The 1153433-nt window shown below is 45.6% G+C and overlaps 8 protein-coding genes, 6 long non-coding RNA genes and 1 other non-coding gene across 36 annotated transcripts in view; 8 read left to right on the forward strand and 7 right to left on the reverse strand.

The window, feature by feature from the left end:
* Window positions 1-16955: 16955 nt before the first annotated feature.
* PRDM4 (PR/SET domain 4) lies at window positions 16956-50373 on the reverse strand. Of its 2 annotated transcripts, XM_070599816.1 has the most exons (12): window positions 50327-50373; window positions 49710-49976; window positions 45945-46078; window positions 43913-44098; window positions 35909-36703; window positions 30178-30327; window positions 28779-28897; window positions 27718-27803; window positions 26940-27067; window positions 25984-26298; window positions 24698-24866; window positions 16956-18665 (listed from the first exon to the last, which is right to left on the reverse strand). In XM_070599816.1, the coding sequence occupies exons 2-12, from the start codon at window positions 49718-49720 to the stop codon at window positions 18353-18355; spliced, it is 2406 nt and encodes an 801-aa protein (XP_070455917.1). In that variant the 5' UTR covers window positions 49721-49976; window positions 50327-50373; the 3' UTR covers window positions 16956-18352. The 2 variants fall into 2 exon arrangements, with proteins under 2 accessions (XP_070455917.1, XP_008521088.1); XM_008522866.2 differs by lacking the exons at window positions 35909-36703; window positions 50327-50373.
* Window positions 50374-61189: 10816 nt separating this feature from the next.
* ASCL4 (achaete-scute family bHLH transcription factor 4) lies at window positions 61190-62855 on the forward strand. The gene has a single exon (XM_008522867.2). The coding sequence runs from the start codon at window positions 61909-61911 to the stop codon at window positions 62398-62400; it is 492 nt and encodes a 163-aa protein (XP_008521089.1). The 5' UTR covers window positions 61190-61908; the 3' UTR covers window positions 62401-62855.
* Window positions 62856-81833: 18978 nt separating this feature from the next.
* On the reverse strand, window positions 81834-101725 carry RTCB (RNA 2',3'-cyclic phosphate and 5'-OH ligase). The gene is made up of 12 exons (XM_008522869.2): window positions 101495-101725; window positions 99774-99852; window positions 98499-98566; window positions 97272-97371; window positions 95049-95205; window positions 93263-93419; window positions 92102-92261; window positions 90541-90716; window positions 89821-90009; window positions 89034-89144; window positions 87520-87639; window positions 81834-83761 (listed from the first exon to the last, which is right to left on the reverse strand). Exons 1-12 carry the CDS (start codon window positions 101585-101587, stop codon window positions 83654-83656), a joined length of 1518 nt encoding a protein of 505 aa, XP_008521091.1. The 5' UTR covers window positions 101588-101725; the 3' UTR covers window positions 81834-83653.
* A 1256-nt stretch (window positions 101726-102981) lies between these two features.
* On the reverse strand, window positions 102982-156142 carry BPIFC (BPI fold containing family C). 14 transcript variants are annotated; one of them, XM_070599829.1, is made up of 23 exons: window positions 156013-156142; window positions 153195-153317; window positions 152552-152750; window positions 146470-147084; window positions 145977-146019; window positions 145765-145830; window positions 145012-145111; window positions 143820-143914; window positions 136651-136774; window positions 134363-134483; window positions 129481-129609; window positions 128120-128275; window positions 127930-127993; window positions 125645-125705; window positions 122464-122555; window positions 121265-121441; window positions 120052-120105; window positions 119076-119246; window positions 118394-118461; window positions 108076-108118; window positions 105538-105601; window positions 104429-104505; window positions 102982-103584 (listed from the first exon to the last, which is right to left on the reverse strand). In XM_070599829.1, exons 9-23 carry the CDS (start codon window positions 136772-136774, stop codon window positions 103462-103464), a joined length of 1524 nt encoding a protein of 507 aa, XP_070455930.1. In that variant the 5' UTR covers window positions 143820-143914; window positions 145012-145111; window positions 145765-145830; window positions 145977-146019; window positions 146470-147084; window positions 152552-152750; window positions 153195-153317; window positions 156013-156142; the 3' UTR covers window positions 102982-103461. The 14 variants fall into 14 exon arrangements, with proteins under 14 accessions (XP_070455930.1, XP_070455928.1, XP_070455929.1 ...); XM_070599827.1 differs by having other exon boundaries at window positions 155970-156104; XM_070599828.1 differs by having other exon boundaries at window positions 145977-146098; window positions 155970-156104.
* FBXO7 (F-box protein 7) lies at window positions 156113-178268 on the forward strand. 3 transcript variants are annotated; one of them, XR_011534609.1, is made up of 10 exons: window positions 156345-156479; window positions 160102-160396; window positions 164502-164729; window positions 166003-166144; window positions 169227-169310; window positions 172599-172694; window positions 174423-174599; window positions 175627-176447; window positions 176544-176581; window positions 177583-178268. XR_011534609.1 is itself a non-coding variant. In XM_070599821.1 (9 exons), the coding sequence occupies exons 1-9, from the start codon at window positions 156358-156360 to the stop codon at window positions 177970-177972; spliced, it is 1572 nt and encodes a 523-aa protein (XP_070455922.1). In that variant the 5' UTR covers window positions 156113-156357; the 3' UTR covers window positions 177973-178268. The 3 variants fall into 3 exon arrangements, 2 of the variants coding, with proteins under 2 accessions (XP_070455922.1, XP_008521093.1); XM_070599821.1 differs by lacking the exon at window positions 175627-176447 and having other exon boundaries at window positions 156113-156479; XM_008522871.2 differs by lacking the exons at window positions 156345-156479; window positions 175627-176447 and adding an exon at window positions 156543-156688 and having other exon boundaries at window positions 160254-160396.
* Window positions 178269-178817: 549 nt separating this feature from the next.
* Window positions 178818-639377, reverse strand: SYN3 (synapsin III). 2 transcript variants are annotated; one of them, XM_070599819.1, is made up of 14 exons: window positions 639243-639377; window positions 602775-603236; window positions 584383-584440; window positions 548747-548838; window positions 490856-491012; window positions 487593-487682; window positions 256265-256327; window positions 211085-211227; window positions 206509-206583; window positions 202026-202128; window positions 197383-197517; window positions 196416-196503; window positions 189862-190153; window positions 178818-186629 (listed from the first exon to the last, which is right to left on the reverse strand). In XM_070599819.1, the coding sequence occupies exons 2-14, from the start codon at window positions 603083-603085 to the stop codon at window positions 186497-186499; spliced, it is 1740 nt and encodes a 579-aa protein (XP_070455920.1). In that variant the 5' UTR covers window positions 603086-603236; window positions 639243-639377; the 3' UTR covers window positions 178818-186496. The 2 variants fall into 2 exon arrangements, with proteins under 2 accessions (XP_070455920.1, XP_070455921.1); XM_070599820.1 differs by lacking the exon at window positions 639243-639377 and adding an exon at window positions 633380-633834.
* Window positions 282709-286037, forward strand: LOC139080266 (uncharacterized). Its single transcript, XR_011534613.1, has 2 exons — window positions 282709-282941; window positions 285721-286037. It is a non-coding gene; the product is annotated as an uncharacterized lncRNA (long non-coding RNA).
* LOC139080263 (uncharacterized) lies at window positions 285143-295069 on the reverse strand. The gene is made up of 3 exons (XR_011534610.1): window positions 294816-295069; window positions 285692-286094; window positions 285143-285227 (listed from the first exon to the last, which is right to left on the reverse strand). It is a non-coding gene; the product is annotated as an uncharacterized lncRNA (long non-coding RNA).
* Window positions 419002-422499, forward strand: LOC139080264 (uncharacterized). The gene is made up of 3 exons (XR_011534611.1): window positions 419002-419289; window positions 419470-419590; window positions 419881-422499. It is a non-coding gene; the product is annotated as an uncharacterized lncRNA (long non-coding RNA).
* Window positions 427582-485724, forward strand: TIMP3 (TIMP metallopeptidase inhibitor 3). Its single transcript, XM_008522872.2, has 5 exons — window positions 427582-428080; window positions 472015-472097; window positions 479770-479881; window positions 480573-480694; window positions 481810-485724. The coding sequence occupies exons 1-5, from the start codon at window positions 427960-427962 to the stop codon at window positions 482005-482007; spliced, it is 636 nt and encodes a 211-aa protein (XP_008521094.1). The 5' UTR covers window positions 427582-427959; the 3' UTR covers window positions 482008-485724.
* LOC139080265 (uncharacterized) lies at window positions 495193-497321 on the forward strand. The gene is made up of 2 exons (XR_011534612.1): window positions 495193-495757; window positions 496309-497321. It is a non-coding gene; the product is annotated as an uncharacterized lncRNA (long non-coding RNA).
* Window positions 639378-686200: 46823 nt separating the features above from the next.
* Window positions 686201-706059, forward strand: LOC139080355 (uncharacterized). Its single transcript, XR_011534809.1, has 7 exons — window positions 686201-686292; window positions 686555-686696; window positions 687074-687189; window positions 687278-687444; window positions 688476-688592; window positions 700391-700553; window positions 703917-706059. It is a non-coding gene; the product is annotated as an uncharacterized lncRNA (long non-coding RNA).
* A 35954-nt stretch (window positions 706060-742013) lies between these two features.
* LOC139080356 (uncharacterized) lies at window positions 742014-743750 on the forward strand. Its single transcript, XR_011534810.1, has 3 exons — window positions 742014-742126; window positions 742479-742642; window positions 743202-743750. It is a non-coding gene; the product is annotated as an uncharacterized lncRNA (long non-coding RNA).
* Window positions 743751-759524: 15774 nt separating this feature from the next.
* LARGE1 (LARGE xylosyl- and glucuronyltransferase 1) overlaps window positions 759525-1153433 on the reverse strand; it is a 548747-nt gene continuing 154838 nt past the window's right edge. For 3 of the 5 annotated variants that reach the window (XM_070600561.1, XM_070600563.1, XM_070600562.1), the window contains exons 3-15: window positions 1067342-1067643; window positions 1052505-1052587; window positions 1036981-1037104; window positions 995101-995272; window positions 884713-884817; window positions 848371-848483; window positions 846435-846560; window positions 813403-813558; window positions 797324-797487; window positions 787266-787544; window positions 768886-769032; window positions 763472-763667; window positions 759525-761128 (exon numbers count right to left, since the gene is read on the reverse strand). In XM_070600561.1, the coding sequence (XP_070456662.1) occupies window positions 760931-761128; window positions 763472-763667; window positions 768886-769032; window positions 787266-787544; window positions 797324-797487; window positions 813403-813558; window positions 846435-846560; window positions 848371-848483; window positions 884713-884817; window positions 995101-995272; window positions 1036981-1037104; window positions 1052505-1052587; window positions 1067342-1067643 (2165 nt within the window). In that variant the 3' untranslated portion in view covers window positions 759525-760930. The remainder of the gene's footprint in view (window positions 761129-763471; window positions 763668-768885; window positions 769033-787265; window positions 787545-797323; window positions 797488-813402; window positions 813559-846434; window positions 846561-848370; window positions 848484-884712; window positions 884818-995100; window positions 995273-1036980; window positions 1037105-1052504; window positions 1052588-1067341; window positions 1067644-1153433) is intronic. The other 2 variants (XM_070600564.1, XM_070600566.1) reach the window with 1 other exon arrangement.
* Window positions 1114626-1114763, reverse strand: LOC139080401 (small nucleolar RNA SNORA76). Its single transcript, XR_011534886.1, has one exon. It is a non-coding gene; the product is annotated as a small nucleolar RNA SNORA76 (small nucleolar RNA).

Below are 1153433 nucleotides of genomic sequence, written 5' to 3' on the forward strand. Positions count from 1 at the left end.
ATTGAAGAAGACACAAATAAGTGGAAAGATACTCTGTGCTCAGGGATTGTAAAAATTAATATTGTTGAAATGTCTGTACTACACAAACCAACCTACAGATTCAATTAGAATCTATCAAAATTCCAATGGCATTTTCACAGAAATAGAACAAACAATCCTAAAATTTGTGTGGAACCACAAAAGACCCCAAATGGCCAAAGTAATCTTGAGAAAGAAGTACAAAGTGAGAGGCATCATGCTTCTTAATTCAAACTATATTACAAAGCTATAGTAATCAAAACAGTATGGTCTTAGTATAAAAAAAGACACACAGGTCGATGGAACAGAATAAAGAGTCCAGAAATAAACCCATGCCTATATGGTTAATTTACAACAAAGGGACCAAGAATATACAATGGGGAAAGGATGGCTTCTTCAATAAATGGTGTTGGGGAAACATGACCACTATCTTACACCATTTACAAAAACTAACTCAAAACGGATTAAAGACTTGACCATAAGGCCTAAAACCATAAGACTCCTAGAAGAAAAGATAGGCAGTAATCTGGACATCAGTCTTAGGGATAATTTTTTCCATCTGACACCAAAGCAAAGGCAACAAAAGCAAAAATAAATGAGACTACATCAAACTAAAAAGGCCTGCACGCTAAAGGGAACCTCATCAAAATGAAAAGGCAACCTATGGAGTGGGAGAAAATATTTGCAAATCATACATCTAAGGGGTTAATATCCAAAACATATACAGCTCAATAGCAAAAAAAACCCTCAAAAGATGCGCAGAAGATCTGAATAGACATTTTTTCCAAAGAAGACATACACATGGCTACAGGTGCGTGAAAAGATGCTCAGCATCACTAATCGTCAGGGAAATGCAAATCAAAACCACAATGATATATCACCTCACACCCGTTCAGAATAGCTGTTATCAAAAAGCAAGAAATAAGTGTTGGCAGGAATGAGGGGAAAAGGGAACCCTTGTGCACTATTAGTAGGAATGTAAATTGGTGCAGCCACGGTGGAAAAAAAAAAAAAAACTACCACATGATCCAGCAATTCTACTGGGTAGAATCTACCTGAAGGATCTGAAATCACTAACTCACAAAGATGCCTGCACTGCCCTGTGCATACAGCATTGTTTACAATAGCCAGGACACGGAAACAACCTCGGTGTCCACCAGTGGATGAACAGATAAAATGTGGTGTATATATACAATGGAATATTAGTGACAAAAAGGAGGAGATCTTGCCATTTGCAACAGCAGGGATGGACCTTGAGGGCTTTATGCTAAGTGAAATAAGTCAGACAGAGAAAGACAAACACTGGATGATCTCACTTATATGCAGAATCTAAAAAATTTTAAAAAAAACCTCACAGATACAGAGAACAGATTGGTGGTCGCCACAGGTGGAGGGTGGGCAAAATGGGTGTAAGTGGTCAAAAGGTACAAACTTCCAGCTATAAAATCAATGTCCTAGGGATGTAAAGTACAGCATGGTGACTATAGTAATAATTCTGTTGTATATTTGAAAATTAGTAAAAGATGTTCTCATCAGAAAAAATGTGTAACTATGTCTGTGGATGGATGTTAATTAGACTTATTGTGCTCATTTTGCAGTATATACAAAAACATCATTATGTTGTACACCTAAAACTAATATAATGTTATATGTCAATTATGTCTGGTTTTTTTTTTTAAGTGAATCTGAACCAAAAAGTAAAGATGTGCCCCCTCAGGCAAAAGACAAGGTCACTATATCTTGATCGCCTGTGTGGCAGCCAAAGTCTTTTACTACTCCCAAATGTTCTACTTCTCCCAACACTAACTTTCTCTCTACAACGAGTTAAATATAACAGGAAAGAAATAATATGACAATTGTATTAAAAGAAAATCAAACAGCCTCTCATAGGTTTGGTTTCCTAGAACTCTGGAGTAGATTAATTGGGGGGCACTTCCTGAAACAAAACGTGTAAGGAAATTGGGGAAGCAGAATTGGGCAGAGGGAGAAGTTGAACTGGGATGAAGTTTGAACAGACGTCCTGTTCACATCTCTCGCCCTAAGGCTATTATTCTGAAATAACTTCACAGAACTCCTGAGCTGAGGCGCACTGGCTGAGCCCTTGGACCCCAACATGAACCCGTCACGTGGTGTGGGCTGCCCCAAGAATGAGCACTCACCCCAGGCAGTGCCATAAGCTGAGAGCCACTTCCAGAGAAGAATTCATCTGTGAGCATCAGCCAGCACCTCTGGAAAGAGCCTCTTATTCATGAAAGAGATCCTGGTGGTACATCTCAGCATCCATTACACAGTTCAACATCTATTTCCACAAATGCCAGACTAAGAAATGCAGATCAATAGACAGAAAACCCAGAGGCATTGCAAACTAAGTCACTGAGGAAATACTGCAGCACCAATAGCCAGGAGCAAACGTAAACCCACAAAGTAGAACCTGGCAGTTGGAACTATTTTTTCTCTAGGAACGTGTGGGTTCCAGAAAGGTGGCTAAAGGCCTGAGAAGCTGAGCATAGATTGTTTTTAATCACGCAGTGCTAGTGGGAAATGAAACTGGTATTGAGTGGCATCAAGTAGGTGGTGCGTGAATAACCCCCCACGGCTTTGAGTTGGCTTAGAGGTAATGACTAACCAGAAATTATTGCTCCCACAAACAGACTGAAGACCAGTTTTAAATCATCTGAATTATAACTCATTAATGTAATCCAGGATTGCTAATACGCTTAGTTGCCTACCAAAAACACAAATGCTCCCTGGAGGAAATAACATCTTACTGGGCCACACCTTTTATCATTTTTGATCTGCAATAAACAGGGCATAAAAGTAACCAGGTATATAAGGAAACAATAAAACATAACTGAAAACTGAAAAAATCCCAGACAATAGAAACATACAAGAGATCCAAATAAAGGAGCTCTCAGAAACAGATTTTGCAGTAACTATCTTTAATATAATCAATGAAATTAAAAATTGAGAATTTTAGCCAAGAACTAGAAATTATATTTCAAATGGAAAATCTGGAACTGAAAGACAATAATAGGAAGGACAAACTTAATAAATGGCTTTAACAACAGATTAGATGTAACTGAAAAGAGAATTAATAAAAAGATATGTAATTCTCTAGAAGGAGAGAAGAAAAAGCAAATAGGACAGAAGCAATACATATAAAAATATTGGCTAAAAAGTTTCCAAAAGTAAATAATGAGATCAAACCACAGATTTGAAGGCACCAGTAATCATATGCAGAATATACCAAAGAAAACCCCATCTAAACACAATAGGGTAAATGGCTGCAAACTAAGGCACAGCCTAAGGCACAATGATGGCAAGGCAAAGAGGAGCATATTATCTTTAAAGGAGCAAGAAAGCAACTTATAGATGACTTCTTAAAAAAAATAATGGAAGCTGGAAGATAAAAGTATATATTCAAAATGCTGGAAGAAACAGTCAAATTTTAGTTCTATACATAGCAAAACTATCCTTGGAGAACACAGGAGAAAGTTTTTTTCAAATAAACAAAACTGAGAGAACTTCCTATCAGGAGACACAAACTAGAATAAATAGAAAGGTAAATATTAAAATAAATAAAAGAGGGGCCAGCCCCATTGGCCGAGTGGTTGAGTTCCCGCGCACTCCGCTTTGGTGGCCCAGGGTTTCACTGGTTCGGATCCTGGGCACGGACATGGCGCTGCTCATCAGGCCACGCTGAGGCAGCATGCCACATGCCACAACTAGAAGGACCCACAATTAAAAATATACAATTATGTACTGGGGGCATTTGGGGAGAAAAAGCAGGAAAAAAAAAAAAAAGATTGGCAACAGTTGTTAGCTCAGGTGCCAATCTTTAAAATAAAATACATAAAAGAAAAATAATTCTGTGATAAAGAGAAACCTAATCTAAAGAATGAAAGTGCCCAGAAAGTATACTTGTCCATACGTTTTTCTTGATCACCATGACCTAAAACAGGGGTTGGCAGATTCTCCAAAATATAGCCAGATAGTAAATATTCCAGCTAGCTAGCTAGTTGCATCTGTCACAAACTCAACTCTGTGGTAGCACAAACGTAGCCACAGACAATACAGAAACAGACATGAAAAGAGAGAGAGAGAAGAGGCAGACTGTTCATTTGTTCTCAAACACCAAACGCCTCTTCTGGGCCCGGGGCTGTGCAAGGCAAAGGGAGACTCAGTGTGAATAAGAAAAGTCTGCTCTCCACCTAACAGGACAGTCCTAATACAGATTAAGTTTTCTAATTAAGTGTGAATTTTACCAAGCAGTACAAATGAGTTTGATTCATGAGACTCCGTCTTAACTTGGTAGAATAAAAGAGCTATCAGTTCATGAACCATTACTGTTTCCCCTGCAATTCATGAATATGACTTCAGTCATTTTAGTGTGAACCCTGCGGAACGTCATCCCAAGTCAGACACTGGTAGAAAGGGGCAGCAACTTGGCTTCACCAAAATCTCTCTTTCTAGAAAGGGGAGCAGCTTGAAGGATGGAGTAATTATTCTGGTTTTCTTTAGGTTTTAATTAGATACCAAAACAAGTCACAGATCACTAAAAATTAGTGACAGCTAGAGGGAGACTCTGTTAGCTTTAAACTCCATAGTTAATTTTCTCTCGAATTTGATGTTTTCTTCTAAAAAGAGTAGCTATGGAAAATTCATCTTTCCTGGACTTCAGTTCTCGGGAAAAGACTCAGCTATGTAAGAAAAATAAAGAACTTTCACTGTTTTATGTAGATATATGGCTTTCTTAAACATACGTATAATAAGAATTCATATCAAAATTTTTAATGGTAAAATAGGGTTGACACTTCTATCTCCAACTTGAAAGTACTAGGCCTGATGAATGTCAAACAGGGGGGCATGTTCAAAGCCAAGAGAATGTGCCTCTGAAGTTGCTGGTTAGAGTAGATCTGGGTACCTGGGATCAGAATGACACTGGCGTGCACTTGCAGTTACTCCTAAAAGCCAGCACAGGCAGTGGGTGAGACATCTGAGTAGACAGGCAACAGACATGGTCAAGCCCTGGCAGGGAGGGGCGGACACGGGGACTCAAATCCAAGTCAGGATTGCAGACTTAAAAGGAAGCTCAACTCTGCCATCCGGGCTGAGAAAAGGGTTCCGTCACCTCCTACTGTTGAAATGCCCTGCTCTTCAGTGTGGACAGATCTGAGCCTAAAGATTTGTGGCCTGGACAGAATGCCTGTCTGGCAGGGAAAATGGAAGAACAAGATTATTTTCATCATTGAGGGTTTGTTGGTGATTGTGTTTTCATTAGGTAGCACACAAATGCTATGCAGCTGATCATGTCTATCAAAGTGAAAAACTGATACTAACTTTAAAAAAGAAATGGACGTAGATATAGGTAGGCTCCAGTTAATTATATCTTGGAATTCAAATTCACTGAGACCAATTATTTATAAAGCAGAAGTATCAACTTATTTTGAGTGAGGGGGTATTATACAGGTGTAACCATAAGGTCTCAACTGTTCAGGACAACCCCGACTACATGTTATACAGCTCTTTTCAATAAAGGTGATATATTAAATGTAGTACATACTTTTTTCCTGGTCTTTTGAAGGCAAGAAAATAAAACAGAAAAAAAATATATTGTCAGAGCAAACATCCAGAATTTGGATTTGACAATAACTCATTCTATCCTTTCATTTCTAGCTAGGATAGGTTAGCTTGTAATGCTCTGCCACAAAAACAAGAAAGGCTCAACAAAGTGCATGCAACATCTATTTGAAATCATTGGAGAGTTTCTAAGGCAGCCGAGACTAGAGGGGCAAATATGCTGGGAGTAGGGACATGCAGATAACTGACCTAGGCTGGCTTCCTTCTCAGGCATTTACTAATTTTTATGTTGTGTAAGGTGAGAAACTAAAAGGGGAAAAAATGAAGTGAAAAGTACAAGAGAGCATCTCACAATACTGGAAAAACAAAAAGTGAACTTAAGGACCTCAAAGAGGGAGGTCTTTGAAAACACTTCAGGCTCTCATTGTGACCCCTGGAAGGCTATACCCTAGAAGCTGAGGCAAACCAGAGGCAGAGCCAGCTTTATGACATCTGAAGCCCAGCCTTAAGTAAGATCAGGTCTTGACTGGACTGAGGTGTCCCTGCTCTGGTTGTTGGCCAGAGGATATGGCGAATCCCTCTCGAAGAGGATAATTTCGTCCACACTTTTTCTACAGTTTTTCATATACAATCTCCAGCATCCCATCAAAAATTACCCAGCGAGGTCCAGCTCTGTGGCCGAATGGTTAAGTTCGCATGCTCTGCTGCGGCGGCCCAGGGTTCGGATCCTGGGCGCGGACATGGCACTGCTCGTCAGGCCACATTGAGGCGGTGTCCCACATCCCACAACTAGAAGGACCTGCAACTAAGACATACAACTGTGAACCGGGGGGGGGGGGGGGGGGGGTTGGGAAATAAAGCAGAAAAAGAAAAAGAAAAAAGATTGGCAACAGTTGTTAGCCCAGGTGCCAATCCTTAAAAATAAATACCCAAAGGAAAAAAAAATTACCCAGCATACTAAGAAATAGGACAAAAAGAAACAGACTCAGAAGAAATTCACACAATGGACTTCTATTGGACATGAACTTTAAAATAGCCAACACTGATACATCTAAGAAAGGAGAAAACAAGATTGAAAATTTCACCAGAGAATTGGAATCTATAAAGAATCAGATGGGAATAATAGAACTGATATATTAAATAGGGAATTTTATATATGAGATTACTGACAAATGAGACACAGGTGAAGAAGGATCAGTGGACTTGAGGGTATTTCAATTATATATCCAGACTAAAGTACAAAGAGGAAAAAGTATATAAAAAAGCATGAGATGCATATCAGACATGGTGTAAAAGTCCTATATGTAACTGGAATCTGAGAATGGGATGAGAGAGAGCAAAATTCAAACAGATGATGGCTAAGAATTTTTCCAAAACTGATGAAGACCATCAAGCCAGGAAGCACTTGGGTAAAAATGCTTCACATCACTGGTCATGAGGGAAATGCAAATTAAAATCACAATAAGATCTCTCTCTGCACCCACTAGAAAGGCTGTAATCAAAGATACACATGAGCAAGTGTTGGTGAGGATGTGGAGAAGCTGGAACCCTCATACATTACTGGTAGGAACGTAAAGTGATGTGGCCACTTTGGAAAACAGTTTGGAGTTTCTGAAAAAGTTAAACAGGGGCCAGCCCTGGTGGCCTAGTGGTTAAGTTTGGCATGCTTCACTTTGGTGTCCCGGTTCAGTTCCCGGGCGTGGACCTACACAACTTGTTGGTGGCCATGCTGTGGCAGTGACCCACATACAAAATAGAGGAAAACTGGCACAGATGTTAGCTCAGGGCAACTCTTCCTCACCAAAAAAAAAAAACAGAAATTTACCATACAAACCTGCAATTCCACTCCTAAGGAACAGAAATGAAAGAGAACACAAGAGAAATGAAAACATGTCCACACAAGACTTGTATACAAATATTCAGCAGGATTACTCATAATGGCCAAAAAGTGGAAACAACTCAAACATCCATCAGCTGGTGAATGAATAGACAAAATGTGGTATATCCATCCAATGAAATTCTGTTCTGTGATAAAAAGGAATGAATTACTGATACATGCTGCAACATGACTGGACCTTTAAAACATGCTAAATGAAAGAAGCCAAACACAAGAGACCACCTACTGTATGATTCCATGTATATTAAATTTTTAGAAAAGGGAAATCTAAAGAGACAGTGGATTAATGATTTCCTGGGACTAAGGGTGAGAATGGGGAGTGACTGAAAATGGGCACAAGGGATCTTTGGGGGGTGATGGAAATACTTTAACCATAGTATTACAGTGATGGCTAGACACCTCTGAATATACCAGAAAGCATTGAATTGTATGTTTTAAATGGATGAATTTTATGGTAAGTAAAATATCCTCAATAAAGCTGTTTTTTGGGTTTTTTTTAAAGATTTTATTTTTTCCTTTTTCTCCCCAAAGCCCCCTGGTACATAGTTGTGTATTCTTCGTTGTGGGTTCTTCTAGTTGTGGCATGTGGGACGCTGCCTCAGCATCGTCTGATGAGCAGTGCCATGTCCGCGCCCAGGATTCGAACTAACGAAACACTGGGCCGCCTGCAGCGGAGCGCGCGAACTTAACCACTCGGCCACGGGGCCAGCCCCAATAAAGCTGTTTTTTTTTAAAGGTGAAATAAAGATATTTTAAGACAGAATGTCTTAAAACTGAGAAAATTCATTGTCTTCAGATGTACATTAAACTTAGGCAAAATGAAAATGATCCCAGATGGGAACATGGAAAGGCACGAAGGAATAATAATGATCAATATGAGTAAATTTAAATAAATATTATTGGGGCCGGCCTGGTGGCACAGCAGTTAAATGCGCATGTTCCGCTTCTCGGCGGCCCAGGATATGCCAATTCGGATCCCGGGTTTGGAGATGGCACTGCCTTGGCACGCCAAGCTGTGGTAGGCGTCCCACATATAAAGTAGAGGAAGATGGGCATGGATGTTAGCTCAGGGCCTGTCTTCCTCAGCAAAAAGAGGAGGATTGGCAGCAGTTAGCTCAGGGCTAATCTTCCTCAAAATAAATAAATAAATAAATATTATTATATAAAACTACAATAATAATAATGTTGTATAGGACTTAAAATGTCTATAAAGTTAAAATGCCGGACAATAACATAAAACTCTGTAAAGAGACGAGTAGAGTATTCTGTGATACCAACATTCTTTCAGAAGGGATAAAAGCAGTAATTGATACCATGCTATAATAAATCAAGGATGCATGTTGTAATCTCTCAGCTAACCATGAAAGAACACACAAGCCAAAAGTGGGGAGAGGGAAGGAATAATAGATACCTGATTAATCCAAAAGAGGTAAGGAGAGAAAAAGAAATATAGTATGGGTGGAATAAACAGAAAACAATAGTAAGATAGAAGATTTAAACCCAAGTATATCCATAAGTATATTATATATAAATGCTCTAAGTAATTAAATGGCAAATTATGCAAATATATAAAAAATAAAACATAACTATATGCTCCTTACAAGAGCCATACTTAAACATAAGGATACAGAAAGATTGAAAGTAAAAGTGGAAAAATATATGCTATGCAAATACCAAAATTAATGTGGTGCAGCTATTTTAATATCAAAGTAGGCTTTAAGGAAGGACTCATTCGAAAAATAGTGTCCTTTTTATAATGATAAAAGGATCAATCCAACATGAAAGATACATTTCTAAATTTTTAAACATCCAGAAACATAGCTTGAAAACATAAAGCAAAAACGACAGCACTAAAAGGAGAAACACAGAAATCTACAGTCAGAGGGGGAGATTTTAATATACCTTTCTCAGTAAATGATAGAACAAGCAGAGACAAAAAATTCAGTAAGGATAAAGGCCTTAATAACGTGATTGTCAAGTTGACTTAACTGTGATTCATAGAACACTATACCCAAGAATAACAGAATACACATCACTCTTTTCAAGTACATGTGGAACATTCTCCAAAATGGATCATATGCAGGGCTGTGACTGCTGCAGGACATCAGAGCAGCATTCTCGCCAGGCTTTAAGCCTAGGAAAAATAAATTCCAAATGGGTAACTGGGAGATCTGCAATCTGATACCAGATTGTTTGAGCCTTGGAATCAAAGGCTGGAAGGGAGTATCTTATCGAGCATGAAGGCAAGGAGCTTAGGAAGGCCCGGCCCTCGCAGGGATGGAACGCCATCTGCATACCTTACTGATTGTCCTTAAGATGCTCCCCAAGTGAATGACGTGGGATGGGCTGGTGTGCTTCGGGGGGATGAAGAATAGAACCTTTGGACTTCGGCTTGCGTGTCCCTGTAGGCGTGAGTTCTGGCTCTTGTACTTGCTTGAGGTTCTTTACCTCCAAATAAATATGTGGTGATCCGAGGGACCTCACCTCAGTCCCTTGAGGCTGATGGTCCCCTGTCCCATTGAATAATACAGATTGTGTCCTGTCTATTAATTCCGTCCGTCCCTTCGGCTGGCTGCCTAGCTGTTCTCGGCAGCATGTGACAAATTTTAAAGAACTGAAATTATTCAGAGTAAGCTTCTGATCACCAGGAAATTAAGCTAGAAATCAATTTGAAAAGATCAACTAGGACGTTCCCCAAAATGTGGAAATTAAGCAACTCGTTTAAAAATAATCCACAGTCAAAGGAGAAAGCACAACAGAAATTAGAAGATATTAACAGAATGACAATGCAAGTATGACATATAAAATCTTGTAGGATGTAACTAAAGCTATACTGAGATGATTGATAGCCTTAAATGCATATTAGTAAAGAAGAAAAAGAAAATCAGTTATTCAAGTAGCTGTCTTAAGAAGAAAAAGAACAGGGGCCAGCCCGGTGGCACAGCGGTTAAGTGCGCATATTGTGCTTCAGCAGCCTGGGGTTTGCCAGTTCGGATCCCAGGTGGGGACATGGCACCGCTTGGCAAGCCATGCTGCGGCAGGCATCCCACATAGAAAGTAGAGGAAGATGGGCACGGATGTTAGCTCAGGGCCAGTCTTCCTGAGCAGAAAGAGGATTGGCGGCAGGTGTTAGCTCAGGGCTAATCTTCCTCAAAAAAACAGAATAAGAAAACAGCAATTTAAACCCAAAAATGTGAACAGAATAACAAAGATAAGAGTAGAAATCAGGGAGCTGGTCCTGTGGCCACGTGGTTAAGTTCGTGTGCTCCACTTTGGCGGCCCAGGGTTTTGCTGGTTCGGATCCTGGGCACAGACACAGCACTGCTCATCAAGCCATGCTGAGGCAGCATCCCACATGCCACAACTAGAAGGATGCACAACTAAAAATACACAACTATGTACCAGGGGGCTTTGGGGAGAAAAAGGAGGGGGGAAAAAAAAGAAGATTAGCAATAGTTGTTAGCTCAGGTGCCAATCTTTAAAAAAAAAAAAAAGAGTAGAAATTAAATTTTGTAGGCAACATACAATATAGAAAATCATCAAAGCAAAAAATTGATTCTTTAGAATACTAAGAAAGTTGATAAATTTATGAGCAATACTGATCATAAAAAAACACAAGTTATCAACGTCAGAAGCAAAAGAGGGGACATCATTACAGATCCTATAGACACTCAAATAGTAAGTAGATACAACTTTATGTGACTAAATTTGAACGTGTATATAAAATGGACAAATTCGTAGAAAAACATAACTTATCAAAACTGATACAAGAAAAAATAGAAAATCTGAATATTGCAGCACACTTCATATTCATCTCTAACTGCCTGACAGACATATAACTAGGCCAGAGAACCAGGGAGTTATCCATGACTGCCCTGAAATAATTCCTTCCCTCTTGTTGCCACAAGGCTGATACAGTGATAAACCAGAAGCAGATATTTACAACACAGGTTGAATTCACTGCTTCAACAGATTTCTTAAGTGAAAATTATAATATTTGGGGGGAAAGAGCGCAAACCTGAAAAGTGGAATGGTGATATATGAGAAGATTCCAGTAACTCCAAGTACCCCAAATCCCAGACTTCCCTGGTGAAAGCAGCAGCCCCTCCCCATCTAATGAAAGCAGTTCTGCCTTTCCTGAGCGCCCTGGAAAGACCACACCAAAATAAAATTCCAGTTCCCCTCGTTTGCCACTCTTACCACCTCTTATTGCCTCTGACCTATGATTAAGCTAAACCCTCAAATTCTAATTCCAAATTCAAACCTTAGAAAAGGTTTACATGTCAACAGAATTCCAAGAATTTCCTAACTCTTGAGGAATATATGTCAAAAAGATTCTGAGGATGCTAGCCCAGGGGAGGAAAAACATAGTTTATATCAGCCTGTATTTACTGGTATGGGTACATTTCACTGTAAGTGATCACAGGTGATGATCGACCCCGTGTTCCAGCCATGGGTGCCAGGGACAATTCTGTGCCCCAGCCTCTAACAGTAGCTGGACCCTCGCTGCCCTGAGGCCCAGCCGGGTCATAGAACTAATCCAAGATCCCACTTCCTTGAAGAGCTGTTTCCTGCAATGTTTCTCTTACCAGTTACGTGATCAGCATTCTTCTTTTAGACAAGAGTCCCCTTCAGACTAGTTTAAGCAAAAGGAATTTATTAAGCAGTATAGATAGCTCACAGAATAACCTGAAAGGCTTGAAATGGAGTCTAGGCTGAATTCTAGGAATGACTCTCCAGCCCATTCCTCAGAAATGAGCTTGCAAAGTACAGCTGCTGCTTCTACGATTGAGAAACTACCTGCCACGTAAGAAAGCCTCCATCTGTCACGGCCACCAGCTCCAGAACCGCATCCTCCTTGGTAAGATCCCAGCCTGCATGATAAATAGAAGCTGCAGGCCCCGCTTCTCTCCCCACATAACTGTTCTGAATCAGTCTCACACAAGCGCATCTGATCAGAGGAACTTTGGTTTTCTTTGGAATTTTAGCTCTAAAGGAATCTGGGAAGCGGTTTTTAGCTTTCCCAGCCTGCAGCACAGGAAAGCATGATAAAAGGGGATTGATAACCTATAGTATCTTCTTTGTACAATTCAAGTTATTATACAGATATAGATAACAGATGAACAGACCACATGCTTTTTCACGTAACAATACATCTTAAGGATGTTCCTATGTTAACACATGGATTACTTCATCCGTTTTCACAGCAGCACTGTATCGCTAGGTTTGGATGTACCATAATTTATTCAACATTTCCTTTCTGGAGGACACAAGTTTCTTCCATCTTCACTGTTAAAGATGCTGACGTATTCCTTCAGCCTAACCACACACCTGTAAGAAAGGACTAGAATCCTTACCTTCCCTTCTTTTCGCATCTGTGGGTGCTTGTGGGCTTGAAACTGGGTTTCCTGGTCACAAGCCATTGTTTTTCTTTAAATATGCACCTCTCTCTCCCACCCCCTATTAAAGTTTATTACAGTTCCTTTCTCAAAGAGAGCAAATATATGCTGAATGAATGGATCATCCTCCTTTTCCCCAGCTGGGAAACACTGTTTGCATTTTGAGAATTTCAGATGCAAAATGGCTTGGCTCGTTTTCCTTTTTGCTACAGCATATCTGGGTCAGGCCTCTTGACAAAGTCCCTAAGAGAATATTATGTCATCTCTCATGCGTTTGAATAATTCATTTTTCATAGCTGAGTGCCAGTTGTCTCTAACCAGTTAAGAACAATGGCCCACAAAGGTGCTCTCTGCTTATAAAAGGACATTTCACAACCCCAGGCAAATATGAGCTACTATAGGCACCGTGTGATGCACCTGAAATAAGGTGTCAGCACAGCAGCATTAGATTAACATGGGAGAGAAACTTGGGGGAGAAATATACACAATTTGAAAAGTGTTCCCCGGAGCAAATCACTGAACATGAAATGTAGGAAATCTTAATTTTTCTGAACTTCATTTTCTTTATCTATAAAGCGGGAGTAAAACCTACTTTCATAATGCTCTATGAGGACTAAACAATGTTAAACTAAAATATACTACTGCTGTCACAGCCCACATCTGCAAGTAAATGTGTCACAAATGCCCCAGACCGTGTTAGCTAAGGGCTGGAAGCTGTCACTGACCAGTGATAGATCATTTGAGAAGTAAACATTCCCCAAGTCAGTACCTTTCTCCTTAAGAGATTTTCTCTCCTCATCCTGGCCATAAACCGACCTTGATAAACTCTTACACTCCCCCAAAGGCCATCTCTAGCCTGTGCCTTGGCAAAAGCACGTGGCAGCACGAAAGCGGGGTTGGGGGGCCCTGCCGCAGAGCAGCAAACACGAAGACCAAAGCTCCCTAATTCCTGCATATAAATATGCTGTGTGTAAATGCAATAGTTTAGATGTTCTGTGCGGTTTCCTTTAAAGGCTTGTAGCCTGGATATCCGCCATGGAGAGATCCCAATTTTAAGTGAGCCACTACTAAAGAATCGATAAAGCTTGGTGGGTTAGGCACGGCCAGCCACTTACTAGCTGTGTAACTGTGTGCCAATTACTTAACCTCTCTGCACCTCAGTCTCTTATGTAAACGAGGGCTAATCACAGGCCTATCGTGCAGACTAAATGCGCTATTATAAAGCATTGAGAACAATGCCTGCCACAAGTAAACACTGTCACTGTAATTAAAAACAATCAGGGGCTACCCCGTGGTATGGTGGTTAAGTTCAGCAAACTCTACGTTGGTAGCCTGTGGTTCGCATCCCCGCAGGGACCCACACACAAAACAGAGGAAGATTGGCACAGATGTTAGCTCAGGGCGAATCTTCGTCAGCAAAAGAAAAAAAAAAGCAAGAAAAATAAAATAATCAAAAAGCAGCTGTTGATTTGGTAAACTAAGTATTCCAAAATTTTTAGTCCTGTATCTCAAATGTATTGCCTTGAGCTTTACTTCACTGTACCACAGATCCAGGCTTGTCTTACCCACTTTTCTTCACGAGTCTTCTCAGACTGCTCCGCTCCTGCTCCTGGGTTTTAATAATACTTGTACCTTAACACTTGCCATGGTCTGACTTGCATTAGGTATAGATGTCTGTTATCTGTGTCTTGCGTGGTCCCCAACATGATTCTCCTGTGGACTGCTTCCAGATCACTGGGGAGCCCAGGAGGCTCATTGGTAGGCCTGATGCCGGCCTGGACACCTGACGTTTCTCAGCTCCTCAGGTGACACAGCTGTGCAGCCAGGTGTCGGCAAGACCTTGAGGTTCCAGAGGGCAGGAGCAGAGTCCTGGTGTCTTTTCTGTTCCCCTACAATGCCTTAAAATGCGCCAGCGCTTAATAAATGGTTTTTGAAAAGAAAGTTGTCTTTGTCTGAGGACTACACAGGGGGCTTCATGACTCTCAAGTGTGTTTATTCGAGAAAAAAGGAGCAAGAACATAGTTGAGGAGCGATTCTACCCCCTTCAGTGATACAGAGATCTGCTGGGGCACTACACACCAGCTGTTCCTGCTATTTATGTTGCTCATCGAGAACTTGTAAAAGCGAGATTAAACTGTTAACTCACTATTCTGGAAGCTGCTCCTCTATACCCAATCATCCTCAAGATGCTATGTGTGGTTGGACAGTTTGCCAGGGCTGCCGCAACAAAGTCCTACATTTTGAGGGCTTAAACAACAGAAATCAGTTTTCTCACAATTCTGGAGGCCAGAAGTTTAAGGTCAAGGTGTCAGCAGAGTTGTTTCTTCTGAGGCCTCTCTCTCCTTGGCTTGTAGATAAAATCTTCTGTCTTCACGTGGTCTCCTTCTGCGCATGTCTGTGTCCAAATTTACTCTCCTTATAAGGACACGAGTCACATGCAGGCCCTAAGGACCTCATTCCTAACGTAATCACTGCTTTGAAGACCTTATCTCCAAATACTCATTCTGAGCTACCGGGGGCTGGAACTTCAATATATGAATTTTGGGGGCACGCAGTTCAGCCGCTAACAGACAATAATCACTTGTACACCTGAAGATACGTGTTCTTGAGCATTTGACTCTAAGATGGAGCTTGGTGACCAGATGATGTAAGTTTACAGACACGATGAGGGGCTGACACCTTCTGGCATGTTTATGTCCCTCAAGACCAGGAAGTGTGTATACAGATCAAGATGCTGAAAGGGCTGAAGGAGACTCTAGTTCCTGTCACCTTGCTGCCCTCTGATGTGCTGAGGACCTCCGTTCAGCACCATGCAGGGTTACAAGCAACTCGCCTTTTAAGGAAGGAAACGCCAAGCATACATACACTGATCTACAAGAACACAACAAACTAGTTTCTGGGCTTTGGACTTGAAAACTGAAATCACACCAGCTTTATTTGCATGACAAAAATCTAGTGCTTCCTGGGTCATCTAAAGGCATTTTTTTTAGGATAGAAACTTATGCTAGGCTCATCTGAAACTTCAGAACATTAGCAAATGCTGTTTACTGTATGTCGAGCACTGCGGTAGCCCTTTACATGTACTAACGAACTTAACATCAAACAGTATCAGGAAATGGGAACGCTCATTATTCTCTATTGACAGCTAAGTAAACAGAGGCACAGAGAGGTTACATAACTTGGCTAAGGTTACACACCATCGTGCAGCACAGCCCAGACTGGAGAACCTTCAGCAGGGCCCCAGAGCCCACACTCATAATAGCCGGCCTCTCAACGTGACCAGCTACCCAACAACAGACTCCTCCCAACAGCAGCCAACAGAGAGGCCACCCGCAATAGGCAGAGAGGGCTGAGTAAAATCTTGTCAAAGGGCAGTCACTAATTTATTCATCTGCAAGGATGACTTAGAATCTGCCATTTAAGTGTGAGAGGTAAAAAACAGAAGAGACACTGTGATAGTAACAGGTACATTCTCACTTAAAATGTCTTCTAGGCTTCCACTATTTTTTTTTTTTTTTTTTTTTTTTTTGATATTAGGCTTAACTCTCTTGGGCAGCATTTCAACCAGAGTTGGGAAATGAAAACTTTAACTCAGCATGAGCTACAGAGATAAAAGGAGAAAGGGAGCTTGTAGTTCCAGCACCGACAGGCTCCTGGAACAGGCCTGGCGTGCCACTACGGTGCCTTTGGCAATATGCTGAATTCATAGCTGCCCCAGTCCCACCAGAGCTGCCCTGACGGAGGCTTCAGGATCCAGGGGCAGCAGCGGCCCCTAACCACCCACAGCACCTCTTCCCCTCCCTCCACTGTAGACTGCCACAGTTCTCCAAGGACTAAGGGGACTATCTTAAGGAGGAAGAGGACAGGAGACGAGAGCTGGAAACGCAGGAAGCATGGTTTGTCTAAGCAATGTTATGCAGAAACACATTACAATATGATCTCGAAGCTGTAATATTCAGAAAATGCTTTCCTCTAACCATGGAAAAAATCAAGTTGTACCTGATTTTTCCCTATAAAATTTATTCCTTTCCTTCTTCCACAAAATGAGATTACAAGGGGAATCCTGTATTTTAAAAAAATTTATTTTAATCCTTCCTAGAGGAATACAGATTTGAATGAAATACATTCATTCCATAAATACACTAGCAGCAAAACCTTCCCACCAGCATTCTCTCTGCTCCAGCCCAGAGCTGTGCCTCAGAGCAGGAGAGCATGTCCCACCAACCGTCACCTTAAGGATGTCTCTGCTTCTTGCTGAAAGCAGGATACGCACAGGAGAGACCAGGTCAAAGACAAGATGGATGGACGAATTAACTAAGCTGGGACCCTGAAAACACACCCATGTGGTGACCGTTAAGCCTTCTGTGCCCTCCAAATCCTTTGGCATCCACCACGCTTAACTGATGAGGTCCTTCACCACAGGCAACTGGCAAGGTCTAACTTTGCAAATGCACCAATGTGTTTGGAGTCATTTGTCATTCTGAGTTGGCAACATTTTAATGGTGTCTTGTTCCTTTTCATAGGGTAAGCCAGATAGAAAGGATCATTCTCTCCTTCCTTCCACAGGCCGAGGTACCACTTTGCCAGCTGAGTCCACACGTGCCTGTTGTCAGATTATCCAGCAGACATACTGGCTCACTACACCTCCAGGTCCCCTTTGTCTAGGGGCTGGAGGCTCTACTGGAGACAGAGAGAGACACGTATAAACCTACAAAGATCACTAGGAACAATAACCAGATGACTAACCCTGCTTCCGTCACAGCTAGTTTGCTGCATAGCAGCCCGGAAGTCTCCTCTTTTCTTTTCTTCTCTCCATTATTGCCTATTGCCTGGCTGCTCCTTTTTTATCTGCCCTCCAGGCACCTGCTGAAATTCTGGGAAGATCTATTCTAAACTCCCAAACAGCCAGGAGAGATTAAAGCAGGTAGGGCTCTAGACTTGTTAGCTGCAAAGCTAACATTGCTGTGTTCCAATACGTTCTGGGATGAGCTGAGTCATAATAGTCTGAACAAAACACCAGAACCACAATCAGCATCAGGATGACTGTGAGGCAGGGAACAAGTCTAGAGGGCTACCAAGTCATAGAGCTGGGAGGAAAAGGGAGTAATGGAAGAATTTAAAATAAATCGGATTTGTTTGGGCAGAGGGCAGCTTTGACTCAGGCATAAATGAATCGCCCAGATTATCATTTAAATAAAGAACAGACTTCAAAAATTGACACCTTCCTCCCCACACATCACTTAAAAATAGGACACACGCTCTCTTTTCCCAATCTGTTTCAGAGTGTTTTCATTAGGATACTCCTCTTTAAGTGCTTTCTCTATTCCCCTTTAGTCTGTTTTGTCTGTTGGCTGGAAGGAACTCAGAAACCGTTTTATATAAAAACCATTGCAGTGGATAACTGGTTATGTGTGTTTTTCCCTTTTGTATTTTCCGTCCAAGACAGCTGGCTTTTCTTCTATTTATGAGCAGAGAGGGACTCCTCTGCCGCATACACAGCACTGCTAAGCCGACAGTCTTCCGGCCCCACCGAGTCCGCCAGTTCTTCCTCCTCGGAGTCGTCCTCCTCTTCCTCCTCTTGAGCTGAGGAACTGGAAGTGGGCCCTTTGCAGGTTTTCAGGTGGCGAGTGAGATGATATTTGGTTAGATAAGCCTTTGTACATTTTTCACAGACATAATCCCGTTTTCCTTCGTGTGAATTGAGATGTTTCTTTAAGTGATTTGTTCTCAAGAACAGCTTATCGCATTTGGGACACTTGATCTGGCGTTCTCTGAGGAACACAAGAAAAAACATTTGATTTGGGGTTATAAACGACAACTGAGGCACACACTCTCCACACCCTCAGGCCTTTGTCAGAGACGCTCTACCTGTCGAGAATCACACTTTTTTATATGAGCTGTAGCAGAAGATCATAAAACATCTGTACAGTTGATTTTGCCCGTTTTGGAACTCTATGTCAATGAGATACTATGACATGTATCTCTTTTGTGTTTTGCTTCTTTCACCCAAGGTGTGTGTGAGACTCACTCCGGTTGCTGTGAGTATCAGTAGCTTGTTCCCTTCCAGGGCTGTGCGCTACCCAGGAATACACCACCACTTCTCTGTGGTCCTGGATTTGTCTATTGTTAAGAGATATTTTGGTGGTGTCCAGTTCTTTATGATCGCAGGCAAGACTGCTACGAATATTTCTCTACTGGTATGTTGGTTTGCACATGTATGAGTTTTTCTAGGGCATACGCTCAGGAGCAGTACAGCTGGATCCAAGGACATGCACATCCTCAACTAGATAGGGCTCAACTATTCTCCAGTGTGGTTGTATCAATACACACGTCCATCACCAGCCGACTGAGAGTTCCTGTTGCCCTCACTCCAACAACTGGAACACTGAAATTTGAAACTTTTTGCCAACTGGCCACACACAACAGTATCTCACGATGGTATGAATCGTAGGCCCTACAACAAAAAATTATTCTGCTTAAAAGGTCAGTAGTGTCACAAGGTTTGAGTAACCCTGGCCTAGACATTTTAGAGCTGAAAAGAACCTTACAGATCATTTAGACCAGGAATTTTTACACTCCTTTTTTGAGCAGTTGTATATCTTAATAAAAGCCCAATATGTGAAACAGATAAGAGCAAGTTAAAACCCTTGTTTTGAGGTGCAATGGGAAGTTCTGAAGTCTGGTCTCCTTAGCATTTCTGCCACATTCTCTCAGAAGACGAGAGTGAAGGACTCTGTGGAGCTACAGGATGTGGAAAACTAAGTCCCTACCTTCATGGAGCTTATGTTCTAGTGAGAAGTTACACTACAGACAAATTAAAAAATATATAAGGTGCTATCAAATAGCAATAAGTACTACGGAAAAAAAATGAAGCCAGGTAAGAGGGATGGAGTCCTATTTTAGATAAGATAGTCAAGGAAGGCCATTCTGAGGAGATGACTTTTGAGCAGAAACTTGAATGAAGTGAGGGAGGAGATAGGGAGATATCTAGCGGAGTTTCCGGGCAGAGGCAGTACAGTGCAAAGGCCCTGAGACTCGAGTGTGTTTAGTATGCTGAAGTAGCAGCAAGGGGAGGGCCAAGGTCACTAAAGCAGAAAACGAGGAGAAAAGTAATAGAAGATGAAGTGAGAGAGGTAGCCAAGTACCACTCCCACATCACGGAGGGACGTCCACGCTCTGGTAAAGACCTTTCAATCCAAGTTGACAGAAAGCACTGGAAAATTATGAATGGAGATGGGCACAATCTAACATACTTTTTTTGTTTTTTTTTGTTTTTTGTGAGGAAGATTGGCCCTGAGCTAACATCTGTTGCCAATCTTTCTTTTTTTTCTCCTTCTCTCCCCAAAACCCCAGTACATAGTTGTCGATCCTAGTTGTAGGTCATTCTAGTTCTTCTACGTGGGACGCCACCACAGCATGGCTTGATGAGCAGTGTGTAGGTCCTCACCCAGGATCCGAACTGGCAAACCCCAGGCCACTGAAGCAGAGCGTGCAAACTTAACCACTTGGCCACAGGGCCAGTGCCCTGACTTAGGTTTTAAACAGACCACCCTGGCTACTATGGAAAGAATACAGCGTTTGTGTGTGTGTGCACCTGTGTTTATCTGTGTTGGGGAAGTGATGAGAAGAGAGAAGAGTAGAAACAGGGAGGTCAGCTGCAAAACTAGTGAACTGGTTCACACAAAAGATGCTGGTGGTCTGGACTAGGTGAGGGCGGAATGAAGAAAACAATGGAAGATTGAGTTAAGGATGACTCCAAGGTGTTTGGCTTGAGCCACTGGAACGAATAATGGCGGTGCATTTACTGAGCTGGTGAACACTGGGGGAAAATCAAGTTCGTATGGGTAATATTAAGAGTTGAGTTTTGGACATGTCAAGTTTGACATCCAGAACTCAGGGATGCTGAGTGAATGGTTAGCTATATAAGGCTGGAGATATAAATCACAAAGATGGTATCTAAAGTCATGCAACTAAGGCGATGACCCAGGGAGTAAGCGTCACCGCTCTGGCTCTCAAGTTCCTCTTTCTCAGAGGAAGGGCAAGGCCAGATTCTGCCATATGGCTTACACTCTCAGTGAACGCTGTGGGAGAGGAACTCCTCCTGCATTTGGTTTTAGGGCTGTAGCTGTTTTCTTTTCTAAGGAGATAAACAGAATGAACTCCAATACTACTATAACCATTTTGAAACGCCTAAAAGTAAAAATATAAACATCTGAAAACTTTACCAATGATCTCTACAGGAAGCCTAAAGTCTCATTCAAAAATATTTTGAGTGAATATTGCTTCTTTTGTGAATGACTTACACTAGCTTAAAGTCTTGACAGTCCAAAAACTTCTTTCTATCCCACGGGAGCTTGGCAAAGAGGCTTATTATATTTCGTCATGCTGACAAACAGTCCAGACCCACATTTGAGAGAACTGTTTTCATTGGCCGATACCTGAGGAAGCCAATTCTCAACCCAAATGGAGAGAAACAGTTTCACAACTAATCTCAAAATAATTTATATTGCATTATGCTGTGAAGTGTCTACAAAAAAGCAAGTGCAGAGCCAGCCCTGACGGCCTAGTGGTTAAAGTTCGTTGCTCTCACCACTTTGGCGACTCAGGTTCATTTCCCAGTTGCAGAACCACACCCCGTCTGCCAGATGCCACACCGTGCTGGTGGCTCACATAGAAGAACGAGAAGGAGTTACAACTAGCATATACAACCACGCACTGGGGCTTTGGGGAGGAAAATAAAACAGAGGAAGATTGGCAACACATGTTAGCTCAGGGCGAAAATTTCCTTGCAAAAAAAAAAAGCAAGCAAGTACAAATTTAGGCATCACTTGAAAGAAGAGAAAGTCAAGGAAAAGAATAACTCCACTTTATTATATACTGAACAGATCATATCTGAATACTGTGCTCACTTCTGGGTACCAAATTTGAAACTAGGTGATAACACAGGATAAGTTGTAGAAGTTAGGGACATTTGGCCTGATGAAAAAAGGGTTTAAAAGAAACATGACAGTGATCATAAGCATAAAAGCCTGTCAATTTAAAGAAATATTAAACTTATGTGCACCATTCCAGAGGGCACACGTAGAATGGAGAGAGCGAGGCTGATATAAGTTTGATTCAAGCAAAACTTTTTCTCAAAATCAAACCGTGTAGTATTCAAGAAGAAACAATGTAACCACTTGCCAGAGACACTGTGGAAACAAGTCTATTTTCTGGGTGAACTCAGCAGCTCTCAACTCTGGCTGGACAGAAGAGTCACTTGGGGAGCTTTTTACAAATACTGTACCAAGGCCAGGGCTCTACCCTCGCTCAGTCAGAAACCCTGGAGGTGGGGCCCTGGCATCAGCTGTTGTTTCTCACATTTCCCAGGTCAGTACTATGAGCGGTGTAAGAAGGTGAATATTTGTGGCTCCCCCCAGTTCCCACGTTGAAGCCCTAACCTGCCATGTGACGGGATCTGGAGGGGGGCCTATGGGAGATAATTAGGTCTGGATGAGGGCATGAGACTGGGATCCCATGACAGGATTAGTGTCCTTACGAAAAGAGCTAGCAAGAGAGACCAGAGCTTGCTTGCTCTCTCCACTATGTGAGGACTCAGCAAGAAGGCGGCCATCTGCAAGCCAGGAAGAGGGCCCTCATCAGAACCCAACCACGCAGGCACCCTGATCTTGGACTCCCAACCTCCAGAAGAGAAAGAAAACTAATTTATGTTGTTTACACCAACTAGTCTATGGTATTTTCTTATGGCAGCTTGAGCTAATACAAGCAGCTAGACTAAATGATCCCAGAGTTCTCTTTCAGCTCTAATAATGTAAAGTCTTATATAATATTTGATAATCTAATTTCTAAGATTTCACACTAATAGCAAAACTATTGAATGAAGACTTTGTTTTAAAAGGTCACTTTGAGGGCCTGCCTGGTGGTGCAGCAGTTAAGTTCGCATGTTCTGCTTCGGTGGCCCAGGGTTCGCCAGTTCGGATCCCAGGTGCAGACATGGTACCAATTGGCAAGCCATGCTGTGGCAGGCATCCCACGTATAAAATAGAGGAAGATGGGCACGGATGTTGGCTCAGGGCCACTTTTCCTCAGCAAAAAGAGGAGGGTTGGCAAGAGATGTTAGTTCAGGGCTAATCTTCCTCAAAAACAAAAAAAAAATAAAAGGTCACTTTGAGAGTTAGGAATGTAGATCCAGGCTCCTTAGATGTTTCAGTGTTTCACGTTGCACTGTGATTAGGAATCAGACAAAAGAGCTGATATCAAAGTATTTATCTAAACTCTACAATAAGAATATAAAGTTTCCAATGAAGATGGAATTCTAAGAGTACCTCCAGAATATAAGCTAATGTTTTCTCCCTCTTCTAACACTTGCTAAAAGCTCACAACCACAAAATCTCTTCCCTTCTCTCTCCCACTACCATGATTAACATAGGCTAGGCATTTAATTACACTTAGATTAATGCAATAAATTTCTAATGGGTCTCCCAATATTTGGCCTTGTCCTCCTTCAATCATCCTGTACGACTGCCAGGGTAATTTTCATAAAAATGGACACCTCACCAGGACATTCTTTTCCTTAAAACCCTTCAATGCTTGTACAACAATGTGAATATCCTTAACATTACTGAACTGTATACTTAAAAATGGTTAAGATAAATTTTACGTTATGTGTTTTTTACTACAATTAAAAATACACACACACACATACATAAAACAGAGAACAGTGCCTGGCACACGGGGAGGAAAAATCCTTCCATCGTTGCCCATTATATCCAGAGTGAAACGTAATTTTCTTAGTTGGATAAAAGGCTCTTCACGATGTGGCTGCTGCCTCTCTCTCCATCGCCCTCTCACATGCACCCTGTGCTCTAACTATAAAGAACCACTTGCGTCCCAGCCCTTTCGGCTTCTGTGTTTCTAATTATGCCATTCCCTCTGTCTAGAATACTCTCCCCATCCCTTCCCCTTCTTGGCCTCCCTGAATAATTCTAATTTATCTTCTTTAACACTTAGCTCAAACCACCAGGAAGCTTTCCCAGGACACCTCCAGGCTGGTTCGGTGACCCTGTTCTACAGTCTTTCAGGATCCAGTGCTGACTCTAACAACTGCATCACAGTATGGTAAATGTTTACTGGTCTGATTCTCTTACTGGACTTTGAGCTCTTTAAAGACAAGGGCGGTGTCTTTCATCTCTGTATGTTCACCACTTAACACAATGCTAACCTTCAAGGAGGTACTTAAAAATATATTTGTTAGGGGCCAGCTCCGTGGCTGAGTGGTTAAGTTCGCAGGCTCCACTCCGGCAGCCCAGGGTTTCACTGGTTTGGATCCTGAGCACAGACATGGCACCGCTCATTAGGCCATGCTGAGGCAGCATGCCACATAGCACAGCCACAAGCACTCACAACCAGAGTATACAACTATGTACTGGGGGATGCGGGGGGTTGGGGAAGAAGACGAAGGAAAAACAGAAAGAAGACTGCCAAAAGATGTTAGCTCAGGAGCCAATCTTTAAAATATATATACATATTTTTGTTAAATAAATGAGATTATATTTTGAAAATATGAATAATATACAGAGAGAAGTGAAAAATAAAGAAAACAAGTGAGAACTCCCAGGACAAAACCAAAAACTTGGTTTTCCAACCCTTATGTGGCTGTGTGGAACACAGGAGATCTCTACCAGGGTGACAAGGGAGGAGACAGACACTGACTCAGCGCTTGCAATCCCTCAAGCTGGCAGGTGTGGCTGCAGCCACACCATGGTTCCCCACCGAGGAGCATCCTGGCTGCAGGGTAACTTACTGTGTATGGATGAGCACATGCTGCTTGAGGTCCTGCCTCCGCATAAACAGCTTGTCACAGTAATCACACTTGAGATTCTTCTCGCCCGTGTGGATAACCATATGGGACTCTAGGTGAGCCTTCTGGGTGAAAGATTTGTCACACAAAGTACACCTGTAGTTCTTCTGACCTGCACATTAACCCAAATGATGACACTGTGAATAAAACACCACCAGCATTCTCAGGAACAGGCACACGTATGGCATGTGGCAGAGGCGGGATCCAAGCAGACCTGACTGGCACTGGAACTGCACTTTGTGGGGCTGTCTTCCTAGAACCACGCAGGGCCGCTGAATTCACACACCACAACCAAAGCTGGCAAACCTAACAAATCTGACCTCCTGCTGGGACAGCTTATCTAAATAGATCTATTTTTAATGTTTATAGCTAACAGGTTATAAAATCTGGAAAAAAACACCCACTTATAATTCTAGCTCCCAACCTAACTCAATTATTTAAAATAAAATCTTATAAATTATAGTACTCGTCTATAGGCAAACATTTTTACCACCTGTATTTTATAGTTCTCACTCTTTCTTAAACATAGAAAATGACTTCATAAACCACAGATGAAATAAAAATCTTAAGAATGCAGAAATAAGCTTAGTCAGGGGTTGGCAAACCTTTTTTTAAAGGCTAGTCAGTATTTTGAGCTTTGAGGGCCACAGAGTCTCTGTTGTGACTACTCAGTCTTAATGCAAAAGGATAAGGATGAATTTTACTTTCAAAGATTTGGAGAACCAATGACCCAGCCAAGGGAGCTAAAACCTCACCAGTTATTTCGTATTTACTTATGAAAAAAATAAGTGCTAAAAGAAAGGTTGGTTTGCCTGGAATTTAGAAAACGGAAACTCCAAAAACAGATTTTGGTAGTGTTTATTTAGCAATATTCAAAGAAGGGAAATTGGCTCTGGCCAGTGACCAGGGGCGAGCTCTAAGGGGAGGCTCAAGCTGTTTCTATAGAATTCCCTTTGCTTTAAGTTAAACACATGGATTAACTTCCCAACTGCTGACTGCATTTTCCCAGTCACCTTCAAACGATGGTGGGGGCACCTGCAAAGTGGAGCATCGTAACACCTGGAAGTAACACCCTCTGAGGAAGCGCATTATCCCACAGACGCAGCCCCAGGCAGGATTCGTTCTCTAACATCTCATCTCAACTCTACCTGAAAGACCAGCTCACTGCAAAGCCTTTCACAATTTCTCATTGTTGCAAAATCCCACTTTGATGGTCCAAGATGACTTACCTGTATGTATCTTGAGGTGAGTCCGCAGGTTGCTGGGATCACTAAAAGCCTTGCTGCAGAAATCGCACTTGTGGGGCTTCATCCCCATGTGGCCCATGAAGTGGACATGAAGTTTGGAAGGAGAGATAAAAGCCTGGGGGCACATGGAGCACTTCCACTTCCTTTCTTTGCTGTGGCTGGGCCCATGGCTGCTGCTGTGGCCCTGGCTAGGGAGATGGTTATGGATGTGGCTGGTGAGGTGGGCTTTGAACTCTGTATAGGAACTGCATTCCTTGCCACAGTTGCAGAGGTGCACATCCGGGTGCTCAGGAACACCTTTAAAAAGAAAAACTAATCAGTGTCTCCTGATACTTAAATTTTAAAACCGTTTCTTGATATTAATAATTGTTGCTTACAATTCTTCCTCCTACCAAAATTTCCAGCCTGCCCACTACCTGTAAAACTAAAATGTCTTATGCAATGCTCTAGTCCCAATATCTATGTGCTCAGTACTTAGAAAGCACTTGGTAAACACTGGATTATAAGCCATCTTTCCTAGGCAAAAAAATCAAAACGTTGTAGCACACACACAAACTCTTAAACATCACTTGTCATCATGACACAGCGCAAAGAAAAAGCCCATGAAGGTTAAACCAATTTAAGGAGCTCTGCTGCCCTTTATGAACTTAAATTAAAAGGGTATTGGCTCAAACAGCAGCCTCAGGAACTTCAAATTCCCCAAATCAAGGTCCTGACACAGGAGTTCATTTCAGAGGAATCTGCTTGGTCAATAAAATTCAGCTTGTGAAGAACCTCACAGATTTTAACACTGAGAACATATAGGTAATATCTTGCTTTTACATACACAGAGGTTTGTGATTTGCTTCAGCTCCCATGTAAATCATTGCCAAAGCTTTACTTCTGGTCCTCGGTGCTTTTACTATGCTAGAGTCATGACTAGTCTTACGTTAACTTACCAATCTGCTGAGCATAATCTCGACTGTAATAAAAAAGCAGCTCGTTTTCAGGAGGAATATCTTGTGAGGTGCAGAAATAGATTTTTCCATCGTGGGGATAAGCCACCAAATTCTGCTCTTCCCGGTTCCTAAGTTATCACATTTAATAGATAAGTATATTAATTTTGAAATATATACTAAACACATCATATCTCTATAGTAAAATCCTATATGAAAACTTAGATATAACTATTCTCTGGGTCATTTTTCTAATTCCCTATCTCACCTATTAGGAAGGACTTGTACAGAGAAAAGAATTCTTACTTCAGCATATCAGTTCAGTACATCAGATTGCCCTTTATAGTCAGAAACACTAGAGTCTGCTACTGGAACCAAGAAAAGTAAATAAAATGAAGTCTTAAAAAAGCAATATGACTGGGGCTGGCCCCGTGGCCGAGTGGTTGAGTTCGAGTGCTCTGCTTCGGTAGTCCAGGGTTTTGCCAGTTCGAATCCTGGGTGCGGATATGGCACCACTCATCAGGCCATGTTAAGGCAGCGTCCCACATGCCACAACTAGAAGGACCCACAACTAAAATATCCAACTATGTACTGGGGGGCTTTGGGGAGAAAAAGGAAATAAATAAAATCTTAAAAAAAAAAAAAAAAAGAAAAGCCTTAGGCCTTAAAGTATGTGCAGATACTAGTGTAACTCGGATTCTTTGGCTCTTCCCTATTTTACGCAAAGCTTCCTATCGAAAAACACCTGAATCGTAACTATTTTATCTAAGACCACTCTTACCTAGCTTTGCGCACAAACATCATCCAATTACATTCATTTTCGTCAGTTGTAATGATGCAGAATTCCAGGACACCATTGTGGTATATCTGCCAACAGAAGGGAAACATACATGTCAAATGAACTGACGAGCGATACAAAATGCTACTAAATTTAAGCTAGCAATAATCTATTTACTTGGCAGTAGGTCCCAGCTTTCCTAGTCAGCGTGAAAATACATGGCTGCCTTCTCATGTTTGTCATTTCACCAGTCCCCCTATTTCTGGCAATAAAGACCATCAGAGACCTACAGTTACTGCTCAGTGTATAGAATGACATTGTTCTTGATAATTTACATTTTGGCTTGAATGGAACAGACCAATAAAAAGACAAACCTGTCCACTTGTCTTCATCACCTACAACATGGTGGCACTGAATGGAGATGAAGATCAGAGAACCATCTCTTCTCATTATTTTTCCAATGGACCTAGCATTCTTCTATGTTCTTTTAGATACCAAAATTCAAGTCCCCAATGCCACTGGCACCTTACCTTTCCAGTTATCACAAGACCCACTTTCCTCTCACTTCAATTCTGGCAGCATCATTCCCAGTCTGGTGACCAAGACTCTATATAAACATCTTATAGGAATAGCTGCTTATGTCAAAACCTTGTGTTTCTAGCCCCTCCCATTAGAAAACTAGAGAAATAATCTTAGCTTCTAATTCTAGAGTTGCTTCCCAAGCTAAATATTTGAGGAATGTTTTAGTTGATTACAAAATAAGACTTTCATCACATAAACAAAGTCCATGGCCTCAGCTGCCACAAGTAATTAAAATGAACAATCTTTGGGTTATCTAACAAAACGGAGACCAAAAGAGTTTATGTTCTATATTCCATAGCTGGTGTTTTGCTTGTATTATAACTTGGCTACCAAGAACAGAAAGGATGTAATATTAAATAAATAACTGACAAGCGAATGACACTGTTATCAGTCTTGGCTAATTCTGACTTTCATATTGCTTTTAACTATCTCATTATAATAAAAACATCCAAAAGTCACAGAAGAGTTCCATAAACACTGACCTTCCAGATATGGTTAACTGCCTTGTCTGTCCATTCTGCTACCTCCATAGAGTGACTCTGCTGGCCAATGAGGGGCCCAAAGCAAGTCCGCACAGGAATGGTTTCTCCAGTCCACACACCTATCAGTGGGAGGACACCAACCACACAATCAGTGATTTAAACATCTAACAGGCTAGAGAAGAGACAGTAACTTAACTCATACAAAGAATCTTATTTTCAGTGACCCAACAACTACTGATATTCCAGCATTCCTGACAGGGAGCCAAGTTTTATGGATTCTCTACTGGAAATACGGAAAATGTCACGAACAGATTACATGGGGCTCAGAAGAAAATGCAGAGTAAGATGCAGTATCAGGAATTCCCGAACCCAGTTTTATACACAAGGAACCAAATCATCTCCTTCCAAATGTCATTTTGGAGTTAATACATAAAAAAGCCCAGAGAACATTATTCTGTTACAAAAATATAAAGCAATTACTACAAAATAAATCAAACTTCTAAAATCGTCTGTACTTAAAGCACTGCTCTAAATTATCTAAGCTGTTTAATGCTTTCAATTGACTCATGCCCAAGCTACAGCTGAAAAGAAGAATAAACCCAGATTCCTATTTTCAAAGCAATGGCACAGTAATTCAGAAACCATGTTAAATGCAATTACGGGTAAGCATACTCTGGCAGTCTACGTTCTTTATTTCTTTTTCCTAACAAGTATTAGACAATTTACAAACATTCGATCTAAATATCTTTTGTGATAAATGGTTATCAGTAGTGAATTTTTTTTTTCCTTAAATATTGGCACCTGAGCTAACAACCCTTGCAAATCCTTTTTTTTGGTCTCCTCGCTTTTTCTCCCCAAATCTCCCCAGTACATAGTTGTATACTCTAGTTGTGTGTCCTTCTAGTTGTGGTATGTGGGACACCGCCTCAGCGTGCCCTGACGAGTGGTGCCATGTCCACGACCAGGATTCGAACCAGCAAAACCCTGGGCCGCCAAAGGGGAGCACACGAACTTAACCACTCGGCCATGGGGCCAGCCAAATTTCTCATGTTTCTATAAAAGAAACGAAGTTTCAAGGAGTCTTTTGTCATGATAACTGTTTGTTAGTGGGTGGTACAGCTGAGAGTAAAAGTCAAGTCATCAGAGACTCAGGCCAGCGATCTCTCCTCTATTCAGTTCTGATTCTAAGAAAGGGCAACTTTCCCAGTAATGTTTTCAACTTGATTTACTGCTATCACCATGGAACAAAACAAGTATTCCCTAAAAGGATAAACCTTAAGCCATAAATTGACTTTTGGATCAACGAAATAATCACTAAATTATACACATCCACTTTTACAACTCTATCCTACAAAGAAAGAAGAGACCTGATGGGGTTTTATGGTTCCAAGGTTCTTACCAACTTCTGCTCCGACAATTGACTGGCGGAGAACAAGTTGCTTTGGGAGAGAAAGCCTTGCTCTGCTCTCTATTGGAGTGTCAGGAACAAAAGTCACTGGTCCGTGATCAGGGCAGTCTGAGGGATAGGCTCGGTCACAGAGAGTACACCCTGTAGATGGAAAATTTGAGAAATACAAATGGTTTTAGTTCAAGCAGGCTAAATTAGCAGCTGCTTTTTTTTTTTCTTTTTTTTTCCGCTGAGGAAGATTCTCCCTGAGATAACATCTGTTGCCAATCTTCCTCTTCTTTTGCTTGAGGAAGATTAGCCCTGAGCTAACATCTGTGCCACTCTTCCTCTATTTTGTATGTGGGTTGCTGCCACTGCACGGCTGACAAGTGACGTAGGTCTGTGCCCAGGATCCAAACCAGCACACCTGGGCGGCCAAAGCAGAGCATGCCAAACTTAACCACTCGGCCACTGGGCTGGCCCCACCACCTGCTTTTTTACTTAAATGCTAAATTACTGGTTACTAAAATGTAACCAGTAAGAAGCAAGGTTCCAGTAGAAATACTCTGATCAAAGAACACCTTTCTTACACTAAGATACGTATCCTCTCTTTTATCTCTCTTCAGCAAGATCTGAATTTTTTTCTTTTTATCCAGCAGGACAAGTTTCCTACTCAGTGCATAAGAGAAAGACTGATCAAAAAACAACACTACATTACTTTACAAATCAAGTACATTATTCCTTATATTAAGCAGGTAAGTAATACCTTTAGGTATGATGTTCTAAAACGTGAAAATTTTCAATTCTACCAAACTATCAGAGGAAACTGAGTTGAAATGCTGTTAGTCATGCAAAGCCAAAACAGATGATATTACAGGAGAACGGCACCCGAGCCAGCTGCACCATGTGCTCCCCTGCCTCACTACCAACTAGTCAACCAGATTCTGACGGCAAACTCTTTTAAGACAAAAAAAAATTGCAACCTGCTCTTTGGGACAGCAGGTAGAATCAGGTTCTTGCAGACACATTTGCCTAAAATTCTTAATTTTGTACAGTTCATATGGTCTTTCTTTTTGCATTGTCAGAGGTGACTGCCTTCACATATTATTCTCTACGCTTACTACAACTGCACTTTCACAAGCTTATGAGTGTCCTCCTTCTCCATAAATCTTTTGCTCTATTCTCTTACTTTTCTTTCTCTCTGTTAAGGAATCATATTCATGACCCTATTAGCCAATGACTGAGTTTAAACTTTCCCAATTCATTCACAAAACAGTGGCAACATATAAAACCTTAGAACCACAGCCACCCGAGTGTCTTTTTTCCTAAGCAATGTTAGAAATTTCTATTTAAATGGCATAAGATATCAGCAAGTTCTCATATTTAGACAAAGCAGCAATAATATTACTTCTTCAACTACTAGTTGATTAGAAATTCTTTGAATATCAAAGCTATAGTAATCAAAACAGCGTGGTACTGGCACAAAAACAGACACACAGATCAATGGAACAGAATTGAAAGCCCAGAAATAAAACAACACATCTATAGACAGTTAATCTTCAACAAACAAGCTAAGAACATAATGGAGAAAGGAAAGTCTCTTCAATAAATGATGTTGGGAAAACTGGACAGCGACATGCAAAAGAATGCAAGTAGACCATTATCTTTCACCCTGCACAAAAATTAACTCAAAATGGATCAAAGACTTGAAGATAAGACCTGAAACCATAAAACTCCTAGAAGAAAATATAGGCAGTACACTCTGACATCGGTCTTAGAAGGATCTTTTCAAATACCACGTCTACTCGGGCAAGGGAAACAAAAGAAAAAACAAACAAGTGGACTTCATCAGACTAAGGAGCTTCTGCAAAGCAAAGGAAACCAGAAACAAAATGAAAAGACAACCCACCAACTGGGAGAAAATATTTACAAATCATATATCCAACAAGAGGTTAATCTCCAAAACATACAAAGAACTTACACAACTCAACAACAAAAAACCCCCAAACAACTCAATCAAAAGATGGGCAGAGGATCTGAACAGACATTTCTCCAAAGAAGATATACAGATGGCAGACAGGCACATGAAAAGATGTTCAACTTCACTAATCATCAGGGAAATGCCAATCAAAACTATACTAAGATATCACCTTTTACCTGTCAGAATGGCTATACTGACCAAGACAAGATGGAGAGGATGTGGAGAAAAGGGAACCCCTCATACACTGCTAGTGGGAATGCAAACTGGTGCAGTCACTATGGAAAAGAGTATGGAGATTTCTCAAAAAACTAAAAATAGAAATACCACATGACCCAGCTATCCAAAGAACTTGAAATCAACAATTTAAAGAGACTTATGCACCCCTATGTTCGCTGCAGAATTATTCACTATATGCAAGTGGAAGCAACCCAAGTGCCCATCAACCGATGAATGGATAAAGATATGGTATATATAGACAATGGAATGCTACTCAGACAAAAAAAAAAAAAGGAAAATCGTCCCATTTGCAACAACATAGATGGACCTTGAGGGTATTATGTTAGGCAAAATAACAGACAAAGCAAGACAAAGACCATATGATTTCACTCATATGTAGAAGATAAACTAACACACAGACAAAGACAACAGCTTCATGGTTACCCGAAGGGAAGGGGGTGGAAGAGTGGGCACAAGGAGTGAAGGGGCACATATATATAATGACTGACACATAATAATGTACAACTGAAATTCCACAATGTTATAAACTATTATGACCTCAATAAAATACAAAAAGAAAAATTCTTTGAATATCAGATTAGAGATCCACTATACTCAATGAGAATTGATTCTCCAATGCTTTTAACAAGGACAAACACCTCTAAACAGAGGAGTTTCAGATTTCATACAACAAAAAAATGCTTAGAGGTTCTCCAAAGACATATAAATGGCCAATAAGTACACGGAAAGGCATTCAACATCATTAGTCATTAGGGAAACACAAACCAAAACCACAGTGAGATGCCACTTCACACCCATTAGGATGCCTATAACAAAAAATAAGTGTTGGGAAAGATGTGGAGAAATTGAAACCCTCATACACTCATGTTGGGAATGTAAAATGGTGCAGCCACTTTGGAAAACAGTCTGGCAGTTCCTTAAAAAGTTAAACATAGAGTAATTCCGCTCCTAGATATAAATCCAAGAAAATTTAAAGCACACATTCAGAGAAAAACTTGTAAATGAATGGTCATAGCAGCATTATTCATAATAGCCAAAAAGGAGAAACAACCCAAATGCCCATTAAGCGATAAATGGATAAACAAAATGTAGTATATCCATACAATGGAATATTATTGAGCCATGAAAAGGAATGAAGTACTGATACATTCTACAACATGGATGAGCCATGACAACATTATGCTAAAAGAAGCCAGACACAGAAAGCCACATATTGTATGATTCCATTTATATGAACTGTCTAGAACAGGCAAATTCATAGAGATAGAAGGTAAATTAGCGGTTAAGGGAGGGAATGAGGAGTGACTGCTACGAGCTTTCTTTACGGAGCGACAAAAACGGTTTTAGAATTGGATAGTGGTGATGGCTGCACAAGCTTGTCAATATCCTAAAAATCACTAAATTGTACACTTTAAAGTATATATGTGAATATCTCATTTTTCATTTTTTTTTTAGGAAGATTAGCCCTGAACTAACATCCTCCACCAATCTTCCTCTTTTGGCTGAGGAAGACTGACCCAGAGCTAACACCTGTGTCCATCTTCCTCTACAGTCCTCCTATGTGGGACACCTGCCACAGCATGGCTTGCCAAGTGGTGCCATTTCCGCATCCAGGATCTGAACCGGCGAACCCTGGGCCGCCAAAGCAGAACGTGCAAACTTAACCACTGCACCACTGGGCCGGCCCCAATATCTCATTTTTTAAAAAACACACTTAAAAGCAAGAGGTTCTACTTATGCACTTAAAAAAGGATCAGTAGGCTCATTTAGGACACCCGTTACCTTCTTCTAAATTAATGAACCTATATTAATGACATTCCTAAATTAAAATACTTAAAAATCACAAATTTGAAACTTCCAAGAGGTCTCCCCGCTGCTTGGCTTCGGCAACACCACAAGCTTCCTCCTACTTTCCTGATGCTCCTCTTCAGTCCACTTTGGAAACTCTTCCTCTACTGCTGCATCTTAGTGTCACTAGCCCTCTTGTCATTCCACACTCTTACTAGATGATTTCACCCCACTTTCATGGCCATGATTAACATCTTAATGCTGGGAAACTCTACATATTTCCAGTCAGACTCTGAGCTCCAGATTCAGCTTCTCATTAGACATCTCTACGGGGTATCTTAGACACTGAAATCAACATGTCCAAAAATGGACTCACCATCATCCTCAAAAAAAAGATGCTCGACGACTCCTCCATCATTCATTCTCTTAAGGAACAGTACCACTATCCACCCAATTTCCCATGCCAGAAACCAAGGTTTTCTGCCTAACCCTTCCCTCCCCCAACTTCATTCAATCAACAAGCTCTACTGAATTCTCTGTAATATCTTCCACTTTTCCTCCATCTTACTACTTCTACTATGGGTCAGAAAATCATCACATTTCACTTAAATTATGGCATCATCTTCCTTACCTGTCTACTACCCCTAACAAACTATTATCTTCACATTACAGCAGAATCTCCCATCCCAACTCTCACTCCGTTAACAACCTTGACTGCTGTTAGAAGCCCTCTGTGTTCTGGCTTCTACTTCTCTCTCATCACATACCCCTCTCCTCATCCTCATTTTACGCTTCAGTAATTCTGAACCACTCACGATTCTTTTAGTTCTAGTCACTTATGGGTGCCAGTTCCTGTCTGGGACACTGTTCTTTCTGATTCTCAAATGTGAACATCTCAACGGCCAACATCCTTCTCGTCCTTCGGGTCTGTGCTAAGATGTATGCTGCCTCCCCTGGTAAGTCTTCCCTGCCCCTTTCACGCCCTCTTAGATGCTACTCTTCAGGCTCCTTTGGCACCTTGCACTTAATCCATCTTCATGCTTCTCATACCATATTACAATAGCCTGTTTACTTGCCTATGCTTCCCATGAGGCTCTAACTTCCCTAAAGGCATGTGCTATCTCTTATAGTATGTTTTCTCCCCAGCACCTAGCAAAGAAGCTGGCATATACAGTAAGCACTCAATAGGTTTCCTGCATGAATGAAGCATATAGTGACACCAACAAATTGACTGTTTTTATATTGCTTTTTGTTATTATTGCCCCCAAAAAAGAACTTGTATGTGCCTAACTATGGTAACTTATATGCTTCCTGAGGGAAAAAAAAACCTGCATTGGTATCCACCTACATTTCTCCATGGGGATAAAAAAGTATACATGATCTAATAAACTGTGTCTTATGTTGAAAAACCACAAAGCATGTCACACAAAACACCTCACTGAAGTTTACTCATAATTAACTCTATTTGTGAAACCCTGGGAAATATCTTAAATGTTACTGGGCTAAGCTTATCTATAAAATACAGAAACGACTGTTTCCTTACTTCAGTAGGATGCTGTAAGAACCAATGAAATGCTTCTCTATCATCTGGCTTACCTGACTAAGGCAAAGAAAAGTCCACAGTCTAGTTACTTTCTATAATCCCTTAATCCAACACCTGGCTCTGTGACTAAGCCTGTTGGGGATGATGGCCCTTTCTACCAATATTTCCAAAAGAAAAAGGCTAAGCACACTCACAAATTGTAAACAAGGTTGCCATATTTTCCTTGTTTGAATTGGAGTCTTCCATTTGCAGTGAAGGTGGTACAAAAGAAAGACTGTCTGAAGATACATCTACATGACCTGTCCCCATAGCAACCTCCTGGGTGATGGAGGAGACAGCCACAGGTTCTAGGCTTAGGCCAACTTCATGGAGGGAAACAGATTCTAGGGAGGCGAGGTTGTGTGAGGTAGAGAGTGCCACGCTTACAGAGTTGGAGCTCATGGCCACGGTGTGGATGGAGTCACTGAGGGCACTGTCAGACATCCCGTTGACCCGACTTGCAATGTGGTCTGTCTCCATGACCACAGGCAGCTCCAGGCCATTCCCATGAATGGGTATCACACCACCATGTCCTACAGTGTCTGCTGCAAGGCTGTTGCTCACAGAATCCACAGACAGAGGTTCATGACTTCTGGAGCCATTTGGGATTTGGGAATGCTCGCCTGCAACACCGTCCATTGTAAGCTCTTCTGCCATTCCATCTGTAGAGATTGGGCTGGTAACCCTAGAGACGTTCTCCATAGTGATTGTTGTGTCCAAGGCCACCTCATGGCCATCACTGGGATGAAGACTCTGGGCACCATGTGTGTTCACAGAGCGAGAGTCTATGGAAACAATGCCTGGTTCTAATCCAACATTTCCATTGGACTGATAGGGATCTAGTGCTGAAGGGTTATTGGCGATAGATAATGCTGTATTACTATCAACATTTATGGAGTTGGGGTGGATGTACTGAGGAGGTGGTCTGTCAGCTAAATAAGATAAAATGCCTGAGAAAAGGAAAAAATGAGATATTAGAGACTTTTTAGTACATTGTTAAATATAAAGAATTCCAAATGCTAGAATTTGTTTTCCTTACAAATATAACTGAATTAAAAAAATCTCCTAGTTACTTCTTTGGCTTAATCAATATATATATTTTATAAATAGCAACATACATATACCATAAAATAATCTTCTACCTACTTCTTTGGCTGAATTGATATATATACTTCAAAGTAACAACATAAATATATCATAATTCAATTTTTCCTGTGAAATGGTAAAAAATTAACTATGTTCCTTTGAAGTCACTGGAGGTGCTGGACCCCCCAAGAGGAAGTGGAAGGAGGTAAGGGGGTCTCCTCTCCCGCCCCAGCGGCAACCTAGGGTGCAGGACTGCACGCAGCTCTGAGAAGAGAGGGGGAAGGGGCAGCTCTCTGCAGGGACTCCTCAGATCTCTGAATTGCCCAGAGCCGTGGGTAAGCTCCACAAAGAGGAGGCTAAGCTATTGTGGGGGTGTCTTCATTAAGCCAGAACCCCAGGAGGGCAGAGAGAGAACACCCAGGGACCGTGCACACCAAAGAAAGCATCCCTCCCCTCACCCAGTGCACTAGCTCGGCCAGTCGGCCAAAGCAAGGGACCCCCACCAGAGCACCTGCGCATACATTAGTAAAGCAGTAGCTGTGCAGGCAATCACAGGTGGCCCTGTAAGCACAAATTCCAAAAGAGAGACACAGACACCAGAAATCGCAGAAGGCTCAGAATACACAGCTCCTGTCCACCCCTCAAGTGGTGGCAGGTGGAATCTGTGACCAGATACTACCAATGTGGTAAGGTACAAACCTACCCCATCAAATAATATGAGGAGGTATATAAATACTCCAGACTAGAAGGAAAATGACAAACACCCAGAAATCAATACTGAAGGCACAGAAATTTACAATCCAAATGACAGAAAATTCAAAATAGTTACCATAAAACAAATTACAAAAAAATTAAGTAAGATAGTTCAATGAAATCATGAATAAAATTAGTGAACAGATGAAATTCTTCACAACAGACTGAAATTATAAAAGGAAAAAATCAGAAATGTTGGAGATGAAAAATACAATGGATGAGATAAAGAAAAATCTGGAGTCCTTGAATAACAGAGCTGATATTATGGAGGAGGGAATTAGCAATTTGGAGGACAGAAATATAGAAATGCTTCAGATGGAGGAGTGAGAACTAAGACTAAAAAGAAATGAAGAAATTCTCCAAGAAATGGCCAACTCAAATAGGAAATGCAACATAGGGATTACAGGTACCCCAGAGGGAGAAGGGAGGGAGAAAGGAGCAGAGGGCTTGTTCAAAGAAATAATAGCTGAGAGCTTCCCAAACCTGGGGAAGGCGCTGGAAATATACATAAAAGAAGCTCATAGAACTCCTAATTACATCAATGTACAAAGACCTTCTTCAAGGCATATAGTTGTAAAACTGACAAAAGCCAACAAAAAGAAAAAATATTAGGGGCCAGCTTAGTGGCATAGTGGCTAAATTCACATACTCCGCTTCAGCAGCCCAGGGATCACAGGTTTGGATCCCAGGTGCAGAGCTAACAAACTTGTCAGGCCATGCTGTGGTGACATCCCACATAAAACAGAGGAAGACTGGCACAGATGTTAGCTCAGCGACAATGTTCCTGAAGCAAAAAGAGGAAGATTGGCAACAGATGTTAGTTCAAGGACAATCTTCCTCAAAAAAAAGAGAAAGAAAAAATATTAAGGGCAGCAAGGCAGAAGAAAATAACTTCCACAGGAACCCCTATCAGGTTTTCAGCAGATTTCTCAGCAGAAACTTTAGAAGCTAGGAGAGAGTGGAATGATATATTCAAAATTCTGAAAGACGAAAACTTTCAGCCAAGAATACTCTATCCAGCAAAAATATCTTTCAGTTATGATGGATAAATAAAAGCTTTCCTAGATAAACAAAAGCTGAGGAAGTTCATCGCCACAAGACCTCCTCTACAAGAAATGATCAAGGCCCTCATACCTGAAAAAAAGAAAGAGTTTACAAAGCCTTCAGAAAGGAGATAAACAGAAAAAATCAGAAAATTGCAGCTATCAGAACAGGTTAGCAAACACTTAATTATAACTTTAAAGATAAAGGGAAGGAAAACATCAAAAGTAACTATAATCTCATCATTTTAACTACAAACTCACAACACAAAACAGAAGAAATTGTGACAACAACAACTTAGCAGGGGCAGAGGGTAGGGATGGAACCTGCTTAGACTAAGGAAATAAGAGGCTACCAGAAAATGGACTCTCATCTACAAGATTTTTTTTATACAAACCTCATGGTAACCACTAAACAAATAATCAGAAGAAAGACACAAATGATAAATAAAGAGAAAACTGAGAGAACCATCATAGGGAATTACCAAACTGAACTGGCAGTCCAAAGTAGCAGTAGGGGACCTTAACACCCTACTTACATCAATAGCTCTATCATCTAGACAGAAAGTCAACAAGGAGATAATGGAATTAAATGAAAAACTAGACCAGATGGACTTAACCGACATATATAGAACACTCCACCAAAAACAGCAAAATACACATTCTTTTCAAGTGCACTTAGAACATTCTCAGACAGACCATATGTTGGGAAACAAGCCAGCCTCAATAAATTTAAGGAGACTGAAATCACATCAAGCATCTTTTCTGATCACAATGCTATGAAACTAGAAATCAACTAGAAGAAAAGAGCTGGCAAGGTGACAAATATGTGGAGACTAAACAACATACTATTGGACAACCAATGGATCACTGAAGAAATTAAACAATAAATCAAAAAATATTGGCAGACAAATGAAAATGAAAAGACACCATACCAATTCATATGGGATGCAGCAAATGCAGTCCTAAAGGGGAAATTCATAGCAATACAAGCCCACTTTAACAAACAAGAAAAATCTCAAATAAGCAACCTTCAACTACACCTAACAGAATTAGAAAAAGAAGAAACCAAGCTCATAGTCAGCAGAAGGAGGGAAATAATAAAAATTAAAGCAGAAATAAATGAAATTGAAACCAAAGAAACACCAGAAAGGATCAACAAAACTAAGAGCTGGTTCTTTAAGAAAATACACAAAACTGACAAACCCTTAGCCAGACTCACTAAGAAAAAAAGAGGGAAGCCTCAAATAAGTAAAATTAGAAGCGAAAGAGGACAAATGACAACAGATACCACAGAAATACAAAGCATTATAAGAGAATACTATGAAAAACCATATGCCAACAAATTAGATAATCTACAAGAAATTGATAAATTCTTAGACTCATACAACCTCCAAAAACTGAATCAAGAAGAAACAGCAAATCTGAATAGACCAATCACAAGTAAAGAGAATGAGACAGTAATGAAAAACCTCCAAAAAATAAAAGTCCAGGACCAGACAGCTTCTCTGAAGAATTCTACCAAACCTTCAAAGAAGACTTAATACCTATCCTTCTCAAACTATTCTAAAAAATTGAAGAAGATGTAACACTTTGTAACACATTTTACAAGGCCAACATCACCCCAAACCCAAAGCCAGAAAAGGGCAACACAAAGAAGGAAAACTACAGGCCAATATCGCTGATGAACACACATGCAAAAATCCTCACAAACGGAATACAGCAATACATTAAAAGGATCATACACCATGGTCACATGGGATTTATACCAGAGACACAGGGATGGTTCAACATCTGCAAATCAATGTGATACACCACATTAACAAACTGAGGAATAAAAACCACATGATCATCTCAATAGATGCAGAGAAAGCATCTGACAAGATCCAACAGCAATTTATGATAAAAATTCTTAACAAAATGTGGATAGAAGGAAATTACTGCAACATAATAAAGGCCATATATGATAAACCCACAGCCAATATCATACTGAAAGCCTTCCCTCTGAGAAGAGGAACAAGACACGGGTGCCCACTCTCACCACTCTTAGTCAACATAGTACTGGAGGCTTTGGCCAGAGCAATTAGGCAAGAAAAAGAAATAAAAGGTATCCCAACTGGCAATGAAGAAGTGAAACCTTCAGTGTTTGCAGACAACATGATTTTATATATAGAAAACCCCAAAGAAGTCATCAGAAAACTATTAGAAATAATCAACAGCTACAGCAAAGTTGCAGGTACAAAATCAACTGACAAAAATCAGTTGCATTTCTACACTCTAATAACGAACTAACAGGAAGAAAACTCAAGAATACAATTCATTTATAATCCCAACAAAAAAGAATAAAATATCTAGGAATAAATGTAACCAAGGAGGTCAAAGACCTATACAATGAAAACTATAAGACATTAACAAAAGAAATCGATAAGGACATAAAGAAATGGAAAGATATTCCACATACATGGAGTGAAAGAATAAATATAGTTAAAATGCCCATACTACCTAAAGCAATCCACAGATTCAATGCAATCCCAATCAGAATCCCAATGACATTCTTCACAGAAATAGAACAAAGAATCCTAAAATTCATATGGGGCAACAAAAGACTCCGAATAGGGGCCAGGCCAGTGGTGCAGCGGTTAAGTTCACACGTTCTACTTCTCGGTGGCCCAGGGTTTGCCAGTTTGGATCCCGGATGCAGACATGGCACCACTTGACAAAAAAGCCATGCTGTGGTAGGCGTCCCACATATAAAGTAGAGGAAGATGGGCATGGATGTCAGCTCAGGGCCAGTCTTCCTCAGCAAAAAGAGGAGGATTGGCAGTAGTTAGCTCAGGGCTAATCTTCCTCAAAAAAAAAAAAAAAAAGACTCTGAATAGCTAAAGCAATCCTGAGAAAAAAAGAACAAAAGATAGAGGCATCACAATCCCTGACTTCAAAATATACTACAAAGCCATAGTGATCAAAAGAGCGTGGTACTGGTACAAAAATAGACACACAAATCAATGGAACAGAACTGAAAGCTCAGAAATAAAACAACACATCTATAGACAGTTAATCTTTGACAAAGGAGCTAAGATCATATAATGGAGAAAGTTTCTTCAACAAATGGTGTTGGGAAAACTGGACAGCGACATGCAAAAGAATGAAAGTAGACCATTATCTTTCACCCTGCACAAAAATTAACTCAAAATGGATCAAAGACTTAAAGGTAAGACCTGAAACCATAGAAGTGCTAGAAGAAAATATAGGCAGTACACTCTTTGACATTGGTCTTACAAGGATCTTTTCGAATACCATGTCTACTCCAGCAAGGGAAACAAAAGAAAAAATAAACAAGTGGGACTTCATCAGACTAAAGAGCTTCTGCAAGGCAAAGGAAACCAGGAACAAAATGAAAAGCCCACCCACCAACTGGGAGAAAATATTTGTAATTCATACATCCAACAAGAGGTTAATCTCCAAAATATACAAAGAACTCACACAACTCAACAACAAAAAACCCAAACAACCCAATCAAAAAATGGGCAGAGGATCTGAACAGACATTTCTCCAAAGAAGATATACAGAATGACAAGAGACACATGAAAAGATGTTCAACATCACTAATCATCAGGGAAATGCAAATCAAAACTACACTAAGATATCAACTTATACCCGTTAAAATGGGTATAATGACCAAGACAAAAAATAACAAATGTTGGAGAGGTTGTGGGGAAAAGGGAACCTTCACACACTGATGGTGGGAATGCAACTGGTGCAGCCACTATGGAAAAAGAGTAGGGACCTTTCTCAAAAAACTAAAAATAGAGATACCATATGACCCAGCCATCCCACGACTGGGTATTTATCCAAAGAACTTGAAATCAACAATTCAAAGAGACTCATGCACCCCTAGGTCCACTGCAGCATTATTCACTATAGCCCAGAAGTGGAAGCCACCCGCAGAATGATAAACGGATAAAGAAGATGTGGTATATATAGACAATGGAATGCTACTCGGCCATAAAAAAGACAAAATCATTCCATTCACAACAACATGGATGAACCTTGAGGGTATTATGTTAAGCGAAATAAGCTAGATAGAGCAAGCCAAACACTGTATGATTTCACTCATATGCGGAAGATAAACTAACACACAAAGGGAACAGATTAGTGATTACCAGAGGAGAAGGGCGTTGGAGGGTAGATACAAGGGGTAAAGAGGCATATTTATATGGTGACTCACAAATAATAAGGTACAAACTGAAATTTCACGTTATAAACTATTACGACCTCAATAAAATAAAATAACGAAAATAAAAGGATAATTGTGAAAACTATGTAGCAGCTGGGGAAATGGACTACGTAAAAAAAGAGAAAATATTCAGTGAAAAAAATAAGAACACACAATTCTACAGAAAGTATAGTCTTAATCATGAAAAACAGTAAAAACCTATACACCAAAATAAAAGACAGGAAGGAAGTACACCAAGATGGATGATGGGACTAAGAGTGGTTCCCTTCCCTCCTTTGCTAAATTTTCTGAGATGACCATACAATACTTTCATAACAGAATAAAAAATTCGATAACTTTAATGTATAATAAATAAATGTGGTTGGCAGCAATACAATTGCAGAATTATAAAAACTGAACCAAGCAGATCCTGGAAGAAAAAAAGAGAAACACTGTTTATACATCCTAAGAAATTAAGCTTCGGAGCTGGCCCAGTGGCATAGCAGTTAAGTTCAAGCGCTCCGCTTGAGCAGCCTGGGGTTTGCTGGTTGGGATCCCAGGCACAGACCCATGCACCGCTTATCAAGCCATGCTGTGGCAGCCACCCTACATATAAAGTAGAGGAAGATGGACACGGATGTTAGCTCAGGGCCAATCTCCCTCAAAAAAAAAAAAAGGAATTAAGCTTAGTCAAACTGCTATAGTAATAATGTGTTACCTGTGCATTCTAAGAGGAAAAGTACATAAACAAAGGGGTTTTTTTTTAGCTTTATTGAGGTCATAAGAGTTTACAACATTGTGAAATTTCAGTTGTGCATTATTATTTGTCAGTCACCATACATATGTGCCCTTTACCCCTATGCCCAATCCCGAACCCCTCTCCCCTCTGGTAACCACAGACCTGTTCTCTTTGTCCACGTATTTTACACAAAGATTTTTTCCCCCACCTAGAGATTAACATCTAATAGTGACAAACATAAAGTGTTATTCAAGTCTTCAAGAACTGAGGTTAAGAGTTGGCTCTCTTCTTTCTTCTAACTTCTCAAATAACTGTTAAGACTTACCAGGTAGAATGGTTCTGAAGTAACTGCTCTCCAGGTGGGGGTAAGGTGGTGGAGGTAGGGTGTAGTTTCTTTCAGGTAACCCACACATCACCCCTCGATCCCCAATACCCATTGGGAGCATCAGAGACAAAGCAGAAGGCAGAGAGCTCAGGGAGGGACCCAGGTTTGGAATTGCCACGGGCAGGCCTACAAAAAAATGGTTTTTTCTCAATTAAAAGAAAGTAAGTACTTAAAAATTCTCTGTGTAATCACTGGCTGAACTCTTAGGAAGGTTTCCACATACGGGCAAAATTCTCACCTATTTGCCCGTGACATCCCCAGAGAGGTAGTACTGTGTAGACACCCACAAACAGGTCTTAAAGTTAGTTCTCAAGTTAGTTCTAAAATGCCAGGTTGATCCTCCACTTGTTTGTATTGCTCTTAAATAACAAGACATTTCATTAGAATTAAAAACCTAGTTTAAATACGATTTAAGAAAACAAATTATATAGAGATAAAAAGAACGGGAAGAAAATACATCTAAGTTCACAGGAGTGGTCTCTGAGTAATCATATTACACATTTTTTTTTCACATTTTTTTACTTTATTATATTTTCTATTTCATATGGTGAGAATGTTTCACTTTTAAAAATTCATAGATATGCTTCTATTTGAAAAAAAATCTTATTTATTTATTTTTCTGCTTTTTCTCCCCCACACCCCCCAGCACATAGTTGTATATTTTAGTTGTGGGTCCTTCTAGTTGCGGCATGTGGGATGCTGCCTCAACATGGCCTAATGAGCCGTGCCATGTCCGCACCCAGGATTCGAACCAGCGAAACCCTGGGCCGCTTAAGTGGAACGCGCGAACTCAACCACTTGGCCACAGGGCCGGCCCCGAAAAACAATCTAATTTAAAGGTAGATGTAAAACTGTACATACATAGTTTCATACAGCTTTCGTATACATGCTGTACTCCAGGATTTAAGAAAATTTAAACCTTAGAGTATATCTACCTTGGATTATATCTATCTGCAAAGTGCTGAAGTGACTTACTGTGCCTAACTATCATTAACGAACACTCACCAATTTAGGCAGTGCTAATTTGCATTATTTTTGGAAGTGGCAATATTTCTCTAATAGGCTTTTCTTCCTTAACGAGAGTGTCCACTAAAAGGAATGCCTAAGAGATAACCAAATGGGTTAACAACTTATAAAATTTTTTTAAAATTTCTTTTGTGGACACTTAAAGGAATGTGAAGAGACCCTAGTTTAGATGAACGTTATTGAACTGCTGCGTTTGGTAATTAAGCAGGTAATTCTCTGTAGAGAACTATTTAAACAACTTATACTCAAACATTAACTCCTATTTTGATAAAGTCCAATATATGACAATGTTGTACATCCTTAAGAATCAATAGCTTACCATTTTAAGAATCAATAGGTTACCTGTTTCTTTTCCATTTCAACAGAAAAAGAAAATTAAACTAGGCAGATAAAAAGGTTTTAAAAACATAGTGATGGGAGAAACGACCTTTTCCTATACTCTGATCCTCTCCAAGCTGAGGCTCATGGGGAGTTCCACGTGGAAGCTCCAACTCTGGTCCCTCCTTTCTCCCCATAATTCTAGGCCTGGCACACCTGCAGTTGTTGCCAGTTTCAAGGTAGTGGAAAGTAAAGCTCAATTTCTCATGCTTTCTGGGCATAGATTTTAGAGAAACTTTGATTCTCTTCTATTAACCCAGGGACAGAGTGTCAAGAGTATGCCCAGATGAATGGGTAATCCTAGATAAAATGCCAAGTCAATTATGGCTCTAGACAAAAGGTCACCAGCCCAAGAAGAGGACTATGAGGACAAAGTGCCACTCCTGTCCACCAGGACTCCGGCCTCTACAGAGATGTTTTCTTCCATTATGTTACCACACGCAGAACCGCCATTCCGACCTGCTGGCATCTCCCTTACACTCTTAAAGGGGCTCTGACCCTCTAGGCTCCATTTAGACTCAACAATGCAGTTAAGTGTTGAATTCAGCCGCTGTCCCTTACCACTCACCTGGGGCAGGGATGGCATTGTGAGTGGGTGAGGCAGCCAACCCCAGGTGACTTCCTGAGACTGGCAAGGCATTGCTCACAGAGGATGAAGTCAGTTGCTCCATCCCCACTGGGCTCAGGTTCATCTCATTCATCCTAAGAAAGAGCATATACACAACTAGTCACGCAAAAAATTACCTCAGGGACTCCGTTTAAGGTACAGAGGAACCTGAAACAACGCGGGTGGGGAAATGGGACTTTACCAACTATTACTTCATTTTTTATGCTCACAGCTCTCCAAGATAGCCAGTGTCATATCCTTTCCACTGATGGGAAACTGGGATTCAGAGACGTTAACTCACTCAGCCAACGTCATACAGCAGAAACAGGATTTAACTCGGGTGTGCCTTGTTCCAAACCCTATGCACACCATCTAAAGCAAAGCTGGCAATCCTTAGAGCCCAAGGGCAATGAGGGTGTGTTTGTTTTTTTAAATCACTCAAGTTTTTTCTTTCATGATATTTCCTCCAACTGGCTTACTGCTTCACACTGGGACTTTTATAGGCAGTTTGAATTTTTACTAACTCTTTTTACCAGGAGTTAAAGTGATTCTGGATCTGAATCCGATTATCAATGATGTAAAGAAGATTCATATTTTTTCTATGGATCAGCACTTTATTAAAAGTCTGTATCAACATCTTAATAATTAATTAAACTTTGCTACATACTTTATAAAAATTACTTCATATTCTCTAATTCTTCAAAATAAGGTAGATGAGGAAACTGAGGCCTCAAAAGGGCATGTTCTATGCCCCAGATCACACAGCAATTAAGTGGAAGAGCACAGATCATGTTGCAAAGTACTGCCAAAAAGTTTTCCAGGGGCCAGCCCTGTGGCCTAATGGTTAAGTTCAGCGTGCTCTGCTTCGGCGGCCCAGGTTTGCAGGTTCAGATCCAGGGCGTGGACCTACACCACTCGTCAGCCATGCTGTGGCAGCGACCCATATATAAAGCAGAGGAAGACTGGCACAGATGTTAGTTCAGGGCTAATCTTCCTCCAGCAAAAAAAGGGGAAGATTGGAAACAGATCTTAGCTCAGGGCCAATCTTTCTCAGCAAAAAAAGTTTTTCAATACACCAAATTCTTTTTCTTCTACAGACCATTTTCAGCAGGCTGAAGAATCTGAGAATCACCTTTTCTGTGCAGTCTATCTTGCATTGCCATTAACAACATCAGACTAAGAGTAATACTATATACCTGAAACTCATACAATTTAAAAAAAGTAAGACTGATTTGAACAAGACATCATAGGAAGTTGTTATCAATAAGTATTAGTTCCTATATTAGAATTTAGAGACTGCCATATTATAAGCATTATAATTTCAAGAAGCTGGCCTTGGGGCTGGCTCGGTGGTGCAGCAGTTAAGTGTGCACATTCCGCTTCAGCGGCCCAGGGTTTGCCGGTTCAGATCCCAGGTGTGGACATGGCTTGCTCGGCAAGCCATGCTGTGGTAGGCATCCCACATATACAGCAGAGGAAGATGGGCATGGATGTTAGCTCAGGGACAGTCTTCCTCAGCAAAAAGAGGAGGATTGGCAGCAGTTAGCTCAGGGCTAATCTTCTTCTTCAAAAAAAGAAGCTGGCCAATAGGCTATCCAAAGGAAGTCATCAATGACCTCCAATCCTTACACTGAATAACAGTAATGCAAGTTCTTCGTGTGCCTGTGTACATGGGAGCGTACAGAAGAGGGGGGGGAAATCAAATGGGTCTACTTGTTCCTCAGCAGTGAAAGCAAACCTAAAGAGGTTTTTAATTCCAAAAAATGGTACATCAGCCATCAGTCAACCTGAAAATAATGATAGCTAACACTTATTACTCCCTTACTACATGTGTTAAGCACTGGACTAAGTGATCCACATGTAATTATCTTGCCTAATCCTTCTGACTACTGTGAGGTAGGTATTTTTCTTAACCCCATTTTAGAGATGAGGAAACTGAGCTTCAGAGCAGCTAAGGAACTTAACCCAAGATTACATAACTACTAAGTGGCAGAGTTGGGATTTAAATCTAGGTCTGCCTAATTTAAGAATCCCAAACTCTGAACTACAATTAGAAAATGATGATTACAATAAAAGAACCCATTTTGCCTTTTGCGCAGTTCCAATACATCAGGATCTGTGTATTTATATTGTGGGCTATGTTAGAAGTCCCACATAGACCTGTTCCTGCACTATTCTACACCCACAGGCTTCAACTGTATCCGTGGCCAGGTACCTCATAAAACTAAGCTCCCAGATATTAATAAGGTGTACAAGGCCAACTGAGTACAGTACCCTGTATAGAGCAGGCACTACAAATATTTATTTAATTTGGATGGAGCAGTCCAATCTCATCCTTACTAGAAAGCTAACTAGAAACACATGGCCAATGACGTACATCTTATGCTAATAACAGTATTTAATTACACTATAAAAGAATGCAAAAAATCCTGATAGCCTAAAAGAACCAGAGCTACCTTAATTTTGAAAGTTTCTGGGTTTGGGTTGGTTTAAAACAGACTTTTCCCGTAACTTTTTATAGCTATAAAAATAACTAAACCTCTATCATCACCGGAGTACTAATGACCTACAAAAAATTAGTTACAATAATTTTTTTTAAGTCCAATTAAAAATCTGTAGCTTCAAATTCCATTCTGAAAATTCCTGAATATTAATCTGTGCACCTAACCTCGAGATAAAAATCAAAACGGTGTTTCTAGGTTGACTCCCAGGCCTTCTCAAACCAGTTCAAGCCAGAGTTTAATGTGAGAGGCTCAGCAGATTTCTGCTTCGTTGTGAGTCACTAAAATGTGATGACCTCAGCAGCCATAAACCAAAGGTAACTAGTATCCCACGGAAAGAAGGCCGACGGAGGGAATTTACAACACGAGCCTCACAAGACTCTCATTCTAAAGTGCAATTCTATTCCAACTACCTTTCTCATACAGAATTCCAGGAAGCAATCTTAGAAGGGCCAGAATCAAGACACTAAGCTACGCTGTTCTTCCCTACTCATTCCTCGTAGAAGCACTTCCTTCATACTCGTACACTTTATGTGCGTGTTTCTAACTGACCTGTGTATGAACCATTTGCCAGCTGCTGGTCTTAGAACTCTAGGATGATAGATAAGAAGCTGAAACGCAGCCACTTCGCAATTTCAATAATTGCAAAGCCACTGGACAATTTCAGTAATTCGAATGAATTCGTTTCACCTTTCTTATCCTCCACTACAGCCTAGGAAAGGGCCCTAAGAGAACGACACCTAACTATTTCTTTGACATCCTTCTGTACTGTTCTGGCATGGTACCATAAAGTACTTTAAACATCAGCACGAACCCTGCGGGATTAAGAAATTAACTTCTCCACATGGCCACCCCAGTCAGACGGTAACCAGCACAATTCAAGGGGAAGCATGGTGAGGAGCTAAAAACACACTTTGGAATCCAGATAAAGATATTATTAAAACGTTGAAATAACTCAAAAGCGTAGGCTAAAGGAGTCAACGAGCCAACAATCAACGTGTCGCTATTTGGAACAACTAATCACATTTGGAGTAAATTAGGGTGAATGAGTATATTCGACCCAACCACTAGTTTCTGGATTTCTTGCTCCCTTTGGGACACAAATCCACTTGGAAATCGCACCTGTAACTTTCCCAGTGGCTCCCAAAACAAAGGCTCTCTGAACTCCCCTTTGCCAGATGTTTTCCAAAGACGTCCCCAGCGCTGGGCCCAGCAGGCTACTCACCTGTGATGCATCTGCTTGAGGCCAAGGGTCAGAGAAAAGAGCACTCGGGCGGCGGAGAACCGGCATCAGGGTTTGCGTTCCAGGGTTACGTGCTACCGCATCTTGCTTACAACCGCTGCACGCACGCGGCCACCCGTCCCCGGGGCCGCCCGGGGCCGCCCGCCTCCTCCCGAGGGCCGGCGGCCGCGCACGCCGCCGCGGGACGGGACATGCCGGGGGACACCAGGGGCCTTTCCTCCAGGAGCGTCGGGAGCGGGGCTGCCCAACCTGGGGAGAGGACAAGGGCGGTCACCAAAGCCCGGGGAGGATGCAGCCGCCGTGCCCTCGCCGCCGGGGAGCCCAGGCGCTGCGGACACCGCCTCCCAAGGGCGGCCCCCTCGCCCGCCGGCAAGGGGCCCGCAGGCCGGCCGCCCTCGCCCCGCCCCGGCCGGGCCCGCGCGCAGCCCACCTGCTGGCCGCGCGGGGGGCGCGCGCGCCTGCCCCACCGCTTTGTTCCTCATCCGGGCAGAGCTCGCCTCGGGGCCCTCCCCGCCCGCTCGACCCCCGCGCCCCGGGGGCCGCTCGCCTAACGTTTCCCGCCCGGCCTGGCCCAGCCCGCGGTCTACTCCGGGCCGCACCCTCTGAGGCGCCTTTCCGGCTCCGCTGCCACCCTCGCCGCCCGCCGCCCCGCCCCTCGCGCGTGCGCCCCTCCCCGCCGCCGCCGCCCGCGGAGCCGCTTCCGCGCGTGCGCACCGCGGGCTCCCCGGCCGGCGAGGGGCGGGCCGCTAGAGGAGAGCCCCGCGAGCGCCGCGTCTCCATCCGGCCAGGTCGAGTCGAGCGCCGAGCCATCGACCCACAGTTGCTAGGCAACCAGGGCCGACGTGCACGGAGGGCGTGGCTCTTGAGTCCCCCAAATCCTCCGGACTAGGGTTTCAGGCTTAGCGGCGTTCCCCTCCAAGGAGAGCGTGAGTCCTCGCGAGCCCGCCGGATTCGAAATACGCACTTAGCCCAGCGATGTTGGCGGTGTTGCCGGGAAGGAATTGGGATTGTATCCCGCGTATTTTTCACCATCCCTTACACCTGAAGGTTGCCCACTTTCCCTGCTGCAAGTCCTAAAAGGTGGTGTTTGGAATTTTGTACAAATTTCCTTCCCCTTCTTTCTTTGCCCTTCGTTCCCTCCTGCATGGCAGGCACTGTGCTAAACTCAAGGAAAAGAGTCCCAAATTCACAGGAATTGGTCCTTGAAACAACAACACACTACCTGGTAGCTTCCACACACCAGCAGAACAGCAGAGACCCCTGAATTCCTCCTTTCATTCAGAAAATATTTATTGAATTACATCTCAAACATAGGGATACGAAATAAGGCTTAGGTCTTTCTGGACCTTCAACAGCTTGCAGTCTAGGGGGAACTGGTGAGTTTTGAAAATTCAACCTCTTATGAAAGGCAGAGGGACGCAGGAGAGCCAGGAGTGGTGCCAACCCACATCATGTTTCCCTTCCTTCTCGTAAGGAGAAAGCACATTCCAAGTGAGGGAACTAATCCCTGAGCATTGGCAGGTCACATTGGTTTTGCCTTGTTGACAACAAAGAAATCTAAATCAAGAAAGTGATCATACCACGAGTAAGTGAGAGACGATATTCCCTAAAACGCCACTTCAAACCTGAGGCTTAGAGAATGATGATGTGTCTTACAAAAGGCTGAATGATTCCACTCTGGTTTTCTATGCCTGTTCATTCTGAACAATTTTATTAATATCAAAGCTGTAGGGGCTGGCCCCGTGGCCGAGTGGTTAAGTTCACACGCTCTGCTTCCTTGGCCCAGGGTTTGGCCGTTCAGATCCTGAGCGCAGACAAGCCACTGCTCCTCAGGCCATGCTGAGACGTCGTCCCACATGCCACAACTAGAAGGACTCACAACTAAACATATACAACTATGTACCAGGGGGCTTTGGGGAGAAAAAGGAAAAATGAAATCTTTAAAAATGTCTATATATCAAAGGTGTATGTAAAAATTAGATCAGATAAATGTCAGAGCTAAAACTACAATACTTATAGGAGAAAATCTTTGTAACCTTGATAGGACACAAAAATTAGGAACCACTGAAAAATTGGCAAATTGAACTACATCAAAATTAAAACTTTTGGTCTCAAAAAGACACTGCTGACAAAATGAAAAGTCAAGCCAGAGACAGGAAGAAAATATTTTCAAAACAAACATTTGACAAAGGACTTCTATCTGGAATATATAACAAACCCTTTGAACTCAATAATAAGAAGGCCAACAACCCAATTTTTAAAAATGGACAAAATATTGGAATAGCCACTTCACTGAAGAAGATACATGGATGGCAATTAAGCACACAAAAAGATAAGCAACATCATTAGTTATTCAGTAAATGCAAATCAAAACACAATGAGGTAACGTTACATACCTACTAGAGGAGCCCAGATTGAAAAAGACCAACTATAGCAAGTGTTGGTGCAGAGACAAAGCAACTGGAAGCCTCCTCATTTGCTGGTGGCAATGCAGAATGCTGCAGCCACTTCAGAAAACAACTTTGCAATTTCTTATACCATACAATTCAGTAATTACACTCCCAGGTATTTACCTAAGAGAAAATAAAAATATATGTACAGGGGCGGGCCCTGTGGTGCAGAGGTTAAGTTCCCACGTTCCACTTCCGGGGCCTGGGGTCTACCGGTTCGGATCCCAGGTGCGGACATGGCACTGCTTGGCAAGCCATGCTGTGGGAGGTGTCCCACATATAAAATAGAGGAAGATGGGCACGGATGTTAGCTCAGGGCCAATCTTAGCAAAAGGAGGAGGATTGGCAGCAGATGTTAGCTCAGGGCTAATCTTCGTAAAAAAAAAAAATACATATATAAATGTATACATACATATATGTATGTATACATATATACACATATATATATGTGTATATATCTACAGACAAAGACTTGTAAACAAAGATTCATAGAAGCTTTATTGGTAATAGCCCCAAGCTGGAAACAACCCCAATGTCCATGAACTGGTGAATGAATAAACAAATTATAGTATGTCTCATAGTGAAATATTACTCAGCAATAAAAAGGAACAAGCTATTGATACATGGATGAGTCTCAGAAGAACGATGCTAACTGAAAGAAACCATACACAAAAGACTACACATTATATGAGTCCATTTGTATGAAATTCTAGAAAAGACAAAGCTATAATAATAGAATGTAGGTAAGTGATTGTCAGGAGTTGGGGATGAGCAGGAAGAGGATGAGACTGCCTGCAAAGGTGCATAAGAGAACTTTTAGGGATGATGGAAATGACCTTGGTTGTGATAGTGGTTACACAACTGCATACATTTGTCAAAATTCATCACATAGTACATTTAAAATTGATGAGTTTTATTATATGTAAAAATACATCAAAAAGTAGATTTAAAAAAAAAATGATGTCAGGGTCAGCAAAAATTGAAGCAACCTATCCCATTCCACAGGCTAGATTCAGTCCATTGTATGCTCTCCCATCATTCTTATCTTTACTGTAACAATTGTTTAATTTTCTATCTTGCCAAATAGATTTTAAGTTTTGGAAACAAAATCCATGTCTATTTTAGTTAGTGCTATATGAGATAGCACAATACCAAGCACATATTAGGTGCCCTATAAATATTTGTTGAATGAATGAAAGTCAAACTGGCATATTTCTAAGCTATGTTTATTGATTCACATCTATTTACTTAGAGAGGTACAGCCAAACGGATGCCCAAAGGTTCCCTAAGGAGCTAGTTGAAGGTCACTTGCCACTTTAAGAAGACACTAACATGCCATTAAGACAATTAAAACAGGGGCCGGCCCCGTGGCCGAGTGGTTAAGTTTGCACACTCCGCTGCAGGTGGCCCAGTGTTTCGTTGGTTCGAATCCTGGGCGCGGACATGGTACTGCTCGTCAAGCCATGCTGAGGCGGCGTCCCACATGCCACAACTGGAAGGTCCCACAGCTAAGAATATATACAACTATGTACTGGGGGCTTTGGGGAGAAAAAGGAAAAAATAAAATCTTAAAAAAAAAAAAAAGACAATTAAAACAATGAGAAAATTACTGACCAAACAGACGGTAGAAATGAAGAGTATTGCTGCTGTTTTCGAACTCAAGTATTAGAAAGGCTGTGAAACAAAGATGAAAGGTTGCAATTAAGGGCAGACCTTAGATATAATTGTATTTAAGACAAAGCAGCTAACAACCATTAACATTTTGCTAGGTGGCAAAGACAGATGCAGAGAACAAATTACCTTTAAACATTATCTTCTGAGCCCTAAAGACAAGGACAGTGATGGGTAAATTTGGGCCTGGATTGGGCTGCTCAAGACATCTTGCTTTCATTGACTGTAATTAAGGATTAAATCCTGCGTCTGATCTCTCATGTTAAGGAGGGTCTGGAAATTTGACTTTACTGTAAATTGTTGTTACAGTAAATTGTTGGTAAACCTGTTCTTTGGCATTCTTGGGATTCTCCTCTGTAAGCCTGATACATTTATAATTTGTTGTATTAGGTTCTAACTGACTCATTTCTTTATTTAATATTTACAGAAAGGCATGGAAAGAGTTTATTCAACAAATATCTGTTGAGTACCTACCGTGTGCCAGGCACAAAATACCAGTCCTCATGGAGCTTATGTTATAGATAATAAACAAACAAATAATTAAAGTATAAAATATACCAGATTTCAATAAATACCATGAAAAAAAGTATGGCAGGGAAGATAGAAAGTGCTCCAGGATAGGAGCTGCAATTTTTTTTTTCCTGAGGAATATTCGCCCTGAGCTATCATCTGTTGCCAATCTTCCTCTTTTTTTCGCTTGAGAAAGATTTGTCCTGAGCTAATATCTGTGCTAGTCTTCCTCTATTTTGTATGTGGGTTCCCAAGAAGTGGTGTAGGTCCACACCTGGGAACTGAACCACAGCCACCGAAGTAGAGTGCACTGAACTTAACCACTAGGCCACAGGGCTGGCCCCCGCAATTCTAAATAAGGTAGACAGAGAAGTCATCGTTGAAAAGGTAACATTGAAACCAAAGGAGCAGAGGGAGTGATCCCTGTGGACATCTAGAAGAAGAGTATTTCAGTCAGTGGGAAGTGCCAGTGCAAAGGCCCCGAGGCAGGGGAATGCCTGGCAGGTTTGAGGAATTGCAAGGAGGCCAGCGGTACTAGAACTGGATTGTCCAATATGGTAACCACTAGCCACAGGTGGCTCTTGAGCCCCTGAAATGTGCCTGGTTCAAACTGTGTAATCATTGTAGGGTGGGAGAGTGATTGTGTTAATGGCCCCAGTTCGTCACTCCTCTTGGGAACCATGCCCTTTGCAAGGTGACTTTATTGTTCATCCCAGAAAGAGTGGGGCCTTTTTTTTCTGCCCCTTGATTCTGAGTTTGTCATGCCAGACGTGCTAGAATTGAGACAAAGTCAGCCTGAAGTACTGCCCCTCTGCCTCAAGAACTAATGAATGCTTATTGTTTTAAGCCGCTGAGTCTTGGGGTGGTTCAGTCGATGGCCGTTCTGATGAGGGTGCTTGCTTTTCTTGGATCCACTGATTTTCTGCTCTGATCTTCGGAAACCGTTACATGGATAGAAAAGATTAAGCACTAGTATTGGAACATTATTTCTCTTGGGTTCGTGTTGCAAGTACCCGGTTTAACTCCGCAGGGCTGCAGAACGGTGTGTTTACTAAATGTAGTGGATGTGGAACCAGAACTGAGATACTCTTGTGCGCTCTGTCAACTCTTTGGACTTAAAAAACAGAACATACATGGGGATGAATTAAATTTTTCATATTTGAAGGAATCATACTCATTTCAGTGGAGGATCACCAGCACTGTTCCTGTGGAAGGAACCCTGGCTCTGCTCAGGCTTTGTGTAAGACCCCTCTAGTTGAGACTGAGCAGGATAAGAAATTGGGAAGAATGATCTGTAGAGTTTAACCAAAGAAATTTTGATGTTGATATCTTTGAATTTTAACCTACAAGGGTAGAGTTGTTTAAACTTTGGGTTTAACTTATCCCTATCAATTTGATAATGGGAGATTTCTTTCTTTCTTTCTTTCTTTTTTGGTGAGGAAGATTGGCCCTGAGCTAACATCTGTTGCCAATCTTCCTCTTTTTGCTTGAGGAAGATTGTCCCAGTGCCAACATCTATGTCAATATTCCTCCAGTCTGCACGTGGGATGCAGCCACAGCATGGCCTGATAAGCGGTGTATGGGTCCATGCCCAGGATCCAAACCTGTGAACCCCAGGCCACCAAAGCAGAGCGTGGGAAACCAACCACTTACGCCACTGGGCGGGCCCCAAGGGAGGTGTATTTTTAAATTTGGAGTATCACTCTACCGATCGCATAACCTCTGGCCGGCCATATTGGAATGGTCTTCATTAGAGAAAGGAAAAGAATCAGGAATGAGTTTTTGGCCTAGGGACCACCAGGCTTTGGGGCCAATTTAACTAACGTGTTGTTCTGATCTATTTTAAGGGGCAAAGCAAAACTGCCCATCTGTGATTCTAAGATGATACACAAAGGAGTGGTAGCTGCCATTGAAGGAGACTGGAAACTGGGGAGGGAAAGATAAGAACGTTGCTAATGGCCTCGAAAAATCCCAAAAGCAATGATAAAAGAAATCTAAGAAGTAACTGAAAATTTAACTCTAAAGAAGTTCCATGTGGCTTTTAGGATGAATTTTAGCAAATCTTCAAGGAATAATTTCCACCTTTTACAGATGTATCCAGAACCTAGAAACAGATGTAAAGCTACGTAAATTATTTTTAAGAGTTTGAAATAACACTGATACCAGAAAAGGAGAGCACAAGAAAATGAAACTCTGAGCCAACGTAACTTGGGACTGTAGGAACAAAATTTCTAAAGAAAATATTAACAAATTGAATCCAGCAGTATATTAAGACAATTACGACTCCATAGGGTTTAATCCCAAGAATGCAAGACAGCTCATTAGCAAATCTATTATTGTAATTTACTGCAATAATAAATTAAAGAAGAAAATACTCATGATTATCTTCACAGATGCATTTGATAAAATTGAAGAGCCATTCCTGATAGTATTCTTAGCAAACTAAGAACAAAATTTTCTTAATTTGACAAAGAATATCTCCTATATGGTGGAACATTAGAAACTTTCCCATAAAAATACGAGGATACTAGCTATTCCTACTACAATTACCATTGGACTGGAGGTCTCAGGCGATGAAATTCAATAAGAAACATAAATGAGTTATATTAGAAAAGAAGAAAGAAAACTGTCATTATTAGCTGACAATATATTACAGTTTAAGAAATCCTAGAAAATCTTCTTTAAAAGATAACTATTAGAACTATCTTGAGAGGGTCTTGTTTCACAAGTGTATAGATTTATCAAAACTGATTGCATTATATATTTAATATATGTGTGGAATTTATCTCAAGTAAAAGCCATTAGAACTAGTACGAGAGATCAGTGAAATGAGTGGATTAAAGATTAACATGGAATAAATCAATAGCTTTGAAAAATAGAAAAAAACTCTATTCACAACAGCAGCCAAACCTAAGAAACATCTGGAGGTAAACGTAAGAAATGTGTAAGCTCTACATGAAGAAAACTCTGAAACTTTATTAAAGGGCAAAACAGAAAATATGAATAGATAAGTTCTATGATCATATAAAAGAGATCCAGTGTTAAACAAAATGTCAATTCTCTCCAAATTAATCTGTATATTTAACACAATCCCAATGCGAATCCCAAGGGTTTTTTTTCCCTCATGGATATTAAAAATGCATGTTGCTTCCTTTGCTCTTCTTTTCCAAATCTGGGCGTCCTTGCTCAACAGCTCTTCCAGATGAATTGTAGAGTAGGCATCCATTCTTCAAGCCTTGAGTTTGGTGTCTTTTTCTAATTCACACCAAGTTGCCTCATGGACAATGAAAGGCTTTGTAAAGCTTGTAGTAGAAGAAGGTAGCCTTAAACAAGAGAGAAAAGATAAAAATCATAAGGAAAGGATTAATGCATTTGACTCCATTAAAATTTTACATTTCTCTATGACAAAAGACTGCACAGACAAGGTTAAAATGCAAACAGTCTTTGAGAAGAATAGAAAAGATGCTAATAAATTGTACCTATGTATTTGTGGTTCTTTAAATCTCACTGTAAATTATATTATCTTTAAAATGGAATGTAATTACTCTACTGCATGACAATTTGACCTTCAGTTTACTTTCTTATCTGTTTCTCTGAAACGTAATATAGAATGTCAACTATGTCGTCAGGCAAACGTATTTAGATGAAAGCAATCACGTGGCTGGTAAATTGCGTCTGGCCTGGCGCACTATAGAGACCTGATGGGGGAGCGTGGCCTTGGGCTTCCCTGAGGGTGAAGGCTTTAACTGGGCTCTGCTGGGGCTCCTGGAAGCTAAGCCGGTGAAGTTGTTACAAGAAATACTGGCTCCTGATGGGTATGAGATTTCTAAGTCAGGCCAGCTGCCACACCGGTCTGATTAAGTCTTCGTTCCTTGCACCTGAGCTGTCACTGGGCTGCAGCGAGGATTAGAGGAGGAGCAGCTGTGTGGATTGCTGCCGCAATTACTGCAAGGACTCCCAGGATGGTAGAACGCCTAATTCTGCCCTGCTCCAAGCTGTCCTTCCTGACCTTATACCCTTCCAAACGAATCTGACGCCAAATGTGGCCCATGGTAGTCTCATGAGTCTAGATATGTAGTTGCACCTAAGAAGCCCCTTGGCGGATGTTGCACATGGTAATACAGACAGTTTATACCTGAGCTATAGAGACAAGGACTAATTTGAACAAAATCATGTTAGAGTATCAATTTGAGATTTAGTCAACTACACCTGTGAGAAATCTTCTTTCTAGCCAGGTGATAATATAGGCTTTCTTGTTCTCCTTTGTGGCCGCTGATGCAAATGGCAGGTATGGGGACAGAAGGGTATGTACGCCCCTGTGCCACGAACCTAGAAAACCAAAATCTATAATGTGATATCAAATATTTCACAAGAAGAGCCAATTTAAGTCTCTGCATCTCTCATGTTTCAAGCAAGTGACGGAGACCTGTCTGAGTTTTAAGGGCGGACCTTGAATGTACACAGCCTGATCCTTCGTGAATCCCATTCCCACTTTTACAAGCAGATCCGAACAGGGCTGCACAAGCCTAGTCCCAAGTGTCCTTGGCAGTTTAGCGTGTCTGTAACTTGATCTAGCCAGTCTTACGGGAGACGCCTTTAAAGTGGGAGAGAACTGTTTGGGTCAAAACTGACTGGAGAATGAGTGCGAGTCAGAACGTTCTCTTTTGATCTTTTATCTAACAAGGAAGGCAGAGCCTGCCCCCTTCACATCATGTGAGTAAACAAGTACCTCTCTCCCTGGAAAAGCCACTGATTTCCAATGCATTTGTGCCTTGAAAAAGTATATGAAAAACTGTCAGCAGTCTTTATGACCATGTAGATGCATCATAACATTACCTGGACCCTATAAAAAGACCAGTATAGGATCTGACCATTTTTCATTGTGGTATTAGTAGCAAAAAATATATATATCCTGTAGATATGTTTTCCTCAGAGACAGAATTTATAAGAAGCCAAAAAACCTGGTCCAGGACCTTTAAATTATAGTGATAAATCTGTGGGTTTGGGTCAGATCAGGGTGTCACTTGAGTTTTCTATAAATTTTCCCTTATTATTTTAAACTTCATTAGATTAAAAAATACAAAAGTAACACGAGCTTTTTCTGATAAGTTAAACAGTAGACAGATCCATAAAGAAAAATGAACAACCCCCCCTTTCCCAGTGGCACCCCTTTTAGACAACAAATGACAAAAGTTTAGTCTTTCCACTTCACTCTCTGTGCTCAGGCAAACACATATACAGATATGTACATCACGTAGAATAGTTTGTTTTAACTTCACACTGCATATGTTACTCTGCAATTTGCTTTTCTTCACTTAACATTATGGACATCTCTGCAAGTTCTTACATATAGCTCGAGCTCATTATTTTTAATAATAGCATAATATTCTAAAAGTATTAGCCCTTTCCCTATTGATGGACATTCAGGCTGTTTCCTTTTTAAAATCACTACAAACAATGTTGCAATAGATGTTATAGTTTGTATAAATCCATACTGGTGCATTTATTTTTGTAAGAAAATTGTAGGAATTTCTCAGGTCAAAGCATAGCAGCGTGTACCATTCATTTCAATAGTTATTTTCCTCAAAGCTGGTAGCAATTTATGCTTCCGCCCCTTCTTAAATCCTTGCCTGCCCTGGACGTTAGCAATCTTTTTAATTTTCGCCAATCTGAGGATGAAAAATGGTATTTCTTCACTGTTCTCCTTTTTGCTCCCCTCCAATCAATTCTCCAGTCTGCAGACAGTGAACTTAAAAAGCAAAATCTTATGACGTCACCTCTCTGCTCAAAATACTTCATTTATTTCCGTCACTCAGAATAAAGGCTAACATCTTCGAGATGGCCAAGAAGCACCTTGTGTCTAACAGTCTACCTGCCTCTCTGGTGGGCTTTTCTCCCAATAGGAGGGGCTTTCTTCTGATCTCAACTTTGCTGAGAAATCAAGATGGCATTTTAGGTCGTTTGCCAGTACAAGCCTCATAGGGAGCTACGCCTTCTAAAATGTGACTAACTTATGCCTGAAAGGAATAATTATTTCTATTTTATTTGCCTTGATGGAAGTGTTCTTCCAGTTGCTTCGGGCAGATCGCTTAGAATAAACAGGGAAGCCTAGGACTTGTCAAAACAACATGTTAGGACGACACCTTGGCTCCTGGGGAATAGGCAGAAAAATCTGATCTTAAATGTAGGGGGGTTTTGCTTCTCTTGTTTTTTAAGTTGGACTTTTAAAGTAGAACCTGCCTTTAATGTGCTGGTTTGTAGAACAGGAAATCTGATTGTCAGTGTGATAACACATTCTTTGACATTAACCAGTACAGTTGGATTTTTAATGACACTTTCATCTTCAAAGCCCTTTACCAACACGGGTGGATTAATTATTCATTTTTTGGTTGTGTGTTAAAAAGACAAGTCTTCAAAGCCATCATCCTTTCTCCTTAGAATTGGGGCTCTCCACCTTTCAAATGTTGCTTTCCTGCCCCCAAGGGAGAAAATAAATTGCATCTTTTTAAGACAAAAAGAATACAATAGAAATATACTCTTTACACTATGGACAGATGATGTCCTTATATCCTGGGTGGGATTAGAAGAGGTCGGGAAGCAGTGTTTAAGCTGTGTTTACAGTAAGCACGGTGAGAAATAACTGGCTAAAACTGTTACTGCTGCGTCTTTTGATGTGCTCTTAAAAAGTAGCACAAATACATAAAGCGATCTGCGTTCAACATAAGTTGGAGCATACCATACGGACCCTTATATTCGTTGCTCAAGTATATTTCTTTTCTGTTCCCTTCAAAGAATGTCTAATCGGGTTTTTAAAACATTTGGTTTTGGAGAATAAAAATCTCAAGCCTTCCCTGGGGTCCTCCCTGACTTGACACATCTTATAACCACAAGGGAGCAGTCTTCCCTCTGATGAGGTCTTCCCTCCACCTCCCCAGAAATGAAAGAGCAAGTGTAAGTTTGCAAACAGTCTAAAAGCTCTTCCCATTAGCCCTGGACGCCGGAAACCACAAAGAGCAGTCAAGTTTTGATTTTCAAGGAGAAAGCCTCTGGTAAACTTTCGCCCAGCCGCCAGATCTGTGGGTTCCTGGGAGGAGCTCTTCTGAAACCTTGAAGATCCCTACGCTCCTGAAGACCCAGAGCGGTGGATTACAGTCAGTGAAAAGCTTGGGTGCCTTCGGAAGATCACTGTGTTTGGTGAGCTCACATTTCTAGGCTAAGGAACCGACCAGAGGAACTCCTTTTGTTGTCTTTTGAAATAAGAAGATCAGAGAGGAAGACGAGGTTCGAAGTGTGGATCAGTGCGTCCTAAATCTTTGCCGATCACCTCCGTCTGGATCTTTATAAAAAGATCCAGGAGTGCAATGAACTTAGGGAATCATGCCGTGTTTCCTTCAAGCCTGTTCTAGAACCTAGCTTCCGCACCCCGAAACTTCTCCGGAAACAGACCAGGCAGTCTGAATGGACCAGCATCTCCGCTTGGAAGATTTTTCAGTCTCATCTTTTCTGCTGAAAGATTCATCTCTTGGGTGATTTGTTTGCTTTTTCGCCGAATGATGGAGAAACGTAAAGCGGCCGGCCTGCTGGCTTTGCCATCCCACCTCCTCACCGTGCCCCTGGGCGTGCCGGGGACCATGCCCCGCCTCCCTCCGAGGGACCCCTTCAGGGTCTCCTTGCGACTGGACGCCGCGCGCTGCGCCCCGAGACAGCCCTACCTGCCCCCGCCGCTGGACGGCGCCCTCGAGCCCGCCTTCCTCCGCAAGCGCAACGAGCGCGAGCGGCAGCGGGTGCGCTGCGTGAACGAGGGCTACGCGCGCCTGCGGGACCACCTGCCGCGCGAGCTGGGGGGCGAGCGCCTGAGCAAAGTGGAGACGCTTCGCGCAGCCATCGGCTACATCAGGCACCTCCAGGAGCTGCTGGAGCGCCACGCACGGGGCCAGGAGGGCGCCGGCCCCCCGCGCAGGGCCGAATGCAACAGCGACGGCGAGTCCAAGGCGTCGTCGGCTCCTTCGCCCTGCAGCGAGCCGGAGGAGGCGGGCAGCTAGCCCGCGCTGGACCCCGGAGGGACCCCCGCGCCCGCTGCCCGGCGCGCGTTTGGAGCCTGGTCTAAGGGTCTCTCCGAAGGTGGTTTGCATTTTTAATCCGGTTTGTTTTCCAGGACTGAATCTTAGGAGAAAGGAATGAGCGTTTTAGGGGCAAAAAAGGTATTTTGACGTTCTGGTTGGTTCCCTCCACCCCTCCCTTATTGTTTATGTGCCCTGCAACTCAAAGGTGCTTATTAAGGAAATTCTTTTCCTGTACTGCTCAAATGCAAACCGTACCAGATTCTGAGCGCCTCGTTCTAAAAACGATTCATCTAAAACCTCAAAGGGCGATAACCAACGGAATTTCCCGCAGTCAAGCGGTATGGGTACATGATGTACATCAACGTTGAAATCAACCTTAACTGAAGAAGAGCTTTCCAAAAACAAATAAATAAAGGACAGCCCCTAAAAAGAAAGGAGCGTTTTCTGCATTCCTTCCTTTGGGAATTGTGTTAGAAATTTAATTGACGCCGTGCTTTGGGTGAAGGTGACTCTAAGCTGACACCTGAGAACACATTTGCCGGAGCGTGCTGCTAGGCCAGTTCATGCTGTTGACTGAATATGTGAATTTGGTGCTAGAGAAGGCGTCCTATATTTGATAGATCCTGTTTTATCAAAAAGTGGCCATTTGGGAACTTCATAGCGTTTAGCAGATAACGTGTGTTGGTGTTAATGATCTCTTTGGAAGAGAACTCCGACTTGTATGAAAACTTATTTTTCCTCTCAGTTGTCTTTGTCCCTTTAAAAAAAATTTTCCTTTTCTTTGCATCCCCCGCCTTGTAGTTCTCACTCTATCTAACCTTTGGTTAAATTAGTGACACTGTGACAAAAAAAAAAAAAAAAAAGGGAAGCTTAGATGGTTGGATGGGATAGACTGAGGTTGGTACGTTCTCAAACTTTTATCATTGGTGGGCTTCCCGGTATATTGAAATTATCTTGCAGTGTAGGCTTGTTCTCAGTCTTTTAAAAATGCTTAATTCTGGTCACTTTTTTCTGAAACAATTACAAACTCAGTAGATAAATCAAATGCTTAGTGATAGATAACGTTCTCTAAAATCATTTTTTAATTTGCTGAATTGCACTTTCCACGCAGGCAGCTTTGGTATGGGGTGGGGGTGGGCCCAGGAAATGGAAAAGAACGGAAAACTAACAAGGGCTAGCTATTTCAGGGTATTATTTCACTTAATCCCCATAGTGGCCCCCTGTACCCCCTTTTTACAGATGTGTCAACTGAGGGAAGCTAATATTCAGTGAACATCTTTTACATGGCAGAAGTTTTGTTGGGTGCTTTTCACATCTTGTCCTATTTAATTCTCATAAATCTGTGAGGTGGGTATTACACATATTGTGTGGGTTAAAAAAAAAGAGGCTCAGAGAGGTTACATGCCTTGCCCAGCTTAGTATTACCAGGATACGCTGAGCTGAGGTTGAGTCCAGAGTCAGCCTGACCCAGAGGCCAGGCTTCCTGTCTCGCTTACCGTGCCCGCCCTTGCTGTCATTTGCTAGTTGGGTGATGGGACAAATGTTACTTAACCTCTCAGCAACTCAACTTCCTCATCTGTACTATTTCACAGGAGAAGTGGAGATTAAGGAATTTGGTCATCTGCAAGGTACTATGCAATGATAAATTAGTAGTGTTATCACTATGTGGAGAAAGTCCTATTGCTTGGTTCTGCGGAGAGCAAAGCCTGCTTAAAGAGGATGTCTAGGTAGACTTAGTGTGGTTTCTTCAGTGTTTCAAAAGGAGGACAGACTAACCACATTCCACTGCATTTTACCTTCTATTTTAAGGTTCTAGGGGACATGATTTGACCTGTGGAATGCTGAATCTGTGTTAAAACGTATAATTACTAATATTTGCAACGATGAGTTATAATGGACTTCTGCTGTTTCCAGCTGTGCAGATAAACGCTGTGCAATGATTCATGACCAGATTACTTTTTCTTGAGAAATGGGTGGAGTCTTTTGGTTTGAATGAGCAAGAGGTAACAGCTGTTTTTTCTTGCCCATTGCTTGGTTACAGCCTCACACACTCCTGTGAGGTCTCCATGTTGGTCTCCAGGCTGGTTGTTATTCCAGAGAGGGGTTTGAATGAAGCAAGCCTAAGTGAGATGTATTTCCTAATTAGGGGGAAAAGGTGGGAAAACACCCACAGTTCCCTTCCTAGCGGAGTTGGAGCAGAGGCTAATTAACCAAGTTGTCGAGAAGCTTGAGAGAGGTTTTTTTTAGAATTCTTCCATGGGCAGTAATAATACTCTCTGTCCCTTTATGCTGCTTCAGCCGTGGGCAGACACCTGGCCGTTCTCCTTCCTAAGGTAGGAACAAGAATAATACAGGAGTATATTTTGTTTGATCGCTACAGACTATGTAGTTGCTTTTAAATGCAGGAAAGAAGATTTTCACTTACTTCTTTAAGATAAATGTATAAAATGTGTGAATAAATATAGTTGGCTGAGAGGAGTGGTTTCTGAAGAGGACAAAGGTAGTTTTAAAGAACTTTATTCTGAATAAAATGCCTTGAGAGACTTTTAATGTGGTTTTGTTTGAAGCCCTATTGAGAATAAGGCAATGATTTTGAGAAACTTTTTGAAAAAAAAAATAATAAAATCCCATCACAATCATATAATTTTCTTGAGAGAAAAAAAAATCGGGCAGTTTTTCTAGACCCTTTTTGATGACTTACAGGAGGAGCACCGATCCGGGAATGAGAACTTGTAAAAAGTTCAGCCTTCCCTTTTCCTGTGAATGAAGACTCCCAAAAAGAACAAAATTAATTCCCAATAAGTTATATAGAAGCAACAGAGTGAGGGGAGTTTTATGGACGTGATGCCTTCACGAAAGGAGAAACATTTACATGTCCTTCAAGATCTTCCCTGTCTTTTTGGCCACTCAGCCCAGACGTAGCCATTCATTATACTTTATTGCTTTTAGAATATTCCCTGTGGTTCATAACCCTGATTCATTGCAGCGACACCCCAACCCTGTCCGCAGCGTGCAAAGAAGAAGGGGCTATGGCAGAATGTGTCCTGGCCTAGGGCTTGGGCCAGCTCTGCCACTCGCCCACCTGGTGATCTTGGGCGAGTCCCTACCTTGTAAGATCTCAGTTCCCTGTGCTTGGACATGTGAAGATGACACTGCATGATCTTTTAGGCTCTTCCTGTTCTAAAATGCCATTCATCTGGCACGTGCAGAGTCCTAGACTATGGGAAACAAATGTCAGTCGGACATGCGCACTTCCTGCCACAGAGTACAGCTGCTCTGTTTCTGCATCCTCTTTTCCCACTAGAAAGATCCAGCCTCAGGTCTGCAGTGCACTCTTTTTTGAGTCCTAGTGGCTGTTACAATGTCTAATTAAAAAATAAAAATGAAATCCTAGCTTTATAATTTTTTATTGAATGGAATTTGAAGAATCTTACAATCTGGAGGGAAAATGGACCCATTTCTCCTCAATATGAGGAAAAAACGTACAAGTGGTGTAATTGATGTCCAAAATGAAAAATGCTATGAGGATACGGGAGCGGTTCTAGCTTCAAGTGCATAGAACACTAGGAGGAAAGGCTTTTGGGAAGGCAGCCTTTGGCAGGTGAAAATGGAATGAGAATTACAGGCAGAGGGGCCAAGCGGAACAGAGGTGCCTAGAACACAAGAACTGTGTTCAGAGAGTAGAAAAGTCGAGTAAATAGGAGACTACAAGTGGTGGCTGCAACAAGGTTATGGAAGGCCAGGCTAAAAAAAACTTGAACTTTGTTTTTTAGACAATGGGGAACTATTGAAAAAAATTTTTGTTTGTTTGTGGTTGGGAAAGAGGGTGAGCTGTTCAGGGCTGTGGTTGAGGATCCCTCGGGTGGCAGCAAACAGCAGGCCAATAGGGTGTTGCAATCCTTGAGAGAGGAAGTGAGAGCCCAAGCTGAGGCTGTGGCAGTGGGAATGGGAAAGAAGGGATAGGTTGGCAGAGGACGTGGGAGTAGCATTGGTAGATCTTGGTAACTCAGAGGATGGGGTTGGGGGATGAGGAAGAGGAAGACGTAAAGAAAACCCTAGTGAGTGCCTGTCAACTGAAATTGGGAGCACAGAAAGAGCAGTGGATTTCAAAGGTACGAGTCTTGTTTTGGACATACTGGGTTTAACATACTGATAGACTGCTGCTGTCCACAAGCAGTTGGAAAGGCTGATGTCGAGGTCAGCAGGGAAGTTAAGAAAAGCTGCAGGTTTGAGAGTCATATATAGGTTATAGATGAGATCTCCCAGGGAGAATATCGCTGAGAACAAGAGAAAAAAGCTGCCGCCAGCCTGCATTGAAGGATTTGCCAAAGAAGAAATGTCTTTGAAGAGAACTAAGTTGGAAGGAGAACCAGGCTAGTATGAGATCATGGCAATTAAAGGAGGATGTCATTTTATAAGAAGGAGGGAGTGGTGGCAGCATCCTGTGAGTCAGAGGTGTCAGGGGGTTTACGTGTGAGGGGAACCCATTGGATTTAGCCATTAAAAGATCACTAGAGAGCTTTATAAGAGCAAAGAAGGGACAGGATGAGAAAGCAGAGGTCTGGCTGAAGACTGCCCATTCAAGATGCTTCCCAGTGAGTGGAGAAAGAGAGCTGGGATGATGGAAGCAAAATTAGATGGAAGGAAAGATGGGACATCAAAGATAGTTCTAAGCCTGAGATCTTAGAGGCAAAACAGTTCTAGTCAACTCAGAGGTGACAAGGCTTCGTGGAATCTGAAGTGGAGGTGCAGGTCCTAGGAACTGGAGAAATGAATGAACTGGGTTGGAAAGAATGAGTTAGAACTAAGGTAGGTGTTTAAGTCATTGAGGAAGATGGGGCAGGGCCTGCCATTGGCGGATGCTGGTGATGAAAATGAGAAGAGGATTGTATGAAAAGTGTAACTCTGTGGGTTTAGCGTTGTTCCTGAGGTACCGTCTGCTTTCAAAAGCACGGAGTTAACAGTTTTTAATGACTTGGTTAAAAAGTTGGCACGAGGGGCTGGCCCCGTGGCCGAGTGGTTAAGTTCACGCACTCTGCTGCAGGCGACCCAGTGTTTCGTTGGTTCGAATCCTGGGCGTGGGCATGGCACTGCTCATCAAGCCATGCTGAGGTGGCGTCCCACATGCCACAGCTAGAAGGACCCACAACAAAGAATATACGACTATGTACTGAGGGGCTTTGGGGAGAAAAAGGAAAAAAATAAAGTCTTTAAAAAAAAAAGTTGGCACAAATCTCCTCTGTGATGATACAAAAGTTTAAATGATATCCGTATTTACTCCATATTTTATCACTTGGTGACTATAAGTAACTCTGGAAAGTTCTCCAGAGTTTATTATATAAGATAATGATAATATACGCAGCACATCTTGCCCTAGCGTCTGGCAGCAAATAATAGATGCTCAATAATTTATTAATTTCCTTTTGTCTGTGGTTTCTGGGGCCCCCAAAAAAATACTCTTCTCATGTAGCACAGCTTTGACAGCACCCGGTACAAAGTAAATGCAATGGATCAAGGACTGGAGAGAAAAAAGAAAATAGCACCTTTGCTCCTTTGGCCTAGCACGTTTTGATCTGTGGGCAACATAACTTCAACCCTGGACACTTGAAGGTAATGCTCAGCGTCCTGGCTCCAAGTGCCCTAAGCCTTCAGTGAATTTGAGAGCAGAGACCCACCAGGCAGGGGGAAGCATTTCGCAGGCGAGTCAGCGTCCCCCAGCTATAACCAAGCCGACCAAGGTTTCAGATGGTGCATTTCAAAAGCTTTCCGAGCTATTTCTGTCTAAACAAAGGTTTCTTCAAAGCTCCCAAAGTTAATATTGTCGTCTCCAAAAATGGATAACAATCCCACTTGTCGCCCTGGGAATGAGACTTTTGATGGGAATATGCACTGGTGGAATCCTTCTCTGCAGAGTAATCACTAAAAAGGCAGACTCTACCCCTAGGCGAGCTTTCTCGACCCTGCTCTATCAGCCATCGCCAACCCTTTCATCTCCGCGTCAGGCGGACCAGCTGCTGGGAGAAGGCAGAGGGCCTGAAGTTGCTCGATATTTTCTTTATGGGCCCATGAAACCGTAGAACTATTTCCAGCTTTTTGATTATTATCGCTGAGTTGGGGATGTGTTTGACTTGCAGGCTCTCTGGGTGGTGAGATTGGTTTTTAATCCTTTCGTAGCTATTTAGCCGCGTCTTTTGGTGAAAATCTGTCAGCGGCCTTTTCATGTTGAATTACTCACTGTCATTAACCGCGGCCCAAAGAAACCACAGATGCTGCAGGAGGAAGTACATCCAGACAATAAAACTCTCCCAACTGGTTTTTGCCTACAGAGCAAGCCTTGAGGGGGCCACTCCTGAAGGCGTTTCTCATTACCCTGACAGTGGAAAAAATCTCTGAAGGAATCCTGTCTCAGAGTCATAGGACTAGAAAGGGCCTTGGGAAATTACCTGATTCAACCCTGGAGTTTTAGTGAAATAAAGGATTAAATGATGCAGGGCAGAAGCTTATCTGTTCTCTTAAATGACCTCTCATGACAGAAATTCTCCGCCAGCTGACGTTTCCTGAGGGCCTATTAGATGGCAGGCTAGCACATATATGTATTATTCTCATCTGATCTTACGACTGTTGACGAAAATAATTCATAACCAATCTATAAACGAAAATTTGGGAGAGTTTATTCTGAGCTGAAATCTGAGGACCATGGCCCGGGGCCTTTCTTCCCGAAGGAAGAAAGGGCACCAAAGAAGTGAGGTATACAGAGTGGTTATATACCCCCATACAGGACGTCTCACATATGATTGAAATGTCCCTCCCACAATAGTCACAACATTGCCCTGTCGGCACAGTGCTTGATGGACACAGCAGGTAGTGGGTCTGCTATCTCAGAGGGCGGGCGTAGCAGGAGGCAGGTCTATTGTCTCGAGCTGGGTGGTCACAGGTGAGCGCAGCAGTCAGTTCCTAGCCTAAGGAAAGATGCTTAATCCTTAAAGAAATGCCAACGTTGGGAGGGGGAGGGAAGTTGCACCTTTATCTCAAGGGCCTTTTCTCTTGCCATAGGGAATGTCTAAAGCAGATATACAATGCATGCTCAACGGCCTTGGTCAGGCCATTTTGGAAAGACAAGGTCAGGCCAAATTAGGTTTACACAAAATGGCTTCCTCATATTCTCCAATATATCCTATTACTTGCCATTTTTATTTGTCACGACTATCCTAAGAGGTATGTATTATGCATCACTTCCATTTTAAAGATGAGCAGACTGAACCTTAGAGAGGGTGAGTAATTTATCCTACAGATAAGTGGTAGCAACCACGTCTGGTTGGTCTTCATCTGTCTATCCATACATTCATCAATCAGCAAATATTTACTGATTGCCTACACAGAACTTAATTTTGGGAAAAAGAAGAGAGTTAATAAATAAGCATAAATATGTAATGTTTCAGGTGGTGATAATGACAAAGAAGAAAAATAAAGCAATAATTTTTATAATTTAATTACTTTTCATCTTTATTTTCAACCAGTATTTCTTCTCTTTTGCCTGTTCTGAGACAAACCTGTGCAGATTCAAATAACTGGATAACTTTTTTTTTTTTTGAGGAAGATCAGCCCTGAGGTAACATCTGCTGCCAATCCTCCTCTTTTTGCTGAGGAAGACTGGCCCTGAGTTGACATCCGTGCCCATCTTCCTCTACTATATATGTGGGACGCCTACCACAGCATGGCTGGCCAAGTGGTGCCATGTCGGCACCCTGGATCTGAACCAGTGAACCCTGGGCTGCCAAAGTGGAACGTGTGCACTTAACCCCTGTGTCACCAGGCGGCCCCTGTTTTTTGACTCTTTAAACGTCATGTCCCATCACCCTTAAGCACTCCACTATGTATGTCTCCCAAACAAGGTCCAATGTGTGTTTTTTCCATCACCACCAAGCAATTCTCCAATTCTCAGTGGACACCGGCTGTTCTGCAATTTAACTCAATCCTGACACTATCTACCTGGAGATAGCGTCAGATCCCACAGGTTAAGAACACAGTCCCACACGACTGTCCCCACTTCAGGTGCAAATCACAAGTCCAGCTTGTTACCTGTGCTTCTGACCAACAGGCTGTAAATCGGAAGTTCCCATGACCCCCTCCTCAGGTTCCATTAATTTGCTAGAGCAGCTCACAGAACTCAGGAAACCAGCTTACTCACTGGATTACTGGTTTATTACAAAGGATATAAATGAACAGCCAGATGAAGAGATACATAGGGCAAGGTCCAGAAGGGTCCTGAGCACAGGAGCTTCTGCCTTGTGGAGTTTGGGGTGTCCCACCCTCCTGCCACATGCATTGTTCTGGTTCACCAACCTGGAAGCTCTCCAAACCCTGTCCTTTTGGGTTTTTAATGCACGCTTCATGACATAGGCATGATTGATTAAATCATTGGCCATTAGTGATTGAACTCAATCCCCAGCCCCTCACCCCTCCCTGGAGGTCGGGGGTGGGGCTGAAAGTTCCTCTCATCACAGGGTTGGTTCCCCTGGCAACCTGCTCCCATCCTTAGGGGCTTTCCAAAAGTCACCTCATTAACATAACCTCAGGCATGGTTGAAAGGGGGTTGTTATGATCACAGGACACCTTTATCACTCTTATCACTTAGGAAATCCCAAGGGTTTTAGGAGCTCTGTGCCAGAAACAGGGATAGAGACCAAATTTATATTTCTGATTATAAATCACAATATCACACGAACACTACCCCGCATACCCACTAAATCAAGAAACCAACCTTGGCACATCACTACTGACCAATTGACAGATTCTATTCAAGTCTCACCCGTTGTCCCAACAATGTCAGTTTTTCCTTTTCGGTCCAGGATCCTATCCAGGAGTGTTTATTGCCACTAGTTGTCATGTCTTTTCAGACACTGGAACAGTTTGTCAACCTTCCCCTGTCTTTGATTTCCTTGATGGTTTTGACCATCCAGTCCTTCATCCTGTAGGAGGCCTCTCAACCTGAGTCCATCTGATGTTTGCTCATGACCAGACTCAGGCCATGCATTCTTGATGGGGGCACCTTAGAGATGGCGCTGGGCTCCTCTCAGTGTCTCACACCAGGAGTCGTGACTTGTCCCACTGTTGGCCATGTTTACCGTGGTCACCTGGTTAGGTTGGTGTCTGCCAGGTTTCTCCACCTTCAATTCACTATTTTCCCCTTTGTAATTGATGAGTATTTGGGGGAGGGGGAGGTATTCCGATATTATGCCAATATCCTGTTCTTCATCAATCTTCCACCAACTCGAACTTAGTATTCATTGACAACTCCCATCTGCGTCAGTCACCCCACAGTGGTGGCCAAATGTTGATTCTCTATTTCCGTTAGTCCTTCCGTATTTATTAGTTGGCATTCTCCTATAAGGAAGAGCTTTTCCTACTGGCTCATTAATTTATTAGTTTTTATCACTATGGACTCATTCAGCGAGTTGTAACCTATTAATATTATTTATTTTTGTTAAGTAATGTTCCTAATTGTTCAAATTTTTCCTTATTTGAAGGGGGTGGGGAAGTCCCTTTAAGTTGGTTCCTTTTGACATGTCTCCATCACTCATTGAGCATTTCATTATTTTCTGGCAAAAGAAGGTGTTCGAGTCTTTCTCTTTCTCTCTCTCTTTGTCTCACACACACACGGATTTAGCAAGGATGACTTCAGTAAACCCCGTGAATTATAGGCAAACTTGTGTGATGGTACATTTTTCTGGGGAGAGAGTCTAGCCCAGCTTTTATCAGATTCTCAAAGAAAGTCTCTAACCTCTGACAGTGTAAGGACCACTGCCTAACATCTCCGGGAAAGCCTGGCAATTCTTTCGGATCTGCCATTTTTCCGGTTCCTTCTTATTGGGTAGCTCAGAGGGGCTTAGCTCTCTTGCTATCTCAGTGACTTCCATTCTAAAACAATCTCTCACTTATAGGAAATGCTCAACACATGTTAGCTCTCAGGATTATTAGGGAGGATTCTTGTGCTCCGCGTGAGTTCCCTCAGGGTCTGAATACATTAGTGGAATTTCCAGTTCCCCTGGCTGGAGAACTTAGTAAGATAAAAACAAAGATAAAGGGAAAAAAAGCTGTTGCCTTTTGGACAGGGTGAGGAGGCAGGTGTTAACTTCCTGCAGTGCCCTGGGTGGAGGTCGGTCAAGTCGTCTGAGCTCAGCAGCACTGCGCCTGGCAGCCCTGGGAAGGGAGACGTCTGGTGGAATCATCCAGATGGTCCTGGCAGCCTCAGACTCTCCTGAGGTTGGTAGTGGTTTGGCTCTTTCAGGAAAGAGGAAAACACACGTAGTTCCAGACCTCTCCCACCTGAGGCCATCTTGCTCTCTCCCTCCTGAAAGGCCAGAGCAAACTCCATGTTCAGTGAGGCGTGAATGCCTCGTGGCCTTCATTTCACTTCACAGACTATTGCTGGAAGCTTTCTGCAGGCAGGACTAGGAGGGTTTTTTGTTAATTGTAAGACAATGTGAGATGTGGGAAAAACTCTCAACCAAAGGTGAGAGCCCTTCCCTCTGGCCCCAGCTCCTCAGCAGCATGCTGTGTGAGGCTGGACAAGTTACTTGAGGTCTCTGGGCCTCGTCTGCTCATCTGTCACAGGCAGCTGGAGTATGGGTGGTCTAGCTTCCTTCAAGCTCCGCATTATGTAACTCTATCTTATTTAGCTCCTGTGGTATTTGAGTTTTCATGTTTGTCCTGTATCCATATGTAAATGAAGAGCACCATTTAAACCTGCTTCCTCTATGAGAAAAGACTTGCTTCCCTTGTTCTCTGCTGGGTCCCCAGGCGCTGGAACAGAACTTACATAGAGCAGACACAGTGAACCAGGCAGGCACGGTTCTGCTCTCATGGTGCTCACATTCTGCTGATGATAAGCGCTGTGTAGAGAATTCAGCTGAGCTGTTGGGTTAGAGTAACCAGGTGGCTGGTCAGGGAATGCTTCTTGTAAGAGGTGAGATTAAATCTGAGATCCAGAGCTCTGTGGATCTTGGCAAAGTGCTCCAGACAGAGGAAATAACACTTGCAAGGGTCTGAGTCCCACATGAGAAGATAGAGAGGACCAGTGTGGTTGCAGTGGAGATGAAGGGGATGAAAGTTTAAGAAATTAGAGTAGGGGGCTGGCCCAGTGGGGCAGTGGTTAAATGTGCATGTTCTGCTTCGGCGGCTGGGGGTTCCCCGATTCAGATCCTGGGTGCAGAAATGGCGCTGCTTGGCAAGCCATGCTGTGGCAGGCATCCCACGTATAAAGCAGAGGAAGATGGGCATGGATGTTAGCTCAGGGCCAGTCTTCCTCAGCAAAAAGAGGAGGATTGGCAGCAGTTAGCTCAGGGCTAATCTTCCTCAAAAAAAAAAAAAAGGAAATTAGAGTAGATGGTAGTCAGATGATCAGATTATATAGAACTCTAGGAGAAGTAAGTAGTTTGGATTTTTTCTGAGCGCACACACACAGAGGCTGTCGTATGGAGAAGGACAGATGGAGAGCGGGTGGGCAATGAAGGATAAGAGGGGAAACTGTTTAAAAAGAGGTAGCAATGAAGATGGAGAGCAGGGAGCAGAGTTGGGACACATTTTGCAGCTGGAGTGAATAGGACTGACTGATGGATTGGATGTGGTGTGAGGAGGAAAGAGAACAACCCAGGCCAGTTCTACCCCGATGGAAAAAGGGTGGGACTGAGACCAGCGGACAGCTAGGTACTTTGCCATAGTTCAGGAGTTGGTGAACTCCACTTTTGGCCCACTGTGTCTTTTGTAAAGAAAGTTTTGTTGCTCATTCCTTTGCATTTTGTCCACAGCTACTTTTGCACTACAACAGCCTTTCATATCAAGAGACAAGTCTGGAAGATTAGAACTTTTCCAAATAAAATCGTGGTCCTATAAGTTAAAAAGAGGAGGAGAATGGAAACCAAAAAGGTGAGATAGCCATAGGGCCCCAGCCCTAGAGACTCTGTTCTCACTGGGGTGGGGCCCAGGATTTTTATTTTATTTATTTACCTATTTTAAGGAAGAGTAGCCCTGAGCAAACATCCGTGCCCATCTTCCTCTACTTTATATGTGGGACCCCTACCACAGCATGGCTTGCCAAGTGGTGCCATGTCTGCACCTGGGATCCGAACTGGCGAACCCCAGGCTGCCAAAGTGGAACATGTGAACCTAACTGCTATGCCACCAGGCCGGCCCCAGGGTTTTTAGTTTTACCAGCTCCCCAGATGATTCCAGTCATCAGCCAGGTTTGGGAACTACTGGCCTAACAGTGGATGAGTCATGGGTTGTCGAGAGCAGAAGGGGAGACAAGAGTGAGTAAAATGAGGGCAGGAACATGAGGGTCCAACTGCATATGTCTTATCCACAACTCCCATCAGTTCTGGGATTCCCCCATGTGTGCGAAGGGAAAGAAAGGGCAGGAGAGAAAGAGGAAATGGCAGGCAAATATACTAAGATTCAAATTGAAAGGGAAGTAATCCTGGGGTCCTGGTAATTTATGTGGCATAAATGGTATCCAGCTGGCCCTTAGAGCTGCTGCTTGTCATATGTGTCATTTCCACTCACATTTCATTGTCCCAAGCAATCATATGGTCACGCTTGAGTACCACAGGGCTGGGATAGAGTCTCATGTAGGGAGGGGTACTGAATATTTGTGAACAATAATAGAGTCTACCACGTTGGTTGTTTGAATGAAATGATAATCAGTCTCAGATGTGTTTTGGCTTTAAGCTGAGTTATCTGGGTTGTTCTTTTACTCACCCTACATGTTCTGGGTGAGGAAGGGCTCAACTCTGCTCACAGTTTGCAGGGCTGATCTGAGTGAGACTTTGAGATGCTTTCCAGAGGAAAATATTGTTCCTCCCGGGGAGAGCTCAAAAGGGATCCTCATGCGTGGCTGAGGTGAAGGCTTTGAAACAGTTTATAACACATGTTATAAAGGTCCAATTTTCCTTCACTTCTCAAAAACTCTATGACTAGATCCAAATCACTTCAGAAAAATGACTTAATCTTCCTGTTTTCTCATATGTTTATCTCTTCTCCGATAAGGTGGACTGTACTGTTGGTTAAGTAAATGGGACCAAGCTTAAAGGGAAAAGCCACAGTGAAGGATGTGGAGCGTAGGCATATGGAGGAAGTAGGCTAGTGTAGACAAGAAAGCATGAGTTTTTGAACAGTCTTGGTTCAAATTCCGACTCTGCCTCTTGTGTGATCTTGAGCAAGTTACCTACCCTTTCTGAGTGGCTTCCTCATCTATGGACTAGGCATACTGTCTGCCTCATAGAGTTTCCATGATGGCTTGATGACACAGTGTTTGCGAAGTGCCTGCCCCTTAATAGATACTCAAGAAGTGTTAGGTGTTGTTTTTACTGTTATCTAAAGAAAGTAATGAATTCAGGAAATGAGGAGTGGCACCAGATGTTCTAAATCTGGCGGCTTCCCGGATTGGTGTTTTGCCTTTGATAAGCCTGTTCATACATCTGTAAGACAGGGAGCCATCAGATGCGTCACTGCCATCACTGTATAAAAGCCCCTTGTGATCCGGTTGCTCGAGGACTGGATTCAGTCCAATAGACAAGTACCAAGACCAGCTTATGATGTATGTACCTAATCGACAGAAGGGTTCACAGTGATCTTCTATGTTACGTGTGGGTCAGGGTCTCTGAGGAGGCCAGGTGATGTGTTTGGATGCAGGAGTGGTCCATCTTACTCAGACTGGCTGAGTTGGACTCCCAAGAGCTACAGGCACAAAGTGGCTGAGAAAGATTCTCTCACAATGAATAGACTCTTGAGAGGGCTACAGACGCAATGGGAGGTTTCCCTTTTCAACACTGAGGGAACTACCACCAGGTGGGTGAGACTGGCAAACCCAAGGTTATTTCTGGCCTAGTTCAGTTGCTAAATCTGGTAATTTAAGAAATAAAGAAGTACAAATATTCAAAGAACATTTTTAGTTGAACCTACACTTAGCAAGTTGAGCTTCCTGGGGATTTTTCATGGGGTTTGTACTGACACGAAATCTTTAACGGCATAAATCATTTGAGAATCACATGACCACTACTTTGAGGACCTTTTCAACTCATGCTCTTCCAAAAGTTTGGGAGGAGAACATGTACTCTGTTAGGGCAAACAGGTGTAAAAGGAGAATAGTGTGCAAAATGGGAATAACAGCGTCTACTTCATAGAATCGTTCTGAGGATAAAGTGACCTACTCTATGTAAAAGGCTTAGACCAGTGCCTGGAATATAGTAAATATTCACGATGGTAGCTGTTGTTGTTTTTATTATTAAAATAGCCACTTTCCCTAATATGCTATTGAAACTACATTAGTGATTAGCTGATCACTAAATCCAGCGGCTCTTTCTTAGGTCTCCTTTTTCCTGCAGGATCAAACATGGTTTCTTGAGAAATTTGCCCCCATTGATCAGCCCACACTGTTTTATAATAGTCTATATATCTGCTCCCTCTTGGCCCCACCAAATGGTGAGCCGTGAGGGCAGGGGCCACGTCACTAGCCCCCGGCATTCAGGACAGAGCCTGGCTCATTGTCGTGCTTAGGAAGAAAGAGCCATCGAAGCAAAAATGGTCCTGTTTGCTGTTGTGTCGACCTCGGCTTCTCTTTCTTCTCTCACCCCATAAGCAGAGCTGTAGCCTAAGGTTCATTCTCAGCCTATTTCTCATCTCTAAACTAGTTCTTTTGCAAACCTCATTTTCTCTGAAATCTAACGATTCATTTAGAGTCTCTCTTGTGAATTCCTGTAACGCATCTTCAATTGCCACTTAGATGTCCTATAGCACCTGAGATTGAATGTGTTGAACTCAGAGCTCACGGCCTTTTGGAAATCAGTTTTCCTCAGCACATCCCTGTTTCTGAGAGAGGAACCCTCCTTCTTTCACAACCCTGATGCGGGGTCGGTGAGCCGGGGAGTCGAAAGAAAGATTTCTTAGACTCTCAAGATCTGGCAGTAGTGCTCTTTTATTTAGAGAATAGTATAGAATAGCATGGGGACAGGACCCATGGGCAGTCGGAGCTTCTGCTGCCCCAAGTTGAGGGTTAGAGCTAAATTTAAGGCATAGGTATGTGAGTTATCTCTTTACGAGACAAAGAAAAAAAGTTAATATGGTACCAGTGCCGGTAGGGTCCGGCCATTGGGCGGTCCCACAACTTTTAGATAAGAATCAAACCGGATTGAGTAAATGGCAGAAGTCACCGCTCAAATATTATCTTCATCTAAAGACAAAGGAGGATTTTGGGGTGGGGGGTCAGTTACATGAGGTTGCCAGACAGTAAACAACTTAAGTTCTTGCCTTCCCCATTAAGAGTTTCCAGAGATAAGGCCATCCTCTCTTCCTCCTGGCGCAGAGAGGGAGGCATGGAGATTTCCTTCACAAATGCAACTGTCTCTGATCAAAGGGCAAGCAAATTCCACTCCTCGGAGCCTGGTTCTCATCTGCAGTTTTAAAATTAAGCAGCCTAAAAATCCTCATCATAAACCGTTTTAAAATTAATCAGCCTAAAAATCCTCATCAACCCTAGGTGCAAAATTCTGGATTCTGGGGTGGAGGGCAAAAGGGGTGATTAGGCTCACATGTGAGGGGATGGACTATAATTAGTTTTTGGGTGGTGAACATGAAGTAATGTACACAGAATTCGAAATATATTATGATGTACATCCGAAAGCTATATAATGTTATAATCCAATGCTACTGCAATTAAAAAAAAAAAATTAAATTTGAAAAAAAAAAAATTGTGGATTTACTGTTGACTCCTCTCTTTCTGGACTTCCGTCATCTTATCACTGTACCAGCCAGGAATCTTGGTTGCAAGAAAAATCAGCTCAAACTGACTTAAGCATAAAGATAATTTTTTTTCCTCTCGCGTAACTGGGATGTCCAAGGGTATCCTGCTTTTAGGCGCAGATGATTTGAACAGAGGAGTTCAAATCTTATGTTACAGGAGCTCCTGCTTTTTCTACTCCTCAGCTCTGCCTTCCTTCACGGGGGCTTCATTCTCAGGCTAGTTTGCTCATGTGGCGAGATGGCTGTCAACAGGCCCAGGCCTACATCATAGCCTTGTAGCAACACCAGGGGAAGGAGAGCACCTTGCTCCTGGGTGAAATAGAATAAGTCTTAGGATTAGCTTTTGTGGGGGCCTGGAATTGGCCACCCCAAGATATGTCTCTTTGGCATGATGATTATTTGGGGCTGGTTACTTTGCAGACAGGAAAGCAACTGAAAAGCAGAATTTACTTACCCTTTTGTTAAGAGACATTTACATTTGTAAGGGAAATCTCCATCTGTAAAAGTGCCTCCTTCTCTGTACCAGGAAGAAGAAAGGGGATGACCTTATCTCTAGAAACTCTTAATCAATACCAAAGGCAAGGACTTAAATCTGCACAATAATCTTATTGCTGTTTCTGGTAACCTCCTGTAACTGACTCCCCCCACCCCCAACATCCTCCTTTGTCTTTAGCTGGATATGATATTTAAGATGGGGGCTTCAGCCATTTTGGCGAGTTGCTCAGCTTGCCTGAGCCTCTCCCAGGTATACATGTTATAAAGCTTTGTTTAATTTTCTCCTGTTACTCCGTCTCATGTGAATTTAATTCATTCTCTGGCCAGACGAACCCAGAGAGGGTAGAGGACATGTCTTCCTCCTCGACACTTTTATTCTAACTGGATGGTGTACCAATTCCTCAAGCAGTTCCTGGGGCTGAGGGCTAGGGGTGGAAGAAGTGATGCTGAGTATCCAGGTTTTGAGTCCAGGGGTGGAGTTAGCCCTCCCAAACCACATGAACAGAGATTGCAGCTGGGATGGTTCTTTAAGAAACATGTGGGTTCTATCACTAGAAGAAAAGAGGATTTATGTGTGGGAGGTTACCAGCTAAAGAGATGCCTGCCATAGTGTGAGAGATGGCAGGTAAGGATGTGAACGGGTAAGAGAGGAAGGATTTTAGAGCTATCCAGGAGTTAGAATTGTCAAGATTAGATGAGGGTAAGAGAGAGGCAGGAGTCAGAGATGACATAATTTCTGGCTTAGGGGATGGTGGGCGGTAGGGTCTTCCCTGAGACTGGGAACAGATTTTAAAGAGGGAAGGATGATGAGCTGAGTTTACATGTCGATCTTGAGATGCTTGTGGGACCTCTAGGTGGAGATGTCTAGCAGATGTGGGTGGGAGGGATGCATGTGGGGTTGCCAGCCATAGGTGATGGTTGAAATCATGGGAGTGGGTGAAAATGAGCCATGAAGGAAGCGCATAGTGAGAAGACCAGGACCTAGCCCAGAGAAAACGTTTTAAGGGAGTGTTTCAAGAGTGATTAATAGTATCAAATACTGCAGAAGGCAAATAAAAATTGGTCCATCTAATTAGCAACTACAAGTTAACTGATGACTTTGGCAAGTAGTTTCATCGGAGTGGTAAGGGCGTAAACCAGGATTATGGAGGATCAAGGACGGGATGAGAGATGAGGAAGTAGAGGATTAGAGCAAAGACATCCCTCTGAAGTAGTTGGCTGTGTAAAAGATGGACCATAATTGTCTTTTCCCCAAGCATGTATTCTTGTGCTTATCAACACGTAAATTGCTGAGTTGCTTTTTGCTTACAAGTATGCACATCTGGTCCACACTCTAGACTAGACTGTGAGTTCTTGAAGGTAGAGTATGACTTATCTTTGTGAACTTCATTCGGACCTAGCACAGTGTTCTGTCCACGGGAAGAATACAGTTCTTGTTAACTGATAAAACACGATCTGGAGTCCAGAGCAAAAGGGTCTCCTGGCATCTGACTATCCAGTTTGTCTCCCATTCTGGGAAAGAAACATGTAGCAACGGAGGTGAGGCAAACTCCAGAAGACCTTCTTAAGCTAACACTCTAAAAGTGGGCAAATGTGACAGGGTCCTGGAGTCCCGGGAGGCACTCAGTGTTTTGAGGGCTACCTGGCATTTAGTTACTGATTTGTCAACTAGAAAACAAGGCCAGAGGGAGGCCTGTTTTATATACTTTCATTAAGCAGAATAAAAACTTCACAGCTCATCACAGAACCCTTTGTGGTGGTCAGGATCCCTGACCCGCCTCAACAGGCCAGCCAAGAGGGCTAATTCCATTTAAAAGAAATTTTTGTGAGTGCTCCATGTTAGAAGTCCCAGACTGGACTTGGCCAGTTCTTGTACTGAATAGGAGAAGCAGCATGAGATGGTTAAATGAGGCCATGTGACATCAGGAAAATGGCATTAAACCTGGGAGTCGAAAGACCTGGCTCTCTACGCCTGGCTTTGTCATTAGTCGGGTGCCCCTTGGGCAAGCTGCTAGACCTTTCTGAGGCTGTATTCTAATTGGTCATGAGGGGATGATACCTACCTTGCCAACCTCATTAAATCCCAGTGAATGGCTCACATAATCCTCCCTCCCTACCTCATTCATTTAGGACTAAAACCGTATGTAAAAATGTTGGGTGAACTGCAAAGCAGGATGTGTGAAGCACCTAACTATATGCTTGGCATTATTTACTACATATCTGCAAGGCACAACTTCAATCACCACTCACTGCTCTGGAACACGTCCCCCTTGCAATATTACCCTCCTCTTGGATCACTGATGTTTCAGGCAACAGTTTCAGAGTGAGATCTTTTAAAGATCAGAGTCTATCCTAATGACGTGGCATACTCCAAGAAGCCTGATTGATAATTAACAGCATCTTCATACTTAACTGATCCAGATGGAGACAAATCATGCTCCCTGGACAGCATGAAAATCCCATATGGGCCAGCACTGGAGCAGATGCAGAGAGAGTAAGGACACAAGTAAGAAATAAGGCCAGTGTGGTCTGAGTTGTTCTTTGGAATATCAGGCAGAGAGTCATAAACATTTCAGCAACATAGCTGATGCTTACAAGCAATTTCCAGAAATAGGAGAGAAACTTTATAATGAGCATGAGGGAAAAACGCAGTCTTAAAGCAGAAAAAACAGGAAAAGTTAAAAAAATGTTTGGTTAACTTATGCTTAAGTTTTCAAAGTTATCTGAAGATCAAAATGGGAGTGTCTTAAGATCTGCAAGATTTTATTCAATATTTAAATCTTTACTTTCCTTGTTGCTCCAGGAAATACTCACAAAATAAGAAAATAAGTGTGTGTTCATATTTTATGTCTCATGAATTGGTTTTCCCATACATATACTGATAACACAAATGACACAGGCCATCATCAGTGTGTGAATGTCAGTGCTTTTGAAAATATTAATTATAAACCTACTGATTTTAGATGCTCTAAAAAAGGACCAAGATGTGCACAGTAATAACACTCACCCTCCTGTGTGAAAGAACCCGACGGCGCCTCATCAGAGGGCATTTCCAGCCGTGTTCACGTGCACAGCCATGAGGTCTTTCTACTCAGGAAATTAAAACACCCGCTTACTACAGCTTCATTCGAACATTTATTTTTAAGTGGCTTTTTTGCCTCAAATGGGAAAATAACATCTTTAGAACAAGGAAAACAATGTTTGTACCTTTCTTTTTGAACTCAAAATATTAACCATTACTTTCTATGGTCATTAATATGGTCAAGTTTGCTGGAAATGCTCCGCATAACAAAAGCTTCTAAAGCAGAGGTCACTGCATAAACCATTCTTCTTTTCTCCTCCTCACCTGCTCCCCTCACTTCCTTGAAGAGTAACTTTCAAAGCATCTAATAAAATTCAACGTACGTATTTAAGATGACCCACTACATTTCTTGCACTAACATCAGTTAGTTTTGGGAGTGGACCTTGCTCTGAATTAGTTGCAGATGACATGCCATTAGGCAGGCCCAGTTAGAGGGAGTCTACACAGACACTCCTCTCCAGAGAATCTAAGCACCTGCCAGAAGCCTGTTTCCCATCTGTAATTGCCCCCAGCCTTCACTGGTAACTTGCACCCTTAGGTCACCCGCGCACAACAGTCAGTGGCCCAGTCTGAAGGCTTCTGTCCTCACTGCATGAAGGTCTCTAACTTCTCTATTGATGTTACCGAGTGCTCTGAGTGCAGACGGGCTGTGCCATTTCACATCAGACATTGTTGGAGGAAGTCTGCTTTTCTCCAGCCTTCCGCACAGCATCTACAGAAACTCTAGTGGGGGTTTGTATTTTAAGTTGAAGTTTTAGGACAGAATATTTTCTTAGGGCGAGTTTCTGAAAGCAACCTGGGAGAAAATCAGAAAACAGCAACACTGTCCAAAGTGGATCAAGTACAAATACTCATTGTCCTAAGCTACATAATACTAAGCACAAAATATAAACAACATATTGCAACTTTATTAGATTTTTCTATTTTACCGGCTGTTTGCACTCAACCAAGGCCTTAATAATCTCTAACTTTAACATCTTCGAGGTGTCACAGTACATAATGTGAAATCTCATTAGTGGCACAAGACTAGTCATTCCTGTCAACACAGAGCAACCGTTAATGTCACAGCTGTGGTCATTTAATGCTTTTATAATAATTCGATAACAAATGAAGAGATATTTAGTATTATGTGAGAGTTCTCTGCTGCTGCTAAGTTATTATTCAAGGAAAGTTTGCAAGACCAGGCCTAATTAGTGACAGATACCAACTGATGCCATTCTGCAGGTAAGTCAAAACTCTGCCTTGGACTGAGAAAGGCAGCAAGTCTATGAAAAATTATTTTCTCTTTTGCATCCCTATTCCTACAGCTCCACACACATCCCCTCCTCAGTGTGTTCCATTATCCATTCATCTGATATCCTGATGTGACCCCGGGGGGACTCTCCAAGAAAGAGTGGTATTAGGGTTTTGCCCAGTGAAGGGCCCGGGGGTAGATGGGCGGATGAATGGACAAAGTGACAAAAGGAGGGCAGAAAGGAAAACATTCCAAAACTTTCCTATTTAATAAAATACTCTTCATGACATCTCTCAGGATGTAAACAGAGCTTGGTGTAGAGAAGTTTATTCTGATGATTAAAGACTTTATGACTGAGTAAGGCAGTTTCTTAACCTATCCCCACTTCCTAATAGATTTTCCTAAAAATCTGTGGGACAGTCCGGGAGGGGGCAATGTGCCCCCCCCGGAAGGCTATTTTAAACACTGGCTCCTGAAGCGGCAGCCTCCCAGTTGGCCATGTGGGAACGGGCAGTTACAGCTGCACGCTGGAACCCGGAGGTCTCTTAAGTCTGATGTCGAAGACCGCGTCAGTCCACTTCCACTTCAGCGAGGGCCAGTGGTGTCGGGGGGCCGTGGCCAGAGTTCTATCCCTTGATAACAGCAATCGGCCTCAGTTTAATGGCCTTCTTACTGATGCCAGCATCATGGCAGGTGTTCACCACATCGGTCACGTTCTTATAGGACTCAGGAGCCTGCAGGGGAGGAGTTAAAAATAGTAAAAGTCTAGGTAAAGTGGAATCTTTAAAAGCATTAAACTTCATCATCTTAAAAAAAAAAAAAAAATGGGGGCCAGCCCCGTGGCCAAGTGGTTAAGTTCGTGCGCTCTGCTTCAGTGGCCCAGGGTTTCACCAGTTCGGATCCTGGGCGCGGACATGGCACTGCTCATCAGGCCACGCTGAGGCGGCGTCCCACATGCCACAACTAGAAGGACCCACAACTAAAAACATACAACTATGTACCAGGGGGCTTTGGGGAGAAAAAGGAAAAATACAATCTTAAAAAAAAAAATTTTAAAGCATTAAACTTCACTTCTAATTCACGAAATGCACATTAAAACAATACTAAGGTTTTTTTGCCTATTAAATAATTAAAGATTAAAAAGATGATTAAGCTCAGCGCTGGTAAGGGGGTAGTAAGATAAATACTCTCATTTAGTTTTATATTTTTTCTGTATTTCTCAAAATTTCCCTAAAGAATATATATCACTTGGATAACTAGGAAAAGCAGTAAATGTAACAGAACAAAACATATACACCAATACCCAACTGGAAGGAAATAAACCAAACCATCCTGTGAGTGGTAATATCTTTGGATGGTGGAATTATTAGCAATTCTGATTTTCTTTCTTTATATATCTGCAGTTGTCAAAATTCCTGGAATGAACATGTATGACCTTCACAGTAAGGAAGAGTTTGTAAGCTCATACATACAACACTGTATGTACGTATATATGTTTCTTTATGTAGACACACACAATTTATTTCTGTTTCTAGCAAGACCTCCCCCCTGCATTCCTACCCACACTCACCATCTTGCCACTATTAGAACAAATTTCATCACACACTCCCTTTATCCCCATTCATGTCAACACAGGAGTCTCAAGCCTCCCAGACTGATTCCCATGGGGCTCCCGACACACCCCTTTCTTGCCCATCTCTCCATTCCCTTCCAATTTCTGAAACTTTTCCACTGTGGCCTCTGGAAGTCCTTGCACTGACTCAAGTGCAGAATCCCCTCCTCCTTCCCTTTTCTGAACGCTCCCTTCATCTTCTTGTTTTGCTGAAACACGGATCTCCCCTGAAGATGTCACTTCTGCCTCCAACCTTCTGCAGTGGCAGCTGTTTTCTCTCCCACACCGGGTCGTGCCCTTAGGCCCAGCAGTGAGACCGGCGTCCTTGCTCTTCATGGTTGTTTCCACACAGTTCTCCCTCCTTCCTCCCTAAGCACTCCCAGTTTTGAGTCTTGCGGCCGTCATTTACACCAGCTACTACCTCTTCTTGTTGCAGTATCTGCTAGAGTCTGAATCACTCTCCATCATTACTTGAAGATTTCTAGCTCCTGGCTCACTGTCACCCTCTCCTGCTATAATTCTGAATGATTTCAATATCCAGAAGATGATGCTTTCAGTTCCTTGGCTTCTTGGTTCCTTGCTTTCTGCTCCTTCAATGCTTGTTACCTCAGCCACTCGCTCCCAGGGTCATACCCCAGACCTTGTCATTACCACTGATTACAACTCCTCCATAACCTCAGTTTCAAGTACCCAGGCTGGTGATCATGGCCCAGGTTTCCAGCTCCCTCCCCCTTATGCTCCATCTCTAACAGTCCTTTAACCCCATGAGACTTACAATCCCTTTGCAACACCCTCAACAACCCTGCTTCTTTCACTGTGCAGTACTTGCAACCCTGATTAAAGGTAACTCAACATCTATTTCACACCTGCATCCATACAGTTGACTGTAGTTGGAAAAAACATTTAACCACTGAATTTAGCTCAAGCGGGCCCTTGGTGCTGTCTGGCAATCACCCAAAATTTCACTAGGCCAATTTCTCCTTCTGTCTCTTAGATGACTGTTTCATACTTTCTCCTGCAGCCTCACTCTCAGTTGTTGGCCCTACTTCCTATTAGGCTGAAAAAATAGAAACTGCCAGAACAGAATCTCCATAAACCCTCACCTTCTTTCCTGACGACCTGCATCTGTACCTTCTCTCTTTTTATTAAGGCTGAATTATGTGAGCTCTTGAGGGCTCCTGAGCACCAACCCCATCTACTTGTACATCAGACCCCATCTCTTCTCATCCAACTCGACTACACTGCTCCAGTAATTCCCTCTTCTTTTGTGCATCACCAGTCTCTCTTCTAGATTCTTCTCATCATGCAAACACATTAGTCAGATCACGTTACTCTTCTGCTCAAAATTCTCCAATGTCTTCCCATCATCTCACTCAGAGTTACAGCAAAAATCTTTTTGTAAAGGGAAAAACAAAGACCCACACGATGTGGTGCCCCCTAACTCGGACCTCACCTCGCTCTTGCTTGCTGTTGTCACATTGGCCCCCTTGCCGTCTCTCGAACATCCAAGCATAGTCTCACCTCATGGTTTTTGCTCTTACTGTTCTCTCTGCCTAGAAAGCGTCCCCCCAGATCCCCACACAGCCTGTTCCCTCACTCCCTTCAGGCCCTCACTCAAACATCACCTCACTACACCTTATCAAAGCTGCACTCGCCCCCAACGGCTCCCTGGCCGTCTTTACTTTGTGGCACTTGTCGTCATCTAACTCTCACCACACATTTAACACTATACACTTTACTATGTGGTCAGTTTCACAAGGAAGGGATTTGTGTTAGTTTTGTTCACTGCAGTATCCCGAGCACCTAGAAAAGTACCTAGCAGTACTTAGAGAACAGTACCTATAGCAGATGTTTAATAAATGTTAGCTGAATGAGTGAATGAAAAAAATCATTTGTAAAACATGCAAGTAAAAAATATACCAAATGTTAACAGTGGGGGTATAGTGGAATCCTAGATGGTTTGTTTTCTTCTTTGTATTCTCCAAAACCTCTTAATTAAATGTGTTATTCTTAAAATCAGGGAGAAGTTGATAGTTACTAAAAAATAAGGTTCTGTCATACTCTTTGACTGTGTAATTCTACTTTTGGGATTTCACTCTAATTATTAAAACATCTGGGAAAAAAGCTTCATGCATGAAGATACTCATTATAACTTAATTTTTAGTAGCAAAATTTGGAAGTTTCTTAAATGTCCAATATAGGCAGAAACTTACGGTATTTAGCTGGTAGACTATTTAGCAATCATTAAAAAGTGACACAAGCAATTTTATAATAATGTGCTAAATTAAAAAAAGGACTACAAAATGTTTGTAAACTATGATTGTAACTAGTTTTAAAAAAAGCATTTAGGGAAAAAACTGGCAATAAATATCCTGAAAAAGAAGGTAAATGTTGGGGCACTGACTTTCTGGAGGATTGTTTTTCTTTTCTCTTGAACTTCTACAATGAGTTATGCTGGTTCTAATTTAAATATGTACATATGCGTACATATACATACATATAATTTAAACAAACTCTTTGCTCCCTTGTGAATCAAATGAAACTGTTTCCCCAGAAATTTCCCCACTGCTTTTTAAATTTGTTTTCAAATTTAAACAGAAGTATAGAGCTGTGCAAAAGAAAGGTTAAAATGAGTCAGCTCAAACTATTTTTAAAGCTTAATATGTAGACAGAGACTACACATGAAAGGAAAAATCATTCTTATGGACTTGGCTTGTAATTAATCTCCATACAAAATAGAAGAGAATGATAGACTGTAATTGAGGATATTTTAAAAAAAATCCAACAATTTCCGTTAGCAATAGCAAAAATTGCCGTCTCTGGGCACTAGCATAAATCATAAACAATCTTACACTGAATATTTACCAAAATTTCACTTACCTCCTCCATAACTAGTTTGGGTGAGGCAACACGGATTGCAATTCCCATATCTGCCAATTTGTCTAACACATCCTGGAAATCTAAATTACGTCGAGATTTTGCTCTGGACAATGCACGGCCCTAGAATGGGAAAGGAAGCAACTTGACTTCATAGTTCTAAGCTATAAATTATGTTCAATCTCAGCAATTATCTAAATCCGTAGGATCATATGCTTTTTCCTTGACTCCTTTTAAACTAAAAAAAGAGTTAAAAAGCATCTTTTTCTATTTTATCAACCTTATTATATGCCTTTTGTTATAAGCCTCATCATATCCTTTTGGAAAACAAATTTCCATCTAGACAAAGCACTTAGTATTTAAAGATTTAGTTTTGTGTTTCTAATTACTATTATCAATTCAATAAGTATATTAATTTTTAATTGTAAACAGTATTCATCACAAAAACTTGGTGTTCTTGGTGATTTAAAACAGTTTCTCAACCTTAGCAGTACTGACATTCTGGACCAGATAATTGGTTGTGGGGACTGTCCTATACATAGTAAATTGTAGAATATTAGCAGCATCGTTGGCCTCCAGCCACTAGATGCCAGTAGCAAAACTCCCTCCCCTGCTGTGACAATCAAAACTGCCCCCAGACACTGCTAATGTGCATGTGTGGGATGACCTTGGTTTTGATCACTGGGTTAAAATTAGGAGTTGGGAGGCAGCTGGAAATGAGAAAGGATCAGAGGAAAAAAGCACAGTTAAATATATTTGTGAGGGTCTGTCCAGGAGAAGGTATTCTAGACAGCTTCCATTTTCCACTCCATCACTAGCGAAGTACTTTGCTGGCTTACATCAGGGTTTGGCAAACTGATTTGTAGGCCAAAGCTGGCCTACCACTTGTTTTTGTAAATAAAGTTTTATTGGAACACAGCAATGCCCGTTTGTTTATGTTTTGCCTATGGCTGCTTTTCACTCCAATGGCACCATGGAATAGTTGCCACAGAGACCATATGGTCCAAAAAGCCTAAAATATTTACTGTCTGGCGCTTTATAAAACAAGTTTACTTAGAAGATAAGAGGTAGCACGCCGAAATAGAGTACAGTTTGTGCTTGGGCTCTGATTTGCAAATAGGGCATATCTCCCAAATCTTGAGTGAATCCACTCAATAAGGAGCAAATCGTACAAATTACTAGGTCCGGTGAATCACTGAGATAAGCAGTGATACAAATTTGCATCAGTTAAAGTTCTATCAGTTATGCTAGTGTGACAATTTCTCAGTCTGGATTTTGTGTACTTGCGAAGATTAGGAATAGTCCCTAGTCCCACAATGACCCCACTAAGGTAGAATACTAGGTGACCTCAGTCGGTTCACTACACAGCATATATTACGGGAATAAATTCAGGAAGAAGATAAAACAGACCCAAACTTCAACTTTGTTAATGCTCAATTGAGTACGTTTACATGTTAAAATGCGAAACAACGCCTAAATGGAAGTGAGCATCTCTAAGAAAGTTTCTCTTTTCTTACCGCTCCATGACAGGTTGTTCCAAAGGTCTCAGTCATGCCCTGTTCAGTGCCAGTCAGAACATAACTACAGGTTCCCATGGTGCCACCAATGAGCACTGGCTGTCCCGTGAGCTGAGGACGCACACAAATCACACGTTAGAATGAGCTTCTTACGCCTGAGCTTTAAATTCTCCCTTGCCCTGGAGAGCTGCAGGAGAAACCCGGGCCTCGAATGCACTGTTCTCACAACTATACTAAGACATTACTTCGATTCTTTGCTAACTGAGAGGGGAGAGAAGAGGCAGAGAGTGAAAACGTGAGGACTACGGAGGCAGCAGAAGACAGACTAAGTGTAAGAGCAAAACAAAACTCAAACACACGGGGAAGCGACAGCAGGAAGATCCTGAGCATGGCGCCTGCCCTCTCCAGGCTTTGGTTCCTCGTCTGTGAGAGGGGAGGTGGCAAAGGGTCTAACTCTATCACAGCCAGACACCAAAAGGTAAGAAAAATGAAACAGACTGAGTTTAATCTTAATCCTGTCTTCCAATCATTCAAAGTTCTTAGGAAGATAACCTTAATTCACCTTAACTGAGTAAAGCATTCTCATGCAGCATTTTTTAGACAGCATACTGCAAGCACAGATGATGGGGGAGTCACTGCTCCAGAGAAGACCGGAAATCACTGTTCTCATGGATGACAGATTATTTTCTTTTCACAATTGCTGCCTTCCTGTTTAAATTCATCCATATTTAGAACTATCTAAATCATGCCCCCACTGCTTAAAAACCACAAATGGCTTAGTACGTACTTGGTAATCAACAGCAATGAGGGGATGGTGGGGAGGGAAAGCCCGGGTGGATCCCTTCCTGTGCACCAACAGTGTCCGCTCCTTTCCGTCCACTACATGCTGTTCGACTTTGGCAATGTTGTGAGAGACATCGTAGATCACATGTAGGTCCAAGTCATCGGGGGTTGTGTTGAAGACTTTGGCAAAAGCCTAAGAGAAAAAGCCAAAGTTAAAAGCAGCCAGAATCAGCTCGTTAGAACTTACTTGACTGTTTTCCGCTAGTCTGTTCCTGAATGGAGTGAGGGATTTGACAGTTAGAAAACAGCAGTATTACTAGGCGTCACGTAAGAGACAAAAACTGTCTTTTAGTCCACACAGCAAATTCCACTCCCTAACTCCAGCTGTGGATGAAAAGCTGCTTGGCTCCTCTTGATCATCCTCGGGAACTGCTTCTTCCTCAGCCTTCTGAGTCTCAGGGAACAACACTTCTACCCTCTCTGCTGCTCAAGGCAAATTCTAGGAGTAACTGTGGCCTCTCCTCTTCCCTCATTCCCCACGCCTGACAGCCGCTGAGACAGTTTAAGAGGACAGCAAAAGCTTGGACACTTTGCCACTATCTTAAATATTTATTAGATAAATTTCTAAAACCAAAGTCCACAGGCTTTGATTTGACTATGCTATGCTTTAAAGCACTTAACTTCACCAGGAATAACTCGGAACTGAAGAGCAACCAAACTGTACCTGACGGGTTAAGAAGGTCATGGAGGAGCGGTTGACCCAGGCATAGTTCCCAGCCGCTGCCATTCCCTTCAGGTAGTCCTGACCCTCCGGGGAGGCGATTCGAGCACAAGCCAGCTGACGGTCATTGACTATAATCTTGTCTCTCTTCATGGCTTTTTCCATAGCTACCAGCGCATCTGGAACAAGAGAGCAGCAAGTCCAAACCAGCCAGCTTTCCCTTTATAACTCAGATTTACTGCAGAAAGGTAGGCTACACTCAAAGCCATTCTATAAAAAGACAAGTAAAACACAACTTTCCCTTTAAAGTGTTTCTGAGTTCATCCGTTTGCTTGGCCAACACACATCTATTGAGAATCTTCTCTGTCAGAGCTGTAACAAAACTATGTGGGTTACAAAGACAACACCTGCCCTCCAGGAACTTCTAAGGGAAGGAGATGTGTATATTAGTAGCAACAACAGGGTCTTAGTTACTCCTTTCCTGGCATGTGAATGAATGGAATAGAAGCAGTAAAATACATTTTATTACCACCACAGTTTTTAACAATAACTCTTAATAACTTAATATAAGAGAGTTGAGACAAGTTGCTAGATCTTCTGCAGGAAAATCAAATCCATGACAAAGTGTAGACAAGTACCCAGCAGAAAGTTCAGAAATACTAGTCAATGCTCCATATATTTCCTAGATTAAATATTCTAAAGGGCCAGGCTGGCATGAATGATTAAATTCCCATAAGATGAAATGTACATACACGGATGAACTATAAAATGCAATTTAAAGTTTATAATAAGTTCCATGTGTCTCTATAACTTTTTATATATTCATAAATCCTCTCACACATCCTACAAATCATCCAAAGTGACCTATACATCAAAGTGACCTATTTCCCTGCCCCCTGCTTTTGTTCATGCTGTCTTTTGCCCATGAATATCCTTTGTGTGTGATTATCGAAACTGCAAACGTTGCGTGTCCATGAAGCCATCACTAAAATCTTTTTCTTAACACTTTTTCTCTTCTATATTTTATCAATTACTGTCTTCTGTCTGTATTTTTTCTTTTTAATGAACATGACGTCTCTTTCATGTAACAATTTGGGGGCAGACTCCTTGCCAATTTCATCACTGAATCCACTGTAACACCTAATCTTGCAGTATAGGTACCTAAGAGATATTTGCATACGTTACAGACTCTACTACAATTTACAGTCTTTCTTGCTCTTTCATGGCCGGATAGTAATAGTAATCTGTAAAAGTAAACACAATAACTGGGGCCAATATTTATTGAGTACTTACTAACCGTCAGGCATTGATATAAGTACTTTAAATATATTATTTCATTTAATCTTCTATGACACCATCATATGAAATTATTATTCCCATTTTTTTCAGATAAGAAAGTTAAGGCCTAACGAAGTTAGTTTGTTCAAGGTCACATTGCTCGTCAGGAGAACCAGGGTAAAACCCCATACAGTATAGTTCTAGCTGTCTCTCTCTTAAATCTCTATACAGTTCCCCATAAAATGTACATTTTAGCATCCAACCAAAAATTAGGTCCAGAATATACCTGTGGCTACTTGGTGGCCCAATCCTCTGCTTCCACTGTGGATCATCACACACACTTGTCCCTTATGGTCGATGCCCATTTTCTTAGCAGCGTACTCATTGAAAATCTCATCCACAACCTGGATTTCTGCATAGTGGTTGCCTGCTCCCAGGGTCCCCAACTGCAAATGTAAGAATGTATGATAAAATAGCTTCTATTCAAGTTAAAAAAAAAGTCCATTTAAAAAGCAAATAGATAAAAACAACTAATAACAAAAATATTCACATAGAGTTTTATGTAACAAAAAAATTTTTGAGCCTTAGAAATGCTTCCTTCATTTTAAGTAATACTCTACACAACAAAAATAATGTAGAGCAGCTCCTGAGGTTTAGTGTATCATTATCTGCTTGAGGTACACACTTATCAGAAGCTTCATAAACCAAAACTCAGACCATAATGGCTCACAGAACGTTGTAAACATGGAGAGAAGGGTCAAGTTTTGGGATGAATTCTGGTGAATGTTGTCTCTTAACAAGGTCCAAGTTTAAATGATTTTTGAAACATTTATGAGTTCTGACACCTCCCATTATCCATCACTGAAAGAACAAATCCTGTAACTAGTGCTAACAGATGATTTAGGGAACCAGAGAATGGCAGAGCTGGGAGAGCCTTTAGAGGTTGCCTAGGTTTAACTATCCCAGCTTTCAGCTGAGAAAATGAGACCTGGACAGGCAAGAGAGACCTCCCCAAGGTCACAGGGAATGAGTGGCAAAGCCATCACAATTAGCGGTAAATTTCAAATATCTGGTATATTCTTATCTCATGGACACCATAAACTGATAAAGACATCTTGGACACCAGAAAATTTTCAGCCAAATCTGTAGACTGTCAAAGTATGTACATATGCAATTTTGGCATACATTTTAAGCCTTATAATCATACCCCATTTTTCCCCCATCCACCTCTAATTCATGATATCTTGTTTTATTTTATGAACATCTGCAAGCTCCTGACAAGTTTTTAAAAGAGTAAGAACGAAGCATAAACAAACAAATCTGTGTTCTTGTTGATATACTGTGAAAAAACCTGGGGATGTATTTGCTACATATAAGCCAGATTTTTTTCCCCCAACAAAAACAAAATATGAAAAATCTGAACAAGTCGCCCCTCCAAAAGTGTTACCTGAGGGAGGCCTCTTTTTTTAGCCCTCGCAGAGACCTTATTGGGGTCAGCTTGCAGCATCCTTCCATACTCCTCACAGTGCTCCTTGTCTTCCGCCCAGGCATAGCCTTCTCTTAGGGACCAGTCCACACCCATCTCCAAAGCCTCCTCCAGGTCTCTGAGCGAGTAAGAAGGTGCTGTCATTTCACAGTCAAGGCTGATCAAAACCTAAGGACGATCGCATCTCAAAAGGGCAGAGGAAAACACCACATATCCTGACTACTGCCTGGGTACCAGGCCCTGTGTTCGATACTGTTTATGCTCCTAGCAACTCTAGCTTTTTGAGGAGAGCAGTTACATAAAAACTTGCAATATAACATAGTAAATGTCCTATTAGAGATGATTATAGTTCTTGATATTTATACAGCCCCTTGTACTTTTCAAATCTTACATTAGATTTGCCTCTCTGGTCCTGAATTCTATGAGGTGGTGATTAAGCAGCCAAAGAAAATTTCTAACTATAATCAGATATCACTATCTAACATTAACTTTACCACAACTACTGTCTTTCATTAATAATTTATGAAAAATTACAGTCAAATAATAAAGCTATCTAAATGTCCTGAGGTGACACAGGTTAAACTTTAAGGTCTATTCCCACCCTCACAGAAGTACTGTGCAGCTTTACTACACCTGCATTTTGAAGCTGAGGTGCACAACACACTAAACTCCTAGAAGGAAAAAGCCGTGATCTTGATCTAAGGGCGAGCCCTCTTCCAAAACACGACCAGGAGAGATTACCTTGTTCAATGCTCCCTCCCCGCTACAGCTCATTTCAAACATTATTTATTACAACATTTATTAGATTTATTTATCAGATGAAATTCCCATCTAAAATATTTGTAAAGATGCTTGGAATTTATTTATAAGTTCCATGCATGCTCTTCAAATGGGACTGCAGGTCAGGGACGACATGAAATCAGAGAATGAGCGTCTTCCAAGTGTATCAGTTTTACTGAAGTTTTTTCTTGGTGGAGGGGAGCTGTATAATAGAACAGGTAATAACTAAAAACACGTTAATAGTAATGTATGTACATGTACTTGAATAGGATGCAAAATCCACGTGAATTTTAAAGATAAAACAGAAGATGTTAACGAAACATACTTGTTAAGCACACCCTTCTGCAAAGTTTAAGATGCACAGCTTTACACGAACTACGACACAGTATAGTCACTGGCTAGCTCAAAGGCAATTACACTATAGCCTGATATTTAATTCTCTACTTTGGAAATACATAACATCTTAGTTGAAGAACACGTTCAGTGCTATCATTCCAAAAGGAAGGTCATGGATAAGTAATGGTTCACTGACAAAAGGCAGTGGGTCGAGCATACAGACTCTAAAGCCAAGCCATCTTTGATTTGAATCCTGACTTCACCTACTAGCTTATTTACTATTATCTCTTTAAATTTCAGTTTCCTCTCTTGCAAATTAGGGATAACGTTAGGATCATTATCTAGGTGAAATGATACGATATACATACACTACAGCACAGTGCCTTGCACAGTAAATGTTGGTGGACATTATTCTAAATTCTACTGCATGTCAAAGGTTGTTAAAAGGAACATCAGTTGACTAATGTCTCCAATAAACGGGCTGGACTTCATGCTTAAATAACCAATTCATTGCTACTTCCTGAAAAGTGACTGCATAATCCCCATCTCCTAAGTGTCCCACTGGAAATTAATGTGAGGGTCATGTGGTTACCATCGCTCTTACTCCATTTACTAGAACTTGTGCTCTTACTTGGCATTCATTGGGATGACACCTTTTGAGCCCACTCCAACAGGAATGTGGTCAAACATAGCTTGGGCAAGCTGCTCCTTCACAGGCTGGACATCACTTTCATCTAAATTGGTTCTTAGCAAGCGGACACCACAATTGATGTCAAATCCCACGCCACCTACAGAGAGAAAAGTTAGTCAGATATTAGCAAAACCAGGTAGGGCACTGTTACCTGTGGTTTTCCACCATTAGTGTAAGGCTTAAAAGATAGCCATCCTTTTAAAGGTAACTACATTTTAAAGTAACCACCAAAGTGGTTCTCTGAGGTGAAGTGTGACGACACCAAAAGAATTCAAAGTTCCATACATATTAAAGGTACTTTGTAGGCCAGGGAGGCAGTAATTAACGAGACAATGAGTAACATCTAGACTAGAGATTAAAATGTGTATTACGTGCTTCCTTTTTCCTTGATCACTCTTGTTGGGGGTTTCTGAATTCTACTAGTCTTTTCAAAGAACAAACTTTTGGCTATGTTTCTCCTTTCTATTGTATATTGTTTCACTAATTTTCCTTTTAATTATTTCCATCTTTCTACCTTTTTTGGGTTTAATTTGTTGTTCTTTCTCTAATTTTTTGAGATGGATGCTTAGATATTGATACTTTAGTCTTTCTTCTTTTCTAATTTGTGCCTTTATATCCATACATAGCATTAACAGTAAACCACAGTTTTTAAACGTCTTTTTTACTAACATTAGTTAAAATTATTTTGCAGTTACTATTACTTTTTTGACTCACGGGTTATTTAAAGGTATACTGCTTAATTTATAAATATATGTGCATTTTTTCAGGTTTTTATCGTTGTTAATGATTTCTAAACTTAATTCCACTGTGGTAGGATAATATCCTCTATACCAGTGGTCCTAAGTGTGGTCCAGAGATCTTTCAGGTCTAAAAGACATATTGTAGAATAAGGCTAAGACATTATTGACCTTTTAAATTTATTCTCTTGAGTGTACAGTGAAGTTTTCCAAAGGCTACAGGACATGTGATAATGTTTGTTCTGATGAATAATGAAACACGTACTTGTGTATTACTGTCTTAAAATTTCTCAGTTTTAATTTCTAGTAAGGTAAACATTGATAAAAGCCTTTGAAATCAACCCTTAAAAATTTTTAAGACTGTAAAGGCATCTTGAGTCCAAAACATTTAAGAAGTGCTACTCTATGATTTTGATGCTTTGCAATTTGAGATCTGCTTTATGGCTCAGCACATGGTCAATTCTGGTAAACATTCTGTGTGCACTTGAAAAAATGTGTATTCTACAGTTCTTGGATGCACTGTAATGTGTGTGCATACACAAGCATGCACGTTTATTAGAGGTCCAGGTGTCAAGTTTAAGTGGATTGTTCAAATCACCTATATCCTTACTGACTGACATCTGCAAGTACCTCAAGAGAAAAACAGTGCTAAATGTTGGGCTCATGTAATTGCACTTTTCCTCTGGATCTTAGCCTCACAAATTCCTATTGCCTTAATAGCTTTTCTATGCTTTCAAATAGATGTGTCTGGTTTTTTGTTTTATTTTTAAAACTTTATCCAGCCTTTCTTGCTACTCTTGGCAGAGGATTGGTCTGAAACAACCTTGTCCACCACTGCTAGTGGCAAAACTCTCAAGATATAATAATTTAAACTTTCACTTTTTTTTTCAGACTTTGAAAGCAAAGATACCACTTCTGACATGAAATAATTTCAGTGAAAGCACCCCCAGCAGAAAAGATGTACACAATTAGAGGTAAGTAACAAGGATGATAACGTGAGCAAACGCACCAAGTACATGCTGTATGCCCAGCACTGTTTTAAGGTTTTACATAGCTTACCTTGTTTAATCCTAACAACAATGCTATGTGGTAAGTAACATCACTAGCTCCGATTTGCCCAAGAGGTAGCTGGGACACACAGAAGACACATAATTTGCCAGGGAAGTGTTTCAGTTTGTTTTTTACTCTATGTCTGGATAGTGTTTGGCATGTAGTGCGGGTTCAAATAATTTTCAATAAACGTATGCTTTATTTGATATTTTAATAGCCTCTGAGTGTCCACAATTAAGTCAGTAAATGAGGAAAAGAAATGATAGAATATGAGATTGAGAGATGCAGACACAAAAAGCAGCCATGTCTGTTTCAGAAAGGCTGTGATTCAGAGAGAAGCTACGCAGCTGACAGGAGACGGGCACAGTGACCTTACCTGGGGATACCACTGCTTCAGGGTCATTCATATCAAAGGCTGCCATATTCCCAATAGCAAACCCGTAACCTGAATGGACATCAGGAAGCCCAATAGATCGCTGGAAGAGAATTAGAAAATGAAATACAGCCTTCTCAACCTGGCACTCTGGTTACCTGATACTAATTCCCAAATGGCTGTGGACTGAAGTCTTCCCCAAATCAAAATTCTGTTTCCATGAAATTTTCTCTGTTGGTGGAAATTAGGTATAAAAACTCCTAACTGTAAAGCTAAATATAGTGGGAAAAAACCTTTTTATAAAGTCTGACCATAAAGGAAACTGAAAGCAGAAAAGCCTCAGTATAACATTACATAGGACTACGACACACTAACTTTAATGTATTGTTACATTTTAAAGATGATCTTTACACAATGACAAATTGTGGTTATGTCAGGTTAAGACAAGGAAAATATGTGAAAATTTATACAGGTCCTTAGTGTTTAAGCAATCATAGACAAATGTAATCCATTTGATGGTAGGAATATTGTATACTTTCTATATCTGGGGCCCAGAAAAGGATCCTGACCCAGGAAGGATACAGATCAAACATGGTAAGGACATATTACAGACACCTAGACACTTACCAGTTCCTTAAATGTACAAGCCATGTCTTTTCATTTCCCCCCGCCCCAAGCATAGTAACTGGCACAAAGACCTCAAAATACGTCTGTTGAATGGATTTATTTTAACATCTTTCTCTATGGTGGAATATGAATGTTAGACTGTGGAGGCGGCCCACATGTACTGTCCAGCTCTACCCTTGTTATTGCCACTGCTTTCCTTTTCCAATCATGTCCAGAATAGCTACACTCTTCTTTCTCCCTCCTCTCAGTCCTAACCCTTAAACTTCTTTCCATTCTTTCTCCCATCATCCTCCTGAATGGGGCCACAGTGAAACTTTCAATGGTGGTGCACTGATCCAAGAATAAAGAAGTATTATGACAAAGAAACAATAAAACAAACACTACTTCAAAGGTTCTGTAGCGCTTACAGATTCTAGCCAAAGGCAATGAGAAACTAAGTTACCCAGACTCAGTTAGTTCTTTAAGTCCCACGGTTATTTCTAGATGTTCAAAAGTCACTGTCTAAATGACATCACTATCAGTTGGGTGTGGCCATTCATCCATTCAACAAACTTCTAGACTAAAACAAAATACAAATGATTAAAGCTCTGAACACAAACTCACATGAACGATCCCAGGCAGGGCTGCCACATTCCCAATTTGTTTCATGGCTGGCAGGAAGCCACCAACACCTGAAGACAAAAATTCAATATTAGAAAAAAGGACACATTTGACTTTTAGCATTAAGTATATTTGTATGTTTCTAGATTGCACTGAATGAAGGAGTAGTGGTTAGGACTACTCAAACAGCAAAGCATAAAAGGATGTCTGAGATGGAAGCGGGAAGGGAGCCTCTTCAAAAAGGCAGCACATGCACAGGAATTAGTGAGGGCGACTACACACCACAAACATGCTGTCAGTGTTCTGTGCAGACCACAACAGGGTTGCCTGCAAATACTGTCCTGGGATATGTAACACATAACTACTGAACGTTGCATCGTCAGCACAAAAAATGTATTCTTTTCAATAGTTCATACTACTTATCCAAAAAATCAACTCTGGTTTTATTCCAATTGACAAAGAAGGGCAACGTGGAAGAACGGGGAAAACACCGGATTGCAAGTCAGGGGTATGCGGGTCTAGTCCTAGCTCTGTCACTTGCTGTGTCATTTCAGACAAGTCAGGATACCCTGGTGGGGAGGGGGCTGAGATTCAGTCTGTTGAACTAAAAATTAAAAGGGTTAAAACTAGATTTCTGGTCTACCATCACCATTAGAGCATCATATCATATTAGAGCTTTATGTATTTATCTCTACCTGTCACTGCAGTTCTGCAAGATAGGTGTAATAAACTCTCGTTTATAGACAGACAACTGAAGTTCAATGAGGCCAACCAGTGTACTGGGTAAGAATACTGCCTTTGGAATCAGACATGCCTGGATTTAATTCTGGCTCTGTCACAAGAAGCTGTGCAACCCCAGACAAATTAAAATTACTTAACCTCACTGAGCCTTGACTTACATTTCTATAAAATATAGATGATAATATCTTCCTCTTAGAGTTACTCTAAGAATTACATAAGATAATTTATGTAAAGCAGCTGGTAAAGTGCCTGGCACATAGCAAGTACACAATAATACCATTTGGTAGCTCTTGTTATTAGTGTCCAAGGTTAGCAGTGACACCGACCAGGTCCACCCAGCTCCAAAGGGTTTCTACAAAGCCAGGTGGCTGACAACGTGATCACAAATACCTAACCGTTTTTTGGTCTCATTTCAAGTCTTGGTCATTCCTTGGTAACATTTTTGTGTTTTCAAATTATAGTTATTTGAATTACCATTTTTTGGAGGCCAGGGAAGACACCACTTGTACTGTCAATGTAAAACACTAACATACTTACCACCACCTCGACAGGCATTCCTTAATTCCTCAAACATTAATTTTTCCAGAGCATCATTCACATAGAAAACTCCTTCAACCTGGTACCAAAGAAAAGGAAAAACCATGTCGAGCACGTGAACACAATATATAAGCATTAGACAGAAAACAAACACCGTATGCAATATTCATTTTGCCTTACTCTTTATAAAACACTTTTCTATTACCTTAACCAAGCAGAAAAGTTCCTATCAAAAACTACAAGGCGGATCCATCTTTAAATATATCTTAAAAATGTATTTTGCAAAGTTCACAAATTGTTTGGCTTATTCTCCTCTCAAAGCTACACTTAAGAATTCAACAGGTAAAATATTTTCTGTGTGTGTGTTAACAAAAGTCTTCCAACTACGCTCTCACTAAGGCCAAAAGGTCTCAGTCCTCTTGTGCTTCTAAGATATCAATGGGTTTTGAAGAAAGACAAATCAAAAACTCAAATTCTAAACATAAAAATGCCGTTATCTGACCTTAGTGTACTTTACCTGTGCTCAAGATAACAGCACATTACACGTTACCATGTCCTATGCTGATTTACAGATCTATACTCATGTAAATAGTGAGTAAAAACATTTTAACATGTAGCTATGTGGCTGTGTGCTCAGTTCTGGAATTCATATAATTTAAAGAGGATAAAGAAGCTTAACAATAGAGGCATACGAAGGCAGTGGAGGACATAATCATGTCAACACCAAAGGCCAGAACACTTTGATCAGAGATCAGAGATTATGAAGGAGCAGCAACCAGGAACTTTTACTAAACCTCACCAATGCCTTCCTTCTTCACTTTAATGGAAAATAATGAGCACGAATGGCCATGAAGCCAGAAAGATACAGGAAGCCCAAGATTTCAAACTCTCTGGTACTGGGCTCCCAAGTCGCCATCTGGAATACGTCATCCTGTCAGAGGAAAAGATGGGCACTGGACATCAAGTCCTGGCTGTGTTTCTTACTAGGCGGGTAGAAGCAGCTGTGTCACAAGCTGTGTCCTTCTACATCACTCATGGGTGGCCATGCTGTGGCGGCCAGCCACATACAAAATAAAGGAAGACTGGCACAGATGTTAGCTCAGGGCAATCCCCCTCAGCAAACAACAACAACAACAACAAAAGGTCCTTCTGCGAAGAGAATATTAAAAACCCCTTGCCCTGTGAATTTGCCAAGCTGTTATGAAGAACAAAACTGTTCTACTAAAAACCAAAGTGGACCAGTGAATGCTAAAAACTGGGTTCAGCGACCACAGGTCTGTAAATATCACATAAACGACCAGCATGACGCAGAAGGACTAAGTTCCAGTTCCAGTAACTATCTCCGGGACTGGCTGTGCTACCCTGTAACACAGCATTAACGTCTCTGAAGCTTAGGAAATGAACGCATGATACGGCGCATTTATGAGACTTAAGGGTGAAAATGCTCTGCAAACGCCAATATCCTATTTCCTCGGATTCCTCAGACACACTCCACCTTGCGGGTGCCGGTGGTTTGGGACCTCTCCAGCAGGGAGGTGGGGCCGGCTAGGTCAGGCAGCCACGAGGCCGAAGGGCGGGGTGGGAGGGACGCCGCTGGGGGCGGGCGCGGGCCCAGGGCCACCCAGGCACCGGGAGGGCGAGGAGGAGGCCGGGTGGGCAGGGAGGCGCCGCGGGCCCCCAGCCGGCAAGGCCCCGCCACCGCTCCTGCTCCCCCGCCTCACCTGCATGTTGGGCACGAAGCCCTTCTTGATTCTCCAGCAGTTTTTATTGATCTTGTCCAAGAACTGCAGCTCATCGTTATAGCTGCGACTCATGGCGGCGACCACGGGGGCGAAAACTCGCGGCTCCTCTTTGAAGAGCAGCTGCCGCGCTGTCCCGTTGCCGAATCACCCTCTTCCTGAACTCATCGCGCAGGCGCGGCCGGCTTGGCAGCAGGACGGGCGACGGCAAGCGCCGAGGCCCGAAACTCGCCGCAACGATCGCTTTTCTCGCAAGTTTTTGGGTACTTGCTAGTTGTTCTTTCCTGGGCTAAAAGCTGAGCTAAATCCAGTAGTTTTTTTGTATGATCTAGTTATTCTTCGTTTCGGAAGTGCTTTTCAGCACTGAAAAACGCACTGGATCTGGATCAGATCCGAATGCGCTAACGAATACATCTATTTGGAGTTTCGGCAGTGAGGGGACAAAGGTGTCTGTAGCTGAGAAAGAGAAAGATGCTTAAGTAAACACAACTGAAAATTCCTAGTGTTTCAGCATGAATTTGGGGACACACACTAAATAACTTTTCTGTCAGAAAGGAGCATTCCAAAGAACGAAACGTGACAGTTGATCATTTATTCCAACAAACACGGATGAGGGCATCTATTATGGCCCAGATGTGCCGCCCCGAAATGAGGAGATGGCAGTCCCTGTGGATAGCAAGGGCTTCCCGGTCCAGACTTCTTGATGACGAGTACTCTGTGATCATACTTTTGTACACAGTGTCTCCTGTTCAGAGTAATAAGTGGGCTTTAAGAGATTTCAGGTTCTCGTCCGACTTCTTGTAAAGAACAGCGACTTTGGAATCAGAAAGACTTAAGGTTCAGTTTCTACCTCTGTTCTTTACCAGCTTTGTGTGACTAGTCTCTCTTAGCCTTTGTTTCCTCATCTGTAAATGAGATCATTATTCTTCGGAGAGTGGCTGTAAAGATTAAATGAAATGACACTTGTGAAGTAACTAGCACAGGGCTTGGCGTACAGTCAGCACTCCAGCCGACAGCTCTCTTCCTTTCCCTCACTGGATTGTCAGTGCTGCAAAGTTAGCGCGTTCTATTCATTTCTTACATTATTCATATGGGTTTCCCTTTCCTCCTCTTCTGCTCCAATTTTACCCCATTGATTAAGTCCCCTAACAACATTAATATCATCAGCTATGAATTATCTAGGTTTAGTATTCTGCACTGCCATTTCATTTAAGCTGGGAGGGAAAACATCCTAAAACTTATAAAAATGATACAACTTCCAGAGCCTCCTGTGATTACTCTGTTTCTTGCTGGAAAGATCTAAGAGGCAAGGTATTCCCTTTTTAAATCAAGCCTTCAAATCTGTACAACTTCAGTTTTCATCAGTGCTAAAGACACTAAATTCTCTCATCTCTGTCTTATTTTACTAAAAAAAAACAAAAAGAAAATCCAGGGCAGGAAATTTCTCAAATAAAAAGACAACATTGACATCGATAGAAAACAATTTTAATTAAATACAGGGGACGGTTACAGTAAATAGAAAACATAAAATCCAACATGTAGGGAAGGGGGGCCCTAGAGAGCTGAGAAGGCAAGAGGGATCCCCACAGATGACAACTGATGCAAATCTGTACGAAGAGTTCCCCACGCACCTCGTCAGAAGTGCATGCCTCACTCTCTGCCCCAGAACCTTATAAACACAGGAACACACAATGTGCATTCAGACATGCACACACATTCAAACATCCAGCCCTCCAAACACATGGAGACACGCCCCCCCCCCCCCCCATTCAGTTCTTTAACCCAGCTGCCTTACTGTACGTCCCTGAGGGCTTGAGAAAGAAAACTTTCAGTCTAAGCGATTCACAAGGGCTTTACAATTCCAGCATGTACTGTCTTCTCCGTCTGGGTTTACAGTAGCTGTGGGATTAAGGGCCATTTACTTCCTGGAATGGACTCCAAACAGGCGATCAAGGGGCTGGCTTCCCACTCAACTGTCTGCTTATCAGATTCAGATCTGCCCAACCAGGGAAACTTGGCGGCTGCTTTAAGGACGTTTCATACTTCAGGTTGGTGGAAATCAAAAGTAAATCCTGCAAAGGATGCAACGATGAAGATAATGTCAGATTTCGGGCACCTGCAGCCAGAGGATGTCTACGTTTGCCTGAGGGGTGAGGGAGAGATGGCTTCTGTACCAGGTCCTACTGTGTCACACCCTCCCCTACCTCTGTCCCCCTTTGTGAGTGCCTCTGACTTAGGAACAGGCCATTCTGGATTCCTGTCACCTCTAGGTGATTTAAGCAATTATAGCAGGGGAGGTGGGGAGGGAAGAGGGAATGCAGGGTGGTGTATAGGATTGGAGAATTCCATCAGAATCTTATTTCCACCTCCCCAAACAAAAAAACGACAAAACGGAAGAGAACAGGTGTTCTGAAGTTTGTTAATAATAACTAACCAGGAAACAGCTCACAACAGATGCCTGAACAGAGGAAGGTCTTTGGTTCAGGCTAAGGTTTACCGACAGAGAGAATCAGAAAAGCCAGTCTGACCTTAGCCATACACTTTTCCAGCTACATAAACCTCTTCCCCTCGCTGAGTCCTACTTTCCTCACCTATGAAATGGGACTAATAATCCCCGCCTTATAGGTGGTCTTGTGCAATAAAAGAAAACATGCTGGAGTGCATCTTCTCGTACTGTGGTGTGAATAAATTTGGCTGTGAAGGGAAATTAGACTTGCTCTGATTTTTAAACTCAAGTTTAAATGCTTTTCATTGTTAATTGCAAGCTTTAAGAGCTAAACATTTTATTGATAAAATCCCAGGGGCTGGGAAAAAAACAAAGCAGAACAAAATAACACAAAAAGTAAGCAAAATAGGAAGAGACTTATCCTACAATGAAAAGAAATGGGGCAGTTAAGAGAATATGCGCATTCTTACCTCAAGCACTTCGACATCAGAATTGACGAATGAGATTTTGTGTGGGTGGGGCAGAGGAAATCCTTGCTGCAATTTTGCTAAAATATAGAACAAGATGTAAATTAATTGGGCATGGGCACAGAAGTTTTGGCAAACTTTTTAGTAAGGGACTAACATGCAGCTTTTTGATAATCTCTCTTTTCATTCTTGCTGGTTCTGTGTTGTCATTCTCTCTGGTACGCCTCTGGCATTTTCCTGGAAGAATGGCTAATTAGTCCAAGCTTAACAAACATACACCTGCAGCCATGTGCATTTGGATGGCAGAAAAATGCTGGCAACTTGTCCAAGTTATATTTTGAAAATACCTCAATTAGTGGGTCCTGAGAACACTCTGGTCTCTAATACAGAATGTATTTTAACCCAGCCAAATGCAAGATGCTACAGTTTGTGAACAAGGACAGTGCAGGGAGAGGGTTAGCATTGTCATTCATTAAAACTGTGTCTTGGGCCGGCCTGGTGGCACAGCAGTTAAGTTCGCACTTTCCACTTTGGTGGCCCGGGGTTCGCCGGTTCGGATCCCAGGTGTGGACATGGCACCGCTCATCAAGCCATGTTGTGGTAGGCGTCCCACATATAAAGTGGAGGAAAGTGGGCTCAGATGTTAGCTCAGGGCCAGTCTTCCTCAGCAAAAATAAAGAGGAGGATTGGCAGCAGATCTTAGCTCAGGGCTGATCTTCCTCAAAAAAAAAAAACCCCCAAAACAAAAAAGCTGTGTCTCTCCAGATGGAACTTGCACAAGAACCACAGAGATAGCCCCTAGGGAGAATAATCTCATTTCTGGCTGACCTGAAGGAGACACTTTACTGCCTAAGGAGAGTGGTTTCAATCTCCATAACTCAGCCAGATGTAGCTGTTCCTGTTGAGCCTGTAAGTAGGGTTGCTAACATGGCTTGGACCTGGAATGACTAACTTCACAACCATATCGTGGATGGTACAAACTTTGCACATTCTGGCGTTGGCCTGGATTCATAACAACTCTCTAGAAGTACAAGCTTCAGGGAGGAAAGTCCCAAATAATCCCCAGCATTTAGCCAATGTCAGAGTCACACTCTTTCCCAAGAACCCCTTACCGTTGGCCAGTGGGAGGACTCCGAAGTGGATGATGGAAGACAGAATATTCTCGAACCTCAAGACCTAAAATGAAAGGGGGAACCGGATCAGTTGCCAAATCAGCACTTTCCCAAACCTTATGGGGATGGAGAGCAATAACCAGCATCTCCCCATAGAGATGGTCTAGCTTTCCAGACACCGAAAGCTTTTTTGTGGGAAACCATATTACAGAGTTCCCCAACTTTTTTCCCTCCTTGAGGATGGACATCTTGGCTCCCCTCTATGCTGGATCATGGTGACAACAAATGCATAGCGATCCCATGGTGGCAGCAAACATGGCAGCTTAGATATCTACCAAGTAAGACAATCTAGAACAGTGAATGGATTTCTCAATTAGTAGTTTTCCCTTAATTTATTGGGAACCCTGGCCACAGGAGTTCCCTTGCATTATATTATACTCTGAAGTTAATGGTGTCACCAGCTATCCAATTTATCTTTAATAAACTATGGTGGTTGTATAATCTTAGCAAAGTGTTGGTTCCTGAGAAGATTCAGGTATTAAAAATAAATGGACTATGATGAACATCAATTCATTCAAAGAATATTTTTTGAGCATCCTATATGCTTAGCAACAATAAGAACCTCTTTGCAGCTTAGCAATGGTGGCTCTGAAGGCACACTTCCTAGGTTTACCTTTTGTGTTTTTTTTTTTTGACCACTTTACTGTGTGAAGTTGGGAAAGTTACTTAACCTTTCTGTGCCTCAATTTCCTCAACTGTGAAATGAAAGTAATTATACTAATCTCATAGGGTTGTTGTCAGGATTAAAGAAGTTAATATTATGCAAAATCCCTGGTATGGACCAATGTCATTTTTTCAGAAATTCCATGGTTAAGACACTCTCTTGTTAATACTAAGCAGTTTATCTAGGTCTTTCTGGAAGACTTGGAGTCGTTTAGCCTCCTGTCTGGGCTCAGGAAATACTATTTATGAGAAAGTCAGATGAGCATTCTGATTGACTTTAGTCTGTCATCTACCAAATGGCTATGCCCTGGGGGTTGGGGGGGTGGCTAACAGTGCATGAGACAATACTGATATTTTAGACTTCAATATCTGGCATGAAAGATATGACTTATTTTTCAGCTTGTTGACACTATGCTACTGGCTCCTAATCTTCCCGACCTAGAAATCAGGATGCCTCTGTACAAATAAACAAACATTTTGTCTGGTCTCCTGGCTAAATTCTCTGGCTTCGTGGCTCTTTCCCCAGATCTATTCCTCTCTTAGTAGCTGTTTCTGTTGAACATGGTAACAGTCGAATCCAGAACTCATCATGTCTCAGGCACTACTTTCTGGGAGGTTAAGTGACTTGCCCAAGGCCACACAGCCAGTAAGAGGGAGTTCATTCTCACAGTTTGGCCTCAGAGTTTGTATATGTAATCATTATGTCATACTGCCCCTTGACATAGACGTGGCAATAAGTGAAATTAATTTTTATAGAAACGATGGCCATCATTTATTTAACGCCTACCTGGAGTCAACGTGCTAAGTGAATTTCACAGGTACTCCCGGCTCATCCTCCCCGCGTCCCCAAGGCTGTAATCCCCAGCTCCATACCCACTTGCACTGCCTATTGTCTTGCTCTGATTTATTTTTCTCTACAGTGTTTTTAAGCACATACAATATAGATTTGCTGTCTGCCACCCCCACCCTGTCACACACACAGACACCCACTCACACACACTCTAGAATAGGATTCCCGGCAGTGGCACTACTGACATTTGGGGATGGATTATTCTGTGTTGTGGGGGCGGTCTTGTGCACTGGGGGAGGTTTAGCAGCATCCTTGGCCTCTGCCCACCAAATGCCTATAGCATCCCCCCCACTCCCCAGGATGTGGCAGACAAAGATGTCTTCAGACATTGCCCAATGTCCTTGGGGGGCAAGATCGCCCCTATTCGAGAACCACTGCTCTAGAACATAAGTGCCATGAGGCCGGGGACACCACTTACTGATTTGGCTGATCTTCCCTAACTTGGGGGGAAGAGATTCCCAAGTCACATGTTGGGATGTCCTCTTCCAATCAGGAGGTCACCAGGCTGGGCCCCCCAAAAGGTATCTACACCACCAGGCTTGACCTAATTTTAGGAGATGGGTAGAACACCTTCGAAGAGCAAACTTAATCACGGCCTCGTAATTGACCTATAGCTTCGTCCTTCGGGAGTCTGCATCTTAAATTCACTCTAGAGCATTATTTTATCCTGAAAAACAAATCTCCCCAAAATGTCTGTTCTTCCAACATTACACAATGTCTTCACAGTCTTCCGAGTTCTTAAAGTCTTTCTGAATAGATAAAAGCGAACTGGAGAGTTCCTCTCTTGTTTGATAGTTAGTGGATGTGGTGGACGAGCAGCTACAGAAAGAATTTTAAAGTTAAAACCTAGACTTGTGGGGGAAACTGAGTCACTAGAGACACAGAAAACAGTCACCCGGCTACCAGACAGGAGGTTGCTCATTCTTTCTTCCTGGACAGGGAACTCCGAGAGCTCTGCTTCCTACCTCAATACTGCCGCGGCTGGACTCCGGCAGGGACAGGCGGAATCTGAAAACAAAACAACAAAAACCAACAGGAAGAGGTTAAAGGAGGGAAGATTTAAACACAGCCCTCTCAGTAGGAAAAAAAGAAAAACAAAAAGGAAAGGGGATTTTTTTTTTTTTTTAGCTCAATAAACTCTATTTTAAAAAACAAATACACACAACTTGGTAAGGATATAATATTCTATTACATCTTTCCTTTTTTTTTTGAGGAAGATGTGCCCTGAGCTAACATCTGCTGCCAATCCTCCTCTTTTTGCGGAGGAAGACTGGCCCTGAGCTAACATCTGTGCCCATCTTCCTCTACTTTATATGTGGGATGCCTACCACAGCACGGCCTGCCAAGCGGTGCCATCTCCACACCCAGGATGCAAAGCGGCGAACCCCAGGCCGCCGAGACGGAATGTGTGCACATCACCACTGCGGCACCAGGCCGGTCCACATTACATCCTGACCTCTGTATTTGCCGCTTAAGAAGCAGAGCAGGGTGGCAGAAGGCCTGGATCTGTAATGGGGATGGGTTCCCCACGTGCATTTCCTAGATGGGACTGACGGTTGGCGACTTGGAATGCAGAACAACCTTAAGGAACACTTTTTGGTTTACAGCCACACCACCCTGCATGCACCCAATCTTGTCTGATCTCTGACTACGCAGGGTTGGACCTGGTTAGTACTTGCATGGGAGAAACACTTTTCAAGTCTCGCTCCGAACTCAACCTTGTAACTTCCCTAAGCCAGGCTAGTCCCTTATTAATAAATATGACAACAACAATGATGATGGTAATAATGTGATGACACTGTATGACATGCAATGTTCTAGGAGCTTTATAAACCTTCTTTTTGTTGTTGTTGTTGAGAAAGAATAGCCCTGAGCTAACATCCACCACCAATCCTCCTCTTTTTGCTGAGGAAGACTGGCCCTGAGCTAACATCTGTGCCCATCTTCCTCTACTTTATATGTGGGGCACCTGCCACAGCATGGCTTCATAAGTGGTGTGTAAGTCCATACCCAGGATCTGAACCTGCGAACCCCGGGCTGCCAAAGTGGAGTGTGCAAACTTAACCACTACGGCACCTAAATATTCTAAAATTTAATCTTCACATTGAGCCCATGATAGATGTGATTATTATCACCCTTTTTGCAGACAAGGAAACTGATGATCCGAGAGGGGAAGTAAATTACCTAAGTCACTGAGTCAGCAACTGACAGATCCAGAAGACAAATCTCCACTTGACTCTAAATTCTATGCTCAGTCTAGGCTACACCTCTCAGAAGGCTGTCATATCTGTAATACCTGTGTCACTTTTTTAAGCTGCTCAATCATAACATATAAGAGAAACGTTAGCTATCTGCCATGAGAGGCAGGGCAGTGTAATTGTTAAAAAGTAGGGACTCAGCCAAATGCCTGAGTTCGAATCCCATTTCTGCCTCTTACTAGCTGTGTAGACTTACTCAATCCCTCTGGATCTTAGTTTTCTCATCTATAAAATATGAATAAGAATAATACCTACCTTACAGGACTATAGTGGAGATTGAATGAAATAATGCACATGCAATGCTTAGAATTGTTCCTAGCACATCCTTATCACTCTGTAAGAGTGAGCCATTATTATCCCTAGAAGAAAGGCTAACAGCTGGGCCAGCATGTAATGTCCTTGATATTCTGTGTCAAATACCAATCGAACACTTGGTCCCAGTACAGGGAGGGCCCCTGCCCATTCGGTAAGGGTGGGTGACAGCCTATCTGGATGCTTGATATTTTGTGGGGATTTTCATGAGAAAGCTGAAGGCCAACACTGCCTCTTTCTCAGTTCGCCAAGGGCTGACCCATAGGTAGTCCTCCCAACATACACACTTGGTTTTCAATGCAATAGTTACAGTAATAGGAAGCAATAGCAATCGACAGGGAAGACCCCTTCATTTTACAGATGGAGAAACTGAGGTCAAAGAGGGGACATATTGACAGCAGATTTGGACCGGAACGCTGATCTGTTGACGCCCATCCCAAAGCTCCCTTGCATTACAGGATGTTGCCTCATCTTGCAGCCCCTTAACTTTTTATGGATCATTTTTGTCCAGGTCTGGAGCCTCATTTCTGCATCATCCTTCTAATGGATCTCCCAGTCTCCAGTCTCGATCCTCTCCAATCCATCTTCCACACCATCCCTGGCGGGAGCTACGTTACAGGCCTGTCTGAGGAGCACATTCTCCTGTTCGAAATTCTTTAACGGCTTGTGATGAAGTCCAAGTCACTTATATAGCACACGAGACTCTCTGTATCCTGGCTCCCAGTTGCCTCTCTGCTGTCATCTCTTTTCATTCTCTGCCTTGAATTTTATACTCAGTAACCCTGAACTGTTTAGTGCTATGCTGTTTTGTTCATCAGGCACTATACACTGAGCTTAAACAAATGCATGGGCTTCAAAACACATACCAAAAAAATCCCCAAAAATTAAAATTAATAAATGCCCACAACAAGTAACATTATGGCCACTAGTCACTTTAACTCAGCTCCACTCATAGTTAGATTTAAATTATATTTAAGCTGGAATGAATTTGAATATATGCAACATATTTTGGGCTGCAGTCTCCGAAAAGATATGGAGCCTCCCGTAAAGATCTTAAAACAACTGTGAGGAATTTCCTTGCACAATCCATCATACTTTCAGCCTTCGTGCCTTTTCATTCGTGCTCTTCCCTCTTTCTGAAATTGCCCTTCTCCTTTCTTTTTGACTGCTTAACTCCTTTTAACTGCTTAATATTTAACTCAGATCTTACCTCTTCTAAGAATCTTTTTTTTTTAGATTTTTATTATTTTTTAGATTTTAATTTTTTTTCCTTTTTCTCCCCAAAGCCCCCCAGTACATAGTTGTATGTTCTTAGTTATGGGTCCTTCTAGTTGTGGCATGTGGGATGCCACCTCAGCATGGCTTGATGAGCGGTGCTATGTCGGCGCTCAGGATTCGAACTGGTGAAGCCCCGGGACACTGCAGCAGAGCGTGCGAACTTAACCACTCGGCCACGGGGCCTGCCCCACCAAGAATCTTTCTGTTATTACATTTCAGGATCAGATATTCCTGGAAGAGGAAAATTTGCTTTTTATCAGCCAATATCATGTTAGTATGAACTAGGTTTTGAGATTGCTTCAAAGTGACAGCTAAGAGTAAGAACTGGAAGGACCGTGAAGTCTGACAAGGATCAGAGACATTATCAGTGGCACTGTGGCTCAAACTGATCTCAGTGGAAAGTGAGGACCAGAATCCTTAGGGCATCTTGAAAGGAAGTGAGCTGAGCAGTTGAACAAACTCTTGAAGGCACTGCTGGGGAAATGTGAGGTGGATGCAATCTCCTGGTCACACCACCTCTTACGATGGGCAGCCTAGACCAGGTTAGAAATTCGGCCTACATACAGTGGAACACACTGTGAGCTTTCTTTCCTTTCATCATAACCGCAAGCCATGATCGGCCACCTCAGGACCACCTGCTACGAGCAAGCTTGCCTGGGGTTTCCCATGAACCAGACTAGCCTTTCCTCCTAAGGCCATCTTACTCTGTCTCTTTCTTAGTTCTCTAGGCACACTCCCCAGGTTAGTTTACGGATGCGCCTGTCGCACTGACTGCAGAGAAACGGGGGGAGCAGAGCAAGCCCTCCCCACCCAGGTTCTGAAAACACGCAAGCTCAACTCGGACCACTAGATGGCGACGGAGTTCAGTCTTTGATATTCTATCCTCAACCAGGCCCCTAACCTGCTATTTAAAGTCCTGCTACTAGGAAGTAAGTTTTATCACAGAACGACAGAAACGTTGGGAGAAAGTGAGCTCAAATAGCCCTCCCTTGCAGACACATAAGAGTATAGCCTATTTTAAAAGTTTTGGAGAACATTTATTGTCCTGGTTGAAAATCATGCTGACGTGCAAATTCTTAAGCAGGGCAAAAGGCCCTTCGTGCTCTGGGTTGATACAGCAAATACGACATCATGAAGGTCAAGTGGACCAAAGCATGGGCACTCACAATGCCACTCCTGCAACCCTGTGGCTAGGGAAGACATTGAAAATCAATCCTTGCACTCAATGCCCTATAATAATTGTTTACCTCGTTGCCCTCTGACTATGAATTCCTTGAGGATAGAGATTCAGTCTTAACTATCTTGGTATTCCCAGGATTGAGCACAGAGCATGGCACACGTAGGCACTTAGCGTTCATTCATTCATTCATTCGTCCAGCAGATACTCATTGAACACCTAATATATGTTAGCCCTGGGACAGGGGTTGGAGAGACGATTGTGAGCAAAGCCAGACACAGTCACTGTTCTCACGTAGCTTATAGCCTAGTGGGCAGGCAGACATTAATCAAATAATGCCACTGATGAAAGTTTAATTACAGATTGAGACAGATGCTCTGATGGGAAGAAATAAGATCATTGAGGCAAATGAGAAAGGAACCTGATCTAATTTGGTGGGTGCAGGAAGCTTTCCAAGAAAGGGAAACACGTCCTTGAGCTGACATATGAAGGATGAGTAGGATTAAAAAGGGGGAAGGAAGTGGGAAGGAGTCCAAGCAGAGGTTGCCAAGGCCCTGTGGAGGGACCAGAGAGAGCTGGGAGACAGTGCAGCAAGATGATCCTGGACAGGCAGACAGGGATTGACCAGGCTGGGTTTTTCAGGCCTTGTTAGACTTCTGGTATTTATCCTAAGAGCATGAATCTCTGGAAGGTTTCTAAGCAGGGAGAGGATGCCTGCGTTCTGTACAGATCACTCTGGCTGCAGTATGGAGAAAAGACTGGCAGGCCAAGAGGTTTCCCAGGTGCTCGTTCTATGCTCAGTAATGTGAAGAACTTAATTTATTTCTATATTTATGAGGGATGGAGAGAAGCTGCATGTACAGGAAGCCATTGGAGAACAATGCCAAGTGGTGTGTATTCAGGTGCTCCACTGTGGGTTACACCCCACTTGACTTGCTGCAGGGATTCTGAGAAGGTGCGAAAAGGTGAAGAAGTCAGTGTGGGTTGGAGGGGGTGTGTGTGTGATGTGGAGGGAAAATAAGTCGCTCTTTGAGAGAAGCCCTCTCTATACTGCCATGAACAAGCACTGTACCATGTCCCTTAGCACCCATATTATAACTGCCTGTTAATCTGAGTGTTTCTCTCACCAGGCTGTGGATCTGGAAGGTAGAAACCATTATTCTTCTCTCTACTTTTGTTTGTTTTTTTTAGAAAGATTAGCCCTGAGCTAACATCTGCTGCCAATTCTCCTCTTTTTGTGGAGGAAGACTGGCCCTGAGCTAACATCCATGCCCATCTTCCTCTACTTTATATGTGGGATGCCTACCACAGCATGGCTTGCCAAGTGGTGCCCTGACTGCACCCGGGATCCGAACTGGCGAACCCGAGGCCGCCGAAGTGCAGCGTGTGAACTTAACTGCTGCGCCACCAGGCCAGTCCAACTTGCTACTCTTTGTATCAAGAAGAGTGCAGAGCACTGTTAATGGGTGCTCAATAAACTCTCATTGTATGGACGTACGGATAAATGAGCAGATAAAGGAGATGGGTGGGGGAGCGTTTATTGGAATCGGGGTCACTTTGAGGGTGAGCTGGTCTAAAGCAGAATGTTCATTTTAGGGAGCTATGGGAAGTGAGGTTGGCCGGCCTGACAGGTAGGACCAGTAGTTGAAGAGCTTGACAACCCCTGGCTGTGGATTTAACGAAAGGTTTTAAGGGGGAGAATGTGTTGAACCTGTTCCAGTACTAAAGGACCCTCTTGATGTGAAAGAGGTCCCCAGTGTTTTAACTGCATTGCCTCCTGCAGTCTGGAAATTCCCCCAACAAGTCAGGGAGAAGGGGAAGAAGTCACTTGAGGTTTCCTCCTCTGATGGGGACCACCCTGCAGGGGCATTCCTCTGCCCTGGCTCCCCAGCAGCTCAGAGGGAGGGTGGAGATGGAGGTCAGCCCGGTGCCACACCCGAGCTCTGCTGACCTGTCCAAGCATCATTCCAACAGAAGCTGAACCCATTCCCGGACCTGTGTTCCTTTCTGGGTTTCTCTTCAGACGGCTCATGCTGGGAAATGTGTATCTGCCCAAGCTGGGAGGAGTGGAGCTCGCTGGTGATTTGATCTGCTGGGAATCAGATATATTTGCATTCTCTGATGGTATTGTGTGGGAGGGGTTGCAGGGCGTGTGTGTAGGTGTGCGTGTGTGTGTGTGTGTGTGTGTGTGTTGATGGCAGTAGAAGGTGCAGTTTCGGAGCATCCAAAGCCTCAATCGTGGCAATGTCAAAAAAAAGGTTCCAATGTTCTAAATGGTTCAACAATAACATACATTTGATTGCTTTGAGCTTTGTATATGATTAAGAAAAAAAAGTTGGAATTGAGTCTTCTGGACGAGGACCAAAAAAGGGGAAAGTATGGTTTAACCTGGCCTCTGAAATAATCTCAAAAAGTCTACTATGTGGACCAACCTGTATCGGGGTTGCCTCCAAATAGAACTGTGCTTGGAACACGAGCCTCAATTGCAGATAGAGCAGGAAGAATCTGGTTTATGACTTTGAGGGCCAACTCCACAGCTTTTGAGAGCATCGTGACTTGTCATGTCTCTTGGGACTAATTTCTCCCTTTTCTTTGGTCAAACTTTGATCTTAGAACGGGGAAAGAGAATGCAATACTGCTACTAGTAATAACAAACATTTCTTGAGCACCGATTTTGTGCTGGACACCGTGATTTTCACACAATATCTCATCGACCCATACAACCACTCTGTGGAGAGGTGCTCTATTTGCTCATGAGGAAACTAGTACGTAGAGAGGTTAATTAACTTACTCATGGTCACACAGCTAGCAAATGACTGAGGCAGAATTCAAACTCACATCTGCCTGACTCCAGGGCCTGTGCCCCTAATTATACCCAAATTTTAAGTAATCGCCATAGTCAACATTTCTTGAATGCTTAACATGCGCTTTGCGTGTATTAATTCATGTATTCCTCATAATAACCCCCTGAAGTAGGCTCTATTCTATCCTCATTTTATAGAGGAGAAAAAGGAGGTCCAGAGAGGTTAAGTAACTTTCCTGAGACCTCACAGCTAATGAAGCTGGGCTGGGATCTGAACCAGCTAGTCTGACTCCAAAACCCATGATCTCACCACCTCTCTAAACTCACCACGCTGGACCTGTCTCTGCTTTCTACATCTCATGTCTATGTGGCCAGCCCTGCGCAGCTCCAGAAAGAGACACATTGAGGCAGGGGAGGGTTGGAAAGGCCGTGGTGTTCTGGGGAGCCGTATTTGGAGACCCTGTGTTCCCCGGTTCTTCTCAGGGATGTTTCACTGATCCCCACCCACTGCCCACCTTTTCCTGCTGTGTGTCTCTGACATCACCTAAGCCCAAACCAGCTCATCCTGAAAAGCAGGACTTGCAAGCCCGGGAGTGGCGGGCTGGCTGGGTGGCCTGGGTGGGAGGCAGGGCGACTGCTCTTGCTGCCAAAGGCTACTGCTGCTCTCCCAGCACAGCCTCTGCTCCCTGGCAAAGTCTTGCCTCTTGGTTTGTGTGAGTGCTGCTTGGTTTGCCTGAGTGATGCTGGGGCCCACCCGCCTTGCCCACAGTCTGCTGCTCAATGCCTGAGGTTTGCTACAGCCCTCCCTGCAGGAGCTACCCTCAGACTCCGTGCCTGCAACCCGGGCAGTGCTCAGAAGGGCCCTGTGCTTGGTTTAATACCATGCTGTCTCCATCCTGAAATTTATCACAATTTTTGAACAAGAGGTCTGTATTTTCATTTTGCACGGGGCCTTGCAAATTATGTACCTGGTCCTGCTCAGACCCTGCTCAAGCCTCAGGGCGCAGGAAGCCTCCCCAGCAAGTGAATCTAAAGGAGATTTCTGGGGAGGTCAGCGGACACTCCAGGAAGACAGGAGTCCTACCTTCAGGTTAGTGTCCACAAGGTCATAGCATGCTTGTGGACCGTAGGAAGCCGGAGAATGGAGTCACACATGTCTTTGGATGATGTGAATGTAACAGATTACAACCAGTTTTTCCAAAGACTCCCATAAACAAACATAACGCCCACTGAATGTGCAGTTTCCTACTAGCAGGAGCATCGGAGATGAGGCTCCGCCCAATTTAAGCAGAGAAGCAAACCTGGCCTCTGCTCCTCGAGGTCTTCCCTCCCTGCCTGCCACGAGCCCGAAGTCCCATCCTTATTAAATCCTTTCTTCGGATCTGGCCAGTTAACCAGCCCCCCGCTCAAGGGCAAATGTTTCTATCTTCTCAAGAGCTTGCTGCCTCAATTAGCAGTCCTGCCCCGCTTCCCCCGTCACTCCAGATTTCCAGCCTCCCCCTTCCCAGAGCCCTTTCTTCTCAGTCTTCAAACAGATGGAGGTCTCACCTGTACTCAGTCCTGCTGCTCAGGCAAAATGCACTCCAAATTCTCTCCTCTCTCTGGTGGCCTGGCTCAGAGACTGCCAACTCCTCACCTTTTGTCCTCTCCCTCCTCATCTCTTGCTCTCTGGCTTCCATCCTCTCAACTATTAAAACAGCCATCCTAAAGATCCCCCATGGAGGTTCAGAGTTTCATCAGCCTTGATCTTCTGGAAATAGGGCCACATTATGGCTTCTGGGGGCCTGAGGCGTTTTTGCCTTTGGGAGCCTTTCCTCCATAAAAAAATATTAAAAATTATATTTGAAGACTGTGTTGTTGTAAAGATAAGTATAAAGACAAGCTATAATATAATCTGGTCTGGATTGTATTGTATTGTTTTATTACTTCTTTTTTTTCAAGGAAGATTAGCCCTGAGCTAACTACTGCCAATCCTCCTCTTTTTGCTGAGGAAGACTGGCCCTGAGCTAACATCCATGCCCATCTTCCTCCACTTTATTCATGGGACGCCTACCACAGCATGGCTTTTGCCAAGCCGTGCCATGTCTGCACCCGGGATCCGAACCGGCGAAACCCAGGCTGGCAAGAAGCAGAACATGTGCACTTAACCACTGCGCCACCGGGCTGGCCCCTCTTTTATTAATTCTTATTTTAAAATTTATTAAAACATTTTCATGGCGCCCTAGACTATTGCAGGCGCTAGGCACACGGTCTTTTAAGCCTAATGGAGAAATCAGGCCTGCCTTGGAAGGCTGGGTAAAGCCTGGTCAAGCCTTCTTGAAATCTTTTATCTCTGGGAAACCATCCTACCTTTTTTTTGTTGTTGCTATTATTCTTTTATTGGGAAAACAATACAATTACAAAGAAAACTTTAAGGAAAAAACCAGTCTCAAAATCTCATAGTCTAATCCACTTGTGATTCACTTCCTTGTCCAAATGGAAAACTATTTCACACAGCTGGCTGCTGTGTTTATGGAGTTCTGTGTTCTGCTTGTTCCATTTAATATTATTTTATGGAAAACGTCTTCCATGATTCTACAATAGTCTTCATAACCATCTAGTTGACTTCAGGTGATTGAATGGATTCTCCCCTCTGTTGGTTTCCTATTCTGTTTGGACTCTGCTTTCTTTGTCTGTTTTACAGCTTCTTCTTCCTCTCGTGGATTTAGTCTGGGCCATCTGATCTTTCTGTTTATCCCTCCCAGGTCGTTTGGTTCATGGCTTCAACTATTGGCTTTATAGGGCTGAGGAAAATGGGCTTTGCAGACGGTTGTCCTGAATGGCAGGACTGGTCCATTGATCTATGTACATGACCTGCTCTAGCCCTTTCACGTTGCGTGGCTTGCATTTGTGAGCCAGCTAAGCCATGGGGCGCAGTCTTCTTAAACTCTACATTCTAGTGATGGGATCAGTGTCAGAGACTGAAGGTAGCTCAGAGATGATCCAGTCTCACTTCTCTCTTTCACAGATAAGGAAACTGAGGCTCAAAGAGGTTGATATGCTCGATCATGGTTACAGAAGCAGCAAGCAGGGATTTGAAACTTCATCCCTTGACCTCACAGTTTCATGCCTTTCCCCCTTAGCACGCTTTCTGAATTTGTCGAGGAGGAACTTTAATTTACATTGCTGTACCATTAGAATGTACATTTATGTTACGGAATTATATTTACAATTATTTTGCTGCCCATTTTATCTTAATATTATCCAATGGGAAGAAGAAAAGAAAAACTTCGCAATGCATTTTGTAGGTAAGTCCATACCTTGAAATTATCTGGAATGTTAGAGGAGAAGCGCTTAGGGGATTCATGCTCCATCTGGTGGAAACGTCACCCGTTCTGTTAATGTTCACTTTGTCTCTATGGCCTGTTGATTCACTTATTACTGAGGTTTCCAACAGTCAAATTATTTAACCTTACCTGTTCAGAGACAATGAGCAGATGAGTCTTTGTCCCAAAATAACCAGGCCAACACTGGTACTAGCAACCTGCAGACAACAAAAACATTCATTACCCAGAGGAGTGACTCTGTCCATTTTGGCCACAAATATGATTTCCTCTACTTTCTCTCTTATTCTTGGAGATATTGGAAAGAAATAGCTCTGAAAATGTTCTTTCAGGTGGGGAAACTAACTATAAAGACTTTTGGTTTAAGGATTTCCTTTACATTATTTTTCTATTTTCTCCTAATCTCTCTTCTCTATGTACCGTGTGTGCGTGTACGTGTATGTGAGACATTTCACTTAGGTTCATTGTATTAATCCCTTTCTATTGGGTTGCGTTTGGCCTTCCTCTGCTCGAATAAACTTGAATTCCACCTTGACTGATTTTGAGGACAGAAGAAAGTGAGCTCTCAACGTAACTGAAGCAGAGGGAAGGGCACACAGGCAGTGGAGGAGGGTGGGGAGCTAGTTTACAAGGTATGGGGCATGAGCACTGGCCTCCCCTCCCTCGCCCACTCCAGTCTCAACCCTCTGCTCACTTCTGATTGACGTATCACATCCCACCCCTCCAAACACTTAGCAGACCACTGCTGGTCAGAGGTCTGCTGCGGAAACAGGATTGGTATCCACAGGCTGCCTGCCTGCCCCCAGAGACTTACAAAGTCCATGGAAACGATGGTTTCCGCAGTCGAGTTCTCGGCCTGGGTGAGTATGATGATGGAGGCAGGGATGTCCAGGGTGAAGTTACCCGGCAGCAAACTGATCACAGGAGGCTCCGTTGCCATGATCCTTACCATGAGAGGCTGTGACAAGATGTAGATCTCTGCCAACTGCGCATGTTCAGGGAAAGAAATGGAGACCAGGGAGTTGAGTTGACGAGGGGAGATCACAAACTTGGGGTGGCCCATGGCGATTAAATCTTACATCATGCAGTTAGATAGAAAAGAAGCTCTTTGATCATAATAACAAAAACACACAAGAAACAAATGATAATAACAGCTGACATTTACTGAACACATCCTGTGTGCCAGGCACCACGTCAGGGCTTTCTGTATCATCTCATTTAATCTCCACAAACTCCCTGTGAGGCAGGTTCTGTCAGAATCGCTGTTTCACAACTGAAGAAAGTGAGTCTTAGAGAGGGGAAGTAATTTTCTCAAGGCTCCAGGTGAGTAAGCTGTAGAATTGGGATGCAAATCTAGGTCTGTCTGACTCACGATCCTGGCTCTAAAGCCAGGGTGCCACAGGAGCCTCTCTCTGTTCTCAAGGGCGAACCTGAGCCTTTCCGGACGCCATGCCCGACACTCAGAGCTAGGAAGGTGTGATACTCACAGCTGCTTTGCCAGAGTTACAAACATGGGCGCTATTCCTTCATTTCCCATTTGGGCTAATTATTTTAAGGGAAGTGGAGCCTTGTGGGAGGAAGAGTTGATTTATTTTGTAAACGTACAATGCCTTACATAGTAACTTGTTCAGTAAATATTCGCAGGTATTTTAAGAAAAGAAAAAAGCTCTTCAGAATGGAAAGATGGACTCAGGTTTGGAACAAAAAGGAACATAAAGAACCCACCAGAAGTAATTGCAATGAAACCAAATATACTATCCAAACCAAGGGGTCAAGCCCTGAGCACTCACCCGAGACAGCATGCTGCCAAGGCCTTGAGAGTTTGGAATCAAATGGCTGGAAATCTGGAAAATCAGGATCATGACGTCACTGTAAGGTTTTTACCTGGGTTGTCTTTTCAGGGAAAACCTAGCGTTCCCTTTAACCTTTATGAATCATGAGGCTGTTGCACCAAAAAATGTCTAGTGCTTGAAGGTGACTGATCACTTTATAGCCTAACCATAGGAAATCTGAGGCCCAGAGAAGTAAAGTGACTCGTCCTGAGTCACACAGGAAGTTACATTCGTTTTTGAGTAAGTGCCTTTTAACCTTGGGCACATTGTGTATACCACATATGTATGATCAACGTGTAAACATTCTACAGTGGTTAACAATAAGCCTTGTGTTCTTGCTTTCATTTTCAGAGATTACTGAGACATAGGATGCTCAAAGAATTTATCTTCACAGATGAGTATTTTTTAAGTCTGAAGCCAGAAGTATCTCATTCTCAGCACTGTATGGTGGCTGGTGCTGCCACACTTAGCATTTTGAATGCAAGATTTGTAACTACTTGTATAATTAAGACCCATAGAATGAAGATTAATAGGGGATGCTCAATAAGAGTTGTTGCTTGACTGGCTGGAGAAAGCGTTCTCATTATAAAAGTGAGGGGCATGGCAAAGAGAATCAATGACTGTCTGTGATATCACTGGTCACTGGAGATACATCAGTTGCAATTACCAACAGGAGAAATCTTGATGTTGGCATAACACAGAATAATACTAATAATGATAATAAGCAACACTTACAGAGCACTTACTCTGGGCTAGGCATTGGTCTGAATGTTCACATATATTTAAACCTCTTTAATGCCCAAATCAACCCTATGAGTATGGAATTTTTATTCCCCTTTTCCAAATAAGGAAACTTTGGCACAGAAAAGTTAAATAAATCGAAATTGCCCAAAGTCACAGGTAATAAGTAGTGGAGGGGGTCTTGGCATTATTTAAGATCAATCTAGAATGGTAATATCATAAAAAACTGAAATTAGCAGAACTGGAAACCCCACTCCCCAGCTAAGAACAACACTCATTTCACGATTCCTTCATTCATTGTCCTGCTAGGAGTGATGGTCTAAACAGGCCCAGGAATAGAAACTATGACATTAAAAAAATCCCGTAATGGGATACTTATAATAAGACTAAACATTGGTGCTGGTTGTCATCATCCGTTAATTCTCCTCACCTCTTTTGTGGAGAGAGTGACATTGAAAGCCCCAGCTGTAAAGTAAGCAAAGGACGCAGATTTAAAGAAATACTTGGAGAGTCCGATGTAGAGCATAGAGTCACTGCGTTCTGGGAGCACAATAGGGACCGGCGAGAACGGGGGGTCGGTGAGGTTTTCCAACGGGTAGAATACACCCTGTGGGGAACAAAGAGAAAGACCAGTGCATCAGATGAAGACCCAAACGTGCAAGGCTACAGAAGCCGGACCTGCTCAAGTCACAACAAGGAAAATACTAGAAACTCAGGAGGGATGAGAAAACAACAAGGCCTTCTGACTCCTTGACTAGTGACTCTGTTTCAAAGCTCTGATGACGTCTTGAGCATATCTGGGCATGTCTGTCCACCCTGGGGTGGAACACAGTGAGAAGTTCCTCATCAGTCCTTTTCTCAGAGAAAGGAAGGTGGGTGCATATAGCAGGAGGGGACAGCTCTAACAGTTCCTGAGGTGCCATGTCGTGATGTCAAACTCTTGACCTTCAAAATCTGTGACTGCTGAGCATTGGGAGCCATAGAAAGACTCAGAAGGCCCCAGGGCTCTATAGGTTTAAAGCATTTTTGTGGCATTCCTAATGCTGCCCTTATTAGCTATTGGGTGTTATTACAAAATGCTGTCCTGTGTAACGTTTAACTGATTTGAATGACTCTGAGTGATTGAAATATAAGCATTTAAAATAACAATGATATTAACTTTGGGGCAAAACTGAACAGAAGGACAATTAATCACTTTTCTAGAATTAGCAAACTCCATTTTCATATGATAATTGCCCTGACAGAGGTTGCCGGCCCTCCGTTAAATTAACTAACCTGAGAGTTAGGAATGCAAGTATCAATATGTGCAATCTACTGATGTGTTAGTTCTAATAAATGCAGACCTCTCTACTGGCTGCCTCTTAGCCTCAAACCTTCTCCCAGAGACAAAGCCATCATGAGACTTTTCTTGAAGAAGGCAGACATGTGTTGTGCAATTCAAACAATCATTTACCAATCAAGAAAATGTTCAACAGTCTTTTGAAAGAGCATAAACATGAGGGAATTGCTTGAAAGCAAATTAAATTATTTGAAAAGTACGTAGTTATACTTCCTTCTGCACATAATATTTATTCCTTGAAAACTGGCTGTTGATAGCCAGGATGAGGGCTCTGATGATGATAAAGTTACCTTCAAATTCAGGTCAAGGTAATTCTCAGTAATTTCTGGAGAACTGATTAGGGAATAATCCAGCAGAGTATAGTTGTCAATCTTGGTTAAAACTAAATGAAAAAAAAACAAGGAAAAAAAATTTACATGAGTTAAAGGCATAGTATAACATATGATTAATGTTTATCCAGAACAATAGAATTTTAAATTCTCTTTCATTTAAAATAACAATTATCCTATTTCCTAAGTAATACATGCTGACTTTTCAAAACCCAGGAAAAGTAGATAAGTCAAAAGAAGAAAGTAAAAACCCTTCTTCATCACATTATCCCGAGAGAAACCTCAGTAAAATTTTGGTATACCCTTTTATGCACACGTGTGTGCACGCGCACACACACACACACACACACACACTGCATATATATTTCTTTTTAAAAAAGAAAATTAGACAAGCAAAAATCACTTAACAACATTAAGCCAAATATACTAGGTTGGTATAACGAGAGACTTTCAAGTTCTATGTTATAGCCTTCCGTGTAGTTAGAACTTTATTTTTTACAATGAGTATATGTATTACTGTTGTAATTAGAAATAATTTTTAAAACGAAATATTGAGAAAGAGAGAGAAACACATACAGGAATAAAATTCCCTAAATTGGAGAGGCCAAGAAAATTCTTGCATACTACTAATTCAATTCATTTTTCGTATTATCATTTGCAGATCAAGGCAGAGGGCCAGGGGACAGTAGGCGGGGTTCATAGGAAAGAAGGGTTTCAGTCTGAGACAGGTGCTATGTGTAGTGGTGTAGGGCTCGGGCTTCCAACCCGGCCTGGGAGAGCTGCTTTCCTGACCACAGCCATGTGCTCTGTGACATGAAGACTTCCTCTCTGTTCTGGAGGAAGGGACCTGAGTACATATCTTCTCTTCTTGAATGCCCTGTTTGGTTTATTCCATAGACCATGATGAGAAACAAGAGGAGATGAAGTGATTGGCCAAGGTGAGAGAACAGTATTACCCTGTATCACTACAGTTTTGTAAGATGCTTTCAAATTCACAATCTCAACGGATCCCATCACCACACTGTGAGGGAAGCGGGACCATGCCCATTATACAGGTGAGGGAAGTAAGGCTCCCGGAGGTAAAGAAACTTGCCCAAAGCAAGCTAGGACATGGGAATCCTCAACTTGTTCTTTGCTCACATCATCTTCTTTTTCTTTCCCTACGTCCCCAAGCCATTCTTTTCTTTTTCATCCATCCGCATCTACTCATGAATCCATTTGTCCAGCCACCCATCTCCTTTCATGCCTTCATCAATCCAATATTTATTAACCTAGAGAGGGTTAGGTGCTGTGCCTGGTGCTGGGGACACAGAGATCAGTCAAAGTCCCTGCCCTCATGGAACTCATAGTCTGGAGGAAGAGACAGACATAGAAACAGGTAATTCTAATACAACATAGTAAGAGCAGATCTGAAACTGAGCTCCTGACTGTCCAACTACAAACCTATTCTTACGGTCTTCCCCATCTTGGTAAATGGTAATTCCATTCTTCCAAAATTCTAGCTGCTCCGGGTAAAAACCTGGGGACATGGCTGACTCCCTTCATGGCCCACATTCAATGTGTCAGCACGTACCACTGTCTCTACCTTCAAGGTACATCCAGAACCTGATGGTGTCTCAGCATCTTCATCAATCTGTCCAGGCCAACTGCCATCATTGCTGATATGGGTCACTGCCTCTAAGGTGGTCTCCCTGCTTCCATCCTTGCCCCCTTCATGTCTCTTATGAATAGACAGAAACTGGAGTAATCTCCTTAAAATGTAAGTCAGATCATGCAAGGCTTGCTCAGAACTCTCCAAAGACTTCTCATCTCAGACTAGCAGCCAGCCTTCACAACCACCCCACCTACAGAGCCCTGAAGATCTAACGATCCCCTTCCCCCTCTCTCACCTCATCTCTTGCTGCTTTCTCCCTTGCTCCCTCTGCACCCAGTATGGCCTCCTTACAGTTCCTCCAACACACTTGGTATGCTCCCGCGTGCGCCTTTGGACTTGTGGTTTCACCTACCTGGAATGTTCTTCGTCCAGATCTGGGGCCAGCTCACCCCCTACTTCATTCAGGTTCTTACTCTCACATGACCTGCTCAGTGGTACCTTTCCTGGCCGTGCTGTTTTAAACAGAAACCCCTCCCCAGCTCCTGCCCTGCTTTATTTTTCTTCTAACCACTTATTACAATGATACCATGAACTTTACTTATTATCTTGCTTGCTGTCTGTCTCCTCCCACTAGTCCAAGGAAGGCAGGGATATCTATCTCCTAGGCTTACTGCTGCATCCCCAGCACCAAGAGCAGGGCCCAGCCCATTACGGGCGCTCAGTAACTGGTGAATGAATGGAGGGAGTGCAAAGAGAGAGATACGTGCAAATTGTCCTGTGAGCACACAGGAGGCAGAACTTTGGGGTGCAGGCTGTCAGGTAAGAGTCCCTGGAAGAGACTGTGCCTGAGATGAACCTTAAAAGAATAAAGATGAGTGGACAGGACAAAGGATGATTGAGGGGTGGGGAGCGGAAGGGACTCTATCCTTCAGGGCTGAGCACAGTGCTGGCCAAGAAATAGGAACTCAATATCTATCAAGTAGATAAATGGAGGGAGGAGAGAGAAAGCACTTCGAGGCAGAGAGGACAGCAGGAGAGAAGGCAAGGGGTGTTAGGGCAGTAGAAGCGGTTTGATAGCTGGAGCAGAGAAAGGTGAAAGACGAAGCTGAGAGAGGCAAGTGGGAGCCAGAGCCTGGCAGGCGGGTCTTGTAGTTCATGTTAAGGCGTTTGGACTTGATCCTGAAGACAGCGAGGAGCCCCTGAGGGCATTAGAGCCAGGGGATAACCTGCTCAAGACTAGCATTAATCATTCTGAAGAGGATGGATTTAGTGCCAGAGCTGGGATTAAGGCTCATGAGAATTTAATTCTCTGACCCGCACCTAGACTCCGGAAGGCACCCCTTCCTGCAGTGAAGTCGGTCAGCAGCAGGAAAGAGCAGGCTCTATTCACAGGCCGTGTGCTCCCATGCACCTTCCCACGGCTCTAGGCGGCAGAGCGTAAAGCAGACTGGAGAGCCGGAGCTACACTGCATTGAAAAGGACACCTGAAGAGCACCAGAGTTTGAAGGTGGAAGAGAACCATCCAGAAGCAACAGTTCCAGGACTCACCCTCCAGCACGCTGAGATTGGCATTCAGTGCTTCCACCTCACTTGTGATAATGGGACAGAGCTGGCCGTAAAAGGAATGAAAAGAAAAACATGCAGGTTATCATATTGTGCTGGAAACCTCTACTTATGGGCCTAGACCCTATAAACAAAAGCCCTCTGGTTAGGAGACATTCTGCTTTTGGTCATCAAGACTTTCCCTTAAATAAGTTGATGCCTATAGGCCTCAAGTTACCTATGTACAGGCGGTATGTCATTGCTAAACTTCATAGCAACCGGGACTACACCCAGTTAGCCCCATAAAAGAATGAGCCCTTGGCTTTCCTCCCTGTAGCATGACACGACATGTGCCCCAGTCCATGCTGGTGCTGTCACACCTGAGGAACCTGCTGCTGAAGGGCTGTACCTTTCCTGACCGCAGAGGGCATGCGGCCGCCTCCCGCCTCCCACCTCTGCGTCAGTAGTGCTGTGCCCTGCTGGGAGGGGCTAGAGCTGTGGCCTTTACTTTCCTACTGGGCTGGGTTGAGAGCCCATTAGGTCAGACATCTATTCAGATCTACTTAGGCCCTTTGGAATTAGAAAATCAATCTTGAATCAGACTCAAGCACATCTTTGGGAAGGAGGAAGAGTACCAACATGGATGGGTCTGCCACGTGCCAGGTGTGTGCAAAGCACCCAGGATGTGATTATTAGCAGAGGCCCGGGGGCCTGGCTGCCTGGGGTTGAATCCCTTGGCAAGTTGCTTGTACTCTCTGTCCTCAGTTTCCTCATCTGCAACATGGGGATGATAACTGTATCTACCTCATCAGGTTACTGTGAGTAGAAATCGAGGTCATCCACGTAAAATTGCCCAGCTCGTAGTCAGCATTCAGTAAACGTTAGCTGTTGTTGTTTTAACCCCATTTCATCCTCACCGCAGCCCTGAGAGGTAGGCACTACTGTCCCCTCTACAGATGGGAAACAGAAGCTTACAGAGGTTAAGCGAGTTGACAGGGGTTACATCCCTAGGTTTTGAAATCTGGTCTGACATGGCTCGACAGCTGTGGTCTGAGCATGCTCTTCATTTTCCAGCAGCACAGAAGGAATCCTGGAAGCAAAGGTCTGTGATCTCCGAGTCATATATAAACTCCAGGCAAACTTAACTACCGGCTTCTTGTCAGAGCTCAAAGAACCACACCTCGTTTCAAACAAAGGAATGATCTCATGTGGGGTCTTGAAGGTGACAGCCCTATCTAATTCCCAGTCACTCTTTAATACGCACGTTTGCTGGCACTCAGCCTCTGTCAGATGAGGATGGAAAAAGACCGTGAAGCTTCAGAGGCCCCTGGCCAGCTGGGCCACCTCGTTGGACAAGCTGCTTGGTGTCTTTGCATGTTGATTTCCTCACCGACATTCATTAAGCACCTACTCCCTGCCCAGCACTGAGCTGGGCACGAGGGGGATGGAGATGGCCAGACACCATCCTTGCCCCTCTGTTCTAGAAAGGGGTCTCCGTCTTTTCCAGTCCTCCTCATCCCTCTCCTTGTCTCTCCCAAAATATAAGCAAAGAGCTCAGGGAAGGTATGATCAAGTTGGAGAGAGAGCACACAGCTAATTCGGTCTTCCCCTTTCCTCAGACACTGACTTCTGGAATCAAGATACCTGTAGCTTTGGAAGCCATCTTAACTTACACTGTTCCTATTGGCTGGAAATATCCTTTCTTCTTCCTCATTCCTTATCTATCCAAATCATACCTATACTTCCAGGCCCAGTTCAAGTCCTGCATCCGCTAAAAAATATCTCCTAGGATTCTTCCAGGCTCTGTTTATTTAATTCTTCTATTTCTCTGAACCCCTTCAGTTCCACCTAATGATCATGTAAATATGTACTAAATTCAAGTACCTCTTCTGTTATTGTTTCACAAGCCCAAGTCTGGTCTTCCTAAAAAGATAAGTTTATTCCTTTTTCTTATCCTGAACAGACCCTAGCCTAGCGCTGGGCACGCAGTAGGTACATGAGAAATAAACTCTCGTTGATGTTTCCCCACGCTGCGGCGAGCAGTGGAGCGAGGGAACGCTGTTTTATTTGTCTCTGCATCCCCAGCAGCTACCACAATATTTGGCACACAGTAGGCACCTGGGAAACTGTTATTAAATTGCAAAGGATAATGTGTGTGAAAGTGCCTTGGGTGGTGCCTAGCACACAGTAGGTGCTCAGTAAAGGTTTACTGACCCCAAGGATTAATTAAAGCATGGTAGTACTGCGGCTGATGGCATTTCACCATGGTTGTGCAACCTCTAAAGACTTACTATTTCATTTAAGTTCCTTAAAATGGGCTTCTCCATGGGCTCAGCAAAGGAGTTATACAGGACTCTAGGAAAAAAAGACAAAAACAGGGCTTACTCAGGGATCATATCTGCTGGTTATAAACCTCCCCTAGGTGCTGCCCAAGAATCCAGCCCCAGACTAGCGACGGCCCACCATGGTGCTCTCACTCACTTGAGTTCTCCAGAAAATGAGACTTGGGCGTGGCTCACTTGGGCGTAGCAGTCTTGGAGCTTCACTGTTGGCTGACCAAAGTCATTTCGGGCCAGGATAAGGACACCAGTGAAGTAGACCCCAGAGAGAAACAGATCAGCTCCTCCTGTGTCTTGGCTGTTGAGAGAAAAAGTGCAAGGTTATCCAGGCAGGCGTGGTGACGGATCGTTTCTCTGATGACCCACAGACTCTAAGTTTCTGGAGGTCAGTAACTTTCTCACCTCTGGATTCCTGGCACCTACAACAGGCAGGAGCAGAGTAGCTGCTGAATGAATATTAACTAAACAAATGAAGTAACGGATATCCGAATGAAGACAGCATTGGTGACCTTACAGTTATTTCATCCTGAATGCTCTTGCCCCCAGGGTGATTGAGCACCATTCATATAGAACGCTTGTTTGGAGAGAGAACATGGGGGTGAAGTTGGCCACAACTTATTGAGGAAGAGCATAGATGGCGAAGCGACACTCAGATGTAGACTGTGAACTCCCTGAGGGAGTGGACTGTGTGTTATTCATCTCCATGTCCCCAGGACTCAGCTCATGGCCTGACACAGAATAAGCATTCAATATATGGCTGATGAGTCAGCGAAGAAATGAATGGACACTTGAATCTATGTTACTTATAGAAGAATATGTCCTTTTTCTACAGTCTACAAGAGTTCTTGGAGTTCATGAGATGGGGATAAATGGTACACAGTAGGCACTCAATAAATGCTTGTTGAATGGCCAAGTGGATGAAGGAATGTGTTATCCTGGGGCACACACCAAGGCTAGACCTAAACATTACACCCAGGACAGTGACTTGCACATAGTAGGTGGTCTGTATGCATACATTGAATTTGCTCCGTCCCTTCTGAAGGAGGCTGCAAACGCCTCTTGAACTGGGTTCAAGATGACTATCATCCTCCAACCTCCTTGTGAGGTAAAAGGGCTCCTTTTCTGTCAGTTGCCCCTACTGATGGGGAAGTGTATTGAATGATTCGCTTAAGATCATATGGTGACTCAGTGGGGGTCTAAATTGTTGAGCACCTGTCTGCTCCTCCAACCGTCAGGGGCTTCTAGCTCTTAGGAAATCATAAAGGACATTTTGATGGGTTGCTCTGCCTTTAAGGGAAGGATGATTTTCAGCTCCTTCTCTGCTCCCTACTCCCAGCAGAGAGATTCTGATTTAAATCTCTTCTGGGAAAAATGCTCTGGAGAAATATTGTTAACAGTTGATGGAAAGAAGCCTAACGTCAAAAACATCAGCAAATTTATAAACTTTCCATTTTTGCTCAATTCCCCCCAGAACAGCAGCAGACTTTCCAGTGGAATACTCACAAAAGGGGAGACTTGACTTCCCAGTCTGTGCTGATGTTGGTGGTGCCATGGTTGGTCAGTACCTTGATTCCTACCCCAGGCACAAATGCTAATGAAGTATTTGGAAATGAAAAGGCATTGATTTTTATGCTGTAAAACAAGAAACAGAGGTGTTAGTGTAATTCTTCTGACGCATCTCTAAGTAAGGCAAAGCCAGAAATGCAGTGCAGAACTCTCGACAGGCAATTGTGAATTCCTATAAAGGAAGGAACGTCAGATCTGCCGTGCTGCCTCTGGGCACTGCCTTCTAATTCCCCTCACACCCTTGGCAGGGAGACTCTTGTCCAGTTGAGGGAGAAATGAGAAAGTTTAGACACAAATTTGTAAATAATCAATGGACTTCTTTAGTTTCTTTAGAGACAGAAGTACAACGTTGCCATCATTATTTTTTCCTTCAGCTATTCCACCATTTCTAAATGGTAGGGGGGACACTAGTATTTGGATGGGACAACTATTTTTTGTAGAAGACCATAATACACATTGCAGGATATTTGGCATATGTGTCAACTAAATGCCAGTAGTGTTCCTCCCCCCCAAATCATTGGGACAATCAAAAGGGTGTCTTCGTCCTATTCCCAAATGCCCTCTATGTATCTTCGCTAGTGGAGAAACTTATTTTAGAGCGCTAACTTCCCCTAGGATTTTCTGAGCTGTCAAACACTAAACTAGGAGGCAGTGGGTTGCGTGTAATCTACATAGGTAGATGGCCACATGCATTATGATAAGTTATCATTATGAACATAGATGAGCGATCACTACCTGCCAGGCACTGTGGTAAGCACTTCACATGCATTAGCTCATTTTTAACCCTCACAATAATCCTATGAGGCCATTACTGTTTTTACAATATGCACTCAGAGGTGAGAAGATAAGGAAATTGGCTGAAGTCATATACATGTGGTAGAACCAGACCTGGGTGCCTCCTCAGCCTGTCTTCAGACTGTGTTCTTCACCAGTAGGCTATGCGACGTCATATATTGTGCAAAGGGCACTCGACTTGGAGCCAAGTGTTGTGTTGGCTGTGTAACCTTGGGTAAGACACTTAACCTCTTTCAGTCAATCACTCAGAGGAACTGTTACTCATGGGTAGTTTGGGAAGACCAAATGAGATCATCTGTATATGGTCATTGCACAAAAGAGAGGCATTCTTATAAAATAAGATTAGAAAAAATTTAAAACATAAATGAGATAGCTGAGAAGAAACGATTATTTGCTCTTTCCTTTATTTTGCATCCTTTCATATCTATTCTTTGTCACACATCCTGAGTCCCACTGTGGGAAGAGGATGGTAGAGATTCCTTTAACACATCTTGGAAATAGTTTCATTTTGATACATATAGGTCTAACCCATTCTTTGTAACTACAGTAGAATATTCCAAGCTGTAAATGTATCATTTTAAAAAAAATCATCCGTTTGTTGGTGGACATCTGGGTTGTTTCCAGCATTTCTGGATTATAAACAACGCTACAACGAACATCCTCATATGTGTTTATGTACGTGTTTCTCTAGGGAGGATGCTGAGAAGTGGAATTGTTGGGTTCAAGGGCATGCAGAAACAAAAGGTCATTGTAAATCAACCTATAAAATAGCACTGTCCACTAGACATATGATGTTGTGTGAGCCACATATGTAATTTAAAATTTTCTAGTAACCACATTAAAAAAAAAAAAGGAAAAGAGGGCTGGCCTGAGTGGTTAAGTTCGTGCGCTCTGCTTTGGTGGCCCAGGGTTTTGCTGGTTTGGATCCTGGGCGTAGACATGGCACCACTCATCAGGCCATGCTGAGGCGGCATCCCACATAGCAGAACTGGAGGGACCTATGACTAGAATATACAGCTATGTACTAGGGGTCTTTAGGGAGAAGAAGAAGAAAAAAAAGATTGGCAACAGATGTCAGCTCAGGGCCAATCTTTAAAAAAAAAATAAAAAGGTGGGGGTGGCCCCGTGGCTGAGTGGTTGAGTTCGCACGCTCCGCTTCAGTGGCCCAGGATTTCGCCTGTTCAGATCCTGGGCGCGGACATGGCACCACTCGTCAGGCCACGCTGAGGTGGCATCCCACATGCCACAACTAGAAGGACCCACAACTAAAAAACATACAACTATATACTGGGGGGATTTGGGGAGGAAAAAAAGCAGGAAAAAAAAATAAGTAAAAAGGAAAAGAAACAAGTGAAAGTACTTTTATTAATTTTTTTTAACTCAATATATCTAGAATATTATCATTTCAACATGTAATCAGTATAAAAATTATTAATGAGATATTCTATTTTCCTTTTTCCAAAAAAAGTCTTCAAAATATGGTACATATTTTACATTCATGATACACCTCAGTCTGGACATTGCATTTGCACCTGAAATACTTGACCATATTTAGATTTGACGTTTTCAACAGAGAAAAGTAAACTTACTCAAATTGTTTCAAGCACATTTAAAAGATTTTCAATAACTGAATCACGTATCAGTTTTTAAATTAAAACTAAATAAATTAAAAATTAAGTCACATTTCAAGTGCTCAATAGCCACACGTGGCTAGTGGCTACTGTTTGGACAGCATGGGTCTAAAATTATTGTACCATTGGGGGCCGGCCCTGTGGCGTAGTGGTTAAGTTCCATGCACTCTGGTTTGGCGGCCTGAGAATCTCAGGTTCAGATCCTGGGCATGGACCTAGAACCACTTGTCAAGCCACACTGTGGCAGCATCCCACACAAAACAGAGGAAGATTGGCACAGATGTTAGTTCAGGGCCAATCTTCCTCACAAAAAAAGTAAAAATAAAAACATAAAATTATTGTATCAGTTTATCTGACCTCGCTAGCAATGGATGAGAACACCTGTTTCTCCTCATCTTTACCTACACTTGATATGATATGATTCGTCCTGGATTCTTCTGCTGTGGCATTATCATCATTGTAATTAAATAATTAATTTTGTAAATATATATTTAACGTCCATCTCTTTCACGAGACATTAAGGGCAGGGGACATATCTGTGTTGTTCATTACAAAATCCCCTATGCCTAGAACAAAGCCCTAGTACATAGTAGGTGCTCAATAAATACTTGTTGAATAGCTGACTTTATTACAGACCAGAGCCTGTCAGGAACTTTCCCTAGACCACTGGGCCTCTTCCTCCACAAAAACCTCTTGGTTTTATAGAATGTTATCCTTAACAGTAGGGAAATTAGTACTCCAAATAATTGGAGTAGCAGGGGATTATCACTGGATTGATAAAGCATTGGGGCAAATTGCAAATCACAGAGAATTCCTCACGAAAGCTTGACTGTCTGCTAACCTTTAAGACTGTGTGCAAGATGGACAAAGACATCCTCTTGCTACATTCCCTCTGGGGATCTTAAAGGCAACAAAGGCAGAGGTTGCCAGTTGCTGTCTGAACATCCATTTCCCCTTCTTCTTTCCTAAACTTTCTGGGATTTGTTCGGGATGACAAAGTTGTCAGGTAGGAAAACTAATTTCCCAGTCTCCCTTGCTTATATATATGGCCATAAGACTAAGTCTTGTCCATTATTGTATAGGCAGAATATTATTAGAGTGGAACTTCAGGAAAAAAACCTCATTGAAGAGGAAACTAACACAGCTTATAAGAGCCCTTTATCCTTGCTTCTTCCTTCTTCCAAGAGCCTGAAATCTGGATTCGATGGCTGGGCTGCAGTGGCCATACTGGACCTTGAGGTAACGTTGAGGATAAAAGCCAGAGCTAAGGATGGTGGAGCAGAAAAATATAAGAAGGCTAGATTCTGATGAAACTGTGCGGCTTCCATAGGATTCCTCCACTGTTTCCTTTGAGCTTCTTATTTGTGAGACAATCTTATTTGTAAGACAAAAATGAACCCCTATTACATCTAAGCCATTGTAATTTTCTGCTACATTCAGCTGAACTTTATTCCTAATTCATGGAATCTCAAAACTCCGGGCTGGGTGAAACAAGAATATGAATCAATGTGTCAATTCCATTGTTCTGACAATGATGTCCTTATGCCATCATTACGGTTATCAACTCATACTTGTACAGCAGTTTAAGTTTTATAAAGTATCTTCATATTTGTTACACTATCCGATTTTTACTGTTTACTGATTTTGACTTTTGGTTTTATTACCGTAACATGGAAGAAAAGATTATGGCTACCACCAGAATTCTTCTTAGGAAGAGAAGTTCGTTGGTCAGGCAATTACTTTGAAAAGCATTTAGAGCTTAAAGGAAGATTCTTTGGTACCCAGGAGTGGGTGGAACTGCTATGCATGAGACCAGGGGAAGAAACTCTCGTTGTTCCAGAGAAGGAGAGAAAGTCTAGACAGCAAGAAGGCAGAAGGCCATGTGCCCTGTGACCCATTCTTATGACCTCTGAAATCTTGACTAAACTTCACTAAAACAAGACAAGACTTGACGAGAGTAGATTTATTTTTGAGACTGTGGTTGAATTCTGCATCTAGGTTTATGGGGGTGAGTGCAGCAATGAAATGAACAAGAATTTCATTTAGAATTCAAGGAGCAAGGTGGCCTCAGCTGACATCTGTGTTGAATTGGACTTCTCACTTTAGGAAAGAGACCAGGACATTGAGACACCGAGCAGATTTGCCAGGTGCACACAACTGGTGTGCAGCAGAGATATGATGTGGACCCACGTGTTCTGACCCAAATGCTCCACTCTTTATCAACTTCATGATTCTATTTCTTGAGTCATTTGTCTGAGAAGCCTTTCACGAGAGGTTGTTAACCTCTTCTCTGAAGGTGCTGGTGTTACACCAGAACACATGGTGGCATATTCACAACCCTGAGATTTTAAAGATTAATTTCACTGCTGACAATTCTCTTCTCTTTTACTTACTTTGAAAAATTGTAGTTCACATAATCAATCTTCAGAAATTCAAGAGACTCATTACCCTTTAAATCTGGGATTTTTCTTTCTTTGACCATTTGCTCAATTATCTCCCTCCCAGCTTGAACACCTGTGAAGGAACCAAAGAAGTATTTATTGATAATGACAAAGATGATAATGATGTACTATCATTAAACATACAAGTGAAATTTATCCAGTAAGACATGCTCTTAGATACTTAGAAAACAGCAATCCTACAAAGTGAGTATTATTGTCCTTGTTTTATAGATGAAAACACTGGTCCTCTGGGAGGCTAATGGAATTGCCCAAGACCCCAGAGCTAACAGTATGAGAGATTTTCATTATGTGGCCAGGGCTAAAGAATGTTATCCCAGGACAGTGTGAAAGGAAAAATGCAGGGGCGTAAATAATTGATGAGATGAAAATAATAATAGCTAGTTTGTATCAAATGCCTGTCTATGCCAGGACTGACTACACTGTGCACACTCTCTCCTTTGATCCTGACAGCAACCCAAGGACACAGGTGTCATTATCCTTTTTTTGCATAGGGGGCAGCTGAGCTCAGAGAGGCTCACTAGCCTGCCCAAGAGCCCACAGCTGGTGAGTTTCATTATCCAATGCTTGGAAGAATGGGAAGCAGAGGACAGAGCACAGGTTTTGAGATCCAGCAGAGCAGACCTGAGTGCATATCTTGCCTCGGCCCCTTACTAGTGTGTGACTTGGGAAATTTAGTTCAGGCCGTCTGAGACTCAGATTCTTCCTCTCTAAAATGACTACACCTTCGTTGTAGGGTTATTGTTGGCATTAAACCAACCTGGGGCCCTTTAAGCACATTTTGAAGAGGCTGGCCATGGTGGACACTCAAGAAATGTTCTGACCTCAAAGCCTGTCCTCCACCATGCCATGCTCTATTTCCACAGACGATCTCATCTGACCCTCACATCACATTAGAGGTAGGCACCCTGTTAATCATCATTCCCACTGTCCAGATGAGAAAACCCACTTGCCCAAGGCTGTGCAAGGAGGAAAGGGGCAAAACTGAGATTCACATCCATGCGGACTGACTTCAGATCTGCTCTTTTAACTGCTCTGATCTTGAGGGTGGAATAAACTGTTCTCACAACTTTAATACTGGTACAAGATATCTATTTCTGATATTCATTTCTGTGCACATCAGCACATCAATACAGTAACAAGACACAAACACATACAGATATATATACATAGATAAACACACAAATACATTTCCTGTATGTATTTCTACATACATCACGGTTCACATAACAAGCGTGCAAAAGGGATCAATTTTAGATCCTCTGTGCCAGACAAGGTACTGGGGGATGGACAAGGAGTTTCCCAAAGACCAATCTTTCCTCCTTGCCTTCCCTCCTCCCGTCCTTTATTCTCCCCTCTTCCTTCGTTCCCTCCTCTCTCCTTGTTCCTGCCTTCATTTCTTCATTCATTCGTTTGTTCCTTCCTTCCTTCCTCCCTCCCTTCCTTTATTTCCTTTTTGGTATAGCAGGAGAGGCATTTCTTGGTTACACTTAGGTATTTCTTGGTTAGACAGCAGTGCTTGGGTTGACTGCTTTAGTTAAGGAGGAATGGGAGAGATCTATCAACCTACATTCAGCTCATCGTAGGAAAACATTTACAGGAGGAAAATAGGCCCATACACTTTGATTTTGCAGTCCTTTTTCTCCACACAATCTGCCCCCACCTCAACTTAGCCCAAGGACCGTCTCAAGCCAACATTTTTCTCTCCCTTGTGTTTGTAAATACCTCTAAAGGAGTTGTTAATCTTTCAGTGTCTCAGACTCCTTTGCACATCCAGGAAATGTTGTGGAGCCTCTCTCAAGAAAAACGCACAATCATCACTCATAGTAAATTTTGCCCACAATTTCAGGGGAATCTAAGTGCCTTTTGAAATCAAGCCTTTTCTGAAGCTCTAAGTTGCTGCTTTTACTCTCAAATCTCCTTTGCTCTATCCTGTAACACATTCTTCTTTAGAACCCTGAGATGCTCATTGTGCATGCCTGTGGGAGGCAGAGAGAGAGTGAGAACCTGTGGCTGTGTTCGGCTATCCCTCGCATCAAGTTGATTATTCTTTAGGCAACACTTTCTTCCCAGCCATCTTAGCAGCTTCTGCATAAAGAACTGGATCACTCCACAGTAAAGCTGGTCTCAGTCACGAGACAACCCAATATGAACTTCTGGGTTTGAGGTACAGACTCCAACGAGGGGGCCTGCAGCCTGGCTTCTGAAAGCATCTGACTCACCATAGTCCAGAGCCCGCTGAGTAGCCCTTGCTTTGATTCCAGGGTGAACGGTCTGAGAGGACGCGATGTGGAGATTCCACAGGAGGAAGTATCCCCAGAGGACGTGGACAGTCTTTTCATGCATCTGCAATTAACCAACATTTATGGTTCCTTCATTATTCTTGACTTTCTCAATGGTCAATTCCACTCAGCATTTTATTGCTCACTTCCAGATCTTACTCCATCCAACCATCCGTCCACCCATCCATCCATCCAGTAATCACCGATTGAACACACCAGAACATGTTCTGGGTGCTGATGATGGAGAGATGATCTATGTGTGGCCCCTGACTTCTGCTTCCCACAGACTAGAGGGTGAGTCAGATACACAAACACACACACATAGATGATTATAACACACTACAGTACGATGCAATGCAATACAATACCAGAGTCTTAGAGTAAACATAATGATTGGGATATGCCCCAGGAAGGATACTAGAGTGGGGGTGGGGGATTCTCAACAGTTTTAGAATAAACAAGTCAGTGGTTTAGAAAGATAGCCTTAGTGGCTGTGAGGCAAACACCCATATGCTTAAAGACCCTTGATGACTCTCCTTTGCCCATAGGATGCTCTTAGCGTGGCAATCGGGGCCTTTCACAGTGGGCTCCAAACTTTTTCCCGGCTCCTGTCCCTCCTCTCCTGTCAGGTGGTAGTGTTCTGAGCTGGCCATGCTGAGCTATCTGCTCTTCTTCAAATTGCCAGTTCTTTCATGATTGAGGGGTTTTTGTTTAGCCCTTCCAGTGTAAACACACATGCATGTACACATTCTCTATCTCTCTCTTCCTTCTTCCCCCACCCTCCCCTCTCTCTGCCTCTGGGTCACATATCCACTTTCTGTCTGGTGAATGCATTTCCCAGGGCCAGCTCCACTGTCCCCTGGGCGATAGTCTCCCTCACCATGTCATTTTGCACTGGGCGCATCCCCCCTCCTCTATGCTTCCACTACACTTTGTACAACACATAGGCATCCATTTGAGCATCATTTGACACACACTGTTGTCTGATTGCAGGCAGGCTCACCGCTTCCGCCACCACCTCCACCACCACACCAAGCTGGAATCATTTCACGTGGATGTTTGCATAGCCTCCTGACTGGTCCCTGCTTCCACCCTTGCCCCCTTCTGGCTGCTCCCCACACCACAGCCAGAGTGGGCTTTTAAAAATGAAACTCAGATCTTGTCACTCCTGCCTCCTTCCCCATTAAAGCCCTCCAGTGGTTCCCCATCTTTTTTTTTTTTAAATATATTTTTTTTATTGAGTTAATGATAGGTTACAATCTTGTGAAATTTCAATTGCACATTAATGTTTGTCAGTCATGTTGTAGGTGCACCACTTCACCCTTTGTGCCCACCCCCCACCCCACCTTTCCCCTGGTATCCACTAAACTGTTCTTGGTCCATAGTTTTAAATTCCTCATATGAGTGGAGTCATACACAGATTATCTTTCTCTTGCTGGCTTATTTCACTTAACATAATTCTCTCAAGGCCCATCCATGTTATTGCAAATGGAATGATTTTGTTCTGTTTTGCAGCTGAGTAGTATTCCATTGTATATATGTACCACATCTTCTTCATCCATTCGTCTGTTGCTGGGCACTTAGGTTGCTTCCACGTCTTGGCTATTGTAAACAGTGCTGCAATAAACATTGGGGTGCACAGGACTTTTGGGATTGCTGACTTCAAGCTCTTTGGATAAATACCCAGTAGTGGGATGGCTGGATCGTATGGTAATTCTATTTTTAGTTTTTTGAGGAATCTCCATACTGTTTTCCATAGTGGCTGCACCAGTTTGCATTCCCACCAGCAGCGTATTAGGGTTCCTTTTTCTCCACAACCTCTCCACAGTGGTTCCCCATCTTAACCAATGTGAAAGCCAGAGCCCTTTCACCATCTATAAGGCTTGGCCTTGCTCCACACCTCTGCCTTCTCATTGACTTCCTTCTTTAACACAAATGCCTGGCTCACGTGGCCCCAGTCTTACTGGCTCACTTGATCTTTCCTGAACAGTCTAAGCAGCCAGTATCCCAGGCTCTTTGCACTTGTTCCCTCTGTCTAGTGCAGTCATCCTCCAGATAACCACATGGCTAAGTCTTTCACTTTCTTCAGCTATCTCAAGTGTTATCTCAGTGAAGCGTTTCCTAACCACTCTATACATAACAAGGACCCTCACCCACGACCCTGGTATTCTCTATGCCCCTCCCCCCCCACTTTATTTTTCTCCAAAGCACGTATCACCATCTAGCATAGTCTATAGTTACTTATGTGTTTATTGTCTGTCTCTCCTACTGGAATTTTCAGACTTCATGAGGAAGGACTTCAGCACCTTGAACAGCATCTGGCACATAGTAGGCAATGGGTAAATATTGAATGACTGATTGAATGAACGTCTCTTCCTTGAGACTGTGAGGTTGGCCAGGTATGCCTTCTGAGTTCCCACAGCACTCAGGGCAGTCCTTGATCTTAGTATGCAGCACCCTGTATTGTGGTTGTCTTCTTCACTTGTCTGTCCCTTCATCACGGGGATTGTGTCTTACTTCTATAACGCCAGAGTCTAGCACAATGCCTGGCACATAGTAAATACACACAAAAAATCTTAATTAAATAAACATCTTCTCCAAGGAGAGAGATCACATCTTCTTGACTGTTTTATTGCCAGTACTTGGCTTATGGTAAATGTTCAGTGTGTATTTGTTGAATTAATGGACTCAGTGAATTAATGCCATCCCATTTTCTTGTTGAATGAAGCACAGGTACCAACAGCAACAGTGATGTGGGTTTCTTTTAATGACACCCCAGTGAGTAATACATTCACAGGCCTTGTTTCTAGTTATGAGAGTTTACAATCTGGGTGAGCTGTCATTGCTGCCTTCACACATGGCAAAGACCCAGAGGGGACAGGTACCCACCGAGTTAAAACAAAAACATGAAACAAATCAGAGAAGCATTTGTGGGGGTGGTCAAGGAAGACGAAGTTGTGGCAGCCATGCATTTAGACAGGGGAAGGGGCCAGGCCAGGTGGGGCAGGGAAGGATTCAAAGAGGAGCTGGGATTCAGGAGTAGTCTGATGAAAAAAAAGGTCATTGTAAGAAGAAGTGTGAATGTGTGTGTGTATGTGTGTGTGTGTGTACTTGGCCAAAATAAGTGAGAGGTTGATTAAGTGAGAGGTTTGATAAAGGGGGTCATGTGGGCTTAGGGGAGAAGCCATAGAGGTGGGAATGGGATGATGTAGACAAAGGGGTATTGCAGAGAATTTACTTGAAAGGAACAGAGCAGTGTGACCAGGCAAGGGAGTGTCCAAGCAGGTCTGTTGCCCCTCTATTTTGGGCTTTTGTGTGAAATGGAAAAAGCTGCTCTCTGGAGATATACCTGCCTTCTGGCACAAAGTGGGGTCAGTGGAAAGTGTTTTAGGAAAACCCCACAACAGCATATCCAGCTTGGTGGACAGAACAGGGGGCTGCCTCACTCCCCGGTTGGGCTGGCACGTTGGGTAGTACGCAAACTGCCCAACTCGTACGGTGGACTTGTGCTCAGATTACTGAATGGTCAGGTGGGTATTTTACTGGAGGGCCGTGAGGTTGAGGATTGGGGTCTTGACCTGCCTGTTCTGTAGTGTATAAGTCCACCTTCAGGTCTGAGTAGAGGCTGGCTTGGTCAACCCACTTACGTTTCTCACCTGATTTCCCAGGAGCCCCTCTGTACCCCGCTGTCCAGACAAACTGAATTCCTGGTCCATAAACACATGCTGTGTTTCCTGGCTGATGCCTTTGCTTATGCTGTTCCCTTCACCTAGGCCTGTAGAGACCTTGCACATCCTTAAGGTCCATTTTAAACATAGCCTTCTTTCTGAAGCCATTTCTGATTTTTCTAAGCTAATCTCATTTCCTTTTGAACCCTTGGTCAAAATATATATTTGTTCATGCATGTATGTTTATTTTCTTGCTTATCGTCTGTCTCCCCTACCAGAATGTACACACTGTGAGGGCAGAGACCTCATCTAGTTTGGAGGTCCTGAGCCTGGCTTAGTGTCTCAGATACAGTGCATGATTGATAAATGTTGGTAGAATGAATCGGTGAATTAATAAATGAAGAAATAGCCCTTACTTCACTTGAGATTATATTATAGTTCTTTGCAGAGACGATTAACAAAGCATTTATAGACTAGCAGAGTGTATGCAGCCATCAGAACAAATGTTAACCACAGTCCTGGAGCAGGGTCCAGGAGATCAGGTACTGGATCGTGGGGCAGACAGGGGAAGTCTTGGAGGAGTGGTCACGGGGTAGGAGGGAGGGGACTCAGGGTAGTGAGTATTTACCATTAGATTCTGAGATAGTTCAACATTTTTACCCTGCTACGGCCTTATGCATCCACTGTGATGCTTCACCCCTGTGGAGTGGGTTTGGGTTATAGAGGACAATCTACAAAAGAACCTGGGGGCAGTACTGGGGGCAGGGCTGGGGGGGGGGTGGCTTGAGGATGATCAGGGTGCAGACGACAATAAGGGAAACAGAGGGATGAGAGCGAGAGCTGAGGGGAAGGGACTCAGGTAGGAGAGGGTCTCTGGCCAAGGAATGAGTGATCTGAGGGTGGCAGGAAATGTGAGGAGAGGGACAAGCAGATGTGACGTCGTTCATGCTCAGAGGGATATGAACAACATCTTATACATGGTTAGAATGGAAGCAGGAGCAAGGTGCAGTTGCCATCGCTTCTAGGACTTTCTTGATCCTTTACTTGTCCTGGGAGTTGTCAAGGGGTCCAGGAGAGGGAGAGAGGCAGGGACGGATGGGACCACAGGAGTGAGGGGAACACTCCTGGGGCTCAGGTTAATGGCTACTTACCAATGGTATAGAAGTATTTCCACATTTTAATAAAAGTATTTTAACATTTAACTAAATTTAACAAATTAGATGTCTAGTCACACGAATATCACTGTAGGCAAAGAATTGTAAATGGATGTGTCACACCAAGAGAGCCATAAGACGGATTTTTTAAAAAGAGGAAAACATTTTCATAGCAGTGGAAAGCAATGTGAAAGAATGTTCCACCAAAAAGTCTAGACCCATTAGACTGTATGCAAATTAAGGTAAAAATTATATCTCTGCCTGGCACATAGTAGGACCTTAATAAGTACTTGCTAACTGACAAACTGACTGGCTTACCAGATTCTAAAATAATGAATGTGTATTTATTTACTATTTACAAAACTCACAAGAATTCTTCGAGGTAGATGTTACTCTTATCATACCCCTGTTTCAGACATGTGGACAGAGGCTTAGCGTGTGAATGACCTGTCCAAGATCACATTGTAAGTCAGGGACCTGGGAATCAAACCTTGTCCTTCCGGCTCTTAATTCCAGTGCTCATGAATTTTTTCCCTTTAATGACTTGATAAGTTCTAGATTTTTCATTTTCATCTGGGAATTTCAGACAGCAGTTGCTTCATGTCATGTTCTATGTGGAGAAATTCATGAAGCATCTGGAATTTCTCAAGCATCAAGGTGCAAATCCCTTTGTATTTTCTTGGGCACAAATGGAGTTTCTTTTTTTTTTTTTTCCTGCTTTATCTCCCCAACCCCTCCACCCGCCCCCCCACCACCCCGTACACAGTTGTTTATCTTAGTTGCAGGTCCTTCTAGTTGTGGGATGTGGGACGCCGCCTCAACGTGGCCTGACGAGCGGCGCCACGTCCGCGCCCAGGATCCGAACCTTGGGCCACCGCAGCGGAGCGCGCGAACTTAACCACTCGGCCATGGAGCCGGCCCCTGGAGTTTCAAATTCCCTTCTAGCAGCAAAAACCCGTGTTCCCTTCTTGGTTAAAGGAAGTTTCTGAAGTGCTCTCTACTTTGATGGAAGTCCAGGAACTCAAAATTGCACATAGAAAAACATATTTTTCCTCTAGAAATTTTATGAGTGAATGAAATCACTGGGCTATAAAGGGATGGATTGTATGTCACTCTAAGTTGAATTGTTTGGTTAGGATGATAATTTATGGGCAGAGGAGGAAAGAAATCTTGTCAAGCAAGATGACTCCTAAAAGGTTAAGTAATTTGGCTGACAAGTAAGGGCAGGGTGAGTTGCCTGTTAAAAAAAGGGATCCAAGAAGATTTAAAAACCCTGCCAGCAAGTTACCTATTTTGTCACATCTGAGGAATGGCTTCTTTCCAAGATTCAAAGCCTCAGAAGTCATTACATTTCTATACCAATATATGGACAGAATAACACTTCGAAATTAAATGGCCCTTGCCTGAGTCATTCTGGCGACCAGAAACGGGAAAACTCTAGCACAATTTAATTCCTGAGATTCACAGATCTACTCATCATTACTACTCATGGAGGAGAACATTGACAGACTCCGGAAGAATTGATTAAAGGGGTGAGGAGTGAATGAAATGTAGCCTTCAAAACAGAGGCAAAGGTTGAAAAATTAAGTTCAACAGGCTAAGAGAAGCCTAGAGTATAAGAATATGCCAACATAATGGTTAAGACAAGTGTATGTGGAGTCAAAATCAACAGGCATATATGGGCAGAATTAGAAGAATATTTCAAGGGATTCAGCTCACACATCTGATTTTATAGCAAGATCTCTAATGACAAGGACCTTGAAAATTCACGCCAAGTCTTTCCTCCCAAAACTTCACGCTTAACAAAGACAACCTAAACAGTTCAGGCAAGTGGGAGGGTCATTTGCTCTGGCAGGATCTAGGTCACTGAAACGGTTTAGGATGGGGCTCCAAAGAATAGAGACCACAGCAGCTCCTTAGTCCTAACCACCCTGGTTGAGAGACAAGTGAGCATTTTCTGCCACTGTGCTGGGTTCCCTACAGAAGGGGAAGCAAAAACAGGTCCAGACTATCGAGTGACCCTCTTAATATTGCTGAATGATGCAAAACTCAACATATAGTCCAAACTAACTCTCTCGTTTTTCTTAGAGTTGTTCACAGTCTTCACTAAACCTCTTGCCTAAAAAGCCTGAGTGAGCATGACTTAAAAAACAACCAAACAAACAAAACCCAGATAATAACAACTCAGGATATGCGACAGCTGATGTTCAAGGTGTCCAGCGGGACGGTAATTCCCCTTGGGAGATCCAGCACCGGCAGAGACTTGACATTTGTTCATGATTCTTACCTCAAGCAGAGGAAGCGTCCACAGCTGGGGAGCACCTTCTATTCCCTCCGACTTTGAAGTCGATGTGTTCTCCACTTGAGCTGTGAACTCAGCTGCTGTAAGGACAAGATAATTAAGTCTGAATCATCTAGAGGTGGATTTTTTTTATGCCTCTTTCAAAAGGTGGGACATAATTGCTTCACTTCAATTACCCAATGGCATGAATGAACACTACAGTCTGTACCTAGATGAGCAGACAATGCCACCTATGCAATAATTACCTCCTTGCAACATAGATACACACACACACACACTGACACACTTGTGAAATGGTTATGGCTACTTTACCAGAAAGATTCAGTCAAGAATTCCCACGTGTTGAAAAAGGTGTCAAATTGCATTGAATTGGGAGAGGAAGAATTTTCCTTTCTGAGATAATCAGCTGGCTTCTACTAGTCAGGGTGCCTGCAGTGGATGGCTCTACTACTGCCCAGAATACCTTTCGGACTTTTGGTGGATCCAATTCAGTCTGAAAGCACGAGGCTTGATAAGCAGGCTGACCTAGTTACCATCTTTCTCTTTCAGGGTAGGACCACAGATAGCATCTCTAAGCGTTTGCTCATTTTCAGAAGGTTATCAGTCGCTTCCTGATCCGGCATTCCTTTGATGTGAGTTGGGTGGGTTCGTCAACTATTACATAACTTGACATCTTTAGATTCTGACCCCCATCCCCGCTCCCATGCCCCATGTTTTAGTCATTGCATTTTAGATGGCCAGGGATCTGATTGCACGAGGTGTCTTATGTCTTATTTACAATTTTCTGGGTAAGATAGGGTGAACAACCGTCCTGGTTTTCCCAGGATGCAGGGTTTTCAGTACTAAACACCAGGCAGTCCTGGGAAAACTAGGAAGACTGGTCGCCCTAGTAAGAGAACCAGGCTTGTGCACTTGGCATCGTCCGCACTTCTGATAGCTTCTCAGTGTTCTCAGCCAGTGTAGCTTGAGATACACGTACCTGTTTAACTTGTTTCCTTAGGGGTAAAATGGGGCTAAAAATAGTCTCTACCACGATAGGTTCTGGTGAAAGAAAAATGTTGATAATTATCTTAGTCTGTTTGTGCTGCTATAATAAAATATCACAGGTGAGTCTCAGCTAAGCTAAGCTTATAAGCTAAGCTGCATAGCTTATAAACAACAGAAATGTATCACTCACAGTCCTGGAGGCTGGGAAGTCCAAGATCAAGGTGCCAGCATGGTCACATTTGGGTTAGGACCCTCTTCCTGGTTTATAGCCAGTGCCTTCCGGCTGTGTCCTTACATGATGGAAAGAGCAAGGGATCTCTCTGGAGCTTCTTTTATAGGGCACTAATCCCATTCATGAGGGTTCCACCCTCATGACTTAAGTATCTCCCAAAGGTCCCACCTACTAATACCATCACCTTTAGGGGTTAGGATTTCAGCATATGAATTGTGAGGGGACACAAACAATCAGGCCATAGCAATAATGTACAAGAATATGCTCTTAAAACTGTAAAGTGGGGGCCGGCCCAGTGGTGTAGTGGTTAGGTTTGCATGCTCTGTTTCAGTGGCCTGGGGTTTGCAGGTTCAGATCCCAGACACGGACCTACACACTGTTCATCAAGCCATGCTGTGGCGGTGTCCCATATACAAAATAGAGGAAGAGGGGCACAGATGTTAGCTCAGGGACAACCTTCCTCAAACAAAAAGAGGAGCATGGCAACACATGTTAGCTCAGGCCAACCTTCCTCACTAAAAAACCCCAAAAAACAAAAAAACCCAAAAAAACAAAATAACCGTGTAAAGTGCTGGGAAATCATATTCATTAGGATTTGGCCATATCAATGGTGATATCAGCCTGCAGACACTCTCCTCATAGAATCATTTATTGTCAGTCATCATAGAGGAATCCATTCATTAAATCAACAAATATTTATTAGGTACCTACCATGTGCAAGTCCTCTTCAGCAAAAGAGACAGAATCCCTGTCCACATGGAGCTTATGTTCTAGCAGCTGGAGATATAAAATAAACAAGCAGACAACAAAAGAAACAAAAATGTAAGGACTATGACACGTGCTGTGAAGGAAAAAAGGGACTGAATTTGGTGGGGTGGACTTGTAATCGGTAGGGTGATTGTAACTGAGGGTGGTGTGCTTACTTTGTTAGGATGATCCAGGAAGGCTTCTCTGAGGAGGTGATATCTGAACAGAGATCAAAGCATTAGAGGCCAGGCAGGCAAAGCATTGGATGGAATGGGCCAGCAAAGGTGGGCCAGTGAGTCTGGAATGTTGTAAAAATGCAACATGACTGTATTTGCCAGCAAATGCTGGCAAAAATGATGGTATTAGACGTCCAAATGGTGACATCAGGTGGGTGGTGGAGTTTGGGGAGAGGTTGGCTAGGAAATACAAATTTCCAAATCGTTATCCTAGAGGCGGAATTAAAGCCACGGAAGTGGATGAGATCCTCTGAGGCTGTTTCCCATGGTGCATGGGCTACTGGAGGGATGCGGAACAATTTCAGATGCTACACAGGTAAACACTTGAAGTCACATTGTGATTATTTTTAGAGTATTAGGAATAAAATACAGGACTAGACACAGAAGAAGATGAATAACATCACACACGACACGGGAAAAATTTACAAAGTACCTCTAAGTATGTCTGTCTTTTCCTCAGGGTTTTCCCTAGACGGCAGCATCAGTTTCCTCCCTCTCTCTCTCTCAGTCTGTGTCAGGTCCTAGCTTTCCTCTTATCTCTTCTTCCCAGAGCAGCTTCTCAGCTCTTCCTCCTCCCCTGCTCCCCACCTTCATTCCTGGCCCCAATTCTTTTCTCTTGTCAGAAAGATTCAGATCTTGCACAGTCTTTTATTTGCATCTCACATCCATTAGCCAGCTGCTTAGGACCTGCTAGATTTAGAAGGAAGCTGAAACTGTAAAACAACAGTATCTTTCCTGATGCAAACAACTAATTTTTCTTTTTGTCACAAGAGACCTGAAAGTCTAATCATATCTTGTTGAAAACCCCAGAGCCATTGCTGCGTATTCCAGGACTGTTGGCCCAGGGTCTGGGCAGAGTTCTCAGGGGGGCTGGCATGGATGAATGATGAGGACAGAGAATGTGAAACGTGGGGACCTGTCCTGCAGTCCTGGAGGGCTCTTGCCTCCTGGAGCAGTCCTTGAGCAGGTCTCGCTGGCCCTGCTCTGCCCACCCCAACTCTGGGACCTTGGGAAATTTACTCCCTCCTCGAGGTTTCAGAGCCATCATCTGTAAAAGCAGAGACCACATTTACTTTGATGAGTCATTATGAAAATTAAAATAAATGAGTTAGCACATATTAAGTTTTCCATACCGTCGAAAATTAGATGCGCTATTGTATTTCCTTTGTTTTTATTTCAAATTAATAATTTACAAGCTATTTCAAATAACGTTTATTTTTAAGAAGTATACAAAATTTAGCTTTCATGGCATTTATTTTTTTACAGTTACCTTCTACTTGGAAATTAATACAAAATTTTCTCTTAATATAGCTTCCCCTTTTAAATAAATTTATAAACATTTTAAGAAGTAGGTTGATTTACGGGAAAAAAAGTAAATAATAGTACAGCTCATGTGGGACGTGGAAAAACTTTGGAAAAAGGGGCTCAAATAATTGGAGTTTAGGAAACAAAGATCTAAGAAGAGAGTGTGGCTAGTCTGTTTTATCTCATTTGGAAGGGGCCTTAGAAATCAGCTCATTGGGCTTCCTTTCTGTTCAGGGAAACATTTTAGGGCAAATTTGCCAAATTCGTCATTAACAACAACAATGACAAAAGCCAGCAGCACCATATCCAGTTTCACTATTTATTTTAGTTTTCCAGATTTAACTCAAGATTTGCTGGGAACACCTGCTAATCCAGCCTACCCACGATGGCAATCTAGAATGCAAGATTAATTGTTTCACTTACTAATGACTGACAGTGTATTAGTCTCTGCAGATCAAGGGGCACCTTTAATTAAAACTCCAAAAAGAAAAATTGTAATTAACTAGGTAGAATAATTGTTCATTAAAGAAAGATGTCCAGATACAGTGGGAAGGAACTGAGACCCCAGTTCTTAGTTTCTAGAGTGTCTGGGCTATTCCCATACAGAAAGAAGCTATCTGAATCCAGACTTCTTTTGGAACTTGGAAGACAAATTATGTTATTCTTTGTGGGAAACAAAAGCAGGAGGGGACAGGGATCATGGGTATATGGGGGGATGAGCCAGATAAGGCAGTTTTACGGCAAAACACACTTTGAGCTCTGATTCCTTATCTCCCTCCAGCATTTTGTGTTTGTGAAATCTGGTGAAAAGGAAACCCTGAGACAGATATAAGAGGTAGAGAGAAATAAGAGCTAACAAATATTGAAATGTTTGTTATGCTTTGGGTGCTATCCATATATTAACTCATTAAATCCACACCAAGACGGTATGAGGTACTAATACCATCTCCATTTTATAGATGAGGGAACTAGGAGGGGAAGTGATTGCCTAAGCTTAGGGGTCAGAGCCAGTAAGTCATGGAGCCAGGATTCAGGACCCAGGTGTTCTGCTTCCAGGAGTCCATCCTCTTGACCACTATGCTAAGCTGTCTTTTTAGGAAGGTCACTAAAGGGCAACCCACAGCCCAGGGGATGCAGAAGGTGAGGAGAGAGAAGGATGCTGTTGCTAGGCAACCCATCTGGTTTTCCAAGCTGCTAATTGAATCTGTGTAAGTAACACAGATATATGTGTATGTTTGAAATCCCTAGTTTATTCCCCACCAGAGGAAGCTGCCTGGAGTTTGTGTGGCTCTTGAGAGAGATGAGTGACCCTACAGTTACTCGGCAAGGGCTGGGAGAGGTCTGGCAGAATCATCTTATCACCTGGCAGCAGCTCCCCCGCCCCTCCCACTCCGTCCCAGGCCACACTCTCCTGAGTTCTGTGTGATGACGTTTCTGTGTAGTGACTGACTCAGACCATGGCTGCATCCACCAGTCAAATGCGGGAATGGTTTATGGCAATGACTGCCTCTTGGTTTTCAAAAATATACAAACCCACTTACCTCCACATATTATGAGTTATCTAAAAGGGAATTAAAGTTAAAAATGAATTTAAATTCACGCTAAATTTTAAATGTACATACATATAACTTTTTATAAGACATGAGACATATTGTGGAACCAAGCAAACAAGATCATGTGACACAACTCTGGAACGTCTGGGAATCACTGGTGTGAGCCCAATTCAAACAGACAAGGATTTCTCCACATTGGTGCTCCTGACATTTTGGGCTACGTAGTTCTTTGATGTGGGGGCTGTCCTGTGCATTGTAGGATGTTTAACAGCATTCCTGGCCTCTACCTACTAGATATTAGTAGCACCACTCTTTTCTGCCCCACTTGTGACAAAAACGTCTCCAATCTATGCCAAATGTCCCTTAGCAGGCCTCAGTCGAGAACCACATAAATAAAGTAGGTATAGTAAAGCATCCTATCCAGCCCTTACAGTAGAAAATGGCGTTCTTCTTCAGGAGCAGATTCGAATATTCCTAGGAATATTTTTCTTAATTACCCAATAAATATGTGAATACATTCTCTTGGTAAAAGATTCAAACAATACCGGTTTACACATCAAACTGAGAAAATCCTTACCATCCCCCCCTCCCCACTACATCCCTGTCTCCCGTAGGCCTCTTTCTAGTTTGCTTTCCAAGAATAATATTTTTATTTATTTCTCTCAGTGGGTTCCAGAAACTTTCATTTGGTCCGCAGATAGGGTTTTAAGCATTTCAACAACTGCTGAAGATTCTTTTTCTAACTTGCATGGTTTTAATTTCAACTCATAGCATTTTTTAAGGCTCATTTCCATTTCTCACCAAGCACAGACACTCAAAGTCTTTTAAAAGGTGTTAAAAAAAAATACCCAAAACAACTAGAGCAAGACCACATGGTATAGACCAGAAGTTCTCAAAGAGTGGTTTCACAGCAGCGTCACCTGGAGATCATCAGAAGTGTAAATTCTCAAGTCCCCCTCCAGACCGGCTAAATTAGAAACTCTGGAGTCGGAACTCAGCAATTTGTGTTTTAAAAAGCCCTCCAGGTGATTCTGAGACACGTTAACATATGAGAACTATTGGTATGTAGTTTCAAGTTCAAGATTCAGGAAAATGAATTGGAATTGTAAGAAAACACCCCAACAAAGGTCAACCCAACTTCCTCTGTCAGAGACTTTCTCTGGTAGAGACAGAACGAGGGTCTTACTTTTCCAAACAGATATATTAAGAACTCAGAGACAAGCATGAATATATTCATATCATCTTAAATCTTGCTTAACCAGCCTTCACATTGGAAGTGGGGGTTGAGGGGTGTTGAAGATGGGTAAGACCTGCCTTTCCCCTTGAGAAACTCATAACCTAGGACTGGAGAAAGCCTGGTGTACAAATAATCGCACTGTGAGATGATGGATAACACTGAAAAGTTGTTCCAAGTGCTCTTGGAGCAAAAGGAAGGAGCAACACACTCTGCCTGGAAGAAGGGAAGGAAAGGTATTTCAGGTGGAAGGATCAGCATGTGCAAAAGCACAGAGGCACACAAACCAGCTGGGGGGAAAGGATGTAATGGGGAGGGGGAGAGGATTTTGGAATAGTGCAGTGTGAGTAGTCTGTAGGCGTCACTGGGCAGACTGAAGAAAGTGGTTTCCCACTAGATTATGAAGGGTTTTTGTCATGCACAGAAATTTTATTTTTACCCAGAAAACTAAAGGAAACTCAGCAATAAGAAAATAGCACAATTAAAAAGTGAGCAAAAGATCTGAACAGACATATGGTAAATAAGCATAAGAAAAGATGTGCAGCACTGTCATTAGGAATTCAAATTCAAACAATGAGATACAACGACACACCTATTAGAATGGCTAAAATTAAAAAAAAAAAACAACCTGACAATACAAACTGAGGGTGAGGATGCAGAGCAAGAGGAACTCTCATCCATTATTGATGGGAACATGGAATGGTACAGCCTCTTTGGGAAACGGTTTGGCAGTTTCTTATAAAACTAAACCTAGTCTTACCATATGACCCAGGAATAGAGTTCCTAGGTGTTTATAGAACTGATTTGAAAACTTAGGTCCACATAAAAATCTGCACAAACATTATAGCAGCTTTATTCATAATTGCCCCAAACTAGAAGCAACCAAGATGACCTTCAAGAGGTGAATAAACTGTGGTCCAGCCCTACAGTGGAATGCAATTCAGCATTAAAAAGAAATGAGCTATGAGGCCACAAAAAGACCGGGATTAATCTTAAATGGATATTGCTAAGTGAAACAAGCTAGTCATGAAGCCAGAAAATGCTACACACTGTATGATTCCAATTATATGACATTCTGGAAAAGGCAAAACTAAAGAGCTGGTAGAGAGATCAGTGATCGCCAGGGGTTGGGGACTGGTTGTGGAGGAGGGTGACGCATGGGATTTTTCAGGTTGGTGAAACTATTCTGTACGATGCTATAATGTTGAAATAAGACATTAAGCATTTGTCAAAAAACACAGAACTTTACAGCTCAAAGAGCAAACCTTGATGTATGTAAATTTAAAAAAATCACTTAGGAGATTGGGGGATCCAGGATGGAATGCAGAATGTGACAAAATAATCTCAATGTATTACAAATATATGAAACAACCTTGCTGAAGGGGATGGGGGAATAAGGTGCTGACCTGTAGAACTTTGGAAATGACTGGAATTTGTAAGACTAAAGGCAACAGGAACTTGTTTAAGCGCTGTACTCTAGTTGATAATGTTGTTTCCCGCAGGGTTATGTGTTAAGAATTCTGAAACCACTATACATGTATACCGGAATTAAACAACTAGGTAAATAAATGGATGGTGGATGGTGGCAGCCAGGTTTGTCACAGTTGGATTGGAAGGTTACAGATAAGTGAGGGAAGAGGCCAGAATGATCCATGTGGTAATGGATTAGAGCTGGAAACATCAGAATGGAGTCATGCTTAGCTTAACACAGATACAGATGGTTACATATAGAAATAGTATATGCACACAGACATCTCCTCACTCTGTCAGCTGAGAAGGCCTGGAAGCAACACCACCTCAGTAGCAGTGAGCATACCTAGCCCCCAGATCTTGATTTCTAAAACCATTCTCCACTAAAAAGAAACAAGGCTCCTTGGAAAAATGGCTGATTCCAGGGTTGGGACATGGTATAGACAAAGTGATCCTGGAGCATCTTGTAGGGCCATAAAGTAAGAAAGTGCTCAAAGACAGAACAAAAGGGAACAAAGGGACAAAAATCCACAATGATGTGAAATGGATACAGGAGACGACTGAAAGATCTCCCAACGGCCACAGCTGGAAGAACGGGAGCAAATTAAACAAAATGAAGTAGTATTGGATTATAAGCCAAAGTATAAAATAGATATATCCATACTGATACAAATGATTGAATAAATAGAAAATAGACAAATCTCCTGAACAGAAAATATTAAAAGAATTTATGTAAATACTCCACCTTTAAGAGGTGCAGTGTAACTTCCACTCCTTAAGTCTGGGCTACACATAGTGATTTTCTTCCAAAGTGTACGTAGTGTGAAAAGGAGAAAAAAGAGAAGAATTTCACGGTGGAGAAGCCGAGTGATCAGGTTCATGCCAACAGCGAGAAGTCATATTGATAGTAGGTACTGCTGATAGGATGTGATGTGATGGGAACAGGGCTTTACCTCAGTGGGCCTTCTCCCGTGAGCACATCACTTCCGTCTAATCACGAGAAAATCCCAATGGAGGGACATTCTACAAAATACCTGACCAGTAATCCTCAAACTGTCTAGGTCGTAAAGAAGCAAGGAAAGTCTAAGGAACTGTCACAACCAAGTGGAGCCTAAGGAGACGTGAGTGTAACGTGGTGTCCTGGATGGGATCCTGGAAAAGAAAAAGAACATTAGGAAAAAACTGAGGCAATCTGAATAAAGTACGGGCTTTACTTAATAAAAATGTATCAATATTGGTTCATTAAGTGTGAGAAATGTACCTTACTAATCTGTTACTAATAGGGAAAACAGGAATGAGGTATATGGATCTCTCTTCATAATAATTCCATAAATCTAAAACTGTTCTAAAACGAAAAGCTTATTAAGAAAAGCCCCAAGAGAGCCAATGAATGGAGTCGCACAGTAGAGTGACACCATCCCTTTGTTGTATGCTATGAAATGGCCCATTAAGAGAAAAGCAATTTAAATTGCCAAACTTTTGAAAAGTTGCAGTGCCTGTTTCTTGCTGACATTAAGGTGACATCCTGAAAAAAAGAAAAAAAATTCTCAAGGAGGGAGATAGTTGAGAGAAGGGATACGTAATATTCTCACAGACCTTTGAAGTTTTGGAGGATCCTCACTTTAATTCTTGGCGGTCCTTGAGAATGCTCTGGTTCTCTTCCAGGACCCTCCTGCACTCCTGTGGTTGGACTACTTCTGCCATCCCAGTGGTTACACTCTATTGGGCAAAGAATTGAGACAAGGATCCCAGGTAGATTAGTTTTTTATTGTTGCTGTAACAAATTACCACAAACTTAGTGGTTTAAAACAAAAAACAGAACAAAAGGTATTATCTCACTGAATCTTTACAAAATACCTGTCTGATATATTCTTGTCACTGTTTTCATCTTTATAGATAGTAACTTATCCAGGTTTACATAGGACTAAGAGGCTAAGAGGTGGACTGTGGTAGATGGTATCCAAAGACGGCCACCATATCAGCCTTGCACTGCTTCCTCTGCAAATACCATTTCAGAGAGAAATAAACTTATATCTTGTTTAGGTCACTGTTACTTCAGATCTCTCTTAGAGCAGCGGAAGCTATATCCTAACTAATGCAGCCTTGAAACACAATCATTCTCCAAGTTCTATTATTTTTACTTCTGTAACATTGTCCCTGCCCATTCCATTGTCTTCATTCTCACTATCATTCCACTAATTCCTTTCTTCTCTCAGTTACCAAAAGAGCCTCCTGAGCTGGTCTCTAATCCATCAGTTCTCAAAGCAATTTTGCATCCTAGGAGATATTTGGAAAAGCTTAGCGGCATCTTTGGTTCTCATAAATGGGGGAGGGGAGTCCCACTGGCATTTTGTGGACAGAGACCAGGGATGCTGCTAAACATCCTACAAGGTACAGGATAGTCCTCCACAACAAAGACTTAAGAGGCCCCAAATTCAACAGTGCCAAGGTTGAGAAACCCTGATCTAATACATCCCCCACACTCTACCAGTGAGAGATTTACACTTCAGATCTGACCCATGCCCCTTGTGGTATACACCTGTCAGACTCATGGCTTCCTATCATCTTTTGTACAGCTGCCTATTTTTGGGGAAATTCCAATATTATAAGTCTTGCCTCCCTAAGGAAGGAGTTTGGACCCCAAATTCCAGTCATATTTGCAGCCAGGACTCAGGCATGGGTCTCCCTCAACCAGATCATCCCCATGAGCCTTTGATTTAGAAGTGAGAAAGGTGAGGAAAAAGGCTCTTTTGGAAGCTTGGCATTTTCTTGGTGGAAGAGGCTGCAAAATCATGTGGCATTTGAAGGTGGCAGCCATTCCCCAGTGGTTTCTGGCAGTGGTGACAGCAGTTTTCTCCAGGGTGAGGTGGGATGGCAGCAGCAATCCCAGTCATGGTAGTTTCCTCATCAGGCCAGTTCTTCAGTGTAGTTCCGAGCTTCATTCCTGGAAGCTTACCTAGAATGTGTCCCCAATCCTTTGCTTAGACCAAGGCTCTTCTTTATCTGAGATGTGTCCACTCTATCCTTCGCTCTGGCCACCATGAGCCACCCTGGTCCTGCCACCCTTCTTCAATCCCATATTGCTTGCCACGAAAGAACTCTATTGGCACAGCAACTCTTCTGTAGCTAACCCAATCCCCAGGACTGCTCTTATCTCTGTCGCAAACAAGACACATTTTACGTTCTACGACAAGAGTTGATTCACTCAACTATAAGCTCTGCAGGGTTAGGAACACATCTTTTCAGTCTTTGGGTTCTCAGCACCTAGGATATTATCTGGCACAAAGTAGGTGATTAGCACGTTTATGTACTGAATGAAAGTCAGGATGTGGACAAGTACTGCCACCTATTGGAAGAAACTTTATTCAACCTTTTTATAACGATTTGGACAATGGCTAGCATCCAAGGATGAAACTTGATGATGCTCTCTTCCGCATCTAAGTCATCACCATCATTATTGTCAGACCCTCCATGGTAGCCAGCCTCCCAGATGGCCTCCAATGATCTCTGTCTATTGGTATTGGTGCACTTGGGTTGATTTTTGATCAATAGAATATGACAGAAGTGATGCTATGTGACTTCTGAGGCTAGATTATAAAAGACATTGTGGCTTCTGCCTTGGTCTCTCTGAGATTACTCGCTCTGAGGGAAGCCAGATGCCATATTATGGGGACACTCGAGGGATCCTACGGGGAGGTCATGCAGTGAAAAACTGAGGCCTTCAGCCAACAGTCACGTGAGCGTGCCATCTAGGAAGCAGATGCTCCAGCCTGAGTCAAGACTTCAGATAACGGCAGCCTTGGCCTAGGTCTTGACTATTGTCTCGTGAGAGACCAAGACAGAACCACTCAGTCAAGTCATGCCCAAATTCCTGACCTGTAGAACCTGTGGAACAATCAATGTTTATTTTTTTAAAGATTGGCACCTGAGTTAACAACTGTTGCCGATCTTTTTTTTACTCTCTACTTTTTTCTCCCCAAATCCCCCCAGTACATAGTTGTATATTTTAGTTGTGGGTCCTTCTAGTTGTGGCATGTGGGACGCCGCCTCAACAGGGCCTAGTGAGTGGTGCCACGTCCGTGCCCAGGATCCGAACCCTGGGCCACCAAAGCGGAGTGCGCGAGCTTAACCACTTGGCCACGGGGCTGGCCCCACAAACAATGTTTGTTTTAAGCTGTGATGCTATGAGGTGCTTGTTATGCAGCAACAGGTGACATACACTCTCCGACAGAAATCACGGACTACAAGCTGTTGTACCATTTTGCTACTGTAATAGAAGGAAACCACCAGAGCCCGGGCTCAACCTAGAGTCACGGAGGAAACGGGGTAAGAGTCAGGCACATCTGCGCCTCGCGGAGCGGCGAGCCCTACTGTCTGCAGCATCCCTTCCGGCGCTTACGTGCTCCAGGCACACCTGGAGGGAGCTGGCACTGCCACGGCGGCTGAAGAGCCGGGAGACCCGTCCCGCGGCACCTCGGCGCCTGCGCACTGCGCCCCTCGCGCTCCCAGGCGGCGCCGTTGCGCGCCGAGTCATCGATCGTGAGTCCCGGAGGTGCCCGGCTCGGCGCAGCCGCCCCTCTCCCGCCGGCGGGTGGGCTCCAGGGGGCGCCCTCAGGAGCGCGGCGGAGCGCTCGGGTTCCAGAGACCCGCTAGCCGGACGGCCGCCGTAGCGGGGCCTTCTCCCGGTGACGTCTCAGCACCCCCCACAGCTCCGGGAGCCGCCGCCGCCGGGTCCAGGCCCCGGGGCCCTCCCGCCGCCATGAAGCTGCGCGTCAGGCTTCAGAAGCGGACCTGGCCTCTGGAGATGCCCGAAGCGGAGCCGACGCTGGGGCAGCTGCGCGCGCACCTGAGCCAGGCCCTGCTGCCCACCTGGGGGTACAGGTAGGCGACCGCGGCGGGTGCGCCTCGGGGCCCAGGGGGTGGGGAGGGCGGGTGGCGCGGGCCCGCCCCGGGCCGTCACGTGAGGCGGGCCGGGCCCCGGGGACTGTGACGCGCAGGCCGGCGGGGAGCGGGCGCGGGGCTGTGGTCGCCGGGGGCCCGGCTCGCAGAGAAGATGGCCCGGCGCGCGGGAGACTCGGTTCCCGTCCAGGGTGAGCCGCCCCCTCCGTGTTTGCAGGAAGGGAACCCAGGGGTAGGCAGGGATGCGCCGTCCTCGCGCCCTTTAAACGTCAAGTGGGCAATGACGGGCTTGGCTGGGCTTAGGGATTGAAGTTTACCATCTCCAGCAGTTGGAGCATTTCCGGGGAAAAGTTTGGAAAGTGCTGGAAGGAGTTAGAAAGCGGCCCTCTATTCGAGGCCCCCCGTAACTGGTACCGCTGCGGTCTTAAGAGTCGTGGAGTGGTGACGGGCAGGGCGCCGCGGGGACCCTGACCCACCCGCTGCAAAGTTTTCGTGTGTTGGCGTGTTTCAGATCTTTTTATTTTCCTGGGCGAGATGATGCTCTTTTGCTAAAACTAAGGTCAACGTTGGCCTTAGGTGTTGACCCTGAAGAGCTTGCAGTTTGGGAGCAGTGACGTTGAGAAATAAAGGATCACGTTCTGTTATTAATTTATGGGTCCGCAGATGAGGCTGCTTTGTTCCACCGAGGGCATCTTCTGGGGACGATAATCTGGGAGTTAGAGGGACGAAAGTAAGGGTGGTCCTCTTCAAATATTCAGCTGTCGAACTTGGAATTTGAATGTGCCAAAAATTGAAAATGTTCGCTGGGGTTTTTTTAGGTGAATTCTTCAATAGAAAACCTTTCTGTTAATTAAGTGGCTCCTTTTCTAAATTAATTTTAGGGAATTAAGTAAAATGACGCTATGTTATGAACTTCTTATTCTTTCATTTTTGAGGTTAAGGCATTGTTGCGTTAAAAGTAAGCCCGTTTGGTATTGACATAACTCCTTTTAAACATTATATTAAGTGACGTGCCTATTGTTATTTCTTGGTATTAAACATAAGTGTTCTGCATACTGACATCTTTACCCCACCACAGATTTTTCCAAAATAACTTCTCTTTTTAAAATATTTTCATATATATGTGTGTATATTTTATTAGTATTATTTTTTAATCAGGTGGGACAGTCTTGAAAGGATGTGAAACCCAGTATGACTCTATTTATCCAAGAACTCAAGTTAGTTTCTCTTTCAGGTTTGTTTTTACAGTTGAGGCTGGTTAACTGGAAGGAATGTAAGCTTCAGCTTGTGAAAGGAAATTTTATTCTTCTGAAAGTATGTTCATTTTAGAATAAATTGGCAGTTTTAAAATGTGTCCGTATGACATTATTATTTTTAAAGTTTCTTTGCTGAGCAAGTGGATCTGGGGTTGCTGTCAAATATTTTTAAAAGTCCTGAAGTTTCTAGGATGGCATTTCCTGATGAACTTAATTGTTTTTTCACTTTTTCAGAAAACAGAACAATTTTTTAACCTCTCTCTTGGAAAACCATATATTGCTTTAGAAATAGCGCTTTCCTTTTTCTAAAGGGGAGGAAAGGCCAACATTTTTATTAAGCAGACGATTCTCTTTGCATCTTCTATAAAGTAGATATTTGAGCGAACATTGTACTTGATACCGTTAAAAAAACAACCTTTCGCTGTGACAAATGATCCATAAACACACAGTTCATTCGAGATGCTTTTTCTTTTTTTCTGCTGAAGTTGGGATGGTGTTTTTTCTGGGTAGCTGGCAGATTTTCAACCTGTATCAAAGCGTTTTTTAAAAGATTTAATTTAATTAATTTTTTATTGGGTAACATTGGTGTATAATATTATATAAATTTCAGGTGTACATCAGTATATTTCGATTTCTCTGTAGATTACATCATGTTTACCACGCAAAGACTAATTACCATCCATCACCATTGTTATCAAAGTATTTGAAAACAGAAGCATAGGTACTTCTTTTCTAATAAGCAGGAGTAGTTTCTAAAACTTTAATAATTTCCTTACCAAAGACACTTTAATTGGCAAGAAAAATGTATTTACATGTGAGAGGAAAACAGTTGAATTATTTCGAGCACTTTTGAAAATGCACCATTGTAAAAAAGAATAAGCAGAATATGATTTTCAAAAGACTCTTCCTTTGTTAGCTGCGAAAAGTTAATGAAGTCAGCATTGCTGAGTGTAAATATTCTTTAAATTGTTCTACAATGGTTTGTTAATTAATCCTCACCACTGTGTAATGAATTAATGGTTATTTTTTCAAGGTCAGATAATCTGTGATGCAGAAGGATGGGAGTTCATTGCTTCGGGCTAATTGGAGCTCTTAGCTTGGTTAGCAGTGGGTTTTTAGATTTGTGTTGTCTTCCATGGAAAAGACATCATAACTGATCGTCACTAAGAAGGGTGAACTTGAACTTATCAGTAGGAGGGATGAATTTCTATTCATCTGTATACACTCATCTAGCTGTTTGTGATTATGAATATTCATTGAGGACATGGCTCTCATATTTTGGAACCAACATAAGTGAACTGCCTGTAAGGAGATCGAATAGGTAGCCCTGATTTCAGTCTCATCTTGATCTTGCCGACTGATGTTTGTTGGTTGCGTTTATTCCACAGATACTTTTATTTGCCAAGTGCTGGAGATACAGTTTTGAAAACTAGACAGACAAGATACCTGATCTTATGAAACTTAAATTCTAATGGTAGGGGTGGGGGAGAGAGATGATAAACAAGTATGATATTTTTCAAATAGTAGAATTATAATAAAATAAGACATGAGAATAGAATAGAGTGCTGGAGGCTGGATGGAAGGCAGTTCTGAAGAGGTGACATTTGAGTTGAGACCTGATTGATGAGAAGGAGTCAGTCATTTGAAGATCTGGGAGATCACATGTAGAGGCCCAAAGGCTGCGATGAGGTTCATCTGTTCTTAAGAACGGATGGAAAGCTCATAGGAATAGAGAAGAGCGAGTGAGAGGATAGATGGCGCAAGGTGGGTAAGGTAGGAGAAGTGGGTAGGGGTCAGATGTTGGGCTTTCAAGGCGGTGCTAAGGATTCTGTTCCAAGTTCGGAGAGAAGCTGTTGGAGAATTTTCAGCAGAGGAATGATGTGATACCACTTATATTTTAAGAAGACTATATTTCATTGACTCTCAGTTGCTGTCAGTCTTAAGATGCACACTGTTTCATGTAACAATAAATGAAAAAATGCTGTCAGTTAAGCTATGATAATATCATTGATTTTAAGAAGCATCTCTGTTTCAAAGATGTTAAAATATAAAAAATTAGATTAGATTTGATGAAAACATGGATTAATGATGCAGAATTACTGTATCCTATCCCCCAGGCTAGAATTTTAGCCATTAGAAATCTATAACCTAGTAGCATTCGGTGATAAGAATGAATAATTTTGATAGTCTTTCCAAAACTTGGGCTACCTTCTAATTTTTGTTTTGTTTTATTTTCATAACTTAGTTTTTCTAGGGTCATACTGTGTACCTTATTTATGTTCCGAATATATTACTGAGGGTAATGGTAATAGGTAGCTCTTACCATCCTTATCCATCTTTCTTGGCAGTTCTGATACCCGGTTTGCAATTACATTGAACAACAAGGATGCCCTCACTGGAGATGAAGAGACCTTGGCTTCATATGGGATTGTTTCTGGGGACTTGATATGTTTGATTCTTGAAGATGCCATTCCAGCACCTAATTTACCTTCATCCACAGATTCAGAGCATTCCTCACTCCAGAATAATGACCAACCCTCTTTGGCCGCCAGCTCCAGTCAGTCCAGCGTACAGGATGAACAACTGAGTGATTCATTCCAAGGACAGGCAGCCCAATCTGATGTCTGGGGTGATGACAGTATGGTGAGTATTAATATCTAGACAAGAAATAGGGTAGTGGGTAAATCATACTGAACACCTTGGATGAATTCTGTACCAGTCAGGAAAATTGTCATCAGTAGATTGCAGATTATATTCTTATAGAATTTTTTTTAAACTACTAAATGCCTGGACCAATATTGGGCTGACATTGAAGAACCCAGTTTTTACCTATTTATTTTGTTCAGACACTCACTCCTTCAAAAAAATTATCCTTTGGCTTCTGTTGTTGCCTCTAACCTCATGATTCCCAGCTTTGCTTTTCTGATCTACCCAACTCATTAAGGCTCTGTGTAGTCCAGTTATTTGCAAATGATTTGCAGGATATGTATACCAGGATTTAAAAATGCCAACATAAATTTGAAAATATATGCACTGATGTTCTCTTCTTCCCAAACCAGCTGCCCTCTCTTGTCAGTGGCACTGCTTTTTTCCTGAGCTTAAAACCTTGGAGTGATTTTTGACTCCTTACATCCAACCCCTTAACAAGCCCTGTCAGTTTTTCCTTTCCATTCCAGGCTTCCAGTGTCTGTTCTTCAGTCTGCTTTCTAGCTTCATCATCTTCCTACACGTCTTTTATTGTGTTGTTCCCTTGCTTTTTAGTAACTCTGTCATAGATACACCTCCGCTCATAATTTTTGAACTGAAAAAGACCAAATATCTTTAATTCAACCCTGTCATGTTACAGAGGAGGAAAATGGTGTCTCTCCTCCTGTACCTAGTTTTTAAGGCTTTCTGAGAACTTGCCCTACAGCCTTCCCAGGGCTGGTTTCTGTTCTGCCCTCCTGTGCACTATCATCTCTAGTCAGACCAGACGCCCTGTCGTTCTCCCTCTACCCGCCAGGACGTTCACACGCGTGCGTGTGCGCACACAACCTTGTGGCTGCTTCAAGTCCTTGCCGTTCACCCAGCCTGGAGTCCACTGCCTTTCCTCCCTCTCCTGTCTGTATCTCTGCCCACCTTCCAAGGCCCTGCCAACCACAGCCCAATAATTTTCCTTAATTTCTTTGTGTTAATTGTCTTTATTGCCTTATAAACACCTCATATTTATTATCCTGCCTTTTGATTTCTTGTATGGCACAAATGGTCACTTTTATTACTTCTTTTTTGATGCCAATACATATGCCCTCTTGTTAATTGTTTTGTGTGTGTATACTTATCACTTCAACTTGATTTTTCTTGCAGACCTTATACATTTATGAATATGAATATTCTTAGTGCCAATTATGGCATTAAGTGTAGACAGATACTAAAAATACTTTTGAGCAGATTGGTAAATTATGAAAATTATCTATGTCCAGAGTTTTAGTGATAGTACCCAGAGAGATTAAGCAAGTTAAAAAAAAGTTTTACAAAACTCAAAATATTTTTATGACTTTTTAAAGAAATTATTAGGTATGTCTGTGTTTCTATCTCATAGAGGTAATCTAGGGAATGAGTAAGAATATTTGACCACATATTTAAATTACGTTTCTGAATTTTTTTTTGCTGATAGACTCATTCAGAAATTCTGGTAGAAGGGCCCATTCCCTTTATTTCTGTGTACTGTTAAAATTGTCCAATAAGATGGAACTTTTCTTAGTATATGTGATAGTTACTTTGCTAGTTTCCTCTTGGAAAGTTTTGAGAAATTAATATTGCCTCAAGTTAGTAATTTCCATTCCAAAAGCATGTTGTTTGGTATTCTAAGACTTGTATAGGGTGACTGTAAAATCTTAGTGTGGAAACTGAGCTGGAAATCTCATAAATAATGCTTTAAGTACTTGAAACAGTACGATCTGCTAATTAAATGTAGAAGAGAGCATTAGAAAAGGAAAATGGGTGTGGCAAACTTGAAACAATAGGAAAATTTTACTCTTCTAATTAAATGTAAGTTAATTTTCTTGTTTCATTATATTTGGGAATTCATCTAGTACCTGTTGAGTCTTTAGTGAGAAACAGGGATAACATAATATCAGACCCATGTATTAGCTCTGAACTGCATTTCACTCGCTTGTTCCAGGCATTTGTAAATGACATATGGTCAATGATCTGTTTAGAGAGGTGGTGCCAAACCTTTCCTTTCGTTTCAACGTGTGTGAAGATGATAAATAATTGTATCATATCAGAATGGCTCAGAGAATGTCAGTGGTTCTCGTGGAGTGGGAGTAAGGTTTGATAAGCTCACCAGGGCATCCTGATATCTTCCCCTCATGTCATTATCAGTTTAGGCGAACCCTTTTTTATGTTTTTTCCACGTATATTCTCTCCCGCATAACTGTCAGTAAGTAGTAAATGGCCAAAAGTTAGGCATAATAGATAGGTAAGAAGCAATGAGCCTGAATTCTCTGTGATTTAGTCAGTTGCTGTGTGGTTTTAGTAAGTAGTTTCTGTTTGCTAAGGAATGTGATGGAGCCTCTTTTAGGCAGTGTGAATTGTTGTTGGCCTCTAGTTTCTAACATCAATTTGAATCTTTCCTCTAAGCCAGCAGGCTCAGGTCCTCAGGGGTTGTGGAAGAACAGCCTCCTGCTCCCTGGCAGTTCCCCCCTTTCTCTCATACTGTGCAATTTTAATTTCCTCTGCCCCTTCTTTAATGGAAATATGAACTTAAAAAGAAGAAGCATGTCCTTTGCCTTAAGAATTGAGCTAGCACATGCCTAAGAAACAGACTTTGTGAACAAAATTAACACAGGCGACTCAGACGCATTGCAGCAGTGTGTCATGTCTAAAAGCCCTGGACTGCGAGTCTGGAGGCCTTGGTTCATTTCAGTCTTTTAGTAGCTAGTAACCTTGATTATGCTGTTCAATCTGAGTCGTAACTACAGCATGTATAAAAAGGCAACATCGTCTGTCGTGCCTGTTTTATAGAATTTTTGTATGGTGCAAATGAGAAAAGATTCAAAAACAAAAACATTATGAAGTTGTAAGATATTATCCTTAAGCATTTGTTCAACTAACAGTTATTCAGTACTTCCTATGTGCCAGGTACAGTACTGGGGTTACAGAAATGGTGACACACAGTCTCTTCCTTTCTAAGCTTGCGGTGATGGTGGGCTGTAGAAGTGGAGTAGGAAAACTGCAGTACAGTGTGACCAAGCGCAACAGTCGAGGCCTTTGCAAGGCAGAGTGGTAGTCTGTGTGACCTCTGGAAGGGTGGGGAATACTAGAGTGGAGAGGAAGCGACTAGCAGAAAGTGCACTTGATGCAGAGTTAGGGATCAGGTCATGGAGGGCCTCGTATGCTAAGCAGTTTAGGAGTTTGGACTTTATTTTGTAGGCCTGCAGTTCTCAGTGTGTCCTCTAGGAAAAACTTGTTTCGTGAGATTATAAGTAAGTGTTAAGGGGATACTGAGTGTTGAGGGAAGAGGATAGTGTTTCTTGGCTGAACGTTATGCACACTTATTATTATTATGGGATTTCTTAGAGCTTTATATGCCAAAATGTATTTTGTGAATATGGAGGGTGAGGTTAGGTGGCTGTAGCATGTAGCATTTTCCAAACTTATTTGAGTGTAGACCACTTTTTTCCTGAGAACATCTAGGGTCACATTCTAAAGCATGATTTAGGGAAATGCTGCTGTCTGCATTGGGGAAATAGGGGCAAATTTTAAGCTTGGACATAGGACATAATTGGATTCTTAATTGTTAAAAAACTGGCAGCAGTGGGTGGAATATATTGGAAGACAAGAAAGTGGAGTCGGGGATACTTGGGGAGGCTGTTGCTGGAAGTCAGGAGATAAATGAGTCTGAAGGAGCCCCTTCCTAAGCCAAGGGAAGGGCTGGATTTTAGATGGATTTAGGAGATAGATTCAGTGCAAGTTTGAAGACTGATCAGATTGGGGGTGGGGTTTAGTAAGGTAGAGGGAGGAGTGTAGGATGATTTCCAGGTTTTGGGCATATCAGCCAGGATTAATGGAGATAAGGAATTCTGGATGGAGGAGTAGATTACAGGCTTACTTATTTAGGAGGACTTGCTTAAAATGTCTCCCATTTCTGAACCCAATAATGGGCTTTGGCTTTGAGCACCAATCTCAGTTCACTTTAGGATACAAAATATACTGTGTAAAAATAAAAGTCTACTTAATGAATTCATTGTTTTGTTATCCTTTTTAGTTGGGGCCTAGTCAAAATTTTGAAGCTGAGTCAATTCAAGATGTTGTGGACACGGAAGAAGGCACAGGTTTCTATCCCTCAGAACCAATGCTCTGCAGCGAATCAGCGGAAGGACAGGTGCCACATTCATTAGAGACCCTCTACCAGTCAGCGGACTGCTCTGATCCCAATGATGCCTTGATAGTATCCTTACATCTGCTCATGTTGGAGTCGGGTTACATACCTCAGGTAAGACTACAAGCAGAACAAACATCTTGTTGGGGTTTAAGTTTCCCATTGGGAAAGGGGCTATATCAATAAACATCACTCGGGCGTTGTGCTATTCTAGATTTCTTCATTAAATGTGGTTAGGTATTAAATGGAATGTGCTGAACTCAGTGGTGGGCATACAGTAGGCAATCAGTAAATGTTTCCTTCTCTCTTTCTGTTCTTTTTTTCTCCTTCATAAAGACAGAAGATTATATATGAAGATATGGAGATAAATGTGGTCAGCAGTGTGGATTGGGCATGGCTAGATAGATGGCTCACTAGGTTATTTTTTATGTTAATGGCTCTATGAATCCCAGAAAGTTAATAAGATGCAGTTTGGAAGAGGGACATTGCTCTTATGCTGTCGTTGCTTACCTTCATTCATTCATTCTCCATTTGATGACTATCTACCAATGTCACGTGCAGTGCTTTGTCTGTGCCCTCAGGTTGCTGATGGTCCAAGAGTGGGAGAGAGAAAGTAAACAAACCATTATGCTATATTGGTTAAATCCTAGGAGAGACATATACAAATATAGGATGCCAGAGATTCACAGAGAACATTTAGAGTAGAGTTTCTCAGACTTTATTGTGCACAAGAATACCTGGCGCTCTTATTAAAATGCAGACTCTGTTATAAGCCTAGAGGGGAGCCTGCAATTCTGCATACTTCCACACAGTAGTCATGCTGCTGGTCTGTGGGTCATGTTATGAGTAACAAAGGTGTAGAGTAATTCATTGACCATTGAACACCTGCAGCGTGCCATGCGCTGAGCCAGGAATCAGGATGAGTCCGTAAGTTGAGAGAAACAAAAAGAAAATTATGATGTGTTATGGTAAATAACATAATAGAAGTATGCAACATTAGAAATACGAACAGAATGTTAGGGGATAAAGGAGAGGGAATGAGAAACAGGATTTTTTTGGAAAAAGGCTTCACAAAGGAAGTGATATTTGAGCTGGGGTCTTGAATAATGATATGGCTTTGCTAGGCACAGAAGTATCTTTGAAGAAAGAAATCGGTCCCTATCTCTGATGTTATTTTATCTATTTGAAGAAAAATTTTGATGGAGGATAATATATTGTAACATTTTTCTATCAAAATTTTATTAATACAATATTAATGATTTGATAAATTTTATTAAGGGAACTTTATGGAATGCTTATTTCTCGATAAGTTAGAGGCCTCTTGGATTTTTAATCTTTTTGGGAGTAACACCTTTATTATCTGTTTCCCTTTCATTTCGTTGCCCAGGGGACTGAAGCCAAGGCTGTGTCCATGCCAGAGAACTGGAGGTCAGGCGGTGTGTATAAGCTGCAGTACACGCATCCTCTCTGCGAGGGTGGCTCTGCTGCCCTCACCTGTGTGCCTTTGGGAAACCTGATCGTGATCAATGGTAAGTGGATGGCATAGTTACGGGTGTTAGTTTGCGACTACTTAACGTGTTTCTCCCTGAAGGTTTTATAGCCACTTCCGTGGTTGGCTATCATGATGTAGTTACGAGTCTTCTCAACTTTGCGTAATCCCTAGTCCACTGATAACAGAAGTCTGAAAGATTATAGAATACGAGGTTGATGTTTAGGTAAGCATCCTTCACTCTTGGGGCAGCCACACTCTGTTGCTGTCTTAACTTTGTGACTGTTTTGCTTTAGGGGGAGTTGTGATAATAGTGAGATGAGTCTATTACATATGAACTCTTTTTTTTTCTTTTAAAGATTTTATTTTTCCTTTTTCTCCCCAAAGCCCCCTGGTACATAGTTGTGTATTTTTAGTTGTGGGTCCTTCTAGTTGTGGCATGTGGCATGCTGCCTCAGCATGGCTTGATGAGCAGTGCTGTGTCTGTGCCCAGGATCTGAACCAGTGGAACCCTGGACCACCGAAGCAGAGCGTGTGAACTTAACCACTCGGCCACGGAGCCAGCCCCTGTATGAACTCTTTGAAGAACACTTTTTCTTTATGTCTGTGGATGGCTTTTTTATTTATTTATTTTTTGGTGAGGAAGATTGGCCTTGAGCTAACATCTGTGCCAGTCTTCCTCTACTTTGTATGTGGGATACTGCCACAGCGTGGCTTGATGAGCAGTGTGTAGGTCCATGCCCGGGATCTGAACCTGTGAACCCTGGGCCACAGACTTAACCACTACGCCCCTGGGCCAGCCCCTGTTTTTTGTCTTTTTGACTGAGGTCTCAGACTAAGAGTGGTAAGAGGTGAGATTGAGCTGGGGTCTCTTTTTACCCCGTTTGGCGTCTCTGAGCAGTAATGCATAGAGACACTGCGAATGGTTCTGAGGCCTTAGAATGTGTTTTATTCCTGCCCTTCCTCCCTCCCCCACCCCCGAGAAAGTCACTCTGCGTAGAGTTTCTTTTTCTAGTTTTCCCCTTTATATTAAGAAATTTCACTGGGATAGCAATCCTTTCCATTTTTGTATTTCATTTTAGCTCAGATGCTACCCAGAGGTCCATACCAACTACCGGCGGTCTGTGTATTGAATAGTCTCGTCATCACACATCCTGGAGATCCATTTGAGTGACGAGAATTTTTGCTCCGTTTTGATTTTGGGTTTATCCTTTTAGCTAGATGGGAGGCACTGCATGCTCTGCCTCGGCTCCGTGGTTTTCAGCATGTTCTGCAGCCCCTGGTTTCTGCTGTGAGGGAAGCAAGGAGGAGCCTTAGTAAAACCCCTGTCGCCACTTAAACCTTGAGCAGCATATGTTTGTCTCTTTCATTTATTGAAGTTCCTTGTAAGATTTTGTTTGAAAAATGTTTTTTTCCTGCTAAAATTTATTTCGAAAGCCACTGACTTACGCTGTCTTGATCTTTGAAATGAAAGATAGTTCTAGGGGCCGTCCCGGTGGTGCAGTGGTTAAGTGCCCACGTTCCTCTTTGGCGGCCTGGGGTTCGTCAGTTCGGATCCCTGGCGCAGACATGGTGCCGCTTGTCAAGCCATGCTGTGGTAGGCGTCCCACATAGAAAGTAGAGGAAGATGGGCACAGTGGTTAGCTCAGGGCCAGTCTTCCTCAGCAAAAAGAGAGAGATTGGCAGCAGTTAGCTCAGGGCTAATCTTCCTCCAAAAAAAAAAAAAAGATCTAGGTCCCTATTATGTAATTTCTGCTATTTCCTTTTAATCACTAGATTCTTTGAAATGTTATTTAAAAGTCTCAAGATTTCAGCTTTCATGGCTTTGGTGGTATTCCACATTTGTCAGGACATTTCTATCTGATGGCACTAGGACCTAGCAACTTCCCTAGAATTGTTCCCTAGCAACAATACATCACAATCAGCAAATGTAACTTTTAGTTGGTCATTCTTATACACAGAGGGTCAACAGTTTCTGCCTTCATCTGATCATTCTACATCACTTCATAACTTGCAAGGTTGAAGTCACCAAATAGTAGATGTGAGGTGGTAATTTTGCCTCAATTTCTTATAAAGGCACTCTAACAACATGTTTACTAGTTTCAGGATACTTAAAGAAAATAACTGCTAAATGTCTTGGTGATTTCTCAGCTTCTGATATGTTGTTCCCTTGGTCCTGCTATTTTTGGCAAATCAGCTGCTTGCAGACTTGCATGGCAGACAGCCATTCCAGGCTTGATTCTTTGAAAAGGAGCAGTGTGTCCTTAAATCTTTCTTTCACCCCACACATCCTGCCCAGTGCACATATGCAAGAGCACATCACTGGCTCTTTCATGGAATGAGATGAAGTGCGCCTTTGTGTATATGAATAAAATTGAACCCTCTGGTGATGTCAAGAGTATTGGTCCTTCAGGTCTAGAGAGAGAGGATGCTGTGAAAACTAGCAGGATTCTTTTAATAAACAAGGGAAGACTCATTGCCAAAGGTTAAATAAAAAATAAATGGAATTTTTAGTGACCTCATTAGCTATAAAGATTTTATTGTGTTCAACTGTCTCCTATTAACCTTGTTGCATAGCTTTCGGTTAGTAATAAGGTCCTGTTGGTAATATGTAGTGGATTTTATATAAATGCTCACTGTAGTGTTTTTTTGTTTTTTTTTTTTTGGAGGAAGATTAGCCCTAAGCTAACTACTTCCAGTCCTCCTCTTTTTACTGAGGAAGACTGGCCCTGAGCTAACATCTGTGCCTATCTTCCTCTGCTTTCTATGTGGGACGCCTACCACAGCATGGCTTGCCAAGTGGTACCATGTCTGTACCTGGGATCCGAATCAGTGAACCCTGGGCTGCTGAAGCAGAACGTGCGCACTTAACCGCTGTGCCACCGGGCTGGCCCCATCACTGTAGTTTTTAAGGTGGTGTTTCAGAGTAATTTTACTTCATGCGATGGCTAGTTTATACTTTGGACTTACTGTGAGGGAAGGCAGTAGATATTGAGCAGTTTGTTTTGTATAATGTGTCCTTTGTATGTTGGGGACAAGGAAATGCAAACCCATTCTTAAAAACAAAGGCAATTGATGAAGTGACAAAACTTTTTCATCATTTTTCTTCTGCTTATTTACAGCTACACTGAAAATCAACAGTGAGATTAGAAGTGTGAAAAGATTGCAGCTGCTGCCAGCATCTTTTATTTGCAAAGAGGAACTAGGTAATATAACCATGATTTAACTTTTGGGGTGAAGCTTTGAGAGGTTCACTTAAAAAAAAACAACTGAAAGGTAATACTCAAAAGACTGAAGATTTCTGAATGAGATTAAAGCAAGTACAAGACAATGTTGCAGAGTTTCTGTTTCTTTCCTGTTTTTCTTAGGGTCTTGGAGTGCTGAATTATGTTTCTACTGCAATTATGGAATGACACTATGGAAAATAATGCATTGCACACTATTGATGCTTTATCGTTTCTGAATTAATCTTTGTGGGTTTTCCTAGCATTGTATTTAACCAACATGGAGAAGATGTGTGTTTTGTGGAAACCATACAGTCCAACTTCATTATTGAAGATTATTGGAGGAAAAACTGCACTCAGAATGTTTGCTTAAACCTATATAAACTTGGTTGCTATTTGATGCAGATTGGAACTTTACCAAAAGTTTGCATTCCAAGCATGGTTTTGCTTCTATTCTGTGAAATTGTTAATAGATACAAAGAAGGCAAGTTTTCTTTTTTCTTTTTTCAGTTAAGCCCAAAGTCTCCGAGGCTGGCAGGTGGTTCCAGGGGAAGCGAGGGGGTAGAGAGGGACTAACAGCTTCTAAGTGCTTGTTTCGTGCTGGACGTGTGCCTTTACAGTTGCTACTCCACTTCATCCTCTGAGTAAACTAAGGAGGGTGGTGTGGCATGGTGGGGAGAGGGCGTTTACAGCAAGATCTTTTAAGGGAAGCTGCCTAGATCTAGACCTTTGCTTTGAAGGCCTGGAGACTTCCCCTTGTCAGTTCCCATGGAGATCAGTCCCTGAGAGACTAACCCTGATAGGAAAAGGAGACGGCAGAATGCATACTTAGGATGGTCTCTGAGCATTTACTGTCATACTAGACCAGTGTTTCTCACCTTTTTTTCATTATCAATCCCCTAAGGAGCCTTTGTATATGTTTTTCCCCCAATCATTCTCCTCCGTGATATTTTGACACCATAGACATACTGTATATTTGTTTGTATACACTGGCCCTTAGGAGCGACACAAATCAATGTAATAGCTGGAGGTTTTTCCCCCAAGAACCAATTTTTGCCCTATCTGGGGTATTATTACCCCTGTTGAGAATGCATGAAGTAGACTGATAAATCTGTAAAGAGGGTCTTACCTTTAGGATCAGGAAAACTTGAAATTTGTTGGAACTGAGTATTCATCTCCATGCTAGGGAGCACCTTGCTACGGGAAGTGGAAATAGTCTACATGTTATAGCACTGGAGGTTGTTATGCCCATTTTATAGATGAGGAAACAGGTCTAGAGGGGGTTAAATTACTTTAAGGTTACAGAGCTAATAAATGGTAGAATTTAGCATTGGAATAGATTGGACTCCTAGGCCTGTTTTTTAAAAACAACTTTTATAGGAATGTAGCTCAGATTTGTGTTCTTTATCTGGTTTCTGTTAAATAAGGAAGCGGGAAAGGGGAGGAAGAAAGTTAATTCTGTTATAGGTTTATGGACTAAATTAATATAGTATTTTTAATATAGTACTGCTCATTTGACAAGTCATTTTAATTTTTACTGTGGCTTATAGGATAGTACCTAGTACATACTAGGTACTGTTATTTATCCTTTTATTTATAAGTTCCTAATTACTTTTATAATAGGTCACTGGAGGAAAAAATTTGTTTAAAGAAAATGTTTTCACACTTGAAAAAAGGCCATGAACCAAAATGATTTTTAAAATATCTTGATATTTGATTTCAACTCAAAATTGTAGTTCATGCAACAGAGATTTAGAGTTTAGCTGCATATCTTTTTTTATTATCAATCAAGTTATAATGAGTGTTTTATTTATTCTGGATAGTGAAATACGTAAGTATGGAATGGGGAGGGAGCAAGCATGAACTGATTATCTACTCGTATAGTAGGCACTGTGCGTGGAGCTTTAAATTTTAACCACTCTTCTCTGGTGCACTGGTGGTGTCTCCTTTAAACAGGTGAGCAAACAGGTGTGGGTCACAGGGTTCAAGGTTATACACTTGGTAAATAGATAGGAAAACTGAAGTGGGAACTTCAGGTGCAGTTTGACAGTGCTTCCCATGCTGTAATGTACATGTCAGTCACCTGAGGATCTTGTTAAAATGCGGGTTTGATTAAGTAGGTCTCTGGTAGGGCCTGAGAGTCAATAGTTCTAAACAGTTCCCAGGTGATGTCGCTTGTAGTGATCCATGGACCACACTGTGTAGCAGCTTAGAGGCTAAAACAAGTGCTCTGGAGCCAGACTTAGGTTTGTATCCTGCCCTGCCACTTACTGTGAGACCTTGGACGGGCTCTTGCTACCTTGTCCTGTTTTTAAATGGGGATAATAGTATTTCTCTCTTACTTGGGGAGAACTGCTGATTTGAAAGAAAGCTTGAAAAATGCGTGACAGAGATGCTGATACATAGTCATCATGTGATAAATACTATTATTATTCTGCTCGGATCTGAGCTCCACAAGAGCAGTTCCCCACTGTACCCCCATTGCCCAGGAAAGATTCGTAAATATTCAGTAAATCTTTGTTGGGTGTGTGAATCTCACACCACAGTTTTTCCTACCGTAATTGTAGCCTATGAGCTATATAGGTTGGGTACAGCTCTATTAATTTGATGATATGGGATTTTTATTTTTTAAATGTTTTTGGAGTTGGAAACTGCTTTGTTTTATTTCTTTTGTTAATTTTTTAAAAATTTGTTTTACTTTTTTTATCAAGGTAACATTGCTTTATAACATTACATAAATTGCAGATGTATAGCATTGTATTTCAATTTCTTTGTAGATTGCATCATTTTCACTACCCAAAGACTATTATCCATCCCCATACACGTACCTAATCACCCCTTTCGCCCTCCTTTCTCCCTGCTTCCCCTCTGGTAACCACCTATCCAATCTCTGTCTCTTATGTGTTTGTTGTTTTTATCTTCTACTTATGAGTGAGATCATACAGTATTTGACTTTCTCTCTCTGACTTATTTCACTTAGCATTATACCCTCAAAGTCCATGCATGTTGTCACAAATGGCAAGATTGCATCTGTTTTTTTATGGCTTAGCAGTATTCCATTGTGTATATATACCACATTTTCTTTAGCCATTCATCCCTTAATGGGCACTTAGGTTGCTTCCAAGTCTTTAGTTCATGTCTGTCTATGTAGGAATTATTTGTGAAAATTTATTTACTGCTTTGATTTGGTTTGGCAGAAGTAGAGGACACCATTTCAGATTTTTCCACTTGATTCTGTGTTTTGATTTTTTATTTTAAAAAATATTCTAGGGGAAAATGTAGCCAAGATATACAAAGATCTTCAGAAGCTCTCACGTCTCTTCAAAGACCAGCTGGTGTACCCGCTTCTGGCTTTTACCCGACAAGGTGAGAGGTGATAAACTGTTACAGGTTGAATGGCTAGAACAAACAGTAAGTTTATGTACTGTGCTCGTCACTTTATGACATCCGACTCTTTCCTCTTTTCTCCTTCTAGTGAAATTCTGCTCTTTTAAGAATAAGTTTAAATGTTAATTCCTTAAATATTATTCATTTCTGCTTTATATTTCCACAACATTTTATACGTATCTTTATTGTAGTTCATTTTCCAGTGTATCATAATTGTTGATATGACCTGTTTCCACCAAAGGTTATGAATACCTTGAAAGCAGGGAATATGTCTTACTCACTTTTGTGTTCTCATGGCCTTCCACAGGGGCTGGCCCATAATAGCTGTTCAATAAATACATAAGTAAATAATATAGAGGTTATAAATTGAGTAAGTTTTTTTTAAACAATATTTATTGGGGCTCTATGCTAGGTACTTTGGATATTTCACAGGCATTCTCATTTAATGCTAACAAATTTGAAGTAAATTTGATTTTGTAGGTGATGAAACTATAATTCAGTGAGTTTTATAATTCACTCAAGATCCTGATATTTGTCAACTCTCTCTTATCTGTGTTGTAGTTAAAAATATTTTAAAATTTGAGTGACTCGAAGTGGACATTTATTTCTTCTTCATGTACATATTTTGTGTGGAGGAGTAGTCCTTGTCCAAGATGTGTTCTTCTTGGGACAGAGGGAAAGGAGAGTCCATGGCCCAACCATGTGTTGGTTCTTAAATCTTCTGCTCAGAAATGATATGCCACTTCCACTCACATTCCACTGGACAAAACAAGTCAAAATGGCCAAGCCTGATGGTCGTGGGGTGGAGAAGTATAATTATAGGGTAGAAAATGATTGAGAATCATCATCCACCACAGTCCTTTAGCTGGCATATAATTTCCAGCTTCTGAATTTATCTACCTTCCTTTTTTTAGCCTGTTAGACATCAAATAATAGTAGTTGCTAACACTTGAGTGCTTATTATGTGCAAACATTATTCTAAGCACTCTACAGTCATGTGTCACCTAACAACAGGGATATTGTTCTGCGAAACACATCGTTAGGTGATTTCGTCATTGTGTGAACATCATAGAGTGTACTTATACGAACCTAGATAGTATAGCCTACTACACACCTAGGCTATATGGTACTGATCTTATGGGACCACTGTTGTATATGTGGCCCATTGTTGACCGAAACATGGTTATGCGGTACATGACTGTATATGTATTAACACATTTAATTCTCAACTCACTGAGGTAAGTAATATTATTAACCCATTTTAAAGATGAGGAAATTGAGTTAGAGTTTAAATAACTTGCCCCAGGGCACACAGCTAGTAAGTGGCAGCATTGGGAACCAATTATAAAAGCCAATGAATTACCCATTTTCCGAAGTTGAACGGAGAATTTTTTGTTGCTTTGAATATTGCTTGACACAAAAAGAGGCCATTGGCTAGTATGTAGAAATTGTCATAGTTAGTTATTCTGCATTAAAAAGTATTTGTCTTTCTACTAAAACGTAAAGGGAATAAGGGGCTTAGAGTTAGCAGTAGTGATGTAGTCACCCTGGGGTTGAATGTTCATTGTAGGTGACATATGCTTGAATAATTGAGACTGCCATCTAACCTGTCACCTCTTCAGAAAGGAACGAGTGGCGACTTTTGTTGGCTGTGGGGGCAACCAGATGTTCTTTACTCACTGCTGCCTGTTCTGTTTTTCCTTTTAGCACTGAACCTGCCAGATGTGTTTGGGTTGGTAGTCCTTCCATTGGAGCTGAAACTACGGATCTTCCGACTTTTGGATGTTCGTTCTGTCCTGTCTTTGTCTGCAGTTTGTCATGACCTCTTCATTGCTTCGAATGACCCACTTCTGTGGAGGTGTTTATATCTGCGGGATTTTCGAGGTGATTTCCCTGGTGACATATTAACAAGAAAAGGGCTCTTTGTTATTGAGGTCTTAATTACTCAGTTTGCCAAAAGTTTTCTGTTGCAGGCCTTTTTTTTTTTTTGAGTTGCAAATAATCGTAACATAGCTGTATTGTAAAGAGATTCTAAGCTTCATATATCCTGCCTATGTTCTAAAAACTCTCCCCATTCATCTTTGTATTTTCCATAACACAAATAGCTATTAGACCAAGTAGACTATTTCAGGATAGGAAAATGGAAGTAAGACAGGTTCGTTCTCTCTCTATAGATCATCCTTAGTATCTGACTTAGAAATCTGCTGCTTTTCTAAACTCCTTCCATGGTTGTGACCAGTGTGCAAGTTAGAGAGCCCCGCTCCACTGTGGCGTGCTGCTGGGGAAGCTATGTTTCTGTGTAGTCACATCTGCAGTGACCTGGCGATCATTGCAGCGGTGATGACGGTGGGACTTGGGGATGGGGAGAAGTTATCTAAAACGTGAGAGACCTTTGCCTTGTGTATCAGGATTTCCCGATACAAGGCTGGAAGCCTGATTGTGGAACTTAGTTTCTGCCACCACCATTTTACTATGTATCAACGTTCTTTTAAACTGTGGTTTGAACCTGGGGTGGGTCATGAAATCCATTTAATGGATCATTTAAAAAAAAAATCAGTATGGGTTTCATAAAATAGTAAACTTCTCTTTCAGTTACATATATGTAGGTATATACTGTGTTGCAATGTAAAATATTTGTGGTTCACATCAAAAAAGTTTGAATGATGGTGCATATATGATAACATAACCCCTATCAACTATAAAAATCTAGTGGGTAGATGCCCTTTTTTTTTCCTTAAATAAGAGTATCAAGTAGAATCATTTGGATTGTTAAAAACCTTTTTTTTCTTTTAAAACTTCAAAATTTAAGAAGTGTGAATGACCTGGTTTTCCCTTTTCTTCCTCCTTGATTCCTAAGTTTCACTTTATTCATGCCCCTGAGTCCAAAGTTTAAAATGTTGTTTTGTTCTAGGAGGCAGCAAGTGTCATCTCAAAAAATTTGAAAAAACTTAAAATGGAAAGACCAAATGACCAACAGTTATGGAAGAACTAACCCAAAGAAAACAGGCTGTGATAAAATACTCATAAAAGGAACAGATACCCTTTTCCACGTCTATTCACGTTCAGTTTAAAGTACAGCCTGCCTCTGCCCGTCTCCAGACTCTGGTCCTGAAGCTCGTTTGTAGTCCGAGTGTTCCGATTTTATCATGAATTTCCCTCTGGATGCAACCTTACCGGTCGGAACCTTTATAAATCTTCCTTTTGTGCCAGTGTAATAACTTGTAGAGAAGACGTCGCTACCTTTTATGCGAACTCTTCATTAGACTTAAAGTTGAAGGGGTTCTTCTTTCCTCATTTCACATATTTCAAGTAAATAAGTACATTAAAAAATACTTAGTCATGGTCATACTTCTGAAAGTCGAGTCATTCAGAACATGATTGAGAGAAAATAACCCAAATATGGAGAAAAGCCTCAAGTCAGCTTTACCTCCAGTAGTGACCAGACGTTCAGAAGTTGTCACCCAGTTTGGTGTAACATGAGCCTGGAGGTTAGAAGCAGCCGACACGCCTACTTGAGACTTGGGGTGGGGGGGATGTGGTGGGACAGTTAGTGCAGGGGGAGCAGCCTGTGGCCCTCTGCAGCCCTGAGGGAGTCACTGTTGAATTGCCACGGAGCACAGAACCTTGACGATTGCCCTCAGCCATCAAGAGGGCGTTCGAGTTAGGTTCAGGGAAGTCTAAATGATACAGTGCTGGTGAACAGATGATTCATCTTCCTCTTGTGCTTAATGCGTAAGTTTCAGTTTCCTGGGACAAAAGCAAACCTGCTGTTGAATGCTGGCTGAATGAAGCGTTTTTAAGTCCATATTTCTTGTTTTTCCTTTGTAGATAGTACTGTGAGAGTTCGAGACACAGATTGGAAAGAAGTAGGTATTTTTAAATATCAAGGCTAATTTTCATAGCTCAGAAATAACTAATGAATTAATACATTAAGAGCATATTTTCACTTTTATTATTATATAATGAAATCTGTTTTCATTAAGTTTGTTGCTAATTTTCAGTAAATGAAAATGTTTTCAAGTTTTACCTTCGACTTAGTCCTTACTTTCCTGTAATTACACAGGAAGAAAATCTTAACACAATGATTATTTTTCACTTTTACTTAATATAAAACATTCTCCGTTCTTCTTCTGTTGCAAAAAATTTTTGAGTTTTTTGCTGGAGTAGTCTGGCCGTTCAGCTAGTGAGAATAGCACATTATGAAAAGAATAAATACATTGTTATATTTGCAGATGCTTACTATCAAAGACATTGACAGGACTGAGAAAAACTTGGGACGAAGGACTAGAGAATAGTATTCAATGAAAGTCCTCAAATGTGTACGAAATACGCAGGATTGTTCTTTAGGAATATGTTCCATCCCCTAAAATAGGCATCTAATTTTTGTCGTTTAAATTGGGATCCATTGGGGACATAATTTAGGTGAAAAAGTGAATTTAAGTGCTGCCCCCTCAATACTGTAACTTTACATTTTGTGGCATGGTATTGTCAACAAATATTTAAATTTCCCACTTTCAAAAGAGGCTGATTTAAAATTGCTTATCAACTTGAGGGCTCTAGATTTTAGTCTTAAAAGTACATGTCACACAGTTATCCCTCCTTTGGATTTATCGTTACTCCAAATTGGCCATTGCTCAGTTGCGGTGTGATTAAAGAACAGAGTTAATTTGGCATTGTATTCAGAGCTATGACTTGATTCATGCAGATGGAAACTGGTCAGAGTTCTCTTCTGGGCCCTGGTTTCTTTGTTTGTTGCCTTTGTCATGTGAGAAAAGAAAAGTGTGGATAGATCTATACAGTGAAGGCAGACTGGAACTTCGGGGAAATATCCAATCACTTACCATATCTTGTTCTTGTTTTTCTACAGCTATACAAGAAGAGGCACAAACAAAGAAAAGAAGCTCAGAGAGGGCGGCATGTGATGTTCCTGCCATCGTCTCCCCACCCCCTTCCATTCTATCCCAACCCCTTGCACCCCAGGCCTTTTCCTCCCAGCTCTCTCCTTCCTCCAGGAATTATTGGTGGTGAATATGATGAAAGACTAACACTTCCCTATGTTGGGGACCCAATCAATTCACTCATCCCTGGGCCTGGGGAGACACCCAGCCAGTTCCCTCCACTCAGACCACGTTTTGATCCAATTGGCCCACTTCCAGGACCTAGCCCCATCTTGCCAGGGCGAGGTGGCCCCAGTGACAGATTTCCCTTCAGACCCAGCAGGGGTCGGTCAGCTGACAGCCGGCTACCATTCATGTAATTGATTCATGATGTCACTTCTGGAGCTTGTTTTGGTTTTGTGTTTTAAAGCTACGGATGTCATCTTGTTGGGGTGCTGATCCCTAGTGTTTTCTGCTTGTGGTGTTGAGAAATGCACTCAGAGAAGCTTTTCAGTAGATGTACTTAAAGCTCCAGGGGTGGCACGGCCCAAAGGTTACTGCATGATGAGGCTGGCCGGGGGATAGTTGGCTGCTGACTTCCCTCTGAATTCCCCTCTAGAATAAAGGTGGTTCACTGATGATGTTCTGTACCAGATTAAAAATAATTACGTGTAAATTACATGGCAGTCTTGATTTTTATTAGAGAAAGATATGTAATAAATATTCAGAACAGCTTCACAACGTTACTTGGACATTTCAGAATGATCAGAGAACCTATTCAGTGTCATCAGATTGTTGTGGGGGATTATTTTTAGTGGCACCCTTTCTTCAAATGAGATTGTTTGCAGAAGGCTGCTACATGAAATGAATAAAAGCAGAGCTGATTTGGTTAAGCGGGACGTGGAGGGTGCTGTGGACAGCCGCCAGCTCGGTCCACTCCTCCCTCTTTCTGCAGCTCTTCCCCAGGTTCCGTGGGGAACCTTCCTGGGCTGGAGCGGCGCTGTTGACGACCACTGGGTTATAGGGACTCTCGTTTCTGGCTTCTCCTGGAGTGGAGTTACAATTTGTTTTCCTTGTGTTTTGAACCCTCGGTGCCTAATTTGTAACCTAAGTAGATGACATCTTTTAAGGACAAAGTTTTACTGCTTTTTGAGTGCTCGTCAGGAACTCGTTCTTCAAAGATGGCCTCTTACTATTTGAAGAACATGCTGCTTTTAAGACTTGATACACAAAATTCAAGATTTATTTTTCCTACAAGAAAAAGGCCAAACACCAGTGTCTTATCACACAAACAACTATAGAAACATGCTGTAGTGACAAATTAAACTCTGAATCACAACACAGGAATAAAACAGTATCTGGAGAAAATATTTAGGAATATTGCCAGTGTCTTCCTGCTTTTTAAAAAAATCTGTTTTGCATATAAGGAAATGGCTTGGAATGTTATGTGCTGCAAGAATGTTTTGAGTCCTACATACATGTGAAAATATTTTTTTGTTGCTACACATATAGTCGTTTTTATTTCTATCACAGTGAAGAAAATTTAGTCAATAATATGATTTCCCAGAGGCCATGTCACCTTTAGTAGCTTACTGTATATGTAAAAGATTGGGGCTGTTGATGTATCTTTCTGTGGTATTTTCTAATATCTGAGCTGTAGGACAGCTTTTAAAAAACAAGTGTCCACTGGGCTTTAATTGGGCCTGGGCTGAAAGAATCATCCTGATGCTTTGATGGGTCCAAATATATCCTAGTTCCTCAATACATGTCTTTGTGACCTTGTAATAGTAGGTTGCAGTGTGCCGGTGTGTGGGTGTGGGTGGACATAGTGATGACCAGAAGCACCAAGCACTATAAAAATGAGTTTGCAAAATGCAGTCATTTTTGAATGGTCCTCGAGATGTCCATGAATGGTGCTGGTGTCCATGGATGCAGGTTCCACTTTCTGACCTCGTCTCAGACTTACTGGCATACGTTACAAATCTTAGTTTAGGATGTTGGCCGTGTGCCATACACCTAAATTTGCAGTCCTTGTAGTAATTCATTCTAAATTTTTAAAACAATCCTCAAAGCTTTTCCTCTTGAATAGCTAAATTTATCGTTAGAAGCCTGTAAAATCCTACATTCTTTTCATTAGACTGAGACTGTTGAGTTTTTATATATTGCTGATGTATAATGAGAACGAAATCATAGTTTGGCAGCAGTCCATTCTGCGCATGGTTTTCTGACATCAGCTTAATAAACTGTAACGGAAGCAGGATAGTTTAGAGCCTCGTGGTATGCATTTTAGTAAGATGCGGGTCTACATCATTGGCTTGTAGCCTTAACGACTTTCTGTGGCCCCTTATTTTCCCCTTTAGTTATTTTTATTAACAGGAGCTTGCTCTCCCCCACCGCTTCTCACTTTATAAATGAAAGATATGGTTTGGCATGACTGGAAATCAAATCAAATCATGGGAGGCATCTTCTCTTTCCAACTTAAGATTTTGTGATTCCCTGTGGAAAAACAGTTGAATTCTGCCCTCTGTCACCTTGCTTGGCTCTTTCCAATTCCTGAGATCACTGCTCAGCTTACTATCTCGAATCCTTATTCTTATGGAGCTGGACACTCCCCACTTTGCTCCCTACACTTGAGGCCCAGCACCAAGGCCTGCCTTTCTCCTACCCTGGACGGTCGCTCCTGAATCCCAGAGCCTCAGGGAGGAGCCGGGCAGGTCCCTGTTTTCTGCTGTGCCCTATGCACGGTTAGGACTCCTCTGGATAGGCTCTGCTTCATGTGGAAGATGTGGAGTGGGTAAGATTATTGGGAAGTACTAGGTAGGTCACATAAAATAAAGGTTTAATCTTAACTAATTTAGATACCTCTCTGGGATTCCCCAATAGGTGATAGCACTGAAGTTTCTGCTATTCCATAGCAAAACAGGTAAAATGTTAATTGAGAGGCAAGGAAATGTTAGTTTCTGCTCAGTGAAAGACCATAGAGAGCAGAGACTTAAAACATGAGAGTTTGGAAATTGAAGTTAAAATGAAGGGACCAGTCAGAATAAAAATAACAGAAGGTATTCAGGATTTTAAAGGATCAACACACATTGTAGAAGGAATCTTTACTTTTAGATTGGCTTTCCCTTAGAGGAAAGTCTCACTAATTTCAAAAAAACCTTTCCCAGCCATTTTCAGCCTTTCCTCTTGGCCTGCCGGTTGAGAGAGCTTGGAGTACATGGGCTGAGTGTCCAGGTTGCATCTCTTTCGGCTGCATATGTTGTCTGGAAACACAAGGGAGCCTCTGTGCATTGTGTTCGGTTAATGGACTGGTTTCACTTGCTTGTCGCCCAACCTTCTAATTTGTCTCCAACCAAACCAGAAGTGCCGTCTTCTATTAGAGTCTAAACATTAGACTGTAGCCCTGAATTTAATCAGTGACCGCTTGGGAGTCCAGGACAGCTTTGACCCTCGTCAGTATAGTCGGTAAGCAGCCAGCATGCTCTCTAGAAAGAAAAACCTGCAATCCACGTGAAAGTACTCTTGGGCCGTGAGTTAGTTCTCCAGTATATTTAAGGTACCACTTGATTCTGCAAGGCTGACTTAACTAGCTTGAACCGTGACTCCAACCTGCATCCTTTCACCAGTTCTAAACACATAAAATGAGTCACCGGCCTGTTTTATGAAGTTGGATGAAGCACAAGAACTCAGTCTACTCTCCAGCGTCCGGAGGGGCAGGGCTCGGAAAGGACACTGTGTGCCTGCGGGATGGCTCGAGCTGGTTGGGAAGCTCTGCTGTGGGCTGCTGTGCGGTGTATGGTCTGGACGGGACTCCTGGGTCCTGGGTCTCTGCTGTACAAGCTTTAGCATTGTCCTGGCCTCGCCACAGCCGCCTCTGACCATGCTGACAATGACACCTCGTCCCTTTGGCTCCCCGCCGTGGCAGCCCTGCAATCAACTCACCTCTTTGTGGGCTGTGCTCACCATGGGGTTCGGGAGGTGGTTCATGACCCCCAGTTCTGCTTGCTCCCATTCCTTCTCAGACTCAGTTTAGAGTCTGAAACCTCTTTCTGAGGTTAAAAAAACTGCCGTAGATTTTCTTCAGCTTCTTACCTGATTTTGCTAATCTCCCCATTGATTTAATTCTATTCCTGGGCAAGTGACTTCCTCTCATTGATATTCTTAGAAAGCAGCCTTTTTCTTATTTTAACACTTTGTTCACATTTTATTAATTTCATAGTTTTCTTGGAAGGCCAACCGAAAACATGTCTGGAACACCTACTGTGTGCCAAGCCATGTGCTCTGTGCCTTATTCTCATAGCTCATTCATGAGATGACCTGCACCAGCTGGCTTTCCCCTTGGACACTTTCACAGCAAATTCAAATGAGAACTTCCAGAATGTGGTTGATGAAGTCAGCTCGTGGGCTCTGCTACTGTATTTGTCACCATCTAAGTGAAGGCCCGTCGCCCCTGAAATTTCAGAAGGGTAGAACTCACTGCCCCATCAGCAGGGACCGAATGTTAGGAGGGAACGGAGTAATGAAGAGAGCAGAGAATTGATGGAAGAGAAAGGGTGTCTATCCCCGTGTCCCTGGAAAGCTGACTGCGCATTTCATCCGCCTGCAGTACCATTTTATCCTGCTGGTGGGAAAATCTGGAAGAAGACCTTTCCTCTGGCTGGGGGAGGTGTCCACGAGGATGCAGTGTTGAATCCGCCATCTTTGTGCTATACATTGGCACAAACCAAATGGATCTTTGTCATGTTCCAGCCTCACCAAGTCAGCTCGGAGGCAAATGCTAGCCCTTCTTTGGGTCAAAATTGTGAAACAAAGCAAAAAATGACTAATGCGACCTTTCCGAATCTCTGTAGAGTGACTCCTCTCCCCACTTTTTGTCTTTTCCCATTTCAAATTGTCACAATTATTAAAGGTTAAATGTTTGGAAGGGACGTGTGCTAGCCTATGTAAGAAAACAGCCCATTTTGGGGACTGTTTCTCCACAAGACCATTCTTGGTCTCTATATTCATACACATGGGAGACCAATGGGAGAAATTGTTTAAATGTGTTGGGTATAAACTAGTGTTACGTCATGGGTCATCTGGCATGGTTGTAAGAATCAGTATGCCTGGCCTGATAAAGGAGTTTGTGCTACTGTAGTCAGTATCTGGGAGATGAGTTCGAATGCTGAGATGCTTTTAGGGACAAAGAACTGAATCTAGGAAAGTGGGAAAATTTAAGCCACGCGGTCATTGCTTATGGAGCCATTAGTTTTGCTCACCAAAGGAGTGGGTCCCTGGCTGTAAGCATCCGTATCAATACCCTTTCTCCTGCGGTGGCTCTCCTACACAGCTCGGCTCAGGGCTGCTGGTCTGTCTTGAATATGCATTCAAAACACTTGGGGAGACTGACAAAGATACATGTTCTGGGCCATATGACCAGCAATTCTGTCTCCTTTGGTCTGAAAGAAGCCAGCTCTGCACATAGCCAGCTCTGCACATGGCCAGCTCTGCACATTGAGAAAATTTGTCTAGCCTGTCACCACTTCGTTGTGTACTTTGAGCTGTGTTTCATTACTAAATGAGAATCAGGTGAGATTGACTTCTTCCGCTCTTAATCTCCAGGGCAGAAGAGTGACACCTGCCTCAAGGATTCCCTGTGTTCCTAACCTCCGACAGCACGGGGCTTCGTGGTGTCACACCCTGCCCTACAAGTTTTCTCTCACCCCTTCATTCAGAATGTAGAACAGCATTATTTCTTTGAAAGATCTGCCCCTGAGTAATGTGGGGAATATATAGATATATATTTTAAGTAGAAGAAACCAAACTTCAAATCATGTAACTCTCTGTGCTTGAATCTTACAATAGGCTCCTAGGGGCAGAGCTCCAAAGTCTTTCTACTAGGGCGACCTCAACTGCATTGTCAGGAGAGGAGGGAGGAGCCCTGGAACCTTTACGCCTGAGGCTGGGACTGTGGCTCCCTCAGCATGTGACTTCTCCGAGTGTCTTCAGAGGGCCCCTAGGAAGCGAACTAGGAACTGAAAATTAGGTGATGGGATTATGGGATGTACATTTGTCAATTCCCAGTGATTCTCTAGGCATGTTTTTTGTGTGTGTGTGTAAATGGGACTCCCAGGATCCTTGACTGGGGTGGCTAATCACCAAACCTCACATTCTCCAATATTTCTACTCTTCTGTTAAATTTCTTTTAACAGAACAGCTTTAGAAGGTAGCCACGTCTGACATTTCGAATTTCACCTCCATTTCTCCTTTCCTTCTGCCTCCCCTGGCTTTCTCCAGAAGTCGCTGGGGAGTGGTGAAAGAATGACATCAGGCAGCAGGAGAAGGACGAAGAAGAAAAGTTCTACGGAATTACAGACTGTCTGATCTCCCTACCCTCAGCTGCCCTCCCCAAAGCATGGGTGTGGTCGTGTTGACCCCAAGGCCCACCCCCACCCACGTTGGGGGTCGAGCAGAATGTGTTGAGAGTAATGCCTGCAAAGTAGCAGCTCCATCTGTCTGACTGTCCACGGGCCATTGCAGCTGCCCCTGGGAAGCATTTCTGGCAGCTCCTGGCCGGCCTGGTTCTGTTGCATTGCAGAGGCTGAGCAAAAAGGAGGGAGGTGTGTCACCGGGCAGAGGGAGCTCCAGCCATGCCAGCAAGGATTGTCCCACAGACACTGAACCAACGGAGCACAGAGACAGAATAGAGAGGACCAGTTCACCACTCACCTGGCACAGTGGCCGTTATATTTGCTGTTGATCCTAGTCAGTACCAGGCAGGCCCAAGGCTACCACGGTCTCCAGCTGCCAAATTATGGCTCTCAATGGTCACTGGCAACTGGATCTAACTGATCTCTCTCAAGCTGGAGCTGCTACTTTTTATTTTTTGTTTTTGAGGAAGATTAGCCCTGAGCTAACATCTGTGCCCATCTTCCTCTACTTTATATGTGGGGCACCTGCCACAGCATGGCTTGATGAGCAGTGCATAGGTCTGCACCAGGGATCTGAACCAGCGAACCCTGGGCCACCAAAGCAGAACACATGAACTTAACTGCTGTGCCCCTGGGCCGGCCCTGGGGCTGCTACATTTTACTGCATCCAAGACCAGGGGTCCTGAACAAGAGAAAGAGGACTTCTGAAGTAGCCTAGGTTTTCTTGCTCTTAGTACTGATTTGATCATGAAGGAGGAAAGAGGGCAAGTCAGAAGAGGACAACTCTGAAGGCCAAGTGGATCTCTGACAGCCAGGTACAAAGCCAGACTCTGGATACTGAGCCGGTCTCCAGCTACTAGTCTGTTGGGAAGCCCGCTTGAAGGCAGGTCCTTCTGAGGTCAAGGGTTCTAGGCGACCCAATGCACAGAGAAGGAGGAGGTCTCTGGCCTTGTCCTCACCACACCAATCTGGCTCTGAAGGACCAAAGGACTGCTTTTATGCCCCTGGGAGCCTGGATAGGTCTCAGCTGATTACCAAGCAGTCTATATCTCTTGGGGATGACCAGAAGCTGCTCCAGGCCACGGACACTTTCATTTCTGCCTCCCTCTCTCCCTTCCCTGTGAAGTGAGGGGAAGACACATCTTGAGTGGCAAAGCGGGCCTAGAGGGGATAGCCTGGCTCTGTCCCAGTATTCCGGGCTCCGTGTGGGACCAGGAGGCTGGTCTGGCACCTACAATGGCTCTAGCACCAGGTGCTTGGCGGTTTGGGACAGCCCTGCACCCCGTCTGGTCATGGGGGGTAGTCTGTTATAGGCAGAGAGCTTTGGAAAGGGAGTCAGGACTACGTTCTCCAGCTCCGCAGTTAAATTGTTAGTCAAGTTCAGGTTAAGCAAAGTTAAAGCTAATTTCTTTACTGCAGGAATCCCAACAGACTTTGACGTGTAATGTGTAACATCAACCTCAAAAATAGAAATAAAAACAGTGTTTCCTAAACATGCGTGACCATGAACCCCTTTTGTAATCTTGTAATTTGTAATTTTGTAATTTGTTTGTGAAATGCCGGCCTAGAAGCTACCATCATCACACTCTCTGATCCTGTGTCATCGATCTGCTGATTCTCTCTGGTTCCTCCTATGCTCTTGAGGAGGAAACCACATCCTGGTGGGAATTCAGAGAGAATTCCTGGTGGTGTAACACAGAAGGGGGGAGGAGCCCTACCCTACCTAACGCCCTCCTCGGAAGTGGAGGGCCTTTCCTCTGCGGGGACCAGGAATGACTCCTAAAGAAGCTGTGGTCTGCTCGTGGCTGTCCAGTCTGGGCATGAGCAGCATTCTAAGAGTTTCCCTCTGCTTCTGTTGTGTTCTGAAAGGCCCCACTTGTCACACAGGATCTGGTTTCTTTCCATTGTCCTCAAGATCCCCCCGATGGTCAGGCCTGGTGGGGCCTTGCCTGCGGGTCTGAGGGGCCGTCTCTTGAGCCTGGCTGGAACTAGTGTGGGTCGGTGGTAGGTGCCCCTGGCTGGGCTTTTCTCCTTTTGTTTGCAAAACACTGTCAAAAGATTATTGCCTCCTAAATTGCTGAGGTCCCGACTACAGAGTCTGCATTTGATGTAGAGGGGGACAAGCCCTAGAGGGGACCTTGGCCCAAAGGCAAGCAAAACACGAACAAGAAGTGTGAAAAGTAGCCACACGCAGACATCGCACTTGGTGGTCTGAGGCAGGGAAGCAAGCATCCGGGGAGTGGCGTGATATGACACCTGTCTTTAGGGCCCATTTTGAGGAACCTGGAAGCTCTCAAAGGCCCACCACTCAGCGGGACAACACTGGAACGTCACGGCAAAGGAAAGTGGGGACACGTAAAGATACTCAGCTGCTGGGTCAGAGGCATTTAGACAGTACATTCTCAGGCCCTCCATTCTGTTCCCATCGGGAACCAAGGCTGAGAAGGAAGACGAGGCAGGAGGCGGGAGGGTGTGACGAGCAGCCTGCACGGGGCTAGTCTGAGAAGAGGCTGGCGAATGACTTCCTCAGGTTGCGGATGGTCTCGGCCTTGGCCTCGTCCTCACTGGGGGGCCCACGCTGGGACGCATCAGACGTGCTGAGGCTGTTAGTCAGGGACTGTGATTTGCTGAAACAGAAAGGCGAGAGGGGTTGGGAGCGACAGGGCCTGGACCCCCAAGGAAATGAATTGTGGGGGTCTTGCCTGGAAGCCAGCTGGGTGAGCCTGGTCATCAGGAGGATATTAAGACCAGAAACCAGACACCCCAACGCTTCCGTGACTGACATCACACACATCACTGAGCCTGCCATGTGGTCATGGGTACCCTCCTTTTTTAGGTACAGAAATTGGGGCTCATGCAAGAGATAGGGGAGCAGCCAAGGCTCACATTTTCCACTACACCAGGCTGCTCAGAAGGCAGGGTTACTAGAGAGTAACTTGACCACTCTCCTGCCTGTGTGCACAAACCCGCTTCGTGGAGGGTAACGTGCTGGCTCAGCGTGGGGTCCTGGCTGCTCCTCCCGGGGCTTCCAGCACGAGTCCGGGAACCAAGAGGCCTGTGTTGCAGAGCCCGCTCTGCCATCTGACCCCTCTCGCCGTGGGCAAGCAGTGTACTGCTCAGGCGTCCTCTACCTCGTGGGTAAAAGGGAGGGTGGGTGTAGCCCGCCACAGGCCCTTCCAGCTGTCACTCGGGGCTTCAAGTCACCCCGCTTCCCCAAAGCCTTTGCCGCGGATTCCAGCCTGCTCTGGGATTCCCACGGTGCCTGCTGTTCGGGGCGCAGCGTGCCAGCCTGCAGCAGCTACTCGCTGAGCACGCCCTTTGCGCTGGTCTAGGGCCAGGGGCCGGGCTGCAGAGTTGAACGTGACTCAGGCCCTGCCCTCAAGAGGCTCACCGTCAGGGGTGGTGGTGATACAGCTGTGTCACGAGTTTAAGAGATCCATGCACAGTCTTGTCATCCCATTAACAAATCGAAATCCTCTTCAAAACAGGGACTATCTTTTTCTACTCCTCGCTTGTTCTGCACGGGTCCTTATCCAGCACTAGGCAAGGAGCGAGTGTTTGATAAACACCTGCTGACTTGACTTGAACCAAATAATACGTGAGAGCAGTAAACCAGGAGATTTAAGTGTTTCTAGCCAGATTACCATAATGTCAGTGTCCAAACCTGGCTTAAGTCCCACAGCCCTTGCTTGTCCTGGCATTACCTGGGCTGCATCTTCTCACATGGTGAGAGGCTGTCACAGATATGCCTGTATAATGCCAGCAGTGTTCTAAGCACTGACTGTGCATAAACTAATTTTAATCCTTATAATAACCTTGTAGGGTAAGTACTATTGTACCCATTTTGCAAGTGAGGAAGTATAAGCACAGAGAGGGTGAGTAATTTTTCTGAGGTCACGCAGCTTTTAAGTGGCAGAACTGGAATTTGAACCCAGGTAGTCTGACTCCAGAGTCTGTGCTGTCAATCACTATGCCATTTTTCCTGGAGGGCTACTGGTGAATATCTATCAATAAAAATGCATTTATCCTTTGATCCAACAATACCATTTTGCAGGTATTTTCTCTACAGCTGATCCTGCACACATAAGAAATAGCGTGTGCTCAAGGTTATTCACTTTAACTTCTTTGTAAGAGCAAACTGAATTTCTATTTATGGTAGATTAATTAGATAAATTACAGTACAACTATACAGTGGAATACTATACAGCTGTGAAAAGGAGAATAATGAACTCAGTGGAAGAGCTCCAGGATTTATTGTTAAACGTAAAAATCAAGGAGCAGAATGGTGTGGATAGCGAATACCACCATTTGTGTTAAAAAGTGGGGGGAAAGAATCAGAACATATATTTTTGTATTTGCATAAGCAAACACTGGAGGAACAAATACACAAGGAAGTAACAAAAGCGGCCCCCTCTGGGGAGCAGGACGCAGGAAAGCATTGGATGGGAATGAGGTGGGAGTAAGGCTTTTCAGTGCATACTTCTGATATCACTGATATCTTTTAGCACTTTGAACCATGTGAATGTATTACCTATTTGAAACAATATGTTTAGCATGACCTGTGGACTGGACGTCGTGTGTTCAATTCTAGCTCTTCTACTTACTAACCGTGGAAACTTGGCAAGTTATTAATCTCTTTCTCTGATTACTCATCTGTAAAATGGGGATAATAATAGTTATTAACTCCTAAGCTTGTGAGAATTAAAAAAAAGAAAACCGACTAGGTAAAGTGCTTGGCACATAGTAGGAAGACAACAGAAGCCAGTGGTGAAACTATGATTATCAATATTCATGTTTGGAGTTGAAGGAAGGGAGAAACTTTCCAAAGAAAACACATTTGGGATCTTTCTGACCTCAAACCAAGTGACGGGGTCGGGAGGAAAGCGGATGTGCATGTGTATCGTGTTGGTTTGTTTACAGAAATGATGACGACCGTTCCTCCCGGCTCTGTGGTCTGGCCGTTTGCAAGGTGACGTTGCAGGTCCTCCCATCAGAAGTCCACTTCCCCACCTCTGGGATCCGGGCTTGGCCATGTAACTTGCTTTGACCAAAAGCATGAGACGGAATGAAATGACATTGTGAGGCTTCTAAGGCTGGGCCTCGAGAGGCCTTGAAGCTTCTCCTTTACCCTTTTGGGATGGAATTCTACCATGTGAGGAAGCTGGGCCCGGCCTGCTGGAGGACGAGGCCCACAGAGCCAGCCAACACCAACAACCAGATGTGTGTGTGAGGCCCTCTCAGACCATCCAGCCCCAGCTAAGCTGTCAGAAGACTGCAGTCGTACGAATGATCCCAGGAGAGGAGGCTTGCTAGACTTAGTAAATGAAAATACAGGACATTCAGTTAAACCTGAATTTCAGATGAAAAACAAATACGTTTTTAGTATAAGTATATCCCATGCAGTATTGGAGGATGTGCTCAGACTCAAAATTATTCATTGCTTATCTGAAATTCAAATCTAACTGGGCATCCTGTATTTTATCTAGCAACTCTGCAGAAAGAGACCAGCAGAAGAACCTCCCAGCTGAGCCAAACTCAGAACAGATTGCTGGGCCAAAAAATTATGAACAAAGGAAATGGTGGTTTTCTTAAGCCACTAAATTTCAGGGTAGTTTGTTATGCAGCAAGAAATTACAGAGGCAGGTGCATACGGAGGATCATGGTGGGGCCTAGTCTATACTCTCACCTGCTGAGCCCTGCCTGCCCCCCAGTTTCCATCCACTAGGCCCGTTGCTGCCTATTAAAGTCTGGGTGAGGCCTCAGTGGGTCTTTGTCTCTGGGTCCCTGACCCTGAGTCAGCCCAGCTCTGCCCACACCCCAGCTCCACCCTAGACCTTTCCCAATTCCCAAAGCACTTACTTGAGATGGGGGTGGGGTGGTGCTGGCTTCTTGGATTCTTCATCTTGTTGGGAGGTGCTGCGGCCTTGAATGGGGGGCCGGGGCTGTGAGGCGAGGGTGGCGCCCGGCTTGGAGGCCTGGTTTGGAGAGCTGCCACTGGATGCCCGGGACAGCTGTGGAGAGCCTGGCGATCTCTGCTGCTGTGGAGATCCGGACGGGGGGCTCAGGGGCTGCTGGCCTTGTGGGGAGAGCCTCTGCTGGGATGGGCTTCCAGACCTCGCGGGCTGAGGAGACGGAGATTGGCGAGGGCCCCCTACAGGGCAAAAAAATTATTACACCCACATTTTTCTAGGATAAAGACGGCTGTGTGCCAACATTGCTTCGAGGATGTTCATCACAGTGTTTTTTATAACGGTGCAAAACTGAGAACAGTATAAATGCCTGACCATATGGGAACTGATTAGGGACATTAAGATACATCCATGTAACAAAAGACCCTGTGGTCATCATGTATGATGTGGCTGAATAGTGCTAAATGACATGGGATATTGTTGACAATATATGATAAATATATACTGCTAAACAAAAAAAAAAAGCAGCTTATAAAACAGCACCTATGGTTTGATTCCATCTTGGTGTGGGGACCTGGAATTGGCCACCCCAGGATATGTCTCTTTGGCATCAGGATTATTTGAGGCTGATTTCTTTTGATAAGCTGGGACAGGGAAGGAGGCTCTGAGGAATGGAACTTGCCCTTCGTTAGGACACATTTACATTTGTAAGGTAAATCTCTATCTGTAAAGGTGCCTCCCTCTCTGTACCAGGAAGAAGAAAGGCGATGACCTTCTCTCTAAAAACTCTTAATCAATACCAAAGGCAAGGACTTAAATCGGCATTTTATTGTGCTAGTCTGGTAACCTCCTGTAACTGACTTCCCTCCCCCTCCCAACGTTGGCATCTCCTTAAAGATTAAGCATCTTTCTTTAGGCTGGGAACTGATTGCGGCGCTCATCTGTGACCCTCCCCCCCCCCCCCCCCCCGCCCAGCCCAAGGCAACACACCTGCCACCCCACGGCGTTCACTGGGACAGCAGACCTATCTGTCGTTTCCATCCAGTTCTGTGCTGACAGAGTGGCCTTGTGACTATTGTAAAAGGGACATTTCAATCACATGTGAAACACCCTGTTTGGGGGTATATAACCACCACGTGCACCCCACTTCTTCGGTGCCCTTTCTTCCTTCGGGAAGAGAGGCCCCGGGCCATGGTTCCTCATAAAGCTTTGTTTAATTTTCTCTTGCTATTCTGTCTCATGTGAATTTAATTCGTTCTCCGGCCAGACGAACCCACATTTGGGAAGAGGAAATGTCTTCCTCCCCTACATTGGCATATATGTATAAAGCCATGTGGGGGCTGGCCCCGTGGCTGAGTGATTAAGTTCGCACGCTCCGCTGCGGCAACCCAGGGTTTGGATCCTGGGCGCTGACATGGCACTGTTCGTCGGGCCACGTTGAGGCAGGCACCCCACATCTCACAACTGGAAGGACCTGCAACTAAGATATACAACTATGTATGGGGGGCGTTGGGGAGATAAAGCAGAAAAAAAAAACAAAAAAAAAGATTGGCAACAGTTGCTAGCTCAGGTGCCAATCTTTAAAAAAAAAAAAAGCTATGTAAAAAAGCAAGGGTGGAAGGTTACACAGTAAAATCAGTGGGTCTCCAACTTTAATGTGCATGGGAATCACCGGGATCTTGTCAAAATAAAGATTCTGATACAATAGGTCCGGGTGGTGTTATGGACTGGATTGTGTCCACCCCCAAGCCCCTCCTGAATTCATAACTTCAAGTCCTAACCCTAAGTGTGACTGTATTTGGAGACAGGCCTTTAAGGGAGGTAATTACCATTAAATGAGGTCATGAGGGTGGGGCCCTGATCCCATAGGACTGGTGTCCTTCTAAGAACAGAGAGACACCGGGGTGTGCATACAAACAGAGAAATGGTCACATGAAGACGCACTAGCAGGCGCTGTCTGCAAGCATGAGGAGAAGTTTCAACCCTGCCAGCACCTTGATCTTGGATTTCCAGCTGCTAGAACTGTGAGAAAATAGATGTCTGTTCTTGAAACCACTCAGTCTGCGGTGTTCTGTTACAGCAGCCCAAGCCGACTGATACCGGCAGGGTCTGTGATCCTGTACGTCTAAAAAGCTCCGAGGTGATGCTTCTGCTGACCATGCTTCAAGTAATGAGGCACTGAGCAGTGATTACAAAAGTTGGGGGCCGGCGCAGTGGCATAGCACTTTGGCAGCCTGGGGTGTGCAGGTTTGGAACCCAGGTCGGACCTATACACTGCTCATCAAGCCATGCTGTGGCAGTGTCCCACATACAAAATAGAGGAAGATTAGAACAGGTGTTAGCTCAGCGACAATCTCCTTCAAGCAAAAAGAGGAAGACTGGCAACAGATGCTAGCTCAGGGCCAATCTTCCTCACACACACACAAAAAACAAAAGTGGTGGGATTCTGAAGGATTTTAATTCTCTTTCTTTTGCTCACTGATGCTTTTCACACTGAAGATACATTACTTTGGAAACAATGAGAAGAATTATCCCTTACTTTTGGATAGCTCTCCAAACTTTTCTAAGAACTTTCAAAAGCAATATATCATTTGATTTAGAGAGAGGCTGGTCAGAAAGATACCATTCTTCTCATCACATAGAGGTGAGAACTGAGCCTCATTAAGGTTTCATACCAGAAGGAGCAGCCACTTACAGCTGGCAGAGGATCTTGGCTTCTCCCCGTCATTGCACAGAGCGTATCACCTTTTACCAACAAGAACAGGGGCAGCGTAAGCTTGGGGACGGCTAGCCACCCAGAAGTGACTTTGAGTGGAATTCCAAAGCCCTGAGCAAATTAGCAGCACTCTCCTCACCGTCTAATCTGGGGTGTCAGGATTGCGAGGGTGAAGTGCATCTTGCCAGAGCAGACTGGCTGCCTGCTGGTCTCTTCTCCCCAGGACACGCCTGCTCCAGGGAGAGGGAGATGCATCGTGGTTATTCTCGCCATGCTTTGTAGACATCACTTTAGATGGTTAGGGGACTGAGAGTTAAAAGGGGCCAGAGCCCATCTCTGTAGGCCTTTCATAATGTGGCCTCTACATCTGAGCTCCACAAGTCTCTACTGAGCACCGGTTTTGTCCCCGGCCTGTGGCTGTGCATCCTCGGAACAGCTCTGTGAGTTAGGCATTATCATCACCCCCATTTTTACAAAGAAACTGAGTCCCAGATATACTGTGACTTGCTCAAGGTGTCACTTCTAACTAGGAGAAGAGTCAGAATTCAAACCTAGCTCTCTTTGACTCGAAAGCCCTGTTTTGTTTTCTCTTTTTTCCTTTCTTTTACTCTACCACACAGGGCAAGATCTTTGTGCAAATTAAGAAATGAAGAAAATTAAAAATCTCCAGGTGGAGACAGCTCTGAGCCAGGCGCAAGGTGAGGAGGACTAGATTTCAGCCGATCTTCCCCTTCAGATGTCATCTCACCGGGCACATTTGCGGAGGGCACGACCTGCATGTCTGGTGGCCCCACACCATCCTCCAGCAGGAGCCCCAGGTCCTGACTCAAGCCTTGCCATTCACTTGCTCTGTGACGTGGGTAAGTCACTTCTCCTTTCTGAGCTTCTGGGCCCTTGTTTGTAAAGTGAGGTCGTTGGAATAGCCATCAAACATCCCTCCCAATCTGGACAATTTTGTGAGCCTGGCAACACTTCCTACGATGGAACGAATTGCGCCACCAGTTTGGCGTGTGGCTTTGATTCTTTACCTTTTCATGACTATCTGTCCCAGGAGACTGGAGGACCACTGATCTCAAACTCAAACACCGATAGGGCCAGGCAGGTACATAAATAAATAAAACAACTGAGTGTCAGAAAAACTATGGGGCGTTAAAATTTTTTCCCAACCTGAGGTAAAAACATAGTTCAGAGAACTCTTTCTCGAAAGAAGTGCAAGCGTAAAGAAAATAGCAATTTTCTTAGTGACACTAGGGAGGGGTAGGGCCTGAGGCAAATGGTGGAGGCCTTGCCCAGCGCAGCGGAGCAGCTGCTAGTAAATGTCAGCGGACAATTGCTATGTAGGAACACAGGCCCGTTGTTTCTAGAGCTTCTGCTCTATCAAGAGAAGCTGGAAATCTAGATGTTTATGTAAAATCTCTTGATTTTTAAATGTTTGCTTACTTTTTTGTTTTTTAAACCCACTGCAGGTCAAAGAAAATATCTATTTTCTACTTTTATCTTAAGTACCCCCTACTCCCAGAGCCGACAATCTTGAAAAATCTGGATACTCGTTCACTCATTAACTATTCGTTGGGTCCCTATTATACACCTCGGATCCATCAAGAGACACTCTAGTTATTTCTTTCAGCTTCCTGTCAAAGCAAACAATTTAGTATTTTTTATTTGGACACATACAAAAAACCTTAACATATATAGAACGTACTTGCCTAAGCGTAGGATGGGTGCTCAAAAACGATGAGGCTCATTAAAAGAAAACTTCACTTTACTGAGTTGAAAATGAACAGTGAGTTCAGAAACCAGTTAATAATGTGATCTTGTTATTTTGAGAACTCAATGAAAGCATTGTTTTTTAATTAGCCTTGTTATTTTAAATCTGCATGTTAATTCAATGAGCATTTTCTTTAATTATCTTAATTAGTTTTAAATGGATTGTTTTTCAACTCACTAAAAGTGTGTTTGGCCTCATGTCTCTTAAAATAATATCTCTTTATCAAGTATGTCCCTACTCTGGGCTGGAGAGGAAACCAGAACACAGCAGCTCTCTGTTTTAAAAGGGCTCTGTTCAAATGTGTTTTAAAAAGTCAGTCCTGAGGCAGAGGCACAGCCAAGAGGCTGGCAGGGGGAGGAATAAGCCATTTTTGCACATTTATAACTCTAGAATTATCTAGAGTTAGGCACGAGGGCAGTGGGGCTGAATTAATTATAAGGTTTGTTAATGATAATAATCATTAAGAATAGCTAGGAAGACACAAGTTAATAGTAAGTTTTTAATTGTAAAAGTTATATAGTTTTTTCTTCTTTTTTTGTGTGGAAGATTGTCCCTGAGCCAACATCTGTGCCAATCTTCCTCTGTTTTGTATGTGGGTTGCCACCACAGCTTGGCTTGACAAGCGGTATGTAGGTCCGAGCCTGGGATCTGAACCTGTGAACCCAGGCCACCAAACTGAGTGTGCTGGACTTAACCACTATGCCACTGGGCTGGCCTTGTACAAATAGTTATTAATAGTAAATATCAGTAGTAAGAGCTAACACATAGTAAGCTTTAGCTCTGTGCTGGACCCCTTACTAACTGCTTCACGTGCAATATCTCATAGACAGCTCCCCAGAACTAAAGAGGGCAGCTGTTATTTCCTCTTTTATCATTGGGGAAACTGAGGCTCAGAGAAGTGTTGTCAGTTGCATAAGACTGTGAAGGTACTGAGACATGGAAGAGAATTCAAACACACGTTTATCTGCCTGAAGAAGAATCCCAATGTTCATTTGTCCACAATGGAATAAGTTATGCGATTTCCCTCTCCTTGAATGCTTTCTGCTTTCCCAAGAAGAGAAGCTGAGACAAAAAAAAAAAAAAAAAAAAGATGAATGGGGCATTTTATCTAAGACCTGTGGAAGAGAAGCCATTTAGTGCCCAAGGCCGATTTTCCCGTGAAGCAACGAATCCGTTACTTTAATAAAAGCAGCTGGGAGGACCACCACATGATAGTGATGCTTTCTTTCTGATGGGTTTTAGAGCAGATCCTTAAAAGATTTCCGGGAAACTGCCTGGCCTGGCTTCTTGATGCAAAGCTGCCCTGAAGCTCCGCGCAAAAAAGGTGCAGGCGGACTTTCTTCCCAGGCTGGCAGGCAAGAGCACCAAGCAGTTGACATTCCGAGAGAAAGTTCGTTATTGCTGCGCGTTCTTTTCCTCTTGTCATCAATAGTTTATCCATTTTCTAACAAACGGTGGCATTTACATAGCAATGCTGGAGTACCCTTTGAGGAACAATTTCAGTCTAAGAGGTTAGATAGAAAGGTCCTTGCTTCCTTCCTCACGCCCTCCCTCTGTCTTTCCTTCTCACTCTAGCTGCTTGGCTCATAAGTCTATCATCAGGCACCACTAGTGGCTAAGAAACAGACACTTTCTAGAAGATCTGAGAGGCCAGACTTGTCCACCTACCACTTTCTTGTGCTTCCTTGGACATCCGCCACTGCAAAAAGGAAACACTGAGTTTTCACGGTAGAGGGGTTGGGAGGCTGAAAACGAGAAAATCGATGGGGGAAGTCCCTAGCACAGTGCCTGCCACATATTAGGTACTTTCTGTCTTCCCTTCCTCCTCTCCTGACTTTTAGGGGGTGACAAACCTCACAGTCTCATTCATTCTGCATATGGAGCGAGTGCACATATTCTGTGGATAAAGTATTGAGACGGCTTTTTCCAGAGTGCCTTCTGGAAATCCCACATGGATCCCTCAGTGCATTGCAACATCTTCCCTGGATGGTGTCTCTCGGTGGCTTGTCATGGGTCCTACCTTGGGTGGGTGGGCGTGCCTGGGGCTGTCCAAGCGGAGGCCCCAGCTGGGCTGGCCCGGGGGATTTTGCTGGTTTAGTCTGTGGACCCTAGAGCAGGCGAGGAGAAAAGAAGCCTGTTGTGATCACCACAGCCATTTACTTCCTGGGCGGCAGGGCAGGATTAATAAACATCTTTTCATTATTGAGGTGAAACTTAGATAAAGTGCACAATTCTTAAGTGTACAGCACAATGAATTTTTACATGTATAAACATCCATGCGACCACCACTCAGATCAGGACAGGACATTTCCAGTGGAGAAGGCAGCCCTGTGTCCCCTCCCAGCCAGCAACCCCCTCAAGTATAACCATTATTCTGACGTCTATTATCTTGGATTTGTTTTTGTGGAGAAAAAGAGGAGCAGGTTTTGACAGTTGCTTTTCCAGAAAGCTGGAGAGCTGGCAAATTCTTTGGAGAATGGTCTGGTAATCCATGAAGAGGATGGTGGGGTGGGGGGAGCTTTGCGGGAGCTTGTTGAGGTTGGGGGATGGGGAAACGGAAGACACAATAGTCTCTATTGACTGGTGCCCTGGGAGCACACGAGGGGCATGTGCGTACACGGGGGCGTGCATGCATGCACACAATCACACACACACACTGCTCCCTGCTCAGGCCCAGGATGGAGGGCACAGAAGGGACAAATGGCTTCTCAAGTTCATAGTCTCTGCCCACAGATGCCCAAAGCCCAGTTGAGAACAGGTTTTTCTCCCCAGGGTGGTGGAGGGAGGAAGGGCCCCTCAGCCCCCCAGCTCCCCCGTCAGGAGAAGGTGGAGGCTCTCCCTGGTGCCCAGCCTCCATCCAGAGCCCATTCCCTTCTCCCCACAGTGGTCCCCTCCTGGGGTATCTCCTTTGGGTCTGGGGCTCCCCATTCCCAGACAGCCCAGCATGTCTCCTGGCTACAAAGTCTCCTTGCTCCCCAGGACCTCACCCAAGGCCTCAGTGGCGAGGGCACTGTGCCGCCTGGCATCAGGAATTGGCTCATTTTGGAGACAACGAGGTCGGCCATCAGCTGTTTGTCCTCTTCCACGTGCTCGCCAATCAGGGGCATCGAGCTGTCCATCACCTGCGGAAGAGAAAGGAGGCCTGAGGGACCCCTAGCTCGGAGTAGCCGGGCAGCTGGGCAGGGCGTCCCAGCAGCACGGGCTCAGAGCTCTGGACAGAAGTGACCACTAGATGGCGATGTTCTCCACGCAAACACCAGCCCGGCGCCTGCAGCTGGGTGAGCCCGGCGGCGCCCTCCAGTTCCCGTCAGCTCAGTCTAATCCACTCCCTGGATTCGGTTCACTTCAACCCACATTCGCGGCACTACAGAAACGCCACCGAGGGCCAGGGAGCTTTTGCTGACCTTTTCTGCTCTTTTCTTTGGGGAGCCAGTCTCCGGCCCCTCCTTTCCCGCTTTGGCCCCTCGCCCAGGGTCAGGGCCAGCCTCCTGAACTTTGGCCCAAGGTCAAGGCTTTCCACAAAGCCGGAAGCAGTGAAGGTGGGGGTTCGATTATGACAACAACAAAAATGACAGGGGCTGGATTTGACCCGGGGTTCAGAGAAGAGGGAAGAGGAGAGGCCTGTTCTCCCGGGCTCGCCTGGAGAACTCCTTCCCCAGCAAGCAGGCTGCTTCTCAAGGCAGGCAAAGCCTGAGGGGTGCATTTACCCATCCTGCTCTTTTTGCAGCTGGGAAACTGAGGCCCAGAGATGGGAGGGGACTTTTCCAAAGTCACATGGGCCAACGATCTGGGTGGTTCTCCAGTCACTGGCGGCTGCAGAAGGTCTTGGCAGCCCCTCTCTCCTCCTCCGCTGTGCGAGTCCAGTCCTGTTCACCCCCCAGCCCACCAAACGCACTGTCTGTTTCCCCTTTACCCAAGCTGGGGACTCACCACGTCCTCTCTCCCATCCAGGTCCTTATGCACGCTCTTCCCTCCGCTCCCTCTTTACCTGGCTAACTCTCATCCATCAGGAGACACCCAGCGAGCCTTCCTCTGGGAAGCCCTCTCTGACTGAGCAAGCTCTGAGGAGCCGCCTCTCGTCTGTACTCCTGCTGTCCTCACTTTGGTCGTCCCACTGGAGAGCTTACCCCACAGTGCTGTCATCTCCTGTTTACTCGTGTCTCCCCAACCACACTATGGGCCCCTGAGGTCAGGGATGGGCCCTGAGGCCTGTTAAACAGGTAAGCCCTCAATGACTCCCTGTTGAATGGAGGACTAGAAAGTCCTGTCACAAGTCCTGCTCATAACGATCAGGATCCTAATAAGTACTGTATTTTATTGAGCACTTACTATGAGCCAGACCCTGTTCTAAGCACTGGGTGTGGATGATCCACACACATCTCGGAATAACTCTTGGTGGAGGCGACTATCATTATCTTCATCACAAGGATGAGGAAACTGAGGGTCAAAGCAGCAGCAAGGTCAGGGACGCATCACTAGGAAGCGCTGAAACAGCTCCCTGTGGTAAGAACCGGGAATAGGAAAGCCGGGTTCCAGGCTGGGTTCTTCTACGGGCTTGCTGTGTGATCTTGGGCACGTACTTTTCCTCTGTGGGCCCACTGTTTTCCTCAACGTAAACTGAGGGGTTTGGGCAGCTGGGAAGCCCTTCCGGCTGGGACTTTTAGGGACCCAATGTGGTTGGGAAGCTGGAAAGGAAACTCAAGGATGTGAATGCTGATTCTTGCACGGTCCTGAAAACTGTCCTCGCATTGAGCTCCTCATAGGCTGGGCCTGGGTCCTTGGCATCCTGGATCCCAGTGCCCGGCACACGGACAGTCTCTCGGTCAACGTGGGCCGAGCTGAGTTATAACTGTGGGGTGTGTCTAAATGTGCACAGGTCTGTCCTTCCCCCTGACGCTGCCCACCCCTCTCTGTTCTGGTTTCTGTTTCCGACGTTCCCTGCAGTGGAAAACAGCCACCACGAGGAACCTGAGGTCAGAGGATTTTGGAATCCCCATGGTGGACACAGCCTAAGGAAGTGGACACTCTGGTCTCCCCAGGGAAACATTTTTCCAGTGAGCAATGTCACTCTCTGGACAGGTCATGGAGGTCAAGTTCAAGGGTCTTTCCCCTGAGTATTTCGCTGTGAGGATCTTCACAAAACATGTCACACAAATTTTGTGTTCTCACCACAGAGGTGGATGAAGAAACCAGTATTTTTGCATCTCTTCTGCCTTTTTTTCCCAGCTGGGGAAAATACCTTTTCTCTTCCCGGTAGCAAGCTCCCCATCTCCCACCATCCCACTCCAAACCCCAAAACAAGGGAATCAATGCTGTCATGTTTTTGAGAAAAAAAAAAAAATCTGAAAAGCCATCTTTTTTTTTTTCCTGGAACATTTCTGAGAAGTCGTTTTCTCGTTTTTTGAAGTCCAAACCCACTAATTTTGCCTTTTGTTTTTACGTGAAAGGGCTTTCATCCCTGGCCCTCCGAGCGTCTGGAGGCAGGCAGTCTGGGCCCACGGGTTCAGAGTTTTGCTTCCTAAGAGGCGGAGCCCTTGGGGGAGGAGATAACGCCAATGCCAGGAGAAGGGGCGGAGCCAGGAGAAGGGGCGGAGCCATGGGCCAGGGCTGAAGAGGCCAGGGTCCTGCATCTGCTGCTCGAGGGTCACCTCTCTGGATGGAACTCCGGGAGGCAGGGTCCCTGCTCCCTGGCTCGGGGCCTGTGCCCGGGGTGGGGATTCGATAGTGAAGGAACAAATGAATGCTTGTGTGTGTGCCAAAGCTGAGTTCATGTTGGTGGTCCTGTGAGGGGGTGCAGAGGCAGGAGGCAGGAGGGTCTGGAGAGAGGCAGTGCCCCGGGCAGGAGGCCGGGGCCCACCCTCCATCTGAAGCTCCCAGGGCCTCCTCAAGAAGGTGCAGACTGGTCCCCCAAGGGGCAGCCTGGCTCTGGCTCGGAGGCAAGTGTGCAGGCCAGATGCCGGCCCCTTCGATGTCTCCTCTGAGATGAGGCCCCTGTAGGAATTTCGGGTACAGTGCCCAGTGGAGGCCAGAGGGACAGCGGTGCCTGGACTCGGGGAGAGCTGTTTCCAGAGCAGGACTGAACCCGCAAATACAGATGTACTCCTTGTGGGAGCTCCCCGCCTTTGCCAGGAGGGGGAGGGACCGTGTGTGCCCTGGGCGCCCTCTCCTGCCCCTCCAGGGGTGGCCACTCTCCGGGCACAGGTGTTAATGCCGTCCTGGCAGGGCTGCAGGACAGCAGCAGGGCTCCCACCCGACGAGTCGGCTGCTGCCGCCATGCTGTGGGGCCCGGGGAGGGGCGCGGGCATGCGGGCCTGGAGGATGCACTGGCTCCTGTGGTCACCCCGGCCATGTGCTTCCCATTAGCAGCCCACACCCGGGGGGGTGCAGAGCCCTCCCTCACTGGTCTTGGCCTTGTGTCAGTGCTGCCCCTCTGCTGTGGCTTGAGGAGAAGGCCATGGGAGGGGAGGGCTGGGAGGGCTGTGAGTGCCGAGACTGAAGCTGGGGGAGAAGGAAGAACTCTGCGGAAAACCGTGGAGAGCCCTGAGCTGGGGGGGGGGGGGGGGGGGGGGGTGGGGGGGGGCGGGGGCGGCAGGGAACTGAGGAGGGGAGCGGAGAATTGTGGGACCTGGAGACACAGAGGGGTCATGGAGGAGAGGGGCATTGTGGGATAGAGGGAGGCATGGAGAGGAAGTTAGGGGAGAGGCGGATCGTGGGACCAGGAGACACAGAGGGTTCATGGAGGAGAGACGGGGATTGTGGGATTGGGAGAAACACAAAGGGGGATTTATGGGGAGTAGAGGAGGACTGTTGGATCAGGAGAGAAACGGGAGGAGTCACGGAGGAGAGAGGGGGATTGTGGGACTGGGAGAAGCATGGAGAGGAAGTTGGGGGTGGGGCTGGTGTAGGACCACAGAGACGTGTCGGTGGCAGTCCTGGAGGATGGCAGGGGGTGGTAGGGCTGCAAGAGGGTTGGGAGAGAGGGTCTAGGACCCACAGCCCCTGTCGAGCTTCTCTCTCACAACCATCCTTCCCTCCATCCACACCCCTGCAGGGCTGTCCCCTTTCCTAACCCTCAGTGCCCTGCCATTACTTGTTTGTCATCCTTCCCTGCCGGCCTGCACACCCCACGTCTGTCTTGTTCATGGCTGAGTCTCCAGAGCCACGCCCGTGCCTAGCCCACTGTGGCCCCAGAGTACGTGTTTGTTGAATGAACAGACGATGGACTCCCAGCATGGTGACCAGGGAAGTGTGCCCTCTTTATACACTTGGACAGGGAGAAGATTTAAGAGGCCTAGTGGGACAGAGTCTTGCCCACTCCTGGCCTGATGCTCCTCCCCTACCCTTAGGCCCACAGATTGGGGAAAGTTGTCCAACCTCATGCCCGGGCCTCTCGAGGCGCCTGGGTTCTGGAGCTCAGAAGCCCCGGGCACGAAGGCTTTAGATACAGCTGGCCGGGGATGGGGAGGTAGTGGGGGCAGCAGATGAGAAGTCTCTAGGGGGAACTGCACACTGAGGCCTGTGCTGCGTGCGCCCCGTCACAAGCCAGACCACAGAGACCACACTCGGGGGCCTTCCCTCTGGCAGGCCTCCCAGGATCTGTGGCAGTCCAGCCTCCTGCTTCATCCCTCACCTCGATGATGTAATCTCTGCCATCCTTGCTGTGGACGGCCTTGACGGCGCAGATGTCCAGGCCGCCAAACATTTCTGAGCAGCTGTCTACCCACAGCCTGTACCTGCAAGGATGGACAGACAGACCATGAGCGTTAAGGGAGAGGGAGCAGGGAAGAGGGGGCAGAGGGAGAGAGAGGCAGAGAGAGACACACGGAGACACAGAGGCACCCGTCAGAGATGGAGCAAGAAGGTAAGAGATAATGAGAGACAGAGATGCAGCAAAAGAGAGAGAGACACAGAGAGAGACAGGGAGGCAGAGGGAGAGACAGGGACACACAGAGGGAGGAGCAGAGGGAGAGGGAGGAAGGCAGAGAGAGAGACAGAAGGGGTAAAAAGGGAGGCAGAGACATAGATGGGCGGTGAGACAGAGACAGAGAGAGGGACAGAGGAGAGAAAGGGAACCAGGAAGCCAGGATGAGGGGGAGAAGGAATGAGAGTTGGAGAGGTCTCAGAGACATGGCCCCCAGCCCCACCACCCAGAACCTTCCACAGTAGTAGGGGGCTTGCCTTGACCCCCTTGGGAGCCATCCCGGACACCCAGCCACCCCTGCAGTCCTTTTCCCTTGAGAAAGCTGCTCAAGGCTTCCAGAAATACCTCCCAGGCCGCCTCCCAGCCCCAGTGCCCGGGTCAGAGGAGGGACAAAGGGCGCATTCTCCTCTGGGCCTGGGGGCGGGCAGCAGGGCTGCCTGGCGGGCTGCAGGGCTGGGGGCCTGGCCCTCTGGAACTTTGTTCCCTTTCCAGCCACTTGATGGCTGCAAGGCCAGTTTGCTTTGCAGGGGAAAGATCTCAACGCTGGACTTTGACCCTGCAACAAGGGGATGGTTGTATCCGGAGAGTTCTTCCGGGCTTGCACTTGGCTTCCCTTCTGGTGGCTGGATTTGGGAGTCACAGGGGACTTTGTGTCGACGTTCTGGCTTCCATCCCCACTCTCCAGGGTCACACGGGGCATGCCTGCTCTGAGATCTATTTGTGTCTCTGAGCTATAAGGCCTGGAATGAGGAGAGATCATGGCTGAAGTGCTCTTAGAATCAACTCTCTCATCTTATCTGCCAGTGCCTATTGAAGTCCAGAGAGGGAGAGTGGCTTGGCCGTCACACAGCAAGGCAGTAATAGAGCCAGGATTACTGGGATCTCCCGACTCAGTCCAGTTCTTTCTTTCCACTGTAGCAAGGAGCACAGGAGATCACGGAAGTAAAAGGAAGGATGAAAACTCACGCCTTTTGAAGTCCTATTATGCACCAGGCATTCTGTGGGGGGTGGACTCCTCATTCTCTCTAAGCCCCACAACAATCTATCAGGAAGGTTTAACCCATTTTACTGATAGGAGGCTGAGGCTCAGAGGTTACTAAGTGCCTGTGCCTGCTTCCACACCCAGATCCTGTCTGACCCCACAGTCCACGCAGGCCACTCTTCCTCTCAGCTGGAGCGCATCCCAGCCTGTTCTCCCTCAGCATGGGAGACCGGGGCCCCGGATTCTTGTGTTAATTTCCTCAGTAATTTGGTGTGACCTCTCTCTCTTGCACCTCTCTTCCTTTTCTGTAAAATGGGGAGGCCTGATTCCGGTTGTGCATCAGAATCACCAGGAGAATTAAGCAAATACACAAACAGCTAGATATGGGGGGCTCCGCTCCACGTGAGAATAATCTCTGTGACTTTTTAAAGCTTCCCATGTGATTCTGACATGCAGCCACGTTGGGGACGACCTTTGGTCCTTGGAGCTCTGAGAGCCCCCTGGGATCTCTGATCAGAGTCCCCGTATTTGTCACCAATGGCTGAGTGGTGGGGCACTTCCAGCTTAGGGAGACCTGTGCCCTGAGACACCCTCACAAATCAGGTTTCTTCTCAAGGGAAGATGGGAGTCTGGACTAGGCCCAGAGGCAACTGGTTTCTAGGGGCTGTTTGCGAATGATGAACTTCCAGGTGAGTTACTGGCTGCACCCCATGGGGCAAAGGCCCCCTCATCCCCCACCAGGGCCAAGGAAGGGACTTCAGGGTGGAGCTGTGTGGGAGGGATGGAGAACATGGGGTGGGTGCTCCCCTCCAGCCAGGTGGAACCAGCACCGAGCAAGCAACATCATTGGTTTTCCCAGGAGGCAGGCTACTTGGCGAGCAGGTGAGCCAGGTGGAAGGAGGGCCAGAATCACGGGATTTATGGGCCCCAGGGAATTTTCCGCTGTGGGGATGGAACTGGGGAGCTGGGCCCCAGACCTTAGGGTGCTGCCCATGACTGTGCAGAAGGGAAATGAGTGCCAGGCCTGAGCAGACCACTTCCATGGGACGCCCCTGCAGGGAGGGCCCCTGTGGCCTGGGACAGAGCAGAGCCAGGGAGGTGCGGCCTGCTGGAGACATCCATGAACAGGTCATGAGGCAGCGGAGAACACCGGGCTCACATTCTGGAAAGGCCATGGAGAAAAGGGCCACGGCTGTCCCATGAATGCCCACTGGAGGAAGGATGTGACTGCCCCAGACCAAGCGTCTCAGTTGTGCCAGGTAAGGAGCACAAGCCCTTCAAGAGGAGTTAGCACAGGTGGGTTCCCAGGGTGAAGGGAACAGCTCCCACCTGGGGTTGCCAGGAAGGGAAGGAAGCCATGTTTCCTGGCCCCTCCCTGCCATGGGCCAGTACTGGGTCAGGTACCGAGCCTCCCTCTCTCATTCAGCCCTCCGACTTGAGTATTATTATCTCCAATTCACAGTTGAAGAAGTTCAGAAAGAGTAGTTAACTTACCCTAAGTAACACAGCTTGGAAGCGGCAGGACCACTCCCTTTCATTCATGCTGCTTCCTCAACTCAGAGCCCCTGAACTGGAAGTTCCATGAGGGCAGAGACCATGGCAGTCTCATCTGCCACCATTTCCCCACCTGCCTCAATTACTGGCTCCCAGCTGGTGCTCGACAAATAACCAGCAAAGAAATAAAGGAATGCGTGCCAGCTCCTCTTCATTCTTTACGACGTGATTCTGGCACCACCTCCTTCAGGAAGTCTTCTCTGACCTCACGCCTCCCTAGCCTGCGTTGGGTGCCCCTTCTCTGTGCTCCCACGGCTAGCACCCAAAGCTCACTTTGACCCTAACATCACACTCCACACTCTTGGTCTCTTCTGTTAGCTGGGGAGCCGGGAGCGGACCTGTTGCTTTAGCCGGCACAGCGTTCATTTTCCCTCCTACTAAAGTCTTCTTGGTATTCCTTGGCCTTAAATCCCTTCCTAAGTCTCATTCAGTCATCATTGCCAGAGCAGGGTGGTCCTGCTCGCATCTCTGGGGCGGAGACAGGACATAGGCCTATCCAATCACAGCCTTCCAGCTCCCTGGGCCATAGTGATTGGTTCAGGCATGATCATGTGACCTAAGCAAGGCCAATCAGTGAATAAGGCTCAATTCAGGCTTTGATTGAAATGGTTGGGCAAGGAGTTTTCTTTCTGCTGGACTCCTCGCTGTCAGGGTGTAACCCTGGAACCACTGTGGGCCACCAGATGAGCCAGCTAGCTGGAATGAAGCCACCATAGAAGACAGCTGAAGTGAAGTGGGTAGAATGAGTTCTCCAGCCTTATCTGGAGCTGAGCTTCTGGAGTTGTCATTGCCACAAGCCAACAAATCCCCCTCTGGGCTCAAACCAATCTGCTCTGTGTTCTGACACTTGCCGCTGATAGAGAGTTCTTAAAGGGGAGGATTACATCCTTTCATCTTGGCCTCTTCAGGGCTCAGCACAACGTGGCATGCAGTAGGCACTCAATAAGTGGTCACTGAACAGGCCTTTCTGACGCCAAAGTCCACACTCTGTCCCAACAGTCGCACACTTGCATGCAGAGGTCACTGAGCATGCAGGAAAGAATGCGTGTGTGCTGCTGGCCCTGAGGGCTGGTGACTGGCCCTTCTGCAGGTGGGGATGGCTCACAGCAACGTTAAAGGGCGGAAGACCGGAGGGAGTTTCAGCCAGAGCACCCCCGTGACATTCATGATTCATAAAATCCACCTCTCCCTCCTCACGCTGGGATGGAAGCAAGTCTGAGAGAAGAGTGGACGTTCCAGTAGCCCTGGTGGTGCCCTACGAGCATGCTTCCATGCAGCTGAGAGAGCAGGGAGGGACTGGGGAGGACGCCGTGCTCTCCCTGCAGCAGCTGGGCAGGGTCGGAAAGACCCCTGGGACTGGAGTCTACACATCAGGTTTCTACTCTCAGCTCTGTCTTTGATCAGCTCTGTGACCCTGCACAAGTAACTTTTCCTCTCTGAACTTTCTTCTCCCATCTGTAAAATGGGGTTAGTATTACACCTGCTCTCCAGGTAGTTATGGGCAGTAACGGGGACCATGCTTAGGAAAGTGCTCTGTTGGTGTTGAGATACTGGCCAGAGGGTGAGGTAGCATTCTTTACAGGCTCCTTGTTGTATCCCTCACCCATCTCCCACTGTGGCTGGCATCTCTCTCTATACACCTCCTTTCTCTCTTACCTCTCTGTCATGGCCACCTGCTCCAGCATGGCAGAACCTGTGTTGGCCTTCCAGTTTCCAGAGATGGAGGTTCTCCTGTACCAGAACAAATAATAGAGTGAGGGCATTAGGGATGCTTGGCACTGATTTGCTTTCCTTCTTTGCTTTGGCTGTTAGGAGGCTCTGATTCAAATATCTGGCTCACATTATGTCATGTATTCTTAGCCACACAGCTTTATTTTTCTGTTTTTATTTCCCTGTATGTTGATTGCCTTATTTATTGGATCTTATGTATCTTTTTCTAAGCCACCTTTGAAATCTAAAAGTTAAGTTAAAAAATGGCTACACCATCCGATGAAATCCTTTAAACCTTGGCCTCCTGTTTCTGAGAAGGAGAACTAAGGCAGTATAGCCCCTGGTGATTCTGGAATTTTTTGAGAGCCCTAAAATGTAGGAAAATGATCCATGGAGAGAAGTGATTACTTTTCTACGGTAAGGAGCAGGGAGACCTTCTGCCCTCGTCACCCTCTCTGTTCTCTTGCCTTCTCTGCTTCAGCGACAATTGACCTTTCTTCCAATGCCCATGGCTCTTTCCTATGTCAAGGCCTCCACACACCTCCCTCCCTTTGCCTGATCCAGCCGTTGTCTCCATCTTTGCCTCCCTAAGTCCTGCTCATCCTTCAAGTTTCATCTGAAATGTACCTTTCTGAGAGTCCACATTTCCCCAACAAGAGTAGCGCCCCTTACACTATACCCTCTAGTAATGTTTAGTAATGCTCGTTTCACTTGCAATGACTGCTTTGGTGTCCTGTCCTTCCTGAGGGCAGGGGACATCATGTTTGACTCAGCCCCTGTACCCCTACTCTCTAGCGAGAGCTGGCATGTGGTAACTACCTACTAGGAAAGGGACTGTGTATACTGGGGAAGAAATCCAGACAAACTATCTCTAATGGCATATCTGGATTCAGCAAAGACTGAAAGAATTTGAGTGAGATGGCAGAGGTGAAGCGATTTGTTTTGTGGCCAAGAGAAGGCATGTGGCTGAGATTAAAGGGTGAACCAGGGAGAGGAATTACTGCAAAAATACATCTTTCTAAAAGAGAAAACAAGGTGTATCTGAGGGCAGCAGATGCTGAGAATAAATGGTGGCCAATAGGAGCCATAGTTACCAAGGGTGCAGTGATGTTGGTAAGCTTTATGTCAGGTCTGTTTACTTCAGTTCGGCTCAACTCAATTCAATTCAATTTGGGAAACACTCACTGAGCCACTGTATGTCCTGGGAATTGGATTAGTCTGAGTGGGCAGAGATGACCTCTTTCTCAGGCTGCTCACTACCTAGAAAGGTGGACTAGCCTAAAAGCAGAGTATAGGCATGGTAGGGTTAGCAATATACATGAGTGAAGAGCTTCCGGGAAGCAAGGGAGAAACCAGTCACTTAATGTGACCCCAGAAGGTAGCCGCTGCGAGATACCTTGAAGGATGAGTAGGATTTGGTATAGTGGGATCTGTATGGGGGTGAGAGAAGGTAAGAACTGACTTGAGTCAGACAGATGTCAGTTTGAATCTTGATTCTAGCATTTTCTAGCTGTATAACCATGGACAACATCTCTGAGTCTTTATTTTCTCATTGGCAAAATGGGAATAATTACAGTACCATCTTTGTAGGGTGGATTAAAGGAAATGTGGATTAATGGAAATATTCCCATAAATCTCTTAGTCCAGTGGGTGCTACTATTATTTCTCAGTAAGTGGAGGCAAGAAAAGAAGACATCCCAATGCCAGAAGCAGCAGGAACACAAGCCAGCTTGCTCTCCTTCCAAGAAGATAATGATAGTGACAGCTGATGTTTAATGAGTGCTTCCTGTATCTGGGGCCTGAGTCTAAGGACCTTATAAGCACTGGCTTATTTCATCCTCACAAAACCTAATGAGATGAACATTATTATTATCATCATTCCCACTTAGTGGCAGAAGCCACCAAACCATATCTGAGCAACTTCATACTCTTATCCATGACTCTCCACAGCAGAGCCTGTCACAGGCTTGGGGATAACAGTCAGTTGTCCCACATGTGATGCAGCCACTGGAATGTAGACTGTGACAAAAGAATCTGCCTACATCACAAGGGTATGGTGTTGACTCCCTCGTTGAAGAGTGTGGCGGTGGGTGGGAAAGTGCTGACTTAAGTAACCTTGGGAATGAGTGGTGGCTGTATGGCTAAATCTAGAAGGAACTGTACATCAGCCCTGTACTGTAGTTGGTAAAGCTGTTTCTTATGGGGCTACAGGTTAACAGCTCTGTAACTGTACCCGTACACTGGGATTGGACAGATAAGAAAATTGATGGCGGAAGGTGGGAGCCAGGCCTTTCCCTGCTGGAGTGGGAAGTTATAGATAAGCAATCCGGGAAGGTTAAAATGAATCGTGTGCTACTAGATGAAAGTCTGAGGCATCACATGAACTCTATTTAGCTTTAGCTATAGATGGATATATATAGAAATAATTACAGATATGCATGTCTACACGGGTTGAGTTACACACATATACTTCCTAGCTCTGTCTGCTGAGAGGACCTAGAAATGACGACAGCCCAGTAGCAACGAGCACAAAGGCCCGAGTGCAGGGCAGGAAGTGGGTCAAAAAGGAGGTTGAATGGTCAGGGGTAGAGAGGGCATTGTATACTGAGGTCTGACACAAACCCCCTCCCTGGGATGTGGGCCAACCCAGGGTCCAGGAAACGCCATAACTAATGACAAATTGGAGCTGTCAGGGCAGAAAGGCCCAGCATAAAGAATGCGGCAATGAGGTAATCCTCGAGAAGAGAAACTGGGACAAGGTGTCCTCAATGTCAAGTGGAAACTCTAACAATGAGGAGAGGAGGGAAATGATATCATGATGGACAGTGGCGGCCACAGGAATGCACTGGACTGCCACCCGGGAATGTTCCCTAACTTGGAAGGGATGGAGAGGAGGCGATCTTATCACCCTGAGGGCATCTGAGCGTAGTGACAGGTCTGGCCTGGCTCATGGGTGCAAGAGAGTGATTGGCAGGACAGGGCAGAAGTATTCCTTGAGAGCTGGCTCCATCCCTTTTCTGGGAATTTCCTTACAGGTCCACCACCCGCATCTTCTCCAATTTTGCAGGCAATGGCAGAGTGGAGTAGTTGCAACAGAGACTATACAATCTGCAAGACCTAAAATTGCCACCTAGCCCTTATACAGAAAAAGTTTGCTGACCCCTGGTCTAAGCAATCCAGGTAGTCAAAAGCAGCCTTAGATAATACACAAGTGGATGTGTGTGGCTGTGATCAATAAAACTTTATTTACACAAACATGCAACAGCGGGATTTGGCCTGTGGGCTGTGGTTTGCTGACCCTGACCTAGAGTATGACTCCACCACACAGAAGCCCATAGCGGGATTTCCAAGTGTCCAGAGCCAGCCGTTGCAGTCCTCAGATATGGAGCTGTGCACACAGTTAGTGCTCCATAAATGCTTGGCAACAGGCACTGGTAGGCTTTCAGGAGGAACCAACAATAACATTCCAGAGTGAGAAGTGGGCCTTGGAGCAGATAAGACCTCTCCAAAGATGGAGACCTCCCACCTATTCAGGAACTCCCACTCATCCTCATAACCACAGCTCCAGCCTGAGTCACCCTTGGCCCGAACTGCCCCGGGGCTGAATGTGTGTTGGATTTTCTGGCATTTGATCCTTTTCCCTTAGTCACAGCCCCTCTATTTCCACTGGGGAATGACCCTGCCCATATTGCGTGCCATCCTGGTGGGACTCTCCATACTGGTTTTCTGCCTTTCTCTAATCAATAACTTTGTGATCAAAGTTGGACCAATCGGCACTGTTTCCATGGAACCATAATCTCGAGTTAAATCCTGAAAGTGATTAGAGCAGATTCACTTCCCAATGGGGGATGCCCTGAAGATTGTCTATTACTTCTGGCTACTCAGATTCCTGGGGCTGCCCTGGATCCTAATATGGATCCAGGCAGGTCAGTGGTTTGTTTTTTAAAGTTTCTAATCACCCATCGTTTTCTAATAAAGTCCTTTAAAAAGCTCCACCAAAATAGTGAGATGTGGTTTCTGTTGCTTGCAGCTAGACAAATCTGATATAATCTCCTAACTGGTCTTATTGGTTCCAGAGAACTCTCTTTGCAGCTGGTGACCCCAGAGCCGTCTTTTTATAAGTACAGATCAGAGGATGCCACTTCTCTGCTCAAAAGAGAACAGAAGAAAATCCGAAACACTCAGCAAGGCATTTAAGGCCCTCCTTGATTGGTCCCCAAGTTCCTATTTCAGTCTTGTCTCCTATGACATACACCCCGAATATACTTGAAGTTCCCCCAAACATGCTAAGCGTCTTTCTTCCTCCGGGGGTAGACAGATTTCTACCCTGGGATGAGCTGTAAAGAACATTAGGCTTCAGCTGTCCTGACCAGAGAAGAAGGGCAGTAGAGGAGACAGACGGGAGAGTCATGGGTGTGCCAGTGGAGTCTCTGGCCATCCTCCCTGGGCGGAGGAGACAGGGCTGGACATGCACCCCCTCCCATCCTTCCTCCCAGCTCCCCAGCCCAAACTGCGAACTCACATGTAAGCCTTGTAGTTGGACCCGATTTTCTGGATGCGGATGTCGTACTTGGAGTCGATGAAGGCCTCCGTAGTGGCGTAGGTCTTGGCCATGGCCACCATGCTGGTGACGTCCTGGTAGTCATGCTGGTTTTCTACTTTGATCTGTGTGGGAGGATGAGGAAGTGAGTGTCACCCACCCAGCGTTCACGGAGCACCTCCCCAGTGCTCCTTATACAGTGACCTTGCGAAGGTTGCCTGCCTGGCAGGGGAGACAGACATAGGAAACAGGGCATTCCACTACATCCCTGTGGAAGAGGAAGGGAGCATTCCATTTGGTTAGTCAAGGGAACCTGTATAGAAGAGCGAGCTCAGAACAGGGTTTGGAAGGGACTACGGAGCAGGGGCATTCTCCGGAGAGGATGGAGGATGGGCAGAGCAGGAGCTGGAGCAGCCTCATGGTGGGCGGGGACAGGCAAGTGGTTCAGACTGGCCAGTGGGGCAGGAGGGTGGGGGATGGCTGAAGGGGGTCATCAGGGGACAGATCATGGATGGCCTCAATAGCTTTGCAAAGGGGCTAGACTTTTAGCCTGAAGGCTCTGGAAAGCCACTGAAAGAAGGGGAGGAGTTTAAATAAGAAAGTAGCCTAATTTGTGTTTTAGAAAAATCGTTGGAGCAGTTGTATAGAAGGTTGAATGGAGGGATGTGATATGGGATAGAGAGCGACCAGTTAGAAAGAAGGGAGTGTGTATATGTGTATGTGTGTGTAGGGTGTGTGCATGTGGGTTGTGTGTTTGGAATTTGTGGGAGGTGTGTGTGTGCGGTGTGTGGGGTGTGTGTGTGGTGTGTGGTGTATGTGTAGTTTGTGGTATAGTATGTGGTGTGTTTGCATGTGTGTGATGTGCATTGTGTGTTGTATGTGTGGTGTATCGTATGTGGTGCTTGTGTGTGCAATCAGTGCGTGTGCGTGTGTGTGTGCACGTGTGTGCGCACGCACTGGGCAAGGCTAGCTCTGCTTGGCCAAAGGCCTGGGGAAAAAGCTCACACTGTTTACTGGGCTGAGGTCAAGAACACGGGGTGGTACCCTGGGGTCCGGGAGATGTCCCAGGAGAGCTTCCAGGGCCAAGTGCAGGGGACGAGGCCAAGGCTCCATGATAGCGATCTCAACTCAGAACAGAGGCTGACTCCCAGCAGCTGTGGACAGCTGGGCGGATCCCCCCTCCCCTGTCACCCTCACCAGACAGCAGAGGAGTTCTGACACTGGGCCAGAGGTGGGCAGAGGCCAGATCCCTTGGAGGGGCCAGGTGGGGGCTGGGTAGCCTGTCTGGGAGGCTGTCCTGTCCTTGCAGCCTGTCCTTCTAGCCCTTTCTTCCCTCCCTTCAAGTCTCAACAGTGGCCTGACAACTCCATCCCTCCATGATGTCACCCACCCACATCTGCCCCAACTTCACAACTTACAAAGCATCCTCATAGCTCTCCCGTGGGGCCCAAAACAGGACTGTGAAGCAGGCATGGTGGGCATTATTATGGCCAATTAACAGATACGAGAACTGGGATTCCTTTCTAGTCCAAGGCCCTGTAGCAGCTAAGCACAGAGCTGGGAACAACGCTCAGGACTCTGAAAGCAGGGCTGTTCTTTGAGCCATCTCAGGATATGTACAAGCGCAAGCCTGCTGTTCCCCCTGAACAGATCATGACCAAGGAGGAGACAGAGGCTTGGCAGCCAGCTTTTCTCTCTTCTCCAGTCTCCGGGAGCCCCAGCCTCGCAGCGATGACTCTGAGCCCCACTTTGCAGAGAAAAGAAAGGTGCCCAGGCAAGAGTTCCCTTTTTGCCATCCTTTTCCAAGTTCATCAGCTTTCCCCCTTCTTCCTCCCAGTGGCAGTGGCAGCATGCCTCTTCCAGCTTGTGGTGGAACCTACCCTCTGTTCTAAGTCCTCCAAGACTCTGACTGCTCGCTGTCCCCTCCTCCTTCAGTAATAGGACCCCTAAGTTTTATCTAGGCATTAGTCTGTCAGCTAAAGATTGCTTTGTTCCAGTCTCCCTTACAGGTAGATGTGGCTGTGTCTCCAAGGCTGGCCAGTGAAAATGTGAGTAGACATAATGTGAGCAACTTCTGAGTGGTGCCTTTAAGACAAAGGGAATCCTCCTTTTCCCTTTTCCTTCTTCTGCCTGGCTGGGATGTGGACATGATGGTGGGAGCTGGAGCAGCCATCTTGGACCAAAAGATGGAAGCCCCATGTTGAGGGTGGTTGGTTAATAAGGTGGAAGGAACCCGGATCCCCGACACCATGGAGTCCTCCCTCAGCCCTTGACTGTGTAGGCTCAGACTCTTACGTGAGAGAGAAGTAAATTTCAATCCTTTGAAATTCACTATTATTTCGGTCTTCGTTAAAGCAGCCCAGCTGTATTCTGCTGCGTAGTTTTAGTTTCTTGCTCTTCGTTGATTCTTTATCCTTGGATCAACGTGATCATGGATCCACTACTCTCAAATTGTTCCTGCTTTTCCATACCTCAGTTGCTCACTGCTCTCTCTGTCTCTACATCCTTGTTTCCCACTCCCTCCTAAACCCGCCCTCTTCCGATTTCACTCCCCCTCGCTCCACTGAAACGTATTTGGCAAAGGTCATCGCTGACCTCCTCATTGGAGAATCCAGCAGACCTCCTTTGATCCTCATCCTGTTTTAGCACTCCGTGGCATCTGAAATCGGTGCACTTTTTGAAACTTGGTTTCCAAACCACTATTCTCTTCCTTTTTTTCTAGCAACCTCTTCACAGTCGATATTGCCTCTTCTTCCTCCAAATGTCCCTTGGGTGGTGATAGTGTTTCATCCTCAGCCAACATTTGGGACCCAGTAGAGAGAGTTAGAGCTCCCCAAATGGAAGAACAGGTGTGAGAGCCTACAGGACTTCTGTCACTGGGTGGCTCTGGAAAGGACCAGAACTTCTTCTGCACGTTGTTTTCCCATACAGCACAGCATACCCTGCAGGCTGTCTCAGAGACTTCCAGGTGTCCACAACATCCATTCTCTTCTTCTGTAGTCGTGAAACACCCCAATCTGAGGGTGCATGACCACCCACAATAAGTAGTACACTTCTGCATCTCCCTGGCACTTGTGTGTGGTCATGTGGTCATGTGATCATGTTTTGGCCAATGGGATGTGAGCAGAAGTGGGGTCTGAACTTCTTGTTGGCTGAAGTGTGTACTATCATTGACCTTGTATCTGAAGGGTGATACCCCAGGAATGGCTGATCAACAGGATGGAAGGAGTCTGGGTCTTTAAACTCAAGGAGGATCCACACCAGCCTCGGGCTGCTTTGTCCAGACCATTAAGTGAGAAAGTCCTGGCTTGTTTAAGCCCCCTTAGGTCTTTGTTATAGCAGCTGAACTTTGTCCTAATTATTACAGGAGCCCTAAGTAAATATTTGTTACATGCATCATGCATGCATTCGTTTGTTCACAGGATACACAAAAGAGAGCAAAGAAAGACAGTATAGACATGGTGGTTTAATTAATTACTTAGTTAATTAATTCGTAGTCAGCCCAACCTCCCTTTGTCAACCCCTCTCTCCTGCTGTAGTCTGGGTGGTTTGGGGTGGGGGCGCTCATCCTGCCCTCCCCAGGAGTGAGGACGTAACCTAGGTTCCTTGTACGTGGGCTCTTCCAAGCCCCAGGAGAGGCCTCGGCCCAATGTTCCTGGCAAATTTTCTGTTATTTTCCTTACAGAGAGCCTCCCAAGTTTGTAACGTCCGGGCCCTATAAAACCCCGCTCCAGCTTTGGATCCACCCACGTCTCTGTCCTCGTTAGACTGTGAGCTCCTTGAGGACAGAAATGTGTCTCGTTCCCAGCCGTGACACTGGTGCCTGGCACGTTGCAGAGGCTCCAAATGTGTCTGCTGGACTGAATTCGAGAAGGCTGGATAAAGGTCCACTCCCAACTTGAGAGGGGCCAGGGGGGTGGAAGGGAAAATATGGAAGCTTAGAAAAAGGCAAAGAAAATGTGTCTCAGGGAAACATCACTTATAAGGTGAATTTTTCTGTAAATGCTCGGACCGGAGTCTGCACTCTCAGAGGTTTGTGGCTTCCATCGTGAGCCCTTGAGAACATGAAGTCAGGAACCCAGGAGAAGAGGGCAGGTGGCTTGGAGCCCAGGGGTGGGTGGGTGCTGGAGAGGACTCTGGGCTGGTCCTCAGGCATAAAGTGTGGGTGGGGTGAGGGTATTGAGGACGGGCAGCCATGGGGATGGTGAAACGGCTGCTGGCCTGGGGAGGGAGTCTTGGCACTCCGCTTTATTTACTCGCTGGAAACCCCTCCAAGTGTTCACAGAGACAGGCTGAAAACAGGAAGCCTTAAATGAGCTGTGACTCAAGATTACCCATCTGCTGCTCTGGGGACCTGTGACGGGGCCACCGTAAACTCCCTGTCTCTGAAGACTCACACCCACGTCCCGCCTCCCCTCCCGCCTTCTCCCTTCCCTGCCTCTTCTCTTCTTTCCCTCCTTTCTCTGCCTCCCTCACCTTCTCTCTCTCTCTCCTCCTCCCACGCCCCCATCCTTCCTCTCTCCCACGCTTCTTTACCTTCTCTCCTCCTTTCCTCTTACTGTTAATATCATCTATCTCCTCTTTGTTTCTTTCCTTCTTCATTTTTCCTTGTTGCTTCTTTCTTCTCTCCTCTTTCTCCAATCTCTCCCTCTCGCCTCCTTCTCTCCCTCTTTCTGTCAACTTTCCCTGACGCCTTCTCAGTGTTTCTTTCCATCTCTTCTTCATCCCTGCCTGTCTCTCCTACCCCCCTCCCCTTGTCATATCCCCATTCAGTTCCTCACACTTCGCCCTTCTCCTGACTTTAGAATTGCTTTACCTCCCTCACGTGTGCACCTGGGTGTGTGTGTGCACATGTGCTCCGTCCTGAGGGTGAGCAGAAGGAGAGAGTAGAAGCAGAGAGGGAGAGAACCTGGACAGAGGAGTCAGGATGCAATTCTGAATCTCCTCCATGGGATTCACCCCGAGGTTTCTGTTCCAAATTCCAGCCCAGGATGGGAAAGTCATCTTCTACATTCTCAGTAGGTTGTCCGCTATTTGCTTGAACACCCCCAATAACAGGGAGCTCACCATGGGGCAAGGCAGCTCATTCCACTTTAGAGAACGTGTTTTATATCAAGAGTGAATGAATGCTCCCAATGATTGTTCACGCAGGCTAAGTCTCAGGCTTCTGCCTTGTGTCTGGTCTTCGTCTACTTAAAGAAAGCCACCCATGTGTGCCTAAGTCACTCTTGTCTTTAACCCACCCTAACATGAGCTGGTCCAGACCCTTTGCTACCTTGAAACACTCTCATTTGATAAGCTCTTAAATGTTGTGGTGCCCAGAATTACACACTATTCTCCAGATGAGGTTTCACCAGCTGAGACTGGACAAGACTGTGACCTCCGTCTATCTCTGGGATACATCTGGCACAATCCTGCCTCAGGGCCTTTGCACTTGCTGTTCCTTGCTTGCATGGCTCACACCCTAACTTCATTCAGGTCTCTGCTTCAGCATCACCTTCTCAGAGCTGTCTTCCTTGACCATCATATGTGAAGTTACCCCTCCCACCCAGTGCTCCTCATCTGCCTTACCCTGCTTAACTTTCCCCCATAGCACTTCCACTGCCACTTCACACCATTATCTCTTTACTTGCTTGTTGTCTTTCTTCCCTGCCAGTCCACTAGCACGTAAGCTCTGCAGCAGCACCGCTGTGTTTCAAACACCCTATAACAGCACTCAGGGAGCAACCAGCACTCAGTAAATTTGTTCAGTGATTGAATAAATATATCTAAGTATTTACTGATATGTATTGAGTGCCCATTATATCCAGATAATTACTGAGTACTTTTCTGGATACGGTGCTGGGGGCCAGAGATGCAACGGGGAACAAGAGACTTATGTTTCTTATCCAAAGGGAGCTTTGACCCCATTAATTGTCTTGCTCCTATTAGTACAGCTAAATACAATGTTTGCTTTTCTAAGATCCATATGGAACTTGTTCGAAGCTAACATCTCTGGATCATTTGGAAACACCAGATCCTCGTCATCCACACCTCTCTGGGCTTGGTCTTGAGTGGCTGTCATCCATTTACCCCTGTAGATGTGGAGCTCCCATGTTTTCACCTGTCCTGTCATCTTCCAACATTGATGTGTCATCTGCCCGCTAACAGTCCCTCTCAGCTGCGTCGCTCATGACTTTGGCGCACTCTTCCTACACCGAATTCCAACTGTTGGACCTTATTTAAGTCCCTTCTCTGAGCTTTCGTTTTCTTATCTGTTAAATGTGATAATAATAACTACCGTGTAGGATTATTGCCATTTTTAAATGAAATTATAGTGACTGTCAAAGGACCCACCTAGCACAGCGTCCGGCACCTTGTACGTGCTCAAGGAAATTGGTTCTCTTTAGCTGGATGACCGTTGAGATTCTTTGCTGACGTTAAACCATCAACCAACACTTTTTTTTTAACATAGTTATTTACACAGTTCATCCAGTTACAAATCTACCTCCTGTATAACTATCCGGACTGATGAGGAGAAGTTCTCCTTTTTAGATGAATTCCAGCTAGTAAAATGCAGAAGGACTAAGAGAAGCAGAGCATCATCCTTCTGCAGCATGCATCCTAATGCAGTAACGGATCTGGGCAACAATGATCCACGCCAAGACCATTGGGAAAGGCTGATGGGGAACTTCCTAACGTGTGGATCGGGCAGACGACGCCTGAACTCACAGATCAGTCTCAAATCTCAAAAGAGAGGCAGTCGGACATGGTTATGTCTACAGATATGCAAGAGAAACACCCCCTACCACCTAGGAAGTGTTCCCGCCGAAACTCAGGACCTGAATGAGATCGAGTCTACAACCACCGATTTAGAGAAAATGCGGGTGATGGAGGAACACCTTGTGCCGTAATCAGCCAAATTCAGAATGTAGGAAATTCGACAGGAAAATGGCCCTTTTTTCCTTCCAACAGATAAAGACAAGAAAAAAAAAAGACAACAAAGGGAAATGAACTGTCATAGATCACAAGAGACTTCAGTCATTCCAGCCATGTGAAATATGAAGGCCTTGTTTGGATATAACGAAAATAAATCAGTTACCGAGGGACTGTTGAACACTGACGGTGTGTTCGATGATATTAAATAATTATTGCTAAGTTTTTAGCTGTAATAATGGTATTTGGCTATGTTAAAGAAAAGAAAGAAGCCCTTATGTATCAGAAATATGTCTCGAAATCTTTACGGATGAAATGACCTGAAATTTGAGATTTGCTTTAAAATCATCGGGTGAGCCACAGAGACAGAAAGTAGATGAGTAGTTGCCAGGAGCTGAGGGGAAGGGGGAGTGAGGAGTGACTTCGAGTGGGTATAGGGCGATGAAAATGTCTGGGAGTTAAATATTGGTGATGCTTCCATCTTGTGAATATGCTAGAAAACCACTGAATTGTATACTTTAGAAGGACTAATATTATAGTATGAGAATTAGATTTCGTTTTCTTTCTTTCTTTCTTTTTTTCGGTGAGGAAGATTTGCCCTGAGCTAACATCCGTTGCCAATCTTCCTCTTTTTGCTTGAGGAAGATTGGCCCTGAGCTAACGTCTGTGCCCATCTTCCTCTTTTTTGTATGTGAGATGCTGCCACAGCATGGCTTGATGAGTGGTGTGTAAGTCCATGCCAGGGATCCCAACCTGTGAACGTTGGGCCGCTGAAGCAGAGATGTGAACTTAACCATTACGCCACCAGGCCAGCCCCCTAGATTTCATGTTTTAAAAATGAAGAGAGTATCCAGTAGTGTTTGAGAGGAAGTGAGGAGGTGTACATAAAACAAAATTGGCCATCACTGGATAATGGTTGAAGTTGGGTGATTGGCACATGGGGATCCAGTTTACCATTTTGTCTTCTTTTGTGTATATTTCAAATTTTCATAATAAAAGGTTGAAAAGAAAGCAAGAGTAAGGGAGAAAGACAAATAAGGATGAGGATATAAAGTTGTGCTTAGAATGAGGTCAAAAGTGCATATGGTAACATCCGGTCGGGGTGTGACCCTCTTAGGTTGCGTGCATTGCAGAAAAGAAAACTTTGGTCAGTAACATGATTCAGTTTCTCTCAGAGGAGAAACAACCAGAGAGAATTGCAACCATTCTTGGAATTAAAATCAGCATGACATTCTCCTGGTCTCCTGCGATAGAGGACACCGTGACCTGTAACAAATTCAGCCTCAAAATGCTCTCCACGATTGGATGTTTCTTATAATACCCCCTGGTCCAGGCTCATGTACTTATACTCATGCCTTCTCCTTAAAGCATGATTCGAAGAAAGCAGTTGGCCAATAAAATGCAATCCAATGGTCACTTTGGTCCATTTTTATAGTTTATTTTTTATTTGAAAAACTAATATATATATATATACATGGGAAAAATAGGTCAAAGATGTAAGAAAGGAAATCTAGGAAAAAATAAGTCTCTCTCCTAAGCCTCCCCAAGCCTCCTAGTGATAAGATTTCCTTGTACTCTTTGGGGAATACCCTATGAATATCATAATGTAACAGGATGTAAGATGGGTCTCTTCCTGTCTATGACAGTTAATTTTATGTATCAACTTAGTGGGGCCATGGTGCTCGGTCAAACATTATTCTGGGTGTTTCTACGACGGGGTTTTGGATGAGACCTACATTTAAATTGGTGGACTTTGAGTAAAGCAGAGTGCTCTCCATCATCTAAGTGGGCCTCATCAAATCAGTTGAAGGCTTGAATAGAATGAAAGGCTGACCTCTCCCAAACAAGAGGGAAGTCTGCAGCAGACAGACAGCCTTTGAACTTGGGCTGCTGCAACATTGCCGCCTTCCTGGGTCTTCAGCCTGCCAGCCTACTCTGTGGATTTTGGGCTTCCTGGCCCCCATAATCGTATGAGCCAATTCCTTAAAATAAATCTTTCTCTCCCTTTCTCTCTCCATTTCCTATTGCTTCTGTCTCTCTGGATGACCCTGATGAATGCACTGTCTCAGTTAGAGCTGAAGCAAGAAGATAAAGATGCCACCTCCCACAGTGAGCTGCGACAGAGGCCAAGAACTGATAGACTCACCCACGTTGACATAACAAGATTGGGTTGCTGGAGATTAGACGTTTTGGGATGATGATTTCTTTGGAAAAAGTTGCGCCAGACCACCCCTCCTTTTGATACATCTGGTAAGAGCTTCAGTGGGACACTGAGCAAGACTGACAGGTGTCTGAGCAGTGAGTGAGGCTGGCGCGCTGGTGCTGGATCCCTCCCAGGCCACCTGCAGCTAAGCATCCCAGCCTTCGGTTTACCCAGGTAAGCATGTGAGTGCTTCCTCTGGCCCACGGTGGGCTGTGTGCGAGAAAGGCCGGCTTGAGCCATTTAAGATCCTGCATGGAGGGAGCAAGCGGCAGAAGGACAGACGCCGCCACCTCCACTGCTACCATCCTGGTCCAAGCCACCATCATCCCTCATCGGACCACGGCCATCATCTCCTTTTAAAATTCCTCTTGTGCAAGCCAAACCTCAGACTGATTTCCTCAGAATCTCTGGGCATGGGCCAGGTCATCAGTGTTTTGGGAAGCTCCCCAGGCCGATGTGTGCAGCCCAAGTTGAAAAGCACAGCCCCGTATGATCTGGTTGCTGGTCATCTCTCTGGCATTCAGCCGATCTTGTCCCTGCCTCATTGCCTTTGTACTTTCTATTCCCTCTGCTTGGAACAATTTTCCTGAATACCTTCCCATGGCGCTTTCTTCAGGTCTCAGCCCAGATCACCCTTCAGTGGAAGCTTTTCCAACCACCTGGTGTGAAGGAGCTATTCCTCCCTGCCCATTCTGGGAAGTCTCTACTGAATTACCCTGGTTGTTTATTATTATTATTATTTTTATTTTTATTATTATTATTTTTTTCTTACAACCTTTGACTATCTGAAATTACTTATCTGTTAAGGTGTTTATTGTCTCTCTTCTCCACTAAAGTGTAAGCCCGTAAGATCAGGGACTGCCTGTGTCTTGCCAGGGAGGCAATATAATAGAGTATTTAAGAATGTAAGCTCAAATCCCAGCTCCATTATGTATTAGCTGTGTAACCTTGGGGAAGTTACTTAGCCTCTCTGTGTGTCTCACTTTCTTTATCAGCAAAATGTGGATAACTTGTTGATGTAATGTAGCTACTGCAGGGGCCAGCGCTGTGGCCGAGTGGTTAAGTTCATGTGCTCCACTTTGGCAGCCCAGGGGTTTCCTGGTTTGGATCCTGGGTGTGGACATGGCACCGCTCATTAAGCCATGCAGAGGCAGCGTCCCACATAGCACAGCCAGAAGGACCTACAACTAGAATATACAACTATGTACTGGGGGGCTTTGGGGAGAAGAGGAAGAAAAAAAGAAGATTGGCAACAGATGTTAGCTCAGGTGCCAGTCTTTCAAAAAAAGAAGTTATAAAAAGATTAAAGTGGCTACTCCACATCAGATGTGGATAACTTGCTAGATTATTGTTGAACATTGTTGTTGAGCATTAAATGAGATACTACACGTAAATGAAAGAATGTTGGCTGGTTACAAGCATTTAATGTGAACTATTGTTGCTATCATTCCCCCTTATACCCTTAACGCCCAGCAGAGTGCTTGGCACACAGTAGGTACTCAATAAATATTTGCTGAAAGAGTGAATGAAGGGGCCAGTCGTGGTAATAGCTTGTTGAAGAAAGTCTAGGAAGAGGAAAAAGGAGGTGCAATGGCCCTGGGGCCAATGCTGCTGGTTGAAAAGAGACTCAAGCAGTAACAGAAAACTGAGCCTCAACATCTTGTGGAAGCTGGGGCTAACAAGCATTCATGCTCGAAGACGGGCGATCCTATCTCCTCTTCGAGGTGAATGCAGGGGATGGGGCCAAGATCGTTCCCAGAAAATGGTTTGGAATTAATCTGGATGCAGAGACACAAGAAGAACTGAAGTCCACTGCCCTATTTCAAAGCCTAGAAACACTTAAGGCAAGTGTGACCAGCGGCTCACCTCCGCCAGATCCATCTCCATCCAGTTCCCTTCCTAGAAGGCCCAGCGTGGAGCATGCTGCTTCCTGGTGTGATGGCCCAGACACACTTGGTTTCAGACAGAGATAACTAGAGGAGGCAATTTACCGAACCAGGTTATTTACGAATAAGCTAAAAGCTGGGATGTTCTTTACCAAAAATAATAACCATGGCTTCAGAACGCTTGCTCTGTGGTCTCTCTTTCTGGCAATAATTAGCTGGCAGGGCCAGCTGGATATTTAGGCCACTCCTGGTTCGAGATAATAGAACCATACCCCAGCTCACAAATGGATGCTTGTTTTCCTCTTTTTTGCAACAGAAAGGCATGCATCCAGCTCATTCCAAAGTGGTCTCTGTTCATTAAGAAACCAGTTCGATGTGGGGAAGAGGAACGCGCTTAATCTCTGTTTTACCTCCCAGGAAATTTTTTCCCATCTTGCAGCAACTGGAATCTCAAGGTGGGATTGGGTCTAGGTTCCGTGTGTATGTCCTTAATGTCAGGTGATGCTCACAGAGTCCAGCTCAGAATCGATTCCCAAGCTCAGCATCAAAAGCTTAATGGAGGTAAATGGGAGTTGCCCATAACCTAATGCAGATGTTCCCAAACTTTCTGGGTTCATGGCACCCACCTCAGGAATTATTTCACGGCATTCCTAGGCCAAAAGAATACCAAACAGTTTCCTTTATTAAATAGTTAGAGCTAAATAGCTTAATAAATATTTATGTCCTAACAACTTAGTAACTGGAAAAAATCAATGCACATAATATTTTTATTTCATTCTCAAATAACTGCAATTACGTCTAACGGGATGTGTGTGCTTGCTGGGCACTGCGCAAATTCCCAGACCTTAGAATCAGATGAGACGCCGTCACCCTCATTTCCTGTTCCGCACTGATTTTCATACGGTCCTTGCTTTTTAGCGCAATCACCACCAAAAATCCAGCTTTGCAAAGATGCGACGTCATTGAAAGGAGCATGTTGATGTAATGTCGAAACTGCGAACTACCTCGGCTAGTCATTTGCGTGGTGTGTGGCAGATGTTGAGAATTGCTGTATTTCCCCTGAAAATTTTAAATATACTCTGCTGTCCCAGGGCGTCTGGGTGCAGGGTTTGGGAACTGTGGGCCTCATTTATTGCCTTTGGCATTCTCCCCTAGCGGTAAATAAGAGAAGCCTCGGGAAAGGCTCGCCTGCTCCTCATTTTAAACGTAGGTCTGAGAAACCCGTGGGGGCGGAATATCCAATAAACCCATCGCTACTTTAAACCAGTCCAGACTGTAGGAAAATTAAAAGGATACTGCGCTTTTCAAGATGGTACAAACTCGCTGGGAGATTAACTCATCAGGACCAAGTTCTTAGTGCAAAGGTGGGTTAGTTAGAGAGAGTGGAACAGTCCTCAAGCGTACTTGAAATCAAATAAACGTGGTGCAAGTGCTCCATCAAACAGACAAGCGAGGCACCGTCCCCATTCTTGAGGACTTTGCAGTCCACGGGAGAGGCAGATACACAGACAGACAATTCGATAGAGGGGGGACCGTGCTACAGCCGGGGCCAGCGCAGGCTGCCGTGGGAGGGCAGCAGAGGGACCCATCCACGCCAGGGTGGGCGGGGCAGGGAAGTTTCCAGACGAGGTGATGGATTCCATTCCAACTTTCTTCGCAATGATTACCAAGAGGAGGATGAATTGAAATCCAAACGTTTTTTTCTCTTTTAAATCACGAAATGACAATTCCTCGTGGGTGTTGGCTTCAGGCTTTATAGCTCATTATTTTCACACTCGTTCTCTCACAATATCTATTTCCCATGGAGCACTATGTGCCAGGAGCTGTGTTGCACAGTTTGCGTATATTATCTCATTTAATCTTCAAAGACAGCCCTAAGGGTTTCCGGCCCTGATGTACCCACACAAAGCCCTGTCTCTGTAAAGAACTATAAAATGGAAAAAAATTTATGAGGCAACTGTTTCGAGGCAGTGGGAACAGGCAGTACAAGGCTGCGATCCCCGATCCCTGAGAGGAGGGAAGCCCAGGAGGGGCGCCCCTGTTCATCCCCTTTCCAGCTGTGTCTCCTGTTTCTCTGCCCCGGCCGTGACATTCCCACAGGCTGTCCCCTGGCTCTTCTTCAGCAATCCCAGCTCTTCCCTGCCTTCGTGCCGTTGCGTCTGCTGTTCTGTCTCCCTGGAAGCTTCTTCCCTCTGGTTCCTAGCCTGCCTGGCTCATTCTCATTCTTCATGTCTTTGCTGACGTGTCACCACCTCCGAAGCTGTCCCTGATAACTCCAGCATGTTAGTCTTTCAACAACCTGTTCCTCCCTGCCGGGACTGGGTAAAGTTCCTGACCGCGTATGTATTTGCTCACTCGTGCGTTGTCAGCCTCTCCTCCTACACCATGACTTCCACAACCAGTGCCTAGAATAGCACCCGGCACGCAGTAGGTGCTCAATAAAGAGCTGTCGAATGAATGAAGGAAGGAAGGAGGAATTAGATTGGCCCCTCCCCTTCCTGGGGCAGACGGGGAATGGGGAGTTAGGAGGAAAATGGGGAGAGAGGGAATTCCTCCTCCCATTTTACAGAAGTTATGGGGCAGGTCTGAGAAGGCTTCGTGAAGGATTTGGGACTTGATGACAGCCTGTGTCCGCTCAGTAAATCATCTCAGTAACCTTGAGAGGGAGACGTTGTCCTCATTTCACAGCTGAGGCTCTGAGAAGTGAAGGACTTGTCCAAGGTCACGCGGCTAGTAAATGGACGGGTGGGGACTCAAATCCAGGCCGGCTGAGTTCAGAACCTCACAGTCTATTCAAGACGCTGCCTTGCTTTGAAAGCAAAGGATTGAGGTAACTTTTCTCTTTTCCTATCTTTTCTCTTTCCTATCTTTTTTCCTTTCCCCACTCACCCTTGTCGGGCTCTTCTGCAAGCTCTACTGACAGATGGACTTGAGCTGCCAAAGTGCGGTTCCCGAGGGCACGATGGAGCAGATGCCCAGACTCTTCCTGGAAGGACCTGGGGAGGGCGGGCTCTACCAGCCAAACTCCACAGCCAGGGTATGCCCCAGCTGGAGACACGGCCCTGATGATTCAGCCCAGGGGCCCCTTGGCCAAGGCAGCCTGTGCCAGAGGACCCCGGCCGGCTGACTCACAGGGCAGGCTGCCACCACCTGAATCACCCGCTCCACCTCTGGCTGGAGAGAAGAGGCAGGGGCGCTGGGGTGGGGCACTGGGCCGGGACCAAGTGACTCATCCTGTGAATAAATAATAATGAGGATTGTAATAACAACAATCATGGATAATGACAGCTACCTTTAATGAGTGCTTTTTATGTGCCAGGTGCTATTCTGACAAATATATTAATTCACTCAGTCTTCACAACAATCCTGTGGTAAGTACTATTATTTCCCCATTTCACACATGAAAAAACTGTGACCCAGCATGGTTAAGTAATTGGCTGCAGGACTTAAAGCTGGAGTATGGAAGAGCTGAGATTCCAACCAAGGTCTGTCTGACTCCAAAGTCCAGCCATTGGTTCAACAAATGTTTATTGAGCCCCTACTGTAAGCCAGGCACTGTGGTAGGCACCAGGGACACAATGACGGGGCTGGATGAGAAGTTAGTAAACGAATAAATATACTATATATTAGGTGGACATGCGTAGTATGGGGAAAATAAATTAGACTAAGAGGGGTAGGGCTACCTAGGGGGGGCATAGGGTGGGGATTTCATATAGAGTTTGTTGGAGTCCTCCCTAATAAGATACGTTGAGCGGAGAGCTGAAGGAAGCTAAAGAATGAGTCACAGGCCTATCCTGGGCAGAGAAGAGCAAGCGTGAGCCCTGAGGTTGATCTGAAATTGCTGAGGGAATTTGATGAGTCGCAGGGAGGCCAGTGTGGATGCAGCAGCAGAGTGGACCAAGGCCAGAGTGACGGATGTAGGTCAGAAGGGTGGGGAAGGGTGCAAGTCACGTGGGGTCTCAGAGCCATTGGGAAGACCTTAGTCCTTACTTCGAACGATGTGGAGATCCAGGGAGGGTTTGGGGCAGGGGCATATCATGATGTGACTTATGGTTTAAAAGGATCGCTGCTGTGAGGAGACCAAAACAAGGGTTGAAAAGCAAGGTGACGAGCTGGAAGGCTAGTTTAATAACACAGGTGAGTGACGACAGTGGCTTGAACCAGGGAGGTAGATTCTAGAAATATTTTGAGGGTAGTGCTGATGGGTAAGACGTGGGATGTGAGAGAAATGCAGGAGTGAAGGATGGCATCAAGGTTTTTGCTTGGAGCAATTGGAAGGAGGGATCCCTCACCTCCTCTTTGTCCCCTCCCTAAATGGGGAAGACTGTGGAAAGAGTAGGTTTGAGGGAAAAACCAACTACCCAGTTGTGTCTACTATGAGGTCCCGGTGGACAGTTGGATGTACAAGTTCAGAAGGGAGGGCTCGCCCAGGGGTTTAAATTCAGGAGTCATGGCTGTTAGATGGTACAGGAAGCTGTGGAACTGAATGAAATAGCCTGTGGAGGGAGGTGAGATAGAGAAGGGGGCAGAGGATTGAGCCTGGGACCCCAGAGTTTAGAGGGTGGGCAGAGTAGAGAGAACCAGCAAAGGAGGGTGGGAGGGGAACTTGGGGAGCTTGAACTCTCTCCATGACACCGTCCTGCTTGAAAAGCCAAGTGGAGCCGAGGCTCCCCAGAACTCTGGACTTTTTCTGTCCAGGAGAATGAGTCTGGGGGGTCCTTCAGGGGCCACGCAATCGCTCATCAGCTCTTTTCTCATCCTTAAGGTGTGTCTAGGCCCTTCCCTCCCATCCTCTCTCCCTCTCTCCTCCTTGCCTTTCTTCTTGACTGACTTGACCAAACACAGGCTCACACCTTCCTTTATGTCCCACTTGTGCCTCCTCCGTGCCAGGCGCCACGTTAGGCATGCAGGTGAACATTGTTGAGAAGATAGGTAGACCAAAACAACTAACTGAAGTCAAATAGGATAAGAGTTGAAGCAAAAGTGTTCCAGAAACTTAGAGGCCAGGGCAGAATTTCTCGTGCTTGTATGGTTTACAAAGTGGCTTCATGTTAAATTCTCTCGTGTGGTTGCTGAGAGGAAGCCAGGGGAGTTCAGAGCAGGGCATCATGGGAAGGACTGCCATGTCCTCCATTGACTCCATCATCAGCTCCTAGCAGAGATAGAGTGAGGCCAAGACAGATCCTCTAAGATGGTTGCTGCCTTCTCTAGTGGATGCTGTGGTGTGCTACCTGAATGCTGCCTTCAGAGTGGAGGTGCTCTGGTGTGGTAGCTGCTGACAGTCACGGCTGAACCTGTCTCCAGGAACTGCCCTCAGCTGAGGGGAGGTCTTGCCCAAGTTTATACCACAATCCCAGGGTGGCCCACATCCAATGACTGATTGGTGCATGAATTCAACAGCCTGGCCCCCTTGCCATGTTTTTGGAGAATTCTGAAGGGCCATCTCAGCTCTAGAGCTCCCTGTGGGATCAACTGAGGTCCCCATTGTAACCACATTGTGGTTCGACTTCTCCATCTGCCTAATCCTGCTTCCCTCACTTCCCAAGGTCATGCCTCCAAGTGCAGAACCCAGTAAACATCCCATATCAAATACCTATCTCAGAGTCTTCCCAACATCCACTGTCCCTTTCCTCCATCTTAACAGAACCCCCCATTGTGTTTGGGTATCTACCCCTCCTCAGGGGAATTGACCCCACTCCCAACACAAGAGGTGGATTCTGATCTTAAGTCAATCAGAAGGCGGTGCTCCTCTCTCAATGACCCAGGGATGGACATGTAATAAATTGGCTCAACTGGAAGAGAACGTCTTACTCCACAATGGAGGTGAACAGGGAAGCGCGAAGAATGTAAGCCAGAATGCCACTAGCAGCCAACCCAGGACAGGAGAACCTGCCCGAGAAGGAAGGTGAGCCTGAGGCCAGCCAGCAGACACAGAATGAGCTGAGGACCTTGGTGACTTCCTGGAGACGCTAATCTCCAGGCTTCAGAGTGTTTAAGCCAGTCTGAGGTGGAATTTTCCATTACTTGCAGCCAAAATTATCCTGATACAGGGTCGATGCATTTATGGGCTCCTGACTGCCCAAACCTGCTTGCTCACCCACAGGTATGTCTGCCGGAAGGTGTTCTCGCTGCGGCTCTTGTCTGAGGCAGAGTTTTTCACTCTGAAGGGACCTGGGGGCCCTGAGTCCGATTCCTCAGCAGCAGAGGACTTTCAGGTTCAGGGGAAGCTATCAGGAGAAATCTCTTATTTCCAAACTCCTGAAGTTTCCTTGCATGTGGAGGGAGCAACTCCCCTGGCCTGTCTGTGCCTTGTCATTCACTCATCGTCAGAGGGAGTGACACACCCAAATCAGAGGGTTCCGAGGAGAAACGGGGCCCATCCTCCTCACCTTTCTCTTTGGGAGCCGTCTTTCCCACCAACAGCATGCCATCTTCTCCGCCTCCCAGACTGTAAGTTTTTCAGGTCAGGCCTCCAACATGGGGAAGCCTGAGGCAGCCCAACGCTGCCTGTTTTGATGGGTAAGTCTGTCTAGTTCTGGGGTTCAGTACTGAAGCCCATTCGCCCTGACCCCTAAGCCACATCCTTCAATATCTTTATTGGTCCTAAGGTGATACACTTGATTTTTCAGATTCCCTCCTTTTCCTACACCAGCACCTCGCATGGAGCCTGCAACATGGCTGCCTGGTTGGAAAAGCATCTCGTAGGAGCAAAGTCAAGGAGGAGGTGGGTAGATGACCTTTAATGCTCCTTCTAATCCAAGACCCAAGGATTCTATTTTCTGACAAAGGGAAGTGTCTCAGTTCTGTTGAAGAGGTGACTTTTTGTCCCCTAACACTTAATTCTGAAAGGCATTATTCAGTGCTTCCTCCTAAGAGACCTTGCACCATGAATAGCAAACAGCGCCATTACTAGAGGTTTCATAAAAGTTGTGGAAACTTCCCCCCGCTCAACCAGAACCTCCCTCCTGCCCTTTCCCACCTTTCTTGCCTGACCCCCGGGCTTTGCGGGTGGAGGAGAGGCCAGCAGGCTCGTCACAGAGCTCATGAAGGTTTGCTTTTTCCTTACTTGAAGTGGTCCGTAGTCAACCTCCCGTTTGGGGTCTGAGAATGCGACCTTCAGGGAGGGCACCGTCTCGGTTGGCTTGGAGGAGCGTTACTCCCTGTGCAATGATTGCCCCTCTGAGTGACAGGCCCTGACAGAGAGCCCGTCTCCCCTGGGACCTCTGCCGAGCATGCCCCTCTGTCTGGGCTTTCACAGGGAGTGTCCCGACCCTGAACTTGAGGCTCCCTGTCAGCACTTCTTAGTTTAGCTGTTCCATCCTATTCTCTTTTCTGCCCAACAGGAGAAGAAAGGAAGCCTGGGTGCCTCCCAGACGGGATCGGATTCCGGATCGTTTGTAATGAAAACACCCCAAGCCAAGCAAACACAGCAGATGCTCCCTTGGCTGTGGTTATTATTTCCTCCTCAGCATAGACCTTCCCTCGCCTCGGGCCGTGTCTGCAGGTGAGCCACCCAGGGTCCCTCCTTCCCTTTGTTGGGCTGGGGGTGGGGGGCAAGGACATATGACCAACCAAAAACAAAAAAAAGAACAGAGACCCAGGAGGCCCAGACTCCAGTTCCAGCTGGGAAGGGATCTCACCGGGTGACCTTGGGCAAATAGTTCCTTCTCTGAACTCTTGACTTCAAAAATTAACCGGGCTGGCTTAGGTTATAAAAGTAAGCCTAGAGCAGCATTATTTACGACAGCCAAGATATGGAAACAGCCGAAGTGTCTGCCAGTGGATGAAGGGATAAAGAAGATGTGGTATGTATACACAGTGGAATATTATTCAGCCTTGAGAAAGAAGGAGATCCTGCCATTTGCGACAACATGGATGGACCTTGAGGGCATCACGTTAAGGGAGAGAAATCAGATAAATCAGACAGAGAAAGACAAATACAGTAAGATCTCACTTATAAGTGGGATCTAAAAAAGCTGAACTCATAAAAAAGGAGACTAAAGTGGTGGTTTCCAGGGGTTGGGCGTGGGGGAATTGGGAAGATATAGTTGCAAACGTGCAACTAGAAGATGAATACGTTCTGGAGATCTAACACACAGCATAGCGACGATAGTCAACAATACTGTATTATATGCTTCAAAGTTGCTAAGAGACTAGATCTTAAATAGTCTCACCACAGAAAAGAAATGATAATTATGCGATGTGAGAGAGGTGTTGGCTACACAATGGTTGTGATCATATTGCAATACACAAGTGGACCAAATCAACACCTTGTGTTGTGCACCTTGAGCTTACACAAAGTTATATGTCAATTATGCCTCAATTAAAAAAAGTGAGTTGAGGTTGAGTGTGGTCTTTGAAGCCAGACCACCCGGATTTGAACTCTGGCTCACCAAATGCCAGGGGTGAGGGGGTTACTCCAACTCTTTATCTTCCAGCTCCCTTGACTGTAAAGTGGTAGTACCCAGCTCAGAGGTGCTCTAGGTAAGAGGAGTAGGTTAGCCCATGTCCAGTCCTCAGGCAGTGCTGGCACGTAGTATGCTCTCAGTACATTCATTATCAGCATCATCATTATTATTCCTCAGATGCTCGCAGTCTGTAGGGGAGTCAGGCAACTGAAAGGGCTCTAGTGACTTAACATAGACACTGTATGGGCGCAAGGTTGGGGCAGAGGTGGTCACATCCCCTGAGGGAGTTGGGGAGAAGCTCAGGAAATTCTTGAACTTGAGCCGAGTCTGGTGTTGATGAGGCTGACATGGGTATGGTGCGCTCATGGAAGATAAAAGAAGGAGGGAAAGGCAGAGAAGCATGGAACAGTCTGGCATATTGGGGACTGGAGAGGGCTGGGTGTGGCTGGAGCACTGGGTGTGAAGGAGGCGTGTACTGAGAGAGGTCCCTGGAGGATGTGGTGGATCCTGGTGGATCTTGCAGGCTTTTTGCGTGGACAACATGGAGCCACTGTTGAGTTTTAAGCAGAGGAGTGATGTAGCCAGTTCTGGGTTTTGGGACCCGTGCTTCAGCAGCCACTGTGGAAAACGGATGGGAGGGGCCCGCGAGGAGGCAGAGCCATCATTTAGGCAGTGACCTCTGTAGTTTAGACCAGAGTGGGAAGAGAGAGGCAGAAAAATACAGGAAGTCCTCAGGGGGAAGCGACAGGCACGAGTGGATGTGAGGGGCCCGGGGGGAAGCCAAAAAATAGAACCGTTGGCTGAGGGCTCACCACGTGGCAGCCGTTGCTGGGAGTCCTTCACACCAGGACTCCTGCCATGTTGCAGATGAGGAAATGGAGGCCCCGGGAGGGCTAAGTAACTTCTTCAAGGTCGCGCAGCTGGTGAACAAAAGAGATGGACACCCATCCAGCAGTCTGATTTCAGAGTCCCACCTGAAACCACTGTGCAAGGCCGCCTCTGTGTAAGAAGGAGGGCCTTCCACACACCGGGCATCGTCCTGGGTAACTTGCCCAAGGTTACTCAGCTCGTAAGTGGCAGAGCTGTGATTCAAACCCAACCAGCGGAGCTCCTGGACACACTTCTTACCGCTACGCCAGATTGCGTTGGGTGTCACTGAGATACAGGTGAGACCACACCTGTGTTGGGAGTGGATGCTACTCCCTAAGGCATCGCTGTCCCTAGAGCCACATGTGTAATTCTACGTTTTCTAGTAGCCACATTAAAAAGGAAAAAGAGGTGAAATTAATTTTAAGAACATATTTTATTTAACTCAATATATAAAAATTTTTTTATCATTTCCATGTGTAATCTTTATAGACATTATGAATGAGATATGTAGGTTCTCTTTTTTGTACTCTAGTCTTTGAAATTGGATGTGTGTTTTACACTCATGGCTCATCTCAGCTGAGCCACGTGTCCAGTGCTCAGTGGGCACGTGAGGCGAGTGGCCCCGGGATTGGACAGGGCAGGTCTGAGGGATCTACACACAGTGAGAAGGAGAGAGGGGCACGTGGACAGGAGGGTGGAAGGGGGCCCGCAAAGGAGACACAGAAAGTCTGGTTGGGAAGAAAGGAGGAAAGGTGGCAGGGGTGGTGTTCCAGAAGGTAGGCTGGGACTACGTTTCAGGAGCCAGGTCAACAGCGACAAATGGCCAAGTCGCAAAACAAGGGGCTTACAATGTTATCAGGTTTGTCTATCCAGACGTCATGAGCCATCTTTGCCAGGTGAAGTTTTGGGGAGCGGGGTGGGTGCTGATTTAGGGAGCTGGAGAGTGAGTGGAGACAACAACTACAGGCTCTTCTTTCGAGAAACTTGGCTGGAAAAGTGGGGTAGGAGAGGCACTCAGGCTCGATGAAGACATATTTATTCTTTCAAAATCTGAGTGAGACTTGAACCCGCTTCATGTTGAAAAGATGCAGCTGAGGAGCAGCGCGGAGAACGGGGGCGGAGAGGAGGAATGGCCGGGGAGCCGAGTCCCAGAGGATGTGGGTGGAGAGGAGGACCAGAGCTCAGAGGTGGAACAAACTCTGAACAGGAGGAAAGACGCCACTGAGACAGGGCGGAGGGCTGAGGGAGGCAAGGGTGTAGGAGGATGTCCCCGTGGGAGGGCAGAAGGCGATGAGATGATGTCTGCCAGCATCACTGAGTTCTGTGACAGCGGCCTGTGACCTCTTTGTGGGAGAAGGACATGGGGCTGGAAGACAGCAGTGAAGTTCTAGAAACGCCACAGTGGGGATGGGAAAGGCAGCCGACCAGGGAGATGTAAAAGCTTTGCAGACCCGCTGGGGCCCCGCTAAGCTGAGACGATACACGTGGAGTTGCGGCACCTGCTTAGTGGAGGGTTTTCCCCAGTGTGCTCAGTAGTCTGGGCTGAGGACACATGAAGGGCCATGGCAGGATCCTCCGAGGATGGGACTTCCAGGGCAAGTGTGACAGAAGGACGAGGTAGATGGGTCATTTCTTCAGCACATATGTGTTAAGTGGCTGTTCTCTGCCGGCGACTGTGCTAGGAGCCAGAGAAAGTACACGGAGCCAAGTGAGACAAGATTCCTGCCTCCATGGAGCTTATGGGAATGTTCTCTCCAAACTCTCAGTTGGTTCTTGACATAGAAGGGGAGGAGAAGTGTTATGTGTTGGGCCTCGGCATGTCTGACAAAAAATTGCGACTTACTGAAGTTTAACATTCCACATGTGGAGCTGACGTGGTCCACCGTGGTCCACTGTGTGGCCAGGGGACAGGGTGGCTGCTCTGGACAGTGGGTACTGATCTTGAAGTCATGGGAGTAGGGATTACCATTTCCATATCCCTGGATGGGACTGATGAGGCTCAGAGAGGGCATGTGACTGGCCTGAGGTCACACAGCCACTAAGTGGGAAGATTGGGCCCAGAGCCTGCCACTTTTACTTCTCCGTATTCCCAAGTTGATGGAGCCCCAGGAAGAACAGGTTTGTTGAGCCCTTTGTGAACGTGGGTTCCCTGCCTCCTTCCTTCCTCTTTTGCCAACCCCAGTTTGGGCCAGAGCCATGGCCATTTTATACACAGATGGAGATGTGAGGACGAAGCTTGCTAATGAGCATGGCCCTCAGTTCCAGAGCGGACTAGACAGTCATAGGTGAATAAAGTCCTCTGGGGGGTTCCAGCCCCTCATGGGAAGGGCAAGGCTCTTAGCGTCTCCCTGGGCTGCAGGGCAGAAGCACAGTCCGAATTTGCTTCCAGCTGTCCTCAGGCAGCTCTGTTCTGGGGTCCCGGATGATGTCAGCCTGCACTCTCTGCGCCTTTGCTCTCGTCTCTTTCCTTCCTGGAATGCTCTCCTTGCTCCTGTACCTAATAGCTACTCATCAAAGCCCTAAACCCATCGCCTCCTCCAGGAAGCCTTTCTGGTCCACTCCAGCTCCTAGGAATTTCTCCTTCCCCCTATGAACCCCCACAGGTCTCCATACCTCTTTAATCGGCTCCATACCCAGTTAATTCTGAGCATGTGCTCTTTCACTTAGTCCACAAATATTTATTGAGGGCACTGTGCTAGGCACTGACAATACGGTAATAAAGAAGACAGATACAAGGGAATCTTCTAGCGTGGGGAGGTGGAAAATAAATAAGCAGATAGATAAAGAGGTGGTTAGATAGACAGGTAATAAATAGGTAGGAAACAGCCAGCTTCTAAGTGCTTTGAAAGATACAAGCAGGAGAGTGCGATAGAGCATGTACTGAGCTGTATTGATCGAATTTTTAGGGAGCTCCTGAAGTCGACCAGTCAGGCCAGGTTTGTAGAATTCCATTTAATAGGATTTGGGCTGTACTACAACCATGTTTTTCTTTTTTCCCCATACAAGTCACAAAGTTGTTAGAAAAATCGGATGAAATTCTGCAGGCAGCACAATGAAAGTATAGACGATGGGGTCGGGCTGATCTGGGTTCAAATCCTGGCTTAGGCATTCAGAAATGCAGTGACCTGGAACGAGTTCTTAAATCTTTCCAGGGCTAGATTTCCAAATGCATAAAATGGAGAGGATAATATTTATACCCAACCTCACAGAATTGGGAGGATTAGAAATTACATCTCTATGTCTGTATCTCTATCTAATCTATTAATCTATAATCTATCCACCTATTTCTCTAAGTGATGGTTATTACTACATGCATAAGAGTTCTAAAAAATACGGAATGGCCCACAAGTGAAAGGCATTGCTGCGAGCCTGGATGTGAGAGTCAGGCTTTACCGCTTACCAGCTGTGCGACCTTGGGAAATTTCTTACCTTCTCTAAACTTTGAGTTTCTCACTTGTAAAGTGGGCTTTATAATAGTATACGCCTCACAGAGTTACTACAAAGATTTAGTGAGATAAACCACGTGAACAATTTGAACAGCGTCTGGCCCAAAACAACGAATGTAGGCTGCTTGTCATTAACCCTAACTAAGTACCTTTACGGTCAGGGTATCTGGAGAGTTTGTAAAGTCCTATATACACGAATACAATTCAAGCTATTGCCTTTACTTTTCCGGCCCTGGTGGCCGATCATTTTTGGGTGTGGGGGCTTCTCCCCTGGTCGTCTACGAGTGGTTTTGAGAGGGGCCAGGCTGCAGGTGTGTCGTCAGGTACAGCAATGTGCTACCCAACGTCGCTCACGTGCAGATTCTGCGGTCGATTAAACATGGTATTGAACGCTCCTCCCTCCACACGCTGCCCTTTTAGGGAGGGTTTGCAGACCTGCTGACTTTCCTGAAGGACTTGGGTGATGTCTGTCCACAGGCAGACAGTGGGGGAGGATGCCGAGAGCGGGGTCCTGCCAGGGCATGGCTAGACTCCTTGTCTGTCTGGCTCCCTTGTGAAACACTGAGATATTCAAGGCCATTGTAAACATTTTTCAAAAACAAGGAAGAGATTCTTTTCTGTCAGTTGGGATGTGACTCCCTGGCAAAGGGGATGGCTCATTTCACCAAAGTTACAGCCGTGAGAGCGCTGGGCTCAGGTGTGGAAAAATGGGAGTGTTTTCTCATTTAAAAAATTTTAATTTTGGGGTCGGGTCTGTGCAGGCTTCTCTCCCAGGTAGATCTGCCTTGCAGCAGGGGAAGAGGGTGTGACAGGATGGTGGGGGAAGTGGGCAGGGTGCTGAGCACTCCGTCCTGGGTGGGCTGTCCTCTGTCAGTCTCACGTATGGAACGAAGGACTCAGTACCTCACGATGTGCTGGGACCCGAGAGGGCATCTGTCAACCATCTCATTTTGCAGATGGGGCAATTGACATCTAGGGAGAGGCAGGTGACGTGCCCAGGGTTGTTCACGAATCAAGGACCAAGATGGCTCCGAGTCCTTTTAGCACCAGGAATGCCAACTTCTCTCTACCAGTGTGCCACAGTGGTGCGGTGTGCACGACATTGGTGGTCCACAGGATGACTTAGAGGGTACACAAATGAACGTTTAAATTTTAACAGGTAGATATTTATTTCATTGTGTGTATTGCAAAAAATTATCTGGCCCATAAAACTCATAATCTATGATAGTGACATAAAACATCACTTAAAAATACATTTATTTAGGGGCTGGCCTAGTGGCACAGCGGTTAAGTGCGCACGTTCAGCTTCGGCGGCCCAGGGTTGGCCGGTTCGGATCCCGGGTATGGACGTGGCACTGCTTGGCAAGCCATGCTGTGGTAGGTGTCCCGCGTATAAAGTAGAGGAAGATGGGCACGGATGTTAGGTCAGGGCCAGTCTTCCTCAGCAAAAAGAGGAAGATTGGCAGCAGTTAGCTTGGGGCTAATCTTCCTCAAAAAAAAAAAAAAGAAAAGAAAAGAAAAAAATACATTTATTTAAGCAAAGAGAGAGGGAGAGTGTATGTGTGTGTGTGTGGGTTGTTAAAAATGTTGGATAAATAACAGAACGGGTGACCTGTGGGGTTGTTATAAATCATGACTACAGTCCATCCCATCTTTAGGGCTTTTGGTGCTTCAGGGGGAAGAGTGAGGAGGCCCTTTTAGGTTCTCCTAAAATTTAGTATTTTCAGTCTGATTAGGAGCAACCCTCTGCCCACCCTCCCCACCTTTCAGCATCCTCTTCTTCATCTCATCCTCTCTTCTACTCTCTTCTTCTCTATTTCTCCCCTCCCTTACCCTTGTCCTCTTCCTTCTGAGCCCCAGCGCCCAGAATAACCAGCAGTGGGCAGTGGTAAAGGCTGGCCCTGGGCTCACCTGCGAGCAGTCCCCTGTCCCGGGAGCTGGGATGCATACGGAGCCCGGCTGCTCAGGGGCAGAGCCTTGGGCCTTTCGCTCAGCCTGTCCCCAGGAAATTTCAAGCTTACCCCATCTATTTGCCTTCTTCCCAGGGCTGCCTAACCTGTGAAACAACTCAGCCTGAGACATTACCGGGTTACAGCGGGTAGTATATAACCAGCAGCCTCCGCCTACAACCCCTGGTCTATGACAACGGTACGTTCACAGGCCTTCAGCCATCCCAAAGTCAGAACTAAAAAGTAAAATCGAAAGCCTGCGAAGCTACAGTGACATATCATTTTCACCCAAAGTCTGTAGTTGACCTTGGGGTTCACTCTCTGGGCTTTGACAAATGTATATTGACATGTATCCACCACTATTGTCTCGCACAGACTCCTTTCACTGCCCGAGAAGTCCCCTGACTCTGCCTGTTCATCTTCCCTCCCCCTCGCCCTGAAAACCACTCATCTTTTTCCTGGCTCCTTTCCCTTTTCCAGAATGTCATAGAGTTGGCATCATATGGCATGTAGCCTTTTCAGACCGGCTTCTTTCACTTGGTGATATGCATTTACGTTTCCTCCATGTCTTTTCATGGCTTGACAGCTCGTTTCTTGTTAGCGCTGAATAAAATTCACCAGTTGTAACACATGGACCACTCTAGAGGAGGATGTTGATAAGGAGACAGACTGTGCACATGCGGGGGAAGTCTCTACTTTCAATTTTGCTGTGAACCTAAAACTGCTTTAAAAAATAAATTCTATTTTAAAAAAAGACTGTGAAAGGTGGCCTTGTTGACGTGCAGGTTCCAGGCTAGAGTTAACATAAAATAAATGAAAACTCTCTTTTCCTGGTCTTTCTAAGAGCAGTGGTCATCGGGCACTGACTATGAGACAATAATTTAATATGCATCGAGTGACTTCTAGAATCGAAACCTCAATGAAGACAGGGACTTTTTTCTTTCCCCCTGTATGCTCACCACCCAGTGGCCAGACTACAAACCAGTTCCTGGACTTCATGACTCCAGCTCCAGTGCTCCTCTGCTCTCTGCCCCATCCTAACGGCCCCTCCCCGGTTCCAGCCCCAGGTCTCAGGGCCTTGAGTGCCACTGCAGGTGTGAGGGCATTTGGGTGACGGCATCCCAGGGGCTCTACCCAGAAATACCAGCTACGTCTGAGGGCTAGATGCAGTGCTGTCTTGAAACTGGCTCATGCTGCCTTATGAGAGGCAATTGTTAAATATCTAGAAATGTTGTGAGCCAGTTATTAAACCATTGTTAGCTTGAAATTGTCCACAGTGGAAATATTTACACCCCAGGCACTACAAACTAGGGCTTTTTTTCCTCCCCCAGAGAGCCAGTTTGCCAGCACACCACTGGCTGGAAGACAGCTTGTGTTGACTGTTTCTCAGTGTTCCATGGAAGGATTTGAAGTGACGCAACAAACGTTTGATTATTGTTTTGTTAAAATAAAATATTTAAAAGCTTGATTTTGAAGCATCCAAAAACCACGCTCCAATGTTTGATGGATATTAACTCGGGCTGCCTGGGCAATGCTTTTTCGCGCAGCCCTCAGAGTAAGGCTCCTCCTTCCATCCTGGTTTATTTGGAGCGAAACCTGAGGTTGCAGAGCGAGCTGGTGAAACGCTGATGATTTTCTCAAGACTGTGCTCCTCAAGGGCGCAAAATATAAAGACCAAGTTCATCAAAAGAGCCTCAATTCAATTATATCTCAATAAAACTGAAACAAAAAAATTATGCTCGTGGCAAACAAGATAATGGAAAGAAGACACTCAGGGTTGCCTAATGAACTTGAGGATAAATGCTGTAAATGAAAAGTTATACAGTGAAATTACAGCTAACATATGCTACTTTTACGTATGTTAGAATTTCAGCTTCCATGGAGGATGTCATTGGAAAGGAGAGTTCTGATGTCGCCCAGTCAACTCATGTTACACTTGAGGAAACTGAAGCCCACAGAGGGCTGAGGTCACTTTGCTTTGGTGGTGCACCCTCTGGAAAGGAAAAGGAAGGGAGCAAAGTCTGGAAGGGAGCAAGTTAGGACTCCTGGCTCCCCCATCCAATGCCCTTTCCTCTATGACGAAGGAATGTGTTCAAATTTCATTATTTCAGCAGGGTACAAAATCACCATTGTGGTAGGTGCCAGAACCATCTGAACTAAACCCAGGCTCCCTATGGTGTTTCATAAATGTGCACTTACAAGGGCCCACATGCCCTGGCCCTGCTGAGCACTCTGACCTCATCACCTACCACCTGCCCCCTCCCTCTCTTTCAGTTCCTGGAACTTGCCAAGCTCAAAGCTGCCTCAGGGCCTTTGTACTCGTCATTCCCTCTGCCAGCAAAGCCCTTTCTGCAGACAGTCACATAGCTAGCGCCTACTCATCGTCTCTGTTCCCTTGTCACCTCCTCAGAGAGGCCTCTCTCGATCATCCAGTCTAAAGCAGCTCGTTCACTACCCCTTCATATTCTGTTATGTCACCCTGTCTCACATTCTTTCTTGCACTTATTATGGTCTCAAATTATCTTGTAGTTGTCTATACCCCCCACAAAAATATAAGCTCCGTGAGAGCAGGGACTTATCTGTGAAATTCCCTGTATCCCTTGCTCCTTGCACTCAGTAGGTGTTTGGGAACTATTTTGTGAATGAGTAAGTGGATGCTGACCATAATCCCTGGGCACTCTTTTGACCTAAGGTGTGGTTTTCAAACTGGACTCCCTGCAGTCTCGAGGTATCTCCGAGAAGCCTTAGGGGCTCCTTCTTTGGCGGGATGGTCCCATGCAAGGAGATAGTCGGATGGGACCCTAGGTCTTCCTTTATCTGGGGCTGCTCCACATGCATCTGGTTTATATATTGAGTATTTTCACTGTGCATTGGACAGAGGGCCCAGACACCAAGGAGCTGGGCCGGGCCATTGCTGAGGAAGCATTGGGCGGAAGCTTGGGCTCCGGATCTTCAACCTGATACTTGGAAATTGGTGGATGGGACACAGGTAGAGTAAGCATTGCTATTGAAGGGTCCAAATTGTCCAGGGGTCCCCCGCAGAGTCTATTCGGGAGGATAGTCTCTTTGGGAGAATGGTGGCCTGATTCTAAGTTTTCCTCAGCCTCTTGCCCCTGAGTCACAAGCTAGCGATGGGCCAGCGGATGCTTTCTGCTGAAGCCACATGTGCGAAACTTTTTCCGACCACGACTTTAAACATAACGTTTGCTTCTTCACTCACCGAGAGAGCAACAGCCTTGCTCTCTGTGGCCTCGTTAAATGGGATTCTATTTTCACAGCACTCACTTTTAGAACATTCTTCTCCGCCGTTCCAAGCTCTCGGAGAGACAGCCTGAGAGGCTCTGCTGATAAAATGGCTCTGGGCACGATAGAGATGGCGAGATGCTGAAATGAATAGCAGCTTTGTTTATTTGGCATTGGAACAGGCGAGAGGAGCTATATTTTGAAAAAATAAATAAAGTTCCCCTTCTCTCCACAAGAAAAAAAAACCTACTCTGGCTGCATGGCCAGCAACATAATTTCCCTCACAGAGCAGAACAAATGCGGGTAGCCTGAGATTAACTTTGGGAGAAGAAATTAAAAAAATAAAATAATTACGGGGCGGGCGTGGGATAGGGCTGAGAATGGGTAAGATCAAGAGGCATTGAGATGCCTAATTAGAGAGCCAAAAATAAAAAGCAGCAACAGACAGTGTATGGGTCTAGTGATATATATATATATATATATATATATATATATATATATATATATATACACACACACTAAGGCATTCATATATACATCCATATATGCTACATACGTCTATATATACTAAGGATATACTAAGATTATAGACATCTACACACACACAGCCTCCTAAATATGACTGGTTCCCCTCTCTGCAGACTTGGCCTGTGTTTCCTTCTCGTGGTGGAGGGCAGATAATAATTAATAATACTGCCATTTTCTGAGCACTCACCGGGTGCCCAGCTCTGTGCAAAGTGGCAGGCGCACACAATAGCAGCCATCATCATTCTTCCCACTTACTTAGCTTCTCCGAGCTTCAGTTTTCCCTTCCGTAAAATGGGGATCATCAGATCGTCCGCCTCCTAGAGCTATTGTGACATTTTATATTTCAGACAATGCTCAGAAAACATGGAGCACAGGGCCCGGCACCCAGCAGGTGCTCAGTAAATGGTTCGTGATTATTATTACTGTTGTTATGAACTCAAAATGTTGAAAACGGAACTCATCATCTTCCCCCTCAAGCCTGTCCTCCTCGATGTCATATCTCAGTGATGGAAGCATCATATTCTCAGTTTTCTTCTCCTGCCCAGCGTCCAGGTGGTACCTGAGTTCTTTCAGTGCTGCTTTTCCCATATCTCTTGGCTGCATCCTTGTGCCCTTCCTCGCTGCCTGGGCTCCTGCCTGGGTTCAAACCCTTATTTCTTCTCGGAATGGCTCCAGTTTCTTCCTTCTGGGTCCCCGGGGGCTCTCACCTCCTGCCTGCTTGCCCCCACTCCTCTCATTTCTCACTCTGCTGCCAGAGTGTCTCCTACCTTAGAAATCCAACAAGGCCCATTCTTTGCTTAAAATCCACCAGAGAGTCTCTCTCTTACTTAGAAGATAAAGTCCAATTGCTAGAGTGCAGCATAAAATGTGTCTATGATGAACCCCTTCCCGGTCTCACCTGCTCTTCCAGGCCCCACTCCAGCCCTGTGAAATCCTGGCTTCACATTGGCATCACCTGGAGGTAACACAATGCCAGGGTTTGGGCCCTACTCCAGCCGATCACAGCAGAGTCTCTGGGGGTGGCCCTGGGTAGGGGTATCAACTCAAAGCTTCCTGGGTGCTTCTGATGCACAGCCGGGCCTCAGAGCCACTGCTCCCACCACACCTGGCAGCTTGCGATGCTCTCCTGGGCCTTGACACACTTGTGCATGTGGGTCCTGCTGCCTGGGATGCTTTTCTTGGCTTTATCCACCTGCAATATGTCTCCTGATCCTTTGAGATGCAGCTGGAGTTTCCCGCCATGTGGAAGTCTTCCCTGGTACCCCTCAAAGGGGCTCCCATCCCCCCGACATTTCCCTCTCTTATTCGCTCACATGGCCACCATCTCTATTAGAAAAAGTGCTCCTTGGAGGAGGGCCCGTGTTGGTCTGCTGCCTCAGCTCAGTGCCTACACACATCACAATACTTGTTCTTTGGACAAATGAATGAATCGTTGGTGATTTCCCCTCCATCATGGTTCAGTTTTATCTAGACTCCCCTCTCAGCCCTTGGCTGGTATTTCTGCTATAGGGTTTACTTCATTCTGCTTTGATCATAATCAATTGTCTACATGATTTCTTCCACCACTCCTCCCCAACTCTCCAGCCTTACTTCCTATTACTTTTCACCTCAAGCACTCACTCCAGCCCCACTGGCCTTCTGCCTGTTCCTTGACCACACAGAGGCAACTCCTGCCCCAGGGCCTTTGCACATGCTCTTCCCGCTGCTGTCAAGCTCTTCCTCCAGGTGTCCACATAGCTCATTCTCTCCTTCCTTCACATGTCGACTCACAGAAAGCCTTCCCTGATCACACCCCCCAACATGCCCTGTCCCTCTTATCCTGTTTCTGTCTTCAGAGCCCTTTTCATCACCTGGATATCACGGTTTTATTTGTTTATTCTTTTATCTTCTGCCTCCGCACATAGGATGTAAGCTCCATTAGGATGGGGGCTTTATGGGGCTCACTGTTGCTTCCCCAGTGCCTAGAATAGTGCCTGGCATGAAGAAAGCACTCAGTAACTATTTCTTGAATAAAGGAATGAGTGAACATGCTTTGCTTTCCAGGGAACCAGTACTTTTCAAACTGTGGGTTTGAAATGGGTCATCAAATCAATTTAATGGGTCACAACCAACATTTTAAACAATGAAATAGATTGGAACAGAACATATCAGAATGGCTTGCACATAGAAAAGGCAAGTATTCTTTCAAACTCATCTCAATATATATATTTAATATGTGGGAATCAGGTAGAAAGGCAAAATGTATTACTTATTATGGTTGCTATACAAATTTTTGGAAAAGCATTGCACCAGACCAGGAATCAGCAAACTTTTTCTGTAAAGAGTACAATGGTGAATATTTTAGGCTTTGCAGGCCACAAAGACTATTTAACTCAGATGTTGTAGTGTGAGAGCAGCCAGATGGAAAGCAGACAAATGGGCAGGGCTGTGTTACAATAAAACTTTATTAACAAAATCAGGGACTGGATTTGGCCCGTGGGTGGTAGTCTGCCAAGCTCTGCCCTAGATGTACCCTAGGATGTTTTTCGTGTGTAAATTCCCTGCATTCAGGAGCCACGTCTTTTTCATCTCTGGATCTTAACCAAGAGTCCTGCATCCCAGGGTCTAGCCCCTTCTTGCACATAACAAGTGTTCATAAATATTTGCCAAAAGATTCAATAAATATTTACTGAGTCCCTAACTCAGAACAGCAGGGCACCAAATCCTTCAATGTTTGTTGAATGAATACAAGAACCCTTGGCTTCAAATTCCCCAGAGCTTAACCCCTCTTCCAACCCTTCTGAAGGCTGAGACCCAGAGCCCAAAGGATGTCCTCACCCTGGCTGCCTGGGTCATGTGCTGCCAGGGGTCGGAAGGTGATGGGAAGTGATGGGAACAACAGAGGATCTGATGGACTGTTTAGGGAACTGCCTCATTCTCCCGCTTATCAGTGTGCTGGTTCCTTTCCTTTGCTCTTCCCCTTAATAAATCAAAGCTCCTTCTGTTGTTATGGAGCTCCCGGGTCACTGGCTCTTCTGCCCGCTTGTTTCTAGAGTTACAGTGTGGCTGTGAGATTGAATAGAAGGGAAGGGAGGCACCTGACAAGTGTCAGCTCTGAAAGGCAACACCTCGGCTTCCCAGGCCCCTGTGCATTGTGCGGGGTGGAGGAGGGGCCTTGCCGCTGTCGAGGGCGCTGGCCCAGGCCAGGAGGGGAGGTGGAGTCCGTGGGTGCAGCCTGTGCCCCCACAAGCTTTCAGTCCAGCAGGGTACGCTGACCGGGTTCAGAGTTGAAGATGACTCGGATCAGGGGTCTGCAAACCACAGCCTGAGGGCTACCGCTGACTTCTGTGCGGCCCGTGAGTTAAGAGTGGTTTTTAAATGGTCGGAAAAAAAGTCAAAAGAAGAAGAATATTCCATGACACGTGAAAATTACATAAAATTGAAATTTCAGAGTCCATAACTGAAGTTGCATTGGAACAGTCACGCTCGTTCATTTGTGTCTCGTCTGGGGCTGCTTTCACACCGCGGTGGCAGAGTGGAGTAGTTCCAACAGACCACATGGCCTGAAAGTCTAGAATATTTACCGTCTGGTTCTGTACAGAAAAAGCGTGCTGACCCCTGACTAGCATGACTGGCTGACATGGACCAACAGCATTGACATCACCTGGGAGCTTGTTAGAAATGCAGATTCCCAGGCGGGCCCCACCCACGCCTGGTGAATCAAAATCCGCATTTTAACTGATCCCCAGGTGACGTGTAAGCCCCTGAAAGTGTAGAAAGCATCTAGGTCCTAGAGGAAGTGAATTACTATCTCTTAAATATCTATAAATTCCTTAAGTGCTTTGTTTCAATCAGTGTGCAGGGCGAGCCCTCGCCCACTGGGGAGATTTATTAGGGCCATTTTACAGATGAGAAAACAAAGACTCCACGTCAGTGGCTGGGCCCAGTTTACACGCTTGGGAAGTGGCTGGGCTGGGGTTTGGACTCCCAGGTCTATTGCACAACCTGTGGCCTCAGGCTCCACGGCCCCCTGCAAAGACTGGGCAGGACCACACTCAGAGTCTGAAGTCTTGCCCAACTGGGGATCCAACAGATGTGTTTTATTTGGCCTGCATGTTTCAGAAGATTTTTAAATTAGTTGCCAATGTATTAGAATCAGGAGAATTCATATCAGAGACCCCTGGAACTGGCCTCTTATGAAAGAATCAGATGATCAGGCCGCCCGGGGCTGCATGGTCTCCCAGGGCTTGGTCCGCCTGGGGCTGAGTTGTGGTTGCCCGTGGAGGCTGGCCTGGCCTTTCTGGGTCCTCACGGTCCCCATGTGGGCTCTCAACTCATTACGGTAACTGCCTGGATCAGTGGGCATCTGAGTTCGTGTCCTCTGGGTGTGCAGAGCTGCGTGTGAATCACCTGGGTATCTTGTTTTGTGTGTGTTTTTTTTAAAGACACTCATTTTTTTTTCTTGAGGAAGATGTACCCTGAGCTAACATCTGTTGCCAATCTTCCTCTTTTTTTTTTCTCTCCAAAGCCCCAGTGCATAGTTGTATACCCTAGTTGTAAGTCATTCTACTTCGTCTGTGTGGGATGCTGCCACAGCATGTCTTGACGAGCGGTTTGGATCCTGGCACGCACCCAGGATCCGAACTGGTGAAACTGAGGCCACCAAAGCCGAGTGCAGGAACTTAACCACTCAGCCACGGGACCAGTTCCTGGGCATCTTGTTAAAATGCAGACTCTGATTCACCAAGTCTGAGGACAGGTCTGCGTGCTGCATTTTTAAGGGGCTGCTAGGGGCTGCCGGGGCTGCCGGACCTTCCACAGGGCACACTTTGAGTAGTAAGGTTGTTGAGGAGCTCAGCCTGTCTGACTTCACGGGCGACACTCACTTGGCCCGTCACCCGGAGCTTCCCAATGGCGCCCTTGCTGCTGCTCCATGAGGGGTGGCCGAACGTCCCAGGCCCTTCCTCTCAGCTCCCACCCGCCTCCTCCATCAACCTCGCTGAACCCTCCAAATACCGCCATTTCCTACAAGTGTCATGAACGGCACTCGCTGTCCTCCCACACAGCCTCCTTTGCATCTTCTGGCCTCCGTCCTGGAGGACCAGGTATTGGTGTGAAGGTTTCTTGTGGCTGGAGGCAGGAGTTGAGGCAATTGCGAGAACAGGGTCTGCCAATAGTGTCTCGTTTGTCTAGAGGCTTCGTAGAGGCTGCTGATAATTGTGTTCAAGTCATCTGCACACCTGCCCCAAACACTTGTGTGTGCACGAATGCATGAACACACACACACACACACACACACACTCCAAAACATAATAAGCCTGCTGTTTGCCTGCTTCTCTGGTTCTCCCCTGCAAACAACCCTGGCACTGCCGCCTGTCAGCAGTGATGCCAGCTGTCCCCAAGTGGAGCTCCTTCCAAGAAGCCAGAGATGTGGCTGGTTTCACTTCCAGGAAGCTCGGGGGGTGCAGTGGCCTCAGTGAGGCAGGCAACCCCTGCCTGTTCTAGGACATCATTTCTCTTGCCTGACAGTAGGAAGAATGGGCTGTGCCTGCACGTTTTGGCCAAGGAAGGCCTCTGTGGACACACAGGCTGGGTTCCAAAGGGGCTGGAGGAGCTCTCTGGAGGCCGCCCTCCCCCGGCACGGGCACCAGGACCGGTGGACAGAACGCACAGCCTTCACAGCACGCAGTGCGCAGCCTGTGCCAACCCTTCTGCCTCCTTGACCTCTGCTATCCCATCTGTTAAACGAGCATCGAGATAGCGATACCCGCCTCAAAGGACTCTGGGCTGTGCAGGCTCCCAACCGTGGAGGTATTATTTTGTGAATTGTATAGGACAGTCTAACGTTGGGGAAAAAGCAAGGAGCCCGTAGTCAAACTGGAGTAAATGATGCAGAGTGGTCCCCACCCCAACAGGTGATGTGTGCCCCCTCCTCTTTCTAGGGGGCTCCTATGGGGATGACTTCTCTGGCTTTTGTTACGTGCGATGCCAAGATGGGTCAACAGACATGGCCAGGAAAATGGAAGAAAGAGAAAGGAATTCTTCCTGCTTCTCAATGTTTGTCAGTTTAAAAATATTCTGTTTTTCACAGAGGAGCTGTGTGGTGAGTGTACACAGAGCAGGTAATTCATTCTTTCCAGATGAGTCTGTTCCTGTGCCTCTGTTCCTCTTTACGAAATGGGCTCCTAGGCGGTGGGGTGACACAGTCTTTAAGGCACAGTGGCAGGGCGACAGTCTACTTTTTCTTCTCATTCTCTTGCATGAGCGTTCTTGGTCTTGGCTTCAGGCCTGGGGTGAGGTCAGTCCACCAAACAAAAGCGCTTCCTATGCAAAGGTCAGTGCTGGTCTCCGAGGTACTGACATGTTTCTTGGGTGGAGTCCTGCGAAATTCTTTGTAAATCAACTCTCCAATTAAGTTGGCTGGTTGCCTGCTAATGGGAAGAGATGATTCCACCAGGCTGTTCCCGACGGTCCCAGGCAACAGAAGAAAAGGGCTGAAGGACCTGCTGACCTTGGTTCGAATCTTGCCCCCGCCACTTCCCTGTGACCTTGGGCAAAATGACTCTTGGAACCTCTGCCAGGCTGGGATCAGACACCCATCTCAGGGTGCCTCTGAGGGTTAGAGGAGATGTTGAAAGCATGCATCCCAGCTCAGGGGTGCTGGGGAATTCATTCCCTGCCTCTGTTCCTTTGTTCCTCCCATCTAATCTGCCTTGGGTTATCCAAGAGAAGTCAGGGAACTGCTCCAGGTGACAATGCTGGCAAATGGCAGAGCTCCGATCCGAAGGCAGGGAGGTCTCAGCCCGAAGCCCACACTCGCTCCTTCTCTCACTTCCCCATCTCTCATATACATGGAGCTTCATTCTTTTTAATGCACTTCTGCTCACTAGCTGTCCCAAGTGACTAGGTGAGGAAAATCATGTATGTTGGATCTATTTGACACACTGCATTTATGTGTTTAAACGACTTGTCCAGGCGGACACTGCTGGCCCCATGGAGTGTGGGGCTGACCGGAGGACCCAGATTTCTAAACCCAGACCAACACTCTTTCCAGTGAACCAAGCATGGTGCAAGGATGTGCGGCTTGGCAGAGGGGTGCCACCATTAGAGATCTTCGCCCTAAATCCCATTAAGAAAAAAGAGTTGACGATCCAGCTGATTTTGGTCTTCAACATAACAAATGTCAGGCCAGATAGAGTTATAAAGTAACTGTTTTAGTTTGCTTCTGTTTGTGCTTAGAATGATTTCGGTGTCCAAAGGAAGATATGGACCTTTAGGACTCTTTATTGAATATGTGCATGTGTGATATATACACACATATGTACAAATAGTATATGCACACACAGTTGATTCTCGTTGCGTGTGGTGGTTATGTTCCATAATGGTGCAGCAAACACCGAATTAGTGAATACTGCACCATCGCTCCTAGAGGGAAATTTAGGGTTCGGTTCCTGCGAGCCTCCGGTCACAACGGCTTCACCAACTGATCAATACAGAACCTTGTTTTATGTGTGTTTCCGTTTAAAGGCACTTCATTTAACATATACTGTTGATTCACTAATGTTGAATTCATAGGCATCAGCTCTATAACTCATGCTTGTGTGAAGCTCATCGATCACACCTATTTTTCTCCATAAGGCACATCGCAGCCTTCCTGCACCCAGAAACACTAGACAGCACTTCAGTGCTACACTTGGGGGCCATTTCAAACAACGAAATCACCAGCAAGAATGTGAAAATGGGGCTCCAAGTAGACGGAGAAGAGGACTTGTTTGCGGCATGAGAGCTGAAAGGAGAGGGCAGAGCATCGCCTTCTCGACCTCAGTTGGGAACATGCGTCTCAGGCGACCCAAACTACTTGCTGCCCTGCACATGCCTGTGAATGACCAGGAAGAGTGGGGAGAAATGATTTTGGGGTTACAAATAAATTTTAGCGAGTAGCTGAATTCGTAAATATGGAGTCCGTGAATAACGAGGATCACGGGTATATACTGTGCTTCTAGAGAGGATGGCCTCGTGCTGAGGCTCTGAGAAAGGGCGTGGTGCTTAAAGTTTTCATTAAGGCATAAAGCACTGGTAGATCCCCTCCTAAGGACCATTTGGTCGAGAAACAGAGAGGAAATGAGCCCAGTGGTCATCTAAAGGGAGTGGTGGGGTAGGCGAGAGAGAGGACATGGAGGGAGGTGGGAGTTGGGAGGGAGGGCTGTGGGAGAGTGGGATCCCTTCCTTCTCCTCCCTTGGCAGGGACCTTGAACCTCCCTGGAACACCTTGCAGGCTGGAGCCTGGCCCCTGCTCTCGCTTGACTTGGCTTCTGCTGAGCACGAAAGTCAGGGTGGCTCTCCTCTCTGGTGGTCTCCCCGGTGCTGGGGTACCTTCCGATTCCTTAGCTGTTCCCCTGGTCCCACACCTCCATGTGCTCATCTTCTAGTTCTCTCTCTCCATGACTGTGTTATTGGGCCACCTACTCCCACTTAAAAAGCAGATAGTGCTGGGCAGGCTCATTAAGGGAGTCAGCCCAAGAGATGATACCAGAGTCCAGGTGGCTTGGAGCCGATGACAGCAGCAGCCATGGCCGAGCAGGGGTGTGCGAGGCGTCTGGGCTGCTGGAAACATCGTATTTAGGGGCTGCCACCTCGACCCCCTAGAACAGACAGGCTGTCCCCAGGAGGGCCGCCCCCCGTCACTCACCACTCCAGGCGTCTCTTGGAAGGGCAAGAAACCCTGTGCATGCTGGGAGAAGTGTTGGGATCTCCAGGGCTGGGCTTATTAACCTGTGACCTTGGCAATGCCTTTCACCTCTCACTTCAGGCGCTGAAGCCAGACTGCCCAGGGTTGTACCCCAACTCTACCACTTACTCCCTGTGTCTCAGTTTCCTCATCTGTAAAATGGGGGTACCCAGAGTACCTACTCCTAGGGTGGTTATAAAGATTGCACTCACTGAGTGAATGTATGTGAAGCACTCAATGCCTACGCAGAGAAAACTCTACAGAGCATTAGCTTTTATTATTATTGTGGTTATCATTATTACTGTTCTTATCTCTAAAGCATGGAATGGGGCCGAATAATCTCAAAAGTCTTCTTTCCCTTCCTGTCCTGTTATTGAGATGCTCCCTCGCTGTGTGGTCTTGGGCAAGATCCTGTTCCCTGGGGCCTCAGGTTCTTATCTTCTAAATGAGATGCTGGGACTCAAGCCTGCAGATTCAGTGAAACCATGAAACTAGGATAAGGCGACTCCCAGGGTGGGGTTAGCTTGTTATCTCGGCCCCTCCTGGGGATGCTGGTGAGACAAGCAGTTAAGTAATCAAAACGACAGTTTCCATTTGCAGTGGGTTTTTAAAGCTCGCTTTCACTGAGCATTTATCAGGCACCCTCCTTAGCCTTGGTTGATTTATTCTACCATCATTACAACCTCAAGAGGGAGCTATTGTCCCCATATTAGAGATGAGAAAATTGAGGTACAGAGAGATTAGGCAACTTGCCCAAGGACACACAACCAGGAAATGGTAAATCTAGATCCAAACCAGGAACTCTGATTCCAGATTCTACAAACTTTACCCCCACACTGTACTGGGAGTTGGCCTTGAAGTTGACTTCTAACGCTATGGTGCTAACATGATAGGGTGGCATTCCTTTCAATGATCTGCTCATAGTCTTGATTAAAACCACAGATCCTCACCATTGGGAGATAATGTAGGAGTCATCTCCAGGGTGTCTTAACCTCTGGAGGGAGTCATAGACCCCTGCGAAAAGCTGAAAGAAGCTATGGACCCCTTCCCCTGCAAAAAGGTTCACGCCATATCCACACATAAACGTGTGCACAGAATTGTCTCAATTTCAGGGACGTTCAAACATCTCAGGTTTAGAATCTCACATGATGCTTCATTTCTCTTGAAACTCGCCAGTGAGTATTCGTCTCTTCTCCCACCCTGCGCCGAGGAGAGCCTCCTACCTAAGGGGCTGTCCATTCCACTCACGTTCACCTCTGATTGTCGGAAAGTTGCTTCTCCAACACAACTGACATCGGTTTCTCCTAACTTTGCTCCCAGCTTTGCCTGCTAAATTTTACATTGAATCAGTCCAATCTATCCTCCCATGACAATTCTCCATGTTTCTGACGATCCTGGCCACATTGTCTCCAGCTCTTCCAGGCTCAGTTCATTTTTCCCTGGACACGCTCCTGTGCAATGGCTCCCTCACACACCCAGAAAGGCTGTACGGCCCAGGACTCAGTGCAATCTTCTGTCCGTGGGCTGCCCGTGCAGAGCAGAGCTCTCACTGTGTCTGGGTATTAGATCTCCATTAATATGTCCTAAGACTGGGTTACATTTTTAAAACCTTATTTTATTTTGAAATATGACACATATATGGAGACTTGCACAATCCAAAAATGACACTTCAATGAGCTATCCCAAAGCAGGCATCCACATCACCATCATCCAGGTCAAGAACTAGAACTTGGACCACTCCTGCATCGTTCCGATGACCGCTCCTCCGTCCTCCACAAAGGTAACTTCTATTCTTTTCTGGTAAGAAAGTTCGAGCTTTTCTTAAAAGTTTTATCATGTAAATGTGTATCCCATTTAACACTATCGTTTAATTTTCCTGGTTTTGAATTTTCTATAAAGGGAATCAGATAAATAGGCGTTCTTTTATTTCTGATTTATTTCACTCAGTGCCGTGTTTGTGAGAGTCATGCACCTTGTTCTATATATTGTAGTTCATTCATTTTCATTGCTGGAAACGTTCCATTTGTCTGAATATACTGCAATTTATTTATCTATTCTATTAGTAATGGGGCATGGGCTATGTCTGGGTCTTGGCAATTGTGAACAAGCTCGCATAAACATTCATGTACACATGCATACATTTAGTCCGAGTACACCCAAAAGAAGAACTCCTGTGTAACTTAGCTTAGCAGATAATATCAAGCTGTATGCCAAAGCAGTCGTACCAATTCACACTTTCACTAGCTCTGTGTGTGTGTGTGTGTGTGTTCCAACTGTTCCATGTCCTCACCGACACTTAGGATGATTAATCTTTTTTTTCCCCTAAAGATTGGCACCTGAGCTAACAACTGTTGTCAATCTTCTTTTTTTCCCTCCCTTCTTCTTCTCCCCCACTGCCCCCAGTACATAGTTGTATATCCTAGCCGTGAGTGCCTCTGGTTGTGCTATGTGGGACACTGCCTCAGTGTGGCCTGAGAAGCGGTGCCATGTCCATGCCCAGGATCTGACCCAGTGAAACCCTCAGCTGCCAAAGTGGAGTGCGCAAACTTAACCGCTCGGCCACAGGGCCGGCTCCCAATCTTTTTAATTTCATGTGTTCTTGTGCTTGTATAGTGGCATCTTGCTGTGGTTTTAATTTGCATTTCCCTAATGACTAATGAAATTGAGCTCGTTTTCATGTATTTATTGGGTAACTTTGGATTTGAGTTTTCGGGAAAACTTACTCATCCAACTCATACTGAACTTGTAGCCAAAGGGAATAAAGTCTCTGACGGATGATGCTGTTTAGTTATATCTCCCTTATTGACTTCAGTGGGATTTTGAGTCCCCAGAGCAGGGATGAACATTCTTTATAATAATGACAGCTGATATTTATTGCGCACCCACTGTGTTCCAGGCACCAAGCTATGTGTTTGATGTGCATAAGCTCTCTTAGTCCTCACAACCAGCTTATGTGGGTCATACTATTACTATCTTCATTTTACATAAGAAGAAGCTAAGATGGGGGAGGCCAAGTGATTTACCTAAGGTCTCACAACTAACAAGTGGTGTTACCTAGATTCAAGTCAACAGCCTTATCCACTATAACACACTGCCTCCCAAAGATGGAAACATTTGATTACATTTAAAAAAACTTGAAAAATGGTTAAAAGCTGAAATTAAAATGGACATGTAACTGTCAAATGGAGAAAAATAGTTGCAAAGTATGACAAAGGATTAACGTTCTTAATATGTAAAGAGTTTTTACAAATTAATAAAAGGACAAGCATCTCAACTTAAAAAATGGTCAAAACTTTCTGGGGTCAGGTAAATCTGGGAAATTCTGCCTGCTTTTTCATGTTCTTTTCCCCCTAAGTTCTGCACTAAAAACTTACTTTAACACAGAGTTTCTGAAACATTTTTGACCAAAATAGACTTTTTCATCCTGAAAAATTATAATTCTTTGGAAGAGACTTTGAAACAGGTTGCACTCTATAATAACCACTGCTTCCTCTGATTTCTAGTCTGCTAAAACTTCCAACAAAGGAAATGAAATTAGTTTTGTCCAGAGTTTCTCAACCTTGACACTATTGACATCTTGGGCTGGATAATTCTTTGTTGTGGGGCCATCTTAAGCACTGCAGGATGTTCAGCAGCATCCTTGGTCTCCATCTGGTAGATGCCAGATGCCAGTAGCCCCTCTCACAACCCCAGTTGTGACAACCAAAATTGCTTCCAGACATGGCCAAATGCCCCCTAGGGGCAGAGCCCCTCTTCCCCTCGTGAGAACCATTGGTCTAGCCTGTCTGATTTCTAAAGGACTCATGGTGCTCCCCATGATCACCTCCTACCTGTCTAGGTGCTCCTTAAACTGCACAGCGTTTCACTATATCTTGATTTCCGTGCCTTGTGACATCCGCTAGTCTTTGCTTAATATAAGAGGGTATTGGTCCATCTCTTGTCTTCCAGTCTTTCTTGTTTGTTAGGATTCCTTAAATCTCCAGGCCCACCAAACCATATGCAGTTCCCCTGATGTGGAACTTCTTTCCGTCTTTCCATCCTCTGGGTGGAATTAGGTTCTTTCCTTAAACCCTCAGACTCCCTGCACAGTCTCCTATCAGAGCCCCCACAACACATTATACTCATTTATTTATGCGACTGTCTCCCCAATTCCTTGAGAGCAGGGGCTGGTCCCGTTCATCCTCTGATTCTCAGCACAGAGTAGGCATCAATTAACATATATGAACAAAGGAGTGAAATATAGTTGAGGATGGGTCAGCGATTTCATCCACGGGGCCCTAGGTGGATTTCCAGAACACTGAGGTCATCAACAACATTTTCTCGGTCTCCTCTTAGGGACGTTCTCCTTGCTTGCCTCCAGGCAGACAATCTTCCTTCTCGAGAGAAGGTGGAAGTACCTTAGAAGATACCAGTTTTGTTTTTCTCCTTCCCAGCCATGAACATGACATCATCTGCTCAGTCGGCATGTCCAGGCCATTCCTGATAGTTTTCTCATTTGAAACAGAAAGAGAAAAGCCCTTTTCCCTTGATCTCAGCATTTTTGTAAACCTCAGTTTATTCCAGTCGGTGACATTTTTTATCCTTGGAGATGTGTCCTCTTTTCCATGTTTTGGGAGTCTCTTTTGGGTCTGAGTTTCTCAGAACCACCCCCCTCTCCCCTAATCATTGCGTCAGTCTCTTTAAGTATTTCCTTATTTTTATTCCATGTCTTGGATTATTTTAAACTTTAGAAACAGAATTTAATCCTTGGAAACTCCCTAACTTTTCTGAAGTTGTCCAAGATGGTGGCAGTGGGTGGGAAGAATGAGACAAGTTTGAGAAACATTGATGAAGGGAAACTGACAAGACTTGATGACCATTTGGACGTGGAGGAGGGGAGACGACGCCCAGGTTTCTGTTTCGAGAACAAAGGGACTGGTGGTTCCTGCTGAGGAGATGGTCCCAGGAGGAGGAGGAGTGGGGGAACAGGCTGTCTGGGAAGATAACGGACGTGCCCTGGGACATTTGGAGTCTGAGGTTTCCATGGGAGACAAGGTGAAGATGCAGAGGAGGTGACTGGAGAGAAGAGCCTGACGCTCTGAGTAGGGAATGTGATTGCGGGCTGTGGCGTGTAGATGGCCGCTGAAGCTGAGAGAGTAGATGAGCACTCAGACAGTGTGTGCTGATGGAACAGAAGCCCTAAAGATGCTGCAGGAAGAAAAGAACTTGAAGGAGCCTGTGAAGGAGTGGCGGGAGAGAGAGGAGGAGAGCCAGGAGAGGAGCAGGAGTCGGAGGCCACTGGAAAAAGAGTTTTGGGACAGAAGGGATGGCCGGCAGCTTTCCATGATAAAGAGAGGTCAATTCAGATATGGACAGAAGAGTGCCCGCTGAATTAGCAGCAGAGGGTCATTGGGGACCACAGGGAGGGAATGGATGGGGAGTGGAGGGGGCTGCAGCCAGATGGCAGGGAGTGGAGGTGGGATTGCGAGGACTGGTAGTAGGGAACAGACACAGGCCAGATCTAAAGGGGGATTCACTCATTCATCCACTCAGCCAACAAACTGAGGGGCTACTGGGCACCAGGGGCCGTTCTGAGCCCTGAGCCACAGTAGCGGGCAAACAGGGAAATCTCCCTGTCCTCACGATGTATGTATATTAGGGAGATGTGGTATGGAGAGAGGATTCGTTTTAAAGACTGTTATTAGAAGCATCATCATTTGCCAGATGAGGAGGCCAAGAAAGGTTAGATGGCAACTCGCTCAAATTCACACAAATGTCAGAGCTGGAGTCAGGGCCTGATCTTCCTGGCCCTTTCCATTCTTGCTGCCTGAAGGGGATGGAGTTTAGGTGGGAAGGCCCAACGGGGTGGGGAAGAACAAAGGAGCAGGGTGCAGGTTATTTACGGCTGGGCTGGGCCTATTCAGGCAAGATCTCTGCTGGCTCCTGTTGTCCTCTATCTAGGCACCCCTGTGATGGGCCTTGTTCTTGGGCTCAGGTCCCTCCAATGGGGATGCAAGCACTGAGATCCACATGTCCTCCTTTGGTTCTCTTTGAGCCAGAAGCTTGAAAGGTGGCCTGAGGTATCCCCTCCACTCTCCCAAGCTCCCACCCCTCTTAGTCAGGAGTAAATCTCCCTTTCCTGTGGGCACGCTGATCCCTATGGTTGGGGCAGGGCTGAATACATCACAACATCCCGGCGGGCATGGGAACTCAAGCAAGGCTGATCAATGTCCCTCCATCAGATCAGATATGGACATGCTGGAAAGAGACAGGGTCTTTCTTCCTCTGGGATAGTGAGCTTAGGGACCAGGGTGGGCCACCCACAGCCATCTTGACTAGCTGAAGAAAACAGCAAGTAGAAATGAACAGAACCAAGAAATAGAGAGAGAGACTGAACTCTGACAATACTCTTTGAGCTGCTGGATCCAGCTCTCCCAAATCTACAAAGAACTATCCCGGACTTCTGGATGGCTTGAACCAATGAATTATCTTTCGACCCTGAATTTGAATTGCCTTTCTACACTTGAAGCTGAAAGAATCTGACCAATACAATTTGTTATAATAAGTCGGCGGTGACTGTGAAAAATATATTATTTACTTTTGCAGAAGCAAGTGACTCCAGGGGCTTTCTCCATGGAGCCATATGTACTCGCCACCTTGTAGGTGCTAGTCCTGTAGGTGATACGGAGATGAATAGAACATGATCTCAGCATAAATCGAGATGACGACAGGAACAAAAGAATCACTGTCTATAAAACGCTTTCCATCCATTTCTCTGAATCCACAATCATAGGAAATAATTAACTACCAATTCCAGGTAGGGCTTGGTAGTTGCAGGCTGAGCTGGAGAGGTGTTCCACGCTAAGGGAGCTCAGAGGAGGGCTGGGGAGGGCAGAGACTGTGTGCTGGGTTCCTCTAACACTCTGCTCTGGGGGCCTGGGCTAAAGAGGGGGGAACACAGGGAGAGGGGAAGTCGTCAGGGGGAGCTGTGTGAGTATTAATGTGAGCAGAAGAGCTGTTTCTCATACCTTTCCCATTCCGGCGTGGGCGTGTCCCAACTTGACCACCACAGGGAAGTGCGGGGCTGTGAGCTGAAAGAGACAAGAGGAAATCACTCATTAGCATCCCAGGGCATCCCCACCAAGGGTCTGCGCACGGCCTCTTCTGCAGAAAGATTCAGTCATCTGACACTCCAGGAGTCCCCCAGAAGAATGCTCTGACAGGTGGTCACCCTGAATGCCAGCCCTTTTGGAAGGAAGGGCTCCGAGCACTTAAAACCAGCCTGCCTGGGGCATCCACCAATTTAGATGCAAGCTGACTGCTTTCAAATCCTGGCTCTAACACTCCTGCAATCTCAGACAAGCTACTACGTGGATCTGTGCCTCAGTTTCCTCATCTGTAAAATGGGGAAGATGAGTACCCACCCACAGAGTGGCCGTGAGGATTAAATGAGTTATTACACATGAAACCCTTACATTGTAAGTACTCATTGAAAGGAGCTTCGAGGCTCCTGTCACAGTTCTGCCTTACATTGTTCCCCCCAACAACCTTGGAGTATCTGGAAACTCTTATTCTCTCCCCAAGCCTCTCCAAGCCTATGGGATTTCTTACTAATAGTGGTCACGCCCACCGCAGGGACCGGCATTTATTGGCCACACTGTGTCAGGCACTGTGCTGAGCGACTGCCCTGTGTTATCCACTTTAGAGAGCTATGCTTTTCAAGGGCCGGATGGGTTCCCTATTGTATGTCCAGCTCCCAGAACATTGCTTGACCCAGAGAAGGTGCTCAATGTGGAAGCTGTGCTTCAATCAGTGCTCTGAGCAAGACCTACAAGGCGCGCACACTTCCCCAGTGATGCAGACGAGGAGAGCGGGGCTGGAAGGCTTGGTGCTTGCCCACGCCCTTGGTCAGGTAGCTAGGAAGGGGGGAACTTAGTTATTTAGTAATAATATCACTCCCCACGTTGGGTCAGCCCCAGCCAGGGGTAGTCATGTCCCACTCTCTGTGGTACGCAGTTATCTGTTCTGGCGCCTGTCGCTCTGTCCTGGATTGTCCCCTGACAGTGCTGTCTGTCCTGACGCTCTGGGTGCCTTGAGAGAAGGAGCCCAGCTGTTCCATCTTGGTGCCCAGCGCCCAGCCTGACACAGAGGAGCTGCAGTAGCTGCTGCGGAAAGGCCTGCCGTGGGTCACAAAGCCATTCGATGGACTTCACCTCATTTCGCCTCTGATCTCATTTCACAGATAAGAAGATTGAGACTCAAGGCAGCTGCTGGGAAGGGGCGGAGCTGGGACTGGAACTCGGGTCTGTCAGACCCCAAGCCGCATGCGAACAGTGTCCTCGAAGTTCCAGCCCAAGGGCTTCCTGCAGTAGAGGCTCAATAAAAAATTCCCCTGATTTCAGGCTAGAATGGACAATATCCTGGAATCTAGAGAGAACAAATGCATCTTTAAAAAAAAGGCAGTATTTGTTTTTGATTCCAAAAGCAATATGAACTTACTATAAAAAGTTTGGAGAATATGATAGGTGTTCTGTTGCTATGCATAAAGAAGACAATAAGAGTCACCCTTGGACTTTTAACAGTTGTGGTGTGTTATCTACTGATCTTCTTCTTTTTTTTTAATCTATTTTTTCTTTTCATTTGTTCTGCTCTATAAATCTGGGTGTATAGTGCATATCCAAATTTGCTTCCTGCTATTTCCACTTAATGTTATGAGATAAGCATGTTCCCAGTGGTAATTATTTGTCAGTTTAACAGTTATTATGAAATAATCCACATATGAAAAAAGAAAGACTTAGGAGCAATATCATGGGCATTCCCCAGCTTGGGAAATAAACCATCGTCCAAACAGTCGCAGCCCCTGGGGTACTTCTTTCTTACCACCTTCCCATCCCAGAGGTAACCATTATATGAATTCCGTGTTTATTATTCCGTTGCATTTATTCCTATTTTAGCTATTACATATAATTCTCAAGCAATATATATTACACATTTTAAAACTTTATGTAAGTGGTTATCAAAAGAACCTATTCCTCAACAGCTTTTTTCATACATTATGTTTGTGAGATTCATGTATGTTGCTATATATAGCTCTGAATCATTTTTTATTGCTGTGTAGTATTCCATTTTAGGAACACATCACCATTTGTCCGTTTCCTGCTGGTGAACATGTAAGTCATTTCTATTTTGCCAATTATAGAGAGCACTAGTATGGACATTCTTGAACACAATCTCTTCTGCATCCATAGGGGAGCTTCTCTGGGACACAGGCATGGGAGCAGAATTGCTGGGTCAGGGCAATGCTCATCTCAGCTTTGCTAGAGATTGCCAAATTGCTCGCCAAAGTGGTTGTACTGACTTCTGCTCTCATGGGCAGGGAAAGAACTCTCAACACTTTAGGTTGAAAGACTTAAATTTGACCAACGTGTGGGATGTGAAGTAGAAGGACTGGGTGTGTTTTTACCAAGTGGCTTTTGTTCCCCAGCAGAATCGTCACACCTACCCATGCACTCACAGACCCTAGACACCCCCAGCCATCCAAGAACTGCCCAGGTCACTACTGAGGCTTCCCCTCCATCTCATTTAATGTGGAGCTTCAGGTAAGGGGAATAGGCACTCTCTCTCTTCCCCTCCCCCCTCCCAGCCTGTTCCTTTCCCCACACCCTCATGGGTATGGGAAGGAACCTGGATCTTGGAGTTAAACTTACTCTGAACCTTAGTTCTCTAACCTGCAAAATGGGATGAGAATGCCTAACGCACAGGATTGTTGGGGGAAGAAGAAATGAAATGAGGAATGTAAAGCAGCTAGCGCCACGTGGAGGTTCAAACCCAAAGTGCAAAGTAGAATGGAGGGGAGGGAGGGGCTCACGCTGGCCTTGAGGGGCAAGAAAAGGAAGGCTGGATGAGGGAGGAAGGAGAGCAGAGACCCCAGCTTGGCAGCACCTGGTGGTGTGGGAGAGAGGAAACTGAGTCCAATAAAGGAAAATCAGGGGACTACACCAGAGAGAGTAATCAGAGGTGATTACAGCTTGGCAATTTTAATCTGAAAGAAGCTTAGCAGCAATCTTTTCTGGCCCCCATGTTACCACGTGGTGGTAGGTAGAATTTCTAGGAATGCTCCCCAAGATGTCCCCCCTAATCCCTGAGCCTGTCAGTGCAATGAGATCATCATATAGTGATTGTTCTCTGTTATATGGTACAGGGGAACTTAAAATAGGGAGGTTATCTGGGATGGACTAATCGGATCACGCGAGGCCTTAGAAGCAGAGAGCTTTCTCAGGCTGGCAGCAGAAGAGGAAGGCAGAGAGATTCAAAGCATGAGAAAGACTCAACACACATTGCTGCTTGGAGACAGAGCTGCCTCGTGAGAAGGAATGTGGGCAGCCCCCAGGAGCTGAAGGCAGCCCCCGGTTGGTAGCCCCCAAAGAAGTGGGGACCTCAGACCTACAGCCACAAAGAACTGAAATTGGCCAATAGCAAGACTGAGCTTGGAAGGGAATCTTAAACTCCAGAGGAGGGCGCAGTGAGCCAGCATCTTGATTTTGGCTTTATGAGACCTGGAGCAGAGAACCTGGTCATGCCATCCTGGACCTCTGATCTACAGAACTGTTCTGAGATGCTAAATTTGCTGGAGCATCAACAGGAAACTAACACGTGTCCTCCTAGAAACTAATTGTTTTCATGCTACTGTGTGAGTAGCAGACCAGGAGTCAAGCTCATGGGTTTTGATCCTCAATCCAGCACTCTCTCTACCAAGGCACCCTTCCCTGGGGACCATAGGCATATCCAGGGTGCAGCAAATGCTTTCCCCCGATCATAATGATCAATCAAACACTATCCAATCTAGTCAGTTCAGTGGGTGCTGAGTGAGTGAGAACTATGTGGCTGGCTCTGTGCTTTGTGCTGTGCAGGACACGCAGAAAATGGAGATAAGATTTCTTATTCTGGAGAGGCGGGCTATACAATGAAAGAGCAGAGAAGGGCAGCGTGGCAGACAAGGCTGGGCTGGGTGGAGTCGTGAGCAATTCTCTATAGGAAATGAAGGCTCCAAGAAGGATTCTGAAGGATGAGGAGGTTGTGGGTGGGTGGAGGGCAGGCTCCACATTCCTCATGGGGTGAATGGTGCAGAGTCCTGTGGTCTCCCATGGTGGGTATCTAGAGTCTTCATGAGCTCTAACGAACAAAGACCCATAGGAAGCAAGCATTTATTTTATGATACTCAATATGAGTTTATCGGTAACAAAGTTATTTAGGACATGATTGCTAAATAGAATTATATATTAGAACTGAGTGCCCTTTTCCAGCATTCTTAAATAAAATTGGAGGAATATATTAATTGTCAGAAATAGTGGGAGTAGAAATTGTATCTGGATTTATAGGACGCAGAAACTCAATCTAGAAGAATCTGAGAGTTTACGGTAAGATATTTCAAAGAAAATACTTCAAAAATTCGTTTAAAGCAGTGAGTTTTCCTGATCCTGGGGGAAAGTTTCCTTTGCCATTTTTTCCTTTGGTGGAAAACAGCATTTTTTTTTCAGACCAGCTGGCAGGGCTGTGGGCCAATGTTGGGGAGAAGGAAAAGGCAATTTGGGACCAGATTATTGGGGACTTTAAAAGCTAAAGGGAAGAGTTTAGGCTGCTTGGATGGGCCATGGGGAAAAAGCTTGGTTCTGGAACAGGAGAGGGACCTGCCCGCTGTGGGCAAGATGAACCGTATTGGGAGAGACGGAAGGACCAGGGACTAATTTGGAATTGATTAGAACCAACACAAAGTTGGCTGTAATCCCAGTCTGGACTGGGATGGGGATGGTGGAGAGAATGGGGGCACTTCCAAGAGCTTTTCTTTTAAGTGACACTTTTTAAATGAAATAATTCTGATCAAATGACCATAGACATTCAAGATCAAGATTGTCCAAAATCTCACCCTCTAATCATATCAGTGTTAGTTTTGGTCCACATTACTTTATAATCTCCTTTACATGTCCAATAAAAAAAAATCCCCAAATATTCTGCAATAATATTAGTGACAATTTTATACCTATCTTCTTACATAACCTTACACCGTAAGTTTTTTCTATTTTTGCCGCAAACTTTTTTTCTTATACCCCTTCCCCACTCCCCAGCCCAGGTAACTCATCTCACCTGCCTGCTGTGTCTGGTGTGTATTCCCGCCCATCATCATTTGCCATGTGAGTCTTTGCACACATGTGTACACATATACGGTTGAGACTGATGTTTGTTTTTTCAAAAGTGGCTCTTTTCACTTAATTTCATACCATACACACACCCTGCCTCCTGTGTCAATAGATACAATCCTAACCCACTAGATTGAACAGTTTCACAATATTCCACAGGACTCGTGTGCTACAATTCCTCAGCCATTTTCCTATTGATGGACATTTCTATTATTCTCTCTCTCTCTCTGCTGCTACAAGCAAGACTTCACTAAACATCTTTGTACAGAAGTCCTTATAAACTAGAGTCTGAATTCCTAGAGGTCAGGCTTTTCAAGGGGAGAATGAGCAGAATTTGGGGACTTTCTAAAGTCAGTTGTTAGAGCTCAAGAAATGAAAGTGGGTGCCATGGTATTGCACACTGGGTGGGTCCACCCACGGTATAATCTCTCAGGCTGGGAACAACTATATTTATTGAGTGTCTCATAAAGGCCAGGAGTGGTACCAGGCACTTTATATATGTTAGCATTCTTCCCCTGCCCCATGTGATAGACAAGAAATCAGAGGCAAGCCATCTGTCGGAGGTCAGCAGTTAAGGAACGGTGGAGCATCTCCAGTGCCACCCTTGTCTTCTCCGCCTTCCCCTCCCTTCCCTTCCCAAGCCGTTCAAATGGATTTCAAAGGCCATTCCCACTTCCACTCATTTGCCACATGCCATCCCCTCCCCAAACACAGACAGGTCACAGAGGACAGAACACATCTTGCTGGCTATTTTCTCTCTTCCCTTCCCAACAATAGCTTTATTGAGTTCCCCTGGGGATGTGGAGCCAGCACCAGTCTCTCACAGGCTCCCTGGCCCGGCTCACATGCCCCCGGGGGCTCCAGAGTTCAGCACCGCCCAAAGGCGAGAGAGGCTGCTGTCTGGTTAGCAGGGGCAGCTCAATTTTTGAAACCAGATCCCCACCCTGATAAGGGTCCTATTCAAAAGTCTCCCAAGACACCAAAATGGGGGGGGGGGGGGGCCCAGTGCTCATGCTGGGCATTCTCTTGGGGAGTTGCAGTCAGAGCAGTATGGGCTCACATCAGCACTGGATCAATCTCGTCTTCAGGCCACGGAACTGGAGAACCAGGCCCTGAGTGGTCTGGTGCAGCTTCCCACTAAAGGAGACAATTCCCTCGACATCCATGACTCTCTGGAGATTCAGCTATGTACAGTGTCCAGTCCAAGGCCTGGAAGAGTCTGGAGGAGGAAATCAAGGACGAAAGAGTTCTGGGAAGATTCCAGGATGAGCCGGGCCTCTGTTCCATGCCTGTGAGGCCCCACCTGATCTCACTCTTTTCTACCTCTTCAGTCACATCTTGTGTTTCTCTCTCTTCCCCACCCCAACCTCTGCCTACCGGTTATGTTCCGACCCACAGACCTTTCAGTTCTTTACTGAATGGGCCATGCTCCTACCTGCCACAGGGCCTTTGCACATGCTGCTTCCCTTTCTCTGAAAGACTCTTCCTAATATTCTCTTCTACGCCAATCCCTTCTCCTTGAGGTCTCAGCTGAAATACTCTGTCCCCAGGGAGTGCTCCCCTGACTACTGGTCTGAAGTAGATGCTTCCTGTCATCTTTATCACATCTTCACAGCACTAGCCACCATTCGTAATGATGCATTTATTTCCTCATTGCCCGTCTCCTCCTGCCCCTTTGGGTGCTCTGACAAAGCCAGGTGCTCTGCTCATTTTGTTTCCCGCTGCATCTCCAGGCTCCTCAGAAGGCCCAGCACGCAGCAGACGCCATGTATGCGGCATATTTGTCGAACGGGTGTCAGACGAAGTCTCCCGTGACAGGGAGAGGCGTCATGTGCAGACAGGCAGAGTCTGAAAGAATCTGGGGACAAGTTGCTGATACAGTGGGTTTGAGCAGAGGCTTGTTGGGGAAACAGTGAGATTTCGGGTGGAGATACAGGGAGTGACAAGCTTAGGGGGCCCCTATACCAGAGGTAGGAATTCAGACTGAATTCCACGGGCCCTGGGCGGCCGTGGAGGGTTTGGGTGCGGAGGGTAGACGTGGACAGAGAGGTTGAGGAAGGCCTTACTGGAGGCCATGCTATCAGCAGCTCCCATCTTGGGAGCACTTACAACATAGCAGACAAGGTGCCCAGCACTGCCTCTGTCGCCCCAGGTAAAGCTCCTGACACTTCTATGGGGTGGCCCCTATTTTATCCCCGTTTTACATACTACACAGAAACGGAGGCCAAGAGAGGGGAGGTTTCTTGCCTAGGGTCACTCAGCAAGAAAGTGGAGGAGCTAGGGTTTGACCAGAGCCCACTGGCCTGCGACCACACGGTGCTGCTCCTGGATGATCCTGCCGCCCATCAGCGAGGGCTTCCCGTGCCCAGAACTGTGTCCACGCAGTTGATTTGATGGGGCCGGGGGGGGGGGCGGTGGGGGCAGGAGGAGGCCAGCAGACTCATTAGCACGGGACCAGCGACTGTCACAACCAAGCAGTTCACGGCATGAGCTTTGGAGCCAGAGGACCAGCCAGAGGACACCCAGCTCCATCACCTGTGGTTACGAGCCCTTGAGCAAGTCCCTGACCACTCTGTGACTCAGTTTTCTCATCCGCCAAGTAGGAAGGTGGCTTGAGGAATTGACGTTATAAAAGAAGTTGATCACTAAGTGGTTACTGCTAGTGAAGAGGCTTAAATCGAGTTAGGGGATGGCCAAGGCCTGGCCCGTAGTAGGACAGCAATTTATGCTTGCTCCCATTCCCTTCACATCTGGGATCTCAGGGACATGGGGACAACGGTGGGTAGGGGGCGTCAGAGGCTGATCGACAGGACTGAGTCACTCCTTGGTAACAGGAAGGGGAGAGGAGAGGGGAAGGAAGCCCAGGTTGTGATCAGGGAGCGTGATGAAGCCTTTGACAGACCGGATACAGGGTTTGTTATGGGCATTTTAAAAAGACTCATTCAAAAGAGAAACAGAAACATCCCGGTGGCTGCCTGATAAACCTTTACCTTGGTGGATGGTGTCTGACAGGATCTCCTTGGAATTTAAGCCCTGCACGCAAAGACATTCCTGTCTGGAGGGAGGACAATGGACAAGATGTCCTTTCACAGTCCTTTCCAATCCTTTAATGTTATGACAGAGCTATGACATGCCACTCAGATGACTGAAACGTGTCAGGACAAAACTCCTGACCACGTTACAGGGCTCTGTAGGAGGAGGAGCTCCTGCCTTCTTCCCCAAGCGCCTCTTCCCCATGCTCCCGTCAGCCTCCCTGTCCCAGCCTTACTGGCTTTCTTTATGACTCTGATACTAGCTTTGCTCCCTCTGGCCACAGGGCCTTTGCACATGCTATTCATATTGCCTGGAGCTCTCCCTAATCCTTCCATTCAAATTGAACCTCCAATCTCACTTCCCAAAGAAGCTGGCTCTCAACTCTTTGTGTAGGTTGTAGCCTGCTCCCCTCTTTCCCCTTAACATTTCTGCCATTTTTCATTTATCCATGTGATTGCTGGATGAATGTCTGACTCCCTCCCTAGACTGTAAGCTCTCTGAGAAGCTGTGGGTCTGTGTCTGTTGTTGCTCATCTCTGAACTCTCAGCCTCTCCTGAGTTACAGACCCGCCTCCTGAACCTGGCCCCCATGTGGTCCCACAGGCATCTCCAACTTGGCTTTTCCCAACAATCTTATGAACTTCTCTCAAAAATGCTCTCTCCTCTTCCTGTATCCTGACCTCAGTCAACAGTCCACCCTCCACCTGGGTGCCCAAGATAGAGATCCTGTCTGCCTTCTTCATTCTAGCTACCCTAGATCCAGGTCTGGCACACAGGAGGGGCGCAGGAAATGTTTGCTGAAGGAGGTCTGTGGTGTCACCGCCCCGCTCAACCCCCTCTGCCCTGAGCATCACCCCCCTGAACCCCCATGATCACCTCCTCCCCTTCATGTGTCTTGGAAAAATACTGGAAGCGTATTTAGAAAAATTAAACTAAACCTGCCCTACCAAAGTACAAACATTCCTTTCTCTTACATTTCCTGTTTCCCTGAGAAACGGAATAGTCAGAAGTAAACACGCTGATAGGATGGCAATATTTGTCTGCAAAGATGCTTTTCTCGTTCTCGCCGTGTGATGTTTAGGGCACAGGACAGGCTCAGGCTGCCAGCCTGTCTCCCGCGAGGATTCTCCTGGGTGAATTCACAATTCAGACAACATCCCAGAGAAACTGTGCCCCTGAGGAGGGTCTCAATGGTCTCCGGGGCTGAAGACCATGAGTACAGGCCACTACAGAATTTCACCCCCCAGGTTTTCCATCATAATTCACTTTGATTCACAAGCTTGTTCCAGCTCCGTCTCTAGGTGGGGAAAAGCCCCCTTGACAAATCAGATGATCCCTAATACAGGGAATTATTGTTCCTCTTCCTTGTGACTTCAGAAAATAGCTAAATAATAATTGCACTACTTCAGGATCCACATTTCTTAGCTTCAGTTTTTGTTCACAATGTAATGTCTTTAAGATTAGAAGTAAATGTAAAATTTTGGTTAAAGGTACTCTTGTTGATGTTGCAAAGAACAAACACTGCTTACGCGGAGCCATAAGCAAAGGGAGATACCATTTCCTCCGGTTCAGGGAAATTCTAGTTGTGGGATGTCACAGAATGAGGAGGGAGAGGAAAGGCAGGCGTGGATTTAAATGTTAGCGTCACTTCCTACCACAGCATCCTCAGGCCAGTCTCCTAGCCCCTTGGGTCTCAGTTGCTTTATCTGGAAATGCATCAGGCGCACCAGCAAGTAAGGGTGCTGTGAAGATTTGAGTTTGCGTGTCAAAGACATGCTACTATACCTGGGTCCGAGCCGGGAATTCTCTGGGGGTAATTTAAACTAAAATTTCCTTAAAATGACTCCAAAAAACCCCAAATTACCACCTGATGCAGCGATGGACATTTTCCTTTTCTTTTTTAAAGCTTTCCTTTTTGTCCTACATATTGTAAAAATCTGCTTAGAAATTATTTTAAAAATTATCATAAATTGATATAATGGATTGAGCTGACATTCCTTATGGCCAGAACGACTCTATGTACTTATTTTCGTTGCAGAAATGTTCTCAGACTTTGATAATTGCATGCTGCCCGGTTTTTATCCTCTAAATCTTGCTTAACCTTTCATTTAATTCAGTGAGATCTGACCTTTCGCAGCCCCAGTGATATTGCCTAAGTTTTTTAAAAATAACAGCTTTCTTGAGATAGAATGCATACCATAAAAATCACCCTTTTTAAAGCGTACAATTCAGTGTTTGTAGCAAATTCACAGAGTTGTACAACTCTGATCGCTATTATCTAATTCCAGAACACTCTCATCACTCAAAAAGAAACCCCACACCCATTACCAGTCACTCCCTAACTCATCTCTCTCTCCAGCCACTGGCAGCCAACCATCTACTTTCTGCGTCTATAGATTTGCATATTCTGGAAAATCATATAAATGGAATCATACAATATGTGACCTTTTGTGGCTGGCCTCTTTCATTTAGCCTATGTGTTCAAGGGTCATCCACGTTAAAGCACATATGAGTACTTCATTCCTTTTTATTGCAAATAATATTCCATTGTACGGATGGTGCCTGACTTTTAAATATATCTTGGAATGGCCTGGATGTGTATTTCCAGTGACTGCAAACTAGGAAGGCAAACGAATGTCTTAGCAAGTTTCAGTGAACAATAATACTACTTTATAGTAGTATTATTACTATATGAACTACATATAATACTACTATATGAACAATAATAATACTTTGGCAATACCATGGATGGGAAATAATTACAATATCCGGCTGGGCATCTCGTGGATTTATAACACTTGGGAGAGAGGAGGATATTTTCCTGGGAAACCAACGCTGGCTTGCAGGTACTTGCATCCTGTGTGTGTCAGACCTTGTCTGCCTCGTTCCCCACTGTTTCTTCAGTCTTTGCAAGCAGAGGGCCCGAATCAGATTGTCAGTCCAATTATTGGAGCAAGCAAGATCTCAGCTTCCGGCACATTCTTGCTGACTTTGTCATCCCATGAACAAGTTGATAAAGAAAAGGGCTAAGAAGGAAGAATGTTTAGGAGCCAAAGAAGGAAGTATCAAGAAACATCGGTATTGGGTACCCACGAGCAGAGCAAAAAAGAGAAAGTTATCTCTGGTTCCCCCTCCTCCTTACAAGATCATTGTCCCTTCTCTTCTGGAAATGACCTTAATTCTCCAAACGCTCATGGCTGACTTTGAAGCAGCTCAGAGAGGAAGTTTGAGGTGTGCATTTTACAATCCTCCAAACAAAGCTACAATTGTGATTGCCCTTATACCTTTCTTTTCGTGTGTTTTTGTTTGAGCTCCGTGAGGGCAAGGCCGCTATTCATTTTGTTCATCATTTGCCCAGCACATAGCAGGCGTTTTGTAAGTATCTGACTAAGTTTGTTGAGTGAATGCAGAAATGTAGAGTACTGAGAGCTGTAGAAACGTTAGGTGCTATTATTACTAGTACCACCAGCATCAGTGTTATTACATATCGATGAGCTGAGTTTAGAGGTGCCCTCTCCCCTCTCTTGAACTTCTGCCACGCCAGGTGACTGGTATTCTCTTGGTGTTTCTGTCCTTATTCAGACCCTGCTAGGGCACCCGCCCTTTCTTTAGCCTCTCTTTCCTGCTTCCTGCCTCTCTGGAAGAGGCTGCAGACCATAGTGAGCCCTTAAAGGAACGGGCTGCCTGGGCTGAGCACTGGGCTCCACCACTGCTGAGCTGTGTGTTTTTGGGCAAGTTACTTCGCTTCTCTGTGCCTCAATTTCTGCATTTATAAATAGTGCTAAAAGTAGTATGATCCCCAGGGTTTAAGTGAGTTAATATCCATGGGCACTTATTTGGGCCCAGAGGGAAGGCTAGACTCCTGCTGGCTACGGGTGTTTTGAGTGTAACACACCGCTATGCTTGCAACGGCTGCTCTGTCGCCCTTCCACACTGCTCTAGGCTTTCCAAGGTGACACCTGCCGAGAGGAATCTGGGTTTCCATGCTCGAGGCTGGCAGGGGTTTAATGGGTCACCCGTGTGGGCGTAAATCTGCAGCAGATGGATGTGTGCTGGCAACAGGGAGGATGTCTCGAGGTGACGGCTCTGAGACTGAAGGGAAAGATGGACGAGGGTCATTCCAGCTCCTTCCTGGGTCTGGGGTCAGGCAGCTCTGGACACAGTGGAGAGATCTGATGACCCTTTAGGGTCATCCCAGCCACTAAGATGCCCCACTCTTCTTCATCACGCTGTAACAGGGTCTCCAGCTTGACCTGACAGAGAGAGGAGCCCCACCCTCCCTGAGTGGGTTGGACGAGGGAAGGGACCCAGCACAACACAGCTCCTTCATCGCCTTGAGGAGGAAGGTGAGCCCGGAGGGGCGGAGCCCCACACAAGGTCACGCCTCCAGCTACCATCCTTCAATCTCTGCTTTGCCCCGCCTTGTAGTCAGCACTGATGAGACATAAAAGGCGGCGGCCGTTGCCTCCACTTTACAAATAAGGAAACTGAGGTGCAGAAAGAAGGCAGTTGCCCAAGGCCACAAAATGAAGCTGTGAAACCAAGCTTTCAACTGCAGAGGGAGGGTCCCTTCCAAATCAGGATTACTTCTGTCCCAGCCTGGCTTCTCCACTTTTTAAAAAATTTCTTTCATGGAACACAGGCTGTGCCTGCCCTGTGGAAGCAGCTCCTGACGCCAGGGAGCCTTTTAGTCTGAAAGTTCCGGACAAATGTTGAAAAAGCCCCACCGTTTAATGAGGAAGGATGGTGGGAAGCTTAAAAAAACACACGTACCCTTTATGGGGAGTTGACCGTGATAGACACTCTGCTCAGGGCTGACGAGCGGTTCCCGTGGGAGCCTCACAACAGGGACCACAGACACACAGTCACAGTGATGGTAAGTGGCAGGTCCCGGTTCCATCTCAGGGCTGCCTCCTTCTAGAGGCAGGGAGAACGACCACCAGGTGGAAACCCTGCTCTCCTCTGGGGAGCCGCTCTATGGGAATGCACGCTCTAATAAAGGGATGCTATGGGTCTCAAAGCCTGGCCGTGACGCAGGGTTAAACCCAGCTAACATCACCCCAGGGTTCAGAGAAGAGGAAGACAGTCTCTTTTCCCACGTGCCTGCAGGGAGTGGAGATCTGGGGAGAAGAGGGCCAGTCTGGGGTTCATGCTCATCCTCCCATGCCACATGGCTGGGCCAGAGGAGGCGCCCCTGCACCCCTAGAGAAGGGGTGGGGGCCTAGGCAGGCCTGGGACAGCATCTCAATGCGACAGAGCCTGGAGTCTCCGTAAGTTCTTCAGGTGAAGGTGTGGAAGTGGATGTAGCTGAAAGCAAAGCCTTGAGACCCATCCTGGGTCATGACTGGCCTGCATGATGGAGACTTCCAGGAACACGAAGTTCCCAGGGATGCTGGATGACTAGAGATCTGGGCCAGTCCTGGGGGGCGAGGGAAGCGCTCCTTTGCACCCGGCTGGGAGGTGGAGGGGGAGTGACAGGGCCGAGGGTCTGTGGAGAGGACCCCAAGGGAAGGGTGCAGGGCTCCCAGGACTTGCTGTCCTGCACGGGGGAGCCAGAAGGGGAGGGGTGAGCAGGAGCCCTGGGGCAGCAGAGCTGGTCCATAGCTCTCCACTGCAGCTCAGCACGAGCAGGGAAATTTCCACCATCTCTCGGTGAGGGGAAAACAACTAGGACCCAAACTGACACCAGGACCTCGTGCCAAAGGGCAAGACCTGTCTCTGGAGTGGGGGCTCCTTGAAGGGAGCGGTCGTGCGGCCACCGACGACAGAGGCCCACAGTCATTCAGCGTCCACGTGTGGCAGCTCCACACATCTCATTTAGTCCTCACAAGAACCCTGTCGTGGTGCCGGTACTCTCTCTAATTCACAAACCAGAAAACCAAGACTGAATGAAATCTCTTGCCCAGGTTGGCCGAGGCCAGAATCCATGCTTTGGGACCAGACTGCTTTTCACACAAGCCCTGGGGGCCACAGACGACTCAGGCCCCACCCTCAAGGGGCCCCCAGGCTATTGAGGGCAGCAGATTTATAAAGAGTGATTTTTGACTCAACGAGGTAAACATTCAAGAGAATGATGAAGAAAATGCTGTAGAAGCAAAAAAGAGTGAGTGCTCATCTGCGGGGGAAGGGGGGTTGTTGGAAGAGGTGTCATGGACAAGGGGACTTTTGCATTGGGCTTCACCAGTCAAACAGGAGTTTGTCAAATGGAGGAAAGGGCGTTCCAGGCAGAGGCATTCACAAAGGAAGAGGCACAAAGGTGTGAATGTTCCTGGAGGACTCAGCAAATACCAGGGCCACCACAAGGGTGAGAGGTCAGTAGAGGGTCATCCTGGGAGAGCGGTGCTGGCTGGGGTTTCACATTCGAGACGTTTCACTCAGATTTGGGCTCTTTAATGCTCTCTCCACACAGTCGTTGTCCTATGTGTGTGTTTGTGTTAAAAACATTGGTTTGTTAAACGTACAAATTAAAACTGTGCCACAAATTTGGTTATCCTATTTCGGAATTTTTAAAAACAAACCTAGAGTCTCAAAAAAAAAAAAAAAAAAGGCTGTCCTCATCTTTCAGAAGTACATTCTGAAGTATTTTCACATAAAAGGATGTAATGGCTTGGATTTGCTTTAAAATAATCCAGTGTGGGGTGGGGGCTTAGAGGTGACAGGACTGGGCCTGTATTGAAGTGGGGTGATGGGTGCATGGACATCCATCTTCCTGCTCTCTCTACATTTCTGTAATAAAATGATTTTTTAAGAGAGGGCCTCCCTCGCTCTGAGTGGTCCTGGGGAGCCCCGGGGTGTCCCTGTCTCAGAGAGAAGGAGGAATAGTGGGGAAGGAGGGGACGCGGGGCTGAAAAGTAGATTGGAGCGAAACTTGTACAAAGCCTTGTAAACTGTTCTGAGAGGTTTGGACTTAATCCTGCAAGTGATGGGAAGCCCAGGGAAGAATTTTAGTAGGGCAACGACACCGTTAGATTCGCACTTGGAAAAGAAGACTTTGAGCTGGTGTCCGGGAGATGGAAGGGGCACGTGCGTGTGTGTTCACGGAGGTGGGCTTGGGGTCCGGCGGACGGCCTGGCCCAGGGCCTGCAGACGGCAGGTCAGCTGTGGATGTAAGTGGTGGACCTACCTTCTCCTCCATGCTGCCTCCAGGCTGTGCCACCAAGGAGGAGCCCAGCTGAGTCAGCTGGCCATGGGACAGAAAGGAGGGATGGACCTGAGCAAGGACTCTAATCTTTGTCTTCCCAACATCACACTCTATGGTGGCTCCTTGTCACAGCAAGTAACTGCTTACTGCAATATGTCAATAGAATTACTTACTGAGTGTCTCTCTGGCTAGATGAGGTGTAGCCCGACCATACCCACCCACCTCCCTCCTTATCCCCAGAGCTGGCACGATGCCTGGCAATAGTCATCTGCTGAGTGAATGGATGCATAGCGCAAGGCTGTCTCTGATCACCGAGTCTTTGATGAATGAACGAATCCAGCACAGCACCTGACACACAGTAGCCCCTCAACAAATGTCTGTGGGTTGGACTGAACTGATGTGAAATTGGAGGACACGGGTGCCGGAGCGGGGCAAGGAGAGGTCGGATCTCTCCTTAGGAAAAAGCAATTTCCTCTCAGCCCAGGAGCTTCCAGAAAGGCAGTGGTTTCTAAGCCGAGAGGGGATGGGAAAAACCAAACCAGGCACAAGATTTGTTCATTAATATGTCAACCCTCGAAACTTATGTCTCCATTTCTCTCTTGGCTCCTTGATGAGGTGCTTCCTCCATTTCAGATGGATGGGTTTTCTTCCCCTCCTTCTAAAAAAAGCTTCTAGATGCTTTTAAATTAGGCAAATGAGCAAGGGCAATGTTCAATTTTTCCTCCTTTCATTTTGAAAACGTGCGGCGTGCCAAAACGCCTTTGGACGGAATGTTCAGGGGCTGCGTAATAGAACAATGGAGACTGCCAAGCTCCCAAATCACTAAGCAGACTGGACAATCTCAGCCCCTGGGACTTAGAGACCCTTGGGCCAGCACCATGAGTCCCCAACAAGTGAAAAGATGGCCCATGGCCTGGGTTCTCAGCAGGAAAGGATGCCCTTACCTCGAGGGACTGGAAATTCAAAGTGGCCCCAGCTCCTTGAGCTCACCTCTCTAGGAGCTGCCTAGTGATGGAGGAAAGTGGGTCCTCTTCTGTACAATCTCAGGAATTGTTTTTTCTCTGAGCTCCAGTTTATACTCATTGGTAAATGAGGGGCTGCAGAGGGCCAAAGAGGCTCTGAATGCAGGTGTCGCCTCCCATCTCTCTGCTGGTCCTCTCTCAGTGGAATCTGGGAAGTCTAGAGCCTTGATACTCAAAGTGTGGTCCCCGGACCACAGCATCATTATGGCCTGAGCTCTTGTTAGAAATGCAGATTCTCAGGCCCCACTCTAGACCTACTGCTCAGATTCCACGTTTTAACAAGATGCTCAGGTGAGTGTGAGAACCACTGCTCTACCTAATCAGATGATCTTGGCTAAGTCACTTTACCCCTTGGCTTTAATTCATACATTTATAAAATGAAAAGTATTCATTTCAATGGCATCTAGATCAGAAGCCCCATAAAGTTCGAGTCCTGCTAACAATGATCAGACTTAGACTCCAAAATGTGCATGGGAGTCCCATCCCTGTTCTGAAAAAACGAGTTTTGAACTGATCAGATAATCAACCGATGTGTGCTCAGCGGAGGTCACCGGGCCAGGCTGTGTTAGAGTGGTGTGGAGGTATAAATGTGACCACGCATCCTGGAGTTTCCAAGGGAGCCCCATTTGAGAATTTTGTGTCACGTTGTCAGCCCTTCAATTCCAAGTTTTGGTTTGGAAAATACAGGCTCCAGCAGCATTAGACACTGTCTCAACTCACGGCATGTTGATTGCATCGATGGTCCCAGGCTAACGATTCCTCTGTGTCCATAACCTTACAATGTGACCTTAAACAAGGAATGGAGTCTATTTCCCAACCTCTGAATCTGGGATGGCCTGTGGCTTTCTTTGGCTAAGACTGTGCACCAGAATTGATGTCAGGGTTCTGAGCCTACTGCCCTCGGGCACAGCATGAGGACAGCGGGGAAGTCTCCCTCTGCTGTGCCACTAGTGTCGAAGGATGGGTACCGCTGCTTTAGGATGGTGAGGCAGGATGGAACTGTCCTGAGGGCCACAAAAGCCTGGGTCCTGGTCACTTTCATCTTTTTCTGCCTCTTTCTTAGGGCAGGAATGAACCAGGAACACACTCACACTAAGATGAAAACGACTTTCTTCCATTTTTAACCCTTGTTAGATATTTTAAAAGGGGATCAATGACTTTGCGAAAAGACTGGAGCTCTAATTTAAAAACTCTCAGCCCAAGAGGTAGGCAGGAGAGCCTTGATTTTGTGGCTGCTGCTCGCACATGGCCGTGTGGGTGGTGGTCTGTGCAAGGGTGCCTGGCTGAGGGGGCGAGAATGGGGACTCAGTCCCTGCTTCCCTGGCTGAGCCAGGCACCTGGGATGGCGACTGCTCCAGCCTGCAGGGAGAGCTGCTCTTTTCCAAACCCTCCCCCTTGTAGGGGTGTGCTTCTTTCCCAGCTCACTCCAGGTCTCCATATATGTTCATCTCTGCTCCAGAGAGACGGATAAAGGAGCTGTGGGGATGGCCGGGAAAGGCTTGTAGCATCTATTGGGGATCAACTCTGATTATTGTGGCCATTTTGCAGATGGGAAAACTGAGGCTCAGCGAGATTAAGAAACACGCCCAATTTTCCCCAGGTGAGAAGAAGGGGAGCAGGCATCCCGGCTCAGATCCATGTCACCATCCTGACGCCCAGGTGAGACTTGCCCGGGTTGAGAGTGGTGACAGACAGGCCTGAGTCCTGGACTCAGATTCAGCTTCTCCCGCCTGAACTTGACACCTGATTGCCTGCCCTACGGAGCGGATGGTGTGAGCTCTGTAAGTACAGGCTGGTGAGGGGGGATCTGAATCTCCACAAAAGGCCCTGTTTACTTACAGGCTCACAGCTGGGCTGGATTAGTCCAGCTTCGTAAATAGCTTTTGAAAACCAACGGGCTGGAAAAGTCCAATTTGTCCTGGAGAATGCACAGAGGCCCCACCCACGCTCATCCCGGTCTCCCTGTGCCTGACCTCTCTATTCTGTGGCCCGTCTCCACCTCCTTCTCTGGGCTTCAATTAAAAAAAATCTCTTAGCACCTTTTTTTCCACTTCTATCCCTACCTTTGTCAAACTCTTGAAAGACCACATTGGAAGGGAAAAGCAGAGAAGAGGAAATTCCTTTTAGGTTGAGCTTCCTGGATTTCCTTTTGCTTCCTCCTCATTTCTGTGAGGCCTACCTGGATTGGTTTGAGGCCTGGGTCTTGAGAAAACGAGGGGCTGTATGTGGGGCCAGAAGTAAAGCCCAGGGCTCCTTCATTCCCAAGGGGCAGCTGAGTGGGGGCCCCGGTGGCCTCAGAGGAGGGCAGCTGGAATGTGTTTTCTCACAGTCACACTTTGGTTAACATTCCAGAAAGTCAGAGCTGGGAGGGACTTACAGATCAGTGAGTCCAAAAGGCTCTGACACTGGGCTCCCTCGCCGGGCTGCGAGGACGCCATGGATTCCAGAAACTGGATGCAGAAATGTTCCTCTGTTCGTGCAAGGAATTGCATTTTTCAGGAGAGCCTCCATCAGCTTCTTCTGTTTCTAAAAGGGGGCTGAGACACTCCCCCCTAAACGTTAAGGACATTGGATACTTCTAGTTTATCTTGTATTTTATGCAGAAGGGGAAACTGAGGCCTGGAGAGGGGAAGTGTCATGCTCAAGGTCACTGAAGTGACCCAGCTCAGATTAGAGCCCAGCAGAAGTACAGTTTAGGCGTGGTGGTGGTGGGGGGGGCGGACTTTGAATACATTTTCCCAAAGTGGGGCCTTTTCAATAGTGTTTAACCACAAAAGGTTGAACCAGATAGTTGTTAGCAGTAAGATAAACGACGAGCAGAAGCATGAAGGCAAGATTGTGAACCACGGGGGAAGGTAGTCAAAGGTTGTCAAAGGATGGATCCTTTTCGATATATGACACACACCTGCACCGATCAGTGGCAGTCCCCTCATCCCCACCCCAGCCTGCCCGCCAGAGCCTGGCTAGCGGACCTGGAGATGCCCCTGGATCCCTGGAAGCCAGGAGTGTTACTTTCCAGTACATTGCTCTTTCCTCCTTGCCATTAATTCAGCCAATATTTATTGATTTCTCAACTCTGTACCAGACGCCAGGACACAGTAGTGAACAAGGTCCCTGCCTTCATGGAACTTCCTCGAATTGAGAAAACTGGTGACATCTTTATAATAGTAAGAGTGACTTGGGTCGAGTGTGGGGTGGCACAACTCTGTTGGAAAAAGGCTCTTCCTTGAGGTTTGAGGTGCACCCTCCCTCCCCAAGAGAGGGCTCTGACGGGAAGAGATGACACTAATGCTCATTTGTTTCAGAGTCGACATCTTCCATCTCAACAGGGTCCCCGAGGTTTTTCCTGACTCCAAGGACACTGCAGCTTCCCAGCTTATAACAAATGATGCTCACGAGCATGCCAGCCCTTTCCTTCTATGAGGCAATCCTCCGAGGCCTTTGCCAACATAAACTGTTTGGCCTTCTGCCTTGAAAGTTGATCCCCTTCCGAGTCTGATTATTGCTTTTCTGAAACACGGGGACAATGACATCATTGCTCCCTCCCTGGCTTGGGGATTTGATGGTCAGCATGAAGTCAGGGTTTGGAAGAGTGCCTACTGTTTGCCGATGCCCAGGGAGGCCTGGGGTGGGGCCCCGGAGTTAAGCAAGCTTGTGAGGGAGGCGTGGGCTCCGTGAGGTCCCCAGAGACTGGGAGGGGGTTCATTTTTCAATCTGCTGCCGGCAGCCGGGTCTGCCCTGCTGTACACAGGAAGGGCAGCATCCTGATGAGGGCTGAGCTGATGTTCAGTGGCTATGCACCTGCCTGGCTATACCAGTTGTCAAAATATTGAAATACTTTCATTCCTCTTGGTAATCATTTATGGGGATGCCCTCCTGCCATCCCAGCTCCCCTGGCTTTCCCCTGGGCCAGCTCTCCACAATTTCTGCTATCCAGCACCTCCAGGGACGTGTCTACCAGTCCAACAATGGTCAGTGCCTGTGCCACACTGCAGATGAAGAGTGTGGCTGCTACTCCTTGCAAAAGGATGTGAGGACTTTGGCTGGTCCTTTGGAGGCCAGACCCCTGCAGGAAGGCACTGGCATGTGAGTTATGGGCAAGGTCTGCCTCTTAGGCTCCCAGGCCTAGACCCTGCCAATAGGAATTCCTTCTTGCTGCTGCGGGGCTCAGGCCTTGCATAATCAAGGGTTAACGCTTCCTTTCCCGGAGGCTGGAAGGTATCTCAGAGGTGTTCTGGTCCAGCCCACTCTTTGTACAGAAGAGAACCTGCTGCTCAGAAAGAGGAAGTCATCTGTTCAAGTCAGGAAGTTGGTGACCGATCCCAGCCTTCTGACTCCCTTAGGTCACAAAACCCAAGGGAAAGTCTACTCTACCCAGAATAGTCTGAACTTGGGGAGAAAGATCATGGATGCTGAAACGGTCTACTTCTTCCATCGAGAGCACAACCTTCCCAAGAACAAAAAGCAGGACAGTGTCATGTAGTGAGGAGACTCTGGGCCCCAGATGGCAAACTTGAGTGCTCAGGGGGAGCAACGAATAACTGATGTCAGCGGGAAAGAGGTGGCATCATTGCCACAATGCCCTAGGTGAGCGAAAATCTTGGCTTCAAAGACCATGAAGACATTCCAGACTTTCTCTACCCCTTGTTGGCTCCCTTCCTGCACCCATGGTCGGTTCAGCAGAACAGCTGACATTTTCTCTAGTCTCTGGTGAGAGGATTTCAGACTTAGCCTCAGCAGGGAGTCAGTCACACTCCTTTTACTCAATAACCTGGCAGATACCTAAGCAGAGGTCTCCACCTGGCAGCCCATGGGCTGAATGTGGCCTGCAGATCTATTTCATTGGCCTACTCAATGTTGTTGATTTTTTTAAGTTGAATAAGTTGCCAACATTTATGAAGTGGGAGATTTCATCTAAAAACTTGGACACAGGGCTTTTCTTGAATAATTGTTAGGGATCTGGCCAACCATGTGCCTGTGTTTCTGCAGGCAAGGCCAGCTCCTTTTAGACAGAATACATATTCCTGTTTGCCACCGCCCCCACCCCGACCCCCACCGTTTGATTTAAGGATCTTAGTCATGTTGTGGGGAATAGACAAAGACACACATGGATAAAAGGGGAAAAGCCAAATACGCTGTGTCATATGAAAGGTTTCAAAAAGACAGCTCACATCTGCTTGGGGAAGGGGTGGGAGGACGCGGGAAAGGCTTATGAAGGAGACAGTGTTTGAGATGGTCCTTGACGGATGACTAAGATCTCAATGGATGGGAATTGGGTTGGCGTAAAAGGAGGAAGGAGTGTTCAGACAGGCAGAAGGAATGGCTTGAGAAGAGGCAGGGGTGGGGAGGAGGGTGTGTGCAGAGGCTGTGCATGCAGCAGAGGGTGGCCGGCACACAGAGGCAGGTGGCGGATGATGTGGGACCTAAGGTTGGAAAGATGGCTGGAGCCATGCTTGGGAGAGTTTTGATTGCCCAGGTAGGAGCTGGGATGCGATAAAGGCTGGGAACCCCAGTGAAGTGTAGACATGGGAGGGCTTTATCAGTAATTTACACCTTCAAGTGAAGGAGGACTGACAGCTTGTTTTCCAAAGGGGAGGAAGGAAGGGAGGAAAGCAGATGGGCATTTGAGCAGAGGTGGGAGGGAAGGGGACACTGTTGACATGCTCCAAGCAGGGAATGGCGGAGAAGGGAGAAGAAGTATGGGAACACGGAGTCATGAAGTTGCCATCCTAAGAATCATGGAATTTCCAATCTGGAAGAGGTTTGGAGATAGCCAGGTCAACCCCATCATGTCACATTGGAGGACACTGAGAGGCCCGAGACGGGAGTTGGGGGACATGAATCCTGGGAGTGTGTGAATGTGTGTTGCAATGATTAAAATGTTGATTTCTGCCTAGAACAGACCTGGTAAAATGGAAAGTAAGGTCCCCACATGGATGGTTGGTTGGTTATAATTTCCGAGTGAAAGTGTCATGCCTCGTCTTCCCTCCCTTACTCCCAGGGAGCCCCTCTCTGTGGAGGAAGCCCCCAAATGAGGCACTTATGTCCCCACGTGGGCTCTCAATTCCCATATAGGGCCCGACACTGGCTCAGGAGTTGGGGTCCAGTGAACCGTGTGGCTCCCCCTTCCTGCCTCCCGTCCCCCGCATGCCCAGGAATGTTAGGTAAGTGGGCGGTGGTGGCCAGGCAGGCTGGTGGCTTCCTGCAGCAGCGGCAGGGCTGGGCATCCGAGCTGGCATCGTTCAAGTTCACCACTGCTTTCTGAACATTTGGGAACACAGGAAGGGCTGCGTTTTTTAAGCTCCCTTTGTTTTCAAGGAGGGTCCGGAGCCCACGGGGAGGAGAAAAACAAAACCAGGAAAACAGATGACTTGCTTTGCACAGACAGTGTGTACATTTGCTGCGGCTTCTGTGAGTCCTAAGGCACCCCATCCCTGTCCACATATGCGCCCCTGCACACGCAGACACACGCACACCCCTGCACTTACACCTTCCGCAGGCGCACAGAGCAGGCACGCACACCTGGGAGCCGAGACTCTGTCCACGCAGACGCCACCCAAACCTTGTAACAGAGGGACAGCCACACACACAGACGGGAAACCCAAACATGCACTTCTAGAAATGTGGAGATCCCTGTGCACAGAGATACACACAAGACCCCCAGATACACAGCAGCACACGAAGACACCCAGAAATGCGGACACACACAAAGGCACACTTGGAAACTCAGAGACAGCCATTCTCACACACACACACACACACACACACACACACCCCCATACACATACACACATGAACACTCACGCACTGATCTCTTCTTTGGACCCCCGGCTCCACCTGTACAAACACAGAGGAGTATTTTTCCAAGGGGCCAGGGAGCCAGCTGGCCCCTGGGGAACCTCTGCATCTTTAAAGAGCCTCGCGGCTCTTGTCCTGCACACCCCTCAGCCCGCTGCCCCGCGGCCTCGGGCTCACAGCCCTCTGGAGAGAGTGGGCAGGCAAGATAACGTTTCAAAGGCTCCCCAGTGCAGAAGACAGCAAGTCCTTTTACCTTTCTCCCTTTCCCTGTGGTGTTTGTGTTTCTAGAATGTTCCACGCAGTGTCCTCATTTAATTGACAAGTTCGAATTCTTCTTTCACAAAGTAAACTCCTTCTGATCGAGGAGAAGCGACGGGAGGGAGGCAGGAGGAGGCCCCAGGGGGAGGCGTCAGGGGCTGTTGGAGCGGCCGTGTCATCTCCCTGGCGTGGGGGAGTTCTGTACAGTGCCGGGTTGGTGCTGATAAAGGGTAGCCCCAAAGGGGCTGGAGAAAAGAGATTTGAGGAGAAGATTTTAGGGGGTGGGGTGGGGGCTCCACAGTTCCTCTGACACCAAAACCAGAAAGGAAGATGAAAAATCACTGGGACCTTTAGCTTCTCCGTCCTGTAACCTGTGCTCTTCCCGGGGGTGTTTTTCCTTTGGGGTGGGTTCAATTTCCTTAATTGAAATGGAAACGTGGGGGCCTCTCTCTGGAGGAAGAGGCTACTTTCTCCCTGAGGAGAGACCCAGTGAGCTGTGGGGCCCCCTAGGCAGGGGACTAGAGCCAGCTGGATCCCACACCTGGGGTCGGTGGCCTTGCTCGGCCTGTTAGAAAGAATCGGTGGTTCTCCAGGAAATCTGGAAGGTTAAGGAGCTCGGAGCCTGGGAGATGGAACATGAAGCCCCCAGATGCGGCTCTTCCCAGTGTGCTCCCCAAATCTTGGGTGAAATCCAGTCTACTCAGGAACTGCTTAGGGTCCCAGTGTGGGGTCCGGGTCAGCGACAGCGGAATAGCAGCCCCAGCGGTGGCAGTGGAGGTTTCCCAATCCATCCTCCAGGAATTTGCATGAATCTCCCAGGAGACTGTGAAACGCATGAAGGTCCAAGAAAATTACCTCTCGATCTCAGAAAGGCAAAGAGAGAGGCCCCCTGACATCTGGGCAACATATGTCAAAGCTTCTGCAAACTCTAAAGTGCTGTGCAATGCAAAGATTTGCTACCCTTGTTACAATATGTACAAAAACCATCATCAGAATGTTCGTGTTGAGTGGTTGATAATTATGAACCTAATTATGAAAGAGGCTGAAAAGGGCAGACTCCCGGCTCAGAGCCCCGGGGCAGCCAGCTCGGGCTTTCTCCGGGAGGCAGCGGATGGGGAGTGAGGAGGTGGTGGGTAGGAGTTTGCTTCTTCCAGGAGCCGCTAACCCGCCTCTAACAGCCAGGCCCCAAACAGCTCCCCCTTCTCTCGCTATCTTCTCTGTCATCCACAGGTTTGTTTAAACACTCGCTCAGTGTTTTTCTTTCTATGTTGCCAGAGCCGCTCCCTGGGAGTCTCTGTTGCAATCCTTCTTCTTGTCCAGCTCCCCAGTCTAAGCATCTCTCTGCACATTCTCCTTCCAAGCTCCTCAAAGCAGGACGGTGCTCCTGACTGCTGACCAGGAGAGGGAGGCTGCACATGGGCTGCTCAAGAGCATGCGCCCTGCGGAGGCATCGGCCCCAGATGGGACATTGAATGGGGCGCCCCAAACTCAGTCGTCAAAATAAATGTTGCAGTGCAATATTTTTAAAAAGAAAAATCAATGCAGATAAATCCATGATGGACGAAATACCGACGTTTTAAATAAAGGCAGGATCCGACCCTGCGCTTGCAACCCCCTCCCTCACCCCCTCGCCCCCATCCTGGCCCTTTCTAGATTTGACTCTTCGCTCGCGTCTTATTAGCTGGAGCCCACTTTTCTTTTTTAAAAAGTTGATGTATAGTTGACATCCTGTACAATGAAAACCTAAATATCTCAAGAGTACACCTCGATAATGGCTTACATATGGGTACAGCTGCGTGAGCACTGCTCGATCAAGATATAGGACCTTTCCATCATTCCAGAAAGTTCCCTCTCAGGATGGCCTTTCTTGCTTAAAATCCTTCAATGGATTTCTGCTGCTGCCGGAAGAAAGATCAGACCTTGTCCTGCCTCCTTCAGGGACTGCTGGTGTGTGTCCTACGTTTCTATGAAAAGCCAGATACGGGGTGTTTGCTCGGAAACTCCGGTCTGTCCAGCACACCACGCTGCTGAGGCTCTCGAGGCCACTTGACCCTAAATTTAACAGCAACACTGCTCCCCAGCCCGACACTAACCCTTGCCCGAGGAGCATTTTAACGTGCCTTCAGAGGCCAGAGGACGTTTGAGGTATCGTTTTTTGCCCCCATTTTGAAATCCTCAGCTCTTTGGGCCCTTAGGGCATCTGAGCACATCTTAAGCCCAGCTCTGCCTAAGGCTGATGACTGGGGATCCTCAAGTTCCTTCAGGGGCAAGGGGAAGAGAATCGAAATCCACCTGCAGTCAAATAATTCACAGACCCTTAGAGCAAGAAGGACCTTTGGAAATCAACTGACACAGCCCTGGGTTTTCCAAGATGGGCAGTCTTAAAAGCACTGTGTCTTTCCTAAGGTCTCAGTCATAATTACAGTTTTTATCGAACAGCTACTACATGTCAGACATCAAAGTGCTTTACATTCATTATCTCATTTAATCTTCCTAGTCGACGAGATGGGCACTGTTAAGATTCTTGTTTTATGGATGAAAACACTGAGGCCCAGAAAGGGTAAGTGACTTGCTCAAGGTCACACAGCAACAAGTGGCGACGTAGTGTTTGAACCCAGAGTAATCAGACTCCAGCACGTCTACTCTAAAGCCTGCTTTGCCCAAGCCAGAGCCCTTTTTATGCCACCAAAGGCAGGGAACGAATAGTCTAGGAGGCGAAGAATTTGCTTTTGGCTCTCAGATGGACTTCCTACAAAAACAAGTCAGATAGTGAAGCGCCAGGATCCTGTCGGCCCTTCTGCTGGTTCACCAGGCGCCAGCGAGACGCTGCAGATCGGCAGATGGAGGCTGGCCCAGACAGATAAAGGTGTTACAGCAACTCTTGGACCGACGGCTCTGTTGCACAATGTGGGGGTGTTGGGGGGTGTGTGAGTGGGCGTGCCCCCAGATCACCAGGCCCATGCGGAGCCCTGGGTGTTCCAGCACCGCAGCTGGGATGTGATGGGAGGAGGGGTGACGGCCCTCCCAGGACACTGGAGGTGGCAGCTTGGTGTTAAGAAAGGAGACTTGAACTGGCAACGGGGACATGGGGTCCCGCTCCCAGGGGCAGCGTGCGGTGGCGGTTGGAGCACCTGCTCGGACCTTTGGGATCCCAGCCCTGACACTTTCCAGCTATGAGACCTGGGGCAGGTTACTTTTTCTTTCAGGGTCTCAGGGTCTCATCCATATGTGAGACTGTGTTTGTCAGGGCTCAGCATCTGGTAAGTCCTAAATCAAGGGGAAATAGCAGCATGTGACCTTGGGCAAGAGACTTTGCCCTTGGGGCCCTAGCTTTTTCCTCTGTGAACTATCGGGAACGGGCCAGATGAGCCCCAAGGTTCCTTCCTGCCCTGAGGGTTTATGACAGTGCGTCTGCAGCTCTGCGCTCCGGGGTTTGGGGCAGGAAGCTCTGCGCTGGGGCAGGAGCCCTCCAGGCCTTCAATGCTGTTTGGCAAACACCCTCCTGAACCTTCTCCTTCCTATTTTTTTCTCAACTTGGCTCAAGGGTTGATTATATTCCTGGTAGAGAAATAAACCAAAAAGCCGGGGCTGTCGCCGCTTCGCTGTGTTTTCCTAATCTCGTTTTCTATTTATGTAACGCGCACGGGGTTTGCAAGACCCAGGGGCTGCCGTGGATGTCTTTGGCACCACTTCCATTAGTTCACTGTGTAGTTGTGGATAAGAATCCAAAGCCCCTCATTTGGCCAGAACTCGACAGTTTAGACAGTGGTCAAGAGCGCTGGCTGTGAAGCCACAACCCTCGGCTTCTAGCCCAGCTCATCCACATAGCCGCGTACGACTTTAGGCAAATTACTTCTTCCAATCTGGGCCTCGGTTTCCTCATCTACCAAAGGGCAGAAATAACCGCGCTTTGCCCCCGAGGGCTGATGTGGGGATGGACTGATCTGACGTCATGTAAAGCCCTTAGTGGCAGGCCCATAAAAATAATTAAAGTATCGGCTACTAGTTTTATGAAGCACTGCATATTTATTTTCTGATTTGACATCCCTATCGGCTCCATCAAGATGGTATGATTTTATTAGCCCTATTTTTATCTGAGGACACAGGCTCAGAGGGGCCGGGCACATAGTTAGAAAGTGGGAGAGCCCCCGGTTTCTACCCCAGGGTCTCTGAAACAAGAGAGGCCATTTTCCACTGTCCTCCCAGGACCTGAATCTCTGTGGAGTGACGGGGCGGTCCTGGATCCAGTGCCCCCTAAAGGAAGGTTGGTCCCAAGTGCTGAGGCATCAAGACAAGATGGGGAATCCTGGTGGCCTGGGAAAGCCTTTGTGCTGCGGGTGGCACCCTGAGAACAGTGGGCTTGGACATCCTGGGGGAGGAGAGGAAAAGGCATGGCAGGAGGGAACTGCCGCTGGCAAAGGCCTGGCTTCAGGGATGAACTTAGCCTATGGACAGGACAGTCCAGGCACTGCCTCCTGGGGCAGAGGGTTCTTGGAGGCAAAGTGCAGATGATAAGAGTGGAAGCAACACTTACTAACATTTACTGAATGCTTATGAGGCGCTCTGCTGAGCACTCTATAGGCAGTAACATTAAATTCTCACAACCACCTTATCAAGTAGGACCAATATTATCCCTCTTTTACAAATAAGGAGACCAAGGCACAGAGAGGTTAAGTAACTTGCCCGAGGTCACAATGCTGATAAACAGCAGGGCCAGGATTCAAATCCAAGTGGCAGTCTAGCACCAGAATCTATGTTCTTAACCACTGTGCTGACCTGCCCGCCAGTAGGAGCATGATTATCCAAATTCATGATTCTCGGCATCTCCTGCTACGTGCTGTGGCACTGAGTGAAAATACTGGTTCCTGTGTGCACAGAGGCGACACAGACAGAGTACGTTATGGGACAGGGGGTTCAAGGCATCCTGAGAAGGACTTTAGGCTGAGATCGAAACTGCATATCTGACCACTTCACTCTTTTGTTAATTTCACTAGGTGGCCTCCAGCAACACAGGTGTTTGGGTTCCCTCTTCATCCCAAGGGGTTTCCCGGCTATCCTGGCTTTTGCTCCCCTGTTCTCCTTTTACTCTACTCACCACCTAACTAACCCCTACTCATCTTTCAGGACTGCCCCCAGGCATTGCCTCCTCCCCAGGGAGCCCTCCTTGGTTTCCCCAGGCTGGCTTCCACGGCCCGCTCTGTGCTGTCGTTGAAACCTCTGCCACGTCCACCTTACCACTGTGGGCGGAAACGATGTCTATCGGGAGCTCTCAGCTGTTGTTCTTAACTTTGTATTTCTTACTTATCTATAGTTCAATCAATCATCTATCAATCTATCTATCATCTCTCTCTCTCCCATCTTCTATCTTCTTTATTGTCATCTTCAGAATCTGGGACTGTATTTGGTCTATACTCGGGGACTAGTAGATGTTGGTTGAAATAAGTGGATCCGGATTCCCAGGGACTGTGATAGAGGGAGACATTTATTCATAGCTGATGCTGCGTCAACCCACCGACTTCATTTTCTCCACCCAAATCGGGGCATATCTGTAAACAACAGGGCCAAATATTTGAAATCAGGACATCCAGGGAAATCAGAGCAAATATTTGACAGAAGCTTTCAAGGTCCCCGGTATAGTTCTGGGCTCCAGCTGATGGTGAAGTTCCTGGCATCTGGCTCAGGGCAGTGCCGGATGGAGGAACAGATCACCTGATGCAGAAAACCCACAGCTGGAGGGTTTCCTCCAGGAGGCTGCCTTCTAAACCAGACGGAGGCGATGGGCTTACTCAGACTCCAGGATAAGCCCGGCAAATTTCCTGCATCTCCCCATCTGAACCCCAAGCTTACGTTTGTTTTAACTGAATTCATGCTTTTCTTTTAAAAAAATTTAAGAAAGAATGAAAATAGAGAAAGAAAGACCCCTGCTGACCGCTTCCTTGTTTCCGATCATGGGGCAACCTCCCACGGCCTCCAGCAATACAAGGGTTTTTGAGCTTGGAACTCAACTTACATATTTTTTTCCCCTCAAATTATTGATAGAGAAGGACTCTGGAATTTCTGAATATCTTCCCAACTGAAATGAACCATTTTCCATTCTGAGGAAGCCCGCTGAGAACCCTGAGGAGGACCGTTAGAAAGGCAAAATTATTTTGCTGGAACTGGTATTACAACCTTCCCCCAGCTGCTGGGGAGGAGAGAAGATGCAACTGAGAAGTGGCCGCCCATGTGACAGGCCATTGCTAAATGGGCTTGACACTCTGACCTCCCTTCATCTGCACTGGGGTTGGGTGATGCTGAACTCCGTCTTGGGGAGAACCGTGGCTGAACATTCAATACAGTTGGAACTGAACAGAAAAGTTGGCTTGGGGTCTTTGTTTTGTTTCATTTTTCTTTTCCTTGGATATCTCGAAACCCTAGAAAGAGAAATGGGCTCTTTCAATGGGTGTCAGGAAATCTGGACCCTGGGCTCAATTCTGCCACTGACTTGCTGTGTGACCCTGGACTAGCTGCTCAACCTTTCTGGCCTCAACTTCTTTATCTGTAAAATGAGGTGGTTGGATCAGACATGTGGTTTTCCTTTTTTTTTTTTTTTTAAAGCAATGGATCTCTTTTTGAAGAATTCAAATTGTACTCAGTGTCCTAGTATGTAAAACAGATAAAAGTGGACCTGTTCCTCCCTGTCCAGCCCCCACCACGAGCCCGAGTCACCCTGAAGAGATTGAAGTGCACAGTCTGAGAACACTGAACCAGAAACAACAACAGTTGTTAACAACAGTTAACATTTACTGGACACCGTTCCATTCTGCACGGGGTGTTTGGGGGGTTCTGAGGTTCTAAATCATACCAGTGTGAACTGTTGGTAACCCACCTTTAACCAAACACAACCTCTCAAACCAGACTGCTCGGTTTATGTCCTGACATTCCTGCTTGCTTGCTGTGTGACCTGGCGCAAGTTGTCTAACCTCTCTGTGCCTCAGGTTCCTCATCTGCAAGATGAGGATGATGATGGTCCCACCTTCGTAGGGAGGCTGTGAGGATGTGACAACGTCTTACACACATGTGTTTACAGCTGGGTACACAGTCTACACTGTGGACATGTCGGGTATTACCGCTAATCTCCACCTTGTCCCTGGGATTTCTTAGGCTGCTTTAATGTCCAGGGATCAAGTTCTTTCTCTTGGGTGAGAGCTGTTGTCAGAACCTGTTAGCTCTGTACTGGACGCTGCTTTGCGTGGCTCTCCGGAGGGAGGGAGAAGGTCCCATTCGCTTCCCTTCCGTTGATCCGCCTCTTCAGTCTCATGTCTTTCTGCCTCTCCCCTCTCCAGACTGTGAGTTCTAGAACCACAAAACAGCTTGCTCTCCGCAGGCACGCAGGCCTCCTCTTGCCTCTTTACCTTTGCACCTGCTGACTCTGTGCCGGAAACGCCCTCTTCCGCCTCCCTCTGCCTGGGGAAGGACCGTTCTGTCTTCAACTTTCAGTTCAGGCCTCACCTCCTCCAGGAAGCCTTCCCTCTCACCCCCAGGCCACATTAGCTGCCTCCTCTGCCCACACTCCCAGGATGAACCTCTGGCATCTCCCATTTATCACGTATATTGTTACCTGCCTCCACACTAGACTATGAGCCCCTTGGGGACAGGGGCTGTGTTTTTTTATTGTGTGCCCAGAATTGCCCCAGTGCCTGGCACCAGGCAGCTGTTTAGAAATGTTTGATGAAATGGTATTAATCTCACTTGGAGGAAAACCTCCTTGAGGGATGACTTAGAGTTTCTAGACCAGTGGTTTTCGAACTGTGTTCCTCAGCGCACCAGGGGTTCCATTAAGTGGGTAGGGAGGGGCTGAGCGGGTAGGACGCCAGCCCCCAGCCCCTCACCATCTCCGTAAATACACTCGTCCTTGTCAGAGCACAAGGATTCATCTCTGATTTAGATGACAGAGTCAGAAGAGGTACTGTGGATAAGCACTGGGCTACAAGTCAGGAGGCTCTGTTTGCCATATAAGCTGTAAGCTGGGTGCACCTGCGGTTTGGCTCACCTCTCTGTCTCTTTGTAGCAATATGGGGGCAATCGCACCCATCTCTCAGACTGGCCGCGAGGGTTAAATGTGGTTCTATGCCCTCATCATCTGTGAGAAAAGCCTAAATCAATTGTGCACAAGTGTCGACAAATGGCAATTGAATCTCAGGCAGTCGGCAGGGCTGGCCTCCATCTGACTTGCCATTTGAAAGTGGAACTCCCCTGTTTAGGACAAGCATTAGCTCATTTGAGTCCAGCACTTCAAAGTTCCTGGGGAGTGTCTTAAAATGAGTATTCCAGGCCTCTTCCCAAAGCGTCTGATTTAGAGGGTCTGGAGGTCCAGCAACCTGCATTTTAAACAAGCACCCTTAACCCAGCAGGTCCACACTCAGTGTCTACCCAAGAGAAATGAAAACACATGTCCACACAAAAAGCCACACACAAGTGTTTATAGCAGCACTATTCATCTTAGCCAAAAGGTGGAAACAGCCTAAATGTCCATTAACTGACAGATAAACAAAATGTGGTATATCCACACAAAGGAATGTTATTCAACCCTGAAAAGGAATAAAGTACCCACACGTGCTACAACATGGATGAACCTTGAAAAGATTATGCTATGTGAAAAAAAGCCAGACACAAAAGGCCACAAGTTGTATGATTCCATTTATATGAACTGTCCAGAAGAGGCAAATCCATAGAGACAGAAAGCACATTAGTGGTTGCTTAGGGCTGGGGGTGGAGGGGAGGAGTGCATGGAGTGACTGCTTCATGGGCATGACGGTTCTTTGCAGGATGAGGAAGATGTTCTGAAGTTGAAGGCGGTGATGGTGGCACCGATCTGTGAACATACTAAAAGCCATCGAATTGCACACTTTAAGTGGGTAAATTGTCCAGGATGTGAATTATTCTCAGAAAAGCCAAACAACTGCCCTCTGAGGGAGGCGGGGAGACCCCACTGTTTGAGAAACCCTTTTTTGGTTTCCCAAGTTAAGCAGCGCTGGATTCACGGGGGTGCAGATGGCCTCTCCTTGGCCCCCAAAGATGGGAACCCCCAATTCCAGCGCATTTCCTCTGGAAAGCCTCCCACGGTCCTTCTGGTTAAGGATTCCCTCCATTTTCCAGAAGGGTGATCACAGGCACAAAGCTGTGAACCATGGTCAGTGTCTCATCCCAAGCTTTTTTGATCAGATAGTCTTTCAAAACAATTTGAGGGTGCATCTCAATATATGACGTTATTTGTGGGTTTTACCTACTTAAAAATTATTATACACGTATCACTACGTGGATCCATTATGAATGTGGTAAAGTATGCACGCAGTTTACATTTTTAAAGGTGAGCTTAAAAAATGGAACAGGGAGGGGCTGGCCTGGTGGCACAGCAGTTAAATTCTCATATTCTGCTTCGGCCGCCCCGGGTTCACCAGTTCAGATCCTGGGTGAGGACCTACATGCTGCTTGTCAAGCCATGCTGTGGCAAGAGTCCCACATATAAAGTAGAGGAAGATGGGCACAGATGTTAGCTCAGGGCCAGTCTTCCTCAGCAAAAAGAGGAGGATTTGCAGCAGTTAGCTCAGGGCTAATCTTCCTCAAAAAAAAAGGAAGGGAACAGGGAAACCTTCTTTGAGGGGGTGGGATTTGAGCAGAGATCTGCATGAAGCTTATTCTCACACTTTCTTCCTGCCACCTAACCTCCTCCCACAGGGGTCTACTGACATCCTCCGTTGGAGGCCCAGGGAGTCCTTGAAATCCTTGAGTGAGGTCTCTAAGAATTTCTAGGAGGGGAATTAGAAATGTGCTTGTAGGGAGGCAGAGCAGACTCAGAAAGGGAGGACAATAAAGGACAGAGAAGGGACTGCGGGGAGAGAGCTGTAGGGGAAAGGAGTCAGAAGGACCCATGTTGAAATCCCAATTTTTCAAAGCTCTGATATATATATAGAGAGAGAGAGAGAGAGAGAGGAAGATTAGCCCTGAGCTAACATCTGCTGCCAATCCTCCTCTTTTTGCTGAGGAAGACTGGCCCTGAGCTAACATCCGTGCCCATCTTCCTCTACTTTATATGGGGGACGCCTACCACAGCATGGCTTGCCAAGCAGTGCCATGTCCGCACCAGGGATCCGAACCAGCGAACCCCAGGCCAGTGAAGCAGAACGTGTGAACTTAACCACTGAACCACTGGGCCGGCCCCAAAGCTCTGATATTTTACTAGCTGGGTGTACTTGACCTTGAGCTTAGCCTCCTCCTTTGTAAAATGAGGATAACAATCCTTACCTTATAGGATTGTTCAGAGCGTTAACTGAGAGGCTGAGCTTAAAGAAAGAGATAAGACAGATGTTGGGAGGAAAGAAATATGAGAGGAGGGAGATGGGAGACAGAGCTGAGTTCCATGAACATATACTGAGTGCCTCCTGTGTGCCAAACTGTGCTAGGCAGGGGGTACGAAGATCGGATGGAGTCACTACCTTCAGGGAGCCCGCAGTTTATTAGGGGACAGGAGACAGAAAGACCACACATCCTGACGGTGGGGGGGAGGAGGCGGAGGGGAGGGAGGAGGTGGAGAGGCAGGGAGATGCCCTCTACCATCCAGGAAGCCATAATTGAGAATAAAGGGCCTTCTTCTGGGTGCCAGGTGGCGGCTGTCCCGCCAGGTGAGAGTCAGGGGCCCTGGGGGTGCCTTTTCAGCAGGCCCTGGCTCCACGCAAGGCTCCCAAATGAATCCCTTCCAGCCCCAACATGGAGGGAGCCCGGCAGCCGTGCAGAGAGACAGACACACACGGATACATGCACAGGAAACAGAGGGAACCGCTGGGCAGATTATTTTTGTTTTCTCCTCACCACCACCAGAGCAATCCGTGACATTCCTTCCCCTCCTAAACAAACACGTTTGTGTCCTGGAGCCTGCCAGGAAGTGAAGAAATTCCCTCTGGAATAGCACAGGCGGCCTCTCTCCACCGCGGCCTCCTCCCTCTTGCCATTCCTGGGGAGGCTGCGTGGGGGCCTCCCGGGGTGATGCCTTCTCCACTTTCTCCTCTTTTTCTGGCTGTTCCCGGAAAGTGGAGGGAGTTGGGGAGAAACTGGGTCCAGGTCTCTGTTTGTAGTCTCTGTTCCTCTGTACCTCGAGAGTTTCACTCACCCCAACCCCAGCCCAATTCTGGAGAATGATTTCAAACATTGTGGTGTAAAGCCATTAGTGGGTAGGATGATGGTGAGAGGTGACAATGTTGGGAGAGGAGGTGTCCCGGTCCTGAGAGAAATGAGAGAAGGTGCCGACTCGGGAGAGGCTCAGAGCTAAAGACGAGTGTTTTGGGGGTGACGTTCCTTCCTTCAGAACATTTTTCTCACGAAATTAAGAAAAAAGAACAGGAGATCCAGAATCCTTGCTGAAGCCAAAGACTAGTCAAGAGAGCGCCAGGGGGCGAGGAACGGAACGGCAGAAAAACGCCTCCTTGTATCTTACATTTGGCTGCTTCAACTATTTGCCCTGAAAGTAGCATGGCCTTTCACGTTTGTTCGATGTTTGTGAGGCTGGATAATATTTCTGAAAAATTAACTGGCAATTTCTTTTCACTCCGGTTTGTCCTCTCTCTCTTGAGACCCTCCCCCATTTGAGCCACTTGGCTGTTCTGTGGTCACTGCTGTGGGAAAGGGAAGCGACAGTAGGAAGTAGAGAGAAAAGGAAGCACCTTCTGGTTTTTGAGTTGCAAAAGTCTAAGTCCTTAGGAAAACCAAAATGACTTTTGGCATAGTAGGCCATTGATTTGGGAGGAATATCTCTCATTGAGTGGGAGTAAGGCTTCTCGCCTCTGAGAAGAGGAAAAGAATTTCCTTGTCTGGGGAGAAAGGGGAGATGTGGAGATAAAACTGTATCAGTGGATATTTGGGGCAGGAGGAGGCGACGGGGAGGTGTATCCTGCTTCTGGAGCATGAGTCCTGGGGTGGGCGGCAAATCCCAAGGAGGTTTTGTGGGATGCAGGTGCAGAGGAGACCTGTGCACTATTTTCTGGTAGAACTGTGTCACTGGGGAGGCAGCAAGATGCTAGAGAAGAAGTGGCGACATGGAAACGTCTTGGTGGATGGAGCCTCTCACAGAATTCCCTGTGCCTGATGAGGTCTGAGAATGGCAGAAAGAGTCCTGTGCATCCAGGAGGGGCACAGGAGCAGCAGAGAGACCTGAAAGGGACTACAGGGATGGAATTGACTGGATTCAACCTGTGTGGACTGTCAACCGAGGACTACAGAGCGATGGACATCTCCGTGGATGCCAGTTGGACCAATGACATTGATATTGACCGTTCCCTCTCAATACCTTGGGACTAACTTAAGCTCTAAAACTTTGGCATAACTCTAGGAGAAGGTGAGAGAACCCCAGATTGACTAGGTTTTGTCCATGCCGGTGCTTGAAATAGAAAATAAGCTGCACCCTAGAAAAATCCAGTTCCATTTCTTGAAGAGTTTTCCTGGGATGATGGTGAACTGAGATTCTTACCCACATGCTTGCTTAGTGTTGGCAGTTTTAATAAAGACTTACATCTGAGTTTTCAACATTTCTCGAGCACGTCTCTGAAATTTTGGGAATAATAGATCAGTAAAGACAGAGCAGAATGTATTACAAGAGGTGCTCCAAGAGGGTTGCAAATGCAAATTGCAGAAGCAGGAGGACCTTGAGAAGGACGCCCCAGGCCCTGCAAACTCTGAGTGAGGGTTTTCTCAGGTTTCAGTGAAAGACTGAAGCACTCCTGCTGGGACCGCCTTTGTGAGCAGAGTCTGAGAAGCAAAGAAACAGTGGGAAGGATGGAGGTGGATGCCGCAGGGACACAGAGACGCATCACAGTGTCCTCACTCTCCTTCGAGTTCTCTTTCAGAGGAGACGGCTAATGGTGGATGTTTCAAGCAGAGCAGTTGGTGTGAGTGGAGACCTTGGGTCGTGGGAGGGATTTTTGGTGAGCAGGTCTGCCCAGACAGTAAGAAGCCATCGGGATGAAAGACAAGGGCTGACTCTCCTCAAGTCCCCTGTCCTGCGTGGCTGGGGAACCATGTGAACCTTACCTGGGGCTGAGTCAGCCTGGGTCTGCATAACCCTGCAAGTGCCCAAGACTTGGAGCTGGTCTGGTCACCTGTTTTGTGTGCTTGGGTTTTCTCTCTTCCACTTATTCTCTATGTCATAAGAAAACTGGCCTTTGCCCTTGGAAGACGCCATCCAGAATGCCCCTCCTTAGGTCTATGCAGACTAGATCCAAGGGGAAGCAGAGAAGGATTGAAGGACCTCTAGGAAGGCCCCTTGGTGGACTTTTCTCAGAACCCACTGAGGGCTCTTCCTGTAAGGCTGCAGGCATACAGGGCTGGGCTGGGGCTCCTGGCGGCCCCTGCAGTGGTTTTTGGTGACATCTAGCTATAGCGTCAAATAGACGGAAGGACATGGTGAGAAGGTTATTGCCTTTTCAAGTAATGGCGGAGCCTTCAGCCGCCTTCAAGGGGAGTCTCGGCTTGGAGCTCTTTAACACCTTCGACCCCTGCAAGCTTCTGACTTTCTCTCGGAGCTCCCGGAAGACAATAGCATCTAGCATGAATTTCATAATGTTGCTTTGTTTTTGTAAACCTCGGGTGACCTTCTTTTGTTTATGTCAGGAGATACTGGTTTTCCCTTTAGGGTAGTCATATAGAGCTTCTTTTATAATACACTTATTTAAGTTAAAATGGATCAAATGGAAGCAATAATCAATAATTATGAATTATAGTTATAGACAATACATAAATATGGTAAAAATTTTAGAGGTTGTGACTGATGATTGAAGTTTGAGGAAACTTGGACTTAAACTTTTGGTCCCAGTGAGAGCCTTGTCCTCAGAGGATTAATGGAAAGAACGTAGAATTGGTGCAATATACTTTATTTTGCAAAACCGTCTTGGGGACACAGTGGCGCGATGACCTGGGGCAGGTTGATTAACTTCTCAAAGCTTTGGTTCCCTGAGCCTTAAAATGAGAAGGTACTACCACCCACCTCACGGGGTGGCTGCAAGGATCAAATGACAGACGAACACAGGGTACAGGCTGAATAGCCAGCCCTGGTAGTCTAGTGCTTAAGATTCAGTGCTCTCACTGTCGTGACCTGGGTTCGTTTCCCGGTCAGGGAACCACACCATCCGTCTGTCGGTTGTCATACTGTCGCAGCTATGTGTTGCTGTGATGCTGAAAGCTATGCCACTGGTTTTTCAAATACCAGCAGGGTCACCCATAGTGGACGAGTTTCAGCAGAGCTTCCAGACTAAGACAGACTGGGAAGAAGGACCTGGCCACCCACTTCCAAAAAAATTGGCCGTGAAAACTCTGTGAACGGCGGCGGAGCACTGTCTGATGCAGCGGCGGAAGGTGAGAGGATGGCGCAAAACGACCGGGTAGGGTTCCACTCTGCTGTCCACAGGGGCCCTGGGACTCGACAGCACTAACAACAAATAGGCTGAACACAGAGCCTGCTGCACAGCAAACACTCAAGGGAACAGTTATGATTTTTGCTGTTGTTAGAAAAGCACCCTTAAACAGGGAGGCGCTATCCCGCAGTCATTAGTCGCTTATACGATGAGTGTGAATTTACACTCTTTCTTCACAGCGAGTTTTCATGAGCCTGCAGTGAAACCAAGAGGCCCCTGGGTGTGGAAGAGAGTTAGGAATAAGGAAACAAATATTTCTTCCCCATCTATTGTAGTAGATCGCATCATTCTTCCTAACTCTTCACCCCTCTCTCTATTGATACCTTCTGCCTGGTGATTTTGTAGTTTCTTCCACTAGAGAAGTATACTTCCCCTGTCCTTAATTTTGGGCTTGGCCCCGTGACTTGCTTTGGCCAACAGGAAACTAGGAGCTGTGATGCAAACGGTGGTTTAAAATGTGCTTGTGCTCTTGGGCGTGGCCCTCTTGTCCTCCTGCACTCGCCACGCTGAGACCATGCCCCCGCTGGCTTGCTGGTCCACTAGGAGCCATGCCCAGTGAGGCTCCATCTAGATCAGCTAATTCCCACCCAACCAGCGAGAACAAGATTAATGGTTATTTTTTAAGCCACTGAGTTTTGGAGTGGTTTGTTACCCATTATAATTGTGGCAATAGATGTTGGTGGCCCTACTACGTACCGGCACAGGCGTTGTCATTTAGGCCTCCATTCACCAGTGAAGAAACTGAGAGTTAGAGAAGCCCTCCTGGTCCAAAATCACCCAGAAAGGAAAGAGTAGAGCGTGGCGGCAACCCCCTTCTGTCTGACGCCCGGAACATGCTCTTTCCACTACATCATGGAAGAATGGGGTGGTGGGAGGTGGAACACAATGTGACTGGTTTCACAGCTGGGCTTGAGGCCGGTCCCGTCTATAGTCATCCCTGAGACCACACTGGCCAACATCATAAATCTGGGATTGTGACATCACGGGATGACTCAGGCAGGAGGTGGCAAGTCAGGGAAGCCCTGGTGAAGGGCTGGTCAGTTATAAAACCTCAGTCTAAATAGGGATAGGGCGGTAACATTAGTAGACAGGGCTGGGCCACAGAAATGGGTGGTTTGGGTCAAATAATGACTTGAAATTTATTTTGGAAAATATTTTCCCAAGTGTCTCACTGAGCCTTGTGGGAAGGAGAAATGGATGAGGAAAGCCACGAGGGAAAGCTGACAAGGTTGAGAAGGCATGATCAGAAGGGCTTGATTTCATAAAATTCAGAGCGTCCGATGTTCCTGGGGGCAAACTCCTACGCATCATTTAGAACTCTTCCCCTAAATCTCCTGCCCTATGATCTGTCCCTATCGTAAGACAACCTCAGTCTCAAACCCCTCTGTTAATTCTTCAGTGATCACAATAACAGCCAACATTTACTGAATGTGTACTAAGCGCCAGACACTGTTCTAAGCACTTTACACCTTTATTTACTTTCTCAATCCTTACAACAACCCTAAGTGGAAGATAGTCCTACTAACCGATTTTACAAATGGAGAAAATGGAGGCACAGAGCAGTGAAGCGAGAAGCCCAAGCTCACACAGCTATTAAGAGACAGAGCTGAGATTTGAACTCTGAAGAGTATGGTCTGAATTGCTATGCTGGGTGTTTATCGCACAGTACCGTAATGATCTGATTCTATTATTAAAATGAGATAATGGACATCAAGCCCTTGGCTCATTGCCTAACATTAGAGAGAGGACAAAAATATTATTATAACACCAAGTGTTACTACACTGCTACGGACTGATTTTATCACCTTATAAAAGCTGCCTCCATAGGTCTCCTTAGGGAGGGAAGTCTTTGCGGGGGAAAGAACTTTGGTAGGTGGTTGAGATAGAAGGAGAACCTCCTAACGGCCTGGGGTCAGCTGGTGCCAAGGCCTCAGGGTGGCAGGGAACCTCTGCATAAGAAGATGAGGTGAAATTGGAGATTTTGGCGAACTGGGAGGGGGATGGGAGAGTAGGGAAGGCCAACAAGATGGAGGAAGACGGCGTCAGGAGACGAGAGCCCTTACCTGGGACCTGGCTGGGAGGTCGGTGAGTGTACAAAACACACCAGCCTTGGTGGGAGAGATTGTTGATTGCGGTGGCAGCAGGAGAAAAGGCTGAACCTGGTGCTGGGGTTCATGTGTTGTGGGATGATGGCCACGGGGTAGCCAGTGCCCCAAACAAAGACGGTGGGTACCGGAGAAGATGAGCCTACCAGGCATCAGCAAAAATCTGACAGGGCCGAGGAATTTTCTTCAGATCCTAAAGGGTCAGGAGGTCTCCAGCTGACATCTGGGTAAGGTTGTCACGACCAAGGCCGTTATTAGCATTCGTGTCTCTCTTGATAGAATGCACGCTCTGACAGGCATGGCTGCGCTGCTCATCCATCTTGGCTTCCCAGGGCCAGCTCAGTGCTTGGAAGTCAGCAGGGCTTTGACACACGGTTCTTGAGTTAATGAAAAGAAAGGATCTGAGCTAAGGATCACCGGTGCCTGCTCAGATGTATGCCAACCCAGCCATTCTTGATAGCTCGCCGCAAGGAGGTACTTTGGACATCTCAGTTTGTTAATGTCTTGAGTTCATGGATCTGCTTGCCAGGTTCCTGGCTCGGTCCATGCTTCCCTACTGATGCCACACCCAACTCCATCTCTGGGCTCACTCCTTAGACTTGAATTTAAGTGAGGTGTTATTTGGGCCTTGTGGCTGCCATTTTCTCCTCCCACCTTGGGCTATTAGAACAGTGATTCTCACCTGGGGACAACTTTCCCCTTCAGTGGATATTTGCCAATACCCAGATATATTTTAGGTTGTCACAACTAGGCAGATTACTACTGGCGTCTAGTGGCAGGGAGCCAGGGACGCTTCTAAACATGCTATAGAGCATGGGACAGTCCTCCATCTTGGCCAGCTTGGGCTGCTGTAACCAAATGCCATAGACCTGGTGGCTTAAGCAACAGACATTTGTTTCTTGCAGTTGTGGAGTCTGGGAAGTCCAAGATAAGGTGCTGGCGGATCCGATTCCTCGGGAGTGCCTTCTTCTTAGTTTGTAGACAGCTACCTTCTTGCTGTGTGCGCACGCGGCCTTTCCTAGGGGTGTGAGTGTGGAGATGGAGAGAAATCTCTCTCTCTTCCTTTTCTTCTAAGGGCACTAATCCCATCACGGGGGTCCTAGCCCCTTGTCCTCATCTAAACCTGATTATTTCACAAAGTCCCCACTTTCAAATACCAACACATTGGAGGTTGGGGCTTCAATGGGAATTTTGGGGAGACACAGACATTCAGCCATCACACCCCTACAACAAAGTTACCCAGTCTAAAATATCAATAGTGCCGAGGTGGGGAGACCCTACATCAGCATGTTGTGGCTAAGAACAGACTTACTGGAAGGTAAGAGAACTAGTTTGGGTCCAGATTCTGCCACTTCCTTTAAGACAGAGATGAAAATTGTACCTACCTTTTGGGTCATCGAGAGGATCAAATTGGGTCTGACCAACAACTGGCTCCTGCCCTCTCCTCCCTGAGTCCCTACCCCAACACACACAATGTATGACTGACAGCCACATTTCTCCATGGTCCAGGGACAACAGACCTCATATGGGTTCATGTGCCTCCAGGTCCGTGTGTTACTGGTTCAGAGGCCAAGCCTGGAGAAGCTAGTTCTTTGCCCCATGAGCCATGACGTGCTTCAGCCCTTCCATGCACCCAAGCCTGGGATGTGGGCACCTTTGCTGGAAGTGACTAATTATCTTGCTTTAATTGTCTTACATCCTGGGGCATAACTAATTGTGAATGCTAATAGTTATATGAGGCTAAGCAAATGAGATTTATATAAAAATCTAGTTTTACTAGAGCAAACATTTTTTGGGTGGGGGTGGGGGAACAGGTAGCTCTATTCTAAGAAATAGAAGCTCAGTCTCACAGAATTTATGCTATAAAAATGTATTGCACGTTGACAGCATGTGAGAACAGGAAGTGACGTCAGAGACCATCTTGTCAAACCCCCTCATTTTATGTTTGAGAAACTGAAGCCCAAAAGGGAGAAGAAACTTTCTCAGGGTCACACCCTAGTTAGTGACGGAGAGAAATGGGAACCGAGGACTCCTGACACCCTGTCCAGCCTGTGTCCACCCCACCATGCTGGATCTTGCTAAAGGGCGTCCCTATCATGTTAGATGACAAAGAAGGGATGATTTCTCCCTAAATTTAAGTTCAAACTTTACCCTAAACAAGAATTTGATTTCCAGAATCATCGCCTGCATTGGGGCTTTAATTGCAGGTCTTTTTCCGTCCCGTGGCCCGGAGGCAAGACTGAGGCAGGCCCCTCTGTGGGTGCCCCGCTCCATACATAAACACATGTCTGCCATATATACACAGGCTCACACATTTGTCATTCCTTCCCAGAATGACTTAATGATTTCCATGTAACCAATATGTTGCAGCTGTTGGCTTCCTTCAGGCTGAAGCACTCAGAAAATCATCAGTTATCAAGTTGCATTCCCGCCACTGCTTTTTCCCAGCCCCGATACATTTTCTCCCTCTTTCCTTTAAAAAAACAAGGTAAGGAGAAAGCAAGAAAAAGGTAAGAAAACAAGTTAAGAAAAAAATATTAGGACCCTACTTCCAACCAAATTCAGAGTTAGCGTTCCTGGGGAGGGTCTGCAGGACCAGGCTGATGTATTTTTGTGGGAAGCTTCTAGTAGGAGACAATTTTAGGTTGCTCGTACATGGCAGACAGCTTCCGATCAGGAGACGCAGGAGGTGAAAGGTTGGGGGTCGGGAGGTGGGAAGTGCGCTTTGGAGAGGAAAGTGTACAGAGCGCACATGATCAGAAAGACTTGAGTGCAAATTCTGACTCTGCCCCTTGCTAGCTTTGTGACCTTGAGAAAATTGCTCAACATCTCTGAGCCTCAAATTTTTAATCTGCAAATAGCACCTGTGCTTATTGGGTTATCGAGGATCAGAGTGAGTGCTCGACAAAGGTATCTGTCTCTCCCTCCCTGTGTCCTTCCTCATCCCTTGATCTCTGGCTCATGGAATGGAAGAGGTAGGTATGTTCTGTGAATAAGTGACACAGCCTGGCCTTGCCCACCACTTCCAGAAACTGCTTACCTGGACCAGGTGCAGAAGACCATCCTGTCCTGGCCTTAAGGCCAGCTCCTGGGACACACACTGGGGGCTGTAGTGCTCAGGGTGTTTCCTCCTGGGCCCGAGAGATAACACTGGTCACAGCAACAGGTAAGCCAGCCAGGAGCAGCCTGGACCCACCAGGTTGCCTAAAGCGCCTATTGTCTGTTTCATATTTTCCAGTTGCCTTACCACCACTCCCCTCCATCCTCACTATTTTTCTCGGCTGTGCTATTAGTCTCAACTTCATCCTGCTCACTCTGCCGCATTCATCTTCTCAAAGCCTGGCTCCAGTCTTACCCAATTAAAAAAAAAAAAATCTGCCAATGGCGGCCTCCTCAAGTGACCCCCAAATCAAGTTCCTTGGCTCTGCACTGAAAGCCTTTGCAATCTGGCCCCAGCCTAATCTTCCCCTGGCCTCTTCATGTCCCCAAACTCCATCCACACAGGACGACTTGCCCCATGCTTTCGTGCGTCTGAGCCTTCGCCCCCCTGTGTCACTCCCAGACGGGCCTCTCTATCGAGCCTTTGAAATGCTGGTCATCGGTCAATATCCAGCTCAAAGTATGCTCCCTGGGATGCTGTGCCTGGCCCCCGCCCTCTTGTTCAACAGCCATTTGCAGCTCGCTGCTCTGTGCGGGGGGCTGGGGTCCACCCCTTGGACCATCCCACTGCCTGTCCCTTACTCCCTCCTGACATTTACCACTTTCCACCTCACGTTGTAGTTACCTGTGCGTAAGCTGCATTTCTCTGACTACATTGTTAGCTCTTCTAGGCCAGGAAAGTAAGCCTGGTCCCTCTCCCCCTAACCAACAGGTCAAGCATAGAATAGTGGAAGACGCTAGGCCTTGAAATCATATGGAACTGAGTGCAAACCCCAGTTCTGCCACTTCATGACCGTTTGGGTAGCATCCTTGAGTCCAGCTGCCTGCCCATCTTTAAACACGGAGCCAGGACTTTTGAGAAGATGAGAGGACAGGGTATCTGGAAGTCCCCAGCAGGGGGCAGACCTACAAGGAGCATTAAGTTTCTTTCCTTCATACATGGTTTGGAATGGCTCATACACTGCCTTGCATGGTTTCGTGAGTGTCTCTTGTCCTGCAAATTTCTGGCAAGTAGGTCTTACACTCCCCTTCAGGACAGGGGTTATGAGTCAGACAAGCCTGTGCTCTGTTTTGGGCTATCTCATGCTCGTGCTGTTTGACTCTGGGCTAAGGACTTCTCAGTTTGCTCATCTGTAAAATGGGGAAATGATACACCCCCCTCACAGACTGTTAAGAGGATTAAATGAGATGACATAGACCCAATGCTCGGCCCATGGTAAGTGCTCGGTAAACACTGGCTGCTCAAACCAGGATCACAGTTTTGGAGACATAGTAACGCGGAACGTCCTCTCCTTTGCGTCCCTGTGCCTTGCCCAGCATGTGCTTGTCCTGGGGAGGAGGAAGACTTCCCCAGTCCAGAGTCGAAAAGCAAGAACAGGAGAGCGACAGGGGACCGATATCCAACTTTTAATATTCAGAGCAGGAGTTTCTGAGTCTTTTATAGGATCATAGTATCGAGAAAAAGACTTAGAAAAGTTATTTTTGATGTTATTGACATATGGGGAGTGCGAGGTAGGGTTTCTTTTAAGGGAGAGTGGGTATCTCTTCCGTTTTTAAGGTTGAGCCACAAGGCTGAAGGTCCATGGAAGGAAGACATGATGTAGGGAAGTCCCTGCCAGAGAGGACGAAGAATGAAGTTGGCTTTCTCCGCCGCAAGGGATGGTGGGAGGAAGACAGAAACGCAGAGGGAGGGCCCCGTGAGAAGCTGGAGTCAGACACCGCCTCTGAGCTGAAGTGCTGGCTCAGGGGACCTTGTTGGGTTGAGGAGAAAGCTGATGAGGAGGGAGGGGGGCCTCTGCCCCATTCTCGTTTGCAATTCTGGGAAGAGACCCCTTGCAGACGCCCTGCCCTCACTCTGTGTCAGTCTTGGTCTGATTTGCCCTCTGGAGCCAGCTCAATCCTCCTGTGATGGGGAAAGGAACCAGAGGCTTCCACAGCTACCTGAGGGGGGTTGAGAGCTTATTGGAGACTCAGCCTGGGGCTCCTGAGGAAGAAGCTGGCTGCCACCAGGCCCAGGTGACCCTTCAGCCAGGGGGCCATTCACATTCCGTCTGCCCAGGCTGGAAACTTGCCCAGGCAGACCTCAGGGGCATGGGCAGCACCAGCGAGAACAAGGCGGGGCTTGGTCAGCAAGGGCAGCAGGCCATGCTCCTGGGGGTCTTGCCTGTGCTTGGGGCACAGACAGGCTGGAGTCGTGCTCCACGGTCACTCGGCAGCCAGATACCCAGGACAGGATCAGGCTGCCCACTCCTCAACAGTGGGCAGCCTGACACGGCCGGAGTTCAGACCCACAGCACCCAGTGGAGACCAGGCAAGGAGCATCATGAGGTCAGGAGACCTTCACTCTCTCTCCCCGTGCCTTGCCACCCCCAACGCTCCAAAGACACAGTTGGCTCCTATATACCCAGACAGCAGCTTGGGGAGGAGAAGGGGGGAAGGTAGAAATTTGAAAGACTGAACATTTACCTAAAGGGATCAAGTCATCCCAAAGAGACAACGTCACCTAACTCTGCTGGGGAGTCAGACCTGGGATGGACTGACTCCCCCACTGAAAGGAGGCCATTCAAACCACAGAGCCCGAGATGTCATCAACTGACAAGTCGAGGTTTCTCCACCGTCGACGCGGCGAGGAGGCTTATGAAATTCTCGAACAGAAAGAAATGACATTTTTCTTTGCACATCTGAGTGTAGCTATAAGCCTGCCACCCAGATACACAATTGTTATAAAAGGTAATAAATAAAAGGTGTAACAAATTCTTGTAAATGAATGGATGCAAGAAAGAATGTAGCATTGGCTGTAAGACTATTTCTTAGTTCTTGCTAAATATTTGCATTATACTTTCTTCAGGGTCTCCGGAGCACACAACGAAATACAAGCGATTTGTATCAGAAAACAACACGCACCAGAGCATCAGCCAATAGCTAGAGTAGACAGCAGACTAATAGTCTCACTAAATATGGATTAAGTCACATATTCAGGAATAGACAGGTACTATTCTGGGGGACTGTTTCCGAGAACTCCCTCATATGACATCCACTTTTTAAGTTCATTACGAAGTTTCAGAGTTCACTCACTGTCCTCCGTGAGCCCAGGCAATGCAGCTCGGTGGGGAAGTAGGAAAAAAACATCTGAGCCTCCTCAGAATCTAGCCTATGTCGTTGCCAGGCACAAGGGTGGGTGTTGGAAAGCCGGGGTGTGTGCAAAGATGATTAACTTCCCCTGCTGGAGCTATAAAAGACTACAAAGGGGACATTGAGTTGGACCTTGAAGAATGAGCTGTTGTCCATCTGACACAGAAGGTAGGGAAGAGCTTTCCAGGTATAGGGAACAGTATGTGCAAAGGGATGGAAGCATGAGGAAGCACAGTGAATTCAGTGCTGTAACACTTGGCCATATCCAGGGGGACAGACTCAAATAAGAATGCTGTTATTAGATAATGAGTGCTCACGGATAATGCACTTTGCATGTATTAAACCATTCTAATCGGATGACAACTCTGTGAAGTAGATAATATTATCCCCACTCCATAGATGAGAAACTGGGGCACAGAGAAGTAACCTGCCCAAGCTCACACAGCCAGGAAGTGATGGGACCAGGAATCAAACCTAGGCAACATGTCCCACTAGGGTAACCATCTCTCCATATTATCTCATTTAATCCTCACAGTGATGCTTTCAAGTTCAGAGATGTTCGTTAACATGCCCAAGATCACACAGCAGGGAAGTTGAGGAACAGAGATTCTAGCCCAGACAGAATCAGAGCCCACTCCTAACCCTGTACCCCACAGCTTCCAGGGCACTGACTGCTCTATGGTGAAATTGCTAGTTGATAGCTGAATCCCCCTGTAGGCCTTGGGCTACTTTAGGTGGGCCCCATGCATAATTGTTGGCCATTGTGTCTCCAGCGTCCAGCACAGTGCCCCACCCATAGAGTATTTGCATTTAAACCATTAAGAGGCAGTCCCCTAAAGTCACCAAGAGCCCAAACTCCAAACCCAGCCTCTCCGGACTCAAATCCCAGCTTGGCCAGTTCTAGCTGTGCAGTCTTGGGCAAGTTCCTCCCCCTCTCTGTGCCTCAGTTTCTTTATCACTAAAATGGTGATAATAACAGTACCAACTTCATCAGATTGTGTTAACCGTGTTAGCACATATAAAGCATTTCGATGAAACTCTCATGTATAATGCATTCTTTGTAAGTGTTTACCAGCATTCTTGGCACCACCCAGGCCCCTAGTGCCTGGTTCAGGGAACAGGGAGACATCATATAACTAAAATGACAGACGGATCTGTAGTTCAGCCCAGCAAGTCTGGGGCTGAAGAAGACAGGAGAAATTCAGCCATCCTGGGCGTGTGTGATGACAGTTGACAAAGACGGTGTCTGGCTTGATCCTGCCTTCAGAATGCTTAGCACTGGGTTCTGGATCCCACTTGTCTCTGGATTACATGGGTCTCTCTTGCTGTGCCGTATGCTGTATGCGGGGATGGGTTAGGGAAACAATGCAGGTTTTAGACATTATCTCCACCACATAGTAGTGGAGTAACGTCGGGCGCGTTCCCTAATCTCAGCTGTGTCCGCGGCAAAGTGGGGATTATATAACAGCACCTACCCTGTGGGGTGTGAATTCAGGGGAATAACCTAAGTATCTGGCATCGTGCTGGCACAGAGCAGGTCCTCAGCAAATGTTTGTCACCTCCTCCCCTCCCCCTAGCCTGGTCTTTGCATCTTATTCATCGCTGAATTTCCCATAATGCCTTGCAGAGAGTAAGTGCTTTACACAATGCTCGATGAGTGCACGAAGGAAGGCTTGTTAAAGGCCCTGATTTGAGGACATTAAAGGGAGCTGCGGGGGAGGAGGGAGGAAGAAGGGAGAGTGGGTGGGGAGCGGGGGGGGGGCGGGGAGTGGGGACCTTTCCTTTTTTACTGTAAACACAGTCTAAGCCAGGCAGAGGGAGAATAAAGGCAGAGCCTGGGGGGGAAAGGAAGGCAGTCAGGGGGGCCACCAGAGTCTGGAAGAAACCAGAGGAAGGCGATGGGCAAGATGTGGGTGAGGGCTCCTGGGTGGGCTGTGCTGGCAGCGCAGCCTGGGCTCCCTGTGCTAATAGCCAGCGTGTGACTTCCCGGGAGCCCGGCGGGTGGGTGAGGAGCAGAGCCCCCAGCGTCTGGGAAACAGGCGTGGGTGAGCAGGGCTGGAGACCGAGCTTGTGGGTAGGAGAGGGCTGCGGCCCTGCAGGAGGCTGGGCCTCGGGTCACTGCGGTGGTAGCTAGGCACAGGTTGACCCTGTCCTGGCAGGTCAGAAGCCGGGAAGCTGACATCCCCTCCTTCATTATTAAAATATGCATCTCGCAAGCTTGTGACGGGTTTTGTAATGTGCACAGCCTTCAGGACAACTATGGAGCGGCCCATCTGATCCATGAGGCATCAGGATGAACAGATGCCATTACCCCATGTGATAGATGCGGAGGTTCAGGCGTCGATGGGCCTTCTGGTCAACATGCAGTAGGGGTATGCACAAAGATAAGGGCACAGTTAACTCCCCCTGTGCTAAAAAGGAGACATCAAGCTGGATTTTGAAGAATGAGCTGTTGTCCATCTGAGGGAGAAGGTAGAGAAGGACATTTCAGGCACAGGGAACAGAATGTGCAAAGGGATGGGAGCATGAGGAAGCACAGTGTCTTTAGTGATAGTAGCAGTAACTATTGCTCACGTACACTGAGAGCATATGTGTGCTGGGCACTGTTCAGAATGCTTCACACGCTGAATTTGGTTGATTTTTACAACAACCCATTCCAGTAGATGCCCCTGGGATCTCCATTTTACAGAGGAGGAAGCAGAGGCACAGAAAACTAGGAGTTTTCCTTAAGGTGACAGTGATTACAAGGGGTGGAGCCAAGTCTGGAAGCCACTCAAGACAGGCAGACAGTGTGATCAAGGTGTTAAGGGTTAGGCAGGAAGGGATGAACCATATGGCTGGAGAGGTGGAGTGGGGCCAGAAGATAATGGAAGATGAAAGTGTTTTCTACGGGAAATAGGGTGCCACCGATGGTCTAAGCTGGGGTTTGTTGGAAAGCTCAGTGTGCCACATGGCAGAGGAGGAACTGGAGAGGATGACGTCACTGGGGGTGTGAGGAGGTGGCCAGACCCTTTATTCTTACATGTGGGCCAGACTGCTCTTTCCATCTGGATGACCACCACTTACCCGGAGCTCAAGTTCACACACCATCAGGACATGGGTTATGCTATTTCACAAGCTTTCCCTGGGACACAAGAGCTGTCCATGGCCCTGTGACATGACTGTGGCACCTTCTGCATCACATTCTGTGTGTCCAGTGGCTGTGTGTCAGCTCTTGCTAGATTGCTAGCACTCTTTACCTCTTTAATCCTGCACGAGCTAGGATTCCTTACTTCTCTGGGAGCACAGCCCCTTACTGAGTCCTTGAAAACGTATTTCAGAAATTCTCCATGGAAACTCTTCCACGAGGTATAACTCCAGACAAGCGCCTGCTCTAGACAAATGTGCTGCCTTGCTTTCTTCCTCAAACAAGCGTGGGCTGACCCTGCCGGGCAACTGTAGTAGCAGGTCGGTCGACACGGCTACCAGTGCCAGCTCTGACACCAGCTGTGTGACCTTGAGCAAGTCACTGTACCATTCTGGGATGCACCGAAGCAAAAGGAGGTTCTGCTGGACAATATAGACATTGTCTATATTCTCCTCCAGCAAACAATGTTTGCTGTTCCTAGAACTTTTCTTTCAAGGATCTGATTTCATGCACTCATGCAACATGCATTTGTAGGGCCAGGCACGGTGCTAGGCGCCAGGATGCAGTAGTGCAAGATGGAGCCCTTGCTATCATCTGGCTGGTTGTTTACAGTAATTGATGCCATTTAACATCTGAGTGCTGAGCACCGATACCTTGCTGGCCTTCTGGTAGAAGTTATGAGAGAAGATTAAGATCTGGCGTCTGCTCTAAAGCTTTTTATCCAAATCCACCTCCTTAAGGGGAACCCTCTGCCTGCTGAATATGGACAGGGGAGCTTCTTAAAAGGCGCTCCTTCTACCCGTCCCCTGTAACTACAATCAGATAAGTAGCCACGCCAGACTTTTTTCCAGCGTTGCTTCCAGGTCAACCCATCTCTGATAAGTGCCCCAGGAGCAGTAGAGTTGTCACCTGGCCACGGCCCAGCGTGCCCACAAGGTGGCGGCATTCTTGCATAGTCCTAACAGCTGGGGTCGTCGGGAAACAGCGCCCTCTGTTGGCACGGAGGGGAGAGACCACTTCGTCTCTTAGAGGGGTGGACAGTAGGTCCATCTCCAGTGTTCAGTCAAGGCACTGACCTTCTGGGAAGTCCTGGGGGTGGGGGGATGGTGGTTGGACAAAGGAAAATGGCACTAAAGGCTGCCTTCTCAACCCAGCAGACCTTTCTGGATGCCTTCCCTGAGCTCCCCTGTCCCCAGGGTGGTGTTTGATGGTCTCCTCGGGGCCCCTCCACCAGAGCACTTGCCAGATTGAGTTTGCAAGATTGATTTACCTGTCTTTCTCTTTCATACAGCTGGGACCATGTCCATCCCCAGACTGGGGATTAAAGCTCTCTGGTGAATGAATGAAGCTTATTCCTAGCAAGAACTTAAAAGAGACTCTCACGGGAGCACCATCATCCTGGTGAGGGCATCCTGGGCCATTAATATCCTTGTGCTGAAAGATGGAAAGTGCAAGACGAGAGATGGAGAGATGCAGTCCAAGACACCCTAATGTGAGTTGCTGGTGGAACATCTATGTTTGCCCAAAAGATGTCAGCCTTGACCACATCGGCCAGAGAATCAAAGTGGGGAAGATGGAAAATCCAGATCTGGCTGCGTCTGGTGCCCACTGGAGAAAACTGTGGCCTTTAATCTGGGTTTTTCCTTCACTTCCATCTCTAACCAGGAAGGGAGGCATGAGTTTTAGGGCTGTAAAGGGGTCCACCAGTTGGAACAAGCAGGTCCAACCTGCTTCTCTGCCACCTTCCGTTCGGGCCCCTCCGCCCTGCCGCCTGGCACCTCCACCTCCGCTGCTGGAGCTCCAGCAAAGAGGAAAGCAGTCAGAGGTGCTCTGAAGGGCCCAGCTTCCTTGCATTCCAGCCTTGGCCAAAGCCAGCCCGGGAACAAGTGGAGAGCCCCTCTTGGAGGAAGTGATTCAGAAACCGCCATGGCCTGGCGGCCCGCCGTGACTCACAGCACATCAATGGGGGAATTGTCTGCGAGGCCGAGAATACCAAAGCTCTTTTCTTTCCTTCCTTTTTCTTTTTTTTTGCTTTCTTTTTTGCCCTCCCCTTGGCGGCATTGCGCAACATCAGGGCTGCCCAGAAACATGTGTTTCTCATCATTGGCTCCAACAGCCGCCTTGGAGAACTAGGGAGAAAACAAGAGTGAGAGGGAGCAGACCACGCGGGGAGCTACAGCAATTAGGGGGGGGCTTCTCTTTCACCACACCCGAGTCCTCTTTCACCTTCTCCATCAACACCGAAACCCAAAGAGCTCTAGGAGGGTGAAGAATGGAATTTTGAATCCGAGAGCAAACTTAGAGCATGTCTCTTCCAATATCCTTACCCACAGATGAGGAAACTGAGGCCCCAAGAAGGGAAGTGAGTGGCTTGCCAAATACCCCATGGCCAAGTTATAGCTTGCATTTTGCTGCGCCCCTGTGTTTTCCTGTACCCCAAATCAGGAAATGCGGTTCGACAAAGAAGGATTTTTTTTCTTGAATAGTGAAAAATGAGAACTCATACTAAGTTTCGTTATAAATCTATCAATTATCCCTCTCTCCTTATCTTCCAGTCTCGGGAAACTGGTCTGTACCAGGTCACTTGTGAGGTCATTGGCAGAACCGACAGGGCTTTTTGCAGTCCTCAGTCTGATTGGCTGTCTTTGTAGCGTGTGACAATCATCCGTCTGTTCTCCCCACCTGTCAGTCCCCCTTCTCTTTTTCAGCATCCTTTGCTCCCCCTCTGGCTCTTCAGTGTCCCAGTCGCACAGGGTGCTTCCTCAGCCCTCTTCTCCTCTCACTCACGTCCATATTCATGTTTTCAGCGACTACCAACGAGGTGACAACTCCCAGATCTTAACTACAGCCATTCATCTTTTCCGAGCTAGAGATGTGTATATAGAGCTGCCTTCTCAGCGCCTTCTTTGGATGCCCCAAACTGAACTCAACCATTTCCCCCCAAAGTTCTTTGACTACTTGGATTTTATTGCCAAGCAACTATGGGACAAGTATAGTTAGTGTTTCAAAGCATGTGCTTTGGAATCTCCCATACGGGCTTGACTCCCAAATATGCCACTTAACTCCCTATGGGGCCTTGACTGAGTTACCTAACCCTCCAATTTCCTCATCTGTAAAATGGGGATAATAACAATACCTACTTCATAAGGCCGTCATTAAGAGGAAGTGCGTTAATATAATAGCATTAGCACAATGCCTGGCGTGTAGAAAATGCCCAATGAATCCTGGGCTATTTTTATTATGCATGTCAGCACCCTCCCCATGGGGCCACACTGAATTCTTACCATTTCTTAAAGACAATAGGCCCTTCTATGATGCCAGGCCATTCTCCTGGTTTAGGATGCCCTTCATACTCTTCTCTGAGGCAAACTCCTACTCACCCTTCAGACTGAGTCCAACCATCATTGCCCTTGTAAGAAGTTAGAAGCTCCTTCCTTAGTTCTTGCAGAGCGCTTTGTACCACTGCCATAGCATTCATTACACTGAGTCCTAATCACCTACCTCTCCAGCCTCATCTCTCAGTGCTTCCTCCATCACGTTGTGCTCCAACTGCGTATGACTGCCCAAGATAGCCACATTCTTACATATCCAGATGTCCTTCCATATGCTGCTCTCTCTGCTTGAATGGTGTTTCTTTTCAGGCCACAATATCCTCTAAGAAGACACCTCCTCTGAGAAACCTTTCTGGGTTAGCTTCCTGGGTTAGCTGTCATTTCTTTGCGCCTCCATAGTGCCTTCAATGAGTTTCTATAAAATACAACCCCCTGTACTCCATTTTCAATGCCAAATTATCTGTCTTCTCCATGAGGCTTCACTGTGTCTAACTCATAGCAAATATTCCCTGAACACATGCTGTGTACCAGGCACTGAGCTGGGTACTGAAGTGAATGAATGAATAAATGAATTTTCTGTTTCAACGTCTATTCTCCTTCCAGACTGTGGGCTCCTTGGGAGCACACTAAAGATGCTGAATGAATAAAATGAGAGGAGATGAGAACTGTCAAGGAAAAGATCCACCAATGGTCATGGGCCAGGCGTTAGAGAAGGGCTGTTCTGATAGCGGTATTCATTCCATAAACGCGAGTGCCTGCTGTGTGTCACAGACTGTGGTAGGGACAGGTGCTATAACAGAGCAAGGCGCTTCACAGTTTCAAGACAGACAAAGACAATCAAGCCTCATGGGGCAGTGTGATCAGTGCCGCAGTGTTTGCAGAGGGAGACAGACAGCAGAGTTGGCTTCCTGGGCAGTTGCACTGGTCTAACATTCCGAAGGACCCTGTGCTTGGTTTAATTCTCTGCTGTTGCCATCTTGAAATTCTTAACAACTTCACCTTTGAACTTGTGTTTTGTAAGTGATGACAATGGAGTGTGTACATGAGCAGAGGAGATGGGTGCAGTATGCATGTCCACCGCTGTTCCCTGTCATCCCATTTGCACATAGCGCCTTGATGCCCCATGAGCATAGAATCTCAGTGGATCTGCAACGCACGGGAATTCAGCGAGATTCAAAGTGAGTACTAGGTAAGTGTGTTACACTTACAGCTGAGTAGACAGGGAGCACCGACAGCCCCAAGAGGCCACGCTTTCTGTTTGAACCAGAACTTGCTTCTATTGCAGAAAGAAGGCAAGGGTGTTCTAAGAAAAACAAACCAGGAAGGCTTCTCCTCTTCTTTCTTATTAGCCAACAACTTATGCTGAAAATGATGACACAGAAGGAAAGAGAAAGATAAGGGCACCCGTGATTCCTTCTTCTAGCTAGTCCTTCCTTACTCATCAGTAAGCCCAAAGTAGAGGATGTTGGTAGAATGCACGCATATCAAGAAGCGAAATAAAACAGCTGAGTTAGTTTTGTGCTGCATTTCCACTATTCTGGTAAGAAGGAAATATACGTGCATGTGTTGGCTATGAAATATGAATTGTGTAATTTTGTTGATTCTGCGTATGAAATGCTCTCAGTTTTGCTTTTAAAGTTGGCATTGCACAATATAAAAGGAAATGGTAAAATTCAATCTAATAATTAAAAAATTTATTTATTTGCTTTTGGTACTTTGAACGACAAATAAACGTAGCAAATAAAAAACACCACAGCAAGTTGAGAGTGAGACTATGGAAGAAAGGAAAAAACTTTATACTTTAGTATTTTTTTTAATTGCTTTTTCTCACCAAATCCCCCAAGTACATAGTTATATATATTTTAGTTGTGGGTCCTTCTAGCTGTGGCATGTGGGACACCGCCTCAGCATGGCGTGATGAGCGGTGCCATGTCCACACCCAGGATCCGAACCGGCGAAACCCTGGGCCACCAAAGCGGAACGCGTGAACTTAACCACTCGGCCACAGGGCCGGCCCCTACTTTAGTATTTTTAATGGCACTTTTCCCCTGCATTTTGAACAAGGGACCCTGAAAATTATGTAGCCAGCCCTGACTGAGTGAGAGGGAGGTGTCTTTGAATTTTAGCCTTGAGTAGTGGATATGAAAAGCATCTCAGGGGTCCCCTGGCCAAGCCGCCTCTGTTCACCACCCACCATATTGCACGTGAAGAAGCTGAGAACTCGAGGGAGTCTCAAGGTCACCCAAGACACAAGTGTATAAGCCAAGACTGGAACCCAGGTTGCCTGACCCCATTCCTTCTTAGTCTAGTGTTCCAAACATAATATGTGCTTTTCCTCCTGTCAAGAATCCCATGTTAGGACTTGGAAATAAGATACTCTTTTGCTAGTTAAACCATCCAGTTGGTACATGGAGGATGATATGCTAAGTCATGTGATTTCCATCCAAGGCAAGGAGGCTGGACCGGCACTTGGTTAAAAGTAATACATTGTGTTCAGGGGAAAGTCAAGTGGTAGCGTTTTAGCCCTCATCTTTCTTGACTTAGCAGTGGTATTTAATCACTTGCTCTTCCTTCAAACTCTTGCTTCGCTTGGCTTCCCATGTTCACCTCCCTTAGTCTCCATTGCAGGTTCCTCCACATCTTCCTGGCTTTGTAACATTGCAGTGTCCCAGGGGACAGTTCTCCAACCTTTTCTCTTTTTCTGTCCAAGCTCATTCCTTTAATGATCTCATCCAGTCTAATGACTCTTAAAACTATCTACATGCTGATGACTCATCTATTTATATTTCTAGCTCTGACCTCTCCCTGAATTCCTTCAAACATATCCGACCGCCTACTTGACATCTCCACTCGGGTGTCTAAGAGGAATCACACGTTTCATATCCACATCGGAGCCCAACCCCACCCCCAGCCCCAAACAGCTCCGGCCTCAGTTGATGGCAGCTCAGACCCTCCAGTTTCTCAGCTCAACCTTCGCGTTGTCCTGACTCCACCTTGTCTTTCACAACCTATGTCCAATCCACGGGCAAATCCTAAAGACGCTGCCCTTGAAATACATCCAGAATCTGAGCATTTCCCACCACCATCCCCGCCTTGCCTTGGTCCGAGTCATTGCCATCACTCACCTGGATTACTGCCATTACCTCTGAACTGGTCTCCCCACCCCGTTTTAGCCCTCATCTCCCTTTCAGCCAGAATGATCTCCTTAAATCGAAGTCAGACTATGTCACCCCTCTTCTCCAAACCTCCAGCTGGTTTCTCATCTTGCTCTGAAAAGCAGCCTACACCTTACACCGGCCACAGAGCCTATGGCATCCAGTCCTGGGGAATCTGGCCTCCCAGCTCTCACTTGGCCCCCTCATTTGCTCTCCCGCTCTGCTCTAGCCACGTGGCCTCCTTGCTCTTCCTCCATTTCCCCAGACTCTCCCATCTTAGGGCCTTGGTCCTTGCTGTACCCTCTCCTGGAATGCTCTTTCCACAGAAATCTGCCAGGCTCACTCCCTCACTCCCTACGAGTCTTTGCTAAATATCACCTTCTCATGAGGCCTTCCCCAATCACCTTATTGAAAACCGCAGCCTGTTCCCCTCCCCGTGCACATTCTCTTATCACCACCTAACATGCCATATAGTGGCTTTACATTCTGTTGATTGTCTATTTTCCCCCATTAGAATGTAACTGTGTATTTCTCTATTTTTTTTTTTTTTTGAGGAAGATTAGCCCTGAGCTAACATCCGTGCCCATCTTCCTCTACTTTATATGTGGGACGCCTGCCACAGCATGGCTTGCCAAGCGGTGCATGGATCCGCACCCGGGATCTGAACTGGCAAACCTCAGGCCGCCGAAGCAGAATGTGCAAACTTCACCGCTGTGCTACCTGGCTGGCCCCTGTATTTCTCTATTTTTGCACACTTTTTTCAAGAGTCTGAGCCTGCCCTGCTGAGGGCTGGGCCCAGACCACCTTATGGCTAACCATTTGCCATGGGATAATGGACCACTCAGCCATGCCCCACGAGCCTCTTTGAATTCATATCCCAGCCTCTACCTGGAACGCCCTCTGCCTGTTTCTCTGGGTTGAAAATCGTGCCATTTTTCAAGGTCTGGTTTAACAACTCATCTTGGCCCCCCCCTTCCCTGACCTTGAGTGACCTTCACTCTACAAGAAAACGAAGCAAAATACAAGACAGGTAAGACCCTTCATGTGACTGCTCATGGAGATAAAAATGAAGACACACCAGAGCATATACTGGTATAGATTTGGAAGGCAATCTGGCCATTTAGCAAATTAAAATGTGCATACCCTTTGACCCAGCAATCCACTTCAAGGAACTTATTCTACAAAAAACTCGAGCAAATGTACAAAGATATGTGTGCCAAGACTTTGCAACACTTTTGTACTGTCAGCAGGGGCGGGTTTAATAGATTTTAATTCTATAGACTACACCATGCTGATGGAAAAATACGTCAAGATATTTATTAGGTGAAAACTAACTGCCAAATAGTATGCACAGTATTATCCCATTGATATTCAAGAAAGAATGGTGGGAGAAAGGGAAGAAGAAAGGAAGGGGGGAAAGAAGGTGGGAGAGAGGAGGGAGGGAGGGAAGGAAGGGATGAAGGGATTGTATGTTATTCTGGGATTTAGTTCTAAAATATGAGAAGAAACAAAAGATACATATGATCAAAATTACCCTTGAAAAACTCTAACATCACCTATAAAAGATAATGCAATTTTCTTCATCTCTCAATGTGTTCTTCCAATATTGGAAAGAATTTCTTGTTTTTTCATTGCGCACGAGATAAAGTAATTATTAGACTGTATTTTGGGGCCATGCTGCATGAAAAATATCCACTCTGTTGTAAAATGCTAGAATGTCCCTCAGTCGGTATCAGTTCCTGTGGGAACAGCAGGTCCACGTTTCTCTTCCTGGGCTTCCCTCCGAGTACACGTTCATTGAGGGGAAAGGATGGAGGGATTTCCTGCGTTATCTAAATTATTTATCTCTGTCTCTCTCCATTTCAGTCTGTCTTTCCTCTGAGCATATTAAAGACGTGTTTGGTGTGACTCTACTGGATGTACGTATGTGCTATTTGCTTTTTACTTTATACTTCTTTTCAGTGTCTGAATTTTATATGAGTATGTATTACTTTTATATGACCAATCTCATAGCTGCAGAAAATAAAGTATACATCAAGATTCTAAATTAGTTTATTTTTAAAGTAGTTAATTGTTTAGAAGTATTAAAAAGACAGTGTGGAAGTTAAATCGTTATTGTCTTTTCAATGAGAATCACAACTGGTTTTGTTTCTTCTCCCTCCCTGCCTGCCTTCCTCCCTCTTCCCTCTTTCCTCTCTTCCCTCTTCCTGCTTCCTTCCTTCTTACCTTCCTTCCTTCCTTCCTCCCTCCCTCCCTCCCGCCCTCCTTTCCTCCCTCCCTCCCTCCCTCCCTTGTCCCTCCCTTCCTTTCTTCCCTCCTGTGGTTTTCAATGTTGTTGGAAGCTGCTAGTATTTCAAGGAGGCAGCAAGTCACTTGCAGAACTGATGTAAAAGGACCAACTGAGCACGGTATGAGGACCATCCAAACATAACACACACAGAGTACACAAAAATGCTTTGGGTGATCTATTTAGGGATGAGGGCAGGGAAAAGGGAGTCTGGATTGTCGCTTCACGTCATCCATGTGCCCTCCGGGATCTTGCTGCCTGCACCATGAAAAGCCTCAGTGTTCAGATTTTGCTGCTGATTGTCCCCACTGGCTGCAGAGTGGCCCGAGCTCACGGTGCCCTATGTTTCCAGGACCCACATAACCGCAAGGACTCACTCTTGTATTTCACACACTCTTACACTCTCCTGGAACATAGTAGGCACTTAATAGTTGGCATTGATTGAGTTCTTATTCTGATATGCTCGACCCTGGGTTACCTGACACAATCTCTCAAAAATCCTATGAGGCAGGGACATAAATCTATAGTTTTCAGATAAGGAAACCAAGTCATAGACAGGTTGAGTGATTTCCCCAGGCTTATAGGTCTGGCATTTGAAATCAGGATCTTAGACTCCAGGGCTAGTCCTTTTAACCACTATCCTGTCTCCAAAAACTATGTGTTCAATAAATAAATGAAGGATGAATGGGTCAGGCCTGCCCTTATGAAGGTCAGTCCGAAGATATTTCTCTAATAAAATGGGGGTGGGAGTCGTATGTGTAGGAACTGAGTCATTCACACTTTCTGGCTTGTCATCCCTTAGGAGCCAGCAGGCTGGCTATGGTTAGGGCCAAAAATCTTTGGGGAAGAGACAAACTGAACCCTGGAGACTGTTCCAGAGTTCTCTAACAGATCCATTTGGCCCCAACCTCCAAGTGATGTTCATTCTACTCTTCCCAGCTCTGCAAACTACTAGTTTGGAGTCATAAACACTAGTTGTGTGCAAAGAAGGCAGTGGGAAAAGAAGGAGCTGTGAGAAAACCACTCTTTCCACTCGGCAACAGTTGGAGTAACCACTAGAAAGATGGCAGAACTGTTAAAAGTAAAAACAATAACAATAATGGTGGGCATGTTGCTTTTTTAATATCTGTTCTCTTCTTCTTCCATGGTTAGAGAACTACTAATTTGTAGTTGTGCATATGGCTGCCCAGAGTCTGGGCCAGATTTCCCAGGCTCATTTCAAATTAGATATGGCCATATAACTGTGTTCTGGCAAGTGAGATTTAAGTTCAGTGTCATATGACAGCTTCTGAGAAACTTACTTAAGGGGGAACTGACACATATCTTTCCCTCCTCCTCTTCGTCTTTTCCTCCTTCCTGCTGGCTGAAATGCAGATGTGATGGCATGGAGCAGCCAGATGGGGCCATGAGGCAAGTATATTGAGATCTAAATTTTGTAGATAAGAAAACTAAGAGCAAAATGAAGGCAATAAGCTGGAAGGAGCTTGAGTCCTTGAGGCCTTCATGGAGCAGAGCCACCATACTAGCCTTGGACTGCCTACTTCTGGGCTTCAATGCACAAGAGAATTAAACCTTCATCATATTTAAGGCATATTATTTTGGGTCTCTGTAACTCATACCAATTAATCTACATCATCATGGTTTCTTGGAAAGACTCTAAATTAATACTAAGAAGACTTGTTTTATTTCCACCCTTGCCTGTAACTTATTATATACTTCCCAGTTCTCTTGTCCTAATCTAGAAGTTAGAACTAAATATAGCTCCTTCACATGCACTGATTTCTATAGTAAAATATATTTAATAAAAGAAGTGGATGCCAAAGGTGAGGGGATATGGTTACACTGTTGTTCTCTGGCTTTGGGTCACCAGGGGGAAGAGACCTCACTTTAGTCAATTAATTGAAGTGCAAAGGAGAGTGTACTGTTTCACAAAATCCAAGGGAGGCTTAAACATTCAAGCTGCAGGAAGCCCAGTGATGAAGCCGGGCCTCAGAAAAGCTGGAAACAGGGGTTCTCTGCGTCCCTTAACTCTCCTTCTCCGTATTTCAGATTCAGTCTCTGTTGCAGTGGACTGGCTCCTAACACCAGGCAAGTTTCACGGCTTACAGCCGACAAGGATGGTTCCCTTTCTCCATTCTGTTGTCAAGACTCTCAGGGAAGAACTCCGAGTGGCCTGTCTTGGTTCAGCTGCTCTCTCTGGGGACCAATCGGTTGTTGCCAGAAAGCATGTCGTGCAAGAGGACGGCTCCCGCAGAATGTGCACGTGTGGATTTCATACAGCGCGGAGAATGAATTTCATACGATTGAGCATGTGTTACTGTCGTAAAGAATGATGGGATAAGTGTTTGGAGTAACGAGGTAAGCGTAGGAAGTCAGGAGTAGGATCCCATGAGAGGATGGGCACTTTCTAAAAAGGTGAAGCCGGACAGCACACCCCTCAGGTGACCACTACAGATGATCAAGAGTGATGAGAGCAAGTTCACTGGTGATGGAGCAAAGCATGGTGGGCTTGGGGGGAAGTCAGGAGACCTGGTTTTTTGCCCTGGCAACAGAAAGCTATTGGGCACAGCTCTGTCTACAGTGGGTCACAGTGTCCATGAAGTGATGAGGTTAAACTAGCTTGAGTTTGCTTGGTTGTTTTCAAAGTTTTTTTAATTTCAGAGGTTCTTGGGGTCGTGGGTTGGGAGCTGAGGATCCCCATTAGATCTTCTTTCTATTCCCCACAAAAACATACTCACACACTGACACACTCACTCACACATACTTGCTCTCACATACACTTACACACTCACCCACCCATTCACACACACATTGAGACTCACACATTCACACACACTTACTCTCGTATCTACTTACACACATACACTCACACATACACACTTGGGGACCATGAATCGTGTTTGTCCTTCAGAGTTTGCTGAGTTGGATGATCTCAAGTGTCCCTTACAAGTTCTAAATTTCCGAGGAGCTATACAAATTGAGAACTGTCTGGGGCTTTGAGCCTTAAAGTCTAGAGAACAGCATTTGATAGAGAGAACAGTAATAATTATGAAGGTCCTAAGAGAGGTCTAGGACTTTCCGCTCTCCTGTGCTCTCCCTCTCTTGTCTGCCGTAGCTGGTGTCCTTTCACTAGTGTGGAGGACAAGGCATAATCTACAGACGCCTGGGGAGCTGCACTTATGAAGAAAGGTCGGTAGGAGCCCTGTGTATACACAATATCTTGCCCATCTAAGGGCATCTCTAGCTCTATCTTTAAATATATGTAGATTAGGAACAAAATAAAGATGTATAGTATTTTCTGGTTTGGGACTATTTTCGGGATTGACAGTTATTAGAGAAAGCCAGCCCTGGTCGTCTAGGGGTTAAGATTCGGTGCTCTCGCCACAGCAGCCCAGGTCTGTTTCTTGGTCAGGGAACCACGTCTCCCATCTGTGGGTTATCATACTGTGGAGGCTGCATGTTGCTGTGATGCTGACAGCTACGCCACCAGTGTTTCAAATACCAGCAGGGTCACCCACGGTGGACAGGCTTCAGCGGAGCTTCCAGACTAAGACAGACTGGGAAGAAGGACCTGGCCACCCACTTCTGAGAAAATTGGCCATGAAAACCCTGTGAACGGCGGCAGTGGAGCATTGTCTGATGTAGCGCTGGAAGGTGAGAGGACGGTGCAGAAAGACCGGGCAGGGTTCTGCTCTGCTGTCCACAGGGTTGCTAGGAGTCAGAATCGACTCAACAGCACAAGCAACAACGAAGGAAAGAAACTTGGGTGTGGGATTGGAGAGAAAGTTTGATTGTCTTGGAGAAGGCTGGGAATGGGTTTTCTCAGAGTTAAGTTTTGGGTCAGGAGTCTTCTCGCCTCGAGCACTGTGCGTTTCCCATGTGTCTGTTGCTTGGGGCAGGGACGACCCTGCCATCCCTCGCTGCTCCCTCCGATCCCTCCACAGGACACGATTCCCCTCTGCCTGGTGAGAAGACAGATTCTCCCCAGCACAAAGCCATGCTGTCTCGGGCTGGCACCTTCCTGCGTGGGAACTCAAAGCCACTGTCAACAGCCCTTTCTTTCTCTCTGCGGCCTGAGAGCCAGGGAGGCGGCCAGCTGGGTGGTTCCCACATTGAGAAACTGGGTGGGGCCTGGGGAGCCCTTTGGCCTTGCTTGAGAAGCCAGACCCAGGTCCCTCCCTGGGAATTCTATATAATGTAGAAATGGCCAGAGAAAGAGAGCTTTGTGGAGAAGGTCCCCTCCCATCAGGCCAAGACTGGTTTGCCACTGACACTGATGTGGGTGGAGAAAAGTGGCTGGCTGTTTTATCAGGGCTTGCACTTGGCTAGGCTGGGGCCCGATCCTCTTTCAAGAGCCCCAGATGGTGTGCAAATGGGGCAAAAAGGATGTCCATGGAGATTCTGACGTGGATCCCCTTCTGGGCGATGTGAAAAGACAAACCCAAATCCCCCTTTCTCCTCCAGGGAAATAGAGGAGGTTCAGCAAAACAAATGAAGTTGCTTGGGATTGAGGGGGGTGTGGGATGTTCTTTGGCAAAGGGGCAGGGGTGTCATGCTTTGGAAAGGGGGGTGCTCTATGGATAGCTGGTGGGGGAGAGAGAGGAGGAGAAGTCTCCATGTATTAGACACTGTGTCAGAAAGGGAGATGGAGAAGCCATCGTCCCCTCTTCCTGAAAGGGACCCAGCAGCCTGAGTCAAAGATTGCCCACCCAACACGGTCAAACAGGACCCTTACCACTCTGGGTGTTTGGTCATTGCACATGGATGACATGACCGAGTCTGTCTTCCGTGTTCCAGGCACAATGCATGAGTGATTTCCCCTGACTCAAGGAGCTCTCTGTCTAGGACAGAGGGCAGACAAGCCAACAGGCAAATAAGATACAGCACCATGATAGAGGAGCCCAGGGTGCTACAGAGGTCCCAGCAGGGGGAACTCACCAGGACTTGGGGAGCCAGAAGTCTTTCTGGAGGAAGTGAGGTTTTAGCTGAGACTTCAAGGATGAATAGGGTTACTCAGATGAGGGAAGCATATGGGAAGTATTCTAGACAGAAGGAATTGCACATGCAAAGGCTTGGGGATGAGAGAAACATGGTGAGCTCCAGGAATTCAATATGGCTGAAGATTTTACCATATGTAAGTTGAGGAACAATAAGAAGATGCCAGAGAAACAAGACTGAGCCTGATCATGCAGGATGGTGCCAAGGAGTCTGGACTTCCTCCTGGGAGCAAAGGGGACCCCCCGATGAGTACTGAGCTCCAGGGGCATGAGCAGATGTGAGCTATGGGAGCTTCACTGTGACTGCCTTCTGGATGTTGGATTCAAAAGGGGTAAGACTAAAGGCTGGAGGCCATTGCTGAAACCCAGGCAAGAGATGGTGAGGACATGAGGACCAATCTAGGTCTGGCCATCGGCTCATGATCATTTTATGACTACCCTCTCTCCTAGTTGATGCTGGGCAGTGTGACAGCTCCACTAGAACTTTCAAAAAGCTGCCAGGAGGCACTGTCCTCCCGGTGTTACATAAACTGTCAGTGGCAGTGGGAGGTGGACCCCAGATGAGGGGCAGGCTGGATGTGGGGGTGGGGGGAGGGCAAAGGGGGAGTCAAAGATGATACCAGGTTTCTGGCTTAGTAGAGATTGAGGTTTCCAAACTGCAAAGTATACCCTTACGGATCTGATGAAGCCAACTCTGCAGCCCATCCACCCCTAAGGAATGGTTCTGGAGTCGAGGTCGGGGGTGGAAGGGACAGGGGAAGGCATGTTCCAATAAAGACAGTGGCCCCAACAGAACGACGAGACTATGGTTTGCATATTTATCGCCTGTCTCTCCCACTAGGATGTTCGTGCCAGGAGGGTAGAGACTTTGTGTTGTTCTCCATCGTACCTCAATTGCTACAATAATGCTGGGCGCCCAGGAACTCACAGAAAGTATTTGCTGAGTGGAAAAATGACAGAGGCTACAGATACAGGATCAGGCGATTTGCCATTCCAATTGGTGGGATAGAATGATTAGACTCTTTTGAGATGTCACAGGAATGTCATAAAATGGCTCTGGTTTCATCACTCCCTTTTATCAAAGGGTGACTAGGATGGCGGAAATGCCCAGGACGGGAAGAAGAAGGACGATGGCATATGTGTGCACAGAAGAACATATGAAGCGCATAGCCTAGACGATAAGTAAGTTCATACACACGCAATGATAACCTAAGAACAATTGTTTCATTGTTGCCATCAGCATCATCACCATCACTAGCTTTGACTGAGACCTAGTATGCACCAGGAACCACACTCACAGGCACTTTATAGACATTATCTCACGTCCTTGTCACGGTAACTTCATGGAGTAGATCCTGTTGTGAACACAGGTCTCTCTGATTCTGAAGCCACCTTCCCCCTATTCTGAGCTCCCATCTCCTGTAAGAAACAAAAACACGGTTGAAACAGAGATGATGGGCAGAGAGAAGACCTTGAGATGTCCCAGGAGGCCTCCAGCTCTGTCAGCGTCCAATTGGGCTGAGAAACTGGGCTCCAGCCCCCATCTGGCTGGGCAGTCAGTGGGAAGTAGCATCCCCTTAGTTGGTTTCTTTATCATCCACCCTCCAGGCCTTGTCATATAGTTTCCAGGCCTGACAAAACACCGAGACATCCCCACATAACACAACACTTAGTGTCTTACCAAAAACATGCCCAATTCTGAGCGCCCCACTGGGAAGAGCCAGGAACAGGTGCCTGTGATGTTCCCCGTGGGGGTCAGAGGGTGGCCACTTGGGTTGTTTTCCAGTTGCCTCGGTTTGGGCAGCTGAGGCTGGGGCAATTCTGGGGCCGGGCAACTGGAGGATGGCTGATGTCTAGGGTGCTGGGCTGACACCGGAGATGTTATTAACAGTGTGCTTTGTGCCACCCTGCACCCCTACCCTGGCCCAGATCATTGAATTTCTTCCCTTTGCACCCAAGGGCAGCCTCTACAGAGATGAGTCCCTGCTTTGGGGGAAGGAGGTTACTGTGGAACCTGAAATCGAAGGTGCCGCATTTATGAGTACTAAGCTAGAAGTTGGCTGGCTAAGTGAAGGCTGACAGATCCACTTGCCTGCTTGAGTTCTTTTTGTTCTCACCGCAGACTTGATGAAAACTTCCCTGAGCTAGTGGCGAGGGGGGAGGCAAGACTGCAGACAGGGCCCAAGTTTGGGGGGCAGATTGCCACCTCAGCCCTGGGATCCCCACGTGGGGCCAGAAGCTGAATCGGGGCTCAGGTGTCCTGATTTTGCTGTCCTATAAGGACCATGAGTGGATTGTCCAGCAGGAGGAAGTACTTGTCCCCAAGACATTGCTCAGCTCTTATCCAAATTGCTATTGTGTGATCAGTCCTACCCAGTGGTCCAGGACACTCTTAAGCCCCCAGAAAAGTCTCTGACGAAGAGATGGTGGAGTGAAAAGGGACAGCCCCAGCTGGATCAATACCTGACGGGTATCTCCAATGACAACCCCCCATGATCTCCCCTGAGGACCCTCCCCAGCTCCTGCCCCAGTGGCATCCATATCAAAAGCAATATTGATCGCCCTTCATCAAGTGTTCCACCTTCAGAGCACGGTGTGTCACTTGGTGAGGAGTTTCGGGTGATGTCCACAGTGCTTGCCCATCGAGGTGTGTCTCAAGGATTGGAAGCCAGTCATCTCCACTTGAGAAGGACTTGGGTATTTAGAAGGAGCCGGGCAGAGCCAATAGGTCCCAGACAGCTTGGCACCTGCAAGATTTATCTGGGCACTTGTCAGGAAACTGTCAGCCCGTTCTAGGGAGTTTCCCTATCTGCGAAGCCCGGAGGCGCATGAAAAGGGCCCAGTGCCAACCCAAACTCTCCATCCGGCCTCCTTCTCCATGCACACACCAATCATAATAGCGTCCATCTTCGAACACCACGCCTGCGCCAGGCCGAGCGCAACGTGATCTCACTTCGTCCTTCCAACAACTATACACAGCTGGGGATTATTCTCCCCCTTTACATAGATGAGGAAACTAAGCTCAGAGGCTAAATATATAGTAAATGACAGACCCACGACGATTCGAACTCCAGCCAGTCTGGTTTCAGAGCCCAAATACTTTGCAGTTAATTCAACAAATTCTTATTGGACACCCCTTGTGGCAGGCATGGTGCTCGACTCAGGGCATCAGGGATGAAGAGCATTGTCCCGGCCCTCAGGGAGCTTCCTGTCGAATAGACTTTTCCTAGAAATTTCAATACACCCTTGAAAATGCTACAGCAGAAACGTCAGCACATACAACTAAGGGCTGAGAGGAGGGAGGGACTCACTCTTTCTGAGTGATCAAGGATGCTTTTTTAGAAGCAGAGATCCTCGAACTGACTTTTAATAAATGAGTAGGAGTGTGCAAGGGGAAGAAAAACCTTCCAAATGCACTGGTGTGTGAAACATACATCCTAGGACGTTTACTGCACCATTGTTCATGGAAGACTTGGTGGGCTCGCTGGCAGAAGGGTGGCTGAATAAACTATGGTCAGTCCACACCAAGGGATATTTTGAAACGATGAAAAGGAATGGGTGAGAGTCATATCAAAATGCCCCAAGATTTGTTGAGTGCAAAGCAAGTTGCATAAAAGTGTTTTGCGTGTATGTGTATGTATGGACACACACATCCAGACACGTTGATGTGAATTCAGAGTAAGAGATTCCCTGCGGGAGACACGGCATGGTCAAAGGCAAGGATGGAAACCACTGTTTGGGGAACTGCCAAGAGCTCAGTTCTGCTGGAGTGTCAAAGGAAGGTGAGCCCTCGGAGGGAAGCAGGAGGTTCCCAGGAATTGAAAGGCAGGTGTGGTTGGAACCACGGTTTGATTTGGCAATTGGATAGGCATCTTCTGGTGCTGGCCTGAGCTGGGGAGACTCAAGGCTGGATTCCAACAGGGATTTGGTGCTGCCGTGGTCACAGTCACACGGAGGGGGTCGGAACTGAATTTAGAATGGGAGACAGGGGTGGTGAAGCAGAGGCATTACGTCAGGAGAGTCCAGACATCTGTGGCCCAGCCCAGTCCAGCACAAACTCCCTGGGGCTCTCAGAGTCCCTTCCCCTTTCTAGACCTTTATCTACTCCCAACTCTCTCAAGTTGTGGGGTGTCAGATCCCACATGACATCCTGGTCACACCCAGGCAAGATCCTTCAGCCCAGGCAACACAATGAGCTTCAACCACATCTCTGTCCCCACTGCTCCACGGAAAATGCTCCTGCTAAGATCATCAATGTCACCAAAAGACCTTCTTCTTCTTATGCCTTCCCTCAAAAGCGTCTGACTCAAAGGCTGTGCCTTCCTTGCCAAAATGCTTTTCACTCTTGACTGTGTGACAGGACACCCTCCTGGTTTTTCTTCTCCTTCGCAGGCCTCTCTTCCTTGATTTTCTGCGCTGACTTCTTTCTTTATCTGAAGTCTCAGTGCTGCCTGCTCTCAATGTGATTCTGAGCCCTCTGCACTCTCCTGAGGGGATCCTATCTAGTCTTTTGGGAGGGGGACCAAAGAATGTTTTTCTTTATTCCTCTCTGGCCACGAGGAGGAAAATTTCCAGAATATTCTGAGCCTCTTGCCCCACTCTGTCCTACTGAGATGGAGTGTGCTACTTGGTGAGCTGGGGCGGGGAACTACGCTTCCACAGCAGTTTTCTTAGTGCTTATTGCTCTTTGAAATTATCTTAATTCTCTAGATCTTTCTTTTCTATTTCTGCCACTAGGATATAAGCTCCATGAGGACAGGAGTCTAGTCTGTCTTATTCGTCACTGTATCCTCAGCACCTCAATGCCTACACATAAGAAGAGTTCAGTAAATATTTCCTAATTGAATGAATGAATACATGATCCTTAGTCCCTATGTCTAAAGGGTCCTTCTTTCCTCAGGGAGGTGTCAGGATTACTAACTTCTAAACCACAGCTCCCTGTGGCCCTGTGGTTCTTTGGACAAATCTCTCATCCCAGCCAAGTCCTCATATGTTTTTCCTGCTTTTCTGTGGCTCCAGCTCAAATGCGAGCTTCTCTGGGCAGTCTTCTTTCATTCTTTACAGCAGAATTATTCACTCCCTTCTCTATGCTCCTATAGCACTTTGCCTCTGCCTGAATTCTTGCAATTATTTAATTCTACGTGATAGTAGAGTTTGTTGTTTCCTTGTGTGTCTCCCCTGCCAGACTGTAAACTCCTTGAGGACGAAAGCCATGCCCCACTTTTCTCTGTATTCCTCCCCACTCCCACCCCCTCCGCCAGCAACAGTTCAGTGTGTCTTTCCATTCAATGTACCTTTTGAATGGGATGGAATCTGGCTGACAGTACGTCCATGGCATTGCTTGCACAGACTGGCCAACTGGTTTACCTGCTTTGTCCAACAAAGCCTTCTTAGGTCCAGGTTGACTCTCTGTTCCAGAAAGCAATCCTCTCTGCTCAACTTGCCAGATGTGTTTTGTCCTTTTGGATTCAGATTTTCCTATTTGTTTAGACTTATAAATTTCAGTGGCCAAGCTACAAGTCCAACTCCATTCATTGTCCTCTCTCTAATGCTCACGGCATATTTCCAAATCATCATCTAAAGTCAAGAATCAAAGGATTGCCAAACCCATTTTTTTCTTTTTTCTTTAGGTTCCTTCCACGCTTCGAGGCTGTCACTAACATCAAACATCCCAGTTCTAGAAATGTAGGCTGGGCAAGACAACTCCTTCCATCTCCAGAAGAAAGTTGTGAAGTTCAGCAAAACATGGTTCCTCTTCTTCTTCACACATCTTCTCTTGTTGAATTCTACTCTTCCTTTAGGGCTCAGCACAATGTAATCCTTTCCAGGTTTCACTTACCTCTTTTGTCATAATAATCTTAGCATTTATTGAGCACCTACTGTGTGCCTGACCTTGCCCTAAATGCTTTCATCTACACGACTGCTAATCTTTCCAACAACCATGGACACATATATTATCCGATTTACCATATGAGAAAACCAAGACTCAGAGAGGCAGTGGTACTCAACACTGTTACCCAGCTAGTGTGTGACCAGAGCAAGACTGGAATCCAGCTCTGCCTGACTGCAAAGACTGTGCTTTCTCCACCATATTAAGGTGTCAGAACCGCTGCTGACTCAATCCACTATCACATTATTCAACAAATATTTCTTGAACATTCCTATGTTCCAGGAACTGTTCTAAGTACTCAGGATGCAGCAAACAAAATCCCCCACCTTCACAGAGGTTATATTCTAGTGGAAGGAGATACACAAAAATGATAAGCAGAATAAAAAGTTATGAAGTAGTAGAAAGTAATAAGTGGTATGGAAAAAATAGCAGAGTGAGGGGGATAGAGAGTCCTGAGGGTGTGGAGTGGTAAATGCAATTTCAAATACAGTTGTCAAGGAGCCCCATTGAGATAGTGATGTTTGAGCAAAGACTTGAAAGAGGAAAGACAGTTAGTCATGTAAGATTGGAGAAAGAGTCTGGGGAACTCAGTCTGGGGACAGAGCATCACAAGCAGACAGCCTGTGCAAAGGCTCTGAGGTGGGAGCTCGCCTGGCCGATCGAGGAATGGCAAAAAGGCTAATGCAGCTGGGTGGAGAGAGCGAGCAGAGGGTATAGGAGAGGACGGCACAGAGGTAACAGGGGCTGGGATGGTGGAGAGCAATGGTTCTCAATCAGGGGCGATTCTTACCCCCAGGGGATATTTGGCAGTGTCTGCGGACACTTTGAGTTGTCACAGCTCTGGAAGGGGAGGTTACTGGCATCTAGTGATTGAAGGCCAAGGATGCTGCCAAACATCCCACAGTGCATACAACACCCCTCTCCCCCACAAAAAGAATTGTCCAGCTCCAAATATCAATAGTGTTAAGAGTAAGAAACTGGCTCAGAGCCTTATACGACTTTGGCTTTTGCTGTGAGTAAGATGGGGCCCCTTTTGAGGCTCCTGAACAGAGGAGGGACATAATTTGATTTCTATTTGACTCTGGATACCATGTTGAGAATAAATAGACTGTGGGGAAGGGGCAAGGGAGGAAGAAGAGATCCAGCCTGAAGGTTACTGCCATGATCCAGGAGTGAGATATGAGTGACTCATCCCCCTCTACGGTGGAAGGTTCTGGAAGCCAGGTAGGAAGGGAATTAGCATTACTGAGCACCTAGAGGTTGACAGGCTTCACATTCATTTTCTTTGTAGACTGTATCTGAGCTTTATTAACCTTAACACTTAGAGTGGAGTTTGGCTATTTAAGTGGTTTGACACCTCTGAATGCAAACTAGGCTTTGAGAAGAAAGAAGAGAGTGCTTTTATTTCACACCTGCTGACCATTCAGTGCTTGTTCTGGATGATGCTATTTCTCCACCAATAGAGCAGATGCCTAGGCTGCAGGTAGGCACACGCCCTTCTAGAGGCACCTGAAGAAACGTCTTGGAGATGCCCAGGCGGAGCTCTCCGGCAGTCCCCTTGTGTTATCCATGCAATAGAAACGCCCTTGGGAAGTGTCTTGATGAGGTTGTCTGTTATACATTCTGTTAAAGATGTTTGCACTGGGCATCTGGAGCCAAGCAGTTGTTGCCATTCTTCCTGCCAGAGCCAAGCCCTTGAAAATGTCTATATTAGGGTCTTTCCACCAAAAACTCGGAGGTCATCTATACAAGAGTGGACAAGTAGAGGAGAGGGGGTTGCAGGGGAGCAAGAAGCTGGGCCAAGAAAATCCCGGAATGGTGACTCATAGCAAGTGGTGATGAAGAGTGAACTTGTCTTGGTTGTGCCAATGATGTTATTCATGGCTACGTGAATACTGTGGTCCCTCTCTGCCTCTGTCAGGAGAGGACTAGTGCAGTAGATGATGGTGACGCACCTTTTCTCCCTCTTTATTGCCAACCACACTCCTAGGACAGGTGCTCAGGCTGACCCAGCCCTTCCTTCTTGGAACCCTCTCCTTCCAAGGCTTCCATGGCCACACACTTTTTATCCTCTCAGCCCCAACTTCTGCATAGAATGGCTATGTTAATTTCTAGGGCTGCTGCAACAGATCGAACAGCTTGAAAGAGCAGAAATTTATTGTCTCACAGTTCTGGAGGCTAGAATTCTGAGCCCCCTCTGAAACCTGTGGGGAATCCTTCTTTGCCTCTTCCTGGCTTCTGGTGGTTTGCCAGTGATCTCAGGTGTTCCTTGGCTTCTAGCTGCATCCCTCCAATCTCCGCCTTTGTCATCACATGGTGCTCTTCCTGTGTGTCTGTCTTCACACGGCCATCTTCCTATAAGGACACCAGTCATATCAGAGGTGGGACGCCCCCCTGCTCTAGCAGAACCTCATCCTAACTTAACAAATTACATCTGCAGCAACACTGCAGTCACGTCTCACTTAACAACAGAGATGCGTTCTGAGAAATGCATCGTTAGGTGATGTCACTGTGTGAACATCGCAGAATGCACTTACACAAACCTAGATGGTCTAGCCTACTACACACCGAGGCTCCATGGTAGTAATCTTATGGGACCATCATGGTACATGTGGTCCATCATTGATCAAAACATCATGATGTGGCACATGACTGTATTTCCAAATAAGGTCAGCTTCTGAAGTACTGGGAGTTAGGACTTCAACATATCTTTTTGGGGGAACAATTCAACCCTCGGTGATGCCCTTCTCCACTTTTCCCTCATGGTTAGAAGTACATGAGCAAGGCGAGAGAGCCTTGCAGACTCTGAGGGAATTCTTAGGCTCTCTTGTTATTGGGGTCTTTGGTGAATGGATGGATGTAGATCTCTTAAAATTGTTGCTTTGCTGAGTTAGTGTTTTTTTGGTAGCTATTATTCCTTCCTAAGGGGAACAACCCCTTCCCCACCCCATGTGGTCCTGATGCGGCAGCAAGCATGATGGCAGATTCCCTGATAACAGTGGTCAATCAGAGGGCTGCATGCACCTGGGCACAAGGACTAATCCATTGGTGAGCACAGGACCCAAGAAGGGATAATCAGAGTCCTTCCGTGAAATTTTGAAATATGGTGTCAAGAGGGTGGGTCTCCCTTTCTTTTGAACACAATTGGACTTGGCAGAGGGCTTCTTGTCTGCCACATAAAGACTGATGCAGGGATAAGCAGGACAGAGAGAGGAGAGAATGAGAGCACCCTGATGACATCATTTCAGGTCCTGGATCCAGCTATGCCTGAAGCCATTACCTCTGGGTCTGAGATACAGGAACTAATGAATTTCCTTTTCCTCTTAACCACCTCTGTTACTTTCAATGGAAAGAGTTTATTAATTCAGCTGCCTTCCACCATCATCAAGCTCTTTTCAGAAAGAGGACCACATCATCACCAAACATTGCCATTAAGACTAACTCTTCACAGCTCATGGCACTTTGCAAAGCACTTCCCTGCACTTTAAAGCATTGAACTATGATCGTACCCTCAAACTCTGAGACCTCAAGCAGTCTATGTATTTGGCAAAATGCCCTTTGCACTTTTTTTTTTTTTTTGCATTAATGGCTATTTATTTAAATCACATTGCTACACATTCATGAACAAGGGTTCCTATGCAGTAGAGAAAACTCTAAATTAGGAGTCAGAAAATCTGGGTTCAAATTTCCAGCTTTTCCAATTGTGAGCTGTGTGGCCATGAACAAGTTACTTGGTTCCTCCGAGGTTCAATGTCTCCGTGTAACAGGTGCACTCAATCCTGCCCCACCTACGTCTCAGGATGGTTAGAAGGGTGAAATGAGATAAGGCCAGAGCTGGCAAACTATGGCCCTGAGACTGTTTTTGTAAATACAGTTTTATTGGAACGCAGCCACGCCCCTTCATTTACATATTGTCTACAGGCGCTTTCTCAGGACAACGGAATTGAGTAGTTGCTACAGAGACTTTGTGGTCCCACAAGCAGAAAACCAACATTATATCAGGGGCATTTTCCTATTCCATTTTCTATCCGTCCTTTTCAGAAGAAATCTACCAATCCCTCCTCTCAACAAGGCATGGTTTCTGTTGACAGAGAGGTTTCTTCATCTGCCTCCTATTTCCCACCTGGAAATCTCCCTGAGGGAATCTTTCTAAAGTGATAACATCCAGTATTGGCAAGATGTGATGGATGACGAATGATGAAAGTGGGGACAAACTTTCTGGAGGGCAATTTGACAACACTTTTCAAAAGCCTTAAAAATACATCACCCCCCCTTGACCCCATTATCCCACTTCTAAGAAGTTATCTTAAGAAATAAGCAGAGTTGAGATGCATCTACAAAGTTCAGAAATGATGGTGGAATAATGACCTAAATTACCAGTATACTATACACTCAAACTCTTGTTTTCAAAGACTCTTTAATAATATGGGGAAAAGGTTCTGTTATGGTATACTAAAAAAAGCATCATAAAAAATGTTATATACAGTATCATCCCTAAATGAGGGATTTCAGTTATATATAGCATGATAAAACAAGGCTAGCAGGAAGCACACTCAAATTTAATGGTGATTTTCTCTGGATGGTGGAATCACAAGAGGATTTTATATTGTCAGTTTCATTTTTCTTTCAAAAATTTCTTTTTCAATCAGAAAAGGAATAATTTAGTGAATAATTCTTGGTTGGATAAACTTGAGAGATAGGTAATGATTTGAGCTGCCCTCTTATCATGACCTCGAGAGAGGGTCCTCCCCTGAACCGGGCCAGGCAGGGCATGCACGCGAGTGGGAGGGGACAGTGTGACCACAGCCCCTCCAGGAGCAGTTCAACTGACCCCGTCTCTTATCAACAGTATGATTAAGAATTGCCTTTCAGAAAATCTGCGAAGTCACGTAGCCAGAGCATGCACAAAAGAAGAAATCATGACCTGAAACAAACTTGGAACTAAGGATCCTCTTCCCCATGGAACCCAAGGACCAGGACACAACTAGAACTTGAAAGTCGGACTCTTACCAGAAGTGAAGGATCCCTCATTCAGGAAGATCTGGTGTTAAAATTCCTTCCCCACCTCATCAAAAATGTTTAGAACCCCATCACAAAGGTTTGGAACCTCATCATAAATGTTCAGGACCCTGTCATAAATGTTTAGAACCTTACCATAAACGCTTGAAGCCCACCAACCAAAACCTGTCCCACCAGCGTGTCTGTGTGCCAGCCTGTTCTCCCTAACCTCAAATTTTGCCCCAAATCCTGAATCAGCGAGACAGATCTGAGGCCACACACCCTCTGTTCTCCCTGCAGATCAATCTCGCAGAATAAAGCTGATCTCTTTTCCCAAATGTTGATGCCATAATTAATTGGCTATTTCTGTGCATGGGGCAGAGACCCCCAACTTTGCGCGGTAACGATAGGTGGGCACCGGGGTGAGAGTCAGAGCTCTCCAAAGCATCAGCTGCTACTCAACTCCTGCTGACCATTGCCATGTGGGGATCTGATTCAGACCCAGTGCTGTAGATCTTTTTTTCAAGAAAATCCAGAAATCTGGATTGTGACGGGAATTTACCAATGATTAAACTCTGTGTGGGTCAAATAGAACACTTACGTGTCTTGAACCCAGCCTTCAAGTCACCCATTTGATGTGACTCCATCTAGAACCTGATGGAGAACCATGAGACTTTAGAGCTGGAAGGACAGTTGCAGCTGATCCAGTCTAATTCCCACATTTGATTTCAACGCTGTGAAACGTCTTATCCAGGGTCACGCAACTAAATATTGGCAGAGCCGGAACTAGAACAAAGGGATTCTGATTCTCAGACCAGTGCTGTTTTCTGCCATGCCATTACTGAAATGGCATTTTTCCCACCATCCCTGTCCTCCTCCAGCTTTCCCCATCTCAGGGAACTGGCATCAGCACCCCATCAGGTGCCCAGGACAGAAGGCTGGGTGTGATCCTTGGCACTGATTAAGCACGAAGACCCATTACGTCTACCTCCTAAATATATTTTGTATCCATCCCGTTTCTCTTTCTTTCCATCGCTACCACCTAAGTCCCACTGCAAAAGCTTCCTAACTACTTTCTGATCTCATCACATCTCTGCTTAAAACATTTCCTGGTTTCCAAAATTTATAAGACCCTGCATTCCCCACCTCCCTCTTGGATCCCATATTGTAGCTCTCTCCCTCACTCCAGCCTTTCAGCAACTCTACCTGTCATTTTCCTCACCTCTGAAGGACTTCATCCACTCCATTCCACTTGTCTGAAATTCTCTCTCCACATCGCTTCTAGTGTTAATCCTAACTGATCTTTGAGGTCTGAGAACAGTGCTGGCCCATCCTAAATGCTATACAAGTGTTAGCTCTTGTGATTTTTCTTCTTATCATCTTAGCCCAAATGTCACCTCTTTGAGGAATGCTTCCTGGGTCAGGTCATCCCGTGATTCACCTTCATAGCACTGAGCATAATCATGGTTCAGTAAGGAACTGCTTTTATTTGTTTCCTATCCACCGCCTCCAGGAGACTTCAGGGCACCCCCAGGATAAAGGCTGTGTCCGTCTTATTCAAATCCAACTCTTTATATCCCCAGTGATTGTCAGAGCGCATATTATAACACTCAATAAATTGTTGACTGACGCTAAGTAAATGCTTGTTTATATTTGGACACTTCTATCAATCAGAACATCCAGTGAAGCCTTCAACATCACTTCCATGTTGGCCATTTTACAGATGAGGAAACTGAGGGTCAGTGGGCCAATAATTGACTCCATAGGTCTGTGGCACATGAGAATATAAAACCCCCATCTCCGAGACCTTTGCCTGGTGTCCTGTCCCGTGCTTCTGGTTCTGATGGCTGGGTGGATATTTGACTTCTGCTATTTCCTAATTCAGAACTGGCACACATATATATTTTTCAGAGGCAGGAAGTCTCGCCCCAGGGGAATGCAACTTGGTTAACGTCTGGCAAAAGAGAAATATTTTTTCCCTTTGTTAGCTGGCTCTGGGCAGCCTGAAAACTCTTGATCCTCACTGTCTGCTGCTTGGGACCTAATGACCTGCTTTCAATCCCTTTTAATTATGGGATTTCTGATAGGAATTCAGAAAACAACTCCTAAACCCAGAGGCTTGGATGCCAGCCCGTGTTTCATCTCCACGTCTCTGCACTCGGTTTTGCAGAAAGACTTTTTCTGCCTGGCCCTCAGGCAAGCCCCGTCGTCTGTCACGCCCATTCCTCTGGAACTCCCTACTTGGGGGCCAGCTAGCCATGTTTGTTTCCCAGCTTACTTTCTGGATGGAGCGTCCCTTTGCCTCCATGCTGGGCTGTATTTTCAGTCCTGGGGCTGTCCTGAGGCGGTCTCGGAGGATAAAATGCCTGGGCTGGTGTCCCCTGAGAGGCAGCCTAAGATAGTGGCCTGGGAGCGAGCAAAGCCTGCCTTGAGTCCTTGCTCTTCCCAGCATTAGTGCTGAGGCCTTGGGCAACTGCCCTCAGCTCCAAGCCTCAACTTCCTTAACTATAAAATGGGAATGATAATGTTTCTTTGAGGGTTAGTGGTGGCAACACCCAGCAAATAATAGGCACTCAAAAAAATTCTTTTCTTTCTTCCTGTGGCTTTTGGTAGGGCTAGGGGTGGAGGGTGGGGGCGCGTAGAAGATTGTAGAGATGAGTTAGGGAAGGGAGAGTCTCTGCTAAGATTGGCAGCTGAAAAGTCCAGTCTAGGGAAGTGGTGAAGGCACCCTTGCTGGGTGTTGGTATGAGTGCCAGCGAGGGGCAGAGAGTGAACAGCCTCTGGGCATTAGAGCCAGACAGACCTGGTTTGAATCCCAGCTCTGCCAGCTAATAGCTGGGTGGCTGGGTGACTGAACTACTTGGAGTCTCACTGGCTGCATCCGTAAAATGGGAACAAGGATTCCTATTCCGTGGGGCATCCTTAGCACTGGAGCTAAGACCCTGGAAGCCATTCATTCTGCCCAGTGACCTTTGCTCTGGGATCTTCTCCCACCCTAAACACCTAGGGGCCACCTGGTCCTGAGTTTGTGCCAGGGGATGTCCTGGCACAAAGAAGCATTGGAATTCACACCCACTTTCTCTGTCTCCTAAATAACAAAAATTACAGCAGTTCCCGTTTATTGGGTACCCGCTGTTCTCAGCCCTTTTTTATATGTGAGAAAACTAAATCTCAGAGACTGTCCCTTGCCCAAGGTCACCAAGCAGGTTGATGAGAGCTGGACTGTCTGGTCCCAAAGCCCATCCTCTTTCCCCCACACCCACCTCCTTCCTGACCCCCTTCTCTCTGCTCTGGGCTTCCTGGATTCCTGAAGCTCAGATGGACCCAAGCCAGCTGTTAGGAGCTTATTTGGATTGGGGCCACTCCTACAGGAGGAGCAGCTTCACCGATTTTCCTGCACTCATGGACACCCTTCCAGCTCCCAATGCCCTAGATTCACTTCCTGCGTTGTTCCAGCATGTCAAGCAGGAGATGTGGGGTCGGGGGGCGGGTTCTCCTGCGCCCCTCCACGGGGTGGATCAGGTACTCCCAGGAAGGCAGGGGCTGACAAGTTAAAGATTCCCAGGGAGGGGCAACAGGGAGCGTCCTGATTTGGGGGCAGAGGCCACTCTACCTGTTTCTTCTGCCCACGTGGGATGACAATGGCATATGCGACTGCACCCTCCAAAGGGGGAGAGAGAGGCCGGCAGGTATGACACTCCAGAGGCAGAAGGCTGGACTATCGGAAAGAGGAGATGGCATTGAATTTGAGCCCCACGGGATGGGGAGGGTGCGGGCTCAGACTGCAGAGGGAGCCAACATGGCGATGAAGGGGGAGCGCGGGGGTGGTGCATTGGTGCAATTAGCCCCTCCTGAAAGCTGGGTTTCTCAGCCCATGGCTGCTTTCCTCATTTCTCCTCCAGAACTTCCCCTCCTCCCTCTGCAGTCTCACAGAGACTGACCATTGGGACCTCGCTGGGAGCTCAAGCCTCCTCACCCATACCCTCGACTTTTGTGAAACATCAATGCATCTTGATGCAAAATCAGGAAGAAAACCCCAGCCCAGACAGCGCTGTGCTTGTCAGACAGGCCAGGAGAATGCCACCCGTGAAGGCCAAGCTAGAGGCAGCTAGTGATCCTCTTGAGCTACTGGTTAGCTGTGAGGAAGAACTTCCCTTTGGGGGAGAATTCAGGAATGAGTGGCTATGGGTGCTTGTAGTCCTTTTTTTTCCTGGGAGGCTTGAGAAAGAAGCCAGGGGCTCATGTGTCCGCAAGGTTTAGGAAAGGTCATGCTAACAGAAGGGAAGTAGATTTTTGCAGTCTGGGAAAGTGTGGACATTTTTATGTCCATCTGGAGCCCATCTCAGGGCATCTCAGTGAAACCAGTGATGGTGGAGCTGGGGATGGGGAGACTTCTCAGGAGCCCTTTAGACTTGAGGACAAAGAGAGAGGAAGGGAGATATGGGGGCAGCTTGGCTGAAAGTGCCCCCCCAGAATGCTGTGAGCCAGGCTGGGGTCTGTGATGGAAAAGGGGGCACTAAGGATAAGTGGAGCCTGGATCAGAGAGAGCGGGACAAAGAGGAAGGGAGGTAGCCACCATGTTAACGTGCCCACCAACAGGGACAGAGTCTAGAAGGCGTCTTGAGGCCCTTACTACGTTCTCCAAAAACCGTCCCTCACCGCTGTGCACCGTGCAGGCTCCTGGGGCCACATTTCTATTCCTGGACCTCAGACCCCTGGCTGTAGCCAATCAGACTAGACTGGACCCTTGACTCCTGCTGGCCAATCAGATGGTCTCTCTTGAGAATCCCTAGCAGCCAAGGTGGGGGGGGGGGGGGGGGCGTGGGAAACGAGCTGAGCAGGAGCACAGTGAGAGCCTGAGAATCGGCCTCTGCGTGCCCGCCCTCCTGCTGGAGCTCAGAAGATGCCAGCCGCGATCCTCCCTGCCTCCCCCTGGAAACGCCCTCTTCTTTCTGCTGCGTTCTTTCCAGACTTCTGCATGGCTTGTTAATTAGCATGCATCCATCCCAGGGAGGAGCGGACCCAAACTTCCAGCACCACACTGTGCGCTCCCATTGCCCCGGCACTGCTCATCACTTGTGAAGAATACATGGGCTTGTCCGCCTCTGTTGCCTCTGCCTTGTCTGCCTGATCTGTACCTCGAAAAATTCTTTAAGGCCCAGCCAGCATGTCATCTACTTTCTGAAGCCTTTTCGCACTCCCTCAGGCATAATTAGTTCTTCCATCTTGTCACCGTCCAAAGCCCTTTGTACACTCTGCCACTGTGGCATTTTTCATATCGTACATGCTTACTTGATATTTAAGTTACATTTCAAAATACAGATATAACACGTTTTCTGTATAAAGTGAAGAACAGAATTCCTCTCCTCCTCCAATTCTTCCAGCATCATCCCCCAAAGCTAATCACCATTAGCAATTTCTTGGGAGGGCTTCCAGAAATTTCTATGTCTAAGTAAACATATATGAGGATGTGTTAGGTATAGTTAGTTATTTGATCCTAAATGGGTTAGATAAAGTTGTTTTGCAACTTGCACTTTTCACTATTGGGCATCTTTATTTTTGTAGAAATGCACGTTATGTTTACATTAATGCTCTATCAATATATTTAGCCTAAAATCTACCTTATTTTATTTTTTAAAAATAAAATACTTAATTATATTCAAAATTAAATTAATTCAAATTAAATTAAAAAATAAGATACTTTTGGGGGCTGGCCCCGTGGCCGAGTGGTTAAGTTCACGCGCTCCGCTGCAGGTGGCCCAGTGTTTCGTTGGTTCGAATCCTGGGCGCGGACATGGCACTGCTCATCAAACCACGCTGAGGTAGCGTCCCACATGCCACAACTACAGGGACCCACAACGAAGAATATACAACTATGTACTGGGGGGCTTTGGGGAGAAAAAGGAAAAAATAAAATCTTTAAAAAAAAATAAATAAAATATTTTTTGACTTTGTTTTCTATCTTTTGCTACGTGGTCTCCTTTCCTAGGATCCGTCCTCCTTCCCTCCTTCCTTCCTTCCTTCCTTTCTCCTCTCCCTCCTCCTTCTTCTCCTTCTTCTCTTTCTCTCTCTCATTTTATTTAGGAGGTTTCTTCCCCGCCCCCACCCCATTCTTCTAATGATTTGGAAGGTTTATAGTCTGTTTCTAGTCCTTGAAGTGGTCACCATTATAACTTTAAACGGTATACTGGAACGTGAATTTCTTGATTTACCAATTTTATCCCATATCCAATCCACAGTCTCCGCCATATGAGATGTGAAACTTGGAGTATGTGTATGTCTCCCCAGATCTCTCCCTCCGCCACTGTGGTGGGTTAAGCTATTTCTTTTTATGCTGCTGTGGTTTAGAACATTCCCATTCTGTTCTGTAACCGTAACTCTCACGGCTGTTAGCCTCAGGTCTCCATTTAAGTGAGTTATACTGTTCACCACCAACTCATGCATTTCCATTCCTAAATTGGTAATTTTGATATATCTTTTGGGGGACTAGATTTCATTACCAAATCCCCTACGTCCTCATGAACTTGTGGGTGCTATTTTCCCTCAGTCTGTGTGTTGGTGAATGTCTTTCAGCTTTTATACAGTCTTGAGTCACTTAACGACACGGATGTATTCTGAGAAATGCGTCATTAGGTGATTTCGTCATTGGGCCAACATCATAGTGTGCACTTACACAAACCTAGATGGTACAGCCTACCGCACACCTAGGCTATATGGTACTAATCTCATGGGACCACTGTCATATATATGGCCCATCATTGACCTAAACGTCACTATGCAGCACATGACTGTACATGAAAGACAACCATACTGGCTATCAAATTTAAGAACACGCTCATTACCTCCAGAACTTTGTACCCATTGCTACCATGTCTTTTGGCACTAAATAATAAAGTTGCAGGCCAGCCTTTAGATTTTTCCTTTGGAATATCTCTTGATCTTACTCTGTGAATATTCTCCATCAAACTTCTGTGATACATTAAGGCTATTTTTGTGTTCTGTAGATTCAGGCATTTCTTTAATCCAAAAAAAGTTTTCTTCTATAATATCTTTGAATATGTTTGTGTCCCATTGTTCTCTCCTTTTCTTCAGGAATGCCCAGTATGCATATTTAAATACCCTTTGTATTTCCTGAGTATTGCCTTCTATTTTATTTCATTGTCTTTATTATTTTCCCTTTGTTTTTCACTTTTTATCCCTACTTTCTATATTACTGGGTCTGCTCTCAACTCAATAAATTCTACATCTTGCTGATGCTAATTTTTTCCCCCTATAAGAGTTTTATTATTATTTTCAATTTTTTCACCCCATGTTGGATCCTGTCTGCTTATTTGTAGCTTCACTTTGGAAATATTTTACTCTGGTCTGTTCTTTTTTCAGGGATGTAGTGGGGTGGGATAGGGGAGTGAGTGGGGGCTGCCAGCCGATTCCCCTTGAGTTTCCTGCCTCAGAATTTTTTGCCAAATATGCTGTGCCCTGGGGGCTGCATCTATCCTGGGTTTCCAAGCATCCCCACAGGGTTGAGTCAGTGTGGGTCATGAGGAAGACCCACAGCTCCTGTGTCATTTGACATTTATGCATCTCTTCCAGCGATTAACTGCAAGGCTGAGTGTTGCTTCCCTCTCTCTTCTACCTCACCTCTAAGACATTTCAGGGATGAGGGTCAGGGTTGAGAAAATAAAACTAGCTACCCACATAGTGCCTCCTTTGGCCCTGTCTCCCTTGCCCTCCCACTCTGTGGATCTGAATCACTGTGGGGAACTTCATTCTTCCACGGCCCACCCACACCTCTGCTCCTTTGCTCTCCAGCAACTGATCATTTATCCAGCCTTTAGGGACCCTCTTTCTTACTTTCAAGGAAATCTGGCAACGTATATGACTCCTCTTGTTGTCTTTGTTGATGAAGTTCAAGCTTCGCTGAATGTGGCAGATACATTTTAGCCTCTTGTGTTTGGAGTTACATTAGCTTTCATAACAAACAACCTCACCTGCAACTTTCAATGGTTTAGCAGGATGTAAGTTCATTTCTCGCCTGCGTAAGAGTCCAAGGCAGATGTTCCTGGTCTGTGGGCAGCCTGCCACATGGTGATACTGGGGCCTCAGCCCCTGCTATTTTGTGGGATCTTGGAGGTTCCCTACCAAGAAAGATGAGGAGGAGGGAGGGAAGGAGAGAGGGAGGAAGACAAGAGAGAGAGAGAGAGAGAAGGCACACCAACCTCTTAACCACCTTGGCCCAGAAGTGACACATATCACTTCTGGCCACACTCCAACTACGAAAACCAGTCACATGGCTCATTGAAATGCAATGAAGAGGCTGGGAAATGTGGTCCCTGCCTGGGCAGCTGTTCCCGACGACCTACTCCTCTCTATCACTGAAAGCCAAGAAGGAACTCTGGTAAGCAGTTAATCATCTCAGTCCCATAGCAATTTCCTAGTTTTATTGAAGATGGAATTTTCTTGAGTATTTTCATTCTTTGTGTTGCTTTCAGCAGGTTTCAGAGAAGGGAGTACAGTAAACATCTTTAACTTGTTTACAAGTCTGTCTCTCCCACTAATGTGTGCTCTCCTCTAAACGGGGGCCATGACTTAACTGTTTGATGTTTCCCAGCACCCAGCATGATGGCGGACGCAGAGTAGATGCTCGATAAATGCTTCTTGGATGAAAGAATGAATGAAATTCTGTCGTAAGTGGGAGAAAACTGTTCTTCCTACCTTCCTCGTTTTCAACCTAATCTTTCCATCCTCTCTCTCTCTTCTCTCTTTAGGAGAAAGGAAAGAGGAGGGATGGTCAGGGCTGCTCCATTCTCTTTTCCCACTTACCTTCCTATCACACGGTTTGGCTAAGGGCTGTGTCTCCCATCTCCCTGTACTAATTCAACCCTGACCTGGAAGAGATCTGGTTAGAGCCTGGCTCATGGCTCAGCCAGCTTCATGCTGCCAAGTCAACATTTAAAAATGTGTTTCCTTGCAGCTTGGCTGTAAGATTTGACACTGGGGAAAGAAAAATCTCTGTCTGGGGAAACATAACTCACTGGTGAGGATGCTAGGTGTGCTACCACTTCAGCTGGTGTTAAAAGTCACGGACATTAAGTGGGACTAGGGTGTGGATCAAATATGTGTGAGGGAGCCTGACCAAGGAAAAGACTCTTTCCTGCTTAAAACGCCCTGACCTAAGTTGTCCACTATATTCAAATCTGCTTCCCATAGCAAGTTACTTTTCTGAAATGGACAGTCTCCTGGAAGGGGCATCAATATAAAAATAGTAGAATAGAGTAGCTACGAGTTCAATCATTGGAATCCAATTGACTTGTGCTTAAATCCTGCTCTGCCATTTACCGGCTGTATGACATTGGACAAATTGCTTAAGCAATTTGAGCTTCAGTTTCTTCACCTATAACACCAAGATAAGAATATCTATCCTGCTGGGCTGTTATGAGGATGAACTGAGTTCAATCTTAGACATGAAAGAGATATTCAATATTTGTTGCATGAATAAATACCAAATGTACATAAAGTTCTTAACCTAGTACCTGGCTCCTTATAAGCAATCAATATAAGATGGCTATGTCAGGAATGATAGGCTGGGTTTGCTGAGTTTGCTGTGATAACAAAACTCTGAAATCTCATATCTTAAAACAAGAAAGGTTCACTTTTTGCTCCTACTACATGTCCAGAGAGGGTCAGGTGGGGACTCTGCTCCAAGTAATCCTCAGGCTGGTGGGACAGCCACCACATGGAATGCTTTCAGTCACTGTCCATTAGCAGGCAAAGTGTATTTCCCTCTCTTTGATGCTGAGTTTGGTCATCTGACTTACTCTGGCCAATAGGATATTAAGAGACTTGAAGTGAGTAGACACCTGACAAGCTCTTGAACATTTCTGCTTGAGCTCTTGCAACTGCCATCAACGTGGGAACATGCCTGAACTAGCCTGCTGCAGCAAGAGAGACATGAGGAGCAGAGCCAAGATGCCCCAGTCACTGAGCAAGACCAGGCAAGATCAGAAGACCCTTTTAGCCAACCCCAGCTGACCCCAGATTCATAAACAATAAACAATTACTACTGTAGTTGAAGTTCAGGGGTTGTTTGTTATTCACCATTATTGTGGCAATGGAGAATTGATTTCCCTGTTTTGGCCTTGAGCTGTCCAGTACACAGGCCTCTGTACCTCTTCACAGTCCTCAGAAAAAACCTCAGATGGTAGATTTTACTGAAGACTTTAAGGGGAAGTCTAAAGGGCATTTGACACCACGTAACTTCATGAATTTCTACTCAGCATGGCCTCTCTCCTCTGTTTCTTCGGCTGAGATGCTAACCAGGGCTTCTCCTTTACTCTTCCTTCACACAGGACACTTATTCTCATCTGTTCATCCCCTCCCTAACATCTTTCACTCTTTCTTCCATAGAACAATTCAAACTTGTTCCAGATATTCCAGACCCGAGCACTTGGCAAAGGCTTCTGTTTGTGGGAACTACACTCCTTACGAGCCAGTGGTTTATAAATAATAATAATCCTTGTTTGTTTTTCTTCATCATTAGAAGCCCCTTGAGGGCCATGATGGTGCATTAGTAGTTCTGTTATCCTTAGTACCTAGCAAAGCTCCTGGATCATTTTAGGCAGTTAGTAAACGGGTTTGGAAAGACTCATTGTTATTGGAAGAATTCTGGAGCATCCATACCCTTAACACCACTTTCTAACTGAGAGCTACCTATAGAGAGTAAATATTATTTATACTGTCTGTAGGTAAGGAAGATATGGGACATTAGACTTCTGCAGTTATTCAGTAATGTAAGACGGGAGAAAGTGGATAACGTGTTCCAAGATGGCAAGGTGACATTGTCTCGATTTTATCCACACAAGGTCATGAGGCTTCAACAGGTCATCTAGTTTCAAGGTCAGAAAGCCAATAAGAGGTCCACTGGAGACAGGCATCTGAACCTCTTACTTTCTCCACTAAACCAGACATTGAGCCTTGGCGCTGGACACTCTGAAAGTTGGCCTGGCCTCACGCAAAGCTTGGCCCGGGGTCTCTAGTGGCTCCACTGAGCTTGGCGGGATGCACTGACAGAGTTGGCCCAGAAAGGCTCCAGGACAACACCCAAACTCAGCAGTGCCCCGGGCACAGAGCATTTTGGGGCCTTTACCTGACACAGAGCAGCGTGTGGACAGCCCTGGCATGTGGACTGAAGTTGGTTCTGACAACCCAGGGCTGCACACCCAGGCTGGGTGGCTGGATTCCCCAGAGCCAAGGCCTGCTGGACTCGGTTCAGGAGAAAGGCTATTGCCAATGGGCTGGGAGATTTAGCATTCCATCCCTGCTCCTTTAATCCCCTCTGCTCAGGAATGTTCCACTGCAGAGACAGCAGAGGTTGCGGAGACAGGAGGTGGTGCCAAAAGGGAGGGGGTGGTGGAGACACAGCTTTGTGGGACTTAGGGTGATGCGTGGCGGGGCTGGGGGGAGCTGGGTTAGCTTCAACCACCGACTCCCCGTGTGACCTTAGACAAGTCACATCCCCTCTCGGGACCACATTTCTTCATCATCAAAAGATGAGGATATACTAAAAATATGTTTAAGATTCATTTCAAGATAAAGTTCTAAGATTCTAAGGGCTGTTTCAGTTGTGAAGTCCAAGAGGGGATTTTTGTTTTTAATCTACAAGGCCTCTCCAGATTTATACAAGCACATTTGCAGGAAATAGAATGTCTTAGTGGGACATCAGAGGGACAGTCCACCCCTCAATTCAATTCTAGGATTTTAAGCACCTCGAGGCAGGGCCGATGACTCATACTGCCCAGCACATAGAATTCTTCTGAATGCCAGAAATGGAAGGGCACTTAGAGGTCATCTAGTCCAATCTTCCCTAGTTTTAGGAAGGGGAACTGAAAACTGGACACAAGAAGTTATTTTCTCAACATTGTATGATGAATCTCAGGCCCAGAACTTGGGTTCTCTGATGCCCAGAATAAAATTCTTTCTAATAATTAAAATTTCCATCTGAAATTTCATATAAGGCCTCTGAATTCCAAGGCTTTCAGATGCTCCATCTTTTAAAACATGTTTGGCTCTTCCGTCCTTAGGGCAACTTCCAGGGTTAACTCAGAGATTGACCATGGAGACTGTGAGAGTCTTAGGCTTATGTGAAATCCGTGAAATCCAAAGGCATGTGTCCACTGGGGATCCTGGCGACTTCTCCAAGGCTTGGACAGCAGCCACCCTGTCCTCCTGCATAGCTGGTCACTGCTCTAGCTCCAGGATAGGACACGAGACCGAAGTTGACATGGCATAAGCCCTATTGTGAACAAGAGAGAGTCACGGCCCCCTACTGATGACTAACATGCTAATTTGAAAAGTCTGCTGCGACCAGAAAAAACAAACAAGAACAATGAAATTTAAGGCAAACTTTTAGACAACCAGGAGGCAATGGGAAGCTCAGAAGCATGAAGGAAGGAAAACCAACATTCGTCGCCCCTTTCACAAACACTCATTAAGCACCTACCACGTGCATCCAATGTGTCAGGCACTTTGGGGGATACAAAGAAGAAAGAAAATCAAGCCTGCCCCCTAAAACCTCACAATTTAAGGGGATTAGACAAACACTCATATGGCTAATGGTTCCAGGCAGTAAGTGAAAAACCTCTCATCCATCCCCTGCAGCTTTAAATACCATATAATATTAAGCAGCTCCAGCCTGGATCTCTCTTTTGAGCTTCAGACCGGAATCCTACACAACACCACTGCTTGAGGTCTCACAGGCAACATCACTTCTTCAAACAGAACTTGTGGTCTTTCACCCCAAATTTCCATTGTGCCGTTAGAGTAAACGACACTACAATTTACTCAGTTTTTCATTCCGGGGTTGGGAGTCATCCTTGATAACTACCTCTCCCTCATCAATCCCTCACGTCAATCAATCACTGAGTCCTGTAAATTCAAAGCATTTTAAATAGGCCTCAATTTGTCCCATCTTGACTGCTGCTTCCCTGAGTGTAAGCCTACACAACCTCTGGCTTCAACAGACTCAGAATTGGCCATCCAGAATCCACTATTGCTTCCGATCCACTCTGCACCGAGTACTTCTGAATTTTTTTCAAACACACATTTGATTTGCTCACACTCCTGCTTAAAAAGTGTCAATGGAGACTTCTGATTCCACAAGAGAATGATTTAAGTGTTATGGGAATTGTGCTAGAACCACAAGCAAGTAGAAAACTTGGAAGAACATATAAAACAACCTTTTTTCAGACATCGGACAACAGGCAGCGCAGGACTGTGACCTCTGAGAGAAAAGAAGCAAACTAGGTGAGCCCTACAATTGCCCCAGCTTACTGCTTGCAGCCACTTTCCAGGCTGCAGCACGGGGAGGGGGAATGGAACAGAACCTGACAGTATTATGAGTTAAGAAGAAGAAAGTTAAGTTAGAGGATGCTGAGACGACTGGAATTTGTGGGCAGAACATTGAAGAGGAGGGAACTACAGAGAGAGAGGCAAAGAGAGATGGATCCCAAGATCTTCAGACGGGTCCCCTTGTATCTTTGACCGAATACTGATCTGAGCACATATGAGAGGAAACTCCTGGACATTAGGGGGAAAACACTGGAAAGTAGTATGCTGAACAATTCCCAGGGCCCACACAAGGATGGGAATAGTTTGTGTTCCCAACAGCCAGTGCAGAGAAACCTTGTCATTCAGAGGCAATGAATAGAGTCCTGAGAAGGAAGGGTCACATCTTAGTAATGAAGCTAAATTGGTCCCCAAATAAAGGCTGATCTAGATACATCACAGCAAAGCTTAAAAGAAATCCCCTAAAAGATAAAACTAACCCAAAGTTTCTTAACTAGTCATCAGTACAAGATCCAATGCTCTTGAAATACAAAATGCCAATACAAAATCCAGACCCCAACAGCAGAAAATTCACAATATTTAGCATCCAATAAAAAAATACCAGGTGCTGTTTTGTCTTTTCATTTTGTTCATGGTTTCCTTTGCCTTGCAGAAGTTCTTTAGTCTAATGAAGCCCCATTTGTTTACTTTTTCTTTTGTTTCCCTTGCCCAAGTAAACATAGTATTCGAAAAGATCCTTCTAAGACCGATGTCAGAATGTATTGCCTATATTTTCTTGTAGGAGTTTTATGGTTTCATGTCTTACCTTCAAGTCTTTAATGCATTTTGAGTTAATTTTTGTGTTTGGTGAAAGATAAGGGTCTACTTTCATTCTTTCACATGTGGCTGTCCAGTTGTCCCAACATTGTTTATTGAAGAGAATTTCCATTCTCCATGGTATATTCTTGGCTCTTTTGTCAAAGATTAGCTGTCCAGAGATGTGTGGCTCAATTTCTGGGATTTCAATTATGTTCCATTGATCTGTGTGCCTGCTTTTGCACCAGTACCATGCTGTTTTGATTACTATAACTTTGTAGTATATTTTGAAGTCAGGGATTGTGATGCCTCCAGCTTTGTTATTTTTTCTCAGGATTACTATAGCTGTTCAGGGTCTTTTGTTGCCCCATATGAATCACCAACTGGGAGGAAATATTTGAAACTCATATATCTGACAAGGGGTTAATCTTCAAAATATATAAAGAACTCACACAACTCAACAACAAAAAAACAAACCACTCAATCAAAGAATGGGCATGGGATGTAAATGGACATTTTTCCAAAGAAGATATACAGATGGCAAACAGGCACATGAAAAGATGTTCAGCATCGCTAATCATCAGGGAAATGCAAATCAAAACTACAATGAGATAGCACCTTACACCCAATAGAATGGCTATAATTATCAAGACAAAAAATAGCAAATGTTGGAGAGGATGTGGAGAAAAGGGAACCTTCATACACTGCTCGTGGGAATGCAAACTGGTGCCGCCACTATGGAAAGCAGTATGGAGATTTCTCAAAAAATTAAAAATAGAAATACCATATGACCCTGCTATCCTACTACTGGGTATTTATCCAAAGAATTTGAAATCAGCAATTTGAAGAGACTTATGTACCCCAATGTTCACTGCAGCATTATTCACAATAGCCAAGATGTGGAAACAAAGTGCCCATTGACTGATGAATGAATAAAGAAGATGTGGTGTATATGTATCACACACACACACACACACACACACACAATGGAATACTACTCAGCCATAAAAAAGACAAAATCGTCCCATTTGTAACAACATGGATGGACCTTGAGGGCATCATGTTAAGCAAAATAAGCCAGACAAAGCAAGACAAACACTGTATGATTTCACTCATATGTGGGAGATAAACAAACACATGGACAAAGAGAATAGATTAGTCATTACCAGAGGGGAAAGGGGGTTGGGGAGTGGGCATAAGGGGTAAAGGGGCACACATGTATGGTGACAGATAAAAAGTAAACTATTGGTGGTGAGCATGATGCAGTCTATACAGAAACTGATATATAATAATGTACACCTGAAATTATACAATGTTATAAACTATTATGACCTCAATAAGATAAAAAAATTTCCAGATATACAAAGGAGAAGGAATATATGACCCATAACCAGGAGAAAAAAATCAATCAATACAATCAGATCTAGAAAAGATAAAGATGGGTGAATTAGCAGAATTATTAAAAAGGTCTTATAAGTCTTTATATATATACGTCCAAAGATACAAAGAAAAATATGAATGTGGTGAAGAAATGAAAGGAAGATGTAGAAAGAATGTACGTGGAACTTCTAGAGATGAAAAATCCACTATTTGAAATGAAAAAATACATCAAATGAGATTAAAAGCAGATTATAACTACAGAAGAGAAGATTAGTGAACTTGAAGAATCTAATATAAAATATGGCGAGAAAAGGAAAGCAAACAGTCCCTCAGTGAGCCACAGGACAACATCATGCCGTCTAACATATGTGTAATTAGAGTCCCTGAAGAAGAGATGAGTGCCGAAAAAATTTTGAAAATCAATAGACAAATTATCCCAAATTTGATTGAAATTTTAAACCCAAGAAGCTCAAAAAACCTCAAATAGGAAAAAAACGTAAAGAAAACCATGCTGAGGAACTTATCATCCAATTGCAGAAAACCAGTGAGAAAAAAGGAAATTTTAAAAACAGTCAGAGAAAAGGACACAGTAAGAACAGAGAAACAAAGACAAGAAGGACAGCAGACTTCTCGACAGAAACCACATAGGCCAGAAGAGAATGGAACAATGTATTTAAAGAGCTGAAACAGAAAATGGTCCAATTAGGGTTCTGTATTTAAAAAAAAAAAACTTTAAAAATTATGACAAAATGAAGACTTTTACACATCAAAAAGAAGCTGAGATAATTCATCGCTAGCAGATCTGCATGAAAAGAAATATTAAAGGGAGTTCTTCTGGCAGAAGGGAGAGACCCAGGGTAGAAAAGAGAGACTGAGAAGAAGAGAGGGGGTAACCGAGGGGCAGATGGAGGATCTGAGCAGGGAGATGGAGAAGGCATTAATATGCAGCCAATTGGCGTCACTCGATTGACTTAGAGCCCTTTGGTGCTGAGGCTGTCTTTGCCTTCTGAGCAGCCATGCTCACCTGCACCTCGTGGTTTCCTGTTGCTTCTTCTTCAGGAGAGTCCTGCGTCTTGTCCCAGCCCTGCTTCCTCTTCTCCTCTCTGCTCCAAAATCACTCGCCTCAACTGTGTTGGCCCTTTGCCTCCTTTCCTGACCCCTGTCACTCCCTGGAGGGCTGCACACTCCTGGCCTCCCTCCTTCACTTCTCCGAGAGGCCGTCTTCCTCCCTCCGCCTCCGTTGTCATCCCACCCATATTTGAATGCTCATTCTCCCTTTAGGATGATCTCCTTCTGTGACTTTTGCTTTTTGCTGTCTTCCCTTCAGCATCTTTTGAGTTTTTAATATGAGCATATATGACTTCAATAATAATAATAACATTGATAAAAACTCAGGTTGGGTAATGCATGAATGAATGAATGAATATTCCCAATGGTGCAAATTCAGAATCTACGAGCGGATGTGAACGTGCCTCTTAACCTCCCCAGGAGCCGTGGGCACCGGCCACGCAACTGATGAGGCCCTCGTGGTCGTGCAAGTCAGGAAAAACCCAGGCCAGATGGAGAAAACTTGAGTCATCTCTTTCACCCCCAGGCCTCGCTGTGGAACCACTAGTTACTCTGAGAAGTATGGGACTCAGCATTCCTTTTCCCAAACACCCCTTGCTCAGAAGCTGGCAATCTTCACCCCCTTCCCAGGCAACCATGCTGTCAAGCCTTCCCTGTGCTCAGGGCCACTGCAGTAAGAGGGAGAAGCAGGGTGTGAGTCTCGAATTGTCCAGGCTTTACTTTTTGGCTCTGCCTTTTATTTGTCTGTGTGCTTCCAGGTAAGTAAATTTTATCTTCCTGAGCCCTGGTATCACTTCCTGTGGATTGGGGATAATAGTACCCACCTCTTGCGGCTTACGTGAGTCCCAAATGAGATAACAAGTGGGTTATCTGGTGTGACACAGGAACGTTTCCCCTTCCTCCTCTCTCCATCAGTTAGCTCCAAGTGCTGACGGTTCGGTCTGCTCTCTCCCTCTTGGTATCTCCGGAGATAATGCCTTATTCCCGGGTCACCATGGAGGGCTGGTGGGAACCGGGTTTGGAGGCACTGTGTTTAATTTCCATAAATGCCCCTGGGCTGGTCACATCACCTACTGAGGAAGCCTCTGTCTCCTCTATAAGATGGCACAACTGCACCTACCTCATCGGGCCAGCGTGAGAATGAGGAGGGAATACGTCTGTGAACTCATTCTGTAAATTGCCAGTGCTCTGCAACTCAGATGAAAAACTACACTTTAGAGCCATCAGATGATCTACTCAGGACCTCCTCATCTGTGATATTACAGCTTAGCATTCACATCTGAAAAACGGATTACTGTTATATATGAACGAGAGTCCAGTATATACAATTGTTAACAACATCTACTGACAAAAGAGCAGCAATCTGTGGCAGGCAGTGGTGTGTCCAGGTCGGGGGTGGTTGGCACAGTCAACGTGGATGATGAAGGCTATTTATCACTGACGTTTAGAAATGTTGATGTGTGGGGATCATAAAAAGCAAATGGACTGTAGTCAGCTTTATAATGGTTTTTAAATTATCTTCAGGCAATGCGGCCCCTTCTGCCTGCACCCCGGGTGGACCATTCCCACTGCCCTTGGGACAGCACGGGTGGCAGGCTATCGAGTGGGCAATTTCAGAAAGATTCTTCCATTTAACGTTCGTGTCAACCCTGGGAGGGAGGTGTGCTTCTCCTCTGTCTGTTCACAAATCAGGAAAATGAGGTGCAGTGGAACACCCTTTCCCAAGGTCACCCACCCGGTGGTTCCAGGGGAACACAGCTCCAAAACCATGCTGGCTGAGGCTCAGATGGCCTCTAGGAAAGCATCCAGGAGGGCCCTTTGGGGACAGTGTCTGGTGGCTGGGAGAACGTGCTGCTCAGCTCACTCCACAGAAGCAACTCGTCTGAGGCAGGGGCTGACTTTCATCACGCTTGCCTCCCTCTCCTCCCCTTTACGGCTCTTTCTAAGAGCAGGGTACCCAGTCCTCCACACAGCTGGGGGACACACCTTAAAAAAACGTTAAAAAGGAGCAAGATGCATGCTTTGCTGGCAAGGAGCTCCGGTCAACACTCCGTCCTCCTCAAGCCATTTCCTGGCGTGCGCAGCTTTGGCCGAACGATTCCCTCATGCTGCAGGAATTTCACCACTGTGTGCACAGCCCAGATCAAGCTGCTTAGGTGACTACGTGCGGGCCTGGCACAGAAGAGGGCAGCCCCCAGGCCCTGCTGGGCAACGAGGCCAGCTGCTGTCTTGTGGGAGCAAGCGGAGGTTAAGAGCCGCAGTGAAGCCAAGGTCCCAGGAGTGTGGCTCTGGCCACACCATGGTCAGGGCCAACAGGCCTTCTGGAAATGTCCCAGCTGTGGCTTCATTCTGTGCCCTGGGGAAGTGGCCGCTTGCAGGCCCTCCAGGCTGAGAGACAGAAATTTTCTGGATAATTCAGGCTCCAAATCTCTCTCTGCCTTCATACCAATTATTCAGGGTTATTGTGGGAATTCTGAGGAATGGCTTGAACTGCATCAAACTGTCGTCCGTGAATAGGAACCACCGCTCGACTGACCGAATCCTAAACCAGACTCCAACATTAATTTTCCATAAATGCAATTCAGATGGAATCAATGTTGTTTTTGTTTTTAAGCACAACCAAACCCAAGTGCATCGGTTAGAACTGAACCAAACCTCTCAGTGTTCTAAAATTAATGGACCAGCACAAAATTGGAAAATAAAAACATTTTTTGAATGAAAACACCATTTCATTGGGTTTGTTGGACTGGGATTTTTTATGTCTTTAAAATATGGGAGATAATCCAAATATGGAAATAATAATTACTCATTGCAAAACATCCAGAAAAATCAAAACAGTTTAAAGACGAATGTTGTCTGCAATCTCACCACTGGGATATTTCCACAACTTTTTTCAACCCATTTTGTCCCCCTTTTTACATAAATTTGATTATATTATACGGGTTATTTAATCACTTCCTCTTTTTGTTAAGAATATCTCATGAAAAACTTCCATATTAATATACAGAAAGCCACATCATTATCTTTATTGGTCGCGAAGTACTCATTGGCTATATCCTGGTTTATTTCACGAATTCTCTAATGGGAGTTATTTAGGTTACATCCATTATTCTACTTTTACAAATAATGTTTCAGTGAATGGCTTTGCAGCATGAATCTTTGCACCCTGGGCTGATTATTTTGGATAAGCTATCAAAATGTTTCTAAGTCAGAGAATATACCTATTTCTTACTTCTCATACTTATTTCTGGATTTTTTCCCCTAGAAAAATCATAACAATTTCACTGCCACTATCAGTGGATAAACATGCTGATTTCCCCACGCCCTAGCTATCACTGACGTGCTCAAGTTGTCCGTTGCTCTATCTGTCCTTCCAGAACTGCAAAGGGAATAGCCCCATCCACAACTGTGGGGTGATGAAATGTCCTAGTTTGTCCACAGCTGAGGAGGATCCTGGGACTTGAGATTTCCAGTTTTAAAAGCTGGAAAGTCCTGGGAAAACTGGGATAAACTGGTCACCCTACACAACCCTTGAAAGCCACACAGCCAGGATTTTTGTGAGAAGCCCTCTTGCCCCAGTGCTGAGGTTGGTGGAGCTTTTGGGCCAGGAGTGGACCCCTGGGCTGAGCATGGCTGATCACTTGTTATGAAGAGAGAATTGGAGTCAATCAGATTCGTTCTCTTGGGAATTTGCCTTGGGAACAAGCAAATAATTTATCAGAGAGCAGCAGGAAATAGGTCTGAAAGTTCATCAACTAAAGAGTGGACAAAAGAGGTCAGTTAGCCACACACCAGCCAAAGCAACGTAGGAGAAAAAACTAGGAGTAAGGAAGAGGAGCTGGCCGTAAGAGGCAGGCAGAGCAGCAGAGTACCTGTGTTGCGTTAATGCAGAAGCAAGATTCTTCAACGTTCCCGCGCTTCCCGAGGGCTTTCCTGCCCCACTTCTCTGGGTTCCTGAGCAACTGTCCTCGCAATAACTGCTTATGCCCCCTCTCTCTTGTTAACTTGCCATCACTCGAAGGAATCTCAGTTCCTTGCAAGCCAAGAGGCCTGCTCAACCCTCCTGGGTACGATCCGTCACTTTCATCTTTGCCAACCAACACGATTGGCCAAAATGGACTTCTCATCTAATTTTGTTAAAACTTGTAGATCTTGAAGAATACCAAGTTTGAACATCTTTTTGGAAATGCGTGCTTCCAGGATTTAGTCTGTGGGCCGGGGGCAGGTGAGGAGTGAGGCACAGGAGAAAACTCGCTGGATCCTCTGATGGGCTGATGCCTGGTCTTCAGAACGGCAGCTGCCTCCCCTTTCCAGCGCTGCCTCTGGCCTGGTAGCCTGACTGTGGTCACGTGGGCACCTGCCCTACTTCCAGGTCCTTCTGGCTTTTTAACCTCAGTCCGATAACCTCTCACCCAGATTAAACCCATCTCTGTAGCTGAGCAGGAAGAACTTCACCCTGATCTTCCAGCCAAGGCTGCCTGTGCACCTGCTCTGTCCTCTCCGAGGAGCCCTCTCTAGGTATCCCACAGCCAGAGGCTTCTTTTCACTCCCATTTCAGCTCAGATATCGCCTCCTCAGAGGAGCCACCCAGATTGTCTCATTTAATGTGTCTTCCTCCCCCACCCCACGCACTCTCCGTAGCATTACTGTTTTCTTTTCCATAGAAAACGTACCACAATTTCATATTATATGATTAATTTTTATTGTTTGTCTCCCTCGCTAGATGTCAGCTCCTTGGCACTTGTCTAGCATGTTCTGCTCACTGCATTCCCAGAGTCTAGGACAACCCCTCGCAGGTGAGCAGGTATGGACTGACTGAGTTAATTAATTAATGACGGGGGAAGAAAATTCCTTGCAGCAAAGTGGGTTGGCCCCCTTATCCTGGTCAGCCTGAAGGGGACAGCTGGTGAGCTCCCTAGCTTACAAGTCCATGTGATTTGAGGTCCCAGTGTATTTCTAAGGACATCTGGCATGGTTTGTCATGCTCTGGTGGCTTCCCACTACGCTTGGAATAAGCAGGCCTGCGGCGCCTGACCCCCGCTCATTTACCCAACATCACCTCCTTCCCTGGGCCCCTTTCTCACTCTGCTTCAGCCCCACTGGCCTTCTCTTTTGAGTTCCTTGAGTCAAGCTCTGTTCTTCCTCTGGGCCTTTGCACACACTGTTGCCTCTGCTTGGTATGTCCTTCCCCTCATTTTATCTGCAGCCCAGAGAACTTTTATGTGACCCTCACACCAAAGTACCCTCCCCTTGGGCTGGGCCTCCATCACTTCCTTCACGGCATGTGTCCGCTACTATATTTCCTTATTCATTTGCTCATTCGCTTTTCTATCATGTGACTCTCCCCTGTTCCCCTCCCCACAGATTTTAAGCTTCATGAATGGAGAGACCATATTTTCATTTTTTGTCCATCACTATCTCCTCAAACTCAGAAAGATGCTTGATGAATATTTATTGAATGGCTGAATGAATGAATGAGCTACTTTAACATCAAAGCCAGCCACTGCAGTATACCATCTCCAACATTTAACTGACTTGCGGTCAATAATTCTGTACCTCAAATTAACTCATTCAGTCACCAGATAATTCCGCACTCCAATCATCTTCAGGGGTACACTGGAAAGTTATATGCTCAAGGTTAAAACACTGTGTGCTTTACAGAAAAGATTTTATGGGTTTCAAGCTTTCCCTACATTTAAAAGTTTTCTGCCCCTAAAGCTTCCGGGTTGTGTAGGGAGCACTTTCGGGGTCCTGTTTTGCTTCTCCTGCCTTCACTGGGCTCCTGCTTATTTCTGGAGATCACTTGGGCTCTGTGGACGGAGCCTCCATTCAGGCTTGACAGCATGTTGCAGCAAATAGATGCTCCCGGGAGCAACCAAAATCGGCCTCAGTATCAAGGGAATCCACACCACAGAAAGAAAGATTCTGGACACATCTCCTCGGGGTGACCTTCCCGGGACCCAGGCATCTGAGGCTAGCAAGCAGGCTTCCTCTAGCGTGAGTGTGGGGAGCACGGAAAGACTGTGGCCTGATTCTGTATGCAGCTCAGGATAACGGTCTTCTTGCAAGGGAGAGCATCTTTTCTTGTACACCCTCCGCTAATAAGGTTAGCTTTCCTTTAGTGGAAAAGTCACCAACTCTCAGTTATCCAAGCTGAGTTTGGATTTCAGCTGAAATAATCTCTTTTTAAGCAGTGAGTTCTGAAGATCCTTCGTGCTAAGTGGAAAGAGAATCACACAGGAGCTAAGGGGCCCAGATTCTAGTCTGACATTCTGCAACGGACTGCTGTGTGACTCTGGACAGGCCACTTCCCCTCTGTGGGCCTCAGTTTCCCCATCTATAAAATGAGAGTTAGTCTGCCTGGTCTAAGGGCCTTCTGTGTCAGTTTCGGTGGTTTTCAATCCTGGCTGCAGGTTAGAATTGCCTTGGGGCATGGGTAGACCTCTGGTGCTGGCATTTTTAAAAGATTTCCCAGGAAATTCTGAAATCTGGGATGTTCTGCAGTGTCAGCCCATGGCAGAGATGACAAGTAGTAAGAAGACAGGATGTGGACCAGCTGAGATTTTTAGTAACTCCTCTTTTATTTTCTAGAAGGGTCTCTGGCAACTCCAGATGTCTAGATTCTAAGTATAGCTCATGATCTGTTGACTAATCATTTTACAGACTCTTCTAAAACTATTTCCTAAGTCTTGTTGCAAATACTCCCCCATTGGACATTACAGTCCCTGATCGAGATGGGCATTGTGCTGCCATTTCCTGCCTCTGCGATGCTGGGAAGGAAAATTCTTTGATCTTTCATGTCCTCATTTGTAAAATGTGAGTAATATTTGTACCTCTTCCAGGGTTGTTGTGAAAATTAAATAAAGTAATGTACATGAAGCCTCAACATCATACAGGGCACACAGTAGATGCTCAATTAATGTAGGTTCCTCTCACTCATCTCCTTTGGCATTTAGTTAAAGAATCTTTGCATAGGACAGCTTTCCTCAAAGTAAGTTCCATGGAACACTACTTCCCATGAGATGATAAAGGTATTTTATGGCCAAATACATTAAGAAAACCTGCATGCCATAGTTTTTTCTTGAAGTGAAGTGGTATTCAGGAATGTGCTGGTAAACCAGCTCCCTGAAAAAAACAAAAGCCCAGACTCATAGCATTTGCTGATTTCCCTGGTGTCAATACTCCCATCTTGACCCATTTCAGGTTAGCAGTGTTGCATCATTGAATGTAGAATTGGGAAGAGATGTGCAGAATTGGCTGTCTTGAGCTGGTAAGAGCTGGCCTCAGCACACTACTAAAATAATTGTTAGCATGCCATGGTCTCTGATATGTCCTGTAATAAATAAACCTATTAACTTTACTTGGCTCAGTGTTTTCCAAATATGTTAGACTACGGAACGCTCTGTTCTCATAGTACTTCTTGACATCTTATGGAACTAGTGTTCCATCAAAAAAGTGGAAGTGTGGTCTGCGCAATTAGGGTCAGGGTGCAAGGAGCGGAGTGCAGAGCAAAAAAAGGCCCCAGCCTTCATCTTTAAGGAGGAGACACAACTGACACACATGGAGTGACTGGTGAACAACAGCTGAGCTGGAACTGAGAAATACATTGAGGGTCTGACGCTCTGTGCAGAGAATGGGCCCTGGGAGGGCCAGAGCCGACAGAACCCTCTGCAGGCGGTAGCTGTCAGCTGAGCCCGAGAGCACAGGTGGGCTTTGCAGGTGCTGGAGAGGATCAGAGGAGAGAAAGGCTACTGTGAGGGGGCAGAGCCTGCACTAAGACCCGGGCAATATAATGAGCATGTGGTTGGTCACCCACCCCGACCCCATCCAGTTTCCTTCAGGGTCTGACCTGGAGCAGTTGGAGCACCCATTCCAGAGACCAAAGTTCTCTCCTACATCAATCCATCCTTTCAGGGGCCCCCTGTCTCCCTCCTTGGGCATGTTTCTATGCGCCCATCTCCTTCATATGTCTGTGTGTATGTGTGTCTAATTGTCTGTGATTTTGAGGGCTCCAAAAGTTTCCTTGGTGGAATCCCTTGAAGGCTGGAGAGTTTAATCCTCTTCAGCGACAGAAGGTGCTGGAGCCCAACGTGGAACCTAAACTCCATACTGGAGGTGAAGATGCCCTGTATACTCTAGAGCTCCATGACGAGCTGAAGGTGGCCCCACCAAATAATAATAATAGCTGTTACTTTAAAAAAAATTGTGGTAACATATATATAGATAACATTTACCCTTTTAACCATTTTTAAGTGTACACTTCAGTGGCATTAAGCACATTCACATTTTTATGCAACCATCAGCAGCATTCATCTCCAGAACTTTTACATCTCCCCAAACTGAAGCTGTGTACCCATCAAATCCCAACTCCCCATTTACCTCTCCTGCTATTACTTATTGACCATTCTTTAGGTCCTAAGCACTGTTCTAAGAAATTTATATGTATCAACTCATTTAACCCTGATAGCACCCTACAAGGTAACTATCTCCACTTTACATAATGAATGAAGAACTGGAGGTTAAGTGACTTACCCAAGGCCATAGAGACAGGAACGGCAGAGCCAGAATGTGAACTCAAATATATCCAAGCCCTGAGCCCATGATGCTATGTCTCCTGTCTCCTTCAGGGCCAAGGCTGGATTCATCCCAGAGTCAAGAAGAGGAAAGACCTCCTGTGAGATCCCTTGAGGCTCTTAGGTGCATAGGGCTGGAACCCCTTTGTCTTTGGGGGACCAGTACTTGACATCATCCATCCCTCCCATATCAGATGAATGAGGCCCCCAGCAGAGGCAACCTGGATTAGCCAGGCCACCCTGAGCAGTGAGGGCTGTGTATGGGGCTGGGAGGGATTCTGCACCTCTGAGAGGTGTCAGCAAGAAGCACCGGGACAGAGTGGGGCCAGGTCTGGCCATCACAGCCTCTGAGGTGGCTCTTTAATCAGGGGATGGTGATGGGGGATTAAGGGTGATGTCAGAGTTGGGCAAGCTGGAGGCTGGGGCCAAGGAAGTGATTGGCAAGACAAACTCTTGGCAGAGATGGCTCTTTCTGCACTTGGAAACAGCCATCTCGGAGCCACCTCCGATGCACAAGAATAGTCAAGCTGGAGAGTGGGGACAGACGTGAAGGATTCTTGGCTGTGAAGACAGATTTTTGGAATCTGAGTAGCAAGGCCTGTCAAACGCCCTGCATTGGGGATCGAAGCCTTGGTCTCAGATCCTGTATGGAGACCTATATGGCCTTGCTCCTTTGGTGGCCTCGTCTTAAACTTTCCTGTTTGTGCGTGCAAATGTGTGTGTATCTTTGTGAGTTCAAAATGTCTAATAATGAGGCTCTCTGTAGCTATTTCAGACCCAATCACGTCAAGGCCAGACAGAGATCTGAGGCGACTAGCTTGTGTTGTTTCCTGTCAAATTCCTTGGCCGTCTTGGAATTAGACTCATGAGGTTAGCTTACACAGCCAGGATGTCTTTCCCAGCTGGAGCAGGGTGGAGTGGAAAGTGATTGATGCTGTACTGCTCCCAGTCTGGCTAGTAGGCAATGACTACAAAGGGGGCACAGGCTGGAGAGTCCACACCCTGGTCACCCTCATTCTTCCACATCTACTTTCTGAAACCCTCCTTGCTGTCCTGTCCTCTCCATCAGAATCTCCCCAGATTCTGCCCCATCAAATAAGTCAATCATGGTGTCCACCATGTCCATCAGGCCCTTTGAAGGAAGACTGCTCTGTCCTCAGTGTTCTGCCAAGGAAAAGATTCTAGACTGTTTCTTTGAGCAAGAGGTGGTCACTAATAGATATCTGACCCAAAGGCAGCCAAGCATACTAGGAGACAAGATCAAAGGACTGAAAAAAACAAAGGAAAAAGTAGACAATATAAACAGATCCACAGGTGGCGATCCATATGTTAGTGTTACCAGCCATAGACTGTGAAATAACTGACTAATATGTTCAAGAAAATAGAAGAAAAGGTGGGAAATTTTTACATAGAGATGAAACTGATGAAAAATCAACTGGAAATTCCAGAATGAAAAGATGAAATAACTCATTTTAAGTACCCAAAAGATAGGTTTAACATCTGTTTAAATAGAGTTGGAGAAAGAATTAGTGAAGAGGAAGATAGGTGAGCAAAACACATCTGTGACTGGGTCATTGCTCTTCCTTGGATATTTTCTATGATTCTTCATTACTTACCTGATGGCACCCAGATTCCCTATAATACTCTCCAGTCTCATTTCTCTCCTACATTCGCCTGTTCTTCATCTGCATAGGAATGAATACTTTGTGTTCCCAAACACGTTGTGCCTATTTTTGCTTTTATATCTGCTCTTTTTTTCCAGGAACTCTTTCTCTATATTTCTGGCTGGTGAAATCACACTTATCTTTACCAGCTCAGATGTGACCTCCTCTGGGAAGCCTTCCTCAGGCTCCTCCTGGTTCTTCCCTCATCCCCTCTTTGAGGTACTGGGGGAAATTCCTCTAAAATAGCTCTTAGCACCATGTATAAAAATTACTTAATATGTCTATTTCTCCTTCTAGAATAGGACTTCACTAAAGGCAAAGCACATGTGTTTATTCATCTTTTTAATTCAGTTCCTACTATAAGGCTGGGTACAAAGTTGGTGTTAAATAATTATAATAAGTAATGCAAGGACCAAATTATGTTAGGGTCCCACTTGAGTATCTCACTAACCTTTAATACACTAATCCTGGTGATACTGTGACTTGATGTTTAATATTTTCACTGGTCCATTTGTCCATTTTCTTTCCTCTCCACCTCCAGAATATAAGCTCCATGAAGGCAGGGATTTTCTTTTTCTGTTCTATTCACTGTTGTATCCCAAATGCCCAGCATATAGTAAGTGTTCAAGAAATGCTCATTGAATGAAGGAAATACTCCTTCTAACACCCTAGAGAGGAAGGAGGGGCAAGGGGACCAGCTAGCCATCGAGCTTGGGCACTTTGAGTCCACTGAAAATTGGACACAGATTGGGCTTCAGGAGGCAGGCAAGGCACCCAGAGGAGAAGGGAGAAGACCAAAGAGGGAAGCTTTGAAGAATAGATGTGTGACTTAGCACGTCTTCTGGAGTCCAACATTCTCTAAGTCCTGGTCCTAGCTATTTAAGGAAAACAGACAGATGAAGATCCTGAACACAGAGCATGGGATATTGCAATCACTCTACTATTGTTACCTTTAGTGTATTGTTTGACCATGGGTCTGGCTTAGGTTTGTCTTCCAGTTCGGTCACAGATTGTCCTGTTCTTTCTAAGCCCGTTGCACAAACCAGGCTCCATCCTTGTCCTCAAGTACCTACTAAATGCTAGTAGTTTATATGTTTCTTCCTATTTAATCTTCACCCCATGCCCATGAGGTTGATATTATTGGTGCTGGTTACAAATGAGGAATCAGAGGCTCAGAAGTGCCCAGCGACTTATCCAAGCCCTCCCCACAAAGTGAGAAGAAGAACCAGAATTTGAACTTAGGTCTTTTTTGTTACTCAAGGCTCATCACCCCAGCCTGCCTTGCCCAAGGTCACATGCCCAGTTGGAGTGTGTGAACCAAGGCTTCTGGGCCTCAACCTAGTATTATTGTCACTGTATGATGGACAGCAATGTCGGGATTCTCAGTGATTGCCACCAGTGTGCTCATTGGACAACTGAGAAGACTGAAGCCCAGAGTCCACCAACCAGATCTTGTGGCCTCAAAGCCAGTGGCCGTCCCATTGTGCCAGCCCACAGCCGGCACCTTGGCAGCCCTCAGAACAAGGAAGCTATTGTTCTTATTAAGTCTTGCTCAATTTGGCTTCCAGGTCTAAAACGAAAAGAATTCAGCATGATTGGAAGGCCCACAGCTCAGAAGCTCCCCTCCCCAAGGCCCTTCTCAACCACCTATGGGACTCTGCCCTTGTCCCCTCCCTAACCTCTCCACAACCCCTTTCCTCTGCTGGTGAGACAGCTCTGTGGCCCCAGAGAGAAGGGGAGGAAAAGGCCCTGCAGTGCAGATGTTCACATCCGGGTTCTTGGGGTTCTTGGGGGCTTTCCTTTGCCTCCTGGGAGCTCAGAGCTGCAGCTAGGGCCAGAGAATCTGTTTCTCATTAGCTGTACTTTTGCTGTGAAATGAAGAGCTCTTTGAACCTGTGGGAGCAAGAGAGCCATTTACACCCCTGAGAGGACAGGGACGCCAGACTTGCCAGCACATTCCTTCGGTTCCTTTTATCTCCTGGGTGGAGTTCTTGGCAGGCGGCTGCTGCTGCCACCTCCCTGGTGCAGCCATGGGGAAAGGTGGTCTGTGGGGTGAGCAGGAGGGATAGGAGGTGATTGTGCCCCTCTCTCAATTGCGGGAGGAGAAGCAGACACCCACCGGAGTTATCTATCTCCTTTCCTTGCTCCCATCTTCTTCCAGATACTTCCTTTGTCCTGAGTGGCTTCAATAAAACCCCCAGAAATCATTCTTCTGTCTCTGTATCTGTCCATCTGTCTATCTATCCATCCATCCATCCATCCATTTATCTATCCATCCATCATCCATCCATCATCCATCTATCATCCATTCATCATCCATCCATCATCCATCCGTTCTATCCATCCATCTGTCATCCATCCATCCTGATGGGAACTTGTGAGTCTGGGTTCTCCCTCATTTTACCAAGGGGGAAACTGAAGCTGAGAGAGTTAACTTATTCCAGTCACACAGCAAGTTTCATGGATTTATTTGACAAATTTTTATTGAGTGCTTTCCCTGTACCGGATCTCCACTTCTCCTGCCACTATGATACAGCCACAAAAACATACACATGTCTCAGCCTTCATGATCATTCTAATGATGGGGGCAGAGTGTAAATGAGTGAACAAATAAGTGAACATGATAACGTCAGATTATGGTAAATGCTCTGAAGAAAACCCAACAGAGGTGTTTCTTGAGAGGAGTGGTTGGGGAGCAGGAAATGCAATTAGACAAGGTGGTTGGGGAAGGCTTTCTGAGAAGGTAACATTTGAACTAAAACTTGAGTGATGACAAAGGGTCAGTCAAAGGAACAGGTGACGGCAGAACATTCTAGGCAGTGGAGTCACTTGGTGCAAAGATCCCGAGGTGGGAATGAGCTTGGCTTGTTTGAGAAACAGAAAGAAGGCCAGTGCGGCAGGAGTAGATGAGCAAGAAGGGGGAGAGTGGTACAAGATGAGGCCTGATAGTTACGTACCTTCCAAAGGGTCTGGAAATCATGTAAGGAGTTTAATCTTTGTCCAGATGGAAGCAATGGAGGGGGCTGACACGATCATATTTTGTGTTCTCAAAGGATCGCTTCGGCTGTGGTAAGAACAGATTTGAGGGAGGCGGTGGGCAAGGTGCATGTGGGGAGGCCGATTGGAGGCTACTGGGGTAGACCAAGCACAAGACGATGGTGGCTCCCACCATCTCTCACCTGGCCCGTGGTGGTGGCAGCCAGGTAGACAGAAGAGGGCAGAGTCAGGAAACATTTGGGAGATAGAGTCAAAGAGTTGACATCATTTGGTCATGGACTGGAAATGGGCTGGGAAGAAAAAAGAGGGATGGAGGGTTTTAGCCTGAGCAACGTGGGTAGACGGTCATGACACTTAATGAGATGGGGGAAGACTCGGAGGGACAGGTTTCAAGAGGGAAATCAAGCGTTCTGCTGGGGTCGATTAAATTGGAGATGCCTCTTAGATACTCAGGTGGTGCCAGGAAGGCAGAAGAATAGAAGTCTGGAGTCAGTGGCCAAGGCTGGTCACGTAGAAGCCCATACACAGGTGCCGCGCACTAAACTCACAGGGGTCGGGGGAGGCACCCAGCCCTCCCTCAGCCTGCCCTCAGCCCTCCTGCCCGCCCACCTGGCTCTGACTCGAGGCTGCTAAGAAGGCCCTGGCCTCCTCCCTTCTAGGCCAGGGAGGGGGCTTTGGAACTGTCAGGATTTCCCCTGGCGTGGCTGCCTAGTAGAAGCAGACCTGGGTGACGGTGGGGGTGGAGGTGGGGGCAGGCAGGGGGTGAGGAGGTCAGACTCCTGTGGGAGTAATAATAACAATAATAAAAGCCTCTGTTAGGAGACTGCTTATCTTGTTGCTGAGCTTTTTCACAGGCCCAGGGAGATTAGCAGCCTGGGTCCGACAGCCCCATTTTATAGATGAAGAAACCGAGGCTCCACAGAATCCAGTGAGGTCTCCAAGGTCACCCGATGATGGATCCAGGACTCAAACCTGGGTCCTCTCAGACCAATCTGACTGTGCTCTGCTCAGGATTAAGCTGTCTGCCCCCAGAAAGGTCTTATTTCAAGAGGGCTGGCAGAGGGGTCCTCTGAAGCCAGACTCCAGGGTTCAAATCCTGACTTGACTGCTTACAGGGAACGTGACCGGGGGGCAAGCGAGTCAGCCTCACTTCTGTGTCCTGTCTATAAAGCGGGGATAGTACGTGTGCCCACTTCAGAGCCTTGTGACGACTGCAAAGAGAATCGATATCACAAAGTACTTAGAACAGCACAGACGTGCCACACATGCGTGCACTACTTCTCTATAATTACTTTTCCTACACTGAGCAGACTCACCCGGAGACCCGGGAGTGCCTAGAGCCTAGAAGGAGGATCCGACCCCCTCATGGAACAGATGGGGAAACTGAGGCCCAGAGAGGGGAAGTGAGGCAGCCTCCCAAGCAAGTTGGGCCCGTGAATCTGGCTGCCAGAGGAACTCGCTCTACTCCCGGAAAGTCACCTCCCGCCAGACTGTCTGTTCTCCAGGAGACGGGCTTCCAAGCTTGATATACCCTTAATTCATGTGGAATTTCTGCTCTGGGCTAGGCTCCCCGGAGGAGCCCCTCCACCCCTTTATGAAAATAGAGTGGAGTCATTCGGCAAAACCTCAACCTAATGCTTTTAAGGAACTGGCAGGTTGAAATAGGAAACTGTTCTAAGTCGAAACCACAGAAACAGCACATGATTGCGGGCTGGCGGCTGCTGCCTGCATCCTCGCCCGAGGCCCAGGGACTGGGGGAGCTGTCGGCAGCGCCACGTGAAGGGGCCTCAGGAGCCTGGCCTTGGTGCTGCTGAACGTACATGGCCATGTGACAGCAAACACCACATCTCATGGGCATAGTATTTTCAGGTCAAAGCAAGGTGAGGTGGCCCAACAGGCTACCAGCTTTAAAACATGGAATGCCAGCGTCAGATCAAAACTACTCTTTTCTGTGTAAGCCCCTCATGCTGTATCTGTTGAAACGGAAGCCCAGAGAGGGGAAGCAACTTTCCAAAGTCATCCAGCAAAGAGTGGTGAAGCAGGGAAAGAATCTCCATCTTCCAGCACCTAATCCGATGTTGTTTAACAAAATCCCTTTGCTTAATATGGCCCATTCACCCCTTCCAGTATAGAGTAATTGCTCCAGAGTATAAACTCTGTGTCAGAAGACCAGAGTTCAACCTAGGCTCTGCCTTTTCCTAGCTGGGTGGTCTTAGGCAAGTTACTTAACCTCTCTGTGCCTCAGTGTTTTGTTTTGTTTTTTAATAATACGGGAGGATAATAAGATTACTTACCTATTAGAATTTTGGAAAGATTAAAGGTGATAATCCACATGAAGCTCTTAGTATGGTGCCTGACAAATTGTAAGAGCTCAATAAGGTTGTTATTTTGTAATGTATTAAATGCCCAGTAAGTGCCAGCCCCTTTGCCCCCAAAGAGCTATGTCAAGTGGGGGAGACACAAAAGTGAATTTTGATAGGTTGCTAGAAATGCTATGACAGTGGCAAGCAAGGATGCCCTCACCTAGGTGAAGGGCCTGACCCCATGAACAGGCAGACACTGAGAGGAGTGGGCAGGGCAAATATTTGTCAAACAGTGTGCATGGAGATTAGAACTCAGGTCCAGGGCTGTCTTCCCCCAACATCAGGTTTTTTCCTGCTTTTGAGGATGATGCCAGTAGGACATGCCTTGGTTTCCCAGGAGTGAGGATACATTGCACAGACCCATCCCGACTCTTTCGCCTGCCACCTCAACTGTCTGGCTAGTGCTAGGATGTCATTTGAGGCCATAAAACAGAATCTATTTCTTACGAAGTTCAGCACAAAATTTAGGTTCCAATCTCTACATCTAAAAGTCCACTTACTTGGTGTAGGAGACAGAACAATGATGTCTACAGCCTAATGTCCAGAAGCTGTGAGTACGTTCTTACATGCCCAAAGGGATTTTGCAGGTGTGATTAAATCGAAGGTCTTGAGATGGGGAGATTTTCTCGGATTATGTGGGTGGGCGCAATGTAGTAACAAGGGTCCTCGTAAGAGGGAGGCAGATGTGAGGATGGAAGCAGAGGTTGGAGCGATGCTAAGAAGGGGCCATGAGCCAAGGAATGCAGGAGGCCTCCAGAAGCTGGAAAAGATGAAGAAAGGGATCTTCCCTAGAGCCTTTGGAAGGAGCCAGCCCTGCAGACCCATCTCAGACTTCTGACCGCTCAAACTGCAAGAGAATAAACTCGCGCTGGTGTAAGCCACCACGTTTCTGGCAAGTCGCTACAGCAGCCACAGGAAACTCATACACGTAGCCAACTTTTGGCCTGACGGCTTTAATCTGACCTTGGCCGTCTCAGCCCTGTCCTTTGTTATGGGTAGTTTGGGTCTTATTTTTAGCACAATCCCGAAATAGCAACAAGTGCTGCTGAGTATGACATAAGAGGCCCTGCTCCATCTGGTTCCTTCCTGGAACTCGCCCCCCTTCACCTCTCTCTTATCCTAGGAGAGGGTCGGGGGAGAAGGGGTATGTACAAGGTGTGCGATGTGAGCTCTCTTCTCCGTCTTTCCTATGACATATTCAGTGAAGCCTAGACGTCTCACTAATAGCCCCGTGTGGATTCTTTTGGGAGTACTCAGAGGGGTTCTGAATTCTGTATCCATGTTGACCTTAGAGGGTCACGCCCATGAGATGTGGTCTTTGCTGTCATGTGGCCAGATATGGGCAGCCATGACAGCAGAGTGTGTACAACACAGGACTTGGAGGAAAGGCAGGTGACACTGGATTACCAACACAATGAGGCATTGTGGTTTGGTTATTGCTAGTACCGCTCACAGGTCCCCCACCACATACACCTGCATCAGTCTGCATTTTCCTACATGGGAGATAAGGTGGAGGGGGCTGTAGGAGGATACGGTTAGGAAAACAGAAGATGGAAAGGCATAGAATGGCATTTGGGTTCTTCCGGTCTCTGTCTGGATTACATCCTCAAAGGAGAGGGGACGTTAGAGGCAAAAGCCAATGGAACTATTTAAGGGCAACTTTGAGACTCGGGTCACAGCAGAACTAGCCTCTTGAGTGGTCCCCTGGCTTCCACTCTTACCATCCCACAACCTCTTCTCAACAAAGCACCCAGAGAAATCCTCTAAAAATGTAAATCAGATGGGGTCCCTCCCTGGTTTACCATCCTCCAACACTTCCATTAAACTTGGAATGAAACCCGAGCTCCCTATCACAGCCTGTCCTTTCCTGCCTCTCCAGCTTCATCTCCCACCAGCTCCTCCCTGTCTGCGTGCTCCGGCCACATGCAGCATGCTCTGTGCCCTGAGCACACCAGCTCCTTCATTCTTTAGGGCTGTGCCTCCTGCTCCTCCTTCCCCTGGAAAGTCCTCCCTTCCAGACCTTTGCATCTTGGTTGCTTCATCTAATTTGGATCTCAGCTCAAGCATCACTTTCTCAGTGAGGTTGTTCTTGATCATTTAGCTCAGTTTGGTCCCCTACAACTAGATACCAAAAGAGACTTGGAGCCGGTGGCTTATTCGCAGGGTGATCCCAGGAAGAACATGCGAGGGAGTTGGGAAAGTGTAAGCCAGCTTCTCCACCAAGAGATGGAGAAGTTGGCTCTTGCCTTCCTTGGTGCAAGGTTAGCCTGAGGGTGGTCAATCCCTGTGTTGGCTGAAGCACGCTCCTGTGGTACCAGAGAAAGCCCTCAGAAGGAGAGGTGGGGAGATGCAGGTGGGATGATGTCTATGTACCTGGGAACTGACCACTGCAGGTACCAGGGAACTCAGAGGTGTGCCGAGGAGACGTGGGCATCAACAGTGTCTACCATCCTATCTAGAGCTTGTTCACCCTGGCAGTCTTGTGTCTTTTCTTTCTATTTCTTATCTCTATCGGAAATTTTCTTGTTTATTTATTCAGGCACATTGTTTACTGTCTATTCTTCACACCCCAACTAGAACATTGGCTACACAAAAGCAGGGACCTATCAGTCTTGTACACCATTCTCACCCCAGGCCTGAGAACAGTGCCTGATACAAAGTAGACCATCAATAAATATTAGTTGAATGAATGAATGTATGAATGAGTGAGTGAATGAATGTATGAATGAATGAGTGAATGAATGTATGAATGAATGAGTGAATGAATGTGCTGCTTCATGACCCAGGTACAAAAGCACGTTCCTGGTCCTATAGGGCATTGACTCCAGGCAGCCATGTGGCTGATGTATGTAAACCAGTGGAAGGCAGAGACAGCGAGCGAGAAAAAGCTAACTGGTGCCCACATACGATTACAGCTGATAGGCTGTTTTATGGGCAGATGGGAGGCACCTTTGTGGAACCCTCCAAAATGATGGGGGACTGCACTGATGGTGACGGAGATCCTACTAACGTGTATTCAGGAGATTTCAAGCCAGCAGTCACTCTATTAGTAAGAGTACTGAGGGTTGTACAAACACTTCCTCTTTCAGTAAATTAAAGTGGGTTCAAGGTTATCCCTATAATGACATCATTTTCACTGACTCGCCATCCAATCTACTTTCGTGAGTGGCAGAGAAGAGGCTGAATTTACAGCAGGCACTCGCTCAGCAGGCAGGCCAAGCATGATGTATCTTATCTGTGCTGCAGAAGGGCGGTGTGTTGAATGTAATTGGAATCCCTTCTCTTCCACTGGCTTGGTGAGCGACCTTGGGCAAGTTACACTACCTCTTCGAACCTCAGTTTCTTCTTCATTCATCTGCAAGTTGAGAGTGAGAACAACTACCTAATAGGTTATTGTGAGGATTTAATGAGATACTGTCAGCGGTGCTTAATAGCGTGTCCTAACGTACGCGGGAGTCCACAGAGAATGACCGCTTTCCATAATACTGCTACTCATGATGATGATGTTGATGATGCTGGTAAAGGCTTAGATTGTTCGTGTGCACAGTGTGCTCAGGCTCCAGACTACACTCCAGGATACATGATGGCTGCCCTTGGAATCACAGCCCATCAGCACTGTAAGGGAACTTAGAAGTTACCTAGTCTAATGTCCTTGGACAATGACATTGTCTAAGACAAGAATAGTCATCGTAACAGTGGCTACCATTTACTGAGGGATACCATTTACCAATACTGTTGAGTATTTTCCATCCCATTGGCCCAACTAAACCTACTAAAAGGTGGCTGCATCAGGACGTCTTAGTCTGGTACCGTCAAACATTCGATTCCACTGATTCCCTTCACGCCGACACTTCTAAGACACGTGCTAAACAGCCAGCCGCGTATGCCGTGGCCACATGTTTCTGCTTTCAGAGAATGGATCAGACAGGCAGATTCTAGGATTTTCTTATTTCAGCTGATTTTCTCATCATGACTTAATAGTTTGGCGTTCTGACCTCGATTTGGTTTCCTATAGACCTTGATGGGAGAAGATGAACTGACAGCGTCTTCAAGAGTGTTCTGGTCTAAGTGTTAATTAACTACATTTCTCATTTCACTTTTATACTGATATAATGTTACTTGTGTAGCGTTGTGAGTTTAGCGAACATGTATCCACTCCTGAATCACGTATTTGCTCAGGAGTTGCTGATAAATTTGGGTTTTGGTGCCTCCTGACTCACAGAAACTGTGATGTACTAAGTGGGTATTGTCTTAAGCTGATAAATTTGTGGTAATTTGTTATGAGGCATAGAAAACTAATACAGATCTCAAAGCCTTCCTTGTCTTGCCTTTACCTACCCACCAGCCACATCTCTTGCCCTTCTCCCTTTCACTGTGCTTCACCTTCTTGAATGAGCCCCTCTCTGGTTGTACACGTAGTAGCTCTGCCTGGAGTACCCCTCACTACCCCTCACCTGAAAGACTCTCTCTCATCGTCACGTGTCACTATAAACCTCACTTTCCAGGAAGGCCTTTTCTGACCCCCTGGACAAGGAATGCTACTTGATACATGGTCCCAGAGCCTGCTGTACTTTCCTCTTTGTAACATCCATTACAGTTGTAATTACTTGTTAACCAGCTGTCTGCCCTGCTGGCCTGTGAGCTCTGTAATGGCAGGGACCCCATCTGCTTCACTCACTTTGGGGTCCCTAGTACCTCCTGAGGCACATAGTAGGTCATCCACGATATCTGTTCAGTGGAAGAACGAAGGCAGCGCTGTGTGGGAGAAGGGTCTCAGATTAAGAGTCAGGAACACAGACTTCCTCTCTGACCTCTACCCCCCCCCCCCGCCGCCCCCCCACCGCTGCGGGACTTGAGGTCTCTTGCCATTTATGCTTCAGATGACATTTTGGAATTGAGATTCAGGAACCCTGGGTGTTGGAGGCATCTCTGCACCCAATGACTGGGCAACCTTGAAAAGGTCACTTCCTCTTTCTGGATCCTCCAGCTCCACGATCTATAAATCTGGGATGAGGCTGCCGGCCACGGTTTCTGGGGAAGTTGATAGAGGACAAGTGAGGTAATGCCCAGGAAGTTCTCAGAAAGATACAGCTCCATAAAAGCCTATGGTCAGGCTTTTCGATTCAAGACACAACCCAGGCTCTTGGCTTGGCCAACAGTGATGTAAAGGCCAGTGGTGAGGTCACTGCCAAGGCTGAGAGGCCTTGCCAGTAATGCCATGGCACTCTGCTACCCAGGCCTGCAGCTGAGCATCTGTCTTATGTCGGAAGTGGGTGTAGGATCAAGACCAGGCTTGACTAGACGATGGAGTCTTGTGGGCTAACTCCCCCACACTTGACGATAAAGCCCTTTACAAGACTTCCAGATGTTTCTAAATACATGACTGAGCTATAAGTAACCAGAGGCAGTAGTAAGATGCCGTAGAAGCCATATGGTGTGATATTTAGGACTAGAGGCTCTGAAAGCAGACTGCCTCGGTTTGAAAACCAGCTCTACTGCTCAACTGGCTGTTAGTTAACAAACTCTCTGGGCTTCAGGTTTCTCATGTGTAAAGTGGGGACTAATTAGGATGCCTATGTGCAAAGTTTTGAGGGGATTACCGAGAAAACCCATGCAAAGAGCCTGGCACAGAGAAGATGGTTAATATGTGTTAACTGTTATTATTATTGTTGTCGTTTTGGTTTTATTGAGTCCCTTTACAGCTGCAAGCACTTTGACTTGCTTAATACTAATGACAAACCTCTGTTTGGGAAGTACTTCCAAGTACATAATCTTATTAACCTCTTTAGACAGTAAGGCAGGGACCCGCTTGGAGAGCAGCTCATGCCTCTTGCTCAAGGCTTCATCCCAGCACCTAGGACAGTGCCTGACACATTGCAGGCTTCCAATGACCCCTGGTTGAACCAGTGGATCTAAAGTTCTATACAAGAAGTCTCAGGCAGAGGGTATTACTGGTACCATTTTGCAAATGAGGATATGGAGTGATCTGCCCACAGTCATCGTCACTGTGAAGTCAGATTCCAACCTGCCTGACTCCAGATCTGACCCTCTTTCCACCACCTTCTGCTTCCTGGTGACTCACCTAGCTGAGGAAGAGGGAGCAGGCAACAGAGTGAAGTGACAAGAGCCTTCTCCTGTGCCTTCTCCTCGCACCACAATGGCATTCAATAGAGTCTGCGCCAATTCACTTGGTGAACTGGTTGTCCTTCTGAAGCCAGAAGGACAGGTTCAAATCCCACCAATAGTACTTCCCAGCTCTGTGACCATGATGAGTCACTCAATCTCTGCGCCTCCTTATCTTATCAGTGAAGTGGGGATTAATGTGCCTACATATCCTATGGGGTAGATCTTGCTGCCTGATCTATAGATAGGGCTGTTTCACAGGTGGGTCTAATTACTCACTTTTATGATAAAGAACCACTTATCTTTATGATAAGGATCACATGTCTCTTGAAGGTGGGAACCATGTCCACTTACTTGACCAAGCTTGCTTAGGACCTACAGATAGGAATCATATTCATTGAGCAACTAATAGGTATCAGGCAACTTGCTTGGGGATTTAGATATACTGTTTAATATAATCTTGACATCAACTCTGCAAAGGTGTTTCTATAAGTCTTATTTTACACATTGGACAAAAACCTGAGGTTCAGAGAGGTTAATAAAATTGTCTAAGCCTTTACAGCTGGTAAAATGATTCAAACTCGGGGCAGTTAAACATCAGAGGCTGTGCCTTCTCCTCACATCACAATGCCATTCAGTAGAGCCTGCACCAATTCACTTGGTGAAATGGTTGACCACTTTACATGGTGGCAGAAAATAGGGGGCGAGATAGATGGAGGGAAGTGGCCTCCAGATGTCCAGCTCCTTGGAAGGGCAAATCAAAGGCCACCGAAGGAAGCTTGATTGATGGTGTCCACAGCAGTGAAAGCATGAACAGAACTTTATCTTGCCTAACCAGGCTATGTCAAGGGGTGGGGTGGAAAGAGGGCAGCCATATTACACAATTGTGATGACGCACAAACCTTTCTTGGGCCTAAAATGCTTCCCAAGTCCCGAGGGGAATAGCATTGTGAATATCTCATTGTACCCATGGAGGAGGAACCAACAAAGACTTCTTATCTTCCAGCTTCCTATGTCAGGATCAGAATTATCTCTGACATTCTGGGCTGTCATGAGTTCTCCTTTGGCTGTCTGGGTGCAAGGGAGCGGTTCCTTGTAGCTGGCTCTTGGTTGTTAGCCAACGTTTAACATGGCCAATGCCTGCTGGAGCTCCACCTTTGCTTTATCTGTGGTCTCCTTGAAGGGCAGCCTTATATTCCTCATCTCTGTGTTCCATTGTCTGGCATCGGGCTGAGTCCAAATCACAGAATGCTGAACCAAAGCCCAAGAGTTTGGCCAAGTACAAATGACGAGAGCCCATGTGATGTTCTTGAAGTCCTCGAGATGGGCATCTCAGATTGGCCCAGCCAGGTTGCTGGGCAACAAGAGCTGAAGGCTGAGTGTTAAGGCGGTGGACCATGGCCTTCCTGAGGACACTCTGGACACGGAAGGACACTATAGGATTGCAGGCCACGCTTAGTCAAAGCCTGGTTGAGAGAGCAGAGATTTACAGTGTGGAAACCAAAAATTGACAATTAGTCTAAAGAGCCAGCAGCCAAGATTGCGTCGAGCAAAGAGCCAAGACTCTAGAGGAGATTGATCTGAGTGAGAAAAGGTCCAGAAATAAACGAAGATTGTCTAGGGCTGATGCTGCCGTGGCCCGCGGGTGTACGGAGAATGGCTGAATCTGCTGCCTTAAAGGGCCTGAGGCGGGAGAACAGGTGCAATCCCTCGTCTGGTGTCTGAGGGTCAACAGCTCAGAGGCATCTCTGCACATGGGAGCGATCTGAAAAATCCCTGAGCCCTGACGAAGCCAGTGAACGACGTGTAGTAGATATATGATTGTAGGATATATCTTAGGGAGCGTTCTTAGCCTATGGACCAATGCCTCCCCCTTCCCACCATCTCAACTGCCCCTCTTTATCTCCAGTGGCAGGGGGTGGCTGGGGAAAGAGGACAGGCAGCTGCTGCTTTGTGCAACACGTCTCCAGCCGTCTGGCCTTCACACTTGTGACCAGGTGGGCATGTGACCCAAGCTCAACCAAGTCTCTACCCTGGGCACTTGGAATTGATGGGGGGAAAGAGAAAGAGATCGACAGACAGACAGACAGACAATTAGTCTGTGACGCTAGGCAGCCATGCTTCCTGCTGCCCAGGTCTGAGAAGCAAAGGAACTTGAACTTCAAGGAAGCAGGAGGATAAAGCAGATGCACAGAGTGAGCTGAGACCAGAGATGAAGGGAAAATCTGACCACGTTTCCTGGTTCCAGACCATTCCTAGGCTTATTGTTGCCTTTGGATTCCGTGAGACGTTCTCCCTAGGTCTTAGGCTAAATCCTCGTTTAAGTGTGCTTACTTACGTTGCTTTCTGCTACCTCTCATCCAAGAGTCCCACCTAATACCCTCCAAGCATCCCCTCCACGGCCTTTGACTCCCCCAGCTCAAAGTTGCCTCTCAGCGGAGAAGTGGGCTTCAGCCTCCATCCCACTCTCCTTCCAATGTGCCTACCTGTTCCAGAAGAACCGGGAAAAGCTAAAACTACCCTCCTAGACTTTTTTGGAGCTAGGGCTCCACGAGTGGTTTAGGTTTCCCCGACCAGGTGCGCCCGTGCAGGTTCAGGAGGCAGAAGTGGGGGAAGGCCACACTCCTGCTGCTTCTGCTCGGCCACTGGCTTCTTCCGTGGAAGCGTTTACAGAGGCCCCTGTTTCTGTCGCTAGCTTCATGTGTGTTGAGGGGCAGGATGCAAGGCATCTGCTTTTGGCAGGCTCTGGCATCAGACCGACTGGGTTCGAGTCCCAGCTCTGCCACTTCTGGCTGTGAGACCTTGGGCGAGCTATTTAACTTCTCTGTGCTCTCACATCCTCATCAGCAAAATGCAGATAAGGATGGGATCTATGTCACAGGGTTGTTACAAGGATTAGCTGAGGTAATGAAAGTGCTTAAGGAAGTGCCTGGTGCATAGTACATTCTCAGTTACAGCCAGCTGTTATTATCACTATTTCTACCACGAGCAGCTCAAACCCAGAATGTCACAGTGGGAAGCAAATGAATTTGTGTAAATCACCTAGCATGGGCTGGAACATCATCCCATCCCCTTTCCAACTTCCCTTTACATCTAGCCCTGGAATTTGGTGGCTCTGGGTGTTCAGATGACCTAAAAGGCAGGTCTCTCTTGTTCCCAGCATAGCTGCTAATGATCGTAAGAAGGCGGCCAGACCCAAAATTGTCAGCCTATGCTGACTCCTCTGCTGCCTCCCACGCTGGCTTGTGAGTCATGGTCAGCAGACCCTAGCACCCAGAGGGGTCACTGGGTCCCCTAGCCCAGTGAGGAGGAGCTGCCTACGTTTTTATCCCATTATGAGCTAATATCTGGGGCTCCCACTCATGTCGAGGATTCTACCGCTCCAGCCTGCACCCCAACTTGGACCAGGATGTGCAAAGATGAGTCAGAGGCCCAGAGGAAGGGAGGATGGAGAAAAAGTGCTCCTGGCCAGCAAGCCCTGTTCAGTGGGCAGAGCAGGGGCCAGACCTGGCAGCACATCTTAGAATCAGAGTTAGAACTCATTTAGTCCAACCCTCTCATTTTTTCGTTTTGTTAATTTTTACATCTACTGAAGTGTAATTTACATGCATTGATTTTAAGTGTTCCGGTCCATGAGTGTGGGCAAATGGATACACCCATGTGACCATTCTCATAATCAAGATATAGAACACTTCCATCACCCCCAAAATTCCCTCGTGCCTTTACAGTGAGACCCTGTTTTAGTCAATGTTCTCCAGAGAGACGAGCAAGGATATTTATGGATATACATGAGAGGAGAGCCATGATAGAAGTTGGCTCATGCAATTACAGAGGCGAGAACTCCCACGATCTGCCGTCTGCAAGTAGGAGACCCAGGAAAGCTAGTGGTGTAATTCAGTATCGGTCCAAAGGCCTGAGGACCAGCGGAGCTGATGGTGTAAAACCTGATCTGAGTCTGACCAGGAAGGCCAACATCTGGGGACAGAAGACGGATGTCCCAGCTCAAGTAAAGAGAGCAAATTCACCCTTCCTCACCTTTTTGTGCTATTTAGGCCCTCAATGCATTGGATGGTGCCGGCTGCATTGGTGAGGGCCAACTTCTTTACTCAGTCCGCTGACTGAAATGCTAATCTCTGTTAGAAACACCCTCACAGACACATCCAGAAAGAATGTTTTACGACCTAGCTGGGCATCCCTTAGCCCAGTCAGGTTGACATATAAAATTAACCATCCCAGACCCCATCACTCCAAGTTGGTTGCGCCAGGCAGCCATTTATCTGCTTTCTGCCACTATAGGTTAGTTTTATCTTTTCTAAGTTTCGTAAAAATAGAATGACATAGTATGTACTCTTGCACCTGGCTTCTTTTACTCAACATAAAGTTTTTGAGATTCATCCATATTGTTGCTTGTATCAATGGTTCATTCTCTTTTGTTGCTAAATAGTATTCCAGAGTATAGAATATCTACTCCTTCATTTTAATAATTTTACCCAACATTATTGGATCCACGTCAGACAAATGCAGTGCTAATGTTTTGTGCAAATTTGCTCCCTGAGTCCCACAACCATCTGATAAGATAGGCACCATTAATATGCCCTGTTCATGGATGGGGAAACTGAGGCTCAAGAGAGATAATGTAATTGTCTGAAAACACACCATGGGTAAAAGTTAAACCAACATTTGAACCAAAGCAGTCTGACTCCACAATCTATATCTTTAAGAATCACGCTCTACTGTCTCCCATTTTACAGATGGAGAAACAGAGGCAGGGATGGACAAAATTTGATCAGCATTACGCTGCAAGTCAGAAGCAGAATATTTGCTATTTTGAGAAGCCAAGGGCCCAGATTCCCAACATATCCTGTAGCCTCCTTTGAAGGAGACCCAAAGACTCTGCCAGTCCCTTCCTCACTCTCCTGAAGCTTGTGCATTCTTCAATGTCAAACTCAAATGCTACCCCACTGTTTACTCACCAAACACGGACTGAGGACCAGCTCAGGGCCAGGCAGTGTGCCAGACCCTGGTCACACCAGTAAGGAAGCGGACACAGCTCTCTGAAAATAAATCAATGGGTCCAAAAAACCAGCTACAGAGCATAGAAAGGAGAGAATTTCAAACAACAGCTCAGGGTTTTGTGTATGCTAAATTCAATATGTTCAATAATGGTACAGACCCGAAGAGCCAATTTGAGCTGAGCACTGGACCCAACTAATATTTTTATAGAACAGTCATAATAGGTTATATATCATATTGGCATATAATATGTAACACATGGCCTATTATAGGCCATGATAGCCTGGTCCTATGTCCTGTCATATTCATCACCCAAACCTCACAACAACCCCACGAGGGAGGTACTCTTAGCATCTCCATTTTGCCAAAGAGGAAACTAAGGATCAGTGGGGCTCAGTCACGTCACCGAGCCATTCTTATGAATCTTTTCTCTTCATAGTCTCATTGTTCCCAAATCTTTTTGAAATGAGATGAGGGAGCAAATCTATTCCTACCCACCTAAATATCGTGGCAGAGATGGTATTAACCACCATACACCCCGTGCTTCTCTACCTTTCCCATCCTCCCCTGAAGTCAGGCGTGGGCCCTTTGACCAGCTCTGGCTGATGGACTATGAGCTAAGGGGCTGGGTGTCATTTCCAGGCAGAGGCAGTTAAGAGGTCATGCAGCCCCTTCTTTCCTGCGGTGGTGACCGTGGAGTCAACATGTTCCAGATGGTGTGGTCACCAGATGGGGAGGACTGCCTGACCCATATCCGATGTCACATGAGCAAGAAGTTAGCCTTTACTGTGGTAAGCCACTGAGATTTCAAGGGTTCGTCTGTTGTAGCAACTGAGCATTAATTACCCTAATACAGTCATAATAACCACAACTACTATTACTAGTTTAATGTTTACTCTAGCAGGCACTGTGCGCTAAGCACTCTACATCTGTCCTTTTCTTGAAGTTCTTCTTATCTTTGTAGCTCACCTACGGACTTGAGAGGCACGGGGTCTCCAGTCCGCTCTATCTGTCACCAACCTAGGAGGGAACGACCCTCCCTGGGAGGCAGAATTCTCAGGCCTAAGCAACTCCATTACCAGAGGTAATAGAAACAGTTGCACAAGGCTGAAAAACACACTCCCACAGTGTGGACACTATGTCTCTTAAGTTGAATCCACACTTATTTCATCAGGAACGAGAAACACAGGGCCCCCACGGGAAATAGAAATGGAAAGACTTTTGAATATACCGGATGGAAGAGAAAAGCACCTCACTGGCGGAATCTCTCCCCCGCCTCCCCCCACGGGTAGATGCAGAGTGCCAGAATGAAGCCCTCGCCGCATGGCTCTGGATACGAAGAAAGTTCTTCCTGAGATCTGATTTCCCGTAAGAGCACATCCCATCAGGTTATTCCCTGCGGGCTCCCTACTGCTCCCAGGATAAAGCACGACATCCAGGGCTCCCAGTCTAAGTTCAAAGGCAGGGTTAGGCTCTGGAGGAAGGGACTTGTGAGCCAGTTTTAATAAATGAGTAGGAGTTTGTCCGCCACAGAAGAGAAGACAGAGCACTCCAGGAAAATAAAGGACAGCAGGCGAGGGTTGGGTCATCAGAGAGCGGGCGCGTTTAGGAACTGTCAAAAAGCTCAGTGAGGCTGGAGCATAAGGTGTGACAGAGGTGAGGCTGGGGACTGAGGGGGGGGACCACATTGTGGTGGAGAACCCACCGCAGAGAAGGCCGATCCTGGTCCAGGGCAGCCTGTGACCTTGAAGGGGAGTGGGTCTAGTCCTGGGGTCAGTTAGGAGCCCGCCCCCCTGCAGATATAAGCCAAATCTTCTAACGTAACCTGCCTCAGGTTGTGAAGGTGATATTTTCATCCCCATCTGCTCACTCTTTTTCCTTATTCCTTAATTAGTGCCGAGTTTTGTCAGGGAAGAGGGGTGTTACTTTACGTCCCTTCAAAGACCCCAACAGCAAGTACTACTTTCAACTCCATTTCACAGATGAGGAAACTGAGGCTCAGAGCCCTGCAGACACTCGAATCTGGCTATATCCAGGGCTGATATCCAGCCGGTACACACAGGTGTGGCTGCACCAGCTGTTAAAATATCCAGATATTTCTGTAATGGTTGCTAATTAGTTGCTACCCTGACTACCCCCCACCCCATCCCATGATCCAAAAACTAAAGGGATAACATCAGGCACAGCAGGGGTTTTCCGAGCCTGCTGTACAGCCATAGCTGACTGGTCAACTCCTGGGCCATGGCGGTTTTTAAATATTTTGAATTTTATCACTCTGGTTACATGGCTGATGGATGTAGAAATAGAGTTTGAACCCAGGTCCAGCTGGTTCTAATGTCAGTGTTGTTTCCATGCTATGAGTCACTTCACACCCAGAACAAGTGGGGACAGTCCTGCCGGCCCCTGCACATGCCAGGCCACCACGGGGGCCGAGGGTTCAGCTTTGGAAGACATACATTGATTAAGGACACGAAAGATCTGGAATTTGTCCAGAGGAGAGGCACAGGGCTGAAGGGGACTTGAAACCACATCATATAAGGAGAGGCTGGCAGAACTGGGGTCGTGAGCTCGGAGAAGAGATTTCCAGGGGACATGAGGCCTGTCTTCAAATATTTGAAGGGCAGTCATGTGAAGAGGGAGGGAACCTGCACTAGTGGTTGGAATAACCAGCCACTAAGTCCTCACGTGGTCACCGGGTAAATCCTTTCTGGACGCCCATGCTTTGCAGGTGTTTAACCAGGCCCGGGAGGTCCAGCGTTGAAAACAAACAAGGAGCTGCCACCAGTGGGGGAGACAGACTTGTGAAGACATGATTACAGTGCAAAACGAGAAGTACTGGAGGAGACTGAAACCCTTTGGGGAGCTGGCAGAGCTCCTCGAGGACATGGGTTTTGATCTGAGACTTAGAGAATGTGTAGGAGATTGTCAGTCAGAGAAGGGAAAAGAGAGGGAACAGCATATGCAAAGTAATGGAGTTGTGAAACAGTCAGCAACGTTTAAAAATAGGCGAGACCCGGAGCGTGCCTGGAGCGTAAGGCTGGGGGTAGGGGTGCAGCTGCAGACGACGGGTGTGAGGAGTCTTAGGCGTGGGGCCATAATCCCGGGGGCAACGAGGAAAGAGCAGAGGGATGATCTGATCAGAGTTGTGTCTGCAGTGACTCAGAGTTGAGCTCAGGTCAGGAGGAAGCTTGCTCCCAGTTAAACCTTCCAGAGGTGAGGTGGGGTGCCCAGGATGTGATGAGTTCTCGTCACCGAGGCACTCGAGGGCAGACGGGAGGGCGGCTTTGAAGAGAGTTAGCCAACAGACCTTAGCATCCAAAGAGTGGTCACAGGCCATGACCTTGATGGTCCGTGCCAACTTTGGGCTTCTCTGAGAGCTAAAAATCACAGTCTCATGGGGGCAGGAAAAGGGATGGAAGGAGAGGGTTGGGGCCCACGAGGCTGAGCCCTGTAGATAAATGTTCCCATGTGGGTTTGGGTGAATTTTATTTCCAGGTGGCTGAGAACAAGAGAGACTCTGGCTCTCCATCCTGGGCCTCAAGAATAGGTCCCAGGGTCTTCCACCAAAACAGTGGGGAGAAGAGGGGTGGTGCCGCGGAGACGGTAACAGGCTGGTACTTAGGGGAACTGGTCAAGCATTTTACTCTGCTCGACTCATTCAGTCCCCACACAACCACACACAGCAATACTACTGCCCCCATTTTACAGATGAGGAAACTGAGGCACAGAGTGGTCATGCTACTTGCTGAAAGTGCCAGATCTGTGACTCAAGACTGAGGATTGTGGCTCTGGAGGTCATTTCTTAACCATTATACCATACTAGTCTGTGCCCTTCCCTTGTGGGTCACACTTTTAAAAACTTACTAACCAGAACTCTAAGCATTAATACAAGCCTTTATTCACCAACGATGAATTAGCGGGAGACAGTGTTCACTCTATGGACGAATTACTCACAGGGTTTCTTTAAGGAACATCCTCCCAAAGTCTGGTGTGGACCAGATTATAGAAAAGTGTTCCAAGCCCCACTGATAAACTTTAAAGATAAAGCCAATCTGAAATTCATTTTTTAACCCAGATATTTATCTTTCTCATTTAAAACTTTCCATTTTACCAGACAGGAAGTTAAAATACCACAGAGCCCAGAGTGGCTGTTGGGCCCGGGCTTGGCTCTCATAGGGTCTTATGGAAACTTCCAGAAGACCCAGAGGACAGAAGGGCAGGAGAGCTGGCTCAAATCAAACCTTCAATACTTGCTAGCTTGGCAGCGGAGGCAAAGGGAGAAAGGTCAGGAGGAGTGGGAAGGGACATGGTCATTGTCACCACAGAAGCTGTTGCCTGAATGTCTCCTCTGGGCCAAGAGCTGACTCGCTCTGTCTCACTTCACAGATGAGGAAACAGAGGCTCAGAGAAGCAAAGCGATTTACCTGAGGGGGCCCAGCGAGGAAGCAGGGCACCGGGAAGTGAATGTTGCTCTGCCCGAGTGCAAAGCCCATTTCACCTCCTTGGGCTGATTTTCTCAACCGCAGACAGTCTACTCCATTGCCAGGTCTCCCACAAGGCACAGCGTTCTTTAAGATATTCCATCTATTCGCGACATTAACAGCAGCACAAACAACAAAAACAGCTAGCATTGAAAAGTTACCAGGTCCCTGGAACCGTTCTAAGTATTTTGTAAGTATTAGCTCATTAAATCCTCACGAGAACCCTGTGAAGCACAACTTCCATTTATAGAGGAGGAAACAGAGACCCTCAGTGACTTACCCAAAGTAGCACAGCTAATTGTATATTAAAAAATAACGAATAGGGCCAGTCTGGTGGCATAGTGGTTAAGTTTGCATGCTCCACTTCAGCAGCCTGGGGTTCATGAGCTTGGATCCTGGGTGTGGACCTACGCACCGCCCATCTAGCCAAGCTGTGGCAGTGACCCACGTACAAAATAGAGGAAGACGGGCACAGATGTTAGCTCAAGGCCAATCTTTCTCACCAAAAAAAAAAAAAAAAAACCTATGACAAAAAAGAATAATTACAAATCAATCAAACCCTTTGTATTAATCAAAGACCTCTACAACTATCAATCAGTTGATCAATATGAGATAATCAGCATTTTTAATGCTAGCTGTTTCAGTAATCCCCTGCATGGGTATAAAGGGATGATGCATACATGGCTTTGAGAAATAGAGGAAATTGCTAACTGATTCCTAAGGGCTGGTGGAGTGGGTGGGCCCGTGTTGGAAATTGAAGTGGTCTAATGCCTAACCTGTTCTGGCTCTGATTCTGAGCATTCAGTGTCTCACCAGCAGGACAGGACGAAAGGAACAATTCTTGACTGGCCTCTGCAGACAACTCCGACCTGTCCCAGTGCCCCAAGCCAGCTGGTAACCTAGATCCCCTTCTAATGAGAGGGGCAGAGGGGCAGTGCACACAGGAGAAGCAAGATAAGAGGCAGGGGAGAGGGAGGGAGCATCAGGAGAAGAGCGGGACAGAGGAGAGAGGCTGCAGGCTGGGCCAGCTGTTGCTGCTGGCAGCCACTGACCTGCTAGAGAAGATGTAAGTCTCATGGGTTCTGAGAATGTCACCAAACTGGCTGCATGCTTGAAAACGAGAGCTGCGGAGAGAAAGCACTTTCCCACTGCAGCAGATGGAGTGGGCTGTCGGTATCCCCAGGCTTCAGGTGACCAGGGTCTTTAGCTCCCTCACCGTGGGCTCCAATTAGCACAGGTGAGCTCGAGCACCCACCTGGGCTGTCAGCTTCTTCCAGCTGCCCCCACCATCCCTGTTCCTTCTGTCTCGGAGACTGGGCAAACTGAGGCACCCGGGGGAGGTGGTGAGTTGGTCTTTCTGGGGTTTAAGCCTCTTCTTTGGGGCCCCTTTTCTACTTGGTGACATCTGGAGGCAGCAGGTGTCATGGAAAATCCAGTTCTGGGGGTTCAGGCAGACCTAGGTTGAAATCTCAGCTCTGTGTACTTCCAGTTGTGTGATCTTGGGCAAGTGAACTTCTCAAAAAGAATAGGATGCACTCTGCCAGCTTGGGGAAGGGATTATTAATAAGGTGACCAATTTGGTGCCCTCTCAGGCCACTCCTTGCTCTCGCTCCCTCTCCTCTGTGCAAACCTGCTGTCAGAGAGTGGCTGGTACATCACTACCCTCCCCTCAGGAGTTGGGGACCAATGAAGCCCAGATCCTAGCTCCTCTTTGTGTTAATAGAGAACAAACAACTCTATGAATGTGTTTACCAGAAGTTTAAGCAAAACTCTTTTTCTCTTAGGGGCCTCATCTTTCTCTAAACGTGGAAATGGGTGGCAGCCCCAGATGCTTCCTGAAAGCCTTCTGAGTTTGGGAAGCTGGGCCTTCCCAGGGGCCCTGGCCCACGCCAAACTGTAATAGAAAAGTCACTCGTGGAGACAATCGATCTGTGACGTCTGTTCCATTCTATTCCATCTCTGCTTACTGAAGGCCTAGCACCTTAGACCCAGCACTGTGCTAGGCACCGAGGGAGCCAAGATGCTGCGTAATAACAGCTGCAAGTCAGACCCCTGATTCACGGACGGCTCACTGCGTGCCCACTGTGCAGAGCTCTTCACCATACTTCATCTTTAGGGCCCAATCCTGCCCCCATTATCGCTATATTACAGGTACGTCATTGCCCAAGCACATGACTAATAGGCAGAGAAGGTCCAATCCCAACCGGGGTCCAGTTGACCCTCAAGTCCACACTTTCACCCAAACCTCTATGGTGAGTGCTTCCCCTTTAGTGTAAGACACATCGCCAGGAACCAGTGGCTCGCCATGTCAGTGAGAGGACAGGCACCAGCAGAAAACAGTCTGAGAACAAGCAACAACAACAATGGCAATAGCAGTAATAGTAATGGTGTGGCTATTGCCTGTGCAGTGAGGCAGCCTGGAGGGAGGACCAGCAGGGTGGTAAAGACAAACAATGAGCTGTTGGGAGCAGACAGTGGGAAAGCAGGGGGATAAGGGATTGTCCAGGAAGGCTTTCTGGAAGGTAGAGGAAGGGACAAAAGTGCACTGAGCGCCCAGCACCTGCCAAGCTTTGTCTAGGTCCTTTAGAGAAGTAACTATTACAGCCACTCAGGGAGGGAAGACTCATGCTTCCCATCTGGCGGGTAAGGAACTAAGGGCCAAGGAAGGAAGTCCAGTGGTCCAGAGGCACGCTGCTATGAATGGGAGAAGCCAGGATGGGAACTCAGCTCGTGGGGATGAAGGGCTTGTTGGATTTCTGGTCCTTTCCCTCTCAACCCTGAGCTCCCAGCACCCAGCTCCACATCCAGAGCAGACAGAGCCTGGACTTCTGCTTTTTGCTAACATCGACGCCTGCTTCTCCATCTACGCCCTCTGATCATCTTGCTTGGGCCTGCTGTGAAGTCACTGCCCATCTGTCCTGCAAGCTGATCCAGCCTCAGGTCACTCACCTGGAGGGCTGGACTCCACCGTCCCTCAAACCAGATGTTAGGGGATGGAGCGGCTGGGAGGTAGACCGTCACTGACCAGTGCCTCCTGCTTGTCTCTTCTCTGGAACTTCTCTTTCCTTTCTTGCCAAGGGAATGCGCAGCTTTGAGCAGGGGCCCGGTCAGATTTCTTGGTGGCTCCCCCCTCCCACTGGCCCAGGAACTGGGGGCTGGGAACCAGAGAGTTCTGCAAGAGGCAGCCACTGTGCAACTCTGGGCTGGTCATAGCAAAGCTACGTGGTGCCTCTGGATACCTGCATAGCCTTCCTGGGAGGAGAAGGGACAGGGAGGAGAGAAAAGAGAGACAGAGATGGACAGATAGACACCTACACACACACACAGCAGAAAAAGAGACAGAGAGACAGAGACAGACAGAAAAGAGAGAGAGAGAGGGAAAGAGACAGAGAGAGAAAGGATGGTGAAGAGAGAGACAGAGACAGAGAGGCAGAGAAGTACTGGAGAGACAGACTGAGAGACAAACACAGAAAGAAAGAGGGACAGTCAGCTGTGAAGGCAGGGACGAGAGGGATGATGGAGGCAGGACCAAAAGGTAGAAAAGACAGAACAAGTCCAGAGACCACACTGAGCCACGTGCCAACTAGTAATTCCTGCTTCTTAGAAGGCACTTTTATAAAAGGATAAGAATGACGGGGAGAAGAGGAGACGGTAAAGAAATATTTCCACACTCCTAAGTATTAAAACGGACCTCCAGGTGGAAATCATGACGTTGACGCAGGGATCCCTAACTTCTGAAATCAAGTTCTCAGCTCCACGCTCACATCTTAAAGATTTTGTCCAGCCTCAGTCTCCTTGTCTGTAAAATAGATTAAATGATAGCTGTCCCACAGGGAGGTCTGTGACAGCCTGTGAAAACTGTAAAGTGCTGTGCGAGGATAACAGGCAGAAGAAAGGGGAGCTCTAAGATTCTCCCTCTGGATTTATGTTTAAGACCGATTGGTGTCCTTTCCCAGGGAGTTGCTCTGATTGGAAATGGATGCCCAAGAAGAAACACTGCTCTTCATAAAAGTTGCCCAATATTTCCAGCAGCCCTAGCTGGGTGACCTGAGAAAGTTGCTTTGGCTCTCTGAGCCTCTTTGTAATGACAACTGGATGAGATAACATTTTAAAGCTTCCTGTAGTGTGGAGTGTTGACAAGTCTATGACCACAGGGAGGAGGAGGTTCTAGTACGTGACGGCTTTCCTATTTGGACATGACTGGGTGAGGGTTGTGCTCCTCTCAGATGTCGCCTCCTCCAGGAAGCCTTCTCTGATTCTCCCAAGCAACAGACAGTGCCCTCCTCTGGGCTCCCAGTCATGGCACTACCCTATCCTATTGCACCGTACTGTCTTTGTCTGTGATGTGACTGCTTCTCCACTAGGCTAGGAGCTTCGGAGGGCAGAGACCATCTTGCTCATCCCCTGATCCTCGGTGCCCAGCACCTGGCACAGAGCAGAGGCTCTGGGGCTGCTTGTGGACTCAAATGGGACTGAACTGCCAGCCCGCATTCTTTCCCATTAGGCCAGACCTTTTCAAGGAGGAAGGGCTGGGGCCAGCCTCAGCCGCCGGAGGCTTTGGAAGCAACCTTTGGACAATTTGTGCTGTGCTCCGAATCCTTTCTGGGAGTCAGCTGAGATTCCAGGGCAGCTGAGAGCCAAAAATGGGGGGAGGTAGGCTTGCTGGCTGGGGAGAGCCTGGGTGGGGTGGGGACAAGAAAGGAAAACCAGCTTAGCATAATAGCTAACTTTTCTCCAGCATTTGACGCTTTACATAATATTTCCACATCCACGATTTCATTCACGCCTCATGGGAATCCTGGGGACTAAACAGGGCAGCTTCCAATATCGCAACTTTTCTTTTTCAATTGAGTCGGACTAGACTGAGAGGTGGAATGACTTGCTGGGGGCCACCCAGCCACATCTGAAGTTGGGTCTTTGGACTCCAGGTCTGGTGTTCGTGTTTCAAAACCAAGAAAAAGGTGGGAGGTGGTGTCCATGAGGTCTGGATTATTTTCCCCATTCACTGGTGGCTTAAGAAATTGTTTAGTCTTTCTTAACCCAAGTGTATTAAAAAATGGTTATAATTGCGACTGCCATTGATTGGACACTGGTACAGTGCTTTGTTGCAAACACATTATCAGTATCGTCTCCTTTAATCTGATCTATGACCCTATGAGATGGGTTCTCTTACTAACCTCATTTTACAGACGAGGGAAGTGAGGCTCAGAAGGAAGGAGGAACCAAATGAAGATCACACAGCCAGTGAGTAGCCTAGATTGAACCCAAGAACTCAGATTCTAGAGCCTGAGCTCCCAATCACCCCGCATCCTGCTAAGATTGCATCCTCTGTGCCAAGGCTGGAACCCTGCAGCGAGCGGCCTCCAGCGCCCAGAGATCAACCCAGGAGCCACTGTCTGAGGGGAGGCGTGCTCTTGGCTCTGTTCCTCCAGATGTGGAGACTGACCTGCCCTGGGCCTGCCATGGCCACTGATTTCTGTGATTCTCCCCTGGGCCTGGCCAGAGGGAGTGTACATTGGGCACAATTTGCAGAGCTGGGACAGCACAAAGTTAACAGGTGCAAGGGAGAAGCAAACTGAGGCCTTGCTCTCAACAGCCTGTCCCCATCACCAGGAGTCCACCAGCCTGGGCACCGCCTCGGGGCCCGGGATTGTGGTGCAGTGGAAAGAGCTTAACGTTGGGATCAAACAAAGCTGGGTTCGAATCCAGCTCTGAAACTAGCAGCTGGATGCCCTTGGGCAGGGTAGGTAACGGTGTGAAAAGGGATAGCATGGAGATTAAACAGGACAACCTACCCGAGGTGTCTTACAGCAGTAGCCTGCTCATAGCAGATGCTCCATAACTCTTCATTCAAGAGAGAGTGGCCCAGAAAGAGCATGGGACCTGAGGTTACACAGCTCTGGTTTCAAACGCTGGTTCTGCCACCTTCAAGCCCTATAAGCTTGGGCAGATGGCACCCTCTCTGAGCTTCAGCTTTCTCATCAGTAAAACAACGCTGACAGCAACCACCTTAGAAAGGACTGTTGTGAAAGCAAGAACTAGCGGGGCTATGATCAGGGTGCAATGAAGTGTGTCTAACACCAACAGTAACAAAATCGATTCCTCCCCTTCCTTTCCTTGGAGTGGGGAATGGCAGTATTCATCCATTCATTCATTCATTCATCCATCCATCCATCCAACATTTAGGAATGCTATCTATGTTACAGGCCCTGGGCTCATTCTTGGGGAAATCAAGAGGAGCTCCTAGGGCTCACTATCTTTGGGGAGGAGACTGACTGCCATGTAGATAATCGTGACACCACGTGGAAGATGCCTAGACTGACAGAGTTGTGTGCAAAGTGCCTTTACCAAGCTAGGAACAGAGTGACAATGGACCCACGCCTTATCCTCTGCCAGCATGGAGGCAGCCCATAAGCGACACAGGGTCAACCCCAGCGGAACATTAGCAGTGCCCGCTCTTTGGCTCAGATGCCTCCCCAGGAACAGTTGTGACCTTTGTGTCCCCCAGTCTTCCTGAGCCAGCCTATGGCACTGTTCTGGCTTAGTGGATGACCAGAACTCCATTCCGGTGACATTCTTGGGTCCCCTTTCCTGGGCTTCCCTGCCCTGTGGTTTATTGAAACCTCCGGGACATTCTGCCCCTCCCCCTAATTCCCTCTCCAAACAGCTGTCCCTGCTCTGCTCTCTTGGACTGTGTCACTTTAGATTTACCTGAAGAGTCCTGCTTTCCAGTACTGTAGGCCTAATCCCCAACCCAGCCTCGCTCTGGCAGATGATAGGCATTAGCAGGGTTTGAAATGTGGTCGGAGACAGGAGCGAGGTGAGCAGTCCCAGGTCAAACTTGGGATGCCAAGCTTCTCTTGGGGCAGCTAGTCAGGGCCAAACAGGCATCTGTTTGATGAGAGTCTGAGGACGTCCCTGTATGCAGTGAGAGCCAACACTCGCACGTGGAATTCAAGAAAACAAGCCAGGATTGGAGAGGGGACAGGGTGGTGTCAACATCCCGAGTGGTATCTTTCAGAAACCCATTCTTTAAACACCCACTACGTGCTGGCCCAGTTCTAGGTGCTAGAGATACAGTGGTGAATAAGGTAGATGAGGCAGGAGACAGACAATAGACATACAGATATGTCATTATATAGTGTGTTAGCTGGGCTATGGGCTACAGAAAAAAATAAAGCAGAAGAAGGGGATAGGGAATGCCACAGATTGGAATGAGTTCAAGTTAAAATGGTGTGACCAGGGAAGGTCTTGAGAAAGTGATGAGTAAAAATCTGAACTGGGTGAGGGGTAGAGCCAGGTGAGTATCTGGGAGATCATTCCAGGCAGGAGAGAGCAAAGGAAATGGCCCTGAAGTTAGAGGACACCTGTGGTGTTCAAACTACAGCCAGTGCCTGGGCTCCTTTGGCTCTGAGTCCCTTTCACGTTGTGGGGATGAGGTCAGAGAAATAATAGAGTGGCGTAGAAATAACAGGAGGTGTAGATCATGTAGTATCTGGTTGGACCCGGCAATGACTTTGCCTCTGACTCAATGTGAGATGGGAGGCACCGGAGGTTTTGGAGCAGTGGAAGGGCAGATCTACATTTTTCAGGGTCATTCTGCTCTGCTGGGCATATACTGAGTGGATGAGGGCAGGAGAACAAGTTAGAAGGTGACAGCAACAGCCAGTGAGAGCTGGTCAGACCCTGGATGCTGGACAGATTTTGACAGTAAGGATCGTAGATCGGCTGATGGATTAGATTGGGAATGAGGAGGGACAGCGAGAGAAGGAGCATTCTGGTAAGGCTCCAAGGTTTGGGGCGGAAGACGGAGCTGCCTAAGTTACCTTGGAGGGGGAAGCTGAGGGAGAAGTGAGTTTGGGGGAATTCAGTTTCAGACAAGCGAACTTGAATGCCTATCGGATGTCCCAAGGAGACACTGCATAGCAACCTTGCATACACGAGCCTGGAGTTTTGGCTTTTAAAACCATGCCACCGCATGAGATGAACAAAGGAGTCAAGGTGTGGGGACAGGTAGAGAAGAGAAGAGGACAGCACTGAGCCCTGACCCCAGCCCCCAGCCAATGTGAGGAGGTAGAGAGATGGTCAGGAACGAGCAGAGGAGACTAAGAAGAAACAGCCAATGAAGCAAGGGGAAACGAGGTACGCGCCCCAAAGACATATCTGATAGACGACTGTTCTCCAAAATATGCGAAGGACTCTTAAAGCCCAACAATAAGAGAACAAACAACAAAAATCTTAAAAATGGGCCAAAGACCTTAACAGACACCTCGCAAGAAAAGACAGACAGATGGCAAATAAGCATATGAAAAGACGCTCCACATCGTATGCCATCAGGGAAACGCAAAGTAAAGCAACAGTGAGACACCACTACACACCTATTAGAATGGCCAAAATCTGGAACACTGACATCACCAAATGCTGGCAAGAGTATGGAACAACATGAACTCTTATTCATTGCTGGGTATAATGCAAGATGGTGCAGCCACTTTGGAAGACAGTTTGGCAGTTTCTTATGAAACTAAACTTACTCTTACTATGTGACCCAGCAATGCTCTCCTTGGTATTTACTCAGATGAGTTGAAAACTTACGTCCACACGAAAAAATGCACATGGATAGCAGCTTTATCTATAACTGCCAAAACTTAGAAGCAGTCAAGATGTCTCTCAGTAGGCGAAAGGCTAAATAAACTGTGGTACATCCAGACAATGGAATATTATGCCGTGTTAAAAAGAAACGAGCTATCAAGCCACAAAAAGATGTAGAAGAAACTTAAATGCATATTACTAAGTGAAAGAAGCCAGTCTGAAAAGGCTACATACTGTGTGATTCCAACTATATGACATACATCTGAGAAGGGGTTAATTTCCAAAATATATAAAGAACTCACACATCTCGACAACAAAAAAGCAAACGACCCAAACAAAAAATGGGCAGAGGATCTGAACAGACATTTTTCCAAAGAAGAAATACAGATGGCCAACAGGCACATGAAAAGATTTTTGCTAATTATTAGGGAAATGCAAATCAAAACTACAATGAGATATCACCTCACATCCATCAGAACGGCTATTATTAAAAACACAAGAAATAACAAGTGTTGAGGAGGATGTGGAGAAAAGGCAATTCTCGTACACTGCTGGTGGGAATGCAAACTGGTGCAGCCACTATGGAAAACAGTATGGAGATTCCTCAATAAATCAAAAATAGAAATACCATTTGATACAGCTATTCCACTTCTGGGTACCCAAAGAACATGAAAACACTAATTTGAAAAGATGTACGCACTTCTATGTCCATCACAGCCTTATTCACAATAGCCAAGACTTGGATGCAACCTAGGTGCCCATCAAGGGATGAATGGATAATGGATAAAGAAGATGGGGTATATATATATATATATATATATATGTATACATACATACATACATATAATGGAATTCTACTCAGCCGTAAAAAAGACAAAGTCATGTCATTTGCAACAACATGGATGGATCTTGAGGGTATTATGCTAAGCAAAGTAAGTTAGAGAAAGACAAATATCATATGATTTTACTCATATGTCGAAGATAAACAAACACATAGATATGGAGAACAGATTGGCGGTTACCAGGGGACGGGGGTGGGGAGGAGGGTAAAGGGGCGAAGGGACACGTGTAGATGATGTGGATGGACACTAGACTACTGGTGGTGAACACGATGCAGTCTATACAGAAGCTGAAATATAATAATGTCTACCTGAAATTTACACAATGTTATAAACCAACGTGACCTCAATAAAATAATTTTTAAAAATCACAATATGGCTTTCTAGAAAAGGCAAAATTACGGAAACAATAAAAAGCTCAGGGGGTTGCTGGGGGGACAAGGGAAGGGAAGGGATGAATGGGCAGAGCAGAGAGGATTTTTAGGACGGTGAAAATATTCCGTATGATACTACAACGATGGATACACACCAAGCCCGAACCATGATGTAAACTATGGACGGGAGATTACGATGCATCAGTGTAGGTTCATCTTTGGTAACATATGTACCACTCTGCTGAGTGACGTTAACCATGGGGGAGGCTATGCAGGTGCGAGGGCAGGAGTTATATGGGAAATCTCTGTACATTTCTCTCAATTTTGTTATGAACCTAAAACTGCTCTAAAAAAATAGTCTTTAATGAAAAACAGTTTAGTAGATACTGAGTAAATATTTGTTGAATGATTGCCTGAATGCAGGTTCCCTAGGCAGTGGACAGAATCCTTTCTGAGCGGAACTCCAGGAACATCAGTAAGCCTTTATTATGCACTGACTGTATACAGTGCCAGGCTTCTGCTCTCTAAATATGGGTCCATGTCCGCCAGCCACCCAGGGCTGCTGTTTCGGAGCCACTGACTCAGTTTAGAACATCCTTTTCCCTCCTCCTCACCTAGCAGCCTCCTCCTCACTTCCAAAATCTTGCTCCGTTACGAGCTCCCCTCCTCCACGGAACTACGTGTGATTGGGCTTGCCTGTCTCTGGCCCCAGCCTCCCTGTGGTCTCCTCAGGACAAGGACGCAGATCTGAACTGCCTGACTGCAGTTCCTTAGGTGTCTTCGTGTTCCTACATTTTTATTTCTCTAGCGCCTCTCATTCTACCTGAGTAAATGATAAAAAAACTGCTACTACTAATGCTGCTGTTGTTGCTGCGGCCATCACTACTACTACTACTGTTACTACTGCTAATACTACTATTACTACCATTCCTATTACTACTACCACAACTGTTACTACTACCACAACTGTTACTACTACAATTACTACTGCTACTACTATAATTACCACTACTAACACTATCACTGCCACTGCTACTACTATGATTACTACTACCATTGTTACTACTACTACTACTACCGTTACTACTGCTAATACTACTATTACTACCATTCCTATTACTACTACCACGACTGTTACTACTACTACTGTTACTACTACAATTACTACTGCTACTACTAACACTATCACTGCCACTACTGCTACTATGATTACTACTACCACTGTTACTACTACTACTACTGTTGCTACTACCCGCCTTTTTGCTGAGCACTTGCCAGGTGCCAGCTCTCCGCCACCCCTCTCCAGGCCTCATCTCACTGAATCCTCACAGCAGCCCTCAGAAGAGGCCTCTGGTTCCTAGCTTGCACACAACCAGGGAGCCCATGCTCTTGACCAATAATTTATACTCGCTCTGGAGTCCTGATTCCTTCGTCCATCTCTTCTGCATCCGGGAGAGGCTCTGAAACAGAGACGGGGCCGGGCAAAGCTGAAGCACAGCGTGCGGTGGACACCCCGTTTTGCTGTGGGGAGCGCATGAGTTGGCTTCCCTGATGCAGGGGTGTAGGAGCAGAGAAATGGAGGGAAGGGAGTGGAAGCTCCAGGACCCATCAAGGCGGAAGCTGAGGACTCTGGGGAAAGCCATGGCTGCTTAAGCCATGAGAAGGGTGAGGGGTTGGGCCCAAAGAACATGGATTTCCTCCTGGTGGTGAGCCCAACCTGAGAGCCCCAGCTGAGGTCGAGAGGAGCCCCAGGGCCCCCAAGTAAGACACATGCGACAGAAGTGATCGGCAGCACTGCTCCACCCATCTCAGCCTGAGCCCTTCTCTCCTCAAAGCAAACCAAACACTGGAACCTGGCAGGGTCAAGACCTTTGACATGGAAAGGTCAAAGGTCATGGGTCCTGCAGGCCTGTGGATGCTGGTCCTGTGACTTCTAGTCAGGCAGTGGGTGCTTCTTCCCAGTCCCAGGACCAACCCGAGGGGTCGGCATTGGATCACATGCAGAAATTCCCAATTCCTGACTCAGGCTGTCTCCAGAGGCGCCTCCGGAAGACCTTGACTGCCCTGTGACAATGACACGTGGGGAGCTTCCTGGGAAGGGTCTCGGGGAAGATTGGCTCCAGCACAAGAAGGGCTCCAGGGACCATCAGACTCCCCAGCAGGGGCTTACACTAGTGACTCCGGGGCCCGTCAGAGACCTCCGCTGCGCCCCCTGCTTACAGAAAAGTTCGCGTTTCCGGCATCCGAGGTCCCCACCACCTTATCATTCCCATCTACAGAACCCATGCTCCATGGTGAACCCCACGCTTCAAAAGCTTCTCTATTCTTGAGCATCTGCTCTGTACCACACACTTTAAGGCCATGTGACCTTCATCCAGTCATCCATTCAGCAAACACAGCCTGAGGGATCACCCTGGGCCAGGCGTTGTTCCAGGCCTTGGGCTTACAGGAGCGAACAAGTGAGATGAGGACCTGCCCTCATGGAGCTCACATTCTGGTGAGGAATCATCCCCATTTTACGGGTGAGAAACTGAGGCTCAGAGAGGGTGATGGGCTGTAGGCAGCGGAGCAGTAATTTGAACACAGGAGCGTCTGACTTCAAAGCGGTTCCTTTCATCCTCATACTTTCCCACAACCACTTGAAGCCCCCAGACCGTGGTGGTGGCCTCACCTCTCGGGCTTTGCATGAGCTGCCCTCTCAGCCTGGAATGCCCTCCTCACCTCCTCGCCAAGTAGCTGATACTTGTTCTTTTTTCACGACTCTTCTCAAGCCTCACCTCCTCCAGAAGCCTTTCCTAGCCCCTGCTCCCTCCCCAGACACCTCAAGTTGAAGGCCATGGATGGAGTCCCTCACGCTCTTCTTTGACTGTCAGTCTCCACTGGAAGGCGGGTCCCTGTGGGCAGGACTGTGTCTCCTCAGCTCCGAGTCACCAATGTCCACTGTCACACGGGGTCAGGAGCCCCAGGCCTGTCAGCTCAACCTCCCCCTCATCCTAAGACGCTTCCCCACGGCTCAGCCGGGCATAGTTGGCAAACCACTTCCCTAGAAGAAAGTCTTGATGCCTGCTGGAATAAAATGGCTCTGGAAGAGCTGACCTGACTCTCTTGCCCCTCAGTGGGAGCAAGGCCTCCCGAGCCAGCCTGGACAGGAGGAGCTCCCATCTGAAGGCTTTGGGACCAAGGGTGCCCTGTAGGGGGCGCTGCAGGAGAGGGGCTGTCTGGTGGTGGGCGCCTGTGTTTCCTCTCACTTCCCTACACCCTGGTCATCCTTCCAGTCTGGACTAGTGAACATTTCCCAAGCCAACTGGGCCATCCTCTGGGGCTGTAGACCCTGTGCCACGTGAAGATTCAGGCATTGAGCAAGACAAGCAAGGATCTCCCGGATCTGGCCTTGTCTTAGCTCCTCCACCTGGCTCCCCTCCCCTCCCTCAGATCTACGTTATGAATTCTGACAGCTTCTCCAATGTTTTCTGAACATACCTCGCAGTTCACACTGTGATGCCTTTGCACGTTGGCACTCACTGAAAGGGAAGTTGAGCATCTCCGTGTGCCGTCGATCAAGCCCTTGTCCAGATTCTCCAGGCTGAGAAACTGCTTTTCCCAGTGACAGGGCCTTGGGCCAGGGCCAGAGAGGACTCCAGAAATTCTCTCGATCTTAGTCACTTTTCTCCCCATGGACCCCACAGCTGGCCAGAGCGGGAAGTGGAAACTCCCTGGCGTAGGGGGCCTTCTAACCTCTGCTCTCTGTGTGAGGACAAGGTGGAGACTCAGCACGACTCCGCTTCCTTCCCTCCCCAGACTGGCTGTGGGATGGAAGGGACAGGAGTGCAGGGCAGGGGCAGAGGTTTGGAATCCGTCTGGGGACTATGGGGAAGGTGGGGGAGGTCAGAGGAGGGAACTAACATCTAACATTTACTGAGAACTACTGAGGCCCAGTACCACTTGTTTTAAAGATTGGCCCTGAGCTAACATCTGTTGCCTATCTTCCTCTTTCTTTTCTTCTTCTTCTCCCCAAAGCCCCCAGTACATAGTTGTACATTCTAGCTGTAGGTCCTTCTAGTTGTGCTATGTGGGACGCCACCTCAGCATGGCCTGATGAGCAGTGCTAGGTCTGCGCCCGGGATCCGAACCACTGAACCCGTGGGCTGCCGAAGTGGAGCACACAAACTTAACCACTCGGCCACGGGCCAGCCCCCTCCATCCTAGTACCTTTTGCAGAAGCTATCTTATAAACCCCAAATGCCACCGTAACCCTGACAAGGTAGAACTATGCTAATTCCCATTTTGCTGAGGCTAAAACCTAGGCTCAGAGACATAAAACGGCCTGTCCGAGGTGGCATGCCCAGATTCAATCTGGGTGGATACTCCTGTCTCCTCCACCTCTTTGCCTCCAGACCCACCGCACTGCCTGTTCCAGAAGCAGAAGGAATCTTGAGAGCCCTTGAAGACTGATCCCAGAGCCATGGAATACTACATCACAAGATCACCTCGCTCTGGTCCAAGGTGCTCCCTTTACCACATAGGAACAAAGGCCAGGGTGGCTTTGCCCAGTTTTAACACCACGAAGTGGCAGAACCAAGATTCAAATTCACATCTTTGATGCCGACCTCAGTGCTCTCTCCATTCAGCCATCTACTCTAATGAGAAGCAGCTTTCTTGGTCAGGAAATCATGCCCTAATCTACTCCAAGTCCCATAAGCACAGCTTCCACCCTCTGTCCTCAGGTGAGTGACAAAGTGACAAAGAAGAGCTCATTGCCCTTCTGCTGTAAGCGGTGACCCTGCACCTACTGCCGTGGCCCCACCCCACCTTCTCACACCCAATGCCCCTTTCTGTAACCAATATCCTGTAATGCCCCTTGTACAATGCTGAAATGAAATTTTATACCTATATACACAATGTTAAAAAATTAATACAGTGCCCTGATTAAAATATAAAGGAGAAATTAAATAGAAATAATTTATAATAAAATTACATGCTTCCCTTTGTAAATACTGGCCCACGGCTACACTGGAAGACACAGTGAAATAGTCTGACCCCTGAAGTTCTGCATAGAATCGCCATGAATTTCACGGATTCCGACGTTTTATTAGCAACTCAAAGGCCAGGGGTAGGGTTGCTGTGATGACATGATTTTTTAAAATGATCAACTACTCTTGGTAAGTTTCAAATCAAACAAAGTGGAATCTTCCCTGAATTGACAAAAACTCCCTATTCAAACGCTCTGTGTTTGAATTTAATGTGGAGTTAGGTTCTAGGTTTGGATAATCATAAACCCACTCATATCTGGTGTCTGGCGGGATACTCAAGGGTCCTTTGGGATGCGGGACAGCTCTTGGCTGTGCAGGACTGTCCCGTGCACATCTCTGGTCCTTCCCACTATGTGCCCATCGTGCCCGTGGCTTGTGAGGACAATCAAAAGTCTGCTCACCAGTTTCCAAACTGCACTCTGAGGGACGGTACTGTCTCTGCGGAGAACCACTGATCATGGTTTCAAGCCTTCCTCAAAGATTATATCCCAACCTCTTAATGTCTTTCTAAGCTGTCCAAGCCCTGTATTTAGTTGTGGAGTCCAGACGGAAGAGGCAGCAAGCAAAAGGAAGCAGAAAGAGTTCCAGAATCAGTTGGGAAACCAGGTTACCTTGCTTACTGCCCTATTTCCAGGCCTACCTGACACATACTAGACACTCAATAAATATTTGTGAAAGGAAATTATTCGCTGTGCGGCCTTGGGAAAATTATTTAACCTTCCTGACCCTTAATTCCCTCACAGTGAAAGGATGGTCATACTCGGGGGCTCTGGAGAGGATTAAATGAAACCAAATGTGAGAAAGCCCAGGATGCATAGAATGAGCTTGGCAACAAGGAGTTGACAATGAAAATCCCAATCCTGGGAGGATTGACTGGTATGAAATTAGGGATCACGGAAAAGCTAATAGAAGATTGTTTTTGAATCAGCCTCTGACAAGACTACTTGACCTTTGGGAAAGGTGGTTCCTTCCGACCTCGAGATCCGGCAATTCTGAGGCGCTTGTCTAGACAGAGCTGGTGGTGAGGAGAGAGGTTCCCGCCCATGCCTGCCTGCCCCGTGCACGCCCACCACCGGCCAGCGCCTTGCACATCCCTGAGGCCCTCTTTCACTTCAGTCTAAACATTCCAGAAGGGAGCTCTCCTTCTGCCCCACAGTTCAGGTGAAGGAGGAGAGAAGCCACGTTTCCTGAGCACTTCCATGTGCCAGGAGCTTTACTTGTCCCTAAGCTACACCATTACCTCTCCTCCCCACAATGGGATGAGGTGGGGAGCCATATCCCACACTGAGGAAGTGAGGCTCAGAGACGGTGAGCGACTTGGCCAGGGGCTTGGAGTGGATGTGGGGTGGTGCCTCTGGGAGCTGGCCTTCCTTCCAACACAGCAGGAGAGGTTGACAGAGGCACACGCAGGGTACCCGTGGGCACATCCACGCCCAGCCCACTCCCCACGGTCCTGGGATTCACCAGGCAGAGAATTTGGTTCCTCTGCCTCCACCACTCATTCAGAGGGGCAGGGTTAAGACAGAGCGGGAGAGAAGAAGGGGAAAATGTCAGAAGGCCTTGAATGCCGGGGATACTGGGAATGGACTGGGACTGAAGCAATGGAAGGATTTGGAGTGGGACAAAAGAGATGCTCAGTGAGATGCTTTAAGAAGCCTCTACGCACAGTGATGGACCAGGAAACTTCAAAGCTGGTCAGGAGGCTGCAAATTGACTATTTCTCTCAATCTCCCATTTCTCTGCCCTTTCCCCCTAGCAAGGGGAGCTCCCAGGGCACATGGAGGCCCAGCCAGCTCTCCCACCCAAAGAACGGCGGCTGCCGCCAGCCTCTGGAGGTCGGGGTCCACTGACTCTCTGTCTTCAGTTCTAGCCTGGATTCTGCACAAAGGTGCCGTGGGACCCGGGGTCAGCTGCTGCTGTTCGTCTGGCCTCGGTCTCCATGTCTGCAAGATGAGGGGACTGGACCAGTCGATTAGCAAGAGCTTTGTGTTCTTTGCTTTTCATGGAGAGAAGAGCCCAGGGCAGTAATGGGACATGAGTGAGAGGCAAGGTGTGGCCTGTGGAAGCCCTGTGCACAAGTCGCCAGAAAGGGTGGCAATTCCCAAAGGAAGCCCAGCACATTCCCAGGATGTCAGGCCCCAGGCGCAGGTCACTCCAGGTTCTTCTCCTATCCTGGGGAGAAGGAAGGGAAGACAACAGCAAGGTCGGGCCACCCAGAGGCCCTGGGACACGGCCAGCTTGCCTTTGAGGGTTGGCAGCCCAGGGTTGAGCACCACTTAGAGAGACTGGGCGGGTTCTTCTCTGGTGGGGGGGCCTCGGAACCCCGAGGATGAAGCATGATCCCAGGGAGGTTGGGTCCTGCAGGCTCCTTTGGTGATGACAGTGCTTTGTTTCTTTGGAAAGGCAACAGAATTCCTTTGGAGCAAGATTTCCTTCCTCCATGTATTTATTTACTTTTTGCCGAGTGATTCAGCGAAACAACCTCAAAACCAGTCTCCAACGGGAGGCAGGAAGAACCAAACCCTCAAACATCAATGTCCCTGTGAGGTTTGGCCTTGTGGAACTTTCCTTAAAATAACTGCATCAGGAGGCGATCAGGGTGGGGTAGGGAAACCTGAAAGCAGAGTCCTGTGGGGCTTCTGAAGGACTCAGAGAAGTGGATTGACTCCCAACAGCATCCCAGTGCCTTCTCACCACAGCGAGGGCTTGGATGGGTGTCCTAGCATTGCTTTCCCCATCTCACGGATTCCAAAGGGTGCCATCTTCCTGAAGAAGGAATGAGCCAGGAGGTTGAAATGCATGATGCAAGAGAAGCGACTGGAATGACAGGCACTGTGGTTGTACCAGCGGAATATGAACTGGAACCTTCCTGCCCCGTGTCCGTCTGTTCTTCAGCCAAGCTCTAATAGATCCCAATTCCTGATGCAATGGCTTTTTCCTTTAATTCAGTGGGAAAAACAAACAAGCCCTAAAGTCTTTCTCTTTGTTATAATGCATCTCAATTGGAAACAGGCCAACAAGATAAAAGGTTGCGGCGGAAATACTGCCAGACTGGAAATTGAGGAGACATGGGTTCTATTTCGGCTTTGGCATCCCATTCAGCCATGGGACCTTGCGTAGGTCACTTCCCTAAGGACACAGAAATCCCCAGGTTCTGGGAGACCTGGTGTCTAACCAGGAAGTCGGGTTGGATCTGAGAGCAGAATTGCTGATGGGCAGAGCAAGGAAGGGCGGACTTGGGGGCACGTCCTGATTCTCCACTTACTGGCTGGGTGATCTTGGCAAGTCAACTCCATCTCTGAGCCTCAGCTTCCCCTTCTGTAAAGTGGGGGACAACAGTAGCCATCTCAAAGGGCTGTTGTGATAACCAAAAGTGAGAGAATGCGTGGCAAAGTGCTCAGTCAACTGGAAAGCATGAGTCATATCTGAGAGATTATCTTTACTCTAAATACTTAGGAACAAGGAGTATCAGTTCTCAGAGAGATCAAGGTTAAATAATAATAGCTACTATAACAACAAGTATCACTACTGAGTACTTACTTTGTGCCAGACACTGAGTACTTTAAACGTATGAACTAATTTAAATGTATGAACTCATTTAATTTTTTTCAAGTATAACATATATATAGTAAATGAATAAAGTGCCCTAATCTTAAGATTCCTGCTTAATGAGTTTTTACACTTGTAGATATCATGTGAACTCTTCACAAGAGCCCTACACTGTTTATTCCCATTTTACAGATGTGGAAACTGAGGCAGAGCTGGAACTCAGATCCAGACAGTCCATCAGCATGCTGTTAGCCACACGGTATTGACATGGGGATCCAGCACATCAAAAGAGTGGCTGGGGTCCCCAGTGGCTGGGCGACTGAGAGGTCCCCGTGAAGCCACTGGGAGATTCTGCCCCAGCAGGAACCTTATATTTACTTCCCCAGGTGAGGAAAGCCCCAGGTCCAAAACAGAGGGCAGGAAGTAGGTAGGAGTCCAGGGCAGAGAAAAAGCAAGTTCAAATAGTCAGGAAGACTGTGAGGAGAGCAGACAGTTGCTGATGCTGGTCAGGGAGGGTTTGACGCCTAATGTCTCCAAAATTTGGTGTAGAAGATCCAGTTCTTAATTAGCTTTCCTGATGCACTGGCAGAGACAAAGATCAAGCACAGAAATGGCATGTCCCTCTTTCTCTGTAAGCGCTCGCCGCACCCAGTCTGGGGCCCGTGGCAGGTGGGCCGCTCATTTCCCCATGGACCTCACTTCCTCTCAGAGTCTCCACTTCACCGTCCGTCAATGGGCAGCCAAAGGCTGTGCTGTGTGCTTGGGAGGGAGGCACCCATGGCCCCACTGCTGGTGATGTCGGAGGAATCAGGGACCTGCTCTCAAACGACAAGAAATGGACCTGAACCACAGCTGGAAGGCAGCCTGGTGTCTCAAAAGCCCAGAGCTGGAGGGCAGGAGGCCCCGGCTCTGGCCTCGCATAACTCGCACTCAGACCCGATCTTGAGGAAGTCGCATCTCCTCTCTGAACCTCGGTTCCCCCCACTGTGGAAGGAGAGGCACGAACAAGATGACAACTGTCTTTTCCACTTTAAAATGCAGTGAAATTTCTACCTTGTGATGGGCGAACCCAGTGAGATTCTGAGCTGGGCTACGCCAGCAGGCTCAGGTTCACGTGCTGTGTAAATACTGGGGGTGTGGGGGGAAGCAGTGGCAGGCATCCCCCTGTCTGTCTTCATTCTCATTCCCGCCCCTCCATCCTCCCTTGTAGTCTCTCTCTCTTAGAATCTCTAAGACAGTTGCAGCTTGGCCATAAACATCATCTCCTTATTTGGAGGCAGGAAGTTGCTCCCCTCCCTTTTTGTCCTTCCAGGATTCCCATCCCACAAGTCCCCTCTATTCAGTTTCCTGCTTCCTGAGGGTCTTTGAGCTGGTGGGGGGGACCTGGATTACAATAATTCCTCCCTCCTTTGAAAGCGAGAGCGAGTGTGGATTGCGTGAGCCAGAGGGTCAGAATGAATACTCGGAGGGAACGGGAAAGGCGGGGGCCAGGGTCAGAACAAGCCAGTCCCAAGAACCTAAAATTAGCTCTGGGAACTGGAATGTTAGGGCTCCAAGGAACCGCGGCTGTGAAAGGAAAGCACGAGACAAGGAAGGAAAGCGCACCCCGCCCCACACCCACCACAAACTTCGCTCGCCTACTCCATCTGCCCTGGGGTCTCCACCGCCTGGAGCCCACCCCCACAATACCTCTGGCCAAGTCCACCAGACTGCTCAGTGGGAATCCCCCGCCCTCCGCATGCTGTCGTTTTCCTCTCTCGAGACCGCAGAACAACGCGGCCTCCGATTCCTGTTAGAATGAGGTTTAATTGGAAACAGGAAAGTGGAGGACAAGTTGGGCCTGGGGTGGTGACGATAATGAGAAAATGACAGGTCCATCCAGGCGAGAGGGTGACAGCGGAGGAGGGTCACATGGCGAAGAGGGCGCACCACACACTGGAAGACCCCCTGGGAGAGCCGGACATGTGGGAGAGAGGGCAGCCGTGCTGACAAGGGGAAGTGGCCTGGGAAAGGGCTTGGGGAAGGGGAGGGGAGGACGGAGGTCTGGGGGGTTGTGCACCGCTTTGCACAGACACAAAGATTGGGTGTTTAAAAAAAAAAAGCACCACATACAACTGTGTGTGTTTCCAAGTGACGGGAGCTCATGCATCAAACACAGGCCATGGGGAAGAACCTCTGAGAAGGACAAAGAACCAAACCCGAGACCAGACACACTGGGAGCGATCCCTTACAAGCTGGGCTTGAGATTCCCGTCCTGGAAACCCGGGGCTCCACGCACTAGGCTTCCTTCTCCAGCTCCTGGTCCACAGGAGAGAGCTTGGTTTTCAAGGATGTTTGCTGAAAATGGAGGAAGCTCGCACCTTTGTGGTGTGGAGATTGGGGAGAGGTATTCAGAGCCATACAGATCTGCCAACCTGTATGGCGAGGAGGGCTGGGTGTGTGTGTGCAGGTGGGGGGGGGGGGCCCTGTGAAGGGGGAGAGGGTGGGAGTGATATCTGTTGACACCTTTTGTGCTTTCCTTGCCCCAGGCTCTGTGCCAGCAGCTTCTCTTGCTCTACTTTGTACATTACCTAGAATGCAAGCTCCAGGAAGGAGAAGCACTGGAATATTTTCTTGACCAAGGCATCCCCAGCCGTGCCACAAAGCCTGGCACATAGCGGGCCCTCCACAACAAGCTGCGGAATGAACACGATATTCACAAAAGCTCTGCAAGGTCTGTATTCTCCTCCTCTTCTGTAGATGAGGAAGCTGATGCTCAGAGAAGCAGAAGCATTTTCTCAAGCTCCCACAGCAAATAAGAGCCAAGATTTGAATCTCTGCAGCTCCGAAGGCCAGGCCCTGTGCATCAGGCAGCCAGCCCCATCCTTATGCAGTGCTGTTTTTAGAAAGTTACCTGATTTTGTCCTGCGTTCCCCTCGCTGGCTCCATGGGGCTTCCCCACTTTTGTCATGCCCCCAAGAACCAAATGTCTCGATGCTTTTCCCCCGGTGCCCAGACTAAGACTTCCAGATATGCTTTCATTCATCCTTCCTCAAGAAAATGATCAGTCCTTCACGTCCTTCCTTCAGGGGTCTATGCTAGTTATGTGGCCATGGGTAATGAAAGACAGATCCCAGCCAAATGATGTGCCCACTGGGCTATCATCCCAGATTAGAGTTAAATACACTTGCATGAAAATACATGCTTTATGGATGCAATTCTGACGGATGTTTGGGTATCTGTAGTAAATTGTTTTCTTCACCTCTCTTCCCTTTCTCACCCTTTCTTCTTTCTCTCCTTCTTCCAACCAATCGTATATTTCTCCCTCCCTCCCAAATCCAAGCTAGTCAAAGGCCTGCGCCTTCTGGAATAGAAGGCGTCCTATTCTCAATTTGTCAGCATTAACTTAATCCTTACTGTGTGTCAGGGCTGGCACATGTGTTTGTACACCTTCCACTCTGCCTGCTCACAACTCCTTTTCCTCTGCTTAAAAATGTGCTTGGGTTTTGCATTTATAAATAAAGCCAAGAATTCTTTTGATCTCTTAAGTGATCTTCCCTTCTTGTATTATCTCCATGTCGCTTGAAGGAGTGTTCTCTGGCTGCTACTTTCGTATCCCCTGAAATCCAGCTTCTGCTCCCAGTACTTTCCTAAGATTGCTCCCCCAGTACATTGCTGGTGACTTTAGATACACACACAGACACACATACACAGAATTTACTTGTATGCTTTGTCTTCCCTCATTTGAGATCTTCGTTCTGATTGATTTTTCATCTGACTGGAGTACATCCCTAAGTAATTCTCTCAGAAAGGTAGATGGATGGTATGCTTTGAATCCTTATATATTAGAGCCCCTTTAATATGAAGGTGTCATGGCTGGGTAAGGGAATCCTGGATTACATTCATTTCTCTCATTTGTCTGAGAAAGCAGTTCCACTGTCTTTGAGCTTCCAGGACTGCAGAAGTGTGGTCTGGTGCCAGTGTCCTTTTTCTTTTGTAAGTAAGCTGCAATCTCTCTTTCTCTGAAAGCTTTTCAGGTTTTTCTTTACTCTGGAGCTCAGAATTGTCCCTGGATTTTGTCTTTGTACTTATTTTATCACTAATCTTTCTAGGGCTCAGAGATCCCCTTTGATCAGAAGACTCAGGTCTTTCTCTAGTTCAGAGACATTTTCTTCTATTATATCTTTAAAGTATCTCTTCTCATCCAGTAACCCCTTTTTCTCCTACCAAAGCTCTTCTTATTAGCACATAGGTCTCCGGGTCTTTTCTTTTATGTCCCTTATGTTTTTCTCATGGTTGCCTTTTCTTTGCATTTCTGCTCAGTACTCTGAGAAAACCCAGTACTGGCTTCCTTCTGGGCAAATCTGGGGTCTCTCTTCTTCTTCCTGACCTCCCTGAATGACTTCCCTTCCTTTTCTTTGAACTGTCTCATTTCTAGGCTTGAGGAAAAACACGCCTCACCCATGTTTTCAGCTCCTTTCTCGGCCTCTTGTGATGGATCCATTTCTTCTTTCTAACCCCTAATGTGGAGGTGCTTCCCGAGTTTATGCCCAACCCTCTTCTCTTTATACTTCCTTCCTTAGAGACCACTTACCTTCTCTGATGGCCACCACTTTGCTGATGACTCTGCCTTTCCCCCACACCTTCTCCTGAGCTCCAGGTCGTACATACAATCACCTGCCTCCTGGCCATCTCATCCCACAGGCACTCAAACACATGTTCAAAACTGGTCTTGCCCCCCTCCTTCAAATCTCACTCTGTTTCACCTTATTTCGCCCTCAGCTGCAAGGGTGATCCTAGTCTAACACACGTGAACACGGCTGGAGAAAAACAGGACCATTCACTTCAGGACTCAGGGCTGCCGTGTCATCCTCTTACACTTCCCTGCTCCATCCACTCTCCCACTCTTAGGAGACTATTTAGCATTGTATCCTTCCTTCTCACACTTTTAAAATGTCCTCCTCCTCCAGGTTCTCAGTGATAATGACCTTGCTTCATATTTCATTGAAAACATCAGAAGCAATCAGAAGAGATCTGCCAAAGCTCCTGCCGACACATCTACTCACCTCCCAGTATCTATCGCCGTACACTGTGCCTTCTCTCTTGCTCCTTTGGATGAACTCTGCTCCTACTCATGGGAACCCATCACTTGTGCTCTAGATAGCCTTCTCTTTCATCAGTTCTAGGACATTGCTCCACCAATTTCTCCTCTCTCTCCTGCATCAACTTTTCTTTTCTGATTGGATATTCCCATCTTCATTCAAACACGCTATTGTAATATCTCCCTAAAAAACAAAAACCCTTGGGGCCAGCCCCATGGTGTAGTGTTTAAGTCTGGTGTGCTCTGCTCTGGTGGCCCAAGTTCTCAGGTTTGGATCCTGGGTGTGGATCTACACCACTTGTCAAGCCATGCTGTGGCTGTGACTCACATAAAATAGAGGAAGATTGGCACAGATGTTAGCTCAGGACTAATCTTCCTCAAGGAAAAAAAAAGAGGAAGTTTGGCAACAGATATTAGCTCAGAGTGAATCTTCCTCACCAAAACACAGGAAAAATAAATAAATAAAAACCCTTTCTTGACCCTATATTTTCCTCCAATTACCATCCAGTTTTTCTATTCACCTTTATAGAAAAAAGTCTACACTTCTGGACTCAGCTTCCTCTCTTCCATTCTCTCTTGAATTCACTCCCACACCTCTCCTTGTGAAGGTCTTCAATGACTTCCACGTTGCTAAATGCAATGATCAAATCTTAGTTTACTTTACCATTTTACTCAACCAAGCAGCTGCATTTGACATAGTTTCTCACTCCACCTCCTTGAAACACTTTCCTCACTTGGCCTCTGGGACACTACTCTTCATTCTCACCAGCTGCTTGATCTCAGTCACCCCTGCAGATTCTGTCTCATCTTCCTGACCTCTGGGCTCTGCTCTTCTCTACCCACACTCTCTCCCATGGTGACATCATTCAGTCTCATGACTTTAAATATCACTATATACTGATGACTCCCAAATTTATATCCCTGGACAATCCTCTCCCTCTACCCCAGATTCAACTGCCTCTTTACCATCTCCACTTGGATGCTTAGTAGGCGCTGCTGGTTTAATATGTCAGCATTCAAACTCTGATTTCCAATTCCTCTGACGGCTCAAGCTGCAGACTTCCCCGTCTCAGTTAAGGGTAACTCCTTTTATTTGATCAGCCCCAAAGACTTGGTGGCAGCCTTAACTTTTCTCTTTCTCTCATATCCTACAAACCATCTGTGGGCAATTTTGCCAGCCACACCTTCAAAATAAAATCAGAACTGACCACATTTTACCATGTCTCTTGCTGCCCGCCCTGGTCCAAGTCACCTTCATTTCTCTCCTGGATCATGGCAAGTACTTCCATCTGCTTTGTTCCTGCCCTTGCCCCCCACCAGTCTCTTCTCCTCAAGGCAGACGGAGTGATGCTTTCAAACGTAAGTCGAATGCCACTCTTCTGCTCAAAGCCCGGCAATGACTTCCCATCTCACTCTGAACATAAGCCAAATGCCTTACTGTAAACCACGGGGGCCTACCCGACCTGCCCCTGGCCATGCCATCCCATCTCTGACCTCATCTCCTGCTCTTCCCTCTCACTTTCTCTGCTCTCTTGCTGCTCCTTGAACACACCAAGGATGCCCCCATCTCAGGGCCTTTCCACTTGACAGTCTCTTGGTCTAAAATCTTTTCTCCTAGATATCCACATGGCTCTCTCTCTCTACCTTTGTTCATGTGTCTGCCTCATCAGAGAGACCTTCCCTCACCCATCTATATAATAGAGCAACTTCCTTATTCCTGGCACTCCAAATTCCCCAATTAATAGGTGTGGGACCTTGAATCAAGGTTCTTAACTAATCTATACCTCACTTTTCTTCTCTGTAAAGTGGCTATAATAAGAGCACTCATCTTTTAAGGATGCCATGAGGATTAAATGAGTTAATCCATGTAAAGTACATAGAATATTGCCTGGCACATAGTAAGTGCTCAACTAAATGGTACCGATGATGATGATGATGATGATGTAACCAGCCTGGCCCCATGAAGTTGTCCACCACACAGATGTTAAAATTCTACAAGTTGAGTGCCAGAAAGAAAAAGTCCACCCACAGATTTAGTGACAGAGAAGACACGAGAAGCAGCCTTCTAACGCCCAGGTCAGGCTCTTGGCACCTTCCACGTTGCCTCTGTTATTCAGCAGACCCTGCCCAGGCCAGTGAAAACAACACCAGGTGGACAATGGGCTCCAGGACCAAGTCTGCCAAATACTAGCTGTTTGACATTTGGCCAGTTTCCTGACCTTTCTGAGCCCCAGTTTCCCTGCTTTAAAATGGAGATGAGATCTGCCTGCCTTTCTCGCAGGGGAGGATCACACAATGTACTGATCCCTAGAACTTTGATGCCCGGACTCGGTGTACGATTGGCCATTTCAAGTACCACAACAACAGATGAAATTTCCTTTGTTCACGCTCAAGCTTGCGGACACTGCAAAAGGATGCACATCTCACTTGGAGCAGATCACCCACGAGCTTGTGTGGCATTCGTTCATTCCCATGACAAACATTCACTTATCAACACGTTTGTGCTAGTTTTACCCATCAAGGAGGACACCCAAAAATTAACGTATCTCTGTTTCCCTGGTCAAACTTCGAAAGAGGAGGGAGAGCACACTTCTTAGCGAGCTGCTGTACGAGGCTCTGGGAGCAGAGCACTTCAACTTGGGAAGGATGGTTGCTTGCACGAGGCCCAATAGGATGCCTGGGGATCAGTTTTAGCCCTGAGAGGATGGCGCACAATTCTCCTAGGACATCTGGAGAAGCCATCAAGCCTGCAAAAGAAGGTGCAGAAAGGGCTCTACACTGGAAAACAGAACTTGTCTGCTGAAAACCTCTCTCATTCTTTCTGTCCCTGAGGACACCGCTGGGCCATGGGGGAGATAAAAGCAGAACCAGAAGGTCAAAAACTGTTGCAGATGTTGGTGTTATTTTGTTTTATTTTTATTTTTTTGCAAGGGTTGGGGGGGGGGCAGTGTGGGACATAGGCGGCCCTAGGAAGAAGAGTTTAACAAAATGGAGATGGTGTGGGCCAGAGGGAGATGGAGACTGAGCTGAGGGGCCTCGAGAAGGCAAATTCCGAGGGTGGGAGCTGAGCTTCCTCATCTTTCTAGAACAGTGCCAGCAAATTTGTCTGTAAAGGGCCATGTGACGTGATACGCTGAAAATGCCACGGTTCCACCCCCCACACCCTCCCCCCAAACGTAACCCATGAAACCTGTAAATGTGCCTTAGTTGGAAAAAGGGTCTTTGCAGATGTGATTAAGTCAAGCATTTTGAGATGAGGAGATTATCCTGGATTATCTGGGTGGGCCCACATGCCATCACTTGTATCCTTACAAGAGGAAGGCAGAGGTAGGTTTCACATGCACACAGAGGAGAAGGCCCCCTGAAGATGGAAGCAGAGGTTGGAGAGATGTGGCCACAAGCCAGGGAATGTGGACAGCCCCCAGAAACTGGAAGAGGCAAGGAAGGGACTTGCCTCTGGAGCCCCCAGGGGGAGCGCAGCCCTGCAGACACCTCGATTTCACCCAGGGATGCTGACTTTGGACTTCCGGCCTCTAGAACTGTGAGGGAATAAATTTCTGTTCTTTTAACCCACCCAGTTTGGGGTACTTTGTTGCGGCAGCTCTGGGAAACGAATATACCCCTTATCTCGCTAAATCCTTACAGTGACCTGGGATGTGATAAAATACGATCACTTACTTTGTGCCAGATGGTGTTCATTCAGTACTCCCAACAGCCTCACAAGGCACGTTCCGTGATTGCCCCATTTTGCAGATGAGAAAACCACAGCCCAGAGGAGAGATGAGCTTTCCTAGGGTTACCCAGCAGGCACCTGGTAGAGGTGGACTTTGAACGCAGGGGTCTGACTCCAAGTCCCGTAACTCGGGTCACCTTGAGGTGAGCGCTCTGCCCCACAGCTGGTGTTCTGTCTACTGAGCCACACAGCCTTCAGCATTTGGTTTTACTGTGTGCTCTCCACGATCCCTAAGTGGCCTCGTCTGGGATCCCGTGGGGACCAGATGGGACAGAGGACGTGATAAGCATTCAGTAACCTGTAAAGTGCAGTCCTAGAGGGAAGCATACGAATTCAAAGTGGAAGCAAGGCTGCCCTGACCATTGCTCTGAGGGAGCTGGGGGCCCTAGCAGCAGAAGCCACTCCCGTCCCCCAGTTACACACAGCAAAGTCCCTAAACCAGGGAGTGCCCAGGTGACACCACCTGGAACCACCCATGACACTGACCACAGAGATGGTCACTGGACATCACGGCGTCAGTTCTGCAAGCCTGAGTCTGGCCTTGCACCAGTGCATCAGCACCTCCTCCCCTCTGCCTTCCCCGTAGACTTCCAGTTCAGACCCGATCTCTCCCAGAATCACAGAATTTCTTTCTCTGTAATGACTGCTTTATTCCGCAGAGAAAGAGCCATTAAGTGACCTGTCCCAGGCCACCCCGCTAGTCTGTTCTGTCCAACAGGCCCATTGTGCCCCAGCTAGTGGGCTTCTCGTGGATTTGCGTATTCTCAGCAATGCCTTCATTCCAGGCAGCTGGAAATGCTGTCTGGCGGGGAGAATCCGAGAAGAAGGAAGCTGGCAATGGGCACGTTAGATTTCATTTCAGGGCCTGGAGCCAGCCTGACTCTCCTTTTACCAATTATTATCACACAGAAACCCGTTTAGGAAGAAAAGCCCTCACTCGGCACACGGCTGCTCCTGTTGACACAGAATAATCAATAACCATTCTACAGATAAGAGAGACAGGGAGTCTCACAGGAGCCAGGGTGAGGATCATAACCCGGGAAGGGCTTTTCCAGAAAGGAAGAAAGCATTCTGGAGAAGCATGATTTTCAGTACACCCTTGTATCTTTTTAGAACAAAAAACATACATTAAATACACCCAGGATACATATTCATCAAAGTTTCAAAGAGGTACTTGGTTGCAAGTTAGTGGATCAACAGAACCCTGAGGTCAGGAAAGGGACTGATACTGGGCGTTACTGACAGGGCGATAGGCGTAGGAGGGGAAATAGGCCTTCTTATCTTAAGAGAGTGCCTTCTTTAATGTTACAGCAGATGTACAATGTATGTTTGATGGCCCAAAAGTCAGCCTTTTTAGTTCAAGACGAATCAGTTTTAAACCCAAATAGTTACCCCATGTACCTCAATATGTGAAAATTCTTGTCATTCCCAGTGCACTGGGAAGACCCCAACCTCAGTGGATTTGTCAGAGCCCAGGGCGCCAAGCCTGTCCCACCATTCAGTCAGCCAGTCATCATTTTTGCATCCATGCATCCCACATTCACTGAATTCATTGAGGTTCTGTGTGTCAGACCCTGTGCTGGTGCTTGGGACATAATGAATCAAAGACAGTCTTTATCCCAAAGGAACTCAGAGATTAACAGGAGGAGAGACAAGAAAATAAATACTTGGTGCAATCCCGAAACTCACACATCAGCTTTTCATGTTCATGATTTTTGCCATTTTCTTGTAACAGTTTACTATTAATATTTACTTTGTATTTTCTCTGAGTTGACTTATTTTTCTTCTCTTACTTGAATGCCAGCTTTGGGTTTATCCTAAGCAATAATATCCATGAATTCATGGATTTAATTTGCTAATTAAATTTTTTATAGTATATATTGTACTAAAAAGTCAACTATTGGAAAAGTTCTTGGAGGGGCCGGCCCGGTGGTGCAGCAGCTAAGTGTGCACGTTCCCCTTTGGTGGCCTGGGGTTCGCCGGTTCAGATCCCAGGTACAGACATGGCACCGCATGGCAAGCCATGCTGTGGCAGGCGTCCCACATATAAAGTAGAGGAAGATGGACACGGATGTTAGCTCAGGGCCAGTCTTCCTCAGAAAAAAGAGGAGGATTGGCAGATGTTAGCTCAGGGCTAATCTTCCTTGGGGAAAAAAAAAAGAAAAAAGAAAAGAAAAGTTCATGGAGATGACACCTAAAACCTGTGGGAAACACTAAATTATTGCCAAAGAGGGAGGGATGTGTTATAATAGAGGTCTGCAGGCTGCCACACCAAGAGGAAAATGCTTTTCTCCTATCGGTTCCCTGCTGGTCAAGACACTTTAGGGTTAACGGGTTGATAAGCAGCATCTCCAGGCAGGAAGTTTTATGGCAGGAAGCAGATAATTCTGTGCTCTCACCCGAGGATCTTAGAAGCATTAACTTTTCAATGTTCACGTCATCTGAGGGAGAGACAAGGCCATTCCCATTTCCAGTCTTCTAGACCAGAGGCTACAGGCAAAGGGGATCTGTGATATGAGACCACATTTTTCAAACTTCTGTTTCCATCAAGACCCAATGACAGATGGCTTTCCCGTGAGAGACTGTCTTATGAGTTACGCTGGGTGGAGTGTAATCCTCAGGGCTTGCATTTAACTGCAGCCTCACCCAAGAAAGCACATTGAAAAGCAAGCAAAACAGGATGGCACCATTTAAAAGATCGTCTTGAACACGATTTAATTATTCCTTAAAAAGGAAATAATAAACAAACTCCAGGACTTTCACTATCAGTAACAAAAACTTATTTATAACACTCCCTTCCAAACAAATGGAATACACCAGCATATTGGGGTGCTGCTCATTGCCTGCATTAATTTACTCTGCAAATGTTTACTGAGCACCTTATGTGCCAGGCCTGTGTTACACACTGGAGATACAGTGATGGCCCAAGAAGGACATGGTCTCTGCCTGCACGTGGCCAGTGAAGGAGGGTGATGTTAATCAAATTGTCATCCAAATAAATGTAAAATATGATGTGGGCTACAAAGCATCCATACATTGTGCTGGCTTCTAATGGAGGATTTTGATCTGGTCTTGGAGGTCAGAGAAGGCCGCTCTGAGCCAATAACAAGGCTGGGAAACTGTGGATGAAAGACATGGATTACTACTCCCTCGTCATTAAGTTTCTTCCCTGAGCCAGGTGCTGTCTCATTTAACCCTCACAGCGACTCTCTGAAGTGGGCATGATTAGTCCCCCTTCACAGGAGAGGAAACCCTGGCACAGAGAAGTGCAATGACTTACCCAAGGGCACAGAGCTGGCTAGTGGTAGAGCTGGGTGTCAAACCCAGGTCTCTGTGACCCTCACACTGTGCATTTGCCCAAGACACATTGCCTCCCCAGGAAATGCATTAATAGGAAAAGTATGATTACCAGCTGTTTGCGCTTTGCAGATTACAACTGTGACGTCATCTACACCAACTCCTTTAATCCCGAGTACCAGCAAAGACATACGTTGGGCAACAACTGGCACCCCCACCCTACAACAGGATGACCAGGGCAGAAAAGCAAAACCTGGCAGAGGGACCCGGAACAACGTGCTCCCTCTGACGGGAAGGCTGCGCAAAACTCCACGATCTGCCTCCGGCGCTGCCACGTCCCATGCAGGAATGACATGCTCTCACTGAGCCCCCTGAAGCCTTCTGCCTTGATTTCTGTTTTCCTTTGCCCACCTGCCTGAGTACAAACTAAACAGCCGCCAGCTCACTGGTGTGGGATGCTGAATCTGGTTGGTGCTGTGCTGAACGGGGCTGAAATTTCATGGGCCGCCGCTGGTCCTGGGGTGATGAGGAGGTAAAGGAGATGGGTGTCTCCGGAGTGTGTCCTGGGGAGTAAGATTACAGATGACCCGGAGTCCTGTGGCACAGGACGGTAGTCTCTGAGGGCCCCTGCATGCTGTCGGCCGCTCTGGTTTCCGTTTCACCTCTCTGCACACCTTGGCCCTTTTCATCTAAGTGTTAGCTGAGCATCGCTGGCTAAGAACCCCGGAAATTTCTGTCCCCATCTCCACCCTTGGAAACCTCACCGCAAAGACTTTTGTAATCCACCAAGCACCCTGCAAATGGGAGCGATTACACCTTGACCTCAAATATTTACTGTTTTTGTTACTGGCTAAGAGTCTGGGCACTAAAATTGCACGGCCTGGTGGGAATTCTGGCTCCCTAAGTTATCAGCCGCATGAACGTAGACAAGCTCTGAGCTTCCCGTGCCTCAGTTTCTTTGTCCTTCAAATGGGGGCAATAATATGAAGCACGCCATAGGGTCGTATTATGAGGATTAAATGACATAATGTGAGTAAAGCACTTAGCAATCCTCGGCATAATAGAGCTGGCTGCTGTTATAATTATGAGTTATTATTGCTTCTATTTCTTTTCTTCCTTCCTTCCTCACTCTCTCCCTCCATCTCTCCCTTTCTCCTTCCTTCCATCAATTGTTTTTTAATTCTCTAAGTCGCTGGAACTACCAAGACCCACAAGACCCAGTTGCTCACTGTCTTGCCCGAGTCCCACAGCCAGAAAGCGGACTAGCTAGGAAGACTCAACTTTCAAGGTCTTGCTCTTTCTTCATGCCTCCCTGCTCCTGCCTCTCACCCTGATGGTACCTCCCATGACGGCTTGCCCACCCACCTGCTCAATGAATCCTTGAGGGTCTGACTAGGTCAGGATTAAGGGCACAAGTCTTAGAACGAGACTACAAGGGTTTGAATCCTGGCTCTGCCGCTGACAGGCTGTGTGGCCTTGGGCAAGTTATCTAACCTCTCTGGGTTTCAGTTTCCCCAACTCTCAAATGGGATTAAGATAGTGTGTTTGCCTCACAGGGCTGGGCTGAAATTTAAAGGAATTAATAATAAAGTATTTACATCAGTGCCTGGCACATAGTAGGTGCTACTTAAGTGTTAGCTATTATTATTATTGTTGTTGTTGTTGATAGGCTGAGGCAGGGTCTAGGCACAACAGCTATTTAAGGGTTTCTTGGCTCCTTTTCTGCTGCATTTTCCCTTCTCTAGGGGCTGCCGTGGGATTCTTGGGCAGGGGGTTAAATTTCTGAGTAGATCTAAACAGCCCATGCTTCTTTCCCTCCTTTTTCTTTTCCTTCTCTTGAGGAATGACTTTCTTTTTTAAACAGAACAAAAAAGCATCAGCAAAGAATGATGCTTTCCCTTGATGAGTCCTCCCCTTCCTATTTTCTCAAAGGGTTAGGTTTTTTTTCCCCCTCAAAACTATTTCTGAAGGAAAATTCCATAACAAGACAGGAAACAAATGAGTTTTCAGGTCTTGTAGTTCTAACACAAGCAATCCGGCTTCCCTCAGTCTGTAGATCTGGGCCTCGAAGGATGTTTAGGAGGTAGTTAATCCGTTCCCCAGGATCTCACCGGATCCTCCTCAGGGCCAGTGGGACCAGAAACCGCCATTGCCATTATACAGGTAAGAGGGCTAAAGACCTGGGGAGGGGAGGGGCTTGGTCTCAGTTCACAACAGAGTCCGACCCTCTTGATAATTGAATCCTTGTCCTATGGCTCCCTTCCTACATTTTCTGAACTTCTCACATGGTCACTAAGGCATAGGCCTGGCTCCTTCTTTGCTTTCTCTCATGAGTACACATTTATGTTGCCTGAATGCCTGGCCTAGGAGTTCATGGTGCAGTCTGGGGCCTCGAAATAGGAGTATGACAAATAACAGAACTACAGCTTCAGATGGAGAGGCAATAGGGAGTGGTAGGGACTGTGGTGGGCAGGAGCACACTTACCTAGTCTAACCTGGACAGCTGCTCCTCAGCACCTGCTAATTACGCCCTGGCTAGGTGGACTCAGAGACTCTGGGAAGCCCTAAATCTTCCACTTGTAGCTTTTACACTTTGGTTCTAGCATCTTTTGGGGGAAACTCAACCATGTTTTCTAACAACTGACAATCCCTGCTGGGCATGAAATCTGGAGGCAGACTGCCTGGGTTCAACTCCCAGCAATACTACTCAATAGCTGTGTCAACTTGGCACGCCACTTGAACTATCTGTGCCCTAGTTCCCTTATCTATAAAATGAGAATGATAATGGTATCTACCTTATAGGGCTGTATGAGGGTCGAATGAGCTAACATATGAAAAGTCCTCAGTTAAAGCAATATAAGTGTTTATTATTATTATTATTTCCCTCTCTCCCAGGTTAAACTTTTTAAGTGCTTTTAACTGTTCTCCATACTCCATGATTTTTAGGGTTTTCTGATCTCTCTGTTTGGAGGGCGAGCCAATGTAGCTCCCACGATCCCCTCCTCTTGGTATTCACATCCTTGCATGATTCCCTTCCTGAATGTGGGCAGGGGCGTAGGACACGCTTTTGACCAATAGAACACGGCAAAGCTGACAGGATGTACGTGATCACGCCACTTAAGACTGCAATGCTGGGAGCAGACTCTCTTCTCTGCTGGCTTTGAAGAAGGAAGTTGCCACACAGTGAGCTGCCCATGGATGGAGTCCTGTGGTGAGGAACTGAGGGTGAACTCCAGCCCACAGCCAGCAAGAAACTCAGTCCACAGGCAAATGAATGTCACCAAAAATCACACGAGTGAGGAGGTAGATTCTTCCTCAGTCGAGTCCCAGATGAAACTGCAGCCTGAGTCAACATCTTGATTGCAGCCTTGCAGAGGACCCAGTAAAGCCTTGCCTGGACTAACCGTGAGATAATAACCGTGTGTTGTTTTAAGCTACTAAGTGTGTGATAATATTATCACACAGCAATAGATAACTAATGCAGTCAACTAACCACAAGGATAATTCTCCTCTATCCTCCCCCCTTTGGAAACTGTCTAACATGTCACTGGTCTGCTTAACACAGGAGTCTTGGAATAGAACAGTGTATCACACAAACAGCCATTATCTGAACGTTGCATGAGGCGTGGCCATAAATAACATCACTGCTTTTCTCACTGGCATAAGAGAACAGATGTGCTTGTTCATACAAGAGCAGAGCTTGAGCCCTTACTGTGTGCAAAGCACTGGGCTGGATGTCACGAGGCCAAGGAGTCATCTCTCTGGTCTCTGCCCTCCTCACCTGGTACAGGTGATACCTTCAGCTCATCTGTTTTCCTCCTAATTCTCTTCCCTCTTTGTGTTACTTTTCTCCATCAAAGAGGAGAAAGAGGAAGAAAAAAGCAGATGAACCACCTGTTGGGGGGCGGGGCAGAGTGGGGAATGCGAGGGAGCATCCAGTACCGCTCTGCGTTATGGAGGGTTATACCAAGATTCTGTGGCTTACAGTGGCAGAGCCAGGGTTAGAACCGTGCCTTCTGACACCTAGCACAGCGCTCTTTCCTCAAATTAAAACCTGCTATTTTCTTCCTTGCGAGCAGTAAGAGGCTGACATTGTGGTCCCAGGAGGAATTTTGGTGCTAGGTGCCATCAGAGGGGCCCCTCCTTCCTTTCTCTTTGCTCTGGGGCAAATGAACTTGCTTCTCTGAACCTCAGTCACCTCATCTATAAAATGAGACTAATAATACCTACTTCATAGGGAGTCCAGGAAGACTGTGGGATGATAGCTGTAAAGTGCACGGCTGCAAGCAAGTGTAAGCTCCCACGATTCTCTTCTTTCGGGTGGATTTAAAACTCTCCTGCATCCGACTATGCGCTCAGTCACCGAGCAACTAAATTGTGCCTGACACCTTCCCAGAAGGCATCTTCTTGGATTAAGGATCCAGCAGAACTTTTGCCTCACCCAGGCAGTCTTCTCTTGTTACCCTAAGCGAAGGAGCCCCCTCATGCTCCCCGGCTCCCAAGTCACTCAGTTTTCTTGTCTTCATTGCACTTACAACCCACTGAAATGGTTCATCCACTTGTTTCCACACCTACTATCTGCCTCCACCACACAAACACAAGCTGTGAGGATGGACCCGGCTTCTGTCCTGCTTGCTGCTCTACCCCAGTACCCAGAACGGGGTCAGATCTGGCAGAGCTGCTCAATAAATAAGATGCGAATGAATGACAGAGCCCGTCTTGCTTTTTCCTATGAGAACTGGCCTGAAGAACACGGAGAAAGAGAAATCCAAGGAATTCAAACCACTTCAAAGAAGAAAAAGTACAGCCTCTAGCAAAACACGCTCCCACTTACTTATTGTGCATTCTCCACGGCCCCAGCATCCCTCGGCAGGGGGTATCTCATTCAGTTCCCCCGTGGGCTTTATGAGGCAGGGGACCTTAGCGCCCCCAGTTCGTAGATGAGGAAGCTGAAGTTCAGGGAAGAGAAATCTTCTGTATAAATGCACACAGTTAGGAGGAGGCACAGTGAGATGTGGAATGCAAACCCCGCGTGCCAACTCCAGGGGGCGAGCTGCTTCCCATGGCAAAGCTGATGGTGGCCTTGTGATTAGGAAATACACACTGGAATACTGAAGCATGAAGGCGCATCATGTCTACTCATCAACAGTTGTGCATGTGTGCGTGTGTGTGTGTGAGAGAGAGACAGAGAGACAGAGGGAGAGAGACAGAAAGACAGAGGGAGAGGGCAGTGAGGGAGGGAAGAGAGGAAATGTGGTACTATGTTAACATTTGGGGAATCTGGGTGAAAGGTATCTGATGATGCTTTGAACTATTCTTGCAACTTTTCTATAAGTTGGAATTACGTCAAAATAAAACACTTTTTAAAAAGCCGATGGTGGGAAGAAGACACAAGTCGTCTATTGGTGAGGATGGGCTCAGATGGCACTTGGTTGGAATGAAGCAGGGAGCCGGGCGAGGCTGGACAGACTCCGGGCCCAAAGCCCAGGCTGAGCACTCAGGCTTTGTTGGGGAGGCAGTGCACGAACACTGGGAGGGGCAGTGACAACACTCCGCTTTTAACCAAGTCTGCCCATCCTCAAGCACCCCAAAGGCTTGACAAGCCAACTTCTGCATGCAGTTGCTTATTCCTGAAGTTATCCACAGGCCGGCACACGTACACGGTCAGGGATGGCATCTTTCCCTCCCAGTGTGGTTTCCACTCAAGGTCCGTGCAACACGCCACCCTCTCCATCCCAGGACAGGAGGGGACACTGTCATGTAATCGTCCCCTGGGGAAGTGGAAGCAGACACCCTCTGCACATTCCAAAAAGTGCCCAGAGAGGGTAATTAACTCATCTAAGGTCACAAAGGTGGCAGAATTTGGACTAGAACACCAGTGTTGTGGGTTCCTATCAAGTCCTTACATTCTTACTTCTTGGTGCCGCCATCACTATATCATCAAAGGGCTCACGGTTAACCTTGAGTCCTGGTTCCTTGCCTTGAAATACAGACACCCTCTTTCCACTATTTTCTAGAGTAGCTGTCCATGGGAGAAGGTTGTGCATACCCATCCCAAAATATGGGCTTTGAAGTCAGACACAATTTGCTGACGTCACTTCCTATGGGATGACCTCAGGCAAGTGAGTTAACCTCCCCGAGCTTGTTTTCTCATCTGAAAGATGAGGACAATGATGTCTACCTTATTGGGATGTTGTGAAGATTCATTATCTTCAAGTATTTATTGGACACTGCTCCAGGTGCTGCAAGTAGAGTGGTGAGGGCCCTGGCCTCAAGGAGATTCCATTCTAGTTGGAAAAGACAATGAATACAAAATAAACACATACGGTTTTTTCAGATAGTGATAGGTACTGAAAAGAAAATAAATCTGGAACGTGGGACAATGGGAGGTACCGGGACAAAGGGAATGACCAGGGATGGTTGTGCCACTTCAGCTAGGACAGACGTCACTGAGAGGTGATAGACATCTGAGCTAGAAGCTGAATAACAAGAAGGAACTGGCCCGTGGCAAGATATGGGGGAGGCTGAGCGAGAAGGAGGGCAGCCCCGGAGCAGGGCCTGAGCTCGGCTTGGTGAAAGGACGGAAGGAGGCCAGCCAGGTGGGCATGTGATGAGCTCGAGGGAGAGCGGGGGTACAAGGGCAGTGATAGCAGGGGCTACGTAGTGCTGGGTAATGAAAGGGGAGGCATTTAGCATTTATTTTAACTGCACTAGGGATCTACAGCGAGGTTTGAGCAGGAAAGTATATATGCAACATTAGTGCAGGACCTGGCAGAGGGTAGATATTTAAGGAAGAATAGCTTTATCATTGTTTATCATTCCTAGGCAGCACCACCAACCATTACAGACTTCCAAGAGGTGGGTGGCCCATGCATATCTTCCTTCTAGAGGCCCGGTGCCTGGAAGCACCTGCCCAGGGAAGGGCAAGAGCAGAAGGAGCCACTCCTGACCCCTCTGACTTCCTCCCTCCTTGCCACCGTCCCCTCCACCCCAAAGCAGATGCCAGCCGCCTTTGCCAGGCTGAGGGGCAGCCAGGGTAGGATCGCTGGGCCCCCTCCAGCTGGCTCCAGCTCCAGGCCTCCGAGCCGCCTTCACGTTGCCGTAAAAATGCAAAGCATTCCAGCCATTTTAATTACTGGGCGTTGCATAAGCCGGCAACCAGTTCATACAAAGGAACAACAGACAAAAAAATGATTTTTCAACATGCCTTCAGCCTCTCCCCTCCTTTTCTGCAGAAATCAGCCTCCAATCACTGGCTCCCAGCCTTGAAAAGCACTCCAGGTATGCGCAATCTCGCATAGAGTTTGTTGATGTAACATCAGGAGCTTTTTTTCTCTAAATACTTGAGGCAAAGGCAGTTCCAGCTACCTTCGAGCGGTTTGGAAAGTTCCGGGTCATATTCTTACTTGACACGCTAAGACTGTCACAGGGGTTCCATATTATACACACCGAGAATTTTGTTATAAAACAGAGTTCAGTGTGCAGGGAGTCTGCCTGGGCACCAAGGCAGGGGGCTTTTAGTTCCTGAAATTCCAAAATGACCTCATTAGAAGATTTTTCCAAAGCTTGAACCCCAAACACAATATTCCAGTAACGCCTGGATGTGGAGAAGATTTTCTTAAAAGTTTGTAATGTGACTAGAGAAGACTTCAGGTTTCCTAATTCTGATTTTTCAGTGCTTCTGAACTCTTTCCTCACAAATAATCTAGCAGTTTGTTGAGGACCTACTATGTGCTGAGTTCTCAGAAGAGAAAACTCAATTAGCCTTTGTCAATTAACTCACTTTCTAAAACAGGGAAAATGACACAGAAACTGACAATCCCAGCGTAGCCCGATGAGTATCAAGTCAGAGATAACCTCTGATGGGTGGCACGCAGCTTGAGGGGAAGGAGAGGCTCCTTGTAGGGGTTGATGCCTAGTAATAATACTGACAGAGTCCATTCATTGATGGCTGACTGTGCCAGCATCCTGCTAAATCCTTTCCATGTATCATCTTGTTTACTCCTCACAACTCTGTGAGGTAGGCACTAATGCTATCCCTGTTTTACAGAAGAGGAAACTGAGGCACAGAAAGCTTACTTGACTAAGATCACACAGTGAAGAAACAGCAGTGGTGTGCTGGTAAATATTTAACCAGCGCTCCAGGACAAAAAGCCCTCTTTGTAGCATCCACCAATTGCTATGGTGTAAATACTCCCATCATGGCCAATTTTAAGTTACTATGTGATGTCACTGAATGCGGAGCTGGGAAGAACATGCAGAAGCAGTCCATTATATAATATTTCCACCATGCAGATACAATAGATGGAAATAACTTCAAAGCATCAATAGCAGTGTAATGTAATAAAATAATTAAGAAGTGATGAGTTTTAAGTATTCATTACTCTTGTTTTTAATATAATTTATTTAACTGTAAGTTTATATAATTAAATTTGTAATAATTGCTGTGATTAACAACTGTCTTGCAAAATTCCAGAAATTTAACATCAGCTCTCACAAGGCAGTGTGAGCCGGCTCCAGCACACCACTGGGGGCTCCAGAACCTCACTCTTCACCCCTCTAGACAAGTAAGAGGTAGGCAGACGAAAGGAGGAAAGAGCACGAACGAAGACCGAAGACATGGCTACGAGAGAACAGAACCACAATAACATTTAGTATTAGCAAAATGTTTTCAACCAACGCCCAGAGTGCAAGGAGGTGGTGAGAAGCACAGAATCGAACACCGAACTTCAAATTCTGGTTCCACCATTTATTAACTGTGTGATCTCGACCAAGTTACTGAACCTCTCTGTGCCTCAGCTTTCTTTTCTGTGAAATGGGCATGATAATAGTTGTGAGAATGAAATACATTTATGCCTGTAAAGTACACAGAAGTGGGCCTGGCACATAACAAAGACTCAATGTTAGTGATTTATTATTTAATGGTTGAAATTACCTCTGTGAATTAGATGCTTGTCCTCACTTTATAGAGAATAAATATAAGTTTAGAGAGAAGCTTAGATGGAGGAGATGGGACTCAGACAAGTGTTCCGATTCTAGCTTCTGTGCTCATGCCAAGTGTGGAAATCACCTTGACCCCCCTGAGTACTGTCTTCGGGAGGCTTGCGGATGGACTCACTGCCCGCTCAGAGTCTCTTCTGATTCACGTTCTCACACACACCTTGATCCATGGGTGCAAGGCATTCTGGGAAGGAAGACCCACCTGGTGACAGACCCCGGGCATCTGCCCCAGGATCCTTGTATTTTCTGCATGTTCACCTTCTCCGTGAACAGGCAGGACAGCAGGGTGGTTAAAAGCATGCACTCTTGGGCCATTCTGCTCTGATTCAGATCCCTGCACAGCAGCAACCTGGCCACGAAATCCTAAGCAAGTTATGTAACCTCTCTGTACCTTTGTTTCCATGCCTGAAGAAAAAGGATGGTGAGGACAACCCCATCGACCTCACAGCTCTTGCTATAAGGATTCACATGAATTAATATACACGAACCGCCTAGAAGAAAGCCCGGCACCCAGTAGGTCCTCTATAAGAATTAGCTCTTGCCATCAAGTTTTTCTTTTCTTTTCCTCCTCCTTTCTCCCCTTCTTTGGGTATTACTTACATGGTCAAAGGGGATATGGGAATATGCTCTTCTTTTTTTTTTTTTCTGCTTTCTCTCCCCAAACCCCCCCTGTACACAGTTGTATATCTTAGTTGCAGGTCCTTCTAGTTGTGGGATAGGCTCTTCTTGAATAAACACAGATCATAGACTGCTTGAGGGCAGGGGTTAGTCTCATTCATCTCTGTACCTGGGGGCCACACCCTGGTACACACGGGCTCCCAGTGAGAATTGCTCTGTGCCAGGTACTATGTCAAGGGCTTTATTCACATTCTTTGTTTGATCCTCATGAAGATCCTATGAGGCATGAATCTCTCCTCATTGTATCGTTAGACATCTGAGGCTCAGAAAGGTTAAGGAAATGGTTTAAGGTCACAGCGAAAAAGCGAAGACGGATCAAAACCAAGATTTGTTGATATCACAAGCCTTGGTCCCTAATCCCCTTGTCAGTCTGCCTTCCAGAATATTCCATGGGAAGTTTTGAGATCATAAAATCCAACACTCTGGTTTTACATTTGAAGAAAGGGGGTTCATTGATTTATTCAAGGTTACCCAGCTATTGTGTATGGCAGAACTGGGACAAAAACCTGGTATATTGCTTCAATCTCCTGCTTGAAATTTCAGAAGGAAATGAAGCCACATTCAGTAGTTGTTAAAATGTACCGATCAGTATTCTCTCAGCCTTCCTCTGGATTCTGGGCCCTTTCTTTGTAATACAAATGTAATTTTCCTGTGGCATCCATCCAAATTCCAACTAAAGACAGGCACACCCACACCCCCAGGAATGGCCTGCCATGTGATTTCTCCTGCCTTCTCTCCACTGCAGACCAGGCAGAGCAAGAGACGCATCTCACTTGTCTGCTGATAAAGCCCCCTCGCTGGCCCTTGGTGGGGCGGTACTCTCTCCCTCTACTTGGTTGCATCGCACAATGATCAAGAGTTCTGAGCGCTCCATTGGAACCCCAAAGACGAAGAGGAAATCACCAGCACTTCAAACGCCCCCTTGAACCTATGGGCAGAGCGACTTTGCAGTTTCCAGAAAGAGCAATGGTTTGGAAAGAGACCTTTAGGTCTGAATTACAGCTCTGCCACTTCCTTGCTTGTAAGAAACTGGACATGCAGTTTAACTTCTTTGAGCCTCAATTTTCTTACTACAAAATGGGCATAAAGTAATGTCTGTTATTTAGGGTTATGAAGATGAGAGGAAATACTGCCTTGAAAGTGCCTTGTACATAGTTGATACTCAACTAATATGAGTTCCCTTCTTTGTTTCTTGTCCTAGAACCTTTTTCAGCATATCATCCTAAGGTTGATGAATGTTACAGGGAAGGAAAATGATGATTTACTATATCTTTCTCATGAGATGAATCAGAGAAGCCTGCAGTGATGGGAAGATTGACAAGGTAATAAAGTGTCTGATCTCTTGTTTTGCCTTTGCCGATAATCCTGTGTGACCATATGATAGTCTTCCTTTCTGGGCCTTTTTCCATGTCTGAAAATGAGGGGGGATTGGATTTGGTGACCCACAGTTCTCTTCTAGCTCCTGACTCTCTGTCTTACCATAATATGGGTTCCCAAACATCTCCCCACTCCCCAATTGGGGGACCCAGCTCTGTCGCCTCATGGCATGCTTGACCCTCCTGTTGTAGTTTGCACCAACCACCATTGTTTTCTTGTCTTTCTCTCCCACTAGACAGGAAACTCCTTGAGGGCAGGTCTGTGCCTTGCTCACCGTTAGACCCTGAGTGCCTGGTGTGGAGCAGTGGACACTCAGTGAATGTCTGGGAATATCTGAAGGAAGGAGGGAATGAAGGGAAGAACCCTGTCCCTTTCCTCCAAAGAGTTGATAATCATACTGCGACACACAAACTGTGCGGCACATAGAGACCGTGGGTGGAGGAATGATAATGAAGGCCCCATCCACGACTTGGAAAGAAGGCTGGCTGTCTTCTGAGTACTGAAGCCATGCATTCACACACCCTGCAAGTGCTTAGCCATCTGTGATTGTAAATCAAGACATTAAGGGTAGGGCTCAAAATCCAGAACCCAAACTAGCTGACAAGAGGGTAATCACTGGATGGAGACTGCAATTTAAAACACGGAAACCAGATGGATTGTAATATTCCCAGTGCAAAAAGTCTGGGCAAAAGAAGGGAGGAGTGGCAAGCTTGGAGCAGAGAACCAGGAAGACCCAAGGGCACAAAACTGGCAATGTGTGTCCAGCACTGTCATTGTCCAGCAAGAGGGGCTCTTGCCAGTGGGCGTGAACATTGTCACTCCCTTGGCAAGAGCCTTCGCTTCAGGGAGAAGGAGAATTCCGAAGTATCTCAGCTGAAAGACCCTTCTTATGTGATGACCTCAATCATACTCACACACTAAAGTAACCTTCTGATGTGAAACTAGCTTGGCACAAAGCTTTCTATGATTATCGGGAGGAAAATATGGGGATCACGTTAACTTCAGTGCCCTAGCCTATGTGACTATTAAATATCTCATGGGAAACAAAGACAATGGAATTGTGGTTGGCTTGTTGGTCTGCTATGAATCATAGTGTCCCTGGGACTGCTCAACTCTGGGAACTGAATCCAGTTAAGTTTCTGGACCCAAGAAGCTGGATACCAGAACCTCTGTTATGGTGACTTTGAGAAGGTGAGACTCTGATCACCCCCACCCTTCTTTTCCCTGTCACTCATTGGTTAGCTTATTCTTTCAATGTTTGGTAAGTGTCTAGATGTGCAGGTGCTGTGCTAGGCATCAGAGAAGCTCCTGGAATTGCTTGCTGTCTAGAGGAGAGAAAATCATATCAATCACTAGGGGCAACAGACTGAGGGAGGTGCTGGGTGGAAATCTGGGGGAAATTATGTGAGTGGGAAGGGAATGAGAGAGGAGAGGCCTCGGAGGGGTGGTCAATTCTGTTGAGGGAAAGAGACGGTCAAGAAAACATCCATGAGGTGGTGACTCTCACTGAATCCTGAAAGATTAAAGAATCCTGACAGATGAGACAGAGACGGGTGGGGAATATATCGGGGGAGGGTGGATTCCAGGCAGCGTGCAGTGTGAACAAGCCTCGGAGGCATGAAACTGATACCCGGAAATAAAGGGCTGGAGATGGGAATGAGGTTATAGGTTTGGAGAGATAAGCAAGGACAGGGCCCCAGGGTGTAAGTGTGGGGATAGCGACCACGATGTATTCCATGTGAATGGTCCCCCGGGAAAAGCCTCATCACAGAGGACCTCATATGCCTTTCTTTGGAGTTTAAGACTGTTCAGAAAGCCGTGGAGAACAAATGGATCATTTTAAGCAAAGGACAGCATAATTTCAGATTTATCTTTGAAAAAACTTTACACGGGCAGCAGTGCAAAAATTGAATTTGCTAGAGAAAGACTCTGGACAGGCTGCCCAATTACATGACTACTGAAATTGTCAGGAAAGAATCGACAGGGGCCTGATCCAAGGCAGAAATGGTGTGAATGGAGAGAAAGGGATGGTTAGAAGAGGTGTGTGGAGTGAGAATCTATGGGACTTGGTGAATGATGGTGCCATTGGTGGCAGTGGGTAACATTGCAGGGGGGCTGGGGGAAAAGACAAGGAGTGTTGGACCCTTGGAGTCTAAGGAGGCCATGGAACTTCCAGGTGAAATTATCCAGCTCAGCAGGATGTGGCTGTGTGCAGTGCCCATTCCAGAACACACAGCGTGGTGGTAGGACAACCAGGGGAGAGGGTGGGGTTAGCCGGGAGAGTGTGGAGACTAGATGAGAAGGGGAGGCAGCCAAGGACAGAAAATTGGGGAACACCTACATTTTAGTGACAAGAAGAGCCTGAAGAGTCTGCCAAGAAGACTGGGAAGGTACCCAGTTGGAGAGGTAGAAAGCAAAAACCCAGAGAAATTGAGTCTCAGCAGCCAAGGAAGAAGGCGATGGATGTCAAACGCCCTTTGGCCATCTCCATAGCACAGGACAAGTCAGTTTCAGCTCCAGCAGGTTCCCCTGGAGAGAGCTCAAGGGCCTTGGCAGAAACAGGATCTCCAGGCCAGTCTGACAGGAGACCAGCCACACGTCCATCCCATTCCCACCCAAGCCACAAGGGCACCCGGTGGAGACACGCGTGTGCGTCTTCTGTGCAAAGCCAAGCACACAACCTTCAAAGAAACCACAAAGGAGCTACTCATTTTTAAAGGAAAAACATACGAACTCCACAGGCATAAGGAAGACATTAAGACAGGGTTGAGGAGAATTTCTCCCTCTACTTCATATTACCCTGAACAGAAATAATCGACTGACTGAGCAAATAGTCATTAAAAAAAAAAAGAAAGGCAAGAGCTGGCATATTAATTCTGTTTGCCATCTCCCACCACCCCAGAAACCTGGGGCACAAAACGTCTCTACACAATGTGCACGTGTGTTTTCTGGCTTAAAATCCCTGGGAGGGGCTCTCGGGGGAAAGAAAAGGGAAAACCTCAGGATTGAGATGAACACAGCAAGAGACCCTTACTGAGGGGTCTTCACTCCACGGCAGGGCTGGAAAGGGCTGGGCAGGAGATGCTCTGCAATTTTACTGCCATGAAATTGGCTCCAGATGGAAGGGAGGGAAGGTGTTTACTCCCTGTCGGTGCCAGACGCAGAGAGAACCTGAAGCACCTACACTCTTAGGTTCGTAATTCCCCAGGGCTGGCAGCAACCCCACTGAGGGTCTGGCCCGGGCCCATGGTGATGGGTGGACCAGGCTGTCTATTGCTTGGAAAAGGCTCTTTTGAATGTAATGACTTTCAGATGGACTGTGGGTTTGGGGGAGGCATTGTGGATAGGAGGGGAAGGTAGGGAAGAAAAGAGGTGTTTCCCTCTGAGGCAACAGAAGTGACAGTCTCATCAGTGCCTTCTCCAGGTTTAATTACCAGAGGCCAGCTCTGCCCTGGAAGAGGGGCACCGTGGCATCCTCTGCCGTGTTCCCAGATCTCCCAGGTGCCCCCCAACTCATGATTCACAAATATGTAGCTTCCAGAGAGGACGTCTCCCCTCAGGCTGACATGTGGCCAGCTCGGGGGTGGAGGAGCTGGGCAGCTGCGGACCCAGACAGGATGCTGACTGAGAGCTTTGTGGCCATTGCAGACGGGAGGGGTGAGCTTCACCCACTCAAAGCACCCGCACCCCACTGACTAGTGTGGAATTGTGCCTCTCCCACCTTCTCCGCGAGACTGGCGAGAATGCCGGCTGACGGAACCGGTGTTCTCTGGCTTACAGCGCCCCCTAGCACTGGTCAGAGGGATAGGGCTCCACGCAGTTTCCCAAGGACTGCCACCTGCCTGTCTGAAGACCCACTGGGAAGGGGTGGCTGGTGCCAATCACTTCGACTCATTTAACCAATACTCACTGACTTCTTTGTCACCAACATTCAATCTCTGTGTTCAAGGGGCTTACAGTCCAGAAAGGGAAACAGATGGGCCAACAATCACATTACAGTAAGGTAAATCGTGTGAAGGAAGAAAGCACAGGATGCTGTAGGGATACATGCGAGGGGGTTGACAAAGACTGGGCAGGGGAATCAGATAAGGCTTCCTGGAGGAGGTGACATTTAAGCTGTGACTTAAAGGCAGTATAGGAGTTCAATGAATTTTGGAAATAAGTTATGGGGACAATAAAAGACATATTTCCTGTCTTTTTAGCGCTTATGATCAGAGGCAAATGGACAGATAAACAAGTAATTACAACAGGGCTCTATCAGATGCCTTTGCTGTCACAATCTTTGTTTTCAGCTTGAGTCTTCGAGGAGAGAGCAGAATAGGAACTCAATAAGTGTTGATCAAGAGATTGATGGACGGGCTTCACTTTCAGGCACATTCGATTTGTCTCAAACCTTTTAAATGGCAAGATCTATCTTCCCTTCAGAAACACCTTGTCCTTGAGAATTTTCCATGGAATCTTAGACTTTTTGAACCAAAGGGGATCTTGGGGACCATTGAATTGTATCTTTCATCCAATAAACACGGAAATTGAGGCCTGGACAGGTAAGCAGATTTTTCCATACAGGCAACTCTTCTGCAGCAACCTTTAAAGCAAATCTCAGGTCTTTTGCTTTTTTTTTTAACCCCAGCGTCTCTGGTTCCCCGGGAACAAAGTTTTCATGTGTCTCTTTGCAGCGATATGTTCGGAATGTTTTCAAAAGGTATTAGATAATTTAGAAAGGGAAAAAATAAACACATAAGAGATACACTTCTGAGGAGTACAGAGCTGTATTCATTCTGATCGGCTCCAAGAGAACTATTCAGTCAGTGCAGGTGGAATTCCCGATGTGCTGGGCACTGTACAAAGAGACTCTGAGACAAACTGGTCTACTGATCTGAACTGCAGATCCAGGACTGTGAGTGGCTGGGGTTTCCATGGCCAGAATGCAAGCATTAGGTCACAGGCTATTGTCTTAGGGAGACTGCAACACAAGCTCGGCTCTGCCGATAGCTGACTATGAGACTTAGGGCAAATTCCTTCACCTGTCTGAATGTCGCTTTCCCCACCTATAAAATGAGGATGGGACGTCTCTGAGCTCCTTTTTCAGGACTTCTAAATGTCCATGAGAGACTTCTCATAGATTCCAACGTCCTATAACTTGACATGAAGGGGGCGCGCACGGCCTCTCCTTTCCTAGAGAAGTTTCACAAAAGGGAATATCGGGTCAGCCTGGTAGGTCTGAGGACAGGCCAGGCAGATTTGGCAATTTCTTCAGTTCTTCTGAGGTTTATAAATCTATCATTGTTCTTAGCTCTCAAGAGAAAGTGGGAGAGCCAGTCTCTTCCGTCTTACTATTAGCCCCAGGTCCATTCCATCCAGCTTATAAAGTGGCCTTGAAAAAGCAATTCTTACATATTATTAGATCCATGGACACCGTGACATCCTGATTGATGGCTGTGAGGTCTGCCTGCTGGAGGGGCTGACCCTGGCAGTAGGGCCCTCCTCCACCGGGATTCACCGGGCTCACTCTTTCTCTTCCTCAAGATGGGGACTGAGCTGACCTCACACGGGTGGGCAGATGCGAGTTCCCTCAGGTTAGACATTAGGGAAAACTTCCCACCTGAAAGGGAAGCTGAATACAAAGATGCTGCATGGACCAGCTTAGGATAGGGAGCAAGAGGAAATAAACCAAAAGGCAATTTTATTATCTTTCAGCTGGAAAAACAATCAGATGACTCTTGCGCTTACGTAATTAAGTACGAGCCGTCATCAAATGCCTCAGATGCTTCTATACAGAACCTGCTGCTCAAAGTTCAGCAACAGTTATACGTCTGATACTCATATTCTGGGTAAGCCTTCCCTTGGAGAAAATATTGGCATTTTGGACAAAATCATAAAGTGAAAGGAAAATAGAGAAGAGAGGACCTCTCTCACTTAAGATGCTTATCCAAAGTGGATTTGGTCTGGAAAGGCTTATAAAACCTTCCACATGACTGGCACGGTGCAGGCATAAGCAAAACTCTCAAATCCCACCAAGCATGCCCTCATTCAACCTGTAGCCTTGGAATGGCCTCTGGAGGGTCCATTGCTCAAGACTCACCCGGCTGGGCACGCCCACACCCAAGTCCTCTGGGACCCTACTTTGTGCAATGAGGGCTGAAAAGCTGTGTGGGCACGTACCTCAGACCTCAAAGCGCTTCTCGTGTGGTTGGGGAAGTAACACAATCATCCCCCAGAAAACAATGAGCAACGTGCTGGAGTAAACGTCCACGGAGGGAGAAATGTCTACGGGTCAGACTATAGTCAGAGTCGAGGCCGGAAGGGTCCTAAAAGTTGCAAAGGGGACAAGATAGGAAAATGTGGAAACTAGATTCCCTTCCTTACAGCTAAAATTTCTAAGTGGGGGCAAGGAGTTTAAAAAATCTTGGAAATACCATTTCCAATGAAATGTTCTGCTTCTGCCCTCCCGATGTCACTTCTCTGAGGTGGAAGCAGAGAAGTTTCTGAGAAAGAAGTTGAACTTGCATTTCTGAGCAGTATTCCCAGTGCTTATTTTATTCCAAACGTTTAGCATTTCTGCAGCCAAAACATTCAAGTCTCTTTCTAGATGAGATGAATTGGGAGAGATAGGGGAAGAGGCTCAGGAGTAGAAAGATAGACACTCCAGCTGCAAAAGGATGTTTGCACAGCAAGAGCGAACGGCGGCGGCTAAAGTCCAGGGAAATAAATGTTGCTCTTAAGGTGGAAACAAGTGAATTGAGTTCCTGGCTGGTTGCCAAGTCATGTCACCTTTCTGCGCCAGTTTCCTAATCTGGAAAGTGTGAATGATATTTTGTGTTTTTCCTATCTAAGAGGATTCTTGTGAGATATAGCGAGGTGAGGTATGGAAAATATAAGGCAGGATCAAGATGTTACTTCATAATGACAGTCCTAGTATTAGTTAATAGCAATCATCTATTAGAGCTAGTCATCTAGGATCCTGGATAGTTCTCTAGAATCTGGTTTTACCCCAGGTTTAGATCGGTTCACTCCCAAATTCCTTGCTGGACAGTGGAGACCCGTCCGCCCTAGGTGGGGTTACCATTTTCTCTGGCCCTGTCTACTTGTTTTTCAAATAACCTCAGGGTCTTTGCACTTGCTGTTCTCTCTGGTGGTCTCTCCTCCCAGATCACCACCTGACTGAGCCTTCTTGTTCACATCTCAGCTAGGAAGCCTCCTCTTCAGAGACTTTCTCTTATTATCCTATAGAAAGCAGTGCACCCCTCAGTCATTTCTAACCCATTACTCTGTCTTGTTTTCTTCATAGCACTGCCACCATCTAAAATTACCCTATGTATTCATGGATTTACTGATGGATTGCCTGCAAGTTCCATGGGCGCAAGGACTTTGTTCTGCTCATCCCAGCATCCAGAACAGTGTTTGTTGAATGACTTCACAATTTACTCCCGGTGAGCCCAGGGAAACGATCGTCTATTACAGCCAGCTCCCGAAGGCAGATGGCTTTCTCATATCCAGGAGAGTCCGGGGCAGGGGTGGGGCAGTTGGGGAGGTAGGTCATCTACCTAGTTCCTTCCCTTCTGGCCCTGCTCCTTCCAGAGAAGGCGGACAGTTAGCCGCTTCCCTAGCCTTTCTACCAGGCGCAGTTAACGTCTCCAGGACCAGGGCCCCTCTGACCTGCCAAAGGGTTGGTGCTGGGGTAGGTGGTCGTTGATTCTGCTTTGGGTCAGAGGCTCCCAATGGGCAGGGTGGGCGTGTGGCGAGGGTGCAGGCGAGAGGGGCGCCGCTCGGGGGACACTCGGTCGGAGGCGCGCCCCAGCCCACCTACTCGCGCGCGCACAGCCGCATTATTCCCTATAAGGATCTGAACGGTCCGGGGCCGCCCCGCCCGGTCGCCCCGCGCCCCCGGCCCCGCCCCCTTTTCGGAGGGCCGATGAGGTAATGCGGCCCTGCCATTGGTCGGAGGGGGCGGGCCCCGAGGGCCCCGCGGGGGTGCCGGGGGGACCCGCGCTATATCACTCGGCCGCCGGGCAGCGGCGCAGAGCGGGCAGCGGGCGGGCGCTCGGACGGCTTCTCCTGCTCCTGCTCCTCCGGCTCCGGCTCCGGCTCCCGCTCCTTCGCCCGGAGACACCTCCTGCCCGCAGAGTCGTGCGCCAGCGCCCGGGCAGCCTCGCCGCGCCCCATCCCGTCCCGCTGGGCACTCGGGGGACAGCGCGCCCGAAGCCAAAGTTGCCCCGCACGGCCGGGCGGGTGAACTCGGGCTGCAGCGGCCCCGCGGGCGGCGCGCACCGCAACTTTGGAGAGGCGAGCAGCAGCCCCAGCAGCGGCCGCGGCGATGACTCCCTGGCTTGGGCTCGTCGTGCTCCTGGGCAGCTGGAGCCTGGGGGACTGGGGCGCCGAGGCGTGCACATGCTCGCCCAGCCACCCCCAGGACGCCTTCTGCAACTCTGACATCGGTAAGCGCTCCTGGTGTCCCCGCCAGAGCCCCCGCGGTGCCCGCTCGCGCGCTGCAGCCCGGACTGGGTCGCTGCGCCGGGTGGCGTGGCGAACCCCGCTCCTTTTCTCTGCCTGGGCTTAGGGTGGGGTGGTGAGCCTCAGTTTCCTCGGGCTGGGGCTCTGGCATAACCGAGAGGGGAGCTGCCCTGCAGAGAAACCCCACACTGGCCGAGTGAACTGCAGCTTTTGCTCTCCTTTTAGGGCGTGAGGTCCCTACCGCTCCTTTGACATCTGGAAAATTTCCCTTTTCACTATTGCAGGAGGAGGGGCTGGAGGAGAAGGCTGGGAGAGAGGGTTCCTAAAACTTGCAATGCCAACTAAAGTGCTGGGATGTTAAGTAGTTAAAGGAAAAACAAAAGTTGCCAGCCATGTGCACAGAAAGTTGCAGGAGAAACTTTCAGTTCTCTGAGTTTGCATCATCTCCCCCGTCCATGAAGTTCATTCTTTTCATTGAGACCCAACCCAGCCTCAGCTTCCCAGGCAAGTGCTAACCCAGCTTCTTGGACTGCCAAGTCTGGGTGGATTTAAGGAGAAAAATGGGAAGAAAGCCGTGGGGTTGACCTTCCCCCGGAGGAACTGTATTTGACAGTGTTGATAGCAAGCAGGAGGTGGCGTGTGTGAGGGATCGCTTATCACGTAGCTGCGAGAATTTGCAGGAAGGCTGTTTTTTTTTTCCCTTGAATATGTGTGGGGAGGGGGAGAATGAGCAGGAAAAATAGATTTGTCATCAAAAGAACAAAGATGCCCAGGGTCACATCGTGGTGACAATTCCAAGCTGGACCTCGAGTCTTGATTAGAGAGACTCAGTAAGAAGCCTAACCAGTTTTTATCAAGGGCTTCCAGAGTGTCCTGGGAGAGCTTGTCTGGGAGTGTTCGGGACACTTGTGTTTGGATGGCCAGAGGTGGAGGAGCAGCTGGAAAACATCTCTCTCCTCCTTTCCAGCTCATAAAGCATGCAAGTCCAGTGGCCTCTGCTGTGTGTGTGTGTGTGTGTGTGTGTGTGTGCGTGCGTGTGTGTGTGTGTGTGTGTGTGTGTACGCACGGGCTGGGGGTGGGGTGGAACACAGTCTGGCCGCCCTCTGCCTGTGTCGATTCAGAGGTGAAGAATGGAGCGTGTGTGTTTTAAGTACAGTCATAAAGGGGAAGGAAAATTTTCCACTGGGTCCTGGGTGAGGGCCTCCACAAGTGTGCTGCAGGGGAGGGGGGAGGAGACCGGAGCCTGGCAGAGGAGGCAGCTGAGGTTGGGAGGGGCGCTGCTGGTGGGCCCAGCCAAGCCTAGGAGAAGTCAGGGAGGTGGCTGTGGTGACCAGGAGGTCAGTCCAGTTGGCAGGCGTGGGTGTTTGTGTGACCTGGGGTCACCCTTGTTAGAGGTCCCCTGGGGCTCATGTTGTACGCACTGCCCTTCCCTCTCCCGGGGGATTCTGGCTGGTCCCTGGGTTTGTGAGTTGCCTGGGAGGATCCTTTTGGGCTGCCTGAGGCCCGGAAGGGTTTTCTCCCTTCTCCTTTGACTGCCCCCACCCAAATTCCACTTGGCCTGTCCCATCTCATCCCTTGGTGACATTCCCACCTGAGTCATGTTGGGAGCTGCTGCTGCTGGCGGTGGTGGGTTCTGGTCCTGCTCAGTGAGGAGCACACACTCGGGGCCAGGGCGCTGACAGGTGGAGTCAAGGCGCCCTCTTCTGCTTGACAATGGCTTGGATGTGTTCACTGGGATTGTTTTGGGTGTGTGGGGAGAGGGAGACCTCATGCCTCCCCCCTTGCCCTTGACTTTGGGATTTCCACCCTGGAAGGTCACCAGGGAACAGTGGAAACAGGAGCAAGGAGACCCTGCTTCCAATGGGGGCGCTGCTTGACTCAGTTTCCTGTTTAGCTTTCCTGCTGTGGGTCTGGGCTGATGCAGAAAGTTTCTTGTGATTTCTCTGGATTTATTCAAGAATAAATCCCCCTGCCACCCTCTTCAAGAAAGGGGGCCCAGAGAAAAGCTGAGTTACCAGAAAGTATCCAAAGCCCAGAACATTGTGGTAGCAAGAAGAAAAAAAGAGACAAAAAATCTTCGATGCCCTGGCACCGATCCAACACTGTTCTGCCTGCGTTTGGTGCACTGCACTGGTGGCAAGGATGAGATAATGCTTTTAAAAATGGGAGGTGTGGATGTGGGCTGCTTGCTTGTTGACCTCCGCCGCCTTACAGCACCCTGCTGGTGTCCAGTAGGTGGCTCCCAGTTTTCCCAGCTCGCGGCCTTTCTGGTTTACGTCTGGGTTGAAGCTCTGCTCAGAAATGTGTAGGAGCTCCCCATTCCCCGTGACCTCCAGGAGCCACCCCCAGCCAACGCTGTAGCCCATTAAAGATGCTCAAGCCAGTCCACCAGCTTCTAGAACCTTCTTGGCTGTTTTCTCTTCGTGACCAGGTGCCGTGTTGCTGGGTGAAGGGCACAGTGTCCTGGCTTGGCCCTTGTTAAGGAACCCCCCGTGGCCTTCCCTCTCCTTCCTCCTTATCCACAGGTGTCTCTTTTTGCCTTTCTCCCCCAAAGCCCCCGGGGACTTGCATTGCCTTCTGGGTGAGGAGGAGTTAAAAGGTGTTTCTATGGCAACTCCAGGCCCTGCACCCTAGCGAAATGTTTAGGAGAAGAATAAACTACATGCTGGCTTATAAAACATACTGTGGGGAAAGAAAAGGGCTTGGCAGCCGCCACAATGTCTATGGCCCCCTCCCCACCAGCCATTGCCCCTGAAACTCTTGACAAAACCTTGCCTCGGGAGGAGGGGTGGGAGGGAGCTGGGAATGAAGGAGCCTGCCTCAGCCGGGCAAATCCTGCTCCAGCAGCTCTGTCCAGCCCAGGAAGAGGTGGGCAGTGCCAATTTTCAGAGCCTTCTGAAAATCAGGGTGTGCGTGTGTGTGCTGTGTGTGTGTGTGTGTGTGGTTTCTGCAGGGGGGCCGGGCGGTAGAGAGAGAGAAATTTGTTTCAGAACGCCAAGCCCTCCTCTTTCCCTCCCTGGCAAAGAGGAATGAGGCTGTGGGACGGAGTGTTGGGGGCCTGCCCCCTGAGCCTGTTGGGAATTCGAGAGCGAGGCTCTGCTTGGGGGCCCGCTGCCAGCCCTGGAGGATGGTCCCTGGATATCTGCGAATTGTTTTGGCAGGGACCAGTGCCAGTGGATTCTTTCAGTATCAGATCTGAGGTTGTGGTTTTAGCCAAGAAGCCATTTGCAAAGAAGTCAGATCCATTGCCTGTCACTCACACATACACAATTGCACTCTACACCGGGCTTTGTGACTTAAGGAAAATAAAAAGGATCAGACTTCAGAGAGGAGCTGGCCCCTTGGGGAGGGGTCCCAGGCAGGCTGTTGACCTCTTGGGAACCTTGGAGAGAGGAGAGCTGCTCTTCACAGGAAGAAGGAAGGGACATCTCAGACTCCCACTGGGTGTAACCACTTCACAGACCCTGTGTCTTTCATCCACCCAGCAACCTTAAGAGTGGTATTATGCCAATTTTTCAGATGGAAAACACTGAATCTGAGAGAGGTTGTGCTTTCCCAAGGTCCCCCAGCTACTAAATGGTAAGGCTCGGTTCATCCTTAGTTAATGCCATTCTTCAAAAAGTTTTCAAGTTGCATTTATCTTGGATATTCTAAGGCAGACAACCCCTCCTAGGACGGAAATGGAATGGACAGTTAACACTTGAGAGTGCTTTATTTATTGACCTGAGAAGTTTTCATTAAAAATAGAAAGATAGCCAAAATGGCCAGCGGTTTTAATTAAACATCACTTTATGGGAGGGAGAAATTATTATTATTACTGTTATTATTATATTAGGGTATAAATAGAGAAAAATAAAGGAAAATTCCTAATGTTCTTCGGCTATTAGAACTGGAAGAGACCATCAAAACCACCAAGTCAAAGTTAAAAAATGGCTCAGTTTGTCTCACTGAGGCCCCGGGGGATAAGGACAGCTGATGGAGACGAGACATCTTGAGCTTGCATACTCCTCCTCTTCCAGGCGGGGATGCGTTGGGGCTGCCCAGGGCGAGGTGCCCAGTCTATGCAGACGGCCAGTGTGGTGGAAGAAAACCAGAGGCAGAGTCAGGAGACGGGGTCCTGGCTGGCAGGCGAAGGTGCCTCTCCCACAGCTCTGTGCCCCTGTCGCAGTCCCTGGATAGATAAGGCTGGAAGCATGGCCACAGGAGTGGCTTGGGTGGAGGGACTTTTGTTTGTTTTGCAAGAACAGCAGGAACCATTCAGCTCCACTGCTGAACGGCACATTCCAACAGGTTCATTAATTAAAAACAAAAACAACAACACAATTCTCCTTGCGTTTGACTTTTACCATTCCAGCCGGTATGGACAAGGAGGCCCCTTCTTCTAGGCTTTGTCATAGTCAACGCCTGCGTGGCCTCAAGAGGCAGGGTGGGGTGGTGGAAAGGCCGTGGGGCGGGCAGAGCTGGGCTTCATTCCTTCCTCTGGGGCTTGGTGGCTGTGTTGCTTGGGCATGTTACTGGACGTCTTTAAGCTTTCGTTTCCTCATTTATAAAAGGGGAATCATAATTTGTTCCATTTCAACCGTTTCATTTTATTCTACATATTTAAAGTTACAAGTATTATGTGAATACATTCCATGTCCATGTGTGTATCTGTGTGTATATCTATATCCATCCATCCATACTCCATCCATCTATCCATCACCCATCCATGTCTATCTATCTATCTATCTATCTGTCTGTCTGTCTAAAATCAGATAAGGGGGAAGTCTTTTTTGATCACTTCCTCTAATTCTAGCTCCTTCTCCAGACCATTTCCTCCCTGTGCATTTACATACATAGGTACCTATAGAAAATTTATAGTAGTTTTTTCCCTTAAAAACATGAATAATAGAACACTATAAATAGTGGAAAACCGTATATAGCATTCTGCTTTTTTTTCATTGAACAATGTATATTAGAGATTGTTCTGAGATATACGTATGGATCTAGTTCATTCTTTTTGTGTATAGTATTCCATAGGGTCATAATTTTTTTTTTTCCTTTTGAGGAAGATTAGCCCTGAGCTAACATCTGCCACCAATCCTCCTCCTTTTACTGAGGAAGACTGGCCCTGAGTTAACATCCGTGCCCATCTTCCTCTACTTTATGTGGGATGCCTGCCACAGCATGGCTTGCCAAGCCGTGCATAGGTCTGCACCCGGGATCCGAACTGGCGAACCCCGGGCTGCCGAAGCCGAACGCGGGAACTTAACTGCTGCACCACCGGGCTGGCCCCTAGGGTCATAATTTTAAAAACCTAATTATGGAGTGATTACTATGGGCTAGGCATCATTCCATACAATTAACATGCATTAACTCATTTAATTCTCTTAATAGTCCTGTGAGGCAGCTGTGTTACTGTTGTCTCCACTTTACAGATGAGGAAATTGAGTCTTAGAAAAATTAGGTAACTTGTTCAAGGTTACTACAGAGCCTGCATTTAAACCCCTGCAGCCTGGCATTAAAATATAATCAATACTATCTATTAAATTACATTACATTATATTATATTATACTATATGTTATATTGTATATATTACTATATACTATTATATTGCTATAATAACATAATATCCCTATAGGTATAGGTATATATCTATTTAACCATCCCCCATTGATAGATGTCTAGGTTTCTAACAGCTGTTCACCCTTACAAAGAGCACTGCAACAGTCATTGTACAATCCTCTTGTTCACATGTTACAAATATTTCTCTATGGGAAACATACCATTGGAATTATTGCGCATAAGTAAGTGCATTTTACATTTTAATAGTTCCTGCCAGTTTGCCCTCCAGAGTGGCTGTGTTAACATAGTTCTTTTCAGATGTGCAACATGAAGCGATGGAGGAACTATTCCGGCCCTGTGTAATACTTCCATGCTTCTCTCAAATGGGAAAGCAATCTATAATTTTTATTGACTTTCTAGGGTTTTTCCTCCTTTCGCTTATCCCTTTGTCCCTTCTAAAGTGAGCAAACTTAGGGCTACTTAGACCAAGTTGAGGGAGCATTGTTATAGGGAGCGAGGGGCTTCAGTGCCAGGAAAGCTGTGGTCCTTGAATTGTGGCAGTTTGGAGTAATTCAGTTGAAGATGCTGTGGTTCTTTTGCTTTCATAATAAGCAATGGGCCTTTCGTTCCATGAAGCTGTTTGACTTTGGGGTTTCACATGAACCCACGTTTAAGCATACGTGGCTATATTTTGAAGACACAGGGCACAGGGTTTTGTTTGGTGACTCAAAGATGCCCCATAGTAGACCGGCCTGGCCCAGTTCATGGTGGCACCAGGGGACTCAACCTTTTGTCACCCTACTCCCCTTGTTGTTGCATTTGGATGGCACTTGGATGGGAGTGGTGGGATGGCCATGGAGATGCACATGGACTGTGGAGAGGGAGGCAAGGTGGCTCCCAAACAGGAAAGATGCTGGGGTCTCGTCAGTCATTATGGGAGCAGCAAGGGCTGGTTTAAGAGAGAGTTCACTGTCCTGATTAAAACCCTTCAGTGGACTCTTGAAATAAAGTGTCATAAAATGACTCTTACAAGGACTGATCTGGCCCCTGCCTAATTCTTCATCCTCTCATCACTGCACCTTCCAGCTCCAGCTGTTCATGTATTCTCTTTCTGGCTCTTGGCCCACGCTGTCCCCTTGGTTTTGAACATTCCTCATTAACTTCTCATTCTCCAGGTCACATGCGGTCCCATTTCCTGGCCCACTCCTTGGCATTGGTGCGGAAGAACAGTCTCGCCTTGCCCAAATTTTAAACACGTTGAAAAACACCATCTTTAGTAAAAGCCAAATTCTCCAAAGCTATGTGGGAAATTCCCAGAGGGGGCCATTCTTGGGTTGGGCGAGACCTAAGGGCTGTGTACCACCCAAAGGGATGCATCTAACCCCCCTGAGAGGGGAGGGACCTGCTATGCTGTCTACATTACTTGATAAGCCCAGTCCCATCTTCTGGACATTATACTCCACCACCATCCCAGAGAAAAATGTAGAGATTTCTAAATGCCATCCCAGCAGGAGAGGACCAAAAATGATAACTACCTTTCATTGAGGTGCACTTACTATGTGCCAGGCACTGTACCAAACTCCTTACTTGCATATCCTGTGAAGTGGGGACTGCCCATCCCAGCTGCCTGGTGAGTGATTTGAGGCTAGAGAGGTGAAATCCTTATCCAAGATCACACTGCTAGGAAACAGACAAGCCGGAACCTCCACTTGCTTGGTCTGTCTCCAAAACTTGTATTGCAAATTAGTCTCTTATATAGACCAAGGGCTGGGAATCTTTGGACGTGGGAAGTTGCTACTCCTTTGCAACTTCCCCCACCTTGGTTTTCTGATGCCACACTGTCGGGGGTCCCCTTGGTATGCTTCTCTGATTTTTTCTGTAGCCAGCCTCTCCAGCCCTTGCCTCCTCTGCTACCCCCAATTTTATTACAGTACAGTCCTAATGAAAGCAAGCCTGGAACCCCATTTCTAATTTCTATCCCAGTGCTCTTTCCACTGAATCAGTGGTTCCCAGCCTTTTCAACACCATGGACTATTGGCTATTAATTTTCCGTCAGTGGGTTCCATGTTTGGAAAAATTATCCATCACTACTTCATGTGTTGAGTGTTGATTATTTTTCCATTAGAAGAACTAATTAAAATATATCTATAACGACTGATACTAGCCGGTCATTATTCTGACACAGTCAGCTAGTATGTCAATTAATTGTAGCCCAAAGCACAGAAACTTGGTGTTTTCTTAAGCCTGGGGAGCATTCTCATGGGCTGTTGGATGACTGTAGGGTATGGGTTGGGCTGGCTTACTGAAATGCTGAAAATAGCTCATGGAGCCCTTCGTCATCACTGTTCTTCACACCTCTGAGAATGGCCCTTTAGTTTTACATGGGTTTACCATCTCTCCTCCTTGTGGGCAGGTCCACACATTGACCCTCCCTTGCCATATTCCTATGACCTCACAGTGCTGAGAACGGGGCTGGCGGAGGTGGCAGGGAAACAATGTGCCCTCGTTGGGTTGCACACCCTTTCAGAGGAGGTGACGTGGCTTCAGGTATTGTTTTCCTGTATTAACCTCTGATAGGCTGGAGCAGATGAATGTTGATTCTAGCTAAAGGGACTCGCTAAACCGTGTAAGACAGGAGGTCACCTGGTGTCTTTCCAAGCTGTAATGGAACGGAGGCCTTTTTGCTTCGTCGCTAAAAAATTAGAGTCTAGAGGAGGCGAGGGGACCCATTGAACCTTTCCTGTCCATTTATAAACTCTCTGTGAGGCTGGGGTGGTTTGGCTGCCCCAGAAGGGATGGTCCCTGCTGCCCAGCACGCAGTTCTGATTCACATCGATGTAAATCTTATCACCTAAGGGTGGCATGCACGGCACGGAGAGTGGAGACGTTAAGTGTTCCCAGGCCTGCGGCCACCTGGCTTTTTGTGGGGGTGGGGAAGAGAAGGAGAGCTGTAAGATTTGGTCTCAGAGCCCAAGGTAAAGTTCAGCGAGTGGAAAAACAGAGCCCTGGGAGGACAGGGGGTGGAGGGGTGGGGAGAGGGGAAATCCTGAGCAGACCAGATCATTCTGGAACCAGAGACCTTAAATATTGCCTGCAGTTACCCTGCCCCCTCCACCCAACTTTGATCCCTCTGGGAGTGGGGGCCCCAGGCATGGAATCGCCCAGTGGCCTGCAGAGAAGGACTGTTGCGTTCAGAAATCTTAGAGCTCCTGCACTCCCCAGAATAGGGCGTGGGGAAGGCGAGCCTTGCACCCTGGCTCAGACTTCACGAGGATGTGGGTTCGTCACTTGAGGGATCATGGATATTTGCCTAAACTGCTTCCGGTTCACGAGTTAGGAGGGGTCTCCTTTTCACTTAGACTTTATCGTTGTGTATAGATGCATAACCTTTGAGATTTGGAAACAGAGCAGCTCTGGTGAGCTCTGCTGCTCAGAAGCTTGGGCCTCAGTTTCCTCATCTGCAAAATGGGGGAACTAATAGTATGTAGTACCACATTGGGTTGGTGATTAAGTGAAATAATTCATGGACAACGTTTAGCACATGGTAGCAGGGTTGTTCAATTATATGCAAGAGCGGGTATTCTCAGTTTATTTTTTGGTGAGGAAAATGGGACCCCGAGGGGCGATGTGACATTTTTCAGGATCACATACAGAAAGCTGAGTTTCAAAATCATGGTTGTTTGACGCCCCCCACCGCCCCCTCCATCTGATGCTTTCCCACTTTGTCACACTGCCTCCCACAGGACAGAGAAACAAACAACTAAGTTCCCTACTCTGTATTTTCATAACTCTCCGCATTTTAGAGTCTTAAGTTCACTTGATCTTATTTGATGATCACAACATCCCACTGAGGAAGGCAGGACGGTGGGAGTCATCGTTCCCATTAAACAGATGTCAATAGTGAGAATCGGTGTGGTTCTGGAGCATGGCCACCAGCCCATACATGGACTTGGGAGTGGAACCCATGTCTTCAGAGGGCAAGTCCTACACTCTTTTCAAGGGTCAGGTGCCACCCTTTCCTCTCTAGACCAGCACTCTCTAGACTGCTCTGGCATGTTTGCCTCTGATAGGCACAGGTCGAAGATGCTGGGGTAGCCAACGGGAGGGCCTGGGAAATGGACTGATACTATGATACGGATACTGATACTGATATGGAAATGGGTGATGACTGAACTTGGATGTCAAATCCATGCCCCCTGTCCCTGTCTACACCCGGGGCTGGGAGATGCAGCGTGGGGCACAGGAGTGAGCACTGGCCTCAAGTTGGGACACCTGGGTTCTAGTTCTGGTTTACCACTTGATTGGGGAATCACCTTGGTGATGTCAACCTCCCTGGATTTCAAGCTCTTATCTGTAAAATGGCAGGATTGGTTCTATGTGTCCTGTACACATATACATTTTTCTCACATCTATTTATAGTAATTAATATTTTCCTGAATGCCTACTATGTGTCCAGTGTTTCTGGCTCTAAGCTCCCTTGGGAGGGGCTCTCTAGCTGAATAATTGAGCACTGAAATCCATCAGCAACACCTTTTAGGAGGTAACTTCTGTAGAAAAATATGGTCTATTAAGATAAGAGCCAGGACTCTGTGGTTGTAAAAGTGGATGAGGGCTTCGACTGAACAAAACCACTAATGAGCTGACATCCTTTATCGGATGACATATTTGACCACCAAACTTCCTGTTGGAGCAGAGCTGATTTGCCAAACAGATAGCAACCTTGCAGACCTAGTTGATGGCTAGAATTAAAAATCAAGGTCACTTTGGTGTCTGTCATTGATCACTGAAGGGCTTAGTAAAAATTCTGATGAACCCCATTAACACCACTACAGAAGCTAATGGACAAGAGGTGGGGTTGAGAATCAATACTCATCAAAAATAAGGCCTTCCTGATCCACAGTCCACCTGAGCAGTCCCTGGCCCCAGCAAATTTGGTTAATGGGTTGGCTCAACCATCTGTAGCTGAGAAGACTTCTCTCATGGAAGACCAGCTCGGATGAAGACCTGTGATGAAGACGTATGGGATCTGATGGAACGTTTGTTTCCATGAATGAGGAGGGAGTTTGGGAGCCCTAAGCTCAAACCTATGTCCTGTTGGGCACCCACCATCCAGTCCCCCTCCGCAACAACAGGACACAGACCACCAAAGAGCCCTCCACTGTAGCTTCCTGACACAAATGGCCACCAGGACTGAGCAATGTGGAGAACCCCAACATCCCAGGTTGTTCTCCAGGGTGCAGTTCTGAGCAAATGGGTACCGGGGAAAAAGGCTGCACTGAGGCAGGCAGGTGTAGGTGTGAGTTCTAGTTCCTTCTTTGATTGATTCTCTCTTTGCCTGGGTTTCCTCACCTGTCATCTAGATCAGATCACAAACCCAAATGCCTACAGAGGCTAGTCACAGAAGTTGGATGTTTGCATATGAAACATATTGAAATATTACTCACTTCTACCAAAAAAAATATATATGTGTTCCCTCAGTCTCTTCCCACTTTGGAGAATAAATGGGTACTAAAAGTTATTTCTTTGGTATAGACAAATAACAAAACAGTGGGCAAATGTGATGATAACTAGCAACGTATCTTTGGCTTTGGAGTGGGGGAGGCAATAGAGAATGGTGGCAACTGTGGCAAACAGAACAGTTCACATCCTTTCTGAAGGGGACAGCTGCTGTCCAGCTCGTCTGTCAGAATGTGGGTCCAGTGTTGCCAGATTTCCAGTCTCTTAGGATAAGCTAAAAATCCAAAATTTTAGTGTGAAATCTTCTGATTTTTAAATGCTGGCATAATTAAAAAGCAACACACACACACACATACACGTGTATGGGCCACAAAAAAACACGTCCCTGGGCCCGATTCAGTCCTGTGGGTCACCAGTTTTGTGACATAGAGTCCAGATGATCTCTTGAATTTCCTTTGGGTTGTAGGATCTCTCAGTGAATAAGACCAACTGCTTTTTCAGGCAAAGCAATGTACCCTATCCTCAGTGTCCCCAGAGAACACTGCTCATAGGCTTGTTATTGCACTTTCCACACTTTCTGAGCCGGTTAAGAGCACAGATGCTGGCGTGAAATGCTGGTTCAAACGTCTGGCTGCATTAATTGCTAGCTGTATGGTGCTGGACAACTCAATCCTTCTCAGCCTCATTTTTCTTATCTGTAAAATGGAGTGTGCGATAATAGTCCTCTTAACCTCACAGGGTTGTGGCAGAATTCATTGAGATAATGGGAATCACAGGCTTGGCCCGAGGCCTGGCATGTAGTAAGGGCTTGATAAATGTCAGCCATCATATTATTACTACTTAGTGCCTCCCCCCAGATGGTGAGCCAGCTGGTGGACAGCGAGTCATGTCTTACTCACCAGCTCATTGCCTGATGCATAGTAGGCATGCGATAAAAGCACCTCCAATGAATGAAGACTTTCAAGAAAGAGAGCATTCCAGCCTCTCCAGGCCATAGGGCACTTAGCTCTCTGTGTGTGTCAGAGAGAGAGAGAAAAGAAACATCAGTCTGGACATGCTGGGCACTGACCAGCTCAATGAGAAAAAGCTGTTGTAAGCTGCTTAGCGTGCTCAAGAGTGGCGATTGTTTTGGAAAATGAAACAAAAGCCCTCGCCCGTCCTTGTCTACCAGAGAAGGCAAGAGACGGCTGGGGAAACCGGAGCACAGCTGCCAGACCTCAGGTGCGGACAAGTGTGCTCACATCATCGGGCGCCTTGGCGGCTTGACGGGTTTTATTCATTGAGGGCCCCTCTAAGGCAGAGGAGATTCCTGGATCTCTTAAAATTTAATGCCCCACCTGGATAGTTAACATCTGTGTTTTATTCTCTTTTAAAAAGTTAACCCCAAATAGTTCAAATTCCTTCTGGATCCCTCAGAGAAGAGTTTCTTACCGGGCGACTCACAAGGAGGGAGACAGAAAGGGTAAGGCTAGACCAGCACTGTCCAGAAGAAACAATTGTTGCGAGTCACAAAAGTAAGCCGCATATGTCATTTTAAATGTTCTTATAGCCACATTAAAAAAAAGGAAAAATAATCAATGAAATTAATTTTAGTTCTATTCTTAACCCAATATGTCCAAAATATTATTTCAACATGTCATCATTAAAAAAAAATTGTTCGCGAGATTTAATTTTTTTTTTTTAAAGACATATTGTGGTTTCCCTTCTTTTTGGTGGAGAAGATGGGCCCTGAGCTAACATCTGTTCCCAATCTTCCTCTTTTTTTCATTTTTCTCCCCAAAGCCCAAGTACATAGTTGTGTATCCTAGTTGTAAGTCCTTCTAGTTCTTCTATGTGGGACGCTGCCACAGCACGGCTTGATGAGCGGTGTGTAGGTCCACGCCCAGGATCTGAACCGGCGAGCCCCAGGCCACCAAAGTGGGGCATGCAATCTTAACCACTAGGTCAGTGGGCCTGCCCCCAAGATTTTAAATTTTTTAAGTTTTTGAAATCCAATATATATTTTCCACTCCCAGCACATCTCAGTTTGGACTAGTCACATTTCCGGTGCTTAATAGCCTCTGGTGGTTAATGGCCACCACACTAACAGGACAGTACAGGTCAAGATAATATTTGTGAATGCAAAGCATCCTTTTTTTCCCCTCCTTCTAGTTGTTTTATGAGTTGTGCACAGAGATGTGGGGAAACTGGAGGTGTGTTGGGGCTGATCAAGGCTCTGAGGCTACTGACTCCACTTGGCTGCAAGAGACGTTCAGGCCGTGTGGGTCCCAGGGTAGGGAACCCGTGCTCTGTGACACTGTAGAAGCCATCTGACTCAGTGCTCTCACTTGACAAGTGGGGCAACTGAGATTCAGAGAGTTGGAGTATTTTAGCCTAAGAAAGCTGGAACTGGAATAAAATTAATGATAATATTTGGTAATATCTAACATTTATTGAGTCATTTTTATATTCCAAGACCTTTTCGTGCATTGTCTCCTTAAACTCTCATAACCACTGAGTCAGGAGGCACTAGTTCCTGATCTGCAGATGAAGTACTCTGGGCTTAGACGAATTAAATATTAAAGCAGCTAATATTTATTGATAGCTGTTCTAAGAAGTTTATATACATATATATTAATTCTAGTATTTACTCTAAACCTACATATTGGGAATTATCATCCTCACCATCATTCCACTTCAAAGATGAGAAGACTGGGGTTGAGAGAGGCTCAGTCACTTGCCTAAAATGCAGCTCGTATGTGGTGGAGCCAGGATCTGAGCCCAGGCTGCCTGACGCCAGAGCCCGAGCTCTGAATCACAGATTATGCCCGAGGTCGCCCAGCTGTGCGACGGCAAAGCTGTATGTGAGCTGGTTACATCTGTTCCCTGGTCCACGGGCTTTCTTCACCGACTTGACTGCCTGGCTCACACTCCCCTTGATTCCTAGCACTTTCTGCCTCACTGTGCTGTCGGTAAGGACCAGAACAGAGAGGCTGCGGACTTCAGCACTGACTGAAGGGTCCAGCAGAGCAGGCACATCTCCTCCGGCTTGGCTGATTCCCAGGCTGGTCTAGCCCACGAAGCCAAATTCCTGGCCCGGTGGAGGAGGGTGGGAGGAACACTTGTCCATCCTGCCTTCCCTGTTGGGCGAGGTCAGTGTACCAGGTTGGAAAGTGGTATCTGTCTAATTGCAGGGGAGGGCGGTGGCTAGGAGGATTAACACTCTTTAAATAGACACCAGAAAACTAAGAATAGCCTTGCTGCCTGGAAATTGATGGGTATCCCTGACCACAGGCCATCCCCTTTAGTAGATGCTCAATAAATGCAGGTCAACTACGGCATAAACAAATGCTAAAAAGGGGTCATTGGGGGAGCCCTTAGCCAGGAAGACTCTGTGCTCTGTATAAAAAGAACTTCGGCTGGAGGTCATTTGAGTCTCCATGCAGGCCGGAGACCTCTGCTACCTTTCCTTGTCCACTGTTGTTGACTTGAGGCCAACGCCTTTATTTTTGGCCAGGGGAACGGCAGGCAGTGGAATGCCAGGGAAAGACCAGTTCAGTTTTATTTTTCCTTATCTTGAGCTTGTTCCCTGCTATCCCACTGGGCTAGAAAGAAGGGAATTACTTCCTTTTGTCCTATTATCAAGACCGTGGTGTTCCCTAAAGAGTACTGTGCAGATTCCAGGCCCTCGGCACCTTAAGATGGAAACCTCCAAATTTGCCATCAGGCCTTGATCCGTCCTCTGATGTGGAGCTCCTGGGTCCTTACTGAAGGCTGCCTCACTGTCTGGCTCAGGAGAACTGAGGTTGCCTTCCTGGTAGAAATTCTGCACCACCACCTCTTGTAATTCATCAGGTGGGCTGTGAAGACAGGGGCAGGAAAAATTTCTTTGTAACTGTGGGAAAGCCTAAAGCAGTGTTTCCCAGGGTTTGATCCTCCGAATACCAGTCTTAAGAAATGTCCTTTCGGCTGCCACATGTAGGAAAGCTGTTTATTGTCTTCCCCTCTTAGAGATACGTGCAGTGACTATTAGCATCGCAAAGGCTCTGAGAAGTCCTGCAAAGGCTCTGAGAAGTCCTGCAGCATGCTAACCTATTTAGCTCTGTTTAATCCAGTGTTTCCTAAACATGTCTGATCAAGGAACTAATTTTTCCCTGAGAAGCATGGATTCTGAAAACCACTTTTGCCCGTTTGTCTGCCCTGTGCTTGCTGGGCAGGGAAGGGGAAAGTAAGAAATATCATCAGCATTATATCCAGGGAAGCTGCTCATGTGGGATTCCTAAACAGAAATGGCTGCAGTAGTACGAGGGGGCACTTATAGGGGCTGGAAGAATAAGGAGGAAGGTAGGAGTGACCCTTCAGGCCAAATGTTGGCCAGACTTAAGGATCCACCCTATGCCCGTGACTTGTGTTCTAATCCTAATTGACTCAGTTCTAGGCACACATCAGATTTTTAAATCCTAGTACCTTGTTTATACATTAGGGGCTTGGTGGAAGGAACATGTGGCTGGTGTGACGGTGAGGGATTTAAGACTTGAAGGCAGGGGACAAGTACTGTGGAGAGAAGGTGATCCGTAGCAAGGGGACATTCCCATGTGTCCCCACCCCTGGTCCCTAAGTGGTCTTAGCCTAAGCTCTCAGCTCTCTGCTCTATCTTTCTCTTAGATGAGCATCTTAACCATTGTACAGACAGGAGCCTCTCTGAGAATCTGATTAAAGCTGTACATCCAAATTTCTAGACTTTCTGACACCCTCCTGAAGGCTGTCTGTCATCATCTCCCATCCATCCACTTCAGAACCCTTGTAGAGAATCCCTGAGCTGGTGACGGTGTGTTACAGCAAAACGAAAACCAAAACAAACAAAAAGAACCACCTAACTGAATCCGAAACGGTCTGAAAGTTAGTGGTGCTACAAATTCGGCAGTTGGCTTGGAATGTTTTGGTGAATGGACCGATTGATGGACGGTTTGCATCAGTCCACACAGGATGTGAGGTGGCGGCCGGAATTCCATGTCCTAGTTCATGGCTCTGGGCAGAGCAAGGATGGATGCTCCCAGCCTGTGCAGGACGTCAAATACATTCACATTTGTAGCAGAGGGGTCTTGGCTAGCCAGGATCCTGGGGGTCTGCGTGGGAGTGTAGAAAATGGGGCCAGTGTCCCCAAGGGAGAGGGCCCCAGGCCTGGCTCTGCTCCCTCTGGCGGTATGATTCTGGGTCCCAGTCGCTTCCTTTTTGAGGCCCCTTGAGGCAGTTAATGAGAGGTCTTGGGTCCTAAGCCTTGACCATTCAGAGTCTGGCTTTCAGGGTATTTAAGCAGAGAGGGAACGAAAGAGAGCAGGGTGGGGCTGGCGGAGGTGAAAGGCTGGGCGTTTGCCCACCCACCCTCAGGGCTGGGCCCCCAGCTCCTGCACCATTAACTCCAGTCGGAGAAGCCCGCGTGCCTGTGGCAAGACTAGGAGAAGCCTCAGGATGAAACTCTGCCACCTGGGCCTGGAGAAGGGGCCGGGGCTGGCGAGGGAGCAGCAGGTAGGGCTCCAAGGCCAGGAGGAATGTGGGCTGGGAAACATTCCCTGTCATGGGGCTCTGACGCCAGGGCCACCGCCCGGTGGATTCTGAGCCAGCGGGGTCACTGGGCCCTGCCACTCCTCCTTGCCCCCTCCTTCATAATTTCCTATTTCCTGCCTCCTCCTCCTCTGACACGGGTTATAAATAACCCCAAGGCCGGCCTCTGGGCTTAAGTCTAGGTGAGCCAGAGGAAAGTGGAGGGGACGAAGGTGCAGCTGGATCCTGCCACTTGGCCGGGGGGTCACAGGGTTTCAGGTTGCCCCGGGGAATTTTGTCTTCTTGTTTTTTCCACTAGGGAGTGAGGTAGCGAAAGAGGGAATAATCTATGTTGGCTTGAGGAGGCTTGCCCTCCCTTGGGGCGGTGCTGGGTTACGCCTGCAAGGAGCTGCCCCTCTGCTGGCTGCGAATTCCAGGGCCACGGGGCTGGAGAGGCTCAGAGAGAAGGCATCTCAGGATACTCGGAGGACTGGGCGCCATGTTGGCAGGAGCTGTGGCCTCCTTCCCAGGCCCAGCCTGATCCCAAGTGGGAGGCCAAACATGCAGAAGGCTGTGTCTCAGTTTCCACCTTCTTCCTCGACTGTCAGTCATGTTGTGCATTGAGACCACCAGGCACGGGCCTCAGTGATCATCATCTCCCAATCTGGCCATCTCCCACCCAACCGGGTACCTGGCTTCCATGACTGTGTAGTAGTCCTATGAATACATTTGCTGTGGACACATCCCTTCCTTGAACAAAGATTTATTGAGCATCTGCTATGGTCCGGGCACTGGGTGAGGTGCTGAGCCCACAAGGATGGACTGGCTATGGCCCCTATTCTCAAGGCCAAGGCTCAGCCTGTCCCCCTCCCTCCTCGACAGCTCTAGCTTAGACAGTTGAAGACCTCCAGGAAGCACCCTCAAGGGGCCCCGTTTCCCACCACATCTTTTGTTTTTAAAGGTTCAGAAAAAAAAAATGAGGGATTCTGAAGTGGCCAGTGTATCAGCTTCCTTGAAGCCCACTCATTGCTTGACCTTGTCTTCTGTCCCTGGGCCCATGGGAAGTTCTTGCCACCACGATGGCTTTCTGTGGTACCCATCCTACCACAAGGCTTCCTTGGAAACCCATCAACTTATTTTTTTTCTGGAACCCAAGAGCATTGGGACCCTGGAGATATTTTTCGGTGTGGTGTGTGGGGCAGGTTGCCAACACCTGGAGGGGGTGCGTTTTTCTGATTCACATAAAGGTGCAATGTAGGTGTTGCTCCTGGCTCATCTAGGGGAATGAGACCTCTCGCCTGGCCAGGCCCTCTTGGAGGCTGGCTTTGTGCCCAAGGTCATCCTCATTCCCTCTGGGCATGACAAGTTATTTTCCAGCATCTCCTTCTTTCTCTGGTGTGTACGTAGGTGTGTGCGCCCTGCCCTGCTCTGCCCATCCACCCACTCTACTAGCACCATTGGCAGGCCTGGCAAACCTGAGCCTGGGGACAAGACCTGGCATCAGGGATCAATGGACATTCTCCTTGTTGGTATTTTTTTTTTTTTTAACCTCCTTTACTTTTAGGATGAGGGGCAGTCTTCAGAGTTAGCCTGAGATTTTTCCTGACTCATATTTCATTGGAATATCTTGATTCTGCCACATGCTTGCTTGGGGATGGACACAGGCCCCTGGGAATTGAAGACCTGGCATCACCACGACCTGGTTTCCTCTGGGTGCCAGAAGCACCTGGGACTGAGGTGGGGGAGGATTTGGGGGTTTGGGATATGTTCTGGGTAGAGGGTTGCAGAAGCTCGCGCACACCTATTTGTCATCCAGATCTATAGCTCTTGGCTCTTGCAAGAAGGAGAGGAGACTCAGTCCTGAATGAGAAGTACTGGATGAATGACAAGAGGCAGAGCAGGTTTTGCCAGACATTGCTAATTAATTCTCTCACTGCTTTTTTTATAGATGATAAAAGTTAGGGAGAGACATGTTAATTGGCTTCGAGGTCCCTGCGCCAAGCATGACCAATCTGAGAAATCCAGGTGACCTCATGCTTTTCCAACTCTCAGCCCTGCACTAGAGGATTTCATGTTTCTGGGCATGAAGAATCCTTTCGTAGGGATGGTTGGAGAGACAGTGGAGGGTGTTAGAAAGAGATGGAACTTAGAGTCAAATAGGCTTGAGGTTGAATCTCAGTTCTGCCTTTTACCCATGGGGTAAGTTTGACTACTGTGTAAATTCTGAGCCTCAGTTTCCCCAACTGCAATGGGCAAGATCCCATTTATCATGCAGGGGCAATGTGAAGGTGGGTGAGATATGTCAGCAGTACCAGGGGCTCTCGGCCAATGTTGAACTGAGGCTCAATTTGAAAAGCATGTTCTTTACTTTCCAACAAAGGTCCGCTCTCTCTCTCCTGCTGACTGCCACAATGGCATCAGTGCTATGCTAACAAAAACAGAAGCCAAAAAAAGGTTGGTGTGGCTCTTGTTGCAGGTAGGGTTTATAAAAATGGATCTAATGGAGAAATCAAAGAAAGGTAAATGACTTGGTGAATGGAGATGGATGGAGATCTGTCTGCTCTGGTCTTAAGGCTGAGATCAAAGAACTAAGAATGTTGGATCAGATGGAAAAACAGAGGCCCAGAGAGGGGAAGCCCTTTCCCAGGTCACACAGCTGGCTGGGGAGTGATTGGATTCCGGGCTGGGTATTTATCACTGCCGCAGGTAGCCCTTCTTATCACCTTATGCCCCACTCAGTGGAGGGACACTTGGAGGAGACAAAGGGAGCCTTGTGTGGCCCCCTGGCACTCCCAGCCTCAGGCTGCCTGCTTCTGATTACTGGGAGAGAAGCTGCAGCCCCTCCCCTCTGTCCCCAACTCCCAGCAACTAGTTTGTTTCGTGCGCTGATGCATTTGGGGATTTCCAGATGATGTCCCTGGACTGGGCAGAGCATTGTGGGAATCCTGGCGCTTGCACTTCCCATCCTCACAGAGTGTGATCTCTCACCTTTATAAGCTGCTGCTGTATAAGCAATTGGTGTGACCTCGCTGGAGGACAGTCTGGCCCCAGGAATCAAGAGCCTCAAAACTGTGGCTACCTTGTAACCAGAAATCTCATTATCTAGAAATTCAGTCCAAAGAATAATTAAGCAACAGGGTCCATGGCTGCATGATTTATAATGACACACATAAAAAAGATTAATCTCAGTGTCTATCATAAATAGATTGCTTAAATTATGGTGCATTCATACAGTGGACTACTGGATAGCCATGAAATAGCTTGAAGTAGTCTCTATGTATTGATGTGGGGATATTCCCATGATGCACAGTTGAGTACCAGAAGCCAGTTTGCAAGGAAAAAAAAAAAAAAGATATGAATATGTATATAGATGCTTAGAGAAAAGTCTGAATGTCTATATACCAAAATATCAGCACTAGTTATCTTTGCTTTTGCAGATTTTGGGTGATTTTAATTTTGACCTGTATTTTCTGGAAAATAAAATTTCACAATGGTGACACATTATTTTTACAATCAGATAAAAGAACAATGGTGGGAAAGCAAGGACTCAGCAGGTCCCCTGGATTTGGGGCTACAGCACATTGTGGGAAGCCAGCAGCAGCCTGCCCCTTTCACTGGTACTCACCTTTGGCTCCCAGGGGAGTGCCTATGTCCTGTGGTCAGTTCCCTGGGAGCCCCTATTGCCCATGTGTCCTGCTCTTGAGGACCTGAGCTGGATTTCCTCTGTCTCTGAGGGACCTGCAGTGGGTGGGACCTGCTGGCACTTGCCACAGGGATGCAGGAGGGGGTGTTCCCACTGGGGGCTATGGGTGGGGTGAGCTTCCTCTGCTTCTCTTCTAAATAGATGAGCCAGATTTGTACCTGGGGGGTTGCCAAAGAGAGTTACCTCTGAGAAACCAGGATGCAGTGGGCCCTCCCTGTCCTAAGCCAGAAATAGCCAGGGTCCTGGGGCTTGACACAGAGCTGGCCAGGCTTGGAGGGGAGTGGTCTGGGACTGGGTGAGCAACTACCAGCGGGAATAGCAACTGGAGAGAAGGAGAAGCATCACCAAGAGCAACTTGGGCCACAAGGACTGGGCTCTGGACACGGAGCCTGATGCCGGAAGAGATTTGGTGGGCTCTCATGGGGGCGGCACTCCCCCATGAGGCGAAAAGACCTGGGTTGCACTCATATTGGAATCCTCAGTCATCCGTGCTGTCTTAGAGCCCCCATCGCCACACCTATGAAACGCGGTACCCCTACAATCCCTTGTCCCATGGTGATGGCAGGGGAAGATCTTTTGACACCTATGGATGTAAAGAAGTGGCGTCTGATAAAATCAGCACAGAGAAAAGGCCAAATGTCACATTTAGAAACTTTAGAGAGCCCTTAAATTCCTCTCGAATACAGCACCGTCTCTCAGGAACTCCGTCTGAGCCGGGTCTTCCTTCGGCCTTGGTACAGATCAGTGCTTCTTTGGGGAGCAGCCCCGGAGGGAGCAGCTGGGTTGTTTTGGGGAGAGAGGGGAGGCACAATCTAAGACCATCACGTGCTGTATCTTTGAAGCCCAGAGTCATACAGGGACTGGTGCCACCTGAGACGGCAGAGCCATGGCTGAAGCTCATGCAGGAATCAGGGATGGGAGAAACTGGGCAGATCTTTTAAAATTGAGAATATATATATATATATATATTATAGTGAAATATACATAAGTTTATGCCAAACAGAATCACTGAATTCAGATTGGTTCGAGGCGTGTGTGTATGGTGCAAATTCCCTATACCCATATAGAAGGATGTTACTCATTGTTGAATGGGTTATTATTATGTCTGACTTCGCAAGAAACGTTCCGATCTGTTTCCTCTCTTTCGATGTCATTCTTTGGCTTCAGGACCAGTGTTTGAGGCAAATGCCTTTGCTACTGAGCAGAGAGGAGAGGCCAGTTTGCATTCTCTCTTTGACTGAAGGAGATGCTCTCTACCTGTGCAGCATGCTAAAACTGCCCATGACAAGCAGAGAGCTTTTGTAAGTAGCGAGGGGCATGCAGAGGCAGGAAGGGAACTTGTTTGGGGAGGTGGCCTTGACCAGTGACTTTATGGCATAAACAGTTGGGCTCCTCTTAGCCCTGCCTGTCCTGGGATGTTTACTCAGGCCTTATAAAAACTTTGAGAGAGCAGGCTAGGTCCAACGAGGCAGAGAAGGGATGACACTCAGAAAGACAGGATTTCTTTCAGATTTGATCATCAGCTGGAATAGATAGCTTAAGGACAGGGGCTGAGGGTGGGAGCATGGGGGGAGGCAGGAGTGAGCCTGTGGGACCTGAGAAACCATGCCTCATGCTTCCTTAGTTATGCCCAGAGCAAGACTTAGGTATCTGCAGAGTAGCCGGCTCCTGAGTGGGAAGCGTCTGCTGACTTGGATTCAAATAATATTAAAATGGCAAGTTTAAAAAGTGGTGATAACTTCCGGATCCAGAGGCAATTATCAGGTAAGTATGCTAAGATGTGTGTATGTGTACATATATGTTTGCATATACATAAATTTATATGTATATATGTGCATGTATATACAAACACACAAGGATGTTTCTCATAGAGTTGTTTATAAAAATGTCCAATGAATTGTTGTATATCTATGCAACTGAAAACAATACAGCTATTCAAAGGGATAAGGCAGAGCTATATGGACTGACATATTAGGATTGAAAAAATCCAAGATCACCAACAAATATGTCCTATATGATTCTATTATGGGGGAAAAACATAGGCACAGCTTTATATGAGCATAGGCAACATTCTTGAAGGTAACATATGAATATGAAGCATAGTTATAACTGGGGAGTGGGAATTTAGGTTATTTAAAAAAAATTATCAGATGGTTTTCTTTTTGTTTACTCCTTTTTTCCTGCCAACTTTTCTTAAGTAAATTTATATTACTTGTGTAAAAAAGAAATAGCACAAGAAAATAAAAAGCATAGAGAAAGCCCCAGAAAACGTATAGCTACCTGTGGACCAGAAGCTGCAGTAGAAAAACAGACATCTTGATCTCATTTTGTCAAATTCCAGCTGTGAGGCCTCAGGAAATTTCAGTGTCCCTACAGATGACAGGCAATGAGGTCCTGAGAAGTTAACACAATTTTTTTTTTTAAGATTGGCATCTGAGCTAACAACTGTTGCCAATCTTTTTTGTTTTTCCTGCTTTTTCTCCCCAACCCCCACCCCTACCCCAGTATATAGTTGTATATTTTAGTTGTGGGTCCTTCCAGTTGTGGCATATGGGACGCCGCCTCTGCATGGCCTGACGAGCGGTGCCATATCTGTGCCCAGGATCCGAACCGGCAAAACCCCGGGCCGCTGAAGCGGAGCGCAAGAACTTAACCACTAGGCCACGGGGCCGGCCCCTAATTTTTTTTTTTTTTTAACTAGATATTCAGTACATGCCATCCTGTTCATGATTCTCTTCTGTGAACTTCCTGGCATTTCACATAGTATTCCATTTTAGCTGGAATACACCTTACTGTGCATCTTCAGGGACCCCAAACATTTACTGAGCACCAGGGTGTCCACTATTGAGCCCGAAGCTTGTCACCCCGAAGGAGTGAGTGAGTGAATGAAGGTGGGCAGTGAGGGGGTCTTTTCAAGTCTGCCCTCCCACTCAGTCCCCATGACAGCCCTGCGAGATCCCTGCTGCTATCTCTTAGTCTCCACTTAAGGAAACCTCGAGATAGAGACAGGATTTGAATCCAGACGTCCGGCTTCCAAGCCAGTGCTCCAAACCCCTGCAGAAGGAAGAGGGCTGGAACTCCTGAAGCTTTAAAACCTGCTTCTCTGAGCCCCAGGATGCCATCTCTCAGGGCGCCAGGGCTGGGTCATCACCATCCTTGCAAGGGGCCACTCTGAAATAAAAAATCCCTAAGCGAACAGATCTCTAGCTCTTCTCTTTCCTTCCCAGTCTTGACAGCGAGGCCAGGAGAGAGGAACTTTGGCCAGGAATTCAGCGAGCGAATTTGCGTGGAGTGTCAGCTTCTCCGCATTGCTGGGTGTTAGCTTACCCCCGTCCGGCACCAGCCCCAAAAGCAGAGTCAGGCGTGGCCGAGGGCAAAGCTCCCGGGTTAAATATGTGAATTCATCTAGGCCTGGACAGCTGCATCGCTCAGGCAAGGCAGAATCTGCTGCCCTACCCTATTTCCTTGAAATCCATACAGGGATACAGTTCCAAATAGTTGGGTGCCAGGCCCTGCAAGCTCCTACTTGTAAAAATGGATTTGAAAACATGTGAGGATACATACATACCTCCTCCTGTGCCTCTGAACTTTTCTAGGTGTCAGCATGAGTCTCCTGGGAGCCTTACAGTGACCCTGGGAGGTGGGCAGGGGAGGGGTGGTTAAGACTATTATTAATTACCTTGCTATCACTCCAGTCTCCTTTCCAATCTAGTCTTCAAAAAGCAGCTAGAGTGACCTTTTTAAAATGTCATTCAGATCTCGGCAATGCCCTGTTCAAAGCCTTCCAGTGGCTTCCCAATTTCTTAACAAGTTCTAGAAGGTTCTGTGGGACCTGGCCACTGTCCCCCTTTGCCTTGCTGTGGTCACATTGGCCTTCTAGCTGTTCCTTGACTGCTCTGGCCTCCAAGTTTGTCCCTGTCTCCTGGTCTTTGAACCTGCTGTTCCCTCTCCCTGGGACACATTTCCCCTAGATTTTCATTGCCTGGCTCCTTTTCATCATGAAGGTGTCCACTTCAATGTCACCTTCCCAGAGAGGCCTTCCCTGCCACCCCTATCTTAAAATACCACCCACCACGACCACTCTCTAGTCCTTTTTTGTGGTAGCATCTGACATCAGTTGAGTATTCATTTATTGTTTTGTCTGTCTCCTCCATCGTTATTTTAGCACCAAGAGAGCAGAGACCTCATTTGTCTTGTTCACTGCCTAGAACATACTTGAGACTCTAAAATTTGTTAAACGCATGAACGAACACCCTTTGATAGTTGAGGAATTGAGGCTCAGACAGGTGCAGTGTGTCCTGCCCCAGTTTACCCAGCTAGTGAGCAGGACTCCAACTTAGTTCCTGTGCTCTGGCCTAGAGTGGGCAACACTCAAGAAGGAAGGTTCTCCCAGGGCCCCTTAGGAGCAGACAGCCTCCCAGGACAGCATTCTTTTATGTTGATGGGAAGCAGCAGATCCTTCAGAGATACAAGCTTCTGGGAGGTTCTGCTGTCTGTCAGCTGCTGTGTTAGAGAGAGCCTCGGAAGGAGGTCAGACAACCAGCCCCTGGCCGAGTGGGGTGCACCCAGGAAGGAAGGACCAGAATTTAAAGAAGCTTTCCTGCCCATCTAGATGAGCTTTCTGGATCACAGGCAGGGCCATATGGACTCATCGATTTTTAAGGGCCTTTATTCAATCTCTTTGCTTCCCATCTGGGGAAACAGGCCCAGGGAAGGGAAGCGACTTGCCCAAAGCTACCCCACGAGTTAGTGGTCCAGGCGGCTAGTGCCAAGGTTTCCCAACTCAACCAGGAGTTCTTGTCTACCCATAGCAGATGCGCTGGGCTGGCCCTGGGAGACAGAGGGCATCATCTCCCTCCCACACGCATTGCTTCCATGTGTTCCACTCATCAGCACGCTGGATTGAGCCTTCCTAGAGTCCCAGATTCACTGCTGGGGCTGGCAGAGGGGAATGGTGTTGGGGCCGAAGAGTCCATTGGCCAAGCAGGGGGGAGCTAGTCACATAAGTAAATTCACACTCTTCCTATCTTGTTAGGGGTCTCCATGATGGGGAGGGGGAGGACAGACACAAGGATTGCTGAGGCAACTGGGTCTTCACCTCCCCACTGCCCCGGAGGTAGCCTTGGGGGTGGGAGGAACCCCTTGGCTTGCTCCCGTAGTGGACTTGAACTTGGCACCAGGAACCAGCTGAAACTGGCACCGTGGCCACCCGCCAGAGTGTACTGCTGAAGAAGAGGGGGCAGGGGTAAAAAAGGAACTGCTAAATTCAGCTCGCACTTCTTGGCAGCCCCCCATCCCCCAACCATGGCTGACTTCAGTCCCAAGCCACAGGGGCATGAATTGTGGACACTGAATTGTTGAACATTAAAACTGGTGCCCTCTTTGATCTGAACCTTCCTTTCGTGATCACGCCTGGTGGTTCAAAGAACGGCCCCCAGCTTACTGTTTCTGGTGGTGCTGGAAGAATACCCATAATTGTTACCAAACAGCGTGCAGAGCAAGGAAACACGTCTTCTCTGCCCAGCTGGCTCCCAGCTTGCACTTCATTACAGAGGAGGCCATGGGGCGTGGGGCGCCCTTGCATTTCAAAATCTGCACCCACGTCTAGGCTTACTGACCTGGGGATTGATGGGTGCTAGATGCTCTGTCTGGCCAGCGTCCCTACCATAGCAGGCCCGTCCCCCTCCTGGTTCATGAAAAGCAGCCCCGGTTTCCTTCAGACCCTAATTGGACCTCGTCTGGCCTTCGCTCTACCACAGCCTCCCCACGGAGTGCTGGCTGCTGGCCGTTCCCTCCTCCGGCCAGAACAATGCCGGACTCTGGCCTTGACCCTGGCCCGAGCAGGCCTGCCAGCTCCATGGCTCTCAGGCCTCACTTTGCACATCAGGGCTGGCTTCCCACACCCACGGCTTCTCCTCAAGGAAGATTTGGGGGGGGGGGTACCCACACACTCTGCTGGACCACTTTGGGCCCGTCCCAACTCCCTTGCCCCCTGGGTAGAAGGGACTGAGATGTGACCCTGAAGGACTTAACTACTCATTAGCGTTTCTAGTGATGTTTCCTCTCCCTGTCTCTTGCACTGCTCTGGGATCTTCATTCCACTTGGACTCATACCAGTTAATGTCTCTCGCTTCCACCTGACCTGAAATTGCAATGCCCTGAACAAGAGTAAGTGGGGCAGCCGACATTTCGCGAGGGAAAGGTTGGCAGCCAGGCTGTGAGCTCGCAAAGCCCCATATGGGTCCCGGCTAGTACTCTGCATTTCCCTTTCTCTCTTCTTAGAACTGCTTCATTCTTTCTCCTACTCCCCTCTGGCCTCTTCATTGCCTTGGGAAAGAGGACCTCTTGTGAAATCATGATCACTCCCACTGTTTACTGAGAGGTCACTGCGTGCCCAGGCTCTGTGCTGAGTTCCTTACGTTCAGTGTCTCACTTCATCCTCACAGCAACGTTACCGGGCATCTCCACTTCCAAGGCTAAGAGGGTTAACGATTTGCCCAGGAGTTTACAGCTGTTGCAGCTGAGTCAGAGCTGCGATTCAACCTCAGGTTCTTTGATGCCCAAGTCCTCATGTTTTTGACCACTGCACTGGGTGTAGAAAATGCACTGCTACAGAAAATGTGGCTAAACCCTGGAACAGAAGACCCCTGGGAAGCTGCCTTTGGCCTTTCTATTGAGTGCCCTCCAGACAGATCATGCACAGGCAGTTGGGAACAGATAATGCAAGTAAAAGGAATTCCCAATGGAAAACACCAGAGGATCTGCGAGGCACCCCCCACAGCTGTGTGTTTGCCCTTCTGAGGCCTGGAATCCCAAAGCCATTTCCTGTACCCAAGGCCTCGAGAGCCAGAGCCAGTCACACGGACCGAGAGTGTATCCGCCTTTCGCTTCTCGGCGGCCTCTCCTTCTCCCGGTGGATTCTGCAAGGTGTTTCCTGTAGATCTTGCTGATGGTCTTTGCTGGCACGTAGCGAAATCCGCCCAGAACATCACGATCTGTTGCCCTCAGCCTGGACAGGGTTTTGTTTTTGTTTGGCCTTTTAAAAAAAAAATCTTTTTTTTCCAACCAGGGGCATGAGGGCAGGAGGGAGGAGGAGGGAGATGAAGGTAAACATATTGACAGAGTGAAAAATAGTGAATATTCCTTCTGTTTCAAAAATAGAAAGCTGCAGGGCTGGGATGCAGTTTGGTTGGGTTCAGGCTGGACTGAGGTTGAAGTTGGGATCCAGAGGGCAGCTTGACCTTTCTGCCTCGAAGTATGCCCTTCCGGGGGTGTGGGGCCTGAGGCTGGGTAGAAGCGAAGAGAGCTCTCTCCTGATTTAAAAAGAGGTTTTTCTGAGCAGCTCAAGGAGCATTTGAAATAAGCCATCCAGGGAAGATGGTGCCCCTGTGCACAGGAGAACTGGAGGGCCCCAGAGGAGAGGTGAGTGGTTTAAAGTTACTTGGAACATGTAAAGAGTGAGCCGGACGATCTACCTATTAGATCCCTGTCTTAGCTACCTTTAAACTAAATCATCAGGTCATGGGTAGCTGAATTTTGTCTCCATGGATTTGGGATATCCCCGCTTGGTATGTGTGAGGTCATTGGAGCACAGTTCTCACGGAGGTGCCATCCTGGGACCGTTTTTATTACCTTAGATTAATATACATTTGGGAGATTAAGGCAGAAGCCGTCTTCTCAGCACTCTCGAGAATTCTTCTGTGGGCAGATATGGGAACAGACAGAGCAGGAGACCCTACCTGGCGTTAATGTCAAAGTCCGTCCGACCCTCCGTGGCATTAATTTCCAGCACTCCCATAATGTACTTTAACCACTGAAATTATTCCAGGCTTACTTAAACTTTTGGAAATAAACTCTTTGCTGGACTATCAGCCTGAGAAATAGGATGTTACTGTAAAAGAAAAAAAAAAAGATAGTGGCTCATAAATAAAACAGATTGGTGAGAGCCATTCAATTGTGCAGTCAATGGACCCTGGCGGGGTGACTTGGGAGCCAGCTCTGTACTTGCTGCGGTCCCTAGTGTTGGCAACTGAAAATCATCTAGACAGATTACAGACCAAGAAAGACCCTTAGGACAAGGCCAGAGGAGGCACCTGAAGCATCCTGATTACTTACTCAAGTTTGATCATCTTTTCAGAGACGTGATTCTAGACCCAACAAAGGGAGAGAACATGGTCCTGGACCATTACCAATGGAGAGAGTAGAACCCAGGGGAAATGCGTGAATTAGAAATATAAGGTGACGGCAAAATAACCTTAGCCTCTTAGGTTGTAAGGGGCCCCAGAATACAGCCGGTCCAACTCCTTCATTTTTCAGAATAAAAAACACTCTCCAAGGTGGAAGTGATTTGTAGAACTCACATAACAAATGAATGGAAGACTCAGATAGAGAACCCAGCTCCCACGCTTGGCCCGTTGCTCTTCCTGCTAAAGAAATTATTCCTTTACTTCCACTCCCAAATAGGTACAATTATTTAGTGGAGTAGGTAGAGTTATTTATTAAATCATGTCAAAGCTGGGAGACAGGATCTGTTTTGAGAACACTAGGCATTTTTAATGGATGGTGGTGAAGACTGCATTGCCAGTAGTAGAAAGATCCAGAGTAGGGAAGGTGAAGTCTCTCTCAACTTTGTACACTGAGTGACAACCCCTGGGAAATGTGTGTTCATCCCTGACCAACACAATGAGAGAGCTAAAGGCCCCGAGGGAGACCAAGATGGCGGGGGGACTTGGAACCACTTCAGAGGTGGGGAAGGGCCATCAAAATCTATGAAAATCCTTTTCCTGGAGACAGTTTAGGGAACATGACCACATTCTTCCAATAGCTTGTTTTCTGTAAGCCTAAGATGTCAACTAGTTTGGGGAAGGCCACAGAGAGGCAGTAGAAAGAAGAATTTGGGTGGAGTCAAAAATGGCTCCACATGGAACAGGCTGACTGAGGTTACAGATGTTTGCATAGTTGCCAGATTAATCCTGGGATGAGACCATAGAAGAAACTCAAAGGAGGTTACACTGAGTGACTGTGAAGGTCCCACCCAGCCTAGAGTCTGTGGCCTGTGACATGTGCCTGTCCCAGTGTGCTGTGGTCAAACATGTGCTTCTGGAAGGGAACCATGACCCAGTGGTGAGAAGCTCCAGAGTCAGGCTGCCTGGACTGGCATGCTGGTCCACCGCATCCAGGTTACATGACCCTGGGAAAGTCACTTGTTCTCTACAAGCTTCAGTTTCTGCAGGATGGGGCTAATAACAGCACTTACTTTATGGAGTCTTAATGAGGCTCAAATGAGATAGTACAGTAAAGCATTTGGCACTGAATGTGCATAGTCACATTGGATATGGCGTCTATTATAATTAATGACTATTATAATTAGCACTATAATCAATGACAACAGTATTCTTGTCAATAGGGAAAGTTGGGCACTGCCCCCAGTGACCATTCTCCTGCTTTTCATGGCAGTGTCTGGCCAAACGTGTTCATCTCTGATACCCTCATTACTTATTCTCTGAGTACACTGGCACATCAAGGAGAACATGTCCGTCTTTGCTCTGTGTTATTCCAGTTGGGAACATGTATGAGCACTGGTTGGGGATGTGCTTCAGAGAGTATGTCAGCCCACCTGTTAGTAGAAGCCGCCCATGGACAGGCTGAGTAAGCAGCTCTGGGTCATATGTGGCAGTCGCTCTGCGACGCCTGCCAGCCCTCAGATGTGCGGCAGAGGTCAGGGGAGGTTGCCTGTGCTGGGGATGCTCTGTGGCATGGGAATTGGCCTTGAAGGCGGCCCAGCATCCAGCAACAGAGCTAGCTGTGGTCAAGCACATGCACTGTTTATCGGGACAGCCCTCCTTCAGAGAATGCAGCCAGACAGATGCTCTGTCGGGAGAGGTGCACTCTGGGTAGTCCACAGAACCAGAAAACGTGACTGAGTCTGGTCTGGTGCAGGGTGCCATCCCGGCAGCTGGACAGGGACCCACATGGGATCTGAAAACCACCGGTGGAGTTGTCCACCTTCCTAAATCTCATTGGTCCCATTTGGTCCACAGGCAACTCTACTGAGAAAGAATGATCCTGCACATTGGGAAGTGACTGGGGGGTGGAAGGGAAGAGGGGCTTGTGTTTATTTTGGAAAACTTGTGCCAGGTGGTTTCCATCTTTATTATTTTCTGTCCTCACAAATATACTATCCACCTTTCTTCAGAATGAGGAAACTGAGGCTTATAGAGTTTATGTATCTTGCCCAGCTGGGACGAGTTGGTGGGCTGGGTTCAGAAGTCCATTCTCCAAGACACTCAAGCCTGAGCATGGCCAGCGTAAGCTTATCAGCACAGGACCAGGTGGGGGCTCAGGGGGCTGAGGATCCTGGGCACAGAGAAACTGTGCTGTTGTGCACAGACCCTGATTGCGGGACAGTCCTGAGAAGTCCCCCATTTAAGCTCCTATCACCCAGAGAACCTGATGTTTTTTGGGGTCAGGATGAGCTAATGGGCCTCCTCTGCCTTTTGCCAGGCACAGTTTTCAGTCCCTTAACCACATGACCTTGGACACTCCAGGCTCAGTGTGACTGCTGTGCCCTTGTGCATGCTATTCCCCCTGCCTGGAATATTCCCCTTCTTTTCTTTCCACGATCAAAACCGAACACATTCTTCTTGGTCAGCTCCTGGGGGTGCAATGGGCCATGGAAAGCTGCAGCTAGATCTAGCGGGTGAGATCACTGCACGGCAGAGGAAGACGGAGCGCGAGATTCTTGGGAAGCCGTCAGTAGGTGCTAAGATGGAAAAGACATCTTCTTTTACCAGAAACTGTGTACTAAGCACCTACTGTGTTCCAGGCACTATGTGAGATGTTGGGGATATAATGGCAAGCAAAAGAAGTCGTGATCCCAGCATAACTTACTGTGTGTGTAAAGAGACGTTATTCAAACAAATGCACAAACATATACTTACAAACTGGGGACTATGCAAATATATAACAGGAGTCCTGTTCTAGTCTGAGGGGCCAGGGAAGGCTCCCTCTGAGGAAGTGTCCTTTGAGTTGACATATGAAGGATGAATGGGAGCTGTTAGGCAAAGGGGAGGAGAAGAGGGTTCCATGTGGAGGAATGGCATGTTCAAAGGCCCTGAGGCCTTGCAGCTGAGCAGAGTTGGACCAAGGCTGCCCATCAGGTATCCAGAAAAGGCTACTTGTCTTCCTTTGTCACTCTCCTTGGTCCTAAGGCCTGTGCTCCCCACCCCCATACCATGGATGGGCCTTAGGCCAATTACTTCTCTTTTGCGGAGTTAACCCCACCTGAAAGTTCTCACCCTCTGTAGCTTAACTCAGTCCTTCTCTGATAATTCAGCCTTGGGAATTTTCCTTTTCTCTGCATTTCTGATGCATTTGACGTGTTGGCTGATTGTTTCAGATTTGGGAAATATCGAGTAGTAGAAGATATGCTTTGCTATGAGGTGTATGTGGGTTTAATTCCTAGCTGTGTGACCTCTGACAAAGTTTCTTATCTATCTTGAGTCTTGTTTTCCTTATCTAACCCAATGAAAATCATGCTCGTATCTTACAAGTGAGTTTGAGGAATTAGATTTAATAGGCATAAGATGCGTCTCTTTTGTTCACCGCGGGTTTCCCCCACCCCACACAGTGCCTGAACTCCTAGTAGCCGCTCAAGAAATATTTCCTGGCTGAACAATAGGCTCGGGCAGTGTGGGTTGTATTCAGAAGGTCTTTGGGGGGGGGGGGGGGAGGTGGGTGTGTCTTTTTCTTCGTTACCGCTGACATCATGTCCCCATCATGCTGTCAGCTGGGCCAGGTTGTTCACAGTGCCCAGGGATTGGCTTTATAATTCTGCCATTACTCGCTTTGACCAGAGAGGGCAGCATTTAGCATTCTTTACTTATATTTTCTTTAAAACAGAGGTTGGCCTCCTTGAAAGGCACTTGACTCTTATCTCCAGGCCCTGCTCCACACCCTCAGCATTGGCTATCCCTCATAACTGTCTTGGGGCTTGAAGATCTACAGTCTGGCCTTGTTTATCCTCATACCTGTTTCTGCCTGGACACTGAGGTGGTGAACTGGTGCGGAGGCTCTGAGCGTGCCGGGCGGGGGAGCACCTGCTTTCAATGTGACCCTCCCAGCTGGGTCCACTTAGTGTCCACTGTCATCCTGGCCGAAGTTAGGTAAGTTAAAGAGGGACGAGAGAAACCTTGGTTGTTTTAAAATCCACCTGAAGGGTAAGTTATAAACATACAAGGGTCCTCTTGGCTTCTGTGCTGTATAATCCCAGAGAGAGACCAGAAAGCAGACATTGCTGCTTGTTCAAAACACAGCAAAGTTTCCCGCCCATCCCTGGTGCATTCTGAGAACAGATTCGCTGTCTGTCTGCAAAGACACATCTGTGGGTCTGGCGTGCAAATGAGGTGCGGTGGGGTGAGGGGGGGGTCCCTTAGCTTAATGGCCCCTTGGTTTTCCTGCTCCTGGACCCATCCTGGAATTGCTCAGCTCACCCAGCAAACAAAATCCCAATTAGCAGAAAAATAAAATACTCCAGACAGCTCCTGAGATGTTGCCAGCTGTTCTGGTCCCACAAACTGACCTGACCTGCAAGCTCGAAGTTCTGAGAACCATTCGTCGGCACGGTATTTTTCTGGGCACTGCTTCAAAGAGGCTGCGGTTGAAGACCAGGCTGCTATTCTGGTGGCCTCTTGTGGGGGATAAAGTTTCCCATGGGCCCCCGGGGAGGGCTGGAGCACTTGGCGGGGGATGGGTTCCGAGCACCTCTGGCCGGTGTGTCCGCATGACCATGAGCAGGTCGGCGCCTCTGAACTTGAGTCGGGTAGAGCTTTCTGGAGGTCAACATGCACCCTAGATTCTGGGATGTGCTGGAGCTTAGCGGGTCAAAACATGCAAGGCCAAAACCATTCTAAAGGTTAAGGGGCTTGTGGGGTGGGGGTGGGGGAGACAAAGATTCATTAAATCTTGACTCTGAAGATCAAAAATGGGATTTGAACTGAAAGGATGTGAATAGGACCATTGGTGGGCCTGGCGCAAAGTAGGGCAAGCCTGGACTTGTTTCTAGGGATTTTCGAGGCTCTGGGGGCCTCCTGTCAGCTGACCATTCAGGCACCCATTTGGGCCCATTATCCTAAGGGACATGGCAGGGTCAGAGTGGCAAGTTCATCCCTGCCTTCAAAGAGTGGAAACCCACCTGAGCAATGGCACGGGTTGGATCAAGACCCAACCTACAAAGGTGGACATCCCTGCCTATCTCTTGGCTTCCACCTCTCTGCCCTTTGTCACACTGTCATCCAGCAGATGCTTTCCGTCACTCTAATGGGTCAGGCTCTCAGCCTCCAGGCCTCTGCTCCCTCCTCTCCCTGAGGCCTTGTCCTTCTCTTTCTCTTGGCTGACCAGTGGTGATTTCTCAGATCCCAGTTCAGGCAGTACTTCTCCCCCAGCACGTGCCCATAGCACCTCCCAGCCTGGCTGGGTGCGCCTGCTGCATGCTCCTCTGGCTCCCTGGACTATAACTGCCCATCTTTTTGTCTCATAAGACAGAAATAAGCTTCCTGAAGGTAGGGACATTGTCTACCAGCTGATTGCTGAATCCCCAAGACATAGCAGAAGATCTGAGGCACAGAGACCCTCAAACACTTCTGAGTGAATAGTGAATGAATTAATTCCAAGGACCCATGACAGGAGGGGAAGGAAGAGGGAGAATGAGGAGGAGAAGGCGGCCCCACTGACCTCCTGCAGGATGCTGCATCTTGGGTTTCTCATCTGCAGGTGGAGTCTGGGTACTTCCCCTCTGCAGAGATATCGATGTGTTAACTGGGGCCACCTGTAACAGGATCCCACAACTCACCTCTCTTTGGATGTGAATCTTCAGTATTTGGGGATCAAGGCCCCTTTTGGCTTCTCAGATCACACTCTTACCAGCCTCTCTCTTCTTTTATGGGTGACTGTTAGGAACTAGGACTCCTGACCCCTCACTCCAAGAGCCTAAACATGAAACCATCTCTGTCTGCCTTCATTGTATTACCTTCGATTCCCTCCTGCGGATTCATTCATTCATTCAACAAACATTTTGGGAAGTCCTGCCACATTCTAAGTACTGTGCCAGGGGCTGGAGTCCCAGATGCAGCCCCTACTGTCTAGTAACTCAGGCTAGTGAATGCCAAGGAACTGATCATTAAGGAGAACATGTGCAGGAAGAAAGGAAGCTGTGCAGAAGACAGGAGGATTAGGTTGGCCTGGGATGGGCAGAAGGCTTCCTGGAGGAGGTGGCATTTCATCTGGGTGGGTCTTGTAGGAAGACAGATGTGTGGGCAGGTGTATGGGGAGGAAGTCATTCTCATGGAGACAAGGGGAATCACAGGACAGGTCAGTATAGCGGGCGTGGGGGTGTGATGGGGAGCCCTGGAAGCTTTACAGTGGTAGGACTTGGGGTGGGGTCTCAGCTCCAGAGAGCCGTGTATATACTGATGAGCTACTCAGGATAATCCTGTAGATGCTGTGAAGCCAAGGGAGGTTTAGGTGGGGATGTGTGTGAGGTTGTTGCTGTCATTTGTTCCTGAGAGGAAGAGGGAGATGATGGGAAAAGGATACCTTTCTCACTTTCTGGGTTTGATATTCCCCTCCTGACTATGCCTTGTGGAGTGCAAGCCTCAGCAATTCTAATCGTGCTTGGTGAACACACTGGGGCAGTCACCTTACTGGCCTCTTAGAAACCCAGGTCACAGAAACACCGTCTCCCTTCGAAGATGGTCCTCACTCCCCAGGTAAGTCAGCCCCGAATCCAGGAACCAGCCAGCCTGGGACTTTGGCCCTGTCCTGGACCAAATGATCCATATCTTTCTCCCAAATTGGCTGTGGCCACTGGAAGAAATGGAGAGTGGCTGACTTTAAAAGTGGTCAGATTAGAAATGAAGTGTATGCCTAGGTAGCGACTCTTAAATTTTGTCTTTTAATGTTTTAACATTTGAGGTCATCACTTAAAACATGAAAGGGAGTGAGATGTAGATTTTGTCTGTGTTCCTTTTGGGATAATCTCAATGTTCCAGGCATCTTGACCTTTCTCGGCCCATGTCCCCTTTCCCCCCTTCTCTGGCCCCTTCATCTCATACAACAGATGTCATCTGGGCCCCTGTGTGTCCCCTGGCCTGCTCAAGCAGAAATTCACCGTGCTAACAAGGCGAGGAGAGCTAGAAGCCGGCACGTGCCCCTTCTCCTCCTCTGCCAGGAGGCCTAGCACGGGGCACCCCCAGGACAGCCTTGCCCGAGGGACCCCAGAACACAAGGCAGGCACTGAGAAACAAGAGTCTCTGTGCAGAGAGAGGTTTTAATATCCTCCCGCTTTTAATAGCTTTCCCTGAGATGGAAACTTGGGTTGAAATGATTTGCAGCTCTCCAGATTTTTCTGAGTGTGTGTGTGTATTTGGGTTTATTTTTAGCCACAGGGGTTCATTTCTTGCCAAAAAACCTGCTTAAATAAAACCAAGATTAATATTTTTACTTAACGGAAAGAGTTCGGACAAGCTTTGAACTGGAGACTCCCTGTCTTGATGGAGAGCGCATCTAAACTGTCTGGCTGCGGCTTTGACATCAACAAAAAGGGCCTTTGAAACTGATGAGAGAAGTGCCCTCAGGGGACCAGGGTCGGATGCAGGAAGAGCCTATTTGCAAGACAGCTCCGAGGAGCATTCTTCCTCACACAGGCTGCCCTGCACCCCTCACGTTCTCCCCGGCCATTTTCCCGGAAAGGCAGGAGGTCAGATCTGCCCTGGCTTTGCTCAGAGCCGGGCTGGGATTCAGCCTTGCTCCCAGCTGCCTCCTTAGCCCCTCCCCACCAGGTCAGCTCCAGGCTTCTGCTTCCTCTGGATGCAGATAAAGCAAACTGAATCTCTTCTCCAGGATGGGCTGAGGCCCAGATCTCTGTCACCTCCAGGGAGCTCCTGACGCCCCTCCCTGGGACAGCCTTCACCCCTCTTTGTGGCATACCCGCTCTTTGTTCTTGCTCCATCTGCTGTGTTTGCCAGACTTGAATGTCCTTCACCTGTTTCCTTATTTGTCTTTCTTAACTCTGACCCCTGAGTTCCTCAGGGCCTCATTTATCTGCCGGGGCCCTGTGAGCGCAGCACAATACTCAATAAATGACGGCCGAACACATGTGTATCTGACCCTGCGGACTGAGAACGGCCATTATCCCTTTCGGATCAAATAAGGCTCAGAAGCACTTGGTCATTTGCCAGAGCTTACCCAGGGGAGTTATCTATTTTTTAAGTGGCCCTCCCTGTGTGTGGCACTTTTAGCTTCATGTGTTCAGCGGTTACACATCAGGGGCCTTCTATGTGCCAGGCTCTCTTCTGGTTGCCCCGGCTACAGCAGTTGGTAAAACAGAGACCGTGCCCTCTCATGAGGCATATGTTCTAGTGAGGAGAGACCATCGTAGGACAAACAAGTGGCTATATCATAGGGCAGGGGTGGCCCGTGCGGTGGAGCACGGTACAGCTGGCCAGGGGACATAGGAAATGCATGGGGAGGGATGTGAGGGGATCACGGCAGGCCCCCTGGCCAGGTCATGTTTGAAACAGGCGAGGGAGGGGGCCGTGTGGCTACTGAAGGGAGAGTGTTTCAGCAGGGGGACTGCAAGGACAGAGGGCCTGGTGGGGCGTTTGGGGTGACACAGTGGAGCAAGCTGCCAATTCCTGAGATGAGGAAGGCCATCGGAGGCCCCGGTGTGGGTGAGGGCCATTATCAGGAGCTTGGTTTGGGATGGTTGAATTTGAGATATCTTATTAGACTTCTAGCTGTACAGGTAGACTGAATGTAGATGCTTGGATATGTGTGTTAAAGGTCATGGGAGTTCTGGGTTGGAGGTTGCAAAACTGTGGGAGCTGTCAGTTGTACAGATGGGATGAAAGCCACAAGCTGGATGTGAAGAAGAGGAGGATGGAGACCCCACTGCTGCCTGGACCGAGCACCATGGAGCTCATAACACATAACAAGAGCTCCTTTGGTGGAGTCGGGGAGGGGGCGTAGGTCATGGCAAGAACCTGTCTAGGTTGGTAATCATCAACCCAATTTATAGTCTGGGATGGGAGGTGACTTGCCTAAGGTCACACAGTGACAGGGCAGTGACTTTATCCAGGCCCCACGTGCTCCGAGCCTGTTCATTCCAGTGTATCACAGCCACTTCTCCAGGGGTTTTCTTGGTCTGACCTATCAGCTTCTGAGTCTTTTTTGAGGGTCTTTTGGGGTTTGGGGTTGTGGTGACAAATCGACTGGGAACCAGAAGGACCCAGTGAGGGTGGGCTTAATTCCTAAGGCTCCTTCCTCAAACATGGACATCATCGAAGTGTCCCCAAAGAGGCAGCCGCTAATTGAGGAGGACATTGAAAAGGGCCGTGGAGGTGGATATTAAAGATCCTCAGGGGAGGAGGAAATGCTGAATCGCAAGAATTCTCTTGGGTCCCTTGCCGGCTTCCTCTGATTAGTGCACTTAAGAATCTACAAGTAATCACTGACAGCAACCTAACAGTCTATCATCTGTTTCGCTTCAGGGTTACAAAGTGCCTTTTTACATATACATTGTCTCATTTGATTAATCAGTCTAACTAACCTCAGCCTTAGGGATCAGTGAGTTTTTGTGGTTTCTAAGTTATTTTTCTCCCATGAAAGCCTTGCTGGGGAGCACAGTATGCTAAACAGATGATATTCTGTTATATCGCTGATGGTGATTCCTTGTCGATTCTTATTACCAATCAGAGGATGTATGCGTGTGAATGATTGGGAAAGGGCGGTGGCGTGGTCAAGGGGATGTGGGGATCATTGGGGGCTTATCGGGGGATCCTTCTTCCTAGGGACCACTCCTCCTCTCTGATCCTTAGCAGAGCTGATAGTGGGGGTGGAGAGGTGCAGAGAAATTATGAACTATTTTGCAATCAGTACAGATCTCGTGGGAAGGTTTTTAGGCAGTCTACTTTCCTGGGGGACCCACCAATTTTTTTTTCCCCCACTGGGATGCAAAACTGCCCTTGCGGTACCTGATAGCTTTTTTTTTTTTTAGTTGGAAAATGGGGACAATTGTAGCCACCTGATAGGGTTATTGCGAGGATAGAGCAAGATTGCATGCACACACTGCTTGGCACATAGGAGGGGTTTCAAGAAATGGTAGTTGTCGTTATCACTGTGTTCTACTTCCTTCCCTCTCCTCTAGACTTACTGATGTGATGAAATGAAATGCAGGGAGCTGATGATTGATTAGCAGATGGGTGGCCGGAAGAGCATGGAAGCCTGGCTTTGCCTTTCTCAGACAGGCTGCAATGCAGGCTGTCCACAGTGCACAGGATCAGGGTATTGCTTAGTGGGCTGAGCCAGACGGGCTGTGAGGTCTCTTGCTTATCGTCGTTGGCCATGAGCACTCTGGCTTCAGCAAAGACCCTTCCTTTGTCATCCTGTGGGGATGACAACCGGGAAATAAACATCTATTAACTATTAGACAAGCTGGGTTACAGGCTTCCCTCCTTCCTTGTTTCTGGTGGGCTTCCATGGGGGTGGGCATCATTTTGACACTCCCAGACCCCTCTTTTCCTCCAAGTCCAAGCCTAAGAAGACAGGTGAGCCCACAGTCCAGGCTTTTCTGCCTTCCTAGATCCTGCCTGCTGGGGTCCCGTCTGAACAGCCTCCTCCCTGGGGTTGACACTAACAGTGACTTCTGTTTTGGGAGAAATTCATTCTACCTGCAGGCAAGGTGTGACTTATTTATCCTCACTGTCCTCCTGAAAACATATTTAAACCAGCAAAATCATTCTCCAGGGCCTTTGGAGAGACAGGAATGGGGCTCTGTGTGTGTGTGTGTGTGTGTGTGTGTGTGTGTGTGTGTGTGTGGCAGTGGTAGCATCTGACCCGCTACATGGCTGAATCAACTCCTGTATCACGGAGAGCATCTGTACGGCCCCTGACAGGATGCTCAGATGAGCAGAATCTGGAGTCCTGAGTTGGTGTACATTCATTCAGTTAAGGGATCCTTGATCTAAAACCCAGGCAGACTTGGTCTTCCAGCCTGCCAGTAGGAAAGTCCAGCCACCAGCTTGGGGTAGAAAGGTCTGGATTTGATTGAAGATGGATGGTTGGCAGGTGGAAGGAGAGGGTGAGGGGGGCCCAGCTCATGGGTGTTTTTTCCCCATCTGAATATGCTGGTGAACAGCAATAACATGTAATTTCTGGACACACCCGTAAGCTGTATTGGAAGCTGAGTCCTGTTTGCCATCAGAATTGGTTTTTGTTCAAAACTCGTGCTGGTTGTGGTCTATATTACTATGGATGGAGGTGCTAGCAGGCAGCACATAATTATTTTTGGAAAGGATGTGCCTTGTTTCGCCTATGTTTGCAAGCTCTTATTAGCCTTTCCCCTCAAAATTATTTAAAGAAGACAAGATAATTCTATAGAAATACACCTTTACACCTGGAACCTCAGGTGTATGATGTGTTTAAGAGGGCCACACCTATATTTATAGATCTACGTGCCAATTACAGAAGCACACAAAGCCTGGTCTGTTTCTTCTTACATACTTTTAAGTTAAAATACTGTTTCCTCTGTTTTCTTTTCACCTCCTTATCCCGATAAGTCCACATTCCCTTCTGAGGAGCATAAGAAGCTCCAAGACGGAGACCTGGGCTGCACCTCATCCTCCCCTTTCTCTGACTGGTGCTTCTGTACCTGGGAGATGCACCCTCTAGCCATGAACTTTTAAACTCTGTCTTCCCACTAGACAGCCCTCGGTGGACGTAGGAAATAGGACTTCTATTTCTTGTACCTCCACCAGCACCCAACCCAATTTCCCAGACACCAACCCAGTGCACGCCCACATTGGTTTACCCACACACGGGTAGACGGTGTGGGGGCCACTCTCACATGGAGGAGAATAAAGAAAACCTGTGTCCAGCCCAGCCCATCTGTAAAGCTGGCTGCTAGCTGCCACATCAAGGTGGCAAGAACGGCCCGACGTGCTGCCAGCTCCAAGTTTGGAAACCATCTTCTGTTGTTGGAGAACCGCGACCTCCCCTCCCCTTTCTCGTCCACTTGGCCCCAGGGCCAGCGAATGCCTCGGGAGCACGCTTATTGCCAAACAGGAAAGTACAAAACAGCACAAATTTGAATTGCAGAGGAGAATCTGAAGTAAATAAAGACATATGAATTCACAGACCAAATAGGCAGATTTGGGGCTGGCCGGCGATTCTACTTTGGAAGGACTATGGGAATCCATTTGGGAGAGCAGAAGGTTATTTAATTTTAGTTCAGTTTAGTGCAGTTTTGTTTTTATAAGGAAAACACTGGGGTGGCCTCTCTGCTGGGCCGTCTTTGCCTCAGTCTTTCTGCACCATGACCACGGGATCTTCTTTGGGCCTGGGGGGCTGCTCTTGGGTTACGCGTGGGTGATGAGCTGGGACAGGTACCTGTGAGGGAGTGAGTGTTCCAGGCCTGAAAGCATCTCATGTGTTTGTTTTGACCAGTTCACGTGTGCTCCCCCACCTCTCCCTGAAATTTCGCAAGGCCAGAGCATTTTGATGAGCTGGCCTTTCTTCTCATCCCAGGGCGTCCTCCCAGGCCTTCGCTTACAGTGCATGTTAGGAGCCTAAGAATGCTCAGGATGGACAAATAATGACGGAATTCATGGTCCTGGTGGTCATGCTAATGACAGTGACGGCAAACACATGCGGCTGGGGATGGGCCACCCACTGTTCTCGGGGCTTATACTTCACCCTCACTGCAACTTTAGGAGGTATTGTTGTTCTCATCCCTGTTTTACAGATTAAGAATTGAAGGCACAAAGGGGTTTAGTAACTTCCCTAAGGTCACACGGCTCCAGTGCCGGGATTTGAACCCAGGCAGTCAGGCTCCAATGCTATGCCATGTTGTTGCTGCTCCGCTAGTAACAAGTACATCACTTATAAGCCACGTGAAGGGCACTGGGCCAAGACAATCAGAGAGATTTAGGAGGGAAGAGCTCCAGGGACACTGGGGTTTGCCTGAGGCCACATGGTAATGGTGGAACTCAAACTTAAATGTGGCTTCTTGACTACAAAAACACACTCTCTTTTCACTGAACTATTCTCAGATGAAAAGGTTCCAAGCCCAGGCCATTTCAGGGTAAGGAAGGAATTGGCTCGCCGCGCATGCAGAAGCTTCCAGAAGTACCCAGCTTTATGGGACAGGTCTGCTTATGACATGTTATGTCTAAATGAAGTCAAGCCATTTTTGAGCCAGGAAAGGGTAGATGTTGCTATTTAAAGGAACCTCTTTTGCTCCCCCCCCCCCCCACCCCAAGGCAAAGACTCACTCCCTAGTCTACCTTCTGTGTTAATGAAGAAGCAGAAGATGGAGCCAAATCAATTCAGGAAGAATCAATAGGAAAGTCCTGGCAGATATGCTTTCTGCCCAACAGTTAAGCTGTTACAACTTGCCTGTGGGAGTTAATGTAGAGGAAATCGTCCCTGGGCCTCTGGGAAGATGGCTCCCTGCCGAGGATGCTGCTGTGAAGTTAGACGCAGAGGTGGATGCAGAATCTTGAGGGAGCTTGGCCTGAGATCTTGCCAACCTCTCGTTTTTACAGCAGACTTGGAAACAGCCGCTCACCTCCTCCCAGTTTGAGCTGCCTCTGCTAAATTGCTAACTTTGCCAATGGGCTCCGTTTTTGCCATCCTTGGCCAGGAAGGTCTGGAGGGGCTGTTATTCATCTGGGTCTTGACTTTACGTCTGACTGGGAGAGTAGGATCCAAGCTCATTTGGGGGGAAACAGGACAGAATCCAGTTGGGATGGGGGAATTGGTTCCTAGTAAAGATTATTTTAAAGAGGTTAGAGTCGAAGAATTGAGAAACGTGATGGGACATCCAAAATGGGGAAGGATACAGAGCTACCAGAATGGATAGAGGGGTGTGTATGTGTGTGTGTGTGAAGAGTATTCTGCTTAACAAACATTATTTAAGCACCTACTCTTTTTTGGGCTAAGTGCAACCTGAGGTGGGAAGGAGTGACAGGATCTTAGAGCTGGAAGAGTTCAACTTGTGATTCAAAATATGGCTCCTATACTTGCAAAATCCATTCCCTTCTGGTTAAGGTCCTAGCAGGAGAGCATCTGGCTCCCCTTGATGGAGACTTTCTCTGCCCCTGTGGCAGTACCACCCCCGCCCCACCACTTTCGTTGCTAGTTCTTGTTATTAGTTGTCTTTTTCTTGGATTGAGCCAATGAATATGACTTCTCTGCAATTTCTGAATTGTCTTCGAGACCCGTCCATTTGTTCCTCCATGTGCCGGTTTTATGAATATTTGAAGATAGCTATTGGGTGCTTCTTTTTCGCATAAAATAGGAAGAGAAGACAAAGCCTCTTATAATCTCAAAGCCAATCCCTCCTTCCCCGTGATCCCACTGCTTGTAGTAAATGCCTCTCTTCCAGCCTTCGTCACACTGGGTCTGTCTAAGTATTTTCGCCTTCATAGTCAACTAATAGTTGCAGAGCAACTCCTTTCTGCTACATTGTAGCAAGAAATTTCATAAGATCTTCTCTTTAACCCTCATTCCAATTCTCTGACATCGGTAGAGTTACACCCTCTTTACAGATGAGAAAATTGAGGCTCAGAAAGAGGAAGTGGCTTCACTTCTCTGTCAGTTTCCTCATCTGTACAGTGTGGATGCTAATACTGCTCTCGTAAGGTGGTTGTGAGGAGTAAATAAGTGACATGTACCATTGTACCTAGTAGGTGTGTGATAAATGGGAGCTACTTTTCTGGTGACAATCCTTCCACAGTCAGCCCATCTCATTTTTGGCAATGACGATGATAATAATGATGATATTAATAACTTTTATCTAATGTACACTACATCCAAGACATGGTGCCAGGAGTTTCCCATGCGTTCTCTTGCCTAATCCCTTCAGTTGAGGAGATTGGTACCGTTGTTATCCTGGTTTTATAGAAGAGGAAAGTGGAGGCCAGAAACAAAGTTGCTTGCCCACAGTCATAATGGCCATAGAGAGAAGAGCTGGGATTGGAACAGTTTAGTTGGCTCCTGAGTTCCCACTTCCAACTGCTCCCTCCTCCACCACACCCTAATTGAGCTACACTCTGCTGCATCCCTTGCCATCTAAGTGCTGGGTACTGAGGGCCCCATTGGAATGCTGACTGGCGCAAGGAAAGAAGCTGGGGTATATCACAACCCTGTGGCCATGTCAAGACATGGTGAATTATGCGTGCAAATGAAGAGCCCCAAATGAGGTGGCGCTCAGGAAAGGGTCCTGTAGAAAGAGAACAGGTCTGGGAGGCCATGTGATTATCAGATGGGCAATGGAGGGAGGGCAAAAGGCTTTAACAGGAGAAGTAGATTTTGGATTATGGTGAAACCACAGAGTCAAGAAACTCCTCCAGGGGTGAGTGCAGCCTAGGAATTTCCGGAGTCGGCAATTGTGAACATTTGGGGTAATTAACTCAAATGATGACAGCCTTCCTTTTCTCCTCCATTCCTCCCCCCTCCCAGTGTTTCTCATCTGAATTCTCGCTCTTATAAACACAATCATCTATTCGAGTTGGCTCAGAGGTAAGAAAGCAATTCCAGGCACCCTAGGGGCTGGATGCCCAAGCTGAGATGTGGTCTCTGATGTGGTTCAGCCCTCTCTAACCTCCTCGCTGTCTCTGTCTTGCCTTTTTCTGCAGTGATCCGGGCCAAGGTGGTGGGGAAGAAGCTGGTGAAGGAGGGGCCCTTTGGCACACTGGTCTACACCATCAAGCAGATGAAGGTGAGTGACAGCAGCTCAGCTCCAGGAGGGTTCCTAGTTTTTTGCCAGAAGAGTCCTGGCCAAGGGAGGCAAGGTGGGTGTGCATTTGCTCAGTGTCTGAGTCCCAGACCCAGCCCTGCCCCGCTGCTGGAGAGGGCATTGCTGAGGCAGCAGAAAGGGATGGGCAGGGAGTGGGGGAATGATGACTCCTTCATCCCAGAGCCAGCGCAGGTTGAGTCCTGCAGAGGTCATTGTTAAGAGGCTGGGTTCTGGCGCCAGACAGCAGACAGTTTTGTTACCTGCTAACTATGAGACCTTGGCCAAGTCACTGCTTCTCTCTGGGCCTCAGTCTTCCCATCTGTAAAATGAGGAGGTTGGACTAGATTGTCTTATGGGTTCTTCCAAGTTCTGACTTTTTGAGTTTCAACGATGCCTACTGGTCTGTGCAGTCACGAGTTGACAGTTCAGGTTTAACCCCTTGAGTCTTTACATGAAACTTTTGCTGATCACAGGAGCCACACCCTGAGGTGGGACGCACCCTCTTTCCTGATTTTCCCAGCTGTAATGCTCTTCTTGCATCCCAGCTAGTTAGCACCGTTTACTAAGCCTGTTCATACAATCGAACAGATTCCTGAGCATACTAACATTAGGAAGCACATTAAGGAAGCATGCTTAAGAAAAAGAACATCAGATTTGAAACCTAGAAAACCTGCTTCCTGGTCTCAGCTGCACTCCCACGTGGCTCACTTACCTTGGAATCGTCCCTTTTCCTGTGCTTCAGTTTTGCCATCTGGTAACAGCATGGCGTTGGGCTTGTGCCCCTAACAGCCCTTCCCTCTCAGGCATTTCAGGATTCCAAGTGTCCCAGGACACTGACTGTGTTACTTCGAAGCAAGAGCTGCTGTGGGTGCTGGAAGGGGAAACTTACATTTGGCTCAGCACAGAGGACGGGGGCTTTACCCCGAATAGCTCAGCAGCTGGTCCATCACCCCAACTTTTGTAAGCACCTCCCTATGTGCCGTGCTCTCTACCAGGAGCTGTGGAGGCCACAAGGAAGATGCGCTTCCATGCTTAGGAAGGAGAGAAGAAACCTGTGCGAGAATCCTGAGACGCTCACGACAGGGTGTGCTCAGGTCCCGGGGAAGTGCAAGCCCCTTTGCTCACCGCTTACATCTGCATCCCCAGCAATTAGGGTGGGACCCGGCGTGCCACAGGGACTTGGCAAATGCGTGTCCATCTAATGAGGGAATGAGGGTGAGACCCCACTGGCCTGAAAACTCCCCAGAGGAGACCAGCCTTGGTGCTCAGATAGAATTGAGTGGGGGGAGTGACACAGCCCACGAGTGGTACCCAACCATCCCGGAGGCAGCTGTGCGGGCCTCACTGTTCCTGCGTCCTGAGGCCTGAGGTTAGCTGTACTAAATTTGTGGAACCTGTTGCTTTGGATTCAATTTTGGAAACATCCACAGCCTTCTGGTTATGTAATATCCAGAGTCAGCCCTGGCCAGCTGCCCTTGGCTGCCCAAGCTAGGTCATGGGACCAGCTTATGTCTTCAGACGGCCATGGGGAGAGAAGGGTGGGTGGAGGGGGGAACCAACAAGATCAACAACAACCCAGAAAACCCACTGTGCAACCCCTGGCAGCTGGCAAGCGGATGCCAAAGCACATTAGACAAAAGCAGAGGTTCAGGAAACACATTCCCCGCCTGCTCTGGAACAATCCCTCATATTATGAGATACTCTGTGGCCAGCAGAGAGCTGCCAGGGGAAGAGCTGGGAGGCAGTGGCTCCTAAGCTTGCCTTGCTTCCCTGCTTCCTTCAGGACCAGGGTGACCAGAGGCCCTTCCTGTGGGCAGAATGTCCCATTCCCTGCTCACTGGTGTCAGACCAGCCACTGGGGGGTGTTTAGAGGCCAAATGACATTTATTCACCCATCAGCTTCAGAGTGTGCACACCCACTCCCAGGCCAGGGGTCTCATGCTGTCCATTCACCATCCTTCACCCGGGGTCATGGAATCAGGATGCCGGGCATTAGGAAGGAAAATCCCTTGTTTTACATCTGACAGAGGCTCAAAGGGGAAATGACTTGCCAGAGCCATGCTTTTAATTCAAGGCAGATCTGGTTCCCAAGCTGAGGTGTCGGGATTCCTTCTCAATCCTCTATGTTCTTTACATGACTCCCCAAATCTCCCTGCCATCTTACTTTGATCATCAATTACTACCTAATGCCTTTTATTAATTCTGCCCCTCCTACCAGCCCAATATTAGATAACCCATAGAACTGGTCACTGTCCTTCCATCTCAAGAGGCCAGTGGATTCTGCTGGTCTCTGGGTACCGGTCTGCTAATCAGAGTGGGAGTAGACCATCTGACCCCCCACCCCACCCACCCCCTGTGCTTAGCACTGTGCTTTGAGCTATGGATACAAAGATAAAATTTGTTATAATGAATGTAAGACTCCATACGAGTAATGTTTATTGAGCATTTCCTGTGCGCCAGGCATTCTGCTCAGCCTTTGCACCGACAGGTCCTCACAACACCCTATGAAATGGATACACATTATCCTCTATTTATAGGTAAGGCAGTTGAGCCTGGGAAAGGTTCTATAACAGTCCAGCTCATGGGGCTAGAAAGTGGCAAAGTGGAGTGAAGCTAGAGAGCCTTTGCCAGCAAAGAGATGACACAGCAGTAGTGCTGATTCAGCATTCCTGCCCACTTTGGGGGCTCCCCCCACCCCGTTTGTATCTAGTTCCCTTGGGGAACAAAAAGAGGTTAGCTTGAGTTTGTAGGTTTGTCATCCAGCAGTGTATCTCTTGACTTGCAGCATCCTGCAAAGGGTGTATTGAAAACTCTTTGTAGGAGGGAAGGGGGAGAGGCCAGAGAGGAGAGCCTGCAGGAGTTTTGGCAATGATCCCTCAGCGGCTTTGTTCTAGCAGATTAGAGAGTCTACCCAGAGAGGCAGACGGGTTAAGCAAGGGCTCCCTTCGAGCAGGACGAAAGGAACTCAGAGAACGTGAGAATTCGAGCCGCCCTGTCTGACCTCTCTCTTCTCTCTCAGAGTCCACCCCTGCCCCCCGAACTTCTCACCCAGATGAAAGGTGGGCAGATGCTCTTCCATATGCTAATTCCAGAACCTCTGGTCCACCTCTCGGGCATATTTTGAGTGTGCAGAGACCCACAGGTGTGTAGTGGAGTGGAGGGGGGGGGTGTATTTGAATGTTGAGGGAGCTTACTGCAAAGCCAAACTTGGAGATTAGCTGGAGCTGAAGTGCTGGGCTATGGTGCATAGGTGGAAGTTTCCAGAATTGGCACTCTAATCTATTGAGACCTTATCTCCTATCAGGACCATGAGAAAGCAGTCTGCTTTCCAGGAGCTGTAGTTTGTGCAGTGGAGACATTCTTTCAGGCTGGCTGCAGGGGACAGCACGTGGGGAACATTATGTCCCAGCTAGTCCTAGGAGGGTCCCATGGGGAGGTCCGCTGGTCATGTGCTTTGCATGTCCTGACTCTGAGCAGGACAGATCTGCTGGGCAATCAGAATACTTGGCCCCCAGGAACTTCCTTCAGTGGTTTGTCTAATCAAATGAGCAATAGCAGGGTCTCGCCTTGAAGCTCCAGCTGGAAAGCTTTGTGACTTCCCAGCCCACAGAGAACTATTGAGCTAACTAATGGAACCTCCCATTGCCTGTAACTCTTTATGGTCTAGGTCTCTCCTCTAGCCCTCTGCAGAGACTGCCTCATTCCCACAGGCTCTGCTCCCCCACTAGACAGCCCGTTCTGTGAAAGAAAGACCATACACTTGGTATCTCGGTCAAGTCGCCAAAACTCGGTTGCTTGGTCTGTAAATGAGAATAAGTTGTGGGTTTAAATGAGTTCGCGCTATAAAGCAGCATGCAGCAAGGTGCTGGTCTTCAGCAGGCATGCCAGAGATATTTGACATAATGGTGACATTTCAGGGCAGCAGTGTAGAGTGAAGACCAGATATTCCCTAAGAAATATGCAAATCCCCCAGACTCAGAAACTTCTTTCTCACATCATGTGTCCCATCACCCTATAGGAAGCTAACTTCTTAGAACTTTGTGTAGATACTACCAAGAAGCGAGGCCCAGAGGCTTGTAGACTCCAATGTGAGATAGATACACGTGTGTGTATGTGCGTGCGTGTGCATGCGTGCACACACACACACACACACACACACACACACACAGAATGGAATATTACTCAGCCTTGAAAAAGAAGAAAATCTTGTCATTTGTGACGATGTGGATGAACCTGGAGGATAGTATGCTAAGTGAAATAAGCCACACACAGAAAGACAAATACTGTATGATCTCACTTATATGTGAAATCTAAAAAAGCCAAACTCTTAGAAGCAGAGAGTAGAACAGTGGTTCCCAGGGGCTGGGAGGTGGGGGAAATGAGGAAGTGTTGGCCAAAGGGTACAGAGTCACAGTTCTGCAGGGTGAATAAGTTCTGGAGATCTAATGCACAGCATAGTGACTCTAGTTAACAATACTGTATACCAGGAATTTGCAAAGAGAGTAGATGTTAGGTGTTCTCACACATGAAAAGGTAACTATGTGAGGTGATGGATATGTTAACTAGCTTGATACTGGTAATCGCTTCACAGTGTATACATATATCAAAACATCATATTGTGTACCTTAAAGAGATACACTTTTTATCGGTCAATCATACCTCAATAAAGCTGGAGGAAAAAAGAAAAGAACAACCTGCCTATGTCTGAAGTTCCGAACCAGCTTTAACTCCTTGCACTAAGAGGTGAGGTCGGGCAAGACACATAGGAAGAAGACTAGATCCTTTCCTCTGCTCATTACGAATTTTACTGTGACTCGTTTTAAGCTAACTTTTACTAAATGTTTTGTGCCAAGTGCTAGTCTATGTCATTTAATTCTCAAAAACTCCTTAGGAAGTAAGTACTTTGCCCCATTTTACAGATGAAGAAACCAAGGCCCAAAGAGGTTAAGTAACTTTGCAAGTGGCTAATAAGTGGCAGAGACAAGACTGAGACTCTGGCTGTCAGTCTCCAGAACGTGGGTTTACCGCTAATCCTCCATCACATTGGCTGGATTAGATTATCTTTAACACCCTTTCCAATTCTGAGATTCTAGGATTCTCTGGTTTCAGGACATTATAAACCCATTATAACCTTCCTAAACTTCTCAAGCCAGTTCTGGGTCTCTGTGATGACAGACCTAATGATACTTTTAGGATCCATATTTAGGTCAAGATAGAATTATTATAAAGAAAAGACAACTGAGTGAGGAAAAAACTGCCTTTACCATACATTTCTCATATTATTTTCAGAATTGACCCTAAAAGGCAGCGCTGTGTTTGTCAGACCCAGTTATCTGTCATTTATTAAAATCTTCTTCATGCAAGTGCCAGAAGCCATGTTAAAACAAGGGTTCCTTCGAACTCAGAAGTAGCAGTGACGTGAAGCTGGCTGCGGCCAGTTGAGTTCATAGTGAGCAGCTGAAGTCACCGGCCTCTAAGCAGAGGTTTGATTTCTCACCCATAAAGCAGAGAGGAGATAAAGGGGAAAGACTGATCTGGAATGAACTGAGATTCCAGTAGGCTGGGCCCCAAACACCTGGAGCAAACAAGAACTGAGTTGAACCATTTGCCCAAAACTCAAGGAACATCCACACCCACATGAGAAGTCACCGGGCACAGGAGTGAGCGCAGGGGCTGCTGTTGGAAGGCTACTCGTGATGGCATGCACACAGCAGCACTCTTACGCATGGTTCCTCTTAAAGCCAGAGAGACACCATCCATCACCGAGGAAGTGGGGGGTACGATTTGACACACCCCTGCTCCCCTGCGGCATAACCGAACACCAAGTGTAGACAGCACTTCTTGCTCTTGGCTGCGTTTCCTCCTTCAGCTGGCGATCCCGCGGGAGAAGAGGGTGAGGAAGGGAGGCCGGGTAAATGAGAACCATCTGTACTGATGGTTGCACACAATTAGAGCAGCGCGCCCCTTACACAAGGCAGAGGCGCCCCAACTCTGTAGGTCCAACACACCTTCTTTGATGGCAGAGGTCCTCATGGACCACCTACCCCCGGCCAGCCAGTCGCCACTTAAAAGAAGATGAGGAGGAAAAAACAGCCCATTAGACCGAATGGAGGCACTTAAATGAGACACCAATGAGGTGATGTCTGGCTTTTTATTAATTACCATAAGTAAATTAATAACGCATGCCAGGACCTAAAGGAGAGACATTGTCCCATTGTAAACCCTTGGGATAAGCCCAGAGACCACCAGCTGTCCAGGGCCCATGTGCTCTGAGCACTGGGGGACAATGGGATTGGGCAACACCTCGGTAACCCCTGCCACCCCTACCAGCTCACACCGTAGCAGAGTTGTCTCGACAGACCCTCGGAGACTTGAGCTGGAACCAACAAGTGGGTTCAGCTTCTGTTATGTTCACATCAGTGGCTCTGAGCACGTGCTGATAAAGGAGGCACAAGAGCCATAAATGGCATTTGCCTGTGTCAGACGCCCTTGGGCATGAATTTGAGAGGGTGCACGGGGAGCCAGCATGGGATAATGGTTAAGGGCCTAGACTCTGGAGCGTATTCTCCTGCCTGGAATCCCAGTTCTGCCATTTGCCAACCGTCTGGCCTTAGGCAAGCCACTTAACCTGCCTGAAGCTCAGGCTCCTCGTCTAGAAAATGGGCACAATAGGCCCCTGTCTCCCAGGGCTGTCATGGGGACTAAATGGGTTAATATGAGCGCAGGATTTCTCAACCTTGGTAGCACTGACATTTGGGGCCTGATAACTGGTTGCTGTGGGGGCCGTCCTGTGCATCATCGGCTATTTAGCAGCATCCCTGACCTCTACCCACAGATGGCAGGAGCAACTGCCCCACCTCTGAATTGTGACAACCAAAAATGTCTCCAGACGTTGCCAAATGTCTCCTGAGGTGGGAGTAAAATTGCTTCCACTTGAGAATCACCATACTAGATTATGTTGTAGATAAAAATGGCCAAATAGCAATTTCCTACAGTTCAACCCAATAATTATAAAGTGTTTAGTTGAAAACCTATGAATTTTATATACATGTTTATATACCCCTTTATCGGGGTAAAGGAACCCAGTGCTTTCATCAGATGCTCAGAAGAATAAAATCTTGGAGCGTCCCGGGCCTGAGCTCAACTTTTGCCAGCCAAACAGAATTTCTCCCAGAGTCCGCGTCTATAAAGTGGCCATAATAATAGCTCCCTCCTAGGGTTCTTGTCAGGATACGGTGAGGCGGATGTAAATGAGAAAGCTTTCATACCCTGGAAAATGGCCCAGGGATGTCACGAGAATGCTGGCTGCGTGTCTTCTCGGAGCTCAGGTCTGGAGGTTGACAAGGCAGGCAGGACCCCCTTCACAGCAAATTCTCTGGATTTCTGAAAAGGTGTTGGGATTTGAGAAAACTATGTGCCTGGAGGAGCGTTGTGGAGGTGTTGGAAGGGGAGGTGTGACTGGCTGGATGAGAAGGTACCAACCCTGGCTCAGACGAGAGGAGAACAGGACATCTGGAGTGAAGGTCCTGGGGTGGGCAGGTCGGTGACCATCCAGGAACGATGGCTGATGAGGGCAATCTGATGCCCACAGACCAAATGACAGCGTGCTTTCTGAGCCCTGCTCCTCCTCTCATGACATTCCTTTTGCCCACAGATGTACCGAGGCTTCACCAAGATGCCCCATGTGCAGTACATCCACACGGAAGCTTCCGAAAGTCTCTGTGGCCTTAAGCTGGAGGTCAACAAGTACCAGTACCTGCTGACAGGTAACAGCCAACTGTAGCATCTAGGCCAGGGTTTGGCCAAGGTCCACCATTCCTTCACTTCAGAAGGGTGGGAAGGAGTAGTTGACCCAGAAGTGTCCTTAGGAGCTTTGCCACATGCCCAGTGGATTATACGGAGTAGCCAGTGTTGAGTCTATCTTGCTCGGCCAGCGGTGGGAGCTTGAGGCCCTCCATGGAGACTGGGTTTCAGTCTCGGCTCCACCACGAACGCCATGGAGGACATCTAGTTTTGCCATTTCTCAGCTTTGCTATAAATAAAAAGTGATTGCCTGTACCTGGTCCTCTCCACCTCTCGGTCAACCTATCAGGTCTATCTTTGAAAGTTACGCACCTTCAGGCAGTCAGCGTAGGAAAGGAGAAAACAAAACTGAAACCAAAGAACTATTGACGAAGGAAGTGAAGCACTGGCCTTAGTCTCAGCTCCAGCGTGTCATGGGCTTGAGACCTTCTGCAAATCGCTTCACCTCCCTGAGCTTCATTTTCCTCATCTGGAAAATGGGGATGCAGTTCGCCTTAAAAGTTGTTGGGGAGGATGAACTAAAAGCCCAGGACTGAAAGGTACTTAGCATCGTCCCTGGGCTAAGGTGGGTACTCAGTCGGTGAGAATTCTTTCCCTTCTGGCTGGACTTGGGACAGAACCACTTTCCCCTTGTCATCCTCCTTCCTCCTCTAGGCCGTGTCTACGACGGAAAGATGTACACAGGACTCTGCAACTTCGTGGAGAGGTGGGACCAGCTCACCCTCTCCCAGCGCAAGGGGCTGAACTATCGGTATCACCTGGGTTGTAACTGCAAGGTAAGCCCCGGGGAGGGTCGGCAGGGGAGGTGCTGGCTCGCAGCCCCAGAACGTCAGCTCGTGCTCTGCTGGGCGCTGGGCGCTTGTGCTGGGAGGGGCACGCGTGGCTGGCCAAGGCAGAGGGTCAGGTCGGAGCAGGGGCACTAAGGAATGTTGCCCCCAGGCTGAGCAGTGAAGAAAGGAGGCAGGGGAGAGTGCCTTTTTGCTGTCATCTGCCACCTCCGTGCTGCCCACTTGGCAGCTGCTGGGATGTGAGGGCCCTTCAGCATCCCCGGCCCCTCCCGCGGTGCAAGGTTATGGCAGGTACGGGATCTTCACACTGGCAGGTGCTGCGAAGCAGTCCCAACTGGGTTCACTCGGGCAGCTGACTCATTGGCGGTTGGGGCCGGCTGGCACAGGACTGCTGATACCACATGTGCAGAAGGTCACTCTTCAGCCAGGCCCAACTCCTTGACCCAAGCCCTGGGCCGAGACACACAGCCTTCCTGCTGTGGGAGGGAGGTGGGCCATTCTCTCACTGAATTCTCACAACTCGGTGCAGTTTTAATTATGACTATCCCAATTTTGCAGGTGAGGAAATAAAGGCTCAGAGAGCTTCAGTAACTAGCCCTAGGTCACACAGCTCACGAAGTCTGATTTCCAGCCTAGGGCAGCTGGACTCCAAAGTTTATGCTTTAATCTTTCCTATTCCTCAATTCCCTACCACAGCTGAGAGTTTCATCCTTTCCTGTTAGCATTTGAGAGGAAAAAAGCTCACTCAAATGTCTAATTCTACCACTTTCTGACTGTGTGACCTGGAGCAAGCTACTTAACTTCTCTGAGCCTCTATTTTCTTGTCCATAAAAGGGAGATAAATCTGCTATGAGAGTTATGGAGAATAACATAGAGGCACTTAGCAGAATGTCTGGTACACAGAAGTTGCTCAGTAAGTGTTAGTGAATGTTATTTATATTATTTTCACTAAGGGACTGGTGTGGCTGGGCTCCACCTGAGTGGTCCCAGGTTCTGAGACGGGGTCTGGAGGTCTGGAGACTGGGGCAAGCCTCAGGTCTGGGTCGGCCATGGCGAGCATCACGGCCCGAGTCCACCAACCCTTGGTGGTTATCTCATTGCAGATCAAATCCTGCTACTACCTGCCTTGCTACGTGACCTCCAAGAACGAGTGTCTCTGGACCGACATGCTCTCCAATTTCGGCTACCCTGGCTACCAGTCCAAACACTACGCCTGCATCCGGCAGAAGGGTGGCTACTGCAGCTGGTACCGAGGCTGGGCCCCCCCGGACAAGAGCATCATCAATGCCACAGACCCCTGAGCACCAGCCCCAGCCCCACCTCACCTCCCTCCCTCCCCACTGAGCTTCCCTCGGACACTAACTCTTCCCAGATGATGACAATGAAATTAGTGCCTGTTTTCTCGCAAATTTAGTACTTCGAACACTTAAAGAAAAGTCTATGCTGTCATATGGAGTTTCTTTGGAACCATCCTCCTGGCCCCACCCTACTCCTTCTCTTTGGTTTTGACATCACCTATTTCCACCCGGGAATTTTTGGTGCCATGCCAAAAAGAATGAGGAATGTACACGCCTCTTCTTCGTGAGAATATAATCTATATTTTTTTAGGAAAACAAAAATCGAGAAACTACCCCATTTGGGCATTGTAATACCTACTGCTTTTCCTTCTTCCCCAACTCCCCATCTCGCAGACCCTCCTGCTTTTGCCATTCTTCTCCACCACATAAAGGACACAGACCAGGAAGTTGCTGAAAGGCCAGCTGTTTCAGGATCAGTCAAGGGCAGCGAGCAGATAGACTCAAGGTACGCAGAAGATCTTACACCGAGGAGATGCTACTGCATGTCCCGACCAGACTGTGTCTGTGTCTGCGTGTACCATTGAGGGACGGAAGGAGGAAACTGGGGAGGGTCTGAGATGATGCAGCAAACACACACTCAATTCCCCCAGCCCAGTGATGCTTGGGTTGACCAGATGTTTCTGGGTCTGGAGCAAGCGGCCAGGCCAGAAGAACAGAACTTTCTTAGTTGAAGACTTAAACATCTGCCTGAGGTCAGGAGGCCGTTTGCCTTCCTTGTACAAAAGCTCAGGTGAAAGACTGAGATGAATGTCTTTCCTCTCCCCACCTCCCACAAGATTTCCTCCTGGAAAACTTTTCAGGAGATTTGGCCAGGAGCTTGCCTTTATGTAAATTGGAGAAATACACACACCGCACACTATCCACAGATATAGCCAAGTAGTTTTGGGGTAGAGAATACTATTTCCAAAGTAGTGTTTAGTTCACCTAGGGGGATGTGTTTGTATACACATGTGCATATACCCACACGGGGACATAAGCTAATTTTTTACAGGACACAGAATTCTGTTCAATGCTGTTAAATACGCCAATAGTTTAATCTCTTCTATTTTGTTGTCGTTGCTTGTTTGAAGAAAATCATGACATTCCAAGTTGATTTTTTTTTCATTTTAATTAAAATTTGAAATTCTGAACACCCTTGGCATCCTTCTAACTGGGGTCGTCTGACCTCTACCCCTCTCCTTTTCTCGTGCTTCATGTTTGGGGCCTTCTTTGAACTGCCTTACTGGCTTGGCTCAGATGGGAGATGAGAGTTAGTGTGGGTCAGGGGTCTGGGCACAGGAGGGAAAGCGGAGGGATATCCTGCCTTGGCTAGACAGCTACCTTTCCTGGGTTTGGGGACAGCTTGCTCCCCTTCCCTCAGCTCACTAGGGGGTAAATGCCACCTCCTGAGGTCCTCACCTTATGGAATTAAAATTCGCGGTCACTGGGGAAGCCTGACTTTGCAATCAGCTATAGGGTTTTTGTTGTGTTTTTTGAAAGAAAATTATAATATAAATTGTCCAATGAAATAAAATTATTTTAAGTTTTAGTGTTGAAAGTGAGATGCCGAGAGTAGGTGACAATGGATATTTTACAGAGTTGGGACGGTAGGATGGTGACATTTAACATGATTGCTCTTGTCTCTGTCTCCTTTTTTTAGATTATGGGTATTTATCCTCTATTAGTATTTGTATCTTCAGTTCATTCCACTTTAGGAAACGGAGCTGCCAATTGAAACAGGAGAAAAAAAAAAAAGACGCAGACAACACATTGTGATGTCTGGCACACACACACAAATGCCCAGGCAAGGTGTTTGGCAGAACCCCAGAGCGGGAAGAGAGTGCAGGCATCCGGTTTCCTTGGGATCGATTTCATTACATTGTACCTTTCACATTGTGGTCATGCCATTTGGCAGACAAGAAATGGGAGGCTTTGCCCTCTCAGTGGGGCAATGTGAGCAGAAGGAGCTGAGGTCAGAGGGCGAGTGGTTTTAAGGGGTGAGCCCCAGACTTGGTGTTTTAAGACTTTTTTCATTTCGACTTCAAAATCTTGCAAGGTGGAACCACTGACCCAACCCGCATAGGTGCTCTTCCACAATCAGACATCAGCGTGTCCTCTATGAGGCATCCGGCCATTCTTGGTCCCTGGGGGGGTCCCCTCCACTCACACAAGGAGGGACTTGGGGTCAGGCCCGAGCATGAGTCACCTGAAGTTTCCCTGCGGAGTAGAAAAGTTGGCAAAACCATAGTCCCATCTGCCAGGCCCTGATGAGGAGAACGGCAGGTCCTGGGCAAAGAAGGGTCCTTTGCAAAGCGACATTGTCGGAGGGCGGTTTTTGAGCTTTCTGTAAGCTATAGCTTTGTTTATTTCACCTGTTCACTTACTGTATAATTTAAAATCATTTATGTAGCTGAGACACTTCCGTATTTCAATCATATTGCGAGCGTTTTATTTTGCTAAATCTTGTGTCATGTGTAGGCTGTAATATGTGTACATTGTGTTTAAGAGAAAAACAAAAATAAAACCCACATGCCGCCATTTTCCTGAATCAAATTCTATAGTGGAATGGAGGGTGAAACACTTCTGTGCAGGCAGCTAGACTGGCCAACTGGGGAAACCAGGAAGAGCTAGCGCTGGAGATTCCCCCAGCCTCCTCCTGTTGGCATCCCAGGGCTTTCTGGAGTAGGAAGGAGGAGGGAAAAAATAGCAAGCACGTTCACATCCTTGCTCTGTATCAACTGGCCCTGGGCAGACTGCTGGTCATTCCCATTCTTTTTCCCCCTAGTCCCTTTGTCCACCCAATTGGGAAGCCATGATATTTCCTAAAAATCCAGGGCCATGGGGGCTATGATTTCAAGATCTCTTGGCCTCTCCTGGCCATCTCTTTTGCCTCCCTATCCAGAGAGTGCCACACCCAGGCTCTTGCCTCTCAGACCAGTGCTGCATCTGGCCAGGGTAGGAAACGCTAGGAAACTCGGGTCCTTTACCCTCATCCAGACCCAGACCTACCACATGGTGGTCCAGCCATAGCCCACGAGCACCATATTTCATGCTGTGGTTCTTGAACAATTAAAGAAGCAAATGACTTATTGGAACAGCTCTGTCTTGGGGATACTGTGGCCCCCAGGAGACAGCACCCTCCCCTGCCCCAGCCATTCATCTTGTGCTTGACGATCACCAATATGGATTACCCCAAGATGACACCCAAGTGTTTGGCTCCTGGCTACCTAAAGTAAAAAATCACTAAAATAATTTTACAAAAGAAAAACACTTTGGAAATCTGACAGCAAAAGCAAAACAGAATGGGGGAGGAAGTAGGAAGGGGAGTGTGGATATCAACACGTGAGAGGTGCTTGGGAAATGTGCAGAGAGGAAGAACTTAGAGATGGTTCAGGCTCTGAGGGGAGGAGCTTTGTAGATCCTCCTGTGCCCCCTACTTCCCCATTAGCCAGTCTGCTATCCTGAGACCCAGAAGTGATGGAGAGAAACCAACCAGAGAAAACCCTGTCTGGAAGGAATGTATTTGTTGCTAAATTTTGTAGCACTGTTTACAGTTTTCCTCCATGTTATTTATGAATTTTATATTCCGTGAATGTATATTGTCTTGTAATGTTGCATAATGTTCACTTTTTATAGTGTGTCCTTTATTCTAAACAGTAAAGTGGTTTTATTTCTATCACACACCTGCAGTCTCTCACCTTCTTGTGTCCTGACCGTCGTTGCGGGTTCTATAGACAGCAGAGGACCTTGGAAGCCGGTCCTGTCTGCCTGGCTGCAGGCCATGCACACTCCCCTCCCTCCACTGACTTCTATGGTGTGGGCCCACCCTGCCCCAGGCCTTTCCCCAGGCAGGAGGAATTTCAGGAGGCATCTTTCTGGCTGCTAATCCAGCCTTGACCTGGCTCCCTGGGTTCAGGCCAGGGTTCTCCCCAGTTCTACAGAATCTGGATCTCTAATTTACCTTATTAGTGGTACAGGTATTCCCAGACTGGGGCCCTGGCTTAGCCTCCCTTGTTTTCTTCCTAAGAATTTCAGCCTGGTGGAAGTGGGAGGGGAAGGCTGCAAACAGCAGTCCTTGATGCCAAATGCCTGCCTGAAATTCCCAGTGTGGCTCGGCCGAGTTGGGTATGCCAGGAACTCATGAGGCCCCACTACAGCCGGAGAGCCCCCCGCCCCCCCCCCCCCAGTGCTTACAGCTGGGCCTATCACCCTCAATGGGCTGCGCTGGTTGATGGCACACCCCTCACCCAACTTTCATCCCATCGTTGACAATGTTCCAGGTTCCAGCTTTGCCCTTATTTTACAGGTATTCTACGTTGAGCGTCTACTCTGTGTCGGGCACAGGGCTCTTTATACACGTGATTACATTAAATCTCAACAGCCTGATGAGGTTTTGCCACTCCCATGCATGGTTTTCAGCTGAGGAAGCTGAGGTGCACAGAGCTTAATTTCACTGCCCGAGACCTAGGAAGTAGGCAGACATGGGATTCAAACCCAGGCTGGTTTGATGATAGACCTCAAATTTCCTCCACTGTGTTGACACTTTATTGGAATAGGCTGGGTTCCCCATGCCCTTCTTATTCCACCCAGCACAGCCTGGATCCCGTGACTCTCAATGGGTCAGACAATAGGGAAGGATAATCCATGGGCAACCTCTCTGCCTGGTCAGCCTGCTCCCACCTGCAGCCTGCAGCCCTACCCATCAGTGACTCCAAAGAGAACTGTCCGGTTCTGCTGCCTGAGCTTGGGATTCCACACACAGACCTCACTCCCCAGCTGGGACTATCAGAAACCCTGTTAACTGTCCTGTTCCCCAAAACTCACATTCCTCCCAAGGCAACTTTGGGACCACAGCCTTGAACTCCTTTGACCAGTTTGAGAAGACCACCAACCATGTAAACAGGCACGTCATGGGCTATATCCAGCTGCCCGGAACTCCTCCGCCCATCTCCTTCCGGCTGCAGGATGGAGAGCTCTCCACCCCATTCAAAAAGACGTTAACCTCTCCCACCCAGCTATCCTCCAAATGGGAGGCTATTCCACGTACCAAGCTAAGCTCCAACTACCTCCCAGAGACGTCCTCAGGTATATTCAAACGTCAGAATGTAAAGAGGACATGAAAGAAAACTGTCCTCCAACAATCAATGCAAATCAAATATTACTGCTTTTATTAAAATACGAGTTGAAACCAGGTCCCACAGAGGGCTGAAGGGAAATAACATCCCACATTGAAAATCTTTTATCTTTATATCAACCTTTGGCTCCAACATGCCAGCTCAAGTTGTCCCCTGATTTGCAGAAAATTCCCGATGTCCCAAGGAATGCCGTCCACCTTTGTCACTTGCCCTGCTGCCTGAAATTTCACCCAGAGAGATCCCTCTTTCCTTGGGAAAGCCAGGCATTCCCAGAGGACGTCACAGCTCTTCCTCAGAGCCAGGTGGTCAGGGAGCAGCCCCTGAGCCCAGCTCCTCTGTCCAGAAGGACCGAGATGTGAACATCTGTGTTTGTTCCGTATCACAAAAATAAGCAGAGTAAAAACAGGCACTCACCATCGGCTTATGGTTGGGGAAGAACGTTTGCTCTACAAGTGGGAACTTCTCAGGACCCAGGGAGTGGAAGATCTTAATGAGCTGAGAGAACTGGGACAGAAGAGGAGAGAACATTGGTCAACTGTTGCTACCTGGCATGGCGAAACTGCCCATGTGATGCCTTAGGCATCTGACTGCTCAGAGCTAAGCTCCAGTGGGTCTTCCCAGCCTATGGGATAAAAGCCAGAGTCCTTGGCTGGACATTCATCCCCTCCATCATCTGGCTGCATCAAGCCCTTCCTTCCTGCCAGACCACTGAGTTCAGCTCAATCACATTTAACGAGCATTGACTAAACCCTCGGCATCTCACACAAGCATTGCTGACATTCACACCACGGCCCCAGCCTTCAATGCCCTTCTTTCTCGAGAGGCACAGTGTGTAGTAGTTTATGGTGTAGCCTCTGGGTTCAAATTCTCCGCCACTTACTAGCTGTGCAACCTGGGAAGTCACTTTAGGTTTCTGAGCTTCAGTTTCCTTATTTGTAAATGGGGAAAACAGGACTGTTGTAAGGATTAAACATACTGGGTATTAAAAGCAGTGCCTGGTCCATAGAAGTACTCAAATGTTAGCACTCAAATGTTAATAATAAAGATTTTCACTGCTTTTGCGCCCCTCTTGTTTCCAACAGCTCAAGCTGCATCCCTTCTACGCTGTGCTGCTCCTGCTTTGGCACTTCCTTGTTTTGCCATGGAAGGAGCTACTGTCCCCAGAGCTGGGGGTAAGCTCCCAAAAGGCAGGCCTTGGACTCATTCTTCTCCACCACCTGACACCACTCAGCATCCTTGGGAGCTCACTTTGTGCATGACATTGCACTTTAATATTGGGGCACCAAGCTGAACATGGCAGACCAGGCCTTGAGAGAAGACAGACTGTGGGCAGATGGTGGGGATACCAATGTCTTGCTGGAGGGAAGCAAGGGAGGTTGTGGGACCTGGGAGAGGGACAGAGGGGGCATCAGGATGACTACTTGGAGCAGATGACATAAGAGAAGGAGGAAGGGCATTCCAGTGCGCAGTGAGACTAGCGTGTGCTGAACACACTCGGGAGCAGTTGCCATGGTTGTGGCCTTGGGTATGGAGGATGGTGACAGAGGAGGCTGGAAGATGATCCATCACAGAACACCAGGAGCCTTAAAGGCTGGACCAAGGAGCTGGGAATTCACCCAGAAGGTGAAGGGGAGCAAGCAGGGAAGAGCAAGGTAGATTCTGATCGGAAAGAAGGAATAAACTGCAACTTGTGACCTCATGTGGATGCCCAATGGCTAGAGGAGGAGCCAAGTCTTGTGCCAGACAGGCTTGGGGTAACTCAACACTACGAGCTCAGACAGCGAGAATGGGGTAACTTAGGAAGGTTCTGCATCAGACCAGTATTGGTCTGCAAACTCTTGGGCTGTGGCATGCAGCTGTGGTGCAACATGGAGTCAACTTAGAGGGTTAGCAAGACCTCAGAAATATGGGAAATGATGGGGAAGGGGTCCCTCACTTTGCAGATAAGGAAACGGAAGTGCAGAGAAGGAGAGGAATTCCCTGATCAAGCACCCGAGTTTGGGAGATGCCCAGCTCCACCACTTACTATCAGCTACACGCGTCTCAATTTCCTTATCTGTACGATGGAGATATTACAAGTACCTACTCGTCAGGGTGGTTCTGAGGATTAAACACAATATGCGTGTTAAGGGCTCAGCGCAGAGCACAGTTAGTGCTAATGGATGATAGCTGCCACCATCGTGATGACGATGTGGAAAATGAGGAGGGTGGGCTCATGCTATCTAGGACCCTTTTTGAACAGTGGCACTTGAATCTGGGATGTCACAGGCCAAAAACCTCAGTTAGGGCAGGATGAGAAGGAGACCAGAGCTATGGTAATAGTGGTTAAAGACCATCCCTATCTATTAAAGTAATGCACAAATTGATTCAATAAATACTGAATGCCAACTCTGCAGAGACCTTGTTCCAAGCACTAGGGACAACAATAATTGTCACCATTTACTGAGTGTGTATTTGATGCCACCCACTGTTCTAAGCACTTTACATGTATCAACTCATAACCCTCCCAGGAAGGCCCTATTATTATGGTCATTTTACAAATATGGAAAATCAACTCAGAGAGGTTAAACAAGTTTCTCAAGGCTACACAGCTCATACATGGAGAAAACTGGACCTAGGCAGTCTGGGTCCAGAGCCCATGTTCTCATGCACTGCCCTCCCACCAGGAGACCACACAGAGAGACAGCTAAAGAAGAGACAAGCTGGCTAAGAGCTTAGAGCACACTTCCATCCATCAACCTCCACGTTTCCTGTTCCCCTTCTCTGCTTTATTTTCCCCTTGGCAGTTACCATATGTCATATTACATATTGGGCATATTTATTAATGTACTAGGGTGCCCCTGCTCCCTAGAATGTAAGATCCAAGGGTGGGAATTTTGGTCTGATCCGCTCACTGCCATGTTCCTAGGACTTAGAACAGTGCCTGGGACATTGTAGGTGCTCAATAAATATTAGTTTCATGAATGAATTCCTTCTAGTAGGGGAGCCAGATAATGTACAAATGAATGGATAAACAGATCATTCCAGGTAGAGATAAGTCTTTGGGGGAAAATAAAGCAAGGTAAGAGATTTGAGAGTATTGGGGAATAAAGGGGTGGCATTTTAGGAAAAGCCTCTCTTACAGGTAACATTTGAGCGGAAACTCAACAAAATCAAGTGAATGAATGAGACTAATGAATAAAAGGCGGGGGAATCAAGTCTTGGGGGTTGGAGAGCGATGGCTTCAAGTTCTGGTTTCACCTCTCACCGGCCAAATGACCCTGGACAGGCCCCTTAACTGCTCTGAAGCTGAGCTTCCTTCTCTGTAAAGTGGAGCGATGATGCCCATTCACATGAGAGTGATGGCAGGAGCACTGGGAGGCACGGATTTCTGGTATATAGTAAGTGCTCAGTAAATGAAGTCTGCTGTTAACATGATGATCTGATAGAATATTGCTAAGAAGAATATGGTACCCTTCTTACCACTAATATTATGATAACATAACACTGTATCATAATATATTATTATATAATACTTGTTAGGTGAGAATTATAAGAAGGGGTCTGGGGTCCGAGCGGCTGATTCAATTGCTCCTTTCATTACTGAGGCCTCCATGCTGGGGAATGGGCCCATTTCAGGGCTGGGTGGCCACCCGCTGCTCCCACTTTGCTCCAGGTCAGCCTGGCCCGTCACCTACCACCCAGGGCTTGCTGCAGAAGTTGTACACGGAGTAGAGAGAGTTGACAGCGGGCAGCCCTCCATACTGGAGGCCGATGACCAGGCTGCGGTAGTCTTCACCCAGGGCCATGCTGTAGGCGTGCTGGCGGACCAGGATGAAGTCTGGCTTGAAGGATCTGCCAAGAGAGGGGCCGACAGCAGCGTTACCACACCGTACATTGATGGAAAACCAGGGCATCAGGGACAGCACTGACCCAGCATGTCTGCTGCCCACAGGGAACCCTCAGTTCAGAATGGGGATGGGGTGGGGGAGTGCGGATGAGGAGGGTCAGATGGAAACACAGCAACTACCAAGTAAGTGGAAGAAAATAACTCACTATCTTCTGTTCTTTTTCAGTTGTTTTCTAAATTTTCTATATTGAACAAGTATTTTATTTGCAATCAGAAAACAATGTATCAAATAAGTCAGTGAAGATGCTGCAATTTTACTAGGCACTGTGGTGAATGCACATATCACCTTACTGAATCCACACAGCTGCCCCAGGACATGAGTACTGCTGCCATCAACTCCATTTTATAGATGAGCAACCGGAGGTTCAGGAAGATGAAGTCACTCCCTCCAAAAGACGCTCAGTGGGTAAGCGGCAGGGCCAGGTCTATTCAGGCTCATGGCCCTGTTCGCCACCACCATGCAGCAAGGCTTACCTCTCATCTATTTCAAATGTGTCCTGTTCTTTTCAAGTAGCAACCTCTGGAAAGCAGTTAAGAATACTAATGCAATGGTGAGGACATGCCAAGCTCTTTGCTAGGTCCTCCTGGAGATCCGATCCTGATTGATGCTCACAAGCAGACCTGGATAAGGTCGGGATTATGTCCCCAATTTATAGATGGGAATACCGCAACTCAGAGAAGCTGTGAACTTCCCCAAGTCACAAAGCTGGAAGCAGGAGAGCCACATTTGAACTCAGGTCATTGGGCTCCAAGTCCATACACTTTTCCCTCCATCACACGGCTCCAGGTGGATTCACACATTGTTTTATTCACACCGTGAAGGATCCATCTATTTCAGGATTCCTCACGTGTAAGTCACACAAGAAAATCAGCCTCACATTAGGAGGCGGTTCACATTCAAAATGGTGTGATCCATTTGGCTCACCCAGAGTGGGACCCTTATAAGGCGTCAGATAAATTGCATCTCCTTAAAATAATTCAAATGTAAATTAAAACAACTGTCAAAGGAAAGGACTCTGCTCCCCTGAAGACAGAAGGAAAGAATGCGCTGCAGGTGCAGACGCTTCTCAGATTGTTGAGCTTGGGCCTCATTGTGCACCCCTCCCAGGGTCTGGAGCCGCGGGAGCAGGGGTGTGATAAGCACGTGTGGAAGGAATGAATGATGCACATGAACATCATCTCCTCATCCCCAAAGGAAATGGCAAGGGTCTTCCCCGCTAAGTTCTCACTCATGCCGACGGGGACCACATGGACGGTGACAGCGCAAGTATGGCTGACACTGTGCTCACAGAAGTGGTCAATCATGTCACTTTGTGGTTAGGATTAGGGTTGGGTTAGAAGCTTGGAATGGCTATGCCTGTGTCCTTATTGCATTCTTAGAGATGAGCTAGTCCAAGTCGAGAATTTTACAGATGGGGAGACCGAGGTCTGCAGCAAGGCAGTGACATGTCCAAGGTCACCAGGGAAAACTGTGGCAGAGCAGGAGGTCACGCCCAGGTCCCTGCTCCCACTTTCCTGTTCTTTGGGCTCAGCTTTGATGCCTCCTACAGCAACACAGATGGAAGGAAGAGATGAAGGTGGTGCGCATGTGTCTCTAAGGGGACAATAGGGAGCACTGTCTTGAAATATCACCATTTTCTGCTTTTATCTGGTTTTTAAAGTAATGCGTGTTCCTCATGCAAAATATGAAGTTAAATAAAAATTTGGAAAACATAAAGAAGTAAACAAAATTACCCATAATCCTCAACTCAGAGAAAATCTCTAATAAGCTTTCTATGTGCATGTTTCCTTATATGCATATTACAATCCAATTACCTATTTTAATATACATAATATGCATTCATACTCATATTTGATTTCAAGCTTTCTAGAAATTGTGATTTTTCTGTTTTCCACATATAGTGTGAGCATTTCTTCTACTATCGAAATCTCTTCAAAAATATCACTTCTAACGGCTAAGAGTCCGCTGAATGGGTATGCCACAATTCAGTCAACCGACCATCTACTATTATCAAGTGGGCTGTTACCAATATTTCACACACATACATCTCTGCACACAAATCAATGCCTTCATTTTCAACTATTTCCTTAAAACAGATTCTAAGAATTGGGATCACTGGGTTAAAGGGTATGAACTCTTTTTTTCAGGTATTCAAAAAAGTACCCCCTTTTAAAGGCGCCTGTCACCAATTGCACATGACAGCATGCATCTCACCTCAGCCTCACCAGCATTGCGGTTTTTAAAAACTACATTTTTCAATTTGATAAGCAATTTTCCCCAAAAGATACCCTGTATCCCACTGCTGTTTTAGTTTGCACTCCTGATTTTAGTGAGATTGAGTACTTTTATTAACCATTTGCATTTTCTTTTCTGCAAAAGTCTGCTCACATCTTTCCCCATTTTTAAAAACGGGGTCTTACTGTTTCCTCATGGATGGAGCTCTGTACTATATCAGGATGCTTCCTTTTATCTGTCGTGTGTGGCAATGTTTTTACTAGTTGTTTTCTTGTCTTTTCATTTTTTTTAATGTCCGTGCATCTTAAAAAAAACACGTAAACACATTTCCTATTCCTTCCGAGTCGAATCTATCAGTCTTTCCCTTTTGATTTTTCTCTCTGCTTTGATGCTCAGAGGCTCCTCCGGGGCCTGGATTCTGACAACGGGATGCCCCCTCCTCCTGGGATGTGGTTTCCCTCACCGACAGCAGTTGTGGTAAACTTAGTGTCTCACTACGGGTAACTCCACTCTGCTCCAAGAGGAAGTAATTAAAGGTCTCATGCTGGCTGGCCTGCCAGTTTGTTACTGCTTGTGCAGAACTCAAAAGAGGCACAGAGCCTAGGGGCGAAAAATCTGGCTACCTCGAAAAAGAGGGTGCCCTTCCAAAAGGAGCATCCAATGGCCTGTCCTGGGATACGCCAACTCCAGTCCCAGATATTATGGTGCTTTCTCACGAGGACTTCTAGAACTCACCGCTAAACTGGAACCTTTTTCATTCTTTGAAATAAGAGTAGTGATCACCTCCTCTTTGTCTTTAAGGATCTGAAAATCCACCTCAAGATTCCATACTCAAAGTGCTCTTTCAAAAGTATGCATCACTTCCCTGTTTAAAACCCTCTGAAGGCTTCCTCTTTCTGACAGCAGTGCCTCAGCTCCTTACGATGGCTCAAGGCCCCAGCCTACCTCTCCATCCTCACACCTACCTTTCTCTCCTCCCTCACCTCCACTAGAGCCACACTGACACCCTCCCTTCCTCTAATTCTCTCCCTGGAAGCTCTTCTCCCAAATTGTGCATGGGTGTCTCATTCTTATCACTCTCTCATCAGCTCAAGTTCATTTCCTCAAAGACACCTGTCCTGTTCACTCCATCAAAATTTGCCCCAATTCTCATGGTGTCCTATTTTCCTTTCTTCACAGCTCTTGTGACAATCGTATTTCTCCTGTTTATCTGTTTAGATGTTTCTTGTCTGTCCCTTCCCTCTAAACACATCAGCTCAGTGAGAAGAGGGGACCTGCCCATCTTGGACAAACTAGGCCATCCCAATGTTTTTAAATGTGTGATTGAGTTAATGAACGCACGTATAAAGGAATGAATAAATGAACGGACACAAAGTGGAATGGCCACTGGAAAAGGGAGGGACCTCTTTCCTTGTGGTCCTAGAGAAGAGAACGAGGGCTGACGGCCATGTTGCCACGAGACACCACGTGGCCTCTAATAACCAGGGGCTGCCTTACAAGCTAATGAGTTCTGTCTTCCTGGAGATATATTAGCATCACCAAGAACGTTTTAACTCCAGGGAACTCAAGTTGGACCCCACGACCCCTCAAGATGCTCAGATATGATATGTGGAAAGATAAACACTTTCTATGAGGGATATATCTGGGCAAACTGGGCATGTGTTCCACTTCAAATCCTGCCATTCACTGCTACATAGAATGCACAGGGTCCTGACAGCCCGGGGTTGAGGGGTTTGCAAGGAATGCAGAGAAATTAGTGGCTCAAGCCAGGCGACCTGTGGCATACGGTTCCTCCCTCCATATCCAGCACCCCAGGTTCTCTATCTGGTCAGGGAAGGGCCAAGTCCTCCATGTCACCCCAGCATCCAAGGATGTGGCTGCCAGCAGTTATCAGGCCCTGACAGTGGGCTGAGTCCCCTGTCTGGAGGCTGGAGATCCTGAGATGACCCCTGTTTTCAGGAAACTCACAATTTGAGAGGACTTGGGTACGATTCTAAAGGACAAGGAATTGCTAAATGAACAAATGAATAAGTGAGTGAAATAATAGAGGCATGTACAAGGTATGAGAGTGGACTGAAGAGTGTATTCAACTCTGTCTGGGGGTGGGTGTGAATGAGTGTGTGCTGGAAGGCACGGGGCTTGAGAGAAAAGGAGCAGTTTGTCATGTGGGCAGGGTTTTGCGGGTATCTCAGGTAAGAGATCAAGACCTGCAGACGAATGGATGGACCCTCGTAGCAGGGAGCATAGTGGACAGTGCTGGTTTTTGTTTTATCTGCTCAGTATCCTCCTTTTCTTTTTTTTGAAAACAGAGCCCGTGATAAAATCTTCTCCAATCAAAGAACCACATTTCCCTGGGCAGTAACTGGTCTAAGGATTGCATCTCTGATGTAAAATGGGCCCATCAGAATCTCTCTGAGTGCTGGGAGAGGGGAGTGGCCGGCTGAGCCACGTGAGGTAAACTGGGGTTGACGGACACCATTTTCTCCATATGTGGAGGGATCCCATCGGTAGGAGAAGTGCCACTGAGAACAGAGACAGGGAGGGAGGCAAAAGCCCTGTCTACATCAGTTGAGTCCCTGAATCCTGCTGAGCCTGACACCAGAGCCCTCTCTATCTTCTGAGTTATGTGAGATAGGAAGTATCCTGTTTTGCCCGCAGTAGTTTGAACTGGGTCTGTTGCTTGCCATCACTATTGCTCTGACTGATATCAGGAGGACGTGGCAAAGTGTGCACCTGATTAGATGGCTGAAGTGTAAGGTCTGATGAGGTGGTGGCAAGAGATGAGGTTGGGCACAAAATCCCAACAACTCTCATGAACCCCTTCCCTCCCTTTGGTCTCCGCAGCCCCGCTGGGCCCAAGCCCTGTGCCTCTTATGCGTGGGCAGGACGGCCTCCTTCAATGCTACACAAGCTGGCACATCCTGGCTGCAGGCTGTATCTGGATTTTCTTGTTATTTCAGCTTTACACTTAACAGGAGCCGTATTATTTGGGTTTCTCATTGCAGGTATTTCTCAGAAGAGGCTGGCGGCGCTGGAGAGGAAATCAAGGACAACGTATAATTAAATAGTAGAGATGGGACAGGTGATGTGTTGCAGGGACATTACTGGGTGCTTCAGGCAGCATCAAGACACGGGGGGCCAAAGGCTAAGTGACTTTTAACCATGGGAGAAGTGTAATAATTCCCTCAAATATGCCGAAGCCTGTGGCGGCAAGAACAGCTCTTGGCTGGGCTTTGCCTGGGACCTAAGTTAATAAGCAGGAGCCTCATTATTCTCGGCCGCTTGACTGCTCTTTGTAATGGTTCCCTGTTCCCCAAGAGCTGGTTGACAAAGGGGGATGCGGATGCTGATTTTGGTCACATGGCTGACCCATCACCCCAGCCCTGACCCCAGCCATGCCTGGGAAGGCTCTGGACTTTCCGGCGTCTGCGCCCACCAGTAGAGAGACTTCAGGTTTTCCTCTTCACTGTCTCCACACTCCCCACACCCCTTCTCCATGTCCCTCCACCTCTGAAAATTCAACCTCAGGTACCGAATCTGGGGGAAGGAAACCAAGAGAGCTGAGCAAACCAGCAAAAACAGGTGTCACAAGGAAAAGGAGAGGGGAGATCAAAACATTGAATTGGTCTCCACACTCCTGAAGGCTTATGGACCACTGTCCTTCTGCAAAGAAGGGAGCAGAGGGGATGTGCACGCTTTGCAGACGGAGCACTTCAAACGGGCCATATGGAAGGACTTTGGGAATTAGTGATGCTTCCCGCCAGTCCGAGGACTGCAAGAAATTAGTCCAGGCCGAAAAGAAATTAGGTGGCAGCCAACCAAGAATCTGGCAAAGAGCGGACAACAGGATGCTGCATGGAGGCCTGTGGGGCCCGCACGGCAGCTGCCAGCTGCACGGCGTGTGACGGTGGGGAAGGGGCCCAGCGGGGTTTACGGACAGCAGGGCTCTCTGATGAATCCCAGGGCCCTCTTTGTAAACTACTAGGAGGTTAATAAAACACAGACATGAGTTACCGGAGGAAGTTGACTTCCTCATCTCTCTTCTCTGCCTCAGAATCTCCGTCTCTTTATCCTGGTCTCTTCCTTCCCTTTCATTCCAGAAAAGGAGTCCTCATGGCCCCATGCTTGCTCCATCCTCCTCCTCCACCACCCTGGGGATCCCACATGTTATGGGCTGAATTGTGTCCCCGAGAAAGATACGTTGACATCCTAAGCCCTGTTACCTAACCTTATTTGGAAATAGGTCTTTGCACATTTAATCAAGTTAAGATGAGATCATACTGGAGTAGAGTGAGCCCTACTCCAATGATGGGTGTCTTTATAGGAAGAGGGAAATGTGGACACAGACACACAGAGAGGAAGAGGAGAATGCCATGTGAGGAAGGACTCAAAGACTGGAGGGATACGCCTACACGCCAAGGAACGCAAATGATTGCTGGCAACCACGAGAAGCCAGGAGGAGGAAGGCAAGGACCCCCACTTCGATCCTTGAGAGGGAGCCGGGCCCTGCTGACACCTTGATCTCAGACTTCCGGCCTGCAGAATTGTGGGAGAATAAATTTCTGTTGTTGACGTCACCCAGCCCATGGTACTCAGTTACCGCAGCCTCGGGAAACGGACACAAGGCACATCCCCAATATTTCCTCTTGCTGGCAGCTTTCAGAGCTTTCTCGCTTCCTTTGTGCTTGTGTGTATCCATCCACAGCCCCCTCTCCAGTTCCCCAAACCATGATCTCAGCGCCAACAATAGGAATACCCTCGCTTCAAGGTTGAAAACGAATCAACAGTTAAGCGATGCTCATGTCTACATAAGAGAATTAACAAATCGACACATCGAGAAACGCATGGAGACTAGTTTGGAAGGTTGTTCATCAAAATGCTGACCAGATTACCCTGAAAGGTGAAATGGGGAAAGGCATTGTTACATTCTTCTTCAGACTTTGTGGTACTCTCTGAATTGAAAAAGAAAGAAAAGCACAGAGAAGTTTTATAAGCAGGAAAAAACAATGAGGTTATCTTCATTTTGGAAAAAATGATAGATGTAACAATGATGTCACATCATGGAAAATGCTTTTGGGACAATTTCACATGGATAAAACAATAAAGAAGAGAATCTGTGTTATGAGAAAAGTGCTATAAACATGATGGGCTTGGAAGGGGAGATGGAACATTGCTCATATGTTAAGGTGGTGAGGCAGCAGGTGATTTCTTTTATTCTGAAAAATTTCCATTTTTGTTACAATGTGGTTTGGGAGTTAACCAAAACTTCCAGTTGGCGTCACTAAATAAGTAGACGTGAAGCAAGTCCCCTCCACTTGGTCCGGCAGCCATAAGCAGCCTGTTCTCTTCCTTCCATTGCTACACCTGTTGGACAAGCCAGTCTATGCCTGCCAGCCCCCATTCCCAGGTCCCCATCTCCATAACTCTCTGCATCTGGCTGCCAGCGCGCTTTCCACCCCAGCGACATCGCATTGAGGTCACTCCTAAATGCCAGACTCTGAGATGAAACGGGCTCTGCTATGCCCCCTTTCCCTGACTGCTAATAACAGCTAATGTCCTACGAGCCTCTCTTCTAAGCCCTCTGTGTATCTCCACTCATTTAAGCCTGAACAGTCCTATGAAGCAAGTATTATTATCATCCCCATTTTCCAGATAAGGAAACTGAGGCACAGAGTGGTTACAGAACTTGCCAAGATCACACATCTGTTCATGGTGAAACCATGAGTCAAACCCAGAAGCCTGCTGGCTCCAGAGAAGGGTTTCCAAACCTCTGGACTTCTGACGTTTGGAGGTGGGTCATTCTTTGTTATGGGGGGGCTGTCCTGTGCCTTGGAGGGTGTTAGGAACATCCCTGGCCTCTACCCACTAGAGGCAATAGCACCCCCGTGCCCAGTTGTGACAACTAAAAATGTCTTGAGACATTGCCAAGAGTCCTCTGGGGGGCAAGTTCCCTCAGGTGGACGACACTTCTGTCCTCAGTGGGCTCCGTGGCATGATCTCCATCCTCTCCCTCCACACCTTTTCCTCCCTGCCTTGAAGATGCCCTCTCCCCTTGTTTTCCACCTGCTTCCCCCTGGCTCCTCACTACACCATCTTCTCTCCTCCTGTGACTCTTCTGCAAGGCTTGGTGTTGATTCTCTACCTCGTGGACTCATCTCCATTCAGTGGGTTTGCCCACCTTGTCCTCACAGGCGATAGCGAAAATGACTCTGATTTATAGAGCACTTCCTCTGTGCCAGGGATCATTTTTAGGCTTTTAATTATGCTATCTTTAACCTTCGCAATGACCCTATAAGGAGGAGAGTGTTTTCAAGAAACGAAGGCACCAAGAGATTAAGCACGGCAAGAACAAGGTCCACAGGAGACGTGCTTCAAACCCAACGTGCATAACAAGCACCGTGCAACCAGCACCACCCACCCACCTGGCTGCCTCATCATCAACTCAGCTCACTGTGCCTGGACCCCACGTCATCAGTCTCCCCGAGTGTGGCTCTCCTGGCTTGTATTATCCAAGATGCTCCCAGGAACCCAGGATCTGTCACCCTGAAGTCATCTGCGATTCTTCTCTCGACACCCCCTATGTAAGGAGCCTAGGATTTTTCCCTACACTTCTCGCTCGCTCCTCTCACTCTGGTTTTCCCTTCCATTGCCTCATGCCCAGGACACCTCGACAGACCCTCAGCTCCTAATGCCCAGGGTCACAAGTCCCTCATCTTATTCTTCTCTGTAGCACAGGGTCTGACTCCGAATCCAGACTGCTGGGTTGTGAGTGAGTTCCCTGCCTCTGCCCCAGGGATGCCCAGCCTAAATTCTACAGAGCCTGAGAAAGTAACACCAGGGCTTAGTGAAGCGGGCCCCTCAGCGCTATTCCTCCAACACATTTGTTACTGCCGTTCAGGCAATTCCGAGTCCTAGTTACTTCTACCTGTCTTGTTGACCCATCCTCTCACCTTCCGGTTCTATATCAGATGATGCTCTGCTGCTATTACACAGCCAAGTTTTTCGGAACTGGGTGGCCAAGTCCTTCTTCCTAGTCTGTGTTAGTCTGGCAGCTCCGCTGAAACCCATCCACCATGGGTGACCCTGCTGGTACCTGAAATACCAGTGGCATAGCTTTCAGCATCACAGCAACGTGCAGCTGCCACAGCATGACAACCAACAGATTGGTGGTGTGGTTCCCTGACTGGGAAATGCACTCGGGTCGCTGCACTGAGAGCGCCGAATCTTAACAGCTAGACACCAGGGCTGGCCCTTCTAACACACACTCTCTTTGTTTCCATATTAAACACATAGGAATATTCTTAATTTCCACAGTGCTCCCTCCAACCTCTTTCGGAAGCTTGCACATCCCTACTCTATCTTTCATTTTCCCACTTTTGATAACTTGAGTACAAGAAACATTTCATTTTCTGTCGGAGACCACAACCTCTGATAAATGGCAGCTAACACAGGCCTCTGTGGAGAGCAAGGAGGAGAAGTGGGGGCTGGTGAAGCGAAAAATGGCCTGAGCGCCAGCCATTATGGCCACACAGGAATGAGGTCCCATAGCCCTAATGACTTTTTTAAAGAAGCCAAAATCTAGGTATTCATATGAAATTCGCAATTACCTAAAAGTTGATGACTCATTCGAAAGAATTTTTTTAAATCACCATGAAGGCTGGCACCAAAAACAAATGAAGCAGGACCAGTATGGGAAAAATTCCAACGAAACTCAAAGCTGCAGCTTAACGGGGCGGTTGCGACCCAACTCCAGCATATGGTGGCCACGTGGAAAGACTCGGTCCAGGTTTACCAAATCCTCTGATTTTTTCAAATGAAGCCAGAAACCTGTCTTTTACGTGAAACCTTTTGTTTCAAATCTCTCCTTTTAAAAAATACTGGTCCACATTGTATGGGCAAACCAAACTTGTCTGGACAGGGCATGTGGCCTGAAAGCAGTCACTGCGTGGTCTCCATCTTGGGGAGGTAACTCTCCCTCTAACAACCTATTCTGCATTCTGCTCCTGGACTAATCTTAAAATCCTGCTTTCCTCAGGCCACCATGCTGTTCAAAACCCTCCCGCAGCCTCCACTGCCTACAGGTAGGAGTTCATACTTCTTTTCCTGATGCTCAGTCAGTGCTCCCCAGAAGGCCGTCTGGGCCTCCTCTTAGCTCCATCTCATCTGCGCTCCTAAGAAACCCTTTTGCCCAGGTCCACTGGCCGTGCCGTCTTCCACACTCATCTACCATCCATTCATATTGCACTCTGCCACACCAATCCCCATGCTTAGGAAATTGCCCCTTGAAAAGCCCCCCAACTTGAATCCCACTTCCTCAGCGATTTCTCTCTATCCTCCATTCCTGTCACCCTCAGCATGTCTCTCTCACGTGGAAATTACCCACACCACATTTCCTGACAGCTCACAAGTCATGGCCTCTTACTGAACTCTTCACCTGTCGGAGGTTGTCTCCAGCTGGGGGCAGGGGTCTTGCCTTGCGTCTCAAGTCTCCTCTCCACACGGCCCAGAGAGACCTTTGTAGGACACACATCTGAGCATGTCACTCTCCTGGACAAAGGATTTTGGAGGCTGCCCACCGTTTGCAGATTGAAGCCCAAAAGATTCAGCATGGTACAGGAGTCTTGTGTCTGGTATGGTTTTGGTCTACTCCTCAAGTTCCGCTGTGGCCATCCCCCATCACGCACCCTACCTTCCCATGCCATGGGACGATAGCTGTTCCCTAGAAGCCGCGATCTGTCTCTCGTTCGTAACTCTGTACGTACTTGGGGAAAATGAAAGGGACAGTATTCAGGGGGATCCTTCAGAGGGAGCACTGTGGAAATTAAGAATACTCCTATGTGTTTGATATGGAAACAAAGTGAGTCCAGGAATGCTCTTGCCCATCTTCCTGCTTTTCCTGGGCTTTCAAAGCTCGCTCTTAATAAATCCTCCCATGTAGAATGGGCTGGTACTATTTACTTCCTGGGATAAAGTTAGCCAACACACACACACACACTCTGAAAACAGTGATGCTCTCTGCAACAACCAGGGGTTGCTATACACCTTTGTGGATCCTTCCCTGTGTGGCCAGCAGGTGCCCAGCCTATAGGAGGTGCCCATGTGGAAATGAAGTGTGCGCTGGTTTCACTTCTCAGGGCCCTGGCCCATCTAAAGGAAACAACTAGCAGAGAAAGAGGATCAGAAGATGCCAAAATAGCACGTGGAGTGGAGGGAAAAAGCAAGACACAGTTTAGTCCAGTTCTGCCCCATGGGCACCTGCCAGTGCCGCTTCTCTCTGGGCCTCAGTCTTCTCATGGGTACAAAGAGAGTTGGGCTAGGTGACCTCTGAGGGCCCATCCTGGGATGACTGCCTCCAATTCCAGACTGGGACCCAAGGCTTTCCACACCCGTTGTATCTCCGTGTATCTGTCCGTGTTCCCTTGTGACATTCTGTCACGTAGCAGTAGTTTATAAGAATCGTGATTACTGACTCCTGGGGACTTGCCAAGTGCCAGGCACCTACAAGGGGCTTTTCAAGCCTTATCTCATCGAGTCCTCACACAGAGTCCCCGTGAAGCAGGCACTTCTCTTGGGCTGGGTCCCCTAGAAGCGGAGCCCAAAACAGGCTTCCGAAAGCCTGTGATTCACGGAGGGAGGGCGTGTGTTGAGGAAAAGCTGTAAGGCGTGAGGGAAGCAGGACAGGAAGAGGAAGGGGCCCAGGAGGAGTGTAGTGGTGGGTCAAGTCTAGTCTTGGCCTCATGCACAGGGGGCCCCGGAGCATCAGTAGTCCCACCAAGTTGTCCCACCTTGAGGAAAGAGGACTGAGTGTCCCCAATATCAGTCAGTTACCGACTCCCCTGATGGGAGGGGGCATGGTCATGGAGGAAGTTAGCCTTTGGGATGTCTCAGGGATGCAGTTACCGTCAGCAAAGGCTGTGGAGAAGGCTGGAGGTACAGCCGTTACCACGGCACTCACAGCACTGGGGGATGGAAGCCCTGGCTGGCATGGCACAGGTGGTCAGAGAACCACAGCATCTGTACAACATGTTAGCCCACTCTGCAGATGAGGAAAACCCAGACCTGGAGTGATTACACACACCCTCAAGGACACAGAACTACCAAGTATAGAGGTCTGTCCTATTACGTACAAATCACATCCCCCATAAACACTCCTCACTCCTGAGGGGCAGGACCCATGTGCCTCTGTTTCCCCAGCACCCAGAATGGTGACTGAGCACTGAGATGGGCTCAGCACGGCTGAGTGTGTGAGCTGCTGCTAGCCAGGGCTGTGGGACTCTAGTGGCACATCTCTGTGAGGCAGGGGGCTTAGCCATCTCCTCACGCAGGGGTAAGGTGGGGGCCGCCCCAGTCTCTGCTCTCTGACAGCTGCCTGGACTCCAAGCGCTGTCAGCGGCCTGTTCCACGCCGGGCGGGCCTCCTGCCAGGCTGCCGCTGCTCCGGGAAGGGGAACATTATTCATCAGGGAGATAAGGCAGCTGATGAGAGATGGGCCTCAGAGCAGCTGTTCCTCAGCAGCGGCTGGAACGGATGCTGGAGAAGCGGAGGGGAGGGGAAGATGGGGGGAAGCCCATTTCGAGATAAAAAATGATGGTACTGCTCGGGGGTGACGGGAGAGCACATTTCTAACTGAGGCTGGGCACTCGTATATACTTAGACCCACTGCTCTCCCCGCAAATATCCATGCCTGGCAAGCCACATAGGCGCTTCTGTCAGGTTAACTGTTGAACGAGTCAGGGACTCTCTTATCAGCTCACTCAGCAAGAAATATCCACCTGGTGGGGTGCATAGCTCCCCAAGCTAATTGCTCAGCTCAAGAAACTTGGGGCCAAGCAAAGCAAAATGCTCCTAGCCTGGCTGCGGCCCTAAATCACTCATTTCCTGCCCCCAGGACACTCAGGTGGCAATGACTTCAGGGGGGCTAAGTCCTCGGGGTCTCCCCTCATTTGTTAAAGCTGGCCCGCACACGGTGGAATTTTCCAGATTGGGGTGCAAGTGTGGGTGAGGTTTCTTTATTTTATCTTTTGCTTTTTGTTGATTTTTTGAAGGGAGCCATTAAAAAAGGACCCTGACGGTTTCCTGGGAGAGAAGAGAGAGTTGGATGTGATGGTCTGTGAAGGGAAATGAGCTCCCAGGTGGGTTCACGGACAGTGCCCGAACTCCTGACTGTCTTTCCTGACGGGCTCCGGCCACCTCTCCAGCCTCCTCCCCTGCGCATCAGTCGCCTTCCTTTCTGAGCACACTGGAGGGTTTCCTTAGAAGCCAGCGCCTCCCCTGGCCCGTGCCCTGCAGTGGACTTTCCCACCCTGAGTCCTGCCTCTTCCGTAGCAGGAAGAGGGAGAGAGAGGCATAGAGGGGTCTTTAAAAGCCTCAAAACAGCACAGTTTTGGCACAAAAGAAGACACACAGATCAACAGTACAGAATCGAGAGCCCAGAAATAAACCCACACATCTGTGGACAGCTGATTATGACAAAGGAGCCAAGAACATACAGTGGAGAAAGGAAAGCCTCTTCAATAAATGGTGTTGGGAACACTGGACAGCCATGTGCAAAAGAATGAAAGTAGACCATTATCTTACACCATGCACAAAAATTAACTCTAAATGAGTTGACGTGAATGTAAGACCTGAAACCATGAAACTCCTAGAAGAAAACATAGGCAGTACACTCTTTGACATCAGTCTTAGCAACATCTTTTTGAATACCATGTTTACTCAGGCAAGGGAAACAAAAGAAAAAATAAACAACTGGGATCACATCAAACTAAAACGCTTCTGCATAGCAAAGGAAACTATCAACAAAATGAAAAGATAACCTAACCATTGGGAGAAGATATTTGCAAACAATACATCTGATAAGGGGTTAACATCCAAAATATATAAAGAACTCATGCAACTCAACAACAAAGAAACAAACAACCCAATTGAAAAATGGGCAGAGGATCTGAACAGACATTTTTCCAAAGAAGAGATACAGATGGCCAACAGGCACTGAAAAGATGTTCAACAACACTAACCATGAGGGAAATGCAAATCAAAACTACGAGATATCACCTCACGCTCATCTGAACGGCTATATTTAACAAGACAAGAAGTAAGTGTTGGCAAGGACACGGAGAAAAGGGAACCTTCATACACTGCTGACGGGAATGCAAACTGGTGCAGCCACTATGGAAAACAGTATGGAGATTTCTCAAAAAATTATGAATAGAAATACCATATGATCCAGCTATTCCATTTCTGGGTATTTATCCAAAGAACATGAAAACATTAATTTGAAAAGATATTTGCACCCCTATGTCCACTGCAGCATTATTCACAATGGTTAAGACTTGGAAACAACCTAAGTGCCCATCAATGGATGAATGGATAAAGAAGATGTGGTATGCACAGTGGAATACTACTCAGCTATAAAAACGATGAAATCTTGACATTTGCGACAACACGGACAGACCTTGAGGGCGTTACGGTAAGGGAAATAAGTCAGATGGAGAAAGTCAAATACCGTATAATTTCACTCATAAGTGGAAGATATCAACACACAAACACACAGAGACAGAGATTAGACTGGTGGTGACCAGAGGGGAAGGGAGACGGGGGAGGGCAAGAGGAGTAAAGGAGCACATGTGGATGATGATGGATGGCAATTAGATTTCGGGTGGTGAACATGACGTAGTCTACATAGAAACTGAAATATAACGATGTACACCTGAAATTTATATAATGTTATAAAACTATGTGACCTCAATAAAAAAACTATCTATGATATTATACTTCTCTTTATAAAAAAATCTAAAACAAATGTGGCAGAATGTTAAGAATGACAAGCAGGGTCATGACCACACGGGTAACAACAGTTAAAGTTCATTAAGTGCATAGTGTGTCTAAGGCACTTTTGTCTTTTTAAGAGCTTTACCTCAATTAATCCTGACAATTACCTCTTGAGGAAGGTGTTTGTTTTTTTTAAAATAAGACAGAGGCCCAGAGAGGTTAAGTAAGCTTTCCAATGTCACACCGCAGAGCCAGGTAGCCTGGCTCCAGAGCAGGCACTCTTAATTACCTCAGGATTTGGGTGTTTGTTCTATTATTCTCTGTACTTTTTGTATGCTTGAAATGGTTTAGAATTGTTTTTTTTTAAAGGATCTGAAGTAAATACTGCAACGAGTTAATATTTGTTAAATTGTTGTGTTCAACTATATATGTTTAAAATTATTCCAAGCTTTAAAAAATATATGTGAATATTTCAAAAGAAAAAGAAAAAAGGCTCCGTGTTGTTACCCCTTCTCCTCAGAAGCCTTCTGGAGGCTGCTGAGTCCCCCCACCCCGCCCCCTCTTCCTTTAAGCTCTCACTCTCTGTACTACTCTCCATCATGGCCCTTGTCACACCACATCCTAGCTGTGGATTTACTTTCTTTGTCTCCCTCTGGGCTATGAACCCCACCAGCGAAGGGGGACGTTGGATTTATATCTCTATTTCCAAGACCTGGCCTTTTGCAAGGAACATGGACGCTCCATAAAATTATTCAACTAAATGGAGCCACTCCGGGGCCCCCACGGGTGAGGACTGAGCAGCTGATGGAAGAGAGGCTGTGGAGGGCGGAGGGACTCCTGCCGGCCTTGTCCTCTCTGCTGGAGACATATGGCAATAATTTTGAGGAGTATCACCCAGCCAGGGTTTCCAGCATAAACGCTTCCAGCTGCACCTTCCACTGTGCACAGGAACTTCTTAAGACAGGGTCTCGGCTGCCTGCAGCTCAGCTCACATGCCCATCACAGAAGTGGAGGGCAGCCTTCGAGGAAGCCGGCCAGGTTTTACTCAGTGTGTCTTGAACTGTGACTCTGTGCTGGTTTGGCAGTTGCCAGATCAACCCTGTGCACTTGGCTGCTTCATTCTAGCTTAGGGGCTCTCGATCTTAGCCACACCTTGGAATCACCTGGGGACCTCTCGAAACCATTCATACCTAGTCCTTCTCCCTTTTCCTCTACCCCCCAATGTTCTGATGGGATTGGCCTGAGGCTGGGGGTTTTTAGAAGCTCTCCCAGTGATTGTAACAGACAGCCAAGGCTGAGAAACTCCTGAAAAGGCAGCCAGTAGGTGAACTGTGAGGGCCTCTTCCTTCAATGCACTGTTACTGAGCATCTATTAGGTGACTGGCATTGAGGAAGGAAGGAAGGAGTTTGAGACCTCTGTCCCATGGAACAGCTAAGTGGAGGAGAGAAATGATTTAGCTGGTTTCAGTGTGCAGAGATCAAACAGCCAGCCTGGGAATGGTAGGGTCTTGCTACCTCCTAAGTCTGGGTAGGACATCAATGATTGATCACAGCCTAACTTCCTGCTGAGTCCTTAGTGGTGGCTGCTGGACAAGAACAAAGTGGCACCTATGTGCACAATACATGGGTATGTTTCCCCAAGGTTAGCGGAGCGTGGATTTATTCTTTCCCCCGCTGAGTAGGACTTCCCGTACCCACGCCAGCCAAGAAGCACGTTAGCATGCAGTGATCACGTAAACCAGGTCTGGCTGAACCTGGGCCACGTTTCTAAATATTTAACTAGACTAACAAATTTCTAACACTGCTGGCGCACGGACTACTCTTTGAGAACCGCTGGTTAAGGCAAATGCCAGCTAAAACACATGAGCTCATTTCATCCTTCCAGTAACCCCAGATGTTGATTAGTGGAGTGTTTAGGGCATGCACTTTGTGCTCAAGCCCTGGTTCTAGCACTTAGCAGCTGTGTGATCTTGGAACACCAGCTAGCATTTCTGTGTCTCAGTTTACCCATCTGCAAACACTAGGTTGGTAACAATAACACGTACCCGATAGAGTTGCTGCACGGATGGAATACATCAATCTAGATAAGGAGGTGAGGCCAGCGTCAGGCACACAGTGAGCCTTGGATTAAAGTCAGTGATGTGAGCTAAATCTTGATGCTGCCAAGTAGGCAGCATTTATTGTGAGACTTGCCAGAGTTTCTATGCATACAATTTTTTAAAAAATGTCTTTAATATCTTAAAAATAGGTAACTCACGTACGTGAGATCACATACAGCAGTTTTCTTCAAACCCACCCAATCCTTGATGCTTTTGCCTCAAGGAGTTGATCTTGAGAGCAATGTCCATGTTGTAGGTTCCCCAGCAGGTTTCACAGCTTTCCTGCTGTTACGGGCAACCTGGCTTCGCACAGTCCCTCCATCCCTTAATGTCCCCAGTGGGCCCATCCATGGTGAAATTTCTGTTTAGGGTCTTGCGTCCACCTTCCAAGTTCCTTTCCTGTACCACAATAGTCCTGGCAATGAACTTCAGAGGCTTTTCCATGACCATGGACTTCAAAGTCTTCTGTAGACTGTTCTGATTCTTGTTTTTCTACTCAGCAAGCATATCTTGGAAATCATTTCATATCGGCACAAATGGAGACGCTCTTTTATTTTTAATCGTATCTCATTATATGGCTATACCCTAATTGATGTAACCAATCCCCTACAGATGGATGGTTAGGTTGTTTCTAATCTTTAGCTATGAACAAACACTTCAGAGAATAAAACTAATGTTAGCATTCACACAGTTGTACACCAGCAACTGCCTTCCACCAATTTTGAAGGTACTGCAGTGCAGACAAGTGTTTAGAACTTTACACACCATGAGGTTGAGTGCAAAAAAGACCTCTGATAGTATTTGCTTATATCTTCAGCATATAGGATGATTTTGGAAGCAAATAAGAGTGATGACTAAATCAATAAAGAAAAGGTATCACTCACATCACTGAGATGGGGCCATCACAGGGGTGAGTAAATCAGAGGCTCAGTGTCATCTTCAAGGACCTAAATGCTTTGTGCCCTCCTGACTCTTATTCTCAGGGATGGATTTTGTCCTCCACTGTCTCTTCACATCATCAGTGAGTCGCCCGGGCTCCTGGGGTCACACCCTCATGCCTGTGAGAAAAGAGCCCTTTTCTTGTGTTGCTTTTAAGAACTGTGGTGGACTTTGCAGAATCCTGGCAGACGCCTCACTGGTCAGAACTGTGTCTCAAGCCCTTTTCTAAACACATCTCTCAGTGGGAACAGAATGACCACAACTGGCTGAAATGAACCAAGATTCATCCCCTGGTACCAGGGAGGGGCCTGCGTTTCTTAGAAGTCTATGGTCATCAAACCTCTGAATAAACTCAGGATTTGGTAGGCAAGAAAGAAGGCAGAGAACACAAAGTACACAGCACACCTTCTGAAACCTTCATTTTCATGGGCGACCATATGTTGCTCTTTTAAAGAACTGGCTCACAGGATTATGTGTTTTAAGAGAACAATACTGTGAAGTATATCTACGAAGACACATATGGATCAATTTTAAAAGGCAACCATAACTTTAAATCTGCTACAAGGCTTTAATGAGGTCTGGCGGACCTAGTGACACAAAGGACTCTTGACTTGGAATCAGAAAACACAAGCTTGAGACCCTGCCACTTCCGCGAGGCCCGGGGAACCTTTCCCCAGCTCTCCAGGCCTCTGTTTTTCTCCTTTGTGAAGATGGCAGATTGGAGAAAAATGAGGTGTTGTGCATAGAGGAAAAGAGAACGGGCTTTGCCGTTATGCCTGACTTAGAATCCCAGTTCCAAGAGCTGATTTGGACCTCAGTTTTCCTCGTAGGGAAAATGGTGATAAAAATTTGCAATTCAAAGGGCCGTTTAAAAAATATCCTTTATAGAGGTATAATTTGCATAAAATAAAATATACCCACTTACAATGTACAGTTTGATGAGCTCTGACAAATGTATCCGTGCACATAACCATCACACCAGCCAAGATATTTGCGTTCATCACCTGGAAAGCCTTGCACCTTTCTACGGCCGAGCCCCTCCCCTGCCCTTGGCCCTAGGCAACTGCTGATCTTTCACTGACTGTAGAGGTTAGTTTTGTCTGTACTAGAATTTCATATAAATGGAATCATAAGGTGTGTAATTTTTTGTGTCTAGCTTCTCTTGCTCAACATAATCTCTTTGAGACTCGTCTGGGTTACGTGTGTTAGAGGATGGACTGGAAAGCAGCCCGCATGACCCCTGACTCCTGGTATTCATGCCCTTATATAATCCCCTCCCTGAGCGTGGGCAGGACCTGTGACCTGCTTCTAGAATGTGGCAAAGGTGATGGACTGTCACCCTCATGATCACGTTACATCATATAAGTCTCTGGCTCCCTTGCTTGCTTTGAAGAGGCAAGCTGCCAGGTTGTGAGAGGACCTATGGAAAGGGGCCTGTGACAAGAAACTGCTGGCAGCTTCTAGGAGCTGAGGGTGGCCTCCGGGCTGACAACCAGCAAGAAGCCAGAGCCCTCAGTCTCACAACCACAAGGAAATGAATTCTGCCAGCAACTCGCATGAGCTTGCAACTGGTTCCATTGCCAGTCTGGCTTCCAGATAAGAACCAAGCCCTGGAGGAAAGCCTTGCAGAAGACCTGGCTCAGCGGTGCCCAGACTCCTGAACCACAGAGACCGTGAGCTAATGGATATGTGTTATCTTAAGTCAGTAAGTTTGTGGTGACTTGTTATGCAGCATAGAAAACTAATACACGTCTCCCAGTAGTTTATTCCTTTTGATCACTGAGAAGCATTCCATCGTGTGGACGTACCACATCTTGTTTATCCATTCACCAGTTGATGGATATTTGGATTGTCTCCAGTTTGGGGCTATTACGAATGAAGTTGCTGTGAAAATTCTTGTACAAGTCATTTAGTGGACATGCTTCCCTTCTCTTGGGGAAAAACCTGGTAGGAGAATGGTTGGATTCTATGATACGTATATACTTAACTTTATAAGAAATTTTCAAACTGTTTTTCAAAGAGTGGTACCATTTCACCCTCCCACGAGCAGTGTTTGGGGGTTCCAGTTGCTCCACATGCTCGCCAATGGTCTGCATCATCAGTCTTTTTAATTTGATACCTCATTATAGTTTTTATCTGCATTTTCCTGATGATTAATGATGTCTGGCATCATTTCATGCACTTATTGGCCACTTTTTGTACACCTTCTTTTGTCAAGTGCCTGTTTAAATCTTAAGGTGTTGCCATCCCATAGGGTTGCTCTAAGAAAGCAATATGTAGGTAATGTGATTGGCATTTTATAGGCACTAAATAAAAGAAAGCCATTAGTATTTATATTATTTTTAAGGTCACTTAAGAAATAAAGTTCTATGATTCTATAAAGGCCCCCAAAATACACTTTTAAGAATGTATTCTAAATCCTTGGCCTGAAGAAGGGGAGACGGAGAAAGAGGAGAGGTCAAATAATAGAAGGGATGGAGCAGGCGTGCAAGAGCCCCCAAGATTTGAGCTGGAGGACTCCATGGGCAGGAGGTATCGGCCGATGTAGGGGTGATCAGGAATTTTGCCTTAGAGATGCTGAAGTTGAAGGGAAAACTGGTATCCAAGTGCCCTCATCGCCTTAAACTATGGTGAGTGCTGAGGCCCCAGCTCTGCCAGACCTGCCATCCAAAAGGGAGCCCAACACCTCTATTTAAAGCAGCAGAGATTGCCAGCATTTTCTTGCCATCTCAAGTCTGTTAGTGCCTGTGTTGGCCCTGCGGTTGCTGGGGCGGGGGCTGGGGGACGGAACTAAGCATGTGGGAGGGGACATTATAGGAATCTTGGGACAACTCTCTATCAGGGATGCTAAAATTAGCACATCTCCCTCCTCTCTGCTCCTCCTGGCCCAACTCGAGTTACTCACCTTTGCCCCAAGCTCCATTCCTGGGTTCTAAATACTTTGCTTCAAGGGGCCTCATAAGGTTGGTTTTCTAAAACCTCTGGAGATGGGTAAGGGCAGTGACTGTGCCCAACGAGCTTCTCAGGACCCCAAATTTTCCCCAAAAGGAAAAACAACTTTTATAGGGATTTTTCTGTTAATAAATGTGACACATGCTTATTTAAAGAAAAAAAATAGCAGAGAGCACAGCAACATAGAAAGGACAGGGTAAAACAATGCTGTAGTCCCAAGATTCAGAGACAATATTCATATTCCAATCTATTTCTTCCCATATTTTCAATATGTAGACGTAACTATAAATGCAGATGTTTCCGAATAAAATGGAATTATACATACAAGCCATTTTCTAATCTTTTTTCATTTACTATTTCACAGCCATCTTTTCATGCCAACATGTAAACAGCTACACCTTTTTATTGACTACCTGTATTCTATACTTGATGGGTACTTAGATTTTAAAAAATTGTTACAAAGAGTCCTGGGCAAAATACCCCTGTAATATATCTTTTGGGCTTTTCCTGACTTTTTCCATACCAGAAGTCTTTAGTAGGGAACATATTGGGTCAAAGGCTATGAACATTTAAATTTATATTGTCCTCCAGAAACCTTGTATTAATTTTCACTTTTATCAATAGGTTATTGGAAGGCCTCTACTCTCAGAAACATTAAGTCAGTCTGTTTAATCTTTTTGATTCTGAAAAAAAAAGTGTCCTGGTTTCCTTCCTGTATTCTTTGATAATTACTGCGATTTAGCATCTTTTTACTTATTTGTTCACAGCCCATTTCTTATTTTTGGTGAATTACATGTACATCTACTGCTTATTTTTATATTGGGATATTCACATTTGCTGATTTATAAGAACTATTTACATATTGGGGTGGGACTCCGCCATAATTTGCAGTATCCTCTCCAAATTCCTTATTTCTCTGAATAGGCTTTTTCCTTCCAAGGGGGCTGTGGGGTTGAGGTTATAGAAAGGTCCAAGGTGGTAGCCAGGAGGCATTCTAGCTTTTCTGGCTCTTACTGTCCCCCTGGTGCGAGATGTAGCAAAGCTTCTTTGTGCCTCCTGGGATGGATGCACACAGCTTGCAGTCCATCCTCCTGCTAATGTGTCTTCTTGTCCTGCAGAGCATGGAATGCTGGGAACTTATTTCCCAGACTCCCTTGTGGCTAGGATTCTAAATATAAAGCAGATTTGGCCCAATGGAAGCACCTGCTGAACTTTGGAGAGCAGAAGTGAGGCGGCGGTCATCTTCCTGCCCGCTTTGGCTGTTCCCTGTTGGCAGAGAAGTTTCTGGAGGCATGAGCAAGTGTGTCTGTGGTTTCTCCAGGGCCCTGCTCCAGGTTCTTGGGTGCCGAGAGGCAGCTGAGGTGGCAGCAGCTGCCAGATCCTGGGTCTCTGAATCCCAGCTACAGCAGAGTGCTCTTTAACTGAGACAATGGCCATCTGGTGGGTCACTTCCGCAGAGCTCTAGAAGCTTCCTGGAGGCCCAGACTGGAGGCCACTTCTCCAGTCCTTCCAATGACAGTCTAGATACCTAAATCCCTATATTAAGTTCCTTTCTGCTTAAAAATTCCTACAATACTTTCTGTTGCCCGCACTGAACTCTGATGGATTTTTCTAGTATCTCCCATGGCTTCTAAACCCTGCCAGTTTTTTGTACATGCACAGGTTTTTTCTCATCCTTTTCCAGGCACAGAGCAACGTCCTCCTCTCTGCAGGCAGACCAGAATGTTCATTGCAGTGCCTCCAGCATCCTCTAAGAATTTATATAACTCTTTGCACGCAGGTTTCTTTGCGAATGATATAGTAGAAATGAATGAGTTTGCCATACTGCTTGGGTTCCAATTCTGGCTCAGCCATTCCTGCTTAAGCAAGTTGTTGAGATTCTCTGTGCCTCAGTCAGCTTATCTCTAAAAATCTTACCATTGGGATGCCAATGCCTGGTACAGGGGACTGTTCTCAAGGCCATGCATGCTAAGACAGCAGCAGGCACTCAAGACCTACCTCCATATAATTCACTCAGCCGCCTTTCCTTGTATTAGCATGACCCTAGGCAGGTTACCAAGCCCTCTGAGCATCAGCTTCCTTCCACGCAAACCAGGAACCCTAACACCTACCTCATAGAATTGCTGTGAAGATCAGAGGAGATGGTACAATTGCAAGTAAATTCCAGTCTATGTAAAAGGCATTATTTGAAGACGAGGCATTGTTTGAAGACTACTTTTTAGCTAAGAACAAAAGCCATACTATGCACAATACAACAAATATTTGCTGTGCACCTATTCTGTGCCAGGCCGTGTGCTGGAAGCTGAGAATATGGAGGTAAACAGGATAGATAAGATCCTGGCTCTTATGGGAGAGTGGGTGGACAGACAAACCCAAGTGAACACACATATACAATTGTGAACTGCGATGAGTGTTGCGAAAGAAACAGTTAGGGGTTTGTAAGAAGTAAAAGCTGGACGCTGGTAGAGGAATGGGAGAGCTTTCAGCTATAAGATGATTAAGTTCTGGGGATCGGAAGCACAGCATGGTGACTATAGCTGGCAATATTACATACCTGAAAGCTGCTGAAAGAGTAGATATGAAATGTTCTCATCACACAAAAAATGATAACTATGTGAGGTGATGGATGTGTTAACTGACCTTACTGTGGTAATCACTCCACAAATATATATGTATATCAAATCATCATGCTGTACGCCTTAAACTTACACAATGCTATTTGTCAAATATATCTCCATAAAGCTGGAAAAGATGGGGAAAAAAGAAGTGGTCTAGGAATTCATTTCTGAGAAAGGGACATTTAGGCTGGTTTGTCACAGCTGCCCTCAGATCATCTGCCCCATCTCCATGCTCGTCGTCAGGAAGTTTCAGGAAGTAGAAATGTAGATCTTGGCCAGGAAGATGATGAAAAGTTCTTTGCCCTTGGGTTATCCAGAAGGCTTCAGGAATGCTGGCTTGTTACAGCCTGGAGATCATCTGGGAGAAGCTGCCCATTTCTGGAGTGGAGTCGGCGGTGGGGAGCGATGGGTGAGGAGTGAGAACTTAAAGAGGCGAGTTTAAGGAAAAAGGAGAGGAGAAGCTTAGAGAATATGAGAAATGGGAATTAAGAGAGAAGCTTGGGAGAAGGTGTAGCTGCTTAAGATACTAGGAAATGGCCAGGAAATCTGGAATCTATTCCTGGTCCTTACAAAATAAAAAAGATGGGCCCTGCTTCCTTCTGGAGGCAACATGGTGGAACAGAAAGAAGCTGGATCAGGGCTGACCTAGGTTGTGGTGCCACTATGTGGGGCTTCTCCATCCGTATACGGGAATAATCATGTCTGCCCTGCCAACCTCCAGGGCTTACCATGCACTCCACCTTCAGCTAATTATCGGGTAGTGACTGGTATCAGGCACAGTGCCAGGCGCTGGGCTGTGGGAGTGAACGAGACGCAGTCCTTGCCCTCATGGAGCTCGCAGAGCGTGGGAAGAGACTCATGTAAAGATGGAGACTGCTAAAATGATAAGGGACATGGTAGAAATAACACAAGAGCACAGAGAAGGGAGGCCTACATCAGTCAGGAACAGGTCCCTGGAGGAGTCGGCCCTTGAATAGAGTCTCAAAAATGGGGTGAGTTGTGCACTTCAGTGGAGGAGATTGGAAATCTCCAGTGAGAGGATGCTGCTGCAAACACTTGGTACTGCATGATGGTACGTGTGTGGAGAAGGAGCATTTTCACTCCAGAGTCAGCTGACCCTGACTAGTTCACCCTCCACATCCTCCACATGCTGCTCCCTTGGCCTGGAATGGCCTTCTCCACCTGGTCTGCCTGGCAAATACCCACTCATCCTTTCAGACTTGGCTCAAACATCACCTTGTTTGTAACGAAAGCCTTTCCTGAGCCCTGCAGGCGAGCTGGCCTCTCTCTCTGCTGTGCTCCGCTCTCCCTTATACTCTGCTCTCTCATAGCCCTCAGGCCCTCGATGGTGCACATTTGCTTCCCAACTTGGGTTTCCACCAGGTTGGGAACCCATCCAGAGCACGGATGGTTCTTGTAATGGTATCACACCCTATTACTGCGACAGTCAGATAGTAGGCGCTCAGTAGGTATTTATTCAACTGGATGAGTCTTGATCTAGAGTGGGACTAGATCCTGATCCCCTGTTCCTGGCCTGCTTGTGTATAGTTTATCCTCTGATAGTCTCCATCTTGTAATAAATACCTGATGCTGGGAGCTAGGGGCTGGTGAGTCACTGCTGAGAAACAGAAATGGAAAGAATCATGGGGTGAGGGCTTCAGGCACCAAATTGTATCCTAGAGAATAAAATGTCATTCTCTTTGATCTATTATAGAAAGACGGAAACAGTCCAGGGTCCCAATTCTGACTTTTCTATTACTGATTCTGTGACTATGCACAGGTTACCATGACAAATGCTGCTGGTTGGCCCACCCAACAATTCAGCCTTCTCTTTTGTCTTTTCGGGATTGTCAAGGCTGGACAGCCAGATACTTAATTTTCCCACCTCCCCTGTTGCTAGTTCTGGTCATGTGACCCAATTCTGGCCAATGAGGCAAAAGTGGAAATCTGTGAGGGTCTTCTTAAACAGAAGGGGAATGAAAGGAGAAGAGCTCCCTGGCACCGCCTCTTCTTCCTGACCCGATCATTGACACCATTTCTTGGACTATGGCAGCTAAGTTGGGATAGTGTGATGGTTCCTTTTATGTGTCAACTTGGCTGGGCCATGGTGTGCCCAGATAATCTGGTTAAACAGTATTCTGGTTGTGTCTGTGAGGGTGTTTCTGGATGAGACGAACATTTGAATTGATGGACTGAGTGAAACAGATTACCCTCCCATTGTGGGTGAGCCTCATCCAATCTGTTGGAAGCCTGAAGAGAATAAAAGGCTAAGAAAGAATTCTTTCTCTCCACCTGACTGTCTTTGAGCTGGGACATCGGTCTCCTCCTGCCTTTGGACTCGAACTTGGACTGGAATTTACACCATTGGCTCTCCTGCTTCTCAAGACTGTGGGCTCAGGTTGGAAGGACATTATCAGCTCTCCTGGGTCTCCAGCTTGATGACTGCAGATCTTGGACCTCTCAGATTCCATGATCGTCTGAGTCAATTTCTTCTATCATGCATGTGTATATATATATACATATTGCTCCTATTGGTCCTGTTTCCCTGGAGAACCCAGACTAATACAGACACTGAGGTGTTGAGTATGAGAACAGAAAGTGAATATGCTCAGAATGGCCAGGCAGAAAGACAAGAAGAGCCTCGATCCTCAACATCAAATCCTCTCACTGCTCCCAGTCGGGAAATGCCTACATCTAGACTCCTATCATGTGAGAAAAAGAAATGCCTTTATTGCTCACACTGCTACACATCAGGTTTTCTGTTACATGCAGTGAAAGCATTCCTGACCCACTCAATTATCTCACATCGCTGAGCCTCATTCCCCCAGTTACACAATGAGAGTAAGACTGGGGATGGAAATGGCCTTAAATGAAACCATCAAGCATTTTTGAGTGCTTCCCAGATGCAGGGTTCTGAGCGAGCGGCTCTAAAGGAGGCAGTGGAGTCAGTGGCTAAGAGTGGGGACTCCGGGCCCAGATCACCTGGCCTGGAAGCCTAGCTCCACCACCCACTTAGACATTATTTAGCCTCTCTGTGTGTCAGTTTCCTTGCTTGTAAAGTAGGGATCATAGCAGTATTGTTTAATAGGGTTGTTGGGAGGATTCAATGAACTAATTCACGTAAGGCACTGAGAATAGTGCCCGGGACATAGGAAAATGCTCAATAAATGGTAATCATTGCTAAGAATTAGACACGGGTTAGGCCCTTGGGAGTTCAGAGTCCAGCTTGGAAGTCAAGAAACAGACACCAATACAAATACGACACTGAAACTTTAAAGATGTACATTTCATGATTGAAAAAAGGAAGAATCCCATTATTTCTTTAATTCTAAAGCAGTTCATTATCATATGAGATGGGAGGCTAAAAACTTATTTGCCTTCAAGGAAGATTTAGATAAATCTGTGGATGACAAACCCATAAGAATAAGCTGATGAAAGAAGCAAGGCATTTGGGGCATAACCTCAGGATTTGACATTAATTGTAATAATATAAAATAGCAAAAGATAATACTTTATAGCTTTTTTTTTTTTTTTTTACAGTTTTTAAAGTATTTTCTTGAATTCAAACAACTTGGAGAGGAAAGGGCAAATACTACGTGAAATTCTTTCCAAACCTGACCTCCTTGTGATTCTCACCTCATTTAATAATGGGCGTAATTCTCGTTTTACAGATGAGAGACCACGGGCTTATTCTGAGGCTCACAGGAGACGAGGCAAGTGAACACTCTTAACTTTTCCAGAAACAGCTTTTAAAAAATGCACAAGGTTATCACCACGTGGTGGCTCAGAAATCATGTATTGTCCAGTGATGTTTGGTAACTTGTCCTCCCATTGCAGCCCCCTCAAAAGGGCCCTATAGCCCTCCTCATGGCCTTGTGTAACACACCTCTCTCTGAGAGACCTCGGGCTGCAGGCACTGCCCCTGGGAGAACCTTTTCTGGGTCTCTTTGGGTCTGCAAATTCTCCATCCCTATCCCTGGGGCCAGGCAGGTTGTGAAGGACCTGCTCCCAACCCCACCCTGGCCAAGCCACCTGTCCAGCCGCAGAGCACCCGCGGCCCTTCAGGAATGTGAGCGCCTGGATCTGGCGCCTGCCAGCGTGAGATAAAAGTGCGCTGGCGGCAGGAACATTGCTTTCCCCTCCTCTGAGGTCTCAGATTCCTAAAGCATGAATCTGCCTCTAATCACATGGGATCTGAGGCCCAAACTCGAGGAGCACCGCTTACTCAGGGAGGTGCTTCAGGAGCCAGGCTGTGCTGCAGGATGCTGTTTGGGGGCTATCCCTGCTCGGGAAGGGTGTCCTCACATTCCTGGAGGAGAGCTTTCCATCATGACAACTACACAGTTACACGTAGAGGAGGTTCCCAGGACGTCCCAAAAGGGCAGGGACTCTAAACCTGCTTTCACCTCTCAGCGCCTGCAGAAACAGCGGCCGTGGAGTCAGTTGGACCTGAATTCAAATGGCCGAGAACACAGGCTCTGGAGCCAGCCTTCCTGGGTTCAAATCCCGACTCAGCCACTTCCCAGCCCTGAGATCTAAGGAAGTTACTGCCACGCTCTCTGACTCAGGTTCCTTTGGGAAAACGAAGAGAATAACAGTACTTACTTCATAGGGTTCTTAAGAGGATTTAAGTGAGTTCCTGAAAAATGCCTGGTGTGTCAGTAGCACACAACAAATTTCAGCTATTTTTGTCATTTGCCCTGTGATGATGAGCAAGTCTTTAACCTACCTGAGCCTCAGTTTCTCCATCTGTATAATGGAGATAACAACATATGCCCCGAGTTCACTCTCTTCTCTCCCTTTGGTAACACTCATCATGCTTGCAATTACTCACGGATGTCTGTCCACCTGTCTATGCTGCACATGCTTGCCACAGGGCTTCCTAGAGTGCCTGGCACGTGGCAGGTGCTCAGTGAATATTCACTGAATGAAGAAACGGCACTGTTGTCAGCACTGAATCAAACAATGATAGGCAGTTTGGTCTGACAGAAAGAACACTGAATTCACTGTGTGTTCATGCATGTGTGTTTGTATGTGTGTGCACACGTGTGTCCTGGGGAGGGAAGGATTTGGGCTGGTGTCCTAGCTTAGTCCTTAGTACCTGTGGGACCACTGGCAAGTAGCTGACCTCTCTGAGTTTCAGCGTCCTCAGCTGTAAAGTGGCATTGGAGTATTGACCTGGTTAGGAAGATCCAACAAGGTAAGCTATGGTAAGTGTTGAGTCCTGTGCCTGGCTCAGAGCAGGTGGCCCACAGGCAGCAGCTCCCTTCCCCACTCTTCTGATTTCTATGGACTCAGCCAAATGCACAATAAAAATGACAATAATGAACATTTCTTGAGCTCTTACTGTGTTCTAGGCACTGTGCTAAGAGCTTTATTGATATAACCTACAGTGCACTGGTTTTGAAATGGGACTTAGGAGAAGAAATCTTTCTGTATGCAGGAGTCGGGTGGGAATTGAGGCAGCATCTACATGTACTTTCGTAAGACTGAGAAAATGTTAACTTTCTCTATCAAAGGAAGACTGTTTGTAGGGAGGGGCAGCTGGTCTGTGATGGAGATTATGAGCCCACCACTGGCCCTCCATGTGGCTTTATCTGGGGCAGCTCTGATTATCCACATAAGCTTTTATTGGGGGAAAAAAAGGGTTCTTCTGCTTGAAATAAGAATAAATAACGTAAAAAGGCTTGGAAACCCCTCATATAATGGAAAGAACATAGGGCTGGAGTTAAAAATCTGGCTTCCTGTCCTGGTCTTGATACTAACCAGCCCGAGACCTTGAACACTTTAATTCCCCTCTTGAGCCTTAGTCCCTTTATGGGTAAAATGAGGAGGTTAGCTGGGACAACGTCTGAGGCCTTTTTTAGCTAAAATACTCTGAGAGAGTGTGACCTTCTGGCTCTTTCTCCAATGGAACTTTCCAATCAAAACCCAGAGACTGGTCCATAAAAATGAACTTGAGCCAAGAGAGGGTTGAAATGGAATAGATCTTAGGCTGCCACTCCGCCCGGGACCATCTTCACAGGTGCTTGTTCTGAGCAGATCCTCTTCCAGCTTTAGTCCTAGAGGAATTGCTCAGATCTGGGCCACAGCCAAGTTCTAAGAAATTTCCTGACAAAATTCTACTCATCCTTCAAAATCTAGTGCAGATGTCACGGTTATTTGTTCACTCAATAACTATGTATTAGATACCTACCATGTGCCACACACTCTTATAAGGGATATACAGTGGACAAAACAAAACCCATGTCCTATATATTTTAATGGGAAGAGCTTTTTCTAACCAACTAGTCCTTTGCACAGACTTCTTGAAATGGACTACTATGTTGTAAATTATATGCCAGCCTCCCTATTAGACTATGCTCTATGAGAGCAATAGCTACATACAATCCTTACTTCACTCCTACTTCCCCTGTTGAATGCCTGGCAGATAGCCGGCACTTAACATACATTTTTTTCCTGAGGATATAAAGACCGGAGAGTGTATACCATAGTCATTATCACCCTACCCCAGACAATTAACTGACATTTATTGACTATTTTTCCTGGGCAAGACTCAGAGCCTAATACTCTCCTACTTAGATGCTAAGATGGCACATTTGATTATTCGATTAATATCTGTCCCTTGCCCATGACACTATAAGCTACATGAGGGCAGGGAATATGTCCATACGGTTTACTGATGTAGCAATAGCATCCAATAGATGTATTTAGCACCTAGTTAGCACTCAAAAATGTTTGTTGAATGAATGGGTGTTAGGGGATGGAGAGGAAAATGCAGCAGATGTAAAAAGATGCAGGTTGTGGTCTTCAGTACTAGTCAATCTCATTGGGTCCCGGAAGCATGGCAGACACCATGGGCTTAGAAGGCACTTATGAACATGAGTTGACCTTCTAGTACAGTAACAAGTGCTTGAACGTTGATTAAGACAGCACTGTGAGCAACAAAGTGGCACATTCCGGGTCCAGATAAGTGTCAGGAAACGGGCTTTGGAGCCAGAGAGATCTGGATTCAAATCTCAATTCTGCTACTTACTGGCTGAGTCTTGGGTGGTACTTACCCCATCTGAACATCCGTTTCCTCACTGGGAATATGAGCCCTGAATGAGCAAATGCACGCCAAGCACATAGCACAGTGTCTGGCTTTCAGTTGATGCTGCATAAGTGTCAGCTCTTATTATTTCCTGCTGCCAAAGCAGATTCCACTATTCTTCCAGATCCAGGCCACTTTCCTTAGTCTTGGAGAACCTTTCCCCAACTGCGCAGCTTGCCACCATCCTTCCTTCTTCCAGCTTCTCTCACAAGGATCGGCCATGCATCTTGATTCGCCTGTTTCATTTTTTTATTTGGCAAATACTTTTATTATACCTACTATGCACTATATCCTATTCTAAGAGCTTAACAGATTTTTTCCCAGTTTTAATGAGATAGAATTGACATACAGCACTGTACACGTTTAAGGTGTACAGCATAATAATTCGAATTACACATGTCATGAAATGATTACCACAGTAAGTTTAGTTAATGTCCATCATCTCATATAGACACACTAAAAAAAAAAGAAAACAAATTTTTTTCCTTGTGATGAGAACTCAGGATTTACTCCCTTAACAACTTTCATATTTACTGTATGGCAGTATTAACTATAGTCATCATGTTGTACATTACATCCTTAGTACTAACTTATCTTATAACTGGAAGTTTGCAGATTTTAATTTCTTAATCCCCAGAGCAACCTTCTGAAGTCAGTTACCATTTTACAGATGAGGAAGCTGAGGCCAGGGAGACTGCAGTTACTTGCTCAAGGGCACACGGGAGTCGCATCCAGGCAGTCAAGTTATCAACGCTGCATTTTGGAACCGAAGAGCCACATGGCTTTCTGCCTTACGATGTCATGTTCTGAGCTGAGCCCTGCCTGCTAGAGCTGAAGTTGTTGGAGGGAGGGACAGCCAGGCATCTGAGTTCTTCTGAGGAGAGCAGAGCCACAGAATAGTGCAGCCCCCCTCTTAGGAGGGGCCCAGAGATCCCTATAAGAACTGGGAGGCTGCACAGCTTCGTTGGGGAGGATGATGAGGGAACCAGCAGCCCTCCATCTCTGCTCCAAATTCTCCAGCAATGGGAAGGGAACGGAGGCACATTCCATGCCACCTCCTAGGTTGTTACTGCTGCCAACACACATTTATTTTGCATCAGCACAGGGCTTGGTGCTGGAGATAAAGTCTTGAGCAAGACATACACAGCCCTTGAATCCAGGATGGTGTTGGAAGACAAGCAAGGACACAGGCTGTTTCAAAACAATGTGATGAGTGTCGCCCATGCGGTCCCCAAATCCCATGCTTGGCTGAGTTGAGGGAGAGTGTAGCCAGAGTGGACTTCTAAATGCAAGAGAGTTTCAAGAGGGAATCAGCAAGAAGGGTGAGAGTTGTCCATGCCAAAAATATTTCCTGGGGTGAGGTGGCAAAACCAATATTTCAGGCAATATTGGCTAATAACTCCAAAGCCTGGAGACAGAGGAAGCAGTTTGACATAGCTTCTCTCATTCAATCCCCACAAACTTGTGGAAAGTAAATAGCTTTTTTCTCTTTTTTTTTGGTGAGGAAGATTGGTCCTGAGATAATATTTGTTGCCAATCTTCCTCTTTTTGCTTGAGGAAGATTGTCACTGAGCTAACATCTCTGCCAGTCTTCCTCTATTTTGTATGTGGCATGCCGCCACAGCATGGCTTGATGAGTGGTGTGTAGGTCCATGCCCAAGATCTGAACCTGCAAACTCCAGGCTGCTGAAGTGGAGTGTGCGAACTTAACCACTACACCACCTGGCTGGCCCTGTAAATAGCTTTTATTAGCCCATTTTTCAGATGAGAAAATTAAGGCTCAGGAAGTACCTTGTTCAAGGTCCCCCTCCTAATAAGTGGTAGAGCTGTTCACTCCAAAGTATCCATATCAGGTTCTGGGAATAGAAGCTTCTACAAAACATGCAAATAAAAAGATGATGGAGCTAGCAGGCAGATTTACAGACCTAGGTTCTCATGGAAGATCTTGTACCCTCTCTGACCACAGGAAATTTACCTGAACTTTCTGACCAACAATGTCCATATCTATCACCATCTGTTGCAAGGTCATTTTCACTTCCATTGGCATATAGAGCAGAATTGAATATGCCTCAAGTCAGAGAATGCAAACTAGTAGCCTGGATTAAATACAGCCCTGGGAGGCAAAAAGAGCCAGTGATTTTAGACATACTTTACATATATTTAGAGCGGTTAATAACTTGCCCAAGTTTGCATAGCTAAAATGTGGCAGAGCCAGGATTTAAACTATGGTGGTCTGGAGTCAGTGCCCATAGTCTTAAGCAACATCCTCTCTACTGCTTTTCAAGTACAGAGAAATGGCAACTGACTCTCAGTCCCCATGTCTGGGAGACATTAGGGAGTGGTGGGAACTGCAGTAAGCTACAGAGTCCACGCCCTAACGAAAGGAACACTCCTGTGATTGACCTTGGGTAAGGCCAGTGAATGTTGTGTGTCCCAATTTCCTCCTCTACAAAACTGGCATATAATTATACCTATCTCATAGGGTTAGCTTGAAGACTAAATTAATTAATGTGCTTAGCACATAGTAAACATTATATAAGCATAAGTTATTACCGCTGTTACCATCTGAGGGGTGACCTTCATCTTAAACATTCAAAATGTCCACTTAAATATTTTACTAGGAGTTGGGCAGGCCACTGAGGATCAAGTTATGACAGCATCTCTGGGGCCTTTTCCTCTTCCTTCCGAGCAACACTGGGGCTCACAGAGGGGCTAGGGAGAAGAATCAGGGTCTCCAGGCCACAAGCCACAGGCTTCACGCATCAGCAGCAGCCTCCAGAGCTGGCTGCGGTAGCCCCTCAATGAGCTCCTGGTTACCATCGGCCTCTAGGCTGAAAAGAATGTGAGGTGCAACGGGCAGCCTTCCAGGGACCCAAGAAAGGAGGCCTCATCCTTTCAGGATGTCTCAGGCTTCAGATAAAACCCTTCCTGTGTTCCAGCTCATAGCTGGCAGGGGCAATCGGCAATGACTGATTGCAACGGGTGAGTTGTCAAAAAGATGTGTGTGTGAACCAAACGCCAGCTAGCTGAGGCAAAACACCCATTCAGGAGGCTGGTGGGAAGACCACCAACTGCACAATGGGTTGTTTTGCACCTACTATGTACTCGGCCCTGGGCCAGGCATGCAGGAGGTGGTGAAGTTAAATAATGGTGGCAGTTCACCTGTTTCCTCCTTCTGAGCACTGGAACAGCCATTATCCCTCTTGATCCTTGGCACAATCCTACAACAAAGCAAGCCTCATTTCCTGCGTTTAAAAATGGGAAATAGAAGAGACTTGTTCAAAGTTACAAAGTGTAGCGGAGACTGGATACTTGTTGGCTAAACTTGTTTCCCTTTTCACCTGGGTACCTAGCTGGACTACATTTCCCAGCAGCCCTTGTGGTTGGGTGCAGCCATGTGACTGAGTTCTGACCAATGGAATGAATGAAATGCTGGTGATAATGATGTAGGGTTCTGCCAGGCCTGGCCCATAAAAATCTTTCCAAGCAGTTCTCTACCCTCTCTTTCTCATCTGCTAGCAGATGCAGACAGCCTGCAGAGGATTCTGAGGAACTAGGAGTGATGGAGCCACGAGATGGAAGGGGCCTGGCTGGACTCCCGAGTAACCAACTTTGCTGAAGTTCTGCCAGATTGAACTCTTAAGTGAATGAGAAATGGGCTTCTTCTGTGTTAGGCCATCTAGTTTTTTTTTTTTTTTTTTTTGCTTTTCTACAATAGTTAGCCTACCCCAATATACACAATTGGGGTATACACAATAAAACCAGAACTTGGGTTTTAGATGCATTTTCCCTCTACATCTAGTAGTTTTTCTACCCTGTTCCCAACAAGCAGACAAAACCCCTTATGCTTGTAGGCTCTTCGGATTTTACAAAGCCAATAGACAAGAAATGGGACAGCATCTTCCTTCCGCACCACTAACCATTGAGCTGTGACTCTCATCCACTGTGGGAAGCTTTCAGATGGGGTAAAGTGCCTGGGCTAGCCACAGCTCTGTACCCATTAGTTCAGCCTTTCTCAACTAGTTCTGGGACAAAATTAAGCCCCAGTGTTCAAAGGCATCCTTTGTACATAATGAAGTAACTTCTCTCCTGTCCATCTACAATGGGACAAGTTATGTACCGTGCCTGGGAGAACGACGAAAACAGCCACTCACATCATTTTCTGTGTTCTGTGATTCACACGAGGATCCCTAACTGCAAGCCACTTCCTCTCTCTGAGCCTCAGTTTTCTCATCTAAAAAACCACAGGGTCGGGGCTGGCCCGGTGGCGTGATGGTTAAGTTCATGTGCTCTGCTTTGGCGGCTCAGGGTTCACAGGTTCGGATCCCAGGTACGTACCTAGCACTGCTCATCAAGCCATGCTGTGGCGGCATCCCACATAAAATAGAGGAAGATTGGCACAGATGTCAGCTCAGGGACAATCTCCCTCAAGCAAAAAGAGGAAGACTGGCAACAGATGTTACCTCAGGGCCAGTCTTCCTCACAAAAAAACAAACAAATCAAAAAAACCACAGGGTGGAATCAGGTGAACTTGGAGTTTCTTGCCAGCTAGAATTTGCTATAATCTCATTTTAAAAAGCAATATTCTGGGCCTAGGATGGGTCAGGCACTTTTCCATGTTATTTCAGTTAGTCATAAAATGAAGAGGGATGCAAACAAGGTCTTGGGGAGAAATAAAAGGGAAACTGGAATTCCCCACCATTAGTTGTTTTCACAAAGTCAGTATTCAACAGACTTTAGGTGAGAGGGAAACTGACGCAGAGCACCACTCCAGCTTGTGACTTCACCGGGCCTAGCTGGGAGGACAAGAACCTCATGTGCAAAACCAAGAAACGCCCTCATGACTGGGGCACAGAGTCTAAATGGTCAGGTGGCGGGGGTGGGGTGGGGGTGAGCAGAGGGGAAGACATCTACCCATCTCCCCGCAACCTGCCTCAGCTCCCTGACTCTCCACAGACACAATTCCGCTCCGAGCACTTGCTGTGTGCCAGACACTAGTTTGGCACTTTGTCTTCACGCTTCATGTAATTCTCACGGGAGCTCTGCCAGGAGGGCATGACTGTCCTCTGAAAGAGGATCCAAGAGGCACATGGATATTAAGCCTCTTACCCAAGGCCCCCACGTAGGTGAAAATCACCAGAGCCGAGGGATGTGAAGTGGGTCGGGTGGCTGCAGAGGCTGTGTCTCTTCCTTTGCCTCTGCTCTCCTCTAAGCACAGCTCTGTCCCAAGCTTCCGGCTGTCCTCACTTCCTAGTCCTCACTTCCTAGCCCTTGAAGAACAGATGCTGGTGTCCTGCCCTTTGACAGTCAAGAATCACAGGGTCAGATCTCCTGGGGAAACCTCAGCTTGCAGAGCATCCCTGGCAGAGAGACCCCACATTCAGCTGAGGGGTGCAGCAGGGTGGGCATCTTCAGCAGAGCCCTGGGTACCTGAGCTGGGAAGTTCCTGAGACAAGAGGGCCAGAGGTTTGCACAGCTGGAGGCCCTGGGGAAAAGCCTGAGAGCAGCTGAAAGTAACTGACCCCATCTGGAAGCAGAGCCCCATCCAGGGCCATGGAGGGAGGAAAGGAGACAGGAAGTGGCTGATCTGCTTGTTCTCAGGAAGCCGCACGGCCTGAGAGAGACGCCTTTCCCTGGAAACCAAAGATCTGGTCTATCTCAGCGTGTGCTCCTGGGAGCTCTCACCTGGCGTGTCGGAAAAGGGGATTCTTGGACCGCAAATGGCATGAATCCCAATCCCTGGGAGGGGGGGACAGGAATCTGCATGTAGACAAGCTCATCAGATAGTTGTGATGCTCACCAAGGCTTAAGAACTGAAAACCCTACTTCTCTGAAACAGCTCTACCTCGTTCTTCCTTAGATGCCCTACTCATTTCTGCCATTTTGCTCCTCAGTCACCCTTAACCCCAGGAGAAAAACAATAGAGAGGTTAATATCTATTGTGTGCTCACGATGTGTCCCACTCTCTTCTAAGCACTTTAGATGCATTAACTCACTTAAAATCCTTAGAGCATCCTTATAAGGTAGGCATTCTCATTAGCCTCATATTACGTATAAGGGAACTGAGGCACAGAGGGGCTAAGAAATCTAAAAAAGCCACACAGTAAGTGGCTGGGCCTGAATATGGACCCAGGCAGTCTGACTCCCAAACTGGAGCTCTTAACTCCTGTGGCACACAAACACTCTGGGAGGTTCTATCTATTTGAAGATCTACTCAGTGCCAGACCCTGTGTCCAGGCACTTCACGAGTTCAGCAAACATTACTTGAACGTCTACTATGTGCCAAGAATGGCTCTGAGCTCTGGCCGGGCTGGGACTAGGATGAGGTGAGTGTAGCATCCACCTTGGGCACAAAATTTGAGGGAGAGATGCTCAAAAGTTCAGCAATCAAGATAAATAATATTTTAATGCAATATTTAAAAAAAAACAAATGGGCAAGCTATAGCCCATGGGCTGGCCACCTGTTTTCATAAATAAAGTTTTATTAGAGGGGCATAAAGTAGGAAGAAAATACTCAAAAACCCATGTCCTAATGGAGCTCAGGTAAATGACATCATCCAGCCCTTACCATCCATGGCCCCAAACGGCAGCTATTAACATCACCACTGTTTCACGTAAACTTTTCTCCCTATGGGCAGCTAACGAGGATGCAGGCTGACCGCATGCCAGACACTGTTTTTTAAGTGCCTCACAAGTAGTATTTTATTCTTCAGAACCTCCCTTTAAGGAAAGGATCATTATTGTCCCCCTTTTACAAATGGTGAAACTAAAGCACAGAGAAGTTTTATCATTTGTCCAAGGTCAACACAGCCTGTGAAGGGCAGAGCTAGGATTTGAACCCAGGCAGCCACACTCCAGAGGCCACACCCTTAACCAGAGGTTAGCAAACTCCAACCCAGACGCCAGATCTGGTCGAATCCAGCCCAGCATCTGATTTTGTGGATAAAGTTTTATTGGCACACAGTTACATTCATTCATTTATGTATTGTCTGTCTGCTTTCATGCCACAACCACAGGGTGAGTAGTAGTGATAGAGACCGTATGGGCTGCAAAGCTGAAAATTTGCTAGCTGGACTTTTACAGAGAAAGCGTGCTGACCCCTGCCCTTAACCACTGTGGGACACCCTGTGATCAGCTCTGCTGCTTAGAGAGTGGAGTAATGCCCACAGTCAAAAGGAAAGAGAGATGTGATCTGAACCCAGCTGTGTCTCTGAAGACCGTGACTTTTCAGCTCTGCCTGGTTATGTCCAACCCCGCCCCCCCCCACCCCGCCCCCTGCTCTACAGGCGCCAGCGCCTCCTTGTTTCCCAGGGTTTAGCACGCTGCCAGGCCCAGGGAAGGTGCCCTGCAAACGTTTACTGAATGACTGAATGGATGAATGTGAGCATATCACGTTGCGATGAGGCCAGTCAAGCCTAGAGAAACAATTAGACGGACCCTCCCTGCCTGGGAATGTCCAGCCTTTCCGTTACACCCGTTACAAGCCAAGACTCTTGGGGTCTTAATTACTACGGTAACCTGCCCTAACAGACTAAATTAACAGGCAGAGTTTGAGGCTGTCTTAATTACTTTTGCACCTACTATGCCGCCCATCCCAAGAAAGAGTTTCTCAATGGTCACCATCTCAATCTGATGATCCGTCTCAACACCCGGTGGAAACTGCTTTGCCCTTGACTCCAGAGGTCAGGGTCCCAGTCTAAGGACCCAGTCTCTTTTTTCTTTTTTGGTGAGGAAGCTCAGCCCTGAGCTAACATCCATGCCAATCTTCTTCTACTTTGTATGTGGGATGCCTCCACAGCATGGCTGATGAGTGGAGTACGTCTGTGCCTGGGATCTGAACTCACGAACCTGAGTTGCCAAAGCAGAGTGTGCAGAACTTGAACCACTTGGCCATGGGACCAGCCCAGGACCCAGTCTTAATTAAAAGAGTGGGGATTTGGGAGTTGGAGAAATTTGGTAAAATCCTGCGCCTTCTCACCCACCAGCTGTGTGACCTTGAGCAGGCTCCTTCACCTATCTGAACTTCAGCTCCCTAACCTGTGCTGTACAGTTTCCTGCAGAAGGAGGATCTGTGCAAAGCTGCCCAGCACCCAGCAGGCCTCCGGGGACAACCACAATTCTGTATGACGGTGACGGAGACGGTTTAGGAGAGCTGTCTGCTGACAGACCCCAAATCCATTATGCATGTTTTATCTTGGTGCTCCCAGGGTCTCGAATAAACAATGTCTTCATCCAGTTTTTAAAGGACACTAATTCCGCCTCAGGATAACCACCCCCTCCCACCCCAGCTGAAATTTGGCCGGCTCTGTGCCTGGCCGCTGGCCTGAATTTCCAAACACTGTTGGTTTAGCATTTCTCAAATGTATCCCATTAACACTATGAACCTGTCAGCCTCCTCTCCTCTCTGAGCTCAGGTCTGACCGGCGCAGCGAGAGACGACGGAGCCGGCAGTGCGAGGCCAGCCTCCGGGACTCGCCTTTGTGAAGCAGGGTGGTGGCGGGGTCGGTCCTCCTGGGACTGGGGGCACCTGTCAGCTTTTGCACGGGGGGTGCACCCAGGTTAGACGCTGACACAGGCGCTTTGCTCGGAGACTAGGAGAAAGTGCACTGGAATGAGGGGCTCCAGGAAATGTGAGCAAAATACATTCCCTGGGTTGCCACTTGAGGGGAAAAACAAGACCTTGAGCGAGCGAGCGAGGCTTAGCAAAAGCAACAGCTCTGGGAATCAGGAAATAGCTCTGCCCTCGCATGGTCTCCAACTCACTCGCTGTGCGTCTTTGAGCAAGATCCTTGCCCTCTCTGTAGCATATTTATTTAATGATGAATGGGTTAGGCTGGGCCACGTGTTTTTAAACTCTTGCTTGGCAGCAGAACTCTTTTTCAAGCAAGCTTTTACTTGGAATTTTAATATATAAATAGATGACAGTGGATCTGATTCTCTGAGTGAAAGTGGTGGGGTGGGACAGGGGGAGCTGGCATCCTGCTCACTCGGACCCTCAAGAATCTGAAAGAGACCAGGAGGCACCTCTGTGGAACAGGGTTTGAGAACCACACGACATGGTGGAGAGCTATAGACGTTCCTCCTGCGTTGGCAGCCTCTGAGCCCGGTAGCTGCAGCTGACACTGCTGACAACAGTAACGGCTTTTATTTATCGAGCACTTTCTTTGTGCCAGGGGCCAAATGGGACTTCTCCGTGTTTTACTTTGAGAGTCAGTGGAGAGCCCTGGTTCAAACCCCGACTTCACCAATTTAGCAGCTGTGTGAACCTAGGCAAGTTAGTGAATCTCTCTGTGCCTCAGATTCTTCATCTGGAAAATAGCTTGTGCAGAGGATTAAAGGAATTAATCTCTATAAAGTGCCCAGAACAGTGGCAGGCACATAGTAAGGAACTGGCATTAGCCATTTTTATCACTTCTGCATAAATTATTATAGCTAATCTTTATAAGTGCTGCTCCATTTCACAGCTGAGGGAAATGAGGTTCAGAGAGGTGAAGTGAGTGTCCCTAGGTCACACAGCTAGTAAGTGATGTAAGCTAGTAAGGAAAGAGGACCTGAATCCAGGTTTGGTCAACTACACAGCCTGTGGTCTTAACCCCCAGCCAAAACTGCTTTGCTCTTGACCCTAGAGGTCAGGGTCTTGGTCCTCGTAATTTGCTTATGGAGTTCCAAGCCTAGATGGAAGAGTCGTTAACGAGGGCTACACTGATTTATGCTTCCAGGAGCCCTGGTGTCAGCAGGGTCTGAAATCTGGGTATCATAGTGAATGCAGATCCCAAACAGAAAGGAGGTGCTTGGTAGCCAGAACCCAGGGCTCTCTGACAGTCTTTTCTCCAAGTCATAGTCTCCAGCCTTTCCTACTGACCTATAAAACATCTTTGTGCAAATTAGAAAAAGGGCAGAGGCAGCCCCAAACTAGAGCACAGGTGAGCAGAGAACAGGCTTCCAGCCCCCATTTGGAAGGCGCCATAAGCCTTTGAGCAGTGCACAATCTGCCCAACCTTACACAATGACCCTTACTCTTCTCCTGCCTCAGTGTTTGGTGGGGAGAAGCCCGGGGAGAGAAGTAATTTGGCTGGATGGGAGACAAAGAATGGTTTTTGCCTGGGCCTGATGCATGTGAGAGCCCCGGAGGAGGGGAGGGAGCATGGAGGCTGTGCAGTCAGGAAGTTCTGTGAGATCGCCCCGAAGCAAATGCAAGCTGTGGAGTCACTTTATCTCTTTATGTTTCTTTCTCTCCTGCACAGAGGGTGGTAATAAAAGATGGCTGCATGGCTCTCTCTGGGGAGCTGAATGGGAGCCAAGCCATCATATGGTGAACAAACGCTGTGCTTGCCCAACTGCAGAGCTGCTGCGGCATGTTATTAAAATGGCAACAACCTCCCCCCGACCCCTGACCCGTGGAGATGGGCAGCCACCAGCCCACCCACCCAGAGAGCCCCAGTCCCCTGCCACCAACAGAGGCCCTGACGCTGGCTCCAGCATTAAGAAAAAGCAGGCGGCGTGGTACAGTTGCAAGAACACGGCTTTAAACGCAGGCAGGGCCGGATTCAAACACCAACTCCAGCCCTCATGAGCTGTGCCACTTAGGGTAAGATACTGACTCTCTCTGAGCCTCCATTTCCCATCTATAAAATACAGCTTATTGTACTGACTGTGCAGGGAGGATGAAAGAATTAGAAATAAGAAATGCAAAGAGCCCAGCACAACACCAAGTAAGTGCTTAAAATAGCTACATATGTAGCTACTAGGACCCGTTAGTTTTTCTATTTTCTTGCTGGTCCCCTTGGGTCAAGTTACAAAAGCTCTGAGAGCTTCAATTTCTTCATCTGTGACATGGGGACAAGAACATAAAGTGACACAGTGTACAGAAAGTGCCTCACAGAAAGCCCGGCCCAGGGCAGGCGTTCAGTTCACCCCGACTGAATGTGAAAGAATGAATATGACAATGGGAAGAAGAGAAAAGGTGTCAGGATGCTCAGCTCTTTGTGGGGCAGTGGGCGTCCTGGGATGGCGTTTTGTACAGGTAAAAATTCTCACTGTTTATTGGCAGAGGCAAAAGTATTTATCAGAGTGTAATGTGTCCCAGGGCCATAGCTGTGTTTCGTGCTTTGGGGAAAAGAAATAACAACAATAATAGCTAAGATTCATTGAGAGCTCACTATATGGCAGGTACTATTACAAGCGCTTTTTGTGAATTACCTCTTTTCATTCTCTCAACCACACCTTGGGTTAGGCACTATTATTATCTCCATTTTGTATCTGGGGAAACTGAGGCACAGAAAGGTTCATCAACCTGCTCAATGTAAGTAACAGAGCTGATCAAAAGTTAACTGAGTTGGGGCCAGCCTGGTGGTGTAGTGGTTAAGTTTGCATGCTCTGCTTTGGTGGCCTGGGGTTTGTGGGTTCGGATTCCATGTGTGGACCTACACACTGCACATCAAGCCATGCTGTTGGGGTGTCCCACAAACAAAATAGAGGAAGATTGGCATAGATGTTAGCTCAGGCACAATCTTCCTCAAGAAAAAAGGAGAAGATCAGAAACAGATGTTAGCTCAAGGCCAATCTTCCTCACCAAAAAAAAAAAAAGTTAACTGAGTCAAGTGAAGAAATAGGTCAGGTAAGCATACAATAGTTATGAAATGACACAAGACAGACTAGCCATGACCAACGACTCAATCACGTGGGAAGAAGCATGGTATAGCCACTAAGAGCATGGGTTCAGAATTAGAATTAGCCTGCCTGAGTTTAATCCTGCCTCCTCCACTTTCTCAGTGACCTTAGGCAAGTGAATTAGCTACTCTGTGACTCAGTTTTCCCATCTGTAATGTGGGGATAGTGACAGGACACATCACGCGGAGTCATTTTGAGGACTAAATAAGAAAACACATGTAACTCATTAGCTTATCACATTATATGGCAAAAAGGAAGAGCTCAACATATGTTTCAAAGCAAAAGAGGACAACAGGAATTTCTAAAAGAGTAAGCTTGGGGTTTTACACAAAGGATGGGGCTCAAACCCAGCACCCAACCAACAGTGACCAAGTACCACGCTAGGTGCCCGCTGGCTGCAAGGATGAAAGCCACGTGACCTCCACCCCCCCCCCCCCCCCCCGCCCCAGGACCTCCCTGTCGGGAGGTGGGGAGGTAGGTTCAAATGCAGAAAATAAAACAAAGGCAGGAGGGAAGAATCAGTCACTCATTCTACCAGGATGGGGCCAGCCACCCTTCTGGGCACTTGGGATGCAGTGATTTGCAAAACAGACACGATCCCGGCCCTCCAAGAGTGTATGTTCTGTGCTGGAGATGGGCTGGGGGCAGGCACGACACAGCAGCAGGATGAGAGCTGTTGAAAGATAAAGCAGGGGGCACAGAGATCCACAGGGGAGGTGACGTGGGATAAGACGGTCAGAGAAGGAAGTGGTAACGTTTGAGCAAGGCCAAAAGTTCTTATCTGGGAGAAAAGCTTCCCAGGCTGAGGGAACAGCAAGTGCTGTTCCTGTGGACAGGAGAATATGCTTGACCTGTTTAAAGAACAGCAAGAAATAGGAATGGCTGTGTGGCTGAGGGGGAAGAAGGTGGAGAGAGAGGGGAAGTCCAGACCATATGGCGCCTTGCAGACCACGGTCAGGGCTGTGAGTGTCACTTGAAGAGGGATGGGAAGCCCTTGGAGGGTTTTAGACATGGGCTGCGTATCTGAGTTAATTTCAGAAGAAGCACTCTGGTTGCCGTGCGGAGAAGACACTGAAGCGGGACACGGAGCGTCGCCGTATCCTCAAATCCTTTGCCGCTCCTTTCATGGAGAGGTAGGGTCTCTAAGTCTAGTTTTTCCCTGTGCCTGTCTTTGGCCACTAGAATGTGGCAGAAGAGATGCCGTACTTCCAACTCTGGCCCTTATGACAGCCACACCTTCTATCCCTCTTGTAACTCACCCTCTTGCAAACCAGCTGCCACATAAGAAGGCTGATGATCCTGAGCCGTGTTGCTGTGAGGAAGTGCAATAGCCACGTGGAGAAAGAGACCACATGGAGGGGCATGGAGGCATCAGACGTGAGCATGAAGCCTCCTTGGACCTTCTAGCCCAGCCAAGCCACCAGCTGAATGCAGCCAGGCCAACAATGCATGCAGCAGAAGAACCGTGCAGTCGAGCCCTGTCTAAATTCCCGACCCGCTGACCACAAGGAAACAAAAGGATTGTTGCCACCAGACTTTGGGGCAGTTTGCTACACAGCAATTGACAATAGACAGGAGAAATGGCAGAAGCAAGGAGACCAGTGAGGGGGGACACTGCAGAAATCCAGGTGAGAGAGAAAGGTGAGTTGGTCTACGGTAGACATGGTGGCGGAGAATCAGAAAATGCTGATAAGAGAAAAAGTTATACACACACACACACACATGCACACCATTGTCATCAGCAGCAGCAGGAGAAACTCAGGGGTCCGGAGACCCTACATCCCCCAGTGATGGTGGCCCTGGTTCCCTCTCTGATGCTGCCACTTCCAGTGAAGGGCTGATTGCCCAAGGGGTGACTTCGTTGTCAGAAACTTACTTCACTGCCATCAGGATAAACACTACAGAAGGTAAAAGGGTATATTCCAGAATGCCAGGAAATAGGTTGAATGGCACAGAAATAGCATTTCTTAACAAAAGGAAGAAATGTCCCAGAAAAAATTGTTTATCTTAATATAACATCTAACGTCCATACACCACTTCATAATTTTTCAAATATACTCATACACGTGACCTCTTTTGATTCTATCAACTGTGTGAGAAGTTGGAATTCCCAGTCTCAACTACAAAGACTCAGAAAGAAAATAATGACTCTTCTAAAGCCCCACACTCAGCAACTGGTAGAGCCGGACTCTGAGCCCGTAACTTCTCCAGGGAAGTTCAACTTTGTGCGTGTGTGTATATTACTGTTGCTAAAATGTCCACATTTATTGTAAAAGTACGAAGAACAAAGTCAAATAACGTATCATCCTGTGCCTTAGTATCTGCCTGCCGCTCTTCCTCACAGGCTAGTTGTGCAATGGTTTTTAAAGTGGGATCTTTGAGCTCCTGGTCTTGGAATTTCATAGGTTAGAGTTTGACAACATGCAGATTCCCAAGCCCCACCCAGGAATCAGACTTTCTGGTAATGGGCCCTAAGCATCTGCATTTTAATAAGTAGGGCAGGGCGTCCAAATGATTCGCCTTCATGGGAAAGTTTGAAAGTCACTGAACCAACGAGCCCTCGGGAATCAGATGGGCATGCTTAAATGAAGAGAGTCTGAAAACAGTTTAGCAAACTGTGAATGGATCACTCCACCATGTTGCCTGGGGTGGGGAGGGGCCCCAGACAGCCTCCCCCTATCTCCCCCTCCCCCGAGGCTCACCCTGGGGAGCCAGGAAAGGAAGGGTGTGAAAGACTAGTCGTGGGTGGAGGGTGCGGACGGGGCCGAGTGAACACTTAGCACCCGCCATGTTTCACGCACTAGCAGACTTTTCCTCTTCTGGTCCTCAAAGTAGGCATTATTGCCATTTTACAGTTGAAGAACCCAGGCATCAGGAGGCGAGGTTGCTGGTGCAGGCACTCAGCTAGGGAGGAGTCAGGGTTTGAACCCAGGACCGCCTGACACCAAAGCTACTGTTTTTTCCAGTATCTAGCTGTGCCTTCCAGGTGGAAGGATAGTGTGATATGAAATCATGGGAGTTTGAACCTCACTCCCATCCTCATCAGCTGTGTGACCTTGGACTAGGCGTCATGCCTCTCGGAAAGGGTTCCTTGATTTCTTTCAAAAGAGGGTGAAGTTAACTGCCATTGAGAAGTCCCAGGTACCCAGTAGCCTTTTAGTAAAAGGGAATGGCTTCTGAATGAGAAAAGAACAGGACACCAAAGCCAAAAGGGTGAAGGGACCATTGGAGCAACTTCTCCCACAGTGGACTGTCAGGTCTGGAGCAGGTCTGTGGGGGGACAGTGGCGTGGGACCCCCGCTGGAGCCATCCCTGAGAGCGGCTGCAGCAGGTGGGAAGGTGCGCGGGGTTGGCCAGGGCTAGACGGTGCCCCCGCAGGTCTTTCCCATCCCCAGTTTCTAGGACTCTGGGAATCAGGAGCCACACTGTTTTTCTCCATCTGAGCGCCGCTCCCTCTCCTGGGGGAGTTGGCAGATGTGCCGCCGGCCTGTTGGCTGGAGACGCATGGGCAGCGGAGCCTGGCATTTCTTTACAGACTCTCACTGTCTCTTTCTTGTGCTGCTTTCTTCCCGTTCCCACGCCCCACCTCTGCAAGTCCCCAGGGATCCTGCTTTCTCCCGCAGTGGCGAGGGCAAAGGCCCTGGGCGAAGAGATAGATCGGGGCCTTCCCCCTCCAAGGCTGCTCCGCTGGGACCCTCAATGACTCATTGTCCCTGCCTCCTAGACCCCGTCCCCTCCTCCCGGGGAGAGGAGGCGGAGGGTGTGTGCCGGTCAGCAAGTCCGCGCCTGGTGCAAGCTCCGGCTGGAGTCCTCACAGCCGCGAGCCTTTTACTTTGCAAAGTTGTGGGGTTCCTATTCATTGGAAGAGCCGGCCGGGGTCCTGAATGCTTTCAGCAAAGATCTGGGCACCGTGCCAGACGCTGGGGGTACGATTCGGAAAAACAGCCCTTAACCTGATCCTCAAGGCAGGTCCAGGCCAGTGGGAGACATGAGAAGAAAATAATGATCATCACCCTCCAGAATCGGTCACCATGCAGGACGAGCAGCAAGAAGAGGAACACACAGCCATTGGCTAAAGGCTGGTTCATTTGTTCATTCACTGAACAAATACTAATTGAGAACCTGATACGGGGCAGGCACTGTTCTCGCAGCTGGGAATACAGTGGGAACATAACAAAGTCCCCACCTGCATGGTCGTCTGTTCTAGAAAATAATACAATAGAATAAATTACACATAGCATATCTTATCTATACCTACAATATAATATTGCATATATATATAGCATAATAGAGAATATATATATAGAATACATATAATAATATATATATTCTATACATAATACGTAATACAATATTTATATAATCTATTAGATATGCACATTAATACATTATATTAAATATATTAAATATGCACAATTATATATAGTGATGCATACTTTAATATATTATATATTATTATATTATACTAATGTATATATCTAATCTAATTACACAATAGCATATCTTATCTACATATAATATATTATTATATATTTTAATTATATTATATTACTGCATCTATCTAATCTATCCATCATCTTCTATCTGCCTATCTATCTATAATTTCAGGCAGTGATAAATGCTTGAAGGAAAAAATGCACAGTTGGGCCTTGAGTGTGGGGACGGAATGGTCTGGCTGGGTCTCTGAGGAGGGGGCATCTGGTCAGAGGTTTGGAAGGCGGGGAGCGTGAGACATGGCAACATCTGCAGAAGGGTTCCAGGAAGGCGGAGATGCATGCAGACGGCCCTCCAGACGCCACTCGGCCTAGTTTACACACACCACTCTCTGAAGTACGATGACTTCTTCCCACTTTACAGATGGGGAACCAAGAGTCAGGAGGGTGGAGAGACTTCTGCAGGGCCACACAGAAGGCAGAGCTGGGGTGGTCTGCTCTGCCCCCAGAGGTGGGCTCTTGGCCTGAAGCCACGCTGCCTACCTGGGCGAGTCCTGGATGCGTGAGCACAGAGGAGGGGCGCCAGACTCAACCTCAGGGGAGAAGGCAGAGACTGGGACGTGGAAGCACGACCTTGATGGACCTGAGGAGTGCGCCAAGCCAAGGGGGCAGGAGGGTCTCTGCCTTTCTTCTTCGCCTCTTCTGGCCCCAAAGCTGTCCCTTCCCTGGGTGCATGTCCACGCAAAGTCAAGAGAGCTAGGGACGCTCCTCCCTAAATCCAATCCCGTGATTTAGGTTTCTGCACAGAGAGGCCTTCCCTGCTCGCCCCACCTCACATGCCAGGCTCTCTTTACCTCCGCTGCTGTTTCAACCACCTCACCATCTGCCATTAGAGCACATATTTGTTTACTTGTTTGTGGTCCGTTTCCCGCCGCTTAAATCTGGGCTCCACAAGAGCCACTGTCTGTTTGTTCTCTGCCGTATCCTCTGTGCCTGGCGCATCTTTAATGAACGAAGGAAAGGAAGGTAGGAAGAGGCTCAAGCGGTGTGTAACCATTTAGGAGAGTTAAAGGGAGCGTTTCCAAACAGACACAGGCGCCGGGAAGCGAGAGCAGAAACTGCGCTCTGTAATATTTGCTGGAGCGTGCCTGGGACTCCGAATGTGCTCAATAAATACCTATGGAATGAATGAATATCTGGACTTTGAAATTCCGAGTGCAGGAAGCTCAGAAGGCTCTGGGCAATTACGTGTGAAATAAAGAGTAAGGACACATTATTTATAATGTTCTTTCATGGGACGTTTGAGAGTTCCCAGGATAGAGACTCAGGAAAGTCGAGAGCAGCTCCTGGCTCAGGAGCTGGTGTGCCGGGAGCATTTGGCCAAGTCCCCCTCCTCCCTTCTCCCAGCCACAGTTTGCCCATCTGTAAAATGGGGACACACAGAAAACTGGAACGGACTCCTCTAACTCTGGACCTCTAGGATTTTATAAAATATCCTCTCCTCTGGGACAGGCTCATGTATCTCCTAAACATCCTCACTGGGAATAGTAAGTCTGGGGTGGGTACCAGGGGGAGTTTCTGAAAGTCTTTGATGCCTTTCCTCAAGGTCTTGTGTTACTTATGCTTTCTGGCTCCCTCTTTTCAACCCTCTCTGAGGTCTGACCTTCTAATGAGCGGATGCACATTATCAGCCGCTGTGGTTTGAACGGGTGCCTGTAATTTAGTGTTGCCTAATGCTGGAGCCCGAGAACAGGCCTTGCGTAATTAGGCTGGGGCCTCATTAACGTCTGCCTCCTTGGGTGTTTTTCATTCTTGGTTTCTGCTGTCCTGCATTTTGAATCCCATCTGTCTGTATGGACACGGCTGCCCTTTTTTTTTTTTTTTTTTTTTTTTTTTATTGCTCCATTGTGGAGCCAGGCTTGAATCCGGGCCCAGAATGGCCACGGCCATCCACAAAGCATGAATCTTAACATGCCCTGGAATGGCCCCTGCTCTGCTTTCTAAATAGGATTTTGCAACTTTACTGAGAACCTGGATGTCTGGCTTGCTTTTAAGCACCTCGAGCTGGCCGACAGTCCACCCTTAGTTTGGGTGTTTGACAGAAACCAGAGGAAGGGGCGCTACCAATTTAATTACTGCAATTACTGATGATTTAACCAACTCGTGTGTAATAGTTGGCTATTTACAAAGCACTAGTAAAATCTGACCTTGAGCACAGTCTTGGTCTGTTTGGTTCATTGGTGATTTCCTAAGAGAGTTATTCTCTTTCTGTGCCATCCTGCCCCCATGCCACTCATCTCTGCCCTGCCCTGAGCCCCGGGAGGCTGACCTCTGCAGACAGCATCGACCCTGCTCTCTTGCTGGCTGGTCTCTGCTTGGCTTGGGCCAAAGCGAGGCTCCAACAGGACACTTAGGGCAGGGGAAAGAAGGGTGGTGGTGTTGCTTCCCAGTGCCCACCCTGCTCCAGGGCCACGACCTTGGAGACAGCTGAGCTCCTCCACAACTCCTGCTCAAGTCTAGATGAAACCTACTAGCTCTAGTCTAGGAATCCTGGTCCTCGCCTTGTCCCTTCATCCCGAGGGATGACAATGGCTTCCTGCTTTTATTAGATACAGGATGCCTCATGTCCCCTACCCCCACACACTTCTCCTAAGTGGTTCCAATTTACATTCCCACCAACAGTGTATAAGGGTCCCTTTTCTCCACATTCTTACCAACACTGTTTATCTTTTGAGTTTTTGACAATAGCCCTTCTAACAGGTGTGGAGTGACATCTCATTGTGGTTTTGATTTCCATTTCCCTGATGATTAGTGATGTTAAGCATCGTTTTATACCAGTTGGCCATTTGTACGTCTCCTTTGGAAAAACGTCTATTCGGGTCCTTTGTCTATTTTTTAAATCAGGCGGGGTTTTTTTGCTATTGAGTTGGCTGAGTTCTTCATATATTTTCGATATTAATCCCTTATCAGATACATTGTTTGTAAATATTTTCTCTCATTTTGTATGTTGCCTCTTCATTTTGTCGGTTGTTTCCTTTGCTGTGCAGAAATTTTTTTAGTTTTAGTTTAATTTTCCTCCTGTTGTTTATTTCTAGTTTCATACAACTGTGGTCTGAAAAGATACTTGATATGATTTCTTTTTTTTCCCAAAAGATTGGCCAAGAGCTAACATCTGTTGCCAATTTTCTTTTTCTTCTTCTCTCCAAAGCCCCCCAGTACATAGTTGTATATTCTAGTTCTAGGCTCTTCTAATTTTGCTACGTGGGATGCTGCCTCAGCATGGCTTGATGGGTGGTGCTAACTCTACACCCAGGATCTGAACCCGTGAAACCCTGGGCCTCCGAAGCAGAGCACGCAAACTTAACCTCTCGGCCACAGGGCCAGCCCCATGGTATGATTTCAATCTTTTTAAATTTATTAAGACTTGTTTTGTGTCCTAACATGTGATCTATCCTGGAGAATGTTCCTTGTGCACTTGAGAAGCATGCGTATTCTGCTACTGTTGGATGAAATGTTCTGTGTATGTCTGTTAGGTCCATTTGGTCTAAAGTGTAGTTCAAGCCCAATATTATCTTATTGATTGTCTGTCTGGATGATCTATGCATTGTTGAAATTGGGGTATTGAAGTTCTCTAATATTATTGTATTGCTATTTCTGCCTTCAGATTTGTTAATATTTGCTTTATATGTTTAGTGCTCTGATGTTGAGTGCATATATATTTACAATTGTTATATCCTCTTGATGAACTGACCCCTTTATCCTTATATATATATATAAGGATATATATGCACTTATGTGCAATTCAATTATATAATGTCCCTCATTGTCTCTTGCTACAGTTTTTGACTTAAAGTCTATTTTGTCTGATATGAGTATAGCTATCCCTGCTCTCTTTTGATTTCTATTTGCATGGAATATATTTTCCATCCCTTCACTTTCAACCCATCTGTGTCTTTAAAGCTAAAGTAAGTCTCTCGTATGCAGCATATTGTTGAATCTTGTTTTGTTTTTTGTTTTTAATTTTTCAGCCACTCTGTGTCTTTTGATTGCAGAATTTAATCCATTTACATTTAAAGTAGTTATTGATAGGCAAGGACTTCCTATTGCCATTTTGTTAATTGTTTTCTGACTGGTTGCAGTTCCTTTGTTCCTTTCTTCCTCTCTTGCTGTGTTCCTTTGTGATCTGATGATTTTCTGTAGTGGTACACTTTGATTCTTTTCTTTTTCTATTTTTGCTATAGGTTTTTGCTTTATGGTTACCACGAGGCTTACATAAGACATCTGATAGTTATAACAGTCTATTTTAAGCTGGCAACAACTTAACTTTAATCGCATCCAAAAACTCTAACCTTTTACTTCCCCCTCCCTACATTTTATGTTTTTGATGTCACAATTTACATTTTTTTCATTTACAAAATCACTGCAGCTAATGATTTTTAACACTTTTGTCTTTTAACCTCTATACTAGAGTTACAAGCGATTTACGCACCATCATTACAGTTTTAGAGTATTCTTAATCTGACTAAATACTTACCTTTATCTATGAGTTTTATGCTTTCTATGTTTTACTTTATTAATTAGTGTCCTTTCATATTTCATTAAATGCCCACTGTCTAACAGTCAGATGCTTGGATCTCTTCAATATTTTACTACCAAATGATGGTTGTGCATGACACTCATAATGGGGAACTCACTGTCTCTTTAAGCAGCTCTGACTATGAAACAGTTTCCTCTTTGTTAAAGAGGTAGTTCAGTGCAGTGGTGACACACGCAGGCTCTGGGACCACACTGCCTAGGCTTGAATCCTAGCTTTGCCACTTCCATCAAGTGGAGACCTTGATTCCATTATCCAACCTATTGGTGCTTCAGCCTCCTTATCTAGAAAAAGTGGATTATAATAATGCATCTTATAGGGTTGTTGAAAGGATGAAATGAGTTAATCCATGTTAAGTGCTTGGAACAGTGCCTAGCACGTAGGAAAGGCTACAAAGTGTTTGTTAAGTAAATAAAAATTCATGAATTCTGTATGTGCAATTCAAGCTGGCTTAATCAAAAAGGGATTTTTTTTTGGCTCAGATTTGGAGATGAGTCTGGATCCAGGACCTTGAATAACATTGTCAGGTCACTGACTCTCTCTCTCTCAGCTGTGTTTTCCTTTGCCTTGGCTTCATTCTTAGCAATCCTTCCCTGGATGAGAAAGAGAGATGGCCATCAGCAGCTGCAGGCATGCATCCCACCAGCTCAGCAGCCCTGGGAGAACACATGTGTCTCTCACCTAAGAGTTTCAGCAAAAATCTCACAATGACTTCTCATTGGCCTGGTTTGGGTCCCAGTGTAATATTCCGATTTTAGAGCTGTTTATGTACCATCAGCTCCAGACACTATACAGACTGCAAGTTGAGGAGGGTCACCCCAGTGAAACGTCTAGATGCTGTTCCCCATAGCAGAAGGAATGAATGCCAGAGAAAACCAGCAGTGGTCTGCTGTACCACCCATCCTGGTCACCTTTCCTGAAGGTGCTCCCCAGGAGCGAGACTTCAGAAAGCCTAGGCCTTACTCATAATGTACACTTGCAAGTGCTTAGTGGCATTTTCAATGCAACACCTAAGTCTCTTTGAAAGAATGTACTGCCAGTCAAGAGCACGCTACTCAACATTCCTACTTGGCAGACCACAGCTAGGGCTTGGAGTAGCACTATATGCCTATGGAAGATTCTCCTGACTCCCCAGCTGCAGGACACACTGTGAGTCAGGCTGGAGCTACCTGGTTTGTGTGCATGTTCTCGCAGGGCTGTAACCTGTGACTTGCCAAAACAAGGTGCCTGGCCGAGATTGTAAGCACTAACCTGGGCATGGACAGGAAAAATCTCAACAGTGCCATGGGTTCCTGAACCCAGAACTTTAGCTATATTGGTGCTGCTCTCACATCCCTGACTACAAGGTATAGTCTCCCACCAGCATCACTAGCAGCATCTGGGAGCTTGTCACACCCCTGCTGCTCAAATTGAGGTCTGCAGGACTGGTAGCATTGGCTTCATCTGGGAGCTCATAGGAAATTCAGAATCTCAGGTCCTACCTGGAGACCTAATGGATGAGAAGCTGCATTTTAACAAGCTCTCTGGGGGAGGGGGGGGGGGTTGTATGCACATTAACACTTGAGAAGCACTACTGTCTTAGATTTTTAGGACTACCTGACCTAAGTACCACGAACTGGATGGCTCAAAACAACAGAGATCTATTCCCTCACACGTCTGAGGCCTGGAATCCTGAAATCAAGGTGTCAGCAGGGTTGGTTTCCTCTGAGGGCTGAGGGACAATCTGTCCCATGCCTGTCTCCTAGCTTCTGGCGACTGACGGCAATCTTTGCCGCTTTATGGCCTGTAGATGCATCATTGCCACCTGTGCCTCCACCACCACATAGCATTTTTCCTGTGTCTCCAGGTCCAAATTTCCCCTTTTCTTATAAGGACACCAGTTGTATGGGATTAAGGGCCCACCCTACTCCAGTATGATCTCATCTTAACTTAACTAATTACATTTGCAATAACCCTATTTCCAAATAAGATCACATTTTGAGGTACCAGGGGTTAAGACTTCAACACATCTTTGTGAGGGGGAACACAATTCAACCCATAACAGCTGTCTTCAAAGCCTGCCATTCCCAAATGCTAGGAGACTGACTAGCTGATTAAGAAACGCTTGGAACAGTTTTGTAAGTTTACATTTGTAAACAATTTTTATAAATTCAGGAAGAAGATGGTATGTCTAGAATAGGCTTCGGATGTCTATTATCCCAAGGGGATTCTTATTCAGACAGCACATCCAGCAGGATCCTCAGCTTTGCAGATGCCCCAGCCTCAGTTCAGGGCCACTGTGAGAGCAATCTGGGGAGGTTTTCCGTCAGGCTTCTCCCAGAAATCACCTGGGGAGTTTTAAAACTAATGATACCTAAGTCCTCCCATCAGAGATTTTAGTGTAATTGGTCTTTCATGTTCCCTGGGCATCAGTATTCTAAGGCACTTCCCAGGTGATTCTAGTCTGTAGACAAATTTGAGGACTAACGGGATAGATGTTCTCATTTCTACATATTACAAAAGAAGACATAAGCACAAATAATTGCCCAAATGAACATATACAGATTCCTAAATATTGCATTTTATGTTTTTTACAGTTCTTATGGGCAAAATGAGACTACTGTGAGAACCAATGAACATATATATCTAGCACCATTCTCAAAATCTCCCATGATGGAGGACTTGTTTATTTCTCCTCATAGCTTTGCCAATTGTTGATGTGTATTTTGAGGTATTTTTATTTGGTGCTTCTAAATTTAAAATGATCTCTTCTTGGTAAATGAATCCTTTATCATAACGGATTACTTTCTTTTCCCTAGTAATGCTTTTCACCTGCAAGTCTATTTTTTCCCCAATATATATACAGCTACATTGGCTAGTTTTCTTTTGCCCAGTAGTTACATTAGATATATATATTTGCATCTTTAACTTTCAGTTTTCCATATTCTTGTTTTCAGATGAATCTCTTGAATAGAATATGGTTGGATTTTAAAAAATCTACTCTGACAGTCTTGCTGTAGATACTCTGTAAATTAGAGAATTTAGTCCATTTACGTTTAACGTAATGATATTAATGTAATGATATCTATTGGTGACATAATAAATATTTAACAACTCATAGGGGACTTTGTGGAGGCTGCAGTTCTCACAAGTAAGCAGGAGAAGGCAACTCCAGGGGACTCATAGGCATTTACAGCCTTGAAGAGACAGGGGGAACCAGGCATTGGCTCTCGGGAATTCTACTACTGCTTCCAAGGCTGTGTCTCTCCTAGACATGCCTAGACATCCTCTGACCACGGGAGGAACAAAGATATGGGATAGGGGACAGAATGGCGACCTGGAGGACAAAAGAGCAGTCCAATGACCATGCCTATCTATGGAGTGAGGGTGGCTGAAGGCATTCGGTGGGCTCAGAGCAGAGGCTACTTATCAACTTATATAGAAAAATTTCAATATTTTAATAGCCTGTACTACTATACAAGCCATTCAGAATGATATCAGCCCTGCTGATATATTTGCATTTAAATCTACCATCTTTTGTGTTATTTATAATACCTGTTCTATGTTGGTTTTCCCCTCCTGTCTTTATTTCTTTTATTTTTTCCCCTCTCTTATAGTTTTTAAGTACTACGTTCTGTCTCTTGTTTTTAGTAATTACCCTAGAAATTACCTCACACATCTTTGACTTTTCAAAGCCTGTTATTAATACATTTACTTTCCTCCCTGACAATACAAGGGCCTCAGAACACCTTAATTCCATTTACCCTCAACCCCCACTAACCTACTGTCATGTATTTTAATCCTTCATATATTTTTAAATCCATAAGACCTTATTACTATTATTGTTTTTTTGAAGACAATGTTTATGAACATTTACCACCTTCTTTGCTCTTCATGTCTTCTTGTAACTCTACGTTACTCTGGGATCGTTTTCTTTCTGCCTAAAGCACATACTTTACAATTTCTTTTAGTCAGGGTCTTCTCTTTGTAAATGAGAAGATGTGCCTTCATTCATAAAAGACATTTCCCTGAGGATGGAATTATAGGTTGGCAATTATTTTCTTTCAGCACAATGAAGATGTCATTCTACTCCTGCTGTGTGGGAGATGCCAGTCAGTCTGTTACTATATAAGAGTAATCTGCCTTTTTTTCTCTGGCTACTTTTAAGATGTTTTTCTTCATCTTTCTGCACTTACACTATTGTGTCTTGGCACAGAATTCTTTTTATCGATCCTGCTTGAAATTTATTGAGCTTCTGGTTTTGGTGATTTGGTGTCTTTCTGAAAGATTCTCGACCATCATGTCTGAAAATACTGTCTCTGCTCCATTCTCTTTTCCCCTTTTGCAGACTCTGATTAAAGGAATGCTAGACCTTCCCATGAGATCTATCCATCTCTTCTACGCTTCCAATCTTTTTCTCTCTGTGCTTCAATTGGGGTAATTTCTTCAGCTCTACCTTTCACTTCATTAACACCTTTTCAAAAGTGTCTAATAGGCTGTTAAACACAACACATCTGATAATTTGGGTTACTATAATTTTCATTCCTAGAACCTATGTTTGGTTTTTTAAAAACTTGGTTGTGTCAATTTTCTAGTTCCCTATTCCCTGAAGGTATTTTTAAACCTGATTTTTTTCAACTTAACATGTGTGATTTTTTCTTTTAAGAATCTGTGTGTGATAATTCCAGTATCTGATGTCTCTGAGGGTCTCTTGCTGTTGTCCATTGTTCCTGTTTCTTCTCATTCCTGGTGTCTGCACCTGGTTATCTTTGACTGTGTGCTAGCTATTGTACAAAAATGGTTTGAATAATTATTTGAAGCCTAGGATGAAAATGGCTTCTTCTACAGAGGAGTTGCTTTTACTTCTGGCATGTCTGGGAGCACCATCAACCAAGTCTAATGTTTGAGGTTCCCGGGAAGGCCACTCAAACTACGATTCAAGTTGAAATTACTAGTAAGGGCACATCTACTTTTAATTCACATTCACCTTGAAGGCATTGTCCTTCAGGGTCTCAGCTTATTGTGGGGAGGGTCTACCATTACATTCCCCACTCTGAGTGGCCCTGGCTGTAGATTTCTGTCTCCCTTACCCCTGCTAGGCTATCAAACCCAATTTTAAAATTTGCTGGACTTAGTAAATACTCAGAAAAAAAGGTAGCTTTTGTACTCATTGATCTCTCTGGGTTTCCATTTCCCCATCATTTTCTTCCTGGTAATTCCTTACTGTCATGCCAACTCTGTGATGGCTTTGAAGATAATCATTATTTAAAGCCAGGTTTTAAGTTGTTTTCAGTGGAAGAGTTGGTCCAAATAATCTAGCCACCTTTATTAAAAATAGAAGCCACATAATGTTTTTTTCATACACAGTAGGCACTCAGTAAATGATTTTATTTGGTGATTTTATTTGGCTGAATTAGTTGAATTATCATAATTTCCCAAACATACTCCTCTTTTTTTTTTGGCCTGTCTGCATTTACAAAGACTGTTTCCTATTCTCAGAATGCACAGTATGCCCATATTCCACCATTTAACAAGGCTCAGAACAAATGCCACATTCCTCTCAAAGTTCTTCCTGTTTTCTCTACTTCCTCAAATCTGAATCCTATTTTTTCCCCATCCAAACCCTCAGAGGACCTAGTGTGTATCATTCTCTGGGTACTTAACTAGATAGACATATATTAATACAACTATTTTTCTCTCCTGTGGATTTATACTTTCTTGTCATTTCTGGGCTTCTGAAGAATTCCCTCACTTCCCCTCCAGCTCAGCATATATTATAAACAGATTTTCTGGGAAAATATTAAATCTAGTACTTTTAGGTTTGATGTCCTGGGGTAGGATTCTCTGAACACGTAGTCTGCCATATTGCTGGAAGCAGGATACAGCTCATTCTAATAAACCCCCACATTTGTGCATACTGTAGAATTCACAGGGTGTTTTCACATACAGTCTTCCACTTCAGTGTGGTTATCATCATGCTGCTGATGAGAATCAGAGGGCAAGAGAGCCTAAAGAACATGCTGAATGGAGCCACAAAGCCAGAAATGGAACCCAACTCTTTTCTCTGCAAGCCTACGGCTCATTTGGGGATGCCACGGTTTCTTCCTCATATTATTGGTCCCCCTAGCCACTCCTATCACAACAAGACCTGGAACTCCTGGGAAGAAGACAGTCTGTTTGTGGAAGTGCACGTAGTGGAGGAGTCAGGTTGTAGGCAGTAGATAGAGTGGTTGCTTATGCGAGGCATCCCATAAACACCTCTCAAATGAAGATTTTTCTGTATCTCCATCCTCCTTACCTCACCACCTTGGTCCCATTCCTCACGACTTGCATGTCCACCATACAGCCCCCAGTAACATAGGCAGCTAGGTTCAACTCTGAGAATTCAGCCTGAAGGAGAAAGCAAAACAAAAAAGGGTTCATCAAATACTAATGATGCTAATAACTACTAACATTTATTGGATACTAACAGGTGCCAAATAAATGTTTATACCGCACCTGAAACTTAGGACGTTTGCAATATTATTTACTTCCCTTTTTGAAAGATGAGGAAGCTGAGGTGCAGAGATGCATGGTGACATGTCCAAGGTTACATAATTAATAAAAGGCAAAGTTGGATTAAAACCCACGTATCTCTGATTCTAGGACTCATGCTTTTAACCACTAGTAATTTCCACCTCCTTGACGACGGAAGACACGACTCTAACTCCAGGACTAAAAGAGGCCAAAAGCTGTTCAATATGGCATTTGCTCTAGACTTCTTCAGCTTCAGGCTCAGCAGTGGTATGGCATGACAGCTAAGTGATCACTCATCAGTGTTGACGGGCCCTTCTCAAGTTATCTGCCACCTGTTTCCTTTTTTGGTGGCGGCCCATCCCTTCACTCCACACATATGGTCACAATAGAAGCAGCATGTTGGTGCACTGAAATACTGGTCCCAGTTGATGGGGTTGGCCCCTGACCCAGGGTGGAGGAATATGATGCCCTTCCATTAGATTTGAAACTGCTGCATGATTCATGCAGTGTCTTTCTAGGGAGTTGTGTCTATAATACACAAACCTGGGTGCGATTGGGGACCATGTTTTCTGCCATCTGGATTGGGGAAGCACAAAAAACCGGGGGCGGGGGGGGGGGAGATAGGGAGAGAGGGAGAGAGGAATGTCACCGTCACAAAGAGAGGGGCAGAGGCAAGAGATGAGAATTGCTCTTGATGTTTATGGGCCAGCTACAATCCTACCCTTGGAATTTATGAGATACTTTCGCATTCTCATAAGTTCATCTTTTAGTTTTCTTATTTGTTTAAGCTATATTTAGTGAATTTCTGTGGCTTGCGACCAGAGTCCTGTGGAATACACACATCCCTTCTACCAGTTGCATGCTTCCCTGGGGATGGCGATTTGATGATGTAACCATCTGCATGGGTTTCCTAGGGCTGCAAGAACAAAGTACCACCAGCAGGTGGCTTAAACAGCAGAAATTTCTTTTCTCGGCTCTGGAAGCTAGAAGTCCAAAACCAAGATGTCAACAGGGTTGGTTCCTTCTGAGGGCTGTGAGGGAAGGATCTGTTCCAGGCCTCTTTCCTTGGCTTGTAGATGGCCTTCTCCCTCTGTGTCATCACGTTGTTTTTCCTCTCTGTGTGTCTCCTTATCCAAAGTTCCTCCTTTTATAAGGACACCAGTCCTACTGGATCAGGGCCCACCCTAATGACCTCACTTCAATTTGATTACCCCTGTACAGAGCCTATCTCCAAATAATGTCACATTCTGAGGTCCCAGGGGTTAGGACCTCAACATATGAATTTTGGGGAGACACAATTCAACCTGTAACCCCATCTTAGAAAGCATATAGGACAAAACTGTGCCTTATATGCAACAGAGGTCAAAAGCTATTTCTCTGACTTAATGAATACAAAATAACTGCTCACATATATAAAACACTCACCGTGTGCCAGATACCATCCTAAGCATTTTACGCATATGAGCTCATTTCATCCTCACATTCATCCCGATGAAAATACCGAGGCACAGAGAGAGATTAAATAACTTGCACCATGTCACACAGTAAGTAGCAGAGCCAGGACTTAAACCCAGGCAGGCTGGCTCCAGCCTGTACTTTTAACTGCTGCCCCCATTGCCCCCACTGTTTAGCTAAATAAGGCACTGGATGGATTACAACTGGGAATTTTATGGACTTAAAAATAACCCATTTAAAGAGAAAAACAAGCTTACATTGAAGGAGAACATCACTTCATGGTGATTGAAATATATCGCCTTGGAAACATTTACCAGGAATGATGACCGATGACCTAGCCATCTCCCTAGATGGCACTAAAGCAAACCCAGAGTGCTTATGTTTCTTGCTCTAATTAATAACCTCATTATGCTGTGGCCAGGTGAAAGGCAAAGAGCCCTGTTAATGAGTCCAGGTTAGTAAACAGTGGTAACGACCTAGTTATTATTCTAATGCCTTAAAAACTCAGTCTCATCATGTTTAAGATACTTCATTGGCGAGATTACAGAGAAAAATTAGCAAGAAAAGTTGTTGCTTGTGTGTGTGGAGAAAAAGAAGTTACAAGAGAGTTGCAACACAGCATAGCTGAGCACCAAATATATGAAGAAAGGGAGTGAATCAGAATCTTGGATGGTAGACACTCTGACTCAAAGCTGGCAAAGACCCAGGAGCTGTCTTGCTGCCCAAATGGAAAGAGAAATACCTGGAGAGAAGACACAGTCGGGCTTAGATATACAAGCTGGAAGTTCATCTTGTTCAGATCTGGGTGTCTAGAGTTATTCCTAGTCACGGTTTATGAGTAATTACAGGAGGTAAATGCCTGGGTTGTAGGGGAGAAAGCCTCTGCTGGATTAAGCACAGAGAGCTGGGATAGCAAAGAAGGGGCATTCTTCTGTATTTAACTTTCTAAAAACTTCAACAACCATGGAAATGAACAGAGAAGCATCCAAGCTCCTTCTTCAAGATAGCATCATGACCCTCCTGGGAGAATCTTAAGGAGCAGCCAATTTTGAAGAGCCTCAGAGCTCTCATAGACACTGTAGCGGTTGAACTGACCACCCCCCCCCCCCCCACCAAATATCCCCATCCTAACCCCTCATACCTGTAAATGGGACCTTTTGTGGAAGTAGGGTCTTGGCAGATGTAACTAAGGATCTCAAGATGAATCCATCCTGGATTAGGGTAGCTCCTAAATCCAGTACAAGTCCTTATAAAAGAAGAGAAGAAGAGACAGAGAGATACAGGAAAGAAGGCTATCTGAAGATGGAGGCAGAGATTGGAGTTCCACCGTCAAAAGCCAAGGAACACCAGGAAGCCGGGAGAGGCAAGGACAGATATTCCCTCGGAGCCTTCGGGGGGACTGCAGCCCTGCCAACACCTTAATTCCAGATTTCTGGCCTCCAGAACTGTGAGAGAATAAATTTCTGTTGTTTTAAGTCACTAAGTTTGTGGTAATTTGTTATGACAGTCCTAGGAAACTAATACAATAATTTGGGGAATTGGATACGATTTCAGTATTGCATGCAAAGGCATCAGGGTTCGAAGAAGGTCAATGTGGTTAGCCAAGCCTGCTTTATCCACTTCACCAAACATAAACATATGCATATAAATACACACATACACCCTCTCCTGCACACAGACACAGTTACACACAAAGTAATACATTGTCTATGCACCTATACTGTAAAACACTATCCTCAAAGTCACAGAAACTTTGTGCAGATGTTAACCTTTTGACCTCAAAAACATTTTGGTCGCAACTGTTTTTGACGTGCTATCTGCTTAAATACTACACATTAGGCATTATGGTATGGATAAAGGAATATTCAGAGAGACTGCATTCAAAAGTAAGCTGCTCAATACACTAAGCTGATGAGTTTGGTCAAGTGACCAGCTGCTTTGAATCTCAGTTTTGACATATCTAAAACGGAGACAATAATATCGACAATACCTATCTCTAAAAGTTTTGGTAAAGATTCAAGATAATGTACATGAAATGCTAGCAACAGGAGTGAGACATGGAAAGAAGACCTCTGTAAACAGTTGCCATTATTATTTTCAAATATTTCATTGTCTTGGTGACGATACACCAAATGTGCAAAAAATGGTGTAACCAGAAAAAGAGCAACACCTTCAAGTATTTATAACATAAACATTTTTTTAAATATTGAGGTATAAAATATAGAGTAAGGACTTCTGCTTATGGCCACAATGAAGTAACAGGGACTATATTTACACTCTCATCTTTAACAACTAGAAAACCAGACCAAATACATTAAGTAATAGTTTTCAGACATTGGACAACAGGCATTGCAGGACTATGACCTCTGTAAAAAGGAAACAGACAAAATTACGCCTATGATTACCCTAGCTTACCGCCCGGAGGCAGTTTCCAGGCAGTGGAGAAGTGTGGAAGAATGCCAACAGAGCTCGGCAGCTTCAATTAGCTGAGGAGTTAGAAATTAGAGTTCAAGGAGGTCAAGGTGGCTAGAACTTGCAGGACAGAGTATAGGAGAACACACTGCACGGAAAAAGACCACCAGGGAGACCTGCAAGCCTCTGGCTGAGGACTGATCGGAGCACGCATGAGAGTAACCAAGGAAAGAGACATCACAAAGGAGTAGCCTCAGCAATCTCCAGAGCTCACACAGGGCCAGGAATAGTTTATGCTCTCACTAGACAGAGTGTCATGATTTTATAAGATGAGTAGGGTCCTCAAAATTTAGTAGTGGGACTCAGTTAGCTCAGGACTACAGCATGGTCTGGATCCAGGGTGACAAAGTTGTCCTAGTTTGCTTAGAGTTTCCCAGTCTTAAAACTGGAAGCCCTGCTTCCCAGAAGTCCCCTCAGTTCTACTTTTTAAGTAGAAGTCTCATGTCCTGGCAACCTCCTTAGTCCCAAGCAGACTAGGATAATTAATCATTCTATCCTAAGAAAAGCTTCAAAACATGCCCTGAAGGGAGCAAGCTTGTTTAGAGTAACTTGACTGCATCCCCAAACAAAGTACAACACTATTTAAAGAAATATAACAAAATCCAGCACATGATACATAAAATCTGCAATGTAAAATTTATGGCACTTGACCATAAATTACCAGGCATGCAAGGATGCATGAAAATATGACCCATAATAAGGAGAAATCAATCCAGAAGAACAGATCCAGAAATGAGGGATGATGGGAAGAGCAAAAGTGAAAGTTAAAACAACTACTATAAATATGTTCCACTTTCTCAAGAATGTAGAGGAAAAAACATTAACATGACGAGAAGTGGAAAATTTAAAAATGAAAAAATAGAACTTCTAGAGATAAAAATATAAAATCTTAAATGGAAAATGCACTGTATTAGATTAAAAGCAGATTAGACACTACAGAAGAGAATACTGGTGAACTTAAAGAGAAAGCAATACAAACTATACAAAATGACAGCCATGCAGCCGGCCCAGTGGCACAGCAGTTAAGTGCACATGTTCTGCTTTGGCAGCCCGGGGTTCAAATCCTGGGTGTGGACATGGCAACACTTGGCAGGCCATGCTGTGGTAGGCATCCCACATATAAAGTAGAGGAAGATGGGCATGGATGTTAGCTCAGGGCCAGTCTTCCTCAGCAAAAAGAGGACGATTGGCAGCTGATGTTAGCTCAGTGCTAATCTTCCTCAAAAAAAAAAAAAGAAAAAAATGAAGGCCAGGAACAAAAGCAATGAAAAAATAAAGAGCCTCACTGAGCTATGAGATAATATCAAGCAGTCTAATTGTGTAACTGAAGTCCCAGGAGCAGAAGAGGGAAGAACATAAAGAAATTTTTAAAGAAAAATGGCCAAAATTTTTCCAAATTTGATGAAAAATATAAGCCCACAGACCCAAGATATTCATAAATCCCAAGTAGAAGAAACATAAAGAAAATCATACTACAGCATATGATAATCAACTTACTAAAAACCAGTGATGAAGAGGAAAAAGCTTCAAAGTGGCCAGAGGGGGAAAATATACTTTATATAAAGAGGAACAAAGATAAGAAGGACAGCCAACTTCTTGTCAGAAAACAGCAAACTAGAAGACAGTAGAACAACTTTAAAATACTGCAAGAAAAAATTTTGTCAACCTAGAACTTTACATCCAGCAAAGTTATCTTTTAAAAACGAAGGCACACTAAAGACTTCTTCAGGCCAACAAAAGTTGAGAAAACTTATTGCAAGTCTGAACAATGTTAAAGGAAGTTCTTCAGGCAGAAGAAAAATAATACCAGGTGGAAAGCTGTATTGGCACAAAATGAAGAATTTTGCATATGGTAAATATAAAACATAGTTTTTTTTTCAGTTTTAAAATCTGTGTAAAAGACAATTAAGTATTTAAAGCAAAACAGTAGCACTGTATTATGGGAGTTTATGACACATGTGGAAGTAAACTCTATAACAAGAAAACAAAAGATGGGAATGGGAAACGGAAATACACTGTTAAGGTTCTTACACTGTATGTGAAAGGATATAATATTATTTAGACATAGGTGTTGATATATTAAAGACATATCTTGCCAACTTTATAAGAATGCCTCAAAGAAAGAGGGAAAGCTAAAATAAATGCAGTCAAGTTCATAAATATGAAGTTGACAGCTCGATGATTTTTAATTGACTTACACTTATATAATCAACATCCAGATCAAGATATGGAACATTTCCAGCATCCCTGAATGCTCCATCATCCTCATTATAGCGGATATCAATTCTCACACCATGATGCTATCAGTTTAACGTCTTCCATTTCCATAGCTTAGTTTTGCTTGTTCTTGAACTTCATATAAATGGAATCTCACAGTATGTTCTCTTTGGTATTTGCCTTCTTTCACTCATCTTACATAAAGACAAACTGTGAGATTCATCCTTGCTGTTGTGGTTTTTATTTTTATGTAGTGTTTCATTGTCTGGGTATGAAAATAATATATTTATCCATTTGGCTGATGATGGACACTTGGACTAATTTTAGTCATTGGCTATTAAGAAAAAAGTTGTGTACATTCTTGCACATCTCTTTTGGTGGACATATACACTCGTTTCTCTTGGGTATACACCTAGGAGCGGAATTGCTAGGTCATAGGATGGCATATACTTAGCTTTAGAAGATACCATTGAAGAATTTTCCAAAGCGGTTTAGTCGATTTAAACACCTATTAGCGATATGAGAATTATAGTTGTCACGTCCTCTTCAGCACTTGGTGTGGTCAATGTTTTTAATTTTAGCTATTCTGAAGAGTGTTCAATGGTAGCACACTGTGGTTTTAATTTGCACTTCTCTGGTGACTAGTGATATGGAGCACCTTTTCATGTGCTAATTAACAATTTAGATAATCTCCTTGGTGAAATGTCAGTTCAAATCTTTGTCCCTATTTGTAGTTTTTGTTTGCATTTTTCTTATTAATATGTAAGGGGTATGTTAAAATATATTCTACATACAAATTCTTTGTTGGATACATTCATTTGCAAATTTCTTCTTCCAGTCTGTGGCATGTCTCTTTACTTTCATATTTTTTAAATGAAGACTATATATACATATATATTCATATAGATAAAGTATAATTTAATAATTTTTAGAGTTAATGTTTTTATTTTATCTAACTTAAGGAATTTTTGCCCATCCCAAGGTCAATAGTGACTCTCCAATGTTTTCTGCTGAAATTTTACGTTTTATATTCACATTTAGGTCTATAATTCATCTAGAATTAAGTGTTTGTATAAAATGTGAGACAAGACTCAAAGTGAACTCAAGGTTCAATTTTTCCATATCGTTATTCAAATAACCGGGCACTAGTTATTCAAAAGATCGTTCTTTCCTGATGGAATTTCATGGGTGGCTTTGCCAAACATCAAGTCATTTTATATGTGGCAGTCTATTTCTAAACTCTCTATTCTATTGATCTATTTGTCTATCCTTGAATGTGTTTCAAGTTGTCTCAATAACTGTAGCTTTACAGTGAGCCTTGACATCAGGTATTATAATATTCTAAGAACGAATCAACCCAAATAGTCCCCAGCAATAACAGGTCCAAAGACAAGGTAGGATGACCACACCCCTTGTCCCCTCAACCTACTGATCAGAGAAAACATCTTCCTACTCACCCATTCCAAGATACCCACAGACACCGGGCAACTGGACCACCTCAAAGGCTCTTTCCTGCATAAACTGGATGTTTTCCGAGTGGCATGATTGTCTGGACAGAATGAGCTCTATTATTCCCTGATCCAGACTGCAACTCACCATTTCAGCCAGACCCCTCAAAGAGCCCACCAGGAAAATACCCAACTTAAAGGTAAAAAAAAAAAAATAAAAATCAAGAGCTCAGCCACTCCAGCTTTGCTGACAGTGCAAACAACTCTCACCAGCTTATTAGCGTGGCCTTCTGGTTGGGAAGTTAATAAATGGAGAAGCACAAGCACTTCTATCACTTTGGGTCCTCACCTAATCCAAGAATGGTGCCTGTGGCATTCCGCTATTGCCATACGCACCTACTCTACAAATTTCTCTTTGCTTTATAAGTGAACTTTCAAGTTTCAGCACAGTTCTAAGCATTCCCTATTATTTTAACTTCTTCCCACTTTGTTGAAAGCTTGAGCCCACTATCTCATTTGCATTTCTTTTTGCTTATTTGTTGGCCAGCAGAGGCATTTTAAAGAATTTCTTTCCCTTATTTTTTTATTTTTCCTTTTTCTCCCCCAAGCCCTCCAGTACATAGTTGTATATTCTTCGTTGTGGGTCTTTCTAGTTGTGGTATGTGGGACGCTGCCTCAGCGTGGTTTGATGAGCAGTGCCATGTCCGCGCCCAGGACTCGAACCAACGAAACACTGGGCCGCCTGCAGCGGAGCGCGCGAACTTAACCACTCGGCCACGGGGCCAGCCCCTCTTTCCCTTATTTTTAACAGGAAAAGCAATGTCATAATGTATGGCTTTGGAAAATGAAGAAGGCTGCATGTGATCTCGATTGCCAAAATTCTGTTTTAGGAGGGAAAATAGCCATGTTATATGTTAGTAGGACATTACATCTTGATGCCATTAAAGAAAGGCAGGTTTTCACAACATTACGCATATATGTATGTATTTTGTTTCTCTTGTTAAAACCAGGTGTGGGAGGTTTTCAACATTGATCTCAATGGTAATCGAAACTTCTGGACTATCTGAGTGTTCCTATTTGTTTCACTTTTATTAAACACGTACCTGGAGGTATAAAGGAATTGGCCTTTAAGTCTGGGGACAAGGGTTCTAAATCTTGGATTTGACATTGACCCAGCGTATGACCTTAGGCAAACCCCTCACTCTCTCTCCACTTTAATTTTCTTCATCTTTAAAATGAAAGAGTTATCATCAGTTGAGTCCATTATCTCCATATTCCCTTTCATTTTTATAGATCTCTCTTTCTCAACCAGTGTCCCTCAGTTATCACCAAAGGAAAAAAAGTCTATTATCATAGCACAACTTATGAAAAGGAATGCCAAGCAATAATATTTTTGTTAAAATGCTGTTCACTGCTTTATAGGCAGCTTCTGACACACAGTAGGTATTCCAAAAATACTTGTAGAATGAAGTGTTATTTTTATATTTTACAGATAAATGGATACCTACACATGCTAAGTAACTTGCCTTCTGAGACTCTTTCCATTGCCAGATCCACTAGATCATGGAATGAGGATGGTGTTTCCAGGCAGAGAGGAGGGAAAGACCCAATCTAAGTTTCTATGAATAAAAGCACAGATGAGAACACAGAGCTAGTCAATGGGTCAGTGGAATAGCGGGTCAATGTCTTTTGTATCTGGGGCATGGAGTATATGGAGGAACATAATGTGAGACATTATGTTAGGTTATGGGCTAGAAAGGTGGGCCAGATACCAGTTCATGATGCTTTTGACTTCCCTGTGAAGGAACAGGGATATCATTCTATAGGGCATTAGTCTTCTATGGCTACCACAACAAATTACCACTAACTTAACAACTTCGAAAAACACAAATTTATCATCTCACTGCTTTATAGGTCAGAAGACCATATGAGCTAGGCTGGTTCCTCTGTTCTGGGTTTCACAAGGTCAGCCATCTGGGCTCTCAAGGAGGCCCTGGGAAGAATCTGCTCCCAAGCTCATTCAGGTGATGGGCAGAATTCAGCTCTTTGTGGTTGTAGGACTGAAGTCCCCACTTCCTTGCTGGATGTCAACCGGGAACCTCACCCAGCTCAAGGTCATCTGATTCCTTGTCATGTTACACTCTCCATCTTCAAACTAGTAGTGGCACATTGAGTCCTTCTTATTTTTCTAACTTTTCTGCCACACTTCCATATCTAGCCAAAGAAAGTTCTCTGTTTTAAAGGTTTGAGTGGTTAGACTGGGCCCATTGGGATAATCAGGGATACTCTCCCTATCTTAAGGTCCATAACTGTATTCACATCTGCAAATCCCATTTGAGTAACATTTTCTCAGTTTCCAGGGATTAGGGCGTAGACATCTTTGGGGGGCCATTGGGAAACACTAAAGACTGCAGAGGAGGAGAGTGATTAAATACTTAACCACAAATATTTATGCAGCACTTCCTAAGTCTCAGGCTCTTTTATCAGGACTAGATATGCTTGGAATCACATCCACCAACAAAATCTCTTCTATAGCCCCCTAGATCAGAAGGAGATACAAGCACCTGTTTATAATTAAACTCATGTCTAGTTCCAAAACACACATGCATGCACATGCGTGCGTGTGCATGCATGCACACACACACACACAGGAACGAGATGGAATGCATTCACTCTCCTGTAGGGTCTTTGGCTGCATTCTCACTGGAACTGGCACCTGGCAAGCATGTGATGCCAAGTAGATAGTATTACTGAAAGCATGGGGTATTCATGTTTAGTTACTAATAATTGCATTTGCGATGATAATGATATTGATGACAGAATGGAAAATGGTGATTGCAATCATTATGACAGTAAGTTGAAAGATGCTATTAGACCCACAGATTGATGGGAAAGAAACTGAAATTGGGACTTGGAATTAGATGACTGACTGGAATGTACACAAGAAACCAAGAATGTGTGGGAATGCAGAGGTAGGAGCTATCAGCCTTGACCGTGAAGCCTGACTGAAGAAGGATTTCGACACAAAGAGATGTTGTCCAGAGTTCCTGAGAAAGGCAAGACGCTGGCAGACAGATTATTCTGGAATCCAAGGGTGGCTGATAAGATACTGGAAATTCCTGTCAGTTAGTGAAGACTACCTGATCCGGACTGTACCCTTAAACACGCAGAGCGTACCCCTTTCCACAGCCTTAGACACTTTGTATATTTTGCAGGAGGAGAGAGAGAAAAAGACAGAGAGACAGACAGACAGCTACCAAGTTCATAAGAGAAGGTGGGCAGCATCGGTACCTTTCCTAATGTAGCACAACTTCTGACCCTCTTTCCTGGTCTCTAACCCTTCTTACCCTCCCTCATAAAGAGGAACTGTTAATCCACCGGTCAGGACATCACAACGCTATAGTCAATAGCGGGCAGAGTCATTGCTAGGTTGAAAAGCCAGGCAACCATGTGTGATTCTGGCTTCCATGGTCTGCTCCTCGGGAGCTGAGTGTCTGCTGATCTGGGTGGGTCATCAAGCTAACTTCCTCTCTCCTGCCTTGTAGCCCCTCGAAGAAGCCAACTTCAGCATCCATCTTCCTCTCTGCCACTCTCTCTTCCATGAGTTGGCAGCAGTGAACTCTGATTCCCAGACGGGCAAGATGGCCCGCTCTCTCTTCTCAGAATTGTGCTCACTGTACCTAAGGAACTATCTAGTAATAATAGCCACAAATTTAGTAAGGAACGTCCACAAATAAGATGTTGCCTTAAAGGAGGGTAAGAAGTGGCACTCCTTCAGTCTAGAGCCTAAACTGAGAGATTCGGGCCAGCTTGAGCAGAGGCCCCTGCCCTGGGGTTGGTGGGCCTAGGCCAGCTAACTTGTAGTGGTATTTCGACTATTATTTGCTATTCCTCCTTGTGTTTTGGGCTACCTTAGGAACGTGGAAATGGGTGGTGGTGGTGATTGTCGAGGCAGGATTAGGGCATTCCTGAATCCTCCAGCAAGTTATCATCAAAATTCCACCCTAATCCCTAGGAGATTGTTATGTTTCCTCTTGGGAACGCAACCGTGTCATTAACAAATTCCTTTTTAAAAATCAGCATTCTGTGTGTACTACGATCTTCTTCAAGTCTTAAGTTCCTTCACAGGGTCTCACAGAGTCTAAGAGACTCATTGAAAGGATAAACAACAACAGAAATAATAATAAAGTAGCACTAAACATACAAACCCTAAGCCCTACACAGCCTATACGGTCCCACGAGATTTAGACTCTGACGACCTCCTTGACATAGCCTCCCACCATCCCCAGTTCTGACTCACACTGCCGTGCCACACTGGCCCCCTTTCCATTGTCAAACACACTGCACAAGCTGCAGCCTCCTGTCCCCCAGCCGCTTCCTCACGCCACTCACACCTCATAAATATTGACGTCCCTCCCGTCTACGTACCTAACTGTCCATCTCTCTCCCTAGAATAGGAGCTCCGAGGAGGCAGAGATTCTGTGTTCTGCTCACGGCTCTCTCCCAGCACCCAGACCAGTGCCTGGGTTACATCACTGAACGAACGAATGCCCATTTCACAGATATCAGAGGTGAGGCCCAGGGCGGCAGAATGACTTTGCCCAAAGTTCCACCCTGGTAATTACATCAGCTGGGATGTAATTATACAAACACAGGCTAACCCCGTTCACACGGCACCAAGTGGCTTATTTGAGGTGATGCGGGTTCTAATGCGTAGAGCTGGGCCGACTGGCCGGCCTTGGGTTTCCCCTACATGTGGCCACCCTCATTTTCACACCTTCCCGTGTCTTCTCTGTGTCAGTTTACAGCCTCTGTCAGGGAAGCCACGGGCCCTGCCCCTCCTTCACTCTGCCTCTTTCAACTGCCCCGCTGCTGGTAAACACTTGGCAGGCGGCCCACGGCCTGCTGTCGGCAAGAACTGCTTCCTGTCGGTTTCCCAGCACACACCGTGTTTTGAGCTCCGAGGGCCTGGTGGGCTCAGTGACTTCCTTGGGTGGCATCTTGGGGCTGAGCTCTTTTCCACCAGTACAGACTCACCTTGCAGACAAAAGAGGCTTTGACAGTCTGCAGACTCACTCAGTGGCAGATTCCAGACCAGGAAATCTCACTCAGGAGCACGGTCTGGCATCTCAGCGAAGGCCTGGGCCACCCCGTCAGGGTGTGCTGCCCGGCAGGACCGCGTGGCTGCCATGCTTAGCACCCAGCTCCTGCGGGCAGAGCAGATGCAAAGGCACCTCTGCTCACCCCTAAACCATAACATGCCTCTGTGTGTGTGTATGTGTGAGTGTGTGGGGGGTGTGTGGGTGGGTGGATGGAGAAGGCACGGCAAGGAGAGAGAAATACATAAAACATATCAAAATAAATATAAAAATACAGGAAAAAGTAAAATGATAAAACCCGCATTCCTAAATGTTCAAGAAATGGAATACCCAAAATTAGGTAGAGTTTACCTATTACGAGAAAAAAAAAATCAACAGTAGTGATTTTCAGTTTAAGTAAATAGTGGTTTTTGGAATCAGACCGCATGACTTTGAATCTGAACTCCACCCCTTACTTGCTGTACAGCTTGAGGAAAGTTAATCAGTTTTTCTATGCCTCGGTCCCTTATGTGAAAAATGGGCTAAGAATGGTGCTTTCCTAGGGCGCTTGTGAGCATGAAATGAATTAACCCACTTAAAAGCCCTTAGCAAGGTGCCTATGTGAAAATAAGTATGTAATGAATGTTAGCTAGCCCGGTTATGTTATTTAATTTGATCATTACCATCACCTCTCGGTAGGAGGGAGGTATTAGCACCCTCATTAAGGGGTGAGAGAACTGACAAGCAGAGAGAAGAAAGGACTCAGCCAAGATCACAAAGCTACTGAGCAAGAGAGCCAGAACTTCATCTCCCATCTGACTGTGTTCATCCATCCATTCATTCATGCAACGACTTATTTTTGAGCAACTACAAAGCCAAGGGTAGGACCTGATGACGGCAGTGAAAGTAAGAGACAAAAATCCTGTTCTCATGGAACTTTGTCTAGTTGGGGAGACAGACCATTAACAATAAACAATATGTCAAGAGAGGAAAAATAGATCCTGGTAAGAGGATAGAGTGCCGGGAAGTGAGTGTTACGGCAAATAATGGGGCCCAGGGGAGGTGGTGCTTGATCAGTGATATGAGCAGAGGGAGCAAACCATGCCAATAAGGAGAGGGGGCTTCCAAGGCAGAGACAACAGCAAGTGCAAAGGCCCTGAAGCTGGAGCACATGCGCAGAGTTCAAGGAACAGCAAGGAAGCCATTGTGGCTGGAACAGGGCTAGTGAGGGGGTGAGTGGAAGGAGACAAGGTCAGAGAGAGGACAGTGGACTAGATCATGGTAAGGATCTGGTAAGGATTTTATTCTGCATGAGACGGTAAGATGTTAGCACCATCACCATCCTCATCACCAACATCATCATCTTCACTAATGTCAATGAAGATAATGATGATTCATCATCACCATGACCATCATCACCACCATCATCATCACACTTGGCAATACAAGAAGTCAAGGAGTCAAGTTTGAGAAAAATCACCAGTAGATGCATCATTCTGATTTTTAAGGAATTTCTTAATGGCTAAGTTTTATTCTCCGAAGTCTAGATGTACATTTGTCAAGGGTTAAGGTGGGGTTTCTGAGGCTGAAAAACAGAGGACCCAGGCATGCCCTAATTCTGTCCTGACAGTCACCCCTTCCTGCTCAGGTTCCCGAGAGAGCTGTACACACAAGAAACAACAGCACCTATAAACCTCAAAGTAGAACATCCATTGTCCTTCCCCACCCCACCCCACCCCCGCCCGCCAAGGGAAACCTCAAGGGTGGAGAGAGCTTTTGATAATGTCCTGAGGCTGGGGAGGGTGTTCATCGAAGGAGAGAAGGAGAAGGAGGGATGGGGGTGGGAGGGCAAAGGAGGAGGAGGAGTCTTTAAGGAGGACAGACATGTGGGACCACCCCAGCTTCACCTCTCCCCATGTCCAGAGCTTTTATAAGGTTAAGAGACCTAGAAACCAATTTTGCCACCTGCAACCAATTGTTGGTACCTGCAACAGATCTGGCAAATGTTCCAAGATTTGAAGCCCACAGCTTAGCTACACAGAAAAGAATGATGGTTCATGTCCCCTTGACGTCGTCTTCTCCTCACTGCTGAGCTGGGCTCCACATGTTTAAACACCATTCTGCTGAATGGTCAGAAAAGTGTGTTTACAGAATTAAGCAAATTAGATGGGAAAGTCTCCCCACGTTTCTCCAGATGGCTGATGGACAAGTTGGGGGGCTTGGAGATTGGGATGTGGAAGCAAAGTCCACTGAGGGGCAGTTACGCCCGGTCAGATCAGGTGGGCGCGAAACTGAAGGTGCAGCAGGCGACTGTGGCTGGAGCTCCGGGAGGAAATGTTTGGGGTGAGACGAGGCGAGGGATGTGGCACGCACCACCCAGCTGGGAACAGTGAGGGGACATACCAAAGGAGCTTAAATAGAGCTGATGTAATTTAATTTCCATAGATTTGTTTCCAAATTGAAAATTGAAAGTTATTATGTGATGACAGGAACATCTATCAAAGCTCTGAGCAATTCAAATGCTCTATCCTACCTTAACGCTTTTCCTTTTTTCACTTTAAAGGTTTAAAACCATTTTCAGGGTTGTGGGAATGAAAAAAGCATTCAACCTTCCTTTTCTACACACTGTTCCCCACGGTGTGGACCTCGCCTTCTCGTCCCAGAACTGCCTCTAGCTGTCCCTCTGTGTCTCCTCTCCCTCTATTGAACCCAATCTGCACATCCGGGGGACAGGCCTGCACCCCCAGATGGGGACCTGCCACTTCCTCCCACTGGGGCCTCCAGACACATGGCCAGCTTTGAGCCCCAGACACAGATGCCCTGCTGTTCCATGGCAGCTCCAGCTCAGGCTGGAGACTTTGGAAAGTCCAGCATTCAGGGTGCTAAATGCCATGAAGAAAAATAAGTCAGGTAAAGTTGTTGAAAGTGATAGAGAAGTGTGTATGGGGGTGCCAATTCAGAGAGGGTGGCCAAGCCTCTCTGAGGAGTGACCTTTGCCCAAATAATCTAAATGCAGTGGGGGCATGAGCCATGTGGAAACCTGGGGGAAGAGGATTCCAGGCAAAGAGAGCAGCAAGAGCAAAGGCCCTGAGGCAGGGTGTGCTTGCTTGAGTTTTTCAAAGTTAGTTTTCACTGTGGTAAAATACACACGACATAAAACTTACCATTTTAGCCACTATTTAAGTGTTTGGAGGCATTAAGTGCATTCACATCGTTGCACAACCATCACCACCATTCATCTCCAGAACTCTTTTATCATCCTCAACAAAAATCCATAAAACACTAACTCCCCATTCCCCCTGGCCCCTGGTAACCACTACACTACTTTCTGTCTCTGAATTTGACTGCTCTAGGTACCTCATATAAGTGGAATCATCCAATATTTATCCTTTTATATCTGGCTTATTTCACTTAGCATAATGTCTTCAAGGTTCATCCATGTTGTAGCACATGTCAGATTTCATTCCTTTTGAAGGCTGACTAATATTCTATGATGCGGATATACAGTCATGCACCGCATAACAAAGTTTCAGTCAACGATGGACCGCATATGTGACAGTGGTCCCATAAGATTAGTACCATGTAGCCTAGGTGTGTAGTGGCCTATACCACCTAGGTTCATGCAAGCACATTCTGTGATGCTCACACAATCACAAAATCACATACCGATGCATTTCTCAGAACGTATCTTCATTGTTAAGCGACGCACGACTCAACCACGTTTTGTTTACCCATTCATCTCTCAATGAACACTTGGGTTACTTCTACCTTTAGGCCATTGTGAATGCTGAAGCTATAAATGTGGATTTACGAAGATCTGTTTGAGTCCCTGCTTTCAATCCTTTTGGGTATATACCCAGGAGTGGAATTGCTTGGTCATATGGCAATTCTATGTTTAACTTTTTGAGGAACCACCCACTGTTTCCCACAGTGGCTGCACCATTTGACATCCCTACCAGCAATGCACAAGAGTTCCAATTTCTCCACGTCCTCACCAACGCTTACTGTTTTTGGTCGCTTGATTTTAAGGAACAGCGAGAAGGCCAATGTGGCTGGATCAGAGTAAGCCAGAAAGACAGGGGCAGGAAGAAGGCCAGAGAAGTCTAACCACGAAGGGCATAAAGCCATGGGAAGGACTTTGGCTATTCCTTGGGGCGAGACTGGGAGCCTTTGGAGAGATGTGAGCCATGGAGGGTCATAATCCCATTTCCAATAAGCAAGCTAAACCACGTGCTTCCAGCTCCAGAAGCATGGGGCCTCCAAGGCGAGCACAATCGTCCTTCCTCCCAAGCTGCCAAAGGGTTAAGTAAGTGCAAACACCGGTAAATGCAGCGAAAGGAGAGACTTCCTTCCCCTGGCTGACACACCTGATGCAGGAAGCAGGCTTGTGCTCCCTGGGAATGGGAGGTCTGGCCAGACTTGTGCTTCAAGAAGAAAATGAACGTCGCCTGGACACAGGATGGCTTAGCACTTCCCATGTTGGTTTCTGAGAGCTACTGAACAGCCTAAGGCCCCATCTGTTTTCAATCTCATTAAAAGGGCCTCGTGCGCTGGCGTCTATTTAAAATAATGCACACATGGAGTTTCTAAAATGAAGAAGAAAAAAGGCCTGTGCGGACCTGCCGGCACAGCTCATGTTTATTTTGGAGCAGGTTTTGGGAGTTCGGAGACAAGACATAGCTAATTTCTCTTCCCGAGGTTGATTTGCAAGTCCCCGTAGGTTTTTGCTCCAAGCATTTAAGGCAGCTAGGTATGAACCGGTCACCGGTTCCAAAGACCTCTGTGAAATACCTCCAAATTCAGCCTGGGCTCAACAAAGGGGGCGCTCAAGGGCCACCTTCCCCCGATTCCTTCTCCTCAATAGGGACTCATGTTTCTAAAGGCCAAGTTCCTCTTCTCAGATGCTCATTTTCTTCCCCAGGGGCCACAAGTAGTTCCAAGACAGCATGACCCAACTAGGACTCAGAGCCCATGTGACCTTAATCCCCAAATGGGGCCTGCAAGGGGCAGTGTCATGGAAAAGGACCCCTCTGTGCTCACGCATTCCCGTGTCAAGAAACAAAGGCAAGGAGGTATCTCTGTCCAGGTTCCGGGGAGCAGGCAGGCCCCCGAGCTGCTGAACCACAGACATTCTTGACCCACAATGGCACGTGCAGGTCCAGTGCCACAAATAGCTGCCGGGGGACATTTCTGACCTTGCAGATTCAGAGAAAACACCTCATAAATGCAGAATCACACCCACAACCTCATCAACCATGACCCCACAGGTCTGAGGACTTCATAAATAACTTCCCCTAACCCCAGAGCGAGGGATGTGCAAAGAGGATACAAAAGAAATGAGTGTGTCAGAGGTGGCCCCGCAGGGATGGCTCATGTCATTTTCTACACCCTCACACCATCTTTGACTCTAAGGAGCCAGTTGACCTTGTTTTCACTTGGTGGTAGCAATGCCCAATGGCCGTGGTGGCAAAGGTTATCCCAGTAGAAGCAATGACAGAAACAGCAGGAACAGAAGCAAAAATAGGAGAATTAGTCGCTGTAGATTTCAGAGAAGTAGAAACAAAAGTGGTGACACTACTAAAAGATGACCAGTCATACTGGGACCAGATGTGGGAGCTGTGTGAATACCACTGGTCATGCCAGTAGCAATGTAATAATTACAATATACTATATTTATAATTTAACATCATAAATTACATTTGTATTTGGATTAAAGTTTATCATAGTTTTTTGAGTACTTACTATGTGCCAGGCACTGTTCTAAGGGCTCTGCATGTGTTAACTCAAGTAATTCTGACAGTAACCCCATAAGGTAGGTCCTATTATTATGATGCCCATTTTATAGCTAGGAGCACTAAGGAAGGATGAGATTAAATATATTTCCCAAGGGCTCACAGCTGGGAGGGGACAGACGGAGAATGCAAACACAAGCAGTCCAGCTCCAGGGTCCTTGCCCTTAACTATCCAACGAGGCTCCTTCCACCCCATGGCAGAACCTGAGGCAAAGGAAGCAGCGACTGGAGGTCTGGTAGAATGACAGCAGGGGAATTGCTCTGAAGAGGCAGTCTAAGGACGGGCCTCGGATGCTGTTTCTGGACATTCAAAGGGTTCAGGGTCTTCCAACTATGCCTCAAACAGAGTATTAATTTCTATTTTTTAATTTGCTTAAATATTGTTTTTTTATATAAGATTTAATCGGAAACAAAGGAATTCTGTTTTAACAGACTGTTAAAAAGCAGCAGAGGGGCTGACCCAGTAGTTATGTTCGCGCACTCTGCTTTGCCAGCCCGGGGTTCACCGGTTCAGATCCCAGGTGCAGACCTACACACCGCTCATCAACCCATGCTGTGGCAGGTGTTGCACATATAAAGTAGAGGAAAATGGGCACAGATGTTAGCTCAGGGCCAGTCTTCCTCAGCAAAAAGAGGAGGATTGGCGGCAGATGTTAGCTCAGGGCTAATCTTCCTCAAAAAAAAATAAAGCAGCAGAGTGGTGAGGCCTTGGAGTTGGATGGGAGTATTCACTACATCTTATTTATTTTCCGTATGCTGGTGCTTTGACACCATGGGGTCTTGCCGACACTGGAGGGACTGCCCCTCACAGAGTTGGCCAGTTCCGAGAGACAGTAAAGGACCTGCCATAGAGAGTGCCCTTCAAATGCAATCCAATCCAGAACCACACTCCCAAGCTATATTGGGCTCTCAGCTCCAGGCTGCTACGCCCCTGCCCTGATCACCCCAGGGCCAGGTACCAGACAACCAGGGACAGACCCTACACCCCAGAGTCCACTGAAGTTATTCAGCCTAGCCAATCCTCAGCCTGCTTACCCTGCCTCGCCCTTTCCTTGACGAGAAACCATAATAAAGGCTCTTGCTCATGTTTTCCCTGCATTCTTACTGCCTCCTGACCAGCCCTGGTGCTTCCCCACATGGCCCCCCAATGTGGCATGCTGTGCTCCCCGGCTTTTAGGGGACTATGAGTACAATAAACTTCTTTCTTCATGGCTGTCTTCTCCATGTCTGCATGTCTTACCGTGCTCGACTATGACAGATCCCCAGGCCCTTTACACAACAGGCTTGCTCCAGCCCCGTAGGGCTGCAACTGGCTCTGGGCCTCTGCTGGGCTACTGTGGACACATCTACTGGTGTGGGGTCATGTTGCAAAAATCACTGAGCATGGGGTAAGATAGACGCAGGTTTCAATTCCATTCTTGGAACTTCCCAGCTGTGAGACCTTGGGGAAATCACAGAAACTTCTGCCTCAGTGTCTTTGCCCTTAAGAATGAGGGAGAAGGTCCCTCCTTGTTTCTGTCCCAGTGATGACTAAAAGGGGGAGTGAAGAGGAAGTTCCTTCGGAGTGGTCTAGGAAGCCCACATCATCACAAACTGGATTGCAATCTCCTGACTTTAGAGTCCCAGAGGGCTCCCCACGCAAAAGGAGTAGTCTTGGAGTTGTTTCAGTCCATAACAGGCTTTCTCAGCCTGGGCACTATTGACATTTTGAGCTGGATGATTCCTTGTTGCGGGAGGCTGTCTTGCGTATTGTAAGATGTTTAGCAGCATTCCTGGCCTCTACCCACAGATGTCAATAGCATTCTCCCTTGTGACAACCGAAAATGTTTCCAGGCATTGCTAAATGTTCCCTGGGGGACAAAATTGCCCCTGGTTGGGAATTACTGCTATAGAAGAAGGGCTGTTAACCTCTCTCCCTCTTCTCTTTTCTGCTCCTCCTTCTTTCTTTGTCTCATTCTCTCTCTGTCTCTCTCTTTCCCTCCCCTCCCCGATTCTCTCCCTGCCTCCCTCTCTTCTTCCAAAGATGCTCAACAGTTTGCAACCCCAGGTAGCCCTGCCGATCATCTGGGCTCTGAGGAATACGATCAGAAAACAGTTGCTCTAGTACACAACTCCAGGCTAGAGATCGCCGGAATAGAATTCAGAGTTCTGTCCTCGGTGGGTCTTGGTTTGATTCCCATCTTATATTTACCGACTAAGCTCATGTGTCCAGGATCCAACCACCTTATCCATAATTTACCATCCTTTTCAAGTAGGCTCGTATCAAACCCACAGAATGTGAGAACTGAAAGTTCCTTTGGGGTCACCCAGAGGGTTTCACCTTGCTGCCAGCTCTGGTTGCTGTGCGCAGAATAATGAGGCTGCCCTAAGCTCAGCTGGAAAGTGAGCTTTCATTGAGCAGTGGTGTCTGTCACAGCTGGGGAGGGCTGGGGGCAGAACATGCCCTGTGCATTTGCCAGTTCCTCTTTTTACAAATGAATCAACCCAGATCCAGGGTCCCCTCTGATTTAACTAAAATGGACCAAATTCTTAGAATGTGCTGAGCAGAGCAGTATTGCTCTTTCTATCTCTATTTTGCAAATAAAGAAACTGAAGTTGAGAACATGGAGCCACTTGCCCGCAGCCCCATAGGGAATAAGAAGCAGGGCCAGGATTCGATCCCTTGCTCTTGGGAGCCAGGAGTTCAAATCCTGGCTTTGCCAAATGTAAGCTGCATTGCTGGACCTCTCTGAACCTCAGTTTCTTCATCTCTAACGGTAATGATAACTCACAAGGTCACCGTGAGGATAAAGTGAGGTTAGTCACAGCAAAATCCTGGCAGAGTATCGGGCATGTATGTGTGTGTGTATAGCGAGTGCTTAATATCTGGGAGTCATTATTATGACTACCACTATTATTGGTATTATGAAATACTAAATTTCATGAAGGTGTTTAGGGGAAAAGAAGCCGAGTTCTAAACTGATGAGAGACCACAAAAAAAGGAGTGGAGAGAATTAGGTTTCAGAGACACGGGTGAATGCATAAACAGTTAGGTATGTGGATGGATGGATGGAAGAATGGACAGATGGATAGAGACTCATACAAATAACATTTTTGGGACCTGAGATGCAGAACCTAAGGGAAAGCCACTGTAAACAAGAGGCCATCTAAATTAAGCATTGGCTCCTCCAGAGACTCTTGGGGACACCAGTGAGCAGATTGAGGAAAAGAGAGGTGGTGAGAAGGCTGGGCTAGTGCTGGGTTGGTGTAGCCTAAAGGACTTTGGCCTTCATCCCATAGACATTGAGGGGACTGGACCATGGAGAGCGAAGGGAGGCAGAGAGACCAGAGCAGCTGTACAAGAATAAGCAAATTAAGACTAGTGATCAAAACCTAGTTCTGTCCATGAACGCAAAGCTGGGGTTCCTGGCACTTGGCTGGCCCAGCCAGGGGAGGTTCAACCTCTCTGTTTCCCTTGCTTTTCCTGGCAGCCAGAGGGGTGGGCGGCCAGTCTCCTCCCTGTCTGGACAGAATGTAGGCCTCGAGGTGGGGTGGTGGGAGGTCACTTGGTTCAGTTCCATCTTAAACAGGCTGAGAACCCATTCATGAGCTCATGAGGGGAAGCTCACGGTTGCTGCCCAGAGTGCAAAGAAAGGTTCCAGCAGCACAGATAACGGGAGGTCACAAAACCCAGATGAGCTGTCTGTGGTCTCCAGGACAACTGATCTAAAAAACTGCTGTAGGCCAGAGGAAGAAGCCATCATTCCAGGTCTGGCTGGGCAACAGGTGAGTTCAGGGGAAACTACAGGCTTTGGAACGAGGCAGACACAGTTCCAATCATAATTCTGCCCCTAACTGTGCAAATCGCTATTCTACCTCTCCCAGCCTTAATTTCCTCCTCTGGATGATGATGAGACTTACGGCTCACGCGCTGCCCAAGGACTAAAGACAGTGATATGCAAGAAGCATTAGAGCTGGGCTTCCACTGTTAATTCTCCTTCTTTTCTTTAACACATACTCAGAACTCCCCAAATGCAACCCTGGATGGGACTCAGTTCCGTTTCCTGTCAGGCGCTGCCCTCTTGTCATGGCCAAGTTCTTCCTCTGAGAACGCCCGAAGCCAGGCTTGACAAGGAGGAGACAAGGGTAGGGGGTAGCTTGGCTTTACAGTAACCAGCAGTGCAACCTTGGGTAAGGAAGTGCATCGTGATGAGCCTCAGCTCCAGAGAAGATGGAGAGAGGCGGTAAGATGCGGGGATCACTCGTGTGGGCTCCAGTGCATCTGGAGCATCACATCTCAGTTCTGCCACCTGCCAGCTGTGTGGCCTTGGGCAGGAAATTTAACCTCTCTGAGTCTCAGTTCCATCAGTATTTACTGGGTGGGGTTGCAGTGAGGATTCAATGAATTAATGAAGATAAACTCTTAGACAGTGGCTGGCACATTGCATTCACTAAACAGTAATGTCAAGCATCGCTCTACCTATATTGTGTCATTGCTTCACCTGTGTCATCGGTGTCAGACTAGCGCTTCACCCGTGTCATTTACCATGCAAAAGGACATTTGGGTGGGTCTGTCTACTGTGAAGTTCTTAGCGTAGATGTAATATTTTCTCTGTAGCGTATTCATTTTTCTCTACTTTAGATAAGTTTGAATGATACTTATGGAGCACAGGTTATGTATCTAGGTACATGGAGCACCTGCTATGTACCTGAATGAGTGTGCGGTGCTAGCTCACCCACCACATGCTACCATAACACTGTATCTTTCTTTTATTGCTCCTAATGCAGTGAGTAATTATGGTGTGTGTGTGGGTGTGTGTGTGAGATTATGTGATCAATATCTGTCTCTCCCATTAGACGTTAAGCTTCCATCAGGTCAAGACTACAGCTGTTTTGAATCACCATTGTAGCCCTAGCACCTAGCACATAGTAGGCATTCAATAAATATCTGTAGGATGAATAAAGATACAGTCCATGTTCTCTATGACCCCAGAGTCTAGAGGGAATGATAGGCAGGTGAACTAGTAATGTCAGGGTAATCTGGTAAGTGTACTGGTAGAAACGTGCATGAGTTTCTATGAGAGATTGGATAAGAGGCACCTTGTCCTGCTTGGATAGAAGTGGTGGTCGGGGGAAGCGGAAAAGAAATAACAGCTGAGCTAAGTCTTGAGGAATTTACAGCAAAGTTTGGGAAAGGCTGGCCCAGGAGAAGAGACTTGAATAAGCAAAGGCATGCAGATGTGAATACAAGATGGCAGGTGGGGAACCACAGCGGGTTGCTAGGACTATGGGCTGAGGTAGACAGAGGAGGGGATGAGGAGGGAAGGCTGGGCAGGGGCTGGCTCACAGAGGACCTTGTAGGCCAAGCTTGAGTCCCACGGAACAAGTCTAATGCATAAGCCAGCCCTGCACACATGAAAAGAAACGCACCACTTCTTCTCCGGATTTTACTTCTCCAGGATACACCTCCCAGGTAAAATGGCAACTGGAGTTAGACTGAATTTCAGCTCTGCCGCTTGTGAGCTGCGGGGGCCTTGAGTAAGCCACATAATCTCTCTTAGCCTTAGTTTGCTCATCTGGAGAATGGGGACACCTACAGTATCTACTCTTCATAGCACAGTGCTGAGGATTAAATAAAAAAATGATACGAAGTGCTCAGTGTATGCCTGGCACTTAGTAAGCACGTAATTAGACACTGGCTATTATCATGGATCTCTTCAGGGCCCAGGCTGCAGAGTTGACATCTATATGACAACACCATCCATGGAAATTCTCTCATGTCACCCTCTAAACACCCTGAGAGAAGTGGTCCAAGACAGGTTCAGCTTAGGCTGAATTGTATTCTAAAGTAAGTAGTGCCTTAGAAAAGCTCCTATGTGATGTTAAAGATAGACACTGGAGGACATATAAACTCATTCTCAGATATCAGCCTCCCCTCGCTTTCCCAGGCAGCCAGATTGGATACGATCCAAAAGAAGTCATTTCAAAGCATAAGTCCTGTTTATGTGTCGGCCCCACTCCCCTCCTCAGGAGATTCTGGTCAGGGTGGGCTGGGAGATCCCATAGACAATCTAATAGATTAATTTCCAGTTTAGCATAACAGCCAGACAGATTTTTGTGGTGAAGGCATCCAAGTCAATTAAAAGGCATTTTTCCCTGCTGTGAGTTCAGAAGTCCCTCCGGTTTGTTCCAGCTTTCTGGGATGTTTCATAATAGGTTCCACCCTGGGTTAATTAATAACCCTTGATTCCTACCGAAATGCAAAGGCTGAAATTCTGTGTGTAAGCGCATCCAGGCAGGGGCTGCTGGCAGGACCAGGGTGAACCCAGGGTGGGCTCCTCTCAACAGGGAGCGAGCCGGACCCCGAATGGTGGAGATGACGGCGGAGCTGGCAGCAAATGTAAAGAGCGGCCAAGCAAAAGCTGAAGGTCAAAGCTGGAGAAGTGGCGCGAGGAGGGGCAGAAGGAGGCAGAGGAGGGAGATCATAAGCAGTCAAAGGAGTCACACCGCCAGAGATTAGGGAGGTTGGTAGTAAGTTGGAATGTGGGGTGTGAACTGGGTCAAGGCAAGTGGCTGGGAGTAAGGTGGTGACTAAGATGTGGTTGACAGTGGCTTGCTTTTATGTGATGCCAGCCAGCTCTGACACATCCTGTGGGTCTAGTTCCATCCTCTCTGTTTTAAGGAAAATAGGTCATCTCTTCTATTCTCAAATACAAGTTACAGGAATGAGAATAAAGCTTGAACGACTAAAGAACACAGGCGCAGGGATACGCATGTAGTCACTTCATGCCTATGAAGGCCTTTCCATGGGCCTCATTCCCAAGCCTAATATTCAAGGATAAGATGCCTTTTCACCCAACCCAGAGCTGAGTTTCCCTGCCTCCAGTCTCCTGCCTCCATTCCAGCCCAGTCCATCTTCTAAAACCACTATCAGCATGTGCATCCTAAAATGAAAACATCATCACATCACTCCATGGCTTAAAAAGTACAATAAATAGACTGTCTCTGTCTTCTCTTCCAGCTTCATCTCCCATCGCCTCCTCTCATGCACTCCTTACTCTGGTCATATTTCCCACATGTGACAAGCTAAGATTTAAAACACGCTCTTTAGCTGGAAGGCTGCTGTGCACATCTGCCCCCTTCTCGGCCTGACACTCAGCTAATTCTCTTTTCCAAACCCCCACTGAGCATCAGCTTCTCTGTGAAGGCTTTCCTAAGAACGTCTCAAGGCAAGGTTGGCGATCCCTCTTCTGTGCCTCACCGTGCTTTGGACAGATCTCTATGACAGCCCTCACCCCGATATATGACAGTCACCGCCCTCAAGGTCTACCTTTCCACCAGTAGGCAAACACTTTGGAAGTGGAGGGCTCTGTCATCAGGGCCAAGTACAGAGCAGGTGCTCAGTAAGTGTTTCTTGAATGAAGGAGCAGGTTGAGATAAGACAAGTTCTGTTTATTTTTTTATTACACATCTCTCAAGAAGTTAAAGGACTTATTGAGTTCTTCTTCAAAGCTTCTACTTAATTTCCACTGGAGTCTCATTTATCTATGACACTAACAGGGGGCAGGGAACATGCTGACGGAGAGGGGTGGCAGTAAGGAAGGGTAAATTATAGAACATAGCAGGTAGAAGTTAATGAACTATGAGCTGGCCTGCCCAGTGCAAGAAGATGGACTCACTTTCATTCCCACCTTTTATCTTCCCACCGTTGGTTAAGGTGCCAATGAGTGGGACTGCCAAACCAGGATGCTAGAGTCTCCTCCAGCAGAGAAGACAAGAAGGGCCCCCAAGGATCGTCCAACCAGCAAAGCAGTCCCAGTTGGATCTAGAATCAGTGGGGTTCATCCAACCACGGTCTCAATATTCCTCCAGCCCTCACCATTTGGAGCTCTTCTTTGGCATCAGCTGAGGCTCAGCACGCCATCCCAGACTTCCTCAAGAAGAGGGCCTCTTGTAGGTAAACATGGAAAAGACGAACTTCATGACTAGAAGATTAGATTACTTTGTTGGGTATTAAAACCATCAGAAGGGAGTAATGGCTTCTTAAAAGAGGAAGACAAAAAGATAACACTGGCAGGTGGAGAAATGTACTGAGAACGACAATGACATGGGAGACGGGAGCCTGGTCCTCCACACTTTGGATCCAACAATAATGCGGTGAGCGTGCTAGGTCTAGTCACTTCCCCTCTCTGCATCTCTTGGCTGTTAAACAAAGAGGTTGGATTGGATGGTCTCCAAGGTCCCTTTCTGGCTCCACCCTTCTAAGACTATATCACATCATCTATTCCCTCACACATTCACTCAACAAACATTCATTGAACACCTTGACCGGGAGCTGTGATATCTCCAACAAGGAAAATTAGAAGTTTATACCAGGTGCCAGTTGAGTACCACATATCAATGAGAAATATGATTGGACACATACGTAATTAATAAAAACACACATATAAACATGCCATTTTATATTTCTTACCCCTGCCCCTGACTACACAGCAAACTTCTTTAAAGCATGGATTATATCCTTTCCATTTCTGAATAATCCCAGATACTGACACCTAGAAACTACTCAGGCAACATGTGTTCAGTGATGGGAAAGTGACAGTAAAAACAGCTACTGACACTTATTGAGCACTTTCTATACGCCAGCCTCTGCTTTGAGGTCATCACACGTGGTAATTTCTTTCAACCTCATGACAACTCTCAAGGTACATCTTATTATTACTATTACTATTTTCATTTTACATATGAGGAAATAGCGGCACCGAGAGGTCAAAATACTTGCTCAAGTTCACTCAGGAAGCGGCAGAGCCCAGATTCAAACCCAGGAGGTCTGGCTCCAGAGTCTGAGCTGTTATACTAATCATATAATCTAAAGACACAGAGCTACACTTAAAGATAAACAGTGAACATTAACTCTTGGGGGAAAACAAAGAACAAACAGAACTGTTAACAGGGGAACTACGCAGCAATAAGCCAGAAACATCAAATGATGAGTAAGAGTCTCAGGGTTAGTCAGGAAAGGAGAGGTCTTCGGCTGGAAGAAGGTCTCACAAGAATTTGTATTTTATCCAGTAGATCCAAAGAGTGGGGCGAGAGAGGAAAGGACAGTGAGATACAAGCTCAAGGAACCCGAGCTAAGAAAGGCAAATGAGCTTGATGGAAACAAATTCGAGACCCAACATACACTCTGATAGCTTGACTTTGGTTAAGAACTATGGCCCCGGAGTCAGCTGAGCCTGGGTTCAAATCCCAGCTTCCCCACATTCTTACTGCTGTGTGACCTTTCCTGGGCAATTTATTTAAGCTCTCTGAGCCTCAGCTTCCTCAGCAACAGGCATATTGTGTGGGTTAAAAGAGTTAATTCACGAGAAGCACTTAACATGGTACCTAGCACACAGTTCATGTTCAATAAAAGTTTGCTACCATCACCAATACTCTTGTTTCTCCATTTCTCTATTGTCTTCTTAAATTGGTAAGCCTAACGGTAGATCCAAGATGGCGATAAACAGACAGTAATCAACACCACGGTTAAGGAGAGAAACACTTGCTCCTCTAATGAGTTATGTTTCAGCTAATACATCCTAGTGTCCCATCTGCTTTTTTCTATTCCCCCCAGCTGGTTCTTAGATTTGAAAAGAAAAAGGCCTCCATGGAGACCTGCACGCTTTTAAAAATAATACAAAACAGAACGTCTGAGGTCAGGGTAAGCCAAGCCAAACAAATAAATCTTGCAGGATTGTGTTAACAAAACAAGGCTTAGTGATGAGAGCGGGTAGAGTTCTGCCGAACTCAGCCCTGCAGAGAAACGCCCAGCTCTGGTGAATTTCAAACACAAGGAGGTCAAATGGGAAGATCAAATTATGGAGCACTTCAGAGTTCAGCATCAATGCTCGGGCTGTAACTAGGAGAGCATTCTGCGCAGGATGGACTCCAGAACCCATGGGTCACACGGAGTCCTAGAAATCCAGACCAGAAGGGTCTTATAGATCATCTGTACAACCTCCATGGAGGGTAATTTGGCAATATCTATCGGGATTTTAAGTGACCTGGGAGGTAGACTCTGAGATGGACGTCAGCCTGCGGGAGGTTCATTAGCAAGTGCTCAGGGGGGAATCACCCCCACTGGAAGAAAAGAAAAGGAAGGAAGAACTGGAAGAAGGAGAAGGCGGGCTGTACTCTGTCTCGGCAGAAGCCTCTGCCAGCCCCACAAAGAGCTCTGAAGCTGGGATGGCTCTTCAGGGTTGTCCCAAATTGGGGCAAAGGAGCTGGGTCTTTCTACCCTGTGCCAGGCAGTGATTGAGAGCAGCTGCCCCCAGGAAAGAGCTGTGACCTTGGGCGAGGCAGCTCTCTCCACCTGAGGCACTTCCAAAAGAGGGCTGACAGCTGAGGGCTGTCTTCTGGTAGCAATTCCAGCAGCTGGAATAAAGTCCTCCATTCCTCAAGGTGCATTAGAGCAGCCACTATACGCAATGCTTTTGGAACCAGTTATTCTATTTCTAGGAAGGAATCCTACGGATATACTAACAAATGTTTGAAATGACATAGGTTTAGTACTGTTTATAACAGTAAGATTATGGAAAATAAATTATGGGATATCCATATGACAGCACTCTAGGCAATCATTAACAAGAATGAGGCAGCTCTCACGGAATAAACACATACTCTCATGGAATAAACTCCAAGATATATGAAGTGAACAGTCAGAGTGCAGAATAGTATGGCTAAGCACAATGGTATGTGTGGGTGTTGAGCAACTAAAGGTGATGGGCTGTGCTCACTGTCTATTGCCACTCAGCCCCACACCCATCTTTCTACATTTTCTCCTGCACTATGGGGGCTGAAAGCCTAAATCTACACCTCCCAGATTCTTCTGATACATGGTTCCAGTTAATTTCTAGCAATGGGAGGCATTCATGCAGTGAAGGAAGTTAGGAAGAAGGTAGCAACTACCTTGCTTCTGGCGGTAGCTACAGAAACTCTACCAACAGCAACAGCAGATGGGGAGCAGGTCGGTGACAATTCCTGCAGTATCAGTGGGTTTGCAGGCTCATGGTTCTCCACTGGCCATGGTGGCAGTCCCAACAGCAGCAGTGGCAGTGACAACAGTGACTGTAGGATTGTTAGGGCTCTGGGTAATATGCTGTCCCATTTTTACTCACCTGCAATCAATCCTCCTTATTAAACCCTCCTCTGAAATACCTGCACCACTACACTTCTGACCAACTACCATTTGTGAAAAGCAAAGGAAAAGAAACACATATGTGTATTAGATCATTGTATTTAAAGTCTCTCCGGAAAGTCGCCTAAGGAACTAGTGATAATGGTTAAATGAACTGATAAACAAAAGGTTAAGGAGAACTAGGCTGGTGGGGGTAGGATAGGAGGTAGAATTTTCACCAGATACCATTTTTTAACTTTTTAATTTTTGACTATTTGAATATATTAATTTTATCCAAAAAATAAATAAAAAAAAATAATAAAAGTTATCTCTTATTAAGTACATAAATTTGTGTGAAATATTCCCCAAATTAACCATCCAATTTCTGCTGGAGTATTCCAGCACAGATGACTCCATACCTACCAAAGGGACCTGGCCCATTCATCATTATCAGCACTGCTTAAGAACGTCTGTTGCGATCCACCTTGTTGTAGGTTGTACCACTAGCCTGAGCTCTGATCCCAGTGAAACAATACAGGGTTGTGGTTCAGCACACGTGCAGATGAAAACTGCACTCAAATTCCTCCTCTATCGCTCATTTCAAACAGCATGTTTAACCTTTCAGAGCCTCACTTTCTTTATCTGCAAAATGGGGAGAGCCATAGCATCCATCTCAAAGGGTTGTGGCGAGGTTGAGAAAAGATTGTGCATGTAAAGTGATTTAACCGACACCCTTGGTTATTGTTCTTGATATCTCCAACAGTGGCAGAAAACAATGTTGGACAAGAGGAAAGCCCTGAAGTCAGACTGGACGGGTTCAAAAAACAGGCTCCTGCCAACTGTAAGTTGGGCAACCTTGGGAAAGCCACTTAGTCCCTCTGAGTTTCAGTTTCTGTAGGATGGAGGCAACGGTAATGCCCATCCAACAATAAAAAGCAGTTAGCCTTATCTTGTAAGGACTCAACATATAGTAGCTCTTACTATTTTCAATCCACTTTTTCAGGTAGTAGATATTTGCAAAGAGCAGACTGGTCCTATCAAAGACCTTTCTTTCTTTGCACTGAACATCTCCACTTCCTTACACTGATCCTCTTTTCTCATAGATGTGAGTCTCCACTCTGTACTTTGATAATGCAGCCTGAAGTGGCATCAGATTTGGGGTTTGTGACAACCATAACTATCGTTCACTGAGCACCTAACATATGTGCCAGAAGCTCTGCTAAGGATAATTACTTACACTAACTCATTTAATCCACACAATAATTCTAGAGGGTAGAAATTATTACCCTCATTTTTCAGATGAGGAAACTGATGTTTAGAGACGTTATAAGTGGAAGGTCAACACAGCTAACATATGGTGGAGATGACATTTTTCTCCAGTCTATCTTACTCTGGAGCCATAATCTTAACCTCTACACCATACTTCCTCCCACAAATATTAAGAATTTATTCAACTCCAATCTTAGGTCTTTTTTTTCTCCTTACGTGATTTTAATAAGCTAAGTGTTCCCAGTCTGGCTCCTCTTCAGCTGAGTTTTTGAATAGGACCTTATATTGTATCCCCCATTCAATTTGATCGTATCAGATTTAATCCAGCATATTCCCTCTCATTCAGCTTCAAGGGATCTGCAACTTTAATCTGATGAGGTGCTATTAAGAAGGAGGAGGAGAACAAAGCCAGGGGCAGAGATTTTTGGCAAGCCGTTAGATGTATTTCCCTCAAGGTATTTCCATCAAGTAGTCATTTCCTAATAGGAGTAACGTTCAACCTTTTACCAACCCACCAAACTGAATTAACATCCAACCTCCATTTCTCTATTGTTGACAATTATTTCTTGAAATATCACACGGTCTTTATGGTTTATATCTGCAGCAAATGTCCTTTCTAGGAAAGGTTGCTCCAGAAAGAATTGTGGACGGAAGGCTGAAGTGGGTATGAGAAAAAATATACATGATGGTCTTGAGTGTTTAAAATACTTTAAGGGAAAAAAATCCCACTTTTGCTTCCAGAAGACATTTAAGCTGAGGAAATAAAGGGCAGAAGATGAACAGGATTCCAACCAACAGCCTTCCCTAGGATCCACCTACACCCACCTGAACCCATCCCAACTGTAATATCACACAACGACGGGACTCAGAGGGAGCCACTGGCATTCGCATATGAATCTGTGACTTGTCCAGCTTCCTTCCTCGGATTCAAGGACAGGGTCTTCACCTCCTCTTGCCTTTCTCTCCATCTGCTACAGCGAGGCATCGTTGTTCCTTACCCCTTGGTTCCTCCATTAACACCAAGGAAAGACTGACCATGGTAATTTCCGTCTTTTTTTCATTAGAGAAGAATGAAGTCTGAGGCTCTATCTCACCAAGTCCTAGTCCGCTGGTATCTCAGAACTGTGAGTTTACTTGGTGTTAACCCATTCATTAACCTCAGTGCTTAGTCCCACAGAGGCGTCAATTATACTTATGGAGTAAAAGACCCTTTGCCTCAAGTCTAAACAGAGGGGAGCTTGACGTGCCAACCACCCTGGCCGGAACCTCTCAGTCCCTACTAGGACAGTGCCGTGAGGCTCTGCAGAGCCAACAGGGCATTCTGGGTAATGGAATGCAATATGGCGCAGTTCCCCTGACTGGCCACACCAGGGTTTCTTCATTCCTGGCCCTGCGAGAGCCCAGGCAAACAGTTTTTGAACTGGGGGGAAGAGGGTGGAGAGAAGGGGCGGAGGCTTCCTCTAGGCCAACCACAACTAACTCATTCACTCTGTCCAGCAAAACCCAGACAGTGCAATTATTGGTTAATTTGGCCTTCAGTTGGGAGACAGACATCCAAAATGTGAGGCCAGCTCAGACTAAACAGTGGCTTCCATCCTAAGACTTTTCTCAAGAGCTAGAAGCTGCGTGTGAAATTCCTGGGGGGTTGCTTATGTGACCCACCCATTGATCCAGATGGGAAAAGACAAACGACTCAGACTCCAACATGGGTCTAGGAAGGCATGTCTTCCAGGGAAAAATGCCCAAATGACCTCCTAATTGGTCTCCTGGCTAATTTGCCTTCCGGCTTCCATGGAGGGGGATGGCTGGAAATCAGGATGACTCTAAATTAGCCAACATTTTCCAGTGTGATTGGAGCCCTCACAGACTGGCTGAGAGTCCCTATAGCCCTCCGATGAATTATTCTAAGGGCAATTCCCGCCGACGTTTCTGCTCATAGATTTTGTACCCATAAGTTGGGCCAGGAGTAGCACTGAGATAAAAGGGTAAATTAATACATGCCTCTGGGGTTGTCACCAATGGGACGACACAGGGAAGTTAAGCTGGCTGCTGAGCATTAACCAAATGGTTTATGAAAAACCCAGATTTTTGAGGGTAGATTAAGGAGCAGTGATTTATCTCCCTTGGAAACTGAGAAGCAGCCTGGAATCTGTGGAATCTATCAGTTATTCATTCTGCAAATATTTTCTTCAGTTCTAGTAGGTGCCAGGCCCTGTGCTACTTAGCAGAGCAAGATCCAAGCAGCCATGGTCCCCACCTTCATGCAAAGAACCCTACACCTAAATATATGCATAAGGACTAGAGAGGAAAAGTTGGGGTGCTATGGAAGTGATTCACCAGGTTAGCTGATTTAGATCAGGGTGTGAGGGCTCAGAGAAGGAGTCTTTGAGGAAGGGATTTAAACGCTAACACTTCAAAAAGTCTAATTTGCCTTTTTAGAAAGATCACTCTGGATTTAAGACAAAAATTAAATTGGGGGGCTGGCCCCGTGGCCGAGTGGTTAAGTTCGTGCGCTCCGCTGCAGGCGGCCCAGTGTTTCGTTAGTTCGAATCCTGGGCGCGGACATGGCACTGCTCATCAGACCACGCTGAGGCAGCGTCCCACATGCCACAACTAGAAGAACCCACAATGAAGAATACACAACTATGTACCGGGGGGCTTTGGGGAGAAAAAGGAAAAAATAAAATCTTAAAAAAAAAAAAATTAAATTGGAAGTGGGTGAAGACATGGAGTTGGGAGGCTATTGGTTAGGAAGATTGGATGAGGGGTGATGATGGCGTATCCAAGGATCTAGGCAATGGGGATGAAGAGAAGTAGAGGGACCAGAGAGATACAGAATGTGGAGTCAATAGGATTTGGTACTGAATGGGTATAGTGGTGGTTTCTGGCTAAGGTCGAAGGTAGATGGTGACACTCTTCACCGAGACAGGGAACTTGGGAGGACAAGTAGGTTGGGGACCAGGGGAAGATGATGTGTCCTGTTTGGGAGTCAACCACACTGGACTCCCCATCATTCCATACCCTGTACTTCTGGTCTCCTTAGCTTTGCTCATACTGCTTCTTTCTCACATACTCTTCATGTCGCCATCTGCAAGTGCAGAAATCCTACTCATCCTCCCAGATCCATTTCACATACCGCCCCCTGCTCGGAACCACTTCTGACTCCCTCAATTAGTTGTGGCCTCTGCTGCCCATAGTGCTAAGTCTGGATCGCTCTTTCCTGGACTTCACCTGTGTTGAGGTTCTGTGAAGACCTACCTTGCCTCCCTTCCTAGACCACAAGCGTTTTGGACAGAGCCTCTGCTTCCACATCCTCGTTGTCCACATGTTAGCTAGCTAGCATAGTAGACGTTTGACAAATATTTATTAAGTGAGTAAAAATAACCTGCTCTCTGCCATGGAAGGAAAACCAGTAGACATTGGACTCAGTTGAAAGCCACAGGATCAAATTGAAATTCAAGCTGTAGGTGTCTTAATACTAAGCCAACTCAACTCTGATGCTCAGAAAGGCTTTCTGTTCCTCCAACACACCAAACTCAAAGAGTGCTGGAAGAGCCATAGCCCTCTATTCTTTTATTATGCTTTTCTGAGGTCATCTTATAGCAGGGACCTTTTCTATCTTAACTGCTTGCCTGTGGTGATGATGATGATAATAAATGGGCAACATTTACTAAGGGTTGGTATGTACCAGGCAGTGTTCTAAGTACATTTCATGGACTAAAAATTGATGCTTTTATGACCCCAAGTGTACATATGAAGAAACTGAGCTGCAGAGGGCTTAAGTGTTGCTCAACCAAAGTCACAAGGTTAGTTGGGATTTGAATCTAGAGTCTGGTTCCAGTGCCCACGCTCTGACATGCTCTCCTAAGGCCAAGCACAGTGTTTGGCACTGAGTAGGTGTCTAACAAGTGCTCACTGAATGAATGGGAGGAGCCCTAGATCTGGTGACTACAAGTTCTAGTCCTAATTCTGCCAGTGACTTCCTATGTAGCCTTGAGCCACATGTCCTTCTTTCCCCATTAAATGAGGGGTCTGGATATTGAAATTGGTGGTAATAACAAGAGCCAGTATTTGAGATTCTAATTTCTTTTGAAGTTTTAAGTAATTTAATCCCAACAAAAACAATACAAGGAAAATGGGACTCAGAGAGATGAAGTCACTTTCCCGATATCTAGAAAATGAAGGAGTCAGGATTCAAACCCACCGTGCTCCCAAGTTCAAGTGATTCAAGAAGCCTTTGGGACCATGCTGGGGATGGGAGGAGATGGGACAGGATGGAGGAGACAGACTTTTGGGCTCCCCGTGCCCATTTCCATCAGAGAAGCTCTACTTGTCTCTATTTTGTAGAATGGGATCCTACTTAAGATTACCTTTGAAGAACTGTTCTGCTGCTAAAACAGAAAGGGTTGAAAACCATTGGGCCAAATAATTCTGGAACTTAATAAGACTCCAAAGTATCAGCCAGGATTTGTCTGGTAATCTTGGCTCATTATGGCTCCAGCTGTAGAAAAGGTCAGGACGATAGCGCTAAAGACTCAGCTTCAACCTACCTGCTCCACTCGGATCTCAATCTCTCCGTTCACCTTTTTCCCATGGAAGTACTTGGCCCTGTGAAGGAGAGGAAGAAATGATGACGATTCTGAGTAAGGATGCAGACCGCTTTACTCTTTCCTCCCTCCTGGCCTTACCCCCAGAGGTGCATATCCAAACATTCTCTATCTTCCTGCTCTCTCTTCCCACCTTGACTGTTGATTTTCTCAATATTTATCCACATTGTGTGGGAGAGAGGAAAGAGTACTGTATGGGAGGACTGGAGACTCAGGTTCTGGTTCTGCTAAGTCATTTGACCTCCCTGTGTCTCAGTTTTATCCTCTGTAAAAGGAAGATATTAATACCTGCATAATGTATTTCTAAGGATTATGTTAAGGATCAAATGAGATAAAGAATTCTATATAATAGTGCAGAATTATTTTATTCAGTTACATCCTACGTACTTCAAAAAGGACTTATTAAATTGATCTATCCATCTGTTCATTTCTCTATTTGTCCATGTGTCCAGTGAAGCACATTTCATCTACCCCTTTGTCCATCCATCCATCCGTCCACCCTTCCATCATCTTTCCCCTACACCCCTACATCTGTCTTCCTATTATCAGTAAATGGCATCCCGTCTACTCAATTACTCAAGGCAGAAACACAGACATCATTCTTGTTTCCTTTTTCTCTCTCTCTATCCCCATTGATTCTATATTCTAATTATTTCTCAAATCCATCCATTTGCCCATTTTTCTCTATAATCACCCTAATTTTGACCTCCTTCATCTCTATTCTCATACAGATTCTCTTTTCATACTCTATTTTTCTTTGATAGCACTTACTACAATTATAATTAGTTATAATTAACAACTGTGTTTAGTGCCTGTGTCCCACCAAACTATGAACACAGTTCCTTGAGGTCAGGAACAATCTATCTAATTCATCATTGTATTCCCAGCACCTCCCAGAGTGCTTAACACATACTAGGAGCCCAATTAATATTTGTTGAACGAATAAAGATTGAAGAGATAGGTGAAGAAAAAACCCCACTTGTTGACTACTTACTCTGTGCCAGAAACTGTGCTGTTGGCTTTAACCTGGAGTCTTTCTCATTTAACACTTACAACCACCACCATGACATGGGTATTATTATTTCCATCCTATGGACAAGGAAACTGAAACCCAGAGAGATGAAATACTTTGCCTACGCACCTTGAATCTTCGTCTCCTAATTCCACATCTATGTATTTGTTCAACCCTGAAAACTAGCAGCGAATGTTGGGGTGCTCCTGGGTTTAGATGTCCTCCCACAAAGCAAAAGTAATAAAAGTTTCCACTTGCCCTTTTTGATTGTTGGTGTGATGAAAACAATGGTTCTTAGTCACTTGCTGTAAGCATTTCCATAAACCTTCTCTTGGGAAGAGACAGCTCTTTGCTCCCAATACCCATCCTCCTCTTTTCCCACAATGAGAGACTTTATAGATTGACACCAAAAAATGTATATTCCAACTCTCCATTCAGCTAGGTGTGTCACAAGGTTGAGTTCTAATCAATAATTTACAAGCATGACACCAAAGAAGCTTCTTCGTACTTTCTTCTTCTATTCTTTTCCCCAGAACATCAACATTGCCATCAATTTTTCAACCTTCCATTTGTGAAAGAAAGAATCCTTTCTACAAGTTCTCTGACCAAGCTTCGTCTGTCTGCTTCCAAAGTCTCTCTGTCTACACTTAGCCAATGCCAGTGGAATTCATCTCTTTCCAACACCGCCTGAATCACTGACTGACAGCTCTAATACTAACGTCACCTTTGCTTACAATGTTCACAGGCTCAGGTGTAAACCAGGCAGGATTTTAGTGGGACACAAGCTGTTAGCGTGACTTGAAAGCAAGATTTTGGTTTTTTTCTCCCATGATGGTCTTAGACAAAATGTGTGTGCAGCCAGCCTCATGCAAAGGGAGCCTTTTCACATAGTTTGTGAATTTTATCACCAATCCTTAAAGGTAGTGTCGCAGACTCCAGACACTGTGATAAGCCCATCTCTAATATTTGTGGGGCCTGGGGCAAAAGAACAAATAGAGGCCTATGTCTCATATGCTTAAAATTTGAAGTTGATAAACAAAGCTGGCAAACATTTAAATAAAACAGGTCTGTCTTCCTTCCTGGACAAACACAACTTCATAAAGACTTGGAAGGGTCAGAATTTCGACTTCTCAGAATTCTTGGAGTTCTACCCATAACATGGCGGAATGGGGCTTGCCAGCTCCTGGTTGCCACTGTCCTCCTTAATTCTCTTCCCACCTCCTCTCTGTCCTGCACCGCTGGGGCTTCTTGTTCAGGCTCGTGGATAGCCTAGGCCATGTGGCCAAGCTTCTTCTCCTCACTCACGCCCTCATCAACAGTCGTCCCTTGGCCATGTCTTGGGAGAGAGGACCAGGGAATTGGCCTACAAAGGCCCTGGAGTTGGGTCTGGGTCCCCTTAGGCAGGGAATTCTAGGGTTCAGGGTCCCCAGCACATGGTCTAAGGGTGAAGTTTGCAGGTCCCTGGTACAGCGCCCTCCTTGCTATCAGGAGGGGTATAGCAAAGGGCCAGAACAGGACTTAAGTCAACGTTCCTCTAGCTTAGATTTAATAGAAGTCTTGGGTAGGCCTGGGACCTCGGGATGGTAACTCATGAGTGCCATCACTAGTATTCTGGAAAAAGCATGGATTTGGAATCATACAAGCTTGGGTGAAATCTTAGCTCTCCTACTTACTCACCACGTGTTCTAAGACAAGGAACTTAACTCCTCTAGGTCATATTTTTCTCATTTGTCAAGTGGTGATAACATCTTCCAGCCAAGGTGGTGGTGAGAAATCACTTGATCCTCCACACAACAAGGCATAGAGTGTAGTGGACACAGGGCTGGACTGCCCAGATACAATCCCAGGTCCGCCATGCACTTGCTGTGCAACCTTAGGTAATTCACTCAACGTCCGTGTGTCTCAGCTTCCACATCTGGGAAGTGGGGATAATAACAGTAGCTATCTCACAGGGTTGCTGTGAGGATTAAATGAGGCAAGACATAGAAAGCACTTAGAACAGTTCCTGGCACATAGTAAGCGCCAAAGTATACAGCCCAGGGCCTGAAACGGAATCAACAACAACAACAAAGAACGATTGACTGTTTACTCTGTGCCTACGGGTGCCGTGTAGTGGGGACCCCCAAATAAAACATCATCTTGCCCTCATGGAGGTTACACAACACAATAATGACTCACCTCACTTTGATCTGTCCCATCAGTGCAATAAGTGATGGATGATGATAATAATAATAATAAATAGACAACATTGGTATTTAAGGCCTGCAAGCCCCTTCACACCCCTCCCCCTATTTGACCCTAATGTCAGCCCTGAGAGGTGGCAGGGCAGGGAGCAGTCCTCACATGTTCCAGATGGAGAAGTCCCTGTTCAAAGTCACACGAAACCTCTAAGTGGCAACAGTGAGTTAGATCTCATGCTTTCAGATTCAGTCCAGACCCTCTGGGCCCTTCATGATCCAGACCCTGGCGACGTATAGCCCATTTTTCCTCCAGTTCTCCACCTACCACGTGGACACACTCAGCTTTCTGTGATCCCCTACACATGTCCTAGGCTTTTACTCCTCTGGGCCTTTGCATATGCTCTTCTCTCTGCTTGGGATGGCTTCCTACTCTTCTCTGCTTGGCTGCTTCTCTCTCATATTCCAAGATCCTTCCCTACTCTATCAAGCTTTCCTTGAAAGCGCCTCCCTCACGAGGCTGGGCTAGATGGCCCTCCTCTGGGTTCCCACAGTGTGCCACACCTAACAAGCATCATAACACACATCACTCCGTGTTGGAATTACACAAGGTTTGTCTGTCCCCTGCCCCCCATCCACCTAGTCTCTGAGAGCCTGGAAACCTGAAACTGCATCTCTATGCTCACTGAATCGCCAGTATCCGGCACAAAATGCCAGGGCACAGGCACATGGTTAACAAATGTTTGCTGACTGGGTAAATGAATAATGTCTTCCAGGGACAGGCCATAGGGTAGCCCGTCCTTGAGACACTTTACTGCCATCTACTGGTACACTGTTATAATACACTTACCAATATACTCTCTGGGGTCATGGTACAGTGTCCAACCTGAACAACTGGCAGCCCTTGGGCTTGAGCCTATCCTGGAACTCAGAGCACTTTGCACTACACCAATACCACCCAAGCAGCTCTGGCCTTCACAAGGCCCCACCTTCCCAGAAGAAACACTTGTTTTGCCCATCTCTGGAATTTTTACTGCAGAGCCTGGCAGACAGACTCAGGCTGAAGCTGAGGGTCAGGTGGTCCATCCCCCTGCCTGGCTGGGAGTCAGAAGTCTGTCTCCTGACGGGCCACACAGACTGCTGCCTCCTTGCCGGGGGCTCATTCAGGCTTGAGCTGCCTTTGAACAGTTCTGTCTGGCAGAGGGAAGGGTAGGGATGGTCTGGAATTCTAGATGCCTTGGGGGCTGGGGTTGCTGCCTCTGTAATTGCCCGGCTGTTTGACCTCAGGCGAAATGGACAATCCCACCATGCCTGAAGGCTGCATCTCCATAATGGGACCACTTCCTAATGCCCTAGTATGTTTATTCTCATAACGAGCTCCTTCAATATCCTGACCAATCCGTCAAGCCCTCAGCCTTGGGAAGGGGGTGGGGGCAGCTCTTGATTCCACCAAGCTTCCATCTCTGTGGGTGGTCTCATTTTTTTACCGCCACATCAGAGGCACCAGGAAGGAGAATATTATAAACCCGGTGCCGCCTGGGGTGGGAAATCCCTAGTTTGGGGAGGCGGTATGTGGTGTGTGAGAGAGATTTATGAGGAGCGGGTACCCAGTTCTTTCCTGGCTACAGCAGGAGCAGGAGGAAGAGGAGAATTAGCACAAACAGGATCCACCTGTGTCCAACCAGCGCCCATCTAATAAATCCATCTGGGATGTAGAGTCAATGCGGCCAGGCCTCGGCAATGCCCTGCCCAGGGGGTGGGGTCAGGAACATTCTGTCTCAGGCACAGCTGTGTCCCCACGGGTTGCCCCTCCTGGGGGAGTGGATGGTGAGGGCGGAGAGGCAGGGATCCAGTTCCAGAAAGAGACTTTTATTTTTCTGATGCAAGAGGTCCGTTGCTCATTTGTGGCATGGACAGAGGCAGGTGGAGATGGGCAACGGACCACGCAGGAGACTGCTGAAGGTAGACACCCTCAGGCCTTTCCCAGTTAGCAAGATCAGGAGAGTCACGTGGCAGCTTGGATGGATGGACGCATGGCAAAAGCAGGCACTTAGAACACAGAGGTCTAATTTGGAGATCCAATTTTAGCTCCATCATTTACTCCCACAAATGAGCTAACCCTCCTGGCTCCTTCCCACTGCAGAGGGGACCCTCCACTGAATGGGGCAGGCTCTCCACACCTCCTTGCCATTAGGGGACTCTAGTGAATTAGGAAGGGGAGAAACCTCTGAAGGTGACAAGATCCCTTGCACCTGCACAGGGATCTGTGAAGGTAAGGAACTGAGATGCATGAGGGCCCGAGCCACAGGATGTGACAAATATCCCCTCACTGGCTTCTGACAGCAATAGGGAAGGAGATTTTAGTGGGTAGGTCTGGCCACAATTCACCTCATTTATTCATTCCCTCATTTAACCTCTATTTACTGGGCACCCTTCTGGGCACTGGGCGGAAGGCTGATAGAGACCTTGCTCTTGTGGAGCTAACATGCTCTTGGAAAAGTGAGAAAACTAAGCAGGTGAAAAAAGAAGTGCTGAGTGCTATGAATACAATGCACAAAGTGATAGAGGATAAGAGGTGGGGGGCAGGGGCGATGTGACTCCGGTTGGTCAGGAAAGGCTTCTTGGGAAGACACTCAGCACACCTTGATGGACCACCTACTACGCCCCAGAGCCTGCAGGCCCTGAGGAAGTAAGTATGAAGACAACATAGTCTTGGCCTCAGGGGGCTTCTACCTAACAGGAGGGAGAGACACATTAATGGACAATGACCACACAGAGCATTAGCCTGAAGATCCAGGTCAGCCCACAGAAGGGACACCCAGACCAGTCTGAGGGCCAGGAGCTGCTTCCCTGGGGAAGCGGTCGAGTTCATCCATCATTCCACCCAATATTTGGTACCTATTCTTTGTCAGAGCCAAGGGCTGCAGAGATGAATGTGAGAGGGTCTGGATGTGTTTATTCTCAAGGGCAAATGAGTTGGGCAGGTGCTGGGGGACTGAGGCGGCTGACAAGTTCTCCTGGGGCATGTCCCTAAGTGTGCAGGAAAAATGAGGGGCAGGCATAGAGTGGAAGACCTAGCCTTGAGTTGGCAGCTCTGGCACCTGCTACACGATTTCGGACAAGCCACTGCTTCCTCCTCTGCAGAATGGTGGCAGGATGATCTACCCATAGGGTTGTCATGAGGATTAAATGAGGATGCAGATTTGAAGGCCTCTGGGAACCTGCCAAAAATGTGCTGGCAAGTGGGCTGTTCACCGGTGGACTGCCGGGCAGGACTTCATCTCTCTGGGTGGGTGGGAGCTGCTGGCCTTAGAGACGGACCCAGGTCCCGTCTGGCTCTGCTGTTTATTTCCTAGGGCCTCAGACAAACACCAACCTTCCCGAGCCCCAGTTTCATTTGTAAAAATAAGGACATGACTGTGTCTGCCATGAGGCCCCCATGAATGACATCCCTGACACACGGCAGTTGCTTAACGTTCATCTCTTTCCCTCTTGTCCTTAAACAGGAAGATAGAGGGCTGACATCAGTTGGGTGTGTCCCTGGGGAAGTGACATGTCACTTCCTCTTTCCAAGAGGAGGAAGGAGGCAGTATCTTCCTTGCTCTAAATGGAACTCCTTCTTCAAGTCTAGAGTGATGGAAACCTGGCCTGGCTGCGCCCTGGGAGCTCCTCTTCCTCCCCAGCACGGGCCTTTAGGGTCAACAAACTCATCAGTCACCCACCCACTGTGACTACAGAAGTGGGGCTAGAATGTTATCTTCTAGCCGCTACCCCTCTTCTTTCCAAAAACCCAACACTTTGTCACCCTCATTCCCACAGATATCGCAAAGTCCACAACCTTCATTCCACAAAGAGAGTTAACATTGAGAGGGCTAAGCCATTTCGTCAGCAAACATATAATGAGCATCTACTAAGAGCCCTACATGGGGAAATGCCCATGAGAAAGGTAAACACTGAAAGGTAATTCATACCGAGATGCAAGTGACTAAAATCCAATCATTCCACAAAAGGGGTTTAGATGGTATAAGGAGGATGAGAAGAAGGGGACCAGGAGAATACTGAGTGTTTGATTTAGAAAGGGAGGTGGGGTCTGTCAAGGTGAGAAGGGCAGGGCAGAGAAGAAGGCTGAGAAAAGTTATTTTCTCTCCCTCCATCCACTAATTCTTCCATCCATCCATCCATCCATCCATCCATCCACTTATCCATCCACTTATTCATCTGTCCATCTACTTATCCATCCATCCTTCCATCCATCCATCCATCCATTTATCCATCCACTAATTCATCCATCCATCTATCCATCCATCCATCTACTTATCCATCCATCCATCAATCTATCATCCATCCATCCATCAATCCATCCATCCATCAATCTATCCATCCAACTATCCAGGGTCTAGCATGTGCTCAGCACTCTGCTAGTCCCTAGGAATTGCATTCAACAAAACAGCCCCCTTTCCATCTGGTGCTTACAGTCTAAACAAGAGACAGGCCCAGATGAGGAGCCAAACTGAATATTTACCCTGACTCCTGTCTTCTTTATCAAAAGTTGCCAAGGGGCAAACCTCACGGAGTCCACAGTCTTGTTTTGTTAGATTTAAATTGTATACTTTTAATTTTAAAATAGAAAATTCACATAAAAAATTCAGATTTCTGGCTTCCCTTGAAAATCCATAATGGCAACATCAGGCCATTATTCTTACATGGTAAAAATTCGCTCCGTGGTTCTTGTGTCAGTTGCTGCTGCCTTCGGGGGGGCGTCAGTTCTCACACCCACCACAGTCCCCACTGCTCCCTGTCGTCTCTCTGGGAGCTAAAACCAAGTGGCAGATACATTTGTCCTAGAGCTTGTGCTGTTTTCCTAATAGCAGAGAAATACTTCTCTATGCCTGTGCCTTTTCCTACACCTGCCCCTTCATGCACCGACCGCCTTGTCTCCTGTGAGCAGCTGCACAGGCAACCCCTAATTTAGCTGATTCCATTCCGAGGATGGCAATTAGCTCAGCGCAAATCTTCAGGAAACCCTTTCCCTTCCTACAAACCCAGGGTGGGAGGTCAGAAAAATGGACACGAAGCACCATCCCCTCTCCTTCCATCACAGACGGCCTCCCTCCTGCTGAGGAAACGTGTCCCAGGCAGGCTTCCACAGGCCCCGGGAGAAGAGACGTTCTGTAATGAGGCTGGCATCTGCCCAGCGACCTGCCTCCCCCAGGGCAAGGCAGTAACCGGGCGGGTGAAGTCTGCAGGAACAGGAACAGTTATTGCTAAAAGAGCCCATGGCATGTGAGGGACTCCTTCGAAAGAAGGTCACCCAGAGGGTCTGGGTGAGAAAACCACATTTTGAAAGATGAGGAAAGACTCCTGAGTTAACAGCTGAACTCCTCAGAGAAAGGCAAGGCCAGAACAGGAAAAATAACCAAGACACAAAGTCAGAGAGGAAAACAGGAGAAGCTTCAGGTCCAAGACTCCTTTGAGGGCTGTAGGCTGACCCCTTTACAGTCTGAGACTCCTTTGCATTATTCCTCCCAAATGGCCAGCCCCACTGTGCTTGAATACCTGCATGTGACAGGGAGCTCACTCCCTCACCAGGCAGCCCACTTGATCTTTGGACAACGCTCCCCTTCTGTATACTGAGCTGAAATGTGTCTGCCTCTTGGTTTGCCTCAGTGGTCCCAGTTCTACCCATTGGGAGCCACACGAAACAAGCCCTCTAACTTGATGGCTTCTAAACTTGGCTCTTCATTATTTAACAAAAAACATTTTTCCAAGTTCTACTCTAAATAATCTGATTCAGTACATCTGGCGGGACATTCAGTACGTGTGGCCTGTCCTGCATCTGTTCTGACTTCTTCTAGTAACAGCATTTGCATTTGCACGGATGGCACCAAGCTTCTCTTGCACAAGGTCTTGGTGGGACTGTCCCCAGGACACACTGTGGATCAGCCAGGTTTGCTCCTCCCCGAGAAATGTGATTTTTGGACAGAGAGGCACAAGGCTGGGAAGACAGAGAATCTGACTTCTCCAGAGACTGTCCACCAGTCCTTGCCTCCTCGATCCCGGCAGAGCCCTGGGTCCCGACCTCTCCAAAACTCAGGTCTTCATGTTTTCTTTTGGCTTCTATGAGCCTCCCACATATTTCCAATAAATCCCCATTTTGCCTAAGTCAGCCAAAGTCCATTTCTTTTCCTTGCAAACAGAGAACTCTACCCAATACAGAAGGTGTATGGTAGTGGCTGGGAAGCTGAATGTCATTTGATGGAAATAGTCTTTTGAGGACAGTGATCTTAGTCCATCGTCATGGTTTGACTTATGAGGAAGCAGGCCCAGAGGGGAAAGTGGCTCGGCCAAGATCCCACAGCATCAGCAGAGAAGGGAGAAATTAGGAGGAAACAGCATCCATCAGATGTCCCCCCACCTTCCCTTCTGCTCAAAGACATTTCCCCCGGATTTTCTAGCCACAGCTTCAGAGGGTGAAGACTCTACCGGGACGGGAGACAACTCCTCACTGTTTTCCCCCTCCCTCCCTCTCTCCCCTCCTGAGCCGGGTAGGAAGCGGCAGGGCCACCGGGCCTCTGGATTGGATGGCAGGAAGACCTCACGGAGAGAGGTCAGTACTTGAAAAATTCCTCAAGTCAAAGGGCTTGGGGCTTGGGTGCCACACAAGGCCCTCACTGTGTGCGCACATTGTCTCCCTGATAAAAGGGGCCGGGCCTGGGAAAAGGGAGCCCGTCTCCAGGCGACTGGGCAGGCGGCTGGGGAATGCCCCAGGCCCCTCCTCTCCCCCAGGCACCAGGGCAGGAGGCGAGGGGGAGGGGCAAGGGGGCCCAGAGTGAGAGGGATGAGTCCAGGAGTTCAGAGCCCATCCAGGTGGTGCTGGGTGGCCTCTGTGGGACTGTGAAGGAAGCGAGGAGGAAGGCAGCCTGCTTGTCTCCCACTTCTTTCCACCTCTGCGTTTCCCCACAGGACATAGGCAGAACCTGTCCTTGTTCAAGGAGAGTTTTAGGGGGAGGGCAGTGGTAGGGAGAAGCGGAAGGATTTTGTTTCCTGGAGCCAAGGGTCTTCAACAGAGAGGTGTGTGTCTCAGCTTTGAGCCCCCACAGCTCTTGGAGGAGGGGACCGACTCTGGCCCCCATCTTCTCATCTTCAGAGTAGAGTGTCTGCCAGCCTACCAGCATCCAGACGCCCCTCCTCCTGGGCTTCTGGAAGACAGCCCTCAAGCATATCCAGCTGAACTGAGAAGCATGCCAAGTGGCTTCCTTCCCCCTGGCTCCCTATGCTATTATATTCACCAGCAATTAGTAATTGCAATTAATCGTTAATAACAGTTACCATTTCAGTGCTTGTTATGACAGGCTAAGCCCTCTACAAGCCCCACCCATGCCATCATCTCTAATCTTTTCAATGACCCTTCAAGAAAGATACCCCACGGTCCTGTCTTACCGCTGAGGAATGTGAGGGTGAGGTGAGACTTGCCCAAGGTCACATGAATGGGAGGGAAAACAGGGACCCAGGCAGTCTGCCTCCAGACTGTCCACTCCCTGCTGGTGACTGACAGTTCTCAGTCCGCATGACAGGCAGGGAAAGCTGCTCCCTGAGAGTGGGGTGAATTGGATGGCCTGGTTTGGCTCCCCAATCAGAAAGCAAGAGAGCTCAAATGCCAGCCTCTCTCTGGGCCCATCTTAGCAGGGCTGGGCAGTCTCTCACTGCCATCCCCCATAAGGAGGGTGGCCAGATAAAATACAGGACACCCAGTCAAATTGGAATTCCCGATAAACAAATAACTTTGTAGCATAAGTCTGTACCAAATAGTGCATGGGATATACTTCTACTGATTCATTGTTTATCTAAGTATTACCTGGGCATCTTGTATTTTATTTGCTAAATCAGGCAACTCTACCCAAAAGCCACTGCGGGTGATGCCAGCTCTGAGTTCAAAGCCCCTGCAGGTGGCACAGGGGAAGCAGAAGGTCTTGCTCACCCTGGGGGCAATGCCAGGATGCCCAGCAGTCCTCACACCTCCACTCCAAGCAAGCTGAAGCAGTTCAGCCCCTATGGTGGAGGCTGGAGACACGGAGTTATCAGCCGGACGGGTAGGAGGAGGGGAGCTGTGGGGATAGCATGGACATGTGGGGTGCTCTTCCTGAATTCCAGCTGCCCTGGAATTCAGTGTTTTCTGAGACACATTCTCCCCCAGGGCATCCTCAATCCTGAACTTTGCCTTAATAATAACCACTGCCTTGGCAAGAGCATCCATTTATTCATTAAATCACCCATCTGTCCTATCTCACCACATGCCAGGCATTGTGCTAGGCTCCGAGGATACAGCAGCTAAACAAGGGTGGCGTAAGCTCCACCCTCCTGGAAATTATGTTCTAGAACAGACCAAGCACATCACAGGGAAACAAGCCGCGCACATGGAAAAGGAGAGGCACAAAGCGCTCTCACTGGAGCCTCTTAACATCCCTGGGCACCCAGTGGCATGGGAAGGTGGTGGCATTATGATCCCCACTTTACAGATGGGGAAACTGAGACTCAGAAGGGAAAAGTGGCTTGGACAAGACCACAGAGCTGATGAGTGACAGAACTGGGACTTCCACCCCAACCTGCCCTCTGCGAGCTCTCAATTCTCTGCACTTCGTCTTCTTTCCCATTTCAACTCTCTTGGGAAACATGTCTGACATGTGTTAGGAAATTACATCTTTAATATCAAAACACAGGAAAAAAGAACAGAAAAGATCCTGTCTGAGCTCCCTTGGTGCTTAAAAAAGAGGAAAATATTCCAAGGGCAAATTAATTCCAAGGGCAATTGCTATGAAGGGTCCAATTTCCAAACCTCTGAGATCATGAGTGTCTGGATGGCCACAGGAACCCCCTGTTCTCCTGGCCATTCCTGCTGCCCGAGGCCTCCAGCAGGGCAGGGCCGCCTGGCTTGAGGTGGGGCGCTTTCCTCTGAGGGTGAGGTCACCGGGACCCTGTGCTCGGCCTCAGTGTCGTACATGGAGTCCTGCCACCGGCTTCCCTCCCACTGCTCTCAGATGCTGGGTGTGTGTGGGCGTGTGTACCCGTGTGAGGCTGCAGAGCCCTGCTCCACAGGCCAACATCCTCGCTCAAAGCACAGGAGGGCCTGTGCTCAGGTGGGACAGGAAAACACACATGTCCAGGATGCTCTGAGCCAGATCCCAGAGGCCACTGGCATCTGTTTTGATTTTGGGCCCAGAGCTTCAGTTTTCTTTATTTATAAAATAAGAATAGTCGTAGTACTCCATACGGCTGTTGGGAGGATTAAATTAGAGAAGCCACAAAAACCATTTAGCACGATATGTGCTCAGGGAAAGTGCACAAATGTTTGCCAAATGCCAATGATGAAGACAGGACCCCATCCTCAGGCAGTTCCTGGTTTATTCCTTAGCGTGTTCATTCATTTTTCGACCCCGACTTTCCAGCATCTACTTCGTGCCAAACACTGAAGCCCCGGGTGGTGGTCAGGAGGAGGCGTGGACCCGGAAATGCCATTTAAGAAGTTAGTCCCGTGCAAGACCCAGGCTGGCCACTCTCCTGTTTGGGCTCCTGGAGCAGGCGCAGGGGCTCTCTGTGCTCTGCTTCCTCACCTATGAAAAGCCCCCCGGTGAAATCAGGAAGGGCCAACGAGCAGTGGCGTGTTGGCGAGCAATGGCGTGTTGGCAAGCGCTTAACAACCGGCTCTCTGGGGAGCCCTGAAAGCCGTGCTTCGTAGCCTCTGCCAATTTCCACGGTCTAAATGCTCTCACCGTGGCCACTGTGCCTTTCTCTGTTGAACCGAGTATGAGATGCGAGGGAAAAAGAGGATTTAAGAACGCAACCAAGGTCACTCCTCAGTTTCACTGTCACACCCCTACCCGTGTCATTACCAGTCACTCATACCCTCCAAAGTCACTCAGTCAATCAAGAGATGTTTTCCGAGCACCTGTTATCTGCCTGCCCTGTTCTTGGCGCTGGGATACAAAGACAGCATCCAGGAGAGGGTGGGTGGAGGTGATGGTGGGGACACAAATGATCACACAGCGTAATGGCTCTCAGTAGATCCAGAAATGCACAGGTGCTTTAGTGGGTATCATTAGCCATTACTCAGTAGGACGGTGTCGGCCGATATGCTCCAGGCCGGAAGGATGGCAGCTGAGGGGTGTTTCAAACCAAGAATACCCTTTTCATTTCCTCCCCAACAAATAAAAGAAGAAAGAAACCATAGGGAAGGTAACAATAGGTCGTTGTTGAAATGGAATAGCAGACATTCTGGGAACGAGGCCATGGTGAGGTGAGAGGAGAGGAGAGCCAGAGTTCCAGAGGACACCAGGGGAGGGGCTCGGGCAAAGCCACAGCTGCTTCTCTTCCCCCATCCCCCACCCCCACCCCAAGCCCCATCCAGAATCCAGAGACCTTGTGGGAAAAACGGAGAGTAGGCAGTTGTACCGAAATCCCAACCTGGTCATGAGCAATCTTTTTTTGTCATGTTCAATGTTTTGATTTTGAAAAACCTGGGGTTTTCAAAACCTGGAGTTCTGGTACATTCTGTGGGCAATAGTACAAAATGTGCCTATTTTTTTTTTTTTAACTATCTCAAATAGCAGCCCTACAGTTCCGCTAGTATACAGAAAAAGAAAGAGCCAAGATTTTATACACAGGTGAGTAAAAACAGCAACACCTCAACTGTGTGTCTATATGGCTGACCCCTGAGAAAGGGTGCATCTCGGGCCCATTATGCCCACCAAGAGTCATCCTGATTAGACTGGGTGGGGGCAGTGACATGTGCTAATTGAACACTTATGTGTGTTGAGCATCAGGGACATAAAGCAGAATAAGACACGGGCCTCGTTCCTGCAGAAGAGTCAGCCACCTAATAGCCAGTTATAACACAGTGTGATATGTGCTGCCAGGGCACCATGAAATATGTTTTAAGTTATACAAACAAGGTAGTTATTAGCACTGTTGGCAGTGTAGGGTGTATCAGGGAATACTTCACAGAAGAGGTGACACCCAAGCAGGCTTTTAAGGATGAATGGAAATTGGCCAAGGGAACAAGATAGGGAAGGGTATTCAGGGAGAAGGGAACAGAATGTGCTAAGGCCAAAAGATGTGTTTGAGAACTATATGGTGTTCGCTATTCCTACAGAAGGAACAGCAAAGCAGGAAACGGAGCTGGAGCCAGAGCCATAGGGAGGGCAGACATGCTTATGGGGACTTTGAATTTGAACTTGAGGGCGGTCATCCACCACCAGAGGATTATAACAGTGGGAGCAAAGTTTGCTGGCCTGTGCTCAGAAAGATGATGCCTTGGTGGCAACATGGAAGGTAACCAGGAGGCAAGGTCAAGACCGGATGCCTGAGGCCAGTGAAGCTGCTGGAAAATTCTAGGCAGGACAATTAGTGGAGCGGCAGTAGGGCTGAAGAAAAGTGAACTTGAGATCCAGTTCTTTTATTTCTCCTTTCCCTTGTGGCTCTCGGGACTGACTGATGTCCCCTCATCGCAGAGGACAGCACCAACTTCAGTTCAGACCGACTACTGAGCCAGACGTTATGTGGGGCTGGGCCAAAGCTCCCCAAACACCCTTGCCCTGGCCAGGTTCACCCCAAAAGGTGGTGAGATCTTAAAACACTTCCCATGAGTCCTTCTTCCCAGCAAGGGTGGCCTTGGGACCCTCTGTTTCTCCTCAGAAGGTGAAAAGTCCTTCCTCCCAGGTCACTGGCCAGGTATCAGATCGTCCTTGGGGGGCCCAGCTAGCTCCCAGGGTCTGCAAGCTGGCCTCAGATAGGACGGGAAGAGTGAGGGGTTCAACTCCCTCACCCACAAGAAAGCTGATTCTGCAGAAAGGCCCTGGACCTGGAAGGGAAGGGCAAGACAGAGGGGAGGATGTGGGGCTCAGAAGGGAGAAAAGGCAGCAGCATTGTTCCTGGTGGGGTCACCCTCCGTCCAGACGGTGGGCCCTCTCTCCCCTCATTATCATCTCAAAGGGGGAAGAAAGGGGCTGTGTGGGCCAGCTTCTCCCTCTTTAACAACTTCTTCCTCTCAGGAGACAGTCCGCACAATGAGGGAGGGGCTGACCCAAGCAGCCCAGGCTGTGCTAATGCTGCTCGGGGACAGTGGGGCTAGCCCGCCACCTGCCGGCCACTCCTGGTAGTGGCGGATGCGTATCCCTGGGAGCTCTGCTGGGGAGGATGGAGAAGCCATGGCAGCCAGCATCAATTTGGAGAAAGTCGGGAAAGTCCTGAGATTCAGAGAGGTTAGGAAGTTCATGAAGAATCTCGGACGGAGTTCTCCAACAGAAGCTGACGTGTGTGTGGGTAAGAAGTCTCTATCACAAACATCCAACAGAGACAGAGCCAACTTCCACGTGAGTTACCGAGCGTCAGGGTCTCACTTCCTTTTTTACGCACTGAGGGGCCAGAAAAACATTGCTGGTCTCAAGACCTAATTAACGATTGGGCATATGAGGCATGATCAAAACAGACTGAGAGAAATTCCTCTGGCCCAAATTGTGTCCCCCACCAGTGTACAGCCTAAAATTCACACATTGGTCATCCCTGTGGAGGAGAGACTGAAGACCAATGTCAAATTTACACGGTACCTGGCTGAAGCCATTCATTGCATTTCAACCTCACTCACTGTGCCCTACACTAGACTCACACCATATGGACGCTGCGGGGACAGAGACCAATACGACCCAACTTTATCACCGAGGGCCAGCAGGGAAGAGTGACCAGTAGAAGGCTCTAGTGCAAGGGGGTAAATCCTAATCCATTCTACCCAATATTGGGCATGAAGAGATTAAATAGGCCTCCTAAGATAGGCTGCTGTCAAGGTGATTAATGTTGCACAGGAGGTCACAATAGTCTGCAATAATGATACACACTTAAATAGCACTTACTGTTTACCAGACACATCCTAAGCACTTTCACATTAACTCAGATTTTAACTCTATGTATATATATTAACTCCACAAGGTAGGTGTTATTTTATTTATTTTATTCCCATTTAGGTGCAGTAACTTGCAAAGGTCATATAGCTACTATGGGGTAGAGATGGGATTTGAACCCAGACAGTCTAGCTCTGAAGTCTGAGTTCCTAACCAGGGTACCATCCCATTTATTAGCTTAACCTCCATACAGGAAGGAGCTTTTCTCACAACCAGGTTTTTAAATACCACCCCCCGCCCTGCCAATTCCATATCATGGCAAACCTGGACTGAGCCCAGGATAACACAGTCAGCAGAGTAAGGTCAAGCACTGGGTTAAAGAGAAACAGAAGACTACAAAGGCCATGAAGGCATTGTGATCACCGGGTGGACAGGCACAGGACCGCGCAGGCCAGAGAACGTGGGAGCAACACTTCTGCAGAAATCAACCTGGAAGCTCGAAACCTAAAGATGGTGCTTCACACAAGCACATAAGCAGAGATGCAAGGGGCTTCAGGAGGAGAGCCTTCAAGCAAGCAGCAACAGCACAGATGCTGCAGACCGGCTCAGAACAGAGGCCATACACGTGACCGCCCCGGGTAAGATGCAGTGATTTCCTAACAGGACAGGAGAGACTGCCGTCTGAACAGTCTTTAATGCTGACCATATGGAATATGTATTATAAACCACAAATATCTCCCAATCCAAACTATAGGCTCGATCATTTCCACCCTGAGCGAACATCTCAAGGAATGAATGGGAGTGTACACGTGCATGTAACAATGACAGAGCCCCTGGATGCTTAGTGAACTGGATGCAGGAATTTGTTCATTTCATACATATTTACTGAGTGCCTGTTACACAGCAGCCTCTGGAGACACACGCATGCCACCTTGCCCTCCAGCCGCCATGACCGTCCTTGGGTCCACTGTCAGAACTCCTCTGGTTCCCACCCATGCATTCCTTCGCCCTGGATGGGGTGCTTCCACATCTCCACCCGTGGGCTTACTTCGTGGACTGCAAAGTCTGTCTCCAGCTGGATTGATAATATTTTTCACCCCTCTCTACCAACAATTTGGAGTAAAGGTCTGTTCTCCAACTGCAGCTCCGTGTGAGCGGCACCTGTTCACCACTTACCTGAGCCCCTGAGGCTGGGACTTGCACTCTGCTGGTGCTCGGTAACTATCCGTCGAACAACTTCTGCCCATGACTTTGACACACTTGTCCAGTCTCTGCCCTTGGAGAGCTTACCATCTACTGGGGCCTGAGAAGAGGCTGGAAGGTACATCATCTCCGCCCACCTTTGGTGTTAAAAGGACAAGTTCTGGAGCCAGTCCAGGAAAGAGCTGGGGTACAGACTCACGCAGACTGGTCCCAAGGGTTTTAGATAAGGACTGTGGACTTGTCCACATTTACCCTCATAACCTCACTTCATGGAGGGAGGGGAGGCTGGCTGAGGCTGAAAGAAGTTAAGCAACTTGCCAGAATTATTTTAGATTTAAAAAATTTTCTGTTTTTAGAAAGGCAATACAGTGCATATACCATATGCTATATTAACACTTGCAGTGGGCTCTGGGCAGCACCCCACAGCAAACACATGAAGATGTTTGCAGCAAATCATATGAACAAGCACAGTCAGTGGCATAATGAAGATTATTACAGTCTCGCTTCCCTTCAGGTCAGGCTTTGCTGCCAAATGGATTATAAAACATTTTCTAGGGGCTGGCCTGGTGGCACAGCAGTTAAGTGCACACATTCTGCTTTGGCGGCCTGGGGTTCACCGGTTCGGGTCCCGGGTACAGACATGGCACCGCTTGGCAAGCCATGCTGTGGTAGGCGTCCCACATATAAAGTAGAGGAAGATGGGCATAGATGTTAGCTCAGGGCCAGTCTTCCTCAGCAAAAAGAGGAGGATTGACAGCAGATGTTAGCTCAGGGCTAAGCTTCCTCAAAAAAAAAAAATTTCTAGTTTTCAGGGGTTTTTGGACTTTAGATTTGCAGGTGAGGGGTTGTGGATCTATACATGCCAACCCTTAGGAGAGAGTGTGGCACAAAGTGGTGACTGCCACGCAGTAGCCATGCGGTAAATGTGTTTCCTTCCCTCAGTCCAGTCTCTGATACCGCAGAACCTCTCATAGCTTCCTCCCTCCCCCCAAGAGAGAGGTAAGCCCCACCTCCTTTCTTGCCCCTCGGTGGGAGCCCCTGCAGACTCCGGCTTACCAGTCTGTGTGGGCATCATCAATCACCAACAGGATCCTGGGCCTTTGAACAACAGGTGTGGAGGGGCCTGGAGGCTCCATCAGCCCCGAGGGGGCCTGTGAGGTCTGCTTCATGGCGCTGGAGAAGGAGCTAAAGAGGCTGGATCCTGGAGAGGAGAAGGAGGCTGCCAGGGGCTGGGGGTGCCTCCTCTCCATGGCCGGGGAAGCCGGGGAGCTGGTGGAACTGTCTGGGCGCTGCAGGTCTGTCATGTAGCCATTGGGCAGGTTGGCCACGAAGCTGCTATCAGAGAGTCGCCGCCGGAGGAAATTCATGGCTGTGGATGGATGCGATGGCTTTGTTCCTACTCAGACTTGTCTAGGTGAGGCCCAGAACACAGGCTGCCGGGGACAGGGGGCGGGAGGGTCTTGGGCCCCCAGAGCCAGGGGGATCCTGCTCCAGTCGTCCTCAGCTGTCCTTGCTTACCTGTGGCAACAAGCCAACACACACATTAGTGGAAACGCCCCCCCGTGCCTACAGCAAGCAGAGAGGTCACCTTCCTGCCCCGCTGCTGGGGGCAGTGTAAAGTGGGACATCCTTGTGGAGAGGAATTTGGCAACATGTAATTAGAGCACGCCCTTTTAACCTACAATTTCCATTTTCTGGAATTCTATCCCAAGAAAGGAATCTGTGTTCCAGAAAAAGCCTCTTGCACAAATATATTTCTCAGAGCATTATTTCCACTAGCAAATTACTGGAAAGTATCTCAGCATTCGATCACAGGAGACCAAATAAATAAACTACAACACGGTCACGGGGAAACCTTCTGTGGCTATTAAAAAAGGGGGACTTAAGAAGGGATTTTAGTAACATAGAGTAAATTTCATGCTGTAATTAAATTAAAAAGATCATGATACAAGATTACAAGTACAGAATGACTACAACCCCATAAATGTTGAAATAACAAAACTTTGGAAGCAAAATCCATCGGAATGTGAACAGCAATGGGTAATGCGATTTGGGTAACGCAATGACATGGTTTTTTTTTTCTCTTTCCACTTACCTATATTTACCAGATTTTCTAGAAGATATATTGCTGTGGACTGAATTGTGTCCCCCAAATTCATATGCTGAAGCTCTAACCCCTAGTGTTCTCGTATTTGTAGGTGGGGCCCTTGAGGGGTGATTAAGATTAGATGAGGTCATGAGGGTGGGGTCCTTGTGATGCAGTTAGCACCCTTGTAAGAAGAGACACCAGAGTTTGCTTTCCCTCGGCCACATGAGGACACAGGCCAAAGCCAGGAAGACAGCTGTCACCAGAAATCACGACGGCACCCCCATCTCAGACATCCAGCATCCAGAATTGTGAGAATAAATTCTGTTGTTTAAGACAGAGTGTGGTATTTTGTTACGGCAGACCGAGCAGACTGATAAACATATGTATTGCTTTTCTGAACAGAATAAAAATAAGTTTTAAAAAAACCCAAATGGTTCAAACGACATCAAAATATCCCACTGGGAAAAAGGATTATTTAAACCATGTGATTCAACCCCGCTTATATTATTTGTTAAGATTATTTTATATTTTTGCTGGGGTAAAATTTACTTAAGGTGAGACATACCGTACGTAAGCATACAATTCTTTGAGTTTGGATAAATGTATACACTGGCATAAGATTTATTATATTCCTGTCACCTCAGAGTGTTCTCTTGTGCCCCTTTCTGGTCAATCCACACATCCTCATAGGCAAACCCTCTTCTAACATCTGTCACCATATATTAATTTGACCTATTCTTGAACTTCAGATAAATGTAATCATGCATTATTCTTTTGTGAATGGCTTCTTTCCCTCAACATAATGGATTTGAGACTCAGCTATGGTGTGCGTCAAGAGCCATTCTGTTTGTTACTGCTGAGAAGCATTGCACTGATGAATAAACCACAAATTGTCACTGCATTCTCCTGTTGATGGACATCTGAAATGTTTCCAGTTTGGAGGGTATTGTGAATAGAATTGCTCTAAGGATTTTTTACTTGAATATTTTTGTGCAGTTGGGGGGGTGCTTTTCTTTGGGAAAATACTTATGAGTTAATTTGTTGGATCATATTGTAGGAATATGTTGAACTTAATAAGAAACTGTCAAAAAGTTCCCCATAGTGGTTGTGCTATTTTGCACACTTCATTTCAGAGTTCTGGTTGTTCCACATCCTTACCAACATTTGGTTGTTGTCTGTCTTTTTATTCTTAGCCATTCTCCTGGGTGTAAAATAGAATCTCACTGTGTTTTCAGTTTATTTTCTCTGATACCTAATAAGGATGAGCAACTTTCATGGTCTACTGGCCATTGATACACCTTCTGTGAAATATCTGTTCAAGTCTTTGGCCCATTTTAAAAAGGAGGGTTGCTTATATTTTTGTTATTTATTTGTGCAAGTTCTTTATACGTTCTGGACATAAGTCTTTCGTGAGATATGTATATTGTGAACATTTTCTCTCACTCTCCGGCTTGCCATTTCATTTCCTTCGTGAGCAGAAGTTCGACAGAATAAAATAACTCTTACAAAAAGTGAATTGTTACTTGAGATAGAAACACCCAAGTGAGAAAAAAAATCATACCCTAGGATGAGACCACACTTCCACATTTTGTTATTAGGAATGTTTTATATATACATGCAAAAATGTATATAGGCATATGTATACATATTTATTTGTACATATGTGAAACTTGGTACATATATCTACAGATGTTTTGCTAAACAGAAATTTAAAATTTTATGAAGTCCAATTTACCAAATCTTTCTTTTATGATTAGTCCTTTTTATGTCTGCTCTTAAAATCTTTACCAACCCCAAGGTCACAATGATACTGTCATAATTTCTTATAGAAGCTTTATAGTGTTAGCTCTTCTGTTTAGGGCTACAATCCATCCAAACTGGATTTTTGAAGGGTGTGAGATAAGGTTCATTTATGTAGTTTTCCAGAGCTATTTATGAAAATATTTTTTGCCCAACAACTTGCTTTCGTGGCTTTGTTGGCACCAATGGACTGTACATGTGTGGGTCTTCTTCTGGACTCTTTATTATGCTCCATTGATCTGTTTGTTTATTCTCACACTGTCTGGATTACCGTGGTTTTACAGAAAGTCCTAAAATCAGGTAAAGTGAATCCTCCAACTTAGACGTTCTTTCTCAAGCTTGTTTTGGGTATTCTATGTCCTATCTTCGTATGCATTTTAACGTCAACTTGTATGAAAAAGTCTGTCGGGATATTGTTGGGATCACATTGAATCTATGGCTCACTTTGGGCAGAACTGACATCGCAACAATATTGAACTTTCCACTTCATGAACATGGTAGAGCTCTCGACTTAGTCGACCTTCTTTAGTTTTTCTCCAAAATGTTTTGTGATTTCCAATATAGAGGTGTTGCACATATTTTGTTAAACTGATTCCTAACAATTTCTTCTGGTTTTTTTTTTTGAATGGTATTTTAAAAGATACTGTTTTCTAAGTTTCATTTTCCAATTGTTTGCTGCTAGTACCATATATTTGCCAATTATTGTCAATATACTGACCTGATAAATTCAATTATTGTTTCTAGTGGTTGTTGACAGATTTCTTAAGATTTTCTATTTAAACAATCACATCATCTACCGATAGAGACATCTTTCCTTCTCCTTTCCAACCTTAATGCCTATCATCTCTTTCACTTCTCTTATTACAGTAGCGAGGACCTCCACTACCAACTAGAAATGATGAAGGCAGACACTTCACCTTGTTCCCAATCTTAGGGCGAAAATGTTCACTATCTCCCATTAAGAAGACGTTAGCTGTAAGTTCTTGTAAATGTACTTTATCAGATTGAGACAGTTTGCTTGCAGTCTTAGCTCGCTGAGAGCTTTTATCATGAATAGATGTTGAATTTGCCAAGTGATTTTCTAAATTGATTGAGAGGATTATGTTTTTAAAAATCATTTATTTGCTTACTGTGCTGAATTACATTGATTGACTTTCAAATGTTAAACCAAACTTGCATTCCTAGGATAAATCCCACGTAGTCACAGTGAATTAACCTTTTTACATATTGCCGGATTCGATCTGATAATATTTTGTTGGGGATTTTTGTGTCCACCTCCATGAGAAAAGTTGTCTGTAATTTTCTTTTTTGGTAATGTATTTGCCAGGTTTTGGTACCAGGTATTGACCTCACAAAATATATTGGGAAGTGTTCCTGCCTTTTCTATTTTCTGAAAGAGTTTATGTAATATCGGTAATTTTTTTTCTTAAATTATTGGCAGAATTCAATAGTGAAGCCATCTGGGGTGGATTTTTTTCTTTGTTGGAAAGTTTTTAATTATGAACCAAGCTCTTTTATAAATCTATTCATATTCTCTGTTTCTTGTTATTTCAGTATCAGCAATATGTGATTTCAAGCAATTTGTCCATTTCATCTCAGTTGTAAAATTTATTGGTATAAAGTTGTTGATAATGTTTTCCTATTATTCTTTCATTTTCTGTAAGATCTGTAGTGATTTCCCTGGTTATTTCTGATACTGGTAATTTGCTTTTTCTCTCTTTTTGATTAATTTATATTGCTAGGAAATTATAAATTTTATTAAATCTTTTAAAGAATCAACTTGCAGGTTCTTCTATTTTCTCCATTATTTGTATTCTAATTCACCTTCTTCTGCTCTTTATTACTTTCTCTCTTCTCCTTACTTTGGGTTTAAGGGTTTAATTTGTTCTTCTTTTCTCTAGATTATTAAGAGAAAAACATAGGTCATTAATTTTAAATCTTTCTTCTTTCTAATATAAGCATTTTAAAGCAATGCATTTCCCTCTATGCACCGTTTTAGCTGCATCTCAGAAATTTGACATGTTGTATTTCCATTATCATTCAAGTTATTCTTAATTTGTGATTCTTTTTTGACTCCTGTATTATTTAAACATATGTTTAATTTTCAAATTCCAGTGTTCTTTCAGGTATTTTATTGTTATTGCTTTTAATATGATTCATTTGTGTTTAATGAACATAGTCTATAAGGTTTTAATCCTTTGGCATTCATTGAGATTAATTTTATGCCTCAAAATGCTCTAGCTTGACGAATATTCTATTTGCACTAAAGAAGAACATATATCCTGCAGTTTGGGGGTGTAAAGATCTATAAACATCAATTTATATTGTAAGTCAATTTCCCCAGCCAGGAAGCTGGCTCTGCCAGGATGATTTGCAGGCAGGAGGTTTACAGGAAAGTGTTCCCATGATTAACAACTGTGGGCAAGCGTGAAAAGCAGAAATGGGCTGAAAGAGGGGTGGAACTGGACACAGTTTTAACAGAGGCCTCAGTTGATCTTATGGGGAGCAAGGAGCTGGGGCATCTCTTTAGATTTCCTCATTTTCCAGCCACTCTGCCAGCCTGTACTCTGTCCACTGACTTGTCAAACCAATCAAACTGCAGCTTCTGCTTGGTTCTAGCTGCTCCACACCATGTGCACTGGGAGTGCTTTCAGGGAAGAGCCATAAAAACATGGATTTCACATAGTGGGTGTGGTTCCCTTCTTTCAGGGGTCAAGTCCCCTCCAGATTCTACCTACTTTTAGTTTCTCTCCAGGAACCCCAAACAGTTGTTTTTAAATATTTTATACTAAGTTTATAATTATCTCCTATGAGAGGGTTAGTCCAACACAAGCTACTGAGTCATTCCTGGAAGTAAACCTCTTCCGTTTCTTAAATACTGGATGGAAAAGTTAACAAAAATGTTAGAGTTGGAGAGTCCTTAGAGACTATTTAACAATCCCTTCTTTAGGAACTCTGGTCAACCTTACACTGGTGGGAATTCTCCACCTTCAGAAGAATCACCTCATTATCTTCTAACCAACTCCAATGTTAGTCAGAGGCTCCTCCTGTAACTTCTCCCCTCTGCAGGCCCCAGGGGAGGTTATAGTCAAGTAAAGGGAGGCAGATAATGAACAATGAACAAATATTTATGGATCGGGGCAAGCGCTAGTGAGGAATACACAGAGTAGTGCCATGGAGATCAACATAGGGGAGGGTCAAGGAAGGCCTCTCTGAGGAGGTGACCTTTAAATTGAGACATAGAAGATGAGGGGAAAAGGAAGTGCATGTGCAAAGGCCCTGAGGTAGGAACAAGCTAGGCACATTTGTAGAATAAAGGCCAGCTCAACCAGGAAACAAAAAGGAGATTTTTGTAAGAGAATGCTTAGAGAAGTAGAGAGGGGCCAGATCATGAAGGGCCATACTGAAAATAATTTTGATTTTAATCCAAGTGTGAAAGTAAGCCAGTGGAGGCTGAAAAACAAGAGAGAGACATAATCTAGTCTAGCCAGCCACTGTGTGGGAAACAGACTGTGGAGGATGTGTATGGAACGGCCAGACAAGTTAGGAGGCTGTTGCAGTAATTTGTGTCCTTAGACATGAAAGAAGAGAGTTGGATTACGCGATTTGTAAGGTGTCCTTCTGTTCCGTGAGTCACTCACTTCTTGTGCCATTAGACTCTGGATATCTCTTCAATGCTAAGCTTAATCTGATGGCAGGACAAGGCGGGGATGAGACGGATTCTGGGAGGAAAAGAGGGGCAGGAAGAGTCTCTAGGACTGAATCCAGTGGGCTGGCGCAGTACTCAGCCCCAGGCAGCCCCACTAATGGCCACTAGAGGGCAGGAGTGACCGCACCAGACAGGAAAAAGAAAAAGTACTTTACAAAGCAACTTTGCAAGCTTACTTCATGGAGGATGTGGCATGAAGGGAGACTTTCCTGGGAAGGGTAAAAAAATGGCTGGAGTCTTCTCAGACTTGGTGGAGCCACAAGACAGAAGTGAGATGTAAATCACAGAGACACAGGTCTTGCATCAAAGAAGGAAAAACTCCGTAAGAAGGAGAGCCGCCCACAGGGGCACGAGCTACATTGGGAAAAGACGAGCAGTTGATCAGCCTGGACAGGAGAGTCTCATAGACACTCCAGATTCATTTCCTTGCTCATCCTCAGATGAATTTATGCACCTGGGCCCCCGAATTCCGCCCAGAAGTACCGCTATCCATCCACTGACTTAGGCCAGAAACCTGAGTCTCATACTTCGCTCCTTCTTAACCCTCACTGGTTTCAGCCACTCAGTCACCAGGCCTTGCCAATTACGTCTCCCCAAACATCTCTCATATCTTCCTCTCCTCTCCATCATTCCTACCATAGTCTTGCTTTACGTGCTGCTAAACTAAAAACCAGGCCAAAGACCTTAACAGACACGTCACAAAAGAAGATGTACAGATGGCAAATAAGCACATGAAAAGATGCTCCACATCACACGTCATCACGGAAATGCAAATTAAAACAACAATGAGACACCACTACACACCTATTAGATTGACTACAAGCTGACAACACTGACAACACCAAACGCTGACGAGGATGTGGAGCAACAGGAACTCTCCTTCATTGCTCCGAGAATGAATGATAGTCCAGCCACTCTGGAAGACAGTTTGGCAGTTTCTTCCAAAGCTACACATATTCTGACCACATGATCCAGCAACTGCACTCCTTGATATTTACCCAAAAGAGTTGAGAACTTATATCCACACAAAACCCTACAGACGTAATTGCCCAAACTTGGAACGAACCAAGACATCCTTCAGAAGGTGAATGAATAAACGAACTGTGGTACATCCAGACAATGGAATATCATTCAGCAATAAAAATAATAACAATAAAAAAATGAGCTAGGAAGCCATGAAAACACATGGAGGAAACTCAAACGCATATCACTGAGTGAAAGAAGCTAATCTGAAAAGGCTACATACTGTATCATTCCCACCATATGACACTCTGGAAAAGCCAAAACTATGGAGATGGTAAAATGGTCAATGGTTGCCAGGGATTGCAAAGGGGGTGGGGGTGGGGTGGTGAATAGGCACTGCACAAAGGATTTTTAGGGCAGTGAAAATACTCTGTATTACTATGATGATGATTACATGTTATTATACATTTGTCCAAACCTATAGAATATACAACACCAAGAGTGAACCATAATGTAAACTATGGACTTGGGGTGATTACAATGTGTCAGTGTAGGTTCATCAATTGTAACAAACGTTCCACTCTGGTGGGGATGTTGATAACAAGGGAGGCCATGCGCTTAGGGGCAGGGAGCATATGAGAAATCTCTGTACCTTCCCCTCAATTTGCTATGAATCTTAAACTAAAACTATGTATTACTGAAAAGAAAAAAAAAGAGAGATCCTTCAAGTGTAAGACTTCTGCCAAAGCCAGGCTAAGGACCACCATGGCCTCAGTACTCTGGTGCTGGACCCAGCTGAACAGTGAGTGAGCCTGAAGGTTAAGCTCACAGACCTTGGATCCAGACTAACTGTGTTCTAATCCCAGCCCTGCTACTTACTACCTTCACGGCCTCAGGTAAGCTTGCCCACCTCTCTGTGCCTCAGTTTCCTCATCTGTAAAATGGGACTAGTACCTACCTCATAGGGTTCTTGAGAAAATTGTGTCTTAATATATGTAAAGTATCTAGAACAATGCCTGGCCATGGTGAGCAATCCGTGTTAGCTGCTGTTATTCTGACTGCTTTTTAGACAGTGAGTTTCCCAGATCCAGAAGGTTTGACAGTGGGGACAGCTTTGGTTTGGGAGGCGATGTGGCAGAGGCTGCACTATTTATACGAGAACGGGCTTTGGACAGATCTAACTTTGAGACCCAGTCTGCCTCTTGTGGCTGAGTAATGTCCTGGCCACAGATTCTTTTTTTTTAATTATTTTATTAAGGTCATAATGGTTAATAACTGTGAAATTTCAGGTGTACATTATTATTTATCAGTTTCTATATAGACTGCATCGTGCTCACCACCAATAGTCTAATTTTTATCCATCAACATACACATGTGCCCCTTCACCCCTTTTGCCCACCCCCAACCCCCTTCCCCTCTGGTAACCAGTAAACTGTTCTTTTTGTCTGTGTGTTAGTTTATCTTCCACACGTGAGTGAAATCATACTGAGTTTGTCTTTCTCTGTCTGGCTTATTTCACTTAACATCATACCCCCAAGGTCAATCCATGATTCTGTCTTTTTTATGGCTGAGTAGTATTCCATTGTATACATATAGCACATCTTCTTTATCCATTCATCACTTGATGGGCACTTGGGTTGCTTCCACGTCTCGGCTATTGTGAGTAATGCAGTGAACACAGGGGTGCATAAGTCTCTTTGAATTGTTGATTTCAAGTTCTCTGGATAACTATCCAGTAGTGGGATAGCTGGGTCGTATGGTCAGGCCACAGGTTCTTAATCTGTGAAGTGGGCCTACTTAGTAAATCTCTGCCCTTCCTACTCCACAGGTGTTTGAGCAAACTTCACTAAACATTTAATTTTTTTTAAGTTAACATAGAGTAAAATTGACTTTTGGGTGTACAGTTCTATGAATTTTAATAAGTTCATGTTCCCACCAGCACAAGGAGGGTACAGAACAGTTCCATCGCCCCACATGAAACTGCTTTTTCATCTTTAAAGCAGTCTGCAAATGTCAGTGGCGTGGTGTTTCCCAGACTGACACCTGGATCTCCTATAAGGATACATTGGATAAAGAATATTCCAGGCCAGGCGCATTTCTTAGAAAATAAAAGAAGAAGATAAATTCCAATGATTGAACTTCCTGCTCATCGAATGGCTTGGCACAGGCTGTTCCTTCATCTGGAACACTCTTTCTACGTACACCAGCATGGCCCAGCCCCTGCTGTCCCTTAGATCTTTGGCAAATGTCACCTTCTCAGCAAGGCGTCCCCTGACCAAGCACAGTTAAACTGTCTGGAAGTTCAGACCTCTCCTACCTTACTCCACTTGTTCCTTTTTCCATAGCATGCATTGCCTCCTATAAACTACATAATTTACTTATTTTGCTTACTGTGGACTCTCTGCTCCCTCTGATAGAATGCAAGCCCCTCGAGAACAGAGATCATTGTCTGATTTGTTCCCTGATGCATCCCAAGCACATAGAAAGATGCCTAGCACACAGTAGGGGCTTAATAAATATTTGTTGAGTGAAATGCTTTCGAAAATAACATGAATGAAATTAAACGATCCTTGCCTTCTGTTTGTGAAGACTAGATGTGTGGTTACATAAAAGAAAGCAGCCATCCCAGTTCCTGACAACAAGCCTAAATTGAATCCAAGTTGGGACAATGCGAAGGACTATCTGATTTCATTCCTCAGTGAGTTCATCCCCTGTGTAAACACACCAGGACTCAGAAATTCTCTCTCCATCTGCTGCTCAATGAGCGCTGAAAGATTTCCTTTCTCCTCCCCCATTAGGAGCCGGCATTTGGGTAATTAACAGCTGCTAGAACTCTTTCTGCAGGAGCAGACAGTTTAAAAATTCATGGAGACAACATGGGCTGGGCTTCATCAATATATTGATGAGCACAGGCAGCGTGGGAGTCTAGGGTGAGCCTGAGAACCCAGGGCGTGTGCCACTCAAGTTGCAAAGCTAAGAGATGCTTAACTTCTTGAAAACATGTCAATCGCGCATCTGCTGAGGGAGCAGCGCCATTTCCACATACAGACCTGCTGGGCCTTTCACCCTCAGAGCTCATTTCCAGCCACATCTACATGAAAGTGTGCACTGTCTTTGATGAGTTCAGATCCACTCACAGAGGCCTTGATCTCCGTGAATGGCAACACTCTCACTCCCACAGACACCGTGGGTCCCCAGCCAAAGAGGATTCGGGCTTCGGAGCTAGGATTTGTCAATGAGTGAGGCTTCCTCACCAACGACTCCCTCCCTTTGTTGGAGAACACCCCAGGGTGCCAGGAAATTCTGTGGGATAGAGTCTCCTAGAGATCAAGAGAAGTGAGAGTCTTCCATTCATTCGAGACCTTCCTCCCCAAGCCACAAATGCCAAAACAGGGTCCAAAATTATGGTCATGTTGACGAACATTTACATCTAGCAAATTAAAGCTTTTAACCTAAAGTCATAAAGCAATGATAATTGTATTATCCACAGAATAATCACAGGGTTTATTTACAAACAGAATTTACAGAGCTCTCCAGGCAGTGCTAGGTAGGATCCGGATACAAGCTTGGCGCAATCTGACAATCATGCCGGCTTGCCTCTGATTTACCAAGACCTTCCTCGGAAGGTCACATCAAAAACCTAAACGGAGGCTCTTGATAACCTGAGGCCTGGAGCTAAATGGTCATCTTGGGCCCCTCTGTGATTGCTGCCCACGAGAGGACCTTCAAAATAAATTAAGGTGATCTTTAGTGACGTTAACTTGCTGTAAAATAAACCCTAGGTGGGTTTTTGAGGTATATTTTTCAATATTATTTCTAGGCTTTTTCATTCTAAACTGGGGCCAGACAGGGGCCCACCTTGGTGATCATCTAGAATGCTGGCCCCCCTGGGCAAGATCCGCTCCTGAGGGTGCCCAGCTCTGCCTCCGTCTCCGCTTCGTACTCGCGCCAGCCAGGCTCGACCCCGAAGGCACCATTGAGCTCACGGTCCTCTAGTTCTTCGGTTCTTCTTCCGTCCTCCATGGATTCTCTCTTACCTGGCTCTGGGATCCAATCCCATCTCTCTCCTCCCCTCATTGCCAGGCCACCTTCATCTCTCACAGGTGCAAGTGCTACAGCCCGCAGGAACATCTTCCCTCTCCAGTCCCTTCCTCACCTCTCGGGCACTTAGACTAGACATATCACATCACTTCCTGCAGAAAACTTTCCGGTGGTTGCCCATGGCCTCCAAGATAAGGTCCTTCACATTCAGGCTTGAAACTCCAGCCCTCTCACCTCCTGCTTGGAGCAGACCACTCCTTCCCCACCCCGTCCTCATCGCCCTTCTCTGCCTAAAGCTCATCTGTTGACTCACTCTTCAGGATGCCTTCCTTGAACCTCTGCTCTACATACGCCAAACGTATGGGGCTCGCTGAACGTGGCGGGCCCTCTGTCAAGGACCACTCTCACACATGCAGCCATCTCCGCTTGAGACAGCCTTTTTCTCCTTCGCAGCACGGTTAACTTGTCTCTCCTTCCTTCAGAACTCATCTCCTACATCACTTACTCAGGACAGCCTTCCTGACCAGCCCCAGCATGCTCCAGGCTGGGGAAGTTCGAGTTCCTAGAAACCACTCTTGGGTTTCTTTCCATGATAGGCTGATTGCTCAGGTCTCAAACTCTAACATGCTCCCCTATGACCTGGGATGCTTTCTAACAACACAAATTCCCAGGCTTCACCCTCAGAGGCTCTGACTCTGTAGGGTGGAAAAATGGTCCAGAATCTGCATTTAACCAGCTCTCCAAATGATCCAAACGATTTGCCGCAGTTGGTCCGTGCGCAGCCTTCTGAGAAACGCTTCTCCAGACCAGATCTCCAAAATGGGAAGTGCACCCTGTGGGGACTTCCAAGAGGAGACATTGGACCGCAGGAAAAAAATTGTTTGAACTCTTATTTCAAAATCTTTGATCTCTCTCCTAAATTTCTTTTTTGTGTGTACCTTTTATGGACACAATATATTAGTGAAGTATTCATGATTTGTAAAAAAATAAATATGCCAATTTCGTAGTTTCAATTATCAGCCACAAGTCTTTACTCCTCCCAGGATCTACACAGTTTGCAAAGTGACTTTGCGGTTCCTTCCGCTAGAAGCTAAGTGACTCCTTTGCCCACTGACTTTGGGCCCGGCCATGGGACTAGTTTTGGCTGATGGAATAAGGGAGACCTAACCGTGCACCACTTCTGCGCCACGGACCTAAGAGACCCCATGTGTTTCTACTTGCCGTCTTGTACTTCTGCCATTGCCGTGACCTGTCCATGGGTTGGCCCAAGGATCCAAAAAGGAGGAGAGACTCATGAAGACCTGGGCTGGAGCTGCCCCTCAGAGCCACCCAGATGAGCCCAGCCAAGATTAGTCAACTCCCAGTCTACCTGAAGAGATATGAGCAGAAAAAACGCTTATCACCCATGCCATTGAGAGTTCATGGCTGTTTGTTATGTTGTGGCTCCTGATACAGCGATGATTGGTTCAGACTTCAAGGTCACTGAGGGGAGAGTCTGTATTTCAGCTCTGCATCCACAGCAACTTGTGGGCCCTCAGTAAATAATGAAATGAATGAATGAATGAATGAATGAAGGGAGTCTTTCTTTATTTCCTGAGAAAATTCTAATCAATACTCTCTGTGGCTCTGTTTGAAAGGATTTAGGATTGACTCACTTTTCCAAAACCAACTACAAGGGCTGAGCTCCTGGAAGTCCTCATGTCACCTTTTCTGCCAGTCAGACTCTAAGCTTAGTGTCCAAGGATAGCCCAGGCTCACGTATAATCCTGAGTCAAACTACTACCCCTATTACTCCTAAAATTAAATCTCTGAGTGGCCCAAGGGCTGACCTTGGCCTGGATTCTTTTCTTTTCTTTGACCAGTTGGGCTCTCCATTTCACCAGAGCCCACTGTCCAATTTCTCCCTTGAATCTGTAAGTGGGGTCCTGGAACCCTTCCTCAAGGACTGGCCCTGCTGGGGTCCTATTGCCTCTGGGAGGATCAACCTCACAACTCCTGAGAGCATCTGAGATGCCTAGAGGTACAGCTGCCATGCCCATCTACCTGCTTGGAAACACAAGCCCTAGCCACTTCCAGAATCAGAGCTGACAACCCTCTGCCCCTTCCATCTCTGCCAAAGAAAACCCAGAAAGCCTCTGTGTCCTGATTTTGGTGAGAAAACCTGGCTATTGTATATATTGGGAAAAATTAGCGTCCAAGGGAACATCTTAGTCTCTGGGACATATCACTGTGGGCTGACTGTTGCCCATGCTCACAGCCCTGGAGCAGCATCTGCCTGAAGGTCTTCCTGCCCAGACTTCACTCTGCAGCAACAGACCAGAAAACAGAACACTTGGATTATCTCCAAATGAAGTCAGGAAGGTCTGAGGTTTGGCTAGGCCGCTGAGGTGCAGAGTGCCTGGGAGAAGGGGGATGCAGTGGGAGTCTCTTGACATTGGGCAAGAAGGACCTGGAATATTCCCCCAGCAGAGCTCCCCGTGCCTCATCTTGCATGGGGCCTGCTCAGAAAATGCAAGTTGGGCAGCATCAACTCCATCCATCTACAAAGGGCACTTGCAAGGAGGCTCCTTCTTGGAAAAGGAACCTGGACTTTCCTTCCTTCCTTCCATCTTCCCTCCATCACATCTTCCTTCCCCTCCTGCTTTTCCTCCTTCCTGGTTCTTCTCCCAATTCTCCATCAAATCAGAGCTACTGCTTTTTCAGGAACTAATTTTGAATTTGAAAGGGACTTGGGAGTTGATACTGTTTCTTACTCAATTCAGAACTCCCTTCTATAGTGTTTGCGACGTAAAATTAATTGCTATCATTCGCTGAGCACCTATGAAGTGCTGCTAGAAGATATCTGTCTATATATTCCAATTCAGATATTAATTAGAATCCATCATATAGGTACCATCATTTCCTTTTAATGAATAAAATGATACCCTCAGAGGGGTTAAGTTACTTATCCAAGATCAAACAGCAGGTCAGTGGCAGGAGCAGAGTGTTCCTGTCTATGTATGACAGTGCCTAAAATTCTGAAGTAGAATATGAAAGAGGATCCAGTTCAACAACCTCATGTTATGAATAAGGAGACAAGAGCCGAGCAGAAAGAAGTGAGTTTCATTTAACATGGGATCATTCAATCACCCTAACAACCTTAGGAGATATCAACCACTGTTAACATCATCTCCACTTTATAGATATGGACACTGAGGCACAGGGAGATGAAGGTATTGCCCAAGGCCTTATTAAATAGTGGAGCTGGGATCCAAGCCATTTCATTCAATGGTTTCAGACCATTTCAGACCATTCAAACCAAGCAGTCTGGGTCCTGGGTCCCATTTTAACTACACTATCTTGCCTTCCCAAGATGCACACCGGATCAGAAGCAGCCAAGGACAAGCATCGAGGGTGCCCTGTAGTGACATCCAGGAACCTGCCCCGTCCTCTCCAGTTTTGTTATCAGCAGGGACCACAGGGGGAAATCAAATTGCACGTGAGTGGAGGGAGCAGAGTGGCATGGCATCAGGATTTCATCGTGCTTATTATAGCTCCCTCCTAGTCACTCCTGGGCCCAGAAGTCATCTCTGCAATGCTAATCTGCACCAGCTTCAGAGAGAGCCATGCTGCTGGCCTTTCATGTGACCTAGGGGGAAGCTGAGAACGCAGCTGCCAGTGCGACCAGCAAAGCATTTGAACCCCTGCTGCCCAGCAAAAGGCAGACAGTCTTTTCAGGGCAACTGTGGTCAGATTGATAGCACTTAATTTCCAGCCTGCAGGCTGGGTGACCTATGATGCTGACTGGGCAGAGGGAAGGAGTATGTAAGCAGGGAGTCCATGCAGGTACAGCCCACGTGGAGGGATGATAACAAGGTGATGAGGGTGGCGTTGGTGGCGTCGACTACCTTTTACTGAGCCTCTTCAAGGAGCCAAGGACTGCACGGATGGCCCATAGATGGTCCCCGACCTTCACAACAACCTTGCCCAGGAAGTGCTAACACTCCTATTTTACAGAGGAAGAAGCTAAAGTCCAGATGAGGAATAACTTACTCATGGTCCCTCAACTTGTAAATAATAATTACAGTTCCATCAGGCACGGGTCGAAGCACTTGATACATAGTAACTCATGCCATCCTTCCTCCACCCTCATGAGGTAGGTGTGCTGTTCCGACCTGCACTGTACAGATGTGAACACTGAGGCCCGAGGTCACACTGCTGATAAATGGCAGAGCTGCGATTCAAACCCAGGCAACCTGGTTCTGGTGGGCGTGGTCCCTCCATGGTATGAGGATGCAAACCCCAGTCTGTCTGGGGCCAGAGTGTACTGATTTTCCATCACATTGTGGGCCCTCTGGCCTCCATGAGCTGGAATCTGTCTTCTTGGGGGCCTTGCTGCTTAGTTCAGCTATACAGGGCTGCTTAGAGTTCCCTGGCCCCCATGCCCTGCCCCCACACCAGGGTTTCACATCTCTGCTCCCTCTGCCTGGCATGACCTCTTTGCTCTCCTACGTTCTTCAGCTGGTTCCTTCTGACTCAGCTCATCTCCTTCTCCTCTGGGGAGGCTTCCCTGACTCGTCTCACCAACCAATTAGGACTAAGAGAGCTCTCTGTGCCCCTGCAGAGCCTGGTGCATGGCCGTCACTGCGGCTTTGGGGAGGGACTAAGTCTAGCTGCGGACTCATTGAGTTGGAGATGGTGGTAGACAGAGCTGGGCACCCAGAATCAAGCAGAGCTGCCAGTATTGCCAAGGTCTGGGAAGCAGATGTGGCGTTCCTTCCTGCTGGGTCAGAAAATACAGGGAGCTGAATAAGTAACTTTCTTCCTAGAGACAAAGGAGACCTGTGGGAGGCTCCCTGAGGCCCAAAGGGTTCCTGAGGATGCAGAGGGAGGGCTGCAGTGAGGGGGACCACCAGCCACCGGGAACACCTGGATGAAGCCATTGACAGCTGAGAGAGTGAGAGAGACAGAGACAGGGAGACACAGAGACAGAGAGACAGAGAAAGAGGCAGAGAGTCAGAGACACAGAGAAAGAGAGAGAGACAGAGAGACACAGAGACAGAGAAGAGAGGCAGAGAAACACACAGAGAGAGACATGCAGAGACAGAGAGATAAAGAGGCAGAGACATAGAGAAAGACAGACAGAGAGACACAGAGAGAGAGAGAAACAAAGAGAAGATAGATACACAGAGACAGAGAGAGACAAAGACAGAGACCAAAAGAGAGGGACACACACAGAGACAAGATTCGAAAGAGACAGAAAGAGAGAAAGATAGACACAGGGAGAGAAAGACAGAGATAGAAAGAGACAGGGATACAGGGAGAGAGAGAGAGACAGAGAGACACAGAGAGAGACACACAGAAAGACAGAGACAGGGAGATGCAGAGAAAGAGAAACAGAGATGCAGAGACAGAGAGAGACATAGAGAGATAGAGACAGAGAGAAGAAGACAGGGAGATACAGAGAGAGACAGAGGGGGAGAGACAGAGAGGGAGAGACAGATACAGAGACAGAGAGAGATAGAGACAGAGAGAGCTAGGGACAGGGAGACAGGGAGACAGAGACACACAGAGAGAGATGGAGACAGAGACAGAGAGAGGCACACCACCGCTGCGCTGAGGCTGTGAGGACCGCAGCACTCAATCTTATCACCTTCAGTTGCCCACGGCCTCCCGCCGCAGCCTCGACAGGGCAGATGGCCAGCCTGGCAGGGCTGCTGGCGCCAGGTGCGCCCTAATGAGGAATTTAGCAAGTTCACTCTGGAGAGCACCGTGACACTATTAGCCATCTTCAATTTATCGTGTCCAGTACAGAGCTCCTGATTTCCTGCCATCTCCCCTGCCCCAAACCACCACTTTTCCATCCTCCCCCCTCAGTAAATACCCACCCAGTTGTTTAAACTAGATTTGTGGGAATAGCCCATGACCCCTCCCCCTCCAGCCTTCCACACCCAGGCCATCATCAACTGTGTCTCCAACACAGCCCCTCAACCCACCTACTTCTTTCAACTCCAGTCACCGCTAGGGTCCAAGCCACAGTCATCTCTCACCTGGACCAACGTGGAAGCTCTCTTCTGGCCTCCCCGCCTCCCCACCTGCTCCCTTGCCATGACTCCTCAACTCCAGTGGCCCCACTGGACTCTGGATGGCATTCAAGCTTCTTTCATGGCCTGTGGGCCAACATCATCTGGACCCCCTTCCCCCTGGCTCACTTTCTACAGCCAAACTGGCCTTCTTTCTATTTCTCAAAGAGCCCACCTCACTCCCCAGCACCTCTGCCCTCCACCCTCAGGCCTTTGCACATGCTGTTCCCCTGGTGGAATGTTCTTCCCTTCCCACTCCCCTTGCCACCTCCTTGTCACTCAGGTCCCACCTCCAATGCCACTTCCTCAAAGTTGTTCCCCGACTGCTCCATTTAGTGTTGACCTCAGTCCCTCCAACCCCACCAACTATATCTTCTTCCCTTATCCTGTGCATTTGTAGTGGGAATGGTTTCACTTCCCGCCAGACATCCCCATGACCTTGCCCACCTAGCCCTCTATTCCTGGCACCTCACATAGGACCCAGGTGCAGCACCGTGCACGCTGTTATTTGGTAATTACACTCAGTAATTGTCTGTTGAAGGGCTCCAGGACCCTAGGCAGGTGTGGGTTGTGCCCTGGCAGAAACACGGTTACCTAGTGGGGCTGGACCTGGGAGGAGGGTGCCTCTGGAATCACACACAACCGTGCGCATGGCACCCCTGCTCCCACGACCTTGCCTGATGGGGACACTGGCACAGACAAGGAATTGACTTGTCCCAGGTCACTCAGCAAAGTGGAGGCCAGGCCAAGCCCAGAACACAGCTCTCCTGAGTCTTTAGCCAGCGTTTTTTCTGACTCCAAAATTATTGCAATTAAAATACAAGATTCTCAGGGTCTCAGTGCCTCCCTGCTAGTCATTCACTTCACCCTCTGCAGACAGGGGGACCTTCTCTCCTAAATAACAAGATAACAATAACCTCCATGTGGCCGCCTGCTTACTCGAGGACGGAGCTGATTACAAGCACCATCTCATTAATCCTTGCACACCCCTGTGAGGCAAATACTACTCTTAACGTCATTTCAAAGATTAGGAAACTGAGGATCAGAGGGGTTCAGCAACTTGCAGAACCTCATGTGCCAGGTAAGTGGCAAATTGAATCTTGCTTCTAGATCAGCCTAGCTTATCTCCAGATGCAGCCTGTCAACCACTGTGATACCCTGGTTTGCTGGCCCACCCTCCTCCTGGCACCAAGCATCACTAGGTACCCCTTGAACACCTGGTGTCTACTAGGCGCACTCTGTGGCCGACTCTGTAGGGCCTGTCGCCTTGGAGAGCCTGAGACCGGGCACTGGCTCAGAAAGTTCCGGGAACACCCCCTCTTGTAGGCTAGGGACACTGGCAGGCTCACTGCTCACTAAAGGAGCAGGTGTGGGCAAGGCTAGCATGCACATGTTCATCAAAGGAGGGGGGCTACCACCCCCTACTTGTTGTGTGACCCTGACAATAATGATGATGATGATGATAGCATCTAGTATTTATATAACCCTTCCTATGTGCTAGGTACTGTCGGAAGCCCTCTTTGTATACTAAGCCAACTAGTCCTAATACAAATCCTTCATTATCATCCCCTCTACACACAGAGGAAACGGAGGCCCAGAAAGGGAGAGCAACTTGCCTAACCGCCAGGTGATTCAGTGTGGAGTCAGGATTCGGCCCAGAGGGCTTGGATCCTCGAGCCACACTGTCAGCATCCCCCTCGGCAGGCCATTCCATCACCCAACCACCCAAGGTCTTCTTCTCTCATTTGTAAGATGAGGGGTTCAATCCTGAAGAATTCAGATGCACATCTTTGATTCTCACTTTCAAGGGAAGGAACAAGACACAGTAAAGTGGTTTCTTCCCCTGCTTTCCTTTATCCTGATTTCTTTTTTTTTCTTTTAAAGATCGGCACCTGAGCTAACATCTGTTGCCAATCTTTTTTTCTTCTTCTTCTTCTTCTCCCCAAAGCCCCCCCAGTACACAGTTGTATATTCTAGTTGTAGGTCCTTCTGGTTGTGCTATGTGGGATGCCACCTCAGCATGGCCTGATGAGCGGTGCCATGTCTGCGCCCAGGATCCAAACCAGCGAAACCCTGGGCCACTGAAGTGGAGCATGTGAACTTAATCACTCGGCCACAGGGCCAGCCCCTATTCTGATTTCTAACAATACTCTTCAGACTATATTAATAACCACAACGTGGACTGAATTCTTGCTACTTGCCACACACTTGGGGAAGCGCTTCACCTGCACTCTCCCTCCCTTCTGTACTTCTAGCAATCCTATGCAGATGGTTCTAGCATCCTGATTTTAGAGCTGATGCATCTAAGGCTCAGAGAGGGTCAGTAACTTGCCCAAGGTAACACAGCAAGGAAGCAGCTACACTCCAGACAGGGTGGTCTGACTACAGAGTCTGGGCCCTTACCCACAAGTTTCCACATTTCTCCTCTCTCCTTCCTCCTCCCTCTTCAGGAGCAACTGAGCTGGAATGCAGGAAAGGTGTGCCCTGTGCGCAGTGCTAGCTGGGGGCTGAGAGGGAGTGATACTGAATTAACAAATGAATGAGCAGATGAAAAGAAGGAAAGAAGAGGGGGCAGAAAAAGAGAGCAGAAAATCAGGATGGAAGGAAGGAAAGAAGAAAAAGAATGGAGTGAATAAATAAAATAATAAAAGTGAATAACGAAAAGAAAAAAAAGGATAAAAACAGAAGATTCAGAAAATGAAAAAAGAAAAAAGGTATAGATTAGAATGCCCGAGTTGCCTGTGAGCCTTGAGAAGTGGCTGGCTTTAGCCAAGCAGCAGTAATGCCCCCTTAGGCCATTCACTATGATACCTAATGGTTGATGACAGGCGACAGAAGGAGGGAAGAGCCAGCAGGAAGCAGAGCTTTCATGTCCTGGCATCAGGCTTCCACCGAAAGATCCCCAGCCAGCCTCTTAACTCCTTCCAGGGTGCTGCCCACTCTTAAAGGCGGTCTTGTTCACAGCCGGGACGGAGATGGCTGCTGAGGCAGGCTCCTCCTCCAGCCCCTGCAAGAAACAGCCGTTCCTGCCGCCCTCAGTGGTCCAGCTGATGAAGAAGAGCCAGACTTGCCTTCATGGCTGCTGATGCTCTCTTTCACCACCACTGACTTTTTTAATCACAAAAAGCTTTTTCCACATCCTTTCCCAGAGGGTTTGGACCTGCCTGGGGGCAGAACTCTCCTCAGGATGCTAGGAGACAGAATGTGGCATGACACTGGGCCCATGGCTCCCCCGTCCCAGAGGCCACAGCCCCTCCGTTACTGGAGAAGCAGCAGGAGGGGAGGGAAGAATGGAGCGATCCCTCAGGCAGCCTGTCAGTCATCCCATTTTACAAGTGAGTCAAGGTAGGAATCCTGGCCAGGAATTAGGTTAGAACTCAGGCGTTCTCACCTTCCTGAATGGTTTGAACATTACTTGAGGTAGTGAAGGACCCCTGAGCTGCTGGAGGAAGCCCCAGGCCCATGCTGGGACTTGTCCTGCCTCTCCGCCCCAAGGCCCCAGGACTCTGTTCTGCAGAGCCTGCAGCAGTAGAGCAGAGAGCCCTGGCCAGGAAATCAGGCTTCAAGCCTCCCCAGTTCACCTCCCAGGGCCCCTTTCCCATAAAAGGTGATGCCCCGCCAGGGTCATCCTCATCACCATGGATGCGTACTGGCGCACAGTGAGCCATTCTCAGCGCGCCAGGCTTGGTGCTGAGCAGCGAGGGTCTCTTTCCAGCCTCCCGGCAATCCTGGGAGAAGGGCATCCCCAGCCCCATTTCAAGGACAGAGAAATCCATGTTCAGGACGTGAGAGGACCTATCCAAGCCAGTACCCATGGAGCCAGGATTCCAATTTAGGTCGGCCCCACCCCAGAGCCCGTGCTCCAAGCTGCTATCCCACAATGCCTCCAGGGAGGTGTTTTAGCCTCTACGTTTGTATATTTACTTACAATCGCGCTCCCTCACCTCTTCTAGCTCCTCATTCAAATACCCCTTTTTAAAATTGCAGTCCTTCTTCCAACACCCCTTCCCCGGTTCCCTGCTTCGGTTTTCTCTGTAATACCCGTTGCCATCCAACAATACACACCTAACTCTTGTAGTGTACCATATCTGTGCCCCGTCCTCCCCAACTTGAATGTGATCCCACGAGGACAGGGATTTTTCCATATCTTTTTTAGCGTCATCTCTCCAGCACCGACCAGAAAGGGCTGGCCCTTGGTAAGCATTTAAAAGACAGTTGTGAATCAAAGAAACTGAGTGAGTCCATCTCTTGTACTGGTGATGGCTTCTTAGATGCGCCTAGATTATAAACTTTCTGAGGAGGGGATCGTACCAAATTCGTCTTCACATAGCCCCATAACAGAGAAAAGAGGTTTATGCTGGGTGTGGCATGAATGAAGGGGATGCCTTGACACTCTGTTCCTCTCTCTCAACCTCTCGCTTAGATATGCATAATCTCTTCCATGGACCACTGAGAACCCCTCCTTCCTGGGCTCCCTACATCCAATTAGCTCTCCTCCCAATCCATTTCCACAGCAGAGACTGTCAGAGACATTTCTAACACACAATCCTGACGTCACCACCCAGCTCAAACATGGCAGTTGCTCCCCAAGTACGTCTGACTCTTCCATGTGGCACTGAGACCCTCTCTGACCTGGGCCAGCTTCATCTCCCACCTCATCTCGCACCACAGTGGTCTTGCACGTTATGTTCACTAACACTTGTCTGCTCACCTGCCCTGTGGCCTCATGCCTTTGCACATGCTGTTCCCGCTTACTGGAATGCCATCCTGTTTTATTCTCCTCTAAACCCCTCCCCACCCCATTGGATCAGTGACTCCGTTCATCTTTCAAAACTCAGCTCAGACATTCCTCGCTCAGGGAGCCTCCCCTGAACTCCCTCTCCCTCCACCAAGGAAACTTCAAACTCTCCCAGATCACGTCCACTCCTTCTGCACCGTCGTGAGGTTTTTTGCACAGCAAACCCAACAACCCAACTGCAGTGGACTGAATATTTGTGTTCTCCCGAAATCATATGTTAAGGCCTGATTCCCCGACGTGATGGTATTTGGAGACGGGGCCTTCGGGAGACAATGAGGTCATGAGGATGGAGCCCTCATGATGGGATTAGTGCCCTTATAAGAAGAGACCCCAGAGACAGCTTGCTTCCTCTCGTCCTGCTGTCTGCCACATGAGGACGGCCACCTACACAGCAGGAAGAAGGCCTCGCCAGAACCAACCAGGCTGGCACCCTGATCGTGGACTTCCCAGCCTCCAGAACTGTGAGAAATAAATGTCTGCTGTTTAAGCCCCAGGCCGGGGTCATGTGTTACAGCAGCCTGAACTTCCTGAGACACCAACACAGTTGAGAACCTCGAAATAAGGGGGCAAGGGCTCCAGATCCCCAGTTCACAGCATCCCTCTCTGAACTTTACAAAAAGGAGAAAACCTCTTTCGTCAGATCCTATTGGTTCTTCCTTAGGAAACAATATTTGGTCATTTGCCTTCTCTGACTTCAGCCAAACAAACGTGGTAAATCAGGAAGATTTGCTGGAGGAAAGTACTGGCTGCTTGAAGCAGGGGAAGTTAAGGAAAAGGACAAATTTGGAAGAACTCTGAAAACATAATAATCTAGAGCCATTTAGTTTAAGAGCAAACAGTCTCACACATAACAACTTTTAGGAGCATCATGATATTATAACACTTTATGTTGCTCTTTCAAATCTCACAAAAAATATATCATCATTATTAACCAGACAAGAAAAATAAAAATAGTAAGTTTTAACTCAAAGGCTAAAATCAAAAAAGAAAAATCTTTTGACATAAAATTTTATTATTGAAGTAGTCCCTACATGGAATAATTCTGAGAATAACACGCAACAGTGACTGGTCCATAGTAAACACTGTATGTGTGGTATTGCTGCTATCACTACTTCTCCTCCTTCTAAAACTCTGAAGATGCTCCTAGAAGGTTTATGCATTATAATAGTTCAAAGCATGGCCTGAAGTCAAAACTACCTGGATTAATATCCCAGCTCTTCTACTTCCTAGCACCGTGACCTTGGGCCAGTCACTCACCTTTCTGTGCCTCAGTTTGCTCATCAAAAAACAGGGCTAATGATTCTATCTCATCCTTAGGCTTGTTATGAGAATGAAATGAGTTAATCCATGTAAAGTGTCTTGAATTGTGCTTGGCATGCAGTGAATGTGCAGTAAATTAGTAGTTAAGCCACAGGAAGATGTAGCTCCGGCATCCTTGGAAAGGAGGCAGGATGATGTGCAAGAAGGAGAGGCAGAGTCTGTGAGCTTTGAGGATGCCTGACGTGGTCCCAAGTACAGGGCAGCCTTCTGCAAACCTCTGCACACAACACCCCCAGCCAGCTCGTACCCTATGGCAGCAGCTTTCCTCAAAGGCGTTTCATCACATGAAACCTTAAAAGCACAACAGCCACTCTGCACACCCAGCTCTCAGACTGCCTGGTACCTTTCACCATGGCAGGCCCCTTGTTAGTAACTAGGGAGCTGAGGAGTAGCTGCAATCACTTCAGACTCATTGAGCACAGGACGTCACGTGACCCCCACTCATCACTAACAGACATGCACTCTTTGGTCCATAACCATCCTCATCACCCAACCTATACTTCTCTAAGCTCCAGCCATTCTCTATCATTCTTCCAACCATCTGCTTTTCTCTCTGCCTGGCTGCCCTTTCCCCAGCTTTCTCCAAGTCACAATTCCTCCCAAATACTGACACCCCCACTTCCAACATCACCTCTTCTGTAAAGTTATCCCAGCTCCTCCAAGGGTTTCTCATAGTGTGCTCAACCACTCACCTATGCAGAATGATTTGTGGTGCTTGCTAACCATAGACCAGCTATTTTGGGGGTGAGAGCCCAGCCAGCTGCATTTTCAACAACCTCCCCAGCTGATTCTTATATATGCTAGAGTTTGAGAGCAGCCATCCAGACAGCTGGCCTTGCAAACCTTAAAGATGGCCATTTCTCCGTTATCTGTGCTCCCCCAATACTTTCCACACGAGCTCTGGGAGCACAGCCGGTCTTATTCCAGGTAACCGCTTACAGTAAATCTCCTCTCACTAGACTGAGCGTTACTGCAGGGCAGAGACCATGCCTGAATTAGATTTAAATTCTCAAGATTTAAATTCTCAGCCCCTGCAGCAGTGTTGCCATCCTTGATGCATCTTTTCCCTCAATTCCACATCCACCCATCACCACGCTCAGATGGTTCCACTTTCAAAAGACTTCTTGATTTTGACCTCTTCTCACCCCTTCCTCCCCAATAACCTTAGTCCAAACTACCATCATCTCTCCCCATGGACTACTGCAATAGTCCACTCACTGATCCTTCTGTGTCCACCCCTGTCCACTACAGCTTCCTTCCCACACAGCATTCAGAATGATTCGTTAAAAACAAGTTAAATATTTCCAAATCACATATTCAAGAAAGCCCTGGTATCCAGAAGACATAAAGAATACTCAAAACAAGAAACACAAAAGCAATTTTAAAAATGAGTAATAGACCTGGTCAGACACTTCATCAAAGAGGAGATATAAGGATGGAAAACACACATGTAAAAAGATATTCGACATCATTAACCATTAGGGAAATGCAAATTAAAACCATAGTGAGATACCACTATACTATTAGAATGGCTAAAATAAAAAATACTGAAAATGCCAAGTGCTGACAAGGATGCAAAGCAACTGGAACTTTCATACGTTGCTCCTGGAAATAGAAAATGGTACAGCCACACTGGAAAACAGTTTGGCAGTTTCTTATAAAGTTAAATGTAAATTTGCCATACGTCCCAGGCATCTGACTCCTGGGCATTTACCCTAGTAAAGCAAAAATGCATATTCACACAAAAACCTGAACATAAATGTTTATAGAGGCTCTATTCATAATTGCCAAAAGCTGAAATGACCCAAGAGTCCTTTGGGGGTGAATGAATAGACTAACTGTAGTCCTTCTATACAATGGAATACTAGACAGCAATAAAAATGAACAAGGTATTAATACACACTACATTGATGGATCTCAAAGGCATTGGGCTGAGAGAAAGAAGCCAGCCTCAAAGGTAACATACTGTACGATTCCATCCACACGACATTCTCATAAAGATAAAGCGGTAGTGACGGAGAGCAGAGCTGTAGTCGCCAAATGTCAGAAGTGGGGAGCCAGTGGCCAAAAAGGGAGAGGAGGTTTTTGGATGATGGAACCATTCTGCATCCTCATTGTGGTGTTGGTAGTTCCACGAATCTATACACATGTTAAAAGTCATAGAACTGAACACCAAAACAAATTTACCGTATGGCGATCTAAAAAGTAAAATGAGTTAAAAGAATAAGTCAAACCACGTAAATTCATTGCTCAAAACCTCCAGCTTGGAAGAGAGTCCAAACTTCACTCCACAGCCCAGGAGTCCCCACCAGACCTGGTTTCAGTACCTCTCTGGTCACATCTTCTCAAACTCTCCCTCGGTCCTCTCTACCTACCCTGAGGCTCACTCGCTGTTCCCTCTGTTTGGAATTCTCTTCCATAGCTATTTCTCAAACCCATTCCCAAACCTCATTCAAGCCTACGTTGCAATATCAGATCCTCAGAGCAACCTTCTTTAGCTGGCTTTGCTATAAAGGCATCTTCCTGTGCCCTTCCACTGCTTCATTTTTCGTCATGGCTCTCATCACTAACTGACCCCACACAATGTATCTGTCTTAAGGTTACTTTCTATTTCCCCACCAGAATATAGGATCCACCAGGAGAGGGATCCTGTCTGCTCTGTTCATGGATATGTCCCCTGCACCTCGGACACTGCCTGTCACAAGATGAACATTCAATGATGAAACTCCCAATGCTTCGAACTCGGAGCCATACTTTGCCACCCCTCAAAGCACCTATCCGGGTGGCCCCTGAGTAAAGCAGCCCCAGCCCAGATATTTGATTCAGCTCCTGGTGTTTTAAAAATGGATTAAGGGGACCGGCCCAGTGGCGCAGCAGTTAAGTTCACACGTTCCTCTCCGGCGGCCTAGGGTTTGCTGGGTCGGATCCCGGGTGCGGACATGGCACCGCCTGGCAAAAAAGCCATGCTGTGGTAGGCATCCCACATATAACGTAGAGGAAGATGAGCACGGATGTTAGCTCAGGGCCAGTCTTCCTCGGCAAAAAGGAGGAAGATTGGCAGCAGATGTTAGCTCAGGACTAATCTTCCTCAAAAAAAAATAAATAAATAAATAAAAATGGATTAAGTTCAACATCTCCCTTCTGAGCACAGCTTTCTGGTGCCTGGTTAAGTAAGTGGCCTGAGAACGAGCTAGGAGGGGGCAAGGCTGCAAGCATGCATTCTTAGAGCAACACCACGTGAGGTTTCCTGAGGGCTGGGAGAGAGCCACCTAGAATGCCACTAATGTGGGCAAAGAAGTTTGAGGTGAGATTGAAGAAAGAAAAACCCCCACCTCTCTGCAACACCTTTTAAGGAGAAGGAATAAATTAGCATTTATAGACACCTACTCTGTATGTTCCAGGCGCTCTCTAAAGATTCGCATTTAATCCTCCATCCGCCCCTCAAGGCGGGTTCTATTGATCCCATTTTCATAAGCGAAAAAACCAAACAGAGAGGTTAAGTAACATGCCCAGTGTCACACAAGGAGAGGTAATGCCTGGTGTTTTAACTCAGGTCTGTGCAGCTTCCAACCTCATTCACGTCCCACTTGGGCTTTCAGAAGCAACAGTCAGGGGCCCCAGGGTGAGCACTGTCCAGAGGAGTGGAACAGGACACGCCAACCTCAAACAGGACGTGCCCACCTGGACACAGGTGACTGGTTCTTATCTAAAATTTTTCACAGACCAGCCTAGACAAGTCGGCTAAAGCAAGCTGCTGATTCTATCTCATTTAATTTTCATTCCCATTAAAAAAAACAGTTACCATGGACGAACGTATTAGAGGCTGTTTATCCAAGCAGAACGGCATCAACCCCACAAGCAGGCAAGACTGCCTGAGAATTCTCTAGCCCCTCACTCCATGCCAGTTAGAAATTGTACAGTGACCTTAAAGACAGGACAGTAGGAAGACCCAGACAACTCATATAGAATTTCTCTTGCTAACTCTCTCTTTTAGTCTAAACCAGCATTTCTCACACTAGTTAGGATAGATGTTCAGGGTTGCATTCACAAAAACCATGTATAATGCAATTTTTTGGCAATTAAAATGTTTTCAAGAGTATTTTTGGCTATGAGTGATTTTTCACCCCCATACTACAGCTTTGGAATCTAAAGAAGGAGTGAGATGCAGCTTATGATCCCCCAGGCCTCCTCTCACTTCCTCCTGCTTGATAGATAACCAAGAAATCTTAGATCTCGAAGGGAAGTTAGAAGGTACCTTTGGCAGAGCAGCCAACCCTGAGGGTTACCACCCACTTCTGATGACAGGGGCATAGAAAGGGAAGTCTTACCCACTGGACAGCTCCCACCATCCGCACACCCTCCATCTATCTGCTATCTGCTCCCCTCCGACTTCTACCCAATGCTGCTGGCTTTGCTCTCCAGCCCTGCAGAATAATTATAATCCCTCTTTCTTAGAATAATCATTTGAATATTTGAAGCCTGACATTAGGATGATTCTTTCTTAACATTATAGTGATCAAGAAAAGAGTCAAGCATCTGAACTGTGCTTTTTAATAAATATTTGATGGTTTTTACTTCTGGGTGTACATCTCTGCACATCCAAAATATTGACACCCACCTCTCCTAGAAGGCAGCTCCACCGATTAATTAAGCTCCACATTTTGTGAGCTGTGCCCTAGAAACATGCAGCTTAGTTGGGAAGACAGAACAGAGACCACAGGTCATGTGGCAAGTGTTCTTACAGTGGTATAAATTAGGGGCCAGCCACGTGCAGAGAGAATGGTCAGAGTCTCAGCCCATCCACTGGGAAACACTGGTCACCTATGAGCTAGGCCCTCATGAGGCACGGCTTGCATCCTGAGACGCCTCAGGGAAACTGGCCAGGTCTCACACTCGGCTTGCTTACCACCCCCTTTCACGTCTCAGACACCTGCCACAATGCCAAGCACAGAGTAGGGGTTCAAAGAGTCTTACTCCAACCCTCTGGCACTTCAAAAAGGCCTGGAGGTAAGAATAGCTAAATTCAAATGATCTCAAAGTTCTCAAATGAAAGTTTAAAGAAAAACTCATCAACACAATTTCAAACACCTAGGACAACGAGGCTTGGTGTCCATCTCTTGCTGTCTATCGACTCACTGAGTGACATGGAACCAGTCACCTCACCTCTCTGGACCTCCATTTCCTCAGTTATAAACTGAGAGGCCTGGTCCAAAGGATTGTAAGGTCCCTTTTGGACCCAGAGTCCCCTGATTTTCTACTGTCCCAGACAGTAAACTGGGTAATCCACAATAATCTGGCTGAACTAGTCGATCCCAAAACCAGTGCGTGCTTTCTACTAGAAAGAAGAGCACGCCAGGAAGCAAAGGCAGACAAGGATTCCAGCTTCATCCCTTCCATTCTCCTGCCACGTTCTGCCACCCCAGTACCTTCGCCTGCACAGCTTTAAATACCAGTCTCAACAGGTACAAAGTGATGAACTTGGGTAAGTCACGGAAGCTCCTTCAGCCTTGAATTTCACATCTGTTGGGTGGGGTCCATTCCACCTATTCCCAGGGCTACTGGGAGGGTGACATGAATTAAAACATGTGTAAAGCTCGAGCACCCAGACGACACAGGCTGCATGTCCCTTTATTCAAACACGTTTCCATCCAACCCACTTAATTGACAGACTCAGATTCCAATGGCTTTCCACAACCCAAAGCACAGACAGACAGAGCCAGAGGGGCTCTAAATTCAGCTAGTCCAGCTCCCTCCTACCTCTGTGATTGACAAATGAGGGAACTGAGGCTCAGGGACACACAGTGACCCTCTCAGGGACCTACATGTTCTTCAGCAGCAAAGCCTGACCCAGAACACAGAGCGGCAGACGCCAAGGGTCATACAGACACAGAGAGAACCCTCTGCAAGCTCCACCTTCCCCAAAGAAACTGAGAACTCTCCGCTCATAACCAAATTCTGACACACAAAAATAACAGAACTTTTTATTCATGTATTTTTCGGAGGGTTGCAAGGGAGAAGTGGCATCATAGTCTGACTATGAAATGCAAGGTTTCCTTGAATTACCTCTGCGAGGAAGGCAGAGCTTCTGGCTAGCGGCCTCTCCCAGTTCCTCTGCGCCCCTCCCCCTCCCCACTCTGCTCTTTTTCAATTTACACCTTGAAGCAGACGTGCTTGCACTGGATCCTCTCTGGGCAAGGTGAGAAGTCTCGGGCTGGGGCAATAATCCATACTCCATTAAACACAAACGAGAAAATCATCATAACTGTGCTATCCATAATACAAAAAGAATTCCCCTCTCCCCCGACAAGAGCTCCAGTATGGGACAACCAGGAAAGTGCCCAGATTTATTAAGGCGCACCGATAACTCAAAGGTCAGGGACGCAAAAGTCCCCCCAGGTGACATGATCAAGATCTCTGAGATCATTCAGGTGTTTCTGGAGAAAGCTCACCCCAGAGTCTACCAAGGGCCACTTGGCTGAGCGAGAGCACTGCAGAGGGAGTCAGACATTATAAGGAGGGCCTGGGTTACAGCTGGCTCCAGGCAGACAGCCCTAACCATGCTCCCCTGCTGCCCAAGATTCCCAGAGTGAGGCATCTTGACAGAAAGCTACACGGAGAGCATGCTGGTTTATGGCTCCTGGTCAGCGCACTCCCAGTCAGTGTCTCCCAGAACTCGGAGGGCCCTAATTCAAGCCTTATATTGTGCACTGGAGCAAACAGACTCAGAGAGGGAGACCATCGTGCCCAAGCTCACACAGCATGCTGGGGCAGCCACACGATGGAGACTGCGGCTGACCTTCAGTCCAGAGCTGCTCCCTCCCACTGCCCCAGGGCTCCTCTCTGCCAAGCCCACTCCCTCTTCCAAAACCCTGGGCTCACCTCCCGGTTCTGAGGATCCCGCCAAGTTGAACAATGCTCAGAAGCAGGTGGCGGTTTAGCAATTCATCCGGTGGGACCTCTGCAGGCCAGAGCAGCTGGGGCTGTGCCTGTCCCCAGTGGCAAGGAGAGACTGCAGCGGGGAACTTTGCAAGGGCTCTCTCTTCCCCAAAGGACCCTCCTCTCCTCCTCCTCTTCCCCCTCCACCCTCCCCCTCTCCCTCTGCTCCTCCCCCTCCTCCTCCGTAGTACTACGGAGACATGTGCTCTGCTTAGGAGGTAAGGAGGAAGGGGCAGCTGCTTATTGGAAAGGGAAGGGCAACAATCTGCTGAGCCCTGCTGTACATTCACACCTAGCAGAAGAGGAATGAAAAAAAACAGCTCTATCTGCTGCCACAGAATTATTAACCCATGGGCGCCAGTCTGCTGCTCACACAGCTGAAGCAAGAGAAACAATACACTTAACCAATGGAGTGCCAGCCAAAGACATTACATCATCGGTCAGCTCCGTCATTGGCTAATAATTCCTAGAAGGCAACATTCTGCTTCTAGCTGCTTAACCCTTTCACGTCGTCACAGCCATGACTCAAGTATTTGGTCTCAACCAGGGGTGTCTGGACCTTGCTTTTATCAGGATCATCTGGGGTGTTTTCTAAACAGACAAATTGCTACGTTCCATCCCAAACCATCTAAGTCAGACTCTAGAAGGAGCATGGATATCTGTATTTTAAATAGTGTACAGAGTGCGGGGACCATTGGTCTATTCAGAAACTCTTCCTCTCCACAAGATAAATGAGATAACATTTTTCTGAGCATTTATTCCGTCCCCAAGACTTTACTACACATCTCTTTTATTTCCTACACTGAGCAGTGGACGTTGGTGGCTCCATTTCACAGGTATCAAAAGTAAAGTTCAGACAGAATAAGTCGCTTGATCAAGAGATGGAACCCGGCTTTGAAAGCCAGGCTGTTTGCACCCTACCTTGCTATTCCTTTGAAGCTCCCACTTGACAACAAGCCAAGCTATTTGTCTACTTATTGCCTCCAGGATCATAGAAAACAAAAAAGGCCCTCTTGATGAGCTGGAAAATGCCACTAACCTTGCAGAACTGGGGAAGGAAGAGAATGGTGAATTCCCACAGCAGGTATTCAGAGATCATGAACCCTCCAGAGAATCATTCTCTTTCTTAGGCTCAATCCTTCCGCTTCTGCTGCAAATCTCAGCTTAGCTGTCACTTTTCTCTAAGAAGCCTCCTCCCACCCTCAAACCTGCAATAGATGTCCCCGCGCCAGGCTCCTACGGCCCTTGTGTCAGTGGGCTGTAGCTGCTTATTTATTAGGTAAATTCCACAAGATCAGAGCCATTTCTACATTCTCCACAAACACATGCCCAGCACAGTGCCTGCCACATGTGAGAACTCAACCAGGACTGTGGAAATAAGAAACGGAAGGAGGGAGGGAGGGAGAGACGGAGGGAAAGGCTTTGCTGAAGTTCTAAATGGCATCACGCTGAGATGGGAAAAGCAAAGGGCTGGCAGCCAGGAGATCCACATGAACAAATTGTCTGACTTTGGCCAAGTGCATTGGTGGGGAGCCTTGGTTTCCTCAGTTGAAAATGAGGACAACAGCACCTTCCTCGTAGGTAGTCATGAGGATCAAATTAAAGAATGATCCAGGCTCCAGTGTGCTCTTCTACACTCTCTCCTTAGATCTCCTCCATTTTGTTGGCTGACATCTAAGTGCTGACAACTCCCATATTTCTATCTCCAGCCCAGACATCCCCCCTGGTCTCCATGAGGATGTCTAACGGGCATCTCCATGACAGCATTTGAATTTTCTCTCTAACCACAACCTGCTCCTCACCCAGTCTCCTCCACTCTGTGGTTGGCGCCCCCATCCACCCAATCTTTGTTTTTAGGTGAGGTGAAATTCATATAACATAAAATTAAGCATTTTAAAGTGTATAATTCAGCGGCATTTGGTACATTCATAATGTTGTGCAACCAACACCTCTATCCAGTTCCAAAACATTTTCATCACCCCCAGAGGACACCATTTACCCTTTAAACAGCCATACCGCATCTCCACCCACGCCCCCCCCCCCCCCCCCGGGCTAAGCCCCTGGCAAATACCAATCTTCTTCCTGTCTCTGTGGATTTACCTATTCTGGATAGTTCATATAAATTGAATCATACAATATGCGACCATTTGTGTCTGGCTTCTTTCATTTGGCACGTTCTCAAGACCCATCCGTGTAGTAACATGTATCAGCACTTCATTCCTCTTTAGGGCTGAGTGCTATTCCCCTGGAAGTATACACCACATTTTGTCGATCCATTCACCTGTCAATGGACATTTGGCACCCCTCCAGTCTTAAACCATAAGCCCAAGGGTCATCCTTGATCCTTTCCTTTCCCATATTCCTGACATATGATGTATCAGCAAGTCCTGTCCATTTATATCCCAAATATATCTCCAATCCTTCTACATTTCTCCAACACCATTGCTATCCTGTAGCCAAGACATAAACATCTCTCTCACCCAACTCCTAATTAGTGACAGGATCCCATTCTCCTCTCTTCTCCATTTTTCACCTGATAGTCGCATAAACTATCATCCATGCTCTTCAGCAATACTTACAAGCACTTTCCTTCATGGAGTTTGCCTCCTGGAGGCATGACACACAACAAACAAATACATACGATAACATCAAGTCATTACTAGGCTTAAAATCCTTCAGTGACTTTTCATTGCACTTTGAGTAAAATCCAAGCTCAGTATGGCCTTCCAAGGCCCCATCTACTTCTCCAAACTCACCTCAGGCTGCTCCCCAATCACGCCGGGCTCCATTCCTCCACCTTAGGGTCCTTGAACAAGCTGCTCTCTTTGCCTCTTGATCTTGGTATTGCTGGATTGTTCTTATCCCTCAGATCTCAGTGTAAACGTCACTCTTGGGAGTGACCTTCCCTGGCTACTCCGTTATGTAGATTCCACCCTTCATTCATTTTACTAATTCAAGAAATATGCTAACCACTGTGCTCGGCTCTTAGGACAAACCAACTTATGATCTCCCGGAGCCTTCAGTCTAGTGGAGAGCGCCAACAACATGGGAGTAAATAAAATGGATGAACGGACGCATGAAGGGGGATACAAGGGAGGGGTACACAGGATGGTCCAAAAGGCCATTCTGAGGAGGTTATATTGAGACTGAAGGATTGGAAGGAGTCAACTGGGAAAAAGGCTTATGACTCTCTACCGCATCCCGGCTATGCACTGCCATGTTCCATCCTTCAGTGCTTGCTTCTGAAGAATCAAAGCATTTAATGTCTCTCTCAGTCTCCCCTAACAGACTGAACTGTATCCCCAGCACGTAGGACGGCACCCACCATTCGGGAGGCACTCACTCACTGCACATTCTTGAATTAATAATTGATTAATTAATTAATCGAGCCACCAATGAAATCACTTCATAGAGTGTAACAAGTCATATAGTTGTGATTGTTCTTGCTGTCATTGTTATTATTTTACGGCCAAAGGACACCTGGTCTGTTGGGATTTGGAAAAGACTGGATTGACTGTAAAATGAGAATACAAGTACCCTGGATTATTACTGGATAACTAAGAGAGAATGCACGTCCATAAGAGGCACTCAGTAACAGGAAGTAGTAGTCATTGTGCCTGTTATTATTAAAAGGTGATGATAAATTAAAGGTTCTTTCCTCACAAAAGCTGACTTTCTCAATTCAATCTCCAAAATTCATTTTCAGACGTACTGAAGAAGTTTAAAGGCAAGAAAAACGAACACTTTTTAAATGCCTGCTCTGCACTGGGCACAGGGCAAAGCACTCTGTCAGTCTTCTCATTTACTTCCTAAGCTCATCCTCTGAGCTGGCTGCTGCGGGACAGCTCTCAGTGCCCCTCCAGGACCAAGGCACTCCTTCCTCCCCCAGGCCCAGCTGCCAGGCGTGTTGGCTGCTCCCCGCTCACGGCTGAGCTCCTCTTCAGGAGCTGTCCTGCTGGAGGGACACCCAAAGTTATGCCCCCTCCCTGGGGACAGCCTGCACCCACTGGCTGGTCCACACAGGGTTTCAAAGGCCCCCTGCCTCAGGGGATCAACCGAGGCCACTCTTGCGCTACATCAACATCAACTTCTCTCTCTGCCCAGTCCTGCCTCCCTCCCCCGCCTCGGAGAGCGAGACCATGCCCACGAAGCCTCCCACACACAAATCTCAGAGCGTCTGAGTCTTTTCCAGGGAACCCGACCTATGACAAGTAGGTATGATGACTTCCTTTTAAATCAGAAAAATGAGGTTCAGAAAGGTCGATACTGTCCCCAAGGCACACAGCTAAAGTGACTTTCTGGCCTGACTCCCCAGCAAGACTTTGCTCTTCATGCAGCCTCTAACATCTGAGGCAGCGTCTCTGTGAGACAGATTGGGGAGCCGAGGGAGAGGGGATGACCAGAAGATAAGAAAAGGGGGGCAGAGGTACCCTTCACAATCCTCTGGGGTGCATCCCTGATGACAAGGTTGAGGTCCAAACCTCCAGAAACAATATAAAAATGACCTGCAGGTTGCAGAAGCAAGCAATAGCGGGCAACAGCTCCCACCGGAATGAATCCATGCCCGGAAGCCAGGGAGCAGAGCTCCTGGGCAGACCCAGCTGCCTTAAGGGGCCAGAGTATTACAGCCACATCTGAAATGGTAACTACAGCTGCTTTCTACCGCTCCAGTCTCCATCTATTTTCCACAGAGCTGCCAGAGGGACTTGATCCCTGATGAGACTTCTTCCACTGCCCTCCTTCCTCCCAGGACAAAAATCTAAATAGCCTATAGCTGCATTTTCAGGCCTGTGCATGTTTTAGCCCCTGCCATGTTGACAGCTCATTTCCTACCCACAATAAGCCCCAGTCCTACTTGACAACGTGATGGAGGATTATCTGATGTTTTAAGTCAGGATCCTGGACTTTTTCAGTTTCTTTACCTTTGCACAAGAAAATCTATCGGGAATTCCTGCTATCCCAGCAAGGCTCCCCGACCCAGGACTCCCCAACACACACACTTCAGCCTGGCAAACCCTGCTGTCCTCTAGTCTCCACTCAGTGGCCACTTCCTCTCTGAAGCCTGCCTGGCTGGCTCTGGGTCCTCCTCTCTCCCGCGTGCCCCCTGTACTACAGTGCACTATAATTGTTCTTCCTACTGTCCTTCTTATCCCAGGAGCTCCTCCAAGGTCCTTCTTCGGGCCGCTAGTGCTTAAAACAGTGTCTGGCACACAACAGGAGCCCAATAAATGCTGGATAAATACTAGGGGCGCCGTATCAAGTGCTGGTCTCTAGGCTCCTAGCTTGGCCAGGGAGCTACTGTGAGATTTTTTCCTGCGCCCCAGGATGACTGGGCATAGGACACAGCATGACAAATCTGACCCCTAGGCCCCAGGGCCACAGGTCCTTAGGGGTCTGAAGAGCTAGGTTGGAGCAGAGGTCCGGTCCCTGCGGTCCCCGGGTCCCCGGGTCCCCGCAAGTTCCTCCCCCGTCCCCTGGCGCTGGGTGAAGATAATCTTAGGAGCCACTATCGTGAGCACCTCTGGCTCCCGGGCCCCTCAGGCATTTCTGGCACGCGGGTCGGTCTGTCCCAGGGCGGGCCCGGAGCCGGGCAGCGGCAGCCCGGGGGGGAAGAGCAGCGCGGCGGCTCCTCGCCTGCCTCCCGGCCCCGCCGCGCGCCCGCATCCCCCGGGCACCGAGCCGGAGGGAGCGCTCGGGGACGCAGCCGGGTGCGAGAACGCCCCAGCAGCCCTGGCTTGGGCGAGGGGGAGGACTCCCTGCTGCCGGAAAACCCACGAAGTCTACTTCGCTGCGGGACTCTGCTTACCGCGCGAGCCGCCAGGAGCCGGGAGCCCGCTGGGTGGCTTGGCCGCTGCGCCCGCCTGCGGAGCCGCTCCGGCTCCCGAGCTCAGCCTCCGCATCCACCGCGCGCCAGCGTCTCCCCTCGGCGGCCCGGCCTCCCCGCGCCGCGGCGCCCCATTGGCTGGGGCAGCCAGGCCCCGCCCCGACGGCCACGCCCCTGCCACCCCTCCCCGGGTCTCCCCACCACCCGCCTCCGCAGCTCGCCACCGGGGAAAAGTTGCTTCTGGGCTCTGAGCTCTCACTTGGCTCAGGCAGCCGAGTGAGGTGATAACGCGTCCCGAGAGCTTCTAGACGCCCCTCGGGGAGTGCGGAGAGTGCAGCGTCCTTGGAAGCCAGCTTTGAGAAGCCACCTGACCTCGCTGGACCTCAGGAGGCGCCTCGGAGAAACCGGGCAGCCACTATCCGCAAATGTCCCAGGCAGTGTGCTAGACACTTAGCACCAAAAGAGCAACAGGGTGAAGTCTATCGCCCTTATGGAGTTTGCATGGGGTGGGGGTGGGGCAGGCAGTATGCAAGTAAACAAAGAAAGAAAGAAAGTAATGTCGGATTGTTAGAAGCATTATGGGGGGCGAGGGGAAGGTGGCCATAAATAAGAAAGGGGGCCAGGGATGCTATAAATAGAATAGTCTCCAGAGGCATCTCGGGAAGGCGATATTTGAACAGAGAGTTGAAGGAAAAAGCAATTCCGGGGCTGGAGGAAGTGCCTCGTCGACAAGGGAACAGCAAATGCACCGTGGTTCTGAGTCTGGACCCGGAGCCTAAGATGGCTGAGTGTAGAGACCTGGGGAAAGGGCGCTATGGCCAGGGGTGGACCAGAGCTAAGTGGTGGAACTGTGTGGGCCAACGTGAAGAGCTTCAGTTTTGTTATAAGGACAAAGATAAGCCATTAAAGGGTTTTTTTTCTTTTTTTTGCGGGGGGGGGGGGCGGCTATGACAGTTTTAAATGACCACTCTGGCTGATGTGTGGAGAATGGATGTTGGAGGAGAAAGAAGGGAAGCAGGGAGACTAGCTAGGAAGTGTCTTAGTTGGCTTGGGCTCCCACAGCAAAATACCACAGGCTGGGTGACTTAAACAACAGAAATTTATTTTCTCACAGTTCTGGAGGCTAGAAGTCCAAGATCAAGGTGCCAGCATAGTCTTTTTCTGGTGAGAGCTCTCTTTCTGGCGTGGAGATATATGGCTGTCTTCTCCCTGTGTCCTCACGTGGTGAGGAGAGAAAGGGAGCTGGCTCTCTGGTGTCTCTTCATGTAAGGACTAACACCATCATGGGGCCCCTGCCCCCATAACCTCATCTAAGTCCAATTACCTCCCAAAGGCCCCATCTCTGGACACCATCCCATTGTGGGTGAGGGCTATAACATGTGAATCTGGGAGGGCATAATTCAGGCCATAGCACGAGGCTATTGCAGAAGTCTAGGCAAGAGATGATGATGACTTAGACCAAGGTGATGACAGCAGAGATGGGGAAGTGGACCCATTGAAGTATATTTTGAGAATATCAAAAGGCTTGATGATGGATTGGCTTTAGGAGATGAGGAAAACGGATAAATGAAGAATGACTCCTGGGTGTTTAGCTTGAGCCACCCTGGAGCAATAATGCTATTAGTAACATGGAGAAGGAAGAGTTTGGAGGCAAAGGGAAATTAAAGGCTCCAATTTAGACACAGACAGGAGTGCTGGACTCTCTTCAAATGGTTTTACGTATATTAACTAATAGTCTATATAATTCTCATAATAACTGTTCGATGGAAAAGTACTCTAATTATCTCCATTCTACAGATGAGGAAACAAGGTGCTGAAAGGTTATGCAACTTGCCCAAGGTGATGGCTGAGTACGCAAGTCTAGAGCACAGGTGATATATCCAGCAGCTAGAGATAAGCACTGGGGAGTACCCTGACCTGGGACTCTACGGGGCCACCTAGAGGGAGCCTGCAGCGTGAGAAGAGAGGAGAGCCAAGGGCTGAGCCATTGGAAGGGTCTCTTCCAGCACCTCCACTTACTGCATGACCCTTAGTAAGTGACCTCAGTCAATAAGGGGGACTGACTCAACATTAGTAACTAGAGGGAAGAAGGCTAGCTCAGGGCTTGCACACTGACGGGTACAGGCAGTAATGTAACAAGTGAAGTTGGTCGGGTGTGATAGAACAGGGAGGGGTGGGGACTGTGGCACCTTGAGGTGTCACACTTGCCTAAGGGGGCAATTGTTTCTCAGCAACACCTGATTTTTGCCATATGGGAATATGGACCCTGAGTTGCCAGATGCTCTGATTTTTATCAAAGGGCCAGAAACTCAGATTATGTTAAATCTCCAGATTTTTTAATGTTGGCAATTAATTAAAACTTTTTTTTAAAGGCTGTGTGGGCTAAGACTGTTGGGAAAACCAAAACCAAGCTTTGGACCTTTGGCTACTAATTTCCACCTCTGGATTAGACAAAAACTCAGATCCTTTCAAGAAACTCCCTCACAGTTTCTGTCCAGACATGGATGATGACAATAGTGGGACATAAAAGGATGCAGGAAATCTCAACTCAGGCACCCAGCATAGTCTTTGATGGCGTTGGCCGGCCTCTGCCTCAACCTGCCTGGCGTATCCTTTCTAAACTTCAGTTTCCCTATAAAATTCTATAAAATTCCTCCGAATTTTAACATTTGGAGTTATATCATCATAATGGTTTTTAAAAAAACTATTGGTTTTCAAATATGCACAGGAAAACTGCTTGGGGAAAAATGCAAAGAGTGTTCTTGTCTGGGTCTAAATTTAAAAGGCCTCACTAGTATTAGTTTTAAACAAAGAAGAAAAGAGGAAACAGGGAGTGAGATAGAGGTTTAGATGAGAAACCAGGCAAATGATGGCATGCAAAATTATTTTTTTATTGTACTATGAATAAGAAAAAAAAGGCAATTAGATGCAGGAGTGCTTAATGGTTTCTATTAAAAATTCGATGTATCATAGCCAGTTAATATATATCACCAACGGTTTTACAATAATGAGATTCTCCCATCATATATTGGAGGTCAGCTGCATTCTAGCGTTATTTATTCTTATGTGCTGGGCTTATGTAATGAAAAGAACCTGAAAACAGATAATTGCTCTCCATAGAGTGAGTCCCTTTTGTCCCCACTTGATATATCATTTAAAGCTGGAGAAACAGCTTGTGACTTTATAAATCACTGGATTTTGAGTAGGAGAGTGAATGTGGGGTTGGGAGCCAGGACACCTGACCTGCAGTCATTGAACAACCTCTCTGATTCTTCTTCATTCGTAAAATGAGAGCTGGACAAAAGGTGGCTTCCTAGAAGATATTTGTATTCATGCCTCCACATTCCTCTTGGGGGAATTTTTCATTATGTGGAGATCTGGCAATTCCCAGAGCCAGATCCTTCCATAATTCGCCATCTTCCAGTCCCCAAAAAGTCCTTGAGGCAGGCATGCCACCTAAGTTAGGCCAATTAGATATTCACTCCTGGGACTTTGTCTCTCCAGAAAGTGACAAGGATAGAGAGAGAGAGATTGGCCATGAGATTTATCAGTGTGATGGTGGCAGTAAGAGTGTCCTGAAGAGGCTGGACCAGTGGTTGCTGCTCAGCCATGAATCTTGTTGGCCAACCTCCAGAATTCCCTCAGTTTCTCAAGCCTGCTGCTTCATGCCATCCTTATCCTCCATTCAATTTTATTTTGTGAATCCCCCATCTCTGCTAAACTCCCTTCTTGTGTTAGCAGCCCAAATTGTTTCTCTTGCTTTTAACCGAGAATCCTGATGGATCTAGGAAGGAAAGAAGCACATTGCGTCATAGGACCCTTTCCCTCGGGAACAATTCATTGCAGGAATTTGCATACACGTGGATGCACACATGGCGACAGGCAGGCACATCCTCTCACCACTCAGTAGGAAATCCAACCACACAAGGATGTTTGTTTTTGATAAGAAGAACCCAGATCTGCTATTCTTAACTGATCTAAAAAAAAGTGAGCAAGTCCTTACGATAACACAAATATCTGTAGAAATAAGTCCTCTTGTGTGTAAATTTTGTAGTTTGTTAAGTCCTTTCACATATTTTCCCTCATTTCATAGGCACTCCTGTGAGGTAGGCAGATTAGATAGTATTCATGGTTTATAAATTATTTAAAAAATAACTATCATTTTTTGGACACTTTTTGTGTACTGGGCACTATGCTAAATGCTTTACATACCTACATACCAACCCTATTCAGGAGATATCATCCCCATTTTATAGGTGAAGAAACTGAGGCTTGCACAAGGTCATATAGGTAATGCATAGTTGAGGTAAGAATTCAAACTCAGTTCTGTCTGACGACAAAGGCCACACATGATTTTTTGTGTGAGTGTGTGAGGAAGATTGGTCCTGAGCTAACATCTGTGCCAACCCTCCTCCATCTTGTATATGGGGCGCCAGCACAGCATGGCTTGGTGAGGGCTGTGCAGGTCCATGCCCGGGATCTGAACCCGCAGCCCCCCAGCCACTGAAGCAGAGACCACGCGTGCTTTGAACACACACAATTTGATGTCATGTGAGAGCTGGTGAGTGACAGAGCTGTAACTGGAATCCAGTCCTGAGTCAGGAAAGTTTCCATTCCACTCAGCCACGGCTTGTTCAAACTTGCCCACAAGGGCAGTGTTGCTTACGGTTGTTCATCCATGGCGAGATTTTTTAAGATTATAGGAAAGATCTTGTAATATTTTCCCCTCTCTGCCTATCATGGTGCCTAAAATCCACACAATCAAAAATGAATTGTTATGTTTGAAGATTGGTGGGGGGAGGAAATGCAATTATGCCTCGAGGGGGAAAGTGCTGTCTTATCAGAGGGATGAAGTGAAGGGTACTACAGTCTATCCATACGGGGTTGATGCAGCAATCACTTCACTGTGCATATGTATATCAAATAATCGTTTTGTACACCTTAAATATATACAATTTTTGTTAAAAGAATTAATCAATTTTAAAAACATAAAAAATAAATTTGGCTTTCAAAAAATAAAAAAAGTAGGAGAACTTTTCAATTTCACCTATTTCCTCTTTGGATTAAATGAATTCTTTTAGGAAGATGTGGACGTAGGGCATAGAATAAAAGAAAGTCTGAGAATATTAATTTACTCCTCATCCTGAGACAATTCACTTTATCTCTGAACCCTGGTGAAATGAGGGGAGGGTTCAGAAAGTTCTGACGTCTCTGGTTCTTTTCTAGAATCCCTAGGTAAAGGCTCAGAGGTGACAGACCCTGGTCTGGAGCTGAGGCGGATTCTTAGCAGAAGATTTGGAGAGGTTTTATTCCCTCTTGTTTGTAGCACAGAGCTTTTTTGCTGACATTGCGAAAGATTGTCATGGCAACCAGGGAAATAAGTTTCCAAGTCCTTGGAGCCCCCCTTAAGGGGAGGCAGATGTCAGTGAGTGTTCCTTTGTGATTAAGGGCTCTTGAAGGTTTTAGCTGATCAGGTCATTTCAAGGTAATGTTCTGATACATCTGACTCCACAACTCACCAGGAAGCAGCTGCAGCGAGGCGAAGAGACCAGCTCCGCTGGGACAGGCAATGAAAACACCTAGGCAGCGGTCTTCACCAATGGCTGCACAGTAGGATCAGCTCTGGGGATTAAAATGCACCAATGCCTGGGCCCCTGGTGCCCCAACCAAATCAGTTGACAGGGCATGATGCCTGGGTATCAGTAGGTGTATATGTTGTCAGCCTCCTAGGTGACATCACTGTGTAGTCAAGGGATCCGCTGAGCAGGAGTTTGAGTTCCAGGTCCTCAGCTGCCTGTCTGGCTGTGTGGTCTCAAGTCAGTCTCTTCACTTCTACAAGATTTGGGTTCTTCGCCTTAAAACAGGTTTATGTAACTAGCTTTGTAGGACTGTTGTGAAGCTTAAACGTGAACATGCCTGGCAAAGACCGGGACCTCCAAATTAGCTGCATTTGAGTTAGAACCAGCGTGGGATTGGGAAATTCAAAGCCACTTTCTTTTGGATTAAAATCTCACTCTCCACTTCCATTTTGAGTTTCTCAGGTCTGTCAGCACAGGGACACAACAAAAGAGCTACCCCTTCCATGTCATCTTCCTTTCTTCCTAAACCCCACCTAATTATGACTCTGCATAGGTTGATCTCTACATAGATCCCTGTCATTTCGGCCAAGCTTGGTCACCAGAAGAATAGCCAGGACCCAGTAAAAACTGTAGTGGTTAAGAACATGAAAGCTGGAACTAGACCGTCTGTGTTTGAATCCTTGCTCTGCTACTTGTTGTGTGACTTTGGGGAAGCTATTTGCCTCAGCTTCCTTATCTATAAAATGGGAATAATAACAATAATACCTACCTTCTGTGGTTGTGTTGAGGATGAAATCTACTAAAACACATAAAGTTCTTAGAGCGTGCCTGGCACATAGTAGGTACTCTTCAAGTGTTACCCATTTTATTTGCATCAAAATGATCAATTCCTAGATCTCCCCAAAAACTCACATACATCTTATTTAAAGCTCAGTGAGCACATCCCTTGATCTCCGGGTTATGAAGAAGTGTGGAGCCCAGCATTAAGCACCACTGGTTTCTATCTTATTTGTCCCAAACCACAGCTGTTTTATTGGAGTAAGAGGCATGGGTTTTACAACAGCATCCATCAAGCTGGCGTCTGCCTCTGTCCCCACTCTCCTGGAGCCAGCTATGAAGACAGCAAATGTGGTCCTCTTGTGCCTCCCTCCTTCATCTTTCTTCTCCTACCTCTGACCCCTTAGAGATTTTGGGATGACTGTGGCATTCTACCCTAGCCCATATTCTCTGGCAGGTACCCATATTGCAGGCAGACCTCTTGGAGAATAGTGAGAATCACAGTAATTGTCATCATCATCATCATCATCCCAACAACCCTGAGAAGTAGGCACATACATTATTACTGTTTCACGGATTATGAAAACTGAGACCTCCAGTGGTAAGTCAACTTGCTAAGATCACACAGCTGTTCTAGAAGGCATCAGGGATTTAAACACATGATTCAGAGCCCTTCACCACCATGCCCTCTGTCAGTTGAGCTCTGGGTCACTTCCCTGGAATTACAAGCCCTTCTCCAGCTTCCTATAGTATAGGGATTTAGCCCACGCTCCCTGCCTCTTTAGTGCTGCTAGCAACAGTTTTGTTTCCCTGATTCCTTCCTCCCCAGGTCTGACTGATGGGCAGACTTGGTCTCCCCATCTTCTCTCTGTCTTATTACTTCTGAAGATAATTTCAACTGTCCACGTTAATCTGAAGAGGTTTAACTCTAGTTATTCCAAGGTAACAAACACTGGGAGATTAGAAAACCTTCAGAATCCTGTCAATTTCTTGTATTTGAATGGTAGCCCAGTAAGGAAAAAGGAGAAGGGGCTTTGAAACCATACAAACCTTGGTTTGGGTCCCAACTCTGAACTTCCTAGCTGTGAGACACTTTGTGTGAGTCAGTTTCCTCATAAAATGTTGGTTCACAAACTGGCCCCCATACACGGAGGGCAAAGAGAAACTGAAGAATGAGGCAGACCACTCCTGATTGGTAGATGGCAGCTTTAATAAGCAAGGGAACTTACGAGGCTAGTGTGGGGGGCCGCAAGACAAGCAGATCTCTGCACCCACCCGCTACAATCTTCAAAGTTATGCAGAGGCCTTAACTGGGTTTAGTTATGTACGCAGTCCAGACAGTCTCAACGACACCTTACTCTCAAGGCTGTGTCCTTGAAATAGCTTCAGCCATGGGAACAGTGGGGGGAATGTACATTCCAAGGACACGGAAGCAGGTAAGGAGCATCCGATTGCCCAGATCCAGCTCTTGGGTCAACCAGTGGTCACGTCCTCTCCATGACCTCCCCCGACATAATAATAGCTGCTTCTCAGGGTTTGGGGGCTGAAGGAGCCATTAGCCCTGGAACAATGGGTGTGAACTACTCAAGTATCCTCTGAAGTTAGGGTGACCACACTCAGAGAAGATCAATTTAGGACATATCCTTACCAGATATTTTCCAATCCCAACCTGTTTTCCAGTTTAAATTTTATCTATTCTGGTCCTCATTTCTCTGAGCCAGCACCAAAATTTACATTATATCAAGCATGTACTATTTGTGAGGTCCTTTCCAAGGCATTTTGCATATTTTATTTTATTTGACTTAACAGAACCCTCTGAAGTTAGAGTTATTATTGTTCAGAGAAATGAACTTGTTTGCTCAAGTTCTTACACTTCTTTGTTGGGTAAACTCATTAATCCACGCTAGTGGCTCCATGTATCTTCCTTATAAGATAGAATATTTATGTTTTCACGAGAGCCTAATACTTTTTCCCAAAGGAGGGCCACCAACAAGGGAAGTCTCGGGCACTGTTGCAGGCTGGTTGGGGTTGTGCTTCAGGCTGGGCCTCCGGCCACCTTTCAAATAAGGCACCTTCCACTTACACATAATCTCATCCCTTCTGTGCGTTCTCTATTTTCCAGACCCATCTGTTCCTGTGCATGTGGTATTATTCAATCAAGAAAATATTTTATCTCATATCCTCTTTGCTGTGGAAGGAATAATTTGGCAGGAGTAACCCTCAAAAGACCAATGTGCATCAATAGAAAGGATTTGAGGCTATATCAAAATTAAAAATGTTATATCCCACCTTCCAGCTATTTCTTCTCTAGGAACCTTCCCTAACGACAGGTTCGCTCATGCGCAGAAAGGGGCATGTACAGTACGAAGATGTCCATCATGGCATGATGAACCACCTACTGTTCAACGGCAGGTGAATGGCTAAGTGTAAAATAGCATATCCATATATGTGGAATACTATAAAGTACTAAAAAGAGTGAGGTAGGGCCATATGTGCTAATAATGGTCAAGGAAAATTGCTGAGTGAACAAAGCAGATTGAAAAAAGTGAGTATAATATGTGTGTGTATATCTATCTATAGATAGATGTAGTATACTTATATAGACGTATAGTATATATAGACACACAGTCATACGTTGCTTAGCAACAGGAATACGTTCTGAGAAATGTATTGTTAGGCAGTTTCACGGTTGAGAGAACATCATAGAGTGCACTTACTCAAACCTAGATGGTATAGCCTGCTACACACCTAGGCTATACGGTGCTAATCTTACAGGACCACCATTGTATGCGCTGTTCGTCACAGACACAAACACCATTATGGAGCCCATGACTATATCTGCATATGTTCGCATTTTACATTTTTAATTTTATTTGTATATATGTATACACATAGTATCTATATCTGTCTATCTCTATACACACACTATACATACATATGTGTGTGAACACACACACACGTATATATACTGTAAGAGCACAAAAAAATTGCTACCAATGGTTATCTTTAAGGAAAGCAAGGAGAGAACCTGATTATATGTGTGTTTGTGTGGGTGGGTTTCAAAGGGATCTTTAGCCTTATCCATAATGTTTAAGTTTGTATGAGACTATAGCCATATTATTGATATAATTAAAACAATTTAAAAACCCAAACCTTTGTATTTTCTTTTCTAAAAACAATTTGAACAATGCAGTACGATATTTTAATGTGGGAAGTTTGAGAATGCAAACTTGGAAATGTTTCCATATTTAGTGCTGTGCGCAGAAGGAAGAGCCCTGACTGGGAGTCAGGGTGTCTGGCTGTGTGACCTTGGGTGAGTCACTTGCCCTCTCTGGGTCTCTGGCCCTCCTCTTTAGAGTGAGGAGTTTGGACCTAGGCAGTGGTTTTCTTTTTAATTTTTTTCTTTTTCTTAAGGCTGGCCCTGAGCTAACATCTGTTGCCAATCTTTTCTTCCTCTTCTTCTTCTCCTCCCCAAATCCCCCAGTACATAGTTGTATATTCTAGTAGTAGGTCCCTCTAGTTCTCCGACATGGGATGCTGCTTCAGCACGGCCTGATGATCAGTGCTGGGTTCCGCCCAGGATCTGAACGGCAAAACCCTGGGCCACCCAAGCGAAGCACATGAACTTAACCACTCGGCCACAGGGCCGGCCCCAGTGGTTTTCTAACTGAACTGCCCAGTGTCCTAGAGTTTCCAGAGGTGGCTCAGGAGCCATTGCAGGGTGTGTATATGTAGGGGAGGGGTGTGGTGCAGGGCTTAGATAGACAGAGAAAGAGATGGGGGGAAGAAGAGAGGAAGAGAGAGAGGGAAGGAGGAAAGGATGGAGTGAAGGAGGGAGCAAGACAGAGAAAGCTTGTGAGAGAGGGAGGGAGGATTTCTAAGATTCCATTCAGCTCCGCTATTCTGAGCAGAGGCAAGTTAACGGGAGAAACTAGATGATTGGATTAAAATCTTTGTGTGAGTGTTGGGGGATGGCAGCAAAGAGGATCCTAGCTGAATATTTCTGACTTGTCATCAGCTCAGACTCCAGACATCTGGCCCCATGGTGGTCCCTCCATGATGGACTTCGAGTCCTTTATGTGGGTCAGAGCACACATAAGAGAGAAGGATTAGCTGAGCAACCCTTCCATGAGTCCGTGAGCCTGGATGCTGGAACCCCTAGGGCTGGCTCAGTGCCCTGGGGGAGGGGGCTCCCTCTCCTTGCTTTCAAACCTCTGGGAGAAGAGTAGAGTTTAATTTCCAGAGGCAGACTATTGTTTTTTCCCAAACCATCTCCATCTGGACATCAGAGAAGTGACCATCACATTCAGTGAGAAGATGCATGTGAAAGCACTACTTGGTCTATGAAACGTTGTATAAAATTCAGGCATGATTTTCATTACCATTACACAGTGGCGCAAAAATATTTGTTGAAAGAGCACATTCTTCTGGCTTTTCCTTTCAAAGGAAGAAGGAGGTAACAACAAAAATTTACCTTGGCATTCCTAGAGACCTGGATTGAAATCCCAGCTTTATCACTTAAGTGGTGTATGTGATCATAAGCAATAACAATGGCAATAATAATAATTATTATGCTCTTATGTACCAGCCTCTGTGCTAAGTGTTTAATAACTTCCATTATCTTATTTCTATCAATGACACTTTGAGATAGGTATTAATATCCCCATTTTACAGCTGGAGAAACTGAGGCTCAGAGAAGCTAAGAAACTTATGCAAATTGGCACACTTTATAAGTGGCAGAGTCAGGAACTGAACCCTGATCTACAGTTTTTCCAAAGCTCTGCGCTTAGCCTGTCTAAAGGTTTCCCTATCTGCTGACTTCAGTTCTGCCTGTTTTCAGGGTGACCATGGGGATCAACTGGGCCAATTTAATGACCTGTCCTGTAATTCAGCACCTGGGATGTACATTGAAAGGCAGCTAGAACAGAGGAGACGGTAGTTTTTTACACGGAAGAGAGCAGGAGATTTAAAAAAAAAATTTGTATTGTGGTCTAAATAGTTTATAACATTGTGAAATTTCAGTTGTACATTAATATTTGTCAAACATCATATAAATGTGTCCCTATACCCCTTGTGCCCACCCATCTCTCCCTTCCCCCGGTAATCAGGTAATCACTAAATTGTTCTCTTTGTCTATAAGTTTGTTTATGTTCCACGTATGAGTGAAATCATATAGTGTTTGTCTTTCTCTGTCTGGCTTATTTTGCCTAACATGATGCCCTCAAGGTCCTTCCATGTGGTTGTGAATGGGACGATTATGTCTTTTTTATGGCTGAGTAGTATTCCATTGTATATGCATACCACATCTTAAGATCTTTTATTAGCCATACCAAAACACACATCTGTGCTTGTGATTTTTGTGATAGGGTCACCTCCTTATGGGTGGGTGGGATTGTGCACAATCCCCTGAGATCGTGCATGAGGAGTTTTGCCACCTCCAGAATGGAAATTCTTTTTCTTCCCCCCTCCAAATATTTCCCATTAGGCTGCTCTATCAGCATGATGGGAAAAGAACATTCAGGACAGGTGGAGTTACAAATTCTGCAATGCACTACTCTGGCTATGACCACTGCTCCCAGCATGAATATCTCTGCTCGTTCATTTATTGCTCCTCTGGGAATTGGCAATCTCCATCACCGTGTTGCCAGGCAACCAAAACAGCACCTGCATCAGAAGGTTGACAAACCAATCAGGACACTCAGAGGAGGAGCTTTACCTGGTTGGCCTCCAAGTTGGAAAAAGGGCTCTCTGGGATGATTGGGATCAGGACTGGGGCTGCAGGAATCAGCACCAAAGCTGGAGGGAACTCAAGAAATCTGAGACCTTCCATTTTGAAGGGCTAAGTGGGGGCATGGTTGGGTGGGAGTGAAGTCTTCAAGGTCACGCAGCAACTCTGAATCAGAGCCAGGAGGACAAGTCAGATCTGATTCCTAGGCTAGTGTCTCCTCCCCTGTACGTCATTGCCATCATTTCAAAACTCATGAGTGGGACACCATCTGTGTATCGGGGTCTCTGATTGCTAGTGTGGGGGATGCAGAATGCATTTAGATGCTATTCCTCATTCAATCATCTACCAACTAGGTATTATGCTTCCATAATCGAGGCATGGTGGTTAGTAGAGCATGGCGGTTAAGGGCACAGGCCCCCACAGTCAGATGGAGCACAAATGGCAGCTCAGGTGCTTATCACTTACGGGAAAATGCAGGTTACTTAGCCTTTCTGTGCTTCAAGTTTTCTCAAATAACATGATGGGAAGGATAAGAATAAAAGAAATAGCTTATTGTGTTATTGTTATGCCTAGCACAAAACAGGGTTTGATCAATATTGGCCATCCTTGCTAATAACACATGAGCGCTTGAGCTTGGACTCTGGAACCAGGGTGCCTGGGTTCAAGTCTTTGGTTCTTCCTTGCACTCATTACATGATCACTGTCAAGTTACTCACAATTTCTACGCTTTAGTTTGCTTATCTGTAAAATGAGTGTTATCATAGAATGTCATAGCTTCAGTATGGAGCTAAAATAATTTAATATACATAAAGTGTGTGGAGCGATTTCCAGCACATAATAAGCACTCTATAAATTTTAGCAAATATGATACATCAACAAGTATTTATTGAGCAGTTGGTATGTACCAGGAACTACCCCAGGAGCTGGGGACATAAACAAAATAGGCAAGTCTCTCTCAGTCTTCATGGAGCCATGACTATTATTTCTTTCTTAACAATGTCTGTTTAATTCTTGATTCCCACAACTAGATTAATACCATCTTAAAGGCAGGGGCATGGGAACTGTGCCTGGCACAGGGCCTCATATGTAGCCCATGTTCAGTGAATATTTGTTCAATGAATGCCTGGCACTGTGCTAGATACAGGATAGTGGTTCTTAACCAGGGAGGATTTTGTTCCTCCAGGGAATAGCAAACAATGTCCCGAGACATCTTTGGTTCTCACAACTTTGGGGCGGTTGGGGGAGGTGGTGGTGGTGCTATTGGCATCTAGGAGGTAGGGGCGAAGATGCTAACCATCCTACAGTACGTAGGACAGCCCCCCATCATAAAGTATGATCCAGCCCTAAATGTCAATGGTGCCAAGGTTGAGAAACTCTGGTGGAGATCAGAGATCAATAAAGCCTTGTAAAGACTCCTTGCCTACAAAAGCTCGTGGTCTAGTGAGACCATAATAATATAGCACATCGAGTGCCGTGTGACAGATGGGAGAGAGCACTGTCAGGACATAGCGAAGAGCACCCGAACAGCAGAGGCTCCTGGTGGAGCCTCTTCCAGGACAGGTATAGTCTTCAGGCAAATTCTGGCTGTGCTGCGAAAGGTTCCGGGACTTGGGGAACGTGAGGGGAAGGGGAGCAGCACGAGCCAAGGCTTGGGAATAAGAAAGGGTTTGGTTTTGTTAAAGTGCAAGAACAAGAGTGGGGAGCAGAGTCTTGGGCAGGACATCATGGGGGATCCTGTGGTGCATGGTGTGGCGGTTGGGCATGATGTGCTCAGCCAGAACTTCCCAAAGTCTGTTCTCGAAGCACTAATCCTTCAAGAAGCGTCAAAAAAGAGCCACAAAAAACAATGAAGAAGTTCTGCACGCTACTCCCACCTCTTTTGGAGATTTACGATGCTCGTTGGTATATAGTTTCTGACAAATTCTGCATTAAAGAAACTTGATTTATTTCATTTACTTTAACCCAGAACCTCCCAAAGCTATTGACCATGAAAACTTCTTTCCCAGACGTCTATACCCATGAGGTCTACAGACCCCTCTCAGGGAGGAGGAGCCACAGGAGAAGTATTGATCGTCTTTAAGCAACACAGTGGCTGGATTTGCGTTTTGCTATAACCTCCCTGGTTCCCGTGTGGGGGAGGTTCAGAAGCTAAGAAACGTTTACACTTGTTGTTAAGGCACTTATCACGTTGCAGTGATTTATTGACCCGTGGGCTGTCTCCACGACTAGACTCAGTCCAGGAATGTATTTATTAATCACTGTGGCCCAGAGCCTAGTTCAGCCTGGCAGGTAGTAAGCACTGACTACAGTTTTTTGAATGAATGGGTATTGTTTTCAGGCATTGTGCTAGACACCGAGGCGAATAAGAGAGATGCAATCCCTGTTCTCATGCAGTTAACAGACCAGCAAGCACACAGTAGCACTTTATACATGTTTATGGACTGACCAAATGAGCATAAATAAAGCGGAAGGAGGCAAAGATCACAAATAAGGCATAGCCTGGGAATCTGGATTTTGATCTAGTTTCTTGGCTGCTTCTGATGTCCAGCGTGTTTGAAGCACTGTGCTGCCAAGTACACATGATGTCTCTTTGATGGGCCAACTGAGATCAAGACCTCAGCCTTCTTAACCTAGCTGTTCCTGACTCTCACCACTCTGGGCCTTTAAGCTGCAGGACTCACTGCCTCTGAGCCATCACCTGCCTTTCCTGATCCTGCTTGGATCCTCTGAATGGAGCCTGGAGCACTAGGGGCCCCTGATAGCCCAAATCCTAATGGGAACCATCTCTACTTGACCGTGAGGGAGATGTTTGTTTCTGGTTTCGCCTCTCTGCACTCCCCCCAACACTCAGGACTCGCTCATGGAGTAACACTCTGTGCCCGAGCCTAGAAGAACGTCTCTAAGACCTGCCTGAAGATACCTACAAGGCAGAACGCATTTATGTTTTAGTGTAGGCTGTGAGCACATTAAAGCTCTGTTTTGTGTTTGATGTGAAATTAAAAAAAAGAAGATGATGAAGAATACTTCATGGTCTTTTGAGAGAGACTGTGAGGTTTTTCTTCATTTTGTCCTGGAGAGAATTTATGGTGGAAATGAAAAAAAAAAAGTCCCTGACTGACTAGTTTGTGTGGCAAGTGGAATCGTTTTCTTAAGGGGTTGGTCAGAGAGGGAAGGGTTGTGATTGACTTAACCGGTAGCTCTCAGATTCTGACATGTGGATAAGCTTCACCAGAGTCATCTGAGAAGCTTATGAAAAGGTCATGCCCAGGCCTCACCTGAGATCTGAATCAGGGTCCCCACAGGTGAGACACAGGAATGTGCATTTCTGAAAATATTCCCTGGAGATTCTGATATATAGTCCAGATTGGTAGGTACTAGACTAACGTAGAAGGGCAATGGACAGCTTCTCAGTCTGGCGTAATATCGTCCTCTCATTAAGTCAGCTCCGACTCTCTCCATCCCAACTCTAAGTCTCAGCCCAGCATCACCACCCCAGGCCACAGTCCATAGCCCCAAGATCCTTTCTCATCACTTCTTGGTCCCAGCTCATGCCAGCGAAGGTTGCTCACAGTCCTGGCTGCCAAACGCTGTTCTACAGAGCCCCAGGGCTGGCCCCCGTTCCAGCTGCACCCCCCTGTGAATCCTCAGCACAGATATTTCTGGGCTCAGGGAGAAAACCAATTTTCCTGCAGCTGTCTCAAGGGATATACATTTCCTATCATTGGAGTTGGTAATTTTCCTGATGATGCGAACATCGTGTCAACCCTCATCCAATTTAAGCAGGTCATCTATTGACTGGCTTTTCTTCTCCATAGAGGATAGAGGTGGTAGTGAAATGTCTCCTATTTCTGCTCAGGAAAAGACTGAGGATTTTGTTTTATTCCCTTTTAAACTTTATTCTCAAAGTTTAAATAAACTTTGCTGATATTTTCTCATTTGCCTTCACCAACAACTCTTAAGTAGAACAAAGGGCTTGCCTTTAATAGACTGAATGGGCTTACATGTCCCAGTCTTTGCCCTTAGTGAGTGGGGGTAAAGTTCTAGAGCTCGGTATACACATATGTAACCCTAATTATTGGACCCCAGATCAGTCTCTAAATAAAGTCATATTTTAAAATGTTAACCTGGCCATCAAAAGGAGCTTTAAATTATGTCTGGCTCTCTTGATGACCAATAAAAGGAGTCCATGTTACAACCTGGAACAACTTTCTAAAACCCGCTCTAATCCTCCTCTCTGTTCTTTCTCACCCCATGGATGCTCTGGAACCCACCCTCATGAAATCCCTCAGACTCTAACGCCCCAGACCTTGCAGATTTTATTTTTATTTCTTTTTTCCCTTCCTTTTGGATCTCCAGGCCTGTCTCTCCATTTACATTCTTTATATTCTTCTGAATCTGTATCACAAAACCCTAATAACTGGAATAGCAAGCCAAAACTCCACTAATTGCAAGTAAGCAAAGTAAAAAAAACTGTTTCAGTGGAGGAAAGTAGAGGATATGAAGGCCAGGAATATGTACACACTAAGAAATCTTATCTCCTTTGCCTGTGTGTTTGGGGTATTGTCTGTACTACAGATCGCAGTCCTGTAGAGAGCGGCTGTAATAGCATTTCTATAGCCCTCCCAAGCAGCATGAGGGCATTCAGATCTCCTCTCTCTCCTAACTAGAAGCTTCCTTCCTTGTTCTTTCTCTCTCTTTTTTTTGTCTTAAGCTCCTCCAGATCCAATGTCTGCTCATTCTGGTGATTCACGTTGTGTTATTATGCTCTGGACTGATGTCAACAGGAAGGTAGAGTGAACTGACTGAATCAGCGAAGGTCTAGGTTAGCATTTGTAAATGTTAGGAGGAGCCAGCATGGCTTTGTTTCAAGTCTTCTTCTCCACTCTTCTGCTTTATAGCCTGGGTCTCCTGCTCGCTCCCTGGGACCTCCTTCCACCTCTCGTTCTCTTCCGTAGAATTCCACTCTTTCATATATCATTGTAACAAGCAGTGAAATATCTTTGATGTGATTCCCCCCACCATGATCCTGATCACAATATAAGCATCATCTGAGCAAGAAAGAGCCTTAAGAAAAATAAATAAATGAAAACTAAGATATGATTTAATAGTAAGCAGATCCACAGAGGAGAAAGGATCCTCTGTTTTAATCTTCTGTCTGGGAAGTAAGTAAAGAGGGCGCCCACCCCAAGGGCCTGGACTACTTTATGTCTGGTCTGGCACATTCTTTATATATCTGACATTTATTGAGTCCTTATTATGAGCCAGATACTGTTCTGAGCACTTTATACCTATTACCGTTTTTAATCATCATAACATCCTCATGAGATGGTTATTGATATTCCCATTTTACTGATGAGTAAGTCCAGGCTCAGAGAGATTAAGAAACGTGCCCAAAGTCCCTCAGTTTGTGAGTGGTGGAATCAGAATTTAAACCCTAACCACTGCAAGGCTGTGCTGTTCACCACTATGCAACACTCCTTCTCTACCTCCTCACCCAAGTTGCTGATTGGATGCTTTACCAAAATGTAGTGATAACCACATTCCAGCGAAAGAGCTGTATTTCTGCAGCCTGAAGAAGTAAATGTTTGGGAAGGAGGAAGATATGGCAGCTAATATGTGGTGGAGATGGAATTTGAGGCCAGTTCTTTCTCCAAATCTCACAGCTTTTTAACATTGGGGTAGTTGAAGAATTTCATTGGCAGCAACAAGGAAAATCCTTATGCCAATCTTCAGGGGGATTTCCTTCATTCTTTTTCTCAAAACAATGTATTTCAGGGGCCGGCCCTGTCGTGTGCTCCACTACGGGAGCCCAGGGTTTCACTGGTTCAGATCGTGGGTGTGGACCTAGCACCTCTCGTCAAGCCATGCTGAGGTGGTGTCCCACATAGCACAACCAGAAGGACCCACAGCTAAAGTATACAACTATGTGCTGGGGCTTTGGGGAGAAGAAGAAGAAAAAAAAAAGAGGAAGATTGGCAACAGATGTTAGCTCAGGGACAGTCTTTAAAAAAAATATATGTATTTCGTCTCCCTAGGTGAGTCAGTCACCTGTGCCCCCTTCCCTCTGCTTCTGCTTGCCACAGTTCTACGCCATGTGACGACAACTTATCTCATTATTCCTCCCAGTGCCCCAATGAGGAACTATAAGTAAAACAGCCCTCATTATGTAGAAGAGGGGACCGAGGCTCCGAGAACTTTAGTAACTTTCCATGGTTACATAGCTAGTAGGTGGTAGAACTTCAATAATTGTTGCAAGGATCTTGGAGGAGAAAGACATGGTGATCCTTATTTATATCATGGAGACTTCCTTGAAGAGCTTTGCACTGACTATTATAATAAACATAGTCTTGAGTGATTAATTCTATAATTCTATATTCCTTCACTGAGTCACATTCTCTTCCCTCTCAGCCTCTCATAGCTGCTCTAGCTGAATGGGATTAGAGAAGCAAGCCAATGGAAAGTTTTCCTTCCAGGAGCTCGGGGGACTATCCACCTAAATGTATCTTCCAGACAAGATGATGTCATCCAGATTAGACATGTCCTTGGAGACTGACAAGACGCTTACTGTGAGTGAGTCACCTTCCTTTGGGATGTCAGAATTAGGCAGCATCAAATCTAATAAACATTGATAGGCCGGAAAGAATTCTAATGTACTCAGTGAGGTCAAAGAAAGTCAGTGTCTGAGGCAGAGGCAATAGTAACTAGGATCTGTTTCTCCTCCAACGAACCTTGAAACTTCTCTCACCCATGCTTTCAACTGTATTAGAAAATATGCCTGAAGTAGGAAATAATAATATTAGGAAATAAATCTTCCTAACAGACTAAATAAGGCTTCTTCTGGAGCTTAAATCAGAGTACCTGACTTCTTCCTTGATTTCTACTTAAGGAACTGTCACCACATACCAACCACACCCATGTCACTGAATGTACACACAATTCTTCTGCTTGATGGTGACAGTACTCTTGAGATGGGATGAATTATAAATAGACAAGTTCTGAATACTTAGTTCCTAGCTTCAGCTCTGCAGCCTTGTGGACGTAAATGTCCCTCTCTGTTCTGGGGACTTGTGTTTGGTAATTTCTAGGATTCTTCCTAAGATCTTTTTGAATAGCTAATGTGTGTACGTGTGTGTGTGTGTTCTAGAGTACCAGATTTTCATGAATTCTAAAAGGAAAACTTCAGATCTATTTCCAGTGCCAATAGGATTTGTCTGCTGTCCCTGGTGCTGAATTATACAAGACATGAGGATTCCAAGTGAGGATACCTGCAGTTGGAGTGGGAAAGGTAAAAGCACAAAACCAAATGTTTAGACTTCATAAAGACTATAGACTTGGCAAGTAGTAATTACCCATATGCCTATGAGCAAAATAAACACGGACAAGCTTAAATGAAATAATATTTGTTAAATATAGTAAACATTTGTGAGGGGAAGACCCTGTGTCTCCCCACTTTAGTAATGTATCTCAAGAGCTGGAATGTTACTTGGCCTAAAGTAGATTCTCGGCGAATGCTTTTTGAGTGGATGGTGAATAAATGCAGTCACAGTGCTCAAAAGAAGTGAATGTAGATTTAATGCTCAACAGCAAGGGCTCTGGAGTCAGACTGCCGGCGTTCACATTCTGGGGTGCTACTCACTAGCTGTGTGACCCTAGGTAAGTCATTTCACCTCTATGCTATGGGACTACCTCAAAGGGTTATTATGAGGATCAAAAGACGTAATGTACAAAAAATGCTCAAAACTAAACCTGAAACGTTGAAAGTGCTATGAATTATTGTTATTATTACTTTTTCTTTCCATCCATTTTGTTAAGGATATTTATGAATAATATATACAAGATACATCAACAATGATTAAAATTTATTGAGGGGGACCTGCCCGGTGATGTAGTGATTAAGTTCATGTGCTCTGCTTTGGCTGCCCCGGTTTATGGGTTCAGATCCTGGGCATGGACCTATACATCACTCATCAAGCCATGCTGAGGCAGCATCCCACATACAAAATAGAGGAGGATGGACACAGATCTCAGCTTAGGAACAATCTTCCTCAAGCAAAAAGAGGAAGATTGGCAACAGATGTTAGCTATGGGCCAATCTTCCTCGCCAAAAAAAAAAAAAAAATTATTGAGAGCTTATTATGTATCAGACATATTAATTTACTAATTCTTTACAACAGTACCATGATCTATGTACTATTATTATTTCCATTATAAAGTGAGGAACCTCACAGACAGAGAGCTTAAGTAATATTCCCACGGCCACACAGCAATTTTAGAATTAAGATTTGAACCTAGGCTAACTAGGTCTGAAATCTGGACCCTTAAACACAATACTTTGCTGCTTCTCCATATTTGGATTCCTTGACATTGGTAATGTAGAGGGCAGGCTGCATATGGAAGGGGCATTTTCTGTAGATGAGAAGGTGGTGGCTCGAAGAGAGTTTGTAGGCTTAAAGAGAATTTTTGTGTTCAAAATCTCCCTTCAATATTGAGGCATAATAGCCTCACATAAAGCAAGATGAATTTCCTCCATTTTTATCTTTTTTCTTTGAGGGGATAGGAAGGGAAGAGGTTTTTTTCCATTCCTTTTCCAATTAGCACAACTAGTGTGTAGATCCTAAACGCATTCTATTTATATTTTATGTGTTAATCTTGACACAAAGATTAGAACACGTTATGCTTTTTGGTTTACTGCCTTCACCTCTAATCCAGTTATAAAAATGATTTTGAGAATCCATTTTTAGTTTATTGGGTCAATAGTCTAAAGTTGAATACTGAACACTCTTCATTTGAAATTTCACTTGCACAATGACTATAATAAACTGTAGTTCATGTCCAACCAGGATGGATGTGCTTACACACCATTGCTTTGTTTCCATTTCTTTTCAAAACTAGGCTTCTTTTCACAGATATCTGAATTGCATGTACTATTTTCAATTTGCAGCAGGAGACTGGCATATAAAAGAAATAATAAAAGCTACATTATTACGGTTCCAGAAAATAACTGGTAATGGTGTAATCAATTTTCTCAGGGTTATTTCTTTTTTCCCATTTTTGACTGCTAAACCTCCATCCATCTGAATGGAAAAAATGTTAAGCACATGCTGATCGCTGTTGGGCATGGACTAAATGACTAAAGTACAGCATCTTTACAGATAAATTGGTTTACACCTCTCAGTCTGCCAAGCTGTCGTCATGTAGCCATATTCATATGAGCTCTTTTCTCATTAGTCAGTGATGGCCATAGCTGTCATGCATCTTCCGTGAGAAATGTACCAGGGTGCTCAGGCAGTAGGAGCTAACATTTATTAAGTACTTACAATGTGCCAGGACCCATTATCTCATTTAATCCGTGCAACGGCCCACTGCGGTATGTACTGTTATTGTCCCCATTGCATAGACGAACAAACTGAGGCACAGAAAAATAAACTAACATGCTGATCGTCACACTTGTTAGTTGTGAAAATTGATGGCTGGGGTTTGAAGCCAGGCAGGCTGACTCCAGAGTCGATGCTCTGTTACTATGTTCTACTGCCTTCTGTGTACTCATGGTTTTCAAATCCTTACGCATCAATCCAATAGCATTAAATTAGTCTTTATTTTGTGCCAGGGACTGTGTCAGACATCAAGGATGCTAAGATTATTAAGATGCATTCTCTGCCCCTAAGATACTCATGGCTTAGTGTGAAATTTGTGGTAAGGAAGGCAGAGAGAGTCACAGAAAAGAAAGTGACAGACTCAAAGGAGAGGGCAAGGGAGAGATCAGGGCAAGCTCCATGGAGGAGATGGCCCTGGATCTAAGGTTTACAAATTCAGGGCAAATGGCATGTGCAAAGGCACGGAAGCATGAAACTGCATTACACAACACTGGTGAGAGACAGTCCAGCACCAGGATTGGAAGCACAGCCCCTGGAGCCGGACTGCATGGATTTGAATCCTGGCTCTACCTGGTGACGGGGTTGGGGCAAGTTCCTTAGCTTATGTGTGCCTCAATTTCTCATCTCTACAAAGAAGATGGTAATACTAGTAACTCCCTCTAGTGCAGTGAGGATTAAATGGGTTAAGGCACACAAACCACTCAGAGCAGGACCTCGCATGTTTATTATAACCACTCCACAGTAGCTAATTATCACTCATTACCCAGAACCTTTCCCATTTTTGACGCTTACTAATTCCTCATGGTTATCTTAAAGATAATGCAGAGTAGACTGCACCACATGCTATTATTTCCAGAGGCATCAACCCAAACACAATTTCCTCACAAAACAGGCAAGAAATGGCCTTACCCTCTCTTCAAACATGAGAGAACAGTGGCACTTTGAACTGTCCATTCTGCTGAGACGAGCCCAGCCACTGAGTGCTGCTTGGAGATTACCCCTCAAGGCATAATTGTACTCCGGGCCCTAAGAAGAGAGGGAGGCAGGGAAAAGATGGGTGAGGATGCTCTGCTGAGGGAGAAACCCAGGAAAATTGGTCTCCGTGCTTCTCCCCAACTACGAAATCGTCGGCTTGGCAGGGCACACAAGAGCTGCCGGAGAAGGCCTGCTCTTACGTGTTCAAGAACTTGCCTTTGGGAGCAACCATCCCTCCCAGTGCTGGGTTTCTTGGAACCAGAGGCAGCAGGTATGGGGCGGGGGGGAAGACTTATGCTTAACCTCTCCCTCTTCCTCTCAAGCGTCCCGTCAGAGATTTTGGAATAACAAAATGCAGTGAAAATCACATCATAGTTACTTCCAGGAAACCTGGCTTCCAGTCCCAGCTTTGACGTTAACTGGGTAATCATAATGGCAAGAGCTGATAGAGTGACTACTATGTGCCAGACGCGGTTCTAAACATGTTACTTTCCTCAACTCATTTATCCTCACAAGAGCTCAGTGATTTGGTACATGCGTGAGTTGGGCTAATCTAGGTTATGCTGTGATAACAAACAACAACCAAATCTCAGCGATTTGTTTCTTACTCATATGTTCATTGTCTGTGGGAATTCTGTTCCATGCTGTCTTTACCCCAGGATCCAAGCTAATAGAGTGGCCCCCATGTGAAATGTTTAGATTTCATGTCAGGGAAAAGGAAAGGGTAAATCATACGTTGGCTTTTAAAAGCTTCCACGTGGAAACCGCACAAGTCACTTCAACTCACATGTCATGGCCATACCTAACTTCCAGGGGGCGTGGAAGAGATGTCTTATTATGTGCCTGAAAGAGGAGAATCAGAATATTGGTGAAGAGCAATGAGGCGACCATAATACACTATTATTACCAACATTTTACAGATGAAGAAACTGAAGAACAGAGAGGTTAAGTCAGTCACTCAAACTTACACAGTTTGTAAGTGGCAAAGCTGGGATTGGAACTCAGGTGGGCAGCTCCAGAGACTTCTTTGAACCATTGTGCATAAACCTTTTCCAAGGCACTAAATATGTCCAACTTTCAGTTTTCCCATATGTAAAGATGGGGGAAAACCCCCCCTTACTTTCATGTCTCACAAGGATGCACTTAGAAGTCATCCATCCATCCATCCATCCATCCATCCATCCATCCATCCTTGCAGAAGTTGGCATATCTACAATGTGCCAATTATTGTTCTAATTGTTGTGAATTGATAGCAAATAAGACTAAGTCCCTGTGTTCATGGAGGGTACATTCCTCCACACCCCATGAGGCATAGGGTAAAGAATAAAATGAATAAAGGGATGAATCAATGAACAAGGTAAAAATAAATGCTCTGAGCTCAATAAAATACAGTGATATTGCCATGGTCTGGATTATGTTCCCCTAAAATTCATACATTGAAGCCCTAACACACAATGCGATGGTATTTGGCAATGGGGCCTTCGGGTGGTGATTAGAGTTAGATGAATTCATGAGGGTGGGGCCTTCATGATGGGATTAGTGGCTTTATAAGAAGAGGACAAGAGAGAGAGATCACACTTTCTCCACCATGAGAGGACACAGTGAGAAGGCAGCCATGTGCAAACTAGGAAGAGGGTTCTCCCCAGAAACTGAATTGGCCGTCACCTTGATCTCGGACTTCCCCAACACCAAAACTGTGAGAAATAAATGTGTGTTGTTTAAGCCACCCCGTCTATGCAGCAGTCTATAACAGCCTGAGTAAACTAATTACGAGTATGAGAGAAAGTGACTGGGAGACGTGGTTTGGATTGGGATCAGGGAAGCACAATCTCAACAAGTGACATTTGGGCTGAGTTTATCCCATGAAGATCTAGGGAGCAGAGAGCATTACAAGCAAAAGGCTCTGACGCAGGAATGAGCTTGGCATGTTCGAGGAACAGAGATGGTCAGAGTGGCTGGAGTACAGGGAATGAGGAGGAAAATGGTAGGCAAGAAAGGTGCAGAGGAAGACATGAATTAGACCATAAAAGAAAGATGGAGCCCAGTGATTTTCAACCTTGTTTTTGGTTAAAAACCCCTTTGGGAATCTGCTGAAAGCTATGGACTGGCTCACCAGAAAAGACCACACTTATACATCATTTTACACATAATGTCAGGAATTTGGCAGTCCCTGATCCTCAGGTCTATCCGAACCTCAGATTGGGAACTTCTGAAACATGCAAAGACATTTTGAACACTACTTAGAGAAAAGGAAGAGAGAAAGAAACTGACACTGTTTGCAAGCTTTCTCTGTGTTGGAAACTTTGCCAGTTACTTATTTAACATATTTTTCATTATCCCCTTTGATAAATGATGAAACCAAGAGTTAGGGATGCTAAGCAATATGCTTAAGGCTATACAGGTATTAAATAACTGACAAAGAATTTGAATTGAAGTTGGCTTAACTCCAGAGACATTACTATTATTAAATGTGGGGTCTAGTTTCACCCCGCCAAGGATATTTTTATTACTAGGTGAAGGGTCTATATTTTCAACCAGCTGAGGGAGTATCCGTTTCCTTTTCACTGGCTCTAGCTGAATAGCAGTTCAGATTCTAAGGTTCCGTTTCTTTACTGCCACGTTGGTTATAATGTCAGCCTTTATTACTCCCAGCAGAGCAGTGAAATATAATCCCTATACCACTACCAATGAAGGCAGCATCACTCTATCCACACATGCTCCCTTTGTGTGCATGCCAGAGGACCTGCTCCAAGACTTTTCCAGCGGTTTAGTATTCTTCTCAAAGGACTCATTTGCTGAGCATCATCTTTCTTAATTAGGGACCCAATGTATTGCAGCTGATCCTTTGAACAAGAGGAGAATGGAGACCTAAGAAGGAGGCGTGACTATTCATTTCACGGTAATCAGCTTTGAAGCTGCTTGACAATGGATATTGATTTCCTAGTGCCTGGAAAATCTCCTGAGAGAGGTTTCTGATCTCAACCGCCTGAGCAATCTATGCATTTCCTTATTCACCCACCATACGAGGCCAGGAAATGGCTTATCATGCAATGACAAAGAAGCTACCTTCTCTGGAAGACAGCGTGCAGGAGAATGATTGGAAGTCTCCTCCTAGACCAAGATGAAGGAGGAATAGTTTGCAACAGACAAGGTCACAAACCACTCACTCTCCATTTTCCTACCTCTTATAGCCTTATGTAGAAGCTAACACTAGCTATCCTTTTTAGAACACACTCTAAACATATTATTTCCAACCAAAACACTGTTCATGTTATTACCCCTTTTTATGGATGAAGAAATTGAGGCTCAGAGATGTGAGTTACTTTTCACAGTGTCGCACAGCAAGTAAAAAGCCTGAGCTGAGAGTTGAAACCTCTATCAGTCTCAGTCTGAAGTCTCTGTTCTTCCACTACGCTAGGCTGCCTTGTTTTCCTAGATATGCATTTTCCTGCCTTGACTTTCCTCTTGCTGTAATTTTTTGAGCCAGTTAAGTCAGCATCATTCAGAGATAGTGATGCCTTGTTGGGGAAATTTGGCTTCCTTCGGCATCTTAATCAAGGTATCTGCAGACTGCAATAGAGCTAGGTTGCAATTCTATGTGTTGCCAGTAGGTGTCACCATCTTATGTAATGTGCTATTTATTCAAAAACGTTTACTGAGCACCTATTTTGAAAGGCTCTATTGTAGATGCCAGGGATACAGTCGTGAACAAGGCAATCTCTGCTTCATGAAACTTATATTGCAGTGGGGAAATCTGAACCATAAACAAATATTTAATATAACAGACAGCAATCAGTGGAATAAATAAATGCTAAAATTTACGGCTTCAGGCTCTGAAATTAATCAACTGTGTGAATTTGAAATATATTATATGTGGAAGGCCTGAATCTAGCGACATGAAACCAGCTGCCATACAATAGAAGAGTTCATCTCTCGAGAAAGGCCTGCACCTGACCCCATTCAACCAACCGGTGAAAACAATCAGCGTTCCCATTGCCCCAGTGAAACAGATCAGGAAAGGAAAATCTCCAGGGACTGCAGTTCACAGAGTCAGCTGCCTGAGTGTCAATCTTAAAGCCCTCTACCATCACCTATAAATAAGTCCCAATCCTAGAACAGTCTACGAGGCTCATGATGATCACACTGACCTCTCCAGCTGGATCCCGGGCCACATCCTCCTCACACTTTACACGCTAGTAAACCAGATCTGCTTTTCATCCTCATGTAAGTATATTATTTCACCCCTTCAGGGCTTTGTTGACCGCATCCATTCCAATAGAAAGCCATTTTTATTTTTTCTCATTTATATAGTCCCTACTCCTCTTTTAAAGCCATATCCAGCTGTCACCTCCTCCAAGAAGTCTTCCTTGTTTCCCCCAGTCTGAGTTAGGTGTTCTGTCTGAGACCTCTTCCACATCTTTTGGATTCCATCACTTGACTCCACCTTGTTTTACAATAGGATGTCTCTGTGTTTTGTATTCTTCTCGAGGAAAGGAATTAGGCCTTATTCTCCTCTATATCCTCTTTGATTAATTCAGCACTGTCCAACAAAAATGTAATGAAAGTAATTTTAAATTTTCTAGTAGTCACACTAAAAAGTAAAAAGGAACAGGTGAAATTCGTTTTCCTAATGTGTTTTACTTAACACAATATACCCAAAACATTACCGTTTCTACGTGTAATTAATATAGAAAATAAACAGTGAGATATTTTACTTTCTTTTTATGACACTAAGTCTTCAAACTCTGATAGGTATTTTTTACTTACGGTACATCTCTACTCCAGAAACTAAATTCTCATCAGAAATACTTGAGCTATGTTTAGATTTACTAAACTTATTCTCAAAAAGTATAATTGCATGTTCAAACTGTTCCAAACATACTTAAAATTTTTCTAAAAACTCAATTTAATATCAAAAAATCATTTTTCTGTGATATTCAAATCCACATTGACAAAACTGGCTCATCATTTTTAGAACAACTAACTTGACTTTGAAAGTACAGCCATTTCAAAACTGTGTCTGCCCACAATAAATTCATTAACCTGTGTCAACTCAGTGTCAACAGTGGGTTCAAAAAGGTACTGCATAAATTAAAAGCAGCTCTAAATTTGCCAATAACAATAAAATAGTCTTCAAATTCTTCTTGTAGTTTTTGTAGCCAAACTACATAATTCTGTCAATTAAAATATTCTGCATATTGATTATCGTTGGAGAAATGTATAAAATAATTTTTATTGATCTATGTAAGAACTTTTTTTTTAAGATTGGCACCTGAGCTAACATCTGTTGCCAATCTTCTTTCTTCTCTCTTTTTTTTCCCTTCTTTTCCCCAAAGCCCCCCAGTACATAGTTGTATATTCTAGCTGTAGGTCCTTCTGGTTGTGCTGTGTGGGATGCTGCCTCAGCATGGCCTGATGAGCGGTGCCGTGTCCCCTCCTGGGATCCGAACCCGTGAAACCCTTGGCCCCCAAAGCAGACCAGGCAGACTTAACCACTCGGCCACAGGGCCAGCCCTCAAATTTTTTTGATTAATATCTATGATGTCAGGTGACTAATTTACTCAATTATTTTTGGACTATTGAGAAGGAACTTCTTATCAAATTCACCGTATTTACTGTAAATATCTCTAATATTATCTATCATCTTTTTTTAACAAAACTGAGAGCTTCTTTGTTTTATTCTGCTGCAGTAAATTGCAATTGCCATTCACTGTAAAATTTCCAATATACTTTCTTCCAGTATCTTGTTTTCTTTTCTATTCTGATCACAGTATCAGCTTCTGCATCTCCATTCCATTCTGCATCAGTAGCCTGCTTTTATTTTAAATTTTAAAACATTTTCGGTAATTATCTTTTATTTTAAAAATTGTATTATAATTAAAATAATAGCAAGTATTTCAACTTAATTTTCAATTAAGATTTATCACAGTACTGTTATCACAGTAACTGGAGCTGTAAGCATAAAATATTCCAAGAAATACATTACAATGTTGCATGGATAGAAAAAAATCGTTCAAATTGAATCAATCCATTTACTCCAACTAGATCAGTAATGTGTTTATGTGCATTAGAGGGAATAATACGTGCACCTGATAAGTGCATTACTCTTTAACAGCTCTATCTTATGCAACGCAAACCTGAAGTGGAACGTCCTTCTACCAAAACAACAAAGCCGTGTTTAATAGAAAAATACTTTATATTATTTCCATTTGAAAATTTTAATTTAGGGGCAAGCCCAGTGGCATAGTGCTTTAGTTCCCATGCTCCACATCAACAGCCCGAGGCACATGAGTTTGGATCCCGGGCATGAACCCACACATTGCTCATCAAGCCGTGCTGTAGCAGTGACCCACACACAAAATAGAGGAAGATTGGCACAGATGTTAGCTCGGGGCCAATCTTCCTCACCAAAAAGGAAAAAATTTAATTCAAAGTAATGAAAACTAAATAATATTAAAAATTCTGTTCCTTAGTAATAGTAGTCCTATATCAACTGCTCAAAAACCACATGTGGCCAATGGCAACTATATTGGACAGCACAGGCCTAACACATTGTATGCAATCAACAAAAATCCTTTGAATAAATAGGCCCACATATATATCTTTCACTAACTTTACATTTGAAGCCTAGAAATTAAGATCTAAATATAGGTGCATCATACTCAACTTGTCTCTAATCTAAGGTCAATGGTACAGAGACAGTATCTGATTTTTAATAGACTAGTGGGGATTCTGGAGGGTGGCGTGCTGCAGACAACAACCTGGAGTTGAAGGCAACGTGGTGTAATTCAGAAAAGCATCGGACCTTGGGCCAGATGATGGGGGTGGAGTCCCCTGTGTCTGTCAGATTTCTCCTGTTTAAAAGAGACTGCCTAAATACTCCACATACTTGCTGTGAGGGATCAAATGAAAATATTTCTAAGTTTTAAAACGCTGTCCAAATGTTAGTGTTTTTGTCTTGTCTGTGACAGTGGGAAGTCTGTCTCGGGCTGAAGGCTACACCATTGAGGAAGCATCTGAGTCACAGACAGCGGGACAGCTTTGTTAAGCACCTGGGGCAGCCCATGCTCTTGGCAGACTATGCACAGGCACCGTCGATACCAGGAAGATGTCTTACTATTAGCCAATCACAGTTACACATAAAATTCAGAGACGAGTGCTTAATTGTTCTTTATATTTTTCAGGCAGAGGAACTGAATAGCTAAGAGTGCAGGCTTCTGAACCAGGCTACCTGGCCTTGAATCCCCGGCTGTGCTAGGGCATTTAAGATTTAGGATTTAGGATTTAGCAGCTGTATGACTTTGGGCTCATTAATTAACTTGCCATGCCCCATTTTTCGTGTCTGTAAAATGGGGGTAACAATAGACCTGTCTCATAGGGTTGATTGAAGAGTGAAACAATCCTTGTCAAGTGTTTAAAACAGTGTGTGGCACATATTAAGCTCCCATTAAATGATTAATGACAGTTACATCCATGCTGAGGGCACCGTGGATGAGTTTCTAGGAATTCTCTTCTTTTTATGATTTTTCTCCATCTACTTCCCCACGAATCCCTCTGTCCTCTATACTGTATCTGGTTCTAACCTAGGACATCACAAATCCTTCAGATTCAGCTCATCATTGGAGCAGACAATAAGTTTTCCATTTTCTGCAGAATGGAATATCTGTTAAGACAACTCTCCTTGCTGACTTTGACCATCGTTCCCGGCTGAATTTAGGTGTGTTATCATGCTAGGTAGGTGTGCCTCTTAGGCTTACCAAAAACCTTCTCCCAAGAAGGAGCGTGAGAACGAAAGGAAATCTCATTCATTCCAAAAATATTTATTGAGCACTTACTTTGTGTCAGACACTGTTTATGTGCTTGGGAGTCAGCTGTGAACAAAATGGTAAAACAATTCCTGCCCTTGGGAAGCTTGCGTCCTAGTGAGGGGAGGTGGGCAACAAATAATAGCATGATGAATAAGCAAAAGATTCAGCATGTTAGAAAATTATAAACGCCATGAAAAAAATTGAGCAGACTAAGGTGGAATTGGAGGTGTGGGATGTACAGGTGGGAAATAATTTTCAACAGAATTCTCAAGGAAGCTGTCATTGAGACTGGGGCACTTGGGCAACTACTTGAAGGGGGCCAGGGAGACGAAATAATCACAGGGTTATTTGGGTGAAGAGTGTGCTTTGAGAAGGAACAGCCACGGGAAATTTCCTAGGGTCGGGTGCATCTGGACTGTTTGAAGCATAGCAAGGAGACCATCTCGTCTGGAGTGCAAGAACAGAGGTGGGGCTGTAGCATGTAGGCCCCTGTAGGACATTGTAAAGACTGTGACTTTTATTTCCAGTAAAGTTACTTAGGGGTATGGAATGTATGGCGCTAGAGTTACCAATTGCGCAGTTATTTGAAGTCAGATTTGGGCACTGAGAGTATAAATAGACCACAAAATTGGATTCTCTGAGCTATCAGAGGCCTTTCAGAGAACCGAGTTCTCTTGCTCCTCAATCCTTGAATTTCTTCCGCAGCATTGCCACCACAGAATCAACTTGCCTGTTCTTGGAGACCCTGACAACAGGGAGCTCTTGTCTTCCCAAGACAGCCCATCTTTCTAGTTCTGCCTGGTGGGAGAGTCGCTCTTTTATTGAGCTGACGTATGACTGCCTGTCATTGTCATCCGTCACCTTTATTTCTGCCCCCAGAGGCCTTCCAGCATAAGTCTAATCTCTCTTCCTCATGGCAGCCCTTCAAATATGTGAAGACAGCTGTCGCATCCCCAGAGTTTTCTCTTCCCGAAGCCAATAGTCTCCAGTTCCTGCTATCACTTCTCATATGACAAACATAGTCAACTTCTGCTCAATCTCCTCTGACTCTGCTCCAGATCTATTTGATGCCCAGAAGGGAGCCCACATGTGCCTGCCTGGAGAAGACCAGGCCAGAGCCATCCCATCCTTGGCCTGGACCAGGTTCTGGGTGGTAGTGCAATGAAGGGAAAAGACTTTGGAAGTGATCGGCAAGGATTCGAATCCCAGCTCTGCCCCTTCCACGCTGTGTGGCTCTGGAGGGAGGTATAGTCTCTCTGAACCTTTATTTCTGCATCTGTGAAGTGGAAGTGGTAATACCAACTGTGGAGATATGTTGCGAGAGTTTAGTGATTTGATGAATTTGAGGTTGTTTGGCACCTCATACAGGCTCAAAGTTGATTTTTAATCTCTTCTATACCTTTCACAGTATTTTCCTCCTCTATCCACTTAGCATTTTATTCCCAGAGCCAAATCTCACAAAATCCAGCCTCCTGAGTCCCTAGCAGAAATATTCTTTACGCTCTTCTTTTAATTCCTTAATAAAAGATACATAGAGTCTAGAGGGGTTTCCCCCCCTATTTTTTCAGCAAATTAATAAATACAGTGGAGAAATTTAATTGGCCCAACGTGCAGCCCCTCAAAGGCTGTAGAGGTGGTTTTGGGAATCGTTCTAGTGGGCCATGGGCAAGAACTGTGGGGAGGAATGGATGGAGCGATCCACCTACGTTCTGTCTCCTAAACTCGTAGCAAACAAAGTGTGTTCTTATTCTAAATCCAGGAGAGTGGACTCTTTCTTTGTAGTTTGGTATAAAGATGTAACCAGAACTTTCTAACCATCGCAGAGCATCATAGACACAGCTCCGCAATGAATATGACTCTCACTGCTCATCTGAAGCTGAGGGATAAGGGAAAACACTATCCTTAAATGGTCATATCTATTCTGATGTGGAGGATAGGGAGTTGGGGAGAAGACTGTGGCATATCTGGGCCATTCTGAGGACCGGCTATTTGGCCAAATCAAGCCGTCCTCTCTACAATCCTGGTCAAGAGGCTCCCCATCTCTTGCATGAACTATGGCACTAAGCAATCTCCTGACCAGAGCCCTGCCTCCCGTCTCACCTCTAGTTCTCTCTGTGATCTGCTGATGGCATTACTCTCAGAGGCTCCCCTGGCAATCAGGTTCCTACACACTTCATGCTCCAGGCTCAGCGGAAATTCCCAACCTCACACCCAGCCCCCTCTCAGCTGTAGTCTTTCAAAATTATTTGCCATCCCTAAAAACGCCATTCAGGTCCAAGCCTACTATCCTTTGGATGTGCTGTCAATTCCTCCTGAAATATTCTTGTCCACTTTTTTGGTTAATGAATGCTCATCCATCCTTTAAGATCCTACTCAAATATCACTTCATTTATGAGGACTTCCCTGGTCCCTTCAGGAAGAGTTTATTACTCCTTCCCCTGTGGTCTTACAACACTTCGCACACACTTCCATTGTCTAAGTCACGCGTTGTAATACAATGAACTGTTAATACCTCTGTCTCCTCCACCACAGGAGGAAGACTCATCTATTGCTTTCCTGGGGCTGCCATAACAAACTACCAGAAACTGGCTTAAAACAACAGAAATTTATTCTCTCACGAAGTCTGAAGTCAAGGTATCAGGGCCAGCTCCCTCTGCAGGCCCGAGAAGAGGATCCTTCCTTGCCTCTTCCAGCTTCTGGTCGTTCACAATCCTTGGTGTTCCTCAGTTTGTAAGTGCATCACTCCGATCTCTGCCTCTGTTGTCATGTGGCCTTCTTCCCTGTGTCTCTGTGCCCAAATCCCCCTCTCCTTTCTTTTATAAAGACACCAGTCACTGGATTAGGCTCCACCCTACTGGTCACCCAGGATGACCTCACTTTAACTTGATTATATCTGCAAAGACCCTATTTCCAAATAAGGTCACATTTACAGGTGGGGAGGATTAAGACTTCAAAATATCTTTGAGGGGGACACAATCCAACCTTTAACACTAGGTTTTATGTGTTTGTGTATTGTCACTGCCTGGCATATAAGAAGTGCATAAAAATGCTGCTTAAACGATGCAGGGATAAATGATGAGTGAAAGGAAGAAGGAGTTATCCCAATACGCACTCATTCACCATGTGCCTCCATCTACGCCACGCCCTGTGCTAGGTGCTGAGTTGACAGAGAGAACGAGATGTGGCTTCGACCAACATTCCCTCTCCACGATGTGCCTGAGCTTCCCAGCCAAGTATCTTTGCAGTCCTCAGCTCAACCCAAGTTCTTTAGCTTTAAATAGATCTACCAGTGTGTCTGATGCCAGAGTGCTCATGACTAATTCAGGACCTTCCTGGCAGCGAGGTTAGGGGTGTGGGAGTCCAGCTGGGACCCCCTCACTCCCCTAGGAGCAGTGGGTCCTGCTGCCACTCAGCGGGTGAGAGCATTTTACTCTCTGCATCTAGATACAGAATAAATACGTCAGCTCTTTTAAAACAAGTGCCCACTTCTCCCCTCCTATTCTGCCCTAAGTTTTATTTCCTGACTCATAAAATGGGGATAATACCCAATTTCTCACGATTGCTGAGATAGTCGACATGAAAGTAATGTATTAAGCTATTTATTAGTATTTAAAATTCAAACTTTATTTTGATGCATATTTTTCCTAACCCTGTTTTCTCGCCCCTTTGTAACGTGACCTTGCAGCTTCTCCTATGAAAAGGTAGAGACTAGTTGAAAAGCACTTAATGTTGGCACTCGCTCTTGTGGTTCTTGGCAGTCTTTAAAAAATTTCTTTGGGGACTCTGAAAAATGGTGGACCCCACTTTCCTTCTGGACAGTCCCCAATAGTTCCGACATGCTCTTGGAGTCCAGTAACCTCAGATATCCTGAACCTTATCATTAGTGCCATATTCACATATTAATGGGTCTCTTTCTTCAGACTATGTGCATTACTGAGCAAATCAAAACTGGCCATGGCTTCTGGGGACCCTGGGCCTAAGAACAGTTACCCTTTGCATAGTCTGCAAACACAGCCTGAAACAGTGGTGGATACACACGCTGATTAAATATATCAAAATAAGCACCCTGCTTATAAATTAATCGCAGTTTAGAAAGAGATTTTAAAATTATATTTCAACTGACCCTCATGACAGTCCTGTGGGCCAGGATGGAGATGCTATCCCTTTTTATTTATGAAGAATCTGAGACCTAGAGAGGTAATGCTACTTCCTCAAGATCACACAGCTAGTGTATTAGTTAGTGTTTGCTGTATAACAACCATCCCAATACTTGGTTTAAAAACCACAATGATTTATTAGCTCATGTTCCTGCGGGTTGGCAACCTGATTTGAGATCCTGTGGGTAGTTCTTCTGTTGGTCTTGCTTGGGCTCACTCAAGCAGCTATAGTCCACGGACAGGTCAGCTGAGGACTGATTGTTTTAGGCTTGTCTCACTCATGTGTCAGACAGTTGGTGCTGGCTGCTGGTGGGGGGATGGGGATCATTGGGACATATGTCTCCAGTAGACTAGCCTGGGCTTATTCATACAACAGCTGTCACAGAATTTCCAAAAGCCACAAAGGCAAGTACTAATGTTCAAGTGTTTTTCAACCTATGTTTGTGTGGTATTTACTACTCTCTCACTGGTCAACGCAAATCACATGGTCAAAGTTATATTCAAGGAGTGGGAAGTGCCTCACCTTTTGATGGGAGAAGTTGCAAGATCACCTCACAGGGGTCAAGAATACAGGGATAGGAAGACATGTGTCTGTTTTTACGATCTACTACAGCTACTAAGTGGATGGGAACTAAAGATTATTCAGTACTCCTCCCGCTTTGGGAGAGATACAGGAATGGGCTCAAATAATGCTCGGCTGATGGATGTCTTTTTTTTCTCTTGCTCAACGAGTTATAATTATGATTCTGCCCTATGTGTATAGCACATTACAATCTTACAAACAGGTTTATCTCCTAGTCCACATACAGGCACATAAATGAGGGCTGGTTGTAAACAGGCAGCATGAGAGGTGCAAGCTGAGAGAAGGTGTCAACCCAGTTGCTGGTTTGGGCAACTAGGTCTGCAGGAGCTGGGACAATGAAGACTGACAAAGAAGCAGGTCATGGGGAGTGAGGGATAGACGGGGAAAAGGGTGGGAGCATGGATGGCAGAGTCAAACGGTGCCATGTTCAGTGGAGGGACTGTGAGGATCTCCAGCGAATTATCCACATAAATAAGTCACCGAAGCTCAGGAAGGACATAGGGGTAGGTGATGTCAAGCTGGAAGTCATCTATGTAGAAATGGAAAATTTGTTAGAATTCATTTGATGGTGATTGTTGGAACATCTAATTCACGCTACCCTAAAACAAAACAGTAAAAAAACGTGGAGTTTTGAATTCTATCAACAATATCACTGGAACGTCCTAGAACAGTCTTGCTTCGAGCATGGTTGGATCCAAGGGTCCCAATGATATAGTCGAGTCTTGGTCTCGCTCCAACTCTTTGCCCTGCTTTCTTCTGTATGCTGGCTTTAGTCCAGGCAAGTTTTTTTCCCTAGATCGTAGCAGCATGCTCTCAATCAATCACTCATTCATGATATTTTATTAGTCCATCCAGACTCAGAGGACATAGTTTCAGGACCTGTGCTAGGCAAGCCCAGGACACCCCCAGGGAACCCTCGGGAGGCGTCTGGACTCATTTGGCTTGGAGCCTTCTGGACCATCTGCAGGGTTTTAAAAGTATCTTGGTCCATTCAGTGGGATGACTGGTCATATTTAAATCACAGTTCTTTTTCGGGAGCCAGCTGGCTCTAGTTCTACTCTGGGCAAGGCTGGGGAACCCCAAAGAACTCTCTTGAGGTTAGTAGTAATGGAATCCCAGGATTTCCCACAAAAACAGAAAGAAAGAGGGAGTGTGTGCTTAAATATCAGTCCTGGGTGCCTTGGGTTATTTATGCCCCTCACCTGGGCCCCCTTACCTTGCCTCCTGAGACACAGGATGGATGAGATGGTCCACGGAGGGAAGACGGCACTGGAGGAAGGGATGGCCAAAGATGAACCTTGGGAACATCCACATTTAAGCGGTCAACAAAGAAAGAGAAAACAGCGAAAGGAAATGAGAGAGGTCAGTGAGTTTGGAGGAGAATTAGGAGAAAGCTACTTCATTAATCCCCTTTCCAGAAGAACCCCAGAATTCTCAGACATGCTAACCATCTCTTGCTCATTTGTTCTCCAGAGTCCTCTACACCAGACAGTTAATTTCTTTAGAATGTTAAGTACTTCACCAGCTGCTGTAAACAGCCCCAAGGTGCACATCCAACACCTATCATGCAGATTAAACTATTAATATGGAGGAAGGGAGAGACAAGAAGAGATAATCAAGTTTAATTCGATTTTTTTTCCCCCAAGAAAAGTATAAGTTGGCAAGGAGTGCTGTGTCTTAATAGCCTCTGAAGGTACACCTATCCATGAGAATTAGCCTATTTTCTCTAGATTTTAGGATTAGGAGCTCCCACGCCTCCTACAAGCTCTTTTGTTTTCTTGATTATTTCTAACATGCCTATGGCTAACTCAAGAATTAAGAGTTTAGGTCAAGTAAGAGGAAGGTGAGTGCGCTCATTCTGATTGTCAGTTTCTTCATCTAAAATAATGGGTATAATACCACCAAGGTCTCAGGGATACTGTACAAATTAAATGGCACAATGTTCGTCAAGGGCTTGGAATGGTCCCGGTATACAGCAGCCAACTTAATTACACACTAGCTACTGCTAGATAACTAGATACAGGAAACCCTTGGAAGGTGTCTTTCATTTTTCTAGCATCTACCATTGGCTTTCATGAAGCTTTTGTTGAAGTAAGACCATACACAAATAAGCAAGTAAAATATATAGCCTGTGTAGGGGATCAAAATATATCACCCCAAAATACATCACTTTGACATAAGGATTATTTTGAGCTAGAGGCAAATGAGAAAGACGTCTTCCAGGAGCTTCCCTTATCTGGCCAAAGGCAGAAACTTCTAGAAATGAGGACTGCCATAAATCCCTTCTTCCAGGGACATTTCCTGATCATGAAGAAGACAGAAAATCAGCAATGAGACAGACCTGCACAAACAAACCTTTCTCCATTAGTTTCCTGCATGTATTACCTTCCCACAGTTTGTCACCCTTGGGAGTCTAAAACTGTTTTCTTTGTCTTGTCACTTCTCTACACATTTATTGTTTTTTGTTAAGATGCTATATGCCCAAGTCCTAACCACCCCTTTGAGTTACTCATCACTGGGTTTCTCCTGCACGTATGCATGCTGCACGTGAATAAAAGCTGTTTATTTTCCTCTTGTTAATCTCTGTTTTGTCAGTTTAATTTGCAAAGCCACAGCAGGGCCTCCTAGGAGGGCAGAGGAGAAAGTGTTTTCCTGCCACACATGTGTCAAATGGGAGTAAATGATTTGGAGAAAAATAAGGTATGGAAGATGGATAAAGAGTGTGGAGGAGGAGGGTGGTAATTTAAAATGGGAAGGTAGGCAAGTGGTGAACATTTTTTCCTGTTACTTACAGCTGAGGGTATCCTGAGGGCTATAGAAGTTGCCTAATAAGGCTTGCTTGGTGTCTTTGTAGACCTTGCAGTTGGCGGTGAATACAGATGAGTAACCAGAAGATGATACTACCTATGTGAGCACAGGAGAATGCACAGACTGCTGAAGAAGCACATAGGCATGTCGTGCAGGCGACAAAATCGGCCAGATCCTGGAATGCCCTGTGCTACGATGTCTTGCCTCCACTAACGCCCTGACCCAAGCCAAGAGGAGACAAAAATCCGCCACTATATTCCCTTAACACAGCTGTTTCAAGACAAGACTCTCTTGACGAGACTTTACAAAGGGTTATAGGATCAGAGTGAAATAAACACAGAGGAGCAATGTCTAGAATCCGTCTCGTCCAGTATGGTAACCACCAGTCACATAGCCCTGGTGGTTTAGATTTGGTGCTTTCACAGCCATGGCCAGGGTTTGTTTCCAGGTGAGGGAACCACACCACCCTCTGTTGGTTATACTGTGGCAGCTGTGTGTTGCTGTGACGCTGAAAGCTGTACCACTGGTATTTCAAATACCAGCAGAGTCACCCATGGTGGACGGGTTTCAGCGGAGCTTCCAGACTAGACAGACTAGGAAGAAGGACCTGGCCACCCGCTTCTGAAAAAATTGGCCAGGAAAACCCTGTAAGCAGCAGCAGAGCACTGTCTGATAACAGCACCAGAAGACGAGAGGATGGAGCAAAAAGACCGGGCAGGGGTCCACCGTGCTATACACAGGGTGGTGAGGAGTCAGGATCCACTCGGCAGCACTAACAACAAAACCATACGCTGCCATTTAAAACAAAATTTATCAAAATTACATAAAATAAAAAATTCCTTTCCTCAGTCATACTAGCCGCATGTGGCTAGTGGTTACTAGATTGGACAGTGCAGCTAGAAAACATTTCCATCGTTATAGAAAGTTTCATTGGACTGCCCCGGCCTGGGGAGTATGGATCAAGCAGTGGTAATCAAATTTGAATGTGCCTCAAATATGAACCACCTGGAGATCTTGTTAAGATTTTGATTCATTAGGTCTGGAGGTGTCCAAGATTCTGCATTTCTGATAAGCTCCCTGGTGGTGCCCACGCTGTTGGTTCACCAGTCACCCCGTAGGAGCAAGAACTCAGAGGTTGGGGCATGGTCTCCAGAGCTTGTAGGAAACAGATGGTGGCCAGGGAGCTTCCACATTAACTCCTTCCACATCCACCCTAGGTCTTATTTCTCCCTTGAAGGGAGAAGACAGTATATTAACTCCACTGTCCCTTACTAGAGATTCATAGCTTATGGACAAGTGCGTGGGCTAAAGATTCAGAATGCCTCTGTTAAATTCTTGGCTTTAGGATTTACCAGCTGTGTGAACTTGAGCCAGTCACTTAACCTTTCCGTGCCTCAGTTTCCATCTCCAAAAGATGGAAAATAATAATATCTTAGAATGTTGTCTGAAACTTTGTAAGCGCTCTATAAATGTTAGCTATTATATTTACTAATCAAATAGATTTGGTTGCAAGGCACATTTTCTCATATATCCACTCTCTGCTAGGGACCAGGAAATATAGATACGATCAAGACACAGCCCCTGACCTTGAAGGGCCCCCAGGTAGGATTGTAGGTGGCTGGCACTGGCATCATCTTTGGGAATGAGATATTCTGTACTTTGTTTAATAAATAAATAAGACGTCTCATGATGTTCGATGCACATTTCCATGAAAACCTATGCTTCTCTTTTAACTTGCTGCTCAGTATTTCTGTTGACATTATAGGGCAACCCTGCTTAAGGCTTAACTAGTAAAACAAGGTACCTACGTATGCAACTGGGAGATATGTCAGCAGGCCCAGTCTCTGCACAGTGCTATATGCAAAAAGGAGATGTGCTGTAACTAACATTATTATGGGAAATTTGTGTTTTTACTGGTTTCTCCTAAAGGGTCCCCAGAGGATGTAATTTATAACTCAAAGCAGTGCTCCTTAAAATCTTTTTTCCCTACTCCTCTGAATTCCTTTTCTCGTCTTTCTGCCAAATCTCTACCTGAAATCAAGCCTGTGATACTTTCCTGTCTCTTTCTCCCGGTTTCCCACTCATGTAGGAGGCCCGAACCTTGCCTCTCTCCTCTGCCCATCCCCTCACTCACAGGTTGTTCCCTCTGACGCCCTCTTCCTCCAGTCTTGATGTTCACAGCCCCACTTCCTTTCTGAGAGCCTGCGCTCCTGGCCCTCTCCACATCTTGCCACCCGCTGGGAGAGTATGTGTGGCTCTAGCTCTCACCGCTTCCGGGTGGAAATCTGTCTAGTTCCCAGATAACAAAGGAGAGTTGAGAAACTCACCCTGAAAGCAAAAATCCTTCCTCTGTAGAAAGGAGCTTGGAGGGTGAGGCAGACAGAATTGTAAGACGTCCCCTAGGATCCCTGCCTCCTGGTGTACATGCCCTGCATAATCCTGGGGACCTTGAGCATGCTGGATTTTACTCCTTTGATTGGGTTACGTTATATGGCACATTGACTTTAAGAAATGGAGATCATCCAAGGGGACCTTGACCGAATCAAGTGAGCACTTTAAAAGCAGGAAGTCTTCACAATATGACACTGGCATAGCTATGGACTTACTTATTAGGCAGTGGAACAGAATGTAGAACCCAAAAGCAGATCCTAGCATATATGATAATTTAATACTTGACTAAAGTTGTGATTTTACCAGATGAAAATGGTGGGTAATTTAATACATGCAGCTGTCACTATTAGCCATCCAAATGGAAAATAACATTGGATCTTGTTCATAAACTATTCAAACAAACCTTCTAGATTCATGGCACACATAAAGGTAGAAATAATAATTGCTTTCCAATATAACCTAAGAGACTACGTATACAATCTAAGGGAGAGAAGATCTTAAACAAGACTGGAAATGCAGAATTTATTAAAAATGTGTAGATATATTTGAGTCTTTAAAATTAAACTCTTATGGCAATAAAACCAAAGATAAAATGAAAAAAAAATCACGTAATGATACTTCAGTCATTAATATCTACAATAAAAAAAAGAGCTCCAGCAAGTAGACAAGAAAAGATAAATAACCCAAGAGAAAAATGGTTAAAAAATATGAATAGTAATTTAAATAAGAGAAAATAACCAAGAAACATGTGAAAATGTTTCACGGTAATATAAAAATGCATATTAAAATAATAACATAATCCCTTTTCTCCAAAGAGACTGGAAAAAAATTAAAAACTCTTATCTTTAATTGTTACTATGGATGTAGGGAGATACATACTCTCAAACATTGCTGATGGTAATAGGAATTGCTATAACCTTTTTAGAAACAAATCATTGAATTATACATATACTAAGTTCAATAGTATATATATATAGTATATACTAAGTTTAATAGTATATGTATACTACTAATAGAATATGTATAATTTGTAATTTTCAAATTGCAATCTACTATATGAATGCATAATGTGCATTTATATTTAAAATGTGCATTATTTAAAAAAATAGACCACATGGCAAAGAAAAAGCAAACAAAAGCAGAGGGTTTTCTCTGGTTGGTTAGAGAGATGTGCTCCTACAGGCCTGGAAAAAGAAGCAACAACCATGTTGTGAACCACTCATGGTGGCCACATAGCAAGGAATGAGGGTGACCTCTAGGAGCTGAGAGAAGCCCTTGACAAGGAAACAGGGTCTCAGTCCCACACCCACAAAGAACTGATTTTGACCAATAACTTCAATGAGTTTGGAAGTGGCTTCTTTCCCCAAAGCATCCAAAAAGGAACGCAGCCTGGCCAGCACCCTGATTTCAGCCTTGTGAGAAGAGACCTGGGGAAAGACCCCAGCTATGCTATGGCTGGACATCTGACCTGGAGAACTGGGGGCTAAGAAGCGCGTGTTGTTCTAAACCTCTGAGTTTGCGGTAATTTGTTACCTAGCAAGTAACCTAGAAAACTAACACAGAGGGAGAGCGGGGACAGATTAGATATGGAAGCTCATACATGAACAATTTTTGTTTCTGTCCTAGATAAATATATTACTGGTCACACAGAGCAGACGCTAAGGGCTGAATGGAACACGGATGGTAAGTGGTGACAGAGGCCAGTTGAGGGGACCTGTGGCAGTAAGAAATGCCCCATAGGAGAGGGGCACCATAGGTGCTGATGGTGGATGGTAGGATTTGGTAGCTGGAGGGAACAAGGAAGCCTTCAGGTGAGGAGCTGATCTAAGGAAAAGTGTGTGCAGGAAGATGTATGCTGTGTTCCGGGAAGAGCCAGGAGGCTGCTCCGGACCTGCCTGTCTTCCCTCCTTCCTTTCCAGATGACTCGCTGAACAGGTCATGCACTTTCACACCTCCAGGAATTTGCATGTGCTCCTTCCTCTGCCTGTAACTCCCTTTCCCCCTTTCCCGCTTGTCTTTCAAGACCCAACCCAAGCCTCCTCTTCCGTATACCCCGCAATTTCCCAATCTCAGAAAGGCTAAGCCCAAACCTAAGGTTTTATAGCTCATAAATGGAAGCTGACACTCCAACACATTGCTCATTCTATTCCACAATCAGTGAAGAAAGAACAGAAACTCTTTGCTAGGTCAATAATCAATCTCAAATTCAATTCTTTTGCCCAATTCTCATTTCCAGATGGCAGATTTTCTTAAAGAGGGGCATACCTGTAACCCGCCAGGTTGGTGGCCCCAATTCTACAGGAGCCCCTGGTTGCAGATTTCTAAAGCAGCTGGAGCTATGAGTTGCTGCCTGAGGCCCCCAATGAGAACTGGAGGGCCCCAGGCTCTTCCCACGGGATCCTTGATCATGTTCTCAGTTCCTCCTCCAGAAACGTGGGGCTAAAATAAGCCCAGAGGCTGAGGAATGGGTGAGTCAGAGCTCTCAGAGTGGAGCAATCACTGCGAGGCTGCTCCTTGTAGAAACACCCCCCTTGAGCCTGAGTTGTTTATGCCGAGAGCTGTAAGGCTGAAAAATGAGCTCTCCTAAGACAGGCTGGCAGCAGGCCCCCTTCCTGGAGATGGCATGGTGCTTCATAGCATGGACACTTTCTGTGCCAGTATAAAGGGAGGGGCACATGCCCCTCTGAGCCTAGAAGCCTGGTGACTAAGGAGGGGGAGCCTGGGCTGGAAGCCAGGTGACATGAGGTTTACTCCCAGCTTCACTGCTTGCCAGATAAGTCAGATCAGGTAACACCCATCACCCCTCTGAGTCTCCTTTTTCTCAGTTGCAAAATGAAAACGTGAGCCCAGATGATTTTCAAGTTTCCCTCTGGCCCTGGCATTCTCTCGGTTTATCTGAGTCACCCCTCAGGTGCCAGGTCTCCAAGCTCACTCTCAGGCCCTGGTCAGTGTGGGACATTAAAGGTGGAGAAAGGGATTCTGACGTGGCCTGTGGCAGCCATTGCTCTACTGAGCCAGGCTCAAATGGTACTCGCTGATCAGGCACCTCCACTGTGCAGGCATCCGGGAGTCGACTGGGGATGCAGAGGTGAAAGAGACAGGGTCCCTTCCAGAGCTCACTGTCCAGCAGGTGAGAGTGTGGACAGAAGACGTGGACAAGAAGATGACCAGCTGTACAAATTCTTTGCTGAGTCCTGATTGAATGATACACACGAATAGCTCAGAATGAGGAGGAGTCCACAACAGTCCAAGTGGGAGGGGGCTTCAGCTGAGAATTCAGTTCTGTTGCTAGAGTTTCCCCCAACTCAGTCAAAAGTTGTATTGAGAAAGAGGTCAGTAGGAAATGACCAGAGAGGTCAAAATTCATTTTCTTCCAATGATCCAAAATTTTAACATCTATGTAATTTTCTCCAGGCAGCGAGAATAATTCCAGATTGGTTATGCATCCCGGTGTCTCCACATAATTGAGAGAAAAATCATTCACACACAGTGATGGGGGCCACTCAACCGAGAAAATTTCCAATACCAAGAGCAAGAGACTGAATAATTCCTAAGAGTTAAGATGCTATTCCTATTATGCTCGCCATCTCATATATTTACCACATCCAGCACTTCCAAAATGTCTTTCAGTCATTTGAAAACATTTATTATTTATGACATTGCATTTTAAACCATATTTAAAACAAATCTTAAAATTTAATCACATATTTTAATATTCTCAATCACCATGAGACTTTATCTAATTTTATGATTTTCTCAGTAATGAGATTTTTTGGCTTTCAACTTTTTGTTTTGAAACTTTAAAAATAAAATAAGTTAAAATTAAGATATGCATACAGAAGATGAATAAAACATACATAAAGAAGACTGAATAAAATGTTATATATATATATATATGTAATTATTTATATAATTTAAAGTAAACACTATATAACCACCAATCAAGTTATACGGTTCTATAGATTCCCTTCTTTCCCATGTAAGCTCATCTAAGAGGCATGTTTGTCATTTGTAACCATAGCTGTAACACAGCAGATGAAGCATCTAGGAGGTACCTGGTACACAGTTGGTGCTCAATAGGTGCTCATTCCAATTGTGATTCAGTGATTCATTCAATAAACATCAGCTGAGTTTGTATCAGGTGCCAGCTCTGTATCAAGCACTGGAGAAGGAAAGATGGCTGGGATGGGTTGTCCCATCCTGGGACTGAGAGGGAGACAGATGTATAAATAGACGAAACTGAAATTGACTACAATCCCTGCTAATGGAGAGCTCTGCCCAGTGTTTCCCGGACACAGAGGAAGGAGTGATTCATCTAAGAAGGAGCTGGCCAATCAGCATGGGGGCAGGAGAGCTGCTTTTTCCACCACAGGGAAGAGCCTGAGTGGGGCATGGAGGCCTGGGTGAGCCGGGTGAGTCAAGGTGCACGGTAGGGAGGGCAAGATGAGAAGAGGGGAGAATTGGGGAGGGAACCGGACTTTTTCCTCGGGGGACAGAACAACTGACAGTCCTATCAGTACATCAAATCTAGGGGGGCAGTTCCCCTCACAGTGGGGTGCAAGTTTGGGGCTCACGTAAAAATATCTTTCATCATCACATGTGACAAATAATGATAATTCACAATTTTATAGAGGCTGCTGGGCGCTGCATAAGCATTATAACATTTAATCGCCACAAAATCCCCTGGGGGATATACTATTATTACTGAGAGGCAGGAGAATTAATTATGATGACACATGCTCTGAGGCTGCGCCACTTGCATTACAATCCTGGCTCCCCACTTACTAAATGCGGACTTTTAGGCAAGTAACTTAACCTTCCCATGTCTCAGTTTCCTTATGTTTATAGTAGAGTAATAAAAGAGCCACTGTGATGGGGTCGTAGAAAGGATTAAATGAAATTCTACCTGTAGCGTGTTTAGACAACGCTTGTCCCGTGCATGCCGTTTAATGGGTGTTACCTCTTATTGACCCATTTCACGGAGGAGGAAGTTGAAGCTTGGGGAGAGAAGGCCATGTTTCCAAGGTGACACAGCCAGCAGGTTAAAAATTCTGGATTCAAACCTAGGAAGTCTAACCAGAGAGCCCGAGCTCTTTATCATCAATCAAGTCAGCTTTGGTCCCTCAAGTGTGGGTGGATTTTTGACCCGCTTAACTCTGTTTCAAGGACTTTCTTATTTGCCCTAAAATGTCCAGCCAGAGGGCGATGAGGGCATGATAATCTATTTGTCATTGCCCCCCTCAGGAAACTGATTAATTAATTAATGGGTTTATCAAACATTTATTCATTGGTTGAGCCCTGCTAAGTGTCAAGCACAGTGTTTGTCATTTCACATGAATTATCTCAAGTCCTCTCCACCGCAAAATCTGCATGACTGTTCCCATTTTATAAGCGAGAGTGTTGATGCTCAGAAGAGTTAAATAACTCGTCCGAGACCACACATGTGCTGTTGACTTCCCGACGTCCACTCCATCTGCAAGGGCAGGGCTTATTAGTCCGAGCTAATCATACAAATTGTATCCCAATTTACAGTGGGAGAACGCAGGCCAAAGCCAATTAATACAGAGGATTCCGTTGGCCACGGGATTAGTTCAGAAATGAGCATCAATTTGAATAAAAAAGATGCAAGAGAAAATTTTCTGTGGTTCTACAAATATTGTCGTCACTCTAGAGACAGCCTCAGCAGGAGACGATCTCTGGCACAGTCGTGCGTGGATTGAGGTCTGCAGGTGCTGCGGCCACCTCACTATCAGCCTGAGGATGACACTGGTGCAGGAGGTGGGCATGGCCAGGAGAATAAGTGACCACTGGATTAAGCCAGTCCTGAAGCTTCCAGCTCTGTGGGTCGGTGGATATCCTTATTGTTCCAACCAGTCTGAGTAAGGATTTCTGCACAGCCAGCAAGGCAGGGAGCTGGGCTGCAAGTCCAAGTCCAAACTGGGGCACCTCCCCAATCCGTGCCTCCCGACTGGGCCTGGCTGCAGACATGGCTCTTCTACCCAAGTTGTTTACCATCTGGCAGGAGGCTCTTGGCATTCTGCTCTGGTGGCAGATTTCATCATCAGTCACAATGCCAACGAGATGGTGGTTTGAGTCATTGTTTATCTGTTGGTCCAACTCTTCCATAATAAATACGCATCGCTTAGATAATAAAAACAACAAAGGGGAAAACTCCATGTGAGGCTGAGATAAACAAAAAAGCTCTGCTAGAAAAGAAGACTTATCTAAAGATAAAGCTGAATGATGTGTGTTTTAAAGAATGCTAAACAGACAGAGCAAGGCTCTGAGCCTTTTATCACAACGAGGCGCCAGTTCCCTTTGAGACCTGATTATTAATCAAGAGGAGCTGGGTGTCGCTATTATCAAACTTCCCTGATTTTCTTCAATCAGTAAAGGAACTTACATCAGAATGCCCTAATCAACACAGCTTCTGGGGGCGATGGGTCCAGCTAAGAGAGGTCCTAGGACTTTAAGAAGAGACGTCCTACAAATTCATGTAATTCTCAAGACGGAGAAAGCCAGACAGGAGATCAGCCATCCATTGGAAAGTTGGTTGAATGCTGTGTTTCTATACAGATTTGTCCACCTCCCTCGCTCAGCAGTGAGATCTTCAGGCACAACGAAGCTCCCTCTCCACATGGAAGAGAGCTCCTAACACCCAGGGCTAGGCTCAATGTGTGTGAGGTTGTACCATAGAGACAGAGAATGATAGAGGGGGTTGAGACCACAGAGAGTGGGGCCCTCCGAAGAGGTAGAGGGTCCTGCTCAGCTGCCAATCAGTTCTGGGGAGTTAGCACCAGCTTCCAAGAGGGGCGGAGTCATTTTGGGAAGAGGAAAACCGTATGAGTCAAGGTCTTTGGGAAGCTGGTGGAGTCTGTCTGTTGTAAAGTTGCGGTACAGGCTGTTTTAAGGCTTTGGTTAGCCTTAGGCTTTCTGACTTTGGTTCCTCACCTGTAATATATTAAAATGCCCCCGCATCCCATGTTAAATGGAATTTATATATTATAATTTATAAAATTGTTATAAAAGCTTTTTAAAAGTTGATATGACACATTTTGTAGACACACTAAGTGAAACATTTATTAATTTACATGTTATTGCTTTCATGTTTCAGAGCCAATAATTCTGTATTTGAGATCTCAAAGATTTCTCTAGGCCCTTGCAAAGCTTGTAGGCCCCAGCTACTGTTACCATGGAGCCTGATAGATGAAACAGCCCTAGTGGACGAGAAGGACGGTTGTTCCTCTGCTGGGCAGGTAGGCAAGGAGCAGATATATTCAGCTCTGTTTTTCTCAGTGCATGGAAAATGGAGGGCAATCACGGATTGTGAACAGATTGATGCTCAGATAGGAGGGGAGGCTGGGGTCAGATCAGGGCTGGCCTTTCGGGAAAATCGGGGGGGGGGGTGGTTTAGGCCAAAAGCTATGGACACAAGGGGGGGGCCATCCTACACAGGAATCCCCTGCATTTTCCTAATTCCATCTTTGTAGGTTTAGAGCAGTTGGCAACATAGATAACTTACAAAAACCAACTCTCTGTGTCAGGCGCTGTGCTAGTCCCTTTTACATGTAATGATTTCAATGAAATCACAAACAACTGTGTGCAGTAGGTGGCATCTTTGTATATTTTACAGATGAGGAATCTGAAGCTGGACAGGGGAAGGGACGTGGAGAAAGTCGCACAGCAGAGCAGGAGCTCAAAGAGTTTTGTCAGACACCAAGGACCCAGTCTTTCCTAGAAAGTTTGCAAGTGAGTGGGTGAGTGTTGGTTTGAGGAGGGTGAGGGAGAGGAGGTGAGAACTCCGTGGAGCTGGTTTCTGGAACCCTGGTTTCTCCAGAGCCCTGCCTCCTTGGTAGATTTCCTTTCTGCTCTCCTGCAAGTGCCCTGCTGAGCCTCTGGGTAGACCTGACCTGGGTTGCCCCTTCGTTGCCAAGGACGGATCATCTTGCTGGGCTTTCCCAGGGGCATTAATGAAACAGCTCCTGTGGTTGCAGCCACACAAAGGTAGGCAAGGAAATCACTCTGATTCAAAAAGCAGAAACTCACTCTCCAGCTAGAGCCCGGTTCCTGACCTTCCCCCACCCCCCCGACCAAGGGCACAGGCTGAGATTCCTTTTCTCCCCATTTACTGGATTCATTCCAGCCTCGTAGACAAGCCCTCCCTCCAGCCTCGTTTACCTGCTGTTGTTTTTAACTTCAAAACAGTCATAGCATCAAAGCACAGAGGAAAGATCAGTGTCTGGAGTCAGACAGACCTGCGCTCTACATCTCAGCTCTGCCACTTGCTAGAAATCTGATTTTGAGCAGGTCGCTTGAGGTCAGCTTCCTCATCTGTAGAGGGTTTGGGAAGAATTAAATGATGCAATAAAAGCCTTATGAATGCATTCAATTACCTGGGAATTCATGTGCTTTTGGAGGAAGTATGAAGCAGAGAAGCAAGACAGATGCCTTTATTTTCTCCCACGGATGAGGGTGGAAGGCAAGGAACAGTGTTTGAGCTGAGGAACAGACAGTGCAAGGCCTAGGACAAATGAAGTCTAATACAGGTGGATCACAGACTATGGGGAAGGGATTAGGGAGAAGTAAATTAAGGCTTGAGAGCTCAGGCTGATCCAGATAGTTCAAAGCCATGTAAGTACTTAGCACGTTATCATAAAAGATATGAGGAGCCACTGAAGGGTTTTAAACAAGGGAGTACCATGACTTATGTTTTTATAACTTCACTTTTCTGGGGTAGAGAATAGATTGCAGGGGGTCAAGCCTGGAGACAGGCAGCCTGGTTAGGAGGCTGGTGAACCAGCCCAGGTGATGGGGTGGCAGGCTTGACTAAGGAGATGGAGGTGGGGATAGAGAGAAGTGGATGACTGTGCCGTTTGCTTGTTCTGTGGCTTCAAGTGAGCTATTTAACCTCTCTAAGCCTCAGGTTTTTTTCAGTCGTTTCTTGAGGATAATAATAGCATCCTCATCCCAGAGTTGTTAGGGGATTAAATGAGATCATGCACACAGAGTACATAACGGCATCTGCTCATACCCAGCACAGTCAAGATGGAAGTGATTGCTGTCATCGCTCATGGTGGAAGTAGCGGTCCTGGAAACATTACAGGATGCTCTCAGAGAATGCTGCTGTCACAAAGGAATGAAACGAATGGACAGTGAGTACAAGAAAAGGCCCTCTGCAACAATGAAATCCTGGTTAAAAGGTACAATGGTCCTGGTGAGGAAGGAAGTAAGCAAGTGGGGAGAGTTGTTGTGTAAAGAGGTCAATGTGCCAGCTTGGTGAGCTCTCCTAAGAGTGAGGACACAAGGAAGATGTGTCCGAAAGGTGGGTCGGGGGTGGGCAGGCTGGAACCTCTTTCAAGAGGGTCAGGAAACAAAGCCCGAAAAACACCGAGGTTTGTGGAAGGGTTTTTTGTTTGTAGAGAAAGCCCACAGAAGAAGTATAACCTGTGACCTGAGTCCTCCCACCCCATCCTCCCTGCCAGGAAAACTCATCGCTGAGTCAGGACGGTGCGAGCTCAAATTGGTGGGAGGAAATGAAAAAAAAAAAAAATCCAAGAGGAACGGAAAGATGGTGAGACAGCATCTTGCTGTGTTAAATGTGTTCAAGTCTCATTGCTCAGACAAATGGCATGTGAGGATTCATTTCAAAATGGGAATGTTTTGATTGTTTTTGCTGATTTTAAAGGAATATATGCTCATTATAAAACTCTCAAACTGGGGACTATTTTGAGCGCTAACTTTGTGGCAGGAACTTGGCGTAGAGCTTTATATGCATTTATGTCGTTTAATTATCACTCAAACTTATTTTGTAAGTAGTATCATTTACCCATTTAACAGCTGGTGAAACTGAGGCCAAGAGAGGAGCAGTGACTTGCCCAGAGTCACACGGCTATTTCTGTGACTTGCTAGCTATGGAAAGTTACTTAACCTCCCTAAACCTCGTTTTTTTCCAATTGTTTAGGGAGATAATAACCAAACTGTGCACTCAGACACTGGAGCTGTACTCTGTTCAGAACTGGATTCTGCAACTTACTAATTTTATGTCTTTGGGGAAAAATCACATAACCATGTGCCTCCGCGCCTGGTCTGTGAAATGGAGATGTTAATAGGACCCGTGGTTGTTGGGAGGATACAATTAGCTAATACACGCTAAGGGCTTAGAGCAGTACCTGGTGTGCAGTGACTGTTAGCTCCCAGTAATATGCCTGGTAGTGGTTAGTGTTCCTATGCTGTTTTGCTAGGACAATGCCACTTATCCTACAAGGTTCATTAGGGGGAAAAGAATGGGTTTTTAAGGGCAGGCAGATCTATTCTGAGGATTAAAGGAGGTAACACCTGTGAAACAGACCAGCGCCTGGAAAAGGGGAAGTGGTAGGTCCATGGCAGCTCTTGTGATCTGTCGACTCTCAAGCACAAGCTCTTAGCTGCTCTTTGCTACTTCTTCACGCTACGTTATTGTGCCTAAAATCCTATCATCCAGAGGAGCAGATCGTTAATAGCTTCTTGTGCATCCTTCCATACTTTTGAAACAACCACATAAACTTGTTTCAGTGTGATTTTCACTTTTGACTACGGGTTAGATATAGCGGGTGTGGATTCTGGCTTTGGCACATAGTAACTGCATGACCTCAGGAAAGCTACTTAGCTGGTCTATGTCTTAGTTTCTTCATCTGCAAAATGGGAATAATAATATCTATCTCACACAGTGGTGGTGAGGACAAAATACAGCCATTTAAGGCTCTTAGAACCTTGTCATGTAGGTTTTAAAAGACAGTCGTTTAAAATAGATACCCCACACAATACCCAGGGCAATCCTTGTAAATCAGATCGTGTTGCTTTCCTGCTTAAACTCTGAAATGTTCCCATTGCATTTGGAATTAAATTTGTATGCCTAACCTTAGTCTATGTGAGGGTTTGGGTGGCCTGGAAAATGTTATTTCCATTCTCCACCTGAGTTTAGGACTGAGGGAGCTCTAGATAAATATCTCTTGCAAATCTCTGTGGAGTATGTGGCTTAAATCTGTGGAAAAATAGGTTGAAATCTGTGGGAATGATGGACTGAATTGTGTCCCTCCCAGTTCATGTGGTGAAACCCTGACCCCCAATATGATTGTATTTGGAGATAGGGCTTCTAAGGAGGTAAATAAGGTTAAATGAGGTCATAAGGGTGGGGTCCTAATCCATTAGGACTAGTGTGCTTCTAAGAAGAGGAAGAGACGCCAGGGACGTGAGTGTCCACAGAGGAAAGACCTTGTGAAGACACAGCAGGAAGGAGGCCATGTGCAAACCAGGGTTCAGCAGACCCCGACCCTGCTGACACCCCGATCTTGGACTTCTGGCCTCCAGAACTCTGAGAAGATAATTACGGTTGTTTAAGCCACTTAGTCTGTGGCGTTTTGCTATGGGGACCCTAGCAAACTAATACAGGAGGTTTGCGAAGGAGCACCCAAGAAATAATCTGATTGACAGGTTCGTAGGCAGAGGCGGGCAACCCCAGGCTTCCTCCCTAAGGGTTGCCCATGTAAAATCCGTGGCAAAGAGGAGCAGAGAATGTGTGCCTCCCATGGGTACCCTGGATGCTAAAGAAGAGACAGGAAGGGCTAGGGTTCATTTTCTCAAAGTCACACACTGGTTAAGTCATCCTCCTTCTAAGGAAGAGCCGGTGAGGGACAGAGGGAGCCCGAAGCTACTACTCCAATTGCAGTCTCCTCATATGGAGGCATGAGGAGTGGGGGAGATGACTTTCCCTACTAAGAACCTACAAGGCCGAGCATGATGGGCCTCTTGACTCTTCCTCTAACTTCATCTCACCTCCATTCTTCTCTTTCACCATACTCCAGGCACACGAATCTCCTTTCTGTTCTGAGTTCTCTCAAGCCCTTCGTCCACTTCAGCTTCTTTGCACTTGCTGTTCCCTCTGCCTGAAATGTCTCCCTCATTCTCATCCTTCAGGTCTCAGCCCCTACGTCACCTTCCCAGTGAGCTCTTTCCCTAATCATCTGCCTTCAAGTGGCCACCTGAAGTTACTCTCTAGTTGAAGGTCATGCTATTTAATTCCTTCCTTGATAGAACTTAACCGAATCTGTAATTACCTTTTACAACATTTTATGTGCGTATATATTCTCTGTCTCTCTCAGAGAATGCCAATCTTCCGAAATATCTGGAATATAGTTGGTGTTCAATAAGTTGGACATGCAAGTTGAGAAAGAGGCGAGCAATCCCTGACATCCAGGGGCTGGCCCGGTGCTGTTGGGGAGGGCTTGGTGTTGCTATGAGCCAGCTTGGCACTCACAGCCAGGCCTGTTGAACCTAAACAATGTCATAGATACACCAATAGCCGGCAAAGTCACTCTGTAACTGTCCTGGGACAAGATAAAAACAAGATCACAAAAATCACCAACATCCTGACTAATATGAATGACGGCTGCTTCTTTTCCAATTACTGCTTTAGCCTTGCCCTGGAATTCCCTCCCTACAGACAAGATTTATTAAGATATTGGAGCATAAAATAACTTTTGCTTCCTGATGACCTCCAATCCAGAGCAAAGCCTCACTTCCTTAAATCCTTTTCCAAATCACACACCCAAAGCCAAATCCTGTAAGTCCTTTCTAAGAACCATTTACCGAGACAGTCCACAGTGTCCCTCCTTTCTCAATGCAGTGATCAATAACCCCAACTTATTCAACTATAGGTGTGTCCCTGGTGGTCTTTGGCCGGAGGGCATTCACAATATGAATTGCAATTTCAAGGGCACTTCTGGCTTCAGACTCATCTGGATGTACCAGTTTACACAGTGTATCAGGACACTGTCTTTCCCTCCATATTTTAGATCCACAGTCCTCTTGTGTTGGCTTCATCTTCTGGTAGGATCTTTCTTTGTAGCAGGTCAGGTGGCCACTGGGACCCCTAGCTCTACATCCTTACAGTCTGTCATGCAGATGAGGAGAAATCTACCGTTTTTCAGTGGCCTAACATCAAAACTTAAAATACTCTGATTTTCTCTGCTTGTTTAGAGACTTACCCCTAGATCGGTCACTGACCTGGAGGGGGGTGCACTGGTTGGCCAATCTGGGCACAAGCCTGCTGTTGGGGTAGAAGAAAAGCCCCCTTGATTGTCAGTCCCATGAGGTTTATGTGGAGTGGAGGAAGATTGCTTCCCATATCAGAGTTTGGTTAGGAGAACAGAAAACGCTCCATATTTTATAAGCAGTAAGGGATTTTATATGGAGAATGAGATGCTTATAAAACTATAGTGAGAGCCAGAGGGAAAAAAATAAAAGAAGGTTTCAGCTTGTTTTCAGTTATGCTGCTAGTTTTCAAAGCAATCAGAAAGGCAAAGGACCTCAGGAAACAGCTGACAATGACTACAGACACCCTCAGTCCTGATGTGGGTGGTTCACAGGAAAACGCCCAGAGGCTCCTCAAACTCTCACGTCTGCTGCAGCCCACAGATCTTCTTTCTGTCTTTCTGTTTCTAAAGGAGCGGCAATTATCTACCTATCTATCTATCTATCTATCTACCTACCTGTCTGTCTGTCTATCTATCTATCTATCTATCTATCTATCTATCTATCTATCTATCTATCTACCTGTCTATCTATCTATCTATCTATCTGTGTATCTATTTATATCTATCATTATCTATTCCAGTCTTTCAAAACTTGTGGAAATTCCTCACATTGGCAGACTAGTTGTCAGGGACTCTGGGGAAAGCAGTTCACATTCACAGGTCTCTGGCCTCTATGACACAGGAGGGGGGAATGACATTGACTTGCCAGCAGATAGTCTGGCACAGATCCTCAGAGTAAGGGATGTTGGACAAATGACATGTACAGTACCCTTGGTCGTAGATGCTGTAAGTACTTTTCTCAGATTATCCTTTTTTATTTTTTTAACTTGTAAGGGTTCAAAGGAAGCTTAATTTGTTTGAACAGCTTTGGGGCTCTTGGGAGCATTGAGGAGACTGGATTCCTGAGGATACAGGAAAAAGTTTCCATTTTCAAATAGAGGCGGACACTGAAAGTCATGAACTACAGTTGGTGAGCTTGCTGGAAATTTTGGAAGAGTGTCTAGATAGAAATACCAAGAAGATGGCTCATGAAGACTTGGAAAATAAAACTGATTGCAAAGCGGCGTCAGGGGTTTACTAAGAACAAATCATGCCAACTTCTTTTAGTTGTTGGTTTGTTTATAAATGAATTACTGAGGAGATTGCTAGAGACATAAGGCTGTAGATTTTAGTGTGGCATTTACCAAAATCTTATTATGTCTTTGTGAAAATGACCAACCATTGATGGTATTACTGCTGAGTGGAATCATTAGTGAACGGCTGTGTCCTGAGGATGCTGACTAATGGATCAATGTCAACCTAGAAAAATGGTCTCTGCTAAGGAGTCCTGGGTTTGGTCTTATCTGGTTCAACATTTTTATCACCGTTTCATGTGAGACCATTGATGGCCCTTTAATCAAATCTGAGGATGCAGCGAGCCAGAGAGCGAGAACAAATGGGTTTTTGATAGAATCAGGATTCACAAAACTATCGATAGATTAGCATGAAAGGAATGAAAGAATAAGGTGAATCGTGCTAGAAATAAATCTAAAACATTGCCTCTAGACCTCCAAACGCTACCGTGAGGGCAAGTGAAACGGATGGGTTAATAGCACACTCTGGGAAAAATGACTAAGGTCTTGTCTTCATTGTAAACTACCTGAGAAAGCTGGGTCACACGGAACTGTCAAAATGAGGAAATGACACTTTGGGTTGCATTTATAGAACTGTTTTAAGTAGAATAATGCCATGCACATAGTATATACTCAGCAGATACTATTTAAAATAATGCACGATTTAATGTTTTCCCTGGAACACTATGTTGAGTAATTCATGCATTCATTCAGCAAGTATTTTTTGACAATTAGAACTAAGCTCTGGTTAGGTGCTGGATACACATTAGTGAACAAAGCACAGATACAATCTCTGCCATGGGGGAGCTGAAACATTTATTGAACATCCAATACGTACCAGACATTGTGTTGAGGTTATAAAGACAAATATAGTTTGTGCCTTCAAAATTTTGTTAAAGAAACATATATGAACATATAATCACAACCCAGAAATGTTATGTGTCACTACAATGCTAGAAAGAGGAGTGGTTCTGAGAAGGGTACAAGGAACTCATTATAGAGGGGTGTCTGGGAAAGAGTTGCCATCGACGGGACATAGGTGGGTTGTTCCGTGTGTGCATGTGCTGGATAGATACTTGCTCATTCTTGGTACCCACTTTTAGGAATGTATCCTGAGTAAGGCAACTAGAATTGTGGGTAAACCTCGAACCTCTATCCTATAAGGTAAGAGAGGCAGAACCTGGATTTTTCTTTGAACCTGGGGATAAGAAATCCTAGGAGGAGAACCAGCATGCATGGGCATGCAATATGTGATATGGCATTACATAAAATGAAGAATGGTCTAGCACTGTGTGGCTGCAAAGGATGACGTTAGGACACAGCTGGAAGTTTCAGGGCAGCAGACTTGGGGTCACACAAGGAAAATCTTTCTGACAGAGTAGTTCATCAGTGGAAGAACATTTTGTGGTGGAGGGGGTTCCTTCTCATTCGAGTCACTCAAGCAGAAGCTGGAGAGGCCTCTTCAACATGTGATGAAGATTGACTCATTGATTTGTGTTTTGGACTGAATGGCCTCTGAGGCCAGGTAGCCCTGAAATTCTCCTGCTTTTATGAACTTCCATATGCCGCATTTAAAGTTCTTATCATGCCTTGCTACTTTGCTCTTTGTGTATAAATCATTGCTTACTTAACTCACTTATGAGCCTCAGAAGAGGGCTGGAGGGTGTATTGGCGAAGTCAGGGATTTGAAATTTGTGCCAATACCAAAAAGCCATGTTCCTTTTGGGCAGGCTGTTCACTTACTCTGCAACTCCATTTCCACATCTACAAAATGAACATAATAAAACTTATCCTGTCCTTTTGCTGTGAGGATAAGATATAGTAAAACATCTTGAACAGAATAACACACACCGTGGATGTATATTTCATGGTAGTTACATTTTTCCCATTCTTGTATATTGCTATCCCTTTGGCGTCTGGCATTGAAGAATGCACAGATCAATTCTGTCTCCAAAGATACTTGTTGCATGAACGCCAAATACTCATTGAAATCCTGTGGCTCAAAAAGTCAGAGAATCAATGGTCACTGATTCCTTCCCCAAAGCGAGGAGGATGTTGCTCTATACTCTGTTCTTTTGTAGCTCTCTCTGCTCCTTCTTTGCATTATTCTTTCTCTGGCTCTTCGGTGTTTTTCACTTTAGGTTCTGAAGCCGCTTGGGTCTAGATCAGTGGATTCTGAGCACCCTCTAGGGACAACAGAGGGATGTGTCTCACTTGAGAGAAGATTTTTCTCAGGCAGTTACTGGCACAAATGAAAAGGGCCAGGAGTAAGAGAGAGGCAGAGGGTGGGAACAAGCATGGGAGGATCCAGCTTTTCTTAACCCACCCCTCCCTCTCCATGTACTTCTCTGGCTGCCATCTCTTATATATCCACCTCCCAGGTGGATCTGAAGACAGTGAGCCACCTAGGATTCAGAAAAAGTATTCCCTTCTATTCTTGAGCACAGGTAGTCAGTAGAAAGTGTGTTCCAATGAGGCCATTACTGAATTTCTAGTGAATTCTGAATAGACCAATGACTCAGATCTAGGGTTAAAGATGATGCCTGAATTACCTCCTCTGAACATGTTGGCCACGTGTCCTGCTCAATTGCCAGAAGGGAGGGGAGAACTTACTCAAGCACAATGGACCACAGAAAGCCATTTTAATTATAAAATGCATCTCCAAACATGTCATCTCCAGTTCTTTCTCACACCTAGCTCTTTTAAAGTTTCACACCAATTCTGTCCCTAAATAAACTTAAAGAACAACAACTTTCCGTACAAATGATGGATCACTATGTCTTCGTGCCTCATTGACCTTTTAGTATTGTGGAATCTCTCTACTGAGAGTAATATTTCTCACCAAAGTCTGCTTTGTCAGATGTTAGTATAGTCACGTAATTTTTTGCAAATAATTACATATTGTTCTGTTCTTTTACTTTCAATATAAATGTGCTTCTGGAACACTGGCGGCGTGTATGCTAGACTTTATCACCCGTCCCACATATATCTAACAGTCTTCCTCCCCCCAATTTTTCCTCTGTTCCTCAGTTTGAATCGTTCTCATTTTCAATTCACTACTCCTTCGTGCTTCTGTGTGTGATCTGCCACCAAACCCGTCTGCCGATTTCAGCCGTTGTAATTCTCAGATCAAGATTTACCACGTGACTTTATTGTTACGGATCCCAAAGCCTCAGCTGAAATGTTCAATATTTTCCTGCATATTCTTAAGCATAATAATCAGAGTTGTTTAAAGTTGCCTTCTAATGACTTCAATAACTGAATTATTTGAAGCTATATTTATTTCATCTAGTGTTTCTCTTGGTTTTGGGAGAAATTGTTCTTGTTTTGATTTTGCCTTTTTTTTTAATGCACCATAATGTGTAATTAGATGTCAAATTTTGTGGATGAAAAGTTTCTTTCTCACAAAGCGTTCCACTTCCTTGTGGCAGGCAGATGGAGTATCACCAGGTCACCCAGATCCTCTTAAATTCTGCTTCCAACTTTTTTTGAGATAGTGTATTTGGCTCGTGTGTCTACTCCTGGGATGTGGCCTTTCTGGGGTCTCTGCAGAGAAAGCTGCCCTTAAAATATATTTTTTGCAGTTCTCAAAAGAAACCAAGCATCAGGACACATGGGAGCTGTGGTGCATGTTACAGAACTTCATGAATTCCGTGCATGGTCACTTCAAATCATCAGAACACAATGCTTTGTAATAGGAAAGCACTATAAACATCTAACACTAAGTACATATGTCCAAGGACAAAACTAGGATGCTAACCAGGTATTGTCAGCTATTCATAAATATTAAAATTAATATTATTTACTATATGAATATCCAATTTCCCCTCTGTTTCTACTAATTAATAGGGATTTACAAGCAAGTTTTATAACATAAAGTTACATTTTTGGATTAACTTTTTGGCTGATAAATTTTCTTTCCCTTACTCCCAACACAGTATTTTTCTATAATATAACTTTGCCCCTATTTTTTCAATGATATAAATATTATTGCTCCAAAATTACTATACATCTTGTGAGGAGAAAATATATTTTTTTATATACGACTTTATGTTCATGCAAGGATCAATAGGTAGTTCCTTGGGATCCAAATGTATTTCTCCTGAAATCGTAGATCTCAGAAAGTGACACCATATATTTACAATAAAACAAATCCTACATATCAAAAATGTCTCATGTATTCTATTCTAAGTCTTCCTCTCCAATACCAGCTATATTTCCAGGAAATTCTTCCCAAAATACTTTAATTTCAGAGCAAGATTTACTCTTAAAAGCAGGTCTCCTTGAGAATGGGAAGAATGCCGTTGCTCCCCAGCCTTCTTAATTTCCATAGGGTAAAGGCCCAAAGAACACGGTTGGGTGCCTTTCTCATAATCTGCTTCCTGTAGCTTAGACTCCAGCCGGACCCTGACCCCTCTCTCCAGCTGCAAGATGGCAGTTCCTGATGCTTCCTCGTGGCCATCCTTGGCCTCGGGTTGCGTACTTCTGATAAATACGCCATTCCTCATGAGACTCACATTTACAGAGCGCTGGAACAGCTCAAATTCAAAGCCAACTTTGTACATACCAGGGACGGTCCAAGCAAATACTCCATTGGAGACGTTGAAATGGACTTGAATCTTATAACGGGCTTCTTGGAAGACAAGGGGCTGGAAGGGCGCTGGGAGGGATCCAACCAGCTTCACTAGAAAAGGAGATATTAGTGGGCATGGATGCTTCTCAATATTTCCTTCTTTTCCTATTGGCCCTCGTTCTCCAATGTAACCAGGAAGTCCTGGATTCCAAAATAAACAGGAGATGGAATTAGGCAATTTTGAAACCATACATTTTATGCTCAACATATTTCTCCCTCCCTTTCTACTTTCTCCTTCCAATTCAAGGCTCAGCTTAGCATCATCTCTCCTAGGAAGGCTTTTTTGCCTTTTCCTTATTGGGTGAGTCTCTCTCCTCTGTGTCCTGGTAATAGCAGGACTTTGTGCTGACTTTTGTCACAGCCCTCAAACCACAATGAATTGTCAGCCCTCTTTTAAATGCCTGATTCCTTGACTGGGCTGTGAGCCTGTGCTTTACTCAGTGTTGTATCTTAAGCGCCCACACAGTGTCTGGCATATAGATGACAGTCTATACGTGTTTACTAAATGAATTATTGAATAAATTCATGAATTGCTCTTTCAAAGTTATTTCACATCCATGCCCATAGGTTTTCATAACTTCAAACATAGATTTAAAGATGAATATTGGGATATATGACAGAGAAAAATATAGTAATCTAGGAAGTACGTTCTGTTGGAACTAAAGGACAACTTAACAGTATTTCCCAAATTTACTTCTTTATTAGAATCATTTATAGAGACACTGAAAAAAAAAATAGAGTCTTGGCTAGTGCTTGGATTTTCTGTATCAGAATCTCTGGGGTGGTGTCCAGGAACCAACATGTTTAATGAGCTCCATGTTTAATAAGGTCCCTAGGTGAGTCTGACGCACAGCCAGGTTCGAGAACCCCTGTTTAGGGCTCATGCTGTTCAGCAGTTTTCAAAGGGGCTCAGTGGTAGGTAGATCAGATATGTTGAAGAGAAGAAAGACCTCCAGCTTCCTGGTCCACGGGAGCTCATCCGTATCAGCACTGTGTAGCGATACACACGGACGATACTGACTGAGCAATGCGCTAACTCCCATGGACTAGACAAGTAGCAGATGCTGTTTGTCTTCGTCCCTTTGGGCTGCTAGAACAGAATACCACCGACGGGGTGGACTGTAAACAAGACACTTATTTCTCATAGTTCTGGAGGCTGCAAGTCCAAGATCAAGGTACCAGCAGAGTCAGTGTCTGGTGAGGGTTCACTTCCTGGCTCATAGATGACTGTCTCCTCACTGTGTCCTCACATGGCAGAAGGGACAAGGGAGCTCTCTGGGCTCTCTTTTATAAGGGCACTAATACCATTCATGAGGACTGCACCCTCAGGACCTAATCACCTCCCAAAGACTCCTCCTCTTAATATCATCACACTGGGGATTAGGGTTTCAACATATTACTAAGGTGGGGGGGGCATAAACAGTCTACAGCATGGGTCAAAGGTTGGCATATGGTGCTGGCAAGGTGAGCCCAGATAAAACCATGCCACTCTCAGGGTGCACCTCTGTGAGTGCTACAAGGGTACTCTGAGAGGTGTGTAGAAGGATTGTGTAGGCATCAGTGAGTGTCCATGTTTCTTTGTCCAAAATACATGACAGAAACTATTTAAAACCTTAAATATTAAAAATTAAACAAAATGGATCATGCCAACCTGTTTCTTATGACATGTTCCCTAAGTTCACCGTTCTCGATTTCCCTTCTAACATATCAACATGGATTGTGTCCTTGAATATTTTAGAACTGAGCTCTTATTTTATTTCAAGCACAATTAGAAATCTTTTCCTGAGGATTTTTTATATGAGAATTGCACATTAACTATGCCAAAATGTGCTCATTATATTTCCCATTTTGAGTTGTGTCAAAACAAACATCTTCTAGTTTAGTCCGTTGATTTTAAGAAAACTACTTTTAAAACTAATTTTAGTTTCTATTGTCTCTAAGAGGTAAATGTGGTGACTGCGTGAAATGATGTGGAGGAGTTTCATATACTGTTAAGGGCAATATAAGTAAAAAGTATTATTATCTGCCATTTTAGAAGTGAGGGAACTGAGACATGGGAAAACTAAGTGTTTTGACCAATATCCCACTTGTGTGGTTAATGTGCTTGATCATAACTCTCCTTGTGCTCTATCCAGACCACCTCTCGTTAAGAGAACTTCTTCATTCAGGCTCCCTGTTGAAGCGAACTCTGCACATTGGACCACTGGCATGTCTCTCCCATTTCTAAATGATGGGTGGTGGAAAATTCAGTTCTGCCCCTCCACAACACTGCAGCACGGCCTTCAGAACGCAAACTAAGTAGGTTTCTTTTCTGACTTCACCATTCACAGGCAGTGTGACCATGGGCAAATTAACACACCCTTAAACCACGGGAAGTCAAGATGGATTCAAGGTTTAGAGGGGATCTAGGTAGTGTATTCAGGAAAGAACTTTCTATCTCTTGGGTGTCCTAGAGGATGGTGCTGGAGGCTCTTTCCTTTGCCCCTTTTGGTGACTTGGCAAGGAGATGCCTCAGCAGAACTAAGTTCACTCATTGGAGACACACAGCTCTCTAACTGATGGCTACAGCAGTGAACGGAAATTCTCCTAGCTAAACTCTAGACTAGTAAGGTTATTCCTCCAGCCAGGAAGCTTTCTTTGTTACACAGGTGACAGACCGTTTCCTCTTTCTTTCTGAAATTCCCTGTAACTTTGTACAAAGTTATGTATTCCTTCTACTGGAATAATTTCCTTGGTGCTTCCAGGGTGGCCAGGGCTGTCCACATACTTCTAAGCAGACCAGCAAGAGGATAAAGGAACAATACACCATGCTGATCCATCTGTCTGAACTATTTACCCCAATAAACCCTACTTTACATTTATACTGCATGACACACATGTGTATGTTTGTGTGTGTATGTGTGTGTTCCTGACCCTTGCAAAATATGTTGCACATCAACCAGAGCTGGAATTGCAGGTCTCAATTCTGCTTGCACTTAAAAAGTCATCCAGAAAAGGGGCTGGCCCCGTGGCCGAGTGCTTAAGTTCACGTGCTCCACTTCAGTGGCCCAGGGTTTCACCGGTTCGGATCCTGGGTGCAGACCTAGCACCGCTCATCAAGCCATGCTGAGGTGTCATCCCATATGGCAGAATTAGAAGGACCTACAACTAGAATATACAACTATGTACTGAGGGCTTTGGGGAGAAGAAGAAGAAGAAAAAGACCGCCAACAGATGTTAGCTCAGGACCAATCTTAAAAAAAAAAATCATCCAGAGAGCTTTTCAAATGTACAGATACTTTGGGCCCTCTCCAAAGTTGTGATGTGGGAAATGTGGGGTGAGTTCTTGGCATCTGATTTAAAAGCTCCCAGCTGACTCAGTGCCTTGAGAAATGGAATCTGTAGCCATTATCTCCATGAAATGGCTTGCTCCAGGGGTCACTGGCCATCAGGGCCACTTGGAATATTTCCCTGGGTCTGTGAACAGTTCAATCCAAGAGAAACAAGAAAAGGTAAACAGAACAGATGAAATCATTTCTCACCTTCCTGGCCAGGTGGACCTCTAGGAACGGGGGGCCCTGGAAGTCCTGGGGGTCCTTCTTCACAGGACTTAGAACTTTCTGGAGACCCAATACCAGCCAGGACTGATAGCACAAAGAGGGCCCATAACTAGCAACTTAGAGCAAAAAAAGTAATTAATAAATTTCACAGAGACTGGATGTTGACACCACAGCTCGTAAGATAGCATATTCCTGACTCTGTCGGAGAGCAGTAGATACTAAGAAGCCAAAGAAACAAACATTTATTGGCCTGTAGGTCCCTGAAATGCCAAGAATCACTGGCAGTGAAAAGACTTAATTGTATTATATTGTCTTTTCAAATTTTGGCCTTTTGGTCATTGCTTAAGTTGAAATTTTCAACTGAAATTTTAAAACTGTATAGATATCTCAGTGTGAAAAACTACATTTTAATTTTCCCATTTGTCTTAGATCTTTATTTTGGTTTTTTTCTCCACTCATAATTTTTTTTCTGCTTATGGTGTGTGTGTGCATGCGTGGGTGTGTGCATGCATGCGTGTGTGTGTGCGTGCACGTGTGCATGTGTGTGTAATACTCTGTGGAATGGACTGAGGGAAAAAGAAGAGAGAGAGTGAGGAGGGCAGTTGGTAGACAAACGAACGAAAAAGTAGAGTTTCTCTATTTTCTTAATTTCTGAAAATTGCAATCTAAATCATTAAGTACAACATAGTCTACAAGAGATGTTTCTTTTTTCATAATCGGTTAAAAAGTAAGATTGTTTAAGGAAAGAATTGGCAGGACCCAGTGCAAAGAATGTAGGAGGAAAGAGAAAAGAGAGACAGTAAACGGCATGAAAGGGAGAAATTATCAAATGGAGGAAAGTCACAGCAAATCACAGCTGGGTAGAGAAAGAGAAAGGAGCAGAGGGAGATACGGAAAAACGCAAACACAATCTGAATGTATTAATGTATGGTGCAATGCATTACATAGCTGGCTGATATGAACTATAGACATCATAGTATTAAAATGTAATACATTTCCAAAGCAAATTATAATGACTTTTTTGCACCATCTGCTCTTCCACTTTATTCATGTCATGGAGTTCCTACATTGATTTTTATAATTCAGAGTTGTTTCCATACGGGGACACGAGTATTGGCCTCAGTTTGGCTTCCCTCATTGCTCCCTTCTGCTTCAAAATCCATTGGCAAGGCTGAAATGAAATCTGTTTCTTTGTGCACCGTTATGGTGGAATTGTCATCTCCTGGGGTCGTGATGGGCATAAATTAGATTGCAGAAGAAAGTGCTTTGAAAAGAGCTCTGAAATGGTTTATTGCATTATGGTAGGCGTGAATGTGCAATTGTACCTGAGAATCCCACAGAGAGGGCCCTTAGTCTTTCTCCAGGCATCCGGACTTAAGGATGGAAGGCCATTTGCTGAGTTTGGTTCAGCTGTCCTTTTCCTGTCCCATCAACTTGATTTTCAACATTTGGGGCAGTGAGTTTATTCAATTAATTACTCCAAATATTTGGATTTTGTTTCCCTCCTGATTTTGATGATGGGATTATATTTCAACTACAGCGTATTAGGAAAAGTTGGCGTTCCACATTAGGAACGTCCATCCACCCAGTTTGTGCAGCCTCCATGAAGCCTCATGGCCGAAGCTGGGCCTCCAAAGCAGATGACATTTGATTTGTTGCTTCTCCTCTGGCCTCTTCTCAAACCCAACACTGTAGGCCATGCTTTTGAGATTCCAGGGTCACAGACTCATCTGTGCTGAAAGGCTCATAAGCGTCTATGTTCTAATTGCATAACTTTACAAAAACGGAAATAGAGAGCCAGAGGGAGGGAGGGATTTTTCCAGACAAGTCACAGTTAAATCCAGGTTGATAACAAGAGTGCATAGCCTGACTTCCGGCCCAGGAGATTCTCCTTCTGCTTGCTCCCAAAATCTCCAGACACTTGGTTGCTGTTGTATTTTAACTCCTCTGTCAACATCCTCAAATTAGCCATGAGGCTCCACCCTCATGAGCTAATTACCTCCCAAAGACCCCATGTCCTAATACCATCACCCTGGGGATTAGGGTTTCAACATCTGAATTTTGGGGGAACACAAACATTCGGTCCATAGCATGTGCTTATTATGTGCTGACTCTCTTCTAGGTGCGAGGAAGCATCCATGAACCAAAAGCTCAAAGATCCCTGCCTTTAAGAGCTGCCATTCTAGTGGGGAGAAACAGATAAGTGTCATAAATAAGTAAATAATATAGAATGTAAAAAAAAATTACAAATCACAATGCGATCCCATTTCACATCCACTAGGATGGCTATAATAAAAAAGACAGACAAAAACACATTGTGGCAGGGATGTGGAGAAATCAGAATCCTCATACACTGCTGGTGGGACGTAAAATGGGACAGCCACTTTAGAAAAGTTCCTGAAAAAGTTAAACATGGAGTTATCATATGATCCAGAAATTCTACTCCTACTTATAGACCCAAGAGATTGAAAATATGTCTACACAAAAACTTGTCACAACTATTCATAGCAGCATTAGTCATGATAGCCAAAAAGTGGGAACAACCCAAATGTTCATCAACTGATGAATGGATAAATAAAATGTGGTATATCTATGCAATAGAATATTATTCAGGCAAAAAAACTAATCAAGTATTGACATATAATACAACATGGATGAACCTTAAAAACATTACGCTAAGTGAAAAAAGCTAGACCCAAAAGACCACACACTGTATCATTCAATTTATATGAAATGTCCATAATAGGCAAATCCATACAGACAGAAAGTAAATCACTGGTTACCAGGGGCCGAGAGAAGGGGGAATTGGAGAGTGACTGCTACTGGGTCCAGATTTTCTTTTGGGGATGACGAAACTTCTGGAATTAGCTAGCAGTGACACTGGCACAACTTTGTGAATATCCTAAAAATCACTTAATTGTACACTTTAAAAGCGTTATTTTATGGTATAGGAATTATTTCAATTTTTTTAAAAAAGGGTTATGGTTGCTATGAAATAAAAGAAAAAATAGAACAGGTTAGGGGTATATGGAGTGAGTCAGGCAGGCAGGTTGCAATTTTAAATAGAGTGGTCAAAATAGTTCTGAGAAGAGAACATTTAGGCAAGAATTTGGAAGGGGTATGGGAGATAGTCGTGTGATCATGAGGCAGAGGTCTTCCAGGCAAAGCAGAGAAGCAGCGCGCAGGAGGGAGCGTGCCTTTGGTGGTTGGGGAACAAGAAGAGGCCTGTGTGGCTAGAGTGAAGGAAATAAGGCGGTGGGGAGCGGTGCAGTCAGATCCTGTTGGGTCTTGTAGGCCATTATCAGGACTTTGGCTTTTACCCTGAGTGAAATGGGGGTCCACTGAAGGATGTTGAGCAGAGGAGTGACCTGATCTACCTTATAGTTTAAAGGATTACTCTGGCTGCTGTGCTGAGAAGCATAATAATTGTTATCAATTAGGAGCCAATATCTGCTCTGGCATGAAGCACTGGGATGCTGGGAGAGAGAGGAATACTCTCCCTGCTCCAACCCTTCCTTTAGGAACCCCTCCCTGACCAGTGGACACAGGGCGCCATTTCTATAACTCCTCTCATGGTTGTGGGCAGGGTCCAATCCGAGTTCAGGGAGAGTGTCACGCCTCCTTGACGCCAGCACTTCCTGAGGTGGACAGACCGTGGCCATCTTCGCCTTCCAAATAGACCTGGACTTCCTCCTTCCAGTACTGAAACCACATGGCAGCTTGGCCTTTTAGGCAGAAGAGCCCCCGAATGGGAAACAGACATTCCTGGATTCTCTGAATAAGGATTTGAAGCCATGAACTTCATTACCAGAAAAGATATAAACTTAGATTTGACCCCAAGCCAATAAAGGAAGACATCAATTTCTTGGACTTATAATAATTCCTGCCTTTGGAAACTTTTCTGAGATCTAAATGACCTAAAATATGCTATCTGGTGCAGTGGAGATCCACAGTGGCTGCTCAATAAGCAATAGTGCCATTCTTCGAGTCCCTCTCTCCTTTGCCTCATTTTCCTTTGGCTCTGGATCCTCAGAGAATGTGACTGGTAACTGGAAGCCCCAAGAAATCCCACAGCACTGACATCAGTACCTCAAATCCGGCCGCCTTAGAGACTGACAGCCAGGGTCCTGCCAGCTTCCCCAGAAAATGGCTGCCCTGAGGAAGAGCATTGTGAGAAGGAAAGATGGCACCTAGAGGGGCAGCGTGGATGGGAGGGGAAAGTTCCTGGACAGCAAGATATTAACAGGAATTAGCTAAGTTCTTGTCCTCTCTTGGCTGGTGATAGTTCATTTTTGTATGATAGCAATAGAATATGGCTTTAGAAAATAGATTGGAGGTAAAAAAGAATCTCTGAGGAGTTTAGCAGGCAAGACAGAACTTAGAAAAATAGATTCTAAACTCTGTCTGTGTGTGTCTGTGTGTTTGTGAGAGAGAGAATGAGAGAGTCCTGGTGATATGAGATGCTAATTCAGAAAGACAGGTTTCCACTTTCTCCTCTCCAAACAAAGTCAGATTTTTTATTCCTACCCTTCATTAAAATTCAGTGCAGGCTGCATAACTGTCATACATGTTCCTCGAGCGGGATGATTAGAGTCTTAGCTCCCAAGAAAATGATGGCTGAAAATATCTGGCTTCAAAATGAGCCTTTCCCCCGTGATGTGTGGACAGCGCCACTCAGTGTTCCAAAGGGGAACTGCAGAGCAATGAACCTTCTCTTTGCAGACTCATCTCTTGCTCAGTCAATTCCCAGGTGTGCTAACGCTATCTATATTTATCGGCTATGGTTGTGAAGGCTTCCCCGGCTGACAACGCTTCTCACTGAGGGATGGAGAGATTGTTTATAGCGAGGGGAGAGTGTCATGAGCTGAAACTGAAAAAGCAAGCAGAGGTGATGAAATGCAGGCTAAGATGAGAACCCCCTGGAGATGCTCATTATTTCCCCCAGCATCTCAAGCATTTTGGGTTTCTGTTACTTTCTCCATGCTTCCCAGAATGCTTTCCCCATCCACTCCACCTTGCCAATGCCTACTTCTCTTGGAAGGTTCAGCTGGAGCATCTCCTTCTCTATGAAGCACTGCCTGACCACCACCCCCTGCCGTTTGCTGGTGGAATCATTTCTTTCTGCCCCCACCAAGTGCTCTTCCCTTTACACTTAAATGTGTGTCTCAGTGTTGATCCCTTTGTCTGGCATGTAGACTCTAGGTCCTGGAGTGTGACGGACCATGTCTTATTACGCTGTTATGTCCCCAAGGATCAGCAGGGGATCTTGCGATTAATATTACCAAGTCTATGAATGAGCGAAAGAATAAATGAACAAAGGGAAAGTATGCACATATTGTTTTGAAGATTCAGATTAAAAGCTCTTAGGGGCAGAAAAATCATTGTCATTAGGCAAGAGGGAAGAAATACCAGAACCCTGAGGCTGGACAGAGCTGAAAGCTAACAAGGAGGGATAGCAAGTTGCAGGAAAGGGAGAGAGAGCTATTTGTGCAATACTAAAATTAATATAATAATGATCATTCTCCTCATTATTTCAGAAGCACAAGAGAGCTGCAGGATGGCTTATGGTGAGATTAAAGGCCTGCAATTCAGCAGATCACTGAAACCCTTAAAGAGGATTCTAACTTTGCATTTCATGAAAAATAAGATATATTTAATATATTTATATTTCTAAGTATAAGATTTCTTGCTTGGCAATGTCTCATTTGATGGACTCATCAGCCACCCAAGCGAGAAACCTTCAAGACATCTTCAACCCTCTCTCTCCTGAATTCCCAACACCCAACTCATTGTCAAGGTCAAGTGCTGTAACCCCAGAAATGTCTCTTAAGTCTATCGGCTCCCATCCATGCACACTGCCAGCACCCTGGCCAGGCCCTCCTCGTTTCTCACTGAGACAATTTTGACAGGCTCCTGACCTGCTCGGCTCCCATTTTCCCCTTTCCAATCTATCATCCATTCCAAGATCATTCTGTCAGAGTCATCTTTCCAAAACACAAATGTCATTGTGACACTCCCCCAGTGAATATTCTCACTTGTCTAAAAGATGAAGCCCAGATTTCTTGGTGTGACACAAAGGACTTTCGGGATCTTCCCTTTGCCCACATCATAGCCTCACTCTCTGCACTGCTGGGCGGCATCCTCAGTTCAAGGACTCTCAGAACCAGTCATGCCCCTTCCATCCTCCAAACACTTACACTTCTCCACACCTTCGAACATGCTGCTTCCTCTGCCGGGAGTATCCTTGAATCTCTTTTCAAAGAAGCCTAAGTTAGAGTCTTCCTTGGAGACTCAGCTCCGGGAAGAGACCATCCCAACTTCACAAAGCAGAGGTGGCCCCTTCACAGCTGTGTCCCCACCGCTCGTTGTTCATACACTTATTCCTATATGTTTACGAGACTCTATTACAGAAATTCTTAGGTTCTCTTGGACGTATCTTGGTCACCTCCCCACTGGCTGAAAGCAACTTCAGGGAGGAGGCGGTATGAAGCTTTGATCTCTTTGTAGTATTCATTTCCAGCACTGGGATGGAATACGGCAAATACTCAAAATGTGTTTGTGAAATGAATGAGTAAAGCATTGAAAACAAATGAATGGGCAGGCATGAAGGAAATATTAGGGAGGAAATCAAAGCTTTCCCAGTCTTGTAGCTCATGGTCACAACAGTATTCACGGGTCACTTGCCCCCTGCCACCCCCTCCACCTTTCCCCATTTTTTCCATTCAAGACAATACTCATTCCTGAAGATCTAGCTCAAATGCTACGCCCGCCAAGCTTCACTCCATGATTAATCAACCTGCAGCTCTTTGCTTCTTGGCAATGCTCACAGGACACGCATCATTTGCTACTTTTTATGAGAACATTTTCATTAAAAACATTGAGAAACTGTTATGTCCAGGCACAGTTCTAGATGCTAGGCACAGAGAATTGGACAAAATAGAAAAGGTCTCTGTTCTTTTGGAGCCTATATTTCAGTGGGAGAAGATAGATAATAAATACATCAACAAACAAATAGAGTTTCTGTCTTTTAAGGATGATAAAACTGGATAATGTAGTCATGCATCCTTCAGGATTCTCACTTGCAGCCAGCAGAATTCACCTTCCCAAAAGGGGGATTTATAAAACAGCGTTAACTCAAAAACTCTTGGGAAAGGCTAAAGGAACAGGCTCTGGTCAAGCTTATCAAGGACTATCTCCCAGAGCCACCCTGAAGAACTGCCTACTAAGTGATCCTCTGCCGGTGCTCATTCCAGAACCGCATGGTCAATATGGCCTCATCAACGCCTGTCTCTGTTCCTTCCAAGCCCAGAACTACAGTGCATTCACAGAAAAGTGGCAGCTGACCTCTAGACCACGATACATGCAGAAGCTCATTGAAAGATTTAGTACTAGCTCCAAGAGAGGAGAAAACATTCGCTGAGATCTGATGACCTTTTATGACTTTTCCTTTCAATTTTCGTATGTAAGTTCTCCCCTCCTTACTGCCTTAAATATCTACAGATTCACGTTTTTAAGAGGGAGTTTTTGCTTTCAATGACCTTTTGCACTGGGACAAAAGCCTTTAGCCACTAACTCCTTTGGGACAGATCACTTACTAAGGGTCTAGAACAAATTACCAGCCACCCAAGGACACATGTGCAGATGTGCACGCCTGGGCCAAAAAGAAGTCATGTGGAAGACGTAGGCCAGTCAAATGGGCCCCTGCTCCTCTGTAATATTCTCTTGGTATAAAGTGGATGCTGTGCCGACTGAGAAACTCTCATAAATGGTTTATTGAACTGTCTGTACTACATGGGTTACAAGACAAAAATGACCTTATTTTTCACCCATCACTCTTCAAACAAGTGCTGCTGGCTCCTTTCCTGCTCCTTTGTGGCATTTTGGGTAGATCTCACAGTTTTCCAGACACTTGATCACATTAAACAGTCCAGCCCGGTTAGCCCAGTTTGAAACTTTATTCTTATATCCAATTCAAAGCCTTTCCCGTCTCCACCAGCCCAGACCTGCCTTGCACAGTGGGGAGTGGACCCTTTTGCTTCTCCTTCTTGTCTCTTCCCCCTTCTTCCTGATGCTTTGGACTTCTCCAAGATTATGATCTGAAAGAGGGATTAGAGGAAAGTCACGAAAGCATATTTACTTGGCACCGTACAGTTGGTGGTTCTGCCGTGGCATGGCGGACTTCCAAATAAGGCACATATTTCAGTGCTTCCAGAGGTCCCTGGGGCCTCCCCACTACACAGGTCCCTGATGTGGGAGGACCCTTTTGACCTGACCTTCCCCAAAGGGTCCCCTCCCTCCTGTCCCACAAGATACACTCCAGAGTACCTTATTACTATGGCTCCCCTCACCTGCTTGTAGGTGGGAAGGAGGGGCACTGGCAAACAAGGTTAACACTGGCTGACTCTTGATTTCTGTGACCTGCTGAAGATTCACGATTCTTGCCACACCAGATAGTGAGAATGCAGACTGCGCTACTTCCAGCCCCTCTGCTCACCCTGCCATCACTCTACTTCTTTCTTTGTCCCTTACACAAATGCACACAGAGGAAGGAAATGGAGAAGCATTGGTCAAAGGGTACTAAGCTTCAGTTCTGCAGGATGAATAACTTCTGGGGATCTAATCTACAGCGTGGGGACCATCGCTAACAATACTGCATTGCAGACTTGAAATTTGCTAAGATAGCAGATTGTAAGGGTGACCCCACAACAAATGAAGGAAAGGAAGAAAGAAGGAAAGAAAGAAAGAGAGAGAGAGAGGAACAGTGAGAGAAAGAAAATGGTGACTATGTGAGGTGACAGATGTGTTAATTAGTTGACGTGGTCATCATTTCACAATATATCAAAATATCAATTTGTACACCTTAAATATATAATTCCTATTTGTCAATTACACCTCGATAAAGCTGAAAACTTTTTAAAAACAGACACAGAGGAAAGATAGGCAAATCCACTGCTCCGGCAGATATCCAACAGGGATGGCAGGCTTCCATCTTTCAGGCACATGCCGTCTCCGCCAGTGGTTCTCTCAGAGCACCCTCTAGTTTGATTTGGGTGAGGAGTGAGCACTGTAAAGACAGGAGGGGAGAGGAAAAAAATATAGCCTTTCTCCCCTAAAGGCAATGATTCCATATTCTAACAAATTCTACTTGGTCAAGCCACCATTTTCAAGTTTCTAGTTTTTTTTTATATAGACTGGAGAGGGCATGGATGAGTGTTGGTCGTAGGACTGGCGTGGCCTCATCGTAGAAAGCCTGGAGAGGAAAGTGATGCCTCTGCGCTGCAGTGTGGGATGCCTGGTGCTCATCATGCTCAGTTTCAGGGCATCAGTTTTCCGTCTCAGCAGCAAGTCCATTTTCCATCCTATTATACTTGTTCAGATGCAGGCAACCTAGAAGAAAGAAAAATTAAGGGTGAAGATCTTAGAAATGGAAGGCCAACGAACTGAAATCCACGAAAATTTTACAGACCATGTAGAATACGCTGGAAGATCTCCCTCTATTTTTTCCTCCTGGAAAATAAGGACATGTCTGTTCTTTTCACCATGCATGGATGTTTTCTGTTTCAAGCCATCCAAGTCTTTGAAGCTGCTTGAGTTCCTTAGCAGTTCACAGGAGAAGTACATGGTAACTACGTCACAAAGCCGAAACATCATATTCTTTGTAGTCAACTGCATTCCAAGCTAGCCCAGTATGATGGCCATCGGAAGTCTCTGAGCATCCTTCTGCAAAAATAATGGCAAGAGAATCTATGGCAACAATGACCGCTCTTTCCTGATCACCTCTTTTCTTTACAGTTTCCATTTCCTAGCTGTCTCCCTATAGGTTTTTCCACCATCAGCCATGCAGAACTGAAACTACATCGGTAGCAGATGGGGTCTATAGTCATTGTGCCTTCCCCACTGGCGGTCTTCAGATCCATTGCGCGTTATGTGACTCACACAAGATGCGACATAAAATGAATGCTCAGTAGATAACATACAAATTGAACTCAAACATAGGAAAATGTGGTGAAGTGGTGTCAGTTCCTCCCCCAAATTCCACTGACTTTCCTTTATTCTCTTTTGTTCATAAAAGCAAGTACCCAGAGTAGATTTCAACCATGATTCAATTGATAAACATTTGCTTTACATACAAAATCCGGATTCACAAGAATAGCCTACAGCAGGGGTTCTCGATCTTAACCTCGTCCCTACATTAAAAACACCTGGGGAGCTTTCAAAACTCCCAATGCCCCTGCCACACACCTAACCACTTCACACAGAAGATCTTGAGGGTGGGACCAGGGATCAGTTTTTAAAGCTTTCCGGAAGTTTCTGCTATGCAGTTAAAGTTGAGAAACACTGTTGTAAAGTAATCCAGAGCTGTGTGCTCCAAATCCAGGAGTCTATTGCTTTTCTTTTAATTCCTTCTCAACCTTGGTCCTTGAGGAGGGGTCCCTGACTGTCCCCCCCTCCCAAACCTCCACGGACCTTTGGGAAGTAGTGACCTGATCCTCTTTGCCCCTCTATGGAAAATGCCTTGGAGAAGACAGAAACCCGAGTGGCACAAGGGTGGCATCTAGTGGTGAAAAGGATTTTATTTTCCAATTGTCCCATTCCTTGAAAAATTACAGGAGAAAGTCACGGGTGGAATCCAGTCTGTGCAGCTCCTTGCATTGGCGCAGCCAGGGTTTTCTGTCCCATGTACCTTATGATGCTCTGGGAAGATCACCAGGATAAACTGCATTCTCGGAAACCTCAGAGAGGAGGTTTTGGGCTTTGCTGAACTCAGTCTTCACCTGCGCCCTGCCAACAGACCCACTGTGGTGTTCTTCCCAGCCCTTATATCACTCCCAGGCGTGGCCTGTGGCCCCTTGCCTTGAGCCTGGCACCCATACCACCTATGCTTCCCCTGTATCACCCCCTGTTGCCACTGAGGAACTTGAAGTGCTCGCACACACATTGGCTCACCCGGCCGGGCGCCTCAGGTCACAGGCAGACGAGAGGGGTGTTCCCAGATTCTCAGCTGCTCACAGGCTCTCCCCGTGCTCTGTGCCTCCTTCCCCTGATACCGCTGCTGTTCCCCCAAAATGTGGGGGAGTTGATGCCCATGGACGTTATATTGGTTTGCTAGGGCTGCCATAACAAATGCCACCGTGGGGGCTTAAACGACAGAAGTTTATTTTCTCACAGTTCTGGAGGCTGGAAGTCCAAGATCAAGGTGTCGGCAGGGTTGTTTCTTCTGAGGGCTCTCTCCGTGGCTTGTAGATTGCTGCCTTCTCCCTGTGTCTTTATATGGTCTTCCTTCGCTGTGGGTCTGTGTCCTGAGGTCTTCTTATAAGGACACCAGCCATATTGGATTGGGGCTCACCCTAATAACCCCATTTTAACTCAGTCACCTTTTTAAAGGCGCTGTCTCCAAATACAGTCACTGTCTGAGGTCCGGGGGTTGGGCTTCAACTTATGAATTTTGGGGAGGGACACCATCCAGCTGAGAACAGGCCACCAATATGTTTGGCCAATATGAGAGATGGGATCCAGTAGATAAATTCTTCTCCCTTCTTTCTCCCATTGACTATTTGGAGATATAGTCATATTAGGCAGCCTCTCTGAGGATGACCTCGGAGACCATGTGATCTCCTGGCCCCTTCCTTACACAGCTGTGGCCAGCTCGCTAATGCACTCTGTTCTATTTGCTCTCCCTCCATCCTTGCCACTCATCCCCGTTCACCTCACTCCTACTTCCCTGAGATAGTGCTCCCTAGTGAGGTCTTTGCATGTAAGATTTTCCTTCAGGTTCTATACTCTAGTGAGCCCAGTCTTTCATATGAAATTCAGTTTCACCAAGCTAAGGCACAATGAGAAGTTTCTGGGCATTGATGCTGCAAATTTTCTCCGCTCTATCGTGAAAGATTAGTTCCATGCAGCCAACCTTAAGTCCTTTAATATATACAAGACGATACAGAAATTTGAAAACATATGAGACATGGTACTTAGATAATACAGGGCTTTTCAAAGAGGCATAGGTAAAAAATTGATCTCAACACAGTGGAAAATTATTATTATATTCTTATAAATAGATTTCCAAAAACTCAAAATACTAAGAATCATGAAAGGAATAAACTGAAGATGCTGTCACAACAATTATGAGATGAGAATGAGAGATGAATCCATGGACTTAAAGAAAGCTCTCCAGAAGTGATGCCTGGAAAATAAATAGGGTTAAACAAGTGGAGATGTGGAAGAAAGAGAGAAAGTTCCAGGCAGAGGAGACGTGTGAGTGAAGGCATGAGGTTGATAAAGCTTGGGTCCTGGCGGGAACTACAGTCAGTTTTGTTTGGTGGAGGGTAGAGGACAAGGCAGCAAGTGGCAGGGGGTTGATCTGGAAAGGAAAGCACGGGCTACACTATGAATGGCCGTGTACACCCAGATAAGAGCTTGGGTCCATCCTTGGGGAAGGGAACGAGGAGCCAATGGAGGGTTCTAAGCAAGAGAGGGGCAGCAGGAGATTCACTTTTTAGGTAAAGTGCTAACAATCCCTAAAAGATGGATTAGAATGAGATAAGGCTAAAGACAGGCAAAACTTATTAAAACTCTATAATAAGTAGTATAAGGTGGTATTATCAGTACAGGAATGGGTCCATCAGTCTACATGTCTGTCTCTATGGTGGTACCACACTGTTTTGATGACTGTTGCTTTGTAATAGGTCTTGAAATCAGGAAATGTGAGCCCTCCAACTTAGTTTTTATTTTTCCCAAAATTGTTTTAACTATTCAGGATGCTTTGAGATTTCATATGAATTTTAGGCTGGACTTTTCCATTTCTGTAAAAAGAATGCTGTTGGGATTTTGATCGGGATTGCATTGAATCTGTAGATTGCTTTGGGTGGTATTGACATCTTAACAGTATTAATTCTTCCCATCCATGAACACAGGATGTTTTGTAGTTTTCATTGTACAAATATTTCACCTTGGTTGGGCTTCTTCATAAGTGTTTTGTTCTTTTTGATGTTATTATAAATGGAATTGTTTTCTTAATTTCCTTTTCAGGTTGTTTATTGCTGGTATATAAAAATGCAACAGATTTTTATGTGTTGATTTTGCATCCTGCAACTTCACTGAAATCGTTTATTCTAACAGTTTTTGGGTGAATCTTTACAGTTTTCTACATATAAGATCATGTCATTTGCAAACAGAGGATTTTACTTCTTCTTTTCCAGTTTGGATGCCTTTATTTCTTTTTCTTGCCTAATTGCTCTGGCTAGGAGTTCCAAAACTATGTTGAATAGAAATGGAAAGAGTAGGCACCCCTGATCTTAGAAGGAAAGCTTTCAGTCTTTCACCCCTGAGTATGAGGTTAGCTGTCGGCTTCTCATATATGGCCTGTTTTATGTTGAGGTAGTTTTCTTCTACTCCTCATTTGTAGGGTATTTTTATCATGAAAGAGTGTTGAATCTTGTCAAATGCTTTTTCTGCATCAATGCAGATGATCATTTGTTTTCCCTTTCATTCTGTTAGTGTGGTATATTATATTGATGGATTATCATATCTTGAAGCATCCTTGCACTCTAGGAATAAGTCCTACTTGGCAGTGATGTGTAATCCTTATAATGTGCTGTGGAATTCAGTTTATTGAGGACTTTTCACTCAGTTCTTGTAATGGTTAATTTTATGTGTCTACTTGACTGGGTCGCAAGGTGAACTGACATCTGGTCAAACATTTTCTGGGTGTGTCTGTCAGGGTGTTTGTGGATGAGATTAACATTTGAGTCAGTCCACTGAGTAAAGTAGAGTAAAGTAAAGCCCTCCCCAGTGTGGATGGGACTTATCCAGTCAGTTACGGTCTTAAACAGAACAAAAAACCTGACCATCCTGGGTAACAGGGAGCTCCTTCTGCCTGCTGTCTTCAAGCTGGGACATCAATTCTTTTCCTGCCTTCAAACTGGAACTACACCATCAGCTCTCTTGGGTCTCCAGCTTGCTGACTGCACATCTTGGGATCTAGCCTCCATAATTGCCTGAGCCAATTCCTTATAATTAAGTCTCTCTCTCTCTATATACATCCCACTGATTCTATTTCTCTGGAGAACACTGACTAATACAATATTCATCAGAGCTGAAGTTTGTAGTTTTCTTTTCTTGTATTATCTTTGCCTGGCTTTGGTAGCAGAATAATGCTAGCTTCATAGAATGAATTTGGAAGTGTTCCTTCCTCTTCAATTTTTTTCGTAAGAGTTTAAGGAGGATTGGTGTCAGTTCTTTAAACTTATGGTAGAATTCTCTAGTGAAGCCATCTGGTCCTGGGTTTTTTTTGTTGGAGGGTTTTTGATTACTGATTCAAACTCCTTACTAGTTACTGGTCTGTTCAGATTTTCTATTTCTTCATTATTCAGTCTTGGTATGTTATGTGTTTCCAAGAATTCATCAATTTCTTCTAGGCTATACAATTTGTTGGCATACAAATGTTCACAGTCTTCTCTTACAATCCTTTTTGTGTGTGTGAGGAAGATTCACCCTGAGCTAACATCCATCGCCAATCCTCCTCTCTCTCTTTTTTTTTCTTGAGGAACATTAGCCCTGAACTAACATCCATGCCAATCTTCTTCCACTTTGTATGAGGGATGCCTCCACAGTATGGCTGATGAGTGGAGTAGGTCCACACCCGGGATCTGAACCCACGAACCTGGGCTGCTGAAGCGGAGCATGCAGAACTTTACCACTTGGCCACGGGGCCAGCCCTGTTATACTCCTTTTCATTTCTGTGGCATTGGTTGTATTGTCTTCTCTTTCATTTCTGATTTTATTTGAGTATTTTTTTTCATAGTTAATCTGGCTAAGGATTGTCAATTTTGTTAATCCTTTTGAAAGACCAATTCTTACTTTCACTGGCTTTTTTCTCTTATCTTTCTATTCTCTAGTTCTTTTATCTTTGCTCTAATGTTTTTTATTTCCTTCCTTCTGCTAGATTTGGGTTTAGTTTTTTTCTTCTTTTTCTGGTTCCTTGAATAAAGCTAGGCTGTTGATTTGAGACCTTTCTCGCATTTTACTGTAAGCATTTACAGCTATGAACTTCCCTTCTATCCCTGCTTTTGCTGCATCCTGTCTATTTATAGATTTAAATTGTTTTATAATTAAATAATTGCAATGCATTCATATTTGTGATTTCATTTCTTCCTCACAGCTCATCAATGAGGTAGGAAAGTTGAGAACTTATAGACTAGAGATAAGAAAAAACTGTAGCTCAAAGAGTTGAGTACCTTTCTAATGATCACACACCTTTAATGTCGTGCATCCAGGATTCCAATCAAGGTCCGCCGACTTCAAGCCCAATGCTCTTTTCACTGTAGCTCTGCCCTCTCTTCCAGCCCACCCTCCAGAAAGCTCTAATATTCCGAAGCCCCTAAGAGGGGTGACATTCCCGAGGGATAATCTCAGCCCACAAATAGCCTTCTGAGACCTCATTATCTCTTGCCCAATCCATTGCACGAGCCTCCCCACAGGTTCTTCCAACGGCAGCAATATTCTTTCCAGTTCATCTCATGCCAGGTTAATACTCCTGAACCAAGCATTCCTAACAGCCCTTCTGTAACCAAAACTTCTTGATTAACTTCTTGAATTTTCTTTGTTTGCCTGACATTCAAGGCACCATCGCTCACCTACACTCCGACCACATTGTATGCCCACTGCACATTCTCTCCTCTGACGCCATGAATACTATTCTTTCTGCCTAGAATGCCCTCCCCCTGTACCCCCACATGCAAAATCCTCTCCATTCTCCAAGACCCAGTTCAGAGATCAATTCTTTGAAGCCTTCACTGATCCCAATGTTTACACATGATCTCTCCCCTCTTCCAAATAACCATAACCCTAGCTTCTCCTTTCTCAGGGCACTAACAGCTCACTCCCTTGCTGTCCCTACATGCCATGGGCTCCTTGGGGACAGGGTTCATAATAAATAATAGCTATAATGTATTGGATGGTTCCTGTGTGCCAGCCACTGTATATGCAGTGTTACCATCATTTGCAACCTGATGAGGTAGGTGCTATTAGCTCCACTTTAAAGATAAGGACAGTGAGATTTAGAAAGGTTCAGAAACTTGGCCAAGGTTACATGGTGTAGCAAGGAGAGCACTTTCTGCAAAATTCATGTTTCCACTGCCGTAATACAGAGTGGTTGTTTGGAAGCAGGTACCCAGCCTGTGACTATTTCCCAGCCTCCCTTGCAGCCAGGTAGGACATGTGACTGGTTCTAACCAATGGAATCCAAGTGGAAGTGATGCGTGGCACTTCCAGGCAAAGGCATTTAGGAAGCAAGTGTGCCTTCCAGCCCCTCTGCCTTTCTCTGCTGTCTGGTTGCAGAGGACTCTAAGAAGGACCCAGGAAATGGGAGACTCCTGAGTCTCTCTCACTATACCCGCCAACCAGGAATGTCTACACAGTGAGAAACATGTACTCAACCACTGAAATTCTGGGGTTTATCCAGCAGCTGGCATTACCTTAACTAATTCAAACAGCTAATGAGAGGTGGAACTTGGGTTCTAATCCAGGAAAGCTAATTTTAGAGGCTACGATTTTGATTACAGAAATAATATGAAGATATGAACCTATATCTATAGGATCGAAAGCCACCCTTCTAATCACTAAAACCCAGTGTCTCTCACAATGTTGGCAAAGACCCACGTTTACAAGGCTTACTTGAGGTGCCTGTAACAGATGTGGACTCAGGACCTCACCTCAAATTTTCTGAATTAAAATTTCTAGTATTTGTGACAAGAAATCTGCAATGTTAACAACCTCCCCTGGAGAACTGGGTGTGTGCTCACCGTTAAGAAACTCTTCTCCAAGCTATACTGTCTCCTTCATAGTGGTTAGCATAGTGCTTTGCACAAAGTGGGGACCAAAAAGCATTGCATAAGTCAGTGAACAAAAGTGTGAGCCAATAGGGCATTTATTTGGAAAAGGACCCCAGACCTTCCATACCTTCTTGACTCCAAACCCAGTGCCACTTCCCCAAACCCAATCAGACAGGACTCCTTAGGATTCCTTCTCAAGTTAGGAAGGCATTAAACCATTGTGAGAAATGGTCCTCTGCTGTCCTTGATTACGGAGTTTCTCTTTCAAGCTGCCAGAACTCAGATGCCTTGCCTGCTAGACTTATTGTCCAGCCTGCCCACGGAGCAGGTAATTAGCCTGAAGCTTCGAGCAGCAGTTAAGGTCAAACTCCCCCACTGTCACCAGGGACAGTTTGTTCCCAATAACATCTTTCATAAAGGACCCGAAATCCTCCCCATCAAATAGCCTTAGTCCTGAGAAGAGAAAAAAACTTTGAGATTGCTTTCTAATAACAGTCCACGGTAACCTTGATTTTTGTTGTAGCATTCTCTGCGGGCTGGTAACCTCAGGGACCATCCAACTGATGGCGAATTTGATTCAATCTTGAATTCCACTACGGTGGGCTCTGGGGAGAAGTGCTAACCCGCCTTAATGGAAAGGGACAAAGAAAGGCCATCTTTGGATTTGTCAGGTCACGCACAGCTCAGGCAGCACAGAATTTATTGAGTTTGCTGCCAGCTCAAGCCATTTTCTCAAAATGACATTCTCTCTAGGGAGATATTACGCTAATGTTGTTAGAAGCTCAGAGGTTAGGTTATAAAACCATATTTGTCTGCTGTTATGTCAACTTTATTTTTTGTTTTGTTTTAATGGTTGTTTAAAATGTGGAAAAATCAAGGAAGAAAAAAACCCCACATCCAATAAAAAGGCTAAAGAAAGAACGGGAGGCAAGTGGAGAGTCAGCATAGAAAAAGAGAGTGGAGTAAATAAAGAGATGGATTAAAAAAGATAAAAAAAACAGTAGTGGAAGGGGAAGACAATTTAGGTCCTGCCTCCCTCCTTTTTTATTTGAAGAGAGCATGGGCATAAGCTTTTCACTTTCCTGACCCAAAGAAATCGTCAGTGATTCTGTTTTTTTCTTTCCTCTGAGCCTGAAACAGGTATTGAAGGATAATCTTAGAAAGTTTCAAATTGCCTGAGCACAGCTCTGAGGCCGTCCATAGATACTGTGAGGCTGGTACTGTGCAGCGGAGGGTGTAAGCACACAGAAAGGATCAATCTCGGGATCTTGTACGTTTTAACAGCCCATGCTGGCTGCCTTCCTCCCTCTCCCACCTTCTCCTGGAAAAGCTTTCAGCTGAGTCCTTCATGCTCACCCGCTTAGAAATACAGTGGCCCGTAATCTCCTACTACTTAGGGCACAGAGTTTCAGCCTCGCATGGGTAGAGCAGGGATTCTGGGCTCTGATCTGCCTCCATTCTTCTCTCTCCTACTCCCACAGGAGGGAGACCCTGAAAAACTGGAACATCGGGGAAGACTTCCCATGAGGCCCGCAGGTTTCCATGCCCCACCACACCTTCCTTGCCATACACACCTAGAAGAAGAAGTATAGGGCATCTTGCTACCATCAAGAAACTCGTTAAAATTATAAAGCGCAATCTTCTGCTCAACACTTTGCCCTTGTTAAAAAGAGAAAGGAAAGAGCAAAAAGGAATTAATTGAAAAGGCTATTTCCACATGCAATTCTGGTTACAAATACCATGTTGTTTGCATCTCTAGCAAGGTCAATTATAAACATCCAGGGGAAATGGCTGTGCCATCTCTTCCTATATCTTCACTCTCTCGCCACTGCTGTCTTGGTATTCTTCTGCAAGAGGCTACCTGCCAGTGAAGGTCAGGACAGTGTTTTCAGGTCAAAATTTTGCTTCTTCTTTAAAAAAAATGCTAATTATAAAAGATGAGTATGGTTTGATGTAGTCCACTTGTTTATTTTTGCTTTTGTTGTCAAACCCAAAAAGATCACTGCTAAGACCAATGTCAAGGAGCTCATCCTTTATCTTTCCTTCTAGGAGTTTTACAGTTTTAGGTCTTCCATTCAAGTCTTTAATCCATTTTGAGTTGATTTTTGTGTGTAGTGTAAGATAGGGATCAGTTTTGTATCCTTCATTTGCATGTGGATATCCAGTTTCCTCCAAACCATTTATCAAAGAGATCATTCTTTCCCCACTGTGTATTCTTGGTGCCTTTGTCATAAATTAATTGATCATATATGTCTGCATGAGTTTATTTCTGGGCTCTGTATTCTGTTCCATTGATCTCTGTGTCTGTTTTTATGCCAATAACATACTGTTTTGTTTTACATAACTTTATAATATAGTTTGAAGTCAGGAAGTATGATGACTCAAGCTTTATTTTTCTTTCTCAAGATTGCTTTGGCTATTCAGGGTCTTTTGTGGTTTCATACAAATTTTAGGATTGTATTTTCTTTCTTTTTTTCTTTAAAAGACTTAATTTTTTCCCTTTTTCTCCCCAAAGCCCCCGGTACATAGTTGTATAGTCTTCGTTGTGGGTCCTTCTAGTTGTGGCATGTGGGACGCTGCCTCAGCGTGGTTTGAAGAGCAGTGCCATGTCCGCGCCCAGGATTCGAACCAACGAAACACTGGGCTGCCTGCAGCGGAGCATGTGAACTTAACCACTCGGCCACGGGGCCAGCCCTGAGGATTGTATTTTCTATTTCTGTGAAAAATGCCATTGGAATTTTGACAGGGATTGCATGGAATCTGCGGATTACTTTGGATGGCAGGAACATTTGAGTAACATTCCTGCCCTTTTTTCCCCACAGGAGGCAAAATGACATATTAGGGAGTTTTCAGACCCTCCTTCTTCCCCCTATATGGGATCTGCCTACCTGGATGCCTTTTCTCACCTGCTCCCTGCTGTGTTGTAAAGGGCCTGCCCTATCCGGGAAGGCCTGTGAGTGGGGAGAAGTTGTGCCAGTGTCAGGACGAATAAGCACGTCTGACTCGGGGTTAATTAGCAAGAACACTTTGCAACAGGCCTGATCCACTTTATTCCAGTTTCATCAGTATCAAGGGTGACATTTTGACCACTATCTGCCTGACTTCTTTGCCCATCTCTCAGGTGGAGAAAGTAGACTCTTACTTATTCAGTTCCTAAAACCTTGATGTCAAGGGGCAAGGCAGAGCCATGACCAGAAAATGGTCCACGAATTTTGATGGTGGGAAAAACCCAGATCAAAAGGAACAAGACGCTCAGTGTGATCAGCTCAGGTTTTTGCCAAGGGTGGCCCTTCCCTGAGACACTACTTCCATCTACTGGAAAATGGTCTTAATATGCCGATTTAGGTAGAACAAGGCAGTTTACTAGCATCTGCCTGGAAATTGCCACAATTCAGGTGCAAATGGACAATGCCTAAGATGAAAGTGACACCCTCCAGGGTACTGCAGTCCCCAGTGTGTCCTCCAGTCAGAGCCAGTAAATGTTGGTGTCCTGCACTATGTCAGGGGACAGGGGACACACATACACCGGCTTCCTTCTTCCCTCATTCAGTAGAAGCTGCCTTCATATAAATCAGCCCGTCAAAGACCACCAACCAGATTGACCTTGCCCTGCTGTGACTCAGTTTGGGCTCAAGGAACCATACATGTCCTGTCTAACTGAAGATGTCCAAATTCTGCAGGGACCAACCTTTCACAGCATTCTATTTTAGGTTGTGGTACAAGATCTTTCTCAGAACTACCAAGCACCCGGACCTGCAGCTTTTTATTGCTAAATGCCAGTCACCCAATCCTGAAACAATTCATTCATTGATGCTCACATGGCCCAGCCATTGGTCAGCATCCTTGGATGATCACCACTTTGACACTCCCCATTGGCAACAGCCCTAGCATAGAGGGTACTCAAAAAGCTGTGGAATGAAAGGATAAATGAATCCATTCCCCAAGTGTGTACACAGTATAGCTCCCTCCCTGAGTCAGATTTGCCTCAAGTTTATTCACTTGCATATTACCTTTGTGACTTCTTCCATACCCATGTTCTGCCAGTACTATTATATTGTTGGTATATTCCTTAAATTGCTCACTTTTTCCCTTAAATGTTTGGAGCAAAAATCCTAACTTGAAGAGATGCTTTATATTCTAAATGAAAAGCATTCTCTGTGTGCTATGGTAAAATGTTCAAACCTCACATCACCAAGAACCATGTCATGTCTTAACTATTGTGCAAATATCACAGTTTGGGAAGCATTGCCCTAGGTCCTGGGGTCCACTGTGACCTGAATCGAGATCCAACAAGCTCCCTGGTGCCAGCTGAACAATGCATCTGATCCCAGCCTGCAGGCCTTGTCAAAGGCAGTACAGATTGTGACACTTATTAGCAACAGGACAGGGAGAGCTGCTGTCTAGAAGAACCAGAAGAGGCAGGCCACAGGCTCACAGGCTGCCGACCCTCTTCAAAGAAGACAGAGCCAGGCCTGCCAACAAGAACAATTATTCAGAGTCGTTTGTTGGGAGGAGAAAGGGGAAGAGATTTTTTTTTCTTCTTTTGCAGGAAATGCTTAGGTGAGCATGGACCCTGCTGGGTGGGCAAGTGCCTGCCAGGACGCTGGCTGGAAACCTGGAGAATTCCATACTCCACACTTCCTGATGAAGTCCCCTCAGCATTGGTTGTCAGGGCTGTCAAATGGCTCATTGAGAAGGCGTCTGCTCAGCATCCCAACAGAACATACTGCTTCCCTATATCTGCTTAGTTGTCAGGGAACAGGTGTCCCTGGGTGGTGTAGCCCTGGGCAACAGAGAGACTAGCCAGGAGAGGCAGCCCAGAGTGACTGGCTTAGCAAAGCCGTGGAGGCTGCTCTGGACCTAGGAGCAGGGCTGGAGGAAGCCGCCACCCTGTTGGTCCTAATTCTGGGATGCCTTGGGAGTACATTAGTCCACAAAGGATCGAAAATTAAGGGGACAAAAATGACCGATGATTTTGAGCATCTGCAATGTGTAGCACTGTGTGGCTGCTTTGGGGACAGATACCGTATGTCCATCATTTACAAAATTTTAGAGCAAGCCTTTATTTTTTTATTTTTTATTTTTTTTAAAGATTTTATTTTTTGTTTTTTATCCCCAAAGCCCCCCAGTACATAGTTGTGTATTCTTCGTTGTGGGTTCTTCTAGTTGTGGCATGTGGGACGCTGCCTCAGCGTGGTCTGACGAGCAGTGCCATGTCCGCGCCCAGGATTCGAACTAACGAAACACTGGGCCGCCTGCAGCAGAGCGCGCAAACTTAACCACTCGGCCACGGGGCCAGCCCCAGCAAGCCTTTATTTTTAAATACCCAAATAATATAAGCAGTCATCCTGCAGCTTGCTGGAAGGTCAGGGCATTTCCCAGGCATTCCTGAGAGTTCCCAAGGACCACTTGATGTTCCAGAAACCCATTTGTTGCTTGTTACCTCTCCCTCTGGGATGCTTTCTGAACTGAAGTCCGTTCACGTTGGCTGGCTCAAAAATCATATCTCCGTGGTGCCACCAGCCTCTTGGGGCCACTTTGCACATTGCCACACACAACTCACCAACAGAGCAGATGCAGGACCCTCCTTGAAGTCCCAAAGCACAGCAAACGCAAGGTTGCCATGCTGGATGCGACTGACTGAAGTTTAAGAATAGAATGAGGACACAGTACTGCAACTGGATGTCTGTTATCCCTGCTCCTAGCACACTGCAGCCCTGCCCCTGCCCAGGAGGCTCCACCTGTCACTGTGACCCCGAGCCGCTGACCTCAGGCCATGATGTGGGGGCTCATTCTATCCAGACAAGAATCTTCTTTTTCAAGTCCTGTCATGACAATTCCAGCCCCCTCCTCTTTCTCCCATTTCTCAGGGCTTTACAAGAAGAAGTAAAAAAATTTTAAAAATAAGAAAATTAATCACTGGAGATACACCACCCATGATAAAGAGAGCCCTATAATTATGAAACAGAAAGTTTGACCATCCAGTCTAAAGCAGATGCATTAGAAATTTGCCATTTGTCTTTACCTCTGAGTGTCTAAATTATTTATGTATGTATGCATGTATTTCTGTATGTATTCATTTATTTAGCAGACCAGCATAATACCTACTGACTGCCAGGCACTGTGCTGTCCAAATCTTAGCTCATTTAATCCTTGTAACAACCGCATTAGGTAGCATCTGCTTTTATCCCCATTTGACAGACAAAGGCACTGAGGCACAGAGAGCCTGGGTGACTTGCCTGATGTCACACAACCAGCAAGTAGCAGAGCAGAATTTAACCCAGGTCATTTGGTTCTGTAGTCAGTGCTCTTAACCACTGGACCACGCTTCCCTGCAGTGGGCCCCTTCCACACAGAGAAAGACACAGTCCCAAAGATAAGCCCGAACTTACATGGTGGGGCTTTAGAAAAGAAATGCTGTCTGGTGTGTCCCCTTTTCCCGCCATCAACGGTTCAGAAATATTGTTGTCTAGATATGGAACCCCTCCCCCAACTACACTCTCTAAATTCGTCTTCTGAACAACCCTAGTTGCTAGTTATATTTTCTCTCCATTTTAGAACTGGGAAAACTGAGACACAGTAAGTAGTGGAGCTTGGATGTGACCCCACACCTGTCTGACTTTAAAAAATATGCTCTTTTCACAATACAGAGCACTGTATCTACATGGTGCTACCAAAGATAGTTTTGAAATTTGCTTCATTTTAAACCTTTTATCTGCAGTTCAGAAGGAGAAAAACTAGATTTCAAAGAAAAGCTTCCTGCAATGATCAGTTGTGTAAATGGTGTGCTTGGAGCCACATGTGAAAGAAAAGAGCAATTTGCCACAGTTCTAATCAGAGATGGAAACCTCTGGGCTGGGCGCCTTCCTGCACAGCTCCCTTAACATGATTCCTGCCTCCAGCTTCTCTTGCTCATCAATCGTTCGCTCACAGTCACCGAGGATCTCGCTCAAGTGCATTCTTCTTCTCCAAATAGGATGATGATGATAGTGATAGTAGTAACCTCAACATATTTCTATTCATTCAATGGATATTGATGTAGGTGCTCACTAGAGGTGCTCATCTATCAGGATGCCTGGATTTGAATACTGGCTCCACCACTTACTAGCTATGTGACCATCAGCAAGTTATTTAACCTCTCTGTGCCTCAGTTCTTTGTTGTAAAGATAAAATGGAATTATCTATGTGAAGTATTTAGAGCAGTGCCGGGCACACAGATAAGAGCTCTATAAATGTTGGCTGTTATAGTTGTTATTATAATTTGCCAACCATAGTGATAGGTACCAGTGACACAGATAAAAGATAAACATAGTGTAGCTGCAACTCAAATTAAATCATTTTAACTGAGATGGAAGTGCCTCCTTACCATGACTGCTATGTCGTTAGGCAAACATTAGATGGGGGTAAATATTTACTCAGCACAATGTTCTGTTTCTTGACTAGTGCCTCAAAATCAGAGGGATGCTATGGAAGCGACTCTGAAATTAACCCTGTATACTTTTTAAACATTGCTCCATCTAGAAACTAAGTATCCATGATGCCAGGTGAGGGCAACTTCTGATAATGTGTCAGACTGAGCTCATGTGGCAGGGCTTCCTTTGTACTACAAATACTGGCTAAATTAAAACCAGAAAAAAAGAGTACTCCGTAGCCTTTTAAATAGATACACTTTCTGTGTTATACTAGTCATGTGCCTGGCCTTATGTTGAGCTCAGATGGAAGAAAAAGAAATATTTAGATCCTAGAAACAAAATAAGAAACTGAGGCAAGAGTGTTAAGTAAGAAATGATGCTGCACTGGTCCACAGGGTTACTACTCTTCTATATGAGCTGGTGACTGGGATTTTGACAACCACATAAGGGCAAGAGATTTGGCTTTGGAGAGAGAGAAAGAGAGAAGGAAATTGAGTTGTAGTGGAACCCTGGCATAAGGCTGGGAGCCTTGAATGCTGTTCCATATGTAAAAAGGAGATAAAAGTTCATTCTTCAGCTCAGGGAAGTTCCTCTGTAACTGTGGGTGAGAAAACAAAATCACCACGAGAAATATAAATGTTGAGCTTGAAGCACATACGGTAGGTGATGTGAATTCACATTATTACCATAATTCAGAAAACTCCAAGCAGGAAATAAAGGCAAAATTTGTTTTGGAATTAGTGTGACCACAAGGATCTTAGCAGCTAAAAATTCAAAACCTCCCTGTGAAGATGCTTCCAGGACACATGGGCTCCCACAGAAAAAAACAACATCACCTGAACATGAGTTTCCAGCTAAAATTATAAAATAAATAAAAAATTATCCTGAGGGAAATTCAGCAGGTAATGAGGGGAGAATTAGCACTCACACAAAGTGAAAAAAGAAAACAACCTGAAAAAAGATACATAAAATAACAAACAATATGTAAAATAATTAAAGAGACAAAAAGATAAAGCAGAAGTTATATATGAAGACAAAGAGTATGAACCAAAGAATATGCATATTTGAAAAATAATCAAATAAAACTTTGAGGAATAAAATATATAGTCATTACGATTGAACACAGCATGGTGGATTTAAATAGAAGATTAGATACAGCTGAAAAAAGAATCAGTAAACTGGAAGATAAACCTAGGGAAATAAAATAGATTGTGTCACAGAGAAATAAAATTATGAGGCATTTTTAGATGAAGACATAAGAAGAAGGCCCAAGGACACATTTAATAGAAATTTCAGAAAGAGGGAATATAAGAATTCCAGAAGGAGAGAATAGAAAGACTGCAGGAGAGGCAATATTTGAAGAGATAACGGCTGAGAATTTTTATGAAATGAACAAAGATGGCTTGAAAAGGCATACTGAGTCCTGAGAAGAATAAATAAAAACCAACCCATACCTTGACACATTGTGGTAGAACTTCTGAACATCAAAGACGAAAAGAAAACCTTAAAAGCAATGAGAGAGAAAAAAAGATTACCCTGTAAAAGACTGTGATTAGATTGACAGAAGAGTTCTTATGAACAACAGAGACCATAGAACCGTAGAATGATATCTTCCAAGTTCTTAAGTAAAATAACTTCGGTACTGGACTTCAGTGCCAGCTCCCTTATATTCAAGAGCAGTGATGAAACACTGCATTGGTGAGCATCCTGGAGCATAGGTGCACAGACCAGCAGATTAAAAGGACCCTGGAAATCAGAGTGTAAACCAGTATTTATGGACCTAGAATTTCCCAAAAGAAAATAAATGCATCTTTTTCTTTCTAGAAAAATATACAAAACCCATGGTAGATAAGTTTGAGCTGATTTTAGATTCTTAATTTCCTCCAACCTCTGAGAGCAAATCCCTACTCAGTAACAGGCTGGGCTCATATTATGGACAGCCGATAGAACTGGCCTGAGAGGCTCTGATGGAAGACACACATGGTTGTCTGGACTGGTCAGGAGAACTTAGAAATTGTCACAGATCTCAAAGAGCTTACAAGATACTGAATGAAATAGGTCAGTTCATAATCATTATAAAGAGTGAGTGTTTTGGGCTGGCCCCATGGCCAAATGGTTAAGTTCTTGTGCTCTGCCTCAGCGGCACGGGGTTTGCTGGTTCGGATCCCAGGCATGGACCTATACACCACTCTTCAAGCTGTGCTGTGTGGCATCCCACATAGAAGAACTAGAATGACTTCCAACTAGGATATACAACTATGTACTGAGGCTTTGGGGAGAGAAATAAAAAGAGGAAGACTGGCAACAGATATTAGCTCAGGGCCAATCTTCCTCACCAAAAATAAATTACTTTAAAAACAAAAAAAGAGTGCGTGCTCTCTGAAGGAGGAAAGTGGGATGCTATGTCCACACAGAGAGCAGATGTTTAATTCCTCGCTGTCTCTGGTTCAGACCTAGCTTGACATACTAGGTCTTTCACCATCATGTCCTGTCATAACTTCTCCTAAATAATCCTTCACTAGTTTCCAAACTAACCCTCCCCTCAAAATGGTCCGTTCACTAATACTTGAAAACAAGTCACGTTTTAAGAACTATGTATTAATAAATATTGGTCATCTGCTGGTTGATCCATTGACTTGTTGAATAAACAAAGCAATTCATATCTCCTTAGGTCTTGGTATCCCAGCTGTGCTAAACCACTGTGGATAGATTATAGCACCAGGTCACACATAGAAAGAGAAATCTTCTCCATCATACAAGCCAGGTGCCCTAACCTCCAGGCTCTGACAACTTTCATTGACCAGTGTAGTATAGCACAGGAGGTTAGACTGAAGCTTTGGAACCAGGTTTTCTGAAATCTAATTCTGATTCTACCACTAGCCCTGTGACCTTGGATAAGATATTTAATTTCTTCATGTCCCAATCCCAAACTATAGGAATAAAATTAAAACATAGCTCAAAGAGTACTTGCAAGAATTTAATGAAGCAATATGTGTAAAACGGAAATGTGCCTGATACATGGCACACGCTCAATATAAGTTACTGTGGATTGCTATTATTTTTATGAACACTTAAATCACACAGAACAAGCAAGAAACATCTGCTATTCAAGTTATATATTATTGCAGGTAAGAGAAGGGCGTCTAAATGAAGATTTGGTGAGGATCATAAAATCTCCCAGTTTTCTGTAACTCTACACGGACTCACAAAACATTAAGGAACTACTGAGACTAGACATCAGGCCTCTTGATTCTCAATCTACTACCCATTTAATTAACTCCATCATTGCTACAATCCCAGCCTCCTGGCTCAAAACCAGCACTTTCATCATTTTATTATTATTACAACAATTACTACTATAAATACTTAGACTACACTTACTGCTATTATCGCTGCTCTTACTATGACCATAACTAATACTGCTGCTGTGCCATCCTCGCTGCCTCACTAGCAGAAACCATCTATGCACCCACTTTGTGTCAGACACGTAAAAAAAGTATTATCTCTAATCATTAGAGCAACTCTGCAAGAATTGTATTTATGGCCCCATTTTACAGATGATGGGATTGTTAAGTAACTTGCCCACCTCTCACAGCCAGTGAGCAGAAGGCTGAGGATTCAAACCTGGATCTCTCCAGCTACCAAGATCATGCCTTTCCCACTTCACCAGTCCACCTCTCTACCTCAAAGGTATTCGAACACAATAGAACAGACTTTTACTAGAATTTTACAGCTGTTTCTCTCAGCCTGCAAAACAGATTGCTCCCAGTTGCTGAGCCTGATGATTGGTGCCAATTTGTCAAAATGCCAGTGGCGTTTTAATGATTTAGAAAAAGCACAGGCTGATGGCTTTTTCTACACTCAGCAGATGCCTCTGTTTGAAGAACTGTAACAGCATCAAAGTGGAGCGCACCCACTGACTTGCAATGATTCCCACAGATGACAAGTCCGTGGACATTATCTGGGGACCAGGGGCAAGGATGAGCTCTGTCATGCTCATCTGCCCGAGAAAGGGAACAAAAACATGTCTAAGATAAAACTACCATGGGGCTGGGAATCTGGCAGAGGAGGACCTGAAAATTAGTTTAAGATGAGTCCTGTCTCCCTTCTGGTATTTGGAAAGCCTTGCCATTCAGCTTTCTCACATTGGCTTCTCCGTTCCAACTCTTGGCATGATTATTTAGATGAAGTGCATCCCTCAATGATGGCCTCACTGGCATCTAATTGACAGAAATGCAAGGCAGTAAAAGGAAGACAAAAGCTGTGCAGCATGGAAGCCGCAGATAAATGGGGTCTGTTTGCAAGAGGGGGTGAAAAACGGGAGAGTGATGGCAGCCATTTTGTAAGGTGCTTGACTTAGGGACTCATAAGTCTTTTAGAACTTGGCAATCGTGCTTCAAAACAATGGAGAAAAATGAGAAAGCGGCTGCACACCAAATATAACCTACCTTCCTGAGAGCGGGAAGCAGGAGCCCATGCTGATGCCTCGTGTGGGGTTCCGGTGCCCATGCATCATCGGGTCTGGGGGATTCTCAGGCCTTGGAAGCCCCTGCAGAGCTTCAGAGGCAGGATGTGCTTTGAATTCTGAGTTATTACAGCTCATTCAAATTCTCGTTTTTTCCAAGGGTTGTTAAGCATTATCAGGAGCTGGTTTTCTAAGGCAGGTCCAGACATCTGAGCATATGAGGGAGCAACGAGGAATTCTGAGAGGCTCCAGGGAGAGAGAACATAATGAGGGTGTACGAGTGGTAAACTTCCAGGGAGAGCGAGCTGCCTAAGTTAGGTCGATAGCATGCACCTATGTGGTGGTGATGATGATGACGACGATATTGATGATGACCATACAATAATGGCAGCTACCACTCATGGAGCACTTACTCCGTGCCAAAACTATGCTAAGAACCTCCCTACGTGACAGGTGTCATATGTCTACAGGTGTCATGTTTTCTCCCACCACCTGTCCTCCCTCTGGCTTCCATCCCACATCCTTTGTTTTCAGCACCCTCCCCCTCTTTATGTTACGGCCTCAGGATTGAAAATTCTAGGATGTGAAGGCGTCAGACCATGGAGAAAGCATGATGAGGTGACAGAGGTACGGTTACAGATGGGAAAAACAGTTCCCAGATGAGGGCTAAGGGAGACAGAGGGGACACAAGACTTGGGTACCGGTGAGGGTGTCTAAGAAAAGACTCATAGCTGGACACCCCGAGAGATGGCTATATTAGTTTTCCAGGGCTGCCATAAGAAAACACCCCAGACAGGGTGGCTTAAATGACAGCAATTGATTTTCTCATGATTCTGGAGGCTAGAAGTTCAAGATCAGGGCATCAGCAGAGTTGGTGTCTCCTGAGGCCTCTCTCCTTGGCTTGTAGATGGCCGTCTTCTCCCTGTGTCTTCACACGGTCTTCCTTCTGTGTGTGTGTGTGTCTGTCCTAATCTCCTCTTCTTACAAGGACACCAGTCATGTTGAACTAGCGTCCATCCCAATGACCTCATTTGGACTTAATTATCTCTTTAAAGACCCTATCTCCAAATATGGTCCCATTCAAAGGAACTGAGGCTTAGTACTTTAACATATGAATATTGCGGGGGGGGCACAATTCAGCCCATAACAATGGCCTAAGGGACAAGAAGCACAGTAAAACCACAAATAATTGGAGGAGTAGAAGGGAAAGTATGAGGGATTTCCTAGATCCTCTTTTCCAAGTAGTCTAGCAAAGCAACCAGACCCCGCAGTAGAAATGGATGTGTCGCATCTATTCAGGAAAGCATGAACTCACCTCACGAAGTTTGTCAAACCCAGAGTGTCCAAGCCCTTTGTACCAAGAGCACAGAGAGGTGGAGGACCTAAAAAAACTGTCATCAGGAAAAGGGAAAATGAAACAATGACACGCCACCTAAGATCAGACATGAACAAGGACATCTCAGAGAATATCAGCATGTATAGATGTCGATAACCAATATTGCCAAACGTCTATGTAACCCTTACTACATGCTGGGCACTGTTACAGGCACTTCATTTGAATTAGATCATTTAACTCTATCATCAACCCTACACAAAAGCTACTATTATTACCCCCATTGCACAGATAAGAAAGCTGAGTCAGAGAGAGAACTTGCCCTAGGTCATGGGCAAGGAAGTGGCAGAACCAGGATTCAAACCATAGGCCAAGCTCTTAACCGGAGCTAATATTAATCACTGCCCAACAATATGTTCACACTGATTATAAAAAGATCAAAATGCTTCTACATCTGTTGGCATACAACTGCTGGCCCAAGACTTCCGAAAACACTCTTGCTGCCCTGTCCACCCAGGCTCCTCCCCTAGGACCCCTCGACTAGAACCCACAAACTAAAAGGTTAATTCCCGGGTCCCCCAGGCCACTATTTCTGCTCTACAGGTCCCATCATTCAGAGCACTGGTGAGTGCTTGTGCCATAGAGGCTGTTAAATATTTTGAACACTATTCCTGCCTTATACCCCTGTATTATATGGCCCGTCATGGCCCCCATCAATGCCTTGGTGCTAGGAAACACAGTACATCCTTCAAGATGGGCTGCAGTAACAGCCTCCGCATCCAGTGGGTTCATCTACAAAAGTCTTGGTCGTTCTACATGTCCAACATGTGTCAGTAAGGAGTCTTGGTTTATTGTAGTCACTAAGGGATCCAGCTGATGAAGTCTCCATCCTAATGTGTGCTGGGAGATGGAGACTGTGGCTTTTCAAACACTGACTCTTAGTGCTCCTACCAGGAGGTGACACATGCCATGTCTGCTTACATTTCACTGGGCAATGTGAATCACATGGTCATGTCTGTCTTCAAAGGGGCCAATCCTACCACATGTCTGGAGGAAAGAAAGAGGAAATGTTCGGCCAAGAGCACTAGTGACTACCACACAGGCCCAGCACTTAGTGACAACGCAAAGGAAGCTGAGACCACAAGGGTTATGAGATCACGTTTCTGATGCAGGGGATTTATAATAAAAAATCAAGTTCCAATGAAATAAGTAATTGTATTCAAAAAAACCCTGAGTTCCCCAAGTGAGATTTGTACATGCTACACATAAGTTATTTCATCAAATAATTACAAATACACTTTGAGATGTATATTTTACTCCTGTTTTATAGATGAGGAAACTTGGCTCAGAAAAGCTCAGTAACTTGCATGAGGACACTAATAAATACTACAGCTGAGATTTGAACTCCTGTCTGCTTGACTCCAAAACGCTTCCAACTTTACAACACGTGCCGTCATTTATTCATTCACTCAACAGTTATCTATTGAGAGCCAACTATATGTCAGGCACTGTTATGGAGCTGAGAATACAGCAGCGAACAAGAAGCAGCTCTCTCCTGCATGGATGTATCTCTAGATTATTATGTTCCATTGCTCTATTTGTCTCTCCTCACATCAATAACACTCTGTCTTGATACTGGTAAGTTTTGAAATCCAGATTATGTCCTCACTTTTTCTTTAGTTTTCAAATTGCTCTGTCTTGTCAAAATTCCTTGTATTTCCATATATATGTTAGAATAAGCTTGTCCATAGTATTTTGATTGGAATTGCATTGAATTTATAGATCACTTTGGGGAGAATGGACATGCTTACATATTGATCATAAAGCCATCGACTTTGATGAATCGTTTTTTGTCCATTTCTAACCCATTCTAGGTCTAGGTGATACTTATTTTCTGCTTGTTCCATATTTGAACGCCCTATACTCTTCACTTTGTCGTCCAATTAAACTCAGATTTGTACCAATGCTATCTCTTGCCTTGATATCTCTTACCTCCCCTCTAATGACCCATCCATAACTTATGTCCAAGATTGTGGCTTGCCTCCTTCTTCCTGAGTGAGTGCTGCTCAGACCATCTGCTTAGTATTATCACCTCTCTGTCTTGGCATCAAGGCATTCTCATTTCAAGCTTCCATAGGATGCCTTGACATCATGAGAACGGCCATCTTGCCAAGTCCCTAAAAAGCTTCACCTGGCCTACAAGCCGTTGCATGGTCAAGCTCCTTCATACCTCCTAAGCTTCACCACTTAAACTCACTGTCTTATACTCCTGCTTCAGCTGTAATGAGCCACCAGTAGTTCCTTGAACACATGTGCTCTATCTCATATCTGGATCTTTGCACATCCTATTACTGCCAACGGAAACAATATGTTCCCCCAGACACACCCACTCCGCATCCGGTCAGCTGTGAAATCTCCCCTGATTCTCCAAGCCTGGTTTAGATGGCCACTCTCTGAGCTCTGATAACAACAGCTTGCAATTCCTCATGGCAGCACTTACAAGACTGTGCCCCTTGAAGGCAGGGAGTGGGTCTTTCTCATTCTTGAATTTCCAGCATTTAGCACAGTGCCTGGCACACACAAAGTTCTCTATCAATATTTGTGAAACGAATAGGTAAATAAAAGAATTAATAATAAGTACACACTGTTAGTATGTCCATGGTGTACTCCTAGGGGATGGGAATCCTGACTCACCAAGACCTTGAGGCAGTTAAGTACTGTGGTGGAGACAGGTGACTCATTCTGCTCCCAGCACTTGTTAAAAATATCCCTTATCCAAATTCAGTTCATAGGCACTGATCAATCTTCTATTCTTACTGCACTTCCCAAGTATATTTCTTAAACTGAAACAGAAATGTGTTGGCTGGTTGCTACATTCTTAGCCTATTGATAGATAGATTGCACATAGTAAATGAGTATTTAGGCTCTCTACTTTTTAAAGCAATCTTATATAATTTTGGTTGACATGGATATAATCTCAGAACTCTTGCTGGGAACTGAAAGAACTAAGTCTCTCTCTCCCTTTTTTTCATATATACATTCCACAGAGAGGGAAGTCCTTAGTTCTCATGTTTTCCCCCACAGGGCCTAAAATAGTATGGAACACCTTGATGGTGCTCAGTCAACATAAGCTGATTTAACAATCAGCAAGACTGAGAACTAAAATCTAGGGACATGTATTACGTTGCTAGAGCTGTCGTAACACAGTACTGCAAACCGAGTGGCTCATCGACAGAAATATATTGTCGCCCAGTTCTGGAGGCTAGAAGCCTGAGATGTTGGCAGAGTCACTTCTTTCTGAGGCTGTGAGGAAGAATCTGTTCCATGCCTCTCTCCTAGCTTCTGGTGGTTCGCTGGCCATGTTTGGCATTCCTTGCCTTATTGCAGGCATCACACTGATCCATGCCTTCATCTTCACATGGTGTCCTCCTTGTGCATATTTCTGTGTTCAAACTGCCCCTATTTATAAGGAGACCAGTCACATTGGATTAGGGGCCTGTCCTACTCCAGTGTGACTTCATCTAAACTTATCTAATTACCCCTGCAATGACCCTGTTTCCAAATAGTCACATTCTGAGGTACCCGGCGTTAGGATTCACTATAGGAATTTGGGGGATATAGACCTCGGCACCTACCACTTGCAGACTATGAGATTTTTAGCATCTCAAACACTCTGAACCTCAGTCTTACTCATTCATTCATTTAACCAATTTTTACTAAGCTCTATTCTTTTAACCAAGCACAGCACTGTCTAAGGTACTAGGGATCTAACACTGATTGAACAGAACAGACACAGTCACTACCTTCGTAAAGCAGGGATCCAGTGGGGACTAGAGATAATTAAATAAGCATTAACAAGCAGTTGAGATAAGTGCCATGAGGTAGAAATGACAGAATTAAAGGGGAGCATCGAACAGAATCATCTAACCTTGTTTGGGGACTGGGGTGAGAGCTGTGAAGACTTCCCCTAAGAAGTGACATTTAAAGTAAGCCCTTGAGGATATGCAGCAGTCAGCCAGTGAGCAGAATGTAGAACCAAGCTTATGGGGTTATAGGGAAGATTAAATTGGATAAAATAATTTAGGTAAATATTATCCTCCTGCTCCCATTTACCCCAACGGATTCAACTCTTTTTTGATTCTATTGTCATTTATGAAGCTGCTCACCGTGTACCAGGCTCTGTGTTGACTTCCCATATCTTATCTAATTTCTTTATGACAACCTCATGAACACAACTCTTAAAGTGCTATTATCTTTTAATAAATGACCACAAAAACTATCCCATTTTGGACTAAATTATGCAAAGTGCAATGGGAAAACACAAAAAGTGTGAAAATCTTTTGCTAACGGTATATTGTGAAATTATAAGCCATTATTATTACTTCTTCGTTACATATTTATGTCTGAACACGATGATTAGTGTAGCCTGCCGTTTCGTTAATATTTTAGATGCTGAATTGGTGCCACTGAATTTGTGGTCCTACAAATATCTTCCCTTTTGTTCTTTCAAGAATTCCGTCAGTTTAGGTCTCCTTCCCATCCACACTTATGCAGTTCATTTTTAGAGACTAAATACACACATTTTCATGTGACCCTACACAATTTTCCTTGGTTGATTCGGACACTTCATTCGAGTCTCTCAGGATAATACTGAGTCCTGCTTTTGTCCTTCACATGAGCTCTTTCCCAGTAGACTGGATCAGTTTCCCTTCTGAGTGCATCTGAGATTCTGCTAATAGGATAATGGCCTGACTTTATTTCCTTTGCTTCTGCTGAGTCCACGTTCAGGAAACTAGAGCCACTGGCAGTTTTCACCTGTCTTGAGCTCCTGAGAAGATACAGGGTGAAGCAAGATTCAATAGCCTTCTTCCCTCCCTTTTCATAGGTGGGGCTTATTATTAAATCGTTCTCTCAGACTCCAGGACTTGGTGGTCTAGTCATGACTTTTGGGTCCTTCCTTCCGCCCCGATTCTGAGGGCATCCTTAAGAGGACAGGATGCCTGTTCCTGTCACAGCACATCCCATTCCATGTCCTGACTTCCCTATTCTCCCATCCCGTCATCCCCATCCCTGTGCTGAGGGTACACCCCCTGCCCACAGTGTCAGAGATCAAAGCCAGGAAATTATTTTGTTCACACTCTTCAAATTAATTATAATTAATTACGCTTTGTATAGAAATCTCATTGTTGCTTAAAATCGCTACATTCTTAAAAAGTTTTATGCATACCACATGGCCATAATATAACATTTTATATCATTTACATCCTTGGGGTGATTGTTTACATTTATTAAATTTTCATTTTTCAGTGTTAGGCTACCATGGTACATTATGTTCCAAAATGGCCTTTAAAAAATGTACCATTGACTCAAAGTACTTCTTTGAAACATAAAAGTAATGAGAATAGTAATGATATTATAAATGTAAATTGTGGAAAGACCGCCATACAATATAGAGTGAAGAGAAACACAAAATAATATTATAAATATAAATTATGGAAAGGTCTCTATACAACATAGAGTGAAGAGTAAACCTTCAGCCAAAAAATATAAATATAAACTATAATAATAAGTATCTGAAAATGTATTTTATTGAACTTGCAGTCTATTTGCTTTTCTCCTGCCAAGAAACTGTCAGTTTTGAATCCTTGCAAATTCTGGCAGATAGCCACAGAAATGAACCATTTTCAAATAAAATAGTGACCTCTTTGGTAATCCAGTCAAGTTTTTTCCCCCAGTCCTTGCACCAAATAATGCTTGCTAGTATGATATAAGTGAATTTTATGTTTATATAAAATTTTATCTTTATTAAAATATATATATATATTTTTTAAAGATTGGCACCTGAGCTACCGTCTGTTGCCAATCTTCTTCCTCTTTTTTTTCCTTCTTCTTCCTCTCCCCAAAGCCTCCCTGGTGCATAGTTATATATTCTAGTTGTAGGTCCTTCTGGTTGTGTAAAGTTTATATTTTATAAGTGAAGGTAGAAAAGAATTCAAAACTCCAGAGGCATTATTCAAAATATGTACCAATCACACCATTGCTGAAAGTCCTGTTGAACTAATCAGAAAGTTAATGAAAATTTTGCAGAATTCTTTAATCAAAGGACACTTTTGGATGTTACATACTATCAATGGTAAAAATTGTGAAGAGAAATTACTAGGTGTGAATTTCCAGCATAAATTTTGCTTTACATGTAGATCAAACCACAGATATGCAGAGTGTGAATCAACTCCTTGAATATGTGTAGTGCATATATGACAGAGACGTCTTCAACTTTTTATCATTGGAAGCCTGTGCCATCAGAAGACTTTTTTCATTTAAATCAAAATACTTTCGTGAGCCATGAGGAAGACTGTCCAAATGCACTGGCATCCAGACCAACAGTGGACACAGACTTTCTTGAATATTTTATTCACAGACACTAATCAGTAGGCAACAATATGCCTCCCAATCTTGATCCAAGGTTGAAAAGAACTGGAAATGTTTACTGTGATTGAATCATAGCCAATATATGTGCATATTTTCAGCGTGATGTGTGGAAAAATGATTGGCAAATACAAAACTCCATTTTTTTCAACAATACTGACACATCATGCTTGATAAAAAACAAAATGTCCTTATTTTTTTAAGTTAAGGATAAAAAGAAAACATTTCTTTGTGACTTGATTACTTCAATTGTGTAGAATGGACTGATGTATTTCAAAACTGGAGTCATTATCTGCAATAATCTGTCATTTCAGAGCTAAGGGATTATCATTTCTAACGTTCAGGACAAGATATTAGAATTTCTTAAGACCAAACTGTGAAGAAATTCTTCAATCATAATGGCTAATAATTTTCTTCCATTGTCTGAGGGAGAAACTGATGATATATTATTGATGATGTTTGAAAAAAATCACATCCAAATGCTTCCACAAACCTTGTAGAAATATTTTCAAGAGACACATTCAACCAAAGAATGAATTGGCATTCATCTTTTAAGTTGAAAGACTAGTTCGAAGTTAAAACTTTGCATATGATGTGTTTATGTCTAATGGAACATGGAAAGCAATCCTCAGTGATAAATCTATTCTTTCTGAGTAAACGTTTTATTTGAAGATCCATAATTATCTAAATATCCTTACAATAATGAATTAAAATCTTCCAATTTAGAAGGAATAAAGAGCAAAAAAATATATTGATTCTGGAACTCAGATCTGTCTCAAGCTATTCATTATCGAGATGGATATAGATAACGTAAAATTGGTGCCTTGTGTGCCACAAATCCCCATGAAGTGGTCTGCAAATGCTGAGAAATTAAGACACACTGTGCTAGAAATTCTGACTTTCTGTTTCTTCAGAAAGCCCCACCCTTGGAACAAGGAATTACCCTGAATCACAGACTGTTGACTAAGTTAACATCAGTGCTCATTTTTGCCATTTCTTTTTTTTTCAAGATTAGAAACTCATCTTTGATTTTTGACCCATGACTCCATCTGATTGCTTACTGTTGCTCACTACCTGGGTCCTTGACCATATTGAATATCCTAGAGCCAACCGCTCCATCTTTGGCAGTATGATAGACTACTTGTTCCCTTGAGTATAAACTGCCTATGTGCTCCTTCCGGAGCTCATTGTTAAGAAAGGTCTACTTCTTCCTTACTCCTGATGGGTCCTTCCATGTGGAGGTAGCTCAGCTAGTGAAACCCACACTTGGCCTTAACTATCTTCCTTGATCAGATTTGTGGTTTTTGAAGAAGAAACTGGGCATGAGTAACCCAGTGCCTTTCTCTCTTGTTTCCTCTTGGACCACGCCAAACATGGAGCAGAGGCGGCTCTCACATGGGCAATCTGGCCCACGTCCAACACTGCCTGTGACAAGGTGGCTGAATCTGTCTAATTCTAGGTGTCAGTATCAGGGATTCAGGCGGCCTGCAAATGTGTCACACTTACCAATATCAACTTTTCTTGGTAATAAATGTGGCATTTTGGTTCTCCCTTCACCTAGTATTTACACATCTCTCAACTAACTCAAAGTGCTGGAAAAGGGGGTGCTATTACTTACCTCTGCTCAAATTCCAACACCAGTCTCTATTGCCACATTACTTTCCTCCAGTGCTGTCCCACCTCGGTGACAGGAGCCTACGGTCCTTCAGCTCACTCCTTCCCCCCACCAGCTGGGAAACAATATGCTTGGTTACCTCAAAGAAGCTCAAACTATGATAAGACTGACAATTAGTCAACCACCTCTGTCTCTGGTGATTTACCCAGTTATGAAAACATTTAACAACTACCAGCCAGGCCACATTACTCGATCTTGTCCATAAGCTACTGGAATCCATTTCAAAGGGTTTGCTGAAATTTAAATTTGACCAGTTCTACCAGACTGGTCAAAGTATCGAAAAAGAAAGTGAGGCTAGTTTATTCTGAATATTTGTTAATGCTCCTAGATTGACGGTAAAGCCGAATCTTACATATTTTTATAATCTCTGTGTCTGCCATGTATTGCATACTCAATAAATATTTTGACAAATGAATAAATTAATTAATAAAATAAGCCTTTGATAACTCCTAATTATCTTTTCATTTTATAAATGTTTACAAGCTCTCTTTTAAATGATAATTCCTTTCAGTTTTTTCTTGCTCTAATTTAAATCTCATTAGGATATATTTCTAGAATCCCTCCTTTTTACCTCATTGGTAAAACAGAACAATGTTTACCCTCCCCTAGTCTTCCAGCCTAACTTTCCTTCTCTGTCATTTCTTTTTCTTTTTCTTTTTTTCTTTGTGAGGAAGATTGGCCCTGAGCTAACATCTGTTGCTAATCTTCCTCTTTTTTTGCTAGAGGAAGATTGTCACTGAGCTAACATCTGTGCCCATCTTCCTCTATTTTTCGTGGTACGCCACCACAGCATGGCTTGATGAGTGGTGCTAGTCCGTGAACGGGATCCGAACGTGTGAACCCTGGGCTACGGAAGCAGTGCATGCAAACTTAATCACTACACCACTGGGCCAGCCCCGCTTCTCCATCATTTCTTAAAGAGCAGAAACATCAGCTCTATCAACATTTTATTAATACATTCTGTGCCCTGAGATGTAATTATTCTGGTTCTGAGAATTTAAATGCATTTAAAGCATATTAAATTCTCTCTTATTATCTTTTATCTTCGGGGAAGTATCCTCTTAAAGATAGCTTTCCCACCATTTATTGTTAGGAATTATTCCCCTTGGCAGTAAAGCAAAGGAGGAATTGAGTCATTTACTATTCTCTCTTTCATGCGTTAACATTTTACTATCTGCCCAAAGAAGTGAGTCTTTATCTATGTTTGTTTCCTTAGGAGCATTATTTACGACTTTGCCAGCCTCTCCTCTTCCTGGCCATATTCTTTTGGGTTTAATAATTTGTTGTTGTTTGGCTGCGATTCCCTTCTCCTGTATTTTGTACATGTGCTTCTATTTTAAAATAAAGCCTAGGAGACACATTTTGAGGTCATGGCCTTTCTCTGAGAGCCCACGGCTAGATTTGGGGTTTGTGTGAGGTCATTATCGTCCTTGACCACAGTCAACTGGACAAGGGACGAACAGCTGGAATGTCAGACTCTCGCCGCAGTTTGGAGCTGAGACTGAATTGCTGTTTTAGTCCCAGTTGGCCACTTGAATGGAGAGATTAGGACCTCAGAAGTAGTGAAATGAAGTATAGTGGGACTGCACACAATGAAATGGTGAGAGAGGAGAATGGAAAGACGTATAGAGATGTGAAGCCCAAGAGATGAGCCCCTGATGGTTTACCAGGTCCTCATAAGTTATGGAAGGATAAGTCTTTGAAATTTCAATTGCATTCTCTGCTCCTCACTACTTCCACTATGAGGAGGTGGCTGGAGCATTGATATTCCCTTGACTCTCAAACGTTACAGGTTAGAAAGCAAAAGCCGCAACAACACAGAGAAGCACTGTGGGGCTGTGGGTAGTGGCAGTTCTCGAGTCAGGTCATCTGCTTTTGGAGAATCTCGTGTCACTTCCGGTCTGTGAGACCCTGGGCAAGTGGCTTCATCACCCTATTGTCTCGTCTGTTAAATGGGGATGATACTGCCTATCTCATAGTATTGTGATAATTAAATTAACTAAAAATGTAAAGTCCTTGGAACAATTACCATCCAGTCATAAAGGAACTAATACGTGCAAGTTATTTTTATTATCTTAGTTTTTTTTCCAAAGCCCAAAACTAATTGAAGAGCAGCACTGCATGTTCCAGAGGGTGAAAGGAGAGAGGAACGCCGCCAAGGACTTGGAGTGTGTCTGGAGGAAGCAGAGCAGGTAGAGAGTAGAGATTAGAATGGCCTGGAAGGGCAGCAGCTTATGCAACGTTCAGAAGCAGTATCTGAGGACAGAGCTGATCCTCGGAGGGGAGGGAGGGCTGTCACAAGAGTCTGAGACAGAGGAACACTGCTCCCAAGCTTCATCAGACGTCCCCATGCCAGAGGATGGCAGGGAGGACAGACTGGGGTTTCCCAATTTCTATTCTTTTCTTCTTTTTAGTAAAATATGCCAAATTTTAGCTGGCCACCCATGTAAAAAGTGGCTGGATTTTTTTGTTTTATATGAGAAGGGAAATAGACTTCTATCTTCGTTAAGCCCGTGCTATTTTGCTTTTAATTTTTGTATGCAGCCAAAGTGAATCCTATCTGATTCTGCAAGAAAATAACAGAGCTTACAGATCCAAAGTACAAACTAGGACAATGGGAAAAATGGAACAATGGGTGGAAACTCTGAGGACTGTTGACAAAAGACTGGAGAGGCCTCTTCTGTTCTCGGGGGCTCGCCTGGACAAAGGTGGGCAAGGATGCCCCCAAGTAACCCAGATTTTATATCCCTCCATATTGGCAAAATGGGAGAATCAAAACTAGACATAAGTCGATGTAATACGTCTCACAAATCTGAGTTTATTGTTTGATAGTCACAATCACAAAAGAGGCTTGCTGCCCTTGGGTTTTGTGATTCATTCCAAAATCCTTTTAATGTATTCCTCTTTATTTGAGTTTTTCAAGTTAATTCAAAGTGATTTGTTCCTTGCACCCAAAAGGACCCTACCTAGGACAAAGACCCTACGTGTGCAGCCACATTAATTTCTTAAGGTGTCTCTTTCTTTCATCTCTGGCTTGGAATATTTTAAATTATATTGTCAGATTTCATTTTTAGGGTCCTTCTGTCTTATGTGTTTTGCTTTTTTGAAGAGTCAGTTCCTGGGATCCTGTCCATTTTTTTCTCACGTTCGACATCTGCATTATCAAAGTTTAGAGCCTGGGGAGGTGGGGGCGGGGGTGGGGCTTCCCCGCTTCACTCTCTGCTGGTCCAGGCTGACCTGTTTCTTTCATTTCATCGTTATTTCCAGATAAGCAGTCAGTTGTTCCTTATTGATCTGAATCCAGTCCGGAATGGCAGTTCTTGCTGCTTCCTCTACCAGCTGAGCGGAGACCATCAGCGAGGCAAGCCAAGAACTTAGCATCTGCAATTCTTCCAGCAGAGTTAGTCCACCTAAAGCTGCAGAGCTCCTTGAGTCTTTCAAATGTGGTTTTTACACCTCTGGGGGACAATAGAAGAGATTCTTCGGCATGGTGTGGATAACGCCTATAGAGACTGCCTTTGTTATTTAAATCATTCACAGAGCCCATTGTTCTTTGAAACTGGTCGACTGTGCAATTGAACTGAAGCCATACACTGAAGTGGCGAGAAGGAACAGAGAGAAATGGGCACAAGGAGTGTGAAACTCACAACGCCCACTTTGCCATGGATTCGCTCTGTGATTCTGTACAAGCTGCTCTAACTTGCTGGATTTTACTCTTGCCATCTATAACATGGGGATAATTATGTCTCTTCTGGATAGCTCACAAAAGTGTCTGGTACAGTGCTTGAAAACATAATGAAGTTCTGTTCGAACGGACGATATTGTCATGATCTTAATGTGCCCCAAATCCCAGCCTCCCATTCCCATATTAATTATTGTTCCAGCCATGCAAAAGGAAGAGGAGGAAAGGAAATGAGCATCTCTTGAGCGCCAAGTATGCACCAAGTACCATGCTAAGGATATTACATGTGCATTTTCATTTAACCTTCCCAGAAGCCCAGTGTGGCATATATTGACGTATATTTCTGTGTTCATTTTGCTCATAAGATCCCAGGCATTTAAGTGATTACTTGCTTGAAGTCTCATAAATGGCAAGTTTCAGAGACTACATTCAAGTTTTAGGTTTACTCCAAAGTTGGTGCATGTTTGTATAAACCATACACACAGAGGTCAAAGGAAAGGAAGGTAAAGGAATAGGTGGTTGGAATTCCAAGGCCATCTATTTTTTTAAAAGCATACACTTGTGTTTTTTTGTTTTCTTCAGTAATTGCAGTATCTTTATGGCATAACATGGATTTATGGAAATGGAACTCCAGAGAATTTACACCTCTAGGAAATATAAGCTGTCTACAAGAGCTAATCTTTTCACCGTCATCCAGGAAACCAGTTAAGTCCTAAGTTTATGTCACTCCTTTGCTCAAAGCCCTCCAGTGGTTTCTCATCTCACTCTCTATAAAAGCCATAGTCTTACAATGGCCTACCAGGCCCTATGTGGTCTGCCCCTCCCACCCTTTCTTCTTGGTCCTCATTGCTTATCATCATTCCCCAGCCCACTCTGCTCCAACCATCCTTGCCTTCTTGCTAACCCTTCAACCTGCTGAGGATTCTCCTGCCTCAGGGTCTTTTCATCAGCTGTTTCTTTCTACCTGGACTGCTCTTTCCCAGATATCCCTGTCTCACTTTCTTACTTCCTTCAAGTCTCTTTTTGAATATCACCTTATCAGTGAGGACTTCCCTGAACTCTCTTTCACACTGCAAGTACCTCTCTCCTCCCAGCCTTCTCTATGTTAAATAAGCCCTTTTCTCCCTGCCATGATGAGGAAAGGGACCTCCCTAGGAGATAACACTTCTCCCCACAGAACATAGAAAGCCTTTAAACAGCTCTCAATAGCATAGAAACAGGACAGGCTTTAGAAATCATTGCAATCAACTCTTCCATTTTATAGATGGAGAAAGAAAGGCTCAGGGAGGGAAAATGACTTGCTTGAGAAGGAAAAGCTGTGCAGACATGGGTCTGGGAAGAGAATCCAAGTTCTTTCATTATTATTTAACAAATATCTATTTAGGATCTACTATATATTAGGATCCTGAGCTACCCTGGTGAATAAAAACAGTTTTAGTTTTTACCTACCTGTAGAGTTTACAGCCTTATGAGAGAGGTAGCCATTGAACGAATTGTTACATAAGCAAATGTGGAAGTCAACTGTGACAGGTGTTATGAAGAAGAGGTAATTGGTGTCATGAGAGCATAGTTTGGGGGGGTTGACTCTGACCGGGAGGTCACTGAATTCTTTCTTGAGGGAGAGCTGCTAGACCTCAGAACTGAAGAATGACTGAGAGAGAGCTGAATGAAGGAGCAAAGACCATTGTAGGCAGTGGGGTAGAGTGCAGTGTGAGATGAGGTTAGAAATGGAGGTAGAACTTAGAGTCTACAGCACCCTATAAGCCATGATAAGAAATTTTATCTTTAGTCTAAGAAATGCTGACAGGTTTATCTGATTCCTATTTCCATTCCTTGCCTTTATTGGCACTGACAAATACTGTTAAGGATAAGTCATAGAGGAGGCAGATTCAATTTCTATTTATATCCGTGAACCATTCAAAGGGCAAAAAATAAACTTGGGAGAACAATTCTTCAGTCCATTGCCGCATCATATTTTCTTGGCCACCTCAAATGCCTTTTGTTTTTCTGCAAGCCTGATTTGTGTGTACACTGTACACACACACACACACACACACACACACACACATGCTTTACATGCAATTCTTCATTTTGGCAAACAATGTCTTGACGTTCCTGATACAGGAATAACAGAGCTTACTCTGATTAATCTCATTTAATGCTAATTAGTTTATCCACTTGGGTCATTTGATCTGCAATTACTTGCTGTCTGGATGCTGAAAATAATGCCCATCCTGCCTTCTATAAATGATGGTAATTCTATTGAGAGGTTTCTCCTGCTGTTATGAAGTTCCACTCTGTGGTTCCAGAACATAGAGAAGACCCAGAAGCACCATTAGTAGCCACTTTGGAGGGTTTGTGATGCAACCTGTTTGGCTGGTTGAACGTTGCTCTTCTGTAAGAACCATGTGTTTCTGATATCTGGGGATTTCTTGGCCCTCCCAGAGCTAGCCTTTCATATGCAAATCAACCAATCCAAAGCTTACATCCTTACCACCTCCTTTATGGAATTCCTACAGTCTGGACTGCTATTCCCCTGCTCCGGTCATCCCATGGCCAAGTACAGACGATTATAGACAACTCTGACTCCAGAGCCCACTGAAATGATTCAAACTAGCTAATCCTAAGCCTGCTTACAATGCCTCACCTGTTCCTTCCCTTGGAAACCACAATAAAGGCTCTTGTCCACATTTTTCTCCCACTTCCTCTGCCTCCTGACTGATCCTGGTGCTTCTCCAGGTGGCGCTGCGTGGGGTGGCATGCCTCCTCCTCTTGGGAACTGTGAGCAAGTATCTTTTCAATGACAATCATCTCCTGATCTGTTGGCCTCATCATACCTAAATAATATAGAACCTACATTTTCAAACATCTTCCTCAGACTCTCTTCTTTCATTTCCTTCTGAGAAATCCCACGTGAAATCCCTCTGGCCTCCCCAGGGCATGCACTAGTGGAAAGGCATGGGTTTCAGAGCCTGGCAGATCTAAATTGATTGCCCTGTTGCATCCTTACCAGTTGCAAGCCTGTGGGTCTTTTGCATCACCTCTTTGACCCTTAGTCCCCCACGCCCAGACATGAGGATCCCGGCATCTATCTCCCAGGGTTGGTTGAGGATTAAATTAGATAATGCAGGTCATAGATCTAGCAAGGACCTAGTGCACAGTGGCTGCCTAACACAAGTTAGTTCCCTCCTCCCTTCAGTATCTGAGACCCTCCTCTGCCATCTGCTTTCTGCCTGTCAGTTTCATTGTTCAGTCAACCAGGAATCTTGAAGAAAATCCGTGGATGATTTATTGCAAGCTTTTCAACCTTTGCTTCCTTTATTTGTTAGCCTCCAGCCAACTAGAGCCTTCTATTTTCCCCTCCACAAGCCCCTTGCAGACACTGACAGGGTCTGAGAATGCTTCTGATGAACTCCTTGGACCCGGCGCTCTCTCTAGCTGCTCTCTCTTGCCGATGGCTTGTCAAAGAGTGCTCCCAATGGTGCAGAACTGGGAGTCAGGCCTAGATTCCGGCTCATTCTGCTTCTTATGCGTGACCTGGGGCAAGTTGGTTAACCATGCTCAGCTTTCACTTCCTCATTTGTAAAATCAGGATGGAGGTGTACACGCTGCCGAGGTCTCAGGACTGTTGTGTGAAGCAGATGGGATGATGTATGTGAGAAGTGTAAAGTGTAAAGTGTTGTAACACCAGGAGGGACTATAATTCAAAATGCAGAGGCATTGGGGGCCGCCCTCTGTTTCCCTCCTCTGTGTATACTGTGCTCCCCTCTCTGCATTCTGGTATCCTTATATCCTGCCCCTACATCCCAGGCCTCTCACTGCCCAACCCTTCCTTTCTCCCTCCCATCTCACCTGCTGGTGGCTCTCAGAGTCACCAGGAAGTCTTCAAGGCCTTTCTTTCTCCCTTCTCTCAAAGATCTGTAGAGGAAACACCTGTGAAAGGGGCAGGGAAAACCACAGGGAAGATGAAAGGAAAAGAAAGCAACTCTGTGTGTGTGTGTGTACACATGCATTTACTGTCCCAGGTCCAATATCATGCAAAATTCTTAGCCCTGGAAGGTGGGCTTACAAATGAGGAAATGGAAGCTCAGAGCGGTGCAACAACCAGCTGGGAGGAAGCCCGTCCAGGATTCAAAATGAGGACTTTTTTGAGTCTGATTTCTTGACAACTCTGATATCTTGCTCCCCAGGCAATAAGTATTTATTGAGCGTCTACTAGGTCCTGGGCACAGTGCTAGGTGCTGGGGATATCACTTCTTTCTAAAGGAAAACAACTTCCACAGGACCACCCTCAGGTTACAATATAAAAATGATCCCATTCAGCCAATCACAGGAAGGAAGCATCTCCCTTGGAGCCAGTCCTATTCCTGGTGTTCATTTCTGCTCTCATACATGACCCCGATGGTTTCTCTGTTCATCTTCTGCACTGAACAGGGAGCGTCTTCTGTCCTCCTTCAATGCCTGTGGGGCTGAAGCCAGCATGCACACAAGGTTCTCACTGAATGTTTGTTGCATTTAATTAAAGAAAAAGGAACATCCCTGCCCCACCCAGGAAGAGAGTGAACCCAAGGGTATGAGAGAAAAGATGGTGAAGGAACTGCTGGGGAATAAAGATGTCTGTAGATTTCTCCTTTCAGAAATGTCAGTGTTGTCAAAAAGAAATGTTAGTGTCCAGTGCATGTTGGGACCACAGCGAGTACCGCCGAAGCCTGGCAGTACCCAAAGAAAGAGCAGTACCGTCTCTGCGACATCTTGTAATTTACAGTGAGCGTGTAAATTTTTGGAGCTCCCCTTTGTGCTGGACAATGTGCCAGCGATGGGACACAGTGGTGGCCCTTTCTCTCAAGGGGCACCCAGTCTAGCCCGGAGAGAGGAGAGCGACGGTAATCACTTGGTTGTGCCAACCAGAGGCTTCTCCACATCAGTGTTGTAACTGATACTCTCCTAGTTTTTCTTTGATTTTATCTTCTATCTTGATGGAAGTCTTGCAATGTTTAAACTTCCAGAGAACGATGAGAACTGGGACTTGCATAAGTGCTCTGGTGTTCTCACTCAGACTCTTGTCTCTTCTTTATCCACGCTCTCTCCTTAGACGATCTCGTGCTACTGCTGACCCAAGGCATTGGGACCACTTTTCTGTGCCCCAAATTCAAATTGGGTTTCCAAAGTGGCTCTTGGAAGGAAAGTGTGTGATAAGATTATTTCTTTTATAAAAAGTATGGGAAAGAAAAAAGGACCCAAAGCCAAGAGTACAAAACAAAATGAAAGAAGAAGAAAAAAACCATTCAAACCAAAACAAACACTCAACCCTGTAGCTGATTCTAGAATTTCCATGAGGTGAGTATACCTCCGACGGCCTGTCAGTGTGTTGAGGTGTGAAGGAAACGAGTCCTGGGATCAGAAGACTGTGACTGCTTTGCCATGAATTTGGGAATTAACTCTCTTTTAGCCTCGGTTTCTTTTAGCCACGTCTAAAATGATTCGTCCTTTCACTAAAGAATTAAACTGTGCAGCAACCAGCAACGAGGCCGGTTGTGGCGTTTGCCCCAGCTCCTCAGGACAAATGCCCCAGAGGAATATCTGTTTCAGGGATGTTCATAATAACTAACCTCTTGGCTCCCTTTTCCTACACGGTGAAGCCTGAAAGCAGAACTGGAAGAAAACATTCATGAAGAGTTCTCAGCAAACGATGCTTTGCACTGATGCTTCAAATTGACACGGATATCCACTCATGTTAACTCCTTTAATGTTCACAAAAACCTTAAGAGACAGGCAGGAGGTTTTTACAGTTTTTTACGGTTGAGTAAACACAGGGCAGAGATGCTAACTCGTCTCGCCAACACCTGGTGCTTAAGCGGTCCCGTGGAGATAAGGGCTCAGGTGGGTCTGACCTGAAGGACAGAGCTCTGATGACCAGGCCACACTGCCTCTGGTCTGGGACATTCTAAAAGAACTTCTGGAAATTCTCCCCACTGCTTTTCTTCCATCAAACCCTTCCTGGGCACATGGCCAGGAGAGTCACGTTCTTTTCTGTTTAAGGCCTGAAGTCGGTCATGGCTGGGGTCACCAGTGGTTGTTCTGCAACCAGGAGACACAGGTTTGAGGGGCCCCTGGCCATTGCTCTTCCTGAGCACACTAGGTGATGCTCATGTCATCCCACCTCCCCATGGACTGGTTCCTCCAGAGGCAGGCCTTTGGTCCTCCCCACCTCTCAAAGTTAAACTCAAGCGTTACCTCCTTAGGAAGCCTGAAGTGATGCTCATCTGTGCCCCCAGCATTCTGTGCCTCTCAGTATAACCGATTATTTCTTCTTCTCTCAAGGGCAGAGGACTCACTCTACAGAAATCCTTTCTTTGACACAGATTCCTATCAGAAGTCCCTTGCTATGGTAGGCGGAATTCTAAGGAGGCCCTGAAGTTTCCACCGCGCATGCCTTGTATAGACCCCTCCCCTTGAGTGTGGGCAGGACGTGGGAATACGATGGGATATCACCCCACGATCATGTTGCCTTCTAATAGACACTGTCTAAGCAGGCTGGAGGGAGAGCTTCTCCTGCTGGGTTTGAAGTCGTGAACCGCCATGCTGCAGAGAGGACCCCCTGGCAGAAAAGGCTGGGTGTGCTCTAGTTGCTGAGAATGGCCACGGGCCAACAGCCAGCCAGAAAGTGGGGTTCTCAGTCTCACGACCACAAGGAACTGAATCCTCCCAACAAACAGGGAGAGGACCCTGAGTTCCAGATGAGCCCCACAGCATGGCTGACACCTTGACTGTGGCCTGGTGAGACCCTGATCAGAGGACCCAGCCAACTCCTATCTGGCCTCCTGACCCATGGAAACAATGAGGTAATACATGTGTGTTGTTTTAAGTCACCTAGTTTGTGGAATTTTGTTGCACAGGCACAGAAAATAGATACACCCCCCCAAAGAGATTAAACGCACGGTGAGGGATCTGTTATTTCATCCCCTCAGGCAGGCAGCAGAGCACGGTGGTTAAGAATGGGAACTCTGGGGTCAACCTGCTTGGGTCCAAATCCCAGCTCTGCTACTCACTGTGTGACTTTGGACAAATTACTTAACCTCTCTGTGCCTCAATTTGCCCCTTTGTAGGATAGGTAGTAATAGTACCTGCCTTAGGTTCCTACTTAAACTAATTTACTATTGATGGAATAAATGAAAAGCAATAAGAAAAGTTAATATATATTGAGGTATATGAGGAAGCCATTTGGTTTAAAACCAATTTGGCCTGACCTTGTTTTTCCAGAATGGCCTGACGTGGCCTGTTGAGCATGCGTTTTACGTCTGCTGCAAACATTTACAGCGTCCCAAAGCAAAGAACGTGGCCTTTAAAGATAGGGGAAAATGCCTCCTCCCCCTGACCCGACATCAGCATTTATTTAAAATAAGCACTTCTTCCCAAAATCTAGGGTCAAATGACCTGCTGTGTCCGTCTTGTGACCACCGACCTGCTGTGCTAGCCAAACATCTTGCGACTGAGGTAAAAGAGAAAAAAAGGTGCTCCTTTCCTATTTGATGTCTGTTCCTTGTTCCAAAATGGCACATAACCATGCTGTTCACCTCAGTTCTCTGGAGTGCCTCCTACCCTGGTGGAGGTCGCTTCCCCTGGGCTATTGTCCTCAGACTGGCTCATATAATGAACTCACCCCGATTTTGATTTGTAGATTGATGATGGATTATTTGTGTTGACACTATTGAACTTACTAAATGGAAAACACTTAGAACTATGACCGATGCCTAGCCAGTACTACCCAAGGGTTTCCTAAAATCATCGGTAAATCAAAAACAAAACAGAATCTGTGTTTAGAGACACAGAAGATCAACCGCCTCGTATTATAGACTTAGAAACTGAGCTCCAGAGAGATGGAGTGTTTTGTTTGAGGTCGGAGGGATAGTTCTAAATTCACAAACTACATTTAATCCTGAAGGTACAGGCTCCTGGAGTCCACAGGATAAAGTCACCTCCTAACCCATTCATGGGGAAGTCAGGGCTGAATCAGGGTCAAGAAAAATGGGGCAGTTTCAGGCCTCTCCATGCGAGGTGGGACACTTAAATCAGGTTTGCCTCCTCGTTCTTTAGGACAATGAAGTCCTTCTTCAGGTGTGACAAAGACCCTCTCCTTGACCAAACGTTATACAGGCTCCTCTGAGCCCTCTTTTCGACTTGGTCCTCATCCTGTCTTTGGGAGCCCAGCCCAGTCTTAGCAAAGAATCCTGCTAAGTCAGTTGCATAAGAACCCTCCCCCTGACCTATGATAGCTGATCACCTTGATGTTGGATCAAATTCTTCACTCCCTCTCTTTTGATGTATAAGTCAGTCCTTGACTTGCCTTCAGCAAGAATTCCCCTTCTGTTGACGTATCCTCCTAGTGGATTTCCAACTACCCATCCCCCACTCTGCTCATTGTGTCTAAATCTCCCTGGTACTCAGAGTTGAGCCCAATCACTCTTGACACCTCAGCAGTCTTGACACCTACCGCCACAGTCCTGAGTCAAGTCTTCTGTACCATTTTAACAAGTGTCAATCAATAATTTTTCTTTTAACGGGTGTCCTCTGTCTTGGAAGCCTTCTGTGACCTCATTCTGGAGTGAGCACCCTCTGCCAAGCTCCCATCACACCCCGGGCTCCCTTTCCCATTATCTCCCTGTAGGTTACTATCCACGTATCTGTCTGTCTTCCCCACTGCACTGGGGGTCCATGAGGGCAAGAACTACGTCTGACTCATCTTTGAATTATTACCGCCTGGCACAGTTGCTAAATCCTAGTAACTGTTTTTTTTAAACAGTGAACCAATCAGTTGCTTAAATGGTGGGTTTTCTGCAGTATTTAATGATAACTGCTAAACACGCTCTCAGGGCCTCTTGAATATTTGGAAATAACCTGATTGATTATTAAGGGTATGAAGAGTCCATATTATGTGTGATCCATGAGCCAGCAGCCTCTGCACCACATGGGGGCTTGTTAGAAATGCACTCTCAGGCTGCACGTACTGAATCAGAATTTAATGAGATCCTCACAAGTCATTCACGTACACGTCCAAGTTTGAGAAGTGCTGGTGTAGGCCAAAGAAAAAGAAAAAAGAAATATCCCCCATGACAAGGTTTAGTCTTACTATTAAGTTCCTTTCAAAAGCAAAGATTCTATAATCTTGTGCTTATCTGAGTCTCTGGGAAACAGTGCGGACAATTGGAGCATCATGAGCTTTGGAGCCACACAGATCTTGGTTCGATTTTCAGGGCTCTTATTTAACCTCTCTGAGCTTCTGTTTCCTTATCCTTAAAATGGAGATGACACTTACGTCATACTTGCTATTGCTGATTAAATGTTGCATATTGTTCACCAAATGTTCCATTCTCGTTCTTCTCATTTCTAGACCCATCATTGCCTGCGTTATTCACAATGGTTCATGAATACCAAGCAGCAGCATGAAAGGACTTAGACTCTAAGGAGGGAGACCGTGTGCTCTGGCTTGGTCGAAGACAGGCTTGGGAATGTCACATGAGACTAGCAGACAGACTCCTGCCTGCTGATTCGCCTCAAGCTCATTGTCGCCGTACTCCACACTCACTTCACTTCCATCCACCCAAACGGTAGCGAACTGTCCTTGGAGTCAGAAAAAAATAGCATTTGAGATGCGGCTCCACTAATTACTTAATTTCACTGAGACTTGGTTTCCTCCCCTATGAGAATAATAATCCCTCTTCTCATGGGATTCCTATAGGCAACAGAAGCAACACGTTTAGCATGCCAGCACATAAGTGCTCCTTACCTGGCAGCTGTGATTGGTGACAGGTATCTCTGAACAATATTAGAATGTTCGAAGCAGATCTGTTGTCAGACATGATTAAATAGAGGTCTTTCATCAGTCTTTTCTGCTGGATTAGACATGGATTTTTATGTTTATAGGTTTTAGGTTTTATGTTCTAAATAACTCAGAGTTGAAGAAATGCCCAAGCTCAGAATTGCCTTTTGTTTAGGAATATATACAAGTGCACTAGACTGCAGAGTGCCTCTCTGATGTAGGTATTCCTGGGGTTTTGGAATCTGAGAGGGACCAGCCTGGTATGACACAATGACCATGGACCACCAAGAAAACAGAGGCTTTTGGGAGAGACTTCTGAGGGGAGGTTTTGAGGCCAGACGGCCAAGCCACTGTACAAAAAGAGGGCTCTTCGCCCTTCTGATCGGGGGTGTTGGTATCACTGGGGTGGGGTGGTTTTCTCTCACCTAGTGAGAAGATGTTTCTGAGCTTCTAAAGGTCTGAAGATTGGATGTTGATCTTAACATTCATGGGGAAGAAAACCAACTGCTCAGTTCTATCTAAGGATAAATAGTCTTCGGGGAGGGTGGAATTATTCATGAACTAGCTAGTGTGGGTCCATACATAAGGAAGTTGGGGGAAGGTAAGAATCCCCGTATTGTTGTTTTAATTTATCTTTTTCCTGGTGGATCTGGGGAACTGAAAAAACTAAAAAGGTTCACATTTGTATCCATGCATAATATACAACCATCCTAAATCCACAAAGCATTTCAAGGAATGAACATGTCTTAAAAGTTGCTACAAGGGCCGGCCCCGTGGCCGAGTGGTTAAGTTCATGTGCTCCACTTCAGCGGCCCAGGTTTCACTGGTTTGGATCCTGGGTGCGGACATGGCAGAGCTCATCAGGCCAGGTTGAGGCAGCGTCCCACATCCCACAACTAGAAGGACCCACAACTAAAAATACACAACTATGTGCTGGGAGGGATTTGGGGAGATAAAACAGGAAAAAAAAAAAGATGAAGATTGGCAACAGTTATTAGCTCAGGTGCCAATCTTTTACAAAAAAAAGTCTTAAAAAGTTGCTACAAAACTTTTAAGCAGGTAGAAGATGATCACTGTCATTGTCTGGTGACAAGGCAACTATGTGGGGTTAGTGAAGTGTCCTGTGATGGTAGGTACTGCCACAGGTCACGCCTATGGGACTGTCTCAGTGATGCATATGCATACACCTCGATGGTGAACCTGCCGAGTCCTGGCGTCTTTAACACCACCTGCCATAAAATTCTATCACATTAAATGCTATGTAATATTAATGAACTCAAAAAGTCACATTTAGGGGCTGGCCCAGTGGCACAGCAGTTAAGTTCACACGTTCCGCATTGGCGGCCAGGGGTTCACCAGTTCAGATTCCTAGTGCGGACATGGCACTGCTTGGCAAGCCATACTGTGGCAGGCCTCCCACATATAAAGTAGAGGAAGATGGGCACTGATGTTAGCTCAGGGCCAGTCTTCCTCAGCAAAAAAAGAGGATGATTGACAACAGATGTTAGCTCAGGGCTAATATTCCTCAAAAAATAAAAAAGGCACATATACATATATACCGATTTTATGGATTGCTCTGTACCTATTTCTCATTTAAAACATTAAACTAGCAAAACAGCTGTCTGTACTCTATAAAAATGTCATTGTCATAAAGAACAAAGAAGGACCAAGGAATTGCCCCTGATTAGAGATTATAGGCAACTAAATGTAATAGGTCTTGGATTGGATCCTGGAATAGCAGGCAGGGTTGGGGGTGGATGAGGGGGTGTGGCCTGGGGTTCTCCAGTTCGTATCCCGAGTGTGGACCCACACACCGCTCATCAAGCCTTGCTGTGGTGGCGTCCCACATAGAAGAACTAGAAGGACTTACAACTAGGACACACAACTATGCACTGGGGCTTTGGGGAGAAACAAAAAAAGGAAGATTGGCAACAGATATTAGCTCAGGGCCAATTTTCCTTACCCCAAAAAAGTATACCTTAAAAAAAGATATTAAAAAATTAAAAAAATAAGCTTGTATAAACCTTAAAAAATAAAAAGTCATTTGTATAAAGACATTATTAGAACAACTGGCAAACTTTGAATATAGATTGCGTATTAGATGATAGTATTCTATTACTATTAAATTTCTTGAATTTGATCATTGCATTGTGGTTATATAAGAGAATGTCCTTGTTTTTATAAAAATACATACTAAAGTCTTCAGATTTAAAGGAATGTGACATCCACAATTCACTTTCAAATGTTTCAAAAAATATTATAGACAGAGAAATATAAAACATATGTGGCCAAACGTTAACAACTGGTGAATCCAAGGAAGGGTGTAAAAAAGTTATTTCTATCATTCTTGCAACTCTTCTGTTTGAAACTATACATTGAAAAATAAAAATAGGGGCTGACCCAGTGGAGTAGCGGTTAAGTTCATGTGCTCAGCTTCAGTGGCCTGGGGTTCACTGGTTCATTTCCTGAACATGGACCTACATGCTGCTCATCAAGCCATGCTGTGGTGGCGTCCCATACAGAAGAACTTACAACTAGGATATACAACTATGTACTGGGTCTTTTGGGAGAAAAAAAGAGGAAGATTGGCAACAGATGTTAGCTCAGGGCCAATCTTCCTCACCCAAAAAAAAGTATACCTTAAAAAAAATATTAAAAAAATTTAAAAAAATAAGCTAAAATAGTTTACATGAGTGTAATAAGGTGAAACCTATCTTAGCATTATCTGTTTAGTTTTCAGCTAACTAGATAATTCTACATTACATGAAAGTAGACTGTGCACGGTTCATTGTTGTATTCACAGTGCCCATCTCAGAGTAGACGCTCAATTAATTACTGGTGGAATGCAGAAAGAAATGATAAAAAGTGCAATGAGATTATGCCATCACAGGCTTACGTTCTTCCTCTGGAACCACAGCAGCACAACTTACCCAGGAGTCTGTTGAAGAGTTTTGCTCTGAGCAAGCTCTGCCAATCATTTCATGGCATCGTTCTGGCCTCATTATCAGATGAACTTGGTAGCACACCTTGGGAAACACTTTCCCAGAACTGATCGACATCCTTTCATTACAGAAGATACTGTCTCTTAAGACTATCTGAGTGTGTTGGGACAAACCAATGACCAAATCCATCAAATATTCACAATCAGAAACCCTACATTTTCGTGGGGCCCCATTATCTCCCTTCAGATATCACCAATCGTTCCTTGGAATTAGACGGCACTCACTAAGAACATCTTTGTTAAATGGATGAGAACAAAGACCGTGGTATCCCTGACACTACAGTCTATGGGTCTGAAACTCCTTAGAATGCATTTGGGAGACAACTGACATTTCATAAACTTTAATGGCATTAAACTGGAAAAGCCCTTCCGATTAAAAAGCAAGAGAAAAAAAAAATATCACGATGAACTACAAGAAGATATGATGGTATTAATAGCCCAGAAGCCAAGCTGATTTCAGTATCATATGAGGAGACGGCCACATATAGTGGAAGGACATGGGTTTTTGAAACTAGCCAGATTTTGGTTCAAATTCCAGCCATTAAAATCCTGTGTGATTTTGGGCAGTTTCACAATCTCTTTCAGGACTAGTTCCATGAGCTAAATAATAGAAACAGAAATACCTTCCTTATATAATGTTGCTGTGAGGATCCTTCAGCGCCAACTCCCATGCGAGTCTTGGCTCGGTGCATGGTAGCTCTATAATCTTCACCAAGAGTGGGAAGGAGCTGTGTCTGAGAGGGGATTTTAATCATGTTTCTTCCACGAACACAGGGATCCTTGGTGACCACAAATGAAGCCTTAACTCAAAGACAGTAGAGTCTTTGAAAGGAACAGAATTAAAGTAGGGTCTGTCCTTTCATGATGGGGTACAAAGAAGCTATTAGTCAATTCAGCAAATATGTGTTCTGTAAATCAGCCCACGGCATTCGGAGAGGTCACTTGGAAGCAGCAGGCTGAGGTGCCGTCCAAGGGGGAGTTTAAAATTTAGAGTTTCTACCTGTGCCTTGTAATCTAGGAAATAACCCAGGAGAAGCAGTCAGGGGTTCAATTACTGCCCCCTAGAGTCGATCTCAGCCGTCTGAATATGATTACAGGTTGCCCAGGTCTATTTCAAGTGAGTTTTCAGAAAGTCCATGAGCTTGGCCAGATTCAGAGCATCTAGGAGATGTTGCTGTCTAGGTTGCGTGTGTTATTGGGTGGATGTTGAAGACTAGAAACCTAATAATCTTCCTACAGAGGTTCAAATCCACAGGTCTGCCAATACTTCACATCTGTTTCTTTCTTATTCAGAAGGCAGCAGTGTTGCAGGTTATGTGGCTTTGGACTCAAACAAGTAGGCCTGGGTTTAAATTCTGGTTCTGCCATATAGCGACTATGTGAATTTGGGGAACTTACCAGAGCTCATTCAGTTTGCTCATCTATAAACAGTAATATCCACTTTGCAGTTTTGCTGCAAGGATTCAATGAGCGAAGAATGCATGCAAAAGGTCCTTTCACATAGTGGTTATGAAATAAATTTTAACTCTCCTGGAGACTGAATATTATGGGGGATAATTTAGAGAACTCTGTCCTTCCTCTCACCTGAAAGTCAAGATGGTATTGACTTACTTAAGGATGAAAACATCAATGTGACCCATTTATACACTTGTTTTACCCTAGGTAAGTGACATGAAGGAGTCAACATTATGGCCATGGCCTCTGCCCAAATGGTTGCAGCCCACTACATGCGAGCTGGGACTGGCAGTGAGCTGCGGCTCCCAACATAAGTTCTGGGAATTCACGCTGGGGCTCTGCAGACCTCAGCCTCCATCGGATCGGCAGCCTCTGTGTTGAACTTGGGCATCAGCCAAAATTTGAGCTCTGGCCTTAAGTGAGATTGTCTTCAGAGTGTCAGGCACCTGTCTGGGGAAATAGGATTTTCTCCCATAGATGTGGAGTGTCAGTTTCTGGCTTTAATAAATTCAGTGTACATGCAACTATATCGTCCTCCAATTTATACCTATTGTCTGAAAGTCATTAGCACCTTCGATCCTTCTCAGAGGTAACCCAGGCTGGATGATAAATTATATGGTCACTACTATACCCATAGAAACGCAAGTGAAGGCAAGGTGACTGGGCATGATTTAGGTGCCACAAAAAACTAAAAAAAAAAAAGGCTCGAGGGAATTAAAAATTGATTCTTAACATTGAGGAACCAGTGTTGCTAGCATATTTTCACTTGGATCAAGTAGCTGGTAATGATTAATTCAAAAACTGTATCAGTGCAACTATTAGCAGCGGTCTTCTCCAGAGAAGGAAGGGAAATATTGAGTGTGTGTGTGTTGTACATAAGGGAGGGGAAGACTCGGTGGTGTGCTGGTAAATGTTTAACAACCAGCTCTTGGGGTGGTGTACCCTGATTTGTGGGGTTTTCCAAATTCCATGGTGTAGATACTCCCATCATGGCTATTCCCAGCTGTAACTGTGACGTCAGTGAATACAGGCGTTGGAAGGGATGGATACAATATGTTCTCGTGAGCTAGGAGGAGCTGACTCCCACACACCAATGGAGAACACAGACTTTAACATGTGCTTTGAATGCTTTTGTAATGTTTAGCTTTTTTACTGTACGTATGTTCACTGTATGTATTACTTTTGTAATATAAATGCTGCATATATGCTATATATGTAATATATGTATGTATATGTGTATACATTTATATGCACACACACACACACACACATAATCTTACCTACATCTGTGTGAGGATTAGTCCTAATAGTTTTCCTAAATGTTTCCATAAATGTGAGTGAAATATCCGCTTGAGACATACCATATTGAGGGGGTCTCATAAACCAGATTGTTGCAGGGTTTCAGATGACCACCAGGACAAAGGGTGGGGGTGTTCACGTTACTGTTGATTGCCCTGGTTCACCTTGCTGGCTCACATCTGGTATATAAAACATCTGGCTTCGACGCTGAGACAGAAGCTAAATGGAAAATGTGAAAATGCTTCGAGGGTTAGAGAATAAAGGGAGATCTAACCTCAGGCAAGGAGAAAAAGAAGATCAAAGTTCAAATGATGAGAAAAAGAAAACAAGGGAACAGAAAGTGTAAAGTTGTCATTTATCGATTTCGCTTTCTACACTGAAGTGTGTCTCAGTAGCTTCTTACAAGAGTGGGAGGGGGAGTGGGAAGAAACAGTCTGTACTTTCTTTATTGAATGCAACGTTCGCTGGTCACATTGAAGCTCCGAACAAACAGCCCGGCAGAGACTAGGGCACTGACTCTTGTTCTCATCAATGTAAACACGACATTAATATTGAAGATTCAAGAAAATGGGTAAAAAGTCCAGTGTCTCCTCAATCTGTGAAACGGTGAAGGTGCTCGCCTACCCTTGGACACATTCCAAAGGGCGCGTGAGGCCCTGACCTCGTCCCAGCTGCAGTTAAATGGGCGTGAACACAGAGGAACCCAACACGTTCTTCTGGAAAGTCCCCGAACGGACATACGAATCTTCAGAACTGGGCTCGCACGAATCATTAAAGTTCTTCTAAAGGCCTGAGAGGTTCGTACCTTTTGTCTGCACAGAAAGAGTCCCTTCAAAGCCCTTGCTCCATGAATCAGTCACTGCCAATAGAAAATGTAACTGGTTGTAAAGCAGTCGATCTTTGTATTTCTGCAGTCCCCATCGTAGCCCCTGGATTCTGGAGAGTAGGGAACCCAAGGTCATGGGGGCCTCAGCAATAATCCTGAAGGAAGCTGCCCATGTTGAGATATTGGCTGAAGACTCTGGTCCTTCCTGCTGGACCACTGCTCATAAAGGGATGTTGGTTGTGGAGCTGATTTCCCCTAAAAGATCAGATTTTCTAGTTTGGATTCCCAGACCAAAAACAAACACAAATTAAATCCCCCAACACAAAAATAAATCAAAACAAAACAAGAATGATCTTGAGGATAAAGAACCAACCAATTCCACCTCTAGGTCGCGCCAGGTACAACGTCCCCATTGGGTTTTTCCAAATGGTTGGTTCTGATCATTGGTTTGCCCTCCCCATGGATACCCAGCTAGATTGCAGGGCAAAGCAGACAGTTGCTTCTGACTGAAGAGGGATTTTTGCTTTTACTCCCTGGGATGGCTAGCCCCCAGCACCCTGACTTCCCTTTCTTAAAAAGCAACAAGAACATCCTGAAGCCTTGCTTAGTTGTGTGGCTCTGTGCTGGGCCAACCCCGTTGCTCCCTCTCACCCCTCCAAGAATGTCCCATTCTTGAAGAGACTGTGTAGAGGAAGGATTTTTCCACCTTCTGGGAATGCCAGGTCATGGAGCAGAGAAGGGCTGGCTGGATCCTTGTCCCAGATCTCTGTAGTGAGGGCAGCTTCGTTGGGCCAAAGAAACAGATAAAAACAAACCAAACAAGCAGTGCTCAATTTTGAGTTTGAAGGCTGGGCCCCAAACAGCAAGTGGCTCTCCCCCTGTAGAATGTCTCTCCCTGGTGGCGGGCTTCCTGGTGCTAGCTGTTGTTCTCGGCCGTGAGATATTTGAGGGCGGCAAAGCCGTAGCGGCGGGACATGTCCTGCTGAAACTCTTCCTTCAGGGTTTTGAGACAGATGCGGTATTGCTTGTTGGACCGGAACTTGGTGATGTCGAAGCTGGGGGCATGAGGCATGTGGATCATGTAGGCATTGGGTAGCACGATGAATTCATATTCCTGGAAGAAGACGAGAGCAGCGTAAGCACGTGCAAGAAGCTTCAGTCATGTAGGATGAATGCCCAAGTGGATGATCGAATGACTAAGTGAATGAATGAAGTGGGGAATGACACCAACAAGCAGGGCAGCACCATGGAGAGCACAACCATGTTGGAGCGGGGAGAGTTCAGGGCTGTTTCCATGACCTTGGACTTCTCTGAGCTTTTGTTTTCTCACCTATAGTGAAAGTAATAATACCTCCCTTGAAAGATGACCAATAATGTATGGATAGTGCTGGGCAGGGCTCATGGCCCATGACGGTTCTTGATAAATGTGAGCACACACCCATGTGGTTGCTCTAGAATGATGCAAGCTGTGAGAGAATCTTTCGCTCAATTAAATGACATCTGTTTACGTGATTTCGCATTGATCAGATGTGACAGCCTCAACAGATTAGTACAAAAAGAGGGGACAAAAAAGAAGTAAAGGAAAAAAAGGTTCCACTGGACTGGAGCTCATTGAGAACAAAATCCTCAGTAAAAGTCACAGTGTCATATGGTACCCTCCACTTGGCAGAATATAGATGAAAACTCAGACCAAAAATAAAAGGCCTCTGAATAGCCAAAGCAGGCGACACAAATTTAGGACATGTAACTCAAAGGAGAACCCAGCACATCTCCACCCAGAATCTATGCGCTCTGATTTTGGACATGATGTCTGATAAACTTGGGTCATCAGTTTCCCAGCTCAGAGCAGATCAGAACAAGCTCAGAAAGGGAACATCAGGACGGGGAAAGGCAGCTGTTACAGATGGAGGAATACTGACAGCAGCCAGAAATGACAGCTGATGGGGAGGAAGGAGTGAGAAAAACCACAGCAAGGAAATACAGCAACTCCCAGAGCTTAGCTGTCTGGGACATTTCGTGTGGGGACAGAGAACCCTATCAACCCCACCAGCCCCTGCAGGTGTGGCTGGATTACCTGTCAGGTGTGTACTCATTATTTCTTTAATCACTGGAAAGGGTAAAATTATGTTTGGCATGTGAATTGGCAAAGAAAGGAAAATATGAACTCAATTTTCAAGAGTTCTGTCAAAATTGCTGAAAACAAAGTTCAGGCCTCAGGGCTGGGAAATTAACTTTATTTGAACCAGTTCATGTCACCACATTGCTGGAAGCATGAATATTATGATATTTCTTTTCTTTCAACCAGAAGCTGAGGCAGACGAAACATTTCTGTCTGTGAGCAGCACTGAACCACCTCCAAGTATTATTGAAAAAACAGATAATAAAGGTCATGCTTTCTATTGTTAAATATGGACACTATTCTATGACCTTCTACCTATATCAGTGGTTCGCAACCCTGGGTATTTATTAAAATCACCTTGGACTGCTCTCAAACACAGTGAAACTGTTGGAAAGTTCTCCAGGTGATTCTCAGGGCAGCCAGCACTGAGGATCCAACCTTGCTTTTCCTGAATTTGGGGTGCTCTTGTCAGGAAATATATACACTGTGCTCCATGAGGAGGTGCCTGGGAGAAAAGCATACAAGAAGAAAAAAGGGTGGGGTGGAGGAGCGCGGGCATCCTCCTCCTAATTTAACCAGAGAGGTTTGCTTTTGGCTTTTTAACATAGTGGTTGACAAACTATGGCATGTCTGGCCACTGCATGCTTTTGTAAATCGAGTTTTATTGGAACATAGCGACACGAATTTGTTTAGATACTGTCTGTCATCGAACTATAATGGCAGAGTTGAGTAGTTGAAAAGGAGACTTGTAGGCCCCCCAAGAGCCCCCAAATTTATTATCTGGTCCTTTACAAAAAAAGTTGGCAGCCCCCTGGTTTAACCTATTAGAATTCTGCAGGAGATTCCTTTTGAAGTAGGTGTTCAGTGAGTATTAGTTGAATGAATGAAAGGGTTTCATGACTAAACACAGCCTAAAAATCATCAGTCTTTTAGCTGTAGTGTGGAATACTTAGCTGCATGCTTTGTGTCATTTACATGGAACTCCCAGGATGCCTTGTGTCAATTATATGACTCACAGGCAAAGTGATGAATGGGCATTATTTGCTTGTCTTCATCACTGGGTTGACTCAGGATGAGGGAGTGACACGGTTTGTCACTAGGTCCTGGCCAGGAACCCAACTCTCATCCAAGGGTAGAAGAAAGAGGAATGGTTTGGGACTTAACAGCCCTGAAAATTAGTACTGCCACATCCCCATTCTAGGTCCCTTACCACGTCTTGTTCCCTCTCAGGTCTCTGCTTTCTTATCTCCAAGGTCCCCTTGCAGCTCTAAGACCTAGGCCTCTCCTCCCTCCCTGTTAGCCCACAGCACCAGGTCCATGATGTCCCATTCTTCTCACCTGCGCATCCAGTTCCATGATATGAGCCACCTTATTCCAGCCAAAGCCCACAAACCTCCGGTCGTACTCAGGGCAGTCCCGTCTGACGACAACGTATGGCTCAAAATCAGCCTCCCACTCAACCCGGTAAGGCGTGGTGGCGGTCCGCCACTTGGCAAAGTTTGTGGGTGCATGGCCTTTCGTCCAGACATGGTACCTGGGACACATGGAGAAAAGCCATTGGGTGGAGAGAAGGAAGCTGAGCTTTTCAAACGCTGCTGATTTGGAGGCAGAAGAGTTATATGCTGATAAAGTCCTTGTTGTGGGTTGCGTTGTGTCCCCCAAAAAGATATGTTCGAAGTCCTGATCACCAGTATTTGTGAATGTGATCTATTTGGAAAGAGGGTGTTTGCAAATGTAAACATGATGAGGTCATAGTGGATTAGGGTGGGCTCTAATCCAAAGACTGGTGTCCTTATAACAAGAGGGAAATTTGGATACAGAGACACACAGGGAGAATGCCACATGAAGACAGAGGCAGAAATAGAAGTGATGGGTACACAAGCCAAGGAATGCTCAGGATTGCCAGTAATCACCAGAAGCTAGAAAGAGGCAAGGAAGGAGTCTTCCTTAGAGCCTTTGGAGGAAGTAAGGGCTGCCAACACATTGATTTTGGACTTCTGGCCTCCAGAACTGTGAGAGACTAAATTTCCGTTGTTTTAAGCAACTAGTTTGTAGTATTTTGTTATGGTAGCCCTAAGAAACAAATGAGTCTATTATCTCCATCTTTCACTAACGAGGAGACTCCCACTATGAAAGGGTAAGTGAACTTCTGGAGTGCTCTGTGTCATTTATATGGAACTAACTGCAGGTTAGTCTGTATCAGAGCTATTCCTACCAGAGACTGCTGTGGAAGGCAGAAGTCTAAACTGACCCTGAATGACCCTGCCTTTGCTAATGTCTCTGCCTTGAGGCAGAACCTGTGAATACAACACCACTCCTGTAATTATCTTACATTACATGGTGAAAAGGATTTTTGTAAATGTAATTAAGGTTACTAATCAGCTGACTTCGGGTTATTTAAAAGGGAGACTATTGGGGTGGGCCTGACCTACTCATGTAAACCTTTAGATCTGGGTCTGGAAGAAAGCAAAGAGCCATGTGTGAGCTGCCTATGGGGACCACCTGGCAAAGAACCAGCAGGAAAACGGAGACCTCGGTCCTCCAATCACAAGGAAAGGAATTCTGCCGACAGCCAGTGAGCCTGGAGGAGGACCACATGCTCTGGAAGAGAACTGCAGTCTTGCCCACACCTTGATTTCAGCCCGTGAGACCCTGAGCAGAGAATCCAGCCATTCTGTGCCTGGACCTCTGACCCTCAGAGACTGCGAGATAATTTGTATTGTTCTGAGCTTCTAAATCTGTGGTAATTTGTTATACAGCAATAGAAAATGAATACAACCATAAAAGAACAATGATAATAAGCTAATATTTATTGAGTACTCACTATATACTGGTTATATTGCAAATGCTATACCTATAGTTTTAAATTCTTATAATTTACCCAACATCAAGTTACAAATAGTAAGAGGTGGAGCTGGGATTCAAACTTAAGCAGCCTGGCTCAAGGGCCAGGACACTTAACCACTGCGCTGGGTTACCTCTTTTGTATGTTGCTGTCACTCACTCTCTCTGGCCTATATATAGAGCAACTAGTCAATGATGTACAATAGCAACTTGTACACTAAGTCGAATAAATGAACGAATGAATGAGTATCTAAAAACTGGAGAGGCACCTAAATCAGAAGCCAGTTAGTGGGGCAGGAGGATGCCTCTGGAAGCTACAAAGAGATGGCAGGATGCTGGGAGTCTATTGAAGCAGCAGATATGACTTAAGAGAAATGGGTTAGGGGAAAAGAACATTCTAGAAAGAAAAGCTTCATAAAATGAAAGCAAGATGGAAGGATGGGAACCCAACAATTTAGCTGTCGGGGGAAAGGAGCTTGGAGTCCTGGGTTCCACCTCCACCTCAGGGAGGGCTCTCTAAACAGGGGAGGGTTTGAGTAGTGTTCAGTGTGGCTTGTGGAACCCTCTGGTTGGGGATGCGGCTGCTTCTTTATTTTGCTCCTTCACCACCGAGGCTGGACATCCCCGGGACCCTCAGGGAGCCGTCCAGTGTGGTTGAATGGGCACTTGCCCACTAGGTGGCCTTTCAGTAGGCTGTGTGGTTGGGTGAGATGGCCAGGCTGGGGGAAGGCAGGGACTTGAATTTCCGGCTCCACCAATTCAGCGACCTCTCCCAAAACCAATTTCACTTGAATGAAAGAAAAATGAAAGGTGGAGGAAGGCCACTGGAACGAGTGTGAGAAGGAGGGATATTGCAAGATGTTGGGACTAATCCAAAAATCAGGCTGGAAGGAGTTGGTTTCCCATTTGCGAACTTGTGGAACAGGCAGTTTTGACATCTGACACCTTTGACAGCACTGGCCTAGCACAACCGACGGACGGCTGTGAACGTGCATTAGGTTCAAAGCACAGCACGCTGGAGCCACTGCCCCAGGGTTCAAACACCGCCTCGGCCACTTAGGAGCTATGGAACTTGTACAACAAAGCATTTACACTGGGCTCTACTCTCCTCTTGTGTCCACTCGGGCAAAGAATACCATCTTCTTTAACTGCTGAGGAGCTTAAAAGAGAATGTTTGTAAACAGCTTGGCACAGTGCCGGCACACAGGAGGTTTCAATAACTGCTCTGTCCCTAACAGGCAGTGTGACAAGGTGGCTAAAAACACTGGTCCTGGTGCCAGGCTGTTGGAGTTTGAATTCTGTCGCTCGATAGGTGCAGAGAAGTTACTCAACTCCTCTGTACCTTTGCTTCCTTCTCTTGGTAAAACAGATAATAACAATACCTACTTCATGGATTTATGACAATTTATGTGGATTAATTCACAGAAAGTACTCAAGAGCAGTGTCCGATACATAATAAATCCTCAGAAAATGAAGATAGTCTCATTTTGTCCCTTTTTTTGCAATTCGTGGTGGTCTAACTGTCAGTGACATCAATGTATCAATACTCATCTTATTTGTCCTTCATCTTTAGAATCTAAACTCTCGGCCTATTATGATGTGAAAAAGAAGAAAAAAGAGAGGGGGACGGGGACAGCTGGGTCAGTTCTGTCCCCCTGGGTGGGGAGGCAGCTTCCATTATTCAGCCCGGAAGACTGACAGCACGGCGAGTGGTGGGGAAGTTACAGTTGACCTGCCATTCAAATAAACCACAGCCTGAAAATGCCCCGAGGAACCTACTGTCCGACCAGGATGCACTGGACCCCAGAGCTTGCTCTCTGAGATCAGCAACACCAGGTAATACCCAAAAAAATAGTGATGAGAGAGGTGTCCAGGGTGTACCCTGTAGGATGCTACTTTGAAGAGATTTGGGGCACTTCGCTTTGAGCAGTGGCTCTCGAACTCCAGTGTGTATCAGAATCACTTGGAAAACTATTTTTTAACAGTCGGATCACTGGGTTCCACCTCTAGACTTCCCGACCCAGTAGGTCTGGATTGGGGCTGGAGACTCTGCCTTTCTTAAGTTCCCGGGGGATGCTGGTCCTGCTGGTCCTGCTGGTCCGGGGACCACACTCTGAGAACCGATGTCCTGGAGGATTAGCAGCCGTGTGCATGACTGCCCTATCCAGGTACAGTGGGCAGCAGGTTTCAGCTGCTAGGAGGTTTAAGAGGTCATCATGTGGAGGGAAAGTGACAAAAGCAATTTCTTGGAGGGGAGGTCTGGAATTTAATATTTGGCGCGGTAGCTTGTGAGCCTCTGGCCAGAGCGGCAATCACGGACACAGCAGGCCACACCCCGGCTCTCAGGCCTTCACCTTGAAATGAGTTCTCAAATCATGTGGGGATGAAGATGGAAGGAAGGAGGCCTTGGAAATTTGCCAGGTGGTCAGCCGCCAGGCTCTGGCGTCTGTGGGAGAATCAGACTGAGGTTTGGTCTGAGAGTCCAAGTTTTCCCTACTTCTTCAAACACTGATTGGTAAGAAAATTCAGGACTTGATCAGCGGTCCAGTGGTATTTTGGTTCAGAGCTCTGTGGTTCCTCAGACCTGGGCTGAACCCAGGCTCTGCCACGTACTGGCTGTGTGGCCTTAGGCAAGTTATTTAGCTTCTCAGAGCCTCAGTTCCTTTAACTGTAAAATGGGGCTAATAGCACCTGCCTCATGGATTTGCTGTGAGGATTAAATGAGCCTGGCACACGTTAAGTACTCAATAAAAGGTAATTACTATTTCTTTCTGAAAAGAAAGAAGGATTGGTCTGTGGGGCTATTAACTCTTTCGGGTCACTTTCCAGAATTCCAGATAGCGGAAGAAGGCTGGAATTTGAGTGCTGGCTCCATCAGGGCCCCTCCACTCCTCTGTTTTTCAATCTGTGTAAAATGTGAAAAGGGATACTCTCTGAATTGTTGAATGAATAACCTATCTCATAAAGTTATGTTCACAAAGTTTGAGAAAACCTTCTAGGAACTTATAGTAACTTGATAGTGGTACGAAAACCTCAGTTATTATTACAATCTTTTCAGTAAAATTCAGATTGCCTAGAAATGTACATTGTTTAGCTCCAAGGAAGCGTGGGCCATTCTTTGAAATGGAAGGCTCTCTTTAAAATAGGAGCATATGGAAGCAATGGTGCCCTCTTCAGAATGTTCTGTCTAGAGACCCACAGGACTCCTGCTTCCCCAGGGGTGTGACACTTAATGCGGTGGCCCATCCTAGAAGACGGACCCCATTCGCGCCTGGGCAGTTGGACAGACAGGGAGGGTAGCCCCTCTAGGTTGTTCCTGTAGGACTCAGGGGCCTGAGAAATCAGGACAACGATGGGTTTGTTTGAAACGGTCACCTGGGCAACGGGAAAGTCAGCTTCCACATCTGCTGTGTGCAACCCTGAAGTCACCTTAATGACTTTGGTTGTCGAAGCCACGGCTGCCCATCCCAGGCCTGAGGACCTTGCAGAACAGACCGCTCACAAAAAAAGAAAAAGGGTAACAGCAGTGATGGTGCTAATAGGATGAAACCCACTTACCAAATGAATGAATGAACAAGCAAATTAAAGAGAGAATTCAGAGCAGGATATAGGGTCAGGAGCCTCAACTGAGTAAAACACAAAAAGATGAAGCTGAACTCCCTACTCAGCATCCAGATCCTTCCATCTGGACACGTGACGTCTATCACCCATGCACAGAACAAGTACACGGCATGTGAGAAGACAAAGAATATTCCAAACATGTAGTTTGGGGCCAGTGGGGCTTTTTTTGGCCTTAAAATGGTCTGAAGCTAGCAACAAACTTCTGGGCCAACAGCTTTGGCATCTGGCTTCCCAGGAGCGAGAAGGCCTCTGGGTGCCCCCAGGGGACAGCAGTGTGGGCTACTCACCTGAACGTGAAGAGAGTCCCCATGTCCAGCATGGACAGCAACTCCGCTTTTGACTTGGGGAACGAGAGCCGGTATCGCAGCGTCTCGAATGCAGGGACGATCATCGCCTTCTTGGTATTGGCGAGGTCGAGCTGGATGACAGACTTCCTGATAAGAAAGGGGAGGCAGAGAATGGGTCCCGTGATGCCGAGGAAAGACCTATCCCACGTGAAGGCAGGGAGGTGGTTAGCACAGGGAGGTGGAGGAGAGAAAGCCTGAGTTGACTTCTCAGTTTAAAGGTGGGGATACCGAGGCCTGGGGAGGCCCAGCATTTTGCCCAATAACACTCAGGAGTCAAGTCAGAACTGCTGCCACTGACCCAGAGAGCAGAGTCTTCTTGGGGGAGTGAACGGAGGACAGGCCAGACAGGAGGGGCTGAGGGACCCTTCCTCCCTTTCACAGTGTGTGTGACTGTCAGAGGCAAGTGCAGAAGGCAGGTCTCCGAGGATTCACACGGATTGGAGCCCAGCCTGTTGGGACCACCGGGCTGACCACACACTCTTACTGCATCGCTGGCCCCATGGGAGCAGCTAGATCAAAGCTGACAAGCGAATCACCGACCTGGGCATTTTCTGGGTGAGGTGACTCGTCAACTCCATGACTCCTCCAGACCCCGAGCCTTTGAACTAGCCAGACCCGTCCGGGCAGCCAGCACCCAGTACAGTGCATCACTCATATCCCACTTATGGGTGGAAAGTCCGCCATCCTCTCACTCCTTCCTGCCTTTGAGCCTGGCCTTCTGCTCCGCTCCTCTGAGACCCAGCTCCTACGATTCTGGATTTATCTACCTAGTCCCAGCTCTGTGGCTATCACTCGGAAAGCGAGAAAGGTCCAGAGAGGGCCATAGAGCATGAGGTTTGTCATGAACTCAGACAGGATTTGAATCCTGGCTCTGTCACTTTATGAGTCTTGCCACCCTGGGTAAGTAATTTAGCTTCTCGCTACCTCACTTCCTCCTCCCTAAAATGAGGCAAGAATATTTCCCTCCTGGAGCTTCTGTGGACACTGAACAAGGTAATATGAACACTGCTTGGCACAGCTGGCACATGGCAGGCTTGTAGCAACAAATGGCCACTATAATATGGACTGCCAGTGCCATCACGATTCCCTGGCTTGATCTTCCGTGATCTCTTTTGGCCATGACCTTGGCACTTCGTTCTGGCTTCCTGCTCAGACCACTGACCCTTGGGTCTCTGCCAGCATGGACCATCTGCTTGTTTTCTCTAAAGGAGAGAAAGCAGGCTCCCTTGGGGTACTGTGAGGCATTGAAAGGCATTTTGTAAAATACTGGAAGAAGCAGCTCTCTGTAGCGATACAACTGCTTACTGCTGTATTATTAAAATCACTTCATTCAACAAAACTTTGAACCTGGGCATAAGCAGGGACTAAGGCTGGTCTGCAAAGAGTAGTCACGCTACCTGAAGTAACTGTGTCAGCCCAGGCCAGCGCGGGCCACGAGCAGAGAGGCAGCTCAAGAAGGACGTCAGCAGGGTTTCGTATCAATGACTGATGAGGGGGAGTCCGGACCAGGTCAAAATAAGCACAGCCCTCAGAAACCACCCTTGATTAAGGGGTCTCACCAGTTCCCACTGGAGAGGAGGTGGGTGAGAGATGGACTGAGGTTCATTTTAGAATCTTCTGAATATACTCGTAGTTCACTCTTTATAATTATGCTCACGTCAACTATCTACCAAATGTTATATGGCCCTCATGTCACTATTTCAGGGGAGATTCAAAAAGGATGACACCAAGATAGAATCCGGGCGAGCTATACTTAGCCAATTGGAGGACGGAGGTCTAAGTCAGCCTGCTCCGGCCTGCATTCCTCTCTCCTTTTGTCTCTCTGAACAATGACTTCACAGTTCTCAACACCCAAGATTCCCTCATCCGTGGCCAGGCATTCATATCAGTCCTACATTAGACACAGAGCTGGGGCTCGTCACCTTTTCTCCAGGAAAAGTATTACCCTATCTCTTGATTCTGGGTGTCGGGGATGGGACATATGGGTCTATAGAATATTTTTGGACCCACCAGATGGCCAAGCCCCTGGAACCACCGGGGAGGAGGGGAGGGAGGTATCCCAGCATTGAGGGGTGGTTGCTGTTCATTCACCCATCACTGAGCACCTACTGTGTGCCAGGGACCATGCTGGGCACTTGAAGACACAGAGTGAACAAAACAGCCGAATTCTCTCCCTGCTTGGCACTTACATTCTTGTCTTAAATGTCTCAGGATGCTGAAGCCCAAGACTGCATTTGCAGCTAATTGTTTTAAGATATGAATGCTATGGAAATGGAGTGGGAGGCTAGGAGGGCTGAACTATGAAGAGAATGGGCCAAGTATACATACACACACACCCCCCACCTACAGAGATCTATAAATGTGGATGTCTCTATCTATATAAGCCTTCACAGCCCCTGTACACAGTGGCAGCTCCCAGAGCTATACTATCCTACACGAAGCCCTGGCCAGGGCAGTGTGTTCCAGAGTAAACACTTGACTCAAGCTGAGTAAATCAGTTTCTCACTCTTGGGAGTTTGAACAGAGATGCAGAGACTGGAATCCCAAGGGCTGACTTGCATTAATGTCAAGCAGCACTCGAGCGGCTTCTGAACTGCTGCTGCAGAGGGGCCCAGAGCGGTCTGGGTTAATTATGGTCTCAAGGATTGGTTTTCCAAAGCCTCCTCTGATTCCATAAGAAATGCCACTCCACTGTTTTCTTGTCTTGTTTTCCTCTGATTTCTTTTCATTTTCATTAAGCTGCCTACTGTTGGTTTCTGTTGCTTGCAACCAAATCACTCTGACCAAGATATTGAAAAAGGCTCAGAGTCAGCAGACCCGGGAAGCAGCACGCCTTAGAAAATGGAGTCCTAGAAAGCCTTCTTTCCCCACTGCATAGAGACCATCAGATTCAGGAGTGCTTTCTGCAAACTCCCTTTAATCTCACAGACACACACACTGCCAGGAACATGGATTAGTCACTAGATAGGTCTATTTCAGACTCAGTTCAAGGAGATTTCCATACTGGTCTCATTATGAAGTTGTTCAGCAATAAAGTGGCTTCAGGGTACTAACTCTGAGTGCATCTCCTCATTGAGGTGGCCGTGGAAGCCGGGGCCCTTGTGTACTGTGTCATGTGAGTACACCCCACCCCCCCAGGGGCTTGCCGACCACCTAGGGTTGCACAATTCACTGCCATCATTTATCTAGAGAATGAGTCCTGCAGGGGATGGAGTGTTTCAAAGGTAGAATCTTCTGGGAACAGAGGGGCAGTACGGTGAGATGAGAAGGCTGGACTGGGAGCCCAGGGACCTGAGTTCTGGAGCCAGCCCTGACAAGCTGAGTGACTGGGTCTCTTCATTCATTCCTCTTAGATTGCTAAATCTAGTGATTAAAACTGAAGATTTTGGAAGGCAGCTTGGTGTAGCAATCAGACAAACCTGTTTCTAGCTCTGACTCCACCACTCCTCCTGGACACATCACTTTCACCATTCTGAGTCTCAAGTTCATGTTCTTATGAAACATTCTGACAAGGAAAAGCACAAGTGCATGTGGAAGTGCTTGGTGCAATGCTTGGCACAGATTAAGCACTAGGTACCTGATGATTATGCCTGTGGTGGTTAATTTTATGTGTCAACTGGGCTAGGCTATGGTGCCCAGCTGTTTGGTCAAACACTTGTCTAGCTGTTGCTGTGAAGGTATTTTGTGAATACAATTAACATTCTGTGGATTTCAGACTTGACAGTCCTCACAATTCCTAAATAACTATCTATCTATCTATCCATCCATCCATCAACCCATCCATCCATCCATCCTATTGCTTCTGTTTCCCTGAAGAACCCTGATTGATACACTATCCTTGCTTCCTGTTCAAGACTCCTTCAAAAATATTCACAAACCTACTACAACATTTTCAGACTGAGTAGCTCTTAAAAGAAGCCTCAGGTATCTACTGAAGGAATTCAGAACCTGCTAGTATAAGAAAAAGCACAGCAAATACAAGTGACCTGGAGCCAGCCAGCATTGGGCTCCAATCCTGCCTGCCACTCTCTCTTAAGACCTTGGGCACGATGCTCAATTCTCCTGGTCACAGGCTCCCCACCTGTAAAATGGAGATGACAACGCTCACCTCCTATCAATCAGGATTGCTGTGAGGACGAAATGAAACGATCCCCCCAGAGCCTGACACAGTGCCCAACTTACAATAACCGATTAACAAATGAGCCCCCTTCCCTTTCGGGCTCAGCTTACTGGTGGGCCTGTAGCAAGAGAACGGGCGAATGCGGAGGATTCAGAAAAGGCGATAGATTCTTACAAGCAGGAGAGATCTTTGGCTTGCTAGCGTGCTTGTCTATGAAAACAGAGTTTATTAGATTTCACTCTCCAGCCAGCTCTGAGTCCTTCTTTGTGTCAAAAACAATTAAGGTGTTCCAGACAGAGTAAATTCACCCTCTTCCAGCCTGGAGGAGCTGACCAGAGCGAAAACTGTGAGCTGGGCAGCGTCCATCTTTGAAGTCCCTGAGTGTCCTCTCCTGGGCATCTTCTTCCCTCAGCCTCTCAATTTGCTTAAGTACGCAAAGACTTCATAGCCTGTTTTGCTCCTACCTGGTAAAGCTGGTGAGCAGGGGAGACAAGGTGAGTGAGTAGCGAGGCTTCCTACGCCAACTGAAGGGAGGAGGTGGGCAGGGACTGTAGACTCTCACGGGGCTCAGTGTAAAGTCAAAGAAACAGCACAAAAGGGGAGACTGTTAGGTAGATGGGCTCCCTGGTGTTTAAAATTACCAAACCCCAAGACGGATCCTGGCAGTTGACTGTGCATATGCACACACACCCCCTCTCCCTCCCCCTTCTTTTTAACCCTATCCTTCACCCTAGAGGCAAGTCTCTGTCACCAGGGAAACAGCCCAGGTGCCTGGCATGAAGAGCTTATGGGAAAGTATCTCAGAGAAATAAGGAAGAAGGACGTACTGCATGGCTCTTACGACTTCCCCTCATCAGTGGTGAAGACAAGGGCCCTGGGGCCGGGCTGCTGAGGCTCACATCCTGGCTGATTACCTAACCTCTTTGTTCCACAGTTTCTGTATCTGTGAAGATGGGGATGGTGACGACAGCATGAACCTCAGAGGGTGTTTGTGAGGATGCAGTGAGTTCCCATATGTAAAGTGCTTAAACTACCTGGCAGAGAATAAGCACTCCATGCATGGTGGCCATCAATAGGATTGCCTGCCCACCTTCTCGTGTCGGTTTGACTGCAGTCACAAAGGCTGGCATCAATACTGGCCTTTCCCCACTGTCCGAGGTCCAGCCAGAGCCGACTGAAGCACTTTATTCTTTCATTTGTTCATGTCCTCACTCATTCCACCCTGTGCCAGGCATTGTGTAAGCACTTGGGATCCATCAGTGAATAGAACAGGCAGAAATTCCTGTTCTCATGGAGCTGACATTTTAGTGGGGGTGGGGGGAGAGAGACAATAAGAACAGTGAGTGAATTGCATAGTATGTTAGAAAGTGAGAATTGCTGTGAGAGAGAATGGAGCTGGCTAAGGGGCGGTAGGAAGGCGAGAGGTGGGGAATGGGTTGCAATTTTAAATACGGTGGTCTAGACAGGCCCCATGGAGAAGGGATATTTAAGCAAATGCCTGGAGCAGGTGAGGGAGCCAGTCATGTGGTGATCTGGGGCAAAAAAAGGCCCTAATGACAAGAGCACAGCAAGGAACAGGGAGGGTACCTAGAAATGGGGCAGGAGGCGGTGGAGGGGGGGGGGGGCGGGGGCGGGGTGCTGCAGATCATACAGGGCCTTGCAGATCATTGAAGGTTGTGGTGGGCAACAGAAATCCCCCTCGCTCCCCACAAATATCCAAGCCCTAATTCCAGAAACCCGTGGGCATCTTACCTCACATGGAAAAAGGGACTTTGCAGATGTGAGTAACTGAAGGATGTTGAGATAGGAAGCTTATCCTGGATTGTCTGGGTGGGTACAATGTAATCGTAAGGGTCCTTATAAGAGGGAAGCAGGAGGGTTAGTGTCAGAAGAGACAAGATGATGGAAGCAGAGGCTGGAGTGATGCAGCTGTGAGTCAAAGAATGTGGATGGCCTCTAGGAGGCAAGAAAACAAATTCTGCCCTAGGGTCTCCAGAAAACGCACACCTGCCGACACCTTGATTTCAGCCCTGTAAGACCCTTCTCAGAGTCCTGCCCTTCAGAACTGAAAGATAGTACATTTGTGTTGTTTAAAGCCATCATGTTCGTGGTAATTTGTTACAGCAGCCACAGGAAACTAACACAGAGTTCTTGGGATGGTACTCTTAGTGAGATGAGGAGACACGGAGGAACTCTGAGCGAGCAGTGAGATGATCAGTCTTTCACATTAAAAGAATTCCTCTGGGGGGCTGGCCCCGTGGCCGAGTGGTTAAGTTCGCGCGCTCCGCTGCAGGCGGCCCAGTGTTTCGTCAGTTCGAATCCTGGGCGCGGACATGACACTGCTCATTAGACCACGCTGAGGCAGCGTCTCACATGCCACAACTAGAAAAACCCACAACGAAGAATACACAACTATGTACCGGGGGGCTTTGGGGAGAAAAAAGGAAAAAATAAAAATCTTTAAAAAAAAAAAAAAAAAAAAAAAAAAAGAATTCCTCTGGCTGCCGTGTTGATAGCAGACTGTAGTGTTGCACGGGCAGATGCTGGGAGGTCATTTGGGAGGCCCTTGAGGTAATACAGGTAAGATATCCTGGGTCAGTATAACAACAATGAAGGAGAGAAGAACTGGCCTGGTCCCAGAGCCAAGAGGATGTCCTCATCCACTGGATGTGGGGTGTGAAAAAGCAGGAGCAAAGGATGACCCAAGGCTCTTGGTTTATATAATGGGAAGGCTGGAGTGGCCATCAACTGGGATGGAGGAGTACGCTTTTGGGGGAAGATCAGAACTTAGGTTTTGAACAGTTCATTTGAGATGTTTATGAGAATTAAGTGAAGATGCTGAGGAGGCTGGTGGACATGTGAGTTCTGAAGTCAAGAGACAGGGCTAGCTGGAGATATTCGGGGCATGAGTGGCAGATATATTTAAAATCACGAGACTGAACTATATCACCAAGGGAGCGAGGGTAGAACGAGAAGAGAAGTGGCTGGCAATGGGAACTACATGGAGGGATGATGAGGCTGAAAACCAAACTGAGACAGTCATGTATTTCTATAAGCCAAGAGAAAAACAGTGTGTCCCTAGGGGGGAGTTATCAGCAGTCAAATGCCGTGAGAAGTCAAGTAAGATGAGAAGTGCGGCTGACCACTGGATTTTGGCAATGTGGAGGTCACTGGGGCTTCTTCCGTGGTCACTGGCACCTAGAAGAGGACCTGAAGCACCAGCCAAGACCAGTTAATGGGGGTGTGTGAGGGCAATGGCCATTTAGAGGAGCATTCCCCTAGTTCTGCGGAAACAAACTAAGTCAACACGAGGGCAGGTTGAACCGCCATGTCACCATGCTGGCCCCTCGTTTCCCATCCCGAATACATACTGGTGGCCAGACAGGGGCTGGCTACAGTGGCAGAACCAGGGATGTTTAGAGAGGCCAGGATAATCGACTGAGAAGTGGGAACCTTACATACCACAAAAACATACAACCTCGTGATAAGCACCTTTGTCATAAAAAACATTTGGTTTCATCTTCAGTGACTAGAGGTCTGGGAAAACTGACTCGCAAGCTTCAGAGGGGAGGAATTAAGTAAAACCCCATGACTAATACCCGACCCTTAACAATGAGCTAGGGGCTAGGAGAAGAGGCCCATGTTTTCCAATTAGACACATCTAGGGGTCCTACAAATGGTCACAACTTGCCTGAAAATGGGATTCGAAGCTTCCATCAAAGGATTAACTAACTCCCTTCTCTCTACTCCTGTGCATTCTACTCTACTCAGAATTCCCTGAAACAAAATTCTTCCTCTTTCACTTGGTGTAGATTAGGTATTGCCAACCCAAGCTGGTGTCGTCTTCACAGAACAAAATTAAAAAAAACCATCTACCTCTGATGTAAAGAAAAATGAGGAAGCCCAGTTGAGTTCAAACAGGAAGAAGTGGTTCTGGAATTATCTCCTGTTTAGATCTGCCTATATTGGGCGGGAGGGGGCAAACTCAGACAGCTGCGGGGCCAGGGCACGCAGGATGATCAATGGCAGTGGACACCAGACTTCAGTGTTGGAGAGACAAAAGGGAGAAAAGGGCAGAGGATGGGACGACCCGGGAGTCCATGCCCGGCATCTTTATGCTCTTCATGTCCAGCTGCGTGGCTGCCATATGGGATCGTGGAATCAATGCGGCCAGGTATTCTGATGTTTCAAGAGAAGCCAACTAAAATTATTTCCAACAGATGTAAGGGCTGGATACCTCTCAGGGGATGGCAGTTTGAAAGGAGGCTGAAGAGTGAGAAAAAGAGCATGATCTTTTACATCAGATGATGTAAATGCTATCTTAACTCCATCACTTCACTAATTGTCTAATCATGGGCAATTTTCTTAACTCTCTCAGCTTTTGTTTCCTTATCTGGATAATAATAAATACTTCATGGACTTGGTTATTAAGAGAACTAATATATTCATTAATTGATGAATATTTATGAAGCCAGACATAGATGTTGGGTACAGAGCTGAATGAACAGATAGAACCTTTGTCCTTACAGAGCTCAAAGTGTAGGGAGGGAGGAAGGCAGAGGTGTAGGCACTCTGGTGCCCCGTCATGAAGAGCTTCCCACCACTGTGTTCTGACTAAGAAGCAGGAGCTAGCCATTCAGGAGAGGGGTTCTAGGTATTTGCAAAGCTTTGGAACTAAGAAAGCACATAGGATGGGAGAAATTAAATTTCTTAGAGCATGCCCGGTACATTGTACATGGTCAATACATCGTAACAAAAAGTGCTTTCGTGTATTCAGTAGCAAGCACTATGCATTACTTCTCCAATCACTGCAACCTACGACAAAGGTACTAGTGTTCCCAGTTTACCAATGAAGACATGAAAACTCGGAGAGGTTAACTAATTTGCCTCATAAACAGCTAATAGTTACTCTCATCAGATGATAATAATCATTATCTTCTTAATTAAGGCTGCACTAGCTTAGAAATAACCTGGAAAGATCAATAATTGCAGGATCTATTTGGGCCAAGTCTGTTAATATGGTGACTCTGCACTCCAGCAACGAGCTCCTTGCAGTTCACGGATCAAGGCAGTTGGTTGGGAGAGTGGCTAGGAACGGAATGGAGGGGGATGGCAGCAGGCTACTGTCTGTAGGCTTGTGCTCCTTAAATGGCACTCTCCTCCCCAGGGCAGAGCCTACCTCTTAGCAGCTAACTGGGGCAGAGGCCAGAACACAGGCGGTGTTTGGAGATGCAGAGACACGTGCACCGACCTCTTGGCTTACTGAGCTTCTGACACTGACGATTTCCTTTCTTTACAGCCCATGAGCTTCTCAAACTACCATAGTCTACCGGTTGACTCCTTGGATTTGGCCAAGGTCAGCAATGTCTCCAACACTGTCAATTTAACAGACTTCTCTATTCTCATCTTTCTTGACTCCTCTCTGCCTTTGGTGCTAACCACCACTCCCTCCGCTCTTAGCTTGAGAACACCATCCCCAGCTTCTGGAGGGCATCTTCCCACTCTCTCTGGCTTTGATCAGGGTCATTGCTTTGTGCATCAGCCCTCTTGATGCTGGTTACCATTTGGGTACCTCTTGTTGCCTCTGCTCCTTGAGTGGAAGTGGGGGATCCTCCATCTCTGCCCACGTGCGCTTCTGCTCCTGTAATAGAATTGGCTGAACTGATTTCTTTGTGGTGCTGCAGTGAACAGCTGAGGCCAATGCTGACAAGTGACAAACTGCTGGCAACCACAGGCCTCGGGCACTGGGGCTGCTGTCAGAAGGCCAGGAGAAAACAAGACTCGTCAGCTCTCAGAGCCCTGGATTTCTACAGCCCAGCTCCATAGCCTCAAATGTCAGAGATCCCACTGTTTAATCAAACCTGAGATGTAAGAAAGCCAAGCGGTTCTCGTACAAGTTCCCTGGGACTCACTCATATCAAAGATATATTAAGAGGGCATGGGAAGAGGGAAGGAAACTTGTGCCGGAGTGTACACCTGTTTCAGAAGCCCCCGAACAGCATCACTCCTCACTCTTCGTGCACAGCCAATGAGAGGATTTTGCCTCTGCACCTCCCTGGCCCACCTCTGCTGGCTTTGATGCGTTGCCCTTGATGACGGTCCTGCCTCTTCTTTGGGACTGGCTCATCCTGGGCTGCTTCACTCACTGGGGATGGTGGGTGATACTGGTGGTAATAACATGCAGATTGCTTGCTTATGAAACTATCAGCTCTGCTAGGCTTGACATCAGAGACGAGCCTTGTTCATGGTTCTGTTTCTAGCTCCAGCACCGTGTCAGCCAAATAGTAGGCACTCAATAAATGCACAGGGAAAGAGGGAATCAATCTGTAGTTGTCATATGTGGGAGAGAGGATGGTTCTATAAAGGCCCTTTGTAAATGACAGACAGCTGGGTTGAAATTGTAGTTCTGCAGCTTTAAATACTTAGGACCTTTGGGCAAATTTATCTTGTGCATTTTAATCTTCTCACTTGTATAATGGGAATAAAAGCACTTATCATTGACTAGGTTGTCATAAAAAAGATAACATTTGTCAGGGGCTTAGCACAGCGCCTGGTCCATGGAGGGCACTTGTAATCACGTATTTCTTCCTTCCTTGGTCCTTCACAGACTGTAGGTCATGCATATTCTCCTGTGATGCTCACAAGGAGTACATGGGCACCGTCGGGGTGATCCCTGTTTGAAGAGAAAGCTGAGGGATGGGTCCGAGATTCACCCATACTTTTCTGATTCCAGCTTATTCCTGGAACTGGTGTGTGGGCCTGGTGCAAACTGAACCCGTGAGTGAGCTGGCAGATGGTGAGGGGCAGCAGGGCTAATGTGGTCACAGATATTATGAATCAGTGAGGGGCAAGGAAGGGTGTTTGTGTGTGTGTCTATGCATGTGTGCATGTGCGAGGCTAGGAGAAGCCCCTTTGCCTCCAGCTGCCCCCTACACTTCTTTAAACTGCCTAGCTTCAACAGTGGTAGATGTAATCTTGACTTTGAACCAGAGCCATGGGAAACCATCTGAATAACACCTCTGAGGACTTAGCAACCTACCTCAGGGCACAGAGGAAGGAAGAGCAGAGTTAAGCTGTGCTTGTTATCTGCGCTGATAACTGATAATGTGGAGGCAGACCAGGCACAGCCCTCCCCGGCCTCTCCTCCCATCCCCTGACATGGAGGCCAGGTAACAGGGTTTGCTCTGATTCTACTACAGTCGCCTAGGAAATGAGTTCCTGGTGGACAGGCTGCCAGGAGATGTGTGGGGACAACAGCAAGGACTTGCAAATGAGGGCGATAAGGCTGCCCACAGAGAGTGTAACCATAAAATACACACATAATGGATGTGGTCAGAGATAGGCAGAATCATCTGGAGAGCCAGGAGGGCTCCCAGGCCCCAGCAAGATGGGGTAGCTCCTAAACTGATGGTATTAACATATCCAGAGAGAGAACCTGTCAGTCAGAGGGGGTAGAAAAGGAAGAGAAGCTAAGAATGAGCTTTGGGGGCAAATTAAAAAAAAAAAACCACACAACTATAGTTTATGATGCCACCCTCTGTGCTATGGGCTCCATATTCATCATCTACTGTAATTGTCAACATCCCTATTCATCCCTATTTAATGACCCCGTTGCCCGCTGATGTTTACCTAAACATCAGGGAGTGTTTTCTCTGAGATGGCACCGTGTTAATTGCAGGCTGTGGGCCACAGGAGGGGCAGTCAACAGTTCCGTGGTTAGACGGGCAGCTCTGGAGGAGACTGCCCGGATTCAGGTCCTACCTGGACACTCACCAGCTTCTACTCTCGAGTAAGTTGCATGCACACCACAGTTCTCTCCTCTGTGATATGGGGACAGTATTAGCACCTGGGCTGTGGGGTTTTGTGAGGATTAAAGGAATCATCTCACGTAGAGGTTAAGACAGTCCTCCAATACGCAGCACGCACTTGATAAATACAACCTGTGATGATGGTCACGGCCATCCCGAGGATGGTGGAGATGTGCCCATCAGGCAGCTGGATCAATAAAGAGGTTAAGCATAGAACACCTCTGAATACGCCCAGGACACACTCGTTGTCCACTTGGTAATGCTCTGCTTGTGAGCATTACTTAGCCTAAACATTCTCGTCTGTGAAATGAATTATGGTTGAGGTTAAATGACAAAATCCATGCGAAAGTGCTTGTAACAGAGCTTGGCACACAGTAAGTGCTCAATAAATGTTAAATGTTATAGAGACAGTGGAATTAAAATGATGAATTAACCCAGGGAAATGCCACCTGGTAATGTCCCTTGGCAGGCAGCCAGCTGGCCTTGCTCAGTGCCACCTCTACCTGGCCTTGTTCAAATTTCTGCAGTCGTTCAACAAATATTTATAGAGCAGCCATTAGGTGCCAGGGGAAATGTGATGGGGGAGGGTGGTTAGATGTCATCCCCGAGAGAGCAGAATAAAACTGAAATTTGTCATTCCCATCCACGGTGAGAATATTAGTCCCCGCCGAGGGTGGCACGTTTGTCCCCAGAAAGCAAAGGCAACGTTTGCAAAACAAAGCAGAGACATTTTGAGCCTCAGGCATTGAACACAGAGGAGGATTCTGCAGGGTTAGTGAAAGAGCTGAGACCTGCCCCAGGCTTCTGGACGTGGAAAGTCTCAGCTGAGGGGAGCTGCCCAGGCCTCCCACCTTCGATCCTTCTGCCATTCTGGAATGTTCCTTTGAACATGCCATGACATTTCATGCCTTTACATCCATTAGTCCTTCAAGCCTAAAGTCAACCACCACCTCTTTTCGAGGCCTTCCCTGCCCACCTGCACTGGGTCATCTGCTTTGAGATCCTTTATCCTGTCTCTCTGTATCTGTAATGATAACAAGAAGAGCAGCAGCACTGACAGCTGGAGCGCCCCCTAGAATGTAAACTCCGTGAGGGCAGGAATCTGGCTTGTGCTGTTCACCGCAAGAGCCTTAGGGCCTAGAACAGTGCCTGGCCACAGCAGACATGTCATATATATTTGTGGAATGAGGAGTGTTCCAGGCATTGTGCTGGGTGCTTCCCAAATCTTATTACATTTAATCTTCCCAGGACCTTAAGAGGGAAGAAGTAATACAATCCCCATTTCATAGACGAAGAAAGTGAAGTTAAGCACCTTTCCCAAGGACAAGTAAAGGCTGGGTGAGGAGTAGTCAGCGCTGAAATGCAGGTCTGAAGGAGTCCAGGGTCAGCACTGTCCCAGTGCAGCACACAGCCTGGCACACAGCAGGTGCTCACTGAAGATTTTTTTGAATGAATGAACACGAGTAGATAGTTTCTCATTTTATAAGAAAAAAAACAGAGATGGTTCTATGAAGTTACCCTGGCTGCACTGAAGGTGGCAGAGTTTGCAGTGGCAGCGGTTATGGGTGTGAGCTGGCAAAGAAGTTCAAGTCTGAGTGCTGTGAATAGACCAAAGGCCAGAAAACTAACTCCTGTTGAACACCTAATATCCTCCCACGAGAGGCTACTATTACCCCTTTATTAATTGAGGAAACACAGCATTGGGGAGACCAGTAAGCTGCCCCAAGTCACATACTTGATAAGTGTGGCGGAACGTGGATTCAAAGGCAGGTCTGTGTGACGTCTGCCATGCCCACTGAATCCCACTTGACATTTCTCCCATCAAGAGTGAAAGCTGTGCATCTTCAAGCTCATTCTTTAGAAGAAAGAGGTGAAGGGGTGGGAGAGAGATTTTAGTGAAACTCTGCAGCAATGTCCATGCATATAACTGATGTCATTATTTTCCAATTGATCTGTTTGTTTTTGCTGTAATCTTAGCTGGTTGCTAAGCAACTACTCAGGGAGCTATGATGCTGAACTTTTTTTGGTAACCAAGTAGGCCCCCCAAAAAGGGTGATATGAGTAAGTATTTGGGGGTACAATCAGCTCTTGTATCCTGGGGTGAAGAGTGATCGGGCCTCTTCCATTAGTGAGAGGCCACCTTCCTCCTCTGACACTGACAGGGAACCTCCCTGGGGCCTCAGTTTGGTCACCTGTAGTAGCACTTACTTCATGGAGAAGTGTGACAAATAGGGGCAATATATACAATGCAGCTGGCAGGGCTGCTAGCACAGAGTAAGGGCTCAATAAATTGCAACTATCATCAGTTTTAATATCAATATTTTAACAAAGCTTGAGTAGAGCATGTTGTTACATAGCCATGCTGAAAAAGTCAGTCTCTAGGAGGGTCCACTGGCCTTGTTGGGGTCCACAGCTACCCTAACCTCATCCCAAACCCAGGATGTAATACTGGTCATGAAACACCCCTGCTTTTAGTGTTTGGATCAGAAACAAGTCCACACCACTCACTGGAAGAAATGTTCCTTGAGTCAATGTCAAGCCAATATGGTTATCCTCATACAGAAAGGACAGTGCACATTTATTTGAGGCTTATGAATCATACCCATTTCCAGTTCTCAAAATTCTGGTGCCTAGGCGTTATCTAGGTCAGAGGTCACAAACTGGTGGTCTGGAGTCGGGGTAGAAGTTTCTGTTCAGCTAAAGACACGTTTGGTCTGGCTCCACAGTTTAAGTTTTTTTAAAAAATTAATTGTCCACATTAACAATCAAAACATACGAAAATCTTGATTTCTAGCTCCTCTTGAAAAATGTGAAGACCTTAGCCCTGACCCTTCTCCCCGCAACCCAGACCAATAATTCCCCATTTGCAATGACTGAGATGGGAGCTATGGTTTCCCTAGTGAAGGATACTCAGCATTCTTGGCTCCATCAGGCCAAGATCCTAGTAAGTCCATTTCTACATTTTACAATGAGGAAAAAACCAGAATTGCTGGAAGTCACACAGTTCGCTAAGGCAAAGAGTGTGATCGGGAACAAGGATTCCTGGGTCTCAGCCAGTGCCCCAGCCACTGAAACACTCAAAAGGTAATGCCATGATATCCTGCTCAGGCCATGAAGGATGTGGGCACAGCAGACCAAGACGGGGCCGGCATGAGAAACGGGCCAAAGCAGGCAGGACTTCTGGGCACAGGCATGGAAAGGAAGTCTCAGGTGGCAGCATCTGAACGAGCTTCCCCGTCTTCCCTTTCAAAGTCCAGACACCGCAGCAGACAGTTATTGATTTCAGCTGCAGACTCTCTCTGGTCCATCTACCTGCCTCCACTGCTGTTTCCAATCCCTTCCCCAGGCCTCCATCATCTCTCACTGGGATTAGGGCAAGAGTCCCCTAACTTAACTCCCCTCCTCTGGTCCCACTGATGCGATCCTTCCATGATGCAACTAGAACGATCTTCCTTAAATGCACATCCAACCATGCCATCCTCTCAGTGATGCTCCCTTGCCCCCTGCCTCATCAAGTCCAGACTCCCCAGCACATTTTTATGAGAAGTCCTGTGGGACCCACCCTGGCTTATGTTTCTGGCCACGTCATCTCTTTCTGTTCTCCCCATCAAGGCTCTGGAATGGCTGTCTCCCTCTACCCAGAGCATCGCCACCTCTACTGGCTAACTCTAACCAGCCTTCAGGCATCTGTTTAGATCTAACTTCTTCAGAACATCCTTTCCTGAGCTCCCTCCACCCCCAGATTAGGATAATACCACCCGGACACCCCCATCACAGTACTTCAAGAACTTTATTGAATTTGCCTCTTTAATTAACTGTTGTTCCTGCTGGTCTATAAGTTCTGGGATTCACAGATCCTATCTGTGCAGTTCACAGACACGGGGGAGCACATAGTAGGTGCCTTATAAATGTTTACCCACTAAATGAATGAAAAGATGAATGGATACTGTGGATGGAGGAGAAAAAACAATCAGGAAAGTCACTCTATCTTTTCAGTCTAGATGGGCAAGCCACTTCACTTCTCTGGTCTCAGTTTCTACAAGTGTATTAAAAGAGGACTGGACCAAGATCATTTATTCTCAACCCAGGGTCTCTGGAATCCTATAGCGCGTGTGAAGAAAGTAGTGGAGTTTTAGGAACAATTTATAATATTTCAAAGCCTCTGAGGGGAACCACACACCTTACTGTGATGAGCTGGCTAAGGCCAAGTAAACCCTCAGGGGGCTCTGCATTAAGAAAATGTTAATTAACGGGCAACACCAGGTACCTCACATGGACTAAGGTCTTCATGAGCAATTCATGACGTCTTTGATCAATACAACATAGGGAGACAACATAAAAACACAGTCTGTTCACGTGTAAGGCTTTTCAGAACATGATGCTCATGAAGTAAAATGATTAAATAGTGCTTGGATGGGGAGAGTAGAGACCACAGACTTTTAAGATTGGGTGAGTTTACTATTAACTGGTTGGAGTGAAGGCCCCTCAGGTGTTCCCGAGAAAAGCCCCAGAAGGGCAGATGATGGGCCGTGGTCCAGTCCTGAAGCTCTCTCTTCTTGGCTGAGGGAGGCCCTCACCCCTCCCATCTGTTCCTCTGGGAGCCGTGCCTGACACCCAGAGCCTGTCAGCCTGCAAGCGGCTGAGGTTTCAGAATCTACAGGAATCCGGGCTGAAAGCCCTGTTTGGCCACATGGGGGCGCCCTCACTCCACACACTGGGATTCCAAGGCCCAGCTGGAGAGGAAGCTGGGGTACTGATCGGTTCCTAGAGCCCCGTGGGGTCAGAAGATGGGGTTCTCAGTGCTCCCTACCACATGCTCCTGGGGAAGATGCCTCCTATCCTCCCTGCCCCGGGGTTGCCCAGTTTGCTGTTCTTAACAGAGATTGACTGGAAGGGGCTCCTCCTGCTCACAGGGGAGGGGTTGATGCTATGAACCCCCAAAGAACCCTGGAAGGAAACCCGATTTAGAAGGTGGACAGAGAACACAGCTGCCTTCCCTGGAGGGAGCAGGACAGGGAGCACACACATGTCACACTATGCTCTGCCTTCAGGACAAAGTTTAAACTCTTTTGGAAGCTCTTTGAAGAGTGAAAGAGACAGAGATAGTAAGACAGAGAAAGACAAGGAGAGAGAGAGACAGACAGACACTCACATGCACACACATGGAGGGAGGGAGGCCAAGAGAGAAAGAAATCAGATTCTGGCCCATCTGGGAAAGCCAGACACTCCAGAGCAGCCAGACAGGTACGCAGAAGGGGGACCTGCAGACTGGGAGTCCGACAGACACTGGTTCAAATCCGAGAGCAAGCTCTCTGGACTTGGGTGGTTACTTTGCTTCTCTGAGCCTCACTGTTCCCCACAGTAAAAGGGGGGTAACCATGTCTGCCTTCTGAGCTTGACGTGTGGATCCAGCGGGATAATTAACATGTGCAAACCACCCCTCATGGTACCTGGATCCAGGCAAGCACTCACTTGGTAGCAGAGAGAATTCATGCTGACAAATGACAGCAATAAAGGATTTTAAACAAGTGTTTGATCATTTACACCTTGTGACTCTAGTTTTCTCACGTGGGGACTGTACGGCTATATGAATTTGAAAGTCCCTTTCCATTGAGGTTATTTATCATTCCATCATAAATGCCACTCCCCACACAGCCAGCTAAGCCTTTCACGAGCAGAGTGCTCTCTCCCACCACTGGACACCCGCCCCTCCACGCCGGGAGAGCTGGGAGGGGTCACTGGAGCGTCACCGAGGCAGCCTTGGATGTGACTAAGCACATGGCTCTGGAGTCAGGCTGGTGGTGCTGTGATCCTGGCTCTCACTTGACTAGGCATGTAACCTTGGCTCCCGCAGGCTCCCATTGGAAAATGAAGATGATAATAGTACCCAAGGCAGGGCCTGGGCGGTGAGGGGATGAAATCCTACTCGTCATGCACTCAGAACAGTGCCTGGCACTCAGCATGCACATCAATAAATGTTAGCCATCGCCATCATGGAGGTTTGTTCTACAGAATAGGCAGGGATCTTTCTAGAATGGTTAGATGAAGGTTGTCTGATCCAAAATGAGAAGAGGGATGATACGTTTTCATAGAAGCTATAGAAAGAGTATTAGATTGGGAGACAAAAGAGGTTTCCTAGACCAAGCTCTGCCACTAAAATTTCATTATGAAAACTGGGGTTCCAGTCTGTTCATCGGGCAAACGAAGACCCTTCAGGCCCCTCCAAACCCGGCAGCCAGGAGCTCTATCTCTGGGTGGACTTGGGCATGCCCCGTCCCCTTTCTGGGTCTTGGCTGCGCCATCTATAAGAGGAAAGAGTCGGACTGGATGATGATCCTAGGGGGCATTCTGCTCCCGGCACCGCACGAGCCTGTGTCCCCGTGGGTCCTCACCTGAGGTACTCATAGAGCCCGTACATGGGCAGGAAGTCGATGTCGGACAGGAACATGTAGGGCGTGCCGACGTGCTTCATGGCCACGTTGCGCAGCAGGTTCACAGGGTAGAACTGGCCCTCCTTGTACACGATGTGGTAGGCCACGTTGTGCCGGCTCATGAGCACCTCGGAGCCCTGTGCGTAGCGCAGGAACTGCTGGGCCTCGGCATCCGACAGGTAGAGGGCCAGGCTGATGGGCCCCTCCCAGTGCTTGCAGATGGCCTCGAGCATCTGGAGCCTGGAGGAGACAGGGGAGGTGAGCCACGGGGGAGGTGAGCCACGGGGATCCGACCCCATCATCTGCCCAGCCTGCTGGGGGTACTCTGCCTCCATCCACACTCGGTGGACCAGGTCTGAATCCAAATCCCTCCTCTAAACTTTAATCACCATGTGATGGGGGCAAATCACCAAATCTCAGTTCCTGTATCTATAAAATGGGTATAAAAACACTTACCCTGCTGGTTCTCATCTTTGTCTACCTCCAACTGAATGAGTGATATCGAGAGTTACATGTCACTATAAGCCTTTTCTTTTCAGACTCCTTCTCTTTTCAGCGGGGGGTGGGGAAGATTATATTAACGATGTAAAGATGCCCTTCCAGCTCAAAACTCCTAGCCCTCTCCTTCACTCTCAGCAAAGGCGTACGACAGCTCTACACTCTCCTAAAGCAGTGGCCAAAGCATCTCCTAACGATGTGGCCAAACTGAGGCCTTGAGCTACAAGGAGCATTAAAACAAGCAGTAAGAAGAGGAGTAATAATAACCACAGTTATCGACTCATCACCATGCACCGCATGACTTTCCAGAATTCTCCCAACAACCCTGTGCACCAGCTGTCATTTTCCCCACTTTCCTGATGAAGGAATTGAGGCTCCAGATGTCTGGTCAGCTCTGATTCCTGGACGTGGCCCAGACACGTGGAGATAGGTACCTGGACAGGGCCCTGGAGACGGTGAGAGGAAAATTACACCGGGTGTTTGGCAGAGGGGATGGAAAAACTACATGACTGCTGGGGACAAAGGGCGCCTGGGGTGAAGCTGTCTTCATTTTCAGAGCCCTTCCTGCCCCAGGGCTCCAGCCAGTTCTGCAGGGCCATGTGACAGGCCCCCAGCCACGGAGAGTGGAGGAGGAAGAAGTCCAGAGAAAAAGCAAAGGTGCTTCCAGCAGAGACGGTTCTGCAGAAATGTCTGAAGCGAAATCTATAAAGACGTTTTTCTTTTCAAAGGTACTAGAAGTGCCTAGTACATAAAATCTATGGTTAAGAAACAGCAAAAACCTATTTCAATTTTTTTCCCCTACCCAGCAAGAGGTACATAATCAGCAGACTCCTGGTCAGAATGCCCACTTTATTCGGACAATTACCAGGAAATAGACTCCATGCATTTCCATGCTTCTAAACAAAAGAAAATGGGCACCCCTATCTGTGCCAATGGTTTTCTTGATGGACTTTCAGTCGTTCCGTGAATTGGTATTGCCCGGATTTGCATGCTCTTTCCCTAGGAGGATTAAGATATTCATCGGGGTAAAATGTCCTCCATTTCTTATACTTTATAACACTTGTTAATCAAATTGACCAAAGCCGGTTTTTTGAAGAGGCATGACATTCTCCACAATGCCTAATCTCACAGAAATTTGTGTTTGGCCTCTGCTGCAGGGCCCTGGTCTCTGCTGGGCTCTGAGAATCTGGGGTGTTGAACCATCCCACCTGTACCTCAGTTTCATCGTCTGCAAAATAGCGGAACTCTGAATTTTGAAGGGAGGGCGGTTTGTCCAAATCCTGTGAGATGTGGGGAGCAGAAGGCAAGAACAACTTCTAATATGTGGCTAAGAGCTGCTGGAGCGAGTGGCATGTAGGAGGCACGTTTGCTTGTGAAGAGAGGCCAGCTTCTGCCATGGATTCTCTCTTCTGCCATTGGCTCCATTTTGGACCCTGTGTCTGGGTTTTCCAAGCTGGGAGCAAGCCCGGCCTGGGGCAGCCCCTTCTTTTGAGCTCTGCAAAGTGTTTAGAGCGAGAACAGAGACACAAAATACCTAAGGCTCTCAGGAGAAAAGTGCTGCTGATGTCACAAACATCACAGCCACAGGGGCTTTCCAGCAAATGGGGCCAGATGTTCCGTGGAACCTCAGCGAGCGAGAACTAACGATGACACAACCCACTTCTGTTTCTCTGCCACCGGCCCCGATCGCTCCAACCTTTTCTCCCTTAAAACCAAGCTTTCTGCAGGACCCGAACAACAGTGACAAACAGGTTTGTCATGATGATGCTAATATATAAAATGGGATAATGATACAATAAATCTCTACCATTTATCTGCCGCTTACAGTGTGCCAGCCACATTTTGGCTGTTATCCTTTTTAACATTCACAGTAACTCTGTAAAGTTGAGATTCTCATCACTGTTTTGCAGGTCAGGAAGCTCAAGGAGGTGAGGTGACTTTTCAAGTCACATAGTCCCAAAGCAGAGGAGCTGGATTCACACCCAGGTCCGTCCGACCCCAGTGACGAGGACCCAGACCATTATTCAATATGCACTCGAGTTAGGCTGAGGAAAATGTCCCCACATATCTTCTCCTCATTGCCTGTGTCCCAAACAAGAATGCGTTCTCCGCTGCGTGTCGGCTTCTCTCTATTCCTTTCACCTCCTCCTCAGTCTCTCTTGGGTCTGCCTCAAAGATCCGCCATTCTCTTGACCTTTCTCTGCTGTCTCTCCCCACACCCGGTCCTGAAGATTCACCCCTGCGTAGCTCCTGTGGACCCCCAGTTCTGTGCCGAGTCTCTATTCTCTTACATAGGAAGACAAAGCTCCTGGCACAGCAAGGACCTGAGCCAATGGAGAGTCTCTCAAGAGACAAAGATTAATTCTAAAACTACAGAATTACCAGTTTGGAAAGAGTCAGAGATTTTTCAGTCTGATTATACTTTTTTTAGGATGAAAGAGCTCAGCCCCAGAGAGGGGCGTGACTTGCTCAAGAGCACATGATGCGTCAGCGGAAGGGCTAGGACCCACAGTCCTGACTCCTTCCTACGCTTTCCTCCACCTCCCCAGAGAGCCCACCATCGCTTCATGCTGGGAGGAGGAGGGGAAAGGCTCAGGAGAGATGTCTGGAAGATCTAGACACGGGCAGAGGTTACCCCAGGAAGTCCTACTGAGACAGGAAGGCGCACGCAATCTGTGTGCAGGCACAGAATCTGGGAGCAGGCAGGGAAGATGGCGAGTCAGAACCTAAAAGAGCAGGGTTGGAAGGAATTCTAGAACCTCAGTCAGCCCAAGCAACCCAGGCAGGTGGCCACTCAGCCTCTGCTGTCATGGGAAACTCACTCCCTACAAGGCAGCTGATTCTAATCTGGCATGCAAGAGCAAGGTGGCCTGCACGGTACAGCAGGTGCAACTGTGGGTCCTGGGGTCAGACAGACCTGGGTTTGAACTCCCAGCTGTGTCAGCATCCCTGAGCAAGTGATGATGGCTCTCGAGCTTCCATTGTCACATATGCCTATTGAGGATAATAACGCCTTTGTAGATTAAAAAATGGCTCTAAATCATTCCTCTCTCTCTAGCTACATCCTTTGGCGATATCCTCCCACACTGATTCTGGACTGGCCATGTCACTTGCTTTGGTCCATGGGACATGAGCAAACATGACACAAGCAGGGATATTAAAAAGGGCTCGTTGGTGGGCTTGCCCCTAGCTGCCCTGGGAAGCTTGTGACTGCCACCTTGTGACTGCAAAGTGTTTGTCACAAACTAGATACGCAGCACTTAGCCTATGACAGCGCGGGTTCTACTTCCGCCTTTCAAACACGTACTCCTCCAACAGATATTTATTGAGTATTTGCACCGGGCAGGTATTGCGCTGGGCCCCAGAAAGAACCAGACAGACAAGGTTCCTGTACCTCTGGAGCTTCTTTCTAGCAGAGGGAGAGGATAATAAGCAAACCGAGATAAATTCAGAGGGAACTAAGAGCTACAGAGGCAACTGGACAGGAAACAGGATCAAGAGGAACGGGGGGCAAGGGCTGGCCTGGGAAGGCTTGCCGGGGAGGTGAAATTTGACACCTGGATAACGCGAAGGATCTGGCCTTGAGAAGGTCTGGGTGAAAAGCTTTCCAAGAAGAGTGAACAGCCCCTGGGATAAAATTGAGTTTAGCATGTTCAAGTCAGAAGAAACAGGACCAGTGGGGATGGAACACGGGCGAGAGAGGGACAAACAGATGCTGGTGAGCAGGCAGGTGCCAGGTCACATGGGCCTCGAGCATGCTGGGAGCTGTACCACTATTCTAAACGTAACGAGACATCATCAGAGTGTCTCAATGATGTGACCAGATGTGTAATTTTTAAAGATCACTCTGGCTGTTAACATGGCGAATTCCCTTTCACTCTCTAGAATGCTGCTTTTCAAACATAAGCAGGCTCAGGATCACCCGGGAGGTTTATTACAACACAGATTCCTGGGCCCCACTCTAGAGATTCCTGTTTGGTAGGTCTGGTGTGGGGCCTGAGAATCCGTATTTCTAACAAGCTCCCGGTGATGCTCTGCTGCCTGTCAGAGCAGCGCGGCTCTCAAGGATGGGACCCTGTCAGCTCAGCTCACATTCTCTTTCCTCCAATCACAGGAGACAGGGAAAAGACCATCAGCTCCTTGTACTAACTACAGTTTAGTATGTCCACGACTTGGTCAAAGGAACACGAAAGAGCAATCATCTCTTGGCCAGGCGCAAGGATGCTGTGATCAGGATTCCTCCTGACCAGCCCGCTCTGTCCTTTTGACCATGCTCATCCGCTGCCAGGACGGGAGGGAGGTCTCCTGAGCGGCTGGGAGAGGAGCAGACCTTTGGCTCCACAGCTGTGGCAGCAACATTCATTCTTGCTGAACGGAATTCTAGGGGGAGCCGGGCCCAGAAGCCGGCACGCCAGCTGTTCTAATTTGCTGTGGCATTCACGTAGGGCCTACCTCTGACTCGAAGGTTTACAAACACAGCCAAAATGTTTCTTCAATTAAAAATCAATGCAACAGGCACCCGTCAGCCTGCTGTATCATAAGTGGATGTGGAGGCCGGAGCGGAAGGGGGGATTTCTACCATCTTCATCAGCTTACAGTGCCGCTTTCTAATTTTTGATGATGTCCTGTGAAGCGTCTCTCGTTAGAGTGTGGAATTCCTTGGGTTCTCTGAGGTATTGTCGGGATGGCAATCCGTGTCACAATGCGTTAGGGGGGAACATGTGCCTGCCACGCTGGGGAGCGTGTGTGCTTTGAAGGGACGGCCTCTGTGGTTAGTGTTTGCTACAGATCAGAGAGGTGTGGGAGCTTTCTTTAAGGCGGGCTGTGAAGGAAGGTCCTGCCAGAGTTTCTTGCAGCCCAGGCCAGGGGGCTGCTTCCGGCCGGCAACAGAAGGAGGGGCTCTGTTTTGCCTGTATTCTTTTGTTGATAACAAGTGTAGACAAAAGGATAGATCTGGGTTGTTAATAATTTAAAGTTTTCTAATTGTTTGTAATTCCAGATAGCAAATTCCATAACCAGCACAGAGGTAAAAACAACAACAACAACAACAACAAAAACCCCAAAAAACATTAAGGGAAGAAAAACTGATATTTGTTGCACACCAAGTACTCAACTGGGCACTTTCCAGCCTCTTGTTATATCAAACCTAGACAGCAATCTGTGAATGTGACAGTAGCATCGCCACTTCACAGATAAAAAAAGTGAGGTTCAAAAAGCCTAGGGAACTTGCCCAAATTCACACAGCTAGTGAGTGGTGCAACTGGACTCGAAACGCAGGTCTTTCTCTCTCTTTTTTTCCCACATCACGTTCCCTCTCGTAAATACCCACCGTGTGCAGACACTGTGGTCAGGGTGTGCAGATCTAGCAAATACGGGCCAAGGGCTTTCACAGAGCCCTCGTTTAATCCTAACCAGGACACTAAGAGGCAAATATTTTTAATCCTCTTTATAGAAGGACAAAGAGACCCACAGGAGTTAAGCGACTTGCCCAAGACCATGAGCTGAGGAGTAAAGGAGCTGGTGGGATTTGACCCCGGAGCTCTTTGTAAGTCTACTGTCCTTTTGTGCAATACCACAAATATTAAGATTTTGGCCAACAGTGCCCGCATCATTGAGGGAGCCTTTGAATGCACACCCAGGGCGAAGTCCTTGGCACACATGATCTCATCGGATGGTCACAACCACCTTAGGGGAGAGCTACTGTAATGATCATTCCCAGGTTACAGATGAGGCAACCGAGGCTGAGAGAGGTTAAGCGACTCGTCCCAGGGTCAAACTCAAGAAGTGGCAGAGCCACAAAGACCTCACAGTGTCTGACTCCAGGGACCAAGTCACTCACTGTCGGGCCACTTTTTATTGTGATTAGAAAGTATGTCCGATCTCTTTGTCTCCTTCATTTTCGCTCAAGTTTAGAGGCAGCCACTGGCTATCAAACTTTTTGTTTTTTTAAAGATTGGCACCTGAGCTAACAACTGTTGCCAATCTAATTTTTTTTTTATTTCTACTTTTTCTACCCAAATCCCCCCAGCACATAGTTGTATATCTTAGTTGTGGGTCCTTCTAGTTGTGGCATGTGGGATGCCACCTCAGCGTGGCCTGATGAGTGGTGCCATGTCCATGCTGAGGATCCGAACCAGCGAAACCCTGGGCCACCACAGCGGAGCATGTGAACTTAACCACTTGGCCACAGGGCTGGCCCCTGGCTATCAAACTTGATTCAGAATATTTTGCTGATATGATAAGGATGCATTATTAGGAGGCGTGAATGTGACTGAGGAGAGCCAGGGATGCTCTGAGAGAAGGGAACCTGGGATTATCTAGAACTCATCCTGGGCAGATTACAGTACCTGAGCTTCAGGGACCTCACTGAGGGGCCTGAGGTGCATTTATGTGGCCTGGAGAACAGAATACCAACTAGACCATCACGGAGTGTCACTATCAAGGACTAGATTTTATTTTCATTTTAAATGGCACAGAGGAGAAGGAGAAAGAAATGTGAAAAGAGGATTGTCATGGCCAGGTGACTTTTATTGTGCTGCTTGGTGCGGGAGAGCGTCTGCACCCAAACCGAAAGCTGGGTGAGAAGCCAAAGAGACGCAGAAGGTTAGGGGTGACTCTGGGACACTGGTCTAGGTCAGACCCTTAGGGAGCCTCACTGGGAGCCTGACAGGTTTGAGCTGGAAGGGCTGGCAACTGCGTCTGGTTTCCCGAAGCCCCTGTGTCATCCAGCCCTGCCCACTTGGCCAAGTTCACCTGCTCTCCTCATCTTCACCCACACTCAACCTGTGCGTGCCCCATGGGCCTGCTGTCCTTTCTGTCTTGTGAGTACGCTGCGTGCTCCACCTCGGGGAGCCCTCCTTCTCTCTCTGTGTGCTTTCGACTGTCAGTCTACTCAGCCTCCAAGTCAACGCGGGGGCCGCCTTCCCTCAGACACATTCCTCATCTTTTCCTTTTTCTGTCCCAGCTGGGATGGGGGCTCCTCCCATGGGCTCTCACAGCATCTCTCTATTATACTGACTGACTTGTTACCTGTCTGTGGCAGCAGAACTCTAAGCTGGCCAAGACTCCTGCCTCCTGGCGCATATGCCTTATACAGCTCCATCCCTTGTGTCGGAGCAGAATGTGGGAATGTGATGGACGATTACACCTGTGATTATGTGATAACAGACTGGAGAGATCCTCTTGCTTGCTTTGAAGACGTAAGCTGCCATGCCATGAGAGGGCCACACGGCTAAGACCTGAGGGTGGCCTCCAGGAGCTCAGAAGGACCCCAGCCAACAGCCAGCAAGGAAGCGGGCACTTCAGTCCTTGACCTGAATTCTGCCAAAACCTGAATGAGCTTGGACATGGACCCTGACTTCCAGAGGAGATCCCAGCTCCAGCCCACACCTAGATTTCAGTCCTGAGACCCCAAGCCGAGGACCCTGCTGACACGGATCCAGACTCCTGACCCACGAAACTCTAAGACAATAAATGTGTTTTTTAAGCTGCTAAATCTGCGCTAATTTGTTATACAACCAGTGAGAACTAATATGCTGTCTGAGCCCTGAATACACTATATTCTCCTTCAAGGGCAGGAATCGGCTCTTATAAATATTCCAGGCCCCACAAAAGCCTGGCACACAATAGTAATAGACGCTTACGTAATATTTGCTGAGTGGTCATGTGAATTTTGGAGACGAGAAAACAGGCTGTGAGAAGAGAAAGACCTTGCTTGAGATCACACAGCCGGTCCAGGATGGAGCAGGTGCTAGAACCTCTGTGTTTTCCCTTCCGTCTCATTTGTCTGTACCTGTCACCTGGTAGGGTCAGAAAGTTCTCTGTGCTTCTGCACAGGAGTCCTGGAGGCCTGTAAATCTCCAGGAAACAACCAGCCAACAAAGCCACTGGATCCCGCCAGCGATCATTCGCTAATAAGCGGTGGGACTCAGGGAGCCAGGAGTCTGCTTTCATAAGCCACACTCAACACGAGCCATTCCCGGATGCCGGGTTCCGGTCCCTCCTCGGAACTCCAGACCACTGACTGTATGTGAACTGTCTCGTGTCTGAGTTTGTGTTCCTTCACTTGTTTGCTCATCCATCAATCATTTGTGACTAATAACAAGTGACATTTACTGAACCCTTAATATATGTGCCAGGGACTCTCAGCCCTTTACAGGCATTAACTCATTTAATCCCAAAAACAACGCCATGGAATCTCATCCAACCGCTGGACAGGCATCTCTGAGGTGGCTCAAAGACAGAATGAGCCAACCAAACTCCCTTCCTAATTGAGGGAGCTGAGGTGGGATGACATGAAGGAAATCGGGGCAAGAGCAGCCACTGTGGGCCATGTGTAAATTGAAGAGGATGCTGGTCAGCTGAGGCGGGAGAGGGGCACACAGGACAGCCAGATACGGAAAAACTGCATAGCCCTGAATGAGTGACCTCGGAGCTTTGAATCCATTCGTCTCTTAGCAGCCAGAGAGACGTTTTCAAAAGCATAAAATAGACCACGTAACTTTGTGTAAACTTCTTCAATGACTTTTTGCCACAATTAGAATAAAATCCAAATATTTTATGAGTTTCTAATGTCCTATAATGTTAATCTCACGCTACTTTCCTCTCAATCCTCTGCTATGCTTCAGCCACACTGGTCTTCTATCAGGTTTTTGAATCGGCAAAGCCCTCCCCACCACAGGGCCTTTGCACTTGCTCTCTCATTTGCCTGGGAAACTCTTTTCTTGCAACTCACATGCCTGACTCCTTTTTTCATCCTTAAGGTCTCTGCAGAAACATCCCCTCCTTAGAAAGACTTCCCCTGACCGTACCACCTAAAGAAGGCCCCTCACTTGACATTATTATCTATCTCAGTTGCTTCAAGGCACTTGTTGAAAATATAATCATTTTCCTACTTATTTACTGTTGTTTATACCACTAGCCCCATGTTCTCAACCCTGGCTGCACACTGTGAACTTAAAACAATGCAAGGTCTCCAGTCCACAAAGATTCCTACTTAACTGGTCTGCAGTGGAGCCTGAACATGAATTTGTTTCAAAAGCTCTCTAGATGATTCAATTTGTCCCCAGCCAAGGTTGGGAACCAGTGCAGTAGACTCCAAGCCACAGAAGGGCAGGGGTCAGGTCAGAACTGCCTGCTAAAGGCTCGATGATGGTTGTTGCATCAGTACACGTACAAGGGAACAGCATGCATCAGTACATGCAACAGAACAGCAACTGCTTTCCAGTGGCGACTGTCCTTCCAGTCTATGTGATTCCCTAGAATGCACCCTCTTTTCTTGGAGGTGATTTGAGGAGAGCTCTATTTTTTAGAATCAGTTCTTCCTCTATCCTCAACAACCACCACCACCACTAAAAGACAAGAGCCCCTGGTTTTCAGGGCTGGAGAGGGGAGGAGACGCAAGCCCTCCCTCATTAGGCTTCAATATTCTAAGCCTGTGAGGCCATCGCTCCCTTCTCCATCAGACCAGGTGATGGGCAGCAGGGAGGGGACTGTGAGGAGGGCGGGCCCATGTGCCATACCTGTCCATGGAGAGCTGAGCGACCAGGGTGACGTCCGTGTGGTCCGAGGCGGGCTCATACTCATAGTGCAAGAAGTACAGGTGGGTTCTGTGGACGGTGAACCGCTCTCGCCGGAACTCGTAACACAGGTCGTCCTCATCCAGCTCAGAGAGCTGCTTCTGGAGCTGGAAGGTAGGAAAGGGGGTGTGAAACAAGAAGGAAAGCCCCGAGGGGCCCCAGAAGGTGCAGGACGTGCCCCGCCCTCCCCTGAGTCTGTTTCCCACTGGACGTTGTGGATGGGCCACACAGAGAAGGACAGCATTGCTGTTTGCATTTTCCTCTGCAATTTATTCTAATTGCAAAAAGGCCACGATGAAGGGCAGCTGAACCTCACCACCTGAGACATGGGTCCCCTCTGAGCCGAGAATGATAGTAGTGATCACTGACAAAGGTACAATCAATCACAAACTCCTTATAAACAAACAATGTTCTCCTAGGTGACCCAGCACAACAATTTTCTCTGACAGTCTGACTTCACTAATCTGCTAGTGGCAGTTCTTTATCTAGCTCTACCCTTCTTCCTAGCCACTGGTGAAAGGGCAGGCCGACCTGCTAATAGGGAACTAAGCACTTGGCATTTGACATAAGCAGATGCAGAGACACGGGTATCCAGATTTGCCGCTACGCAGCTGCCCGACATACAACCATCTCACGTAAACCCCACCAAACCCTGCTAGGCAGGTGGGACGATGTTTTATAGCTGAAGAATTGCAATGAAAAGGTAACGGAACTTCCACAGTGATGGGAATCAGATCAGTGGATGTGTGGTCCCAGAATGAACGGACCGGGAAGAGGCAAGAGAGCAGCTTTTTGGGTGACGGACATGTTCTATGAATAATTCAAGGCATGATCGTTACATGGGCGTGCACATTTGTGAAAATTCAACAAGCTGTACACTTAGAATGGGTGGTCTCATCATTTGCAAATTATATTTCAATAAAATTGACTTTAAAAAAATAGTAATTTGCCAAAGGTCACATGGCAGGTTCCAATATTTTTTCTGCTGCATCAGCCTTGTGCATCACACAATGCTGTATAGTTGAACACAGATTAAAGTTTACACGACTAGAGTTACTGACCTGGCTGACTGTAAGAGAACATTTTTCCAAGAAGAAGGTATATATATTTTTTAAATCTCCAAACCAACAGTGTCGTCATCAATAAGAAATTATTAACTCCCTTCTGCATAACCGTCTAGCAGTTAAGACCACTGTCTTGATAGATTAAGCGACGGCATTTTTTCTCAGGCTGTGTGCTACGGCAGACGATTATATTAACCGCTCCTAGTCCTCACCCCTCTCATAGCCCTACCCTTTGTCATATGACTTTCCCTACAGCTTACTAAAGAGGCAGAGCCTGCCTCGCTAACCTTTGAATCTGGGCTGGACTTGGGACTCGCTTTGGCTGACAGAATGGCGGGGAAGCAATGCCCCAATCCTGAGGCTAGGCTTCAGAGGAAGCGTGTGCTTCTTGCACCTCTCCCATTACCATGAGAAAGTGCCTGGGCTAGCCTACTGAAGGATGAGAGACACCTGGAGCAGGGCGGAGTCGCCCCAAGTGCCCCAGCCACGGGAGCCCAGCAGAGCCGCTGCAATAAACACTTCTCCTTGTGTACCACGATGGTTCACGGGTTTGGAGCAACAGACAACGGAGAGAGCGCCACTGGCATTTCGTGGGGGTTGCTTTTCCATTATGTGAGCCTGTCCTACCTATCACAGGATGGTTAGCCTCCAGGGCCTGGCCCAATAAACGCTTGTAGCATTCTCCAGGTGGCTGTGTACAACTCCAAGGCACCCACATATTTCCAAATGCCGCCTGGGGAATCACTGAGATCCAGTGAGCTATGAGACATTCCCCACTATCTAAGATTTTTAACTGCTAAAAAAGGATGCAATCAGGGATACTCTTTAGTTTTTCAAGCCCAATTTGACGTCCTTGCCTATTTGAAGATTCCAGCTATGCCGACAGTGTAACTATTCTAAGGCCAGGAAACTGGAATTCTCATGCCACCTAAGATCCCATGAGCCAAGCAACCCCTTCTGACCTGCAGGATTAAGCCCAGATCCTCAGTGATGATCATGTACTCTCTCTCTGACTCACCGATCCCACATTCCCTGTACTTGCACCAATGATCTCTCTGCTCCCCAGACCTGCCTTTCCTCCAAACCTCCGTGACTTTGCATATGCTCTTCTCTCTCTGCATACCATGCCTCACCTCACCCACTCTTCTCCACCTGGGGACCTTCCATTTACCTTCCAAGATTCAGCTTAGATGCTGCCTTCTCTGTGAGATCTTTGCTGGCCCTGCCAGGTTGAGCTGGTCCATTTCTTCTCTGAGCTCCAAGAGCACTCAATTCACTAACTCCACTAAAGAAAGCACTTGTCAGTTTGAACTGAAATTATTTAAGGGCAACTCCCCTGGGGAGACTGTGACTTCTTCCCACTGCTCCCAGCACCGGGCCTACTGCAGGGCAGGTGCCTAACTGTCATGCTGCATGCACGAGAAATACGTGCTGCACACAACAAGGCTGTCGTCACTGTGACCTTCAGGCCTCTCTTTCTAATTCTCCTTTTGTATCCCCTAATATTATGCACGGAAAGTGATCATTCTGAAGCCCACTATTTGCTCCTGTATTTGCAGTTCAAGGGTCTGTGATGGCTGAAAAGGTTCTGAACAGCACGCAAGCACGCGCCAGGCTCCGTGCAAGGTGCTGGGCGCGCGTGACTCCCTTTCCTCAGAGCCCTCCAGTGAGGCGTGTGCAGCTTCATTTGACAGCTGAAAAAGCAGTTTCGAGATCCTCAGGTCCCTCAGGGAGGCCAAACCTGGGTCTGTGTCCCTCCACCATCAAGCTGCCTCTTTAGGAAAGATGCTCGTTCAGCCTCAGGTCAAGAAGCAGACGCATCACAGTGACTGAGGGGACCTGATCTATTGCACTCCTGCCTGTGCCATCTTGGCAAGTGGGTGAGTTAGTTAAGCCTTCCAAGCTTCGATTTCCTCAACTGTAAAATGGGGATATAATAGTAATTACCCCAGGGGATTGTAGGGGGACGCTGAGATTCTGTATAGGAGGAGTACCATGTTTGGGGTGAAATAAAGACTCAATAGATATCACATTAGGAAAGAGAGACCCTTGGACCCCTGAAGACAACTATGTGGATGCTTTCTGTCCCCAAACATCACCTGAAGGAGATGGCATGGTGAGGGCTGGAGAGAAGGGACGGCAGGGGCTGGATGAGCCTCTGTTGCATGAGTGTCAGTGACAGTCCCTACGTCTTTCTCCTTGAGGAAACCACAATGTTGCTCCCAGGAGGAAACTTAACCCACTGAGACCCTCCTTCCCTTTCTCATCCCCACTGCAAAAGAACACAGCGATTATCCTCCTTTAGAGAAGAAACATCTGCAAAGTTCTTTGCAAAAGCAGGGATGTTTGGGGGCGGTTTGCTTGGTGTTGTGTTTTTAATGTGTTGACAGGAGTGCATGGCTTCCAGTTCAGCAAAGAGAGGAGCAGGAATGTGTGGGGGGATGTGTGTGTGTGAGCGTGGCCGGGGATGTCTGTGTGGTGAAAAGGGTCTTTCTTTAACGAGATCTCAAAGGAGAAGGTTATCCTCATCGTGTGAGAAGGAAAATTAGTGACCAGAACATGAGAAGTGCATGTGTATATGGGGGGGGGTCTCTCTTCCCTCTTATGCACATCCTTGAGTGAGGGGAGAATGAGATTCCAAGGTAAATGATTCCAAGAGGCATGTGCTAAAAAAAAAAAGCACCCATTTAGTGGATTCCTAAAGGCAGGAGCTGTATCCCATTCTTCTTTGAAGCCCCTGTACCTAGACCATCTAGGGCGTCTTGTATGCTCAACAAGCCTCCATTGGATGTTCTCAGCCAATGCATATTAAGAAAGGGAAGAGGGCCCAATGAAAGTGCTCCCAGGACTACCCAAGTATGGCCTGCTGTACAAGGGAGGTCTACCAGCAGTCCTGGGGGGTAAGGAGCCTCCATCTATGAACTTCATGGTGCCAATAACGTGGTTCAGTGGCATCCACATCCCAAGGTCACCTGTGTCCATCACAGTGCTTAGGGGTGGGATCTAGAGAATACTGCTGTCTATCAACCACACGGCGTATTGTGGAAAGCACATCAGGTATGATGTCAAACATGTGATGCTGGAGTCTATGGGACTCTGGACCAACCAGACGCCTTCCGTAAGCTTTGATATTATATTTATTGTCAAGAGGGTGGTTTGCACCTTTGCTCAGCTAATGTGGACTGAGCGCCCACTGTGAGCAGGTAGAGTGCTAAATGTTTTCAGGTGCATGGCTTAATTAATTTAATCCTTCAGCACACATCTCTGTTCTACGAAGGAGGAAACTGAGGCTCAGAGGGTTTCCATAATCTGCCAGTTACACAGCTAGACAGCAGCCGTCTGGATGGGGAATCCAGTCTTCGGACCTCACACCAGGGACATTTTCTCAACACCACTGCTTTTCTCCCGGGGGACGGATGTGAGGATCAAATGAGCTGGTGGAAGATACAATGCTCCGTGAACAAAGCAGGCCATAAAAATGCATACGCAGTATAATCCCAATACAGCAAAAAGACAAACAAAAAACCACACAGAAAACAGACCAAAGGAAACACATTACGACGTTAACAAAGCTTTTCTCTGAGCGGTGGATTCACAGATGAATTTTATTGGCTTCTTTATACTTTTCGGTACTTAACTAATTCCCTACAATTTTCTCAAATGAGCTAATGCATGTAAAAGGGCTTTGCAAACTGTAAAGTGCTGCAGGAACCTAAGCAATGTCATTATGATTACATTATGCACCTTTTCAAATTCTAATCTAGGACTGCTTATTGCTGACTGCATGGCTGATGTTATCTCAAGGGGGAGACTCGGGCAGCTTAAAAACTGCCTTCTTTCCACCCAGGGTACCAGCGATTTCTCCAGGGAGATGCTGAGCTGGAGGAAAGGTTTTTTTCATTAAGAGAGCCTGAATGCTACCACACTCTGGCCACACCACGGCGGGGAGCAGGGGGCTCCTGACAAGCCAGTCACAGAAACAAAAGACAGATTTCTCTTGAGTTAAAATGCATTTGCTAAATTGTTTCTTTGGGCAGCCAGCTGAGGCACAGGGAGATTTGGACTCAGGGGAAATGGTCCTATACGCAGTTTGCATTTATTTCTTCCTATCCTTCAGGACAGTGGCCTAGATTGACCTCTGAGCTGCCAGAGATGATGGCTGGTCCTGCATGAGGATCCAGAGGGGTTGGAAGTGTGTCCCTGGGCTCTGGCTGAACGGACTTCTGTTCAAAGTCAGAAAAAGGTACACAGACAGATTACGGGCATAAGTGAAGACTGAGACCCAATTCCTTTGATGCTCATTTTCTAGGTGACCTTGAGCAAGTCATTTCTCCCAATAGTAAGATAAAGAGGCTAGGCTTCATAAAATAACTTTAAGGATCACATGCTCACAGGCCAGGTAACGTGCTGAGAGCTTTAGAGGCGTCTTCTCATTTAATGCTCACAGCGACTCCATGGGTTAGGGTTTGCTATCAGTCCTGTTTTTGAGATGAAGACGTTTATCATCTGGAAGGTTTAGCCGCTTGTTCAAGGCCTTATAATGAGTGAACAGAGCAGCTGAGATTCAAACCCAGGTGTATCTCCTCTGCATTCTTGTATGTAATCAAGTCACTACAATGCCTCGGTCATCAATCTCTGGGCATATTTCTAGTTCTAATTCGAGATGGTTCTATGACTGTAGAGGACTAACTGATGTCTTCCCCTCAGTGGCAGAGACCTTCTGTGCTCACCATTATTCACATTCTCCCCTCTTCCTGGGAGCACAGCTAGGCTGTATTTCCAACCTTCCTGCAGTTAGGGGTAATTGTGTGTGCAAGTTCTGGTGAGTGGAATGTGGGCAGATTCTGGCTACTGCAGGGTCCCCTTTCAAGGCTGGCTCATGCACAATCCTCACTCTGTTAAGAGCAAGAGCAACAAGTAGATGAGTTTAAGACTCTGTGGAGGGAAGAGCCACAAGATGGAAGGAGTCTGGGCCCCTGAACCTGTAGAAAAGACACCTGCCAACAGGAACACCCATTTGGACTTTATGTGAATAATAAACTTCTTGCCTGCTGAGCCCATTTTATAATTGCTCATGTTCCCTTAACTGACATGCCCACTAGAACTCTTCTAGCTGGGAGGTGATGAAGACTGAGTACAAGGGACCAAGTAAGACATCTCTGGGGCCACCCATTTCTTCTTGCGACATCTCCCCATCTGATAGCTTAGAACAATGGGTGGAGACATCTGATGGGTAAAATAACACTCAAGAATGTTGCTTTATACTTTCAACTTGCTTTCACTTTTCAGCGGCCTTGACATCCATGATTTCACCTGTTCCTCCCAAGGTCTGTATGAGACAGGCCCTACTGCCCTCAGCTGACAGATGAGGAAAGCGGGCATCAGAGGTGTTCTCAGAGAAGCTGGGGCTCTAACTCACCTCTCTGGCAACCCACTTCAGAGCTCTTCCCTGTGGTTTCCACGAAGCAGTTAAGTTTTATTAAACCACACAGACAGGCAGAGAAAGATTACCAGCTCATGGGTAGCCTGCTGTGTGTATCAATCAACAAAGGTCCAGGAACCCAAAACACTTTTTACCAACAACACCAAACCATGGGCCCTTTTCATTCTTTTGTGGGAGGGGCGAGGCATGGGCTTAGGTCTGTTCAGTGAAGGTTCGATCTGCCCAGCGCTGATCTAGGCTCTGAGGAAATGAGAAAAAGGCATGGTCTCCTCCCTCCCAGGTATCAGTATTAATTTGTACACTGCGTCCAATTAATAGGCCCTGACTTGATGCTAAGCCCTGTGTTCAGAATGGGGAATGAACCCAGCTTCTGTACTTAAATTGTTCCTATAGTCTGGGTGGGGGAACAATGAAGCAAGATAGCAATTATAATAGTGTATATTCCTAATACAAACAGAACTTAATTTTGGGGGGCATGTGCTATGTGCCATGCTGAACTAAGCTCCTGACCTGTCTTACTTTATTTACTCCTCATTAAGCCTATCGGGTTGGGCCAATCATGATTCCCATTTTACAGATGAGAAAACCGAGGCACGGAGTGTTGACGTAAACGGCCTGAAATCCCACAGCTAGTGGTCCCGTGATTCTTTACAAGGCAGTCTTGCCCCAGAGCTGCCCTCTTACGTACTGCACAAGGAGGCAGTCGGTGGAGGAAGATTCAGGCAAACAGAGGAGAGGGCAGGGAGCTGCTGTAGAGGTAGAGGAGGGCAGGGCACCTGGCACAACCAGAACCTAGGGGCAGGAGGGAGGGATGTGTGCAAGCTGGAGCTGCACAGGAACAAAGCAGACACTCCACAATGGCGAGCCTCTGGCCCAGACAGCCACTGAGAATCTCGACCCCATGGCTCCTTCTTTTATCCCCTCCCCAGCCTCCCAGGCAAATGCTGTGATCCTTCAGCCTCTGGGACTTAAGGCGCCTGTGGAGGGTCACTCGGGACTGGCCGTGGCCAGCCTGTCACAGGGCTCTGGGTGCTGCCCACCGTCTGATTAAAGAGCTGGTGACACGCGGCTCGCACGTGAGAGCAATAATGCATTCTGGCTTTTCTCTGGGGTTTCTCCGGGATACAGCTGTTTCCACAAAGCCATCTGCTCCCTGGCATTGCAGTGCAGAGTGATGCCGTAAAGCGTTTACTGAATCTGTTTATATGTGTCTTATTTTTAACTTCTAATTGAGCCACGATGAGGCTGTTATCTCTCCCTCTTAGTGGGCTTAGTATCAGGGAATGCGGTCCCGCAGGTGGCCCATCGCCCTTGTAGCCTGAGGCAGATGTGCGTAGGAGTCCTCGTTTCAGAGGCAAGGCAGGGATCCCAGAGCAGTTGGAAGGGAAGGTGTCCAGGATGAGCTTTCTGGCCAACGCTTGTAAGGACACTTCCTGTGGCCTGTGGCACTCAGCACACCTTGACCCCTTCAGCCTCATAACAGCCTGGCATGGGTTTCTCTACTAACCCTTTTATAGGTGAGAAGACCGAGGCTCGTGAAAGGTAAGAGTTACGCCCAGAGTCAAGATCTAGTCCCAGGGCCAGGGTTCCTGATTTCAAGTATGCGGGACTTTCTAGCACACCACAAATGCTTCCAGAAAAGGACTTGTAATAGTTCATTTGTTCCACAAATTTACGGAGCACATACTAGGTTCCAGGCATAAAAATATATTGATGAATAAAACAAATAAAAATCCTTGCAGTCATAGAGCCTCCATTCTAGTGGGGGAGACATAATCAACAAAGTAAGAAAGTCAAGAATATGATACATTGATTGGTGACAAGCGACGGAGAAAAATAAAGGCAGGAGCCTTGGGAGATAGGAGTGCTGGGTTAGGGGGCAAGGGTGGCAATTTCATTTCATTTTTGTTTTTTTGAGGAAGATTAGCCCTGAACTAACATCTACCGCCAATCCTCCTTTTTTTGCTGAGGAAGACTGGCCTTGAGCTAACATCTGTGTCCATCTTCCTCTACTTTATATGTGGGATGCCTATCACAGCATGGCATGCCAAGCAGTGCCATGTCCGCACCCGGGATCCAAACCAGCAAATCCCGGGCCGCCAAAGCGGAATGTGCGAACTTAACCACTGCGCCATTGGGCCGGTAACAGGGATGGCAATTTCAGATTGGGGATGTTTCACATAGTTGTAGAAAGACCACTCAGCTGTGGGTCAAGTTTGATACCAGTTAACAGTGCTGCCACCAACCCATCCTATGATTTCAATTCTCTGAGCATCCTTTTCCTCTTCTATAAAATGGAGATGATTATCGCTGCCTTGCAGGGTTTGTGAGAGTAAGAACGATTATACAAGTAAAAATAGCTAAGAGAATCACTGAACAACTTGTAGTTATTGTGTTCATTTTGAATATGGAGTTACATCCACTTGAGAAGCACGGCCCTGCCTTGTTACTTGCGTGTCGGGCTGACCTGGTTTCCATCACGGCCCCACCATTGACGTGCTGTTTGAGTTTGAGCAAGTAACTCACCTTCTCTGACCTTTGGTTTCCTCGTCTGTGAAGTGTGACTCATAATGCCTACCTCCCTCGATTGTGGGGAAAATTAAAGTTGCATTTCCCCGCAGGAAACCGCCAATTGTCAAAGGCCAGAAGAAAGCAGAGAAAAGTCTTGAAACAGCACAGAGAGCTGTCCAAATGCAGGTGACGCTAGAGTGACGAATGCCTAGTGCAGAGAGGCCCAACAGGCTTCAGCATCTCCAGTGTCATTGCTTGGAGATTGGCACTGGTTCCCTGGAGCGCTGTCTTGGCGAGGACACTAGGGTTGGGGCTGAGCCCAGGCAGAAAGAGTGGGGTCATCAATTAGTGATGTCTGCTGCGGGCATGGGATAAGGAAGCTTGAAGTCTGCAGACACCGTCTATTGACTCACAATTCCATATAAATGTGAAAACTCATTGGTGCCCATCTTTTTTTTCTTTTTTGCACTTTTTGGATGCTTGCTGTTTCACCGTTTAACTTCTAATACGACAGTGGGTAATTCTTTTACCATTGGTCTTTCTGACTTCAATACCATTGGTTTTTCTTTTTTCGGCTGCCAGGGGAAGGATGAACATGGAGGTGAGCCCAGAAAGGGTTGTTCTGAGGCTGATAAACTGAAAGTGACAGCTGTCAGAAAGGAATCTGCGGAATAAGCAGCAAATCGTCCGAGGCCATTTCCTGCCAGGATAAACAGCATCTTCCCTGCTCTGGCCAATTCCCGCCTCCGCAGCCTACTCAGTGCAACCTTAGTCATCGAAAATTGTAAATTGAGTTTAGGACACTTGGGTTACTAAAGGAAGGGCATGTGCTTTAGCAAGATTCCCACCCAAATTGGTCAAAATATATGTATTTTAATGGTTTTGCATTTAACAAGGTGAGCTTCCTTTATCTGGAAAATTCCCTTGGGTGGAGCAAGGCCCTCGTGATGATAAGGCATCACCCTATCAATACCAGGTTTAGGAAGAGTTGTGTTTCTGAATAACACACTGCATGGACACACGCTACGCTATCTGCTGGGCTGTCAGGGACAACGGGGGTTGTTCTTATGTTTCATTGCTCCGAAGACAGGACTCAGATTAACGGACTCCTTACAGAAGGAAAGATTTCAGTTCAAAATGGGGAAATATGGGTTAGCATCTGGAGCTTTCCAACAGTGGGATAAGCCACCGGAGGTGGTGAGCTCCCTGTCTTTGGGAGGATTCCAGCAGAAGCCAGATGCAAGCCTGCTAGGGATGCTGTAGAAGGATTTTCATATGGAGTAGGGGGTGGAGAACATCCAGGATTATCTAACTCCATTCTGTGGAGCCCCGTGGTTTCTTGGATACACTTGAGGGGCTGGGTTGCTGAGGAAAAGGGAGGGAAATGCTGATGTATAGAATTCTAGTCTCCATCGCTACCTCAATCAAATAGTGATAACTAATGCCTACTGAATGCTGATTGCTGTACACAAATTAAAGTGTTGGTTACAGGGAGAGACGCCCACACAAACTATGGGACAGGAGTGGCTGTGTCCCCTCAGCTACTGTCACTCAACACCACTGATGGAGCCTGCTCTTCGAACCAAGCCGTCTTATCCTAGAGTCAGGACCCCAAACAGGGGCTCTAAAATGGGGGCCTGCTCCTGCTATCTTAGCTCCTTACTGCAGAGCTGAATCCCCCTTACTTCCTTATTTATTTATCCTTTTTGTCAGCAAGGCCAACCAAACGACCTCTCCTTCCTACCTGGAGTCTCCCAATCGGTAGGAAACCCACCTGGGATTGTTTGAGGCAGAGCAAATGCAACCGCCCCTCCCATGCTTCACAGACAGATTTCTGTGTGACTCTGCAGGCTCCTCTCTCTGCCAGGCCTTCCTAGGAGAAATGTTAATAAAACCCCAAAACCATTCATGGAACAACAGATTTGAACCCAACATCAGATGGGTTGGGGACTGTGGTTTATGAGGAAAATGCATCCCAATGCACACTGTGTTCCTGGGGCCGAAGTCCCATTTTTGGCGACTGAACATAAATTATCCATGAAACGCTATGACAAAGGCATCACTGTCGCCATTTATCAGACAGCGAACCCGAGGCTCAGAGCATTCATGCGACTTCTCTGAGGTCATATGTCTATTAAATGAGTGATCTGGGATGACTAGAGAGCTCACAGTCTTATCATCACTATCACCTCCCTGTGAAGAAATAATAATGCAAAAATGAGGCCGTGCAGTCCTTTCTGGTTCTCACATCGCCTTCATCTGAATCTGAATGTGCCATGCTCGTGTTTACCTCTGGCCCCCACCTCTTGTGCTGCTCCCTCCCCACCACTAAAAGCCCATTCTCCCGACCCCATCCCCATCACGCCTCCTTATTCATCCTTCAAATCTCACTTCCTCCAGGAAGTCTTCCTGGATGCATTTTCTTTCCCCTAGTGTGTGAAATGCCCTTCTCATGTGCTCTCAAAGCACCGCCACTGTCCCAGCGCTGTGACTAGATAACAACCCCTGCTTGTCTGCATCCCTCATCAGATGGGGAGAGCCAGGCTTCCATCTGCAAGGCTTCCTCTGGATCACTAGCCCCGTGGCCGGCAGTTTGAAAGACCATCTGCCGAGTGGATGAGACTTAGATAGTGCCATCCGAGCCCTTCCCCACCTGGGATCTGCAGTCCAATGAAGAGGTTCTTGACTTCATTTCTTTGAGACTACCGCCATCTGTGTACTTGTCACAGCTCTAATGACCTCTTCCCACAGAGCTGGGAGCATCGGGCTCTGGGCTGGATCCAAGATCTTACCCTTTCCCTCTGGTTGTATCTGCAGATAACACTTGACACGCTGCAAAGAACCAGGGGGTGGAACTCCCCACAGAGTCGCGGTTCCAGGGGTGTGATGTCCAGACTCCCTCCTTGCTCCAGGCCCTGCGGGCCGGCCCGGCCAGAGGAACCTGGCTGGAGCAGGGCGTGGAACCCGCTGTCTTGCTTCATGAGCACTAGCTGCACCTGCTCCCCTATTCTCAGCACCCACAAAACAGCCCACCTGTTCTCTCCATCCTCACCACTGCAGCGCAGGTCAGAGCCCCAGGGCCGTCTTTTTGCCTGCCAACGGTCTCTAAGTGGTCTCGCTGCTTCCAGCCTGACCCTTTCAACGTATTCTCCACATGGAGTGATTTTTCTCGAATGTAAATCTGACCGTGATTAAAGCCCTTCGGTTGCTCCTCACTGTCGCAGGATGAAGTCTAGTCTCCTAAGCACAGCCAAGGCCCTTCCGGTCAGCTTCCTCCTGGCCTCTCTCCCCACACCTGTGCCCGAGTAGACACACTACCAGCATGTTTTCTGTCAACCCTCTGCTTCATCTGCTCTGCCCTCTACCTAGCTTCATTACCTACCTTCACTCTTCTCTCTCATTTGTTCCATTCATTCAATAAGCATTTATGAAGCGCTCACTATGCACTTACTTCTACTCTAGGAGAGGGGACCCCAGAGGTGAACGGTACAGGCAATGTCTCCAATCTAACGGTCTTATAGTCTGGTCTCATATTTGGGGAAAAAAACTAGGAACAACTACATGAGCCAAATAATTGTGGATAGTAGTGTATGCTCTGATGAAAAGAAAATAGGGCACGTCCCAGAGAGAGACTCAAAGGTTACTTGAGGCTGGGGAGGGTTTAGGGGAGTTCCTGAAGACGCCCCATCTGAGACGTTTAAACCCCGGGCAGGGTGTTCCAGACACTGCGAAAGCAGGCACAGAGGCCTGCCCGTGGGAGTGAGCCTGGAATGCAGAAGGAACAGGAAGGTGGTGGGTGTGGCTCCTCTCCTGCCCGGTGGTCGAGGGGAGGGCGTTCAAAGAAAGGTGCTCGCTTGTTCACGACTCTCTCTGTATCCAGACTATCCTCTTGGCATCTCTAACACTTGCTACACGGCAAGTGACTTCACGTACTAGGTCTGGGTCAACCTCTTATTTCAACCTCAGTGCCCTGCACGGTGTCTGGCAGATGGCCGGCATTCACGTGTGCTTCCTGAGCAAATAAATGCAGACTCGGACTCCGAGAAGGACCACCGAGGACTTCTGCTCCCGGTGACCCACCAGGGGAATTTGGTGGGAGGAAAAGCTGGTGAGTCATCTATAAAGGGAGTCCCCCTTCGTAAGACACTGAAGAGCGCGCCACGGGAACTCACTGATATGGATGATAAACTGATGGCTTCGTCCTGCAAGGCTCTTTATATGGCCTCTTCACGGGAGGGAAACAAAAAAGAGGCAAGAGAACAGCTTTCATTTAGCGGATGGAAAAAAGTGCCAAACGGGCTCTCAAATATTGATGATGATGACAAATACTGATCTGAGTAAAGAGAACTGAAGGAAAAACCAGAAGAACACAGTGTTTGCTGCACCTCTAAGTGCTTCCCAGAAGCGGAGACAGAGTTCAAGTGCTTAATGGTTTTCTTTTCTCTGTCGTCAGTGGTAAAGAAGGGCAGACACCGAGAAAGGCATGGAGGGTGACACGGAGAAGGGCCGGAGCTGGGTGCAACGCCACTGTGACTTGGGGGCCAAATGACAGACAGTAGGGGTGGCCTTGTGACCAGTCGTCCTGGTAAAGGCCAGGTGAGTGCATGCCTCCAGACCTTCCACAGATGCCCTTTCCTACCACTGGGAACCTGGAGGGTATCTTGCGACATCCAAGATAAGAATATAAACAATAACAATAATGGTAACCAAACAAAATTCTGATTCTTAATCCGGTTCACAACATCCTTCCACTCTGGCTCCTGCTCACCTGCTGCCCAAGTGTCTCCCATGCCCTCCTTCCCCACTAGCTCCTGGGCACACGGGCCATCCTTCAGTTCCTCACAACAAACCTGCCCCACCTCAGGGCCTTTGCACCAGCTACTTCCTCCATCTGGAATGTACTTCCTTTGATCCCCCCCACCCCAGATTTATTGAGGTATATAACTGGTACACAAAAAATTGCACGTAGTTAATGTATATAATATGGTGAGTCTGGACATACAGATACATGCATGCTACTATCATCACAATCAAGGTAATAAACATATCCATCACCTCCAAAAGTTTCTCTGTTCTTTTTCTTTTTGGAGTGAGAACGTTTAACGTAAGACTAGCCCTCTTAAAATTTTTTTAAGTGCACAATCCTCTGTGAACTATAAGCGCTATGTGGTACAGAGGATCTCTGGAACTTCCTCACCTTGTATACCTGTAACTTTGTGCCCACTGAACAAAAATTTCCTCTCCCATCCCCGGTAACCACCATTCTGTTGTTGACTTCTATACGTTTGCCTCTTTGAGATGCCTCACGTGAGAGGAATCGTGCAGTACATGTCCCTCTGTGACTGACTTATTTCTCTTAGCCTAATGTCCTCCAGGTCCACCCATGCTGTCACAGATGGTAAGATTTCCCTCTTTTTTAGGGCTGAGTAATATTCCACTGTGTAGGTACCGCATCTCCCTTCTCCCTTCATCTGTCAGTGGGCATTTTCGTCTTTCCCCTCTTGGCTACTGTGAGTAACACTGCAGTGAACATGGGGCGCAGATACCACCTTGAGATCCTGATTTCAGTCCCTTTGCATCTATACCCAGACGCGGCATTGCTGGATCACACGAGAGTTCTATATTTAATTTTTTGAGGAGCCTCTGGACTATTTCCACAGCAGCTGTTCCAGTTTCTCCACATCCTCGCTAACTCGTTATCTTTTGTTTTTTTGATAACGGCCGTTCCAACAGGTACAAAGTACGATCTCATTGTGGCTTTGATTTGTACTATCTCTTGCTCTTCTAAGGCTGGCTGTTTCTTGTATTCGGGTCTCAGATTAAATGTCACCTCCTCAGAGAGGCCCTCTCCGACCTCCCAAGGCAGTGGAGCTGCCCAGCTGCTCACTAATATGTCACGATGTAGCACTTGCCACTGGCTGATAACTTTTCCCGACAGTTTGTGTACTTATTGTGTCTCCCCTACTAGAATAACAGCACCATGAGAGCAGGGACCGTGGTTCTTTACCAATGAATACTCAGTGCTCAGAGGACCACCCTCTGTAAATGTTTGTTGACTGACTGAATGAACCAGTTACTTCTGTGTGTAATACTAAGGGTCAAGGAAAGGGCAGGGAAATATTTATCGAGCATGGCAGACACTGAGCTAGGTGCTTTACATGCAATTTCTTGCTTAGTCTCAAAACATCCCTATAACAGTTTTTCATCCCCATTTGACAGTTGGGAAAACTGAAGCACAGAGAGGTTGAGTGACTTGCCCGAGGTCACACAGGTGGTAACTGGAAGGGATTAAAGTCAAAGCCAGGTCAGCCTGACCCCACATGCCCTGCTTTTTCCACTATAAGGCGCTGCTTCCCCACATCCTGCTCCTCAGAACTTCAAATCAGTCTCAACTTTTTGCACGCTGTGTGACCGTGAGCAACCTGCTTCACCTCTCTGTGCCTCAATGTCTTCAACTCTCATTGAGGGGAAAAAAGAGGGCTTCTGTGAGCAGCAAATGAGATACAGCATATGAAAAAAAATTATAAACAGTGAAGAAACAGGAAAATACAGTAGATGTTAGCTATGCCTGTGACCACTTACCTAACACTATTTCCACCTGTGCTAACCCCTAGAGGAGCCAGTTATTGCGAAAATCTGTGATGCCACCCCATGCATTGACCACACTGAATCCCAGGTCTTCCATGTGGATGCCAAGACGCCCACGAAGACCTCGAATTTCTGGCTTTGGAGAGACACCTTATCTGTGGTTTGACCGGGGGTTTTGCTCACTCTGATTCCACTTCCGACTTTACCTTGTCTGGACCAAGCGTGCCCCCTCTGCATCCACAGTGATGAGCAGAGACGTCCCCTCCCCACCGCCAGATGGCAGGTTCCCAGGGCGGGGATGGCATCTAGTGCTCCTCGGGCACGCCCTGAGCCTGGCACGGAGCCGGCGCACGGGAGGTCCCTGGCGGGCCAGCCGAGAGGCCGCCCCTGCCCTGCCGAGCCCGCGGGCCACTTACGTTTTCACTGTTGACGTCAGCTTCGCTGGGGCAGCCAAACAGTTCCCGCCGCAGGAGGTTCCCGTCGTACTCCAGGAAGGTCAGGTAGAGGTTGCGGAAGAACTCCACATGCTTGTTCTTCACCCGAAGCTTCTTGGGGGAGTTCCAGTGAATGACCTGGCAGGGCGACAAGGGGGCAGTCAGGCCGGGGTGGGACCTCGTGGCTGCAGGAAGCGTGGCTGGGCACTGTTCTAAGTGGTATCTGTGGCTTGCCCATTCATTCATTCATTCATTGGTTCAACATTTATGGTAGAGTGCTTAAGAGTAAGGGTGCTGAGGCCAGACTGCCTGCATTCAAATCCCAGCTCTGCTCTGGGTAGCCATTTAATCTCGGGCAAGTTACTTAACCTCTCTGTGCCTCAGTTTCCTCATCTGCCAAATGGGAACCATAACAGCTCCTGCCTGTGCCAGCGTCTAAGCTTTCGTCTCTCAGCTCCAAACTCGCTTTGAGATGCTGAGGCAGGGACCTGCGAACCCTATCTCTGCTCTGCCAGCCGCTCCCTGTTAGGCACACGGGGCCGGGAGAGGGATACTGTGAGCCTGGAGGAGGAGAAAGGAACTTGCTCCTTCCTGTTGCTTTCTGCTCCTCTGAGCATCACGCCAGCCTCCTTTCTTCATCCCAGCAGTGGCACTTCCTTCCTTTAGCAGCAGCAAAATCCATTTTGCAGCTTTTCCAATGCTCAGAAGCAGCTTCCTTGTCCTCGCATCCCCGCCCACTCCTGCTGCCCCTGCAGCTGCCCGGTGACCAGAGGTCCGGGTTCCCGCCCTGAGTTATCATAATTGCACTTCTTCCCTCTGTTCCTTCGGCTCCAGGGGTGGTAACCATTTCCTGCAATTTTCTATTTTTGCTTTTTTAGTTACCAAGTCAACACTTTATGTCTAGTTATTATTTTTAAAGATTAAATTCTCTGTTCAAATAATTGCTATGGTTTGTGCCTCCAGCCAGGACTGACAGATGCGCTGTCTCACTGAGCTGCTGAGAAATCAACTAGTTTACACATGGAAAGCATGTAAGTAGTGCCTGGCCTAGGAGGAGCGATCAATAATTGCTGACTATTAAGTGCCTACAGTATACCGAGTTGGGAGATGGCAAGAGGCCCCGGTCGGCAGCGCCTGCCCTTGGCCAGTTATGGTCTGCTGGGGAGATGTGTCCAAAAACAGGTAATAGAAAGAATAACGGAGAGAGGATCAAGAAGAAATGGTAGCTCTAGAATGCTCAGAGAAGCATCTAGAAGGAGAGGCCTGTGTCAGGGTTTGAAGGATGAGCAGGAGTTCTCTGGACATATGGGGCCTGGGACAGAGGGATGGTGGTGACACAATCCAGGCAGAGGGAAGACGCGTGGGACAGTGTGGTTCATTAGGAAATGAGAAGTCATGTGTTGCAGTTGCCTGGGTGGGACGGGTGGGAGATGTGACCGCAGAGGAAAGCAGGGGTAGTCCTCGCCTCACGGGGACCACGCTCAGAACCCAGATTGCATCACTGGAGAGTTTTCAGGAGGGGGGAAAATGACTAATGCTGGGTTTTAGGAGGATGACTCCGATTACAATGGAGAAGATGTGAGTGGCAGGGTGGGAGGCCCAAAAGTCTCCACTTTTGGAACCAGAAATGCCAATTATGGGTCAGCTGTAATTTCCAGTGGGCACTGCTCACCCCCTTGGCCAGGGAGCTGTCTGTCAGCGGACACTTCCTTGTTCCACGTTGTTTTACATTCACTGTCTTCTTTTAATCCTCACAACGACCCTAACAAGGAATGCGATTTTAAAGATGAAGAAACTCGAGAAGCAACTTGCCGGGGACCACAGAGCTGGTAAATGTGGGAGGTAGGATTCAAACTTAAACCTGAATAAATCTGAGTCCAAAACCCACGTTCCTTCCTCTCTCCACTGTGGAGAACAGGAGGAACCAGGTTTTAAAAGCTTCCCTTTTCATGCTTTGTCCCATTACAGAGGAAACAAGATAGCTCTCACTTTCCCTTTCCAGCCTCCAAGGCAAGGCCCTCTCTCTTCTCCCACACCGGGCAGAAGAGCCGATCTGAGCACTGAGACTGAGGAATAAGGCCAGGTAGCCAGAGCTCAGCGGCTTCCTGGCTCCCTCCTTCGGCAGCATTCTGTCTGTGAAAGCCTGGACAGGGTCTGCCATCTGGAGAGGGGTCTGGAAGACCCATCTCCCACTCCCTCAGGGTCCCATAGATGTTAGGCAGCAACGGCCCTTGAAGCTGGCTGGGTAAGTACTGCTGTGCAAGACCAGTTCCCTCTCTCCTGGCACAAGGAATAATAGGAAACCTATTTGGTCCAAACCACATGCCCTGCCCTCCCGTGACCAGCAATGGCATAACAGCCCACCAAGAACCGGGGACGGCAGGCCAGCCGAGGTTTGAATCCCGCTATGCTCTTCACTAGCTGTGTGTGTCCCTGGGCAACATGTTTCATTTCTTGGGACCTCAGTTTACTCTTGCAAGGTGGGGATCCGTAACCTCGACTTTACAAAGTCGTTAGGAGAGTTAAACGGATGTCTAGCACAAGAGCCTGTGTGTCAGGTGGTTCCACAGACGTGGGTTCTCTCCTCCCCTCAGAGCTGGGGCCACCAGCCTGCAGCGCCAGTGTCTGCCCACCTTTCCCCTCCTGCCAGCAGTCTGCTGCAGCAGTCAGGAAGGAAGCAGGCGTTCAGCATCCAGGAGAGTGCAGGCAAGGCCGGCACATCCTCCTTGGAAGGAGGCCACTGGGTGGCGCTTGCATGTCAGAGAAGGATGAGGTACAGGATGCGGTTTTCTTCCTGTGCCTTTTGAAGAGTTTAAGAGGGAAGACTTCCCCCTGAGAATACACCCATCCTGGACACGAGAAGGTCCTGGGCCACGCATTAAAATAATTGCATGCGAGTGGTGTCACTCACACTCAGGGGGGATCATGTCTTCGCTAGGAAAGATTTTCCCAAGTGCTGAGCTGGCACGAAGGCTGATGGATGTGTATCTGACTCAGGAAACCCGGCCTCCTCAACAGGGAGAAACTGAAACTCAGTGAAAATAAGGGCTGGCCTATGGGTCCCCAGACAAACAAATCTTAACTTACTGTGTATAAATCTGCCAGGCATGGGATACACTGTCTCAAATCCTCCACTAATCCTCCATTTTAATCCTACTGTCTGTTTTATGGAGATAGTACTGACTGGCCCGTATCCCAAAGCTGGTAAGTTAGAGCTGAGCCACGCAGCCAGCTCTAAGCCCCAACCCCCAGCTTCCCAACTGCTACTGGGTACCGCGTCAATGGGCTGACCACTTCACAGATGAGGAGAGTGAGGCTGACAGAGCAGAGGGACCTGCCCAAGATCACATGGTGAGTTTGGGCGAGGTCAAGGCTAGGATGAGTACCCAGGGCTCCCGGTGCCCGCCGGCCATCTCTTACTCCATCACGTCTCATTCTGTTCCATGTCCGCCCAGGGATCTGGGTTGGTGTATCGCCTACAGCAAATGCTGCTGTTATATAAAAAGCAGCAAAGGTTTAAGGAAGGTAGGGGGAGAAGATGATGGGACATTAACAGGCCAAAGGGATTTTGCAAAATACTTTGCAACCTACTGCCCTCTTATAGGTAAGCCCACTTAAAGTCTATTAATGTATATTGATACTTACCTTTTTCTCCTTAGGTGGTTTTTTTTTTTTGAGGAAGATTAGCCCAGAGCTACCTACTGCCAATCCCCCTCTTTCTGCTGAGGAAGATTGGCCTTGAGCTAACATCCATGCCCATCTTCCTCTACTTTATATGTGGGACGCCTACCACAGCATGGCTTTTGCCAAGCAGTGACATGTCCGCACCTGGGATCCGAATCGGTGAACCCCCAGCTGCCAAGAAGTGGAACATATGAACTTAACCACTGCGCCACAGGGCTGGCCCCTCTCCTTAGTTTTTAATCATCAGAATGCAGAATACTCCATTTTCCTGTGCTGGGCTCTAGTGAAATAAATCATAGCTATTGTTTACCTAATACTCATTATATGCTAGATATTAGGCCAGGGGTGTGTGTGTGTGTTCACATTTGATCCTCAAACCAACCTAGTAAGGTTGTTTCTGTTATCCCCATTTTACAGATGATAATCCTGAGGCTCAGACTAGTGCAGAATCACTCAGCTTGTAAGTAGCCAAGCCTAATACAAAATCAGGTCTGCCTTGCTCCCACATCTGTTTCTTTCTGGTACCTTATTCATTCATTGACCAAATTTTAAAATAAGCACTGGCTATGTGCCATGCACTGAAAGGGGCTGTGAATTCAGAGATGAACATAACAGATCATGGCTCTCTTTCTGGAACTTACAACTTAGAGAGAGAGGCAGACACTACATAACTGCCCATTTTAAATTACAAGGATGATGTGTGCTTTTAAAGAGATGTTAAAGAGAGGTTGCTCGTGATTGTTCCCAGGCTGGGCCACGTCAAGTAAAAAGAAACCAAGGCCCAGGACGACAAAGTGACTTGCCCAGAGTCACACAGCAGAGGGGGAGGTCGAGCCCAGCTCTGTTTCCCGGGCCACTGCTCTTTCCACTAAACCACGTGTCTGCTGCTGAAACTCCGACTCAGGATTAGTCCCGCTGATAATTTTGATCAGCGCTTGTCTGATTACTGAGAAATGTCATTTCCTGGTCCCCTGAGAGATGGAATCACCCATTGTGGCAGCTTCAGGGCAGCAAGCAGGTGGTGTAGATGACATTTACTGACAAGCTTTCACACACGAGACGGAGTGACACTGGGGAATGTGCCCAAAATAGAGTTTTGTGAGGAGCTAGTAAGTAAATGTGAGTCAACGAGGCTTGTGGAGAAAACCTCTCATAGCTTTTTCTGTTTGCTGAGGCACAATACCCTAGTAATAATAATTATTATTATTAGCAGCTAACAAATAATGGATGTTTGCTATCTGCCAAGCGCTGCTCTGAATACTCCTTTTGTCACAGCTCATTCGTTCTTTACTCAATACTATGAATGATGTTCTCATTATCCCATCCCACAGGTGAGGAAAGGACGGCAGGACCCCCAATTTACACGGCTAGAAAGTGGGGGAGTCGGGACTTGAGCCCACAGGGATAGAGACGGTAGGAATCTCTCTTATTTCTCCCACGTCTGTAATCATTAAATGACTTCCTTTACAGAAATGAACATGACAATTACAGAAGATTACGGGATTAGAAACGAAACCTGAGATCTCATCAAGGTGGTGGCATAGGCGGACTCTGAACTCACCTCCTCCCATGAACACAACCGGGTTACAACTATTCTTGGAAAAATTATGCCAGAAAGAGAACTGAAAACTGGATAAAAAGAACTCCCACAACAAGGGACAGTCTTGAGTGAGGGGGAAGAGGCAGAAATTCCTTCTGGAGGGAGAAAAGCCAGCTTCATGAGCTGCAGAACTTCAGAGCTAAGCAGGAGCCACCCTAAGGTATGCAGCCTTCCCTGGAGAAGTGGGGACCTGAGTCGGGGCACATTACCACTATAAGCATCCTTCAGACTCAGCACAACTGAGACAAGTGTCATACTATCTGGCTTCCCTGTCTACTAACTAAATGGGGAACAATCCCAGAAAAGCTATCAACATAAGCAGAATAAAGCCAGCTCTTAAAGGGCTCACACTCAAATTCACCCATCTCAGAGAGCAACCTAAAAATCACCAGAAAGAAAGGTGCACAGTCCTTCAGGGAAAAGAGACTCACTGCTAGGCTCTGGGTGGATCTTGGTGAGAGGTGAGACCTCTCCAGAGACTGAGACATTGGTGGCAGCCATTGTTGTTACCTAGTTCAGGCGTGCTGACACAGACACTGGCAGATGCCATCAGAATTCTTCCCCTGGCCTGTTAGCCCAGGGGTTTGCCACACTCACTAGAGTACAGATTTAATCCAGTTCAGCCAGGGCAGGCAGCCTTCCCTATGGACTGGCCCCACCCAACAGCAAACCCTCGGGCAACTTTTCAGCCTGCATAGACTGGGTGCCTGGATCCTCTAAAGGCAGGCAAGTGTGTCCGCCTCTGTGGGGCAGGGCCTGGGTGAGTACCAGGTGAACTGTGGGGGGCGTGACTGGAGAGGTGGGGGCCTCTGCAGTGGGGCAACTGGGTACACTCCAGTGGCTCAGGAAGGGGCCAGCACTGCGATGACATTGTGTGTGGAACTGTGGGGGGTGGGGCTTATCAGTGGCAGAAGACCTGTTCTTCACAAACAGCCACAAAGCCTGAAACAAGTGGGTGCTCCCATGCCTGGGATCAGCCCCTCAGCTGCAACCCTAAGAGAGGTGACAACAGCCTTGCAGGCCTGAGGCCTACAACAACTGTAAGCCCCTGAGCCTACCAATCAGCTGAACTGGGTGCCTACTCATTTAACAGGAAAACTGCAACAGGAGTGTGTTATTAGACCTTTTAGCCACTGGTGCTACGGCTCCCCAAACCTGATTTACAAAGAGCCTGCCAGGGTGGGAAAGACTAGACTCCCTGGTACCTGCAGTAAGAGCAACCCTGCCACAGCAGAAGGACACAAGCAACTCACACAAGGGTCACTCCTGGAGTGATGAGAGGGAAGCACACTGCTGGGCCTCAAAAGGCATCTCCTACATAAGGCCACTTCTCCCAGAACAGGAGACACAGCTAACTCACCTAATACATAGCTATAAGTACAGAGAAACAGGCATAATGAGGAGGCAAAGGAATACATTCCAAACAAGGGAACAGGACAACTCCCCCCCAAAAGAACTAAACAAAACAGAAATAAGCAATCTACTCTACAAGGAGTTCAAACAAAAACTCACAAGGATGCTCACAGATATTGGGAGAAGACTGGATGAACACAGTGAGAATGTCAACAAAGAATTGGAAAATAAAAAAAGGAACCAATCAGAAATGAAGAATACAATACTGGAAATGAAAAATTTACTAGAGGGACTCAATAGCAGAGTAGACGATACAGAAGAACGGATCAGTGAGCTAGATGAAAGAACTCACCCAAGCTGAACAGAAAAAAGAATTAGGCAGAATGAGAACAGTCTAAGGGAACTCTGAGACAATATCAAGTGCACTAACATTCATATAATAGGTGTCTCAGAAGTAGAAGAGAGAGACAAAGGGGCAGAGAATCTATTTGAAGAAATAATAGCTGAAAACTTTCCTAACCTAAGGAAGGAAACAGACATCCATATACAGGAAGCACAGAGAGCACCAAACAAGATAAGCCCAAAGAGGCCCACACCAAGAAACATTATAATTAAAATGGCCCAAATTAAAGAGAAAGAGAGAATCCTAAAAGGTGCAAGAGAAAGGTAACAAATGACACACAAAGGAAAGCCCATAAGGCTATCAGCAGACTTCTCAGCCTAAACCCTACAGGCTAGAAAAGAGTGGCACGACTTATTTAAAGTGCTGACAGGAGAAAAACTTACAGCCAGGAATGCTCTATCCAGCAAGGTTATCATTCAGAATGGAAGGAGAGAGAAAATGTTTCCGAGACAAGCAAAAATTAAAGGAGCTTATCACCAAAAAATGAGTTCTACAAGAAATGCAGAAGGGATATATTTAAGTGGAAAAGAAAAGACCACAAATAAGGATAAGAAAATTATCAAAAAAAACCCCCACAAGAAACAAAAAACAAACCAGCCAATAAAACTGCTGGTAAAGACAAAAATACAGTAAATATAGCAGACCAACTAACTATGAAGATATTATGAAGGTTAAAAGGCAAAAGTACTAAAATTACCTATTTCCATGATAAGAGGGTAATGGGTAGACACACACAAAATAAGAGATTAGATATGTTTTCAAAAGCATAAAATGTGGGAGGAGGGGGGTAAAAGAGTAGAGATTTTAGAAAGAGGTCTAACTAAAGAGACTATCAACTCAATATAGATTGCTATATACATAGAATATTATATATGAACCCCATGGTAATCACAAAGCAGAAACCTATAATAAACAAATAAGTAAGAGGAAAAAATCAAACATATTACTAAAGAAAGCCGTCAAACCACCAGGGAAGAGAGTAAGAGAAGAATAAAGCAACAGAGAAGAACTACTAAAACATCCATTAAAAAAGTAACAAAGTGGCAATAAGTACATACTTATCAATAGCTTCTTTAAATGTCAATGGACTAAATGCTCCAATCAGGGGGCTGGCCTGTTGGCACAGCAGTTAAGTGTGCACCTTCTGCTTTGGCAGCCCAGGGTTTGCCAGTTAGGATCCTGGGTGCAGACCTATGCACTGATTGTCAAGCCATGCTGTGGCAGGTGTCCCACATATAAAATAGAGGTAGATGGGCACGGATGTTAGCTCAGGGCCAGTCTTCCTCAGCAAAAAGAGGAGGCTTGGTGGCACATGTTATTAGCTCAGGGCTAATCTTCCATAAAAAAAAAAGGCATAGGTGGCTGATTGGATAAAAAACAAGACCCATATTTATGCTTCATACAAGAGACACACTTCAGACCTAAAGACACCCACAAACTGAAAGTGAAAGGATAGAAAAGGAGACTCTATACAAATGGCAAAGGAAAGAAAGCTGGGGTAGCATTACTTACATCAGACAAAATAGACTTTAAAACAAAAACTGTAACAAGCGCCAGAGAAGGGCACTACATAATGATAAAGGGAACAATCCAACAAGAGGATATAACATTTGTAACTATCTATGCACCCAACATAGGAGCACCTAAATATATAAAGTAATTATTAAGAGACATAAAAGGAGAAATAGACAGTAAGCCAATAATAGTAGGAGAATTTAATACTCCACTTACACCAATGGATAGATCACCCAAACAGAAGATCAATAAGGAAACACTGGCCTTAAATGACACATTTGACCAGATGGACTTAGTGGATATATATAGAACATTCCATCCCCAAACCACAGAATACACATCCTCACATTCTTTTCAAATGCTCATGGATCATTCTCCAGGATTGATCAGATATTAGGCTACAAAACAAGTCTCAATAAACTTAAGAAGATCGAAATAACACCAAGCACCTTTTCTGACCACAAAGGTATAAAATTAGAAACTGACTACAGGAAGAAAATCAGAAAAATCACAAAAATGTGGAGATTAAACAAAATGCTACTGAACAACAATTGAATCAATGAAGAAATCAAAGGAGAAATAAAAAAATACCTGGAGACAAATGAAAATGAAAATATGACATGCCAAAATCTATGGGATACAGCAAGGCAGTTCTAATAGGGAAGTTTATAGCAATTCAGGCCTACCTCAACAAACAGGAAAAATCCCAATAAACAATCTAACGGTGCACTTAAAGGAACTGGAAATAGAAGAACAAAGCCCTAAATCAGCAGAAAGAAGGAAATAATAAAAATCAGAGCAGAAATAAATGAAATAGAGACTAAAAAAAAATATTAAAACATCAATGAAACCAAGAGTTGGTTGTTTGAAAAGATAAACAAAATCAACAAACCTTTAGCTAGACTCACCAAGAAAAAAAGAGAGAAGGCTCAGGTAAGTAAAATCAGAAATTGAAGAGGAGAAATTACAACGGACACCTCAGAAATACAAAAGATTATAAGAGAATACTATGAAAAGCTATATGCCAACAAATTGGATAATCTAGAAGAAATAGATAAATTCTTAGAATCATACAACCTTCCAAAACTGAATCAAGAAGAAGTAGAGAATTTGAATAAAACAAGCACCAGTAAGGAGATCAAAATAGTAATAAAAAACCTTCCAAAAAATAAAAGTCTAGGACCAGTCAGCCTCCCTGTTGAATTTTACCAAACATTCAAAAAAGACTTAATACTTATTCTTTTCAAACTCTTCCAAAAAGTTGAAGAGGAGGGGAAGCTTCCTAACTCATTGTACAAAGCCAACATTACCCTGATACCAAAACCAAACAAGGACATCACAAAAAAAGAAAATTACAGGCCAATAGCACTGATGAACATAAATGCAAAAATCCTCAACAAAATACTAGCAAATTGAATACAACAATACATTAAGAGGATCATATACCATGATCAAGTGGGATTTATTCCAGGGATGCAGGGATGGTTCAATATCCTCAAATCAATCAATGTGATACACCACATTAACAAAATGAAGAATGAAAATCACATGATCATCTCAACAGATGCACAGAAAGCATTTGACAAGATACAGCATCCATTTATGATAAAAACTCTAAATAAAATGGGGATAGAAGGAAAGTACCTCCACATAATAAAGGCCATATATGACAAACCCATAGCTACTATCATTCTCAATGCAGAGAAACTGAAAGCTATCCCTCTAAGAACAGGAACCAGACAAGGATGCCCACTTTCACGACTCTTACTTAACATAGTATTGAATGTCCTTGCCAGAACATTCAGGCAAGAAAAAGAAAGAAAAGGGATCCAAATTGGAAAAGATGAAGTAAAACTGTCATTATGTGCAGATGACATGATTTTATATATAGAAAACCCGAAAGAATCCACTAAAAAACTTTTAGAAATGATAGATGAATATAGTCAATTTGCAGGATACAAAATCAACATACAAAAATCAGTTGCATTTCTATACACTAACAACAAAGTAGCAGAAAGAGAAATTAAGAATACAATCCCTAAGGGAAACAAAAGAAAAAATAAACAAGTGGGAGTTCATCAGATAAAGAGCTTTTGCAAGGCAAAAGAAACTAGGATCAAAACCAAAAGACAACCTACCAACTGGGAAAAAATTTTTGCCTATCATATATCCAATAAGGGGTTAATCTCCATAATATGTAAGGAATTCACACAACTGAACAACAGAAAAACAAACAGCCTGATCAAAAAATGGGCAGAGGAGAGGAACAGACATTTTTCCAAAGAAGATATACAGATGGCCAATAAACACATGAAAAGATGTTCAACATCAGTAATCATCAGGGAAATACAAATCAAAGCTACACTAAAATACCACCTTATGCCTGTTAAAATGGCTATAATCACCAAGACTAAAAATAGCAAATGTTGGAGAGGGTGTGGAGAGAAGGGAACCCTCATACACTGCTGGTGGGAATGCAAACTGGTGCAGCCACTATGGAAAACAGTATGGAGATTCCACAAAAAACTAAAAATAGAACTACCATGTGACCCAGCTATCCCACTACTGGGTATCTACCCAAACAACTTCAATCAACAATCCAAATTAACATATGCACCCCTATGTTCATTGCAGCATTATTCACAACAGCCAAGACATGGAAACAATCCAAGTGCCCATCAACTGATGATTGGATAAAGAAGATGTGGTGTATATATATATATATATATACACACACACACACACACACACACACACAATGGAATACTACTCAGCCATAAAATAAGACAACATCATCCCATTTGCAACAACATGGATGGACCTGGAGGGAATTATGCTAAGGGAAATAAGCCAGACTGAGAATGACAAACAGCAGATGATTTCACTCATGTGGAATATAAACAAGCACATGGACAAAGAAAACAGTTCAGTGGTTACCAGGGGAAGGGGAAGGGGGGTGGGCACAGGAGGTGAAGGGGAGCACCTTTGTGGGGACAGACAAGAAATAATGTACAACTGAAATTTCACAATCATGTAATGTATTATGAATTCAAATTTAAAAAAACAGACACAAAACTGATACGTCACATCTAGTTATGACAATTTTGAGCACGATCTCTTTAAGTAAAGAATAATGAATTATATTGGAGAACTTGATATTAACAAGTAAATAAATTCCAGCTAAGAAAAAAAATAATACATCCCATTTACAATTGTAACAAAAAGAATTGAATACCTAGGAATAAACTTAACCAAAGAGGTGAAAGATCTGTACACTGAAAACTATAAAACATTGTTGAAAGAAATTGAAGAAGACACAAAGACACGGAAAGACATTCTGTGCTCTTGGATTGGAAGAATTAACATAGTTAAAATGCCCATACTTCCTAAAGCAATCCATAGACTCAATGCAATCCCTATCAAACTTTCAACAACATTTTTCACAGAAATAGAACAAAGAATCCTAAAATTTTTATGGAACAATAAAAGACTCCTGAATAGCCAAAGGAATCCTGAGAAAAAAGAACAAACCTGGAGGTATCACACTCCCTGATTTCAAAATGTACTACAAAGCTATAGTAACCAAAACAGCATGGTACTGGCACAAAAACAGACACACAGATCAATGGAACAGAATTGAGAGGCCAGACGTAAACCCACACATTTATGGACGGCTAATTCTCGACAAGGGAGCCAAGGGCATACAATGGAGAAAGGAGAGTCTCTTCAATAAATGGTGTTGGCAAAACTGGACAGCCACATGCAAAAGAATGAAAAGTAGACCATTATCTTACACCATGCACAAAAGTCAACCCAAAATGGAGAAAGGCTTGAATGTAAGACCTGAAACCATGAAACTTTTAGAAGAAAAGATAGGCAGTACACTCTTTGACATTGGTCTTAGCAGCATTTTTTCAAATACCATGTCTGACCAGGCAAAGGAAACAGAAAAAATAAACAAATGGGGCTACATCAAAGCAAGAAGCTTCTGCACAGCAAAGGAAACCATCAACAAAACAAAAGGACAACTTAACAATTAGGAGAAGATATTTGCAAACCATATATCAGATAAGGGGTTAATATCCAAAATACACAAAGAACTCATATGTCTCAACAACAAAAACCAACAACCCAATCAAAAAATGGCCAAAAGATGTGAACACAGATTTCTCCAAAGAAAATATATGGATGGGCAACAGGCACAGGAAAAGATGTTCAACATTATTAACTATCAGAGAAATGCAAATCAAAACTACAATGAGATATCACCTCACTCCGGTCAGAATGGCTATAATTAACAAGACAGGAAACAACAAGTGTTGGAGAGGATGTGGAAAGAAGGGAACCCTCATACACTGCTGGTGGGAGTGCAAACTGGTGCAGCCACTATGGAAAACAGTATGGAGATTCCTCAGAAAATTAAGAATAGATCTACCATATGATCCAGCTATTCCACTGCTGGGTATTTATCCAAAGAACTTGAAAACACAAATGCATAAAGATACATGCACCCCTATGTTCATCGCAGCCTTATTCACAATAGCCAAGACTTGGAAGCAACCTAGGTGTCCATCAAGGGACAAATGGATAAAGAAGATGTGGTATATATACACAATGGAATACTACGCAGCCATTAGAAATGATGAAATCTGGCCATTTGTGACAACATGGATGGACCTTGAGGATATTACGCTAAGTGAAATGAGTCAGAGGGAGAAAGTCAAATACCATATGATCTCACTCATAAGTAGAAGATAAAAACAACGACAAATACATAGCAACAGAGATTGGATTGTTATTACCAGAGGTGAAGTGGGGAGGGAGGAGGGCAAAAGGGTGATTAGGCACACGTGTGTGGTGATGGAAGGTAATGAGTCTTTGGGTGGTGAACATTATGTAATTACACAGAATTCAAAATATATTACGATGTATACCTGAAAGTTATATAATGTTATAATCCAATGTTATTGCAAAAATATAAATAGATAGATAGATAGATAGATAGATATCAAGGGGGGAAAAAAGAAAAGAAATGATACCTACTTTCCCCTCCCAAACATAGGGACCTCACCCATCCCTGGGAATCGAAGGCTGCAGGGTGATTCAGGACTTCCCAGACACACAGGCTGGACCTCTGGCTCTGCAGGAAGCAGAGAGGGAGGCATCCAGGTTGCATGCCAAGTGGGCTGCAGAAGCTGCCAGGCTTCAGGTTCCCCAGAGGTGTGATCTGACTAGATCTGAAATGTCTGTACAGGCTGAGTCTGTGTGCAGATTTCGAGTCAGCCTGCAGCGAGCCAGAGAAACTGACGGAAATTGATTACTGCCCAGGAACCTCAAACATCATCTGGGAAGATGGCGGAAGTCAATGTGATGAAAGGAGAAACGAGAAACTCCATCACCCATCAAGGGCACAGTGAAAAGCATTTCAAAGGCAGAAGCAAGACCTCTGTACAAGGACAAGGCTATATGGAAAGAGTTTAGCCAAAACTTTGGTTTCTAAAGTACTTAGAACCCAGAAGGTTCATAAAAATAATTCATGGTGAGAAAGTGCTTAGAAATCAGAGCCTGTGTGCAGATGCCAGGTGAATGAGAACATGGGCCCATGTCTTCCAAGTTACTGGGATAAGGGGTATTTGGAAAGTGGGTCTCTGTCTCAAGACCTCCACTGACTTTCTATGATCCACAGAATGACATCTATCCTCCTTAGCCTGGTAGTTAAGCCTGTCACAAACTGGTTCCCATTTAAATCCCAGGTCTATCTCCAGGCTAAAAGCACTTCCTGTCTTGAACCTGTCTTTCATGACTTGATAGCTTTGCAGGTGCAGACGCATGTGAAGGACGGGCAGGCCTTCACATGATAGAGAAGAGGATGTTCTAGGGAGGGGAAAAACTTCTAGCCTCACTTCTTCTCTACCATGTAAACGCCTGCTCATCGTTCATGGCTGAGGTCAAATGCACCTCTCTCTTGTAAATCTTTCCCCGACCACTCATGGCAGAAGGTTGCTTCCTGGTATGTTTTTCTCTTCACTTCATTCTTAATTCCTAAGGGAACATTAATTTTGTTTGTATTTGCAAAGTTCCCAGCTCCTGTGAATGGATCATGATGCATTTAAGATCTAAGCTAATCATGACGATCCTAGTCTCTGATTTCCTAGACTCCCTTACAGCTAGAGGTGACCATGTGACCTAGGATTGCCCCAAGAGATACATGGGGAAGCACCTATGTGATTTCCTAATAATAAGATTCAGGTAAGCTGCCATCCTCCTCCCACCCCACTCACCTTTCTGTTGTGAACAGAGATGTGATGACTGGAACCAAGACAGCCATCCTGTGACTTCAAATGAGGGAGAGGTCAACACATTGCCTTCTAGAAACCAATGTCTATAGCTGCCTACTCCAGAATTCTTAGGTCAGAAATTCAGAGCCCCTATTTTATTTTAAGCCTCTGCATATTGGGTTTTCTGATTCTTTTTGTAAGCATTCCTAATATAATACCCAAGGAGGTTGCTGAGTCTTTCCTCAGTGCTCCATAGACTCTTGCACTTAACTGTATTAGAGAACTCATTGAACGCTCTTGTAGTTATTTATTTACATGCCTGTACCTGGTAGCCTTGGAATGCGAATTTTCGGCCTGGCAGGGAGCATGACTTATTATTCTTCTTGAGTGCCACAGTACCTGGCAGGTAGTTAGTATTCAATAGCTGCTCTTTGGTTCAAGAATGGAAATGATCATGATGACATTCTCAATAATCCTCACATTCTGTCTGTCTACAGCAAATCAGTTATAAAAGCTGTACTAATGGGGCTTTAGCTTGGAGAAACATATTTCCCTTTTCTTTGTCTAAGGGCCAAACAGCTTGTCATTTTCTCTTGAAGGAGTTTAAGCTCCCTCTGTTCTCCCCTTGTTTGGTATTTCAACGAGAAGGACAATAGTCTCACAAACCCCTTTCCTTGTCATCTTCAAGATTACGATGCATGTGGAAAGGGGCGAGCAGACAGACCCACGTGCCAGTCCCAGCTCCCGCACTTATCAGCTGGGTGGCCTGACTAAGTTATCTAATATCACGGAGACAGTCCTCATCCATAAAAGGGTCATAACAGCGACTGCCCTGAGGTTTGTGGTCAAGTTCAGGACTGATGGGTTGATGGACCTGAGGGCTATTGCACATTCTTGTTAAATTAAAAAAGAAATCTGGTTTTAGTCTTCACCAAACAGCCAGCTTACTGATAAGGAAGGCTGGATGAAAACAGGGCCTCTGTGCAGGAAGAAAGAATAACGACGAGATTTAACATGAGGACCTGCAGCTGTCGCGGCCCGGGGCAGAAGGGCAGGATGGGTACAGACAATACAGCCCAGAGAAGATGCCATGCCAGGGGCAGTCTCCTCCCAACCAGACCTCAAGGAGAGCCTGCAGAAGGCTATTCAGGAGGGCAAATATGTTAAGTTGGGTTTAACACTGTAGGCAGAGGTGAGAGAGTGCTAATTGGCAGGGGAGCAAGGCAAATTTCAGCCCTGCTTCTTCCCAACTCTGTCACCCAAACAACTTAATGTATTTGAATCTCTATCTTCTAACCTGTTACAAGGAAATAATAATATCGGCTTCTGAGGACAACGAGACAAGAATGTAAAGGAGTCTACCACGGAGCCTGGAACAGACTGGTGCTCAGCACGTGTGAGCCTCTGGAATACACAAACTCTGCTCCCATGGGATGTTCTCTAAAGTGAACAGCAGTATCCCTCAGTCTCTATTTAAAACCTGGACTGTTGGCTCCTTGAATACAAGACCTGTGTTTTGTCCAACTTTACATGCACAGTGACAGGCCTGGTCAATGTTTGCTGACTGCCAATGGAATCCACTCCAGCTTTTTTATTCCCCCCATCAACTGCTGAATATTCTATTCCATCTCTCTTCCTTCTCCTTCCCTATTTCTGACAATTACCAGGTAGTGGCTATGAAATCAAAACAGTGTCCTTGATACTCAGACTTCAAGTCACAAAGACTCTGTGACTCCTTTTACACAGCTTCCAGTTGCTTCTTGGTTTTCACAAGTCCCAGGAAAAAAAAAAGTTCTCCCCAGACAAAAATGCATCATTACCCAGGAAAAGAAAAGAAAACAGACCAAACTCAGTGATTATTTAGATCCCTCATCTGGAAAATGTAGACACTCCGGCCAGTGCATGACTCTGAGGCCCTGTTCTACAGCCTATCATTTCTTATTTTTCCCTGCCTGACAAGGTAGAGGTTGGGGAGAGAAAAAAATGACCACAGGAAAATGGAAATCTTTGATAATACTCAGGGCTGCGAGGGTCATGAATCCACGAGATCTAGCTATACGCTCTAACTTTCATCGTGTTCAATGTTTTTGGTTCTTTTTTGCTATAAAATAGGGGTAACAATCGATTTGAACCAGATTGTGGTATGTGTGAAGGATTCCTGATGGACCAGTGATAGCAGGAAATGGGAAAGTGATGTAAACGGTGTAAGAATCCTCAATGAATGTGGCCTTAATGTAGCTGCTCTGCAGACTCCCAATGTAAGACGTGTGGATGATTACCAGCACTGTATTCTTCCTCTCTCTACAGAATTAATTACTAAGACGTTATCCACATTTCACTGAGTCCCCACGGTGTCCTCCTGGGGAATGTCTCCATTGATTCGGGGAGGGAGGACAGGGGGAAGCGGGTTCCATCTCTAGAGATCACATGGAATCTTCAGCTGAGGGGTTCTACAAGACTGGCTGAGGAGCAGCTGGGTATGAAGTCTAGGGGAGTTTTGCCAGTTTGGGGGAATGTTAGTAATGCCCTTGGTGCACGGGCACCATATGATCCACTGCTTGGAAACTCCGAGAGAGACAGCTAGCAGCCGGGTTTCCAGCAGGTACCTTCCATAGTGGCCCACGATTGCTTTTCCGTGTGTCCTGCATTGTTCCTTCACAGAACAAGACCCTGCCTTCCTCCTATGATTCTAATGGGGCCATGGGTCATGGCTGCTCTGCCTGAAGCATGAGCATGCGACTCAGGCAGAGAGTCATTCCTGACTATTCCTAAGAACACAGAGATTGGTTCAAGCATGGGCATGTGTTCCATGAGGGGTCAACAGAGTCATTTTGCAGACTCATGGAGAGAAAGAGGGTTTCTCTCTTCAACCTCGGATCATGAATGCTGGTCATGCTTACATTACCCTGCTTTGATTTTTTCATAGCACATTTACTAGTGGAAATGACCAATTGGACCACTTGTTTTCTTATTTGATCTCTGTATTCTGCCCCAGAATATAAGCTCAGGGGGAGCAGGGCCCTGCACTATCTCATTCACTACTATATAACCAGTGACAGAAACAGTGCGTGGCTCGTAGGAAGTGTGCAATGCATATTTGTTGAATGACTGAGCTCTACATACTGACTGGGGGGCTGTCACACTGGCATAACAGATAAAGCGGAGGCAGAGAGAGAGGAAAGAAGGGAGGCAGAGATTGATCAAGATCGATTGAGATGTGCTACATCTCTTAAGCACCCATATCTAACTGTGTCAATGCAGATGGGGTGATACGGCGCCCTCACATATAGAGCTGATCTGTACTGAGGTTGAAAGCTGCCTAGTAAGAGTTCTACCAACCATACTAACATCTATTTTTAATGCATTAATATTATTTAATAATAACAATAATAACATTTAACTGATAATATTTAATAATAATATCTAACAAAAATAATAATAATATTTAACAAAACAACACATGGCTTAAAAAGAGTCCTGCGTTATAACCCAAAGTATAAAAGAAATATATGTGACTCCATATGAATATAAATAAGAGATTTAATAAATTAATAAATAAACAAAAATGAGGGAAAGAGATAAATCTCCTTACAGAAAAACCCCAATAATCTAGGCAGATGCTGCCCCCTCCCCAGAAAGTGGAGCTTCATCTATCCCGGCAGAGTGGGGCGGACGTAGTGACTCACTTTCAAACAATGAAGTAGGAAAGGGGAAAACAATAACTTTACAGTACAGGAAGCTGGCAGACACTGCCCTAACCAAGGGAGGAACGTCAAGCAGCCCTAGGGCTGTGGCGTGCGGAAATCAGGTCCTTCCCGACATGATGGGACGAGGAGGGCACGTTACTTCTGTGATATTCTTTCGAGCAACCTGTAACCTCAGTCTGTTCACGAGAACGTACATGGGGCAAGCCAAATTTGAGAGACGCTTTATCAACTACCTGACCAGGACGCCTCAAAGCTATCAAGGTTGGTCACACCAAAGAAGGAGAGACTGAGAAACTGTCAGAGAACAGAGGAGACTAAGGGAACAGGAAATTATGGGAAAACTGGTGAAAAGCAGCTAAAGCATCAAGGTTAGTTAACAGCAATACACCAACGCTCGTCTGGAGCTTTAACAGGGTCGCCATTGTTGGGTGAGGTGCTCACATCAGAGGAAACTGAAACTGGATGAGGGGTACACGGGACTCTCAGCACCACGGGAGTCCTACAGAGCAATGACAGATTGAGAATACCAAGAAGACAAGCTCATGTGACCAGCAAGGAAACAGCTGAGCTGACACTTCTGCTCCCAATACCACCTCTCTTAGCCACGGTCCCAAGTACGGAAATGCCTACCTAATTAGATCTGACAAGAAGCTGGCAAAAAAAATTAAAATTCTCAAGACCATTTCAAAGATGGATTTACAACCACAATCGTTAAAGAAGAACTTCACCCCAAGTGTATATGATGCCTTGCGATATTATTTCATGTTAGTACAGAGAAGATTAGCAAGACGTTTAAGAACAAAGAATCTGGAAGACGGAGACGAGCCCCCACAGCTTTTTGATGATGTTTAAGATCTTGTGACAGTCAGTCTAGAACTTTGCAGTGGTTTGCTAAACGCCAGGAAAAGAGTTTAGCAGTCTCTTTGGAGATTTCCTATAGAAAAACAAAAGATAATATAATCCAATAAGGGAAACACTTGTTTTTCCTGCCTGGGCAAAAATGCCTAAAAAAATACACGAAAGATAATATGGTTCCAAAACAACGTATATTCCTTTGTCAGCAAATATTGTGGGAAGAGTCACAGAAGGCAAATGCTGAAGGCCTGAAGAAACTTGTGTCAGAACAAATTACACGGGAGATTTCCTATAGGGTTTAATCAGAGTACAGAGGATTTTGATGTGTGTCAGCTTATGCTATTAGCAAGATTCTCTTTAGATAATGAAATACACAAAGAACAAGTTTTCAGTGAGCACTCAAGGAAAGATGCCCTGGAGAAGTTATATTTTGAACAGTAAATTCCTACTTTAATGATACGTGTGTTTTCTGGAAAGTGCATACGTGTAATCACTGAAGATACTGTTGCTTTAATTGGAATAATAAAAGGATTTCGAGTAAGGTGACAGAGCGAGTGCCCCATATTGAATTCCTTTATAGCATTATTGACAGAAAAGTTTGCATCAAAGGCCTTGAAGCCAGCATGCACAACTGGATGTCATTGATTTGGTTAATTTTATAAAGGCAAGACTGACTGTATCAGGGAATTTTTACAATACTTTCTACTGACATGAGGAATGACAAAGAAAATCTGTACAACATAGAGCTTCGCTGTTTAACTCAGGGCACACGTAAAGATGATTTACGTATTTCTGTTTTTATGAAAAATGGTTGCCAGTGGTATGCTATTTCACACATTTAAAAAAAATTTCACATCTTTAATCTGACCATTCAATGTAAAGATGATAAATGGGAAAATAACTACTTTTAGAAAGAACCTGTGATATAAATAAAGCTTTTAGAAAATAAATACTTAAAACTGTTTGCATCGGGGCTGGCCTGGTGGTGCAGCGGTTAAGTGCACACGTTCTGCTTTGGCGGCCTGGGGTTCGCCGGTTTGGATCCCGGGTGCGGACATGGCACCGCTTGGCATGCCATGCTGTGGTAGGCGTCCCACGTATACAGTGGAGGAGGGTGGGCACGGATGTTAGTTCAGGGCCAGTCTTCTTCAGCAAAAAGAGGGAGACTGGCAGCAGTTAGCTCAGGGCTAGTCTTCACCAAAAAACGAGAACAACAACAAATAAAATTGTTTGCATAGTCATGGGATTTTGAGGTAAAAAATGATGTTACTTATTAAAACTATCATTTCTACATGCTTAGAAACTTCAGTGGTTCAATATCCTTGACCATCAAATACTGCTTAATTGGTACTTCCCTCTCTCAAAATCCTTTTCTTCTTGATAGAGCCCGGATTACCCAGGGAAGTGTTTCTTACAGTGGGCTTCTAAAGAACCTATCCCACAAGGTATTCCAGGGTCAAAGGGGTCTGCTGTGTGTGTGGACAGAGAATACGTGTGGGAAACGCTGGGATCAACTAAATCAATCCGCTTTCCTTGCTGCAGGACTCCACAATTTGGTATCTGGTATATAGAGTACAGAGAACTCTCCTCTGCCACCCCCTCCCCAGCTCTCCTGTTTTAAAGGAATCTCCTTAACAGTTCTTAGAAGCGTTTGGATACATACTCCAAAAGGTGCTATCACAGGGGAGATCTTCCAGAGGCATCCCTTTGCTTCTAGGAATCTTGTTGATGTTTCCAAGAATCACTGCATCTGAATGTCATCAGCTATGTGTAACAAAGCCTTTGACAGGTACCTTAAATCGATAACACCCAGGGGAGTTAGGTTCTGAAAATGACCCAACAAGCACAGAATGGGTGAGGTTGTGGGAAGACAAACGACTAAAGCTTAAATGATCCAAAGTCCCCTCCGCCAAGCATGCCCTTCTCCAGCCCAATACTGGGGCACAAGATGATATGCCACAAACCAGTGCTTAACCGCGGCGAGCTACTTTCCCTCTGTGGGTTCCTATTTCCTTCGAGTGTGTGAAATGAGAGCATTGGAATGGATGAGGAAGAAGATCTCTTTGGGGGATGGCCTGGTGGCATAGTGGTTAAGTTCATGTGCTCCCCTTCAGTGACCCAGGGTTCTCAGGTTTGGATCCCGGGAGCAGACCGACAGACTGCTCATCAAGCCATGCTGTGGTGGCATCCCACATACAAAACAGAGGAAGAGTGGCACAGATGTTAGCTCAGTGACAATCTTCCTCAAGCAAAAAGAGGAAGATGGGCAACAGATGTTAGCTCAGAGCCAATCTTCCTCACCAAAAAAAGAAAAAAAAATCTCTTATTTACATGTTTTGTCCACCAGTTGACTGAAAATTACTCCGAGAGAGAGTGGCAACAATACCAATGTATCATGAATAATAAGAACACTAGGCATGTCTTACAGCCTGGTACTAACTGCTTTATCTATCACCCCTTTTAATCTTTACATCTTGTAGAGTGGTGACTATTTCCCGGCTTTCTCAGATGAGGACACTGGTGAAGAGAGGTTAAGGAACCCAATGACAGCCTCACAGCCTGGCCCACCGTGGGTGCTCTGCAGTGTTTGCTGGGTGAACGAGCAACTCCATGAGCCACAGAGCAACAGTGCCAACAGACAGGCTGCTTGAACAGGGGCCAGCTGCCTCGTCTTTAATCTGGGGACTCCTGGAATTTACTAGCCTGGCGGTGTGCAGAGACAATAAAACACTGAGCGCCCTTGGCCTCAGGTCATGCAGTGAAATTAAACAGGCACTGGCCTGAAGCAAAGAGAAGTCTGGCTGGGAGGTGGTAATTCTAGATTTTAGATCTTCTCCCCCAAAGCAACTGTTTTTTCTTCCTCGATCCATCCTAATCCTCCAAAATCAACCTTACCATTCATCATTCTTATTACCCTCTCGCTGGTTCCCCCACCTCATTTTTCACTGTAGTCTGCTTAATGATGGCGTGCTCGATATGCTAATACACGGCGGCCCCTCGTCTTCCTCAAAAGATGTGAAAACTGACACCTCTCTAAGTATTATAAAATGTTTTAAAACTTGAGTTATGCGCTACTCCCTTTATGCAAATGCTACAGATTGCCTGCAGGAACATACAGCATTTCCCCATATGGATGGTGTGCTTTCTCTTGTTTTTTTCTTCTCCTTTTGGATTTTTCTTTTAAGTGCACTCGGTTCCCGATTCATGAATGGATGGCAGTCAAAAATTCAGCCTCTGAGTCTGCTGCTTACAATTTGAATTTTCTTTCAAGGAGTGTAACAATGTTATATTCAGGGTCTCTGTTCTGGGGTTAGGTCTTAAAAAACCCATTTAATCCAGAGAAGGTTCACAGAACAATCCTACAGAATCATTCTCTCATGTGAAATGTTCTCCTGGGAAAACATATTCAGGTGGGAACTCAGCCCAGTGTCAGAGGAAAGAGCTCTGGACTCAGTGTTGGACAGACACGAGTTTGAACCGCAGCTGTCACATTTTGCTGTGTGATTCTGGGCAAGTAAGTGACTTAATCTGTACAGCCCTTAATTTTCTGATGTATAAAAAAGAGACCAAATAATAATCGCCTTGTGAGACTTTTGTAAAGATTAAGTGCCGCCCTGCCTGGAACACCATTCCCACCCAATCGACCTGAACAACTCCATTTCATCCTTTGAGGTCCTGGTTCCAGCTTGCTTCCTTGGAAATGTATTTCCTGTCAATCCCAGAAAGGCATCAGTGCATTCTGGATAAAGGTTTCTGAAGCGATGGTGCGGCCCCGTTGCTTGCCTACCTGGCACCCAGTCCACCGTTCCCAACCTGCATGTGAATTTCCACCTCTTCCTTTTCTCCAGGGGCACGTGCAGAGGAGGAAGAGTGGTTTCGATAGCAGTGGGAAGAGGGGCAGAAGACAAGGAAGGAGTAGAGCTTGATGTCAAGACTCAGCTCAGATCTCCTAGAGAAATCCCTCCAAGACAGAGTGTGTCACATTCCAACCAGACATGGGCTTCCTCCTACCCTCTCAGCCCCTTTATTTCCTTACGTCACAGCGCTTAGCAGGCTGTAATGGAATTTTCTGTTTATTTACCAGTTATTTCTCACTAGACTGTGACCTTCCTGAGGGCAGGACCTCCAGCTGACTCAGCTCAGGGGCTCCAGGAACTCTTAGACACCCAAGGACGGAGCCCTCTGCTTGCCACTTCCTGGCCACTACCCCCTGTTTCCTGGCAGGCCTTCCACCTCTAACAACCCACTGAAGACTCAAGGACTAGAACAAAGTTTCACAGACTCTCTCCCATTCCCCATTCTCTGAACCAGCACACAGTCCCTTTGCTGATCCCCTAAGAGTCTGTGCTCCGGCTGAAGGAATAAGAAGATCTCCTTTGGGTCCTTCTCTTTTTGTTTAAGACTCAGCCGGGGAAGGCTGAGTCATCAAGCCTTAGGACCGAAGAGATAAAAATGAAGGTCTTCGAAACACAAAAGACTGAGAAAAAGTCAAGTGCATTTCTACGGAGCACTCAAGGGGCCTGGCTGAGAACCGGGCCAAGAATAACGGCCTCCATTTTATCGAGAATGTAACCGAGCCGGGGAGAGGTTAAGTGATTTACTCAAGTCCTTCAGCTGGCAAGAAGTAGAACTGTCATTAGAATTTACAGGATTGCTTGGCTCCAAGAGCTTATACAGTTCTTCTGCCTGCTTAGTGAATCCATTTACCCCCTTAGAAGTTCTCTTAACCAACCTATACTTAGCACAAAGTTCTCTGTTGACACCCAGGGCAGGCTAGCTGCCCAAGGCTTCAGTAAGCTCCTCTCTAGTAGCATGTGGGAGCACGTCTGCTCCTCCACACTGAGCTCTATGCTAACCAGGAGGGAGTGTGTTTGTTACCAAATGCGTTTTTATGCCACCTGTATTCCTAATGTAATTGGAAATGTAATTAAATATTCTCTGAATTAGCTGAGTGCAAAAAGAGAGTTGTAGTTCCATGAAAGGGAAGTTAAACACTCTGGAACAATTTGATAAAAAGAAGTCCCTAAAAAACCTGGCTGTTGGATTGGGTGTAGGTGAGATGACTATAAAAGAGCAGGGAAAATTCAAAAATGCAGGACTGCCCTTCAATTGCTTTGTGAGAGTCCTTAAGGTCTCGCCCCACTTTAAAGGAAAGGACCCTGAGAACCATAGAAGATGCATAAGGAGAGTCGTTTATGCAAGATCATACAGCACAATCAGCAGACAAAGGACGTGGTCCCTGGATAAAAAGACAGGCAAGTCAAAGTTAACGTTTTTATGATTCTTGCTTGAAGAATCAACATTTTCAATCAGCTGACCCAACACAGGTCCCCTGTGTGTCTCACAGGTGGGCGTCTCAGGTTGGCCACCCTTTGGAGCAATAGACTGAGAGCTGATGGACAGAGCAGAATTCACAGTACATCTGTTTATTCCCCAGGGAGGAACATAATAACCAGCAAATAGGAGGTCCTTCATAAATGTTGGATGATGGGTGAAATAAAGGATGGCAGGAAGAAGAGAAGAAAGATAAGAAAAAATGACAAAGATATACCTTTACCTGGACTCTGAGGCCTAGGGTGGCCTGGAAGGACCTACAGACATCCTGCATTCCTGGACCAGGCCTTCGGGTGCCATGGCAATGACCAGGTACTGATACGACCCAGAGGGTGGGGCTCACGACTGCCAACCCCTCTCTCAAGACCTTTAACCCTCCGTCCACCTCCAGGGCAACTCCTCTTTTACACATTAGCTGTATTTTGGGGTTTTGTGTAAGATTTTGTTGATAAGATATTAGTGGATAAATGACTTCCAGATCCTTATTTAGGTTTATCTAAAAAGATACGTGTTAAATTTGGTTTGACTCTATCTTTGTGGTTTTGCTGTTTGATAGAAATTCCTCTCCTTATACATACAGTAGGCTGCCACAGAGAGTTGACAAATTATTTTGTTTCACAGGATCAAAGTGACAATAATTGAGCGACCACTGAGCAATACCAAAGTGGCGTAGCCATCTGCCACACCAACACGTAAGCTCTACGTGACCCATGGCTTGGTCATCTTTGTTTCCCACCCATCACTAGGGCCATAGTGCCTGGCATATAGTAACTACTCGATAAATACAGGTGCGTGAACGCACAGGTATGTCTGTGGTGGGTAGATATGACACACTTACTTTCACTTGAAGACCTAGCTTTGTTGGCATCTACAAAACGCCTCAGTTGAAAGTCCACAAATGAAGAGTCTCATCTGATTTCTGGAGACGTTTCTTTTCCTTTCTGGGGCTGCCAAGTTTGAGGCTCTCAGGTACCATGCCAAATATACCGGCTTATGAAAACCTGTCTGGTTTCTTTAACGAAATCCATATTAATCCTCCCAAGAGCAACCAATTTCACAGGACACCTGCTAAGGATCCCCTCCCTGCCCTGGATTTTTTTTTGTTGTGATAAAACACACAAAAAATGTACCATCTTGACCACTTTAAAGTGTATAGTACAGTGCCACTAAGTCCACTCACTCTGTTATGCAACCATCACCACTATCCATCTCCAGAACTTTTCCATCATCCCACACTGACAGTTGGTACCCATTAGCTCCACATTTCCTCCTCAGCCCAGCCCCGGGGAACCACTCTTCTACTTTCTGTCTCTATCAACATGACTGTTCTAGGTATCTCATGTAATTGGATTCATACAATGTCTGTCCTTTTATGTTTGGCTTATTTCACTTAGTATGTCTTCAAGGTTCATCCACGTTGTAGCACGTGTCAGAATCTCCTTCCTTTTCAAGCCTGCCGAGGTGTTTAGTTGCACTGATTTTTGTGGAAGGTTCATATTTTTATTTTTGATATGAAAATAAGACTTGAGAGTTTAGAAGTCTCCTGTGCCCCTGCCTGGTCAAGAAATGTCATTCATCGTGAGGATACAGGCAGGGCTTCAATCTGTCATCCCCTGCTCACTGGGAGCTGAACGTGGAGCACTTTCTCCAGAAAGTCATCCACTTCTCAATTTTTGACCAATTACTTCCAAGCCCTAGATTGTAGAATATGCAGTACTTCAATTTTACAGTATGGTGCCAAAATATTTTTCCAATTTGGTTGTATCCATTTATACTCCTAGCAATAGTATCAGAGATTTCCTACTGATCAAATGAGACTTGATAGTACCACTCTTCCAATTTGGTGGGTGGGAAATTCTTCGTGGTGTTAATTCTCACTTTCCTGATTAACAAAGAGGTTGTACATCTTTTCAACTGTTTATTAGCCATTTTCTCTGTAATTCAGTGAAATGACTGTTATATCTTTTACACATTTTTCTTCTTAATTCGTAAGAGTTGTTTATATATTTTGTTTACTAGTTCTTTGTCAGTTACAAGTGTTGAAAATATCTTTTTCTTTTGTCTTTTTGATGCCACTTCGATGGAGTTGTTAATTTCAATGTGGTTGAATTGATCGATCCTTTCATTTATGATAGACGCTTTTGGCGTCTTCTTGAATAAATTCTTCCCTATTCTGAGGTCATAGGCTAGTTACCTAATTTTTTTAAAATAAAGGTTTAATTTGGCCTTTTATTTAAGCCTCTAATCCATCAGAACTGATTTTGTGCACGGTGTGAGACAGGGATCCACTATCACTTCTTCCACATAGATAATCAGGTGTCTTAGCGCCACTTGTGGAAAATTCCATCGTTTCTCCAATGGCTGGGAAGGCCACCTCTTCACATATCAAATTTCCAAAAATGTGAGGATGTTCTTGGGCTCTCTCTTCTTTTCTCTTAACCAATTAGCATAACCCTAAGTAAAGGCGCAGCAAAAGTTTGCTGTGGGTTTTCAGTTGATACTATTTACGAGTTGCTGTCATGAATGAATGGTCGATTTTATCAGATAATTTTCCTGCATCTCTTTAGATGATTATATGGTGTTTCTCCTTTAATCTATTAACATGCTGAATGACACTTGTGAGTTTTTCAATGTTAAATTACTCGTCTTTCCTGGAATAAACCCAACTTGGCCATGATGTATTATCTATTTTATATATGGCTGGGTTCAGTTTACTAATATCTTGCTAAAGATTTTTGCATTTATATTCATGAGTAAGACAGGACTGCATTTTTCCTTTCTTGTACTCTCCTTGTCTGATTTTGGTATCATGGATATCCCGGCCTCATTGAATGGGTCAGAAAAAAAGTTTTCTTAAAATTAGAAATATCTTTGATTATTTAAAAAAAAATTGGTAGAGCTTTTCTCTACTCACCATCTAAGGGTGCCATTTTCTTTGTAAGAAGGTTTAACAGCTAGAAGATAATCCAGACATTATAGTTTTTCCTAAAGTCAGTTTTGGTAAATTATACATTGCTAGGAATCTGTTCATTTCACATCAGTTTTCAAATTTAGTGACGTAATTTGATCACAGTGTTCTCTTATTAGCTCCTACAATTCTGCTTTATCTGTTGGATCGAAAGCTCCGCAAGGTGAGAGATTTTTGTTTGCTTTAATCTTTCCTGTATTCCTAGAATTCAGAAGAATCACTGACTCAAAAACATTTGGAGAAGGAACAAACGAATCTACATTTATGCCCCCATTCATTTATTGGCGAGTTTGCTGGCTTTTTCTCAGCGAGTCCTGCCATAGCTTTGTCTATTTTATTGGTCCTTTTCAAAGAACCAACCCTTGACTTTGCTGAAGAATTTGTTGATCAATTTCTGCTTCTATCTTTTTTATGTCCTGCTTTTATTTTCTTTGAATTTATTCTAATATTCTTTATATATCATCTTAAGTTGTAAACTTGGCTTATTAATTTTCAAACTTTCTTCTTTTTAATATAAATTTTAAGGTTATAAATGTCCCTCATGTTTGTTCCATTCCACAGTCTTGGCATGTATTATTTTTATTTCCATTCAGTTCTAAGTAGTCAGTTTCAATCATGATTTTATTTAGAATCATGAATAATTTAGAAGTGTGCTCTCAATTTTAATCAAATAGATTTTTAAAAAATCTGATTGCTACTGTGTTCAGTATACTGTGCTCAGAGAAATATATATACTGTGTTCAGAGAAATACACATATAACAAAATTCTTGAAATGTACTGAGATTTGCCTTATGCTCTAGTGCATGGTTACTTTTTAATAAACGTCTCACATGAGCTTGAGAAGGACGTATATTCTCTGTTAGGTACAAGGTTCCTTATCTGCCCAAATCAAGATTTTTAACTGTGTAGTTCAGATCTTCCATATTTTCTAAAAATTATTTTTTTCTGTTTGATCTTTTAATATTTGAAAAAGATATGTTAGAATATTCTACTATGAGAGGAGACTTGTCAGTTTCTCTCTGGTGTTCACAGATACGCTACAGCATGAGATGTATATAACTTTAGAATTCTTGTATCTTCTTGGTGAACTTTTGAAGTTGTGACCATCTCTATAGCTACCAATGCTTTGGCTGGTATCAAGATACTTATTCCAGTTTTCTTTCGGATGATACTTGCCTGATAATCTTTTTTCCATAATTTTACTGTCAACCTTTCCAGGTTTTTATGGGTTAGGTATGTCTCTTGTAAACAGCATATGTTGGATATCATTTCCTATTTAATCTGGCAATCTGTCTTCTCATCCCCAAAATTAGTTTATTTGATTATTGATATATTCGGACTTATTTCTATCATCTTGGTTTCCTGCTTTCTATTTTCCCCCACTTTTTCCATGCTGTTATTTATTTTTTCCTTTCTTGTATTCTAATTTTTTTAAATGACTGAGATATTTTGGTTGGTTTTTTTTTTTATTCCATTGACCATCCTACTCACCTTAGATTTATAAGTTATATACCCTTTTCCAATTCTTTTAGAGCTTAACCTTGAAATGTTAGCATGCCTATCTAGCTTAGCAGCTAAAGTTAATACCTCATCCCCCTCCTCAACAAAACAATGATCTCAGAATAGTTTACTTCTAACCACGTCCCTCCTGACTGGCATGATGTCATTGTCTGATATTTTAGGTACAACCTTTTCAAACCTACAAATTTTACATTACTATTATTTAGATGTTGTTTGGAGTTCCCACATATTTCTAATTTGTTTGTTCAACGTTCCTTCTAGAATCTGGAACCACATTCCTTATTCCTGAAGTACAATCTTTAGAAGTCTCTTTGCATCAGTATGTTGGTGGTAAATTCTCATTGTTTTTGCTCATCTGAGTATTCCTCTCTCATGCCTGAAAGATTGCTTTGCCAGGCAAAATTGTTATTGTCTCTCAGCACATTAAAGATATTATTTCTACTCTTTTCTGGCTTCTACGGCTGCTGCTAAGAACTTTCATCACATACGTGCAATTTCTTTGTAGAGAATCTGTCTTTTCTCTCTGGCTATATTAAAGTCACTTTTCTTGACGTGCTGTAATCTCACTACTGTAGGTCTCCGTATGGCTTTCTCTTTATTGAACCTGCTTGGTAAATACTATCCTTCTTATATCTAGAAAGACCATTTAACAGTTCTGGAAAATTCCTATTCGCTACCTCATCCAACAATGCCACACTTCTAATTTTCTCTATGACCTCCTTCTGATAGTCTAATTAGACATATCCCAATTTCTTCTCTTTCAGTTTTTCTATCTCTTTTTCTCTCTGTGCCGTGTTTTGGGTAATTTCTTCAGATATTTCTTTCAGTTCATTAATTCTCTCTTCAGCTGGGCCTAATTTACTGCTTAACACATTCATTTAAGATGTAATTTCCATAATTATATTCTTCACTTCTCAAAGTACTATTTGATCCAAATAGGTCTATTCATCTTTGAGACTCTGTTGTTCCTCCATCCTACTTTCAATATTCTTTATTTCTTACACAGTAAAATTACTTATATAGGCATATCTCAGAGATATTGTGGATTTGGTTCCAGACCACCCCAATAAAGCAAGTCACACAAATATTGTGGTTTCCTAGTGCATGTAAAAGTTATGTTTGTGCTATACTGTAGTCTATTAAATTTGCAATAGCATTATGTCTTAAAAAAACAAAGCATATATCTTAATTAAAAATACTTTACTGCTAAAAAATGCAAACCATCATCTGAGCCTTCAGCGAGTCACAATCTTTTTGCCAACGGAGGGTCTTGTAAAAAACACAGTATCTGCAGAGCTCAATAAGGTGAGGTTATGCTTGTACTATGTGTTATGTCTGATAAGTCTAATACCTGCAGCCTTTGAGATTTAATTCTCCAGTCTGCCGTTCCTGCTCTCTCTCATGGTGGCTTATTTCCTTGTGTGTTCAGTGATCACTGATTGAGAATTCATTTTTCTTGAAACTCCACCTAAAGACTTCTGGTCTTGTTTTTGAGAGTATTCTTCCAAATCAGATTTCTGTTGATTTCTGCCAAATGCCTGGCAAATTTTCACTTTTTTCTTTATATTTCTGCCCCACCCATATAATTGCAGCCCTCAAAACAATATGAGCAGAGCTTGAAATTAGAAATTCTCAGGGGAAACATTTCCCCCTTATTTCATCTAAAACCAAGGATGAAACACGCAACAATCTCTATTGTCTCCTTCTTCTCTATGAGTTTTTCAACTTTCTATCCAGTGAGGATCACTCTTCACGGATCCTGACTTTATGCAATGGTCTTCTAATTGTCTTTCTTCCCATTGGGACCCAAGTCTCATCCATAACCTTGCACTAGAATAGTTACACATAGGGTTTGCCTGACTTCGATTTAGGCCTCTGGTCCCAGTATAACTCATGATAGCATTCCCTCATTTGAACAATCAGGTCTATAGTTACCTACCTTTAAACCAGGCTCCTGGCCACCAAGGATCAGCACATGCCCCTAGGAGCAAAGGTCAGATCCAGCTGCTTTTTGTTTATCCTTTTAGAGTCACACTTTGTCACTGTTTCTGGCCTCTGTTTACTTCATTTATTTCACGGACTGATCAACTATGCATTCAAAACATTAAAAATTTTCTTATCCAGCATATTCAGGGATGGTTTTATTTGCCTCCCCTTTGGACTTCTAATTTATGCTATTCTTGGAAATATTCCTGTGTATTTCATCTATTTTCCTTGCGGCTAACAAGTACATGACATATTGATGGAACTGCATAAACGCCGATTAAAAGAATGAATGATACAGGCACTTCTGCCTCATTAAATAGTTTCTAATACTTTTCAATGAACTTCAAGGGCATTAAATCAAGTTTTTCCTTTTTGACTCTGTAATTTCACTCCTGGGAAGGTGTGAACTTTAAGCCATTCATTGTGACACAGTTTATATTTGTGAAAATTTGAAAACAACTAGGGTAACAGAAATGGGTAAGTAACGGAAGGGTATAAAATTCCATGTCCGTCATGACTATAAATAAGATATAATATGCATGTGTGGACATGGACCAGGAGCCAATTAGGAAAGACTGACTTACCAGGAAGGCAAGGTTTGGGTTCCTTTTCCCTTCTGAAAACTTGCAATTCTCGTTACTGGAGTGCCACATGGGCAATGGATATAAATTTTAAATGAAGTAAACTCTATGGATGCATATATCCACTCCATCTTTGATACAGGCAGAGGGGTAAACACACTTGGTGTCAGACAGGCCTGGGTTCAAATTCTTGATCTGACATTTAACAGTTGAGGTCAGTTCTTCATTCCTCCTATGGTAGGCAGGGAATTCTGACACATCACTTCACTCTGGGCTCAGCCATATGGCTACTTTGGCCAATAGGCTATCAGCAACAAGGACTCAAGGTTTCCTTGCGTGCACTAGGGCTTCCTCTTCCACCTCTGCTTTGCCATGACAACAAGCCAGACCGGCCTGCTGATGGGATATGGAGGAGAGCCAAGCTGCCCCAGCCACCGGCCATCCCATCTGAAGCTGACCACAGACACGTGGTTAAGCCAGTGAAAATCAGACAACCATCCAGCCAACCTGTAGAATCACCAATTAAATAAACGGTGTTGATTTAAGCTACTGTTAGAATAGTGTGTTACGCAGCATCACCTATGGCAGCAGATAACTGATACATCCCGTCTTCTTCGTCTGTCTACTGCCAGGACCTACCGCTGTGTTTGGTACCTAGAGACCAATGATGAAAACTTTTCTGTCACTGTCCCTTCTCCCTGAGGTAGAACGAGACATTTATGCTTGCATCTCACCCTCCCCACACCTACAATAGTGCTTGTGATAATTTTTTTTTGCATTTATCTCCGTACACATTTTTCAACTCGGCTAAGCCATAAATGAGTTGAAGGTAGCAAGTAAGTTATTCATATCCATATCTACGGCACCTGGCTCAGCGTAGTCCCTCAATAAATGTTTTTGTTTGAACTAAATAACTGGATCTGGGGAGCTGACATGAACCAAAACAGCTGGCAGCAGGCGGCAAGACAAAGAACCACACAGGCTGGTTCTTATGCTTGGAGGCCTTATGCTTTCCAGAAAGCCTAAATGAGAGGGAAACAAAAGCAAAGAAGAAAAGAGCATCTCTCCTGCTCTTCTGCGCCCTTATCTCTCTCACCACACTGCACACAAAGCTCAGAGCCATTCATCCCCATGAAGAGTCCTCCCGATGCAGCTTTCCTCCGCCACCCCGGAGCACCTCACTCTACGGCCGCAGACGTGCCCGACGCCCACAGAGGCCTGTCTTTACCTTTAGATCAGACACGTCTCTATAGCACTGCTCGGAGCGGGTGTGGTCCGACAGCTGCACATTCCAGAAGCAGGGGAGCTTGTGCACGAGGAAGGGGTTCTGTTTGATGACAGCGTTGAAAATATCCTGGGGGAGAAAACCCACAGACACAGTCAAAACAGTCGGGCGGGTTCCATTTCTGATGCTGGCTCTCGAGGCCCCGTGTCCTCTGTGCAAGGGCTTCTCTTGAGCCTCTTGCTCTGAACACAGGCTGGCTTGCACTGCAGGGCATTTCCCTCACCTCTTATCTCTAGGAACCAAGCAACGATGTTCGGATGGAGATGGGGGAATGCCCCATGCTGACTTGGAGCTCATAGGTCCCGCTGCTCTTGCCACACATCATCCGGCAAGTTTACGTGGGGGCAGATGGGGAGCATCTTTTCCACCCGAGCTGAGCCGGCAGATAATAAATGAAGTCACTTTTCCGCCCCTCTTCCCACCTCATCCAGGAGCCCCATGTCATCCATCCTGAGCCTCCTGGAGAGGAAACTGCGTGATGACAAGTGGCTCTGCTCATTCAGGGGCTGAGACAAATTATAGATCCTGTTTTCAGCAGCTCTTCCTGGGGCTTTTGGCGGACTCGGTGATGGATGCATCCTGGGTTCCTGCGGGCCATGGTGCCCGAGTTTGCACTCCCCATTTCCAAATCCAGCTCTGACTTTCCTGAGGAGGCCTTGCCTCTTTCGGGCTCTTTTCCAAGCTCCCGTACCAGGCCATACTTATTAAGTAGCTACTGACAGGTGGTGCTGGGAGGTGAATTATGGGCCTTTGCAGCAGGAGATGGCTGAATAAACTATCCTCATTGGACGTGGACATGCAATTGCTAGCTTTTGGGGACACGCTCGAGTCATTGTGACCTGACTTAAAATATGACAATGGAGGACAATTTTCCCCTCAGGTTTAAAACAGCTACCTGGGTAATTTTTAACTCATTCATTATACCATATCTCATGTTTGAAAAAGGAAATTAGTTTCTGGCTGCTTGGGAAATACTGAATAATAACAATGCTAAAAAAAATAGTAAAGTAACCCTACGGACTTTCTTGTTTCCTTTTTATTAGAAAACTTTGCAAAAATTCAACGAATCAGACAATTGCACATTGAACAATAACACAGAGGTTGCTTTTTCGATGAAAAGGAAAGGATAAAATGCAGAGAAGCCAGAGGAATCATCTTTACATTTCAAAACGGCTATGTGCACCACAGGAAACCTGAAATGACCCTGGTAGATCAAGGTCAAAGGCTCAGGCCCCTGCATTTCCTAGTCAAAATGAGAAATGGGGTTTTAATGAATTTTAGTTCATAGTTTGGTGGTGTTCATGGACCTTTTTCAGATTGCATGGATTAAAAGTTCCTACAGCCAGGCAATTTGTCCCTTACATTTAAATGCATTTCCCTTGAGGACGGGGTCATGGTATAGGACTGAAGCAAAAGGCTTGGTTTTAAAAGTTAGGCTCTATTTGCCAGAGAGGCAAATGAAATCTTGTCTGGGAAATGTGCTGTGGCATTCTGGAATCTCAGGGAGTAGGCACGGGGCATTCCACACTGAGATGAAGATGCCAACCTCCTCTTAAACACCAAATTATCATTTAGTTATGAGCCTGCTTCAATAAACTATGAGCTCTCTGAGGCCAAGGTCTGTGTCCTTCATTGATCTCTGGAATCCTATTTCTGAACCCAGTCCCTGGCATACACAGTGTGCAGTGCAAGTCTGCTAAATGAACAAAGAGAATGAACTGAGTTGAGCTGCTGTCTTAGACTGGCAAGTATAAGGCAGATCTATCAAGTGTACAGTCACAAAATAGGTAGGAAATAATTCCGATCCATTCACTTTCAAGTTTGAGAAGGAGCACCAGGGCACTCAGGAATAACCATGCCCTCTAACCTGGCCACTCACCTGGTCAGCTAAGGATGTGGAGAGCATGCCCATCAGCTCCCTCTCTGCGGTCAGCCTCCACATCTGCTCCCATTTCATCTTCCGCAGCTTATCTAGAAGCAGCAGGATCACCCCTGGGTAAGAGCATTGGATGGAGAAGGAAAAAACAATGGTAAGACAGAGAGCCAGGCACACCCATCCACATGTTTTGGAGATAAACACACCTGGGTTCAACCCGAGGCTGTGCCAGTTACTCCGTATGAGACTTCAAACAATCTCTCTGAAACACTGTCATCGCATGGAGCACGTTAATCCAGACCTCAAAGGCTGCTGCAGGCACTAAATGAGATGGGAAAAGTGCCTAGTACTTTCTGGAGATAGACAGTGACGATGGCTGCACAACAGTGTGAATGTGCTTAATGCCACTGAACCGTGCACTTAAAGATGGTTAAAATGGCATATTCATGTTATGTAGATTTGACCACAATTTAAAAAACAACTTACCACTGCACATTCCCTGTAAGCATTAGATTCTCTCCTAGGCTTTTCCCCAGAGAGATGAGAACCTATCTAGGTTTAGCTGATGGATGATATTTGCACAAAGCACGCCATTTATCTTTACAGACAAAAAGCAGCTCCTCGATGACTTTATTCTGGGTAAGTCTTGCCAATTTGCTTTATACTTACTGACAAGCATATGAGCTCATTTCAGCGTTCCTGATTTCCATAGTCTACTTGAGTCCGCCACAATCAACACATACGTAAACTATGGTGAAGGCAGCGCTGATGCTGGATCATTAAGATGAGCTCCAAAAGCCTCTGGGCTCATAGAAGCTAATAATAAGAGGTTGTTGCCTCTTCTTCTCCACTTTCTTTTTTTTTGTTATTAGTATTTATGAGGAGGGACCTGGGTGGATGGGGGATTGTGTAGCGAGGAAAATTGCCATTGTATACCCTTCTGTATTTTTTAAAATGTTAAAACAAATATATTACTCAGGCAAAAATAAACTAACTAAATAAAAATCTAAAAAGAAAAGTACATTGTGGCTTAGTTGAATGACTTAGAAGCAGCTGTCTCCTACCAGGTCAGTTAGAGCATGCAGAGAGAACACAGAGCAAAGAACACGAAGGGCCAAGAGAATTTCCCCAAAGGCCACTGCAGTTAATTTGGTGGATGGAACTGTAGCACCCATGGGCTCCCCAGTCAATCCTTCTCAGCATGCTGAGCTCAGCAGAGCGGTCGGTGGAGAAAACGCCAGGCAGTTGAAAAATGAACTTAGTTGATACCTAGTACCTACCTTTCTAAGACTGTTGGAAAGAAACTGATTCCCCAAATCACACATAAATGCCAACTCTGAGACTTTTGACTTATTCCAGTGGCGCCTATCTGGAGCGAAAAGTATATCTACTACTTAGGGAAACGTGTTTGGTCTGGTGAAGTTGAAATAAAAAAATATCTGGCTATGGGAAGAATGGGATAACACACCAATCTGACCTTTTCTGTGAGAAGGGTGAATTATATCTATTGCATATCTCCTGTGTGCTTTGTAAGGCTTTTTGGCACATATTTCACTTATGGCTCACAAGATCACTACAAGCTAGATACTGTCATCCTTATTTTGTAAGTAGGGAAACTGAGGGGCTGAGTAAGACTCTTGAACAATGCACAGTATACGAGTGGCGAAACCAGATTCAAACTCGGATCCGCCTGACTCCAAAGCCAGCGCTTCTTCATCTGCACCACACTGACCAGAGCCCCAGCGATGCCTCTTTGGAGCCTGTGACTCAGGCCAAGACTTTTTCCTCTTTTGACTTTTGGTTTCTACATGTGTAAAATGCAGAAAATGCTACTTGCCCTGCAAACCCAGAAAACTGTCCCGCCCCCTAGTGGTAGGCTGGTAAATGATTAACTCCCAGCTCTCCAGGGGAAGAACTAAAACCAAAAACTTAATTTGTAGCATCTGCCGATTCCCATGGTGTAAATACTCCCAGCGTGGCTGCTTTCAAGTTACCAACGTGACATCAGCGAACGCTCAGGGGGAAGCAATGTGCTCGATTAGCCATCCCGAGTCAGTGTGAGTGAGCTCCAGCACACCACTGAAATTGTTCCCCAAACCCGGGAGATATTTCAGAAATGGTAAAATTCACCACAAGCATATCATTTGATTGCTTCTTTTGGGGAGAAAGGAAAGAAAAATTGAGAAAGTCACAAACCAAGAGAATACAGTGATGGATTCCAGAAAATAGATTCCAACCATGTGAAAGAGAATTTCATTAAACCTTATTGCAGAAACTATTTCTAATTAGCCTGGAGAGATGCTCCAACATGTAGAGAGAATGGGGGCGGGGGAGGGGGTGGTGGAAGCTATAAACAATGATGAAAGATATTTCTGCACATTTGGAAGCTTCTAGAGATGTCAATGGTAGATCTGTCTGTCTCTGGGGACTGAGCTAAGAACCGATGCTTTTAAACGGTGCTGAGACTCGGCGAGTCCTAAGTGGCAGATGCAATTTCACCCTGTCTGCCAGGCTAGTTAACAAAAGGGGAGCGTCTAGATCAGAAAACTAAATGCAGAAATGTGGCATCATTGCACCTGTTACCCAGTCTTTTCTTCTGTGTAATTTTAATTTAATTTTTAAAAGCATAAACTATTTCAAACCAACGGAACACTTCAGAAACTAATCAAACAAATAGCACCTAATTTAATAAATGCTAATATATGGCCACATTAACTGTTAATAATAAAAAGTCATAGATAAAGCAAAAGCTCCTCCATCTCATCCTAGCCCCTTGTCCTTCCCCAAGGGTAACGAGGGTCTTGAGGTGGTTGGGTCTCATTTCTATGCATGTTTTTGTACTTTTATTCTCTATGCATACAGTAATAAACAATATATGGTGTTTTTAGTGTTTCGAGGTGCAACGTTTCTATTCTAATTTACCTTGTCACCCAATGTTATGTCTTTAAGATTGAACTATGTTAAGATTGACCATCTAGTTTATTCATTGTAATCACTTTATCCACTGTATAAATAATACCACCATTCATGTATGCATTCCTCTACTGAAGACATTTTGGCAGTTTCCAATGTTTCTGCTATTATAAACAATGCTGCAGTAAACATCCTAATCCCAGTTCACTGGGCACACTTCTGAGAGCTCAGCTGGGGCACATACAACCTCTAAAGTTGTGCAAAGATTGCTGTGTTGACAGCACTGCCTGTCTTGAAACATCTTGAACCGCTCCATCTTCCTTCTCTCTTACATTCAGGCCACCACAGAGTCTCATGGAGTCTATATTCAAAATGCTTTTCACATCTCTTCTTTCACTCATCCATTCAAGAGTTATTTACTGAGCACCTACTATGTGCAAGCTAACTGAAATAGACTTGTACTGTCATTCTTTCTGACTTTTCCCAGTCTCATGGGTTTTATTCAAAATATGAATTCAGCATGCATTTACTGAATGTAGAACATTCAGTCTTGGCCAGGCCCTTTTGTGGGAGACACACAAATCATTACGATTCAATGCTATGACTGCAAACACTGAGAATGTGCTCGGTTTATTCAGGAACACAGAGGAGGGAGGCTGATGCCAGCCTGGGCTAGGGCTCGGTCAGGCAAACAAGGTGGGGCTGTCTGGGGAAACAACATGGACAGAGGCAGCGTGGCAGGACTGGGCTATGCAGGAACCAGAGTGTGCGACAGCTTGACGGTTGCAACAGAATGCTCTGGAGCAAATGCAAAGACATGAGCTGGTACAGGTGAGCAGGCAATGGATCAGGAAGGGCCTTGTATCTATGCAAAAGAGGTGCTTTCCAGCCATTTCACGTCATTTCCTACACAGAAAATGATATCTTTATAACCCACTGGAGGAGAGGGAGGAAGCTGCTTGTGGCTGGAAGGGCTGATCCCGGCCTCCCTTAGGTGCCCGCAGGGCTGAGGGGATCACTAGCTTGGCACATCTGTCACCCATATGTGCCACACTGGTTGGACAGTCCTGCTGAGGCAAGTGGGAGGTAGTGAAGGATTTTGAGGAAGGGCATGCCCATGACTGAATCTGTTTCAGAGAAACCAACCTATAATGTTGTCTACCATGTCACACTTCCCAGGATGGAAGGCCTCCCGTATCTCAGGGAGCCTAAAGAACAAGCCATAATTCCTTAGCCTGGAATTTATTTTGGAGTCTTGCCACAGTTTACTTTCTTCCCTTTCATCAGACCCTTCCTTCCAGCAAAACCGGCACAAGGACACTTTGTCACTTAAACACTTCTTTCTTTGCAAACGTGACAGGCCAATATGTGACAGCCTGGTTTCCACTTCAGAATCCCAGAATGTTGACTAAATCTCCTTCTCTCCATTCCCCAATTCAACCAAGAAACAGAATCCAAAACAAACATGACAATTTACGATCCGGCTTGTCACAAAGCTTCTGACTTCCACTCTCAGCTTCTGCATTTCAGAGCTGTCGTATTCATCGTCTCTTCTGACTTCGCCACAATCTCAGAAAGGAGACAGGGTAATCATTATTACCGCCTTTGGAGAGATGCGGAAGTGAGTTGTGGACAAGGGAGGTGACGTTTCCAATGTCACAGTGCTGGCAAGTGCTTCCTACTGCCCTGTCTGGAAGAGGGTCTTCATCCTGGAACGTCAGGACTAACGCAGACTGCGTGCATCCCGTGCCAGCAGGGCCAATGGGAAGGATTTCCTTCGTGCCTTGACATTTTAAAAGACTGCTTCACATTAAACAGGAATGCCAGACATGTACTTGGCCAACACAGGCCAACGTGCGCTCACGGGAATCAGAGTTCCCAGGACCCACCGCCTGGCTATATGTGAGCTGCCCTTGACATGTCAAACAAACCACTGGGGACTCTGCCTGGCCTTTAATCTTGGGTCCTGCATTCAGAAGTTATTTTCTCCTATAATTCATTTTAGAGGTATGTTTTGAACACCTCCTATGGTTCTATTCATTGGGTTAACTGTAGACTTAGCAGTTTGTGAAACACAGTCCTTGTTTTCAGGGAGCAAGGCCTTACAGGGATGGGAGATGAGTAACCAAGAAAACACAAAACACCACAATAGATAGGAGATGTGGTAAGAACGATGGGGGCCAGTACAGGGAGACTGATGGTGAGCCGGGTGTAGAGGGAAGCATTAGGGAGAAGCTTCCTGAAATAACCGATGTCTAAACTGAAGCCTGAAGGATGCTAAGGATTACCTACATGAAGGTCAAGGCAGACAGGCTTCTGCCCTCAGGCCTGTGAATGTCTACCAGGTAGGAAATATCTCCCACCACATTTGAACAGCAGACTTTCAAAGGTAACGACCCATTTCCCTTCTTCTTCCAAAAAAGAGAATTCAAAAGAGGCTACATAAAGTTACCTAGCATGGGTGAAAATGCTTGTCTTTGCTCATAAATCTATAATTAACCGCTGGTTATTCATACAATAAGTATCCCCACGACCTCATGCTGATGCAGTAGAATGAATTCTGGGAACACGGGCAGTTCTGTAGCCATCACAGAAGAGGGAGCTGCACGTAACATGCAAATTGAAACAGACTTAGAAACATAAGCCCTGAGTTTGAGTCCTGATATTACTGCTTTATGAGCAACATCTCTTAAAAAAAACTCACTGGAATCCTGAGTCTCAGTTCCTTACTTGTAATATGGGGACATTCTCACATTAACTCCAAGGTGATTATGAGGATTAAAACATTGCATCTTTAAAAGTATCTGGTATATGCCATGATCTATTATTTCCTACCTTGAAGTAAAAATCCCATGACATTAACAAAAAGGGTACAATAGGAACAGCACTAGATATTGCTGACTTAAAAAAATTAATTGAAAATAAATATCTATACCCAGTAATTCATTCACTAGCCTGGATTCACTCGTCTTTCTAAAAATCTTAAAAATGCCCTTGTGTGTAGAATACACAGGACACTTAAAAATTTTGAAATAGTTTCAGGCCCATATTCCTTCTCTGTCAGTTTATTGTGTCACAACCAGCATGATTAGGAGGTCCCCTGGGGTTTATTCCAAGTGGCAGGTAAGGGATACAACCCACGGGAAGAAAAAAAAAAAACAAAGGAAAGAAAATCCACAAGTAAAATTATGTGCATAAATTACGGTCTTAAGCAGCAAAGGGGTCTGCTTAGGCTGTTAAACTGAATCACCTGGATACACATTTATACGAGAACCTGCCTGTGTCTTCAAAGGTTCAGAGTTTGCCCCTAGATGGTACCAGAGCCAGAAAACATTTCTAAGAGAAACATAATTCTAACTATTTATTGACCTCACTCCTGTGGTGCTGGGGAGATATTCTAATTCATGATGGTGAAGGCCTTTGGAAATATGAAGCTTATAAATAACAGTTGCAGAATCCATACATTTCCTCATTAAGGTGCCTAATTATCACTCCCTGAACTTGCAGATTCCCACTAGAATGAACACCAATTATGTACACACATGCAACATGGGAACAAGCTTTGTACGTGAACATTACTCAAAATGATGAAAATGGCTCCTTTTGAAATTGGACCCTTTCAAGCTGAAACAACACAGATCTGGCTTGGGGAAGCATGCCCTGAGTCAGACCCTGACACTTCATTCCTGCTGTCAGGGGGACAGTGGTGTCAAAAAGCTTGACTCTGGCCTTTGCCTGGCATTTGCTGCTGCACGATCCGCCCATTTCCATACTTGCTGTCGGGCTCTGGGAGCGCGGAGCGAGCCCTTCACCCTGGAGGCCGGCGCTCTGCACAGAGGCAGCCGGCCTTAAATTTGACAGGGACTCCTGGCAGAGCTGGCTGGGCCACCTGGGGCGGGCAGGGCTTTACTTCAGCCGTTGTGCCAGGAGCATAAGCGACCAACACTAAATAAATGAATAAGTAAATAAAAAATCAAAGGCTTCTCCTGTGAACATCTGGTCCAGCGGTAGGGCGTTTCATCTGCGGATCAGAGGGCAATGTGTCTTTTTCCCAAACTGAATGTGTAGCAATGGCTCGGGAGCCAAGAGGGCAGGGAAAGAAAGGTGAATGTCTATGTAGAGAGGAGAGAGAAAATAATGCTTTTTTTTTTTTTTATGAGCTAGATATTGATTTTACCAATGCAACTGCAAAAGGGAGAACAGACTAAAGATGGCGACAATGCTGATGATACCTACCATTTATCAAGCAATTGCTGTATACTGGGATGCACTACTTTATTAGATGACCTCCGATTCTTATGACAAACCTGCAAGGTGGATAGAGTTACCCCCATTTTACAGATGAAGAAACTAAGGCTCATATATAGCTAGTGAGTGGCAAAATTAGTCTCACTCTCTGACCTGTGGTCTTTCAACCAGGCCATGCTGCCTCCTGTGTACATGTGTGTCTGTGTACATGCACATTGCTAAACACAGCAAGACCTAGTTGAATCAGTGGCTTAAAGCCAAAACAAGTCTGCTGGCTCCTGGAGGAACAGTAAGTAAATGTCTGAAGGGCACTGAGAAGACCACAGGCCATAACCAGACTGCCTATGTCAAATCCTGGTGGGAGACCAAGCATAAAAAAGGCCAGGAAAGGCAGGGCTCCTCAAAGACCATCCTGTGTGAAACTGAAGCTGCACACGGAAGGTGGGGCCTGACCTGGTGTATGTGAGCATGGGTAACCAGCTGGAGCCAAGAAAGATTTCAGTCAGCACACTGTTTCAGGGCTAACTAAGGTCAACCTTCCCTCCTGTGTAGCACAGAGATCCTCTCTTTCTGCATCTGAGCCCACTGGGCATGTGTCGTACCACCTCTTGCAGGCAAGGAGAACCCCCTGAAGCTTTCTCAGCAAAGGGAGTACCTTAAGCTGGCATTATGAAGACCTTCTGTTTAAGAGAAGATTCCACCACTATCTTATTTCTTTCTTTCCATGCAGCTGGCTAATATGGCTACAATCGGCTTGGTCAATTCAGACCACGTGGTTCCTCAACTCAGGAGGAGAAACTGAGGTTGCAAGCGGCTGCGTGCCTCCTTCCGGCCAGTTCAGAGCAGGTTTCAGAGTAAACCTTTTATTCCCACACCCAGTGTTTCCCAGTGTGTTACATGGTGCTCTGCAGGATACCCATAGGTGTTGTGGGAATCAGGGTGAACGAAGTTAAAAGTTTAGGAGGCGGTGAGTTCAAGAAAGTTCAACAGTGTCGGACATATCAACGCACACGTGAATCTCAAAGGGTGCTGCTGCATCCAACGTTTTCCAGATTCATCTTCCAGGACCTTTTCCTCCTTGCCCCCAGGAATCTGAAGGAATGGATATTGCCTCTTCCCTTCACCTTGATTGCTCCCTGCCTTCTGTCTGCACCTTCTCAGCTCGCCACCTGCACTGCAAGGGCCGTTCCATGAAAATAAAGATTTGTTCCTTACTCCTTCAGCGTTTTCTGTGCTAGTTTGACCCAGAGAAATGAAAGCTGAAGTGGGCACCGAGTGGGCTGCCACGCAGGAGGCTCTGGGGAACAGGCTGTCATCCAGAAATGTTTACGAAAATGATCCTCATAATCGCGACTTTCCTCTGTCTTGCTTTGAAGCGCTAGAGTTCCCTTCTCACATGTGACCCAATAGAAGGGGATTTTATTAAAAATCACTTAATTTAAAATCTCCTGCTGATTTTGCCTGGGACACTTTTGATCATATAAATTGAAAGGTTTTACTTTTTTGCTGTTTAAAGTTTTTCCTTCCTGAAAGCTCTTTGTCAGAGAAAGAACATGGAAATCCTTCTACCCGAAGCCATCCCTGACATGGCTGGGATTTCTGAAAGTGTGGATGGAGTACAAAGGGCTGCTCAGACCTTATAAAAGGCTGGTGGTAATTTACTCACTCGTTCATTCACTCAGTAAATACTGAGTGACTTCTATGTGCCAGGCACCAGATCCACAGAGATGGAAAACACAGTGGTCACTGCTGTCAAGAGTCTGGAGGTACTATGGGTACTCCAATAGAGAGATGTGTTCTGGGCAGGCAGGGCTGGCTCAAAAGGAGAGTGGGGTCAGATCTCATGTTGTGGGGAGTGGCCCTTTAACAGAACAAAATTTCACCATTCCCCTTTCAAACACAAATGTATTTGGACAAGACTGTGATAGGGCTAAGAGCAGGAAGGGTTTGGTGGCTGGTAAACACTTTTTAACAACACTTGCAGAGTACTTTTATTTTTCTGCTTTAATAAGCAAACTTTTTACTGAAGTATATATTCAGAAAGGTGCACAGATCATAAGTGCACGGCTTGATGAATTTATACAAAGTGAACTCACTGTCGTAATCAGAGCCGAGACCAAGAAACAGAACATCACTAAGAGCAGAATGCCCTTTGCAATCACACATACACACATTATCTTGCCATTATCCCAAATTCTTACACCATAGTTTAATCAATTTCTGAATTTTACATAAATTGGATCATATCGTATGTCCCCTTTTTATGACTGGCCTTTTGGCTCAATAATGTCTGTGCAATCCATTCCTATTATTGCATGCAGGTGTAGTTTGATCATTTAATGCTCCATAATAACCTATAATAGGAATATATCTCATCCTAGTTATCCATTATATTGCTGATGGACATTTGGGTTGTTTCCAGTTTTGAAAGCTGGTATAACCATTCTCAAACACGTCTTTTGGTGTCATATGTCTGCATTTCTGTTGGGTGCAAACCTAGGAGTGGAACTTCTGGGTCAGAGAGAGTGTCTCTGTTCAGCTTAAGTAGATATTGCAACGTGGTTCTTCCTATTTACACTCTTGCTAACAGTGTATGAGAGTTCCAACTGATCCGTATCCCCACTAATAACTGGCATCGCCTGCCTCTCTGCATTTTAGACCTTTTGGTAGGTACACAGTGGTGTCGAATTATGGATTGTAGTTTGCATTTTTTCATGATTAATGACTCGGCACCTTTTCAGATGTTAACTGCCCAGTCGGGTATCCTCTTCTAGGAAGTGCCCATTCAAGTTTTTTGCTTATTTTTCTATTGGGTTGCCTGCCTTTCTCTTGCTGAATTGCAGGAGCTATTTATAGATTCATCAGGCAGAGACCCAATGCTCAGTGCTGGCTGCTTTCCTGAGTAGGTGGTGCCCACCGACTACTTTGCTAGTTTTTGTGGAATCAAAGAAGATTAAGCTGGAAGAAGCCTCAGAAGGTCATCAGATCCCTGTCCGACCCCCATCCTCATTTCCCTGAGGAAAGTGAGGCTCAGAAAGGCTGAGTGGCTCAAAGTAAAACAACAAACACAAAGTAAACAAAGCTCAAGGACCCCCAAAGCCCCACCTCTCCCCTGTGCTTTTCTTTCTCTTCTTCCTCCAACTCTCCACTTCTCTCTAACCCATCGTTTAAACTCATCTGTTTTCCTTAGTCCTCCTAGACTCATTTGTCAAATGAGGGGGATAATTTCTGGTCAACTGTACAGAGAGCTCCTCTTAACCAGAGAGAGCTTTGTAAATAACAAGTTGATGAAAAGTGCCACTGTGGGTTGAACTGGGTACCACAAAAAGATACAGTCAAGTCCTACCCCCAAGGACCTGTGAATGGGACCTCATTTGGAAATAGGGTCTTTGCAGATGTAATCAAGTTAAGATGAGCCATGTTAAATTAGGGCGGGTCCTAATCCAATGACTGGTGTCCTTATAAGAGGAGAAGAGACAGAACCAGATGCACAGGGAAGAAGACCGAACCAGACGCAGAGGGAAGGAGGCCACGTGAAGATGGAGGCAGACACTGGAGTGATGCTGCTGCAGGCCAAGAAATGCCTGGGGCTACCAGAAGCTGGAAGAGGTGAGGAAGGATCCTCCCCTAGAGACTTTGGAGGGTGGAAGTTCTGGCCAACATCTTGATTTTGGACTTCTAGCCTCCAGAACCAAGAAAGAATAAATTTCTGTTTAACCCACCCAGTTTATGGCACTCTGTTACAGCAGTCTTAGGAAACCAACAAGCGCCAACTCCTCAAATCCACTTACTTTGCCTAAAGAAACACATATTAATTTCCAAGCACCCTAGGCTGCTGTCTTGGGCCAAACTTATTATTGCCATTTTCCATATTTTTTGACAAATTTTCAGAGAATCATTAAATCATAGAAGGTAAGTGATTTTGCCCATTTTAGACAGCAAGTGATAAGAAAAACCTAAAGCAGAAACCATGCTCACTGAGCTGTGGTTCTGGCTTTCCTCCCACCCAGGAAACCCAGCAGGGGATCAAGTCTCTTGCAGGACCAGCTCTGAGACAAGACAGCCTTTCACAGCCAGTCCATCCAAAAGCAGGAGATAACAGATACTGAATAAATACACTCTAGCCATGCCCAGGCCACTGCAGTGAGGGTAATCATTGAAGACTTTCCAGCCTGTCTCTTCCAGTAAGAAGAAAGCATTTTCTGGAGCTGTATGGGGGAAAAATAGAGAGTGTCAAAAACTTTGGTCTTAAAATTACCACAGAACAGAATGAAGCATATTATGATGCTTAGAAGCCAGAAGTAGATGCAAAAGCCTAGACAGCACCACAGAGCCTGCCTGGGGGTCTGGAGCCCCACAGACTTTCTATCAGGCACTGAAAAATAACTACTCTCTGAATAGAAGTCAGATCTGCTGACCAGCTTGTTGGCATGGAGATTTTAATTTTTTACGAATAATGAGCCTGCCTCTCCCCACCAGTCTGGCTGGATGCTTCGCTGCACAAGATGATGTCTCATTTGCTTACCAAGAAGGGCGAGACGGCTTGGATAGCCAAGCAATTCTGACCAGTTCAACGTGCCCTAGAGCCCGCCTGAATGCGGAGCTGACAGACTGCGGAAAGGGCAAGAAGCTTTTTGCAATTTCAAAGGTAAACAACGTGAGCCCACGTGGAATGGCACACTACCTGTCTTTTCGTTATTCACTCGTTCACACGCTCAAAGAAAAAACCTGCACTGGGAAACCACCAGTGAGGTGTGTAGAACTCACAGCCTTCTTTACTTTTCACCTCCTATTCAGGAAGTGGAAAGAACTAGCACTTCTGGAGTGTCTCTTAGGGGTCTGGGGTCACGCTGTGTATTCTGTTTGTCCACTCCAGGTCCACTCTCTGCCCTTCTCTGCCTTCATCTGTGCCCTGGCAGACTCACTGCCACAGACTGCATCACCTGGGATCCCTGGTGGCTGTTTCCTGCTTGGAAGCACCAGCCACAGACTGGAAGGTTGCAGGAAGGAGAGGGGATTCCATCCCGGGGCACTGTCGAGTTTGGGCAGTGTTTCCAGCACTGCCTGGGTCCTGTGTCCTGTGTCCTCTCTCGCTCCAGCTTCTTTCGGCTGGGCAGCCATCCTCCACGATTCTAGCTCTCACTGGTTTCTGGCAGCATTACCTCTTCCCTTTACATCTTGTTATGGGCTGAACTGTGTCCCGCTAAAATTCATGGGTCGAAGTTCTAACCCCCGCCCAGTACCTCAGAATGTGACTGTATTTGGAGACAGGGTCTTGAAAGGGGTGTTAAAATGAGGTCCGTAAGGTGGACCCTAATCCAGTATGACTGCTGTCTTTATAAGAAGAGGAAATTTGGACAGACAGGTACAGAGGGATGACCCTGTAGAGATAGGGAGAAGACAACCATCTACAAAGGAAGGAGAGAGGCCTCAGAAGAAACCAACCCTGTGGATGCCTTAATCTTGGACTTCCAGCCTCCAGAACTGTGAGAAAATAAATTTCTGCTGCTAAGCCACCCGGGTTGTGGTATTTAGTTACAGCAGCCTTAAGAAATTAATACATGTCTCTTGGCCCAGAGCTGGTGACAGCTCACTGCTTCTGTATTCAGCATCCTTCATATCTTCAATGCTGTCCACTCACCCCATAAACGGTCCCGTCATTAAAATATCTTGAATTATCTGATGAGACGTTGGGATCCTGACTATTACATGTATATTATTTCATTTAATCCCCTGAACCGCCTCCATGAAACTGGGATGGTTCTGCTTTACATTTAAATCAGTTTAAGTAAGTTTAAATAAGAAAACTGAAGGTCAAAGAGGTTTCATAGCTAGTGAATGGCAGAGGGGGGATTTCAACCAAGGTCCTTGCGACTCCAGTGGCAAAGTGTGCTGATTCTGATAGACCTGGAACACGCTTAATGAACAAACCATCTCACAGAATCAGAGGCCCAGGGAGGCGAAGGACCCTTGGACATCTAGAGTTATCTCTTTATTTTACAGATGGAGAAACCAAGACTCAGAGAAGGGAGCTCAACGTCCTAAGGTCAGGAAGCTTGCCCAGTGGCAGAATTAGGACTTGAATCTAAGTCTCTCGATTCCAGCTTTGGTACTTTGTGTCGCTCCCCTGACTGGTTTCAGAATGACGGCAAGAATAGAGGCACCTCTCAAGTCTCGTACTTGGATTACCTGGGGACCTGACCATAAACATTAAGGGTCCTAGCATCAATCCATATGTCAGCTCCACATGACCTTGGGCAAGTGACTTAATTACTGCTCTGTGGTTCAGTGTACTCTTCTGTAAAACGGGTATGAATAATGACTCATAGGGCTGTTGTGAGGACTAAGTAAGATAAAATAAAACACTTAGCACAGTGACTAACACATAGGATAGTCTTAATTAAATAATGAGCTACTCCTATCAGCTGGGATAGATTTTTTAAAACTAAACTAAGTTCCTACTGACTTGTAGGCATTGAATTCACTGCTTAGAAGCTGAATAATCACAATAAATGAAGACACTGATAACCAACAATGATGGCAGCAGCCCACTACTGGTCCCCTGCCAGGCCCTAGGCACTGTGCCCACCACCTTTACATCTTATAACATCCCAGAAATGTTGAGTCAGTAACTAAGAAGCTAATAAGTAAGCTCAGATCCAAACACATTTGCATGTGGCTTCCAAGCCCATGCATCTTCCAACACCATTGTTGATGAGATGAAGTCTGACGCGACTAGGACAGGAAACTGGCTGCAAAAAGCACTAGGCAATCCACTCTAGGCCTGTGACTTTAGGATCTACAGTTTTTGTAGACATGTAGAGACAGCCATGTTGGAAGCTGTGGGTACAGCTTTCAACACAGTCTATGGCACACAGTAGGTCTGCTTGTGACAAGTATAATGACCTGCATTGGTATGGAACTTCAGTGAACTCTGAAGAGCTGGATCTCAGTAAGCTAGTGTCTGGAGCAGAGGAGAGGCTAGAGATGGCCCGTCTGTTAACGTGAATCCCTACAATACTGAAAGCGACTTCAAGGGAAGACTTTAACGGGGTGAGCAGGCAGTTCCATCTCCTTATTTCCTAGCACAGCCATAGTTCTAGAGAAGGCTCTGGACTTGGCCAAGTGCTGGCACTGTAGTGTTGTAAAGACCTGGAGGCCTGAGATGCAGGTTAATTCTGGATCCATTACTTATTTTCTGTATAACCCAGGGCATGTTAGCAAATTTCTATAAAAGTCTCTTTCCTAGTCTGTAAAATGGTTATGGTGATATTACACTTATTTTTTCATTCACCCGATATCTGTTGAGAGATTCCTATGGACCAGAACCCCTGCTGAAAACAGAAATCCTTATCCTCATGGGGACTATATGCTTACAGAGGACAGACAACAAAAAAAGTAAGCAGGTTGGCCAGGTAGTATGTTATATGATGCTAATGATAAAGCAGGGAAGGGAGACAGGAGTGCTCAGGCGGGGGGCCTGTTGAAATTTTAAACGGGTGTATTTAAAGAAGCAAAGGCTTCTCTGAGAAGGCGATATTTAAGCAAAGACCTGCAGGAGGCGAGGGAGCATGCCAAGCTGCCGATAAGGGGGAAGAATTCAGGCAGCATCAGCTCCACGTGCAAGGTCCCTGAGCGAGCTGATACACTGCAGGAAGAGCAAGGAGTGCCTGCCTCCTGGGCTGCTGTGAAAGTTAAACAAGATAATGATCCATTCGAAAGATCACATTCATAACAAGCGCTCAATAAATGTTAGCCAGGACTATTAACATTATTCCCGTGGGCCCAGGAAGGCCGCTATCCACTGGAAAGCGACTCCGGCAGGCAGAAGGCAACAGTAAACCTTTGGGGTCTGAACTTGTGCTAATGAATGAGCCTACTGGCTCTCGGCCAGCCTGATTTGGGCAAACCCACAGGCCGTCCTGTTCCTGGGAGAGGATTTCTATAAATTGGATTAGTGGCGCACGCATTGAGTGCTGAGGAGAAAGAAGGAGAACTAAATCCAGCTTTGTCGTGGTGTCAACCATTTAAAAAGAATGTGCAAAAGTACCCTGGTTCAAGCGTTCAGGCAAGAGTGATGAATATCCTTGCCTTGATAACTTTTCCAGCATTCAGTAACACAGGAAGACAGAAGGGCGGTGGAGGAAGATGGAGCCAATCTGCATTATCCTTTTAAGGACCTATTTAATGCAGGTGAAATTTCCCCCAGAAACTAATTTCTGCTTCTGTTAAGTGGGAGAGAGGAGGCGTGGTGAACACTGTACCTGTGAGCAATTATCCAGGGTGACTTTCAGCTATCACCATAACCAAAGAGGACCACAGATGGATGGACTCCACACTGGGACAGTAGGAATTGCAAAATAAAGGAATCCAGTGGCTTCCTCACATTGGCCTTTAAGGGCACGCAGTCATCCTAAGCCATGCATACTTTTCTTTTTTTAGTCCTCTTGTAATTGGATCCCTTCAAAACCAATATGGATCTCTAAAATCACGGAATTCTGAGCTCTAATTCAGCTAAATATAATTTTATACTCTTCCAGTACTTTCATCACTTGCTCTTTCTTCCTCATCCCTCCATTTACCCTCTACTCTCTCTACCCTGCATCCTTCCTAGCTTTCTCTTCCGAAGCCTTCCTGGACTGCCCAGCCACCCACCTGCCTGCCTCTTCTCCACCCAGAAGCTAGTCAGTTATAACCCTCATCTTGTTGCTTGACAGTTCCCCGCTAGATGCTGAGTTCTCTAGGGCAGGGATGGTGTCATCTCCACAGACACCAGTACTGATCGCAGGCCCAGCAGACAGACTCAGAGAATGTTTATGAATGAGTTGACAAATAAATGAACAAGTTCAGAAATAAATGCCCTGCCCAGCAGTATCTAACAGAAGTTCATTAATGTTTGCCAAAGGACTAATTGTAAAAAAGGCTTTGGTACACAAATAAACTGGTTAAACACGAAGATCCTAGAGACTCTTGAGAGCGCAGTTTGTCCCGGATGAATGCAGTTGGGGCTTGTCTAGCCCCTGCCTTCAGCCGAGACAAATCAGGCAATGAGGTCCAAAAACTGATCTTGAGTTAAAGGACTGCGCATCTCCAATCATAGGAAAAGATCTCATAAAGTCTGCTGTCAGCAAGTTCTCTCTGGCCTAACTCCTTGGCCCATCTGCTACCTCTGGGCCAAAGCAGAGAATGTTGGAAAGAGCTAGGGCTTGGAGTCAGACAGCCTGTGTCTCTGACACTTCCAGGCTGTGTGACCCCGAGATAGTCCCTTAACTTCTCTGCGTCTCTGTGGTCAGCTCTTTTCTCCAGAGGCAAGTTTCTCTTGGGGAATATTCTACTCTGGGCAGAATTGCTTCTATGGATCTTTTCCTCAAATACAAGCTTTTTCCTTTAATTATATAAAGATTTTGAGAACCTCTATTGGTGATAATTCCAAAAAAGGGAGGAAATGAGAGAGTAGGGTGGTAAGGTAAAGCAGTAGAAGGTGCTAGAACAGCCATAGCCACATTCCAGAGTCATCTGGACTATTCCACCTATGTGTTAGAAGCCCTGAGGGGCCAGGGAGTGAGGGTGTGAGACGAAGCAAATATCTGTCTGAGAAATACCGAATGGTCAATAAACACTACTGGGAGTGCCCTTTGTCCCAGTCATCTAAGCCACAATTAGAACATAGAATTAGGAACATGTCACTCATAGTCCTACAATTATATGAACATTTGGTGAGAGGACCAGACCCAAGGTGTGTGTGTGGGGGGGCCTCTTAGTGTGCATGCCAAGCACATTAATAAAGAATTTATTGAAATGAAAGGGGGGAGCCTTAAAATTAGTATGGACCAAGAAATGATAAATAGAAATTATACAATTGTCATTATTACTAATTTATAATGTACAAATGATCACTGATGTTCTGTGTTTACCGCAGTGTTACAGAACAAAACCCAAACTCCACATCATCATAGCACAGCCCAGGAGGTTCTCAGCAAGCCCCCTAGTCTCATCTCAAGTTACTCCTGCCCCTCGCACCTCCACTCCGTGTCAGAACAGGCCAAGCGAGTGCCCACCTCGGGGCTGCCGTGTTCTTGTCTCCAGCTTAGGTACACAGCTGGTTCCAGGTCTCAGCTGAAATGTCACCTCCTCAGAGAGGTCTGTCCCTGATATCCTCCATCACAGAATCCCAGTTAATTACTTTAAGGAGCCATCACAACACGAAATCCCATCCTTTCCTCCTTCCCTCTCGCCTCCCTCCCTCCTCCATAGGCGGGGAGTGAAGATTTCAACAGATGACATACATAAAATACTACAGGGTTAGGAACCCTTGCTTTCAAGATAGAAAGATCTGTGTTCCAACCTTAGCTTTGCTACCGACCCACAGTGAGATTTTGAATAATCATGTAATCCTTACAAGGATGTAGTGAGAATTAAATGAGATAAAGCATGAAAAGCACTTAGCATATGGCTTGGCATGAAGAAATTGCTCAATGAATGTTAGCCAGTGATATTAACACAATACTGGGCCCTCAATATATGTGAATTCCTTCCTTGATCCTCTGTGAAGATGGATGGTCTCTGTTTACCAATCTATGGTTATGTTAACCTGTTAATTTAAATGAAGGCCACTAAAAATCAGTATAAGGGATCTTCGGAAACATCAATAACTTCATTAGGAAGGAATTCCATATATACTTCCTTTGCCCTATCATCCAAATTCTACAGAATGGCCCGTCCCCCTCTACCTGCAGAAGGTCTTCCTACCCCCTACTCTTTAAACAGTTCATGTGTCCACTTCCCTGAAGACCCATCTCACGAAGCTGCCCCTTAAATTTGACTCCTGTCATTATGCCAGATTTGCATCTTGGATTTTTTCTCATCTTCTCTCCATAGTAAGACCCTGCCAGGACTTCCTTCTTACTACCACACCAACAAGACAAGATTTCAAAGAAGCCTGTGTCTGGAAACATCAGCATTCCCACTTGGAAGCCCATCAAGACCACTCAGTTGTCGTGCCTTCCCTCCTTTGGGCTGCAGAGGTGTCTTGCATGCCCTAAATCTCACGCAGTCTTTACAACAATACTATGCGAAGTTTTCCCATTTGCTACGTTTTCAGGCGTGGACATAGGCAGAGGAGCTGGAACGTCTAAGGTGCTGTGATGATGTGTAGAGGAGCAGAATTTGAGACCTAATTTTGATTGATTCCATAAATGTTTGACAAGTGTACCAGTTATTAGGAAGACTGAACGTGAAAATGCATTCCTTTTATTAGGTAACGTTTATTGAACCGTGAGCATCAGCCAGGGATGACTCTAAGCGCTGGAGAATAGAGGGTTGAACAAGGGAAATAAGACTCTGCTCTTACATACAGAAAGCATCTCACATGGGGTGACTAGAACATGCAAAGTATCCAATCCATGTGTCAGTCCCATTCTTTTCCCTTTATCGTTTGCGCACATCTCTCTCCAGTTAAGAGCGGGGTAAGGTCTCATGCCATTTTGTCCTTCTTTCAGTGCCTATATAGGAAATTACATCTGCATATAATTAAGGGGGGGTGAATACTCACTGAGTATCTATGCTATTTCTAGATCATTGGGTTTTATGTTATATTTACAACAGCTTACTTAATCCTCACGAAAGCCTAGTAAGAATGTGTTATTATTCCCATTTTCCAGATGTGGAAAGCTACGTGACAGGCAAGATTGTACCTAACCCAAGTCTGCAGGATAGCCACAAACCATACACTTCCTGTGAAGCTGCAAACTGTGGCCGGTCAACTTTTTCCTAAAAGGCCAGACAGGATATATTTTTGGCTTTGTGAGCCAAAAGGTCTCTGTTGCAACTATTCAGCTTCTGCCATTGTAGCCCCAAAGCAGCCACAGACAAAACAAATATGAACAGCGTGGCTGTGTGTCAATCAAACTTTAATAATGGACACTGAAATTTGAATTTCATATTTTTATGTGCCACAAAGCATACTTGTCTGTTTGACTGTTTTCCCTAAATTATTTAAAAATGTAAAAGCCATTCCTAGCTTGAGACAAACAAAAGCAGGTGGCAGTGAGATTTGGCATGCTCCAACCCCTGCTGTCAACAGGTGAACAAGCATTAGGAAGATACTAAATGGACTTGGAGTAAGATTAAGAAGTAAATGTTCCCTCAGTATCCATGCCTGGTCATTCCAATTTGATCTTGAAGACACAGCCACGTTTTCTACTTCTTTTGTCATGTCCATTGAGCACAGCTAAAGACGAGCCTGTGTGTGCCGTGCTGGGCATGCAGACTGTGCTGAACACACGTGGGCCCAATGAGCAAAGCTCGCCTTGGTGGAATAGCGATGTGGGCTGAGAGATGGGCGATTTCTCTCGGTTAATTGTCTGAGCTGAGATTCTCTTCCTTGCAGCAGTCCCACAGGGCTCTGCTAACCAATGCAGGCTCCTCTGTGCCTTTCTGATTCAAATACATCTGACCTGCTGTGGTGAAATGTCAAATACACTCTAAAAGGAGATCCGGCAACTGAGGGCTCAGGGGGATAAGCGGAGGGGAGGTCGGGGGGGGGGGGATGTTTAAGCATAAGGTGGATGACAGGAACAGCTCTCAAGGAGACGGGAAGACTAGGAGGCTGGTCTCTCTCTTTATGATGTCACTGGCATTTTTTTGCTGGGTTCTGTCAGTGCCTGGGAAAGTACAGGATAATGGGCCATAATCCAGGCAACAACAGGGGTACAAATAAACCATTGGAAGTGCACCCCTGCACCCTCTCTTCCCTGCAGGCCAAGGACTTTCTCTATCCGGGCACTTATGCACTATAATCTTTTGTAATTTCTCTTAGGTCTTTTTCTTTTTTTATATTTATTTTATTTAACTTTATTGAGGAATAAGTGACACATAATTGTATATGTTTAAAGTGTACAACGTGATGATTTGATATACATATACATTACAGAACAATTACTAATGTCAAGATAATTAAACATTCATCATGTCACGTAGCTAACATAGGTAACTCTCCAAAGCAAATGAAATCCGTATCTCAAAGAGATATCTGCATACCTATGCTCATTGTGGCACTATTGTCAATAGCCAAGATATGGAAACAACCTATATGTCCTTCGATGGATGAAGGTGTAAGAAAATGTGTTGTGTATATATATAATGGAATATTATTCAGCCATAAAAAAGAAAAAAATTCTGCCATTTGTGACAACATGGATGGATCTGGAGAGCATCATCCTACATCCTTCTTGACAGCAGGCTGAGGCCAGGATTCTGGTTTCCCTCGAGCATGCCCAGAGCCTAGCATGGGGCCTGATATTATGCACAGCTAATACTCAAAATATCTTTGCTGAATGAATGCACACAAATTCAAATAGCAATTGAATCCTAGAGGCTGGTGATGGTTAGGAAAGCAGGGTATAGAGGATAATGAAGACAAAGAAAGGTACTACAGTGGGAGTGGGTGTCTTTATAATGCAGCTTTGGGAAAATAAGGGAGAATTCCCACCCAGTAGACAGGAATCATCTGCTTGGTTTTAGGAACTATTGATGGAGGGGGTCCCACATCAGAGATTCTAATTTGTTTGAGGTGAACCCTGGACCCCAGGTGATTTCAATGCGCAGCCATGATTCTGAAGTACTGTTCTCAAGTGAGATTTCGAATAATCATGTAAACCTTATAAAGGATGTACTGAGAATTGAATGAGATAAAGCATGAAAAGCACTTAGCATAGGGCTTGGCATGGATAAATTGTGAAGGAATGTTAGTTGGTGACATTAACACAATCTTGGGCCTTGACTACATGGTTATAAGACGGTCCATGGCTGTCCAGCCCTGTGGACTGGGGAAGGGGCTGGACAAATCCCTCTGGGCAGATCTCAGCACCCGCTCTACCAACCTCAAGCACTGGTGCCCTGAGAGGAGACTGGAAGGCAGGCTTAACACTGAGCTCTGTCAGTTACCGGCTCTGCTAACTTCTGAAATCAATTAGCCTCTTTGAGCCTCCATCAGTTCCTCTGTAAAATGGGGATTATGTGAGCTAATGCACATGAATGCACGAGTCAAGTCTAAGAGATGGGGACTGTGAACTCGGGAGACTGCCAGGAAATCAGATGCCTCATCTCACCATAAAATCTGTCTTCAAGGAAACTGTGCACTGAATGAATGCCAGATTATTTTCTTCATGGCAGGAAGATTTAGGATCACATCCTCCCTTCTTTCCCTTCCACTGCAAACTGAACGACACAGGCGTCTGGCTGGCCGGGTCATAGCTCCTGTTATGCTAAGACCTGAGTGAGTGTCACAGAAACCAGTGACCTTACATGGATCAGCAGACTGGGGCAGAAACATTTTCAGGAAATAGCCATTCCCTGTGTCCACTAACAGGCCAGGTCAATTCACTTAGTCCCGGTGCTGAAACTCCAGAGTCAGGTAGGGCGACCCACAGCAGGGGAGGGGCTCTGTTTCACTCGGCCATGGGTCCCTGCTTCGTGGCTTCAAAGGCCTGGCTGGACCTCTGAGTCAGAGCCCATCTGCCTACATGGAAAGAAGCTGAAGTTAGGTTCTGTGTTGGGTGGCTCAGGCTGCTGTAGCAAAACACCACTGGCTGGGCGGTTTAAATAAGACAGATTCATTTCTCATAGTTCTGAAGGCGGAAGCCCAAGGTCCAGGTGCCAGGAGGGCTGCTTTCTGGTGAGGACTCTCTTCTTGGCTTGTAGACGACAACTTTCTTGCTGTGTCTCTTCTTACAAGGGCACTAATGCTGTCTTGAGGGCCCCATCCCCTTGACTTTCTCTAAACCTAATTACCTCCCAAAGGCCCCATTTCTAAATAACATCACATGGGGATTTAAGGCGTCAACAAATGAATTTTGGGGGGACACAACTCAGTTCATAGCAGATTCCTATTAAGCAACTACACTGCAAAATATTGATGCTTCTGCAATTTACAGACTGTGTTCCTAGCACAGAAAACCAACAAGCAAAACACACACACACCTGTTTAATTTTAAAACTGTTTACTTGTAAATATTAGCTCTGTTTTTACCTATCTGACCTCTGACACACTTGGCATTTTCTAATCTATAAAAATGTAAAACATCTATAATGTTTGATATAGCAGTACCATTTCTGAGAATCCACTGTGTATAATGGATACTTGCACAACCAAACAAAGATGAATGCAAAGGATGTTCATGTGTGATGTTATTTATAATGTGGAAGAGAACCTAGGAACAACTAAAATACCAATAAATAGGAAACTAAATAAATAAATTATGGTACATCCATCCAATGGAAAAACTATGCCAGTCTTAAAAGGAAATACAACTTCATGTACCAAGGTAGAAAGATACCCAACATTTTAAGTAAATTGGAGCATGTAATAATTAAAAAGGAGAGGCAGGGCCGGCCCGGTGGCACAGCAGTTAAGTGCACACATTCTGCTTTGGCAGCCTGGGGTTCGCCGGTTCGGATCCCGGGTGCGCACATGGCACCGCTTGGCAAGCCATGCTGTGGCAGGCATCCCACATATAAAGTAGAGGAAGATGGGCATGGATGTTGGTTCAGGGCCAGTCTTCCTCAGCTAAAAGAGGAGGATTGGCAGCAGATTTTAGCTCAGGGCTAATCTTCCTCAAAAAAAAAAAAAAACAAAGGAGATGCATATATAAACAGATAATTATACATGTGGAAAGAGGAAAGTCAAGAATATACTGCAAATTATCAAGAGTGTTTAACTTTGGGGAACGTCATGGGGAGAGGGGATTTCATAGATTGTTATTATTTCAGGGGTATGCTGGTAAATGTTCAACAACTGGATCTCCAGAAAGAAAGAAAGAGAAGTCCTGATTTGCAGTGTTCGCCAATTTCCATGGTGTAAATACTCCCATGGTGGCAGATTTCAAGCTACAAATGCAACACAGCTACGAAGAGATAGGCATCATTGTACAGAATTTCCGCCATACAGACACAGCAGATATAAATAACCTTAAGAGCACAGGTAATAGTATAATGATTAGGAAGTAATGAGTTTTGAGTATTTATTACCTTTGTTTTAAAAATAATTTATTTAATGGTAAGCTTATATAATTTGATTTTTAATAGTAGCTGTGTTTAAACAAGCAGTTCTCATATTTCCTGAAAATTTAACAACCGCTTCTCACAAGCCAGGGTTCCAGTACATCATTACAGTACAAATTTCTATATTATTTGTCCTTCACAACAAATGTGGATTTAAATTGTTGTCAAATTTTTTAAAATGTAGCTTTAAAAAAAATATCCTATTCTTTGGCAGTAATCTATTACTCTTATAACAACTGGTAAAGTCTATAAAAGAATTTTAAAGCAATTGAACCCACTCTTTCTGAGGGGCCTACTATGTGCCAGGCTCTGCAAACAGACCTGGTTTATTAAGCACCTGCTATGTAACAGAATATGCATTTTTCATCCACACACCTTCCAATCTCTCCACTTCTCCCCTGAAACACCTTGGGGTAGGTATCTTGACTTGGAGCTTTTTGAAAGTGCTGACTGCTCTCTTGAACATCAAGCCCTGTTGATGAAGGGCAAATGTCATGTGCCTTGGAGAGAAAGGGTTTCTGGATGCAGGCACAATGAAGAATGGCTAAAGATAAGCTGAAAATACAGGTGGGATTAGGGTGCCATGAGCAAGCGGTAGCATGTAATTAACAAAGAGGCAGCAGGATTAGCAATGTGTGTTCAGATGTTAAGAAAATGCTGCCGCTGCTAATTTTGTCCAGCTCTCTAGATCCGTATCCTTTTACCTTCTCAGCAATATTGTGATTTTTCAGGGAGGCCATTTATGATAGACGGTTTGTGTCTCTCCCAAATCCAGATGTTGAATCCTAACCCCCAGTGTGATGGTAAAAGGAGGTGGGGGCTTTGGGAGGTGATGAGGTCATGAGGGTGAGGCCCTCAGGAATGGGATTAGTGCCCTATGAAAGAGACCTCAGGGAGCTCCCTTGCCTTTTCCACCATGTGAGGACACAGCGAGAAGATGGCCAGCTGTGAATTAGGAAGCAGGTTCCTCACCAGACACTGAATCTGCTGGTACCTTGATCTTGGACTTCCCAGTCTCCAGAACTGTGAGAAATAAATTTGTGTTTATAAGGCTCCTAGTCTATGGTATTCTGTTATAGCAGCCTAAACAGACTAAGACGGCATTATTACTCTCAATTCACAGGAGAGGACACAGGGGTTTGGAGAGGTGGCTTGACTACCTCCAGTTCAGGATGCACCAGCAGGAAGTGAGGAAGTCAGGAGGAGCAGCCAGCGCCCCGTTTTCCTGCTTGATAGTTCTGGTTCACCTGGGCAACTGCAGGCGAGGCCCAGCTCCCTGGAAAAGTTTTGTTTCTGCTTTTGGTTTCTTTTTGTGATTTACTTAGCAAAGAGGGAGAAAAACCACGAGAATCTGTTGTCAGAGCTACCCAGGAAATAGAAAGAATCATTTCTAAGGAAAACAGTTCGGGCGAAAAGGGCTCAGAGTGAGAGAAGCTTGGGAGCAGGCTTCTTGCACTTCAGGTCAGATTCTGGAAGGCTTAAATTAAATACACATTCCCTCCTGTGAGGCCGTGCCTGGGGAAAGGAGGAGGCAATGACACAGTAACTCTTCTAGAACGGTGGCTTTTGCTCAGGAAGGTGGGGGATGGGAAATCTTGCCATCTTTTCAGGATGCAGCTGGGAAATCTCTTCAGCAGCTCAGTTTAATTAGAGGCTCCCCACCAAGTCTGATAAGTGTGGGGCTCTTGCTTGGCTGCCTTGCTAGGGTACTTCAGAGAATCCAGTGCTGCCCTGGGCCTGCTGACGGGTGCTACGGCATAGTGTGGGACTAGGCTGGAGCCACACCACTGAAAGATGAAAACTTGGCTCAGGAACAAGACATAAATGGAGACAATAAAAAGAAAAGGGATGCTGGGGGAGGATGGTTTCTCCCTAGGGCTGGGAGGGCAACTGCATATTGTTTAAAAACCTCCCAGCCTGCTGGATAAAGCTGAACTGCCTCTTTACCATTCAGACCTTAGACCTACCCAGCTCCCAGCCTCAGTGGTTACCCTGCATGCATCTCTGATCCCATGCTCTCTATGGCTGTGCCAGGAGGCTTAGCTACCATTTATTGAGTGCTTACTGTTTGCCAGGCATTTTCCATTCACTTGATCTTTCCAGCAATCCTGTGGGTCGATGCTGACACTCTCATTTTACAAGTGAGGAAGGTCAGGCCAAAAAAAAAAAAAAAAGTGGGGGTGGCGATTTGCCCAGGCCACTCTACTAGTAAAGGATGGACCAGAATTTGGGTTCTTCACTGCTCTCCGTATACTGGGCCTATACTCCACAAGTTGCACCTTTGATTAAACTAAAAACCCAATGTGTGTGCTATTCTCTGCTTGTGCCAGGAATTTCCACATCTCCCAGCCTGGGTACGAGGGCTTGCTGCTCTGTTGACCTGGAATGTCCACCCCACCCTCCCCACCTCCAGTCCTCCTGGCTCTGAAACCTTTCTTAACACATCCAAACAGCCCTCCACTCTAGCTCTCAGTGCTGTGGACACACCCCTCCATCATTGCACCTGACCACATTCATTGCATTTAATTGTCCTTAACTTCCTGATCTTTAAGTCTACAGTGGACCACTCGGGGGATGGGGTGACAGTGATGGAAGCAGGCACTACACCTTATTTTTAATTTCTACTCCACTCCTGGTGCAGGGCCCAATGCCAGGCACCCAGGACCTGTGGAGCACTTGCCTACCAAAAGGGCACACTGTAAGAGCTGGGAATATGGAATGGTGCCCATCAGCAGCTTTGCAAGCTCTCTTCCATACCTAGAAAGGCAGGGGTGAGGGAAACTGGGATTCATTTATTTTTTCAACAAATATTTATTGAGAGCTTTCCATGTCCCTGACAGCAACATAGGAATAAACAGAATAAGATCCTTGCTCTCATGGAGCCTGCATTCTTGTGGGGAAAGATGGGAATATGAGTTTCCCATTGCTGCCCTAACAGATTACTGAAGCAGCTTAAACCATATACATTTATTATTTCACAGTTGTATAGGTCAGAAGTTTAAGGGCTGGGCTGGGTTCTCTGCTTCGAGTCCCCCAAGGCCAAGATCAAGGTGCTGGCCAGCCTGGGATCTTATCTGGAGGTTCTAGGGGAGAAGCTACTTCCAAGCTCATCAGGCTGTTGGCGGAATTCAGTTCCTGGCGGTTGTAGGACTGAGCTCCCCTCTTCCTTGCTGGCTGTCAGCTGGGAGCCTCTCTGAGCTCATAAAGGCCACCGGCATTCCTTGTCCCTTTGTCCTCTCCATCTTCAAACCAGCAAATACGTCCTTCTCATGCTTCAAATCTCCCTGACTTTCGCTCTGAAATATCTGTTTTGCTTCCCGGTGGAGGAAGTTCTTTGCTTTTAAGGGCTTGCGTGATTAGATTGGGCCCATCGGATAATCCAGGATAATCTCCCTATTTTAAGGTCTGTAATTACAGCTGCAAAGTCTCTTTTGCCATGTCACACAACATAATCACAGGTTCCAGAGATTAAGGTCTGGACGTCTTTGAGGGGCCATTCTGCCCATCACAATAGGCAGCAGTCAAATAATCACAAACGTGTATTTTATAACATTGATGGAAAGCGCAAAGAAGAAAAACAAATTAGAGTGAGAGGATGGAGAGTGTTCTTGGATAAGACAGTCAGGAAGTCCACTGTGAGGAGATGACGTCTGAGCTGAGGACGGAAGGCAGCAATGGGATGAGCTGGGGGCAGCTGGCAGAAGAGCACTACAGACAGGCGGCTGAGGTGCAGGGGTGGGAATGCACGTGGGCAACAGTCAGGAGGCCAGCGTGGCTGAACAGGAGTGCGTAGGGAAAAGCAAGGCCCACATTTCTGGAGAGATTGCCAAGGCCAGTCCAGGACAACTCCTTTCCCAAGACACTGCCCTTTGCCATGATTCACTCTGGGCTGGTGGCCATCTTTATAAATCCTAGAACTGAGGCAGGAGAACAGGACCAGTTGTGGGGCCCTAAAGCTTATTAATGTGAGTCTGAGAGCTCACAGGGCACGGAGGGAAGAAGCGATGGCATTCAGAATTCAAACACATGGAGAAATCTGATTGGAGCATTAGGAGATTGTAGGCAAGGGGACAGACTCTGCAGGGTGAGGAATGGCCTGGAGATGGGGTCATCATCTGAAACCTGGTGAGGGCCTGTTTGCTGGCTCTGACCAGGGTGGTGTGGGGCATGACCCTGTGAGGGGAACACAAACATCCAGGTCCATCCCTGCTCAGGAGCCTCTGCCCTTGCTGTTCTCTCTTCCTGGAATGCTACTATTTTAGATCTCAGCATAGCTGCCAACTCCCCTTCCTTCAACTCTTTAGCTCAAATGCTCTCCTCTCAGAGAAGTCTTCCCTAAAGTATGGCTCTTTCTAGAAGAATCCAACTCACTCCCATGCTTCCCAGAATATCACATTGTCAGCGTTTCTCAAACTCGTAAAGACTGACATTTTGGGCTGGATAATTCTTTGTTGTAGGGGACTCTCCTGTGCATTGTAGGATGTTTAGCAGCATCCCTGGCCTCCACCTACTAAATGCCAGGACCATCCCCATAGCTATGATAACCGAAAATGTCTCCAGACATTGCCAATATCCCCTGGGGCGCCAAATTTCCCAGCAACTCCTGTTGATAACTGCTGCTCTGTTACTGTCTTCCAAACACTTACCATCTTCCAAAATTATTTATTTCATTCAACAACAAATACTCAACGCCTAATATATGCCAGGCATGACTCTAGGATCTGACAGAAATTACTCCCCTTGAGGAACTTGTCCTCAGGGAAAGAGACAGAAAATTAAAAAGGAAATAAGCAAAAATTATCATAGGAGGGATGGTGATTAATGCAATGGAGAAGAATGAGACAGGGAAGGGTGTAGAGTGAGGCTGTAGTTTGGCGATGGAGAGGCTCATAGGTTTAAATAGGTGTGTTCAAGAACAGCAGGGAAGGCAGAATGGCTGGAGCTGAGTGAGTGTGGGAGCACCAGGAGGAGATGGCATCAGAGGATACATGGGGAGGATTGCTTCTCTCCCACAGTAACAAATCACCTCCCAGGAATAGGGCTTGTTGTTTTGTTCAGTGGCATCCCCATGGCCTAGAAAGGTGCCTGGCAAGTCGCATATGCTAGATGCCTGATGAACTTGTGTCTAAGGAACGAATGAGCCAATGGATGGTCAGCACTGGGGAGGGAGCGCTCAGCCCTAGATATCCCCAACCAACAAAAGACAGCGTTACTGTCAAAAGATGCTGAAGAGCCACCAATTGTCTTTCCCTGTTTGTGAACCTCCAACATAAAAGGAAAGGGAACATACTACCATCTGACATTTATTGATCCAGAGATTGTCCCAAGCACTCTACAAATATCTCATTTTCTCCTCAAAGCAACCCAGTGGGGTGGAAACTCTTCTTGTCCTGATATGATAAAGTCAGACAAGATTGTTAGTTGCCCAGAATCACGCGGCTGGTACCAGACGTAGGCAGGACTTGAATCCAGGATTTTTCATTTCCAGAACATAAGTAATACAGTCTTCTAATGGGAAAAAATGAAATAGGAGCTCGAGGAGCACAGAGTGACCAATACGGGAGGAGGCTGCACACCCCGCAGTCCCTCAGTCTACCTCTTAAAGAACGACAAGAGGCAACCGCTCCTGTAGTCACTGAGCACTGACTTCATGCCCAACCCTGTCTTACATTAAATGTACTAGATTATCTCCTGTACTTCTCACGACAATCCTTTGTAAGGCAGATCCTACAACCCTCCGCATCTCATTTATGAATAAACTCAGGCTCAGAACCAGTGACGTGAGGGAACTAGGGCTGTAAGACCACAGAAGAGAAGTCTAGGGTGCACTAATTTCTTTCTTTCATTTACCTATCTGAAGGGTTATCAGGTGGAGGAGGGAGTAGATTTCCGGTGTGAACCCGGAAGGTAGAACTAAGGCCAAGGGAGGTTCTGGTTCTGGATATGAAGAGGACAAGCTTTGGGTAATGTCACTGAACCTTAGATAAAGGTTAAGTGGAGAGAAGTTGCTGGATGGCAGTATTGCTGCACAGACTTCCAGCTGGCTGACTACCACCCTCCGTGAGCAGGGAGCATTCTCTTAATCACTGACGCCAACCTCGAGGGGGACCTTGAGCACATCACGCCTTTGTGTTGGAGTCAGCCTGTTGAACACCTGCAGCCCCTTGGACTCATGACTCTTAAGAGGGACAGAAACCCTTCTCAGGACAGTCTAGCACAATGAAGAATATTCCTGCATCCCACCTGGGTCCCACTGGACATTGGTGTTTGTAATTGTAGACAACTGTTACAACTCTCTGAGCCTGAAATGAACACTTCTTACAGGAAAGAAAAAGTGCTTTTTCTGTATGGTTTTAATAGACACTGAACTTGGAGTAAAAATCAAGGGAAGAGGGTACTTCCTGCTCTCTGATACTTTACCAAGAGTGCTTCACTAGTTTGCAAAAGATTCTCACGGATGGCAAACACCACTCATGGAATCTGGATTGCCAGTACCCCACCAGTCCCATTCCGCATTTGCAGTAATCACACTGCAGACAGTTCTCTCCTGAACCAGGCGTAGAAGCATCTGACTACTTTGTTAGTGCCTTCCACTGCAGTCAAGCCCGAGCAATTACACAGGAAGTCAATATTATTTTATAGTAAATTAATTTCCTTTTATTTCTTCTTCATATTATAGCCAGGGCACTATAATGATTTTTTTTAATTATGTTTGTAGACAATGTAATATAGTCATCTTTGAATTTTATTCCAGGATTGTAAAAGAGGCATTCAAAATATTTGTTACAAAAATGGGGCAAGGCCAAGGGCTGGATAAACAGAAGGCATTTTCAGTATTTTTGTGAATGACCCCAAGTTGAGGACCAAAATGAAGTCAAATAAAATGATGCAAAGATTGGCCTAAATCTGAAAAAACTCACCAGAGATAAATATAAAGTCTGTGGTTTAGGCTCAATAAAGCTACTACGGAAGTACAGAATGGTGAACCTCTGGCTGAATAATTATTCATGAAGCTTTTCAGTTAAACTCAAGTTCAATTTGAGCTTGATGTGCAAATGGTAATTAAAGTCTGTACTAGGAGGCTGGTTCTCAAACTCAGTATGCCTCAGAATCACGTAGGGAGCATGTTTAAAATAACGGTTACTTGGCCTCATCTCTAGAGATTCAGATCCACTCTCTCTGGATTAGGGCTTGAAAGGTGACATTTCAGACAGGCATTCTAGGTGATTTAGGAAAGTAGGCAAAGTGTCCAGGTGGAGGCGTGAGCCTCTGACAGTTTGATAACATCCAGAGCATATCACTCAGGCTAGAGTGTCATTCTCAGAAAGAAATTGAAGCCATCTAGAGGTGGTCGACCAATCACGATGGTGAAAGGTTTAGAAGCCATCTCACATCCCATTCCTTCCTATGGAAAGAAGGTTTTGGAGGGCTGCTGCCTGACTGGCTTCAGATACGCAATGACACACAGGATCTTGATTAAGAAGAGACAACGATATGGTGTCTATATCCTTGAAGTAGAAAGATGAATGAAAACCTGCAGTAGAAAATGAGTAGACTTTTCTATTGAACGTGGTGTCAGATGAACCATTTCTAGAATGGCAAGCATCTTTCAATGAGATTATTCCAGAAACCTATGCCAAGAGCTTGGGATACAGAACTGAAAAAGTGATAATCCTTGTCCTCAGAGTTAGTGTAGGGGCCGTTCTTTCCAAACTCGTTTCCATAGCTCTAGGATCAATAAGAGTGGAGAATCCTGCTGGGTTTAACAGCTTTCGTTTTACTTCTGGACTTTTCAGGATCTCTAATACGCCAATGTGCAATCTGAATCTCTAAGGGAGCAACAGAGCACGCAGATTTATCAGGTGTATCTGTCCACAGTTTCTAAACACATATTAAGATCTCCTGCAATATGTTCTGGAATTAGTCTAGAAAATGCCGGTCCAGGATTACTGCAGGGCTGACATTCAACTCTGAATCTCAATCACGCTAGAGGTTCAAGTCATACTAAATTTATTTGCAGATATGCAAAGATATAGTCTTCTCGGAAGAAAGGTTCTTGGTATCACATGTTTAAAAATCATTTTCTACCCAGAATAACAGGCATTCGGTAGCATGTGCTGAACCAACTACACTTAAATCTCGTTTCTCCGGATGCAATTATGACAGACAGAAATCATCCAATCACAACATTCCTTCAGAGCAAGAAGAGGTCTTAGCTCTTGACCCAAGAGACAGGAGGGCTCAAAGAAATGAAGGGAATTGCATAGGGCTGCCAAACGCTAGATGTCAAAGCCAGAGCAAAGGATCAGTCAACATTCCACACTTCTCGTCCCACTAAAGCTATCTGTTTAACAGTTCTTTGACAAGTTGTCAAATGTTTGCTCCTTTTGAATCTCCGCTGCGGAGTCCACCATGGTGCCCAACTTTACTGTGCATCACATTCCACTTCTTCAAGGCCCAGAATTTGCTCCAACCTCAGAGGTGAGTCAGTCCTTGAACGTCCCAATTTTGTTATTCTACAGATAAGGATTCCTAGATCAATTCTTCCTCTCTCTCTAGAGAGCCAGGTCTCCATCTGCCTGTCTCTGGCCTAATTTGAAGACCGAAAGGAACAGGGTACATTTTATTTTTAAATTGTTTCTTAAAGCACATCCTCTGGTTGAATATTATGTCTTTCATCTCGGAGAGGAGACATCTTCTCCTTGAGTAACCTCTGGGATCCTACGCCAACAAATCCCTCGGTAAACCTGCCATCTTCTCTCTACTGGCCTGCCTTCCGTCACTTCATTCTCCTATCACCTGCTCCTTTTAGCTCTCCTTCTCTTCTTTGCTAGTGTTTGTTTTTAAGATATTCACCACCAGCATATGAACTGAAGTGGGCTGAATCTTAATGAGCCTGTCACAATCTTGTTTCTTTAAAAAAAAAAAAAGAAAAAAAAAGTCCTGCAGACAGCTGAATGCCAGGTGAATGACAGCTTCTTGCACCTAGATGATGAATGGAGAGAATGGTTGGGAATGAGCCCATCTCTGTGCAAGGCTGTGGGAGCTGCCTTTAATTCCACCTGAGCGGCGATAGCGAGGGCCCCGTGCTGGGATCTGCCCGGTCATCTGCAGCTGCTGTGGCTTAGCAGCTCCGTGAAGATGGAATTAAGCTGTAAACCGCTAGAGTAAGAAGGGGGGGTGGTGAGTGGGGGAAGGGGAGTAGATCCTCCCTGGTCTTTTAGGGCTCCGGGAGCTTTGGGCAAGCAGATTGGGAAAGAACAACAAAAAGAGGAAGGGGGAAGCTGGCTGGCTCTTTGCAGGGGAATGTCTACCTTACAAGACAGTTCTAGGAATTAATGAAGATAATACATGGTGAGGTGTCTGGTCTGATGCCTGGTGAATGCAGCTGAACTTGATAAATGTGGCTCCATCTAAATTACCCGAAAACAGCTACTCAGCTAGGCTGCGCTCAGGGGGAGAAATAAAAACTACAACCAACTTCCTAATGCACCGCGGTTTCCCAGGCCCCTGTGGCAGCCTGGGGTGGGATTATCCTTCTCAGTTTGCAGATGAGGAACCCAAGGCTGACAGAGCTTGAGTCACTTTCCAACAGGCACAAAGTTGAAAAGCAACAGAGTCAGGTCTCGAAGGAGGATCTTCCAACTCAAACATCTCACGCTTTTTCTAGGGATTTTCAAAGTAAAACACAGTTTGGAAGCTGATAAACGAACTAATGCCGTCATTTTTTACTAAAATAATATGAAAGGCTAACCTTCTTCAGGTAGTGGAGAGATAGGAGCAAAACTGCTGGGTGGCTGCATTGTATTTGGGGAAAAGCAGAAAACTGACTGACTGTTTCTGACCAGGGTTTAGGGGATCTTAGTTCAACTTAGCCAATCATGAAAACACCATCTTTAAAGCAGGTGGATTCTATCTCTGATAGAATCAGTGGCAGAAAAACGCAAGAGGACACAGGCTAAGATTGACTAAGTACTTTGTGCCGGACACCAGGCGAGGCTCATTGAACAAATTACCTTGTTAATCTTCACGCACTAGATACTATGACTGTTCTATTTACAAGGGAGTGAACTAAGGTTTAAGGAGGTGAAGCAGCTGGGCCAAGCTACAGAGACTAAGTGGTGAAATTACATTCCATCCAGCTCTGCCTCAGTTTCCCAACATCGAACTGAAGGCGCCACATGGGGCTCTGCTGGAGACACCCCCTTTGGAGGCTTGAGATGTCCTGGGATTTGGGGTGGCAGGTGCCCTCCAGCAGAGTCCTCAACTTCCACGAGAATCTACGTGTCTCGATGACTCAGCCACTGATATGTGGCACCGTCCTTAAGTCTTAAAATAACAAATCCCCATCATGAAAGCTAATGCATTCTGACATCGCAGAAATCCTTTCATAATGATCACTTCGTGTCACGGGCTTATTTAAATGGACACATCACTTCGAACAGAGCTTTCTCCTTTCAGCTCTGCCCTTTCAGTGGCAGCAAGAAGGGAAGGAACTCAGTGCCGTGGCATATCAAGTAGGAGCTGGAGGAGGGTTAGAGACCGGTCAGTCTCCTGACCTCACATTCTAAGGCAAACCGGGAGGGGACGTGTCATTTTTGTCACAGTAAATTCCCCAGTGTGCTACATTTTTCTTCTCCCTGCAAACCTGGATTGATGACCAGTGGTCTTTGTTTTACGCAGACAACCACGACCCCGATGCTGTGTCCTCGAGGCACTGCAGTATTTCTCTGTGTGACATTTTCTATTATTTTATGTTGTGGAAGACAGAAACTAAACACACAGCAGGGTTTACCTGAGACCGCCCTTCTCCCATCCACAAACGTGGGTGTCTCCAGCTTTACGAAAGCCTGGGGTGAATGTGTCTGGGATGCAGGCACAAAAGATCAACAGGGGTGACCATGTGCTTCCCAAAGGAAAGCAGGGGGAGCCCTCTCATTGGCCCGCTGTGGGTTCCTGGGGCTCCAGCCTTGAAGACACTGAGACGACAGCTCCCGGGAAAGCTTGCGGGGAGGGGAGGCAGAGAGGCACGTTTTATCAGAGCCGACCCTTGGACCTCCTGCTCCAGGAACATCCTGGAGGCTTCTTACTGGGCAGAATCCTGGGCCCCTCTGCACACCGTTCAAGGGAGAGAGTCCAGGATTCTACATTTTAAAAAAGTCTTCTTGATCCCGAAGACACTAAAGTTCAAGCTAGTGAGGTTAGGTTAGTAGTTAACACAGCAGGTTCCTTACTTATCAGACGACAGCCTTAAACTCGCTAAGCTTTCGTTTCCTATGTATAAATGGAGACAAGAATAGCACCTGCCTCCTGGGGTTAGGGTGAGGATCAGATGAGATTAACACGTAGAAAGCACCTGGCCCAGAGCCTGGCCAACACTCAGCTGGTATGCAGAAGCACAACTTTATCCCTTATTAAAACGCTGAAATACTTCTAAACTGGCTAATAAAGAGCGGCTTCTCTGAGGCCCTTCGGTCTCCCTCCTCCAAATTCCCCACTATCCAGCAACTCAAGGGTTCACGCCAGGCATAGCAGGTGGGCCTCCAGGATGCAGCCCCGGGGCTGTGAAGGGCTGGTGGTTAAAATTCTTCCACTGCAACCTCCGCTGACTGTCATGCCTAGTGGGTGTTACAGGGAAAAGTTACACCGAGCGAGGCATGCCTGGATGCTCTGGCAAATGTCAGCTAAGGAATGTCCCCCAGCTCAAAGGATGGCCTTCAGTACAGAGCTCCCTAACTGCCACCTCTGGCTGCTCAGGACATTGACTCTGGCCCTTTCTTTCCTTGTCCTATGTCAGCTTTGACCCTGCTCTGACCCCATCTCTGACCTCACCTCTGGACTAACTCTCATCCTTTTTCCTTTGGCCTCTGGGGCCCCATGTTTGCGTCTGACCTCTCTGGAATCTGACCTTCAGCTCTCAGAGTTGACTTTTGGGCTCTTCCCACTACAGACTGGCCTTAGCCTCCAGGACAGGCTTTACCTTTGGGTAGTGCCATCCCCAGACACCAGCCCTAACCCAGGACAGTTGGTCTCAGATGCCAGGTCTCAGCCTTTCTTGGGCTGACCCAACCTACTGCTCCCTGAGCTCCAAGTTCTAGTAACACAGACTGGAAGTTTTCATCCTTTGAGAACAGGGTACCAAAGCAGACGCAAAAAGAATGGAGGGGCAGAGGCGAAAGGATACAGAGGCATTTCAAAGATGGACACTGGCAGGACCTGAGCCTAAGGCGAGGTTCATTGTTTATACGCTCCATGAGGTCACAGGCTGTGTCTGGTGCACCTGGCATAGGGCCTCACATACAGCAAGCATTCAACAGGCAGTTGTTGAACAAAGAATGAATGAATGAACGATATTATTAACAGAGATGGAAAGGAAAAAGAGGAAACGCAGGTTTCGGGTTACCAACAAGGGAGAACAATGCACTTGATTTTGGAGACGTGGTGTTTAAAGGCTGTGGTGCTCCTAAGTCCCAATCACCAAACATTTCTGCCTTTTCTCCTGGGCACATGGTCAGGATGCACTCGCCCACACCCCTTGAAGGCAGGCATGGCCACATGACATGCTTTAGCCAAGGAAATATTAGCAGAAATGATGTCACTTCTGACCTGAAACTTTCAGAGTCACCAGGACATCTGTTACTTTCCTCCCCGTACACGAAGTACGCATCCAGATGAATTCTGAATACCTACACTGAGCCCAGATCCCGGGCGACTGACGACAGATGTGGAGCGTGAGTTAATGAAAATAAATGTCTGCTGAGTTAAGAAACTGAGATGTTGAGGTTCGTTGTCACTGCAGGATGATCTCTGTACATTAACGGAGCCAAGGAACCTACAGGTCATCCTCATAAAGATGCCCAGCTGGATGCAGGACTGAAGATCAGTCAGGAGAGAGGCTTTTTGGCGAGGTTGCCACAGATTAGCAAGGCCCAATAGCTACTCTGCCCAGCGCTGCAGCACTAAGAAAGAACTAGAACATCAACCGCCCCCATATTGCCCACTGCAGAATTCAGGCAACCAGGTGGCCTTCTTGTATGCTTCAGCCCACCTCCTCAGCCCTGAGGAAGGACACTGAGTCCTCACATCACCCTTTGTAACCCCCATCCCGCCTCCCTCATGATTTACCTGTGTTGTAGCCCCTTCCAAGGGCAGGCCAAGGGCGGTGATTTTTCCACAGGTTTCCAAGGTACCAGTCACTCTGGTTCTCTACCAAGCCCAGGACCTGCTGACCTGTGAAGGACAGAGAATGCAAAGGTCTTAAAAGAAGCTGAGCCAAGGGGATCAGTATAATAACAGAAATCATCCTTACAGTAGCTTCCAGTATTGGCAGTTTTTATTAAGTGCTAGGCCCTGATTTAAATGCTTAACTTGTATTAACATATTTAATTCTCACACTTATGCAGCCCAGCCATTTTTATCATTCCCATTTTATAGAGAAGAAATGAGGCTACCCAGAGTAGTTAATTAACTTGCCTAAGGTCACTCAGTTAATCTGTGATAAAGCCAGAATCCCAAATCATTCATCCATCCATCCATTTATCCATCTGTCTGTCCATCCATCCATCTGTCCGTCCACCCATCCATCCACCCATTTATCTGTCCATCCATCCATCCATTTATCTGTCTATCTATCCATCCATCCATCCGTCTGTCCATCCATCCATTTATCTGTCTATCCATCCATCCATCCATTCCTTAACTCATGCAACATGTATTTATTTCCTGACGTACTATCCTTCAGGTGTTCCAGTTCTAATCTTTCCCATTGTATATTAATTTACTAGCTTTCTGGGCATGAGATGAGATAATTTTCTCACATCAGAGAGGAAGAAATGACCCTTGGTTAATGAGATGGGAGCCCACAGAGAAGAGCCACCTTTTGGCCACCTTTTCATGGTGTTTTTAACTCTCATATTCACTTTATCTTGTGTCAACAAGCATCACGTCAATGCAGGAGTGTTTTCTAGAGGAATAATGGCGCCTCTGTCCCCAGAGCTCGGCTTTGATACTGGCCTCAGTCTCGAGGGCACTGAGGCCAACGTCGGAGGTGAGTCAGGTCTCTTAGTCAATTTCTTAGCATCTTAGGCGAGTCAGTCACTCACCTCAATTTCTTAGAGCATCAACGTTCCTGAGACTCAGGCAGGAATAAGTCTCCAGGCCTTCTAAGTAGGACAAGTCGGGCAACAGAATCAACTACCTTCTGCCAGACAACCCTATGATGCCATTTGCAGAAGGCGTTCTCTCGAAATTCTTAACACCACCATTTTACAGACTAAGAAACTGAGGCTCACATAGAACCGTGATTGGCACAACTAGAGATGGAGCCAGGATATGGATCTATATTTGTCTGACATCCAGGTTCTTTCCACTGTCTCAACGCATTATTGCTTAACTTTCTAACAAATATTTCAGGGAGGAATTGTAAATCCACATTTTGTAGAAAGAGAAACTGAGGCTCGGAAAGTTTAAACAACTCACTGAAGGTCACACGCCTAATAATCACTGTGTTCCCCAGCTAACCAATGCCTCCTGGAGCTAAAATCCTGATACTGTTGGCGAGTCTGAGGAATAAAGACCTTTCTGACCAAATGAAGGCCCAGCAGCATGTTAAGAAAACACAGTGGTTCTCCTGGAACACCACACTGGGTGATATAGAATCTCCTTGGTGTGATGACAGCTCCCTGAAATGATGGTGTGTGGGTTTGGTGTAATTTATTTGATCAATTTATCGGGCTCCTATCTAAATCATCACCCCAGAACAAATACATAAATTAGAGGCATGGGAAAAATACTACCTCCCACTTTGTCACTGTATATGATCGTATCCAAAACTTGGAGAGTCCCTCAGAAAAACGCATCACCAATTCAGGAAGTGCAAGCGCCAATCAATTCTACAGGCAACAAGCTTGGGATGTTTGAGCAAAACAATTAGATCTGAAAGGCAGGGTGCCTTCGGTTGAGAAAACAGCGAGCCGGGTCCCGATGCTGTGACCTCATTAGAGAGCTCAGTTAATAAGCGCACCCCGAGGTTGGGATACAAAAGGCATGTGGGGTCCTTAGGGAGCTGGTTCATTATAACTAATGACCCCAGGTTGGTATCACAATGTGTTTTTTTTGGTATGAGGAAGTGTGTCATGTGCCCAGAACTGACAAAAAGGGAATAAGATTCCATTGAGTTTAGAGTGGACATCTGAATCTCCAGTACTTCTGTAGCTTTTCGAAAGTCCCAATTCTGTATTCTGGCATTCCATGCTTTGTATTCTACCTCAATCTGCTTCTTTAGGCAGATTCTCCAGTAGCCACACTTCCTTCCTGCCACACAAAAAGGCAGAGTTTTGTTGCTTGTGTTCCCATCTCTGCGTCTTACTCCTATAGCTCTTGCTTAGCAGGACCTGCCTCTGGCCCCTGCCAGCTTCGGTCTGTAATCCTTTAGGGCCCAGCTCGAAGCTGCTTATGAACACCCTCAAGTCTGAATGATTACTTTACCTTCACTCCCACAGGAGAGGGGAGACATCTCTCTTTAGAACTTCCTCTGGGTATTTTTGCCATCAGCTGACGTATGCCCCGTAAAGGCCAGCGTGGGTGACGTTCAGGCACACCCACACCTCATCTGTAAATATCCATGTCTATATTAGTCCAACGGCGAGGACTGTGTAGTATCTAACACACTAATAGGAGCTAATAAATGTCTGCTAAGTAAATGATGCCTGGTGGGTAAATCTCTCTTGATTGGGAGACCACCAATATTAGTGTATTAATGTCCCCACACTTCTGAGGCTGTAAAGCATTTCACCTGCTCCCCATTCACCAACATCAACACATTCTCCCACTCAGCTCCGGGAACTCTGGCATCTTCCTCACCTGCATGGAAAACTGCAAAGATGCAGGCGCAACACCTAAAAGCATCTTTTGTATCGGTTGCTCTACTGAAGGCTTGAAACTCAAGGTCTTAATCTCCAGAGAAGGAGTAATTTGCATGGTTAACCTGAAGTCACATTATCCCCAAGAATAACACCCAAATTCTCCTTCGCTCAGTTTGCACCTGGGCTGCATTTCTTATGATGGGGGCATGCAGTCCCTTCACGGATGCCAGTCCTCTACAAGGTGAGGAAAATAAAACCCTTAATTAGCAACACGGTAGCCGTAATTTTAATATCCACTGGTTGAGAAAGCAAAGTAACAAACAGCTACTAGGACTTCCTTTTGCTTTTTCAGACGGATTCATTAGCTGCTCTGTTGATGATTAAATGGTAGCTGGATTTTGTAAGTGATTACCCTGAGCTAACTTCTCAAGAGTCCCACCTCTGCAGAGGTCTGTGTCCGTGGACAAGGAGCCATGAGCAGCAGTGTAGACAGAGGTGGTGAGTGTAGACTGAAGCCAGACTCCCTGGTTCCAATTCCTAGCCCTGCCACTTTCTAGCTGTGTAACCTTGAGAAAATTGCTTAACCTCTCTCTGCCTCAGCATCTAACTCTTATGGCTGTTGTGAATTCCCATGTGTTCCATGCTCAGCACAGGGGCTGGGACACATCAAGCGCTATATAAGGAATAGCTCTTTTTAAATACCACCATCCAAGCTCACCTGTGAGCATCTGAAAGACAGTGAGCCCATGCAGTGGCTTTCCTGGGAGGTCATAGGGCGCGACGATTAGGTCTTTCCAGAACTTTGTTTCTCTAAGTGTGGTCTGAGGATTGTCTGCTTCAGAAATAGCTGGGCTTCTCGTTAAAAGTGCAGGTTCCTGGGCCTCAACCTAGAAGTCCATTGTGACCAGGAGCCTACTTCTCCTGACCTCTCTGGTTTCTAGAAGGGATTCCCTGGCTCCTTGCCCCAATCCTTTCTGTCTCCCACGGGCGTGGAATGAGTTACCTGACCAGTGAGTTTCAGAGAGCACTGAGTTTATGAAGCTCAGCCCCTCCTCCATCCCTTCCCAGGAGCCAGCAGAGGGCCCACATGGAATCTTCTTTCCATGCTGTCAATTGTCCAGGGCAGGCTCCCTCCTGACAAGGGTGCAGGTGCCCACCATCCTCTGACAGGCTGGGTAATTCCGGCTCCGGGTTGTGGTGCTATGAATATTCCTTGCAGATGCCCATCGAAGTGAAGCCCTCCAATTGAACTTTTATCCGTAAAGGTGACATTTGCTCTCATTCCTCTGTCTTATCTCTAAATTGGTTCAGTACCTGGGTGATAGTATATATTAAATTTCTAAATAAGAATTCTAGCCACTGGGTCTAGTAATCTGCACTTAAAAAAAATTCCTGGATAATTCAGATGCACATTAAAGCCTGAGAATTATTGCTCAGGGTCTGGAAGCTCTGTCCTTGCTTCACTCAGGGGCAAAGTTCACTTGCAGGGCCACCAGCATACAATAAACTCATGTGGCGTCTAAAGCCAGCTCATAAACCAGCAGAATTCAGTGACGGCCTCCAGTGCTACACTTCTTGAGTATAGGAAAGCAGTGAAGAAAATGAATGCCAGAGCCAGACTGCCCAAGTTCAAATCCTGGCTCCTCACCCTCGGACAGGTTACTTCACCTCTCTGTGCTTGTTTCTTCATTCATTTACAGAGTGGAGTTAATAAATAGTGAAAATGCGGCTGTGCTCTTTGCTTAGTCAAACAGCACCACTAACAGTGCCTAGAAACTAGTAAAATGTTCAGGAAGCTTTGGCTCTTCACTGCACCCAGAATTCCCCGGCCCTATATTCTGCCCCATCTGCCCGGATTCAGGCATCTGCAGTCTGAGCGTCGCCTCCCTTCCTTAGCTGACATGATCCTCCCTCAGCCCAGACTTCAGTTTAGTTTAATATCGATTGAGAGTTCGCTTTGTGTCAGATACCACACAAAATACTGAAAATCAAAGACAATAAAACAGAGTCCTTGCCCTGGAGGCGGCCAGAAGAGGAGACAGATAAACAATTATGAAGCAGCGTGGTCCCTGCAGTGACAGAAAAACACTGATAAGGCAGAGGGACGGAGGGCAGGGAGGAAGAATTGATGCTCTGGGGAAAGTGGGGGATGCCTGCTTGGCGGCTCCTCAGAGGCATCTGCCACATCCTCTCCCTCACCGCAGGTTGGGCCTGCCCCTTCCACACACAGCTCCAAGCTCCCAAGCTTCCTTCAAAGCTTTTCTGATAATGGTGCTGCCCCCCAACACCTTTCTAGGCAGACAGTCCCTCTGGTCCCTGGTGACATCGCCTACGAGACAGGTCATCTTTTACAGCTCTGCCGATCCCAGTTCATCCCGTGTGGCATCTATACCCTGGTCCCCAGAGGTCAAAGTCTAAAGCCTTAACTTTGAGCATGCAAGCACATCCTTGGCCTGCCATCCCCCTGAGAGGTAAAGTCCCAAGGGCTTCCTCCTGGGGAGACGACAGGGCTGCCAAAGTGCTGCCTCCCTCAGCATTCCCCACCACCTGCCTCGCCTTCTTAGGAGTTATTATAATAAAACACTGCGACTAAGAGAAAAGGCTTTGTCATTGCTTTCTGTGCTGGCCCTGTGGTTATGATTAAGTGCTCTGCTCCCTGTCTTTCTTACTCCAGGCACAAGTTAACTTATGAAAATGAAGCTGTCTTCTTTGCTTATTCATACATCACCACTAACAGCCAGACAAGAGCAAACAAGCTTGCTCTTCGGCTGGGGCCCTGGTGTGGGTGTCACCAGCCAGCAGACGGATGTTCCCCAGGCTGGGAACTCCCCTGCTCCCTCCTTCTGTGGCTTTTGGCTCCAGGCAGGGCTCCTGCTGTTCAGGAGGTGAGGCCCCAGAAGCAGGGAATGGTGATGCTCCCCCATGGCACATGGGCATGGAAAGGGCAGGGTGGGCACTGGCCCACCAGGTATGAGGAAGGCAGCAGGGTAAATTAGAGACAAAGGGTTTTTTAACCCAGACAAAACAGGGTTCTAGCCCCAGGTCCGTATGGCTTGACCAACTTCTCTGAGCATCAATTTCCTTATGGAAAAAGGTCAAGAATAGAATCTACCTCCTGCCTGCAAGAATGGAGGTGCAGATCAAATAAGGTAACGTGCAAAGTGCCTGGCTCATGGTGGATGCTTGACTAAAGGCATTTCTCTTGCTCCCTTTAGTGATGGTCATTGTTTACAATGTCTAAGTTTTCCTATTCAAGCACTGACATTACCTGCAAAATTTGGCCCTACTGACCCCCGGTCCCGCCCTGCTGGCCTTGCCCCCACCACACTGCACCTTTTTGAAGCCTTCAGCTCCTGAGACACCAGTCTCTTGGCTGTTTTCCTCCCTCTGAACGTTCTTTCCCTGCCTCCTTCATGGGGCTCCTCTCTCTCTGCCTCCCTTTTAGTGCTGGGGCTCCCTAACTCCCATCCTTGGTACTCTTTTCTTCTTGTTCTCCAGTTGATCCCTGGATGATGGGATCTATTCCAATGACTTCAAATACTATTGATAGGAAGATACCCACCCATCTCCATCCCCAGCTCAGACTACTTTCCTGAGCTTCTTTCTCTTAAATCCAACTGTCTGCTCACCATCTTAATCGGGCTATTTCACAGTGAAGTTCAACTCAAACTGACCAAAACCAAATTCACAATCTTCTCCCCCTAAATAATGGTCTGACCCCTGACATCTTGTTGGTTGATAGCATCAAGATCTAAGTTGTCACTGAAGCTTAGAAACCTTGGAATCAACTTTGACATCTCCGTCTCCTCATTCCTCACATCCTCATCATAATCACATCCTACAGATTTGATCTGCTCTTTCTGCAGTTCATTCCCTCCCTTGCTCTACCCCACCCTCATTATCTCCCATTCCTAGGTTACCTTAGCAGAGTCCTACTCGATCACCCTTCCCTTAGGAGAACCCCCTGCCATTCCATTCTGCTTACCCAGCCGCAGAAATATTTTGCAAGTGCAAATCTGATGATTTTGCTTCCTTGACTAAAATGCTTAAATGCTTCTGGGGCCCAGTATAGGAAGGAAGGATGGATGGATGGATGGATGGATGGATGGACGGACGGACGGATGGGTGGGTGGGTGGATGGATGGATGGACGGACGGACGGACGGACGGATGGACAGATGGGTGGGTGGACGGATGGATGGAAAAAACCACATTATCTATAACCCACCATCCTAGATTATCTGGAACTGGTGAATTCTATCTGAATGGGGTGGAAGTGGATGTGTACTAGTTAAGCTCTCCAGGTAAACACCAGGAACACGTTGCTGTAGCTCTGATCACAGATGCTTCCAGTGCTATCTCCTTTGTCCCACCCCCAGGAAAGCTCCTGGGCACACAGAGGGAGCCTGCCAACCACTGCTGCATATCAAACAGTTGTGCTTATACCAGCAGGTGAATATTAAAATGTTATAACCGGGGGCTGTCCTGAATATCAGCAGAGAAAGCAACAATGCCCTCCCAACCTCATATTTATTCTAATAAGCTATTTTAAAATCGAAAAGCCTTGAATAGGACCATTGAATGCCACGTCTGAGTACAGGACGGCTATAATAAGGAAACCATATAGTATCACATTACCATTTACTAAACATCCTGAAGGAACTGCTCCACAGCCCTAGGTGCCCCCTGCTAGTGGGTGTAGAATAATAAAGCACCTCCTGAGAAGATGCGACACAAAAGGGTATATTTAAACAACCATAAATGGGTTGAAAAGGGCTATTTCTGAACTTGCATGTTTCACAGCTCCTACTTCTTCAGTTCAGCTCCAGCTAAAAGCGCTCTAGGATCACAGAAGTTCACGGGAGCTGCCAAGATCTTAGTCATCACTCAGAACCACGTCCCTTTACAGAGGAAGCCCAGAGAAGGAAGCGAGGCGTTTAGGAACACAGCGTCAACGCAAGAGCTGGGACTCCACCGCTGACTCTAGGCTCGGTGTTTCTTCTATGCGGAAGATTCTCCAGCATGGCTTCCTCTTCTTAAGACCCTTGAACTTTAAGATAATTCTCACCTGGTTCAAATGCTAGCTCTCTACACTTGACTGGTTATCCCGGGGAAACCCTCAGTTCCTCAGTTTCCTCCTCTGCAAAATGGTAAACACAGCTGCTTCATGGGGCTTCACTGGGGCTTTTAACAAGGTTTATGGACCTCGAATTTATCCGCCTCCTTGAGATGGAATCCATATCCTCTCATCAGAAAGGTCCTTTTGTCAATCATTCTGTTCTCTTGGGTTTCAGTTCCATGAAGCACCTTCACTCAATTGTTTCATTGTTCAGCCAGCCCTGATTTCATTGGGAGAAAAATACCCCACCCTTACTGAGCTCTCTAGCTGAGGGATAATCCCTTCTGAGAGGAATTAGAATCTGTGTCACTCGAGAAGGGAGAATTAGGCCGAATGAGCGAAGACCGAAGGAAGATAGATTTTGCTTATTATAAGCAAGACCTTAAGTAACATTATCGACAAAAACGGAAACGAAGCTGCCTTTCTGGGGAGAAGCTTCCGAGTATGGGGCGGTTCTGGAAGAGGCTGTGATTGAGCCCTCATCCAGCAGGTATTCAGTGAGCCTCCACTGTGCACTGGGCTCTGTGCCAACTGCTGGAGACACAGGAGTGAGGAAAGCAGACCCAGTCCCCACCTTCTGGATGTCATGATCTCTACAAAAACCTTCTCGAATGGTTTGGGAACTGTCACCCAGGGCCCATCGCAAACCTCACGGAAGCAGATTCTCCCCGGGTGAGTCCTAGGGAATTTCTTTTCGAACAACAACCTCATTAATTCTGACGCATGACAGATTTGGGGACCTTTGGGAGTGGGAGGTCACCTGCCAGGCATGCTGTGGGAGAGGGATTTCTGCACTGAGCAGAAGACTAGATTTGATGGCCTCAAAGCTTCCTTCCAACCTGATTGTGAGACCTCCTTATTCTAAGCCAGCAATGAGTTTTCTTAGCATCCTCTTCCTTCTGGACCGTCCCCCCATACGTTCTTCTTCCACTTGTGCTGTATGTGTGTGCACCTGCCTGCCCCATGATGGGAGCCTGCTGTTCTCAGGGCAGCCCGTCTCCAGGAGCACTCTGCCCAGGCCCTGGGATCTGTGCTTTCCAGGCATCGTCTCAGAGTACTCTACAACAGTCCCATGAGGTGGGCACTATGCTTATCTCGTCTTTCGGAAGGGAAACTGAGGTTCAGAGAGGGAAAGTCTCTTGTCAAGGGCAAGTGGCTGCGAACCAGAGTCAGGGCTTGTGTTCAGGTCTCTCTGCTGCAAAAGCCAGTATTTTTATGCCTATGTAGACGCACAGTTGGGAACAATCAACAAGGCCTTTCTCCCCCAGGGGAAGGGCTGCATCTGGCACCGCTGTGGGCAGAGCTCCAAAGGACAGGGAGAGGACGGTGGAAAAGCCAGTTAAGATGTATTTGACCAGCCCACCTGCTCTTGCCCACACTGCCGCCTGGGGCTGCAGGCAGGGGTCCAGGACACTGCAGAGTCCTCTGATCCCTGTGAGGCACTCGGAGCTTAACTGCCTTCAGCATTAATCCCAGGGCACTGAGCTGAGAGCACATGCTACCCAGGGGCACCTGAAGAGCAGAAAAGGCAGGCCTGGGACTCAGAAAAGAGTCTCCAATCCAATAAAGGTCCAGATAACGATCCCATCTGCCAAGAGGCAGGAACGAGTGCCCCCACCAAGTCAGCCCCCAGTGGGCTCCCATTAACTTAATTTATGGTTTAAAAACTCTTGCTCAGCCTCAGATAATGATTTCTCTCTTCTTCCTTCCACGATCTTTGGTCTCTGGAAATGGGAAAAACTAAAAAGGAACGTGGGGCAGCCGCTGGGCTCTCTTCCAAAGCTGCTTTTATCACACCGACTCCCAGGACGCCTGGCTGCCGTCACCTCTCAGACGAGGTCTCCGCTAGGGAGCGGAATTGGCCTGGATCCAGCTACAAATTCCATCCGTGGACTTCTTAGGTCTGTCTCCTTTAGAAACACAATTTATTGACATCTTTTGGATAGTTCGCTCACGGACACTCCTTTGACTCACTCATAATAGTGTCTTGGAGCACCCATCCGACCTTTCCTACTGGAGCTGCAGAAAAAGCACCTGTCTGCAGAATTCTAAGGCCAACATTCAAGTTCTAGCTTCTCCAGTCATTAACTGTGTGGCCAAAAGGGTCAATACTACTTGATTTTTAAGCTTTAGTTTTTACTTCTTTAAAATGGATGATGGGAGCCAGCCTGGTAGCATAGCGGTTAAGTTTGTGTGCTCCGTTTGGGTGGCCTGGGGTTCATGGCTTCAGATCCCAGGTGTGGACCTATCCACTGCTTGGCAAGCTATGCTGTGGCAGCATCCCACATACCAAATAGAGGAAGACTGGCACAGATGTTAGCTCAGCGACAATCTTCCTCAAGCAAAAAGAGGAAGATTGGAACAGATGTGAGCAGGGACAATCTTCCTCACCAAAAGAAAAAAAAAAAAGATGATGATAAAATTCACCCTATTTCCAGCATAAGGTTGTTTGAAGAGTGAAATAAAATATTGTAAACTGCACGACACTGTTCAACGTTAAGTACTATCATCCTCACCAAATATTTCTGGGTCTTATGGAACTGTTACTTAATTTTCCCCCACTTACAGCGTCTCTGAGATTATAGCATTATTGCTCATTGATACGCTACTTACACAGAGGCCAGATGTTGAGCAAACTTAACTCTCTGAAAGATAGACTGGAAGGTGGAAGTCACCAGTAGAGAGGCCCCTGTGGGGCTGAGAAGCACTCAGGAAGCTTTTGAGCACAAAATCTCATTGTATTTCTAAGGCTGGTCCTTGGGCAGATTATAGAGATGTTGTAACGCTCGTTTAGTGAGGAATGATAGGGAGGAAATTCAAGACAGAGATGCTAAAAGGATAAAGATCATTGGCCTGTAACCTCAGTACAGGGTTAGTGAAACTTTCATATTTCAAAGGTCTCTGTCATCACCACGAGGTAAGTCACTCATCCATTCAACAAATATTTATGAAGAGATATTAGAGTCAAGCATCATGCTGGGCTGTGGGGATGCGAGGATGGATAACTCCTGAGACGGTCCCTGTCCTCAGTGGCGCTTACAGACTTGTAGGGTGTTCGTTTGCTAGAGATGCTGTAACAAGTACCACAGGCTGAGCGGGTTACACATCAGAAATTCGTTTTATCACAATTCTGGAGGTTGGAAGTCTGAGATCTAGGTTTTGGCAGGGTTGTTTCTTTGTTCCTGAGGCCTCTCTCCTTGGCCTGTAGATGGCTGTCTTCTCCCTAGGTCTTCACATGGTCTCCCCCTGTTTGTGTCTGTGTCCTAATCTCCTCCTCTTATAAGGACACCAGTCACATTGGATTAGGGCCCACCATATGACCTCATTTTACCTAATTACCTTCTAAAGATCCTATCTCCAAATACAGCCATATTCTGAGGTCTTGGGGGTTAGCACTTCAACATATGAAATTTGGGGGGCATAAGTCAGCCTATAACATAGGACGAGGTCACTAACATCACACCAACAGACGTGGAACTGTGACTCTGAAAGGGCTGGGAGGGAGAGGTCCAGAGTGACATCAGGGTCCCTAAAAGGGGAGGTCAGCTAAGGAGGTTGTCTGAGGAAATCAGGATTAAGTTGAGAGCTGAAGGAAGATGCAAGAGCATCAAGGAAGGGGAACAGTGTGTGTTAAAACCCTGCAGTGGGAAGCTTGACTAGGATGAGGGCTGTGGTGTCACAGAAAGATAGTTGCTGATTGTCCCTGGTTCCTGGCACAGGGCTCCTAAAATCCTTAGAATTTCCTGAGTGATAAGAACATTTTTTGTTCTAATGAGGCAACTCTTGGCAAGCCCATGGACAGCTTCAGGATGGGAACTAGCTGCCAGAAAAGCCAAGCCTTGATTAGAAGCTTGGAAGTTTCAGCCCCATTCCCCTAACTCCAGGTAAGAGAGAAAAGGGGCTGGAGATTGAGTCAATCACCAATGGCCAATGATTTAATCAATCATGCCTATGAAATGGAACCTCCATATACACCCCTAACCTGTTGACAGGGTTTGGAGAGCTTCTGAGTTGGTGAACACACGAAGGATCTGGGAGGGTAGTGGGACTGCAGAGGACGTGGAAGCTCTAGACTCCTCCCCCATACCACGCTCCAGGCATCTCTTCCATTTGGCTATTCTTCAGTTACGTCCTTTATAATAAACCAGTAATAGTAAAGCACTTTGCTGAGCTCTGTGAGTTGTTCCGGAAAATTAGTGAACCCACCTGAGGAGGGGGGATGTGGAAACCCCCGACTTTGTACCCAAGTTGAACAGAAGTTGGGTAACCTGGGGGGTCTGATCCTTGTAACTGGCGTCTGAGGTACAGGAGGTCTTGAGCCCTTCAACCTGTGGTGTCTAACGCTAACTCCAGGTGGTAGAGGCAGAATGGAAATGAATTGTAGGACACCCCGTTGGTGTCCTTAGAGAATCAGAGAATTGGCTGGTGTCAGGAGGAAAAATTACCCCTCAAGGAACTAAAGGCCAGAATGGCCAAGACACACAGACCAAGGAGAGGATGGCGGGGGAGATGAGGCTGAAACCGGCAGGGCAGACCCATGGGGCCTGCAGGTGAAGGTCCAGAGTAAGGAGGCTTCCTCATACAGGATCAGCAGGGGGCGCAACTACAGGGTCTTAGGCAGGCAGGCCCATCATGTCACAATACCAGGGCACCATTTGCAAAGCAGACAATGCAAACAGGGCCCCTTGGAGTCATGCAATGTGGTGACACTGTATGTAAGGGGCCAATGTGATCAGAATTCTGTTCTGAAAAGAACATTCTCGCTGCTGTGTAGGGGAATGGATCGGGGGATCTGGGGGGAGGCAGAAATCAAGGTTTTATTTTTCTTTCTTTTAGAAATACCACGTTAGAGATACACAAGCCTGAAGATGATGGAAAAGGTAAGAGCTAGAGACATACATCACGGTCAACAAACATCTCCTGAGGGACGTGCGTGCAGCAGACATGCCTGGGCAGAGGCCATACCAAGAGGCAGAAGCCAGAGCACTTAGCTCCCTTATAATCCAATAAGAGCATGGGCCGTGTGGGCAAAGGGTGCAGACTGTGCCCCCTGTAACCCTGGACCTCCCAGGGCTCAGCGTGGGGTAGAGAGCATCCAAGAGCCCTCTTCCTGCTTGCTGAATGGTACTGCTGGAAGAACAATAATTTAGCCTGTGTCTGGAGCAAATCAGGCTCTAGGAAAGAGGTAGGAAAGGCAACTTAAAGAAATTATTGTATGTGTCTTAGGGGATGTAGAAGAGGTGCTGCTGGGTATGGGGTAAGTATCCAAGGAGAAGGTGGATTGGACTACTAAGACAAAAGGCAGGTGGAACTCAAATCAGCACAGGCAGGAGGAGGAAGGAACGGCCAGGTAGAGGATGAGAGGAGAAAAGTTCTCAGGCAGGAACACTCATGCATGCTCTGGAGTCGGTGTGGCGAAAGGCATGGAATAATAAAACGTATTCAGCCATAAAAAGGAACAAAGCACTGATACATGCTACAACTTGGATAAAATGCAGACACATTATGCTCCATGAAAGAAGCCAGACACAAGAGGTCACATATTGTATGGTTCCTTTATACGATATACCCAGAATAGGCAAATGCACAAAGAGAGAAAGCAGATTAGTGGTTAACAAAGGATAGAGGGAGGGGGAATGAGGAGTGATTATTTGATAGGTATGAGATGTTTTTGTGGAGAGATGAAAAAGTCTTGAAACCACAGAGGCGACAGTTGCATAATGTGAATACACTAAATGCCACTGAATTGCATACTTCAACATGGTTAATTGTATGAAATCCTGTGAATTTTGCATCAATAAAAAATGAGGCTATAACTAGCATGGAAGTAAAACCTGGTAAATGCCAATAATATCTTTAGATAGTTTATCCCACTGAATGTTCACCACACCACTGATGCTGGAGCGCCCAGGACTCAGTCCCAGAGCTCTCCCGTTCTCCATTCACCCTTCTGTGTCCTTGGTGATTTTCTCCAGGCCACTGCTTTAAACACCACCTACAGTTGATAACTTCGCATTTATACCTCCAGTCTGACCTCTACACTGAGTTCCGGAATCATAAATTCAACCGCTCACCTGACACTTCTACTTTGGACATATAATAGGCACATCGGACTTGACATGTCCTAGATTGAACTCGATTTTTCTCCTCTGCACCTGCTCTTCCTCCAGCGTTTCCCATGTCAGGAAATAGCACTTCATTCTCTCCATCTTCCCAGTTGCTTAGACCAGAAACTACGGAGTCATTCTTTTTCCCCCAAGCTTTACTGAAGTATAATAAAATTCAGTAGATTCATCTATTTAATAAGTGCAGTTTGACAAATTTTGGTAATTGTGTGCAGTTGCGTAACCATCATCACATCAAGATATAGAACTGTTCCAGATCCTAAAGCTATCCTGTGCCCCTTTTGTGGTCCATCCACTTCCCCGAGCCCCACCTCTAGGCCACCGCTGGTTTTCTTTCTGTGACTACGGGTTAGCCTTTTCTAGAATTGCACATAAACAGAATCACAATCATATAGTATGTAGTGTTTCATGTTTCACTTCCTGGACTCAGCACAATGTTTCTGAAATTCATCCAAGTTGTTCCGTGTATTGACAGTGTATTCTTTTTTATTGCTGTGTGGTATTCCAAAGTATGGATATACCATGATTTGGGGGAAGTCAAGAGTTCTGTTTTTCCTAAGTTAAGCCTGAGATGCATGCTGCAGATTTGGGCATCACTGGAATATGAATGGTATTTAAGAACATGAGCTCATCTAAAGGAGAGGCTAATGGAGAAGACTAGGGGGAGCACTGGGGCACCCCAGTGCTTAGCTGCTGATCAGGGAGGAAGAGAAGCCAGAAAAGGAGTCTTCCCAAATGAAGATGAGCATGGCCTTCCCTGTATAACAGCAGAAGGCTGTCATGTGGTATTGTGTCAAGGGAAGCCAACAACGAACCTGAAGGGAGGGATTCTACTGTCAGTGTATTGGATCTTTCTAGATCTAAAATTCGCAATGGAGCGGTCTTGACTCCAAAGCCCACATTTACTGTCACTCCATTATAGCTGCCACAACCTTTCTTTCACAAGATGCTCTATCTATGGGGAGATGCATAATTGGCTTCCTTAGCATCCTCGGTGAAACACCAAGGTCTCTATCACTCTCACCGCGTTTGGGTTGAAATGCTGGGTGTACGTGTGTCATGATGCACTTCTTCCAGGAGAGAAACCAAAGCCAATCTTTCTCCATAAAGCCATATGCTGGCCGAGCCAGCCCACTACTAAAGGAAAGCTGAGCCCCAAACCACACTCCTCATTGTTGACAACCTGCAGGCAACTGCTCATGCAAGAAGACTGTGCCTTTCACGTTTGGAAAATCCCCTCTGTATCTAGGGAAACTCTTGCACCAAGAATGAGGCTTTTGTACTTTAAAAAATCCTGGTGCAGCATCACAGCACAGAGTATCAAAGCTGTAAGGGCCGGCGGAGATATCGTGGACCAAACTCTTCCTTTGAATGATGACAAAATGGAAGCAGAGAGGGCCTGATACCTAACCAAAGCCACATGGTGCAAATGTTCCTTTCTTCGTGCTGTCCTGTCTCCTTCGCTATCGCATGATTATTGTCCATTTTGCAAAAGTCAGTTCAGATGTCCCAAGATAAATAACAACAGAGGTATCATATCCTACAATCCTTAAGAAGAATCACCTAGGGCTGGCTGGGAAAGCTCTGAAGAAAAGGGGCGTCTTGAAGCAAGCCCTGGAGGGAACTCCCACATTTCTTTAGTGCCTGTTAGGCACTGGGCTAGAGGCTGCCTTTGTAATCAACCCTGCAGAGTTAGTATAAAATTGTTCCAATTTACAGGTAGGACACCTGAGGCCCAAAAATGGACGTAACTATGTAACTAGCCCAGTTTCACACAGCTAAGCAGTAAGAGATGGAGCTGGGATCCACATGTGACCCCAAAGCCTACATGTTTATTTTCTGTGATGAAGATAAAAGAAGATGACAGGGGATTAAAAGAAGTTTATATACCCAACAGGTGTTAGAGATGGATGAGAGTGATCAGATTCTGAGAATGTATGCATGGATGATTTATGAATTTTGCACAAGTTACCTGTCTTTTGGGGGCATTTCACTGCACATTTACGGCTCAGTCGTAAGCAAGTGCATGGACAAGAGGTGGGTGGCATTGTTCACCGAATGTACAAGTTCGGGGCAGTGTGCCAGACTCTGGGTGACAAACCCGTAGACAAGATAGCGTCCTCCCCTTCAGAAAGGCTGAAGTATTATCAGTGAGACAAAGCATATGATCACATAGAGAGATCGAAACGTGTGTTATAATAGACGCATGCTAACAAATGGCAGACTTCAAAAGGATATTAGAACACCATATAAGCAGAATACCAAAACGCTATTTTTAATATGCTTAAAAATAGTACACCTGGAAAAAACCTCAGCAAGCCTCTAGTCCAACCTTTTCACAGCACAACTGATGAAAGTGGGTTGCAGCGAAGGAAAATGACAGTTTCAAGATCACAGAGCTGAGAAGAGGCTAGAGCCTTTGTTTCTTAAATTATGCTTATTGACTGCTCAATATCAACTTGGAAATGAAAGCTACTGAAATTAATAGGTAGAATGGGGTGTACATGACTCAGACTCTTCTTACCCAACACCCCCAAATGCTGAACAGCAAACACACCACACAAACTACTGGGGTAAAGCAGATGGAGTTTCTGCTACTGAGGCCACTCTCTAGAAGCCTGTTCATTGCTGTCCTCCTTGGAGAGAGTCATCCCTTCGCAAGCCAAGGACAACACACCTATAACAGTCAGCTAATGGTCTTCTCTTGGCACAGCATTAAATCACCAACAATAACAATGCACAAGACCTTGCCTTTTAAGAGTTCTCATGTCCTTTCTGATGGAAACTAAATGGAGGCTTCTAAGTTCAAGGCAGAAAATAATTTTGTCTGGCAAAGTCACAGATGGTTGGCCAGTGGTGGGAGAGGGCAAGAGGCGGGATGCATCTGTGCGCAGATGACCACGAAGCAAAGAATTCTTAACAGGAGCTAGAGACTGCATGCCAATCTAACTTCACTCACTCATTCACTTATCCATTTGCTCAGTCATCCACTCACGCCTTCTTCCAACAGCTATTTATTGAGTGCTGATCATGTGCCAGGCACTGTGCTGGGCTCTGAGTTGGAAACAACAACAAAGTCAAAAAACAGTCCCCACGTCTTGTTGGCACGTTGATTCCAGTGGGGGAGCTAGACCACAAAGAGATATACAATAAAATGCCAAGTGGTACTAAGAGATACCACGAAAGCAAAGTGGACAAAGAGGTAGAGAGTGATGAGGACAGGGGCCAGGGGCCTACTAGAGAAGACAGGGGGCTGGGAAAGCACAGCTGTGCAAACATTTCAAGAGAAGGGAAAGTTTCCTTGCTCAGAGGAATGCCAGGGAGAGAAGAAAGACTGGCAGATGAACAGGAGGCTGTGGTGCTGAGGCCTCTAGGAAAGGGACTCGTGGCAGCTCTGGGGTGCCTGTCCCAGGTGAGCTGGCTGCATAAGAAAGCTGTTGTTGCAGGCTCAATGTGGAACAGATCACCAATTCAGCAGTGAGTGGTGGGTGAAAGTCAGCCTGGGATGACATTTGTCCCTTATTTAGGCGCCAGGCTGCTTGAGAATGAAGAGGTCAGGAAGGCATCAGCTGTGTGGTGCGGGTGCCGGAATAACATTTCAGAGCCATAAAGGGGGGAAAGCAGGCCTGTCGCAGGTACAGAGAGAGAACTGCAGAAAAAGGGCACACTCCTGTGGACCGGAGGTTGAGAAGTTTAAGTGGGACTCCCTTGAAGATGGCTGCAGCTTTCCCATCCTCTTTTCTTAGTCAAAAGTATTACCAGTTCAGGGCCGGCCCAGTGGTGTAGTGGTTAAGTTTGCACGTTCCGTTTCAGCGGCCTGGGGTTCGCTGGTTTGGATTCCAGATGCAGATCTATGCACCGCTTGTCAAGCCATGCTGTGGCAGGCATCCCACATATAAAGTAGAGGAAGATGGGCACAGATGTTAACTCAGGGCCAGTCTTCCTCAGCAAAAAGAGGAGGATTGGCGGCAGATGTTAGCTCAGGGCTAATCTTCCTCAAAAAAAAAAAGAAAAGTATTGCTATTCCAATTTACTCTATAGCTTACAAAATGCTCATTTGTTTTGCTATACGAAGTTAACCCTGAACACTCTATTATGAGGTCTTGCGGAAGGCCCAATAGAGAGGGGTCAGAGTGATGGATGACCATTTGAAGGCCAGTCGGGGAAGTGCATAAGGCTGCTGTGTGCTTGAGCCATACTGCCTGGGTCCATGTTAAAGTCCTATGGCCAGCCTCTAGCTTTCCCCTAAGGACACTGAACAGAAGAGCTTTATAAAACTCTCGATTGCATTTACTGCAGGGATATTGCTGAGGACACTGTCCACTGCAGCGCTAGGTCAATATTCCTTTTGGGAAGTCTCAGGTGAGAAATTCTTTTGAAGACTAAACAATAAAATAAATGATATATTCTCTTGCGGAGTTAAGAATACTTTAACTGACCAAGTAGACTTTTTACTTTGGCTGCCAGGAAGCTCAGAGCTCAACTGTAAAAAGAGTGTAGGATACAATGATCCTTGTATAAAAATTATTCTATCTTTTCTCACAAGTTGCCTAGAACTCTTTGTAGGATAAAGTAGGGTATACATGAGTAATAAATAAAACAGAGTGTTTGCACAAACACAGGGTCTGTGAGGTTCCTGTTTGTTTAAGCTTCTTGCACAGTCTCTGATTATGATTTGTAGTACATGAATTTTTGAAAATTGTTTCCCATTTTCTAGTTTCTAGTAGCAGGCCAGGGACAAGCTGACTTCATCATCACCATATAAAGGTTTGGAACTTTCTCATAGCTAAGACTTTGAGACGTCCTTTCACTGACTTCCTAACCGGGACAGCTCCATATGCTCCGTCTAGTCTAGAGCAACCAAAATAACCAGTTGTGGTTAGAGTTTATAAAGATACAACTGATGTACAGAGAGCCAATTATAGTGAAGAAGAAAAGAGTTCACCTGGATCCCCAAGGAGCCAGGTCCCACACATTAACCTTGATCAGGAGCACATCTGACTAGAAGCCTGCGGCCAGTCCATCCTCCTTCTGTCTCTGGTTCCTCTGTGTCTATCTGTCTGTCTCTTTCCCTTGAATCCTGGATTTTTCATTGGTTCTGGCTAAACTCACACAGGTGTAACTTGGTTCTAACCTCTAGTTCCTACTACCATTTCACTTCCTGTAGCTTCCAGTATATGTTTGGATTCTCTCAAAGTTTTCTCAGAAATCTGAGAAATGGAAAAAACTCTCATTTTATCCCTTTCCCAGTGCATTCTGAACATACATCAGAGGGTCTCTTCATTGAGCTATATTTAATCCAAGCAATGGAGTAAGCAACCAAAATGACATAAAGGACCCAACTCACAAAAATCAGAGCTCCTACCTAGGGTCAAGTACTCATGAGGCACAGGCGAGGCAGAGAGAAGCCCAGGACCGCCAAGGTCACGCCCCCAGTCCTTGCTGCACAGAGAAGTGCTCCGGTCCATACTGAACACACAAGGTCTCCGAGCTAGGTACTCATCATCACTTGCACTAAAGGGAGCTATGTCAGGCACAAAGCATCTCTATTTTATACTCCACCAGTTACATACTTTACCTGCTATTGTCCAAAGAACCATGCCCCATAAATCCATTGATTAGATTTGTTAACATATGCTATAACTGAATATTTGTGGCCACCCAAATTCATATGTTGAAACCTAATCTCCAATGTGATGATATCTGAAGGTGGGGCCTTTAGGAGGTGACTAACCCATGAGGATGGCCCCCTCGTGAATGGGATTAGTGTTCTTATAAAAGAGACTCCAGAGAGATCCCTTGCTCCTTCCGCCACATAAAGACACAGCAAGAAGACAGCCATCTGTGAACTAGGAAGCGGGCCCTCACCAGACACCAAGTCTGTTGGCACCTTGATTTTGGACTTTCCAGCCTCTAGAACTGTGAGCAAGAAATGTGTTCTTTATAAGCCATCCTGCCTATGGTATTCTGACATAGCAGCCCAAATGGACTAACACACCATACCAATCCTGGACAGACCAGCTATGTACAGCTAAAAGCAGTCCACAGACAAGAACTCTCATCTATCAAGTACTATTAGTGTGTTTGACAGAAGATCCATCACGAGAATGAGACTTGACCGGTCACCTTTCTCTCTTTCCTGGGTCCGTAAAGGGAGGGAACGGACTGCAATACATTGAGGGCCTCCTGAATCCTTCCTGTCTTTCCCGGGAGTGTCTTTATACTGACCGATGCACAAGGTACGCAGAGCAAAGTTCACAAGGAGCACTTCTCCAGCATGTCCACACATTCTCTTCCCACCCATTGGGCTGTGTGTTTGCCAAGAGTGAGTTGTGGTTGTTCCTAAGCCTGTGTATGCCCATTCTTCCTGTTGCAATTAAGTATGCTAAGTAAATATTACATAAAGTGATTAATTATGAATGTGAAAAGAGAGCTTTTCCTCTGAAAACTAAATTGAATTCTTGAGAAAGATTTGATAATGGGGAGTTACTAGGAAAAAAGGCTATATTGTATTAGACAACTCAGAAAGGTAGTAAAAATCTAGTTGCATTCTGCATTCCTGTGCTTGAGGAATGTCTTTAAATACTAACTCTGCTTTAAATAACTGAAATTGGAAATAACATCACGGGTGTAGGCTAGATAAGAAAAATGCCACATGATGCTGATCAGTGGACTCTAACTCAAAGAAAAGGCATTACAGCAATTCTCCTGTCACACGGCAATGATTTGTTTGTACATTTTCTCCCTATATTACGGCCAGCTTTGTGACAGTCTGAGCAATTACTACAGACAGTATTAGAAATAAGCAACGAGACCCAAGTTCGAGGTCAGGCTCCATGGTTCTGAGACCTGGACCTCCATTTTTGTGAAATAATTCCACAAAATAATCCCAAAGGCCCCACTGAGTTCTGACAGTCAAGATTCCATGGCTGCCAACGCCTTCATAGCTGCTTAAGATCTAGACACAATCACTAATCCATCTGCCCCAAAAATCTCCCGCACGATCTAAGGACTCTGACACCTACCTTATTTGCCAAATCAACACTCCTCACTGCTCAATACTTTGGGTACTTTTAATCTTTCCGAGACGCAGGAAGATTTTGGACCTATCATTGTTTTAATAGTTTTCAAACATAAAGTTTTGGCTTGCCTGTGACTTCTAAATCCACGCCTAATCAAAGCTTGGAATAATCCTAAACACCTTATCAAGTCCTTTTTGCTTTTTGTGCTTGATGTTTTCCATTTCAATTAACTTTCCACTGAAGTGTCATTGAATGAAAGGCATCAGAGAAATGGAAGAACCGGTTATAAATGCAACCTTTTAGCCCCTGAGAGATTCTAACTCCATTCCACTTATGCAACCGGTGACGGATGGTGACCCGGTAACTTAGGTGTAAGGCTCCTCATGAGGAATCCTTTTGAAGAGCTTGCACGTGGGGGCAGCTGCAGCTCTGAGCTAATAAAACTCAACATGCTGTCCAGTCACCTTTTGTAGAGTTGGAATAATGTGCCAGGTGAGAATGAAGAAGCCGAAGGGGGCCAGAAAGAAAGACCTGGACTGGGAACAGGAGATCCGATCATGTCAAATAAACTTCCGTGACTTACAAAACTTGGGTAGACAGAAGCTCTTCTACTCGCATACTTAACAATTTGAGAACTTTCATAGCTAGCAACAAAGCTAAGCATGAGGGCAAGAGTGTGTCAACTTTGTCCTCCATCAACAGTCACTTGTACAGCATCACTAAAGATTTCAGGAAAAGCATACTGAAGAATGGACCTAATAACAACCTTTCTGGACAGAATTTTTATTCTTTAATAAACATTTAAGGGACATCTATGATGTATGGTGGATAGTTCTTATTAAACAAAAAATGAGTAAGACGTAATTGCTGACTTCAAACATACTACAAATAAGTATAGGAGACATTTATGTGCATAAGAGACATAAGACAATATCAAATGTGCTAAAAATGAACCCTAAGTAAAATCTCATGGAAATACTGCAACAGAGCCATTCTTTGCAATTGAGAGAGCCAGTGCGCGCACAGGGGAGGTGGCATTTGTGTTGCGTCTTAAAGGCTGAGAACAATTTTAGCGGGCAGAGTAGTTGGTGGAAGGCCATTCCAGGCTGAGGAGAGAGAGGCCTTGAGCATCAGAACCACATGGAGATGCACATGGTGAAGGGGAGGCTGTGTGCCTATTGAGAACAACACCATCCTAGCTTCAAGTCCCAGCTGAGCTGCTGGCCACGCATGTGACCTTGCAAAGTCCTATTCCCTCTGAACTTCAGTTTGCTCTTTGTCAAATAGAGCTAATAAAATCTACCTGCAGGTTATTGTAAGGACTAGAGATAATATATGTAAAGACTCTAGATGGGTGCCTGGTACTTAGAGTTGCTCAACAAATGAGCTGTGATTTTCATTGTTATTATTAGGAACTAAATCTGGAAAGGTAGATGGGGTCAGCATGGATACAGAAGCCTGATCTTGACTTGTACACAGCGGTGAGTGGGCTTCAAATTTGCTAAACAGGAGAAGAATATGAAAAATAATCCTCGTCCTATTTATCCCTGAGGATTTTTAAGAACCTCAACAGCAACAGCAAAAATAACAAACAGAAGGGTCCACTAGACACTGCACAGGCCATTTAAAACACATCGCTTCATTTAAGTTTTCCGATAACATGGAAGCTCGATATTATTACCTTGCATTTAACAGAAATGGAAACCGAGGCTCAGAGGAATGGAAGTCCCTTGCCTGTGGTCATGCTGCTAATAAGCTGGAGAGCTGGGATTCAAACCCAGGTATTCCCGACTCCAGATATGCATGCCTCTTGAACCGTTGAGCATCTCTTTTCATGGCGGATCTAGGGATGTGGTCCATTGAGAAAGCCTTGGTCAAGTCAAACAAAACTCTTCCAACATCAAAGGGTTTGGTACAACTTGGGGTTGTGCAAGAATGGGATCCCACCTTCTGAGAGTTATCTCCTGTACTGAATCCTTCTTGCCCAGCCAGTACATCTGAAATTCTCTGACTTTCACGCTGCACCTGTCAGCTCAGACAGCCCACTCACTCCATACCCTGACAGTAGGACCAGGGGATGATGCAGGTGGGGTCTTGCTGTAAGCTGGACAACTGGTGGCTCTGAGCCCACGAAATGGGCAGACGTGTGGATGGGCATCAGCAAGTGCCAGGGAACCTGATACTGCAAGGAAGGCCAAGTCACGTGATCTTGCTACACACACAATGAGAAGGTGGCTTTTCCCTGGGGGCCTTCAGATACATGGACTCATGCTGATGTTGGGGTGCTTACATACCACAAAGCTAACAGCAGCATTAGAGGATGAGAGGGAATGTTAAAAAAGGGTAAAAAGCAATTTCCTCCTCTAAAAGCCTTACTCAACTTCATGGGCCAAATTTAGCTCTCTTGCTGCACTTCTACTTGCTTCTGGACCATGTCTTCATTAAAATAATTATCTCTTAGCAGTGGCAGGCATCAGGACCCTCTGGGGAGATTTTTTAAAAATACATGCACTTGGCCGCCATCTCAAGGGATTCTAATTTGCTAAGTCTGAATTGGTCCAGGGAATTGGTATTTTTAAAGAGCTCCCTTGTACATCGGTAGCTAATACTATGGAAGATAATATCCTGAAAAACAAAACAACACCCTGGTAGAAAACACCTAAAAATGCTGGATCAAAAAAAAAAAAGGATGTATGTATATATGCACCTGTGTACGTGTGTGTGTGTGTGTGAAAGAAAAAGATGAGTAGGCAAGAACACAAGGCAAATCCTCAGAATCAGTAAAGAACATTGATAAGAAAGCACAAATCCCGAGAGGTAAGGATGCTGAAGGCAGAACCTGAACTCAGGAACCTGCCCATCACCAGCATCATGAAGCATTGGTTTTAATGAGCCAAACACAGGAAAAGGAGATCAGGACTATGCAAAAGCAGCCTGGATAACAAAGCACAAAGCCAGGATCCCCCTGAAAGTCATCCCCTTGGTGGGTGAAGTAGTGGAGAGCCAGACCCTTAGAAGGAGAGTGTAAGGAAACTTGGCTGTCTTGGCTTTGGGTCTGGGTGAAAGACAGTGATAAAGAGTTCTCTACTGAGACTTCTTAACTCGAGGCCAATCCTCAGGTAGTTTGGGGGCCAGAATTCATGGCTATCTTTTTGGTCTGAAAACCACCATGAAACTTGCTGTTTGCCAGAAGTCAAACCAAATTCTCTCTGGAAGACTGTGTTTTAAAACTTGACCTCGAAGAATTCCCACAGATAAATTTACAAAGAACATGAGCTCACACACACACACACACAAAGGCACAAAATCTCTCAGGAAATAAAGGCTGCAGAAGTAAGAATGAATTTGACCCCAAAAGACTGATCATTGGAATTATACACACAGAGCACAAGGCATATCTGTCTAATATATTTTAAAAAAACAGGTGGTGGTTTTAAAAATGTATCCTCAAATTCTTTCTCTCTCTTTCTGTAAAAAGATAGAATCTAATCACCCTCCCCCCCCTCCACTGACTGATTCATTTCAGTGACTCATTTCTGATGAAATGAGTGTGACAGAAGTGATGCTATGTGACTTCTGAATTTAGGTGATAAAAAGGATACAACCTCTGCCTGGTTCATATTCTCTCTCGCACAAGCACACGTGCGTCATCTGCTTACTTTGAGACACAAATCTCCATGTCGTGAGGACATTCAAGATGCACTATGGGGCTGGCCTGGTGGTACAACAGTTAAGTCCATGGGCTCCACTTTGGCAGCCTGGGGTTCGCCAGTTCGGATCCAGGGCACGGACCTATGCACCACTTATCAAGCCATGCTGTGGCAGGTGTCACACATGTAAAGTAGAGAAAGATGGGCATGGATGTTACCTCAGGGCCAATCCTCCTCAACAAAAAGAGGAGGATTGGTGGCAGATGTTAACTCAGGGCTAATCGTCCTCAAAAAAAAACAAAAACAAAAACAAAGATGCACTATGGAGAGGCCCCCAAGGAAAGAAAATGAAGCCCCTAGCCTACAGCTGGTCTCCAACTTCCCAGCCACGTGAGTGTACCTTAAAAGTCAACTATCCAGTCACTTCAATAAATGGTGATGGGAAAACTGGATAACCACATGTAGAAGAATGAAATTAGATCACTATCTTACACAACTCACAAAAATTAACTCAAAGTGGATTAAGGACTTAAAAGTAAGAACTAAGACTGTAAAGCTCCTAGAAGAAAACAGAGGGACAAAGCTCCTTGACATTGGTCTTGGAAGAGACTTTTTGGATATGACACCCAAAACACAAGCAACAAAAGCAAAAATTAATGAGTGGGACTATATCAAGCCACAAAGCTTACACACAGTGAAAGAAACAACAAAATGAAAAGGCAAGCTATGAAATGGAAGAAAATACTTGTAAATCATATATCTGATAAGGGGCTAATATCCAAAATATATAAAGAACTCACAGAACTCAGCAGCAAAAAAACAAACAATCTGATTTAAAAACGGGGGGGAGGAACTGAGTAGACATTTTTCCAAAGAAGATATACAAGGTACATTAAAACCACCTTAATGTTACTAATCATCAGGGAAATTCAAATCAAAACCACAATGAGATATCACCTCACACCTGTTAGGATGGCTATCATCAAAAAGAAAGGAAATAAGTTAAGAGAGAAGTGTGGCGAGGATGTGGAGAAAAGGGGACCCTTTCAGTGGGAATGTAAATCGGTGCAGCCACTATGCAAAACGGTATAGGGGTTCCTCAAAAAAATAAAAACAGAACTACCATATGATCTAGCAATCCCACTTCTGGGTATATATCCAAAGGAAATGAAAACAGGATCTCAAAGAGAGATTTGCATTTCTATGTTCATTGCAGCACCATTCACAACAGCCAAGACATGGAAACAACCTAAGTGTTCATCAACTAATAAATGGATAAAGAAAATGTGGAACATTTATATATATGTATATATAATGGACTATTATTCATTCATAAAAAAGAGGGAAACCCTGCCATTTGCAACAACATGGATGGACCTTGAGAGCATTATGCCAAACGAAATAAGTCAGAAAAAAAAGAACACTGTTTGATGTCACTTATATATGAAATCTGAAACAGCTGAACGCACAGCAACAGAGAGTGAAACTGTGGTTTCCAGAGACTGTGGGGCAGTGGCGGGGATCGGGTGGATGGGGAGATACTGATCAAACAGTACAAACTTCCAGTTATAAGAGAAATACGTTTTGGGGATCTATTGCACACTCATGTACCACTTAACGATGGGGATTTGTTCTGAGAAACGCGTTGCTAGGTGATTTCATCACTGTGCAAACACCACAGAGCGCACTGACACAAACCCAGATGGTGCAGCCTACTACACACCTAGGCTGCATGGTACTAATCTTATGTGATCACCGTTGTATATGTAGCCTGTCGTTGACCGAAACGTGGTTATGCGATGAATAACTTTACAGCATGGTGATCATAGTTAATAATACTGTATTATATACTAAGTTGCTAAGGGAGTAAATCTTAAATGTTCACACCACAAAAGGAAATGGTAATGATGTGACGTGATGGAGGTGTTACTTAACACAACGGTGGTAATCATTTTGCAATATATAAATGTATCAAATCAACACGTTGTACATCTTAAACTTACACAATATTATAAGTCAATCATAGCTCAATAAAGCTGAAAATAAAACAAACAGAAAACAAAATACCAACACCATAACAGAGTAAAATATTTTGGACGTAAAAAAAGTATTTTGTATATAAAAAAACACCCAAAACAGTCAATTATCCAGTCCAAACTGCCATATGACTGTAACTGCATGAGAGTTCCCAAATGAGAATTACCTAGCTGAGCCCTCCCTGCCTTTGTGTCTGACAGAAATCACGAGATCCAATAAGTGACTTGTTTTAAGTTGCTAAGTTTTATCGTAATTTGTTATTCATGAATAGATAATATACAGACTACAAAAAGTACAACAAAAAACCAGAAAACTGTCAAAATGACCAGCCAGACTTGAAAAGGCACCAAGTAAAAGGGGCAGAAGTGAAAAATGACTGACACTTGACTGATCAACAGAAATAATGGAAGCCTTAAGAGAGTGGAATAATATCTTCAGTGTGCCGAGAGAAATAACTGTCAACCTAGAATTGTAGATCCAGTGAAAGCATCCTTTAAGATGGCAAAATAACGACATTTTTCAGAGAATCAAAACCAGATTTTACTAGCAGCAGACACTCACTAAAGGAAATTTTAAAAGATATATTTCAAGAAGAAGGAAAATAATCCTAGAAGGAAAGCCTGAAATGTGAGAAAAAATAGTGAGAAAAGAAAATAGGAAATCTATAGATAGAATTTTTAAAATATACCAACTGAAAATCAACAATGCTATCTAATTAATGAAATTAGAACAAAAACACAATAAGCAAGCGCACTTTAAATAACAGGCATATAATTCAAGAGGAGGTGATTATATAGATAAAGCATTCTAAAGTTCTTATATTGTTTAGGAGAGGGAAGATATTAATTTCAGACTTTAAGCTAAGTATTCATGTTTGGATTTCTAGTATATAAGTTTCAGTCTAGTAGAGGTTAAAACTGGAATGAGAAATAAAAACCTATCATCAAACCAAAGAACGTAAGAAAGGAGAAATGAAGTAACCTAAAAAGTGAGACACATAGGAAACACAAGATTGCACGGCAGAAACAACACCAAGCATATTCCTAACGTACACTTCTGGGTGAAAGAAAGACTTTCATACAGAAATTCTAAAAATCCAGCTATATGTCGTTTAAAAGAAAAAAGCTGGAAAATAAAAAGATGAAAAAGATGCAAAAGGCAAATACGAAATATGTCTATTGATAATACACAGAAAAGACTTCAGGGTAAAACATATTACTAGATGGAGTCTTTATATTCTAAAAATTGCAATCTATTGATAAATTATTAGAATCAATAAGAGGGTTTAGTAGGTTTCTGGTAATAAAAGTTAATAATTGCCTTGTTATATACCAGCAATAGGTAAAGAATACACTAAAATATCATTTCCAATGGCAACAAGATATATTAGGTGCCCAGGAATACATCTGACAAAAGATGCACAAGACTTATGGGAAACATCGTAAAATGTTACTGGAAGATATTAAAGAAGAACAAACCAAAAGAATAACAAATCATATTTATAGATAGGAAAACTTACTATCATGAAGATAACAATTCTCATCAAATTGATTTATGGATTACAATCTCTAAAATTTCAATCAAAATCCCAATGTGTGTGTGTGTGTACATGCATGGAACTTGACAAACTTATTCTGAAATACACATATTTAAGAATAGCCAAGACCGTGAACTATATATATATATATTCATCGAACTATACACTTATATGCACTGTATTTTTGTTATAGCCCAATTTTTAAAAGCTTTTAGAAAAGGAGAATGGGTGAGAGGACTAGCACTACCAGCTATCAAGATTTATTAGTAGAGGTATAACAATATAAAGATAATGTGGTACTGACATCAGGATACACAAGCAGACCTATGGAACATAGTCATGCATATGTAAGAACTTAAGGTAATTTGAAAAATTATCTTGGAACAAATGGTTACCATGCAAAAAATAAATAAACTTCATATATGAATCAATTCCATATAAATGAAGGAGTTAAATGTGAAAGGCAAAACCCTAAAAAATTTAGAATAAAATATGGAGAATATTTTTATGACCCCAAGGTATGCGTTATTTTCTAAAACCAAATACAGAAACATGCAAGCCATAAAGGAAAACCCTGATAAATTCAACACGACAATTAAGAACTTCAGTGTATCAACTGACACCATAAAAAATTGGAAAGACATGCAATAAACTGAGAGATGATATTTGCAGCATACAAAATTGGCAAAAGCTTAGTATCCAGAACATATAAAGAGTGGCTGTGAATCAATAAGGAAAAGAGGAGCAACTCAATAGAAAAACGGGCAAGAGATATGAAGAAATATTTCTTGAATAGAAAATTCAACCAGCCAATAAACATATTAAAAATGTGCAACCTCAGTAGTAATAGAAAAATGCAAAATAACACGCCAGTGACATATCATTCTTCACTCACTAGACTGGCAAATATTTTAACAAGGAAAACAACAATGATTAAATACTAGTGAAGATGGGTAGCCATGGGAACTGTCATTCACTAGGGTAGGCGTGTACATTGTAACAACCACTTTGCTAAACAACTGGCTGCCACTCGTAAGGTTGAACATACATACTCTATAACCCACTCCTATGTGTAACCTCTCAGAAAAAACCCAGGAGATACATGTGCTAGGAGACGTGTAAATAATAATCATAGAAGTATTACTGAGAATAGCCAAAAATGGTAAACACTTAAGTGATCTGTGACAAAAGAATGGTTATACTGTGACATTCATACATAGCAGTGAAAATCAATGACCTCGATTTACATGCCACAACATTGATACATCTCACTAACACAATGTAAGCAAAAAAGGAAGTCACAGAAGCATATATGGAGAATGCTTCCATTTCCATAAAGTTAAAAGAGGCAAAATAAATAGAATATTATTTGAGAACATGGCTGTTAAACTACAAAGAGCATGGAAATGATAAATCCAGAATAATGTTTAACCCTGGGGCAAAGAGTACATAGGGCTTCAAAAAGTTTGATGAAGGTTTATTTCTTCAGCTAGATGGTGGATACATGGATGCTGGATTTATTATGCTTTAAACAGAATGTAAATACTATACATATTCTCTCCCATGTAGAGTATGTGTTATATATTTTAAACATATAAGCAAAAGCAAAAATGACAACAATTGCTACAAAACACATAAACAAAACCGGTGAGGGGGAGAGAGGGAGAATAAATTTCACAGGGGATTCTGCCAAATACCTTCAGTTGTGTGCCAGCACGTCTTGTTGTCCTATTGAGTGTTGATCTACACATCTGTGTTCCTGTTTCGACTGTGAAGCCAGTGAAGGCAGGGACTGAGTTCCCCCCATGGCCACTTCCCCAGCCCTGGCATTGCTACTGTGCCACGAGCATTTGTTGAAAGGAGCACTAACGGTGACTGCATCCTTCTCGTGTCACTTAAGCCAGGAAGCTGGAAGTCAACCCTGCTTCCTTCCTCTCCCTCACCAACCACAGCCTAGCATCCAAAGTGTATCTGAGATCTAGACATCTCGCTCTGCAGATGTGGCTAGACCAATGGCTCCTAACCGGTTGCCCTGCTTCCACGCTTGTTTCCTCCAATCCACGCCACACACTGTAAACATCTCCACACATATAAGCATCCCTGGAAAGCAAATCAGCTCTCACCAGTGAGTCTCCTACTACAAAACTCTCTTTAAACATAAAAAGCAAACTCGTTATTGTCGCTCACTGTCCTCCAGTCACAAGGGACTTTTCTTTCCTCCGCGGCCACCAGCTCTTTCCCACCTCAGGCTCCACACATGCAGAAATGCTCTCCGCCACCCCCTCCCCTACTCCTCAGGGTCAACTCCTCTGCACTCTTTCAAGCTTAACTTTCTCCTCCTCAGAGAAGCCTTCCTTCATGCCCCTCTCTCCAAAGTTGCTCCCTCTCCTTATTCTCTCTCTCATGTTTCCTTCACAGCACCCATCGCGTTTGTGTTTTTCTCTGGCCTCTCTCTTCCATGCTTGGACATGAGCTTCTGAGGGGAGGCTGTGAGTTGTTATTCTGTATCTAGAGCCCAGAAGTGTCTGGAATCTAGTAAATGCTCAAAAAATATTTGTTGAAGGAAAAAGAAAGGAAGTCTGGATTAAAATGGAAGATACTCCTTAGATGGGCCATGAACCTTAACTGTGATCCTAGATGTTTCTCCTTCTTTCCCGATCCTCTCACTTAAATCCAACACGCACTTTCCCAAGGAAAAGATGCTTCCTTGTAGCCAAGGGCGGCAGAATAACCAGCCCTTGCCTCCTTCTTCCCGAATTTTTGTCTTTCTTCCCCATTCTGCTACACACACACCTTAAGAGGTGGTTCTCTCACACTGATCCTGTTTCTTCATCACTTCTAAAGGAATGACATTATTGTTTCAATGGTCTCTTTCAGTCTCCAAGGGGCAGGTGCCAACTTGAAGGAATACTGGAGACACCCCCCCACCCCCCCCAGCGACCCTTGTGTGCTCACCCACCCAATGGTGGTCTCTGAATCTGTGCAAATTGTGACATTCAGCTCAGCGTGCTCAGTATGGAGATGATCTTCAGAAGGAAAGAACAACTCAAAGGAAATAGTGTTGGCTCATAGGGGACCCGGTGATTATTAGAGAAAGTCCTCTAATCTCATGAACGATTTTCCTAATTAACTGGCCCCTTTTCCCCTTAACTGAGGCATATTCCAATTTTGTATTACAGCTCATTCATAAAGAGGCAGAATCCAAAGAGAAGGCCTTCTGAGTTTTGTTCAAAGGATTCAAATTTAAAAGCAAACAGGTGAAGGATTACGAGAAGGTTCGAGTTTCATTAAGTAGATGTGTTGACGTTACCGGAAAGCAAAGTACAGAGGGCCAAGCCTTTCCATCCCCGGGAACACAGCGTCGCCCGTAATGAATTCTGTACAGCATCGCTTTCAACCCTGCGATATTTCACTCATTGATTTTATTGTCAAATGAAAAGGCACTGGTTCCAAGTGGCATTTAGCAAGACAGACGGAGAGTGACCCAGACTTCATTACTTGGCGTTTGCTCTCTGGATAATTTTAATGCTACATAGGCGGAAAGCAACCGAAGAGCAGGCTGCTCTGAGTCCAACATCTGGAATTGCTTTGGTTGAGTTCCCAGCTACCAAAAGCCTCACTCTTCAGTTTCATCTGTCTACGGAAATTGGCGTAGATCAGCCTAGCCTGGAAACCAGCTCTTCTCCCGTCACTCTGAGGCTCCTAGGGGTGACCCACACGTGCAGACAATAGCGCTAGCTGTGGCAGAAGAGGAGGAATCTGATGGAGCTCAGAAGTGACAGTAACACCTGGGAAGCGTCCCGTCAAGTGGAATTAAACAGCCCGTTCCCTAAAGTGTGGCGATGCTGACGAGTAACCACAAAGAGATGGTCTCTCTTTTGATCTTGTCACTCTCTCATCAGAAACTTCGTGTCTTTGCCAAGGACTCTGCACGTCAACGTCTCTAGCGTTACTCCCTCCTATCAAATGTCATCTGAGTTTCAGTCCCTTAACAGCAACTCCATAGCAGACATTTCAAGGAGGCTGTCACTCAAATTCAACATGTCAAAAACCCAAACTCCTGAGCCAGCCCTGAGGGCCTTGTGGTTAAAGTTCGGCACTCTCACTGCTTTGTGGCCTGGGTTTGGTTCCTGGTCACGGAAGCACACCACTCGTCTGTCAGTTGCCAGGCTGTGGTGGCGGCTCACATAGAAGAACTAGAGGAACTTACAACTAGGATATGTAACCATGCCCCGGGGCTTTGTGGGAAAAAAAGAGAGGAGATTGGCAGTAGATGTTAGCTCAGAGTGAATCTTCCCCTGGGGGAAAAAAAAAACAACCCAAACTCCTAATTTTTCTAACCTAGTCACTGTTTTTAGGCAATATATCTGGGGCCTTGAATTCAATTAATTAACAAATTCTAATCAGTAATTTCTTTGAAAAAAAGGACAAAAAAGGCATAATATAAATTGGCTATTTCCTGGGAACAGGTGCACTGCATATATTATCTATTTTATTTCTCCCAGTAGCTCTCTGGGGCACATATCTTAATCCCTGTTTTTTACAGATGGGAAAACCGAAGCTACTTGCCTAGGGACACACAGCGAGAAAGTGGCAGAGCCAGGATTCAAACCCAGGTTTGTACGATTACAAAGCCCCGTTCTTTCCATTACCCAAAGCTGCCTCCTGAGAAGTCTCAAGGAATCTCATCTCTTCTCTTCTCCAGTGACTCCTTATGAGCCCAGCCTCCATCAGGACCTGCCTCTGACTCAGACTCTTTCTCCAATTATACTTCTGCCTGATCCTTCTTCCTATAATACCACGTTCACCGTCCATCATTCTCTGAGGGTTGTGAGTTTCATTAATTAGAAACCACAGTATTATTAATGGGCTCAAAAAGGAAGATAGCCCTCTCTTGCTGACAGCTTCAAGGCTAAACTCCTTGGCTGGGCTTCAACCTGCCCATACAACCTTCAAGGGAACATTTATTAGGTACCCACTCTGTTTCAGGAAACTATGTCCCAGGTCCTGGGAATATAAACGTGGACAGATAGTCTTTGCCCTTAAAGACCTCAGAATCTGTTCCTTTTGTTCCAAGTTCCCCCCTCTGTCAAACGCACACACAAGTGCCTACTGGCCCAATAAGCCTGGTCTCAGATTGAGCCTCCCAGCTCCCTGTGGGCATGAGCTCTCCTCACCTCCCAGGAAGAGCCCTCGTTCCTCTCTACAAATCTTCCCCACATTTCTGGGTCTTGTTTGAGTTCCGCTTCTCCCATAAGGGTGAGCACTTTCTTCTCTGAACACCCTCCTGTCTCTCTTCTGGTCTAGCCCCCACGTCTAATTAGAACTTAGATTCACTTCCACAAACACTCCCTGAGTAAAAGATAGTGGAGTGTCGTGGAGGTGACATCGGTGGATCTGAGTCAATTAATTTCTGGTTGTGGGACCTTAGCCAAATCACCCAACCTCACTGAGCCTCAGGTTACACTTCTGTAAAACAGGGATATGAAGCAGGTTGTTGTGAGAACTGCATATGATAATACTTCTAAAAGCGATTTCTAAATGTGATGAGATTTGACATTTAAGAGTCTGTTTTCTGGCAATGAGATGTGGATTCTGCAAAGTCCAAAAACAACCCCTTAAAGCATAAACACAACAATAACAATAATAATTATTATTACTATTACATTAATCCATAATAATAATTATTATTTTTTTGTGAAGAAGATTGACCCTGAGCTAACATCTGTGCCAATCTCCCTGTATTTCGTATATGGGATGCCACCACAGCACGGCTTGATGAGTAGTGTGTAGGTCCATGCCCGGGATCCAAACTGTGAAGCCCAGGCTGCCAAAACAGAGTGTGCAAACTTAACCATTATGCCACTGGGCTGGCCTCTAATTATTTTATTAATAATTTATTATTATTATTATTATTATTCTAACTGTTGCTTCTATGTACAAAGCATCTGCTCAAGTTCTCAATGCATTTCTTGAATAATTTCTTACTGCTGTCTTCTCTCTCCAATTGCTAATTTCTTGTGTCTTAGCCATCTCTTGTTTCCTACGACCATGCCTCACCCACAAGAATGCCAATATGTACCATGGTGAATAACTGGTTGAGACCAAACATAAGACTGCCCAGAAACTCTTCCACTCTGGGAGGTGTGGGCCTTGCTCCTTCCCTCTCTCCTACTGTCAGGCCAGCGGACAAAAAGAGGCTGAAAACACTGGGCTGACTTTATGATTAATAAAAGATAAGAAGTGGAGTCTCAGCTGAGAGCCACAGGGAGCGATGGAAAGACCACCCAATCAATTCAGCTACCGTTGAAGGTGAGCAGACATTCCTGACTCAGGGCCGTGGGTTACCTCAGAGTTGATCCTTTTGGTTGGTTTGATATGTCCAAGCCTACTTAACACTGTTTGCAGACGAACATGGTAGCTGTCTGCAGACTTTCCCAAGCACTTTGTGGGATGGTGTACATGGAGAAAACTTCAACAGTTTATGGTTGGTAAAGGAGCAAAAAAGAGAGAACAAGGAGAAGAAAAAAGGAGGATAGCAGAAGGATCCAGCTATACCTTATCTCTTCTTCAGTATTTATTTCTTCTCAAATATCTAGTACAGTGAGGGCACTACTGCCTCGTAGGGGATAGTTTCGAAATCTGTGCAAGTGATTTTTGTTGTTGCTATGATTGGAGGATGCCATTAACTCCATTGAGAAGGTGAAGTCAAGGGATGATCAATATTCTGCAGCATACAGGGCAATTTCACAAAACAAAGAATTGCGCCTTGCCTCTCATGACTTTCAAATAGCTCACGAGACGTTCATTTAAGTGGAAAAGGTGTCAATAACCACCTGTGTATAAAATCTACATCATATTTTACATTTTAGCTCCAAACGTTTCTGTACATGTTAATAGATGCTGAATTTTCTAGCAACACAGCTACTGTGTAAATTGAGGGGAGACTGTACTCTGTTTTGTTTGGCATTTTACCAGTTCTTCATCATTTTGTAAAATAATGACACCAACAGCAGTGCTACCTGGGGTATCTGAGTCACCAACACGACAGACCTGTGTCCTTCTGCATTTGTGGCTGTCACATGCACAGGAATTCTACCTACCGATGCTGGCACAAGACTACTCCATCATGTCTTCTAGACTAGTCATTTCTGATCATTAAGAGTGACTAACTGTCCTGAGGGAGATCCTGGACATAGGAGATTTAATCTAAATTGGGAAAGTTTCAGACAAACCTGGATGAGTGGGACATCCTATTGAACATGAACATATTAAAATATACTGTACTTTCAAAGTCATACTACCTATTCTTCTTTATATGTCTCCCTCCATACACACAGAGTGCCTGCCACATGCAAAGTGCTGAATAAATATTAAATAAATGGGAGGAGAGGGAGAGGAAAAAAAAGAAAAGAGGTCATTTTCTCAGAGTTACAAAAATTAACCCTAGTCCATATTCATGATCCTTTGTAGAAACGTGTGGCTGATATCAAGGCTCACCGTCCTGCCTCCCCACAATCTGAAGATATCTCATATTCTTATAGTTTTCTGCAAAGTTGTTCCCTAACACTTCTTTGGAGGGCAAAGTAGGTTGATCTTGTTTTTACAAAGGAATCGTAATAGCACAGGATCACAGATTTTCAAGGAACTTCAAGGTCATTCAATCTGAATAATCATTTTTACCCAAAGAGTCTCAGACATGTACCGTTAGCCATTGGGTATAGCCTGCCTTTTAAAAGGCAACATAACTCAACAGGTGACACAGTTACAATTCCCAAGACCTACTACCCACCAACTTACACTTGGGAAGTTTTGTGTATTGACGTTACATGCCTTCTGCCTGCATACATATGAGTTCGAGACCTTGCTCTATGCCTTTGAGGCACAAGTAAATTCTACGTTTTTGATAAGGGATCCTGAGCCTCACCTTGAATATATGCTTTGAGATAACAAGCAGTAACAAAAAAAAAATGGTTCTCTATTACATTAAGTTGTAGTCACAAGAGGAAACCAACTAAAGCGTACAGGAAAATAAGGAGAGCACAGAAAGAGCAGGGTGCTGGAGGTCAGCTGATGTCCCCAGAGAAAACTCAGCTGTCAGCAAGATGCTAAAGCTCCTGCACTCAAAACACAGCTGCTTATCTGCAATCTTGAAGCAATTTTGTTCAAGGGAGGAGTGGATGAAAAGGAAGACAGGAGGATGGAAGTGAGGAGCCAGGAACATGTGTTTCTGAAGGTAACATCAGGACTCCCTGAGACCTAATGCCCTCTTCTGTCAAAGCACACTCTCTCTACCCCACCCACCTTTGGGAACCACAAGGAGTGCAACCAGGGAGGGGCAGAAGACCTGAATTTGGATATAGGGAATGATGGAGTCAACTTCCCCGAAAAGAGCTGTAGGGTGAAAACAGTGCGTTTAGAAGAAGTTTTTTTCTGAAATGTTGCCCAGCCCAAGAGTGAAAGTGAATTCTAGAGTTGGACTGCCAGGGTTCGAATCCCTGTTTCATCTCTTCCTACTTGCATAACCCTACCTGTCAAGGCCAAGTTGCGTTATCTCCTCATTTGTTGGGTAAGGATGATAAGAGAATTTACATTACAGAGATTATTCTGAACACAGATGGAGGGAGATAACACAGAGAAAATGTTTAGTCCGGTTCCTGGTCTATTCTGGATACTCAGTATCAGTTAATCATTATTTTTTTATAGCTTTATTAAAATATAATTAACATACTGAACAATTAGTCATTTTTGTAAACAACATTTTTCCTGTCTATATATTATCCGGAGACCATAGTGTGGATAAGCGCAATTAGAGTTATGTTGTCATTTAAACAGGTAGCATTTCATTCCTATCCTGTTCTATACCTCCACCCCAGGGAGCAGTTGGGTATTAATCATGCAGGCCCCAAATTCATGGCAAGGTCACGAGCAAGGAGGGCAGAATCAGAGACCCAAATGGTGACATTAGGGTGTGGATAACAAAGGATTTTCTTCCCCAGTGCTGACATCAAGCTTTAGCTACATTACTTGAAAATGCATTATATGATATGCTACCCGGCTGTTATGGATGGAATGTTTGCATCCTCCCAAAATTCTTATGTTGAAGGCCCAACCTCCAATGCAATGATATTTAGAAATTGGGTCTTGGGAGGGAATTAAGGTTAGATGAGGTCAGGGGGGTGGGCCCTGGTCTGATGGGATTAGTGCCCTTATAATAACCTAACAAGAAGAGACATCAGAGAGCTTATCTTCCCCCCAACTCCCACGGGGACGAGGCACACAAAGAGGTTATGTAAGCACACAGTGAGACGGCAGCCGCCTCCAAGCCAAGAGGAGAGGCCTCAGGATGAAACCTACCTTGCCAGCACCTAGATCTTGGACTTCTGAGCCTCTAGAGAAAATCAATGTGTAAGCCACCCGATTTACAGTATTTTGTCATGGCGGCCGAGCAGACTAACACACCTGCTATTCCTCAGCTAAGTTTGCTTGAAACGAAGGATGGTGGGGAGGCTCAGGGCAGCCCAGGACATGAAGAAACAATTTCTTGTCAGGGCTGCCTTATGGGTCTGCCGCAAGTTCTCTTTTCTCAAGCCAGGCAGAAATAACTTTCCTGAAAAAAGTTTTCAAAGAGATGAAAAAGAAGAGGTAAGAGCTGCTCTACGACTTAGAGTTTTCAAAGCGCCCCCGGTGACAAAGGGATTCTGTGAGGAATAGTCTTAGAAGAAGCCCTACCAGGGCTTGAGAGATCCTGACGCTTGAGTGTATAGATTCTTCCTTCTCACAGGAATCAGCAGGGGCTCAACAGACTGTAATTAGGATACTTATGCAAAAGTAAAGCAAGGCCAGTGGGTCCCTTCCAAGAAAGCTTTTGCTTGTCAGTCATAAGGAAAGGGGAATTTTCCAATCTCTAAAGCGCTCTGTTGAAAGTTTTCATTTAATAATTATGCTATCTAAAGTTCTTTGTCGAAAGTCCCTCTGTGTTTAGAAATCATTCAGACTTACTCTTTTGGGTTCAACAAAAGATTAGGGAAACTTCTGTCTATCAGTATTCCAAATAAGGTAAAGGAAAATTGCTTGTCCTCATGGAAGCTCAATTTCGTGTCCAAGAAAAACCATACAAGGGATCAGAAAACACCCCCCAGAAGCTTGTCCGTGGTTATGGACAACTCCCCCTAGTCATGGGTATACATCACCACCCCCCCCCACCCCCCCACCCCCCCCCTCCCCCGCCGCAAAATGTCAGTGAGCTCCTCCACTTCTACGGCTCAGTTTAACAATTCCACCTTCAAGCAGTGGGCTAGAAGCAGCATGGCTGTGACCTAGCTAATGCTAAGCATTGCAGCGAATGGGTAATAAATGGAGGATTAAAGCCTTTGATCGGCATTTGTCTTTTGATGTCTTACAAAGTCCATTTCATTGCAATAAAAATAGTCCAAATGTCCAGAGAAAGCATCTCAGACTGCCACAGAGTCTAAACTACTCACCCTGTGCCTCATCCAAACCTCTTTCTGCATTTCCCCAACACGCAGCATCTCCAGTTCGTGTGTCTGAGTCGCAGGTCCTATGACTTCTTTTTCCTGGAAGCCCTCTTCTGGGTCCACGACTATTTCTTCTACTTTCTTCAGGGTCAAGGTCAAGGCCCATTTCACTCACCCACTCAGATATGGATTAAGCTGTAACTATGAGAAGTTCAGTGAGCACTGGGGGGAGGGGCAGGAATATGGCGCAATCTCTGCACACAACCACGAGAGGCAAGAGCAGGGACCTCAGGTGCTATTCTTGGGCTAGAAGCTCATCAGGTGCTTGTTAAATGACTGATACTTCCCAAACTGGCTTCCACGGGACACTAGTGCCATGAGGCACTGTGTGTTCATCTACGCCTGCCACAATTTTGTCTCTGAGCTTCAAAATAGATGGAAGTATCCTAAGGCATGACAGAGCTCCCTACTTAAACCTGTTTAACCCAGCATTTCTCCAACGTATTTGCCCGTGGAGGATTTTTCTGGCTAGAACACCTATTAACATCTTGTGTTTTACAGAATGGTCCGGGAACCAGCTCTGCCTGACCAAGTAGGATGAAATAATTGCCGGAGAGAACTTCAAATAAAGTGCCAGAGGGTAAACCTTCTTCCATGCTGCTTTCCTAATTGCAGAAGGATGAAGAGGTCAGGCAGCTCTGTTTGGGAACTCAGTTTTGCAGTTTGGTACCTGTGACCTTGGCCAAGTCAATTAACCTCTGTGAACCACAATTTCTTCATCCGTGGAAACACAACAAAGTGTTTGTCATAGGATTTCTGTGAAAATTAAATGAGATAGCACATGGAAGCCTCTGGAACAATACCTGGGAGGAATTTAACAGGTGCTCCATAAGAGTTCATGTCTTCCCCCTCTTATTTCATGGAATTCCCATAAGAGGAACCGTCTGAGTCACTGACTTGGCACTTCAAGGTGTTAGTGAGTACTGCTGGCTATCTTCTCCAGGGGATGCTCCTTGGGGCTTAGACTGTGGGTCTTCTGAGACTTACACTTTCTATTTGACCCCCAGAATGAAGCAGGTGGTTCAGTATGTGGCTGACATCAAGGACTTCACCAATTTCCTCAAGGAACCTTACGATTTGCATCCTGAGATGCACGTTTCAGCAGCTCCCTCCTCAAGGAAGTTTCCTCTTCACCAGCCTGTCTTGGCAGCAAGATGAGGTCTCTTAACTTCTTTATGCCTGATGTTTGAGGCCAACTTTCCTCCCAGAGCAGGTGAGCTGCAGAAATGACAGGTACCTTTGTGGCCAGCAGAGAGGATCTGCAGCTGGCAGGGGTGCTCCCATGTGCCCTGCTCGGCACCCTGGAGTTACGCCTGGCACAGCACTTATGGGACAGTCCTGACCTCGTCTCACTTCCTCACTAGACCCTACGCTCTTTCAGCATAGGAACAGGGTCTCATTTATTGGTATCCTCCAACATCCAGCATAGTACCAGGCATGTGATGAACACCCAGAGATGATGGGTGAATGGATGGATGGACAGATAGACGGAAGAAGGAGGAAGGATGGGGGGAGAAAGGGAGGGAGGGAAAGAAGGAATAAAGGAATGAACTGACCTCAATTCTACAGGAATATAAACTCCATAAAAACAGCGCCTTTGTCCGCTGTTAGCTACTGCTGTATCCAGTGGGACTAGAAGAGTGCCTACCACTAATAGAAACCAAATAAATATTTGTTGAATGAACAGATGAGTGATTGAATAAATTAAACCAAGATACCATTTGGAAAATTGGCTATAAATGTTTACTACTCCCTGACAAATCAAATCACTCTCAGATTCCTGCCTGATCCATTTATTCTGCAAAATTATTAGGGTATTTTAATATTCATGCAATTCAAAGTGAGTGGTGAGGGATAGTAACAAAAACGAATGTCTCCTATGGGCCCAGCAATGTACAAAGTTCAGGGAAAACAACAGACACTGTCCTTGTCTTCTAGGAGCTACAAAGACCCAGAACGCTGTCTCACCTGAACACAGCAGGGTGATACAACAGGGGAAGAAGGCAGGCACCCTCAGTGGCTTCACGGATTGCAGAGCAGGGCCGTGCCATCCCAGCCAAAATGCACTCCGCTGGAAGGGCGGAGAGTGACTGTATCAATTAATCCCTTCCTGATCCTAATGTCAGAAATGTAAGCCTTTTATGATGCAGTAAAACAATTTTTATGGGTATTTCCACCCGTCTCATGTCTTGACGTATTTTTTAATCAAAAAGGATAAGACCAAGAAGTCAAGTGGGTATAAATCTCCTGCTCATTTTCCTGGTTCTCTGCCCAGAGAGGAGAGGCGAGCCCCACAGTGCCCTACAGCCGGCTTTAGTGGCTCCTGTCCTCTCTGGGAGTAGTTTCCAGAAAGAAGCCTTATTCCAGTTGTAAACAGCTGGGCCTTGCTTTAAACAACAGACACATTCTCCAAAGGCTGCATGTAAATGGAAACTCAGTAAATCAAATCTCACGTTTCCAATAACTTTAGATGTATATTATCTTGATTTTTGATGACAAAACAAAAAAAAGTGTTCTTTGCATGAAATGTGCAAAGCAGAAAAAAGCACAAACAAGAAAACAAAAATTACCTGCAATCTTATTGCCTAGAGGTAATTTTAGAATGTAATCTTAGACTTTTATTCCATGTTTAGATATACAAATATATATTTTGACAAAAATAGGATAACGGCAGAATTATTATGTAACCTACTTTTACAGCTGACCTATAAATATGTTGTCAACATTTACTCATGTCAAGATGCTACAGTTTATTTACTAGCTCCATATTATTCTACTGTATGGATGTACCAAAATTTAACAAATCCTTGTTTTTGGAAGTTGGGTTTGTTCTAAAATTTTTCTTGTCATAAGCAATGCTAAAACCTTCTTAATCTCATCTCCTATAATTTCCTAGAAATGAAATTGCTATGGCACATATATGCATATTTTAAAAATTAGATATATTTTGTCAGGTTGCCCTGCAAAAATGCTTTTGTGATTTATAATCCCTCCAGCAAGCAGTGTTTACATTTTTCTTATCTTTTCTATCACTAGTACTATATATATAAAACACTGCCAGTGTTTAATTCCTGTTTTATTTCCCGTTTTTCGATTACTTGTAAAGTAGAATTTTTTCATGTGTTAATTAACCTCTCTGTGTTTTCTTCTTCAGCAAAGAACATCCATGTTCTTTGCCCATTCTTCTACTTTTTTGTTATTGATTTGTAGGAATATTTTACATATTGAAATACTGATCCATAATTTTTCATCTATGATGTCCATTTTCCCTAGAGCAGTTTGTTTCAATACTTTTCTTAATGGCATTTGTTTCTTTTCCTCATCCATCCTCCCAGTTTTTCACCTGTAGTCTCGTCTCCTAACTTGTCAAATCGTTATTGGTAAAGCGACACTCAGGCTGAAGAGAAAAACACCACCATTCACTCTAGTTATATCACTAATTTATCTATTGGATGATCAAAGGAATTTTCTTCAAGGTACTCTATCTTGCCCCTTAGAACAACCACCAACCCAGGCAGAGCTGGCAGTTAACGTAGAAATTGGTCCTAGAGAAACCATGCCAGTTCTCCTAGCCAAGTCAGGCAGTGGCAGCCTCATTGAGGACAATGAAATTTTGAGTGACATGGAGGTCACAGACAGTGTGAAGAATCTGGAATCCCTCACAGGACTCACAGTTCTTGGAACAGTAAGGCCACTTCCTGTATATTAAAGAAGGGACACACCAGTAGGGAGATGTTAATCAATGGGTCACTTCCCCTAAAGGAAACTTCTTCCTTGAAACTAGAGCTAAAGGACTCTTGTCTCTGTCTGGGGGTGGGCAAGCAAAATGGAAAGCTGGCTCCACGGTTTGTGGCGATGATCATGCATTGGAACAGCTTCCAGATGGTGGCGGTGGGTATGGTGCCCTCTGCACATGGTGCTGAGCAATTAGCAGAGAGACTGCATGTGAGACAGGACAGGACTTACAAGGCCTTGCAGCAAACCAACCACTGCAGCACCAGAAGCTTGCACCTTTTATCGCCTTTAGATTGTTGTTATGCCTCATGTTCCATTTAGGAATATCATTTCCCTACCACTTTCTAACTGCAAAATCTCAATCTTTTTGAAACTTTTGGCTGGTCTGCATCAAGTGCGGCTCACACTTGAGTCAGGGCATTAAGGGTTAAGTGGTATCATGCCAAGGGCCAGCAGGATGGCTGCAGTGAAAATGGGGAGAAAGGCCCCACGGCGAAAGGTCAAATTCGAAGGGCCTCTCTCACTTCTCAGAAAGATGCATTTTTACTTCCAGAGCCACCCTGGAGATCCAAGATTTCATTGTATTAGTGGAAATGCTTTCCTGCACAACCAGCAGTCCAGAAGAGCTTGGGGATACACTGATACGAGGGTGGGGTGGGAGGTCATGCATGACTGGCCACTGAGTTCCCATGTCCAGAGGACTGAGAGCTGCGAGGAGCAGATGGGGAGGAAAGGATGGATGGTAAGAGGATACCGGCAGTGAAGAGGCAGGCTGGTGAAACGGAAGCTCTAGGGACTTAAAGAAAGATGGAGATCGCTGAGAGTGGACAGGGAAGTAGCCACTGGGAGTAAAGGAGGGGACTGCACTGGGATAACGAATGCTTATAATGATCGCTGATGCTTTTAATTATAACCAGGAGGCACTGAGGATCTTGCCTCGTTAAAGAACGATTAAATTATCTTCACTCTGTTAAACTAATGAAGGCAAGCCAGTGGGCTACTGGCTTTTAGAATCCTCTTCAGAAACAGGGATGACACACCAAAGGATTGGAGATCTGGAAGGGGTAACATGCTAGGAGAGAAAATCCTGGCATCCAGTACAGCCCATTCCTTGTGAATTTCAGTCTGCTGCTGGGCAACGCCTGGAGGTCGGTGCAGTCATCACGGTGGTTTGGCAAAGTGAGACCCACAACCAAGATGGCGGCAAGTTTAGATGTTCTGGTAATCCTTGAACTCAGCTGAGGAGACAGTGGATGCAAACAGAGGAGAGCAGTGATTCAGGCTGACGACCACTGCTTCATTCCTACAAATATGTTTATCTCACTGGACTGCGAATGCGACACCTTTCGATTGTGCTCCTCACCAAATAGACAAAGAAATTGGAATGACAGACAACTTGGGGGAGGTTCTGATGTTCAAGTGTTTAAAAAATTAGTAAGCTATAGTTCCATTGTTCCTTTCACTTTATCAATCTTTCCCAACAAAATCAAAAAATATTTATGGGGCTAGGTGTGATACAAGAAAGATGAGCCATGCTCCCCAACCCCGAGGAGTTTCATCTTAATGACTATTTAAGGGTCTTCTTTTGGTTAAAACCAATGTCATCATGATTTAAATGCAGGAATGGGACTTACTCAATAAATCTTACTGTGAATCATACTTGGAAAAGGCAATAATGTTTCTGGAAAACAAACGTTAAAGGATGATAAATTCCCCTCTTCCCATCTTCTCAGAGTTTCTGCATCCTAAGGTGGAGCAATGTTAAAGGGTCCGAGGATGCTCAGATCTTAAACTGAGGAGGCAAGGGAATGTACGAAGGCACTGGGGGAGCTTTGAACTGGAGAACACAACGTAGGAGAGGGCTCAGGCCCCACTCTCTTCCTGACTTTAAATTAAGATTCAATCATATGAGTGATCAAGAAGACATGGTATATATACATAATGGAATACTACTCAGCCATTAAAAAAAGATGAAATCTTGTCATTTGTGACAACATGGACAGACCTTGAGGGTATTATGCTAAGTGAAATAAGTCAGATGGAGAAAGTCAAATACTGTATGATTTCACTCATAAGTAAGAGATAAAAGCAACAACAAACAAACAAGCAAACACATAGATACAGAGATTAGATTGGTGGGTACCAGAGTGGAAGGGGGAAGAGAGGAGGGAGAAAGGAGTGGTAGGGCACATGTGTACAGTGATGGATGGTAATTAGTCTTTGGGAGGTAAACATGAGGTAGTCTACACAGAAATCAAAATATAATGATATACACCTGAAATTTATTTAATGTTATAAACCAATGTGACCTCAAAAAAAAAAAAAGAGAGCCAATCATAAAGGTTGTTTACTTTCCTTCTCCCAAATTCTTTCAGTTAAACTTGTCAATAGATGCTGTTTCAGGACTAAAAGCCATGCCCCTCACCTGGTTATTCTCGTTCAATCCTCTTTCCCACAGAGCCTCACCTCTCACACACACCCTAGCCCAATGTAATCAACATCTTTGGTTTTTTTATTACAAAGGTAATACATATTCCTTGTTGGAAATTCAGGAAATAAAAATATACAAAATAGAAATAATTGTAGCCCCATGAATTAGAGATTGGCACTGTTAACATTTTAGTGGAGATTCAATGATTTTCTGTTAATTAGATACTCAGTTATTATCATTATTTTTAATTGTGTCCTGATTTCCCCAAAATTATTATTTTGAATTTGGGTTGTCAGACCACCACCAAAGCTCAACCATCAGCTCCGATGCCACGTTCGCAGGAGGCCTCTCTGATCCACACCTCCCATCTACCATATGACTCCTCTCCCCCAGCACCCTGGCGCTCTCAACCCTCGTAACTCCACCTTATTTTTCACCAGGGCAGAAATCACCATCTAACATACTGTATATAGACAGATGTGTTTTCCTGGGGGAGAATGTAAGCCTCGTCAGGACAGGGATTTCCATCTGTTTTGTCTGCTGCTCTGTCACTCGTGCCCAAGGACAAAGGAATGCTGAAGACAAGTCTCAGTTGTCTCAAGAAAAGCAAGTGCTTCTCTTTTCCCGCAGTAAAGAACTGTTAGGGACGAAGACCACTGCTCCAGACGACGGCCGTTGTAGGTTTGCCACTTGGCTCTTCTGCTAGCAGAGGGGAGGAGCGAAGAGAACAGGAAAGAGAACCGGATCCCTGCTGCCCGTGTTGGCCCTGCTGCTAATTTTCCGATTGGGCTTGAGCATGTGGCTTGTCCACTCTGAGCCTCAGTCTCCCTCTTCTGTAAATGAGAGGGTTGCATGTACGTGATACCCAAAGGCTCTTCCACCTCTTTGTTCTTTGATTTGACACATACCATACGGAGAAAATAACATGAACCCAAAGAAAGCAGGGTGTACGTCTAACCACTACCACGACCACCCACCCAATCCACCTCCTTCCACTGCCACAGCACTCGACAGTTTACAAAGTGCTTTCATTTAGATCATCTCATTAATTTTATCCACTGGCTAATCAGCCCGAGCATCTCAAACAGAGCATCTCAAAATGAAGCACGGAGTGCCCCCAAGATGGCATGACAAACTCAGCAGGTCTAAAGGGGAGAGACAGCCAGAGAAAGATCGAAAAACTCCATCAATGAGATTAAACATAACTTTGAAGAGAGAGAGAGAAAGAGAGCACCAAAAGGCAGGGCAGCTAATATTCACATAATTCATGCACATCTGATTTAGATACTGCTTAGGCAACTGCCACACTCGACCAGTCCCATGGGGATCACACAAACTGGTGTGGATCTAGCCGTACATGTTTACTCCTGGCGCCGCCTCCTCCCCCTTTCTGATGGAGACTGTGAAACTAGGTGGGTTTTTCCAGCTACCACTCCCCAAACTTGTCTTGAAGGTGGCAGGATCCCCAAAAAGCTGCTACTAAAACTCCTGTATCTCATTTAGGGGAATATATCTAGCTTCCTATTGAGTCTATTTACTGGGTTACATGACTGTATCTTATTGCAATTCTGTGACTTTTATCAAAAGGCTAGATCTGAATTGCAGACGCAAATATTCCTTTTCACATTCTCTCCAGATGAGCGACTGCAGCCTGAGTTTATTCTCCAGTCCTCCTAGATTGTTGTAGGTTTGCAGGAGCAAACATCTTTTTTCTTTTTTTTTTTTTTTAGGAGGAGAGCTTTAGGGCAATAGTAAACTTATGCTCATCAAATTATTCATTCATTCACCTGCTCATCCACCCGACAGATCATTACTGAGCATCTCCTATCAACAAGACACTGATCCAGGCAATGGAGATAAAGAATCTCTTTCTAACTGGAGAGAAAGATGCATTTCACTAGCACCATGGGTTCGAGGAAGACTGCCTCCTGTCCTCATCAAAGGTCTGCTGAATTCCCTGGTCCCCACTCCACATTGGGGATGGAGATCATCAATTCCTCTCACTCTGATTGGCATCAGCCCAATGGGTTTCTCTGCAGCAGCCTAAGGTCTTTCTCCTCTTCTCTTCCAAGTCCTTTCCCCCATAAACTCCCCTCTGGCTCTTTTCTGGCTCATGATTTATTCAAGTCAGGATCTTTGGAGAACACTTTGGTTTTAAAGGCTTTTCCTTCCAGCTGCCAAGCTGGGTAATCAGAGAAAGTGCCTATCCATCTCGCAGAGCCAGCACATGTATCGAATATGCGAGATATGAGAAAATGCTGCAAAGGATGCAGTGTTTGCGCTGTTGTTGTTAAGAAGTGACCTCAGTTAGCAGAATAAGGGGAGAAAACTCATGAAAATCTGGAAAATAAGTCTGCTTTTTTGGCCTACTCTATAGGAAAGCACAGACAGACTTGGATAGGGAATTTCTGTTCTGCTACTCAGTGGCTGCAAGACCCTCTTGGGCACTTGATTTAAAACTTTGAGTTTCAGTTTCCCTATCTGCAAAATAGGCATAATGACATCGCCCCTTAGGGCTACTGCAAGGTATAGCATGAAATGGATGCCACCTTTATTGAGCATTTACTATGGTCCAGGCAGTGTGTGAACCACTCTTACAAACAGAACCTTATTTAATCCAGTCATTCTAACTCCTGTTAGCTTCACATTAAGGTACTGGTGAAGGATTTTGCCATTTCTGTTCCCCAGTAAGAGAGTTTATTAGGAGCGACTAGGATAGTTCTGGGCTTACATACGTCAATGGTGACAAAAGATTCGGTGACATTTCAGACAGAGTTGACCCAAACGTCTAGAGCTGCCTAATATGCTAGCCACCAGTGACATGCAGCTACTTAAATTTAAATTAATCAAAATTAGATTAAAAATCAGTTTTTTACATTGGCCACATCTCAAATGCTTAATGACCAACATGGCTAGTGACTATCTTATCGAAAAGTGCAGATAGAAAAGATTTCCATCACTGCACAAAGTTCTATTGGACAGAGGTGGGAGAGGGCAAATCAGTGATGGGAGGAGCAATAAGAGAAAATTCCACACAAGGGCACGAGCGTCAATTCCACAGAGGCTTGTGGCATTTCAGCACGTTTTTGATAATTCCTCAGGGCTAACAGGGCAAGGCTGTTCTCATTTGGGGGCTGTCCTGACAAAGGACTTTTGGGGCATTTGGATGACTTCAAAGGACAGTTTTAGTAGCAATGGTTACTAATAGTTCAGCACCATTCAAAAGCATTAAATTTTCAGGTCTTTTACTAATTAGCAAAGATTTTTAAAAAGCCATACAGAATCCACTCCCATAAGTCAAATGGCTCTCCTACCATTGGTCCTGACAATGTTAATCTTGATAACCTAGCATGAAGGAGCCACTTCCCCAAAATAAATCGTGTGCTAATCATCATGACCTGGGGAAATGCTTTGTAATATTCCCAGATGCAAGGAGGGTTATAGGTATAACCTAGTCTATACTAGTCTATAGCTAATCTATATGAGTGCTCTGTAACACGCTCCCAACCTCCCTCAGGCCACACACAAGGCTCCTTGTAAAATGCAAATGGGATCCCACTGCCCAGCTTCGAAATTTTCACAAAGCACTCTATTCCCTAGAGTACCTATCTGAAGCCCTTGGCTTGGCATAGGATCTCCTTCCAACCTGGCCATAGTTTGCCAAACCTACCACCATCACTCCTCTGCCCCAGGGCCCTAACCACCCCTCTCCACTCAGTCCCCAGGGGCAGCCTCATTCAGTCATCCATTCAGCCAACAAATACTTACCGAGCACTGCTACATGTCAAATTTTATGCTAGGTACTAGCGACACAGCAATGAAGAAAACAGAAAACAAGATCAGATGCCTACCCTCACAGAACTTACACTGCAGGAGGAGAAGACAGACAGCAGATAAAGAAACATATTAAGATATATAGAATGCCAAATGGTGACAGAGGCTACAGACGACAAAAAATTGGTGGTGGTGTGTGGGGATACTTTCTATATATATAGAGGTTATATCAATTATTTTCTTAAATCCTTTGAAATTGTCATTTACTCAATCATCCACTCAATACACTTGTATTGAATATGCACCATGTGCAGGGAGGTGTTCTGAGCACCGGGGCTGGAACAGAACAGACCAGAGCCCCGACCTGATGGAGCTTACATTCTAGTGGCAGAGAGAGAAGATAAACAAGACAACACTGTAGCAGCTTGACACTGTAGCAGCTCGGATGAAGGGAAGTGCCCAGGAGGATGAGGCAGGTGAAGGGAGATGGGAGTGCCGGGAGGGGCTGGTGGTATTCCCATCTATACAGAAGACGGCTGCTCCTGGACACGCACACTGTGCATGCATGTTCTGCTGTTTGCTGGAATCTACTTTTCCTATCTTGCACACGTGGCCACTCCCTTCTCCTCTTTTTCTTCCTCTAAGTCCTGCCTACAGTAGCATTTTCTTGAGCTTTTCTGATTCTCCTCAAGTGGGTCCTCCTGTACATTGCAAAGCTCTTGATTCACCTAGTATCATGCACTATTACATTATATTGACGTATTTAGGTCTAGGTTAATCCCACTTGGTTCAAATTCCTGAAGGGCGGAGACTGTGTCTTATCTATTTTCATTCATTCATTCCAGCGGCTTTCACGGAACCCCAGCTATGAAGCCTGCCCGGCTTCCCTACCATAGAGAATAAAAAAAGGAGAATCCTTGCTGTTTTGTTCTTCTTTGAAAAGGATCTGCTTTTCTTTCCACCTCATTCATCTCCGACAAAGGACTGATGTGCCATTTAAATGAAATAATGCACGCAAAGTGTTTCAAACAGCATCAAGAACATGGAAGCTGCTCTGTAAACAGGAATTGTTGCTACAATTATTATTACTAATCTAAACGAATTTTTAGTATGTCAACTATAATAAGGTACTGCTATCCAGTACGTTCTTGAAATGCTTCTGATTTTAGTCTCTGACTAGAGTAAGATGAAAACCTAGCGTGCCCTGTCTAGTAAACCCGACAGTGGGTGCTACGGTCCCTGGGAATCCTGTGTAGCTTGTATGCCCACTAAAGAAGACAGCTCATATGTGAAGGCTTTGCGCTGACTTAGAGGTGGTTACTGACCCTCTACATCATCTGCAACACTCTCGATACTCAAATATGGTGGAGAAGCTCTTTGCTTTCAAAGCCCATAGTGCTGACATTTCGGTGGCTCTTTGTCCTCTACCCTGAGCTGCCCCATGTTGTAAGTCTTCTCTTCTGTTCACCTCTTCAAACCACTGCCACCAACTCCCTGCATGCTTTTCCGTCTTATTTCCATGTTTCTTCTTTTTTATGTTGCCTACCTACTGTCCGTGAAAATGGGGAAAGAACCTCAGTAGCTTGGCCAGACAAAACTGCGCCTTGCATCCACATGTCCCACTTAAATAGCTGAGGGACCACCTCGGGCAGAGATGTCTCTGGCTCTTGGGATGTTCTCTTGTAAAGAGGGGACAACACCGGCTTTCAAGGCAGTTGAGAGGATGTACACTGAGCGGATGTATCTTAATACAATAGTGCTGGCACATAGTCTCCACAATTGTTATTAGTACTGTGGTTATTCTACACCTACTGCCAAGTTTTGGGACATTCTGGAAGCTTGATGGCACAAAAATGCTCTTTTCTGAATAGCTGGCCATCTACTTCATGTGGTTATGTAAGACGCAGCTCAGGAGTGATTAATTAGGCATGAGCAGGAACCGTGTTTTTATATATAGCCGTATGTGGCTAGGAAGACTGAGGTCATTAGACCTGCATCTGTGGAGGGTCAGACAGAACCTCTGATAAAGGTAGTTAAAAAGATGAATGCACATTCTCAACTGCGCCATCCTGGCCAGCCAGGACTCAATAATTTAAAAGACAATGCCGGATGCTCATTTCAAGGTGAGAGAAAATTCTGAAGATGAAAGTATCTTCTCAAAACTTCCTTTTAATTAAAGTGTTGGTTGGCTGCATTTCCCCTGAGCTTAGCTGTTTGTCTATGCAGGGGAAATCATGTAGGGCTTTGCTAGACAATAAGCCACTTAATCTGAAATTGGAACTCAATCATAAGTCTTATAGCCTCATTTTTGTGCCCAGCATTGGGTAGGTTTGAAAAGCTTTTGAATAGTATGAATTCATCAGTCTTTTTGGCTAGCGCTGCCTGCATAGCTGAAACTAAGCAAAATTGTCCAATTGACACAGAAAAGAGGAGGAATTCAAGATGTGGCTGAAATACTATGAAATACAGACAAGGTCGGGGTGAAAGAAAACCATTCCAGAGCCAGCTGTAATGCAAAATTTCTGCTGAGATGGGGGATGACTCACTGATGGGGCTGTAGGACTCAATAAATGATAAGAAGAGTTTCAGGGAATTATTTGAAAACAAAATGGATGCAAAAGATACTGTGTTCTGTGCAGAGTGGGTGCCAGAAAAGTGCTGAGTGACTAAATGGGTGATGACAGAAGAGAGAAAAAGCAGGTGACGGATACGTAAAGCAAGACTGATGGGGAGTGGCCAACCACTGGCAGGTGACAGATGAGCCAATGCATCACCAAGGGAGAGGCATCGAAATATTCCAAGCTCCCAATATTCCAAGCTTTGTGCCTCTCTGGCTCAGAGGCACAAAGAGCCAGGAGCTTGGGCTGCAGAAGCCAAGGCCCAGGGAGCAGAGCGGGCCTAGCTTGATTCCTGAATGCCAAGTGAAGCCAAAGGAGGGTGGGAGATAATGTCAGGCATAAACCACCTGCTGGACACTGTGCTCCACCTTTACATATGTTATCTCCTTGGATTCTCCCCCAAAGCCACTGAAGTAGAAAGCAATACCATCTTGATGTTATAGCAGAGGAAAATGAGTCGCTCAGTAAGAAACTATGGTAATACAGCAAGCTGGGAGCAGAGCAGGGACTTATCGCTGGTCTGTCTGAAGGCATACGTGGTGGTACACTTCCAGATCTTTTCAAATTCTTTCACTACTGTAATTCCTAAGAGTCCTGGAGAATGAATAACAAACAGCCCAAATTGGCATGCCAGTAAGTGAGTGATTTCTTTGAAGTCTCAATTCTTATCTTAATCATTTGCGCACATTTTAAATTTTATCTCATAATAGATTTGCTTCTGTTTTAATTGAAAGGTAATGTTTTAGGTTGCTTCCTATATGGAAGGACGTGCTGTTTTTGTCCTGGGAGCTTGGAACAGAGTCTGGCATAATAGCTGGTACCCAAAGGGACTAGGGAGGGCAATGGGTGGGGATGCGCACCCCGTCTTGAAAGGCATCATATTCTACCATGCTGCCTTCTCTCTAACATCCCATTTTCAGGGCAAAATAGGAAATATCAGAGTACTCCATTAAAATCAAAATTATATTTAACGGCTGGGTAAGTGAGGAGAGTAGGAACGTTCTGGCAAATAACTCGAGTATACTCTCTCAAATGGAGAAATGACCTAGCTGTGCTAGCTTCCTGGTAAAACTCATCTCTGTTCACGTGGATACCCTTGTGGGAAGGTGTTTTCTTACATGCCCATGTACATCAGTGTCATTTGTGGAGGCGGCACAATTGCTCAGCCTAATGGTGATGACAGTTGACCCTGAGTGCTGGTCCGCATGCTGGCCAAAGGGCTTCTTTACATAGGTTATTTCCAGTTAACCCCTCTCAACAACCCTATGAAGTAGGCAGTACTAGCACACCCATTTTGCAGATGAGGAAACTGAGGATGGAGAGGTTGAACCACTTGCCCAAGGTGAGCCAAACTGGGACATCTTGGGGCTGGGAGTCATATCCACGTAATTCAAGAGACTTCATTTTAACCAATGGCCCCAGGTCGCCTGGCTTCTTGGTCCACATTTGCATAGTACAAAGCTAATAAATATCAGAGTGCTCATTCTCTTGATGTAATTAAGAAGCTCTCCTAACCCATTTGCTGACTGGTGCCCTCCATCTTCTGATTGGGTAGCAGTCATGAGGCACTTGGTATTTGCAAAGGAACAGCAGGCGCTCAATCCCTGCTGAAGGTTCTCATCTAAAAGATGCTACTCTGAGCATGGCAATGGCACCCTCAGTTTACCACAGGTACAAGGGTAAATGCCCCGGTGAAGTGTGCTTTTTAAGCTCCTCAGCCCAGAAACCAAGTTTGAGCGCTGGCTCATTTACAGATACTGGTGATGCTTACAGCTGTATAAAACTCTGCCGAGAGAAGGCAGTGCTGCATCATGGTTCAACGATCAGCTTCGAAGCCTAACGGCCCTGGGTGTAAATGTGGAATTTTCCCACTTACAAGTTGCACGGCTCTCAGCACTGAATCTAACTGACATGTCTCAGTTTCCCCCACATGTACAATGGAGACAGCAAGACCTGCCTCTTGGTGCTGTTGTAAAGATTAACTGAGATAAGCTTCCCTAGGTTAAAGGTTACTTGATGGCTTGTTAAATGACTAAAATGACTGAGCTGCCACTAAAATACAACACAGATTAATGTACGTGCAAGTGTGTAGCACAGTGCCTAAGACGTAGGGAGTGTGCGATAAATGATGAGGATGATGATGATTGCATCAAAATATTAGACACTCTGCTACCACATTCTATTTTTAATTGGTCAGATCAATGACATCAGTGCCTTCCAAATTTCTCCCTTTTAAATTGTTTCAAACTGCTTTGCCACCAGTTTTTCCAATTGATAGTCACAGCCCCCCTGGCAGACAGGTAGCTCAACTGATATTATATAGTCATGCGTTGCTTAAGGATGGGGACATGCTCTGAGAAATATATTGCTGGGTGATTTCAGTGTTGTGCAAACATCATCGAGTGCACTTCCACAAACCTAGACAGTCTAGCCTTCTACACTCCTAGGCTATATGGTACTAATCTTGTGGGACCATTGCTGTCTATGCGGTCTGTCACTAACTGAAACGTCGTTATGCAGTGCGTGACTGTACTCATTTTGCAGATGAGAAATGTGAGGTTCGGAGAGATTAAAGAAGTTGCTTAAAGCCATTAAGTTGGTTGGTATCGCTGTTGTAGCAAAGACCGGAAATCAAATCCTCCTTTTTCCTCTGCCGTTACTGCTTTGTCAACACCTACAAGTTCTGGAAAATCACAATGAAGAAAGACAGCTGGCTTCTGCGGGATCACACAGCAAGTCCATGAGAAGGCAGGAAACTGCTCAAGTCTCTACCCTCTCGCTGTCCTGCCTTTATGCATAGAACTGCACCCTAGAGTTCAGGGGGAGCCAAACTCCACTCAGGAATGCCATCCAAGCCCCAAGTCGAGGAACAAGCGCTGATTTCCTCTCTTCTCTCCGTCCTCGCCTCCGGTCCACCCAAAAGTCCTCTAGGATAGCCACTAACACCCCACCCCACCCCCTACACTTCAGTGACGCCGGCTTCCTTTCTCTCCATCAAACATCACAAACGCTCTCTTGCTTTTTGCATATGCTGTTCCTTCTGCTTAGAACACTCTTCCTCTTGGAGGAGCTGGTGCCTTCTCTTGGCCAAACCTTCGCCATCTATCCTTCCTGACTTTCTGCAGTAGCCTCTTACCCACACCTCACCCATCTCCATCACGTTGCTCTTCTGGCGTCTGTCACAGCACTTCATAGCATGTTGTCCTTCACAGCACTGACCACTATCTGAATTATCTTGCTTATTTATGGTCTGTTTCCCCCAATGAGAAATCTATGCTCCACGAGGGCGTGCCCCTTGCCTGTGTTCATCTTATGCAATACGCAGACTATAGCATAAAAAGAAAATTTTCCACCCCAGCAGCACCTGCCTAGGAGAGATCAAAACTGAAGTTTGCATTTCAATACAACTGGTTTTAAACAGCTGGAGCTGCAAGGAGCTCACGATCACGGCAGACTAACTGGACCTAAACGAACGCTCTCTCTTCTTTCCTAGCCAGTGAGCTCTGTTATTTGCTTTTAACAACTTTGTACAAACCTATGAACTCATTCCATCCTACTGACAACACGGTTTTCAAGCTCCATTTCCCACCTCCCCTCCCCCTTTTGCACTTAAAAACTCCAAACTTTTCTCTCTGCCGTCGATTCAGTAAATCTTTTTCATTGGTGTGTGTTCTCTCGCCTGACAAGCAAATAAATAAATTCAACCTCGTTTTGTTTCTTTTTTCATTTCTGTTGCTATTTCTATGTTTTCTTTTTCTGCTATTTATTTTGTTTTTTGCTCTTGTCAATGAAAACGGGACTGCTTCTGAAGTATTCTGAGATACCTGCAGCGGCAGGCTACGGAGGGACGCAAACCCCAGACTCAGGAGCAAGACGGCTGAGTTGCAATCGTGGTTCTGCTATTTTCTTAGACAAAGGAAGTAACCACTCTCTGCCTCAGTTTCCTCACAACAAACTCAGGACAGTAACAATAATGCCCGCCTCCTGGTGACTGGCCCAGAGGAAGGACGATGGAAGGGCCAGCTCTCATAACTATTCTGCACAATGTCTAGAAAGAGTCTCATACTTCAGTAGAGACGATTTACATAAGATCGCTGCCAGAAGCTTAGGGCCGTATTCTTGTCAGCTTTTCAACAAGATGAAACACAGTGTCCAGTATGTCGAATAAATGACAGCAACTCTTCTTCTAGAGAAACCCATGAATATCAATGCAATATATTATTAATAACTTTCAACTTTGTACTAATGCTTTGCTACATAACTGAAGTTAATATAAGTAGCTAATGAGAATGATAACCAACTTAGTGTCTTGGAGGTGTTTTTACATGTTTGATCTCAATCTACACTGTACAAAGCAAGGCTCACTGGGTGCTCATTTCACAGACAGGAAAGCTCAGGGTCAGAAATGGAACTGTGGCTTGTCCCTGGCCCCACAGCGCAGGGGGTTGAATTTAACTTTTTTGCTGATTGCATTTCCTTAAACCTCAAGTAAGGGTATCAGTCCTGTAAGCAGAATTGTTCTCTTAGAATAATTTCTAGAATTCCTTAGAATGACTTGGTAGGAGGAAACGAGCTGTGATTAGGATATTTTCTCCTTCAGAACAGTCATCTGGGAGGCTGGATATGTATACTAATGATGCTGCTGTTTTTAGAATTACTGTTGCCGTAGCCAAGTGTCTCAGAACTGCCCTCAGATCCTAAAGCATGTTCTGAACGCCAAAAGGTTGGCATATCTTTCCCTTTGAGAGTTGACCGCATTTTCATAAAAAGCCAAGGATACCATGCACCTCTAAATCTTGTACATAAGATGGGAGGTAAAGGAAGGTTAAGAAAGGTTTGTTCTTTTTTAAAAACAAAACTGACTATAAAACAGACTCGTGTGGTTTAAAAGGTAATTTTGTATTTCACTTTGGGACGATGGACATTTAAAGCAGTCTCTTTGATATGCCATTTTGCCTGCCGTGTTCCACTGAAATCAGGTGAGTGCTTTGTAGTGGGGTGGACTCTGGGGTCAGAGTGGACCCCAAGCCCAGAGCTTTCTGCCCTGAACGTGGTAAAGGGAATGCAAGGGAGGTGATCTGTAGCAGGATAGTGCTTGCAGCTTCGTCTTATCTCCTCTCTCTTCTTCCGTTTTGTGGTAGCCACTCAGTTTAGATGGGATTGATCCCACCCGTACTCAAAGTGTGGACCCTGTCTGATTAAGGCAATCAGCCTAACCCACTTATTCAGCCATACGGATTGGATAAGGAGTGGGCGTGTCACCTGAGATGGCACATTTAGAGTAAAGCAGAGGACTTTTTCTCCCCCAGAGGTTAATGAGGAAGCCTGCAGCCCAAGGGGTAGATGGAAACCATGTGCTACTAAAAGGGGAGTCAGCCTGAGGACAAAGATGAAGAATCTTTGAGAAATGAACCAAAGCTCCTCTGACACCTGCAATTACTAAGGTAATCTATTCATTATTTAAGCCCGTTTGGTACAGATTTTCCTATAGCATGACTCCCCTCTCTGTTCCCACAGCACCTTATGCCATCACACCTTACAACAGATACTAGATATGTAAACACAGAATACACAATTTTGTATCACAAATATACTACATACACATAAAAACACACATATAACGTATATCTGTAAGATACTATGTCAATCGGCTTATATGTTTCTTTCTTCTTCTACACAGAAGCTTCTCAAAGCAGAAAGCAGGTCTAGTTCATCTGTGAATCCCCAGGGCATACTTGGCACCCAGCTTTGCCAACAGTTAGGTGCTAAGTGGGAGATGCTTCTCTCAAAAGATCATTCCAGGGGCCGCCCCGTGGCCGAGTGGTTAAGTTCGCGTGCTCCGCTGCAGGCAGCCCAGTGTTCCGTTGGTTCGAATCCTGGGCACAGACATGGCACTGCTCATCAAACCACGCTGAGGCAGCGTCCCACATGCCACAACTAGAAGGACCCACAACGAAGAATATACAACTACGTACCGGGAGGCTTTGGGGAGAAAAAGGAAAAAAGTAAAATCTTTAAAAAAAAAAAAAAAGATCATTCCATTTAAGCTTTGAAGCATCTTCAGGCAGCAAAGGAATGAACAAAGCTCTTCATCTCCATCTTCCAAAACCTCAAATCTGACCTGTCCAATCACAGCTACACACACCCTTTGACGACCATGATGTTGACAATTACAGAGAGGGGAAAACATCATTAAAGGGCAGAATCTCCCGTGGGAGACCATTCGGACACACAAATTCTAGTGTTTTTGTTAAAGAAAAATAAATCTCATAGCTTCCTGGTTTAGAGGTGGTTATGTGCACGTGTTTATCTGAGTCTGCCTGATTCTAACTGCAGATTCTCTCCTTGCTGACCATGTAACTCTAAGTCTCTGAGTCCTCATCCATGATATGGGGTAAATGAAATCCCCTTCCTGACATGACTGTTGGGAGATTAAATAAAGCAACATGCGTGAAGCCATTAGTCTAACGACTGGCATTATCAGTAACTGGAAGGTATTATTACTAAGATTATTATTACTTTAGCATTTGCTAACACAGAAGCTGATCCAACCAAGTAGCTCCATGGAAATTTGTAGATAAACTAAAGGAAGAGTTGCCATCCTCAGAAGCAGTGGAGGAGGAACATTTGCTCTCAGCACAGCTGCCAGCTCCGTGGAGAGGGGCCGACCACCATTCCTGGACCACTGAAAAGATGGAGGCTTCTGGGGGAGCTCACGGAAGGCTTCCCGGACAAGCCCAGGACCCTCCACTCACAGGCCTGGAACAGAAAGAGGAACCAAGAGAGTGGGGAGGAGGTGGAGGGGCAGGCTGTGTCATTTCAAAGAAGCTCCAGGGCTGTCTTTGAGAGGTCCAGAATTGGGAACGATACATTAAAGAGCGGGGCTCAGAAGACGAGTAGATTAGAGCCACTCTCCAAGCCAGGGCCGAAGCTAATGAGGCTTTTCTTTTCACCATCTGTAAAAGTTTATTACTGATACTTCAAAGGCAGCGAGCAGCACATGGGCTGGCGAGAGGCACTGTTGCTCATGAGAACAGGAACAGGAAACAGAAGATGCTGTCTTGGGGAGAGGGCGAGAGGTCGTCCCTGCATCTTTGCTGCCAAAGGAGCCAAGCCTCAGGGGGCGTTAATCTGAAGGCACGCACCTGTGATGATCACAAGCTGGCAGTGGTCACAGGGCGGGAGGAGGATGGGTCAGAGGGAGGATTAATTAACTTTATTATGGAGTAGGAGATGGGCTGTGCTCCCTGAAATTGCCCGCCGGCAGCCCTCAGTTCTGATAAGTGCTGCGAAGGTGAAATGTGTGATAAAAGAGGAGGCATCAATCTAAACATGTGAGGCTCTCCTAAGGCAGTGATGGGAGGGCTGAGGTTGGGAGAATGTGTAGGATCAACCAAGCAAAGGTGGGGAGGTTAGAACTCAGGGAAGAAAGTTCCAGTGTGAAGGAAGAGCATGTGCAAAGGCCCTGAGGTGGTAGGGAGAACAATTCACTCCAGAAACACAGAACACGAATCCTTCTAGAGTGAGCCTGGGAGAGGCAATGTGTGGAGAGATGAAGGTTAATAGGCAGGCAGGCACAGACTTTTGTTTGTATCATTCACGACTTACACCTTTGGCTCCTACTTTGTGCTTTTATAGCACATAGTAGGAGTTCAAGAATTAATGTTCAATGAATGAAAGACTTCCTATGATGCTCTAGGCCCTGTGCCAGGATTTTTATATCCTGTATCTCACTGAATCCTCCAACTGAATGATTCTCACTGAATCAATTCATTTTGTTGATAGAGAAAGAATAGTTGATAAACTCAAGGTTGCAGAAGTGGTCAGCCCCAGAGTTGAAATCCCAATCAGGTAGCCTTCAGAAACTTTACAGCCAGGCTGCTTTGTGCAATGGAGGAAGAAATCACAAGGTGAGTTACTGCACTAGGATAACGAGGTGGGAAGAGTTTGCTCAGAACGCCTAAGACAGGATTCCTGCACTTGCAAAAGCAGTCAAGGACAGTGACTAAGAAACGGTTCAGCAGCTCCTCAAAACGCTACCCATGGAGTTACTCCATGGCCAAGAAACTGTACTCCCAAGTAGATCCCAAGAGAAACGAAAACAAAACAAAGTCCATGCAAAAACTTGTACACGAATGTTCACAGTAGCATTTTTTTTTTTTTACAATAGAAGAAAAAATTGCAATTTTATGTGCAGAAGACATGATTGTCTGCATAAAAATTCAAGGAAATCTACAGATAAACAGAACTAAGAAGAGCTCAGTAAGATGGCTGGGTATAAGGTCAACATACGAATGTGATATAAAAATCTTAACTGTTATCTCCAGGACAGAAGATGGGGAACAGGATGGAGGACGAGCTTTAGCCAAATGTCTGATGATTGTTTCTTAAAAGAAAAAAAGAATGAGGAGATCTGAAGCAAATAAAATAAAATCTTATTAACAAATCTGGATGATGGGTACAAATACGTTACGTTGTTTTCTCTAAAAAGATGTTTCTGTATGTGTACATAATACATATAGAATGATTTATGCAACATGTATGTGATTCATGAAGGACAACTTAAGAATGAGCCCCGTGACCCCTCCGTTCACCACCTGTACCTTCCTTCTTCACCCTTTGTCTCTCAGCCCAGAGGTAAGCCCTACCCTGGATGTTGCATTCATAAATTCTTTGCTTTTTTTTTTTTATTAAGAATATGATAGTTAACAACCTTGTGAAATTCCAGTTGTACATCATTATTAGTCATGTTGTAGGTCACAGTAGTATTTTTCATGAACAGTCAAAAAGCGGTAACAACCTAAACGTCCACTAGCAGATGGATGGATACACAAACCGTGGCATACCTGTGCAATGGAACATTGTGCAGTCATGAAAAGGAATGTCACACCAACACATGCTAGAACACAGACGAACCTTGAAAACACTATGCTAAGTCAAAGAAGCCCGTCACAAAGGCTACATATTGTATAACTCCACTTGTATGAAATGTTCAGAATAGGCCAATCCACAGACACAGAAAGTAGATTAGGAGTTACTTAGGGCTCGAGAGATGGGGGGGACTGCTAATGGGTATGGGTTTCTTTTTGGAGTGTTGAAAAAGTTCTAAAATTAGATTGTGGTGATGGTCGCACAACTCTGTGACTCCACTAAAAACCACTGAGCTGTACCCTATAAATGGGTGAACTTTCTGGTATGTGAAATATATCTAAAAAAAAAAAAAAAATGACTAACAGTTCAAACATCAGAAGCCAGCAGAGTGGACTCTGAATCCTAGCCTGAGTGATCGCGAGGTCACGTGCAACAGGGCAGGTGAACTTCTCTCTCCAGGCTCCAGTTCCCACATCTGTGGAAAAGGCGTAAACCCAACTCATGGGGCTGCCATGACTGCAAAATCTCACGTGCAGTGTTAGCATCACATTTGCCATACGATATCCACATTTAAAAGAATAGAGCAGTTAACAAAACTTAACCCTGACGCGGATGCTGTGATGACTGAAACAACAAATGGCATTCAAAAAGCACAATTAATCACATTTTCAGGCAGGTGCTCCGTGACTTAAGGGTTTGCCATCTCTCCTGGTTTGGACGTGGTGACAGAGCTCAGGCGGCCACCCCAGGTGAGAAGGTAACTGGTGGCCAAAGGTGTCAGATGTGAAGAGGCAACGAATGGCTGACCCCCAGAACCAGACAGAGCTGCTCCATTTCTAATGGTTCAATTATAAAAGGTTAAAGTGCTCAGAACCCAGGGTGTTTCTAAACAGCCTCTGTTCACAGACTCGTCAGGACTGAACAGGCACACGGCTTCAAGAACTCTCTGTGCCCTTTCCTGCCCTCTCCCACGTCCTGTGGTGCACGGAGGAACCCTGGGCTTGGGCGCGGACTACGATGAAGGGAAGCAGCAGCCCGCCAGAGCAGCACGGTCTTCCTGTGGCCCATCCAGATGCTGGACTGAGCCAAGGCTTCAGGCTGTTGGGTTTTCAGCGGCATCCCGGGCTTCTACCTGGAGTTGTTGCTAATACCATTATCATAGTAGAGATGAGAGGATCCAAATGGGCTTTACGGATCCCTTGCCAGCTCACACGTCATCCCCACCCCAGAAGGGCTGCATGGACTGAGGATGGGTTCCCCGGAAGAAGAGAAAGCTCACCAGGTCCATTATACACGCCCCAGACATCTGAAGGGTAACGCTGGGAAGAGGGATTTATTCTGCACGGTGAGAGGTAAAACCTGGAACAAAGGGAGAAGCTACAGGAGGAGATGTGGGGCTGAATAGGGAGAACTTTCAAAGGCCAGAGCTCTTTTGAGGCATGATGGGCTGTGGTGAGAGGTAGTGAGTTCCCCGTCATTGCGGGGGGGGGGTGTGTGCACAGGCTGACTGATGACCTGGGTAAGGCGAGTGGGTATCCGAGGCCTTCAGGATTCCTTGCCATGCTGAGATTGTATTATTTTAGGCATCAGCTCTTGGTTCCTGTCATTTGGAATCAATTTCCCTTCTCTTCTCTCACTTACCAACGCTCAATACAAATGATGGATCTGACAACAACTTTATTCCCAGTGCAACCTGCGCTCTGCTCTATGATGCAGTGGTCATTCTACGCTGGATTAATTATCGTGCTGTCTTCCTTGCAGGGTCTGCTCCCGTCATCCCAGACATCCCAGGGCCCTGGAGCACAGCAGGAGCTGAATATGTAGGTAAGGGAGCAGCGTCCCCCATGCTTTATAATTACGGATTGTTTCCGCTCAGTTATAAGACAGGGCGATGTATCCTCCCTGACACTTGCCTGACTGCCCTCTGAGATCAGATCTTCCCTGAAGGGAGGAATAGTGTCACATTTCAAACCTCTTCGCCCTACAGGATGCCTTGAACATAGTATGTGCTGCATAAAATTTCTTTTTTTTCAAATCAGAGAAAGACATAATCTTCTTATGCAGGGCTGAGGAGGCAGCCACTGCTTCTGAATAATTTTCCATTTAAACAACAATAAATGATAATTCTGAACCAGGCAGAGAAACCACACAGCTCCTGGGGCAGAGATCAAGCCCCTCCACCTCAGGGCTCTGGCATCAAGAGACATACAATCACTGAAGTGTCCTTCAGGCACCCTTTCTCTCTGCCTAGGCCAGACTCAACTTGCAAAATACCCCTCAGGGAGGAGCTGAGATAGTAATGGAGCGAGATTGTGTGGTCCCAAATGGATCTCCTTCTTTAGCAAAAATTCTAGCAGAATTTCTGAGTCTTCTGGCTTCCAGCTAGCAAACTGCTCAACAAAGGTTACTGAGCACAGATCATGCACCAGGGCTTTATGCCAAATATTTTGGAGACACTTCAGCAAGAGTCTCTGCTCCCAGAGTACCCACACACTGAAGGCACAAGGAGCAAGAAGTCATGAAGCAGCAGGGGAACTGACGATGACGACAGTGTCACATCCCAGGATCCATGTAAACACAGGCTGTGAGCACCTAGCCCATGGTGACACCCGAGGGAAGCCTTAAGAATGAGCTGGAATTTAGCAGGCTGAAGACATGGGTATCCTAGGCCCCAGGATTAGCTTCTGCAAAGGCACAGAGACCTGAGAGCTCGCGAGCTGTCTGGTTTAGTAAACTGCAAATAGAAACAAAGCGTCTGTGTGGGCAGCTGGGGCTGGAAGTTAATCCTAGAGAGGATCCTGCAAGCACATGGCTAAGGATGCTGATGGTCCTTAAGTGCTTGCCCAGAGGAATGAAACTGGGACACATGCACAACGTGGATGAAGCCTGAAGACATTACAGTAAGTGAAGTAAGCCAGACACAAAAGGACAAATGCGGTATGATTCCATTTTTACGAGGTACCTCGAATAACCAAATGTATAGGGACAGAAAGTAGAATGGTGGTTGCCAGGAGCTGGGAAAGGGGGAATGGGGAGATACTGTTTAATGGGGACAGAGTCTCAGTTTGGGACAACGAAAAAGCCCTGGAGATGGATGGTGGTGATGGCTACACAGCAGTATGAACGTACTTAATGCCACACTGAACTGTACACTTAAAAATGGTTAAAATAGTAAATTTTGTCATGTATATTTTACCACAATAAATTTTTAAAAATATGCCCAGAAAGCATGGAATTCTGGCAGATCCACGTTCAGGCCCACCCTTCCCTAATCTATAGAAGTCTGGGAAACTCAGCTTGTTCTGCAATGATTTGGTCCCGGAATCATACGCCCATGGGAACTGGCCCAGACTCACGCTTTACAGATAATCTTAGCCGTTTTAAAGAACTGTCACCTCCCGAAAGAGGTGCACCTTGAAATCACACAGTTTTCCCCTCCTCCCCAAGTTTTTAACAAACTTCCCTCATTTTATACCTTTGGGTTGAGGGAAGAAAGGAGACAGAGCTGAGACAGCCAGGCTTCCCTTTGATAACTTGCTCCCTCTCCTAATTAACAAGACCCCACACAACTGAACATCTGCCAACTTCAAAAACTTTCACAGCGATGAGCTTTGATCATGGGTGGAGCACACAGGATCTGGACCGAATGGGAGAATTTCGCACAGCCAAAATTAGACACCGTTCCATCCAACTCTGCTCAACTCAGTCCAACCGTCTGAAGACTATGGGGAAAGTCAGCTTTGGGCAAGGCCTCGGGGGGCGGGGGGTGCACAACAGGAGACTGGCAATGATACTGGATTCATAATCACTGCCATCTTGAAGGAGCACCATGAGTTCCAAAGTCATCCTTGCCTTCTTCCAACACACACCATATTCATGGACACGCAGATGGGAGGAGCGTGTTAATTCTAACCTTAAGCATTTCCTGGAAGAAGTTTCCTAGGTCTGGTAACGCAACACTGAAATTTACATATTTGACTTTCCATTTGAAAATCTTCCTTTCTTGGTTTCTCTTCTTTCTCTTTGGTTCTATTCTCACAAAATTCAATGAGAACTGTCATTTCGTGAGCTCATCCAATAATTTCTGTCATGCCTATAAATCACTTTCTGCTTCCCAGAGAAAGTTACAATGTACATCCTGACATCGCCATAGGAATTACGCAGGTGTATCCAAAAGGTTGATTCACAGCTTTCATATATACCTCAACGGGATCAGCTCATCCTGGCAAGCATCAAAAACCACCACCGCATATTATTACTTCCTGTGATCTTGTCTCTGGAGAAGTGCGTCCATCCACCAAGTGCGATGGTGTTTGCATGTAAAGGACAAACACGGCAGGAAAATGTTGAAAAAACTCAGAGTGAATTCAAATGGTGGGGATGTCTTTGAACCACAACAGTTTTCCTCTCTAGAGTCATTAGTGCTAATTACTAACAACTACCCTAGTGACAAGTGCTGGCAGTTACTTAGCTGCTAATTGGCTTCAATTTACCACTCTGATTGTGTGGTCACAGGTATATATTTGCCTGGGGAGTGAGGAAAAAGAACACGTATATCAGGCTGTAGGCTGCCCTCACAAAAGGCATCACGTGCCTGATGCTCAGCCTACCCCAGTGGGTCTCAAACCCTCCCAGCATCAGAATTACCTGGAGGGCTTGTCAAAGCACAGACTGCTGGGCCCCACCCCCAGAAATTCTGATTCAGTTGGGGTGAAGCCCAAGAATGAGACTATCTAACAAGTTCCCGAGTGATGCATGGGTCCCAAGGCCACCTGTTGAGAACTACTGGCCTCACCCATTCTCAGCCAAGACAGGTTCAGCGTCTCTGGCCTCAGGACTCCCACCTGGAAAACAGAGTCGGCCCAAGAAGAACAAGAGCCATGTAGGTTTCAGAGTACACCACAGTGCACAGGTGAACGGGGCCATGTTTAAGACGTATGTTGAAAGATGGGGATTTTAGAAATGAATTACTTCTTTGTTCCCCCACCCCCCACCCCCGACCCCCGCCAAAACCTAACTGGGCATTTTACAATCTCTCTAGTCTTGCTTTTCATTTGGGCAGAATGAAACACAGAGGGAGTAAAGGAAAAGTAAATGATGCTTATTTACCTCGGCTTCAGCTAGCTACGGCACCTTGGCAATTAGACAAAAGTCCTGTGCTTCACTGCTGGGAGTCATTTTAGCCTAAAGACCCAGAATGTGTGAAGACTATCACAAAATAAAGATTCTAGCCCCTTCCTAGCAGATTAGAGAATAAACCTGAGGAATGAGCTCATTATTTGCCATTCAACAAATTACGATACGCAGACGGTGTGCTGGGAGTAAAGGATATGACCATGATAATAGTAACTACCACGGTACCCCACCATGCACCAGGCAGTGTCAGGGTATTAGTCTTAATCCCTGCAGCCCCTCTGGAAGGATGCGACAGTGGCAGCGGTGTCAGCAAAGGCATATCCAGTGTCTGCTAGGTTCAAGTTTCCACAAATCACTTTGCACATATTTATTTCATCACCACAACAACACTGTGAGTTAGGAACTTTACAGAGGAGGAAACTGAGCCACACAGAGGTTAAATATCTTGGCCAATGCCACTCTGCTAATAAAAGGTGAAGGTAAAATTTGCACCCACATCGCCTGGCTCCCAAGGATGGAGTAACTGCCTCTGCTGCTCAGTGACACCACCCAGGTTTCAATAGATAAGAAACCCAAAGCCCACAGTGGTTACAAACTGACTTAGCTTTGGATTTTGAAGTCTGTGCTACATGCCCCGGGCTCTCCAATGATTGCCATGTGGTCCCCGTTCTTGGGAGGAGGCACATAAAGAAACACAACTCAAGGTGGTGGATGTCATGATAGCGCTATAATGTCAAGCCATCCGTCATGCACAAAGCGACTTTCTTCCTGTTCTACTGATGGGCTATTAAATGACTAATGAGCCCAATCTGGGGCAGCCAGATTTTGCTCCCATTTGGACAGATGTTTCCACATGTGGCAGCTGCACTTGGGCATCTTCACACGCAGCTTTTATTGCTACTACTTCATTATGTTGGCGGTGCACCCACACAAGGTGTACCTGTGTACGCACTTCCTTATGCCTTTATGTCGAGTCATCTGGAAGCTTAATATCCTGGGTGGTAATATTTATTGAGTATCCTTTAAACTGTTAAGGAGACCGAAAGGCTTTGACACCGACAACATCGGTGGTATTTCTCTGGCATTTAAAGAGGTTTTCTACATGTTATCCATGTTGCCACTACAGAGAGCAAAGCAGGAATCAGCTTTGCATCATAAACCCACAGCATTTCCGGCTCTGTTATCATAGCTTGCAAATGTTCTAAGGATTTAAGTGAACTAAGCAGTTGCACCACTGAGATTAATCCCACAAAGATAGGATGACGCCAGTTTAGGGAACAAACTCTCTCAAAGCTGGGACGTTTGCAGGACCCTATGACAGGGATGGAATGCTTCACCCTGGAAAAGGAGTTGGTAGAAGGAATGCATTTACAAGGAGTGTGTCTTCTGCCCGTGGCTGCCTCAGTTGTGTCCTGTATCTCTTATGAGGCAGTTTCTGCTCACTCCATCTCGGTAAGACAAATCTGAGTAATGTCAAGGTTGCTTTTTCCTCATGAAACGGAATGTCATTTTTCTATTTAGTGGTCAGCCTTTCCCCCTTCGATTCCACCAGAAGAGATAGATGGTTTCTGTCAAACTGTCGAGCTGTCAGGGTCACCCATGCACGTGGATGGGACCACAGTGCATGGTCTTGTCTGATCTCTTTATTTTATAGGTAGGAAAACTGAGGCCCAGGAAAAGGAACCATTTATTTGTGTGTTGGTGGGCAGGTCATGCAATTAAAATAATTTCTTAAAAAGTCATTTTTTTCTTTTTTATCAAAACGTCCCGTGGAAAAAAATTCAAAGTCATGGGCAGAACTTCATTATGAGTCAAAATATTAAATTTACCTCTGCTAGGGCCCTCTCTGATGTCAGTGGTTGCATTGTAAAGTGACATAGACCTTTTAAGAAGAAAACTGACAATGTAGATTAAGAACCTCAGGAAAATCCAAATACTTTGACCCACAAATCACACTTTGCTAATTTATACAAAAGAATGAATCTGAAAGAAGGAATGCCATACGCCAAAGAAATTCAACAAAGTCTTAACTAAACCTTCAAAAGATCAGAAACAACCTAACTGGCCCCAAATAGGAGAATGTCTTAAAAAAATAATGATGTGGGGCCGGCTCCATGGCCGAGTGGTTAAGTTCGAGCACTCCGCTGTCGCGGCCCAGGGTTCGGATCCTGGGCGCGGACATGGCACCACTCGTCAGGCCACGTTGAGGCGGCGTCCCACATCCCACAACTAGAAGGACCTGCAACTAAGATATACAACTGTGTACGGGGGGGTTTGGGGAGATAAAGCAGGAAAAAAAAAAAAAAGATTGGCAACAGTTGTTAGCCCAGGTGCCAGTCTTTAAAAAAAAAAAAAAAATAATGATGCTGTATCACTAGATGGAACATTACGTAACCAGTGAAAGCGGAAGTTATGAAGACCAATAATGCTAAGTGAAAATAAAAAGCAGGAATCAGAAGTGTAATATCTTTAAAAATATACAGGAAAATAAATTGGCAGTAAGTAGCCAAATAGTGGTGATGTCTAGACAGTAGGAGATGCAGGATTCCCGTCTCTCTCTCCTCATTTTCTCTAGTCTCCAACATATTCTGTGATGCACACACTTTAGTCTACAATGAGAAAACACACTCACTGTTATTTTTTAATATTATTTGTAAATGCCAGAGCTAGATGTGTTCTATCACAGTGACCAAGGCTTTGGCAGAAAGAGGTACCTGATACCCAAGGACCCCAGAAGAAGCAAACGTTGCATCCAGATGGCTTTGCCAGTGAAACACAGACAGACCCATGGCTGTCAGGATGTGCTCTGGTGTGACCATTAATCAAGTGCTCAAATAAAAGGAAAGAACGAAAAAGAAAAAAAGGCACTGAAGGAGAAGAACCTTTTTGCAGAAAAGGAATCATGCACCGGCTATGAAAAAAAGATTTGTAACAAATGCAGCCAGTTAGTAGGACTAATGAAAGGAGAAACCAGTTTGCATGGCGGTCAACCTTCAATAATTTAAGGGTAATCGAGACTAATTTCTCGGTAATAGGAAAAGGTACCCATGTCTAAATTTTGGCTGACATTCCTTTGTGTGCTAAACGGGCTAACCCTTGTGAACTCAGAGTATTATTGAGAACAGAGTAATTCAGGCACTTTTTGGTTCCTATTCTAGACTGTTCTATGGCCAGGGTCCTGAATCTTACAAATGGCACGCAGAGGATGGAGGTCACCAGCAAGAAAAAGCTTCTGCCCGAGGAAATTAGTAAATGGTAAGCAGGCTGATGAATAGATCCAGGAGGGAGGGAGAGGCAACTCTCAAATAAAGAGAAATAAAACACACACATGCAAAACAGGAAATTAAGTAAAATCTCCCTGGATCACAATAGGATTGACAGGATCCTTACATTGGAAAGGGCAGGAATTCATTTTTCGGACCCTGGAACATTCCCACATACGTGAAAAAGCAGCCTGTCTCAGGGGCTAGAACACTGGCTGGAAGATTGCAATGACCAATGTAGAAAGCTCTGGAGACTTAAAAGTCGATGTCTATCAGGGCTGGCCCCGTGGCCGAGTGGTTAAGTTCGCGCGCTCTGCTGCAGGCGGCCCAGTATTTCGTTAGTTCGAACCCTGGGCGCGGACATGGCACTGCTCATCTAAACCACGCTGAGGCAGCGTCCCACATGCCACAACTAGAAGAACCCACAACGAAGAATACACAACTATGTACCGGGGGGCTTTGGGGAGAAAAAGGAAAACATAAAATCTTTAAAAAAAAAAAAAAAAGTCGATGTCTATCTATATCTATATCCACACAAAATGATGATGTATATACATACATATGCATGCACATGCATTTATGCATAGACTTAGTACATATGTATGATATCTATCCATATGCACCTCATACAGCCATATATCACTCGGCCAGTCTATGTGTGGAGGAGACACAATCATCTGAGTTCCAACACTATTTAACTGAGTCTGAAACACAGTCCCACAGAGAGCTGAGACAAGCACTTCATTTTATAGAAGGCAAGTGTCAAGGTCCAAAGAAAGTGGCTTACTGAGGCTTCACTGAGGGTGCGAATAACATGGATGAAGAGCCAGCATCATGTGAACAGGAGAACCAGGCACTGGGCTGAGTGCCTCACGCGCAGTATCTCCTTGGTGACAGGTGGTGATCCTATCCCTGTCTACAGATGAAAACAAAAACAAAAGCAAACGGATGATGAGAAGGTATTTGCTCAAGGTCTCAGCAAACAGCAGAGCTGAGATTGGACCCTGTGTGGCGTGACTTCAGAGCACAAGCTCTTGATCCCCAAACCACTGTTGTTGGTAGTGAGGCCTGGATGTTAATCCAGGCCTCTAGACTTTGGGCCCAAATTTTCCTTCTTTTCTACAATTACAAGTGGCTTTTCTGGTGCCAACGGATGCATCGAGACCTCGACAGACAGCACAACCATCCATGCCATGTTGTTCATCCTGGACACCGATAAAAAGGAAAGCTCCAGAGGACAGAGGTTGGTTTGTCTGTGTTCACTGCTGTCTTCTGAGGGCCTAGAAGACTCCCCGGCATGTGGCAGGTGCTTACCACATATTTGCTAAGTCAATGAATTAATTTCGACAGGGAACGGAGAATAAAAAGCCAGAGTTTTCTTTTCCAGAATGTTAGAGCTGGGCTCACCCAGCACACATTCAACAGTAAGACCATTAGAAAAGCTGCCCTCATTTTATAACCTGAAGAACCCAGGGAGAGAAGGTAGTGGTCCCTTGACTTAATCTGCCCAGAAGGTAGTGCTGAGGCCAGGATGGGACTCAGTCTCCTGACGTGTAGACAAGAGCATCTCCCACAACAGCAGGTTCCCAAGGAATACCTCACAGATGAAAGGGGCCCTGATGCACTTGGGAATCAGAAGTCCCTGTGGCCTGGAAAGTTTGTGAAACTCAATGCATATTAGCATATAAAGGGCTCCGAGAAGCCCGGAAGTCAAGAAATCCATGTACCTTGTTTAATCCACACTGCCTCCCACATACTTGACCTCAGAACCCTCCTACACAACAGCTGATAACAAGCTCTGGAAAGGAGTACATTTCAGCATATTCTTAAAAATCAGTGGTGAACTTGGCCTCTTTTACACCAAGGCGTTTTCTCTGTTTCATGTTCAGCATCCTGAATCTTACACACGGCATCCAGAAGGATGGAGACCAGGAGGAAGAAAATGCTTCTGCTTAAGAAGATCAGTGATGAGCAGGCACAGTCAGGAGCAAACCCTCAGCCTCCCCCTGAGCTCTCAGCCTTGGCTTCCCTTAACTGGATGGCAAAGAGCTCTCGCACGGGGCACCCCACAAGAACCAAGCAACAGCTGCATACCTGGCACTGTGCTGGGCCCAGAGAGTACGGCAGGGAGCAATGCCAGCCGAGTCCCAGCCCTCCAAGAGCTGACACGTTACTAGGGGGAGAATGGCAATAAATGATAAACGAATCAATATATAAACACATAGTGAGCACGTCTTTGTCACAAAGGTGCTGGGAGAGTGTGAAGGGGTGCTGTTTGAAAGAGTGTTGTCAGGGGAGGCCCTTCTGCTAAGGTGACACCTGAGCAAAAGCCCAAAGGAAAGGAGGGAGTGACCTATAGGACGATCTGGGGACACAGAGTTCCAGGCAGAGGAATAGCAAGTGCAAAGCAACGAGGCAGGCATGTGCCTGGTGTGATGAAGGCACAGCAAGATGCCTAGCAGGCCACCCTGGAGTGAGGATAGGGGAGCAGCCCCACATCCTAGTACCTTGCCACAGCTGGCCTCAAGGTCCTGTGATCTGTGCCGTCACATAAGGCCCCGGGCTGAGAAGACCCCTGCTTGGTTTAAAGCTCTGCTGTTGCCATTTTGAAATTCATATCAGTTTTTGTAGAAGGGGACCCACAAATTACATCGTTGGTGCTGTCCCCCGCTATACCATTCATGGAAGACTGGCCAAGATTACCCTCAAGAACAAGGGCTGATGACCAGGGGAGGCGCTCCCCACCTCCTCCTATTTGAGCACCTCTGGCCCTCGTTCACTAGCGAGTGATGGCAATGGCCCCCAGCAGTGCCCATGAGGACGTCATCCTTTTTGTTTTAAATGTTTCCTGGGACCTGAAAAAGAAAACAAACACTCTTGTGTTGGGGCCTGGGCCTCTCAAATGCCACCAACTCTTTATTATCTACATTAATAAAGGGAATGAGGAGTGTGAATAATTCAAAAGAGCTGATGAAAATCCCCAGCTCTGGAAGGCGGCATGTGGCTTTTTTCCTGCATATTCCCCTTTGTTGTGAATAAGTACTGACTATAATCCCGAGGCCATACAACCTGAGCCACAGGAAAGCAAACCAGATTACCTAGAAAAGCTCCTGTAGGATGACAAATCGGGAAGTGGCTACAAGCTTATGTCCCTCACCACCAATGCTCCCTTCTCCTATCACTACCCGTCAAGGATGGGGACAGGCTCCAAGCTGAAGGACAGTTTCCCTTTAAGAAAATGACGACGTAGGTGGAGTCATTCCATAAAAAAAAATGTACCTAATATACAAAGAATTCTGTACATAGCTTCTGAGGGAGTCTGAGAACCACTACATCTATGAGGACCCCAGAGAAGCACCCCGACTTAGGAATGGGGGTGCACGGCAAAGGACTGGCCCAGCCCTTGCCCTATGTGTGCATACAAGAGATGCAGCACACCCTAAGGAGAAGGGGTGGACTGGGGTCAATAATACTGGCTTCTTCTGGAAAAATCAGGCCACAAAGATGGAGCCCAGGAATTAGGTCCTAGAGATTATAAATGGAATGAAACAAGGCTGAAAATTCACTTTCCTTGCTATCTTTAGATAACTGCAACCATTATAGACTTTTCTGTGATCTGGGGTTCCCTCTTCCCAAGGCAATGGGATCCAGGACAGGACTTGAAGAAATATAGCCAAGAAGACAACCACAGGATAACTCTAAGCCTTAAGCTAAGGAACTAGAATAAGGGCCAACATGTACTGACTACTTTATGCTAATCACCGTTCCGAACATATGACATATATTAACTCATGGGATTCTCACACTAACCCTATGAGTTAGACTCTGTTATCATCATCCCCATTTCATATACAAGGAAACTGACACCCAAATAAGTTATATCACCTGCCCAAGGTCACACAGCCAGTAAGTGGCAGATTCAGGATTTGAATCCAGGCAGAGAGGCCCTTCTCCACTAGTGTTGACTGTTACAGGATCCCATATACTGCCTACCCAAAAGGGCCTCCTGGGTCACCAGCCATGGACAGTGGACGAGGATAGGAGCCGATACGTGAGAAATGAGGCCCATACTCTGCAGTAGAGGGGGTGCCAGATATATCCTGGGGGACCCTGCTGGGGGACTGGTGCAGAGAAAGGGATGTGGCAGCAAACAGTGGTAAAGGTTTAGATTCTGATCATATTTCAATACTCCTAGCAAGGAACACACAGACACCCAAACAGAAAATTCCACTTAGTCAGCTAGCTGTGACGCTCTTTTGGGAAAAAGAAAATGAAAGGTTTCACTTGTTGCCACCTTTCCATGGTCAAACGATACTGTGGTTTTCTGCAGGACGAAAGAAATCCCACAGATATGCTTACGATGGTGAATGAACATCCAGGATGGAAGCACTCCTTACAGGGACCTCTGGCAAAACTCACAGGTCCCTGAGCCGCCCACATGTCAGGAGGACACACATGCCCCAGAGAGGGGCTCGTCCCAAGGAGATGAGGGGCTCCAGGAGGAGAAGGGCTAAGGCATGGATTCCACCCCTAGAGACGGAGGGAAAAGCTCCACTCGGCTCAGGATTTGCAAGTTACACGTAAAAACCACTTGTGCCAGAAGGGGGCACTGTTACCTCTAAAACTCACGTTCGGCTACAGGTCCTGAGGCAGGTTACTGGAGCTGATAAAATGAAGCTCCAGACCCCACAGGGGTGCCCACAGAACTTCCACATTCCCCACCAGACTCTAGGCTCCCCGATTCCACCCGCAAGTATTTTACTTTCTAAATTTTTTAAAAAATCGATGGTTCTTACCTATGTTTCTTCTAAATCACCGACTGCTCTACGAAAGCCTGTCATTTAACCAAAAGAAGAAACTTAGCCTTTTAGAAGAAAAAGGAAAAAAAGAAAGAAAATAACTGTTTCTTTCGGAGGCCTGACCTCAACGGCTGCATCACCAGCCCACATTCTGTTTGTTATGTTGGGCACAAAAAACAACGTTTCTAAGTTGTGTTCTCAAGGAAAGGGGGATTTATTTCCTCTTGATATTCATTTAAAGAGCTTTTCTTTTCCTTAGGGTTAAAAAGTTGCTCTGGTGGGCCTTCTCTCGTAGAGAGGCTGAGAGGCGGTTTGTCCATCTACTCCAGGGGTTGGTAAACTGCTGTATACCTGAGATGCTCACAAGTACTTGGTAAAGCGCAGCTTCCTGGATCCCACAGCGACTAGGGAGGAGCCCCCAGGTTTCTGCATGTCCAACAGCATCACATGTAACTGAGACCTCACTCTGCTGAGCAGGGCAGTCCTAAACTACCTTATCTCTAGAACTCATGCCCAAACTAACCCCTGGGGCATTAGGCTGAACCACTGTCGGCTCCCTGAGGGCTTCTCCAGTCCACATCTGCATTCTAATCCTGGCCATGCTCTGCCTGACTCTCTAAAGTTTCTGCATCTTTCTGTCCTGGGTTCTGTAATGTTCTGTGAAACACGGCCTGCCAGAAATTCACAGAATTACTGTGCCAAACACGAGCTATGGCTTTGTGACTTGCTCTGTCTGGGCTTCTCTTCCTTCATTTGTATAAGGCAACTGTTGAGTGCTAAGCATCCTGTTTCCCTCTTTGTCAGTTAGGGAAGGCACACCAACCTGCCTGCTTTATTCTCATCGTTGCACAATTCGGTACCTGAAACAAATGTTTGTATTTCTCTCTTTCGTGGTTTGCATGTGCCCCTCATTACTGGAGGGTAAGCTTCTTGAGGTCAGGGCATCTGACTGTTAGTCCCCAGCACCTGGCAAAGTGGAGTCTTAATGAGTATTCTTTGGTCCTGCCTGCCTGACTGAGAAATGAGAAATTCCACTGGCTTTGAACTTTGAGCTATCTCAGGAATGACTACAGCATGGTGAAGAGAGCGCGGAGGGGGCATATGTGGTTCTCAGAAACCTCATCCCAAAGTAGCACATTGTATCAGTTAGCTTTGCTGTGTGACGAATTACCCCAAAACATAGTGGCTCCCAAGTGTAGCTGGCCTGCTCTGGATCAGGCTGGGTGTGGCCAATCTCCTGGCTGGGCTGTGTAGTCACCTGGTGGATCCACTGGGGCTGGCTACAACAGATGACCTCAACAGCCCTCAGAGGACAGCTCAGAGGACACGGGCTTCTCTCTGCATGGCCTCTCATCCTTGGCAGGCTGGTGAAGGCTTGTTCACATTGAGGCAGAGAGTAAGCTCTGAAGCTGAAACACTTTCAGCTCTCTGTGTGTGTCACAGTTGCCACTGTCCCATTGGCCAAAACAAGTGACAAGGGCAGCCCAGATTCAGGAAGTTAAGACAGACTCCTCCCTTGATGGGAAGGGCTGCAAAGTCACAGTGTAGGACACAGACACAGGGAAGGGAAGAACTTGTGGCCATTTTTGCACACACGCACACACATGCACAAACTTCTTTCCTACTCACATCCTACTGGAAAGTACTAGCAATACAGCCACAAGGGGAGCTGGGAAGTGTAGCCCTTAGCTGCTTAGCTACTTTCCAGCTGTAACTGAATTCCTATGCAAGAGGAAAATGAATTTGGGTGAACAGTTAGCCACCTCTCCTCCAGGAATTTTGTCAATACCGCCAAGTCACAGACCACACGGGCTGTACCCACTGGCGCTCCCACCAGCAAAGCCTGAGAAGGCCTTTCTCTCACAGCATCACCAACAGAGTGTGCTAGGAAACTTAGAGATTTTCACTAATCTGAGAGTTAAAAAATGGCATCTCGGTATATATTTTATTTGCACTACTATTTTCTTTTATTTTGGAGAGGGAGAAGTTGAGTCTCTTTTTATGCCTAAGGACCGTTTGTATTCCCTCTTCTGTGAACTATGTATTCACATTCTTTCACCATGGTTATTGGTCTTTTTCATATTAATTTCTAGGAGTTCTTTGTACATAATTTTGCGGTTAGCCCATTGTCTGTGACGTGAGTCACAAACAGTGTTCTCTTGGGAAATCTTAATGAAGGCCACCACATTCTCCACAGTGTGGCTGCTCTCCTGTTTTAAATGTCATCATCTGTGAGAAGTCTAATAGAGGTTACACCTACTTAGACGTTACGCCATTATTTGCATGGTCCATCATATCATTTAGTTTTTTTTTTCTGTTTGCATTACTATTTCCTTTTTTTCCTCCCAGGTTAAAAAAATATATTTTTCATTTTGAAATAATTATAGATGCACAGGGAGTTGCAAAATACTGCAGAGAGGTCCCATGTACTGTTCACTTGTTTTCCCCCAATGGCGACACCTAACTGTAGTACAAGATCCAAATCAGGAAACTGACGTCAGTACAATATGTGGATAATGCTATACCACTTTACCATATGTGTAGATTCATAGAGCTGCCACGGCAACCAAGACGCAGAACTGTTCCATTGCCACAAACATCCCCCCCAGTGCTACCCCTTTAAAAATCACAGCCACTCCCTTGCGCTCCCCGACCCCCACCATCTCTAACTCCTGGCAACCACTAATACTATTTTCTTTCTAATCTATTTTCTCTTCACAGTCTCATCATCTTATGAAATCTTCCCTAACGCTCCAAAGATAGGATCAGATGTAAAATTTGTTTACCTGAACAGGAAAAACTTCTGACTCAATTCTGGGGCCACATAACATCTCAACCATCATCACATTTCTGTGTTCTCCAATTCTCTCCAACACAGCCCTTTCCAGAATTACCGCAGGTGTCAGACAACTGTCTTCTGTCCCAAAGGTCTTGCAGTCAGCCCATCTCTCTCCTCACTCCAATATGGGTGTGAGGAAATGGAAATAAGTGTTATCCCTGGAGGTCTGAGAAAGACACTTCCCTCTCCCTGGTTGGCTAGAGTCGCTGGTCTCCCAAAACTTGCAAGGGAGAGTTCAAAAGAACCTTAAGTCACAGAGAAGCCATAAATAAAGCTCAGCTCTTTCTCTCCCAGTACATCTACTGAATTTATCTCTGGTTGGCAGAGGTGGTTTGTTGTGGCAAAGAAACCCAACAAGAGGGATTCCAGAGAATTCTGTCTGAAATGCAGCAAAGTTGCTCTGAGATGGTTTAGCATTCATTAATTTAGTACACAGATCTCCTGGTTAGGAAGTGTCTAAATGTTTAATCTTTTGTTTAAAATCTTTCCATTAAGCAATGTGTTGTTGCCATAAAGATAGAGGTTCTATCTGAGTTGAGACAAATAATAATTAGGGCAGGGAGAAAGGAGGACAAGAGTCAAACCTGCCCCATTCTTCAGAAGGTCTCACACTACATGCTCTGCCATCCAGAACAGAGGGGTCCCTTGACATTCCAGTAAGAATATCCTCGGCTTGATCCTTTAAGATCAAGCCCCGAGGAATCACGTCTTCAATGAAACTGTCTCCTGCACAAATTCCACCACTGCCACCCTAGGGCCACGGTATCAGGATGATTTGTAGCATAGAAGGTGTGACCTCCAATAAGAGATTGGACATATTAAGAATCTTTATGCTTGGGCAGGCCCGGTGGTGCAGCGGTTAAGTGCACACATTCCACTTCAGCGGCCCAGGGTTCGCCAGTTTGGATCCTGGGTGCAGACATGGCACCGCTTGGCAAGCCATGCTGTGGTAAGCGTCCCACATATCAAGCAGAGGAAGATGGGCACGGATGTTAGCTCAGGGCCAGCCTTCCTCAGCAAAAAGAGGAGGATTGGCAGCAGATGTTAGCTCAGGGCTAATCTTCCTCAAAAAAAAAAAAAAAAGAAAAAAAAAAAAACCAATCTTGATGCCACAGAGACCAGAGCAAGCTGAAAGCTGCGGGAAATAGCCTCTCAAATAATTCTGTTGCACATGACTGAAAGTAAAGAAATACAAACGCAAGGGATATATGACATATGATTAGGATGCAGGCTCCAGATGGGTAAATTTCTCTGTTAAACATCCTGCCTTTAGTTCACAGTTCAACAACTTCATCTGTTCCTGGCTGACCCCTAAGCCCTGGAGCCTCAGTGTCTTTACCCAGCACACTGGACCCATTCGTTCTCTCTGAACCAGTGTCCAGAGTGGCTGCAGTGACAGGAAGATCCTGCAGGCCTTTGCTCTACCTCCATAACCTGTCTGCCACCTGTCGTTCAGCTGGCGTTCAGTGAAGGCACAGGGCATTGGGATTCTTAGCACATGAACGGCTAAGTCTAGGATACAGGCTTGCAAACGGAGCAGCCACTTGGAAAACGGTTTGGCAGTTCCTCAAAATGTTAAACAGCGAGTGTTCACACTCCATGGAATGACTTAGCAATTCTACTCTTAACTCTGTTCCCAAGAGAACTGAAAATATATGTCCACAGAAAAACTACGTATGCGAATATTCAACACAGCATTATTCACGAGAGCCAAAAAGTGGAAACAACCTCAATGTCTATTGGCTGATAAACGCGTTAAAAAATGTGGTATATCCATACAGTGGAATAGGAGTTGGTCATAAAAAGAAATGAAGTACAGATACATGAAAACATTACGCTAGGTGAGAGAAGCAAGTCCCAAAAGATCACATACTGTGCGATTCTATTATGTGAAGTATCCAGAACAGGCAAATTCTAGAGACAGAAAGTAGGTTAGTGGTTGCCAAGGCTGGCGGGGAGAGAAATGATGGGTAGTGACTGCTAATGGGTAAGAGGTATCTATTTTGGGGTAATTAACATGTTCTAAAATTAGAAAGTAGTGATAGCGGCACAACTCTTTGAGTCTTTGAATATGCTAAAAATCACTGAATGGCATACTTTAAAGGGGTAAGTTCTATGGTATATGAATTATACCTTCATAAAGCTGCTATAAAAAAAAGATATGGGCTCGGCCAGTAAAATCCTTGAGGAAAGACCCAGTCAATGAATGCCTGCTAAAAAAATTAGTACTTAGCAAAAAAGACAATCAAAACAAAGCTAACCAATATGTTTACAACTCTGGAGGATGAGCTCAGGTAACTGCTCTCTGTGCTATATGTTATAAATGACAATAATGCCCTTCAGCCCACCAGCATCTCTCCCATTCACAGCATGACCCACGGCTTAATCATTCATTTTCTGATATTCAAGAAAATCAGATGCAGGGAGATGAAGTCAGGGAGTTCCTAGGAAGCAGAGCCGGCATCGGAATCTGGCCACTCGGTTAACCATTTATTCCCAAAAGATTTACATGCCTACTATGCGCACAACGCTTGGAGTTCTCTCTTCAAGAGCTTCAAGTCTAATGAGGAGACAGACACGTGAATATTTTATAGAAGTGCAATGTGAAGCCTTCAAAGAGGTCTGTTGTAGAAACAGATGACCCAAATTAAGGGGAGATGGACCCTGCTTGGCTTGCGGGAAAAAGAATGGACTTCAGAGAGGAGGCGATACTCCATCTTGACTTCGGGCCTATGGAGGTGTTTAGCAGATGAATAAATCTGATACAGGTGTCTGTTCAGTTAGGTTCCAAGACTAAGAGTTTGGCTTGAGATTGGACTTCTGCAGAGCACAAGATCCAGAGGGTGCAGTCACAGTGTGCACGACTCAGGAGAGAGCCTGCACCGGACGGGGCCTTGGGAAGAGCTCACACGAGAACACCCAACACAAGCCCTTAAATAGCAAAGGCCCTTTGGATTGTTCAGGGCAACTTTGATTTATTGTTTTCCTTTACTCTTAGGAAACTAGAACTTTCCATTTCCTGGACCTCCGTCTGTTCTCTTTGTTTACTAATTAATCAAATACTCAATTAACCCACCATTCAATTAAAAAAATACAGCAGGAGAGATGCTGAGAATGTACAGACATAGTTGCAGACTTGCTCCCCTGCCGCTCACGGTTGAGTGCGGTGCTTCTCAAAGCATGCTCCAAAGACGGCACCCACATCACCACGGGAATTGGTCACAAATATGGATCCTGAGGACAAACCCTAGGAGGTCTGGGGAGGTAGACCTGGAAGTCTGCTTTCCCAGCGATGCCCCACATGCTTCTGGGCCAGTAGGCCTCAGAACACACTTTGAGAAAAACTGGCACAGTGACAATGACACCGTCCTGTGGTCGGGGCTCCAAAGGGCCAGGTGGGTGATACAGTGGGAGCAACAGAGCAAAGGCGGAGGAGACTTATCTTCCCAGGGGAGATCAATTCTGAGATGACTCCTTTCTTAGGTGAGTGGTACTGGGATGGAGATCAGTTCAGAGACTCCTTCAAAGATGAGTCAGCTGTAACCACCACTGTCGTCTTTCTCCATCCCGATGACTTAACGTGCCCCTGTACCACATGTGACAGCTTCTGACCCAGACTCTGAGGGCCACAGAATCTGAGGTTCCCTGGTTCCTTTGTGGAAGGTACAAATCACCTGCCCAGAGGCTCACTCCACTAAAGCAAGGTGACAACACAAAGAAAGAGTGACTGTCTGGCCACTTGGACAAAAGGAACTGTAAAAGCAAAAGACAAAAATAAGGAGATGGAGAAGGCCCAGGAGAGAGCCAAGGAAGTGGGAACTGGTGTGCCTAAATGATGACGCAAACCCTACCCCAGAGCAGGACACAGCCAGCTGTAGGCAGACATGCGTTGCTTGCACGCAAGAGCAGAACAATCATCAGCTTTGATGTCAACGTATTTCTGGACTTGAACGAATTAGCTTGATCATTTTTTTTTTCCCCTGAGGAAGATTTGCGCTGAGCTAACATCTGTTGCCTATCTTCTTCTATTTTGTATGTGGGTCGCTGCCACAGTATGGCTGCCTACGAGTGGTGTAGGTCCACACGCAGGAACCAAACCTGGGCCACCATAGCACAGCATGCCGAACTTAACCCCTAGGCCATAGGGAAGGCCTCAGCTTAATCTTTTTGGGTCCCCCAAATTTTCTGCTCTGTAAAATCAGAAGACTAACATCCTTAGGCTGTTGGAAGGATTAAACACGAAAAAAAGTTCTTGCAACAGACATTTGCACAAAGTGATGTACTCACTTTTTTCTCCTTCAAATATGGGTTCTAGAGGGCCAAATCCCCCAAAATTTCCAATTTTAACAAAAATAGTAGTTAACATTTACTGAGTGTCTACTAAGTGCCAGGTAGTGTGCTAAGCATTCTGTGTATGTGGAGTCATTTAGTCTTTTTCTTTTTTTTTCTTTTTTCTTTTTTGGAGGAAGATTAGCCCTGAGCTAACATGTGTTGCCAATCCTCCTCTTTTTGCTGAGGAAGACTGGCCCTGAGCTAACATTTGTGCCCATCTTCCTCTACTTTATATGTGGGATGCCTGCCACAGTATGGCGTGTCAAGCAGTGTGTAGATCCGTACCCGGGATCCAAACTGGCGAACGCTGGGCCGCCGAAGCAGAACCTGTGCACTTAACTGCTGCGCCACTGGACCGACCCCTCATTTAGAACAATCCTGAGAGATAGTTACTGTTATTATCCCCATTTTCCAAGGTGGAGAAACTCATCAACTATAACAATTATTGTCCACCCACCATGAATAAGTTACAATGTTCCACTTCCTTTGCCCCACTCCCTAAACATGGGATGGCAACTTTTATTATCCTTTCTTATTTCCTACCCCAGTACCTCTTCTACCAGCCATGCCTTACCAAAAAAGCACTCTCCAAAGAATTGGAGGAAGAGGAATTTCAAAAGTTATCTTGCACATTTTCTCAGGAGAGGAAATGGCAATCCCTCTCTAAGCCCTGGCCACTGAGCGCCATGATGCCCTGTTGCCTTGGCAACCCAACGCCTTTGCTCTCTCCCCTTCCCACAGTTTATGTGTCCCTCAGGTTGAACCAGCACAGTGTAACCACAACTTCACCACTGAGGTCCATCCAAATGCAAGAGCTGAAATCATCTCCCTGATTTACTCTGGACACCTCGTTACCTACTGGGAATCCAGACAAGAGCCTTTACCAAGTGGACATCTGGTGCCAAAAACGATGGTGGACAATAAAGTAGACACAAGACAAAACGCCAGGATGCGTATAGCTGTGGCAGGGCGGAAGGCACTAAATACCAAAAAGGAGAAGGGACGTGGTACACAGCCCACCAAATAGCTGAGGGAACTTAGGTACATTGCTTCCCTGATGTCAGCCTTGATCTTCCCATCTGTGAAATGAGGGCAGGGGCTTAGGTCATTTCTAAGGTTTGCTGGAACAGAAAGCATCTCTGATTTACTACAAGACTATGTGGTGTGAGATGCAGGATGGAGAAACAGGAAGCATACAGGCTTCAAAGGCAAACCTCAGCTTGACCACTGACTCTCTTTGCTGTCTGTGTGTCCTTGGGAAAGTTACTTATCCTTTCTGAGCTTCAGGGGAGATACTGTCATCTACCCAAAAGCCTTCCCCCTTCCCTCCTGCTCAAAGAACCAAGTTTTGTATGTAGGCAGCAGGGAGAGATTCCTGACTTCAAGGAAGGCAGGGCTCTCCTTCTCATCAGGGAATGAGAGTTTGTATAAATCAATTATGGTAATCCCCTTCCTTACGAGCAGTGATAGGGTTCAGGATTCAGTTTGTGACCCATTTCTAAAACCGTGAGAGGTAAAGGGAAGTCTGCTGTGGAGGTTCTTACCCTGAATAAAAGGCAGGACCTCCTGAGGAGATAGGCCTTGCTTCTTCCTTCCTGCTCGAGACCCTGGAGTACAGAGAAGATGTCTGGGGCTAAGGCAACCTTCTTGCAACTATGAGGCAAGAAGCATGAAGACAAAAAGCCAATATGCTAAGAAGGGAAAAAAGACGGACAGAATCTTGGATCTTGATGACACTGTTGAGCTGCTGCACAGGCACTGGACTCCCCACCTTCTTAAGGCTTACAGCACTGTTACCTGCAGCCAAAAGCTCTCCTAATGAAATGATATAAATCGCATTTGGCCCAGAACTTGGCAAATCAGAGATGCACATTTCCTGTTGGGAAAGACTGTTTTGCTGAGGCATCTTTTCAAGCTATCAGATAAGCCTCCTAATGATGCTGTTTTTACATTTCTCCACTAAACTAAAAATGAAAACAAAACACTCAGGTGGAAAATTTCCTTCTTCTCCAGGCCTCCGTCTTCTCTGTTCTCACACGATTCAACTCTCTCAGGCACTGAGAAGCCAGGGCGTGTTCGCCCTCCGGTGCCCCCGAAGACAACTGGGCAGCTTTGTAAGAGTACAGTGCCCACTCCAGCACCCGCACAATCTGAATCTTCAAGGATGGGGATCAGGATCTGAAAGCTCCCTGGGGGGCGGACTTGGACGCACATTCCGATTTGAGAAACACCAGCCTACAGGATGGACCTAGGATGGGGATGCAATTGTTTGGTGGTCTGGTCTTTTCTCTGCTGTTGGAAGGACAGTATCTTGTTGACTGGCCCTTGAGTACCATAGTGTGCACACCAGCCGTTCAGGCATTGCAGAGACTGACCCTCCACCTAGTGTTTAGCGGAGACAGGGCATTGATATCCAGTCCCACCCCTGATCTTCCCACTAACAGATGTGCTCCTCTGGGAGACTCTCCTGCAATTGCCTGATAGAGCTTCAGCCTCCTCACCTATAACCTGAGACCCAGAACACAGAGCCAGAAGCACTGCACTTGTCACCTGAGACCCCCCACTCTAGGTACAGCACTCTTATGTAAAACTACATCCTTAAATCCTCTGACTACCCAGGGCTGGATACCATTGTGACCTCCACTTCTTTTTGAGGAGTCTAATGGAGATTAATTCACTGGCTCAGGTCACACAGCTGGAAAATGGCAGAATGGAACATGAGTAAGTTCCTATGCTGGTTTTGTGGCTGTGTGCTGCTGCCCCCAGGCAGAGATCCTGATGAACCTGGAATCCTTTTCCTAGAGGAATGTTTGGCCTGGAGCTGTGGCCTGGCAGTTTTGAAGGCAGCCTTCAATTACCTGAAGGGGATCCTCAGAGGAGAATCGCTCAGCCTCAGCTGCAGGGTCTCAAGGAGAGAACTCAAACCAGGGGGAGGAAGCTATACAGACATTGGTTTAGGCTTCGACAAGGTTTTCTCAAGATGCCCAGAAAGAGAGAAAAATGTCTTGCCAGCTGAGCTTCCTTCCAAGAGATGCATGCATCAGAGGCTGTATGCCTGCAAGGCAGGGGTTACAGGGAAGGGCTTGAGGCCTCAGGGGCACCAAAATGATTCAGTAAACTGTTTTAGCACAATTTTGCAATGAACTTAGATGCAGCAGCAGTATACAACTCTGATATGCTTGGGATATAGTAGGCATTTAATTAATATTTGCTGGATGAATGAACGTAACAGAGATGAGGAGGACCAGATATATCCCTGACTTTATCTCCATCACATAATAATTGTATTAACCTCTCGAAGTCTTTCTTTTCTTGTACAATAAGATCCATGGGCTTGTTGATCTCTCAACATCCCATTTTTCCCCACCTATACCACCTGTTACACTTGTCTCTATATAAGCTCTAGGATGGGTCTGTGCATGTAACAGGTGAAAGCAAAGATATACAAGTTCTAAAAAGCAGGAGAGTAGGGAACACCCATTTACTGAGCCCCTACTCTTCTGCCAGGTGCCGACCTGTGTATTTCACATGGATTAACTCAAATAACCCAGGCACCAACACACTAAGGCAGAGATTTTTCATCCCCAATTTACAGATATAAAAACTGAAGCTAAGTGAGGCTGAAGGTCATTGACTCAAGAGTTGACAGCTAATAGGTGGCCTAGTTTTTGTCTGCAAATGATTGTCATCATCATTATTAATAGCTGCTAACTTCTAGGCATCTCGAGTCCTTCTGCTATTTCTAAGACACAACATTCAGACTGTGCTGATTTATCAGAATGAAAGAGAGAATTTAGTCCTAAGACCCTTTGCCCTTATACCATCAATAAGTATGTGTCCATTCTTCTGTGAGTGCCAATCACAGTGTTAGGGACAACTGGCTGGAAAACAGCTGCTAGATCACGTCCAGTTATTAATTCACTAGAAATGGCCTCAGAGTACGAACTAGAATACTGAAGGGCCAATACAGGGCAAGATATGTAACAGATTAGAGCTCACGATGTACTTATTGGATCCGCATGCTTGATTTCAAGGGTTTTCAGTGGAGGTAATGAAAAAAAAGTAAAAATATTTAGAAAAAAGAAACATCAAGCCGATATAGGGACCATGTGAGAGAAGGGGCAAGAATCCAATACATCATTGAGCATCCTGAGAGGAGTGAGGGACTGAGGTCCAGCCACTAGGCATGGGTACCAGTCTTTCAGGAGCTAACAGATGTTCATTTTATGAGCAAAGACAAGAGTTGTTCAGCCTCTTTAGGTACCTATAAAAACCTGGATAATTTTAAGCTATTCTAATAGCTGCCTGACAATTTTATTAACGTTGTCAGCTGCCGGGTGGCCCTGTCCATGCCTGAAAGAACGAGTCCTCACTTGGGACTATTCATACCAGCCGAGTTCTACTCGGAACACCTTCCTGTTTTTAAATCAGCTAGACAATGGAGATGCTGTCTGCCCATATGGGCCCTTGGAAACTTTGCGGCAGGCTGCCTCTGTCGGCATGCAAATCCCCTTCTCAGAGGCAAAGAGGCCACAGGAGCTTTGAAATCAGGCAGCGCTCTGAGCCTCCGTTTCCTAATACAATGGATGCAAAGCACCCAGACTTTGCGGATTTTTACCAGCAATAAGTGGGATAATGTAAAGTGGAGAAAAGTTAGCCAGGGGCCTGGCACTTGGTGTTCACTAAAGGATTGTGCTTCTTTCTCATGAATCTAAAGCCCTTTCAAAGGACCTAGATGGTGAGGCTCCATGTTAAGCAGTGATAGGAAGCTTAAGAATCTCCTGAATTATGCTACTATGTATTATTGTTAGTAATAAGATATTTATGTATTACTGTGCCAAGAACTAAGTTAGACGTTTGTGTGCATTATATGATGTAAGCTGACAATTTTATGAGGGACTAAGTATTGTCATCCCCATTTTATTTGCAAGAAAACAGAAGCCCAGAATTATTTAGTAACTTTCTTAAGACCAAAAGTTGGTTAAGTGCCAAGGTCAGAATCTCCCATCCAAGGATATGCTTCAGTGTTTTTTAATTATTCGTTGTGCCGAGCATTTGATGAGCCCATGCAGTCTAGAAAGGCAAGCTTTAAAAAAAAAAAAAAAAAGACTTCCTCATCTATTAATTGGATGTGGGAAACCCCAGTTAATCCTCTGTCTCCCATCTTCTACTTTCTAGATCTTTGTCTTTTGGTATTATTTTAAGGAGAACTCTCCACCTTGTCTTCTAACTTTTGAGCTTTTTTTTACTGTCAGCTCTCATATCTTTAATTTCCAAGAGTTCTTCCTTACTTTTTGAATGTTCCATTTTTTTTAATTGTGGGATCTTGTTCACGTTTTATGAGTGAAATAGCTGTTTTCACTCTCTGAGGACATTAATTTCAGCTTTTTGAAGTTTTCTGCTCCTCTCTGCCTCATCCCTGCTTTGTACCCATTCCTTTTTTCAATTTTAATTTGTCCTTTTCAGTTTCAAGACTGACCTCTGACTTTTACATGAGTTTTTCCTCAGTGCCCACTGACTCTTCACATACAAGCAAGGCACTAAAAATAGCCTGACAGCTTTGAGTTTGTGGGCGGACTTAACTTTTTTTCCAGCTTTATTGAAATCTAATTGACACAAAACATTGTGTAAGTTTAAGGTGTACAATGTGTTGACTGAATACATTCATAAACTGCAAAATGTTTACTATCAAAGTGTTAGCTACCACTTCCATCTCATCACATAGTTACTATTTCTTTTTTGTGGTGAGAACGTTTAAGATCTACTCTCTCAGCAACATTCAAGTATACAATACAGTATTATTAGCTACAATCACCAATCACATTAGATCCCCAAACTTGATAATCTTACAACCGGAAATTTGTACCCTTTGACCAATACCTCACACAGGTGGGCTTCTTGGCTGTTGGCCTTCACTAAAGGGTGATGAAGCAAGTCATGGCCTTTTCCCGAGTCCATCCATCAGGGTCCCAACACAGAGGGACCCCACGCAGAGGGACCTTAATAAAGGGCTGGCTGGGTAAGTGGGACTATAAATGCCAGAAGGGAATACTGAGAGATCACGTAAATAGCACCTGTAAGCGACGACCGCCATTCCTAGGGCTGGGACAACAAAGCGAAGGGATTGGGATGACTAGACTTTAGGCGCTTGGAAGGGTGGCGGGGGCCCAGACTTAGGACGTGGGCCTCTGAGAAGGGGGCATCACAATGTGGGCATGGAAAGGGGATGGACTGAAACTGGAATGAACTGTACACTAGGTGAGGAAACCCTGTGGGATGGTTTTGCCAGAAACAGAAAGCAGAAAAGCAGGAGCAAGTCCTTTCTTACCTCCAACCTCAGTTTCCCTTTAGTGCCCCTATTTTCAGAACCCCACAAGAGCCACTGGCAACACAGTCATGCATCACTTAATGATGGGGATACGTTCTGAGAAGAGTCATTAGGTGATTCCGCCATGAAAACATCACAGAGGGTTCCACAAACCTAGATGGTGTAGCCTACTACACATCTAGGCTATATGGGGCCAATCTTATGGGACCACTGTCATATATGTGGTCTGTCGCTGACCGAAACATTGTTAGGTGGCACACAACTATACTGAAATGTTAGCAGAGACCCAGCGCCGGTATCTCAGATCAGAGTCCAGAAGGGTAGCTTTGAAGCTGAAATTACCTTATGTGAGCACAGTGGTGCATCCCAAATTGTCACTACCAGACTCGTGGGCCGGGCTCTTTCCCCAGAGACGTGCAGTTTCTTGTCTGGCGGATTTGAAGCTGGCCTCAACTCTTCTGAGCTCTGAGCAGAGGAGGAGGCTGAAGGGTCTTCCCTTTTAGGTCACAGACATTCAGGCCACCTCCCTATTCTCACTCCAACGCTTTGCCCCAATCCCATCTGTGCATGATGAGCTATGTCCAGAGCCACATAGGTTCACTGTGTCCCCAGAGAAAAGCTCTAGCTCTGTGTGGGTCTCAGGGAGGAATATCTGCCTGGCTGCACGGGCTGAAGGAAGGGTTAGGCTTCCAACTGTTTCTTACATAGACCAGGGAGCAATTGTTTCACACTCAGACCCATTCCAAACTGCATGTGGGGGTACCCTGGAGCCTCATGGCTGAGCCTCATCTGAGGTGAGCAGAGTCAAGCAGCTCATTTGCTGTCTCATTGCCCAAGCGGATCATGCTCTGTGATGCCAGTCCCAGCTCCACCATCTGCATCCCAGCTCCCCAAACTTACTGACATCCCTTGTCTGCTGTTCTCATCTCCCATTATCTTTGTCCTTCCGAACTTATGTCTTTTTTTTTATTCCTTTCTATTTTAGTGGACTTTGGGAAGGCATGGAAACAAGCTCATGTGTCCAATCTGCTCTGTTTTATAATTCACATTTAAAAAAAAATGTACGTGTGGGTCACTTAAAACACACGTGCAAGCCAAATTTGTCCTCTGGGCCATTGCCGGCAACATCTGCAAGGCATTACAATACTGCACTCTGAACAAGGGAAAGCGAAAATAATTTGGGTCATTTTGCTTGGAAAGAGAAGGCTGAAGAACAAACTAATGGTTGAGAAGAGACCATTCGAGGACACTTTGCAGCTGTTCTCTTGCTCTGAGAACACAATTAAAGGGCGTGAGCATCAAAGTACAACATGAGGGGTTTTAACCAGATATGAAAAATCATCTCTCACCTGCCTTGTTGTGGCAGCCACCCCGGTCTCCCTGTCTGTAATCTCTCCCTCTATAAACACCTTCTGTGCTGTTCACTTCCCTTCTCGGATGGAGAACTTTTAAATACAACAGAGCAGGCATTTGGGTTTTCAATCGTTTATCAATTCATTATGGAATGCTAACCATGCTGGGGCCCGTGCTCTGCACTGGGGAGACAGAATAAATCAGAGAGATGGGGTTCTTCCTCTTCAGCGCTTATCGCTTAGCCAGAAACAAAGACAAGTCAACGGCACTTTCAATAAGACGTAAATCCCACCTGTGATTACCTCTCTTATCTCATCTTCATTTATGTCCAAAGATAAAGTTGGCCACGTGCCAGGTAGTTGGTTAAGCGCCACGTTAAAGTCTATGTACATGATCCTCACTGTAACCCAGTGAGGTTGCTACTTCAGGGAAAATTATTCCCATTAACGCCCATTTTTACATGTGAGGCTTAAACAAGTACATTCCAAAGGCCATTTAGGTATTGTATTAATTTCCGAATTGCTGTAACAAATTGCCACCATCTCAGTGGCTGAAAACCACACCAACTGATCACCTTACAGTTCTGGGGGTAAGTATGAAACCTCACTAGGCTAGAGTCAAGGTGTGGCAGGGCTGCGTGCTTCTGGAGGCTCCCAGGGGAGAATGCAACTCCTTGCCCTTTTCAGCTTCTGGTGGCTGCCTGCATCCCTTGGCACGAGGCCACTTTGTCCATCTTTGGAGAGCATCACTCCAATCTCTGCTTCCATCATCACATCGCTTTTCTCTGCAGTCAGATCTCCCGCTGTTTCCCTTCTAGAAGGACACACTCAACTGTTTGTATTCATGACACAACCTACATCAAACATGTAGGTTTTTTCCTCACACGAGCCAATTCTACGATCTCCAAACACCAACGGGGTGTCTGACAATCCAATTCAATTCTGACACGAACCACCCAGAGTTAGCAGACCCCACAGGTCTAAGCGCTCAGTCCCACACGACTGCGCTCACTTCAGACACCAGTTGCAAGTACTGGGTCCCCAGGTGACCCACACTTCTGTCCAACTTGGCTACAAAGTCAGGGGTTCGCACAACCCTGACTCTCCAGGTTTGATGATCCACTAGAAAGACTTACAGAACTCAGGAAAGCGCTTTACTTACGCTCGATGGTTTATTACAAAAGGTTCAGCTCAGGAACAGCCAAATGGAAGAGATGCATAGGGCAAGGCAGGTGGGGAGGGGCATCGAATGTCCATGCCTTCTCTGAGCGCACCACCCTTCCAGCACCTCCATGTGTTCACCAACCCAGAAGCTCACTGAATCCCCTCATCTAGACGGTTTTATGGAGGGTCCATTATGTAGGATTGATTAAGTCATTGGCCTTTGGTGATTAGCTCAATCTCCAGCCCCTCTCTCCTTCCTGGAGGTGAGGGTAGGGTCGGGCTGAAGGTTCCAACCTTCTAATCATGCCTTGGTCTTTCTGGCAGCCAGACCCATCCTAAAGCTATCCAGGGGTCCACTGAGAGTGGCCTCATTAGAATAAAAGATATTCCTATTACCCAGGAAATTCCAAGAAGTTTAGGAGCTCTGTGTCAGGAAATGGGGACAAAGATCTATATATATATTTTAATTATATCACAGACACTCATTACGTACAGAGCTCACCCATATGGTCCGGGACAATCTCCCCATCTCAAGATCCTTCACTTAATCTCATCTGCAAGTCCCTTAGGCCATACAGGTTAACCTTCCCAGGTCTCAGGCATTAGGATGAGGACATCTTTGGCCGGGGGGGTATGATTCAGCCTCCCACAGGTAGAAAGAGGAGGGCCTGGACTCAGACCTGAGTCTGCGGCCAAGTATTTAACAACCCTGCTTGCCTGCTCCCCCATAAACCCTGAGCTTGAGCCGCATCCACCATCACTGTGCCCCAAATCTACCCTGCAGGACATTCCTCCATGCCTTTTCCAAGGTGTTCCTTTTACCTGGAATTCCATTCTAGTTAGCCCCCTCACAAACTCCTACTTAACCCTCAAAACCCAGCTCAAGTGCTCCCCCTCTGTATCCTTTCCCTGCCACTCCTGAGGAGAACTTGTTCTCCATCTTCAGTGCCTCCACAGCACTTTAGTAGATTGTCTGCACGGGCAGTGACCACATAACTTGGCAGCTGTTTCTGCTTCTTCCCTTCCCTTCTCCATTTATACAGGAATTCCTTAGAAACAAGAATCCCTCCCTTTCTGGTGCATCATTTAGCATCTTCCATGTCCAACATTACCTGGTGTACAGTAGGCGCTCAATAATTGTTCCCGAATTGAAGCTAGTTAAAAAATAAATGAATTGCATTACCAAGGCAGATTGTACAATCTTCCCCAAAGCTTAATAAAAAGAGAGAATTGAGCCACATTTTTTTCCCCATCAATTTACTGTGCCCAATGCTGAGCATTAGACCAGCTGCTAGGAATACAGAGATGAAAGAAACATAACACCTGCCTGGGAAGAAAGAAAAGCGAGACACATGTAGTGTCCTACTATGTGCCAGCCACTGTGCTCGACACCACCACGCACATCAACTCACTTAAGCGGAGGTCTGCCAGACGAGAGGGAAGCAACCTCAATGGCGATCCCTACGGCCCCTTCCAGCACATGGACTCTAGAAAATGAGTTTATGGTCTCCTCTCTGATTACTGGCAGCTTTGGCAAATTTCAGAATGCTTAATACAGAGTTAAAAGGCATCTTAAGAGAAATTCCAGTCCAATGTTTCTGAAACTAGGGTTTGCAACACATTAGGGCGTTGTGAAAATAATTCAGTGGGTTTGATGAGCCTTTTAAAAATTGAAATACATCAACTAAATTGGAAGGGAAATATAAAAGTTCATTGAACATAGTATGGTTAAGAACTGTTTCATGAAAATATTGGTTTAGTTGCACAGCTACGTAACATGTCTGTACATATATATACACACACATATGTGTATATATATATATATGCATAGATCTACACACATACACATACATGCATATATTCTTTGCATTGTGATGCAAAATGTATTTCTTACTGTAGGATACAGCCAAAAAGTAAGAAAAGTACTCATGGTCCTCTGTTTACACTTAGATATAAATAGCAAGCAAGGGAGCAATGGACACCTGCCAAGCGTTTTAATAAGAGGCCTGGCAGGTAAACAGCCCAAGCCCACAGGCACACGCACTTCACACTCGCTCCACTGCATCCCCGAGGATTGGGGCATTCTTTTATTAAAGGAGCCAATGGGGTTTCCACGTGAGCTCAAGGTGGGTATAGACCTGCTCAATTATACTTCCTTCTATTACCCAAGCTAGCCTGACACATTTATGTGGAAAGTTCCTTTAAATAGCCTACCAGCGGATTTCCTTCTCATTGTCACAGTCAAGATCTGACTATCCTGAAAAAGTCTAACTAAATCCCTGGAACTCTAAAGATGTGTAGTTCTGAGGAAAAAATACAGGCTTGGAAGTGCTGACCTGGGATAAAATTCCCATCTCTGCCACTTGCTGGCCATGTGACCTCAGGGCCCGCATCTGGCGTATGGGCAGTGGGCCTGGCAGGAGGGGGATATCCCTTTAGTCCTGGGAAGACCTACACAAAATAACAAACTCAGTAAACACGCACACCTCCTGCCTTCCACTCCCCTTCTCTTTCTATGAACATTTGCAGAGAAGTTAAAAAATAACCACATGTCAACTACACTAATGAGTCAAGGAGGACGACCGCTGAGAAAACGGCATCTCTCCTCCTTCGGCAAGAGCAACAGAGCCACGTAAATCTCCATTCTGTGGCTGGGGCGCCATGTGCCCGGGCCTTGTTGCCAAGTCCCCCCATGCTGTGTGCCAGCTAAAAGTTCGCAGCTGCCCAAGTGCCAACCCCAGCTCGGCTGTGTGTGCTGGATTCCACGAGCAGCCCAGTCCTGACCTTTCCTGGCATTTATGATGTTGGATTGGATTTTGATCACTGTTTGAGCTCTTGACACAAAATAAACAGGTTGGCACTTTTCCCTGGGAGGCACAAGTGCCAGGATTTTCATCCTGTCTCCAAACACTTCTCCCAAACACTCCGCTGCCCCATCGTTCCCGTGACAAAACAGCCAAGACACATCATCGTTTTGCTGCAGTCGCCAGCAGATTCCAGGTCAATCACTTTGGGGGAGTGAGTCTCAACCCCGGCTGCACGTTAGCATTATACAAGGAGCTTGTAAAGATATGGATGTCCGGTGCCCAGACCAGAGAGTCTGACTTGGTTGGTACAGGGGAGGCCTGGGCATCATTCTTCTTAAAGGGCTCCCCAGACAATTCTAACTTGAAGCCAGTGTTGAAGACAAATTGCATTTGGGAGAAGCGAAGGGAACGGAGAGGTAGATGATGTGGTCCAATCCTTAGGTGAGCCTGTGTGAACTGGCAGAGAAGGTGCCTAGTCTCCCTTGAGGGATGTACAGCACAGAGAGGTTAAGTGGCTTATCCAAGATCACACAGTCAGAGCTGGGACTTGAACAGAGGGCTATCTGACCCTTTTTGCAGGCATGACGTGGCACTGTTGAGCTCAGAGCATCTACAGACATCTGTATGTGAGCAGCCTCAGGGCCATAGCCTTACAATGTTCAAAAGAGAGGGCTACTGTTTTGCTATTCTTTAGAATACCAAAAACAGCTGGAAACGGCCCAAGAATCCAAAACAGAAGGCCTGAAAAGACAAATAATAATACAGCCATACCACAGAATACCAGAAAGCAGAAAAAAGGATACAGTGCTTAACAAGGGAAAACGTAATATGTAAAATGAAATATGTGGTTAAAAAGAAAAAAATTAGTATGCAAACAGTATTATAATATGATCCTAATTTTATAAAAAAATAATTTTTATGCACAGAAAAATGTCTGAAAGGAAATACACTAAAATGTTAACAACATTCAACTCTAGGTAGTAGAAATAGAGGAGGAGTTTTATTTTTTTCGTGCTGATACGGACACACATTGTTTTATTCATGACACACACACATAAAGTGGACCAGTCCAGTGAACCTTAATGATGCCCAAGACAGACCAGTCTGCTCTTGAAAGGGTCTAGTAAATTCTTCTTTTTGCCTCTGGAGATGAAGCTCTTTTCCTACGACCATAATGCGCAGAGGGCATCTTTATGCTGCCTGTCCTCTGTCTTGTCTTGAATCCTCTTCTTACAGTTCCATAAAGAAAACATATTTTCTTCCACAAAATTAAAAAAAAATTGAGAGCCCATGTCACAGGCTATCAATGCCTCTCTAAAACACTAAGTCAGAGAAACAAACATTGGTTGATGGATACCTGCTGTGTGCTGCTATGAAAAGCATCAGGAGGTATACAAAAGCCTGCCTCCCAGTGCAACTGCTTCCAGGCCTCTCTCTAGGGACGGAGGCTAGAATCCAGCACAGATCTGGAAGCCAAATGTGATGTTTTGAGATTCTCGCTGGGCTGAGCCAGTGGGTTATCCTTCACTATTAGGAGATCTAAATTGTCAGAGGAACCCCGTGTTGGGGCCGACTTCATCACTCTCCTTCACTGTGTCTCCATTCCTGCCCTAGACCGTGTTTCATGCCTGGAGATAACCTCAGTCCTTCAAGTCCCCTTGGTGACCCCAGGGCATCTGTGATTTGCTACTTCATAGGAGCAGAAAGGGGAAAAAAGTCTTGTAGAATCCAGAGCCAGAGAGGCTGAAGATCTCATTTTGTTTCTTCAATCACTAATTTTTGAGCATCTACTAGGCTTGACTGGGATACACGTTGACGGCAGAGCAGCAGGACTTACTGGCAGATAGATGCAGGGTGTGAGGCAAGAGAAACACCAAAGGGACTCCTCCTTTACATGGTTCTGGCTCTGCCTCTGACAGTGTGGATCTGTATATGATTCACACAACTGAAAGGAACCTTGAGATCACCAATCAAATCCATTTATTTCTCCAGATGCATTCACTCCTTCACCAGTCATTCAACACATACTTATTGAACAGATATCATTGGATCAGAAAGATAGAGTGACTTGCCTAAGGGTAGTAATGATGAAACAGAGACTTCCTTCCAGGTTAAGCCCTCTGACAACTGCATCACACAAACTAAAGACCTTCTGGACCTTTCTTTACCTTTGCAACAAAAAGCACTGAACTAGTTCACGATCTCTAAGATCCTTCCAGTTCGTACTTTCTACACGTGTTCCCGCCAGTGAGGTCACCACGAAACCTTCTTTGTTTCCGGCTGCTTCAGTACAAGACTGGGAAGAAATTTTACCTTTCCACATGTCACCTTTCCACTTTGACAAACATCGATTTATTTTTTAATCGATGTCCCAGGAAGGCACACATCTAATCTGCTTGAATGATGACACAGTTAATTAGGCCAAACAAGGAAGAAAGCACAGGACAGAGCTCAAGCTGGAGGCACTACCTACCCTGACAGAGGGCAATTTCTCAGGCAAAGTGATTTGTCAAAGGGAAGATCAAGGAGATATTCAGCTAGGCCGAACTTTTAATTTAGGTCACACTCGTGGATAAAGAGACTCTAAAATCTACCTTTTTCACCTAGACAGAATAATCCTCTAAAATGCTACAAAAAATTTGTTCAAGCACCCAAAATTTACAGTTTTCTATTACGGGCCAGTCCTGGTCACCAAGGAGTCAAAGAGAATGCCTTATTTAGAATGAGTTCTATTAGCGAGCGTGCTGCTTAAAGCTGCAAGTGACAGAAATTTAAACTGACTTAAGAAATAAAAAAAGGGGAAATTTGGCTTCAGGCCTGGCTAGAACTAAGGACTGCAATACAATAGAATCTGGAATCTGTCTCTCTTCTCAGGCTTTCAGATCTGCCTCAGTCTCAGACAAAGTGGCTGTGCAGAGAAGAGGTAACAGCCAGCCTGAGGCTGCCGTCCTTAGAAAGGCCGACTTGCAAAGTGGGCCTGGCATGTGTGAACTTGGGTTCCAGGAAGGCTCCCACTGTTCCCTGGTAAGAAAGGCCCACTGTGTCTAAACTGTTTGTGCAAACATTATAGTTTATGAAGGACACTTGCTTTCCTTCCAGGAGGCTGGAGTTTTGGTATGCACCAGGTAGAGGGTGCCCACGTGACCAGCCCCCAGGAAAACTCCTGGGTGCTGAGTTTCTAACGAGTTTCCCAGGTGGACAGCTTTTCACACATGTGCCCACAACTCATTGCTAGAAGAAATAAGCGTGTCCGTGTGACTCCAGTGGAAGAGGACTCTGGAAGCCGGAGCCTGGTTACCTCTGGACTCCACCCCATAAGCCTTTAGTCTCTGCTGATTTTGCTCTAGGTCCTTTCGCTGTAATAAGTCACAGCCACGAGGAGGACTCTCTCTGCTGAGTCCTGAGTCCTCCTAGTAAACCACTGAATCTAGGGGTGGTCTCAGGGACCTCTGACACAGTGGCAAAATGCCTGATGGAGGTTCCAGTCTCACCTCCTCATAGTTTAGCAACTGCAGTGGAAAATCTTCCCCAGGAGTTCCAGCAATAGTGCTTGGCCTAATGCTCATTAGTGCTGATTGACTCAGCTTGGGGCACAGAACCACCCTGAACTGATCACCAGAGCCAGGGAGACGGCTGTGGTCCTCTTGCTGGCAGACTGGGTCACGTCTTTATCCCTGCAGCCAGGGATGGGCTCACCACCCCTTAGGCACACTGAAGTCCAATGAAGACATGGAGAGGCATGGTCTTCGAAAGAAAAAGAGACATTCCACTGATGGTAGTAGAAGGGGGACACGGATGCTGAGCAGGGAAAATAGAACTTCTATCAGAGTGGAGCACAAATGGAGAAGAATCTGCTATAGTTAAAACATCAACCACCACACAACAAAATCACAGAGACAGCAGAGCTGAACTCATTTTCTCACCTAAAACTAAGCTTCCTCTTGTATTCCCCACCCAATCTGCTAAACTAGAAAACTAGGGTCATCTACAAATCTGTTCTCTCTTATACCATATCTTATCTGGACACCCATTTCTAATCTTTAAACAGAACTTGACTATGTTGCCGTATCCTACCTCCACCTTAGTTCAGACAAGGAGCATTTCTTACTTGGATTAACATGGCTGCCTAACTGGACTCTGTTTTGGTTTTCCACCATCCAACCCATTCCCTCACTGCAGCACAACCACCTTTCTATACGGAGAACTGACTGGTCAGTCCTCTTAGACATTGTCAATGGATTCTGTCTTCTGGAAAAGCCCAAACTCAGTGGCGTGGCATGCCACACCAAACCCTCCAGGATTCAGCTCCTGCCTACTTTTCAATCTTCCATCACCTTCCCAATCCATCCTCCCATACACGATCCTTTGTACAAAATATTGCAGCCACAGGGAACTCTCTGAAGTTCAGGTAACATGCCATGCTACTTCATGCATGGCTTTGTGACTTTGGTCCAATCTGTGCTCCCTGCTTGAAACATCCCATCCGTTTTTTTTCCAGGTGGAGATCTCCAGCCAACCCACAAGACCAATTTATCTTACTTTGTGGGGGACGTCTTTCCCAGTCCCCAATGTTAATTACTCTCTCCATGGTGGCACCACCATGCTTGGTACATGCCTGCCTATCTTTTACCAAACTCCCTTCTTTCTTTTCGTTTTGAGGAAGATTAGCCCTGAGCTAACATCTGCCACCAGTCCTCCTCTTTTTGCTGAGGAAGACTGACCCTGAGCTAACATCTGTGCCCATTTTCCTCTAATTTAGGTGGGACACCTGCCACAGCAGGCTTGATAAGCGGTGATAAGTCCGCACCCAGGATCCAAACCGGTGAACCCTGGGCTGCCAAAGCAGAACGTGCAAACTCAACTGCTGCACCACCAGGCCGGCCCCCCACACTCTTTTCTTAGTATTTGCTTTTCCTACCAAATTCTCAATTAGAGTGTAATTTCCATGAAGGTAGGAGTACCATCTTATCCATCCACACAACTCAGTACTGACTTAGAGACTGACAAGAGGTACTTACAAACCGAATGAATGAATGAACAAATGAAAGAGACAGGCTGTGATCCTGGCACTCCCACTTACTAGTCAGAAAATTTGGGTATGTTATTTAACCTTTTTAAGCATTGGTTTCCTCTCGTGTGGAATGAGGATTAGACTATGCGTCTGTCAGGACTGTTGTGAGCATGAAAGGGGCTAATATGTGTAGAACATCCAGACTGTGCTCAGAGTCTGGACTGTACCAACCATCTTATAAAAGCAAATTGCTCGCCAAATGTCCCATCCTAATGTAAGATATTAATAATAAGGGAAACTGGGTACAAGGTAGATGGGAACTCAGTGCTGTCTTCATAATTTTTACGTAAATCGAAATCTGCTCCAAGATTGAAAAGTTCACTTAAAAAAAGAAAAAAGTAAGTTCCATCCCTGCCAACCAACCCTCCCTTCCCCTTCCTCCCAAAGCCCTTCCAGGGCTCCCTCCTTTGTTTATATCCTGGTATCACATCATTTCAAAAATAAAAAGAGGATTATTGGCTGGATTTGGGGCATCTTTTCTTTTTTAGTCTTATCAATTTTTGCCGTCATAGGACATGACCTGGGGTCTCTTGACATCCTAGCAGTAAAGAAGAGAAGCCCCAAATCGTCACATTTTCTTTGTCCCTGAGATCCATCCATTTCTAATGGAGATGGTTGTTAATGAAAAAAAAAATTCCTTTGCTTCTGAGGAAGCTGGTGATTCTACCCGGTCCTATGCTGGCTGACAGTGTTCCCTTAAACGGCCCCTCCATCCATCTCAATAAGAAAACTGCACACACAACTATGCCCACTGCACTCTTCCAGATGGGCAAGCCCAGCGCACCGCACAGAGAAGAGAAGGACTATTTATCTTTCTTGACAGGACATGTCTGTCCTTGTCATATATTGGACGCTGCTAATAATCTATGTACATGCATTTAGCAGAAAAAAAATTTGTGTCCTTGTGATAGTCAGAGAACGACACATGCCAATTTCCTCTCTTTGTGAGTATGTGGATGTGCAGTAAGTTGGTCCCCCTTGTAATTTTGAGGGAAGATCATAAACTCCAGTGGGTTCTACCTGAATCTGTGGTTTTCTATGGAAAGGAATGCATTTGAGTCCGGTTAATTCAATCACAGTTCCCTTTGGTAGCATGTACCCTTCCAGATACAGGAGAATGAATGCTTCTATTTATCTTCTGAAAGAAGAAATTCACTCCTGGCTGTTTAACTATCTGTAGCCTTAGAAGAAGAGGAAATTCACAGTTCAAGCATCTTTGAGGCTAGTGTGGAGTATAAACAAGAAGGGCAAGGAAGTCTGAAGCACACAATAGGAGCTTGAGCAGAGGGAGGATTCAGAAAGTCATTCAAAGGGCACATGGTTAGCAGATCTCCAAGATACGAACTGATAAACAAGCTGTAGAAAGTTTAGATTTCATTTTTTCCTTTCGGCCAGTCATTATCAACCATTTACAACTGCCACCACCACCACCTCACTGACCCTGCTTGGAACACATTTTCATCAGTAATGGCGGGCCACGAAGGATGTGATTCTCACCAGAGAAAGATTTTGCCCCCTAGGAGACATCTGGTAACGCCTGGAGATATTTTTGGTTGTCACAGATGGGGAGGGAGTGCTACTGGCATCTGATGGGTAGAGGCAAGGGATGCTGCGAAACATCCTACAGTACACAGGGCAGCCCCCTACAGTGAAGAATTATCCAGCCCCAAATGTCCATAGCACCAAATGGAGAAACCCTGCATTGAAGCAATGATTCTTCAGTCACTGGTGGTGTCCAGGCCGTTGTTGGGGGATGGAAGTGGGTCTTGGACCTGTGCAATTTGGAAAGACTCTACAGGTAATTCTGATACTGAAAGCCACCTTCTACTCTGCAATTCAGATACTGCTCATAGAACACAGTTGTAAACGATCATCAGGTTACCGCTTGGCTCTCACACTCCTATTAATACAATTTGGTATATGGACTAAGAGTAGAGCTAACCTTCCTATAAGGCCCCTTTGGCCAAGACGCTTGTAGAACAAACAAGAAAAAAAATACCAGCTTCTTTTCTGAGTTCATGATTCTAAAGATGGGCTTTGTCTTTTTCTCCATAAATTCATTCAACAAGTATTTGCTTCTTGCCTCCTCCCACTATCTGTCTCTCACTGACAGCCCCGCTAAGTCCCTCATGCTTTTACTTGGTCTCAATCTGCTCCTCCACCCTCACTTCCCCAAGAATGACCTAGCGCAACCCTATCCCCTCTATGCATCCACAGAAGCTACCACCACAATCAAAATCTCCTTGACTCAAGGATGCTGATATCAGCTAAATGTTAGACAAGCAATCTAGCTAAATAATTCACATTAATGGCAGGTAACTCTACATGTTCTCAGAACTATCTGATTTTTTCAAAGAATGATGCATTAGTCACATGAATTTCTAATAGACCAAGCATTAGAGAGCATAACTTGTGTCTAGTACTAAGTACCTGCTCAATAAATATTTATTGACTGTCTGAGCGAATGAGAAAAGATATCTGGACAGAGCAGCTTCCTGTAGTTTTAGGTCTAATCCTTAAGCTTTTCAATCTCTCTCCCTAAACTTTTCAAAACATCCAAAACGTTTCTGTTCCATGACTCCACGTCCCTCGACTTCCCCTCTCTCCATGCCCACAACATATATAAAGATTTGCTTCCAGGAAACAAGCAGTGGGTCTCCACAATGGGAGGCCCATCAGGAGATGGCAACCGTTCCCTACTGTGAGACACAAGCGAAGTATTTACCAAAAATAGCAATAGCACAAATGTCCCAACACCCTGTGGTCACACATTAAAAGATAACCGAGGAGTGGCCTACTAAGACCCCAAACTCCTTCTCTTTGACTGATTCTAACCAGCCTCCCAATTCAGCTCACTCTTGAGCAGTCGAGGGCCCTCCCTATGCTCCCTCTCTCCTCCACCACTCCAAGATAAAAGGAAAAGCTAGAGAAATAATACTGATAAAATAATAACACCACATCTTCTGGATTCTAAGAGGCCACTGATTGTAGGATAGATCAAAACATTTTCCAGGAGAAAAAGACCATCTGTCAAGTTGCTTTTCTAAGTCACATCTCAATTTCAGAAATGGTAAAATGTGAAAAATCCTACATTGAAGAACTGAGATAATAGAACAAATATGTGCAAAGTACTAGGTGAATTACATATTTTGCTTCCGAAGTAGCCTTCCCATGGAGATTGAGAAATTGAAGTGTAAATTGCATGGCAGAGCCAGGCCTCAAACCTAGGTGCCGAGACGGTCACCCTCCACAGCCTGTGCTCTCCCCACTGAGATGCATTGCCAACGCTTTCCAATTAGGACAAAATCCTCTTATTCTTACGTGACCCTCCTCCTGGGGCCCCCTCCTCCATCTTGATTGAGGATATTTGGGGAAATTTCCTTAAGTCATGGAGGACTAACATTGTCTCCTCTAACATCCAGGGCCCCATCCATCCTGAATCTTCTAGGTATGTAGACAGCTGCTTATTGTGATGACGCTGAAATGACTCAGATGTTAGTAACAGCGGCAGCCAAATACTGCTGATGCTCACTCTGCGCCGGCCACTGTGCTAAGACCTTTGTGTGCCTCATCTGTCATCACCCTCACAGCAAGGAACATACCCGAAGAGCATTATTATCCCCATTTTGCCAGTAGGAAACAGAGCTTCAGAGATCTGAATAGCGCTGAGCTTACAAAGATGGTAAGAGGATGAGGAGCAACCCAAAGGAAAGGCCCTGGACTTCTCCGTCCCACCACCCCAAGAGTGGACACTTAAGTTGGGTAAGGAAGAGAGAGAAGAAACATTCACAGCCACTTCTAGAAACGTGTCTTTCTTCTCCTTCCTTAGGAGCCTCAAAGTGTCTTCCAGGTCACTTATCAGAGAGCCTGAGCCCATGTGCACTTAGGAAAGCCACACAATTGACAGAGGTCCCATGTGCCCAGGAAGGGGGCTCCTGGAGATGTATCAGTGTGGCTGTTGTGCCCTACCCCGAGGGCAGGGCAGACACACACCAGGACATGGCTGGCTGGAAGATGCAGCGGTGACATCACTCACTGGCCATGGGCCCCACAGTCAGGGCCTCCTGACACAATGAGGGTGAGCTCTGTGATCCTCTCTCTGACGAATTCTGCTCAACCTTCCTTCTGCTCTTCCCCCTCGCTAAGCACATCTTGCCAACTGCACCTCACTCGGCCTTTGTACTCGCTGATTACAGCCCACCGCTGCCCAGACAGCCTTCTCTTAGATACAGCAAACCCAGCCACTCTCTCCAGGGCCAGGAGCCATGGGATGAGCACCCCCGGATACTACACTGGGACACACCTGGAAGTCCAGCAAAGGAAATTGTAATAACCTGGTGAGAACATCTATTTTAATACCAGAAAGCTCTATTTTCATCCCAAAAAGGAAACACCTAAAGATACCTCCAGCCCATGTTTTTGTTGTAAGATCCAGACCTGCTCATCCTGTCTCCACACATCCAAAACTGGTCATCACCCACTGTGATCCATTCTACTTCCCTGGCTCATCGCTGGTCCATGTCCTTTGCTTCCCCCCAAGGTCAATATCCTGCTATAGGCCACTATCACATCTTGCTTGGACAGGATCAGTCGTTAATCTCTTACGTGCTGCCAAAACTTTCTTTCAAGGTACTGGCTTCCTGCAGCATCTTCCAGAGCATCCTCAACACTGCAGCCACAGGGACATGCTCAAATCTGAAAATCAGAGCATACTTCTCTGGACCTGAAAGACTGAACCGTCTTTCAGTTTCCTTAGGATAAAACCCAAAGCTGAAATTTAAAAGACCCTTCACACTTGCCTTATTTCCCACCCTGCACATCACCTAGAATCATATGATTTGTTCATTAATTCGACTATTTACAAGCACCTACTATCTGCCAGAGACTGCTCCAGGTGCTGGGAACACATCGGGAACAAGACAGACAAAGATCCCTGCCCTCTAGTATTTCCATATTAGCAGGAAAGACGCACAATAACCAGGGGACGCCAGCCAGGTCCCGGGTACCTGGGTCTGCACTGCCGACTGGATGGGGTGGAGCAGCCGTCTTGATAAGTAATTATAAACTGGATTAGAAGTTTGTAATTCTAATTATAATTCTGATGGGTGCTCTAGAAAACATGAAAAGAGCAGGAGAAGCAGGATGGGCTGGTGTCTCAGGTCACAGGATTAAAGGGAAGTCAGGGAAAAATCTCACTGAGAAGCGGAGATTTGAGCCGAGACTTGAAGGGGGTTATAGCAGGAAGACAGGGAGAGGTCTGGGACAAGCATGCCCGGCAGAGTGACATCAGAGCAAAAGACCAAAGGCAGGAGCCCGCCCAGTCTGTTTGAGGAGATTTAATGTTTTTTCAGTGTCTGTTGGCACACTCCTCTCTCTGGATCTCAGGCCTCTGCGTACGGCAGCCCCTCTAAGAGGGGGCATGGAGCTACTCTCTCCAGACCTCTTCCCTTCAAAAGCCTTCTGGACCCTCCCAACCGCCCGGCCAGGACTGCTTTCTGCAAAACGTGCTTCTAGCTCACCCCGAACTCTCCCTTCCAGGCACTTCCTGCACTTCAACGCAATTGTGCATTCAGCTGGATCCAGAATGGAGCGGTTAAGAGCGTGGGCTCTGAGGTCAGCCTGGCTTCGGTCCAGGCTCTGCCACTAACTCACTGGAGGATCGTGGGCAAGACTCTTAAAGACTTACAGGGCTGAATGGGACAGCCCAGTATCTGCACATAAAAGCACTGCACAGAAATTAGCAACGTGAGGGCAGGATGGGGTCTGTCTCAGTTACTCTGTTATCCCCAGGGACTCAAAAGATACTAAGTTAATGACAGAATGAGGGATTGGATGAAAATGTGGAAGGCAACGGAGGCAGGAGGCAGGGGAGGAGAGAGCAGGGAGGACGGGGGACAGGGAGGAGGGAGCACAGGGAGGGAGAGATCAGGCAGCCTTATGTTTCTCTAACCCTCAGGATTTCAGCTTGGAGAACAAGAAGGAACAAGAAGGAAAGGAAGAGAATTATCATTTATTAACTACTGTGCAAGGCAGAGCCAGGTCCCAACTCCACCGTCAAAATGAAGCCGATGGGGGAGTTACTACTGTATCATTCCTTCACTTTCATAGAACAACAACAAAAAAGATGCTCAGGGAGGTTAAAACATTTTTCTAAGATAGTAAGAGAAGGTGGATCCAAACCCTAGTTCAGCTGAAAAATAATCAAAACCTCTTCCCCAATTTTTGCAGGAACACAATTCCTGATGTTCCCCCAACGGCGAGCATCTCAGCTCGTCAAATGCGAGAACCCCTCGTCTAAGGAGGGAATCAAAGCGCTAGTTCGTGGATTCTGCATGGAAGCAGTGCGGACAACAGATGTGAAGAAGGAGAGTATGAAGAGGAAAGAAAGTAGGAGGCCATCGCAATTTTCCAAGTGGAAAATCAACGAGGAATGAGAAGTTAAAAAAACAAAACAAAATTACAATTAGCGGACAGGAAGGAACTTAACAATACGACGAGCACAGGAGAATGTTGAAAACCATGGTGCAGATGAAAAAGAAATGGCCCCGCCTCTTAGTGGGACTGCATGATTGATGGACAAGGACCACCGGCGAGCTCGCTCTTTCCCAGCAGAATTCCAGCATCTTCTGTACTGACAGCACATCCCCCACACAGACACTGGCTGCAGAAGTCATTGTACAGCGCTTTATTTCTATCTTTCAAGACTTCTGTTTTTCTTCCCTGCAGTGAAACAGTCTCTCAAGTTTAGGAACTGTCAGGAGCAGATGAGGTGAGTGGAAGCCTGTCTGCGGACAGCTCTGGCTCGGAGGGCCCACGTGCATCTGGCAAGCATCTGGCAAACTTGACGGATGCAAGGTTATGTGGTCGTGTTGAAAGGCCTTCTTTGATTCCATTCATCCCAGCCAAAGTATAGGGCTGCAGGGGAGGGAAGTAAAGCTTCATTTGGAGAGGGGGAGCCAGGGCAAGATAAGAAAGACAACACCTGAAGAAATGTCAGAGTGTTTAAAAGCTCCTTCAAGGCAAGTGATTAGAATCACAAAAGTTCTACACATATCTTTTCAAAAGTAACACTTTCAATGTTCTTCATATTCAGCTTTTCTACATTTTACGCTTATAGCCACCCCAGCCCCACCGGCTCTGTGAACAGAGCTGCGAGGTAATGAAGCAGACACGCATTAATGATGTCCACCATTATCCCTTACCCTCGGGCGGGAGTGCTTAGAGAAAATGGGACATGGGGAGAATAATCCATGTTATCTTGTGCACTTCTCACAATGATGCTGTTGGCACCGTCCTCGATCATGTAGGCCCAGAGAAGTGGGGTAACCTGCCCGTGGTCACAGAGTCACTGAATGAGACTCAATTCTGGCTTATTCTACTGGACCACGATGAGTGCGTGGGGAGAGCTCTTGGGGTTCACAGCTACTTTAAAGATGATGTTCTGGGAAGTCACAAGCTCGGCCAGGATTCTGGTGACAGGTTTTATTTCTCGAATCCTGGAAAAACTACACTTTCCAATGCCTCTGATTTTGCCTCAATGCTTCTGTTTTCTGAATGCCTTTATCACGTTGGGACGGTCCTCTCCAAACCGGTTTATATCGTCGCTTGGAGTTCTTTCATATATCCAAGTTTCGTCTCTCCAAAGAGACTCTAAGCCCATCAACAACTCCTCTTTTTTCTTTTGTTTTTGAGGAAGATTAATTGAGCTAACATCTGCTGCCAATCCTCCTTTTTTTTTGCTGAGGAAGAATGGCCCTGAGCTAACATCCGTGCCCATCTTCCTCCACTTTATATGTGGGACGCCTATCACAGCATGGCTTGCCAAGCAGTGCCATGTCCGCACCCAGGATCCAAACTGGCAAACCCGGGTCACCAGAGTGGAATGTGCAAACTTAACCACCGCACCACGGGGCCAGCCCCTAACAACTCTTATACAAGGTGTAGGGCGCAGGGTAAAGGGTATTGGATTTAGAGTTGGACTATCTGAGTTCCAATCCCAGTTCTACAGTTTAAGAGCTGAGGCTCTGGGCGAGCAGCTTTGCCTCCCTAAGCATCGGTTCCCAAATCTTTAAAACAGGAACACTGACAGTAATTACTTCATGGGAGTGTTGTGAGGATTAAATGAGTTCACCCATAAAGTGCTCAACAGTGTGGTTGGCACAGAGTAAGTGCTTAAAAATCTTAGCTGTAATTAGTCCACAGTGAGTCATTAGGTTCTTAAAACATATCCAGTGGTGTGACACACCTGCCCGCATTGTGGGGCTATGAGGGTGAGCAGGGTCATGCCCACCTGTGTTTCATAGTTGGTCAGAACATAGTTTTGGGGTCAGAACTTCACACTATGGCAATATGGGCTTTTTAAAGGGAAGGCACTTGTCCTTATGAATAAAAATACTATCTCGAATATTCAGCACGGCTTTCTTCTAAAAGCTTCAAATTATGGGTGTGCATTTATTCTTTATGCCTTCACAACGGCCTCCTCAAATTGCTAACATCAGATGTTATCTCCAAATTTTTGTGCAGGAAAACTATGGCACTCAAGGGGTCGTGGGTGACTCATGATGAGCAGTCACACCTGAACCAAGAGGCAGACCCTGCCTCCCAGGTCAGTGGATGTCCCCTGCCCCACGCCATCAGGAAGCCTGGGGAGAAGGCAGGAGGTAGCAGAAAGAGCACAAGTCTGAAGCCAAATGGTCTGGGGCTCAGCTCTGCTATGCAATAGCTCTTTGAGCACCAAAAGTATTCAGCCTCTCTTGGGCCCACTTTATTTTGCTTTTCGAATGTGCAAAGCTTCTAGCTGAGTGCCTGGGAACAGAAGAAATGGTACTTTCCATTCGCTTTACAAATACTACTGATCTGCCGCCCCCTCACCGTGTCCTTGTGGATGTCCAATTAGGCATTTCAATTTTAAACTGTCCCAGACCACACTCCTGATGTTCACCATCACCTGTTCTCCCTGCAGGCTTCTCCAAAGGTCAGCTCAGCCCTCCAGCCACCTTGGGTCATCCTCACCTCTGATCTCTTCCTCCCCGCATCCCATCAACAGAACGTCCTGACGACCGGACCTTCACAATGCAGCCCTAACACACCTTTCACCTCCACTGCTCCAGCTGGGTCTGAGCCAAGCACGTGCCTCAGCTGGATGACTGCAACAGTCTCCTAAGTGGTTTCCCTGCTTCCTCTTATTCTCAAAAGGGCCGCCAGGGTGACCCCGTTAAATCATCAATCGGATCCTGTCACTCCTGCTCAAAGCTGGACAATGGCTTCCCCTATCAGTGAAGGGAGAGGGAAAATCCTCCCAGTGCCCTACAGACGAGGCCTCAGTGACCTGCCCTCAGCAGCCCCCAACCCTCTCCTGGGCACCGTCTGCTCTCACTCCATCCTGTTCCTCAAACAACGAGGCCACATCACTTCTGAAACCTCATACTTGCTGTTCCTTATGCCTAGGACACTATTCCATTCTTCCCCTAGACACCTGGCACACTTGTTCTCCCAATTTCTTCAGTGTTTAGCTTAAATGTCACCTTTCTTGTAAGACCTTCCATTACTAACCTATTTGAATACTAAAACAGCGTGTGCACGTGCACACACACACACAGGCATCCTTCCTGTCATTTCCTCCAGAGCACTAATCACCATCTAATAATCTATATATTTTACTTGTTTGTTTCTTGTCTGTCTCCCCCAACTCAAATACACCCTCACAGGAATAGGACTTGGGTTTCTTTTATTCTTGCAACATTCCCAACAGTCAGAAAACTCTGGCAACTAGTAAGCTCAGTATGTATGACCCAATGAGTGACTCCTAATTCTAGGCACCAATGGCATGTCTGAGGCTCCCTGCTAAGAACTAGTGGCTCTGAAAATGCTCCAGGGGTTGCAGCTGCCTTGATAAGGTGCAGACTGCTGATGTGGGGAGGGAGGCTCAGGGAGCATGGGGACACCGTCAAGAGGCACAGAGCAGCCCACTGCAGAGGTGGAGGATGGGTCTAATCTTACTGGATTCTCCACGTAATGAACGTAGGTAAGGGGGTTTCATAGCACCACTGCTGACTCAAGTGCATATGTGATCTGAACACAAGAGCTGCTGCAGCCCCAGAGAACTAAACAAAACCAAACTGCATCGACGTCACTCAAAATGTTTACAGTGAAAGATGTCAACTACAATTGCCTTTAGGGAGAAGGGAACTCTCCTTCTTGGATCAGAATGTTCTGCGTTTATGGGTTTGTCTGAAGGGGCTTTCTGTCTGTTCCACGACCTGGCTTCTAATTGTTTCGGTTTAGAAAAAAATAATCACCAAAAAAAAGTAGACAAACGAGTGCCATACGGAAAAGGGTAGAGCTTACTTATTTCCTTTTCACCTCTGTATTTTCCAGGAAGATGGGGGCGGGGGGGGGGAGCACGGGGAAACCTCAGATGTTCTTACACTCCTTTGCTGGTGACAGATAAAAATGTAATGCAGTCGGCATTGTTTGTGAGCACCTTGAAGGCAGGCGCCGTGTTCTGGACGGTTTTAGATAACAGCAGCATCTAATATATTCCTCTGCACGGTGGGGGCCTAACAAATGCTAGAAATGAACCAATCAAAGAATGAACAAATGAAATGCAACCCATTAACTCAGCTCCTTGCCCTCAAACGCCCCCTGCCCTGACCTTGGCCCATATGCTCGGCTCTGCCCCAGGAACTGCCTTGAATCTCAGAGCCCAAACCCATTCCTTGGGCAGCCCTGGAAGCAGCCAGAGCCTAGGGAGCCTTGCCTTCCACAGAACCCGTGGGACTTAGCAGCACGATTGTACTGCGGTTGTTATTGGCTACAGGAGCCCACGAGCACCATGGCAGGTCCTAGCTGGGACGGAATAAATGTGATTTCCTAGCTACACCGCTACAATTAGCAGCCACCTGTTCCAGTGATGTTGCTGAGTTACATTCATCCAAGGGTAGCTCTGCGGGCACAATGCAGGTTGCTTCTCTCCGGAAGCAGACTGACATGAAGTTAGCACGCAGCAGGTTAATTTAGAGAGAGCTCCTGGAGCAGCAGGTGTGACAGGGAAGGGAAGAAAGCAGGACTGGACACCCGAGGGAGTGCCACAGCAGATCCTGCAAGAGCCCACGTTCACCAGTCATTCCACCATGTGGCGTGCCCCAGGAAGGGGGCGTGGCCGCGGGCCCCTAACTCTCTTGGCCTGAGGCCATCCCCAAAGGGAGCTGAGGGCCATCTGCAGGCAGCGATCCCAGCAGCTGGAGCAATACATCCTTTATTCTCAAAGGGGAATGTGGGCGTCCGCTGCACACACCTCTACTATCGGGCGGGACAGAGCATGAGGACCACCTCCTGCATGGTGCCCTCCTGGCTGCCCTCTCCGACCCTTTCAGGAGATGGGATAACTCTCACTTCCCTCCACTGCTCATCTCCTTATTTCCAGAGCCCAGTGCATCGCCGGACACCCAGTAGGGATGCAGTAAGTGCCTGATGAACAAATACACACTGAATACTGGATATGAGCATAAAAATATGAATAAAATGTGATGTAATGACAAAAAAATAACTGCCCCCAAGGAGTTCAATGGGATCCGAAAAACAAGCAGAAATGATAGGGGAATTTAAAAAGAGATGCACGTGGAAGCCAACACACGTGCATTCTGGTCTCAACTCTGCACCAAACCCTGCATCCTGTCAAGCTTCAGTTTCTTTATTTCCATAATAAAAGGACGGATCCAAGCATTCTATGAGGAAGGGATTAGAAAGCTGAAACACATTCAGTTGCGACAGTTTTGCTAAATGATGTCTTTATTAGTGTCATTATTTCATTATTGACTTGTAAGGAAAGTAAGTTTTGACCTAGACAAGAGAAAGAGTCCGAGGGTCTGAGTGTCTCCCCCATGATATGCTAAGGACTTTTTTTCAATTAGCTCAGAGCTAAAAGGCTCCCAGAAGGAAGCAAGCAAAGGCTGGAGTGAGCAAGGAATTCACCCTTCTGTCCATGAATGGAAACAGAAACCAACTGGAATATCCTGTGATTTATGAAAACATGTGATTTAAAATCACTAAGTAGTATCTCACCTTCACAGGATAAGGAGTTATAGAGAAGAGGCAGCAGGAATCTTAAACACAGAAGCCAGAGTGCAATTAAAAAAAAAAAGAAACAGAAAAAAAAATCTCACTGCCAAATTTCTCTCATTGTTTTTGTCTAATATAGAGAAGAATTTTAAAAATAATGCAGTTTTAAGGAAGACATCTGAAAGAGGGGTATTAAAATAACAGTCCAAGAGTTGTGCTAGCCTGTCACTTCTCTTAAGTATCCACAACCAGAGTGAACTACACCTATTGGGCTCACAATTTCCCACAGACACTCTCCCACACCTTGGGGCATTGACAAGAGCCAAATACCAGCTAAGAAGAAATGACCCAGACCAGAAGGGACATCTTGTAATGCCAAACTTATACACCTCCTTAAAATGATAAACCACAATGTTAATGAAAGCAAAAGCCAGAAGAACATTTTCAAACACTCTAATCAATAACCATCTCCGTCATCTCACAGGCTTTCTCAGCAAAGTAGCATTTGATAAGAAGAGAAAACCGATAAATGCATGTCTCTACACAAGTAAGTCAACACTCAATTATCTGCATACAAAATAGACACATTTGATATATATATATATTTTTAAGGTCTTTTTGGTTGTGCTATGTGTGATGCCGCCTCAGCATGGCCTGATGAGTGGTGCCACTTTCGTGCCCAGGATCTGAACCAGCGAAACCCTGGGCCGCTAAAGCAGAGCACGCGGGAACTCAACCACTCGGCCACAGGGCCGGCCCCTAATATTATTTCTTACAAAACAATTCAGCAACCCTAAATTGGGTTCTTCCAATGAACACAGACCTAATCTCCTAGTCTACTAAAGAAATGCTAAGAAATCCCAGTTTTACTCTAACACGTTTCCAATGGCCGCAGAGTTGATACTCAACTGTATTTGCAATTCCTTATCCGTTTCATTAGCATGACCTTATCAAGAGTCAACTTCCTATTTTTTAAAAATAGGGTCACTATTCTTGGCAAGCTGTCACCTTCAAAGATAGCAGAAAACATGGGCTACAATTACCTTTGAACTTGTGGAACACAGCCCACAGCTCTGCAATGTCGGTTGCAAATGTGATATCTGTGTCAAGGACGATGACCCTCTCCAGGTTGGGAGGAAGAGTCTTGGTCAGGACGAGCTTCATCAGACCATAAATCCCAGAATAATGTTTGTTGGGGATCCAGGAAACTTCAGACTAGACAAGGTGGCAAAGAGAGGGAGCGGGAGAAAGAAAAAGAAATTACTGTATTAATTTTTTGCATAAACATTATAAATTGCCTGGTACATAAAAAGTATCCAATAAAAATTTGTTGAATAAATAAATGAATATTTTCTTAAAGATTTGTTCATGTAATTCACAGTTTGGCATGTGAAGGTTTTTGGAAGAAAATATTGTATCTGAATCCAGGAAGAAGAAAAGTAATATTTATGAAATAACTATTACATGCAAACACTCTGCTCAGATTTTTCAAAAATAAGATGGTTGTTATTACAGAAATTATATAGGCTCACTGGAGAAAACAAGAATATGCACAAAAGAAGAAATAAAAGGACAAAAACTGAATCAGACTATGTGTATTTTTTGCAACCAGTACCTAATTGTTCCTAGTTAGATATATTTCTTTAAGTTATATTCCATTTCTGTGATATTAGACATTACTACTTAATGATATTGTTAAAGCTTATGCTTATCTATTTGTTTTAAGCTGTAATTGGACGGATTAGTGTTACTGTCTTCTCTTGGTTCTCAGACAAACATATAAGAAAGACCTGCTCATAATCTGTGCAACACTCCTAACTGGGTAGCAAAAGAGGAGAAACACACACAGAGGGATAGAAATCAACAACCCACGGAGTGCTAAGACTGAAATTCCTCATGTGATATAAAGGAACAATAAATGTCCCACAAGTGGGGAGAATCATTAGCAAGTCACCCACCTTGGTACCACTTGGTACCCAAAAGCAAGGCTAGTAATAATACATAACACCAGTGTGATGAGAATTTTCTAAGGTCCAGGTCATTTATGAAGGTCACTATGGGTAGGGGCCCTGTCTCAGCTGCCAGTGAATCTCCATGGAAGTCAAAGCACAATTATTTTCAAGAAATTAACACTCATAAAGGAATCCTTAATAGAAAATGTGGCCACCTTATCAAGATTCCAAAAACTACTCATCTCTTTTGTCCTTATAATTCCATTTTGAAGACAGTGTTCTTAAAAAAAAAAGAGTCAAACTTAAAAATGAGAAATCCAAGTTTTACTCCCAAAGATGTTCATCAACGTGTTATAAAAGTAAAGAAATAGCAACAATCCAAATGCCCCAAAATTGAATAATTAAAAATGGTATTTTTTTCATTTGATAGCATATTATGCAACGGCTAGAAACAATGTAGATTAAGATGTAAGAAAGTTGCATATGATGTCAAAAGAAAAAAAGTTTTTAAGTTGCTTTTGCTTAATAACCACTATGTATAATCAAACCACATGAAAACACATCCACCCAAATTTATGCAAAGAAAGAAGAAATGCAAGCACAGCATTGAATTACTAATAGCGATCATTTTGGGATCATGGGACTATCACTATCTCGCTCTGTCTCTATATGAACATATATATGTATGTTCATACACATATTTCACTCATCTATACTTTTCAACTTTTTTTTTTTTTAAAGATTTTATTTTTTCCTTTTTCTCCCCAAAGCCCCCCAGTACATAGTTGTATATTCTTTGTTGTGTGTCCTTCTAGTTGTGGCATGTGGGACGCTGCCTCAGCGTGGTTTAATGAGCAGTGCCATGTCCGCGCCCAGGATTCGAACCAACGAAACACTGGGCCGCCTGCAGCGGAGCGCGCGAACTTAACCACTCGGCCACGGGGCCAGTCCCCACTTTTCAACTTTTTTTAATGAGCAACTAGTACTGTTGTAAAGAAAAACAAAGTATTACATTCTTCTTAAACGTATCAAGATCTGGTGATGATGGGAAAACAGGAATGCAAGAAGCTGATGTCGGAAAGCTATGAAAAAGGATGCCCTGTGATAACTCATGATCCATTCCATCTCTCAAACTCACTTCATGTTATGCTTTCATCTTCAGTTTATTTGAAAATGTCACCTTTGCTACCGCTATTCTCATCTCAGTTCGGCAATGGTCCTTTGCATAACTGAGTACAATTTTGACCAGGAAAAAAAAGAAAACCTAAACCGAGGGACTACACTCCTCCCGATGTGTCAGTCTCAACAAAAAGAATCATCAACTCTATCCACATCCCTGTCACTTTGTTCCTGGGCAGCATGGAGGAGGGAAAAAAAGAGGTAACAGTTAAAACGTGGACTCCAGCCCTACGCAAGCTGTTGCTCTCTCTCACCCTCAGTTTCTTTACCTGTGAAATAGAGATGCTGCCGACATCACACAGTTGATGTAAAAAAAAGAGATTAAAGGGGTCAAGTGCTGGGTACACGGAAGACCCTCCGCAAATGTATGCTCCACCCTTCTTCCCGATGCCCCCTCCTTATCTCGAGTGTTTAGGTAGCCAGGCCTCAAACTGCTTCATAAAATGTGTGTGGGGCGGGCGTCTCTGGGATATACTAGAGCATTAAACTTTGGGTTCTGGAGCAGACACACCTGGGTTCAGATTCTGACATCGTTACTCAATCGCCACTTCTCCTTGGACAAGCTTGTTCAGCCTTTCCGAGCCTCTGCCATGTATAAAAGGCAGTTAACTCTAGCGGTCACTGCATTGTTATCAGTCAGGGTGTGGGTAGAAATAGTCACTCAAACTGGGTAACCTGAGGAAAATGTAATTAAAGGAAAAAAAAAAGGACTATTCACTGAAGTGTGTGCAGAATTTAGGGGCAGTAACAAGGAACTATGCAGCACTAAGGGATGGGGAGAGTAAGGGGCCATTTCTACCCAAGGCCTGAAGGGCCAATGCCAGCAGCTGCTGGAGCCCAGAGAGGGCAGTCAAATGAATAAGCCACCTGTCAGGAGCAGTGGCCTTCAGCAGAGGGACACGGCCGACCTGTGGCAATCCCACAAGAGGGAACAGGGAGAGATCTCGCCTCCTGTCCACTGGTCCCCTGCTTTGGAGCACCATTGGACAAACCCACATGGAAGCCAGCGGGAAAGTAAGCACCAGGACTCAGCCTTTATGAATCAGCCTCATGGGGCACAAAGCAGAGTGGAGGAGGGTGAGAGACGACCTGGAGAGACAAACCAGCACAGTCATTATATTACAAAGGATGGCAAGATCAAAGCACAATGCCTTATACAAAATAGATGCAAAATGCATCTCTGTGGGGTGGGTGGGTGGATGGCTGGATAGACGGAAGGATGGATAGAAGGACAGATGGCAGAGGAAGGCAAGTCAATTGTCTATAATCCCGCAGCAAGCAAGATACAAAGGTATAGTTGGAATCTGCTAGGAGAATGTTTGTGACTTTCCCCCAAACACCATTATCCTCCCTTTGGAGCCAGCTTCCGGACTGGCCATCACCTTCAGATCTGCGACCTGAGAACTGGGTGAGTAATTCCCTCCAGTGGGCTTTATAAAACTCTTTCTCAGAAAGCTCCGCCTTTGGAACTCAGATCGGTTTCTTCTCTTCCCCTGAGAATTTGCCTGAACTGAAGCCGGGCAATCATCGGTCCATGCTGTAGAGCCATGCCATTTAATCAGACCTTTGATTAACTTCTTCATCTCTTTCGGTTCCCATCAAGGCAGGACAGCTTGGTGAAGACTGCACACGAGAGTCGGGGGTGAAGCCGTCTAATGAGATTGCCCTGTTGCTCCGCTGCATGTTTCCCTCACATGTCAGGCCCTCGGATGCACCGTGGAACAGCAGGGCTACAGAGATAAATTAATCTCAACATGAGCCCAGGCCTGAATGCCACCCCAAGTCCCCGGCTTAATACATAATCAATTAAGTCAGAGTGTTCAATTAGAGGTAAAGGAAGCATTCAAAAGAGTTTATATTCAGAAGGAAGATCCCAGGAAAGGGGAGAAAACTAAGGAATCTTTTGGGAGAACGAACGTGTGGTAATCAGCAGATACATTTATTATAAATGGCTCTCTCTCACAGAACTAGCATATAACATGCCCTCCTCCCGTCTTCTTCCAAATCCTCTTCCCTCAACTTACACGGTGACAACCTCCAGACGCCACCTCCCTGCTGCCTCAGGCTGGGTGAGGGCTCCTGAGGGAAGTCGTGTCACTTCCTCTTGCCCAGCATGCGATCACGCTGTGTCTAACTTTCCATGTCTCTCTCCTGCTCTGGACTGGATTCTTACTGTGGTAACAACACAGTCATTACTCAAAAAATCTTTGATAATGTGCATGACTGTGGAGTTAGCCAGTCCTTGGTTCAAAGCCAACCTTTGACCTTTTCCGCCACTAGGAGCTGGAGCATCCATAACTGCTTAAGTCCAGGGTCAGTCCAGTACAATGCAAGGGGTGTGGCTCATTGAGCCCCAAATCCTGGGCGTTAGCACCAGTTCCACTTCTAATGAGCCGTGTGACCTCAGGCAAGTCATCTAACCTCTATGAGCCTTAGTTTTCTCATCTGCAAAATGTGGGCTTAGAACATTTGCTTCACAATATTGCTGGGAGGATTGCAAAGCTGCTGGTGTAGTGCTGGGCACCCAGGGGACCTCTGTAAAGCCCACTTCCTTTCTCCTAGTGAATATGTGCCAGCACTATCCAGGCTCAGATGGTCCTGGATTTGGAGCTTGAAAAAAGCAAGAAATTATAGTACCTTTGACACTAAAGGGGAAGCCGGGAATGGAGATCGTTTTGTCATGGGGAAATACGTCACCCATCACCTTTTCCTATATTTCTACATAAATGATTAACAAAATCACAAACTGAGATCCGCTGGGAAACTCAGGGCTTCCACGGGTAGATCTCCAAATTGGACAGCACATCCTTGGTTTCAGGAGGAGGAAAATTGGGTGGGAGGGGCCACCCATGTCTTGGGGCTGTCTCTTGGTACAATCCAGACTGGTACTCATCTCATTCCCATCCTGCAATAAACTTCAATCCAACCAGGGACACTAAGCCATGGGGCCAATGGAGAAAAGACCATCCTCTGAGGAAAGTCACGGAAACCTGGAGGGCATCATGCAGATTTACCCCAGAGTATCCTATAGAGACCACAACACCTAGCAGAGCAATATCCTAGTATGTACTCCATCATTATAAACACGTCAAAAGGCTCATGTAATTAAAACGATCATAAAAATGCAGGCTAGGCTTATCTTAATGGATAGATTATTATTCTTGCAATGGCTGTTAATAATTCTAAGCAGCATGTTCTAAGATTTAATTAGCAAAAATGCAATCGTGCTCAAGAATACCACCTAATGCACTCACACAAAGGGACATAAGCAATCCAGGTTTTAATGGTTTCTGGTTAAAGTTGAGGGGATGGGGGGTGCTCTCAAGGGGAAATTCACTTTCCAGAAGCTGCCAGTTCCTTGGTGGACAGACCCTAAGGGAGTTTCTATGAAGCGCTGCAAGTGATTCCAAGGTTCATCTGACGCTGGGTGGGCCATAGAAAAGGATTTACTCTGAAGATTTACGTAGGAAATCTGACCAGGGTAGTGAAATGAGCATGGAGGCGAAGGGTTGGAGAGAAGACACCTCTCTGAAGGTGACTGTGTAAAACCCAGGGCATGAAGGAAAGTGATGTCTCGAGGGGGACACCAGGTTTTGGCCTTTGACAGACAGGGGAAAGCAGGACAAGAGGATGGCTTTGTCAGGAAATGGTGCCCATTTCTTCTGGAAGATGATGATTTTCAGGAGGTGTTGGGATGCCCCCAGTCATGACAACAAGAGAATACAATATCTAGCATCTGTTGAATGCTTTGTGGGCTTCAGGTGTTGTCCTAAGAGATTTCTATGGGATCTCTTCCTTAAACCCCTCCAGACGAGTCTAAAGGTTGGGTTAAGTTATTATCCTAGTGCCTAAAGTTTGGGAGAAGAGGACCGCGTCCTTTCCTACCCCAACTTTCAATCCTCCTGCCCTAGACATTCCACTTTGAAACAATGCAGGTGTTTCTCTTCTCCCTTCCCATGGCCCAAGCCACTCAGATGTGCTCTTCACCCCTCTAGCCTACTGTAGGGTCATAACTGAGGCCATGCCTCCATCCAGCCAAATCTTCTTTCACCAAGAAGCAATTTTTCATGGCAATTAGCTACCAAGGTCTTGGAGTTGGGTATTCCTGGCTCCTAAGTCTCTCTGGCCTTTCATTTTCTCATTTGTAAAATAGGGTAACAGCAGCATGCCCTGCTCTCCTTCTAGGAAGTTATTACATTTGTAGTCTGTGAGCTTTCCTCCACCATCCTGGAAATATTTATCGCTCTAAATAGATTTCTTACTCATATCAACATTTTCCTGTGGATTACAAATCACCTTGACACATTTTTTAAAATTAAAAAAAGAAGTCATCCTACTGCACAACGTTTGAAAAGTCATTTGCCTTTCATGTTGTTTCTCAGTCGTCGTCTTGGCAACCCACCCTATGTTCAGAATGTAATTGTTGAGAAATGGAGGGCGAGGAGCTCAGGCGGGCAGGGACTCTGGGAGATCCATGGGGGAGGACTGTGCAATGAGCCCAACCTGGGGAGTCTGACTGGCTGGATTCCAAATCCTGACTCCACCACGTCTACACTGTCGAGCTCATCTCTTTAAACCTCCACCTTCTCACCCGTAAAACAGAGAAAATAAAATCATCCATATCACACAAGGTTTGGAAAAGCATTAAATGAGGCAAGAGAACTAAGGCCATTAGAGGACTTGGCCCATGGTCAGGCCTCAACGTTAGCTTTTAAATTGGTTAACAGCCTTCCCTTCACTCTGGATTCTGACCGCCTGGGTGTGGATCCTGGCTCTCTCACTCACTAGCTGGGCTCCTTTGGACAAGTAATTACTAGGTGCCTCAGTTCTTCCATCTGGAAAATGGCATACTTACAGCACGTCCTCCACAGGGCTATGAGCATTCTCGTGCCGTACATAAGTACTGACTATTGTCGTTCACTGTTAATAGTATTACCAACGATATTTACAGCAACCAAAGACGCGATTCCTATCTACCAGATAAAGTCATCTGTCTTTACATTTACCCTTGCCAGCAAAGAAAAACTCCAGTTTAGTGCAGTTGGGATTATTTCAGTGAGCATCTATGGAACACTTAATGTGGGCCAGGTACTGAGGAGGGGCTAGGGACCAGAGTCCATGATGAATAAAACATGGCTGACGTCCTCGCGGAGTCTATGGTCTAGTGGATATTCATTATCCATTGCTGCATAACAAGCTACCTCAAAACAGAGCAGCTTAACACAGCAATAATTATTTATCGTCTCACAGTTTCTGTGTCAGGAATTTGGGAGCATATGAGCTGGGTGGTTCTAGTTCAGGATTTCTCAGGAGGTTGCAGTCAAGACATCAGTCGAGGCTGCAGACATCTGAATGCTTGAGATGCGCTTCTAAGATGGCTCCCTCAGACACGCCTGGTAGTTGATTGGAAACCTAGTTCCTTGTCACCACCCATAGGGCTGCTTGACTGTCTTTACAACACGGTAGATGGCTTTTCCCAGAGTGAGTAATCCAAGAGACAGCAAGACAGAAGCAGGGACGTCTTTTAAGACTTGGCCTCAGAAGTCACATGGTATCATTTCCGCAATGTCTCATTGGTTATACAGGTCAGCCCTATGCAGTGCAGGAAGGGACTAAACAAGGGTGTGATTACTAGCAGCTGGGGATTATTGGGGGCCATCTGGGGAACCAGCTACCACAGCTGTAAATTACCGTATGGTGTGAACTGGATTATGACAAAGTCTAAGGACGTGTACAGCAGCAGCCTGGTAGGAGGACATTTAAAGGGGAGTGTGAGGAAGGGAAGGAGGATAATCAGAGAAGTGCCTTAAATTTGGTGTTGAAAATTGAGTTTCCCAAATATTGAGAGAAAAGCAGGAGACATATTAGTATCAGTGAAGGCACAGAGATAGAAATAAGCGATCGTGTGTGTGTGTGTGTGTGTGTGTGTGTGTGTGTGTGTGTAAAATAACTACAGTCTGAAACAGCTAGGTAGAGCTTAGAGTTGGAAGTGATGGACAGGCAGGAAAGGGTGCAACACTGGAGACCACTGCATGCCCCGCTAAAGAACACTGGACAATATCCTAGAAACAGTGGGAAGAAACAAAAAGGTTTTCATTAGCAAAGAAACATAACCTCAACTGTATTTGTGGAATATACCTCAGCAACCTATGGAGGAGAAGATTACAGGCAGCTGACAGACTTGAGAACCTTGGAGGGTGCCTACAGAAAATGCAGATTCCCAGAATCAAACGCAGAGGTGATACTTCCCCAGGTCTGGGGAGGGGCCCAGAAATTTGTCTTGTTAACCAGCACCCTATGTGATCCTATAGCAGGTGTCCCCAGACTACACTCTAAGAAACCAAGTCAGCAGATACAGAAAGTACATTATTTCCCAAGGTCTGGTTGGCCAAATCATTTACACTAGATTGCCAACCAGTTTACTGTTCAGAAACAAGACATGAGATAGCCCCAAACTCAAGTGTCCTACTTGAACTTGACATGGTTGGAAGGACAAGGAGAGAAGACCTTTCTCAAAGATTAATAAGAGAAAGTGTTGATGAAAGATGAGGAGTTCTTTAGATAACCCTAAACCTCATGGGCAGTTTATGACTGTGAAGCCAACAAAGTTTCCTGGCTGTCCTTCTCTTTAAACTTAGAAATCCCATTTTTCAATAAAAGCGGCTCTAGGTGAGCTTCTGTAAATTCTACGGAGCCAGTATGAACAGGAGGGCTGAGTTACATATTTCACATCTTCCCACAATGGAAACTTGGAAGGAAACCTTGTAAGAGCCCCCAGCTGGTCTTTACAGGTGACAGTGATCTGTACTAAGTATCAATGAGCATTTACTCGGAATGTACAAGCCCAGCCTAAAGTAAGTTAGCTGGCTCCCACCTGAAATGCTCATTATTCAGAAACCTACTGAGAAACCATCTTCCACAAACATAATTAATTCTAGAAGGATGACAAAGTTACAGTGAATCAAGAGGAATGTGATCATGGAACTAGAAACACATTCCTCCCCTTATCGGTGGCAACAAAGCCCCTTCCTCTCTCAAGTCTGGCAAGAAGCATCCTCTGTGTAGCTTTGTGAAGCTTGGCGGACTGGTCACGGAGCATTCACGGATTGCCTGAACGTTCCTCAGCACTTCATGCTATGAAATGGAGCATTTCAAAGCACGGGGAGTCCTGATTTGTGAACTGGACTGTTACAGCGGTTTAATTTCCTGAAATATAGCTGCCTTCCTAACTAATAGATTTTTCAATGCACTAAAGAGAAAATTGCATTAGCTCCTGAGTAGCCTCGACTTCATATTTTTAGAAGCTGCAATTCTTCTTATTATAGTGCGCAGTATGTATTTATGTATGTGTACTTACCACAGTGTCTGACACAGAGAAGGCACTCAACGGATGGTTTTGAAAAAGTTAAACAATCCATGTACGTGAGCAATGCTTATTCAGAACCATTCTTCGTGAGGGGGATGTTGGTGAACCTACTTCATTCATTCATCATTCATTCGTTCAAACACTATAGGATTGCTTTCAGGAAATTATTGTACAGCTTGGGGAGACATACAAATAATTTCAAAAAGCATTATTAAAGCATTCAGAATAGTGATTTATCTTGATGGGGGTTGGGGAAGTTGGGTGAGGGGATGGGAAAGACACCCAGGTGGCTCTAAGATAGACAGTGTGGTGTTTCATCAGCATATGTCATAGCCTATTTATCTGCAGTCCTTACATGTGTGCATGCACCTGTGTGAAAAGGAAGACCTCACACGTGATGGGGGGTTGAGAACGTGATCCAGAGATAACAAAGGACTTCGAGTTGGCGGACCCACCCTCACCAGCTAAAAGTAACACACACCCCCACACCCTCACACACACATATTCAACTACTGCTCAAAGTGCTTAGAATGGAGATAGCCATTTTGCTTGTAAATGCAAGGGAAAAAAAAATAAAATTCTTAATTGTTTCCCTGTTACTATAAATTTACTCTTCAGCCTGCATTTTTTTTAAAGATTTTATTTTTCCTTTTTCTCCCAAAGCCCCCCAGTACAAAGTTGTGCATTTTTAGTTGTGGGTCCTTCTAGTTGTGGCATGTGGGATGCTGCCTCAGCATGGCTTGGTGACTGGTGCCATGTCCACACCCAGGATTCGAACTGGCAAAACTCTGGGCTGCTGAAGCAGAGTGCGCAAACTTAACCACTCAGCCACGGGGCTGGCCCCAGCATGCATTCTTAGTGGGGCAAAAATTGCTTGTTGTGGGGCGAAAAATCTCAGATATTACTAGAATTTGTTATTAAAACCTCAAGGAGGGGACAAAATTAGAAAAAAAAATCTACAAAGGCTCCTGGGGGGAGGGAGATGATAAATTTTTTTTAAAAGGGGGAGAAACTTTGCTCTACAGGATTAGACGACACCAAACTAGCCACAGAACAGAGAAGTGCGTAGAAAGACACAAATAAATCAAAACCCTTCACCTGCTGAGTCCAGCTGTTCTTCCTGCCTTCCTGAATTTAATCAGAAGGCAGTTTAATCAGAAAACATTACAGTGATCTGTTCTCAAGTTCATCTGGAGATGTGGGCGGCACTTGGCCATGCTCTCTCACCCCCATTCCGTCTTTCCCACTGTCTCCGCCTCCTTCGCATAGAATCATCTAAAGGGCAGCCTCATGGGCTGCAATTAACGAGGCACCATGCTGCTCAGCATTAATGAGGTGCTTTTCATTTTCAGAGGGCTTTGTAATCCTTCAGAGGCAAAGCCCTTGCCTGTGACACTCTTCCCAGCTCCTGAGATCCACTCTGTGGGTCAATTTAGCTCTAAATGCCTGGGAAGGCAACCCTGAGCAGGTGAAGAGGGTTAAGGGAGATGATGAACCAGAGGGGCGGCTTAATTAATATCTGGTTGGTTTAAAAACTGTTTTCTTTCACAAAATACGGACAGCGAAACTCTCTTGGTGCAGTAAAAAGATCCAAAGGAAAACCTTGTCAACATCGATCACAATTTCTCCTCTTCACTGGTCACCCCAGAAAAGATGATGCCTTTACTCAGCTCTTGTAACACATCTAACAAACATTAACCAAAGGTCTTATTGTAATTTCAAATATTTTAATCTTGACCTTGAAACCTTGTTTCAGAGGACTTAGAATGTGATTATATTGACATTCACTCCCCATAACAGGCCTTTACTATTTATATGAAGGGTTGTCAAGGAAACCAGGTGCTGAGTATAGCTGTCTAACTTGTCTAGATTTAGAATTTATCATACATGAGAACGCAGAAGGGAAAGTATGTCACCTTTAGAAACTACTATAGAGGATGCTGTGGGGTACAAGATAATTCCAGTAAGCCTTTACTTCCACTTGGGGATTTGGTTACTGATCAAAGAAATTCCTAATGCTCTAAATCCCCGTTCAGAAAAAAAAAAAAAATCACCTAATACTGAAACTGACTCATTTATCCAAACATTCATTGTGTGTGCCAAACTCCATACTAGATGCTAAGGAAGAAGAGCAAATGGGGAATGTTCCTATTTTTTAGGCGATCACAGTTAAAGGAAAAGAGTATTATTATATTTATGATAATAATATCACCTTTTTTGAATGCTAACTATGTAAAGACACTATAAGCAATTTACAAATATTCTTTTTTTTTTTTTAAAGATTTTTATTTTTTCCTTTTTCTCCCCAAAGCCCCCCAGTACATAGCTGTATATTCTTCGTTGTGGGTCCTTCTAGTTGTGGCATGTGGGACGCTGCCTCAGCTTGGCTTGATGAGCAGTGCCATGTCCGCACCCAGGATTCGAACCAACGAAACACTGGGCCGCCTGCAGCGGAGCGCACGAACTTAACCACTGGGCCACGGGGCCAGCCCCTACAAATATTCTTTTAATTCACACAATACTCTATAAAGGAAACATCAAGGAAATCATGTGATAGTAAAGATTTATAGGAGCTGTGACTGAAAATCAGATTCACCTCATTCTAAAAATCTTAATAGTTTTGGATACTGACTCAAAACATTCGAATGATCATTAGGCAGTGAAAGCTATATATAAACTCTTCCTAGAATTCTTGGGATGGAGCAACTAATTGCATCTGTAATTGGAAGTAAAATCAGAAAAGGCGAAGGTGACTACTTATGGAGCTAAATGCTTCTTGTACAAATGAACACTCCAACATAGTTATAGTTAATGCAACTAATGAAGAGGCATGGACCTCCCCTTTTTCCAACATCTACAGGAGTTCAAGTGGCCAGTAACATTCTACGAAGAAAATTAATAGCCCCACAATAAAAAGCAGAAAGGGAAGCTTGAAATATAAGTCTAGATCCAAAAAGACTGTTAGAATGGAGTTTTCATTTCTGTTCCTCAGCACTAAAGAGTGCCCCAGAGAAAGTTTCAGCCTCCGATGTCACCTTTTCTATGAACAATGCTGTCAAGGGCCCAGAGCAAAGGCCAACTGGAGTCTAGATGTCCTTCTCCAGACTACTGATGAAGACCAGCTGGAGCCACGGGCCAGCACTGGCTGCACATTAGGATCACCAGGACTCGCTACCAGGCCTGCCCCAGAAAAACCAATTTGGGATCTTTAGTGGTGGGACCTTGTATTGCTGCTTGTTATGGTTTGATAAAGATCACAAGTGATGCTACAGTGCAGTCAAGGGTGGGCCCTGGCATTGCTTTTTCCCGTGTTGCTTTGTGTTATTAAAGCCTATCAAGAGATTCTTACATGCAATCCATCCTGAGGTCCCCAACAATCGGGGAAATGACTCAACCAATCCTAACTTCTAGCTGGGAAACCCAAGACCCAAATGAACGGCAAAGCTCTGTGACTTTGGTTCTTTTTTGTTGTCTGCACAGACACTGTCAAGTTCCTATATACATAGTTGTTCGTTTGTTTTTGATTCTCTGGGGTGGGAATATTTAAGCATCTCAATCTGAAAGCAACAGGAAATAAGGAAATGAGCACTGTGCTCAGAGTTTGAAAACGCAACTTGGAGTCTGGTCAATTCCCATCTGACCCTCAGATTCTGCATCTGAGAAATAGAGACAAAGCCCCTTACTTGTTCTGGGAGACTGAAAACGAGGTGATGTATGTCAAAGCACCTAGCAGAGTGCCTCACAGAATCTGCACTCATGAGCTGCTCGGTAATCCTGCATGTGGAAGTAGGGAATATTTCACTACGTGACAAGGAGAATAAAGGCCTGATCACGGGGAGTGAGCTCGAGATGCCAGTGCCTTGCCACTACGGTGATTTCCTCTCGCTTCTTTATAATGGCTGGTTTTGGAGAGTAGAGCTTATGTATTATGTATATATAATGTAAAGGCAACAAGTACACTCGGGGACACAATGTACGATAAGTAATAACTCCATATTAATAATAATAGGGGATGAGAAAGGGGAGTTTCAGCAGGGCTATTATGCCTATGAATAAGATGTTGATCATCGCTTGCTATTTTCTCTTCAAACATATTATTTAGCCAGTAGTGAGCAGATTGAAAACCCACTGGGGTTCTTGAATTCAGCCTGGCTGAGTGGTTAAATCCAATGAAAATATCCTAGTTAGATGAGTTTTTAGCCAAGGGAGTTGAGTATATAAAAGGATATTTAACAGGTCAGTTTGTGAAGATGCCCATCTTTCAAAAATGATAACAGGATGATGATGATGACGATAATAATAATGTATATACAGCATTTTCTAGTTTGCAATGCAATTTCAACTGTATTATCTCATGTGATTCTTGAAATAATTGTGTGAATTAAGCAAGAAAGGAATTTGTGTCTCCATTTTACATCTAGGAAACTAAGACTTTAACGCATCGTTGTCCAAAGTTTCACAGCTAATAAATGACAGGGTTGAAACTCACCTTGTCTGACCTTCAGGAAAATCACGTTTATGAGGCCCAGGGCCTTCTGATGGCCACGTCATGCTTTGACTTCATCATGGGAAATAGATGGAATTAATAGGCTGTGAAGTATTGTCTATCGTTCTTAAGCAAGAAAACCCACATTTCCACACCTATGTATACCTCTTCCCAAAATCAGGTTGGGGACATGGTGCAAAAAGGGATGAAAACTTGAAATGTTTCCAAGTTTCCTACTGAAAGTGGTCTTTGTTTAGAAATAATTCTAGATTGCTTTCCACGTTTCAATTAGAGAACAACGAGAATCCGGCCCCTTGGTGTCCCAAATGAGGTAAGAGAGTTATAAATGGGTATCACCATGGGGTCCACAAGCAATGTGTCCAGGACAGGCAACATCTGGGTGTTGCTCATGTTTCATGTGGTTGGGAATAAAGAGACATAAATCTATTTAGCTGGTCTCTGACTTTAGTGGCTTGAATTTTCCATCCCATCGCCTTCAAAAGCATCTTAGGCAGGGCTTGCCTCAACAGTGGAGTCATTCCTAATTTTGTCAGATTCTCCTGCGGTAGTTTCCAAGAAGGGGCAATTTTGCCCCCTAAGGGGCATTTGGCAATGCTTGCAGACACTTTTGATTGTGCTACACACCCCATCTTCAGACAGGACAGCCCCAACAACAAAGAATTATCTGGTCCAGAACATCAATAGTGGAGACACCTTGTTCCAAAGTACTAATGAAAACTTACAAAAATGTGTATGGATGAACAAGCAGAAGCTTGATTTGATCTTCGCATGAGAGTACGAGTTTTGCTTCAGTTTTGACCTACTTGAAAACACGACATTATCCAGAGTTAACGAACTACTTTGGAGGAGGAAGGAGGTGGGGGTTTAAAGTGTTCAAAGTCCTCTGCATCCTGACTTAAAGGGAGAAAAAGTGACAACTCCATACCTCCACAAATGAGAATTAAATGAGGCTTATCAATGAAAGAATATAAAGCTTAGACAAGCGAGGTCGTCCAGGGCCCGATTCACAGAGGTCTCTCTTGGCCAGTGGACCCACGGCTGCCCTGCTCCCAGCACGAGAGATTCCACCTTTCCACTGGACCCAGGCACCCCCTCCCCCAGCAGGGAAGCCTCATCCTAAACTCAACTGCACACTGAACCAAGACTCCACACTCCAGGTGCTGGACAGCTGTTTGTAGCTTAGCATTCTCCTCAACACTGCCACCTAAGCCCAGGTTCCCTAGTACCTGAGCCCCAAATGTTAACTTCCCTGGGTCAAGAGCATTCTCATACTTGCCCTACACAAGAAGAAGAGGCCAGTGGATTCCTTCTTCTGGATCACAGCCTCAGGATGTACTGAGCTGTGCTCCAGTGGGGGCACACCTCTCAGCAGGATGCCTAGAGAATGGCACACGTATGGACCTGCTGATCCTGCACTACGCAATTATTTAGGAGGAAAAATCACATTAGTGATTAAAGAAGTATGAGCACTTCTCCATTTTGGACAGCTCCCAGTCACGTGTGTTATACTCCTTACCTACTACCTCTAAGTGGATGTCTAAATGCCAGACGGAACCCTTTCTCTTCCCACTAAAGCCTGCCCCTTCCTCAGTTTCCCCCATCTTAAATAACACCACCAGGCACCAACCAGCTTGATCCAGAATTTGAGGAGTTGAACATGATTCCTCTCTCCCTAATGCCACATCCAACAGATCCAAACCCTGTTAAGTCAGCTGCTAGAATCAATCTGCCGTTCAAGGTAGTCACCTGGAGAGGAAGCAGGCAGTCTATGGAGGTAGCTTTTAACCAAAACACTTCTGTACCTTCTCTTTGGGAACTGGCAGAGCATAAAGTGCTAAGTTTGGAGTAGACGAACCAATTCTATTCTTTCTTGATTTTCTGCTCCTCCACCAAGACATCCTGGCCCCCAGAATCCATACTGTCACTAGGTCACTGGATCTGAGAACCTTAAGATCAGGGCCTTGGGCTTCCTTGTTCATTTTAGCAATGCCCCACAGGGCATCCAGTTGGCACTCTGTTGCAAGATACCTAATAAATAAGAGAAACAGAACCTCAGGAAGGAATTTCATAATGCCTATCCCATCTATCTCCCTCTTCTGCCCTCGAATCCACTGAAAGATCAGGGACATTGATCTTCAAACAGATTTTGCCGCTGCAAAATGAAAGTTCAATTGTTCAAATATAAGGCCAATTAGGTCCACACTCATCTGCTGCTAAGCATGCTTCTCTCTCCCTCGACTGATCTGTAGGAAACTCACTCCGGGACACATGTGTCTCCCCTATATGAGCATCCTTTGTGGTAGATTCACTATTTTTACTGGGAAACTCCCCTAGTACTTTCTAAGATCCTTTGTATCTGGTAGACATTCGATTTGTCTGTTTTTAATTCAAATATGGACATATTGTTTATACGGATACTGAAGACGAGAAGGTAAAAATATCCAACTTTTTTCTTATGGGCATCCTGAGCAGTCCTGGGTGAAAAGTTTTAGCGATCTGGTTTATTAGTTTCTTCTAATATCGAAAGGTGTAGGGGCCGGCCCAGTGGCCGAGTGGTTAAGTTCATGCACTCCACTTTGGTGGCCCAGGGTTTCGCCGGTTCAGATCCTGGGCGTGGACCTAGCACTGCTCATCAAGCCATGCTGAGGCGGCATCCCACATAGCACAACTAGAAGGACTTACAACTAGAATATACAACTATGTACTGGGGGGCTTTGGGGAGAAGAAAAAAAAAAGGTGTAGTCTTCGTACGTGAAAAATAGAAGGAAGTGTCAGGCAGATAAAAGAAATGCATTTCTTTCTTTTCTGACAGTAAAAGTGTAATGATAAGGGTATTAAGTTTTATAGCTAAGCTCAGCAGATAATAAGCAGGCAAAGGAGTTCTGCTTGAGAAAAGGTATTCTCTTCTTTCAGCATTGAAAGCCTGTCATTAATTCATAGAGCAAGATAAAAAGCTCCACGCCTTCTCTCCACACTCATCAAACCCTCTGCGTCTTGATAACGATGTGCCTAGCATGAGGAACGGCCTCCCTTCCCCTGTTCGCTTCTGGAAATCACACTAGCCCCCAGCCCCAGCTCCAAGTTCCATTTCCCCAACCCCATTCCCCATCTGGGGAGCCATCCTTGACTATCCAGCTGGTAACTGACTGGTATTGCACTGTTCCCCATTTCATTAGTTTCCACTAAATTCTTGGAGAAGACATTGGTTTCTCTATATCTGAATTCTCTCAGAATAGTGTGCCTTCAGCAAATCCTTATCTACTGATTGATTTGTACCAAGGTACAGACCTGAGTTGCTTCCGCTTCATCAGGTGAGAACTCGACTACCTATTAGAGTTAGCATGAGGTGTTCTAAGCCAGCCAGTTTCCCTACGCTACTGAGAAAATGCAAACTACTGGCAGTCCATCCACTTTCATGTTGAAGGGGCACCGTCCCCACGTACAGACTAAATGTCTCGGAAAATCCCAACAAAGTTATCCAACCCAAACTCCACATTGGTTAATTCAGAAGTCACAGATTAAAAAGAGAAGGTGAGGGGAGAGCAGTACTTATACATATACACACACACACACACATATATATATATAGATCCTCCTTGCTTTCTAAATATGCATTTTCTTCTCATGACAAACCTACAAGGAAGTGTGAGAGATGGTTAGGTGCCTACCCAGAGGCACACTTTGAATCCTCTACTGAGACTGAAACACACAGACAGCCATACAGAAACCCTCACTTTCCCAGTCTCCCCTGTAGACAGGACGAGGGCACATCCACGAACCTGGCCAATGCACCTGAGGGGAAGCCCGCTGCAAGATTTTAGGGAGAAGCTTCCCTCCCTGACAGAGAGAAGGAAGGAGGAATAAGCCTCTTTCTTTTCCTCCCCACTGTCTGTGAGGAGCTGACTGCTGGATTTGCTGTGACCACGAGGAACCCAAGACGACGACCATCACTCTTGGAAGTGCCAACCTCTCCGCTTCTTGCTATGTGAGAAAATGAATAGGTTGTTTAAGTGCTTTCACTGGGGGGATTTCCTTTTTATTTTTTTACTTGCACCAAAAGCGATCTAATTAATGTTAGATTAGCATGTGAAAGACTAGGAAACGGCCCACACAGATAATGCACACAAGAGTCACTGGGGCTGCACAAAACACTGTAAAGCAAGTCCTTAGTGACCTCTCTCCCATTATTCTCTTTTACTTGTCCCACAAAGACACTGCAAATATGATCTAAATAAAAGGAGGAGGCTTGTCAATGCATACAAAGCCCCAAGAACTTCTTGGGTGCTCTTCCAACCAAATTCTCACCCATAAGCTCCTGCGACAAAGATGGCGGTACCCCTGACAGCCTCGACCCACACGCAGGTGCGCTGGACTCCACAGTGCGTGTGTTCTTACATAGGAACACGCAGAGCTGCCCATCGGCTGGGAGAACAACAATGTTTCTCTTCTGGTTACCTATCTGTTTGAAGTCACTATTTTCTCTTTTCTTTTCTCCTTCCCTTCTTTCAGAAGAAGCAGAATATTTTTTTAAAACTGCGCTACCATAGAAATTCTGTAAAATGTAATAAAAGGTAAAAAAAAACCCAACTGGAAGCCCTGTACCCAGAGGGAACCTATCAAATATTGCCATTATGTTCTTCACTTTTAAATAATTATAGATGTCTTTAAATTTGGGAGGAAGTAGCTTTGTGCCTTTTTTTTTTAACTTTATTATATCACAAGTATTTTTAATTTTCATTTATTCAAGCAACATTCAACCTTGTAATTAAATCAATAAAAGTCTTATTTAAAAAAAAAGTGATTTTGAAATGCTTCAAACATCTCATTGTCAGGATGTACCATCATCTCTCCACCTTTTCAGCGATGTTGGGATTTAGGGTGTGTCTAATTTTTGCTTCTGTAAAGGAATAATATCCTGATGAAATCCTTTGACTTAATCTGTATTTCCCCAGGACAAAGAATTTCTTCATCATACTGCTTGTATATATTCTTTAAGAATCTTGATAAATATCACCAAACTGTTAAAAAGAAAAGCTATTCTGATGTTAATTTACAACAGACACTTTCATAAGATTTGGTCCCAATGGATACTTGTCAACATTAGGTAACAGTGTTTTAAAGCCTTGACATTTAGATATAAAAATCTTATTTTTCTATTTCTTCAAATAATTAGTGATGTTGTTACATTAAAATTTTTTTTAACCATTTGCTTTTCTTCCTTTGTGAATTCCTTCATTCTCATCCTTTACTCATTTTCCCATTGGTCTATTTATTTTTCTTATTGACTTGTAAGAGCTCTTTATATATTATATGCTATGTCTGTTTCAAGCATAATTTTCCCAATTTATCACTTGTAATTTAAATTTGTTTCAGTTCTGACTGATATTCAGAATTTTTCCCTTTTTTTTTTCATTTCAATTAATCAAATCTACTAGAGGTTTCCTTTGACTTTTTTTCTTTTCCATTTCTCTTGGGCATATAGAAATTCTCATCCTTAGGTGAAAATTTTCATATTTTTCTTCCAGTTTTGTTTAACATTTCTGTTTTTAAACTTAAGTCTTTAATCAATCCAAAGTTATTTTTTATATCTGGCAATATTCTATTTGATCTCTTCCCAAATGCTCAGTCTTCACAATAACGTCTTTTGCTGCATAATCCATTCTTTCTCTACAGGTTGGAAATTCTTCCTTGAGCAAGGGTAGACAGATACCTACAACTTAAGATATCTCTTTCCTTTTCAAATTCTGCTCCTGGGACACTTCCTTGCTGGGTGGAGGAAAAGTCTCAGCATCCTTATTAAGACTTCTCCATTTGGGGCTGGCCCAGTGGTTAACTTCGCACGCTCCGCTGCAGGCAGCCCACTGTTTTGTTGGTTCAGATCCTGGGCACGGACATGGCACTGCTCACCAAACCACGTTGAGGCAGCATCCCACATGCCACAACTAGAAGGACCCACAAGGAAGAATATACAACTATGTACCGGGGGGCTTTGGGGAGAAAAAGGAAAAATTAAAATCTTGAAAAAAAAAGACTTCTCCATTCAAACATGTACTTAGAGTCAACTATGTGCAAGCATTATGCTAACAATAGGAATAGGGTGGTTAAGAACAGAGGGGTTCCATCCATGTGGACTGCACATTGTAGTGGATGAGCCAGACTTATAACCAAGTTGAAGGTATTTAACAAATAAGTATACAAGGAAGGTGTTTAACAAATAATTACACAATACCAAGTGTTATGAAGAAGGAAATAGAGCACCACACGATGACCTATAGCAAGGGAACCCAAACATTAACAGAATGATGGATCAAGAACAGTTTCCTTGAGATCTAAACTAAGCTCTAAACAACGATGGGGAGAGAAGTGGGGAGGGAAGACTTCTAGTTCAGGTCAAATGGTGAACACGATAACTCAAAACCCCTCTTGGTGATATATGTATATACATATTGCATATATGTATATACAATATTATATGCAATATATATTATATATTACATATACTAATATATGGTATATATTAAAATGTATATTATACATATAGAATACATATAATTATTATGTACATGAAATCATACATATAATATAGAGCCATGCACCACAGAACATTTTACTCAACAACGGACCGCATATACAATGGTGGTCCCATTCGATGAATACTGTACAGCCTAAGTGTGTAGCAGACTGTACCATCTAGGTTTGTGTAAGTACACTCTACGATGTTCATACAACCATGAAACTGCCTAAGGACACATTTCTCAGAACATATCCCTGTTGTTAAGTGACACGTGACTGAATAAATATATATATATATATATATATAACTTAAGTTGGCATAAAAGCAAAACTGCAAGTATTTGAAGTCAGACTTAAAAAAAGTTAGATTATACGTTATTCCTGAATGAAGTGCTGCCCTCAGGGAAGCAGCCCTTGAACTTCTGCTTTCACTGCTGCGGGTGGGGGTACAGGAAAGAGAAGATGAGGTCCATCTGTGATCTGGCTTAATAAGGAGTCAGAGAGAAGACAATTGCATAAAGCTGGACCCCAAATCCTGTGCTCTCAGCATAAAAGTGATCTAGAAATAAACTCCAGCACACAGAAGAGAAAAGCCAGGAAACACTAGTAGTCTTTAGCTTGATGGCAAAAAGTGGCTGCTTGTGGGGAAAGGAGGCTTAAGACTTACTACCTAGAAGGTGTATCATACAATGGCATGTGGTCTGAACTCAAGCCGTCTGTCAGAGCTGACAAACCTCAAATGGAGAACTGAACTCAAAGTAACTAGAACTGAGAGTGCCTCAGGGTCACGGGCAGCAATAAACACAAACATTATCTCAAGGAAACACAGAATTCCACCTCAAAGCTTTCATAAATCAGCACGGGGTTTACGTAGTGTTGTTGTAAGGGTTAAAACCTGGACCCACGGCCAGGCTGAAGGCTCCATTCCTGTTTCCGCCCCTTTCTTGTCTGCACCAGGCTGCCCCTAGTCTCAGGTTCTTCATCTGCAAAATGGGATCACAATAGCACTAATTTTAAAGGGCTGTTGTGAGAATTAAATGAGACAATACATTTAATGCTTAGAACTGCATCTGGGACATGAGAAGTGCCAAATAAATGTTGGTTATTACTATTACTTTATTACCATTTTTCTAGGTATATTGTTGTATACCATCTTATTCATCGTTTAGCTTATTAATATTTTCTCCACTGTTTATTATTAACTTTGCCAGAGGTGTGCCATTTTCTTATACATAGAACACAGCTTTCAAAATTTTAATTTTCTGTTTTTTATTTTTCTTATTTCATAGACTTCTGCTGTTAACATTATTTCCCTTTTCTTTCTTTAGGTCTACACCATTGTTCTTGTTTAAATTACCAAGTAGAATGTGAGACTCATTCATCATCATCTTTGTTTCTGAATAATGAAAGCATTGAGGGCTATTAAAATTTCTCCAGTGACAGCTTTGGGCACATTCCATAAACTTTAGTGTTAAATGTTCCTCTTTTGCTGTTTCCAAAATAGGCTATAATTTTAGTTTTTACTTCCTTTTGGATTAAATAAGCATTTAGGAAAATTCACCACCTTCCTCTAATTTCCAAGTATTCTGAACCTCCCATTTAAAAGTTTATTTCTAATACACAGTTTTACTGCACTGTGGCCAAGAGTGAGGCCTATATTATTTTTATGGTTTGAAATTTAATGAGATTTTTCTTGTGCCCTCAATATATGTAATTTTTTTCATGAATACTTGAAGATCCATTTTTATTTCATTTTATGGATACAAACTTTGATATCTATTGATATTGATTATATTTTTAAAACTGTCTTTGTCATTAACTATATGATTTGCCTTTTTAGTGGCTGAAACTCTCAATATATCCTATACTTCTATAATTTTGCTTTATATATTTGAAAGCCTTCTACTTGTAAAATAACTTGGCTATTATATCCTCTTATGGATATTACACTTGACAATTCAAAATTATTATCTAATTAAGTATATTTATTATGTTTGAATTTGTCTAAAGTTAATATATCCACACATTTGTTTCATCTGTCTGAGATATCCTAATATAAATTTTATTTTTAAATTTTATAAATTATTTTAGGTGTCCTTCTTGAAGATAGTAAGCACATAGTTAAGATACTGCTATTTAAGAAAACATCAAGTCTTTGTCCAATAACAGAAGGGTTTAAAGAATTTATATTTATTAAAATAAATGATGTTAAGGTTTTGCTTCTCTCATAGCATTTTTAAGAAATATTTTTCAGCTTTGAGAAAAAATTTAGATACATTACAATGACCCCCTTTTTTAAATGTACAACTCAGTGAACGCATACAATCTGTAACCTCAACAGCAATGACTTTATAAAATAATTCCATCACCTCCAACAGTTCCCTCATGGCCCTGTTTAGGGAGCCTCCACCACAGCACTCTCTGGCTCCTACTAACTTTTGTCCTGCTTTCAAGAATTTCCTATAAATGGAATCATACAACATGCAGTCTTTGTGCCTGGCTTGTTTTACTTAGCACAATACTTGCGAGGTTCATTCATATTGTTCATGTATCATCAGTTCATTCTTTTTCACTGCAGAGTAACATTCTATTGACTGGATATACCACAATTGTATACCAAATCCCCAGTTGAGGGACATTTGAGTTCCATAAATAAAGCTGCTATGAACATTCACAAACATGTTTTTGTGTGTGCATATGATTTTATTTCTCTTCCACGAATACCTAGGAGTGGAATTGCTGGGCCATACTGTCAATATATGTTTAACTTTTTTAGAAAGTGACAACCTGTTTTCCAAAGTAGTTGTATTATTTTACACTTCCACCAGCAATGGGTGAGAGTTCCAGAGGTTCCACATTCTCACCAACACTTTGTATTGTCAGCCTTTTAAATCTTACCCATTGTAGAGGGTGTGAAGTAGCATTCCACGGTAATTTGCATTTCCCTGATGACTTCTGGTGTTGAGCATTTTTCAGGGATTTACTGCCTCTCCTTATGTCTTCTTGGATGATGTGTCTCTTAAAATATGTTGCCCATTTCTAACCTGGGTTGTTCGTCGTCTTGTTATTGTTATAAAAGTTCTCCATAGATTTCAGATACAAATCTGTTATCAGACATGTGCTTTGCAAATATTTTCTTCCCAGCTTGTGGCTTGTCATTTTATTTTCTTACGAATGTCTTTGGAAGAACAAAAACTGTCAGTTTAGATGAAGTCCACTTTATGTGTATATATATTTAGTTTGTGCTTTTTGTATCCTATTTGAGAAATCTTTGCCTAACCTAAAGTCACTAAGATTTTCTCCTCTGTTTTCTTCTATTAGTTCTATAGTTGTAGCTCTTCAATTTAGGTGTAAATTTCAAGTTAATTTTTGTATATGGTATAAAGTGAGGGTTGAGGTTCATTTTTTTTTGGAAATGGATAGCTAGTGTTCCAACATCATTACTTTCTTCTTTCTCATTTTCTTTGCTTCCTATCTTTTTTTTTTTTTTTTGAGGAAGATTAGCCCTGAGCTAACATCTGCTGCCAATTCTCCTCTTTTTTGCTGAGGAAGACTGACCCTGAGCTAACATCCGTGCCCATCTTCCTCCACTTTCTATGTGGGACGCCTATCACAGCATGGCTTGCCAAGCGGTGCCATGTCTGCACCCGGGATCTGAACGGGTGAACCCCAGGCCACCAAAGCGGAACATGTACACTTAACCGCTGTGCCACAGGGCCAGCCCCTTTGTTTCCTATTTCATACCAACTTTGTTTCATTTGCAATAATCGTCTCCAACAACTTAGTTTTATTCCAATTTGTAACTATAACAGAGGTCACCTTTGAGCATTCCAGAAACATCTTCCCTTTTTTTCTTTTCAGAGTGAAGGGTTAAAAAATACCGTCTGAGTTACCCCACAAAACACAAGAAACTTAGCAGCTTTTAAACCCAACCCACACTTCCCAAGCTGTTTCAAAACGTCTGTGATCAGCCGGTATTTGTATCTGTTTTCAAGAGCAACATTCGGCATCTGCCTTCAGCTTTGCAACCGACTTAAAACAATTATTTACAGATCATTCCATGTGTAACTGCTTTCGGTACATACTGTTTGCCCCTTTGGAACAAGACTTCCTCATTCTTGAATATTCATTTTGAGTACTTTTTTGGTTGGCTGGCAGATGACATAACAGAATCTTCAAGAAGTATACACTGGTCTATGTTTTGTGAGCTCTTGCATAGCGTATCATTTTTTTCTGTTGCCTTTAAACATGAGAGAACTTGGCTGGTATTCTTGGGTCTCCCTCTTTTCTGCTCAAAACTCTGTAGATATTTTATTAGGACATTTATTATTATAGCGAAAAAGCTGAGGTAGATTTTTTTATTCTTCAAACATAATATGTTCCTCTCTACCCCTTGCCTTTTGCATTACAGTGTAGCCTTAAAAATCAAGCTTTACTCCTCATCCATCACCACCAAACCACATGCGGCTGTTGAGTATCTAAAACGCAGCATGTCTGAATGGAGATGTGGAAAATATATATTGGATTTTGAAGACTTAGTATGAAAAAACGTATGTAAAATATCTCACTAGTACTTTTAAAAGTACGGATCATATGTTGGAATGATAATATTGTAGAGCTATTGGATTAAATAAAATATATAACTAAAATTCATTTCACTTGTTTCATTTTGCTTATCTAAATGTGGCTACTAGAAAATTTAAAATTACACATATGATTCATATTTCTATTGGACAGCACTACTCAAGAGACAGACTTCCCAGATTTACATTTTGGTTCCACAATGCTGAGTAATTTCAACAAGTCTCTTTTATAAGCCTCCATTTCCTCACCTGGAAACGGATGAAAATAATTACACTCGCCTCAAGGCTTATTGTGGGGATCAAATGAGATTATGCATGTAACGTTATTGTGCTGGCACAAAATCAATTCTTATTAATGAGAGTTATTACTATTCTTAAAGGAAGGATTTTTTTTTAATCCTTATAATTCAAATATTTTTCTAGGGGGTACTTTGATGTGGGCAACTTATTGCTGATTTTGCCGGGATTGTAGGGGCCCCTTTTGATCTGTATGCATAGAATTTTTTTCAGTTCTTGACAATTTTTCTTGGATTTCATCATCCTATGAATGGACCATCCAACACCTTACCCTTAAGAGCCTGAAGCCCCCGATTTTCATGAACTTTGTACCACACCAGTTCAGTCACTCCATCCCAGGATAACATGCCAAATAACATATGTCATCTAAGACACTGAAGCTCTAACATTTCACTCCCCAAATCCATCCTTTTATCCTTTCAAAATATTTGGCCAAAGACGCCTGTTCTCACAGCAAAAATTTCCTAACCTTATCATAATTTCCATTTCACTCTGCCCATCACTTTCTCACTATCCATGAAATACCTCTGGTCTGTCTTTCCCTTTTCTTTTCTTTTTAGGTCCATATATTCCAAAATACATCATTATAACCACACTCTTGAATCACGGAAGTTTGGTGTTTTTCTAACTCAAGTTCTGGGTAGCTGAGATTTCAATACAGCACTGCCCTGAAGGGCAGAAGAACTAGATTTCAGCATAAATTCTCTGATTAGCAGCATTCTGCTAATTCCTTTGGTAAATTCCTTATTGACAAAAGAAAATGTCATTTCTCTAGCATAGGATTTTTGAGAAGATGCAATTAAATAAGGTACATGAAAGCATTACCTTCATTATCCAGGGGAATGAAGAAGACCACAGCAATGAAAATGGGAAGGAATCAATACTCAGGATGGGGAAAAGGTGGGTCCAGGGACACTTAATTGCTTTAAATGAATTTAATCTCTGAGCCGAGACCAATTACAGCTCCTGGTGGGGCAAGTCACATGCGCAGGTGGGGAATAACTGCTGTACTTTGAAGAACCACAGACAACGGTAGAGACATGAGACAGAGACAAAAGCGAGCACACTCAAGAAAGGCAGCAACTTGGAAACCATTTACTACACAAATACATCAGAAGATATATATAAGTGTCAACTAGGTTTTGAGCGCTGCTATTTGAGATATAGTTGAAGGAATGGGAACGATGAGAAGACTCAGCAGACATGCCAGGTCTTCAAACAAGTGATTGACACACTCTACAGTCCCAAAGTATGGAACCCATGCATTGGTTGGAGGCCATTATCGGCAAAGTTTTGTCCTAAGAGGTGGGTATAGAGATAAAAGTTACAGGGCTTGCCCTCCTGGTTCTCATTATCTGGTGGGGAAGACAGATGAGTTAACAGACAAAGACACATATACTTGCATTTGGTCTTTATTAATACTCAGGACCAAGGGGGGAATCAAAAAGATGAAGACTTCATTACAGAACAAGGTGAATATTTCTAATAGAATTTCTAAATATGGAACAAGCTCCTTTGGGGCGTAATGATCTCTTATCTCCAGAAGTATTCAAAAGCAGAAGATTAATGACCATTTACATAGAATATTATAGAAGAAAGTGGAAGCTTTGCTAGGTGAATACTAAGTTCCTTCCTAATTAAGATTTTATGATTCGCAAAAGGGGACAGGGCCCATTCACTAGGATACTCTGTTACACAAAGAAACATTTGCCTGTGTAAAGTGAACTGTACAAGTGACATAGAAAGATTCTTTTCTAATGCAGATTACAATTTCTCTTGGTTGTCTACAATTTTCCCTGTCTAATATTTAAAAGCCAAAGATCAGTCTTCAAAATACAGAAAGGTATGTTTTCAAACGCATTTCACTTATCCATGTCCCATCTGTGATCTTGCCCTCAACATATGAAGGAAAAAAGCCCATCACAAATGCCAGGGGTGCATTGCTGGCCTTACAGAATCAGCCTTCATATTCACAAACCACATGGAGAATGGAATGACCAATAAAAGGGATAAAAAAAAAAAAGGGAGGCTGGCAACTTTTCCAGATCTGGGCATAATAATTAACCTCAGCCAGCCTTCCTGCATAACCTGAGACCCAAAAAGAGAGAAAGAACAAGAGCAAACATCCATAAACTATTCCAGAAAAACAACTCAAAATGCATACCCTCTGATGAGAGGTCAACAGTCATCTGTTTCTCTGTTGTAGAAAAGAGAAGTTGTGTTGACATGGGAGATTTGGAACAGAGAAGATTAAAGAGGTTAATCACATCCATCTACAATTATATGGAAAGGGAAGGAAAGAAAATAAAGTGCCTACTATGTGCCAAGCACTGGGCTTTTCATTCTGAACTTCATTTAATTGGATTTAATCTTCACCAATAAAGGGGAGCTCGAGCTACCAATTTCGAAAGACAATTAAGCTCTATGTATCACTCTCAGTATTACCATATCATAGTGAACCTGGACAAGAAAATTCTGAAGGTCACGCATAACTTACTTCATTTCTCATTCTTCCGCAGGGCACCTTAGGGAAGATCATGCGCTCCATGAGACATATCCTTTGTCTTCCATCTTTCTTCTGCAGGCGAAGTTTAACTAGAACTGCTCCACCCCATGAGGTGGGGTATTCACCAAGTGTGGTCTCTCTGAAGTATATCCTAGGCCCGGCAATCATAACACACACACCCAATTTTGGGAAGAGGACCAGGTTGAAAAGATTCATATGTGAGCTCTTGGGCAAGTTGCTTAACCTCCCTGGGCCTCATTTCTCCTAAAAAGGCTTTGAGTACTGGCTTCCTTCTAACCCTGAGACCCTATGATTTCACGTTACCATCAGTCCCTCCTAGCTGAAAACGTCTATCATTCGGGAAGCATATCTTCCCAGGAAACAGAGAGGGAAGGCAGCAGTTTATCCATCCCCCGAGCTGTCTCCCAAGGGACAGCTAGGTGTTGAAAGATTGCTGTTATCTAAAGAGAACCTCTGCAATACTCCACAGGGACCAGTACAAAGGCAACTGAGAACGAGTAGGGAGCCAATTTTGAGAGTCAACCATCAATATTTTCTGTAACCATAGTCTTGAATCCTGCTTCATGATCTTTCTGATGTTGGTAACGAGCAGGCATCGGGTCTGAGAGAAAAAGAGATAAATTAGGGCTCCCAGCTAGACAGGTGAATCATGAAACAGCTCCTGCCCCCAGCAGCTTCCCTTCACGAGCTCGGAGCATCCTCACCCCAGTGTGGCAGGAAGGCGACTTTCTGGGCCAACTGGGACAAGATCAGAGGCTGGCAGACATGCAAGGTCTCGTCTGAAATCTAGCAAGGTAGGTATCGCTGATTGAAGGCAAACTGTCCAGAGTAATGACTATTTAGTTTAGAAAATGATCCATGGGTGAGACTGATGGGGCCGTCCCAAAGCTCAGCAGCATCGTTAGTGTGGTACTCTTTTATCCCCAGCAGGAAGCTCCACTCCCAGTAGGCCTTTAAATGGAGGGGTCATGCTTAACACATTTGTTCTTCACGAACAACCAGAAAAAGACCACCACTGAGAGCTTAGAGGACCCTTGTCTAGATGCAATTATAGTATCTTAGCTTAAAAACAGGCCACAGGGGCCAGCCCAGTGGTGCAGCGGTTAAGTTTACACGTTCTGCTTCGGTGGCCCGGGGTTCGCTGGTTCGGATCCCAGGTGCGGACATGGCACCACTTGGCAAGCCAAGCTGTGGTAGGTGTCCCACATATAAAGTAGAGGAAGATGGGCATGGATGTTAGCTCAGGGCCAGTCTTCCTCAGCAAAAAGAGGAGGATTGGCAGCAGATGTTAGCTCAGGGCTAATCTTCGTCAGCAAAAAGAGGAGGATTAGGCAGTAGTTAGCTCAGGGCTAATCTTCAAAAAAAACCCCCAAAAAACAGGCCACAGAGAAGAAAATATAACATAGGAGAAAGAGCATGGATTGGGGCATCAGATAGCTCTGGGTTTTACTCCTGGTGCTGCCGTGTCCTAGCTATGCATGTGATTTGGGGTTAGTTATTTAACCTCCTAAGCTCGGTTTCCTTATCTGTATAATGAGATAACAACCACCTGCTCCACAGAGTTGTGAGCACCTCTATGAGAACCACATAAAACAGGAGAAACAAAGTAAGTGTTCCATAAACAACTGATGTTACACCACAGCCCAGAGGATCCAAAGTCACTGAAGACAGGAATTTTGGGTTTAAGTGCAACTCAACAGCGGCAACGTCACTCCCCTGTGGTTACAGTCTGTTCTCCCTCTTTTCCTTCAGATCTGTTCCCCGTTCGTGTCTCCTGAATCGTACGATCCCATATCTCATCTCATTTCATCTGGAAAGGGAAAAGTCAAATACCGGCCTTGGCATTTATTACCTGCCTGATCTTAGGCAAATACTCTTCAACTCTGTGCTTCCATTTATAAATTATCTGTGAGATGGAGGTAATAAAAGTCCCCTCTCCACCCCACAGGGCTGTCGTGAGAAGTGAGTGACAGCACGTGTCGTCCCCCCACGCTGCACATCTTGAGTGGAGTTCGGAGCACAAAGACGCAGTCGGTCCTGGTCGCCTGTTGATACGGGGACTCAGAGGCCGGAAATGAATGAGCCGTGTAAACATCAGCAGACCCAGGAGCATTTTACAGGCCACAGACACAAGCAGGCTGAGCGATCAGCATTTGCAAATCCACACTAATTGGTCATTATGGGAGAAGCGTACCAGTGCACCAGGAATTTCCCACAGTTCGTTTTTAATCATGCTCCCATCCCTCATCAACTTCCTTTTCCTATGACTCCATTCTCCAGCCTAAGAGATAGAATAATGGGCCCGCAGGAATATTTCTGAGAAATGCCATTTCCAACAGCTGTACCAAGTGGCTTCTCCGAGTGGCATCAGGAGAGGCAGCCGTGTGTGTGTCTGCGGAGGGTACCGTCTGACGTGCTGCCTGATCACAGCTGCAGAACACAGCATGGGCCCATTCTCTCCTGATCTTCCTCCTTCTCTAATGTCAGCTAATGGATGGCATTTTAATGTGTTCTCTTCCTTGTGTACCTGCCATGGAAAGACACTCACCTGTCCCAGGGCTGCTCTGGGGACGTTACATGGGCAGGTACAGATGGAGCTGCCTTATTCAGGCCACCGCAGGGTCACCGGTAGACAAATACCTGGCTGCTGACCCATGCCCTGAGGCACAACAGGCTTCAGGAAGGTGGTGAGCCCTAAGAGTGATAGATAACCCCGTTCCTAATGGCTTCATTATTCTTAGAGACCCAGGTCTGAGTTTACCGTGTATCATTCACTTAGCAAACAATCTCATAGGCCAAGCATCACACCAGGCTTTAGGGGTAAAGGGGTGATGAAACCCAGACATGATCCTGGCCCTTTTGGAGCCTACTGTCTAGGGGAGAGACAGACATTTACCGGCACACCCCACAAAGGCATAAAAGAGTATATTCTGCAATGAGTGTCCTGAAGAAACATAAGCGATCCTATGAGAACATATAACAAAGGAACCCTAGGAGACGAGGAAGGCAGGGAAAGTTTCCCTGAGTAAATGTAGCTTATGCCAAAGAACTTGGAATTAATTAGCAGTGGGGGAAGAGAAGGCAGGCTGGGGTATAGAGTCTAACAGATAGAAGAAACAACCTGTGCAAAGGCCCCCTGGTGGGAGAGAAGGAGCAGAGCAAACGCGAGACGGAGGGAGTGGGCAATGGTGCTGCTGGTGGCGCAAGATGAACTTGGAAGGAGGCAGGAGCCAGACTGTGCAGGGAAATGTGACTCACTTAAGGACTGTGGTCTCTATCTTAAGAGCCTGGGGAAATCACTGAAGGTTTTTATGCAGAGGAAAGGGGATGGCATGGTTGGGCTCGCTTTTGGGAATGGTGACTCATGCTACTGATGAAGAATAGATTTGGGCGAGGAGAAGTGAGCAGAGCAGAAGAGAAGAGACTAATCTGGAAAAAAGCTGCTGTTGTGCTGGGGAAAGATCACAAATGCTTAGACTAGGATGCTGGCAGTGGAAATGGAGACAAGCTAGGATGTGGAACGGTTAGAGACACAGTAGGGAAAGGGACCTATCAAAGGCGAACTCTTGGTTCCGGAAGAGCAACTAAGTAGATAGACAGCGATGCTATGAGGCAGGAGAGGCTCAGGTTGGGAGGAATGGGCAGATCATGGTCTGTGGTTTGTTGAGTGAGACTATGTATAAATTATTAGTACTGTTATCATTATTATTATGGAAAACTTATGTTTGACAAAATGCTTTCATACTCATTGTCCTCACTGGATTCTGACAAGAGCCTCATGGGATCCAGGACTGTGGGAGATAGGTATTTAATTGGTAGGGAAATAAAATATAGCTGTAGGGCATGGTATAGAGGGTAGAGGACAGGACTCTGGAGATAGTATCTTTTAGAACATATCAAATTGTACTTTTTAAAATTCTTTTTATTTTTTAAGCCATGCATCTTCAATTCAAATGGATAAAAATCCAGTATGGAAAATCATGTGCGGCAGGTCGACTGGTTTCCAGTGGGCACGAGAGTCAGTATCAGCCTTTCTCCCTCCCACCCCTATTTCCTCCAAGACCTCATGGAAGCCCTGGGGTTCAAGGAGTAGATTACAGCCCCTAGTGCCTTACTCCTTCAACCTCCCACCTCTCCATGGACTTCGTAACAGGCCATGCACTCAGGAGCACTGTAATACCATGTTGCCTTGGCTGCAAAGGGAATGGGGTATTTCCAAGACTGATGCATTTCAGGCAGGGCCAGGCCTTCCCGGGAGTTATCTTATTTGATCCCTGCCTTGGTGGCTGGCACTGTCCCACATCTGACAGCTGAGAGAGCCAAGGCTCAGAACCCAAATCCGATAGTTTTTCCAGTGGCAAGCCAGGATATGAACTTGGGGTTTGTGCAACCACTTTGACTTCTCTTAAAAAGCAGAGGGCACGGGCTCGCCAGGGACACAGCACACGGCTGCCAAAAGAAAGGAGGATGATGAAGGAGGTAGCAGAAGCTTCCTTCTGCGCCAGATGCTGCCCTTCCCCACCACTGCTTTTCCCCACGGCGTTGGCGCTGAGACCCTGGGAGACAGAGTGGCTTGCTTTCACCTTAATTAGCACAGCAATTTGCTAAATTTTGTTTTTCCCTTTTTTTTTTTTTTTTTTTTTTTTTTAATTTTTTTTTTATTAATGTTATGATAGATTACAACCTTGTGAGATTTCAGTTGTACATTTTTGTTAGTCATGTTGTGGGTACACCACTTCCCCCTTTGTGCCCTCCCCCCACCCCCCCTTTTCCCTTGTAACCACCAATCAGATCTCCTTCTCAATATACTAATTTCCACCTATGAGTGGAGTCATATAGAGTTCGTCTTTCTCTGACTGACTTATTTCGCTTAACATAATACCCTCGAGGTCCATCCACATTGTTGTGAATGGGCCAATTTCGTCTTTTTTTATGGCTGAGTAGTATTCCATTGTGTATATATACCACATCTTCTTTATCCAATCATTAGTTTCTGGGCATGTAGGCTGGTTCCACGTCTTGGCTATTGTAAATAATGCTGCAATGAACATAGGGGTGCAACGGACTCTTGAGATATCTGATATCAGGTTCTTAGGATAGATACCCAGTAATGGGATGGCTGGGTCATAGGGTATTTCTATTTTTAACTTTTTGAGAAATCTCCATACTGTTTTCCATAGTGGCTGTACCAGTTTGCATTCCCACCAACAGTGTATGAGGGTTCCTCTTTCTCCACAACCCCTCCAACATTTGTCGTTCTTGGTTTTGGATGTTTTTGCCAATCTAACGGGGGTAAGGTGATATCTTAGTGTAGTTTTGATTTGCATTTCCCTGATGATTAGCGATGATGAACATCTTTTCATGTGTCTATTGGCCATATTCATATCTTCTTTTGAGAAATGTCTGTTCATGTCCTCTGCCCATTTTTTGATCGGGTTGTTTGTTTTATTGTTGTTAAGCAGTGTGAGTTCTTTGTATATTATGGAGATTAACCCTTTGTCGGATAAGTGGCTTGTAAATATTTTTTCCCAATTAGTGAGCTGTTTTTTTGTTTCAATCCTGTTTTCCCTTGCCTTGAAGAAGCTCTTTAGTCTGATGAAGTCCCATTTGTTTATTCTTTCTATTGTTTCCCTCAACTGAGGAGTTACAGTGTCCGAAAAGATTCTTTTGAAACTGATGTCAAAGAGTGTACTGCCTATATTCTCTTCCAAAAGACTTATTGTCTCAGGCCTAATCTTTAGGTCTTTGATCCATTTTGAGTTTATTTTGGTGTGTGGAGAAAAAGAATGGTCAATTTTCAATCTTTTGCATGTGGCTGTCCAGTTTTCCCAGCACCATTTGTTGAAGAGACTTTCTTTTCTCCATTGTAGGCCCTCTGCTCCTTTGTCGAAGATTAGCTGTCCATAGATGTGTGGTTTTATCTCTGGGCTTTCAATTCTGTTCCATTGATCTGTGGACCTGTTTTTGTACCAGTACCATGCTGTTTTGATCACTGTAGCTTTGTAGTATGTTTTGAAATCGGGGATTGTGATTCCGCCGGCTTTGTTTTTCTTGCTCAGGATTGCTTTAGCAATTCGCGGTCTTTTGTTGCCCCATATGAATTTTAGGATTGTTTGTTCAATTTCTGTGAAGAATGTTCTTGGGATTCTGATTGGGATAGCATTGAATCTGTATATTGCTTTAGGTAGTATGGACATTTTAACTATGTTTATTCTTCCGATCCATGTGCAAGGGATGTCTTTCCATCTCTTTATGTCATCGCCTATTTCTTTCAAGAGAGTCTTGTAGTTTTCATTGTATAGATCCTTCACTTCCTTGGTTAAGTTTATCCCAAGGTATTTTATTCTTTTCGTTGCTATTGTGAATGGGATAGAGTTCTTGAGTTCTTTTTCTGTTAGTTTATTGTTAGTGTATAGAAATGCTACTGATTTATGCACGTTAATTTTATACCCTGCTACTTTGCTGTAGTTGTTGATTATTTCTAATAGTTTTTCTGTGGATTCTTTGGGGTTTTCTATGTATAAGATCATGTCGTCTGCAAACAACGAGAGTTTTACTTCTTCGTTACCTATTTGGATTCCTTTTATTTCTTTTTCCTGCCGAATTGCTCTGGCCAGCACCTCCAGAACTATGTTGAATAGGAGTGGTGAAAGTGGGCACCCTTGTCTTGTTCCTGTCCTCAGAGGGATGGCTTTCAGCTTTTGTCCATTGAGTATGATGTTGGCTGTGGGTCTATCATATATGGCCTTTATTATGTTGAGGTACTTTCCTTCTATACCCATTTTACTGAGGGTTTTTATCATAAATGGGTGTTGGATCTTGTCGAATGCTTTCTCTGCATCTATTGAGATGATCATGTGGTTTTTGGTTTTCATTTTGTTAATGTAGTGTATCACGTTGATTGACTTGCGGATGTTGAACCATCCCTGTGTCCCTGGTATAAAGCCCACTTGATCATGGTGTATAATCTTTTTGATGTATTGCTGTAATCGGTTTGCCAAAATTTTGTTGAGGATTTTTGCATCTATGTTCATCAGTGATATCGGCCTGTAGTTCTCCTTCTTTGTGTTGTCCTTGTCAGGTTTGGGGATCAGAGTGATGTTGGCTTCATAGAATGTGTTAGGGAGTTCTCCATCTTTCTCAATTTTCTGGAACAGTTTGAGGAGAATAGGTATTAAGTCTTCTTTGAATGTTTGGTAGAATTCTCCAGAGAAGCCATCTGGTCCTGGACTCTTGTTTTTGGGGAGGTTTTTGATTACCGTTTCTATTTCCTTACTTGTGATTGGTCTATTCAGATTCTCCATTTCTTCCTGATTCAGTTTGGGGAGATTGTAGGAGTCTAGGAATTTGTCCATTTCTTCCAGGTTGTTCAATTTGTTGGCATATAGTTTTTCATAGTATTCTCTTATGATCTCTTGTATTTCATTGGTATCTGTTGTGATTTCTCCTCTGTCATTCCTGATTTTATTAATTTGCGATTTCTCTCTTCTTTTCTTGGTGAGTCTGGCTAGGGGTTTGTCAATTTTGTTAATTCTTTCGAAGAACCAACTCTTTGTTTCATTGATCCTTTCTATTGTCTTTTTTGTTTCAATATCGTTTATTTCTGCTCTTATTTTTATTATTTCCCTCCTTCTACTGACTCTGGGCCTTGTTTGTTCTTCTTTTTCTAGTTCTGTTAGGTGTCGTTTGAGGTTGCTTACGTGAGCTTTTTCTTGTTTAGTGAGGTGAGCCTGTATTGCGATGAATTTCCCTCTTAGGACTGCTTTTGCTGCATCCCAAATGATTTGGTATGTCGTGTTCTCATTTTCATTTGTCTCCAGATAATATTTGATTTCTTCTTTAATTTCTTCAATGATCCATTGTTTGTTGAGAAGCGTGTTGTTTAGTCTCCACATTTTTGCACCTTTCTCTGCTTTTTTCTTGTAGTTGATTTCTAGTTTAATAGCGTTATGATCAGAAAAGATGCTTGATATTATTTCAACTCTCTTGTATTTATTGATGTTTGCTTTGGTTCCCAAAATATGGTCAATCCTTGAGAATGTTCCATGTGCACTTGAGAAGAATGTGTAACCTGCTGTTTTTGGATGAAGTGTTCTATATATATCTATTAAGTCCATCTGGTCTAATTTTTCATTTAATTCTATTATTTCCTTGTTGATTTTCTGTCTGGATGTTCTGTCCATTGGTGTTAATGGTGTGTTGAGGTCCCCTACTATTATTGTATTGTTGTTGATGTCTTCTTTTAGTTCTATTAAGAGTTGCTTTACAAATTTTGGTGCTCCTGTGTTGGGTGCGTATATATTTATAAGTGTTATGTCTTCTTGGTGGAGAGTCCCTTTTATCATTATATACTGTCCCTCTTTGTCTTTCTTTATCTGTTTTGCTTTGAAATCTACCTTGTCTGATATTAGTATAGCGACACCTGCTTTCTTTTGTTCATTATTAGCTTGGAGTATTGTTCTCCATCCCTTCACTCTGAGTCTGTGTTTGTCTTTGGGGCTGAGGTGTGTTTCCTGGAGGCAGCATATTGTTGGATCTTGTTCTTTGATCCATCCTGCCACTCTGTGTCTTTTGATTGGGGAGTTCAATCCGTTTACATTTAGAGTGATTATTGAGACGTGGTGGCCTACCACTACCATTTTGTGTCTTGTTTTCCGGTTTTCTTCAGTTTCCTTTGTTTCTCGTCCCATGGTTTAATCTGTTCTGATGTAGAGCTGCTACTCTCTGTTGTTGTCCTTCTACTTATCTCCTCTGCTCTTGGTTTTGTAGTCCCTTTCCTTTTTTGGATTTTTCAGGAATGAGGGTTTTCCTGAGGATTTCCTGAAGAGGAGGTTTTGTGGCAATGAACTCCCTTAATTTTTGTTTATCTGGGAAAGTTTTTATTTCTCCATCGTATTTGAAGGATATTTTCGCTGGGTAGAGAATTCTCGGCTGTAGGTTTTTGTCCTTCAGATTTTTGAATATATCATTCCACTCTCTTCTAGCCTGTAAAGTTTCTGCTGAGAAATCTGCTGATAGCCTGATGGGGGTTCCTTTGTAGGTTAGTTTCTTTTGCCTGGCTGTCCTTAATATTTTCTCCTTGTCGTTGACTTTTGCTAGCTTCACTACTATATGCCGTGGAGTTGGTCTTCTTGCATTGATAAAGTTTGGAGATCTATTGGCTTCTGTCACCTGAAGATCCATCTCCCTCACCAGATTTGGGAAGTTCTCAGCCATTATTTCTTTGAATAGGTTTTCTGCCCCTTTCTCCTTCTCTTCTCCCTCTGGTATACCTATAATCCTTACGTTGCATCTCCTAATTGTGTCTGATAATTCTCGGAGAGTTTCTTCATTTCTTTTAAGTCTTGCTTCTCTCTCCTCCTCTGCCTGCAACAATTCTATATTGCCATCTTCCAAATTGCTAATTCTTTCCTCCATATTATCGGCCCTACTGTTCAGAGCATCTAGATTTTTCTTAATCTCCTCTATTGTGTTCTTCATTTCCAGTATTTCTGTTTGGTTCTTCTTTATCGTATCAAACTCTTTTGTGACATAGCTCCTGAACTCGTTGAGTTGTCGGTCAGAATTCTCTCTTAACTCAGTGAGTATTTTAATGATGGCTGTTTTGAAGTCATCATCATTTAGGTTATATATCTCATTTTCTTTGGGATTGTTTTCTGTGTATTTGTTACTTTCTTTCTGTTCTGGAGATTTGATGTATTTTTTCATATTGCTTGATGATGTTGATTTGTGCCTCCGCATGGAGATAGAGTTTAGTTGCTCCTTTCACTTGTTTCAGCTGCTGCAGTGGGGGGAGCAGCTGTTTATACTTCACCAACCAGGAACCCTGTCCGTAGTTGCTAACTGGGCCTGGGCCCCTCTTCGTAGCCACAGTGGCCCTTTGGATTCCCTCCTCTGCCGTGGGGGCCGTCACGGGGGGCTTCAGACTGCAGGTGCCTACTGTTGTTGCCCACCTAGATGCGCTCTCTCCTTGGGGTCTGCAACGGTGTTATGGGCTTTTCCAGCGGCCAGGGGTGGGATCACTTTTATTTGTCGCTCGGTTGCTGTCGGCACCCACCAAATCTCACTTGTCCTCTATGGGTCGCAGGAGAGCTATTGGCATCTTCTACAGTCTGTGGTTAGTACACCTAGCTATGCTGCTTTTGCCCTGGGGTCTTCCAGCCTTGTGGCTGGCGGCTGGGTGCCTTCTACTGGTGCTGTGCAGAGGCTTTCCCTAAGGCTTCTGTGAGCCTGTAGGGTTTCCCCCTAGGCTACTAAGCTGGGTCTCTGGAACTCTCTCCAGCCCCAGTCCTCTCCGAGATCTCCGGCAATCCCTAGCCTCACCTGGTGGGCAACGGCAGCTGGGGGTCGCCCCGCCCTCTGGGCTTCTCTCCGGGCCTCTGCCGGGAGCTCTGAATGCTCAGCGTGGCCCCTCTGCTACCGGCAGACAGAGAGTTTTGTCTGCTGCCCGGGCGGAGCTCCGGCGCTTCTCCACCGGATCGCCGGACCCGCCCCTGAAAGTTCCCCCGCCCCGGTCCTCTCCGAGATCTCCGGCAATCCCTAGTCCCACGGGGCGGGCAACGGCAGCTGGGGGTCGCCCCGCCCTCTGGGCTTCTGTCCGGGCCTCTGCCGGGAGCTCTGAATGCTCAGCGTGGCCCCTCTGCTACCGGCAGACAGAGAGTTTTGTCTGCTGCCCGGGCGGAGCTCCGGCGCTTCTCCACCGGATCGCCGGACCCGCCCCTGAAAGTTCCCCCGCCCCGGTCCTCTCCGAGATCTCCGGCAATCCCTAGTCCCACGGGGCGGGCAACGGCAGCTGGGGGTCGCCCCGCCCTCTGGGCTTCTGTCCGGGCCTCTGCCGGGAGCTCTGAATGCTCAGCGTGGCCCCTCTGCTACCGGCAGACAGAGAGTTTTGTCTGCTGCCCGGGCGGAGCTCCGGCGCTTCTCCACCGGATCGCCGGACCCGCCTTTGAAAGTTCCCCCGCCCCGGTCCTCTCCGAGATCTCCGGCAATCCCTAGTCCCACGGGGCGGGCAACGGCAGCTGGGGGTCGCCCCGCCCTCTGGGCTTCTGTCCGGGCTTCTGCCGAGAGCCCTGAGTGCTCAGCGTAGCCCCTCTGCTACCGGCAGACAGAGAGTTTTGTCTGCTGCCTGGGGGAGCTCCGGCACTTCCCCTCCGGGTCGCCGATCCGGCCTTTGAAAATTCCCCCGCCCCGGTCCTCTCCGAGATCTCCGGCAATCCCTAGTCCCACGGGGCGGGCAACGGCAGCTGGGGGTCGCCCCGCCCTCTGGGCTTCTGTCCGGGCCTCTGCCGGGAGCTCTGAATGCTCAGCGTGGCCCCTCTGCTACCGGCAGACAGAGAGTTTTGTCTGCTGCCCGGGCGGAGCTCCGGCGCTTCTCCACCGGATCGCCGGACCCGCCCCTGAAAGTTCCCCCGCCCCGGTCCTCTCCGAGATCTCCGGCAATCCCTAGTCCCACGGGGCGGGCAACGGCAGCTGGGGGTCGCCCCGCCCTCTGGGCTTCTGTCCGGGCCTCTGCCGGGAGCTCTGAATGCTCAGCGTGGCCCCTCTGCTACCGGCAGACAGAGAGTTTTGTCTGCTGCCCGGGCGGAGCTCCGGCGCTTCTCCACCGGATCGCCGGACCCGCCTTTGAAAGTTCCCCCGCCCCGGTCCTCTCCGAGATCTCCGGCAATCCCTAGTCCCACGGGGCGGGCAACGGCAGCTGGGGGTCGCCCCGCCCTCTGGGCTTCTGTCCGGGCTTCTGCCGAGAGCCCTGAGTGCTCAGCGTAGCCCCTCTGCTACCGGCAGACAGAGAGTTTTGTCTGCTGCCTGGGGGAGCTCCGGCACTTCCCCTCCGGGTCGCCGATCCGGCCTTTGAAAATTCCCCCGCCCCGGTCCTCTCCGAGATCTCCGGCAATCCCTAGTCCCACGGGGCGGGCAACGGCAGCTGGGGGTCGCCCCGCCCTCTGGGCTTCTGTCCGGGCCTCTGCCGGGAGCTCTGAATGCTCAGCGTGGCCCCTCTGCTACCGGCAGACAGAGAGTTTTGTCTGCTGCCTGGCGGAGCTCCGGCGCTTCCCCACCGGGTCGCCGGACCCGCCTTTGAAAGATCCCCCGCCCCGGTCCTCTCCGAGATCTCCGGCAATCCCTAGTCCCACGGGGCGGGCAACGGCAGCTGGGAGACCTCCGTGCCCACCGTGTCTCTCTCTGGGACCCTCCGGGCGCCCCGAGCACCAGGCCGGGTCTCCCCGCCAGTGGCGGGGAGAGACTCTCCCCGCGGGCTCAGGTGTGCAACTCCAAAGTTTCCCTCTGCGTTTAGGAGTAATTGCGGGGGGTTTAAGTAGGGTTCTGGTCACCTGTTTCCACCGTCGCTCCTCCGTTGTGTTCTCGCTCCTGCCCTAGATGTGTGTGGATCCTCTGGGGGCGTCCGTTGGAAGAAAGCCGTTTGCGGGTACTAGGCTGCCCGTCGGGGTCGGAGAGTTTTCACCTATTTCCACATCCTCCCGGAGGAAAGTCCGTCCGCCTTCCGATGTATAGTCGCGTGGGTGTCTCAGACGTCCTGAGATGCTGTCTGGATATCCTTTGTCAAGCGATAAGTGTCCAAATAATTGTAGACTCGAAGGGCGAGAGACAAAGAGGACTACTCACGGCGCCATCTTGGAAGAATCTCCCTGTTTTTCCCTTTTTAAGAGTGTTAATCAATTTTAGCTCAGAAGAGATTCAAATGGCACACAAATTACCACAACATCCCCGAACGCTAAATTCTGAACATCTCCATCAACCTCAGAGCCTGAAATATGGGACAAATCAGAAACTCCAGCCAGCATGTCTGTGATCTATTTAACATGTTATGGCTCTAAAATGAAAAGCTAATGGCTTTATGAGGTTGGGAACAAGCAATTTGCTAGAATCAGCCTCACCTAGGTGTTTAGTGCTTCCCAAGGTGACTGCAAACAGCATCAACGTGTAACTGCAAAGTTACATGTTCCTCTAATAACAGCAATTTGTTAGATCCACAAGCATTCCAGGGTACCAATGATGCACCAGAAATACAGTAAAGACTAGGATGCGGCCCCCGTCCCCATTAAGAAGGTTCTATACTAAAGTAGTAGACAGGCAAGTGAATAAAAAATGTCTTCCTCCTTCCTCGAGAAGTCAGGGAAGGCTGTCAGAGGAGGTGGCAGTGCAGCTGAGTTCTGAAGGATGAGCAAACTTGTGACAAGCTAAGCGGAAGGGCACGTCAGATAGAAGGAATCGCATACGCAAATACTCAAATATAGGAGAGAGGGCAGAGAGAACCAAAGGCACTTTCCTAGAGCTAAGTGAGAGGGTGGATTTGCAGGAATGACAACAGATGAGACTGGAAGAAGAATCAAGAGCGAGAACATTCAGGACTTCTTAATCAGACTGTGAATCTCAATCTTGATGCAGGCAAAGTGGCGCTGCAGAAGGATTTTAAGCAAGGGAGTGACATCACCAAATCAGTCTCATTTGGTTGAAACTCTCCAGTACATCGTAATCCTTAATATTTATTCAGCACAGTCTTTGAAAGCACATTCACATACATGCTCCAATTTCAGCCTCTTAATTACCCCATGAGGTTAGTATTACAATCCCTTTTCTACTGATGAGAAAAGAAACCCAGTAAAGGTATAGGTATTTCCTCTGTGTCTTATGACCAGTGAATGACAGAACATGAACTCAAATTTCACTGGGTGACGGAATTCTCTAGATAGTAGTACCACAAACCTCTTTCAGATACATAGGAAGCTAATGGCCTCCAGCTTCTACAGAAAAGCCTTGGTGGCCAGAGCTGCACAGACCAACATGCATTACTGTGCTAAAGGAGTGGTCGCTTGACTGCTCTTGATGACAAAATCAGATTCAGGTGGCAAACCACCTCAGTCACACCCTGGGCATTTCCACTTGGGAGCTGAGATGGCTGCCAAGGCTGCAGTCTACCAAACCATGAACAAGAAGAGCTTCCATCTTGAGGGACCTGGGAGGCGCCCCTCCCTCCCGCCTGTACCTTGAGCTCATCTGCGTTGTAGAAGTCCACACGCACGGCGGGCACCATCCAGGTCTGGAAGAGCGTCGCCAGGATCTGCTCCGCGATGGAGTCGGCGATGAGGTGGAAGTGCAGAGGGTTCCGCCTGCGGGAAGGAGAAGCACGAGGGTCAGGAGGAGAAGGCAGGCCTTTGAATTCCAGCCGCAAAAGCGCTCTTATCAATTCGCCACGTGCGGCCAGTTTCTAACAGCCCTTGTGAAAGTAAATCAGGCCTGTTATTAAACCAGTGCTGACTGGTGAGGATGTCAGAGCAGAAAAGGAGAGAAGGAAGACCTATCCCCCAAACTCGGCATCTCAGAGGTGACAACTGAGGACCAGACAGGGTAGAGTCGTTGGTGACACCATTCAAGCGAACCGCCACACCTCTGCACCGCTGTTGCTTCACTCCCCAAAACAGTGAGGAAATCTCCTCCCCAGGCTGCCGTGTCGAGTGGATGAGATAATATGTGCGATGTATAACACATGTCAATAATAAACACAGCTGGGATAATAATAAATAGCAGATATGCCCTTCTGAGGGACTGCCAGGCACAAAGCAATAGTTCAATCCAGAAGAGGTGCTATCATAAATACTATTGTGCTAGTAAAAATACCAACATACATTGTAATACCCTTGACCTCCCTGAGCTCACAGTCAAGTGGGGATGGGGACAAGTAAACAGGCGATCGCAACCATTCAGCACCTCTGGGAAATCTAAAGAAGAAAATGACTTGTTCCCTCTAACCTCAAGGAGCTCGTACGATTTAGAGAGGCGATCCACAATCAAACATACACCTGAAGGGGAACATGACAGTGTGATGATGACAACAGGACACAAAGTTCCATGGGAGTAAAGAAAAAGAAGGGCTAATTCTGATGAGTCAGAGGGATGTGGACAAGTTCAGGCAGCAGTGCCCTATAGGATAAAGACGACTTTGACCGCAGTCAAAGGGAGAGGGGACCCAATCCAGGGAGAATCATAAGGGACTATGGCCCAAGCCCAGAGTGTGTTGAGAGTGTGGTGGGGGGAGGAAGTGGTTAGCAGGGTCTCTAAGGTTAGAGCAGAGGAGGAGAGAGATGAGAGCACACAGGAAGCAGAGCAATGAATGCCCAGCTAAACAGTCTGGACTTCATCAGGGAGACATGGGGGACCAATATGACCTGGCTCTGAGCTCTCAGCCTCCTGTGCTGTCACTCCCCAGCCCTGTCCTAAGTTCTAGACACACATCTCTCATGCGCCATGCTCTCTCTACCTGGGCCTTTGCATATTCAGTTTGCTCTGCAGGAAACCATCTTGGACATGCTCATTCGACAAATACTTATTGCACACCTACTACCTGCCAGGAGAAGAGCAGGATGCTGGGGACACGGTGGTGAGGAAGACACACCATCCCTGCTCTCGTGAATCTCACGGTCTTGCCCTCTCCTTCTTCCTCCCTCTCCCTTCACACTTCCCATTCAGCACGTGGTTCTCTCTTACCCAGACTTCAGTTCTGAGGGCCATCACCATTTGCTCCTAGTCCTTTCCTGACGGCCCATGACTAGGTCAGGGGCCCTTCCTAACAGACAATATCTCAGCACCATGCACCCATCTTCAGGTTGTGATCGCCTGTTTACTTGTCCCCATCCCCACTTGACTGTGAGCTCAGGGAGGTCAAGGGTCATGCCAGCTATATTCAGATGGATAGCCCCAGGATCTAGCCTAGTGCCTGGAACATAGTAGGAGTTCAATAAGCGAATTGAATGGATGGTGGGTGATGGAGAGCGGACAGATAAGGGGAATAAAGGTGGACACATCATTTAGGAGATTAGACCAGAATGTGAAAAGAGAATCTATTTAAGACAGTGTCTGAGGAGGAGCAACAAGGAGAATGAATCCAAAGGGATTTCAGGAGAAGAGATCTTAGGTATGGGGGAAATGAGAGGAAGCAGCAGAGGATTACACTGGGATTCCTGGGTTGGTGGTGATGTCTCCCGGATGGGAGATACAAGAAGGCATACTGGAGAAAGAAGATGGGTTTGGGACTGGGTGTACCAAGCTTAGGGTGAGGGTGGCAAAGCCAGGTGGAGCTGGATGGATGAGTCTAAAAATGAAGGAAGTTATCATCCAAGGCTAACCTGCCAGAAACATAACAGGTGCTCAAGGCTGATAAACTGAATAAATGAATCGAAGAAGCAATCAGCACGGCACAACTTCTCCAGGGGACCCACTGCCTGAACACTGCAAATGCTCCCATTAAACCACCTACACCCGGGGGAAGGGGCATGTCTGCCCTATAAGAAGCTTCGCTCTAGGAAGCTGCCAGTAGGCCTGCGTGATGATTGGTGGTGTGAGGAGGTGATGGTATTTGTTTATTGGCCAGTGATCTGCCTGAAGGCTAAGGCAGAGGCACCGAGTCAAAGTCACAGAGGGTCCATATATCCCTCAGTGTTGGCACAACCACCTTCCTCACAGGAGCCACAATGGAGTCTCACGTATCGAGAATGGATAAAGGTAAGCCTGCATAATTACCAGCTTGCATTTTTATCTACAGTGGAGGGATGGTACGATGGTGTGGAGTGACAATACCAAACAGATCAAGCTACTTATATTTGCTCCAACACATCATGCTTTCCACATGTCTGCATCTTTGCTTGTGCTGTTCCCTCTCCATGGACTACTCTCCCCCTACTTGGAGGGCCCGTGAGTTCCCATCCACCCTTCAAAATTCCCTTTTGAAGTCATCTCCTCCTGGAAATCTTCTTTGCGCCCGTCCTTGTCCCTTTTCCTGCCAACTCAGCATCTCAGATGAAAAGTGAATCTAACATTTACAGCATGGCATTGTGATACATATTCAAACACCTGACTCCCTGTCTCCCCTGTGAGGCCCCCGAGGACAGGAACCCTCTATTCATCTCCATCCCCAGTGCCTAGCAGAGAGGCTCGCACATCACGGGTGCTCAACAAACACTTGTGGGACAGAAAAAGAAAGCCACGCCCCTCCTGTGTCACTGTTAACCTCACCATACGATAAAAACAGTCGATGGCACACTGCACATCAATTGTTCCGAGTTGGGGCTCCGCTCCAGAAGGTCTGGGTTGGAAGCCTGGCTGAATTACTGAGTGACTATAAGCAAGTCACTTCATCTCTCTAGGCTTCAATTTTTTCATCTTAAAACAGGAACAATAATGGCAAGTAAGCAATGTTACATGGGGTAATTGTGAGAATTAAATGATATATACAAAGTGCTTAGTAAATTTCCTGGTGTGGTAAGATTTCAACATATGTTAACTATTGGTATGGTCTGTATGTTTGTACCCCTGCCACCCCCGTTAATATACTGAATCCTAACCCCTAAGGTGATGGTATCAGGAGGTGGGGCCTTCAGGAGATGTTTAGGTTGTGAGGGCAGAGTCCTCCTGAAAGGGATTTGTGCCTTTATAAAAGGGGCTCCAGAGAGAGAGCCCTCCCTCTCCCCCCATGTGAGGGCATGGCGAGAAGTCAGCAGTCTGCAGACAGCGAGCAGGCCCCACCAGAACCTGACCACGCAGGTGCCATGATCTTGGACTCCCAGCCTCCAGAAGCATGAGAGATACATTTCTGTTGCTTATGAGCCACCCAGTCTGCGGTATTTTGTTATAACAGCCCAAACAGACTAAGACAACTATTACCAACATTAACTTAGGAAACTGTTATTTTCTCTACTGCTTTTGCACCACTTTTCAAATAAAGTATTTTCAATTAGTTCCTCCATCCACAGACAAAAACAAAAGAGGTGAACAGATAAACATCCAACCAAGAGCTACCAAGCAGCAAGTAAATGTGAGAATAATAGGGCTTTAGGCAATGCATGAGCTCAGAGTCCTCTCTTTAGGCAGCTATCAACCTGGTGGAGACAGAGAAAGAAAGAATACAAACAACCAGATAAATGTTCGAACACGGTGTGCCAGAACACTGGGATGCCACACGCAACTGCAAAGTTTGGGAATGGCATACCTCCCAGGGAGCCATTTGAATAGACTGACAGAGACAGTAAGTGAAAGGTACCTTACAGTTGGATGGTGCACAACCTCCAGGACCGTATGGGATGGCTCTTCAAGGAGGAGCATGAAAGTTACAGGGGTGTGAGGATGGAAGAGACCACTTCTCACTAGTGGAGAATCAAGAAGTTTCCATGGACTTTGTGGCAATTAAACTGAACCTTTGGGTGGGAAAAGGTGGAGGATAGAGAAAGGCATTCTGCAGGATGCAAGAGAATAAGGAAAGAAACAGGAGGGAAAGTACACAGCATGTCCGTGAAAGAATAATAGTCTTATTTGGGTGGATCATACAACATTTACATGGACACCTATTGTATTCCAGGAGTAGGGAGGATAAAAAGAAAAAGAGAGAGAAAGTCCTAACGGCAGGCTGGGCCAGAGTGTGTGAATTCCTAAGAACGTGATTTCATTCTCTCAGAGAAAGAGAGCCAGACAAGGTTGGGGGCGCTCGGCAGGCAGCAGATCAAAGCTGCAATTCAGGAGGTTAATCTGGTTACAGAGGGGAAGATGGACCAGCGTGGGTGAGAGAACAGGCTCTTGGAGGAGGATGCCGCAAGCATTCCTATGAGGCATTCCCCCTGCATGTTCTTCCTCTGGTCCATTTAAAGTCTCTCCAGTAGGAAGAGTAAATGCAGAAAGAAACTCAGCTCATCTTTAGGGCAAGACTAGGTGTTTGCATTGTCAAAGGGGTCAGTGCCTCATTTGTCTCCCTCATTCGAAGACTATGAAAACACTTACTCAGAGGACATGAGGGCCCCAGCCCAGGAGACCACTGAGTCCCTGGCAGGTGCCCACACTGTCTCAGCAATCGAATACAGGCTAACCAGGCAGCGGCTCGAGTCTCATTCTCCGGAGACGGAATGCGCAGAGGGGCCCTGCTAGTGCGGTGCCCTCCGTACCATCATGAGAATGTGGGTCTCGTCACCTGCACCTCTCGGTGGCCACAGGGAAAGCACCTGAAAACATCATCCAGACCACTTTTCTTGGAGCTTCTGTCTGAGCCAGAACATGTCCCTTTTGCTTTAACTTGTAAATCCAGCTACCAAGCAGATGGTCCCACCTTCATACCCCTCAGAATCAAGACGGCCCCAAATACAACCACTCTAACACACCAAGTGACTATTTTGGAGCGTGTGCTTAGTACCTGTCTCTCCTCAAGACTGTAAGCTCCATGGGGACACAGAGTCGTGCAGCCAAGCCCCTGAAACAATGCCTGGGATATGAAGCAGGGGCTCATTCTGTCCTCTTGGCCCCTTAGACACGCCCGTCCTCCTGAATTCCCCACGTAGGTGAAAGCTGCACTTCTCCATCCTCACAAGCTAGAAATGGGAGCATCATCTAGGCTCCTTGCCTGCCACATCCCACACACCCAATCAGTGGCAAGTCCTCAGAGGCAGATTAGCTTAATGGTTAGGAGCTGGGTCCCTGAAGCCAAACTGTCTGGCTTCTTACTTTGGTCTGTCACAAACTAATGATGTGACCACAGTCAGGCTTCTTAATCTCTGAGTCTCAGTTCCTTAATCTGTAAAACGGAGTTTATAATAACAGCTCTTACCTCATAGTTGGTGTCAGATGGACCGAAGCACTTAGAACAGTGACTTGCAGGCAGTAAGGACTTTGTAAATTTTAACTATTACCCTATCTGACCTTCAGTGATAGCTCATGAATCTATTCCTCTGTCTCTGAGCTTGCTCTCTCCAACCCTCCATCCTGGAAACCCTGTGCTCTCACCAAATGAACACACAGTCCCCTGCTGTAAAACGTATGAAATCCAGCCTCCGGCATGGGGCTAAGAGGACCTTCCAGGATCTCACCTCGTCCACCTTTCCAGGCTCATGTCTGCCCACTCCCTCCTCAAACCCTGCCCTCCAGTCATTCTCTTCCCCAGGCTTGCATGGGATCAGCTCCTGCTCCTCCTTCAGGAGTAAACTCAAGTGTCACCTCCTCAGGGAGGACCTCCGTGGTCGCCCCATCCCAAGTGCCCCTCTCTCTCCCCCATCGCTCCCTGCCCCATTGCCCTGTTTGGTTTCTTCCCAGCACTTACTAGAACTGGAAATCCCCATAGTCATCTGCAGGTCTATCTCCCAGTCTCCACTAGAATGTGAGCTGTCTAGGGCGGAGGTGCTCTAGTTTCACAAAGGAGCTGCTCTCCTGTTTACTCTCAACAACCCCAGTGCTTAGAAAGTGCCTGGCCATGGGTGCAGTGCCAGGAGTAGCCATGCTCTCCTGCAGGCTTGTGTTCATGCTGTCGTCTCTTCCTCCACCACCCACACACTGCTGGCTAACTGCTTCCAGCCTTCTGTTCTCAATTTAGACACCACGGCTCTGAGGAAGCCATTCCCCTGGGCCACATGCCTTTCTTCATACCTCCCACTGAATTCAGGGCTCAAAACTTAGATGTCTGTAATAATCCACTGACTATTCACTTCTCTGTTCCCTGCTGGATGGAGTCTTGGCACTGGGAGCTGCGTGTTGTTAATATCTTATTCCCAGATTTATAACAGTTCCTTGTAGATATAACCATCCAGTAACTGTTTATTGAAAGAACGAATAAATGGACAAAGGAATAATTACCAAAGAGATCCAAATGCCCTCACAGCTTGACATAATTACCTGGAAGCTAGGTGAAAAGCCACCTCGAAGAAAATGTAGGAGTAAATCTTTTAACATTGGCTTAGGCAATGGTTTCTTAGATATGACAGTAAAGCATAAACAATGAGAGAAAAAACAGGTAAGCTGATCTTCATCAAAATTAAAAATTTTTGTGCTTCAAAGGACACCATCAAGAAAGTGAAAAAGATAAGCCCAGAACAGAAGAAAATATATGCAAAGCATATGTCTGATAAGAGACTTGTAGCCATTATATATAAAGATCTTTACAACTCAAACAATACAAAGAAGTAAGCTGAGTAAAAACTGAGTAAAAGATTTGAACAGCCATTTCTCAAACAAGATATACAAATGGCCAATAAGCATAAGAAAAGAAGCGCAACATCTTTATTATTAGTCACCCATGAGACATTGCTTCATACCCATGAAAATGGCTAAAATAAAAAAGACAGACAACGACAAGTGTTGGTGAGGATGTGGAGCTACTGGAACCCTCATTTGTTACTTGTGGAATTTTAAAATGGCTGTAGCTGCTTTGGGAAACAGTTTCTCAAAAAATTAAGCAGAGTTACTACTGCTGAGTTACTGAGCAATTCCACTCCTAGTTATATATAAAAAACATATGAGAACGTATGTCCACACAAAGCTTGTATACAAACCTATATAGTAGAATTATTCATAATAGTCAAGAAGTAGTAACAACCCAAGTGGCTACCAACTGATGAACAGATGACCAAAATGTGGAATATCCATACAATGGAATATTACTGAGCAACGAAAAGGAATGAAGTATTGGCACATAATACAACATGAATGAACCTTGAAACATTATCCTAAGTGAAGGAAGCCCGTCACAAAAGACCAAACAGTATACAATTCCATTTATACTCATGCACCACATAAAGACATTTAGGTCAATGGCGGACCCCATATACAACAGTGGCCCCATAAGATTACTACCATAAAGCCTAGAGGTGTAGTAGGCTAGATCATTTACGTTTGTGTAAGTACACTATGATGTTCACACAACCACGAAACCACCTAATGATGCAATTCTCAGAACGCATCCCTGTCGTTAAGTGACACGTGACTATACACGAAATGTTCAGAATAAACAAATCCAAAGAAACAGGAAGTAGACTAGCAGTTGCTAGGGGATAAAGGAAGGGGGAAATGTGGAGTGACTGCTAATGGGTATGGGGGTTTCTTCTTGAGATGCTGAAGAGAGTCTAACATTAGATACTGGTGACGGCTGCACAACTCTGTGAATATACTAAAAACCACCAAATTGTATACTTTTACAGACTGAATTTTATGGTACGTGAATGACATCCCAAAACTTACTGGTTTGCCGGAGATGGTGAGTGACGTTCTGACCTACGAGTTTGGGAGAAAGAATTAGGCCTGGTCTGCTCAGCTGTTTCTGGGATTCTTTCTTGGAGAGCTCTGTTGTACAGTAAATGGTTTGCCCACGTGGGAAAGGCCTGCAATTGTCCAAGTGGGCCTCTGACCAGAAAGTAAATCCAGTTCACGGGGACAAAAACGAGAGCCCGATTGTACCCACCTCTAAAAGAACATCCTACAACTCAGGACTAACGGCAATAAAGGTCAGATTTCATTCTCCATGTGTGACTTCTCTGATTTGCATTCAGGAAGGTAAGAAATGGTTTTAATGAGAGGCTCTGCAAATTCCAAAATCAGCCAAAGGTGAGGAACCTCCATCCTATTCTCTTTTATTTCAGAGGGAAATTAGCAAGAGGTAGACAGATGTTCAGGACATAGCTCACCAAAGGGAATGTCACCAACGGAAGATAGCAAGACCTCATTAAGAATCACAAAAGGAATAATTTTCTCCATATATGATCCAATGTTATTTAATTTTATATCTGTACAACATCTAAAATAGTCTTTTTTTTCTTTTCCTCCCCAAAGCCCCAGTACATACTTGTACATTCTAGTTGTAGGTTCTTCTAGTTCTTCCCTGTGGGATGCTGCCACAGCACAGCTTGACGAGCGGTGTGTAGGTCGGCACCCAGAATCCGAACTGGCGAACCCTGGGCCGCTGAAGCGGAACACATGAACCCAGCCACTCAGCCACCGGGCCCGGTTCCCTAAAATAGTTTTTTATACCAGTCACAAGTTTATGCATTTTGGGAACATGCTTTAAGTCTATGAGAAAAGGCTTCCACCTGAACAGGCTGGCTTGGGTCCACATCTCCATACACAACAGGTCCCTCACATAGCTTGCCTGGTTTCAAACAACACAGACATTAGGCCTGTTCAATATTCAGACCCAATCACACTCTCACAGCAAAGAGAAAGCCAGTATATGCTTCAGCTTCAGCAGAGCCTGCAGACTTGGCTCGTAATGAGCAACACTCCTGCTGCCTCTGGTTTCCTTAACTGCTCCCCTGTTCCAGGTTGGGATGCAATAAATATGGTAATACAAAGAGGCAGAGATGATTAAACCCCAGCTTTCTCCCTGCCTCTCCTTTCTTATTTTGTCTAGAATGTGGCACGGTCCCTACAAGGCAATCCAGGGTCTGTTTTTATTAAAATATACAGGGACACCTGAGCTGAAATAATCCTTAATTATTAAGTTTATAACGGAATTGCAATTTTAGAAAAAGAACGAGCCTGTGACAGCAACTCGAAGGCTCAGGGACTCTGTTACACTCAGAGATTTAACAGAACTCATTGCAGAAAAACAGAGCAGCCAGAATGAGGGTTTGTCAGTGTGAGTTCTTGGTTTGAGGGAGGACAAGTGGCCTTGACAACGGGGGTAAATTGAAAGACAAGTCAGTATCATGTCAGAAAAGCTCTCCATGGGAGAAGAACAGAGCAACTTTCCAGAAAAATCAAAAGGCCTCGTGGTGTAGTAAAAGCAGCGCGGATTCCAGGCTTTGCTAGAGCTGGAAACCCAGGAACATCACTTACTCCCCTGTGACCTTGAACAAGCTATTTGACCTCTCCGAGCCTCAGTTTCCTCATCCATTTGTGGGGACAATGGCATCTACTGTACTGGGTTGGGATGAAGTTCAAATACAAAGGCCTGTGTGACACCTGGCATCTGAACCACAAGAATTAGTTCTCTTTGGTTTCACATATACGTGCAGGACCAAATAGCACAGATCTCTTACCTGTGCACAGATTCTACAGGTCTATGCTAGTTTCTTTTCTTCCCCCCAGCTTTGAGGTAGAATTGACAAAAAAATTGTATATTTAAGGTGTACATTAAACATATAATAAACATTTAAGGTGATGTTTTTATATAGCTAGACGCTGTGAAATAATCACCACAATCAAGCTAATTAATATATCTATCACCTCATATAGTTATCGTTTTTTTTCTTTTCTTTTTCCATGCTATTTTCTTAAGTCTTACTAGAATGCTAATGTCCAGGCCTTATTCAGCACCTCAAAAATACAGCCCTGGCATGGGATGAAGATGATTATATAGATCACAGTAATGATAACAATGTCTGCGTGGTCCCCCAAAATGATGATTAAAGATAAAAATGAGAATAATGATACTCCAAATGGTAACTTTGTTTTTAGTTAAGAGCTCAGATTCTGCAGCTAAATTGACTGGGTTCAAACCCAGCCCTGCCCATCCTCTTTGTGACCATGAGCCATGACTCAACACATTCATCCTCAGTTTCATTGTCTGTAAGATGGAGATAATAACGGTACCCACCTCGTGGGGTCACATGGGCATTAAATGCATTAATATCTGTAAAACACAGAAGAGAGCCTGATGCTGAGTGAGAACTGCATTTGTAAGTGTAAAATAAATACTATACAAAAACATTTCACATAGATTCTCTCTCTTGATATTCAAAACAGGGCTTTAGGTGAGGTTGGGCAACACGCCAAAGCTCTAAGAAGTATCATGACTTGCCTAGGGTCACCCAGCTCACAGATGGCAAGACCAGAATCAGAACCTGCTCCCGTTTCTCTGTTTGATTTAAATTCTGGGTTCCTTTCTTCACAATCTGCTTCTATAATAAGTTTAAGCCTGAAGAAGCAAGATGACAATTCAAGGCAGATACAGTCACCAATATGCTATTTTATCCTCCACGTTCTTCAGGGGCACAAGTGAAGTTGAAAAAAAACCCAGCTGGGGGCTGGCCCAGTGGCATAGTGGTTAAGTTCGTGCACTCCACCTTCAGTGGCCTGGGGTCCACAGGTTCAGATCCTGGGCACGGACCTAAACACCACTCGTCAAGCCATGCTGTGGCAGCATCCCACATATAAAACAGAGGGAGACTGTCATAGATGTTAGCTCAGGGACCATCTTCTTCAAGCAAAAAGAGGAAGACTGGCAATAGATGTTAGCTCAGGACCAATCTTCCTCAAAAAAAACCCACAGAAACAAAACAGTTGTTTGATATGCAAAGTAAGGAAGACCACCCAGCTTCTTCCCACCAACAGGGTTGCAGAGTGTGAGAGTAAGCAGATCACCCTAAGGGACAACCCTTACATTTTTACAAGCTGGTCTACCTTGCTGCCCAGGAGGTAAACACTTAGTTACTAAATAAACATACTTTTTTCTGCTCACTAAAAGCTCAGTTTCCCAGAAAAGCAGCCATATTTCCCAGTTTATTTGCAATTAGGATTGGAGTTACAAACATGCCCCAAATTTTTCTGTAAACATCCTTCCATCTAAGTGACACAGACACATATTGTGCTATTTTCTAGCAGGGAGACCTTCACTCACACATACCCTGTATTTATTTTTTTCTCATCCACCTTTTTTCTTCACCATAGAGGTTGCATAATGAGATGACCAAAAGGATAGGTAAAGAGAAAAATGAAAGCAAGATCACTTTTCTCTCAACCACCCCCAACACGACATGCAAAAATGCCACTTTAAAATTTATTTTCTGCTAGTCTTTCACCTCCACTGTATTTCGACCATGTATGTGTGTATCCATAGGCATGTGACACATATGTGCCTCTGTTTATACAGAAGAATGATATTATGCATACTTTTTGCATTGCACTATCACTTATTTTATATCATAAAACACCATTTGTCCACGTTATGACATACTTTTTAAAACCAACCAAGAAGACAGTTTGCTATAAGAGGACGTTCCATTATTTAGTCTTCCTGTTTCTAAGAATTATACCAATTTTTATGATTATAAGTAATGTTTTGTAAAAGCTTTTTCTGTAGCTAAGATTATCCCTTTAAGATAAGAGTCCTTAAACTAGTTACATAGGGTCAAGGTCTCATGCAGAATACTTTGAACTTTCTTTCCAAAAGATTACAGCAATTTTCAGTCCCAGCATCAGTGTATGACAGCGTTCATATCCCTCTTTTACTATCTTTTAAAATATAGTGTACCCACTGTCACAGGCATAGTGCAGGAGTAAAATTGATTTGATGTAGCAAAGCCAGCCTTAAATAAAAATTTGCTGAAAATCTTGTCTGGAAAAATAAATCTAATTACTGTAATTAACAGTGAAAGCCAAAAGAAGCATCCAGCACCACTATTATTATTTTATTAATAACATTCGGAAGGTACTTCATTTGTCAAAGTATTTTATAATCATGTATTAGTTAATCCCCATAACGTGCTCTGGAAGCAATGAAGCTATTTATAGCTGGACTTTCTGAGCCGAAAGTCTTTCAAAAGTCTTTTGTCTTCATATCTCAACTCATTATCACCAGCATATCAATTCACAGAATCATTCTCATTTAGAGAATTTCAGGGATGGGAGGGACTTAAGTGGTGATTTGGTCCAAGAACATCAAGTAGTCAGTGACGTGGGGTGTAGAATGTTCGTAACACATCGTAAGAATTTGCCTTCTTCTCAAATCCCCATGCCTCCGTGTGAGTATGGTATGCCATCAGCAACCTAGAATAAAACTACTGCTATTTTTAAATTTAACATCTTTGTGCTGCACAGTTACTGCAGGAGTAAAAGTTTATACCCAATAGGATTCTTACCATTTCAATAACTATTGGAATCACTTGGTTTGTAGCTAAAGCAACAGCGATAATATTTATACCCAACACCACCAGAAGTTTTTATGCCCTTAAAATCTGCCATAATTGAGAAATAGCATAATTGACTATCTGTAATCATGCAAATACTCTTCTCTAAAAAGGGGGCTTCTTTTTTTTTTCAATCCGAAAGGGATCTAGGTTCTTCAGTGGTGACAAGGAATAAATACATTAAGGGCTGAGAACCATTCACCTAATTTAATGCTTAGCCCAGAAAATGCCTGGTTTCAAGCTGCAGATGAAGGGTGCAGAACCACAAGGGTCTCGGAACTTACACAAGAGCTGTGATGAGGTGGAAAGAGTGTGTCACCTCCCCTCAAAAGATGTGGGGTAGAGCCCCACTCCAGCATTCTTTATGTGGCATTCCCATTTCTGTCTTAGATGTACAAGCGAAACCCCAAGGCCAACTGGACAGAGCGATGAGGTGGAACTGAGAGCCCGCAGCACTAACTGTGACCTATCTGTGGGTTGCTCACCTCTCCCAACCCCCTTGCCCTCCCCAGGAGCCAGGGAATCAGATATCCTGCTAATCCACTAGCTGAGTGCAGGCACGCAAGGGCCCTCAGCCAAAGAACTACCCAGATAAGTTCAGTACAAACAGCCAAGCTAATAAATAAATGTGGCTTCCAACCAAGTAAGTTTTGGGGTGAACTGATTTACAGCAAAAGCTAATTGATATAAGAACTCAAGTCTAAAGAGTTAAAAAAAAAATGACCTGCTGGAAATCATTCAACTATATAGTGGCATAAATGTGAAGTCAAACTAAGTCCGAGCTAGATATATTAGTTCAGTCATTGAATAAATATATCTTCAGATTATTTATTAACAAAGTCCCCCAGATTCACTTGTTAAACAAGTAAACATTTATTGAGCATATACTACATGTTAAGTACTTTGTTAAGATAGTGGGAACACTGAAAAATATGGTATGGTTTCTGTCCCCTGAAGTCCCACATTCTACTGCAGAAGATATAACATGAATAGATAAATGAAATACAATGTAATAGATGGAATGATAGAAAGACGCACAAGGTACTATGGGCTGGTAGAAGGGAAGCCCCAACCCAGACTGACAGGTTCAGGGGGGCTTCTCACTAGAAATGATGCCTCTGTGAAGTCTTAAAGGATAAGAAGAGTTTTCCAGGTTGGGATAGGGGAAGAGGTGGGAGGGGAGAAACAGGCAGACAGAGCAGCTTGATGAAAACAACAGGCAGGGTCCCCTTGAGAGGGTGGGAGCAGGTCGGTGTTGCTGGAGCATGAAGTCACATCAAGGAAAGGAGACAGACCACGCTGCCGAGAACAGCATCAGATCCACGACAGTCTCTGTGCCAAGGTAAAGAGGTCCCGTTCTCTCCCTTCGACATAGGAGAAGCCAATGAAAGGTTTTAAGAAATCTGATTTGCCTGTGTGAAACATCGTTCTGGCATTAAAGAGGATGGATCTGGGGAGACAAGAAGGACTGGAATTGAAAAATATTTAAGAGGGAGAACCTCGAGGCGAGGCTGATAATAGACGGGCTGGTTGAGGGACCGAGAGAGAAGGTGGAACCAAAGATGAATGCCAGTTTCTTACAGGGTTGGCACGTCTCAGCTGTCTACCATTTCTCCCATCTCTGCTGATGCCAGTGACAGGTGGATTCGGGGATAAAACTTCACACTGATCTCTGTTCCGTTGAACTCTGAGAGCTTGTCATGACTGTTCCTAGTACTGAGAACCTTCTGGATCCTGACTCGGTCATCTGATCCATTTCCATACTGTTGGCTACAGTTGTGAACAAGATCCATTCAAACGTTTGGTGAGAATTTAGAACAGAGCCAAAGGCACTGGCTGGAATGATAGATTCAATTCTGGATATGCCCCAAGTATTTCTAGACATCGGTCAATCGAAATAGTGAAGAAACAGAAGAAAAGCCCTATAAAAGAGTAGACGCAGGTGGCAGGAGTTGAACTTGGAGAAGAGCTGACTCAGGAGTGGCAGGATCACTTCCGGGTGGAGAAGGGACCTACCCCCTGTAGGACTGGCTCCACAGGGATCCACTAGGCCAATGGACATCATCTATAGGTTGGAAAATTTCAGTTTAATCTAAGGCAGGACTTTCTAATGGTCAGAAATGCCCAGAGGTTGGACAGGCTACACTGGAATAAACAACCTGTATTAGTTTGCTAGGGCTGCCATAACAAAATACCACAGGCTGGGGGCTTAAACAACAGAAATTCATTCTCTCAGAAGTCCAAGATCAAGGTGTCAGCAGGGCTGGTTTCTTCTGGGACCTCTCATCTTGGGTTGCACATGGCCATCTTCTCCCTGGGTCTTCACATGGTCTTCCCTCTATGTGAGTCCTCATCCTAACCTCCTCCTCTTATAAGGACGCCAGTCATACTGGATTAGTGCCAACCCATATGACTTCATTTTAATTGAATTACCTGTTTAAAGGCCCTCTCTCCAAATACAGTCACATTCTGAGGTCCTGGGAGATAGGACTCCAACAGACATATTTTAGGGGGACACAATTCAGTCCATAACACAACCTGTCAACAGGGATGCATAAACGGAAAGATTTGGAGGCTGTCAGGCAAGGGAAACCAGTGAAGAAATCGAAGCATCAAATTTGGGGTATCCTTGAACGTCCTTTTAGGTCTAAGAGCTACAATTCTAAACACTGTGAGACAGCACCCAATGACTGCCGTTAAACGTTATTAACACAATAATCTTCCCAGGGTCTCAGACAAAAATCACATTTTCATGGCAGCTTAAATGACCGATGAGAAACGTGCTTCTTATTTAACCATTGCCCGAGGAAACACGCAGGCAGGTGGTTACACGCATGAACCCACAGAGCACAACACTCACGCTCACCTGTGGAACAGGACAGACTTGACCAAGGTGACGACATCCCGGCTGGCATTATATCCGGCACAGACGATAGCAACGTGGATTGTCTGCGAAGCAAAGAAAACAGGGTGAGCAGTTAGACAGACAGAAAGCGGCCTTCCCAGTCCTTCCAACCACATGAAAAAGAAAAACTGCCCCTATTTCTTGTCGGGAATCATTAGAAAACAAAGGGCACACAGTCCGCAGCTGTGGAAAATAACTCGAGTCAGTTTTATTAAGGCCTTTTTAATCGGTTTATGGAGCTATCATCATTTGGAATCCATGAAGGCTCTTTTCAGTTACATTTTGGGGACGAGAGAGATGGCGATGGGCTCAAAGAGGCAAATGGTGAGTCCCCTGCCTCCAAGCTGGAAGACAAGGACAACTGTTAACAAGAGAGAAGAAAGACATATGCCCTGAAAGGATGAGTTGACAATCAGGTATCTCAGACTGAGAGGTTACAGCTCAGCGGGCCGGCCCCATGGCCGAATGGTTAAGTTCACGCACTCCGCTTCAGTGGCCGGGGGTTTGCTGGTTTGGATCCTGGGCGCGGACCTACGTACTGCTCATCAAGCCATGCTGTGGCAACATCCCACAGAGAAGAACTAGTATGACCTACAAGCATGTACTGGGGGCTTTGGGGAGAAAAAAAAAAAAAAGGAGGAAGATTGGCAATAGATGTTATCTTTGGACCAATCTTCCTCAACAAAAAAAAGCATAAAAAGTTTTTTTAAAAAGTTGCAGCTCAGAGAGTTCAGGAAATGTTTTCACAAGATGTCTCAGGTTAGGGGCAACCTGAAGCAGGGTAAAGGGATCAAGGTTCACCAATGGGCCCCACCAGGATATCATTCAAAGGATTGACCCCGGGCAGAATTGAAGGAACCTGATACACCATCTCAGTACCAGGAACATGGGCCCCAGACATGAATTCTGGCTCCGTCTTTTAACCTTAGGGTGACTTGGGTTAGTGTCAGGTGACTCACTGTAACATTAGGGCCATGACGCACGTCCCACAGGATGTCATGAAGTACATGAGGGAATAACGCTAAGAGCAGAGTACGATGATGGGCACATTGCATTCCAATCATAGCAAAAACGTCTTTGAGAGCTGAGTTTCCCAAATGGGGTGCCTTGGTGTGGCGTGAATGAACCACAGGTGATGAAGACACCCATCTCCTCAAGTGAGATCTCAAGGCTACCAGGCAAGGCTGGTCCCCTCAGACTTTCGGTACCCTCCACTATCAGCCACCTTTCCTACTTACCTCCGTGTGCCATATAATTATTCTTTAGGTGTGTCATGACCTGGGAAAGATTGGAAAGTACCACTCCAGGGCACCCCATAAAGGAAGTCACCCAGCCTCTCTCAAAACAGCTTGAAGAACGGAGGGTCCATGCCTTTTACTAAAGCACAGCCTTCCTTGAATAGAAACCTGCCTCCTGATCCACACCCCAGCCTTGTTCTGCAGAACAAGGATGCGCCCGCCAGCACCCAACAGTGAAATTAAAGGGAGGGTTCTTGGTAGATGCCTCTTCCTTTTCAGAGTTACTTACAGCCCTTCCTCCGATGGCACGCCTTCCAGACTCCTGTATCCTAATCAGCCACTTCCACAGGCAGTTCTAACATCCTGGTCATTCCCACACAGGCTTCCAGGACAACGACTTCTGGTTCCCAGGCTTACTTCACCCCCCTACCTGCTGACATCACCAAGGGAAGTTTAACCATCTCGGGAATGAACCATCCCACAGCCTTGAATCCACATCTCTGACCTCTTCAATTCCAATGGCCTTCACTCCACCTTGGCCATCCACTCTCAGTGCCAGAAGCTGGACCTCAGCTTCAGCCAGACCCTCATTGTCTCAGAAATCCTGACATCCTGGGCTCATCACATCTGCAGGATTCTTAGAGCCTTGCGCCCACGACACATGCTCCTCGCCCTCATGGAGAGTCCCAGTCCGCCCTATCAGCCCCACCTTGTACTGCTTCCCTGAACGAGCATCCCTCTCTACTCTTAGCTCCCTTATGTGTTCAGTCCTCACACTCAATGTGCAAAGCTCCACCCTTGGATCAGGGCTACAGGGTCTCTCCACTGCTGCTGTACCTGGGGGTCAAGAAAGAAGATGAGGGGAGATGAAAGAGAGAAAGAAGAGCTAATACTTATTGAGCAAATGACTACATTCCAGTTCCTGTGCTTACACGTTACACAGATTATGAGATCTCAGTTTCATGGCTATATAAAACAGGTATAGTGTCACTATCTCAGTATCATAGCTGAGAAAACTCAGGCTTAGAGAGAGGGATTCAGATTCTGGAGCCGAGATTCTTAACCTTGATGAGGCATGAGAAACACCCAAAAGATTTTCAAAAAGCATGCTGTACCCCAGCCCCACCTCAGACCAATTAACTCACAACCTCTGATGCCCAGGATCTTAAAATACTCTGCTACAAGGCAGTGGTTCTCTACAGAGGGTAAGTTACTCCCCACCCCCGCCTAGAACATTTGACAACCTCTGGAGTCATTTCCGGTTGTCAACTCCTGGGGATGGGCAGGGCTACTGGCATCTGATGGGGAGAGGCCAGGGATGCTGCTCCATATCCCACAATGCACTCGGCAGTCCCCCAACAAAGAATGATCCTGCCCCAAAGGTCAAGAGGGCTGCTGTGACAGAATCCTGTTTTTACGAAGAAGACAGCAGGGTGTGGGAAAGCTCGGCTTCTCAGGGTACTAATGCTACCTCTTCTCGGTCTAATTTATGCATATTTTAATTTCTCCACCTGTAAAACGAAGACTCTATTGCTTATCTCTGGATAACATGTCCAAAAGACTCAGGATGAAAGACTGTAATTCGGATGCAACTGTCACTGTGTAAAGCATGAAGGAAATGAAGAGAAAAATGCCCACACGAGAGACAGAATGAGGATGGGGACAAGAATGACTAAGAACATGCTGAATCAGCCTCTTTGGAATCGCAAATATTTAAACACGCGGCCTCTGAGATATCAAACTCTGTCTCGGCTTCAGGGTTCAGGGACTTTTTTAAATGGGTCCACGAAACGTAAGCACAGGCACGCGCATACTCAAACGTTTTACATAATTTTCCAATCTCTTTAGTTTCATCCAATACACCGAATAAATTCATCATCTGGAGCCACGGCAGCAAGGCCCTGATGCCCACAAGAGCAGAAAATCAGAGGGTCAAGAATATGCTCTTGGAAGAGTTTCGGGTGGTCCAAATCTTGAAGGTGCAGAATCGACGAGTGGGGCGGGGTTGGGGTAGGCATGGGGAGAGTAGGGAACAGGGGTGAATGTTCCTTGAAGAGGAGAGTCACAAAAATGGCCTCACAACGATAACTTTCAGTTTTGAGGCTGTGAAGTCCAGGTTTTCAAGTTTCTCACTGTGCCGTGGCTTAAGATGGCCACAGCTACTTGCACATTCCTTCCATCAAAGGGAAGAGTCTGAATATCAGATTCTGTGACATCAGATCACTGATTGGCCTGGTCATGAACGAAGCCTTCCTCCCCATACTTCAGAGATGCCATACCTGCCTTTATTGGTGACAAAGACTGGATGGAGGGGGGATGACGTTCTTATCTGCTTCTCCAGTCTCACTCTCCACCCTTCTCCAACTTGCTCTGTGCCCCAAGAGCCTGACCTTTATAGACCAAATTAACTGGGCTCCTACGGTCTCTGGTTTCTGGTTGAGTTTGGTCAATGGGAGGCCCCAGCGGGAGTCCCGAGGGCATGAGGAAGGAGAGGTCAATTTCCCCCACTCCTATCAGAATCCCTCTCCCACACTTCCCATTCTTGCTGGTTTCTATAAGGCCTCCCGCCTCCCACTCCTTCAGGCCCAGGGGTTGCAGAGACTCTTCCTAGAAGCTTCACCACCCTCATCCGTTCCCCTTAACCCTGCCCACGCCTTTCGAATGTGCCATCTGTTTCCTCCCAGGATCTGACCAACTCCGATGACCCTTCCTCAACCTCCATTTGTCTTGGCAGCTGGAAAGGAGGCAGTGAAGACTCTGCAGCATTCACAGATACATTGCTAACGTGACACAAGGCAGGAGGGCACCACTGTCACAGACTCAAGAATATCTAAACTGTTATTTATAAATTTTACCGAGCTCGACCAAGTTCTCAGACACATGGACTGCAAGGTTCTAAGGAAGCCAGGAAGGCTTCCCGCTCAGCCCCTTGGTCCTGAGTATGGTGCTCAGAACACCTGGCATGTCAGCAAGCCATGCCTGAAGACAGAGGTAAGAGGGCGCCACAGCTGTGGCCTGGCCTTCATTCCTGGCACACTGAGGTCGAGGAAGTGACTGCACTTTCAGGACCTGTAGGAAGGACTCGGGCACGACATGAGTGTTTTTGGAGTCTCCGATGTGCCAGGCACTGTGCTGGGCTCAGACGACAGAAGGGTAAACCAGTCCTCGCCCAGTGGGGTCAAGTGAAGAGGGAGAAAGACAGCAAAGCAGACAACCCCTCGCAGACTGAGAAGTCTCCTCTGATGGCAGGCTCAGTGTCCTTGTAACCCAGAGCAGCCTACATCACGGAGACCAAGAGGATGCAGGGAGAGTGCCCGGAAGGCGAGGGCATTTTAAGGACTGGACCAGGGCATCACGCCTGACATTCAGGACCAGCTGGGATTTGTAACTCTGTGCTTGTCAGTCCCCACGAGAATCCCGAAAAAGAAAGTTCTCCATGTTCTGCACCCTCCCTCCAACCCAGGAAAAATCCCATAGGGTCATTTTCTCATATACGGATGTAGGGAAAAAAGTATCAGGGCCCCAAAAGAAATTCAGACCAAACTAAGGGACGGCAGGCAAGCGGTGGCCCTGGCAGAAATAATCAACACTCAGCCCAGCCCCGCTCCCCGAAACAATGCCATTAGCAGCGACCCGACCCAGAAGGCATGGTGTTCCCTTCAGGGCATTCTGCCTGGGGGCACAATTTAGTGAAAGTATCTCACATCAGGGAGACTGCCCGAGAGAGGAACAACGGATTCAAACACGGGCATCTGATGTGCTGTGAAAAGTCAGGCTCAGCCCAGATTCTGGACTGCAGCTGCAGACTCCTATGTTGGGGACAGGGGGCAGGGGTAGGGGAGGCAGGGCCTCCCAGGGGACAGATGCTACCCTGGCAGCCTGGGAGAAACACACAGCTGGGGGCAGAGACAGAGGCAGGTTAGTGGGGAAAACTGACAAGAGTGAAGAGACCTGGGTTTGAGCTGCAACTTCAAAGCTAAGTCGCTGTGTGACCTTGGATCAGTTACTTAACATCCCTGAGCCCCAGCGGCTCGTCTGTAAAATGGAGATAAATATGGGTGCTCTGGGGCTGGGAAGATCAGACAAGTGAGCGCAACAAGGTGCACCTAATGAACTGATGCTTATTCATGCTCACTGAAGGCATAAACCTCCTAAGGAGAAGCATCTCCCCACTTGAACCTCCTCATCTGTAAAACAGGGACATACTACTACTCACGCTCAAGGGCTGCTGAGGACAAGGTGGCTCCCAAACTCAGACGTGCAGCAGAATCCCTGGAGGGCTGGTTCAAACAGAGGGCTGGGCCCTCCCCCAGGGCGTCTGATTCAGGACATCTGGTGCGGGGGCCTGGGGAGTGCCTGCATCCAAGTGATGCTGATGCTGGTCCAGGAACCACACTTAGAGAAACACTGTTCTATCTAACCGCTTTGAGGAGTGTCTCTGGTCAAAACTCAATGGATGTTAGCTGTGACTAGGTTGAGAGAGCGTAAGGGATGTTCACAGAATCTACTTCCAATCCGTCTCCAATGGAGAACACCACTTCCCCTTCATTTGTATAAAACAAGTAAAGGCAACATTCACCCTCCAGCCACGCTCACTCTCCCCAGGCCTTGGAACTCACGGCTCTTCCAGGGCACGAGAAAGACAAGGGGAGGAGAGGGCAGGATGCAGGCTTCTCCCACTGTACAAAGAGCACAGCCCTGGAAATCCGGAGAGCCGGATGATGGCCCAGCTCTGCCTCTGGTCAACTGGGTGACCCTGGGCAAGTTACTTAACCTTTCTGATCCTCAGTGACTCCTCTATAAAAGGAGGGGTTTAGAATGTCTATATACAGAGTTTTCCTAACATCCACCGTTTTCCAAAATTCAAGATGAAGAAAGTGAGACACAAAATGGCCAAGTAACTTGCCCAAGGTGCCAGGGCTCAGCAGTCGGTGGGAAGGAACACGGTTGAGTTTAGAGTCCTGCCATTGAACCCACACTACCTGGCCTCAACAAAACACAACTCCTAAAATAAAAAAAATTAAAAAAAAGAAAAAGCAGTAGGCCAGCCCCGGTGGTCTAGTGGTTAAGTTCAGCACACTTTGATTTGCTGGCCACAGTCCAGTTCCCAGGCACAAACCTACGCCCCTCTGCTGGTGGCCATGCTGTGCTGGTGGCCCACATACTAAAAAATAAAGGAAGACTGGCATGGATGTTAGCTCAGGGTGAATCTTCCTCAGCAAAAAAAGAGAAAAAGAAAAAAAAAGTATGGCTAACACGCCATCTAAAAGCATCTTATAAACCTCCAGGGTACCTCTACCTTCTTGGGAAACCGCTGATCGATTTGCTCTCAATACTGAGCCACGGACCCAAAAGACAAAACTACCTCAACCCTATAGAAAACAGAAGTGGACGTCTCCTGACAGTAATGGAAGCCAAGACGTCAGGGGCTCAGCAAGGAAAGTGGAGACTCAGGGGCTACAGGGCCTAGTGTGAAGACAGGAACGGCCGACCTTCCAGGGCGACCCTGACTGCCTCCTCCACAGTCAAGGTCTACTAAATGGACCACAAATGAACGAACCATCCAGCATTCTCCACCTCGCACATTCCTGGCCTGCTTTAGGATTGATTTTCTCGTGTTATCAAGAAAACAGAAACCCGAGGAATGAGAAACCCAAATGTTTCATGGGAAACATATGAAAGGGTGACACTGATTTGGGGGAGGGTCAACATAAGTTTAATTGATAGGCTGGACCCGTGTCTGGGGCAGGAGGGTTGTCTAAATACAGCCCGATGCTGACCCACCACGGTTGGCATGTGTCACACCCCCACCTACTGGGCCTCTGGGTGACCTGGCTGACCCAAAAGGTCTACACACGTTAGCCAAACAGTCAATCAGTCTACAAATGTGGATTGAGTGCTACTGTGTGCCAACTGTAGGTGCTGGGGATACAGCAGTGAGTAAATAAGACTGAATCCTTGCCCCTTACAGAGGAGCTGATATTCTACTTGGAGACACAGAAAATAAACACACAAATGTATATGTAATTAAAATACAGAGCATGCTAAGTCCAGGATGAAAAATTAAGCGGAGCAAAAAGAGGGGCGTGTATATGGGTGGGTGGTGAGTAGGGCGAAGATTTTAAACTGAGGTTGTCTGGCAGCCATCACTGTGAAGGCGACATCGGAGCAAAACTGAAGTGGGTGAAGGGATGAGCCTTCAGGCATCCAGCAGTGCGCTCCAGGCAGTAGGAGGAACCCTGACATACACAGAGGTTCGTGTGCTTCAGGAACAGGGAGGAGCTGCCTGGAAAAGAGGCTGCCGCGAGGAGGAAAACGAGGGGGTGAGACCAGAGAGGGTATGTGGGCAGACCCTCTGGAGCTCACAGGCACTTGTAAGGACTTGGCTTTTCACGTGTGTGAGGAGAGAAGCCACCGGAGGGCTCAGAGTTGAGACTTCTATTTTATATATTATATAAGGTGACATATTTTAAAAGGATCACTCAAGCTGCCAGTCAGAGAAATTCTCTGTATGTGTGTGTGCATGGGGGTTAGGGGAGCAAGCAAGGAAGCTACTGCAATAACCCAAGTGTGGTGGACGCTGTGACACGCTGTCCGAAGGCCCCTTCAATGAGATGTGTGTTGCCCCGGTTGCTAGGAGTACTGTCGGCAGGCAGCCCTGAGCTCTCACATTTTCAGGAATTGCCTCGCCGTAGAAAGCCACCTTTCCAAGGTCAGCCCCTTCCTGAGGTGGCCACACCCAATGAACCCCACAGCATCCTCAGGTGCTGGCCCCACAGACACGCCTTCATAGACCGTCTACAGGTGAAACTCATCTCAGGCTGTGCTTCACAGCACAGTAAGCCAGGGGCACTTCAGGAGAGGGAGGTAGGCGGACGTGAGAAACGGCCAGATGGGGTGTATGTTCACAGTCCTTTGTGAGCAGTTCGTAGTCAGATTCTCCAGTGGAGGAAGCAGACTCTTACAGGTATTAAGATTTACAAGCTGTGGCGAGGATGTGGAAAAATCAGAACCTTTCTGCACTCTTGCTGGGACTGTAAAATGGTGTAGCCACTATGGGAAAGAGTAGGGCAGTTCCTGGAAAATTTAAAATAGAATTACCACGTGATCCAGCAATCCCACGTGTGGGTGTCCAAAAGAACTGAAAACAGGATCTCAGAGAGAGCTCCACACACCCATGTTCATAGCAGCACAATCCACGATAGCCAAGAGGCAGAAGCAACCCAAGTGTCCATTGTCGGACGAATGGATAAACAAAACGCAGTACACACATACAATGGAATATTATTCAGCCTTAAAAAGGAAGGAAATTCTGACACCTTCTACAACACAGACAAACTTTGAGGACGTTCTGCTAAGTGAAATAAGCTGGTCATGAAAATACAAATACTGTATGAAACTTTGACGAGGTATCTAAAGTAAGCAAACTAATAGAAACAGAAAGTAGAAGGGTAGGTGCCAGGGCCTGGGGGAGGGGTAACTGGAGAATTGTATAACCGGTATAGAGTTCCAGTTTGGGAAGATGAAAAAGTTCTGGAGATCCGCGGCACAAGAACGTGAATGTACTTAACAGTACTGAGCTGTACATTTCGTTAAGAGGGTAAATTTCACCTTGTACAGATTTTTTTTTTTAACCACAATTAAAGAGAAAAGACTTAACCTGGATCTGTACTAGGTAGCCTCACTAAGCTTAAGCTTCCCAATCTATAAAATTAGGAGGATTAAAATGATTTCATGAGCTAACAGATGTCAAGTTCAGTGTCTGGCACCTACTCCGGCACGATAAATAGGAGCAGATATGATGAGTGTCATTGCCATCAGCGCCCCGCCCCCTTCTTCCATATTGCCCATGCCACGATCAAGCGGAATGACTCACTAAGCTTTCTTGCTTCCACAATGTGCCCTTGGTCTAGGCTGCCCTGGTACTTCCCCTCACCTATCAACCTCTTCCTCATCTTTCAGGATATAATACCACCTCTTAGGACCTCAGTTTCTTCACCTATAAAAAGGGGTTAAGAAGCCGGCCCGTGGCCGAGTGGTTAAGTTCATGCGCTCCCCTTCGGTGGCCCAGGGTTTTGCCGGGTCAGATCCTGGGTGCAGACCTAGCACTGCTCATCAAGCCATGCTGAGGTGGCGTCCCACATAGCAGAGCCAGAAGGACCCAAAGCTAGAATATACAACTATGTACTGGGGGGGCTATGGGGAGAAGAAAAAAGGGGAAAAAAAGATGGCGGCAAAAGATGTTAGCTCAGGGCCAATTTTCAAAGAAAAAGGGGAGGGGTAAGAAATGCATCAACTCATAGGGTTGTTGCACAGATTCACTGAGATGACTCGTGTAAAGGGCTTACAGCCTGGAATCCTGTAAGTAGTAGATATGTATCAGCAATTATCATTTATTATTATTATTACTAAGAAAGTTTACAGTATGCTGGAGGCTCTACATTCATGGCCTTGAGCCTTAAATATTCTCAAAAGCCAGGCACCAGGTTCTTTCTTCCTGCCCTCACTCCCACTCCCCTTCAAGTGAGAACTAGGATAGTCTTTCCCCCACTGTTGAAAGGAGGGCTTTCAAAGCTGCCCAGTTTCCTCTGCTCTGTCAAATGTTGGCACTGCCTTTATCCTCTTCCAAGACAAGAAGGCGGAAGACACAGGAATGAGGAGATGAGGTGCTAGAATGGTCATCTGGGTTGTAGCAACCTTAGACAAGAACTTTTCGTTTTCTCTGCTTTCAGTTTCATCATCTTTAAAATGAGAAGGTTGCATCTTTGTTGTTGTTGTTTTTAATGGCATGCTTTCAAAAGTAAATTTTACAAGAGAGTGAGATATACAAAGCAGAAGAAGGCCAGCCTGCTCCGATATATGAGAGCACAGACAGGAGGCTGTCACAGATGTGGTGCGACCATGGTGTGGTGTGGCAGCCAGCCACACCGCAGAGATGAAGTTCAAGACTTAGAGTTCAAGGCTTAGAAGCAGAGAGATGCTTCTTTAAGGAGTGGTCTGACATCAGAGAGCACCATTCACCGAACTTTCCATCATAACAATATCAATTGTGGAAGTTTTAAAGTATATCCACAAATTCTTTGACATTCCTCCCATTGAGAGATGGGGTTTGTGTCCCTTCCCCCTTCAGAGTGGGTGGGCTTTTGTGACTGTTTCCACTAACAGACTACTCTATCAGCAGAAGTGACACTATGCAATTTCAGAGCCAGGTCACATAAAGGGCTTCTGTTCTGCCTTGCTTGCTGGAATACTTGCACTTAAAGCTTTCAACTGCCATGGAAGCAGCCGACTGGCCTGGAGCCACCATGTTGTGAGGAAGGCCAATCTAGCCACGCAGAGAGACCAGATGGAGGAGCCCTGAGTCTACAAGAAGAGAGACACTGCGCCAGCACCCAGTGCTCCAGCCCTGCCCTGTTCCAGCTCCAGCCACCAACTATTTGTATGAGGGCCCCCAAACCAGAACCATTCAGGTAAGCCCTTCCTGACTCTCAGGCCCAGAGAGACCATGAAAGCCAATAAAGTGACTGGTATTGTTTTAAGCCATCACATTTTAGATGATTTATTAGGCGACAACAGGGAACCTGAATACCCACAGTAAGCACACGTGACATCTGTACGGAGTTAGTTTCCCACCCACTATCTCATTTCATCCTCACGATAGCAACGGGAAAAACATATTATTATTCTCATTTTGTAACAATGAAAAAGACTCTAAGACAGTAACTGAATTGTCCAAGGTCACATGACTAGCGAAAGGCAAAGCAAAGATTCTTGGTCAGGAACTCTGAGCAGTTCCAGCGATTTTTCTCCTGTACCACAGCTAACTCCAGCAGAGACCAGAACCAGAAATGCCAGAAAAATACACATATCTGTACACACACAGGCTCAAGTGGAGATCAAAGAGAATCATCCTGCTCCAAGTCCCGAGGCCCACAGAAACCAGGCCCTCACTGAAGCAGCCTGGCCCTGACAAGGGAAACATGGAAGAATAAATGCGTGGCCGTGGGAAGGCCACGTACTCAGGGAATGGTAAGAGGGCACAAGGACTGGCGAGGGCCCGGTGCTTCTATCACCGGATATCCTAGCTGACAGCCTTTGCATCGTTACAGAAGGGTTTTCAGAAATACTTGTCATACCTCAGAGAAGTTTCAGCACAACAAGAGATGATGGCAACGTCCTTGGTTACGAAGCCCTGCACTCTGACAGCATGTCAGGAGCAACTTCAGCACTTGTAACCGCCAAGTGTCACGAGGAAAGGAGGCTTCTATTTTGACTTCACTGACTGACATTTCAGGTTTGCCTCTATGGCTTTTTCAGGAAAATCTTGAAAGACACCATGTGATGGAGACAGAGGAAGCATACTGCTAACGGGGATGAAGCCAGCCTCTCAAGGTAAACGTGCACCCAGAGTAGACCACACTGAAATAAGATGCCAGCAGATCAAGACTTTCAAATTCATCTACAGAAGCTCTGAACAGGACCAGGGGTTCATCACAGATGAATTATACCAAAAGTAACTTCTTAAGGGTCTAAGAAGTAACATGATCAAGAAACACAGCGAAAGAAGAAAAAAATAAAACCTAATTCTCAGGTGCATGTGAAAAGAGTAAAAACTAAGTTACAGTTTTCTGAATTGCTACCTTACCTTTCAAAGAGCACAGAGATAAAGAGAACCCCATCATGTAGTTAACGTTGCCTTAAAGCAGTGGTTCCAGTGTCTGTTATCTCAGAATCCCATGGAGAGATTTGTTTGATAATCATATTATTGGGACCTACTCCCAGAGATTCTCAATTAGTAGGTCTGGGGTGGGTCCCATGAATATGCATTTTTGATATGTAATTCTAATGCACAATCAAGTTTGGAAACACCCAGGTGACACAGAATTTTCACTATAATAGTAACATCTTTCCCTCTAGTTGCAGAACTCCAATGTGTTAGTGGAAAACACGGCTTCCTTTAATAAAATCTATCTTTTCCAGGCTCCCTTGCAGCTATGTGACAGCTAAAGGTAGCCCAGTGATGAAGTTCTGCTGATGAGTTCCAAAAGGAACCAACTGTGAGATGTCTAAGACATGTTCTTAAAGGAAGGGGATATGCCCCACCTTAATACGGCTACTTTCCTGCCAGGTGGGATGCAGACGACATGGCTGAAGCTCTGACAATCATTACGGACAAGGAGACGACCTTGAGAATGTCACTCAAGCAAGCTGAGTGAAAGATAAGGGAAGTCTGCATCCCCAACATGGACATCCCTTCACCAAACGCCTCCAGACTTTTTAAACATAAAGAGAAAAAAGATGCAAAGCCATTGTTACTTGGGATTTTTTGATCAATCACAGTGAAACTAAAAACTAATACAACTACCTGAGTTCACCTAAAGTTGTGATATTCATTGTCACCATTCAAACAGTATGAGGCAGGAACTTGGTTTTACTCCGTAATTTACAAGTGAGGAAACTGAAACACAGAAAAGTGATATAACTTGCTCAGTGCCACACGGCTCTCAGGCCAGGAGTGCACCAGGATTTAGACTCATGTCTTCCAGTTTCAAAAGCTAATAAGCTTTTGCCCACACTATTTGCAAGGCACTTGAGGTAGACCCTCTTTAGAAATAGGATGTCTCTCTCAGAAAACTGAGCAGGGGAAAGAAGCCACAGGCCAGACAGACTCCAGCAGGATGAGAAGTCTCCCATTTTCTCTCTCTGATATACCTGTGTCTCCCCTTCTTTTCCTTTTCTATTTTCCACCTCCTTGATTCTTAGTTCTTTAAGGAGGCCTGAATCCTAAGAACATAAATACACTCCAGGATAAACTTTCCTCCCCCTGGGCCTTCCCACCTAGTTAGCAGGGTTCCAGCATCTGCTCTAAACCGACCCCATGACCATAACCTGAGGGCACAGAACCTGCAAGAAATCAGGTGATTTCTTGACTGGATGAATGATGATAACGCAGCACAGCCACTTCCCCACCCAGGTTCTCTGTGTTCGCCCGACTGACCGATGGTCCGTGTCCTGAATTCTTTCCTGCCGTGACAACACTTGGCTTCACATTTGCCCTCCTCATACGTACGTCCCTCACTGGATATCCTCCGTCCACCTCTCTCCACCTCTCCACACGTCACCCAGGTTTGAGAAACCCTACCATCCCCGGGGCTCTCCCCAACCATTCCCGTCTAAGGGCTCCTCACGTCCCAGACCTTCCACAGAACTGAGTCTGCCACACGAAATGAGCCCTCTATTCCTCCGTGACAGACTGTGTAGTGTCACCAACATCAGTAACAATCCCATCCATGTGAACCGCGTGTTACAGCGTGCAAAGGGTTTCCTCCTCAGGGAGTCTGCAGTCTAACATTCAGAGAATATGGGCAGGAAATGGAACAAAGAGGTAATACCCGTATTTAACTAAAAATTTTAAAAAATTACCTATAATTGAAAACGTACTATGCCCCAGGCACTATTTGTGGCTTTACATGGTCATCTTATTTAATTCTCACGAATACTCTGTGAACAGGTATTATTTCCTCAAATTTACCGACAAGACATCTGAAGTTCAGAGAGGTTAAGTAACCTGCTCAAGCACTCACAGCAGAAACCGCCAGGGCTGGAATATGAACTCAGGCTTGTCTGTGTCTCAAGAGGCCTCACTTTCAACAGGGAAGCTGTAACTCTTGTCCATGGGAACTGGAAGCAGCAGGTCTGGGATGAGGATGCATGCGTGCGTGTGTGTTCAGTGCACATAGAAGCACGGATGCACCGATGAGGGAGGTGAGGGGCTGGAGAGAGAGGAAGTGGGCAAGTTTCCCAAAGGTCCAAAGAATTACTAAGAAAGCAAGAATATTCTAAAAGGAGGGAGGAAATGATATTAAGCTACAAACGTTTAAATCACAGCCTTAGATAAGCACCAAGTTTCTGGTTCTGAATTGCAAAAGCTGTTCATAAAGTAAGAATGAGGCCTAAGGGGAATGCCCAACAGAACCACAACTCCAGGTCATCATTCACATCGTAGTGTAAGCAACAGGGATCCCCAGGATGACAACCGGGTAACTGGGTGTAGAAATCCTGAGCCTGTCAAAATGAATGGTAAAGCAATCAGCAGTAGGTTCTATCAGTTTGCTCTTGTGTGTGTGTGTGTGTGTGAGGAAGACTGGCCCTGAGCTAACATCTGTGCCAATCTTCCCATATTTTGTACGTGGGATGCCGCCACAGCATGGCTTGATGAGTGGTGTAGGTCCAGGCCCAGGACTCAAACTGGGGAACCCAGGCTACGGAAGCAGAGAGCACAGAACTTAACCACTCCTCCACTGGGCTGGCTGGCCCCTGCTCCTCTTAACATGTCTGTGGTGTAGGCCTTCTGGTCCCCATTTCTCAGATGGCAAACCCGAGACTCAGAAGCTAAAGAATCTGCCAGCCCAGACCACAAAGTTAGTGATCGAGCCCCAGATCCAGACTCAGGCTCGAGGCAAGAAGGTCAGCTCTTTCCAGGCACCGGCGGCGCTTCCGGGCGGCATTCGCAAGGGGGTGGGGGCCACAGGGCCTTGGGACGGCTCCAGTGCTCTTTACCTCGCACTTCTCCACGACCGGCTGCTGCCCACACTCGGAGCTGTTGCCCGCCACGATGCCGGCGCGGAGGTTCTCGCTGTCGCCAGTGCCCTCCTCCATGGAGTAGGTCTTGGAGTGGTTGCCGCGGCGATGCGCCGGCGCGCGGCCCTGGGCCAGGCTGAGCTGTCTGCGGAGCGCGCGGTTCTCCTCCTCCACCTCGCGCACGCGCACCTCCAGGCTCTCGCGCTCCCGCTGGCTGGAGGCCGTGTACCGGGGGCTGTGGGGCTGCGACTCCAGCGGAGACAGGGACACCGGCTTCCCATCTGAGGGTGCGGAAAGACCAGGGAAGAGTTAACCCCGAATGAAATGCACGCAAGCCCCTGCACGTACCCCAGACATCCATTCCTACATAGGGAGGCTCCTCTCATAATCCCATTTGTGAGGGAAGGCAGATGGAAAGTGAGTCACAAATAAATGCATCCAACTGGGAACAGAGTTGAGAACAGAATGACTTACTAGGGTGATAAAAACATGCTGTCGAGAGAAGACAATGATAATATAATTTTTCCTAATTAAATGCATTATCTTCTTGTCCCTACTTGGCATGTTTCTAGGTAGATGTTGTTGTTATCAATAAAGTACTATGAATATAAAGGAGGAGGGAAAGCAGTAGGAGGGAGAGAGGAGAAGAAAAGGAGAAAGGAGGGGAGAATGAGTAGGAGGAAGTGGAAGAGAGCATAAAAGGAAGAGAAGGAATAAAAAGAAGAAATATTAAAAATGACCAAGTTTATTTAGGTCTTCCTATGTGAACTCCTATTCACCCTTCAAAACCCTGTTTCCAAAGCATTACCTCCAACAGGAAGCCTTCTTCAATTTGCAGGCAAAATATCCGTTAGCATATTCCAACAGAATTTTGTACATTGTGCTAAGAAAAACACGTATCTGTCATACTGTATTTGGTAAATTACTTTACCAAATGTTTCCTATGAAGATTGGGAGCTTGGTAAGGACATAGACTGGGTCTTACTTATCTTTGTGGTAACAGCATAATATCTGATACACGTTGGAAGGGTGGATGCAGGTGTCTGTGCCAGGAGTGAAATAATTATGGGCAACAAGGAAAAAGGAAGTAGAAGTGTAATCAAAGTTTTCCCAAAAAAAGTTACCATTAAACTGAGAGCCAGCCACACTCCATTTAACAATCACACACAGAGAGGATATGTAGGTGTCTCAAAGTTACACAGCCAGAATGCAGTGGTGTCAGAATTCATACCCAGGTCTTGCTTACACCTGAGTCTGTACACTCTACTTAAATGCAGTTTCATAATAGACTATATATAGAGAGCCATGGATTAAAAACCAGTTACTAATGTAAAAATTCCATCTCCCAAGGATACTTAGCGTCCCACCTTATATACAGCAGGCGCTCAGTGCATGCTTACCCTTGAGGAGCCCCAGCAACACAAGACACACCTAACGCCATCACTGCTCTGTTCCCAGACTGCAGAAACCCCAGGGTCCAGCTGCACACTGGCTGACCACGGAGCAGAAATCCCATCTCTAGAAAATTGCCTTCTCAGCCACCTACCAAAAAAACACTCCTCTTTTTCCAGACTTTGAGCTTTTCTCCTTCCTGCCCAGACCCCACTGAGCTTCCACACTGTCCCAGAGAGTGTGTGTGACTCACAAAACTTGAGGATCAAAGAACGTGATGAATTCCATCCTGCGGGGCTCGCTGTGCTGCCATTCTGCCCGGGGCCTTTGATGTGTCTCTGGGCCTTCACAAACATGACTCCTTTTTTTCCACTCTTAATCACCTCGGGGTTAAACGCCTCAGCTCTTGGTCCTCTCCTATCAATGCGGCAAATATGACTCACTGGATTCCACTGCCCAGGACAGAGGATCAAAGGCCGAGGCCGCGTGCGTGGGGACGTGAAATCACAGGTTGATTAGGGCTGCACTGCGACCGAGCTGGCCAATTACAAGCTCTGACCCAGGCTTTTGAAACCCGTCTCTCTGTTTGGTACAACCAAGTTAGCTCCACCAAAAAGAATAGGCAGCTAACGGCAATTGTGTTTTCTCAACAGACATCGACCCTCAGAGCAGGGGTGGGAAAACATGAGCATCCAGCTCCCAGCAGCCGGCAGAGTTATGCATTGTGTCACGTCTGTTGTGTACCTGCACATGCCGGGTAGTTCCCGCAGACAACGTCTTAGGTTATCACGGCACAAGCAGGTGGCCATTGGTGTCCCCATTACGGATGAGGAAACTGAGACTCTAAAAGCTTAAACTGTGTTCCCGCTGTGGTGCACTGGGATTGGAAACAAGGTCTCCGTGACTGCATGTGGCCATGTGCCTGCATCTACGCACTGAGTTAGAGGTACAGATGCTCTGGGGCTGAGTGGGGCTTCTTTCTCATGAAACGGTTTTAGAGCATTTGTGCAGGAACCCAAGAAGCTGTGGAAGCCCGCGCCAGGGTCCCAGAAGCTCCCAAAAATTAGCAACAAATGAGACCTATAAGTTTGTTCTTTGGAGGTGTTACTTAAATGCTCTGAGCTTCCGTTTCCCTTCTGTGACATGGGAGCAGGAATGCTAACCTGGCAAGAGTGATGGGAGGCTTAAGACACAGAAATACAAACCACGGAGCACTGTGCCTCTCATTGGGAGGCACTCAGTATAAATTAGTTCCTCCAACCCCTTCCCAACGCGGGGTAAGGGACATCGTGGGTAAGATGGGTTGATGATGTAAATTCGGGTGTCAGAGGCCGTAAATTTTCTGAATCCAGGGCTGTTCTCTGAGTGGTATAAGGAAGCAAGTGGCCAACAAACCCTGACCTACTCTGCGATGTGGCATCTCTGAACCTTCTTGCCTTTAGCCTTAGGCAGGTCAAAGTTCATCCAAAGGCAAAGAGGAGGAGCAGGCAGGCTTCCCATGGGGGCTGATCACCTCCTCTAGCTCCTCTCCCCAAAGCCCCACATCTTACATGTTTATACTTCTTTGATTAGGGGCTTATAAATAAAGGCATCATTATGTAATCCCTGAGCAATCACACTTCCAGGGCTGCTGCTGGGCAAACGCTATCAACATCCTGGGTCCATTTCCAACTTGCTTTAGACCCCAAATGGTTTTGACCAAACTTAACTCTCAAAGACTTGCGGGTGTCTTCTCCACTTTAAACCTCTATAGATTTGTCACCAAGGAAGACACACAAAATACTAAACGCCAGGCCTCCAAAAGGGGAACTCACGTAGGAAAAGGCAACACTCATGCTGTGCCAGAGCCTGGCAGGTAAGAAGTGCTCAGTAAACAGCAGAGTTGTAATTGCTGGTGTGTGTGTTTGTTTTAAAGGTCTGTTATCTTCAGGTGGCCCCTTCCTCTTCCTCGTCCAGTTTCCATTTCTGAAAAGGAGTAGAGTAGAGATGTGCTCCAGGCCCCTCTTGGCTCTAACTTTCGATGGCCTCGTTGTGCCAATGGATCCTGAGCCTCTAACCCAGCTGACAATGCTACCTGGCCAGAGTGGATACAAGCAGGGCCACTGCTCTGCCAAGTTCACAGCTCATTCTGGTTTTATCCATCCTGCCTCTTCTTTTTTTCCTGGAGGACTCAGCTGTGGCTCCTGACCTCTTTGTTCAGGCTTCTCCTAACCCTCAGGGGTTGGGGAGAGGGGAGGGTTAGGAAGGGAAAGGCCGTCCCTCTCAGATGTGCTCTGCAACGCTCTGTGATGTCTTATGGGCTCCGGTCTCTCCCAGGAAGACTCCCCGAGCTGTGTGCACAGGTCGTCATTATAAAGCTCATCACACGGAATTTTATGGCCTATGGGAACAACGGCGCCCACACCAGGATTTCTGAAACCATCAGTGGTCAAGAAAGAGTCTTTTCTCCCAAGCCATCCTCGATAAAAATCTGGCCCTAATACACATGCCTAGTACATAGCCTGCCCCACATGCAATTCATCACTTGAATTCCACAAATCGGTCTATATCCTGTTCATCAAGACAAGTCTCCTGATCACATGCTTGATGCACGTCCAAATTACTCTAGAAGTTTCTAAATGCCTACTCTCAACTTCCATACCTATCTTGTTACAGACCAGTAACAGTTTAGGGGCTGGGATGGTTCATTTTATGCATCATCTCCACTGGGCCATGGAGTGCCCAGATGTTTGGTTACATATTAATCTGGGTGCTTAGGGATGAGATTAACATTTGACTCAGGAGACTGAGTACAGCAGATTGCGGCTCCTAATGTTGGTGGGCCTTACCCAATCAGTCAAAGGCCTGAATAGAACAAAAAGGCTGATCCTCCTCCAAGTAAGGGAGAATTATGTCTGCCTAACTGCCTTCAAACTGGGACATTGCCTTTTTTTCCCCTGCCTTTGGACTTGAACTGAAACGCTGGCTCTTCCTGGGTCTCGAGCCTGCCAGTCTTTGGACTACAACTACGCCATTGGCTTCCCTGGGTCTCCAGCTTGCTGACTCACCCTGCAGATCCTGGAATTTGACCATCTCCATAATCACGTTAGCCAATTATTTATAATAAATCTTTTTATACACACACATACCCCCACCCCTCATCAGTCTGTTTCTCTGGAGAACCCTGACTAATACAGGGACCAACAACAGTCTTGTGATTCCACTTTGAATGGCAGTGCCCGATATCTGGTCTCTTCATCCCCAGGGCCTGGCACACTACCTACATTTGCCAAGTGTTTGAAGAAGAGATGAAGAGAAGGACTACCATCTAGAACTTAAAAAAGAAAAAAATCTTAAACTACCAGCTACTTAAAAAGTGACCTTATTACAATATTGAATGCTGGGGGACGAGGGAAAGATAACCAGGAAAGCAAATAAATCAAGTAGAGTCATAAGAACATGAGATTTGGAATAAGAAAGAGCCGAGTTTAATTATAGTTTTGCCACTTACTAATAAATAACCTTAGGCAAAGCACTTAACTTCCCTGTGACTCGGTGTCCCCACACGTAAAATGGGGACATGGGCGTGTGTGTGCATGTCACCTGCCATCAGGCCTAATCAGAGTCAATACTCAGATTTCCCCTTTCCACCCTCCCCGCTAAATCTGGAGGCACACACGTAAAGACAATAGCAGATGGGGTCCCTCATTTCTGAGCCCCTTTATCTTTGTTTCTCTATTACGTTTCCTTCCAGGTTTCTATTTTTGGATATACACAGTCTATTTGTACACATGGAGCATCTCTCTGTCACATAATGCCTATATGTGTTGATCTGCGGTTCAGCCCACTTTGAGTTTAAAATGCCAAAGGAGACATTATTCAAAACCTTGGTTGACCAACATCTTCCTCCTCCCTTGAAAACTTTTCAACAAACATGGATTTAGCATTGGATTTGAATCTCTCAATCCACTTGAGATGAATGCTCTGAATTAAGAATCAAAACATCTAAGGTTCCGAACAAAGAAGGTAAATTGAAAATCAACCTCTGTGCAGTACAGTGACAGAGATTAGGGACTTACCATCTAAAACGTCCTAAGTGATGATCTGAATCAATCTGCGCGCCCTGAACATCCCTGCATCCCTCCAGGGTACTGGCGCCTCACACTGTGTGGGACATCCACCATCACAAATGGGAGGCAGGGCCAGGACCTGGGTGGGCCTCCCAGCCCTGAGGCCACCCTTGTAGGGGCTCATACCAGCCCCTCCCAGGGGTGAAGACCTAGAGCTCTCCAGTCAAGAACCCCAAAATCCTGTAGTCACGCCCAGAATTCAGGAAGGCTGGCCCCGTGCATCATTCTACTCATGATGAAGACAGTGCAGCCCTAACCTTTATCTAGCAAAATCTCCCTACGTACAATCTGTCACCATGGCCTGCCAATTCTTCCTTCTTGAGACTTGAAGCACTTGTTTCTCTTATTCTATTTCAAACATTTCATCCCAAACCAAGCCTTTTAATCTTATCCTAAGACAGGGCTCAAACTTTTTTCTGTAAATGCCCAGAGAGTAAATATGTTTTACTTTGCAGGCCATGGGGTCTCTGACGCAAGTACTCAACTCTGCCATGGTAGCACAAAAGAAGCCACAGAAATATGCAACATGGGGGCATGGCTGTGTTCCAATAAAACTTTAATTACAAAAACAAGTACGGGGCCAGATTTGGCCCACAGGGCCTAGTTTATGGACCTTTGTCCTAGAACATTGGTCTCTGGTTAGTCTCCCTGACTCCAATCTCTACCTACTCTTGCTGGCCTCACTCATAGGTGTCGGGGATACTGCTCTTCATGATAATCCTATTCCCACCACATTTTGCAGTCTGATAATGTACAGAAGCAGCTCCATCTACTTCAAGGTCCTTCATCAAATTCAACCAAGACTTAGTCAGCTCCTATTGAGTACATGTCCAGAATTCGGAGGCTGTGTGTGTCATCTCATTTTGATTTATACGATACCTTAATGAAGTGGGTGTTCTCACTATCCCTATTTGAATGAAAAAAAGAAAAAAATGAGAAATGGACACATACTTAATTTGTTCAATGTCATCCCAGCAGCAAATGGCAAAGGGAGAGTCTTGAACCCAGAGTCATTGGCTCCAGATCCATTGCTCTGTTTGCCCCTCTCCAAACAAGTCCAGCTGAACTTGTTGATGCCCCTGCTTCATCCCCTGGTCCCCTGGTCCCCTGGGCCAGTGGTTCTCAATCCCGGCTACCATTACAATCCCTTGGGGAACCTTAAAAAATACCAACGTGCATAGCCCTCAACCCAAATTAGCTCAGAATCTCTGGAAGTTAGGGTCTCATCAGCATTTTTAGAAGCAGCCACCCTCATGGGATTTCACGTGTGTAGTCGAGGTCGAGAAACACGGGCTTAGGCATTTCCCCCATCCTCTGCCTGAGACGCCATAAACCCCATTTGCAAGCACACAGTTTGCTTCTTGACGCAAATTTAAGGAACTGGCTTAGACGCAAAGGAGGTCTGAGCTTTGTCACGCTTAATCCCAGCACTGCTCTGACCCTGGGCCCCAGCTTCCTTGCCCACATCTCTTAAGTGCATTCTTCAACAGCTCCCACCATGTGATCCAGGACCTCCCTGATTTCCTAAAACATAGGCCACTTCGTATTCCAGCTTCTCCAAGCCTAGAGCTGTTTTCTTCCTGTGAATTCCCCTCCTTCCAGGATGAGGGCTCTTTCCAAGGCAGGGCCCTGGTACTCCACCTGCCAGACCTTCCAGCTTCCCTGACTTCCAGGCTCCTTTCTCTCGACCAACAGGTCACTTCATGCCAATGATTTCTCCAATTTCTTACCTTTCACATTAGGCTGTGTTCATTAAGCATGCTGTTAATCTTTTTTAAACACAATGGCTTCCTTTTAACGTAAAAACCTTACACCCTCCTTCAATGCATTCTGAAATTGCAAAATAAATTAAATTTGTAGCCAAAGTCATTTTAGAAAAATTTAGAAAAGTCAGTTTGATCTTAAAAGTCTCACATTTTAAAATGTTTTTTTAAATTTTGATCCTTGGATGTCCACGTGACGGCTGGGTCTGCTCCCATGTCACAAGCTCACATGTCACTCTTTCATGGCAGTGTACAAGTCAAGTAGGACACAGATCCAGGTGGAGCCATCTTTGCAAGTTCTAGAATTGTGGAATCAGATTTGCTGTGGGGAGGAAAATGGCAGGGATGACACGCAAAGGCTGCTTGCTTGCGATGGGGTAAACAGCGAATGTTTTACCCAAAAATTCCCCGAAGTGATTTTTCTGGAAGTCATCTTTGGCAACCAAAGAAAACTTGAGTTCCAACTAAGACCTTGGAGATCTTCTGGCAAAGACTGAACGACAGCAAAGAAAGAGTTCCTTACCAGCTTTTAAAAAGAATTTGCAACCACCAGGCCAGGGAAAGAAGCCTAGATTTGTTTCGTCATAATAGGCTAAATGCGATTTGACTTTTTTCCCTCGTGAAATTATTTTCCAGAACCTTGTCTTAAAAAGCTTCATTCAGTCAAGAAAATGACGACATTTTTAGCACCAATTTGCTGTATCCATCGCCGGGTTTTGGCTGTAAGTGCCTAAGTGTCTCCTAATGAGCAATAATACCAGTGGTTGCCCCTTGAAACTTCTGGTTCAATGATTTCAAAGCTTCAAATGTTTTTTTGCCAAATATCCTAAGTTCTGAAAGTTTGAGGCAGTTGGTCTTTGAACTACTGTGCTCACAGCAGAGTAACGGAGTCTTCAGTTTCTAAATCTGGCCAATCTTATTTCTCTTTGATGTTCCAAGGAGTCTTAAGTATAGACAGAAGGACTTTGTTAGTAGCATTCAAACCGCCAACAAACAAGGCAAAGGATAATGCATTTGGTGCTCTATTTTTTATATTAACTGAACGACTTGACAGCAAAGTTAAGTCCTTCTCTTAGATCACCAAGTGATTTAGAAAACAACCAGTGGAGGGTAACAATACAGGGCATCCCAGAAAATGTGAGTTGATATTCATTCCAAATCAGGAGAATTGACCAGTGTATGAAACCATCCTCAATTCACATTCCAATCATCTTCGATCACCCTCTGCCCCCATTTAGCTCCTTGACTTCCATCACCTTTTGCATAGCCTCAAAGACACCCAGCTTTACTGGTGGTCTCCAATGGTTGAGCTTGAGAAAGCAGCCTTCCTCCTTCCACCACATCTTGAGCCATGTTGCATACACTATGCAAGCAACAGTTGGACATAATCTCATCCATTGGTAGAGGCACCAAATCTAAAAGCAAGACAAACATGATGACTTCATCCTTTGCAAAGCACAAACTCAGCATCCTTACTTGGGTCATCAACAGTTATCAACATGGCCCCTGAGTGTAGAATCAGATCCAGAAATATTCTAGAATTTCATCTTAATTTTCTCTTTGGCAGCACCGAAGATGAAAGATTTCCTAAGTGTTTTTCCACTGATCTTCTTTAACCTTAGCAATAAATGTGTTATTTTATATGAAATATTCATAGCCCTTATAAAATTCCACTAATATGTTCCAAGAGTGGCAAATCATATGTGATGGGGAGAAGTATATTTTATAGTGAAAATTTTCAATGAAGTTTGATTTTTCTTTTCTTTTTGGTAAAAGCTTGTTCACATCCAGAGAGCCACATGGGATAATTCTTTAGCAAAGTTTTTAAATTTTATTTTACATTCATCACAATAAGGATGTTGAAAACTCTCCTTTTCTAAATATGTGAATCCATGTTTGCCATCAACCTCAAATTGTCATTCTTGGTGGCCATATTCATTTACCAAAAAGGATTTTTTTTTTTAAATTGGGGAGTATTGACAACAATGTCTGGTTCAGTACAGAGGGATGCAAGATGTCAATGGCAGGCTGCAATGTTTCAGGACTCCAGAAAAATCAGCAAAGCCCTGGCCTATCCTTTCCTGCTCCTTTATCCTCCCAGTGCTTCTAGATCATCTTATTTCAGGGGTGGAGTTTCAGAGCGAAATTCAGATCTATGGAAAAGAGTTACAGACTCTTGTGAAAAGGATCCAAAAGAAAGACTGCCATACATCATGAATATGTCTCTACTCGGACTGCATCCGAGTTGAACCATGGTGCCGTCTCCTCCTAGGCACGGAGGAAGACTACCAAATTGCGCGCTCAGACTCAGCTATTCTCCTCTGTTTGGAGGGCGGTACTCTCATGAATGCCCTGGGACTGAAAGGGGAAAATCGAATGCAAAACATGATTACGAGTCTAGAGTGTTCTTCAAGTGCCACGTCAGCAATGGTGGGTCAGTCTGCTTATCTGACCACTGCACCTGAAATGACGCACATGCCAAATCCAAGCAGAAGTTCTTTTCCTCTGTGCTGCATGGAAGTGAGGATTAACACAGGGGAAAAGCCCTTGCTCTCATCTTTGGTGTTTCCAGAGGTCTAGTGTCAATGAGGACTGGCTTGATTTGCATCATATTTTCTGGGCGCTCTGACATACCTCATCTCCTCTACAGTTAACCAGCTTTCAGACAAAGCCACTGTCCTTCATGCAAACCTCCCACTCTTTGTGCGACCCTCTGTGGATGTCACATTGTACACAGGGCACACTGCACCAGGAGAATCCAACTGTGGCCTATAGTGTTCACAAGGCAGTTAGACCTGATGAGATACTGAAAGGAAGGGGTGGAAGGGAGATCAGTGGAAAGAGTTACCAAAGACAAGTAGGGCTCTTTATTTGTATCTGTCAAAGTCAGCAATGGCTATGGAGCCAAACAACAGCATGAGGAGCTGCCATAAAGAATATTCTAACACATTTCAAAAAGAAAAGTACTTCTGTGAATGTGGTTGATTCCGTCAACAGCATGCCTTTCCTGTAAGCTGCCACATCACCTAAATCAATGTTATCATCCTCAGCTCAATTGCAAATTAAAAACAAGAGAAAACAAGCAAAAGCCTGCCCGAACATCCCTTCCCTATAAAGGACTGCCCTCCTTTTCTCTCTCTTCTTTTCCTTTCTTCACAGTCGCCAACCTCCCTTATCAGTTTGACTGACTTAAAATCATATTCCAATTCCCCTGAGTACTTATATTGAAACAAAGGAAAAAAAAGAAGAAAAGTAAAACCATTATCATTCCTTTTTTTACCCTTTCCTGACAAATCCAAACCTTCCCTTAGGAGGAAAGCAGAAAGGAAGACTGAGGTTTTATCGGGATGGACTGGGGGAGGGGGGAACACGGAAGATCTTATCAGGAGCTCAGAAACAACAGGAGATAGAAATAACGCTTTATCAGGATGGGCCCTTGGCAAAGAGAAGACATTGCCAAGAGCCAAGGGCAACCACAGGTTTGGGTACAATATTGTGCTAATACCTATTAAGCAAAACCTGCCATCTCTACTTTTGATGGATTGTTATTTTCTTCCAAGTCCTACTCCTGGGATAATAATGATTTTTTTTATAAGGCACTTCAAACCGTATCATAAAAGCAAGATGAATAAAACCAAGGACTCTCTAGTCAACTCCATTGTGAAGCCAAGGGAGGATTTTCCTTGGCAAGTTGAGAGGAAGCAGGGGTGTGGGTGTAGGGAGCAGTGACAGACAAAGAGGAACCCAGAGATGCCTTGATGGTGGAGCTCCAGTGCAAGATCCCAATTCCTGGCCCCAAAGAGAAGAGCCCCTTATAGGATGGAGGCCTCAGAGGCCATACCAGGATGGGGATGAGCAAGTGTTTTCAAGCCTTTGTAGACTTTCTGAAACTGCTGTTAAAATCTCCTGCCTTTCTTAACTCCACCGTCTGGCCCTGAGGAATATCTTGGAAAAAATCAATGATCTTCACCAACAACTATTTCCAGAGCTCTTACACATGCAAGCCCCATGCTAAGTTCCTGGGTAGCATGACTAGCGACTGGAATAAGCAATAAGAAACTGTGCTATTTCCTTTGCAGTCTCTGTCACCTGGTGGGTTACTATTGACTCTCCAATGTCCGGGTGAAAAACCCCTTTTGGGAACCCTTCTCCAACCTGCCCAGGGAGAGTTGGCTGCTCCATTCCTCTCACTAGATTTCCTGCAACCTCCTACATCACAGACCTAAGGTAGTGGCTCTTACCATATTTGCTTTTTGTTTTTTTTTTTTATTTTTTTTAAGATTTTTATTTTTTTCCTTTTTCCCCCAAAGCCCCCCGGTACATAGTTGTATATTCTTCATTGTGGGTCCTTCTAGTTGTGGCATGTGGGATGCTGCCTCAACATGGTTTGATGAGCAGTGCCATGTCCGCGCCCGGGATTTGAACCAACAAAACACTGGGCCGCCTGCAGCGGAGTGAGTGAACTTAACCACTCAGCCACGGGGCCAGCCCCTCTTACCATATTTGTGACAGCTGCTTATGCAACTTGCTTCACACTGTGACATCCGTTCCCTCAACACCTCTTCAGGGCGGGCATGGTGCCACTGAAGGCAGGGACCACACCGAATCACCTCTGTTTCCCAAGTACCTCACACAGTGTCTATCAGTAATGGGCATGCTTATGCGCCTGCAACATTGTGGAAAAAGATGACAACTTGGGATGTCCCCACATCCAAACCAGAACCCTGGATTCCTACCTCCAAAACCTGCTTCCCCTTTCAGGAGATGGCATCATTACTGCTCCCACTGCACAGGCCAAAAACATAGGGTTCAGTCCTGAATTTCTTCCCTCATGTTCCACATACACTGCATTAGCAACATATTTGAATGTTGGCTCTACCTTCAAAATACACCCAAATATCAACACTTTCCACCACCGCTCCAGTCCCTGGTCCCCCATTTCTCACCTAGACTCATGGAACAGCCACTTAACCGGCCACCTTGCTTCAGGCAGTCTACTCGCCACTCAGCAGCCAGGTGACATTTAGAAATGGTTATCAGACCCCATCGCTCACCTGCTCAGACCGCCCCCTTATAGCTTCACGTCAAACTAAAAACAAACCCCAAATACCTTAGGGTGGAATACAAGGCCCCACAAAACTCCGACCTCAGTTATCTTTCTGAGCTTCACATGCTCCTCTGCTCCCTCAGTGCCCGCCATGTTGGCCTCCAGATGCTTCTCAGTACACCAAGTGTTCTCCCACCTTGGGGCCTCTGCACTTGCTGTTGTCTTTCATCCTCTTAATTAGGAAATCTCCTCAAACACCACTCAGAGAAGAATCTGTAAGCCTGCCTCTAAAACCTCATCCCTGCCCACCCTCTCTCTCACTCCTTCTGAGACAGGAACCAGCCTAACAAGATAGGGTCATCCATCAGCAAGGCGCCTGGCCTAACAAGATAAGGCCCCTAACCAATCGGCAAGCTAAGAGAATCTGGTAGACACCACCAAGATCCACATTCCACAACCTCGGGACTTTCCAGGGCTTATGACTGCACCCTAGCACCCAGGAATCTACTGAAGGTGACCCTAGCCCCATTAGCATAGTGATTTTTACTATGCTGGCATGCTAATGATACACGCAACACATGTGGTGGCATGTTGAACAACAGTGCAAGCACAAGATAAACCCCACCTCTCCATGCCATGACAAGGCCTTTCTGCCCAGCCTTTGCCTCATAAAAGCCCCACAATCTGGCTCCCTAACAAGCTGGTCACCCGCCCATTTCCTTTCTGCGCTGGCTCCCTTGTGCTTGCCCTGTGCACAAGCTAATCAACTTTTACTTTTCTACTCCCGTTTGCTGTCTCTCTTGATTTCTATACTGGGGGACAACAAGAACCCAATGCGTCAGTAACACTCCCTCTGGTTATTCTCCATGAGCACATCACAGCACTCCCCCAAGTATAAATTTGTTTCCTTCTTGTTTGCCTGTCTCCACCCCTAGAAGATAAGTTCAATAGTGAAGGACTCTTTTGTGCATCTGTCCCATCCGCCACTATATCTCCAGGGCCTGGAACCAAGCACATGTAGGCACACAATAAATATGTGTTGGACAACTAATTCAATGAATATTAGCAATTACTGGAATGGTTCAATGAGGAGAATTAGGTTTCAAAGGAGGATCACCATTTAACTCCCTTACCAGCCACCCACTTTGGCTGAGTCTCACCCATTATCTTAAGTCCCAATCTCTGAGGTAGGTTTTATTGTCCCCATTTTAAAGAGGATGAAACAGAGGCTCATTGAGCTTAAGGAACTTTCCAAGAGTTACTGCAAAAAAAGTAAAAAGACCAGGTTGAATGGACACCCCCTCAAAAAAAAAAAAAAAAAAAAAAAACCCTCTTTTCATTCTACCTTCTACCTCTAAATGGCTCTTTCCAGGAAATAAAGGTTGCATTCCAAGGTGACAGGCAGGGGACACCCCACACTACACTTACAAGAAAGACAAGAAGCAGGATAGTTGGCAATAAGAATCAAGAAAGTAAGGAACTGAAGAAAGAAGAATCGTAAGGGAATCCAAATAAAACCATTCCTAACAGCCAGAGGACACAAACATGGCACAGCTGGAACAAGCGAAGCTGACGAAGCAGTCAGACTATCAGACGCCCCGAAGGGGAAGCGTGCACACAGAGCAAAGGAGAAAAGCTCCTCCTCTCTTGATCTAGACATCCCAGTACCCTGCCTTGAAGTCACCCTGTATCCTTTAAAAAGCATGCCTATAGTTGTCTAAGCTGGAAAGCTACGGCAGGGCGTCCATGAGGCCATTCTTTCCAGAGCCGTAAGCAATCCTGCTGCTGCAAACAGAGATGGATCTATTCCGCCTTCTGGAGCCTGTAAAAGAGAAAGGAGGTGGGGGCAGGGGAAAGATGCACACATGATAATAACAGGGGTCAGGAAGACTCAGCTGCCAGACTCCGGCCAGACAGGAGATGGGAAGAACGCCGGGAATCAGAAAGCTTTGTCTGCAATCACCAGAGTATTCAGAGGCTGGTCGGAAGCAGCAGTATCCAGAGGGGCCTAGAAATGGTTAAATCACAGTTTCTCTCCTGATGAGTAGCTTCAGCTGCTCATCAATAGAATCTCCAGCTGATAATTATTAAGTGAAACTTGGGGCTTCCATTTGCATATGTAAAGCACACTTCCCTCCTCAGCCACAATGGGAGGGAGAATGCACTTCCTGATTGTGCCGCTCAGGGGGAGGTTTGGGTGGGGTGGGGCTCCAGCCCGCTTTGCATGTGCTTCTCCACACTAATCAAGGCAGATATTCAGCAGAAATGAACCCCACATCCCAAAATATGCCATTTGTCAAAATCCAGAGCTCAAATAAGAGATCTCTCTCTCCAGATCTGAGAAGGATGCAGTCTACCACAATACGTGTCTATAAGGAATGTGATTACCCGGTCCGGCGCATGCAGGCACCCACGAACACACCTGGGTTGTTTTACTGGATGATGGAACGGTTATTACTTTCTCCAAAATGAAGGCTTCTATCCTCCTCATGTCTTCCTGACACTTTTCAATCTTTGCACCTGTCGATTAAGAAGCTTCAGCCCCAAAGAAGCCAGAAGGAAATGCAAACAGCATCAGATTCCAAGGATCTGATTGACTTATCTCTGTGATGACATTTATCTTGGCTGGCGAGGAGGAAAGAAGTTACTGAGCACATCTCTCCTCCCACAGGAAAAGAGGCCATAGAGGGAAAAGCCCTCGCTCCCAGGAGTACAGCGAGGACACTGTCCTTAGCATAGCTTGAAAAATCACGGACTTCAAATACCAATGTCATTTGTAGGCACTACGACGTGACTGTCATAAGGAAGCTGCCAGGGCTGTCTAAATTTACAGGGTGTCTAAAATTATACCCATGACATTCTAAAAACAGAGACAGGACACAAAACAATATAAATTATTAACTCAAGGTCTCATCACCCTTGGTTAAGTTTGTGATCCTCTTGGTGCCTCAATGCCCTTATCTGTAAAATGGGAGTAAAGATTCTGCAGGAACCCTCTTACACAGCATCATTAGGGTAAGTCCCTACTATGAACATTTTATTTTACTTTATAACCTATAAACAGGCATTAATTTGACAATCTTTGTCTTTGGTGAGGAAGATTGGCCCTGAGCCAACATTTGTTGCCAATCTTCCTCTTTTTGCTTGAGGAAGATTGTCCCTGAGCTAACAGCTGTGCCATCTTCCTCTACTTTTTGTATGTGGGATGCCACCACAGCATGGCTTGATGAGTGGTGTGTAGGTCTGCATCTGGGATCTGAGCCCGCGAACCCCAGGCCAGTGAAACAGAGTGCATGAACTTAACCACTGACAATCTTTAGATGTAGGGCTAAGGCCTTTTCTATAAGATGGTGCCCACTGTGTGAAAATCTACAACGCCTTTCTTGCTTAAACCACAAAGAAATTGCCAAACACTTTTGGCTTGGGTATCTTTCAAGTACAGCAGAAACTTAAGAGACATTCGTGAAGTAATGAGAGTACAGAATTCCTTTCGTATTTTTATCCTTCCCCTCATTTTTTAGTTGCCTTGCTTACATTTAATTTGACAGCTGTTGTTACAGCAATTGGCCTTTAGGTCATTGTTCCAAAATACACAACTTAGCTGTTTATAGAAATGCTTCTTCCTGCACTCATATTTCACTGCTTTATGTAATAATTAAATGATATTAATTAATTATATGGTAAAGATATACCACAATAGGCTTGGTAATATCTTAAAATGACTTTTGCTAAGCATGCAGTTCAACTGGTGGGATGAATAATGCCTAACAGTTCTAGAAAGTAGGCCCATAGCCAGGAAACTCCACATGCAGTGGGACTGAACAGTACTTTGACAGAAGGAATGGAGAACTGCTTGGCTATTGGGTCTGTTAATTGGAGGTGAGTTAAGAATCTTCCACTGAGTACTTCCCTTGTGGTATTGTTGGGAAGAATAAATGAGATAATATGCAGCAGTCACCTAGCTTCCCTTCCTAGGTATGAGATAAAGGATTGGTAAAAGTTCTTACTACTTATCTTATTCTATCAGCCAAGTCACTTTTCCCATAAACCACAGATGCTGGCTCTGAAATAAACTCCCAAGTACTTCTGATTAAAATAATACTCCCTTACCTTGGTAGAATGCTATGAGCCCAATTTGGAGCATCTGCGGATGTGCTGGGCCATTGACCTTTCATGTGAATTGACAGAGGTAGAGAGGGGACCGGGACGGTGCCCAATCTACAGGAGGCAAGTGAGATCCAGAGACCCACAGGCATTTGCCTATCCTCTCTGGGCATGTCGGGAGCAGGACCAGAAGGAGAACGGAATTCCCTTGTGCCATTCCATACTCCCTGAAATTGCTTCTAGTGCATATTTTGCTGCTTTTCATCATCTTTATAACTTCAGTAGTACTACAAGTATTTAATGATGTGAAAAGGCGCATAGAAACAGATCTTCCCTTGCAGTAAAGAATGGTCAGCAAAGAAAAGATTTGAAGCATCTACGTAGACCCCTCAGCTGACCTTGTCCTTCCACATGAAACACTTCAGCAGACCTTGAGTCCTGAAGCCTCAGGCTGTGTCACTAAGGTCTTCAAAGCCCACACAGGTGCAGCACAGGTGAGAAAAGTCTCCCCTTGCAGCAAATGAGGAGAACGAAGGAGGAAACAGAAGGGTTATCAGCGGGGCACACCTTGTGCAAGTAATTTAACACCTCTGAGCCTCAATTAACGGGGAACAAACTTTTCTGCCTACCTTACAGGGCTATTCTGAAAATGCATTTTCAAAAAACAGCCTATGGGAAAGGCTTAGGTAAGGCAGGGAATCGTACAGGAATGGGACACGATGTTCTTAAGTGAAGATACACAGGACTGCATTGGGATTACTATTACTGTTATTATTGGCCAATGTTCATGCCCCACATTATTTAATTTAGCAGTAAAAACAGTTATCTGTGGCAGATTATAGCATTATCATCTCCATTTTATGAGGATAAGGCAAAACTCAAGAAAAACAATATCTACAGAGCTCTCAAAAGCCACTTGAGTTATTTTAGCCTGGTGGAGGAAATGGTCACCCTGCTTCCTTGATATTTATCACATCAGAAGTCTCCTGGATGCCATATTAGTTCCAGGAACAGACATCAGAAATATATATAAGACCAGTGTGCAGGTACCTGCATGACCACCAACTGCTGGCTGTGGCCTGGAGAGACCTTTCCCATTCCTCTGGTATAAAACCCATGTTCTGCTCGCTCCGATAGGAGCCGTGCCACAGTCCATCACCTCTAGATTAAATGGCTGCAGCACAACTGTATTTTCTGTAACACTACAGTATGCTGGGAGTTTGAGCCATCCGGCAACTTAATATATTTCCCTCTAAAGGTAAAAGACAAACACATTTGAAGCAAGCTATGCTCACAATTTCTGAGGCAAAGAGATGTGTCTATGGGTCAACGTCTGGTAACATGAATAAATGCAAAAGGATCAAAATGAGCTCCACTGTGATTTGTGTTATAATTCATGAGGCCGTGGGATTGTAACAGGGAGGTCCGCAGTACGCAGCCAAGGAGCATAGGCGGTCATGGGGGGCAAGAGACACTGCATGTCCCTAAGGTCAGGCTTTCACAAAAGACATCCTCTCAGAAATGAAAAGAGCCCTGTACTTGTCAACCTGTCTGTTTGGAAGTGTTATTTTGATGTCCTCCTTTCCACAAGCTCATTCACAACAAGATCCAATAGGTTAGTTACTCACTCATTCATTTAGTTCGCACATTTGTAGAGCATCTGCAATATGACAGTCACTATACAGGCCCTTTCTCTCAAGGAACTTGAAGCCCAGTGGGGGGAAAGTCAAGTAAAGATAACATTACAGTGCAAAGAGATAAAGAAGTAGGACTAAGTACAGTGCGCTCAGGAAGTATGCAGAAGCACCTCTGAGCTCAGTCTTTAAAGGTTCAGGGAAAACTTCCAGGAGTATCATATCCGTGCTGAGAGCTGAAGGATGAGCACCGAGAAGCTGGACTGAGAGAAGTATTCAAACAGAAGAAACAGAATATGCCAAGGCTTAGAACCACGGTTCCCACACTGTGTGCCAGGGTCCACCAGGGTGCCCCAGTAAACCCACAGGGGCACCACAGGATATTCTTAAATTTCCAGAGAAGCACAGCAATTCTCAGTATCTGCCACTGCCTCAACTACCAGCTCAGGCTGGTTCATTGTTTCAACATTTGACTGTGCTACGTTCCATATTTTTTGCACGGCTGGGTTTTCAGAATTTGCTCTGACAAAAAACAATAACTGCATGAAAATCAATGTGCAATAGCTGTCCAGTCTGATTCCAAGGTCTGAGAAGTTGTGCAGTGCCCAGCAGGTAAACACATCACATAAGTAAATAACTGTGCTTATTTAAGAGTGAAATAAAATATATCTTCCTTCACTTTATGGGTGTGTTTTTTTCAAGTAGCTACTAAATTTTTAGGACATAAACAATAAATGGAACAGTTAGGTATTTCATCTGGCCTATGGGTGGAGTGAAAAAATTACTAAGACACCCAAGGAATGAAAAAATCTGGGAACCTGTGGTTTAGAGACTGGAACCAGTGCTTACAGTGGACATGAAATACTTTCCTATGAGGAGGGCAAAGTGGAGCCGGTGAAAGAAGATGCTAGCAAGACAGATGAGGCAGCTCCCAGGGGGCCTTGTAAGCACAGTAAAGGACTTGGCCTTTACTCTGAGGCCAGTGGGAGTCACCAAAGAGTTTTAAACTTCCCTGTTGAACAAAATGTAACACCACCTGAGTTTCACCGGACTTCCCCAGTCCTCAGAATGAATGCTGCATTTCACAACCCATTATGTGGATACCACACAGCTGACTCCACAATGAAGAGTGAAGTCCAAAGCCAGCCCAGTCCTGATGAGAGCCATTATGAGGTCTCTGTAGAACGGCTTGCAATTCCACCTAACCCACTGAACCAAAGGCAAAGCTTGGTGTAACATGTAAAACGCTTTACCAACAAAAGGCATCATTATCTAGCATTTATATACATGTGTGTTTCATATCCTAACTCTAGTCAACCTACAGGGAATTTAAGTCCTACCTCAACCCTTTGCATGGCAGACTGTAAATATCTCCTTTTCTTATTTTATATTAATGCTAACGTTTATGCTTGGTTATTCCTCTGATCCCTAGAGCAACTTTTGGGCACAAAGCAAAAGAGCTATACAGGGAAATCTGAACTGCTTAACTTCAAGAAGTGTTTTATCTATCTGGCATCCTGAAACAATGTACGTTGTCATTTCTCTGAAGTATCATCTGAGATTTTAAGAATGCTGACTATTCTTGTCTGCATGTGTGATCTATTTGGTGATAAAGAATATTGAAAACATATCTTCTAAAATATTTTATATGAAGGTATTTTTCCCTTGAAAATGTTATGTTTAAGAAAAGTTTCTCACCGGGCAAGGAAAAGCTTTTGTCAACCTAAAGCTAAACGGGTTATTATTACCCAACTTTGCTGGCAGTTCCGAAAGTTAGAAAACAGTAGGGTATTGGGTAATCAAAAATCATCACATCTACCCTGGGTCTTAGAAGAAGAAGGAAGAAGAGAGATGTTGCGAAGGGTATCCTAGAATCAGTGCATGGCAGAGGAGCCAGGAGCCCACCTGGCATCTCATGCCCGCTCTCTCATACAGAGAGGATAGAAAATCATCAGGGGACCAGGGGACTTTGGCCTGTCCCAAGATCTCCCCCAGAAAAACCTACTAGCTCAAAGCCATCCTATACTTACTAATCCTTCCACCTCACTCATCAGTACCACAAGGAGGGAGCTCGACCAGTGCAACAAGCCCAGCTCTCATCTCACCCGTCACTCAGTCCTTCCTGGGAAGAGGAGTCTGTGTGAAGGATGTGTGCATGCTCAGCCTGGCCCACTCCCCTGTTCTGCCAGGGTCTGTGTGCCTGTGGAGAGCATGTGCCACATGTTCCCAGGGACCAGACCTGACATTGTTTGCTATGCTGCTAAAACCCTCTAGTTTGGGTGACGAAATAAGTCTACCTGGTTGAGACACATTGATTCTCCAAATGGTTGCTCTTTTTGCTCTCTTTCTGTCTCGTCCTGGGTGTCTCTCAATCCGTTCTCACCTCAGACAGAGAAGAGAAGAGTATTATTTATTGATCCCTAAAACCTTAACACTAGAAATAAGCCTATGACCCAAATCAGCTACAGAAAAAGGTAGATTTGAGAAACTACAAATCATTTGCATTTAACAAATATAATATGGAGCACCTCTTATGTGCAAGACATCATGGTGGGTGCCGGGGACACTCGGTGAAGAAGGCACACAGGGTCCTTACTTGGGTTCTATTCATAGTTCATCTGGAGGTCAATCGACCACCTAATTAATTATTTAGTTAGAAGTGTGATAAGGACAAACTGCTGTGAGACATGATATCAAGATTCTCTGTCTTGGTAAATGTTCTCACCTCCTGGGCAAGCCTGAGACCCAGGAACCACGCTGAATGTCACTCCCAAACCACAACATAACTAATCTGTCGTCAAGACCCAGCTGTTTGGCCTCCCCAGTCACCTCTCAGGTAAACCAGATTCTCTCCACCCTGACTAGCAACTCCACATGCCAGACTCCCAGCTGGTCTCTCCCTCTGTCTATGGCAAGAGCTTCCAACTGATAAATAAACATAACACAAATGTACCAGTTTTAATTGTTCAATTCGGTGGTATCAAGTGCATTTGTACTGTGGTGCGACCATCACCACCATCCATCTCCAGAACTCTTTTACCTTGTAAAATTGACACTCCATACCTATTACACATTAACTCCCCATTCCCCCAGCCCCTGGCTTTCCCCCAACCTTCGATTTTCTGTCTCTATGAATTTGACTACCCTAGGCAGCTCATATAAATGGAATCATACAAAATTTGTCATTTTATGACTGGCTTATTTCGCTTAGCAGAATGTCCTCGACTCACACACTTTTGATTTCCATTCTATCTACAGCACCCGGCATACTTGCTGACGTCTGGCAGGGTCTCAGAAAGAATTCTGTTTCCTTGTTTGTTTAACAAATTAACACAAGAGTAGAACCTGACTTGGCCTGGTTCAGGAAAGGCAAGCCTTGGAAAGTGAGACTTGATCCAAGAGCTGAAAAATGAGCAAGAACTAACTAGGCAAAATTCAGAGAGGTAGGCTCTTCAAAACAGAACGAGGGGAAGTCAAAGCCCTAAGGTGAGAAAGAGGGGGGTACCCTTGGGAATCTGAAAGACAAACAACAAAAAATATAACAGACCAAAGGCCAGTGTGGGTGGAGCAGCATGAATAAGGAGGGGGTCCAAGGGACGGGCTGCCTGATGCAGCAGGACCTGAAGTCCTGGGCAAACTGAGGCACTGATGCAGTCTGAAGACTTCAGACCCCAGGAAATTCTAGTGTAAATGGCATCATACTTTTGAGGGACTTGCCAGAAGAACTGTCTCTAAATAACTCCCAAGGCCACTTACCCCACACAAGGATTCTGTGTAGGGCAATGACTCTAATTTCTTTATATGCATTATCTCAACCCCCCAACAGCTCTCTGAAGGCCATATTATCTCCAATTTAGAGGACAGTAAATTGAAGCTAAGACAAGTTAAGCAATTGGCCCAACATCATTCAGCTGGTAAGTCAAAGGGCCTGAGGTTTGGATGAAGACCTGTCTCCAATATCCATGATATTTTCACCAAAACAAGTGAAAGCCTGGATTTGTTTTTTTCTCAAATACTCATTTAAATTCTTATTCCAAAAGACAGTTCCATGTTTTTATGCATTACAGACACGAGCAGTGTAAGTTGTAGGGTGATATTTTGGTAACAAAAGATATTTTTGCACAAAACATCAAAAAGTGGTTCATGCAGATTCACTGCTCACTGTAGTTGAGAGACTCAGGGCACAGCTCTGAACTTCCCCAAAAGAGGCCAGATTCTGCAGATGAGACCAGAGGAGCAGGTGCAGTCAGTCAGAGGTGAGAGAATCCTCTGAGAGATGTCACTGCCCACACCAAGTTCTCTGCACAAGCGAGGATGTCCGGCAGGTTAAATCTACACGTCTCACGGTTACAAATTCAATGGCAAGAAAAAAAAAAAGCTAGCTAACTAAAAATGATTTACAAAGACAGTGAAAGAGAACTGAGAATGGTATAAAATGTACTAGAAAAGTATGTGAAATCCAAAATACATATCAAAGACCAATAAAACTATACAAGAAAATCAAAAAGCTAAACTATACAATAATATCCAACATGTCTATTAGAAGGACATTCTATTACTTCTCACTGAGACTGTAAGATTCTCAAACAGAGGTTGGGAAACTTTTCCTGTAAAGGTCCAGATACTAAATATTTTAGGCTTTCTGGGCGACAGGACCCCTGTTGGAACTACTCAACTGTGCCACTGGAGCTCAAAAGTAGCCAAAGATGGCTCACAAATAAAGCTGTGTTCCAATAAAACTTTATTTACAAAAACATATGGTGGGCAAGATTGGACCTGCAGGCCATAATTTGCCAAGCTCTGTCTTTGAAGGTCAAGAACAAGTCTTCTCATGTCCTTCAAAGCAGTGATACAGAGCTTGGATGGCACACAGGAAGGAAAATTAAAATGCTTCCTAAAGTTGTATTGATTGTTCATTAAACTCCACTCTGTGAAGCAAATATCATTTATCCTCACTTTACCAAAGAAGGAACGGAGGCTCAGGACCTTAAATAATTTGCACAGGGCCACTCAGCTTGTAAGTGGCAGAGGCAGGCACAGAATCCAGGTGTGCTTGGCTTTTAGCATTTAGATGATTTTCACTCTGCCGTGTGGCTAACTGCTTAAGGATGGAGAAACAATCCCTTTGGGAAAATGACAGGGGAAGATATGAAAATGGTCCTCAAGATGTAACAATTCTCAATGGGATTCAATCCGCCATCTTTCAGGTGCAAGGAACAGAAACTCACTCAAACTGGCCCAATGAGAAAAAGGACAGTTTACCATAAACGCATAGAAACTGTATAGGAACAAAGTCCTCGGGTTCTTGTAGGACCTGGAAACTCATGGAAAATGAGGCAGCTATCTCTCCACATCTATTTCTACCCCATCTCCCTCCATACCTTCCTCCCTCCCTCCATCTTTCTCTCCATCTCTCTGTCTCTATCAGAAGCCTGAGAGTCTCTCATTTGTGCGTTCTCCCTGCTCCACCAGCTGATCTCCTCTGCTGGCTCACAGGTGCCCGCGTTCACATCTCCAGTTGACACGAGGACAAGTACATCTTTCAGAGTGGTACCATTGCCCAACACCATCCTCTCCCTCCACTCTAGACTCACAGCTTATGCTCAGTCTCTCTTTGTCCAAATTCTTGGGATGAAGCAGCCAGTTGGTCACAAGCAAACATAGAGATTAACCTAAGTGTGAGTCACAGGTGTGTTCTTAGTTAGATCAATTGTGGCCAAGGATGGAGCCTGTGGTGCTAAACACATTTAGGGATGCAGAACCACAGGTAAGATCCAGCTCTCTGAGAAGGGGAGTATACACCTGAACATGTCTAATATCAGAAAAAGAGAAAGGATGTTTGGGATTTACAAACCTGAGAGAAACAGCAGACAGACTGGAGGAGCACAAAGCCAAGCTGGAACAAAAGAATTACTTAAAAGAAGTAAGACAGGTTTACTCAATTCAGGAAGAATCTGGAGGACTTAGAGATCGAATGAGAGTGATAAAAATGATCACGTAAATGAAAAATCCAATATGCAAAACTATAAAAATACAATTGTGGGGAAGGCTGTTCTTACTTTATATAAAGGAGGGGGCTATTCAACAGTTGTGGAAAGCTGCTTTTTATCCCCATAAAGGGCAGAGTGAAAGGGAACAAGAACGGAAGCAGGGGTCTCCTGTTTGACGTAAAGACGCTATCAGTAAATTCTAATAGGGGCAGCTAATGGGCACAAAGCATCTGAACCAACATAAATAACTCAGTATAAATAATCACCTGCATGTCCACACAGGACATTTGGGGCAGGAGGGATAACTGACATTTTTCACTTTATATAAGACTTCACTAAGGAGATGCTAGACTAGGAAACCTCATTATTTTCTTCAATTTTTCTATCCAAATGGCCCTTAAGAGATGACAAGATAAATCTCTGCTCAAGTTCTGTTTTTAGCATTAGCACCAGAACCACCTCATTCTTTCTTTTCTGCTTCTCCAAGCTGACCCAGATGTCTCAGCGTTTCTCAATGATGCGCTGAGATCCGAGGAGAGCACAGTTATTAAGTGGCACACCCTCCACAAATCCATGGCACAGAGCCCTTCATAACCGCCACGAGGAACAGGCACATCTGAAACAGTTTCGCCTCATGATGGCCTAGACATTGTCGGGGGAAGAGAGCAGACATCCTCATCTGATCCCTTTTCTTGATATTCTACTAATAAAAGCATTGATCACTGGGGAAATAGTATCAATGCCTTAGGGCAGTGAGATTTCACAGCAGAATTATCTTTAGAGCTTTGTAAAAAAATATTTGCCAGGACCCTACACACAAAACTCCAATTCAGCAGGTATGGGTTGGGATCCCAGAACTGGCCATCTGCGGAACCCTCCAGAGGGTTCTGTCATACAGTCAGCCTTGAGAACTGCTGGTTTAGGGCACGAAACACTTCAACAAGGACACACAGGGACTCTGGGCAGGGGAAAAAGCAGAGGAGTAAAGGATCTTCATGGGCCAATGAGCTAGGCTTGGAGCTGCTTGTCCAGCACTGGGGCAGGAGAACGTAAATAGAGCCACTGAGCTACACATCCAAGGGGCGGCTCACGAGAGGCCTGAAAGCAGAGTCCCAGCGGAGACGTTGGAAGAGAACGCTCATTTCTACATTCGGTGGGAGGAAGGTCTGAATGGACTTGGAGTTTCTTTGAAACCCCATGAATCTAGGATCCAAACAGGGATAGAATGCCCTGAGGACCCTGAAATGGTTTTCCAGGCCGATGTTCAGGTCAAACATGACAGAAGATTCTGAGTTCTACTACGCATTTAACCTCACTGCTTTTCCCTAATGTGCGTTCCCATCTCTTATTTTTCAGAATTCACTCCCAAAAGACTCCAAGGATATTTTAAAAATGAACCCCCTCCCCAAATACACCTCCTTGAACTGACTCTACAAACACGTGCCATTTAACTAACGTACAACTAAGCATTCAGCTCTGTCTAGAACACTCTTTCTCCAGATTTCTCCATGGCTTACTTCTCACTTCAGTAAAGTTTTGGCTTAAATGCCACCAGCTCCGAGACACCTGCCTTGACCGCTCAAGGCCAACAGCCTCTCACACTGTGTACTACTGGTTATCTCCCTTCTCATTTTTCCTCATAGCACCTACTGACATTACATTTTATTTACTATGTATCTCACCCCTTAAGATATAAGCTTCCTGAGATCCAGGAGTCTGTTTTGCTCAGTTATCTCCAGCGTCTAGAACAGTGCCCAACACCAGGTAAGTACTCAACTATTCACTGAATGAATGAATGTATGACTAGGTCTTCTATGTGCCAGCCACTTTGCTGCTACGGACTATTGTGCGCCCCCCACACACAAGTTTATATATTGAAGTACTAACCCCTAGTACCTCAGAATGTGACATTATTTGGAAATAGGGTGGTTGTAGATGTAATTAGTTAAGATGAGGTCACACTCAAGTACAGTGGCCTCTAAGCCAATATAAATGGCGTCTTTATAACATGGGAAGTTAGGAAAGAGACACACACATAACAGAATGCCATGTGAAGGGTGGAGTTTGGCCACCACAAGCCCGGGAACTACCGGAAGCGAGGAGAGAGGCTTGGAACAGATCCTAGCACCTTCAGAGGGAGCACGGCCCTGCCAACATCTTGATTTTGGACTTCTGGCCTCCAGAAATGTCAAGATAATAAATTTCTGTTGTGTAAGTCACTTGGTTTGTGCGACTTTATTATGGCAGTCCCAGCAAACCAATGCCCAAGGAATCCAAACTGAGGCAGTTGCCTTCCAATCTAGAGCCGTTCACAGTTGCCATTCACACCACCCAAGATAATGCACTGCAGGTCATGCAACCAGTTTCAAAAATTGGGATTTCTATGGAGTCTCTGGACACTGAGAAAAGGGAGTAAGTACTGGGAGTAAGTGAACATGTCAATTACATGACCATTCCAGGGGAAACACACTCAGGTGAATTCAGAGGTACAGGTGTGCCAGTGGTCTCTTGCCTGGACCTTTCTAACTCCAGAACTGAGGGGGAAGCCAAAGGAGATCTTTGATAAACAAACCCATACTGATCAGGCTTTACAGGAACCACCAGCTGAGAGCAGCTCTCACTTTGTCCATATCATGCCTTTGGAAGGGACGTGGGAAACCATCTGAACAGCTGTGCCATCCGCCTTGTTCCCAATGAACAGACTCTTGGCTTTTGGAAAGGGCAAAGCCCGCCCATGAGTGTGAAAGATGCGGATTCTTCTTGTGTCTAGCAAAGAGAACCCTGACTTTCAGATGTCTCATTGAGACATTACCCAGAAGGCAAGTCATTATTTCAACTCAGATGTCTTCTCAGAATACCCCCATGTCATCTGTTTCCAAAAAAATGAAAAGATGATGTTGTTGGAAATGTCATCTGCCTGTTATGCAGAAGCAAAATCAAAGTGCTCTTTGTGTTAAATGTGACTATCATCGCACTTGAAATCCAGAGCACAAATGTTACTAATACCCTCGGCAGTCACCCACCCAGTTACCAGCTGGAGGAGGGTGCGAAGACAGATTCAGACTTCTTAATTTTGCCGCTTATTTTTTCTCGTTAATTTAAAAATATCACAGTGTTTTAATTGCACTCAATTTAATGTACTATACCTGCCAGTTCCAACACACTTCATTATTTATATTGCTGGAAAAGCACTTAAAAATCAAATTGCATAATTTGTACTTGTAATCTTTAAGGTAGATTTACATCTGAAATTGTCAAATAGCTGTGGCAGCATTGCTCTGAATATTAAATTTTAAACAAGTTGTCAACCCTTAAATACATGCAGAGAATAATGGGAATGGGTCATTAGTTATTTGAGTAGGTAGCTATAAAAAGAGGAGTTGAAAAGTCAATTCATATCTGTAGTTGTTAGAAGCAAGCGGTCCAGGGTAGACTGCCCGGGTTCAAATCCCAGGTCTGCTGTTTATTAGCTTGTGTCCTTAGGCCCATGACTTAAACTTTCTGTGCTTCATCTTCCTCTTCTGTTAAACAGAAATACCAATACCACCTACCTCAAAGGAGTGTGGTAAAGATTAAATCAGATAATATATGCAAAGCTGTCTGAATGATGCCTGGTATACAGTAAGCACAGATGAAGTGCTTGCTATAATAAATATTTCCTTTAGTATTAATAACTACTACTATTTGTACAATAATAGCAAGAGTAATAATTTCCTCACTCTGTCAACTACATTTCTATCAAATATTCCCTTTGGCATTTCTATTTCTCAAATATAACGGTGGGTGGGGTTCCACGTGTTCTCTAAGTGTTTGCTAATTTGGAATTTTCACTTTGATAATCCTTTAAAAATTTATAGAAGCACATTTTGGATCATCCACACAGCCATCTTAACGGGGAGCCCAATGTCACCGCCCACTTTTGTACCTGTGTTCAGGGTCACGCTAGTCCCAGGTCATACCCACTCCCTTAACTGTCCAAGCTTAAAGGATGCAGTTACACCTCACATAGGCCAAGAATCTGGTGCGAAGCGGTTTGGGGCTTTCCGGTGGGAACAGGGGAAAGAAACAAGGAATAAGAGACCGTCACGTGGCACACAAGCTTTCCAAATTCTACGCCACAGTGATCCATCCATATTCATGCCAGGAGAGTAAGACTGCGTGACTCGACATATTAAAATCATGTTGATAATTTGAACGTTTTTTAAATTCTGCAATTTTGTTAGAAGTGTTATATAAATCTGTGGTACTCTTACTATAGTTTATTCAAGATATGTCTATAAAGAGGTTGCACCAAGTTGCACAAGAATATAATGAAAATAATTTATGTCAACACAGTGAAAATTGTGTTCCTTGGGAAAGGAATCACAAGATACTGTCGTTGAAGCAACTTAGGCCCAAGAGATCTGTACAGAAAAAATGGCCTATGATCCAGCCCTGGGCTCTCTCTCCTCTCCCATGCTCCTACCTCATCCTTCACCAGAGCGCCCACACTACTCCCTGTCACCCAGGCCTCTACTATTTCCCCAGGTGGGAAATTCGTACTCAACTCTCAAGTCCCCCTCAACACCCACTGTGGGAAGTCTTCCTGACTCCCCCGCGCAGAAGCTAGCTCTTCTTGAAGGTTCTGCTGGGCTTCATGCAGTCTTCCATTTCTTTTTTTTTTTTTTTTTTTTTAAAGATTTTATTTTTTCCTTTTTCTCCCCAAAGCCCCCCCGGTACATAGTTGTGTATTCTTCGTTGTGGGTTCCTCTAGTTGTGGCATGTGGGACGCTGCCTCAGCGTGGTCTGATGAGCAGTGCCATGTCCGCGCCCAGGATTCGAACCGACGAAACACTGGGCCGCCTGCAGCGGAGCGCGCGAACTTAACCACTCGGCCACGGGGCCAGCCCCATGCAGTCTTCCATTTCATCAGCTGTCTCTTTATATGAAATCCCCTTTGGTCGCATCCGCATTCTCAGGTAACGGTAAGATCCTTGAAACCAAAGACCATGGGTCTTTGAATCGCTGCATCTCCAGCAACTAACGCAGTCTGGCATACAGCAGAAGCTTGCAGAAAATACGAGGGTGAGTGGATCACTCCACTGCCTGCTTGCCAATACGTCATCTGAGCCCAAGAGAACACCAGAGACATGTGGATCTATTCCACTGAGACTCAGGAGGCCAATTCTTAGCTCAAAGTGACACCAAGAGCAGGTAGCAGAGCTGGAAGTTCAATCCCAGCTTTCCTGGCTCCAACCTACTATGTAAGAGTAACAATGACAATGACACCGATAGAAATAATAATAGGTAACATACTACACCCTCCTATGTAACAAGTATTGTGCTAGGCACTTTGCGTTTTTATTTTATTTTATCCTTATAACACCATAAGATGTATGCTGTTATTACCTTCACTTTTAAGGGAGGGGAAACTGAGGATCAGAATGATTAGGAACGGTGCCAAAGTCACACAGCGTCTAAATGGTATAGATGGCATTTGAACCATCTTCCCAGAAGGTTAACCATACACCTCTCTGCAGCCTTTGATGAAAAGCCCAAGCGTGGGCCCAGAAGTTCTAGAATAGAAGAGAGGGCTTACCGAGGGGAGAGCCCCAGCAGAGTCTGGTACATGCAGCCATCTTTGCATTACCAGTGGTGGTCGCAACAGTTGTAACAGCAGCAAGATGGCTCTCGCCTGAAGGTTGTCCTTTGGCATGGAGGCCAGTAGGGCGGGGAGGTGCAGAGAGTAAACCATTTTGAGATACTAACATAAAGGTTTTATAGTGAGAAGCTCTTTAACAAGACGTGAAGCAAGATTTAGTACCAAATGTGCTTGCCCCTAACTCGGCAGCCTCAGAAATCATCACGGGTGGTACACGTGGTGAACGTGGGATGCGTTGGGGAAGGAGTGTTGTAATAACACCTCTCTCTGGAACTCCTTCTCTCTGGTGCCTGCTCCCTTCTCTGCCCAAGCTCCCCATCACCAACACCTTGACAACAAACACAGAGAACAGAAGAGAATCATGGTAGAATTGTTGAGGCCAAAAGAACGCCAAGAGCAAGAGACTGGCCCCGGGCTATCCGTGTGTTTCATTATCCTCATGTCCCTGGCACCCACAGGCACGTCCTACCCTCAAGAAACAAGACTGATACAGGAGAAAGAGCCACAGGGGACCCCTCAAGAACCTTTCCTTGGAGGACTAGTCTGGTAAGTCACTGAGTTCCTGCGTAGCAGTGTCTATTAGCAAGGGGGTGGCCCATTTAGGGACACTTAATGGCTGCAGGGAACCCCATGAGGAACTGTGGAATTTCAGGACCTAGCTCACCGAGGGTCACTGTGTCTATGATGATAAGTTCCTCACTGGTACACCCAGGGGTGAAATGTTGCCAAGCCAGTTAAAGCATGGCTAAGAAGCAGAGAACTCTTTATATAATGCTGCCCTCACTTCCTTGTAACCCCACCACACTCCCCCAGGATGTCAATCCCATTTGTTCCCCACAGCTGTATTCTCCCCTTTCTACCCACGCTTTTTCAGCCAAGGCACTGAACTTTTTACTTCACTTCTTCAAGGTGCCAGATGATGTCTGCTGAGGCTCCCTGTCACCTTCGTTTCCAGGATTTCCAGGCGCCAGGGGTGGAACCACTAGGCATAGACCAATCATACTTCTCCAAGCTCCTAACAGCAGAAATTTCCCTTGGGATGAGCATGTAAGCAAAACACATCCAATCCGAATAATTTCTTAAAATGTGCACACAGGGAGAGGGGTGGGAGGGCATCTGGCCCAGGAATGCATCTGGGGGCAGTTGGCACAGGTCCCAGAGATGCGAAGAAGGGTGAAGGCAACGTAATCGGGACCTGAAAACCCTTGGTACTATGGGAGGTGATGAGCAAATGTGAGGGGGCATGAATATGCAAAAAGCACCCACAGCGATTCTGTCTGAAACACTGAAGGCCGATCCTCCTGGAGGCATCTATTAAAGCACGAGGAAATGCCTAAAAATAGGAAATAAGCAGCAGATGCTATCAAACTGCATTCAAAACTGCAGCCCTAATACCCAAATTACGGGATCCAAGAAAACCCCACTGGGCCACTTGGGGGAACAGGGGTTTTCTGTGTTTGACATAGTTAAGGCAAAGTCATGCAGTGTTTCTCAAATACAGGAATAATGGCATCGGAATCGACTGTGAGGTTTGTCAAAATGCAGATTCCTGGGCCACCGCCCAGGCCGACTGAACCAGAATCCCAGGCATCGGTCTCAAGAATGTGCATTTTTAACCAACCCCCTTGGTAGTTTTTATTCCCACTAAAGACCAAAAATACTACTTATATATTGGAATCAGACAGAACCGGGTTCTAATGCTGACACTGAGGATCAGGACAGATCTGATCTCGTCTACACAATGTCCCTGCTGGGGGCTGAAAGTGGGTCTGATAGACCCACATGCCCGTACGACTATAGGGAACCAAGGAACAACCCTGAAACCAATCAAGCAACGTCACGCACACAGCACTGTCACGGAGCCTCGATTTTCTCAGCTGTAAAACATAGACGATCCCAGCATGATTCTCCCACAAATCAAACAAGAGGAGACAGATGTGGAGAGCAATTAGCAGAGGGTCTGGCACAGGATAAGTGCTCAGAAGATGATGTATTCATCTATGATAGCATCTATCGACCCATCTAATCTATACAGAATACATATAAATTTACTGAGTGTAAAAACAGAGGCAAGAGAACGTGGCAAACCGCTGTCCCTTCTGTGGGTACCTGAACACTGAACCCATCGAGAGCTCAGGTATACAGCGGGCAGCTTGGTCCACAGCTGTCCAAGCCCTGAGACTCAATGTTTCCTCTCATGAACTAGAACTTAGGACCAGCCCTGCCTGACTCCTCTTTCCCTGGCATATGCAATCCATTATCAAGTCCCATAGGTGACACCATATACCCCGAATTCCAACACTTCTCAGCACCTCCACTTGGACCACCGTGACCCGGACCAGCCCCACCTCTGTCTTGGGGGACAATAGCCCCCATCCTGGTCCCAATTGCAAAATTCCTTCCAGCCAATGCTCTCTTGACACAGCAGGCCCCTGCTCTGAGACCACTGACGTAGGGCTGCCAGATCTGGCAAATAATAGTACAGGATGTCCAGTTCTGTCCAAACTAAACAATTACCCGTGGTATATCTGAAATTCAAATTTCACTGGGCATTCTGTATTTGATCTGGCAACTTCATATCAATGGCTTGCTATTGCACTTGGAACAAAAACCAGACTCCTTACTAGCATCTGTGAGGTCCCACGCCATTGGCATCAGCCTAACTCTCTGTTCTCATCTCTTCCTCCTTGCTGCCCCTCGGGTGCGTCAATCTTGATCAGCCTCAGGACAGCTACACTTGTCATTCCTCCATCTGGGACACTCCTCCCTCCTATTTTTAGCTCCATCCTATCACTCCATTCCGGCCTCTGCTCCAAGATGGACTCTTCAAAGAGGTCCTCTTTGACCTCAAACCCCACTCTCCACCCAGACCTTCAGTCTCCATCTCTTTACCTTGCCTGGCAATTTTTTATAACATTCATTGCTAGCTGATAGAATTTCTTATCCACTCCCCTTGACGGGAAGTAAGTTTTATGAGGACAAAGACTGACTTAGTCATGATTGTATCCTCAGAGCTGAGAACAATGGATAGCACACAGTAGGTGCACAATACACATTTGTTAAATGAATGCATAGTCGAGGAGGTATTGTATTCCACTCCACTCCCGAGAGCGACACCAGGAACTGTGCCAGTCCAAAACACCCCAGCAGGTGTTGCTGATGTCTCAGTTACATCGTGTGCTGGGGAAAGTGTGACAGGACGGGGCGGGGTGGGGGGGGGGAGGAGGAGGAGGAGCACGTGGGGCCGATCCTCCCTCTCCCATGGAGGAGGTGGGAGGTGGGAAGAGGATCTATTTGTCAGGTAGGCCCAATGCCAACATGAGTGCTGCCCACCTAGAGTAAAAATACCCCAATACGAATTCTTGTCCTGTTCTTCCTTGAACAAGGGCCCTCACACTCAGCTTCTCTCTTGATGGTAAACAATCAAACGACACCCTTGCAGAGACCTTCCACATGCTCGTCCTCTCCTAAGGTTCACCACAACCACATGCTGAAGGTCGTGTCCTCATTTTACTGGGGAGGAAATCAAGGTTCAGAAAGGTTAAGTAACTTACCCAAGATAACACAGCTAGGAAGTCAAGTCAGGATTTAAACACAGTGAAATGCAGCTAATTAAGCATACTGACTCTTGAGCCAGACCGCCTGGGATGAAATCCCAGCCCTGTGCCCGCCCTCTCTACCACCACGTCCAGGCGTCTGCAAAGTTGCAGTAGGAAGGTATCGCCCGGAGATGCATTGAAGAGTAAATGGGTGAGTTCTAACGTGCTGAGAGCAGTGCCCGGCATGTGGGAAGCAGTACCTATGTGTTCGCATTTCTGTGAGCTCAGATTTTTGAAGTCCAAATCCCTTGCATGTTGCATTGTTTTAAACCCAGACCTCTGGCTGCAAAACCTGTGCTCCCCCAGCCTCCTTCTAGGCCCCATCATCCTTTCTTTCTGGACCGGAGTCTCCTCACCTGCGAGCTGACAGCAGTGGCCTTGCTGGTCATGCAGCCTCCCGTGCTGATGAGCTGGGATCCCCAGGACTGGTCTACTTCCTTCCTTTCAATTGTTAGGGGCAAATTAATTGGCCCCGTTCCACCTCCCTGATATTTCATGCCCTCTCTGAACCTCCTTCAGTGATTTGTCTCAACACTGGCCCCAGCTTTGCAAGGTTTTATGCTTTTCCAGAGCACATATCCAAATGTAAAAACACTACGTTAAGCACCGAGCCCTGGTTTAGAGCTCCAAGCCAGTAAATTAAAAATTATAGTTCCCACAGTAACCATCTCTCTTCCTACCGTGCCCATATTTAGAACTGTGTGCTACTGTACGGGCTGACAAATTTACTGCCACATGTGTCTGTCTGTGTGTGCGTGCACGTGTCTGCCTAAGTTATGAGGAAGGCAAAAATTCCATCTCAGAACTTTTCAGACACTGGGGAGATGAAATTCTCACCACAGTCCTGCGCTAGTCATCTCCTGCCTGTGGTGCGTTTTTTCTAGCAGGAATAAGTACATACCACATCTTGACGAAGGCTCAAGGAGCCGCACTCCATCCTCGGTCCGTGTGCACCCTGGAACAGGAGGCCCCGGGCTAGCACGATTCCTGGTGCTCATGCTCATGCCCTACTGTGTGTCGGAGGGCTGCCTCCAATCCCTGCTGGGGCTTTGGGATTTGGTTTGGCATGTATCAAGACCAATAAAGAGCGAGAGAGATGAGAGGGTGGGGAAGAAAGAAAAAAAAAAAGAGACCAAAAAGTAGAGCAGACCCAAAGAAAGGGGAAGGGGTGTCAGGCCAAATCCCCAAGAGAAGAGAATAAGCAGAAGTGTAAACAGAAAAAGAAGAAAAAGGGACAATTAAAATGGAGAGAAAAATGATACGAAGAAATAATCTTTTAAACACTGACTATGTGCATCTTTCACAATGCAGATAAAGAGCTTTCACTCACAGATGTTCAATAAACATAAATAATGTCCCTCATTTCTCCATGTACTAGATGCTTCCAAGGGTAACCTTGTCGTGGTGTGCAGGGTAGAGCCAGGCAGACTGAGTAGAAACACTGGCTTCACCATAAAATAGCTATGTGACTTCCAGCAAGTTGGTTGATCTCTCTAGGCTTCGGTTTCCTCATCTATAAAGGGGATAACAGTCTTGCCTCATGAATGGCCTGAGGATTAACTGAGTGCCCACATGTAGAGCCAGTAAGTGCTATATAAACATAAGGGCTATGAAAGTTGTAGTGATTGCTGTTATTATCCAGTCCTCCCAACGACCCCAGACATAGGTATCTGCACGCCCAGTTAACCCTTGAAGATGCTGGCACCCAAGTTCACATACCCAATCATCAACAGGAGGCAGAACTCAAACGCGCTCGATAATCCTTTTACAGAGACCACAGGGGAGAGAAAGGAGGGAAGGAGAGCAGGGAAAAGAGGCAAGAAAAGAGAGAAGCCCTTTTCCACCCTGACATGAAAGGGAGACAGTGAGAAGGCAAAGAGACTAGAGAACAGAGAGAGAAAGAGAGAGAGAGGAGAAAAAGGGCAGGAAAGACAGCTCTTGAGACCTTCTCGACAAAGGCAATCAAGTTGAAGGTCAGCTTTTGGACCAGCTCCATCTGGCATAGTGGGTCCTTCTAGCCAGCAAGGCAGCACCATGTTGGGGTCCCACACACCCACCTCCCCCCAGTCCCATTTGGGCTGTACCCCCCACACAGCATCCATCTACCCAACACTCTCCTGCACTTGTCCAGAATCACAGCCCCAGTGCACAAAACAAGAACTCACGTGGACTGGGCCCTGGAACCTTCTCAACAAGCAAGATGGTTCTTTCCTGGTTCCAGAGGCTGCATTAGAGCTGGTGAGGCAGCAGGCCCCACGGCCCTCGCCTCAAGAGGGCCCCAGGTTGAGAGCACAGCCCCAGCAGTGGCACAAATCATCCTTTGGCTAGAGAGCAGAGTAAATTTGCTATGGACATTATTCAAAGAAAATAAATACAGAAACCCCACAAAGGCGCCGTTCAATTGCTTTGCAAAGTCCAACTGCATGCCAGCAGATGTGGAGGCAGCCACAACTGCAAAAGGTTAATCCGATTGACATTTGGAGGGAGGGAAGAGGAGGACAAGAGGTTCCTGGCAAGGAAGGGTGGCTTCACCCTTTTCTAAAAGATGAGAGAAAGTAGGGAATTAAAAAGAGATCTGTTGTTGCCCTGATGCTACCAGCCATGCCCATGACATTGATCACAGAGAGCAGCAGCACGACTGCATATTGGATGTGGTGGTACCACTGGACTCATTTCTCACCAGCAAACATTGACTGTGTGGTAAGAAAGCTTGTGAGCCCGAGACTGGAATACAGCTCTTCACAGGCCAGGAGGAGGCAAGAGGGCACACAAGCAAAATACATGCCTGTCGGCTCACAGCCATGCATCATCCATACTGACTCCAACATAAAAAGTGGCTGAGCCCCATTAACCTCCCCCAAGTTTCCCAATGTGTCCTGTGGCCCATCGCAGCTGGTTTCTAACAAGCATTTGCAAAGGCTACAAATCCTCTCAACAATTAGCCTCCTTCTAGTCTCTGGGCCAGTCCCTTCAATGGTTCTGACATGGAGACAACAGGTGAGACCCCTAAGCAACCAGGAAGAGCCATGGCCTGGCAGGGTCAGCCCCTCTCTCTTCTCTAGGCAGCTCTGAGGACTCCACGGGAGCAGCTGTCTTCTTCCCTCTGCACCTACATTTCTCCTTCTCTTCACAGTGAGGAGTGTTATAATATCTGTATTATACTTCAAAAAGCAAGCATTTCCCTTGTCGTTTCCATAATTCATTCCTGAAAGTAAAACGTTTTGTGCCAAAAAGCTACCACAGAACCAATTCCCCATGATTTTTTTTTTTTGGAGGAAGATTAGCCCTGAGCGAACATCCATCTCCAATCTTCCTCTTTTTGCTGAGGAAGACTGGCCCTGAGCTAACATCCGTGCCCATCTTCCTCTATTTTATATGTGGGACACCTGCCACAGTGTGGCTTGATAAGCGGTCTGTAGGTCTGTGCCCAGGATCCGAACTGACAAACCCTGGAATGCCAAAGCAGAGCCCGCGAACTTAACCACTGTGCCACCAGGTTGGCCTCAATTTCCCGTGATTTTATATGAGAAAAGTTATAATTAAAATTATAAATTAAAATTATAATGAAAACTTATTTAATGCGTATGTTAAGCCAACTCCCTCCTCCCAATTTCCCAAAACGAAATGAAGACATCACAAACATAAAACGCCTTGTAAAGAAGTGACACATTCTCTTGTTAGGATGCGAAATGCTTAAAATGCTGCTTCTGATCAGAAAACCATTCATGCGGCTGTCGGTGAACAGCTTCTGTGCACACAGCCCTTCTCAGTACCAGCAACACCCAAGACCCCATCCCCATCTTGTCAGGGCTTAGAGGCTTCTCAAAATCTCTACATGTACATGATTCTGATTTTCTACCAATTGTATCTAGTAAGCAACTTAACACTTATTACGTTATTTTGTTAAAAATATTACAGTCATGAGCCACATGAAATTTCAGTCAACAATGGACCAAATGTACGAAAGTGGTCCCAAAAGATTAGTCCCACACAGCCTAGGTGTCTAGTAGGCTATACCATCTAGGTTTGTGTAAGGACCCTCTATGAGGTTCACACAATGACGAGATCGCCTAACAACGCATTTCTTGGAACACATTCCCATAGTTAAGTGAAGCACGACTATATGTGGATTTTTGCAACGTAAAAGTAAATTTTCCCTATGTAAACATCACCCCAAAAATGCGGTGTTTAGACACGCACGTTTTAGGAAGTTTGGATAATAGAGAAAAACAGGAGGCAGCAGCATTATGCACAATCACCAAAAGGGGAAAAACCCACATGTTCGTCCACAGGTGAACAGATAAACAAAACGTGGTACATACGTACAATGGAATATTATTCAGCCTTAAAAAGGAGGAAAGTTCTGACACAAACTACAATATGGATGAACCTTAAAGACATGTAAGCCAGATACAAAAGGACAAATATTGTATGATTCTACCTATACGAGGTACCTAGAAGAGGCAAATTTATAGGAACAGAAATCAGAACAGGTTACCAGGGGCTGGGGGAGGGAAAATGAGGAGTTACCGGTTAACGGGCACAGAACTTCTATTTGAGGTGATGTAACAGTTCCGGAAATGGATAGTGGTGATAGTTACACAACATCGTGAAGGTACTTAACGCCACAAAGTGTACACCTAAAAATGGACAAAGTGGTAAATTTTATGTTATGTATATTTTAAGACAATTAAATAAGAGGCACTCTACTAGGAAAATGTCAACCCAAAGGCCTGCTGTAGGGTGTGTGTTATCAATATCCGGATCTAGTGAATTTTGGAACGGGGCTTTCTTGGTGACACAGCAGCTTGTTAAATGGCACGCGGAATGTTAGAAAAGAGCTCTCATTGGTGAGAGAAGGTTTTCAAGAAATGTGGACTGGCTAAAGTATTTTAGAGATTCTCTCCACCTTTTCCTCAACAGACTGAAAATCTAGAGAGATTGGAATCACCATCCCTGGCCATGGCATCCTGAGAGTGATCCCAAAGCAGTCTTGATTCCAGCTGCTGTTTGGAAAGACTTCTGTTTGCCTTATGCCAGCCACTAGGACAACAGCCATGGTCCCTGTCATATTGCCATGCCTGCCTCTAGTGACCCTTTCTGCAAGATGATGGCCAGGACACCCAAAAGGACAGAAGGCAGAGACATCATTGGTATTTCTAAGGTCGCCTGAGTCACTTGGTGCCTACTGATTCATGAATGTACTGAGGCTGCGGTAGGAGGCCAATTCTGCCACCTCAAGCTTTTTGGCTGCTACTGTTACCTACAAAATCAGCTAAGATTTTTGTATGACCAAACTGATTTAGATAAACTCACCAAAAAATAAGCAGAAGGAGGTAGTCCCCCAGGCTCCCTTCCTACTATAAAAGTTTACACTTATCCTTATCTCAGAAATGGCTAGTTGGAGTCTTTGCACGGCTGGCACTGACTCCAGGGTGGAGGAGCAGGGATGCGGACAAAGAAATCAGAGTTTCAGACCATCATTACAGAGGGAGAGAAACAGATTAATTAAGTACTTATTGGGCATCTTCTCTGGGTGCTATATGCGGACTATATCCCCGATCCCAGCTATTTCAGTCACCTATGTTTTAAGTCCTTTGTGCTCTCTAGCCAATTCAGCAAAAATCACTTCATTACATAAAGTAGAGCCAGACAACTGAAGTGACTTTCTCAACAACTAGCCACTGCCTGATGCAGGAGAGGAAGGAACCATATATTCTATGATTTTTTAAAAAGATTTCTTCCCTAACATTTTCTTATGAAAAATTTCAAACACACCATAAAGGTAAAAGAATTCTACAGGGAACACATATATCCCCACACTTGCATTCCGCCATTAACATCCTACCATACTTGCTTGGTCCTATCTACCTATCCTTCTATCCATCCACCAACCTATTTTTTTTAATGCATTTCAAAATAGTCATCAGCCCACTATTCCTTTAGTATTATAGCATGAACTAGACTTCAATAATGTTTATATTTTTTTCTTTTGAGGAAAAAGGCACATGCAATGCAACTTACAGACCACTAAGTGAGTTCTGACAAACGCATACACCTGTATAGCACAAACTTCTTTCAAGACACAGAACATTCCGGAATGATGACAAAATTTACTCAAACTCCTTCCTAGTCAATCTGTGCCTGCATTCCCTATATGGAACCATTTTTCTGATTTATTTCCATTATAAGTTGGCTCTTTCTGTCCCAGAACTTCATCTGCTAGGAATCAAAGTACCTACTCTTTTGGGTAAGCCTTCTTTCACAGCATAACATTTTTGCAATTCATCCATGCTGCTGCATTTATCAGCTGTCCGTTTCTTTTTATTGCTTAGTGAGTGACACATCACTGGATTAATACCAGTATTCGTTTATTTTTTTTTTTTCTTTTGAGGAAGATTGGCCCTGAGCTAACATCCATGCCCATCTTCCTTCATTTTATACGTAGGATGCCTGCCACAGCATGGCTTGAGAAATGGTGCATAGATCTACGCCCGGGATCTGAACTGGCGAAACCTGGGCTGCCCAGGTAGGGCACACGAACTTAACTGCTACACCACCGGGCTGGCCCCGCTCTAGGACACCTACTGTGAAACGTAGTTTCCACCAAGCGGACACACCGTGAGATTACAGAGGCAAAAATGAAGACCAGGAGGTGCACCATCTCTTCTGCCGCCTCTGTCTTTTCTGGCAAGCATGAGTGAGAAACAGTCGCTTCTTTCCGAGGCATCTGTAACTAGATCCCGAGCTAATTGAGTATCCAGTTCTGAACTTCATGAGTATCAAGAAATACGGCGCCCGTCCTGCCCACACAGACCCCGGCAGACAGGGTGTGGTCTTCGCAGGAGGAGTTCTCTCAGTGGCTTCTTAGCCACGGCATCCCTGGTGGTCTGGTTCCGTGTGGATCAGAGAAGTGCTCCGTGCAGCTCTGAGCCCGTGCCTCTAGCTCTCCTAGAATTCTGCAAGGCACCTCGTAATGGCAATAAGTCCTTTTCTGTTTAAACTCACGCATTCTCTTGCCTGTAACTGAACTCTAATAGGAGAGTCCCATGGCTAATTACCGGCAGAGCTGGGATCAAGACCCAGATCTCTGTTCTTTCTTCCACGGTGTGCTCCCAGAGTCTCCCTTTCGACAATGTTCTTCAAAGAAGACAGACTTGAAAGGCCCGTATTCTATTTTGAGAACACGCACCGGGAATGAAATGTTTGTATTTCTTTGTCACCGCTTCCTCCGCCGACTGCCCCACACCTGCAGTTACGTCTACCTGGGTTGGTTAAACCGCTGCTCGGGAATCAGACACCTAGGTCCTTCCTAGACAGCACAGTGGTGACAGCAATGAGCATTTTTTTTTTGGCCTGTGCCTCACTACTGGAACTGAATTAATCATTTGTTTCTTAAAAGACTAAACTCACTCCAGTAAACAGAGAAGGGTACCATCTGCAGTGGCTTCTCACACTTGCCTACATGTGGACAAACCCTGGACTTGGAACCCAAAGATCTGGAAAGTTCAACTCAGCCACACCCCAGCTTGGGCCATTTATTGAACCTTTTTTGAGCTTCCCCTGCTCCAGCTCAACCAGCTTCCTGGTTGTGATCAACATGTATTTGGTCATTGTCCCCAGTTCCTGGCACAGAGCCCCTAAAACCCTTAGAATCTCTGGAATGGTAAGAGGGTCTTGAGTATGCTAATGAGATGACCGGTGGCCTGGAACCCCTAGCTAGCTTCAGGATGGGTATGGGTCACCAGAAAGACCAAGGCATGAGTAGAGGGTTGGAACTTTCAGCCCCAGCCCACCTCCAACCTCCAGGGAGTTTTGATGGGGGTCTGAAGTAAGGACAGTCTTGTGGGACTGAGCCCTTAACCTGTGGGGTCTATAATAACTCTGGGTAGTGTCAGAACTGAATTGAACCGTAGGACACCCAGCTGTTGTCCAGAGAGTTAGAGAACTGGTGTGAGAAGAAATCCCCATACATTTGGTATCAGAAGTTTTGTAGGTAAAAACATTCCAAGACTAGCTGTTCCTCAAATAAGACAAGCACGCGCCTGCCTCAGGACCTTTGTACTTGCATATAGTGTGTATCCTCATTTACACTCCAGCATCTACTCACAAAGCCTTCCCTAACACCCAGCATTCCCTGTAGCACTCATATGATTCAATCTTTTAAACCTATTTCTTCACTGACTATCCTCCCAGGGAATTTTCCACGGCAGTATTCCCAGTGCCTGGAATGATGACTTACAGTAGGACCTCAATAAATTATCTGAGGAGTGAATGAATGCTTGCCTGCATGTTTAATGAGGACCCAAGGTCCTCATCTATAAAACTGGGGTCACGATGCCAACTGTGGCTCACCATCATAAATATTAACTGAGACCATTTATATGAAGAGCCGCCACAGTGAAAACATGTGCCCAGCATGTGGTGGATGTTTGAAAGAATGTTATTGAGTCTAAGACAAACAGTTTTTCACATTCTAACATTTCGGAAGTCGAGAAGCCTCCGGAGATAACTGGGGACCACACAGCAGTGATAACATTGGAGGGGTCTCTTTTAAGGCTCTGCACCAAATGGTTGTGGGAAGGGGCAGGAGGGGACGGAGAACCAGATGCGGTGGCAACAGTCCTGAGAGAGAGGCCAGGGGGAGGCGAGCTGCACAGAGCTGCAAAGTGGGCTTCAGCGCCTTTGCGGGCATCTTAGAAGAGATCTGAGGCTCGCAATGGTTTTGGAGGATGGCACAAGGTACAGAAACACAAGACCATTTATATGAAGAGCCGCCACAGTGAAAACATGTGCCCAGCATGTGGTGGATGTTTGAAAGAATGTTATTGAGTCTAAGACAAACAGTTTTTCACATTCTAACATTTCGGAAGTCGAGAAGCCTCCGGAGATAACTGGGGACCACACAGCAGTGATAACATTGGAGGGGTCTCTTTTAAGGCTCTGCACCAAATGGTTGTGGGAAGGGGCAGGAGGGGACGGAGAACCAGATGCGGTGGCAACAGTCCTGAGAGAGAGGCCAGGGGGAGGCGAGCTGCACAGAGCTGCAAAGTGGGCTTCAGCGCCTTTGCGGGCATCTTAGAAGAGATCTGAGGCTCGCAATGGTTTTGGAGGATGGCACAAGGTACAGAAACACAGGTGGCGCTGACACCGAGTCAAGAAGAGATTCAAAAAGTGAGACTCGATATGAATAAGGTTTAGTAACCCCTGAACCAATATATTTGCCGATGTTCTCCCATATATGCAGGCATAGCAGTATAATATAATAAAAACCCATCTAATCAGGTCTAAATGGGCTCTTTCAATAGATATAAAAGATTCAAAGGGATAAGAAACCATTGTGCCACTGTTTAATTAAAAACCTTTTTAATTCATTGGCTTTATATAAAATAATGGTGTGTGCTACAATTGGCAGCATCTGAGATTAGGTCAAACAGGAAATTTCTTTGAAAGAAAATTGGGAAGAAGACTCCAAAGCACCCTCAATCCCCAATATTTCTCCATTGGTTCATCCACTGACTTAATTTCCCTGTTTTGAACTCCCCATGTCTATTTTCAGGCCCGACTTAAATTGCAGGTTTCACCTGAGGAAAGCAGCAAATCGGTGTGTTTCTTGAGGACAGTGGTTCTCGAAGGCTTGTCCCCGGACCAGCAGCGTCAGAATCATCTTGGAACTTGCTAGAAGTGCACATTCTTAGACTCCCCCTACCCCCGACACAAGACCTACTAAATCAGAAATTGGGGGCAGAGGCGTCGTTCTAACAAGCCCTCCAGCTGACTCTGAGGCACACTAGAGTTCAAGAAGCGATGCTCTGGGAAAAACACCTACCACCGGACACCCTCAGCTCGATCGCTCCAGTTTAACTTACTCACTGAAGTTTCTCTAAAACGTCCTGGGAATTCATCGTGCGCCAGGCACTGTGCTGGGGGTCGAATGCAATCTGAAGAAGTAGTACATGTGCAAATGACTAAATAAAATACAAAATGGGACCAAATGCAGGCTGACGGAGGTGCCAATACCACGCTCTGTTCAGGGGATGGATGACTGATTCTAACTCAAGAGTCCTGGTGGGCTTCTCGGAGGAGGTGGCAGTGGAGCTGGAACTTGTAGGGTGAGGTTTTGGACAGCTTTTCTATGACAGAGGGGAGAGACACTCACACTGAGGAACTAGGATGAGCAAAGGGCCTGAGCGGATTCAGAGCCCTGTGAGTACACAGGGCTGTCATTCAGCTGCACTCTACGAGCCTGATTAGTTCAACACTCCCCCCTTTGAAGTTCTCCCCAGGGATCCCACTTGTGGCAAGGACTGCCAAGTTGCTGAGCCATATCCAATCTCCCTTTTCTGCATAGGAACAGCACCTGCTTACATTCAAGGGGACAAAATAACCAGAGAAAAAAACTACATCTTACAGCCTCCATGGCAGCTAAGTGTGGCTGTGGGACTTCAGAAAGGCCACTCAGAGGCGGTCTGCCCACTGAGACATGTGCCCGTCCTGGCCTTCTCCCTTGCTTCCTCTTGGCTGCTGGCCTACAACAAGGACGTTGATGCTCAAGCGCCATATTGGATGTCCAGGTGCCTCAGCCTAGAGCTGAGGATGGCAAGGCTGAAAGGATTCTTAGAACCAAATGACACCATTAAACCACTGCACCACCCTACCTCCTGCCAACCTCCTGCCCTCTTGGATGTGGGAGAGAAATAAACTTCCCTCCGGTCTGTTATGGGGACCTGCTGTCATATGCTATTGAGTCTGTCACTGACACGCTGCTCTATTTCCATCGGCCTCCTTTTAAACTGAACAGCTCCAGGTTCTTCCTCCTCCTTGGCTGAACACCTTTACCCCCAACTCCTCATTTTCCCCTCCATCTACTGCCATTCCTCTTGAGAACATCATCAGAGACCCAGCCGACCCTTTAGCCTGACAGCAAAGTAAGGTACCATGCTGATACCCAAGCATCTTCACCCCACGGCGCCTGCATTCCCCTCTACACCCTCACTGCTCAAAGTGTGATCTGGGTACCAACCACATCTGCATCACTTGGGAGCTTGTCAGGAAAGCAGACTCTTAGGCCACCCCAGCCTTAGGAATCAGAGGCTGCATTTAACAAGATCCCAGGACATCTGTATGCCTACTACAATTTGAGGGACACTACTGTGGACATCATCGTCCTCACCCACAGCTGCTGACCTCCAGGACATAGATTGGGAAATCCATTCTCTGGCTACACCCGCCTGTGCCTCAGGTCTCTGGCTCCCTTGTCAACCTTTCCTACAAGCTTAAAAGCAACCTAAACTACCCTGAATTGCTACTCACTCTTCCCTGAACGAAATAATTACTTTCACACTTCCCTGCTTTTGTTTCTATTATCCCCTCTGCCTTTTGCCCTTCAAAACCTTTGACTACCTGTGGATCTCTCACTCACCCTTCAGTGCACTGCCAGGTCAGACACCACCTCCAGACCAGGAGCATTTTGGGGAGAGGGACTGAGTCTTTCCTGTCTGCAAGGTGGGCATCTGGAGCCCACGCCACTTACTACAGTGTGATCTTGAACACGAAGCGCCCTCTCTCTGGCTGAGTTTCTCTATCTGTAAAACTCGGACAATAACGAGACCTGCATTTCACAGGGAAGCTCTAAGAAGTCAAAGAGATGATAAAATGACAGCACTTGGAACAATGCTTGGCATGTGAGAACTACTTAATAAATGCTAGACGTTCATTCCATACGCCAAGCCCTAGCACGGGTGCAGACACGCAGTGGGCACTCAAGACACATTTATTGAATCTCACTTGCAGTTTCTGGACTGACTTCTGTGCCTTCATTTTCGCTGGGCTCATGCATCCACCACACCCACTCTTCTCCACAGCCCAGCAAAAAGCCGAATCCAGCCCCCAACCGGGACATTATTCAGATGAAAGAACATTTTCCGCAGCCATCCCAGGCCTCAGAGCCTCGTCAAGAAATAGAAAAGAAAAGCAATATAAATGTTAATAGGAAATCGTCTATTCGCTTTCACTTAGGTTAATCCGCTGCAGCTCAACAAAGACGGAATGAGACAGCTGAGGGGGCCAGAAAACACAGGACCTGGACATGCTGAAGCTCAAAGGACTTCAGTTCCCAGGAGGAAATGCAATTCCAGGCCAACAAGGCTGCCTGGAAATCAGGACAAAGGGCTTCTCCTTGGGACCTCTCCATGGTGCTAAGTGTGGTTCCTAACCTGGTCCGTTTCCCTGGACATCCATCAACCAGTGCCTACGAAGTACAGCCATGGGTCTACGTGGTACAGATAAGAAGGTGATTACCATTCATTCCCTGTCCCCAAGGACTACTGGGACAGGCAGACAAATAAATCCGCAATTATAATAGTGTGTAATGATGCTACGAAAGGCGTAGGCTGAAGATGTCAGGTAGGCAAGGAGGAGAGGCACATTACCAGGCCAACGGGGCAGGAGAGGGAGGGGGTGCAAGGAAGTCATCTCGCAGAGAAGACCCTGAGGCTGAGCTCTGCAGGGTGAAGAGGAATTAGCCTGGCAAAGAAGGCAGAAATAGGTGTCTCAGGCAGCAACAACACTAGGTAGAAAGACCAGGGAACTATACCAGGGGAGGCTGAATAACGGTCCCCCAAAGAAGGCCACTGGGAACATGTGAATGTTACATTACATGGCAAAAGAGACTGTAGGTCTGATTAAAGATTTTGAGATGAGGAGATGATTTTGGATTATCTGTCTTGGCCCAATGTAATCACAAGATCCTTATAACGGAGATGCAGGAAGAGTCAGCGTCAGATGAAAAGTCAACGTGATGATGGAAGTAGAGGTTGCAGTGGTGCGCTTTGCAGATGGAGGGAGGGGCCACGAGCCAAGGAAAGCAGGCAACTGCTTGAAGCTAAAAAAAGCAAGGATACTGATTCTCCCCCAAGAGCCTCCAGAAGGAGCCAGCCCTGCCAACACCTTGACTGTTGCCCGGAGACTGATGTTGGAATTCTGACCTCTAGAAGCATAAAAAAATGAATCCATATGATTTTGAGCTGCTAAGTATGTAGTAATCTGTTACAGCAGCAACAGAAAACTAATACATATACCTTGTTTGAAGTACATCTTCAGGAACGTTCAAGAAAAATGTCAGAAAAATGAAACCAACTGAGGAGATAGCCACGGGCAAATCATGAAAGGATTTGTGTACCAGGCTGAACTGCCATTTTATGCTCAATGTGGAGCCACAAAGAGAGAGATGATCTACCAAGATTGCCCATGCTACAGCACTGAATCGTCAAAGTTTTAGATCTTAAATCTTAGGGATTATCACATGTCTAATTCCCCATTTTACTGACGCTCATCTTTTTTATCATCAACTATAATGACTTTATGAAAAGAAGGAATAACCTATTGGTATATGTAACTATTTCCAGCCCTCCAAATTCCATTCGAATGTTTTCAAAGCTGCATATCTCTATTTGCAGAGCTATAATTAGGTATGAGTATGGACAGCCGGACGGCACTGGCAATTGGGAGTTTTCTCAAAAATCCTGGCCAGATGATTGCCATATGCCTGAAAAGTCCACCCTCAAAGAGAAGACCCCGCTCGCCTCCAGGAAGGGGGAAGGTGGCTAACACTGAGTGCTCACTGGGGGCCAAAAGCTTCGTGAACATTCCCTCACGGGCTTCTCTCATGAGGGATGACTATCACCATTCTGGCAAGCACCCTAGGTGCTGGGAGGCCCCCAAGTGTTTTGTGACCAAGCCCCATTCCCCAAGTACGGCTGTTGCAAGGCAGGAGCCCATCAGAGAAACCTGGGCCGAGGAGATAATCCGTCCGCCCACGGTCCCACCAGCCTCTGCCCAGTCTTTCTGCCTACACACAGAAAGGCCTTTAACCCTTAAATTCCAGCCAGCCTCCAGGCTCCTGGCCCTTCCAACCCACTACGTGCGTCACATCCTTCCCCACACACATACAGCTTCAGGGCCTCTGTCAGCTACACCGTGTGCCGAATGTCACTTGCTGCCAAAGGATTCGCTGAGGGGGCATCTAAGCAGCCCAGGATTTGAACAAGCTGGGTTTGCTCTGGCACTGCCAGCAGATCCCTGAGGCCACGGGCCTGGCACTACAGAGGTTCCAAGGCAATGCTCAAGGGACTGAGGCACTGATTTCAAAGATCACAAACTCTCTCTGGGACTCAGTTAAAATGGCGGGTTGTTGTCTTTGCCATTGCTCAACTCCCTGCCAAATGGGACACCCCACAAATTGAGGGCCACATACGTTTTCCATGCATCTGACATTCCTCATGGTCAAAGTGGGTTCGATGGTGCTAAAATCACCAAAAATGCCTGACGACGCTGGGCACGTGTGAAGTTTTCCATTTTGAGGTATTTTAAACCGCACCATTACGAACCAGTGTGACAGGCTCCACTCTGCCCTGTTCCACTTTTTCTCTTGGAATCTATATTCAGGGATGGTATATTCCTAAATATAGAATCATTGAGTTAAAGGGTATGCACAATTTATAGGTCTCATGATGAACTGGCAGTTCACTCTCCAGGAAGAGCCATGTGGGTGTCAGCAGCAATTCAGACTCAACAGTCACTGATTGGCCCCAACTCTATTCCAGCACTGAGCTATGCCCCTCCCTTCCGTTAGCTCTTTTCAATATCACACAGGGTCCACTTGGCCCCATCTGGTTGATGAGGAAAGTAAAGTCCCATAAAGGAAAGTGACTCGCCCAAGGCAATACCATTATTTTGAAACAGGGCTGGGAAAAGAATCTACGTGTTGGAATCATCCAGTTCTGTTGTACCTGCTAAAAGGTTCAGCTCTTTGCATTATCCCACACCATCACAACAGCTTTCATTTACTAAAGATAACCACAGGCCAGGCTCTAGACTGGGTACTTCCTTATATACACTACCACATCCATCCACGTCAATGAGGCAGGAATGATGACGATGCTCTGCTGATCAGGACAGCACCTACCGACCACTGAATGCTGAATATGCGCGAGGCACTGCGCACAGTACGTCACATTCATATATTCTTTTAACTCTAGAAATCTAGGAGCTAAGCATTAACATGCCCAGTTTAAAGATGAAAGAGCTGAAGCTCAGAAAAGTGACTTCCCTCAAGAGTTCCACAGATTACAGATGGAAGATGCGGCCATCAATAAATGGATCTGGACACAGGGCTGTCTTCAAAACCGCACTTCATCGCAATGCTAGACTGCCCCTAACAGTTAACATACATCAGGTGGGCGGCAAGGAACATTTCGAAAGAAGACGGAGAGAAAAATCAGCATTCCATTTCGGTCCGTCTTCCCTGAGAGGGACTGCCTGTGTGTAGTTTGATCAGTGCTGTGTTTATGTCAATGCCATCCGACTGGCTGCATACAAATGCGTGTCTCTGTCTTCTGAGGGCTGCTTCCCATTATAGCAAACATGGATCACAAGGCTCAGCCCACGTCTCAGCACAGGCCTCCAGCAGACCGCCTCCAGCGGCTAAAAGGGGCCTTCTCAGAGCCCTGGAGAGAACGGAAGGCTCCTTTCTCAGAGGCACGCTCTGCAGTGCAGAGGCGGGAGCAGAAAGGTGAGAACTCCTCGAAAGCAGAAGCAGCTCAGAATCAGGGGAAGAGCAGCAGGCTGGGAAAGAAGTCAGAGGTTCACGTCCCAGCTCTGCCAAGAACTCAATGTGTGACCTGGGGCAAATGGGTCTCGGCCTCAAGAAGACTAATAAAATTATTAAATAAATACATGATGTCATTTCAGTCTCCGCTTTGGAGCGGGGAGATTCTAGTCAAGACTGACTGAATAGCTTTAAGGAAAGGAAGTGATTCAGCAAATCCAGATAAGACGCCTGAGTCCTAGATCATTTGCACTATTAACCTACCACCTTAGAAGTTCTTTTCCTCAAAATGCACAGACTTTCTGCCCTAAGGCAGCTACCATCACAGATTCTTCCAGATTCCACATCAAGTCGCATCTTGGTATTACCGCAGACTGAAAAAGAAATCATTACTTGCATCACCAAGTCAAAATGCTGTCATCTCCAGGAGATCCAAAATTGATACCCAAGACCAATTGCAGCTGAATCCTGTTATGACTAATAAAGAAATGGGAGGGAGAAGGGGGAAGAGACACTGAGGCTTCCGTCCTCACCGTCCTGACGCTAGCCGGATGTGCCTTTCTCCTTGTCATCCTTCTGCCAAGTGCTCCCGGGAGACCTCCAGGACCACACCTACCCTCTGGCACATGCAGCCTGATCTTTTTACTGCGTGTTCATCAGTAAGATACAGGAAGTGCTCACGTGAAGAGGAAAAGCATTCAAGCTCCACCTAATGAAATTCGCAAAGTCAAGTTCGGCTTGCCAAGGGATGCTCTTTTCATTGTAACTTAGAAAGTCTCCAGGTGTTAACAGCTGGAAATGGTTGGAGGGCTTCTCTTGCTGGGGTTTATGGTGACACTTGCAGCACACAATCAAGACTTTCCAAGCATACAGGACTCCGGGCACACAAGCCCGCCTTTCTCCAATTGAGCTGGCTTCCCAGCCAACCTGACTGACTCCCTGCTCCCAGTTCTTTGGAATGAAAGAACTTTTTAAAAAATCAAGCTGCTTTGGGAAAAAAGTGTCAATTTGTAAATTCCCTACTTGGCCCTGTCTACCTGCAAAGACACAGAAAGTCTGGGGGAAGTACAAGAAGGGGATTTTGTTTCTCTTTTTAGTTTCCAGATGGAGCTGCCTCCCACTGGCTACCCACACACCCAAGTGGCTGATGTCACTATTGTGATTTTAGTAGTACCATGCGGGCCCTGGGGGCAAGTAGCCCCATCAGAATCAACAACAGTGAGCACATCTGAGAAAGCCAGAGAGAGAGAAACGAGGGAATCAACATGTACGTGGCTGTGAAAATGTCCACAGAATCGCCAAGCAGAGATCAATCAAATGGACATTTGTGCACACATGCCAACTGGACTGAGCCAAGGTCTTAAAGAGGTGGAGACAGTTAACCACGGTGATGAAGTCTGAGGTGCTGAGAATGATGCGGCCCCAAATATCACCCCATACGACCCTTAGGATCAAGTCCTTTGGCCATTCCTAGCATGAAGGGCTCAGGATTAATGAACACCATGGCCTGGAGGAGAAAAAAGTGCTTTCAACTGGGTATCCACAGAGTGAAGAGAACTTGCTGACACTGAATGGAGCTGCTATTTAAAAAACAATTTAGTAACATGACTGTGAGCCAGGCGCTGAGTCTGTCTATGGGGACAGAGCACCACAGAGGGTGGCTGCGGTGGTGAATGTGTACGTAGAGACCTGGATGGAGCTTCCAGTCTAAACCTGTTTTACTTGGCCTCGCCAGGATTCCTGCCGTGTGCCACACACTGTAACCTCAACATTACATTACAGGCTTCCTTGAGTCATTCCATCTTTTCAGGTGACTGTCATTGTATTAAGTTCCTAGCACTTCCTTAACAAAGTATCATAGACTGGGCAGCTAAAACAACAGAAATTAATTTTCTCCCAATTCTGGAGGCTGAAAGGCCCAGATCAAAGTGTCGGCAGGGTTGGTGTCTCCTGAGGCCTCTCTCCTTGGCTTGTAGATGGCCATCTTCTCCCTGTGTCTTCACAGGGTCTTTCCTGTGTGTCTGTGTCCCAATCGTCTCCTTTTATAAGGACATCAGTCCTATTGCATTAGGGCCCACTCATATGACCCCTTTTTACCTTAATCACCTCTTTAAAGACCCTCTCTCCAAATACCTCACATTCTAAGGTACTGGGGCTTAGGACTTCAACATAAGCATTTTTGAGCAGGGGGGACACAATTCAACCCACAACAGTCATTACCATCTTTATCCCACTGAGGAACATGAGATACACAGGAAGGTTAAGTAGCTTACCAGTGGGTCACGCATCAAAAAGCATGATACTGAGACTCGTACCCAGGGTCTAACTAACTTTATCTCAAGCAGTTATTCACACTGAGAATGCCGAAACTGCTCATGGATTAAAACTGCTCTTTGTTGAGCCAGCACCTGCCTGTCATAACTCATTCTCCTCTATTCAGGGCTGTCCAGACACCAGGGTTGTGCAGAGCTACCCATTCCCCATTGCAATGCACCAATTTTTAAAAATCTGCATTACAGGCCATTCAGCTGTGGGATCACAACCCTCTGGGAGGCCCCATTTGATTGATGCCTGCTCTCCAAATAGGATTTCATGCTTCCTAACAGCCTCTTGATGGGGCCTAGTGGCAAACCTTGCACATAGTAGTTTCCCGAGAAATATTTTCTGAATACATGAATGGACGTATGAATGGACGGAGTGGTCAAGGTAACCTCAAAAGACCCTTCCCAGTTTTCAGTATCAGGATTCTGCTCTAGGAGGTGACATTGGGGCTGCTGCTCCACGGCTGAGGATCGCATCTGACTCGAATCAGTACTTCCCTACAGTGTGTCTCCCTTCCATCCAGGCAGCACGTCAGGCCAGCGTCACCCACTGAAACAATGCAGTGATAAGAAGCTGTCCTTGAGAATAATGGCCTTTGCCCCGGTAGAGAATGATAGAAAGCCCTAGGATCAATTAAACTTTCCCCCGACAATTAATCCCAAGGCTACTTTGATGTGCTTTCCTCTTGCCAGATCCCTGCTTGATGGCAAGAAGAAGAAAACTTTCACCATCATTACCTAACTCCACTGTCCCTGTTGTCTACACTCCTGTTTGGAAAATGCTATTGTCATTCAACAAATGTCTGAGTAGCTCTTTAAGGAAAACTACCAGCCGCAGTTTCCAAAGAAGCAGAAGACAAGAGCTCATGACGGCAAGGCATTTACAAGCAATTCAAGGAGATAAAAAAATATTCAAGAGTGCAGAATAATGTAATACAAATTGTATTAATATGTGTTAAGCCTGTGAGGAATACCCAGTAACCAGTGCAGGGCTAGAATTTTAAAGAATAAAGGCTTCTCAGAAGGGAAGAGACTGTGAATCGGTGAAGCAAGGAACCAAATGGGAAAGTCAAACTGGAAACCGTGGCCTTGGCCCTAGAGAATGGCCAGGTCTGGGTCTCATGGATGACCATGGGCATGAACTGGCCGGGTGCTGAGCAAGTTAGGAAGAACAGTGGCATCAATTAAAGGCCCAGAAGCCATGCCATGTGTAACGGGAGAAGGGTAACAAGGAGCCGGGCTGGCTGGAGAAGGAAGATGGGCTGACAACAGCAGGATGCAGCAGGTTCCTGGCGGACTACGAATGGTCCTTTCAACAGAGGCATTTAGACTGGATACAGTGAGCACTGGAAACCCATTCAATTACCCTGAGCAGAGGAATAAAACGACGCAAGTGGTTTCTAAGGAATTAATAGCATTCCAACCGCCCTGCTTTGACTGGAGTAGAACAAATCAAGGAAGACGGCCCCAATGACAAGCACGATGACCCAAGGCTGGTGAGGAGGTCCTATATGCTAGGGAAGGAGACAGCGAAGTTCTTTAAAATCATGGGCGTATTTCAAAGGGCGCTCACATCTCAACAAAAGGTTATCAGAGTAGAATATAAATGTTGTATGACATTCCTCTCAAAAGACCAATGAAACTTTTTAGACATTTCCAAAGCAACAAATCACAGAGCTGAAAAAGACCTTTGATAGTAAACTGTTCCAAACTCTTACTTTAGAAAATCATTCATTCACCATTTTTTGAACCCCTACTGTGTACGAGGCACTGTGCTAGGTACCGAGCACGCATGAGTGTGCCAGGTATTATAAGAGTGGTAACGGGATGAGAAACACCTGACTCCCACTTAAATCCACAGAGTTACAGCAGCTTCACAAGGTGAACACGGTGGAACAAGGCAGAAGGGAGAAAGCCTGTGCTAAGGCAGGGGCGGTGCAAAGGGCGAGGTGCGGCCACGGGGCTCCCATATTTTGTGAACTGCTGGAGCCAAGGGTCCAAGTGGGGCTGCAAAAGGAGATGAGGAAGGCAGAACCTGAGACTCCGAGAGCAGACCGGATTGATCTCTTTCAAGGGTTTGAACCTCTGTGTCACAATACACTGCTACACCCAGCTTCAACCCAGAATCTCTCATACTTTCATTGAAACGTGCCCTAAAATACTGAATGGAATAAAAGTCTGGAGGATGCTCTGGAAACCAGGGAGATGATCCTCTTACTCTAGAGAAGTGAGGTGAGTTGCTCACAGTAGACCAACTCATATGATGCTGTTCAGGAAAAAGGCGTGCTGCCTACGGCCACATGAGATCAGCAGAAAGTGAGAAAAGAGAAGAGAGTAGGGGAAAGAAGGCAGAAATATGAGTTTTAATTATAAGTTACTTCTTTCAGATTGCAGAAAATAAAGAGCTCATGCTTGCTGCATAATTAGCGGTGTGCCATTTTATAGATGAAGAAATTGAGGTCCAGGGAAGCAGAGTAACTTGTCCCAAATCACCCAACCAGAAGAAGCTAATGCCAAGATTCGACCCCAGGTAATTTGATTCTAGAGAACTTTAACCACTCCCACTACCCCATTCAACAACCTTGTGGGGTGAAGAACAAGACAGCGGATGCTACCTTGATAGGCAAGCCAAAGAACCTGGAGGCCAAGCCTAACGCTGGACATGAAAGGCCTTGGGCCAGTAAAGATGCCACCTTCAAACGGAGAAATGGCCCTTCCCTGAGCATCCTAAGTAGTCTTGAGCCAGGCAAGATCAGATGGGTCATGGGACCAGAGGCCTTCAAGAAGAGAACAGCACAAGAGGGGCCCTGAGGCCAAGGACCCACTGGCTATGAGGCACAGCAGAATGACAGTCCAGCCACGAGGCAACCAGGTGAGCTACACACTCCACTATATCACTGATGGAAAATCATCAGGAAATCTCAACTTGGCTCCAAGTGTGGTCAAGACACAGAAAGGAACAGATGAACAACAGCTGTTCGGATGAAGAAACCAAGATTAGTTAGAGTCACGGCAATTGAGAGTGGGAGGAAGGGAGGGAGGGGGGAAGAAAGAGATAGGGGAGGGGGCAAGTGGAGGGAGGGAGGGATAAAGAGAGGGATGAAGTGATGGAGAGAGGAATGCAGGGATGAGAGAGGGATGAAAGGATAGAGGGAGAGAGAATGTGTGTGTGTGTGTACACACGAGGGTATCACGCATCCTACTAGCAAGAAAAGCTACTAACGTAGGAGTCTTTTTAAAAAGGAAGCAGAAGCGACAACAGGAAAAGAAGGGCCAGTAACCTTGGCCTCCAGGAATTTTCCTTCAGGAATTTGCCTCGCATGGCAGTTATACTCAAGGAAGGTGTAGCATAAATATTTGTTGATGGTGACAATGACAGCTACTCACTTACAGCCACCTAAACTGTGTCTTCCCATGGCTCATTTGTTTTCTGTTTCTCCTCAAAATCTCCCCTTTATGAACTTCTCCATCTTGAGAGCAAAATCACACCACTTGAGGGCTGAGATTTGCTAAGAAGCTTAGAGCTTCATTCCATACCTATTTTCTCATAATTAATCAGTTTTGTTTAAAAAGGAGGAGAGTGATAGATATATCTACGGACCAGGGAAAATGGATACAGCTTAGAGAACGATTATACATAATAGTCCCTGAAGGTTTAGCTGTTCGGATGATCATTAAAGAAATGAATGAAGTTGGTTTTAAACAAGGTTCCAGCACCTCCTGACTCCCCCAAATCAGAGAAAGAAAAATGAGAGGGCTATTTCCACTTCCTTCCGGAACCACATTAAAATGTATCCCTCAACAGGCTTTCATGAAGAACCTCCCCACCTCTGCTATGCCGGTAGTACATAAACTCAGGGCGCCATGTCTGCCTGCTGGAAGCACAGTAATGACAGCTTGGGGATCACTCATTACTGTGGTTATTAGTGGTTGCTTTTCAAACACACCAGCCAGCACACAGAGCTGGACACAGCAAACCAGGCTGACACCCTGATTAATCAGACAGTTCCCTAATTATCTAGTTGGTGGTTTTGTTTTAGACTTTTCTCTTCCAGGTATAAATTTCTTAAGTCTTAAATGGTAAATCCATGTATTTGTTTATGCTTCCTCCTTGATATTCAGCATTTAAAAAAGAGCCCCCACCTGCCAACAACAATGAACTGGATCATCTTGTGTACTGGTCCAGCCAACTGGGGACCGGCTCCTGCCTTCCTACGAAATGGGCTACTACAGCCGGAAGTTCCCACCATCCTACCGTTGTGAGGGACAGGGCAGAAATGGTCTCCCTACTTCGTCATGTGATCATGAGACTCCAATGAAACGAGAAAGTTGGTCTTTGCCTGGGAAAATTAAAGTGCCACCTCTGGAGTCAGACAAACCAGTTCAAATCCTGGCTTCCTTGCCTGGGCACACTCCTTCCCTCACTAAGCCTGTGGCCTCATCTATGAACGGGGGAAAAGAATTATACCTACCTTCATAGGACTAAATGAGCAAAGTCAAAATTGAGATAAAAGGCACCACACAACATACTGGAGATGGAGACAAGTAATAACCACTTTGGTCATATAAATGTGAAATTAAGAATTGCAATACAAATTTACTTGAGGAACAAACCAATCAAAGAAAGAAAAACAAAGAAACTGGAAAAATAATCTGCAATGTGCAGGTAAAATGGACTGTGGCATCGCCTCATATTGCTACCCAACTTGCTCTCACCTAGGTCTGTCATAGGCCCCACATACTTCTCCAGGAATGACTGACCACACACAGATCTCTGACCCATTCGAACCTCACCCTGGCCTCCTCAGCATCCTGAATCCCAACCTAAGCCACCTCAGACTATGGAAGGATGCAGGGTGACTACCTCATGTGTACTGAGCAGAGACCTCTGAAGACGCACAGAAGTGGCCTGAGCGAGGCATCTTTTGGATGACCCTATCAGAAGAGGCAGGCGAGAGGGAGTCAGTCTCTCGGTACTTTATCTCAGTTCATCACCACTCCCTTCTGAGTTTGGGCTCATTAGCCCTTGACTCAGACTGAGCAAGTGAGACTCCAGCAGGTTAACTTACTCATCCAGCATCACCTGGTCTACCCCCCAGGTTAGAAATTTGAACTCAGGTCTGATGGGCTCCAAGGTTCCCCGGCTCACTCCGGGCTATCCTTGGAATTCAAGTCACAGCCAGTGTCCTCTCACATCCGCACCAGGGACACTGCCAGAAGGACTTGTTTGCAAGCAGTGGAGAGAAATGAGGAAGGTGACAAAACAGAGGAGGGAGCCTGGCTGGGAGGCAGGGAGACCTGAACTCATGCTCAATGGCGGAAAGCCTTGGGCTTCCACTCTTTGTCTTTTGTATGAGAACCTTGGGCTAGAAGGAATCAGAAGTAGGACTGTTCCTCTAAATCGTCATTTTACACAATCAGAAATTGAGGTCCAGAGAAAAGCAGGCAGTTGGATGAGGTCACTCAGCAAGTTGCTGGCCAGATCAGGACTAGAACCCAGGGTACCTGCCTAATATCTAGGGCTTTCGTCTTAACATCAACATAAGACATGTCACCACCTACAGGTCATCTTCTTCTAAGCCCACTGAGCCCTCCCACTGCCCCTCAGAGGCGCCACAGATTCCTGCCATCCCGCTTCCTTAAGTTAATGTTCCTAAGGGCAGGCTGGTAACCAGATACTGGGGTAACATCTGGGTGACTAACCAGTCTCCAAGTGGTCCCCCTCGGCTGGCTGTGCTCATGTCCCCCACTGCAGATGGCCCTTTTTCTGAACTGCAAAGCAAACATTCCTTGATAGCTCCTCCCCTCTCTGGGAAAGTGGCTCCCAAATGTAAGTGGCATCAGAGTCACCTTCAGGGCTGGTTAAAAGGTAAGAATGCTGGGCCTCACACCTCCAGGGCCTAGGCTGCAGGAGGCAAGGGTAGAACCCAGGAATTTGTATTTCAAACAAGCTCCCAGTTCAAAAACTCTCTCTTGAACTCTGTAATCCAGCAACGTATGGCGAGGATCACAAATCAGACCCCATCGGCAACTCCAGTGGCATCGGACACATCAAGCTCAAGTTGCTACTCTTTCAGACACAGCTCAAATCTCTCATGTGATCGCAGACAGATGTCACTGAGCAAAGGACCCGCACTGACATGCTGTGGATCCTAGCTGGCAGCAGGCTTTCTTTCCCCTGTTCTGAAACCAACACTAAGAAATCTCTCTAAGGAGTTACAAGCCATCCACAATTTATTTAATTTTGAGTTAATTCTCCATCACTAACTACTAATTCCAACTTCATGTTTCCCTCTAGATAAATTGTCCCAACTCTTTGCACAATCTACACTCAAATTTCCACCTCATTCCATATACTTATAATTAAAACAGGTAACCCTTCCTTTGTGAAACAGAGGCAAACCTTCGGATTTATTTCCATAAAGTCACTCCTATGTCCTAGCATTACCAGGAAATAAAAATACAATACATCCAATTAGATTTGAATTTCAGATGAACAACTAATAATTTTTTTAGCATAAGTATGACCACGCAATATTTGGGATATACTTCCACTAAAAATTGTTTAGATGTTTATCTGAAATTCAAAGTTAACAGAGAGTCTTGTATTTTATCTGGCAACGCTACTATACCTGTGCACTCATTCAAAAATATATATTAAGCCTCTACTATGTGTTACTTGTTACAAATCTAAGACATATAGGCAGGGGTGTGTGGTAAATATTTAAAAACTAGCTGTTGGGGAGGGGATGATTTTTAGTGTTTGCTGATGCTTAGAGTTCCTGCAACATCTCGCAAATAAGAGGAGAAGAAAAGAGCTGGAGAGATGCCCATCCGGACCATCAACATTACTGAGCTACAGAACCTATGGCAACAACCACCTACCTCTAAGACCTTGTATGGTGAGACAAATGCACTCCTACTTGTTTAAGCCACTGTTAGTTGATTTTCCTGTTACCAGTACTCAAATGATTCCCAATTGATACACAAAAGACACTCCTCTAAGCTATGTATGTTATATTCTGCCTCTCCAAGCAGACCAAGTTGTTTCTGTTTCGGGGTCATGATGATGGGTCTCTTCTTTCCTCCCTTCCTTCCCTTTCATTTACTCATCCATCCACCACCCATCCATCCATCCATCCACCCACCCAACACTCACAGTGTACTATTTATTTATTTATTCTACTGTAACATCCAATGATGCAATTCTCTAGAGCTATGAAGAAACATCCCAATTAGTGCCTCTGCCTGACTCTCTGAGAGTCAATCACCAATGTTTTCCATCAGGGACCTGTTATCCAATAAAATTTTGTAAATCTGCTCTCAGCTGCTACCACAGAGTAATGGCTTTTTCCCTCCAATATTGATAAGGCCCCAGTCTCTCTCCTGACCCAGTTCTTCTCAACTACTCAGTACTTCCTTGGGGTCAGATTACAACTCTGTAAAAATCAAAAAAAGCCACAGAGGAGGCCTTAAATGGACCAATAAATCCACTCAGGACACTCAAGTACCTACAGTGGGACAGGAGCGCTCTTAGCCACAGGTGATCTGAGGAGGCCGTTGACCCAACAGACGTTCCTTTTCAGGACAATCCTAGGCACTAATGACTGTACTTAAGAAACCAACTGGCACTTATTTCTCTCTCTGATGCAACAAGTGAAAAACGAAACTTAATGCATGAAGGATAAAGATTACCAAAACCACACATGGAAGCATTTAACTAACCATGTCCTGAAATTTCATTTCAAATATATTCCTTCAAAGTCACTTTGTCTCAAAGAGCCAAGCTGTCCACCCCCATTCCAGTCCTCCTGTGCCAGGCCTCCCCACTCCATTCACCATTAATTTCCCCCTCTGAGAGATCCTTTTCTTCTTGTCATCACTCTGATTCCATGCCTTCCATCTCAACTCCAAAGCTTTTCTCTTTCTAATATCTAGGTTCCTGTAATACTTTGTGAGAGAAGCCATTTAAAATAAGGCTAGTCACAATACTGCAGGTAGACAACCTTTTCTGTCTCACTGCAGACAATTCTAGGCACTACCTATACTTTCTCTTCAATCAAGCCAAATGTGCTATTATTTATCATCAGCTCACAGTCTCTTATTAGCACACTGACTTAACTGCATCCAGAGAGCAAATGCCCAAGGATGTTAATACCTGGAGGTACTGATGCAAGAGGCAGACCAAGCCAGAGACCCACTCTTCTGCTCTGAGGACTCCTGGCCAAGCCTGGTCCATCAGAACCACAGCTAGCTTACCGGAGTACAACACTGTGCAGAGCCAAACCAGATGCTGGCGAGAAATCTAAGACAGTGACCAATTTATGAGGGGAACGAGGTTGGACAAACTGGAAGGCGCAGAATGAGGCTAAGAAAATAAACAGACAGGAGGCTCTTTAGAGGAAATCTGTGCACACGGAGCATAATTAATTAATGTGTTGACTGGACTCCCAGAGGCTATCGCAGAAGCTGAAGCCATGATCATTTTTAATAGACTCAGGTTCTTACTGGGTGGAAACAAGATGAGCCAAGAAAGAGCTGGCTGGCCACATGGCCAATGGACTGAGCTCTTTCCATCCTGATCCATAATTATTGTACTGAGAGGGAAGTGGCTACCCCTCCTCGCAGTTCCAATTCACCACCATTTTTAGCTTCAACTCAGTCTGGGATTGCACCATTTAGAGGCAACCACCTTAAGTCCTAAAGTCTTAAACAAGTCCGTCGTCATCTGAGTGTCCTACTCTGACTCTGCCCTCCCCTCTACTGATTGTGCCAGCCAGGGACCCCTGATCCAAGATGGTGGCTGGGGGCTTCAACCAGCAGTGCTGAGCCAGTCACATTTATTCTTATGGAAACTTTAAATAAGGCACACAAAGAGATGTGCTCAATGGTGGTTGTGCCTAAGCTAATAGGTCCTACAGATTTGGGACTGGACGACCATTTTGGGTTGTGCAAAAGAAGAAAGAGCAGAGGAAGCTGGTCAGAAGAACACAGCTGATGAATGAAGAGAGGCAGATAAGGAGAGAGTATGGGGTGGGGGGAGCGAGAGCGAGAAAGAAAGACAGTAAGAAAGTCAGAGAGAAAAGATGGAGAGACAGAGAACTGGAAAGAACCCATGGCTTCTTACATCCTGGAAGAAAAGGCCTCAATTGTTAAATTTTCAGGTAAAAACTGAGCTGTCCTTCTTGCTCCTGGGTTTTCGAGCACGTACTTCCATCTATACATGACACCTCCATCCCCTTTTCAAACTTGAGCAGGCCTGTATGTCCTGCAACTAAACATGCAGGATTAAAACTTACATCAACAAACACTCTTCTTGAGCTAAGTGCAAAGGTTACTCTCCTTTTAAAATCAAAACATGCCTTCATTCCACAAACGTTTGTCAAACATCTTCTACGTCTTTGACCTTGTACTTAGTGCTAGGTTAGAGAAATGAATCCAAACACAGCTGGTACCCACCCACAGAGAGCAGAAAACAGAAGGGAGATGTCCATGCACACACAATTACAATACGGTCTGGTAAGTGCTATTTATAACTAATGTTAGCAAGGGATCAAGTGAAAACACAGAGCTTCTGCCAGGCAGCGGAGGGGTGGGCCTGGAAGAAGCATCATCTGAACCAAGTCCCAAGAAGAAACCAAGAATCTAGTAGGTAAAGAGAGAAGAGAGGGCATTCCAGTAGCCTGGCTCCTGTGGTATACTCGAGCTGGCTCCCACTGGTGGGGGAATTTACACCACCGAAATGGGCAAATATTACATAGCAGGGCCTTTCTTATTCTTCCTTTTCTGAGAGTTAGTGTACCAGTGCACACTTGGAGGTCCAAGGTCCAAAGGCTAGAGAAGATGGTCAGTGGTTAGACAAGGTTGAAATGTAGAATGTCAGAGGAGGAATTGACTAGAGATAAAGCTGCATGGTGGACAGGGGCCACACAGAACAAATCTTTGCAGGCCATGAGAAGTTTAGAGTGTCCTAAGCTACTGGAGGGTTTTAAGTAAGGAAGTGAAATGGCTGGGTAGGAGTGACCTGGTTGCACAGTAAAAGTGACTCTGAGATCAGGAGTTAGGTAGAAGAAAAAGGACTGAACTGGGAGTCACTAGCTTTACACCGAAATCCTGGCTATCCAGCTGTGTGACCTTGGGCAAGTCACTTCACCACAGCAAAAGCATCTACTCCTTCTGAATTTCAACTGTCTCATTCCTTGAATAAGGGCAAAAACATGTTTTCTCAGGTTTATCATGAAGACTCTGTGAGAATCTGAATATGCAACACTTGACAATTATGGGGGATTCCTATCGATTCATACAACTTAGAAATTCCCCACTTAACTTAGAAGTCTGGCTGAATTGGGGCAAAGAAAAAGAAAGGACAGAAACCCATGAGCACAAAGAGGAAATGCTTTCATGAACATTTCCACGAGTGTCTTGAAGCGGCATCTTTTAAGTCAGATCTAGGCTCCCAATTCAAGAGCGGCTTACAAATTTGACAGATGCAGGACCAGCACAGCCACCCAATCCATGCGTGTGCCGCTCCTTTTAAGCTGATTGGTGGCTGCAGGTTAAAGATATGACAGAAAAACTATAGGCGCCCTGTGAGGACAACCAACTTCTCTTCTCACAGAAGCTCTGGACTCCACGTCCCCTCTGCACATGAAATCATTGATCTTCTGGTCTGAGTGGTATCTTCTTTGATGCTAAATGGGAACATGAAAGTTCTGTGTATAACCCTGACACAGTTTTCTATTTTTTATCTTTGCCTTTTGTCATACTGTTTTATACACAGCAGCCAGAAGTACAATGGAGAGCCTGGATAGGAAATTACTTCGTCAATTCTAAGTCACTATGAAGATATTAATGACGATGACGGGACGATGATGAAAGTGATGACAGCAAATGTGACAAAGACAACATCAAAAGTTCTTTGACTGAATGAAAACGTGTTGAGATCTATGATGTGCATGATACTAAGCTGGACATGATGGAGATACACCATTCCTGCCCCTGGAATCAAGCAGACAGGCAAAAACAGACAGCTGTCATAGGAGAAGGCACATTATAATAACGCCCACAATGGAGGGAGGTATAATGGCAATAATGAGGAGGGAAGAAATAATTGTGACAGGACAGAGCAGGACATAGTATTGGTAGGGAAGCAGTTAAGGTAGACTGTACAGAAAAGATGGGGTTGACCTCGGAGAAAGGGGGCGAGCACTGCACGAGCGACAGCATGCAGACACATCCATTTGGAGAATCACCTCTGATGGCCGAAGCGTGGGTATGTTGAGGGCTGGGGTCGTGAGCTGAGCAGGAGATGAGGTTGGTGGCTGGGGGTGAACTGCTTTGATAGAGTTGGAAAGGGGAGTTAGAGGAAAATCCCGGAAGGCAGTAAATGTGAAGCTAAAAACTCCTGGCCAGACTCTTTTGTTCTCTAGGCAATAAGGAGCCACAGAAGGCTTTTGAGCAGGGAGTGGTACAACCCTTGAGACAGATTCCTCTGGAATGTCGAGGAAGGACTCGGGGAATAACAGGAGGCAGAAGGCATGATTGAGGGGTCAGATAAGATCTAACAAAGACTTCTTCAGACAAGACAGCCATTAGGGGCAATTACAGGAAAGAAAAGTTCCAAGTTTAAAAGACCTTGATGAAGCTCTTGTAAAAGGGGAAATGCATTAAATGAATTTCCAGGCTGGCTGCAAAGCAAGTCAAGAGTTGGTTCATGGTCAAAGACGTCCAACCTCCAGGGTCCAGGGAAAAAGGGAGGCAGGCCATCTCTGGATCTCTCACATGAGAGCCAGAAGGTGGGTAACATGCAAAGAAATTCTAGAGACTGCCACCCTCATGCTGTCTTTCTTTGACCAGCAAGTTCGTGACTACAGACACTTCTGGAAGTCCTACTATGTGCGATGTTCCATAAGGTGCAGAGGTGGAAACAAGGATGAAAAAGGTAGCTGTTGATTACAAGGCTCGTACACATAGAAGTAGCTCTGGTACCAGGTAGATTTGGGTAAAGGGTACACGAGGTTTAACCAAGCAGCCGTGGTAAAGGGGAAGGGGGTTCAGAACTTGGAAAAGGACAAAGACACTGTTGGAAGATGGTATTTGTGCTGGACCAGAAAGAAAAAAACCCTATCTTCCAGGACCTCGCCATCCATACAGCCATTCTGAGCGCTCTTTGCTTTTCCCACTCCCCATGCATTATGATGTCTTTGGGGGACCTCACTCATGCCCACAGCTCCCAACACCACCTTCAGCCTGAGCAGGGCCTGGCCCCGGCCACCAGTGCGACTGGGATTCATCTCTGAGCCCAGCCCTTGGTGGCAGCCAATACAGGGAAGAGAATAAGGGAGTCTGGGGGTACCATGAGGAAAAGCTTGGGGCCAGTGCAGACCAAACCAGCTCCCTGCTTCGAAAATGGAATGGTGCTGACACATCGGCTGAAGAAGGCTGCACGATCTGAGAGAGGAAAGGTCCAAGGAAGCTTAGTGGACAGGAGGGTGTGGACCAGGGAAGTGCCACCAGTGACAGCGTGGAGGGTGCGGGGGGACAGGCAGGATGTGAGTCAGAGTGACAGAGGGAATAGAATGAAATGTGCAAGAAAACACAGGCTGGGAGCAAGAGGCTTGTGGGCAATGGAGCGTGCCAGAGTGACGGGTGGATTCTGTGCAGGACGCTGGGTGGAAGACAACGGGTTAGAGGAGCGACAACAACGAAATGCATATTTTTCTTTCCTCCTAAAAATTCCACATGCATTAGATGGGAAGGATGAAAAGAGAGCATGAGGGGGAGTGAACAAAGCAGAGGGAGCAGTAAGAGTTCCAGGATGAAAGGCCCAGAACACAAAGACAGGTCTTTCTTGATGAGGCTGGTAATGCTATTGGGTCAGAGGCATGAATCTAGGGCTGTCAGCACAGAGTTCTACAAGGGTCACCCTTCATGCCCTCATCTGTACGGCCAGGTGGGCTCATCAACCAGGAGAGAACTCTCTCAAGATAGAGAAGGGAAGGGTTGACATGACATGGAACTGCTACCACTCAGAGCTGTCAACAGGTACTGACTCTACCAGTACCCAGGTCACAGTACTGGAGGACCACCCCTCCCAGGAAATGGCGAACAAAGGTTCTGCACACTCTTGGCAACGTTATTTAACATGGAGTCATCTTAACAACTCCTTCCTCATGAGAGAACCCATCTATCTATCCATCCATCCACCCACCCATCCATCCATCTATCCATCCATCCATCCAATCTATCCATCCATCCGTCCATCCAGTCTATCCACCCATCCACCCATCCATCCACCAATTATGTGCCCAGGACGTGTGAGGTACTCTTCCAGACACTGAACAAGGCCAACAAATTGCCTGCCCTCAGGGCATTGACATTCTAGTGGGAGAACACAGATATGCAACAGCCTCAATGACAATAAAACACAGTGGATGTGGTAGGTGGTGATCAGAGTTGTGAAGAAAATAAAGTAAGGAAATATGGGGTGGGGAGGAAGAAGGTTGCTATTTCATAAAGGGCCCTGAGGGAAGGCTTCTCTTATAAGGTGAAGTGTGAATAAAGACCTGCAGGGAGTGAAGGAGGGAGCCATGATGGATCTGGAGGGAGAGCATTCCCAGAGGAGCAAGAGCAATGGGCATACTAAGGAGAGCAGCTGTGGTGGGAGTAGAGGGAGCTGAAGGGGTGAGGAGGAGGAGCAGAGACAGGAGAGGAGTTGGTGGGATGGGGTCAGAGAGGGAGCAGCTCAGGAAGATCCTGGAGGGCCAGTGGTAGGTCTGATGGAGAGTTTTGAGCAGAGGCGCTTTGCAATATGGCTGTGTGTTGAGAGGACCCCTCTGTGGCTGTGTGGGGCGAGCACAGGGGAGAGGTGGCAGCAATCTGCCCACCCGATTCTGACGGGATTTTGAAGGCACAGGGTAGTAACAGCAACAATGTGACAGTGTCTGTCATTTCAAAGAGCCAGCTGCTGGGATTCAGGGACAGTCTCTCCCAGTCCAGGTTTATCAGGAACCGGGGAACCAATGAACAAGGTCCTCCCTCTCCCCACGGCCATGTTCACCAGGAATCAAAGGAGGGAAACCGCTAGCCCAGGAAGAAGGCTGGAGAGCAGGGAACCTGCCTCTCCAGTCGGCCTCGCCATCCTCCTGCTCTATTTAGCCAGACCCAAACGTTCAGAGCAAGCCGGGAAGCCCATGCTTAGGTGTGGCTCTCAAACCCCATCATGATCTCCTGGAAGGCAGGAACAATGGCTTTCTCACTTATCTCTGGGCTCAGTGCAACGTAATATACACAGTAAACACTACTCAAATACTTGCTGGATAAATAACTACACCATCATCATAAGAATGATGATGCTGTTGAAATGGCAGACAGCCATTGATGATTAACTAGCTAGTAACTAAAGTTTTTTTCCTTTTTGCAATTACTGATTATAGCTTTTAGTTGTTCCCTCACCCACTGTTAGCTGTGCTGCTTAGGCAATACGCTGTCTGACTCCCACCAGGCTCCTATAGACAACATCTCCCTGGAGCCTGGGTCACCATGGCAATGGGTGTGTGAGCTGTTTTTCAGGAATTAGAACCCCCTGTCCACTCCAGGCTGGTTGAGACCACCAACTCATCAAATGGGCCCACGCACATGTCCAATAAGTGACCTTTTGACATGAAGGGACTAAAAACTCCACCCTCAGATCATGCCAACACCGCCATTTTGTGAGCATGGGTCCTATGAAGAGGCAGGAAGTCTGACTACGCTTGCACAGATCATCAATTTCCTCACCTCCAATCATCCATCTCCACAGTTCAGACCACCTTGTCCCCCATCCCATGAATATCCTTGAGCCCCCACTTTGGGCAAGGTGGATTTGAGACGCATTTTCCCAATTCCTCATGTGGCTGCCTTGTGATCAAACTCTCTGCTGCAATCTCATTGTCTCGGCAACACGTTTTTAACAACACTTGTTGATGTCTTACGCTATGCCAGTAGTTGTCAGCTAGAGGTCATTTGACCCCGAGGGGAAATTTGGCAATGGCTGGAGACATCTTTGGTGTCACAGCTGTGTGCGTTGGGGTGAGATGAGGGCAGTGCTGCTGGCATCTGGTAGGCAGAGGCCAGGAAAGCTGTTAAACATCAAATGATGCACAGGACAGCCCCCACAAAGAAGCCTCAGGCCCCAGATGTCCCGTGCCAAGGCTGAGAAACCCTGCTCACTTAATCCTACAACACTCTTTGTTCCATCAAGGAAACTGGGCCACTGGGATGTTAACTCGTCCAGAAGAACACAGTGAGGAACATTCTAAACTATAAAATGACAACCAGGGAAACCAAGAGGCAGGTTGAATGGTTTGTACTCACAACACTTCTGACACCAAATACATGGGCGTTTTTCCTCACACCAGCTGGGTGTCCTACACTCCAATTCAATTCTGACACTGAAACTGGCTCAACACAAGGTTGACATAAAGGAAGCCATATTGTAGAAAAGAGACCATGTAGTAACTTTGAATGACCTCTGACTAACTAACCCAGCTGGATTTGCACCCTCCAGGAGATTCTCCTGTTCTGTAGAAAATATGACCCCTGCTAGTGCATATACCTCCCAGCTGCGATAAGACGATAACTTCATTCTTTTGAGTTCCTGAGGAATGTGATGACCCCTAAGCAGAGAGTCTATGCTGGTAGCCCTCATCAATGAAAACTGAAAGATCTGGTGTGGGGACTCCCAGTTTGTGACACCAGAGGGTCAACATTCCTTATTCCCTCCCCTATAGCCCACTAGCCTATATAACCGCTTCCAAGAGTCTGTGCCCCCCTCAAGATGGTTCTTTGGACATTAGTCGGCCATCTTCCCTCTTGCCAGCAAGCTATAATACAATGCCCTTTCTCTGCCACCATCTTGCCTCTTGACGATTGGCTTTTGCCTCTCGGCGAGCAGATGGTGCCCTCTGTGCGGTAACAACACTAGAGGGAGTTAGTGCAGACCCCACAGGCACAGGACTCATTTCCACAAGACTGCCCCCACTTCAGGGCCCACCGCCAATCTGGGCCTCCCGTACTTCTGACTGACTGGCTATAAATTTGGGGTGTTCCCAAAACCCCTTCATGAGGTTTGGTAATGTGCAAGACTGGCTCACAGAATCAGGAAAGCACTTTACAAACTATTACTAGTTTATTATAAAGGATGCAACTCAGAAACAGCCAAACAGAAGAGATGCATAGGGCAAGGGGTGAGCAGGGAGGGGCATGGAGCTTTCATGCTTTCTCGGGGGGCACCACCCTCCCAGCACCTTGATGTGTTCACCAGCCTGGAAGCCCCACAGGCAAGACTGAGGTAATCATTGATGGCCATGATTCCATCAATCTCCAGCCCCTCTCCCCTCCCCAGTTGGTTCCTTGGGCAACCAGCCCCAATCCTGAAGCTACCTAGAAGCCCATCGGGCATCACCTCATTAGCATAAATTCAGGTATGGTTGGAAGAAGTTTGTTATGAATAACAAAAGATATTTTTCTCACCCCTATCACTCAGGAAATTCCACAGGTTTTAGAAGCTGTGTGTCAGGAACCAGGGCAAAGGCCAAATGTATATTTCCAATTATCACACAGGTATGGAGACAGACAGCTAGAGTACAACAAACAGGCAGACAGATTGGGATGAAAATGGTAAAATCAAGAAATATGGAAAAGATCATGGAAGAGACCACAAGTATCTCTAGCCAAGCTCTGCCGAGAACTGGCAAGTGGCCCTGGGACATCCCCCCCTGCCCCCCCACTCTAAACCTCCGTGCCCACAACCATAAAATTCCAGGAGAGGAAGATCACTCAACTTCCAGTTTTAACATTTGTAGGACTAATTTTTTGATGTAGCAGAAACATGAGCTTTATATAAATACAAACTCGTGGTGACATTTGTCCTACAAATCCTAAATTCCTTCCCCTTTACCCAGGGAAGGCAGGAGGTGCCAAATGCCTTCCTAGATCTTCCTCCCTCCTTTTCCTCTTTGCAAAAACATCTGCTGACACCCACCCTGTGCCACTGGAACTATTCTAGTAAGATGCATGGGGTTCCTCTTAACCTGGTCGACTTGTGAAGCCTTAATAACCTGCCCGGGCAACTCCCCTATTGCAACAGATTGGGGTTGACAAATAAAAATGGCAAGTAATAGGATATATTGGAGTATATGAGGAAGCCATTTGGTGTAAACCTAATTCAGCCTGACTGTTTTTTCCAAAAGGGCCTGACTGCGGCCGTTGAGCATGCATTGTATAGCTGCTTTAAAACATTTCCTTTGGTAAGAACAAATGGCCTTAAGATAAAGGTGCAACTTCCCCCCACATTGGCATTTCCTTAAGGATAAACATCTTTCCTTAGGCTACGAACTGATTGCTGCACTCAGCTTTGACCACCCAGCTCACCTGTGACCACCCAGCTCGAGACAGACCTACCTGCTGTGTCCATCAATCGCTGTGCCAACAGAGCAGTCTCTCGACTACTGTAAAAAGGACATTTCAATCCTATGTGAAACATCCTGTTTGGGGGTATATAACCACTCTGTACACCTCACTTCTTTGGTGCCCTTTCTTCCTTCGGGAAGAAAGGCCCTGGGCCATGGTCCTCAGATTTTAGCTCAGAATAAACTCTCCCAAATTTTCATTTATAGATTGGTTATGGATTATTTTCCTCAACAGGGTGCGACCCTGGGACTCTGAAGCAGCAAGCGAGATGGGGATGGGGGCAGACCTCCCCAACTCCCTGCCTCTGTTAATATTTACCTCTCCACTCAATAAATCCTGATGCTCATCTTAATAGAAATCAATACCTACCTAATGGCAGAGGAACAAGAAATTAAGGCAATGAAAGTGAGGGAAGGAGAGGGGTTTTGAGATGAGGTGTGAGTAGATTTGGAAAAGCACTGTAGGGAGGAACAGTTTGCCCTGGCAAGTATGCACAGGCAGACGCTGGCAACAGGACCAGGGTCTCCTGAAGGTCAAGGAGACACAGGGCAGCCATGAGGTGTTGAAAGATGGATAACGATGGAAAGGAACAGGGCTTCACAAACGAGAGCACCCCAGAATTGGCCCCCCAAAGAGAAAGATGTTTTCTACTTCTAAAGACAACATTGTTATGTGGTTGTTAACAAGAATCAAATTGCTTTAAGGGATTCCATCAAATAATGCAGCTTGGGCTGGTTTGATTAAGCCATTTAATTAGTACCCGTTCTGGGCTGGGCACTGAACAGGGGTGATCCATTCACCAACTGATTCACCTTAAAGGGGGTGGTAGGCATCACCCCATACATACTGCAGTGAGGGAACCAAGGCCCCGAAGTTAAGTACTTTGCTAAACCAAGTAAGAGAAAGAGCCACCATTCAAATCTGGGTGTTTAACGTCGTGTTCTTCCACCACAGGTAGTAATATGAATGCAGCTGGACAAGAGAACATGAAGAGAAATGGCCTTTTATCATGAATGCCATCCAGTGGGAACAAGATCAAACCCGAGTTCATTTGTTTGAGGAAGAAGACAGATGTGTGTGAGTCCATTTATTTTCTTTGTCTAGAAACTATTATCATCATGTCCATTTTATTGATGAAGAAAGAAAGACACAGAAGGTCACATGATATGCCTAAGATCACAAATCCAGTGGCTAATAAGCTGGGACCTCAAACCAGGTCCATTCCCTAAAACTAACACAGAAAACAGAGGCGAAGAGGCCCAGGGAAGGAGGGTAACAGAAGTCCTGAGGCCTGGGAAGGAAGAGAAAGCTCCCGAGGGGAGGTGGGATTTGAGCTGAGCTTTGAAGGATGCAGAGGAGTGGAGCCAGCATGGAAAACATCACTGGGATGAGCGACAGGATCAAAGGACTTGGGACATGTAAGGGACACTCAAGAAGCCGGCAGAAGGGCCTGGCGCTCACAAGGCTTGACAGCAAACATCAACTGTCCCAATAAACTGATTAAAATCCAAGGCTGACTCAGAAAGCCCTCCTCACAGCCCTGTGAAGGGCTTTCCATCCACTCTGCCACACAGCTCACATGATCCAGCCCTCAGTTTCCTGGGGGAAGTTGTCCCTGAGCCCCCAGGACAGACCTACATCCTTTCTCCCACCCCCCACAGGCCATGGCCCCACTCTGTACGGTGCAGACTCTACTAGACCAGCCTGCTGTGCCTGGCTTCCCCCAGGGTCGAGGCAGGACCTGTAGCTCTAACCTATGCAGGTCCTCAAATGTGGCAGACACTCAATCAACACGACAAGTCCACAAAGAGGATGAAGGATAAAGGAAGGGAGCAAACCCAGCCCTGGGTGAGGGAGTCGCTGGCCTATAGCTGGTCCCAGGTTTTTCAACTCTGTCAAAGGGATAATACCCAGCTTTCTCTGCTTGTCAAGCAATATTCATAAAAGATCCAGAAGCTCAAGAGTATCCACTGTTTTAGAAAAAAGTAATTTTTGGAACGAGCCTTTATTTCAGAAAAGGAACTAATTTATCCAGTGTCATTGTAAAACAACGTACACTGATGATAAACTGATCAAGGGATAATAAGAATTCTCAATTTATAATTAAAACCTTACTTCCTGCTCCTCTCCCAAATGCATTGGCTTACAATTAAAATATATGTATACAAGGGCCGGCCTGGTGGTGTAGTGGTTAAGTGCACATGCTCCACTTCAGCAGCCCAGGATTTGCTGGCTCAGATTCTGGGCATGGATCTACACACCGCTCATCAAGCCATGCTGTGGCGGTCCCACATACAAAAGAGAGGAAGGCTAGCACAGATGCTAGCTCAGCGACAATCTTCCTCAAGCGAAAAGAGGAAGACTGGCAATGGATGCTAGTTCAGGGGAATCTTCCTAAAATAAATAAAAATAATAATAATAAATGAATGACTATATGTATGTATGTATAAGGAACACCAAAGTGCAAATTAAGCAAGAAGGGATATATTATGGGGTAAGGAGTTGGAAAGGACAGCATCATGTACAGTCCCAGCAAAGGACAGCAGTGGCAGTCAACCAGGACATTTAAAGGCAGTCAGGAAAGGATGGCAAGAGAAGAGTCAAATCACGTCTCCTTCATGTGGCAGAGGACAACGAACAACGCCATGGGGAAGGGGTTAAGCCCCATCTTTTCAGGGGATATACACTATCACCAATGCATTGTAAAAGATGAGAAATCAAATACATTTTTATGTTCACTACCATAGGAGAGAAATGTGCTAATAAAGTGATGAATCAGACTGTAACCCCCCAGTGCTTCTCCATCCAGTGACATCTGTCTACTTCCAGGTAGTCACCTAAGGAGGTTTTCATTTACTCCAACTAAAATGCCACCATTGCAGCAGGATGGATTAAAAACCAAGACTCAACAATATGCTGCCTCCAGGAAAGATATCTTAGCTCTAAAGACAAAAACAGGCTCAGAGTGAAGGGATGGAAGATGATACTCGAAGCTAATGGCAAATAAAAGAAAGCAGGTATTGTCATACATATATCAAAGTAGACTTCAAGATAAAACAGGTAATGAAAGACAAACAGGGGCAGTACATAATGATAGAAGGGACACTCCACCAAGAGGACATAACACTTATAGGTATATATGCCCCCAACACAGAAGCACCAAAGTACATAAAGCAACTATTAACAGACCTAAAAGGAGATATTAACAACAACCCAGTAACAGTAGGGGACCTTAATGCCCCAGTTACATCAATGGATAGATCATCCAGACAGTAAGTCAACAAGGAAATAGAGGATTTAAATAAAAAACTAGACCAGGTGGACATAATATATACAGAACACTCCATCCAAAACCAGCAGAATACACATTCTTCTCAAGTGCACATGGAACACTTTCAAGGATACACCATGTGTTGGGAAACAAGGCAAACCTCAATAAATTTAAGAAGATTGAAATCATATCAAGCATCTTTGCCGAACATAATACCATGGAACTAGAAATCAACTACAACAAAAAGCTGGGAAGAGTGACAAATATGTGGAGTCTAAACAACATGCTACCGAACAATCAATGGATCACTGAAGAAATTAAAGGAGAAATCAAAAAATATCTGGAGAAAATATAAATGAAAATATAACATACAAACCTATATGGGATGCAGCAAAAGAGGTCCTAAGAGAGAAATTCATAGCAATACAAACCCAGCTCAACAAACAAGAAAAATTTCAAATAAACAATCTTAAACCACACTTAACAGAACTAGAAAAAGAACAACAAAGTCCAAAGTCAGTAGAACAAGGGAAATAGAAATTACAACAGAAATAGATGAAATAGAACTCCCCCCCCCCCCGACAAAAAATCAACAGTAGAAAGGATCCATGAAACAAAGACCTGGTTCTTTGAGAAGATAAACAAAATTGACAAACTCTAAGCCAGAGTCACTAAGAAAAAAAGAAAGAATGCTCAAATAAATAAAATTAGAAATGAAAGAGGAGAAATTACAACAGATACCACAGAAATATAAAGGAGTATAAGAGAATACTATGAAAAACTATATGCCAACAAATTGGATAACCTAGAAGAAACAGATACATTCTTAGACTCACACAACCTCCCAAAACTGAATCAAGAAGAAATAGAGACTCTGAATAGACCAATCACAAGTCAACAGATTGAAACAGTAATCAAAAACTTCCTAAAAAAGAAAAGTCTAGGACCAGATGTCTTCTCTGGAACATTTTACCAAACACAAAGAAGATTTAATACTTATCCTTCTCAAACTATTCCAAAAAGTTGAAGAAGACGGAACACTTCCTAACACATTTTACAAGGCCAACATCACCCTGACCCCAAAGCCAGACAAGGACAACACCAAGAAGGAAAATTAAAGGCCAATATTGCTGATGAACATAGACGCAAAAATCCTTAAAAAAATCTTGGCAAACTGAATACAGCAATACATTAAAAAGATCATACACCAGGATCAAATTGGATTTATATCAGGGATGCAGGGATGGTTCAACATCTGCAAAATCAATCAATGTGATACACCACATTAACATAATAAGGAAGAAAAACTACATGATCATCTCAGTAGATGCAGAGAAAGCATGTGACAAGATCCAACATCTATTTATGATAAAAACTCTCAATAAAATGGGTATGGAAGGAAAGTACCTCAACATAATAAAGGCCATACATGACAAACCCACAGCCAACATCATACATAATGGGGAAAAACTGAAAGCCATCCCTCTAAAAACAGGAACCAGACAAGGGTGCCAACTCTCACCACTCATATTCAACATAGTACTGGAGCTTTAGGCCAGAACAATTAAGCAAGAAAAAGAAATAAAAGGAATCCAAACAGGTAATTAAGAAGTGAAACTCTTGCTGTTTGCAGACGACATGATTTTATACATAGAAAATCCTAAAGAATCCATCAGAAAACTATTAGAAATGATCAACAACTACAGCAAAGTTGCAGGGTGCAAAATCAACTTACAAAAATCAGTTGCATTTCTATACTCTAATAACAAACTAACAGAGAAAACTCAAGAATATAATCCCATTTACAATCGCAACAAAAATAATAAAATACCTACGAATAAATTTAACCAAGGAAGTGAAAGACCTATACAATGAAAACTATAAGACATTATCAAAAGAAATTGAAGACGGCATAAAGAAATGGAAACATATTCCATGTACATGGATTGGAAGAATAAATATAGTTAAAATGTCCATACTACCTAAAGCAATCTACAGAGTCAACACAATCCCAATCCGAATCCCAATGACATTCTTCATGGAAAAGAACAAAGAATCCTGAAATTCATATGGGCAACAAAAGACCCCAAATAGCTAACGCAATCCTGAGAAACACCAACAAGGCTGGAGGCATCACAATCCCTGACTTCAAAACATACTTCAAAGCTACAGCAATCAAAACAGCATGGTACTGGTACAAAAACAGACACACAGATCAATGGAACAGAAATGAAAGTCCAGAAATAAAACCACACATCTACAGACAGTTAATCTTTGACAATGGAGCTAAGAACATACAACGGAGAAAGGAAAGTCTCTTTAATAAACGGTGTGGGGGAAACTGGACAGCCACATGCAAAGGAAGGAAACTAGACCATTACCTTTTGCTACACACAAAAATTAACTCAAAATGGATCAAAGACTTGAAAGTAAGACCTGAAACCATAAAACTCCTGGAAGAAAATATAGGCAGTACCCTCTTTGACATTGGGCTTAAAAGGATCTTTTCAAATAGCATGTCTACTCAGACAAGGGAAACAAAAGAAAAAATAAACAAGTGGGACTTTATCAGACTAAAGAGATTCTGTAAGGCAAACAAAACCAAGAACAAAATGAAAAGACAACTCACCAACCAGGAGAAAACATTTGCATATCATATATCTAACAAGGGATTAATCTCCAAAATATATAAAGAACTCACACAACTCAACAACAAAAAAACATGATCAAAAAATGAGCAGAGGATATGAACAGATGCTTTTCCAAGAAGAGATACGGATAGCCAATAGGCACATGAAAAGATGTTCAACATCACTAATCGTCAGGGAAATGCTTATCAAAACAACACTGTTACACCTGTTAGAATGGCTATAATCAGCAAGACAAAAAGTAACAAATGTTGGAGAGGATGTAGAGAAAAGGGAACCCTCAATACACTGCTGGTGGGAATGCAAACTGGTACAGCCACTATGGAACACAGTACGATTTCTCAAAAAAATTAAAAATAGGAATACCATACAATCCAGCTATCCTACTACTGGATATTTATCCAAAGAACTTGAAATCAACAATTCAAAGAGACTTATGCACCCCTTGGTCCACTGCAGCATTATTCACTATAGCCCAGAAGTGGAAGCAACCCAAGTGCCCGATGAATGGATAAAGAAGATATAGTGTATATACACAATGGATACTACTCAGCCATAAAAAAAGACAAAATTGTCCCATTTGGGACAACATGGATGGACCCTGAGGGTATTACCTTAAGTGAGATAAGCCAGACAGAGAAAGACAAACACAGTATGATTTCACTCATAGGTGGAAGAGAAACTAACACACAAAGAGAACAGTTTACTGGTTAGCAGAGGAGAAGGGGTTAGGGGTGCCATAAGGGGTGAAGGGGCATGTATATATAGTGACTGACAAATAAGAACGTACAACTGAAATTCCACATTATAAACTATTATGACCTCAATACAATAAAAATTAAATTAAATTTTAAAATACCACAATTGCCCCAGAGAACTGGGGCACCCCCATTTAGATCCACCTTCAGAGCTCATTCTCAACCAAGAGATGATGTTGAGGACAACGATGAAGATCAACAGACAGGAACACAGGATGGACATGGCCTGGCCCCGGTCCTAAGCCTTGGTTCCGAAGTGTGCAAATGTCACTTTCTCAACTTCCTGCTGAGGGCCATTATGAGAAGCAAACAAGTTAGTGTGTGTGAGGTCCTACAGAGACGCAGTATCTTTCATGCCTACCCCTCTCAACCCTTCAAACAAGAGTTACAGAGGCCCTATAACGTGCCAGGGACAATTCTCAGTGTTGGGGTCCAGCAATATCCAGTGACGAAAAAAATCTCAGCCTTCATGAAGTTTACATTCGTGTGTGCACACTCGTGTGTGTGTGTGTGTGTATGTGTGTGTGTTATAGAGGCGTATGGACCAAAATAAAGTAAATAACTGCCTTAGACAACATATTAAAAAGTGGCCAGTACGAAGAAGAAAACTAAAGCTGGGACTAGAGAGAAGCAGTGGAGAGGAGCTTGCATTTTTTAAGTAGAATGATCACAGGGAACTTACTGAAAAGTAGTAATTGAGCAAAACTTGGATAGACGAGGGAAAAAACACATTTCAGGAAAGGGAAGAGCTAGAGGGATTCCTGGCAGGAAAAAGATGCACATTCAAATTGGGTAATTTGAGGAGAGTACTCACAGAGCAGAGCTTAGGGAAACCACAGCGCTTCAGGAGCACAGGGTCAGCTGGAGTGGGGACCAGGCCGCCTCTATGCCTGAAGGGGTCCCAGGAATGCGACAGAAGAACTAGACAGGGAGGGCTACCTGCTGGTCTGTGGTCTTCACTGCTTTGTTCCTCTAGCTCACAGAGGAAAAGCCTGGAGAAGAAACAACCCTGGCCTCACTGTCTTCCCTCCCATCTCCTGCCAGGGTCCTCCCACCAAGGAGCAAGGAAGCATGTGGGTGTGCTTCATACAGGTTACGCTGAGGGACACCAGGGTGGAGAAGGGTGAGTAGATGGCAAAGGGCGGTATCCAGTAGTCAGTGCAAAGGCCCTGGGGCAGGCATACACTTGAGGAGCCGCAAGGAGGAAAAGGCTAGTGTTCTTGGAGCAGAACGAACAAGGTTGGAGGCAGTGGGTCTAGGACAGCTGGTCTCCTTGGCAGACAGAAACTCCATGCAGCTTGTCTGATTCACTGTCACGTGCTCAGTGCTTGGCATAGGACCTGACACAAAGTGTGTGCACAAGAGTATGCGTCCTGTCAATGGACGAATAGGTGAGTGGGCAGCTAAGGGATGAAAAACTAAGTAAGCAAATCTTTGGCAAAAGAGAAAAAAATTAACATATGTGACTGAATTTTTAATTAGGACCCTGGAACCTCTGTATCCAAACAATTGCAGTCACCTGCAAAGTCCTTACCATCAGAGGCCACTCATTCACTCTCACACTGCTGCCACCCTAGGCATTCACCTTGGCCCCTTCCCCAGGCATGTGCCAGTGGGACTCTGCACAGGCCTCAGGGCCTTTGCATATGCTTTTCTGTGTCTAGAACACCATCTGCCCGCTTACCTGCTGTCAGGCAAATCACCTTCTATGATAAGTCTTTCCTGACAGCCACCTTTAGAGACTGGGTACCCTATTCCATACCCCACAGCAGCCTGTATAAGTTCCATCATATCATTTATCATTATGTACCTGAATTTTGCTTTACTTGTCTCCTATACACCACCCAGACTATAAGCTCCTTGAGGACAGGAGCTTATTGCATTTACCTCTGTACCCCTAACACCCAACAGATTTCATGACAAAAAGTTGGCACTCAAATTTGAGTTGAATGCCTGAGTGGATAAATAAAATCCACACAGCATTAAGTGGCAGACCCGAGTCATTTAATTCTTGGTCCAGGACTCTTTGGTATAAAGCAGCACCTCTATTTTCAACACACCCCACGTTCCCGAAGATGACGCTACTGCAGAACTACACGCGACGAACAGTTTACAACCAGCAACCCACCCAGCAGCTCAAAATGACAACATTAATTTAATGAACTTAAACACGGGTGAACTTTTTAACACATTCCAAGTTATTTACACTGGGAAACGGGCGCCTAAAGACTGCCTGCCAAAGAGAGTCAAAGGGAGGTGACGTGTGTATCTTTCAGACGTTAATTTGCATTTTAAACTTCAAGCTTTGATACAAAGAAGCTGGCTTTTCTCTTTTGGAATCAGGAAATCCAGAGAGATTGATGGATTTTTTGCCCCATCCACCTACCCATCCATCCATCCATCTACCCACCTACACGTCCATTTATCTGCCGGTCCATCAGTCCGTCCATCCATCCATCCATCCATCCATCCATTCTTCCTACATGATCTATACATCACTAGGCTTTAGGAAGGCAAAGAGAGAAAACCTTACCGTCACAGTCTACTCAGAGAGACAAACAGAAGTAAACACAACGTACTATGTTAACTATAATAATCAAATGACAAAGTGTCAGGGGACACAAGGAGAAGCGAATGGTTTGGTGGAGAAATGTGGAAAGGCCACAGTAGTCATGGAGTTGGTGTCTATCAGTTTCCTGGGGCCGCCATAACAAAGTACCACCAACCGGGTGGCTGGAACAACAGGAATGTATTCTCTCACAATTCTGGAGGCCAGAAGTCCAAGATCAAGGCATCAGCAGAGCTGGTCCCTTGTGAGGGCCATGAGGGACAATCTGCCCCAGGCTCTCTCCTAGCTTCTGGTGGCCTCAGGCACTCCTTGGCTTGTGGACGGCACTCTCCCTGTGTCTTCATATCATCTTCCCTCTGTACAGGTCTCTGTGTCCAAATTTCCCCTTTTTGTAAGGACACTAGTCAGACTGGGTTAAGGCCCACCCTAATGACCTCATCTTAACTTGGTCATCAGCAACCCTATTTCCCAATAAACTCACATTCACAGGCAAGGGGGGACTAGGACTTCCCCATCTTTTGGGGAGGACACATTTCAACCCATAACATGGTGAAAAGCTGGATCTTGAAAGACAAATATGAACTCACCTTCAGGATGGCAGAAAATACCACCACATGGTCAAGGGAATGGAGGTGGGGAGAGCACACGCCCAGCAAGCAGGCTGCTGGAGCCGGAGCACAGGCATGGAAGACAAAGGATTTCATCCTATTAGGGATGAGAAACCACTGAGGGGTTTTAAGCAAGGAACTAATACAACAGTAGGCCATCTGCAAGATACTTTATATCTTGTCCTTTTGTTTCCTTTGTCCCTGGAACAGGCATGGAAGCCCCATTCAACCTTCGCATTTCAATGAGGGAGGAGAGTCTGGGGTTCTCGTCTCTCTTTCCTAATAACCCTTGTCTCAACTCTGGCACAGGACTGACGTGTAAATTAAGTGGCAAGTCATCACGATGACCTTCTCCCACTTTGCTGAGACTGGGAGGCTGCTGGTCACACCCCTTCACAGCCAGGGAGCCAGGGACACATGGAAAAGGAAACATATCCCAACTTCATCTTGCTGCCATGTCATCCCTCACATCACTTTCCTGAAATACACAATATCCAAGCCAGAAGGACCACATAGGTGCTCCAAACTGTGTCCCCTGGAACTAGGAGGGCATCTCAGGGAACTCTCTGTAGGGTGGGGTCAAGAGAATGGCCAGATGAGGGGATGCAGGCCTCCTGGTCCTGCTTGACCCTGAGCAGCTCCATTTTTATCTTTTTTTTTTTAATAACACCTTTATTGAGATATAATTCACATACCATAAAACTCACCCTTTTAAAGTGTACCATTCAGTGGTTTTCAGTATATCCACAGAGTTCTGCAACCATTACCACTATAATTCCAGAACAACTTCACAACCCCCAAAAGAAACTCTGTAGCCATTCCCCGTCACTCCGCATTTTCCCTCCCCGCAACCCATATAAACCACCAATCTACTTGCTATCTCTACGGACTGGCCTATTCTGACATTTTCTATGAATGGAATTACACATTATACGGCCTTTTGCGTCTGACTTCTTTCACTTAGTGCTTTCAAGGTTCATTCATGTTGTAGCACGTAACAATATATCATTCCTTTCTATGTCTGAATAATATTCTATCGTATGGCTATACCACATTTTGTTTATCCATTCAAGAGTTTATAGACATTTGGGTAGTTTCCATTTTATTATGAGAAATGCTGCTATGAAAATTCCTGTACATGTTTTCAATTCTCTTGAGCATATACCAATGTGACCAAACATGGGGCTGACACCATGGCACACTGGCTTTTGAGGGAAGAAAGGCTTTTTTACAAAATCCATCTGCAAGGAGACAAGAAGGCATAAGCTCTCAGATCTGTCTCCTTGACTCAGGGCTTGGCGTAAAATTTATGGGCTGAAGGCAGGGTGGTCTGAAGTGTGGGAAGAGATGATTGGCGGTAAGAAGTAAGGTAATTGATGATCTGTGCAAGCGTAATCAATCTTCACGCCTCTTCATAGAACGCATGTTCACAAGATGGTGGCGTTAGCATGATCTGAGGGTGGAGTTTTCAGCCCCTTGACGTCAAAAGGGTCACTTACTGGGCATTTGCGCAGGCCCAGCTGATGGGTTGGTGGTCTCAACCGGCCTGAATTGGACAAGGAGTCATTTCTCAGTTCCTGAAAAACCACTCTTAACTACGCTGTAAGATGGGGTCAGTTGAACTGGTCCTGGAGGGCTCGTGGCCACACTAGGAGTAGCATTGTTGGGTCCTATGATAATTCTGTTTCACTTCTTCGAGATCAGTTTGGCAGTTCCCCAAAGTGGCTGCACCATTTCACATTCCCCTACAGCAATGAATAAGGGTTCTCATTTCTCCGCATCCCTTCCAACACTCATTATTTTCTATCTTTTTGATAACAGCCACCCTAGTGGGTATGAAGTGGCATCCCATTGTGGTTCTGATTGGCATTCCCCAACGACTAATGATGCTGAGCATCTTTTCATGGGCTTATTAGCTATTTGTATATCTTCTTTGGAGAAATGTCTATTTAAGACCTTTGCCCGTTTTTTAATTGGGTTTTTTGTCTTTTCATTGTTGACCTATGAGAGTTCTTTATCTCTTCTGGATACAAGTCCCTTATCAGATAAATGATTACAAATATTTTCTCCTATGTCTTAGGTTGTCTTTTCACTGTCTTAATGGTATCCTTTGACACACACAAGATTTTAATTCTGATGAAGTCCAATTTATCTGTTTTTCTTCTTTTTTTGTTTGTGCTTTTGGTGTTCTATCTAAGAAACCATGGCCTAATTCAAAGTCACAAAGATTTACTCCTACGTGTCCTTCTACAAGTCTCATAGCTTCACCTCTTATGTTTCAGGTCGACAATGAATTTTGAGTTGATTTTCATTTTTATCCTTTTGAGACGATGGCAATCCACACAAAATTTAACTCTCCCAACCCCAAGCCACCTGATTTTACCGATTCTGGAAGGAAGGAGTAACTTACCCACGACCACACAATGAGTTTCAGGCATGGCTGGACACGGATTCGGTTTCTCTGCCTCGATGTCCACAGATGACTCCCACTTCTTGCAACACAGTAGGGGCCAAACCTCCCCAAATGCATCCAACATCCCGATGCTGCGTCAGTGAGAAGGAGCCCTCCCCCCCTCTTCAGAGGGCTGCGGTACCCCCAGGTAAACACTGACGCAGAGCTGCGGCAGCCTGAAATGACCCTGGGCGCTTTGAGCAGACTCGTCCCTGCGTGTCATCCCAGAATCTTTTCTAACTAATCTCAGGTCCTGTACCCCAACCTGGCTCCCAGGTATTTAGGGGAGTAAAGTATCTTTCTCAAAACTTCCCTTCCCCACGTGGGCTTTTATTTTATCTTTTTTGCTCAAATGAATTAATTTAACACATACCACATACCCTGTGTTTGGCCCCGGGGATACAAAATTGAATAAGATGATACGGCCCTGCCCCAGAGGAGCTGTCACTTCAGTGGGGGAGACACACAGTAAGTACTGGCACTTTACCACCTTCCCAACACTTAATAACAAATGTAATTGCTAATATTAATTAGTGTGTGCCTGGTTTTGTTCTTTGTGCTCTAATAATTTGACCCCTTAACAACTTGAGAGGCAGCAGTATTATTGTCTCATTTTACAGCACATATTAAGCACCAACTCTGTGCAAAAATAGAGGGGCCGGCTGGGTGGCACAGTGGTTAAGTTCACATGTTCCGCTTCAGCGGCCCAGGGTTCACCAGTCCGGATCCCAGGTGCGGACACGGCACCACTTAGCAAGCCATGCAGTGGCAGGTGTCCCACATATAAAGTAGAGGAAGATGAGCACAGATGTTAGCTCAGGGCCAGCCTTCCTCAGCAAAAAAAAAAAAAAAAAAAAAAAGAGGATTGGCAGCAGATGTTAGCTCAGGGCTAATCTTCCTCAAAAAAGAAAAAAAAAAAAAAAGTCTCCCAGAGGGACAAGCAAAGACAGCAGGAGCATAAGAGATGAGTTGGGGACAGCTTCGAGTACAACCGTGCTTGGGGTTGAGCTTTGAGAGTGAAATTTTTCTTAAGGAAAAAAGCAGAGTGGGGCAAAAATAAAGGCATAAAAATAGGTCAAATTACAGAAAAAGTGAGCAGGGTGATGTGGCTAGATGGGAGGGAGATGGGACCCTGAAAAGAGAAAGGGTGCAGCCTCAGTCAAAATTCATATTCACAGACCATAGCCTGGAGAGCCGGCAAATTACATGGGGACAGGCCACGTACAAACTTGCCTTGTGCTGATACATATTATTACTACATACTGTGTGCCTTTGAGACAATCTGCCCCAAACAAAGAAATGCCTCCAACTAAAAGGAAATGGGCAGTAATACAATTCAGTGTGAGGATGCCATCTGTCGGGGGGGGGGGGGGGGGGGGAGGCGGGGGATGAGGTTTTTTTTTATTCCTGACAATAAATACTTGTATGTCAGGTAATCGAGTTTGGTTCTTAGCAATAATGTCATTTTCTGCTAATTTAATGTCACAGGAATCCCTCTGAGTAAGAAGATTGCTGGTGGAATGCAAATAGAACCCTTTCTCGGAGAAAGAGCCATTTCCTCAACCCAGGTGTGCTCAAGAGCTGAAGAAAGGCCAGTCCCACCGAGGAGAGGGAGTTAAATAGATGTTCGGAGGTGGCCCGGGCATGAAGGCTCCGTGCTGAGCAGAAGGGGCAGTGGTTATTTGAGACTCTTCATTGTGGAAGCAAACTAATCAGGTCCTTCTGCACCAGGCATGTGGCAAGCCAGCAGGCTCTCAGGGGCCTCAGATGACTCCTGGTGGGAGGAGAGACGGGAGGAAAATGAGGAAGAGGGGACGATGTCCATTTTGTCATCTCCAAAAGGCGCATGGAGGTATCCCTGTCTCCAGCTGCAGTAAAGGCTTCTTGCTTACCCTGGACCAGTCCCTGTTTGTGCCTCCCGTCCCAGCCTAATTATTTACAGAATCCTCTTTCATGCTCTAAACCATTCAGATTTGGACAATAAATCATACAGTCAGCTTACGGACAGTGGGCAGAGCGCGACAGGACGAGTGAAGAAACCTAGGATGGAATTTGGGTTCCTCCCTGCTCACCACGCAACCTCGACGGGTGCTTAACCACCCAGGCCTCAGTTTCTTCATCTGGAAGATGGAATAAGAATACGTATCCTCCAAGTTTGTTTGTGATTGATTAAATGAGACAATGTGCGTAATTTCCTGTGCCAGCACGGCACCTGGCACATAACAGAAACTCGATGCAAGATAACCTATTATTGGCAGATGACTCCCACAAGCAGGACCAGGCTGGGATGCTGAGCTTTGGGAAATACTTCCTCTCCATCCTAATTCTCTGGCTGATCCTCAGCCTCCCTGCCTCCTGCCCCTGGCATCCAGAATCCTCAGCTTACCGCTAATCACAGCAACATAGCATGAAAAAGGCACCGGAGTGCTGACGCACTTCTCCAAGGTCTGAATAGGATTTCATGAACCGAAAAGCCTACAGCTTCCAGCTGTGGTACTGCCCTGTTCTAATTTCCCCAGCAGCAGCGAGGACAATGAAGCTGAGAGTTTCCATCTGAGGGAGCATTTTTCCCTTCTCTCCATCTCCTGACAGCGGTCTTCAATTACAGTGCGCGATGCTCCGATGCAGGGAGGCTAAGGGAGGGAGGCAGAGAAGTGACCCCCTGAAACGCATCTGCAGAAGCAGATTATGGAGCAGACACTGGAGCAGCCCCTGAGCTCAATGGGGGGAGCAGGGAGAGAAGAGCAGAAAAAATTCAGCTCCTCCCTGGGCCTGATGAAGATTAATATCTCCTCCCTGATGAGATGAGGTGGCTTAATCGCTGCTATTAATACAAAATCACCGAGAGCCAAAGATGGGGGCGTGGAGGGAGGTGGGGGATGGGATGAGAGTACCACGCCAATGGCGTACAGAAGCAGAGAGGAACACCTTGAATGTATGAAGACAGTACTTCTGCAAGGCTCCAAAGTTAACACAGAAGCCTGCTAGCGAAGGCAGTACACGATTCCACAGGGCTCCAGACGTACTTTTTGCTCTTCCTACTAAGACCATTGGCCGATTTAGTTAAACATGCTGATCTAAAGACCACATCTGGTATCAGTGGATGACCTCACTCACAGACAAATTGACCATCACCCCCTTGCAATCTCATCATCCCAACCAACCACAGCTCAGGTGTGGCCTTCCAACTCCACTCTCCACAGCCCACTCCTAGTCATGCCTCAAGACTCAGCCCAAGAGGCACCTTCTTCGTAAAGCTTGCCTTGACGTCCCCAGATAGTTATGTGCCCTTCCTTCGGGACTCCCAAAGACAGGCGTACTTACTTCTGTTACAGTAATTATTTTGGGTTGCAAATGGGAGTCATCTCCCCCAAAAGAGATTGCTGGCCTTAAATTCTCGGTTCCTATCATCCTGTAACCTCCCTTACCCATTGAACAGTATCCCCATCACCTGGAACCCCCCTTACCCACTGAACAGTGTCCCCATCACCTGTCTTCTGGTTTCCTCCAAGGACCCACTATCCTCAGGGAATGACCACATGGAGAAAGATCACTATCATCTAAGACCAACAAGAGAACAATTTTCCTTGAGGGCGGATCATGGCTTAACCTTATTTCTGTCTTTCTTAGACTCTAGTCCAATATCCAACATATACGGGGTACTTAATAAATATCCGCTCCAACGTCTAACAGGGAAACAAGAGTAGGAAACGGAGACTCCAAAATCAGCTGGCCACCCCGAAGAAACCTCAGCATTTACAAGGAAACATGCAAACGCATTGGGGGTGGCACAGGTCTTACCTGCTCAAAAGTACGGGGACCTTTCCCAAAGGGAGTCATTTATTTTTTAAAAAAAGCAGCAAAAGGGGGTAGCCCCTCCCCCCTCTCCCTGCAAATCCTCACTCGCTCAAACTCTCATCTCCAATAAGCTCAGGATGCCCGACTCCCCAGACCCCACACCATCAGACACGTGGGCTTAAGGGTCTGGGGACTGTGGAGTCGGCATGGGAGAATCTCTGGGAAGGGCAGGCCGTCCGCAGAAGGATGTTTACCACCAGGTTTCACAGAATGAACCAGAACCATGTTATTAAGTGGATGAAAACCTTCACAGGGGAAGGGGACTAGTTTTGGATTCATACAAGACAAATCACCATCCAAATGTGCCTGAGGAACATCTGTATCCGCTGTGGGTATAATAACCAGCACGCAAAGTACACACGTACAGAATAAATGCAGCAGCATTACGAACACAGAGGCTTCTCTGCTCTAGCTGTCATCAGATTGCAGTCCTGACAACACTATAGCTGACCTACACTAAAAAAAAAGTCAATACATCATGCAATAACACGCTTAGGTTAAAAAAGAAAAATTTAAAAAGTCATTGCTATAGGACTACCATCTCCATCTCAACTACTGGATCGCTCCCACTATGTGCAATGCACAGTAGGGGATTTCAAGAGGCCCAAAAGCCAGTTTGAACCTTCAAGGCTCTTACAGGCTGGTAGGAATGTAAATATCCATAGAAAAACCTGCAACTGAAAGATCAGATGTTAGTCACCTGGGGTTAGCTGCAAACATCGCTGGTGGAATTAAGACTTCGCTAAATACACAAGTGTGCTCGAGCCAAGTGTGTAAATGCTGTGCCAGCAATTACACTCAACCCTGCTGAGCCTGGAGTCCTCGGAGCAGCAGGATCCTGGCTGAAGCACCAACACGCCCCACACACACCCATGACTGTAATTTCTCATGAAGCCACAGGCAGGGCCCCGGGGAGACCCCGTGGGAGGTGCTGCCGAGGAACAGGGACGTGGAGGCAGCAGTGCCAGAGCGTCTGGAACCACAGCCAGAAGTAAGAAAGGGCCTACAGTCCTGCGACAACCTCACAAAAAATCCAACCTTTCCAAAACCCAGGCCCAGAAGGAGGGCGTGAGTTAAGGAAGAGGATCTGAGCCTGGCTCCACGCCGGCCCTCCAGATGGAGCCTCCGTTCAGGATGAAGGACTCCTCCTTGGCTGAGAGTCCCAGCAGAACCAGCTTCAGCTTTTAACCATCCACAAATGAGAAGCGCGCCAATGGCCACCGACTCCCTGTGTTTCTACAGAGCATTT

This window comes from Equus przewalskii, chromosome 29 (genome assembly GCF_037783145.1).
Source record: "Equus przewalskii isolate Varuska chromosome 29, EquPr2, whole genome shotgun sequence".
Lineage (NCBI taxonomy): Eukaryota > Metazoa > Chordata > Mammalia > Perissodactyla > Equidae > Equus > Equus przewalskii.

Bases quoted from the DNA above. Each gene is read 5' to 3' on its own strand.
- RTCB (XM_008522869.2), bottom strand. From the start codon at position 101,587: ATGAGTCGCAGCTATAACGATGAGCTGCAGTTCTTGGACAAGATCAAT. The intron at 90,010-90,540 runs GTACAGTTTGGT...TTTTTCTCTTAG, and splicing joins TGACCTTCTTAACCCGTCAG to GCTTTTGCCAAAGTCTTCAA. The intron at 83,762-87,519 runs GTAAGTGAAATT...CCTCCCCTGCAG, and splicing joins CCAAACTAGTTATGGAGGAG to GCTCCTGAGTCCTATAAGAA.
- SYN3 (XM_070599819.1), bottom strand. From the start codon at position 603,085: ATGAATTTCCTCCGGCGGCGACTCTCTGATAGCAGCTTCGTGGCCAAC. The intron at 584,441-602,774 runs GTAAGCCGGAGT...TCTCCTTCACAG, and splicing joins GATGATGCCCACACAGACTG to GGCCAAGTACTTCCATGGGA. The intron at 186,630-189,861 runs GTAAGTGCTTTG...TTTCTGTTTCAG, and splicing joins CCACCCCACCCCCATCTCAA to CAAATCACAGTCCCTGACTA.
- FBXO7 (XM_070599821.1), top strand. From the start codon at position 156,358: ATGAAGCTGCGCGTCAGGCTTCAGAAGCGGACCTGGCCTCTGGAGATG. The intron at 160,397-164,501 runs GTGAGTATTAAT...TATCCTTTTTAG, and splicing joins TCTGGGGTGATGACAGTATG to TTGGGGCCTAGTCAAAATTT. The intron at 174,600-176,543 runs GTGATTTCCCTG...TTTCCTTTGTAG, and splicing joins ATATCTGCGGGATTTTCGAG to ATAGTACTGTGAGAGTTCGA.
- ASCL4 (XM_008522867.2), top strand. From the start codon at position 61,909: ATGATGGAGAAACGTAAAGCGGCCGGCCTGCTGGCTTTGCCATCCCAC.
- BPIFC (XM_070599833.1), bottom strand. From the start codon at position 136,774: ATGCATGAAAAGACTGTCCACGTCCTCTGGGGATACTTCCTCCTGTGG. The intron at 128,276-129,480 runs GTGAGTATTCCA...TTCTCTCAACAG, and splicing joins GAAGTCAAGTCTCCCCTTTT to CCAAGACACAGGAGGAGCTG. The intron at 118,462-119,075 runs GTAAGTCTCTGG...TGTTGTCTGCAG, and splicing joins CCATCGTTTCCATGGACTTT to GTTGCTAGTACCAGTGTTGG.
- PRDM4 (XM_070599816.1), bottom strand. The intron at 36,704-43,912 runs GTAAGTCTTAAC...TCCTTTTCTCAG, and splicing joins CTTCAGAACCATTCTACCTG to GCATTTTATCTTATTTAGCT. The intron at 28,898-30,177 runs GTAAGAACCTTG...TCCCACTGATAG, and splicing joins AATTGTCGGAGCAGAAGTTG to GTGTGTGGACTGGAGAAACC.
- TIMP3 (XM_008522872.2), top strand. From the start codon at position 427,960: ATGACTCCCTGGCTTGGGCTCGTCGTGCTCCTGGGCAGCTGGAGCCTG. The intron at 428,081-472,014 runs GTAAGCGCTCCT...CTTTTTCTGCAG, and splicing joins CTTCTGCAACTCTGACATCG to TGATCCGGGCCAAGGTGGTG. The intron at 479,882-480,572 runs GTAACAGCCAAC...TTCCTCCTCTAG, and splicing joins GTACCAGTACCTGCTGACAG to GCCGTGTCTACGACGGAAAG.